Source organism: Corvus moneduloides, chromosome 7, assembly GCF_009650955.1.
Source record: "Corvus moneduloides isolate bCorMon1 chromosome 7, bCorMon1.pri, whole genome shotgun sequence".
NCBI lineage: Eukaryota > Metazoa > Chordata > Aves > Passeriformes > Corvidae > Corvus > Corvus moneduloides.
The window spans coordinates 34,214,652-35,368,084 of NC_045482.1; the positions used below are offsets into that span (position 1 = coordinate 34,214,652).

The following is a 1,153,433-nucleotide window of genomic DNA, read 5'->3' on the forward strand; positions in this document are numbered from 1 at the left end:
AAATATCTTCTGGATCTCATGCACAATCATGATGAAAACCCCCACATTCAATTATTCTACTGAAAATTGAATGATGATGATGCATGTTCCCTGACACAGTGATTTACACAAATAGAAGTTTTATTCTACAAGGAGGCATAATGTTTTAAAGTAGAAGTAATTAAATCCAATGTGGAAACTTCATTCACTGCTGAATGCAGGGTCTGCTTGTTTGCAGAGCAAGCATTTTATTACCTGCACGTTACCCACATTACACCCCTCAGCAAGCGGGGATGTAGCAATGACTGATTACATCAAGTGGCTGTTTTTGAAAAATATGGCTGTGAGGAATAATCAGTTCAGGTCTGGCACAAGGGATGAAGGGAAATTACATCCTCTTAATTGTTTTGGCAAGTTTGTCATTGTGTGAATGATGGAGCCTTGTTACCCAGCCCAGCTACAGCCAGGTTACAGCTACCCACACAGCACAACGGGGGTGCATTTGTCCATCACAGCCCAGTTGTTTAGACCTCCTAAGCCAGGGGCAGCTATTGGTGTGCTCTGAATATTAGTTTACTATGAAAAATAGCATTTACATGATAGATATCACAGTGGGTTGTGGATAATAAGATTTGGTTTCTTATGCAAATTATCAGAAACATCTAAGTGTTGGAAATGGGCAGAAATATGCCAAAGTGTTTCTTATTGCTTCCTTGGGAGGTGAGGAGTGCTGGAATACAGATGGTGGAAGGCCTAGATGACTTTTGCAGGAGAATGAGACTCTTTTGTGGCCCTTGAACAGCTTTTACTGTAATATTTGGTGTGCCCTTGGGGATGATGTGCTGGATGTGGTGATGGCAATGGCTGAAGGCCATGGAGGTGATACTGCAGCACCTCTGCTGTGGAGACATGCTGAGACAGCTGGGGTTGCTCAGCCTGGGAAGACATTAAAACACCTTCCAGTGCCTAAAGGGGCTACCTGAGAGCTGGAGAGGGGCTTTGGACAAGGGTCTGGAGGGACAGGACAAGCAGGAACAGCTTCAAAGTGATGATGGCTGGTTTAGATTGGATATCAAGAGGAAATTCTTTACTTGGAGGGTAGTGAGGCCCTGGCACAGGTTTCCCAGAGAAACTGTGGCTGCCCTGTCCCTGGAAGTGCCCAAGGCCAGATTGGATGGGGCTTGGAGCCACCTGGGATAGTGGAAGGTGTCCCTGCTAGAACAGTGTCCCTAGATGATCTTTAAGCTCACTTCCATTCTGTGATTCCATGATTCTTTGAGTTAGATCATGGGTTACTGAAGAATGCACATCCAGCTCTTTGCGAAGTCCTTGAAGATGGTGATAATTCCAAGGGCAACTGCTCAGTTGTGGATCCCTTCTTTGGAAGTCTAAGGCAGCCTCAAAGGCTTTAGACCACATACTTCTTATTCCATTTCTATAATGGAAAATGCATTTCTAAGGCATGACAATGAGTATGTCCTACAGCTGGATTTGAAAAATAACTCCTGCAAATCACCCTGTTTTCTCTCTCCCTCTGTTTCTTTTTTAAAACCGTTCATATAGAACTATGCAAATTATTTTAAATAAACCCCAGGCTGATGCCACTGTTTTAAATGTGTAGCAACACCGTGAAAGATGTCAGCACGCTGATTAATTTATTTGCAACACAGCATCAGCATTTCTCATGTTTTCTTCTATTTTTTTTTTTAAAAAAAAGGAAAGATTGAATCCATGAGAGAGCAGCAGACCTTGCATTCTGCTCAAGGATCCATGTCCCCCTCCTGCGTGGGGAGCACTGGGAAGATGAGGGATACACTAATAATATTTTTCTACCGTAACCACCTCCATTTTCTTCTTCAGATGCTTTGTTTCCTGCACTAATATTCCAGTTCTCTCAACATAATGAATGAGCTTAGGGACTTGCAGGAGTTTCAGTACCATTTGTTTTTTATCCTAAAGGAAAATACAAACTCCTCTGTCAGATAGAACTCTGAATAAAAATAAGTGCTTTCTGTAATACAGAAGTTGAAGGTGACCTATGGTAATAACTGGCACAAACTTTTTTAAGATGAAAGCATTCCTCCCTCGGTTTTATTTGTTCTAGATAACATTTCCTCTCATGATTTAGGGAGTGCGTAGTATTCAAAGCACGCGCTTTTAAACGGTGATAGATAATTGAGCATCTTAATGGACTGTCTTTTAGCTATCAGATATTGTTTACTGATTTGCTTGGTGGGAAAATGAAATCGAACTTGGATAAAAATAGATTTCTTCATTTGACTTTTAAAATCTGAGAATGAAAGCAAGTGCTTTTCCAAATCAAAAGCTGTTAAAATCTTTTCTCCAGTCAAAAAAGATGTTTGTTTCCACCCTATTAAAGAAAAGCTCAGTAAAAGGTCTATGAAAGGAATAATTTAAAATGAGAACAAAATCAAGAGATTCTATTTAAAAGGTAAGAAGCTTGTGTGTTTCTTCTGTTTCTTGCATTTTTTTCTTCTATTTCTTAATTCCATGTTATCAACAACTATTTTTATTTAAAATTTGGGTTTAAATTTCTTTGTGTAGCTTTACCTCTTTATGAGAAAGAACATGTATTTTAATATGACTTGGTGCTATTGATCAATATTTATGCCATTAACCAAGCAGCTTTATAACAACCTGTCTGTTCCAATACTGAACTAAAATATTTCTTTCTCCTTTGCGTCTCCAGTTTATTGAGAGAATAAGTTACTGTATTTTTTCAGTAATAAAAGCCAACCTCCCACTGGAAATCTTTGGGGACTTGACAGCAGTTGGGGCCTGGAAAAGTGACAGAAATGCCCCAAGCAAAGACAAGAAAGGAAGATATTATTCTCCTTCCTATCCAGAGATGTCACAGTTGGATTAGGAGCTGCCTGGTCCCTTGAATTGGAATTTTCCCTCAGTTTCCATAAAGGCAGGACTGAGGCCAACAGAGGCACAAAGCTCTTAACAAGCTAATTAATATTCACAAAAGTGAGTCAGGAACTGGAAAGATGAACTAATGAGAAATGATTAAGAGTTAAATATGCATGGCATGGCTTAACAACTACTAAAGCAACGGGGACAGTAGTTGCTTGCAAATACAGAATGTAAATAGAAGAGGCAGAGGAGTTAGTGAGGTTGGTTCTGGAACTAATGAAATAATATGCAGTAAAGTTGTTGTCTTTTGCTTATTAAACTTTCCCTTAAGCTCTAATGCGATAGGGCTTACTGGAAAGAGATGTGAAAGAGAAATTTAAGAATAATAAGATAAGATTGAGACAAATATCAGATTTTAATGTCAATTTCTGCATCTGAAATAATTAAAAAATGCAAGAAGGGGGACCTAGGGAGTCAGAGGGGTGTCAGTCCCACTCCAATGCCTGAGGAAAACATGGAGAGAATTTCCTGGAGGGATCTGAACAGACTGGAAAGACTGGCCAGTGGAAAACTCACAGTGCCCAGCAAAGGCCAGCCTGAAGTTCAGCACCTGGGGATGGGGATCCCCCTCCCAGTGGTGGCACTGGGGCAGTGGCATCCACAATGCTGTGTCTGGTTCCAGGAAATGTACACAAAAAAGAGGATTTTCTGTGGAGGGAGCACCTCCTTAGCTGTGAGGAGAGACTGGGATGCTGGCTTTGCCCAGCCTGGGGACGAGAAAGGGAGACTCAGATTGGACATACAGAAGAAAAAACGGCACAAAGCATGGTTAAACACCAGCACAGGAGCCCAGAGGGGTTGTGGAGATTTTCTGAACTTGAGGGGATGCATCTCTGGGCACACTGACCTCCCTGGGAATCTGGCCCTGCTTTGGAAGCAGGAGGAGCTCCAGCCTGCATTTTCCTGTGATTTTTGCAACGGCCCGAGGATCTGATTGTTGCTGAAGGAGGGAGTTCAGAGAGACAGGGTGAGCAGGGAGACAGGGAATATCCAGTGGATTAATTGTGTATAAGGAGCATTTCTGAGTGGAGTTGACAAGTAGGTTGTGGTCAAAGGCTGCACATATTGTAGCCAAACTCCAGTGTAGCCCAACAGAGGTTTGAGGGACTCTGTGGAAAGCTGGCAGCTAACTGGGATATCCTTATGAGGAAGCCAGGGCCCCAGCTGGGCGTGGAAGAACCAGATGATCTGATCCCACAATGCCCTCGGAAGCCATTTATGAGAGATTTTGTGGTGGTAATTGTTTTCTATATTGTTTTAACCAGATTAAAAATGCAGGTCTACTGCATGATTTTTTTTTATATTTATTGTTCTAGTTTAGTTGACAAATTGATGCTACTATAAAGCCAATGTTCTGTTAAATCTGGTTTGCTTGAAACAATACAGGTGAGACAGCAGAATAATTGAAGTGTGCTGCCTATTACGCTGTTTAAAGTGATTCACCTGCCTTTGCACGCATTCAGCAAGATTTACCTTAATACCCAGTGCCATATAATAGAACATTTGAGAACAACCTGCAGCTTTAAAATGCTACAACTCTCTTTGGCAAGCCAACTAAACAAAGTGCAGGCTAACAGAATGACAGGGCATGTGCTTCCCAAGCCTGACTGACGTCTGTCAAACACAGTTCTGCAGCCCCAGTTTGTTGGTGGGCTGATGGCACAGCTGTGGCCTGGTGAGGTTCAGAGGTGCAAGGTGAGCCCTGAGATGTGGTTTCCTGAAAGCATTTAGAAAATGTACCTATTTAGAAGTATAATTAGAACTACACTGAAAATCCTGATTCAGGTTTGCTGACGTTGTAGACACCTATCATCCCTAGAATTTATTTTATTTTAAAATTGAACTATATATCCCAGGTAACTTTACTTGTGAGGATGTGAAGGAAACACAGGTTGAAAAATTGAAGATTTCAGTCCAGCCATAGATTGAATATTGTTGATTTATATTGTCAGTGGTGATTTCTGGGCTTAGAAGTTCAAGAGTTCCTTTAAATCTGTATCTTACAGTAACAATATCAGGTCAGAAAGCATCAACCTCATCTAGGATAAAAAAACACTCTTTGCCTTTCGTACAAGAAATAGTATTATTGCAAACTTGAGGTATGGAAAAAGCCCATTATTGCCTCCAAGGTGGTATGCCATCTTAATAAGACTTCTCTTCAAGACAAGAAAAAATGTACTTTTCAAATCCCATACGCATTATAAACCACCACTTACAAAACCTTTGTTTTAAAGTGCTGGCAATTTTACCTGGGGCAGACATTTTACTGCACATAAAAGGTCTCTGCAGGATACTAGTAAATCTAAGGTGAACCATAAAGACCTATGGATACAATGAAATTTAAAGTTTTTGTTTTTCCAAGTTTGTTGGTTTTATTCTTTTAAAAAAAAGTAACTTCCATCCTGCCAATATTATCTCAGTTTATATTTAGTATCACATTTTAAGAGAGAAGTAGCTAGTGAAACAAATAAATTGATGCCTTTTCTAGAAACATCATTAGAAAACATAGCACTGTGGCAATTAAAGCAAATAGACATTTGAAGTAAACTAACAACATAACCAGCAATCTATCTGGGTCATGAGCCAGAAAAGGCCATCTGGCATTCCCAGGGATAGCATGAACAAGAGCTGCCACTTTTTATTGTGTATTGATAAGGTCTGGTAAGTTCTGGATTGTTCCACCTGAATGCAAAATTGCAGATGTTGTGGGTAACAGTTCTGGGCACACGGCCTTTCCAGTTGAAATCTGCCTACTTTGTTCCAAAGACCTGGAAGTTGAAATTCTGCAACCAAAATGCTTGAGATAAAAAGCCCAAACAATGAAGGGGCTGTTTATGCAGGAATAGATCCAGTTCCTGGGATGTCCTGACTGTCAGACCTGGCCCACACACTGGACCTCTGCAGCAGCATGGCAAGGGTGGGGCATCATCAGCAGCTCCACAGGGTTAATCATGGAATTATGGAATGGTTTGGGTTGAAAGAAACCTTAAAGACCATCTTGTTCCAACTCATCTTCTGTGGACAGGAGTGCATTTCACTAGACCCTATCCAACCTGGCCTTGGAGATGGGGCATTCACGGCTTCCCTGGGCACCCTGTGCCAGGGCCTCACCACCCTCACAGGGAAGAATTTCTTCCTGATATCCCATCTAACTCTTCCCTCTGTCAGTTTGAAGCCATTGCCCCTTGTGCTGTCACTCCAGGCCCTTGTGAAAAGGCAAAGTCAAGTCGTACTGGAAGCAGGCATAAGATGACAGACTGAGTGTGAGGGGGTTTTCATTGCACCCATAAAAAATTCTGCCAGGGAGGAGTTCGCAAGATACATCCTGCACTTCCAGCAACTTGGATTTTAAATAGCACAAAGCTTAAGTGAGAGGATTTTTTGTGGACAGGTAAAGATAATGTTTGGAAAATGAAGTTTTATGATTAGGTTCTTCTTTAACTGAGTCAAAAATCTCGTGTTTGGATGGCACTAATTTTGCTTTTACCAGAATTTTTTTATGTAATTGGCAACTGCCAAATGTTTTCCGTTGAAAACAAGGCCTAACTCCTGAATTACAATCCCTCAATTAATTTTGCACCGGTCACTCTTTAAAACATTAGAAATATTAATATAATTTTGTTATGGTTGAGAGCTTTCTGTATAGTAACTGGAAGACCCATTTTTCACAGCAGTGTTAAAAAAGAAGAAAATGATGGTGTCAGAAAGGTTTCCTATTCTTCCTTACCAGTCATCTTCCTGGCATGTATTTGGATGTCTCTCAACCTTTTATACCTGGGAGCAGAGGTTATTATAATGGCTTTAAATGTGTAATCTTGTGCAATAAAACCCCTGCCATTAATGCAAGGTTAAGTACCTGATTTTTAAACCTGTGAAGGTCAGGAAGCAAAGGGGATAAAATTACCAATGCAATTTAGCTTGGAAGCTTAATGTATTAAACAGAGTTTACAACTGCACAGTGCAGTGGAGGAACACCTGTCCCAATACAATGAAAAACATGTTTATAATGACTTAACTGCCTCTCTGACTGATCAGGAAGCACAGAAATCAATGCTGAGCTGAGGCAGGACCACACCACAGGGAACCTGCAGTTCCTTGGGGCCAGGGAATTGTCAATTGTGTTCCCTCACCACTCGCCTTCCCAGGAGCAGGAGCTTCTGAGGCTCCACTGCACAATGGAATAGATGGCTGGCACTGGCTCAGTTATGTGGACAGAGAAGAAAAAGGCCTCTTCCATCAATTAGTCAAGTTTTAACCTCAGGCTTTAGACCACTGTTTTCTGGTGTGATTCATGCACCATCCCGGGCAGAAGTGTGAAAGAGCAATTGGAGAATGGTTGCAAAATACAGACCAGTTATTTTTGGAAGGTGACAGCCTGTCTTATCCAATTTTTTTACAGAATCTATAAAAACAGCAGGAAGAAAATTGCCTCCTTTTTACTTTCCTCCCTGGTTTTTTGGACCTTTACAAAGCCCAGTTAAATCCTTCTGTCTCAGAATCCTCCCTGATAATTTAGCCATACTGAATTTAATGTCTTTTTGAACTTGATCTTGGTCAGCAGCATGATTCCTGCCTGATAGTCTTTACTTATGTGATGCATTTTGCCTGTTATTGGCTATGAAATGTTATGCCAGAATTCCATACAAGAGTTTCCAAAAAGTTTTATAGTTACTTTGCTTGCAGTGTGTCCTGCTACAGCAGTATTTAAAAACAGAGAACTAGGAGAAAATCTCCCAAAGGATTCAGTGCAATGATTTTAGTTTGCTTTTAATTAAGTTTCCTTCTTTCTCCCTTGAAGCTGAAACTCCTCTGAGGCTTAGTACATGCTTTGGAAATAGTCACCACAATTCTCATCAGCCCAGGGAATACTGCAGCAAGGCTCAAATCGCAGCCGAGCTTTCAGAAACTCAGGACTCATCTCTGATGGGTGCCAATTGTTTGAAATGAGTCAAAATTCAGCATGAATTTAGTCTCAATCAGACCTGGATTTTTATTCCATGGACCTAATATCCCTAAAAAAAAGCGTGGGTAATGATGTGCTAATTTGATGTGTATCAATTGGATGTGAGATTTTGAGGAAGCTCACCCAACGACTCAGCTTATCGGAGGAGAGAAGCTGCAATTAAATAGAAATAATTACATGTCCCTCGGGTGATCTTTGCAACTGCTGCTTTTCCTTTTTTTTCCTCTTCTTTCCTTTCCATCCTGTCATCACCAGAAACAACTTGTCCTTACCCATCTCCTTGCTCAGCCTGTTTAGTTTTGTGTGTCCACCTCCTCCATCCTTACTGCTGCGAATGGTGGGCAGGTGGGCTGAAGCAGTAAGGAAGGATCACTCCTTTTCTGGGTTCTTGCACACGTTATATTCATGCCAAGGCATCTTTTTGCCAATTACCTCGTGGCAGCTCACATATTGGCAAACAATAATTTGGACAATCTCAAAAAAATTATTCCAGGCTACAGATGTTACTTGTTTTGCTGGACAACTATCAAAAATATCAGGGAGGAGAACTGTTGCCAGAGTGGATTATCATGTGCCAAGAATGAATCTCTACTCATGGCATAACTCAATTTTAAAGTCAAGACTATACTACTTATGTGGTCTAAGGGCACAGGGGTTCACAGGAGTTTTGTTGGTGAGGTTGGTGCATCACCGAGATGTGGAGGATTCAAATACTGGGATGGTGAAGAGGGTGGAAGGAAATAGAGGAATACAGGGGAGCAGACGTGTTCCCTGCTGATCCTCAGCTGTGTGTGGAGCTTCTGGAGGGACTGTTGCAGCAGGTGATGGTGAGACATGCCCAGAGGGTTTGTGGGTTGTGAGGGATTTATTCCCCATTAATCCTTTCCATGAGGTTATCCTTTTAAAGGGAAGATTTTCTTTATACATCTTAATAACGGAAGTTACTGAAGTACAGAACATTCTGATGCCTTTGCTGAAGGTCTATGGTGAATTTGTGGCCGATTTGGGATTAAAATTGATGTTTTCTCTCCCCCTAGTCCTACACTTAGTCTCACACAGACTTAACAGAGTCTTTCTGACTCAGTTCTGCCTGGCAGGATCTTCCAAAAACTATGAACTGTTAACTCATTCCTACGACATATTCTGCTCCCTCCTGTGATAAACAAAACCTAACCACATATATTTGGAAATGGAAGGATGGATGATAATCTTAAAATGGCAAAAAAACCCGTGGAGGAGAACAACTTAAATGTCAACAAGCTGATCACTTTCTGACCCTTGGTGCAAGCAAGATGTTGCCAGAAGGTTACTACTGCATGAAAGTCTCTTACAGAAGGCCAAGTAGAAGAATGCATCCACTTAAAGAATATTTCCAACAAGTTCCTTCAGCTGAGCCTTGAGCCTGATCTCTCAAAAGTAAATAAATATTCAGCTACATGGAGTATTACTTAGTTTATTGCATAAGTAGGCTGAAAAGATATTATTGATAAAACTAGTGATGGCAGTAAGAAGGAAATTAGTATAATAGATGGGAAGAGATGATAGTTTATGGAAAATCTGTTTATAACCTCAAGGGGCTTGTTCATAATTGGTACTGCTTTCCCCAGGATGGTTGGAGAATATGTCATAGCCTACATTTTTTTAAAGTGCAGTAGCTAGAGTGCACTTTCATGGTCTATCTTTATAAAAGCCTTAAGATTCATAACAAAATAAACCAACCTTGCTAAAGTTTAGTTACATTTGTTTATTTATTTTTCCGAGGTCAGAACATTTATATTAAAATATAGGTATCAGTGGGAAAGCATCTTATAGCTGTGATGTATGTTAATAATGGAAATGCCAGCAGATTTCAGAATGCTCTTAGCACATTTTTGCCTGAATTGTTTGTCATAAGCCTGTACCTGAGTTTAATGTGTGTCTGTTCTGTGTGTTCAACACATAGTTTGAGAATTGAGTGATAGATACTTAAGTCCATTATGGTAATGGACAGAGAGCTTTGGAAAGGGTGAAATTGAACATTATGCATTTTATTGGAGCTTTGTGAAGTTGCAGACTTCAATTTGCTCCAAACCAGTGGAGCTAAACCAATGTTCACAAAGATGAGTAATGTTAGAGAAATAAACCTATAGCTTTTTTCTGTCTTAGAGGTTAAAATTCTCTAATACTTTGGAATAAGAGTAAGCTTTATTGCATGTATTTTGTGATATTTCAGACTATTGCTGCATTACCGTGTTTTATTTTAGCATCAATGCTAGATGCCAGCTTCCGTGTGAGAAAGTTCTGAAGGATTAGTGAATTTTATACCTCAGTGGAATCTTCTCTTTCTGTTAATAGGTTGTATTAGACATAAAACCACGCTAAGCTACAATGAACTCAAGGTTTATTGATACCTCTTTTCTTCAGCTCAGGTAGAAAGCAAGTGTGCATACCACTTTGAGAAGTCAAAAGATGTGTGAACTCATTATCTATGTAAATGTCACCTGTAAGTAGAATTATAAGTGTTTTTCATCAATTTGAAACACAGTAGAATTGTTAGAAGAAAAAATAAATAGTAATGATACTTTTTGCTAAGCCACCACCTGAAATATCATTTATTTAAACCTCTCTCCTTAAATTCTTGCTTTTAAACTTAAAAGTAGTAGTTTGTTACTGATCAACTTTGCATTTATTAATGATAAAAATTGTGGAATAGATTGTTCATCTTAGAACAAATGATTTAGGAATAAAAGCAGGTATCTTAATGTGAATATAATCAGTAAATTGAGCAAGTATTCATTACTGTGACATGCATATCCTGTGAGATGAACACTGGATCCTATTCTACCATGGTAACAGTGACAACAGTATTTACCTTCAACATAATCTTTTACTTTTAACATAATAAGGTTGTCCAACTTCTAGAAAATAACCAGATTTTAACCAGCATAACTCTAGAGCTTAAATTTGATAAGATTTTTATCTATGTTTGACTGTTTTCTTTCATATAACATAATAGATGAAGTTCAGTTAATGAAAATGATGTACTAAACTAGTAAAAGGCCACCTCACTCTTAAAGCTTTTCTTGCTTGTAAAATTGACTTTTTTTTTAAGGGGAAAACTTCTATCAAATATCCCAGCTAATTGGAAAACTGTACTTGTGATTTAATGGGTTAGAAAGCAGTCAAGACAGCTGAAAGTCTCTAGGGGACATTAAAAGGTAACAAGTCCTGCTTATGTGGAGCAGACAGCTGCACTTAAAATTCAAAAGATTGGTAGATAACACTTTATTATTACAGCCTGATTATCATAACTCTATATTTTATTTATATATTTCCAAGTGGAGCCTGAAGGTACCGAAGTTTGTAATGCTCCTCACCTCTTCCTTATTTACTTTATCTACATCTCACTCATTCCCCAGTTTCTCCAGCAGAGGTTATTTGCACAATCTTTTCTCATCTTGATGATAGAGTTAGTGCCAGTTTCTTTTAGTTTATCAGTATTTAATCAGGGAAGGTGCCTGACTGAAGAAAAGGAAATCTGCTCTGTGCTGAGGGGTAAGAAATGCCAGATTTGTGGCACTGTGCAATCTGAGTCTGACCCCTTCCTATGTCCACATCGTGCACTGGATGAGGCAGGATCCTACAGCAAAGCATGTCCTTGCAATTAAAGCCCATATCACTTCATTTATGAGGGTCTTGTCAAGGTTTACAGGATAAGTGTTGATCTGGCAATATCTGACAACGACAGCCTGACACAGAAACTTTTAAAAGATAAATGGCCTGGTTTTAGGAGAAAAACAGCCTTTGAGTCTGGTTACAGAAGATATTGGTAGAGACTCTTGCACTTGCAATCCTGGTTCCCCTGGGGCCACTGCAGGAGCAGGGACATTATGTGGCAGTCCCATAGCATTGGTTCCCAGGGTGAGGAATAAAGTGCTCATGGGACCTGCTGCCTGCGGTCCCTAGCATCCAAAGTGGCTGTGCAGACACTCGTGAGGTTTTTTCTGCCATGCAGCAGTGCTCCTGCATGATGCTACAGCCATCCCATGTCCCAGCCTTTGCCAGGCATAATTTGCCCTTGTTGCTCCTGCAGTTGTATTGCAGGACCTTGATGGATTTCAGCATTTTGGGATGTTGAAGAGAGACCTAAAGACATTTCTGCTCCCACAAGCCGTGATCCTGGCAGCTGAGGGCTCACAGGGCACAGCGAAGTCCTTCTCCCTCTGCTCCCCCCAAATGCATCAGACTTCTCTGACTGGGCTTCCTGTAGAACTGTGTTAGCATGAACCAGATTTCCCATGGAAAATAATGTCCCACAGCCAAATTAAGTTGTGTTGCAATGACTTAATGAACCCGTGTTACTGAATGCTCCCTGCATCTTTCTCTTTTCTTAGAATGCCTTCTGCTGTATGAAATCACCAGCCAAACAGGCTGCTTTGCTCAAAATAAGGCTTGGCAGTTTTAAGAATGTCAATGTTGTGGGTAATGTGTGTAAGATAGCAAAAAATTCCCAATGCAGCTCATCAACAGCTGGATTTTGTGTGAACATTTCTGTCCCCAGCGCTTGCTACCCATGAAAATGAGACTGCTCAGTTTCTTCATAAATATCCGATGAGCTGTAATGTCATCAGTCTTCCTAAAGATAAAATATTAAACACTGTAAATGGTATTTGACCTCTATTACAGTGTCTGGAGGATTAAAAATGCTCCAGTTTCAGGCTGTGTGTTGTCCCACATGGCTCCAGCCTGTGCTGTGTGTGCAGTGGTAGGGAATGTGTGGAAGGAGAGCAGCCTGAGTGAGCTCTGCCTCTCTCCAGCTCTTTTCTGTGCTTTCACTTGTGTTTTATATATTTTGTTGGAAATATGGGAAATGTGCTGCTGGGACAGCACTCCAGACAAGTTTGCTCACAACACTGAGCTGTGCAGTGGGGTCAGCTTGCAGGAAGGAAGGGATGCCATCCAGAGGGACCTTGACAGGCTTGAGAGTGGACCAGTGTGAGCATCATGAATTTCAACAAGGCCAAGTACAAGGTCCTGCACCTCTGTCAGGGCAAACCCAAGCACAAAGAATGGCTGGGAGGAGGATGGATTGAGAGTATTCCTGAGGAGAAGGGACAAGGGAGAATGGCTTTAAACTGAAACAGGGTAGGTTTGGATCAGATATTGCGAAGAAATTCTCTGCTGTGAGAGTGCTGAGGCCTTGGCACAGGTTTCCCAGAGAAGCTGTGGCTGCCCCATCCCTGGAAGTGTCCAAGACCAGGTTGGACGGGGCTTGGAGCAACCTGGGATAGTGGAAGGCATCCCTGCCCATGGCAGGGAGTGGAACAGGATGAGCTTTAAGGTACCTCCTAACCCAAACCATTCTGTGATGCCGTGATTCTGTGACTCTCTGACTGTCAATATGGGATCAAACAGAATTCCATCAGTTTTGCCTTCAGTTTTTCAGAGATAATGTCTTTGTAAGACTATTTTAAAACCTATGCTTACAGCTCCCTTCTGAGCACTGATAACATATGTTTAAAAACAAGGATGAATTTGCCATCAAGAACTACCATATTTTTCTTTAACAGCCAATAAATAATATTTTGTGTTGCTGAATGAGTGAAGCTGAACTAGTGCCTTAAGTTATTTGAGAACACAGGATTATTATGGCCTAATGTCTATTCCCATTTCTGTCAGAATATCCATCATACTTCCATTTTGAAACCAAAGATAAGGAGCAAGGAATATCATCTGGCTCTAGGGCTTTGAGTTACAATGAGAACTACTTAAAGAAAGGAAGGCAAAAAGGAAGAGCAGGTTAATGGTGAGGTTTTTGTCTCTATACGTACAGAGGGCACACTAACAAGAAGATGATAATAGTCAAAATGAATTTATTAAGAAGAATTGATGTCAAACTAATTGTTTTCTGTGCACAGCTGTGTGTGCCTGGACTTCAATGCCTTTTGCAGGTGTGTCAGAATTCTTTTCTTATGTCAGCTGTGGAAACCTGGTCCAGGTGTATTTGCTGTGGGGTGGGGAGAGGAAGGAGCAAATCTGAGGAGCTACAGGTGGTTCCCAACACCTGTGTGGACACATTTTGCCAGCGAAATTCCACTGGCTGTGCCCTGTGTCTGGTGACAACCAACAAATTTTTCAGATATAATTCATCACTTGGTTATGAAGTACTGGTAGACTCCAATTTTAACCGTTAATCCCTTCTTCAGCTCAAAACTAGACTTTTAGCTGTTTTCTAGTTACTTAAGCAGTTTATAAAAGGGAGGAGATAGCAACTGAGGTGTATTTATTGGTAAAAGAAATACAAAAACAGGAAATGAGTAATTTCACCCATGTCTCAGGTAAGGCTTTCAATTTTGAGATCTCAGACTGGTTGAAAAAAATAACTTATTTTCCCTCATTTTGAAGATGGATTATGCAATTTTTTCACCCCCTTTTCATTATATATTTTGATCCAAGTCCATTCAAAGTTTTGGTGCTCTGAGCAGGCGTATTTTCTTCACTAGAAATTATTTACCTGATTAGAAAGATAAAATGTAAATATTTTCATTGTCTTGGTGGTAACTTTATAAAATAATGATAAGAGATAGGAATGTTAAATTAATTTTTGGAAAATCTAACAGCCAAACTTGATCTGATTCTGTCTCTTTGAGTTATACATTATTTTACCTATGAACTACTAATTAAAAACTAAGTACATTGTGCTCAATAAATGTCCACTTGAATTTGTGTCCCTAGCAGTTACTTATATCAAAGAGAATAAACAATCATTTTATAATTTTTAATGGAAGTGTATTATTTAATAATGTTTTAGCTTTTGTCTTCGATAACTCTTGCTGTAATTTTGTTAACGTAAAGTAATCTCTGATTAGTTTGTATGGCATATTAAACAATGACAATATGCTTTTCAATAAAGATACCCTGGGGAATGGTTTCAAATCCCAGTGCCTACTAGTCATCTTTCTAATTTGCAAATAATTTCAGGCTTTTCTTTTGCTGTTACAGCCTAAACTCAGTTACAAGCTCTTCTTTTCTCCAGGTTTCTGTTATGTGGGTTTTGAATTCTTTATAGATAACCTTTTGAAATCAAAGAAATTCTCTTTTTTTTTTGGTGAGGGTTTACTTGCTTGTTAGTTCACTGCAGCTCTTGGGCTGGGACATGGGGTAGTTCCTGCTACCTGTGTGTTCTCTCCTGAGGGAGCCCAAGGAGAAAACAGATGGTTTTTGGGCAGGTCAATGGATCCATGTTAAATGTTTGCATGATGTCATCCACCTTGGCTGAGGGAGAAAGAGAGAATCCTACAGACTCTTCCTGGGGCAAGAGAACCTGTAGCTGGGAATCCAGCAGAGATTGTGTGGTGTTGGAAAGCTTGTGGAGGAACTATGGGGAGGTTTGCTTGTATAAGGCTGTGAGCTTGACCTCAAAATTAGCCAGAAAACTTTCTAAATCCCTGCCTAATTTGTTTTGCTGCTGTTTTAAGTCCTCCCTCCCTCAGTTGTGCTATTAATTTTGTACAAACTTTGATCAGATGAGATGCCTACTACAAATCTGTGAGTGCCCCTAACTTGCATAAAATCAAGAGTATTGCAGTACTTCTTAACCAGGAAAATTCAAAGCTACTGACTACAAATCCAAGCATGAAATGATCCAAAGTGAAACTCTATCTCATGTGGCCTTTTCTCCTTCATCTAAATTTAGCCCTCAAGGACACAGATGCATTTTGCTGCGCCCTTGCACCCAAGGACAGGACTTAGCCCAGAGCATCCAGGCAAAGCACTCTGCAGCACTCAGGCAGTAACAGATCTCAGCACTGCACTGTCAGTGCAGCATTAAAATTGCAGACTAAGGCTTCTTTCCATGGGCACAAAACACCACACAAACATTGGAAGCACTTTGTGGTGTCAGGCTGCTGGCACAAAACTCTTCTTTTTAAGCACAGGGACAGTTTTTCCCCCGTCTGTGGAATATTTATTAGTTTGCAGATTGCTAATTAACTGGGATGAGTGTACTAGTGCATTTAGGTTCGTGCTGTAACTTAGCTGTTAAAATGTGTTTAGCTTGAAATTTACTTTCTGAAGTTTAATGCAGTTGAAATATGGACTAAACAGTGGCAGCCAGGCCTTGGAAACATTTGCCTTGATTTTGATTTGTCTGAGTTTTGGCTTCTCTTTGTGGTGCTCTGTGCCCTTAAACCAGTCATGGACTTTGAAAGAGTTATGGCTTTTGAGTAGCACTATGTCCAGCTGAATCTTGAGTGTCTGACATTAGGGAATCCACAACTTCCCTGGGGAGATTATTCAAACTCCTGATTGTTTCCATTGTGAACAATTTCCCTTATGTCTCAAATCAGAATCTCCCAGGATTAATTTGTACCCATCACCTTCTGCCTTTTCCGCACAACTCCTCGTAAAAAGGGAGACTCCATCTTCTTTATAAGACACACTTTAAACCCTCTTTACATGTAAATATTTTTCCTGTTTAGACTGTAATCCTAGAATATTTTCATGCTATTTTATGTAAATGTTCTTTACCTTTCTTTTCTAATCCAGATAGTCTCTAATGTAATAGTTTCTAATTCAGATCCTATCTGCCCTTACCCCTAGCTTTTTTTACTTGCTGCTGTAACCCTTCCCAGTTTCTTTTTATTTTTTTTTGTCAGCCCTTGTGACTCAAAAGTTCACCTTCAGCTTTTGTTACCTTGAGATTAAGCCTGGCTTTCTTCTGTTTATTTTGAATTCATTCACCTCCTCCTACTCTGTTTTTTTTTTTTTTAAAGGAAAGGCAAATCAGTGCTCTGGGATTACTTTGTAATATCTGTATATCCTTATGACATTTTTATTCCCTCTGCTCTTGCCTTGTTCAGATACCACCCTACTTATTCCATTGCTTTATTTTATAATGTCCTGAACCTTGCATAAATTAAATAACTGATGATTTTCCTTATTGATCTTTCCAGCTACAATCTAAACCACTTTTGCTTAGCTCATTGCTTATGTCTTCACTTGTATCTTTATTCTCAGGTGTTTCCAAGTAGAAGTTGCAAAAATAGTTTTTGTTCTGTATGAAGAAATAGTGAATAGAGCCAGGTTTGGATTTCTTTTTGTGTGTGAATAGAACTTTGGTCATTTTTATCTCCTGAAGTAAATCTCTGCCTCGTGCCTTCATGAACCTCCAATCTTCTTCAGTAATTTGGTCTGGTAAAGTGATGGCAGGTCGTAGCTGTCGAGGGGAAAATGATTGCTTGGTTTAGAAGGGCATAAGATTTTAAAAGTGTTTTAATAGCAGGAGAAAGATTTTGAAATGGTCTCTGTATTAAAGGGCAAATGAACATATGAGCTTGATAGAGGCTTGTGGTACTAAACAGATAGGCTGCTTCATCTTGTGCACGCTGAAATTCTATTTCAGTCCAGCAGACTTAGTTAAAATGTGAAATAAACAGGCTTGGTAATCACAAAGGTTTGGATCTTCATTCTCTGAGAGGTCTGTGTTAGTGACAAACCCTTTGTTGGCTCTCAGAATCTTGACACAGAGTATAGGAAGGCATGCAGCTTTTGAACAGGCTAATCTGGGTTTGCTGCACCCTTATGACAAATCTGTCGTACACCTGACATGGACACTAACAGCACTGACAATCTAATAAATCAGTCATGGGTAATGCATGCTGAAAGCTGCTTCAGGGGAAAAAAAAAGAGAGGAAAAAGGCAGGGACTTGAGAGCAAATCAGGAGCAGGTTTCTTTCTTCCCATGGCTGTAAGGCAAACTGATTAAAAGTTGCTGTATTCTCTTAGTAAACTCATCACAAGTTATTCCCACCTTCCTGATGCAGTACAAATGCCAGCAAGTTACATGTCTAGATTGAAATTATTTCTAAACAAAGGGAAAAGAAATCTAGCCAGGTGTCAATGAAATCATCTGGGAAATTGGCTGATTCCACCCAAAACACTGTCATGACAGAAGAATAAAATTTCAAGAGCAAAGTTAATACAAAAGAAATTTGACAAAATTAGGATCATCAGGATAAATGTTCTTTCTGTTTCAGACTGAGAGTTTATCAAACTAGGGCTTTTCCTTGGAGTCACTTTCCAGTTTTAATAGAGAGGCTTCTCCAAGCCAGTTTAGCTGCAGAGTTTGGGAGGATGTGGAGTTACCTGTCAAATGGGAAAGTAATAACAACTGGGTCTGACACAGAGAAGAGAGAGAAGGATGTAATTCTTTGAACTCTGAAGAGGTCAACTAAGATGTCAATTTGGAATGGAGTTGCCTGGGACTCAGGCAGAGGCAGAAAAGAAAGGCAATTTGTGTCTTAGTTTAGGAGCAGAGACAGAACACATCCTCTTGGATATGGGAGTGGGCATGGAGAGAAGACAGGCACAGACTGCGCTGCAGGAGCCGGACTTCACCTCTGCTGGAGGAGCTCCTGCACCTCTGCTCACAGTGCAGGGCCTGGAGCTTTTACAAAAGAACTGCACAGTGCATCTGTGTGTTCCTCTTCCTGGGAGAAACTGGCTAAAATCCCCCAAACCTCAGCAGAAATAGATAGGAAGCAATAGAGAGGACAGAGGAATGTCTGTGTCCTGCAAGGCAGAGACCTTCTTCCTGTCCAAACCTGCCCCTGAGATCCTGTTCTCTAGCATAGTGATGACTTGTTCTGAAGAATGATCATTAATTTTGGATGTGGCAGCTCCTACCTAGAGCTCCTGAGCATGAATTAGTTTGCCCAAGTATATATAGTAATCTTAGAGGTACATATTGTTATGCATATTTTGTATATTCTGGTAAGTCCTGCTCCTTCCCCAAATGATATCAATGTTAAAAAATTAATTGAGCATGAAGATGTAGTATAAGGTCCACAGAGCATATAGTTAATTAAAGCTTTTGTAGTTAAATAATTAAAAAGGAAAATAATTCTATGCATAATTCCATGTTCCTTTATTTATGTATGTGGAGTATTGCAAAGTCGTTCTCATTTGGGATGTGATTGTGAGTTGGCAGATCCTCTCAGTGTGTCATCAGCTTGAAATGAGCCCCAAACTTTCCTCATTTCAATCCATCCCTGGCTGTTGTATCAGTGTTCCATGTGGAACAGGGTTTTCTGGTTTAAATACCCACAGAGACCAGCTCATGCTTTTCTCCCTATGGGTGGTCTCCCTCAGTCAGAGTTAGTGGCTTCTGCTGTTGTACTTATTCATGGATAAATCAAGGAATGACATCTGCAGGCCCCCAAAAGTGGGACATTTCTGATGCAAAACTGCTTATTTTCAAAAGAGTTAAGATATTGTATCTATCTATTCTACAGGGAGAACATGCACTTCTTTAAACTTAAAATGCACTTCATAACACAAGAGAAAAAAACCCTTTTAAAATGAAATGGTACTTTCCCTTATGGAACTCTGAATAACATGGCTATTTTTCCATTAATAGTTTTTTTTTTTTTTTGTTTTTTTTTTTTTTTTTTTTTTTGGTTTTTTTTTTTTTTTTTGCTTCAAAGCAATTTTTATGAGGTTTTGAGCTGATTTACTCTGGTGATGCACATATGTGCACAGGTACCTATGTTCAGTGGAACTTGTACCTGTCCCATCTTTTTGGCAAAGGTTAAAAGTGGCAACATAGCCCCCAAAAATAAGTCCTTTATACGTTTTGTAGCCTCCTGCTTTCTAGGCAGAAAAAGTGTAGGGGACACCTTCTGTCTTGAAAACAACACAAACCCTAAGCAAATCCTAAAAGAATAGAGACAGTGACTTAATGTTTAAACATCCACATGAATGAATATTATAAACCATGGATGAGTTAAATCTGCCAATTACTGTGCTCTCAAAAAGTTTTATATTAAGCAAAAACCCCTAAAGGTCCCCCTTCTCCTAATGGTTCTGTTTGCTATTCCCATAAAAAGAGAACATGATTTATTGTACCCTATTTATTCTGGGTTTAATAGGATTTTGAAACAAGTCTTCAGCAAACAAAGAATATTGGAAGTCCTAATGACAATTAGAAGTTAGTTCTAAGTAACTCGTAACGTCAAGTACTGAGCTGGTACAATATTTTTGGTGGAGTGCAGTTACTAAGACTTCTGCCTTTAGCTCCTTTTTGTATTTTTGGACATATAACAGAGGCAGTGGCTTATAAGACAAGGTTTAGAAAAATTAGACCTTTTTTTTTGCAAGAAAATGTCCCTATTGGATAGCTTTCAACAAGGTGTAAAACATGTATGAAATTCTAAAGAATAATTTTTCTCTTATCCGATACCTTGTTTCAAACACATTTAGGGAGTAAAGTAATTGCCCCATCTAGGGAGTTTTTAGCAAAGAGTATTGAACAATCGAGGGAAGCAAATGAGTTAAGTGACTGTGAGAAAAGGAAGAGTGTCAAATTCGTCCTTCAGGAAGAAGAGTTACACTGACAGGGCCTGTGAGCCAAAGTAACTGTAGGTTACCCATAGTATCAGATACCAGAGCTTGAGTGTTGCTATTGTTTAGCAATTGTTTCTGTTTTATAAGCACACATGAACACTCCTCAGTGACACAAAACCTTTTTGAACTGTCTGAAAACAGATGGGGATGAAGGTTGTCTCAAATAGTCCCTTCCAGAAATACAGTGAGACTGCAAGGTGTGAAAAGCTGTTTTAGATTTTCAAATCCAATCTTGGCAAGTAGTTTTGAACATTAGCATTGTCTCTGGTAGGCAGGGAGGCAAAGTAATAGAAATCTTTTTTATTGATTGGGGCTGTACTTGAAGAAAGGTGTAATTGCCACCCTAAATTTAATCTTGTGGATACACACCAGGTGCCAATGTTCTGTTTTAGTATTAATGTCTTCCTGGAACTGCTAAAAAACTTCATATTAACATTGCTGACTGTGGTCTAGATCAGAGTGTATAAGTAAAATATAGGAGGGATTTTTGAACACTGGTCCTTTGTCTAAGTGTTTCTAGGAGGCTTTCAAGGAGTATCCAGCATAATTTGCTTTTTTAATCTTTTGCAATTGGGACACTTTTTACACTGGAGCGGTTGCTAACATAAAACAAAACTTCAGAAATAAAGAATAGAAAATCATTTATTGGAGAACAGAATATATTGTTTTAAAAACAATTTGCTGTATTAGTTAAATATGGGGAAAAATGCTATTCCTAGAAGAAGGGAAGGAGGAGTGTTTTGGTGAATTATAGTAGCTACGGTTTTTCCAGGCTTTTTTTTAATGACTTAATTTGGAGTATTCAAGCAGGTCACAGTACGTTTTTGATTCTTATAAATTGACAGCAAGAGTCAGATCAAATATTACACCTAGTTACTGTTACAGTCCTGAAGGTTCAATCAAAAAGTCCTTGCTTGTGTCATTGTTCCCCTCAGTTTCTCCAGGAAGAATGAGGGAATATCAAAATTTCTGTATTCCTCAATCAAGGCATCCAAGATTTCAGTCTGTATTTGCCCTGAATCTTCCAGTGAGACAAACAAAAGCAGAAGGTGGATACCCAGAGCGTTTAGGATTTACCTTACAGAACCTGAGTTGTCCAAGGTGACAGTTTAGGAATCTTTTTTTCCAATTGAACTTATACTTGTTTTTATTCCCTTCTTCACACTCCTTTCTCCTCTTGCCAATTTTTCCACATCAGTACCTCTGCTTGTGATGAAACACCTGGTAGGTGAGACAATTTTGCAGATTAGGCTGCAAATTTCTGAGCCCACCTAGATTTTCCAGTATTTCACCAATTGTATGATTAGAAGGATGGTTTTCTAAAATGCTTCCAGGGATTTAGGCTGTTTGGCTACCAGGGACTTTGTGAGTCCTTAGCCTATCTATGGTTGACTGACCCAGGAAAAGCCTTTGTTTCCCCAGGTGCTGCATTGATACCTCCCCAAATAAATGCTGACACATTAACAACTCAGAAAACAAAAACATTTGGCTTTAGCAGTTACTCAGCAGAAAGACACGGAGCTCATGTCAGTTAAACATGATTGAAGTATTTTCATTTGTAGTCACTGAAATATCTCAGTCAAATCGGGATCTTATTTATTCATTTATCTTTAGACTGTGGGTAAACATACATGTTTATTAAAAAATTTAAAAAAAAGTAGAGGAAATTCATCTGTGCCATCAATTTTTAATGAAAGCAGGATAACAGGGCACTAAATTTTTATTAGAAAGTGCTCTGTACCATTGTAAAATCTTGTTGTCAGGAGCAGTTGTGATGGTGTCACTACAGCCGCAGATCATAAATTTGAGTCTTGCCATGGACAGATTTAAAAATAAATGCTGGTTTATTGACATATGAGAAAGATTTTGGCTTTTTTCTTTACTCTTCTGTGTGATTATATAAGGGTAAAAGGGAGAGAACTAGCACTTTCTTCACACTGCATCTTCCCAAACGAAAAACGTGCTCAGTGCCAGATTATCAATACCCAAATGATTGCCTTCATTGTCCTGCTGTTCTCTTCATCCTACTGGGAGCTGCAAAAAAGAAATAAGGATTCAGCTGCTTTTGGGACTACAGAAGAAACAGCCTCGTGCATGGGGTGTCATGTAAGAAACATTACATGCAAGTACTCAACTGATTTATTCTAGTTGCTGTATTTTCTTTGGAATTTATGTAATTCTGGCAAAATCACAATCCACCTTTTTTTTTCCTCCCCCACAATTTTGACTTAGGTAACCAAAGGTTTTATTAACTGGGGAATGAAGACCATGTTTTTGAAGGGGCTTAAGCAGTGGAATGATGGATGGAAGTGTTCCCAAAGCACGCACGTAAAGTGCTATCACCGAGCTGAGGCTGGTTTCTGCTCCATCGCCCCAACAGGAAAATAGCAATATTGCTGCAATGATTCCGCTTAGGCTCTATTATTTGTGGTGGCGCTTGACAGTTATGGAGTTGGAATTCAATTTCTTTCATCTAAAACAGGTGTGCCTTTAAAAAAAAAAAAGTCACTCTGCCACTTTTGTATAACGCATGGAGATTGTTGGCTTCTTGCCTGAAAGCGTTTCAGGGCACTTATCCCATTTTCATAGAGCAGAAGTTGTCCATGAATATCATCCCGGTTTAAATACATGAGTGAATTTGCTTTATCTCAAAGCAAGATAATAGATGATATGAAAAGCTTTATTTTATACTAGCATATACATTTAAGAACCGTTCTGAAGGGCATTTTTGTAGAAATCTCTATTACAAAGCACATAAAGAGGTTGATGTTATTTTATTATTCAGGACAAGAAGAAAGGTGTTTCTTAATCTTGATATATTGGTATTTGATATGACAGGTTAACCTTGATATTAGCATCATGTATCCAAATTTTTCTTCTTCATTTTTGACTCTAATATACCCTTCCTTACTTTCAGATAGTGAGGTATCTAGGCATTATTTGTGACTAGTACATGGCACATTTATTTTATATGAAAAGGCTCCTACAAGTGCCCGCTGGGATTTAGACAGGTTTAGTTAGGATAGGGATTTGAGAAAAAAAAATATGTAATATCTGCAAGAGTGAGATATGTTTATTGAGGTCAGATAAAAATATTTGTGCATGTTTGTGTCATATTACATATTTCCATGTATGTATATACATTTAGATGGAAATGTCTATCTGGATTTTAAATGTGCATATTTTTATGCCTAAGTTTACAAATGTATATATAAATATATGGATATATATGCACAAATAGTCTGACCAACAGACATGTGCAGCTCAATACTGCTTGTATTTGACTTTGCCTTTCTAATCTCATATTGCTTCCATTTACTTGTCAAATAATTTACAAAGAGACAAGCTGTATTTTCAGAAAACTCCACAGATGACTTGTACATTGACTCATGCTGAATGCAGCTGGGATAACTTGAACACCCTTGATTTGTGGTTTAATGTCTCTTAATGTATAAATGAACTAAGTAATAGTGATGTGAAGGTCACTAGTTGCAGCAAAGGATTGCCTTAATACGAGAAATAGTTTATTAAAGACACTGTGTATTTTCAGGCTGTACTGAAATCAATAGTGTGTTTAATCTTTGGGAGGTACTCACTGGGTTCATTCCTAGGGAATGGATGGCCAGTTACTGTTCCATTCACTGGTGAATTCCAGAGATAAAAATAACTTCTATAAGATTTGCCTTTTCTTAATTATTGTTTTCTGCAACAGGCTACACTTCCCAGTACCTTTCTGCCTTAGAATAAATATTCAAGAGACAGACAAGTTTAGCACATTAATATTTAAACTCTTATTGGGAAAATACACCATCACGATTGCTTGTAGTGTAATATTATGTACCATTTATATCTAACCAGATTACATTGTTTAGCTTCAATTAATTCTGTTGGCTTAATTAATGCTATTACTTTAATCCATTTAGGAAGGCAAAAACAACAAGGAAAGCGTGATGGTATCAGTTAGGACAACAGATACGGTATCAGTTTCAACTTCCCACAAATTCCCTGTTGTACAAATGATGCAGTGATTGTCTCAGTCTCTGTTGGGACTAAAGCTTCCATTGGAACCCAGGTTTGTTTAGCCTGTTTTGTTCGGGTCACCCCTTGCAGCCCTGAACAAATGTGCTCTAAGGGCAGGTTTGAACGCAAAAGTCAGCACGAGCATTTGTCTTCATGTCTGCCATGGAACTTGCTAAATTATCTGGATCTCTCCGAGTCAATACAAATTAAAAATATGCACAAGGCTTCTAAGAGAGTGATTGCTATTCTAGCAAGTTCATTAGCCTTCTGAGGAATGCTGTTGGCAGGCTTTGTTTAGCACAAGTCCAAAACAAAGTAAAGCAAAAATGTCACAAAATGAATTGCAAATCAATTGACAATATAAATGTGAGAAATAGGATGTAGATGATGAATAATTTAGGGAAATGTATATTGTTCCTCCAGGAGTCTTAACTGCACAAATGGGAACAATACTAAAGATTACAGCGGAGAAAGGGGGAATAACTTGATTAAACAAATATGGGCCATCCAGCTTTTCCAAGTACACTGGCAAAACTAGACTCCAGGCACTGTTTAGTTTGTGGACAAAAAAAGAGTTCTTCAGGGAGGCTTTTTTGTTTCCAGCTCTCTGCATCTATTCACATCAGACAATTTGACTGGATTTGTGACGTTTCCACTATTTCCACAGTAAATAATTCTTGCCCTGCAGATGCTTGGTGCAAAAAAACCCAAACCAAAACAAAACAAAGACACAGGGAGGATGGAACTAGATGATGTTTAAGGTCCCTTCCAACCCAAACCATTCTGCAAGTCCATGATTCTCTTTCCTTAGTGTCTTCAGTCTGTACTCTGAAAAAAAAAAAAAAAGCTAAAAACTAATATTTCACTCTAATTTTATGAGAATAAGTTGAAGACCAAAAATTAAGTTTACAGGAGGAAATCAGTCTCCTAAACTGGATAAGAGGCCAATTACATTGCATTCCTTCCCCATTTAACTTCAGGCTCAGTTACCTAGAGAATCCCTTGTCAGCTGCTGCTGAAGGGAGGGAAGAGGCTGCTCCTCTCCAATTTAATCTGGGTTTTTTGACAAATTTTATGTGTCACTGCTACTGTATTGTTCCCATTATTTGAAGATTCATAACAGAAACAGAGCAAACCATGAGTTTTAACTCCCATAGCAAAACATAGTGGTAAATCCAGCAGGGAGGAGAGAAGATGCAGATGACACAGGCAAGGCTGATGTGCTCAGTGCCTCGTCCTCACTCTTCACAGAAAGGTTAAATGTGACAAAAGGTTTGACATGATCAGAATTAGCAAGGGAACATGAATGTAAGGGAGAACAGGGAAGGAACGGAGTATTTAGATTCAGAAAAGTCAGATTTAAGGTCTGTTTACAAGGTTAAATGGCTGGGCAATAAACTGGGATTTGCATTTATGGCATGCTATCTGCTGTGTATTAACTCCCCATAAGGAACATCTCAGTAAATAAGAGGGTCTTTACATGAAGCAGCTTTTCCAGGTCAAGAGATCCTCAGAGTTACCCCAGCATATTTAAAGAAGCGGTTTCTAAGCCAGCAGTGATTTGCTTTGAGAACTCCCAAAGGATATAAATAGTCCCAATAAACATAGTACATGTCTTTAGATGAGAAAAAAGAAGGAAAAGCAAGGGAATGACAGCCAAAGACTCAGACTAAGTTGGTATCTGGGGAGATGCTAACATAAATTATTAAACAATCAATTTATAAGCTCCTCAAGCTTAGTGAGGGAAGCAGTCACTCTGTCCACAAAGAACAGATGTTTTTCACTTTAGGGAGCTTCTGATATGACTCAGACAGTCATGCCAGTAAGTATGATTCATAATAAATTAGTAAGGAGCAAGGCCTGTTTGAGAAAGCATTATCAAGGAATAATTTTATCAATAGTCTGTAGGTCCTGATTTTTCTGCTATTCACCACTTTCCTTAATGTCTCAGGCAATGAGATGTCACATTTTTGAACAATGTCACACTTGGAGGCAGTGCAAGCGGGCTTAGAATTAAAAATCTGTTTGATAAATGGGTGAAGCAGCTTGAAATCCATAAGACAAAATTAAGTAAAGATGATAAAGATGGTGCTTTCAGAGGAAAAGTCAACTGCACCAATGCCAAATGGGAAACGAGTGATAAGGTGTCAGGGCTGTGGGAAAGACGGAGCTTGTGCAGAGCTGTGGCAGAAAAATGTAAATCTCTTTCTCTAAATGTATTAATCAGAGGCAGGAGCCACTTGGGGAGGGAGCTGCCACTTGGGGGCTGGAGCTCAGCCACAGCATGCCAGGAAGGATGTGGGGAAACTGGAGTTTAGAGAGAGAACAGAGCTTGCACCTTGGTTGGTCTGGCTCAGGAAAATGGGATGGAATCAGGCAGCAGAGGCTCCAGTTTCCTTCAGACATGTAAGTGTTGCCTCTGAGAGATCTGAGCTAACTTTTCCCTGTGACTACCAAGGTTGAACCAAGAAGTATCAATTTTACTCACAGCAGACTGGGTGTATATTCTGTGTCAGGAAAATCAAAACTGTGCTCTAATAATGCAGCTAAATACTTGAACAATTACTCTGATATCCATGACTGACAGGCTTGGAGAAGAAGTTGATTAAAGCCTTTGCAGATTGTTCACTTACACCCAGTCCAGTCTGATAAATGAACTCTTGGGACACCTACCATCCCAAGTTTTTACAGAAACGCGGGTACGTGTACAGTTTACTGTAAGCTATGCTAGTAAGTTAGCTTTTCATTTCAATATCTCTCATAATTTTGATTTTTTGGAGGAGTAGCTCATTTGCTTTCATATAACATGAGCCATGTAATTTATGTTAGATGCCATGAAATCCATAATATTAATTACTAACTGAATTCAGCTTTCAGCAAGGCTCACAGATTGAAGGAAACCTGTTAAGTTGCTTTTATTCAGAACATTTCCTTCTTCACATCAAAGCAATTCATGTCCATATCAGTGTGGCCAATCAGGATTTCTGCAGAATAAGCCCTGAAACTGAAGAGTGCTTCAAACAGTCTTAAAAACTGTGAGATGAATCATTGCTAGGGAGACATGTGTGTTTGTATGTGTCACTGGTGACTTGGCATTTTGGACTTACATAATTTGCAAAGTCTTTTTCTGCTTTCTTTTTCTATCAGGACTGATTTAGAGTGTAATAGTTTATTCACGTGGAAAAGGAAGCTTGATTTTTCTTTTTATTTAGTATTTTCTGCTAAGTGCAATAGACTTCCACTTCATTTGTGAAATGACAAATATCCTATTTTGCACATTCACAACTAGAAAAATGCTTGAAAGCAATCCTGGTCATCTTGGTCTGATGGATCCAAAAGGGCAACTCTTGACCTACCAAGGGAGGTCTCCTGAACGGAAGCCCCTGTAGAGAATAATTCCAGTTTATCTAGTCATATCCCTGCTTTCATTTCGACTTCTTCTCTTAATTATTTGAGAAAATGTGCATCTTACTTTCATAGGCTATGGCCAACCTGTTTAATAGATTTTTTTATATATAGAAAATTACATCACTTACTCATCTTATCTACATCATCGTATTTCAGTATTGATGTAGGAGATGTAGTTTAGTAGGAGAATGTACTTGTTAAAAAATCTATACAGGACTTTGTGATATTAAAATCTAATCATCATTAACAAAATTAAGTGACTATCTGAATAGAGTTTCATGCTCGCTCTTAGTATGTTATGTAATTGAAATGAAAATATATTGATTTTTGCCCCTGGCCTTTCAGTACAGGTAAATGATGGGGCAATGTTGTGTTTTGAGAGCTGGAGACTGGGCCAGCCAGGACATCTGTCTGGAATAGTGTTTGTGATATGGGCAATGGCTGTGGCTTAAAGAAAACCAAACTGTTTTGTCTTAGTGGTGATGCAGGGGATGAACTGGACTTGAAGACCTACACCGGTGTGATGGTCAGGTCAAGGCCATCTGCCAGATGTGCTATAGCCTTGCAAACTATTCTGGTAGTCAGACACGTCTCATTGAGGGTAAAGCAAAAAAAAAAAGGAAAAAAAAAATCTAGAACTTGGATAAAGGCCTAGTTTGCAGCTGAGCAGTCATTAAACCTCCTTTCAAATATTCTATAACCTTATTTACATCTTCCATAAGGTTAACAGGACTTTATTCCATTTACCTGTAAACTATTTCAGTTACATCTGGTTATTTTTGTCGTTACCATGAGGATCAGTGGGTTTGGGCCTTACCTTCTTTTCACATGCTGAACCAGTATAGCCACTTCTGCAAGCACAGACATTTGGTCTGACGCATCTGCTTCCAAACAAACAGTTCTGCTCACAAAGTGCTGCAAATGAAAGAGAAAGGTCTTTAGAAATACACTTATTCTAAGTCTTGTAGTCAGGATGTGAATATTTAGAAATATTCACGTGGTTTGTCATAGGTTTCTTATGCCTCTCTCATGTTTACAATTTTTAGTTTTTCCTTTTTTTCCCAATGATGGGGAAAGGGAAGACTGTGACAAAGTGATCACCTTGGCTCAGCTGGAAATGCACCAGCACAAGACCTAATTTTTAATGCCAGGATACATTCTGGGCATTGATGGTTGGGCATCAATGTGTCAAAATTGATTTTCTTTTGTTCCAATTAAAAGAAATAACAGCTGTTAAAAAAGCTGACCATGAGCTGAGATGAAAGAATATGTTAAATATGTACTCCCAAAGGTGATGCTATCACAATACATAAATAAATGGGAAAATTTAGTGAACTTCACACCTCTGGAAACCAAATAAGAACCTGTGATTTTATGGTCATAGAGAACCAGTAATGAGCTACTTATCCCAAGGAAAAAGAAATCAGAGAAACATTTTATCTTTAATCTAGAGTGCCACTGCATTTATAAAGGCCCATCAATTTGAAGATATTCTGCTAATAAAAGAATCAGTGTTCTATTATTTTTTAAGAGAGAAAAAAGCAATTAGTCAGATTTCAGCCAGTTTTTCATCCTCATTAGCAGTTTCTATTGTTATGACCTTGTTTTGGCATAGAGGAAAAAGAACAGCCAATTCAGAGGGCACCAATTTAAGAAGAACACACGTGTCACAGTATTTTAATTAGATCTCATGAGTTAAACCTTCCATAAATATTGCCAGAGTATTGTATCCTGGTTACAGGCAGTCAAACTAATGCTTTCAAAACTGGTCAGATGGGACTCAACAAGTGGTTTCCTACGTTTTCTTGCGTGGCAGAGGCATATAGGAAGCTGCCAGCCATGCACCATTAAGACAGAGCTGAAAATGAAGCAGACACATGTCTGTGACCAATCTCCTTCAGGATGGAGCAGAATGTTCCATCAGATTTGAATGAATTTGCTGTATTCCTATGAGGATTCTTTTTTTTGTTTTTTCCACAGAAAATCAACTTTAGCAAATTCAAGAGCTGAAGGATCAAATTCCACAAATTCAGTTTGTTGCACTTAGGTTCTGATTTTGACACGGATTTAAGTTCATGCAAAGTCTTTGTGTTGAGATCCGAAGTCTCAGAGACAGACCAGGTCAAACTTTTTTAGGAAACATATTGTGGGATCCTAAGCCTTCCAAAAGGGATTCTCAGAGTTATAATAATTGTTATAATGACCTTGTGAGGCCAGTGTCATCATGTTTTAACACCTGGAATTTGTATTGGGTTTGTTCTATCAGGTTATTATGTCAGTGTGGAGGCTGAGGTTTTGGCACAGTAGGGAATATTAAAATCTAAATATCTATAACAAACTGCACAGCTGTGGGGCAGAGGAGCAAAGAACCAGACTTACTGCCACTCTACACATCTTAAGGAGGAGAGGCTGTAACCAGCTTGGCAAAAGGGTATTTTTATAATCAGGTAGTGAGGGCTCATGCTGTGTCAAAACCACTGACCCAGTCCATGTCCAGAATAAGAACACACACAGACCTGCATGTGCTGGTGACCTTCAGGTGCTCCTTTTGGAAAAGCCAGCTCTGTCAGTGGCTATTTGGGGAAGGAGTCCAGTGACCTGGAGCTAGGAACATGTCTTCCTGGTCTGTGAGCTTGTTGATGCATTCCTGTCACTTTGAAAAGGTAAAGTGCTCTTTTCTTGAAACAAAGTTTAAGGAAGAAATTTGGTTTTGTTCGGTGTCTGTTGCAAAATTCTCTTTAAGGTCCAGAACTGTGAACTTCAAACTTCTGAATTTCTCTTTCTTCTGAGAGGGCAGGGGCAAGTTTGAATTCTGGATGTGGAGGGGGCAGAGGAGGAATGAAATCACACTCAAGCTAGAGTGGAGCTTATCATCTGCTGAGTGCTACTCCAGCTCCTCCATGAACCTTGAAAGGACAGATTTATAATTGGAAAATCCTTAGAGTTTCACTCACTGGAACAAAACCATATCCCAAGAAGGATTGCATCATCAGTGGAAAAGGCTCCTTGTGCCCAAGCAAGTTTTGTTCTGCTGTATGGTAAGCAGGAAGAGAGAGAACTGTGTGTGGTAATATTATTAAAAAAGAACTGTGTATATTTCTATTATTTGTTTGATATGAACATGGGCTGGGGAAAAATGGAAGCTGATTTTCCTTTCAGCTTGGTAGATAAAAGATAGATAAAATAGGAACAGGTAATGCAAAGAGAAGTGGATTTTTCTGCAGATCCTGATAGCATCTGGGGGTGTTCTGGTTCACATGGGCATTAGATGAGGTATTAGGAATTTTTTTCTGTCTGTGGTTTCCCTGATTCTCAGTGGATGCAAATAAATTTTAAAAAGGGAAAATATTTCCTCCTTTTTTTATTCTTTTCTTCCTATCTCTCCCTGTTCACCCCCCAGCTTCTTTCTGTAGTGCTCAGAAAAACAAGAGCTCAGTTAGGAGAAAAGTTAAAAACATTTCAGAGGAAAATTGGAATTGACATCACAGAGGATAATAACAGAGCTGAAGTTCAAATGAGTATTTCATAAATGTATTTACAAGGCATGCTAAGCCACTAAACACTAAAAATGACACCAGCTCTGTATGCATTACCCTGTACAGATTCAGCAAAGTCATTTAACAAGCTAAGCTTATGCTAAAATTATAATCAATAAATGCCAATTACAGAAAGAGTTTTATCCCTGCATGTTTAAAGAACAGAGCTATAATTTGCATGCGAATGACATTCTTTTCAAAATTATTTGCTTTTTTTTAAGGTTTGGAAGGGTTACAGAGGAAAGTTTGAAGAAATCCTGCCTGGGATTGTTCAAGGCAGAGAGAGAGAATAGGGAAGAATATTGAGGAAATTATAAGGCCATAAGCTTGACACTTATAACATGCAAATAAAGAGAAGTTATTCTGAAGGGCAATGAGGAGCCAGTATGGGTTCAATAATATTAGAACAGAAGACAGCAGCATGAATTTTAATGATGAACATCCTTCACAACTATAACCTTCTTATACTTTATAATTAATTGTTAGAATTATACCTTGATCCTGCATTCAGAGCCTTAAACAACAGATTTGTACCCCTGGCCAGAAGGCTTCTGACTTTACCGAGTTGTGTTTTGGGTGTATTTGTCAGGGTAATCAGATTCTGCTGCCATTTCTTTGGCCTAATATTTCTTTCTGAGCTCAAGAAAAAGAGAGGTATCAGTTACCAGCACAGGAAGCAAGGGGAAGCCACAGGCATGGAGCTTTAAACGGGGTGTCTAATATGGAATAGGAAGGAAACCACTGATGGGAAAACATGGTGACCCTGAGATACCATTTCCTTCTTTTCAGAAAGGGAAGGTTTCAGGTATTTTTGCAGCCATGAAAGCTAAAAATGGGGTCAGACAAAAAACCTTTTAATGGAAGAACCCTCATCTATAAAGCTGCTCTTTTCTACAGCTGAGACACATTGAATATCTCAAGTTACGTTTTTTTAATGCATTCTTCCAAAAGGTTATTTCCCTACATTTGCAGTAGAGCCTGAAAATTGACCATTATTCCTTAAACTATGCCCCTCAAAGTCATAGGTATTTATCAAGGATAACGTGTGTATTCCACCATACACCTTATTTGTTGGGACAAACGACCTATTTTATCGATTCTCTTTCAGAAGCCATTCTGTTCAGTTACAGATGAGTGCGGAAGAAAACTACTCTTTTGACTGAGCTCTTTATTTACAGTCTGATAAAGGAGAACTATTGTGTTTTATCCATTATCAATGTCTACTGAAAGTCTCTTGTGCTCTTGCTGAGTGCTCTAGTTGCAGCCAGGAACTGGTGAAACTCTAAATAAACTTCCCTGCACAGATGTCTCTGGAACGTCATTGTGAGCTTGGCTGATTGGAGCATTAAGAAATCATAATTCACTGCATGACATGGACGTGCAATTCCATCGTGCATCATTGCAAAAGAGGCAGAGCTTTTGCTTGCATGATTGCATCTCCAAAATATAGCAGAGCTGTTCCAAATTAGATATAAGCTCCTTAACATACAGTGGATAGCTCTGATATTACAGCCCATTCTAGCTCTCTGAGGCATTTTCAAAATATTTTAGAAATAAAATTATTCTGACTTAGACTTTCTGCAATCTTCATTGCAGTAGAATGGAAAATCTGTACTAGGATACTGTCAATGGCTTTGTCTTCTGGAAGGTTGAAGCATTTTGGGTTATCACTTGTGATGGAGATCTGTGTCTTTGCTCCTGGTGAGAGGTGATAAGAAGATCTGAGACATCAGTATTTGAAATTGTAAATATTTAAATTACTAGCGACCTAAAAGTAGAGAATGTTTTGCCTTTTCTGGTTTAGAAGAAGACTGAAGAAAGAAAATGTTTAGAGAGGAATTATTGTGGCAGTTGCTGCCTCCAGTGATCTTCTTGAATGGCCCATGTAGGCTCAGGCCTTTGTGAATTAGAAACTGAACAGATGGAGGAGATCTGTGACTTCTTATTAAAGATAAATCAAAAAATAGATGTCCAAGATGATTTCTTAATATTGTCCATTGTCCCTTTCGTTGGCTTAAGGACCTACTCTGGCTATCTCAGTACAATCTATTCCATCTGGGAAATGTCCAGAAAATAGTAGTGGAAGTCTCTGTGCATCCTGTGCTTTAGTTGCCCTCCTAAATGTGTTAGGAAGTCAGTGAGGAAAAAATGAGGTTCAGGGTATAGATGAAACCTGTATCTGCATTTCCATCACCACCATTCCGATAAGGGCAGTTGAGTGAATTCACAGGCTAAAAACAAAGAATGAAGCTGGGATTATCTAATCTTCTCCTACCCTTGAAAAAGCCGCTGAGAAACAATCCAGCCCTAATGGATTCTGGATTACAGAGAAATTACAGTGATCATTGAAAAAACCTTTCCTCTGGATTGTTATTTGTAGAGTGAGATGGAATATTTGCATTATGAAATGGGAACTATTGAAATTAACTAAATGGAATCATATAAAAACATAGAATTAATATGTAGTATGAATTAATATATTCAAATATAGTATAACAAACAATATTTATTGATTTAATATAATATCATAGAATAAATAAATAAAAATATGAAAATATTTTGATATAATGAAAAATATGTGGCTACTCCTTTCTTATCTTATAATGTGAATATTTTGCTCTGTTATTGAGTTTAATAGCCAAAGTCTGTAGTTAAAGTGGTGCAAATCTAGGCTGACTTTAGCCTTGCTGATACTACAGTGGAACACAGAATTTGGGAATACACATCCAAGCAAGACTGGGGTGCTGAGCTCAGGGAAACCTCAGGAGCTTAAATGTGACAAAGCAGTTTTGCACAGGGGAGTGGAGTGATGAACCAAAGAGCTCCTTGCCAGAAGCACACGGGTTCTGGCAGAGCCTGTGGGTTTGGCCCGCTGTCCCTGTGCTGCTGGGAGATGGGACAGAGGCCAAAGCAGTACAAGAGCAACAAAAAGAGTAACCAGGGGTTGCTTCCAGGCTGCTGAGCTGCTGCAGCCTGAGCGGCTCCGCCAGAGCCGAGGAGAAGGTGAGCGAGGGAGGCACTCAGGAGGCTTTTCGTGGATAAATACATTTGTTTCATGGAGTTCTGGGTTTGAAGGAACAGCCTCCCATTAAAACATGAAACATGACTTGCTTTTAGGGTTACACTTCTGTGCAAAACTTTATACCTAACATCTGTGAGGATGAAGACTTTGCTGTTCCCCTGCTTCACCCCTGCCTCACTGTGAATACCCTGGAGCAACATTGTGAGACCTCACCATCTGCTCCCTGACAATAGTCTTCTCTCTTTCTCTTTAAAAAATCAGAAATTTGGGGTTGCTGTGGGACCTGGGAGTTTCAGCCAGATCCTTTTGGACAAAAAAAAAAATGATTTAACCTCCCACTATGGGAAAAAATAGTAAAACCAGAATGACTAGCAAATGAAGGGATTTGGAGCAAAGTTTCAAAGGTTAGATAAATCTATAAAAAATTACCTGGGCTTGTGTGCCTGAATAAGACAGCAGAAATTTTTAATGTTCATCTTCCCTTTCACTGGAACAAGCACTTGTTTAATAATTTTAACACTTGTTTATTTATTTTATAAACTAAGTCAAGAATATGCCATCAATAACTTTAAACATTCCCATGTTCGAACCAGAAGGCAGCTGGCACAAAGAAACAATTACACAGCCATTGGGAGTTGGCTGACAGAAGATTTCCGTAAGTAATTATGCTCTGTGAGTGTGAGGGGAGAGGAAGATGAAAGGAGATAATGCCCTTTAGAGGGGATAATGCCTTGATATTTTCCTCATACCCTTTTGCTGTAAAGCTAATAGCAGGCACAAACTGAAGTGACCCTGAATGTAATTGGCAATAACACATCTCTTCCCATTCCAGATCTTCCAATCCCCCCAAATGCAAATACTTCCAGCCACCTTGGTCAGTCCGAACAAGTAGAATTTACAGGGTCAGGCTCGAAGGTTTGCAGACACATAGAATTTCTTTCTGTGCTTAATGCCACCTGGGTATAGAGAATGGGTTCTCCATATCCTTTTCTCCTCGACCTCTCCTTTTTACCTTGTATTTCAAATTATTTAATCTAAAAAGTACTTATTTTGGCTGACAGGTTGATCTCAGCATCCAGAAAAGAGATGAGTCAGGCCTCTTTCTTATGTTGTCTAGAAATGTCTTTGAAAGTACCAGTTTTACTGGCAGCACAGGACAGTTCTGACAAATAAGGCAGAATTTAGTTGCTAATCATGTTTCGGTTGACTTTTACACGTAATAGAATCATAGAATCTTTTAGGGTGGAAAAGACCTTTAAGATGATTGAGTTCAAACATAAACCTAACACAACATACACACAGCAGAAAATGTAATGTGTAGAAATCCCCAGTGGTTACGAAGCCGTGGTAATTAAGGGAACACTTACGGGTCTGGCACAGCATTCCCACCCATCCTCCGGAGCACTCGCAGATGTTGGGACCGACACACTCCCCGCCATTGAGGCATTTCTGCAGGCAGACAGCTGAACAGGTTGACATGAAACAAGTGAGAAGAGGTACGTGATGTATCTGTGTGGTCAAGGGCTGTCTGAGAGGTGACCTGCTAGGCTTTATTCCATATGGCCAGCTTCCAAAGGAATGGATGTGTTCTGTTCATCACATAAGCAGGATGCAGGATTCTTTGACGTTTTCTTCTTAAGAAGTTTATTTTTGATAGCAGACTACCAGGAGACTTCACATTTCTAATGCTTAGATTGTCATCAGCTAAGAATAATCTGTCTGTGATACACTCATGCCTGTTATATGCCTGCTGCATGTTCCATGTAAAAACCAAATATTTTCATAGTAAAGTTTGATATGTTTATTGCATGTATTATTTGTTCAGAGATCCTGAAGCAGTGAGTGCATGATCTGGTATATATGTATGAGAGACACTTCCTTCCTCCAGCATTTCTGAATAAATTATTAATATTATAAATTCAAACCACTGGTTTTGAAATCATATTTACTAGCAGGACCCAAAGGGTAAAAAGCCAATATTTTAATCGGGTTTGCATACAGTATGTCATCTTGATTATAAATTTATTCAGTTTATCTGTCAACTTCATGGTAATGAATAGCCATGCATGGAAAAATATTCCTTGAAAATATTTTAGGGTGAGAGGTTTTTTTTTTTAATTACATTTTTATGTAACGGTAGTCAGAGTTACAGAGTAAGAACACGTCATTCTCCAAATTATGCACCGATGACCTTGAGAGTACATCAGTTTGGAAGGCTTTTATAGCAGGCTTTAGATAGTTCTGTACTTTGAAATATATGACATTTCTCTGCAGAATATAACAAAATATGTGAAGCTGTTAAAACATAAAATCAATGCTTCAAGTTTAATACTATAAAAATGAATTTCCATAACAAGATGTATAACAGAACTGCATGAAGCAGAACCAGGGTTCCCCCATGCAGCTTTTTCTCCTTTGCAAGCATCAAGTGTTTATAGCATTTTGCATTACCTGTACTTAAAAATGTTTCTTCAAACTGCTGAAGTAGCAAAACAGATTCTATGTTGGTTTTTAGTATAGACTGCAAATTAGTTGTTGACTGGACTAATTAATATAATCTGTTTGATGGGAGTAGAGATGCTTACGTTTGTTGCAGTGCTTTCCCCTCCAGCCAGAAGGGCAGTCACAGACATTTGGGTGGACACATTTCCCCCCGTTCATGCACGTGGGGTCACAGACACCTGCAGGAACACAGCAAAGGGAGAACATGAGAAATGGGAAATGGGGGAAATGAGGGAAGACTTTAGTAGAGGCTTCCTTGCAGAAGGTTAGTTTGCTTGTAATTAAAAACCAGAAAAGTAATTTGGATTTGAGTATCTGAAACACAGAGGCTTGATAGCTCCCATAAATCCTTAGGGGAAATGCTGTGCCAGGTGTAGAAACTCTTGGGGGGAAGCTCCAGTAAGAGCTGCCTCACCAGACAGAGCAGAGAGGCACTGATTACAGAGGTTCCCAAAAAAGCAAGTGGACAGGCCAAAGATTGTTAGAGCTTTCACTTCCTCCTGGGAAAATTCCTCCTTCATATTCTCAGATGTTCATTTGGATAAGAAAAGCCTTGACGAAGATGGATTGTTTTCACACTATTTTGGGTATGATTTTGCGTATCAAGCATGAATCCTAAAGATCTATTCCTGCACTGCTCTTTCAAACCATTACTTGTTAAAGCACTTACCTTTTTACTTTATTCTTTTGTACAAATAAGATGTGAGAGCTGAGTTGTTCTTTCAAACACAAGAAGCCAGATGGGTTTTCTGTTGATTTCATTAAAAATCGAATAGCTAGTTTTTGTGTCTCAGATTAAGCTGTATTTATCAGTGTTGTTTTAGAACATCCAGCATTAAAATCTCACATTTCTGAGAACTCAAACATCTGCAATCCCAACCTGCTTTGAGGTAGGGAGATGCCATAGGCAGCTTCCCGAATTCCTCCTGTCCTGTTTCTTCTTGCCTGTTATGGTAAGTGTAGGAAATACCCATCAGGGGCAGGGTAATTCAGAAACATGGCAGTGCCGGTGTGGTGGGAGTGGGAATGATTTGCATTTTACATGGAAAGAGACACTGGGTAATTGGGCGGAGTACAAAGAGCCACGTAACACAGCGAGTGGCTGGACTGCGGTAGGAGAGCCAAGTCAGGAGGAGTTTGGCAGGGAAGGTGTGAGAACACATTTGTGTCCAGAGGCTCCTGCCACGTTCAAAGCTTTATAGGCACAGTGGAGCTGCCCAGTGACTCCTTCCCATCCGTGGTAATCGGTGTCATTCCTCCCTGCCTGCAGGGATGGGTGGCTGTGGGACGGCTCCTCCTCAGCAGGGAGCAGGGGACTCGAGGGGCTGACAGCTAAAACGCAGCAGTGCCTTCATCAGCCTCGAGGCTGTGCTGCCTTTTAGCGCATCAGCAGCAAGAACAGAACGTGAATGCTAATGCTGCAGCAATCCTGGCTGTCGATTGTCTCTGCATACAGCACTCTGAATGACCACAGCCCTCCCTCGGACCTCTACTGTAGGAAGTGGGTTCCTGAAAAGAGCCTCAAAATAGGGATGATTACTGAAACATAGCATGCAAAAATGCAGCAACTTTTATCTGATGGGAGAATAACCTTCTGTTCCTCTCTCAGGGATGATCAGGCATTTTTAAGTAGGCAGATTTACTTTCCCTAATTACTCCTCTGCTGTAGTGAAATATCGCTTTTGTGGCACTTCGTGTGCTGGCCTCTCCCTCCCTTCAGTCCAGATGCTGCTGCACTGGCAGCTTTTAGAGCTGTATTGCTGCTCTTGCTTGGCTGCTGCATTTACATTTCATTCTGTGCCAAGCCTCCTGGGTCCCTCAGCATCATGACCCGCCCTTAGGCAGGGCAGACATGGCCATGATTATAGGGGCTACTTGGAACCCAGCCCTCAAACTGCCATCCTGCATTTCCTTCTTTCTCCACCTCTCCTGATCCATGCTGTAATCTTGGCCTCTGCTTACTAAGGCTAACGGGGATCTACAGTTCTTGCTGAGCTATTAAAAAAATGCTGCGACCACTGGTTAAAACCTAGGCAAGTTCAAAGAGTCATGGCATCCATAACTCTGAAATAATTTAATCTCTTATTTTCCCTCTTCCTTTTACTCTCCCCTTTGATGTCACATCTCCGATAAGAGATTTTTGATCCACAATATTGCATTGTGTTGTATTTGACTTCACATTTCAATTACAAAACAGCTCAGACATTCAGAATTTAGAAAAGATGAGCCCAAACAATAAAGTTTGGTTCAATCACCTTATGCTTTTTGATATTCAGGGACCACAGTGTCCCCAGCACTGACCTGCTCTCCTAAAATCAGTTGAAAATCTATAGATTTAGTTTTGAGATCATATGAAACTCAGACAATATCTTCCCACCACCTCTTAGAAAGTGAAGTCAAGAAGTAATGAGGACAGTAGCACTTGTTCAGATGGATATTTCTCTCTTTTTCTTTCTTGTGTTGCTTACATTTTCTGTATATTTTTAACCTTATACAAACAATCACATTCCTGTTTTTCTGGGGATTTTTTGGTGTTTTTATTTTTTTTTTTTTTTACTGACAGCAGACTATTCAACTTTGGGGAGTCAAATTAGTAATTCAGCAAAGCTTTCAGCAACAGGTGAGGTCCAGTTTTGATCGGAATAAAACACAAAAGTTCAAACTGACTTTCAACTTCCCATTTCTCCCTTTCTTTGTCCAGCTGCCTTAAAAATGACCAAGTAGCTATGAAAATATAGTATGAACTGCCTTCATTACTTATGGCATCTCTGACTTCAGTGATAAATCCAAAGGAGTTCAATTCAAAGCGAACTAAGGGTTCAAGTCAGTACCAAACCTGTTCTGATCTGGAGGAGCACTTCTGCCTGCCTGCCCTCTGGGGAAGAAACTCTCTTTTTTCCAAGGAATTCACAAGCACCTTTAGGTAAATTAATGCAGTGTTATCTCTCCCCTTTTCCTGCCTGACATCTCCACCTTGTCCTCCCTTCCTTTAACTTTCTTCAATACGACTCCATCTCAATACCCGTCAGGCAGACTTCAACATTTGTTAATGATAACTAGTTTGGATCCTTTCTAGTCCCACTCCTTGGCCTCTGTGGAGGAGTTCCAATTTCAAAATAGCAAACAAAAATGTTAGAGTCTCTCACAGGAAAACTAAATAAATTATCAGACACTAGGAGAGCAAATCAAATTATTGCAATCCTCCCAGGTACTGGCATGACTTTGAAAAGACTCACTTTTTTTTTTTGCCCTCCTCTTAAAAAGGGCCTGGCATCTTGGTCCTGAGACAGCAGAGGTTTGATAAGTTTTCCACCTCTCTTGGGGACTAGTCTAATGCCATAGATATAACCACATTTGTGTCTTCCCTTAGCTCAGTTAGGTAGGCTATATCACTGGGAGTAGGGGGAGTCCCCTACTATCCACAGGTCCTGGGTGCAAGCTTGCTGGCAGTCAGTGAGTATCACTAAAGCCTTAATCATTCCCTTGCTGCTAATGTCGACATTTCCATGCTCTTCAGCAAGAACCAAAGCACAGAATTTCATATGCAAGGGTGCTACTCGAGTCTGCAATGCTCCACAATTCTGTAAGGCCACCATTTACAGCTAGGAACCACCTCCATGATCTTGTTTCCCTGAGCTGGTGGGTTAGATAAGGTAAGCCTATGCTGAAGATGATAAAGCAGGTTGAAGAAGCGTGGTTATGTGTTGCATTTCAGATGAGGGGTGATTTTGATAAGGTAACAAGCAGCTGCAGGTGCTAAGATAAAACACAGGTGTTGCACAGAACATCACACAAAACGTGCACAGTTCTCCCAGGCGCTGAAAGGCATTCTCAACTTGCTGAGTTTTCTGTTTCATGCAGCAGCTCTTTCTCTTTGATGGCTTTAATGTGTTTCGACCTTACAATCACTTAAAATTTCCTGTGACCCTTTTCATAGCTTATCCCCTCTAGGCTCACTTGACCCAGTGAAGTGCTTCTTGCAACTCTTCTTATCAACCTCCATGAAGCTCCACACTGAACGCTTCAGCCCTAAAATCTTTAAGGCAGTCAGACCTTCTGCTTTGTCAGCCAAAGAGAGGAATTTGCCTGCAAAATAAATATTTCTGGAGATTACTGAAACCACCCAACACCTGAAATGTTGTGTGTGATGTGAAGCCTGTCCTCCTGCTGTAAGTAGCACCAGCGATAGATGCCCATAATTTCAGTGACTTCTGCTGCCTGCCTTTGTGCCCATTGATCTACAGTAACATTCCTACTACAATGTACACAGTATTAAGAAAAATATCCCTGTTAGGCAAAGCCAGAAGGGGCTGGGGGCAAAGTGAAGCACTGGACATGCTTTGCTGCACTGCAGATACTAGGATTACACTATTAACCAGCTGTATCTGCTGACCAGAGACAGCGCTGAGAAAAAGCCAGACATGTCCTCCAGATCTCCACTGCTTCTGTGGATTATCAGACAAAAACTTTTCCAGTTTAATCTGAGCCACCTTTAGACACAAGGACTTCATTACCCCTTTTCTCACTAGAAGGAGATAATAATAAGTAGTGAAAAGCTTTTAATTTTGTTGAAATAAGACAATCTTCATCACCAGCCTCATAAAGTCAAAAGAGAGGGAATATTAAACCAGGGTCCTAAAATCTTAGCAGAGAGCAGTCCCCTGCAATGCTTCAGGAACTGAAACATTCCTGGCCATGAGACTGCACAGACTATTTCTTTCTGAATCAAAAATTACCTGTCATCTCATATCCTGAGCCATGGCTCTGATGAGGAGACAGTGCATCAAGCTGCAGTGCTGATTAGAAGATGCAATTTTCAAGACAGCTTCTCTTTTTCTTTCTTTTTATTTTTTTATTTTTTTATTTGCCCTGTAGAAGCTGAGTAAATTGACCTGCTTCTCGGTGCATCCTGCCTTTGGATGGAAGAGAGAAAATAGCCTCAAGCAGTAACATCTGTGTGGGCCAGCTAAGGCAATGCATCAGGCTGTATCTTGCTGACAAAGAGCACAGAAATGCAGCCAAAAGAACACCTACTGGTAGATACATACTTCAACTTATCCCTTAAGTCCCCATCCCTGTGCTGACATTTCTGGGTGATTCACAGGCATTGTTTTTATTTCTGGCTGGTGCTGGTTTTGAACTGATGACTTCTCTGTGGGTCCAGCGCATAATTCAACTTGTTCTATTGCTCTTCTGAGGAGCAGGGAGCTTGATCAGTCTCAGCTTTGGTTTTTCTATGGGTGCGTGTTGTTTTAATGTTTGTTTCCTCCTTGCTGCTTAGTGGTTACCTTGATTTGGTGTGACACTCTCAAAAGCAGAGAGCTGTAGCTGGGGAGATACAACACAGTACGGACACGGAACACGGGACAGATTTAAAAATATCACTGACTGGTCTTGTCAGGAAACTACAGCTTACAGAAGCTGAGCTGCGGACAAAAATGAGACCAGTTAATGTTAAAGAAGTGGATTTTGTGGTAAAGCTGGCACTTCTAGCCCTTTGCAGTGTTTGTAGGTAAAATAAATCACCTATTGATAAAAAAAGGAGGATGTGGAGAAGCTCTGTGCCAGGAATGACACAATCACGATACTGCAGCCTTAAAGTGTGGGGATGTTGCTGATCCTTTTCCCAGGACATAAACTGGAAGGTCAGACCAGCAGTTTCACAAAATAGCACAGCTCAATTGATCGACTGGAAGAAGGTTCCCCATCTCTCTGGGTGCGTTGTGCACCCAAGCAGCACTGCTCAGATGAAACATTATCCTGGCTGCAGAAAGGAAACAATTGCTTGGATGCTTCTAGGCTCCAAATAAAGATTTGATCTTGCTGAATGATCTTCAATCCTTTAAAAAATAAAAACTAAAAAAAAATTCCCCAGATGGGTGTGTTCTGGCCAAAAAAAGATTTTTCTAACAAAGGGCACCATTGTTTGGATTCTACTGGCAGAAATTAGTGGAGGTAAAAAAATGTCATTCACCCCTTTAGAGGGTATAACTGATGCTCAACAGATCATTAGCGAGATGGATGTACCAATATATCTGCTGCTCTGAAGGTCCCAAATGCACATAGCTCTGAAAAACACGTTATGGATTCGGGACACTGGCAATTTCTAGTCCCCTTTCTTCTGCTTCCAAGGGCACTGAGGAAATAGTTTTGCCCACGCTGAGTTTTAGGCACATATGCTGTTCCACAGCTTGATTTTATCTGAAATTCCTCATCTGTGTTGATGTGGGTTTGTAAATAAAGAAATAACTTTCTCTGCAAGCTCTGTCTGAGTAACCTCGGATGTGTGATCTGCTGAATGTCAGTAATTATAGCCACAGATTAAATTTTAGGGAGAAAGAATATTTCTCATGTAACAAAATTGCAAATTTTGTGCAATGTTCTAAAATTTGGATCCTTATCCATATCAAACTACCAATCATTTTGAGGTTTGCTCATCCCTATTTCTTGCTTCATGTACGTCTGATGGAGATGCAAAGCACTTCTTCAATAAATTACCTTTCTGAATAGTAAAAAAATAATCTGGTAGAAACCTCTGAGGGATGCAGTCCGGGAGAACAAATTACTACAAGACACAGAGGGAGCTGTAAATGTAATTGTGATGGTTGTGGTGACAGTTTGCATTTCTAATATATTCACTTTACCACAGAGCTCTAGTAATAAGAGTTACTTTGCATGACCTAGCACACATTTCAGAAGAAAAAATGGTCAGAAAAATTGTAAACCATATAGATAGCAGTGCAACGACAGTGCTTTGTGTAATTATGTCTGGATCTTCATTCTGATGTGTACTCTGATATACTTACGGGGCCTTTTAGAGATATTAAAGCAGGAAATAAATCTAATTTAGTTATTAGCTCAGTAAAAATGAGAAAAATAATTACTACTGTATGGAAAAACTACTGAGCTGCTGGACTGCACTCCTAGAGTCAGTGTGTAATGCACTGCATTGCTGTTTGCTGTCACGTCACTCTCAGCAGCTGATAACATTTTTTATTAGCTAAGGAGGATCCTGATCTCTCCACCTGTATCTCCAAAACATTCCCTGGTAGCAAGTGGTGGGCAAAACTCCTAAACCTCAGGAAACTGATGGGGGATCATCCCTGCAATACAGGCAGGGGGCTCCCCACTGTCCTTGGACAGAAATGTCTCTCCCTCTTGATCTCATGATCTTCATTTTTCCTATTGTTTGTTGTCAGGTGAAACTCTGGACATGCAGTGGTATCAATTCCTGTGAAATACTTCAGCATCTTTCAGAATGAAACCACCATAAACAAAATAAGCATGTGTAGGTGCACATTTGGATGTTTGGGGAATATTCTGCTAGGAACCATGGGATTTTGAGATCATTAGTAAATCCTTTTTCTCATTTATGGACTGGTTTTAGTCTGATTGCAACACTGTTAATTTGAAAGAGACAATAGCTCTACTTTATTCTCATCTTTGCAACTGTTAGTGTAAAATTAATGTAGGGAATTGCAAAGTATACTCTCAGCACAGCTCATATTCCCCAACTTGTTAGGGGCTTGAGTTTGGTAGCATTTTCTCTTCACTGAAGAATGCTCTGAGTTTTATTAGGTCAGTGAACTATTCCAGCCTGTGTATAAATAGTTCTGTTGAGCTGCTTTCTTGTCATGCCTGAATGAGAAGTGAAAGAGAACTCATACACACCGTTTCTCCTTTGCTGACTGTTTTTGCAACTCTGTGCCTGAGGATGATCTGCAGTTTAGGCCATTTGGGCACATTCTCCTTGCCCTGTGTGGGATAAGCCACTGCCAGTGCTTGGTGCAATTTGGTTCATTTTCATCTGTGCAAAGGGAAAGGCAGATTCAATTCTCAAGAGAAGGACAGCAGCCACAGGCCACAGTGGTCTGGCTGATAACCCAGCCAAAAAGTAAGGACCCAGTCAGGAAGTTTGGAATAGGACTGCTGCCTTCACTGGCACTGCACTGATCTGTTCATCACCCTGCTATTATCTGCCTCCAAAAGCAAGCTTGAGCTTACATGGAAATCAGTGCTGGAGAGGATTGTCTTGCCAGAGTCTTTTTGAGGATAAACAGACAGCATTAATCTTCATGACCGTCTGTCCTCTGCGCTTTTCAAGTGGTAGATCCATTGCTCCTTTTAAAGAGTGATTTACAAAATATTTGGGTCAAAAATAGATCCCCAAAATGTTTCTTAAATCAATTAGTGGGCAAAAAGCACTTATACTCACACAGAAGCCCACTGCAGAGAGATGCAGTAATTCAGGAACTCCTTTCCTTTTGCTTTAGGCATGCTTTTACATACAGCAGCAGATCTGGCACATTTCTTCGGTGCCTTTCAGATACAAGCAAAGAAATATTCTATCAAAATTTAGATTTTTTACTCTTGTAAAATTCGTCCTGTAGTCTGGGAATGTTCTGCTCATGGAATGAATAAAAAATTTAATAAGGCTTTTGGGCTTATTTAGGAAATATATTCAGTTCTTACCCAGATGTATCCTTGTTGCCTTCCTGGAAAATAAATGTAGACAGATGCATGTGCTCAAATCCCCTATTAAAATAAATGCATCAGCTACATATATATGAAAAAAAATTAGCTTTTAAGAAAGACCAACTAATGGTTTTGTCACAAATCCTTACTAAGAGAGAGCAGAGAGGAGCACTGCTCTGAGAGCAGACCAAAAACCAGGTTGTGCCTTGAGTCGCTGTCTCGTGTTGGGCTTTATTCCTTCCTCTGGGAAGCCACAGCTCTCCCTGTTCCCCCAGGCAAGATGCATGGATCATGTCTTGTCCAGCTGAATGGGAAAGACAGCAGTAGCCTGATTTTTTTTTTTTTTGCTCATCTGCTATTGTATTTCCTGCCTAGGGATGGAAGATAACATCTAATATGAACCAATTCTGTTGCATAGACTGGAAAATCAAGTAAGGACTGAGACCAGTGTTTCCTTTTCCTGTATCTCCAGACCGGATGCCAACCAGGCAACAGGCCAGCCTGCAAATCTTTGTAATTTTATTGCATAGATAATGCTTTGAACAGGAAGTTACAGGTCTCTTTGCTATAAGCAGCTGTTTGTTTACTTCCAAACACCCACTGTTCAAGGATATTTTCCATCCAGGAATCTTAGACAAACACTTGTTGCTTTTAAGTGCATCCTTGCCATATGAAAAGCAAATCTGATTAAATGATTCCTCCATCCATTTGGATGAGATATGTTGTTTGTTCCCTACTTGTTTGTGTGGGAGGGTTTGCTGGGCCTCTGGCTTGCAAACTGGCTGATTTTAGATAGCTTAAGTCAATCTGGCTATTCAGTGAAGACATTCCAGGGAATATATCACACAGTGTCAAGATGACAACTTGGTGGGAGTCTGATTTGTTGAGCAGTAAAACTTCCTGCTTATGCAGCTGGCGAGGCAGCAATGTACAGAAACATTACATGGGAAGGCTGGAATGTGGGAAATCAGTGACTTTCACAATATGACATTGCTTAGCAAAAAGCTGCCTTTGAAGCCCAGTGTTCACATTTCCAATTAGTTTGCCTCTAGCTCTCATGCAAGGAAAGTCCTCATGCTGCCAGGAAGGGAAAAGAAAGGAGGAGGGAAAAGGAGCACGCAGAGCTGGAGGAATGACTGTGAGTTATATTGCACACTGTGAATTGGCTATAAATCCTGGCTGCAGGAATTACTGAAATGGAGAAATAGTTATCTCCTAACTTTGAGATCCAATCTGCAAAGTCCCAGTGTCAGTGTGATGATTTATGTGATACGAAGTCGTCAGGATTGAGCCTGACACAAGGAAACAGATGCACACAGAAACACGTTCTCACTTCTAAATGGTGAGCAAACCCCAGGTCGCTGGCCGTGTTTCTTGGCCACGGGGTAGTGTCCAAAGAGGGGCTGAGGTCAGGCTCCAGGTGTGCCTGGTGTGCTGGGAAAGAGAGGAGGATGGTCAGCACTGTTCTCCCATGACCTCTGCTTGCTGATGAACTCCAGAGGGAGCTGTGGCTCGCCTTTTTTCGCTCAGAGATGCACTCACAAGAAGGAGACAGCAGAGAAAAGGATGAATGTGTGGTCCCATGAATCTCTCTTCTTGTCCCCTTCCCTTCATTCCAACCTTTCATAAGAAAACTCAGCTTTTATGGGCTTTCATTTTTAAAGGCTGTTTGTAGAGCGGCCCTATGAAAATACACATAGTAAATAAAGGAAACCTACTGTGTTGTCTTTGTTTATAATTTTTGTAAGGATGCAGGAGAAATCAGTCAGAACCCTGCTTTAAAGCCTTGTGAAAAGCAGTGACATCCCAGGATTGTTAAAGCTGTGTTTTTCAAAAGGGAATTCAAACCACGGCACAAACAGTTTTTCTTTAGTGCTAGCGCCCAATTGTGTTTGTTACATGCAAAGTTGATCCAGAAATATATTTTATTTTGAGGTGCTGCCAGCATTTGCCTCTTCCCTCTCAACAAGACTGATTATACTGGAAACAATCCTCCTCAACTGAGGCTACGAGGCTGTAGATTGCTGAGGCACAACCACACATTTCCCTGTCAGCACAACCACACATTTCCCTGTCAGCACGCGTGCCCGGGGTGTGGGTGTCTGCCTTGTATAATCACCAGGCACATACTGCAGCTGGCAGCCAATCAGACCTCTCTGATTTACACATTTTGGGGTTTTGGAGTGATGTTTATTTAGATACAAAACACAAACTTTCAGGCTGAATGCCTTTCCACACACTCAGGAAACAAAGGAGAGCGAGCCTGAATAGAAAAGACGTGGTGCCACCACTCTACCCTGCCTGTTTTTGGCTGGCATGCAGACAGTATTAGAAATTCCAGACAGTACAGGGATGAAAGTGAAAATCCTAAGCTATGTTTCTATGTATTGAAAATAAACCAATAGCCTGTTTGGGTTCAGTTAAAAAATAACCTGTCTTTGATGGGTTGCGTGGCTTTTAGTTTTAATTATCGCCTTCAACTGAGAATCTGAAGCTGCCAAAATTAAACAGAAGCTTTTCATTCTCTGTCCATGCAGCTGAGGTATTAAGAAGGAAAGAGTAATGTCTAAAAGCAGTGGAAACAATATCAACGTCTCAAACAATGACAACATTGAATAAACTGCCAATTTTTCTGCCTTAGTATTAAGTTTACTCACTCCATCTTGATAGGTTTTATTAGGCAGGTAATAAATCCACCCCAAATTTCTAAGATTATAGACTCAGTGTAAGTACATAGTAAAGCTGATTTGCTATCAGAGGTGTTTTAAACTATACTGGAAGTATAAAAGTACATAAGGAGACTGCAATTTCCTATTCAGAGTGCAAAGAACAATTAAAATAATGATAAAACCCTTCAAAAGGATTTATTTTTCTCCAGGGGTCACCTGGCAGCAACTGCTGAGCTGTGATTTGGGCCACAGGTTCACCTTAAGCAGTCTCTCTGACATTTTCCTGGTGATTTGGAAATAGGAGATGATGCAGTGTTAAACTTCCAGTAAACTTCTATATCTGATCACAGCTTTGCTATCCCGATGTGTGTATTTCTTTTCCTCACTTTCTGTGTGTATATTACAACTCTGCACAAGCCAAAATGTCCTGTGCAACTCAGGGCTCAGCTACCTTACATGGAGTCCTTAAAGCCCAACAGAAAAGATGCTCAAATCCAGAATAAATGTCTCTGTACAGTAGAAATCTACTGTTTTTTCCTGATTCCTTCTTGCCGTACCCTCCCCTACTGGATTTCTCAGCTCTCAGGCACACAGCCCATGGGGCTGTCTCACCTCTGCACAGTCAGCTACCCCAGGTGGGCCCAGGATTATCAAAATAACTTCATAAGTGTATAAATACAGACATGTTTACTGCTAGTGACACTGCAGAATGAGCTGCCTGATATATCAGCTCTTTTTGGAATTTCAAATGGACGTTATGGTAGTTTTAATATGTCTTATTAAAGAAAAAAGGGGTTGGGTAGTGGAATTTCTCCACTCTGGGGATTTATTCTCCACTTTTTCATTTGTCTGTGTGTAAGTGAGTTAGGAACACGTGCCTATGTTTATCCTTTTAGCCTCTCAATGTATGCCACACATGTCAGCTGATCCCCCGATCTAGTCTATGCCCAGTGGAAAATGATATGAAGTCATGCTTAAAAAAAGGGGTGAGATGTGTTCTGCACTTGAACGCTGAGAGGTCTGTAGGACAGAGAGCAGCCTCCCACTGCTGGGAGCACCGGTTTTCTCCATATTGTATGTAGAGGAAAGTTTGCAGAGGTCAGCTGAGACTGACTTCTGCTGTGCCCTGCAGTCCTCTGCTCCAGAGGAGCTGCAAAATCTGGAACCTCTGCCAGAGGAGAAAGAAGTTATTTTATATAACAATAACAAGAAGATGTACAGCTCTAAGAGAAACTGCTTGTTATAAAAGATTGTGAATAAACTCCTTCTTTCAATGGATCTTGATACTTGTCTCATGTGCTGTTGGTTTTAGGCAAGAAAAAAGAAACAGTACTCCACATTTTTCACCAATTAGCAGTCAATGACTGGTAAGAGTCAGCAAAATGTAGTATTTTCCTTCTCCTTAATCATGTTTCTCTTCTTTCATCACATTCACAGGCCCTTTATTTAAGTTTTTACAACACTAGGCTAAATAAACCAGACTAAATAGCAGGTATTGAAGTAGAATGGAGGCTTGGACCAGACAGAACAAAAATATTTTCATCATCTCAAAAAACATTTCTGCAAAAGATGAACAACAAAACCTCAGAAACTTTTGGAAAGTGGAAAGAAACCTGCTGTGAGTTGGTGGAGTTTGGAGGATTCCAGGGAGTGCTTTGCTAGACTGCAATCATCATCAGCGCGCTTCCCTTTGATCTGCCTGGAGATGTGGCAGGGTGTTTAAAGCTGGAAACAGCACTTTTCTAATGTTCTCTAACCTCAAAAACAAGATGCCAAACATAAGGTTTTTTGCTCCTTTTTTCTCCCTCCAGCACATTCCTGCCAGAACAGACTATTTGATTGTGCACTGTGCATCACGACTCTCCCTGCTGAAGGAGGGGAGAGCTGCAGTGTGGGGAATGAGAGGGCTTTTGTTGCTGCAGGGAATTTTTTACTGGCTTTTTTTTCCTCTGTGTGTGAGAAACATAAAATGCTCTGGAAATGTACAGATTCTTCCTGCCAAGAATGGTTGTTTTCACAGCTCCCCTCTTGCCAATTTCAAACTGATTAAGAAATAGTAAAAAAAGAAGTTTTCACATACATATCCTAAACTCTCTGGCTGACAGATATTGTTGAGCAATTGAGTCTGCAAAAGTGCCAAAATAACCTATTTCCCCAGAAGAATAGAAGAATCAAATATTAATACTGATGGTAACGTGAAAGGGGAGTTTTCAGTGACAAGAACAAATTCAAGGATGAAGTGCTATTAACCAATTACCTTAATTAAGCTGGGACTATGATGTTCTAATATTTTTGAGGGTCTTGTCAACTTCTTGGCCTTTGGCTTTAATTTTTCCCCCCAAAAATCTTTCATGCAAAATAATTAATTCATCTCCAACTAGGAATGTTACTCCCTTTGAACGCATGAAATATTTAGAGAGGATTCCAGAAAAATGTTCTCCTGCCAACTTTGACTTGACTTAATGCTATTCTAATTAACAAGTTGGTTTTGGGTATAACATAATGTTATACGGGCTCTGATAGAAATATAGCATAAGTACAGGCTAAATATTCTGTGGAATGTGCACAAAAAGGAGAAAAGCTGTTTAGGAGTTGGAGAACTGTTGGAAAACAAAGGGTAATGTGTAACTCACTTTTCTGGCACCTTCTCCCAGTGTAGCCCTCGACACAGGAGCAGACGTTGGTCCGGACACAGCGCCCACCATTCTTACAGGGGGGAATGCAAACAGCTGGGGAAAGGAAAGCAAAAGTTCTGTGCACCAAAATCACATGGGGACCAAAACACAGGCTCCCTTTGAGGTGCCTGGGTTGGGAGAGCAGCTCACAGAGGTGTTTTTTTAGCTGGGGTAGGGAAGGTGTCTCCCTAAAGGGTGATTTGGGCAGATACCTGGATGGAAGCTCCGATTCTGTGTTGTTTGTGGAAGGAACGTGGGACATGATTCCTAGCACCCAAGGGTCTCTTAGATACTTGCAGTTAAGTGGTCAGAATATTCCCAAGGGTCTCAGGTTTTTAAGTCTCTGTCAAAGAGCTTCCTCAAGGGCTTCTGCCCTTGAAATATAGGTCAGTGTTTGACCTATATTTGACCTTGGTGCTGTTTCTTCCCCCTTTCTCAAAGAAGCAGAGGAAGGGCTTTGCTGTTCTTCAGCATCCATCCACTGTATCCTCATGTCAGTCCCAGATCCCACAAAAGCCAATACTTATTTTCAAGTTTTAGCTCCGTTTAAACCATAACACTTAAAGGCAAAAATTTCAAATCACATAGATGTTGAAAATCACCCTGTGTTCAACTCAAGAGCAAGATCATCAAGTCACAATTGGTATCATTTTCACTCTCTCCTTCACCCCCAACCCCATAAAAACAAAGAGTTTCCAGCAAGCTCCATTTGCAATTAGATTTTTGTGGGTCAATCATTCACTTGCAAAAGTTTGCATCAGGACCACATTCATCTAGGAGCTCCAGGGAAACAAAAGAGAGAGAGAGTAAAAGCAAAGAACTTTTAACAACAAAGTAGTTTTGGTAATAAGGGTGCATTTATATTCCCAGATTCAGGAGGAGTTACTAGAGCTGTACTCAAAAAAAGAAAAGTGAGCACAGGGGTCTTCCAGCTACTTGGGCCCTAAGCTTTCTTTCTTGTATGTTCTGCCTGAGATTCTGGGTCATTAAAGGATTCATTAATTTGGCTTCTGCAGCACAGAGTGAGGAAGAAGCCCAGGATACTGTTAGCCTCAGTCTAGAGCACTCAGCCTAGGACAGGGATTAAAAGTCAGGTCCTGCTCAATCAGGGCAATATTTGATCAGATTTTTAAGCAGGGATCTGCTGAAGTCCTACAGAAGTCTCCCATCCACAACACTTTAGTGTGGTCACATAGGTGATATTATGAGCTCCATTTGAAGGTAAATTATCACCTGGCTCTGAAACACAGAACAGTACACACCACAGGGTGTACAAAATGAACAAGGTACAGCCATGCTTTAACATTTAATTGAATAGTTGCTAATTAATGATATCAATGACTCAGGTAGTTTTAGAGTAATTATTTAGTTACCATTAATGGCATCGCAAATAAGTGCTTACTCCTTCCCAATACTGTCAGGGACAATAAAATGTGGATTTATGACAGAGTATAACAGCAAAGAAGCACACAGAGTTATGACAAGGAGAGTCTCTGGATATGTTTCATGTGGGGGCAGGTAATATTATAGGTGGTATTTATGTTTTGAGCCTGGGTCCTTTATCAAGATGACAAATAGAACTTTCTTACCTCTCTGGCACTGCAGCCCGTAGAAACCAGAAGGACACGAGCACATATTTGGGCGTACACAGATTCCTCCATTCAGGCACACAGGATTGCACACAGCTGGATGGGAATACGAGATAACTTTATGAATCTGATAACACTGAACTTTTTAGAGTAGGCACTCTTTTACTGCTGCACATGTCATTAGAATTAATATTTCTAGTGATACTGTGAAAAGTTTCATGTAACCCTTGCTGGTCAGTTGTGCTGCAGTATTTACTCATGGTCAACACAGTGGGAGTATTTCAGTGGTGTTTTAGCATAGCTTGGGGGATGAAATAGACTATAATTTCACATAATAATTTAATTTATTTCAGATGTATTCCTTTGATTCACACAGTTCATTTATTTCCATTCCAGTATTCTCACCAAGCACAATCCCAAGGTAGTAAATGTAGTCAAATAAAATACACCCTGGGTAACCTGGAGATGAGATATTAATTGTTTGCTGCTTTGTCCGCATTCAGCAGAGCATTGTGGCATTTCCATGGACCTGAATAGGTGTGCACCAAAAAACCTGTTTGTTCTGCCTCATTTAAATGCCAGTTCCCACAACTCATTGGCTCATTCATCACCAACAAAGCCACTGGCTGAGCTCCCTTTGCCTCTTTATGTATCTGTTATTACTCTGGATGATACAGCAGGCATTAGGAATTTAAAGCTGTCTTGCATATTTCTATGTGGCAAGTACAAGACTGTTAAAAAAACCTATTAGAATTGCAAATTGATTTAGATGGGAAGTCAGTGTGTGAAGAATAAGGAATCTGATGAAGTTTTTGTTGTAAAGCAGAGTGACACTTTAAACTAGCCTTTTTCCTTCCCTTTGTCTTTCAGTATCTTACAGAGTAGCCCATTAAATAAATTAAATGCATTTAAGCTTAAATAAATTAAGGGTCACTAAAATGTTTCAGATGAACTAAAGAAGAAATAAAATGTCAATTTGGAAAGAGAAAAAAATAGTGAAATTGTAGTCTGGATGAGAGGCTTTTCTGACTAAGGAGTAGTCACTTATGAAGTCAAAATGGATTTCATTCATTGCTCAAGGGGAATTTGGTTTAGTCACCTCACTGTCCTGGCTAGTTCATAGATGTCCATATTCTTGTCACTCTGTCAGTGTTTGCATTTCTGGTGGTAAAGTCCCTTTTTTTAAATGTTTATACCTGCATTCTTCCCGAGACTGCTATCATAACACTTGAGGTGGGAAACCCTGGCAGTGTCCACAAAATATTCTGTGCAATGCACACAAAACAGTGCCAGAGAGGTGAGTCTGGCAGCCTTTCACCAAAGCTGTCAGCAGACAAAAAAATCCTGCTGCTGTTATTTTGGTCTGGAAGTTACTGCTCCTGTTGCTTGCTGCCTTCTCTTGGAATGATCCTGTTTAAAGCCATGCCAAAATAAAATTTCAGAACTCCTTGAGAAGAAAAAGCAGAGCTAGTGGGAACCAGAATAGCAGTGACAATCCCAGTAATTTCCTGTGGATCATAGCTGGGGTAATTCATGTGTCCTCAGTAGGTCTGTCAGTTTAACACTTACAGGAAGAGCAATCTCCAGGAGAGAGAGGTTAAAATGACATCTCTCACCTTCCAGGAAAGGTAAGGTAGGCTGAAGGTGTCTCAGACATTTAATATTCACCGTGGCAGAGGCAGACTGCCTCTGGAGCCTTGAGGTCTGCCACTGATTAAGGTAGCCCTCGTCTTTTAATATTTCACTATTTTGCATGGCTTGTCCCAGGTGAGTGCTGTAGTGTCTGTGCCTTTGGAGGAAAATATCTCCCCCAGCTTTTAGGACTTTGATCCTGAGAGGTCTGAGCTGTGTCTGTGTAAAACTTTGAGCCCAGACTAGAAATAGGTACCTAGTTCCAGTCCACACCTTGTCATTTTGTACTGATGGGTGGAGGTGGCTTTTCCCTGAGCTCTCACACTCCTGTGGGTGCTTTTTGTAGGTGCTCTGAAAGTGAGAGATGCAGGCAGGAGGAGCAGTGTGAATTCTGGCAGCAGTGCATGCTAAGAATTAACTCCAGAATCACAGGAGTTTAAAAAGCAGCAAGAAGGTTTTGTTTGTGGGTTCCCTCTATATAACCCTGAGATTTAGGTAAACGTCTAAGCTTAGGAATACTTACATAAACACCTAAACTTATGAATAGTTACATAAACTCAAGGCCTGTGCAGGTTTTGCCCTGTCCTTGGTCTCCTGTTCTTATGCTTTAATTCTTTAAGCAGAATTCCCAGTCTGAGAATTGTGGGGGAACCACAGGGACTTTGGTCAGCACAGGGTGGGATCAGTCATTGCCAACCACTCACCTGTCTCACAAGAGGGGCTGCTCCACCCATGCCTGCACTGGCACTCATCTGGTGACACACAGACCCCCCCGTTGTGACAGTGCCTGTTGCACACCACTGGAAAACACACAAAAGATCAAAATCTCTTATCACTTACACCAGTGCAGATCCTAAAATTGCCCTATTACAGCAAATAACTTAGAGTATTAGTCCAGGAGGTAAACTGAGGGTGGAATCTGTCCCTTTGGTTTGCTTTCTCTATTAGAAGCCATACACTTAAAATTCTTTGGTTTTTAAGTATTCCAGCTACTCGGCTTCATAGATAAAAGTACATTCCTCTCAAGGGCAACCCGGTATTTAAATAAGCAGCAAGGACTGTGATGATGGAAGTGCACGTGTTTTGCTGATATAGAAGGGTTTGAAGGCTGATTTTCAGATATTTTCTGTATTGAACCTCTTTTTTAACTTGTATTGCAGAGTAACATGATTCCTAATAGGTATGGCTGGTATTTTGTGTTCTCAAAATTAGCATTATTACATTCACTTACAATCTTAAATTTCATAAATATTACTATAAATAACATGCACTCTTTTTTCTTCTTTTTTTGTTTGTTTTTCCAGAAGCAATTTTACGTAGAGAATGTTGATTTAGATGTGCATATTTCTACATCATACAACTATGCTGCTGGTAGATATGTGCTCTGAAATAGCTACTGTATTACTTCAATGTGTTATCCTTTGTGTTCAATAAGCATTTTAAGGGGAAATACAAGGAAAAAAGAAAAAGGCTTTTTTTGTCTTTTTTTTTTTTTTTAAATCTTGTAGTTTTCTGCTAATTGACTCAGATAATGAAGAAAGTGTGGGTGAGTTCATACGTACTGGTTTCACATCGAGGCCCTACAAATCCATAAGCACAAGAGCAAGTGTTTTGAGGCAGACAGGTTCCTCCATGCTCACATGGTGGCTCACACTGCGCTGCAAGAGTGAAACACGAGGAAAAAAATACAGTTCAAATATTACATCCTCTGTGGTTATGAGCACAGCACAGGTTACTTCTTTCCCCATCCCATTTTATTAATCCAGCAAGTAATTTGGCTGAGGAAAACACTGCAGGATAGCAGTAGGTATCACATTAGCAATACAGCACTAATGAGCAGCTGTATAAAGTCTGCAAGGGAATGGCTTTAACATAATCATATTCAACTTCTGAGCATGCACATTTTTAAGTACATATTTTTGAAGGCGAGGGATGGATGAAGTACAAATGCAGTTATTACTCCAGACCTCACCCATCCCTCTCTACAAATTTGCCTTGTGGATGGTCAGTAAGCCTTAACAGGTGTCAGATAAGGCAGAGATTAAGTGTTTCTTCCTTATAGAAAAGAGTTGTATGTAGATTTGTCAGCAAAATGACAAACATTTAAGCAAAAAAATTAATATTTAATGAGTAACATGAGCTCTGCAGACAAAGCAGCAAATTAGATAAAGATTTCTTGACTCATTTCAGTATGCAATGTGCTTCTGTGGAAGAAAGAGGATGAATGTGGAAAGGACTACACCTCCTGAAACAGGCTATTTGTTGAAGGCATGTTTTTTTTTTAAATGTTGATCATTATGAATCTAAAAATTTTATTGTTCATGGATCCTGGAAGGTTTGGCCCCTTAAACCTAAGATCTAAGGCAGGTACCTGACACTTCTATTTGTAACCCTCTAATAAGGGGTAATTGTGTATGGCAAACTCAAGAGAGGAGGAGGAAGGTCACTGAAGGGACAAAATGGTCACTGAAGGGACAGGATGACCACTGACACTCAAAGGAGAAGCTCTGTGACAGGAGCAGAGCAAGAAATGTGTGCCAGAGGCTCTTCATGACTCTGGGAAAAAGAAAGGCACCTCACATACCAAAATGAAAAATATCTTCCCTTGTGTGTGGGAAGTGAATACAGAGAAATATGTTGTACTTTGGCTCACTTCACTGGCAGAGTTTTGTCTCTTATGAAGGATATGAAGCTAAGCAAGGTTATTCCAAGGAAAATGAGAAATGAAGCTAACGAGACCTGAAACAAAGTGTCTTTCATTTTAAGTATTGTTACAAGGGAAGAGAACTTTAATGCACCACATTTTGTTCTTAAAGCTGGAAAATGGGCAATGGGAATGGAAAGATAAATGAAGGACAAATTCCTGGGGCACCATAAAATTTTAATGCAGTTATTGTGGTGAAGACTTCCTCACCTCTTGTGATTATCACCAAGCCATGGAATATGAACTTTGACATCCAAAAAATAATGAAAGCCCTCACACATTTTCCAATTGCAGACAAGCTCCAAGAACATGCTTTAAAAGAAACCATTTTGACACAAATAGCATTGAAGAAATATATTTGGTGTTTATCTGTGAAATTTTCAATGCTGCATTATGTAACTTCAGGATTTGACCTGCCTGAGAACAGAAAACTTACAAGGTGTATTTTAGACCCATACTGTATATGCTGAGAATGTCATTAAGCCAAATTTGGTTTTTGAGTAGATGGGCTAGAAGGTTTAGACATTTGCAAATCAACATGTGCTTAGATGAAATTCCAAGTGTACATCTGTGAAAAAAAAAGGATAAAACCAAATCATCATTGTCTGGGCAAGTGAATAGATTCAGATAAGTTTAGATCAGATATTAGGAAGAAATTATTAGCTGTGAAGATGGTGAGGCATTGGCACAGGCCACCCAGAGAAGCTGTGGCTGCTCCATCCTTGGAAGTGTCCAAGGCCAGGTTGGATGTGGCTTGGAGCAACCTGGGACAGTGATTTCTTTGCAATTAGATGTTAAAAGCAGATAGAATTGGTTAATAACATCTGTTCGGAGATAAGGGGAGCACCAAACCTGGGGAAAAATGTACCACTCTTTTTAAAGTGCATTAAATGTGATTGCCTTTCCTGTAGGATCATGGTTACATAAAGCCTCCAGGTGCCTAAGTGCTGTGCCAAGCACGGTGGCATTCAAGCATATTACGCTTTATTTCAGCGTGGTTTGTGTGTAGCACTTAAAGCAAGTGTGTCCGTGTGAATAGAACACTTTCCATCTGGCCTTTGCAGATTCCAAGATGCATCTGAGCTGTCAGAAAAGAACATGGTATTTTGGATATTAAAACATTTCGCTCTTACCGTGACATTTAATAGTAAAATGTTTAAAACTGTTCTATTACTGGTGAATAGCAAAACATAAAAACAGAACACTGGCTGCTCTGTGAGAAGGAGAGTAATATTCACTTAAAAGACATTTCCCACTGTAATAGAAATATACTGCTTGTGTCAAATTCTTTTCCCAAACTTCTATCTTTCATCTTCTGGAATGAATATTTTTTTCTGTGAGCATTTGCTAAGTTGTAGAAAGGTATTGTGGTGGTTTTATACTAAGCAGTTTTGGATAGGAAAAAATAACAGCAAAGAGGCAAACATTGCTGCAAATGGTCAATCTTGCTGTCAAGTGTACGTATGTTTATGTTTACAATTTAAAATCTGGAGGTGAAAATGGAGAAGTGCATTATTGTTTTCTTTGAAAAGGCTTTCTGGGAAATATCCCCAAACTTCTATTTTCCATTAAAATGAGATCATACAGTTCTTATAAATTTCTCTGCAATAACTTCAGGGGCACTCAGGAATACCAGATGCTGTGTTGTTTCTCTCATTTTCCATAGCCTAATCAGCAAATGTCTTCCAGGACAGAGTTATTGCTTAGCATCTCCACAGTGAGTAACTCCCTGTGCCATCCACATGTGAGGCCCTGGGTCTGTGCAAATAAAGCCAGGCTTGGAGCTGAGAGAGCATTGCCTGCTTAAAATTTTGAACAGCAGTCAGATCAGGACAGGCTTCACTGGAGGGAGAGTAGTCTACCTTGTTTCATTGTGCATTATTTATTTCCTTTCAAAGACACATTAACCTAACTTCCTAAATGTGTGGATGAAGCTTTAATATGTTCAGCACAAGGCAGAGGGAAAAAAGGGAAAAGAAAGTTCCTAGGTTGTTGTTTTTTCTTTTGAAAAGTTGTGGACTGAAGCACTTCTTTCACATGTAAGACACACAGGTAAATGAAATGAAGTATAGGATTAAAGCATGTGTTACTGCAATTCAATTAACTCATCACATATTTAAATAGTCCAGCAGTCTGAAGCCCAGTTGTGAGAGAAAAGTCCATCACAGCAACTGGAATATTAACAAGAGAAACTTGACTAAATAAATTGGGAATACCAATGCAGACAACAGTGCTGGTTAAGTTGTACTGATGGATTTTGTTTTGTGAAATGTCAGCTGAGTGCTCACCTGTGGTCAAAAAACCTAAATAAAATGTTAGGAATTGTTAAGAAAGGAGCAGACCACAAAATGCCAGACTTCATTATGGTCTATATCCATGGTGAACTCCATCTTAAATACCATGGGCAGGTCAGATCCCTCAGCTCAGGAAAGCTACAATAAAAGTGGAAAAGATGCAGAAAAAGAAGCAAGGATAAATAAACAAAGTTATAGAAGAACTTTTGTACAAAGAACAAGTGACTATACCAAGTCCTTCGGAAGGGCATGACTTTAGGATAGCAAACTGTGAAGTCAGACGTGGCCTGGAAAGGGTGGACAGGGTAACACTCAAAGGCATCGCCTTGGTGTTTTGGAGCACATGATCCATAACCTCTGAGAAGCTATTCCCCACACCACCCCTATATCTTTCCCACATGTTGCCAGACAAATTGAGCTGGCAGCTCTTGGAGATAGAGGAAGGATTTTGGTCTGATATGGTAGATCTTTTGGGGTGTAAAACATCAAAAGAAATGAATGTGAGCTACTTGAATTTTCTCCTCATTTCATCCAGCTGTACATGTGAGGTCATAATGCTTTCCCAACTCCATCTCTCCTGTTATTTTGAAAATTATTTGGTTTGAAAAGTGGTTTTGCAATGTCAAGGCAATGCTGTGCTTTTAACGCTCGAGCAGAAAGCATGACTCCAGCTGTTCTAGACTTCCCCTTCTCCCAGAAAATACTGTGCAAAACCAATAAAATATTCCAGAGTTTTACTGACTTCACCCTCTTAAGGATATTTTTCTAAAGTATTACATCTTTATCTTCAATAGGAATGCTGAGGTTCTTTTATGACTGCTAAAATACCAGCAAGATACCAGTCCTTAACTGGCAACCTAGTCCAAAATAGTTTTAAATAATTGTCTGTATTCTTTGAAATGGAGACTGTCTTTTTAATGGTACACTTTTAGTGATCAGACACTCCCTATCAAAGGAGCTTGGAGTTAGGGAAACAAAACAAAAGGGATGACCAGAAATTGGGCTTAAATTCTTATGTTTCATCAGTTTTCAAGTCTAGGTCTCTAAGAAAAAAGCACAACGATACCCGAAGCAGAATTTTTCATTTATCAAATGGAAAGGAAGTGTTCCACCTTAGGGCACCCTAAGGAACTGCAGGAGTACAACAGCTGCTCTCAGGCAGTGCACAGACCCTGGTGAATGAACTGAGCCCAGGGAAATGACAGCATTTTTTCCCTTTTCCTTGTCCAGTGGCTGCAGCATCTTGGCAAGTGACGGCCTGTTCCCCTTGGTAGAGTGGGGGACAGAGGCAGGATGACAAGGAACAAGTAGGGTGACTACCAACACTAACAAATATTTCAGAGGATTAGCCCCAAGTGTTACAAATCGCTGCAGAACATGTGTCCCTTGTAACACACCAGAGAAAATGTCAGAAATGCTCTGACAACAATCCTGTTTGGGCTCGTTCTGTGTTATTGCAGTGCTGGGTTTTCATTCAACTGGCATGTGGAGCTGAAATGTGTAAAGCTCTGTTCGTGCTCTGACACTCCTGCAGTGCTCTTTGGCAGGTGATTCGTGCTGTCCCGAAAACTGCTAGAAGGACGCTGTAACAATGCATTGGTTTTTACTGCATATATCCTTGGAAACGGCACTCAGAGTGAAAATAAGGTGTTTAGCAACCTCCCTCATCACCAGAGGAACACTTGGCTAAACTTACTCCATAAATGCCAGAGAGCATCTTCTGCAAGAGAAAATGTGGGAGGATCCAGTGGACTACAGCAGGCCTTACCTCCCCTACTTATTTTTTATTTTATCCCCTACCTATTTTAGGTGATGCTGACTGTCTCCAAAACACTGCTCTGAAATGAAGCTTTTAAAGCTGGCCTGTTTGGCTGTGAAACCTTAACATTAGGCTACTAATAAAAGGTCATATTGCCTTTGTGCAGGAAGGGGAAAGAGCAGTAGAGCCTTCAGGAACTGCTTCATCTCCCCTCAGCTGCAGAGTATGTAGCAGCTGACAGAGGGAAAAGAATTAATAATCTGTAATTCTTATTGTGCCGAAGTAGGAGGAGCAAAAGCAGGGTTCTGCTTCTGACAGACAACACAGATGTCAGTAGTGAAGGGAGTGATCCAAATGGAAGTAACGGAAATCATCTGAAAATATCTCAGTTTAGATGTCTGAATATAAGGCAAACACACTGACATTTAACTGTGCTCTTCCAAAAGAAAGTAGGAGGTTACACATCATGATCCCCAGGGGTCTCTTCCATCCTGTGGCCCTGTGAGTCTGTGACCCCCAGTGCAGGACGACAAAGCAGAGGGAGAGGACTTCCAACTTAACCATGACAGGGAGAGTGAGGAGCTTGTCCAGAGGGATATTAAAGATACAAAATGTGTTAGGATACACTTTAGAAAAGAAATTTATTTTCAGGGTGCTGCTTATGTTTTTTTCCTACTAGTCCTCCGAGCCTGATTTTGAATCTGCACATTTGGGAAAAAAAAAAATTGCATTTTATCATGAAATTTATACCACTGGGTAAAGTACTTCTTATTTTAAATTGTTTTCAGACATTCTCATTAAACAAAGGTCACATCCCCTCAAGATCCAAAGGTATTAAAACTTGCTATCAGTGGGCTGGCTCTTCTATCTCGTTGAATTTTGATATGAAATAAGATGGTGATGACTATCAATAGTGTCTGAGTCTCTTGACATTTTTGCTCACTTGCCAAGGATTGCCTGGAGATTTTGCAAATGTCGGTCCCATCCGAGTTTTGATTTTTTGCCAACATTTGTGCCTTCTGTTCTTAGAGGGCACTGCTGTCTTGAGGGGAGTCGGTGTAGTTGTGTGGGCATTGCAAGGTGCTGATAGCTGAGGTTTTGACAAGCCTTAATCCAAGAAATTACCCTCATTTTTCGACCTCATCTGTCACGATGAATCACCTGCATTTGACATGGGAAGAGACATCCTTGTCTGGAGGCACAATGGGTGCTGTTCACAGCACTGGCTGTGCTCCAGGGTACAGGTGTGCAGGGGGCTCGGGATGGAGCAGAGCAGGGAAGGGACAGGCTAATTATTGAGTCAGGTGTCATGGTCGGTGACAAGAGACGAAAAAAGGATGTTTGTGTATCATGTCATCGAGTCCCAAGACGCAGAATGATGTTGGTAATAAAGTATTTCATCCTAAGGACTCTCCAGGGAGATTTTCAGTAATACCAGAGATTGAAGAAAACATCTTGCAAGTAAAAGGCAGAGAGGCAGATTTACATTTTAAGGCAGATTTATGTTTTAAGGACTATACTGATGGGCCTACTAAACACACAGGAGCCTTATGTCCATAGCTGTAAATATTCATATGTACATGGGCCTGGTCTTTGAGAGGAGGCCTTTCTGTGGCCTTGCTTTGAGTCCCAGTACCAGAACCTGTTTGGTACTTTTCCATCTCCAGGTATAAAACAGAAGTCAAAGACAGACTCCTTTGTGCCAAATAACCTTAAATCCTTTAGGAGGGGCTTTTCAGAAATGTGCAAATAGGCAAAAAAATTGAAGTGCCCAAGATTACAGTAACCTTTCCTTGTACATTTTGTACTATATCCCCAGCAGTGCTCTGAGCTCAGAGGGCTGCAGCAGTGCTGGGGGCTTCACATCCCTACAAAGCCTGGCTTAGAGCAAGGAATCCCTGTAAGGTCCTTCCCAGTACCTCATGGCTGAGACCCCCCTGCTCTGTGCATGAAGGATGAGAGACCAGACAAGAAAGAGAGGGGAATTAATGATACAAATACTTTTGCTTTGTGTGGTGGAAGGCCAGTTAAGATATCAACTTATCAGGGGAATGTCAGCAAAAGGTGTGATTAATGATAGCAAAGTCAGGGAATTCATTGCTTCAACAAAATGCATAATCCTGTTGTTTTATGGAGGGATTCTCAGGTGCCTAATAAATAACTCAATATACTGTGAAAACCCTTCTGGTGTTACACATTTCAGATGACAAGTTCGGTTTTGTATGTAAGATATTAGGTAGATATTTACAAGTAATTTTTAAGGTATTAGAAAAATTCGTTTTTCCTAGAATATGTTGTATAGAGAAGTAGAATCAATTTTACTCTTTCCCACAGAAATTTTATATGGTTTTGAATGTGATGACTTTAGTAGAATGAATCTGGCACTAAGCAAGATCACAATCTGTCCCTGGTTTTAATAGATTAGATGGTATCAAATAAATATGTCATTTCTGTAAACAGAAAGAGCTGCTTCAAAGTTATAGGTTTTATTTACTATTTTGAAATATAATTGGTTTTGAAAACAGAATGGTCCCAACCACAAACATCTCCAATTTTATAATAAAACTTTATTTTACTTTGGAGAATTATTAGGCTTAGAGTTATACGACTGTTTTAAAGAGGATTTTCTCCCTTACCTTCACATGTAATTCCATCACCTCTGTATCCAGGGGGACAAGGACCACATTTAAACCCTCCATCTTCATCTGGCTCGCACTGCACACCAGTGAAACACGGCAGATCAGCACACACCACTTTGTGGTGCACTCCACCGCTGGTTTTTGGCAGTTCCACAGCATCCATTGCTCTGCTGGACAACTTCCTGGCTGCTGTGGTCTGTGCTGGAAGCCTTGCTCCAGGAGCAGACCCTGCTGGGGCACCAACATTCCGGGAAGCAGCATCAAAGGAAGAACCTGACCAGTGGTGAGGGGAGGGCAGGTGTGTTGCCAAAGGAGATGCTCTGGGCTGCTCTGTAGGGAAACCCTGGGTTGGTTTATTCCTCAAGACTGCAACTGGACCTGGCCATTTCCTGGGAGAATGACCATACCTGGAACGAGTCTGCTGAACAGCATGTGACCTTGCAGAGAATGAACCTGCATTTGTGTTGGGATGAAGAGGAGCAGGCCGTGCTGTAGCTGCTTTGTGCTGCTTAAGATGGAGGGGGGTGTGGGAGGTCACACTGACACCTGGGGCTCTGGGCTCTGGCTCCTCATGCAGAACGGGGGGGTGTGTGTCAGCTCTTTTCTCAAGAATAGGTTGTTTCTCAGGTGCTGTGAACTCCATACCAGGTTGTTTTGCTGACGATGTCTGAGCTTGGGAAGTCTTCCTTTCCACTGTAAAGGATGGAGTATGAATGACTGTGGGGTTTCCTTCCAAAAGGAATGTAATATCCTGTCGTGGAATTTGGGTTTGGGAAAGAAGGGAAAATACATTTCTTGATGTCTTAGATACATCTTCTGTGTGAGAACCTCTAACATCTTCAATATTTCTTCCAGGAAAATCCACGTAGCTTTGGGAAGATCTTGAAACTGGGGCAGAAGGAAGATACACATTAGTTAAATTTGCTGGTCTAGAGTTTGAAGGAAACACTTTGGGTTTGGAGCAAACATTGGGGTTTGGAGCAAATGACAGAACATCAATTCTAGAAGTAAAAGAGTTAATTATATATGCTAAAGGCAGGTTTATGCCAGCTGGCTTAGAAATGACATGGGGTTGCTGCTGTGGGTGACACCAGCGCTGATGCACAGGGAACTGCCGTGGTGACACTCCAAGGGTGGCATTCATGAACCAGATGAAATATATTTTTGGTAGCAAGTCTCAGGGAAGGTCAGGCAGTATTTGAGGTGCAACACTGGGCTGACATGCAGGGATTGAACTGCGGCCAAGCAACAACACTTGCCATGCTGGTTTACTAATTTTGGCTTACACTAGTCTGTGAGATACTGTGCACCTTTTTTTGTGGTGAGTCTTCCAGTTCTTGACCTCCTGAGCCAAAATTTGCTTCTTATTACCTGCCTATACTGCAATGCTGTGCTGGGAAATGTTCTGCAGGACATAACTCAGAGAGTTTGGATTGCAGCTCTTTGAGTCAAGGAGACAGTTTGGCACAGACGGATATTGGAGATGGAGAAACACTCAATGTTAACATGACCCTTGGCAAGATCGTGCCCTGGAGAGGCTTCAGTGCCATCACACCAGTGGGTGACTCTGGAATGCTTCTGCAGCCCTTAGGGCAAAAGGGAAGTTTTAGGAAAGCATTTAAAGGAGGCAAATGGAGAAGCTTTGTTGGTGCTGTGTACAGCTCCCTCCAGACGTGAGGGGCAGCGTGTGAGGGAGGCAGCTGGTTTGTTACTGTCATCCTCTTGTCCCAAAGCCAGCCACCTTTTCAGCTGCGTAAGGAGGGATGATAGATGGGCAGAGGGGACTCTGTGAAGGGCCTTGAAAGTGGAGACGAGTAGCTTGAATCAATACTTTCAGGAAGATTAATGGCCATCTGCTGACGCTAATGAATGGAAGAGGCTATTTTTAACCGGTTCTGGCATACTCACTCCGTAGGATATGGGATATATTGGATCCTGAACAAACACCCTCGCTTGGTTCTGGGGTTAACCCCATGCAGGATGCACCTCTTTCTTTTAAATATAAATATTAATCACTTTGTAAAAACTCCCTTTGATGGAGATCTTAACCATAGTTAGCAAGGAAAGAGATTCAGATGCTTGGCAAGGGTCAGATGAAAGTTAGGGCATTGACTGGACCAAAGCAAATCCTGGCAGCCGAAGCAGTGTTTATTTGGCTGATAAATAGTGTCATTCTCCTGGCAGCTGATGAGTTTCTATTGCCCTGAAGCACAATGTTTTGGAGATTTACAGTGGTACTGGATCGAGCTATGGCCATCAGTAGGTAAATACAGGGTATTTAGTAGAGCAGAAGGTAAATACACGGATTTCAGTGTCCAAAGTAAGGCTGGTGAATGATGAGGGGACACAGAGAAAAGAGATGATGAAGCAGGAGGACATCAGCAAAAGGAGCATGTGAGGATAAGAGAAGTCAAGGGATTTTTAAAAATGAATGAATGAGAGAAAGATGAAAGAAATATCTCCATAGAAAATTATCAGTAATATATGATCATTACGGCCCTCAGAAAATTTGATTTAGGGTCCAGAAATCAACAGGAATGACAGTGAAAGGCTAATGACCTCTCTGACAAATTTCCAAAATGAGCCCTGATTATAGCTTTGAGCTCCTTTCACTGTGTCGTAATTAAATGGGTTTTCCTCCTGATTAAATTTGAGAGACTGGTAAGGGGATCAGACTGACTACCTGGGAAAGGGAAATCTTTTATTTCTTTAGCAGATGATATAGGTGAGGTACCCATCCTTCAAGTAAGATTCATCTTTCCCTGTAAGTGGGAACACATTGTTGGAGTATTTCTGTGATAAGGTAATTTTTACATCTCAAATACTATCGATGAAGAGTAGTGACACATTTTTGTTGGTTATTCATTATGATATATACTGATCACACTCCCTCAGCCACTCTCTAGAGGTGACTAAACTTCATGAGATGTTGCTGTTATTCAAATGTGGAGACCAGAGCATCCTCTCAGCTTTCGTTGTTTCAGATTTTTGCTTATATTGATAGTGTGCAATTTAGTTCAGATAAGAACATGATAGATTTTTTCTGGAATACCTGAAAATTTCTTTCTGCAGCCTTCCAAATATCTAAATAAGCTAAAACAAAGAAAGCAAACCAAAAGAATGCGGGCTCAGTTGTCTGTAGTCAGCAGCTTTCTAAAATCCTGCATTATTTAAATTTATTTTCCTTGCTGTTGATCAATATCTTCAAATGTATGACCCATTATCAATGCAAATGGTGAGTGTGTGAATCTGTTTTTCCCTGCTCTGCCAGCATATGATTACATATTGGATTGGATGAAATCACCAAAAAAGCCCTACAAGGCTCAAGGTTATCTGATGGAACAAACCCAGGTTTTCCCTACCTGTCACTATTTCTGCCCATACTAATGGGGAAATGTGCAGCAGTGGAATAATTGAGTTTATTTTTCACAGAGGTAGATAAGAGACGGAGACGCTGCTGCTCTGCTCCAGCTGTGCATGGCAGGACCTCTGTTCTTATTGATGGACTGCCCCACTCTAAGCAGAGCATCATTCCCACATGGATCAGCTCCCAAAAAGACAGATTCCTCTGTCATCCCCTGTCTGGGGAAGATTAGAGCAAGGGTGACAGAGGGCAAATTTCTGAGACGCAGATTTAACATCCCTCATCCAACTTGACACCAGGACACTTTCCATCCATGTGGTGCAGGAGTTTCCCAGCCTGTGACTCTCCAGCCCCTGGTTCTCCCAGGCTTTCACACTAAGCTCACAAATCAGAACCGTCACAACCAGACCCTGGCTCTCCAATGCCATCATGGTGTTGCTAAGGCACGGCAAATTCTGACTTCTTCTCTCACTTCCATCTTATAGTGAACTAATAAATATCTGTATTTGAAGAGGATCAAGTTCATTCAGAAGGAAATAAAATGATAGCTTAATCTGGTGAAAACAGCCGTTCACAAAGAAGGCACTTGACATCTCTTAACCCGAGGTGGGATATCAATGTTCTGAAACAGAAAAGAAATCCAATATATTTTTTTCGCTTCTGAGTTTATGGTTTGGGGGTTTTTTGGTTTGTGTGTGGTTTTTTTTTTTTGTTTGCATTTTTTTTTGTTTTGGTTTTTTGTTTTGGTTTTGTATTTTTTTTTTTTTTTACATTTACAGTCTTTCAGAAAAAGACCAGATCCAGACTTGAATTAAGAGAAATCACATACCCTTCTGACCCCAACTACTTCCGTTCCCAGTGAAGCAGCACACATCCCACACCCTGCTTAGAACAGGGTGCACCAGGCTGGTTGCCATATTCCTTGGTGTTGTTTCCCCACATCTTTGCTGGGCTTAGACTCACACACCTTCCCACTGTTCCTCCCAAGCCACATGCCTCAGAGACAGCCCCATCCTGACCAAAACTGGCAGCTGACACCTCAAACACTTGCTTAAGCTGCCTGCAGATATGAGTGTTTATCACCTTTCCATTGCCATGCTTATCTTTGCAGCTGTTAGAAACTTGCCTTTTAGTTTTTAAAGATGAGTGTAAATTTTTATTTATGTAATGACTTGAGAGAGACACTGTAAGCACCACCATGTAATCTCAAGTGCTTCTCTCTCTTTTAATCTAATAAAATGCCCCAAACCAGTCTAATCTTCAGGTGGAGACTGGCTCCTTCTCCTTAAGAGACTCCTCTGGCTGTGGCCACTTCCGCCTGTCGCTTCAGAGGACTATGGGCACCTTTAATTCTGCCTGAGTTACAACTCTCTCAGAATTCTGTGAACAGTTTAAGAATTCATTATTAACACAATTCAATAAATTTACAATTTGTGTAGTTTTAGAGCTATTAACATTTAGTAGTACCTGCTGTCCAGCCCATTTCTCATTCAGAGGAATGTTGGCAGAGAAATGCTCTTCTGACATATTACACTGTGTGGGTCATCATTTAAAATTTGAAACATCTACCAGCACATAAATCTTATTTAAAATGTCAAGAGAGAACAGAAAAATTACCCTGGTCTAAGAAGTCTTGTTACCAGAGTGCTGAGGATATTCCCATTTCCCTCTGTATGTTTTCATATTAATATTTTTGTCTGTATTTACTTGGTGAGAAAAGGGAAACAAGAGCAGCTGTCAATAGGATGCTCTGGGGAAATTCAGGTTTTTTCATCAATCCTTATCCTTCTCTTCTATATTATTATGTTCTGGCATTACTTTCTTCTCTAGTTAGAGTGTGTTTAATTCCTGAATCTCTTGTTTTGCCATCGAGGCATACCCTAATGTCTTCCCTCTCCTAAATATTCAGTAATATAGTTTTGATTCTCCCTTCCTTCCTCTTAAGCACCCAGAAGTTTCCCACATTAGATGCTGGTTGGAATTCCCAGTCTCCATATCCCTTCTCCTACAATCACAAGCAGTAACTCCCAGAACAAACTCCTCACCACCTTTAAGTGAAATACAGCTTCAACCTCACAAGTTTTACAAAGAGTTACTTCCAGAATTATTTTTGTAGCAACAAAAGCATTTCAAAGGCTCATTGTGATCAGGATATTAGTGTAAATTTAGATAGGAGCTTAATTTTAGACCTAATGATCCGTTACCTGTTTCTTATGTAAAAAAATTGGAAAGTAAAATGTGTTGTAGACCTGGTGTGCCTCACATCCACGCAGCTCAGCACAGGGCAAAGCAGCCACACGACTCTCTCTCCATCCGTACAGGAGAATTCAGTCCTTGTGCTCTCAAACCACCACTTCTGTGATGGGTAAATTTACTCACTCGATGCTTTAATGATGAAATTAAAAAGTGAACATCTAGTTCACTGTCCCTGAGCTCTTTCAGCCTGATAGAAAATGAGATTGTGTCGCTGATGTTGCTGTCTGGTGAGCAATTTTCTTCCCCTTCACCTACCAAAATCATGAGCAACAGGGAATAGTCTGTGGACTCTGCACCACTCAGCCACTTGTGATTATTACAACTCCTCTGCTTCAGACTCTTGTTTGCCAATGTGGCTGCAGCTGCACATACAGAATTCTCTAAACACCATTCATGATTTGCAAGGCAAAATTGTCTTGTGTCAATGAAATACAAAGTTATTCTGCTCTAACACAACAATTTTGTGGAGGAGAAAACCTGGGATCTTCAGTCAGCTCACCCACTAGACCTTGTTTATGAGTCTCTCTGTGTTCAGAGTAAATGATTCCCACAAATGGAATGGGGTCTAGGCTCTGCTGTCAAGGAGGTCTTTTACCAGTTCTGGGATGCTGAAAATCTATGTGCATATACAAGAAAATATTACCTGAGTATGAGGTAGTGAGTTTGCTTATGTCACATTAAAGGTCATTTATCATTTTTGCATCACTGTGCAGTTCATTCAGCTCAAGGTTTTCAGAACAATATAATTGACATCTCAATTCATTAACTGATGTCTTTACAGAAAATGGGGATTCAAGGATGGCTGCTCAGGAAAGAAACAGTTCATGAAAATACAAATTATCAACTACATGACAAAGTTTTCAGTCTTATCTGAGGCATGTCAAGGAACACAAAAAGATTTTCCCTTTCATACTGAACAAATACAAAACAATTATTAGAAAGATTTTGATTAGGTATAGCTCTTTTTTTATAGGGAGTATTTTTTATTCGTTAAACTTTTTCAATAGAAAGAAATATGATTTAGAGTTTAAGAAACAAAAAACCTTTTGGGAAGTTTAAAAGATTGTGAAGATTAATTTTAGAGTGATTATGAAGATTACATGAAAGAAAAAACTAAGAGGAACAAACAGTTGGGACACCAATACTGCCTCATTTTATATTCATTTAAGCCAAATTTCTCACAGATTTAAATGATCAGCTCCTGTTTTTGTAGTACTATCAGTACTATCAGGCCATGAGCTGGAGTCCTAGAATGAGAGTCAATTCTGAAACTGATAAAACAGCTTTAAATATAAAATTTATTATTATTTCCCCCTATGATCTGCTTTCCAAGCAAGATTCTTGGGACAAGACATTGTATACAGGCAAAGTGCAGGAAGGCGATGAACAGAATGACTGAAAAGTGGGTCTTTGAGTAAAAGAATGTATTTTGAGCACTTTGTTTCCAGACTCTGTTTGTTGGGGGACTTTCTTTATTTCTTTTGTGATTTTTTTCTGTACGTTTTCAATACAAATTTTAACATCAGGGTCTCTGGAGACAGTGTTTTTAAAATGGTGTAAGAATTACAGATTGCAGAGATGTGAGCATGCTCCCCACACATGGATATTTTTTCCTTCCCTATCAACAATTTTCTTTACCAGTCTCTTTTTTGAGATTGCACATGGAGGTTTATAAACCTGCTATGTTTTTTACAAACAATGTTTTCTCAAACATCTCTTCTACCTTCCAGTTTATTTCAAGATTTAATTGAAAACTTCCCTCCTGTGGGTTGGAAAAAACACAAAATGTTTGATGTGGTCTCATCCCTTGCACAGGAGCTGTGCTCCTCTCACTGCTTTGTTGCCAGATCTCCATCCGTGCTCCTTACATTCCTTGGGTCTAACCCCTTCTCTGCTGCTGTTTTCAGAAGTGCTCTTCCTGTGCTTTTCTCTGAATACCCAGCTAAGAAAACAGGAAGCAGAAGTGTGGCTGTGTTTCAAAACACCCTGGATCACCCACTTAATCCCCTGGTAGCTGTTTTATCATCCTTCCTTTCATTATCCCTTGTCCGTCTTTCAGGTCTGAACTTTTACCTCTCCTCTTTTGTGTTTTGCCTCCTCCAATTATTGGAGCCTGAAACTGTATTATTTCAGCAGCTACAAAGGTGGTGTTAAGATAGAGTTCATGGAACTAAATTATATTTTCTATTCAAGAACTGACAGTATATCTTACTTCTCAGAACTGAGATAGATGGAAAAATTAATAGAAACTGTGTTCTTATCTGATGATGCCTCATGGGCCTTCAGACTCTCTCATGGCACGAACAGGTTGATAGATATATACAAAACAGGCTAAATTAAGGCAGATCATTTCTGAAGCACCCCTGTCTAATTCTCTGAAATATCTATGTAGAATCCTTTAGAACAGTAATAATAGATTATAAAGAAAGTTCATTTCTTCAAAAGAAAAGCCATAATATTTCTTCAAAGAAAAAAAATAGGCTTAAATTTGAATATTTTACTGCAATTCTTCTTTTACTCAATGCAAGAAATAAATGGTCTAAAAAAAAAATTATGTTGTTTTGGGCTGTAATCATAAAAAAATTGAGTTATTTTACATATGAAAGCCAAGACACAAAATTAACTATGCCTTACTGGGAACCAGCAATAAATCTATTTTATTATCATGTAAGCATGTATAAATACTCTCAATGAAATCCCGCTTTTATGGAATTCTCCACAATTTCAACTGACTAGGTTGACAACTACCTATAGTTTCTTCCTAATTTCGAAAAAAAAGGCAAGGAATTTCAATAATAAGATTTCAGATGTCACAGAAGTCACAGAAGAACTTAGCTAGTTCACTTTGAGAAAACAAAGGTTGGACAAGATATCTTTTGAGGGCCCTTCCAACTTTGTTATTCCTTTTCTCTGAAATTCTGAATCTAATATATTATCAGCATGGGCGATGATTTTCTCCTCCATCCCAGAGGATCAGTTGCCTTGTGTTGGCTGTAGGCTGTTGCTGTACCCCTTCAGGAGTAAACCAACCCTGTTCATGTGATGTGTGATACTTGGGGCAAAATCCACATGATTTGGCAGTGGACATCCCCTGATTCTGCAAGCAAGTCCTGTGAAGTGGGTGCTACTATACCTTTATGTACCTGTTCAAAACCAGCAAGATGTTAAGGAACCGGTCCTAAATTTGTCCTGAGCAGTGATAAGTCTGCATATTTCATACCTATTTTTACCCTCCGTGCTGTGCTGTGCTTTGTGTTGCTTATGAGTCCTTTCTCTTCAAATCCCTCTTTGCTTTATCCCTTAGTGGCTAAACTCTCATGTTGCTTTAATGGGGCCAGGATATAGGTCCAGTCTGAGTTACTTCCAGTCCTAAAGGGGCCTTTAAGTGCCTTTAACAAAACAGCAATCTTGTCAAATTTGTGCAAACAGGGTTGGCTCCCTTTAAAAGCTGTGTGCTATTATAGCTGGATGATTAAATGAGCCTGGAAATTCTAAGAGAAGATAATCTTGCTCTGCTCTGTCAATGTAAAAAACTACTGAGCCTGTATCCTGTGTAGATTATTTGTTGGAGACTGAGTTGTTATTATCACTTAAAAGTCATGATGGCCCAGTGATTGCTTAAGCAAAAGGTGGCACATTCTTGGTAGGAGAGAAATGTAATCTGTACTTGATATTCTGATTGAATGTAAATATTATTCATGGCATACAGCTGAGTCCTCTTCCCTAGTGGTTTTATGGCTTGGGCTTCATTGGTCTTCTATTGCTGAACTACATCATTTCCTAAATATATCATCTGTATTGGAAGCACTTAACAAGTTCTGGATTGACAGAGTGTATGGATCAGTGAAGCTGGAGACCATTTATCTTTTAAATTATCTAAACATATTCTTCCCACTGTGCCTACTTTGGTTGTTATGTTTGGGTCATAGTATATAATGTACAGGTTCCTTGATATTTTTCTGAAAATACTTAATATTTTATGAGGTATCCTTAAGGAAGAGAAAGACATGAGAAAGACTCTCTGATTCCCTTTCAGTCTTGACAAGTACAGGAGTGGATTTCCAGTGGCAATTACAGACTCAGAGGGCAGGAAAGGGTCAGAGCTTCTGTCCAAAATGCCAGGCTGATCCAGGCCTCATGAGAAGATTACTGGTATGTCATTTGCAAAACTGACTCTTTCACAAGACCAAATTTATATGGAATGTCTTTGTGTGGCATTTCTAACCCCACTTCAGTTGCCATGTCATCACATATCCTTTGAAGGAGACATCACATCATAACCGGTCCCTCTGAAAAGCAAGTACATTTTGTCCTGAAGTACACCAGCTAGAAACACTGAACCAGTGTTTATGACAGACCAGCAACTCCCACCATGCATTCCAAAGATGAATTGTGGACAGAGTTTCCGTGGCCTGAGTCAGAGCTAGGAGCTGGAAGCCATTGAGATGCAATGCTTCCCAGTTTTGGAGCCCACAGGCAGAGCTGAGAGCTGTTACCACACAGAAGCAAATCAGAGTATCCTTTACTGTTTGTTTAGTATTTCTGTTATGTCTTTGCAAGGATCTCAGGCAACTTCACAGCTAATGGCTGCAGCAGCTACATCCCTGCCTTCATGCAAGCCTTGTCACTCGCTGCATAAACCATGTCAGGATGGGTTAGTTACTCTTTGCAAAGCACTCTCTGAATGCTGAACAGTGTTTGCCTTTTGTCCACACCTATTGGTACGTACAGAACTCGTATTTAAAAGTCCTGTGTGTGACGTACCTGCCTTAACAGGGGTTTTTTTGTCTTCCAGGAACTGTGCTCAGCTCGGTCCATTAGGGTAATGCTACTCATTCAGTGGAGTCACTTATGATTTACACTGCTGTAAGTGAGACTAGAATCTGGGCCTTGATCTTTTTAATGCAAATTCATCAATTCTGTTAGATAAAAGATGAAAGGAATCTATTACATTCCTCAGTCATCTCTTGAAACAAAATCATTTGATTGGTTCCAGGCAGTAAGAGGTCTCTACTCCTGCAGTTACCTCCAGACATCAAACCTTGGGTTGATGACCAAAGCTCTTACTGGAGTTATTTATTTTTCATGGATAGTGGCCAGTGATGAGTGCTAATAATGGCAGAAGTGATTTCCCAGTTAAAATTTAAGAATGCAAAACTTCAGGTTAATATGTTCCTCTGGTGTTTGAGCAGTATGTGTTTAAAGACACACACGTTCTTTTACTTCAAAACGTTTTATTCTCCTTTTAAATCCACACCTTGATGTCGATCTGACAGTGGTGCAAATGAGAAGGTGACAGAGGTCTCTCTGATGTAAAATCAAAGTGGATTCAGACACACGGTGCAGATACCAGAGGAGTGTGAAGCACAGAGCACGTAAACAAATAGCTGCACATGCAAAAGTATAGCAAGTGCCAAATGTCTACAATACTGCAAATTAACTGTTATGACAGGAGATCTCACAGTGGTGTTCAGAATGGAAAAGCAGAACTCGATTACAGAGATCATAAAATCACCCTCTCCCTTGATCTTCAGCTGCCTAAACCAGGAGAGGCAGAAAGAGCTGGCTCTGAACAAACAATCTTTTATCGGTGACGGATGTGGCACTGCTTTGTTCAGTAAAATTGCTGATTTACTAATAGTTAAAAAATAAATCCTTTGTGATGACACCAATCTCTCTAACCTGCTAAAGAAAGTGCAAACAGATGGGTATCTGTGTGACTGTGAGTGATGAAGCCAGTCTGGAGAAATACCCACAGTGTCTGACGAGAACTAATATTGCAGCGTGCAGGAACATCACCAGCATCCGCATTAGGATATATTCATTTTCTTTGTGCCAAGAATATGACCAATGATACTGGATGGTTTGATTTAATAGAGCTGCCTCTTCTAGCAGAAAAGCAACAGATATTTTATACAAAAGTGAAATGTGCCCGGGGAAGCCTGGACAGATTTAAATTCCTTAGGCTTTCCTCTTTATTGCAATGCCAGCAGACTTAAGGGACTTTTGACCCTACTAGTAAATTTTTAAATAAATGTAAGATACCTGCTTTATGGATCTGAAAGGAAGAGAAATAGCTTTTTGTTTCTGATTGGAGAATCTGTTTTTTAAAAAAATTATTATTTCCCTTTATATGTGAAATTCCATACTGGCTTCTCCTTAAGACTGTTCTGATGTACTTCAAGCAAAATTGCAACCAAGTCTGGTTGGTTTAAAGTGGTGCAAACTGCAGATATAAGCCAGGTAAAATATGTAAGTGAGAACAGAATGAGGACCTGCATTGTTAGAGCAGATAAATGTAGCTCAGAAACTTATTTTTAGAGTTACATAGTTTGCAGCAAGTCAGGCACTTCAAGAGATGAATACCCATCACATATCAATGCTGAGGAAATGGTACTTTGTTGATTATAAATCAAAATTGGAGGACTTTTTGGGTGCAGCTCATCAAACACTGACTTAAGAAACAATTTTCTTCTGGAGTATTTTTCTCCTCGGCAGCTTATAAAGGCAGTTGGGTAATTTTTGTGGTTTCAGTATGAAGAAATACTTATCCTTTAATCCTTAAATCATTGTAATTGAGTATAATTTTGTGTCAAAAGCAGCTAATAAAAGTACAAAATAGGGATTAGCAGGAGTATTTTTAGATTAAAATTACTAGAGTTGGAAAGAAGTGGCGCATAATCTCCGTACCTTCATGAGCACTGTAGCAAGCTGAAGAGGATTTGTTCTGTTTCATTTGAAGACTGATGGCATACATTACAAGGGAGAGAAGCTATTATTCCAATGGGGAGGATTTCACAATCATCATAATCCACAACTGTACATAAATTTAATTGAAAGTTAATTCTTTTTTGTCTGATATCTTTTAACCATCAATGCTATACAATAATTCTGCTTCTACTGGCAAAGCACTTGGGAAGGAAAGTTAAGCCCATCATTTTGGTCATAAATTAGGACACTCATACAGCTGCAACAATTGCTTTCATTTCTAAGTATTAAAACAAATGACTACTCTTGTTTAACCTTGAGGCACAAGATTCTCATCGCTTATATTATGATATAACTCACAGGAGTGAATACAAGGTTCTGTTGGAACAAAAAATGTAATTCCTCTTCATTCCCTTCCCAAAGTGTTTGAGCTGGCATCATTTGCAGCATGAAGTCCTGACTCAGTTTGCATATTTGAGAGAAAAATGTGAAACAATCCCCCTGCCTCTGATATACAGTTCGCTTTTGAAGGAAGCAGGTACTTGTTTCAGATCCTGATACCTGGGATATTTCTTAAATCTTGCCTGGAGTGGTATATGACAGGTATGAATCACAGCAAATGGCAGCTACTCTCTGCATTCCCCTTTCTGGACCACAGACGAATTTATTGGTTAACGTTTATATAAGCACAGGGTAAATGTGCCTGGTTTACTGTACCAATACCTACAGCTGTAGAATGTCTGTTCTACTCGACAGCATTTAAAGGGCCTTTGGGGTGCACAATGTGTATCCCATTATCCCATTAATGACAAGGCACAGCTTTGGGCAATAACAGAAAAGTTATTTATATGCACGGTGATTTTTCTTCTTCCTCAACCACTTTTACAGCTTCCCCAAGTTATAGAAGAGTCAGTAGCTGGCTTAGTGACACTGGAAAACTAAGTAATACTTTGTACATACTCATTGCTAGGGAGAGAGAAGTGTTGGGTTTATTTTTGTGACCTTTCGATTCTGAGAACTAGCTAAAATCAATTTATAGTTCAAAGAGATTGTACGATAACTACACTACACAGTAAAATTGCTTCCACTTTGATAGAGTGTGTTAAAATACAGCAACAAGGTCACAATCATTGACTTGGATACAGAATGGGAAGTGAAGGGGGTTTGGTCAAGTGTAGGTCAGGGAACAATTTGACAGGTTTCAAGCCTCTGTCTTGAATACTTAGGAAAAAGATCTAGAAGAAAACCAAGGAACCTAACCTAGCAACTACTGCTATTAAGGAATAAACATGAGTATTCCTGGCAGTGCAGTCTGTGCAGTAGAGAGGGGACAGTCATCCAGACTGTCCCTATAGAACCATACACTGAATTATGGGAATATCATTGAGACAGAGCAAGATCAGGTGACAGTGGTTGCTGTGCCACTGTCACTTTCTGCCTGAGGTCAGGACCCAGCTTTCCTTTTATGAGGTCTTCTCTTCAGTCCTCAGAGATTGATGAGAGCAGCTGAGTTTCAGAGCTCCCCAAGGAAGACTATTGCCCAGGCTATGAACAATACTATAGAAATTCTTTAATTATCTGTTGCCTTCAGTTGTTGGTATAGTTGCTCTTGCATGACACTTTATTATTGTCTTCACAGGTCACCTTATGGAACAGATGCCTTGCAGCAGAATTAGGAAAGAAGGAGGGCTGAGTGATACTGGCATGTGTCATGTTCTGATCTCACTGAGGAGGAAACATGTTCTGAAGTCCTGTGCCCTTGCTGTGGCAGAAATACAGATGTGGTGATTCATACCATTGAACAATTCCTGTCTTGAAGAATTCTCCCTAGCAGCAAATGAGGTGGTTAATCTATTGGATTTCAACTCATGGAGCCAGGTATTCCTGAAATAATTCCTGCCACCTGCTCCTCAGGTGGGAGTGACAGAACACAGCCGTCAGGGTTTGATTACGGAGTACAGTGTGCTGTAATGCCAGGCTAGCTCACACTTTCTCACAGCCTTCCCATGCAAAACCTTTTAAATTTCTAAATAAATAGAAAGTACCTGGTCTGGGGACTTTGGTACACATTCGACCGTTTCCAGAGAACCCTGCTGGACACCGGCCACAGACGTACCCAACGTAGGGGGGTTTCCTGTCAAAGCACAGCACTCCAGGGAAACATGGCCTGTTGGCACAGCTGGGGACGTGTGACACAGGTGCTGCATGGCCAAAAAAAGGGGAGTTCAAGCATGTTATTAATAATTTCTCAGATGAAACCCATATCTAAAATTTATCAGTGACTGCCTGAGCCCAGCTAAAGCTTTATAACTGCTTTTATTCTTTTAAAGTCTAATTAATGCAAAATGTTCCCAAACCTTGAGCCAAGCATGAGAATGTCCTGTAGGCATAGTGTAACGGAACAGCTGTTTCTCATTACAGCAAGATTTATTAGTCCTCCAATTACATGTTTTCAAGTTTATTACTCCAACTTGTTTGGCATTTATCATGTACAATATAGAAACCGTAATTTTCAGCATAAGTGAAAGATTAACTGAGTGAGAAAAGGTACTATTTGACATCTTTTTGGTCTTTTGTAATTGGAAGGTAATTATCAAACCTTACAGCACCTATACTCTACTTTTGAAATTACACTGTGAAGTACGTATGTTTCTGATCTGGAAATCATCCTTAATGTGTCAAACCTTGTATTGCAGAAAACTGCTTTAATTATTTTAGGACTATGTGCAAATTTAACACTCTGGTAATATATAATGTTTTATCACTTATGATGTCACTGAATAACAAGTGTATATGAACTGCCTATGAAGTATTTAACGGTGTCAAGACAGAGAACAGGTGATGAATACAATCTTAATGATGGTTTTAGATCTTTTTTAATTGCCTCCAGTGAGGTCTCCATCATAATTCTCAAGTATTTTCTGCATTGTTCTTGCACTTTACCTACAGCATCATGATATAGGATACCTGCAAGAAACAAGTTCTGCTTAGGGGTTGGCTGGCCTGGTACACATATTTTTTTAAAAAAAAGAGGTTAAGGAAAAAAAACCCTGTTGTTTTACATATGCCTCTACACAACAGATATGACCAATCTCAATTTTTTGCTGCCATCTTTCGCTAGAAAATCAATTAAACATGCAACACTCATTAGGGCAGGACCAACAAAAGCATCATGCAGGTGCACACCCATGTCAGGGAGTGCTGTAGTGCTGCACCTCTGGGAAAAGCTACAGCCACAGGCAAGTTGATTCCTCGAGCTGATCTTCACTTATGCTTAAAACTCATTATTAATTCAGTGGCTGCCCACTGAATACTGAAATAAAACACCATCATCACTTGGTTATGGCAAGCTGGCATAAGCTGCCACTCTTATCATCTTGCTTTCCATTGATCACTAAAATTTGAAGTGGTTTTGTCCTACCTCAGAAGTGATGTGATTTCGAATTAAGCCTGACTGCTCTGTCATTGTTGTAATGCCTCTCTTCCATCTCAAATTGTTTAGCAGCAACCCACAGTCTGATGTATTAAGAGGGTTTTTATTTCTAACTCAAATTTTCTTCTACTATAAACAACTAGTTTGTATTTACTGTTAAGGTGTTAAAATTAATGATTTCTAAATACATAAACTGCCCCAAATGGAAAAGATTTCATGTCCTTGTATACCTACCATGCCTATCACTTATGTTAAAATTCTTAATTGCAGAAGAATCCTTTGCCTCTAAGGACTGCAGTGGCTGCTTAACCTTAGTCCTGTTCAATTCACCTTTGCCATTGCTTAAAGCTTCTGTAACGTCAGCAGCAAGCACAGCTGTGGAAAATATCACAGAGACAAGAGACAAGGTGTTAGAGCTTAGCTGTGATTGATGATAAAAAGCCACAGCAACAGCAAATCAGGTAACCTGGCAGAAGTTTACTCTGGAACCCAACAAGCAAATAAAGGCAGATCAGGCGGGTCCAGCTGCTGACACGCAGCAAAGCTTCAACCAAGTGTAAGAAAAATTATTATGCCTAAAATCTCTGAAATTTGCTTATGTAAGAGTCGTACTATGCACTGTGATTTTTTCACTGGGCTCAGGGCACTTGGAAAGCCTCAGGTCAACCAGTGTTTGACAGCTCTGCTCCTTGGCTGGGGATGCTACACCTCACCCTGGCAGCTGTGCTCTGAGTCTTGCCTCTCCTTGAAAGCTTCTCTCTGAAACTCTGGTGAGTGTGTTTGTGGGCTTCAGTGAGTTCAGCTGCCAGCTTCGTGTGTATCAAAATACCTGTAAAAACTGTATGTGGATGCAATGAGGAGACTCTGAAAAATGTGATTTTCTGCATAACTTTAAGGTAATGAATTAGGGATAAAGTCTATGTGGATGGTGCTGCAAGTTAAACAATTATTGCCCTGGGTCTCTTGAATATTCTCTACTCTTAATAAAGACTGAAACTTTGACTCTTTATGTGTATTAAACAATGCAATGTGCTGTTGCTCACTTCAGGAGCTATAGAACTACTTCAGTCCTCCTTCCCTCCTTCCCTTTATACTTGCTTAAATAAGGGAAGTATGAGCAGGAATATTAAGTCACTGAATCAGAACTAAAAATAATGATTTCTATCCTATCTCAGGTGAACAAATAAGCCCTCAGGTTTATTCCTTCCAATAAATGTGCACTTCAGAAATGGATTTTTTTGTCTGTAATTAAAAAAATGCAAAGTAAGAAATGTTGTATCTTTCAAAAGCACATTATTTGTATATCCTTCCTTTGTGGGTCAAATTAACCACTAAAATATGCATTTGTGAACCAGATGCAAAATCACTTTGAAATAACCAGTGTGGCCAAATGATACAGCACAGAAGACTTTATATAGAGATATTTGGCAACATGATTGAAGGGATGTTTGGTCAGCCTGGCAAAGACACTGCTGCTGGCACCAGGGTCCTGCAGTTCCCACTCACTCTGTTCACAAGGGATACTTTTTTCCTTTCTATAGTGAATATGAGGAAATGTTAATGACTGCACAGTAAATATCTGTATCTTTCACTTCTTGGATTTCTTTGGAAATACCAATGAACAAACAAACAAAAAAAGTCTTCAAGTGTTGATTTATCTCCTTCTGGTTAAAAAAAATCGGTTTGGAGAAGACCTGTGCCTATGTGACTGAAACAAGCAGAGTGTGTGCCACTCATGTCAAGTGCATTGGAAGGTCTCAAAGTCGCTGTAGGCTCCCCAATAAAGAGTCTGTTGCCCCAAAAGCAAATATGGGGTAGATTTAAACCTGTTCATGGCCATTTTCTTCATGAGCTGGGATCTGAGGAATGACTTCATGCCAAGCATCCATGGGTTGTGTCCTCTGATGAAAACACACCTTGGGAACAGAGCTGAAAGGATGGGAAGGATTGGCACAGGGACCTTCTTCCTCTTACTCTCCCTCCAGCTGCCACCCAAACAAAAATCAGCCCTGGGGGTGTGCCCCAAACTCACTCATGGATGTATACTTAGGAGTGAAATAGTGGAGAATGTGCACAATGTCCTTAGAAATTATCTATCTGGAAAGTACTTTTTTGCATGCTGTGGTGTTCGTTCTCTACCAAAATGAAAAATAGCAGAGCAATTTGCAAATATCTACATTAATAAAACATGGCAATAATCTGTTTTTTACATTTAAGGCTCTGTACTTGAAATGAGTGGCAAAGTATTCAATTAGGGATAACAGTAGTAGAATTGAGCCCATTTTTCCCCCCATCTATTAAAATAAATCATGTAAAACACTTACATTTGCAAGTTTTACCATTTCCCTCCATCCCACTGGGGCAAATTCCACATGCATAAGATCCAAAGGTATTCATACAAGACACTCCAGGAAAACAGAGACTCTCTTCGCATTCATTCTTGTCTTCCTGACACGTAAGCCCTGTGGCAAAGCAAAGGGGAAGTTAATAATCAGGAAAGATTCCCTGTTTATACTTCAGCTCAAATGTTGAAGCAGACAAAGGCTCACTTCTCAGCTGCAAACTCATTACAGGGTATGTCACTCATGTTCCAGCCAAATTCCCCACTGTCTCACTTAAACCTGCTTTTATCACACTGTTTATTACTTCGTTATTGGCACCAGAAGTGCTGAACTTGAGACTACTGCTCCTGGAAAGCTGTGCATGTTAAATAAAAATGCACATAAATGAAATTAATATTTCCCCTGCATTTCATATCTTTGCTGCTGCTTTTGTTGTCTTGTTCATGTGAGATCTTTGTCATATACTGAGGAAGCCAAAGAACTCCACCATTTTGGCTTCAGGATATGAGGAGCCAGGTACTGACCTCTTGTGTTTTCCACATATCTGTGAACCAGCCTGATAGAGTCTGGCTGAAGGTGAACCTTACAAAATGATCAGATTTTTAAAAAAAAACAACTCCAAGTTTTTCTACTTAAAATTAAAATTTGAAGAAACACTGAAAATGTCACACAGTACTGGTGTTCAGAAGATAGGCTGCCACAGGATCTGGATCCAAAACGGTATCTCTTGACTATTGCTGATTTTAGAAAGAAGGTTTTAAAAATCCCTTGAAGCAACTGATATTCAAATTCACAATTTTGAGTGGTTTAGTGAATACCTCTAGGGGACGGTGACCTAAAAGTTAAAATTACTATCTGAACAGCAATGAGGCAGAGTTATCAAATATAATTTTGTTTAAAACTCCCTCGGGCTTCAGGTGCTGCTATCTCTGTGCACTTGGGCAAACTTGCCTGGCTCTTGCTGGTCACAGGATGTACAGCCCTGAGGGCAGGTCACAAACCAGCCCAGGTCACTTCTATTAGAGCATCCCCTTTGTCCCTGTAGGAATATACAAGGAGATTGGGACAGCTTCTGGAGAACCGAGGTACCTGCCCCAAGATGGGTACAGAAAGGTTTGCTCCATGTCAGATACCCAGATTTATCGTGACAAAAGGTCTAAGGATAAAGGAATCTTCTCTTTTTTCCCATCAAAAAAGAAATTTGTCATGGTAGAATGAATTGCAGGATGATAAAAACAGAGCATTATTATTTATCTTACAACATAATCTCTCATTGCCTCAGCATTGCAGACAGCTTCCACTAGTCAAGTTAAAATGGCATCTCAATGTACAAAACTCAAATTGAAGTCTCTTTATAGATTGAGCTGCCTAAAAAGCCAGTGACATCACCTTCCCATGCCTGCTTCTTCTTGAGGAAAAAAACCAGCAGCATGAAAGCCACACCCCTTTTCCTGTGCCATTTGTTCTGGTTTTCATGCTTCTTGCTTCATTTATTGAAACTGGACCTCACACAGTGTTGCAGGGCTAGGCTTACCTTTTTCCTTCCCTTGTTATATTTTGGCTGACTGTTTATATTTCATTATTTAATTATCACATTCCTGGCATCAGGCTGCTTTTCTCTGATGCTGATTTCTGGAGATGCATTGGGAAATTATAAGACATCACATTATGGAAAATATTGAACGAGTTACCCTCTGATTAGATTAGTAATTACTTTCTTTCTCTGAGTATCATACAAAAACTAAACATGATACCATAGACAATGAGAGTAGGAGCAAAGTTCCCAGTTTCAGTCACTTCTCCCTTGGTCCCTCTCATACTCTCCTTCTCACCTTTAAATACTGTAGTTTCAGTGCAAAGGGCTGTCTTTCAAATCTCAAAGATGAGGGAATTACAAGAATCAAAGGAACACTTTTAAGTAACAAGATAAATTTTAAAACTCAGCCACTTGGCTGTTTTTTGTGATGTAAAGGTGAAACTATGCAAGCACTGCTTTTCACACAGAGAGATTTGATTTTAAACAGTGTCTGACCAATCTGGGCATAATGATAATCCCGATGAATCCAAGGATAAATGTTTGCAAAGACTGAAACTTGGCTGGATGATGCTGAAGAAGCGGCAGAAATAGACAGTAAACTGTCTGCACCAAGAAGTGTCAATTATTCTGTTTGCATGACCTCCAGTGCACTGTAGCACAGGGGAGTCTCAACTGTCTTGGCACTGCTACAGTACAAATAAAACTAATAGGAATAGAAGTTCTTCAAGTTCCAAGGCTGTACCATCTGTTTGTGTGCCAGCTATATTTCTCCATCCCTGCATGGGAAGTTGTCTGAGAAAATAAAGTCCTTTCATGCCTCAATAGGAGCTGACCACCTACAGATGCAAAGAAAGATTTTTTGACTGTGTTCACATTAAGTTGACTCTAAAGGAACAGAAAAATATCATTTAGGGGCTCTATGGTTATTAGAAACCATTAACAAATCCTGGGAGTTTCTTCAGTTTCCTGAAATATAAAATGAAATTATCCTTCCATCTTGCTCCCCATCCCACCCCCAACTTTGTACTAATCACTGGTATATGGGGAAAGAAATAATGATTTTGTGATGGGGGTAGCTTTCAAGGATGAGTTCTGTTCTCAGGTGGGTGATGTTCTTGTTTTCTGTGGCCAAAACAATAAACAACAGGGATCCTTGTTATCTTGTCAACAATGTAGATGAAAAATGAATTAACTTTGAGCACTCAGAGACCCAGTAATAATTCTGGAGTCAGCCTCCTCTCAGATTTTCTACCTGGCTTTTCTCCCTGCCTTGTTCCCGTTCTTATATTTTACCCTTACCCTGATGCACCTGAGTTGCTGCCTCCCTTGCAGGGGTGTTTGGGAAGCTCTCACAAGTTCACCTCTTTTTTTCTACTGCCTGTTTGCTGTCATTTGTAGAGATTTGATGGTGAACTGGTGCTGTCACTTGAGCTGCATAGCATTGCCTTCTCATTAGATTATTGATGGTTTTCTGGGGAATTGAGGCATAAACACAGCATCAAGAATGAGTTTTATTGTTGTCACCGAACCTGCCCTGAAGTGAAATCATCTGCTTCCCAGCTGGCTTTCAGCTCCACTTGCTTACAATTTTTCACCTGCTATTAAAACTTTGAGATGTATTCCTTTTTCACTCAATCATATTTTATTTTCTTTTGTTGCTTGTGTTGTGGCATTTTGGGAAGAACAGCAAAACCATTGCACTGTTATTTAACTTGCAAGAATTAAAGGTGCAGGAAAACCTGGTGTTTCTCTGGCCATCAAGGTGCTGTGTGCCCCTGTGTCTCTGGTCAGCAGGTCCACTGAGGTCATTAACTCATAGAATTATATTGATTTTTATTCATTTCATCCAACTCCTTACAGACAACCAATACTTTTTCTCATTGTATATCTTCAGTGTTTAAGCAAATACACAATAAAAAATTCCCAATTTTCCCTGTGCTCATAGGAATGTTCTTTCCAGAGGATTCAGGACACTCAGCATATGTTTGGTTGGCTTAGGGATTTTTATATTTTGATCAAGCTTCCACTTTATAACTTTATTCTCCAAGCTTAGGCTTGTGTGTTCTTGCCTCAGTGGAGTCTCTGTAAAGACTTTGGACAGCAGCAGGCTTTGGCCATTAGGTAGCATTACCTGGAGTCAACACGGATTAGGTGTCACAGAATTTTTAAGCCATTTTTCTGTACTTCTGAATGATTTTATTTTTCATTTCTGCTGGAATTTTATAAAAATGAACTCTGGGCTTGCAGTCCCACATGACCAAAATGAATGAAACAATGAAGGTTTCATGAGCTGCTGACAGGCAGGAAGAGTACCTTGCCCACTGAGTAAAATCTGTTCACTGCTTTTGTTTAAAAATGAGATTTTTTTCTATATATATGCACCAAAAGTGGTGATAATTATGTCCATTTGATGTTGCTTCTAGTTGATTTTTCAAACTTACAACACTGACAGCAGCCAGCCTTATGGGTCTCAAGAATGTGAACAGAGCAGGGGGTTAAGTGATCATCTTTCTTCCCTTTGTTTCTTAAAATCACATTTTGGCCAGCTGTTCTGGTTTTGGCTTAGATAGAGTTCCAAAATCAGGGCACCAGCCTTGAAGAGTTTCAAGGGTTAGATTTTGTTTTATTGTCATGTCTGACAACTCAATGGGCTTGTGATTTTCTAATGCTTAAGTTTAGTGAAGCTTCAAGCAGGACTAAAGGACAATTTATATTTCCATGTTTTCCATCTCTACTTCTCCTTCCTAGACCTAAAAAACCCATTTAATCCCAGTTCTTTCCTCAGTTTAATTAAGTGAAATCCTGTCGAGTGCAAAAGGGCTGTGAATCTTTGCCTTTTCTCTCTTACACTCAGTCTTCTCCTAGCTCATCTCATGGATGGACAAATCCATGGGAAATGAGCAGGAAGCAACAGAGATCAGGGAGGTTCACATCCTCCTTGAGCGATCATTTCAGGACAACAGAGCTTTAGGAGATTTTTCCTTATCATTAAATAGCTGCTTTTGCACATTTCTGTCTATGTCTAAAGCTAAGCCCTGACAGCAGAAGAACAGGATTATGTTTGCAGTCCATTTGGCAGATGTTGTGGTCATGCCACACTCAAAAATCCTGTAGCTCAATATATCTGTAGTTAAACCAGAGATGCCAACAGTGATGTGTTACCTCCCAAACCAGGGGGGCATTTACAGACGTAGCTCTCCATGCTGTCCACGCAGGTTCCGCTGCCGCAGGGGTTTGATTTGCAGTCCCTGGTGTCTTCCTGGCAGAATTCTCCATCAAATCCATTTGGACATAAGCACAGGTATTCACCAAGGCCTGGAGGGTATTTAATATTGGTGACACATGTGCCACCACTGAGGCAGCTGCAGGGCTTCACTACAACCTGGGGAAGGCAAAAGGGAATTGTGGTAAGATTCCTGTGAATGATCACAGCTGGGAGGTGTATTGTTACGCTTTAGGAAGGGGAAGATTTGCACTGCAAACGTTATCCAGTATGATGGAAACTTATTTCTAACCAATTTCCTTTGTCTAGATAGATGGTCCTATACTCAGAGTACTTATTTATTTGACTGAGAGCTCGACTTCAAAGGGATTTCTTTTTTCATCATTTAGGGGCACATTCTGACTTCTTATAAGGAAAAAACCTCAACCTTATTTGCTGTAACAGCAGCTTTCACATGGTATCTGAGGGCAGAATTTGTTCCTTATTCTTCAAAGAAGAAAGGAAAAATCTCTTCTCTTTGCCTGCCTGCCCACCTTCCTCTTTCACATTACAAATGGCTCCCAGGCAGGAACATGACTGTGGCTATTCCTTATCTGGTCTCTCTCTTCAGGGAAGGGAGATCCATGGTTGTATTTTACGTATGTACAAGAACTGCATTTCAACGGATTCAAAGCTCTGCATTATCTCCCCTAGATAACACAGGTCTAGTTTGAAATATTTCCATTAAAACTATATCTAGGCTCCAGTTTCCCCTCTGCTGTGTGGGTTCAGCAGATTGGTATTTTGTGGTTTGAATAAGTAAAAATAGGAATCTCTGGGAATAAAAATCTTTTCTTCACAAAACTGTTCTTATGTCAAGAGTGTGCATGCTGCTTTATTAGCTCATCCGATCGGAGGATTAATGTTAGCCTATACAATAAAGACAAAGCCATGCACAAGCTCTGCCAAGAAACTTAGAGTGTGGTGTAATGACATAAGAGCAAGACATCCTCTAAAAATATCATTGAGAATGAGTTATAATCTCCCTTTTATAGCTAAATCCTGGTCTTTTATGTTATATGCTTTTTTTGTGCAATCCAGATGCAGAATGTGAATTTTAAAGCAGATTAATGAACCATTAAAAGGCTCTGCAAGAATGTTCTTTCAAACAGCAGTCAATAGCACTCTCTCTTGTTCCCTGTATATATAGTTTCTATGTTCTCAGAGATATTTATTCCATTAATTGATCATTATTGCTGTGCTGGATATTATACACTTAGAGGAAATAGCTGAAGCCTTGCTTTTCAAGACAGTAACAAATTATTAGCTATGGTGACGATTGCACAGTAATGTTGACGTGACAAACAGGTTTGTTTTGTTTTTCCTTTAAAGTGTTCTTTCCCTTACCTCAATAGAGTATCTGCTCTGTGCATTGCACTCATCTGACACAGTGAATTCAAAGGTCTGCATTTCTTCTGAATCAACTTTCCAGAGAAGAAGGCCAGCAGGAGAGAGCCTGGCATCCCGTGGCCCAGCCTCCAAGATGAATAGCACAGCTGACCCTTCTGGATCCACTGCTATTAGCTGGTAAACAAAATTCTCACCAATAAATGTCAGCAGCTGGCTGGAGGGGGCCTGGAACACAGGAGGCAGGTTGTCTAAACAGCAAAAATGAAACCATGATTACATAAACTCCAGTTTCTCCCATGTAAAGATTCTCAGAGCGGGTCTTTGAAGCACTGCTTTCAAAGAAAATGTACAGAGCATACCCAGAGGCTGATGGAGGAAGTGATTTGGGTCTTAGAGGGAGCAAATGGCTTTACCAAAAAGAACACCTTTTTTCTCACCTTTTTTTTGTGCCCTATACTGAATTTTTGTCCCATCCTGCACTTTGATTAATTTTGATGTGCTATCCGATCTATGGGAGTAAATAATGCATGATTTTCTAGAATCTCCCCCTAATACCAATTCTTACTAAAACTGCAATTAGTTATATTTCTTATACTTACATACTTGTTTAATCTATCTACCATCCATCCATTTAAATATAAGTAAAATAAATCTCAAAAGGATGAATGAAATATTAATTGGGAGGACAACTCAGAGGGAAAAGTAAATTGTAACTCTTTCATTGAGTAGACTCTCCTGCCTTTACCCATGAGGAATAATTAAGCCCAAGCAGCTTGACTGAATTCAGCTGGACATTCCATCAGGAACAAAGGTCTTTTCAGTGCCACTGCAGATACGTCAGGGATGCTGAGACTCTCTATCCCCAGTGACAGTGGTGTGTATCGTGTCACCTTTGGCACTGTTATTTCTAGGGTTGCTGTTTACATTCTGTATTTCCTCAATGAAGATAAACCCCCCTAATTTTACAAGGCTATTTAACAGCAGAAGACAAATGCTACCTGAAGATACTTCCAATGTACGTAGGCAAGGGGGACAAGGTAGAGAAAATGATAATATTTTATAATTAGAAGCCAAGGAAAAGTAAGATCTGATGAGTACCCTGAGGTGACAGCAACTCTTTTCAGGGCCAGGAATTTCATGTCCATGTCCTAAGCCTCCCCAGTCTCAAGGCATCTTTCCTCTTTAACCAGTAGTGCAAATTGACAGGTATTGATATTTAAAGGAGTCTTCTCACAATGTAATTTGACCATAGTTATGTTTAACTTAAAGCACATTTCTAATAGCGAGGATTAATTTCAAGCCATGCTCTAACATTATATACTTGTTCTCATAAGGACTCCTTGCATTATCCTCATGGGAAATCACCATTAGGGGTTTTTTTTGTGGTGCATATCATTTCTATCCAACTTTGCTTTCCATAGCACGGTTTAGATTATGCAATTATTTAAATATGTATCTCCTTTATTGCTGCTGTGCTATGAGAGCTTCCTAAAATGCTTGTCCAGCAGATTGTCCTGGCATCACTGTTGAAAGCTTCCATCTATTCATTTACCTTTTATTTCCCAAACACTGAAGCCATGGAGCCCATAAAAGTTGTGCCCAAAAGTAATCAATGAAATATTGATGCAGGGTATGCATTTATGGATAAACACAAAGGTGTTAACTGAATGGATGGTAAGTGGAAGTGGTAGGCACAAAATAACATAAAATCAGATGTTCTGAAAGGAGTCTGTGGAGGAGTGTTTCTAATTCTACAGAGATCTGCTTGCCATCCAGTAAATATATATACACTCCCCCTATTACTTCAGAACTTTCAAAGTAGTTTTTGCACTTTTGAAAACAGGTCTGACAAACCCTTTTTTCTAAATACTTTTAAATGTTGACATCATTTAAAAGTGAACCATGATGGGTTTCAGAGTTCCCAAATCACTTCTAGTCTTAACAAATTTCAAAACAAATGCAGTTTTTACTTTTTAAACCATTTCCTGAATTTTAAAATTGAGCTCTCTTGGTATTAGTAATGAATCTGTCTGTGTAACACTCAGCATCAGCTCATCCCTAGGAATGCTGCTGCTCTGGCCAACTCAATATAAGGTCAGGTTGGGTGTGGCTCTGAGCAACCTGGTCTAGTGGGAGGTGTCCCTGCCCACGGCAGGGGTTGGGACAAGATGATCTTTAAGGTCCATTTCAAACCCTTCAGATGTTTCTATCATTCTATGATTCTATGACAGAAAGGAGGCAAGGTTTGTGAGTCACAGACAATATCCCTCTTTGGACTTAAATATTTTTCTGGGGGAAAACACACAACTTTCAAGTGTACAGGTTCTTCTTCAGGTCTGATTTACCCTTAGGCATTTTAGCTACTCATCCAAGTGACATCCAAAGGGATTTTTAGTTGGCCAGCTTTTGGGATGTTATAAAACTGCAACAAACCAAGCAGGTTCTGTGACTCACATACCTTTCTGTAATGTGTTTGTGTTTACAAAGCCTAAAAGCACAGAGAAACTCTGTCTAGAAGCACCACATGGATCTAAATAAAATCAGTAATTTAATTTTTATACTGACCAGATGTAAGCGTGCTCACGTAAGGGAGGAGATGGGCTGTGGGGATAGCGCTGCTGGAAACACGGATTTTCTGCAAAGTGTGGGGCAAGCAATGGTTGCTGTTTACACAGGGCATGTAGCCATGGAAAAGCCATGATTAAGTCTTCAGCCTTCAGGAGATGCTTTAAAAGGCAGACTTGTCCATGACCCCTGCCTCGAGGGGCTGCAGAATGAGCCTTTGGGTTCTGTGGCAGTGAAGGTAAGAGTGGCTGATCCCTATCACCTGGACTCCCTGCCAATCCAAGCTCTGTTATGTGGCATTTCATAAGATTTGGCTCAGAGAAAGGAAGCAATTCTTCCAGATACCAAAAATATATACTAGTGTCCAAGCTCTGTTATGTGGCATTTCATAAGATTTGGCTCAGAGAAAGGAAGCAATTCTTCCAGATACCAAAAATATATACTAGTGTTTTAAAAACAGTGTTTTCCCCAAATTGCCTCCTTAAAGATTTGTACCTGCAAGATGCTGACAGAGATATTTAGGGTTCATCACGTTTAGCTGACAGACTTGGGCACTGCATGGGGCACTGTCATATCAAAATTTTATTTTCAGGTATTTTTTTCATTTATTAATCTGAGATTTATCAGATTTCAGACAGAAAAAGATGCATAGTGTATGCAGTGGAGTCTGCATTTCTGGTGCACCCAATTATTCCCGCTGCAAACAGTCCATGTGCACTGCACAGGACAGATTCAGGTTATCTGAATGAAGGAACACTATATTTAATAAAATGAGTCATAAAGTCACAGATAAGTGCTTCTAAATCCTAGAAAAGAAACCCCTGTCTTACTTTCATTAACAGACCAGGTGAACTTAGAAATGTCAGGTTCACAGAGAAGACAAGGGCTGGTAGGGCTTGACTCTCCTTCACCATAGCAAAGTCCATCTATATTGCATGTATTATCCTGTCAAAAAAAAAAGGGAAATAAAAACGGGTAGGAGGTGAAGGCGATGGAAAAAAAGGAATAAGAAATAAAGATATTAGCAATTAATAGTTTCCTGATATAAGCAGAAATTCACTTGTCTCTTGAAACAATGAAAGAGTAGCAACTTAAATGTTGGTGTTCTCTGCTTACAGCGAGGAAACAAGCCGTGGAAGTTTTCCAGTTCCAGCTTGGGATCCTTGTAGCTTTGAATGTTTTAGCTTAGGCAATGTGGTGTTTCTTTGTCATAGATGGATGATGGATGCAACAGAATGCGACTCTTTTCCCATTTCCACGCTCATGTGGTGTATGTGGTCATTTTTCCCAGCTGTTTCTGTTAATGTGGTGAGTATCAGGTAGCCATACAAGGCTCACAAAACCCAAGACTAGATAAAAGCTCCGTTTGAAATACTGGAATCCTGCTCTTATTTCTGGAGTTCTTCATAAATGTATGCCAAAGCAGTGCTATAAAAGCAGAATAAAGGAGTGCCTTAGAGTTTAGGCTCCCATGAGGGAGCTGTAGATAACAGCTGAGCACATCCGCGGTGCCTCGGTGGAGTGGAACATCCCAAAAGAGCATCGTGTGGTGATGCTCTGTGGGCACAGCAGCCTTTGGGCTGACCTGCTCCTCTCCCAGTTGGGGAGCCCACCAGGGCCAGAGGAGCCACGTGGGTTCCACGTGGGCAGAAGACACTTGCATTCTCTAAGAGGTGAGCACAGGGACATGATTAACAGGTGTAGTTAAAGATCTATCCCATGGGAAGGTCCAATGGCAGAGTTAGGCCTTGTAGCCTGTGTTGAGCTGCACAGGCAGGTGGGACTTTATCTGACCATGCCAATTCCCAGGAAAACATGGAGTACTTTTGGGAACAAGGGGAATGTCCTGGCCACAGTGGGACTGCAGGAGGGAGAAGCTACCAAGACCAAACACATTTTCACTTTTCCTTCCTTGGCTTTTGCCAGACTGATATGTGTCCCATTACTGGCCTTGTGGTTTCTGTCTACTGATTTACTGGTGTCCCAAACTTCTTTTGCAAACTGCATGAGTTAATATTTTAAATAATATTACTTTATGAGTAATAGGTAAGGTAGAGAAACAAAAAACATTCTCATAATGGCCCCAACATGATAGAACATGACAGATCTCCAGCATTAAAACCTGGATGTTAATTAGATTTTATTACATTGTTGTTTTCCAGGGCTTGATGCACTGATGAAAAAAAAAAAAAAAAAAGATACTTTTTTTTCTGTGATAGGATGGTACAGAATGGGCTCCATAAAAGAACACAGAATGTGAAATGGCCTGATATAAAGTGTCCCCTAATTGAAACACCTTTTCTGGAAGCAATTTAGGTGTTGCAGAGTAATGTAGAAGGGGTAATTAGACTGTGGTCTGATGCATTTGGAAGCCTACTTCAAATATTCCCTTGAAGCATCTTAGAATAGAAATTACTGTAATCCCTAGAGAACACCATATTGAGAGAAAATAGATATTTCTGAGTTTCATAAACTTAAGAATAAGGAAAGCCTTTGACAAAAACCCCTCACCTTAGATTTAAGTGAAATTATTCTGACACAATTATTTTTATCTGAAACTAAAGTGGTTTTGCCCTCAGTTGGGCTGCGTTGGGTTTCCCTGCCCTTATCTCTCTGAGAGCAGTGACAGAGGGACTTTGGGACAACCAGTCAAGGTCAAACTACCACATGGGCCTATAAGGTAACTTCTGTTCACTCACTAACTCGAAAAAGAAGTGAACTTTTTTAAAATTTTGGTAACTGGTATGTGCTTGCAATCAGTACAGGTCTTAAAACTGTGTTTTCTCATCAGCATTAATGAGAACAGTGAGGCAAATCAGTTAAGGTGCACCTGATTAATCTTCATTTTATAAAAAAGCTGACTGGTGGCCTCCTATGAATTCATACTTGCCTCAGGGCAGGAGAGCAGGATCAGCACATTCCAATAGCCCACCTAATACCCTCCAAAATTTTTTTGAAGCCCCACTGCAAACCAGATGATTTGCTTAATGCAGGTCTCAGGAAAAAAGAACAGGGAAGATCTTTTCAAGGGATGTTACACCAGTAAGTCCACAGGAAAGCAGAGGGTTATAGTTCTCTGCAGGCAGTTTCTAACATGTTGGCAGTTTAAAATATAGCTCTAGACTTCTGATTATGGTTTTGAAACTGTCAAAATACTATATGTTTGTACTTAGCAGTGTTTAATGCAAGCAAGAACGGTTTATGTTCTCTCAAGGGTGTTCTCACATGACAAAAACTGTATAACATGCATCTTTGTGTGCCTCTTGCTAAGGCAGAAAATGGGAATAGAAATGATATACCCTCACCAAACAGGCTGGGAGAGGGAAAATAGCAGAGACACTTCAGAAGTGAAGTTGAGCCTTTCAGGGCAGGCTCCTCACTCTTATTTACTCCCAATAACAGCTGCAAAGGATAAATATTGCTAACCACAGACTTTCCTGACGTGTTTGTGTGAGGAAGGTCCATCATAAAGCATGCTCTATCAGGTGTTCATACCCCACATAAATATGAAAAAGAAATAAAATATCTCAGACGTGCGGTTGTGAAAGAGAAAAGTGAAGTGTTGGGCTGTGCAGCTGATCTGTGAAATAGGTTCTCCCCTTCCAGAGCAGTTATTACACAGAGTACATCAGAGGGAGGGAGAGGGCTAAGGAAGAGATGAACGATCCGTATTAAACCTTTATGATCTTTAAATTACCTTTAATTTACAAAGTCCGGTCGGATGGAATTGGCAGACCTGGCAGACCGCGTCGTACAGGGTCAGCACTCTGGAATTACTGTACTGGAAGCCATCGTTAGTGATCTAAATGATACAAAATCATCTTTATAAGTAATAATGTTCCATATGGAGACTGTCTGCTCATTGTGGAGCACATACTGCTGCCCCCTTGAACTGGATGTGTGCCAGCAAGATAAATTAAACCACTTGTGAGTGGCTCTGCAAGCTAACAAATTGCTTAATGCTCCAAACTGGAAACTCTTCATTAATAACCAAAAGATCTTTTGGCTCAGCTGGCATTCAGCTTTTCTGATTGCTGTTAGGTTTTATCCTGAGGGGCTAATTTTTTCAATACCCTTATGGAAGCTGTACTCAAGTACTACAAGGGGGATTTCAAGGAGTTGTGGAACACAATTAACATTTTTGGCTGGAACTCAAAACCACTTTTTTACTAATAGCAAGTCAGTAAGCAAAATCCTTGGGCTGAAAGTTAAAAAAAAAAAAAAGAGAATGTGTATTATATAGGGTTATTTGAAATTAACCTTATAAAATGTTTAAGGGTGGACAATATGAGAGAGCAACAGTTTCCTTTCTATAGGAAGGTACATTAGAGCAGTCACCTGTCCCAGCTCACAGTAGGTACATGTGGGTAATTCAGAAAGCCTAGAACATGGCCTTTTTTCTCTAAGAATGCTTACATGATACAAAAGAGTTGAGAAAATTCATATTTTAATTTTTCCACAATAAAAATGAAAATGTACCAGAGAAGTGTGGGAAAGTGGTTAACTTCCGAGAATACTTTGTGAGACATCTTGAGAGGTGTGAACCTTAAAGAGCACCCCAAAACCCTGGGGAAAGCCATGCTGTAGACACTGATGAGAACCAGCAGGAAAGCCAAGCCCTTTTATCAGGTATTTTTCAGTTTTTGTCTTCTCACAATCAAAATAAAGCTGCTGTTTAGCAGGCCTAACAGAGCCTTTGCTGTGGATTCATCAGGTGCCCCTGTGTCTTCTTGCTATGAAATCAACCCCCAGCCCTTGTCCATCTGTCCTGTGACCCCAAAGCTGAAACATCCTGTCCCTTTGCAGGTGATGTTTACAAGATCGAGGGCATAAAGTTTTTGATCAGTCAATAAACTCTTTCAGTTCACAGAAAGAATGTTATGTTAAACTGAACAAAGATAAACAGAAGCACAGAGAGCATAAAATACTTAGTAAATTTCAATTATCATGAATTGGTTGAAAGCTCATGGAACATAATAGAGCAGATTCTCCCACAATGTCACACGGGATAGTTCTCAGCTCAAAATGCACTGTGAGCTCAGAGTGTTTGTGCCTGCAGAAAACTCCACAAGGAGAGGAACAGGCAGTATTCGTGGATATTCACAATTTGAACTTGTGGAAGTGGAATAACTTCTGTGGACTAATATAAATTGGTCCAAAAATCCAGTAAAATTAATTGACCTAACAAAATTCATCAGTTTAAGGAAAATATTAGACTATTGATATATTAGATTATACTGTGTTGTACTACAGGTAAAAATGCTTTTAAAAGAAGTAACTAATTTCTCCTGCATTTTGAGAAAAAAGGAAATAGGCAACCCCCCTCTAGACCGGCTCTTCATTGAAAGACTCTGGCAGCAAGACTTCCATTAAGAATTTATTATTCCTAATGTAATTTAAATTTCGTTTAACTTCATTCTTTTACCAAAGTATCCAATGTTGTCTCAATACCATTGCACTAATAATGGGTGAAGAAATGGCTAGACAGGGAAAAATATAAAAAACTGTAAAATTGAACTAATTGTTCTGTCTGAAGCGAGCATTGTGAGTGAAATGTAACACTTGAAATTTGATTTTTTTAATCTATATTTTTTTCTACATTCTATTATAACCATCCATTTTGATCTCCGTTTAGAATTGTGCTGTTTTATAGCTATTTTAATTGCTTTTCCATTAGTCATCTTAGTGATGTGGAACAAACACTTTGATGAGAACTAAGCTGAGCAAACCTTAAACTTGTTTGGATCTTAAGAGGCAAAAACCCACTTAGAGTTGGGCCTTGTTTGCTTGAGCATAAGTATCTTCTGGAAAGAAGGAGCTGCTTCTGGATAGATGGAAAGGATGATCAGGAATTCTCTTGCTTCTGCCTCAGGTTTTTCATCTGTCATGAAATGATCTTGGCTATTGGCATCACTCTACACAGACTTTGTATGAAAGTTTCTAAATGAAAAATGAAAGCTATAAAACTGTCCTGAGTTCAAATTCAGTTTTTGCCTCGCTGAATTTTTAGCAAATATTTTTTTATTCTAGACAAATGCAGCAACAACAACTTAATGAAAAGGAAGAGAGCTGCTTCCCAAATTAGATTAGTGCCTGCCAAGCTCTTTCACCTCTTCACCCAGGCATCTGCCTGGACAGCTCAAGTCATCTGCTGTCCAAGCATGGGTTTGTATTTTGATATCTCAATTAATTATGCCAAACACTCTGGTGTAGCCACATGTACTTTCTTATCTGCATTCGGCAGCATGTCATGGAAACAATGGGCAAACATGAATACAAGAGGAGATAAAATGAAAGAGCACTGTGAGAGTTCTTGTTTCCTCAGTGCTGGTGGTGAAAAAAGCTTTAGTGAAATTTTTCTGGCTCCTTTGAAATTTGATTTGGAAGGGGGGAGATATTCTGAAAATATTGAACAGTGACATTTCCAGAAAGAATTGTGTTGATTTTTGGTTCTGAAAAATCTTTTAGCTATATTTTGAAAAGTAGGTATGGAGATACATAACCCAGATCATCAATGTTGCAATAAGTCTTATGAGGAACTTTCTGGAGCACGGATTTTTGAACACCTGTGGAATTAATTGAAAGTAATTTTTTATCTTGAAAAGCTCCATGATTTTGTTCTCTGTGCTGCCATGTAAGGCCAGCTGTCTTTGAAACTGAGCACTGGGCTCTGCCTTCCCAATTTGTTCATCAAAAGATCCACAGGAGTACCAGGATTCACGTGCAGACTGAGATGATTTAATTGAGCATTCGCTGTGTAGCCGTCAGCCTGGTTCCTCTGCAGGGTTTGAAGGAGAGGGAAAGGGCAGGAGGCTTACAGGTGCAGAGGTTTTCTTGAGCTTTAGTGCATGGAAAGAGAGTTTTTGTACCTATTTTTGAGGGAAAAGAATGAGAAAAATTGTACAGACTTCCTCAGGGCTGAATGGAAGCACTTGAACACAATCAGAATTGTAATAGACCTGTGCTGTGAGGAAGCTGTCCTGGGAATACTGGAGAAACCTTCCTGTGTGTATACAAGGATTTTAGCTGTCCTCTTGGGCCAGGAACGTCCAGGATGTCTCCCTGTCAGACCCTTCCACCATGAGGCAGCATTTTATCTCACAGCTGGCAGAGTTCAATACCTTTTTTGAGAAATTTTGGAGGCCTGAGCAGAGGACCTTCCCTCCTGGTTCAGCCCTGGTGTGTGACACAAGGAAGGTCCAAGGTCCAGCCCAGCAGCAAACACTCAGGCTCTTCTCCCACAGAGGTTTTACCCTAATGTCCTAAACTTCCAAATCCTTATCTTTTTTTAAATAAAGACTGACTAGAAATCATGCCCTGCCAAACATCTTTCTGTTTCCCCCAGGCCATGTAGCAGCACATGTCCCCAGCTGGGGTGCAGGTGGCTGCAGGGTGCAGGACAGGCAGTAGCACCATGGTGAAGGGAGTGTTTTACGTGTTTCATTTTGCATGCTGCAATTTTCACAGCACATCTGCAGTCTCCCTACAATGGCAATATATTCTTCTCAGCTACAGAGCCTTTAAAAGATCTCAGTCTTGTATATAATCAAGTGCTCTGCAGAAAATAACCATCCAGGCTGAGAGTGAGACCAAGGGCAGCAGGCACGCAGGGTCGGGAAGGCACTGGTTTCCTGGGAATATTTAGAAAGTGGGTACCATTTTGTGAAAGTAAGCAGCTAAAACCACAGCACAGAACCCAGAACAAGCAGATACTGCACATGCTTCTTCCTGCAGCCATTCAGGCCAGGACTGTGACCGTGACATCCCAGCTCAAGACTGCCCAAGAGCCAGCCTGTGCCCTTCTCCTGCACCGTGCACGCAGCGCTCGCGCAGCCAGGGAGTCAGAGCTCTCTGACACTTGCAGCCTAATCAGGAGCTTGAGCTGGGCTTTTCAGAAATGGAATACTAATGATTAACAATTGATTAGCACAACTGCATCAATCTCAGGTGATTACCTCTAGAAGTGGTTGTAATTTGCACTTTTGGATTGGCTACAGAGACGCCTGGGTTTAGCTCATTGTTTTGGTTGGTGGGGTGGGTTTTTTTCTCTACATGACATTAGTGTATTTCTACAGGCATTTTCATTTCTGAAAGGAAGAAAATTGTGCTTTGCATTTTAATTTACCATGACAACTGATTTTCTCTTTCTAAAGCGTTTCTTAGAAACATAATAAAATTCCTACTTTCACTTGCCATCTCGCGAACGGCTCGTCGCCGGCCACGAAGTGCATAGCCTCTGTGATGTTCAGCAGTGGGATCTGGCAGTCAACAGCCTCAGAGCTCAGAAAAGCTGCTTTTGTGCTTTCTTGTTCTCTTGATATCCATTTTCCATCGAGATGCTACAGTAGAACAGAGGGAGAGTGCAGAAACTGAAGGCTCATATAAAGGGAATCCGGTTGTCAATGTATGTTTGTATTTCTAATCGATAATATAAGGCATTCCTAGGTGTTTTATTTAAAAGGAATCATGCTGTTACTTTAGCTACCGTAAAGGGGAAGCTATGCTTAGCCATGCATGCAGGTGGGCTATTGATTTAGGAAGTGCTGTGGTCTGCACTTGGGACGAGCAGCTGGGATGAGACAGGGTGATGTAATCGAGTAACTTTGTGTTTGCTCCTGGAGCTCAGCAGCCAGCTCGTGGCTCCTTTAAGGTGATGTCAACTACTCCCCTAAATCAGCTGCACGAAACATTCCAGGCTGGTAAGAGCTTCTGGAGCCCTAAGCGGGCATGGCAAATCTCAGCTCTGCCTCATGAGTGTGCCAGCACTGAGTGGGAGTCAGGCTGAGTGTCTGTTCTGAGGTGGATTTATGAGTTTAATCAAACATTTCATATCTGAGGATGCTGATCCACCAAATAACTTAGTTGCAGCATTGCCTGTGTATAGTTGTTTATGATAAAATTACAGTGCTAGCATAAGAGATGAATTTAATGCTCATTAAAAGTTCTGATTTGGTGTTGAACTATGACTAAGAAAATTCAAATAAGAGCATCTGTAGCTGTGCTGAGGAAACCCTATGTTCAGCCACAAAACTTAGCATTTAAATGTGTTTAGGAAAACAACCGAGTGCGGTGATTCCAGATGTACAAAATGAGAAATAATATTGTGATGTCAGGCTCCAATGGAGTACAGAACAGCTGAACCAAACAGGAGTCAAACAAAACTCCACAGAGATAATGAGCAAGAACTCATGGCTGTGCATTTCCAGGGAATCAGTCCTGGAAAGGTCTGAGCCTCTTCAGCTCCCCTCGCTCGTAGCACACACAATGGCAGTGGGCTTGGAAGGTGTTTATACTCTGATGAGGCAGTGAGAGAACATAGCACAGATGAGAGTAAAAGATTTCTATATAAACATGTTAAAGTTTGGCTGTATCATCAATATTTTAGGAGCCAACAGGGGGCTGCTTACCATTAACCTGGTGACCTGGCAGTGCAGGCTGGGGGACTCTCTGAATCCCAGGCCAAACACCCGGATCCTGGTGCAGTCCGAGGCGCGGATGTCACAGAGGCCCCCGTTCTCCAAGCCCGTGATTTCCAAGGCTTGCTCTGCAAGGGGGAGATGGAGACAAAGCTTTAGAGAGCAGCACTTACACGCCGTTCTGTTCTGCTTTTTCAGAGATTTTGTTATAGTTGTTCCTGGTTGTTGTGGTTTGATACTTTTCCTTAGGGTCTTCCTTGCCTCCCTGTGGATTTCTCTTGAATAGGAAACAGTGGTTGTCAGAGGGGGAAGCAGCAAACCTCCATTAAAGATTGTCCTGTGCACCCAGTGCTGCAAGATGTGTCAGAGCTTCTGAGACAATTCACTGGAGCTGTGGCTTGGTGTTAAAGGTCTCCAGGGGTAAAACTTCTGTTGACCTAAGTATCCAGTGGTAATACTGCTGCTGACCCAGGCAACAGGGTGGGAGCACAGCTGAGAGGACAAGCCCTCATCCCATCATGGAGAAGCAAGGGAACAAGACAAGTCCATGCCGCCAGGCTCTCTGTAGTGTTAAAAAGCAGGGTAAAAGCCAGTCCTATGTTTTTGTTCTGTTGTTTGGGTTTCTTTCCCTAAAGTTTTGGAGGCAGTAAAAGGATTCTCAAAGGAAAGCCTTCTTGAGAGGGTTAAATCATTGATGGTAGTGCTCAGCTCTGCACTCTGTCAGCACAAAGGGTATGCACCAGCTAAGTTTCCCTTAAAGCCTACATTGAGGCCTTAAGTAAGGCTTAAGTGGTGTACAGACTCTGCTGGCTCCCTTACAAGGCTGACTTGCACCTATTGCTGTTTTTAAAATGTTTTATGATTCTCAGGTAATATTTCCTTTGAGTTCTGTTTTACTTTAGGTACTCACCATTTAAAATTGCTCATTGCTTTCATGTTGGAGTTATTTCTACAGAGGAAAAATGCAAATCCATTGCATGCCAGGATTCACATATTCAATTAAGAAAAATCATAATTTGGTAGATATTTGCATCAGCTCTTGGCTAGCACAACACTCAGAATGGCTTCAATATCATACATCAATAACAGCAGTCAGTCAGGATCATGGTTACATGTTTTTATTTATACTGTTTGTACTTCTAGTGGTAGGGAGAAGCCACTATGGTGGCAAGTAACACAAAGGAGAACATTTTCTTCTTGCCTCCTGAGCAGCACTTAATAACAGGGGTGTGACCAGGAGTCCTGGGAGGGACTTTGCTCACCAGCAGGGTGGAGTCCCAGTTGTTATTCCCACTTACCTTCCTCTTCCCAGCCCCGTCACCACTGCTCTGGCAAAGCAATATTGCCCATCAATTTTCTCTGAGCTGTAGCTTAGCTAAAACAGAAGCTCTCCATCACCTAATATTTTAATGGTACATTAGTTCAGCTCTGATTGGAGGGGCAAAATGCCCTGAGCTGAATTGATAACCTTCCCCAGCACCTCGCTGTTCCTTTAGGGCTCTGCCGTTAAGGCTGTAATTAGGAAAAATGCTGTTTAAACACTGCCATCCCACCAGATTGCAGCCTGTAACAACAGAGCTGCATGACTCACGTTTTTCCAGAGAAAAGAAGGAAGGAAAGCAACATAAATATGAAAAATAGTGAAAAGACTTCTTTTTGCCCTGCACTTCTGAAATGCTTTTAGCTTTTCTTTCATTTCTTTTTTAATTGATTTTATTGCAGCAGTATTACCAACACTGCTGGACGCTTTGCAATATTTACAAGAAGAGAAATCGTTTACAGCTTATCAGCTTTTCATCAGTTACTGGTGGATTCCTGTAATGCACAAAACTATTAGTCAGATGTGGTGACTGGTTTTGATAAATTGCCTTCTTCTGTGGTTAGTGTATAAAAATTTTTAAAAAAATGCTTCATTATGTTTTTCATGAGATTTTAATAGTTAGGCCCATTGGTACTGAGGTAGCTTGGATTGCATTAATGTTTTCATTATCACTGCAGATTTTCAGGCTTCTGTGGGTGAAGTAGAATCTCAGGGGCTGGTAAGGAGTGAGGCACAGGAGTGTGCTCCTGCAGCCCTTCCTGTTCCACAAAAGCACTCTCAGGTCAGCTGCTTGTTGATGAGACCCCTGCACTTCCCCAAGGGTTTCCTCAATCTTTAAGGACACACTCCCGTGTCAGGGTCAGGGCAGGATTACCCAGCCCCAGTGACTTACAGTATCAGCACAGCATTTTGTATTTATTCCTCTCAAGCCATTCTGTACACACTTGTCAGGGTTTCACCCCAGCCAGGAACCGAACATCACACAGGCACTCACTCACTGCCCCTCCTGGCAGGATCAGGAAGATAATCAAAAGGGAGAGAGTGAGAAAATGTGTGAGTTAAGGGCAGTTTAATGGGAGAGAAAAGGAAGAAAATTACAGTAATGATAATAATTATTATAAAATATTTAGAATATACAAGTGATGCACAATGCAATTGCTCACCACTCACCACTGCCCAGCCAGTACCTGAGCAGTGGCCCTGGCCAGCTTTTCCCCCAGTTTATGGACTGAGCAGGATGCCATATGGAAGAGGATATCCCTTTGGTCAGTGGGGGTCAGCTGTCCTGTCAGTGTCCCCTCCCAGCTCTCTGTCCACCCCCAGACTACTTGCTGGCAGGGCGTGAGAACATGGAAAGTCCTTTCCTTAATACAAAAACTACTTGGCAACAACTGAAAACATCAGTGTCTTACCAGCTTTAAGACTGATGGAAAATAAAAGTAATTGTCATGTCTCCTTTTTTAAAGTAGTGGATACTAGAGTTCAGCCTTTAGACCTCAGTATAGGCAATACATAAATATTGACAAGGCCTGGTGTTTTTATCTGTTTTTTAAAATGAGGTGTCACATGTAATGGGTGTAGGAATTTTAGGCATTTGGTTTTAATGAGAGTTTCTGTCTGTCTTCCCCTCTGCCTTCTAGTGTTGTTGCATATTAGCCAGTTTCAACCAAACAGGGGAGAGGAAATCTCCATGACACCAGCTTTGGAAAAGTCTCCTGGCAGTTGGCAGCTGGGCACTCAAACATCCAGATCCTGTTCTTGCTGGGGGTACAGGGATCAAGGTGTGGTCATTCATTGCTCCATGGTAGTGGAGGGGTAGTTGGTAAGTCCAGAGAGGTGATGACATCAGAAGGAAATACAGGAGAGCCTGAAAAACCCCAGCAAAAGAGCTGCAAGTAGTTCAGCTAAAGACTGGAGGGGAGAAAGACAAGAGCAATGAAAAGAGCTGGGAAACATCACAAGGGTGAGAGCGAGGGCAAAAGTGCAGATGTCCAGAGAAAGCAGAGGTTTTGGAGACCTGGGATGGATGTCTGATGTCTGCAGGGGGGCAAGTTAGAGGCAGGAGAGTTATCTGTAGGTAATGAGGAAGTTCCTGGAAGAAGCTTGTAAAAAGTATGATATATTTGAACATTAATAATTTATGTTTAGGAAGTGAGAATATCAAAATTCAACAAAATCCAGGGCAGAACGTCCTCCTTCTCTTCTCTGTATGGTCTATAGACCAAGAATATGCTTTGACTTTTACAGGTAGATCAAAAACTGAAGCTCAGGTTGGTGCCTGGGGCTCAGATATGTGACAGGGTGCAGCATGTGTTCATATCCACTGGCTCAGGCATGGGCATCCTGCTGCATTTCCAGTGCCCAGTCTGTACACACAGCAAGTAAACACCAAAAAAATGCATCTATCACCTGGTAGAACATTGCATTGGGACAGTGATGAACAACAGGGAATGCTGGGGAGAAAAAACTAAAAAAAAAATCTTGTGCTTTAATGAAACTGTTTTGAGATAAAAAGGAGAGAGGAGTCTGGAGTTCAAGGTGGAAATCTCAAAGGCCTCCAGACCTCAGGTGACAGAATAAGGGATCTGTGCTGTTTGGTTTGCAGTGCTTGTGTTGTGCCTCCCTCAAGGCACAATACCTCCCCCACCTTCCCTTCCTTCTCCTCCCATCTCCAGTAGGAATTTCCAGAAAAGAACAGTAAATTCAGAGTTGCTGACAGTGTGGTTTCATTCTGTAATCATTTACATGAATCAAACCTGACAAGGAGCACAGGCTGCATCACAGACTGAAACCCCCACATAAATGCACGGTTGGTTTTACAGGTATTTGTTGCAGTGTATTATGTAAATAATATGCACAGTAGTAGAAGTAAAGTGAAGACAGTTGACACAAAATCAAGAATATTGCAAAACTACACTTATTGAAGCCTTGCTGATGGATAGATATGGTTCATGTTGGATTTACTCATTTGATTAGAAAAGTATCCCAGCACAAATAAACTTCCTTCTGCAATGTTTGTAAACCACCATAAGGCTTTGGGCTGGAGCAGCAGACCTGAACTTGAAATCAGCAAAAATTTTGCTTGAATAAAGAGAAGGAAAGGAACTGCCCTGCTTTTCTCAGAGGGGATGATAAATAAGCTATCTAAGCTATTGCTATTTCAAAAGCAAATCAAGAACCAGATCACAAGTGCTGGGCTGAGTTAAATCTTTGCTGAAATGCACAAGTAAATGGCCCATGATGCCCAGTTGTCCCTTCCTTGGAATCAGGTAGATGATGAAACAATTTGCTATGCCAGAGCTTGCTGGTGTGGATGGGGACCTCCAAACTCCATAGATATGAGGGCTCTGTATCAGAGCAAATTGATGCTTAATTATCTCCCACCTTGGACAGAGCAAGCCTCAGTCTGCCTCCATTCAAATGCTTGCACAAACATTGTACTTCTTTTATATATAGAGTTATTACAGTCATCATAGACACAATCACTGAATCCATTATCCTGGAACTCGTGCTATCCATGACCCAAAGCTCATTTGATAATCCTCCCCAAGAAAAAACTATCAGTATCCATATGCTGTTTGCCAGGAGTTTTGCACATCAGTGACCTCCCTGGCTTCTAAATGAAAACTGCTTTTTCCTGCTTCCAAAACCAGATCTCAGAGAACCAGAGCAGTTGAAGGACCTGGGGATTTTTACTCTCGAGAAAAGGAGGCCTTCTCACTCTCTACAACTCCCAGAAAAGAGCTTGTGGCAAGGTGTGGATTGGTCTCTTCTCCCAACTAACAAGTGACAGGACAAGAGGAAATGGACTCAAATTGCAGCAGGGGAAGTTTAGATGGGATATTACGAGAAATTTCTGCCCCAAAAGGGTGGTCAAGCACTGGAACAGGCTTCCCAGGGAAGTGGTGGAGTCACCATCCCTGGGGGTATTTAAAAGCCATGTAGGTGTGGCACTTGGGGACATGGTTTAGTGCTGGGCTTGGCAGTGCTGGGCTAACAGTTGGACTCGATGACCTTAGGGATTTTTTCCAGCCTAAATGACTCTGTTTCCATAGTACCAAACTCCAGACCTATGACTTTTCACTGGCATGGAGTGAATCTGGCTTTCTGCTTTGAGGGTCTCTGGCATCCAGTACAGATTGAAGACACGAGCCCTGGGAGAGTGTGGGGGAAAAGCATTGTGCCAGAGCTCACTGCATGTGAGAAATGGCCTGGCTCAATTTCGCACTGAAAGCATCCATGTGCTGCAACAATATGGTAGATTATTTTTTGCTTTAGAAATCTCACTATGACATTTTAGGTTTATTTAATCCTTCTATTTTTAAAAGGCTTGCTAGCAATGTACTTCAGCGATAGAAAGGAAGAGGATTGTGGTGTTGACTACAGAATATTTCTTCTTTTCCAGATGGTCTGGAGAGGTGACATCAGGTAAGGTTCTGGTTGTGCTTTCCTGGTGCTCACTGGCACACCAAAGCAGGTCTCAGATTTTGTCCCTCAATGGCATTTCAGGGCAGAATCCTTGGCAACATCTTGAGGCTTCCTATGAGTGCAATGACGCCACTCAAAGGGATTTGGGTCATTGTGATGTCATCTTAGTCCTTATGTCCACTCTAGCGTCCAATTAGTTGGTTTCAGTAATTTTCCCATGTTTAAAGCTACTGAATTAGAGTAAATCTGGTTATTACACTTCGGGTTTTGTTCACAATTGGTTGAATGTTCTGTATCAGGTGGACTGTGGGCTCTTTACATGACATGATTTAAAGGCATTACAAGTTTGCTCTGATTTTTCAGCTTTGGTCAGTTTAAATCAGACTTTTGAATGGTTTGCAGGTTATAATTCTAGTTTACAAACAGTTGTGAACTTATCATTTATCTTGTGAGTGTGTGTGAGTACTTGGAGAAGGAAGTTCTTTGTTCAGGGCTTTTTGTTTTCTTGTGGATTTAAGAAGATTTAAGGCTGAAATTTCCTGTGGTATCTGTAAACAGCCTGATGTAAAGAAGTTATAGACTTGCTTCTGGGTTGTCTGGCTTTGGTCAGTTTGAATCAGACCTATAATTTTTTAAACTTTTCTGGCAATTTGATTCTACGTACTTCAGAAAATGGTTTTGTTTAGCTACATGTTTCACTGGACTGTTTTCACTGCTTTGCATTAAAGCAAATAAACTAATCTCCAGAAAAGACTAATCTCCGTGATCTGGTTTGCAGGGAATAGTATGGATCACTGAGCATGCAACCTTCCATGTCCCTTATCATGAGGATTTGATATCCTTTTAAAATTCGGTTTCTATTGACTTTATAACTATAAAGCTAATAGCCCTCTTCCTGCTCAGTCAGGTCTGTGCCTTGAACAGAAAGAACTGGGACTTAAAACAGTAGATTAAAGCTGGTATTGATGTTTGCCTTTTCAGATGCTTGTTTATTGCATCTGCACCAGCAAAAGCTAAAGTAAAACTGCTGTGAAAAGAAGAAAGGCTTTAAAACTAGCAAGAAGTTTCCAGTCCCTGAAAATTGCCCACAAATATATTTGATGTGACTGAGAAAAATGTGTCTCCAAGCACAGTGTGTGGGTGTCAGTGAGGATGCATCAGTGGTAGTCAGAGTTCATGCTTTTTTTCTCTTTTAATTCTAAACTATTTTTCTTTTGTAAATTTTGTAGTTACTAAAACTTTTGTGGTTGGAGGTGTTCATTCCTTTAAAAGAACAAGACTTCTATTTTCAAAAGCTGGTAAGTCCTATGTTCAAAAATTGATTTTTTGACGGGTAATATCAAAGCTTGATATTTAATCATTATACTTTTTGTAAATATGACTGATAATACTGGCTCTGTTTTTAGCCTGAGAAGAATGTATTTGTGTAAATTTTTATGGCCCAGACCTGAAGATACTAATGAATAATTTTCTTCATACGGGATACTCCAAGTCCCATCCAACCTGGCCCTGAACACTTCCAGGGATGGGACATCCACAGCTTTTCTGGGCAGCCTGTGCCAGGGCCTCAGAGATGATGATGATGAGGACCACTCCTCTGTAGATGGCTGGGAGAAGGAAAGTGTGTTTTGTAAATAAACATTTAGAAGATATTTTCCCCCAGTTTTATTTCAGCATTAAATCATACATTGTTTTAACTAGGAAAAAGCTGAGTAACTGAACCCAATGTAATCTTGAATTGCATAATAGTATATTCATATTTACTCTTTATCTACTTTCCAATATTATTCTGTAAGCTGAGGGGAAAAAATGGATATTAAGTGGAGATAACAGGTCTCAAAAGAAAAGTTTCCATTTTCAAGTTGTACAGAACCTCTTTTATGGAGTATTGATATCTTAGTGAGACTTCTTTAATGTCAGCTTTAAGGAAATAAGAATATATTCTTAATATCTTTAAGCCCAGTGTAAAGAACGCAATCCCAGAGGGGTGGGAGCTGCGTATTAAATTATGGTTTATGCTGTAATGGTACACAGAGATCTGCTTGAAGTGATCCCTGCCTTACAGAATTCATTACTGAAGAAAAAAATGTATTTGCTAGAAACAGATGCCCCAGCTTCCAAACTTTGGTACCAGAGCACTGCCTCCCTGCCCAGCAGTTGTCGAGTGAACTGTCCACACAAGAGGGAGTGGGGAGGCTACAGGCGGTGGAAAGTGTCAAACCTCCCTCAGCTGGATAGATAGGAAAAGCCAACTTTGTGGAATGTAAAAGTCAGCAATTACTATGAGAAAAAAAGAAAAAAATGAAAGAATATTTGTGAAAAAGAGACCTGATTTTTGTCTTGATAGTGTAACTTCATCAAAGTGATAGTAACTGTGACTTTGTTGATATTACGTCCACCAAAGTCAATGGAATTGTTATAACAAGAGTGGAATTAAGCCCAATGCCTTACTATTTGAAAAGAAGAAGGGCTTTATAAGGAATAATGCCATTTAACTTTTTTTTTATAGCAATAGCACTCTGTTTGGTGAGAAAAGTTTGAAAGCAGTAAGCATGGTGTCTGCTGTTCTCACAAGCATGTTTGACTCTTCCTATGAAATCCAATTTTGAAAAATCAATAGAATTGCTAAAGTGTACTGCATCCTCTCTGCCATAGAACATGTTTTGCCATATTAGCAAAAAGCTTGGTTGTTTTTTCTTTGTTTACTAGCCCGAACAATTTGAAAAACTGATCAATTCCTGTGCAGAGGGTCACAGTTTCTGGTAACTCTGTTTCTGGGGCCCTTGTGGTGCTATAAAATGGAATTCTCCCTTGAAAGTCTGGTCACACCAGCACCACAGGCTGGTCCCAGCCTCAGAGGACACCAGCCTTACACACAGTGAGTAATATTTTTCATTGCAGATGTCCTGGGAATTCTGTAAATTGATTATATTTTCTTTGAAAAATCTAATACGCATGTTTTACTTTGTATGGTCTAATTTATGCAAGGAGAGCATCTATTGACCCAATATATCCTGATGGCTCCCTCTGCATCACATCAGCAAAACACACATTGAAAATGCCAAAAAGTATTCATTTACTTGACATGCTAACAGCCCTTACATAATCATTATGATCTGGAATTTAAAGATCACTGAATTCATACAAGTGGGAGAAAAGTATTTATTTCAGTCTGTATGCTCCCATACAAAGTCTCCAAAGCAGATTGGATTTTGACGTAGACAACTGAAATACTCTGTCCCCTTTCCCTGGGGATCCTGAAAAAATGTATTTTCTTTAAATGTCTTTCTTGGGTTTTGTCTTTGAAAATGAGAATTAAGCTTAAAAATAAAGCACAATTACATAAACGGTGAGATTTCCATAATAGGTACCTGACCTCACGTTCCTGATCTGATCAAAGCTCTGAGCTTACCCTTCCAATGGGAAGAGAAATTTTCCATTGGAGGACCCAGCCTGAGGAATTGAAATAGCTGAACTCATACTTTTGCTTATTATATTTATTTAAAAAAAAAATAAAAATATTGCGTGCTTTAATTCGTATTATTTAATTAAAGCACATGAACAAGACCCAAAGCAGGCTGTTGAATTCAGAAAGGTCTATATATCCACTCTAAAAATAAAAGGGTGTAATCGATGTAGCTGCTGTGGCAGATGGGTCTGAGGGACCTGTGTGGTTGTGGTTCACAGCTCTGAAAATGCAGTTGTGTTCACAGCCCCTCTTAATAAAACCAATGAAATGTATTGATATGAAAATGGGATATCTGCAAGTGTGTTAGGTGAGCATTCCCTTCTCACCTTCTCACCTTCCCACCTTCATTTTCTGCTCACTTTGATTTCTTTGCTGGTTAAATTTTTTTCTCCCCAGAACTTTCCATGTAGAAATTTAAACTTCAAGTGTCATTACTTCACTGAAACTAATTTGTCCTTATTATTCCTCATTACCTTTTATCTTGTAATTGCTCTTTAGAGCTTCATACAATCTGCATATTACATTGCTCTATGTGTGCTTTACCAGTCCCAATTTTTTTTTATAAGCAACATGGTCAATATGTACAAATGGTAAGCACCAACTTGATTTGCTACCTGCTGTAATTGGATTCTGCCTTTAATTACAGGTGGTAATGACATTTTAAGCACCTTATACAGGTGTTGGGGGGGTGGGGGTTATGAAATGTTAAGCAACATTAAGAAATTCTAAGCTTCTGGAGTGCTGCCAAATTTCAGAGGTGCCTTTCAACTCCAAATAGCGGTTTTCATGTGAGGATAATTATAGCTCTGGCCACCTGGACTGCTCCTGTTGGAGTCAGGCAGAGCAGAGGAGTAAGCCTTTCTGCAAGCCACACTTCACATATTCTCTCTTTATGCGTGTTTTCATTTAAAATGACTCCAAATATATTATGGCCCGTATTCCGATCCCTAAAAGTACTTCAGGGCCATTTTTTGTGTGTGTTTGCTGGCCAAAACCAGTGGCAGAATATATTGTTATGTATTGGCAGCATAGCTGAGGTTGGGTGACCTTGGAAAAGATATTTGAATTATGCTGATGGCCTCCTTGATCTTGGGGGAGTTTTAATTCCCATCTATAATTCCAGCCTTAGAAAATTAGACGTAGATTTGTTTTGGAACTGATTGGAAAATATATAGCCAGCAAAAGGAGTTGCTTTCTCCTTCATTACTCATGTAGCTTCTCCTGGAAAATAACTTTTCCCTAGCAATGGCACTTAAAACTCAGCTTTTCTGAAATCAATGAATATTCTTCTGTTTCTTCGGTCCTGATTTTTTGAAAAGAAAGTGAAAGAGGCAGCACTTTTATATGCCCAGCAGAAATCTAATTCAATTCTTTATTTCTTCTCCTTTCTTTCCCTTCCTACAGAACCTCTGCTTATTAGTCACAAAGCCCAGGGGCTTATCCCACCTGTGCTTGCACAGTGCTGATTTCCTGTGCTCTGCCAGCCAGGCCAGGATTCCTGAGCTCCTAGTGACGGGGCTCAAGCTGCTCTGGTCAGAGCACACAGCTTTATTTCTGAGATTGATCTTAATTCTTCATCTCTAATAACTTCTTCTGGTGTGAAATCGTGGCTTTAGGGATGTCAGCAGCACTTTGGTTCTGAGCATTTGAGAGGTTCGTTGTTGCTGTGTGGCACTGCTGTGCTTTTCCCTGGAAAGAGGTGTCCCATCACATGTGTACCTTGGGATATGTAGGGGAACAGCCTTGGGGGTGTTTAGCCTGGAGAAAAGGAGGCTCAGGTGGACCTTATTGCTCTCTGCACTACCTTAAAGGAGATTGTATCCAGGTGGGGTATGGTCTCTTCTCCCAAGTAAAAAGCAATAGGACAAGAAGAAACAGCATCTAGTTATGCCAAGAGATGTTTAAATTGGATATTAGGGAAAATTTATTCACTGAAAGGGTGGTCAGGCATTGGAACAGGCAGCCCAGGGAAGTGGTGGAGTCACTATGCCTGTAAGTGTTCAAAAACCCACCTAGATGTGACACCTGGGGACATGGTTTGATGGTAAAGGCGGCAGTGCTGGATTAAGGGTTGGATTCTATGATCTCCCAGGTCTTTTCCAATCTAAGTGATTCTATGCTATGTAGAACATTTCATCTTATGAAATGTGAAAACAAGCAAATATCTTTAAATATGCTGTGAAAGATGTAAAAACACGAACAACTAAAGGTGAAGCTCACATGAAGGCTTGTCTTAATCGACTGTACCAAATTATCTAGATGACCTTTTCTAAGTATTATAATGTCAGGGTGATTGGCATGCCAGAACTAAGATTTTATTTCTCCTAGTAGGGGATCAGACCTCTGACTGTATGTATAGATCTGCTTTACACTGCATTCACAAGATCAGGTAATTATATGTATTTATATATATATATACTGCTTCTCTATTTTTGTATATATAGAAAAATATCCTAAATCACTAATAAATTAATTGATAAATAGTCTGTCATAATGGAGCTCATTGCAGTTCATCCCATTGATTTACTCTAGACTGTGGCAGTACTTTTCCCTCTCCATAGTTAACATTGAAACAAACTTATTGTGAAGTTTTCTCTTAACTTCTCTGCATTTATACCAAAGACAAGGGAGAATACCCTGAAAATTAAGCATGCCAGTTGTTACCTTGGTTTTGTTTTAATTTTTCTGGGTTTTGTTTACTCTCAATTTTGCTCTAAATCAAGTTGAACTTCAGATGCTTCTCCATCCCATTATCTCTGTGCCAGTATTACAAGGGTGGACTATTCCAGTGGCCAGGTCCTGCTCTGCATTGGGCTCTGGTGAGGAGCTGTCTGAGCTGTCACCCTCCCAGCGTGTACTGGTGTTTCACCAATCCAGTGTTTGTGTCAGGAAAACTTCTGAAGCTGTCACTGTTGGTTTTTTTCATGACACTGACACACCCCCAGCAAACAGCACAGTATAAACATTAAGGGAAGTTTCTATTTCCTAATTGCAGCAGTGCAACTCTTCTGCAGGTCCAACAAGACCAAGAGGGTGGTCATGCTAAAAGCTCTGCCCCACTGAGCAGCTCTCACCCAGTGGAGACCCTGTGGAAGCCCAGGAGCAGTGGAGTAGTTTCCAGGTCTGTAGCACTTGAAGGAGTAGGAGACTGCCAGGAGAAGTCAGGATGTTAGTGACCGGAAAACTGGAAGGATTAATTTGATGTACTGTGAGGTCTAATAAACCAGACTGCCAAAAGAGAAGTGATTTGAAGCAAAGACCAGCAACCACATTTGCCTCAACTGGAGAAAAGTGAATTGTGGGTTCATGGAGTTCCGGGTTGGAAGGGACCCCAAAGCTCATCTGGTCCATCCTCTGTTGGAAAAAGCATTGTCTAGACAGGATGGGCCAGCACCCTGTCCTGTTGAACCTTAAAAGTGTACAAAGCAAAAGCAGCAAGAGACAGACAAAGCAGTCAGGGCAGAGGAAGGCAGTGACTTAGGGGGTGTTTGCCACAGCTGATGTGTGTTTGTTTTCCAGTTCTCACCTCCCTGTGCAATCTCAGGCTGTGCTCTGTACTCTGTCCTTGTTTATATTTGATGTCACAGCAAGAAGACAAGGTGCCACTAGCTTTTACTTGAAAGGTCATATTGAAGCTATTTTCCTCTAATCTGAGAGATTTCAGCCAATAGCAAAATAAAATTTTAAAATCTGGCCTAAGCAGGCCCCCTAACCCCTCTGTGTCACAGAGGAATGAAGTTAAACATTGAATTGTGTGCTGGACAATTGCTTCAAAATTGCTCAACTCACTTTTCAGTCCCTAGTGTCAGTTTGTGCAAAGAGAATTAATTCCTCCGTATTTGGGAAGTTATTCTGCAAATTTTAGCCTGCCATTAGCAAAATAACAAATGTCAGGATATACTTTAACTCTTTTAAACCCTTGCACTGAAGTCATGTTTAATGTGAAGAACGTGGGTGATTCCACCCCTGATAATAAGTGTATTGGGGTATCAGATGTGCCTCTGGGCTCCTGGAGCTGGCTGGAGATTTGGATGTCTCAGCTAAGGCGTGGTGACTGAGCCTCGATGTGAGCTTTACCTGCCCTAAATACAGACCAACCTAAGCGTTGCAGAGAAAGGCTTTCCTCCACATTTGGGATGGGTTAGGAGAGCCCACCTTGTCATTTCAGTTCAGTGGAACCACCGTGGCTCCTTAAGCTGCAGGAACTCAGCTGGATGGCTGAGCCTGAAGTCTCTGTCACTTCATGCGTGAGCTTGTGTGGTTTGCTGAGGCAGAGTTCACATACTGAAATCCCTGCTAACATTTCTCTGTGTGCTTAGTTTAAAGCACTCTCAGCACTCATATTGGACATGGAGTCATCCATTGAGAGGCTGAGCTGTAAAGAAGAAACAAACCCAGTGGGACAGTCTTCCGTCTAAATGTAATTCATGAATATTTGTAGAATCAGGTCTTCAGGTTCGAGTATATCCTGTAGCTATTTGATAGCTTTGGCAGGGTTACTTGTTCATTTTGTCACTTTTAATTTTGTTTTGTTACTAGTACAGTGTTTGAAATTAATGTTCAAACTTTATTCTCTGTTGATCAGGAAAAAAAGAAACCAAAGAAGTATCTCTACACTGTTTACATGAATATTGACCACAAGGTGAGCAGGACACTCTTCTTTTTTTGTGAGGAGCCTGCTTGTCAGCATGCCAGTGATAGATCAGATGTAAAGAAAATCACTTCTGCAAAACCAATTTGCTAAGGGGCTTGTAAAATCCATTTTTAAAAAGTTACTGAGGCAAAAAAGTGAAGGACCAGCCAACCAGATATTTTGATCGGCTCTTCAAGGTCAAAACCTGATTACTAATTCATCAAATACCTTACTGGTAGCACTGCTTGAAGAGCAAACAACTCTGTGCAGATGTTCTACGTAATAATTCCAATATGGAAAGAATGCTTTACTTACTTGTGGCAACACTGCAGTCGTAGGAGCTGTGGCCTTCAAAGCACTGGCAGCCCAGTTCCGTGCAGTGTCCGTGGCTGCTGCAGCGCGCAGGACACCGGAGAGCGGTGAGGATTTCCTCCTGGTTTCCAACAGGGAACACTCCGTTTCTGCTTCCTAGCACTCTCCTTTCGCATTCATTTTCCAGAAGGGCTATCAGTGCCCTCACCCAAGCCACATTATCTTTGAGCTGCAGGTCCAAAAGGCAAATATCAATTGCCTCATCCAGATGTTTTCCAAGGAGGCCTTTACACACCAAGCCAATGGTGGAATTTGCAAGAATTTGGTGGCAAATCTCCAGAGCTTTGGTGGCAGTCAGGCCATTGGGAGTGGGCCATGAGAGTGGAAATTTCATCCGAACCCCTTCAAAGTAGTCCTCAGGGAAAAAATATGCAAAGCTCTCTGGGTCTCTCTGGGTTGGGCCACGCAATGGGTGAAAGGATGAATATTCATAGTACTTGTCCTGCCTTTTTGCTTTCCTTTGGTCTCTTGTTGGTTTGGTAGAGCCAGTGGAACTGTTGCTATTCGTGGAAACATTGTGTGTGAGGGGCTTTAGCCAGACCTCGGGGCTTCTTCGTTTTCGGGCTGATTTAGACAAATATCTTTGACCAAAAGGCTTGGTCGGTGGTTTCCCATCTTTTCTCAAAGATGACTCTGTTTCTGTGTGAGTGACAAACTCAGATGTAACATCCAGATATGGGATTGCAGAGCTGTGATCCACATGGTCGTGATGGCAGCCAGAGGGCTGAGGGGAAGGAGTCTGAAAGGAATTTTTTATGTTTACCACAGGCACAGGCTTGGTGCTCCCCTTTTGACACCTGCAGAAACTTTTCCTTTGCTTCCTCTTGGAAGGTGCTGGACTCTTGTCAAATAAACTCTTCCCTGGAGGAATTCTGATTTAAAAATAGGAAGGGGTTAGAGGGAGAAAACTTTCAACAGATTAGTCTATCATACAAGGAAACTTTCTTTCCCTGAGGCTGGGGTAAGGGTGAATTCCCAATCTACAAGATATTTAAGAAAATGCTTAAGTTTAATCTGTTTTCTTTAGTCAGTTTTGTACTGCCCTTCTTGAGTTCTCCTGTCTTCATGGAGACATTTTAGAACCAGATGTTTAAGTGGTTTGCTGGAGCGTTGCCTAACTGCTTGACTTCTATTTGCAGAACTTCTCTGAGGTGCAGGTTACCCTTTGTGTATTACACATTAAATAAAGCCTTGGATTTGTCCCTGGGTGACCCAGAAAACTCTTGGAGAATGACAAAAAAGTCATATTTGTTTCAAATCCTATATTATGAAAATCATCTTTATCTGTGTGCCTGTTCTCTCTGTATCAATAGTTCGTCTAAGATGTGGATTGTTAACTTTTTTCTTTTAAATGTATTTTTTTCCTTTTTTTTGTATACTTCATTCTTGTCTTCTATTGGAGTTTTCTTTGATTTTTTCTTTCAACACAAAGCAGTTTTCTACTGACCATAGGGCTAGGCTATCATATAAGCTGAGATTATTCTCTTCCCCTTTTTAAATTTAGCTTTAATGATGGATGAACTTCTAGAGAGTTCAGTTTGAATAGACAGCCATGATTCAAGTTTCTTCAGAGATCTCGTATCTCTTATTGACCTTATTTGTGCAGCACAAAAGGAATCCTAGAGCTTTATAGAAAAGGATATGGTTCTTGTCCCAGTATTTGGCAGCATGTCATTACCAGACAAATTTGAAATAGAACCAAAATTTTAAATTATTTTGGCATTAATTTTGTCTTGCAGCCAGAATGCTGAGGTTTCAGGAAAGTGAAAGCATTCGCCAACATGTTGGAGCCAAACACTAGATACTGTTGGAAACCATAATTGTCTTTATCCATGTTTTACAAATAGATTTAAAATGGCATATCTGATATTACTATTTTGATCATTGACACAATCATAACTTTTAAGTAGAACATCTCAGTGACGCTGGCAGATTAACCTATTTCTCCTCCTGAAACATGAGCACAAACATTTATGGAACCATTTTGCCCAAAGTGTGGGCTCAGCAGGATACAGTATGAGACAAAAGGATGGTTTTCATGCTGATGGAAATGCACAAGCTGTTCTGCACTTTCCTAGAGTCTAGGAAAATAAACCATTTTTGATGATTGAGAGAGCTGTCCTTTGCACAACACATTTTAGTGTCGGAATGAGTGTCCTTCACGCTCCATTCCTCTGGCTCTAATAGAGGGGTTATCTGCTCCTGAAGCTTCCCTGACTCATCATCAAATTTAAACCTAGGCTAAGGCAGCAGTAGCACCTCCTTTGATATAATACTGCCTAAACTAGAGTGTAGGGTAAATATAATTTATTTAATAAACAAATAAAATGAACCACATAAACTGGTCCAGAATCTGGACAGAAACCTAACACACAAATGAAAATTTAGTAAAATGAAACTCTTCTGCCTTGATATTTTATTGAAACAAAATCCTCTGTTAATCCTACATGAAACTAGTTACCTTCTTTCAGTCACCCCTGTCAGCAGAGCAGGGGTGTGTGGTGTGGAAAGAACGGAAACCTCATCCTTCCTCACAGCCATACCCATACCAACAGCTCCTCAGTGAGCTCGGATGTGCCCTCTGTCCCCTGCATGAGATGACCAGACTATCACTCCTCTGAGTCACCCACTATAATCCAGGAAGAACTAAAACCAAGTTTTTCAAACTGAGTTGGATGCTATTATAGAGGAAGTGTCTAAAATTCACAGCATTTCTGACAGTTTCTTGGTATATTTTTAAATGTTTGAAAATTTTATTTCGCCTGCTTAAATCACATGTTTTAAAATTCATCTCTTCTCTGGTTGCTACTTAATGGCTGGGAAGCTCTGATGTTGTTTTATTGTTGAAAAGTTGTGTTGGAAAGCTGGTGTGTAAAACTGATCTGTGCATGCAGAGCCCTGCAGCTGCTTGAGAGAGGTGGGAGCCAGGGAAAGCTCCGAACTGCCAGATGGTGGGCACTCAGACTAGCTTCAGGTGCTGGAGAAAACCTAGCATGCTTTCAGGGTTATTTAAAATGAGATTAAAAACAGCAGCAGAAAAATCACCCTCTAGCTTTTGTTTTTACTGTGCCATTTCTCCATGAGTGGATCACAGAATGATCCAGTCTCCTCTGGAGGTGACCTTATTTTCTCTGCTTGTTTGTTTTTTTAACCAGGTTCTGAAGGGTCCTTGAGAATCCATCCTTGGGAGTACTGCAAGATGAAACTCACCACCTCTCCTTGCCCTTCTCACTTAGCAGGAGCTCCTCCTGTCTTCTATCTCCATCATGTGGAGCTGAGCCCTACACAACTCCTCAGTGCTTTATAAGTAAATTCCTTTGTATCGGGCTTTGGCTTCAGCTCTTTCAACAAACTTGCTTTGAACAGGTTCTCCTAAGGACATTTTTAGCCCTTTTTGTTGGGTAGTGAGCTATTGGTTGGTTCTTGCACCAAGCTATTTCTCCATCTGCCTTCCCAGAAGCAATCTCTGAGTGGTTGTCGCATTATTAGGATGTTAATGATGGCAGTTGAATTCTAAGTAGTACAATTTGTAATGAAAGGTCAAAATAGACATTAGGTAGCCATTACTTAGACCACTGAATAGAACTAGAATATGGCAGAAGTGTTTGTTTATTTTCTGAAGTGCAAGAGGTATAAAAATTCATTTTTCCTATAGGATTGTGCTGAGTTCCCATGCACAGAAAAAGTGCTATGTTACAGTGTTTTGCCTTCTTTTTCCTTACTTCACAAACCAGATTACACAAGCAAATCCATTTTGGTTTTAGGAACACCTGTTAGGCATGTTTGAAGTTCAGCAACTAAAATGTGGGGTGGGGATAGAGACAGGAGTAAGGATAGGGACAGGGACAGTGACAGGGAGATGTCAGAGAGCCAGACTCCTGGCTCTGTTTCCAGACCATGTGTCCCAGAAAGTACAAGTTTTCAGAGCTCACTGTCATCATTAGTAGAGTTGATATTAAGTTTTAGCATGGTATATATATTACCACACTTTGTCAAAATGTAACATTTAATCTATACTCACATATTGTAATTAGTGTTCAGGAATAAAAGAACAAGGGAAATACGAAACCCTTAATTAATCCCTATTGTCAGCTATCTACATTTTCAAGTGTGGGTGAGAACTGCATTTTTTTTAACAGCTGAGAGGGATCTTAACACAGGTGTTAACATGACATCACTTGTGAATATAAAACTTCTCTCTTGGTAACTGCTGATGTGTTTTGTGCTGACTGAAAATTAAGCTCCTGTGCTGCTGGGATGGAAAGGGGTCTCCAGGCTTCTCCCTTAGGTTAAGCAGATCTCTCTGTCACGTCATTAGGGGAGTCTGTAATGAAATAAACCCATCAAGACCATTTGAAACATTGCTAAGAGCATCTCCTGGGTGGGATCTCTCTGGCTTTGTACCTCCACTCCTCTATGAAGTCTTCCTCGGGCGCATTGCTGAGGTCGTTGTGAGTGATCCCGTCAAAGAGGCCACACAAACCCCGGGTGCTGTTGAAGTCCCTGCCCGGTGTCCTCACTGTCACACCCATTCCCCACTCGCTCATGTCTGCTCGAACAAACGCTCCTGAAGGGAACAGGATCTGAAGAGGCAGGAAAAAAACCCCAGTGAATTGAAGCTCTTACCAAGCTTTTTATGCAATAAAAACCATCTCTTTCCATAAATGAAAATATCAAAGCAGGACGTTAGTGATGGCAGAGGTAATTTAAGATCACTTAGGAACACTGTAAATATTTATTTGTGCTATTATTTAGCTTGCTTTCAGATTCCATGGCATTAATATCTGATAGCGTTACATAAATATATAACTGCACGAGTACTTTCTTTTTAAATTCATAATTGCATCCATTGAAGTTTTCCCAGTGGTAAGTTACCAGATAATTTTTGAAGCGACTTCCATGACAATAAAGCCACCCTTGTGTCTTTGCCTGGGAAATAATTTTTTTTAGATAAACTGCCAAGATTGAAAACCAGCTTTCTTCCTTCTGAAGAATCGTTTCATTTTCCAATGCCTGATTACCCAGAAAGTGATTGTGTTTTAAAGTGGATAAAGCAATTTTCTCATTAAAGGGGTAGTGGTAGGCTTACACTGACCTTTAAAAGAAAAAAAAGCTGGAAGGGTTCAAAACAAGAAGTAAATGTGTGGATAATGGATTTTTCAGATTGGTTTACTAACCAAATAATAAAAAGGAAAAAAAAGCAAAAAGAAAATATCTGTTCAACTGAAATATATAGGTATTTTTGCTTCATTTTTACAGGTAAAAGAAAATTATTTGAAAATTGTATGAGCCAGGAGAGGGAGCAGGAACATACTATCCTGATAAGTAACCTTAATACTTTCTTTTTATCCAAAATTAAACATTTTCAGTTACTCTATAAAGTACATTAAAGAGTTGTAAACATCTCATCAAAATAATTTCAAAATAATTATTTTCCTTTTTTAAGTGGCCCCTGCCAAAATACAATTTATTTATCCAAATAATGTCCTTTGCTTTCCTTTATTTTGGTGGGGATTTTCTGGTTCCTTTGAAGTTCCTCCCTATCAAATCTACTCATATCTGTGAAGGAGTATCAAGATCATATTTTTATTCTTGTGGTTGAATCCAGAGTTTACATATTGGCCTCACTAAATTATAATCCTGACCATTTTAGTTCTCCATTACTTCAGGCATGGGAATACTTTTTGAGCAACCCTCCATGAGCCCAACAGCACAGTGCCACTGATTGCAAGGACAGCTGGGAACACTGGGAACTCAGGCCCTCTGTGTTTTATTTAAAGCATTTTTTTTTCCCAAAGATTTTTGGCCTTGGGGAGTAATAGAAATCATCATATACATCCAGTACTTTGAACACCTCAGAAGTTCTTCGCTGTCCCTTCACTTTGGCTGTACCTAATGTTTCACTTATCAAGGTGGTTTTAAAAAGACCCCAGGGATTCCCCAACATAAAGCTCAACTTGCCTGATGAGTTAGCTTTTCCTGGTGGTTTACTAGGTGGAGCAGGAGAACTGCAGTTGACAGAATCCTGGATAGAATTTGTTTTTCTTCCTCACATAAGCAATGTCTTCTAATCACATGCTTTACTGCAGAGAGGAGCATTTCCTGCAGGGCTGCGTGTCAAACCCTTGCAGTCAGAACTGCATGAGCTGTTCAGTCTTCTGTGCTGTCCAGATTAATATTTCCATGTGTGGATTTAATTTGGGAGTTTGGAGGGCTCTAACCCTATCGTTTCCTGCTGCCCCGGGAAATGCATCCCACCTGGATTTAATGCTGCTAATTGAGGCTTCAAAGAAGCATTTTTGAGATCTCAGTTTGCAGAGATATTTACTGGCTCCTGAAAGCAGCCACTTTTTATGACCTAACCCCATTCCAAACCCCCTTAGATGTCATGGGAGCCAGAGGACCCGGTTCCTGAGCTGCATGAGGATAATGATGGACAAGTACTGGGAGAATTGGGATGCACCATACTCGGTGGTGTGCTCAGGGATCCTGTTCACTGCTCCACAGTTCCTGTAGATTCCCACTCAGATCAGAGCAGGATTCATGTTGTGTCCCCAGTCTGCTCTGATTTGTTTCCCCGAGTCTTACCTCAGGTGTAAATGAGAGTGGTGATTCCTTGCTAAGATTATCCTAGTAATAAAGCAGTAATTATATTGCATTCAGTTGCAAAAAGAAATGACAGCTTGATTCCTTCTTTTTCTCTATTCTATAATTAACAGACTTTCAATTACTACCTTCCTGAGGTCTATTCTGAGCGAGACCACAAGGAGAGCCAAGCACAGGCACTTCCTGCATCATTCTGGCTCTGCTGTGGATCGATCTTCATCCAAAACATTTCATGGCAATGAATCTTGATGATACAACTCTAGGATGAAATTATCTTCTTGGCCATAATTTGCAGCTCTGTTCCTTACCAAAACCCCTGGTGCAACCTGCTCTTATTTTTCAAGTGATTTCAGTGGATTAGTGTGGATAAGCAAAACTTATGCAAAGTAAGTTGTGGCCATATATTTTTTTAGGCAAATGCTTTATGTTACACCAAATGTTGCACATTTACAGCCCATTTTCATAGCTTTTGGGGGCTCTCTGGATCTGACTAATAGTGTCTTACTGCTCCACTCTGAAACTCCATTATCCTGCTACCTGCGATCTCTCCTTGAATATTTATATCTTGAGCTCTGCAAAGAAATTTGCTTTATGTGATGTGGTTGGGTAGTGCCTGGCATAAGCAAACAGGGAGTGGGCTGCCGTGCTGCAGAGAGTAAGTAGCGCTATCAGAGCTCTGCTGTGTTGCCAAGAAATTTCCAGAGGTATTTGTTTTGTTTTGTTTTACATTTTGTTAAACCAACACTTTAACCAGCTACTTCCCTGCCTCTCGTTTTGCGGTACACTTGGCTGCAGGCACTCTGATGGCTTCAGATATTTTTGTAGCAACTTCATTAATCATTCAGAAATATTAAACGTGTGTTTTTAAAGCACAACTGCCACAAGAGCGCTCAACCATCCACGCACGTACTGTTATCTTCCTGCCTCCATAAGACTTCAGGATTTTGACTCGTGGCAATGCCTCGGTGCTTTTGATAGTCAGATGGGGCCTGCTGTCCTGAAAGTGGCCATTGCAGGTGTCCAGCACCACGATGTCACCCCCTTCTTGTGCAGCTACGCCACAATTACAGGTGGTGGCAGAGCGGTGGCCGCCGCAATCCCACTGCCGGACGTGCACCTCGAACACCCGCGACTCGCTGCGGCACAGCAGGAACGTCCCGATTTTATAGTTGTCATAGCGCCTAAACAGCCACAAAGAAAGAAAACCAGAGAGGGTTAGAGGCCCTGAGCATCCACCTGTGCCAGTTGTTTGTTGGTGCTTGTACAGAAACACTTCTTAATTACACCAGTGAGGTGGCTGGCCTTAAAGGAGGGAAAAGTCCACACGGGGGAAGGGTTTCTCTGGCTCTGTATCCAAGGGAACACTGCTGCAGTTGTTAGCTGGAAGTGCCTAAGAATTCCTGTGAAAAGTGGGATTTGTGTCCCAGCTGCTGTCATGGCAATGGGCATGGATAAAAAGGATAAACATTTGATATAAAGCAAAAGCAAAGAAGTTCCTCCCTCTAGGTCTTAATAAATATGTTTTGGTTCTAACTGGATGCTTTTAGAGCATGATGTTCTTCAAAGGGAAATCAGTGCTCAAATAACCTTTTCTGTGACTAATCACCAAATTTTACAAGTCTGGCTGTGGCTAGGTAAAGGTTTCCTGGGAAAATCTGGGATTCTACTGAAAGCCTGCTAAAATGAAGTTTGTCCGTGCCCTCAATGCTTCCCCGTAAGCACAACTTTCCCACTCAATGGATTGGCAATCAGCACAAGCCAGCGCAGGGAACAATTTAGGACTTTCATTCTTTTCTGTAAGGAATGTCCCTGCTCCATCTGAGTGAGGACAAAAGCAGGATAACTTTAATAACTTTGCAAGGGTTTGGCCTCTACATGAGCCATCTGGAGCCTCTGGGGTTTCCACAACAGATGCCTGTGAGAGGACCCTCTTCTGCTTGTTCTTTGTGCTCTCACTCCATAAACTTGTCTTATTCTCACTCTATTTTATTATAATATGTTATATAAAAGAAAACAGTAGCCATATACTTAATATATATTGTTGACGTTTTCTCCCTATAAACCAACAGCTTCCATCTTTAAAAACAATGGATTATTCTGCTTTCTTTTAAGGCACTGTGATTAGTTTTAAACATAATTTTTATGAAATTAAGTAATATGGAAACTAAACTATAGGCTTATAACAATAAACTTTATTCTTTTCTACAATTTAGACAAAAACATAAAAAGGAATGTATAAAATGCTTCTGCTAAATAACAGGATTATTTTTTAAGCAATGCCATACAAACATCAATATTTTTTCAGGCCATTAATGTTTCTCATGCAAAGGAACAAATGGCTTGAGAACTGTGACATTGTCACATGTATGTTTCTACACTTTGTTTCTCCTCGGAATAAAAGCTATAGAAAACTTTGTAGCTAAAAAGACAGTAAAAACTGAAACTCCAGCTGCTTTTCTCTGATAGAAAACACATCTGACTTTATCCTTCATCTTGAAAAACTTAGTCAAGTTGGCCATAAAGTGATAAGAGTTTGAATGGTTCTGTCTCATCCTATTTTGTAATTAGGTACATAAATCCTGTAGTAGACTGCTTGGGTGGTGCTGCTAAGATGGATCAAAACTAAGGACAACATAAAAAAAATAGATAATCTCTTTAAACATCAAGTACTGCTCCATTTGGACATCTTTGCAGGGGAGAAAAAGGAGAGAGGATATTTTATGAGAGCACCTTCCAGAGTTTCCTTCCACAGGATCAACTTGGAAGGAGAGGTGTTTAGGGAGGCTGATGGAAAACAAGGCATCAGACTGGCTGTACCCAGACTAATCATCTCTGTCTGGTGAAGAAGGCTTCGCATTTGCATATGCATATAAATGCCATTGCAGTCAGGAGAGCTATTTATTGCTTAATAATCACTGACAGTGGACCCAATCCAACCCTCCTGGAAGTCACTCCGAGTGCTTCAATTAAGTCATGGCATAGATTGCATAGCACATAACGAACCTGCACCGTGCCTAAATTAGAGCTGTCAGGCACCTTTGAATCAGTTGAATGGATAATTGGACGTAGTCAGGTAAACTTCTGTGATGTTTATACAACTGTAATTGTGATAATGATTCTTTGGACGACATTGGAGAAGGTGCCTGTGGCACTAAATGCCTGAAGTAGACTTAGTGCAGCTCTTGCATGAGGGAGTTCTGTGTGTTCCTTGTGGACCAGGCACCATTGTTTGTGTCTAAATCTCCCTTCGCAGTGCTCTTCCCCATCCTGCTTCCCTAATAGTCTGCAGCTATGGATAGACTGGGTGAAAAGGGGTTCCCTCCTTCCCCCTCTGTGTGCTTGGGTTGTTTTCAAAGGGGTGAAGCAAGTTCTTGTCCCTGCATGAAGTCATGGCTTGAGTTATGCTCTTTATCCAAAACTTATAAAACATTCCTGAGTGTTTGGTTATGGCAGTGAGATTCTATAGGAATAATTTCTGTTGGTTAATCATAAGAGAGGGACAGAAGGGAAGACAGATGCATGTAAACAACTACTACTAGTAGTGTTAGGTTAACTCACACTGCACTTACTCTTCACCAAGCTACACTTCACCTTTGTATTAATTCAGTGTTTATTGTGGCTGTTCCTGAAGATTTTCCAGCACAGCTTTGCCACCAGATGATTTGATTTGTTGACATGACCCTCCAGGCTCCTTCTTTTCTTGCTATTAAGAACTATTTCATGAGCCTACGAAGGTCGGGGTGATGCTGAAAGACATTCTCTGCTGTCAGAGCGTTCATCCCATCATGTTGTTCTCAGAGCAGATGTTGTGTTACATTCAGCAGTCACTGGATGCCTGGGGACAACTAAACTGCTGCAGACTGTCAAAAACCCAGCACCTGGCAGGGCTACTCATGGCCAGGACTTGTTGTGGGCTCCTATGATGAAAGTCATTAAAGCCAACCAGCAAATGGTGCCATTGCCTTGGTGATAATATTGATGGGATAATGTGGATTGATGTAAATGTTTGAGAAATCTGAAAAATCTTTTAACCTTTTTTTGGTAAGGCAAAATGCAAAATAACATAGATGATGTATATAGTTCCCCAATCAAAAAAAAATCCCCCTTTTTACTTTGCCCTAAAAAGATTTTCTGCATATTTAGTTTTAAGCTAATACTTCATATTTAAGAATCTGCAATTTATGGCATGAAAAGCTTTTATATTTATAATGTGCCATAACCAGTAATGAGGGCTATACTTTTGCTTTACCAGGCTTTCACATTTGTTTAATTTAGAAGGTACTTTGCTATAAAAGGAAGTGCTCTCTCTGGGTTTTAGCTGGTATAATTAACGTTATTTCACATCTACGCTCCAATATACACAAATTGATTGTGCTCATGCTGTAAAATATGACACATTCTTCTTTGATTTTCAGTCACTGCCTTTGGTGAAAAGAATGAAAAGATTACAAGATAAATATTCCTACAGACATATATTAGCAGGAGGCACAGCAAAGGGGAGTGTTATTAAGGAGTAGGAGTTGGGTATTTCAGTTATCTAATGAATAGCTAACTACCTCAGATGTAATGTGAGCTCACTATGTCAAATTAAAAACACTGGAAACATCACAAAAGAAGTTACAAAACACATTGCAAGTGGCCGTTTCAGTAAGAAAATTTTACTGCCAATGAGAAAAATGCTTCCAGTCTTTTGATTTTTATAGCACTTTTCAATTTTCCAAATTTATTCAAATAAATATCTTTATTTAAGTTAAATTTTAAATTTTTAATGATTTTCACGTAAACTTGAAACCAGAAAAAAGTTCTCATTTCAAACACATTTTCCCACCACATTCCTTTCCATGAAAAAAGGGGAATGTTTCACTTCCAGACCTCTACATCGGCCTTTGCCTTCAGATTATAGTTTTGCACAAGACAGAAGCAGGAATTGCATTCCCCACTCATTAAATACAGAGCTTTAAAATCATTTGCTAGGGTGGTAACATTTTTTTTGGATAGGCAGTCAGAGAAGTTCCTTAACTGATGTGTAATAAGGTAGCATAGTCATTATAATAATTGAAAGAGAAATTATTTACAATAATAAATGGGAATATAAGTAGGAGTAATGGGACTGTGAAATGATGGGTAAGGAACTTGGCTGAATATCAAGAAGTGATACATCTTAGGGAAATAACCTAGTTACTGAGATGGACGAAGCCCCATCAACGTGGCTCATTTAAAGCTGCACTGGACAGAGCAGTAATGAATGTCTGTCCACAAGGAAAAACGTGGAGTTTTTGAGGGGCCAAACTATTCCTGGGGTCTTTCTCTTTCGAGGCTGTGTGACTCTGAGGCAGGATGACACAGAAGGATGGGCTTTTCCAAACTCCCTGTGTTAAAATAGGGCATAAATTGCTCAGAAGCAATTCTGTGTGCTATCAACAATAGGTTTAAAAAAATGAATTATTCAAACAAAATTGCTTTCTTTAATTTTAGGCCTTTTTTTTCCATGGAAGCAATGTAAAAATGTGCTACATGGCTGGAAGAGTGTTGCCATTCCAAGAGGCACTTCTCAGCTATTTATTACTCCCTAAACACAACAATCTGACAGATCACTCTCCATTCTCGGCCCTAAATCAAAAGGGAATATTTTAGAATATAAATGTATAGAGAAGTTTGAAATAATGCTCTGATCTAGTTTAATATCCCAGAGTTGAAATAATTGCAGCTACACGAGGCATGGGAATATCTTTGGACTTCTTGCAGCTCTAATGAAGTTTCTAAAGCAAGAAAAGCACCCAAACTTGTATGAAACCAGTTCCTGGCCACATTTAAATGCTGTTCAGCAAAGCAGAAGGAGTGGGAAGCCATGGATGAGCAGACATAATCTCCTGTCTCAGACTGCCTAATTTAGGTGAAATCTTTGTTAGAAGCAGACATATAACCTTTAATGGAGTCACTGCCTTTCTTACTCACATTTCATCAACAGATTTTTCCAGCTTTGACATCATTTCAGATGCCACCTCCAGAGAATGTTGGTCTGAAATTGGGATAGCAGGATATCAGAATATCAGAAAATCACACCTGCTGAGCCCCTGTGGCCATTGTGCACCCAAAGTCATTGTCTGCCACCAGGAGGTTAACGGCAGAGTGACAAACTTGGAATGCCATCTGAAATATTTGCAACTCTGGATCAAACATGCCAGGTGAAAATTTTAAAAACTTTCAGTGATGTCAATTAGCTGGGATAAATAGATTCCTGAATGATTAGGGGAGTTGAACAAGGAAAATTTCTGTACAATTCAGGCTGTGAAACACAAAGGCACCACTTTGGCTCAGTAAGTCTTTAAGCAGCTTATTGCTGGGTAATACAGAAGGACATTTGAACACTACAGGAGGATGTACAGCTTTATTTTTGCATTCTTCTCCTGATATTTGATACTTAGAATTTCTGGACTTTTTTATCTGAGACATTAGAGTCATCTTTATGGGTTTTTTTGATTGTGATTATGATTGTCAACTCCAGCTGTGCATAAACCAGCTCTGGAAGTACAAGAAATAAAGAGCATCCTTCTGGTGAGTGACTTTTTACCAGGTGTTGCTAAACTCCTGGGAAGGACCAGGCTGTCCCTGTGTGCTGTGCTGCTCTGGTGACATAATGTGTCACTAACATGTGCTGTAGACACCCTCTCAAGTGATGGTTCTGTTTGAAGAACATTTTGGAATCTGACCTTTGTCTTGTAAAAATTATTCAGGCTCAAACCCAGTGCTTCACAAAGATTAACCCATTTTTAGTCCTTTTGTTAAAAGGAGTACACACAGCTGGAAGTGTGTTGTTGAAGTACATTCCTCATTGTAAGCAAACTTGTTCAATGCTTTTTGGATATTCTAATGTAAACCCAAATGCATGCCACATCCAGAAACTGATAACTGCAGTAATTGAGCCAAATTATTTCAAAGTAAAATACTCACCATCCATCAAATGTGATAATGTGTGGATCAGTGAAAGAGTAGCAGTTCCCTGTTGGGAGGTCTCGAACTGTGACCTAGTTAAAATGAAATGTGTAATGAATACAGTCTACACAGCAGTTTTACTTCATTACTGTTCCTCACAAAACATTAGGGGCAGGATTCATGGGTTAAGTACAAACTGCAATCTGACTTCTGAAACGTGATTGTGGATGGGGACAAAATAGGCTTTGCTTTCAAACAACAGAGTTTAATCATAGGCAGTAAGGGAGTTCATAGTGTTCCTGTTCATCTGCTGTAATGTCTTCCTTTATCTGGTAAAAGATGAAGTTTTTTATTAAAACTTTTTGCTAAGGAGTAGATCGTTCACTGAAATTATCAGGAGAATAGTGCTCATTAAATTGTACTAATTTTAATGCCTGAAGTATGTTAAAAAGGTATGCTGTAATTAAGTAGCATTATCATGTTATAGTAGTAGCTGCCTGTCCCCTAATTTGACCTCAGATTTCCTGTTACTGCATCTGAATGGCTGATTTATTGATTTGATATGCTTATTGATCAGATATTGATGATGAGGCTCCAAATCAGACTGCTTTAGGTATGTGGGTGAAACAGGAAAGGATCTACTACAGAGATTTTATTTGCATCACCCCTTGATTCCTCGGGCACCAGCTGGGTCGCAGAGGAGCTGTGAGAGCTCTGGTACCCTGCAGGGAGCAGATGTGCCTGCAGAAGCCAGAGGCAGGGCTCTGAAGCTGTAACACCTGAATCTCAGGCAGTGCTAGACCCACATTGCCAGGTCTGCTCAAGAGGATGTTTTTTTAATGGTTGAGCACTCTGCTGTCCAGTTGCCAAAAATGCAGGACTGGGTTGTGTAGCGGTTTGCGATACAAAGAACTCCCAGTCATACTGGTGGGAGTGATGGAGTGTTATGGCTTTCCATTTTCTGTCCTGCCAGACTGATTTCTTGGCCAGGGCTGTTAATTCTTTGCTCCCTCTTTGCCCACGAGGAGTCCAGAGGTGCACTTCAGTTAGTTCTACCAGGATCCATGGAGCGGGGAAGAAGGATGGCTGCTATATCCCTGTGCAGTCTTTCAGTGACAAAGCAGAACCTGGCTTTTGGGAACAGGGGTGAAATTAAATAAATGAATTAGAGGGTGAATATAGAACCTCAGTTCCTGACAACGTTCCTCACCTGCAGCAATACATCATCCATATTTCAAAATGCCCCTTAACCATGGCACAGAGACACTTCTTAGATGCCCACCAGGGTCTAGCACACCAAACTTTTGGAGTGATAGTCTTGAGGACTGAAAAAATTAACAATTCTTTGAGCTGGGGTCAGTTGTATCATTTGGATTTACAGTGTGAGATGAAGTGTCTCAGAATTTTCCCATTTTCTACACAGCTTCACACTTTCTAAGCAAAAATTTAGCACAAACAAATCTATGTGGCCCTTCCTCCTCTGCTCTTTCTTGAATGATGTCAGCAGAAGACCCAGTTCCTGGTTGAAGGCAGGAGTAGTTTGCTGAGGAAATCCTCTTTATCAGGTGTCTAGATGTGTCAGGATGTTCTGGCCACCATTTCTGTTCAAATTTCAGATAAATCAAAAATATTTTAACAAGTCAGAAGGACTAAAGGTTATGTGGATTTTAACACTTGGACGTTTTCTTGCTGTGTTGCAAGAACTATGTTACATTAAGGCCTCCAATTAACTGCAAAACAGCAACGGGAAAATGGGGGGGAGGGAAGGTCATGTCTATTATGTTTCCATAGATCAAGTTTTAACTGAGATAAATGGAATTTATTATTAAAATTGATTAAGTCAATTTCACACTTGATACATCTTCATATTTTAATGAAAGCATTTGTAATTTCAAGAAAAAATATGAGTGTGTGAGCTCACTATGCTGAATTAGCTGCAATTTCTGGTTTAAGAATCTTAAAAAGTTTGAAAGACACCAATTCTGGAGATGAAAGGTTATACATCCATGCTAGGCATTTTACTTTTGAAGACAAAAATTCTTTTGGTCCAGTTTAATCTCATTCTCTCATGAGAAAATCAACAAAAATTAGGGCAGGGAAATTGTGGATTTCACTGGGGGGTGTTTTCAGTTACTTAAGATATGCCAACTTGGATGTGCCCCTGCTCTGAGAAATTTAGCTTTGTCAAATCTGTGCTCTGGTTCATTCTCTGGGGTGGTGGGGCTACAGCTCTCAAACCTCCCAGCTGAAGTCCTGAAACAACTTCACACACAAAGGGCTGGTCCCTGCTCACCACATTTCCTTGGCCAGGCTTTCTGCAGGGAAAGTGTGGCTTGCCTCCCTGATTGCTTCTTATTATTTTTATTTTGGACATTTTGTAGCAGTATAAATGAAGAGATGGAGCAGCCTCGTGTGTCGTCAAAGGTGTCCTGGTGATTTCTGGCACAGTCACCAACTGGACACAGCACTACTGAATCCCCTTCTCTTCCCTCACTTCTGAGGCCCTGCCTTTCCTCTGCTTTTTCAGAAAATATTCTCCAAACTCTCTGTTTCCCCCCTCCCTCATTCCCTAACCCATGTTCTCCCTCTCCCCTTTTCCAGACAGAAGCACTCCTGGTTACCTCTGTATTCCAGCTCTTGGCCTTACTGATGTGCTAACTAATAATCAAGCCTAAATCTGCCAAAGCACAAGGAATTCCATGTTAATTTTCTTAGTGTATAAAGTGACTGTTTTGCTTTACTCTGCTGACAGAGGGCAGGTTTAGATTAGATATTAGGAAAAAATTCTTAATTGTGAAGGTGGTAAGGCCCTGGCACAGGATGCCCAGAGAAGCTGTGGCTGCCCCTGGATCCCTGGAAGTGTCCAAGGCCAGGTTGGACAGGGCTTGGTGCAACCTGGGATAGTGGAAGCTGTCCCTGCCTGTGGCAGGGGGGTGGAATTGGATGAGCTTTAAGGTCCCTTCCAACACAAACCATTATGACAACCATCCCTAAAAGTTTATTTATTATATGGAAAAAAAAAAAGAAAAAGAAAAAGAAAAGGAAAAGAAAAGGAAAAAAAAAAAAGAAAAGAAAAGCCTCTCATTTAGATTTGACACATTTTCCAACTGATTTTAGGACCTAACCTTCACATCCCTGGGTGTGTAAGCCCTCCAGAGCAAATCTCTTGCTGCCACTGGCTCGGCGCTGATGCGACTGCCGCGGTTGCCGTCCTGCGTGAAGTCCGTCACGGCTGTCACTGTCACCGTGGCTGCTGCACAGCTGCTCCCCGAGCAAGGCTCTGGCAGCAGATCCACCTGGCAGGCCGAGAGGGCGATGTCTGGGGGCCCTGGTACCTGGCTGCCTGGAGTGAACACGAGCACAGAGTCTGACAGGAGTTATCCGAAGTGCCACCCGTACCCTGTGTGCTGTTCAACACAAACGCCTCTCAGTGCAGGACACACATGCCTTGGAACCAGCTGGGCTTTACATGAAAGCAGTTGTGACTGACTGCATCTGGCATCCCTCTGCACTCTTCACTGTGCTGCGTTTTTTATCCCCTAAGTTTACTAAAAACTCAGTGTTGTCTATTTTTCCACAAGGTGCTAATATTTCTGGGATGACAGTGTTATCTTTATGGGTCCATGCCCAGTGAATGAAGACAAGTAGTTCTCACGACAAAGAAAGAGATGAATCTGTGTTTCTGGAAAACACTTCTCTTTCACTGTCTGGAATATAAGGAAGTATCTGCTGGGAGTTATTTAATTTAAAATAAACAGGTGTTTTGATGTGGAAAGGGAGGGTTCTTGAGTCAGTTTTCAGTGAACTATGGATCCATGACAGCAAAGCAAATGCAGCAGGTCTGTATTTGTATTTTTGGCTTAGGTTATGGTGTTTTGCTTCCCAGTCTGTAAAACAATGATAGTCTTTGTATCCTTCACAGAAGTACTGTGCAGATAAATTCACTAAAAAATGAGGAAAAATAATAAGCTATGGAGATACTGGCTGTGTCAGCATCTGTGGTGGGTAGGGAAATGATGTGTGGTGACTGAATCAGTGTGACAATAGCACTGCACATCGTGTCTTTCCTAAAGAGACCCCTACACGCAGCCAGAATGGCAGTGTCCGCTTCCCTCAGGTCCTGACCTTTCCTGCTGAGGTCTCAGGTAAAGGGCAAACCTGAATTTTTATTTCCATAGGTGTGTTTTCCCTTACACATACTGAATTACAATAGCATTTAGTTCTGAGCCATCTGGTCTGCACTGTATACAGTGTGTATTTGCTTCTCAAGAAGCCACTCAACCTTTCATGAATCCTTTGGCTGATGAAAAATGAAATTGTGGTCCTGCTGAAGCCAGTCAGAATCTCACTGCTGATATCAGGACGTACAGCCTTTTTTGAGGAACGTTTAGTTTTCTGTCCCAGACCACTAATTATCATCTTATAAGAATCAGGTTCTAGAAATGGTGGCCATAAAATTAATCTGAGATGAAAATATTGATTTTCTGATATTAAAATAAGTGATTTTCATATAATTCTTCTCATTTGTAGTCTTGCTTAATAATTTATAGAGATGGCATTAAAGTATTTTAAGACGGCATTTCTAACACAATCAAATAATCAGTGTCTTATCCCTTATGGAAAAATCTCATGAAATATAATTTAAATTAACCCTGTACAGTACTATGGGAACTGAACTAAAATCTACAGATATTAATGACATATTATCTCTCATATCAAATCCTTAAAGGCTGCCTCTCCTCACATCTTATAGAAAAGTCCTGACTCATTTTCAAGGTTCTTGATTCAATTAAATTGGAGGTTTCCATGAGGAATAGTTATTGCCATTACAGCCCCCTGAGCTGTGCTCACAACCCAGAACAAAAGTTTAAAATCAAAGAAAATCATCTTGTCAAAATAGTAACGATAAACTTAACAGAAGCCAAACTCCAGTGGCTCTGCTGTGCCTTGGCATTCATTATGATATTGTCTGAACTTGGAGAGATATTTCTGTGCTTGTAATTAGCTTTCTTATCACTTATTCCCTACATAATTAGCACAACAGTGTAGTTATATGGATTCAGTCAGACAAGCAGCTTGTCAGTTAATTTATTCAGTATAAACGAATCTCAGCTAAAATGGTTTTTGTTTTTAATTTCCAGCACTGTGGCCAGCACACATTTTTCAGAAGCCTGCAGTGTCCCTTCAAATAAACTAATGGACCCTAAAGACAGAAAAGGCTCAAAGCAAACGTGGTTGTGCAGACACCCAGCAGCAGATACTCAGCATTAAGTATATATAGGTAGCTCAATAGATAACAGCCCAAGTGTCAACTGAGGAAATAGCCTCAGGATGGAGCAACCAAGGGCTAGAGCTGGGTTTAGTTTAAGCTGCAGAAATGAGTTGATTGAAACTAACAGAAATTTTCCACTTCAGTGACAACTTCCTTCAAATATGAGGCAATTGGATGAGTTGTGCCTTCCTCTCGGCACGTCTTGGCACCAACACATCAAGTCCATTGACAGCTTGAAAATAGAGCTGCTTCTGCAAGTCCTGTTTCTTCCAGTCAAGTGCACACTGTGGGACTGGAGGAGACCTCGGTGAGGGGTCAGTCTCAGCCCGATGTGCTGAGCTCAGCCTCCCCATGTGAGAGCTCCATGCTCTCGGTGTCAGGGAGATCCTGAAAGCCTTGGTCAATGTGAGTTAAAATGAGGAAATGTGAGTTAAACAAACGGCCTTGACTGGGACTAGTTCCCATCTGGTCCTCAGAGCAGTCAGTGTCTGAGTTGCTTGGGGTCTGTGGGGATTTCCCACCACACACCAGCCCAACATCCTCAATCCCTGAGTGTGAGGCAGCCTCGCTGTCCAAGGAAATCCGTTCCCATGAGCTCAGCAGATGTTTTCCTGATGGAGCAGCACAGACCCTAAGCCAAGAGCAATATGTAGAGCAGAGCAGCACTGAGCCATGGAGAAATGCAAAGTACTCCACGTATGAGAGCCAACACAGCTGCTAGAACCATAAGGTGCTGCTCAATTTAAGATCATTGTGTTATGATACCATTTATTTATTTTCTTTTTTCTTCTGTCTAAGTAAGCACTTGGCTGGTGGTGAGGAGAGCTAGGAAAGGGAATTAAAAAGAGAAAAACATCAGGAACTATCTGGGTTTTGCCAACATTTTTTAGAGATGGCTTTTTGTGGGTAGAGAAACTGCAGCTGTAATCCTATCTCTAAACATTTCTCTCATTGAGTCACTTATGGAAGAGAAAGAAGTGACTTGTTAGAAAAAGGCTTGGGTGGTTTTTTTAGTGCTAACAGAAAGTAAATACATATGTGCCACCCTTAGGCAGGAAGGATATTCCACCTGATTGACCTGAAGACAGCATTTACTGAATAAAAGGGCAAGAGTTTTCTCATTGACATTGTCAATGTTTTCAAGTTAATAAAATAAAAAAAAAGCCTTAAACATTTAGAAAGAGAATAATATAGAAGCAGAAAAATGATTTTTTCCCTCTGTATTAAGTTAGACAAAAATTATAAACCAGCAAAAGAAAGAAAAAAGGCTTCACTACGCATTTACTGAATAATAAATCTGCAGGGGAGCTTTTTATTGATAATTAATGAAATTATTCTACCTAAGAACATTCCTGCTACAAAAAACCTTAAAATGGAATTTTACGCTCCTGGAATTTAAGATAAGTTCTTCTACTCTCAGTTATTTCATCTATAAATCTCAACAGACTTCTGTTCAGGTAATTGCTAGTCAGATTTATGGGTTTGGGGTTTTTTTCCCTCAAAAACCTGTCTGATATTATCAGCTGTTTTATTTTGCAGATAAAAATATGGCCTAGTTTGCTGATTTTATGGCTTCTGCCCTTTGACATTATTTATGTATTATATTTTCTTTTAGAATTCATTGTAACTTAAATACTGGAAAAACTAATCCCATTGATTTGATGTCAATATGTAAAACTCTTACCCAAGTCCTCAGTAGTTAGTTGCAAAGTAATTTTACAGGAATCATCCTGCCCAGGACAGGCAATGGGTACCGTGCTCAGGACAGTCAAAACATGTTCCTTGCCATCCTCTGCAATTTCTAGTGATTCTGGTAAAAACTGGAAATAAGAAAACAGTTTTTAGAAAATTTTGACAGGCAAAGGAGATGACAGATTAATCAGGCAACACTGACATATATGAAGTTTTAAGTGGTTTTAATCAATTATGAAGATATATAATTACTCATAAAATAATAATAATCTTTATCATAAACTTCTTAATAATAATAAATTTTGCAATAATGATCTTCAGCTTTACAAGGAAAAATTGCTGTTAACATACTTTAACATTTTTGGCAATTAAGAAAATGTTTGCAGTTTCCACATACAGTGTGTAATTGCTTCTCATCTCCCAATCTCAAAGCAGGCTTTTATTAAGTCTGAGAATAATACTGTAGAATTTATTTATTTTTAATATCCCTGGTTTAAAGGAGCTCTTATCCCAATGCCGTAGGATAAATACCATGGCATAAAGTCTGGCATAACCTCATGGTCATGGTTTGTAGTCTGTGCCAGGTGCAAAATAAGTGCAATTTTTGACCAATTTCCCTTCCCTGCTGTGTCAGGGAGAAGAATTGCTCTGCACATAAAATACTACGTCTTTGGGGACCCCTGCACCAGGGAGAGAGCTCGGGTTGTGCCTTTTCTGTCTGTCCATTGTCCTGGGAAAAGAGCAGAGACAGCACTCAGGCCTAGTCGGGAATGGGAATTTCCATTCTCTGGAAAATTCTGACACTTCAAAAAAATTCCTCAGAAACTGTTCTACACAGAATGGGCTACCAGGTTTTTCAGACCCCATTCACGGAGGCAGGACACTCAGATACTCAGAACATCCCAAAATCTCCTGGACTGCCAGGCTGACAACCTAATCCTTGAGTGGGATTAGACCTGGTCCTCACATTTGGTGTGAATGTATCTTCAGCAACTGTTTCATAATGCCTGCCCATAGCAAGATGATGGATAAAAGTTTATTTTTTTATCTTCACTTTGTTCTGGCTCAGTTACAATGAAATGGTGCATCTTTGCAGGTTTGTAGGTGTGTCCTCCCATCACACAAAAGCCCCAGAGCTCTTCAGGGCACATTTACTAGGACACCTAGCTTTGCTCCTACTTTGTGGCACATCAGTGTCCACACGTGCACACGGTGCCAGTGGGTGTTTCAGGGTGTTTTACAGACAAACTAAAGCCATTTCCTCAAAGTGAACATCGAAGCAGCACTGCTTATTATGATCAGGATTTATGTGTCTTCATCATGATTTTCAAATATTCCCTAGTCAGTGACTCAGGGCCATGGTGTTACCTTAATCCCGGCATAGAAAGCTTTGCTGTCCTCAGGCAGTGACTGCTGCTCAGGAGTGCCCCTCCTAAAAGCTGTGACAGTGCAAACGACCTGTAATAAATAAATAAACAGCACGTGCTACAGCATTTCCTGAATAACATTCATATAATTATGCATCTTCCTGTTGCTCAAGAGGTTTTAAGCTTTCATTCTACTGCTGAAATATATTTTGGGGATTTAGGCTTTGAGAATATTTATGTGTAAATGTTGCGATTTGGAAGAATTTTTGATGCATTTAATAAGCAAAGAACCATGGCTTTTGTCTCAAAAACTAATAGCACTGAGTGCTTATGATGAGTTTTCTTCTGCAGTTTTTAAACTTCCAGGTTTGTGATTTTAACTCATTTTGCTGAGGAAGAATGACATTGTTCATAGATGTTAGAATTCAGACGTTTGCTCTTGGGATCCCAGAATCCAGTTTGTCCACTGGATCAAGTATCTTCTCTCTGTACCATGATTACCACGATTGTAAGCATTTTATTTTAAAATTTAAATTAGTTTGACAGTCATCCAGCCTCAGAAACTGTGTCAGCAATATGAGAAGCTCCTTTTTTCCCCTTATTGTATTATAAAAGATGATGCAGATGTGCCTACAGGGTTTATATTGCATTAAAAAAGAAAAAAGAAAATTCACCCAAACAAAAAACTCCCCCAAATACAATGTACCAGGACACTTATGTTGTATTCCTAGCACAGCCACACAACCTTTATCTCTGCTGAGCCCGCACACCATCTGCCAACTTAATGTTTCATTGGTTTCAAAAAAACCAAATTGCTAAAATCATTTCTAGGATCATAAGATTAAAATACAGAAATTTTCCTTCAAGCAAATGACAATAGACTCTGAAACTGTAGTTCTGAATATTTTTTTAGTCGTCTTCTTGGAAATGGAGTAACAGATTGTGACATATTAAGTCAAATTCCAAATACTCAGATGACATATTTATAGCTGCTGCCTTTTTTAAGCCTCAAGTAACCCGCAAGGAAGAACTGGGCCAATCCAATTTATTTTCCATTGTGACAAACACCTTTGGATGGATTTTCCAGCATCACTCACTGGCCATGCTGATGCTGGTAGCTCTCACCTGCTGGTTAAGGCATGACCCTCATGACCACTACCTGCAAAACAGGTTCTACACCAGGATATCCCTAGATTCATGTGGTCATATGGGCATGAGTTGCATAAAAGACTGGAATATTTGTTTTAGCACCCTAAAAGTGCCTCTTCGTTACCATGAGGTCATGAGTTTCCTCCAAACTGAAGAATCTTCTTTTGTACCTCTTTTGTGCACAGTGGAAATTCTCCACTGGCAATACAGGGTCGTTTGTAGGGCTGTGGGGGAAAACAAGTGTTTTCTGTGCTCTTCAAGTGGATTATTTCCAGTTCAGCTCAATCCCAGGCTTATGTGCCTTTTGGGATGTTTCTGCTTTCACAATTTTTCTCACTCTTTTGCAGACAGCTCCAGACAGTTTGGCCCAGTGAAAATGCTGTCATTTGTTACATTAACAAGATGGAAGCCTTGAGGTCATACTGGGTGTACTGGGGGAAAAACAGACACAGATCTCACCTCACAGAGATACCTTACAGTTAAAATTCCTCAGATATTTCATAGTCATCCAGTTTGCCCCCAAAGGAGTGCAAGTTCTTGTCTCCTCAAGGTAATAAGCCCCTGTTATCATTAGATATTTATTATCTCCAATTCTTCCCTAAAGGCTCGTGTTCAGCTTACAGACTTTTCAAAACAGTTCCTATGCTGGGAAGGCAGAAAGTGAGTGTTGATCATGCTCCTGCAGCTTCTCCTGCAGCTGCCACAGGGAGAGTCTGCAAAATCAGGACCTGACAAGGCGGTGACAACAGAGAAAGGGTTCAGATAATGCAGATTTCCTCTACCAAAAAATAAATAGCACTGACCCCCTTGCAGAGCTCATTGAGCAGATCGTATGCACCCGCATTGCAGATGATGTATTTGCACTCACTGGGCTGTTTGCACTTCTGGCTTCAGTGCTTTTAACAAAAAATATCCACACTGAGATTCCCTCTGAGCACAGCATGAGGGGCGTTTGTGCCAGGGAGGGAGCTGCAGTGAGAGGCAGCAGGGACATGCACAGGGATGCCCAGCACTGACAGAGGCATTGCCTGGTGATCTTCCCCAAAGTGATATTCTGGGAAATATCAGTACCCAGTCTCGTTGTATTTCCTCTCATATATATTTTAGAGGTATATTTTATTGATAAAGCACCAAACACTCAAATAAAAATTTACTCCCTGATGATACACTGAGATATCCATGGACTATCAGTCTACCCCAGCTCAATGTTAAGTACTTTTGGAGGTTAGCACAAACTTTAAAAATTCAAAATGTAGGGACAGCCATCACAATTTACATTTTATTTCTGTCTTTTATATCATTCCTCTGCTTGTATTGCCTCTTCCTTGTTAGGTGTACACTTCACAATCAGCAGATAAGTTCATCAGCTACTGAGCTACAGGCTGACAGTTTGTCACATAATTATGATAGTCACTCCAAGGAGGGGAGGTTTTTTTGCCTTCAGCTAAATACTAACTCTTTTTTCTCCACTTCAGTGATAAAATTTTTCTTTCTCTTTTTCTCTTCCCCCCCTACACCCATCTCAGGATGCAGCCTTTTTAAAGCAAAGAGATAAAAGCACCACTGACAGCAGTATGCTGATGGCCGTGACAAGTTAGGAAGTATGTTTCCCCAAACTCATTGGATCTGTTAAAAAAAGTTGAATTCTATTTTTTTATCATCTCCTTTAAAGGGACAGGTGCCCTTGGACAGGATGACTGGATTGCTTCCCATCATGGGATGCTTCCTTTTTCCTGTGTGCTGGCAAAACTTCCCATAGGGCAGAAAACTACTTCTAGGCACAAAACTCTTATCAAAAGAGGCTCTTTTAGCCAAGAACTGTCTCCTTTCCTGTGTGTTGGAGAAGATTTCCCCCTTCCATGGACTCAGAGTTGTACCCATTTTGACATGAACCTCGTGAGCAGCTTCTTTGTCTAAAAGCAGAATTCAGTCATTACTTTGGTGAGAGTCAGGGGGCTCTGGGACACAATTTGGGAAAATATTTTAATCCTAGGACCTGTCATCATCTCCAGAAAATTTCTCCCTAATAACTTGCACATTAAAATGTGGGTATTTTTCCTCATAGCTTTCAGAATTCAAGTTTCCTCCTAATCAGTTGTTTCTACTTATTTTGATGATAATAATGTATCGATTTCACCTTTTCCTCTAACTAATTCTGAATGTAGTGTGGGGAGTCCAGGCTAGGGCATGGAGGGAGAAATTTGCCAGCAGACCCAGCTTTGCCCTATCTCCTCTCTCATCAGCCTCTCCCCCTGTGCTCATACAAGGGGTTGAGTTAACAAAGGCTAGCTGTGGGAAGCTCCCTTCCTAACATAAGGAACTATTTAGGGTCACCTGCTGCTGGCCATTCCCTGGGCAGGGAAATCTGGATGCTGCTGGAAGGTGCAGGTGCAGATCTGGGGGTAATTATTAACTCTGGGGTTGGATCCACCCTCCTACAGCTACATCACCCATGTCAGACAGCAGGCTGGGGCTGCAAGGCTCAGAGTCACAGGTAACACTCCTGGCTTGTGGGTGGAGGGCTGGGCAGGGAATCACCGTGCCAGGTGAAAGGTGTCTCCCGACAGCAGTCAGGGCACTGGAGCTGCCATTGCCTGCTCCATTAAACACTAATGGGCTGGGGTCAGAAAAACCTGGAGTCACCACTCTGCTGGGAGCTGGAAGTGTGTGTGGGAGGGAGCTGTGGTTTACAGCCTTGATGAAAAGAGCAAAGGATGAGTAGAACTGAAGGATGACATTTCTGGGGAAGCTGTAAGAAAAGAAAAATAGTTCTTATTAGCTTGAGAAAATGATCTGGCTGTAGGTATTTGTAGAAAGGGGTAGGAACAAAGTCTCTGGGAAGGCTTTCCAGAAGGGTTAGCAGGAAGGGGAAAGTAGGGAGAATCTGTCTGATTTAATTAATGAACTAGACCTTCTAGCTTTAGAACACAAATCACTCACTGTGAGGGGCTGTTGGCTGCAGAAGGGAGGGAGCAGGTGCAGCTGTGTGACCTGGCACTGTGGGAAGTCCAGCTCTGCTCACTTTGCTACTCGCTGTACAGGAAGAAGGAAGCTCTTCCCAGTTGTCAAATGGCCAAGCAGTGTGTGGAATCTGACTCCAGGTCATTATTCTGCTAAGGAAGGAAATTTTCCCAGGGTAGTAGCAAGGTGTTTTATCATCTGCAGAGTTTTGCTCATCAACCCTCTGACCCTTTCTGCTTTAAAATCTCTGTTCAAGTTCAGCCAGAGTTCTGTTTCTGTGGGCATGCTTCTCATTTTCTACCTGAAGGTTGAGAGAGAAATTGTAAGCTCAGGTGTGACCTACAAACAGGCAGGTCCTCCTGTTCCTGTTGTTGATTTTGGCAAGTTCAGTGGCTGGGAGGGGATTAGTACTTGAATAGGGGAAATGCCACTTTGTCACTTTGGAGTCCAGATGCTGATGCAGACCTCTGAACTGGGAAGTGACAGTCTGAGTCAGTGAGAGCTGAGCCAAGGGTGTGAAGTGACCCTAAAGAGGAGATGCTGAGGGTCAATGCTGACTGGGGGTCTGTAAGATTACTATTTCTGGGAGAGGGGAAGGGGAAAATCTTCAAGATGGCCTTCTAAGTGCTTGAGTATTTACACAGATATAGACTTAATATGATTTAACCTTTACGAGCCCATATACCCAGGATTTTCCATCTAAGTGCAATAATTGTACTGGATCTATCATCTGGTATGAGCTGGTTCTCTCCCCTGAGCTGAGCTGGGACATCTCTTAGAAGTGCTGGCAGTAAGACAAAAATCCTATTTCCTTGAGAGATGAAGCATAAGTGCTCTGCAAGATTGGGCTGTGTTCAGCACCAGGAACAACAGGACAGTTCAGAACTTTTGCCTTGTCACTGGAGGTATTTAAGGCCAATTTGGGTGGGGCTTGGAGCAACCTGGTCTAGCAGAAGGTGTCCCTGCCCATGGAGTGGGGGTTAGAACTGGATGGTCTTTGGGGTCTCTTCCAATCCAAACCACCCTATGGAATTTCACACTTTCTCTTGTGAGAGAAAAATAGTTATTTTATATATTCACGTAATAATTTGCTGTCTTTATGCTGGGGCATAATCTCCTTCTGTTGCAGAGTGCTGTGCAAAGCAGCCACTTCTACCCCAGAGCTCAGAAAGGCTGGTTTTGCTTAAACATTCTTATTTTACAGTGAGCACCATGGTTTATGCAGGGTGACAATTGCTCCTCGCCATGTGAACTTTTGGATTGCTGTGCCGAGCAAAATCTGAACAGTTTTCTTCCAAACACCTTTCTTTCTTAGCATAACTCATTACTCACAGTGTGCTGCTATAATTTATAGATGGCTGTGCCTCGAGGAATGAAATGACCTCTGTCACTATCACAAATAAGGCTTAGGAATGCCAGGATTTTCATATCAGATGGAGTAGGCTTCCTTCAGAGCTTATAGAGAAATAGTGGCATGTTATAGATTTATTTAAGACTGCAATGGTTTCATGAACATTATGCTGCCAGCATTACTGTCTGAAATAACAAAATTGGAGCCCAAAGATGGGGGGAAGAAAGGACATATGATGGCTATTAAAAAATAACTGGCTGTTTAGTCAATACAAGTTCAGGAATGCTGGCTGGTAAACCTCAGCTCTTCTCTAGGGTTTGACTGCGTATTAAAATATATCAATAGCTATTCCATTATGTGACTGACCTATTACCTAGAGACTTTTTTACAGACAAAGAGTAGCATCGACATCAACCACCCAAAAAGTGAAGTAAAAAAAAAAAAAAAAAAAAAAAATCATCTTGCTGGGCTGTAGTTTTTTGTTGAGAAATGAACAGAGAAGGTGCTGATTTCAGGCCATGAATGTGTCGAGACCCAAATGCAGCTTATTTGGCAGGTAGAGATAATGAGTCAAAAAGGTTGAAAAAAAGCAAGGAGTTTTCAAAATGCTGCACATCCTGTGTCCTGGGGGACAAATTATGCCTTGAATGCCCCTCGTGCCCCCTGGCAGTGCACAGCCTTGGGGAAGCTACCACTGGGCTCTGAATGGAAAAGGGGGAAAGTATTGGGAAGTGCTTCTAATTTATTGCCTCCTCTCTCATGAAGCTTTTATCAGTGTGGATCTGGCCTCCCTTTAATGCTGTCTGAGAGAATATTCTTCCACCTACGTCTTTCTTGGGCAGGGGAGAGTTACCCATTGCCTCCGTGTGGAGGAGTTTGGTGCCCAGGGTTTGGTTCCCCTTTTAGTGCCATCACCTTTCCTCTGGGGCGGCCCTATAAATGCTAAATTTCTTCAGATTTACAGCACTGGAGGTGAGAGTCTTCTCCTTTTTGACTCCTGTTAGACACCCAGACTGGGATGGCAAACACAGTGAAATGCTTTTTTAAAATCTTTATTCTGTAAAACTGAATTCTCAGTTACAGCTGAAGCTTCATCGCCTGGTTTTCACCCGAGATGATTTATGGATAATTATAATTAGTCAAATAGACCATGAAGACCTTTAAAGAAATCTAACAAGGAAGAGAACATTTTAGTCTCGCTAAACCCACTAAATTAAACACGTCGTTTCAGCAGAGGACAAAGAAGGGCTTACTGGAAACTTAATATAATAAAAATAGTCTTATAAAGATTTGGTGATGCTACTTGTTAACAGAACCTTATTTTCTCTGAATCCCTCAGGATTGTTAAAACTAGATTTGAAGTGATTGCAAGTGAAATTATTTTGATGAGAATATCTCTTCATAATGCAAACTTGTCTTAAACTGGCAGAATTATCTACCCCATGTTATAACATGTGAGGGCATCATCAGTCAGATTTCTGAGCTTGGCTAAAGATCTCGTAATCTCACTCAGCATTTCTCAGACCACGTCTGGAATACTGTGTTCATTTTGGATCACCACTACACAAAAACATGTGGGCAGGCTGGAGAGGGTCCAGAGAAGGGTCACAAAGATGAGCCAAGGCCTGGGAAGCCACAGTGTAATGAAGGGCTGAGAGAACTGAGTTCATTCAGCCTTGATGAAAGAAGGCTCGGGGGAAACCTCATCACCATATTCCAGTTTTTAAAGAGTGGATACAAAGAAGATGGAGAGTCCCTTTTTACAGATAGTAACATGGAAAAGATGAGGGAAAATTCTGATTAGACACAAAAAGAATTTTTTTTCACAATGAGAACAGTTATCCATTGGACTAATCTCAGCAGTGGTGGATTCCCTGATATTGGACTCTTCAGGTTCAGCAGTAAAAGGCTACTGGGTTGCCTTGTCTAGATTGTGCTTTTGTCAAGAAAATTTAGACCTGATGAACATTGAACCCTCTGTTTGGGCCTGGTATTCTATGATTACACGATCTCAAAGAAGAGCTGCACAATGCCAAGGCTATTTCCAACCTACTTCTAACACCAGCCTGTTACCCCTGTTTATTCTTTCAGTTTGCTGTAGCATCACTAATGTCCCTCTGCCTATAAAAGTTATGAACCTAATTTAACTTTTTATGGTATAGAAACAAGACTTGTTTCTATACCATAAAAGGCCATGAATTCATACACAAGAGTTGTGGGGTGATGTTATGAAGCCGCTTTATTCCTTAACCATCCGCTCAATGCCCAAGGAGGCCGTGCCTTTAAGATGGACCCGGGGGCGGGGCCACGGGACTGAGTGCGGGGCAGTCGAACGGCTCAGCCCAAGGGCTCAGGGGCTGGGCAGGGCTCGGGAGGGCGTGTGCTGGAGTGCTGTGCTGCTCTTTGGGTTTCTTTTGTGTTCCACATAGCTGGAAAAAAGGTTCTGTTGGTTTTTTTCTTGTTCTTTTTTTCCTTGCCTCACTGCCTCCCTTCCCTCCTCACTGGTCCGGGGAGCCTATGGGGGTGGCCCCAGCTGGCCCACGGGGTGGCCCTGGCTGGTCCGAGCCCGTGTGTCTGTTCCCTCTCCAGGAATCTGTTGTATTTTGAGGGTTTTTTTTATCCTGTTCTACCCTGTTTTGTTTGTGTGTTAATAAACAGTTTGGTTTCTTTTTCCCCACTTTCACTTCTTGTGACCCACTTGTCTTATTGGTGGACAAAAAGGGGAGGCCCTTTCCTCCTGAAGTTTTGTCTCCAAAACCGAGACAAGTCAATTTTTTTCACATCTGTATTGGTTTCTGTTTTGTTGTTGTTGTTGAGAGTAGATCATTGTTGCTGTGTAAGCCATCAAATATACTTCTTAAAGATTGTTTTGTAATGAACTCTATCTTTCAGTATGCTATTGAACCAGGAATTTGGAATCAGAGAGGCAGAACAATGTGAAAAAAACCATAAAATAAATCTCCCTCTATTTTAAAATGTACTATCTTTTTTTTTTTCTGTGAAAAGATGTTATTGTGTCTCTGGTCCATGGATATAAAAATTACTGAGTGCATGCAGCTGAGCCTGCCTCTGCTGCAAAATCTCACTGCCTCAAGATACGGAAAGTACTCAGCAAAAATTGGCTCTGGCATGTGTACCCACCACTTATACAAACCTCACAGTATTCAAGGTGTAATGTAACTGCAACTATTCAATTTGCCTTTAGAATGTGGCAAAATACCTTCCAAGAACTCACTGCAATTCAACGAAATATTACAGGTCCTGATCCGGGTTAATGTTATTTAATAATCTTGTTGTGGAACAGTTTCAGCTCTTTTTGGGCAGTAGCTCTAAACATAAGGAGTGAGGAGCAGCGCTAATAAAAGCACAACAAAGATTTAGAAAAAGGGTTTGATCTCCTCTGAGTGTGTGACCTGTGCTGCTGAAGGCGGGGTGGCATTACCGTGTCTCCCAAGCGGAGATTTGAGCCGTCCATCTCCACGTAGGAAAATGACTGCGGGGTGGTCTCATGGTGGACCTGCTCCCTCTTCCCAGGGCCAGAGAGGCGAGACCAGAGCACCTGGTACTGCACTGAGGGCTCAGGGGAAGGGGGGCTGTAGCTGCACTTCAGGTGGACTCGGCCTTGCATGAGCTCGGGAGTGATCACTGGTTGCAAAGCCAGGCTTGTGAGCTTGTCTGGAAGAGGAAAACAAAAGAGGGATGTAGCACAAAATGTTGTTTTGACATTACAGTAGTTCACCTGACAAGGAGATGTCAATGCAATTAAACATGGGAGATGCACTACATTTTATGTTCCTGTGATTTAATTAGTAACCATGCAAGCAAGAATGTGTACTTCATATGAAATGCAAAAATTGCTTATTGTGTACTGACTACCTATTGCTGTTATACCATCTGACCTGCCGGTTTTGTATGTGGGGTTATTTTTGTTTTGCAGTGAGAGAATTATTGAAATGAAGCACTCAGATTAATATAAATTAATTACTCTGGCAAAGGCCATCAGCTTTGCATTTCCCTGAAGCACAGCCTTTTGATCCAAGTTTTGCAATAAGCACAGAAGAGATATGAGAAATCATTATGTTGCAGAGGTAAACTGGCTCTCAGAAACCACCCAGCCCCTGCTGTTATACTGTGAAGATCCTTTCCAGGTTGTTTTGGGATGTATCTAGGCTAGGTCTGCTCAATATAGTTTCCCTCTGCCCAGAATAATGCCATTGCTCTAAAAATACAGCTTGCTTTCTGTAGGCTTCAACAAGTAATGAAGTCTGAAACCTTTCCTTCTGTTAAACTCACCTAGGAAGTAGAAGCAAAAAGAGGTATAAAAGTGTAAGGGGATGTTTTTCATCTCTAGAGACCCATACTCAAACAACATGAAGATGGTTCAACACCAACACTGGTTCAGATGCTTTGAAAGGATAAATTAAGTAACTTTTTTGGAGGAGTGTAGAAAACATAATACATGGGAGCCCAAGAGAATAAAATATGAAGCTGTTACAGCAGAACAGAGAACCAATGTGTTAGCATCTGTCCAGGGCAAACAGCAAGAGGTAAGAAAAAGAAGCAAGTTACTTAAAATATGAATAAAGACCAGTTGTTTATACCTTTTTCTATTCTGTTTCTAACAGAAGCTGCCTCAAACTGTGGCTCACATCATGACTGTGTGCAGGAAATTACCCCAGAAGGACAAAGTTAGGTGATCAGCTCACGGGAGGGTGTGAGCGGAATTGCAAACACCAACGCTGCTTTTCCCAGCTCTGTCCTTTCTGCCAAGTTACAGAGTTTTAAATTCATTTTGTTTTGCAGCTCAGAAGTGCTGACCAGTGTCCTGCTCCTGAATCTCCAGCAGAAGGGGCTGGGGAATTCACCCTGACACAAAGCCATGGCCATGCCAGCTGGACCCAGCTGAGCCTCCTGGGGTGCAATATCTACAGCTGAATTTAAGCCAGTGAGGTAGAAACCCCCAGTAAAAAAACTCCAGCTTTGGGTGTTTTCTATCCAATGCATGACACTGCAAAAACATCCTAAAGGCAAGAATTTAAAGACTCTGAAGGACTGGACCTCACTGAGAATGAGATCGGGATAGGTGGGAAGGGATAAGCTTTCTTTTATGAGAAATGGAGGCAGCTTTACATCACTGAACAGGTATGAATGATCAAATAGGACAAAATTATTCACCCAAAATGTATTGGCAAAAAAAATTCTTTGAACAAGAGTAGTGGAAATCTTAGAGTTTATAAAAAAGCCAAGCTTAAACTGAAAAGCTACTCTATTCAGTTAAAAAGTAATTTCGGAGTAAGAATCGGTTTCATTTATTTTAATGGATTTTTTTTTTTAAATTTCAAATAGTGAATTAATCTCATGTTCTTTGAGCCTTTCTTCCTTCCTCTTCTTCAAGTGGGAATGTTAAAATATTGATAAAGATAAGAAAATAGTTATCTTTCTCTTTAAAATGTATTTAAGCTTTGGTTTTGCCTGACTGAAAAGCTGATAACCCTAGTTCCTCAGTGTTGTGTTTCTGTCCAAAAATACTGAAAGGAAAGTATAAAAGTAATTTTTTCGTTTTGAGAAAGAAGCATGTTTTCTGATGAAATCTATATGCACCTGGCCATGCTCCAAAGTTCAGGAGGTTTAACTGAATGAGCAATTGTTTTCTGCTTTCCCTTTGTTTCCTAGCTACCGAACAGGGGTTACATCTCTCGTAGTAGGCTGAAAATTATTTCTGACGAGAACAATTATATAAATGTCATGAAAAAGATGTTATCAGTTTAGTTTGGCTTTTTTTTTCCTTGCAGAGTTTCAGAATTACCTTTTTTGAGAGGGGATACTGGATTATTACAGATAAGAAGAGGCCTTAGAGACAGTATCCAGGATACAGTGCCTCGGTAGAGCCGAGATGCCTCTGCTCACTCTCTTTGCAACTTCAAGCCAAAGTGGAGCCAAAGACAGTGGGAAAGGTTACATGTGAGCTGTAACCAAGCAAAGAATGCTGCAGTAATAGACACCAGATTACATTTTGGACTGGTAATAGGAGCTATTCTTCAGGAACACCTTGGACTGCCACTGATTTATTTTCTACACACTCCGTGCCTTAGCAGGAGTGACGCTTGACTTGCAAGGTCACTGAGATGTACATTGCAACACCGGGGCCTTTGAACACCCAGCCTGAGAGGCACAAGTAATCTTATTGATGAATACTTTACTGGTCCTCACCTTCTGCGCAGTAGCCCATGCATCCTGGAGTGGGCTGCAGGAGATACACAAAGAAAGCGCCGCAGTTCCTGACGGCGATGGGAATCCGGAACAGGCAGCAGTCCCTGGTGCCCCCAAAGACCTGCCAGGTAGCACAGCCCGTGAGCTTTTTGCTCTCCCCAGGAGCTGGCAGGGATTCAGACTTCAGTGACAGCCACACTGGAGCTTGTGTCCCACATTTGTTCATCTGAGGGTGCACACAAAAGAAATCTTTTACAGCAAGTGTGGTAAAAACACACGGAGAATCACTAAACCCAAGAACCTGAGTGTGGTGAACGTGGAGGGTCAGTGGAAAAGCTGTGTAGGTTGGGATGAAAATGTCTTTCTTAGTTTGAGAGGTGGCTTTATACAGATAAAACTCTTAAAGAGCACAATAACAGGATTCCAAAGTGTTTTCCTCAGGTTTTGGTTGGTTTGTATGAAGAAGATGTAAACATGTAAGCAGGCTTGATCACCTGCCTGCAAAACAGCTGCCTTGCTCATGGCAGCTCCTGCCTTTCCAGCACACACTGGAAATGTTTAGCCTGAACCTCTCCCTCATTCTTGAAGACAGACACATATGAAGGATGTACAAAACGTATGTTTTATCATGATGTGTATGACTTAATCACATTTTAATTTTTTTTCTAAATTTTTCCTTTCAGGCTTTTATCTATTATCAAATTCCCTGAATACCCTGAACACAGGAATTCCCAAAGCAGAAGCCATTGGTCCTAAATGTTTTAAGTGACAGCATGATGAGTCATGACCGGGAGAGGCTGATTTCCATTTCCCAGCTTAGGGATGTGTGTTCAGGAATCTCAGATCTGAGCTGCCCTCTCTACCTGTTAGGTTCTCCCCTGACTAAAGGAACATGGTTCTCTAAAGCTGTCTTTAATTTAAGCACCTTGGTGAGGAGATTAGGTATAATCAGGGCCTTATTAAATATACAAAGCCAATTACAATGGTCACTCATTATTCTGCACCATTACCTAGCGCTTGCCAATATGCAAAGCACAGCGATATTTGGGCTAAAGTTTGGAAATTGTTACCAAATGCTGACAATAATTTGCTCTCAGATATCAGTCATATTCAGCAGAGCGTGACTGCTGCCATCACTTTACATTTTTCTAGCCAGTGGCAGTGAACCATCTCTACTAGTCCAGCTTGGGGAACGTGACTCCTCCCTGGGTGAGTGTTTGGCTATAAATCACACTGGGGGAAAACAAAACAAAACAAAAACCCCACAATTTTTTCTCATTGGCCCTGGTTTGCTGCCTCACTTTCAAGATCGAAAGTTATTTGTGACAGCAGGGGAAGCGGTGAAAGTCAAAGGATAAATTTATTAAGTCATGCACCAGTGCCCTCCTGCAGTTTGAGTTGTACCTGGGAGCTATTCAAGCCAGAAAGCAGGGGCAGGGGAGAAGGGGTGCACAGCCAGCAAAGGGAGGATAGTTGAAAAAAATCAAGAATATTACATGAGACAGTCTGATTTCCCTTTGGAGCTACTTATCGTCAGGCTTCTGAAAACAAGCATTCCAGAGAGACACTGCTGAAATTGTCCAAGGTTTGCTTTTTTTCCCCCTGAAAAGTGGCAGCAGCCAAGCAGAGGGGCTGACCCTGCCCTCCTGTTTGGTGTTCTGGTGGCCTTGCAGGTGTCACTGGAGCTCACACCATGCAGCAGGTCCCTGGGGAGGAGCAATGCGCCAACATTGTGCTAGCAAAGTAGAAGAGATCAACCTGAAAATGCTGCTAGGTGGAGTTTTAGACCTTTCCCTTCCTTTCTTTAAAAGCCACCTTGTGTATAGCATTTTCAAGTGGTTTGTTCTGTTTATTTTTTTACAGCTTTAAAGGACATGGGTGCTGTGAAAAATACAGATATGCTGGGAAAAATACAGATGATGGGAATTTGCTGCATCCTGGTGGACTTCTGACCTAGAGTGCAAGATGTGGTGTGAAGCAGCATGTTTGCAAAGCATGTGTGTGAGCATACACTTGTAATGACCCAGGAGAGTGGAAAAAACAACATCCAGAGAAGCAGCACGGGAACAGAGAGAAGGATAGAAACTGGAGCTCAGTGGTCTCTGCTTCCTACTCATCTTCTGGATGAGATACCTGCACCTTGAATTTCCTCTTGCTCAGGGAGTCTGCGAACTTCAGTGCCTCTGCATGTGTGAGTAAAGATTGCTGGACTGGAACATTCTTTTTGAAATTACACTAAAACACAGGTATTAGTGAGTTCACCCTGGTGGTGTTTGGAACCACACAAGCTGGGAAGAATTAGTTATGGGGAGCAGAGCAGCAGGGATGAGTGAGCACTAGAGCCCAACAGATGTGTGCAAACTCACAGAGCCTTGAAGGAAATGGTTTAGTGAGGAGACACAGCACAGCCTACCCAACTGAAAAAATACTCTAACAATTTTCCATAAAAGAATTTATGGAAAAAGAATTTGCTGAAAATGAGCTATTGCATCCATCTGGTGTTGCCTTTACCAATGTAACTGGTAACACGTCAGTGCTGCTCCACTGGGAGTGCAACTGCTGGGCTGCCTCTGGCCAGGCACACTCAGTGCCTCAGTTTCTCTGGCTGCTGCCTGACCTTGGGCAAATAACAAAGCTCTGTGTACCTCACTTTCTTATCTCTCAACAAGAGGTGGAGATGACTGTGATGGTGATAGCACTTTGGTGCCTTTCAGCAGTGCTGGGAAGATAATTCATTAATGAGACACCCATCTCTCTGTTGTGCTGGGGGCCATGTAGATAAACAGACAGATGCCAGTGGATTCTGGCTATGAAAAAAGACAGAAAGTGATCCATACATAAAAGTGGACCTGGATCCCTTGTTAACACAGGGAGGGAAAAAAATGGAATAAAAAGATGGTGATTTTCTCCATTTTTATCCTCACCAGAAGTCTGTGAACCATTTCATTGCTGGAGAAAGTGTGGATTAGCATCACTGACGTCAGCATGCAGCTTTCTGATAAACCCCCACTGGGATCTCCTGTGTTTGCCCTGGCCAATCCTGCACTGAAACCACTTGAGCGAGACAGTTTGTTATGTAATGTGCACAAATTACAGGCGATGACCAACCCTTACGAGGGGTTTTACACCCAGAAAAAGTCAGACTGTGAGACAGGAAGTTATTGTAACAAACTGTAATTCAGGATTACAGGCTGGCCAAGGAAGGATCTTGGTATAAATCAAGTGTTTCTGTTTTCCTGGCAGCTCTATGACACACATGAATTTATTTTCTGCTATGAACTGCGTGTGGTCCTTCTGAGTCAGGCAAGTTGCCACACACTAGCCAAAAGGATTTGCTGTGTGAGGCCTCTGTGAATTAGAAGGCAGACCTGGGAAGGGGCAAGGACAAATGTGTATTCATGTGTTCAATCAGCAGTAGAGATAAGAACAGAAAAAAACCCCAAACAAAACAAAAACTATAGAAACTTAGGAAAACAGAGCCAAAATTTTCAAGTCCCCACTGTGGCACAATTTGCATGAATTTTGTACCTGTCATGTGGGAGAGTAACCAGAAAATTGAATACAGAGGTAGCAGATGATAGGCACGTAAGACAGAGCATTTACCTGCAATATCTACAGTCACTGCTGCTCTATATTGGAGAGACGTGGGAGTCTCACACCACTCAGCAGCATTTCCAAAAGGAAAAAGAGGAGTTACACAGCTACCTCTACAGAAGAGCAAACTCCACAAGTTTAGGTGTCCAGTGACACAGCTTGCACAAAGGAGAACTTCTCCAACACAAAAGGGGCACTTTAGGCTGTTGCAACCCTTTTTAGTATTCTTCCATACTTTATCTAATCGTAATTAAATGGTGTTTTTCATCTTCAAAGCATTTTATAAACCTTACCCAATTAATCTTTGCAACACCTCTATGTAGCAGGCAAGCATTCATTAAGTATTTTTGATTCCTAATTAGGCACCAGATAATCATTTAAATAATCCAATTTAGAAAACCTAAATAATAATAAAAAAAAGTGTTTTCCCCCTTTTCCAAAACAAGGGAACAATGGTGTCTCCTTCCATTTGCTTGGGGTTTGGAGTATCAACCAGTTTGATTGATTGAACACTGTGGTTCTTCATAACTGCACGAAGAAATCAAGCTCGATTGTTCTTGTCACTTGGGCATTGCTGAAATTATGCTGTTAAAAATAAGTAGCACCATATGTGAGGAAGAATGCATTGTTTTAGTTGGATGGAGATGGAAGGCTTTTTGGTGTGCTGCTGGTTGGCAGTTAAAGCATTGTGATTTTGCATCTGTTATCCACTCAGAACTTTACTTTAGCTTTTTTTTTTTTTTTTTTTTTTTTGATTTCTTTGGAGTTAGTTAGAGTAAATAAGTTTGGGGGGTTTTTTTATTTCAGTCTGCGGCCAAAGTCCACATAAATCAGTTTACATCAGGAATATCTGTAGTAGCAATTAAACTGGTGCCTGTCTTGTTTTTCTTTTAAGCACATGCCTCTGAACAATAGAGGCTGTAATTGTAATTTCTACAGAACGGTTTCTGCGTGTCTGAAAAACAAACAAGAAAAACAAAGGCTCCTCATACCTACCATTATGATTTGGAATATTGACGTATGTGTGCGAGAAAGAATTACAGATTAAATGATACCTTGAAAGAGTCACACGCTTTTAAATTCATAGTACAATTGCAAATCAAAGTGGGGCTGGATTCAGAGCAAAATAAAAATTGAAGCAAAATAATAAATTAATGGCATGCAGCTGAGATACTGTGTTTTGATTGTGAGTATGAAATGTTCTACAAGAGGTTAAAGAGGAGGGAATGAAACTGAGTATGGAAAAATACATCTTCTCCTTCTCCAGGGACTGAAATATTAAGCATCATGGGCAGGTTAGATTTGACATGCTTTAACATGACCTTGTTTTATACACCAAAGATTAACATTTAAGCCTATGCTTGATCCCAGTATATATGTAAAAAAGTAAACTTATATTGCTAAAAATGAAACTATTGAGAAAATACCAACTCTTACTGCATAATGCGTCCTTCTGCCTGCACATTTACAGTTGTACATGAATTTCGAGCATACACAGATTTGGAGAGGGTTTTGCTCATTTAGAGGATGAAATTTCTGAAGGAGGGTATTGAGAGTACTCTTGATACACCATCACAGGCAGGTATTACTGGACATTTCCCAAAAAGAGTCTCATATCCATAAGTACCCTGTAGAAAAGCTTGCTACAGAATTGTGTATGCCAAAAAATTGCAGTTACTGGGCTGGCTCATGGGAGAGAAATGAATTTAAATCAAGAGTTTTTGCAGTTGGAAGGGACCCACAAGGCTCATCAAGTCCAAATCCTAGCCCAGCACAGGACAACCCCAAAAGTCACACCAAGTGCCTGGGAGCATTGTTCAAACACTTCTTGAGCTGTCAGGCTTGGATCTGTGGCCACTTTCCTGAAGAGCCTGTTCAGTGCCCAACCACCCTCTAGGGGAAGAACCTTTTTCTAATATACAACCTAAACCTCCCCTGATACAATTTCAGGCCGTTCCCTTGGGTCCTGTCACTGTCACCACAAAGAAAAGATCAGTGTCTGCCCCTCCTCTTGCCCTCACAAGAAAATTGAACAACCCATGTCTGCACCCAGAAGTCCCTGAACCAGGGGTTGCTGGAGATTGTTAATATGCAAAAAATGAAATTTTCCCCTTTTTCCTGCCACTGCCTCCAGAAAATGACATTCTGCTGTGGGTGAGGGCAAGCACTTGGGGCCAGTGGAACTTCTCCACAGGAAGAAGTGAGTTTTCAGTCCACTTCTGGCTTAGCTGTGAGTGTGGTGTGGCATTTGAATTTGCATTACAGGCAGCAGCGTGCAGTGCTCTGCTGAAATCCACAGATTGATCTCTTATCTGACTGTGAAGCAGATCTTCAATAACATTAGCTTGTGATGTTCCCTCACATTTCTTTTTAGTGTTTATGCCTCCCATGGGGCTTGCCCGTATGTACATGTATCCAGATGTATGCATATAGCCTGTATTATTTAAATTCAGAAGCTGGAATTTCTGTAATTGATGTATGTTTTTCCCATATTGGCTGTTAAGTGCTTCTCTGTATTTTTAATAGATTTTCTGTTGAGCTTTAATTTTTCCATCTTTTGTTCTTCCTCTGAAGGTCATTTTACTATGGTCTGGCCATGTCTGTGCATTGTTTCTTGCTTCTTAGTACACTGCCTTAATCTTAGCAAAAGCTTCCCTATCCTTTTTTCATTTAGAGTTTCTGCCTTTCACAGAAAATTTGGCGGTTCTTAAAGAACAAACCATGATCTGTAGCAGCAGCCTCAATACCTGAGGATCCAAAAATGTACAAATTTGTACTGAATTTCTACTAGGATATATTTTTGGATAGGGGAGTGGCTGTGGCCAGGAGTGCATGTCCAGGATCTGGTAATTGCTGTGTCTCCTTCGGGAGCACAGGGGGAAAGGCAAGGAAGAAACAGAGGGAGGAAGGTCAGGATCATTTGTTACCTGCCCTGAGAAATTCAGCAGGCAAAGCCTAAATTGAAAAGCTCTTTCAATCAAAAACATTTTGCCGCTGGAGAAATAGGTTTATGGACAGCAGTTGGATTCAAGGGATGGTGGGTTCAGGAATGCAATTAATATTTTCACTTTCTCTGACTTAAAAGCTTTTGGGTTTTTCTTCTGTCTTTTTTTCTCTTTGTAGCTTATGGGTTTTTCTTCTGTCTTTTCTTCCCCTTTCCCCCCCATTTTTATTAAATTAGTATATGAGAAGAGCTGTTTCTCGTTGCAAAGTTTGCTGTGCCTCTCAGCTGTGACACAGTTGTATTCTGGGGCTCTCACAACCCCTGTGTGTGTGACCTGGTTCTCCTGTGTAGAATATAAGAGTCCCTATGGTTACAAAACCGTATGCAGACAGGGCCATGTTTTTATTGTGGAGGTTTTTCCATGGCCAGATTCAGAACAAAGGCATTGAGAGTATCTCTGGAGGAGTCAGGCTCTGGGAGCTCCCCTCCCTCGTGTCCCCCAGCATGTGCCATTGTCCTCCCACACTTCTCCCCCACACTGGGCAGGACCTCTAAATCTCCATTATGGCTTAAATCCCTCCTGAGCTCAATTGGGTGACAGAAATCCTTACCCACCAGCACTTTGAATTAAGAAGTTAATCTCATCCATCGATAAGCAGCTAATTGTATCTGGCCAGTATCAACAAGATATCACCAGGCATATATTTTACAAGGTACTGGAGTAATGTTCTTTTTAATTCTGCAGCCGTATTGTCAGGCTTTATTTGGTCTCTTTTCTCTTCTATCTGTTCAGGGTTTTGTCTTTGACTTTTTTAATTAAAATCAGCTCGCTCCAGCCAGACTGGAATGTCCTATAATAACTGCTTATTAAGGAGTGGAAGCTGTGCAGTTATTAATTTAAATTATTTTGTTCCAGAGGTTTTGCTGAAATTAAATGGGAAACCAAATCAAACAATGATTTAATTAAGTGGAAGAGATAGAATGTAGAGGCAGATTTAGAAGGTGAAGATCTAAAAGAAGCGTATTCTTCCAGTTGTGACATCTAACAGATGTAATCCTTCATCAGCGTGGTGAAGCAGAGATTTACTGTCATTCAGAGGATAATGAAGAAACCAATGGCACGAATTATGTTACAAGATAAGAAACTAAATTAATGAATATACCTTCACAAACCTGAATGAAAAACTCCAGAGAAGAGATTAAAAGAAACAAAGCATGCATTGTTAGAAAGCAATTTCATAGAGTTGAGCATTGCTACATACTCAAAATTGCTGAAATATAATGAGAAATTAAATAATATTATAGAATATGCATGTACACTTATAGAGCAACCTGTAAAACTTCATAGTGCATTGGGATATTTGAGGATGACCTGCCATGAAATTAATATTTCAATAACAATCCTGCCAATTATTCATGTTAATAAGATTTATAGCTTATGTATGCAAAGTGTTAGAAATTCTACAGAAATAACAACTGTCTCTTAGCATTTCATTAAACGTTAGATTATTAAGATATACTTCAGTTGTGATGACTTCACAGGTCCAGTTTGAATGAATGTAAAATGTTTTTGCTAATTTTGAGAGGGTTCTCCAGCTGGAGTAGAATTACCTGATACCAAAGATCCTGACACTCTAGGATGAATATTTCATCTTTTAAGTAATTTATGGTAATTAGTTTATTATTTTCTGAATAATTTTGTTTAACTTTATGCTTGAAATTATTCTAACCTCCTGCAGTTGGGATATTTGAGGTGGCAATGACTTTAGCGAGGGGCTCATGTTGCTCTGGCAACAATGATTGCAAGTTAAACATTATTGTCATACATATTAAACACACATAAAACCAGATAATTATTTTTTTTGTCTCTTTTATAGAGTAGTCTTATGTGGTGGAAGTTTTTTTGCTCCAGAAAGCCATTAGCATGCTTATGAAAGTAAAGAATGCAAGAAATGATGATAGCAGAAAAAGATTCAACTTTAGCTTTTCCTTCACTTCTCCCAAAGATCGCTTTAAATATTAATTTTTCTGATTTCATCATCAGAAGAAATCCCTAACTCATAATAATTTATGTGGGAAAAGAGTCAGGTTTCAGAATCCATTCTTAAAGCCATACAGTTTCTTGGAAAAGGCACAGCTTGAGGTGACATACACTGATTACTAAAAATCCCTCTGTAGAGCTGGAAAACACCTGGTTTTATATTGGAATATTGCCTAGTCTGGTTGAATATTGGCTATTCCATAGGAATCCTGGTCTCTCATGCCCTTGGGTATGACAGTGGTATTGTTGGTTTTGATGGTGGTGGTGGTTTTGTTGCTGTTGGTTTTGTTGTTGTTGCCATTATTGTTGTAATTACTATTATTACTATTATTATCATCATCATTAAAGTGGATTTCCCATTACCACCCACTTATCCCCACTGGATACAGAGGCTAGGAGAGTACAGAGACGGATGGGGAGGAAAACTCCCCGAGAGGGTTTGTTCCAGCTCCCCAGGGTGGAAGCTCAGGTTCTGCTGACCTCGACACATCTGGTGGGCATTTCGGCGGGCAGGTGGCCGAGCATGAGGCGGTACCATGCCGGTGGCAGGGAGTGGTCACACACCAGGTCCTGGCTGGCCACTCGCTGCAGCTCCAGGGAGTCGAAGCTGGTGCTCCTGCGGGGACTGCGGAGGATGCGGTGTCCCCCCGGCCAGCACTCGGGAGCTGGGGAGGCTGGAAAAGGGCAATCATTAATCAGTTCATCAGTTTAATTCCACTGGACGCTGCTGATAGCTGCTTAAATCCTATATCCTTTCATGTCACGGTTCATTTTAGGATTGGGCTGATTTTCAAGGCAAACCATTCCAGAATTAAATATATAAAAGTGCAAGCTTAGTAACATAAAGATTTTAGTTATCTAGATTTTCATCCTATCTGAATCAGGACCAAAACCCTTCGCCTTTTAACGTGATTCCAGCCTAATTTTAGGGATTAACATCTGAGCCACTCCTCCTCAGAAATCAAGTAGTGTTTTGAGGTTCCAAAGCCTTGTGACCTTTGAAAATACGTGGGGTTTTAATTTAGTTTACTACACGCATGAGCGTTTTAATCATGGTATAAATTCATGCTCAAGTATAAAGTGCACTTCATGCTCAAGTATAAAGAGCACTTCACATGCTTTTAAACATGCGCTGAGAAGAATTAAAACAAAAAATGTTAAAAAGACAAAAAAGAAAAGAAATGGTGTAAAAACAACGATAGAGGGTTTTGAGAAATCGGCTCAAGTTAGGCTTGCAAATATTCAAGCCACAGGTCAGGCTCAGTTGAGGCATAAAGCCGAACACCTCAGAGCTTCTGCGTGTGCATCTCAAAGTCTGAATCAAACCTGCTGCCCCTTGACGTGTGTTTCTTTATTCGCCTGCCCTGTTTATTTTCATACATTTCTTGACTCTTTTACAGAATATTCAGTTCTTTTCTTCTCATCTGATAAAAAGAGGCCATGTGGTGATTCTGTCAGAAGATCTGAGCATGTACAGAAACAGCCTTTTCTTGGTTATCTGAGCCATTTCTTGATGAGGCCAAGTCCCTTTTCACTGTGTCAGCACCGCAGAGTAGTCACAGGAGGGGACCGAGGTGGAGCTGCTCTGCTCTGTGCCTCAGCAACAGAAGGTTCAGCTAATTTCTTGCTGCAGTAATCTTTAATTGCTAATGATGATGTAAGAGGCAGAGGCCACATCACAGGAATTGCACAACCTGGCAGTTAGCAAAATCACCTCTTTTCACTGCAAATAGAGCTTATTTATGTGGCACTGTTGACAGAGAATAAGATCCCTCCCCATAATATAATTTTTCAAATGTCACTTCTCAGATTGTGACTCTGCTTTAATATTACGTCAGTGGCACTCTGAAACACATTTATCATTTTTACTTTATTGACAAGATACTCAGAAGGTCAAAGTCAATCCATTTATGGCAGTATTTTTAAAGATTTTTTTGATTGTGCCAAAGGCAAGGCAATGGTATACAAGACAAATGGGGACAAAATGTAGCGTAACAAAGCCTTTATTGCAATTTTCAGGGAACTAAACTGTCAAAGCCATTGCAATTCCAATGCAAAATTCAACTGAATTAATACAATTGCCTTTTTAAATAAAAAAGAAGTGCCCTAAGCTTTTCTTTTCTATAGGTAAGAGACATTTCAGAGAGGGAACACTTGGAAATATTGCACCTCTAATTAAATCTCGGATCAAATTTCTTCCCTCAGAAGTCCTTCCTGGAGACCACATGGAGACTGTCCTTCGCTAATTCCCAGCCCAAGGGAAGAAGTGACATTTCAGCAGACCAACTATTTTACTCAAATGAAAAGTTTACCCTATATTTAAAACCCCTTAAAAAAATGCAGACCCTTGCTGACCCCTCCAGTACCACTCAGGGCTTCAGGAGTGTTAATGGGAACAGAATCTTGGCTTGTGGTGCCTTTTGCTTGCCTGGATTAGCTCCTGTCTGAACAAAAGCAAAAGGAACCTAAAAGCAAAGGTCTTTGCATAGTATTGCCACAGGAATCCTGCAAGGACGCTGTAATATAATTAATTGCATTCACTTTCTCAATAATAATAATATCAAATTGTGCCTTTAGATGTAACTAATTGCCTTCTGCTCGATATGTGTTAGTTACAATCCAAATTCATACCACATGTTGTGGTCTTACCAGTGATTAACTACTCTGTCTAAACAATGCAAATATATTAGACACTGACACATGGCTAATTATTTTTCATCCCTTTCATGGTTTTGTTTGCAGTAGTTTAGAAAAGGCTTTCTCATATTAACACCAGAGGAGCTGAATGCTGCAGGTGGGCCTGGCAAAGGCCAGGGAGGCATTTGGAGGAGCACGTGGGGGAGACACACAAGGTCCCTAAGGAGAGGGGTGTTCATCCAGTAAATGTAACAGGAGTTGGGACGACAGCCATGTGTTTGCTTCTGGAAGAGCCCTGGCTCAAACAGCCACCTCTGAAGGTGTATTTTACCCTGAATTCACTGTCAGAGTCTGCTTATGGACCTGTGCCTGGGTTTAGTTATGCTGGCAGGCTGTCATTGAGGAGGCAGGATGGCAAATTGATCCTCTGTCAGCTCCCCTGGAGCCAACCTGCCGGATTTTGTTCTGTCCCTGACGCAGATCAGACCGAGGCATGCGGAGCCGATGGCGCAAAAAACCTCACCCAGGTTTTGCAGCGAGCCACGAGCAAAACAAACCCTCAATTACTGAGTTCCCCTTGTAAAATGGTGCTTATTATGGCCCTGTGACAGGATGATTGTAAACTTTAACATGCAAATTGCAGGCTGTGGTGCAAGTTAATTACCATTGGCTTTCCCGAAGAAATAAATGAATAAAGGCATCTCTGTAATCAGACTTTATTATAAAAACGTTATTTAAAAAAAAACCCCAAAACAACAAGATGGCACAGCTGAGCCCTGTCGGTTCCTTGTCTGAGAGATGCTCACTTGTACCATATGGTGGCTGCAGCTACATTCAAATCAGATGACACCTCCCTGTTAATTTTAAATTCAGGTGCAGGTGTCAAGCTTGGGGACAGTTATGAAGTGCTCAATATCCCAGTAGTCCACCTTGATGTCCACATCCACCTCTAGTACAGAGCCACTGCTGCTCTGGGCTATTCAGACTAGGTTGCTTTTAAAGGAAACTATTTTCTTATGTAAGATGAACCTACAAATTTAATTTAAACCAGCTCTATTTCAATTATTGTATTAAAGGGGCCCATGAAAAAAAGAAAAAAAACAACCTGACATTTTAGGGAGCTGGTCATTATGACTGTTCTGGTTTCCTTCAGGAAGAAATTAAACATTACAGTGAGATTTTGTGGCTGTCTGTCCAGAGAATTGCTGGAATTGAATGTTGGATGTGCTTGGTGCAAAGAGCTGCTTCTTGACCCACCACCAAACTCAATATAGGCAAGAAGCTGTTGCTAAGACATAAGGATGTGTTTGCTTTACTAGACTTAAAAGCTTTTTTTTTTTTTTTTAAATGTAACAACTTTTTGCAGCAAATTGTGGCAAAGAGACGCTGAGTAACTCCTTTTTGACACTGAAAGCAAACAAATAATAAAACCTGCTGTATCTGCTAAGAGGAAACGACATTTGAGTAGCTCTGGTGGTATGATGGAGCAGGTTCCTTGGGGAAAAATCTGTCTCCATTGAAGCCATGAGGAATGCTGCTGTTAAAGTCTGGATGTTGAGAGTCATCTGTTAATGTGTGGGAAAAGAGGGGCAGCCTGTGGGCTTGCTGGGGAGAGGAGAAGGCAGAAGCATCCAGAAATACCCCATGGAAAATGAGCAGGAGGTGGATATCTGAACTGAATATACTGCTGTGGACAGGGGGTTTGGCTCTCAGCTAAAGGAAATCTCAACGTGACCTCAGCTGGAGGAAGACACTCATGTCAGCAGGTCCTGGGGACAGCCTGGAATCCCAATGCTGGCCATTACTGTACCAGGTGGCACTGAGGCTCCACAGGGCTGTACCAGGAACCAGCCAAACAAGAGTCTGGAAAGGTGTTTTTAGGGTGTCGCTTTGGGATACTCCCCACTTTGGGATACTCCCCACTTTGGGATACCCGCCGCCCACCCACACATTTAACACCTGAAACACCCACTGGGGTTTCAAGCAGGTTGGTAGCTGGGTGCTCTGCAAAGAGCTGAGTCACCTGTACACTTCTTGGGCAGAGTTATTGGTGGAAAACATGCTGTTTTGGGAACACCAGGCATTTGCTGAGGGTCTGTCCCTCCTGGCTGGTGCTCATGGCCATGGGAAGAAGCAGCAGCCATATCAGGGACAAAGCCAGGAAACTTAAAGACTGGCAGGCTGAAAAATCATAAGGAAATAATTTGCTAAACCTTTCCTTTCATTTCTAAAGACAGGTGAGTACAAGTGTAATAGAGCTTTACCTGTCCCTCTTGCTCCCAGCAAATATCAGTGGCTTATGTGGAGGAAGGTTTAAGAAGTTGTGAGATTTTGTTTGTTTGCTTTGAATAGCGACTGCAAATCAAATAATATCAATAGGTGATGGCAGCCAGGAAACCCTGAAAGAAGTATAGTCCACAAGCCTGAGGTGCATGTTTGCTGTGGGCAAAGCCACACAATATATCTAAAGGGCATTCTAAAGCCTTGGAAAATAGCTGGCAAATTGTAAAATAACTTTTGTGTGGAGAGTGAATGAAAAGCCAGTGACTGATGCAGGCAATGCTAACCAACAGCAGCATTTGGTGATCGGCTGTGATTGCTCTGTGACAGGAAATATGTGTCCCCACACGCAGATTTCCTTCTTGCCATCATCTCCCACTTTGTGGGAGCACAACCTGGAGTTTTCCCCAAAAATACATGTAGCTATATGTATGTATACATACATGGGTATGAAAAAACCCTGTATTTCAGATTATGTATGAGTACTCATATTTTTGACATTTGTATGACATTAGATTTTTGAAGTCCTTCCATCCCTGGAAGATTTTCACATTTCTGCTTTTTGTTTCTTACAATCCACAGTGGAACAAAACATTTTCTGGTGTGTTTGACTTTCTCTTCACGGGAAAATTATGAAAGATTTTCATATGGAAGAATCAGTCTGAAATGCTGAGGCTAATAAGCCATAACTCCAAATTAATTTTTCCCTTTCTTCTCTTTCTGTTTTAGAAACAGAAGGAAGTTTTTTAATCACCAGCCACTTCCGTGCTCAGGGGCTGCACTTCAGTGATGTAGAAAAGCTCAGGTAAGAGTTTCTGAAGCTTTCAGCATATCAGTGCCATCACTTCCCCATATTATGATTTACCAGACATTGAAAGAGAGTTTATGTAGAAAAGGAAAGGCAGATATTGGGAAAGGGGAATTCTTTCCAAGCTCTTAGTGGATGTGTTCAAAATAACAGTGGAATCCAACTGATCTGACAACATTTAAAAATTCCTTTTGGTGCACACAGGTTCCAGGTGAACAAACATCTGTTAACAGATATTTGTAGCTAAGGAACATCCAATAATTTATTAAAGATAGAAGTTTCTGCCTTATTTCACCAATACTTACCAAGATTTTACTTCAATTATTCTGCCTGCTGATGACAAAAAGTTTTAATTCTTGACAATATTCAGAGGCAGAAAACTGTTGTGAATGTGACAGTGATGACTACATTAAAATGCTTGAATCTCCTTTTATCTACCCGAGTGCTCCTCAGGTAGATCAAACATAATAATTGTGTTAAAAAACCTTGATAGCTAATAAATAAAACTATTTTCAGAGATTTCAGAAGCAGAGGAACCTCCTACTGAACTGAAATGATAAGGAAGCCCATTGTACAAACACCACACACTCATAATGGCCAGGTCTTGAACAAGTCACAAAGCATTCATAAGGCAAAATTGATAGAGATAAATGAACCATTGTGCAAAATGAATGTAATTATAGAAATTTTGACCCAGGAAGAGGCAAGAGGCTGAGGACCTGCTGAAAAGAATATGACATTTAATACATGTTATTTGTACTGAATAACAGGCAGATGTGAGAATAAAACCCTCCTACGATCTGAGGATGTTTTCTTTCTGATGCATCTGAATTTCATTTTTCTGGGAACAAGGTCACTTATCATCCTGGTCTTCTACGGAGTAAAGCAATAAACTATTGACAAACCAAGGGCCAATGCTCAGTTCCAGAGCAAACAATTATTTATTCATGCTCGTATCTCTTATCTTGCCTTGCATTTCTATTTTTAACTTGTGGTTTCAAAAGGAGGAATTGATTATGTGAGACTTTTCTTTTAGTCTGTGTAGCCCCTGAATAATCTGCAGAATAACGAGCTGCATACAGCTCAAACAGGTGGGTGCAGAGACAGGCAGAGAAGCATTTTGTGTGGGGCCAGAAGAGGTGTCAAGAGGATCTGACCAAACAGGTGAAAATGAGGGGTCCCTGTGAGGAGTGTGAGCAAAGTCTGAGGAACTTCCTGGCAGGTTACAGTGGAGTTTGGACAACTGTCACAGCAGATGGGATAGAAAGCAGTTTCTTCAGTGCTCCATAAATACAGAAGATGAAGGAACTGTTTATTTTCAGGGACAATGGATATGTGGCCAACTGAAGTGAGCAAGCCAAGAAGTGCCCAGCAGAAGTGTTGTCCTTTGAAGTGTTTCAGTCTCCAAGAATCACTGTCTGGCATCTCTCATCAGTGTGAAAATTGATCATGGATAATGTGGTGGACACAAAAAGCACAGGAAACACCACATGGACAAAAAGCAGTGAGCAGCTGTACGGGCTGGGTGAAGTCAGTAGATACCCTGCTTTGCAAAATGCAGCCTCATCTATTGCATGTGCCAGTTAGAAAAAAGAGAAAAGCCAAATGGTGTCAATAGCTCGATTATATTTTACCAAGTCTCCTCCTCACTCATTCTGGCTCAGCCCTAGAGCCATGCAGGTTGAGAATCTGAATATAGAAATCACTTACTATTGCTGTGTCACAACAGAATTCAAAACCTCATAAATTTCCTCAAGTTATCTCTAAGTTAATGATGATGCCTTTAAGGGCTTCTGAACAATCAATAAAAAGAAAATTATAATTATTGTTATTGATTGGGCTATTTTGCTCTCATCCCTCAGAATGAAAAAGTGAAATCAAATGAAAAGGGTCTTTCTTACCTCCTAATCTCAGTTGAACATACAGTCACAAATGCAGCTTTCCTGAATAGTAGCAGCAAAACCAAACTCACAGGTTTTGATTTTAGAACCCACTGGGCTCTATATAGATGGAAATTTTATTTCCATGGTTTACCCCTCTGAGAGCTGGAGTTGTTTCTATGCCTCAGACACTACACTGGCTAATTACCATTAGCGAGCCACACATTTTTCCAGACTGCTCCCATGGATAATGCTGAATTTTGGCCACATTTTCCTGCACTTCCTCAATGCAGTGCTGTGTGTCGATTATATTATGCTGGGGAAAGTGTCACTGCTCACTTGCTGTCAGTGCTTCCAGGATGCAGCAGAGGCTGGTGAGCAGATAAGGGGACTCCGAGTGCAGTCGGCTCAGCACTGCCAAAGCCAGGTCCGCCTGTGTGTCCTGGGTGTGATTGAGCTCCTAATGGATGCGGGGTGACGAGGCAATTTTTCCTGCTATTGTTTTGCTATTATTCACTGCTGCTATTCATCCCATTCACTGGCACGACAGCGCGTCAGCAGCCACACTCTCTTCACATGTTTGTAATGGGCCTTTCTGTCAGGGCTCTGACATTTGGGATGAATGGCTGGGTTCCGTCTTGCCTTTGGAGTAAGGCTTTATTCCTTACAGTGCTGCAATAATGTACACAGACAAGCTCCACTTCCCAGCTAATGCACAAACCTGGAAGGATCTCACGACCATCCTAACCAAAATTTAGGTTTTCTTTGACCCTGTCCTTCATCCCCTTGTGGGCTCTCTGCTGTGTGAAAGTTGGAGAGAGTTGATATGAAACATGTTCAAGCACGTAGCAGCTCCTGCTGTGGATGTAAAAAGTTCTTCTCATGCATTATAGCACTCTGGATGGATTTAAAAAATATTGAAATAAAAGGTCATGAGCTAGAAATAGCCAGAAGCCTGCCTGGCCACTGTGATAAGATAAAGCTGGCTACTCCCAACCGTGGAATTGTGACGTTAAGCCTAATAGATTTCTAAAATCCAAATTTATCAGCAATCCTCATTGTTTGTTTCTTCAACTTTCAAAAGGCAGAGATTCTGTACATAAAGTCATGATATCTTCAAAACTAAAATAAATCGGTGCCTTCCTCCCAGAGAAACAGGATTGTATCTGTTCCAGCCAGTATTTTCCCTCAGCCATGATGGTATTCCAGGGAATCTCACACACCTGGTTGTGTGTCTAGCACCTGACAGAGGTCTGGAGACACCTACTCATGCCATGAAACATCAAGACTTTCAGTTCCTGTATACAAAAACCTCCAGATAAACATATTTGCTATTTTTATTTAGTTGAATTTAGGTCCCAATTCCCAGTTCTAACAGGTGCTAATTTTCCTTTTTGTTTAGGGTCATCTCTGCTTTGGTTGCTCCACAGATCTTTGCTTATTTACCAGAAGTATTAGGAGCACCAATAAAAATAGCAAGGTTTCAGGAACCTATAAGGCCTTCAGCTAAAAGCTGCTTTTTGGTGTAAAAGAAAATGCAGCTCAGCTGGTATCAGCTGAGTCTTCACCACATTTAAAGCTGCTACCTGTACAACCTTTTAGGATGTAATTACCGTAACAAGAAAAAAACATCTCCATAATTATATGTATGTAAAGCCAAAAGCCTTTCTGTGGCCATCCAGCCAGAGCTGCAGGTACAGATCTGCAAGTTCATGGGGGACACGAGGGATTAGGGAGGCACAGGAATAAACAGGGGACAATTGTTGCCCCAAATGGTGCAGCAATTTGTATTATAGGCAGCTGTGCTTTGAGCAGGATCAGCCACGCAGAAGGCAAACCTACTGATTTCTTCTCGTTCACACTGAATTAACTTTCATCACAGTGCAGGTTTGTGTGTTTTAAAGATTCTGCTCACTTAAAAGTGTGCTGGAGACGTCTGTGTCCTCAGAAGGTCCTCTGAGGCAGAAATAAGCTCTGTCCCTCAGTGGCTGATTGGGCTGCAGGAGGGTTTCCCATTCAGGGATGGGTTGGAATGGGGTGGGGATTTCTTCCACCACTGTTGAAATGGTGCTTCTAACAGGAGGTATAGCACTGGCACTTTCTAGGTCTTTAGAAAGAAAGTAAAAGAAAATCAGATTGCCAGATGGAGTATTCTCAATGGGAACCACTCTCCTCCTCAGACACTGATAAAGCAGTACAGCTTCTTCTCACCAGATGACATGAATCCTAGCAATTTTTTATTTCCATGGAGCCATTTCCATGCTGAGCTTTCAATTCTACTCTTCCACCTCCTTCTTGCCTGATAACAGTGAGAGTATGCTTTTAGATTATAAAATCTAAAGTTATACCTTTTAGTGAAAAACAGTTTAAAAAAATAGCATTTCTGAACTGAAGGAGGAAGCAACCAGATCTCAATTCTTTTGCTAGGGAATAATTGACCTGCAAATGTTATCTGTGTATAAAGATAGGTAAAACAAGGTGATTATAGGCAGACAGGCAGTATTTCAGGTTTTCTTCCATCTTTCTGTTATCAAAACAAGACTCAATTTTGCATTCTTAGTTGGTAATTGGCTAATAACTGTAATTTTCATCCTAAGAAGACAGGCCAGCCAGAAACCAGTGTTCAGAAAAACCCTACAATATGACAATTGATCAATTCTTCATTAGACTTGATGCAGTCAGGCTACCACAGTCATTTCATTTGCAATTTGAGCTAGAAATAAAAACAATTGGCAAAAATCTAGTAGAGCAATTTCAGATTGGAAAGCCATAACACAAATTAGGGCACAAAGAAACAGCAGGCAATCAATTTATCATTTGCTACTTTGTTCTTTAGCAATTTGCAGTCATTGCTGAGTTGCTTTTGAAACTTGTAAAATTTGATTATGTGAAACCTGGTGAGTGTCAGGCTTTGGTCATTTCTGGGTTGTGTTTTATGAGTTGTTTTATGATGAAAGGATGTAACCTCAGGCTGAGCCAGGGGAGGTTCAGGCTGGACAGCAGAAAAATTTATTCACTGAAAAGATTGTTAAGCATTGGAATGGACTTCCTAGGGAAGTGGTGGATTCACCATCTGTGGAAGTGTTCAAGAAATCACTGGATGTGGCACTCAGTGCTCTGGTCTAGTTGAAAAGGTGGTGTTCGGCCAAAGGTTGGACTTGATCATCTTAGAGGGTTTTGCCAATCTTAATGATTTTGTGATTCTGTGGTTCTTTGTTCCAGGAGCTGGTTGGAGAACAGGGAGTTTGTATGGGTAGATCTGTCTGGCATCTGCTGATACCCTGCACAAGCACACATAACTAAAACTTGGCATGGAAGTCCTGGCTGCTCTATTTCTGTAATTTTCTACAGTTAACCCAGTTCAGAGAAGGTTTAGTTACCCATAAAACTTCAAATGCCACTTTAAAAGCCACGGTGTGGACCTACAACTGCAACTAGTGTGGGAGCAAGCTGTGGTTCTGTGTGTAAGAGTGGCTATTGCCCCTCCCACTGTACCCTCAGTGTGGGTGGGGTAGCACAGAACTGTGATGATGTTTTTAACCCCGGGGTTTGGATAATTCCCCTGTCAGCCCATGAACAAAAGCGGGTTTGCCTGTGATAGACTGAGGAGTGGTGGTGCCCACGCTGCTGTGCAGCCCCTACACCGTTCACCTTTATCCACTGGTGACCTCAGCCAAGAACACTTTCCCTTTTTGTAGCCCCCACAATGCTTGTCCTTCTGCTTTCAGAAAGGAGGATCCCATTAACCCTTCTTAGCCCGGGTGATGAATTGTGTTGTATAAGTGCTTGCAAGCAGTGGGAATGCTCCGAGAGGCATTGGGTGTGTTTGGAGCACAGACTGCACAACAGGCCCAGCAGAAGGCAAACAAACAGGTGAGAGGAGCATTTGGGGACATTTTCTGCTGGGTTTGAGCTTCACGGGCAGATTTGGAGCTGGCTGATTTTTCCTGACTTCAAACCATGACTGCCATGTGCTGGGGCAGTGGCCTGAGCATTTGGCTGTTTCATGGCAGATCCCCTCCCACTGAAACCACTCTCTTTTCTATAGTTTTGTTAACTATTCAATATAAATAAGAACACTCTAACTTTGCCAACTTCCAGTGCTGTTTCCCCTCTTTGAATTTTTCTTTGCACTGATGCATATTCAATTCTGTTTACAAAATGCATAATTTCTTGATGAAAACCACAGGTCTAATACCAAAGTGTTCTGCTGCCTCCTTTCTGGGCTCTTATTCTCACCCCATATTATTTAAGCAAACTTACCCTTTTTCCACGAACTGCCACTCTCTGTGATGATCCCTCAACTCTCCCTCAATGATCCTTGTGGGCCACTTCCAATTCAGGACACTCTGGGATTCTATTTTTAACCCACAAAGACTTTAAAAGGTGGTGTGGAAGAAAAGCCAGGGTCCAAATTTACTGTGAAGATCTTTGCTAGATATTCCTTAGCCTCTCATTCCTCCTCTGTCATGCCACAGTAACACTGTAGGCTCAAGTCAAGTTCCATTTCATCCTTTCTATTATTTGCTGAAATAAGCGTCTGGTGCAAAGCAAGGCACTCAGATCTAGGTTATTCCCTCACAGAACATGTAGATGCAGCAGCATGGCTTGATATTAATATCATCTGAATGGCTAAATCCCTGCAAAGTGGGGTAAAAGTTTGCTCCTAGGGATCCAGCAAACACACTTAAAGCACTGAATTACCTCAATTCTAAAATATCCTTCCAGCAGCACCACAGGGCCTGGATACACTTTAGGTTATTTTGCTGCATCTGGAATTTTGAGGCTATTCCAGAGACATGAAAGCACAATGAAAGCAGAATTGGACAAACATGTGAAGGCTTGAGGTATAAAAGGATTAACAGATGCTAATGTTCTACATTTTTCTGCTGCAATATTGTAAGTACAGACAGCACCCAGAGCAAAGCAGAAAGTGAAGGATTGTATGTAGGAGGGACAGAAAGACATGGCTATCATGGTGTGCTGCTGTAAATTTTGAAAAAAGGCAACTGTTGAACAGATGTTACCAGCACACAGAAGATTTAGTGTGTAGATGATTTGCAATTCACTTGTCCGCTGAGGAAAAGTTACTTATTTCAATCTAAAGTAAAATCTTCCCATTTTCCCAGAGAAATAAAGTCTTTAAAATCACAAAGAATGATTGATAATATTGAAATTCAAGCTAAACTCCTCTTCAACCTAAAATTAAACATCTTGGAAGCAAGAGGTATCGAGGCATTTCATTTGCAAAGACATTGAAAGGAAAAAAAATTAAACTTTCAGAAAAATGTAGCTATTTTTCTGTAGGCTAAATAGCTTGTGGGATTCAAAATGAAATTATGGTAGAACTTGCTGATGTGGGGAAAAGTGTCGCTGATGCCATTTTAACCCCCTGTTAACCCAAAACACACTCCCAAGAGTGCTCACAGCACTGGTCTGCTCCAAGGAGCATTATCCCTGTGTTTTATTTTCTTTATCTCCATTTCCTTCATTCACATGAACTGCTCTGTAGGACGAGCTCTTTTGTAAAATATTTTTATTTTTGAAAATTTTTAAATTCTGGCTGTGGGACAGCCAGGTCCAAAATGTAAATCACCTCAAGCAAGGATGTCCAATTCTAATTGATCTCCCATACAGTAGTGATCAACCAGCCAAATGAATACCTCCCCTAGATACTCCTGCAAGATTTTTACGTATTTCTTCAACAGCAAGACTGAGTCTTCATCCACCCTGAGAGACAGCTGCCTGCCCTTACTACAATTTTGGACATTTTTGGGTTGCAATTCTTCATGGTGATGATGAAAATTTGTTCATCTTGCCAGCCAATCTGATCTGGCATCAGGGTCTCAGTCGCTGAGATGGGTAATGCAGGGCAGGTCTGACTGCAGGTGGCCACGTGAACCAGTTAATTTCTGTATTTCTCTCAAGCTCATTTCTTGGTACTTGTTGCTTATTCATTCTGACTCCTGACTGAAGAGAGCACATCAAAGTGGAATTTTTCTCTTTAATCAGGGACCAAAAACATTATCACTCTGATCATAGGATTGCAGTCTTCATATTTTCTTCTCAGACCTGTTCTTGGAATGTGTCCCATCATTTAAAATCCTCTTCTAAGGTAGGAAAAATTACCTTTTCTCTTTCAAGGCAAACCTTTTCTTAGGATATAGACTTCATGCCAAGAATGACACAGATTTTTATACAGATTAAGCCTTATTTGAAATAATAATTTACAGTATTTTTGCATCACCAAAGTCCAAGATTTCTTACAACAGCAGGTTATTTTGGCTGCGATTCCATGAGAAATGACAGTCCAGCTCTTTGCAAAAGCCTCTGAAAATAGTCATTGAGCTAAATCTCCTTTCCCCGAGGGTGGGATGTAAAGAACTAACATGTGATCATAGGCATGTGCACATGAAATATGCAGAAGAGACTGATTTTCACCCTTTTTAAAAGACAGGTGTATATAAATGTATAATAACTAAAGTACGAGTCAATGCTTTTCTGCCAGATTGAGCAGAAGCTGGACCTGTTAACAAAAAATGTCAAGATTAAAGAGAATAAACAGACCAATTAATCACTTCTTCTGGCCCAACTAAAATTAACACTACAGCTGAGTTAGCACCTCTTACACTGACAGGGGGGAAAAATCCCTGTCTTCAAGGGAAAACCTTGCTAGGAGGAGGAAGAGGAGGATGCCCTGGGGAAAACAGGTCCCTGCTGTCCTGAGGTCCAAGCCCAGCCAGGAGCAAGGACCGACAGGACACTTGGGCACTGCAATGGAAGGTCAAAGCAAACAGGGCAGGAAACGATTGGGGGAGGTTGTTTCATCCCCCTGCATCCAACAACACACCCCAGGGATTGCACAGTCTCGTTTGTCACACATGGGATAAGATCTGTGAACTTTAGGAATGCTAAATTGCCCGGTGTGTGCTCTTAGCAGAGAGCCTTGTTTAGACACAGGACTTACCTCTCTGAGCAGCTCCCAGAAATTCCCTAAAGAACTTTGCAAATTCATTTGCTCTGGGCCTCCAGTGCTGCCCTGGGGGAATATCTGCAGGTGCCTCTCAGGAGAGGACTCCAAGAAGTCCCCTGTTGCTCAACAAGGGGGGCTGGTTCACCCCTTTGTCTGTTTAGGGCTTGGCACGGATTTCACATGCTTGTTTTACTCCCTGCTAACAACTTACCCCTGAGTATTTGGATTCAGTCGAAAGTGAATAGTGTGAGATACCATATGTTAATTCCAGTATGCTTTTTGGCTGATAAAAGTGAAAAGTATAAGCTCTTTGGGAGATTATTGCATATAAATAGGCTGAGGCAGTGGCGTGGAGAACCTAGCCAAGCAGTAGCCTCACCATTAAGATCTTATCTAAGTGATCCAGTGTTATGGAGGAAGAAAAAAGCAGTAGAAGGCTAGGTAGCAGAACTACCTAAAAATCTGATTTCTGGTCATGCAGAGGTTTTGAATGTTGAGGGTTTTAGTATGTCTAAGAGATACTCAGGCTGTGGTGGTGCATCAGAACAGTTAATCTCTTGCTGGGGTGAATGTGTACATCTTGCTCGAGCAAACAAATATAAGTGGCAAGGGAAAGGATGTTGTTCCTTGACGCAGTTGTTCTCCTGACACTTCACACTATGAAATACACTCCAGTATCCCAACAGAAAGAAACTGAAATTATGAAGAATAAGATTGACTGAAATGGATGACAGTGTTTAAAAAGTGTTAGCTGGTATTGATGTTTTGGAGGAAAAAAATGACTCCAGGAATGCTGCCCCGAGGAGGTGATGGATAGGGCTGCCACAGGGGCCTGTGTCATGCTGGATAAGTCACTCCAGCCGTGTCAGAGGTGATCATCACTCCTGTGCTCCTTGTTTCCTGGGTGCCTGACTGATGACCCTGATATGCAGAAATATGAGGCACTTATAGCGTAGCTGCCTCCAAAATCTTGATGTTGGAGCTGGCTGTGAGCTTTCTGATGATTTTTTTTTTTTTTCCAGTCGGAAAATGTTGACTCGCCACAGCTGAGATTTTCACAGTGTGTTTCTCCATTGAAGTTTTTGTTGTGTGATTTTTAGTACAGAATTGCTGGAGGGGGAAAAGGGAGAAAAGAAAAGGGAGAAAGCTCTGCACTTTGGCATAATCAAAGCACATGAGAAACCACAAACTGAGAGGCTTGGGCTCTGCTCTGTGTCTGCCTGAGCAAAACTTCTCAAATTAATGTCACTATCTCTGGGGTGATAGCTACTAGGGGGTGGTGGGTGTGGGCAAAGGAGAGAAGATCAGGATCTTTTTCCCTTTCCGTCTCTTTCTATGTGCTTTTACTAAATATTTCAAAGGAACTTTGTTTCATTTCAGTGTGAAAGAATGAAAAAAAAAAAGTCTCTGTGCTTTTCATGAAAGGGAAGAGCAGTTCCGTGCCTGGCTTTGCTTTGGGCAGCTCTGGGTTCAGAGATCAGACAGCCCAGCACATGGGACACACAGGCTCATTTCCCTGTCTCTCTAACCATTGACTTGTTGTCCTGGAGATGTTGGTGAAGGCAGGATACCCCACACCTCACACCTGCCTCTTACTAGACCAGTAATGCTGTAAGAGAAGAGAATTGGCTCACATGGTGCAATTGGCTCCTAATGATCCACACCAGCTTTTCCCAACCACCTTATTTCCCTGTTTGCTGAGGGAGGATTTAAGGTTGCTAAGACATGCAAGTTCCAGGTGAAGGGAATTTTGTGAACATTGATCTCCCAGACAAGGTCTCTCACTGCTTAAATCATGGGTAAGGGTGTTCCAGGGTTGGTCAGATTGGTCTCTCTCTTTTGCTGCCATCTGTGGTTATGAGGAACAGCCAACTGCTACCTCTCTGCTTCATATGTAAGAAGAATCAACACAGCCCCTTTCAGTGCTCCCCTCTCTAAGGTAAGCCTATTTCTTTTTCACTTTCCTTTCAGGTCACATTTCCAGGTCCCTTGTAAGCATTGCAGCTCCCTTTCTGAACTGCCTCTAATTTGTCCAGCTTTATTTCAGTGGGATGATCAAAATTAGCCACAGTAGTCCGGCTGTGGCCTCTCAGATCCATGTGCACAGGTCTAATGAGTTGCTGTGTTTTATGTGCACCACACTCAGTAACAAATTCCATTCTTAATTTTTCCTAGTAACTCTGCAAGTTGCAAGTCATTAGGAACCTGCATGGAAGGCAGTCTGGCTGGTTTGTAGGGTCTCAAACCATCCTTTTCTTTTCACCTTTTCTTGTTAAGCACTGAATTTTTGCCTCTGTTTTTGCCCTTTGGATGTCAGAAGTTCTGCGTTTGTTTTTGAAGGCAACTTCTGATGCAAATAATGATTTGTCTTTTACTCAAGGTGGTATACCCATTTCTAGCCTTTTCTCTCTTTTTTGTGCATTGTGTTCTTATTAATATATTGAAACAAACTGCTAAATATCTGATGGTAGTGAAATGTCTGAGAAAAATGAAGCAAAAACGACTTTGAATTCATTTGTATTCCCTTTGTATTACCTGCTCTTCTTCCCTGTTAATGGATCTGCACTACTTTCCTTTGCCTTTAACATTGATATTATTTGGCCTTCACCCCACAAAGGCTATGAAAGTAAATTAATGACTGTAAATTAAGCACCCAGTTAGTATAATAAAGACAGGAAAAGCCTGTCTGGAAATAAATGGCATTTCCAAGATGGGTTTTGCTACTTTGAGCAATACATGCATTAAAGCCACGTGTTCACAATAAGAGTGACATGAAATACTGGCTCGCTGCTCTGCAGTGGAGTGTCATCTATCCTGAGAGCTGCAGGAAGTACCAGTCCTTGAGGAAATCAGGGCATGGTGGTGCCACAGAGGCTGGATGACACAATTTACAGGCACGAGGAGCAAATTGCAGCAGTGCAAACAGCTGCAGCTTTGGGGTTTCCTGGCTGGTGAGCACTTCCCACCGTGACTTTGTGTGTTGGTAGACGGAAAGGGAAATATCTGCTCTGCCCTGGTGCTGGGTAGTGTCCTGTCAGGTTCTTCAAGGCACTGAGTGCTTCCTTGCCTTGGAAGGAGTTGGGTTTTTACCTCCTGCCTAGGATTGTAACTTGCATCTGTTACTGTTCCCTGCTTCCATAGTTCCTTATCCACTGGAAAAGGACAGAATAATAAATACACTTTTAGTGACTATCTGTACATCTGTAGACATTTCCACTGTGTGTAATGAGTGTCTGATTGTACCAGGCAGTGCTGCTGTCTTCAGTGCTGGCACCCTGCTTGCCCCATGTCTCACATGAGCATCTGCTTTGTGGCTTGTATCTACACTGTTCTACCCAGAGGGAACCAATTAAAGTGGACTATTTTGTCTCTGAAGTGACGAAGATTTCCTGCAGTAAGGCTATTCTTAGCTGGTGACCTGCAGCAAAATTAAGACCCTATTTTCTGTTGAAGAGGTGTGAACAATCACCAGAGCGAGTCCAGACTTGACCTTGCTTTTCTCTCAAATACTTTTTGTTTTTCCTTGTCCTTTTTTTCTTTCTTCTCTTGTCCAATCTGGATGCTGAGGATTTTACTCACATGCTGTCATCTGACATTTCTGCCCACGACTGTAAAATTAATTAAACATGCCTCTCTCCATGTGTGTTCACTAAACACACTGTCCATTCCAGCACTAGTTAGTACAGAGTTCCCATCAATATTAACAGGAGATATCTGAATACAGGGCATGAAAATTTTGCAGTCTGCCTGCTGTACAAATCAGCTCAGTGTACATCCTCTCCACGTCCTATACGTGTAGCCTGTCTCCTGTGTCCTTTTGACTTAATTTTAGTTTGCCCTCTACTTTCCCCTCCATTACTGTGTTATACAAGGGCAGTTGCCTGTGTGACTTAATCACATTGGTCTCCTCCTGCTGTTTTACCTCAATCATCTCCAACCTTTCTCCACTGAACTGACAAAGGTACTTTCTCCTGTGCCATGGAGAACATGAGCTAAACCAATATGACAGTGCTGGAGTTCTGCATGCATAATTTCAATAACATCCCGTGTAACCAGCCACTGGGCTGAGCTCTTTTTAATGAAATCACCCTTGTTATCAGCCTGTTTTCATTCAGTTCTCACAGAAGGATTGCTCACAGCATGAGCTATGCCAGACATTTCTGTGTCTCTCTCAGGAAAACAGTAAAGGTAATAAAAAGGGGTAAAAGCATAAAAACATTTGGAAATACAACACTTAGGAGCAGTGATGCTGCTGATAATTTTCAGCCATTTTGCAGAACATTAAGAAAAAAACCCAATTGAATGCCAAAAGTGACATTTTACTTATCAATATTTTTTTATTTATTTCTGAGCTTACTTGCATCATTGTGCAACTCTAAAGTTCCAGCTCTTTTTCATTTTAAGGTCTTCTGCTCTCAGGACTTTCTTCTCCACAAAATAATAGAAAGCTCAGCAGGGTGGGCAAAGACGCTCATTTAATCAGGTAGGGCTGGGGCCAAGCCCCCTGCCGTGGCTCCAGTGAGGTGGTGCTGAGGGCTGAAGCGAAATGTGCCCTCCTGATGCCATCCTTAGGTGAACACTGTCCCTCTGGCAAGGGAGGTGCTTTCTGACCTCAATCCTCTCCTGTCTAAAAACAAAAGGGATCACACCACACACACAAGTGTACGCTGAGATCATCTGTTGTGGTTTTTTGCATACGCTTTCCCCCTGAAAAGTACTTTTTTTTTTTTTTTTTTTTGCAAAGTCAATTGGTGATATCTACATCATTATGAAGCTTTCCTGGCACTGCGTCTGCTGATTGATGGCTGTGAAAATGCAACATATTTCATTTTCTTTTTCTAGATGTGAAGCCAGCTGCTAATGGTTTTCCCAGGGTGAAGCTGGCAGCTGCAGGATCAGGTCTCGAGGCTCTGAAATGTAAATTTGTGGGAGAGCCACCTGGGCTTTTGGCTGTTTCATTAGTGGTCATTACTGCTTGTATAAAAGGATCTAAGCAAAGTGGGTGCTGAGCCTGGCTGTAAATTCTGGGGTTTGATTTGGGAAACCACAGCCATTAGTGTCAGATGGAAGCGATCTCAATGATCTCAAAATCTTTCTGTCTGCAATTAAAACTTCCATCTCCTGTTTCCAAAACCATATTAAGTCCCATGGTCTAGCAGTTCACATTTATTTAGCTTTATTCATCTGCTTCTTCAAGTCAAATACAGAAACTAATGCATAAGTAGCACCCTTTTTATGTTAATTGTGAGTGCTTGCTGAGGACTGAAGTGTGAATGCCAGAGCATCATTAAGATGAAACTGTTGCTCTCTGCAGACACCAGACAGCAATAAGTAATCTTCTCCTACAGGTCTTGGATAAAATTACTATCTAATTCACTCTAGGAAAAAGTGTTTTTATTTCAACATGTCTATATTTTGTCTGACTTTGCTGGCTTTTGTACACAGCAAGAGACAAGAGACTGTGGTGGCCTCCGAGGCTATCCAGGCTATGAGGTTGTCGTCCTGCTGCTTCAAGCCCCAGGTAGCACCTCCTGCTGTCATAAACCCCCTCTGTGACTATGAAGAAAAGGGGAGGATTGGTCCCTCCTGGATGTGTAGATGGTGTGTACTTCTGGGAGGTGGAGGCAGGCAAACTACACAGGCTTTGGTGGTGCCCTGTGTCGCTCCCTAAGCTGACTTTTAACAAGGCAGGCAGGGTATCTTACCTTTCCCAGAGAAAGACAGACTCACCAGGATGCCTGTGGGGCGGGGGTGAAGACTAAAATAAAGCAGAGCTGTGAAGAGATTCCCCATCAGTTTTGTAAGCTGCTGTCTGGCAGGAAGCGGGAGGAGCTGCATTTCATTTGCATTTACGTTTTGTGGAGTGTTTCACAGCAACTTAAATGGGGAAGAACAAAGCAGGAATGATTGCTCGTGCTGCGGTTTCTGAGAGCAGCAAGAGGATTTCATAATCACACAAAATCACGCAAGCACGAATTTTGCATTGTTGGCCCCTGACAGGAAATTGACCTTGACATACACTTGAACAATCTTAAGCAGGAGAAATAGGTTCTATAAGCAGAAACACTGTAAATCAGAACCTTCCTTCCAGGTAGGAAAGTCCTGTTGGATGGATTTCTAATCTAAATGATCAACAAAAAGCATTCATAATTGTTAAGTGGTTGAAAAGTGGGCCCAGAGTGTACATCCCTTTCTCCTGTGAGGCTCCCTGGTCGGAATTTTCTCTCTTCAGTGAGTGCCACAGAGGCTTTAGATAAGGAACCTGTGAAGAATAGCTGAACAGTGAAAGCTATTATCCTTAAAGGCTGATATTTACTGGATTCCTGCTTTTTGCCTTTCTAGCTGAGTCACAGAATTTCCTTTGTTGCTGCACATTCATTTACCTCCTTCCTCTAGCAAATACCATTGAATTGAGCAGGCACATGTCTCATACACTGTTATCTAGAATCATCTCCAAAAACCCTTTAAAGTCCTGTTCACATACAAATGAGCCTTGAACACTTCCAGGGCAGAGCAGTACATTAGCAAGGCTGAGAATGAACAATGGAATTGGGTCAATAAAAGGAGGATATGCTATCTGATCACAAGGTGACTGTTTCCACCTCGATGTGAAAAGCTGCTTTCAGTGCTGGAAATACAGTAGAGCAACAGTTGAATTAGTGCCACTGTACAGAGCTCATTTGGATCCCTGCCTGCTTGTTCTGATTTGCACAAGCAGTGGGAAAGGCTATTAGGATAATCAGGAGAATGAAGAGCTTGCTTTTAAAGTATAGGTTGAAATTAATTTGCTTAGCCCAGCAAAAGGGAAAATGAGGATGCATTTTGTGTTGCTGATATGTGCATAGCAGGGAGGGGAACTCTGGGCTGAAGGGAGAATGTTGTGAAAACATCTGCTTTAAGTGCAACATCTGTGAACATATTTGAGGTGGAAAATAGGGAATTCGTACCTCTGGAAAGGTAAAGATCCAGGTGATTGGAGCAAAATATCTTTTTTCCAAGATGGATTTGTCCCTTGCCTCTATTGCAAGGGACTTGGACTGAGCAAGAGCCATGGCATGGTTGGTTCAGGAGGTGCTTTTATCATGTCACTGAGGGAGCTCTGTGTGGTGGCATTTGCCAAACCCTCTCTTTTGTCTCTCTTCTCAGAACATGGGTGTGACCAAAACAAGTCCTCTGTGTTGGAGGCCAAAAAAAAAAAAAAAAAAAGAGATGCCCCCAACCACACTGAGTGGGCAGACAGGTCTCTCCTACCACCCTTTTTCTCTTGTGGATATAATGCCTGAAAGACTTTCTGGAGACCAAAAGTGGGCATGATGCATAGAATCTCTTCCCTAGGTTACTTGGGTATATTTGATGAAAGGAAAATGTCTGCATATTACTGCAGACACTGAAGCAGTGAAGCAGAAGATCCTGGATCAGGGGATCAGAGGGCTCTGGAAGTTTTGAAATTATATTCTCGCCTTCACCCACGGCAGATTTGGTTGAACGCCTACCAGCCATGTTACTGTTTACAATATTTCACTCTTCTGATGCAAGAATCTTGAAACCTGTTATCTATTTTTTTATTTTATCATCAATTATTGAATTACTGTTGTTGGGGGAGGTTTATACATTCGCCATTTTATCATAAATATCCTGGAATATAAAAAGATACGATTTTTACACTCTTACTATGAATAAATTAAGTTGGATTTATGAGACTTATGGCCTGTTCTTCCTCTGTTCTTTGGAGGGCTTTGTGAATGCGCAATGAGAACTCTTATTTCTTATTATGGAATTTTATGGCCACCACGTAACTGGGTTAATATAAGAAGTATAAATAAGGATATGCATTTGCCTGTGAGATGTTTTAATATGGAGAAGAGCATCTGAAGCTCAGAAGATATGAACTGAAGCACAGACTGTATATCTTACTCTGTAAACAGGAAGAGAAGCTGTTTCAAGTGCTGAAAAAAGAATGGAGTGTGTGGGAATTGTCCCCTAGGAAAGGTAAAAAAGCCATTGGATTTATTTTTTTTTTCATGCTCTACTCTACAGCTACATTTTAACAAGCATCCTCAGATGCTGCAGTTGCTCCTTCTCACCTGCTGGTCTCCAGCACAGACTTTCACACAGTGAAAGAAAAGGCACTGAAAGCAAGAGAAGCTGGAAAGGCCTAACATCCAGGATGCTCTGCCTTCTAAAAGTTCCTCTTCCCTTTGGTCTACAGGAATGTGGGTGATGTTAGTTCCTCTAGGCTGAGCCCCAGACAATAACCACATCCTACTTTTAAAAGAAAAAAAAAAATAGAGACACACAAAACACTCTTTTTATTAAAGAATACAGGCTAAATCCTGTGATTCTCTCTCCTGTGCCCGAGCAAAAATAATCCTTATTCATTCCTGTGCTGTGTTCTTATCCTTTCCATCGTTCAATGCTGCTTTAACAGCATCAGCTCTAGAAGGATGGAGTGATGGGTGATGTCCAGGTACACAAAGGAAGGGAAGGGAAGGCTGCTACCAGCAGATGGGGATGGAGCCAGCACAGCTGTGCCTAAAGAGATAGCAGCTGGGAAGGACTGAGGTAGCCACCAAAAGGGAGAACAACTGGAAAACAAAAAAAAAAAGGTTTTAAAGGAGGCACAGACAAGCTGGCTTAACTGAGAGGAGCAGGTGCTGGGTGTGGAGAGATCAGAGTGCTGGAGTCCCTGGCTGGGGGGACCCTGAGAAAGGAGCAGCAACGAGAGATGGGAAGGAGAAAGGAGAGTTTGTGCTTCACACAGGTTGGGCAAAGACCATTCCAGCAGCTCTGCAGCCTTTGGGCCGTAGCAGTGAAAGGCCATGGGGAAGGGGCTTGGCACGAGAGACTTTTTTTTGGTTTCCCCTCAAAGCAGAAAGTCAGGCTGGAAAGCAGCACGGGGCCACTGCTCCCAAAGGGCCTCTGCTGCTCCTGGGCAGATTTCCTTCTGCTGCCAGCAGGATTGGCTGTGGTTTTCTGTAGGAATGGGATAGCCACAGGGTCATGGACAGGCTGACTGTAAAGCTCAGTATGTTGCAGTAGGGGTTCATCGCTCTTTGTGCAATACTGTAGATGGGAACCTTTGTTCTCCTTTCACAGTTAAAAGACCCATTTTCCTTTGGCCCCAAATGTGAGAGTGCAGCAGGTATTCTAAGCATAATGGGCATTTTGTTTAAAAGGTTAAAAATCCCACTGCTGTAAAGCAAAATGGGGATTTCCCACTGTGCCTTGCTGCTATACCCATCTTTGCTGCTCTGGGGTATGGGAGGGAGAGCCAGGCTATTGTGCTGTATTCTGCTTTGCTGTGAAATCTAGCCAGATTAATGAATTTGGGGTCCCTCGAGATTTACATAATTTATATTGATGACTTGGTGTTTAAAGTGTTTTATAAAACCAGGAAATAAATTGTGAGTTTTATAAAAATATCATAATTAAAAATTGACTTTTACTAAATGTTGGCTCCAGGAATGTGGATGAAGTTCAAGTATGATGGATTGTTTTGCTCACTGAAAACTATAAAAAACCAGGAGAGACTTATGATGATAAAAAGTACTTTTTTTTAGGTGCTTACATTATATTGAGCCAAATGCTGCTTGCATTTCTTCTGTGCATATTTTATTGACTTCATTGTGACCCATTGGGGAAGGACAGCAATATTTGTATTACAGTGAAGAAATATTGTCACATACAAAATCAAAACGTGTTCTTTAACCAAATATAAAACTTCAGAAGACAGAAATGTCTTTAAAATGACTTAATCACTCCAGATCCTGGCAAGCTGCAATAAATTTTCCGCTATAAAAACAGAAGGGAAATTTTCTTGCCTTCCTTTGCATTAGTAATACAAATATTAAGATGATGAATGTTATTTTTTCAATAGTTTGATTTAGGAGAAAAAATGTAAAACTATGCAAAGGGGAATCTGTGACATGTAAGGCTGGTCTCAATGTTTTTTAATGAAAATGAGTTTGAGGACAGCTGTTACAATGCAAAAATGAGCCAAACTCTGCTCACTGTATGGCTGTTCTGTTCCCAGTGAAAATCAGCGGAGCTGGACAGGACCAACAGCCTTGAATTTAACGTGGTATTGCAGGGGTCGTAACAGGAGTTTGAAATTAGCCACACTCTTCCATTTTCATCTGGTATCAAACCAAGACTCAGTTGTTTGAGCAGGGTGCTGAGACATGCAAAAGAACTGCTAAAAATGTAAAGTTCTATCTTGTTGTCATTAGAGATGAAGCAAGAAGTGCTTTCCTACCCCTTTCCCCTGGAACAAGGGTTCTGGGAGAGACAAAATCTCCAAGGAAAAGACTGAGCAGGAGCTGGAGAATGAACAGAAGCTGAGTAGGTGGGATGAGGCAGGCTCTGGGCAGGGCAGGAAGGAAGCAGAGTCCTTGGACAGGGATAGGAAGCGCAACAGCACCAAAACCTCTTGCTGAAGCTGCCCTTACAATCCTCGGCTGAAGCAGAATGACTCGGGCATAGGAATGTCTCTTATTTGTATGGGCCACAGAGTGAGAGTGCAGGAGCAGGGCAGAGCTGGCTGGAGGCTCCTGCTCTCTCATCCAGCCCTTCCCTGGAATGCAGCAGCGTGTGCACAGCAAGGAGCTCTCTCTCATGCTGGATTTACATGTTCAGCCAGCTCTGCCTCGCAGACATGGAATAGAATGGTCGGGCAAACAGGGAGAGAGGCATCCTTCTGATGCGCCCTCATGAAAGGGGCTTGAAACAAGTTTTGATCTCTGTATCAGATATCTTTGATAATAAAAATGAAATTCTGCTTTTTTCCCCCCGGTTTTGCAGCCCAATTCTTTTTTGCTTCACTATCTTACCTCACTGAGAGCCCTGAGAGCAGCCATAACAGGATGGGAGTTTCTTTAAAGAACAAAACTGAGAAAAAAAGACAAACATGGGGAGAGATGTTTAAAGCTTCTTGATGACATAAGCGTGTCATGTAAATGGTATCTTAAACCCAAGAGACTGGTTTTAGGCAGTGGCTGTCCTACAAATGCTGTCTGTTACTGCCAGCTCACGTTCCTCCACAGCTTCTCTTGGGTTTCAAATCAACACTCACACACTGATAAGTTTTCTGGGCCTTTATTTTCCAGTTCCCTGAATTATGGGCTAGTGGCAAAATCACACGGATAAAATCTCCCAGATGCCTTATCTGTGTTTCAGGAATAAATAACTTGTTGTGTTTACTCTTGAACTCTCTCACAAAATGCATCACTAGGGGTCACCAGAAAGAAGGGAAACTTTGTTATTTAACCTGGAATGCTTATGAATTTATACAGTATTTCTCAATTAATCTTTTAGAGAGGGTAATTTAGTTTTCAAAAAGCAAGACAAATTATTTTTCTACAGTCAACAGGTATTTCCTGCTAATGAAAATGCCATTATAGAAGGCCTGTATTAAAACAGAGGGGGGAAAAAAGAAGCTTGTGTGCAATTCCTCCCTCCCATAATTGCATGCTGATACTGAATAGATACTGTGATTTGAAATTTTACTCCAGGCTAAAAGAAGATGTTTGCCTTTCTGGTTTGGTAACCTGTGTCAGAACACTGGCTAATTTAGTAGTCTGAATTTTAATTTTACAGCTGGGCTTTAACAAAGCAGCAATGATTTGGTTCTGATAAAAACTTACTGCAATATCTTTAAGTTCAAAATTGTAGAAATACAGATTACATCTTTTCAGAATTTTTTCCAGCTCTTTGCTTGCAAATCTTAGAAAACAGATCTCATGAGGTGATGAGGACTTTATCCAAGGACAGTCTGCTCAGGTAGAAAGAAGAATATTTGGTATATTTTGGGGAAAAAAAAAGCAAAGATAACATGGGTAGAGATCAGTGGGGATTTGAGAAAGAATGAAGAAAAGAACAATAAAATAGTGCTAAGCCAAATTCTTAGTGCTGAACAAAGTTTACCTGTGAATATTCAGCCAGTGGTCAGTTTGGCTTTTGTAAAAACTGAGAACAAGTCAAGAGATCCATCACTTTTCAAAATACATCTATTTCTGCATTTTTCCAGTGGCTTGATGCCTGTCACAGGAGAGGCCAGTGTCTGGAGGCGTGTTTGGATGTAGTGAGAGCAGAGATCTGCCTCTGCCCAGCAAAGGTCTGTGCTCCCATCAATGAACATTTATGCAAGTTCTCCCATGCTTTGTCTTGTCCTCCTTCAGTTTGGGTAGAAATGACATTCTTTCCTCCTCCCTCCTTGAATGTGTATATTTTATAGCTAATGAAAAAGCTCAGGAAATATAACTGTCCCTTGTATTGATTTTGCTTTTATGTAGTGCCTTTTCCCCAAATGGATGCCAGGAGGCACTCTTAAAATCAAACTATATAGAACAATAATTTCTACCAGAATGGAAAAACATGGCAGCAGCTTAACAGAGCACTTTAGTGCTAGGCAACACTTTAGGAAATTAAGGTGGCTTTAAAGAGCAGGAATAAGCTCGTGGCCTTGAAGAAGTTATTGGATATGAATACAGAGCAAGATCAAGAACAGCCTCTGTAATCCACAGCTGCCTGCTCTGGATGCAGGGAATAGATTGCCCTTGCTCAGAGCCTCTGATATTAGAGAATGGGTGTTCCCAAGCATATCTGATAGGCTGAAATATTATTTCAGTTATGAGGGCTCTAAAGATGTCAGAATTCAGTTCATGTAACAAATAACCCAGCAGCCCCCAGCCCTTCACACAGAGTTTACTCCAATATATCCCTGTCTGCTGTGTGCCCTGCTGCCTCAGCTCCAGGGCCCTTCCAGATCCTCCCAAATTGAGGAGTCCTGTGCCTTTAGCAAAATGATGCACTTTGTAAAGCAGAAATTAAGTTCACTTTATCCTTTTTTCTTTATGCAAAATATCTAGTTGCTTTATGCCTTCCCTTAAGCATTAAACAACAAGGGATGCAGGGCACTCCATGGCTTTCTTTTGGCAGAAAAGGACCTTTGATTAAAAAAAACACCAGTTGAAAATTGGTGTGTTAAAGCATTGCTTCCCAAGCACAAATGAACATAAATCGCTCTTTTCTGCATTGCTGGGGACTCACAAGTATCATTACTAATATTGAAATTTATTGCAACTTTTATTCAGCTTCTTCATTCTTCTAAAAAAAAAAAAAAGTATGCTTTGGTTGGAGCTGGTCAGGAATTTTGAGTGTTGTTTATTTTATAAGCTGTTAATGAAACTTTTCCTAGAAATTTGAATGCAAATTCCTTTGTTGTACAGGTTTTGTGTTAGGAAGGGAGGAATTTGGAGGCTCATGCACTTGGGCATAAGGTTTTGATCAAAATAATGTGTATTGATCAATTGATGGTTAGTCTACCTACTCATCTAACTGTACTGGAATTGCTTTATTATTGTTTTTTGTAAATAGCATCTCTGCATTATGCCATAGGATGACTGAAGCTGCTGTCCATCACAGGTATTTATACCTCTACTGAGCACATGGGTACACCAAAGCCCTTATTTCAAGATGTATTTAGTTACTAATGGAAAGTGAAGCTGTTCAGATAAGATATTCTCTCTGGCATAATCGATGGAGCAGTTCTGAGGGCACCTGTCTGTGACAGAAGAGATTGATCCAGTTCCTGTATCCTAAACCACAGCATCTTTCCTGTCAGTAGTGATTAACAAAATATCAGACTATCAGTTAACACTTTGGGCTTTTCCTGGTTATATCTCAGTGGAAAAGTAAATTTTTAAATGTTTGCAGTTGTTAAAGCAGTCCCACAGAAGAGAGCCTGTCTGTGTGGACCAACAGCAGTTACTCAAGCTGGAGCAGGATATCTCTGGGAAGTCAGATAACCTGTAAGGTGTTATGCAGATAATCAGAGGGAGGAGTTGGGCTACAACAGAGGTGATGGAATTCAGAGGCAAACCCCCCCCTTAATGGGTGGATTTGTGAGGTGTATTTTTGTGACCCTAATTTTTCTCACAGCATTTCTGCAGCACTGATTGCTGTGATAATCACATGAAGCAGGGATAACTGTGGGGGCCAAAGTGTTGTTTCCTGTGCTTAGGTCCCCACGTGGCCTCCTGTGCCACCTTTTTAGGGATTGCAGTGTTTTAGTTTTATACTCAATTTATCCCCAATGAAAACAACATAAAGTTGTCTGCTAAGGGTCTTAAAAAAAATAAAACCTGATGCTACTACAAACCCCAGATTTTCTGTTTCCAGAACTGCTTGTTTTCCAACTAATCATCATGGACACAGGTATTTAGGGTCTCTGCCACCATTTTTTCTCCATGGTGAAGAAGCTTCTGCCTTCTTTCAGCACAGATTTTTCCCCTTGTGAGTGTTTCTGTGCCAGGGCCCTTGGGAGCAGTGTGGGGCTGGCCAAGAACAGGTCTCTAGGTCCCCTCACATCCTTCCAGCACCTAATGGGGGTGGCTTGGTATTCTCAGGAAGAAAGCTGCAAGCTCAGATCTAAGCCAGAAGATGAAGTTGTTTGGAAACAGCAGATGAATAGCATTGTCAGAGGTGTATTAGAGAGAGGAAGTGTCTCCACACCCATGCAGAGTAGAGGTAATAGCAAACAGAACAAGAAATCTTAGTGGATAACAGACATTAGGAAGCAGCAGGAATAACTGTGGGGGATTTTCATGATGAAGATATCAGTTATTGGGGAGATGTGAAGAAGCAGAGAGGGGCGGGGGTGGGTAGTAGATTTATCATTTATGTCAGAGCTGTTTGTACTGCAAGGCAGCAATCATGTCCAGAGGAGATAAGAGTTGTAAAATTCCTCTGGGAGATGTATGGGTTGTGCTGGGATCGTCTGCAACCCCAATCCAGCTGTCTTGTGGTACATCAGTACCTTTGAGCCTAATGCCCTCACACAAGCACACACCAGGGACAGGGATTCAGTGAAACCTCATCCCTGCACATTCAAGGCTGTCCTCAGTCTTGAACTTCCACATGCTTGTGGTCTTTGGCTGTGACCCCTTAAAGGAGCACCAAAGCTGCCTTCCTCTGAGGTGTGTGAGAGGGCAGGACCGTGCTGGTGCTGTGCAGGGAGGGATGTACTGAGGGGCACAAACGAGTCCTGTCTGCTCTGTCTGGGCAGATGTTGAACCCACAGGTGGTGACAGGGCAGGTCCTGTCCCTGAACAGGACCTGCACCCCAGGAGGGGAGGATGAACCAAATGCATCTTTGCTCCAGACGGGGAATGCTGCGATCTGCTTTCACATTTCTGTTGGATGATCAATTGAAACAACCAAACCTGGCAAAAGACTGAAAATTATCTGAAACTGGAGGATCTTAATATTAAACAATTATGAGTGAGATTTTAAAAGGATATTATAGGAAAAAAGAAGCCCAAATGCTTCAGAAAATTAATGGGGTGTGGGTGTCTGAATCCACTGGCACTCACAAGGCTCTGTTGGAGGAAAAAACTTCTGGGGTGGTTCTGGGCTAGCTAAGGGAAAAGGATAGATTTCTTTGACCTTTATTCTGCTTTATACACATTCAGAAAATCAAATGTCCATGTACTTTAGCATTTGAAGCGTGAGTTGCAGGTACAGCGGGGTAGGGAATAGCCTCTTCCTCATTTTCCTTGGATTTCTTGCAAAAGAAAATTAAGTAATTAATTAGATTTCACCCTGCTTATGTATTTTTTTTTCTGGCTTTAATCTTAACATCTAATAGAAAAACAGATCAAATAGCTCTGTGAATTTTTATATTTTTTTTTTCCTCTAGTCCATTAAGAAAATAACAGAGCTGATGATAAGGCAGCCTGAGTGAATCTAAGTATCTGTGCTGTGTTGTTGAGGGAGGCTGAGTCACACACAACTAGTTTTATAGCAAGCCCATGGTTGATTACAAAGTAAATAGTTGGAGGAAAGGGACAAAGAAGATTAAAGTAATCTCTGAAACAAGTTTGTGAATTGGTCTGTGCCGGTACCTGGACCAGATCAACAAATAACACATCTAATGGATACAGGGAAGTCTAATAATGCTAATTCTAAAGAAATTTTTAATTATTAAGTTATGAGTAACAAAGCATGAGGTTAGATGTTAAATAAGCCACTGACTGAATTTTACCTTCCTTTTCTCTTCATATAGACTGGTAGGAAATCAGTGAGATAAAATTCCATGAAAAGTTTGCATGATGGTCAAACATCAGCAAAATACAATTTCAAATGGAGATGAGAAGGAAGAAAATGTTGACATAAGACAGGCTCCTTTCTGTAAAGGAATTATCTGGTTCAGATCCCGAGTCATTTTTCATATTTACCATTAAACTCATTAGAGAGCTATTCAGGAACTTCTGAGAACCCTCTTGTCTTTGTATCATCTCTAGATTTACTTTTTTTTCCAGAGACTTTTGCTTTCTGAGACAAATTGAACATAAATTGATCAGCCATTTAAAAAATGGAGAGAAAGGGAGGCTGGGGGGGATGTTATGCCTCTTCTTATTAGCATGAGGAGGAGGAAAAGTTGGGGTATCCACCAGTTTGGGGGAAGGGCAGGAGCTACTGAAATGACTAGAAAATACTGCAGGAGGGGGCATTTACTGAAACAGTCAGCACACAAAGCTGCCAAGGGACAGTTGAGTTGTAAAACACTTCGGCTACCACAGGGGATGCATTACATTATTGTGGTATGTAGATAATTTGCTATCCAGCTCCTGGAAGTTGCTTTGTGGAAAAAAAAAAAAATTGGGGGAATAAGCAAACTCATTCTCAATCGATGAATTAATATAAAACCAGCAAAAGGAGCAGAGCAGACTACTACAATCCCTCAGCTATATTAGGCAATCAATTTTTTTTTCTCCCTTTCAGTATGTAGAATATTCCCTCGCGGCTCCCTGTGGATGCCATGCAGTGTGAACACAGCAATCAAAGTAATAGACATTGGAATAATCAAAATAAGATGTGTCAGAAAGAGGCAAATGAGTACATACTCTCATTAAGTAAATCTCCTAAGAGCTTAACGTAAAAAACTCTTCCCAGAAAAGCTGTACAAACAATTGCATGCACTAACACATGGTTTTATTGCTGTTTCAAAGGCAGATAAAAATATTCTTCAGTCTAATCCTTGTATTTTCAGATTTCACTATAAATAATCTCTTCCTGAGGCAAAACACGTAATGTAGCTGCCACGGTGACATTAATAAAGGTCATAACTGAAGGTAAAATATACTACTTTGAAGAAAACTCCAAAATCATTAAACAAGCAACACGCTGCAAACCGTGTTAAAGACAATATCCATTTCTGCAGTGGACTGGCAATGTCCAACACTAAACTTCCCTCTGTTAGGTACCAAGACACTTCATCCAGGAAGAAAGTAGCAAAAAAGTCAGTACAAATCTTCCAGGAAAACAAATTTTTTGACAAAATCAGTAACCTCAAGGCAGCCAGGACTTCTGCCAGGAAACAATTCAAAGAGGTGCAGTACAAACCCAGTGAAAAATCAACAAAATGGTACTTCCACAATACTCCCAGCCTTTTGAGGCAGCAAGCCTGTGGCACAAAGAAAGGAGAGGATATGTATTGGAAGGAAAGAGCCATTTCCAAAGCCAGAATTATCTTCTTAGGCTACAGAAGTGGTCTAGGATGAGGTAGGAACAATTGGAAAAGAAATCCTGTCTCTAATGAAGCTAATTCAGGGTTGACTTTTCCTTCTATTCTTCTACTATATTTGTATGATAAAGTACCTGTAGCATTCTGGGAGGTAAATGGATCATTTCTCATTGAAAACAAAGGGAATTTGGGGGAATTTCAAGTACTGGCCACCTAAAACACGTTAAGCAGTCTAAAACCTACCAGAAATACTTTGTGTACAGAAACACCTTGAGTTTGTGTGTGGCCATTTGACTTCAGGGTTTACAGGGAAGATGGTGAGAGGCTGAGCATTTTTATTGCACCCCAATTTACTATATTGGTTTTTGTGCCAGTTCTGAGCCGTGCCAGAGCTAATGGGGCTGTGTTGTGACTCCTGAGGCCTCAGTACAGATCTGAGCCTCACCAAAGGATTTTCCTCATGACCTTGAGCCACTTCACGTCCCCATCCCATCTGTAAGGCAGAGTGATGATGCTCCCTCTCTGCAGTGATCTGTCTTGTCAGTTTAGGAGCAAACACTGATTTGTCTCGACTCCTCACGGTTCCTATCGATTGCCAGGGAAGTTGGATGTGCACAATACTTCTTCAGATTTGGCATTCGGAGACAAAATAACTTTGAGGAACTGGACCATTAAAGGAAACATTTTGGCTGTGAATGTCCTATACTGTTATGAGCAGTGTCTAATAAATTGATTCTCGATTTTAGCACAGTGCAGAGTAGTAAATAGCTGTTAAGGGGTTTAAACAGCTTACACGTTTGGCAGGTCAGTGGGAAATAGGCAAATCCTTGGGAGATGCAGCTGAAAGGCAGCCCTCTCACACCAAACATATCTTTAAGCCTGTATAAGTTTGAAAACAATCAGTAATTTTCATCAGAAGATTAAAAGGTAAATACATGAGCAAAAAATTATTTCCCTGAAAATTTCGAAGTCCTAAAATCCAATAGTGACATATCAGTACAGGTCAGGGGAGTCAAAAACTAAGGTGAAAGAGGTTCCCTCACCCCTGGACTGCAACAGTGCCTGATTTTGCCTTCCTTATGAATGAGCTTTCCCTGAAGTGGCACAGCCTTTGTCTTTCCAGTAAAAAGGAGTGGAACAAAAAAGTTATCAGCAAGCAGAAATCATTGTACAGAGCCTGCTTCCCTTTGACAGCACAAAATCAGATAAATTCAGATTTCAATCTTAGTTTAAAAAATACAAACTGGCTTAATTTGGGCCAGTGGTCTGGTCTGGTGGGTGGCATCCCTGCCTGTAGCAGGGGAGGTGGAACTAGGAAATCTTTAAAGTCCCTTCCAACCCAAAGTCTTCTGTGATTCTGTGATAATTCCAGACAGTGAGGCTATAGGGGTACTTGATATTGACAAAATTTAATACGAGGGAAATAAAATATTAGCCTGTAAATGACTTTTGATGATTAAAAATAATGCTGGGAGAGAAACACACTGTAAAGGTTGTTCCTCTCCCTTTAGGAGTTGTCACTGTTTCTTTGTCATGGCCAGGAGCCTTGGCTCTACTTCCATAGGAAAGCATTCGGTGGGTTATTGTTTGTTTGTAAATGCCTGTTGTGCTTTCCACAGAGCAAAGCCATGGAGCCAGATTAATCCCAGGGTTATTTCCAAAGGTATGGGAATGGTCTGACCAAACCCACTCATGGCCTGAGAGCTTGATCCCTGTAAGCTGTTTCCAGGCCTGGGATTTCACATCCTGGGGATTCCCTGGGGTGGTCACAGCCCTCTTTGCTTGGGGCTCTGAGGGTGGAAGAAGCCCTGGGGCTCCAGGGGTTGCTGGGGATCTGTGTGGAATGTTTGAGGTCTGACCAAGGGATGGGAGAGTTTGTCATCTGTGGCAGATACTTCAAGCAAATGGGAAAAGTCCTGAACAGTTTGAGTAATTCCTTTTGAAATACTCATGGGGAAATGTTTTCTCAACTCCAGCAGATTTTTGCTTGCAGCATGGACAGTCCAGAGCACTTGGGTTTTACAGCAGAAGCTCACAGTGAGATCATGGGTTGCTTGTGGTTAGAACACAAAGCAAATTAGATACTCTGATTTTCATTTCATTCTTCTGTGGAAAGCAAGGCCAGGGCTCATATAATTGCAAGACATACTGAGTGATTTTTGCCATGGTAGATTATTTCCACTTCTGAAATCAAATTAGACCCCTTGGGTTGTTGGAAAACACACCATCTTTCCACGCTGGCTGTAGGCGCCTCACCTTCCCCTGACACCATCCTCTCTCTTCTCTTTCCTCGCCTCTGGATATGCTCAAATTTTTCCTTATGTGTTTCAGAGTTGAGGGAAACCCACAGGAGTGAATTTGCAAACAACTGTATCTGAGTTTACTACATATGTAACACCTTGCAGTGAAACCCCAGTGGATTTCGTGAGCTTCAAGGGTGCCTTTGCAGCAAACTCATATCCAAATTAAAAACTTTCTCAGTTGTACATTATGAAAGATTCCAGAGGGGATGGGAAAAAATTCCATCTCGCTGGTGATGTTATCTATTTAAAGGTAAATGTTTTTCTTTAAAATACCTCTGTAAAAAATCTATTGTCTTTTTCCTTTTGATTGACTTATTTACAGAATTTCATCTGAGAAAAGTCTGACAGGCTCTGTGTTGTGTCAGCCCTCCCACATCCGTGATTCACTGAGTTGCTTTTGTCCCTGATACTTTACTTAGTCTGGTACCAGAGAGAGGCTATGGGTATTGTTGGTAACCCTTTTGTGTTTCTCAGTCACGGGAAATGATGTAAAAACCCCAAATATTGAGAATTCCCTCAGTCACTGGGAGCTTCATTACCTAAAATAAGACTGCAGAAGATGATAAAGTTCTTCCTTGTTCTTCAAAGGGCTTTTTCATCTTCTCTCTTTTAACAAGGGATCTGCGAAGAGCTCTTTGGTCAGATCTTCCTTATTCACCATTAAATTCTTATGGGATTAGTAGGTTTGTTAGAGTACAAAAGTAAACAGCATATGGTTCTGTTAGGATCCTTGTAATGTCACAACACAATCTGTCAGAATGTTAACTTTTTTGAGCAGTTTCATTTACTTCAAGTTCACTCTACGAAAAAACCCCACAACAACCCTTATGAATCCTTCTGCATCACCTAAGAGACAGCACAATACTTAATTCTTGTTTTGTGTTCCCAGTTTAATAAGTATGTCTATACATATTACCTTCAGTAAGAAAAATACAGTGGCAAATACAGTTACTCAGTTACTAGAAGTTAAAAGGTCGTTTCCCCCTGATGAAAAGCTTGTTCTATCAGATAAGTAGCTGCTACACTCCATAAAACTGGCAACCCTTCAAAAGGTTTCAGAAATTAAAGGCATTGTTTGAAGATAAAGGCGATAAGGTCATTTTCTTTGTGGTTAGTCCTGCAAAACTTTCTGGGTGACCCTTTGATATTCAAGTGAAGAGGGCTCTAAATTGTTTTATCTTCATAGAGCTAATGAGTGGTGGCTGACAGTCACTGTCAAGACCAGTTGGAACTCTACCAGGATTAAATTTTGTAAAATATTACAGCTCATTTCCTTTAAAGGGGAGTGCCTCTGCAGAGTTTGCCGAAACTGAATCCATAATTACTCTCAGCACTACACTCTTGTCAGGCTGCTTTTCTCAGTTTCTTTTATTAACTCATTTTTCACTAGTTGAATAATGTCTCACATGCTTTTCAATGTATTCCTGTGTTCAATTAATAAAGCTGTATAAACAAGCCACATATGTAAAATCTATGCCCCCTTCGAACTCTCTGCTACAGTGAAACAAGACTTACATTTAATGTGTACAGTAGCGGAGAAATTACTCAAGAACTTTTTATTGCCAGAGGCTTTATAGCTGTGTATGATTATTATATGTGTAATTAACTAATCTACAATGTTTCTCTGATATATGGTGTGTATAATTCTTTCCTAGAGGAATAGAATGTTATTTTAAAGCCTTTTTTTCTTTTATGGTCCGTTTCATACATTCCATTTATGGGAAAATGTTATGTATATTCTTTAAATCATTTGACTTTTTTTTTTCTAGTAGGAAGTAAGAATTTTCACAGGTTTTTATTAAAAAATAAGTAACAAAGGAGAGGGAATGTCTTGTAATGATCAATATACGTCATGTGCTGTGTGCTTGGCTTTCACTGTGACCTTCTTCATTACTTTAGTTGTTTATTTTAACCTTACTTCCATCCTACTTTGGAGACTCTCTAATAATAGCCCTCTGTCACTCTAACCCACATTCAAAAGTAAACGTAAACAAGATCATCTCAGTTTCAAATACACATGAACTCTATCCCCCAAACGACCATCATGTAATTAAAAAGCACAAAATCCTTACCTAATGTCGCTGACTCAGTGCTAATGGCCAGCAAGGGAATCCAACAGAGGTAGGCAACAAGTTGGAGATGCTGATGGAAAGGAAAGGGCTGCTGCATAGTGTCCAAGACAGCTTTTATCCATGCATCTGCAGTTGCTTACAAGTTAGCTTTTGAAGTCCTAAACTTTGCAGGAAAAGCCATCAGCCCGCCTGCCTGTTTCAATTATTTTTTTTTTTTTTTTTTTTTTTTTTACCCTTTCTTTCGTTCTTTTCAGTCCACTCTCTTGGAGAGGGCTTAATGTATCATTAATCCCAGAATTTCCAGGAGGGAAGCCCTCCAGCCACACACACAGCACACTCCCCCTCCCACCCACACACACACAGAGCACACGTGTCCCTGCAGCTGCTGCAGCCGCAGCTGCGGGATTTGCACGCCCGGTGCCACGGCCGCGCACACCGAGCGCCAGGACAGCCTGTGCCCTGCTGGTGGGAGGTGATCCCACAGGAATTAGGGGTGCAAACATGCCTGCTCCTCAGGGCTTTGAGGCAGGCTGATGCAATGAAGATTTTTGCCTTTTCTTTTATACCCCTGTTATACCTTTTTTACAACTTCTGTATTCCCAGTGCTTTTTGCCTACATTCTTGGACTTGTTTGTCAAGCTGAGAGACTCAACATCTTAGAGGCTTCGTAGCCAGGGATCAGTGTGCCCCAGACCCCAAGGTCCTCTCCAGAACACATTCTGTAAACTAAGATAGAACCATCCAGGGGAAGGTTCCTTGGGGAGGGGGGCTCACTTGAGCCTCTTATCGGGGAATCTTTGATAGATATGCTAATTAGTAAAACCTATAATGTTATACCCAATGTTGGGGGGAGACACAGAGATAGACTCGGTGGGGTGCATCTCGATGCATATGACCTGGACATGTACACCTAAGGATCCTTAAAAATAAATACCAAGGTAAAATCCCTTTTCCCCTTCTAACCGTGTATGCCTCTTGATTTTAAGACCAGGAAAAGGCATCAGGCAGCACTGACTGCAGATCCTTGCAGTCGTAGCTGTTGTGCGTACGTGTGAGGGGCCTGAAAAAATGAGAGGCGCTTTTCAGAGTGTCATCTCACCAGCCAGAGTAACAGAACAGAGCACAGAGGCAAAGAATTCCATCACTCAGCTTGCACTATCACATTTTTCTGGAGTTTGGGCTCTCAAAACGCCCTGCGTGGCTCCTACTTTCAGTCCGTGTGAACAGTTTATTGTATGACAATGCATGTTGCCATCTCAGTGCGAAACGAGGAATTTGCTACTGAATCACGTCTTATACTCTGATATTTATGCTCACGGTGTTTTATTTGGAAAATATTGCATCCCCACCCACTGTTCAGTGTTTTCCATACCTGCCAGAATGCCTTTTCTTTGACTTGTCAAGTTCGATTATCTTGTGTCTGCTTGTTTAAGTGAGGATATTGTGAATTGTCTGATAAGAGAATATTATGCAAGACTGTAAACATTCCACACAAATCACTGTGAGCAGCATTTCATGGAAAAGCATACACCAAGCCATTAAAAGTATTTTGCAGTATACCCAAGGAGTACCAAAAGTTGTTCATTTGGCTTAACTACGTTGCTCAAGGAGTTTTACCACTGGATTCCTTGAGGAAAAAATAGGTTATTTAAGCAGAAACTTCTAAATCTTTGTTCTTAATTTTGAATTTGGATTTTGATGTTGCAGAATCTCTGCTTTTACTAGTCTCATTGGATTAGCCATCTCATAGGCCTGACTTGTAGCCCTTTGGGAGTCTTAGGAAGTCTTTCCATTAATTTCACTGATGTTTAGATTATATTCCTTCAAGATCATTAAGACTCCAAGTCCAATATTTCTGATATTTTTTATAAGAGATCTCTGTCCATTTCTTGAGTGCAAAGATATTAGAAATGAAAAAATTAATTTTTTTTTAACAGTATGCAATTCTTACTTTTATATGGTTTTCTCAGCTAATGTTTGAATTTATTTGTGGCAGTTTCTATGCACTGGTAGGGGTCCAGTTGGATTTTGACTTTAAGTTTTGGCCTAAAAGGCACAGCTCTGAAATCTGTTGAGGGGTGAGATTTATGCTTGCCAAAATATTGGTGGTCAAACCAATTTTCAACAAAAAAAGAGAGTTTTCCAAAATCAATCCAGCCTTTTTTAGTCGTCTGTTTACAGAAAACAAAAGTAATCAGGCAAAAAAAAAAAAAAAAAAAGTAAGTGGGAGGTATTCAGGGCAACAGGCAAAAAGGGAAGGTTTTGGAGACTTACTTATCCTTTTATCTGTGTTCTCCCTAAACAGGTTTTAATCAAAGGGAGCTTTTGAGGGTGGCAAGGATGAAGCTGAAGCTTTCCATTGTCTCAAGTGAGAAGTTTCCCTGGGCTGAATATGGCTCCCTTCATTTTGGGAAGACGAACAATGCCAGCTCAGACATTGAGGTATATCCCATTCTCCCACCCCAACACAAGACCTTACAGACTTCGGAAGAAAAGAATGACATTGCTTCCTCCTTTCCACCTAACATCATTCTAAAACATAATGTGAAACTAGAACTGTGGAGAACCCGCATAAAAATATTGGAAAATATTCTCAGAGTTTCCACAGTTATTAACCTGAATAAGAGGAGAACCTGAAACTCCACAGAAGGCTGGTGCAGTCAAGTGTGGGTAGTGAATGCTTGAAACAATTCTCTTCACTGTGAACAACACAATATTGAACCCCTGACACCAGACCTTCCAGTATTAAATTAATTTTCAATGGTCGGGATGGATACAGGGAGATAAAACAAGCCAAAAGTCACAGCTGGAAGCTGGCAGCAGCATTTCAGAGTTGGCCAAAAGTTGCCTGCTGGATACACATTTTGAGTATTCAGATGTCTTCACTTTATAAGAAAGAGACAGTGTTTGCCTGAACATCCCTCCTGGCATGTCAGAGCTGGGCTGGCTCTGCAGGGGAGGATGGAGCAGCCTGGGAGATCAGCAGGGGGAGGAGGAAGGCTGTAGGAAGAGTGTTAAGAACAACAATCTTTGCCTTTTTCTTCAGATGCAGAAGTAACTGTCAGGATGGAACTGATAACACAATGATAAAAATGCAAATACATAAAGGCCTCCAAAGGTGGGGCTTTCTGACCCTTTGCTCCAAGGATGAAATGCTCAGGCTCCAGAGTCAGTGCAGGAGGTTTGAAAGTCTCCTGCAGAAGACCTGGGTTACTGAGGAATTTTGAGTGCTGAATCCCATTGCTCACATGTTTTCTGAAGGTCAGGTAGAAGTGTCCTTCTACTTGGGCAGCCCCAGGAAGGAAAAGAGAGGGGTGTTTCATGTTCTGCTTCTCAAAAACTGAGTGTGGCTTGCAGTTTCCTTTTGCTCTCGAGCCAGCAGGGAGTTGTACAATCCTTTATTTCCTTTTGCTTCCTGTGACGAATACCCTTAACATGAGGCTGTCCCCTGGCATGGCTTTCTAGGCAGAGAAGAGATTTGTTATTCACAGGTAACACAGAGAGCATGACCCTGCCCGTGCACACACTTTCCTGGTAGGACAGCATCCTTCAGAGGGAAAAGATGTCTTCACTATAAAGGGTTTTTTTGCAAGTCTGAATTTACACATTTCACATGATAAACCCCTCCTCTGTCCATTTTTGTTTGTTTTTTTTTTTCATCTGACTGAAAATGCCTGCCAAGTCCAGTGACAACGAATAAACTCACTGTGCTCCCAGGGCAGTCCCCTCTCTGTTGGTATGGGCTGGCCGTGTCCTCTGATTCTTCCAGTCCTTTCTGCAGCTTCTAAACAGGAGGAAAGCTTGGTATAATGGATTTTAACTGAGTCCCAGCAGCCTCCAGGGAGGACCCCTCCCACCAAAGGATTTTCCTAACAGGGATGAGAAGAGGATCAATTCTGGGATTCTCTCTCCTTGTTTCTTTTAGTCATATTTCTCTATATATTTTAGAGAGATGCCAAAAATCTTAGTATCACCAAAGTACAGTATTCACACACCTTGTTAGCCCAAACAACTGCTCCTTATCTCTTACCTCAGGACTGCACAAATGACATTGAATGGGAAGAACTTCATCTCAGCTTATGCCCACCTTGGGGAAATAAACAGTGGGCATACAGTGAGTAGAGCTTATGTTTTCCTCTGTTTTGGGTCCTTGTGTACAGAACAGAGCATTGCTGGTTCTTTAGAAAATAATACAAGAAGTGCTACATGTAATTTACAGGACCAAGCTTGTCTTTTAAGTGAGAACTAGTTGTGATTTTTAGGGTAATAATTCATTATATATAAGCATATCCCCCTTTTCAGAGCTCTGGGATTATAGAGAATGATTTCTACATTAGATCATTTGCTGTATTTATCTGTCAGCTCCCAGTTCCCTTGTGAGAGAGAGAACTCTTTTAGAGAATCACTCCTCATTAGCCAGAGAATGAAAATATGGGACTTCAAACTCTAAAGCAGAGATAAAGTGCAGGAACCTGAAGATTATCTCTGGGTTTTTTCAGGGCAGCAAGAGCATGAGTGCCTGGGCTCTGAGACAGCATAAGTGCACCTATTAGAGGCAATAAATCAGTTCCTTGTAAGTGCAGTGCCCCTTGGCATGGACTGAGGTAGGATGTGGTCCCCGACCCGACCTGGAGCACTCTCAACCCTGGCTGTGCAGGGGCAGGAGCCTCCGCTTCTCTCTCTTCACTGTTTTGCCACGTGTGTTGCGCTGACCACCTGAACTTTAGCCAGGCACAGCATGCCCTTATTCAATTTGCAGAGGGCCCTCTCAGTGCCCTCCTTGGATGGCACCTCTGCCAGGTGCCAGGGCACAGTCATGGCTGATGTGTGAAATATTCATACGAGCTCCTTATTTGACGGAAAACCACAAATTGTTGCAGAGATGTCAAAATAAATCACATTGAGATTCGTCTCTGCTCCAGAGTGCCCCAAGACATGTCTGAGAATGGTTGTTGTTGCTCAGCAGCTCAAACCCAAAAATGATTACTCTATGTGAAGAGATTGGCAATTACCAAATATTCATAAAGAGGACACTCATGTATAAAATATGTATAGTGGAACTGGCTGGTGATTTCCCATCAGAATCCATTTTCAGAAAAGCATATGATTTCCACAAAATCAGTATGAAAGAGACACATTTTTTTCTTCTTCTTCTTCCTAGATCAGCTCAGTATTTATTTCACTTTTGTGAGCTGCTCTGGCTGCCTGAATTCCTTCTACAAGGAATTGCTTCAGCCTCTGCAAACATCATTTATTGTGCAACTTAAGTGAAATGGATGCATGATTAAAAAAACAAACAAACTGCAGTTTGATAATTTTTCTGCAAAATTAATAAGTATGGAAGTTGGTTTTTTTTGGCTTTGCTCCCTTACTTTAGCTCAGTAATAAAAAGGAGGAGAAATGTTTACTGATAGCCTTCATGCACTCACTATTGCTCAGGAAATTTTCAGACTGAATTATTCCATTGAGTGAACTTTCCATTTAGGAAAGAATTTCCTTTGAAAAGGCAGCAGAAAGACATTCCACAGGAGGTTTTCATCAGTATTACCAGTGGGAAAGCATGAAGTGGAAAGGTGTTGCCCATCCCTTGAACCATTTCATTCAGCCTTTTCCTGCAACCTTTCTCTTTTGAAGAAATCAAAACTCTAAAGGGCAGCCAGCACAGTGCTAATCCTCTCCTGGGCATTCCAGCCAGGGGCAATAGTGAGAGTCAGAGCAGAACCACCAGGTTTAGTTACAAAAGGTGGGAATTTGGCTTGGATTGAAAACAGAATACAACCAGCACTGGAACTGGCATATATCCATCATCTCTTCTTTCACCCTCCTTTTCCATCCTGGCTGCTACAATTTGATCTTGTAAGAGAGGCTGTGTGAGCAGCTGTGTTCAAAGAGAGCTCGATTCCTGCTTGTGGCCTTGGCAGGGCTCCTCTCGGGCAGGCCTGGTGGTGGCTGCCACTTCTTCCACACAGATGTCGCCTCTTCCAGGCTTTCAGAATGCCAGAACAGGCCAGGGATGCTAGGACTAAATAAAAACCATCAGAGCTGTACTGAAAATATTATATAAATGGTATGAGATGTAAAATATGGCAAAGCTATTGGGTGAATGAAAACAAGTGGCAGAGAAATGTGAGTATTGCAGTGTAGATCACTTCCCTGATTTGATTCAATTGCCTTTCCACATTCATTCAAGACAGAAAAATACTGCAAATATCATTTGTTTTCAGAGATGAGGGTTAATATAAGTACTAATAGGAATATTCATCACTATCAGATTAACTCTAAAGCCTTAAGAGACAGGCATCCCAGCAGATTTAGGAGGACAGTTAGGTTCCTCCATAGGATGCTCACCATAATATATTGTTTCAGAACCCCTGAGAAATCCACTGGAGAATCGTCACTGCACCACTGTAGAGGAAACCAAGGCATCAAAGTGTGTTTTTAAAACTTCCCCCCCTTCTTCCAGCCTGTGTCATACACAAATAGGAAATTAGGTTTAACAATTTTGTTAAAACATTTGCAATTACAAATAAGAATTTTATGACAGGCTCTCAGTGACATATGTTTCACTCTATAACCTTATCACAGAATAGATTGCTTTGGAAAAGACAGAGATTTATTCTGAAACATTTTTCTTTCATCTCTTTATAGTTCTTTTGATGATTTTAAATGTTTGTGCTATTGGTACTTACATACAGTAAATGATATATTATAACAACAACTCCATGAAGTTGAATTGCTTTTTTCACTGAATTTAGTGAATTTACTGCCTTGAAAGGTAACAGATTGATAGAACTAGTGAATTAAATCCTCTCTTTATCCCCAGAACAAGTATAATATGGGCACTGCAAACAGTTTCCAGGCCTATAAATCAGCCACAGCACCTCAGCTATCATCCACACGGACCTGCTGCTCCCTGCTTTTCTCTCGCTTTTTTTCTAAAGCTTCTTTAGGGATTTTACAGAATACATCAATTTTAAGAAGAAAAGGGCGATGGAACACCTCCTAAGCCTCTGTTTTATGTATTAAAAATTATTAAATTATAAATTATTAGAAAAGGTATGTAGGGAATATATGATTTGGTGGTTAGGGTTGTCTTGGAAGGTGGAACAGGAGCTGCTGAAATAAACACCTAATCCAGCTGTGGATGGGAGACTCTCCTCCACCTCTCACAGACACTGTTTTCAAAATCTCTGCTTTTTTACTGCTAATACAGTCATAAACATCTAAGTGGACACCTTGAAAACACCAGAAACCAGAGAAATGTTGGAAATACAGTGCTGTATTCTCTCAGATATATTTACTTCATTGCTCTCAGTGAACTCAATCTGATTTATACACATCACCCCACAGGAAAAGCAAGTTTCCAACAGAGCTCAGAAAGACTTCATGGGAGCTAAGGGTCAATTTCTAGCCAGCCCAATAATTTATTTTCCACAAGGCTTCCTCCATTCAGTATTCTCCACCACACATTTTGTAAAATCCAGATTTTCATCTTTTGAGACGGGTAAAAATTAATTCATTACTGAATTTTTCTGAAGAAAATTGTGTGCGGGGGAAAAAAGCAAGTGTTAAATAAAACCAGAGGCACTCCAAACACATTATTTCAGCTCTTATAAATAACAGTTGTCTCTTAAATTCATCTCTTGTAAAGAGATCTCCTCTAACTCCCCTGCCTTTGAAAACCCAGTAATATAAAACTAATGGAATAATATTTATTGTTATGGACCGGTAGCATTTTAGAGGGAATGAAGGGTCTAGAATAGGTTTTATTTCATGTGGGTTTTTTTCACCAAGGTGAGTATTCATTCCGAATATCACATAAATTGGAATCATAACTCTGTGTTACAAACCTGGGTGGCTTTTTGGGCAGTAGATAATGGGCTGCTCTTAAATAATTGCCTTGCTGTCTCACACTGCACACAGACCTCCCTCAGGCTAGTTTTCGAATGATTCCTTTCTTTCTGCCCTAACTTTTTGTTGTTGTCCATTTTGACGTTTTTATGACCTCATTTTGGATTAGCTGCTTTAGCCATTTTTTTAAGGGACATTTCACCCTCAGTGCAATGGCCCACAGCTTCTAATATTCATAAAATTCAAATCTTGTCTGCAGCCATTTATTCCTGTTGTTTCCTTCTCCAGTTGCTTTTCTACCCTTTCAGTTTGACTGGCAACATGAGATTTGCTGTGAACCACCCAAAAATTCTGCAGTTTCTTCTTCTGGAGGTTCATGAAAACAATACAAATTCAGCAGACCTAATTTTTCTGTTTTCAGTTTTATTTTTTATTATGGCTCAAACCATTGCAATGCAGGTACATGAAATTAGTGGTGTATCACAACCAATCTTATAAAAGCATTCTGGTATTTATTTACATAAACCCAAGGAAAAACATTTTTACTTTATTAGGGACTTTAATAACATTTACCTGTTTGGATTTTACAGCCTCAGTGTCACCTGATGGGTTTTAAACAGCTGACAGCTTGTTAATTGAAAACTCTAATTCAGCCTCTAATTCTGCCTTTTAATGGTTGAAAAGCCATTAAAGCAGCTATTTCTCTAATAGCTGTGTAGAAAAAGTGATTTTTGTTGTTTCATCCCACCCAACTCTCCCCTCACCTTTGGCTGAGTGGTCTGACAGGGCTGACCAGACCCTTTTGATTCAAGTTTGGTGCCAGAGCAGCTCAAAGCACATATTCAGAATTATCTCACCATGCAAATAAGACAGACCTGCTCTGTGTGTGTTATCCCCAAAAAAACACTCAGATCAGTGTTTTCTTTTAGCACATATTAATATTATTTATTAGCCTAAAATAATGGTCGGCAGAATTCCTTTCAAAAATTCCGCCAAACCCAGCTAGAAAACCTGGATGAAGTGAAATAAGTCCTCAGAAAATTGCACAGGAGGAAGGAAAGCTTGTTTTTCTTCCCCAGCATTCCCAGAGCTTTATAAAATTCTGGTCGAAGCAGAAGCACACTGGGCTACAGGACACTTCTCTGCAGCTATAAAAAAAGAAGCAGATGTTTGCACCTGCCAGATTTGCTTCTGACTCCCATGCTGTGAACGTGTAATCACTGCAGGTAATGGCATCTTGCTGAAGAGTTAACTCAGTAAGCTGCATTAAGGGACATGGAGCTTATGATTCATTTTGTTACAGCATTTTGCTACACACTCAGTAGAACTGACTCAATATCAATGGTTAAATTATGACTAAATACCACTGGCTAAGTTAGCAAGGTATCTGATTTTATAACTCCATCTAAATGTGCTTTGCTCCTTTTTGGCCTTGCTAATGCATTGCAAATTGTCAATTCTTTTAAATATTCTAGAAAATGTCAACTCACGTCGTTGCTTGGCCTAAAGTCAAATGTAACAAATGCTTTGTTAAATAATTGGTGTAAGATTAGAGAACAAAGTCATCCATCACCAAGTCACAGGTTTTGTTTTGTTTCCAGTAAGTTCTTTCAGTGCAATTTCCTTTGGTAATAAATCTTAAATCTGTGATATTCAATAGCCTTAGACAACACTGAATTTTCTGTGAGTGTTTAATGTAGGCTAAACACCAATATGAAAACCAAGAGCTTACACAGACCTTTCACAGCATTTTTGAGTATATAATTGACATAAAATATTTAAGATATGAACAAACTACTGTTCAGCTGAAGAGGAAACTTCTGTTATTCCCCCAGTGCTCCTTACCAAGTTTGCTGAACTTTCCTCAGGAGCAGCTGGTGCTGGGCAATGCCTGCAAAATGAACAGTCTGGCTTGTCACATCACAAATGCTTCCTTGAGTTTGGAGTGGGTCACAGAGAAGGAATTGGCTGTTTCATGGAGCAGGAACTGTTGCAGCCACATTTTCAGCCTTTGGATAAACCCCACCTCAGTGCCCCTGAGTAAGGATCCTCCTGGCCCTGGAGAGCCAGGCACTGGGGATGAGCATTTGGGGAAAAAGGGACATCCATGATGCAAAGGAATCTCAACAGCCAGTTTGGGAAGGCATGGTTCCTTCTGTAGTGTGAATCAGTAAATCTGAGAATATAATTCTCATTATATTAACCTTCTCTACTGTTGTGGTTTGTATTTTTTTTTTTATTTATTTATTTAAATTGTTTGGAAGGCAAATCAATTAGTAAAAGACTCAATTGCACAAGCTCAAAGAGACATGAAGGTCTCAGTGGTTAATTAAATCAATGAATAAATAGAAATATATTTGAGTAAGTTCTGTCTTTCTGTTTTAGGATGAATCAAAACGGTACCAAAAGCCAATATCATTTGGTCCATTTCTTTGGCTGAAATTACTGAGAATTTTAATGATTCTGTAAGATTTTCAGGTGAATTATGAAGACCTTTTTATCACAAGTTTCTCTGAGACTGTCTTACCAAAAGTGACCCCAGGTTTAGCTGCAAAAACTTGCAATTTTTTCCTTAAAATAGCAGTATGAACCATTTTCTGTTGGCCTCGATTCCACTACCTGTTCTACCAGGAGGTGCTAAAGCAGAGATTAAACTCCAGAGAAATCCATGACCACCAGATCCATGCAGGAGTCTACAGACAGCTTCAAGTCCCTCATGATGTTTGTTATTATTTTTTAAGGTGAAGACAAGATATAGGTGGTATTTTAACATTCACACAATATCCAGCAGCACATCAAGGGCAGTGGGTGAAAGCATTGGCCTCTCAAAAAGACTCGTGAGGAATTTCTGGAATACCTGCAGCATTTCAGCAGTGCCTACAAATTGCTCGTGTCATTTTGTGACAGACTGCAAGTAATTAAAAATGGCTAAATATGCTGCTTGTAGATGGGCTTGTTGAAAACTTTGATCACAGACAGAAAGGGATTCTTTTAAAAACCTACTGTTAACAGTAGGTAAAAAGTTAATGAGAAACATGTAAATAATTAATTCTCCCTCTAGAGCCAGAAAAGATTTGTTGTTGCTGTTAATGGACTCACAATATGTGTTGTATTGTCTTTTCTGAAGTAAGCACTGAATTACTTGATCTCCATACAAAAGAAAATAATTTATTGCACCAATAGCTTTATTAGTGTTTGCATTCCCAGAAAACATTGCTTTCCTGGGTTAACTAAAGCAGCCTGCCCTGATGATAATACAAAGCATGGCACAGCTAATTGGCACTTCAAAAATAAACTGGATACTTTAAAACAAAAAACTGGGAAAAAAATTCTGGAAGCTGGTATTTGCAAGAAAGCTATCACAAAGCACACAGAACTGTTTCAGATTACCCAGTTGTAACACTGCATTTAAATAGATTTCCTTCCTCCACGTGATGTTCTCTGAAGCAGTTGCACCAGGAGAAGCAGCACCCTGACTTTATTTACAGATATAATAAGCAGAGTCTGGAGGTCACAGCCTGAAGGTCACTCAGGTCAAAAATACTCACAGGATTGTTCAGATGTGACCATTCCACAGCTGAACTGAAAACATCCTCTCCCTACTTTATTTGGCAGATATTTTGGCAATGTTACAATAATCTCTCTGTTAATTTGACATTATGGTACTGAGCAATGTGATTCCTCTCCGTTGTCTCAAGGTAAATAATTCCTTGATAGTTGTGATGAGCTCTTAAGTTTCACTCAACCTTTCTGACCACATTTCTCTGCATTGTAGTAGAAATTGTGCTGAAGCAGGTCCATCTCATGTAGTGATGTCTTGGCATGAAACAGAGGATAGCTGGGAGATATGTACCAGGTTTTAAAAAACACATAAAAAATTGTCAGCCAGCTCCTTTCTGGATAAGACAACTCCTGGTACACCAATGGTATTTAATCATTATAAATGCACAAGACCTACTGATGTTCCTGCTGCTGATGGAAAAGTTGCACCTTGGCTATCTGATGCTATTAATTTTCATTTATAAGTAAATATAAGTGAATAAATATATTGGAAAGATTTTTATTTTTGTTTTTAATGAGAGGCAAAGTAAGTTCCTGAGGCTAGGGATTTATCAACAGCCGCAAAGATATACATTAACACTAAACAGAATCTAATCTAAAAGCCCCACAGAAACAACAAAAAAAGCAACTTGAATATCCCCAGGGAGACTTTTTTTGTACTGATATCCCAGGAGGAAGCCCTGGCAAGGCCCCCAGCAGGGCTGCTGCAGCCACACCCGTGCCCACAGCACTGCAGGACCTGGCCTAAGCTTGTGCATTTCCTCAGCCTTTGCATCATCACATATTCCCCCAATCTCCACATATTCCATAAAAAAATGGTCAAGTCCTTCATCCAGCATCACCATCCTCACCCAGCAGTGTTTCACTGCATGTGGCACTGTCCCACTTCCAGGCAAACCTTTGCGGCTCAGGTAGCAGATTGCGTCTCCTCCTGGCATCTCTTTCCGAAAAGGGAAGCATTTTAAATTTCAGTAGCACCCTGCAGGAGTTTCAGGAGGTTGAATTACTTCACCCTATTTTTCCTTTTCCCCGTGGGGATCTGAAATAGCTGGAGGTGTCACAACTTTTATACCTTTGTAAAAAAATGAATGGGCTGATGGGATGGGGACAGGTCTTGAGTAACTCCAGCAATTCTTCCTCTGCATAAGGAGGAAATCTCACTGACTTTCCACACGAGGGCTGTCACTCATCTTCCTTCGAGGGACCCCAGTGGATTGTCTCCCCACATTAATAGGCACATGCTTTAGCCTTTTTTCTGCTTCCTGTGAAAGCTTTTCTCTACTGATCCAACTGTCAGCAAGTCTTTGGTCATTTGGCGGGGCGGCAGAAAAGCTTCATGCAATCCCAGCCACCCCATCCCTGTTTGTACCTTAGGCTAGAGAAGATGATGAGCCTTTCCCACACTATCTGAGCTGTCAGGCTCGTGGCTTTCCAGCTCATTTCTGCAGAATGCCACCTCTGTGTCACAGACACCTCATGTCCTCCCTGGAAAATACCTGTGTCAGAAATAAGCCTGGGTGGAGGCTACAGTAAGTCTGATGCATCCAACAGCAAGTGATCCTGCTGCATTTATAATTCCTGCAAGAATAATTCCTGGGTCTTTGTGACATGCTGTTCCCCACATCTGGCCGTGGCTAGCATCTCAACTTGTCAGTGGACGCTGCTATTTTTGGGTTTCTGCTTCCCAGGCTTGATGGGAGCAGCTGCATGTGACCTAGCAACAGATCTGGGAGAGCAAATGATATCAGTCCTGATAGGAATTAAATTCATATGTCTTTTACAGGGCACAGCTGCTGTAGGGGTGCTGCTCCGCACACAGAGCTACTGTGAAAAATATTCCCAAATTCCCTCCTTATGCATGCAAGGCAGACATGTTTTATTATGTATCTATTTAGCTGTGTCTTACACAGAGAGCAGCCTGGAAAAGTATCAGTCATCATTAACAATAGAAACAATTAAGAATTACGTGATGAGGGCTTACCAGGCACATTCTAATGTGTACCAGAGAAGCAGTGGCTGGGAGTCACACACACTTTCGTTTCCAAAGGAGCTCTCCACTCCCTGAATTATCCAGCTGCCCAGCAGATGGTGGTATTATTTCAACTACTTTGCTCTGAGCTCCCTGGGAAGCAGCCAGGCTGCACGGAACAACTATGGGAAAAGTTGCTTCAGGATTTCACAGCTCACAGTATTGCATTTACAGGTTATTTCCTGCAGCGTCCTGATATTCCTTCTTGTAGAAATAAATGTTACTGATACATATCAGCCTCCTGGTACCCAAAGGGGACTTACAAGAAGGTTGGAGAGGGACTTTTTTCATGGGCAGGGAGTGACAGGACAGGAGGGAATGGCTTCAGACTGACAGGAGGGCAGGGTTAGATGGAATATTGGGAAGAAATTCTTCCTTTTGAGGGTGGGGAGGCCCCAGCACATGTTGCCCAGAGAAGCTGTGGATGTGCCATCCCTGGGAGTGTTCAAGGCCAGTTTGGATGAGGTTTTAAGCAACCTGATGTAGTGGAAGGTGTCCCTGCCCATGGCAGAGGGATTGGAACAAGATTCTATGATACATTAAATGAGGCATTCTTGCAATAGTCTTGCATAAAATGCTGGCTACAGGAGGAAGATCCCCTTCCCACAATCAGGAAGAAATAATTCTTTGAAAGATCTCTTTTCCAGAAATTTCAATCAGATAGAGGCAGCATCTGAGCCATGGTCTCATGGTGTCAGTACCCCCTGGGATTTCCAGCCTTCTCCACAGCTTGTGTGGGATAACCTGATTGCTCACCCTCTTTACCAGCAATGAGCTGTTTCCTTCTTTTTCAGCTCTTGTAACATTTTATTCTGCTCTGGTTTTGCCCCTCCTGAGCAGATTCTTCATTAGATTTGCTGACTCTCTTCCATCTCTTTTTTTGCAGTCTGTATTGTGTCCTTTTCCCTCTTAAGCTGCTGGCACATCTATAAACATCAGCTCATCTCCTGGCTGCTTGTCTGCCATGGAGCAGGATCCCCTGAGGGAGCAGTAAACCCCATCACAGATTTGATGGTGTTTGTGCCTTTGGATGGGAGCTAGAGAGGAGAAATAGCATTTTTAGGTTGGAGCCTTTCTCTAGAAGCACCGGATCAAGTTGTACTTAATCTTTTGCTTATTTTAAAAACTATTATAAGCCATTGAAGCATGACGTGGTCAGTCACCAGCTGGGAATGATCATCCAAAGGCAGTTGGAAAAATTTGTTTGCTGAATTGATAGTATGCAATCAGTTGTGGCCTGACACAATATCTGGAGGCTTTCCAGATATGTGAGGAATGACATGTTTCAGTGCAGACTTTATGAGCTGCTGCACGTATTTAGTGAGCTGGCGTGTATCTTCATGAATACTTTATGTGAACCCAAAGTCTGAAACATGATGCAGGCAATTTTTCTTATGCCAGCAGGAGCAGAAATTTGTCACACCTGTTTAGGTCTCAGTGATTCCATATTAGAGTGCTAAGAAAGCAATAAGTGATTATGAATATTGAATATTATGTAAAAAATGTTTAGGACCAAACCTTTTTGTTTTTAATATTGCTCTGTGTCGGAGATATTGCTCACCTGCAGCTTTCCCTGAGCTCCATCACTTAACCTGCAGCCAGGTTGCACAGAGCTGACAGAACATTGTAGCCTTTGGCATTCTGGCCCCAGTGGGAATGCTCAGAAATATCAGAATTTTGAGGCACCTACAGTGCAGATACAGATGAAATTTGAGAGTGGGACACAATTCTGTTTCAAGTGTGTTTCCTCAAACAGCAGAGGCCATGCCCGAGCAAGGTTGGTACTGCAGAGCTGTAGCCTGGGTTGCAGTTATCCCACTCAGCCATGCAGAGTAAGGTATCAAAATGTGAGAGACATGACAATGAGACTGCTCGAGAACTACAGAGTATCATTTTTGTAATATAAGGCAATTTAAATGTAAAATATCTGCAATCAAAGAAAAAAAGCGCCTTAAATACAATATTCAAAATTCAGCAATAAAAATCCTGTATCTGACAATGATAAATCAGCACATTAAAAACATGTCACTCAGAAAGAAGGTGTTCTTTGTGGGGGAAACAAGGTTTGTAATGTGGAGTTAAAATAGTGGTGACGTGAGCAGGATCAGTCATGCACAGCTGGTCCCTTGTCCCCAGCAGTGCCAGGATGGGAGCTGGGGAGGTGCAGAAATACTTCACACTTCAGACTGTTGCTGTGGGCACCAGGACTCTTCACTGGGGCTGCCAGGACTATGGGTTTGTAGGGTTGGACCCTACAGTAATAGGAACTAGTTGCTGGTCAAGTGGTAAATTGTTCTAAATTGGCTCAAATAGGAATAGTCCAGCAATTTCTTTGTTCTATGTGTTCCAGGACCCAAACCACTTCATTTTCAAACAGTTAAAAATAATTCATAAACTAATCAAATCTTGCCTAAACATTCTGTTATACACCAGTATGAAAATTACTTTTGAATCTTACATGTCCCTGGTCTTTTGGTGACCTTTCACTGCACTTTGCCTCTACAGAGATGATCAGAAGCAGCTTTCCTTGTAACTCAAGGACAGATAAACTAAGGAGATGTCTCAAAGTAGAAAATATAAGCAGTTCCCTTAGTTATAGAAAAAGCACCCCAAAAAATTCACCAAAGAGAGTGGAATAATGCATACCCTACATCCCTGCAATGAACTTTAGACAGCTGCAGAGGAACTGGGACATTTCAGTTGTACAGTACCAAGAATGGGGTCACAAGCTTTCATAGGAATTAGACCTTTATATATCTTGTCTGTCCTTGATGAGAGCAGTGGGATGAAGTGCAAGACATTTTCTAGTATTTTCTCCTCTCTCTCTCACTGTTTTTCCCCCAGTTAAATCTGTTCCCAAAGCATTGAGATGGAGGTTTAGATGCTGGAAACCAACTATGCCATCAAGCAGTCTCAGTCACAGAAGACATAAAGATGTGCTACAGTGTGCAATTTAACAGGATTATCAGAAAGTAATACTCAAGGTTTTGTTCTACTAAATGTTCACCCATCCTTTGTCAAGTATTTCTAATTACCAGGATTTTAATGGTAATGTTTAACAGCCCCAGAACTCCAGGGTCTTTTAATACCTGCCACAACTGAGTTTTCAATTATCATAATTCTGTCCTTAGCTTCCATCATCATAATTATCCTTCATTACAGCAACATTCTTAAATCTGACTCATCAAAGCAAAATTTTTCCTTGTTTAACTTGACTTGCAACTCAGACTGGGATTTAACCTCTCAAACTGTCATTTCCCTCTATAGTTTCAGTCAATGGAAAAAAACCCAACTCACTTTTCTGGTTTGCCACGTGCACCTGTTGTTGTGTCAGTGTAGGGGACACCAGGCTTTTTGTCAAAACTAAGAGTCAAGGGTTGAGTATTTATACAATTCTTATAATAATGACAGGAACACTGCGAGATAGAACTCTGTGATATTTGCAACAGTCACTCACATCACAGCCTGGCTGACCTTCAGAAAGCCCAGCACATAAAAAAAGAGTATTTGTAATAGATAAGAACCATCTCTCTGATAATTCACCTATCTTAGAAGAGCAATCAATTTGATATGCTATTAATTACATTAAAAAATGCTGGGGTACCAAAAAGCTACAGCTCTTAATTTATTTAAATTTCTCATATGCAATTCATTTCCAAAGTGCCTCAATGTTTGCATTTGAAAAATGTGATCAGCCTACAAAGGAATTTAGATGTTCTCAGTATCAGATCTTCCAGCCTCCACTGGCTCTGTCTGACCTCAGTTTGATGGCAAAGCAGGATGGAGTCTGACTGCCTGGAAAAGTGGCTTTCAAGCCCACTGAAACAGGTCGCTGGAACCACTGGTGCACTGCTGCATCAAGTCATTCCTGACCTCACCCCGAGCTTAGTGAAGCCAATTTTATTGCTGATTTTGTGGGAACAGACCCCAGCTCTCTATCTCTTTGTCATGGTGCTTTCAAAATCCTTTCTGCAGTGCTTCGTCCAAGAACTCAATTTCACAAATTCGGATCAGGAAGACTGCAAAACAAATGTAGCTGTGACAAGCAGGTTATGATAAAGGGTAGGGTACTGTTTATTACTTTGAGTACTTCTGTGGTATTTCCTCTCTTTAAGTCTGTGTAGCAGCCTCAGCTTGAAAGGTTTCTAAATTAAAATTAGAATATAAGAAATACTACATCATAGAGAAAAATAACTGGCAATCTCACTATATTTGATGGAGAAAAACAACTGGCAATCTCATTATCCTCTTCTGTCATTGCCCTGTGGGATGCTGTGTGGTGCAAGGAGATTGTGTGGTCTAAGCAAACCCTGGTACCCAGCTGAGCCTTGGAGCGCCTCTGGAATTTTGGGCCAGTCGCTTGACCTTCTGTTTCACTCAAGCAAACTGGAAAATTAGAGGCAACACAGAGCCAGAGTGAAAACTGGACATTGCTTATAGCAGTATTTTCTGGAAAGGTGAATTGCAAAGCATCATGTTGGAAGAGCAGTTTTGTTCAGCGCTGCAATGTGTGTGCTACATGCAAGCAGCAATTCTATATATACAGAGTGCAATATAAATTCATGAGATTTATAGATGCATGTCTTTGCTTTTTGGCTCTGTGCTGTGCACTAAAGAGATCTTCTTGCAACTGCCTAACATCTACAGATAATAAAAGTGTAGTTGGTACTCAATTGCTAATTAATCTAAGATCTTCTCTTTACATTTTTATTAATTTTAATGCAGCTGATTAGTGGGCGAAAGACATGATTTATATAAAGGCTGCACTTAGCTCATTGCAAGAGGCTTAAACTCTCAGCTGTAACATAACAGGGATGGAGACTCGAAACATTTTCTTTCTCTCTCTTCTGCATCCTTGCTCTTGGCAATCCAATGTTGACTGCACTGTCTGGCCAGGAGGACATGGAATCATTCCTGTTCCTGGCCATACCTGATCTTCGTGATCATCCTGCACATTCCCGTTATTTCTGGTCTTGGTGATCATCCTGCTTCAAGCAGGTTGGAGTAGATGACCTCCAGATGTTCCTCCAACAGACGTTTCTGGATTCCCCTGGTCCTGCTGCTCAGGGGTACAAAATCAGCTTAGGCATGATGGCATCATCTCTGAGCAGGGTTATCTTGGGAACCTCTAAATCCTCAAGAGTTCATTTTGATTCATGTTTGCCTGGGAACTCTTCTGGGGGTACAAATCTGGATCTGGGTCTTGCTCTTACCCCCCTCTAAGTGCCTTTGATCCAAAACCTGCAACTGATGTAAATGTGGTAGAAGACGCTTATACCAAAAAAAAAAAAAAAACCAAACCAACCCAAACCAAACAATAACATGTATTTTCCATCTAAGATGATAGTTGACTTTTTAACAAAATTTTCTGTTTAAGATAGCAGTTCTTGAGCTGCTGACAATTCCACAGTAGCAGCCTGAGAGCAGTTTTGTTCTGCCTTTCTGGTAAAACTCTTCCAGTTGTCACAAATGCAGCAGTGGGATAATATTAGCACTGAAATCTACCTGTGTCAGATCAACATGATTTGATTTGTAGTCTATATGTAGCTACTTAATTCATAGCTATATAAATTAATATCTTTTTTAAAATTGAGTACAGCAAATAAATATGTCAGAGTGGGAATAGCTAAGATAGTTTATGGAAATATCAATACTGCCACGCGTATGTGTGTGACACCAAAGAAATAAGCAATTACAAGGCATGGCTTAAGTACTACCACTGTAGTGGGGCAGCAGTGCCTTTATATTGTACTGAAATCTGAAGCAAGGATGAGGATCTTTATTTCCTGATGGCATTTTGAGAGCCAGCCCCCATACAAGCTGGTGATCCTCAACTTAATTCTGTTAAGAACTGTCAAGATTAAAGCAGATTTATGCACATGAAAGGGTAAGTAAATGCATGTGCTTCATCTTACCTGCTTGTTTTCATGCAGTCCCAGTGTAATTGCTCCTTATATCCATAAAGTTAATCAACGTCATGACTTGACTGTTGCCCATTTAAAATCTTCAGAAATTATTGGCTGGCTTAAATAATGAGAGGAAGAAATGTCATTTGCTTCTAGCTGGTCTTTGGACCAGCTGCAATGCTTACAATGTTCAGGAATGCATAATTAAAAATTATCTGCTATGCTCTAAAGATATTTACTGAAAATACTTTTACTCACACAGTGTTACCTGTTCCTCTTCAACTTGGGTTTCTAGCGAAAACATGTTGAATTTCAGGGGTGATCAAGAGAAGCAGCAGAAAGCACTGTCCCAAGCTCAAGTAAGTTTATAAACAAGTTATATCTGTCCTGGCTGCGTTACCAGCTCTTGCTAAGCATTGCAACACACTACTCTGGGTATGGCCCATCTGCCACGTTAGCACATTCTACCCAGTATCTTCTGTAGGATGAAGGCAAAAGAAATGTCATTTTTTGCTTAACCTCTACCTGAAGGAGAATCTGTGTCTCATAAAATGTTGGGCCCTGTATGGGGAAAGTGTCCGAGCTCACTCAGAGTCAGCTGTGTTGGGAGATGGTTGCACTGCAGGAGTCCTTCACAGCTGGAATTCCTGTTTCATCTGCTAGGACTGAATCGGTGCATTTCATCCAAGCACTAATCCAAGCCCCTGGAAGAGGCAGGCGGGCAAATTCTACCAGAAAATCAAAATTTGGCTGCATGTGGAGAGTTGACTCTGGCTTGAGTTACCTTTACGAGCACAAGTGCATATTTCAAACGCTGCAAGCACATATGGTATTGGTTGGCAATTAGGCATCCCCTGACAAGGTTATTTGTCTTCAAAGTCAACAAATACAGTATGATCAACCTTTGTCTAGGCAAAGAACAAAAATATTAAAGTTCCTTATTTAAAATTATTTACTTTGTTTATGATTGATAAAAGTCTAATCACACCATCATTTAATAAAATAATATTGAAAGAGAGCAAAATCTGAGCAAGGAATTTTATCTGTCCTTTGATTACAATAACTTACAGTACAAGCAGAAAACCACTAAAGAAAATGGAAAACATTCATCCTGTTCACTTTTCTATTAGCACAGGATTGTTTTGCCTGGTGTCTTGTCTAGTCTAGTCTCCAGTGTTCCTGACTATGAGACTTCTGAAATAATTTAGCAATGGAATAGATAGTGCTGTTAAAAGTTTCTCTTTGATATGTATTGGCATTTGTCAGACATTTCACTCTTCTCTAATTAAGAAAAAGTGGATAAAGCTTAACCAGTCTTTTTTTGGTTTTTTTTTGCAGGGCTTTTTTTTATTCAATGCAATGAAAACAAAGATATATTTTTTTAAAGTCATACTAAAATTAGGATTTGGTTATGATCATGATTGATAAAATTTAACAAGTTGCATTTACAACCTTTGAGCTAATGTCCTGTCTAATGAATCATATTTTTTGTGTCCTTTTAATCACATTTTGGTCATTGATAAGAAGTAGCTGCCCTATAGTGTTTGCAATTAAATCTGTTATTCATAGGCATGTTTTCAGATGAAGCTGTAATAAAGAAATATTTTCAATGGAGTTTTCTTTAACAAAATACTAAATGCATTTTTGCAAATTAAATCAAATACAAAGGAAATCATGATAAAGGCGAATATGTCAATAGTCACAGGCTGGGCAGTCCTGCCCTTGACTGACTGAGGGAAAGCTTTTCTGCTTTGGTAAATATTAAGAGTAGAATCTGAAAAACACTAATTAATGTGCACAGCCCCTATTGACTCTCAGGCATGACTTTCAAGGTCACTTATCCATTTTCAATTATTCCATCTTTAGGCTTTAACAGGAGACTCACATCACCATGGTGTTCAAGAAAAAATGGTGTGTCATGAATTAGGAGCTACTCTAAAGAGTGAAAAATCTAAACCCATTTTATTTAACTATTTAAAACTTTCTATTAGAGGAGACCTGCCTGGAGTTTGGATGGGGAATCTGGAAATTCCTTGGATGTTGGGGAGAAAATAGTGTAGCAGTTCTCTCTGATAATGAATGTGGAACAGCTAATCTTCCTCTGACTCCAGAACACTTTTGCCTGAGCCCAAAATGAGCTGTCATTGGTAAAAAATATCATAAATAAAATATGATTTAACTATACACAACAAAGAACATACATAATGCTTTAGTAGCAAGAAGCTGCTTGTAGAGGAGAAGTGCTGCTGTTATGATCAACATCAGACCAAAAATGGGTGCTCCAGACTGGATTCCTTATTGGATGTAAAAAACACTCCCTGTCCTTCCCTGAGGAACTGAAGGTTGGTTGGTTGTTTTTGAGGGAAAAGCTAGGAGACAAGAAAGGCAATAAAGAGGAATCATACCATCTGCCAGCAAGGCAAACAGAGAAATCTGGATATGGGCATCCCATTATGCTTTGTATGCTGACAACTGGTACTGAGAAATACCACCAGACCAGACCTCTGTCCTCCCACTGTTCATCCTGATCTTGCCTAAAAAAAAAAAAAATGGAGTCTAGTTATAAGAATACAGAGGTTCCTGTCCTGAAGCAGTGGGGAGTCAGTGATGAAGGGAAACACTGAGATAAAAGTAGGATTTCATAAAGAAGGAATATTTATATTATAATTAGCATAAGAAGAAAAATGGGTTATGTGAGTAGCAGGAGGCATATTTTGTCCTGTGATACCAAAATTTCAGTTCACCTCTATAATGTAGGCTTACAAAATCCTGAGGTGGAAACGTGTTAAAAGGAACTGGTCCATTTCCATCTCTGCCACCAGCACCACTGTGATGCAGGGTGAGCCACCCACTTCTCCTCTGTCTCAGCTTCCAGCTCTGAAAAACAGGTTAATAACACCTATCTCACAGAGAAGCCGTGAGCTTGCATTTTTCAGCCAAATTGGAGACAGCCAGAAAACACGTTGAGGTAATTGACTGATAGTTGCAAAGCACTTTAAATGTAAATATTCAGTAGACTGACTTTATTCGGGATTTCTTATCTTTAATTTCCCATTTACAAACGTGTGGCAAGCTTTTTAGTTGCAAAAGATGTTTTTTTTAAGGGAGCTTACAAGCGGTAGCATATCAGAAGATCTGAACAGGGTGGATTTGTTGTGCTTCCTTCAGGTTAACTGTTTGCAGCTTTTGCCACACAAGTTTCAAAAGTGCAAGAAAACAAATCTAAATGCCTACTTAGCTTTAAAAGCATTTGGAAGACTAATAGCATGATGGTTGTCTTCCCATAATTTTGGTGACTTTTCTTCTTTCCATTTCTGTCTTAATCTTGTGCTTTTATCCTTTTTGGTTTTTTCACCTTGTGTTTGATTTCTTCCCAGGCACCTCCAGAAAGAGGACGAAAGGTGGGACCCAGAAAATGTGCCAGCACCAACGGCAGCTCCTACCACACGGAAATGCACCCAGGGAACATCTGCTCTTCCTCGTGGATTTGCAGATGTGGGTTCCTCCTCTCTTCCTCTCTTTCCTTTAGTCAAATACTGATCCACGTGCTGTTTCTCATGGATAGGCATCATAAAGTCATGATCATAGTTATACAACAAGACCAAGACGTGTGGATCAAATCCATTTTCTTTCTGGAGGCTGCTGTGTTTTTTGAAGGATGAAACAGTCCCTTTGGATGATCTAGGATAAACTTTTAGGGGTTCAACAAAGAGGCCAGGAAGGCTTTAATGGGATCAAAGACCATTTTAAATACCACATGCTTTTGTGACCCTGACTCACACATGTAAGGAAAGACCAATCAGCTGTAATAATATGCTTTGCCATACTGAATTGTATTGAGTCCTCATCAAAGCTCCCAAAATTTAAATCCTATCGATAGGCGGCACAAGTATTCAGCCTTCGACTTCAAATTGTGATGTTGCTTTTGCTAAATGGGAGTACTTTTGAGACAATTGTGCTCCTGCTCCAATAATCTCTGTAGCTGATTGTTTCCATCAAACCCTTGGTCTGTGCTGGAGTGATTGCAGTTTCTTCCAGTTCAGGAGCACTGGTCCAGGCAGACTGGTCAGAACTAGCTCTGGCATGCATGAAATTTTGACTTCTGCTTCCACATGTCACTAATCATCTTATTTGGGCTTTAAGATGAGGGGTCATTGTTGTTTCCAGAAGGCTTCTAAGTCATTGTGTTGTTTCCAGAAGGCTTCTAAGTCATTGATCAAGAAACATGAATCCATCACAGTGTGTAATTGAGTGTGAACTGTCATCATCCCACAGCCGGCACTTTGGCAACATCTGAAGGGATGCACTTTTACTGAAACAGTCATCATAGCAGGATCCTGTGTCTTGCTCATGCAGCTTTTACTAACTGAGAATGCAGAAGAGAATTTGACATCACTGCTCAAAGCAGCTGGGAACAACCTTTGAGCCTGTTGCACGGGCTCTCATTGTACTGCAAGTCTCCTCTGGCATTAAACTAAATGAATTTGCGGTCCTAGTGTTGAGTAGCCAGGTCCTTCCCAAATCAAAATCACAGCACGGCAGTATCCAGAGCTGTCAACAGGAGAGTTTTCTAAAGGGTCTCAGTGAAGGCACAGCTGTTGTTAGTCCTATCACAGTGGGTGAATAAATATTTGAGCTATCCAACTGCTGGGAGGAAGAGGGGCTGCTGTGGCAGGGACATTAGGTAGGAATTTGAAGTGGCTTCTTGAGCAGGAACTGTTCCTGCTTTTTGAGAAGTCCTGATGCACTCTTTTTTCCTGCTGTACAAATTTTAATCCATTCTTTGACTTTCTTAGACACCCACTTGAAGTTCAGATGTTTGTCTCTCACTTAACTTTCTCTTATGTGCTCTATTCTGCTGTGCTGTCTGCAGAGAATGAGGGTAACCAGTGTGTGAACTCATTCCCACTCTTTATTCCCTTTCTTTATCTCTTCTCTCCTTGTGAGAGCTGCACAGGAGGGATTGCACTTCTGAAGCATTCAGAGAGCATCACACTTTTAGGTAGTGCTACCAAACAAATTAGAGTAAAAATGGAATGAAGATTGTTGTCAAAACACCTCATTGCACTCCATTGGCTCCCATCAGTCAACGAGACGTGCATGAGGAAATCATGCCCACAGATGGATGACATCAGAAACAGGAACATTTTCTTTCTAACCTAAGAGCTCTTATCAATATTTGATGTTACTTTTACCTGGCCCGTGTCTTTTAAAGTGTACCTTGAAATCTTTTGTAATGTGAATCCAGTCAAATAAGTGTAGAGACTGCTCCTTTCTCTGTATTTCTCATTATTTCTTCTCTGGACAAAAAATATTTCCAAAAAAGCTCATGGCAGGCTTCATGTAACAGAGGCTTGCAATGGATTTGCTGACAGGCTCTTAGTTAGTGCAGCACTAGCCACCAGAGCTATGATAAAGAGCTTTATCTGGGATTAAAGCTTCTGGAATTACTCATTAATTGGATTAATGAACTGTAATTCATCATGCATGTCAATCCTACTTTACTCTAGCTTCTTCTTCCACCCTCCTTGTAACATTCATGCAAAGGAAGACCTCTGTTCTGGGAAAGTTCAAGAACAATGTTAAGACTTCCATGATGCATTTTAAATCCCTAATGTGATCAAAAATCCCTTTATTCCTTTCCTGAGCACCTCTGTAACTTTTCGTTATATAATTCTTAGAGCATTTCTTTAAAACCCCTCATTTCAGAGCTTAGGTCTGTCCGAGGGGTTTTTTTTTAAACTTTCAAGCCTGTAGAAGCATCTTCACTGATGTTTTTTAATGTTTTATTTTAGGAAATTAAAATACTTTAAGTGCTTTACTTAGATTTCTGTCTGCCTGTGTATTGTAATGCATTCTATTAAAATACTTACTTAAGTAGAGTCAGAAAGAAACACAGGTTGAAACTTCTAGTTGATTGTGGTTAAAAAATCGTTGGAAAACATGCTCTACCTTTTTGTCCTCACATTTTTTCCCTATGTGCTGATAAAAGATCTAAAATATTAGCTTTTATTTAGCTTTTTGCCTCAGATAGACTGTTTCATTTGCACCTTCAAAGGACACTTCATTGAATATGCAGAAGATACATTGCTGTAGTGATGGCACTCTGAAACAGTAACATTAGCCCTGCTCAGCTGTCAAAAGCTGGAAAACAGATTCTGCAGATATCACTCCTCCAGAGCTGTTAATGAATTGCCTGAGAGCCTGCTTACAGAAGAATATGTGCATGGCAGGAAGTCAGAATTTGAAATGAAAATTTGGAAGTTTGGAAGTTACCTAATCACACATCTTCCCATTTGCTCTGTGTGCGTCGAAGCCCCTTGGCCTGAAACTCGGAAGGGTAAGGAGCTCTCTGCTCTCAGATCTTGGTGGGGAGAAAGGGATGTTTCATCTGCATATCCCAGCCACTCTCAATTTTCAGCAGCCAGCAGCTCCTGAGGGAAAGGAGCTATCTACTCCCATTTATTTGCAGAGTGAAAGTCAAACATGGTCACAGAAATGGTTTCATGTACACGTACTTTCTGTACAGAGCATTTGCAGTAGAACGGCAGGGCTCGCCCTGCCTAAAAGAAGTCAGAATAGACTGAGGAGTGGAGTAAAAAGAGATTCTGCTATTTCATATCAAGGAGCTCTTTCTCTGCCTCTGGCCCCTCTGTGTTGGTGGAAGGATGCTTTGATGGAAGCCTGCACCTCACTGAGGTGCAGAGTAAAGCCCTTCTGCAGGAGGAGAGCAGAGATGAACCAGCGCCAGCGAGATCTCCCCAGCTCAACATCTGAACGTGACTCAGTCCATCAGAGCTGGATTAGGGACCTCCACAGAGAGCCAGACTTGGCAAAAATGGACAGGAAATCAGGTCAGGCTGACTGCACCCAAACTGTGATTCCCTGGCACCAAAGCAGGGTCCTAGCTCAGCCAAGGAAGAAGAGTGGGGGAAGTGATATCCAAATGAAATTTTTCCATGTGTCCTTCTCTTAGTCTGGGAGAATTGAGCTACTGAAATACCGACAATGTTTCTATGAGTGAGTGCATTACTTAACATTATAAGAGAAAAATCTTTTACAAGGAAAGGTAATATCACTTATTAAAGCAACAAATATAATTAGAAAACCCAGAGACTTTCAAGCCAGAGTCCCTTTGTCAGTCTGACAAGAAGAACAAAATTCAACCTGATGTGGGCCAGACACAAAAGCTCATAATTCAACCTAATTGTGTTAATCACTTTGTGGCAGAGAAGGGAGCTGGCACATCGGTGCGGGGGGGGGGAGGGGGCTGATAACAGGGGACCAGGGAGCATGACCTTAATTTGGGAGAAACATGAAGGTGCTCAGCATTGCAGAGTGGATGAGAGGAAGATTGTAGTGTACTGTCAAACCAGAGCTTTTACAGATTTTTATTAACCAGCCACCTTCTAAGATTTAGTTCCTGGCTTGTCTTTTGGAGGTATTATTCTTGTATTTTCCTTTCTTGAGGATCATCTCTGAGAAATTTAAGATGGAGCACCTGCTTGGAGGAAATGCCCTTCCACTGGCAGAAAAGAATTGTGACTCATATGGCATCTCTGCTTCCTAACAGGACCGTTCTCTTTTACCCCTAAAATTTTCCCTTATTTTGTACACAGACTCAGGGTGGGATTTACATCACTGAAATTTAGCTGTCATGCACAGGAGAGTTGTCACCCAATCAGTTAAGGAAAAAAACACTCCTCCAGAGAAAAATTCACATCACCCACCTTCAGGAGAGGCTGCTACTGGATTAACATAATGCATTTGACAGAAAACCCTGGTAATTCAATAGCTGTCATATCATCAACAGCATCCTACAAAGGGGCAACAACTGAGGGATCCCCCCAGGGATGGAAACCATCGAGGTTATCCAGGCTAAGCTACTCCTGATGTTTCAGGTATATTTTTAAGATGGGTGGGATCAGCCTTTAGAGGTGGTAAAACAGAGAGCACCAAGGTAAGAAGCTTTAACCATCTGCCTTAACTGTGTAGCTTCCCGAGTTTAGTGTAATTATTTCACTGTTTGAAAATAGGGCTTACCAAAGTATGGCTAAACCCAGGAATTCACAGAGGCTGTACAAGGCAGGTTTTTTCAAAGACATCAGCTTGTTATTTGAATCTGGCCCTTGCTGCGAAGAGTAGGGTTTGAAAGATTAAATCTTAGGGTAAGTAGGCATGGAAGATGTTTGCAATAAAAATTATGTACTTTTTAAAAAAAATATTTACAATAATAAAAGCAAATTGGGTTGAGTGGCCAGTTGATCCAACATATGGAAAACTTACCACTGCTCTGAAGTTTCTCAGCGTGGGTAGAAGACCGAAATTAACTCAGCGAGCCTTAGGATCTCTTCCATTAGTTTCAAGTAGGGAGATTCTGTCTTCTTGTCTTCACTGCAGATATAAACTTGGATGGTGACAGGTAGACACTCCTGTGTCATGGACAATGAAGGTGAAAGAGCCCAGGGCTCTTGGGAAAATCAGCCTTCTGCCATGAAGGTTCCATGAAGGTGACTTCACCCATGCCAGCAGTGACTTTGTGTGTGTCCGTGCAGCCGCTGACTCGAGGCTTCGGTCGCTCAAGGCAAAACCCTCTCCCTCGACCTCAGAATTGGAGCAATTTGCATGAAGTTTAACAGACAGAGTTCAGGCCCTGGAACACAACAACAAGCAAGCACTTTGTAGAGATGGCAGGGGAGCATGATGCTGAATGGAAATTGCTTTTCTGGCTGTAATTTCCTTAGGTGAGAAACAGGGTTGTAAACGCCATGTCTTGAACCACAATGCTGGCATATCTCCTTCCCACTTGGAAGTGTCCTCTCCATTAAAACCCTGATACAGTCTAAGTGACACCCTGTCTATATTGAAATAAACCTCTATAGATTGTCTTTTTCTTTATTCAAAGCAGACTGTGGGGGTTTTCTTACGCCACAATATACAAACAATATACTCTGTATCTCTTGTGATCAATCCGAGTGATTTTGCTCTCCAAAGCATTGATCTCATCCTGCTCCCGTATCACCTCTGCTCGGTTTTGTTCTGTGCCTCACAGAGCCCTGATTCCCCTTCCCAGGCATTGTTCCAAGCAAATGATGACACTTTACTTGTATTTTAGGATGTAGATTGAGACAAAAAGCTGCTTTTCTGAAAATCCCACATCTTCCACCATTATGGAGCTTTTCTTCAACAAAGCTGACACCACTTCAAATCGAACATTTTTAGATGGCTGTCACAAAAAACATCAGACTTTTCTGTTGAGTGTAGCAGTCGATGCCTGAACCCCAGGAAACATTGTTCAAATTATCATTTCAAATGTCAGCACTGGCTACAATGAAAACTGAATGTCTAACCACTCCAAGAACTGCTCTTACAAAGGGATTTTTCTGGAGTTTTGAAAATTCTGTGGTGTATGAGGGAGAAAACAGTGTTATATGTATATAAATTAATTTCCAGAAGGACAGATTATGTTGCATTATTATTTTATTAACACTTGATGACTGGATCACCCTACCAGGAAGATGACAGTTTCTGCAGAATTGCAAAAAATATGTGAGCCTAACAAATAGAATCTAATGCAGCACAAAATAGATTATGATATGTAGTTTTACCAAAATGTGAATGCCACAATATTAAAGAAAAAGTTTATTACAGATAATTGCTTGCTCTGTTTATGCTGTTTCTGTAGAACTTGGATAAGCAATTTAAGTTACAGAGATTTATAACTCTTTCCCTGAAGATGTATGAAACTAAAAAAAATTGCAAGCCTTTTAAATCCACCTATAAATCATTTTATACATTTAATTTCTTCTGTATACATTTCATAGGTTCATATATAAAATACAACTGAAAATTGCTACATGCTTTCAGATGAACCAGCTTTTGCATCTCTTTTCACTTCTTTATCATTACCTTATGTATTCACTGCAAGTAGAATATATTAAAATTCCCACAGGTAACTTAATATTAAATATTTAATGGCCATATAATTCTGCATTTAAAAATATTTTTGTAGGGATGTCAGTGGTGAGTACTGCATATGTTTCTTCCAATGGGACTCGGAATGTGTTGATTATTTTGGAAACCTGAGTACTGATGAGGGAGCCCCAGACAAGGCAAGGCTGGCTCCAAGGCAGTTGCCAAAGACTGGAGAAAGCTCTGGGGAGACCTAAGAGTCCTTTGCAGTGCCTAAAGGGGCTCCAAGTGAGCTGGAGAGGGACTTTGGACAAGGGCACGGAGTGACAGGATGAGGGGGAATAGAGTTAAGCTGGCAGAGGGCAGGGTTGGATGGGATATTAGGAAGAATTCATCCCTGTGAGGGTCATGAGGCACTGGACAGGTTTCCCAGAGAAGCTGTGGATGCTCCATCTCTGAAAGTGTTCAATGACAATTTGAACAGGACAACCTGGTCTAGAGAAGGTGTCCCTGTCCATGGCAGCGTGGTTGGAACTAGATGATTGGAAGGTCCCTTCCAGCACAAAGCATTCTGTCATTCTATAATTCAAGGAGGAACCCCAGCTGAGACCCAGCACTCTTGGTCAAGCCAAAGTCTTCTATATTGGTCCACCTCTGATCCCTGCCCTCAAGGCAAGCCCTGGGGAGCTGTGGATGTTGGACCCACTACTCAAAGACTCTCCTGTTCCAATCCATTTTCCCTCTTTGCAAGGTGCAGCAAAAGCCTTCATTTGCTATCAAGAATCAATGGATTTAGCCGAAAACAAGTGGCAGCACCAAGGCTCCGACTCCTCCCTACTCCTGGCAGCTCATACTGAGATGTCCCCTCCCCTCTCCTTGTCACACCCACTCAGCAGCTGGCGCAAGGCCAGACCCCTTCCTGCAAAGTTAATGCAGGTTTTGCTCTAATTTCAGAGGCAACAGGACCTTTAGTTCTGAAATCCCTTATAGAGTTTCCTGAAACCTGTTATTCTGCAGAGTGACTATGTCACTTCTAAAGTAACAACATGACATGGTTCTCTCCTAATCTTTTTGACTGCTTATTCATAAGAGTGGATTATTATGCACAATTGTGCTTTTTGAGAACTGATTTCTGAACAAAAAGAAAAAAAAACCACCGAGGAAAATAGATTGAAAATGTCCTTTCAGCATTACATTTGGAGATAGGCCAAACACATATGGAAAAAATTTAAGTCCATTTTATTTGCATTTTATCTAATGATAGCAGAAGAATTCTGACTTCAGAAATGTGGAGATCTGATCATTAAGATTCCTTAAGCATAATTAGAATTTGAAAAAGAATTAGAGACAGAGTAGGCACAGAGAGACAAAGTGTCTATTTTCCTAAATGTTCTGTAGATGAAATCCAAAGAGAAAACAACAGCTAGGGAAAACTTAGCACAGATTCTGCATGAGAAACCAGGTGGGGACACCATTTCCATTACTTGTAAAGAGCTCCTGTTTTCACTCAACAAAGGAAAATTTAATCTTACTGTGAAAAGCCCTGGTATTGTGACCTCAGTCATGGCACTGAGGAAAAGAGCATGGATAGCCCCTTGCCACTTGATTTTCAGTTCAAGTTCCATAAAGTGTCTGAGCACTTCCTTCACATTGTACTTTCTCTCACAGTTGTCTTGCTCCTTTTGTAATTTCCCTTCTTTTTCAGCTGTGTGTGTATGGTTTGGGTGGTGTGTGCGGTCTACAAACCTAATAATGTAAGATGTTCCTAATTTCTGCCCTCCATCTCCCCACAGTTTGCTCCAGGAACCATATTCCAACTGGGACACCAGGATTTCCATTTTCTTCTACCCTTCAGTGAACTCAGAGTCCTTGTAGGCTGTTTAATGATTTTTTAAAAGGCTTAACAAGGTTATTGCCACTAAAGTGCTTATATCTCAGAGGTCTGAAAAAAATAAATGCACAGTTTAAGCCATGGAATTTTAGAAAATGGTTTTGGAGAAGAATCCTCCAAACTTTGCATTTAGATGTCTGGGACATATACTTTGATGATATGCAACTACTATCAATGTGCTGCTACACATATTTTAAGCACAACAGGGCTTCAGTTACAGACTACTTACTGGTTTTTTAAATGGTAGATGAGAAGTTCAAAGCCATTTCATTACTACTGAGAAATTTATCTGCAGGGACATTAGAATAAAAAGTAGTTATTTCTTTGTGACTAAAATTGCACTATTGTGGGGTATCAGTTTGCATTTTAAAGCTGTAAATTCGTGAAATTCCATGATGTTTATAGTTGTCATCAAAATATGAAAAGGAACATTAATCTTTTCAAATTTAATTTTGCCTGGATTTTAATTTCATTGTTTATTACCAGAGGGATTTATAGATTTTTTGTTCTTAATATCTCTGACTTCACAAAGTTTATGTTTGAAAAAAAATATATGCCACAGTGCTAAAGAGATTTTCTAGTTGATTATTTTTCCATTTTTTTATAGGGAAATATTTTATTGAGCAGGTGGGACTCTGATCCTCCAGTACCAGAGAACATATGTAAAATATAATATCCCTGGCTGCCTTGTTCGTGCTGGTATGAGAGAAGTCTATTTTGTCCTGCAGTTTTGAAGCCTTGATTGAGATGCATGATGAGAAACGTGTAACATGGTAGATGCACATTTATTTGTCTCATGGCTAAAGGTGGGAAGAGCAGTTGAAGTACGAAGATGCTACAAGGAAAAGAACTTTTGGCTAGGTCTCAAAATGGTTTTGTTTAGCAGTTTAGTTTTGTTCTGTTTCTTAACAAAATGAAAAGAATAAACTGAGAAATGGTGAAACATTACCTGCACTGCTTGTTTCTTGCTGTGTGTTACTGGGGGAGGCCCCATGAGATTCTCTGTCCATTTAGGGTGAATTTCTCATGGTGGAAATGACCACCAAGATCCAAGGTCAGGAAGAAATCTCTGTTTTACCTCTAAATCAGGCACTTTTCATCACTGCCCACCCCACTCTTTCGTTGCCTGAATTTTTATGGGCTGTATTTTAGTTCTGTCAAGAGAACAGCAACTCCTACTCCTTGAAATATTTTCACACAGGGCAGCTTAGCCCTTCGTGTATTTCCTTACGGATTTTGCTTCTTTCCATTTTGTTGTACAAAAGCAGGCAGCAGACCCAGTTTCCCAAAGGAATGGTTTGCTGTGTTTGCTAACCTTGAGAGAGGGAAACAGTTAATTTGGACATGCTCATTTAGATGATCTTTTTACCAGTCCTTGTGGGAAGACAGAGAATTACTTGCAGATATTAAAATCTCAAAAATGCGACTGAGATGCTACCTTAATAGAAGTCAGACCTTATAAATATTCCATGTGCCTTGGATTGTATATTACATTTCTGCAATTTTCATTCTGCTATTATCTATTTTTATTATGAGCTTTATTCCATCAGCAGCTCTGATAACTTCAGTAAAAAAGTTTATTTAGGAAAACAAATCCAGAAATGTTTTCATTGTAGACTGCTAGGGAATTTTTGGACTGCCAGTCATTCTTATTTTCAGTTGGGATTTATTGCCTGTTTGTCACTTGTAGTCTACAGATTATACTTATCAATAAATAAAGACCTGGATTTTTTTATTACAGTTTATGCATGTCAAGGATGATTTTTCACTCACCTGCATCATCAGACAAGTTAATTTCTGAATATCCAACACCTCTAGTTTGTCAGCACGAGGGATGACATGACACCCCTGCTGCCATCCTTGAGGGGTTTTTATATTGAGTATTATGTTAGTGTCTAACTAATGGATCTGTGACTGAAGGTACAAATGTGAACAAACTGTGATGGGTGGGTTGGTTCTCACAAGTTCCTTAGGATTAAGATGGTTTCGGGTTCAACTTAAAATGAAGAAAAATGTGGTTGATTTCAGAGTTCCAAGAGTTCTTTTTCCATGATCAATCTGCTAGACTCTGTTCCAGGGAAGGAAGCTAAATAGACAAATAATTTACCTCTCTTGTAAAAGCTGATCCAGGACCTTTCTGCTTACCTGCCTACGTGGGTTAGAGCAGTCACACAGCAAGGAGGAGGCATTTGCACGGGGCCACATCCTCCATATGGGGTTCAGACACACTAAATAAATAATACATCCCTTCCTAATGTCTCAGCAGGATGATCTTTCACCCTCTGGCTCTGGTCTCCGGGAAACCATTGTAGTTCCTGATACAGTCATGCGCTTCTAATTTTTGAAAAGGTTAACACAGTTGTATCTTTAATAGCTGCTTGATCATTGCAGAAGCTAACAAGTCATGTTGGAAACATTAGTCAGGGAGACAAGGGAATATATCTGCATGTCTCACACAATTATAAGGAGAGTTATTCTCCTGCTGTTATCACTGCATTACCATGGCTGGTATTGAAATGATATATTTATTAGGGAAGAGTACATGAGGTTCAAGAAGCTTTGGGTACTTGCCAGCAGTGGAGTGTTCGCCTCTCCTCTCCTCCATCTGGTCATCTGCTTGTCCAAACCATCTTGTGAGAATAGTCAGGCTATTGCTGCTCCTCTTATGTTCAAGGATTTCATGCTGGCACTTTCACGGAAGGGCATCACCATGTTTTATGCCACAGTAATTTGATTAAATGGCAGAGTGCTGTGTTCAGTAGAGAGTCAAATAAAACAGTTTCTCTTTTAAAATGTACTTAATTAAGTATATGCAACTTCGTGTCAATCGTCTTTGAAAAATTAATTAAAATACAATTTTATTGTTCATTTAAAAAAGCAGCCTTGACATTTTCCCCATGTCTTCTCTCTGACCCTATTCAGTCGAGCTCTCTGTTTGCCAGGAATAAGTAAAATCCCTGAATCTCTTCTGCTTTGGTGCTCCATCTTGGGACAGGTTAATATCAGGACCTGGGGTCCCATGAAGACTGGAGTCATGGGACAGGTCAAGTAACGTATCAGTAGCCTCTCATGTGGTTTCAGCCACAAATCCACGCTTTTTCCAGCAACTCAGACTAAGAAATGTAATTCTTCCACTGTTTTAGGTAACTGTGTGTTTTGGGAAAAAGGTAGATGAATGAAAATATGTTTAAGTTGCTTTTCAGTGGAAAATAAAAACTGTATTAACTTGGGGATCAGCACAGAGATATAATGTTATTTGGCAGTAGTCCATGACTATGGCTTATCTCTAGTGATGTATCTCTTTGTTTGCTTTAGTTCATAAAATACTTTGCAAAGATAGACTACAAACAAAACTGTATTCCTTTTTATTGCAAAATACATTATACTTTTTTGTATATTACATATAAATACATAAATAATAATATATCTATATATTACTAATATATTTATATCAATATCTACATTTGGAGAGAGAAACAGATATGGACATTGATACCATTATAGATACAAATATCCATATAGATATTCTCAAAAACATTTTGTGTTTAAGAAATGAATAATCCAAGACAAATAACTAGCAACATCTGCAGCTGTTAACAAGGTCGCTCAGGTAATTTTTTAATAAGTAACAACAATTGCAAAATTTAGTGGCTTAGAGAAAGCACACATTGCAAGTAGGGCACAAAGAAATAGTGCAGGAAGATTGACATTTACCCACACCTAAGTACATTTTAGCTGAATATAGGTTAATATTGCAGCACTTTCATAACAATTTTCACTAAAAGTAGTATTTTAGTGGCAATATTTGTTGCTAATTGAACCAGCATGAGGTTGCATTTAAGCTATTTTAAATTTTAAAGTTGTGGTTGTCCCATCCCTGGGAGTGTCCAAGGCCAGGCAGGATGGGGTTTAGAGCAACCTGGTCTGGTGGAAGATGTCCCTGCCCATGGCAGGGAAGTTGGAATGAGATGAGCTTTAAGTTCGCTTCCACCCCAAACCATTCCATGATTCCATGGTTCTAGAGGCTTAGTGTTACTACTGAATGCTAATCATTTGATGTAGTTGCCTAAAGATTCCATATTACCTTTAAATGAGGAAAAGAAAAACTGCTGAACGTATACAATTAGAGTAATCATAGCTAATAATTAAATAAGGCTGTAAATTGCATCTGTGGAGATGTTCTGCATTTTTTGATGTCCTCATTTTAATGACTTTGCTGAGCCTTAAGAGCAGAAGCTTAAGAGAAATTAAATGTTCCCCATCTAGAGCTGATGACCGGAGATTGTGCAACACCCCAAAATAATTAAAATTCTAGCTGAAAGCCCAGCCCACATTCATTGTAGTGCAGTTGCTGCAATAACATTTTGATTTTTACTGTATCATCTGAAAATACTTTGGAATTATAGAAAATTCTACAGAAGAAGCAAAAGAGGCAGAAGTAGAATCTTTTGGCTTGCACAGTTTCAGGAGAGGTTTCTGATCTGCGCTGTGGGTGTGCACTTGGGGCAAACCCTGACATCCTGTCCTGTGGCCACCTCCTGGTGAGCAGGAAGGTTACCTGGGACATCAAGAGCATTGAAGAGGGAAGATTTGTCTTCACTAAAACTCGTTAGTTCAACACCACAAGCTGGGAGGGAAATGCTTTGACTGATAACTCTGGGCTAGTGTGTAATGATTCTGAGCAGTAGAGCACCAGTCTGGCCACACCAGAGGCCAGAGAAAAGAAGATATAAGTGATTTTCTTTTTAGCATTTTGAGCTAAAGCTTATTTTTATGGGTTTGGGTTTTTCCCTAGCTAAAGCTCTCTCTCAATTTTCTTTATTTAGACTGTTTGCACACACATATTTTCTAGTGTTGGATTTCTCTGCTGCTTAATGTAAACACTGGGCAACATCTTGGTTATTTTATCAGGAGTGTTGCACTAAACATGAACGTGTCAACACATGAATAAACCTAGAAAAATTCAAAATAATTGGACAAGTAGCTTCTATTGCAGCCTCCAGTAGACTAAACTAATAGCGGATGAGAATGCCATGATGGAAATATTGAGACATACAGTGCAGAAAACACATAAAATGCTAAATGAATCAAGGAAACCCTGACATCATATCACAACAGCGAAGGAAAGCCTGACCCCAGGAGAAGGAAAATGGAACAATGCTGACTAAAACTTCTAAAATTGTGACAGGCTTTGGCCATAATCCACTATCTAAATCCGTGTGTGTGTCCCCTGAATTTAACCTCAGTGTCACAGAAAAAAAAACATCCCAGCCTGCAGTATACAGAACAACTGGGGTAAGTTAAAGAAGTGTCTGCTTGTGCCTTTCCTCCTAGGGAAAGGTGCTGCTGGTACCAAAGCTCTGGAGTCAACTGGAACTTCTACCAAAGAACAAAACCAGTGTGGAGCAGCTACAGGCTGGGAAGAGCATCTCAAAAACTCTCTGAGCTTCACAAGACTGTCATTAAAAAGGCTCCTTCAACCTGTCAAGTTAAAAAAAAAAACAACAAAACCAACTAAACAGAAGATAGGAACAAACTTCCAACAGATGTAGCTGTCATTTAAGATTAAGGCAAAAAGCTATGGAACAAAACCTTACGATGTGTGCAATCACCCTTGTTTCTAGCAAAGCAAGAGTAGCAACGTCTCCCAAAATATATCAGTTAAAAATAAAGGAACAAAGTGCACCAACAGCAATTAAATCAAGGCACTGAGTAGAAGAGCTCCACAATCTGTCCACCTATGCATCCTATATGCACCTCAAAGCCCTGTCCTTGAGGACCAATAATCCCTCCAAGAAATGATTTACTTTCCTTCCCACAAAATGTGCTGAAACATGAAGCCATAAATTCTCCTCCTGAAGAGAGGGAAACATACCTGTTCTAAAAGTGAGAGGAATAGGGAAGAGGGATGGTTACCAAACCCATGGCATTGTGCCTTGCCAAGCCTGGGCAGGAGAGTGCTGCTGGAGTCCTTCACTTGGGATCAAGCACTCAGGAAAGAAGAAGGGGATATTGTTGTTTTAGGAAAACAGCCCCATTTCAAATTAAGCAGCCATTGTATCTAACAAAATTAGTGGTGCTTCCAAAAAGAAGCCCCCTGCCAACCTGGAAATAAAGCAATCCTCCCATACTCGCCTGTGCCATGTCCGAACACTGCTCGTGTTCCCTCGGCTGAGGGTGTGAATGGGACAGAAAACACCTCATGTCTCCAGAGCCTTTTTCAGCTTCTGTGATCAAAGAGGATTGAGGGAATAGGCAATTGCATTCCCAAAGTGGGAATAATGGCTTTCAGGTGAAAGAAGCCTACTGTCATAACCAAAATCCACTTTTACTCAAGTAGCAGAGAGCTGTCTATATTTATGGAAAAAAAAAAAAAAAAAAGCATCTAAACTCCTGTGCATTTTGCTTAACTAATAAAGCAAAACAACACAAAAAATTGGTTGCATTTTTATTTCTGCAATTATCTCTTTCCTGTTTTACATAGATGTCTTTAAACCATCCTTCTGTGTTGTTTCACCTAATGCCTTAACACTTGCATACCAGGGAACATCATTTTCAGATTACTGCTTCTGCCACGCACATTAGAATTCCTTCCCAAGGGAGTGAAATTCTGATTTTTAAGAGCCAATCCAATATTTGCATTTTAAATATCATTTGATTAATCACTGACAGGCTGCACAGTACAGGATGCCAGTCGATTGAATATATTTTAAAAATACTATATAATCAAGCTATTTAACCAAGCATTTTACATGTCTCAGGACAAAACAAACCTCTGTCAATAAAATTACAAGGCATATCACAATCTACAACAGATGCTTTATTGAATTCTTTAAATATATTACTCCATTAGCATCAGTTCATGTCAGTGTGGCACGTCAGGTGAAGGCTTCTTAAATGAGCACCAGATAAAGGATGGACCTGTTGCAGCAATAGATTTACTGTTATGGATTTAAGAGCTCTCCACTGTATTCACGTTACTTTATTACCATTTAGCACATTCTAATTAAAAATAAAAAGACTTCTTCCCTTCGCCTCCTTCCCCTGTGCATTGAGAAGTGATTTAATTCTACAGAGAAAGAGCAAACGGCAGATCAAAAGAAAATGTTAGACTATAAATTACCTGCTTCTCTGGACATATGGACTATTCATTAAGTATGAGGTTGAATGCTAGTTAAATTGCTTGGCTGTCAGATATGCTAATTCACCCAAGCCATTTTCTACATCGTGTACAACATTCCCGTGCTGTGATTTAGGGAATTGCTTCTTAGCTGGAAGCTCTGGTTCCCAGAGACTGTCCAGCCACTTCTTTGCTGGTGTGACAAGGACTGGCACTGCTCACAAGGCCGGGTAGGTGTCTGCTCCACCACTACCACCAAAACCCTGATATTCACTTAATTAATACTGGATCACATCGTGAGAAGGTAAACAATCTCAGTGGTTAAATAGCCAAAAAAATTTGCTAGGAATAGAAGCGAGAGCAGTACAGATTTGTCCTTCTCTTGGAAAAGCTCAAGTTTTCCTTTATGGAAATGAAATGCTGGGCTGCCCATCTTTCAAAGTGTCCACATCTTTAAAGACAGCCTGTGAACAGGCAGGGCAAGGCAGGCAAATTGCACTCAAAACAGAAATGGAGTTGCAGAAAATTCTGCTTTGTTGGCAGCCTAAAAATATGTTAATGGAAGAGTGGGTAGCTCATGCCTTTTTGTACACTGGGAGGGGGTTGTGTAAAGTACCCACATTAGCACTAATTTTATTATTTAATTAAAACTCCCCATAGACTTTTTTGGATTTATGCAAAATTTTCAGAGTGGAAAAATTCTCATTATTACGAATGAAAATCCAGAATCCTCATTGTTGGATTTTTATTTTACCTGTTGATGGCTCTTAACATTCATAAAAATAAGACAGTTTGCACTGGATAGTTTCTGGCAAAACCCTGCCAGAATCAGCTTAGCCTTCTCAGCAGAGCTGAGTGAATGCAGTTTAGCGTTCTCCAGCAACCCTTCACTCTTCCCAGGCTTCTTTTCATCAGAGACTTGCCAAAGTATTTTGAACTGCTTGGTTATTTCTGACTTAGATAAACACCGTGTAGGAAATTAGATTAATACTAGTTCACAATGGGAAACCCTCATGACCTCGTTTCATTATTACCACTCCTATCATCATTAACATCATGAATAAAGATGTGGGGCATTGCTCCTGGGAATGCATTATGCAGCTAAAAGGCTGCATTTTTTAAAGTTACCTTTGCCTTGCTGGAAGAGAAGAGGTGCTGTCAAGGCAGGTTGTCTGGAAGAGCTTCCCATTTGCCAAAGTGTGATGATACAGTGAACCTCCAAAAAGCAAGGCTAAGAACTAGCAGATGTTGCCTTAGACTAGAGATTTGTTTTCTTTAGGATCACTTATAGCTTACCTAGTCTCAGGTTAAAATTCTTCCCAGCCATTGGAAGGGACAGATTAAGGAAGCTGAAGTCTAATCACAGGCTGGCATTGCACTTCAACATGGTTTTGCTGGATGGGTTTCCAACTTGAAGAGCACATGGATAAAATTTATTTGGGACATTTTCCTACGCAGTAAATTTACCGAAAGGAAATTCAGTTCTGTGAGAGGAGAGAAATCTTCCGTGTATGTCAAACTACTTCAGTCATTAGGGCTATAATGAAGAACAGGTTATCCAGCTTTAACTGGATATTCATGTCAGGGAGAAGATTTCAACTACTTAGCAGGAATTTGGTTATGGAAATCAGGGTTCTCACTGTCATTTCTGTGAAAAAGCACTGCTGATTAATCCTGTTGTGGCAGGAGTCACCAGGCAATTTTGTTAACAACAGCCTTGAGTTTTTTTATTCTGAGAGAAGGCAAAGCAGAATTTTTGTCTGGAAAAGCACAGTATTGTTCTTTGTTCTCCTAAAGAGTGGCCCTTTGAGAGAAGTTGTCAGATAGTTGAGAACTTGTTTTTGCCTTTTATTCTCCATCTTTCAAGGAAGTTTCCAGGACAGAGCAGCTTTCTGGGAACTGAACTGTGGTTCATGGCCAAAAGACTGGGGGTTTGCCATAATATGACCTTTTCCTCTGATGAGACTGGTGTGGATATGTACAAAGTAAGTTAGACTATAGCCAGACTCTGCTTCACTGATTTCCCCTCCCTGAGATATTCTTTCAGGGCACTGCTAAGCACTCAAATATACATAACTCGTTAGAATGACATTGGAAGTCTGGCCAGTTAGAGAGAGCATAAATCTGAATTAGAATGTCCACTTTTGAAGATTTTTGGTTACTGACACTGATTGCAATAACCTTACAATCACACCCTGAAAACAAAATTGTGCATGAGTTTGTGTGGTTTTATTTATACGTAATTAATATTGTGCCTCATTGGCAGTGGGTACAGAAGATTTGTAGTGGTTGGAAAGATGAGGGGAGGAGCTAGCAGTTCCCACTTCAGTACTCAGAGCTGCTAAACTTAAAATTCAAACTACAATTCTGTAAATATGAAATATGAGGATAAAAAGTGTTTTAAATTTATGATTGGGTAATAAAATTCTCCTGCTCTATAACTCTCTTACTGTTTGCTGCAGCTAAGGATGGAATGGTTTGTGAATTTACTTTGTGACTAAACTGCAGATTGAACCAATTCTGAGCTTTCAGAACACCAGAGTTAGGTGACACACAGTACTATGTAATTGTCAATTATCACAATATACCCATAAAGAAAAGATCATTAAACAGCAGTGAAACTGCAGATGATTTGAAAGGTCTCTAAACGTTTCTAAATTTAGGCCAATTAAAATAATAGACCAGTGTGAAAAATAGTGCTTAAGGAGTCTGAGGGGGGGAAAAATGATGCTAGTGATCTAGTAGTCTGTGCTCTGTATAAACAAAGCTCTAAAGATTCAGAGACAGATACTGTAATTGAAGTCCATTAAAATCAATAGAGGAATAAAAAGCAGATGGAAATAGCACTGGAAGGAAAACATGCAAAGGGACTTTCAGGGTACTGATTGTAGCAGGGGAGTTTCAAAATATCGAGTGCTCACCTGCAATTTCCCCTGAATTAATGAAAGCTGTTGATGATCAAGAACTGAGGAAGCCTTGGAAATCTGTCTGCTGCTAAATTTTGTCATGAAGCTGTAAGGACATTATTCTGCTGACCTCGCTCAGCCTGTGATTCCACCCCTGTCCCTCTGTTTTTCCTTTTTGCAAGGTGTGGACTATGAATAAGTCAAAATGCTGAATCACACTCTTTCTGCAGTGCAACATTTTCTGATCTGCTGCATTTGCTTCATCTGAAAGGGCAAAGAAAAGTATTTCTGCCTATCCTTAGGCTTGCAATGAATTACTCTGTGAGCCCCCAGTATCTCAAAGAGTATATCTGTCATTCAGAGAATTCTTGTTCCCACCCTGTCCTCTTCTCCCTCACAGCCATGAGGATCCTGAGTAGCCTCACCATGTTTAGGGCCTATACACCAGCAGGGACAACTCTCATTCTGAGTTCATGAGCCCAGCTTCAGCAGCAAAAGATTTTACTTCCATTTGTGTTTTCCATCTGTTGTTTCGTCTTCAGCTGTCATTTTCATGATTTTCTTCCTGTCTATGAAGAATGTCATTTTCCCATTCAGGGAAATACAATTTAAAAGAATGTGATTGTCGTTTTTCCCCTTCAGGGAGATACAGTTTTAAAAAATGTGATTCTAAGTGTTGTTGCTTTAGAAAAACATAAACTAGCATGAGATTTATAAGATATAACTAAATGAGATTTTATGGGTTTACCTTAGAGGAAATTTCCCTTTGTTTTCCTGACTCTTCTCTCTATTAAAATAACAAAAAAGCAAGGAAAAATCTCCAGCATCCCTACATAGCCACCATTTGAATTTACTGTGCTTGGGTACCCAGTAGACACATTAGTGAGTATCATCACATACAGACAGTGCTTATTTCAGGAAGAGCATCATATTTGATTATAAACTGTGGAACGCATATAATTTTAATATGCCATATTGGCCAGATTAATCGGTCCTTCCACTTACATTGTAAGTGGTCTCATTTATTTCAGTATAGCACAAAATTAAGTTAAGGAACAAATAAAAGCGACAATGGGTCAATTTAATAGTCAGGAGGTTGCACAGCCTGCACCACTTTTTCTGCTTCCACTCAAGACAGGCTGCTGTGATAATTTTAACTCTGCCTGGTTAATGATGATGTGAAATGCTGGCCAAATACTGTACACCTTGCTCATGCCAGCAATCCCACTGAACCCCAGTGTTTATAGCAATTTCTGCACTCCATCACCCAGGTGCCATGAAATGAAGTAGGATAGTCCATTAATTTCTTTTAGTGCAGGACTGGCAAACTGAAGACTGCACCAATTGATGTGCTGGATAGGGGGCTGGGAGGTTGGAAATGTACTTGATGCTCAATCTTTGCACACAGCTCAAGTGAAAATAATCATTGATCAATAAACAGCAAAATGCATTTTTAGTGGAATTTTTTTCCAATAAGAAATCAGCTGCTAAATGTCCACCATAGGCAAGTTTTTCCCATTTCAAGAGAGATATTTGTGTAAACTGGCTGGTAAACAAAAGAAACAAGATTATTTGGCAGCCACCCTTAAAAGAAATTTTAGGCCCATCAAGTAAAGAAATGATGTGTTACTGTGCCTATGAGTGCATTCTCAGAATTTCCTTTGCCTTCATTTGGTGGGCTAATTAATTCCCATTTATGTTTAAGTAAATGATTCCTCACAACATTCACTGACTTAGTCCTTATTGAATAAACATAAACAAAATTTATGGATAACTCTAAGCCCAAGTCCTTGAACTGCTGAGAGGACTGTCTTGAGAATTCAGACTTCAATTCCTAACTTCTTAAAAAGTCCACAGTAAGTAATGATGCTCAGTATATCAGCCTGATACTGCCTCTGCACATTAGCATTGGTTGGATGGTGTCCATAACTCTTGAAATGCTGAATCCCACAGTAAAAACAAGTACCATCATGAGGCTTTTCTCCCTCAATAAATATGTTTCCTTGCATGGAGACCTATAAGCCTTTATCAAAAAAACTTGTCTAACTAAATAGCCATTTGCACAACTAATTTTGGGCAGCAGAAAGGAACTGAAAGGCACAAGTTTCAGTGGGCTAGGCTGCTTTTCAGGCTTTATTTCCTCTGCCATGTTAAAAATCATAAGCTCAAAGGCGGGTGACATTGGATAAATTGACATGGGAACTTGTACTTATTATTATTATTATTGTTATTGTTATTATTATTATTATTATTTTCTCAGCCTGGAGAAGAGAAGGCTCTGTGGGCACCACATTGTGGCCTTTCAAGACTTTCAGAGAGCTTATAGAAGAGGAAAAGGACTTTTTAAAAGGGCATATGGGGACAGGACAAGAGGACAGGACAATTTTAAGCCAGAAGAGGAGAGATTTAGGTTAGGTATTAGGGAGAAATTCTTGGCTGTGAGGGTGGTGAGGCACAGGATGCCCAGAGAAGCTGTGGCTGCCCCATCCCTGGCAGTGCCCAAGGCCAGGTTGGATGGGGCTTGGAGCAACCTGGGATAGTGGAAGGTGTCCCTGCCCATGGCAGGGGGTGGAACTGGATGGGCTTTAAGGTTCCTCCCAACCCAAACCATTCTCCAATTCTCTGACTATTGAATGAAGCAACCTGGCTTTTCAAAACTATCAGCAGGAGTGAAGTTTACTAACATCCCTGTAAGTGCTCCTTTTGAGGTAAAGGCATAAAAAAGAATACTTTTAAAATAAAAATAATGGTTATTTAATTTTGCATTGGTTGTATCTACTAATCACATACTGCTGTCACCTTTGGTTAAATTTGGGCAAGAAAAGTGATTGTGGACCTGACCCATGGGCACAGTGCTGGTGTAAGAAATCTGTTTAAGAAACAAAAGCAGGAAAGTATTTAAAAGAAACAAACAGAAAACAAAACTAAATTTTCACTTAGAAAAGGAATTTTAAGGAGGAAATGGGAAGCAGGTGCTGCAGGAGCATTTGTTCTTAGCAGATAGACAGCATTTTTAGAGAATATCCAGACTACAAGGACATTAAAATAAAAATGGAGCAACTCAATGAAAAGAACAAAAGATTCCAAGAGCACTGGAGTACATGTTCTACATAATGAAGAATTCAAAGGAAAAGGAGGAAAATAATGAATTTTAAATACTGTTTTCATTAGCACCTATCTCCAAGCCTCTAATCAAAACCAGAAGCTTTTGTGCAGAGCACAGCAATTACAGTTATCAAATACAGTGTGCAAGTTTATTTCTTTGGATTTTTTCTTGTTTCTTTTTTTTTCTTTTGTGTTTTCCTTATTACTCGGTCCTTTCTTTTCCTTTCTTCCTTGCTTTCTTCTCCCTTACATGTGCACTCTATCCCTTTTTCATAATTTTTCAGTGCTTTTTCTTATTTTCATTAAGTTAGTTCTAAAAAAACTTAAGATGACATACTGAAAACATGTGAAAGGCACTCTTGTTGGCTTCTGAAATACAACCACTTTCTAAAAGAGTGTCTGAGTTATGACTATGAATAATTACATTTAGGTCCCAAGTAGGGCACATGACCCCAGTGGAACAATGTGACTTACTATCTGTTGAACTATTTAGATACCAAAGTCCTTTGCCATCAGAGTTCTAACAACAAGTAAATAGGAAATCAGGCAGGTGAAAATCAGTTTTTCATAGCTGGGTTCCATTTGCTGAGACTGCAGACTCCAAAACAGAGTTTACATCCATCTCACCCTCAACACCAATGGCATTAGACAGGAAATGTCTGGTAATATAAACTAGCCCAAACTCATCCCCTTACCAGCAATGATCACACCAATCATTTCAACATCAAACACAGAGCATATAACCCTACAGCAAAAGTCTGGGTAGCTTTAAATCATTTTTCTTCAGAGTGTTTTATCTTGTTGCTCTCTCTCTCTCTGTCATTATATACCTCTCTCTTTTTTTTTAAGGCTTACATAATTTAGCTTCACAAACTGGGACTGAAATTGCCTCCATTAGAAAAAAAATTATAAAGCAAGTAAGGCAAGTAAATCAGAAATCATTGGTTTCTTTTATTCCCAGATCTTACCAAAACCATGAAAAGAAAAAGAAGTGTAGAATCTCTATCACTGCCCAGTTTGGTTAAGCAAAACACAAGAAAACTGTGGATAGAAGCAGAAAAGCTGCTGTTGAATAATTTACAGTGTAAAGAAACACATACACATCTCTCCTTTCTCACTTTTCCAACTGATACCAAGCTTTGTGAAATAACACATCTTGCCAGACATATCTGAATGCCATCCCACCCACAAGATTTTCTATAGAATGCTGCAACATTCATACATAAAATATTTTTGTTTTCTGCCATTATCAGGGCAGAGGAATTTTTTGATATACACAGACTTGTTCCTCACAACACTGATCTCGTTGACATAATAAATATCAGTAAGGTAATATGAAGCCTCCAAAATTATTAATGCCCATTGACAAAATTTCCATTTCAAGTGAAGCCTTAAAGATATTTTAAGAGGCTGATACACAGCTTTTAAAAGGCACTGCTGAAGACTGATCATCCTGTATCATGTCTCCAGCTTCTAAGTCTTCCAAGCTGTTTGTTTTTGGGGAGATATACATTAGATAGAAAATTAAAGGGTTTAGATTGATCATAAGATTGTTAGATTGCAAATAATAAACCAAACCTGAGTGCCTGAATAAACCAAATTATTGAGATTTTCAGGTTCGCCTACAAGAGCCTTTCTTTTATTTCTAGTTCTAGCACTTCTGATAATTCAAGGTTTAACTGGAAAGAAAATAAATCCATTCCTTCAAAACAAACTTATTGTATAATTAGCATAAAACAGAGAATAAATATTTGTTTTCCAGCAAGATGCTTGAAATGGTACATTTTAACTAGAATAGCATAACTCTGTATTTCCTCCACTAGGGAAAGACTTAAGAAAAAAGTAAAATTATCTTGCTTTAGTATTTCCTTGGGAGACCTTCTCTTTTCCACTTTCATGATTTCTAAAGTCCCCAAAAGAGAATCACTTATGACAGAAAAGAGGAAAAAAATCGAAGCCATTTTCCTTTAGCTTCTGTGGACTACACTGTAAGTAGGGGTTGCCTCTTTTTCACCCAGGAATCATTTTCACTCCGTTTTCAATACTGACAATTTTACCTGTTTAGGAAAGACATGATTGGTTTTGACAGGGCCTTGTGAAGGATGCACCCAATTGTGTGCAGCTCTCAGGCTCTCTGCTCTGATTCCTCTCCCAGAATAATAAATTTCTATATTCCAGCAGGTCAGGTGCCGTTGTCCTCTCCTGAGGAGATCAATTTCCTCAAGGCTGGTAAACGGACACGTGAAGACGCTGCTGTTTCAAAAATCATTGTTGGGCACTGGTAGTTCACACTAACAAGAGGAAGGAAGCCAGTGAGTGATTCCTTCAGTTAACCTTCACACACACAGAGAAGGGCCTGAGCAAGAGAAAATGCCATGGAGAGCAGAGCTGCAAAGGCCTATCAGAAAGACAAACGTTCCTGATGGAGAGGGATCTTTCACCATCAGGTCCTTGGTTCAAACCCATTCAAAAAGCATGAGATTAAGCAAGGTTAAAGGATCGAAGTTACTGAGAGCCCAAGGCTCCAAGAGTTTCCTTGTCCTCTCTGTGTACTTAAAAGGAAAAGATAAATGCACAGCAATACCTGCTAAAAATTTCAATGAAACATGAATGCCCTTTGAAAACGGCAGAAAAATAGAGCTAATACATTTCTTGTATGCTCCTACTTCTAATGGCAAATATGGCCACATCATCCCAGAAATTAAAGGAATTATAAGTTGAGTGGGAAAATGAACACTGCTCATAACAAGAAAATGTAGAAACTGTCAATAATAAACAAAAAAAGATTTGTGATATTGATGCATATTTCTGAAGCTAATCTGAGAGGTGAATAGATAGCTAAATGTAATCAAATCAGATAAAAATTGGTGATATGAACATAATATATGCTGAAAGGTCACCTGCCAGAACACCAATTGCACCTCACACTTGGCACACATTCACCATAACTTTTAAACCCCATTGGCTCTTAAGCCAGAGTAGAAATGATTAACAGAGATTTTCTATCAAAAATGCTAGCCTAAGAAATATTAGCACCTTCCAGATACACCGCTGTGAATACAGATGAAAAACACCTGCACAAGTACCCTCTTAAAATGTTTTGTTTGCAGGAGATGCTAGAAAATTTAAATATGGGCTCTTTCTCTTCTATTCAGTCAAAGTTTACATCATCTGAAACATTCAAAATACCTTTAGTTGTGGAGCAGGTAATAATATTGTCTTTTCAAGAGACTGGAATTGCTGCATTTTCTGTATTGCTATGATTGACTTTTAGTGAAATTATTACTGGAGCACCTTTATTATCTCAGAGAAATTTTCAGTATGTCCTTGACTCACAGAACCTGGATAATGTCTGTGAACTGCCTCAGCGTGGGCAGTGCAGGACATGGCACACATCTTAAGAAGGAAGTAATGTCCATGGTTGTAGTTAAATACCTGCAGCTACATGACTGGGAAGCAGGGATTGTACTGACCTCTATTTTGGTGCTTTTGGAAATTCTGCCTTTTATGACGTTTGTTACTGTTGCCACTTAACTGTTTGGGAGAGGAATGAGGAAAAAATAAACCTCACATGTCAGATGTCAGTAAATTGATTAATGCACTTCTGAAAGACATGCAGTTGATAGAAAATTAAGCTGATATAGGAACCTGTGCATAACAATACTTCTTCAACTACTTTTCTCTTCCTAAAGTGAAATAATATGCCCTCTCCACATGCAACAATCAATTTCACAACTCACCATGTTGAAAAATATTTAATTTTGAACTTTTTTTTTTCCCCACTAGCATGAGGTTTTAATATTGAATCCTGAGTATTGATGCATGGCTTATTGGATAGATGACAAAACCCAGCATGGCAATTAGCATAGACAAGTATGAGGGAGCAGAATCAAGCTTTCTTGGCAGCACAGTGAGTGCTATGCCCCAATGGATCCATTTTCTCGTTTGCTTGCAGAAACAACTGCACCATTTCCTCATGCTGAGTCTCAGTTAGAATTCAGGAGCAAATGGGGAGAAGTCATTGACAAGTTTTTTCCAGCACAGAAAGTTAACTTAATTTGCTAGAAGATTGTTTTTTGTGCAACAGCACCATGATATCTGACACGAGGCACTTTCTTCTGAGACATAAATTGTTTTCACCAGTTCTTGCACCACCATTTGCTTCACTCTCCGTAATGGTTCAGTTTCCAAATGAGGTAGAGGAAAATACTCTCATATCCCTTTAAAATTCCAGGCATAATTAACCTCTAAAATAAACTTTTGTTCCATTTTTGGAGGAATCATTAAGCAATAATGGGAACAATAGACTTTTTAATTAAACTTCACTGGAGAGGCAATTCTGGTATTTGCTGAGCTTGTCAGATGCTTTGATAGCATTTCCCAGTTTTGCTGGCATTTTGCTACTTTTTCTCCCTGACCCTCCCTGAACTCAAGCTTTATTTTGGGAATCTTGATGTTGACAAAGATGTTCCCAGCAAACTGAGTTTTCATCTTGCTTGCAGACATTTTCTGGCTGCCAGTGTCACCTTGTGCACTCCAAGTGTGGGTTGCAGGCTGCCTTTCTGAGCTCACAGTGGCGGGTCAGGTTGCAGAGAAGGAAACATCCATCCTTTAAACTTGGACATTGGCTCTCTGCTCGTATTTTCTCATGAAGCACCTGAAGTCCAGACTTCTCCAGGAGCAAGCAAGACTTCTGAAGGTGTTTCCACTCTGTTTAAAAAAGGATTGTCTCTTGACATTTGAACCACCATTACTGACCACCCAAATCTCTGTTCAGGACTCGTAGCTACAAAACTCGAGGAAATCAACCTGTGAAGGATCTGCTGGGGAAAGAATAAGGAGAAGAAACACCAGTATGAGATCAACTCTAGATTTTATCTCCTTTTGAATAGTCTGTACAAGAACAAAGAAGGAGCACAGAGTAAGAAGTGGATGAAAGAGGCAGAGCAGTAAATTAAGATGTCAGAAGCAGCGGAGCACAATGAGTTTGGGAAGTGTGCTAGACAGGCATCATGCTTGAAATGTGTGAAAGAAAGTTTCCAGACGAGGACACACACAGGAGAGTGGTCAGAGATGGGCCTATATTTAGATGTTAGTGAGGGTGGTTAGACTTTAATGGGTTTTCAAATCTCAGAGTAAAATGGGTATCAACAAAACCCACAGCAGCTCGTCCATACTCCCCAGAGGAAAATAAAGAGAACTCACCACAGTGCCTTTGGGTGCAACAAAAGAAAATCTGCTGCCAAACCCTGTTATGTTCTGGCCATCTGCAAACACACAGTGATGAAGGCACTAATAAACTGTTAGTGGCACAGCTCTCCCAAAAAAGGTGCTGATGCTTTTTTGAAGTCTTGGGTAGGCAAGCCCAGAGGTGAAGTCAGAAAGAAAGGAGACAGCTCAGACACAGAGCAACAATTAGACATTCTCCCCCAATCCGGTAACAGAGTGTAAGAAAAAGCCTTATAAGCTCCTCCTGGGTTAGACAAGTGTATTGAGATACTGTAAAAAAGGACCTCAGGAAAATACTAAAAATTGTACTAGGAGATTATTGTGAAAAGGGAGTTACAAGTAATCAATAATTATCTGGATGTGAAGAAAGCCTTGGCTCTGAAAAATCATCCAAAGGAAAAAACTATTTACTGTATTATAAAAACTAGTCCTTTAAGATCAATGTCTATTTCAGATCTCATAACTTCTGTGTGCAGGTATAAAAAATTTCAGTTGCAATTTGTCCATTGCAGCTATGGTAAAAGTTATAACTAAACTTGTTTTATCCTCTTCTACCACCTGTTTAAAGAATGGCATTTGCTTCTGATACGATAAATGTAAAATATATAAATAATACGTTGGGGTTTTTTTTTTTAATTTCACTCTATGACAAAATAATTTGTTACTTGAAAATTACAGATTTCAAGTACCAGGAGCTTAATTTCTGACCAGGTGATTTTAATGGGAGTGACATTGGGTTACTGCCAGGCTTTGCATGAAAAATATCCCCTTAAGTGTCTTCATTATAATTATGAAAACAGTGCAGTTCAGTTAAATCTAAAAAATGTATCCCTAAGTAATCTTGCCATGAGTTTTCATTATGGTGCATTAGTTTAAAGCACACATTGAACCCAGGCCAAATCAATGCTTGATTTAAAGAGGAAGAGTGGAAAGTTTTGTAGAAGTCTGGAGGTGTCAGCGCCTGTACATCTCTCTTTTCCAATAAACATGCATTGCAATAACAGACTTTCTGTCTGAGAAGACACTTGGTTGGCAGGTTCTAAAGGCAAAAAACCCAAATCTGACACAGAATGCCTTACATAAGTCTGGAAATCCAGCTGAGACCCACAGCTGTAGGAGGGACACTTGAATAACAGAATAAGTAGGGGACCATTTTCTGACTCACCAGCTCATTTCTCAACTCGTGTAATTTGAGAAGTGCCTAGTTTTCCCTTCCAAATCTTCCATCATCCAGAGCACACCGAGCAGAGTCTGATCTAATCCTTCCAGGAGTTAATTTCCTTTGTGTTCAGCAAAATGTTCAAGACTCCCTATTTAATCTTTAGTCTGCTGTATGAGCTTTTAGAATGGGTTCAGAGGGTATAGCAGGAGTTTTTACTTTATGTGTTTTTACTGTTTATTCTGATCTATGTGAAATCTCTGTCAAATATTTTACTCTATTTTAAAATCCTATTTTTATGCCTTTTCCAGTAATATTAACAAATATTAACATTGTGTTAGTGCATAGCTAAAATACTAGCATTAAATAGATGTTAAATACCTGGATGATTTCTACTCTGAACTACACCTTCAGCTGTTGATGTTTAACAGTCATCAATTCCTGGGAATTGGAGGAGAGTTCAATTTTTATTCCTAATTTCTTCCTTGCACATTTTCAGCTTTCTGCCTCTGTGGCCTTTTGGGGGAATATTCTCCTTTCTGGACATACGTGTTACAGTGCTGTGGCCATGGAAACTGCAGTCCCAAACAAGAAAGAAAAGCAGAACAGGAGTTTTTTCCTCCTCCAAGACCCAGCACTAAGTCCCAAATCATCTTCTGCATCTCCCCTTCTCTTCCAGATAATTGTTTGCTTCCAACTATTTATTTTTCTCTTGAACTGTTTTAGTTTTCGTCTTAGCTTTCAACTATTTTAAAGGTATAAAGATTGATTACATTCTCTCCCTTTCTTTTTAGCTGCCATTTGTCACTGTTGTGAAAAACATCAGCATGAAGGCTACTTCTATTAAATGGGAAACACTATAATTCCCATGCAATTTGTCCTTGTATGAGGAATAAAAAAAAAAGGAAAAAAAAAAAGAATAGCCTTTCCTCCATGGCTAGATTTGATTTCCCCACATAAATCCACACCTTCACACATCCCACCCACACATCATCTCATACATGCTGCCGAGGTAGCGAAATGCCACAGACTGCAAGCAAATATTTGAGAAACAATTGCATTTATCTTGTGAATGGCATCCTCTGATTAGCTTCCTTGTAATCAATCACACCAATATCTGATTCACAAAAGCTCAATTCTGCCTCTGTAAGAGCAATTAGATGGAGACCTTAAAAGAACAGATTAAAAGATTTGAAGACTTGGAGAGAGTAATTTAAAAATATTAAAAGGGAATTACTTTTTAATTTTATGTATTCATCTATTTGTAAGTTAATGAAATTAATGAGGCAAGAAATGAAATGGAAATTCCACAACTTTGCATTTCTATAGTTAGTTTGTTTGCCACGAGCAAGCACAGAAAACCATGTTTACTACCACTTTGCAGCTAAAAATAATAAATGGTCTAATTGCAAGAGTAATTCTATTACATATTTTGCCTCTTTTCTCTTATACAATCTACAACTATCCTAAATATCTCCCTGAAGGAGTCTCTGCTGGCCAGCATGAGGCTGAAGCTCTACTGTAAGTGCGTATAAAGTGACCCTGGAAAAATCAAGCACTTCTATTAAGATTGGTTTTTTTCCCCTCTGCAAACAATATCTGCTGAGCTTTCTGTGTCAACCGAACTTTGAAATGAATCATTTGAGGAACTGAAAGCTGTGGCCTAAGAACTGTGAAAAAAAGCAGTTTTCAGAAGATATGTGTGTACTTGAAGTGTTTTCCTGCTACAGATGGGGAGAGATTTGCTCGTTTCTTTCGTCTTAGCTTGGAAAAATCAACACAATCAAAATAAATATAAGAAATGTGCTGAAACTCAATCTGCAGCTCCTTTGCAATCACTGAACATCCGTAAATTTTGATCAAGCACCCAAGCTAAGGATGAATTCCAATGATTGATTAGCCCAGGTACTCTAACGCGGTGGCTGGGCAGCATCTCCTCCTGCTGACATCTTCTATAGCTGGTTCTTGGTGGGCTGCCATCCTTAATCCTTTTCCTTATAAAAAATAATAATTCAACTCTGGGACACACTAATACGCACAATGAATTAAGTTTTGGGGCCTCAGGTTGGGTTATGCTGTTTATAGGTGGTTTTGCTGTAGGCAGGATCACACCTCTGGGTTAGGACAGGCTATGTGAGGAGATGGGAGGCTCCTAATAGGCAGTGGATGACATTTTTTGTTGTTTAGGCCCAAAAATCCATCATCAGTGAGTGCAGATGCAGAGCAAGGGAAGAAAAACTGACAGTGCTGAAATGAGGCAGGAACAGGAACCAGCACTCCTGAAAACTCTCCTCAGAAATGTTAGGAAGGTCATTAAATAAAGCCTTACTCAAGGAGGTGCTGATATTTGATAAAGTTTTGAACCTCAAGATCTGACATTATTTCTCAGGAAATTGGTGAGAGGCACTTGGTTGAATCCTAAGCTCCTTTTGAGAACATCCTTAGAAGGATCAAAAAGGGGAACAAGCAAAGCATCAAAATCTGAATGATTAAATCTAAAATAAAAGGGAGTCAGGGCAAATATTCGAAGAAAGTGGTATCAGTAGCCTTTAGGTCTTGTGAGGAACAAAATGATAACTTTTGAGAAAAGTAGGAAAAAGTACATCATCAGGGTGGATGTCCCAAGCTAATATAACAGCAACAGAACATATTTTACTTTTGCTGGAGCCATGAAACACTTAATTAAAAAGACCATGTTGGCAAGAAGCCTTTTTATTAGTTATATCTAATTACAAGCAATTGCTGGAGTATTAAACAGGTAATATAACAAAAGTGTCATTTATTGTTATGAGATTCTGTGTAGGTTAAAGCTCTGTTTAATAATACCAACAACAGTGATAATAACATTAATGGACAAAGCATTAGCAGGAAGCTTATGAGGTCATTGTACCTCTTGTCCTGCCCAGAGGGAATCCTCTTGGCAATTTTGGGTCTCTGAGGACTTAGAGGACTCCAAAAAATAGACCGTATCTAAATTGCAGCATTGGGGTCTCACCCCGTCAAATATGAATGTTTTCAAGCTTCTCAATATCTCTTGCTCTTGATCCCTCATCCTTGGAGACCCCAAGAGATGCAGCATGGCACCATCCCTAGGATCCAAGCATGGGAGCACTCTTTACACTGGTATCTTTTTATAGAGGTTTGTTTAAATCAGATTTTTTTTAGGTAAAGTAACCTCTCTAAAATGAGTGGCTTAACACACAGCACTTCAAAAGCAGCAGACATCTGTTTTAGATGCTCATTAGTTGTTCTTTGTCTGGGGTAACAACGGCATCAATCTGGATTTGATAGGGAAATCCTGTAGGTATTTGTTTTCCTAACTTTCCCCATTACATTTACACACAGACCTTGACCCTACAGTTCTTCCTGTACCCTGTTTCTCTCCTGCCAAGCAGGGATCCAAAATCTCACCTGACCTGTGAGTTTCCTTCTTCTTTCACTGGCCTCATGTCCCACTGCAATGTTGACCAGAATGGTGGCTATGCTTCAGGTCTGATGGTGGTCCACGTGCCTGAATGGTCATCAAGCTTTAACAACTTCCCATCATTTCTAGACAAAAGTATGCTAGTGGCAAACTGCACAGACCTCAGATCTATCAAAACATCAAATTAAGGAACAATTTTAGACTTCCATGCAAAATTCATAAATTCTGCAGAAACAGTTTCCTGGAGCCATCCCCGTTAAGTCAACTGTGAGTGTCTGTGGGTAAGTGCAATTGCTTATGTAACTAAAATAAACAAATAAAGTAGCAGATGACGTCATCTTTTTAGCAGCACAAAAATAAATCTTCAAAGTAGAAACAGGATTCAATACATATTTGTGTGAAGACAGAAGTTGGCCCAAGACATTCACAAACATTTAAACACATTGACAGTGCCCAGCAGTGCAGCAGCTCATTTCTCTATTTACAGCAGCCCACTCACCACACTGAAAATCTCAGGCCTTGCTATGCAACTAACTTGACTTTGAGAAGGTTTGGACCAAACTGAGTCAGCTGCAAGTTACAAAAAAATTCTACTGAAAGAAATCTCTTAGTGTGTGTTTGATTTTAGATTTGAAGGAAAGATTAAATCTAGCCAAATTTTTACTTTATTTATGATATTTATGTTATTTTTACAGTGAGATATTTTTATTTCAGGGCCTGTAAACCAACATGAGATCAGGATATTCTCACCTACCCAAATTGTTATACATAAAGTTATGCTATCTTCGATGCTTTCTCATTGCAATTGGCATAATTGATATTAATTATATTGGCATCTACATGATTTTAGGTGCATCAGTGCATCCTTAGGTATTATTTTTGTATTTCTCAGTGCTATATTGTGTTTTTCTTGGCAGCTGCTTTCTCACCTCTGCTCGCATCATTGTCTGATACAATTAATCAGCAGGAAGTGCTGGTCTCTACAGTCACTGACTCATAAATATTATAAACACTCCTTCATTGCTCCCTGAGACTATAAAAATAACAGTATCAAAGTGTATTTCTGAGTCATGCAGTTACTTCGATGGAACCACAAATACATCTTTTTTTTTCATGGAAAAAAATTGATCTTTTTGGCAGAGTTTGATTTCCAGAGAAAGAATTTAATATATCTGTGTAATTCTTCTGGTTCTCCATTTGCTTCATGGATGATTATATTCAGATTATGGATATAGTATGGATATTGTAATGACTGAAGCTTTATTTCAATGACAGTTTGAGAATGAACTATCTGAATTTTCTCAACAGAAAATAAATTCACAGTAAATAACAAACTACCTTTGTCTTACAAAGCAAACTAAATAATGGATTCAAACTTCATTGAGAAGAAGTATGGGATGTTTTCAAAATGTTAATTTAGAAAATTGGATGCTCACATTTGTTTCCTACATCTCAGGCTGATCTGCAAGTGGAATCACTTCTCAACCAAAGCAGTAAAGAGACAGAATAAATTTTGCAGAAATACCATAAACTTAAGCAAAAATATTTCTTTTTCACTTTGAAAATAATTAATAATAGTGAGATAAACCCATATCAACTCCTGCTTTTGTGTTTTCTAATATATTGGCAACTTTTGCAGTGTGATCTTAGCCCCACTGAAGTCCATAGTACAAAATAAAAATCCTTCTGTTGACAAATACAAGCACACTGTGAAAAATGTGCTACTCTGAAAATGAAGACCTTGAAAACACAACACACTTTTTCATTTGTCCTGCATTAGCATTTTTACCTCTGTGAGCCCTCAGAAACCTTCAGCTTATTTTTCACGGAAATTATGAACACATTTTTGTCTCTTCTTTTAACCATCCACCAAAGCAGAAGACAACTCTTCTCTTCTTATTTGCAAAGCAGAGCTTTAGAGCTACTACTTTTCACCCCGAAAACCCATAATATAGGCAGCAGCAGCCAATAACTGATGTCGTGATCTTCACATTTTGCTCCAAAATACTGCAATCTTTGAAATAAATGCTGGAGCTGAAAAAATCCTACATTCACAATCCCCTCAATAAGGCTAAGATTTCTTTAGTGGTCCCTGCCAAAAAGACATGACATTTATTTTGGCCAGGATTCATATGTGTTGACAAGGGAATGAGCAAAGTCCTAACCCACTTTACACAGGCCAGGAAATATTCCCATCAAAGGTCTGCACTGCTAAACTAAGACTGATTTTAAGAGGTGAAGAATGCTGTAGAAGCATGATTCCTTGGAGCAATTATATCCTTCAAAAGGCAACCATATAACAGGATTTAATCTAGAATAAGAAATGAAAGACCTACATTCTTAGGTCACATATGAGATAAAGCTCAAACTCTGCATTTTTAATTTTTCTCCCAAGAAATGATTTGAAGAATATCCACTTTATTCAACTGCCAGACCTAAAGCTTTCCAAGCTAATACACTGTTTTCTTTGATCCTACTTTGGCACAGGCACAATGTGCCTCATTGTAATCTGAATCTTCTCTTTTGTTTTCTGTTTAACATCAGACGCTTTAAGAGAAGAATAAAAGCCCCTGTTCCATACAGGTCTCAAAAACTTCTTCTCTGCATCTTTTGGCTTTACCTCTGAAACTGGCAGATTTCACAAGTATAAGACTCCAGCTACAATTTTCCTGTGATTTCTGGAATTTTCTCTGTCCCACAGCTCTTGTATTCACAAACCTTGCACCTATAAAATACCCTCTTGTCCTTACCTTGTGGAAAACACAAAATGTATGCAAGTATTAAATACTTCCAGTTCTCCACAGGTATTAAATACTTCCAGTTCTCCATCACATCAAGATGGTCAAGTTGAGGTTGCTGCCATGAACTCAGGCCCTCAGATCAGACAATCAAGAAGTCAAGCTTTGAATCTGAGCTCACCATCATTGACTACAGCTAGGATTTGTGACTGGGTTTCTGTATATCAGTGAATCACTACTGCTTTTTGAGACAAGCTGGGCTTTGCAAAATCACCTTCACTGCCACATTTTCAAAAATTTTCATAGATTTCCTCCATGTAGTCATTAAATATTGCCCAGGCACTTGTGACAGAGCAGAGTCCAGTTCTGCACGCAGAGCAACGTCACAGTGCCCAGTAAGGGGTGTTTTTGGAAAACAAATCCCACAACAAAGAAGTCCATCCCTGCAAGTCACCACTTCAGATGGTACAAGAAGTGTTTTGGGATTATGAATCCTTGGGGCCATCTATCTGTTGCTACAGCAGAATCATTGAATCACAGAACAGTTTGGGTTGCAAAACACCTGAAAGATCATCTGGTTCCAACCCCTGGCCATGGGCAGGGACACCTTCCACTAGACCCGGTTTCTCAAAGTGCCATCACATCTTTCATTGCATCCTATCAGAACATCAGTGTGTTGCTCCTCACTAAGGAGCAATACTCCTTTTAATTACTCTTTTAGATGGGCTCCAGTTTTCCTGACTACTTTGAAAGAAAACCCAACAGTTTTTAATTTGTTTCTGTTTACTTTTCACTCCCACAGTTTCAAGGAGGGTGGACACATCTGTATTATGGAGAAATCCTTGCATGGCTGAGAATTTAACGATTTGACTGTACAAACCAAATATTTTCTGAGTGCAAAAGCAATGCACATTCTTGCCTCACTTGTTCAGAGGAATATAAATGAGTGGGTCAGATGGGAGTCTTTATTCTTTCGTTTTTAAATATCTACTAATGAAGCAATTGTCAGAAGGCTGAGTCATAATGTAAATGTGTTTCTGACCAAAGGTCTGACTGCTCCAGCACACTTCAGAGTATCCGGAGGAGTACATCTAATCTGCATCCACTCTAGTTATTCATCAGACTCCTGCAATTATCTCGAGAGTGTTGGAAGGAAACAAGCAGACACGGGGAAATTCTTGGAGTAAATTTTGATCTAACTGAACTGAAGCTGCTACTTCTACTACAGGAAGAAAGATTCTTTACAGAAGCCTAAAATAATTACAGCAAAATGTGTTACAGTTCATCCTGACATCAGAAAGGTGGCTAATGAATATTTATTTTCAGCTTAAAGACTGTCATAGAATCACAAAATCATGGAATAGTTTGGCTTGAAGGAATCTTTAAAGGTCACCTTGTCCTACCCCCTGCAGTGAGCAGGGACATCTTCAATCAGATCAGGTTGCTCAAAGCCCTATCTTCTAAAAGGATACATAAGTCCATCACTTTTGATGCACAGGAGAGGGAAAAGAGCCACCAAAGGAGAGGGGAAAAAATGAAGGAGGGAACAATGGCATTAATACAAAGAAAAACCAGCACATTTATTTCAAATCCTTACATATGAAGTAAACTAATAGAAACAGAGCTGCAAATTATAGTTGAAATTAATACAAAGTGAAATCCTAATATATGGTGAGAAGATTTGGCAATGCTCACATAAGAATAACTATACTGTCCCTTCCCCTTGAATGTATGGATCATTCATAGTTGTTACTTCAATTTAAAGGCTTCTGAACACTTTTCAAACACCTTGTCTAGATGGTGGAAGTAAGAAGGTCAGAAGTTTTGTAAGTGTACAGGAAAAGAAGGGACAGCTAGCAAACAGTAGGAGCAGAGAGTGAGAAAGAGATGTTCAACTGGTAAAGAGAGAGACTGGGATATTTGGTAGCTTCGCCTGCCAATACTGCAATTGTTTGTAAAGAAGATAAAGACCTTCCCTAAAAGACTCTTTCAGAGCAAATATATATTTGCAGTTTGGTCAAATCCTGAAATCAACCAGTGCTTTCCTATAGATCTAAACATCTTCACATCTTCCTTCCACAATTTCAAAAGATGATGAAAATATGTAACCTCAGTATTTATTTTCTTAATGTTAATTGTTGTCAAAGACCATGATCTGTTTTGACAGTCAGGGCACATTTATATGCAGCCTCTCAGCTGGAAAGGAGCTGAAGCAGAAGAAAGGATTTTTCTGGACTAGCCTGCTAGGACACAAGCTTTTGGCTGTGCAAACAGGCTCTGACTCTCAAGTAGGTATGTGCATGTGCTTGCACAGTGTTTCAAATATTTTTGACTTTGGATTGCCACCAACTAGTAAACTTTCTGTGTGTCTGTGCACTATAATTCTTTTCCTCACTCTAAACTTCCTCACCTTCAGGGAAAAAATGGCTTGAGATTATGTTAGGAAAATAAACACACTTGGCCCTAGGTCTAGGTCAAACACTGACTCAAAAAAAAAAAATAATTGTGTCAGTAAATTATTTCTGGCACAATATCTGTCACCTGTTTCAAAAGAGTTGAAGGCAAACATGCCCATTCCTCAGCTTAAACAAATCTGGCCTCCATGCTGCTGAGCTGGCAAGAGATGCTTATATTACTTTTCTCCTTTTTTTAAAATCAAGTTTTAAAAGGTCCTTGTTGCCAGGTTTCTAAACAATCCATTTCTAGCCAACTTCTGGTTTCTTCTTTGTTTTCTGAGGGGGAATTTGAAGGCTTCTCTCTGAGGAAGTCAGACAGTCATTTTCCTGTGCTTGTGTCTCCCCTTATGATGGAGAGTCAATGTCTGGGAAGGACTTAAAATCTGGGGAGCTGGTAGGGATTAGCAGTTAAAGTGCTCAATGCAAGTATTTGTGTAAACATTAGGAAATCAAAATCCTACATAATGTTAACACTATTGTATAGGAGAATACTAATATTGAATAGATGTAGCCACACACCTGATCTGCAGAGCTCATTTCAAATAGATTGTTCAGGACTCATCAAATGCAGCAACTTCTTCTGTTGATACTTGTACTAGTTTGAAGCTTAAGAGCAATGTTATTATTAGTTGCTTCTCAGTTTGTTTCTCACTTTACCCGTTTCTGAAGGATTTTGGACCAATCTTGTTATTTTTCATACTAAATGAGGAAAACCAGATGGACAAGATGGATCACAGACAGCCTTGAAATTATGCTTGTTCTCCAAGGAAGGGATGAAATCCTGCAGTTGTATCATTTATGAGTAGCTGTTTATTTTTACTGCCTCATAACTAGACCTTGGGATTCATTAATGACTGGAAATCACAGACCCTGTAGCAACCATTTATGCAAACTTTAGTGAGCATAAAAAAAGAGTCATCTGTATCTTTCATGGTATGCTATAGGAGAATAAAAATATCTAATAACCCAGAATATGCTGCAATGTAAAAGTATCAGCTGCAGGTCTGCATACAAAGAAGAAGATACATAAAACTTTATAGTCGATGTCTTTTTAATATTCTAAATTAACACATAAGTGTAAAAAACTACTTTGCCTGTGTCCTGTTAGCCAAGGAGGGCAGAGGTCTAATGTTTCATCTTATAAATTTATTTTAAGAAATAAGAAAACCCATCTTTGAGAGGTATGTCAATGCAAAACTAATTATTACATGCAAGCCCCTCAGCATAAAATGAAATTAGATGAGAAATAAGGGAAATGAAACAATACTATTTGAATGATTAAATCAATTTTGGCCAGGGTCGTGTTGCATTAAGGGAGGACATTATACAGGCAGAACTATATTTTCCCTTCCTGTCAAGAGGACAGCAGTTCGTTTGACTCCTACACCTCAGCAACATGTGTGCCACAGAGGAATGTTGTCTTCCACTGCCAGTTCAGTAGGAAACGAAAGCTGTTCCTCTTCAGTGCAATCCTTGTCACTGTGACCCAGGTATTGTTGAGTTTGGGTTGTTTGGAAAGGTTGTAACAGTAGCAACCTCAGCAAATTCAATTATCAAGGGCAATCAGAACTCCCCCTCTCAATGTTTTAGCAGAAAATGTCTGATTTTGTAAACAAGTTCTCCTCATCTGCTGATCCTTTATCCCTTGCCATAGCAAATCCGGTCTGGATTCACCATCTCTGAAGAGGGATAACAGTCAAGGTATGCAGAAACACACTTCAGAGCCTTATTCATCAAGACACTTGAATATTTAATTAACTTCACTGGAAAAAGCCCGCAATTGCAGCCCCACAGAGCAGTTTGTAAGCAATATGCAGCTGAATATTATATCTTAGATTTTCTCAGGTGTCAAACTGATGCCTTCATCACCAGCTTCTCTACCCAAAGTAATAATTTTCCGTCTTGCAACATATTAGATGAACTGATGAAACTCAACCCCCAAAATATTAATTTACTTTTCATTTTCTTTTTTTCTTCAGGAGCATATCATGTCTAAAAAAATCACGATGATTTAGAGACAGTAAATTTGTAGAGTATTTTGCTTTATTTCCTCATATGTATTTTTTCATTCTGAGTGCAGATGGGGGTGAGCCCAGCAGATGTGCAGCAGCAGTTTCACATCTTGCCTCAAAACTTTTTTTCTCTTAGGGCCTCCTTCTAGGAGTTGTAAACGCTACATCAAAATGTCTAGAAAGTGTTTGTGTGAAGACATGTGTCAATAGATTATTTAAGACTCTAAAGAGTCTAAGTTATTATTTGGTTACATGGTTGGCATCAAACAATTAGGCTAATGAAGGGCCTGGGTTTTAGAGCACGCATTTGCAATTTGTTGAACTGATTGCTGTCAGACATTACACAGGGAAGGAGTTTAGAAGGATTCAAATGAATAATCAGCCGTTGATGTGGATGAACATCAAATAAGGACATAATGAGGGGCTGTGAGGCCTTTGCTTCAGGCCATAACAAGAACTGCAGTGCTTAGGAGGAAAACACTGTTATGACCAGGTCTTTCCATCATCACCAGGATGATTGGATTTTCTTATTCTTATCAAACAATGCCTAAAGAGCAAAGGATGCTGCAGTAGATGGACGGTAGGACAGTTGTGATGTTCCAAGGAACAAACTCAGAAAATCAACACTCATCAGTTTAAACCTCTTAATCTGTTCTATCATTTATTCTGCTTATTCTGTTTGTAAACTCCATTAAAGTGCATTAACAAACTATGATACTGAGGCAGACAAGAAATCTAATTATCTTTTGTCGCAGAGCACCATATGCTTCTTTTAACTTCAAATAATAGGCTGAAAAACATTAGTATTTTAAATGAATCTTTGATGAAGTTGAACAAGAGAGAGGAAAAAAAATAAGTTAACTAATCCCTTCCAGTTATATTGGTTTTTGCTATATGGGTTTACCTTTCTCACATGCTTATTTTGGAGCATACCAAAGGGCAAATGAAAACAGGTGACAGGGTTATTCACTTTTATGTCAGACATTATTTTGCTCCCAGCTGTGGCCCTGAGGAAGGTTTTGTTCATGGTTTTTTTTATTATTACTGTATTTTTGGCATGCTCATCTAGTTGCAAAAGCACCAGATGTCTCCATTGACTTTTTGAATAAACAAGCAAACTAGAAAATTATAATAATTTTAAATCCCTTCATATGTTGCACACATAAAGGAGTGTCCTGTTCTTTGGGATTTATTTTTTACTCCAAAATGTTATACTGCAAAAAATGAAAAGCAAGCAACACCCCAGCCCACCAAAACAAAACAACCCCTGAAGCAATACCTCCTCTTGGCTGATGGCAAGTGTGGGCCCACTGAACTGGAGATCACTTTCTCAAAAGAAGTGAAACCAAGGCGTTGCCTCTCCATCCTGCTGAGTGTCTGTGTGCACTGAGGAAAGCGAGGCTGTGTGGGTGCAGAACTACCCCAAGCCATGATCTTCATCCAGGAATGTTGGGTGTGTCAAATGAGGTGTCCATTTCTCCAGGGGTATCTGTAAGGAGGAGAAACCTGTTGTCAAATGGCAGCCCTTCTGGTGATTAATATGGACAAACAGTACAAAATATTTTTCTTGCTTAGCTCTGAATTTTTCTTTTCCCTCTTCCTTGTTCACAGTTTTTACATGAGCGTTTCTGAGGTAAATGGTTTATTTGTACAGCTCTTTCTATCGGTAGCAGCTACCAGGATTTTTTTTAAAATGCATAATTAGTCTTTTATAGAATAATCCACAAATAAACTTAGAAGATAAAAAAATGGCTGTTTGCAATACTGCAGATAAAACAAAAAAAATCTTTTTTAGATACTTGGCGAGACTCCTTTTTGCTTTGTCTCCAGCCAGGAAGAAAACAGGAACAATTTGGTGTGTCTGTGCTGGTAATGAAGACATACACATGGACTACCACTAGCTCTGCTTCATGGAGCCATTCCGTGCTCTTCAGGTGATTAATAAAAGCTTTATGGTCGAGATTTAGCGAAGAGAAGAGAAAGGTTTTCATACATTTGCTCTGGTTTTCTTTTAAAAGATTACTCACATTCTTTCCAAAAGAAGCTGGCAATGCTTTTTCTAGGAAAGGAAATTAATTATAAGAGCAACTTCTGGTTTCATTAAATATGTTAGTACTTTAATATTTCATATTTGGTTAAGATCTGAAAAGAGAAAGAAAAGCTGTTAAATCTTTAGCACATCACTTCAATTTCCTCAGAAAGTCTGGGGAAGCAATTCCTTCTATTCTATTCATCACATAAAGGAAAAGAGGATTATTTCAAATGTATTCAGAGACCTTAACTATGCAATATCCTGGTGGAATTTGCATGTAATGAAGATTTTAGATGAAATTCTTCTTTCGGATAAAGTCACAGTAATATCTTTGATTTCAAGACTGGTTCAAATACGATCAGATCTCGACCACATTGAGCTCTGGAAGTTTTTTGGGCAATGCCTCCTTCCCTGCTCAAAGAACTGTTCATATGGGTCAGTCCTGCTCTGAGTGGAGTCTCAGGGACCATCAGTCATCTGCAATATCCTCTAATTCTGAGTGCAAAGTGAAAGGATATGGAAGCTAGATAAAGAAATGCAATATTGATTAGCCAGAGAACTTTAGTCACAGCAAGAATCCACAAATAAAAATATCTTTAACCAGTCCTAAGGATGCCCTTTTCCAGCTTCACCTGGAAGGTGAGGCACAACTGGCTAATACAAGTTCCAGACTGGAAAGAAATATTTTCCTTTCTGAGCATTTCATTTGGATCCTGACAGTTCTTTCGCAATCCTTTGGGTTTTCATCTCTCCACTCCAAATATATTATTCCAGGTAATAACTGCAGTATTTACCATTTTTATCTCCTCCTCTCAGTGGTGCTATGAAAGTACTTTTTGCAGCTCTAAAATGTTTCTTGCAGAGCACCTGAGTGCACTCCAGCCCCTCTCAGTTGGGTGCTTAAGACACTTGTGACCTTTTTACCCTTTTACCAATGGGACTTTTTTATGCTCACTTTACAATTAGACCATCCATACCAGCCGTAAATATGTTTCTTTATAAAGTTTCTCTGCTGCCTCCTCTTTGCAGTGATTCTTTTGCAGTTGGCCTTGCTTTTTTGAGCTGCACGTCCTATTTTCCTGGAACGAATCATACTACTTCTGAAATGTGGAATACAGTCAAAGGGAGGGATATTGATTGCGTCCTCACCTAAAACTGCTGAGGAAGAGGCAAAAAATTGATCTCACCCCTGGCTGAGGAGGACTATCAGCCCTGTCCCAAGACTACTAGACTCACCTCAGCCTATTAATAAAAAATGTCAAGCTACCTCCCTTTTAGGAGTTCTGCTCCACATTTAGCCAGGGATGCTGTTCTTAAGTGAGCCTTCATCAGCTGTTCAAAAGCAGGCACAAGATACCTCTCTTAATTTAATCCTTTCAAGTGAGATGCATGTGGATGTTGACAGGTCTGTGAAGCCCCAAGTGAGAAACCTGTGGGGACAGCATGCAAAGGACTTTCCTCTTTAATATCTTACACTTTTTTTTTTTAAGTGGATGTGTCCTAAATTGTACAGTTAAAGACCTTAATGACTGAGGGTGTCTCCTCACTGTACAGTTTTGTATCCCAGATACTTAGGAGAAAGGCTAGAATGCAAATAACTGAAATCTGCTTTTTAAAAAAATTCGGGCTTGGGGTTGTTTTTTTCTTTCAGTTGGACTATGTTATCACAGTAGGTCTCTCAGTGAAAATAATCTATTCTGTTCGTTTTAATGAGTTCAGTCTTAAGCAACACTTGCACTAGCAGCCCCTCATCCTATCTTTGGGTTACAGCCTGTCTTCACTGCTGAGTGATACTCTGATCAACAGGAAAGAACAGAGGAATGGGCAGTTTCCCCTAAGCCATCATAAATATTTCCTGCCAGGACCCCCGTGATAAGATGGAGCTGCTGATTTCATATTGCAGCTGCATCCCAGAATGGCAAAAAGGAATTGCACGGTGTTGCTGCTTAGGGAGCTCGTAAAGTCCTAGAGAGATCTCTATTCCCCACATGCCCACACCAAAGAATGGATATGATAAAGCCTGGATGTCATCCAAACCCTGCTTTCTGTCTCCAGCTTTCTGTTTTCAGCAGCTGAGCCTTTCAAATTTATACTAGAATAATGTGACCTCAGGAGATCTTTATTTAAACAAATAGAGTTAGGTTGTATAGCTATGTGGTTAATGACAGTTCCTGAAACACATTCAGCAGCAATTTGATGTTATTATTACAGCTAAGTAGTTTTCATAAGGTCTCAGCTAAATATTTCTCCACTAACTCATCAAGACAAAGAGTTGACCTCAGCTTTCTTTCAGAGTCCATCAATACAGCTCCTTGAGAAGCAGAGGGGCTGTTTAAAACAAAAATAAATCCAAGAACCTCCACCTCCTCTTGTTCCATATTAGCTAAGCACACTGAGTCGGCAGGGCTGCCCATCCCCTGATGGCTCGTGAGAGCTGTTTGCATTCTATTTTTAAGGGTAAAGTTCTCTGTAAAGGTGGGCTGCCTGCTGGGCTCCTGATGGATTTAAGATCTTGGTGTTCAGATTAGAGCAGAAGCAGCTAAAAAGGAAGGAAAATATGTTCTAGTCTGCTGTCGTGTTCAATGAATGTCTAATCACCTCAGGCTTTTTTTTCAAATTAATATTATTTGTGTTTAGCCTTCGTTAGTGCAGTTTAGATTGAGCAGTTGGTTACAGTAAACCCTACAGAAACAGGGATCTGCTTAAGCTTCTCTGCAAAGGGGCCTGGGGGCTGTATATTTATAGAGATCTGGAAAAGATCACCAGTAAAAAACCACAGATGCTTTTGTGTGAATTTAATTAATATTAGTAATATGAAGCTATCAACATAAAGGGAAAAGATTCTGTTAGTAAGGGAGCACCTCTGCACTTGTCAGCATGACAGAAATGTTCCCTAGATGGGTATTTTCTTTAGAATATGCATATTGTAGAGCTCACCACCCCCGATATTGCCCCAGAGCCTAGGTTCAATGTCTCTTCATGTTCAGGGGCACATATGGAATGTTTTGGGTGGAAAGGGACCTTAAAGACCATTTTTCCCACCCCCTGCCATGGTCAGGGACACCTTCCACTAGCCCAGGTTGCTCCAAGCCCCATCCAACCTGGCCTTGGACACTTCCAGGGATCCAGGGGCAGCCACAGCTTCTCTGGGCAACCTGTGCCAGGGCCCCACCACCCTCACAGGGAAGAAGAAAAAGAACAGACATTTATTTCCATTAAAGCACAGATACATGACACCAGCATGATTTTTTTGAGGGTAGAATGCACATTATTTGCTGCTTGGCCTCTCTGGTTGTGGAGAGCTCTCCCAGACCCAGGGAAAGGTGTGGGCTGCCAGGCAGATCTGGCGCCCCAGAGGTGCCCACCACTCTCTTGGAAAGGTTACCTGAGAAAGAGTTACCTGAGCTTTGTCTGCTGCCTGGAAAAGTTCTTGTGTTGGTCTGTGAAGTTGTCCTGTTATCCCAGCTGTCCTTGTCCATGCCTTCTACTTACCCTCTATAATTTTAAGCCTGAACTAATGTAAATCCACATCCTCCAAAACGTCAAGGCCCATTTCTTTCAATCTTCCCTTCATGAGCATTAACTCCTAAACAGTGTGGGATACATATGATTTCCTGACTGGCACAGGGCTCTCTCTTCCAATTCCAGACAAATTAACAGCGTGAACTGCTCTTCCCTCTATTCAAGGTTGTAGTTTTTCACCAAGCCCTTGAAGTATGGGGACTAAAAAGGTCATCAGACACCTCTGGATGCAATGCCTGGCTGCTGGAGGCCCGGGGACAGTGCCAAAGTCTGCCACAGACCTGTGAGGATATGCCCATCCATCAGCAAGCAGAGGTGATGCCACTGCAGGATGAATTAACCCAGCACCAGAGAAGCAGGACACCTCTGTGGCAGTCTCCACTTGTTTTCCGTGACTTAAAAAGGTAACTACAGAAAAATAAACAACATTTTGCTTACAAACAGAAGGAGATATGATTGAAACCCTTCAGTGGAGAGTTTTAAAGCAACCAAGGGAGCACACTCTGAGTTTGTAATCAGGCCACGCTGTACTGTTGGAGACTGAGTCCTTTCAGCAGCCGTGGCAATGACGTGCATGTGTTGAAAAGTGAAGAAACAACTTTATGTTTTTCCCTGTGGGGGAAAACACTGAAAACCTTTTTTCCTTTTTAATCTACCAAGAGGTGTAAAAGATTTCATGCTATCTTCAGATGTCAGCGTTAGATTAGGATGTGATGACAGAGGACATAAGGTATTGCTGGACAGTAAAATGCCTCTGGCCGCAAGCAAGCCTGTCCTCGTTAATTTTATCTCAACCTCATCTCTCTGATTTGTCACTGGCTCTGAATTCTTCAGTCCCTTCTCTCCATAAAAATGTCTAGCTGTCTCTTAAATTCATTTATGTCATTGCCTTTTATGACCTTTCTTGATAACTTACTCTTTGTATTTTCTATCCTGAGTAAAAAGCTCTGCCTGAATGAATTCTCTCATTGGTCTTAATTTCCTAATTTTGAGGTTTTGTGGCTGTTGGTTCTAGTTATTCAATTTCTCACCAATATAATCATTACATTTATGGATATTTAGTTTTATCACCAGCTAAAAAGCTTGGGGGGGTTGTTTCTTTTTTTTTTTTTAAACAGAAGTTCATTTACTAAAACACCCATGGGCAGCCTTTTTCATATTTTCTTCCAGATGTAAGTTTGGAAAGAGTTCTAAAACTATACATATCAATACTATACCTGGAGCAGGGACTCTGTACCAGGGTTGGGTGTGAGCCAGATAAACACAGCCCTGAGTTAAGTTGCTGGCTTTGGCAAGTTTCTTCCCAACCTACTGTTCTTTTCCCCTATTCTATGGATTGTGTGTTTTAAACCATCATCCTCTACTCATAGTGTCAACTATGAATGCAGCTTCTGCAAAAATATTCCTCTTGACTATCCTGATAATTTTTGCAGTACTTGGAATATTAAAAACCTTTGAGAAACAGTAATAAGAATACAATGATCTCATGTATCTCTATTCATATGCAGCTCTATTCTTTACACCTCAGCTTGGGCTACTTATAAAAGTCTCTCATATGTATTTTCTATTTCAAGATTTTGTGCTCCAGATCAGCTCAAAAGGCTTTATTATTAAGACTTTACCCATTTCATTTCTGTGCAGATTTCATTGTCCGTCATGGCCGATATATCTTCCCTTAATTTTCACAAAGTCCAGCCAGGTAGGTCATGACCAGATTCTTCTATAATCTTTTTATATATTTAGACACTGTAATGAGATCATCATCCAGTGTGCTTTTTCTTTCAGGCAAATATGCTACACTTCTTGAGTCCCTTTCTCATCCATGGCATAAATTTAACTCCTTACCTTTACCACACTACTCTGAAAACTGACTGAAGTGTCAAAGCTGTAGGTGGCTTTCCAAGTTTTTGAGTTGGCACATGATTTTAAAATTTGGTGGGTCCAGCTCTGGTGCAGTTCTTGCCCTTTCTTTCTTAAGCAGAAAAACTGCCTCCATGACACTGCTGAGTGTTGCAGAAGCTGCCATTTAGGAGCACTCATAAAAAAACCCCAAAAGGTGACTGCTATTTCCTAAATGCTGGATGTTCCATTGGTTATTCTTACCAGCATCCAGCCCTTGGCTTGGAAAGAAGGATAAAGGCTCAAGACTTTCTTGTTCCTGTCTTACAAACCACACAGGTTACAGAGTTAGGTAGGAAATTGAGTAAATTCTCAGCAAAACAACTCAGGTTCTGCCCTGGAATGTGCATAATGCTCTCTTATGAAGGCAATTTTTTCTTCTGGACTTATTAATGAGAAGAAACTGTGAAACACTGAACGCATGGATTGTTCTGCAGTGTTAAATAATTACAGCAAGTTCTTCCAGTTCTTTCTGTGGGCTAGTAATGAAACGACTCTGTCCTTTGTCTCAGTGTTTGGCAATATTAATTCCGACGTCCCAGAGTTATTTGGCAGAGGTAAGCTGCAAATCCAGAGGAAATGCTGCATTTATTTTTCAGTACTGTCTTCAGTCTCATGGGGCCAGCATGGTTTGTACAAAGGAAAGACAATAATTTGTTCTGCTTATAAGAAAGGAAAAAGTAATTGGGGGGTGCTATTTACCATTGTTGTGGAAATAAGAGCATCTTGACGTTGAATTTGGAGGTAGATGTGATCGGAATTGTCAGACACATAAAAGAGTGCTGGGGCTGATGCTCAGCAGCCAGGACAGGGAGCACCAGGGACAAGGTCACACAAGTGCAAGAGAAATGGTGGGCTGAAGCCTGTATTGCCATCCTTTCCTGCAAGGCTAGCTCATAGACATGCACTCTGCATCACTTTAAAATATTTGTTTCCAGCTGCAATACTGTGCGTGAGCTGCAGCTGCTCTGCTTGGCTGCTGTAGGTCCTACTCGGGAAATTTTCTAAGCAGAAAAGGACCACGTAACAGATAAAGCACCACAGGCACATATTTTTTAATATTATCAGACTAGAACTAGATAAAAATGATAATTATCAGGAAAAAAATGCCATCATCGTCTTCATTTTCTCAAGTCTCGCTGATCGTATAAGCACAGAGCTGCACTTCCTCACATTCTCCTAAGAATGCCTAAGATCTGTTCCTGAAACTGGATCCAAGTGATATTCTTTAACAGCTCTACCATGCATATTTATTTTGCACTGCACATGATAATGTGTGAACAACAAAAGGGATAATGTCATTACGGAGGTGCAAGTAGCAGCTCTGTACTTGTGAGCAGGTTTACGTTCTCGTCCTCTCGTTTTCTGCTCCAAAGATCTGTCTGCATGATGTGTTCGGTTAAAATAGCAGACAAAAAAAAAAAAAAGTTCCAGGAAATTTAAACCCAGATTAAACACATTTCTATGCTGATTATTAAAATGTTAAAGTATCATCTTGTGCTCTGCTTTTCACACAGATCTCCCACACCGATGAAAATTGCCAGGGCAGAGATGGACTTACAGCCTCTGCTTCAGGAGCAAAACCAAGAGATGCAGTTTAGGCAGCCCACCCTGGAGATGGCAGTGCTGGCCAGATTTCCCAAGATTATGTGTGTTTTGTCCTCTCATGCTTTACTTGAGCAAAGCTTTGGCACAAACCCTGGTGCCAGTATTTATATCAGTAAGTGTGGAGAGCCCACAGAGTTCCACTGAGCTGCCTTTTGCAGCACGTGCCATAGCACTGGTCTATCCAAGAGCTCCATGGTTTTAGTAGCACACAACTGCACAAAGAAAGATGTGGCTTTTGAAGGAAATAAAAGTCATACCCAGGAAAAGAAGATCTAAAGTAACCCTGAGAATAATGTGAGAATATGAAGAGACAGGAAAATGTTAATATCTCAGCCCAGGATGGCTCTGAAACCGCTACTGAAGCAAACAAACAGCCAAAGAAAGTTACAGTGCAGTTTTAGAAAGGTATTTCTGTGAAAAAGCAGGCTGCTCCTGTATTTGTTGCACATGAGAAGGATGCAGGAGCCTCGTGCATGCCCAGGCTGCCTTGGTCACAGCAGGAGTTGTGCTGTCCTGCCTCGAGCAGAGCGATCGCCATCACCCAGCCCCGAGCGCCGACTGCGCAAACAAACAAACAAACAAACGGGCTTGTACCCACCACACTCGGGAATTTTTTTGATGAATTGCCATCAGTGGAGAATAATTTATCATAGCTGAACCATTTTTTGGTAGAAAACACTGTCTGAGCAATGAAATATGTCAGGAAATACTTTTTAGCTGGAGGTTCTGTTCAGGATGAAAAATGCCTTCCCTGAAGGAACCAGCAGACTGATACCCAGGACAGAAAACAGGGATGTACAAGGAAAGGTCGTTTTTCCCAGGAGTGCATCAAAAGGCTCATACAATGGAAACCTAAAGCCTCTTGTCTGCACAACCCCATGGTGAGGGATGCTCTTGAAAGATGGAGGAATGGCAGCATGAGGACATGAGTCACCTCCGAACAGAAGACATCACCTCTGCCCAGGAAAATAATTTAAATCTCAATACTTTCTAGGAAGGGAAAATTCTTCTCATGAGGGAAATGCATCTTTTTTTTAGGAAGGAAGTGCTTGTTCTGGAACAACAGCCAGCCAGGACTGCATTTCCACCTTTCACCAGAACTTCTCAGGAGCCATTGACTCTAATCACTTACTTCTTGTGCTGTGTGTGTTTGCAGACTTTCCTCACTCTAAAATTAGTTTGTGGTATTCTAAAAAACCTGGGCACCAGGAAAAAAAATGCCAGCTTTTTTTTGGAGCTTTTTTTTGAGATTTAGGAAATATTACCATCTACCCTAGCAGTATAATAGACAAAGCACCTATTGAAACAAATGGATGGCTTTCATTTTTGTCTCCTCTCTCCACTAAATAATAGCTTATTTGAAAGAAGCAGGAATTAGCTGAAACTAAGTTAAACAACTATCTATGATAAAGGTTTGTGACAACCAGGCAAGAAATAATTTTCTGGTCGCAACCAAATTTTTTCAGTCTGGGACATTTGTGGCTGCCAGGAGTGAGTGAGGGCTGAGATCTCACTCCCCATTACAGAGGAACTGTGAGGCTGATGGAGTTCTCATGGGTCCATCAAAACTTTTATTTTTCTCAAGTTTCATTTCAGTTTTGATTTTCTTGTGTTTACACTGCAGTAAGGGAGAGCAAAGTACCAAAACAAAACTCATTTCCAGCCTTCAGAAAACATATAAGTGGGTTTAGAAACGGTTGGAATGAAATACTTCAATAACATGCAGGCCTTCCTCTCTGAAGAGTTTCACATCAATATCTTTGTGGAAAAAAACATTTTCCAGATTTCTACAGGCCAGTGTTTCTCCATAAAATACATTTCAAGGCTCTCACCTAATTCAGAATATTACACAGACACAACTTCAGAAATTCTATGACTTCCTTTAGGCTTTTTGAACTTTCTTAAAGCAAAGGCACCAGTTTCTATTCCATTTTCTGGGACAGAAAGACCTATGGAAAATTGTAATTGTTTAACATCCACAGGAGTTTCGCAGCAAAGACCAAAACACAAACATTTATTCTCAGGTTCTCCAAACCCCTACACTTTACAGTTGGGGTCCAGAAGAGAGCACGAGACATTTTCTCAGTGTCCTTGCCTGGCACTGGTGATGGGCACAGGCAAAAAGCTCCTTGTAATTGGAATCATGCTTTGAAATCCATGACCCTTATTGGGAAGCTGAACATATGTTGTTCAAGCAGAAGGAGGGCAACTTGTGTGAGCCAGCTGCATCCTCATTTCCCTCCCAGAGCACTCCCAAGAATCCCAGTGGGTAACAGAAATCTTGCTTTATTACAACCCCTCTATGTATGGATTAATGCACTCACTGCAGCACTCTAGCACTCCACTGCTCAAGTAATAGACTGTAATATCCCTGACATTCAGGATGGAAAAAACAGAATACAATTAAAAACAGAATACATAATATTCACTGAAATAAAACAGATTTCCAATCAATTAAAACAGACTCTCTTTCCAATAGCACCAGACAAATAATGCATTTACAAAACTAATCGGTTCTACACAAGCTGAGCTAATGAGTGTCATTTGGGTCACATCCTCAAATTGCAAATAAATGTTATCATTTATCAACCTAACACATTACTCAATAAATCTTCTGCACCACTGTTCATACTTATCAGCTGTGTCATTTAATATTCCTTTCTGGTTTAGAAAACTATTTCCTCTGGTGCCTGACCCTTTGTAATGGAAAACTACTGAAAGCAGACAGTAGCTAATTCAAGAATCATATAATTTGGAGCTAAACAGAGCTGTGGCTGGTGTTGAAATGCTCTAATATTAATTTTTCAATGGGTCTCCTCCCAGGCTGGAAATACTACATGCTGTTGAGCTGAAATATTCATTTAAGGAAGGTCAGACTGTAGTCAATGCCATAAGAGGTTTTACAGTATATAAAAGCATGAAAATGATTACCTTCTGCCCTGGCAAGGAGACCTGTTTTCTCGTTTATGCAAGAGCAGTTTGGACACTCCCAATTCCAGGCACAAACCCTCTCCATCTGAGCCACCTGATGCACAACACACCACCTTGTGTGCAGCTTGGGGATTCTGGTGATTTCAGCACCTCCCAATCCCTGCTGGCATGAAAATAAGAAAGGGACAAGTTTCCAAACACTGTCCACCAACATCCCTCCTGCCCTCACTGACAGCCAGGAGGGAAACAGGTCTTGTTACCCCATGGGTGATACCTGGAGGGCTCTTTTCTTTGTCCCAGGCTGCTTCCCCAGCAGCAGCATTCTGCCAAGGCTCACTGCAGGCTTAGCACAGAGAGGCCCCTTTTCCCAACACATCCATTCCAGAACCAAATCACTCAGATTCTTCTTCTTCACTGCAAGCACATAAAAGCACAGGCACACAGCCACTGGGACACATCTGAGAGGGACATCCTGTGACTGCCCTTCTTCAGGAGTGTGCTTGTGTGTCCCCAGAGCATGTTTAGAGTGACTGCTAAACACTAAAGGAGTCATGAACTGCAGTGTCCTCTTTGTGCACTTGCTTTACAGCCCACAGCACAGCTGGACACAAGATATAGGCACAGGCTCATATTTTACTAGAAGGGCTCTCACTAGCAGTGCCTGGGGTAGTAAATGATCTTTTCAACAAACATGGCTGAGCTGGGCATGCTGGTGGTCAGCTGGCTCAGGTTATTATGTGGATCTAACTCACTCCTCATCTTCAGTTCCCTTTCGCCCAACTCCTTCTGTTTCCTGCTATTTCCCCCATCTCCTGCCCCACTGCTGCTTGGAGAAGTATCCTTGCATTGATTCAAACTCCCCCTTTAGCACCATCATCACTCCTATCCTTTCATCTTTATGGCTCCTAATGTTCTCATCAGCTTCCTTGCTATTGCTTTCAGCTCACATCCCACCCATTTCCTATCATCTAATTTGGTCCCACTCCTTCATTTCCCTCCTTTCCATCCTTCTCAGTCCTTACCTTTCATCATTCGAGCCAGATATGTTTTCTGATCCCCTGCCTGCCTCTGGCACCTGCACAGCTAAAAGCAAGGATGAGACGGCATTTTGTCATCAGCTTGAGCCTTGTTGTGACAGAAACCCCCAAATGCAAAGAGATATGACTGCTCCAGCAGCTGGAGACCTAAATAGAGTCATAGAATAGTTTGAGTTGGAAGGGACCTTAAAGATCATCTTGTTCCAAACTCCTGCCAAGGGCAGGGACACCTTGCACTAGAAATTTGAGCAGGCTGTCATCCCCCAGTAGGAGCAGTGGAAGTATGGACCGTGCATGCCTCATGCAAAGCTCTGCAACAACTCTCTGCAAAGCTGGGGACACACAGAGGTTTTCAAGGATTTCCCCTTTAGGGAAGTTGTGATTGCAAAGTCAGCAAAAAGCACCTCTGGTACAAGAGGATCTGCTGACAAATAACAAGCTCTCATAGCAGGAGATTAAATCAAAGTAATGTGGCTTAAATTATGTAGCCAGAAGCAAACATAAGTGTGGAGAGTTATAAGCGGCTGAAAATTAGAGGTTGCTTATGGGAACAGTTAGATAACCTTAGCTTAAACATAGAATTCTCACTTCAGATATGGCTCTCGTATTGCTTGTAAACAGGCTTAGACCTACTGAAATGCCCCAGCACAAGGAGTTTTGCATCCTTCAAAAAACTGGCCTTAACACTTTTAAGTTCTACGTTATCTGATTTCACTGAGAATGTATCGAAACAAGGAAATCTGCTGTTGTGGATTTCCATATCAACAGGACTCAGATAAACATGCCAACACCTCGACTGCTCCTTTGAGCTGTAGTTTTGATCCTAGTGCTTTCAGGGAGAGCCCTGGAAACTTAAGAGCACTGGGATATCCAAACTGGTTTCTGCTGTGCAGATCTGAGGGGCCACTTTACACTTGACTGTTACTTTTATTCTAATGTTTGTTTATATGATTTAATAAACACAGCAGTACTGGTAGATGGAATTTAGCAGTGTGTAAATACCTCAAAAATAATATACATAACATTTATGGCACAGCATAGTCATAACACATCAACTGCTATTAAAACCTCATTTACTTGAGTTTTAGGGTTGCACTTCACACTGCTAAATGTCTTAGACAAGTTTATCCAGCCATTTCTAATGTGACATGCAACATTAAAGTAAAGGCATTTGCAGTGCCTGTTGACCACTTTAACCAGTTTAATAAACCATGAATAATAAGGTACATGCACAGAAGTGTCGAATAAGTATAGGGTGAATCTTCATTGTTAAAATATTCATCTCCCAACTAAAAGAAAGACCTTTTCTTTGAATGACAATGTGCTGAACTCACATGAGTTGTAGAGTCTCTTCATGCTTTCGGTAAATATTTCCCTTTGTGAGCCCAGTCTGTGTGCACTGTGTGTGTGTGTGCTTCAGATGAGTATTTTCTGGCAGTATTTACATTTCTTTATGCATGTCACCTGCAGGGATGATGAGCAGCTGTTAAGCATCGTGTAGAGCTTTTTCTTGCTCCAGAGAAGAACTACTTCTTTCCTCTTGTGCATAAAGAGACTGCTGATTCCATAACTGTGTAACAACGTTTGCATTTAGAGAAAATTTCAGCTTTTTAATGTGGAAATGTCTTGACTCGGTCATGTCAGGTACTTCAGGCAGCTTTTAGGTAGTCTCACATGGGGAGGACATGCAGCCTATTCCACGAGAGCATCTATTTCAAAGACACAGAGGTAAGACTTGAGAACATTCACAAACCACATCCTGCTCTCTGCTGTTTCACTCTAGTGCATATTGCTGCGCAGAAGTAGCAAGTAGATGTTCAAAGGGATGTGAACTTTATGCAAAGTCTTTGTCTGCTTATTCTGTGAAGATACATTCTATACCTTTATTCCTTCACTAAACATTCAACCACATCTTTGTGGCACACAATCATTACACCCACACACAACCAAATTCCTGTCCCTGTGCTTTCCCTTTGCCCCTCTCCCATCCAGCAGCGTGCAAAGCCCCAGCCCTTCCCTGCATTTATCATTCTTCTCCCTGCTGCAGCTGCCACAGAACCTGGCAGGCATGCTGAGGAACAGCCAGAAGAAAACACCACCCAACCATTTAACAAGACTTTGAGCAGCAGTCATCTGGATTTACTCTGTGGGTCTTGAAGCTGGTATTGATCATAAGGAATAACTCTGAAATAGTAAGTTCTGGGAAAATAAATAGAAACAGCCACCAGGGCTTTTTTTACCCATGCTCCCAAGTATCGAATGCTCCATTACAAAGCCATTCTGGTTATAATTCTTCCCTTATCCCAACTTCTTTATGCTGCTTTCTGTTTTCAGTAAAACCTAATAAACAGTTTCTCTAGGGTTTTGTTTTCAAGGATACAGAATAATGGTTGTAACTTGCCTCAGGTGCCTGTTCACCATGGTTACCACATTGAGTTTCAGAGAGCTGTCCATCTGAGCTCCGGACTGTGGGGATGTGGACTGAGGGAGTGAGCCCCTGGCAGGACAGGGAAGCAGCTTGGAGACTCCTAAGGTGGCAGAATAAATCACAGATTAATTGCCACTGTCTAAGCAGTGACAATCATCATTTATTTTTCGACAAGAGATGAAATCAGAAGTCTTTAAAAACCCCCACATCCTTTTAAAGCCAGGCAAATTAACACAGATATGTAATATGTCTCATCCTACGGTTATTTATTATTGCAAAACTTTCTTGGACTTCCCCTGAGATGTCAAAATTTTTTGTCTGATCTCTGTCCTTTCTTAGTTTTTCCCTTCTTCAACAGCATGTTTAGATTTTCAAAAGATTTGTCCATAGCACTAAGCAGGAATCAAAGGATGATGAATTTTAGGCTTTGACTGCATGTAAAGTAGAGAGACAAGAATGCATCAATATACTGCTGCTCTGAGCAATGACTGAAGCCTATTCTCTCACCAGATTTATGACTGTAGGAGTCTGACTCATAAGAAGGTATTTTATTTTGTTATATCACAGAGCAGGTTGTGCTCTGTATAGTGCGGTGTCTGCTGACTGAGTCTTCAAGATTAGTAATTATTCTCTAAAGATGAGATTCTGAAAAACATCACCTAATCAGTGTAGTCTCTTTATTGCACACGTTAGTTGACATTAGCAGTCTGTTTTACTCCAGGCTCTGCAGCATTTTGGACATCTTTTTGCAACTACTTCAATAAAGTTTTTGGTAGAGAGCTCAGGGTGCTAAGCGCATGTTCACCATTAACAATAATGGCAGTCATGCACATGCTGCTATCAGGACTTCATTTACTAATTACCTCCAATGCTTTCTATTCTAAACCAAATACATTAAGTGTAGCATTTGCCAGAATGCACTTGAGCTTCTTTCATTCATACTTCTGTTCCAGGCTCCAGACAGACCAAATATACTGATCATGTCACTCTTTGATGCTAGATTGGATACAAATGTACTCGGATAATTAATCACACTCAGTGTTTATTGTGCATCTTTCTTATTATTATGCAAGCAGATTTCTCACAGCTTGTAGTTCATTATCAGAGTGCATGAAAACAGCTGATTACCTTTCTTCCCATATAATTATATTAACAGGAAGGCCAACTTCCTTTTTTTCCATCTATCTTTGACCATGTGAAGTATTTGGGAAAGAACCATTGAGAAAAAAGAGCAATATTTCCCATTATCCAGGTTTCAATTACCACTGACAAATACCATGTCCAGAAATACCCAGCATTCCTGTCCCCACAGAAAGCGGAAGTAAAAGAAGGAAATGCCTTCTGCTGTCCCTCAAGTCCAGTGGAGAAAAACCCTGCTCTGAGTTGCACCTTTCTGCCTCTGTCTGGGCAGGGTCGTGTCCAGGGAAAGACTCAGCCATGGCTGTTACACACATGAAACATCTTCTGGTACAGCTACTATCCTTCAGATTTTCTGCTCTTAAAACCAGTCAATAGCCTGTGTTCCCTGGGTGAACTTTTAATAAGCTCATATTATCCTTTTTAAACAGAACTTTGCTGAAAGCTGGTTCTGTGTGGTTTGGGATTCGCATGAGGACCCAGGGAGAAAACACAGGACAGACAGGAACAGAGAAACACACTGGCCAATCTATTTGTCCTTTCTCCTGCTGTTGATGAGTTTGCACAGAGTAAAACTTGCTGAGCATCGTCACCACCTTTACCAGGACGAGTCCCACTCTGGAAAAGATCACTAGACCATCCTCTTTCCTTGGCAGCATCACTCCTGGAGCAAAAGAAGGCTTAATATTAAAAGGGTGCCTTAAAACAGTCACAGAAAAGAAAAAAAACATCCTCCACAAAAATAGGAGTACAGAAAAACAAAAAGACTGAAGAAGAAGTCTAGGTTTACATAGATTTGGCTGAAAAAACATGTTTTTCATGGATCTGTATTTTCATTGTTAAATGATTAAAAAATCTAAAATTACCATGACTCAAATTGTGTCAGTTCACTGACTTTTACTCATCAACCTTCTGGGTCACTGGAGCTGAGATTTTTTTACCTTATTCAGGTTTTGCTTTACTCTGTGTCTATAGTCCCAAAAAGATATTTTGGGACCCTTCTTTGGAAATGGGTGCTCCTTTTCCAGCCATCCCACATCTCCCTCTCTTGTTTTGGCATTTCCGGCTTGGGGACCTGCCTGGACCTCTCTGTATTCCCCTTGGCCAGCTGCCTGTGTGTTCTGAATAAGATGGGGACATTCATATCTGGAGCAGCTAAAAGAGAGGTGGACTCCATTTGGATTTAATTCAGCCTTTTAATGATGGGTAGCATCCTAATAGCTTCACCTAAACTTATGCTGCTGATGGATATTTTTTAAAACAGAGTGTTACTTGGTTAACATTATTTTTATTTCTTCTTGAAAGGATCTGCAATTTTTAGTTTCATTAAATTGCAAGGAAATGCACTATGAGAGTTTAGCTTCCTTTTTGAGTTCCCACAGTAGATATTTTGCTTTTTATTGAATATGAATTGTATTATTATTCATAATTGCCCCTTTTTGTCTGATAAATTACAGGAAAATGAAGAAGAGGGACTTAAATTCTACAAGAAAATTAGGAAATTTGCTGGCAAAAGATTAACACTGTATTGACTCACTTTAGTGTTTTTTTAAACACGATTATTAGAGGATAATTCAACATCTAAACTTCCCATAAATATATCAAGCCTCAGCCCATCTCTGATGTAGGAAAATATTATGAAAATTAAAAGCCTTGTGAAAAGGCATGGTAGACATAAACCAGAGAAACCTTTGTTCAAGGTGCTCTAATTGGCCCCATCCATTGCCAATAAACATAGAGATGCTGTGTCCCAGGACAGGGTATAAATCAGCCTTGTTCTCCCCATGCAGTTCTTGCAGAGTTGCATAAACAGGTGAGCAGACAGATTTTCCTCACTTGTTGCAAAATGGTTAGTGGATCAGGGACATGGATCACTGATAAAGGGAACAAATCAATAAAAGAACTGTACAAGCAATAGGCCTGCAAGCAAAGGTTAGTGTGAGAAACTGTCTCCATGAGAAAATCCCTGTGTGAGAAACAGGCCTGGGAACAAGAAGGGAGTTTGAGGATGTGCAGCTGTGCAGATAAGACCCAGAGAGGGGAGGGTGAACTCTGAATTCTTTTAATCATAACTAGTAGAAGCTTGCGAATGTAGTCTAATTATGTAGAAGCAGAAATGTGCCTTGATAGGTTTGAGTCAATTAGGAGTTAGCAAGCTGGTATACTATATAAGTGCCTCTGGATTGCTAATAAACGGAGCTTGCTTTTATCAACCATATTGGCTGGTCTGCAATTTCTCCTCCCGCCGCAGTCCTCAAACTTTTCCAACATTCACTCAGTACTTCGAAGGGAAGGGCTGCCAATCAAACATCCATTTCCAGGAGATGGATGAATCTGTGCTGGTAAGCGTTGTTGAACAGCCAGGGCTTCTTGTGTTTGCAAGGAGACTCCTCACTTCAATTCTGTCCCACAGAGCAATTACAAATCCTCATTTCTTACCATGTATCTTCTTTTGTTTGAGAAACAGAGTGCTTAAGCAGTTACTGTGCTTATTTGCACAAGGGCATTTCACAGCACATATCATCAACGCTGTTCCCTTATGTAATTCTATCAGCCCAGCTTTTTCCTAGGGCTTTCTCCTTCTCATTATGCCTTCACCAGCACTAAACTTCTCTGTTTCTGCCTCTAAATTATCTTCTAGACCCAATCAATGTTTAGAGCTTTAATCAAACTGAATTCAGACTCTGCACCCTTTCTCATTAGTTTGGTTACTCTTAAAAAACTGTGGATACAGATAGCACTCATTTCTATCATGCTTTGGAATCACTTCTAGAATCAAATTATCTTTCACATCTGGGTGAAAGCTGTTGACTTCACTGGGATATGTGCAGATTTGAAAACAGAGTACAATGAGACCAGTGGATGTTTAATAAATTAATACTTTCAGGAAATTAACTCTCCTCTCTGATGGGATTAAGCAGTGGCACAAAATCAACCCTAAACACATACTTACAACACAGAGTCCTCAATTATTTTCCTAAAGTTATTTTTATTGTCTGTAAGTTTACTAGGTGGGTAATTCCCTCTGGTGAATAAGCCCTTATGAAATTTCATAAACCTGTTTCTTCTTATTAATGACTTCCCTCCAGAATTTAAGAAAAAAAAAGGTGTGTGTGGGGGGAAGGTAGGTTGTGCACTGTACTGCTCTGGTGTGTGACATGCATGTTTAAATATTACTGCTTACACATGCATCCCACTCCAACAGCAAGCAGAGAAGAGAAACTTTCAATCAGCTTCTGAAGTGCCAGGTTTTCTTTTGCCACTGCTTTTAGACTTTTATGCTAGGGGGACAAAAATGATCTTCACTGTTAATTTCACATATTTAGCAGAGCAGCCTTTAATACTTCTGTATGATTCTTGTACATATTTCCTATGAACATGAACATGTACCATATTTTCACTGCTAAAATATTGGAATTTTTTCAGATGGAAAATTGTCCATGAGATTTATTCTTGTAAACAAGAGCATTATTAGTTTCTTCTTTCATTTCTTTTCAAAACTTGGTACGTGAAAATAGAGAGAGAACTCTGCCCTCAGATAATTACTCAAGTAAACTAGTTTCATCTTATATCAAAAGCAAGTCAATAACTATGGTGCAACAAAAGACATAACCTAGCATAAGTAAAAGGGGGTTTAATTACTGCTATGATTATATGAGATGAAGGTTAAATCACAGGTCTCTGATGGGCAAAAGCTGTATCTCATCTTGCCATTTGTGAAAATCCAGGATGCTGGTTGGGGCCACTGTTTTAGATTTCAATCTTTTTCCCTCTTTGCCTCCTCCCATTTTAATTCCTATTTTGCCAAGAGCTGGAATTTAATTTCCTAAGAAGGCCAGCCCAGAGCAGCTCACCCCCCATAAGTGTTGGAGTTCATATACTGTGGGCCACTTTGAAAACATGAGATGAAATACTACTGTTCTCTCCTGCTGTTCTCTGGGACTCAACATACTCTGACAAATGCATTCTCTGACCCAAATTATCCTATTTGGATCAGCAGAGCTTCCCAGAAGGAATGGAGACAGCACAGGCTTGCCCTTCTCTTCTTGCTGTGTAAGAACTAAACCCTGGATCAAACATCCTCAAAATCACCACCCTTGTGAAAGAAGAACAGATGGACAGCCACAGTTTAGAATCTCTCTGGAATTCCACTGGAATACTTAGCAGTTCTTCTTTTGTTGTTGTCGCTGCTGTTGATTTATGGAACAGAGCAAGATTATAAAGTATCATCTCACTGAAGAAACAGAAAATTGTGATGAGTTTTGTGGTCAGCAGTGATCATATTAGCTTTCCCTAAAACAGAATATATCCAAATTCTCATCTAATTACATTTGCAAAATGTAAGTAGGGGAGAGAAAGGTCACAGCATTATAGCCAGCATATTTTGTTTTCCTCTGGAAAGAGTACAAGAATAGTTTCAATGGAAGCAGTTTGTGATTATGCTTGATAATTTGTAATTAACTCTCCAGGGTGCTGTGAGGCCTAATTAATTACTTATTGGAAAGCATTTGGAGATCTTTGGATCAACACTGCTATAATAATGCCAAAAATTGCTGTTATTGTTATCATTAGGTATTTGCCATCCCCAAATGCAGTTAGGTGGAAAATGTACCTTTATTACCTTATGATGTCTTACAGGCAGGACTAATCTGCTGAAAAGCAGTATTTAAAAGCTGAGAATAATTTTCTCTGCAGTGGGAAGCCAGAGATGTTTACTCTAAACCTGCGAATATAATTTATGAGTAAGGCAAACACATAAATTGCATTCAGAAGTTTCACAGTAATAACACACTTTATATTCTCCATCTGCAGATAAGCAGGTGCATCTATTTGTAGAATTTGTCTTAAGTTATGAAACTGTCTTCAGTGCTGTGAAACTAGGGTATCATGAATGCCTCTGTGTGTTTAGCATCCAGCATTCATTCTCAGGCCTGTCAACAGGAACGTGCCACCTGTGCAATTAACCCAAATTAATACAGAATTGGAGGGTCATGAAGAGATGAGGATCTCTGTTCAAACCAGGATGATACCTTACTGCAAAACACTGAGAAACCAATCCATACAATATTTGTTTTTCAAAGCACCTGGGTTTGCAGGCTGGGACAGACTCACATGTGAAAAAAGAGGACAAATGTTAGCTTCTCTCCCAAAAGTCAGAGAAGAAAAGGACAGCTTCAAAAACCTGTCAACTTGCAGGAGGCTTGAGCTGGAGGAAGGAGCTTTTGCAGCCTCTGCTGTTCAGAGGAACTCTGAGATGTGGAAGAGGGAGGTGAGCAATGGAATGAATGCTGTGTGCAAGGACTCAGGAGTCTCCAGACTTCAGTGTCTCCAGACAGAATTCCAAAAATGCTCAGTCTTGGTATAGAAACTCAGAAATCTGTAGAGAATTTTCTCAGAACTGTAGACATTTTTCTTTCCCCCACCCCAGGTCTTTCTGTTTCATGGTGGGTAAATCTAAAGGAAATGGTTAAATTATGCTCTGTAACTCCTAAGCATAGCTGCATGCTTATCTTCAGTATCAAAACCCCTTGAAAAGACCTGCAGTGAAAAACTATCTAATTGTGCTACACTGAAGAGTCCAAGAGATAGGAAATATTCCTGAGGTTTTCTCCCTGTGAAGAGCTAACAACCCAGGATTCTAAAGCATGACACTTTGCTGTACACTGTTCAAACAAAGAAAGGCTGAAGTCTGAAGATAGTGAGTGTCTTTCAAGTACAGATTGACCCCAGAGGAACCCTGCCAGCACTGTGAAATGTGGGTAAAAATAGACACAAATTTGCATATGATCTATGGAACTCACAATAATTACCCAGAGAAATATGGTGTACTAGTAGTAAGTATTCATGCTTCTTTCAGAAGAAAGATCTCAAAATGTATTGCTTTCAATATTTTTTCCGGTGTAGTAATACCTTTATGAATAAATCTCAAGATAACTATATAACACTCTTTTTTTTATTTATTAATTTTTTTATGGTGTTGAATGTGTAGTTCCCTCAAGCATTAGCTGTCTGTAACAAGCAGGTTGTGGTGGCTCTCTGTTTACCTTGTCAACAGTACTCATTTCTGTTATCACTCTTCTGGAAGAACAAAGTTTCTAGATGTGCCTCAAAGGTGAACATAATTACGCTGTTTACATTGTTATTCCTACAGGGATCATAAAGTAGTACTTAGAATGATGTTTACAGTCATCAGCGAGGCAGAAATCACTCTGTACATACGAGAAAGGCAGAAAACAATACCCCGTCACTGACTAATTACAAATGGGACTGTGCTGTGCAAAGATCCCCTGCCTCACACGTGATCTAGGCGCTGGGTACACCAGTAGCCTGGAGCATTCAGCAATTACTCTGTCCATCAAAACAAAATTTCTCTGAGGTGTTTTCATTGGGGCCCTGCGGACAGCATGGCGTACCAGTTTCTAACCTGATAGCAAAGCAACAAAATAAATAAACCAAATATAATGATGTCTGCTTCAATGTACCAAAACCCCCACATCCTTCCTCCAAACTTTCCTGGTTTTCTGCTAGGGTCAGCAGCAAAGTACAGTGAAGCCCATAGAATAATTTCCTTTAACTTCAGAGTGGTTTGGGTCAGAAGTTTGAGGTGGGGCTCATGAAAAACAGCAATGAAGTGGAAATTCTGCTGCAGGGGTGTTCACACCAAGGCAGCACAGCTGCTCCTCCTGCCCTCCACCCTGTGAGCTGCCTGTGAGAACACAGACACAGCAACATTTTTAAAGTTACTTCTCTAAAATGTACAAGAAATACTGATTTAAGACAGTTTAGCAATGATAACTCGTGCTTTGTTTTAGATTAAAACTAGGATTTTTGCACAAAACCAGGTGTTTTCCTTATTTTCCGACTGCTAATCACCAGTAATCCTGTTCCATTCAACCATGATGTGATCTCATACTCACAGTCTTGCTGTTGCAATATGAAGGTTATCCTGGCTGGCACTTTCCTTTCCTCGTTTGGTGGCCTGGTAGCCAAACATTGCTGCTGTTTGTGGAGGAAGAGCACGGGAGAGGCATCAGCTCCATTGCACATCCATGGCAACGCCAGCCACAGAAGTTCAAACTAATCAGCCAACATCATCAAATATGTATCATAAAAACCTGAAAGCTATCATTTTGGAGAGAAGAAAAATAATAAAAGAACTACAGCATATGAAACGCATCAAGGATACAGCAAAACCAATTTTTGTGGGAATCCTTGGACCTTGTCAACGCAGCACTGTTGTTTATGGAGGCAATTATGCCGGTGTAAACACACTGCAGGGAGAAAAGTGCAACTTTTCAAGCTAAACAGATGCAGGATGTAGCTTTGCTCTGGTTAACCCTGGCAGGATAAAGATTTGGGACAGTCATGCTGTGCTGCTGGCTCAAAGTGGTCACCTGTGGGTTGCACTAAAACCTCAGCATTGTCCTGGTGCGCCAGTGCAAGAGGGACAATGGGGCACATCTTCAAAACCTAAACTATAGAATCATGGAATGGTTTGGGTTGGAAGGGACCTTTCCAAGGTCATCCAGTCCAACCCCCTGCCATGTGCAGGGACACCTTCCGGGACACAGGGTTGCTCCCACACAGGCTGTCCTTGAATCCAATAATGCATTGGAAATTACTGTCCAGAGACCAAAAAGAGTTTTGAAAGGTTTTCAGTAATTTGCCTTTTTTTCCCCTTTTTATTCTGTTTAAGAGTGAGAGCTGGTGAAGTTGCTGAGCACATAACCATGGATGACAGCGAGGTCAGGGTTTCCACCAAGCTGTGAAGCTTGTTCTTAGCACAGCACTTCCAGCTGCAAAACACAGGCCAAACTCAGGGTTATTGCTGTCACATATATTTAAGAGGTGACAGTCATGAAAGAAAGGGCACGGAGTCCACCAGAGGTACAGTTCATACATTAGCAATTTCACAACCCATCTGTTAAATTCTTATCTCTTTAGATTTATTGCCAGCTTGACAAAATAAAGCTCTGAGAAGACAGAGGCACCTCCTAATCACTCAGAAGGCTGAAATAAAACATTTCAATATCATGGTTTGCTGTATCTTTTTTGTCATTTTTACAGGACGTTACAGTCTCAGTTACTCATGGAGTGTTTGTTTAAAGTGAAACTTGAGACAGGGTTGTCTGCTTTTCTCTTACAGAGTTTCAAACTAAAGAACTTATCAGGTCTCAAATAATTCAGTGTTGAATCTGGGTTCATAATATAAAAAAGAGGAAGTTTTGGTGTTCTTGTCTTTCCAGAGCACTATTAATGCCCTCCTCTGTAAATGGGGAGAAATTTATGAGCCTGCACCACCTCTAAAGCATTGAAAAAATTTCTGAATTGGTTGACATGTATGTTTTTGTTAATTAATTCTTATTCCATCATAGACCAAACTCTCCAAGTTCAACAGCCATTCAAATATAAAGAGTCTCATTGACTGGGATTAAATTCTTTCTGCATCTCAGTAATGATGGATAAATGCCCCAATGAATTTTATAATTAACTGTTCTCAATATAATTATATAACTACTTTTTTTTAAACTGTCCACATTAACATGATTCAGCAATTAAGATCTACATGATGAAAAAAAATTTAAACATTGTAAAAAATTGAGAGGGTCTGCTCACAAACTGTCAGACACATGAAGACAACACAGCTGGAATCTCAGCTAGAACAAAGAGAAGGCTCTGCAATGGTGCTTTCACAACTTGTCCCCCTCCTCTGGACAGCCATTCTGTTTAGAATAAAACCCTTTGATATGGCCCCAAACATATCTTAAAATTAAATTTGCTATTTCCATTGGTGGTTTAAATTCTCACTATCTTGCTTTTCTGAGTAACAGCCTAAGTTTGTTTATTGCAATAATCTTTTAATTTGTATGTGGATAAATTCATGCAGTTTCTTAGGTGGACCAGGAGGATGAGAATACAGTCAAGAAATTTGTTTCTAGGAAGCTCTAAATTACATTAGCAATATATTTCAGTAATAACAATCAAGCCTGTCTCATTTCCTTGGGACTAATGATTAGCTGGGAGAGCTGATGGCCTCAAGTAGGAGTCATTATTTTATTAGAGGTAATTTCTTTTTTGTTTTGTTTTTAATTAGGCAACAATTAGAAAAAATCCTGACTTCTCTGTGTGTAAGATGAATGAAAGCAACACAGGAGAAAAAAAATATAATCATTCAGAGAAGGGAAAAGGTCTCTTTAAAGCGTTTGATAACCTTTGGTAAGATAAGCAGGTTAATACTGCAACAAACCAGTATTTTCTGTGGGTTTCATCTGTTCTCTCAAGTGTTTGTGTTTCTCTGCTCCCAGCGGGGCTTTTTGTTGATGTTTTGAAAAATGAAGCATGTAGATTTTGAGAAACATTTGTAAATCTATTGTGCACCTTTGGAAAAGGTTTCACAACACAATCTTTTATGACGGGTGGCTCTGTCGGACTTCAAGCCTGTCAGCTAAAATGCCTTGCAGATGGGTGAGTAAAAGGAAGACTGAAAAATGTCAAAGATTTTAAGACATAAAACCCCACAAGTCCCTGGGGAGATAAAAACCTAAACCAAACCAAAGCACAAAAGAAGAGCCAGAGGATTACAAACCAGTCAATTTAACCTCTCTTACTAGAAAAATATTAGAACAAATAGTTAAATGAAGTCATTGCAACTACCCAGAAGACAACAGGGAAATGGGTAATAACCAACAGAAGTTCATCAAGAACTGTGATGTTATTGCGACAAATTTCTTCATTGTGAGTTGTTTCAGCTATTTTCCTATATCACAGTAAAAGACTCGTGCTATTTCCATGCACTTTTCTTACACTAACACAACATAAATGGGCTTGTTAGGATGGAGAGTGAAAAACTGCCAGCAAACACCCACTGAGAAGGAAGGTAGGAGGGGCTGAAGTGTCAGAAGGTGAGGACCTGGCAAGCAGCTCCTGAGAGAGCTGCTGCATCCTCAGATTCGTGCAAGGACAGGTTTTATTAGTGACCAGTGGAGGCCAGAGCACAGACTTATAAAATTTACACTTAACATGAAACAGAAGGGAACTGCAAACACATTGGAATATGAGAACAAGTTTTAAAAAATCAGGATGATCTTGAGTGGTGGAGTTGATCTGAAAAGAAAAATAAAGGAGGAAATATTCATTAAGAACAAATTTCCTGTTTAAACAGCAATAATCAGCATCACAAATACAGGATGGTTAAAAGCACCCAGTTATGGGTGCTGTAAATCAGAAAAAGTTGTGGAGCTCAACCCAAAGTGGCTGAGAAGAGCAGAAAGTACGACCAGAGCTTTACAGAATGTGCAGCTCACAAAGGCACCTACATACAGCTGCCATCCCTGATTTTGTGGAAAGAGGAGGCATGGTCCTGTATGACAAGGTGATACAGTGATATCATAGACAAATAAAAGGGAAAAAATGCTTCAGATCAGATGGGTTCTGAAGACAAGTTTTTCTCACTGTTCCTGACCACGTTGCTTTTGGGTTTCCTGGCAGTTTTTGCACATTGCAAGAAATGTTGTCAAGAAAAGGAAAAGGAAGAAGCCTTCTTGGTGTGTCTGACAAGCAAGATCACACATCTTGAGTAAGAAAGACTTAACTCACTAGAAAAATTGGTATGCAAATTTCAGATCAGTTTGACCTTCATTTTCCAAACTATTCATAAATTACCTTCATCTTGCAGGTTTTCACTCTCCTTAAATGTGTTATTTAGAACTCTAAGTGTTGTAGCTAAAGAGAGCCCATGACAATGCTGTTTTCAGTTCAAGCACACTCTTGATGACTTTGTCTTTGTTAACTTATTTGTCTTTGCTTTCTGAAATTATCTGCCATTTGCTCATCGTGTTCTGCAAATCCTCTGCAGTAATAACTACATGCAACAGCCCTTCTGTCTAGTCAGTTGAGATTTGACAGCCTCTGTTTGTTAAATGAATCACTTCACTGAGACTTTGGAACACACTTTTCATCTCCCTCCATTCTCATTATCCAGCTAAGGTCCTTATAACATATGGTCCTATTTTCCTAATTGCATCCACCGTTCCACGTCAAACCAAGCTAATCTTTCAAACCGTCAGGCTAATCAGTGCAAAATGCATGGCCACTGTTTGCACACATGCTGGTAACAAGAGGGGAACAGGACCTACACAAATCAGAAAATGCCACTGAGTCCCAGCTGCCTTGTTTATTCCTCCCTCATTTTCTAAGATTATCTGAAATGCATCTTCTTTTACATTTACATTTTTGGAGTGATTTTCTCAGCAGAGAACTATTAGCACTGGTGGCTGATGTCCTACCCAGCCAGACCTCCACCATGAAGTACAGCTTTCGCTGGTGATTCCCCATGAGACAGATCTTTAGGTGAAGGAATATTGCTGTATAGAACATTTCTACTATCCACAAGAAAAGACAACGTATTATTTAACCACCTTTAAGGCAGCAAAAATGTAGTTGGTGTGGCAATTACCAATCAGTTGCAGGTTTCTTATTTGGTAAAAATAAAAGGTAACATGCAGCTTGTAATTTACTTATCATAACTTTGACATAATCACAGCAAGCCCCATCATTCCTCTAAAGCAGGTTTGCTGGGAAGCTGATACAGAGAGAGGCTGGGGAGCTGTTGGTTTGTACATTTAAGCACACAGCTGTAGACTAAAAGAAACAAAGAAAAACTCCTTCCTTGCAGTTTAAATATATTTTTGGTATCTGGGCCAGCTGACACATCATAGACAGTTCCATCAAAGCTGCATGAATTCTGTAGATCTGACCTAACTTCTAGTGCATCTTTAGATTGAATTATCTTTACTCATGAATAAAAGCAACAGAAACATGAAGTCTGATCCCATTCTGAATAAGGATTTTCCTCAACTTTAGTTTCATTCCTCAACATCCCACATTACACATTTTGCCATTGTGCCCTGGGCCCCTCCACGTGCCCCTTTAACCACACACACAAACAAAACCCACCCATTTTCTGAGCTTGGTCTGCAAACACTTGTGCCTGTGGGCAGCATTTCTCACAGTGTTGCTCCACAAATGTAGCACAGGAACAACCTGAGAGCATCTTCTCAGTGGGCAGCACAAGAGGTGTAAATCCTCTCTAAATTAAAACATGGGTGCCAAGGGACAGTTGGTTTATATGATCAAAATCTGGATTATCTTTAGGTATAAGCAAATGTTTCAAGTATAGTTAGTACAAATCCTCATAAGCCTACCTTGAAAGTTAGCTCCTGTAAGAGCAATTTAGGTGCCACTCCCCATTCCTGCTCCATGGGCAATCCCATAACTTGCTCCTGGTTACACAGATCCTCGTTTACCTGATCTTGCAACATCAATGTCTGTTCCTAACCCATGGTAGTGAGCAGTGAATGAAGGACAAGACTGTATTTTGTCATATAAAGAGAAAAAATACTTTTTTTTCAAGGGTCCTGCTCTCGTTTCATTCGCACCTTGTGTGTCTCGGATTTATCTGAAACAGGAATTGTGGAACTGTCTGCTGTAAGAGACACCTAAGTAGTGCTCCATGGAAATGCATGTATTCACACTGGGGCCCTATTTAGTGCCTTGGTTTGATCTCCAGTCCAAAGATACCTCTGAAGTAACATCAAAGCATGATTTTAGAACAGTTTTTCTTACATGTATTACACAGAGCTGACTTTATGCAATTCAACTGCTACAACTCAGTCTAGAAACCAAGTAGGGAGGTATTAAATGTGAGACACATAGCAGTGTAGGAGAGGCATACAGGAGAGGAAAAGGCTGCTGGATCTATATAGATGTAGAGACAGCCTCGGAGTAGGGAGAGATTAAATAGGCTGGTGTGCAATCTGTTTGGGAAAGAGATGGCTGAGGTGGGATGTCGCAGAGGAAAGTTATGAACAACACAGAAAAAGTTAATAGGGAGCAATTATCTGCTACTTCTCAGCACAGGAGGGTTTGGGACGGTGCACTAAATTAATTTATGTAATTTAAGAAAAGGCAAAGGGCAGCGTTTTTTTCACACATTCACGATTAACTGTGGAACGGATAATTACAGGGTGTTACAGGTGCTAAAATCATAAAGAGGTTCAAAAGCAATTAAACTAATAGAGGGAAGGAACACACTTCTGGGGCCAGTCTACACTGATGTGGATGCTGTGTGGGTGAGAGCAGAGGAGCCAGGCTGCAGGTGTGCTCTCCTTCCTCAGGCATTTGCTGACAGCCACTGCCAGAGATGAAACCCTGAATAGGATGACTCCACTGCCTAGTCCCTCACAGACAGTTTTCTGGTTTATATTCCGAGTTTTCCCTGTGCACAGAGGCTTCTCAGCAGGTAGTTCTAACCCTAGACACTCCAGAGCCCTGGTAAGAGAGGGCAGTCACGTCCCACAGCAAAAACACCCCAAGCTACAGTGCTGGGCAGGCAGCAATGCCTGGCAGAAATTAATACAGGTCAGATAAATATAAAATCATTTGCTCCTAAACACATGACTAAAGTTCACCTAATGGCCAAAAGAAAACAAAATATAATTAAGTAAATTATGTACTTCTCTGTATTTTTGAGGCTGTCTGAAGAAGAGGGGGGGAAAGGATGCTTAGGAACTTGGATTTTCAGTTCCAGATAATTAAGTTCTGCACTTGAGGCTTATTAAAATATATTGCCCAAGAGACCAGACGGAATGTGAGATGGCTGGGTACAAAAGTTTCAGAGATAAAGAGAACAAAGCTGCCAGGCTTAAATGACCTTTTATTATTCCTGAATACCTTATGATGTTGGGAAATGAAGACTGTGAAACAGATGGAGCTGTTAAAGAGTTTAGGTAACAACAAGACACATGCTCAAAACAGCTTTAGAAAAAAACTTGAATTTTGTATTAAATACTGTGGGTCAGTTAAGATCAGTCAAACCTAGAAAAGAAAAAGACAGCAAAGATTTATAACTTTTTTTTATTATTAAAAGACAGAAGATATAAAGGCTTCTCTCCAAATGAGCTGCAACTTTTGCTCAGCCAGATGATACCCCAGCTGCCTCTGGTGGGCAGAATAGGCTCTCTGTATCTCAGGGGAAGGGACCTGAAGCTGGTTTATACCAGAGCTACCTGCCATGGTTTATGCCTAAATAAGTGAATTCAATCATTCAGCAGAAATCAATTAGCAGAATTCAGTCAAATTCAGTAGAAATCTATGGATATTGCACCTGCAGACAATCGTTGCTTGAGAAAACCGAAAGTACCAAGTTTTGTTTCAAAACTAAGGGCCTGGTAAGAGCTGAGATGAGGTAGTTTAGGGTCCTGGGACAGCCTCGGTCAATGCTTCTTGCAAGTGTCTTAGCTGCTGAACTTGCTCTGTCTTGCCAAACTGCACCTGACAGAAAGGTTAGATAAGCTTTCTGTTACATTTTGTACCCACCACACACGATATAGAAATATTAATAATTTATAACCATTTGTCATTAATATTGCAATTTCAAGCATTCATAAGCTGGGTTGTCTGGGCAACCTTCTCTTTTGCTCTCTCATGCACTGTATTGATGAGATCTGTAATTATAGCAAGACTTGACATTATTTCCGTAGGACCCTCCACTCATTTGGTGCATGGATCAAGCAGGGCTCCTTTAATGAGCACAGCTCGTCAATATTTTATTTCAGCCCCACTGTTAATTGTGTGGCTGTATCACATTTACCAGCACTGTTAAACATGGTGCTGAGGACTGACCTGCCAGATTCCCCCCTGACTTTTAGATCACACTCATTATTCCCCTGGTTTTGTGCGGAGCAACCGTTTGATCCCCACGCTCACACCCCAAGGACAGGGCAGGAACCAGCTAATTTCATTGGGGGAAACTGAAGCACCAGCAGCTGAAGGTCAAAACAGTTTGCTAATTTTGAATGTCCAGCCTGGGGTCTCTGGGAGGTGGATTTTTGAGAGTGTTCAGCATTATGTGACATGAAGTATGTGCAGTGCACCCCTCCTGTTGCCATCAGCTGCATCTACAAGCACTTGAAATTTCTACACATCACACAGTCGAAAACAATGACCAAATGGTAAGAATAGCAGGACTTGAAAATGCTGCAAGACTTACCACATTAGGTTGAATTAAACTGTCTTTCTTGTCCAAGTTATGGTGTGTTTCAATCCTGTAGATATTTTACATTATTCAGACTTTGCTTCTCTTGCTCCCGCACAGCCCCATGCAGTGGTGTTCTGATGCTGCTTTCATGGAATAGCAAACCCTTCAGTGGTTTTAACAGAGCCAGGCCTGGCCTGAAATGAACAATATCTAATGATCTGTTCAATTTGGTCAGTAATGTCTCCTCACAATACTGGAAACGAGGATGAACTGACCCATGCAGTGACCTGTGTCCTTCACTTATTTCCCTGCCTTCCACCATGCAGCTGAACAAATTAATACAACTTCAAGGCAACCAAGTTCAGGACAAACAGTAAATGGTGTGTTCTCTTCCAAACCTCCAAATAATCTGCATTTGTTTTGGAACACTACCATGAGTCATTTTAATCTTTCCTTTCTTGAGATATTTTTTGATTTCTTTCTACGAATTCCATCCTTCCCCAGCTGAACATGTCTATTCTGGGTGCATTTGAAAACTCCTCAGATGAGGTTTTTAGTCATTTGCTTTTTGGTGAGTAATTGTGCTCATTTTCAGCCAGAAGGCAGTTAACCTTTTGAGACAGTCAATTGCCCTCTCTGTGTACCTACCACTGCTCTAACGGGTGGTGGAAGGCTAAGACTTAATAACCTAGAAAAGATGAAGCATTAACTTCTCTCTGACAAAAACTCAGAATGAATTTTAAGGCCAGAAATTTTCAAGGGAACCTGAAAGATTTGGTTCTCAGAGAACAGTAGTGTAGTAGAGTTGGAAACCTTACTAACTTAGTACTTATTAAATCACAGTCTGTATGACCCAGACAGCATCTATGGCACTTTCTTATATTTGATTGTGATAACTGTGTGAGTTTGAAGACTATTGCTGAAAGTTAATGTAAAATATAGGGAATGGATGGATGTATATATCCTTTTTATCAATTAGAAAATTTTGCTTTGCTTCAGAAAAATAACCCTATGCACTTAAATTAAATGATGGTGATCTTTAACAAACAAACCAGGGGACTGTGATTATGTATAAGCATATTAAACTCTGCATATCTTTGTAAAAAGTTCCATTTAAAAAGCATTATATGCATTACATGTGCAAAACAAATATTGCAACATGATACTCTTGGAATACTACATGTGATAGCAGCCAAGTCATAAAAGATTGAGCAAACCCAGCAAAGACATAAATCTTTAACACTTTATAAGTGAAATTCTACCCCACTTTCTGGAGGGGCTCACAATTATGCAGGCAAGCCCCAGGTGGCCTTTAAAGATGAGAACAAGGGAGGAGGCTGTTTATCTGTGCCCTTGAAGGTGGGCTTTAAGCCATTTTAATTTCCTCCTTGTTCCTCCCTCTTTACCCTGGAGGGCCACCAGAACTGGGACAACTGGGAGAGACAGAGACCGGGGGAGGTCAGAGGGTGATTAAACCCATCCAGCATTAGTGATAAAGGGAGGGTAAAGAGAGGACAAGAAAAACAGGAAGAGGCAAAATCCTGGCTTGGGTAGCTGCCCTCTGTCAGTCTGGGAGTTCCAACGCAGCATGGGCATAGTCAGAAATCCTCGGAGGTGGTTTTGAGGGAGAGGAGGTGGGAGAAGATGAAGGTGTTGTTTGTGAGAGCTGGCAGGAGACACACAGGTAGAGCTCTTCATCTGAAAGTCAAAGACACAAAAATAACTAGTTATGGCTTTGGGGAATGTTTTTTTGTTTTGCTTTTTGTTTTCGACTTGCTAGATGAAGAGGAAACAGAGCATTTCCATTGGGTTTGGATTCAAAACAGATCTGTAAAATCATTCTTCACTTGACAGACTTGGTCTCCTGGGTGGGAAACTTTCAGAAGATGGTTCAAAAAAACCCAAAACAACCCAACCCAAAACCTGCTTAATATCCTCATGAGTATAAAATCCAAAGAGTTCTGTGTGAGAGATGATCCTACCCCTGGCTGGGTAGGCTAATGATGATGTTGCTGTCTCAGAGAAGAGCCGATATAAGCTTGCAGAGTGAAGGGTGTTCTGATTCACATATTTCATTATTTCCCTGTGCATCATGAAAAATCAGGCTCTATCTATGCCATACAGAGCAGGTGTTCTTTCACAGCTCCTCATCTACCCTGGTCTTATCTCAGTGCCTTCTCACCCCCCAAGCTTTGCCACCAGGTGCTTTTCCTGCTCCCACAGCAGAACAGCAAACCTCCAAACTGGCACATCCACAGCTCTTTCCTTATCCCCATTTGCAGGAAAATATCTCATTTCTAGAAGCCTTTGTGTGGGTGTGAATAACTTAAATACAAATTAATTCTTTTTTGAAGCATTCTAAAGTCTTAATTCCTTAAATGTTAAGAACATTCGCTACTGAGAAATGTTTTATAGAAAAAGTTTCTTACTGCAAATCCATCTGCCTGCTAAAAGGTGAAAACTTACATACATTTCTCAACAGACCCCAAATGATATGCTCTTTTGAGGTGCCTATTTTCAGGTGTTTCATGTTTTTCTGCAATCAAAATTACAATTTTTTTTTAAAATGATAACTCTGAAAATTATATTTTTGTGTATTTTTGATCTTCCTTCCACTGACTACAAAGTCAAAATTCTTTAGGCAGTCATTTATCTGGCAATTCTTAAGCAACTTCCTTGCCAAAATTAGAAAGAAATATCCTTACAAAGATACTTAAAAAGAGACAATACCTGCTGTGGTTACCACTCCATGCAAAGCCTTTGTGAGAACTGAATTTAAGCAGACATGCTTGGAGCTGGAAGTCTGTCTTTGTTCAAATGAGAATGAACTGACCCGAAACAGCATTTCAACTCCTTTTCAACCCCTCAGAAACTTAAAGGTGCAGCTCAAGGAATGTCCTGCACGAAAGAATAAAATGGAAACTTTTACAGTGCTCAGTAATTTCTGCCCACACAAAGGACACAGAGCCATCGAGCTCAGGAAAAATTATAACCCAACCTACACAGGTATTGGCATATTAACTAGGGATGACCTGATCCTGCTGGCATGGCAATTCCATGGAAACACTGCAAATGAAAAAAAGTTAAAGGAATCAAGGAAAAGTTAAAGGAAAGTTAGAAGTTTCATCAGCCAGTGCCTGGCAGAGGTGGTGTCTCATGCTGTGTGGTATGAGTGAGCACAAACACTTCTCCCAAGAACCCTTGTTTTCATTATTTTCTTTGGTCTGACAAGATTTAATGAAAAATTCAGCTTTGACCAGCTCTAAAACTGTTTGTTTAAAATGGTTTAGTATATCAAGAATAGTTCCTGCATTTTTGTATTAAGTTATTCTGTATCTTAATAAGCAAATTCAGTTTTCCTTGTAACATCGGGATAAGATGCACCACAAGACATTTTGGCCTTGTGTCTCTAAGGACACACTCCTGGTCAAGTGCAGATCCACCAGTGGCCTTCTCTGCTTTCACAGCCTGGGCATGGAATTCTTCTTGATGCCTCCATGTTCTGGGTGTAAAATTTAGTTGCTATTTGACACATCACCTGTCTTTGCAAACCAATAAAAACACATGTATGATTTCTTTATAAACACTTTCTGCTTTCTTAGATACTAAGCCAGGCAGTGGCTTATTAAGAGTGTTGTCATTTTTTATTATTGTCTGTTGAGTTTTTCCAACTATTCCTCCTGACCCAATGCTTGGAAGTACAAAAAAACCCCATGAAATATGCTGGTTTCTCCTAAGGAGCTTCAAGTATTTGTCCAAATTCCCAGCAAATCAGGCAAGGATTACTAAACAGTTTTCACAAATCATAAACTATTCCAGAAAAGCTCCCTTTCTTAATATATCCATGATTTAAGAGAAGCAATTATCACTGCCAAGGCTTATTTTAGGGCTGCAGCTGTAACAGACTGAGAGCACTGTGATTTCATTAATAATCAATAAAAGAGGCAGTAGAAACCTTCTCTTTAAGCATCCTATTCATCGTGAAGGAATCTTCTAGTTTGAAGCAAAAATGCAATGCAGATGGATGATGACAACATCACTGGCAATATCTTAAGGCATTTACATATTTTTCTGATTCCAAAGCCCATTAGAGAAGTCAGGCAGATTTTGCACTCACTTTTGAGCACTGTGAACACCATGAATTTAATAATGAGAAAGGTTCCAAGTCAGTGCTAGCGTAGTGCTAAATGCAACCTGTATTTCTCATAAGTTTTTTCCTAAGTGACAATCTTGACAAGTCTAGACGGGCTTTTTCTCCCACATGTTCACTGAATTCCTCTCATTCTGCCACCAAAAATTTCCAGCAGCCTCCACAGTGCAACAGTGCAGCCAAAACCAAACATAAAATGTTGTTATAAACCCTCGGTGGAGAGTGGTGGGGAAACAACTTTTTTTTGCCACAGAACTGGTATTTATAACTTGAGCATCTTGTTTTTATGTATTCAAACCAAAACAATCATAGTCCCTGATGGTATCAGGGAATGGTTTGCAGATGGATAGATGTTTACCTTTTCTCACTAATGTTATGATAGTAGTGTTGTAATAACTGGAATATAAGAGAGATGAGATTTTCAGGAAGGGAGGAAATACCTTCTATTGAAACATAGCTGGAAGAACAATCACTCTGTGTCTGTGGTAAAAGTTTTGTGTCTGAAAGTATCTACTGGGGTTTGGTATTTTCTCCCCTCTACTGAGAGCAATTTTCTTCCTACAGTCACTTATAATTTATTTACACCACCTATGTCAGGAATCCTCCAACTGTCACCGTCTCTGACTTTGCCAAAGACAGTAAAAATATTTCTCTAAAGAGACACTCAGAGCTTCATCATGGCCTTTGGGGTGAAAATTGTCCAAAAATCATGGGGAGAAAAACAGGACTGCACTTCTCTCTCCTGGCTTACCTCCCTCTAGAAGTAGGTGACGCATAAAGAGGAATAAGCACCGAATCATAGAATATCCTGTGTTGGAAGGACCCACAAGGATCATTGAGTCCAACTTCTGGCCCTGAACAGGATAATCCCACAAGTGCCTGCATGGAGTGATTAGCACAGAGGACCCCAGAAAGACGATGTCCTGTGCAGCCTCTGTGTCCATGTGCAGACCCCGCTGAGCTCAGTGCACTCAGGGCTTTGCACAGGGGAACCACCAGCATCTCCTGGAGCCTTCCACCAGCCTTGTCCCCAGCAGACAGCGAGGAGCAGGGCTGACATGGGGCCAGTCACCCTGGCTCAGCTCCTGCGGAAACAGGCGGGACGAGGAGGAGGTAACACCATGCAAACCAACACAGCCTTCTCTAACAGGAAGGTCAATAGAGAAAAAGACTAAGGGATTGGTTTAGTTGTCAAAAGTGCTGTCTTTTAATGGAAATGTCAAGCACAAAAAGTCACTTATTTTTCATGTATTACATGGCAACACTTGTCTCGCAGTCAAGTATCTCAGGCATGCTTTCAGTGCCGGGCTTTTAATGAGGTGCTTGATCCTTATGTAAAATCAGCACCAGAGCCCTTATCCAGCAGGAACTAACAAGGAGCTATAAATGGCCCAATTACCAGACTGAAATGTCATTCACACATTTGTTATCTCCCACACCAACAAGGAAAAATAACTCAGAGACACAGTAGCTGAAGGCGAATTGAAATTACTGTTGATTGAACTAGAACTTGTGAAGCTCTTCATGCAATTCAAAGCTTTAAAATTTAATGTGAACTATATTTAGTTTCAAACATTAGTGGGGTTCATTGATATTTTGTTTTAGGCTTGCCAAAAGTCACAATATCCTTATTAATAATACTAGCAGCCCTAAGTGTTGCCTACATGATGATGCAGTAAGTTCTTAAGAGAAGTTCTTTAGAGAAGTTACTTTGGGAGCAGCAGCCCTCAGCATAGAAGATTTCTGGGACATGTAGTCTTGGAGGCCAGATGCTCTACAGGTCACCATCACTTCAAAGTAAGGCATGATACCTGAAGAAGGGATGTTTGGTTTTTAACTGAATTTTTCATCTTAAATCTTAATCATTCTGTTGCTAAATCACATGCTGGTTAGCTTTAAAAAACAGATGCTAATCCCATGTTATTTAGACCTTTATATTGGCAGTACTGTAATACTGAAGCATCTAAATCATAAAATTTTGGAATGGTTTGAGCTGGGAGCGTCTTTAGAGCTCCTTCTGAACCCCTGCCATGGGCAGGGACACCTTCCACTAGACCAGGCTGCTCCAAGCTCCATCCAACCTGGATTTGAACTCTTCCAGGAATGGAGCATCCCCAGCTTCTGTGGGTGAAACTTTCCAATGTTTCACCACTCTCACAGGAAATATTAAATAAATAAATAAATAAATAAATAAAACCATCTTCCCTGAAAAAAGAAGAGAGCTGCTGATACCATCATAATCCTTAATACCATAATATTATTATAATACTATGAGCTCTGTCAGGCAGTGGGAGTGCCTTGGCCATGGCACAGCAGCACTCAGCTCCTCCCATCTTCCCCTGTTCCACAGGCATGTTGTCTAATCCAAGCAGAGATCTGAAATAAAGGTTTCCCGCTTAGAGTTAGCACAGGCAGCTCCCAGCAAGCAGACATCATCTAAATCCCTCACTGCTTTCACAAAAATAAAGATGTTTTTCCTCCTTCCTTTCCTGTGAGCTGTGTTATTGCTGTGGGACACCTGGATCCACGCCCATGGGGGATGCTGTGATCACTATAAAGAACTTTGGATGTAAAGATGAAGCAAAGCTTTGCACTGAATGTCTCGTTCCCGAGGCGCTCAGGGAAGATATGGGGTGTGTTTAGATCTCAGCACTGTCAAGTTTAAAAAGCCTGCTAAGAGAAAGGGAAGAGTGTTGCATTCCCCCTCTTCCCTCGAGCTGTCAGTAAATTCGCTAATTGGGGCTGTGAAATTGCTCATTGCTGCCGTTATGTGGAAGGCAAACAAGGGATAGGGGTCAGGAGCTGGAATGGAGGGCACTGGTTTCAGATCCCCTCAGTTCTAGATGCACCTTACACAGGTGCATATCAAACGTTTGCAATGTATCTCTGTTGATTCCCAGCCAAGAATTTTCAAGCAGCTTTTAATAAATGTGGTTGAATTTGCTTGCAGGAGCACGCTTATATTGCACTTTCTATAAAAACCAAGTATGGTAATGCATGTTGCTGAATGCAGAGAGCTATAAGCACTGGAAAGAACAAACATGCCTTATCTTCTTGCCTTTGTTAGTGATAATACTTCAGGATTTTAATACTGAAATAGCATGTTTTTACCTTTGGGATAGCATATTCATTCATGAGTTTCCACTGAACTTTGGTGCAGTGAAGGGCTTAATTTTCAGTAATTTTGGTAAATCCCAATTTACCATGTATTTTACAGAAAATACTGAACACATCATGTTAGGGACTGATTTGACTCCAAAGTGCATTTTTTCTTAATTGATTTTTTTAAAGGAAAGGTATTAGACAAAAAAGAAAAAAGTCTGATTTTTGTCAAGACCATATACAACATGAGACTTTTTCATGCAAATATTGCTGTAAAATACCAACATCTTAACACAATAAAAAAAGGCTCCTATTTCTTTTTTTTGCTACTTCTGCAATTAATATCTAGAACACAAGTTGCTACTTACTGCCACTGAGCAGTTTCCTTCTTCTCTTACTTTTTTACTTCTGTTTTCTTCTTTAGGCTGGTCTTTGGAGGCTTTTCAGGTGATCAGGGGGCAGTGTTGGGATTGCCTTTTTCTTTGCATTCCCACTATTAGGATGGAAGAACAAGATAAATTACTTTTTCTACCCATCATTTTTCTCCTGGAGTATCCTTTGCATCAGCATTTCCCTCCAGCTAAACTCATGCTTCACCAGTTTTTTAAGCACAACAAACAATCTCGAGGTTGCCATCTCGGAGCAGAGCCAGCCCAGCTTGCAGGAGAGGATATTATGCTGTGCTCCCTACCCTGCACACATTGCTCCCTTGGAAATATGTGCTCCTTTCTGCTGTTTAATGAGAGAAGATTCGGCCTTGGGACCAAACATCCCTTGCAACACCTGTTGGAACAGTGGTGAGTGTGGTGGATCTGCTGCAATATCCACTGTATTATGGAAATGTTCCTTAGGAATACAGTGGTCAGTGGTCCCAGAAAAAAAAACAATAAACCACAGATAGACACAGAGGAAGCCATTGGACTGGAGAAGCTACTTCACTTTATTACTTTATAAAGATCACCTGGATGAAGGTGCCTGGCTTTGGTTTGGGTGGGCTGGACACTGTGATCAAGCCAGATCTTCCTCTCAAGCTCTCCTCTTATTCTTTTTTTTTGTTTTGGGTTTTTTTTTTTTTTTTGTTTGGTTGTGGTTGTTTTTAATTTTTTTAACATCATAGAATCACAGAACGGTTTGAGTTGGACAGGACTTTAAAGATCATGTCACTCCAACCCCCTGCTGCTGGCTGGGACACTGTCCACCATCCCAGGTTGCTCCAAGCCCCGTCCAACCTGGCCATGGACACTGCCAGGGATGAGGCATCCATAAGGATTGTCACAAGTTTTGCCTCTGAGCTATGAAAGCTTACACAGAATTTTAGATATAAGCAAACAAGCAGGAGTGTTTAAAGTGCATCACTACTTGAGTCAAACAAGAACTTAATCCCTGTGCAGGAGCAGTCCCTACACTGCAGCCTGACTTGTAGATTGAATTTGCCACGGGACAAGAATTTTCAAAAGGAGTAGATAATCCTGTGGACAGCCAAGGTATGCAGAGACATAATTAGTAGCTCTCAAAGAAGTTGAAAGGAAGTCCAAACATTTATATTTCAGATATTAGTGGGCTGGATTGAATTTTTCATCTTCGCATCCTGAGTTCAGGGAAAGAGCTTTTTTTTTTTCAGCATCTTACCACTGACAGAGACAGATTACTGAAATGTGTGGTCTTTAGGTCTCGTTCAGTTCCTAATCACTCGATCCTCAGATGCAGTCAGGCAGCATGTTCCTCTCCAATCACATTACAATTTGTAGGTGAACTCAGTAACGCTTTCTCAACTTGTTTAATATTTCTAGCACAGTTGTCAGCCAGCTTATGAAATGTTTACCTTTACAGTGGTTTTTGTATTCCTCTCACTGAGTTTATTCTTTGGAAATTTAAACTATCCATGATATTGTGCAATATCAGTGCTGCTGACCAGAAGGAGCACTGAGTTTCCTGAGGCCACTTTATAATTGCATTTTGGAATACAAATGAGTTTACTCTCCGAAGAAGATATTTCATTTGAATTCTTCCCAACTTAATTTCTTTTATAAACTCCATCATCCAGTGTTCCTGCAGTCTATCCACAAATTAAGCAGTATTTTGTGACTGTGAAAAGTAGCTCCTGTGTGGGATTCTGACACATGATTTTGTCCCTGGTTTATAGCCTGCTCTCTGTGAGGATGAAGGATAGATGAAGCAAAGTGGGCACAACCCAAAGCCTGTGTGACGTGCCTCACTCTGCAGTGATACTGAAATTGCAAATCCAGATTCCCTGACTTGCACAGCTGTGAGTCAAATCAAAGTAAAATAAGCAACAAATTGCAAGTGAATGCTTTCTTGGACCACCCAGAGGCTCTGTGATGGAGGAATGCTGAAGTAACACTGTCAGGCAGTTGCAATTGCTATTAAAGCTGCCCCACTGTGGAGATTTGGGTCAAAAGTCTCTGGAAATGTCAGAATGTTCCCTATTTCATATTACTGTTTTCTGATTTTGAAAGCTGTGCATGCTAAACCCCCCAGCAGTTCGGAAGGGAGACTTCTGTAACTCGATAAATGTCTTGCCAGAAAGAATTTTGCCAGAAATAAGTGGTGATTCTGTCCTTCTTGTATTCATTTTCTCTAGCTTTTGTGGCATTTCCCCCCCATTTAACTACTAAAACACATGCTTTTGCAGTAAGGAAGAGCTCCTGAGATCCTTTGGTCTATCTCCCTGCACTGTGGTGTTCTGAACAACCCCAGCTGGCCACCATAAATATCTAAAGAGAGATTTTCTACTTTGTGCTCACATTACCTGTGTCAGCCCTTCAGAAGAGTTTTAATGCACTGAATTCTTTCACTATCCATTTTTATGTCTTTTAAGAATTTCTAATCATGGTTTTCCAGCCAGTCTAGACATTGATAGCTCATTTTATCTTTCCACACGGTGCCTGCTTTGCTGAACTGCCAACCATTTTTAGAGCTTTTCTCTAAACTCCTTCCAAATTAGTCAACATCTCCCTGTTAATGATGCATTCAGAGTTAACACAAAGGTGAAAAAGCATCACTAAATGAGCTCCTTTCGACGTTAGCAGTGACTTAAATGAAAGCAAGTTTAAGTGAAAAAGCTTATTTTAATGGTAGTGGTGTCTGAGTGAAGTCTGCTTAGATGGGGAGCACCAGGCAGAATTTTAACAGGCCAATATGCTAATGTGGGAGTGCCAAAAAACACAACCACTTAGATGAATATTTGATGGATTCAGGAGAACTTCATAAGGATTTCAACTTTACTACAAAGGTCTTGGAAATTAGAGAATGACAGAAACGTGTTCCCTCCCTGCTGCTTAAAGGGAACCACGGTGGGTTTTTGTCCATCTGAAAACATGAAATTTTTTAAGAGATGGAATAGTGAGGAAGGATTCTCTATAGGTGTAGACACATCAGTCTTCAGGGAAGGCCTGAGATATTGATTCAGTCTGCAGCAGAAAGGATATTTGGGGCAGGGGGCTTGAGATAGAGAAGGAAATTTTCCAGGATGCCAGTAGGGAAAGCACTGAGTTGGGATGAACCACAAGCACTTGCTGTTCCTCTGTATTCACAGGCTACATTGCAGTTTCCTTGGTGTTACAAGTAAGCAGTAGAATGGACTTGGGTGGAATTGCCCAGCTCATAAAAACTTGGTTGTCTAGAAAGAAGTTTATGAAAGTTAAAATTGAATGTTGTTCTGTACATACCTTGAATGTAGCACAGCACAGAAATAGAAGAAATTAAGTATTAAAAACATCTGCTCATGGAAAACAGAAAAGAGAATGCTAAAAGTTGGAAAATATTAAATTCCAGCAGCCAGATCCACAAATGTTAAAGCAAATCTTAATCTTTTGCACCTTAATTACATGAGTACTAATTCCATGACAGAGTCTCTGCCTGGGGTAAGAAAAATACAAGTAGGGAAACTTAGATTCAACGTCAAATCATGAGAAACTTCTGATACTTCCCACAGTTAAGCTAGGTTAAGCTCAAAACATTTATGAAAATTCATAAGAAAATATAACTCTTAATGAAAAGGAAAAAGGTCCTTGTAAATTTTTAATATGAACTATGCAGACAATTACATTAATAAGATTTAATTATACCATGAAATATTTAGTGTTTCTCTCTATGCTAAATATTATTTTGAACATAGTTCTAGAAAGATCAGAAAGCTTAAGAGATACCAAGAAAGCAAACAAGAACAAGCATTAAAAAAATTAATTTTGAAAATGTATTAACTGTATAGACCATTGCTTCAGTCTTTATTTAAAACAAGGGAACATTTTGGTCAGCTGTTGTATATTAATATCTTTATAAATACAGATATAAGAAATAATATGTGTGCTATGTTTAATTAATAGAAAGAACAGCTCCTGTGTTATAGGTCTCATTTAACAAGTACCACAAAATCTACAATTAACATCCAAGTTTTTGGCAGAAATGCATAACTATCTATTGGTGTCTGCATTTACTTTTTATTATGCCAAAGCTAACCAGTCACATATTTACTATCAACCACAATGTGACTGGCTAATTAATCGACTTGTGAAATACTCTTTCCTAAATTGTGTACTGTTGCTATTTTTGTTCTATGGCTCTTTGGTCTAACAGTACTTCATAATTAAGGGAAACCAAGTTTCCTGCAGGAAGTGCACTGGATTCTGTCCATCCTCAGCCCTGATTCTGCTTCAATGTAGGCTGAATCCATACTGACCTGCAGGATGGAATCCCATTTCCACCCAAACGCTTCCCTGGTTGCCCACACAGCTCGTGTTGGTGTTGGGAGTTCAAATTGTGATTTGAAATTACTGCCAAAAGCAGCAGAATACCCCTAGGACAGCAGTAATTGGATAATCAAGTTGTTATTCCTTAAGATGCACATTTCTAATGCCATGGAAGTCTCCCCTGTAGTACCACAAGCACTAGTACCACTCATCTGTGCCTCAGACCCACCGATTTCACGATGTTCATTAGGTGCCAGAACAACATCAAGTGAGGTTTTTCACCCTAAACATGAGCAAAATGCTTTATGCATCTAATAAGATCAATATTCAATAACCAGAAAGGGACTCCAAGGGTTTGCCTGACTTCCAGGTGAGCATAGGGAAGGTAGAGCACCCAGGGCAGTGTGCTGGAAACCTGGGCAGCCCATAAAAACATGCAGGATAAGCCCTTCCTGAGGCTGCTGTTTCCTCCTGAATGGCAGTGAGTGCTGTGGAGGTGGCCCTGAAAAGATAAGCACCCTTATTTGTAAATGGGATGTTTGTCTTTACATTTCATAGAGCCATAGAATCACAGAATGGTTTGGGTTAGAAGGGACCTTAACGATCCCTTTAATTAGTTGGGGGATCTTGAGTAAAGGTCAAGGGATCTTAAACTAATCTTAACTACCCTTAAGCTAGTCCCAACCCCCATGCCATGGGCAAGGACACTGTTCAAAGCAGTTAATTCATGTGCTGACCCAAATCTATACATTTTTTAATCAGTATATGTATAACATGTATTTGCATATGGACACAGAGCTGTCTGTATGTACATACACACACAATCTGTACAGAAGCAAAGCCTCCACCCTCTGCTCTCTCCTCCCCTCCCATCCATGTCAGAAATACAGATTAGCCTTATTTCTGCAGGGCATGGCCACAATTTGAGGAAGGAAGAGGTGAGGAGCCTGTGCTGCTGCTGGCTCAAAGCGTGTCCCCACGAGGACCATCCCTGCTTCCTGCAGGCACCGCCACATCCAGGGCACTGCCTGATTTAAGGGATGGGGTTTGGAGCCTGCCCCCTGCACCAATATCACTTGACATATGGAACAGGGAGGTGGCACTCTGTATATCCATCCCCAGCGACTCCTAGTGTTTTATTTAATAATTTGTCACAGGAGGAGGTGCTATGATGAATTTTGAATACAAAATGCACACGCTGCTTCAATATGGTGAGCTCTTCAAAGGATCTGCTCACAGCAGACGTGAATTGTGATTTCCCATCCTACCTGGTCTCATATCAGCTGGGGCACCACAACTTCTCCTAAACTAGTCCTCAGTGGGTGGCATCTCTGCCCATGGGGGGGGCTTGGAACCAGATGACTTTTAAGGTCCCCTCCAACCCAAACCATTCTATGATTCTATGATACCACTCTATTCTGTTTTACATGTTTTCTCTGCCCTTCACCACCACTTTCTCCTTTTTTTTACTTTTAATTCTCTCATTTTTATCTTTTTTCCCTTTTGCCTACAACATTTAGCTGTAACACACTATTTCACTCTGCCTACCCTGGCAGGCAGCAGCTTGGATTTGTTTGTTTTCCATTTTATTTGGAAGCCCACAAAGGAGGGAGAGGAGCAAGTGGCCCCACGTGCACAGAGGCAGCACAAGGGCTGGCACGTGGGAGCCACCTGCCCCTTGTGCCACACGGTGTAGGGACATGAAAGAGCAAAAGTACAGATGGGGAGCACATAGCTCGGGGAGAGAGGATGCAGGGAAGATGAGGAGCCAACAGCCTGGGCTCAGAGGAGATGAGCAAATGAACCTGCCCAGAGATGAGAGAGAGGAAGGCACAGTTTGCTGCAGCTCAGAAAGAGAATTAATCAAAGCAAATCCCACAAGCCAGCACAGGCCTGTGAGTGTGGCAGGGGGGACAGGAGGAGGTGCACAGAAAACCTTTTTTGTTGTTGTTCTGTCACTGCTCAGCTCATTCCTTTGAAGATTTCTGCTTGTTTGTTTTAGATGGCAAATACTAGGCAAATGTGAACTGAATAAATTTTTAGGGGTGATTGTTTGTTTGGGGTTTTGTTTGTTTGTTTTAAATTTAAAACACTCTGTTCCTTTTTGAGATGTCAAAACCAGAAAGAGGCAAATGCAGACCATCTCTGACTGGGCTGCTTTGGGGTCTCATCACATCTGCCCTGGGAGACAGAGATGGGAATGAGCAAGGCTGGCTCCCTGCGTAGCACACCAGGCAGGGGAAGACATTCAATTTTATAAGATCAGAAAATAATTTTAGATTTGTATTTGGTAGGGTTTTGTGGGGGTTTTTCTTCAGCTTATAAGGGTTAGGAATATAAATCCCTCAAACTTTCACATGTCTAGGCACCTGCTGGGACACAGTGTCACACCTTGTGTTTAGTGAAGGATAGGATTTAGCTATAAATCAAACCTATTTCCACTCTTCCAAGCAGGAAACTGGGCACCACAGACCTCACCTTTTCTTTATAATGTGTAGGACAATCATCCATGCTCCTCTCCTCACTGGTGTGCAGGAAGGTTGCCCACTCTGGACCAGCAGCCTGTGGGTAGAAAAAGAGGTACATTCAATTTCAGTGATACCACAGATATCACAAATATCAAAATATTTGGCACCCCCAGATCTTGAATTTTGTCACCTCAGACATGCTGCCATGAACATGGGCAGGAAGAGGAAGGGAGGGAGAAGAAGCCTCTACATTGGGCTAATCATAGAGAGCACTAGGTTAAAATTAACACTTTCAGAATATATTGATTTCAAAATAAGTATCGATTTACCTTGACACCTTACAAGATTTTTCTAGGATGCTAATTCATGATATAAATAAATCAATTAAACATTTGTCTATGTTAACTTGGCTGTTCCCTAAAGGAATTTTCACAGCAGTCAGCATCCCTAACACGTTGGGAAATTGTTCTCAGTTCAAATAGGTCTCATCCTTAAAATGGGAGCTGTTCTCTCTCAGTGCCTGGACAGCCCTTTTAGACCTCTGCATCCAAGTGCTGCCTCTAAATACCAATACAAATGGCTGTGGTTTTCTTTATTTCACATTCTATCCTCACAAGCCATCACTGCTGCCCCTCCACCTCAGCCAGAGAAGGTAATCCCATGGATACACCTCAGGCACCTCTTCTCCGGACACTCTTTGCCTTAATCCAAATATTTTTACATGTAAAAAAACCCCAAACAATTAACCAAAGTAAAGCCACAGCAAACAAAAACAAAGAGAAAACACCCCAGGTAGCCTGCTGGCCGCTTGGAGTGTATCCACCCAGAAGGCCATGATGGTCTGCACTTCTGCTGGCTTTTAACAGCAATTGGATAATTTTTGTCATCAAAAAAAGCACTTGCAGCCACCCCATGGCAGCAAAAGTAATAAAGGTAAAGCAATCCCAGGCTCCAGGCAGTGCAGAGAGCTGAGGTGCCTCCACCACCTGACAAACCTGCACCAAGGAGGAGGTCTGGAAGTGGTGGGAGGCTCTGCTGACAGAGGGAAGGGGCTGCTTTGGTGGGCTCAGGGTCTGAACAACATTTTGTGCTCGGAAAGAACAGAATATAAAAGTCAGTCAAGTGCAAGGAGAAGAGTTAAAACAGGAGCAGCAGAGAAATGAAAATAAGGTTTGGCTAGAGCTCAGCTTTAACCCAGAAGCACACCCAACAGGCTCTGGTGGTAGCATTTAGCTGTGAACACTACAGTGACAGAGAAAAACAGCCAAATAGATAACTTCCTTTGTGTCTGTGACAGGCCTTTGTCCTCACTCCACACTCACAGCCTGGGCTGGGTAACACCACAGCCTTATCCTGATGCCAGAGCTCTCACAAGGAACCATGAGAGAAAAGCAAGGGAAGGTTTATCCCCACAGATCTAGGCCTCAGTCCTAGAAAATGTTCCATTTTTGTTTGGTCATTAAGATGGATTCACTGTGCAAGTGTTGCCTTAGCATCAGGCTAAAGATAAGCTCATGCTTTTCCTTCACCCACAGCATTTCTGGTTGTTTATGCTTTTCAACAGCACAAAATAGTTTGATAGACATGTATATGCAAAGTGACATTTTCACACACAAAAAATTAAAGCTCAGTTCTTTACACACACACGCACACAAAAAAAAAAAATAGTTGAGAAGCCAGACTAAGACATGCTGGTTGAACTTAAAATTATTTCTGCCATAACAAAAAAAAACCCCTTTTCTGGGGACAGATTTTCAGATAAATCTGCACAGCTCCTCTGAAGTGAACTGACCCATGACTTTATGTACTCCAGCTACAGAGTTTGTCCATATCAGACTGATCCTGATGGACACAAAGTCAGCCATCAAATTCTGTGTTTTTTCAGCAGGGAAGGATTGGTTCCATTGTATAAACAGTTGAATTGCTGAAAAGATGAAGGAAGAAAAAGACATAATAAAGTTCCTGGTTTCCTAAACAGATGGGAGAAAGAAGGTCAATTATAGTGTAAAGCATCATTTCACCAAGAGAAGTGTGAGTGCTGGAAGAGCTCTCAACAGAGAGGATTTTGCTTTGCCATGTGTGGTCTCTGGGAAACAAAAGGAAGGGCGTGACTGAAATGAAGACAGACAGAATGCAATATTTTCCTTTGATGTGTAAACAGATTTAATGCAACAAAAATCAATGAGGAAACTCTCCAAAGGAGAGTGTTTTAATGTGTTATCATATTTCACATAGATTTCATAAAAATTCAATTTCAATTATAGCACAGTTTACAAACAGAGGAAAGGACTGTGCCTCCCTGGAAAACATATGGCCATCAAAACTTCAAACAAAATACTGCCAAAGCCGCTCATAAAAAATAAATAGCCATAAGCCAGGCTGCTATTGTCCTTTTAATGTCTGTTGAATGCCTATAACTCTTCCCGTGTCCGCCTCGGCTGTCAGCTCCTTGACACTCCAGTCTCCCATTCACACACCTCCCCTTGATGAGCTCTCGGAGCAGGACCTGTGTTGTGAGCAGGGCTTGATTATTCTGGGTGTTATCTTACATCTCCAGCTGGGCTGCTGCAGAGAAAGGATCAAATAAATAACCACAAACACCCCCAGCGTAGCGGTGGAGCAGCAGCAGGGAGAGGCTGAGCCCAGTCATGGGCCAGTGCTGCTGTGGCGGCTGCAAGATGAGGAACGGGCTCTATCCCAGACAGCAGCAGTGGTTTCCTGAGAGCTCTTGGCTCCAGCCACCAGCTGCTGCTTTGCCAAGTTAAAAACCCACTTGGTTTGCCCAAGCTGGACAACAAGACTCGGTGTGGGGCACCTCATGTCTGGCTTTGCTGCAGGTGTCAGGAGGAGCCAGGCTCTGGGCATGCACTGGATCAAAAAGAGTGCTGTGCACACAAGTGGGAACCTACTTTTGTGCTTTTATCAAGGAATTAGGATAGGAATGAGAGTAAAAGTCCAGGCTGGAAGGCAGAGGTGGCTTTGAAACCCCATGCACTTGGCAGATGTGCAGCTTTGACATCAGCACAGCCTGTACCCCGCTGCCCACACATTTGTGTGACAAATCCCTTTTCCTGCAACTGGGATACAGCTACAATTTCATGGAAAAGCAGTAATGCTTTTTCCCCACCTTTAGCTACAAGAAGGATCACTGTGTCTCTCTCTGCACTTTCCAAGTGATGGAGAGATGAGCTTCTCCCATTAACAACCAAACTGTGCCGTTTTTTTCGATGGAGACATTTCTGTTTCGTCCTTTGAGAGCTTCCTGCTGTTGGATGGAAGCCAGCACATGCAAGTGAAGGGATGCCTGGCTGGGAGAGGAGAAGGTGCCCCAGCCCTCTCTGAGGTTTTGCCCCTTTGCAGTACCCACAGAGGGTGAAAGGAAGGGCAGGGAGGGGGGAACTTCTCCTGAGACAGGGCTAGGGGACTGCAGGGCAAAGGTAGCATTCAGGGAAGAGCCAATCCCCAGGACAACCCTCCCTAGCCCCCTCACATCTCAGTTTAATTTAGAAATATGGCAGGGAGCTGCTGCTTACAGGGGTTTTGATTGGGCTGGAGGGAGGGGAATAAGGAGCAAGTGTTGATAAAATGCCAGGAATGAAGGAGAAGAAATGAAAACCAGAAATATATGGAAGAAGGAGGACATTATTGATGGCATTAGTGAAGTGTAAGTGTGGGGGAAGAAAACATAATATGTGCTGGCAAGGGAGGACTAGCTCACAAACGCGATGTATTTTAGCTGTGAGGGAGAGAGAGGACAGGGCTCAGAGCTGACACTTTTCCCAGTGCACACCTGTCTAGCCCAAACTGGGGGATGTGATGGCAGCAGTGGGGCTGGCTGCACCTCCACAAGCTCTTTCACCTGCAAATTTTGCTCTGCTTTCACTGGAACACAGGACAGAAACCCTACCTAAAAATAAAGAAGAAGAAAAATCCTTTCTCCTTTCTTAATAGTGGCCTGCACCCACAGAAAAGATGTAAAATGTATCACTCCTACCACTGGCGTTAATGTGTTGTCTCAAAATATGCCCAATCTCGACTTTAGGATGTGTGGCCCTTGGAGTAAAGCCAAATATCCACACATCTGCCGTTAGGATTTTACAGGAAACCATTTAGTGGCAAGGTTTTCCCACAAGCAGTTCATCTCCTCACTAAATGAGCCATTTTGACATCTTTCTGTACCATCTTTCTCTGTGAGCTCTTTGGGGCAGTTTGGTATTAAGGTTCCTGAGCATAAACAGCTGACAGCTTGGTGGGTTTGGTCACTTCCAGAATAATAAAGACGAAAAAGAAAGACTGATTTTTCTTTTTATTTGTTTTTCCTATTACAAGTGACAGTATCTAAGTTTGCAGTGGGTATCAGAGGAATATTAAAATAGATCATTCTCTAAAGGCCTGAGAAAATAGCAACAATTAAATGTTAAATATAAATGCATGACCCTTCCAAGATAGTTCAAGCCAGCTTCATCAATAAATAGCATTATAGAGAAAGATGAGTCTCACCGCATCTCCCAAAAGCAACTAAAAATGATGGGAAAACTTCCGGCACAATCACAACAGCAATAGCACCAGGGTGCATAGGAATGCACATTTCTGCACATTAAATATTCTCCTTACAACTTTCCATCTGGGTCTCTCCTCAGGGGGTAAATTTATTCCAACAATGTCCAACTATTTAGAGATCTGTAATGTCAAGGCAGCCCAAAGCACGAATTCACACTGAGACAAAAGCGCTGGAGAACATTCACAGGTGTGTGCCTCGACTCAGCCTCACCACTGAACAGAAAAGCCTGGAATCTGCAGCAGTTTTGGGTCAGACATAAAGTACTTTTTTTGGTGGTTTGGGGTTTTTTGTTTTTTGTTGTTGTTTTTTTTTCTTTGGTTTCCTCCTACCCTGTAAGCTGGGTGCCCTTCCTGAGAGTGGGCAGTGTGGTGGGGTGGGATGCTCAGGTGAGAGGGGTTTGGGTCAGTTTGCTAAAGAAGACAACACATATTTGGAAGTGATCTGTAGAAAAGCCTCAGGCTGATAGCTAAATTCTCTTAAATACTTAACTAAGAGCCATGAAGAGAAAATTGGCTACTTTGTTTTACCTATAAAGAGCTGGGCTGCCTTAGCTGGCAGATAACAGTGTTTAAAATGCCAAGAAGAAGGGGGAAATAAAGAAACACAAACACAGGGAAAATGGAGGCATAAGAGCACCTCTGTCAGTGGATAAGTCAGGAGCCTTAGTCTGTGTGGGAGGTGGGACTGGAGCCTTCCAGGGATCATCCTGTGGGTTTGAAGGGTGGTGGTGTTTAGGGGCTCCTCAGAGACCAAGCACTGCCAGTCCCCAGGACAAGGCTGGAGGGGAGGAGAGCAGCTCAGATATGTCACCTCCAGATTTCTAGCTGCTTCTGGCTAAAGCAACAGAGAAATATATCCCCGTCCCTTCCAAAAACTCTCCAAGGATCCACAACAGTAAAATTAGAAACCTCTAACCTAACATTTATAAAGAGGAATATAAAAGAGGAATAAAAAATATTGCACTGGTGGGTAAGCAGTTGATTAAATCAGGCTGGAAAGTCAGGAAAATGACATCCCATGTGATGAAGTGCAGCCAGGAGGACACACCAGTGGAAGGGAGGAGTGTGGAGCTCCAAAGTGGCTGTGAGGGAACACAGGCTGCTCACCTGAGGTGCTGCAGCAGCCTGCAGGCTCGGGCAATGCATCCATGCCTTGGGCGTGCACAAGGAAACAGAGAAAGGAGTGAAGAACACGGTTATGGATCTTCAGGCAGGGCAAGGAGGAAAAAGTGGCAAGACCAAAACAGTTTTGGAGAAATTTGCAACCTCTCAGGTGCACCCAGGGCTGACACTGGACTACAACTGTGGGAGTCATTGCTCATCCCCAGGATGAGGGGACTGTCAAGAAGATGCAGTAAGCCAGGAGAAGGTTGGGTTGGTGAAGATCAGCCCTTCTCCAGGAGAAGAGCAAACAGATTTGGACCACAGCTTCCCCGGTCTCGCCAAGGAGCTGGGAGAAGTCACAGTGCAGGAAAGTTGTGCTGGACTTTAATGAGGTTGCCTGTGGGTGAATGTGAAATGAATAAAAGACAGCTGATGGAAACTAATCACTGCCTAAAAGAGCTCAGTACAGATGTGTTTAAGACACAGTTATGAAATACAGGATTGAACATCTCTTCCAATAAAAGCTGTGTCGAATGACAGCCAAGGCCTACGCAGTTAATTAAAGCACAGCATCGAGACACTCATGTATAGAAAGCAATAAACAGCTTTTGCAGTTGATTAAACAGTGAAGACTGGGGGTTTTAAATTGGCACAGGAGATATTTGCTGTAAGCACACCTCAGAGTCACAGGTATTATTGCTCCAAAATGGATGGTTCGCTGTGCTTACCTTCCCCAGAGCAGGAGAGCAAGTGCATGGACAGAGCAGATGAATTTTCTTCTCAGCAAAGGTGGCCGTGGTCATCAGGGAGGTTGGGGAGAGGCTGATCTGTGGAGCAGAGATGAGCTGAGCCTCCAAAAGTGGGTAAAATGCTTGATAACAGGCACTCATTTTGTTGCAGTTTATCTTTTCCATTTCCTGAATGCCCCTGTTCGTTTTAAGACATACAAAAGCTGTTCCAGAGCTGAAAATTACTCTCACTGTGAGAGGACCTGGCTTTCATAGCTTGCAGCTTCCATCCATCCCTGCCAGCAGCAGCCAGACGTGCCGTGTGACGCTCAGGACACATACACAGAGCAGCAAAGTGCCTCACCCCAACTTATTTTTATAGACAAAGAAAGAACAATAGCAAAGCCAGAGGTACATTATATGAGTTTCACAATGCCCTGCCATTAAAAACAGTCTCCTGCAGCCTTTATTCCTGAGCAAAAAGTTTTACAGAACAATTTATGAGGCCCATGGAGAGATAAAGCTGGGAGTGGGTGAATATTTTGCTTTCCACCTCACTGGTTCATTAAGCACAATTAACCCTCTACATGAGAGTGCCACCAGCTGTGCCTTCCCACTGCTCTATCCTCTGCTCTGTCACACCCACCAGGAGGCCAGAATTTGTGAGCACACTTCATATTGGTCATGGAGAGTCCCAGAATTGCAGAATATTTGCATGAATAGGGCATACATACACAGCCCAGATGGAAAAGGGTAAGGTGGTGAGGCAAAATATCTGTTGTGCAGTTTGATTCTCTGTTAAGTGGCAACACCGTGTTTCCCAGCTGTGTCTACTTGATGAACAGTGTATGGAATTAAATCAGAGGAATTCTACTCGAAATATCAGCTGAGAACTGTAAATAATATAATTAAGGTAATAATAAAGTACAATGCAATGCAAGGTGCATACAGGTGTCAGAGTGTTGACAGCAAAGAAAGAGAAGATGCTGGGTACAGGAGCTAGTTGGCAATGCTAATTATCCCTCATGAATGGATAACATATATAAAACATTATTATTGGTATAGGATCCTGAATGCTGAAGGAAGATAAAACCACCTGGTTATGGCAGGAGGAACGACGGGACAGGATGGATTCCAAGGAAGGGACACAGATCACTGACCCTGTGCTGCTTTCAGCCCAAGTTCTCCAGGCTCAGGAGCCAAGCAGGGCTCCCTGTCCATTCTGCACTGAACTTTAAAGTGCAGAGAAAAGCAGGAACTCAAAATGAATTTCAGTAGTGAAGCTGCACTTTACTTTTCATAACAATGGATTTTTTAAAAGGTATGTCAAAGAGAATTGAATTTGGGTCCGTGAATACAGCAGTAAGTGATGTAACTCAAGTTAATTACATTCTCTCTGTCTCCCAAGAACTGGATTTTTCCTTCTTCCAGCAGATATACTCCATATATTGTAGTCTTGGTTAAAATCTAAGCATTCACTCTAGATCAGTGTGTTTTCCTAGTGAACTATTCTGAATACATTTTGAATTTATAAAATAGTCTCAGGAGCAAAAACTATTGAGAATGAAGATGGGAAAGCAGAGACCATATGAAACAAATTTTAACTCTTTTCTGTGAAATTTTGGTGTATGTGTTGGAGTGCCCGTGTCCAAGCCCAGCCTGTGCTCCAGGGGGTGGGGCATTGACAGCCCCTGCCCTTTGGGCAATACTTTTTATAGGAAAAAAACCCTCCATCTACGCATGAAAGAGCCCATGGCACCAGGAAATGGCCAAACTGCTACTTGCAGTATTAAATCATGGAATGCCCTGAGGTGTACATCGGGAAAACAAGGTTTTCTCCAGGCTTTGTGGAGAAGATGGTGCTGCTCTGACAGAGTGATGGCTCTTATTTATTTTTGGCCTTTGGCCCGTGACTATCATTTCACATCCAGATGCCCATCAGCAGTGCCCAAACAATGTTCATTGCAGTGACATTATTGTTATTGTTGTTGAAAAATGAAAGTAAACAAGGGGCCTGGATGTTTCCATAGGGCAACAGGGTTTTACAAGCACTTTAAAATACACAATTTTTCAAATTTTTCACTTGAGTACTCTCAATAGCAATACTGTGTGTTCTTACATGGATTTCAGCCTGCAGATTTATGCTCTAGTGTGAACTACATTGCTACCTTCAGCAGTAAACTTGGTTCAGGAAAAAAAAAACCAAACTGATATGCCCTGACTGCACAGTGAACCTAAAAAAAAATATCCTGTCATTAAGAAGCAGGTTTGCCACACAGAATTTTGAACAGACTTTAATTTCCACTGTACATTCCCACATACACTGGATGAACTGCAAGCTCACGCAGGAAGCATTCAGAGAAGGGATTTTAAATCCTACAGCATAAAGAAACTGATTTAATCAGCTTAAAGCATGTTGATAAAATAGTTAAGTAGATTAGATTAAAATTCAACACTTGCAATGTTTCATGAGCAAAGCTGTTTAGTCCCTATGAGCGGCATTTTTCTTTGCCATCATCTAAGGAAAGCAAGGACACTGAATACAGGTCACTTTTATCACAATAAATGCTCTGTTCCTGGCAAATTTGGAATTCAGAGCACTCATAAAGATAAGGTTATGTAAATATCTATTTCCTATTAGAAATTTAATTATGTGAGACTGGGCTATGAAAATCAGAAATTCTCTTCCTGCCCATGTATCTGGACTTTAGAAGACATCCATGTGTTTCTGTAGCATGATAGTCTCAGATATTCTGAAATTCCTAAAAATTCCTTATAAACAGTGTCATCATATCGCACACTGACACAAGAAATACTTACAAAAGTCATTTTGATATTCAAATATGAAGCTAAGCAGCACCATGAGCAGTATCAAGTAAAACAGATCCATCTCTGTGGTGATTGCTGCCAAGTTCCCCCCAGCTTAGCAAGCAGAACAGGTACAGAGAACTCTTAAAAGCAATCAAAACTGAAATTACAGGGGGGAAAAAAAAGTAGGATAATGAAGAACTTTGCTTTGCAAGGCTGCTCTAGGTTAGGTCAGGCAGAGTTTTCAATGGGAACAAAAAATATCTATGAAGTGACAGCAATGAAAACCAAAGTAGGAGATGCTTTTATTATCATAAATATCCATTTCCCTATGTATCCTTTAGAAACATAACTTTTCATGAACCTCCCTACGTTGTAAGGTTATCATGAGCCCTGAGGGAAGGGAGTCAGTCCAGCCAAGCTGGCTGAGATGTCCATCCTCTGGAGCTCGAGTCTGTGCCCAGAGGAGGTCAACACAAAGTGGAGCTGAGAGAGAATTCAAGAGCCATCAGAGGAGAAATGGCAGAATGTCACTTCCTTGGGGCCAGAGAGCCTGGTGGCAAAGGTGAAGAGTGAGAGGGGGGAGCTGGAGTGCAAGCTAAGGGCTGCTAAAACCAGCTGGAGAGAAAATGGGTGTGATCATTGCAATTGCATAGAACAGACCCAGTGCCTTTTACTACTACAGCCTTTACACAGCAGCATTTTTTTTTGCCCATCATGAAGGAAATGTGGGATCAGGGCCTTCCTGGGACTCTTCTCTGGTGTTCACTTCTCTTGCCTTCTGTTCTGTTTTCTGAAATCCTCGTTTTAGCAGCTAATAATGCTGAAGGGGTAGGTAAGAGGAATCCCAAACAACGAAAAAAACCCACCTCACTAGAGCACCTGGGAACATGACAAGACACCACCTATTTGAAATGTCATCCTGGAGAAGGTCTCTTCTGCATTCTACCAGCACAGACCTTCCTTCAACCTGGCAAAGCTCAGAGGTTTCCCCAGCAGAAATGATTCAGAATGTTTTGTAGGCACAAGTCTTGCTCCTATAAACATAATGAAATTAGATACATTGGCTACATAATCACAGGATCATAGAACATCCTGGGTTCAAAGTAACCCACAGGGATCAAGTTGAACTTCTTAGATACATCAAATACTGTCTACATGGTTCTCTGATGTCCAGAATTTTGCAGAGGTATGGAAACAAGCCTTGTTTGTTTGGGGTTTTTCTCTGCTGAAATATGAAGATATCTGCTCACAGTGCCAATTCAATCTGAGGGTTATTTCCTTACAGATTGTGCCTGGCATCAGCAAGGGATCAATGCAGGATTTACAAGTGACAATTCAGAGCTCTGTGTTCACTTGGGCTGCAGTAGAAAGGAGACAGAAAGCAAAGAGTCTCCATGAGTCCCTCCTTCCTCAGATATCCTGCACAGACCATGAGGTGCAGGAGAAGAGGACACCTGTGGCCTTTGTTCTGCCCCACAGTCTGGCTGGAGATGACATTCCAGCAGGACCCTCCGTGCTCGTGAGATGTAGAGCAGGATGAAGATGTGCCCACCACAACAGGGTCATCTCTGCTTCATTTTTACTCTTCACTTTCTTAAGGGCTGTAGAAAGAAGAATGGTTTGTCCATGATAGGTGGGACACGGAGCTTTAAACTTCACCAGTGCAAACTGAGACTCATGCATCATCAAAAAAAAAAAAATAAAAAGGGACAGCAAGTGCTGAAATTGGCTGTTTAAGGACATTACTGTCACTCTTCAAAAATTCTGGAGAAATGCCTATGGAGGCTGGCTGAGCTATAGCTGATGCTGTTAGGGAAATGTGGAGAGGGCAAGAAGAGCCCAAGGTACTGTCAAGCCCTGTGATTCTGTATTTGTTATTCTTAATTAAGCAGCTCCCTCCCTTGGTGCTGTCCACAGGGTTTCTGTCATCTGTAATGAGTATGATTCCGATTTTCTGTCATTCAATTCTTCCAAAACACCACAAATTTTTAAACTGCAATTTGAACTCTAAAATTGCAGGAAATATAAATAAAAGGAACAGCTCTGCACAAAGAACTCTATTTCATATTATCTGTACCCATGAAAATCCAGTTAATTTCCCTCACTTTTTTCAACCTGCCAGAGAGTAGGAAATAAAAAACCCTATGAAAACATCAAAGAAATAGAATTGCATTTGAGTGCTTTGGAATATGAATAAGGAAGGGTTGAAAACAATTTAAGAAATAAGAGGCTTCCAGTAACTGAGTCCTACTGAGTTTGGATATGCATAGTAACTATAGAGATAGATACTCTCTGAAACAGCTGAAAACAAGAATTAAAAGGATCCCATTTGATATATAAGGTGTTTTACTAGTTAGACCCCTTTTCTATAACTTCCTGTGTGGAGTTAGTACCTTGGACTTGACATCCCTCAAAGCTCCCTCAGCCAGCTAAGGGAAATCTAAACAGAATTATTTCTTCATAATATCAATATTTAAAATACACCACATAGTTGCAAATGAAGGAACCCCCCAAAATCATAAGCCTCATTTTTTCTCCTGTTTCTTTTTGAGTTTAGGTAACTTACATGTAGCTTTCCATGTACCTCTTGGAGTCTCTATCCTTTTGCTCCACACCTCTGGAGCAGCTCCTCTGGAGACAGTTCCCTCTCACAGCACTTGTTCATAGAGCCAGGTAGATTTTGGGAGTTCCCCAAAGGCTCGTCCCAGATCTAATCTTGCTCTCTTGCCATTACAAGACTGTGTAGGTTTTTCTTAATTAAGAAGGGCCTCGTTTCCCTTCCTCTGAGACACAACTGTTGCTTCATTAGGTCAAGAAACATCTCCTCTCCTGATGGACTAATTAACTGCTCCTTGTCCCAGTGAAGGCAGAGCTTCCTATCCCCTCCCCTTCAGAGGGTCACTGAGCTCCTCTCAGGGTGAAGTGTCCTTTTCAATGAACTTTTGTATTTTACATCCAGCTGTGCAGATAAACAACTTGACCCAGCATTGCAATGGAGTTTCAATGTTCACAGGTTATTGCCTGTTCCTAGCTGACATGGCAGCAATTAACCACCCCAGGGTGACCTTGGGGTGAGTGACCTCAGCGTTTTTCTCTTTTGTGAACTGTAACAATTGTTCTAATAATAATGATGTCGACAAAAATAGGATGTGATACAGTAATATGTGACAAGATCCAGGATGTCATACTGTATTTATGGGATATGGCCATTTAAATAGACAATATGATTGCTGCTTTTCAATTACATTTTCATTATGGTAAATGATTTGCTGTTTCCTTTACTGCTAATGTGCTTATTAACCTAAATTATATTATTCCTTCATTAAAGTATTCATTTTAAAAAAAGTCTAAAATTCTACTTTTTAAGATATGTGAGAAAAAAAATTAAGTTATTTTCAAATATTGAAATGTTATTTACGTTTTAAAACACTTATAGCAGTAGACATAAATTGTAATGGATGTATGAAGCTTCTAGTATGAAAAAGAGGTTTGCCCTGATCATAGACCCTTAAAAGTAATTTAATAGTTTCTTTCAATTTCGATATTTCTTAAAGAATGACACTGTTGTCTAGTCAGATGTGCTTAATTAGGACTTTTCAGTGACAAGAGATGCTGTTCAACCCTTTAAGACTTATTAGTTTTATAACAAAATGCACAAGAGCTGTCATATAGTTTGCCAGATATTCTTAAAACCGGGTAGATGATTTTTTGGTTAGGATTATGGACAGCTGTAACTGTCCAGTGGGACTCAGTCTGGGAAGTAACCAGCTAAGAATTTTGTTTGTCTAAAGAAGTGTGGCCAAACCCAGTGGCAGTGCTGGTGGTTCTTCACCTTCAGTCCTTCAGTGGGACACAACAACGTGTAATCCCTATTTCCCACACTGTCCTTCCGTGCCTGACATTGCTTTCCAACTGCTGCCACCATACTCGGGGACTGCTCTCAGCCCTTCCACTTGCTGTGTCCCTGTGCCCTTGCATATTTAATCATAATTAGAAGTCAAGTGACTTTTACAAGACATGAATGTTAATTACCTTTCAAATTGCTGGAGAGGATACTTTGTCTGGAGTTCCTCTGATTGTGGTAATTAATTAGTTGTGCGAGGTCAGCCTCCTGTCTTGCACAGTTCATTGAACAGCATCTTTTCAAATATTTATAAAGATGTTTTACTACCTATCACTGAAAGCTACACTAATGTTTTAATTTAAGGAGAAGAAAGCACAACTTAATCCTGTCAGACAAAACTGTGGTAGTGCATATATATATATATGTCTATATAATAGCAATCTCAAAGTAAGCACTATATTTTATTCATGCTCATTAAGAACAGGGGAGAAATATATCTGATTCTGCAATGTAGGAAACAAACTAGAAAAATTGAACTAAAGCTAAAACTGTAGAAAAAATTGCATTAAAATACTTTTCAGGGCAATGAACTACTAGGATTTCAGGAATTCCAAGATGATTAAAACAGCTAAATATATGCAGAAAATCATCACACATCTTCCGCAAAGGCTTAACATCTTCTGAAAAGTGACAGATAAGACACGAGGGTAGAACAAGGTCTGAACCTAATCACAGACATGCAGACAAATCCCAAAGAAGGGCACTCTCTATGACAGACCAATTTTCAAACTGCCTATTGAACTACAAAGCCCTACAGGGTAGACAGGTTTTGTTTGTACCACCACAGCTCACCACAGCCGGTGGAAAGGACACCAAAAGTCCATGGGATGTCCAGCCTGGGGGAGCAGAGGCTGCACACCAGCCTTGGGGAGCTTACACACAGCACGGCTTTTACTACACAGTGACTCTGGTTCTGCTGTACAAAGAGCCCTGGTACAGTCTGACTACATAAAAGAAGTTCAAATGACTGCCAAGGAGTTCTAATTGGAATATGGTGACTCCTGAAGTAAGGAGAGACATGCAGCATTGCATAATTACATGTCTTATGCTGATCCTACAAATCTGACCACTGGGCACCTTAAAACTACCTGGATGCTGTGCTCCTCCTGCTCTGAAAAGCAGCAGGCAAGACCAGACTTCTAAAGTTGAACTTTTACAAATGTACACACAAGGGCAGGATAGGCACATGTGACATCTTTGTGTGAGGCAGGTGGAGAAGAGAGATGTCCAGAATTACAGACCTACCTGGAGAAGGGCAACCTTAACCTCACACGTAAACCAGACCACTCATCCCATCTTGTTTTATTCTTCCTGAAGGACATCTCTCCTGATGTATTATTACAAGACATGGAAGACCCCCTCCCAGTATGTGGGAATATTACTTGAACATTTCTTACTTTTCCTTTTAAAAAGAAAAATTTCCTTTTTTAGAAAGAAAATTGGTTATGGACCTCTATCACCTCAAAATAACAGCCTAACTGTAGCTGCTATACTTATATCTCTGTAATCACTTCCTGGTTTACAAAGGAGTTAATCTCATATATTTCACCAAGTGCACAGAATTTCTGTTGGGCAGCTCTGGGGATACCTGGCCAAACTCTTGAATGCATGGAGGAAAGGCAGTGTGTGATGACGCCCACAGCACGCCATGAGGGCTGAGGCTGAAGGCAGGAAGCTCCACCTGATGCTCCCAGCTACAGTTTTCCTATCAGATGTCTCTGCTCTCACACCCAGCAACCTCGTGCTCTTCAGAGCTTCATTCCTGCTTTCCTAATAGGCCAGGACTATGCCAAAGCTCAGTCCTCAGTGGAATTGTAACTCTGTCCTAACATTTTCTGCTGCTCTTTGGACAGAGCAATTCCAGCGTGGCTCCTGCCCCGATTTAGGTGTTGGTCTGTCACAGAGCTTGGTGAGCAGCTCACACACACACACACAGGGTACCATATTTAAACACTGTCAGGTGTAAACCCATTCCCGAGGCTCAAATGCAATCCCTTGCCAAGCCCTTGAGTTATTCAGGTGCCTGGAAGCTCACCTGTTGAGCAGGTCATCTTTCCAGCAAGTGTTTTCATGCATCTACACAGATTTATTCTGTTTATCGCTATCGAATCATCAAACATCAACTCCTGTGACAGAATGCTGCTTGTGCATTACCACATTACAAACACAGTGAGAAACTGTTGGACTACACAGCTTGTTTCCTGAAATCTTCTGAGGTGCCAACTCTTGTAACGTTCAAAATTGTTTATTTAAGAAATATTTTAAGAAAGTCAGTGACCAGCTTCTCTAATCCTTTTTTCTCTTCAGGGTGAACAGATACTTTAAAAGAGCTTTAGCAGCAATCCTAAATTAATATTTCTTTTGAGTTTCCATGGTAGTTTCAGACTTTCTACTCACCTATAAAAATAATTTTTTACTCAGTGTAACTACAGATGAGTTCTGACACTATACACACTGCGTGTATGTACGTATCTTGGTATTTTAAAGTTTTTTTTTTTACCAAAAAATGGATCATTAGTAGGCTTAGTAGCAGTAGTGGAAGTCAGCAGTGTCATTATCTTCTTTCCAGGGCAAACTCATTGAACATCCTTTGAGGCCAGCAGACAGTTCCCTGTATACAAGTGCAACTTTGAACATCACTCAGAGGTCATGAGAGGCACAACACGTACAAGTGATGTGCAGTTAGCACAGGGAAGCAAAAAAGATTCCTTAGGCTTTTTTCCTCCTTTTTGTCACCTTAAAATACGGGCACTAAATGAGAAACCCTTACTTCCATGAGATCTGTATTTCACATGTGGAGACACGATAAATTAGTGGCCTAGGATGATAAATTATCCTTCCCTCCACCAGTCATCCTTCTGTCCATCTAAGACCAGAAAAATTCCAAATGCTTCAACACTTTTGCAGAGATGCCCAGGGCTGGACAGACAAGATTCATTGTTGGTCTGCTTGTTCCACATGAAAAATGTCTTTACCTTTAAGGCCGACAACCTTGAGAATGTTTTATCATCACTGACATTGCTTCCCTATATCATCTCCTCCAAAAAGGGGATGCATGAGAAGACACTTGGTTCTATTCTGACACGTTAGGCACTTCCACAAATTTTCTGAAACGTTTACAAAAAATTCAATTAATGTATGTGACTGCACTGACTCTGATAAAAATAAAACTATTGCTGCTATATTAGGACTTTCTCAGCAATCTCACTGCTAGGCAATAGACTGGGGTAGAAATTTTAAAGGCATTCCACGACAGAGCTTCCTTCTGCAAGCACCAAACACCATGACTGCCTTTGAAATGAAAAGGAAACAATTAGAAAATGCAGAGCAAAATAAATATGCTCAAAATAAATATTCTCAAATGTGCTTCCTGGTGTGTTTATCGACAGGACTGCATTCATGTTGGCAATCTCAGTCGTGGGGAATGACTAATCAGAGTACTGAGAGCATCACCCATCTCAGGTTATCATTTAGAACCTTTGTTGTCATCATTTAGAGTTTATGCAAACTCTTGTACAGACCAAGAGGCCGATCACAAGGCAGAGACTCCACTGCACTAGTACCTAAATAAACTAGAATAACCTCTGTGGGGAAAAATAAATCCATTAGACAGAACTACAAAATTTTGAACAAATCCCTTTTTTTCCATGTTTTGCATAGAGATTCTCCATTTAGCAAAGAATTTTAGAACCTAATTTGTGATGGATCACATCATGTCCCCCTTCAAACTTACATGCATTTTTGTTGCCTGCTGAATGAAAATGTGGGTATTCCTTAGCCTAAGAGCACAGAGTCAATGAACAGTGTATTTCAGGGTTAGACTGATCAGAAGTTCCATTTCCCTAAAAAAATTTTAACACCCGCTATTTGTGGAACCCACAAACAGCTTCACACTGCAAAGAAAAATCATTAGCACTGTGGAAGAAAAATTTTACCCTGATGAATTCTGTGGAATAGTACAGAACTGGCATTTCACATCAATGTTCACGGAATGCTTTCACAGGAAAGCAACCAGAAAAAGCCTTGCAACTACACTGTGAAGAGACAGATGCTTTATCAGTGATGCAGCCAATTTTTTTTTTTTTTTACTTCTAAGCTTGTGTCAACTTAAAACACACATGAATCTGTGCCATTAATAACAGCAAAAGAGCTTTGGGAATGTAAAAAGTTAAACATTTTTCTCGTCCCTTCTAAAATTTTATAGAATTTTAAGTAATTTTTTTATAGAACGTCCACAAATGTTTCACTAAACGCATGAGGATGCACATGTAAGTAATTGATCAGGTCCTCAATCTTTCACCCTTCAGCTCCTTGTGTGTTCTGCCCACCTACAGAACCTGGGGATTCAGGTGCTGTTAAAGGATTGTGGAAACAGTTCCTGTGGAGAACCTTGCTACAGCAAGAAACAAACAAACAAACAAATCCCTTGTGAATTATTACACCTATGTGCAATTTAAAGTACGGCAGTGGTAAAGCTCAATATCTCCACTGAAATTCTGCCTACATACTTATGACCTCATTCTGATCTAATATCCAATATTTAATTGCTCCACTAACATCAACTGTGTATTTGTAAGGAAATAAATTCATTTTTTATAAAGTAATTTACTCTCAAGCAAGTGTAAAGTAAATAAAATGTCTCACTGAAGGGAAACTGAGACATCACGACAAGTAAAATTCCTCAGGCCTGTGTAAGAATTCATGATTTCAAAATCATGGGACTTCTATACCCACTAGTTAAAATTTAGATCTACCTGAGTTTTTAAGATAAGAGATTCTCTGCTAGAAAATGAATGGTAGAGTTTCTGAAATGTCCAACTACTTACGCCTCATAACAACTGTAATTTTGAAAACAAAATAAAAAAAATAAAATGAGGGCCTAATCCATCTCTGATGATGTCAGCAGAACAAAGGCAGAACCTGTGGAATCGTAGCTGTGTGGTATGAAACTATTTAATACAGTATTTTTATAGAAAAAATAATAGCTTTAAAATTCTATTGACATTAATATACAGCTATACACCTAAGTTACCCAAACACGTGCAGAGCTGCAAAAACATTCAAATAGAATTTGTATAAAAAGCAAAAATTTTCATTAAGAAAAGGGATTTAGCCATTTGTACAAAGTCATGTTCTTTTGCTTCAATTTGCTCTTTCTTTAGCTTTCATTTTATAAGTTAAATTTAGAAATTAGTCAACACACTGAATTAAGTATGTAGATTTTCATTTAAATAAATCAGTCAACAATTTTTTTATAAAGTATTTAACACTTCATTGTAGAAACATAGGCAAAATGACTATTATAACCAAAATGAAAAATACTGTTCAATTTAAAAAAATGTACTTAAACAAGAACCTGAAAAAGTTTATGATATGCATAACATTGTTCAAGCAAAATTGCACTAGTATTACATAAATCAAGAGTTTTATAAAGGCCCCAATATGGCAAAGTTTAGAAATAGGTAGTATGCATGCACAATAGTACAACAAAAATCTCTTATAAAACAGCAGTTATTTTTGTAATGCTTGTACAAAGGGAATAAAGAGCAACCACAAACATATTTAATCCGTTAGGTTAATATATTATGATAGCTAAAAGTCAGTCATGTCTAGCAGAGGAAGGAAGAGTCCTCCACAGTAATGTGTGAATACGTCTTTTGTGCCTTTAAAGTTATGTATAAAATATTTTGATTCAGTTCAAACCTGAAAGTAATTGTATTCTTTATTTCAATCAAAATTAAAAAAGGTGAGTCAGATTTTGCCTCTTAGCAACAACTGAAAACAGACCAGGTCAGAGAAGTGCTGGAAATTGATACTGATGCTTTTCACTTTTGATCCTTGGACTCTGATATTGAACACTACTGAAACTTGGGCTTTGCTAAGGTTTCACTAATATGCAGCTTTGTTTGTTTTACCTCCACAATACCACAGTTTATCTTAATTTAAAGAAACTGCTGTTTTTTGAATCCTTTAATATCACTAAACAGGTGTGAGGGGTTTTTCTGTGATTGTCAAAACCGAATGCTGTGATCATCCGAGTGTGCTTTAGGTTTGGGGTCTGGCTTTTTCCCTACTTTGTGTTGGGGAGTTATTAATCCGTAAGTACTGCGTGTGATTAAGTGAATAAACATGTAAAGCATGTGTAGGCAATGCCCTCTTGTGCTCTAGGGTGGCTACTGTCCTACAGGACTGTTGGAGTTTGTATGCTTTGTCCCACAGCAAGTAAGGTTTCAGCTTCCAAGATATATCGTTACTATGTTCTATAAGGTTTTAATAAATACAAAGCTTGTTTACATGGTATATATGTTTAGTATATAATGTACAGTCACTGAATTTCTGAAACATAATCATTGTGTTCATGCAGATCATTAGATGTTTCACTTCTATAGTCTTGTTTACTTCTTGGCAACCTAAAGCTAATTTAAAAGCAAGTTATGTTTGTTTGTGAAAAGTTATCTAGCTTCATCAGGATCTGAAGAGAAGTTCTAATGGGCACAAAGAAGAGAGTAGACCATTCAATCATTCTTTCACCATTTAAAATAAAACAAAATTACACACTGTACTACAGCTTCCAGACTACATAATGAAAAAGTGCAGATACCATCTTCATCGATTAAGTAGAACCAAAAAAGTTCATAGAAAATAGATTGCTCATTTTCACGCTACAAACGAATATATTGTTTGCCATTTTAACAAATTTAAAGGTGTGTTATTTCAGCAGCATTGTTGTAAATTGTACCGTAGTGCAGTTTCTTTTTCATAAAAATACCTTACAAATGGTCAGTCAAAAGTCATCAGCAAAAGAAAAACCCAGAAAACAATCAACCAAATAAAAAACAGAGGTAATGCTGATGCCAAAACAATTATAATACTGTTGGTACATAGAAAAGTAATCCTTATATTTTATACATTTATACAGAGTATAAAAGGTAACAGCAGATTATGCCACAGTCTCCCTTATCCCAATATCTATTTTCTTTGGAAGAAGTTCTCTTCTCTCATCAACACTTGCTAAGGAGTTTCGACAGTTTTGTCCATCCACGTATAACTTTGCATATACTGGATTGGCGTAATTTGTTGGCTGCAGAGAAATTAAGCAAACGTTAGATCAGTCAGATTGAATCAAAATTAGCATTTATGGAAATGGAAATGACTTTGTTAAAACAAGAACAAGTACACATAAAATATAACAGGACATATTTAATAGATACCTGGACGTCTGCAAACCTGATGATGAGTTAATTATTTAGTTGAAAATTAAATTCATGATGAGACATGCTATTAAAGTAACCAATGACATGACATGCAGCATATTATGATATTAAAACCATAAAAACGACGACGAAAATTAAACAAAAAACCTTGATAAAATGTCTCTGAGGTTGACTTGTCCACCTTATTACATTGGAAGATTTCAGAATAGATATGAAGGAGTTTATAGAGAAGGTGCACTGTGAGACCATGTGACAAGTTTAACAGTAGAAAACTGCAGCCAACAGTTTCCATATATTACCTGTTCTAAGACATCAGCATCCCATCAATAGCTGACCATGTTTTCGAATTCTGTGGCCCAAATACACAACATGATTTGACCAAAAAATTCAATACTTTCGTAACGTAAATTAAAATTTAATAATAAACCAGCATAACTATTAATATATCATAGTAGTTAGAAATTGAGAAGTCTTTTCTCAACGATTTTGGTCGCTTGGACTGTAATGAAAAACATCTGTTGAAATGAGTGGCACTTCAGTACAGGACAAGTCCATTTTTAATGCTGCAAAGCACTTCATTGTGTGAGAAATCCCCCGAGTCTCCACTACCTCCTTCATACTTCGTGCCTTTATTGTCTCTAGAAGAACTTTGCTATCCAATTAGACTTAAGCTTTTACCTACAATAACAGGAAAGGGCACCTTTGTAGTCACAATCCCCCTCCTTCTTACAACTAATTTATCAGCACTGCTCTGCTTAATCAGATACTGAGTGGAACACCAGCAAGCTCTAAAAAAAGGAAAATTAATTTTGTTGGTGTAATAAGAAGTGGCTAAACTTTGAATTGCCCAAACCAAAAGAACTCGAAAGAATTAGGTAGGTTTTCCTGACTTGAAAATATTCTGAGTACACCACAGGAAACAAGGAATGAAGGATGACTATAATCTTAGTTCTTCCTTTCCTTGTTGATAACTCTGTTTCTGAGCCCAGGATTCAGATATTCCTCAGGCTGGATAGCTACAACAGCTATTCAGTGAGTTAAAAGCTGCCCATTCCATCTGTTACAGATGACAAAGTGATTGCCTCATGGTCCAGACTTTCCTGGAATGGAGGCAGAACAAGGTGAGCCACATTCATTTAATTAAAAAAAAAAAAAAGAAAAAAAAGAAAAAAAAAAGCTACTCTCAGTTCTACCTGTCTGTTCCCATAGATCTCTGCATTTGTAAAATTAGAAAAGAGAAATTTAGTTCTATTTCAATTGTCAGGACTTTTTTATTTCATTGACAACCATTATTAAGGATGATAACCACAACAGAACAGAGACTCTTGGCATCTATGCAGTGCCTTACTGCGTTATTAAAATTATATGTAATAGTAGGCTCTGCCTCATGATACTTCTCTGAGTGGTACTGATCGCACAAGGCAGTACAGTGAGGTACAGAAAGAAGCTGGAGTGACCAGAATTTAAGAGAAAAAATTAAAGATGAGTGAATATTCTGGCTTTCATAATCCATGGTTCTGTGCTCCATCAGAAAAATCACATCCATTAAAAATTATTAAGCTTCCAAATACAACATATTACAATCATGCAAGAACGTGAATGGCACAAAAGATGGATATATACTGAGGCACATGAAAATGGAGGTCATATTGATGTCCCTTTTGTATTTTAAATTTTAATGTTTGCAAACCTCATGCTAAGTTGTAGTAAAAAAATCTGATGTTTTGGAAGGAACTGTTTTATGATACAAATCTATTGAAATCTGAACAATGAAAATACACGTTGCAAATATAGAAGGAAATTGTTAATTTTTATGTGCAAATTCCTCTGTAATAAAAACACTTGTTTCCATTACTTGGGACCATCTTTAAGTTCCATAAACTTCACTAAATGCCCGTAATTACATACAAATAAGAAATATATCAGGATACATGGCTGTGAATGCCATGATAAATATGCCATTATATAATATGGAAAAGCATCACGTTGCTTACTGGCTTTTTATTCCTTTGCAAAGACACATTTGCAGTTTTAGATCATGTTACAATGATGGCTATGGATGAAATTTTGTATGCAGAGGGGAACTCTTCCTTTCAAATAGAAAATGTATTATTTACTGTCATTCTTCTTTCCATTAAAAGAAGAAAAACAAAATTAAAAACAAACAGAGAAGGCCTCTACTCAAAAATGACAGACAAACTTTCTTTAGAAAGGGGCTGTGGTGGAATGAAATGGACTTGGATCATCATTTCTCACCCCTGTTGATAGTGGTCCTTTCAAGTCAGAGTTTAGGTAGATTGATGGAGCTGTGTGGGGAAGCTTGAATGCAGTGGACCCTCCCCCTATGTATCTGGCCTGTATAAACAGAAAATTTTAGTTTCTGTGCTAATAGAGCATTTTTCCACGTGTACTTATCAACACTGCTAAGTAAACAGTGCACCAACTAAAACCACTATTTTAGAGTGATCTACATTTATAAAAACCTCCTTCCAGGTATTCCTCAGCACGAAAAATCCTTACCTTCAACACGAGAATAAAATTCAGCATTTTATGACCATTTTCCACTAAGGATTAGGGCCAGACTTCACAATAGGGATTGGCTCAGCCACTCTGCCTCCAGTGAGTAACTCCATTTTCAGCTTACCTCCTGCACTGAGCACACTGCCTGTGTGATTCAGCGATGACATTCCTAGAGCTATCAGTAATCCCGTTATTGCTTTGTCAGAAACGCCACAGAGCGATGGCTGCCCTTTGGTGTGTGTCTGATTACGGAGCTCTAGGAAAGATAGCGCGGCATTACCCCGCTCATCCCGTGTCACATCACTCAGGGAGTTCAATCACTGGAGTGGTGCTGCAGGAGTGACAGCATCTCTTACAAGGAAATGATAATACTTACTAGCTTTGTGTAAACATTTAATCTATCTGCCCCGCCAGGAAGCCCAGTTCCTTATGCCTTGGGAAGCTTTCACACGTGAAATAAGTGAGTCTCATATGTATGCATGCACTCTTTCGTGCTTCAAACAGAGGGTGGACAATAATATATTTCCAATTTTCAGTATTTGCCACTAGGCTAAAAGGACAGGTTGTGGTTTGGCAGTTTATAGACACATCTGCCATGACAAAAAAACCCCCAATCTTTTTGTAGTTAATTTCTAACTCTGTTTTGATAAAATGCAGGCACTGGGAAAAATGAACATCAGCAAGCATCAGACTACAAAACAGCTGTTAATATATACAGGACATTTATTCTAATGAAATCTAACTTGATTTTATATTCATTAATTAAATCTAAATGTCATTGTTCTACATTTCTATTTGCTACATTTAAAGACAAAACCTTTGCAAGACATAAAATAAGTAGTGGCTTTGCCACTAGAAAGAGAAAAGAAATTACCTTTTCTGCATTTAGAGTAAAATCTGAGGCTAAAAGACCACCTTCACTGTGGTCATGGCCCACCTCATACATGTTATATGATGGATTGCCGATTTCTACATTGATTCCTCCATTTATCATGGGTTGTCTTCTGATAGTTTTTGTTCTGTAATGCACAAACATACAAAAAAAAGAAGCTAGCAAACTTTCAAGCAAACTATTGGATATTTTGTTTCTCTTTAAGACCAACAGGATGAAAAAGCATTTCCTGAAGAGACAATCATAAAATCCTGCCATTTTCCAAGCAAAGTAGCAGTCTGAGCCTATGTATAGATCTCACAGAAGCTGGAAGCAGAATTTTATTGGTTTTCTCAGTTTGGCTGCAGAGGTAAGAATCCATACAAAGTGCTAACTCACTGTCTACAACCCCAACTTCCTCCAATCATTCCCAGATTTCCCTCACTTGTAAGGAAAGCCTGGCAAACTCATTGCAGATTCCCTGCAGGAATGAAGATGGAGTGAACATGAGTCATGTCCCCTTGCTCATTCGTTTCACTTCTACTTCAAACCAGTTGCCCAAAGTCAGTTGTAAACTGAGGACAAGTAAATGGTTTCATCATGATGCATTAAAAATGTATGAATTTGTCATCGTTCCAGTTTGTATTCCCTGCCAGTGGTTATTGGAACACTCAAGTTCAACTTGAATTTTCTTTCAAGCTTTAATAAAAGATAGAGTCTTATTTTTATGCCTAACCTTGAATTAGGTATCAGTAAAGATAAGTGATTGAGTTGAATTGTTTCTGTTGCTGAATTCATTTCTTTTAGCTAAGGAGGTGATTTCAGCCCGAGCAATTGAAATAACCTCAAGAGGGTAATTTTTTCCCAATGCAATATGTTCTGTAGAATTACAGGGGAATAATAGGGAGGTCACAGTCAGTATGATAACAGTCGAGTCCTCTTGTTGGCTAAGTAAGATGCAGTCAGTGTCTGAAATCCAATATACTAAATGATCGGTATTTTTCAGAAATGTCATTGAAAAAATTTTTCCTAAAATAGGCACTTAACAGTAGCATGCAAGTGTTGAACAACTACACCTAGTTTAATACTTGACAGTCTTCTCTGAAGAGATAAAATAACTCTAAAATACATTTTCAAATATCATCTTAAGAAGAAAGTCCTTTATTGAGGCTAGTTCTATTTCTCTGCTGAAAATCTATTATTTAACAAGTGATTCTCAGTAACCTAAATAATTCACAGAGCAGCAACTGGTCTCAGGATTTGGCTACCACTAAATTTGGCGTTTCAGGTACAGTGGCTCATTATGACATCCATGGAGCCTGGCAGGGTCAGCATTACTAACAGCATGGTCAGGAAATGTATTTATCTTGTTGGCTTTACAAAAAGGTTTTAAAAATTGATGCTTACTAGTTTACACCAGAGTTTTCAGGGGAGATGCTGTGTGTGGTGCCAGACCTTAGTAACTTAAAAGATTCTTTTAGCCTGAAGCACTGAAATAGTCTTGTAAATGGCCACGTTTGCAGAAACAGCAGATTCATCACTTATTTCTAAAGGATTTAACAAAGAGACATTATCTTGGTTTCAGATGTTGGGTAACAAGCCCCAGGAGAAAGGAAGACAGCTGCTCAAGGCCAGCAAGCAGGACAGCTACAGGCCTGAAGTAAATGGTTTGCTGTCTGATTCCCTCTCCGGGCCTTCCCTAGTGGGCCATGTCCTTATTACCAGGGATCTTCCCTTGTTAAATCTGCATCACCATCAACATTATGTTTTTGTCTCTGAACATGTGGAGGGGAGCAGCTCTCTCAGGTGTCTCATACAGCCGAAACACTCTTGCCTCCCCTGGCCACCAAACACGGTCTTGGAAGAAATGCCCAAAGTCAAAAAGTCAAATACAAGTCCTTGAGTTCATTATCAGCTCTAAGGCAGCTAAATTCAAGAGAACAAAATATTCCATGCTCAGTGCTGGAATGTGGCTTCCTGTGCAAGATACCAAAGGAACACAGTAATGAGGAAAACATCTGGGACTCTACACTAAATATTTTGAGTATTGTTCACATCTTCCATATAACTCGAAGATGTAAACAATACTCAAAATTTGAGTGTGAGTATGCGGTTTCAATGAAATACATGAATTCTGTTAAGTTCTCTAAGCGCCTGGATAAAGTTATTAACACTTATACAGCCTTGTCAGGATTGAGAAAAGTGGGTAAGAACTACAATTTTTTTATCTACTGCATGTGGAACATAAGTATCAGTAACAGAATGTGGTTGTTCCAGCAAGAACCAAAATGTAACTGATTTGCTGCCTGCAGAAACAAGACTTGGGTCATTTGTTGTGTATTTTGTTTCTCATATAAAGTGATTTTTTGTATATCAGAAAGATGAAAATACTTAAAATTATTTTTTTTAACTTCATAAATAAATATAAAATTACTTACCTTCGTTTTCTTTTGCAAAGAAATAGTCCGATGACAAGAGTAGTGATCAAAGTCACCAGTAAAACAAGAGGAACAATGATTGCTATGCTTCCTAAAACAGAAGAAGGGAATACCAGTGAATAATCATGGCTTCACAGCTATAAAACAGTTAAATTAATTAAAAGAGAATAATTTCCCACACCAACAATACAGTTTCATGTGATGAACTTCACCCATCAATTTGACATTTTAATGCTGATCTATAAAAAACCCAACTTCATTACAGATAGTGTAATATCTGTATTATACAGACAAGTACTTTTATAAACAAATCAGGAGTTTCCTCTTTCTGGATACCAACACACTTTAGACTAATTCCCTGCCCTCATTTGCAGCAATAGTCCCTGAAAATGTGTGGAATTTCTGGACAATTTGGACTGGAGTGGCATGGCCACTGACACCCACCATGATCTTCAGCAGTTTAGGTCATGCAATTATTAGTTTAAAATATTCAGTAGGCTTGGCTCTGGTTGAAGAATTAATTAGTATTTATGGGTATCTATTATCTTTATTTGTGGGAAAATAAAAGGCAGTGAGCAATGTTAATTTCTAGATGGTTGGTGCATTCCTACATTTTGCTGCATTTTACTGCATTGTACTTGAGAGCCAACAATTTTGTTATGTTGATATAGGCAATCAAAAAAACTACAATAATGCTTAATGCAGCAGAAAAACAGCACACAGATCAGACAGTGATGTTAAAGGAGAGGAGGGAACAGGCAAGAAGAAAATGGGCTTCACATTATTTTGGCAGATAATTTCACTGAAATGAGACGATCTGCAAAAATAAGGTCAGCAACTGTACCCTTATTTCTCAGCCTTACTTTAAGTACCTGCTCGTAAAGAAATACGTACAACAAATAATTTTATGTTACAAATAAAGGACTTATAAAAACAGGACTCCAGCAGAAAGCCAGTGTGGAGTGGCATGTATTTTCTTTAATATCACAATCCTTAACTGGTGGAAAACAAAAATATTGCTGGTTGTTTCATTGGCTACATTTATTGATTTATTAAAAAGAAAAAGCTTCTGGCAGTGTCTGCTCTACACTAACAGTCTAAATAAAGAATTGAAAAATGCTTTGAATTCTGCCTGAAGGCTTATTGAAAGCCAAGTCAGGTTGTCAGAGACACGAAATGAAGTACTGAATAACTTGAAGCATCCTGAGTTCACTTCAGCTTGTGAAGATTCAGCATGTAAAGGACATAACAACAAGGCTCTTTTAAGAAAACATTTGATAAATAACTGGATTAAGTTCTCCTTAGGAGACCAAAAAAAAAAAAAAAAAAAAAGTTTAATTTTGTCTTGGCATGTAAACTTTCAGGAAAAATCCCTGAAAAACATCCCTCCAGGCACGAGTTGCCATTAAGTAGCCATGCTGCAGCCTGGGGTCTAGGAGAAGCCCAAGACAAACACCCATTTCCCAAACAGTGGCTGTGATTCCATCAAAATGAAGCAACAACCCAGGTTTTGCCTGCTTTTTTGCCTATTTCCAGCTTTGTGAGTGTTCTTTCACTTGTGTGGATTGCTGGGAAGGTTTCATCTAAGCACCAAGCTGACCTGAATAGCGGGCAGCTCATTTTGCTGCTTCACTTGGGCTAAATGTGACCAAGGCAGATACAGCAGGGCACCAGCAGCACACTCAACACTCTGCAGGGACCCTTGTCCAGTTTAAGCTGCCAATAGTGCAGCAATGCCATCCTTTTATGCTTACAGACATGTTTAAAAAAATATGGCAGGAGCTATTCTTACTTCCAGGACAATTTTCACAGTAGGTAAATTTCTGCAGACAGCCAATACAAAAGTTATGCACTACTTACAGCTCTATTTTTGATGCTTTCAGTAGGATTTAAATGGTCAGAGGTCTCACACTAGCTCCCTGCTCAGGGCTGATATGGCCAAATGCTTGTCACTTGACACGCTTTCCTTAAGGAAAGTGCAGCTAGCCCTTGGAGCAGGGAGCGTATGGCCTAAGAACTGCATCCAAACTGCCTCGTGCAGCACCAAATGGCAATCAAAAAGTTGAAAAATATCTACATTTGGGGATTTTTTTAAAGAAAAATATACAGGTAATGAGCATTTTTCACAACACAGACTCACATTTTAAAATATCACAAGGCTTAGATTTCTAAACTGAGCCAAATTTGACAAGTGATAGCAGTTATTGGAAGTACTTACTGGTACTGATGTTGTCAGACTTGCTGCTTTTGGGAGCTGGCCTCTCACACTGTGTGCCTGACCAGTTGGCTGAACATCTGAAAGGATCCAATTAAGATGGGAAAGTTAATAAATGTCAGCTATTAACCCAGTAAGCCATGAAAGAGACCACCAGCATCTTCTCAAGAGCTACACGAATGACAACAGTGCTTCTACAAAACCAACAAGAAGCCTCATGGAAGGAGTCAGCAGGACTCTGCCATGGCACTGACAACATTCAGACAGGGTTTTAGTTTAAAACTACACTTCTGAATATTTGATTCCTGTTATTATCACTGCAACCTTCAGTCCAGAGGCCTTTTCTAATTTCTTGAATAATAAAACAAGTTTAATCAAAGGTATATTAACATTTTATCTTTTTAAATTTTGAACGGTATAACCAGATATGCATTTGCAGAAATATATTCACATGTGTGCGTGTGTGCAAGCAGGCATGAGAGTTAAACTATAAAGAGTTGTCCTAAAGGGTCAGGATCATCTCCTGGCCTCAGAAAGCCCTGAATACTGTTTATATTCAGAATATATGTTCCAGTTGCCAGGTGCCTGGATTATGCACAGCTATTCTGCTATAATTTCCTTGTGTGAATATCAATATGCAAATATTTCTTCAATTGGGATTCAGAACACTCTTCATGCACACAAGCAAACACAAGGAGTCCATGGCAGCAGACTCAGCAAAATCCATCAAAAACAGAAACAAATACCTGAATGAAATTCAATTGCTTATTCAACCTGCTGTAAATATGATTAAGTTTACTACAGACCCCCAAACTCTCCTTGTGGAAACGGCAGGAAGTAGTCACTTTTCATCTGTCTCTGTTGTCTATTGTGCAATGAATCATGTTTTTTCTAAGTATTTTTGAATTATTTATGAATTTCAACATGAGTTATCTTTAGGAAGGTGCAACAAAGCGTTACCCTCACACAGTTCCAAGAACTATTGCTATCTGATGCCTTCCTCAGGATTTAATAAATTGCGAAGTTTAGAGGTAGACATGCTTAACAACTGATATCGTTCTATAATAAAAAGTTTTGGAAAGATACCAAATATTCTAGACAAAAGCAGTGTCATTCCTAGAGAAGGGCCCTAGGCAGCTTTGCTGGTGATGCTTTGGACTCTCTTTTGTCTTTGCAGATCACTGCAGAAGACTGGCTCATTTCTCTCTTTGCTCCTAAGCCTATTCCAGTACAACCCAGCATTCAGATAAATTTTCTTACTGGGTTTCATATTAAGCTTGAACTTTTTTCTAAAATTAATTTCATTTTTAGCATGAAACACAATGAAGGTGCTTAAACTTTACAGAGGGAAAGCACGGATAGTTTTAAAAGCATTATTGATTTATATTTATATATTGATTATTATTGCTAGTTGACTCATAAATTGTCACACACTAGCTAAATTACATTATAATTTAGAAGTTCTTCATGTTTATTGAAGTAGGTTTGTCTACTTAAATAAATATGGTAAATACACACTTAGGTTTCCTCACTGCAAAGAAGCCCCAATTAGTAATTACACACATGCTCCACAATGATATATTTTATAATGGAACCCGACTGACTTTTCCACCTGCTTACCACCACTACAGCACACTGTAAGTCACGGGGAACACTTCAATCTTTCAGAAGACTTTAATCTTTCAGAAGATGCATCTGTTCCTTTTCTTTCCAGATCTCTTTTTAGTAAATATATAAGATAGAAATGCTTGCACCAACAGCTTACCTTACTAAGATACCATTCAAGGAACTTGCTTTTTAAAATATCAATTTTCAGCATGCAGCTGCCAAATAAGTGTCTCCAGTCTTGTAGAGAAACACTATATATCTTTATACTTTGAATATTCTACTCAGCTCCAAGCTGGTGGCATGTGACAAACATGAAACAAAGTCTTTATATTTCTGACTGATATTTTGCCATCATTTCTGCTCTGGATTCAGCTCTTGTGATTAAAACTTGTGATGACAGGAAATTTGCATTTAATACTACACTACTGAAGGGGAAAAATTTATTTTAGAGTTAGACAGATCTAACTTTGCCACGAAATTATATTAAATTTATATTAACTATTTCAAATGCTTCCACTGTATATAAGAATCATTATGATAAATCTGTCCTAAAAACAGTTTAAAGAACATAAGACAGTGAGACTAACAAAAGAATCACCCTGAAGCATTCAAGTACAAGCTCATGAGAAAATTGCAAAATGTACAATTACATTCTTCAAAACCTTATAGCAGATATGATACCACAACAGCTGGTGAAGAAAAAAAAAACCTACAGCTAGGTATGCAGTAATCAGACGAAAAAAATAAGGCAAAAATATCAAAAGTTCTTTACCTATCTTGGCATTCTAATTGCAAAAATCAGCAATATTGAAACATCTGAGGCATCTGATAGAAGTCTCACAAAAACATTGTTGCCACTACATTTAAATTTTTTTCCAAATGCTTGCTTTCTCCAACAACCTTCAAAGAGACTGGAGCTGCAAGGATGGCAGTCATTTCCTTTTACACTTTGAGGTGAAATGAGTGCCCTTTGATGGTCCAGCAAGCTACTAAAGGCTTGTCTTGGGAGAGAGAGCAGAAAAAGAAATAAAGCCCGGGGAAAGGGATATTTTCTGCAGGGGAATTCAACACAGAAAATCAGCCATGAGCAGAAACGTGAATAATGATGGGATTGGGACATGGACAACTGTTCATGCAGGAACATGGGAAATGAGAAGATCTTAATCAGTTTTAATTGTCTTCACACAGAAATTGTTCCTATTAAGAGCATTTTCTGGTATCAGGACATTTAAATTCAGACTGCTCAGGTCCTAGCATGGGAACTGACTCTTGGTTCAGTTTGATGCACATCAGTTTGTCCATTTCCAAACTTTGCTACCAGGAGCTGTTCTGTACCATTTTCAGGGGCTGTACAGTCAGACAGGACATTTGCAGTAAACCAAAAGGTATTAATGGAGCAGAACCCCATAAAGCCACTTTGTTTCATCCAAGAGGTTCACATCATCACAAACGCAGGAGAAAGAACAGTGAAAATGCCTAATTTGAGTCACACACAGACAAATACAGATGGAAACAGATGGGGAAGTTGACAGTGAAGAACAGGCTGGAGTCAGCTGTGTGGTGCAAGGTGCTACAGAGAACATCTTAGGGTGCAAATCTCCAGTTCCCAGCAGAACCAGAAAAAGATCAAAGAGCAGCAGCATCACAGGGGATGCCAATATGAAACCTAAAAGTGAATGTAATAAATAATGTTTGTGCACCTTCTGCTGCCAAGGTCATTAATAAAACTGCTACCACTCTCTGTAACAATTTAGTTCTACGTTTATAAAGAGATGAGTGCTTGGGAAGTGCTTTCTGAGGTACAGAATGCCTGTGCCACTGGAATGATCTATTTTGAGGAAATAGCATTGCATTGCAAAGAGAGACATTTAAAAAAACTTTCAGCTGAGATTATGAAGGTGTTGCCCTTGGAGTGAGTAATGTTTAGAATGAAGATATTTACATTTCTAAGATTGATCATGCTGTTGTTACAGAGTCCATTCACGACAGAAAATGCCTCTCCCCTCTTTCTGTATAATCCTTACAGGTCAGTGTGCTCGAACATTCTAAACTCAGTTATACAGGCACTTGACCATTTGACTATGAAATGTCTGAAGAAATAGAAAGAACAGTTTAAAAAAAAGCTGATTTTGTGGCAGTGTGCAAATCTTTTTAAAATTTTCTCTTTTTTTTCCCCCCTCTTTTTGCCACAGGCATTGTCATAAAAATGTAATACAGCAGGCATAATATGCAGCTAAAAAGAGCTTTTGTAGACAACTGCTTTCCAACTCAATGTACCAGTGCAGATCCAAAAATGACAGCAGCATTGAAAGATTAGCCTAGAAGTGTAACAGAAAATGTTTCTTAGCCATAAATGATATTTCTTCATTATACAAAATAATTTTCTAACTCTGGTTTTCCTTTTAGCCATGACATAGCAATATATACTAAAAGATATTAATGAAGTGATCCAACCTCACTATTTTAAGAACACATTAAAATTTCACTGGAACTTGTCTTATCATTAATATTAAAACTGTTTGCAAGACAAGAGAATATCTGGATTACAGTTATTTACTATCTACATTAAATTGCATTGAAAGAGAGAAATCAAAATCCTCTTTTTGCCCTTAACCCTGTGGCATGCCAGAGGATGACAAAAGCCCTGCACTAAACCGAATCATTAAACTATTCCTTATAATAAATTTAGGAATACTTCTACAGATATGCTTCTTTCATACAGGGAACTGATATAATAGAGTTAAACCCACTGATAAACCCTCTAAAGTAAAGAACTTTCATAACAAAGAAAGACCAAAAATCCCACCCCAGGACTGATCAATAATTGCACATTCTGTATCTTCCCCTCTATTGTAGGGTTTCATTATTTTCAAGTAACAACTTTTCCATAATCATTCTATACATGAACAGACCACATTTTAGTAGTTTTGTCTAATGAGCATCCTTCAACATCATAAATGAAAATAATGTAGAAGCAAAGGGATAGAAAATTTATGCTTGTTACCTGAAAATGAAATACAAATTACCTTGCAATCCAATACATTCAGAACAGGGTAATTACATCATCCAAAAGCAGGCAAAACAATAAAAAATTACTTTTGAGGAACACAAAAAACCCCCCTTAAATTAAGTCACAACATATATGAAAAAAATAAAACGTGACTTTACAAATGAATTTTAATTTGGGCATGACATTACTATACACAAATCATTATTCACACTTGCTGCATGATGCTCACTGTAAAGGAACAACTTCCAAGTGCAGCTCAGCCTCATTCATCCCAAGGGTAAGAAAAAGAAGAAACTGAGGGTCGTTAAACACTGTGCTAATAGCAATATGTGTACAGTACAGAGGCTGTACAAGTATTAAAAATAATATACAGAAAATATCTAAAAAGCATGTCCAGGTGACTACTACTGTAGCTGCTATTACACTGAGCAATAAAAAGGAAAAGAGATTGAAATGGTAAAACTAAAAAGGAATGAGAAAGGACTGGGTAAGCAGATAGATAAAAACTCTATGTTTTTCCCAAGAGTGATGTACAGCAGCAAATACAATGCAAGTTTCATCTGAAAAATTTTAAACTCATGTACAAAGGATATCTGCATTACAGCCTAGTTAGTAAATGCTCCATGAAAAAGATACATATTCCTCTTTTCCCAAGATCTTAAAATTTCCTCCTCTGACAACCACTCTTCAAACACCTGTTTGCATTTAGTTCTTGAACTAATACTAGTTTGTGGTACAAAGTGGATAAAAGATCTTTTATCATACAAAGCTATAACCTGCGGATTATGTTCAATTTCAAGATATTTATAACAAAGATATTTTTAGTTGAAAAAGAAAGCTCTCAAAGGACTACCAGAATCCTGTGAAATTCCTGTTGTAATTGCAATTGGGGAGCTCATTAAATATACCCCAGGAAATCATATGGAAAGCATTTATTGCAAGATACTTGATAAAATTTCCTGGTTTGTACTGCCTCTCAGGGTTACCTGTGCCTTCTCTTAGTCAGGCTTTTCAATCCTGCAATTGTTCTACACCACTGTGGCTTTTTCTACTCAGCCTTCAGAAAATGCCAGTCAGGGGACTGCATGCTATGGTCCCTTTCTTGTCCACAACTGGACTATGGATGGACCTGAACCTTTTTTTGAGCAGAGGTTTGCCATAGTGATGAGTTTATTTAGTTAAAAACCTGAGTGTAAATGCAGCACTTGTACAAGCTGCATGTGCACTTACATAAAAATTTGAAGATTTTTCAACAGGAGGGGAATGTCAGGAGGAAGGTACAACATCACAGGCACTTGAGCTGCTGGGGAGCTCCTCCACAGAGAGAAATGCACTCTTTTCTTTCTGAATTCTGTGACCTAAACACATGCACACATCTGCACACACAGGTGCTCACCCCCACACACTCCCCTCGCAGTGTCTCTCTCTCCAACCTACTGGACATAAAGCTGACAGGAACAACTTGGTAACGCTGCAGCAGGTTTCCCAGAAAAGATGTGGATGCCTCATCCCTGGAAGTGTCAAGGCCAGGCTGGGTGGGGCTCTGAGCAGCCTGGTCTAATGGAAGGTGTCCCTGCCTGTGGCAGGCGGGTTGGAACAAGATGAGCTTTAAGGTCCCTCCCAACCAAAACCATTCTAGGATTCTGGAAGAACAGCTCTCTTATTTACTTCATTCCTGCAGGAGCTATTTTTCGTAATTTATCCATGTCTACACTTCCAGGTCCAAACTTTGTTATCACCTTTAAGCAATTCCACAACTTGTTCTCTCCCCAGTTGTTCACTGTCCTCCACCTGTTACTTGACCAAAACTCTCCATTAAGAAATGAAGTAATTTATTCTTTCTCCACCCTTCACTTTTCAGTTTCCTCTGTTAGCTTGACTTTCTTCCAAGCTCCTGCATCATCTGTGCCTTCTCATTAACTCTCCAGGATGACTTGTTCTTCATTACAGAGGAACTGATGCTTGTTCTAACACTGAAATAACAACACACACTTGAATCCCTCTGAGCGGTCAGCACATCCAGCCACAGGCACCTAATGTAATGCTGTACTCTGTCTTCTATTATGTAGAAAAATAAAAATGATATAAAAATTTCTATAATGCCTAGTGTAAGGGGCTTATGGTTTGATCACATTTATTTGCAGATAATAATAATAGAACACATCCATGTGCAGGTATAAATAACAATAGTAATACAAACAAAAAGATGGAATTGCAGCAATATATAGTTATGATGAAGGTATAAAAGAAACAAAGCTGAGAGAGAGCAATATTCTGTGCTAAAGATTCTGTAATAAAAGCCCTGCCCATTCAACAACCAGAGAGACTCTTGAGTACTTGAAATTTTTAATTCTTTTCAGTTCTCTTCACTGTTATCATACAAGGTGTAATCTCTCTCTAAACCTTGCTTCTCTTGCAGGAATGTATTTTCAGGTAGGTAATTAGTGAGAAGGAAACAGAGAGATAAATAAAGGTATTTATTAAAAGACAGACTGATAGAACAGATGGAAGGGACAGTTTGTGAAATACACAGAAAAAGCACTCCTTAATTATTTCCCACATGAATCTGGATCTCCTGATCATTCTGTTTTGCAATTCATTTGTGAACTTACTGGTGTAATTCAGACATATCTCACATGCTTCTACTGTTATGTTACTATCACACACAGACCTCACCCAAGAGTGAGCAGTACTAAGGAGATCCTTAAAAAATCTAGTATGGGAATACTAAAATGACAGTAACTATATAAGATTATGCTACTTTAAGACACCCTAAGTGGTACATTTTTCAGCAAAGGTCATTACCCCAAATTTTAACATTCTGAAATTCTCTCACAACCTCTGTAATTGAGCAAGAACCATAATGTGGGGGGAATAATAATCATCATATACCTAAAAATAATGCTAAGAATCAATAATCTAGATTGCATAGATGTCCAAAGAGAAATCAACAGCATATTCTGCATATTTTAAACCCTGACAGACCATTCATTGAAACTGGCCTTCATACAACCCTCTCTTTTTTGGTGGCTTATATGAAGCTACAGTAAGGCCTTAATTCATTCCTAAAATGGTTAGGTGAAAACCACAACTCCTTCTTCCAGAGTACAACTGATATTTAGGTCATTTAGTGCATTCAACATTAAAAAGACACCTTGAGACAGGAAGATAAAATAAAAAAGTATGCTAGCAGTACAGGTTGTTGAAAGGAGAATCTGTTCTTACAGGCTGAGAGTTACTCTGTATAATTATGGCTTTAGGATTGCCCTTTGGAACAGATAAATCTGATTCTCTATTGTCTTTACTGAATGATAATAAGGGCTTGATTATGTATAAAGTTTGCATTCTCAGCTGATGCTGGCTGTGAGAGAGAGCAGAGCAGAATTCCTGCTGAATGACAATAAACCCAGGCATCTCCTATTTCTTCTAAAAAATCACCCACTTGTGAATTAGAGACTGGTTAAGGAAAAAGTAGCCCTTGGACAAGTGTCTCCTGGAGCATTTGAGAGAAAAAGCAGGAAAGGTACATCCAATATGTGACTTTATGGGCAGCAAAGTGTTGTTCTTAGGGCTGCATGATTCTGAAAACACAAGTGTGATACACGGCGATATAAAAAGTTCCGAGCACCCATGTCCCATCCACTGCTGATCAACAGACCCACTCCATACTCTTCCAAGTCTAAGAAGCAGTAGTCAGGACATTAAACTTGCTTCCAGTGGATTTATGGTACCTCAAGTCAGAGAGGTTCATTGCATGAGAACACTGACAAAGTAATTGAGATCATGTTAAAAAAAAAAAATCAGATTATTCACCCTAAGCAGTCCCTGTCTTTGCTACCCACCAGACACCCACATAATGTCCCTGCAGCATTCTGTGTTTTCATAACCTATGCATTGAGATACGTCTAAATCTGCATGAGTTTCACATTTTATCCCAAGTCTAGGTCTTTGGTTGATGATTTCACTGACTTTTGCATCACAACCACTGAGCGAAGCTATGTTCATCTGACAGGTGTTTTGTATCTCTCTGTACATCTGCCTTTTTCAAAGGCTAAGGTTGTTTTTTTCCTTGATGAAGACCAAAATTTTCTCTTTAAGAAATAGACCTAAAATCCTTTAGAGAAGTAGAGAACACAAATGCAATTTTCTTTTTTAATCAGAGAAGTCAACGTTATGATGTAGCTCACATACTTTTAACAGTTCCTGTTTTACAGAATTATTTCTATAAAATTAACAAGACTCCTAAATACAAGCTTAACTCCTGAAATTGTACTTAAATAGCTGTTCTGTTCCTTTCCCTGTACAGATAAGAAATAGGAAGTCAGGTTTGGACTACAGAACATGAGCAACATCACTGTTCTCTAAACTTTATGCTGTGTAGGATTAGCTTGGTAAAATATCTCAAAAACATGAGCAATAGAAGCCAAGTGGCATTTTCATTTCTTTTCCAATTTATTCAGTAAAAATAAAGCTTTTTATTTCTTCCTCTAATGATACACACACTCCAAATGTATTTTTAAATACACTCATCAGTGCAACTCTCAAAGGGTAAGTGTGTATTAGAGAAATGGTCCCCCAGATTAAGTATATATTGTGAAATGTATGTGAATGTGCATGACTTGAACCAATGAACTGTGGCCTGGAATGATGTCACAGAATGTGCAGCATTAAGTGGAAGGTTAAACCTACTTGCATCTCGGTTCATTAAACGTGGTTAAAGTGCAAATTCCCTCATTCTGACAGTAGTAATCACAAGGGTTCACTTTCTGGTCACAGCGCTGACTTTTAAACCCCACAGAGCATCTGCAGAATTTCAGTAAAATAGACCTACATAAATATTCTGCCTTGTGCTGAACAGATTTTAAACGCATTATATATAACGACGGCAAGACACGCACACGTACACGGGCACACACTCACAGGAGACAAAAGCAATATTCTTTTTTCATGGAAGGTCCATCTGACAATACTGAAAAGTTTGCTCATGAATGTTGATCAAACAGTTTTTAAAACAATGGGCCTATACTCCCTGAAGTATAGTTATACTCTCAAAGTATTATTGTCAGATGCACTGTCCATTTCTATAGATTGATCCAGATTGCAATGGCCTTAAAAATGTTCATGACCATTTTTTTATCATTGTTAATGGTGTTGGTGTATGCTGCAGCATTTATGTATTGTAACTCCACACACAAATTAAAGCACAAAAGTTGTTTGTTTTTTTTTTTTCCTTGAGATGCTATGGTGTTCCATGTGAATTGATAAAGAATATGACAGTTTTATAAGAAAAAAATTAATGAAAAGTCACAAGGTTCCAAAACACCCATTCTAGGTCTTTAAGCAAATCAATCACCAGGCTTAGTCATATTTGAGCCTTACATATTACAGCTGTGACATTCTCCTTTTGCCAGGATTTATCAGTCTCTAGCCCTCAACTGAAGACATTTAAGGAAGTACAAATAACAGGAAAAATGGTAAAAACAGGTAAAAAATAATAATGAAAAAGAAAAATAAGCACGTAAAGTCGTAAAGTATTTTCAACTGTATAAGGGCTACCATGCAAAACTGAATTACATTGTCTTTAGCCCCAAAACTGCAAACATACATTGACAATTTTTCAATCGACATGTTGATTACAGTTGTGTCCCTTTCCTCATGCAGAAGTGCTTCAGCTCTCACAGGGAGGAACCCTTGGCCCATCTCTTCCCCTGGTCAGACTAATAAAATCTAGGCATTTATGAACCTCCTTTGAGAGCCTGAATAAAGCTCTCTTTCAATATGAACAAAATGAAAGAATGGCTGTATCTGTATTCACAAAGTTGTAGTGCCAGATCCCTTTGGGCAACAATTTGCTTATGTCACCCAAGAAAGGAGACACTCCAGTCCAATTCTATCTTCCAACCTGGAGGATGCTCTGACCTCCAGGTTGTTTGGAGAAGTGGAAGACAATGAATTCTGACATGAATCTTCTAAAGAAAAAAAAATAAATGAATAAAAAAGATATTAAAAAAAGACTATGACTAGGTAGCTCAGTGTAACTGAGAGCAGGAAAGAAATTAATTTCTTGCTAAGGTGACTACTTCAATATTTCATATTGAGCAGCTGAAAAAAGAAGATACACCATAGCTCTCAAGAAAGGAGTAGAATGTAGATTTCTCTACTTCTTACAACAGTACTTCACTTCTAGTCTACAGAATCTGAAATTCTGTGACATTTTATGTCTGAGCTTAAGAAAAGCAACCTGAATTACTCTCAACCACGGCACAGGAGGGAGAGCACAATCTCACCCCAGAACAGCCACAACACTGTGGGGAGTGTGAAGTTTAGGGCAGAAACAAGAGACACATGAGCATAACCCCATAAGGGAAATAACACAGAAATTATTTTTCCTATTCCCTAGCCATCAGGAGGAGGGTTTTGCCTCCACCTCTGACCATCTTTGTAGGAGAAAAGACTTAATCCACCTCTGAAAAGCAGGGCAGGCAACCTCAAGATTCTGTTCCAGAAAAAATTGCCTGAACAAACCTGAAATTACTCTAAGTCTCCAAAGATATATCTTTGTATCTATATGCATTCACAGTAGAGTCCTTAGGCATAAATTTCAACACACATTTTGCAAAAAAGTATGCGAAGTATGAGGTTACAGAAATAGCTAAAAAACAGATACTGTAAGTTGAAACTGCAACCAGCACATTATTCAGCCTAGAGAGACCAAAAATACGGACACATGCATAACAATTTTATTATTTGTTGTCACACAGGCATTTTAATGATCTACAGGATGCAGGATACTCACAGACAGACAGGTATGTTTGTCTCGGGGTCCAGCTGACAGGTACCACCATTGTAGCAGTAGCCATCACACAGCTGACAGGTAGAGGCAATCTTTCCATTAGTGCAACTGCCACGGTTAAAAAGAAAATTCAAAAAAGAATGCAAAGAGCAATCAGTATTTTAGTAAATCTGAGCATTTCATTGTAAAATCAGTATTTTAATGGGTAATTATGATATGTATACATTGCAAGAATTCTAAGTTTCCAGTTTGAAAAGCTAGTACAGCAATGAGATTACATAAAATACTTTTAATCTTTCTTATTATGAAAATAAACCATTATAATACAAAATAATCACTCAGCAGTAGAGCAGCACATGTTACCTGTGCCTCCCAACAGTATTTACTATGTCTCTATCACTGTCACAGATAACGTAGAATGAAGACATTTCAACAGTAGGGTAAAACTCCACTGTTAAATTGATTAATTTCAATGTTTCCAAGTGAAAACTCATTCAGTCTGCTGCTACATTGTGCTTCCTCCAGTGAGGAGTGCTCCACAAGTTGGTTTTAAAAGCCAGGAGTCAGTTGGCTTTGTATGGGCAGGAACCACACAAAGGGACTGATCTGATGTGACCGCTTCAGGGACAAGCTACTGTGTGAGAGATTTAAAGGACAGTGCAGTAAAATTGCCATTAAATGTATGGTTTTGAGCAAAATCTGTCCCCTACACACACTTACTTGCATACTATGTCATTGCTGTCCTTGTTCATTATGCAGCGTCCCCCATGGCACCTGATGCACTTGTCCACCTCACACTTTGGCCCTTCAAACCGTACTGGACAGACACATTCCACACTTCCATCATCGGAAATCGTGCACGACTCGGAATTCACGCAGTAATGGTGGCAAACATCTGAAAGCAACGTGAGGCCGCATTATTAAAAGACATTAAGGAGCGTTACAGAAAAAAAATAACACAGTACTTTCATGTTTTAAAAGATACTGTAATAAAAACAAAATGAAAACTGAAGCTGGTGACTCACTGGCAACCACAGGAATCAAGAACACCCCAATAAACAGACATATAATATATTAACGATGTAGTCTCGGGAAGTGGAATGGAAATATAAACTCATAAGAGGGGTTTTTTTTCCCTTCTAGTTGTCTAACCATTTATGGCATCATCCCACATAATATAAAGACTATTGATGAGAAAAGCAGAGCAACGTTAATGTATTTAATGGGATGTTGGCTGAATAAAAATCTTCTGGTACATTCACATTACCATTAACAGCATTATGCTAAACTGAAATTGAAACGATATTTTGAAATAATTAAGTTTTATTTTCATTTATCCACATATTAAAATTTGATGAAGTTCTAATAATAATATATAAAGACATAATCCATAATTTCTACAAAGTACTACATCCATGCTTATCTTTACAGACTGTGCAAGACCCCATTATAGCATTTAACTATTTAAATGCCAGCAGGACTGAGATTTCAAGTAGTGAATTCTTTAACTCTTCAGAGCCACCAGTAACTGTCTCCGTTTTCATACCTTTTTAAAAATCAAATTGCCTAACTGAAGAAGCTTCCAAGAGATACGAAATACTGGTATCTTAACATTTTGGTTAATTTTTTTTTTTTATGTGGTAGTGAAAACTTTATTTTGTGGTTTGTTTTTTCCTTTAAAGTCATCATGTAAACTCCTTAATGGGCAGGGACACCTTCCACTGTCCCAGACTGCTCCAAGCCCCATCCAACCTGGCCTTGAACACTTCCCGGGACAGGGCAGCCACAGCTTCTCTGGGCACCACTTGTGAGGGTATCTCAAAGTCAGAAACACATTTTGCTTCTGCTACCCTGAGCTGTTTTTCCTCCTCTCCAAGGAGTGAGTACTGCTGGAAGAGTTCTGTGAGGGACAGAGAAAGGCTGTTGGAGGAGTTATTTCTGTTTGAATATTCATTATGTATCTCCACCTGTCTGTGCAGGCTGTAGGCTCAGCTGCTTAAGGAATCACTGCTCAGCAACCAGAGCAGCTTAAAAGACACTAAATGAAGTTGTTTGTTGCTCCTCAGTACCAGTTCCAGGTACAGAATGGCAATTTGCAGCAGGGGGGATGTTTTTGGAACAAAAACTACTGCAGTTTGAAAGCTAATACTGAGAGTGATTTTACGTAAGAGCAGTGCAAGGGGCATATGTTTGCATGTACATTAGGACAAAAAAAAACAAAACCAAAAGACACAAACCCAAAACTTAGGAATAGGAAGGTCATATGCTAAAAAAAAAAAAAAAATTTGGTTTTTAGTATTGATTGTAGCCACAAACACCTTTAGTTATCTGCTGTATCTAAAATGTTTATGCTACATTTGGGCTGAAATGACACAATTTTTTTTTTTTCCCTAAAGAAAGGGAGTTCAGTTTCAGAGAAAGTCACAGCTTGTGGGATCACTGTATCCACTTGGAATGATATTAACTGCATGAAAATGTTTCCTATTTTTTAGGTAGTTTGGGCAGCCTTAAATGATACAAGGAATGAACTTTAGCTACCCTGAGTGTCTTTTTTCTGGAGTTTAAAACAGGGAGCTACATTCAAATACATCAGATTTATGTGTATTTAATAACATGTGCAATGTTAGTAGAATTCTATGTAAATTCACTCACTTAAATTTATTTCAGCTATGCCAGTGCCTTGACACAGAGCACACATTTCAGTTATTAGCCCGTATGTGAACTAATCACAGGAGAAACTCTGCATTGGGTAATTGGAGACAATAAGTGTGGGGAAAATAAGGTCTTTGCAAGCTGGTAATACTGCAAGCAAATGTCTTCTCCCTGCCATAAAACCCCACTAATAATATTTTAAGCTTGGGAGCAGGAGTAAAATACCTACACACATTCATGTGTCATCCTTTGCATATGAACTGCCTTCAATCACAGCAAAGACAGGCTGAAAAAGATATCTAGGAGGCAACCAGTCTTGGCAATAATGCCATATTAATGTATTCCAACTTGCATACAAGGTGAAGGTGATTAATAAAGCAAAAGATCACACAAATGTGCAAAAAAAGCAAAAAAACCCCAGATGTGACTTGATATACTCATTATTAACTGTTCATGGATACAATTTCACAAAACTGATATTGGCCACCAAAAAATACTCTAAAAGATTGTAAGACCTTTTTTCACACCTAAAAGACTTAAGTTTTAAATCAGCAAAAGCTTATTTTGTGTTTTATAATGTGTTCAAGTCTCTGCATTGTGGCAGTTTCCCAGACAATCCAAATCTGATAAAAAGCACTGTTTAAAAAGTACCCCTAAATTTACATTTAAATTAATTATCTTAACAAAAAAAAAAAAAAAAAAAAAGAAAAAAGAAAAAAAGAAAAAGAAAAAAAGAGGTTTGCAGAAGCATTCAACTAGAAACAATTTGTTTGGTTTTGGGTAAGCCTCAAGTAAATATTTTTCCTTAATCTGTGTGTCTGTCTGTGCATGATTTATGTACTATACTATTTTCAAATACCCAATTGTGTTTGCAGATACTTATTTGTGGATTCATGCAGTTTGTTTAATACCAAGGGGGAAAGAATCACAATTACTGCTGGTTTTCCATTCAAAGGTTTCAATTTATTTCATAGTCTCCCAACTGGAAATATATTCAGTTTACTTCAGTACAAATCCTATTTAAGATACACATTATCCCTTTCCTTGTTTGACAGACCTTTCTCTAAAACTAAATACTTTTTGTATCTTGTAGATAATTTTAAACCAGAGCTTTATAACAGCTAATTTCCCTTCCTTTTTTTCTTAAACCAAGCCTTCTTCAGCAGATTCACTGAAGGTACAAAAGAGATGATGCCTTTCACATTTAATGTTCTATGACAAGCACTATGACAGTCTAACAAGACTGTGACAGTCCTTGTCTTTAGAATGTTAGAGTCAAAGCAAAGCAGGAGCAGAAAAAAGAAGATGATTAAAAAACACCATTCTGATCTCAGTAAAATAATTTGTTCTAACTTAAGGTTGCTTGTGAGTCATCATTTTGAAGAGACATGGGGATGACAAACTGTAATTTGTAAATGAGTGACCAACAGAAGAAATTCAAGATTATGTTCCAAATGTCTTGAGTTACTGAAAAGAGATAATGGTGAAAGAAAACAAAAGCATGGTAAGAAAAGAAATATAAATGGAGTAAGAACAGAATGCCTATTGGTTGATAACCTACTTTTCTTACTCGTCTGTAAAAGCAGCAAAAAATTAGAGGAAGTTATAGAAAGTGAGAAGAGCCTTTCTAAAGGCATGGAAACCTTCACAAACCTATCTCAATGAGAAGAGACTGATGGGTCACTGGAATGAAAAACAAGGGAGAAAATCAGATGCAAAAGACAGAACCTAAGTTCTGAGAAGTAAACAAGAGTAATATTCAGAAATCCTTTACAATTTCAATACCAGGATGGGGCAGAAACCATACTCAGGGTAATCTTTGTGCAAGCTAAAGAAATACAGCAATGTGAAACTCAAAGCAGTCCTCAATGTGCTGCTTGCTGGGGTTAGAAATAGAAAACAAAGGTAAAGGAGCAGCTTAAAAGACGTGTTGGTCTGCAAAGATAAGGGACACCAGAAGGTTCTTTAACCAACTATATCAATTCATTATGTTTAGGTATTATACCAGCAAGAGAAAATATATATAAATTGGAATAGAAAATTTTAACACAATTATCTCATGGCTACTGACAAAGCTGTCTGTCTTGTACTGCCCTACTCTACAGCTCATTCATGAAAATAATAATAAATCATTCCTAAAACAGCTCGTTCTTCAGCTAGCCATGTAGAAGGAGAAGAATATGCCCAAAAATCACCGGAATACATCAGATGCCATTGCCTCAGCAGCACGAATAATCTGGGGCTAAATTTAACAACGCCATAATAAAAAAAAAAAAAAAAAAAAAATCACCCACATGGGTTTTAAACTTCCATTGTGTAGAACTTTTACTACAAACCCAGGTGGAATAATTTGTGGAGATTACTCACAGTACTGGCACCTGTCTCCTGTGTACTCGGGCAGGCAGGCACAGAAGGGCTGGTTGCCCGCGGTGACGCTGCAGGTGCCCCCGTTCTGGCAGAAGCGCTCGCACACCGTCTGGTTGCAGCTCGGCCCTGTAAAACCCAGCGCGCAGCTGCAGGTCGGCCGACCTGTCCAAAGCAGAGAAAGCTATTTTATGATAAAAATAAATACAAGTTAAAGCAGTAACCAGCATTTTCTCAACACAGATTTATCGTAAGAGCAGGAAGTTTCAGTGTCCGAGCCCAACTGTGTTTCTCCAGATGTTGACAGAACGTGCCTTGGCAAACATTGCTTGAATGCAGAACTTTTAAAAAACGAAGTTGGCTCTGGGAGTCGTGGGCACTCAAAAACTGCATCTGTGCATTTTTACACTTGTGCATGTACAGTCATTGACTCATATAAGAAAAAAGTCATTATTTAAAATATACAATAGTTTCAAAAGTTGGTCCTAAGCAGGAATTTAAGATACGACTGAACTCTTCAAACATCCTGCCATGCTGGGCTCCTCCTGTTGCAGAGGATAAACATTTGTATGATCACCATTGGTGTCTCTTCAGAGTGCACTCCGTTATTCTCAAATCTACAAACCCTGATGTATAATCACATGAATATACAAGTATTTACTAATGCAGTAATAGCTACACTTTACATAACAATTTTTAATAAATCACATATATCTATGCCTGTTTTGTTATGCCACCCCTCTCCGATAATGAAAACTGTTACATAAAAATTGCTGTCTGGCATCAGACCAAAGACGCCTGTAACATCAATATTCAATGCCTGAAAAGCAGTTAACACTTTGGGCTGAACATTTGCACACAATGAACTCCTAGTCTACAGCTTCTTTTCAAAGGATTTGAAGATAGTCTTTAAAACCCAATGCATTTTCCTCCCATAATTCTTCTCTATTGTAATTTTCCTATTTTTTTCCTTATCTAAATCTCACGTCTAAAGGATTTATAGCTTTGTTACAATTCCACTGTTTTATTAAACCCTTCCATTTTCCCCATCTTATTTTCTTAAGGCTTATCTTCTTTAAAATGAACTTTTAGATTCCATTAATGTTCTTCCATCGCCTGACTTTGCTTTTCTATCTCATTTATAATCTTCAAGTAAGTGACCTGATGTGTCCAACCAGCCATCTCCCTTCTCACTTCCTAATATACTATTCTCATCCTTGATTATCTCTTACAAGACATTATTTTTTTCCCCCCATCATCCTTCTCTTTGCTTTCATTCAGCTTTAAGGATTTTCTTAAATTTAGGGAGAACCAAGTTTAATGCTTTTATTTTTCCTGGCTTCCCAGGAAGAAAAGAGATGAAGATTAAGCAGGTCCTGAGGACTCTTCTGAAATACAAGGGCAGACAGGATGTGTTGGAATAAGATGAGCACTAAGGTTCCTTCCAACCCAAAACATTTCATGGTTTTGTGTTTATCAAGGTAACTATATAATGTACTGTGTGTGTGATGCAGAATCCCTTTGGACTGGAATTACAGGCATAAACAGGAAAAAATAACTTCTGACACTTTATTATTGACAGCCCAATCAAGATAATATGACTGGAGAGCTAGAAGAGATTAGAGAAAATCAGGGAATAAGTTATATATCACAGGCCATAGTTTTCCCTGGATTTACATTTGAAAAACTTCACACCATGCCACAAGGCAGGAGCAAGCTTCTTACATAGAAACAATCCTACCTTATGGAGGGATGGCTTGGTGAGTCCACAAAAAAAGCTATGCTTGACTTGGGCCTGACCTGATTTAAAACACACGGAAGAGCCAAAATCCTAAATGAAATAACATTAAGGATCACTTTTCCAAAGTAATTCTCCCTGATTTTCATGGCAATCTAACAAGAACTCTTTACTGCTGCCTGACTTACAGCCTGACTTACAACTTACAACCTGTTCATGAACTTATGAACAGGTTCCTCCTTTGCTGGCTTTTGTCTCATTGTTTCCTCAGTTTAGCACCACGTCTGGTGCAGGTATCCACACCTGCTTTCCTCCTGATGTTCACCACAGCTGCATCTGAAACTCTGAGATGTGCAACCCTGCTTACCTTGCTGGTCTTTCTTCTCTGCTTAGCTGGCCGTGTTATTGAGTAATTAAGATTAAACTCAATATTCCACAAACCCTACAATTTAAATTTCTTATGGTCTGCCTTTCTTTTAATACTGAGAAATCATTTAACATCAAATTCATTGGAGAATTTTGCAATACAAGTGAAGCACCCTCATTTTGTCTCCTCTCTCTGGCTCATGCAGAATGATTTATTCCCTCTTTTTCCTTCACTTACATCTTACCCTTCCTACACGACACACTTCACGTAATTATTTTCTGTATTTTCTATTTTAAGCTATGCTAATTTAAAGTGTTTTGCAAATCATCCTAAGGGCCATGAGATCAGTTAGGCTCTTTCTCTAATGAGTACAGCAGGAACAAAACCATTGACCTAAAAATAGCTTTGACTACTTTAATATGCATCAGCCTGGTTATTCATATCTGTCCCCTGTGATATAAACATTAAATCAAAGATGTTGAACTCAGATGTTAGCACAGATTCCACTTGTTTTTCCCCATGTACACAGTTGTATTTAAATTTCTGCCCCCAAGACAGGGGGTTTCCATAATCCTTCATCTGAATCAGTGTTTCAGTAAAAAAAAAAGATAAAATAGTGATAGAACATAGAGCTGGAGGTCTGAAATCCGTTTTCATTATTAATACTCCTCTATTTGTTAAAATGATGAGACAATGATATTTTTCTAGTTTGTAGAAAAGATTATTCTATTCTTTACTAATGTAGACTTATAAATATGCCAAACTGCTGACAGTTGTATGAAAATTTAATACAGTATAGCCTAAACCCCATTTTTGTCACTCAATTTTACATGCCTTTCAGTAGTGTTAATAGTCCATTGCCTATTTATACACAGACTGTTGACATCTGAAATAATACAAATAATGACATTTTCATTTGCCTTATTCTCATAAATTATTTCTGATACAAAAAAACGGTTCCAGGAACAGTTTAACAAAACTGCAGCATTAAACAATGCCAAAATTTGCCATAACATTTTGTATCATGGAATCAGAACATAGATTTATGTTTGCAAGGGAAACAGTCGTGTGACCAAGATGTCACATAATTCAGCTAAGAAAAACTGCAGGATGAGCTCACGCACAGAGAGCTCCAGCACCTTTCCTGATCATGAAATCTCAGGTTTAGAGCTCTACAGACACAGAATTAAAACTCCATCTTAATTTTTGACCCTCACCACCACAGAAAGATTCACAACACATTAGTATAAAGAAAATATTCACATGGAAAGTGGTTTACAGAATGTTAAACTGCTTCAAATTTGGAACAGAATTTAGTAGAATAAAGGAGAATAAATTATGGTGACCCTAAGACATAAGTTATTTTTGGTAGGAGGATATGAAAAAAAAAAAGAATTTTTAGACACAGAAATGAAATGTAGTTTCCATGTTTCTTACAAAAAATAAATCATGCAAAAAAACCCCAAATAACCAGGGATCAAAATCTTTCAATGTTCAATTAGGTTTTGATACAGAGCCTGTAGTTACTTCTGGTTTGTCAATTTAATTTGCTACATAATAACAACTGTTTATATAATAACTTTTCAAATAATCTTCAAAAATTGCTCATAAATATCTTCCTTTACTTCCTCTAGAATATGTTGGCGACTTCTTTTGGGAATTCATTAATATAATCTTAAGCTCATGTTTACATTTATTTTACAAGGATCAGAATTCTAAAGAGATCAATTTTCATTCATGATATTGCCTAAGCAGCAGAGAAATACTGTGCAATTTCAATAACCACATAAAGTTTAAAAAATAATTAAAAAATAATGAAAAACTAGGTCAATAGCATTATTTTTGTAAGCTTTCTGCAAGATTTTAAAGATTAGATAATCCAGATGAATGTCTTCATCAAAACCTACATTATTTATTTCCTCCAGTCACTGGTACATTCACTACCAGCAAGGTGTGGTTTTCAGTTGTTATGTGTGAATATGCACATTTAATTTCAATATTTAACTTGCTGCTGCTATTACAGACAACAGTGTGGCTCTACATGAGCTTTCTGTAAGCAGTATCTTGCCCTTTGGTGTCGTTATCAGCAGTCTGTGGGAATCACAATAATTCGTTTCTGTGTGGCTGATGAACAATAATTAGCTTTACTGAAACAATAGGAGTGGAGAAAAGCTGCATTATTGAAGATAATTAGTAGGTGAGCTGATTGGGATCTATCCCAACAGATATGGAGTCTCTCTGTGTTATTGAAAAGGAAAGGAAGAAAGAACAATTTCTAAATATCTCTGAGTACTCTCAGAGGCTGCTCTTTCCAAGGCTGCTGGTGGTGGTTCTGCTGGGACCTGAGATAAGACCCAGTGAAATACCACCCTCATCCTTCCCAGAGTCCCCATCCTGCTGAAAGCACAAAAAACCAGGCTCTTCACTGACAGTGTTTTCAGTATGCACCAAATCACCTTGTTTCGCTCATAAAATAAAATACAAAATAATATCTGCTTTATACATGATGATTCTTTCAGAATATTTCATCAATTTTCATTTAGAGGAAAGACATAATATTTTTTTTCACTCATTTTGATACAAACATCACAATTGTGTATGATTAGACATACCTTTCATATAGTACAAAGGGGTTTATCTGATTTTGTGAACTAGTTAGCTTAGTTAATGTGTTTGAGACAATCAGCAAAATATTGCTGCAATATTTTTACTTTAAACTACATGGAGAAACAAAGTGTGTTTTTATGGTAACATTGACTTTTTTTCCGAATTCCCATTGATTTGGCTTACTGGAAAGTGTTCATTATTACACCCAAACTTTTAATTACATGTCTCCGATGTGTACTTTTAATTAACTGATGACATTTTCTTTGTTCAATTATTGTAGTTCAATACAACTGTCGTAAACTTATGAATTTTAATTAAAGCTGCTCCAATCTCTGCCTATATAATGTTCACATAGGAATTTGCCAAAAGGCTTAGCAGTAAGTAAGCCAACAGTGAATAATCCCTGAATTGCCAGTGGGATTTGTTTAACAAATTAACATTTGTGTGCAGATAATGAGGTTCTACAACTTAACACATCCAGCAAAGATTTAGCACAATCATGTTTTAAAAAATTAGTAATACTCTGCAATTTACTTAATTAGTTATCACATTACTATTCTATATTAGGTGGAGAGAGAGAAGAGGATTTACACATTCACTAGAACACACACATTCACCAGAAGAGTGTCTGCTGCATCATTTTATTTGGATCAGAATATGAGGCAAGGTTCATTCCCAGGAAATTTCCTCCTTGTTTTTTGAGCCAGAAATGAACAATAAGAAAATTCCCTGACTCCTGGGGAAGCTTCCAGCTGTGGGGACCCTTTGGAAGCATCATCTCATGAGGCTAAAATTGCTGGCAGTCCCTAAGTTCTCCAGAGGCCACGTGTGGAAAATGACACTTGTGAGATCGACTGCCTCAAAGCTGTTAGAATAATATGTGAGAATTAACAAGGGCAATCCAAGCCTCCAAGAAAGAGAAGGTCAAGCAAGCTGAAATGATCACAGGTCATTTATATTTTGCAGATAGGTTTAGATTGGCACTCACACACACAGCTTCTGCAACTTCCAGAAGAAAAATCTTCATCATTTTGAACAAAAATACACTTTAAAAAAAGGCAAAATTGGGAAAATACATGGAATTTGATTGCACGAGTTTAGCAGGTCAGTTTGATGAGTCGGTTGTATAATGGATGAGAAGTACGAGTGCTGCTTTTTCAGGTGGTGGTTGTGAGCACTGTAGTACAGGGGGAAGCAAGCACAGCAATAGCACAGCAGATCAAAGTAAAATGATACCGAGCTGACTTAATTTTAAAATAGCAATCTTATACTTTACAGAAATTGAGGGAGTTCTTTACCAAAATGAGTTCACAATATAACTATTGGAACATGGGGATGTGTCACTTGTAGACCTGGTTTAGTGGTGGACCTGGAGGAGCTGGGTTAAGGGCTAGACTCAATCTTAGAGGTTTTTTTCCAGTCTTAATGACTCTATTGCTATCAGACAAATCAACCCGGTAGGACAAAGTATAAATCTAGACAAAATATAATGCTGAAGTTCTAAAACCATTAATGAGAAACTGAGCAATTCCTAGTAATAAAGAACCTTTTCATTCCCACATGTAGAAATGAGCAAGAATAAAGTAACACACAGACTAACACCTCTCACATGAGCCTGACACAGCAGGCCAGCTCTGCCTGGAAGGCTGAGACAAGGAGAAGAAACACTGCTCTGGTCTGGATTTCACACCCTCATCCAGCAAAGGGCTTGTGTATCCCCTGCAGCTGCAAGTGCCCTGCCCAAGTCAAGGGCTGAAGGACACACAGTGGTGTATTCAAGGAGAAAGAGGAAATGGTTATTGCAAGAACACTTGGGGAATTAAGCTTTCTTGATTTAATTACATTTTTCAATGCTTTTGGGGAGTGGATCAATGGATTAATGGATTAATAATCAATGGATTAGATTAAACTGTGATAAGGGGCATCTCACTGGCATGCTAGTTTGTTTCAGTAAGACACGATTTATGGACTGATACAGATAAGAAATACAGCCTGATAAGAAATAAGAGATTTCCTCTTAATAGAATATTTACTGGGTCCAGGGGCTAGGCATGCAAGGAAGATGAGATGCTCATCAACTTGAAAATTTTATCTGAAATACTGGACCGAGTCACAGCGATTTAGAAAGATATAAAGTCCTTTTTCCACATTTCCAGCACATGAAAGTTATGGTGTGGGCTTCAAGGCACGGCTACCCTCATGAATTGGAAATGGCAGACTGGACATCTGGTTAACTTGAAATATGATTCCTAAAAATTTGATGAAACTAAAGGGAGCCAGCACAGTAGAAGAATACTCCTATCAGCAGGTATGGCCATCAGAACCAGCTCTGTGTTGCTCTCAGCTCTTTCAGGCACACTTCAGTCATGTGCGCTACAATAAACTTTAGCTGCTGTTAAAGGTTCAGCTTCCCCCAAATCAGGCAGCTGAACAATGAAATACAGACTGTGGTGACACCCATGCTGGCTCTCCTGATGCACTTGAGTGCAGACCTGTGATTCCATTTGGGACCAAGCATCAGGCTGATTGCTTCGTCCCCAGGCTGATTCCTGCCTCCCCAGATCCACGTTAAAAACTGAACAGAAGTGTATTGTAGACTCTGCTCATATCTCGTCTCTACCCACTGGCGGCAAAACCTACTGCACTAATTGTTTCAGCAAGGCTGAGAGATTTCAGAAGCTGGATTTAGCAGGAAAATGAAAATTAAAAATATCCATGCAATAGCATAGCTGTGTGAGCACAGCAAGAGTGAGCTGCCTGGGAGAGGGAAAACGAACTGCTGGAGGTGAGTGAGCCCTGTGGCTCCTGCCAAAAGAAAAGGATTAAATAAAACCCTGGGGTCTCTGCAGGACTCACAACAGAGCTGAGTTCCAGGAGCCAAGTTATTAATTTTATTAAGCCTTTTAACCCCACAAAAGAATCAATTAGATGCCAGACATGTAAAAATGTAGGAATAAACATCCTCTCATCAAATGATGAGGAAGTTCTGCTCACCATTTAAACCATCACTTCCATTCACTTGCACGTCCTCACTTAGCATGTATTGATCTCACTACATTGATAAAAATCGCCGCTTATCACTTGTGTCAGTAGTTCCGTCAGCTGTTAGGAGCAGTTTAAAGTATAATTCATCAACTTCCAGTAGAAGTGATTCTCATTTTCTGATATTTAGTCATTATTATGAACAACATTACTAACCCTCAACTACTCAGAACTGAAAGAATAAATTACTAGACTTGCATTCACTTGGAATTTTGCCACCACGTCTCAGGCAATGGGAGGAGAAGCCAGCAAGTGGGGTTAAATTACCAAACTACATAGGCTAATGTTAATTAGTAAGGAGTGCTGAGGAAATCTTTACAATCTCTGCCACAGAGACTCAGGCACATAAACTTCTCAAGGTCAGGTGCCTGGACTTTTCTTTCACAGATCAGGGTGTTGGCCACTTCATCACACAGGAGAAAAAAATTCACAGCATCTTAAGCAGGTGGAAGCTTCTGAGAAGGAGACAGCAAACTCTTCTCCAGCTTTTGTATTTTGAATCAAATATTTAACTATTCCTTGAAGCAGAACATAGAATTCTACTTTTCCTTTCTCACAGAATTGCTACATTTTAGAGTACTTCTTTTCACACTTTTCCTCTCTAGCCCAAACATTATACAAGATACAAAAATGTGTTAGGGACAAAGATCAGCTGTCAAATTCCTGCTTTTTAACAGGGTGATCCTCCCTGAACCTAAGAAATGTAATTTCAAATTCCTCCAAGAAAATGAAGGATCTCAGTTCTCAGCAACAAAGTCTTCCTGAGAATTAGATGAGTAAAATTCCTACTTTGCGAACTCCAGTAAGACAAAGGTAAAGGATTGAGGTCAAGGATTTAAGCAAGTATCTCTGTGTATGCACATATAAATTTAGGGGGTGAATTGATATAAATTAAGAGAACAAGATGTATGGACTTGTTGCAGACGTAGCTTGACTGGACATTTTGCTTTAAAATTCTGCTACACTTCAACATGTGAGTCTTTACACTGAGTATCTACTTATATTCTCCCTTTTCTGGTATACAGTTTATTTGTGCTGAAACACCAAGGTAAGTGAATGAAAAGCCCTATTGACTACAAAGAATATGTGTATGGAGTATGCTGCTACTTTTGCACATTGTTTAAGTACAGACAAAACAAATAACAAAGAGAAAAAATATCACAAACAAGGAACAAATTTCAACATTTAATGCAGGTATAACAGCAAGATAGAGCTGTGCAGAAATACTTACCTAGGAGTGAGGCCCCACAGGTTCCTCCATTCTGGCAGTAGTTGTAGCAATGATTGGTTTCACATCTTTCACCAGAGTAGCTTGGCCAGCAGTGGCATCGGGGATCCCCCTTCTCATTTATGATGCACTTCCCTCCATTCTCACAGGTTAATTTACAGCTGTCATCTGCAGCAGGAGCACACACACAGAGCACTTAAACAATCCCAGTCTCATGGAAGTGGCAAAACAGAACCTCGCCTCTTAAACACAGCCACAGATCTCTGTCAGTGGGGGGAAAATACTGCTTTTCAAAATGGAGAAAGTAAACTACCCCTTCTGTTTCCACAGTGACAGAAAAACCCCACAAACTTAGGAGACCATAAGCCCTGGAAAGGCTGCCAGGAGCTGTTGAGTTGGTGGGAGCCCTTGCATGGCACAGGGAAGTTGACCTCCCTAGGATCTAAGTCAGTAATAATAGTCTGAATTTGTCTGAAACCATAATTTCTAGTTTGAGAATTGGAAAATTGAATGTTGGTTTCATCTGCGAGACCTCAGAAAACTTCACAGTCATTTTCTGGTGACCTCAGCCCTTTTTATTAGCTTTTTTGGATCTCTCTTCCACTCTCTCTGCTAACAGCCTTCTTAACTAAGCCCTGTCCAAAATATTTAAAAGCAAATCATTTAGCCTTCAAAATCCTCTTCAAAAATTGATATTTGCATACAAACCCATTGCTCCTAAGTCATATTTTCTGATTATTCCTTTTTTTCTGTTCAGACTGTAAAATCCCTGAGAAAGGAAGCTGCTGCTGCTCTGCACTCTTCTTATGGCAGCAGAGCCACCCTCTTAGTGTTGAGGTATGAGGGGACAAAAACTCTGATCACGCCAGATTCAGTCTTTATGTAAAGCTCTTTAGTACTTAGAGTTGTGTCTCTCTAGGAAACACTTTGAAAAGTAAACCTCTATTTCAATCAGCAAAGTATAAAATCACTCAATGATAACAACAACAAATTAATTATAGATGAGCACACATACAATGCTCAAACATCCAAGTAAGTGTAATCCTAAAGAAGCAGAAAAGCACCTTTCCAGCTCAAATCATGCCTTCAGCAATGAGACTTTTCATTTCTCACACAGCAAAACAATCCTGTGAAGCCAGACTGCTTCCTAACTAATCCAGCATTTGAGCCCTGCATGGCTTTAAACAAGAGGGATGCCACAAGTACTGAGAACTCCTCAGTAATACATCCACCAGCTGCAGGAGTTTTGCTGAATTCATCTGCTTTAGTCAATTCATGAAACAAAGTCATATAAGGGACAAGGTTCCCATTTGTCCCTTACTGGTTGAGGTCTAACATTGACTGGTGTGACTCAGCCACAGCAACTCCTTTGAGATTTAAAGGAGTACATTATGTTGCAAGTGCAGAATTTAGGAATGCTGGATGTCCTCTATCTAAAGAGTTCTCTCAGACTCTGTAAAACCCAGGAACACAACTGTGTTTGTGCAGAGCCCTTTCTTTGGATGCACCTAAGTCTCTCTCTCCTGCCTGTGTGCACCCTGCCTCGGCAGGGTCTGCTGCCTCCTTCCACAGCAGTGCTGAGATGGTGCAGACACATAAGCTGGGATCAAACCCATTTAAACAAAACTTCTGGAAACTGCAATCTTTCAGGTAATTTACCTTTCCAAAATTAAGCTTCCACTAGGCAGTAAATCTTAAAGTTACCATGGTGGACTGACTGGCAAAACTTCTTAGTTCATGAGTTTCACAACAAAAATATGAAATCCTGCTTGCACTTAATTTTTTGGTGTCCACCCTGGATATATACAATTGCTGTAAGAAAGCTACTTTGTATTTGGGAGTTTGAGGATGCTTCAGTGTTTTATTTATTTGGGTGGTTCATTAAATCCTTTGATGTTCCATGAACCGTTCTTCAGTTACTCATTACAGAAGTTGTTTGAATGGATAATGTAGCATGTCTTATTGGAGAGAAGGTCTATTTTTGTTTTGCTTATCTTATCTGTTTTACTTATCATTAGTCATGAGTTTATGGAGCAGAACTTGGCAAAAACAGAACAAATAACACTGAAGTACAGACAACTGCTCATTTTTATGAACCTTTCTGATGGTGCATTAAAAACATGTTCTATTTCTCTTTTAGAACAAGTCCATAGAATTAAGATATAAAATTTGGGAAAAAAAAAATGGAGATTACTACTGATTTTGCTCTCTATGAAACACTTTAAATTCAAGAATTTCAATACAGCTCTAATGTGAAAGAGAGAAATGGTAATACATAAATTTTGGACTTTCAATAAACTAAGAAAGAGGCTCAAAAGATGCAATGGATAAGAGAGTATTAAAATATTCTATTAGACTAAACAGTATAGGGGGTTTAATGCTGCTGCTTGGTTGTCTGGAGGTAAATACAAGAAACAAATTACAAATCACATCATCTTAGTACAAAAGGGGATGACATGCCTGTCCTTGTGTGGGAGACACAAGCACAATGGTCCCATAGGAGAAGACAGGAAGAAAAGGAATACAGGAGAAAAATACCGAAGACTTAGTATGAAAAGCTGAATACAGTTAATTGGAATTACTGAATAAGTACCTTGGAAAGAAGAAGTGGGAACAGGTCTACCAAGTACCCTCCCTTGGAACAAAGTTGTTAATAAAACAAAGGCAGAAAATTTTCTAACTCCAGTGTTCAGTGCTGTTCTGAGCTTGCTGAACTTGGACTTAAAGTCCTCTCAGCTGCTCTTTTCACTTTTGAAATGACAGAGGTAAATCATTACACTTGTTATCCTACCCCTAGTCTAGCTACTGAATCTCTCTAACATGAAAGAAAGGATTACAGATGATGTAATTTTATATATTCTCTCCTAATCTGGATATTTAGTCTTCTTCTGCCTTGATTTGCCCATTTCAATCTTAACACCTTTAATATATAATCAAATAATTTTGGTTTGCCATTTCTCTTACGTTTTTCTTTCCACTAAAACTTTTTGACACAAACATTAATAGACTTGGGCTTATCAGCTTCATCTTCGACTCCTTCCTTTTACTGGAAAGGAAAATCTTACAAAGAAGAAACACTGATAAAACAGCATATCAAAGCTTTGTGAACTCTACTGGTATTTTTTTCTTTCACTTGTTCACTTTTTGATATCCCATTCCTCTCCCCCACTTACACAAGACACACATCTTTTATTGGCATTTCTATAACAACCCTGGTCTTTCTCGAGGAAAATGCATCTTTTGGCTATTTTCTCCCCTTTTGAAGTATCACCCAATTTCTGGACTAGACAAGTTAAATGGGTTGATGATGTCATAGAGCACAAGGTTCAGGACCTACATTCATTGGGACAGGAACAGTTTCCCTCCCCACAGTGGGAAATTCTGATCTCATGGGGCAGAAAGATATTTGCTCTTGGCTCTCGCTCGGACAAAGGTGTAGCTCATCCTTTACTGAGCTGAATGCACCTAATAAAGACAGAGAGCAGAGTTCTAATGTTGAGGTAAGGTTCTATAAATCTTCCCTCAGATGAGAGTCTTGCTACCTGCCAATTTTCCATATGCTGAGAAGTATCAGAACAAGTTGTTCTCCCCAAATTTTGTCTGAAGGCTGTAAGACAGATGCTACTCTTTTTCCTTCACTTTTTTTTTCCCCTCTTAAAAAATCCATTTTCTTTACAATTTTAAAAGGAAGAGAATGGTAAGGAAAGGATCCACAGTGAGAAAATCTAACTGACACCCATTTTCTTCTGTACTGGGAAACACCAATCCCAACACCAAAACCCCTTTGTAAATACAGAAGAAATGAGGTAAACAGATTTTTTGTTTTTTCAAACCAGAAGCAGATTTCTGTGTGACCCTTGTTTTTTCGATCTCTAAGAAAGCTGAAAGCAGGACCACCCCCAAGAAGATAGCATGGACCAAACTGTTGCAGCTCTTCCTCCTTGAGGCAGACTTTGGGGTTGAAAAAGAAGCCACGTAGGGATGAACCTCTCCATCCCCAGCCAAAGCACGTTCTCTGCCTGCAATCTCTGCATGCAGTGGGCAAGTCCCCACAGAAATGTGCTGGGGGAAGCAACATGATAAATTAAACGTTTCATCTCTGTTCAGAAGCAACATCAGTTCCGAGCCTTTGCAATTTTTCCTCAGGCTTTCCACTCAACCAGAAGAGCAGAAATATTCCCCTCTTAAGAGGAAAGTGATAAACGTGATGCTCCAGAAGAGGAACTCTTGGAAGTGTTCATTACTCCTGCTCGTTCAGCTGTGGGACACAATGCCTTCCGCCAGTGCAAGGCTCTCCATTTTCATCCTCTAGGCACATTTTTAGCTTCATTGTGCTACAGACCATTAGATACAAGAAATCTAATGGATGCAAGTCCAGGGGTGTCTTTTAGGAAAATGAGGTGGTACTCTGCCCATTGGAAAACTAAAGGGTAGCTTCTAAACTGAACAAGTCCAGCCTATTTTAGTCAACAAATAAACCCCAAAAGAACTCTGATCTGTCAGTCACAATCATCCAGGGAGAAACGAGATGGAAGCTGATCTAAGGATAAACTGGAACTTGCTTTCATTTTGTTACAAAAAACATTCTGAATGATCCAACACACCCATATGTTGTAATAATTCCATCTTGAAAACTCCAAATCAAACCATGAAGCTGTTTCTCCTCAGCTGCTTGAGGTGCTGGTGAAACAGCTGTCTGAGGCAAACTGGTTTCCGTCCTACTGAAAGCCACTGAGGAGTCAATATTTAAAATTCCTCACGTAGGATTTATGAAGAAAAATCAACACAACGGACCAAGCCATGAGTAACAGTATGCAGAATTTTAAGACTCAGCTAATTTTCTTCTGAATTTAAAAAAAAAAAAAAAAAAAAGGGAAGAAACAGAACAATCCAATGAATAAGAATCTGAGTCAGTTTTTGGGATACAGCACAAGGAACAGAGCAAGACTTAAGATTACCTTGCAGTCACCAACCTTTATGGTAGGCACACCAAGAAGAAATTGAATTAGAGATGGCTGTCCCATTTTGGCTCTGCCAAGTCATGGAAATCTATCACTAGTTTCCTTACTACATTTAAAAAGACTCAAAAACCACTCAAAGGCATTTAAAAATGTTATGAATATTCAATACACTACTGTTTTCTATTTTAACTTGAATTACATATTATTCCAAAAGTACAGTTCAACCCTACTAGTTCTCAGTATCCACAATTGCTACTAATTTCTGAAAGTAAAAGACTTCTTACATGACCCAAAACAGCTGTGTACAAGTTCAATAAAACCAGAACACCTCCAGAAACCAGAAGACCGCCAAAATCAATAGGAATATTTTGACTGACTTTGAATCAGGATTTTATTGCAGACCAACAACAACAACAAAAGGCTGTATGACCTCCCTTGAGATTGTTAGGTCACCCTTCAAAACCCATGCAGTCAAGTAAGGCAGGAGTTTCTGTTTTGGGTTACTGACATCCATAACTGTGCCAAAAATGCTCTGAATAACAGCTTTAGACAAGGTGGATGTGTGGGGTCTGGAATATCTCAGATACATTTTCTAGATCTTCACCAGAAAACTGCAGCTCCTAATTTTTATTCCATACTGTATAACCTCCTAAAGGAAAATAAGCTGATTTATAAATTGACTTTTCTTTTGTTTGCAGGCTATTAATGACCTATTAATGGCAAGTGGACTGTCAGTCAGCCTTTAATCATAAACCTGTTCAAGATGCTGATCTTGGGGTCAACTCTGATCTTTCCAGAAATTTCTGCTGGTCCTTGGAAGCTGGAGTGTCAGCAAGAGACAAACGTTTAACATCCACTTACACTTTTTAAAAGGAAAATCAAAATAGTGCAAAAACATTATTAGAGAGTACTCTGATACAGAAGTTGGTTTCAATTCACAATTTACAATCTGTGATACTACAAAACCTGCAGTCTACTATTACAAAAATAACATACATGAAAAAAAAAAAGTAAGAAATAGCCACACTAGATATTACTTGAAATATAACTGTAAACAAAAACCTAGGAAACACTTATTCAGCAGCCCTTTAAAAAGTCGTAACAGATATTGCAGCCGTGGGAAAGCACTGAAAATTATCAATATATTAAAAATGCTTCTCTAGGCATTTTCTGGCTATCCATAAAAATTTATAACAAGTCATTTAAAAACCTCTTCAGATCTTTCTTTAATAAAAACACACATCCCTGAAAACATGACCACAGCATAATCCCTTGCCTACTAGTAAAAATGGAGCATTACTGAAATTATGGGTTCAAACTGGTACAAGTCAGCAGTGAAAAACAAATTTCTTTTATTTGCCCATTCTTCAACACCTAAGTAGTAACTATGGGTAATTTGAAATAATTTTGAGGTCGTGCTGTAACAGCAGAAATTTTTGACAAGTATCTACCTGAGATGGACACAGAGCTGACACTTGGAGGGTAGGGAGGGTGTTCAGACTGATTTGTGTCCAGAGTTGGACAGTTTTATTAATACCACATCATGAACCACTAAAACACAGTCCTGTTAATTCAATAGTTAAAGCCTAGGCAGTATAGATCGGTGAGATTTTCTCCAGGGAATTATGACATTTCAGGTAAATTAATTTAATTGCTAAATTGAGCACTTTAAGCACTGAGGATCTTGCCAAAATATCCATCACTTACACTTCTGAGCATGGAATTAAACATCAGAAAAACATTCTAATATGTATAATACACACAAGAAATGTTATTCTGTGATTTCTAGAACATTTAAAAATTCAATGATTAAAAATCATTCCAGCAGTCTGACCATGTTAGGTTTGGCCTAAATTAGAGTGAAGACAGGTAAAGTACTTAATAATCTTCAATGGAAAAGATTCCCTCCCCATCCCTAAAATACAGCAAGAACTTAGAGGCTCTTTTCCCATGAAATTTGGTTTCCTGTGTCTCAATATTAGTCATTATAGAGGTTCCCAGAAGATATAATTTTAGATAAAAATGCTGCAGGTTTTTTTTCTTTCTTTTACTGTTGCTTCAAAGTTGTCATTATTTGCTGTGTTGCTCTCACCGCCTTTTCAGCATTGCTGCAATGGTTTTTTTCCTCCTAAATGCCTCATCTTTAATTTGGGATTCAAAACACTTCAGAGATTTTCAAACTTCTTTTGGTCAGTATTTATACCCGCTCACTTTTAAGTATCATCTTGTGTCAGTTAAGCTGAAAGCTCATTTTTCATTTTGATATTAGCAGGGGAGGCATTTTTTTTTGAATCAGGGATTTTGTTTCTTCACATTTCTTTTCCATTCCAGCTCAGTAACGTGTGTATTGAACAACATCACAAAAGTCTGGACTCACAGCCAGCCTGGCCTTTTGCAATGACAAAAACTGACCAGCTGTTTATTTTCTGGTTCTCATGCAGCTTGCAATACCTACCTAGGAGGCTCTGATCAATGCATGTTCCATTCATCAATGATTTTCCTTCTGGACAAGCACATGTTGCACCAGAAGGGTTGAGTAAACAAATGAATTCACACCTCAGGTCCAAGCATGGATTAGGCACTGTTTACAAAGACAAAATATGAGAAACATTGCTTTTTATTTTTCTATTTAAAGATTTTAGAACTATGTTCTAAAGCTGAGAAAAGTCTGATACTTTCTACTTTCCCGGATATCAACAACCTCAACTCTGTGAACACACTCCCTCAAACAGCAGCGCAAGACCCCCAGAAGCACAGAATCTGTATCATTACCAAAAAATGTATGTGTAACATGGAGTAAAAAATTTCATCTGCTTCTGGCTAGAGGGATTTTTATTCATCTCTCTTCTAATTTGTTTTTATCTCTCATTTACAGTGCAGGTGCAAAAGGCATTTGTGTACAAATTTCTCAAGCGTCCTATCAAATGAGTGAAAACACATCAAATAACCTAAATCAAAATTATATAAATAAATATGACTAAATCTATTTTCAGTTTGTACAATCAGGCTCTGGTTTATATTTCTACAACTTGGTTACTTTTTCCCCCCCCCGAGGTGATATTGAGTTTAAAGTAATTATGCTTACTCACAGTCCATTTGTTTGTAGCGGTGAAAAATCAAGGCACTTTTTGCTTTATCAACATCCACACTTAGATATTCTACAAGGCTCCTGCCAAATTTGTGCACTCTAAATGCACCATTTTTAGGGCCTGCTCCATATATGTAATCCTCAAAAATGTCAATTCTATGTGGATGCAGCAAACCTTGAATAAAAATGGATAATACGTATTCATATATAAATAACAACGAACTTTGTTTTAATAAAAACTTCAATTCATTTCTATGATTACCACCTAAGGACATTATTTTTCAGACACCTTGTTTGGTCCCCACAAAAACTACCTTTAAAAAAGCAATCTTCCTCAAAGGAACTCTTCCCATTCTGCAGACAACTGAAATCTCAAGCTTTTTATCAGCTTTGCATACAACTGAACCTCAGAAACTGGCTGATCATATAAAATAGGGAAATCCCATAGTAACAACTCACTAATTAGAACAGACTTGTTCTACTTGTCGTACTCTAGGTACAACACTTTAACTAGATGTATGTGACAAGAAGAAAGAGGTTATTTTGCTTCAGATCAAAGAAACTATTCTGGCAAAACGTTTCTTCAGCTTCTTCCTAACACATTTGAAATGCTAGTTTTTGTACTGCATTTGTTTTAATTCATAATTATAGGAAATTAACGAAAAGAAGTTGTTAACTCTACCAATTCCTCATTTTTAAGAGTTCTGAGGGCCTATTAGGCCACCAACTGGATTTCCTGTGTACAACTGGCTGGAGAATTTCACATTTACCCTCTAAGAAGGCAATGGCTTCTAACTAAAACTTCTTTGCTGGAGATGCATCTCTTCCTGAAGCCATAAAGAAACAGAATTTATCATTCCTTGTGATACTTTGTGCCTGCTATTTTCTCCACTTACTCTAAAAATGGTTTTGAATTTCCCTTGTATTTATTTAATTTCATCTTTCAGCCTTTATTTCTTCCTACTGTTCTTTCATGCTATCAATACTTGGGACTCAGTATTTCATTTTCATGAAAATACCTATGAATTCTAAATAATTATTTTATGCCTGTTTAATTCAATGGGTAGAAGTTTTCAGTCTCATTGCAAAGCAATTTCTGAACTCCCCCAGTTTTCCTTTGGTCCAGTGCTAGAGGAGGTTGTGGCCAGATCCCTACACTCAAGGTGATCTCTCTTCAGATAGTTATCTTCATGTATATTGATACATTGTGGAATTAAATGCTTTTAAACCAAAGTAAGATTCTTTAAATCTTGTCCTGCCCAATTAGGATTCTGGGAGATTTCTCCAAGTATATTCCAGAATACCCTGGTGAATTCTGTGTTAAAACACTCAATAGCAACAGATATAAAATATCACCCTGATGATTTTCCAGAACCAGCTGCCCACTAAGCAATCCTCCCCAAAAACCTGCTTTTAAATATTTTTTTAAATGTATTCCTTCTCTTTTCTACTCAAATTTCATAAATTTCTTACTTAACCAATTGTCAAAAAGCCATCGTGCAACTCTATGAAACCAGAATCTCCCTTTTTATCAAAAGGAACTTTCTTAATTCCCATTCTGTTAGCAGAAGTCTGTGATTACTCACTGACCTGAAGCCAAGGCCATTATTTTTCCCAGAACCAATTCAGACCAACTGTTCTATAACCCCTAAAACTCCCACTCAGTGCAGGCAGCTCTGATGTAAGCCCAAGTGAGACCAAGCCTAAATATTAACCACAGTGTTATTCAATAATACCTAAACTTGGAGATCTGCACATATCAATGAATCTTTGTTCCCCTAAGGTAATTTTCTTAGATTATCCTAAAGCTAAAACTATTTTATCTAGAACACCTGTTTAGATAATCTTTGAAGCACTGCCAAACAAAACCACAAAATATTACTTAATAATCACTGATTTTTGCTTATATAGTTTATCTAAATAGTAAACTTCAGCGAAATCAAATCAAATAAAATAGGGATCATGTTATACCAAGGCTCTCCATACCTTGTTTCGTGCTCACAGACACAACTGAATCGGACCCATCAAAAAGAACACTGCCAATAACAGATAACTCAAAATCAGCCCAGAACAAGCGCTGACTGAACTGATCAACTACGAGACCTACAAAGGAGATAAAGTTCAAATAGGTACATAAAACCTGAAAAAAAATTAACATTTTTATGTAACTCTGCATCTTTATGTCATTCATATTCTTCTGGATACCAAATACTGTGACAATGAGAAGACTTGACTGGAAACCGAGGAGAATAAAATATAACAACTCTCTCTTAAACCTTCCCCTTGGGGCAACCACAGTTTTTTTGCTTTCTTTACCTTACTCTGTCCAAGGTCAGCACCTTTTCTAACCCGTTCTCCTCAGCAGGTAGGGATATAAATACCAGGTGGGAATTAAGTATAGAATCAAATCCTCTAACCTGTTCTCCCAACCAAAATCTAATATGCCAATTGCACCAGTGTGATCCTGTGTGAAAAACAAGGCATTCAGAATTCATGGAGTCTTTGTACCCTGTTTCCACACATATGTAATTGTGTTCTCATTTTTATCACCAATACTTCACATGCGGTCTTACAGAATTAAAAATCAGATTATTTTAATTACATTACAGCTGCAAGACTGAAACAGCAATGCTGGCAGATATATATATACGCATATACATATATATATTCATCTATATATGAAAACAAAAGTGAATAAAAGATAGATGGCATTATGAATACCCAGCCTCTAGGCAATAATTAAACAGTTAAATCGAGTAGTCCATGCTTCACAGAGGAACATTAAATGGTTAATATCCATTTTAGGTCACGTCAAAAACTTCAGTCTGAAGAAAATACTGGAACCATAAAATAATTTCATTCTGAGCTTTTGAAGTTGCAGTGCATCTTTAATAAGAATGGGAAAAGGTATTTTTCTTCCTACTTATGTAAGTAGGTAAGCCAGAAAAAATACATCAAAAGAAATTATACATAACCGCAAAAATACTCCTCTTAAGGTCATAAATTAATCAGCTACAGATAGATGAGAGGAAGTGGAGAAAATCTGACTCACAGACCAGTGAAAATGTTTACATGTAAAACTCCATTAAAAAAAACCCTCTTTGAAAGAAACACTGATATTCAGGGATATGGCTAAAGAGAATAATTTCTGGTAAAAGGCAATCACAATGTGTCAGCTCTGTGTGATGCATGGCACCTGTAAGGGGCATGGTTTAGAAGCAGTCCCCACTCTCCAGCTTTAAGTTATTCTTAGCATTTTAATGAGAATATTTAAATACAAATTAGTGAATAACTAGCATTCTCAATGTATCTTGCACGGTATCAGAGATAAAAAAAAGTATTTATATTTGTTTTATACATATAACACTCCAGTGATAGTTATTTCTATGTAAATCCTACAAAGTCAAGCCCAAATGCTCCAACTCTCACTCTCTCTTATTTAAAATAGGAAAGACATATATGGTAATAAATTTAAGAGCAGTTCAAGTAATATCAGTAAAGTCCTATTTGGGAGGAAATATTAAAGGTTTGAACTCTTTCTTTGCATTCCCTCTACATGGGCCTGTGTGAAGTATCGGACAAAAAAATTAAAATACTCCATAAACATCTATTTCCTACCATGAAGTAAAGCAAGAATAGCACAGAAGGATGTTACTGAAGTATTTTCAGGCAGTACATACAGGAAAATGCAAGTTTCTTAGGTGTTTCGTCAGTTTGTTTGAGTTTTTTTTAACTGAAAAACTGAAATCTGAGTTAGTGAGGACCAAGTATTTGGGAAAAATAAGGTGTTTACCTGTAGGTCTTTGCAGGTTCTTTTGAACCAATATCCTTCTCAGAGTACCATCCATAGATGATTCCTCTATGTGAGACCGGTCCCCAATAACGGTCCAGTACATCATCCTGAAAGTATTAAACACAAAATTAAGCTGAATGCCTACACAGAACCTCAAAACACTTCACTGACACTAAATTATTGTGAGCCTTTCAACCTTCCTGGAAGAGATGGGAGATCTTGGTTTGCGTTTAGGTAAACTGAGCAGGAAAGTTGAATGAATGACTTGGAAAAATGTAGACACTTGTAGACATCATTTTCTTTCCCTTGCTCCATTTTGCAATTTTATCTCAATTACCAAACCAGAGCGATGCTGAGGGATACATACCCCTTTTTGGGATTTACAGCAATTGCATATGGTTCTCCTGCAATGCTGGTGAGGAGCCTGGTGCAGTTTGGTCCCTTCAGCTGTCCCACATTGATGGAGTACCTCAGGCTGGTCCAGTGAGTCGTGTAGTAGCTGAACCAATGCATTCGGGAGTGATCAGTCCAGTAAACATTCCCAGCCACCCAGTCCACAGCAATGCCCCTTGGCCTTTTGAACTCCGGACACTAAAAAGATGAGATGTTGCAGTCAGGTTTGTGGAAATGGTCTTTCACAGCAGCTGCACAGCCACAGGGTAATTTTTTCATGTAATTTTCACGTAATTTTTTACAGTGAAACATCAGAAACACTGCACTGGAAAGGCATAAACTGCACCTGCAGGAGTCCAGTTCTAAGGGATCTGCTGACACTTCTATGCAATGCAGAAGAAGTCAATGCTTCAAATCTGTTTTCTCAGGTTTAAGGCTACCCACATTAGGGAAAAGTCACTTTGGCATCAACTACTTGAACTATTGATACTGAAGCAAATAAGTTTCATGGACTGTAATTCAAAACCAAAGGAAAAGGAAGTTTTAAGATTAGACAGCTGTTTTAGTCCATGCAGAAGCATGGTATGGTGATCCATCCCAAAGGCCTCAGTGAAAACAGCAGGAGAGCCCATCCTGAGGCACAGCTGCCAAGGATAAAGAAAATCACTGCAATTAGAAAACTGCAGAAAATTCCCTCTGTATTCCTGAATATTCAGCTTCACATGTAAAAGAGGCTTGGATGATTATAACATTAAATTTATCAACTGCAGGATCTCCATACTGATGTTTTTCCATAATCATTAAGGCCTAGATCTAAGAGATGGTCCTAAGGATATTGCAGATAGGAGACCTATATGAACGAGTTTCTCTAAAGTTTACTGGCATTCCTGCAGAAACGAGTAGCACCTGTAAAATAGGATTAATCAACTCTAACATGAATGCAGCATATCATAAAAAATTCAAGACCAGCATGAGCTAAACACATATACAATTATTTGCCTATTTACCTATAATGACATCAAGTTAAATTATGAACAAAAAACATGTATTCCTTAAAAAAATGAAGAAATGGAATGCTGCTAAGCTACATAGCTGAAAACTAGGAAAGAAAATCCTAAAATAACTTGTTTTTCCTCAGGTGTCAGAGTTCCCTAATACCACAAGACATTTGTAGACTATTTTCATCATAAAATAAAGGTCATTTCATTCTCTAGGTGAAATAATAGGACCACGAGGGTGAATTTAGAGTGTTCATTGTTCATAAACTTTTAATTCTGCAAAAATGTCACAGAAGGGATGTTTTATAGATATATAGAACCTTGATTTTCGATTTAGAGGAATAGTGAAGCAGCAAAATCAATCACTGCATCCACAAAACAGTATTTCTTTAAAAACAGGGTCACAGTTGATTTTTTAAGAAAATACTGTATCATAATTCTTTGGTATGCAATGACGACAGTGGCAGCACACACTTTCACAAATAACAGAAAATTAGTTTTCAATAAGTGTAGCATTTGTATATAACAAAGAGTTTTTGTTATATTCATTCAGCAACATTCACAGAAAGGACCAGACACCAAAAAAAAAAGGGTATTTTCATATAAAACCGATTGTATTTTTAATCTAAACTCCTTTTAATTCTGGGCAATATTCAGGCACCTGAGTGTAGAAACCTCTCATACCTGGAGATCTCTTTGGATAGTGAAAGGATTAATGGCACTGGCTTACAACGCTGGAACCAAATAGTCTTTTAAAAGGAGAGCAGCTGTCATGGCCAGAAAAGCCTCTCACCTTTTTTATTTTTTTTGACTGTTCAAACCCACAGTTTACAAGAAGACTGTTTTTTGAGAGCCTGGAAAGACCAGGATGGAGTTACCAAGCAGAATGAGAGATGGCTCCCAAACAAGCTGGTTCTAGATACAGATGAGACATCCTAAAAGGGACATCCTTAAGAGTCTGAAACAAGGATGGGGTTGCTGAGGAACACTGACCCCTTCTCCTCAACCAGACAGGAAAGGTGAAATTCCAGTAATTCTGGGGGGAATATAAAAGATCAAATGAAGAAGGAGACAAGGAGAAAAAATGGCAGGGAGCCATCGGGTGTAAGAGATTTATAAAAGAGAAAAAAAACCCACTAGCTGATGCTATGGCTGTGTAATTTCCAGTTGTGTTCATTAAGTTTCAGCTACGTGATAGTTCTCAGGTCTTATGCATCTTCTCACACTGTCTAGTAAAATTACTTGCTGGAAATGAGCTCTTACCTAATACCTTATTTGGATTATGCTAATTTTGAAGAAGAATTCTGCATACAAAATAAGGATGAAAATACAGGAAGAAAATCACATTAATGTTTTCTACAGTGATTTTAGCCCACTTTGATGCTAAATATAATGTACAACAACATATTAGAAAAATTGGGGTTTGAAACCTAATTGCCTTTTACAATTTGGAAGTCTCTGCACAGCTAGAGAACACATCAGCTCAATGACTTTTGATCAGAACTGCTGTCTTTTGTAAATTCTGTTCTCAAGGTAAAGAATTAATAACAAAAAACCGAAAAACAAAAAACCAACAAAAAAATCAACCCCCAAACCAGCCAACCAGCCAAAAAAAGAAACTGCAGTAACAGCTTGGATCTGGCAACCATTTTCATATAATGGTAGATTACAGAAAAATTTTAAGTCCCCAAAGTAGATGACAACTCTAGTTTGTATCATAAGCACATATGAAGCAATATTTTATCTTATTTATTTTGCAGATAATTTGGGTATGGAATTGCTATGGAACAAAGTAAAAGAATGTTTTATTTTACTTAAAATATCTTCATTAAAAAATAATACATTATCTAATGTTATATTAATAGAACAGTAAAAAGAAATGAGAAACAACAAAACTTTTAGACTTTTGCCCACTGAAACACAACATTTTCCTTGACAGATGAGCATCCCAATGGGTGCAGTGGTTCACCAAACCACCATTTGTATTACAGAGTGTAGGATCATTTATAAATCCCAACCAGCTGATTCCAGAAAGTCTCCTAAGTACATAAACTTCATCCAGACAGAGCTGTAGCTCTAAGGAAAACCAGAAACCCATGCTATTTAGAGAAAATGGTCTGGAAACAGCTTGCATTCACAGGACACACTGCATTCCACTGGACCCTGGGGCAAGTGTTAGGACAACACGAGTGGATGTGTCCCAAGAGTGCTTAAGGGTCCCTGTGAAGTTCTCAGAACACTAGGGCTGGAGCAGGCTGCCAATATTCCCACTGGATACACCACAAAACCTATGCTTTTCTTCCTCTTAGATGGTATCATTATTTTCATGTTCATCTTTTTGCCCTCATCCATAAAATAAAGCACTCGCGCTGAAGCGTGGGGTTGCTCTGTGTTGAGATTCACCTCAGATAACTTCCCTGTGTCTCTCCAAGGATTAGGCAGCAAACAGCTGCTCCAGTCATCACCAATTCACTCTGACTGTCTGAACTCGATTGGGATGAAATCCTCTTCTGCATCTGTCAATAAACTCTGAAGAGTTGATATTTACTATTTCCTTTAATGCTTGAATTTGTACCAGTCTTAAACCCCTTTTCTGTGAAAAATAGGAGAGCTACTTAAAACTATTCTCTGAGGAAGGCTCTTGATATGCTAATTCCACGGAGCAATTTCAGTTGAGATGGATTTTTGCATTAATGTAATTACCTGAAAATGCAGGTGACTTTGTTCAAGTTTACTGTTCTGATTTACATATCAAAGTCTAGATACAAAAGTTATAATGTAACCTTTGAAAACTTATCCATTAAAAAAAACTTGGGTTAAAATTAAGAAATTCTCAAGCTTTTTAAAACCAAATTTCGGTGACAATATTAAAGCAACACTATAAAACCAATTAACCTAATGATCACCAGCAAATAAGGCAACAATATTTGAATATTAATGAGATAATACTGGGAAAATAACTGAATAGTTAAGCACAATAAGAAGCAAATGTTTCACAAATATAAATGAGAAGTGTCCAAGATATATTCAAATACAGTCTGTGCATTTTCCACATTCAGATTTGTAAAAAAGCTTTGTCTGGCTTGGATCAAGAGTTGTCACAAGGACCTACCTGCACTGAGGAGACAGGGGAACATGGGGTATAAAGAAAACCATCATTTTTTCAATATCTTTGAATCGAAAAGGAAGTGACTAAAAAGTATTCTCAGATAACAGTGAAAAAGATATGAAAACCAAAAAAAATTTCAGTGCGTTAGGAAAATAGTTCTAAGACTATTTTATCTCTATTAGTATAAACAGGGAGACAATGACACATCAGCTGTGACAATTTCAACCCCTGGACTATGAAGAAGTCTGAAGGAAGCTCATGCTGAGTTTTACAGGCCTGTAAGAAAGACCCGTCAGAGAGGCTGTGGGACAGCAGACTGCTCTTATTGCAGAATGCATCTACACATTACCCCAAAATAGAATGCAAATAAACAAACAACAGCACCACCTGTTATTACAACACTTCAATTTCACAAGGCTTTACAAGTTCATTACGTTCTAATAATGATCTAAGAGAAAATCCTGTGTATCAGGATTTTTTAAGCACAAATACACACCACATTTAAATGAGAAAAACACCACAGTAGAATTATTCCACATCTTCAATATGAGTATCCTTCTGCAAATCTCAGATGACAGAGCCGACCTACTAGAAATTCTAGGAATTATTTTGTACTTCAGATCTACTTTACATTCACTTTCTCTCAACAAAATCCAAACCCTTCTGCTGGGCAGGTGGAAGTATTGGTTTTTAACCACTCATAAAGATGCCATAACAGACTCAAGGTATCTTCAGGGTCCATCCTGAGGCTTTTTGCCCTGCTGGTGTCAAAGGTCAGGAATGTAATTCATTTGGAGAAGAAATATCCTTGGATGGAAGATACTCAGTAGTGGCTTCAGACGTGTATGAATTATAGATGAAAGATTGGGCTACTGCTGCTACTCCTGTTTATTCAGCTGGGTGTAAAAAAGCAGTCACAGGATGGAAGGTCATCACTGTTACCTCTCCTAAATTTAAGGAAACATGAAACAGCCAGACAGGTGTTTTTTCTAACTGGATTTACTACTGGGCAAGAAAAAACTAATAATTCTACTCTGCTATCAAACTCAATAAAGAGTAAAAAACCCAAAATCTAAATTTACAGCCTTGACCACATTGTTATCTTGAGTTCAGTACTATCACATCCCAGAGAATTTTGTAGAAATATTTTAGGTAAAATGAGTAACAACCTGCATTTATTTTATTTTCAAGTAAAGACCATTTGAAATTACCGAAGCTTATAAAAATTCACATTTCTGTTGTGAAGTCCAAACTTACATTTATGTGTATTCAAAATAAGACACTATGCAGTTCAACAAATACAGGCAGAAATAATAATTGTTCTAATGTTTAAATATACATCATAACTTTGCCAATATTATTGTCTATATGATCACTGTAGAAATTAAGCTTGTATTTAGCCTATCATCATTTTCTGTCTTCCAAGGATTTGAAATTCATGGCTTTCTTCTTACATAGATATTACATTCTTCCCTTTCCTCTCTTGAAATAAAAAAATCTTGATGGTATACAGACTTTCCAAGCTTCTAATATAGTGATTATTTCTCTGTAGGAAAGTTTTTTAAATCCTGCAATTGTGTTGTCTTGGAGACTCTACCAAACCTGTCAGTCTTGAACAGAAAGGCTTTAGTAACCATATATATCAGTGAAATAAAATCATTCTCAGACAGACATTTTAGTTTACTAAATCAGCACATGCTATTACAGTCAGAACAGCAAAATAAACTGAATGGAATTTGTGTGATTTCATCTTTGATTTTGATCACTTACTATCAAGCCACTGTTACTCTGCCTTCTCTCTCTGTCGTGAAGTTTTCTGTAGAAAATCCCTCCTGGATTAAACTGAGTGCTCCAAACAATCATATCCCCTTGAAAATATGCATCCATTCCAGTTATCCTTGAATTGTGTTCAATATGTGATATTTGCTGATGAGCATCACTGTAGTTGAACGGATATGCAAAACCCAGGATGTCAGTGTCATTAGCAACATAGAGAACTTGATCTTCAGAGCCTAGGGATTATTATAATGAAACAAAAATAAGGTAAATGTCAACTAATGCAAAATCAGTGAGTTTAACTCAAGTAGCTTCTTGGTGTTTAGCTGATATCATTTCTTATGTTAAATTTTCTGGCTGTTGAAGATTGTAAAAACACCCACACTCTGGGCAATAAATGCAATTTTTGATGCTCTGATATCAACATATCAACCTCAGTGCTCTTCAAGGTCACAGTGTGACACCCAGGACTATATTTTAAGGAGTATGCAATATAAGAATTTGAACATTTTTAAGTGGTATCCAAAAAATACAGGATATTATGCATTAAGCCCATATGAATCCCATATTTTTATATGCATGCTGTCTTTAGAGGGTCCTACATGTATATATTAAAGGAACACAGAGCTGTCAATAAAGGTTTTTAAATTTCTCAACTGGAAATTAGAAGTGGAATTGTTTTATCTTTAGTGAAGGCAGTGAAGTTTGGAAATTGACTGCAACAGGACCCGTGCAGTCATGCCTTACATCTCCTCATTTCAGATAGCCAGATACCATCTTGATCCAGATGTGAAGTATATTATTCATAAGAAAATGCTCTCTGACATCAATTCATTGTGTTTTGAGAAAGTTTAAAATCTGCTGGATACTTCAGAATGTATTCAAATTATTTTTTTCCCCCATTCATATCACATTTACCCATAGAGAATCAACTTAAAATGTCTGTCCAACACATTTACTCCTTGTGAGTATGAAATATCAAACATTTGTTCCCTTCCTCCTGATAAATGCAAGAACAAAGAGGAGTTTGGTTAAAGTAAATATCAATGAAGGAAAGAGGGAAGCATGAACTGTATTACAATGAAAATGAAGCTTGTGAAAAATTCAGATTTAGGATAATGATTCCCAGATTTTTAAATTATAAGCCCTCAGAATTGTGTCTGTGTTCCTATAATAACAAACCATTATCTTCAATTAGTAACCCTGTTTGTTCCCATGTCATAATCTGATTTCTTTAGTAACAGGCAATGATGAAAGACCCTGAGAGAGTCCATGTTATGTGTGAAATACTAATGACTCATTAATATGGACTTCCCATGGCAAATTTCCTTCCAAAAAATGTGGACAATGTAGATAACAAATGACAGTACTGTCTACTTTGATTTTTACAGCCTTACCTTTTGCTATGCAACTGTTATTCCTTTCCTTGTAATTCTTCTCACACGCACATCTGTAAGAGCCCTTTAAATTATGGCAGTGTTGGGAGCAGGCACCAAATACCATGCACTCATTGATATCTATGAAGAAAACAATTGTAATTTGTATACCTGCAGTTTAATACACAATTATTTAACATGTTCATAAAATCATGGAACAAAGGAGATGAACAAAGTCAACTCACAAGCAGTGCTGGATCTTGCAACAACAAAAGGAAACCCTTCACATTAATCACTGATGTTATTTCCACTGCAATCAACATATCTCAGATAATTTTTTATTTTAGTTCTCTATCATTTGTCAACCTCTCATCTCTAGAACTTGAAAGCAGCTTTGAAAATGAAAACATGTGCCACAGTTATGTCTAACATACCTTCCTCTGCTACAGCCAAAACTACATCATTATCCTTATTGGAAAAGCTCCTCTTTACACTTTTTTCTTAAGAGCCAAAAAATGAAGGCTATATTCACTTTGATAGTCCCATGGAAGTGACCTGAACTTCTGTCAATTACTGCTTACCAGTAAGAAAATGAATTCACAACCCATTCTTTGGGAAGGCAGATTTAACTTATCTTTCCCATCAACCTTTTCATTATAACAGCTGTGTTTTCCTGCTCACCAGTATGGCATCATATCTATTAAGACTACATCTTTCAGTTTACTTTGATTTCAGTTTTGTGTTATGCATCTTCATTATTTTAAGCATCTCAAAATACTCTCATATGCCAGCCTCAACAGCAATGTTAAATAATCTACTAGACTTTAAAAAATCCATTTACTCCTTAAATTATTTAACAGCCTGACTTGAACCTTTTGACATTCACAACTAATGTTAAATTTTTGATAACCTCTCCAGGTAAAATGTATGAATCTACATCTTGTAAATCCTGTTGATTTCTTAATCCCACAGCAACGAAACAGCTTTTACTCTGTGGGAAAAAAAAAAAACAAACACCCAAACAAACAAAACCATGATCTGTATCTCCTTCTCTAGCATAGAAAACTAACTACATGGTTGACTTTTAATACTTTACAACAAGGGAAGATGGAAAATATCTGTACCTTCACATTGTCTGTTCCTCCTGTTTCTTTGAAATCCAGGTTTACACTGACACAAAAGGGATGATTTTGTTTGATTACAGAATGCATCATCTCCACAAGGATTCACATTATCTTCACATGTATATTCAGAGACACCTAAACATAAATAAAACGTCTAAAAAATCCCTGATAGATTTGTTTAAAGTGTTAAAAATGAGACCTAAAGTAACAACAACAAATAACAAATTTATCTTTCTGTTTAAAGAGTATCAGGTAAATTTTTAACAAATTAATGACTTCACCGTGTTTATCTACATCTGCATAATTTAATCTATTACATTTCATGAAATGACAGTATTTAACTGAGATACTATGTTTCACACCAATTTAATACTAAAATTTTTCTTGCTGCAAATATGATACAAAATACAATCAACTTGTACTTAAATTTTGTAAAGAACTCGTAACTACTCCAAAAAACCTCCACAACTTGAATTGCTATAAGATTTGCCTTGCTCTAGTGGTACAGAATTCCATCCATTTCTAACTAAAAGAATGAACTACATTAAACTGAGTTCTGGATTGTTCAATAGGTTTTGCTCAGATGAATATCTCAGTTAATTATTTCTGTTCTGCTACAATCAAGAAAACAAATCTTGCCAGCCCAACTCACTTATTTTGCAGTCTTGCTCATCGGAGCCATCTCCACAGTCATCAAACCAATCACACTGCAGCTCCATGGGAATGCATTTCTTGTCATTGCAAGCAAACTCATCTTTCTTACACGGTCTGGCTTTATACGTGATTTTATCTACATAATTACAGATTAATAAGAGAAAAATAAATCAGTATTCAAGATTCTCAGATTATTTTAGACACACACAAATAGGAATGACCACAAAGCATTAAGCCACTGGAAATTATTTCAAGCTTACTTTCTTTTGGTTTCAAATTCTGACCTACTAACCTCCAGTTAAGCTTTACTGAAGGACAAGCAGATCTCTGTAACAAAGTTTGCCTTCAAGGTGTTTGCTCTGATCTGAATGCCTAGAAAGGTAATATCACCTACCGCAGTGATCTTCATCCGAGTTATCCCCACAGTCATCGACCTCATTGCAAATCTGCTCAGGCCGCAGACAAACCCTGTTGTTTCTACATCTGTATGGCCTCGTTGGAGGGCAGGGAAACTTTACTGCGCAGCAAAGGAAAGAATCAGCTGTTACCCAACTATTAATACTTTTTTAATAACACATCATCAAAGCCAGGTATGTGTCGGCACTGTAAGCTCTTCATTTAGAGAATTTGTGTGATAAGGGCAATTTATACCATTTTTTTAGAATCAGTAAATATGGCAGAATTAAAACAGAGGAAGTAGGAAGAGTAATGATGCTCAATATTACATCATACAAGGAACTTTTTCCCCTCTGTGGGTTTCCTACAGAAAATAATAATGTCTCAAAAATATCAAATATCTGAAATTATATGAAAAGCAGTAACGGAAGAAAACTATATCCCGTATTTTAAGCTTGTCGTCTAAAAGCAAAACAAACAAAATTTAAGACACATGCCTTTATATATTTGTGTATCTTACACGTCATTCTTGCTTTATTATATAAAAAACTCTGAAAAATGTAATATCATACCACACATTTCAGCAACTTCATCAGAGTTATCTCCACAGTCATCCTCACCATCACAAACCCAAAAATGTAGTTTGCAGAGGGAATTGTTGCACAAAAATTCATCAGCTCTACATATATTTCCCCCTGGGAAGATGAAAAGATGACAAAAAAAAGTCAGGAAAACAAAAAGAGGAAAGAATGTCAGTTTTTGATAAAACTAGTACAGCCAGTTATCACACACTATTTGCAGAGAATAGCACAGGTAGCATAACTACATTTACAGATCCCAAAGGAATGGGTTGGAGAGGCAGAGGAATACTCATTCAAAAACCTCTTCCTTGCCCAAACACTTCCTTTTACTGATTGCTGGCTGGGAATTACTGAATGCAGGTACCAAAGACACCAACGAGTGAGCAGCTGGGCATGTTGCACTTGCATTTTGCCAGGAGATGTTTAAACTCCCTGTCTGCAACTCTCTTTGGTGATGCAGCCTCTCAGCAAAGGCCTGGCTGGTACTTCAGTAATTTGGGCCATCAGAGAACAATCTAAACAGAAATAGGGCCAAACATGTGAAAAGCCACCTCAGTCCAGCTTTGTTTCACATGAATGTCTGATCCTCCACTTATTCCTACCCCACTCTCTGAGTCACACATCAGAGACAAAGTGATTGCAGCCCATTAGCCATGAGGCAGCACCTTTTTCTTCACCTGAGGAGCACCAGACCCGGCCAGGTTTGTAATCACCATCACCTCTAAATGCTGTAATTAGGAAAGGTCCAGCCATGTTGGCACAGAGCAGATAAGATGAGGTGACCTCTGACAGGATCTTCCTTTCTGTAACTTCTGAAACGTTTCACCAGGATATTTATTGAACACAGAAAGCAGCAAGAATAAAATCTTCCATGCAACTTCAGGATGTACTAAATTTTGAATCATCTAACAAAAGGGAGCACAGGGTGAGGGAAAATGTTCTAGGGCGGAGTGCTCAGGCTTTAAAAATTAGTTCAAGGTGGATACAGTTTTAATGTGTGTCATGGTAAAAAGGAACTTCTTTCACAATTACAACTAAATTTTATCACTACCAATCAACAAAGTTATGGAAAGTTCTTGCAATTAATTTCCTATAAAACACATTTTTATGGTAACTGGATTTTCAGTTTCCTGGGAGGAGTGGAGCATAAAAGAAATAAAGCTGTGTATCTGCAGAGGAGGAAACAATGAAATTTTATATGATAGTGCCAAAGCTCTCACTGTGGCTTACACCTCACTGCATTACCCCCACTCTAAGGGCTAGATCAGGCTTCCATGGCTTTTTACTCGTTCGTTCAGTGCCCTGTTCACACCTCATTAAAATCAACAGAAGGCTTTCTTTTGCTTTAAAGATTCAGAATAGCTGAACGTTTTTCCCCCCAAAATTAATTTCCATAAAATGCCCATTGCATAGAAGGATGTTTGAACTCTCACACTCTGCTACCAGGTATAATTCACTCCCATGGCATATATAACTTATGAACATTAACAGAAATATCCTGTATAATTATCCAAGGAAAATATATAAAATTCAAGTACTCTTCATGATGAAAGGCATGAATCCAAATAATTGTGTGTGCAATCACAATATAACCATCATTCTAGTTGTTTAATAAGATTGAAGAGAGTTATTTTTATAAACATGCACAGTGGGCCACAGATAAATATTATGGATATTATTTTAGAATGCTGTAGAATAAAACTCCATTTGTGTTTGCTGTATTTCCAAAGATGAAAAAATTAGTTATCAGTGAGATAAACTGGCATTTGTTTCATGTGATTGCTCTGCCTGTCATAATTCCTTTATAAAATAGATTTCTGCAACAGAATCATAATTGTGACATAAATACAAAGTATGATAGCAATAACCAACCAGGAATAGGCTTCTTATTGCATTATAAGCAATTTGCAGTTCACAGAAGCTCCATTATGCTACCCAAAGAATAACGTGGGCATCAGATAAAATAAGTGTGTTACTCTCTACTTACACTTCATTGGGTTTTAAAGAGATACAGTCCAGATATTTTAAAAGCAGTTTTAAAATGGACTAGATGTTGGGGTTTTTTTCTTTTTTTTTTTTTTAACTTTGTTATCTGTCGTCTTGCATCTAAACACCTCTGGAATATTCTTCCCATTTTCTGAATTTCCTGGTCTCTCTTTCAAACTTAATCATCCCCATGTGACTTTTTTTTTTTCCCCCCTTAGTCTTAAGTATTGCATAATAGACTTAAAACAAGGAAAGGATATTTTACTATGTTTGTTTTATATCTGACTATTATCACATATTGTACTTCATTATGCTTCGAATTTATGCACACATCATGTGACTGTAGATGGCTAACATACAGAACTACCCACTCTGAAGGAAAAGAAAAGAAAAATCCAGGGAGAAAACCAAGATGACGACAAAATGCCAACTCAAATTATTCTTTAGAAAAAACTTCTTTAATTAGACTAAGAAGAGGGGCTGGTGGGGAACCTGAAGCTCAAGGGCAGCCTGGGCTACAGTGACCACGGAATAGGGGAATTAAAGACCCTTAGGGCTGCAAGGAGGGTGCACAGCAAGCTCCTTACACTGGGTTTCTTCAAGGATCTGCTTGGGAAAGCCCTGGAGGGAAGAGGGACCCAGGAGAGCCTGGCTGATATCCAAGCCATCACCATGCAAGCCCAGAAGTGATGTATCCCAACAAAGGCAAAGTCAAAATGTGCCAGAAGGAGTCTGTGGATGAACAGACACAAACATAAAAAAGTTGCTCCTGGACGAACACGAACATAAAAAAGAAGGTGAGGCCCAGAGTTGCCCAGAGAAGTTGTGGATGTCCCATCTCTGGGAATGTTCAAGGCCAGGTTGTATGGGGCTTGGAGCAACCTGGGATAGCGGAAGGTGTCCCTGCCCATGGCAGAGGGTTGGAATGAGATGATCTTTAAGGTCTCTTCCAATCCAAAGTGTTCTGTGATTCCATGAAATAAACAGAAACCCGGGCTCTTAAGATGACTTATTTAGCAACTGTTCAATATATTGCACAGCTGTGTAATTTATTGTGCATGGCTCTGTAATTTATGGTAGCCTATAAAAGTTTAAATTAGCCAAATTTACTGCTGGTTTCCTTGATGAAAAAGAATATCCTTCCAGTAACAACATGACCTTTTCATCACTGGGGAGGGAAATACAAAGGAGGAACAAGTCATAAACAACCTAAGTTTTGCTTATTCCTGCAGATCACTTGTTAAGCTGCTGTGCTGTCTTTGTCAAAAGAGGTCACAGAACTTTCCTGTCTCCACTCATAATGGCCAGGGCACTACTAATTTGCAATGTGTGTATTCATAAAAAGTCCAATAAACTCTTTTAGGAAAGTGTCTCTTGCCTTGGTCACAGTTTTCTTCATCACTGCCATCCACACAGTCATGGATCCCGTCACAAAGCCATCGCACAGGGATACAGTAGGCCTTATTTCTGCACCGAAACTGATCCTCTTTACATTCTGTTACACAATCCATCTGTGTGAACACAGACACGAGCTTTGTATTAATGAATGAGAGCAACAACAAGCTTGTCTATGCTGCCAGGAGGGAGCAGTCCCTGATGGAAACTGCCCCAGAATCACGCTCAGGGTTTGACTTCGAGAAAACAAATTTGTCCACTCCAAATCCTGTCCTGAGAGCACAGAAACACAAAAGCATGGGCTAAGTTATTTGACAGTACTCAGTGGATGCAAGAAAACCCTATTTGCCCTTTCAGTTATTTTGAGGCCTAAAAAGTTTACAAAAACTTTGGGGGGAAAAAAAAAATCACCAGAAATGTGTCAGGTACCTCATCAGATCCATCAGCACAGTCGAACTCTCCGTTGCATTTCAAAGACGCCGAAACGCAGCCCCCACTTGCACACACGTACTCACTTGAAGAGCAGGTTGGAGATGCTGGTTACAAACACATATTTTAGCATGAAGAAAAAGACAATCTATGAATAAGTTGATTTTTAATTTTAAGCTTTCTTCTGGTTAATATAGTGAGCAAAGTTGTGTCTGAGCACTTTCATGAACTACAATAAAATATTTGACTAAGCCGAATTGTTGCATCCTAAGTAAACTGTAAAATGATAGTGAGAAGGTATGTGTTTTACCACTTAGAAAGATAATGTTGTTTTCTCCTTACACTTGGTAACAAAGGCAACCACACACATGCATATATTCAAAGAATGAATATATTTTAAAAATTGCATCCCTTAAAATGGGCAGAGTCTAGCTAAATTTAGGTAATTTATAATTGAATAAGTTAAATTTATAGAAAAAAATCTTTTTGGAAATTATACATTATTACAATTAAAATACATAAATTAAAGGATTTTTAAATATAAAGGTGGATATTTTTGTTGCACTGTAAATCGGGAGAATTTTAAACTGGCTTTTACCAGTTACATCTATCTACATGAAGCTTACAAAAAAATTAGGAAAACTCCTGCAAAAATAACTGTATTTTCCAAGAAAGCAAAAATAAAATAAAATAAAATAATAATTTAGGAGACAAAATCTTTGCATAAGGACTATGAAACTTTGAATGAAGACCACGAAGTAAAACTCTTCAGTACATGCCAAGATTTATTGATGTTTTCAGAGCAGAATTTTATATGGTGAATATTTATTATCAAATTACAATTCAAAATAATTAAATTAAATACCCATGACCCAACAATCTTCACATTGCAGAGTTGTACGTAACTAGGGTTTCCAAAATACCAGCTGGAAGACACAATGATGCAAACTCAAAAGGTAAAGTATTTCAGATTATTTTTGCACTTTCTTGCTACTTCTAGTGCCCAAGAAATTTTGATTTGATGATTTATTTTCTTCTTTCATTCTGATTTATTCCTGGCTTCATTTTATATTTCAGCATTATTTCAAACAATACCTGGTTCACAATTTTTCTCGTCATCCCCAAGTTTGCAGTCCTCATGACCATCACATGTCCATTTTGCTGAGATGCACTGGCCATTGGAGCACTGGAACTGATCCCTTGAGCAGCCTGTTTCACAATACCTCTGGTACAAAAGAAACAGCCAATACACAAGAGCAAGAGTTTAATATAAACATTGGTAAATATGCAGCTGGTCACAGAAGTCACAGCCTATAATCCTACAGGTTATGAAAGACACAGTTATTAAAGTCTTGTGATACGAAATGTATTTGTAGATATGATTTAAGTAAGGTGGCTTGCACCCTCTAGATAGTAGGGAAACACCTGAGGTTTTGTATTGACAGGAAAGGAGAAGGGGAAAAAAGGGAAAAAATACAGAACAGAAAACCAGCAAAGTACTATCCCATGAGCTTCTGATGCACAACAAACAGGCTACATTGTTCTCTCAAAAAAAAAAAATCTCTCAAACCAAACCATTGCTGCATGTAAAAAGAATGGTTTCCCAATCAGGACACAAAATATTTCCAGGATAGGAAGAGGTTCAAACCATTGCTGGGACATAAACATGCAGAATGCTGTTAAACGTTACTTGATTTATTTGCATGTTCTCTTTTTAGAATAGTTCCTTCAAGAGGTTTAGGTTTAATTTAGTAATGGTATTTGCATACATGGATTCATGTATAGAGTTCCTACTGCTGCCTTTAAAAAAATTTGTATGCAGGAATCCATTCTCCAACAATATAAAACTACTAATTCCCTAAAGAAATACTTTTTCTGGAAGATGCCTACCTCATCTGAGCCATCTGCACAGTCATAGTCTCCATCACACCAGAATCTTGCTGAAACACAGTCTCCATTTGCACAAAGAAAGTCTTTCAAAGTGCACGTTTGAGGCTCTGAAAAAAAACCAAAACAAACAACCCTAGGTTTATTAGCATTTTCATTAAATATTTTATACATAGAAACCCCCAATCAAGCAATGAATAAACATGAAAAACTCAAAACAATTAGCTTGCAAATGATAAGGACCAGTTTTTCTGTAGGATTTTATTCCACAACATCATGTAACTAGATTTCATTTACATATAGTAAGACAGTAATGAAAATACTTTCATTACTTTCCAACATTTCAGTTCTATGAAATTTCTTTGGAAAATCACATGATGTTGACTATATATATTTTATTAATTTCAATGCATGTATGTCAGTAGGGTTTGTGAGATACGTACCAGACACCAGAAACACCTTTTGCATGGCTTAATATCCCATGTAATTAGTACTGACCAGATTTTTGGCTTTCCATCACACAGTAGCACATAATTTATCACATACCTTTTAATGAGTGTGTGTGTGCATCAAGAGTCAGCTTCCCCTGTGCTCAGCATCACGGGGAATGGCGTTGAGATACCAGATGGAACTCAAAAGTTTGGTGTTTCAAGTAAAATAAAAGTTTTCACTACTGCTGACAAAAAACATTGGCAAGGGGGGCCTCTGTGGAAGATTCCCTCAGCAGAACATCATGTACTTTCCTCCTGAAAATGAGGACCACTACAAAAGACATTTTCTGTGTGCTGGACATTAGATTAAACAAAGATAGAGAGGTATTGGGGATTTAGGAGAAATTAAGTAATTCTCTATATGCAATTTAGATCTGCCAGTCAGAGGGTTTTTGGAGAAAAAAGGACTTAAAAGGCAAACAAGGATTATTTGTGGGATTATTTCCATCACAGTATACAATGCAGTATGTAAATGATGTAAAATCAAGAATAAGGATTTATTATCAAGACTTTTTCAGCAGAGACATAGGAAACAGCAAATGACAGTGACTGAACCAAAGGAAGGAGGATGGAAAAAAAAAAAAAAGAGGAGAGACAGAGCAGACAGTAGCAATGGACAGAAGGAATGGACAGGAATAAATTGAGTTATGCATGAGTTATGGAAGGTGCAAGCATGAGTGCTTTTATAAAGCATAACATACTGATCAAGGAAAGAAAACACAAAATTAGAGGCCTCAAACTGAGAAGAATTTGGTAAATACCAGCATGAGAATACACCAGACATGACTAGCATGGATCTAACAAAGTTGAATTCAGTGTGAGTGGGGTTTTTTTCCAGGTTTTATAAAAATCAAAACCTGTTTCAGGAAAGAAATCATTTTAATCAACTTTACCACTGCCTTTTCCCCACTCTTTACTTCATAAAAAAGAATCAAAATGACTCTGTTTGAAATTTTTTATGAGAAATTTCATTTTCCAGGTAGGCACAAATTTTAATTTTGAAGTTGTAGGTAAGTCATTTTAAAAGTAGATCTACAGTGATTACATCAGTTCTCCAGAAATGTTATATTTCAGCAAATCAAAGGCTGGCATTTATGTGGCCTCAGATTATGTGCACACTACCTCAGATTTTTTTTTTCAAAGTGTAAGCTTTAGCAAATCCAGATGTTTGATTCTTTTTGCTGTCAACAGGCCAAGAAGGAGAATTTCATGATATGATAAAATATATAAAGGAAATAATTTGTGGGAAAAGCCATTCACATGCAAAAAACCCCACCAAAACTGTCATGTTTCCATATTGATTAGAAAAATATAAGCAAATACTTTTGCTATACTGCTAATAAATTATTTATAAGCAGAGATTTGATACTGGGAAAATGTACACAAAGAGCTAAGTACTCAATTCTCTGTTTGCAAGAAATATTTCTTCTGCTGCTGGGATCCAGCTCTGTGATTTACATATGAACACAGCAAAGAACTTTTCCATCAGTACTCAGATTGTTAGTGAAAGGAATAAATATTAATACAGAACAGTATGGAAGGAATAAGCATAAATGGACTTCTGTATAACCCATGAAGAACAGCACTCTTTAGCTTCTGCTTTGTAAAATCACTGAAACTCCTTCCCAAGAAAAGCATTTGGGATACAAACTCATCCCAGGACAAAATTCACTAATTTGTTTTCTTGGCAACTTGTAGAAGCAATAAAAGAGCATTGGGAAGGACTTCTAGCAGCATTAATATTTGTACACTGACTGAATTCATGTCTTGCTACAACATTATTATGTTTGCTGTGCTTCAAGTTTACCGTACGTTTTCTTTAATCACATTAATTAAAAAAAAAAATTACTAGTGCCTTCTTTTCAGCAGGAACAAGATAGATTAGATATATAGAATAATATTCATTACTATGGAATTTTCTTTTTTTGGAGTTTCCTGAAAGAAGAAACACTATTTTTTGCTCTAATTTATTTAAAAAAAAAATAAACTCTGAAAGCAAATTCTCCCTCCAGAGAGATATTACCTCAGAAGAATTAACAATGTATCCTACATTTCTCATTGCAGACTGATTATGTACCAATATCCATGCTAATAACTCTTACTTCACAGTGTCCAAATATAGTTAAAGAACAATAGACTGTAAGACAAATACAGTTAAATACCAAAGTCATAACAGGCACAATGATTTGCATGACAGCACCAATAATTTTTCACACCCATACAGGTTTTTTTAACGTGTATTGTTTCACTTCTGATAACTTCAGCAGAAGAGTGAATTTCTTGCATGTGAAGAAACTGCATAGAAAAGTGTAAATGCTTGAGCTTAATTTCTATAATTCTGTGAATTCATTCTGCATTCTTAAGAAACAACTCATTTTCTGATATAGTTCCCTGACAGCCCTTTGTATATTATATTCATGTATGCCATGAACAATTTATCTCGCTGTGCAATGTAACATATTTTGTCAAATGCTTTTGAAGTTCTAATTTCATATGTATTTGTTTCATTACACTTTATTCTGTAAGTGGCTTGATGGTCTATAAAAATTTTATACAACTATTTCAAACAGCTGAACAGTATTATGTACTGTCCCAGTGCTCCCAAGACTTTGAATTTTAAAACTGTGCCAGCCTATTGTGCTTAATTTAAATAGTAGAATCGGTAGTTAGAATTTAAGTGTGCATTTCACAACCAAAAAAAATGCAAAAAAAACCCAAACTAACACCCTTTAGTTTGATTCACCTTCCGTGTCTGGGCACTCTCAACTCACTAATTCGATTAATGACAAATTTCTTTATCTGCAAGTCAAGAGAAGGACCAAGAAATGAATATATAACTTAGCTATTGATAGGAACACAAAGCTGGAAACTTCATAACTTTTTTTTAAAAAAACAAACAGGTTATTATTCTCTCATTATTTGAACTTTTTTATATCACTTTGTAGCATAATGATCTGAACTTTAGGGAAGAAAAATATTACTGCTGGGTCAGTCACACACATGGCTAATTCCAAATGTGATACTCAACACTTATCTTGCAAACAGCAATAATATTTTGCGGAAGTTTTGGATTTGTTGTTTTTTTTCCAAAATTTCAACACACTACCCAGTTCTGTAGATTAACACTGCTATAGCAAAACTATGACTCTCTATTTGTTTTCTACACGAGAATAAAAGAACATAAAATACTTTCTTGCTACTTGTAATACAGAAAACTGACACCAATAACCAATTCTAAAGTAAAATCTCCCACAAAGCTAAGGAAGCTTTAGGGTGCCAACCCCCCGAGGGTAACAACAAAAGGCTCTAAGTGATTACTGAGCCACAGGACATTTTCCCTTTTATATGAAACACTTGCATATGAAAAACAACAGCACTATTGCTTGCTTGAATAAAACTCACAACATTTTCAATGCAGGTAGTAATTACCAGGCAGACAAATCCACTTTAACCTCCCAAGCAGAATGAGACACTCTGTACCTACGGACACCACATCTCGAACTGGAGAAAGGGGCAGCAGCATTTACTCAGCATTAGAATGCCTAATTTATTAAGCTTTCTAAATCATTACCTTGAAGATACCAAATATACACTCATGGCATACATCAGGAATGTGTATTCAAAATTATTTGCAAGAACAAGATATTAACTTATTGGATTTCTGAGTACCAAAGAAAAAAATCACAGAAATTGTCAAGAAGAGGCACTTCAGAATTATTTAGGGAATGTCCCTCTTGAAATATTTTATAAAGACAATAATTATCAGATAAAACCATTACAAATTTTTCCTTTCTTCCTGAGAACCAGATGGAAATTAACTCCCTGAAAGTGGTATTACAGAGATTTATTAGGCCTTCAGATTCCTCATGGGTAGGAGAGAACTGGGTACATGAGCTGCTTTGAATAACCACATCTACTTCTCAAAGCAATTAAGTACTACAGAAATTGACTTCTCAATATGAAACAAGGCAAATCATCTCAAGAATATAATGAATGTAACGAGCAGGTAGTGTTCGATCAAAATTCCTTGTTAACAAATGCTTACCACGTTACCTCTGAACAGTGTTTATGGCTCTTTTTCAGAGATAAGAAATGTGATACGTAACCAACTGGCAAAGGTAAACTAATTGCAATACTTGTTTTTAATTCACCAGATTATTGAGCAGTTGGAAGTCAGGCATTTTTTCACACTGATACAGCTCTTTGTGAGAGTGAATAGAAGTGGAGAAATACAGCAAGGGACATTTTCAGTTGTGGTCAACTGATTTTCAGCAGATCAGAGTGTGTGGAATGAAAACATGCCTGTGAGTTTTATCAAAATTCAAAAGCTTCCTCTTGCACATTGCTAAACTGACTCTGTTATAACATGGACTAAGGTAAAAGCTACTTACTACAGTTTTCTTCATCAGAATTATCTCCACAATCATTTTGGCTGTCACATCTCCAATGATCTGGAATGCAGTTGTTGTTTTTGCACTGGAACTCATGAGGTCCACAAGTTTTTTTATCTGTAATTAAGGTGAATAATATTTACAGCATTGCAAACAAAATGGGAAAGACTTCCACTAAATACAAGATGATGTTGCTGGATACATTTAATAACGAGCAACCGTAATATTTGAAATGTTGCTTTCAGGAATAATTTATTTCTCATAACATTCTTTAAGCTTCTATTTATACATTCACACCTTAATCTTAAATTTGATGAAATTAAAATATGCAGTGTATAAACTGTCATATAAAGTTAAAAAATATAAAATTCAGAAGGTTGTTTGAAGAGAGGGTATTAGTGCACTAAATCTCAAAAACTTCTCTAACTTTTCCTTGAATTTATCTCTAAGATTGCTTTACAAAAGATCAGATCACAGTAAACCACTAGACTATTGATTTGAAAAATGTAAAAAAATACGTATTTCTCAAAAGTTATTTTTACATATAATAATTTAAGACAGAAAACTTTGCACTTTGATTTAAATTTTCACCTACTCATGTATTCAACTGGAAGTTTACTCACATGAGGTAAAACATTATAAAGCCTATAATGCTAACCTGAGGGAAACTTCCTTCATGTTGTATATTTTCAATGAGCTTTTCTAGTTACAGAGAAGCATTGGAGGCAAAGCCTCTTAGAGATACATGAACATCCTGAGCTCCTCCAGCAGGAAGGAGCTGCCTCTGTGTTTTCTGTGAGCAATTCTTGAATAATTCGTTCAGCTTCTAAGGGCTGAGATGAAATGAAGTAAATTAAAAAGTTATCAGTGACATTTTCGTTGGGGGGGGGGGAAGTTTGCTTTGTAAAAGCCTCAATGACATATTTAAAATTACTTGTCACTGTGGTATTTCACTGGAAATTTTTTAAATTTCCGTTAGGCAAAGTCATAACATGTCAGAGCAGCTTCACTCTGCTCTCATGGCAACTCGAGGGCTGCTAATAACTGACAGAAACAGCAGCTTCAATCAACCTGATTACTCTGCTGGTGAAGCACAAATTAGAGGTGTTAGGTTTGATGCCATGGGCCAAACTGCTGCATTTTCTCTGTAGTTTTAGGTGCGGCTCTGGAACCAGACTGATAAAACTACATTTGCATATCAAGACTGGTGTTGCAGTTGAGTTGCGTGCACTCAAAAATCTGGTCATTGCAAGTCTGCCTTTTGCGTTTGTTCCTTATTCTCTGCCAATGTCATGACTGTAAGAAGTTTTCTCCCAAAATACTTTGTTTTCTATGATATTTTTCAATATTACAGTCCATGATATTTTGATCATGATATTTCAAATACTTGCACTGGCAAACAATTAAAAATACTTAACATTACGAAACACGAAAGTATTCCTCCCAAACTTATGACACTCTTGTATTTTCATTCTGTAGCTTTGTGAAAGATTGAGTTTCAACCCTGAAATATATCCTATATTTACTAAAACACTTCTAGTGAAGTCTGCAATCTCTAACTAGAGTATTTGCTCACAAAATGAGTTGTAACACCAATGACAGATAACATCACAGTGACATTTAATTATTTTATTTCTCCTTCCACATCCAATAGAAATACCAAGATCTAGTCAGTAATACACAGAAGCCAGAGATGACAGCCATTCATTTCAGTTACCTGAACATGCAATATGTATCTTCTCACTCTTCATAAAGAATTATTTAGTTCTCAAGCATGCTAAATCCATTTTTTAGCATTGCCTTTCTACATGTGAAGAAAGTCTAGATTTTTTTTTAATTTATCCAATCTTAACCTCTGATTGCTACTTGAATGTTAATCTTTCTCTTCTTACTCTATTTCTACCAAATATAAAGAAACATAATTAATTTTTTTAATGCAAAATATTTTGCATGTTTGTAAGGCTCTCCCTTTCACAAATCTGAAAACTTTATTTTTTTCTGGGTTGAAAGATCTCTTGTAGCAGCTTACAGCTAAAAATATCTTACAAACCAGGTTTGCTTGTCTTGTATTTCTTTCTTTACATGAATGAGAACTGAGGAAAACGCTGGGATACCAGAGATAGGATATAACAAAGAGGAAAATTTGGGGAAGTTATGTAACAATTATCTGATCTTTGAGAATGATGGATTCACTCACCTCAAAGGAAACAGTGCAAGACCTTATTTACTGGGAACTGTGGAACCATGAAAAGCACACAGGGGCCCCCACACGTTTTGTCATCTCTGCCTTCAACACTCAATTGCTTTCTCATTTTTCTTTAAATGAGACCACCTTAAAGTGTGAAAGTTCAGATAGAAATGGTACAAAGGCAAAGAAGCAAATACTGATAACTCCATTTTCATATTGCTCTCTTCAAGTTGTTATTAAGAGATTCACTGACCTACTGTAACAGGCAAAGCCCTTCCCTAGGAATCTGTGTGATTGCCTGAGGTAGCTGCTGGTAGGTTGGGGTTCACTTTTTTGTGCACACTAAACTAGGATTTTATTTTAGAAATACTTCTAAATGAGCATGAGGAAAACAGGATGAAGACTTCAATCAGAAAAACAAAACAAAGCAAGCCCCAAAACCCTTATGCACCCTAAAAGCACTTTAATTCAAAGACCAATCCCTGTGAATGAAAACACTATTTTGTCACTAATTGTATGCACTGCACTTTGGGGATTTTAAATCCATGTATTTTCATGTGTGTCCATTTGTGTCTGAGAGGGATAAAATCCAAAACTAAATTTGCTTTTGATACGGGATCAGCTGGCTGTCCTAGAGCTTGGCAGGCTGTCACCCATGCTGGATACAGGAAATTGTTGTTGGATACAGGAAACTGTTGATGGAAGTTTATATAATGCATCCTTCAAATGCCTCAAAGAAAATATTCTTTATCATCAGGAAAAAAACCTACTTTATGACTCTCACAGCTAAAAATAAAATTAATATTTTAAAAAGTGAAGAAGCAGAAAGCAGTCATGCCAACGTTGACACATTAAGGTAATAAAGACCTGAAATACACAAAAACTTTAAAGCATATTATAAAATCACTTTCCAAGACCACACTCAGCTTTCTGCAGATTCTAACTCAAGCTGGTCCATTTTGCTGTAAAGTATCAAAGTTGTGAGCAAGGACTAGCATAATCTAACAGCTTTCTTTAATTGCCTGGACAGTTAGCACTAATTAACTCTACCTACTGTTCTCTGAGAGACACCAGACACTCCTTCATAAACACACATTCCCTGATTCGACCTCAACTGTCTGAGCTGGAAAGTTACCACAGAAGACTAAATACATTTACACTGCTTCTAGCAAATTTACTCAGTGTAATATGTCCAATAACACACAGCAGCAGATGTTGACTAAGCAAAATACATATGGCCATGCAGCACTCAAGCAAAAAGAGATTACTTTACACAAGTTTTGCATTGCAGGCATTTTAGAAATGAACTCTAAACAATAACAAATTAGTGTTACATCAACATATGTAGATCCTTTTTATGCTCAGCTTGCAGCTTTAGAATTTAATTCTATCAAATTTTGTCCATAAAAATAACAATCTTTAACTTGAAAAAAAAAAAATGCAGAAGACCAAACTGTGCTGAAATTACTGCCATAGTAAGGTCATTTAAACATATTTCAAATACTAAAAATATGGAAAACTTCAAAATGTGATTAAACACACCCTGTTCTTGTGAATGCTTAGCTGTTCCATGTGTACACAACCGTATTTGGCACAGAAATTGTGACTATGGATAAGTTATTCTGTCTTCTCCAACATGAAAACCAAGAGCAGTGTATGAAGCCAGGAGATTTAAAATAAAAATGTGGGTGTTTTGTCAGGGAAGGGTATGATTAAGCTGTGGAACACCTCCCTGCAGCATGTTGTGAAAAGCCTACAAAGGTAAAAAGAGAGTGAAATCTATCATGAATTATTGTATACAGAGACATATTTGACCCACAGTATCTCTGATTCTCAAGTTGTTAGAGGATGGAAGGGTATCCCAGGGAAGTTCAGTACAAGCCTGCTTTGCTCACATATTCCTCCCTAGATACTCATTTTCAGTCACTGCCAGAGACAGGATAAAAGTCAAGATGAGTCTCAGATGTGAACCAACACCTCCAGTTGTATATGTTGTGATTTAAAAAACATGTTGAGCTTGGGATTGCACACATTGCTCCTCGATGCTTTTTAACTGTTTGGGTAATTTTATTCTTTCTATTGTAAAATGATGGTCCAGAGTGAAGCACTTACTATAAACACATTTTTTCCTATTTAATGTCAGTTTTATTTCTTTTTCTCTTTGAGAAAAAAAAAAGTGACTTGAGGATATTACTAGATGAACTATTTTAAGACCATTTGTGCCACATCAGTTGGGTGTGCACAGGTTAGCCGAAATGTGAATCCATAGTTTGGAAGCTTGGAATGCTGTCCCAGTTGGAAAACAACAGCATGTTGGAGATCCAGATGATGTGGAATGGTGCAGGAGAAAGCAGCTGTGAAGTAAATCAGGAAGTGAACAGTGCAGGGATACTACAACAGCAGCCCAGAAGGGGATATGAAGCTTTATCTCCTTTGTATTCATTGTTTCTTCAGGACAAATGATTCCTTGCACTGGAAACTTCTCCCCAGTTGATAGGAACAATTATTTTCTCCATCTCGGCAAATCAAACGATGGTCTTGGATTTTCAGTGTTGAGAAAGACTTCATTCTCCTAGGCATATTTGCCACCTTCAGCATTTTTATATGTGCTCATGTGTCCATTACTTGAAATACATCCATGGAAGAGCAGCCCAGTGCTTTGTCCTTGACTGCAGCCTATAGTTTTACCTCTGTTGTCACAGAGATAAACCTGCCCAGACACAGGTGCTTCATCAAACCATTTACTGATGCATGGATGAATAATGGTGAGAGCTTTAAATGTCCCACACTTGTCTTGTTCTCTTCCACCTCAGAACATTTTTCTGTGTTTTCCTTTATAGACCAGTCTTGAAAGTTTCACAAATGTTTCTGCACATGGTTAGCGTGTCTTGCATTGACACCCATCTTCAAGGGTTTTCCAGGAGTACTGATCCACTTACTCTGCCTCTGATTGTCTGTAATCCATTTCCCAGGTAGAATATTTATATTTGTTATTTTCTGTAAATACAGCAGTAAGACCTGACTCATAACTCCCTGGAGCTCACAGAGAGACACAAAAGTTGGTCATATCAAGTTGAAATCTGCTCTGAACCCTTCTACACAACCAGTCTTAACTACCAGGATTTGCAAATTACTATATTTTCACTATTTATGAACTTAGTAGCAATAAAGTGCAGACTGAATTGACAGAAAGTGGGTAACACTGCAAGACAAATAAAGAATGCCACTGTATCCTGTGACAGTCAGTACATTCTGTGCCACTTCTATGATTCTAAATGTCACATGAGAGACTCATTTGCAGTTCCTGCCAATAAAGCAGTGGTACAATATGAATTTTATGAACTACTCATACAAAGATTGCCATTCAGTAAGAATTGGATGAGCCAGAGGCTCCAGATAGGTATTATCAAACATTGAAAGAGGATATAAAAAGTGGGATGATTATTTTCTTTTGCTAAATAAATGTCAAGCCACAGCAACAGGTTCAGAACCACTGGCATACTCACCACAATTTGCTTCATCTGACCCATCTGCACAATCTGGGTCTTCATCACACACCCACAGCTTGGAAATGCAGTGTTTGGTTGTTTTACACTGGAAGTGGTCTGGAGAACAACTGTTTTCAGCTTTAAATAAAAGAATTCCAGATCAAAATTAGGAATTTCTGGTAATATTTAAAATATGTGTTTTAAAGAAAAAATATGAAGGGTTCAAGAGTCAGAAATTGGATTTCTCTAGCATCGTTTATGTAATATCTGTAAGAAAACAGCAGTCAGGTTTATACTGTTTATAGTTTTGTCATTTTCTTATATATTATTTTACACACAACATTAAGGTAAAACAAATATAAAAAAGTATCTATTGTGATTTTTTTTTAAACAGCAAATAGACTTACCATTGATAGAATCAAATCGCTTTAGCAAAAACCAGACAAGTTTTTTTCCTTAACTTTCTAAAATGCCAGTTATAAATTCTGAGAGTCAGTTTGTAAGACTAAGGCAGCTCTGGATGCTTTGATCAAAAATGGAATCAAAACTATGCACGATTTTTGTGAAATTCTGTGCTCTGTTAAATGGGGTAAATGCTGAGAAAAGTTTGACAAATATGTCATTTTATCAGTTTAAAACAACAATTTTTGAATGAATCCTACAACAAGAAAAAGATGCAAAGTTGCAGCTGAGCTTTCAGCCTATTCTTTAAGGATGCTCTAAGTTAAAGCTTAACTGCATTAACCTTAGAACAGCCATTTAAAAACAAAACAGATCCTCAGTGCACCCATGTGATTCTAGATGTTCTTTAGAGATAAGTATATGTACTCCAAATAATTTTAAACTGAATTGACCATAGGGGGAAAACAGGAAACCTTCAGTAAGTTTTTCCCACATTAATGTCTGTCCCACCTTTACCTAAGGAATTCTGTAGGGCTTCTAAAAAACTTTCCTGTCCCTGTTGAAAAGCAATTTGCTCCCTGATATTATCACTCTTGTTTCTCGGGTTTGGCAAGAGGAAAAAATTTAGGTTTGCTAAAAGTTGGTGTATTATTTCTTTCAGTGTCACATTTCCACAGAGCTGGGTATGTTCCTAACTGTAACAAATAATTCTGATCCTCAGCTAGGACAGGTTACCTGGGGATTTCACAGTGCTTTACAAGAAAGACCAGCACAATGACCTTCACTGTACATATGGAAAGCCTTCAGTATGAAACGTGACTTTGAAAAAGTCACCTGGTAAGTAAAACAAAACAGTGGCAGGGCTAAAAAAAGAAGTATTTTATGGATCCTAGACTGGTGAAATTAGAGTGAGTGAGAATCTCACCTGTTACCTGTCTTGTGCCAGGAGCCCAAGTCAATATGAACTCACAGTCCCTGAGCTGCAGATTCTGCTGCTCTGATTTAATTTCTGCCAGCTACACCTCAAGGCTTTTGGGAACCTTCCATACACCATGTGCAGTTCTTTCCAAGGAAAAAAGTAATCTCCTTTATGTTTCACAGGAGTTTATCCAATCCCTCTTAATCAGTTTTTAAAGAAACCCAACATGCAAACCAACACAAAATGTTTTCTGCAAAACTTGTATTTATATCTCTCCTGAGCAGTTTGGAAGACAGCCATTAAACATGACCATCAACAAAGCCTTTATATCCTTAGCAACCCTTCTCCCCTTGGAGAAGGATTTGTTCTTTGCAGAAATGCAGCACATGCAAACCTTGAGAAAGCTGATTCAGAGCAAGCAGCTGAGATCAGCAGCAGATCTGAGCAGTGAAATGAGCAAAAGACAGTGACACTTCAAGGCAGCCCCATCATCAGCACCATGATCAAAGACACAAACTTATTCAATAAATTTCCACTGTAAATCTGAAAATATTACCTCCACTTATATTAAAGAAATACAGAGTTAAAATGAATTTATGGAAAGTAAGCTGCATTAAAAGCTGAGCAAATGGAAATCCAGTTACATAGGTAAATTAATGAAGTCCCCAGAGAAAAGGGAAGAGAAGTGGTTAAAAAATCAATGAAAGAAAAAGGATGTAGAAGGAGCTTTGGATCTACAGCTTTTCCAACAAAATATTCTGAAAAACATCTTTTCCCGTTGAAATGCATTGCTGCAAGGCATGGCAGATGAAAGCCTCAAGAAGATGAGTCATTTGTGAAGTGGTTAAGAGTCAAATACGTGTTTCAACCTCAGTCAAAAACCCAATTAAATGCCTGAAATTGTTTATACCCCTCTCTTCTTTGAAATGACTTTAAATTTGAAGTTAATAAATGACATTTTAGTTTGCTCCCTTGTATATAAAGCATTACATGCCAATCCCATGAATTAAATGTTTGCATGTTCTCAAATTATTTTAGGTAGAGGACATTTACAGTATTTTACTCCAGTTCCTTGTTTTAAACCAGCTACAGATGAAAATTCTCTAAGCAGAACTTACGGCAGTCTCTTTCATCCTCTTCATCACCACAGTCATTCTGGCCGTTGCATCTCAGGTTTATTGGGATACACTTCTGGTTCTTCGTGCACTTGAACTGCCCAGACAGACACACATGTGTGTCTGTAAATTAAAAGAAAGTGAAAGAAGTTAAAATGATTAAAAGTTAAAAATGAAAAGATTCAAAACTTCAAAGGTAAATGAAGAAAAATACAGTTTGTTCATAGAGTTTGAAACGTGGCATTTAAAGCAGTTTAGGCTGTTTCTGAAGCCTACAATGTATAGAATCACCTACCACAGTTCAGTTCATCAGAATTGTCCCCACAGTCGTTCTCTCCATCACAGATAAAGGCTGGAAGAGCACAAAGCCCAGTTCCACACTGGAAACGTCCTGGCTGACATCTGAATTCAGCTGGGAAAAGACAAAACTGCTTATGAATACTACCTGAGGAATGGTTAAATTCTCACTAGTGCTGTTCTTACCCTGTGGACTACTCAAAAATACCTACAAACTTTTGTATTTCCTTTATAATCTCAATCTGAGTATATATTAGTAACTAAAAGATACACATACGATTGGAAGACTAATTTCAAAGTCTGACACCTTAATTTGTGCAACTATAGTTACAGAGCTAATGGCACAGAATGGAACTCCCTGCAGGTTGAAGCTTGGTAAAGGCTCAACAGAGAACTGTAATTTAGGATCTAAACACTTGAGTTCAAGTCTGCTTTTAAGAAACTCCCTATACCACTGTAATTCTATTTCCCAAGAAAGGCCTAACATTGTTCCTTCTCCAGCCTCTGTCATTAGAAATAATGAGCAATTATGTACCTTTAAAGTAATATGTTATATAAACATAGAGTAGCTTAAAATGGAATTTTATGTAGAATGGTTACAAATATTAAAAAATGCTTCAAAAGCCTCTGGAGCAAAAAAGGAGAACTAATTATAAAATTGTAAAAATAAGGGTGAGGGATTTCAATACCAAAAATCAAACTAACTGTTAATTAACTGGAGATTCTAGAACACAGAGCATTTTTTTTAATATAAGGTTAAGGGAAGAAGACGAGAATCACCGGGAGAACATTGCTGTTGCTCAGAAAACTGCAGTAAATAATAATGTGTATCTAAACTTCTATAATTGCAACAAAACACAAGCAAATGAGATTAGAATCCCACATTTTTATTACTTAGAAAAATAAACCAAACAAACCTGGCAGAATTTTGTATTTATGCAAAGAATTCCACAACCTCAGAACACAGCTTCAAAATTAAAACCTTTAGCGAAAAGGCTTAAAAGATGAAAAACACGTCTGATTTTTCCAAACACCTTAAAAGACTCAGAGACCAAGGAACATAAAACACTGCTGCAAACAAAAGTGACCCCAAAATCCTCTTCCTAAACATTATAAATGCTATAAATTTGTATAATATATGGACCCTGCTGGCACACTGGGCCCCAAAGGCAGCGAGCACTTACGGCACTCGGCGGGCTCGTCGGAGCCGTCGCCACAGTCATCCACAGTGTCACACTTCCACCAGAACGGGATGCACTTGTCGGTTTTGCAGCGGAACTGTGAGAGGAAGGCCAGCAGGAACAGAAGTTTCACGTGAGCATTTATTTATTTGTTTGTTTATAAGCAGTAATAGCGCTGTTTATGAAAATTTACACTCATGGCTTGAGGCATTCTTACATTAATTTCTAAAAAAAACCCAACCACATTGTGTTTTAAATATTGGTTTTTATTTAGAGATGTTTGGCACTGAGATTGTCAAACTGATAAAAATCACTGTAGTTTCAATGGCTGTGCTATGCTGGCTTACAGTGCCCCAACACAAACTGCTCACTGCATTTTGCTGCATTCTGTGATTTCATTCTCGAAGATCTTATTCAAAACTAACACTTCAATTCCTGGTTTCTGTTGAAGCAGACGACATCATTTTTCCAGATATAGCCAAACACCCATAGTTACAGAAAGGAGCCTTAATGTGTGGTGTTGTGTATGGTATTGCTTATATTGTTTGAATTAAATGAACAAATCAAATGTAAAGCCTTCCAGACTTTTAAAAGGATAAAACATCTGTAGAAAAACCAGAAAAATCCTTTGTAAGACCCTGGCTGTGCCTTTACTGTCTTAAGTAGACCTTTCTTCTGACTGAAAGAGGAATGCAAACAAAACAAACAGTACAAATTGATGTAATTTTCTAGGGCTAAACCTAAAACCTGAGTACATTATGTGGCTCATGTCAGGGAGAAAAATCCGGGAGGATTATCGGCCAGCTTTTAAGAAATGTTGGTTTTCCTACCTGGTGTCTCTATGAACACAGGAAGGAAGGAAACCAAATGTTTAGAAGGACAAGACATTTCATTTTCTGTCACTGGGCAGCTTTTTTACACATTTTAAAAATCATTGATTATTAAATAAAACTGAATTTAAAACGTGTATTAAATTTGGTGCCTTATCTCAGTTTATCTTTTCTGCCAAGAAGAATAAGGGTCTCGAGAGCATTTATGTTACAGAACCTATAGCTGGAGCTACATCATTCCTGTACCACCCTGAGGGACTTGCTATGTAACAGGCTGGTTTGAAGGGCAGCTGTTCTAAACTATTAAACTGCCCCACACGCATCTGGAGCTCAGAGGAGCTCAGCAGGATGCTGCCAAGTGCAGGAGACAAACAGAAACTCAGACATTTGTCTTTTGTTCTTTGTCTTTTCTTCTTGCTCTGCTCACCACAAGGGACTTCAGGCTGTTAAAATGGCATTATAAAGCTATTTCCAGGAAATAGGAGCTAACTCTTAGATGTTGTTATGAAAATACTAGCACTCCCTTCTAAACTGAGGAGACAAAACCCTGCAAAATCAGGGATCAGTCATATGGGTCTTAAATGGATGGAGTTTTGGTGTTCTAGAGTCTGATGGGATTTGTACTGAACAATTTCCCATGCCAGATTAGCCATCACAGGATGGTCTGGAGATACAAGATCAGTTTATGGATCATCCAACTCCTTTTCATCAATAGTAGCCAACAGTGGCTGTGCTGTCAAGAGCAGTTACATCACAGGACTAGCTCTGATTTGACAGCATCATCTGAAAATCTTAAGGACAAACAGCATTTTGCCACTGATCTCTGCATCTGATGCCATCAGACATATGAATTATCAAACAGCAAACAGATTTCAAAAGTGGAAAAAAATGATGACTAACCAATGTCAATCTCTGTCTGTCTGAAACAGCTTCTTTTATACAACTCTGCTCTCCACTCTGTGGAATCCACAAGTGATAAAATATTGCTCCTCAAGCATCCAAGATGCGATGCTATTTCTTGAATTCATACTACCACTGAATTAATTAGACTGGAATGGAGCCACTCAGTCAACTGTTAGCACATACATTCACTGTGGAAAAAGCTTCTAGTATCATTTAAAGAAAAATTAAAAAAAAAAAGAAGTGCCTTTTTTTTAAGCTGGATTTGAGGAGAAAATACGGGGAAAAATTGGTAAGAAATTCCTCATTTTAAAGTGATTTACACCTTGAGGAAACAGAGGAAGGTAGTGGGTATTTAATCTTAAATAAGATTATTATTTGAGTGAAACTGTACATCTTTTATTAAGATGGCCACTGCTCCCTAAAAATTAGGAGTAAAACCATTTTTCTTAATGCTGGAAATCATTATCATGCATCAGGATATAGAACATTGTAAGAGATCATTAGCACACCTCTAATAAAAGGCAACTACTAGAAAATCATACTAGAAATATTTTAAATGCCATATGTACCATAACAATCAACCAATTAATTGTCTGGTTAGAATAGTCCAAAGACTTTTATCAAAGTGGTTCTCTTATAAGAAATCAGTATGTTCTATGTATCTACCTTATATTTTAAGAAAAAAAGCAAAAAATGTCTATTTTAAGTCATAGGGACTACAATTTCGTGTTTCAATTGATGCAATTGTTTCCATTTCAGCCATTGGATTTTTTTCAATGCAAGTCTATCATTTTCCAATCTTTCTAATTGGACTGAGCTTGTTTTCTTTTTGAAATGCAAAGTTCATTCATGCATCTCAAATCACTCTTATATACACTTTGTATTTTGATATTCCAGACACATATTTTTTCAAGGCAATTTTTATGGGTTTAGCAGTTGTATTTGTTGTAGCAACTGGCAGGAACATTGACATTTGAAAGCGAACAAGTCCTGGATTCTCTGGAGAAAAAGCCATTTGCAAGTCTGTTTCCCACTAACAGCCTTGGAGACGCTTTAAGAGCATCCCTGAGTGTTCAGCTCTTTTTAAAGCTTCCCCATTCCCTGGGTGCCAGCATTCCCTGTTTAAAAGCAGGAGGAGGAGCAGAGAAACAACCCCCACGACGCTCCCGTACCTGGCTGGCGGTGCAGTTGGACAGGCACGTCTTGTTGTCCGCAGCCAGGTAGAAGTTGGTGGGACAGGCACACGAGTGCAGCTTGTCAGGGGCCAGCAGGCACAGGTGACTGCAGCCACCGTTGTTCAGGGTGCACACGTGCTTGGACACTGTGGGCAGAACAAGGGAGGTAGATCAGAGCCTCTTATCTCAGCACACTTCGGGGTAGCTGCTTTATAGAGGAAGAAAATTGTGTCCCACGTGCTGTCTCTACAATGGAATGTCTGAAATCGAAAACCCATGGAGGCAACCTCTTCCTTTTGCCTTTAAGCTATTCTCTGTTGTAGGCAAAAATGAGTTATTACCATGGCTGTAAGTTCAATGTTGAAAGAATGAGAGGAAGAAAAAAAGCTCTATTTTTTTTAATAACAAGAGAAAAAATTAGCTTATCTAGGTGAATTGCCAAATTGCATTCAGTTGCAATTCAAATACAGGATACCAGCAGATAAGACACAATCACATCACTCACATTCTCTGTCATTCCCTCAGTCCAGCAGTATTCTTCTGCAATATTAACGCTTTTCAAAGACCCAGGTTAAAAGTTTTCATGACACATTGTTCCCCTCTTAAAAAATGGTAACTTGTACTGTAATGCAACTGAACAGTTGTGTACTTTCAGTCAGTATCTGGGTTAATTTTTAAACATACAAATTATCTCTCTACCAAGCAAGTTCTGTTAGATGTATTTAATACCGGATATGCTTAAAATATTAACTGCAGATTTATGTTTAAAAATGCTAATTTGAAAACTTCCACAATTTGAAACAGAACAGAAGCAGAAATAATCATTGCAGATAAACGAGCATGCAGTACCTCAGCACGTGGCTACTACATTAAACACATCAGTGTGCTGCTTGGAAAGCAGAGACAGGGTAATTACCATCAGGCTGCCTGTAAGAGTGATACACCTGGATGTCTGTGATGGTGTGCCACGAGTTAATCAGGGAGAGCCTGCCTGAGCCAGAGGTTTTGTGGGCACGGCTGAGGGATTTGGTTTTCCCGTCGGTCCAGTAGATGTAGTCTTCAAACAGCGTCAGTGCAATCACCCCTGGGATGTCTTGATTAGGGACTGGAAGAAGAGATGCTCAGATTAATGTTCACTCTCAGAAAACTGCCAGTTAAAATATTCCCCACCGCACAGGCTGACAGAACAACTGCTATGGAATGTCCTGAGAATAATTATCGTGACAATACACCAGGACCAGAGGATTCTTTATCACCAGTTACAATGAAGGAGGATGGAGCACGAGCCCTGCTGGTTTAGAATTTGTTGACACGATCAGTGTTAAGAAAAAGAAAGTATTTCAGTTAAAAAAACAAACCTCCAGATTTTAAACTAAAGACATGTCAAACTTTAAAGTAATATGCAACAAACATAACTTTCCTTACTCTTTGCATAAGCAACATAAATTTGCTCTTTTACTAGAATAAATGTTATTAGAAAACGTACAAAACAAACATGTACACCTCCTGATGCTCTGTGTTTAAGACCCTTTCATACAATTAATAGTATTTTATTTCATCAAAATATACTGACAAGAGAGACAGGAAAAATAAAATTTAAAAATTGGCATTAAAATAAACATTGCAGTAAGAGGGCTTATTGATTATTCCTAACATCACCAACCATACAATATGAAAAAACAAACGAAGTGATGATTGTTACAGTATCACAAAATTATGAGCCAACATCATTTGAAAAAGGATAGAAGGACATAAGGGAGAAAAAGCTTTGGAGCATTCTTTATCCTGCTGTACACTCCTTAATCTTGAAGTATTTGTTCTTGGTAAACAGTAACTGAATGCCACTTTTCTTTTTATTTTCCTCCTTTTAACATAAACAGCAGTAATCATAAATGTCACAGGAGACTATATGGCCACAGTAACTAATCTGTAAATGATAATCTTTTGTTGCTGAATCACCTAATTACTGATAGGGGTGAAAAGGCAGAGCAGAGCAGCTGCCTGTCACATTTAACCAGCATATCCTTAACACCTTTACCTCGCTTTGTGCATCTTTTGACCTGGAAAGTGCTGACAGAGCTGGCAAATCTCAAATTCCTGTTGGAACATTTCATAGCTCACCGAGATCTGATGATGATACTGAGTATATGGAACAACAACTTAGAAAATTAAATTTTCTATCCAATAGTCCCCCCAGTACTGAGCTCCAGCGCAGGGCATGTTGCCTTCTGGTCAAGGAGACCTTGCTGCTTAGAAATTATTTTCCCTTCTTATATGTCCCCATGAACCACATCTATCACACTGAAATAACAATATGGTATTTTTGAAAGAGCTTCACGGCATTTCCGAGAAATCAGTCAAAGTCCAAAGAAATCTCAATTTTGGCACTCATTACAGAGGCAACTTTGTCACAGCTCCACACACAGTACAGTACAAGAAAAGCTCTTATAATTTCTGTGATTTGTAGAATCCCACTGTGTAACGTTTCCAGTGAGAAATACAAACCAGGCTGACAGGAGAAGCAGGATGGGACATCAGAAACTGCTGCCCTAAATGAGGCCCTGAAGCTTTCCATAAAACTCATTATTTTATTTTTGCTTCAGTTCTGAAACAATATTTGTTCCTATAAATTATGACCCTTGCTTCTACTCTTGCCATCGAATTAAGATGTCAAAGGTCTCACTCCAATCTCTCTAAAGACAAAAAATGTCCTATTTTATTTGTCTGTTTTTTCTTTTTCTGATCAAAGTTAAGATTAAAATCAGAATAAAAGGGCATATGAAAGCTTTAATGCACATGAAGACGATTTACATAGAAAAAACTTATTTTGATTTCATCTTTATTATTCCCCACCAATGAAAAATAATAGTTATCCTTATTTTGGCTATCCAGGAAGCAAACCCCATAGCCTAAGCATAGATCTATGAATAAATACTTACTTTTTGGTTTTGTGCATGTTTGTGGGTTTCCATACAAATTAACCTGGCTTCAATGGATTAGACATACAAAAAAATCCAGATGAAACTTTATATCCATGAACTAAAGAAGATTCAGGAGATTAATGTATACAGCCTGAATTGTCTCATCACACACTGCATTAATAGGGAGGCCAAGTTAAGAGTGTGGCATAAAATATTAAATATTACAGTTGGAACACTGCACATAAGAAAACTGGCCATTGACTTAAGTACAATTTTCTTTTACTTAAAAAAAAATCTGTAAGCACCAGGTTTAAAAGCTCAACTCTTTCAACCTTCTTAAAAAGAAACCCACCTTATCAGGAACAATGTGACAAATATTACATTCTCTTCATTTTATGTTCTTTAAAAGAAGAATGACAAAATATATTTGTTTCTAAAACTGGGTTTTTCATTATTACCATTTATAGGTATAAAATTGAAACTGTCAATGGCTTAAACACTCTCAGATTCAGCTTGCAGTTTGTCCTGTCACTATTTTTTATTTCTGAGTAATTTTCTAATTTTAATGGGCTTCTGCATTAACTTTTCATTAGGTCATAATCAACACAAACTTGCACTGTTTAAAGCTGTAAAAGCTACATGTTTTCTGTTGTGAAATGTAGAGAAAGTTATTAAAAAATTTAATTAACAAAGCAATGGATAGTACAAATATATGCAAATAAAAATCCACTTGAAGTAAAACACAGAAAATAAGTACAGAATCACTGGACAAATATTTCTTGTAAAAATTCTATGCTGACCATAAAAATATAAAACTCTTATGAAAGAAGAATTAATAATAATTAAATAACAAAAAAACTTATAAAATTTCTTCTAAGCTGACCATAAAACTCAATGTATTTTCTTGTAGAAGATAAACCTGTAAAGCCTGAGAGCAGTTTCTGAAAACAGGCATTAAATGGCAACCAATTCTGTTTAAGGAGTAGTTCTACCATAGCTGAATACAATTTTTCTTTGGCTTTTAGTATGTTATAAGCAAGGAAACATCAGAACTGTCGACATGCAATAGGTTATAGAGTCTACAATTCCCATCAACTGTGAATGACCAAACAAAACTGAACAGAAAACTGAGGTAATTTTTACATCTGATTTTTTGATGGAACAGCAAAATAGTCTCTCATGTTCTTTTATTCTTTGCCTTTAAGGACATCAGTGTTTCACGCTTTCCAAAATTTCAGGCAGTGAATATTGATTTTTATTAATGTATGGAGTAGAAGAAACACTCACTTCCTTCCCTCAGTCTTTCCTTTAACTCCAAAAAAGCTTCAGCTGATTGACCTCGTCATAAATGACATACAGTCATTAAATGTTGCACCACTAATTACTAACCCTACAGCAAACTCTGTGGTGTGAATCACAGTTTGAAAGAGGAAAGGAAGATCCCCTTTCTTTGGCAGCACTGCAAAAACAGACTACTAAATTTAAGGTAAAGGCAGGTTAGTCATAAGTAAGCACCTCTGTTTCCTCTGCATCACCTATTTGAAAACATTTAATCAACCTGACAACCCATTAGTAAGAAAGCAATATATTCTGTTAAAGATAAAAAATTCATTTTTGTGATTCCTTTCCCCACCACAGCCTCCTCCTACCAGAGATGGGCAAAAGTTCCTTGCAATTCCTCCTTTTCTAACACACCTGCTGCCACCTCTAATTCTCTAGTGGTGCTTCATTTTAGCCATGAATTATGGATTTTCTGACACTGAATGCTAATCCCAAACAGTGCTTGACCAAACAAGTAGATGAGAAAAGGGGTAAGAAAGAGGAGGCAGAAAGGAGAAGGAATGCACAGGCCTTTGAGAAAGCTGCAGAAAATAGGAGGGAAAAACACAGGCAGGTAATAAAAGGGAAAAACGAGGAGGTTTGCAACAGATCACAAGTGGTGGGAAATAAAAATTATTAGATACTTGAAGACAAATAAAAATGACAATATATAACATAATAAAGGGAGATGAAGTGCTGCATGAACTTAAGAGAAGAGCCACAGGAGAGAACATGATTATGTAGACACATGAGAAACGTGACAGACTTAAAATATGTCTGTCTCTCTCTCTCCTGCATTTTGAATGAATTTTGATCCAAGACTATAAATTCATAGGCTGTAAGTCATATTTGTGATACAAATGTTTACTTTTCTCTTTTGTGAACTCTGCTTCCCTTATATTTTCTGAGCACATTTACTTAAGCATAAAAAAAATGTTTATCTGGTTTCAGGAATGAAAATCATTCTATCTACGATTTCTTAGCTACAAAAACATGCTTATGGAGAAGCCATACAGAAGTGAAGCCTAGCCTCCCTTGGCTCTTACTGAAACACAAGTATTTCCAAAAGTAAAAGCAAATACTATAACACAAATAATAAAAACAGAAAGGTCTTGTTGTCAGGTGATAAAATCAACGTAACAAGAAAAACTGTCCTTAAAAAGGACAAATGCTGACTCCTTCCAAGAGGAAAGAAACCAAAACCAAACCAAATTATCAGTGCCCTATCACATCCAGAAGATGGCTGATCACTTCCAAGACAGAAAGAGACGTATCCCTTCCCTTTCCAAAAACAAAGGGCTGCAACCTTGCCCTTGTGTAAAAATCTACAAGAACAGTAGGGGTGAAAGATTCCTGTCAGGCTCTTCCCAAAAATGCATTCACCAGCTAGAGTGCCAGTGCTGGGAAACAACTGGTAAAGGTAATTAATTGCTCTTAAGCAACCATTTAAATGACTTTCTAGCCCTCGTGGCATTAGAGCAGTTTCTGTTTAAGAATTTTGGCACCCAAGCACAGAAAATTTACATGGGTGATCAAACCTGAAAAGCCAGGCTACACTGTTTTGAATTCCACGCTCTGAAACTTGATCTTCTGAACTGCAATAAAACAGAAATAAAAAGCTTACTGACATCTTGATCTAAATAGAAGCAATGGTAATCTCCTAGGAAGGATTAAGAACCCTCCAAAGACAAATTGCATCCAGGAAGAACAACACTTAATAAGAAAATAGCAATTAAACCTACAAAACCAAATAAACTTGGAAATTGCTGATCTTCTCTTCTGCAGCAATTACTGGCCCCCACTGTCCTCTTTCTTTGTGAGCTCCCTTGTAGCTGTTTCTGTCTCATTTTACATTCAACTTGGAACCTTTCTGAGACACAGTCAATACTTTTTTATTTCCTATACTACTTCCTCCTGATGCTTACTCCCTTTAATAAAGAATTTGAAGTGCTTAGTCCATAAAATTAATAATGAATAATGACAATAAGATTATCTCTATTAAGCGTGGGACAAAGTATATAGTTTTGACAGATATAATTAAATTTAGGTATATTACATTAAATATTGTATTTTAAAGATGAGATATTTTATAATCATTATTACATTTATGAAATTGACACTTTGTTTAAAAACCTAAACCTGTCAAACTCAGTGAACAGAAAAAAAAATATTCATGGACTATACAGATTAAGTCCAGTAATTGAAGCTATGTTGCACATAAAAAAAAAAAAATTAAAAATACATTTTTAGGATGCTATTACTCATATCTTTAATAACATGTCCATGCATAAGTATTTCTTTCTGCAAAATCACTATCTACATCACACATCCATATTGGGTCAAATATGGGAGATAAAAGTCCTAGCATTCAGTGATGGGATATTTTGCCAGTATAAAAATGTAACTGAAACAGTGAAAACTGAGAATATTTCAGTACAATAAATTCACACAAAACTTGTTAAACCCCCAAACTGCTATCACTAAAGAAGCAGTAAATTTAGACTTAAATCTAAACATCTTAAGGCGCTAATGTATTTGTGATATTAAAGCTGACTATTAGCTATAACAACACCATGAGAAGAGATGAATACATTTTCCAAAATCTGCCTGTAAAACCAGTTGATCAAAGCTAGGAATTAAATATTTTATTGTTCCACTTCAAAATGTTTTATTACATTTTTAAATTCACTGTGAGCAGTTGTTCATATTCCAGTTACTCCACAGCAGTACAGAGTAGTAATTAAATTATTCTCAAATATATACAAGACAGTATTTGGGTAGAACAACTCACAGCGTGCTTGTGAGTTCTAAAGGTTTTTTAATTATTTATCAGATTTACAGAGACCCTTTAGCTGCCTACCAGCCCCTCACCTTAGACTCCTGCCTTGCTTCTGGTTTTGGTATTTATTCCCACTGACCCCCAAGTTATTCCTTCGTTTATCTTTCCCTCTCCTGCCATCATCCAACTACAAGGACATAAACCACTGAGTGCCTTTGGTTTACCTCATTTATCTTCCACTGCAACCATGGGAGCTGTTCAACACTTCAACTTCCTCCACCAAAATCCTCCTATTTTCCATCGTGTTGATATGAACAGGGAGAAAACAGAAAATCTGTGGTTTATGTTCTCTGTTGTGATTGCTCTCTGACAGCAACAACTGCATGGAAAGTAATGCCCATCCCTTAAAATTTGTGATGGCACAAGTCCAGCTCATGCAGAAGTTTAAAGTACAGTGAACTATTTTCAGAGGTTTATAATCTCATCTAATTTGAGCATATTGTCACAAGACCAGTGGAATATACCTGTTGGCATATAACCTGTTGGCAATCTTCATCAACTGGGCTCCATAAACTGGAGACTGGGGAACCTTAGAGTAATGTAACTGTATGAACTGCCTTTAATATAGGTGAATATGAGTAATTTTCCCTGAATATTATCCTTTAAAAGAGAAGGAATATAATAAAATAAAATAATCACATTTGGGAAGACATATGGATGGGAGAATTTTATCGGAACAGTTATGAAAACTGAATCCAGAAGGCAATAATGGTGAGGAAGCAACTATCAGTTTGTGCTATCAGATGTGGCTACAGTGAATAATTCTATAGACTCCTCCAAAGTTGGGAAAAAACTGTTGCCGTATCAGAACTACTTCTCATCTGCTGTGAGAAACAAACCCTCTTTTCAGACTTCTCTAATTTTTGAGCTATGAAAACCTCCAGTATAAATCTGCAAGGAATTGGTTTCTATAATCTTTTAGATCACTTCTTTACTAGGGCAATTCTATAAACAATTGGATACACTCTATTATAAAACTCTGGTGGCAGAGTTCAGAATTAGACACAAATACGTTTTTTTCTACCTACAAACTCCTTACAATGAGCAGCTTTTGAAATTACAGGTGCTAAAAATTAAAAAGGTTATAATCTCCTAACTGCTTGTACTTGTTACTTCAAAACTTGCATTTATATTCACCGATTCTGAGATTTGCAAACATTCAGGCAGTAGCTAAGTCTCAAGGGAAGAGTGTCTTTTCAAATCGAGGCACTCCAGGAAAGTTATTATCTGTTAACTGTATTCATTACTAAAGAAGTAATTTATGAATATTTAATTTATAAAGTACAACAGTTTTTCATTGCTTAATTTCCATGTCAGATGAAGGAATGAAGTGCCCAACTTTTTGTTTTTACAGTACAAAGCATCGACTTGACACAGTTTAAAGCTTAATCTCAGAGAAGGTTCTGTACTTCCTAAACCAGACTATCACATTTCCTGTTATAGTTTCATAATACTGAAATGCTTATCTTCAAAGTGAAATGGGGAAATGTAGGCACCTCTGGGTTTTAGGAGCTCTGAAGGACAGGAAAACCTGCATGAAGCAACCAGATACCCAGGGAGCTGTGAAGCTTCCATCTCCTCTGGGCAGTGGGAACTGAAAGCAGCTAAGTCTGACAAATTCTTAAATTTTTTATTTATTTTTTTAAAGCTCACATAAGTAAACCAGCTTAATGCTTAGCCAGATTAGTGCTTCAATACTTGCTTAATCATTTACAGTGCATAACATTTGTGAATGCTGCAGTGCTGAATTGGCTAAGCTCTAAAGACAGTTTACATAACCAAGCATTAAACTTCAAACAGCTAAGCAAGGTCATCGCTGCCCCCAGTGCCAAGAAGAGCTCCAAAGTACTCTAAGATTTCTGGCCTAGTTAGCATGTTTTCAAAATTCTTACTAGGACTCTCTTGGCAATTATAAAAGCCTATTTCTCTATTGAAATACAGAGGAACTTTACAAGAGAAAAGCAGCAGATGTTCTCCTCAAAAAGCTTTAAGGTTCATAAGAAACAAACAAATAAAACAACCCCTTCATAGTTGTTGAAAAAAGTGTTAACACCAGGACTAAAATACATATAAACTTCCACTGCATGTAATAAGCACTCCTTGGTTTAACAAAGTGTGTCAATAATTAGCCTAACATTGTTCTGTTTATCCTAAAGTACCTGAGGTGGAGCACAGAACACTGCACACTTTCTCATACCATAATATCCCTTAATGGTATGAAATCCACTCATTCTGACAAGTTACTTATTTGCTGGGTCTTGTGAAATCTCTGTGGCATTTTCTGATATATTTTGTAACAGATAATTTAAGATCCAAAAATCATAATCTCAGGAAAAAGCCTTGCAGCAAGTGAGCCTTATCCTCAGAGATCACAGAAACAAGTGAGAAAATGCTTAGTTTGCCACTAAAAGCACTTCGGATTGCATCACTCACAGCATTCCCGTTCACACTTTTTCCTCTGCTCCATGAGAATGTATTTTGTGGTCACCATACCTGTGCTTTTATCCTTCTCCATTTGAAAACACAAAGGATAAGAGCAAACTCAACCATCTCCCCTCTAGTTAACTTTGACAATACAAAATGTGCAAAATGACAAAGGAAAACAGACCATGAAATCCACGTGAAAAACATGCCTTCAAGAAACACAGTTATCACAAGAGATAAAACCTAATCTTTCTCATTTAAGTGCTTATCAATGGGGATTACAGATATCAGAAAGCCAGAGGGGATCACAGCTCCAAACACTGAACTTCCCTAAGTTTCCCTTACTAAAATAATTTATTTACAATGGCTCAATTTCATCTTCCAAAATATTTCTATCCCTGTGCTGAATCATGAAGAAATTAAAATTGTATTTGGTTGGTTGTTCCAGGAGAAAGTGGGGAGGAAGGGAAAAGACCCCAATTAAAGGCAAATTGATCATTATGTGTGAACTTTGCAGAACTCTCAAAGCTCCTCTTGGAGCACCCCCAGGGTTGTTTCATCCATTTCAGACAGCGCGAATTCTACCAATTACTTTTGAAACCCACAGAAACTTTTCTACAACTTGATTTTGATTTGATCATGATGTTTTGAGTGAAACTCCTGACAACAGAAAGTGACAAATGGCATTAGGTGTGGGCAGGCTGGAGAGGATCCAGAGAAGGGCCGCAAAGATGATCCAAGGCTTGGGAAGCTGCCACAAGAGCAAAGGCTGAGAGAACTGGGTTTGTTCACTCTTGAGAAAAGAGGGCTGAGGGGAGACCTCATCACCACATTCCAGCCTTTAAAGAGGACTACAAAGAAGAGGAGATTCCCTTTCTACATGGAAAAGGTGAGGGGTGATGGGAACATGTTACTCCTGGAAAGATTCTGATTGGAGACAAGAGGAAAACTTTTTACAAGGAGAACACTGAGACATTGGAATAATCTTCCTAGGGAAATGGTGGATTGGACACTTCTAAGATGCAGCTGGTTCTGGGTCATCTAGACTATGCTCTTCCCAGAAAAGGTTGGACTAGGTGATCCATGGGGTTTCTTCCAACCTCATGATCTACAGTGATCAGCTAAGGAGAAAATCTCGCTTCCACATCACTTAAATACCTCAGGATCTTTCTCCTGAAGCTCACTTCTTATGGCTCGAATATTTATACACCATCCGGACTTCAAAGAGACATGCCCTCAGAAGCAGCACAATACCAGCTTTACACAAAGTCACTGTTGCTTTTGGAGCTTGCCTCAGATACTTCACTGGTATCAAATTTGGATAAACTTGCTGTGGCATTGTGACAAATTCCCTGCTTCTCCAGGATCACATATCCTCAGGAGAAGACATTTATTCTGTGAATATAAAGCAGTTGAAGCTCACTTTATCCACTTGGGCTGGAGAACCCTACAGGTTGAAGACCAAGGCAATGGACACCGAAGATGGGATGACTGGAATTTTGCAGCCATCTCCTGAGTTTAGTGACAGGACATTTCTGGGGAAAGAAAAATTCTGAAACTCTCAGGCTGAAAGAGAAGACTCTGAAAAGTTTGACCACTGCAGTCAGTTTAGGGCTGAGAGAGACACATGGGCTGTAATTTACTTCTTTCCTTTGAAAAATCCAGAGAGAAGAGTAAAAGAACAAAAATTTTATGAGAACAAAAATAGCAGGACAGCAGCACAGGGAAAGACATTGAGAGGAGTAGGGAGCTTTGCTTCATCTGTCAGAAGAACAGACTAAGCAGGAATCCAGCTCAGGGCTAGGTCTGAATGAGTGCTGCTTAGGTAAACAGGTTACAACTGACTGGTGTTCATCCCCAAAAAACCATGGACATTATGCTGAGATTAATGGGAGATTAATGTAAACATACAACTCTCATAGCTAGTGCTAGAGTGTCTCCAATCTACCATCTCAAACAACTGCCATTGAATTATTCATGATGTATTTATAACTTACAATTCATGAATACAAGGGCTAGAAAACTTGTTTTGCTTTTCCTTTGGTTTTTTTTTTTCCTTTTTTATTTCATGGCGAAGCTTTGATCCAAAAATAAAGTAGTTATTTCATGAACTGTGGTTTGGAGAAAACGTGGAGGCACCCAGTATGACATAAAAGCCAAAAAAAGCCCAAATCCATGAAGTTTTACCAGCATAGCAGCAGTGCTGAGGTTTGGGTAAAGCTTGTGGAAGGAGCTCAGGTAACAATTTCACTTCAAGTAAAACCTCAGCCAAAAATTCAGTAGACTGATACTATTTCATATGTTTGAATGAAAATGAAAGAACTTTAATTATACAATTTGGTATATGAGAACCATTCATCATAGCATACAAATTTTTTTTTAATACTTTATAGAGAAATGGCACAAGCTTTTTAATTATCTGTCAGGTAAGAAGCAAAACACAAGGATAAAGATTAGTTCATTACATAAAGATTTCAAAAGTTATTATTTCACCCATCTACCAGGAAAGCCCCAAATTACAATTGCAATGCTGGTCTCATGCTGAGCAGACTAATGGGCATTTCCAGGCTTTCTGAGGTGGGAGAAAAGGCTGATTTTAGCCCTATTCTGACACATGGCACACAGGATATATCCCTCCTACTTTTAACACCAAGTTTCACTCACTTTGTAACTTAATAAGGAACATGCCTATACATTCCAGAGTATAAAATTAACAGGGCTGCCTCAGATTGCTGAGTCTGTTCCTAGAGTTTCTTTTTCCATTTGACATTTTTCCCACAAACATGTAGTACTGCACATTTAAAACGTATTCATATCCATAACAGAGAAGAAAAACGAAAAGCAGATTTTAAAAGGAAAAATTCATCTTGAAAAAGGTTGCAAAATTTTTTTTTAAAGGACAGTTTTTACATAATTATACACAGAAAGCACCCCTGATATAAAAATTATCAAAAGGAAAAAGAAAACAACTGAAGCATTGACCAACCTTTATGTCTGCGAGATCCATCCATGTCAGAAAACTCAATATGATTTTCATCAGCCCAGTACAGCCTGTGGTTGACATAGTCTATGGTAAGAGCCATAGGTCTGGAGATCTGTGTTTCTATAACCACCGTTTGCCTGGATCCATCCATCCCGACACGGCCAATGTGAGGGTACTCACAGCAATCAATCCAGTACAAGTATCTGTGAAACAAAACACAGCAGCTGAGGAATATCAGTAATTAACCAGAGAGGTTGTGGCTGCCACAGCTCTGGAAGTGTCCAAAGCCAGGCTGGATGGGCTTGGAGCAACCTCAGTCTAGAGAACGGCATCCCTGCCCACCAAGAGGGTTTGGATGATCTCTAAGTCTCTTCTAAACCAAACCCATTCTATGACTCAATGGTTAATTTATTTAGTGGATCTCAAGAACAGGTCAGTAATTACTCTTTAGTATTTCCACTTTCCAGATAAATTTTTGCATTTTTCTAGACCTGTCCATAAATTAAGTCTGCTGAATGTAAAAGGTTTGGAGTCCTCATGCTAGGTGTGATTTTATTAAATTAATTATGGACTAGTAAAAAGTGCATTTAAATGGCTTAGTCTTGATACCTTAGAATTTGAAGCACCACCCAAACTAGGGTTTGTGAATCTCACATCCTGCATAAATGGCATCACTACTAAATTGATCAGAAATATGGTATTACATCTACTTTCTTTTTTTTACACATATTACAAAACCTTTTTTGCTGTTAACAGCCACATAATGCAAACTGAATTGCTTCAAGAAGTACCAGTTCCAAAATATTAAAACAGTTTCTCACACAGAGGGTTTAAAAAGGGCCGAAGCATTGAGAAAGACTGTCGGAAAGCTGAGCAGCAATTTTCCCCTCAATAAGCTATTTAACCACAATGCAGAGCATGTTTGCCATAAAGAAAGAAAAAAGTCCCATTATTCAGTACAAGGATGCATGTGGCTGCTGTTGTATGCCATTACTCAGAACCTCAGGACAGATCTTTCCAGCTGGGAAACTGATTCTGCTCTACAGGCTTTGGACAGGCTCTCCAAAATCCAGATGCAGCTCATATTCCTAATAACCACCTGGAAGTGAATTTGTGTGCAGAAGGAAATGGTAGCCCTAAGAACAGCTACAGGTATCCTAGAAGACACAGGTGCAATATGCTGGCACCAAGCCTGCTCCACATAAGCAGCAGAGAAAGGGAATTTTCTCCACTCTCTCCAACAGAAAATGTTTGCTTTGGAAACAAACTTCATGGAATCAGCAGGATATTTCATTAAGCATTTCTCATTTGTGAGAAAAATACTAAGATACAAGTAACACCATTTCAAATTGTAACTCTGAATTTGAGTTTTTATTTCCAGGAACTTTATATACTAAAATAAATTTAAAAATACATATGTTTATTAAAAAAAAAAGTAAATAAAACCCCCTCAATCTTGGAAAGCTCTCTATACACACTGAGAAGAAACCCAGTAAATTTATTATGCCTATTTATATGTCTAAGCCTTCCTGAAGGACTGAGAGTCTCTCTACTAACTTTGTAGAGTGATTTCTGCATACACAGGCACATGCAGGCAACCACACAGAGATCCCAGGTATTCCTGTGTTGGAAGACATTAAACAAAGGTCTGCACGCTTCCTCCCAAATTTTACAAGGAATAAAGGGTACTGTTACAAGAAAATCAAATTCCAGTTCTAAGAAGTGGTAGAAAACGGCTTTTACCTTAAAAATAGTAAACTAGACAGGTTACATTTCTATATTAGGAAGAAAACTGCTTTTCTTTATTTAGGTAGAGTCCAGACTAACTCAGTGATTTTCTCCTATCACTGAATATTAGATTAAAACAAACAAACAAACCAACCTAAGCAGTATTTCTTATCTATTCTCTAAATAAAATATATCTTAATATCAAATTAGGATTAAATAGGATTTACTGAAAATTGGCTGCTTCGTACCCTGCTTGAGGATCTAAGGACAGATCTCTGGGGAACTTCACTCTCTTGCTCACAAGGACAGTTGGGTACAAGCCATTGAGTTTAGACACCTCAATAATTCTCTTTTCAGTATCAGACCAATAGAGATTCTTCCCAATCCAATCGACAGCCAGGGCATTGGGAACAGCTGTATTGTGGATCACCTAAAAAAGCAAAAATTACATTAATTATTCATCTAAATAACTGGGGAAATGAACAACTGAAGAGTTACCAGGATATTTAGAGACTGGACATTTGATATTATGACATACAACACATGGAAAATGGGTATTATTCACTGCTAAACACTGAGGCCTCTCAGGTAATGACACTTCTGAAGTAGCTATGACAATGTGACACTTTTCTCCTAGTAAGGGAGAACAGAGAATACCATGATATTGTAAATAGGAAATCCCAACTTCTCTGCATTATATACAAACTTTTAAGAACTTCTGATCTTTGATTTCTCATCTTAAGTTTCTAGTTTTGTCTTAATACGAGAAGAAAAAAAAAAAAAATTCAAACCAAACCAACCTTTTTCTCCTTCATATTCTATTTTTCGTTCCACAGACCAGAGTGGAGATGAGGCTTCTCTCCCCACAGCGTGCCCTTGAACACATCTGCTTCTCAGCTCCCCATTTCTCTCACCAGTCTCCATCAGCATATCCTTCATTTTAATGTCACAGTTGTGCCATATGTCATCATGACAGGCCATAAAAGCACTCAGCGAGTTACTGGTTGGAAAGTAAATACTGTGCTCTTATTTGCAACATTCATGTGGCAGAAGAATGAGGAACTTCCCAAGAATTAGTTAAATTTCAAAAGGACTACATTGTTAAGAGACAGAAGCAATTTAGTCGCCTACTGGAAAGCCTACAGACTACTGACAGGGATGTGTTATCCTCAGAGCTTTTGATGACTTGGATAATTCTGGAACTTGAACAAATTCCTCTAGATATATGTGATTACAAATCTCATCATGATTGTATGACTCAGTCTGGCTTGTCTGGGAGTACTTCATGTCAAGTGTTCAGTAATATTTGAATATTCATTTGAGTCCAATTTCTTCTAGGCTTGAAAATTCTGTTCCTGAGAAGGTCTATCCTGACCTATTCTATTCCTGATTAAGTCCTGATTAGATCTGGGCAACTAGAACTTCAGAAAAGCCCCCACAAATCAGGAAGCAATATTTGAAAATTTATGAGATTTCTTAAGCACTAAAAATGGGTTTATTACTGTGGTGTACATTCTAATTTATTGTCATCTTCATCACTAACAGCATGTGCACCAGAGAGCATAAACTTCATTTGTAAACCCATATTATGTATAACTGAATGTGCTAGTCTTAAATTTATTTACCATTTGAAGACACGGAAAAGCCTTCAAGATAAGAAGGGATATGGTGAGATGCTTTAAATCAGTTTTATAGTTATGAATATGTAAAAGCACCTTCTCAGGTTGTTATGTAATTTATCACCTTATAAAATCTTTTTCAAAAGTTAAATTCCAGGACACACTGGTTTTTTCATGGGAATAAGATATTTTATTTTCTAACACCTTCACACCACCAGCTTCACCAGTTTATAAATGTGTAATTGCACCTACTGCTGCACTGTAACATGGGACATTTCATGCAGAAATGGATAACTCCGAAAATTTAGAGTGGTTTAGCTATCTAAACACTACACTAGAGCATGAACCAAAGTAATTAATCTCTCTTTCTGATGACTTTTCCTTTGGAGAGTCACTTCAACATATCCCAGTCACTGAGATCACCAGTGTGGCATTTAACGTGCACAGCCCAGCTTTCTACTGCATTTTCCACTAATATTTGAATCTAAACTCTCCATGAAACACTGTGCTAATGCCTGAACACATCTAGGTGAAAAACCTATCATTGCAATTCTGTAAAAATCTCTGGCATGAAGAGACACAGAAGAAAAATGAAATGCATCCCAGGGCAGGAAAGCCAGAGCTGGTGTGCTGAAGAAATGCCATCTCCTACAAGGGGAATCCGAGGCAATACATCAAATAGCATCCCTTACACTGATAGTAGATCTATTCATAGCAAAGAGTAGCACAACAAGTGCAAAGATATTAAAATGAGAGATCCATACTTCAGGGGAAAAACCATAAAAACCTCTCTCTTATGACAAAAACCCCCCCATTAAAATACGTAAAAAGGTTTGCTAGATAACAAATAATAACATCAGCGTTTAAATAACTAAATAAATAGTTAAAATAATTTCATTTGAAATAATTTAATTTTTAATAATGTCAGCTATTTAATATGTCCTATGGCAGCCTAATAAAAAGAGATATAAAAATTTGGCACTGGATAAAAGGATACTGACAGACTATTAGACAGCTACAATATATAATTCTTGCCAATTTTTTCACGTGTTTTTAGCTTTCAGAGGCCAAATATGGGCCAAGTTTTTCCGAGAAAAAACAGGCTTTTGCATGAAAGTTAAATGAACTTATTTTCATAATTTTTGTTTTGAATATGGCATCCTATTTGAGAAAAATTTTCATCAACATGACACTTGTGCAAATTGCAAATTATTAATAATGGAAAACCAAAATACCCTCCATATCCTCATCCTAATTTTCTCCTACTATTTGTTCAACTTTTGGAAACCTTTTCTTAAAAAAAAAGAAATTATTAATAAGTAGAAAGCAATTTTTTTTATATTCTTCTACATGATTATTAGAATTTTTTTGATTGGGAAAAATTCTTTGTTCGTTTTGAAATAGTTAAGATTAGAAATAAAGAGTCTGAGTAATCCCCAGCCCTTATATAATACTGATTCATCCAGAAGGGACAGAAGCTGAGGAGGATGCTTTGGAAACTGTTTGAAGACAATAAATATGATTCAAGGATTCAATGGATTTCAAACCCCACACTTGCCTGTCTTCTATTTTCTTCCCTTCACAGGGAAAACTTTTGAGTGCATGCTGGGTTTTAGTTTCACCCTGATGCAATCAGAGTGCCATAATTGCTTGTCCACTTGTTTTTTTTTTCTTTTTAAGAACAGTTATTTTGGTGTGAAGGATGCAAACGAGGCGCACTGAAGCCAGTGAGTTTCAAACCCTAACTCATAGAAAACAAAGCTGTTGTGCTCTGAGGATGTGTCAGTCCATGCACGAAGCTGTGAATGAAAACCACAATTCTTTTCTCTCTGCATATTTATCGGTGTGAGGGAACAAAATTCACAGGATATGTTATTGCTCATTTAACTCCATGTTTCAGAAGGTCAGACATAATAGAATAAACAAAGGATTCCTTACTGCTTATCACCAGTTCTGGGAAAATGTTCACGTAAGTCAACAAATGTTCTTAATAGTGGATTTGTGAACTTAATCCACTATGGAGGCATAACAGACAGGCTGTGCAGAAATGAGAGTGCACTTTTACCCTTCACAGCAAAGACACTGAGTTATTTTAACTATCAATGTAGTGGAGGTGAAACAAAAACAAACTGAAGATCACAAGAAATTTTATAAGAAGTAGTAATACACCAGTGTATTTACACAGCTTACACCTAATGATAGCTCTTTTTTTGTTCTTTGGCATCCTGGAAACCACATGGAATTGCCAATTCACTAAACTGTCAGATAAGTCATGAGGAATTTAGCTCCTAAATACAGTTCTCCTAGTCCCTATCTTTACTTCAAATAAGGTATAAATGCAATTAAATTTTACTACGACTTGCTAGCTCATGCTGTATTTGTATTCATACACCAAAGCTTCACAATTTGGGTTAAAAGTATGAAGGAGTATTTCCCAAAACACTCAAAAAATTTAATGCTAGTAGTGTCATTAATCCCCAATTACCTTGATGTCACTTCCATTTAAGGACATTCTGTTTATGCGACTGCCATTTGGTCTGCTGGAATCAATCCAGTAAATGAACTCTTCTCTGTAGTCAAAGTCTATTGCAATCACATTGTTCAGCCCCTAAAAACAGAAAAAAAAAGTCCATTTATTCAAATGTTTGAATACAAACTGCTGGATAGCATTCAGAAAGCAAAACACAGTTAATATTCTTAATGCTTTATTTTACTGTTTGTATGTTTCTGAAGCACTTCCCTCTCTTTTCCATACACTACTTTTAAACAGAATAAGATAAAGACTGTAACAGAAATAAATATGGTGATAAATTGTCTCGCTTCAAAAATGCAGATGATGTATGAAACTAAATGAAGCTCCTGTGTTTTTCCACACTCTTATTTAAATGAAATTAAGCAGTAAATACTTCCAACTTTTGCTCAGTTTCACTGCTGTTGCTACCTTTGGCATTTCTTTGGCAAACTAGACGCGATAACCAGAAATGGTATAATCTTTATGACATTTAAATAATGAAAGAATTTCCTTAGCAATATAAATTAACCAGGAATTCAAAATAGTGGTGTGCAAAAAGACATTAATGCTAATTCCTGAATGAGGACATTTTGACTTTTTAGATGCTATATTATAGGTATGGTATATATAAACTTATATATAAATATATGTGTGTATGAATACACACAGACACAGAGGTGGTGGATACAAAAAGTGTGAAAGCTGGAGATCCAGCAGGCACCTGGGAGTCTCCTATGGCTCCAATTACAAAGCCAATACATTTTAAGAATGAGTGGTGATTATATCTGAGCTACTCCAACAGGTTGGGAGGAGCAATCCTACAAAAGTGGCTTTTCATCCCAAATTGCAGATAAGGAAGAAGGGGATTGCATTCAGCTGATGGCTCTTATTTCCTTATCTGCCCCATAACCTGCTGAACGTTCTGATATGTAGTGAAATCACAATTATTCTTAATATGCCAGGTTGTTGTTATCAGTGAAATATGGAGCAGCAGTGGTAAAAGGAACGGATGCGGTTTGTACCCTCTTTAAAAAGGCAAGGTCAGTTCATCAATTCCCTTATCAGCCCAATGACATCCTGCTCTCAGGCAGAGCAGCAGCCTCCCTCGTTAGTGTAATTCATTGCTGTGAAGGGGTGTGCTGGACCAGCCAGCTGTAAAGTAAACAACTAAGGACAACAATATTTAATTGTACAGAAACTGATACACGGCTTATCCGCCATCTACTACTGTGGAATTACTGTAACTACTGGAAATCTACCTTTTGATCAAAATGTAGAAGAAAAGAGTAGTTAGGCTGCACAAATCATCATTAAAGGAAGCCTGAAACAATTCAGTGTAGGAGGACCACTCTCATTTTTCAAAAATATCATATCCATGCACACATTTTTCACAAAGCCAACTGCAGCTCTGTCAGTCATAGCTGGGCTCCAAGACACTTTTCCTGTCTCTTCTTCTATTCTTAGTATAATTGCATCTACAAAGAACCCCCCACCCCAAATTCTTAACCAAGGAGACAACAGGTCAATGAATACAAAATACTATTTAATACAATTTTATTACATTCTATAAACCAAAGTCAGCAATTTGTAAAAAAAACATTGGCTTTATCTCTATATGTTCCACAACACTGCAAAAGTTTCCTAAGGATCAAGATCAATACAGACAATTGACTGCCTGCACATCTTTGGTTTCAAGTGTTTTATTTTGGGTCAGTTTAATTTCAATTTTTATCAGAACATCGACTGCAGGTAAAATATTTCTGTACATCTGTAACAGAGTTCTCTGTCCAGACATCATTTCCTCTTTATTGTATACACATCTTACTTAAGCCCTTCTAGCATAATTCTTTGTCATTTCACACGTAATCTGCTTTTTAGAAGGAATAGGGAAGATTTCAAATGGCATCAGCTACTTTAGTCTCTCATCTTAAACCTGTGGGTTTGTTTCTGTTACACACAGCACACAATATATCCTTGGCTGTGATTCATGTTCCCTTGGTGCCCCAGTTAAAAACATGGAGATAAAAACCACAAATAATGAGAAGGAAGATTATCTACTCTGCCTATTGAAAGCCTAAGGATTTTGATGACTAGGAGTGAAGGAAATGGAAAGCAAAGAAGATACATGAGACACAATTCAAACAGTTGTACTGTTTATGTGTACTTGGAAAAAAAAAAAAGAAAAAGAAAATAGAGGAAAAAGCTGGCACATAACTCAGAGAAGACTGAACGAGCTCCTACTTTCAGCTCCTTTATTCTGAGTTTATATGAACAACTGTTAGAGAATGGTAATCACAGATCAAATACACAGAGAGAAGGGTGGGTTTGCTCCTCTGCCAGAGCCACTCTGGTGTTTGCCATCATCTCGTAGATGTGCAGGAAAGAGCCAAATCCATCATAACACTGCAAGGACACAAGGATGTCCTTATGAGGGACAAAACCCCCCTGTTCTGCAGGTAAAGCTCCCCCTTTGGCTTTCAAATCAAATGCTGCCTTTGTAGGAGCAAAGACCAGTAGGGTCAATAGCAGAGGTATTTGTCAGCCCAGTGAATTAATGCAATATGGAAAATACAGATTTTGTTCAATGGCTGGAGCTGCTCAGTCTCTAACACACCAAAGAGGAGCCCACTGAATTCAGGACTGAGGAAGCTCTGACCATCTGTCAGCACCAACCATGAAGAAAATTTCCTGTTGCTCCCCTCTTTTCACCGGCTTCTACGAACAGGTACACCAGCAAAAGAGGAGAGAGGCAGGGAGATGCAAATGAGAGGGAGTCAGAAGGATTTCAGGAGAACAGACAGACTTTCAAAATGCTTGCTAAGCTTAAATAAAGTCAATGTTTCATTCAAGATGGTGAATTTTGTAATTACTGAGCACCTCTCTTGTGACATTAAGGTGCGCAGCCTAGCAACACAAGAAGTTACAAAAAGCCTAATGATATTGATGGGCAGTAAATAATTTCCTAGTCTTACTACAATTGATCCATTTAGTATTCAAGGAAATCGATATTTTTATTAAAACTTATTTTGGAAATCTAATCTGAGGTAAGTAACTACACTTAGGTGAAGCATAGGAGAGCAGACTGCTAAAAATGGCAGCTCTGTATTTACTGGGTGACTTTCTATTTTTGCAGTTTTTCACTTTTTTTTCTATGTTATAATAATTTAGAGTAATTACTTTAAAAATTAGATTCACACAAAGCTAAAAGTTCACGTTTGTAATACCGTAAATATTGGGATTGTCTGTCTGAAAATAGGTTTAGATTATGACAGTAAGTAGCCCAAATAATACATGGCCAAATAGGTGGGGTTTTTTGTTTGTTTTTTAACTGAAACAGACAAATTGCACAAAACATATTGTGATGGAAGAGGATCACAAATAACATAATTTTTTAGTACATCAGAATGACTGACGAAACAACTGCCTGAGCTTTAATCACGTCAAATCCAGACAAAATAGTCAATTTAAAGTATTGTAAGAACTCTGAAGGTACTGCAGTTGTTCTGTGGTGCACACAACGCCAATTGTAGGATGATGTTTCTGTCAGTTGCAAACTTTAGAAAAAAATAAAAAGTATTGAGTTAAACTTAGAGCATGGTACTATGGTTATACCTGTTTCAACAAAGTGTAGTTGGATCCATCAGTGCTAATTTTTCTTATTTCATGATGATCAGCCAGAATTAAGAAAGGTTCCTCATCTAAACCCCGGGAGAAAGAATATATTAGACTAGCTTTTACGTTAATTTATGGAAAATCAGGAATACAATGCTGAAATACAGATGGTTTGAAAAATAAATGTTACATGCTCTGATCAATGTTATGGATGAAAGAAATATTTAAAACATTCAAATGCTCCAAGAAAGATCAATGATGCAGTATAAAAATGAACAAAGCAATCAATTAGTATATCTTTCAATGCAATTTAATTCTTTTGTCTTTGTAATATGGGAACCACACTGTATTTTCTCCTAATTTAATGTCAGAGATTAAAGGGGAAATATATTTCATTCCATATGTTTTACTTTCAATATTTCCTTTCAAATAGCACTATTAATTGTTATGACTGCAAACCACGCATGTTTTGACCACTCCTTTTTGAGATTTCAATATTCTGAACATGAGAGTGATAAAGAAACAGCCATTTATAAAAACCTTGGTTGTTTAATTCAGAACTGAAGCCAGATTTGATTTTTTTTAAGCCTGGTCTTCTAGTTTATAAAAAAATATTTACTTTCAGAAACTCATTCATGACATCACTGACACATCTCTGAGAGTGACATACATAATAGTAGTTTTTTATTTTTAAAGCTATCTTTATTTTAGCTCTGTTAGGAGTGACTCAACTAAAACAAAAAAAAGAAACTACCAGTGATAATTAAAAATGTATTAAAGGCTTTGTATCTACTGCTCACACACTCTAGAATGTAATGTGCTGTCCAGCCTACTCTGCTCCTGTACTGAACACATTTGCATTTTTTGTTCAGCTCTTAAGACATTCTCCAGCTCAAAAATTACTTGAGGCCTGTGGGGAATGGCTGCAATGCTCAGCTTTCTTGTAAAAGCCTTTAAAGCAAATTATGCAGAAAAATCAGCATTAGGCCAAACGTCCCCATGTTGGCCCCTCCTGGCAGCAGAACCACTCCTGTCACAGCACCACAGCTTTGCCACGGTCTCTTTTGAAGTTTGATTTATTGCACCTCCAACAAACAGCTCTGATGTGCTCCAGCTCCCCTCCTCCTCTGAGTGAGCCATGGCTTCTAAAAGTGCAGGTGGCTTGGGAAGTGGGGGGCAGGAATGAAGCAAAACCAGCTGCTGGATTCCTGCTCTCACCTGCGTCTCATTGGATTATTTAGGGAAGCACCCGAGGCTGGAATATGAGGCAGACAGAGGTTCCAGCCTTCTTGTCATTTGGAAAGAAAACAGAAAGCTTGCCTGCGCTGTGGAGGAAACTCAGCAGAACACAGCAACAGGGTTTCTGTTCCTTTCACTGATTGAGCCAATCCCATCCACTGAAGCACATGAAAACAACATCAGAGGCGTGAGGAAATAGCCAATGCTCTCACATATCTTGTGTAACACATATAAAACAGGAGGATTTAATATGCCATAGGAATAACAGAGTTTGCATTTTCTCTTATTTTTTCCTGTTCCTCCTTTTCAGATGAGGAAGCTTGATGTACATTCTAATGTTCTAAAGATGATGAAAGCTCATCATAACCATCCTATTATCATGTGACTCAGAAGCAAAACTAAGTGATGTATTCTAACTTTCCAAATAATTTTTCTAATAAACTTACTAATTCAAACATTCAAAACCCACTGTATCTATTTACTACAAATGAGCTGAGGACAATACATACTAAAAATGTAACTTATTATTACGTTCACACACAATCACATTCCTATTTTATATTGAAGAAATAGCAGATTCAAAGTAACTCTGCTTTTATCTTGCATAGAAAGGTAGCACAGACCTTGGGGCTAAGGTTTTTTTCACAAATTATTTGGATACAGCTGTGGATTATAAAAACATTAAACAGTAATACCTGAAAGGGATTTGCAGCCATTTGGGTTATCAGGCTGTGTTTCATACCCTTCTGCACACAAGCATTTGTAGGTTCCGTAGGTATTGATGCATTGCTGGCTACAGGGAAATCCAGATGAACATTCATCAATATCTACACACGTTTTGCCATCATCCTTCAGGAGGAATCCAGGCCAGCATTTGCACTGGGAAAGAAAACCAAATACATTAATTTTTAATTCTGTTTATCATCTGTGTGTACCTTCTTCTGAATATGTTAGCGTCATAAACTTTTTATGTATCTCATTTTTTCGAGTAACATCTTAATTACTGTGCTGCTTGTATGTTTTACAGAAGGCATATCTACTTTTCTTTTCAAGTACTGCTCATGTAATCCTAAGCACCATTTCCTCCAAAAAAACCCAAAGAAAACCCTGTACAATGAGTAATTATTCTTTCTACTTTAGCTGAAGAAAAAGTAAAGCACACCTTTTCAAAAATATAGAAAAGATTTTTCCTTGAAAATAATGATGGATGGACGCTTTGGAGTTCTTAATTTTCAATTATACATGTGTTTTTTGGTAAAGATAGAAAGGTTTTAATTATTTTCCCTGGAACCATTGACATCACCTAGCAATCTGTGCAACACAGCAATGTGAATGAGAACTCTTGAGGCTAATTAGGAGCTGGAGGTGGACAATTCTTGTGGATCCCTTCTAACTCAGAATATTCTCTGTTTCTCTTTTACTTGGCTCTGATGAAGTTTATCACATGCAATGTGAAAGATGAAAAAAAAAAAAACTGGGCAGAGGGGTTTTGAAATAGGGGCATAAACTTTATCTACAGAAGAATTTGTGTCATCCTCCCTCCTATATCCTCTACTTCTCTCTGCAGAGATCCAGGATGTGCTTTCTCCACCACTTCAACAAGGTTTTTGCTGAACCCAACAGCTCTTGAGTCTCTGTCTCAACCCTCACAGTTCTAGAGGGTTGAATACCTGCAGATCTAAGCCATGCTGCACAAAACTTATTTAGTTCTCAGTGGGCCAATGTTCAGCTGAAAAGATGAAACTTTGGGAGTGCAGTTAGGGTTACTTCAGAGTTAAAACCCTGAAAAAAAGGTCTATCTTCTATTTTTAGCTACTATTTACAGGCTACTGCAGTCTGTTCCTCTCTATTTGTCAAGGCCAAAGAGCAGATTCAGGTGATTCAAAAAACATCCTCACATGCTGACCATGAACAGTTTTATTCTGCTGCTAAGGTGATATTAATTTGTTTAAATATTTCTGTAAGAGTCTTGGTAAAAATTGGGAGAAAACTGCTATTTCTGCTGTTCATTCCTATGTACTGTAAATTTTTTACTTTTTGATTTTCAGTGCTCTGCATACACCAGTATGATTTGTTGCATTTAAAGTGTTGCACGATCTCTTCCATAGGTTTAAAGTATGTACTGTACCATTTTTTAAATGCAATTTGGAATTGTTTGCTTACAGGAAATAAAAATTTGAATGTTCTTATTACGGCATGTAAGCTACTTCACTACAAGGAGGTACCACACAGTGGGCCTTTATTATAATCATGCAGTAGTTAAACCCTTAAGAACTAAAAACTTGCATTATATTACACCATATTTTGCAATTATTCACCTTGTAGCCAACAGGAAGGTCCTGACAATCTTGGGAACAGCCACTGACTTTCTTACTGAGGCATTCATTAATGTGGCAGCTTTTCTCATCAGACCCATCACTGCAATCTTCTTTGTTATCACAAACCGCACTTTGAGGAATGCACTTGCCATTTTTGCACATAAAAAAAGAGCTGTTACATGACTGCTCTGGAAAACAAAAAAGAAAACAAAGCTTGGTGTCATCCATTAGTATTTGGAATTAGTTTTCTCATGTATCAGCTGCTGTGTGCACATGAAATGAAACAATTATGTAACAATTGAGTATTCTTTATTGGCAGCATTATAAAAGCTTTTCACTTTTCAGTGTCTTTAAAGGTTATTCCTCTCCTGGAAAAACATGTGAAGACATCAAGTCATAACTCTCTTCTATAGATTTGGTTTTACATAATGGAGAACCCTCTACATCATCTCTGCACAAAACACAGTTCTACAGTTTCCGAAAGTTAAAAAACAGGGGTTGTGCCCCCTGTGGAGGCTGAGGTGTTTAGGAACACAACTGACTGAATTACAATGCATTCCTTGCCTAATGACCTGCACATATGGTTTTCCCTGTTTGGCAAAACTTGAATACATCGTTTCAGCTACATTCAGATCCTTCAAATAGCAATTGAAACATTTAAATAAATTTAATGTAGGTGTGCTGCCTCACCTCACAGCAGATGAGCGTTTTCCATCAAAATTGGTATAAAGAAGCTGGCTACAGAGCAATGAAATCCTAAGGTCTAGACAGAAGAACTGGTCTTTCAAAAAGCCACAAAATAGAACACAATATGCAGACCAGGACTAATTTCCCTCTCAAAATGCAGTCAGACCTCATCAAACTTATTAATGTAAGCAGAAAATACCAATAAAACCAATAGCATTTGGTCAATAATTTAATAAAATTAAAGCAGTGTTTATTATTTATAGTGAGAGCGTCTTTTGTATGATCTCCTTTTGTGTGATGAATATCTTGGACACAGTAAACATTTTTAAGAGCAAGCTAGAAACTTTGGAAATTACTATATTAATATCATCTTATTTTAATATCAATAGGACTTAGGCATTAAGGACGTGTCTGCTATTTTATTCCACAGGAACTGGTGGCTTGAACTTTGTGAACTGAGGTTTTGGATGCTCAGAACACTTTCTCCTTGCAAGACATGAGCAGTATCATGAAAACACTAGAAATTTAAGCCATGAGGTTTTGCATTTGCTGACTTAAAACCCTAAACAATCGCTCTCAAAAAAGAAAGGTCACACGTGTTCTCCAAAAAATTACACACAAACCTGAACTTTTGCACTTGGTGTTGAGAGGTGCTTCATCAGAGTGGTCTGGGCAGTCAAAATCCCCATCACACTGCCACTGGGAATTCAACAGGCACCGTCCATCAGCACAGGTGAACTCTCCAGGACGACAGCGACGATACCCTACAAAAACAACAACCAATCACCTCATGTTTTCTCCCATAATTTCCACATAAAATTCTGCATATTTGAGGCAATGCAAAGTATTTTTCACTCCATAGAGAGATGCAAATTGTTGTGCTTATACAAGTGTCTACCAGCAAAGAGAGAAATCGAAATTCTCTTATGTAGCACCCTATAGTCATGATACAACTCACACAGATGTGAAACATTTATGCAGCTCTCAATCATAAATTCCTTTTCTTTTTGGTGCTATTCCATTTATTCCTGTTATTAGGAAATAGCTTAACAATACCCAGCAAATATTTTTGTGGTGTGCTTAAGGCTGCATGCCTTCCCTTTAAAACATGCAGAACACAAACCATTTTAACCACACTAAACACACATTTTCAAAGATGGCCACAAAATCAATACGTATAGAATGGAGGCATTTTCAAAGTGAAAGTAGATTTCTAACAACAACAACAATAATAAATATATAATGAAGTAAATAAACCACAAACAGGCATTTGCTTCTTAGAACACAGTGGTTTAACTGAGAGTTGTAAACCGACAAAGCAGTAGAAAAACTTAGAAAAGTCATCACAAAGATAGTTTTTTCTGTTCAGTTTTAAGTAATTAGTTATTAGGATTTCATTAAAAAGATAGGCTTATACAATGGACTCAAAAATTGCATCAAAGAAATTTTCAAGGAATAGAATGATTGTGAACTTTAAAAAAAATAAAAAAGTTATTTGCTTCAGTCACCTGTCCCATTTTTATTTCTGAATAGTACTCTACAAAAAAACAATAAGAAAATATACTTTCAATTATACAAATAGAAAAAGTAAAAACAGCTACACTAAAACAAAGCCTAGATTTTTAAATGTATTCCATTAATTCAGCTTTCAGGAACATATTTAAACCCAAATTCCATGTCAGGTAAGTAGACTGGTGGCTGAAGAGTACCTGGATTGTTTTGGCTCCCAGATGGAAGATGAAAAAAGGTTTAGGTCTACAGTCAACAGAGCTGTGATCAGACTCTCTAGTTGGCAGTCAAATCAGAAACCACAAGTTTCAAATCCTGGGGAATGATGTGGTTCAATTTTAAATCCTGTCAGCACCTTGGAAAGTGTGTTTTGGAATTTGACTCCTACTCTTTACAAGCAGTTCCCTTTCCCATAAAAGAATGCAACCCTTTCCTAAAATGGCAGTGTAACAGTTTTGCCATACCAGTCCCACACTGAGGTGTATATTTGATTACCAGTTAACAGAAAATTGCATTGAAGCAGCGCAGCACAAACATTGCTGCAGAGTTCAGTTTCCCTGCAGAAATTAAATAGAGCCAGTGCCTGAAGGCAGGTCCATACTAAATCAGATTAGGACTTTGTAAATCTCCTGCTCCTTTTGCTGTTCCCTCCTTCTGTCTCTTTCTGAAAGTCTGACAAAATAACACTATTGATTTGTCTGTATTTTAAGGGGTGTGTATAGTTTATAGTGTGTGTGTGTACGTAATACTATAGAAAATAAATTAAATACACCAGCAAGAAATTGTAAGTGTAAAGAAAAAAAAGGCAAATTCCAAAGTTTATGACTGTTGAGTTCTAAATAGTTATTCAGGTACTGAATACTGGGCTGGGGCAGGAGGTGCACACAACTGCTCTCTGTGTCTGTGTGCTCCGCACCTTTTGGGACTAATTATACAATGGTGTTTGAAAACCCCTAAGAGCTATAAATTTTGCAGCTGTGATTTGCCCACTCTGTTGCTGCTAATGATACTGAGTGTGTAATTCACTGATTTCCTCGTAATTATCTGTCATTAATAAATCAATAAGCATGCTTTTTCTCACAATCTTTGGGTGTCTGCTCACGTCATTAATGCACATACCCCCTCCAGGTCGTGTGCACAATAAAGACATCTATAATATACAGATATTTTCTAGCTATTTTCTGTTATGGCTTTCATTTCTGAAGCAAATTTAAGAGTAAACAACTAATATAGATCGTGACAGCACCAAACCAGGCATTATAATCACCAATTTCTCCTTTTGGAGGGAATATTTGCTCTATATTTTCCATAAATAGTATTCATATAGATTAGTGTTTCTGAGTATGGCCCTGTGCAGATATCCAGATAGTATAAGAAACCCTAAATTCATGTGAGTGGTGAAAATTAAACATTGACATATGTTTTTTAGTTGATATCATTTAACTTCAATGACAATCATGACAGATGTGTTTCATTATTTGGTAGGAAAAAACCGTACAGAGACAAAAAGACAAAAAACCATATAATAAAGATACACTTGTTAAACAAGAAATTCTAGGACATACTTTTAAAATTCTCTTTAATATTATTAGCAGTCAACTGTAAGACACTATGGGAAATAATTTGTCACTGTAGCCCCAGATCCAAGTTAATCCCAAACTGTATTAATTGATGCATAACTTAAAAGTGAGAATTAAAACAATTTAAAAAAATGAAGAGCTTTCTTTTTCAATAGTGCCTTCAAGTACTGAGCCCTGAAGAATGCCTTACAGTTAGCAGTGAAATTGTTCTATTTGCTCTATTTTTGTTATACTTGCCACATTCCAGAGATTCATCCGATCCATCTCCACAGTCATCATCGTGGTCACAAACAAACTGCTTGGGAATGCAGACTTTGTTATGGCACATGAAAGCATTCTCATCACAAGTGTTATTGGGAGCTAAGGAAAATACAGCCCATTAAAAAAAAAAAAGAAAGAAAGAAAGAAAGAAATTGAGAACAACCAGATATACAGCTGATTTTCTTACACAAAGATGAAATGAGAAGTGCATTTGAGTGAATTCAATGGAAAGAACCATAACTTTTTAGTCAGATAAAAAGCATCACACAATTCAATACCAGAAAAACCTACACATCACAAAGAATGCTACAGAAGTAAAGATAGCTAAAATCTCCTGTAATCCAAGGCAGAAAAGCTTCAGAAGTTGATGCTGTCTATGACTAAACTGAGGTCTGGCTCTGAAGAAAAGAACATTTGGGAAGAAGAGATGTCCTTGTATTAGCCTGCTCCTGAACAAATGCTCTTCCAAGTCCATAAACACTCAAAATGTATAGAATATATTTATATACAACTTTTACACATTAATAAAACAATCCCCTCCAGTGAAACTATTACTGAACTCCTGACACTGTTAACAGAAATGTGTCTCAGGAGACTGGAAGTAATATTTTATAGGGTAAGAGATGCCAGGATCTGAACAATCAGCCAGAAAAGCATCTCCCTTCTTGATGCACAACCTCCCTGACCTGAGCAGCAGCATTTTCTTCAGGAAGAGCAGTAAAACTGCATAGTCACTGATGTGCTAATTTTCATCAGTAAACACACTGAGTCACATTTTCTTCAGCTGGGCTGCCTCGCTGCGTGTGAGCAGAGCCTGGAGGTGTCAGGCTGATTAAAAAGCTGAAGGATCCTGCTCCATGTGCTCACACAAGGGCCAGCAATCTTCACCAGCAAAGTGGACACTACAGAGGCAAAAGCAGCATGGAAATAACGTTTTTTTTGACATGCAAACCTACCACAGCCTGCTGTGGAGAGCTCGTCACTTCCATTGGGACAGTCCCGCTCCCCGTCACAGAGCCAGTGCTGGGGGACGCAGGCGTGGGAGCCCAGGCAGCTGAAGGTGTCTGCAGCACAGGTCACTGAGCCTGCAGAAACACGGCATGGGAGCCCTCAGCACGGAACCATCCCATATTCTCAGCTGCAAAATCCTAACCTATGCTTTTATGGTGACGGGTAATGATTAAAGGGGTTTATTCTAAAATATGACTTTGTCCTGCACATTATGATAAACTTACTGGCCAGGATTGTTTTACAGTCAAATTTTGACCATTTGCTATTTCTTCCATTCTTTTCATTTATTCAGCCTCTTAAATTTCCCCCACTTTATGAAAACCATCCAGCAGAATAATCTTTTGAGCCAGTTTTGGTCAGTAAATTTGACTGCACATTTGGACTGACTGAACAAGGGAACGGATCTTGCAAACCATGTAATCCCTGCATCACCAAACTCTATGGAAGCCAAAGGCACTCAAAATTTTTGTTAATCAGAGAAGAAAACAATGTGTACCAAGTAAAGCAGTAGTGTGAGTTAAAAATACCTGACAGTTCTGATCCAACTAACTCAACATACTGTTTACCTGACTAGTTTTTTCTTGGCTATTCTTTAGATAATGTTATATCCTAGGATTAAATTTACTCCATTTGGAAGCAAATTTTTGTGCAATCATCACTTAATGTATTCTCTTAGATAAGTTAAATATACTTCACGGTGTATTTTCTACAAGTTTTAATTAGAAATTAGAAAAATACTAAAACATTTTTTAAAAATATTTTCTGTCCTACTTATGCAAAAGGGGCAACTTTTGCCTACTTATACTCATTTGCCCTTTTTTGAAATTTCTAGAATTGAACTTCATGTTGAATTTCTACTGCTTTTTAAGACTGAAAAATCTGAAGTCATTTTAATCTCTTTTCTCCTTGCAATTCAGATCCAACACCTGTTCCTAAGGAGAAGACTTAACTCTCCTTTCTTTATAACCAGTGCAGATTTTTCCCCTCTTTGAGAGAGGTTAGTGTCCTAAATAATTCACATTTTACCATATTAGAACAGTATAAGTTCCACCTCCATCCTTTTCATTTGATGGCATTTCTACATCTACGTTTGATTAAGCAACTACTTTAACAAACCACATTTCTTCTCTGCCTACTTAACACTTTCAGTTATCAACAGTATTTTTACTGTGGTAACACACTGGAAATATGGAATAAATACTCTTTGTTGAATGGACTTTAAGAGGATGTTTGAAAAGGAACATATATTTAAGAGTTAAAAGCTGAAATTTTACAAAGAAACTTAAAATACAGAGAATGACGGAACCAACGTATAAAATCACTAAATTGTGACACCATGATTTGGCATAATGTGATTTTCTTTTGAAGAGAATTCACTAACACATTTCCAGTCCATTGAGCCCTAGAATGAAAACAAAATTTTCAGTTTCTCATGCACCTTGAAGCGTTTGGGAATGTGAGAGAAATACCATACAATATATGCTATGGTATAAAAAATTTTAGAGAGAATAGAAGGAAGAGCTAGGGAAAAAAAAACCAAACCCAAAATACAACAACTTTAGGGTCTTTGAGCACTCGTCACTCAAATATAAAATTCAAACAGCAGTTTTACCTAAAGGATAGGAAATGGACAACAGGCTGGCTGTTCTTTCACCCAGGCTGGTTTGCCATTCATAACTCTACTGATAAAATTCACACAAATCATCCAGTTCCCATAAAAAGGAACCTATCTGCTGGTTGGAGGGGGCTGAGGGAGGAGATCCCTCACAGCCTTTGGAGATTCTGTCCTTGTTCCCTTTCCCAGCCTCTCCTTAGACCTCGTGGTGTCTCATTCTGCCTGATCTGCCACAACCCAGAGCTGAAAGGATCCTACTCACCACAAACAGCATCGCTCTCGTCTAAGCCATCTCCACAGTCGTCCTCACCATCACAGGTCCACTGCTTGGAGATGCACTTGTTTGCAGAGCAAGCAAATTGATTCCATGAACAGGACGAATCTGGGGATGACACCAGGCACTGCATTTGTTAGGTTCACAACAGCCCTGCGTTCCCTGCATTTTCAGCCATGGTTTAGGATTTTTTGCACTGCTCCTTTCTTCCCTCCCAGTTTCCATGTACTAAAACCCTCCAACACAGTAAAATCCTAATCTTGTTATTCAACATATTATCAGTTTGTCTCAGAGTTTGCATTCACCAACCCATTTATAAAAATAAATAGTAAAACATTCCAAACACATTCCAATATTTCCAAGTATTTTTTTTAGTGGGAAGAGGAGAAACACTTTAAAAACTGAAGCCTGGTTTGCATATTTAACATAGATGCTACAGCTACAGTCAACTGCTCTATTTGGGTAGTAGTGCTGCGGGCACAGTCCAAATTTTCCAACCCAGCCTTCCTCCTGGTATTCCAGTATTTAACTCCATCTTTAAAAGCTTTCATGTTATTTTCTCTCACAAGAAAAATTGCTGTGTGTTTGCTTTATCCCATTTACACTTTTCTATACATTGAAAATAAGAGTTTCTGCATTTCACAATCAGACTGCACAACTGCTCTAAGTAAGTGCTATTCTTCTCTGAAACATTCAGGTCTTCCATGTTTCCCAGACTCCTTTCTTTAGGAATAAATTTTATTTTGTTGCAGCTGATGACAACAAATTTTAATATTAACATTAAAATAATTTTAGGTAATGAAATCTGAATTTAAAGACGAGCATTATAACAGGTGTCTCAAAATGTGGGAAAAGTAGAATTGACTTAAACCCCCTTCTCTTTTGCCCATAAAAATCAGCTAATTCAGTTTATAATATTGTACAGAAGTGAATAAAACCTGGAAATGTAAACACCTAGTTATGCTTGACAAACGTGGCCAACAGAAAAGATTCTGATTGTCACAGTGCAGAGCAGTTCCTAATCTGAAGTTATAAGATAAAAATATACAATGAAAACTGCAAAGCAAATATGGAAGCACGTTAATGGGAACTGGGTCACAAAGAGAGTGATATAAAATGTTCAGTCATGGTAGGAAGTAAAGCAAAAACACCACAAAAACTGAAAAATACCCGAATTTCAGGTGTTATTTAAATAGGGAATAGGAAAATTTGGCACTGCTTTTTGCTGTTCTGGTACAATTTCACTACAAAAATAATCAATTCAGGTAATCCATACAAACTGAAAGACCAGCTCCCAGCAGGAGTAAAGCCAACCTGCTTTGTGACTCAGGTAAAATTTAAGAATCTGAAAAGATCTGAGAGAGAACAGACCCTTAACCCAGTTCGCAGTTCATGCTGTATTTTATTTACATCACTTCCATCATTACTTTAAATAATTACATCTATATGGCCTCTGATGCAAAGGAATGCCTATTTTGGTGTTTGGGTATTTCCCGTTGGAGTCCAGATAGCGACTCAAATTCATGATACCTATAAAACTCTTCTAATGAGGAGCTGTGGAAATAAGTGAAATTGTTAAATATTAAAATAATAGAAAACTCCGTATATAAATATATCCTTAAGAGAGAAAAAAATAAAGGGCTTTCATTCTGGCATGAAATAGAACTTAAGGTATTGACAGCATGAAGTATTAGAACTGAATCTGAAAATACAGCATCAAAGAACTTTTTATATAATCTCTGAGATATAAATGCACACTTCTTTGCCAACGTGCATTAGTGACTAGAGAAATACAAATAAGACAAAATGCTCACCACAGTGCAATTCATCTACTCCGTCCTCACAGTCTTTCTGCCCATCACAAAGCCAGGTGGTCAGAATACATCTTCCACTAGGACAACCAAAATAATTTTCTTCACATGTGGGTTTGTTTTGAACTGTGATAAAATAAAGAATGTAATGTAAAATGGTCTCTACTAGTATGATTAGGAGCCTAATACATTTTTGCTAAATTTCTGAATACTGATGGACAAAGTGTTTATGTTTAAAAATGGAAAAAAAAAGTAAATAATTTGTGTTCATTAAAAAAAAAAGTGATAGCTAATTAGTTTAGGGAGCTGAAATAGTTATTTTTTATATTTTTAGAGAAGAATCAGAGCACAGCTTAAAACTAAATTAAAAAGCCTATAGAGGAAAGTACTTCAGTTTACAGGTTTTGAGGTCAGGCAGGTCAACATTGCTTGTTGGTTTACACCAGCTGAAGAAATTGCCCTTCTGATCTTTCTGCTGTCATTTACAAGATAATCTAATTGTGGCAGTATTTTTGTCACTGGGAGAAGCTACAAATCTCATGCATGCACTGACTAACAGGAGCTACAGCAGTGATGCTGGAGCCAGAGGATCAGACCTGGTCAGAAATTAAGAACTTCTCCTTTGTCTTTTTTATTTCGTAGAGTCAGAAAGTAATTTAAAATTTGATTTTTATGAATGCTTAGAAACCAGGTTTGAGGAGAGAAAATGTCACATATTGAGTTTCATGATGCAAGCACAAATATTAGTCTAATAACAGCTTATTTTCAAAATCTTAAGCAAGGTCCTGGGAAAACCCAGGAGTTCCAAGCACTGGAAACCACTGAAACTGCCATGGTTTTTTCATTGTTCCCTCAGTGTACTGTATTTTTTTTTCAGCCTCCTCTCTTTGAAAAGGAAAGTTAAAGTGAACATTTATTGCTTCTACAGCTGTATGAATGAAAAAAAAAAAAAAGAAAGAATAAAGAAAGAAGTGGGACATCTGTGATGACTTGGTAGACATTAAGGATTCTCTAAGTACAGCTACCCTACATGAGTATTTTGCTGTAGTTTTCTGTAAGAACAATGACACTGAACCAAACTGCTAATGGGAATTGCAATATTTGTAATAGAAACAACACTCAAAAACTTAATGTGCCAGAGTTGGTCAGTTTTGAATGAAATGGCAAAGGAAATCACATGGTGGGAATGGTATTGCTTCCAAGTAAAGGGAGGAATGATCCAGGCAATTAGTCACACATTGAAATGATGGAACATTTTGGCATACATTTGGAATTCAGAGAGAAGTAATACAAATAAATGGACAATGGAATAAAATGCACATTAGTGTACTTATGCAACATTAGTTTACTGAAGCTGTAGCACACTGCCCTCAAAATATTCCTTGGTACGGAAAAAAACCCCTTCTTTGTATGGAAATACAGCAAATCTAAGCTATTTTGAGCTAAATCAAGGGTTATATACATTTACATAATTAAGAGATAATCTGGAGAATGTAGAGATTAGAATGGTAACTCTAACTTAATATGCATCTATTCATAGGATTGATGGAAGTTCTTAATGTCAGATTGGCTGACAGTACTGCTCAAGTCCCAGCTTTCTCTGCATCCTGGTAATATTTTCATCAATACATTTGGCACACTTTATACAAGAATACTAATAGAAACTTCTGGTGACATAACAGGATTATCACACAGAAAAAGAGAATATTAAATGGAAATAATCAGATTATGTCCACTACCAGGCAAAATTTTGATGGCACCGAATAACATAAAATTTGAAGTCTTTAATTTTACAAAGAATAAAATTTATTGTTTAGGAAATATTTACTTTTATTAAATGCTTATTCTTAGAGGAAAGAGTTAGGGGTAACAGGAGATTAGTTTCACTCTAGAATAAATCAATTATAAAAACAAATAGAAATAAAAAGATGTTTACATTTTGTCGTTAATATTCTCAAACACAAATGAGGGGTTCTGGATAAAAATGGAGCAAACACATAAATGCCCTCCTTCATTAGGAAAGAATTGAATATTGTGAATAATTTGCTGGTTAACATTAAATATCGAGCAATAACCTCAGTCCTGAGTCTGGGGCTCAAGTTGTCATTCCCCTTTCTCCTTGCTGAAGACCAGAACTATCACAAAAAGCAATAACCCTGGATTCTACCCTGGCAGCCTATTCCAAGGACCAAATAAAAGAGAAAGTAAAACAAGTCAGCAAGAAAAGAAATACCACCCACTAAAGTGGTGGCTAATAAAAGTTCCTGAGTGATTATGCTGATGCTTGATGAGCTTGACATTTTAATGACTCCTGTTTTACTTAAATAAAAATGACAAATGACAGACCTAACCTGGAGGAAATAGAAAGCTAGGCATTACAGTTTGCTTTAGGAAAAAAAAAAAAAAATCATTCTTTTGTATTTTAAAAAATTATAATTATATAATTATTATATATTAAAAAATTATTCTTTTGTAGTAATTTGCATAATCCCATGCAACACAAAATAAAGGTGAATAAACTGCATTCAGCATTATATTAATCTCTTTGTTAAATAAAATCAGTTTTGACTGAATAAACATTTTGCAACACAATGAGAAACACTCCCCCCTCAAAAAAAAACCCCTGTTCTTTTTTAAAAAAGTAAATTAATGTTGTTTTGCTGTTGTTTGTTTGTTGGGTTGTTTTTTTTTTTTTACTTTTTCACAGTTACCTGGGCATTTTAGCTCATCTGTATAATCTCCACAGTCATTAGCTCCATCACAAATCCATTCTGGCAGTATACAGAGGGAAGTCGAATTACAGCTGATAAATCCTGAAGATTTTATCCCAAGTTTATAGAAGTAGGCACAGTCTGTATTATCTGGAAAGAGACAGCAAATTACCACACACCTAACACAGCCTGAGAGCCTCACAGTTTAATTTTCACACTGAGCTCGAGGACACCACGCAGGTGTCGGTATCCCAAGCAGCAGTGCCCAGGAATTAACTGCTACATAACAAGGAATAATCAGGGAGCAGATGCTGTGAGGGAGCACAAACACAAACTTACTGCAGCTCTTTTCATCTGAAGCATCTGCACAGTCAATGATCTGGTTGCACTGCGCTGATTTCCCGATGCAAACCCCATCTGCACAGCGGAATTCTGTCGAGGCACAGGCTGAGTCTGGAACATATGGTTATAAAGGATGTAAATTTGTGTGCTAAACAGACTCTTCAGATGCACATTATACATATGATGATGTTTAAGCCTTCTGCCTTTCAGAATGAGGCATTCAGAACACACTGTACCTTCCAGCAGACATATGAGTTTGAGTTTATTACACGTGTAAGTTTCTAATTTTTTAATTTATTTTTTAGCCTGGAAGCGTCTCTAGGTAATTAAACTCATTTTGAGATAATCAATATTTGAGGCAGGAAGAAGCATTTTCAAGATCATCCATGAATCTCTCAGATTTATTTCTTGTAAAACCAGCTTGGGGTTCTTGCCTATATGTTTTTCCCTCTACTTATATTTAGGTAAATGATTAAAAATTATTTGGTGCCTTCAAAAAAATGCTAATTATTACAGATATCTAGCTTTTTAGTTATATATCTTGTGGAATAGTATCCCCTCCAACCTTTCTGAATTGTAACGAAGGATTTGTGGCCTTCGTGCATTGGCTGATGTACAGATATAAAAATTCATGTTGTAAGACAAAAAACCAAAAACCAATTCTGATATAGAAAGGAGAACAATTCTAGCAAGCTTTGCAAAGGACACAGACATTGCCATGCATCTGAGAAGCAGAGAAACAGAGCATTTGCTGCTTCAAAGAAGAAGCAGATGCAGAGAAGAAATCACCCATCTTTCAACCTGTCTGCAGTAAAGTTACTCTCTCATTACTTCACAGAAGGAACAGCACCTGTATTTTATATTTTATACATATAAAATATTATATATAATGCATATATTTGACATTTTATAGTCAAAACCCCTCTCCTCCTAGAAGACCGTAGGTGCAAACCAAAATCAGCCTTTATATCAATCCCATCATATGATTAAATCACACGTTCTTTTCCAGCTACTCCAATCTGCATAATAAATATTTACAAAGCAATATTCCTAAATCACCTTGGAAATTACTGCCATTTACCTTTACAGTCAAATTCATCAGAGTTGTCACCACAGTCATTTGCCCCATCACAGACTTTGTCACTGGGAACACAGCGGCGATTGGAGCATGGCTTGAAACCCTTCCGACAGCCTCTGTTCTCTGGGAAGTTAAATACAAGCACATGATTGGACTGACACTTCATGAGAACAGCCTTACACTCAATCCAAACAAACAATCCAGAAAAAAGTATTTTAGTTGATAATGCATTTGAAGCTACATGGAAAAACCTTCAGAAATTGTTCATCTCTTATGCAGCAGAACTTGGACTGATAAAGGGGTACAGAAAAATCAATAAGGCATGACAAGAAAGAATGGCAAAAAGAAAAAAAAAAAAAGAGGTGAAGCCTAACTCCCAGTTTTCATTATCTTGTGGTGTAAAACACCCATGTACTTTAGATGCATTTGTTTTGAGACACATTTCTGGGGAGCGTGTTTGCATATGGCAACAATATCGTGATCATATAGAATGAAGCATACCAAATCTGACCTAAACCAAAACAGCAACAAATGGAGAATAAAATAACAACAAACATTAGCAGAGAGGTTTCTGGATTTCTGAGCACCAACACCAACACCATTCTGCTCAAGAACACTATTGAAGAGTGAATGAATTTTACGTAAGGATATGTTGGAAAATTCAGGACTGGTTTACTAAAGCCCTAATTATTGCAGAAGTCACAACAATAACATTCACTGCATTAGTTAATCAACAATAATGAGTCCACCATCCTGTTCTTTATCAGGTTCAGAAAGCAACACCCTGCATATGACCTAGTGCATCCCAGAATCCCAGCTCTTCCTGGTTTTTTTTTTCCAATGCGTAGCAAAAAAATTTGGTATGGTTGATTTAAATGAGGCAAAATGTTCACTGGCACATTGCAAGTTAATAGAATGTCCTTCACAGAATTATGTGGCAAACCCATGGAAAGACAAATTGATGGCTCTCAGAAAAATAGAATCATGGAATGGGTTGGGAGGGACCTTAAAGACCATCTCATTCCACCCCTGCCATGGGCAGGGACACCTTCCACTATCCCAGGTTGCTGCAAGCTCCAACCTGGCCTTGAACACTTCTAGGGGCAGCCACAGCTTCTCTAGGCAACAAATCTTGTATTTATAAATCTATTTGTAAATCTATAAACTAGCATTCATATATTTTTTCAGTATTGCAGAATAAGTATCTTCCATCTTTGAAAAAGAAGCTAGCTGTGTTTTTCCTTATTTTTATTTTAGAGACAGAAATATGAGAACGTTTGAGATGCTTTTTAGCAAATATGTCAGTTAATACATGAAGTTTGAAAGAAAAAAATATTTTCATATAATTTTCTCCATGTCATGTAAGGGTTTTCTTAATGTGTGTTGCCATTTTCTTGCTGAGCATCTTGGCTGAGATGGTGAAAATAAGTAGAGAAGTCACAGAGGAAACAATCTAAGCATGTGTGACACCACAATTACAACAGGAAGGTGAAAGATCTGGAAATACCTACCACAGTAGAAAAGTTTCTCATCAGACTTGTCCTTACAGTGAGCAATGCCATCGCAAGTCAGCTGATAATCAATGCATTCACCATTCCCACATTCAAACTCTGAATAGATGTTGCAAGTAGAATTTTTACCTAAAAATACAACACATTAACAGGTAACTTTTAAAAGCTTTTACAACTAGCGGAGATGAGAAAGAATGCTGACTGCATTTCAAGTTTGACCTACGTGAATTTTGAAAACCTAAGTACAAAACAGTAAAACAGACCATGGCATCAGAGCTTAAAAGCTTCTACAAGGAGAACCTGTAAAAGAAAATACATTTACTAATATCCATGAAGGAACATGTAGTGAAACAACTCAGAGGCACTGATTGTGATAAGAACTTTGCCACTATTGTGCTCAGCTTCCTTCTACTCACCCGTGCCTTTCCAACCCCCAGCTTGAATGATACAGCCTAAACCCCAATGCAGAAAACCTGCTGCTTCCATTTTACTTATTTCTTTTATTCACAAAACCCCTCCCCTTCTCATCTAGTGGATGTTTTATCTATCATTTTAGAAGAGAACCTGGTGCACATTTAAAATTTTTACTCTTTTACTTAAGAAACTAAAACATATCACGAATTGGACACAACAATTTGGTCATGAACTTCATGATAGGTCATACATCTGTCTTTGTGAGAGCATGGTTCTCAACAAAATAACAAAGTGGAGAGAAAAGAGGAGTATTTAGGACAACTCAAGAAGAAGAACAATGGGAAAATGATACCAAATTTTTATGCTTCTTTCTTGTTTCCATTCTAATCACTTCAGCACAAATTCAGGAAGAACCAATGTCTCCTTTATGCAATAGCCAAGCCAATAATAATTGAAAGCATTTCTTGATTTAATTCAAACATGAAGTAAAATATAGATTCTGGACAAGGTAAGATCTGGTCTTGAATATGATTTATATAGTCCCTTAAATTTTAGTTTAACTGTTTTTATCTCTTTTCCCTCCATTTTCTGGCATTGTAGGAGCTTAGATCTTAGGGACAGTAATTCTCAATTACATTTCTAGTTCATCTAGTTCAGCATCTTAGACTGGAATCTTTAGAAAAAAAAGAAAAACATAAATACAGGATAATCAGCCCTCAGTTCAAGTCCAAGCAGACACCCTTGTAGAGATTGCTTCAAACTCCATCTTGCAGAAACAAAGCATTTTAATGCCTTTCAGACTGTTTCTTTGATGACAAGTAAGTAGTTGGAGCAGTCATTACCCATATCATCATCTCTCCCTCTTTGAATTTCACTGAAGCTTTGTCTCAAGACTCTTGACTGGCAGGAAGTTACACAGCCTAATTACACTGTGAAAGGACAGTTAATTCCTTTTCTCAGCTGGAATTGCTAACTTTCAATTTTATTGAGTATCCCTTTCAACTGAGTTACGAAGAAAGAAACTTTTGATCTCACAACTAAAGTCTGTCTCGTTTCCATCCTTTCCGTGCTAATCAACCCCAACATTTAGTGCCTTTCTTATTTCTTTTTTCTAATAGCTCAGATCAATATTTCCTGCAAACATTCTACAGAATAATTTAGAAGATTAAATCTTTCATCATGTTCTAGGTGACAATTTAAACATGGTTTTACCTAAGAGCAATTTCAAGAGTTGCAGTGCATTTGGAAAATATAAATGCCATGTAATTATTATAAAATAAATTATTAGGCATATGAATTTATCTGCTGAACCTCTTTTACTTCCACTGCCAATCACTGGTTTGACAACAAAGAGACAGGTGAGAAAGTGCTTTGATTAAAGTTCAACTTCAGTAAATTATCCCACATAACCCTAGACAGACCTGAAGGATAAATTCACATATTTCTATCTATCTCAGCAGTAATTATGATACATATGTTAAAGTCCTAACTATTAATAAGAAACAGTATCCCACGACCATAAGAGGAGTTTTAAGTAGAGTATTAATGCTTTTTAACCCTCCCAAAAGACTTACAAGAAAAAAGAGTTAAAAGCCTGGTTTTGCTGAATTGCCAGATCAATTTTTACAGTGTATAGAAGAAATAAAATTAATGGCTTGGGCCAACTGTCTTATGAAAGCCAAGTGCCTCGCAGCACAGAAAAGCATCGTGTCAGCTACCATTACTTACTCACACATCTGTTATCATCTATCAGGACTCTGTCCCCTCTACACGAGCAGTTCACTCGTCCATCAGGCGTCAGAAGGCATAAATCATGGCAGCCTCCATTCAGTTGTGCACAGGGAGATAACTCACCTGAAAAAACCAACAGCAAGAGATGAACTCTCTTTTATTAAATTTGCTTCAATGGCCAATGTCTTTGAGAGAGCAAAGATCACCATATCTCAGATCCACGGGCAATTGATTTGGGTTCTATCACTCAGATGAAAACGTCAGCATCCCTCAGATGCTGGCATGCTAAAGATAAACAAACAGCTGGAAAATAACAATTTTTAAAGCCTGCAACATTCAAAGCTGCTGAAATTTGACAAGAAAATATTTAACTGCTATCCATTGAGCTCAACACCCATAGCAGAAAATTCTGAATACTACTTATTTACTTGGGAAGAGGTTATACCCCATCTTTTCTGAACTAAAGAATTTATGAAACGCCATATAATCTTTTAACTTGGCTAAAACTAAGTAAAATCCCTGAAATTAACGATATTGGCATTAAGAAAACTGCTTTGTAGCTTACAGCTGTTGGTGTCGTTGGCAACAGCAATAATTCCCATTGGCTGGTGCGGGATATCGGAGCGGAGAACTTTGGTGTCTCCTCCCGTGTATTTACTGGAACGCAGGATGGCTCTCCTCACTCCATCTGACCAGAAGATGTACTCATCATACACAGCCAGGCTGAGGAAGGTGCCTGGGCCAGACTTAACAATGACCTAAAATGCAAAAGTGCAGAGGGGAAACAGGAGAAGCGCTGTCACTGAATGAGAAGTCCTTAAAGTGCAAACTGCGACTCCCATCACTTTTAGACAAAACACTTAATACATTTATACATCCAGCACCTGGGAAAATGAGATAACAGCATTTAAAATGTGTATAAAGGATGCTACAGGCATGTAAATTTCAGAAAACCAGGCATCTGTTCCTTAATTTAAAAAAATCACAGTTTATCTAAACGTGCCTGTAAAAACACCTACTCAACACTCTTCCTGCTTAATAGCTCCAACAGAAAAGAGGTTCTTGCAGAATGGTTCAAAGTCTAAAAATTCAATCTTTATGAACCAAAGTGAAGTGAAGAGTTTTAGAACTGAAGAGCGCTCACCACATCATCACATGAGAAACCTGAATGCAAGACAATAAATGTTTCACGTTTTGGAATTTAGAAGAAAAATCTCACCATAGTAATAATCAGTTTAAAACCTAGAAGAAAAAAATGAATTGCAGTTCACTATATAGTAAGGTTTGAAAGAAAATTCTAGAAATACAATGAATTTTATCCCAATCCAAATCACAGCTCCTGAATAATATTTGCATATGTTCTTTCTTTCCAGGTATCAGAATTAAAAATTTCACATTAACAGTTTCTTTTCTGAAGAATCTGACAATTCTTTAATTGCTTTTTTAGTTGAAAGTTTAATTCTGGCTGAACAGAATTACTGGAGGGGGGTTTAATATTGCTCCATTAGATAACAGAGGTAAGTAATACTCTTTTTGTTTTTATTGAATTGTATTCCAGGTTTCTATAGAAAAAAAATAGTAGCTTATGTATATTTATGAAGTGGGATCAATTCTGACTCAGGTTAAAAAAAAAAAAAAAAAAGGAAGCCAATGTCTATGTGCTGCTTATCATAGAGAAATTGGGATAAAACCAGAAAAATAACATCCTTTAACATATCTCTACTTCAATCACCATGGTTTTCCATCGCTTTGTGTGCTTTATCCCCTTTCCCAGAGGGAGTTTATAACAACGATGAGATTTCATGGAAATCTGCATGAACCAGCACATCTGATGGATCTGAGCCCTTTGTGCTTGCAAGGGGATGCTCTGTGACAACTCCTTTAAAAATGCTGTAATGAGAAAGGAGTAGTAAAAGTCAAGCCCACACTTAATTATTAAATAAGTCATTGTGGGTGTGTGGGAAGTCTTTCTCTCCATGTAACAAATGCACTTAATATACAGAACATCCAAACTTCATTTTGTGAAACTAAAGCCCCCAGCTTTGGTACTACAGCTATGCCTTGGAGACTAAGGAGGTGCCCCAACTCTGGGGGATTCAATATCAAGGGATGCTCCAGGTTTGTTCCCACCTGTGCCAATTCACTGGGCAGGTTATCTCAACAATCTGCTAACATAAATCATTCTAGTCCTGTGCACAGGAGCATTCCTGTCCATGTTTAAATTCACTTATACAGACAGAATGTCAAAATTACTAACATTAATCAGATAACTATAACAAATTCTGCTTCACTATGCACATCATGTATTTCTGCATATTTTAAAGAGGGCTGGACAGCAAATCCTTTTTTCCAGGAAAGATTTTTTCCCAGTGATAAACGTCCCAAGAGGACAACTTTTCTCTAACCAACCTTTTTCCAGAACTAAAAGTATTAAAAGATAAATGGGAATATATTAATGGCAAAAGATTTCCTCTCTAATTGTGCACATTTACAGTAAGACACTTTTCTTAATATACTCTTAAAAGCCTGCACTATTCATATTCAGACATTTCAGGAAAAAAATAAATCATGTATATTTCTGAAAGACCTGTATGAAATCTGGCCATGCAGATTTTGCAGCCCCGTATTCCTCTCTGTGCTAGTGTGAAACCATCCCAGTTGGAAAGATTTTATTGTTACAACCAGTGCTATAGCACAGCCCTGCTCAGCTTTCTGTGTTGGGTAGCACAGTCATAATTTCTCTCAGATTGGAACAATAGAATGTAAATTCATTAGAGAACTGATCATCGCTGTTCAACCTTGGGAGAGCTGAGATCCAAATAAAGTGTCAAAAAACCAAACTTTTTTCACTATTGCTCACTGTATTTCATTTCCTGGAGGCTCTGTATTATGTCACAGCGCTATCCAAGGACATTGGTTTTATTCAAGCATCCAAAATAAAGAGTTCATATTCCTATCAGCTTTTGGCCAGCTTTACAGCCCTTTTAACATTCTAATTTATAGAATAACACTGAAAGTTGTGACAATTTTTTATTTCTATTTTTTTAAGTCTGAATTTATACCAAAAATTGCAACAACCCCAGTACAATTTTGAAACTTTAAGGAATCATGAAAAGACATCCCTACCATCCCTTCCACCTGCAAGAGTGGAAGTCAGATATATCCAAGAGTACATCCCATGTTTTAATACTAAATGATACCAACATTCTGTTGCAGCAGACATTTCAAGCCTTGAGTAACATAAAACATTTTCTACATAAAGTGATGAGAGTGGAGGCTGGGGGATGTCAGAAGTTGAAAACCAATTTAATTTTAACAGTGATCTTTTATTTTTTGAATTCTGCTTTTTAAGTTGTCCAGAAATATTTTGGTTTAGCATGTAACAGCTCTAATTTGAGATCTGTGTAGCAGTTTCTCCAGAAAAACATGACTGAAAAAGGACTGGAGCCAGCCAGGTAGACATGTCAGGCAGAGAAGAATTTCTGACAGAATACTATGATTTTGATGATTCATATAAAACTTATTAGATTGTCAGTAAGAACTAGACTCAATGATTCTTATCATGACAACACTAAACTTTTATAGAAATACTGGATTTTTTTAAAAAGAGGAGTGCATAAAGTTAATGCACTAGCTTAAAATATTATATACTTTTTTTAGTATTTTAACTCTAATTAATTATTTATTATTTATAATAATATAATGTTGTACTGTAATATTAACACTATAATATTTATAGTATTATTTATAATACTTCTCTTTCAAAATGCTTACTAAATGGGTGGGCAGCACTGTATCTAATAAAGCTTTTAAATGCTTTCTAAGGGTTCTTCTTTAAGGGTATCTTTTCTAGAGATACCTAAACCTACTCAGAGGTCTAAAGCAGAATAAAAATTCTAGTACACAAACCTATACTTTAAAAGGTTAAAAATACTGACAATTTAAACTCAATTGCATAATAAAAAATCTGATAGAACTGATTTATACAGAGCACCACATTAGTCAATGTTATTTATTTTATTGTTGGAAATGAAAGATACAAAATAATATCCTATACTTGTTGTTAGGCTATGAATAATGATTTTAAAAGATTATAGAAGAGGAATTTATAGAAAAAAATTACATGAGACAGAAATACAGGGAAACCTGTTGCACAAATGGGGGAAAATGAAATAATTTAAGTGATAACTTTTATTTATTTGATTTATTTACCAACAAAGGTACATTTGGATTAAACTCCTGATTGTGTTTGTTGCGAGGCTCTTTGTTGATTGGTTTGAATGAAGACTATTTTCAACGTAGCTTTAATGCATGAATTTTCCTTTCATTTATCTTTCACTTTTACCTTCTAAATAACTTGAATTATAGAAAAGGATACAATGGACATACTAGAAGACCACGCTTGCCAAGAATAGCAAGATCATGCTTGCATGGAATTTTCTAAGCCCAATGTAACAAAATCAGAAGTGCTTCAACAATTCATTTTTGTTTCTCCACGATAGCAATGAACATCTAAGACACTGAAACCAAACTTCAGTGCTGAATTTGCAGTGTTCCAGCTGCTACTTAGTTTGCAGTTCAGCTGAATGACAGATTAAACAACTGTTTAAAAAAACCCTGTATTTTCAGTGCCACGGAAAGGGAAAGTACACAGCTGTGTTTTAGTTTTATTTACCACTATTATATTAACCAGGTTCTTTGAAACTGCATGCTTATTATGATAATTATCTTCAACTCCATAAATGACAACGACGACTTCATCTAATGTTAGATTTACTTCAATCTCCTAGAATTTTGTTAGATCCTGAGGTATTATAAATAATCTTGTTCTCCACAGCCTTTTGAGATTAGCTTTACCTGTTCACTAATTCCTTCTTTAAATTAATTTCTACCAGGCTACCAACACTGGACATCAAGATATTTCAGCAAACTGTCCCAAACTAAAAATGTTGGATCTGTCTCAACCAGGTATCTGCCTCACAGGGATTAGAGGATTTTACTGCCTTTGGCTAGGGAATAACTTTGATTAGGTTCAAGCTTAGCACTTCCTTACAGAACTACTGGAAGAAAGCAACTCATCAATGTCACTGAAGAAAACTCCTCAGAAAAACAACGAATTAAGCAGGGGGCAGGTATTTCACTCTTTCTATTGGTTTTGGACTTCTTCAGATGAATGTTGAAGGGAAACGTGGACATTTGAAAAGTTGAGAAACAAAAATTTTTTTATATATATATTTGCGAGACAAAAGAATCAAGGATGGAACATTCCTTCTACAACTACTATATCTATTGCTGGACAGAGAAAATTAAGAAGTCCACAACTTCACTTCTAATGCCATTAATTGCCAAGAATATCTATGCTATTCCAGCTGCTTTTCAAACACAGAAAGATGATTTGATTAAAAAGCCCAGAACTTAACTCTTGTTCCCTTAACAATCATAATAGGGGGAAATAGGGGAAGTAAACCATGGTGAACTTAAATGTCCAGGTGGTAAATTGTGCATTTTGTGCTAAAACCAACATTTTTTTAACTGGCCTTTCTTGTTTCTCTATTATTGTTTCCAGCACCATTCAAAATAATTAAAGAGAAACCACAGAAACTGATGAAGTAATTTCTCTATGAAAGTAGGCTCAATTTTATTTTGTTTCCTAGACCAACCATCAAAGCTAATTAAAATATCTGCCTTCTAGTCAACATTATTTTCCTTTGGGTTACTTTTTATGTTTGAATATTTATTTGTACATAGAGAATACAGCAACGAGATTGTTCAACACAGAATTACATTCAGGACTTGCATAATTTTTAACTGCTAATACTCAGATCTTGGTGAGGACCTCTTCTAATACTTTTTAGCACAGTCTTATTTTAATGGAGTTAGACATTCTACATTTCAAACTGCTCATGTTTTGCATAATTTCTCTTTGTTCCAGCTGCCTTGGCTGATCTCACTTTTATCCTGCCTTAGTGAGTTTTTGGTCACCTCTCAAGGTAACATTGATGTCATCACGAATGCCTTCCCAGAACTGGCCAAAATTATTCTGCTGTCCTCAATGATACTTGTATTTGAAATAAATATAACAGCACGCATGGAAAGTAATTTTAGAGGTCAGTCATAAACTCAAGTTTTTCATAAATGTACAACCAAACCTAAAGCTTGCACTTCTGCTGGAGACTGAAGAAGGTATCTGACAAAATGTTACTGAATAAAGCAGAAGTTGAACACCAACTATGGAACTTCTTTAACTGTCTTAATACAGAAACTCAACAGAATAAAAACATACATCCTAGAAACTGAAAGGTACAATTACTGCCAGGTTGCAATTACATGAAGGTTTAATTACCAGAAACACCTCTAAACCCCTATTGACTTTAACAATCACACCCATAGGCCTACAAAACCATAACTGAGACCAAAACATTCCAGCCTGGAAGTTAAAAAATAACTATTTACAGGAAGTTAAAAATATTTCTAGTATTTCACATGTAAAATGTTACTAAATACTTAACACTGAAGAAGGAAAAAATAAATCCAAGTAGGTCATGATTTATTGGAAAAATAACTCTAAACCTTGAAATTAGTGTTATTTGCTGTTGGCTCAGTTTCTGTGTTCATGAAAAAAAATGTTATAATTAAAGCACTAAGCAGTTAAAAACAGCTGTGGCCACAATATTAAATCCAAGTAAGGCCAGGAAAAAAAATGGAGGAAAATGGGAAAGAGTTGTGAAAAACACAATTGCCAGTTCTGTATTTTAAACCAGAAGATCTGACAGAACAGAACAAAAAATGTTAAAAAAACAAGCCCCAACAAACTTAATATCCTCTAAGTAATAAAAAGGAACAAAAGTAACAAAAAAGCTTCCGAACTTGAAAGAGTATTCCAGAAACCAAATACTAGCATTAAAATATCAGCTCAACGCAAAAATCAATAAACCCTTACAATCCACTTTAAAGAGTGAGGTCAATACTGCTAAATGATTTTGTACTAATTCATTGTACTAGATTATTGTGGTGAGCAGAATGAAGAAAGAAGCTGCTATCTGGAAGAAAATTCATTACGTTACCATTAGCCTTTCATGTTCTACTATCCAATTTCTACCCTTGTTAACCTAACTGAAACTAGAGAGCAATGAAGCAGAGATAGTGGGGAAAAGGCTAATGTGTTTAAACTATTTTTGACAGGTGGCTGATGACTGAAACACCCCAAAGAATCTGAGATCACCAGAACAGCAGAGCAACCATTACTTGCATTGATGTCACAGAAATCAGGGATCTCATCCAGCTGGCCAGCATAGGAACAAAGTAAAACAACTGCCCTGGAAGTATTACTTTTCACTAGATCAATAATACAGTTACCAGGTTGGATTCTGGCACTCCTTGTATCAACAGAAATGTGCCTTCAGCATGATCAGCCACTCTGCTGAAGTGCTGCTAGGGAGGCCAAGCAGCCTGCTGGGCTTTTCCTGCTGGTATAACAATCCTCATCTAAGCAATACAGCAACAGTGAGAACCCAGGTCAGTATTTCTGACAACAGAATTAGCTGATTACCCCAGAACAGATATTGGTGTAACACACTAGAGCTCCCAAAAACCATTCAGAAGAGTATGCTGGGCTCAGATTATTGTGTTCAGGAGCTTTTTTGTTTGCTGCAATGGGGAAGAAGAATTAAATCGTCAGAAAACCAAACCAAGATACAAGATAACCAGAAAAATTGGAAGTTTCAATGTTCAACTGCTGAGAAAACTGAATGACCCTTTTTTTCTTGCTGATGCAAAGTGAAAGCCAAAGGCCTGATAAAAAAATGTGGTATTTTAGTAATGGTTTCTGTAACTAAGTAGGATCATGTCCTGTTTCATGTCTGTGATGCCTATTTTGTTATATCTTACGCAAAGATGAAGCTAAACTGTTTAATCACAACCTCCTAATTACCTTGTACTTCAGTTTTGTTTTACTAAGTATATAGTCAGAGACTGAAAACTTCAGAATCCATTTGGTTTTGGTTTGCCCAGTTTCTGATACAGTTACTGCATCTGAAAGCATTAGTGAGCTGTGGTTAATTCATATAAAAGGAAAACAAAAGGAAAAAGGAAAAGCACATGCCTTACCATGCTGACTGTACCTGTGTTCTGCTCTTACAAGCTTGGCTCTCTTATTTTACTCTGATAAAGTTTTGTCTAAAAATAGTGTGGGGAATTTCTGGATAGGATTCCAAAAAAACATGTAATTTTCATTTAAGATGAAAAAATATTTCAAAGCTCATACATTGCATATGAAGCACTTTTTAAAAATTAATAGATATCAAAGTGAGATGATGTGCACTCTCCTGTAAAGCTGGGAACTGAATATAAACCAGAACATGCCCTTCATTCATTTTATCCTGAACTTCGGGAGATATAAAATCCCTGAAAAGAAGGTTTCATGAAATACGAGAAATGTAATGCTAAAGATGTAACAAAACCACAAGCACAGATGAACTGCCTTCAGCACATGCCTTGTAAAAGATCTGCTTGAGCTGAAACTAAGAGTGTTCAAGGACCAAAATATATTATGATGAAAGAGTAATGGAGACAGCTCAGTATCTGAAAATGTATAAAACATGTATGAAAAATTTATAAAGTTAGAAAACATTAGAAATAAGATTTGCTGAGCAACACTCAAGAATTACACAAAAGAAATTCTGAGCAAACTGAGCATTATTTGTATTTCAACAGTCTTCAGTTTTAAATCTAATATACAACTATTATTGGGAGAAATTTAGCCAGTTAATAAACTTCCTGTAACAATTTCACTTTGAAGATGCTAATGAACGCAAACAAACATACAATGAACATGCTCAGCATTTTTGGTTTACTTACATATCTTTGTGATCCATCGTATTCACACCTCTCAATTTTTCCCAAGCTGCCATCTGAAAAGTAAAGTTTCTCTGCCCTGTGATCAATGGTGAGTCCATTTGGTGTCAGAATATCAGTGCTAATGATGACCTGGGCATTTTTGCCTGAGAGAGTGGATCTCATGATGCTTGGGAGCTGCTCATTCCAGTTTGTCCAAAACATTAAGCTGTATTAAAATCAAAATAACAAACAAAACCATAAGATACATTTTATAATTTAATTCTCTACAAAATGAACACCAGAGAAAAAACCCAAACGCCTTCATAAACAATTCTGAATGGCATCTATAATTTTTATAATCAATGGTGAATATGAAAATGTAATAGCCTATAAATAAATTATATATAGAAATTACAGCAGTCTCCTAGTTCATTAATTTGTATAGGAGTACAGATTTTTTTCTTTTACAGATCTGTTCAGTCCTGATCTTGTCTCTACAGTAATTTACCATTACAGAGAGATACAAGCTGTATAATTATATAAACCTAATTCTGCTAATGTGTGTATTAGTAATCTTTAACAGTGAAATTAATCTGCAGCTTCTCCCATACTAAAGCTATGATACAGACCAAAGGTGTGCAGAAAGTTGATAATGGGAAGAAAAGGACCTTAATGTGCTCTACAAGAGGCTCAGTCAGCCCCTTTTTATTGTTAGCAATGACAGACAAATGTTATGGACTGGGCTGCTGAAGTAATTTCAACTCATGGACTGATGAGAACCCGACCCTCCTCTCATTGCAATCTCCATCAGAGCTTGGGTGGTTTATTTATGATACCTTGGTGATTGTATTTTATGATACAGCATAAACTCTTGATTTGCATTAACAGGACATGAAGCCACACATGGAAATAAGCTCCACTACTCATGGAGCTTTGTACATTCAGCTACCACAAATTAAAAATAGAATTTAGTATGGCAGAAATGTTCCCCAACCTCCCCAAAAGAGAGAGACAGCTACAAGAAGCAGAAAAAAGCAGGTTGCCTTTATCATAGAATTAACAGAGAAAATTAAAGTACCTCAAACGTGTAAGACACTGAAGTAAAAATAAAAATCCTCTCACTAACACAGTGTTTTTGAGAGTGGCGGGAAGGAACTAAATTATACTTCTTTGCAGGATTTTGTCCATTGTTACATACTTTTATACAACACCAATTTTTGTGATAAACACATGAGCCTCTATTTTGCATACAAGAAACTCAGACTTCTTTTGGTAAGTGATTAAATTAATTTTATTTTTCACTTAAGCAGTAAGAGTAACATGTCTGAGAAAACGACCACTCAGTAATTTGCATTTAGCTCACTCTTAAGAAAAGCACCTTGAATTCTTTAACGTTACATGAAAATGAAATGATTATTTGATCTGAAAGAAAAACATATAAAATGTTGAATCTTAATTCTGCAACTCCTTTATAAGAGGAAGACAATAAAAGATACTAACAATAAAACATGGTAACATTTGTCTCCTAAACAGAGAAATCTAATCAACCTTTGTAGGGTTCAGCAATACTGGTTGACTAAAACTAAGTGCTGCTTGACACCAGGCAAGAATGAGGATGTCATAGGAGAGATCTAACACATACTTTTGGCATTCATCCAGGGCCAGCACGTGGGGATGGTCATCCTCAGACATGGTGATCACGGCCTCGCGGTTGAACGCCCCGCGGCGCCGCTGGTCCACGGTGTGCCTGGTGATGGAGGACGTGGTGGAGCTGGTCCAGTACAGAGTGTCCCATGCTCTGTGATAAGCCAGGCCCTCCACTGACCCAACATCTGCAAGACACGGTGACAGAGCAGATAAAACTCCTGCTAATGAGATGCTTGGTTTCAACTGTCCCCAGAGCTGATCCTGCAGACTTGCAGGGTTCAGCTACTTCAGCCAACTGACTCTGCCGTGTGTTTATTTTCACTGGAATCAAAATCTCATCTCTTTTTTTTTTTCATAAATTTAAATTAAAAAAAAACATAGAGGGCAAGACCACAGAGTTAATACCCTGTACCATACTGGTCAATTCTAACAATCATCAAACTAATATTACCACTACAGTGTCCCCAGATAATACATCAGAAAGGACAAACATTCATTCAAGACAGCAATTATTTAATCATGTCTTCAAATATCATTTAAACCCAGTCTTGGGCATTTTTTCACTAGTTGCTTGTATTATTTAGCTCACTCTATTTTGTAACACTGACACATGACATTAATAGGGATCAAAGTGTCCTGTTGTTATTAACTCTGTTGGCTTTTGTTAAACACCTGAAAAATACTGAAAAACTACCAACTCTGAAGGTCTCAGCATCAATATATAATTTTAACAAGCCATGACACCACACTCATTCAACATAAAAAACTGTGAGCTAGGAAAAAAAAAAAGAAAATATTAGTAAGCAATTAAAACATATATTTCATGTCCTGAAAAGATAAATTGTACTTAATCCCAATATATAAAAGTGGCAGACTCTGAGAAATAGGAATAATTATTCCCTACCATTATTTTTTAATTACTACAAAAATACATATGTTGGTAACTTCACTTATTATTTTGCTAGAGACAAATATTTTTCGACCAGAAGGTCCATGCAGCTTATTAATGAGCTACAGAAGGCAAAAATTTAGAAATATAATTAGGATTACATTATGTTGGCTATTACAATTTACATTCAGCTTGCTGAAAGATGTAATTTTCACTATGCAATTCATACATACAGAACAGAAAGTCCCAAAAAGAGTTTGGTCATGCTGAAAAAGCCAATACTGAAAGAAAACTTTGAAGCAAATAAATCAGAACTATGAGAAAAATAATTATTTATCAGTTTTTTGTATCTTTCTTGTTAAAGCATTTGGCTATCTTCTGACTACATTTTGTGACGTATCTGTGCAGAAGTATCAGTGATTTGTCTTCAAGAAGAAACAACAGAAAAAAAATAAATGTGATGACACTCCTTAAAGGGAGGTGAATATATGTAAAAATAGTTTGCCTACTTATGAAACAGAATTGATAAAGAAAAAAAACACGTACCTTCAGCTCACCTACAAGTAGCTCAAAATATTGAAATACAGAGAAGGTTTTAGAAATCACCAACTGAAATTCAAAGATAATCAGCTCTTTCAAATATCATGACAGATTTTCATTAAAATTATACATTGAATCCAAATTTGCCACTACATACAGTTCCCTAAACTAAAACAAATGTTCTTAGATATCTGGTTCAACTATGAGGTTTCCCTGTGTGGAATCACAACTTGGTCTCGATGGTCCTCATGGGTCCCTTCCAGCCTGGATATTCTGTGATTCTAGCACAAAATAACACATGTATTGATGTCTTCCAACCAATTCTACCCTGTATCTGTAATGAACACACCACCAGAGCATTTATTGCTCTGCATTTGTAAGACAACAGAAAAAAATAAAAATCATTTTTCTTGTGTAACCTCTTGAATTTCTATCAAGTTTAGCTTTCTTTCCTGTCTGAATCTGTCAAGAAATTTGAGAGAAAACTGATTACACAACATGGCCCAAAACTCTTCTGTAGCAGACAAAAGGTAATGATGTTGTTCCTGTCACAGCAAGATGTGATCAACTAAAACTCAACTACAAGGATGAAAGTGCTCTTCAGTACCAGATTTGTTGTTTTATGGGTAATTTCTGTACTAGAGAGGAGAATTGAATTTTCCCACAGATATCAGAAAGCAAAGTTTCCCCTTCGTACCCAGGACAAACACATCATACTGCAGTTCCATGTTTAGGCCTGTAAATGGTGACAGAAGAAGGTTTAAATTCAAGTTACTATTCATAAAATGGCAATTTCTAAGTTTTTAGAGAACAGCAACATGGAAGGTTATGGCATGTATGGAGACAAGCAAACATTTAGCATACAGATGAAAAATGTTTTAATAAAATACCTAAAATATGCAATTTTGCAAAAAAACCTTTGCCATATATATGTATGTCCCAGCAGAGCAGAGCTAAAAGAAAGCAAACTATAAAACTTAATTCAAAGATAAGGTTCAGGGGAGAAACCTGTAGATGACAATTATTTCATAAATAACTCAAACAGAAAAACAGAGCAAAAAAATATGCTCCTACAAAAAAAAAAAAAAATCAGAAGACTTATATTGTTTTAAGACAGGAAAAAATATTAATTAAATAGAAAACTAACTGCTGCAAACACACACCAAGTGCATTTTCTTAACCCCACCAAAAGTATTAATTCTGAAGGATTTACACCAGGCACACTCTTTTATTTGCTGATAAACTTGTAGTTTTATCATGTTCTGTACTTACGGAATTGAGAACTCCACCAATATAGGAGTGACTCATTTAATAGCTTTAGAAATCTATAAATAAGGTGGTTTAAAAGTCAAGGGCATAGGATTTAGAGAGCAATACAACTTTTAGATAAATTCTTCCAATGTATAACACAAGTAACTTTGTTCTTTTTAGCACGTGGTGTGAACTGGACGTGCCAGCAGTGCACCATTCAGGCAAATCTTCATGATAAGAATTTCTCACTGCTAATACAATTTTTTTGGGTTAGTTTATACATTTCTAGGGGTTTTCTTTTGCCTTTTTTTTTTTTTTTTTTTGTTTAGAGGTTACTGACGAATCTCTAAGTTCCTGTAAATCTTTTATCAGTGATAAAACAGTGACCAAGGACAGGAATTATGCTAGAAATGGTCGTCTAGACCTTTAGGCTGTTCCTTAAAATGAAAGCTTTCCAGCAACTTCATATTGCTAAAGACAGGATACTGGAGAATGTTCCTGAGCAACTGCATTTCAGTGTTATATCATCACTGGTTTGTATAGATATTATTTTATATTTCCTTATTTCGTACTCCTTTAAAGAATACTCTAGAGCACTTTTTTCCTTAAATTTACTTTATCGTTAGATATTCAGTTACTATAAAATACATTGGAAATATGTACTTGTCCTCTCTGGTGCTACAGTTGGGGGATTTAGTCCCAAATGCCACTGACAGGTTGAAAATTAGCAATTTGTTTACTCTAAGCTTCATATTTTTGCAGCATCATGTAATATTCTGAACTGGTAAAGCATAAAGAAACTGGAAATGAAAGGAATCCCATTTGTTTCACTGACATATTGAATTAAAACACTGATGGCATTAGATGCCTACAGCACTGATTAAATTTATTCAAGCCATGAAGCAACAGTTTATGATTTTCACATGAATAGCATACTTAAGTGAAAAGAACATTAATACAATATGATATTAATATACAAATACTCACATTATTCACCTGCCACTGACGTTCCGAATTAAATCAGTAATGGGGTGTATAACTGATTAAATATCTACACAAGAGAATGCAACAGCTTATGATTTACAAAGGCAATGCCAGAGTGATCACATCATTACGTTGCCAAATGCTATCTATCACTTTTACTGAAGTTAACGAAGATAGATTGCATCCCACAGATGAGACGCAGCCTATAAATATTGTCATGCTGATCTTCATCTGACTTTCTCAGGGAACAGACAAGCAAAAAATCAATAACTGAACAACTCAGAATATGCTCCCTTATTATTGCAGCCAGAAAATATAAATAATAAAGGGCAAGGTTTAAAATAATCCAATAATACTTGCCACTGATTTTGGTTATATATATATATATATACACACATACACACATATACACACTAGTTCTCCATTTCATAGATTTTTACTTCTTACCTTCTGTTTTTAAAACCACCTAGAAAGTTTACAGTCAAAACTTTTCCAGTTGCACCACTTCAATTACCTTTTTCCTTCAATTTACCATTTTAACCAACTCCTTTTCCTTAACAATGATGTAAAGGAAGAACAACTGTCAACATCATTATTTTTTTTAACACTGAAAGCCATCAAAGCAATCAAATTGAGCATAAACTGTACTTTGATATCAGAACATTGGAGATGGCTTTAATGATCAGTGGTGAAACACCTGCTTGATCTTTATTCATTCTCTGACTTGGGTTTTGCAATTTCCCTTTCAGGATTCAGCCTGAGGATTGTTACAGCAGACTGGTCGCAGGAGGGGGTCGTGGTTTGTGTCACTCTGTTTGTGACAGATTATGGTGATAGGTAACAGGTGGTCCCTGTTTGATCTGGGGTGAAAGCAGAGCCTCACCAGCAATAAGGCACCTGAAGGAAAGCGTTTCTATTCACATCTCTCACTGACTGCACAACCAGAACTTTACATAATCCTCACCCTCACTTTGCTCTTCCAAGTACCAGGAAACCTTTTGCTAAATAAAAGTTCTCACACAGTAATAAGTTTATCATAAACTGCAATAGCCAATTATGCCATCGTTCTATTTAGCCTGAGAATATAATTTTGTTTCAGAGCAGATGTAAAGTTTGCTAAAATTATACCAAGAATCACCAAACACCTGTACCATTTTTCTATATCTTGAAAAAATAAACCCATGCTATAAGCTATCCCACATTAAAGATTATTAAATGCAGTAAGACAGCATAAGCAAAGGCTTTGGCTCTTCAAGGTAATAATTAGCTTAAGAAACTACAAACATCTCCGTGAATGTGACCTTATTACTTCTTCAAACTTCCTGAGCCAATACTGGAAAGAATAAACATTTGTTGGGAATGATATAAAGAAATATAAGACCATTCTAAAAGCAGGAAAAAACCCTCCATCTTTTCAGGTTTTTTGTGGAAAGTGCAATACTGAAATCTCATATCTAGCAAAACACTTGGTATCTTCCATAATAACCAACAGCTTTTTATGATGAAATCTATTTCTACCTCCAATTATTTTTTTCTAGACAATGGATAGAGCCCTTCCACAAATGTTCCCTGATTATTTACCAAGGAAAATCACAGACCTGCAACACTCTGTCCTTCATTATCTGATATACAACTTACTCAGTTATTAAATTTAGGGATTGTCTTAGGGTCAGCAGGAATAATGTAACAAAGAATGACACATCACAAGCTTAAGGAAATGCACGGAACTCAATAATTTAGAAAACCAGTAGTATTTTGTAAAACTGTAACTGGAACCTTCCCAGTACGGTTCAACAAGTCATTACCAGTTAGCAAGTGTTGTAACATCATAACTTCAATGTAGTTAAACATATCAACATAAAAGAAGGTTTAAAAGCAGAAAGAGATCTAGATTGGAAAGCTAACCTATAGAGATGAAAGTATTTTACTGGATTGTTAAAAATCTCAACAATTGTCATGGAAGAAATGTTTTCCTCATTACAGGAGCCCACATTATCTTCTTATGCATTACATATGGACTCTATAAAAACCCCAAAACTATTCACCCTTACCACCTTCAGAACAATAGCATGACTATCCTAATAAGCCTTCCAATAAATATGTATAATCACACATTTTTATTATTACTCTTGAAAAAGAGCTATTTGAGGCATTAATGCCAGAATAGCCTCGCAATCTAATGATATTTGCTGGATCACATTACTCTTTAGAAAAAAATTAAAAAAAAACAATAAAATTTGAGAGATGTTCCTCTGGGTAGCTTTTTCCTGACAATTCACCAAATGTATTTTTACATTTTATGCAACTAAGTCACAGCTGCTGAAGGAAAAATGTAGCAAATAATGTACATCAATATAAATTTGAGGGCAATGTTTAAAGTTGACTCAGTCACAGACATTATTAATTCTTCAGGAACACTCTCAAGTGCAGCAGGCAGAAAGAAACACCCTTCCTCGGTACTGAGGTTGGGAATGCTCGGGATGTACCAAACTAAAAGATCAGTGTGAGGCAGCTCCCATCATGAATATATTTCAGAGTTTCACACCAGGAACACCTAAACAAAGCATGAAATGTGCAGGAATACACATTTCTAAAATTTAAAAAAAAAGCTTGATATAAAATTAGTAAACTTCATCCACCTATAACAACAACTCACAGGTTTTACCCACTAATCTTAGCGTAGTGGAAGGTGTCCCTGCCCTGGCAGGGTGTGGGAACTTTAAGGTCCCTTCCAACCAAAACATTCTGTGACTGTCTGATTCTCTAATATGCAGCAATATACAGAAACAAATTCCATTGACAAACCAGACACTTTGTTTTCCTGTAACAATGTTGGCATTGTAATAATAAACACTACGTTTTACTATTTAAATATCCTAGACTTAACAACAGCCTCTCTTTCCCTCTCACTTTCCCTCCTTTAAAAGGTCAAAATCACTGGACCTCTATTCCAACACATACAGTTAATAATGAATCCCATTTATTTATGAAATGAAAAGCAGCAATATTCAAGTATTTATTTTTAACAGATTAAAAAGTTCTTTCCTGGAGAAGAAAGCTCCAAAACTAAAGGGATCTCACACAATGTACAAAATGTAATGCTCTGTAAGAGAAATGGGAACATAAATGCCTTTTTGACAGTTAAATTGGACCCATTTAGTTAGGAAGAATAGTAGCACACATTGGAACACCTTTAAAAGATTCAGACTGTAAAAAGCCTCACAATACATCACAGGATCTGACACTTTATGTTAGCAGTGAAAAGATTTTTGTGTTCCATGGGCATGAGTGCTTCAGGTTCAAAACAGGAGCGTTTTCTTCACATAACATTTCCCTTTTGTGCTGTGAAAGACAGTACACTGGCAAAATGTCTCAGTGCTGTTGTTTACACAGGCAGGAGGAAAAAAACATCTCACTGAGTGTATCTCATGTTAATACTCTTCCCTCCTTCTCATTTGTTTTTTTGTTTGTTTTTCCTTGCCTCCACCTTTTTTCTTTAATTTTTAACTTGCTCATTGGTCTTCTGTCTACTGTTGTACCACTGTACTAAACCTATTTGAGCACTGCACTGTTTTTCTAAAGATACACTGAGGAAGGCTTTGGTTAATGAATATATTACTTCAAACTTCTCCCTATGATAAATATATTAAAAAAGCACTAATAGCCTAGAAATTGAAACTTGGAAGTTTTTCTTCTAAAAAGGCTTCTTTGTATAAACATAAGCTTTGAAACAACTTAGATCAGCCAAAAGAATATTTGTGGGAAATCATAGGCCAAGAAAAAGGTAAACTTTTTTAAGAAGTGGAAATAAGAAAGATTAGCCTGTTAAAATTACTTAGAAAAATAAGAAAGAGAAAGCTGCTGCTGATTGACCAAAGGAGAGTTTAGAGATATGAAAGAATCCCCTCAAAAAAAACCCTACATTGCACAAATAATAAAGGTGTTAGGGCAAGGCACGCTGTGCACATCCTGGTTTGTTGTTGTTGTTGTCATTGTTTCTTGCTGCTGAAGACAGGACCCCACCAGGTACAGGATTCTTGGTGAGTTTTGAATCTGTTTTTAGTGAACTGGAACAAGTTAGATAAAGTTGTTTATATGCTGTATATCTACCTTCCCTGAGCCGAAAATGTGTTAGCTAATGGGTTGTTTATGAGTTGCAAATCTGTTCAGTGAGGTGAAAATTTGTCAGATAATGGGATGTTTATGAATTCTAAATCAATATTCAGTGAGTTGGAACTGTGTTAGATAATAGCTTGTGTATGGGTTGTAAATCTGTTTCCAGTGAACTGGAAACATGTTAGATAAAGGGTTGTTTCTGGGTAGTAAATCTGTTCTCAGTGAGATAAAAACATGTTAGATAATGGGCTGCTCGTGAGTTGTAAATCTGTTTTTAGTGAGCTAGAAACCTGTTTAACAAAGAGCTCTATGTGTCTTAAGTGTTTTTAGTGTGCAGAAAAGTTCACGGATCTATTAGATTTGAGTGACACGTCTGATTTCAGGGAGGTATAGATCTATCTGGTAATAGATCCTTTAGGAGCAGGTTTACATTCAGTGAACTAAAAATCTGGGACAACCATGTCTTGTATGTAACGTACCCTATTTTCTCTATTAAAGTCAATTACTGAGCAAAGGTTTACACTATTTGTGGACTACAACTAAATGAGGTAGAAAAAGGTTGTAGAACTGATATAACCACACTAAGTAATTCCAGTGTGGTTTTGAATCTCTTCCTAACAAAGTAAAACTTCCCACAGATGTATTCTAATAATTCTGGAGGAAAAAAATAGCAAAATTAATGTCAAATATGTTATTTTTCAAGTCTGAAATGAAACATTATTACTATAATTTTTCAGGTGGGTTCCACTCAATAATTTCTATGTGATCACAGATTCTTAACTCAGAAATGAAAAAATTTGGGAATTTTACGTCTTCCAGTGAATGGAATTAGTGGTGCAACCATCTTAACACTGCTTTTCTCCTTACAGGTGGAGATTGATCAAGTCTTTTCATTATATCAAACAGCCTCATGAATGTCTCCTGTTTATAGTGAGAGAAAAATCACATGCAGACCGTGGGATGGAAGGCTACAGAAATACCATCTGAAAAAGAATGACTCAACATAAACTGAAGAGGTTTAAAACACATGAAAGGGAGCAATAAACATATTCTGGGATGTTATATCCCTTCTCACTTAGAAAGAAGCATTTCTACAGAATAACAGAGAAGTATTTCTACAAAATGCCATAGTTCACATGTACATCCCAAGCAGCTACAGTGAATGCTTTTCCAAGGATACAAAATTTCATCTGACATTCAATTATTCAGAGCGCTGACTCTGCTAATGAAAAATGAAATCTGGCATATTAAGCTATAAGTAGAAACACTTCCGAACAATTTCTTAGACCTGTAATTCCCAGCTATGCTTTATGGAATGTCTTTAGCTCTTGTAGAGCAACCTCCTATGAAGTAATGAAGAATGCCTTATTATTCTTTTAAAAACCAATTTCTATCTGCATTAGCGCTTCCCCAGTACTTATTTCTCTTCTTTGTCTGTTTTAAATGCTGAAAATTCCAATGGCTTTTCAAATGATACTTTTAATCTCTTTTTAAACCACCAGAGCTAAAGTTGTGCTTCCATGTCACCCCTGCATGTTTCTGTCTCTTGTGCAGCTAAGCTCAACTCTGAACCCTTAGGTTTAATGCTTTTCTGGGAGTAATGGGAACATCCTGATTCATTGCTTAGTTTATCTTTAACATATCTTTATACAGATAGCACAAATTCCTCTAAAATATGCACACATAGGAGATCAACGGGAAGAAACCCAAACACCTTGTATCAAAAATAATCACAGTATGGTTTGGTTTGGAAGAGACCTTAAAAGATCATCCCATTCCACCCCCTGCCATGGGAAGGGAGACCTTCCACTATCCCAGGTTGCTCCAAGCTCCATCCAGCCTGTCCTTGGACACTTCCCAGAATCGGGCAGCCATGGCTTCTCTGGGCAATCTGTGGCAGGGCCTCATCATTATCATAGTGAAGAATTTCTTCCTTAAATCTCATCTAAATCTGCCCTTTTCCAGTTCAAAAATATTTTTAAAATGTTTTTCCATGCATTAATGCCAACTGTTTTCAAAACCACAAATGACTCCACAGAAGCCCAGTGCAGAGGCAGAATGTATAACAACTATCCAATGTCAGTTGTGCAATATTTTGTCAGTTTGCAACTGTTTAACTTTTTTCTTTTCTAAAATATATTCCCATTAACACGCAACAGCAAAAGGTGATACAGCAAACAAAATTCCATTTTTCCTCACCACTCTTTGGTTTTGTTATTAAACTGACCCAAACAAATAGCTAAATTTAGGCAACATAGCATAAAACAGTAGAAATTCATAAGAGATTTATCCACAACTTAAGGAGCAAATACTATATAGCATTTCAGACCTTTTGGGAAACAATTACTGAAATTGCAGCCTTCAAAAAAGCCAGACAGTACTGAAAAGGTAAGAGAACAAACAAATTCAGTATCTGCATGTGATAACTGACTCCAGATGAATGTGGTTTGTTGCATATTTTAGAACAAATTAAGTAGAACAGAAATGAAAGACAGCAGAAGTTTTTACAATTAACACTTCTGGCATACAGATTTATGGATGTTTAGCATTAAGGATGTATTCCTTATGTATTCACATTCAGATTTTACCACGACAAACCTGGTACCTTCCTACACACACATTGTATTACAGTTATGTCAGACTTGGTTGATAAACATTTTATTGCCAGACACTCAGATTTTATTGAGACCTCAGCAGCAAAATGTGGTTTGTCCTATCCCAAAGACTTTGGTGAAGATGTTGGCAGCAATTTCTTGATAGTAGTGCCAAGCTACAAGTTTCAAAGGCTAGAAACTGGTCACATTTCATAAAATTCCTCCTACTCCTGGGGGGAATGAAGGCATAGTAAACATGAGGAGTAAATAAGTACATTACCAAGTGAGCTTCTATTAAAACCAAACCGTTTTGTAGGTTGGAATTTGGCTTTGATTATCACTGAGCACAAGTCCCTTTCTTGGGTTTCACTTCAAGATGGGTGAATCAGCTGAACACCATGACCAAGGTCTTAAAATTTTCTACTGGGAAATGGCCACAACAGAGACTTCATCCTCACTAACTAGAAAATTAATAGCCAAATATTTTCATTTCCAAGCAATGCACAATGAGGTTTTGTTCCAACGGTAAAGCTCCTTTAAGTCACAGTAATATAAATTAAGCATTGCCACCATCACTTCTGTTTTTTAGTAACATGCTTCAAGTATCACAAGCCTGTTTTAAGATAAATTATTTTGAAGTGGTTAATGTTTAAATGTATCTTATAGGGATAAAATATAATAATTAATTATGGTAAAGCGTCATTGATTTTTTTTACTCCATCAAGCAAAGTGATCACCAACTCTTCACTCAATACGGTTCATTGAGATAAAATACGCATTTTGGGGAATATATATGGGGTGGGTTTTTTTTTTTTTTTTACTTACTTTCAATTAGCACTTTTCTGCCAGCCCAGTTGTCTTTAATAACTTGGATGTTTCCATAGTGGGCATCACTGAAGAATATGCGGTTGGTGCCCCTTCCCTTCAGGCTGTAGTCAAAGGCCAGAGCGATCACATTTTTGAAGTACTCTGGGTTTTCATACGGCCTTACTGGAGAATTCAGGTTGGTCTCATCTGAAAGGTGGATGCTTTTTAGTATTGTCCTTCCTGAGTAGAGCAGGTAACCCTCGTGTCTGAGGCAGCTGATGCCATCCTCTGCCAGGTACCCGTGAGCGCAGGCACAAGTTCTCCGAGCGTTCCCGCGGTAAAGGCAGAGCTGGTGACATCCACCGTTGTTCTTGGCACAGACACTGGTACCTGTAAAAAAACCATAATAAAATCTTTTATAAATAAAAATACACTTTGTTAACTTAAAAAGAAATGAAATATCATGTGTTCTGAGAATTCTCCTCTTAAAAGTTATTTGCACTATGTTCACAAGGAAAACGAAGGCTAAACCGGTAAATAATGCAACTTTAACCACAACCGAAAAATAATTTTAAAGAACACAATTAATGAGCAAATACAATGAATGCCCTTTTCACTTCACAACAGTATTTATTTTATTAATAGAAAAAGATAACGTGAGTTATTCTTCTAAAACCAGCTGAAGACTTAGAAAATGTTTCAAGTGCTTTGAGTTTTAATTTTTTTTTAAAACACCTGTTACTGGCAGAAAGTCAAATTTAGCTACCATCAGAATACAGTACTGCTTTTAGACATTTTCTAACAAATTAAAAACATATGTACTGACTAGTAAAGACTGTGTGAATCCAGTTCCCTGTTTTCAATGAAGACATTTCCTAACATTTTGTTCTAATTTAATTTAAAACCCGACTTCAAAAACTTACTCCCTGACAATTGCACACCATTAAGAAATCATTGTCAAATTAGTAACTACACTTGTTGCAAGCAATGTTTAGAATAACAGTAATCAGCAATAATTGGGAGCTATTTGTCTTTTTTTTATTTTGGACTATTTGTGAATTACTATCACAGTTAGTTAAGATAATTCAGTTTCTGTTTCTGACAGCACTTTCCATGTAACAACTCAGCTCTTTCAGTATAGTGATTTCCCCACTTCTGAAAGTTTTCCACATAGTGAAGGTGAATAAAACATTTTAATAGAATGTTTTCAGGTACAAAACCATAATTGTTGGGGAATATGTAGTGTCTGAAAGCCCTGTTGATTGAATTCTTTAACTGCTACATTTCAAGCTGAAAATCCATTTAATAAAAAATCATGGGAAATGAGAGGTAACTTGCTGTTAAAAGCAGAAATGCTGAATTTGTGTTCCTAGGAAAAACTCCATGAGACACAGTCCTCTGAAGCTATGTAAAACATGTGGAGATTCAGCTATATACATTTTTACATTCAGTTTGCTTAAAAGATTCTTTAAAAGTTTTATTAGGCTAGAAAAGTTAATATCTGTTTGGAAGGATGAGAGGTTGAGAAGAAAAAAAAGAAAATATATGAAAAAGATCCTCAAGCTTCTAAAATCTCTTGGAAAACTTCAATGCTTCCATGGTTCACCAGCTGTAAATCTCTTTAAAGTGGCCAGTTCTGAAGCCAGTGTAGTCAGAGCATGTCCTTGGACACCTGTAAAACTGCACTGAAAGATGGGAATGTTTGCAAATCCCACTGCAGGACTGGCTCACCAGAAAGGGTAAAACAGGTGTTTGAAAAAAAAAGCATCTATCACAATCAGCACAGCTCATTGGGGTGTTGGGATTTTTTTTGTTTGTTTGCTTGGGGTTTTTTTTCTTTTTGGTTTGCGGGGTTGTTTTAATAACAAAAGGTCTAGAAACTATTTAATTACATTCGTTTTTTAAACAGCTAACTTCTTCTAGTTCAATAAACTTAAATATATAGCGATATATAAAAGAGTGTGAGATAGAAAAATATTCCAAAAACATTTTTCACCTGTTTTTGCCCTTTTGTCCTTCTGGCTCACTGACATCCCCTCCCAATGACATTAACCATTTGTACCCTAGTAAAATTTGAAAAACGTATTAAAAAATCATTCAGGTATGTTTTTCAAACTAACATCAGTAGATTTTTAGGCTCAGTAACCATTTCTCCTATTCCTAATGTGATCAAATCTACAAAGATATCAATAAAAATTACACATAAAGAAGCATTGTTTTATCCCACTGCTCTATTTTCCTAATTCTATAATATAAGGCCCTTCCAAGCCAGCAGACATTAACAATTTCTAGCCTAGTTAAAAGAGATGGGTTTTGGTGTGCCTTTTATTTTTATCCATGAAATATGATGCTCTCAAATTGCATGCAGAAATCCTTAGTAAAATTAATATGTATATATGTTTGCAAATTATTTTTTCTCAAAAATATTTAAAATTTCAAAAAAGTGTTTTTCTTCTTCATAAACATGCTTTCTTTCAAAATTCAGATTTATTTAACATGTCATATTTAATGCAGTTATTTAGGAAAGATGTATGTAGAAGAAACAGAATCTTTGGATAAATAATGCTGTGATTAAAGCAACTTTTGAGTGCTACCAACACTGGAAATTTTTTCCTCTCTTTTTGAACACGTTTCTAGAAAATTTTGTCTGGATTACCCATTAGCAGTTTTTTTCTGAGGAAATCATCATCATTTTTGGTACTTATCTAACCAATTTTGCTCACTAAAGCAAGTTTTTCAAGGTATTGTCAAAAACAGAATTTTAGAAGTAAAAAGACAGTTAAAAAGCAAGATTATTCTTAGTCAGGTAATGGAGAATGAAGTTTAACCATCAGTACCATAAATCAAAGAGAGTCTATAATAACTTTTGTCTCTTGAGTTTGCTAAACTAACTGAATATAAAGGAAATCTGATTATTTACAAGGTCTCTTCCCACAGAAAAAGAAGAAAAAACAAAAAAGAAAAGATAGATTCAAACCCAAGTAATTTCAGCAAATAAATAATGAGACACAGAGGCTGGGAATGTCCAATAAGAAAAAAAATCTGGTTTGCTTTTGAATACAAATCTGAAACTGCCTGAGATTACTACTCTGTAAAACACAAGTCAAGGTCTCCTAATCCTAAGAGTATTTTTTAAGAAAAACAAAAGAAAAACCATCAAACCTGGAATAATAGGAAGTGTTTTGGTTTTAGGTTTTCTCTTTGAAACACTCTGAAGATTTTAGTAGGATTGGTACTATATGTTTTCTTTAGTACATTAATTTTAGTTAAAAAAATCTACTTCAAGAGTAAAAAGTGGAGATAAAATCATTGATTACTTAATTTTTGGTATGCTTTAATATACAGAAAAAGTAGCAGGTGATATTAAAACAATCAATAGCATCCTTAAGAACAGCCAACCTTTCTCTCGTGCTCTATTAAAGACTTTCACTTCCTTCAGGTTTATCCCAAGGCCAGTCCTCATGGTCACAGCATCCGTGGCCTCACTCTTGTGGCCTCTTCTAATAGAGCCATTTGCATGTGCTCTGCCAAAAAAGTTGAAGATGTCTCATCAACAATCCTCAACTAATTCACACCGAACAAATGACTGAAGAGCAGTGTAGAGTTCACTTAACAGGAGGTGGAGAAACCTGTTCTCATCTACGGCACTGAGGCACTTTTTAGCTTTCAGCATCAGAACGCCCTCTCCTCCTTGGAAACTGCGAGGGATTCTGCGATCCCGCCTGTGACCTTGCTAAGGAACGGCTAATCCTACAAAGGTGAGGCACCTGGCACTGAAATAATGTTTTGAAATTTAAAATACTTATGAAAAATAAATTACCTGTCAGACCAGTAGATGTAAGCTCCGAACACCGCAACTGAAAACATATCCACATTGCTCCCTGACAGCACAATCTCCCGATTCCCTCCACTCTCAAGGTCAATTCTTTCTATCTTGTCGGTACGAGCATCACACCAATACAATTTATTTTCCTAAAGATTAATTTCAAAGGAAACATCAACAGGCTTGTCCAAGTATTTAATTAAGAGTTATTAAGATTACATCAAGGTGGAACACCAGCTGGCTTTAATGAAACATAACAAATACTGCACATTTTAAGGTACACCGGAAGACAGGGGAACCAACCTCATAATCGATGGAAATCCCATTAGGCCATGCAATCCCCAGGCTCACAAGGACAACCTTCTCAGAGCCATCCAAGTGTGCTCTGCCTATGCAAGGAGTCTGTCCCCACTCTGTCCAAAACAAATACCTAGAATGTTGTAGAAATCACCAATTAAAATTGCAAACATAATTATTACCATTGCCAAACAAAACTATTACTATTATAGTATATATAATACACATACTATTAATAATACACATACTATTAATAATATACATACTATTAATAATATATAATATTATTAAATGGACACTTAAAAAACCATAAGGCTCATGTCTCTAAATAATCTTAAGAAATTAAATGTATCATAGTGGTTGGCTAATCGAATACTTCATTAAGATATTGTTTTCAAACTATATATAAGAAGAAATTCTTAAAACTGTATTCTAGGAGTCAATATGAAATTCTATTCCTTAAAGAATTCAGCTTTGTGCTTGGAAAAATAAAAGCAAATTAGAAACAAAAATAATAATTCTGGAACAGAAGCTCTTTAATCACTAACAAAGGTTGTAATAATACAAGGGATGCCTAATTTAAAAATGTTTTAGTTATGAAGCAGTGAGAAGCACTGTGGAAATGGCAGAGCAAAGGGGCTTTATTTGAGAGGAAAATATTTTTCAAATTCTGCCAAATGCCTCATGGGAACAATCTAAATCTTACTTACCTAATCTCATGTTTCTGTATACTTCTCACTAGACATCACTAACTTAGGATAAGATGCTAGGTCAAACTTCTGCCTTGACAAACTTCTCAGTCTGTTACTTCAGGTATAGCAAAATGAGGGCAGTTAATCTACACAGAGCACTTCCTTTATGAACAGTAACCTATGGAACAGCTTTGTGGGAATATCTATGAGTCTACAAACACAAATGTATGTAGGTACATCTGTGTTAAAATACACAATAAACACACACAATAGCATCTATTCTGTGGAAGAAGTATCCAATATAACATGATTGAGGCTTAGAATATTACTAATTGCCCAAGGAGAAGGATTTCCATAGCAAATATTCATAGAACACTAACATTTTTTTTAGTAACACGCTGTACATAAAGTGAACAGAACACACAAAACCATTCTCCAGTGCCCTCCTCTGTGTGGGATGTGTGTGTCAGTTGGTTTTTAAAGCTTCCAAAAGTCTTCTGGGCATTACTAAACAGTTCTCCCCCTGTGTCTGGTGACATCATTACATCAACCTGCTGTTAAGCAGCTGTATTTGACTAAATGACTGCAGATACGTGAAATAATGAAGGATAATAATGTGATATGGGTGAAAAAAAATGAATCCTATAATTTGCTCATCAAATGAAGCTTCTGAACCAACCCACTTTGGCTCTCATTGTAGAGCTTTCTGGCTCTAGGAAAAATGAATCTGTTCTCATAGTTGTTGATATAAAAAACAATAGCATCTATAGTAATGATAGAACTCAGGCAGACTAGAAAACTCAACTGCAACATGAGTTAAATTAAAAATATGTTGAGGAATGTTAAAATAGGCAGTATTATTCAGCTGGATTTTAACAATCCCTGCGTAAGCTTGATGCAATGTTAACCAGATTAACAACAGCACCTCTAAACAGAGCTGAAATTGCTTTCAGGCATCTGGTCAGAGGTCAGAGTTATTTGAGACTTTCTTAATACAGGATGTGAACTAAATGTTGGCCATAGAAAAGCCGACATTGAGTATACTACAATTAAATGTTCCCTAAACCAGTTACTCTGATGAAAAAAAACCCAAAAAAGACCGAAAAACAAACCCCATAATTACCAGGTTAAACGAATCTAAAATCCTCCAAAGAAAATCATGAATAGCTGCCAAAACATGTTGCATGAATAAATACACCTGATGAGGGACAAAGACACCCTTTTGTAGGGCTACACATTCCCTACACATTTCCTCAGTGACAATAAATAATGTCACCAACTAGCTGAATGCTGCCTGCTTCCCATCTTGCCATAACTAGCAGATTCAATGAGCTCTAATAACTGCTATTTTCTTCTCTATTCCTACAGCTGTCTGCTCCAGGTTCCAGAGAAATGCAGAGTGTGAAGTCAGGACAAGGGGAGGGAAGAACACCTTTGAAAGTTTTGCCTTGAAAAGGGGAAAAGATGTAACAATAATGCAAAGGATAAAAAGGCCTAAATCTTTCCACAGAAAGGCAGACCTGTACTTCACTAGCAAAACACTGCTGTGCTTCTCCTGGAGGAACTGAGTGGAGATACCTCCAGTTACCATTTTGTGGCACAATGTTATAAAACAGACGAAGCTTACCTTCCTTTGCAGGAGATACACCATTCTACCAGACGTAAAATAGTGATCTGTGGTCCTCTCATCCTCCTGAAGCATTCTAAACAACCCCCTGACATGGGCAGGGACACCTTCCACTAGGCCAGGTTACTCAGATCCCAGTCCATCCTGGGCCTCGAACAACTCCACAAGGAGTTCTGGAGGTGGATGGGGATGGTACATTCCCTATTTCTGTTAATGCTGTCCCTGCCTTCAACAATCAGCTGGGTGAATCAGATGTCAGTTTTGCCAACCCCTATTCTCCAATCCACAACCTTCATCTCACGTGACTTTCAGCTACCCTGGCCAGTCTCCCTGGTTGTTAGACTGGGATGTTACACGATCCTGGAGTTTATAACTACCAAGAATTACACTGCTCTGGGATTTCATCGTGAGGTCCTTCATGAGCTGACGTGGCTTCCTTGGATTTGCTGGGAACTTCAGATTGAAGCCTGCGTCCAAGCAACCTCTAACCTTCAGGTGAAATGGTTTCCTTAGAGAATTAGAACTATTTTTGCAGAGAAACGACGGCATGCCATGAATACAGACAGCAAGGAAAAGCTGTGTGTATGTTAGGAATCACAGGTTACCCTTTCTCTGGGTGTACCGCGATAGAGCGTGGCTGGTCCAGCCCCTGGGAGATCACCACGTAGCGGAAGGAGCCGTTCAGCCGGGCCACTTCAATCAGGTTGAAGCCATGATCTGTCCAATAGATGTTACCTAGGAAAAACACCTGGAAGTCACTGCATGAAGGAAAGACTACTTGAAAAGCATTTAAGTTAGAACTGGAAACTAACTGCTGTATTTTCATTTGCATGGGTCTTGTATTTGTGATTTATATCATTCCTGTTCAGGCTTTTTAGAGCATAAACTGGTATTGAAACTGTTCATTTAAGAATTGCCATCCAAGAGATATAAATAAATTCCAGACATTTGCAATGCCAGAAATTAGAGCTGAAAGGAAAACAAGTTATTTAACCTTGGGCTGAAGAGGAAAGAATGTACCCTCAGAAATGAAGACAAGTCCTGGAGCAGGCTCAGACCCACCTGCTATCCAGTCCACAGCAATGCCTTCAACTCTCCCCAAACCATTTGTGACAATGTCTTCTTTCCAGGTTTGGTCTCGCTTAGCTCTGCTAATCTTGTTGAAACCCATGTCTGTCCAATAGATTGTATCATTTCCTATAAAACATGTGCCAGTGATTCTCAGATTAATTCATTTACTTCACTCCAAATATCTGCATTAGCAATTGCAAATATTGCCAGTTATAGCTTCATTAGTATGTAACAAGTATCAAAATTATCAGCTTTAATTCCTCATTCCTTTTCCTTTTCTTAAATTTTGTTTCAAATAATGCTGCCAGAATTCTAGGTTGTTTAGTACAGCACAAGTAGCACAACAGGGCCATGACAACAGCTGGAAGCTACTACCTTTGTTAAAAATCACAATAAATATGCTGTTTTACCTTCTTCCTAATGGAATAAATGCTTCAAAACATACAATTTTGTTTATCACCATTCCAAAATATTCAGGAGTCTGAAAAGCTACAGTGTAAAACTGCTTATACAGTGTTTTCCTTCAGTAATCAGACACACTGAATTTTGACAGTATAGGGAAAAAAAAATTAACTAGGGAAATAAAAAGTGCCACTTGAGAGTGATATGCTGACAAAAGAATAAAAAATATATATTACATCCACAATTCAGCTTTTATTTTAAATGTCCTGACAAGCTTCCACTGAGTCTTTTTTTTTTTTGGTGTTTCAGACATCTCAGCTGTCTTCCCAGCCTTTCTGCTGCAGGGATTGTCCATAAAATGGAAAAAAAGGCACAACTTTGACCATTTTAACTCAACAGCCAGGCCAAGAATTTGAAGTGGCCCAAGCACAAACACAACTTCCCTCTGTTGCACATAATAAACTCAAAAGGGAGATGGGGCAAACAAAGTGAGAGCATCTCTTAAGCGGAACTGTCTCTATTTCCAGTGACAGGGTTCTGTAGGGAAGCTGCAACCAACATTCTGCTTGCCAAGTAATCAGCTGATGACCTCCTGAGTGAGATGTTTTGTTTGGGAAAGACACTGCTCAGAGACAATAAATAATATTTGTTCCATCATTATTTTTTTCATACTTTGTATATCTGCTTTTAATTCCATAATACAGTGTGTGTATTTATAGAATATATATATTTCTACATACAGCATAGAAATGTTACCTATAAAAATAGGTATAAATATTATCTCTACATCCACATGTATCCATACATATCTTCAGGTGTATAAATATTTGTGTAAATAGATAAATATATTTATAAAAAAAAGAGAGTTATTCGTGACCAAACAATATTGGTATGCTCAAGAATCTTACCACACCACCAATCAAACAAATGACAATTCTGGCTTCAAGTAATCAAAACAAATATGAGAGTCACGCATTTTGCTACTTATTTGCTAATTAGAATTTAGAAGTATCAAAACACAGGGAGAGAAAAGATGTACCCATCTTCTAGCTTGTTCATGTCTGCAAGACATTGTCATTAGACTTTTAATTATGACACACTGTACTACTAGCATACACAAATATATTTTATCCACTTTGCATACCTAATTTACTGAGAGAACAGAAAAAATTGGGAAACCTTCCAGAATAAGAGTGAAATGCAAGAAACACTCACTAAGTGGAAAATAAAAAAAACAAGATGAAAACTGAAACTACCTCCACTTGCTTTCTGAATCCTATTTGATGTAAGTAGGTTTTAGGAATGAATTTATAAAATTCAATGTAAGGCACAAAAATGAGAAAAACAGCTGTTTTTGAAGCTGAAATGCAGTTGAAAGCTGCACTGTAACTTTTCTATAAGACACAATCCCCTTGTGATTTCACTGTTGCACACCATTTATATTCATCTTTTGCAGTGCATTTGTCACTGCCAATTGTATTCATGTTCTCTGCGCTGGAACTGATCATCAGCCAAGTTGGAGAACCTCACTCCATTTCATCCTGCCTCAAATTTAATTTTTCCAAAAAGCCAAAAATCTCATTCTTCCAAAATATTGATTTGATATTTATTAGCCAAGTCCACATAAAACTCTCTAAAGTAGGAGCTAGCATATCTTATGACTATGGTTAAAAAAAAAAAAAAAAAAAAAATCCCAAACCAAAAAACATGAGATACAAAATAGCATCCTAGTATTGGTCATATATATATATATATATATATGTGTGTATATATATATGTATATATACATACATATCATATACTCATAAAATTGTAGTATTGGTATTTTAAATTTAAAAAGGTCAAATTTTAGTCTTCTGTATTAGAGATCATAATTTAGTAATGTTTGCATAATTTAAATTTTTAAAAAATGTATTATAATAAAAAAAGGTCATCCCTACATGCCTAGAAAACCCAATTGTCTTAGTACTTTCTCTCACAAACATGTGTGGTTACCACTTCTCTCTCCTCCTGTATCTTTCCAGGAATAGATTAAATCTCTGTATCAGAGTCTTTCCCATCTCAGAAGTCTGTACAAAGGCACTGCCTTTAAGTGATTTTTGTCTCTGGAGACCGTAACCGAACTATACCCGTGAAACAAGAAAAGCTCTGAACATCAGCTGCCACTGATTTGAAAGCAAAATATACAAATATGAGGGCACTGTAAAATGTGAGAACGTGAAATTTTGCTAGACAGAGATGCAAGAGCATCAATGAAGAAGCAGGTAAAAAACCAGAAGATTTAATGAACTTAACTTCTAACCTGATAACAAGAGATTAGTGATATTTGTGTGATGAAGTGATCCAACACAGCCAACAGAAATAGGTCTGATTTCAATACCAAGGCAAATATTAACTTAAACTTAAGTAAAAAATTAGGATCTCTCAATGCTGAATTCCCAGGCAGAATATACATCAAAATAAAAAACAATGGAGTATGACAAAATAATTGTATATTTCAGGAAGCCAGTGTCTTTATTTATATAACACAGATAACTTAAGATTTTATTTCTAGACTGCCAGTTTGTAAACTCAAGGGGCAACAAAATGAGTCTCAAAGGAAGGCTGGTCAAAGAGCTGATGGGTTAAAAAGATAAAGACACAGGGTATTTTTCAGGTCACTACTTGGTCACAGATTACTTATTTTCCAAAAACTAATCAAAAATTGCTAGCATGTTTGAAGATATCCAAGCACCACTGGGAAATGTATCCAGTCACTTTTAGAATCTGATCTTCAATTTTTTCCCACCTTCTTTCACATGCATGCAAAACTGAGACCTCCTAATTTCATAGGAGGTTTGTGAGGCTGTGTAAACTAAAAACTATTTCTGTAAAACAGGGGAAAGGTACATAGTATACTCCAGGTGGAAATGCCTGCTCTTCAGGCTGCCAGAGCACCTTCCAGAAGGAAGAAACAGATCCAGACTTGGCTTGTGCCTTGCAGGGAAGTGGCTGAGCTGTGCTGGATAGGGAGAAAACTGTCCCACTCAGCTGTCAAAGCCACCTGTTAGCTGCAACACCACACAGGACTAAGAAAATCCCATGGAAAAAGTGTCACAGCAGGAACAAGCCTTTTTCCTCAATGAACACTTTCTGTAAAACCAATTTCCTACGCAAGTTCTCAGGGATGACTCCACCAAAAAAGAGCAGCTGCTCCTGCCAGAACAATCTGCATATGCACAATACAGGTTCTCCTATTTACTGTAAATGTTAAAGGCAGAGCTTAACTCTCTAACATGATCCATTTCCAACTCCTTTAAATGCAATTGTAATTACTTAGAAGGTTTGAAAACAAGGGGTTATTTCATTTATGAGAAGAATTTACAATTCTTACCATATATACAATAAACTATACATACACAATATTTACCTGCATGGAAGTCTATGCCCACAGCAAATGAAGTTCCAGATATTGGCATTAAAGCATCCATTTTATCATTTGGATCGAGAGGAATTCCTCTAATTCCCTCATGAACAGAGTACATGAGAAATGATTCAATACCTACAGGAAAGATAAAGCAGCCAGTGAGAGCAAAGTGGAAGCTTTCCCAGTTTCCAAGAATTGAGGAGCTAGCATGCATTGGACTTAATTTTCCAAGAGTGCTCCACTGTTTTTCAGAGTGACAACTCCAGCTCTTTGAAAAAGGATCCATGAGTTATTACAGTGCATTTCTAATTAAATTCCAAATGTGGTCCTATAAAGAGAAGGGAATTACTGCCCATTTCAAGCACCACCTTATCATTAACTAATGAGTAGTAACGAAAATTAAGAAAGATGAATTAATGAAATTTAGGAAAAAAACAGTTTTGAATTATGAGAAATTTAAGAATATTTTCAGTGCACATCTGCACTTTGTGAACATATTCAGCAAGAGAATTTTAAAGAACTTGTGGAAAACAGGACAGTAAATTGTCTTTTGAGGTACAGAATTCATCTCACCTCAGTTATGCACATTTCCCTCACAGACAGGAGGGAGAAATACACAGTTTTAGTGACCAGCATGGTTGATGCTTTTTAAATGGCTACTTTTGTGTTAGATTAATCACATTCCAAATGCTCCTATTTCTGTTGAGTAGGAATAAATTCTGCTCTGTAGAGGTCTTCTTATTCAGTAATTCTCAGGAATTACTTAGTCCTAATTAATAGTAATAAACAATACTAAGTTTATAAAACTATAAGGCACCTTGACCATAAGGCTGCTTCACGTTATTCAGGCAAAGAGTAAGACTTTGGCTGTAAGCTACATTCTGATTTTTGCCAACTAAAATAGAAAAAGATTGAAGGAAAAAATTGGTTTTAATTTTATATTAAGGGCAATACAACAGGATGAGATACCCAACCATTCAGATACTTGTAGCCTATAATTTAGTTTAAAGGTAAGGTAGATGGCCTTGAACAAGTATGTACTGCTATTAATGAGGATTCAGACGGTCTGCTTTTCTGCCTACATTAAAAAAAAAAAACAAAACAACAGAAAAACCCCAAACAAACAAAAAAATTCCTCAAGAGTTTCCACGGAAATTTATGTATTTAAATAATTAAATGAAAAGGTAAATTTAATTCTGTCTTAACCACAATAGACATTTCTGTGTAACTGCTTCATTCAAGCATATTAAGTAAAGTTATTTAACTGACTAAAATAAGTTTATTTACTCATTGCAATATTCCCCTAGAACTTAAGCTGGCTAAAATAAATACTGAAAGCCGTTTTACCTTTGCAGGCCATGCGGTTTTTTTGGAGGTTGTAGCCTACTGTGCACACACAAGTTCTGGTGGTTTCTGATGTTGGCAAACAAAGCTGGGAGCATCCCCCATTGTTTAACTGGCAGGAATTGCTGCCTATGACATGATGGGAGAAGAGGGAGAGAAAACAAAACCTGGGTGAAACTGGCTAAAAATGAGTGCTGTTCTCAATATATTATTATTATTATTATTATTTCCAAATTTTGTTCAAGTCACATACTCAAAAAATTGATATATGCATAAAATATTTCACATATTCATATACCTTTCCACGCTTCACTGCTGCAGAATTTCAACCGCACATTTCCCCTCAGAATATAAATAATTTAATTTTCTGAAAAATCTGCCTATTTTAAAGTAAAAGCATACGAAAAACCTGAAAATTCTACGTTAATGGCAAAATCTCACTGACGTTACTGTATCTTATTCCAGACCATGAACAAATCATTCATTGTATCTTATTCATTCATCAAATGTTATATTAACCTTGTTATCATCATGAACCAGCCTTTTTTTACTGTATTTAAGATATAGTTCAAAGTAATCTCACAAATCCATGCTCCTCCTAACTGCTTAATTGATACAATATTTAATTTTAGGTAATAGATTAACATATTTTACTAAGATTTATAATAAACATTACACACAGTAAACTAAACACATCTCAGAAATTTGAAGCTTCGTGAAAAAACATTTAAATCCACTAAGATATTCACGGAATTAGTTGATTACAAGTTACCAAGCCTACAAAAATCAGAGCACTACTTGTTGCATTTATTTCCACATTCCTAATTTTGAAGTAGAAAGCATTTATTCACCTAAAATCACAGAAATTTTCTAATGATGCAGCAGACACCAGACACTGCTAAAGTCTGATCACCCAGGAGGCAACATAGGTGTCTCTATGGTAGGGAGTTAAAGCATTTTAAAATGATAGAAACTTTACTGAATGCCTAAATTTTTGTTACTTTCTGTTCTACCACACTTAAAACTAAGGGCCAGGATGGCAAAGCACCTTTGGTGTTTCCTACATGAGGTAAAATGGCAAGAGTCCCCAGAAAGGTTTAATATGGAACTGAATTATTGCGCTCCACATAAAGATTACTTCTTGCAGAAACCATCTGGAATGGTTCTTCTGGAAGCTTCTCCACAAAAAACCAGAATCCCAGAATGGTTTGGGTTGGAATGGACTTTAAAGATCATCCTGTTCCAACCCCCTGCCATGTACAGGGACATCTTCAACTATCCCAGGTTGCTCCAAGCCCTGTCCAACCCAGCCTTGGACACGACCAAGGATGGAAAGCCCACAATGAAATGGAATAATTTGCTTGACTTAGATCCCATCCTCATCACTTTTCAACTGGAATCCAAATTAAATTCTTTCTAGAGAAAATCACAAATGTTTTCATCACCAGTCACCAAATTCATAACACTGTGTGCATGACCCCAAATTACACCTTTTTATACTATCATAGCTTCCGCTATGCCAACTAATTTTTGGCAGCATTAGCAATATCCCCTATTTTTCTACTGCCTCGATTTTGATTTATACTTCTGTCATTTCTGTCAACATAGATGAATTGAACTGTTTTTAAAATAGATAATGAAGAATATCAATGAATTCTCTCATAATAGTTCACTTAAAATTTCTATAATTTGAATAATGAGGTTCACATGTTAAACGTCTATTTTTACTAAAAATTTTAAACTCTCTAAAAGAACATCAAGCTTCACTTTAGTGTAAACATCTGATAAACTAAAATATGGTAGGCAGATATGCTAACTAAATTGTCCTATTAAACCACTAATTTATTCAAAAATCAGGAATTTTTATCAATACAATATATTTTATCAGTGAATTACAAAAAATACATTTATTATTTTCTTCACATTGGGGGAATAACATGAGAAAAGGTACTCTGCACTTTAAAAGTTGGTTAAACGTACTTAAAATTTACTTTACCTTGCTGTGCTGCTTTGTCATACACTTTCATGTGAACAACGCCTGCAGTTTTGTTTCTTAGGACAGTTGGATTCCTTCCATCTTTTTTATTACAGGTACCAATCTGAGCCAAGTTCTGGTCTGCCCACCAAAGCTTTTTATCTGTAAAATTTCCAAGTTTTAAAAATTAAGAGGATCACTATTGAATTGTAGACGGTTGAGACCTAAGGCGGGAAAAAGCTTTTGAGGTTAATTCTCAGATTGGTTTTAAGAGAAATTGCTTAAAGAGGTTATAGAGGAAACCTGAAGAAATTATGTTTTAAAGATTCTGCAGACAGGAAAACAGTTTTCACCAGTTTCACTTTTGCTGTGACAACTGCTTATTTAAGGCTACCTGCATAGAAAAATGCCTCACTTTTCATATATATATATATATATGGAAGTTCTAGCGTTACCCTAGGGAAGAAATTCATTGTCATAAGTGAACAAAATTGCTTGAAATGTTAAACCACATCTTTTATTAAAAACAGTCACAATCAGTAACTAAAAAATCATGAAAAAAATGAAAAGCAGGCCCTGCCTCCCAATGTTTCAGAATTAAAATTTTAACAGCTTTGATATCAAGCTCGAACATCAGTGAACTAATGGCTGAAGACTGAAGCCAATCTTCTGACTGTCCTTGTCACACGAGTCCTCACTCATTGAGTACAAACAAATGAACAATGAGATGGTCTCAGGGTTCTTAATTTCAGGCAGAAAAGGTTGCTACTATAGAGAAACCAAAAGTAAAGGCTTGAACTGAAAACTTTTAAGCTTCAGGAACACTGCCTTCCCAACAAATATTGTGTGTTAACTTCACTTTTAGTTAACTTTCTTTTTGGGTAAAATATTTTTTGCCTATGCTTCAGTTTTAATATTTAAATAACCAATTCATAGAGCCACACAGTTCAGTGTTTCATGACAGAAACTGCAGAACTGAAAAGTAATTTCCACTGTGGTAACTGTAAAAAGTTACAGCAAAAAATTAAATACATAGGGAAAAAACCAAAACATACTGTCCATAGATATATGCTAAGGCCAGAATCTATGGAATGAAAAATATTCTGAATATGGAGATTTGAGACAGAAATGGAACTCTATTTAAATTCGGGTAAAATTTAAAGAAAGTCTGTAATTTTATGCACTGACTGGTCAATCTAGAATTGATTGATTCAAAACACCATTCTGCAATAACAATTAGTAGTAGCTTGCATCTGATGACACTATCAGAAAATCCTTAGAACAAAAAGCACCTGTGCCCAATTTTGATTGTGGCAATTATAACAAAAAGGCACGTGAAAGCTAAAAGCAGAAAGGTGACTCTGGGCAACAATCCATATATGAAATAATGGGAATTGGACTTTTTTTCCCTGTTAGTTAATGGCCCACAAACCTAAAGGTTAGGGTAACTTTTTCAATGAAATGTTTGTGTGTGAAGAAGAGTTTTTGTTCTTCACATCCTCTATGTGACTACAAATTAGAACAGGCCATTAAATAATTTTAGTAATGACTGGTGTCTTGTGCATAGCAACATGAACTTACTGTTTTACATATCCAAACCATTCTATAAAAAAATTAGTTGCTTTGTAAGACTGGAGTACAGGAAAGAAGCAAAAAACATATGGTTTTGGCATTTTTATCTTTTATTTCAAAGAAGTAATCACTCTTCAAGGCATTTCTTTAATATTTTGTGCAAAACCTCAACTTTGGCTACGGTTTCCACAGCCTCCTAAAACTGCCCTTGTCTGATTTGCTGACCAAGTCACACAAATCCTGACATTTCAAGTATATTAAAAAAAAAAAAGGTAAAAAATAACATTAAAAAACCCCCACCAATCTAAAAAAAAAACAAACCAAAACCCCCCAACAACTAACAAATTCTGAAGTACAGACACCTTGAGGTCAAACCTCTCATGACTGCCTGCCAAAAAACTTGCCAGTTGTGCCCTAAAAACTAAAAAATAAATGTTTTAATTCTTTGGAAAGTACTAGGTGACCAACATACACCACTGCTATGTAAACAAACAAAAACCCCAATTACACAGCTATTTTTGACCACAATTCTAAGCAAATTTTGGATTCTTTCTCTCTGCTTTACTGATATATTCCTTCAGTAGATAACTCATCTACGATCCCTAGCATTCAGGATGAACTAATTATTTCTATATTAATTTTAAAATATAGTAGATGATTTTACAAAAAAAAACCACTTTAGCATAAAGACAACTTGCATTCATACACAAGGGAAGAAAAAAGCTATTTTGGACCTTTAAATGTCAAACTGAAATGATTTATTTGCTTGATTATGCTAACGAGAGTGTTGCTCGATCGCTAATTACAATCTTGTTGCTGAAACTAGGTTATAATATATATTAAAATTGTTGTATTTATCCGTTCTGTCGGGTAATTAGCATTAAGCACAGCAACATATTGGGCAACAGCAACTTCAAATGCCAAGAATTGCTACCCTAGCATTGTGGACAGTCCTTTGGAGATTTCAAGTAGTACTCTGAATGCAAATTTTGATGGGCCATTAGTTTTCATTAATGGTGGTTTGAGTATTTATGGAAGACAACTATGTACTGCACTTAGAACCGGGCAAATTGCCTAGATATATTTCATGTATTAATGCTAATGTAATGAATGGTGCTACGGCAATTAGAAGACTGATGACTTGGAAAATTAAGGTGTATGTGTTTGAAGTTTCCTGATCTAAGTAACCCCCTTTCACTTTGCAAAGAGATCCGGCAGAGTCAGAGCTCCTGCCATCTGAGCCACTAGAAAAGCATTCTGATGTTATTTTTGAAACTTTATTTAGGATGAAACAAAAATCAAATAACCAATATATCATCTAATGCACGATGAAAGTAAACAGGAGCATGAATATATTTTGGTAATATTAACCTACATTTTCTGTCTAAAATGAAATACTATAATTGTTACTTTCTGGTTTGATTGGTTGATAATATAGCTTAATGGCTATATTTATATACAATTTTTTGTTCAAAAGATATTAATCTAATATCTGAAAGCACACTGAAAAGCTATTATGTATATCTGATTTTGTTGTATTGCCGATTGAATTTTTTTAATACGAATTTCAATAGAAATAGCACTTACACATAAAATCATTCACTACATGGAGTACTCTATTTTCCACCAAAAAAAGACCAAATGCACAACAAATTATATCCTCATTATACAATCTACATTATATTCCTATTTTGTGGCGACATGAGATGAATTTTGTGACTTTGTGTGAATTGTATTTCTGTGGGGACCTGATACAAAATCCAATCAAATGCCTCCACTAAAACTGCTGACAGAAGCCTTCAGCATCCTTTTCTTCTCAGCTACAGACTTACGGTAACCAATCGATACTTTTCTAGCAATGCTCAGTTTCTCATTCAGAGCCATTTATCATTCAAGAAACAACACACCAGCTTGGAAACACATCAGATATGGCTGCGAGCTCCTCTGCAATTCAGATCTTGTAAAATAATGACTCTGCTCACCAATCCAGAAATACAGTTCTCACCACAAAGGTAAATTCCCAACCCGTTTCAATAACAGTCAAGGAACCGTTTTCATTAAGTAACTTGGAAGAAAGGAAATGAGACTTTATGCAGAATTCCAAATACATCTTTATCATTTGATCCCACTCAAGACACTAGCCACCAGGAAAACTACTAAAATCAGATATTGAATGATATATTAAACTCAAACCTTAAGACAAGTATAGGAAGTGTTTTCTCATTGTTGAAAAGAGTTTTGCTGTACCGTATAAAATCCAGAGGTTCTCTCACATCCTGAATCTCAGGAGAATGGATATATTTGATATAAATTTGTAAATGGTGCCAGGAGCAGGGGTTGAAAATTATGTAGGACATAGGGTGCTGTGAATCACATAAACTTCTAAAAGACTCAAAAAAACAGCAGAGGTCTTTGAAGAAAACAAAATGTAAAGCTAACATAGTAACAGAAGAACATTACTGTTGACCAAATGCAAGACAATAACCAGTGGGAGGTACTAGACCATTCATGTGGTTTTGACTGATAGATTAACTAAAAAATGGCTGATGTGGCATACACAGACATCTCACATATTGAATATGGATTTGAAGAAAAACTGGGAAGAGTCGAAAAGCAAGTATGACTTCATAGATTTACAGCAACTTGTTTGTAATACAGAATGGCAACAGCAAAAATAATTTTTGTATGCTCGAAGGCATGGGAAAATAGCAATTTTGTATATATTCAAATGCTTTACTTTCAAATGGAATATAATTTTCATCCCATCTATATCACACTCAAAAAGATTTAGCAAATGCAGGCACCAAAAGACTAGGAATTCTGCTCAGCATATTGAAAAAGAAAGATGACTGACACTACTGAGTAGAAAACCAATAAATGAAAGACCCAAAATACAGAAAGATGTGGATTATATATTGTTCCCATTTCCCTCAAGGATAAACCTGACAGTTACTTTGGCACCAACTTGTTTGCTAACATTATTTTTTATGTCTTATCATTACTTTCAATAAGCTCCCACTAAAGAATGCAATAGTAGGAAGATGTTAAACAGAGCCTGGAAAGGACTAAACAACAGCAAACATCTGAAACAGAAATGGTAACTTCCAAATGGTTTCCAACAGCTAAACTGCAATGCTAAAACAGAGGAATTGAAAGCAATAGAAACAATGGGGAGATTAAGGGGTCGTGCTAAAGGAGAATTCTCATTGCTGGTGAAGCTCTGAACCACTCCATAAGTTGTATTACAAAACAAACCAAAACTTTATTGACTTCACTAGCAGCGTCTATTGAGTTCATATCACAGAACACAACCATGGAGTGCCTAACTGCTTCTCTTTTCCACTTTTGAAACGAACAGAATCAAAGATCACAAAACTCGAGATACCAGAACAGCACAGAGATTACCAAGGCCAACTAAAGAAGTCTTCGTTGGGCCAAGCCTCTCCCAGTCACCACTTTTTTTATAGCTCTGAAAAATCTTCTGGAATGTGAAGTGTAAGATACAGCAAAAGCCACTGGAAACTGTCAGCTCTGTCAGTTTTCTGTGCAAAAGGCTGTCCAGACAAGGGATGGAAGGCATTAGCTCTTGACACAGGCTGTGGGGTTCTCCTTGGGAGTCTCCGTGAGCCCATGCTTTCTCACAGAGACTGATGGCAGGGGAAGAAGCTTCACAAGCAGCTAAAGAAACTTTCAGAAGCAACAACTGAGGTGCTCAAAGACACATCACTGGTATAAGTAAATTTATTAGAAATTCAGCAATTTTTCTGAAGATCCTTTCTCCTTCAGTGCACCCAGCCTTGGCAGGGAATGGGTGCATGGCAACCAGGGCCATCTCGGATCACATTACCCATCCCATCAGTCCACTGAGGTTCCCTCCACTGTTTCCTCTTTTCAGCTCCTCAGTCCAATAAAGGTTCTAGGGATCAACAAGTCACCAACTGCATGTCCTGGTGACACAACTGAACACAGGGAGTCTCAAACTACCAAACTCTATCTCCTCTTTCTGCCTCGCTGGAAACATAACCCAGCAATATGACAAGGTCATAAACCAAAATATACCAACAAAGAAGTTGACCAAAGTCCTGCTTTTAGCTGGGGAGACACTAAATGCAAAAGACAGAATAATACAAAAGAAAGCTGAAGATTACAAGACTCTCCAGCACTCAGTGGAACTTAAATCCTACACAACAGTTAAGGGTTTGGGTACAGGTATCATCTCTCTCTTCAGCCACTGATGAATTCAAATGATAGCTCAGTATATTCAGAGAGGAGAAACATTCCATTCATGTTGTTTTATTGTGTTTACTGTGTTTTTAGGTAAAAGGAGTCAAGAAAATTTAGGAATAGGAGCAAAAATGATGCAATAAACATTGCAATTACTGTGATTCACCTGCTAAAACCTCCTATTAAACTTGTAGGCAAACAGATCAGCAGGGGTAGTAAATTGTCACACACTCGTGCTAAATCTTACACTAGAACAAATTAGTCATTCTTCTTTATTTATATATTATTAGTTATGACCATTTATCAATTAGAGATCTCTTATCTGGCTCATACAGCATCGGATTTTCTGTTCTGACCCACTTTACATGCACAAATCCTGCTTATAAGAAGCTGCTGTACAGCCACTCGTTCTTTAGGAAAATAAACGGCATTTATATTACCACAGTATGAAAACCTATGGGAGAAATTAATGCAGAAACTTTTCATGTTTTTCAATCAGCACATACAACATTGTTGATAAAACTGTATGTGCTTGTATTTTTCTCCAGCAGATTGTTATATGCAATCTCACTGCAATATCAAGCCACAGTTTAGCACAACTAAGACTCCAACACCCCAAAGCAAAACAAACAAACCTCCAAAGTCTTTGAAGGTTTTGTTCACCATTTTTGAGTAGGAAGAATTGTCATCATCCATAAAAACAAAGCATCCCAAACTATGAATATTAGAGGTACATGTGTTTAAAACCTATACAGTAGATATTCTTCCATCTCCAGATGTGCAAAAATTCAAATACTTTCATGCACTCCTCTTTACATGGTAGCTATAAACTCTTTACTGCCTGTTCCAGAGGGATCATCACTGTTGTAGCTTCTGTGAATCACAGATGAAGACCTGACACCACCAACTCAGTGACAGTATGAACAAACACTCTTTACACCTCCTGTTAAAGACTTCCAACAGCTCCCCAGAGCAAAGGTCATTTATTCAATCTATTTCTAGTCACAATCCAATCAATAAAAGACAATTTGTCCAAATTAACATTCATGATTCCTTCTGACACCAAACCTGCTTGTTTTTATGAAAGCACACATAAAAGCATCCTGTCTCCAACTGGTACTGACAGCATTTAGAGTTCAGTACTGGCCAAATATGTGCATAATAAATCTAATTAAGTAATTACCACTTTAAATATGATATAATTTACACCACATGCATAAAAATCATTAAATTTTACTTAATTTTCACTAGCACACAATCTATATGTACATAATTATTATATCATTAATCAATCAAATAAAATACCTCATAAAAAGACTGGCAGTTGATGAACCACCTGTCCCAACAAAAGGCTGTTTATCAACTGAACTTTCCTTTTTTTAATATCCAAGATAAATGTAAGTAATGAGGTCAGCAATTTGTAGGAAATATGGAAAGTTCTAAAGTCATCTCTAGGAAAGCAGAAACATGAACATAAATTCTGAGTCAGACTAGAATTTCTTACTACACTCTGTCCCAGCTACAGCAAGGGCCAAGAGCTGAAGGTATATATGAGAATAAGCCAATGTGAAGCAATATTTTTATAATATTCAGCGATCAGCAATTAGCTGATTTTTTAAAGAATTTTTCCTTATGCTACTGTTTTTTGGATTTTTCCAATTGTTGTTTTTGAACATAACAAACAGAATATTTTTCTTTCAACCAATTTAATACATGGAATATGAGCAGACACCTGGAAATCCAAATCCTCAACCATCGATTCATAACCCAAGGAAGTCTTCACAAAATGCCAGCCAATCCAACAAACTAGGAATATTCTGAACTAAGTAGAAGAATTGAGCAGAGCAAACAAATAATGAATAATTCTGTGTAATAAAGAGCATAACACAGCTCCTTCTTCCAACATGCTTTACATGTCACTATAGTAAATAAAAGCCATCAATTTGTTACCTTCATTCCATATATATATATATATATGCAAGACTGTATTTGGAAATATACTTGTAATAGAGATTGCAAACTGTACAATTAAATATAAAGAATTTTTCACAGACAACAGTCTCACTCATGAATGTACCATATGTATTATTTACATAAAAACAACAATAGCTTCCCTAACCCTTTTATATTTCATTATTAATTAGCTTTGAATAATTTGAAAAAAAATATTATCGCTGGACTTACCCATAATGGTTAAAGCAGTGGCTTTTGTTAAGTCTTCTTTCATTGATTCAATTATTTCAAGATTACCACCATCTAAATTGCATCTATTTATGGTTCCATTTCCTGAACTGATCCAGTAAAGCTTGTTCTCCCCATAATCTATCGATAAACCTGTAATTAATGCATACAACTTTAACTGTGGCTTTAACAGATGATACACATTTATTGTTAAGCTGTTTTCATCATGAAGGTGCATTTAAGAAATATATATACACACACAATTATGTTATCTATTCACTCATTTACTTATACTTCCAAAAAAAAAAAAAATTGAGAAAACCAAACTTGGTCATTTACCATGAAAAAATCTATGCTTTTAGAAAGATTTGTGCCTTTTATTTCTTTCAGCAGTTACAGAAATCAGTGACTGATTGATGAAAGCATTATCTGGCAATGAAGAATTACTTGAATAAGCTGAGGTCCTAAGCGAGGTCATTATCAACTTGTAAATGCAAACCAGAAGCCATCATTTATATTCTAAAATTATGAATACACAGAGACTTAGTAAACAAGGTACATTTTGTGATTCAGAACTATAAAAAGTCTGTTCTTTCCCTGCTTAGGATGCTGAAATACCAAAATCTAATCCAAACTTCTAATAAATTTATAGTATTACTTTTCATTTTGCTTCACAGTGAGCTGACCTCATAATCAGTTCTTCGGAGTCAGAAGTGAAAAAACTGTCAAAAAAAGACACTTGCAAAATAAGCTACTAAATGAATCAAGTATATAGTTTTCTGAAAGTAAGAGCAAAGAACTAGGAGATAATGTATTTCAGACTTCTATAATCCTTTAAAAAACGTTCAAGAAGTGGTAGCAGGAGATTTTCCACAGTGAAATATTCTTGGCATGGTAACAATACATGCTATAACAATTTGCTTTGGTGCTCCAGCTTTCCCAGAACTCATGTTAAGTATCCAGCAGCAAGTTGCCAAAAAATACTGTATTTCACCGCATGGGTCAACCTCTAGATATTGTACTGTAGTCTTTTTCATCCTGTACACTGCTTTCCCATGGAAAGCTATTTTGGAAAGCCTGACAGGAGAAAGCAGTGCCATGGGCTGCAGCTTTTACAGCTGCCATCATGTCACTACTTTATGCACGTTGGACACAGCAGAGAAAAGGTGTCTGCTTTCTGAGCTGCTGAAAAACAGCTTCCCAGTCCACTTGCAGGTACTGATATTTCTTTCCTCCCTTCTGCAAGTGTGTCACCAAGGAGGAAACAAGACAGGCTGGAGAGAGGATCTGGAGCTGTGCCTTCAGGAGGGACTCGTCTCGCAGCGTCTCTGCACACACGTTCTCGTGTTTGTACAACCAGCATCCCTCCAAGCACAGAGCAGCACGGATCCTGGAGACAAGCAGCACCTGCAGTGCTTAGCCTAGCACAGGGAACTTCCCTGGGAATATCAGTATGGGTTAACAGGGAATACACTAGCATGAAGGCATCCCTGCTCCAAGATGGGTGGCACTTGGTATTCCCCGCACCTCCCAGCCATGGACCAGCTGCCCACAGATTGCACCGAGATGGGATCTACTTGTGGGGTGGCTGCCAACACAAGCTATGCAGCAATTGCAGTCCTGTCTTGTCTGGTTTTATACTTCAGATATTCGACTGGTGTTTCTACACCCAGGTATTCCAATTACACAGCAGCAACTGACATGAAAAACATTCCTATGTCTTTCTACACAGGTCAACCATGCTGTTCTTCCCCAAATACTTTCCACCTATAACCAACCTTTGCAAAAACACGTCATTTCTAGTGTGGGCAGAGCATGTTTATTTAGATTTTTTTCAGGAATTGTCCTGTTTTACGAATGAAAATGAGTGGTTTATAGCTAATAAGCATCACAGATACTCATGATGTGTTCTAGTGTGGGTAATTGGCTTAAACCTCATAGCCTACCTGCTAAAGTGAATCTGAGCATGAGGATTGTACAGTATTGGTCTCATTGGATTCAAATGAGCCAATGATTTGCCCAAAGTATAAAATTAAGCATTAATCCTGAATTCCTAAGAACACAGTTTAATGGTACTCCACTGATCAGCTCTTTTATCAACCAATACACGTGTTAGCATTTGAGACTTTTAGAACTGCAGAATGGACCAGCAAGCCATAGCTAGTGTGCACTAGCTAAGATAAAAATAAAAGGCACCATCTGTCATCCTAACAGTATCCGTTCCCAAAATTTCCAAACTACAAATACTCTTGGTGATAGAAAATATTGTAATTCAAAAATTGTGTCTTTCTTTCAATAGAACTCAAACAGAAAAAAAAAAAAAAAAAAAAAAAAATCCATCAGCTTACTTCAGGTCGCAGACTGGAAAACTCCCTCGTTTTTTGAATTCTGAAATTATGCATCAAGATAACTAAACACCCCATAAATTACCAGGTTATCCCATTTTAATAAGCCCAAACATTCAAAATTAGTACTACATGAACTAGAGTTTCACTTATGGACAAAGACAGCTTTCTCAGTTAGAAATTAAATATTAAATTAAGGTTTTAAGGCTGCTACTTTCTGGCTCTTTAGAAGGGTTTTCTTGTTCTTAGCACGGGACTGTCGTACTAATGGTAAAAAGTAATTTAAACCATTGAAACTGGCATTTTGCTTGTATTTCAGTTCAGAGTTTGATATTGGAAACCCTAAGCATTGCAGTTTAGGACCTTGTGACCTCTGATCACAACATATTCAGTACAAAATGTTGCACACAACCTCCTTTCTTAATATTGTTCTAATATTATTGAAAGTGCTTGTTGTTCACCTTAAAATTAGTGGGTTTGCCACTCTTTTTTCTCCAGATAAAGGGAATTGTCTCTTCAAGTGGTTAGACAGATAATCATATCAATAATAAAACAGTTATCAAGTAATTTCTTAGAAATTCACTGAATTTAGGGTGTAAAATGCATGTCATGTTGTTCTTATGTCAAATTTATTGAATTCTTTAAATCACTTTCATTTCTGCTTGCTTAATGCATTCAGTTATAAAAAAAAACGCTTTAAAATAGAATCACTTTATTGATGGGCCATGAATAAGGCAGCAACGATTGACATAACCACTTTAACTCTCTAAAAAATGAAATTATTTTTTGAAAGATACTTGAACAAAACAAAAAAATTACACATAGTAAGAGCTTTTTTTTTTTTTAAAGTGCCATAATTTATCATCAACTATATGAATTCCCAAATACTAAAACTGATGCTAAGTCATGATATGAAATGTATGCTTCAACTGTTGCTTTTTCTCTGTGTGAAAAGTTAAGGGCCAATTCATCTTTTGATCATGCAGCTGAGATTCTGAGGAGGAAGGATCCACATTTGCAGTCAAAGGATCCTCTCACATATATCCACGACGCAGTAAAACCCTGACCTCCACATTTTTTTAACTGTGATACAAAGATTGAGAAATACAGATGGGTTCTCCTTCAGCCTACTGTAATCCTAGAGTTAATAGTACTCCACTAATTCTACAGTAGATTTCAGTTAGAATGGGCCAAACGTATCCTAAATTGTGAAACACAACACTAACGCATGAATGTTGTTCATGTCTTTATGCCTGTTCTTATTACTGCAGATGAAAAACATCACTGTACACTTAAAAATCAGTTCAAAATAATGCCCACAACAAATCACTATCAATTAAAAAAAGAAACAGGAAAAAAAGGTGTTTACCAACAGGGTCTTTTTGATTCTGAAAGAGAATTTTGCTGTTGCTGCCATCCATGTTTGCCATGTTGATTGTGTTACCATCCGTCCAGTACAGCTTACTGAAGAAGAGAATTAACATATTTACAATATTGCTTTGTGTGCACAGTGTTTTTAAGGAGTCAGTAGTGAAAGCATTCATCAGTTTAGGAGACAAAATGCACAACTAATAGTTACATGATTTAATCAGCAGCTTTCTAAGGAAAGAAGTATTCAGTCAAGATATTTTCAGTAAAATCTTCAAAAATCATGCTTTTAAGTTTGAAAGAAAACAGAATGGCCAAACTTAAAATATGAATGAAGAACCACCTTCTGATGAGCTTTACTGCAGTTTATTTATTACAACCATGAATACCTTACCCTTTTACTGGGTGAACTGCGAGACACTGGGGTTTATCGATTCCATGGATGATTGAGGTTTTCAAGGAACCATCTAAATGTGCCACATTAATTTGTGTTTCATCAAATTCTGAGCTAATCCAATATAAATTACGTGATATCCAATCCACTGCAAGACCTCTGATACTCTGAGTATCTGCAAAAAAGGGAAAGCAGTTATTTTGGTTTTCTGTCTGGATTATTGTCAGTGTTAGAGAAGAAAAACAATTTATTCTGCAGTTTGTTAACAATACTGTGCAATATTCTATTCAGGTGGATTTATTAACTAGTTGCCAAGAATTAATAATCTTTATTTTTCTTCCTGGGCCTGATTCATTTACAATAAGAACACGAAAATCACACTGAATATTCACAGCATTAAACCTATTGTCCAAAAATAATAACCAGAGATGCTGAACATCTGTATTTTATTTTTCTACTTCAGAAAGCATTTTCTGTTCTGTGGCTTTCTAAAACAATGCTACCCTGAAATTTAAAAGCCTCCTTTCCTTCTTCAGCTCCATGAAGGCTCAGTACAGAAGATCTGAATTAAAACCACTGGTCTATAGCATAGTTCTGTAGCTCATAAGTAGTTGTGTCACTGCAGAAATTTACTGGTTTTATTTTTGAAGGCTTTGAAGACTCTGGGTTACTCCCCTGCATTCTTGGATATGGCAAAACATCTGCCGGCCAATGGGAAGCACGGAATGAATTCTTCATTTTGCATTTCTGGTGCACATAGCTTTTACTTTTCCTATAAAATTGTTTTTAATCAAAACACACAACTTTTCTCACTTTTACCCTTCTCATTCTCTTCCCCAACCCACTGTGGGGAGTTAATGAGCAGCTGTGGGGGGCTGAGGGTTAACCTACAGCACCATTATTACTGGAGGCAGCAAGATAAGAATATGATATGAATGATTTGGTAACTTGATGGTCTTCCTTAGCAAGCTGTTTAAAGAAATGTCAATCTGTGTTAATATCTGCCTGAAATACTGGGTGTAAAGTCACTGCTCCATCTCTAGATACCAACATGCTCCTCTGCCCTGAGACAGAACTGGTTCATACTGGCTGGCATCTTTGTCAAGAAGAAAGCAGGCCAAGGGTGATTTAATGATTTCATTATAGTTCATTGTTTATACACATCCTCTGTCAACTTAACATGGTAATTTCCACTGACAGGATTATTGTCCTTGACGAATTGACATGGATGTGGCTGTGGACTGCTTTGCATGGCCATAAGGTTGAGCAGTGATTGGGCATTAGGAAATTTGCCAACTTCACAGAATGCAACAAAGGACACCAAATACATAGTCCTTGACCCATTTTAAATTGATCCCCTGCCCTTCTGGAATTTTTTGGTTGGAGGAACTAGAAAATAAGCATTTCATACTCTTAAAAAGGTTAAGGTATGAGTTGGCATCTTTGTGACATTGGCAGAAGACTTCACCCAACAAGAATCCCACCAGCACGTGCTTACACATCTTCTTATAAGAAGTACAAAAATATAACTGTAAGCAAATGAGATAGTTTACACATAATAAATAGTCTTTACAGTGTTTTGATGAGGCAAAACATTATTTCCTCCAACCTTTATATAATGTTACATCTAGAACTAAAATAAAACCAAAAAAACCCACCAGAAGAACAAAACCACCAAACACAAAAAAACTCCACCACAGAAAAATAATAAAAGGAATATGAAAGAATTCTGATAAACACTCACACATAGAATATTTCTTTTGGTTTCATTAAATTCAGTGATTTTTCTAGAATAAACAATGTTTTTATTCTACTACTATTTGAAAAAAAGCAAGAAATAAGTCCCTTTGTTGGGCACCTGAATACTTGGAATAAAGATCTCTAGGAGGCATTCAAAGCATTGTTCTCATTATTGGGACCAAAAAATATATCTAATTGTTCATAAAGTTCTCTCTGAGACAGCAAGGGAAAACAAAAAAGCAGCCACAGAAAAGAAATGAATTCACAGTCTACACAGCCAAATGGGGGTATTGCCATATTTGTCCAAACATCTCCTAAAGTGTGCTAACATAGAACTAATTTCTTCTGAAGTGACACAAGGGGCAGAGGTTGAACTAATTATTTTCTAAAGTCCTCAGATAATCAACTATATGGTTTATTTGTTCTCCAAGTCAGAAGAGGTCTGATCTTACACAAATGAGCTATTTCTTTTCTTCCCTACCAAACATTCATTTAACTGTTGGGGAACCAGTGTTAGCAAAATTTGCTTTCACAGTATCAGCTTTTTTACTATTTTCAAGCAGGTAGGTACATTACAAAGTAGAACAACATGTGCTGCCAGGAGAGGAACTGCCAGTGACTGGAAACAAGAAACAAATGCTACCAAGGACAACAAATGACTTTCACTTCAATACCAGAGCTACTGAAATAGGGTTGAAGCCATCAGATACAGATTTTATATTCATTAAGTTTCTGTACTTACGTACATATTCTGCATAGGTAAAAAAACCACATTACAATCACCAAAATTACCAAGTTGTCATATTGTGGTTTCACCAATGGTGCCACAGCTGAAAGATCTACATGGACTGGAAAGAAAAAATAACCCTGACAGAGCCAATTTCATTGCGAGGTCAACATAGGTAGCCAAAGGACACAGGAAATTCTTCAGTGCAAAGCTATGACAGGACACTGTGCTTCTCCTGCTTTTTAGCTTTATTCTTTCTACCTTCCCCTGACGACATTATCTTCCTTTTTTACCACACATTTCAATCTTGTACAAAATCAATGTGGAATTACATCCCAATTTGTTTACATATAACTGAATAATGAATCAATAAAGCAAACTAGAATCCTAAAGAGAATTCTGCTTGCTTATTGTTTATCTCAATTATCCAATACCAGTGCAAGGTACACATATGAAGAACTCCTATTTGAGCATGCCCATATCACACCTTGACCTAGAAGGAATTATTTTTACTTCAATGCTATATTTACCTCTTGAAATAATGGTTTCTAAGCCAGTCCCGTTAATGAAGGCACGTTTGATGGTCTGTGTTTTCACATCAGTCCAGTATAAACGTTCCTCAACAGCATCAAAATCTATGACTGTCACATCATCAATGTCAGGAACAGTGAAGGCTGTGATGAAATTGAAATATGGGTTCTCTATGTCCACCCCTCTTATTTCTGAACGTCTTGCATAAAGAAGAAACTTCTTTCTTTCTGTTAGAAAAAGGGAAAACATCATTCCTCATCCTCTTCACAACATCTCTAACAGAAATCAGAATAATTCACTTGAGATCACTTTACAAAGGTGTAAATGATGTTCATGTGAGTGACTAAACATCTCCACAAAACCTGCAGGCGAGTGACACTTGAGAAATAATGTTACAGAGCTTAAGAATCACAGGAAAAATGTAAGAATTCTGGATGCTGGACATGGTTCCCACACCACTAATCAATACAGACTTATGAGTGTGCAAGAAAAAAGTGTTTAAAATGTTATTTTAAAAATTTTACCATCCTTACCATTCAAATAAATCCTGTTTCACCTGCACATTGTAACAGATATTAACACATGGTATCTCAGGGTAAAAGATTCACTGTAAAAGGGAACTTTTGCCAACAGCAAATGTGTGTGTGTGTAAGCAGTGAAAGGCAAACAGCTGGAAAAAAAAAGGGCAAATTGGTTGTTCTAATTTACACCTCTACTATTAAACACTAAAGGCAAAGCAGAGTTGTGTTTTTAATCTCAGAAGTCTGAATGATTGGAGCAAATGCCTGCAAATGAGCAGTAAAAGTAGCTTTTTTCCCCTGCAGTATCCTTGACATGACAAAATATTTTCTATTTCCTGAATATTATTAATCAACACTGAAAAGAGTAATTAAGTACAAGGTTTTATAGATAATACACACAATTATTTGACATTTCAAGGGCTTTTAGAGCTTAAAAGTGTGTATTGCAGTTTTTTATAAAACTCCCTCTGCAAGGATGCACTTCTAATACTTAATCTTTGTTTTTTAATCCTTGGAAATGCAACTAAGACAACTCTAGAGCAGGTAGAGATTTAAGCTATTAGGCATCTTTTTGTTATTCAGCTTACCTGACTCAGAATGTTGGGATGATGCACGTTTCAGTACAAAGCTTTCTGTTTTGCAGAGATAAATTTTATGAACACATCACACACACCAGCAGCATAAAGAAATGGCTGTGGCAGCAAATATCAAAGTACCACAGACCTTAACTATTAGAATAGGTCATTGATTCTCGAAAAGTAGATGCTCCTTTAAAATACACCATTAAAAAGCACTATAAAGTTGGTTGGTTTTTTTTTTTTTTTTTAGATTAATTTGTCCATTGATTGTAAAAAATCAATGCACTTGCCAGGCTGTGGGAGAAAAACTTACCATAACATGTTTTTTTGTCTGAAGACAGTTTCATCAGGTGTGGACAGGCACAGGCAGCACTTCTGTTGTGATTGATCAGACACATGTGAGAGCAGGGGCCTCTGCCCTCGTTAGCAGCACATGGGTTGGAAGCTAAAACAGAATAATTGAAACACAAGAAGTAAAAACACTTTTTAAAATTAAGTTTTGTCAAACAGTTGTGAGAAGGCAAAAAATCTGTTGGAAAACAAACCCAGTCTCAGTGATTAACTGAGATTGTGCTCTAATTGTTTTTTGTAGGCTAATATTCAACTCTAGTCCAAGAAAATATATATATATTTAACTTTTGTTTTGTTAATACAGACACCATTTATAATTGTAACTTTAGGAAGCCACTGGATATAATTTTCCCAGGGAGATACTAATTTTGCAGCCTATTCATAAGATTTAAATGTATAGAATTTTACAGTCCTAATCAAAACACATGGGATTAAAAAAATGCCAATATGATGAGGATCTGAAAAACAGATTTAGTTGTGTGAAAGCAATAGTCAAAGCTTAGATTATGAGATGAACTATGGTAAATTCAATGTTTCCTCTCAATTTGATATCCCTACTAGAAAATTAGTTGGAAATCTAACACACAAAGATTATTTGAAAGGGGAAAAAAGAAAACAAAAAACAACAAAAAAAACCAACCAAACAAACCCCCCACAAAACCCACAGCTTTCTACTTTTCTCAAAGAAAACCTCTCTTAAGTAAGGTTTTCACAAGTACCTTCCTACAGCTCACTGATTGAATAAGATGTGCTAAAATTGCTTTAAAGAGCAGGAAGAAAGCTGACCAGAGAAGACCTCTTAGTCTTACAAAACCTGGAAATCATTCTTATTATCTTCATTCCTTGTTACAAACCCCAAAGTTCCAGAGCACTGCTGAAGAGACATTTCAAGCATAAACAGAAAGTGACATTGACTCTCCCTTTTGTTAAAAAACCCCCTTTGAAAATTAACATTGATGGAAAGGGAAGTGGGAATGCCTGACTCAAAGACAAACTTATAATTAACAAAACCAATTAGCGTAGAATATATTCCTCTAACATTGTGCTAGGCTGCAGTACGAGTAATTAGATAACCAGAGCAATCTGATGGATGAATTTCCTTACAAAAGAAATTCAGCTCAAACTCCAGCATTAAAATTGGAAGACAAACTCAAAGCTTGCTTCATTGAACCATTCCTTTTTTCACCAGTGCATGCATGGTTCCTTAAATTTTTCCAGCAATTCCTGGACCCTTTAACTAATTACTTGTCTAGCCAGTACTATGGGAAGAAAGAAGCTTTCGAAATCTTAGAAAAACAGGTTAATTACAATTGTAGCCATCATTCTATCAGATAAAATCACAGGCTTTTACTGTTTTCTATAAACTCATCCCATTTGCTCCTTTTAAGCACTGGAGGCCACTCAGCCTTTCCCAGGAACTACAATCAAGGAATGTTTATTTAATATCACTTTTCTTCTATCTATGTTAACACTGTCAGAAAACCTGGGGTGACCTCTTGCAAGAAGTTCACAGCTTCATGTGGAAGACAAAAGAAATTGAAGTAGAAGAAATGACACTGAATTTAACAAGACTCAGGGAGCCTTTCCAGATATTTACTAATAGTGCATTAATAATGGTAAGCCACCTATCCCTATGAACTATACATTGGAAAGGAAACACAACTTAGAGTTTTGGAAATATTTTGGAGGAGATCACAGAATCATTTCTGTTGTAAGAAATGTCAGGAGACCAGGTAGAGAGTCAACCTCCTGCAATTTTTGGGCATTTTTTCCACAGGTGCTGCGAGATGGTAAAATTTGGTCCTTTTGTAGCATTTCCTTCCATTTATTTACCAATACAAAGCAGTAATTTCTGTGGAATTTCAACCTCTCTGTATGCATACAACCATCTGTGACAAGAATTTACTTTGGATTAAGAATAATAATCCCTGTCTTGTCTTTCTATGCAAGAAGTGTGTTCTGTTCTTCTCCACCAAAGTTTCTGTTTGAGCATGGAATTCAAACAGAAGAACAGATAGAAGAAAAAAGTAAAAAGCATGCCAGTTAATGTTCATTTTAAAGAGTGCTGTGGCTCAAGTGTGCTCCAAGCATCCAAGAGGAGTCACTCCAATGCATGTACTGTTCACAACTCCCTCCATATCATACAGAACACAAAACTGGTGGAAAAAAAGGTGTTTTAAAGCAGATGTGTTTCTTTCCACGTGAATGCACAACTCTAGAAACAAAGTACCATAATCTAAATATTACTTTTAGCAATACATATTTATATATTCCTTTCTTGTTCATACTGCATTTACTGAATAACAGCTAAGCCTGCTCTTTATTTCCTAATAAAAAACTAATTCTCCTGAAGGCATGTTGTTATTGCTCTGACTCTCAAAAATTTGGCTTTATTTCCTTGTACTCATTCTAACTCTTCTATTTCTATTCTGAATGACCTCATATGCATTTGTTACTCACCTTTTCCAAGCCATTTAATGATTTCACTCACAGACTGCCACCACACAGAATCCTGTCTATAACTGGTATTTCAAGCAGCATGAGCCAACCTGTCCTCAGACCAAAACCTTTCACATACTCTTGATCAGCCTGTCAAGCTTTCTTGATGTGCTGTATATGATCTGTATACAGTGTTCAAGCTGTGGGAATGATATGGATTTATACAGCATCACACACACAGTTCACTACCTGTGTTGCTTTGCTCCTTTCCTAATCATTTCCACCAATCTGTTTTCCTTTTGATCACAGCAAGCCACAGAACTGGCATTTTCCCCGACTGGACACCCTTTTTCATTATTTAATTGATTTCCACTGCTGATTGTTTGCCAATCTATTTCTCTCACAGTGCTGTGCACAGACATACACATCACTGTCATCACCTTACTTCTTGACTGCTCTCCAAAACTTAATTTAAACAAAATGCTTATTTTTCTTGACCAGTAACCCTTAAAAATAACCCGCTCAGACATTCCATCACCAGCTGACAAATGAACACTTACTCTGACAACCTCTCAGTATGCATTTCCTATGGCCAACTTATCCCCTTGCATTAACTTCATATCGAACTTGTCCCTTCGTGGCACCAGATTTCAGCGAGACAAAGTTTGATCTTCTATTTTAATGGGGCACAACGTGCTCAAATTCTGCCTACACCTCCAAATATCTGCACTACAGTCACATCAAAAGGTCCTTTCAAATTGCTGACAATCAATTCCCACTCATATTTAAAACCAGTTACAGATCTAATCCTCTGCTCACTGTCAATACTTCCAATAGAATTGCTTTCCCTAAGGCCAAAGTAGTCAGCCAATCCAAGTCTTCAAATTGCCTGATTATATCTGATTATTTTAGCACTTATCTTTGAAATTTGCAGGTCAAGACTGATCAGATATATAAGTTCTAAAGTAAATATTTTCTCTAATCATGCCGTTTCAGTTTTTAATCATTCATGTCAAAAATTAGTATAAAAATTTACATATTCACCATGAAACTAAACAATATTCTTAGAAAAAAGTTAACACAATTCTTGATGAAGCTCAGAAAAATATAGTTTAGTGTATATATATAATAAAGACATAATTAAAATTATAATATATATTTTAGTATATATATTTTGCATGATTTATAATACATATACCATACTTTCTGCTAGTTTTGAAGTAAAAAGAATGCATAGAAGGTTGAGATAAAATCTCAAACTAATAAATTTTTTAGATCTCCCCATCTTAAACTACATTTCTGTAAGAATTTATTTGTTTTAAACAGCTGGCAATCTGAACCTCAATAGAATATTGTAACAAAACAGTGCTATGAAGTTAAATGTTCTTCATTTTTTAATTACAATACAGCCCAATGGTACCATTATGCTTTTTATGTAACAGTTATTGTACTGGTTGTCCTGATTTTTAAATAAAAAATTCATCTGCAGAAATAAATATAATGTCATAGCCATGTTTGGTTTTTTTATTTTAATTCAAATTAATACCCCGGAGAAATGCAAAAAAAAAAAAAAAAAAAAAAAGGAGAATGTGTGAGAAATTCACAGCTTTGTAAGGGTTTTCACGCTGTGATCCTCCCAAAGCTCTATATTTACCCCTCTTATCATTATCCTCAGTAGAGCACTGATACAACTTCCCATGACTAAAACAGACCCTGTTCTTTGCAGCAAGGGGATTTTTAAAATACAATGGTAGTTGAAAAAAAAATTTTAAATCTTCCTAGAAACCCTGTGTCTGCCATCATAACAGCACTCCTGACAAACAGCTTTGATTCTGGGAAGATGAGTGGGCCTCAAGCTCGTATTCCTGAGAATATTCTGCATTAGGGGAGAAGCCTTCCACAATCCCTGTGGTTTACTGACAGCTGAACTTATCATCCATACAAATATCTCACTCTAACTGCGCTACCTTAAATTAGCATCTGTCCTAGATTGACTCAAAAACCGTGCCTTTAGGCTACAAGAATTTATTTAGCTCTGCTCTACTTCATTTCAATCAAAATAACTTGCTTGATATATATTAAAAGGTAATAAACTTTAACCCACATAGGTGACCCAGATGTAGATCTGTGGAGATGAAACTACAAAATGTTCATCCTTCAGTGCTCTATTCAAACTGACACCTTGCAGTGTGAATCTACTGTTAATTTTATCTTGGGATTCTAACCTGCACGCTCTCTTGCTCATTTATTGCAAAATAACCACAAATTCAAAGGAAAAAAATTAAGAAGTAATCAGGCAGTATCACCATTTCTTTAGCTCAAATAAAAAGGTACAGGAGATTTGGAGAAAGAAATTGATTCTGCTGGAAGACAGTATTCTGCTGGAAGACAGTAATTTAGAGCAAACGTAGAAGGCCAATAAAAAAATCAGAATCTGGCGTTTTCTACATCATAAAAGCTGCAATTACACAACTTTATACTTGAACTTCTTGATTTTGACAAAAAAAACAACTGAAGACTCTTCTACAGCTTTTCCTTGCCTGGAGGCCAAGATATCTGTGACTGTGGAATACTGACTGATGTCTCCCTAGGCTACAGAATCCCTCCAAAGATGCTGCCTGGCCCCAGTCCAAACAGAAGAGAGTTGTTCTTTTTCTGACAGCAAGAAAAGGCAAATAGCAACTGCACTGCTACTCTAGAAACACCAAATATGGAACACAGTTCCTTGAATCCCAGAGTTCAGGAGCTGACCAATTAAAAGAAAATTGCCAAGAAACTCTAAGCAAAAAAACCACCCAAAACGCTGAAACAAAACAAAAACAAACAATATTAGAAAGGTGTGTGCAGAGATGTGTATTTACTCCACCCCTATTTTATCTGCCTGGGCATAAATATTATCTTAGGTAGAAGTCAGACAGCTTTTTAGACTAATATCCTGCTCCATAAAGCAAATTCTGAAGAGTAAGGGAAATGAGTGGCTTATTTCAAAAAGTGATGAAGTCCAGGAGACTTGACATCCACTGAAAACCAGTAATGTTCAATATACATTCACTATTATTTTAAAATAAAACCATCAGGAAAATGTATGCTGACAATATATGTCACATATTGAGAGATCACAGTTGTCACCACTCTTGGACACACTAACTAACAATGAGCGGTATCCATTGCTTTTCCTTTTTTCCATGTGCTATTAGAGAACATTCTTCAAATCCTTTGCCTTCTAGTATGCAGGGAGAATTTTACTTGCTGGTACTCATTTACATTAGAGCTTTAGCCATAGTTTTCTATGTATAACTAATGCAGGCCTTGGTTCCAATACATTTACAAAGCCATCCAAAATTGTTAGGATTTGATGTTTTCAAATCAAAATTGCTCAGGACCTACAACATAAAAGTCTAAGTGGCTTACTGAGCACTACAAACCCCATATGAGAAGAAAAAAAAAAAAAAGTAATTTCTCAGTATTAAAAAGAAAAACAAACAGCAGCAAGTATAAATGAGATGAATTCAGAAGCAGTTTCTATTAACATCAACTTCTTGCCAGGAAAGTTAAAATTTATCCAGCTAACATGGAACATTCTGTACCTAATTGGTGGTCATCCTCCAGAGGTATTTTTTACTTTCCAGTATTTATGTACAAAAGAATCACTGTCTTTTGTTATATCTCACAAAGAAAAAAAAAAGACTTTTTTTCAGCACTGGTGTTTTACATGGTAAATCCTAAGCTATATATAAATATATATATATATATGTACCCCATAAAAACTTCTGCCACATGGGCTGTGTGCACCTGACTTCATCTAATGCTGAATACAACAGCTCAAGGCAAAATCATACACAGATATTTATGTATAAAAAGAATACAGACTGCCCCCCCTCAGAGGGGGAATAAATAATTATTCTAAAAATAATACAGATATTTATATCTAAAAAGAATACTTACTTCCCCCGTCAGTAATAAGTTATTCTATAAATATTCACCTTGTGGCTGACGACTTGGATGATATATCTGGAGATCAAATGGCTGAGCGCTTGTTTTTTGTATTACACTGACATTTTGGCCAGTCCATTTATTGGCTTTGGCGAGGGTATTGGTCCTCCAATCTGTCCAATATACTTCACTCCCATACAAAGAAACAGCAAAAGGGTGAGAAAGATATTCGTGACCCCGTATAATCTCTATCATGCTGGTTCCATCATACAATGCAGAATAAATGGCATCCGATCTACAAGACAACCCCAAATTTAAGATTACATAAAAATAAAATAAAAAGCACACAACCATTATGACATTGGGCAAAACATGTAAAAAACCTTACTCTGAAAGTGTGGTAAGGCCAAAGAATTTTTGCAGTACAATCATTAACTTTATAGATGATTAATTCATATTATTTATTTAAGTAGACATATGAAATACTGGTTTGTATAATGCTTTAATTTACCTGCACACTGTGCAAAATACAACAGAAAATTCAATTTTCTTTCAGATGAACTTAAGAGAAAAAAAATAATGAACTAACTTGGGCCTTCCATGGATGAGTGTCAGGGAAGACATATGGGAGCTGCTCTCTGAGGCACAAGGAGCCAGGACCATGGGTGATACCACAGCTGGCAGGGTAATTAAATAAATGTACGTATTTCACACGTGCATGCCCAGGGCTCTTTATGTGCATAATGTCCATAACTACATTCCACTTACACTGCAGCTCGCATTCCTGTATGGAGGAACAAGGATTTCTCAGTGACAATAAGGATGCTGTCACCACTTTACCTGGCATCTGTCCACACTATTCTTTTTTCAAAGTGATCCACAGTGAGGCCGTTGGGCCAGGCTCCAGTATCCATATCCTTGTAGATGATCTTCCTCTCTGCTCCGCTCATGGAAGCGGATTCAATGCGAGGGAAATTTGCATCCCAGTCTGTCCAAAACAGAATTCTGGTGAGAGGAAAAGGAAAAGAAAGAGGACAGAAGAAAATATTAAAGCATGAAGGAAAATCTGAAATGGTTTATGAGACGACAGTTGAAAAAAAAAGGTTCAACCATTTACATACTTTAAATGAAAGGACTAAACATGGATCAATTTGGGCAACTTTATAAATTCCTAAAGTAATAGGATGGAGGTGATATTTCATTATTAGTGTTAGAGACATCATGAAAATTAAGAAGTTTTTTAAAGCTAGGGGTTTAATAGCATTCCTTTTTTCATGTCCATTTATACAGTGGCAGCTTGTCTTGTCTTCCCTCTGTAATTAGAAACCCAGCTCATTAAAAGAAATTATAATGAGAGCCTTTGAAAGCAACCCACGGATAAGAAGGATGGGGAGGAGAGAGTGGGAAGCAAGGTGATTTGAGGTGGCAGGGATCAAGGAACAGGCTAAACCAGAGATTTTTATCTACTGCTAAGTGTTCCGAAGACCCCTGGATTTTGGTATGTCACTAATGAATCTTTTACAGATTACACTTGCTAAAAAAACTTCCAAGCCAAGTTGTACTGTCATCTCTCTCAGTTTTATACCATCTCCAGTGTTTTTCTAACAACTTTCATTGTTATAGCCAAAGAAGTGTCTTGTTAAATAACAGAAGCAGCATCACCAAGAAGGCAGAAATAAACTCTTAACTGTTCTTAGCTTACTGAATTTTCAACAACATACAGACTTGTTAAGGGAAAATTATACCTTTGATAGGAAAACTTGTGATTAGTTGTAAAGAGTTAATTGCAAACAGCCAGAGTGCAGCAAGACTTCTGACAAGTTTTTGTATTTCCCACTAAAAAACCTTCAACCTTAACAGCCAAGGAGATTTACAGGATGAGCCCACTGGTGCTGTTCGCTTGTCTCAGTGCTGAGTTTCTGTTTGTGCAGACTGGGCCAGGAATGTGTTTATCCACAGATGTTTATTTTGCATACATCTGCACGTGTGTGGATTGAGAACACCTGCTCAGCCCCACTGCAGGCTGGAATGCAGCTCTGACAGCTTTGCCTCCACTGGGATACAGGATTTGTGCAGTCCTAACAAAACCCTTTCCCTTGAATCACCTGTGTTTATTTGTATTTATTTGTGAAAGGATTGAGGCGATATTCCTGTGTATGTTTAAAGATTTTTCTTTCCTGCATTCTAACATAAAGCAGCATCAATTGCTTCTAGCTCTTCAAAAGGCAGATTAAGCCTTCAGTTTCAAGAAGAGGGGTGATTTCATTTTTTTCTTCCACCCAACCATTTAATTTGAACAACTTCTCTGCTGATTCTTTTGCCAAGAGGATGCCTCTTTTTAAAGATCTTTACAGATAAGCGATGCACTCTGTAAATAAGCTTTCTAGCACCTCAGTGGAGAGGGCAACAGCCTTAATCATTAAAGCATGTACATCTCCTAATTCACAATTTAGGTCCCAGAATCTGTGACCTTTATCAATTCTTTTTTTAATGTTCAAAGCTTTGCTTCTGAGAGAAATATTCAGAGAAGACACATGAAATAGCAAATTCCTAAACAAAATTAAATATCACGACTTTGAAAACTAATAATGCATGTTATTTTTGGCCACATTTAATTTGTGGTTGGTAGTTTGTTGCTTTTGTTGGTTTTATTTGTTTGCTTTGTTTTCCTCTCTGAACAATAACTCTGAGAAGAGGATGTAGTTACTGACTATACCTAATATTCTGGTTTACAGAATACCACTAATGAATAGGTAGAAAAAACACTGACAGAAGCTGGCAAGCACTATCTCCACTTTAGAGATGAAAACCAAACACATTTATCTCACTCAACCATTAGGCTTCCAGTAACATCTAAGGTATATTTTTATAGTCCCACCAAAAAAAACCAAACAAAAAACCAAACCAAACAAAAAAACAAACAAAAAGCCACCCCAAAACCCCTTGAAAAAACAAACAAAAAAAAAAAACCTTAAAAAAACCCCCAAACAGACAAAAAACCCAAAACAAACAAGAAAACAAACACAAAAAAAGTCCCAAAAAATTGGTCTTTAAGTGAGAAGAATCACCTAAATCTCTCAATTTACCACACAGAAGGGTGAGTCCTGTTATTATCATCCACATTTAAAAAAAAAAAAAAATAAATGAAATACCAACATGTCAAGGTAAGTAATTTGCCAACAAACAGATCCCCAGATCTCCTGATCTACCATTTTTTTAATCCTTTTCACTCAGGAAAAACACACTAATAATGGATTGTTTATCACTCAAAATAGACTTTCAAGAACTATCAAAGTCAAGTTAGAAACTGTAATGCGCAGCAAGAAAAGGAAATGAAATAAATATCACATTTAAAGGTCTTTAAAATACTTTGCAACAAGACAAAGTAATGTTTTTATAATTTATAATTACCCATATCTGGGATCCAAAGCAATAGCCCTTGGATGTTCCATAGCTCCAGCTATCAGTGTTGTCCTCAAAGTTCCATCAAGTTTTGCTACTTCGATTTGGTCCAAATTGCTGTCTATCCAGTAAATGTTTCCTGCAATCCAATCTACAGTCAGACCTTCAGGGGTGGCCAGGCCATGTTGCACCACAACCTCAATGGCACTAACACCTTAAAGAGAAAGAAAAAAAAAACAAAGAAGGAAGAAAACAAAAAAAACCAAAACAAAACAAAAAAACAAACAAAAAAAACCAAAAAAAAGAGGAAAAAAGATTCTTAAAGAACTAATGTAGAGACTGGTAGAGTGAACATGGACATGCAAGTTTATCAGATGTTCTTGGAGTGAATTCTGGATTATTTGGGGTCTGCCTTTTAGATGAAAGCACTGCAGCATACCCTTCAACAAAGAACATTTTGTAAACGCTTTGGTATATATTATGAGATTATATTGAGTTATAGGCTGTCATTATGTCACCAGAGCAAAGAAAAAGCTTTTCTGGATGCTATAAAAGCAGAATCTTTCACCTCCTGAGAGGAGATAATTTTTCAGACATCCGATAAATTCTTATATTTTTTTAATAAAGTGAAGATAAATTGCAAAAAAATGAAATAAATCAATATTGCACTCATTGGATCAGGAAGAAATACCAGCCCTTTGCATTTGCCATTTTCTTCCCCCTGTAGAACATTGCAAAAGGAAACTTTGATAACAAAAGTCTTTCTTCTGGCTAGACATGAAGTACAACCTAGATATACAGCTTTTCAAAGGCAGAATGCCATCATAAATTCTGTTTCTGTGAATGGCAGCTCAGTTACGACTGATCAGGTCTAACACCCTGTAACTGCAGGTGTTCTCACTGTTAAGAAAATAAAGATTAAATCCATACCTCCAGTATCAGAGAGCTTGCCTCTGTAAATTTTGTCCTCTACCACATCTGTCCAGTACAGTAAACTCTGGCTGAAATGAAAATCGAGGGCTATTGTATTTCTTAAACCAGGAACTAAGAGGCTGTAGTCACGCTTGTGAAGATCGATTTTTCTGATCTCATGTCGAATAGAAAAAATTATGAAAGCCTCAAATGGATCTGGAAGCAGAAGATTAAACATTTCAAAGGAATAATAAAAAAAAATATTGTTATAAATTGATATAAATGACAAGTGGAATATGAAAAACAGAACACTTTATCAGGAGAAACAGATGATTAAAACAATTCATCTTTAGATAAGGAGTCTTTCAATTACTTTTTCAGTCCAACAGACTTCTTAATTCTCCCTTCTAGCATTATCTTTGATCCTAACTAGAGATATTAGACATTAAATTTGGGAATATCAGACTCAACTATTGAACTGTATTTTGTAACTCTAGCACAATGAGGCCATAATTAGACATTTAAAAAGTCACATTATCGAATTTAAAATCTGCTTTTCAAAAGGTTCTGAAAAAAGGAACCATTAAGATATACATTGTTTCAAAGGCCAATTAGTGAAACAATTTACTAATATGTAATCTACCTTTTGAATATACAGTGTAACTTGTGTTTTCAACTGAAGCGCTTAAGAAAACCCCTCATGCCAAACTAACAAGAAAATGAACATTTTATGTACTTACTGATACATGCCATATAAATCTAGCTACCAATGACCTCCTCCTTCCATTGTTAATCAATTAATGCTACATGATTTGTGCCAGTGAGTTTATATCAAAGTGAATATCTGTAAACACATTCAGCTTTGGCCAACCACACTATGAAACTGATTTTTTTATTATAGCTCTTACATAAAGGAAAGGCTTTTCAAGCAAGTAGCTGTGTTAATAAAACAAACAAGGATGCCAAAAACTGGATTCTTTAAACTGTTGAATCAACTCAGTATCGCCACTTTGATATTTTTTCACTGGAATCTTTTTCTGTGGGGAAGTAGTTGTTGCCCTCCCCCACCCCGAGTTCCTTCTCCTAGAGTGAAACACAGATTGTACTGGGAGGTTTGTTTTCCATACAATTAAACACTCATTTATGTAAAAGATTATTGGCAGTTTATGGCAATAGGCAATATTCCTGCTTCTCAAGGCTCCTGAGAGTCTCTGAAAATACTCAGTTTATCTCTTGCTCATTCACTTGAATACTTCACTGTTCAGTTCCTCCTGCAGCTCCTCTTCTCCTGATACCCATTGCACACACAGACTAAATTATCTGTGATGTTTTAAGCTAATCAGGCCCCTCAGCAGAGCTGTGTTTCTGCTCTTGAAGCACTTGTTCACAATTTGGCTTGAACTTTCCAAATGAGCTTCCTATTTGTTAAAGCAATGAATGGCTTTCTGCAAAGCCAATTTTTCAAAGCTCTGCAGTGGTTAAATAATTTAGTGCAGAACAGGATCACTGACATTAGCAGCTATTTCACAAGCACCAGTTATCTGAACTTGAGACACACTTTAATGGCACTTCCCAACTTCTGATAAATTGGCAGCTATTATGCAGGAGGCTATTGACCTACAGGGATTTTTGGCAATTCCAGTGCATAAGAACAGAAGTCATAATCATCACCAGAAGCTTTTTTTGTATTTTTCAGTAATTAACAACACAACGAGAGAAAAAGAAATCTAATAAATGTGTGCCATGTTGGAGCATTTTTTTCATTCAAAGTACAGGAAGTACAGCTTAAGATAAATAACCTACAGTGAAAATGATCCTTATGAAAAGGATTGAAGTTCAATGGGATCTTGACAGGATTTACAATTGAATTAAACACGACAAAACCCTTCCCCTAAGCTTGGCTGACAACAGCCTGCAATACTGTACCCTCCTCCGAGCACACCTCTTAAAGAAGAGTGTGAATCAATACAGAAATGCAAGAGGAAATGAGCAGGTGTTCCAAGAGGTCTAGAAATCATGGCCTGCAAGGGAAGAATGAAAAATCTGGAACTGCTTAATCTCAAAAAATGGAATAAGATGATGACTGGAAGCACATAAAGTTCTCTTAAGACATAAAAGGCTTATGAATTGAAAATGGGAGAAATCCTGTTTTCTGTATAAATGACAAGTAGGCCAAGGATTAAAGGCTTAAACTGGACCAGGAGGACTCAGAAAGACCAGAAAAACAAAAATCTTCAGGAGAGTGAGGCAACAGAACATCTCACCCCTGGGAAACTTGGAGTTTAGTACTAAGGGTGTCCTGAAGGTCTTGGAAAGCAGATAAACAGCAGCTGTATTAGCTAGGCTTTGATCTTCCTTCCAACCTGATCATTCAATTGCTCCATAAAATCAGCTACATTACAGTAAATTGGAATTTTTAGGCTCAATCAAATTTTTTTTTTTAATTATGCTTCCATCACCTGATAAACTCAAAATTTGATGTTATTTTCCTGATTCCTCTTCTAGAAATTGAGACCAAATACTTTTTATTCTGCAAGTTGACTGAGAGCATTTTTGTAAAATCTCAAATCAACATAACGGTTATCGATTACATTCTTTGAAACTTTCAGGAAAAATAACCGTTAATTTATTAGAGAAAAATCATACATTTCTGCACTTTGTGACTTCATAAATGCCTCAAACTTTTTTACCATAAAGGTTAGCATATAAAATATATGATGCAAACAAACTACATGAAAAGCTGCAAAAAAAGCCTCTGATAGAAGAAAACTGCCTAACCAAAGCCATCAAAAAAGCGTATAAAGTATAAGGCTTCACACTTTCCAGTGGGTTACATTGAAAATTCTTTCTTAGGAAAAATTCTGACTGAAGCTTACTGTAACAACAACAACAACAGCAGCACAGCAAGCAATCTACACAGAGCTTTTATGAAAATTACCTGCAACAAAAACAATAACTTCACAAAGATTCTGAAAAAAACCTTCATTAAAAGAGTTTTACATTGCTCAGAGAAGATTGGACTATTCCCCCCCCCCCTCTCATTTTTAATATTGACAGGTATCTGGAAATTATAACAAAATTGAGTTTCAAACCTGCTAAGACAGATCAAACAGAAAGACACACCATCCTCTTTTCTAAACATATACATAGATATATATGAAGTGATATAACAGAGCTCCTTCCCACTGCTTAAGAAAAGGCTGACAGTCAAATTTTAAACTAAGCAAAGTGTTTCTGAGCTCATCTAACATTTATTTTACCAAAGTCTGAAAGGTTGAATTTAAACATGAAATCAAAATATCTTTCAAGTACAGGTTGTTTTGTTTTTTTTTCTGAATGCTTATTATCATTTAAAAGAGCAAGTGCAATATATCAGCACAACTTATTTTGAAATGTATTCCAAGAGAAACCAGGAACACGAGTATGAAAACATATAATTTGTATTGGCTTTCTATTTGAATAATGGGGCTCTGTAACACACTCTTAGTTCAATCAATACAAATTCAAATGTAAAGGAAACATTTAGTGTTTGGGAAGTCAGTAATTCAACAACACTAGAACAGCAAGCAAATGAGATGAAAACAAGAGGCATGGAAAGTGAAGAAACTCTGGAGGAGAAAAAAGACAACACTTAAAACCCTCAAGAAATGAAGACAAAATAAGCAGGAAAAAGAGAAAACAGGGAAAACTAAGAAAGACTTTGAAAGAGAAACTAGAAAGGAAAGAACTGCTCAATTCAAGCATTTTAGTTCTATATACTCATCATCCTGTGACACATTAGATTTCGCTGGCAATTAATTAGATTTCTCTGACAAACACACTTTTTGATTCTGACTTGCAATCAGGAAAAAAACTTCGAATCCCATAATTATTGCATTTTCAGCACTCGGATTCCCATTCTAATGGGCTCACAAAGAAATGTTTTTACAATATTCTGAGAATGTGCTGCGCACTAACTGCACGCGTCATTGCTGGGTACGTGTGAGATGCTTCCTTTCCATAGGAAAATGCTATTCCAGACAGAAAAAAAAAAAAAAAAAATGGCTGAAGGGCAATGCTCTCATTTTCTTCTGAGTAATTTCTTTTTCCTTCTGGAAAACAGATCAGTCACTGTTCTAATAGAACACACACCTACTCCTGGTTCAAGGCATTTTAAATCACTACAGCTGTTCTAAGAGTTACTTCACAGGTGTTATTGAAATAGTAGTTTGGCATTTGGGGGACAGCTTATCTTCATAAGGTCACTTTGAACTTTATCTGCAATAGTATTACATAAAAGTTTTTTTTTTCTTTATTCTAAGTTCATTCAAGATTTCAAGCCGAGAGACTTAAATGATGGGGACATTTTCAGTCTCACAGATACAGCCAACAACTGAAGTGTCAGAGGATCTGTCCTCCAGAGAACTTCTCGTGCCTTTTGAATTAAATAAACAAAAAAGAGCCAAGATGATTAGTGACTCTAAAAGCACATATTTAATATGGAATAATTTTGTCACAGCTTTGATGCCATTAGGGTAGTATCACTACAGTTTGTAAAGAAAGGTATCATTTTTCTTTATATCAGCTGACATCACAGGTCTCAGATCATATCTTTAGTATTACATTCTTTGAAAAAATCTGGAAAAAAATCAATTTGTAACTTCAGATTCCCATCAACACCAGTAAAAATTAAGCAGAAATACCTCATGGGCTTAAGAAAAACCGAGAAACTGTAGTCTCACTGATCCTATTTTAAAGCACAAGTGAGTATACTTCACTTAGTTTTTTTCCAGTTTAGTTTCCAAATATTGGTCATTTCTACTTGATTTAATTTAAAGTTTGTTTCAAACTTTCCTCATACGAGTTACTAACACTGTCTTAAATTATTTTAATCCTTTCATTTCTCTAACCCGGTAAGAATGCACTTTTTTCAATTACTGGAAATGTCCATAATACAGCAAATCAGATTGATCAAAAATCATTGACAACCAGACCAAAGCACTGACATAAAGCAAGAACTTCAACAGCAATCACTGCAGAGCAAGAATAAATAAAGAATATCTTAATCACATTTACTGAATTATGAAATATCCAAATAAGCAATAGACAATGTGGAAGATACTTCTGTTCAGAATTGCTAAGACACTATCAAAGAATAAAAGGTAATATAGAATACAATTATCAAAGAGTCCTAAACTGAATTATGAAAATCTAGATAGCAAACTCAATACTATTTTTAAGTTTATATTGCACATACATGTTTCTGTTTTACACACAACACTGCACCTGAAAACAACACCCCTAACATAGTTTCCAAATTAGTAGGTTTTTCTTTCCAAATTAGTTTTCCAAATTTCAGTACTTATTAACACAGTGAACAATGAGGGGAATACATTCCCCTCTCCTGTTTAGGCTCATGTTGGTTTTCATCTTTATTAGTGAGCTGAGCAGGCTTTTAGTGCTGTCTAAAACCAGAATGCCTTAGGGCAAAAAAACAGCTTAAACCTTGAATGCTAACAGGCAGCACATAATGCACGTTCAACATTAACCTTCTGGACCCTGAACTAATACTGATCAATATCATGATGTTACAGATTGATCCAGTTCTTAAAAATACATAGTAGAATGTATAATTATGTATATACATATATCCCATGCATATTAAATATACATGAAAAACTATAAAACTTCAAACAATTTCAGAATTATACTGTATTCTGAACCATACCATTTCTAGGAACATCTGGTGTTAGCATTCTTAGATTAGGAACAACCTAATATTTCAATACCCTTTGCACATCAAGAATAGGGACAGTTTTAATGAGTCCTTAGATTGCCATCAAGCCCACATTTAGATAATCCCAGCCTGTATTTCTTGAATAGAAAAAAAAAGTGAAATAAGCTCTCAGTAAATAGCTATTAAATAGCAGCTATGAACATCCTGAATATTGAACATGCAACATCTTACCTGTACTAACACAACTTTCTCCATCCTTACTGAGCTTCCAGCCCTCGTAACATGAGCACTTGACGGTATTTTTATGCTGTTCACAAACTTGGCTACACTTCAGGTGCTTGGTACAGTAATCCATAATCTCACAAGTTTTGTTGTCTAGAGTAAGATTGAATCCTGCAGGGCAGGCACACACAATTCTTCCTCCAGGAACCACAGAACACTGATGGCTACATCCACCATTGTTAAGTGAACATTCATCTGAAATAACACGGAAAAAAAAAATAATTAAGGGTTGCAGGAGCTGTCAGTTATGTTGTATATACTTAAAGTCAACTAAAACACCTAAAAAGGCTTCCTAAAAAGACATGCAAACAAAATTTTGTATTTCTAAAGCAGATTTCTAGACTTGTTTTTAAAATTATCTGATATGCAACTGTTCACCTCGTAGCTTTACTGCAACCTTCCAAGATTTTAGCACAGCTCCACATGCAAGTGGTGATTCTCAGGAGCCAGCGTTGGGATTGACCCCGTTTAACACCTTCATCAGTAACATGGACAGTGGCATTGAGAGCACCCTCAGCAAGTTGTGGCTGTCAAAGGAGGGGAAAGATGCCATCCAGAGGGACCTTGCCAGCCTTAAAAGGTGAGGCCCATGCAAACCTCTTGAAGTTCAAGAGCCAAGTACAAGGACCTGCACTGAGTCAGGGCAATCCCAAGAACAAATAGAGGCTGGAAAAATAATGGATTAAGAGCAGCCCTGAGGAGAAGGAGGATGTGGATGAGAAGCACAACCTGGAAATGTGAGCTTGCAGCCCAGAAAACCAAATGTATCCTGGGATGCATTAAATAAAGCTGGACCTCAAAGAAAGAAAGGTTTTGTTAGACCCCACCTAAAGGACTGCATCCAGCTCTGGGGTCCCCAGCATGAGGAGGATGAGGACCTTTTGGAGCAAGAGCAGGGAAAGCCACAAAAATGCTCCAAGGGCTGAAGCGCCTCTGCTCTGGAAATAGACTGAGAGCTGGGGATGTGCAGCCTGAAGAAAAAAAGGCTCCAGGGAGACCTTAAAACCTTTTACAGTGCCTAAAGGGGTTACAAGAGAGCTGGGGAGGGATTTTGGACAAGGGATGGAGTGACAGGATGAGGAGGAATGGATTCAAACTGACAGAGGACAGGTTAGATTTGATACTAGGATGAAATTTTTCACTCCAAGGGTGCTGAGTCCCTGGCACAGGGACCCCAGAAAAGCTGTGGATGCCCCATCCCTGGAACTGTCCCAAGGCTAGGCTGGATGGGTTTTGGAGCAACCTGGGCTAGTGGAGGTGCTCCTGCCCATGGCAGGATGGTTGGAACAAGATGACCTTTAAGGTGCCTTCCAAGCCAAACCATTCCATGGTATGAACTCAAGCTTTTGTAGTTGGAAAGAACTGCAAATGAGGTGAAGTCCTTTCCTACACACCAATGCCCCTTAAATTGTTTACCTCCAGGAATGTTTTAAGGGGTTCGAAAATGAATCTGTCCCCTTTGCCTTATTTGAAGAAAACTAGTACTTCAAGCATAAACTCATTAAGACTTTAACTAAACAAAAATCCTCTCACAGGCTCCAGTGATAAAATTTCAGTATGATTAACACGAGAACCTTTTCCTCAACAAGACGTATTACAACAGACCGCATCATGAGCAATCAGAAAAACGTGTCTAAAAGAAGTACCACAAAGTTCGCCTTCATCAGATCCATCAGGACAATCTCTTCTCCCATTGCAGAGCTTCTCAGGCTGTAGGCAGATGGAGGTATCATTAGCACAAGGGTATTTTGGTGGTCCACACAAATAGCCCTCGCAATTATCCTCATCAGACTGATCCTCACAATCAATATCGCCATCACATAGCCACGCTTTGCTAATGCATCTCCCTTGGGGAAAAGAGACAATAAACACAGGAAATCAGACTGGAAGCAAACTTTAGGAGAAAAAAAAAAAAAAACCCTTCAAAACAATATACAGATTTTTTTCTCTCTATTTATTATGCTTTTCTATTAATACTTCTTTCCTCTTTGATGAGCAGAAAGAAATCAACTTGCACTTGTACTCTGAAGCATTATCCACAGCACTGTTGACAATCTAATTTTCAAAACAACACCAATCCTACTTATTTCTGTGCTGAACAAAACTGAATACAGGCAGGAATACACAACCTCATCATCTGCTAAATACACCAAATGACACTAAAATTCTCTAATTATTTTTAATTTCTGCCTTTCTTCATCTCTCTTCTACTGCAAGAGCCCTCCATGGGAGCAATGTTTCAATATAAGACTTTTAATTAGCATAGGTTTGCAAAGCAAAAATCTTTCTAGGAAGTAGACACAACCCATTCCCCAGTGAAGTCAGATAAATGATCAGCTTTTAGGCAAAATAACTAAAGCAGATGAAATTTCTGACATGACTTCAGTTTTGTCAAACTAGTGTTCAGATCACTTCTCAAAATGGGAAAAAAATTGTATTGACCATCAATGCTTAGAGATGCAAGAAAACCTCTTGATTAAAAAAGGTGGTTTAATCCTTTAAATCATACAGATATTAAATTAGAATCTGCAAAGACAGGGATTTTAATGAAAAGAGCCAACATTGTGAATGCTGACACTTACAGGTGTGTGTGAGATCCTGTCCCAAACTATTTTTCAACTTGCCATTTGCTACCTACAGCCAGGAGGGTTTAGCGGTAAATTTTGATAACCCCAAGGCTGAACAGAAATGCCATGTACTTTATTTTCCAATTAATAGAGAGAGAACAGCTAGAACCATGAGTCATGAACCTGATCTAGAATATTTTTTTTTTTTGGCCCATGAATTAATTATGCAGAGAAAATCAATGGGAATGGGAAGGAAGATCCTGGGAATGTTTAGTTCCATTGACAGCAATTCTGGTGGATGCCCAGGAACTGACTGGCAAAGCCTGAGAGTCATAAGTTCAAACGTGCTCAGCATGAACTGACATGACTTTCTGCCCACCCTGCCAAGCTTATACAATTTTAGATTTCAACTTTCTTTAAGGGAAATATTTGTTGAAGATTGGTTTAATGCCTTTGGTTTGACATTTTAGACTTCTTTTGATGCAAAAAATGCTGATGTCCTCACAGAAAGTCAAGGGGATAAAAGACAAAAGAACACTGAAGAAAGGCATAATTTTGCAGCACTCATGAGACAAATGTGAGACTGTTTTCACTTTTGGTGAAGAAAAGCAAGAAGTGAAGCTTCAGGATCATACTACATTGAATGTGGGGTTTAAACAACAGAACACCATTTTACCAGTGCAAAATCAGCTTGAAAACAAGCAGGGAGGGGTGTCAATTAGAATGAAAATCTTCCACCTTTTTCTTTAGTGGCCCAAGTCCCAAATATCCCATACTTAAAAGACAGAATTGCACAGGAAAGAGGAAACAAAAGTGGATGCACGATACATATGCAGCTTATCATTACATGCAATCACAAGTGTTTCAAAGAAGTAACCCTATTGTTTATTATCTTGAATGATCATTGATTTTATATATTATTCTAACACAGCAGTACAATGCAAGCTAATGGAAAATACCAACATCAACCAAACCAACCATAACCCAAAGTAAATTGAAGTTGCTTCCAGTAGAGCTCCTAATCTGTTATTTTAATCTTTTACGTGTTCAAATGTTTACAGAGAAAATCAGTTTCCCTGCCTTTCTTGTACCTTAGTGAAGATATGTTTTATGATGAAAGATTCATCTGTCTTTATGATAGATATGACACGTTCTTAAGTAGAATATACTTTCAAGGAATTAATCTTTGCCAAGATTTGCCAACCCAGACTGGATTTTTCTGGAATACAGAATGGAGGAGGACCCGGACTGGATTTTTCCTAGTGTATGGAATGGGGGAAAACCCGGAGTGGATTTCTCCTCGAGTACGGAATGGGGGAAAACCTGGACTGCATTTTTTCCGGAGTATGGCATCGGGGAAAACACGGACTGGCCAAGACACGGACTTAATGAAATATTATGACTGTCTTGAAATCATTATTTAAAATTCACTGAAGTATTTTTTCCTTTAATTGCCCCTTAGTGAAACTCACACTTCTGGCTTCCAGGAACCTTTTTAGTAAAGTTCCATTATAAATTATTTGCCTCAATAGCTGTATCTGCCCTTTTCCATCGCTCTTTTGCGTAACACAGTGAAACAGAAGGTGTGGGCAGCAAGAAAGCCTGATCCAAATGCTTCCCCAACGATTTTTATTTCCTACAGATATTATCAACAGAATTAACTATTTATACACCCATTCAGTCTCTGTCAGGATACTGAACCCAGGAGGTTTTTTTGACTGATTACATCTTTAACCGCAGAAAAACTACTTTGGTGGAGCATTAATTGAACTGTTTCCCCCTACAGCTAATTCTTACTGCCTAAAGCTGCAATGTAACGCCTTCCTAACCTACAGAATGGACTCAATCTCATTCCCATCAACATTACAGAATGTTCCAATCTGACACATTTACCAAAATATTGTGATGGCAAATGATCTCACTTGTCCTTTAGAACACACCTGGGACTTAGATTGAATCACATTGTTTCAAAAATGTGGTCATTTGTCGTATTTAATGCTTTTAGTAGAAAGTTTATAAATGACTCCTGGATGAGACAGGAAAAACAAAATGGGCCTAAAGAAGAGAGCTGTTACCACAGAAAACAATGGCACCATGAACTAAAGACAAAAATACTACCAATTTCCCATCATGCTTCCGGAAAACCTTTCCTTCCCAGCCCTCCTGAGTGCCAGCTTCTTTGGTCACACATCCACAACGGGACTCTTTCAATCCCCACCCAGACAGTACCAGTGCTGCTGTTGTTATAGTCTTCCCTTATCACTGTGATCAGCTCCCATTGACTTGCTTTCCTCTGTGTACATCCCTATTTTTCATTCCAAACAAATTCTACTTCCTTCCTCAATCTTTCCCCCCCCCCAAATATACTAATTACATGTAAGGAAAAAAAAAAAAAAAAAAAGAAAAAAGTCTACAGAGTGGTATGAAAAAATGGTAGGATACCATCAACTGCTGCTTGAAAAAATAAAAAGGACAGTAAGTATGACAAATAAACATTGCAGTTCAGATGCACTGCTTACTAAACTGAAGTATGCATGGCTCTTTTGCATTTGTCTTCACAGAAGTACTTTATTATGACCATCAGAGTAATTAGATGACATTTTAAGTGAGACTGCACAGATTCTGCTCTTGGTGTAGCACTACTAACTGAAAAGTAGGGAGATGGAATAAAAAGGACAGATTTATGTAGTACATGAAACTGAGCTGAAGTACATGCCTGTCATAATTTTCGGAGAACAGAATCAGAATTTAAAATAGAAAGTTGGATCTTTGTACAATTTATTCTAGTCTAATTCAAAAGAAGCCTAATCTAATTTAAAACCAGAAAATAATTGACTAGAAGCAGCCCAAGAGTAGACAATCTCAATCAGGTAATCACTGCTTCTCATACCCCACTGCTGTGCAACCTCTAGTATATTTTTCATCACCCATCACTACAAACAAACATTGGATGTTTATGAAAAAAATCAGAAAAGCAATTCTGAAATCTGGTAGCTCAAGTATCCTGCAGCATTTTGGCTGACTTTGGATACAGCAGCTCAAGGACTGCCCAGGTTAGAAAGTTCCAGCGAGACCAACAAAAATACTAAAGGTGTAAAAACATTAAACAAAATTGGAAGATAGGCAAGGGGATGAACAAAAGTGTTTATTTATTCAACAAATAATGTTGTTAAGGAGACATATGGCAGAAGTCATTCCATAGCCAAAAGAAATGACTTTTTGGGAATAAAATGTTCAATTACTAGAGGCAAATGACAAAAGGCCATCTATGCAAGTTGTAGAATACCCTCTGTCATAGATCCTTAACTGAATATTGGAAAAGGAGCTGAGTACAATGGGTTCTTGAGATCAGCATCCCTCTAAGCAGAAAATTCCCTTTTGGCTGAATGCTGACAAATTCTGGTTTTGTAGCTTGGCACTCACACTTGTGGCATTGTGACACATTAACCAAAGCCACAGCAAGGGAAGGCCCTGCAGCTACTATTTACAGACATAAAATGAAAAGAAATAAGCAAAAAATCAGCAGCAACATCTCCCTATTGCTCTTCTCACCAGCTGCCATTTCCCTCCTGAAGCACTGGCTGTTTCAGCTCCCTCCATTCACACGTTCCTACACAGACCCATCACATTCTGCATCAGATGTCAGATTGCTAGATACCTGGCAATCTCTGAGGGGAGAATTAGCCAGTACCTCCTCATCTGAACAACTGCCATAAATGTACAAGCCAGACAGCATTATTTCTTTAGAATCACACACAGAGAAAGTTACATTTCTTCTGAAATATTCCAGTAACTATTTCTCAAACTCATTATTATTCCTTTGTCCAAACCAGATGGAACAAACTGTAAAGTAACTAAACACAAATTTACCTTTGCTGTTTTCTACTACAGTGCATTACTACATGCTTCCTCCAGAATGGCAGTTTTGCTGCTTCCAGGAGGAAGGAAAATTGCAAAAGAGAAAATTATGCCTGTCAGAACTGGTTGCTCAAGTGGCTTTTCCACACAACAAATAAGTATGATCACATTTTCCTCCAAATCAAAGCTGTATACCCTTGAACTCAGCAAATGTTGGATGAAAAGTATTTTTTTGCTGTATTTCTATGTGGCAGCCAGAGAAGTCTCCTTTCATCCTGTAAACTGAGATAATGCCCTCCTTACACATGACTGCAAAATTGGGAAGTATATAATGAGGGAATGTAGCTTGGACAGTGGTCTTTGAAAGGGGGGGGTCTAGTTCTCTGTTGAAAAGAGAACTCATTCACACAATTATGCTGAATTTAAATACTTGCTCTTTCCTGTTATTATGGCAGCCGTACTTGGAAAATCTTAGCTTACCACCAGAAAGGATTTTCCATTCTCTGTATCTAAAATCATTCAGGATAAGTGAGAAACCAAAGCCCAGCCTAAGAAGCAAGCATTTCTGAAAGGTAATAAACCCTAACAACTAAAATCTACACTTCATCTTGTATTCCACACTACCTCTAACCTATCTCTCTGCTTTCCCTTAGCTAAAGTAGTAAGAGATCTTGTCTCATTAGCTTTCCAAATGCAGCTGATGAAAATAAACCTCATCTATTGAGATTTTACCTTTCTTCCCTCAAATAATTCTGCTTTTGCCACTTGGATTGGTGTTACTTTTTCCCCATTTAGGCACTAGGAAATACACTTCCTCAGGGTTTCTATCAATCAGTTTCAGGAAACAGACCACTCTGTTAGAAGTGAATAATCCATTTGTACTTGTAGAAAGTGTTTCATTTAAATGGTACATATTCTACACATCTTTATGGAAATGGTAAGAACACAAAAGGGAATGTTTTATTTAGACAACTCAGTATTCCATATTTCTTTATCTATACATTATGATTTTTGTAACTTTAAAATCCAATTAACAGCAAGATACTTTTGAACAGAACTTCTGAACATAACTCATCTGCAACATTTATTGTGCTTAGCTGTAACACAGGCATTAGAATGAGTTCTCCCTTCCTTCAATAATTACAGTTGCCCAGTGGCAACAATATTACTACTTCTTACAACCTTAAATATTGCTGTGAAAGTTAATTTAGCCCTAGTATCACACAAAGATTTGACAGAAATTACAAAAAATATTAATATTGTGCTGAAATACATTAATTTTTTCCTTAACGGGACTTTCCCTTAAAAAAAAAAGTTCCATCTAAACATTATTTGGCAAAATACCCTCATGCAATGATTGCCACATTCTTTTCACAACATTTAGTGAAGTATATCTAGGGAAAAAAAAAATCTATTTTAAACATAATCAAAGAATGTGTTTTTCTTCCAATACTCCAGATTTCCAGTGCTGCAGTTGTAATTCTTCAAAGTATTCAAGGTACTCTATACCATTTTATTCAACTTACTTCTAGGGCCAAAAATAAGAAATAGAAGAAAATTGAACCTTTGAGTACTATTAAATGCTATATTTGATTTGATATAATACCATAGAGAAAGGTTTCAGCTTTAAGTAATCTCAAAACTCATCCATTTTAGATTGTAAATTAGAAAACAGGACATGTAAATCAGTATAATTTTCTTGGTAGGAATACAAAAAGTAACCTCACCTTATTAGTATTAAGCCTTAAAATCATTAGCTAAAGAGTAGATAAGCGATCAAACAACACAGACTCACACAGACACACACTAAGTAGGTGAGAGGAAAATGCATTTGCAAGCACATACCTGTACTCTTGCAGGAGAACTTTGTTTTCTCATCACAGACTCGCAGAGTTCCATTACAGCCTTTCTCATCACTCCCATCTTCACAGTCCTTTTCTCCATCACAGCGCCACAACTCAGGAACGCAGTTCCCATCAGGGCTGCACTGAAATTCCCTTCCACTGCACCTTCCAGGAGAGGGAGTTCCTTAGAAAAATAAGAATTACATTGAAGAATTGGCTCGTGTGAGGTTTTGTCCCATTCCAAGTCTACACTGACTTAGTATCCTCTTCCTAACCAAAGCCAAAATCAGAGTCCCCAAGTATAACACTCAAAATGCCCTCTTCTATCCTGTAACTCATCACTCCAACACAAGCTTCCAGCAAACTCTTAATCCTCCTCACTTCCTTCAACCACAGGCTCAATACCAATTTTTATTTCCTTTTTTCATATCTGTCAGATGGGAATGAGATTGGAGGTGTAGGAGGCCCAAGGCTGATGAAGTTTTCTTGATGCTTTATAAGCCCTGTTTAATCCTCAAGCTGCTTTCCCTCACCCTTCCTAGTTCTCCTAACGAGGTCCAGCTCCTAATTCACAAAACTTGAAAGGTCACACCTGTGCTCTAACAAGGCCCCCACATGGGCCTGGTTTGTGCTATTACAGCACTGGCAGAGCAGCTGGAGCTCTTCTAAATTCCACAGCAAGGAGCTTCACTCAGTGCAGCCCTGGAATCAGCACTGCTTCAAAGAATAATTACTGTGAGATTTTAATTATTCATCACATACATAATTCTCTAACTATTTTCTAGCTTATGGCCTTTTCAATTTTATTCCTGCTTTTCTTTTCCCAAACTATTAGCACTGTATTTCTATTATTTAAAAACATACTAATGACAGTAACAACAACTTTAAAGCAATGGCATACTTAACACTATCCTGCTTGTACCAAAAAGCATTATTTGAATAAATTCTTATAGCACGATTTATAAATATACATTTTATTTTGTTTAACACTGCCTTGCTGTTTTTTTTCCTGCATAATCTACATTATTGTATTCTATTGTAAAAAGTTAGAGCGAGGATTTAAGTTTCAAAATGGAAATGAGCAGGGGTAAAAGTGGGTTGTTCACTTCCAGACTAATCATTTTGACAGAGATAAATAAAAATTATTTTTTGTGAATATATAAAAATTAAGGATTTCACTCATGCTGGCGTTCTGGTAATTTGGGTATTTGTATGAGGTATGCAACTAGATTTAGAATATAAACTTACAAAAAGGGGCCAGTAATATTGTGTACAATTACTTTGTTGTATAAAAAACATTAGGAGAAAAATATGACAGATATTCTCTCATTCTGATCTGGTTATTCTTTATCCTTTGCCATAAGCATCCTTTCCTTCTCTCCCCACCCAAATAAATACAACGTATGGCATTTAAATGGGGTTGTAGTTTGTTAAAATGCTTTTATGTAAAAAAAGTCACAAATTCAAAGACTTGCATTACACAAAAATGAGAGTATTAACTGTTCCACTGCATGAAAAAAATCAGAAAATATCAATAATAACTTAATGAATGCTTCTTACTGTCTCTTCACCTAGATAGCATGCATCTTTGTAATAAGACAAACATCACATCTAGCATAATTCACTAAAGTAAAACTATAGAACTTATCTCACTGTAATATCCCTTCTGTTTTCAAATGCACTCCTCTTCCATAATACACTTCTGTGTTATCACATTGCACTTGACATTTTTCCCATTCCAACCTATACCAAGGTTAAAAGCATCTTCTCTTTTTCCATTGGCTGAAGGTCAGGTATTTATAACAAGGTATTCTCTGTGTTTATAAGTATTAAAATGTGGGAACAACAACAACAACAAAAAAATCTAACCTTCCCTGCTGCAGTTTGTTTTGGTTTCATCACTGAAATCTCCACAGTCATTGTCACCATCACATGCCCAGTGACTTGGGATACATCTGCCATTCTGACACCTGAACTGATCAGCAGAACACGAGTGAACACAGCCCAGCTCATCACTTCCATCACCACAGTCGTCATCTGCAAATGTTCATATTTTAAAATATAAAATATATGAAGGAAATATGTAAGGAGGGAAAATAATTTTAAAAAAGGCAAGAGGAAAAAAAAAGTGCAGTAAATAAAGTAGTATGCTTACTGCCCACATGCATCAAATTATTTCTAATGCAATCACTATCTAAATCTTATTTACCTACTCAACTCTGTCATTTTGGGCAGTCTAACCTCTTACTCAGTTATTTAGTCAGAGACACCAGCAAGCTGATGAGAAGGCTGTAGATTTTCCTAATTTCTTTAGCTGTGTGTACCTACACAGGCTTTCAAACACCGTGGGTTTACTTTATTCTCTGTGATAACCTAAGATACTTAACCACAAACACAAACAGCTTCATATAAACCAACACAAAAACCTGATGAATTTCTTTTCAATAGTATTAAACTTTGTTTCCGTGTGTTTACAAGAGTGCAAAGAGAAGAAAGCACATAAATAATCGTGGACTGTAGTTTCTCATTACTCTAATGTTGCAGTCATTACAACAGTCTTAAGGCAATTCCCGTAATTTGATCGTGGTCATCAAGGGAGGAAGGAGATAAATACGTTAGGCACACTCTAAAGGGTCTCCATGCACAGAAGTTCAGTCAGCACACTGTGAAAATTTCGGGAATTTGTCCATTTACAGCTGAAAATTCCTGTCAGACAAATGAAATTATAGAAACACCAAATGCTTTGGGACCAACCCAACGTTATTAGGACTGGAGCAACATCACTCCCACGCCACAAGCTCTGAGAGGAGATTCATTTTAACATTCAAATATGTACTCTTCCGGCATAAAGAACTAAATACATTGTAAAGTCTTGCTGGCCTTTGCTCTTCAGGGATGCTATTTATTTAATTGAACTTGTCCACAAACAAAAAAAAATCAGATATATTGGTCACTGAAACCATTTTTCTAAAAACAGAAAATACTTTCATAAGCAATAGCTTTTCTTTTTTTTTTAAATAATAAATCATCATACTTCATGCTAGATAATATAGTATTTGTACCTATTACCATATCCAATGCCTCATTCCTTATCTGAACCTTTAGTGTTGGTGATTTCTAGGTCAGGTCAGTAATTTAAAAATGCTTTATTTATTCTCTGACCACTTGCAAGCCAAACTGACAATACGAGTCTCAGAAAAAAAGAACATCAAAGCAGTATGTGTGTGATATTCTTCATTTCAGATACAGGGAGCTTGATACTTGCCTGAATCACAGAGCCATTTGCTGCTAATGCATCTTCCATTTCTGCAGATAAATTGAGTTAGTGGCTCACATGTTGGGAATTCTGTGAAAGTGTTCAAAAAGAAATAAAAACTATTTAACATACATCCCCTTCAGTAATGTTCTGCCACCATCCTATATGCATAAATTACACAAGTGTGTTGCAGCAAACATTTGCTTCCTTCCAGGTACTTAATCTGGAGAGGAAAAAAAGGTGAGACAACAAAAAAGAAAAGACAAAAAAGGCTTAAAGTATAAATACTGTCCAAACCCTACCCTTCCTCAACATGGATCATGAAATTCATCACTCTGTGACAAATGGCATAGTCCTACATTCCCATCAGACCAGGGCTGGTTTTCCCACTAACCCTGCTAGTATTTAAGACTAACTACGGCTTCATGACTGATACAAACTCTCTTTTCTCTGAGCTTATTTACATAAGGGTTCTCCAATTGCAACAGCACTGCAGTAAGAGACAGCAAATGGAGCACTATGAAACGAGAAGGTTAAGTACCAAGCTAAAGAACAGCCAAGAAATAAAGTTACTCTACACTGGCATCTAAAATTAAAATGTCAGCCTTCACAAGCAGTTTCTCCAAGCATTCCAGTAAAGTAGTAGAAATCTGAGACAATATAATTCACCAAGAATCTTCTGTACTGAACACAGTTATTTGTTTCTGTAATTATCAAATATGCTTCTGCATAGAGTAACTTAAAGATAGTTTGAATTTTTTCAGACTTCTTTTTCTTCTAAAGCCAATGGCATAGGCAGATATTGTGGTTAAGTGCTGCTGCAGTTGCACACTTCCATTATTTTTCTCAGAACAGATTTGTTTTGTCACTGCAATGTGTTTAACCAAAAAAAAAAAAAAAAACAAACAAGCAAACAAAAAAACCCCATAACACCAAAACCCCCAAATCAACAAGCCCAAAACAAACAAACAAAACCCAAAACCAACCAAACAAAAAGAGCAAGAACTTTCTAGAAGAAAGTGATGAAGTGTTGTCATCAATGGTAGCTTTTCTTCCCACCCTTTTCTACTTTGAAGTAGGATAACCACCTTTGTTCAATGAAGTTCTTGGTGTTCTCTATTTAATTTTTAATTAGAAGTCTACCTTAATAATATTATTATTTTTACTCATGTAATAACTTCATTTTATGCCCCATCCCTGCAAACATTCAATGCCAGTTTGGTTGCAGCTCTGGTCTAGTGGGAGGTGTCCCTGTCCACGGCAGGGACAGGAACAAAACGGTCTTTAAGGTCCCTTCCAACCCAGACCACTCTGTGATTCTACACTTCAATACATCTTACTCTGTGATTCTGCATCTGCAGACAGCTCATTGACCCTTATGCTCTCAGACTCACAGCAGTTACTGGTGCCCTGCAAAACAAATGACTATTAAAATCCTTAATTGTTTGGCAGCAGCTGATTAGAGAGAGCACGCCCGTCTCTGCAGTATCTCAGCAAAGCAGCAGTCAGCACAGCTGCTGATACTCTCTCGTGATAGAACCAAGAATTTTTTTTATTTTTTTTTTCTGAAAAATAAAAGATCAAATATCCTTCTGTTGAGGCTTGAAACAGGCTGATTTTATTGACATCTAGAATATGCTGAGGGGGCCCATGTGGAGAGGTATGCAGCAGAGATAAAGAATAATTTTTGAGGGTGACAGCATTTGATAATGGGCTGTAAATTAAAAAAGTGTTGATTGATCTGCATATTTGGTATTGTAGTTAAAAACTCATTAAATAGAAAATGCTGCATTTGCTTTGGATTTATTTATTAATCAAATAAATTCTATTTGCTGTTTCAGAAATAGTATTATCAGTTCAGTTCACATGAAAAGAGATCCTTATGTGTTTTATATTTTACGGAATAATTTTACTTTTTAATAATAATTTAGTAATAATTTTTACTTTTTCCCCCCAAAAGAAAAATGCACTTACCACAGGATGTCATTTCATCCGTTCCATCTCCACAGTCATCCTCCCTGTCACACAGCCATGATGTTGGAATACACCGTCCATTCCCACAAGAAAACTGATTAACCTGGCAAGTTCTTGCTGTCAAGACAAAACACTCCAAAAATACAAGGGAAATGGACTAGATCTGTTAGGTCTCTTGGTGGGTGCCTGATTTTAGAAGCTGCAGGGCTGGAGGGCACATCCTGGCCTGCTGCACCTTTCCCCTGCTCTGACTAAACATCATTCACCTCCTTTGATTCCAGAGAACACTGGGGTCATCTGCAGGGCTGTGCTCTATCTCTGCTGTGTGGAATTCTTAGTGGTTTCTTCCTCATAAAAGATCATGAAATTCTACATATAATTATGCAAAACTAGGTGGTGAGAAGAGCATTAATATACACTAATGCTTGAAGTAAAGAAAAATCAGGGCATGAAAATGTCCACCAACTGGAATATTAGTAACTTGTATTCCATAACATGAACAATGATCTTGTGAAATTCATATTTACACAGGAAAATGGGAATTAGGTTGTGTGTGATGTGCTTGGCCTCACTGTTCTTAGAATCCTTGCCTTTGCAAACGCTTAACTGTAATCATGCATTAAAGGAATCAATGCATGTCTTTCTCCCGACAAAATAAGGATCACTAAAGGAATTTGTGCTATGTAACCACAGAAATTACTTTGAAAGCTGATGAATAGTGAAATGCCACTAAAAAGCTAACGTAGAAAACTGTCATTACGTATAATTTTATTTAAAATGTGAACCTATAATAGTGGCAGTAAGAGCAACACCGATTTTTACTCCAAATTTTAAGCTTTTAGAATTCACCTGGATGTTATTCTACACTTTAAAAAAATGGCTGATATGTCAAAAACCCCAGTAACTGAAAGAATATTTCTTCATTTGTTATTTTCAACTACCATTTTCCTTTTTCTTCATAGAAGTAGCCCAAAACAAAAAAGACGAATGAAAGTTTAAAATACTTCAAAGAAGTAATTTTTTAAACGTTAACAGTGTTTGCCACTGCAGGAATAAAGGGAAAAACAAGACTACAAAATTCAATCCATAGCCAACTGACACAGGGATTAAAAAAAATGGTCTTCAAATTAGACTCTCACTCTACCAGCAACAGTTGGATATCAAAGAGTATCAAGGCAATAAGACATCGGGGAATGTTTTAATATACAATGAGGGCTGTCTTTCACTGTACTTCAGCTCAAAACAGTCATCAGCTTATTGATGGCTGGCATTTTGCATATTTGAGGTTTAATGCTTGTTTAGTGTACTCAGACAACAAGCAGTAAACATCATTTCCACACAAGCAGAGGGCAGATTGGGAATTCCATGATTTACTACAGTGGAATCAGTAAACAATCTTCATCTTGCTATTTCCTTAAAAACCCACTCTCCAGTTAATAACTCAGAAATGAAAAGAATTTCAAGGCACTGAGTGGAAATTGAATAATTATGCATAAAATAAATCAGCAAAAAATAAAATTTACAGGTGACATGGCACCCATCACAGCATGTTAATACACAAAATTGTAACTGCCAAAAAAGATTTGTACCTCAAAGTTTGTACCTGAGCATTGCTTTGACAGTGGACCCATATGGAGAGATTAAGAGCTGAATTACTTTGGAAAACACAGTCAAGCACATGGATTAAGTAAAAGATAATTTGTATTCCAGCCTTGATGGCATCAAAATCTGAATTCATTTGAAACGTCAATAATCAGATTACAAGTAGCAGACTGGTTCAGCTCAGTTCAAATCAGTCCTGAACTATTTATGGAACTGAAGTTAGAAAACCTGTATGCACAACCAAGTAAAATTTTTACCTGCACAAGTTTTATTTGATTCGTCTTCATTATTACCACAATCATTAGCTCCATCACAAAGCCACCTCTTGGGAATGCAGCGATTATTTTGGCACTTAAACTGATCATCAGGACAACTATGATTGACTGTGGAGAAAAAAAGAGAGGGGTTTTTTCCCTAAGAAAATAATCTGAGAAAAACAGTTGTGAAATCTGTGAAAAGAGCACATGAAATGGTATTCCCTGGTAATGCTGTTAGTGTGGTTATCCTGTATATATAACTGCCATGACATAAAGATTGTTCAGCACACCAGTCAATTAGAAATATTGCAGTGCTTCATTCATAAATTAAGTAACATATAGTAAAGATGCCAGTATGGAGACCCTCTTCTATTAAGTGATAAAAGGTAGCAGCATTTTATAGTGCTGCTATTTCCTTAAAGAAAGATGTCCTTGATCACATTTGAGCAGCGTGATGAGGTTTGCAAACTGAAGTGCAAATAAACAAAGGAAAACACCGAAGGGAGCAGATGCAAACTGCTAAGTGCAGATCCAAAATATGATACCACAGTGAGCAGGGATTTGGGCAAGTCATAAAATGCTTCTAAAATGAGGCACATTACTGTCAATGGCCACATATAGATCTGCTGTTTACTCACCATGAAATTGTAGGTGTCAAAAAATGAAATATGCAACACGGTGTAAAACTAACCAAAAAAAAAAAATCTGGTATTGAGGAGTGAACAAGTTATCTCTCAAACATGTTTTTGCTGGCTACCAATTCTCATGGAAAGGATGAAGCTGAATGCACAGAATTTATGTAAATACTACTGGCCTTCACTTGCAACTGTAGTAGTGTTTATGTTCTGCTTTTTTCATGCTAATAACAACATCTATTATTAGCAGATCCTGCTCATCTCGATCTAGACAAGAACAGTAAACTGCACACGGTTTCAAACGCTGGCTTAAAAATAATCTCCAGCTATTTTTCACCTACTCAGCCATCCACAGTCTCTTTTTTAAAATTTAACATACATCTGGAAACAAAGGGTATTTAAAATGAAAGGATGTCTTGCAGGCTTATCCATGACATTTCAGTAGCTTTTATCTTTGACCTTTCTGCCTATTCTTCCAATTGCAGACAACACAGAGAGAGGGTGATATCAATAGCACATGAACCCTCTGTGAGTGGTTTGTGTGCAGGGTGCAGAAATACAGGAAGTAGAGATTAGTTAACAATCTGAGCAGAAAGCTGTCCCACATCTCATACTTCCGAAGCAACATACTTTGCAATGTGACTGGAGAACAAAACTGGAAGCATTCAAGTAATAAAATCACAAGTTGAAGACTTTTTTTTTAAAATTTGACTGTAATACTTGACACAGATACTGCTTTAAATGGTAGTTAAGCTTTTGCTCATATACATTTAGCAACATGTGTGTACTCTACTCATAATTGCAAATATTTCAAACTCATAAAGAACTATTGGAGTCACCACGGCAACTGCTGAGCTCAATGTTATCACACTGGCCATGTAAACTGTAGATCACATTCAGGTTTATGACCACATTATGATTTCATTTATATCTGTATAAATCCTCAGAGAATTACAAGCTTTGATCAATGAACTGGTCTTCCTTACACTAATTTAAAAGACAATCAAGTCAAATCTGCTGAAAGATTTTCCTTCTCACTGCGTTTATTAGTTGAACTGCATTGAGACCCCAGTATCAAAACAAAATTCAAAACTAGAAAAAATATTTCAAAAAATATTGTTGAAATCAGGAATGACTACTACATGCAGCTATCAAAATACATAAATGCTGGGGAAAAAAAAAAAAAACCAACAAACAAACCCAAAACTGGTCATTTAATAGATATATTGAAAAAGGTCTAGGCATTACAGATGATCACAAGATCAGTTTGCATCAGCAGCATCAGGCCTGCGTGAAGCAGGCAAGACTTACTCAAGGATGAATAAACCATCACCCTTCACAAACACACTCTCTCAGCCTAACCAGCTTCACAAAAGCCTCAGCAGAAATACACACATCCAGTTTTGGACATCCATCCCCGAGAATCACTTAGAAAAGAGAAATGAAATCTAAAGAAAACCTGACATAATCTACAAGGGGGGAAAAAAAGCCAAACAAACAAACCAAAAAACCCAATGAAAAACTAACAAAACTCAAGAACAGTTTAGAGTTGTTTGGTCTCGAAGAGATAAGAAAGAGACACTATGATAAGAGTTTTCAGACACAGAGAACAACAGTGCAGAGTAGAAGAGAGTTCATTTCTACAACTGATTGGGAGAAATAATGTACTTTCATTCTGTAAAGGATATTTGGTTTAGAGAAGTAAGCTAAGGACAGAAATAGAAAGCATTGAGACAAATAGAATAAGGAAAAGAATTCTCAGTGCTGCTACACTAATTTAATAGCAGGTTACTTAAGGACCTTCCAGAAATGACAGGTACATAATTGGTACGTTTTCTATTATTTTTCATTTCAACAGTGGAATTCCCGTGCAGCAAAAAAATACATCTGTTGTAAAACTGTAACTTCAAAGACAAAGTACATCTAATTTAGTACTGGAAGTGGTTTAGGGACTTGGGTTTTGGTTTTGCTGCAGGTTTGATTTTCTTGGTGGGGGGGATTTGGGGGGGAGTTGTTTGCTTTGTTTGTTGGTTTGGTTGTTTGTGGGGTTTTTGGGTTTTGTTTTTGGTTTTTCGGGGTTTTTTTTTTTTCTTTTTTTTTTCTTTTTTTCTTGAGGATTTTTGTTGGTGTTTTGTTTTTTTTTTTTAAGAAATGTATTATACAATTTCAGTAATTTTCATGGTTGGAAGGGACCTGCTGAGATCCCCTGGTGTAATCCCTTGCCTGAGCAGGGCCAGATAGAGCAGGTTTCTCAGGACTGTGTCCACACAAGTTTTGAGCATCTCCACAGACAGAAACTCCACAACCAATTATGGGCAATCTACTGCAGTGTCTCACAGTAAAAAATGTTATATTTCAGATGTTCAGATAAAATTAATGCTTTGCAGTTTGTGCCCATTACCTCTAGTCCTGCTAGTGACACTACCAAGAACAGCACGGCTCCCTTTTTCCATTCCCTCCCATCGGGTGTTATACTGTGACCCATGCAAAAAATAGTGGAAAACAAAGCAAAAACCACCAATATTTAAAGAATCAGCAATGATGATGCCAACCCCAAAAGATAACTGCTCTTGCACTGCACTATGAAATGAGTGCACCAGTGAGATTCGAAAGGGCTACTATTACCGTACGCAGGGAAAAGAGGAAATGAAAGATTTGCATGGATGGCTTAAGGGTGATCACTTTTGTTTGGCTGGCATTGCTTAGTTTGCAATCCCTGAAATCCAGCACGGGCTGTGGGTGAAAAGGCAAATGCATACGTACAGCAGATGTCGGAGTGCTCGTCGCTGCCGTCCAGGCAGTCGTCGTCCCCGTCGCAGCGCCAGCGCTCCTGGATGCAGCGCTTGTTGCTGCACTGGAACTGCTCAGCCTTGCACAGCTGGGGCATCACCTCTCCCTCTTTAACTGGGAAAAATATCCAACAAGCACATCTCTTTATCTGCTTGATAAATCCAGAGTGCAATGCTGCCCCTACATAAATACATATCAATTCTTGTTCTTGCTACTAGGAACATTTTTACGTAAGCTCGGCGTGTCTGAGGTAATTCCACCTGCAGCCCGTAGTAGCACAAGTATCTGAGTGCACTACACTGTATAGTAGTATACACTACACTGTGTAGAATGTACTACAAATAAAGGGAAAAACTCTGAACAGAATGGCACTCAAACTGGTTTTCAAATTGCTGCTTAGAGGACAGTGTAAAAATATCTGTTTAAAATATTGCAATACCTCATCAACAGCAAAAAGGAAATATTCTGACAGTCATTGGCCAAAATCTGGAGCACATTTAGGGATAGAAAATGATTACTAAAAAACCGATTCTTGTATCCAAGCAACAACTCAAACACCTGCATTATGCACTGGTACAGACTTGGCAGAGAAGAAAGGATAAAATTCTGCTGGGGTAGAGTTATGTAGCAAGCTACAAGCTTATTGATAAAGCCAGGCAGATGTATTTCTCAACATCAGGTTCAGAATGCTCCGTGTGTAAATGCCACACATCAGTCTATGTGTGAGGACCCTGTGAGGAATACCAGAGTCCTTGGAAAGAGCCAGTGTGCTGGGGAAAAAGCAGGAACTCTGTCTCATTCCATTCTCCATCTCTACCCTCTCTTCCTAATGCCTACATTCCATCTTTCCAGTGAGGAGTCCACCTTGCAGTAATTTCTGCTAAAAGAGAGAAATAGCCATTTTTTTAACAACACTGATGGCTCTGCCTGCCATGGATTTGGGTCAAATCCAAGGTCATTACAAGTTCCATAATGTTCATCATGTTATGAAATAATCCTTATGCTTTACTCATCTCTACTGAACTTATTGCTAGAGACTCATGCAAAATGTTACACACTTCACTTCAAGAAATAGATCAAAGAGACTTAAAAAAAAAGAGAAAATTTTTAGAAAGTTACAGACACCAAGTCTAAACATTAAAAAAAACCAACCAAACCTGTAGTACCTGGCAAGTTATTATATTAACTGAAAATCCCACCTTTTATTATACCAATTTTTATCATTGTTTCAATGAAGGTATCTAAAGAAAAGAGCAAAGACAGCAATATTTGCACACTCTGTGTCAGAACCTATTATATATAAATACATCTACTTAACATGTTTTATGAACAGTTTCATCATGCAGGTTTCAATGTCACATTTCCGTTTAAGATACTAAGTCAGTAAAATAATCTGAAAACTGTTCATATATATTTAATTTAATAATTATATGGATTAATTTCTGATATTTTAGAAGAGTTCAGTGTACTATTTGGGTGCTTTATCGTATCAGATATGCTGAAATATTTTTCAACGCATTTTATCCTTAAATAGTGTATTTGATATTCTGTTTTCTCTGGAAAATCTTTTGCATTCTGTAAACTGTCTTTAACTAGAATCTTTATTCAAGTAAATTTATTTGTCTTATAGAACCTCTAGGAGGCCACACTTTCTGGTTTTATTTTCAGGTCTGACTCGATCCCTTAACAGCAGCATCAACTCAGATATTCTGTAAGGATCTTACTCATGCAGGTTGTACTGTTTTCCTCCAAAAGCTGATTATCAGCACAGGCACAAACTCTGCCTCCAGGAATGGCCAAACAAAGAGTGCTGCAGCCTCCATTATTAACACGACAGGCATTATCACCTGGGAAAAGAAATAAAAAGCAACTTTAAAACTAACAGCCATGCTAGGACTAAACAATGGGGTTTTGGGGAGGGTTTTTAGTTGTTTTTTCTTTTTTCTTTAGGAACATAAACAGATGAAGAATTTTTTGCAATTATTTTCCTTTTGTTTTAGGAGCACATTATTCTCATAGTTTAGTTATGGTGGGTTATAATATTTAAACATATTTAGTTACAGGTTCCAATATTCTATAATAATAATAAAACCCCACAAAAAAACCTGCACCATCAGCTCACAGCATTCTACCTTCCTGTTTTGTGAGGGGAACAAATACTGAAAATATTTGGCACAGCTACATGCACACAGTGGCTTCAAGGAATCAAACAGAACATAAAGGAATATTCTGAAGCTATCTGGCATCTGTACACGTTAAAACAATGTGGCTACAAATGCAGATTAAGAAAAAAGAGAAAGGAAACAAATTGAAAGTACAAAAAGATCTACGACAGATAGAATACAGACAAATATTTCACTACTCCTTTCTGAACACATCTGCCATTGCTCTGCTTTGTTTTCCACGTTATTGTTCCTTCCCCAAAGCTGTTCCCATGAAGGCACTCACAGCTGTCAGGTGTTTTAACCATGTACCAAGGGCTGCTGCATCCTCTCCACCTCATTCCTGAGGCAACCAGACTTAAAGTCACCGAGAGCCCACAAATGTCACCATTTCTGTTTGTGTCACTTCGGTCATGACCTAATTGCTTAGATCTGCACTGCTGAGGACACCCAGCCTCTTAGGAGCAAAGCTCTGCTGATTCCAGGTGCTGGTGAGAAGCGATAATGACCAAGCAAGCTGTAAAATTTCATGTCTGCTGAACCTTTAAATTAAAACTACTTTTTTTTTTCATCTTCCTGTCCTAGTAAAAAGCAGTTCCTCCTTTTAAAGGTGTACAAAACATTCATCAGCTTCCTGGGCTAAAACAGACCCCACACAATTCCCTCTCCTCAAACATCCTCATTTCACTTTTCATGGAAAATATAATATTAAGTTTTCATCGAGCTATAAACATGGATATTAAACTGTCCTGTCAGAGCCATTCCTGCATGTGAAGGGAAATCTCTTCAAATTATCAAATGAATATCAGATAATGAGCAAATAATTCAAAATTTTGAAAATTTTTAAATTTTAAGATATACCTTGATACATCTTAGAATACAGACCTTGAGCAGTGCTTAATAACCTTTTCCTATACTTTTTCTGATCCACCATACACAACACTTCTCAGAAGAAAATGTGTAAACCATCCATTAAAATGCCACTGAACTTTCAAACTGATTTGTTTTAAATGTTTAAATGCAAAATGTTTAATAGAGAATGATGTGAAAGGCCACTGTGGTACTTGTACTTTCACTGGATAGGGTGTGAGTGAGATGGGGAAAAACACATAAACAGGAAAAACAGGAATTCTCTGTGAAGTCTGAGGGCTTGATCACAATTTTAGACAGAGCTTAGACTGGACACTTAATACACATTATTGTCCTGATGTCAAGTCTGAGACTATAACCTAAACCATTACAAAAATCAACTATTAGGTCTCTGCTCACCAAAACCGAAATAATATGAGCAAAACATCAGAAATGTAAGAAATGTATTTGAGTCTAAATTTTGGAAAACCTTAAGTAAAACACAGCCTCTGAAAAAAGTAGCCTTGAAAGTCTCTCCATCTTTACATTGTAAAAATACAGGATGTCAGTAACATAAAGATTTAAAAAGTTCTCAGAAGCTGATGAAATAAACAAACCAAAATACAATCTTCAAAAGTGACTCCAATATTATATAGCAAAAATCAAAACATTTGCAGTGATTTAATTAGAGAATGTACATGTGTTTGTCAGCTCACTAAAATAGAATAAGCCTACAGAATAAAAGACTATTTCAGGCAAATATAGAAAACACATTGAAAAGCCATGATGATTCTGAAGCCCAATGCAAGCTTAACATAAGTAACATCAAAAGTTAAATCACTAGATCAAAGTCAACTGGTCCATTGTGAAGATGAAAAGTTCCTACTTAACCTCATAATTGGGATGACAAACTCCTGCACAGTGGGTTATGTGCTAAGTAAAGTGATAAAAGAGCAGATAATGACAAGGAAAATAGAAGTACCAAGAGTTAAAGCAAAAAGATGTAAGATAAAAAGGTTTATAAAGTGCAGTCTTCAACCTGAAGGTGCAGGGAGACTTTCAGTCCCATCAGTCTTGCTGAAGGGACTCCTAGGCTGAAATGACTCCCAAAACACAGTTCAAACAGGTTAAGCCTCTTTATTGAATAAGCTGTAGAACCTGTAAAGCTATCAGGTACTTGGGAACTTAAACTTCCTCGACTACAGTTCATAACAGCTATTTTATATGGGTGTTCTTAAAATAGTCCCAAAATTTTAAAATATTTTCAAAGCTTTTATCATATTTTTCATATTTTGACAGCTTTTAAAAGCAGCTGCTGCCCTGTCAGTTGCACGTGATTAAATTAGGCCAATTCCATTTTAATTAGCTAAAAAATTATTCCAGAGCTAAACCAACAATGTAATTGCATCTCAGTCATCATTCTCAGAAAAAAAATGATGGCAACCATGCACATTTGTTCAATCTTCTCAGTTAATAGATACACTGAAGCATTTATCGCATTTGTACCTTCTTAATAACCTAACCTCAAGTACTGTTAAATTGTGTAAGCTCACTCTTAGGATCATCCTCCACACATGAAGAGCAGCAGCCTGGTGCTCAAGCTCTTCTTTGCAGCCTGAGGAGTTAAAACATTAGCTGAATTCAAAAGAGGCTACTTTAACTGCTGTAAATGCACTTACTCAAGAATTATTTACATGTAAGTATCAATCCAGCCTTTCAAGGCAGTGGAAATACCTGCAGGCCTTGGCAGGGTCATACTCTGAGTGTAAATCCAACTCCTGTGATTACTATGCTTCACCTTCCCATTTTTTAGGGATTCCTAATGTGTTAATTTTCTCTTTTATCATTTCTTTTCTTCTTTACTTTTGTTTCCTGAGTTCTTTTACTCAGAGTTTGGATTAAAAGGCAGAAGACCCTAGGTTGTCCTTCAGACTTAGATGTTTATTTATCTATAGCACAGCTGCACAGGATGTGCCTCTTAGTTAACAACGTGGAAAAGGCCATGAGTTCTAACTTCCAAGGCCTTTTAAGGTCCAAAACACCCAATTATGGCATGCTAAGTAATTTGGTTTTACTTTTAATCCAATAACTAACTATTCATGATCCGCACTGCGGGTTTTTTTGACCCAATAGCAGAACAGCCAGATTTGTGAAGAAGAAGGAGAAAAGAAGAAGAACAAATCCACACCCCAAATCCTCCATATTGTTACATATATCCCAGAAACCTAAATTTTCTAAATCCAGGGTTCCAACACTAATGCACAGAGACCCAAAGACTAAGCCTAAGAAAGGAAGGTGAATTCTAATCTCTGAAAGCAAGGGAAAAAAAAAAAAAAAAGATTTCTTCACAAGAGGATCATGCCTCATGAGAGAGAGACAATGAAAAACACCTCTCCTCGAGGAGATCCCAAAAGCTTAATGTCGCTACCCAAAGCACAAAGCAAAGCAGGATTGGCACAGGATCCTGGAAAAGCCCCCATGGTAAAAATGCCCGTCTGAATTGAACTATGCCTACATGAAATGACACAGTTTCTGCCTGTGTAGACAGTGACAATACCAGAAGCATCAAAGCAGTCACCTCGAAATATCACAGCCAAAAGTTTCTGAGGTTTGTGCATGTAATCTTTAATATACAACTCGTCTATAAAATGGTTTGCCATGGTTTTCTCTGTATCACAATTCAGCCTTGAGCCTGCTCTTTTAGAAGAAAAAATGCACACAAACACACAAACAGTTTCTTTAAAATAAATTTTTATGCTCCTTTGGGGAACAATGGCAGGATCAACCTCACTGAGCATGACAAAAAGGGAAGTTCCTAAAGGCTGCAGTTAGCTTGCAAAATTCCAATTTCAAACAAAGAATATATTAACGAGCCAAATTCTTTTAGCTCATTCAGCAAAACTGCCTAAGAGGCACTCCCCCTCTGGTGTCAGCTCACTTGGAAACTAACAGAAACTGCATTAAACGTCCCTTTTTTTCAAAAAAGCAAGGAAGATTCTAAGTACTGAATAAAGCAACAAAAGTACTAAGTATTGAAGCAAACACTGCATCTTCTGTTTGCAGAAAAAACAATCTGAAATTTAGCCACCTTGAGGGTAGAATTGGGACCAGATTTTGCCTTAAAAATACCAACCAAGCAAAATCCACAATAAATCCAAGAAAAATACCCAAATGATACTTTTACATGTCTTTGAAATTAAGAGAGAGTCCCTGAAAAGCATCTTTGACCAGAAGAACGCTGTTGCAGCAACCCTGACATGGCACAGTGCTACATATACTAGCTAGCTTTAGGTAGAGGAAATTTAGATGCTACAGTAGCAGAAAAGAGAAACTTTTAACAGTAAAAAAATAATCTTTAAACAGTATTTTAGCTATACTAATTCCTGACGCTCATTTTCATGTTTGGTGGCAGACATTAACCAGAAATACATTTTCACTGAAGCGAGGAAATACTCAACAACTCATAGGAACGCTGTATGTACTAAATGGAATGCAAAGTTTTCTTCAGTAAAACACATTTTTAACTTTACCTGTACGGTAGCACTTGTATTTTCTAAATTCCATCTATGGAAACGTATGGCTTTTATCTCATTTCTCTACTGATACAAGTAGCAACAGCTATGGATTTTTCCACTACTCTCAAAGAACTAATTTTATTCTGTGCAACATACAGTGTTGATGTAGACCAAGATGAGGGAGAAAATTTAAAAAAAGGAAAACACAGGCAGAATCTATGATCTCATTTAAGAGAAGGTAAATGTAATAATATATTTTATATCTTTGAGCCAATGAACATATGTTACCCACTATAATTGATACTTGCACAGCATTTCTTGGTCACACAAGGAAAAAGGGCAATAAAGGCAGTGTGAATGCACAGAAGGAATTCAGACAGGAATAAAGCTATGATTCACTTTTCAGTACTTACAAGAGGCTCAATTTCTATACCAATGGACCGAAATGTTGGAGAATATCTTTCTCATGCCACAACCCATATTCGTTTTTCTATTTTTGTTCATCCAGTCACCTCAAAATACTTGGAGACTGTAAGGGAAAATGTCCTTTTATAACAGACCTCTGGAGAAACTGCGTAAGTACCTTGCTGTTTGCGTGGATCATAAATCTGGAGCCCAAACAAAGGCGGCCTCTCACTTCTCAACAATGTCACATTCCTTGTCACCAGATCCAACTGGAAAATTGACCCATTCATGTAATCTGTCCAGTATATGTAATTTCCATGATGTGACAGTCCAAAAGGATGATTCAAATCTTTTCCATTGTAGACTACCTGCAATTAATTAGTGATAGGTGAGCATCAGCAAGGTTAAAAGAATTATTAATTTTTCTGAGAAGGTAAAACAGGAAACAGGAAAACTGAGATAATTACTGTTCCAAACATAACAATCTATTGCAATAAAATTAAATAAAGAGTGCAAAGCCCTACTGTGCAGCATTATCAATATCAAACTTCAAAAAACTTCATATAAATTCACTTTAAGCGGCCCCCATCAGATATCACAGGAACAGGGTGCCCAGGGAAGTGGTGGAGTCACTAACCCTGGGAGGATTTGAAAGACATAGGCGTGGGCTTTAGGGTCATGGTTAGTGATGAACTCAGCAGTGCTGGGTTAAGGGTTGGACCTGAAGATCTTAAGGCCTTTCCCAATATAAATAATTCTACGATCCTGTGATTCTGTCCCAGCAGCTGCAGTTTGGAATGACTGGTCTCCTTCTTCTGGCTGGGATCCTTGCTTGAACCAAGAGCCCTTTTCCTACCTCCCCTCTAGAGAGAAGGAAGCAGTTCCTCAGATGCCCTACCTTGTCTGTTTATAGACACAAACCCAAGAGAATACGGAGATAAAGACAACTAAAATACTACTTTGAGGTGATCGACAAACATCATCCTCTTTTGCCCTTCAAATTTTCTTTTTGGACTTGGAATTCTTATAGTCAAAACTCCTCAATGAACTGCTTTTGATCCAAATTAATCAATCAGTCAATAATCTGACAGCTATTGGTGGAATTAAGGACCTCCCCGTCCCCAGAATCTTCACTGTTCTGACACAGAATTAAAGATGTGATTGATCCAGTTAAATTTTGACTAAAGTATCCCATATTTAAATACAAATGATTAAGCATCAAAAGCAACCATCTTCTAGTTATTTTTGGCTACATACATTTATTCAAATAGTTATGTAGTTTTTCAATATCCCAGAATTAAAAAAAAAGAAAAAAAAATAAAAATTCTGTGACACACTTCAAAATAAAACCTGTAAAGACAGGTGCTTCTTGTTATTCACCACCTACTAATTTTATGAAGCAGATGGTAAAACTTGCCCAAATTATCAGACTCCAGTCTAAGCTTTAACCATTTTCAAGTGTCTTATTCTGTGCTTGTTGCGTCTGCAAACCCACACAGAATGTCTGCACAGACTTGTATCCAGCTAGTACAGGCATTAGTAACAACTAAAGCAATCTCTCTCCATCTTTGACAGCATTTGTTGAGTGCTGCCCCTCTGAATATTACCACAAATGCTCAAAAGAGGCACAGAAATTGATCAAAACCAGCTTGTCCAATGAAGTTCAAAGAAAAGCCTCCTTCTTTGCAGCTTAATGGCTCAATCAAAATATAACTCATTGCCACATGAGAAAAAAATAGATTTAAAAAAAATCAGGTTTGGTGTCACTTAGTACAGAGGAACATCTTAAGCTGTGTTTCAGTCTCTCTCTCAAGACTGCCACCATCATTCCGACAGAGGTGACGCCGGACACGTGGCAGGGTTGCGCAGACTTTAAAAACCTTGAGAAGTATTTTTAATGGAACACAATAAAATCTGGAGAAAGAACATGACTGTGGCAAACCAGCAGCATTTCTCTTTTACCTTTCTGTCAGTCCCATTCAAATAGATCCTTTCAATGTGATCGTAATAGGCATCACACCAGTACAGCACATTGGCACGGTGGTCCAGAGTTAAACCATTTGGCCAGAGCATCTTTGATGTAACAAAAACCTGCCGGCTGTAGCCATCCATCCAGGCCTTCTCAATCCTCCCCACGCTGTCATCTATTTCATCTTCCTCCCAGTCTGTCCAGTACATCCATCTAGGGAATTACAAAAATGAGTGTTCAGATCCCATTTTAATCAGGTGAATTACACCGTAGGCTTTTCGCAACACCTCATCTAAGCCAGAGCAATTTTGACTTTTGCATGTTTCTTTCCATTGCTGTTTCTACAACTGTGTTACCTTCCCTGATGCTGCTGAAGTGACACTTCTATTACTTTGCTCATATTGTGATAAATTACATGAATACCAGATGGACCAATAGACAAGAAAAGTGAAAGAATTAAGACCTTATTAAATCCCACCAGAATTATGGGGTTTCTTTGTTTGCTTTTTTTTAAACCATCAATTGTATTGACTTCATCACAAACTTCAAATTTTTACAGTGAGCTGGTTCTGGCCAGGTCTAATTTGCCTTTATGATGTAATTCTCACTTTTATTACACCTAATTCTACCAAAGAAGTTGCAACACAGTAATTATCTGCACTCTGGTTCTAGAGCTAAAGCATAACCTTGACGTTCTGTGAACTTCAGGTGCTACATGAAAGCAGCTAAATTACACAGAAAACTGTTACGAGTACTTTGTCCATCACAAAAATGTTTAGAAATAGTTGCTGTGAAAATCAGTTGAAAAATAGCCAGCAGGCAATTTTAGCATAGTTTTATAGCTTATAGTACAGCAAAACAGATTAAAAAAAAAAAAAACCAAAAAAAACACAACAAAGTGTGAAAGAAAGGCACCAATACTACTTTGGAAAAGTTAAAAAAAAAGGATATTAACTCCTCTAAAAGTATTGGCTCAGAGGAATTCTATGAGCCATTCTCTACTGGACACTACAGAATAAACCTTGATTTTCCTTATTAAATTTTTCTGATTATCATATTCTATTACAGAATTTGCCCATGAAAACTGTGATTTCAACCATTTAAATTACACAACTTCAACTTGTACAAAAGCAGAGGGCAGAAAATATGCTAAGAAACACCACTTTTTTTTTTTACCCTTTTTTAACATAAGGAAAATGAGTTAATGGGAAGAAATACATAGAAACCTGTATGCAATCTGTTAATCATCTCAGGTTGTATCACATTCAGTCACATCATTCATAAATGAAAACGTTTGCCAGACAGCAGATGCTTACTTTTAGTCAAAGATAGCATTTCAATTAACAAGCATTAAAGAGAGGAAAAACATCATGCCAATCTTAAATGGGTCCTATTTATTAAAGTTATCATGATTTAATTGCTATTGATGTACCTCACATTTTATTTCACAAGATTTATCTTTCTGAAATAACTTCTGTGATCCTAAACCATTTAATTGGCCTGTACTTTAAAGAATAAAGTCCTGATATTTAAATACTGAATTTACAAGGGAATAATACACTGAAGTGAAAAATTATTTTATTATCACACCTGTGTAAATTATGTCAAATCTACCGGCCAAAAAAATATATATTCAAATGCACTTTTATATATAAGCATAATTTAAGATTTATGAGAAACTGGAAAAAAAAATGCACATCATTACACAGGTTTGCAGATATGCAAATGCAGCTTTTTTGTTTCTTTTTCATTTCTCTCAAATCGCCCAGTAGAAGGTTGTTTTGGGTTCTTTTAATGTTTTTGTAAACACGTGCAAAGAACATCAGTCAATTTCTGATCCATGAGCCTTACAAACTCCGTTGCATGTTTGACTCAAACAGCACCGGCTTTAATCACAGAATGATAAACCTTGCACATGCCCTGAGGCTCAGGCAGCTGCAGGTCAATATGGCACTTATTTTATTGGGAGACAAAATATGTTTCACAAATATTTACATGACTTCTCAACAGCAATTACTAAACTTTTCTCCATCAACTCTTTGTCTGCACTTATTTTAGTTATCCTGTCAAGAGCTAAAATGTGCTCACAGTGACAGACATTTAAGTCAATGCGCTTTAATTGTATCTCAAAATGCAGTTAATGCTCCAACACCGGTTAAATCAAGACTAAAATTTTGGAAACACAATTAAAAAGCCATAATAAATGAAATCCCTCAGGAAGAGCTTCCATGAGAAGTATAATCATGAAGGACATGCTATTTTATTGGAGAAGTGTTTTATATAATGGCCCTTTCTAGGCAATACATCTTCATACACTGTTTCCTGTGCCATGCACTTACTGAGCCAGAAAATCTAACAAAGTAATTGCAGGTGTGGTTATGGTTCATGGTCTGATTTTATGCCCTCACTATCTGACCTTAATGAATTGTAGCCTTTCCACAGTCACTTCCCCTCCTCAAAGGACAGGCTCAAAAGGGAAAACCTGATAGTGTAAATATTTTCTGTAATAGGAAAATAGCAATCAATCCAGCCACACTAAAACTACCCACCTACATCATTCTTCAGTGACAATTCCCTGAACAAATCTAACACTGATTTTTTAAGTAAACCACCATTATTCCACAGTAATATAAAGTGATGTTTTGTTTGGTTTTTTTTTTTATTTTGCAGCCTATCAACATTAATTAATGCTAATAAGTAATGAAGAGTAATGTCTCAGTTTTGTAAATTAATGTGTACAAGGATAGGGTCATAATTATCTCCAGAAAATGAGACTTAGAGAGAGAGAGAAATAATTTACAGGAGAGCATCTTAAAATTCCCCTAATATTAGAAATTCATACAGGACTTACACCTTCAATTTGTTTGAGAAAAAGGTGACTCACACTCAGATTAACAGGACAGACATTCAACAGTGACAGGCATACAAATTCTTCTGAAGGCCTCAGGGCAAGAATGCTGGACAGGAATCACAGATATTACAGACTCCTGAAGAGTTGCAGACTGCTACATGACTCTCCAAACCTCATCCTGAGCAAAGTCAATCCTGTGTTTATGCTACAAAGACAATCATTACAGAAGAAACAGTTTGCTTCATACCCATTGACAGGATCGACAACAATTCCTCTCGGGTGGGACATGTCTCCCTCTAATAAAGTTTTCCTACTCTGAGCAGCTTTCTCCAGTCTGGCAACAGCAATTGTTTTCCTGTGGCCATCATTGGTCCAATAAAGATTATTTCCAATCCAGTCCACTGCTATGCCTTCCACATTATCAAGATCTGTTGAAAGAGAGAGGAGAGTAGTAAGAAATTAATACTATTTATGTTCTATATTTACTTATGTTCACTATTTATTATGTGATATCCACGCTGTATTTTTGAAATTGCTTTTTTCCCTTATCTACTAAAGGTCCAAAGCAAATTACAGATATTTGGTATCCACCAAAGTATCAATTAAACCTTGTTCACTTAAGAAACTAGACCTAAGTTTTGTAAATCAATCACAGGTGTAGAGATGACAATATGTCCTGTGAGACACAATATGAGAAAGTTATGTGGAGAAAAAAAAAAAGGTGGCACATGCTGAGAGGTCTTGCAAAATGTGTTTTAACAATTTTATCCGTATTTCTGATACACCTGCACTTTTAGGGAATGAATTTACCTTGTGATCTAAGAAGCTTGGGGGAAGCAAAGGTGTCAGAATGAGCTCTCCAGGACATGAAACAACAGAATGATGACATTTCTAACCCAGCAACCACCTGGTCTGACAAGAATCACCCAAAGCACAAAACTGCTGTGGGCCAGGCAGTGTCTGAGAGCAGTGCTAGCAGCTCAGCCAGCTTCCCCAGGCTGATGGACACTGCCAGTTTTATTGTTTATCTCTCAGTGCCTTTGCTACATTCTTTTGAAAAGACAATGTCAGAGGGAGCTGAAAGTTCCTGAAAGTGGAGAGTGGCCTTTGATCTTGGAGTGGTCAAGTAGGCTGAGAAAAGTGCTAAGAATGGAAGGGAAAAGAAAAGAGAATTTCACCAAGGACTTGGAGCCCAAGGCTCAGGGAAAAACTGCTGCACAGAACAGGCAACACAGAAAACCTGAACTGTGAAAGAAACGTGCTTTAGAGCTCTGAAGGGCCTCAGCAGATTTTGCTCAAGTCAAGAAAACAGTGACATGAGTAAAATGAAGCTTGAGGACAAGGAGTGATTTGTTCAAAACTCATTTTATTGTTATCCTGTCTGACCAAGGTAATTTGGGCTAAACATAGTTTCTATACTAATAAGATCAGATTTTGATATTAATAAGATCACCTTTTTAGAGAAAATGTTTTCCTTTTTTTTTTCTTCTTTGGGAGTCAAACCAGTCCAAATATGGGCTGTATTGGTATCAGCAGTAAAACTGTTAGATTAGAATGCTGGATACCTCCTAAAATTTACAAGACTATTGCTCCACATCTATTCAGCTTCACATAATAGCCACTGTCTCTGACCTGCCTTGCCTTCTGCAGGAATTTTGGGGGAAATGTGTTTCTAAACTAAATACAATCTAAGTCAAAAAAACTCACAGTAACTAAATACTATCTATATAAGAAAGTTTTAAAAATACAGGAGAATTCTACAGCACAACCCTATAGAGATAATTTTCATTGTTTTTGTGGAGTTATGATTTCAAGCTCACTTTTATTGCACTATCTAAAAGCTTTAAATATATTAATTACTTTTCAAATGGGTTTCACACCAAGAAGTAAACAGGAACAAGAAAATGGCCATTCTGCCATTCTGGTTAAACAAAATTGATCTGACTACAGTAAGCCAGTCCTTTTGCAGTAAAGCCCTTTCAGCATAAAAGGGAGGAGGTAATAAAATACCCTTGTGATCACTCTTCACTTGCTAAAGGAAAAATTAACATCTGTAATTCTGGAATTTCCACCAGAATTTTACTACCAACAGTAATATGAGGGCTCCAAATACAGTGAGTGTAGATAGGAGATTTTTAAAAACTCAAAGTTCTAGAGGCAGCAGTTTGCCACACTGATTTTCAATGTGGAACAGATTCCAGGCAGAGCATGTAATTTGGTACAGAATGGCCAAGCTCATCAATACTGGTTAGGTCATGTGCAGTAATAATGATGAAAATGCTAGATTAACATAAATATTGGTGGGAAAATAATTCTTCTATATACCAACCTTCTAAACAAAGATCTGTACAGACTTACTTTGGCCTTGTTTAAGCAACAGGTTAGCCTTGAGCATCCTTACTAAAATTGCAAGTAAATAATATAAGACTTTCAGAATTGCAGCAACATCTAAAAAAAGCATTAGGGATAGAAAGACAAGTAAAAAACCCTGAGCTTGTGCTCAAGTTACATTGACTGAACAGTATTTAAATCCATTTCAAAATGTCTGGGTTTTTCCCAGTTTTTAATGTAAAAGACTGATTTTACACCCAAGTTTGAAATGTTAATTATAATTTCTGTTGCTGGTGGAAGTACAGTGCTACTGCAGCTGTGCCACCGGCTCTAAGCTAGGCTGCGCTGGGGGCTGTCAAATTGTTATCAACACTACACAGCAGTTTGCTTCCCAAAGTGAAGAATAAGAAATCACAGCTGAAAGTATACGGGAAATCCAACTCCAGCAGAGTGAGGCGCTCAGTGATCCCAATTCCCAGCCAACAGCGCATAGGACCAGGCTCTCACGTAGGCAAACTGTAATTATCTGAGCTGCAATGCTGTCTGAATGAGCGAATACATTCTTGAAAAACCTGACAGTCACCAAAAAAAGGCAACTTCTAATCTGAGAAGTGGCACCTACCACAGCTAGAGGCCCTTAGCAGCACGCTATTCAGAGCGAATACACCACCTCCTGACACACCTGATTTTCTGTAGTAGCCTTCCACCAAGGAACGATTTCATCTGTCCCTGCTGAGCTCTTGAGAGTTGACAAGAATAAAATCTGAGGTGTTATGGCTGGAGGCCACATTAATTTTTTAAATCATAAAAAATACATTAACAAATGTTCTTTAAATATACTTTAAAGTTATGAAACTATACGAAGTTAAAACTAACAATGTAAGCTCCTGGGGAAGAAGGAGGGGGAGAATGACAGTGATGTATTTTTTGGTCTTTGCAAATAGTGGAATCACCAATAATAAATCATCAGAAAATCCACAAGTCTTTTGGCATTGCATTGATATTTTTGCTATGTTGTAATTATAAAGAGTAGACACTGCATTTAAACAATATTTACAGGAATGTCACCAGTCTTCTGGTTTGGCATGTTTGAATAGACTAATCCCAACCTGTCTGACCCTGACCTGTCTGACACCTTTCAGCCAGGATGCTCCTTGCTGCTCCCTTATAATGTTCAAATTTTCATATTTCCTGCTCCTTCCTCTATTCCACATTTGAATTACTTCGTTGTCAAATGAAATGCACAGTTAGTAAAAGAAAGTCAGCAATGGAAGATGTGAGATGTGCATTATCCATTCCCATGCTGGCAGTGAAATGAAGAATTACCAGACTGACAGCTGAGTATTTGTTATTTTCTGAAACAAATGCCCTTTATTAACCATTCACTAGAGCAGGGTAAAGAGCCTGTCACTATTCCTTGCAACTGCTGCTGAAGGGATCTTTGTGCAGACTCTGAGGGGAGACTTTACACTAAAAGAGCATCATATCACTGCACAGTGGAGATGGCTCCTTAGAAGGGTGGATTAAAACATGCATTATGAATGACAGGGAATGGAAATCCCCCTGCTAAAACAATTGTATTTTAGTTACTTTCACTGTCCTGAGCTTCCATTCACAAGTAATGATATTAAGCTCTCTGAAGGCCAAGATGAATATTTATGCTGCTTCTTACTTTGAGGACTAGAAAATAATTACTGTAGCATGGATTTCAGCCGTGGCAGTTGCTACCTCCTGCTGAAGCAGCATTTCAGAGAAGGGGCCATAAAGGAAAACCAAATCTTGATTGACACATTGGAAGCTTTTTTCACTGCAACAACATTTGGTATGATGAGATATGATTCTAGCCCAGAGAGATTCAGTGTAATGGGAGATGTAGAAATTAGAGAACTGCTGGCATTTTCTCTCATTGCTATAATAAATGTTACAAGCATCTTAATTAAGGTTCTAATAGATGTTTAGGTCTTCCTGTTGCTTCCACATATACAATGGAAAATGCATCAGGAAAGACAATGCTTTTTTCCTAATGAGTTTTCAAGCACAACAGACAATCTCATTCTGCCAAACTTAAACAAACTCCAGAATCCACAGTGTGCTACAGGCTGGAGTGAAGTCTTCTAAAGTCTACAGGGATTTGGGATGGCTCAACAAATACCCAGCTACTGGAAGGATACAAAATGAAGACAGAAATTAATCACTAATGGGGAACTGGACAAAGTAAGAACTCACAACAGAATGACTCAAACAAATTTTACATTTCTGTCCTCAGGAAAAATAAACAGGAAGCTGTAAAAAAGTAGCTCCAACTCTGTTCAAGGTCAAATTTGTGTCTGTTTTCCACAGGAAATTCAAATAAAACTTTAAATTATCTGCAAATGTCAGTTCAACTTCTCCACAGTGAGCATCTCTGAATGTCACCATCACTGAGCATCACCTACCATCTTTGAGGATTGTTTCTCGCTCTGTGCCATCAATCTTCTGCCGTCCAATTAGGAAACTGGTGGTATCAGCAAAGTAAATGTAATTGGTTTCAGCGTGGAAGTCCAGAGCACGAGGATTGACCAGGTTCTCTATAGGGATCATGTATTCGTCAGACACTTTGGTATTCAGGTCCATTCCCCGGATTATTCCTGGGCGTCCCTTCCCATAAAAAAGAAACAATTCATTCTTTGGTCCTGCAAAAGAAAGATTACAACAAACATAAACAACTGATGCTGCCTAATCTTCTTCCCAGTGCATAATGTCACTGTTTAATTAACTGGCATAATTAGTGGGGAGCAGGAGCCTTATTCGATACCAAAAATTAAACTTTCATATATTCTGAAGGTATCTAGATTAAAAAAAAAAAAAAAAAAAAAATCTAGCTAATTACATTCCCTTATTTAAAATACAAATTACTTCAGTGAGCTGCTTACATCTAATTATTTTTTTGTGTAAAAGCTCACACTGAAAAAGCTGTGTGTAGATCACAGAATAACTTTGCATCTGCTGTGAAGTGGACATATATAGCTCTGTAGACATTTAATTTCACAATTCATTAGGATCTATCAAGGTAATACAGACCATGACTGAAGTCAGCTTAAAATTTAACAATACCATAAACCCCAACATGTACAAAACACTTTTGTATCCACCTTAAGTTTCCCGGAATCAAACAACAAAAAAGATTAAAGTAAATTTCTTTCAAATTGAAAGGAATACAACAAATCAACGTACTCTGTTCTTTCCAACAGAGGTACAAAACATGGAGATCAAAAGTTCCTATTTCTCAGACTTTTACAATTTAAATAATAAGTTGATTACAAACAACTGAAGCTTATCAAAGTGATTTTCTTTCCTTAAATATACTTACAGATATCCTTAGAGGCTTAATGCTATCAATATACTTCTTAAAATTCTCTATATACTTTTCCTGCAGCCTCTTAGGTATTTTTGATGGAATTGTCAGAGAAAACTGCATCAGGTGTGACTGAGGTCAAATAAATCCATCTACCAGCATCCATCAGAGTATCTAACTGCATGTCTTTCATCTGAACTAAATCAATGTCATTTGACCGAAAAACCAGCCAAAAAACAGGCATTCCCAAAAACTTTTGGTGCCCTCCTGTTGGCTGTAGGTGACCAACAGATTGTGTTCATGTTATGTTAGGTATAACCACAGCTGCACAAATCACATTTGCTTTCACAAAGTATTCTGAGAAGAACCTTGACTTGTTCACAAGAATGTTCTGTTTTTGTGCTATAAGCTGATTGTATGGGTGGAAATTGGATGTGACAAACTATTAAGCAGCATTCCAGCCCCTATGTGCTGTGAAAATGCGTGGCATTTAAATAAAGAGTGAGGCTGATTAATGTAAAACTTGTGGTAATTCTTAGTACTCTTTGAGCAGCATCCCAGGTTTAAACTGTCACTCCTGTGAACTAAGCCAAATCAAATAATTTTAAGGGAATGAAAGGAGCAGGTGGACAAAGCACCAGGTACATGTTACAAACAAACTTCACCCCAAAGCAGCTCACGTGATTTGCTAAAGAACATCCAGAACTAAAGAACACGCTGGACTATTCATGGCTGGCAGACTGTTGGATTTCAATAACATACTTTTGCATGACCTGCCATCACTTCCCAGGATGAAGCCAGTCCTGCAGCGACACGTCCGTGCTTTGTAGCTGCTGCTGAGCAGGCAGATGTGGGAACATCCCCCTGGCATTCCATATGGGTCCACTTCACACGCGTGGCTTCTGACTATGGCAAGTGGAAAACAGCACGGCTCAGAGCCATTGAAAGCAAGACAACGATATGCATCAGCATGGAGGAAGTTTACAGAGGAAAAAAAAAAAATAAAGGGGATTTATGTCACAATAAATCTTTCCCCAGATTGTAACTACTAAGGAAGGTGTTTTTTAAAGATGATACCCAAGCCCAGGGCCATCTTGTGGCTATCAAGCCATGCCCATCACTGTGTGCAATCACCCCTCTGTGAATAAGCTCCTGCACAGCATTTGCCGGGCGGCGCTGCCCTGGGGGAGCTGACACTTCTCCCCTTTGTCATTTGTTGCTTTGGTTCATTTGGTTGGTTGGGGTTTTCTGAGGACAGAGTGCAACCCATGCCCACACAGTTTGGTATTCCTTCAACTCCATTAGACGGCACCTTTCTGGGCAGATACCTGTGCTGAAACTAAAGAACAGAACAAGCCTTGTAGTGTTTTTCCGTATTTACAGAATCACAAAACGATTTGGGTTGGAAGGGACCTTAAAGCCCATCTCATTCCAACCCCCTGCCATGGGCAGGGACACCTTCCACTAGACCAGGTTGCTCAGAGCCCCATCCAACCTGGCCTTGAACACTTCCAGGGAGGGGGTGGAGGTTTGTACAGTTGGGATATAAATCCAGCTGACGAAGACAAAGGATTCCTTTCCCTTCATTTCATATTTCCAAATTTCTCTGTTAGCAGCCTGCCATTTTTTTTTTAATCTGTTTATGGCAGTGTGCTGAGAAAACAAAATGTACCAGGTTATCTTGTATTTACCTTGCTGGCTTAAAACAGAAAAGAGTATTCTAGCTCAAAAACTGTTTTTCTTTTCTTCCTACTTTACCTCAAGCTTTTCAGTTTTTTTTTTTTTTTAAAAAAAAAAAAGCAAAGCAATCAAGTGGTTTAAGGTCGATATAGTTAAAGGTAATACAGAAACTCCAGCAAGCTGAGACAGCCTTTACAGAGAATCTTGACAAGCAACAAACATGTCCATTCAAAACAAAAGGAGTAGTGGAGTAATGACAGGATGTAACAGAAGATTACACTGTGCTCACGTCTCTCCTCTACTCAACCTCTCTGACTCCCTCAGGAGTACGAGAGGGATGATAATAGCAAAGAAAGAGTCTTTGCAGCCTCCTTCAGACATTGACATCTGCAAATCAATGCCCTCAGCTGCAGGGTGAAAATCAGTTCACCCACTCTACATCAATTTAGAGTTCGTTCCCACTTCACAAACTTCTCCAGAAGCAGCCATTCTGTTTAGAAACATCAACATTGAGAATTGATGTGTTGGCTTTTCACTCTAAGCAGTCATGGCAACGATTTATTGTTATCAGTCACTTCAAAAATTCTCATGAAGAATCATTGTAAATGTTATGGATCTTGCTACCTTTACACAAAGTTCCCACAAGTCCCACTGCTCTTCTCCATGCAGAAAGGATGTAAACAAATTAAAGTCATACAGGATTACGGACCTCAGAAATTGCTGTTTTACCAAAAAATTCTGAGATTATAGAAAAGTTTTTCATTCTAGAGGAAAATGAAGATTTCTTTCACAGATGGCAATGCTGACATTCACACAAAGCAAGGAAACACTGTCAGCCTTTCCCTCTCTCCCCGGTGCTGTGCTGGCAGCTCAGCGGCTTGGCTGCCCACACCCCCGTGCCTTTCTGGCAGCCCCAAAGACAGGAGCTCACATGAGGTGGTGTCTCAAAAGCAGGCCCAGAGATACCAGGAATCTCTGAGATCTGAGATCAAGCATGCAGACAACTCTGGGACATCCAACAGTTCTGAAGGTGTTAAACTCTCAGAGGTCTGAGCCCCACAGCGCAGAGCAGGGCTCTTCGGCAGCTCTCCAAACTGGAGTCTCAGAAAGAGGTTGAGTCGGCAGCTTAGAGACACAGGAAAAGTGGCAACAACCACACAGAAAACTGGGCAGATGAAGTTACAGAAAGTTGTGCCACAAGGACAAATTTTCACTCCATCTTCAGACACTTTTTAACCACACAACCACTTACTGCCCGGTTTTACATTTTCTAGAGAGAGGAAATTTGGTCTTACCTGCTGCTTGAGTTCTTTTCTGATACACACGAATCTCTTTAGCATTGTCCAGACTAGCAAGAGCCTGAACATCAGTACCATTGTATCTGTTTATTCGCAAGATGCTGAGGTTATCTGAATTAATTGTATATAAATAGCTTTCAAATACTGCCAAACCACAAAGATGCCTAATCTGGAAAAGAATAAAAATGGAATCATTATTTTAGCTCAATATTTTAGGCATATCCAGGAGTTGTAAACATCAAACACTAGTGTAAATTGTATGTGATAAACTGTACAAAAGGTTTTCTGAATATGTCAGTAAATATTTGTAAAAATTTAAAAAAATTACACTAGAAGTATAGTTCCCATTCTTGTAGTCTGAAATTTATAATTAGAAAAGCTTTGTACAAGAAAGGCATAAAATTATAATTATTTAGCAGTCTAAATTCATTTAGTCTCCAAATTCCCCACTTCTCTGTTTTTTAAATTAAAAACTTCTGCATACTCTAAGTGCAACAACTTATTTCAGTATTACCTAATGATCATTAACTAATAGTAACTAAGATAAATTAACTATTATTAACTAGCATTAACTAATAAATATAGTAAACTTAGAATTTTAAAACACAGTTCATAAGTGTAATTGATCCACTTTTTAAAATTATTTTATGATCAATCAAGGCAAATGGTGCAAGATATACCTGCTGAATATTTTCTTGAGTACATGAGAAATACAAATTCTGTCAGCTTTGCTGGGTTCCTTTTGTGTTGGTGTCTTTGAATATGGTGGTGGCCACTTGGCAGCACTTGTTTCTCAAAAAGTGAATTCTAAAATCGTATTAATTTCTGATGTGTCTGAGCACACAGATTAAAAATTACCTAATTGCAGTTAGTTAAGACAACCACAGCTGAAACACTAAGTGTTTAAAATTTAGAGGCTGTTCTTGATTTATAGATTTAGAAAATGTAAAATATCTCACAGGCAATTCTGAAAGCTGGACAAATTAAAGAGAATTTTTTGGCAGATGTTCATATATGCACAGGCTGAATATCTTATTACTTTAATCATTAAATTGCTCACCACGAAGTATTTACTTATCTCATTCACTCACAAATTCAGACCTACGTCACCAAAAACCAACCCAAACAAAACAACCCTGTTGTGCATCAAGTATTTCAGTCGTTCAGGAAATTATACCACAGTTGGCCAAGTCTTGCCATTGTATTCTGTCCTCATCCAGAAAAATAAATAATAATTGACATCATTGGAAGTGTTTGATTAAGACCCAAAAGAAATTCAATGCAATTATAGCAAGATGGAAGAGAAAACAGCCTTGAAAATAAAGATGCATCTGTACCAAATTGTGGAATTCTGCCCTGAATTACAATCCTTTCTTCCCTATTTCCATTTGCACTCAGTTTAAGTCTTTATCATTTTTCTTTATTAAAACTACTAAACTATGTGGCTCTTTTTGCAATGCATTTTATAATGACCAAATTATTTGTATTTGTTTTTCATTTTTGGGTTTTTTACATCTCATGAAGCTTTCCAGCAATCTTATGCACGAGTGAAAACATTGCTGGATATCCTTTGAAAGCCACCCAGGCTGACAATCACAAAATCCAGTTTTGTTTCGAAAGCACATCTCTGATATGCTTGTATTTACACAATAAACTTTAGTCCCTAAAAATTATTGTGAACAGTTTGGTGGTTTGCTGTTTCCTCAGGCTAATGAGGAGTAATTTGGAGAAACAATCATTCTAGATTATGGCAAATGCAGCACAAAACCTACTGAAATTACCAATTCTTCATTTGAGTGGAAAGACAATTGGTACTTTTTGTGACAGCAGTGAGAAGCCAAACTTTTTACTACCCTTCACCCATCCTAAAAGACACAGATCTCCTCTTTTCTTAGCTAGTTTTGAGAAGAAAGAATCCCCCTGAACTTGAGAAAGTATCTTCTTTCGCATCTAAATTTCAGCAAGTAGAGAACGAACAATCATCTCTCCTATGACACCAGTACAACTCAGTTACAAGCCTGTAAAGGTATTTGTTAATGGCTTCTGAAAATGATTTTAGCTTTTTAAGTATCTATTCCAAAATGTTACGTTAAAAAAAAAAACAACAAACCAAAACCAAAACAATAAACCCAAAAGTTTACAAGACCTGTTGTTCCAAAATTGGTTGAATACTGGGAATAGATTGGTAAAAAACAGGAAGGTGTTTGCCAAACCACCACTTAGACTGCCTTTTGTCACATTTTCTGCCTACTTTTAGGTAAGTTAGTCTAACCAGTTGTGTCTCGGTAAACAGTGATTATTTGGAAGCAAGGAATGACAGCAAAACACGTAAAATGTTTATTCTGCTTGCACATTTTTACACTCCCTGTTTAACCTCAAGCAGAAGCAGATGCAACTTGGTGCCCACACCAGCTCTGGCAGTTCAAGTAGTGACCAGAACAGTTTGGTCTTTGCTGATTTTCCCTGGATTTACATAAGACTCACAACTGTCAGAGAACTCTTCCACTCTCCAAGCTAATGGATTGAAATGCTCCTGCTCAAAGACTCACACAGTCTCAGTGCTTGTATTTATGACTCTAAACATCAGGATCAGCTGTGAAAAGCATCATTGCCATCAACAAAAATACGATTTAAGGGCATCCAGATTAGTCTGAATGGGTGAATAGCTTTTGCTATTCTGTTTCACATTATTGAGCCTGTTAGTCTCTCCTTCCTGAGTGGGTAAGGACATCTTGTCATTAAGGATTTATCTCCCAGCACCTTTCCACCCCATATTTTCACTCCTGAAGTCTTTTACAATGGGGAGTGTGACTTACCTGGTGCACTGCTAATGAGACACTGTATGGAAACATTCATAGGTAGAAAAATGGGCTAAATCGCAGCTAAACCAAAACATTCAGATGGATCTTTTAAAGTCTAATGCATTTGAACTAAAAAGGGAAAAAAACATGAAATCCCTGTAGCTGCTAGCATTATGTGCCTTCATTTACTGATGCTATTACTTTTTACTAATTTGCAAATAAATACCTACTTGTCTGCCTTTAGTTATTGTTTGCCTCCTTCTCCCCTGATAGTCAGCAACTTCCACACTCTCCAGATATATGTCAAGCCAGTACACATATTTATTGATGAGGTCTAGTGCCAGAGCAGTTGGCTGTTCAATTTTCAAGTCCACTATCCACGTCCTGTTCATTCCATCCATGTCACATCTCTCCACCTTGGCAGCATTCCCGTAGTCTGTGAAGAAAAGCTTTCTGTTGAAAGAAAATAAGATGTTGTAAGTTTTAAAGGGTGTGAGCAGAGTGCAAAGCTCCTGCTGGCTCCAGCAAAAGGAAGTTTTTGTTCTTTGTCATTCCAATTTCCTAGATACCCCATACTGATAATCACATAATTACTTTTAAAAATTCACCGTATCTTCAAACAAATTAACAATTACACAGATCCATCTTTCAAATGTAATGCACAGAAGTTCTAAATGCATTTTCTTACAAAACAGATAAACCATGTAATACTCTAAAATTACAATCTTAAATATATTTTTAACCATTATTTGTAAAAAAATGGCAAGATAGTTGCAGATAACAGTGACAAAAGCATAAAGCACTCACGTTGTCTGGAGAACAGAACATTGCACACAAGCTATAACAAATACAGTGATTCCCACTGCCAGGTGTTTTAAAATTTATTTCTGAGGGAGATGCTTTAATCTGTAGCACATTTGTATCCAGCCTTGGAAAGGTGTTCAGGCTTCAAAATGCTTCCACAAATCCACTGAGTCATTCCATCCAGGAATAATGGGAAACTATCAAAGACTTAGAACTGCTGCTAAAGCTGCCTAACCCGATACTTGATTAGCATTCACTGGCTTTAGCACACGCAAATCAATTTTGATTAACATGACAATATTTTAACAAGATTACCTATTTGTGAGAACAAATTACACTTGCAAGCTGAAGACCACCTTGCCATGACTTTAACATGCTGTAAAGAATAATCTGATTCCAGGCTGAATGTTACTAAAACTACTTTGAGAACCAGGATTTCATTATCCAAATGAAGTGAATTATCTCCTAGTTATTACCACTAATGGGAATAACTTTGGATCATCTGCATATAAACCTTCAGATATCTTTATGTGAACGAGCAGTAATTTATAGCCTTGTAACCTCTTATAAAAATCCAGTTTTAGGCTGTTTGCTGAATAGACAAATGAAACCTATATCCTTTATTTTTAGTCTTCAAATAAATAAGAATACATTTTAGAGATAGTTAAAGTGTTTCAAGTGCAAAAAGTGAAAATAAAATAAAATAAAATAAAAAACAAACCAGAAAACAACAACAACAACAACACCCCCCCCCCCAAAAAAAAAAAAAAAAACCAACAAAAAAAAATCATCTATAGTCTATGTGCAGGAGATGTCAAATGCCAAAATGAATTGATCTCAGAAACATAAAATTGGACTGGAGGAGAATTTGAAAGGTCATGTAGTCCATCACCAGGCCATAAGGCAGAATAAACTTTACCTATAACATTCCTGAGGGATAACTGCATTCCTGACAGGGATTTCTATTTATCAAAATAATCCAGAATTCCTGTCCTGTCCTTCATTGTCATTCTTTACCCCAGCTGTACTCAAAGAATATATTTAAAAACATACACTTAACATTCAAGTTTGTATAAATCAAAATGTCCATAGTACAGAATATATGCAAAGTAAGTGCACTCATATCATCAGAAATAACAAGGCCAACACCTATATATATTTAAAAGAAGCTGCTAAAAAGTTACATGTACTCAAGCCTACAATCTGTACTTCTGGGGATTTGATTTATGCTATTTAATGGGACATGGCACTTCAAGATTCAATAATTCAAATAAAGCTCATTTTGCAATCATAGAACCGACTGGGTTTGCTGTGATCAGGCACGAACACACTCACATACGTGTAAATATATCAATATATAAATATACAAATACACACACACATATGTATAAATACACATCCAGACACACAGCAGTTACCAAGACCTGAAGTTTGACTTCAGACTGACTCTACTGCGTAGTGTTCACTGTTTCTTATTAATGATTTAACATTTCTACAGACTAAAATAAGTAAGAAATAATAACTATTAGCCTTTTACAATGAGAATATCTATTCAGATCAGAAAACAAATAAAGTGCTTGCACATCAATAACAAATCCAGTAAGGAGTATCCAAGAATCAAGAATATTTAAGAATTTAAGTGGCTGCTCCAGCTTTCTGGAGTGGGGGATATTTCTTTTTTTCTTCAATATCTGTTTTATATTAACATCATTTGTGCAAGTTATCATGACTTCATGTGCAAATGACATTCCTTTTACTCAAAAAATCATTATTCTTCTCCTGGAGACTGACAACAATAAAACTTTATAATTAAATGAAGAGGTGAAAGACAGAACAAGAAAGTAGCTGCCTAACTGCTGCTGTACGATCAAAGAGCTCTGAAAATTAAATTAAGAAAATTAAAAGCTTTATTGTGTAATCTTGAAAGGCAATTCTGTATTTAAAGACTAATGCAGATTTTTAGAGTGAGGTTTAAACCAGAATTGCATTTCTAACACAAGAAGCTGACCCACAATTACGCTGTATTTCCATTGCCTTGGGAGCTGTCAAGGATGCACTGTACAGTATTTATTTCAGCTCAAGGCTAATTTTTCTGCTCACAAATGGTGCTGGGTTTGCCTTTCCACTTTCAGCAGAGGGCAATGAAATCTTTTATCCATTCACAGAGCAATTTCAGGAGGAAAACTGGCCATGTGCATGTCCCTGCACAGCCCAAGCTCAGGGCACTGGTGCTGACCTTGAGGGACAGGATCTGACAGGAGAGCTGAGTTCATTACAGCCTTTATTTCCTGAGACTGCCAAAGAGGATGCTAATTGAGGCTGCTGTAACAGTAAAAATGTTGGCACTAAACTGGATTTTATTAAGGCATGCTATCTTTTGAAAGCTAGAGACTTAATGTGTCGAAATTCTGAATTCTGTCTGCAGTTAATCAAGAACAAAAAGGGCCATCTTTTTCATCAAGTCCTGGTGCTTTGCAGGCACTTAAACTCATAAAAGTGTTCAGTTGTTTTGACTCTTCCAGAATGGTTTCACTGTTGTTCCAGCAGCTGGGAATCTACATCTAATAACTAATGGTGATACCTTCCAGGCTAAATTACACCAGCTGATTTCTGCAGCAGCTTATTTGGCTTAAACAGCTACTTTCACCCGTCTTCCCCTCCAGAGATATTTCTAGATGGCAATCAAATTCTTTCCCTCTACCTAGAAGCTAGAGATAAGCAAGGGAAGGCAGATTTCTCATCTCATAAGGCAGAGTCTTTCTGCTGCCCTTCAGTGCAGTTAGTTATTCCAGTTTTAAGTCAGTGTTTGAACAAGCATGGCCAGCACTGGGTGTGCTGCTCCAGAGAGGAGCTCACCAGTGCCTGCACAATGGCCCAGCAACCTCTCTGCAACAGCTGGAGATTCAGCCGCCCCTGGATGGCATTTGCTGTTTTCACAGCTCTATTACACTGCTGATTTACACTTATCCTCTCACCAGCTCTTACACACATCCTCCTCAGCCTAACAGCTTAGTCTCAAAAAGTTATGATTGGAGGTTTTCCAAAGAGTTTGGTTCCAACCAGGAAAAGATACACAGGGACGATTCCCTCCGCATCTGAGCAACAACAACTCTCTAGCATTTTGAAATATCCCCACTGACAAACCCACTGCCTAAAACCAGCAATAAATGTTACCAAATAGAACTAATGCCAGAAGGAAAGAATGCTGTCATGAGACAAAAGTGACAGTGAACTTCCCAGTCCCTGCTCTCACACCAGTGATCACAGATTCATCTTTCCTTCATTATCAAGCCTCAAAACCATGTAGGGAGGGCCTCAAAAGGCCCTTTTTCTTTCCTGACAGAGACAGCTGCCCTCAATAGAAATTCAGATAGTTACTGCCTGAGTTCAGTTGCCAAATCCCTTATCACCACTGATTTTGCCCACCAACTTCTCCCTTGTCACTTCCTTTTGTTTTGCAAGCTTTCAGCCACCTCATTCATAACCCACCTATTTAATTAGCTGAGAAAGAAATACTTTCCCTGTAAAGCTGCATTTGGGCACTTGCATGACTGAAAACTGCTAATTTCTAATGCACCTAAGATGCCAAACACTGTACAGCACAATCAGAGTTTGGGGGGCAAAAAAATCACAATTCTGGGGCTCTTTGACAAAAAACCAATGAAATATTATAGGAGGCAAATTTTTAGTAAAGCACATATAGAAAAAGGGGATGCTTTCTTAGGCCAAATTACTGCTGTGGACAAGATCTAACTAGAATAAAGTAAAATAATTCCTACCACACCTCAACAAGAGCTATGAGTAGAAAGGACAGCATTTAGTTTTCAGCAGCTATACCGAGAGGATCATTTTCAAGACAGAAGGTGACTAAAGATATTCAGTTGATCCTGGCAAAATGAACAAGTGACAAAACGTTAGAGGCTTTTTACCAATTTAGGAGTGGGATTATGGTGTGGGGAAAAAAGTTTGAATTGGAATTAACAGAAATGCTGTTCAATTTAACTGGTTTGAAACATAATGAGAACAGCATTGACATTGAGCGGCACCAGCTAGATTAACTGTAGGACAAATAGGACAACTAAAATTATAGGGACTGTGATGAAGAAGGAACCTTCTTCAGAGGAGGTGATCAAAATATCCAGTCAAAAGGACTGTGTGAAAACACCCTGTGGGGTTCTCTTACAGCCCAGGTATGAGGTGATCGACTGACTGGATTCTCAGAAGGGGACTGCCACACAGTCCTGTATCTGATTTCTACTGCATTTAATCAAAATGAATGTGATTCGATTTAGTTTACATCGCATTTAAATAATAATATGCTTCATAGCGTGGTCCAGGAGCATTTCTTTTTTTGTTGATGTTTAGGATGGTTTCTGGGTTCAGCAGTTTTCCTTTTTCATCCACATCTACACCAAAAGAAACTGGCCACCCTCAGATCTAGCCCATTTTTGGTAATAAATGAGCCATGGCCCTCAGTGTCCCAGACAGATTTTAGGAACTCAAAGAACACTATGTGCTAGAACACACACACATTGAAAGCAATTCTCAGGTTTGGGACAAAGGGAGATTTTTCCCCAGGCGAGGAACTGAAACACCATTGGATCAGGGTATTTGTGTTCCTCCTTCCTGTGCTTCTTTCCAGCACAACACAGCACCCATCATCTGGAGGATAATTTCTCCTTCTAAACCCACACTATTTTAGGGGATGAGAAACTGTTTTGCTCTCCAGCAATGTTCCTTTTTTTTTTTTTTTTTGGTAACTGATATTGGAAGGAAATATCGAGTGGATGTTTTTGTGCTGCATGGGAGTGAAATTCTATTAAAGTTCCTCTGTGATTTCTGCAGTGTAAAGGAGGACATATGTTCCAAATGTTCCTGGCATTTTGGAAATCTAGCAATGAGTGCCTGTGAGTAAAATAATAATGCTTTCTTCTCCTAGAGAGCTGCAGATTTAGTACCATGCAGGAAGCAGCACAGGGTTGAGCTGCAGATAAAAGTAAAACCCAGTCAGACAACTCATTCTCACCACACAGAGCCCAGCTCCACTTACTGCTTGCTGCACAAACAACAGGCAACAATCAGCAAAAGCTCAACCCTTAGTGGGGACATTTGTAATGAAATCCACTTCTCTCTACAGGGAAATCGCCAAGTCAAACTAAAGTTTACTTATTTGCGGCACCAGGGTGGTGGCCTGAGCAGCAAACAGGGAAAGCAGCTGAGAATTTGGGGATGGAGCAGAGCCAGTCTGGTTCACTGCTAAAGGAGATATAAATTGTCATTTTTTTTGTTTGTTTTTCTATTTAAACTGTCCATCATCCATCTATAAAAATATGCCTGTTAGAAAGCTGAATTGTTTTGCCATAAACAGGTACCCCCACCATGTCCTTACAGACACAGAAACATGAATTTTCAGAGGTGTCATAAAGTGAATGTAATTTGATAATTCAGGACTGTTGTCTATAATATTGTTACTACTACACTCCACCATTGTTATAGCTTTTAACAACAAAATCCTGCATGTTTTTCTTCAAGTTTGATCCCTTCCACTACAGAGGGTATAAAAGCCTTCACTTTCTTTTGTCTTAGGGATGTCAATCAAATACACATATTTAAAGTTTAGAATAATCTCTGAAAGCGTTTGTCCCCTCCTTTTTCCACCCAAATATGCTTTTTCTACAGGGTGAGACTACAAGTTGCCTCTCCAAAGCACTCCTCTGCCATCTCTGGGTCCTGCAGGAATGAAGTACTGCTGATTTTCGGTCTAGTGGTGTTTAGTCACAGTTGCTATTTTCTCACACAAGCTCTACTTCTTCCTATGCAGAGTAAATACAGCATAACCCCATATCAATCCCACCATATTCCCTTTCGTGCTCCTTTCATGAATAGTTGTGGCTGTACATGATAAAAAAATGCACATCTGGAATATGATAGCAATAAAACAAACACACAGAGAAATGAAAGTTCAGTTCACAGGTTTTGCTTGTGGATAAAATTGTAAAGAAAGTTTGGTCTTACACTCATTCTCATCACAAAAGTTGTCTGGTTTTTCCCACATCAAGACTACAGCAATGAGATTTCCTCTTGAAAAAATGCATCCCTTGGAATTTAACAAATTTATACTTGATTAACCCGCTTTCTGTCTAAAAAAAAATTCAACATATTTTCATTAAAGTCATGTAATTACCTTTAGCAATTCTGTGCACAAAGTAATCTTCTGAACAATAAGGATGTTGCCTGAATTTTGAAAGTTTATTTCCAATATAAAATTTTAATAAGTAAATCAAATATTACCTTTTCAGCCACTTTTTTTTTCGTAACTACATGCAAAGTCTTAATAAGTGCCAGTTTGAAATGAAATCGCAGATGTATTCCTGGATTCACCAAGGGCCCTGAACATTAGTATTCATTTGTCAGATTACTGCCCTTTATCTGAAAATGTAAGGATTCAGACTTAAATCAGATGCAGAAATTTGGAATTAGAGTCCTTTCAGCCTAAAATGTATTTCCTCATGTGCTACTACAAGCTCATCAATTAGAATATGAATGAAGAAACATTGATTATTTCCATTTTATCACAAACCAGCTGTGCCAAATCAGTGTGCTGATCCACTGAAAAAATTCATTTTATAAACAAAGTGCCATGTAACACAGCTTTATATCAACATTTAAGTAGACTTTTAATGTGACATCCAAATAATGCCATGAATTCACTATAATATTTTTTTAAAAAGTAGATATAAACTCTACCTAAAGGGAAAAAAAAAAAAAATAGCAGATTTTCTGTAGTTATAAAATATGTGTTTACATTCAAACCATGCACACATTGATGTAAGATATACTGAAATCTGGAACATGATGATGAATAATCCTTGGATTATCCTGAATACTTATTTTTGAGGGCAAGATGGTTAATTTCCACTGCTTTACCAGATGCACAAGATGAAGGGAAATAATTTTGCCATAGAAAATAAAAATTCTCTTTCTTCACTGGCAGCTCAGGGTCTGATATATATGTTATCTTTCAAACTCAACTCAAGATATGTATTTTAATGTGCTGTTTTTGATTATTCTGCTTTGAATGACTTCTGGAGCATCAAAATGGTGCCACTTGACCTTTTATACTCTTTACATGAACTCTTTTATGCACACAGCAGAATACACATATTCAGACACTTATTTTCAAAGATTTCCTTAGTATTGTACTGAAGCTCTTGCACAGAAGAAATAAATGCAGCACTTTTCCTGAAGGTATTTAATCTTCCCAAGATATTATTAGTGCAGTCAGACTCTATTGCTTCTTCCACTTAATAAATAACCTTTTCCACAGTTGAAAAGCGACAATATTAAAAATTACTTTTTAAAATAGGATTTTTTGGGGGGCGGGAGGGGGGAGAGTTTTCATTTAATTGTTCAGTGATTGTAGGGGAATAAAGGTAGAAATAAAGAAGATCCCTGAAATTGTGTTTGACTTGCAGCCTGAGGAGCTTCAGGCTAAAGCAGAGTGGAGTTTGGAAGGTTTAACTTTTGTCCTAGAGCTAAGCTCAGCCTCAGAGCAAATCAGGACAGCAGCAGCAGCAGCTCATTGTTTAAAAAGGACTGTCTAGACACAGCAGGCCATCATTTCCCAAACACAGCCTCACTTCTCCAGGGGCTTTTCCTTCCCAGAATTTGAGACATGGCCTTTTCAACCCAGCCTGAGAAATGATGGTTGGATGGAGCGTTTGGCACTATGAAATGTGGAAAACGGGCCCACTCAGCTTGTCAGGGATTTAAAATCATGTTTTCTGCACCACCAGCATCGATCACAATACAGGATGCTTTGTCCTCAAATATGTGATTTCTGTCAACCAACTTTTTCCACTTAGTGACAAGGAATGAAAAAGAAAACATTTTTGCAATATTAATTTCTTTTAAATGCATTATTAATGAGGAAAAATAAATTAAACTAGTTCTTCCACCTTGGTATTTGATGACCTATACCAGATTAAATGTCAGTTATAGCTGGCATTTGAGAACCTGTCTCATCCATCTTATGCAGAAAATGCTACAATAATCATCATTATGTAGGATTACATTAAATAATCAAAAATCCACAGTTTGCATGCTTCAGGAACCTCAGGGCTCCTTCCCAGGAAGACCTGCAGAGAGGCTAGGATTACATTTGGACTCTTTAGACCCCAAAGGCTTCAGACCCTGAAAACAGATGATTTGAAGTCATGATGAGTTAGCAGTCAACAGAAAGGATGAGGGCTTTTTTATTTTCAAGCAAATTCAGGGAAGGATGTATCAGTTGCTATTAAATGCAGTGATGTTTCAAACTCTGGAAATCACAGCACTGCACAGTGCTGGAAGCTGGCAGGTTTGCTGTGGGAACTGCTGCTGGATGCTTGGTTACTCTTTCCTTCTTATCTAAGGTGTGTTTTGGGTTTTTTTGAGGTTTTTTTGTTTGTTTGTTTTTGTTTTGTTTTTGTTTTTAATTTGTTTTGTCTTGGTTTGGTTTCCTTTGTTTTGTTTGGTTTGGTTTTTTTTTTTTTTGTTTGCTTGTTGGTTGGGTTTTTTGTCTGTTTTGGTTTTTATTTTTTGGCTTTTGGTTTTTTGGTTTTTTTGCTGCACTTAGGAAAAGTCACACTGGGAATGCTGTGGCAAGGAACTGTGCTGGTGTATTCCTCAGTGTCCTTACTCTCAAGCTCTTGGATTGAATTTAAGTCATTAAATATGATCAACGACATCAAAGCTGAAGATGATCTTGGATATAGAGATAGGTGAGGCTGTAATAGAACTATTCTGACAAAATTACACTTGAAATTTATATTTCAAATACATATATAAATGCTAATTTGTATAAAAAATTAATTTAAATCAAGTTTATGCATGCTAATGATCTCACCTTATGCCAAAGAGAAGCAAAAACATTTAATATTTGATCTCCACAAGCAAACATTACTAACACAGTAAATCCTTAAGCTGGTTTAAACTGTGCCAATGGTTATTTATCACAGTGCAGAACAGAAAATAGACAGCCTGTGCTTGGCAGCAATGGACAGAAATGATCTGTATCCTGGCTTTCCTTAAGGATGAAGTAGTAAATTTTGCAGGTTAGGGAATTATTCCAATTCAATTGATGATTCCAGTGGTGAACAACAATAAGAGGTACTCAGGTCTCACCAAGAAAAAATTATCTACCCAAACTATAACTGCACAAAATGAAATAAAAACAAAATTCTCATCCAGCACCTTGATGCTCCTGTCTAGGAATCTCTGATTGCTAATGTTTGTGGGGTTTTTTGTAAGGTACTAAGTTCTGAAGTGAATATTAGAACTTGTCCTATATCTTGAGTTTCTGATCAAGTATTTTCTGCTGGAGAGGTTGGTTTGGGTGCTGCTGGTCCACACCGGGCTCAGTGATGGCACATCTCTATGCAGGACTCAGAGCTACAATCTCCCTACTCCAATTTCCTAAACTGTTATTATTTGATGTCAGCAGTGAGTGAATTACTTGATTCCATGTCTCACCTTGGCAGTAAGTAAGTAAAAATAGGCAGTTTTGCTTCCTCATTAACTGCTGACTAAACAAGTCATTTTCTCCCCAAAATTGTGCTTGCAAATTAAATTTATTAAAAAAAAAAAAGCCCCAAAACTAAAACAACAACAACAAAAATACAACCAACCAAAAAAAACAAACAAAAAAAAGCCATACAAGAAAACAACAAAAAAACCCCCAAAACCCAAACCAAAGTCTTGTCTAAAACAAAGATCATAGACACCAAATGGTCAAGTTAGTTGAAAGAAAAGCAAAAGCAGGATTTATACAGAATTGTAATATTTGAAATTAGGTTGAAAATATTGTATTTGCATTATTTCATCTCTTCTGAGATCACAGACTCTTTAAATCTTCATGATATTTTTTTCTTAAGGCACTACAAAACAGAACTCAATTTCAGTTAAGTGACAACAAAATTGGTTTTATTCCACCACAGAGAAGGCTGTAGTGCTTTTGCTGTCGCTCCTCTATTCTTGATCTCTTAACCTTTAATTTACAGCAGCTAGGCCTAGTGGGAAGGCAGAATTATTTATAATACCACTAGTAATTAGTGTCTAATTACTAGAACTAATATGAAGCTGCTAGGAAACTGTGCATATATTCAGAGTTTAAAGCCAAAGAGTGCTGATTTGTAACAGAAATACATAAACAACAGAAGTATTTCCATTTTGACTTCCAAAGGTTCCCCAACTGAGAGCCCATCGATGACCTGCCACATTACTCAATAAATTTCTACAGTGGCAGAGAAGTTATACAAATAATTAACAAAAAAGAGCTCCTGCTTTCGGCTCGAGTTAGGAAGTATTTTCATAGACTTTTCCTGAAAGATTTACTGAGTGCCATGAAGAATACAAAGACAAAAAAGTTTCAGTATGTGGTGGTATGTAATAATATGTGGGTACTGACTAGAATGTAACAGCAAATGGATAGAGGATCTGTATTTTGATGCTCAAAGTGATTAATATGCATATATTTACTTATTTCAGTCATTGCTTTGAAATTTCCAGTTTCAATTGAGTGGATCATTCGAATAACCCTTATTCACTGATTTATCTGCCGTTATTTTCCACATGACGTTTGTGTCACTTCAAGAACAGTGAAAACCTGTTCTGGCATGACAAAGTAGTTTATAGAAAAGCTGTATCTGTAATACAGTCGCTGTACTTGTTACAGAGTTGTGAACATAAGTAATGAATTAGATAAGGGGCTGCGAGCAGCAACGTGGGAATTGTGGGATTAAAGAGGCTTTCAGCTGATGCAGAGGCACAGCATCCACTTCTGCTCCAAACACACCATTTATATAATTTTTTTTAAAGCAGTTGGCAAAATATGGTAGCACAAAATGATGCCTTGTTTACAGAAATGATGAAGGGATTAGATGAAATCAAACAAATGAAGAACAAGATAAAATAAATTCCCTGTCCCCCCACAGAGAACCCACAAAACCATGGGAAAATTTCACCAAAATACGCAGCAACAAAATAAATATTATTTCAGGGGATTACTGGGTTATCTATCTATCTATCTATCTATCTATCTATCTATCCATATCAATCAGACATTTTCTGCTATGAGACTGTGACTCCTCCTTGTTCTCTGGGAATAAAAGCATGGAGCATAGAAAGAATTCCAGAAAGTCACTAATCATAAATGAATAAAAAATAGAAAAATAAAGGAAGCTTTAGCACTTCCCCTCCTGCCCTATTCCACTCAGGGTCTGACCTGGGCTGTCCCTGTTATTGAGGAATGGGACAAACGGTACCACCTCACCCCACATTTTCCTCTGCAATGCTCAGTGAGCCCATTCCTGGATTTCCTTACTCAAGGAAGGAAATCTGAAGCCAGCACACAAATCTATTTCCTAATTATGTTTCTGAAGCACCAGAAATGTAGAGATGTGTTAGCAGCCCCAACTCGAAGCAGAATGAAGAGAAAAGGGGGGGGAAACACCTTGGCTGCAAACACCATCTCTGTAATAATGTTTCAAATGCCAACCTACCCCACGCAGAATTAGATAGGAAGACGATTTCTGAAAATTACTAAAATGGAAAAAAAAATGAAGAAAGAATTGCAGGAAAAATGAAATAAAAATACTTTTCTGGCCAAGAACAGGAATTTATTAATGTGCAAAGCAGTTAGGTTATGCCAGCATGAACTGATAGCTGAGCCATCCACCAATTTTGTTATCAATTCTAAGACAATTTTAGAACTCAAAGAAGTAACTTATGGCTGATGTCATTAATGCCATATGAAAAACGGAATTCTTACATATTTATGAGTCATGCCACTCAGTCTCACAGGCTTTTGGTCACATCAGTGGTAACTAAATCTATGTAGCACTGCTCCCCAAGTCTCCAGGCCACCAGGCACACAGCGATGAACACAGTTGCATTTTAGAGCAGATTAACTCATTAGTTTTATTAATTAACTAATTATCTCATTTTAGGAGAAGAAGAAACAACATAAACCCCAATCTAAATGCTGAGTACATGATTTCTCATGTGATGAATGACAGAAGGAAAGGAGGTGAAGTTACATCTGCACGTGCAAGCCCAAGAGGTATCGATGGAGATGCTTTTATTAAAGCAGCTGATGCAGTCTGAGGAGAAGATTCCCTTTGCAGCAGATAGCCCTTCACGTCTGAAAGCATATCATGGTGTGCCTACCTGTCAGGAAGGCTTAACTTCTTCATTTTAAGACAAAATTGATACACACTGACATGAGCGCAGAGTGGATCAGCAAAGAGCCTTGTGGGATTTGGAGGGGAGCAGGGCACTCCTGTTTGCTTGCTTGCTTTACACAATAAAAAGGCAGTAGTCTACAGGCATCATTAACAAAACACATTTTTTACATTATTTTTTTCTGATGTCATAATTATAATGAATTCCTACTTTGCATATTACCTGCAATAGCAGTTAATTTACTCTGATCAGCCTGAGGTAAAGGGAACACAGATTAAGTTGGGGCTTTCTTCCCCTCACTTTGTTTCAACATAATTGTCCTCCTCTGACACATCCCCAGTGAATAATCTCACAACCTCCAGCACTGTTTATAATCACTCACATTCCTCACTGCTCTCTGTGAAGAGGCAGAGGATGGCTTGGGTTGGGACACACAGACAGCACCTGCTGCAGAGCAGTCGTTTCCTTTCTTACCTTATTAAAAAATCTGCTCCTGGTCTTTTCACGTTTTCTTCTAGAAGAGGGAATTGAGGAGCAGTAAAGATACTACTTTATATTCTTAAAAGCTGTTCCTGTGTTCAGCAAGCAGTAATTGCTTGACTTAACCTGCTCCTTGATGATGCCTGGCAAGGGAGGTGCTTACTTGTCAAAGCATAATGGGGAGACGGCAGCAGTGACAATCAGCACAGCAGATCAGATGTGCCCAAATCCCTGTGAAACCTATGGCAATAGAAAAGATAAACCCCTGGGATTCAGTTCCTTCTGGAAATCCTGATTGCTTGCTTCCCAAGCCTCAGCATCACTGAGGTCCAGCTCTCATCCCTACGAAGTCAGGTAAGATCTCACCACACAAGTGATGAACCCCAAGCACTCTGAACTAGGATCCACAGAAGCACCACTCAATTATAATGCAAAACTCCATCCTTTCTGTTATTATTTGGTTCCTTGTTTGGCTGTTCTTTTTTCTTTTCTTCTCCTTAATTAAACTAGTAATTGAGGCTGTGCTATGAGCTGAACTCAATTAAATAAGTCAGGGTATGTTCAACACATGCTCCCAAAACTCTGCCACTCAAAGCCCAGGCTGGAACATCTAATCTGCAAGCATCAGACAGCTGTGAAAATGAAATAAATTGCCATTTGAGCATTGTGCTATTGAACGTGTCTAGGAAAAGGCAGCACTCACCTCAGTATCTAAATAACAGCTGAAAATCTAAGGACAGTTCCAAAGGTGATGCAAAATTCAATCAAAAACAAGTATTTACTGGGGAAAGCAGGGCATTTCTTTGGTTGACTGGTTAAATTACTCTGCATTAGGAATTTTGGTTGAAATTTTTATCAAACAGTGATTTCAGCATCACATGAAATTTTCTGGTAAGAGAGCAGCAGAGTGTACCAGATGCCCCAAGGGCTGGCATAAATCTGTTGCTGACTAGATGGGTTCTTCAAATCTCCATGTTCCTACTTCCACATCAGAGAACCTGGCCCAACATTTCCTTTTGAAACTCTTCTGCTTTCTGTTACTTTTTAAAACAGAAGAGAGAACATAAAGCAATAAAATCAGGCATGAGCAAGACAAAAAATTTCTCATCTCTTCTTTAATGAAAAATATTTATTTACACATTGATAAAAAGCTTCAAAAAGATACTATTTGGTGGCTAAACATTTGTCTGGTGTGTTGGAGGAGTGGAGATACTTGAACTCGGAAGTATCAGACATTATATGAGGATCCCCTGTGGATTTCCCAAGATGTTTCCTTTTTCATGTTAACTGTGAAAGTACCCAGGTTCACCTCAAAACAGAACAGAAAATCTTCTGCAGGAAAGAAAAAGTTCTTCCTATCAGATCTACTTTTGAAACATGAAGACAGAAAAATGATCAAACTTTCTTTGCAAACAAACAAAAAAAGCCCAACCCATTTTGATGCTAGAAATCCCAGATACCAGGTTATTCCTTATGGAAAATGCTCTCCTCACGCTTAGGAATAGCCTAAACTGAAGGAAGAAGCTCAGAAGAAGCTCAGAAAGGTAGTAGCTCTACTGTTTGTCTTATTTTGTGTTTTCCTAATATCTGAAGGATATCCATCTATTTTTTATATTCAGAAACAGATAAGCTGCTTCAAATCAATGCTCAGTATGTTTTAAACTGCACACTGCCATCACATATTTATGAAAACACCAGCTATTTATAGAAATAAATAATTGGACATAAAGCTCTTCCATGCTAATAACAGATCACTGGACATCAGTGAGATGTTCATTAATCTTTGTTTCAGTTTGAATGGGAACACATTCTGTTTGAAGTGCAGAAATGGAAGCCATAAGAACTGAATACACACGTGCTTTATTAGCAGCTGTTTTTCAAATGCATTCTCTAATGTCACATAACAAAGTCAGTGATCCAAGAAAGCTAAGAAATTCACTGAGTAAAAGGACTGAAAAGGATGATCTTTATTAAGCCTCTTTTCAGGTTTTCCTAATAGAAATCCCGTCACTAATCAGTCATTCGTAACAAATACTCATTAATTGTCATCCTTCTCAAAGCACTCAGCAACAGGACGGTATTTTTAGAGGTGGGGAGGTTGAAATGTAGAGCAGTGAGCTCACAAAACTGACAAGTACAAAAACAGGACGAAAAATCAGTGGTTTTTTAGCTCTTACACCTGTGCCTTACCCATCTGTTTATAGCTGGGTCTTTACTAAACACGGAGCAGGCAGCATGCCCAGAGCTCAAACACATCACCGGGCGACAGAGATGTATTGGCATTACCTTGTTTGCCAGGCACAGCAAATATTTGCTTTCATTTCCCAAGCCCTGCATTGACATAAAATAATTTATGACTCTATTGAGTATAAAACCTCAAAATAACATCATTTGGCTCAGGCAGAATTAAGCTGATGCACTACAGAAGACGAGGAGAACTCTGTGTGGCTGTGACACACCCCAAGAGTTTACAAACACAAAGTAAATGCTCAGTTCTGCCTTCTGCTGAACACAGGCATAGAAAACTTGATAAAATCTGAGTTTTGGTAAGGTTCATGAAAACCTCTACATCTCTGGTCAAGGTTTAAGGCCTCTGCCATGGCAATACCACAGAACCACAGTGGCAGTTAATTAAGGCAAGAGGCTTAATTTGATCAACACATTGATGTAGGTTCTTTGGTTTCTCCTCTTCCCAGACATATTTCCATACAAAGGATTCTCTCCAAGGGACTTAGATTTTGCAACTGAACAGCCATGTACTCATAGGTCCTTGTTTTTATTTTTGGTGAGATCCCATTGGTTTTTGCATGCAGGATGCAAAGTTCAGTTGTCAAGGATGTGCGCTGGCTGTGAGAGAAAGATGCACGTGCTCTCTGCAGGTTCTCCCACCAAACCACTGTCACATCACTGGTTACAGTAAATATTCCATTCAGAATATTAATATGCCAATTTAAATACTACTAATAGGTGTACCACAGTTTCCCAAGAGCGTTGAACACTTGTAGGATAAGTTAAAGACTGAGATTGCTCCACTTACACAAGTTTGGGTATTTTTAAATTTTGAAATTTCTTTATACTCTTTATTTATATCTATGACCAGGGTAAAACAAGACCCATTCTATTTTTTTTTCCCCCCACTAAATTCCCACCTTTTCTCCAAGCCTCTTCATCCATCAATTTTTTCACACTACCACTTAGTTCCTTAACTAGATATTTATCCTCACCTCCCTGTTTCAGAGCACTGCCCCTTGACTGGAAGCCACTAAGGTTGAGCAGTCTCAGCTGTCCCCATTTGGGAAATAAAAGGCTTAACTCATACAGCTTGTTTTTAAGATCTTAGAGTTCGGCATTCAATAAAGAGTAATTGCATATTCTTGAAAAGAGCTCATGTTGCACATGAAATTCACTGTATTTTAAACACACTATGAATTTTAAAATGCATATAAAGATTTGAAATATTTCTTTACTGCTGTCACAAAAGTGTTTAAATTTTTTTTTCTTTAATCTATCATGACTGTAGCTATAAATCCAGTGATGGAAAATAAGCATTTTCATTTGATTAAGCATTTTGAAGCAGCACTGAGTTTGGGGAACACTCGCTTGAAGCACAAAATGAGAAATAAAATGACACAATGAAAGGTAAATGTCACCAGTCTTCTGATTAAAAATACAATTAGGGAAGACTTAAAACTAATTCTGTGCATGATTTTTGTTTTTTTTTCTTTAAACTGTACCACATGTGCAAATATGTAACATAGACAACTTCACCTACAGAGGGCAGGGCATGGTCAGTCAGTGACCTCTGACAAGGGCCCTGCAAAACACTCCTGGTGCCAACAGAGCTGTAGCATGACCTTTGCTTTATTTATTATGAGGGAGCAGGGTGTTAGAAACAGAAAATAAGAGTTAAAAATCACATAAACCAGAACTGGAACAACCTCGTAAGTCATGTCTAAACCCAGCAGCAGCAAAGGAAAATTTTTCAGGTTTTTTTAAGGTTGGTTTATTTGTTTGCTATTAAATAAATGAAGTAATTAACAGTTGGCTAAATTTTCATGAGACCTTCTACTTAAGAAAATAATATACAGCCACAGACAAGATTATATATATATGTATTATTTATATATATATATATATATATATATATATATGCAGGAAATCGGAATGGTTAGTCAGATAAAACTTCAGCATGCTTCCTTTTTACCCCTGTTTTTATAGCAGAATTCCTGTTCAAGTACCTTCCATGGATAGAGATCCTGAAATTTAAAGAACAGCTTACCTGACAATCAGATTAGGGAAATGGGGGAAGCAGAAAATCCAGGCCATGGACATCGCCCCCAGCTTGAGGGCGAGCTCAGCATCCCCAGTGTGAGCTTGTTCAGCACTTCAGTGGCTTGGGCCTGATGGCCCTGGGTTTAAATGATACTATTTACTTTCAGAGAGAGGTAAAGAAATACGGAAACCAGGTCTGAGCTCAGCACTGCACACAAACGCCATTAGGGCTCGACTGAGTGCCATCACTACCCCGGCTAAAGGGGCTGCTGAGCACACTGAGAGCCAATTTACCTTTCCCTCTCTTCCATAATTCACAGGGGCTGGCACTTCCCTGCGTGCAGCTTCCCAGAAAATATCTGTTCCATGATGGTGCTGGTTTCAGGAGTCAGGTGTACTGATGTAAAAAGGGCTGGAGCAGCTCTCATTTTACTCATTTTGGTTGCAAACAAGCAGTGACTGAGAAGTGTTAAGTACAATTTCTTTTCTCCCCAGTCTCTCCCAGCCCAAATCGAAACACCTCTCCCCAGAGGTTTGGCACTGACAGTGACAGTCATTACTCTTAATACTGAAAAACAGTATCATCTCCAAAACCTGTAAGGTCTCTGCTTAGAAAAGAAAGATTCTGCAATCTTCATCTCAGGGTTTTCTTACCATTTGCAGAAATCCATACTACACTGCAGTGGCAAAAGCTTCCCATCAACACCTGTGGATCTCAAACTGCAAATTAGGAGCTCTATTTCTCTGCAGTATCACAACAGCAAAATAAAGCACCAGCAGGACACCACATGTGAAAAGGCAGGATTTGTCTCATCATGAAAAAATTGGGTTCCGTCCAAGAGTAAGGGAAAACCAAAGCTTCTACAATTTGTTTAATTCTGCTTTATGTGAAGTGGCCCATTCATGGCTCCTATTTTCTCTTTACCTAAACAAAAGTAGGATGCTTAAATTGAAATGTAATTCAACCACAGACAGTTAACAAATGGAGATTTGTGTCACAGCACTAGAGCAGTTATTTTCCCACCACAGAAATATATTCCTTTCATTTTCCCTCGGGTGTTCGGATAGGTGCACATTTAGGAACATAATCTGTCTGTGTGACTGTACGTAGGAAGACATTGAGAAAAAATGTCATTTAAGTAGGTTCAGAGCTGCTTTCGAGCTGCTTGGAAGACTGGAAATGTTACCTAGGATTATTTAATAAATGCACATTTTGTAACTGCACATAATTACTTACCTGACAGTAAGACAGAACCTACAACTTCATAAACATAGGAAGGCTACAGTTATAGCTCTTCTATCTCTACTATTTCTCCTTCAGCAGATAGAAAATGGCTAAATTATCTTTCTCATCCGTGGCAAACCTAATATGAGCTCTCAAATTCACCACATGCTGAGGAGAAAATACAGCCCAGGTGCCCCTGGCTATTATTAGCTGTCATATTTTTTATTCTAAGAGGTCTGTAAGACTTCATTATCTGATTTTACAGTGGTACTTTACTGGTAACAAGTAAAATCCAGGTAAAAAACACAAAGAAATGAAATTGTGCACTCGGGGAGGTGCTGACTGGCCATCCTGGAGAGGGTTCTCTGGAGCAGACAGCCGGGGTTCAAACTGTGGCCAACTCACCTTACCACCAGTAAATCAAAACTAAACCTGGGCCCTGGGAACCATCCACAGATTGCAGGAATTTATAGGAACGTGCAGGATCCCAGCTTTTCTTTTTTCTGATACCTCCCCATGTCTGCAACAACCTAATGACGCTCTTCATACTGAAGCTTTCTTATCTTGTTCCTCCTTTCCTTTTTCTCTTCTTATTTTTTCCCCAAATAAGTTTGTCCACTCTTTGTATAGTTTTTTCCCAATTTGCTCCTTTTGCACTTTGAATTGTATCTGCTTTTCTGACCTCAGATTATTCTTACTGCCCTTTCCACAACCTGGCGTTCCATATTGTCCTTTCCACGTCTGTCTATACTCATTTTAAGCACTAAATTGTACTTTCCCTTCTACAGCTTTGCAATGTGATTCAAAATTGAAGAGAGAAGCAATGGCCTCGAGACATTAAAACACATCCATTTAAACTTGATCATAGAGAAGGCTCTGTAACTGTGAAGTTCACATCTTTTTTTATGGTCTCTTTTCCCCTGGAACACCTATGCAGAGACATATCATGGTGGAATAAAATACCCATCATTAAGCCCCACTATGTGTGAATACGGAGGCAAGCCAAAACATAAATAGATACTTGGCTGTTGGCAAGATAGTATTTGGCATTTAATATATCAAGCAGTAATCTGCATTGTATTTATTCAGCTGAGCATTTAAGGTGCATTTGAATGTGAGAGTGATAAATAGAAAGGAGTTACACATACTGCAATCAGACTGTGTGCTATTCTAGGCCTCAGAATTACCAAAATGAAAATACAAAAAAACAGTGTGGGGGGATGTTTCTAGAAAGGATACTTTTAGTGATACCTCTAAGGGTTTATTTGTAGGTGCAATTCTTTTTCTCCCAGTGGAAAACTGCACCTCTGAGGCAGCTCTTAAAAAACCTCATCTACGTGTGGTACAACAGTCTGTGTATGAGATTACTTTTCCCATTCACCTTTTACAAACCCTCAAATGCAATCCTAAAAATTCCACAGCTGGCTTGTAACAAGCCAGTTCAACAAACACAAAACCCACAGATCAGGCACTGACTCAGGCAAAATTCTTGTGATTATAGCTCATCTATATTTTGAAGTAATCCTCTGAGTGTTACACTGTCATTTATCTGAGGTCCAGCCCCAGTAAGTGGATTTCAGCTTTATGTGCCCCTCCCCATGATTCCAGGTGTATTGATTGCCAGATATTTACATGTTGTTTGTCATGTGTTTATCTCATTACCTTCAGGGGACAGATGTTGAACAGCAGCTGAGGTGTACAATCTTTTGTATGTGTAAGCAACTACGTTTCCATTTCTGCCTGGGATTTCAATCCTTATCTTTCTGCAATATAACATTTGCCATTTTATATATTAGAGGATAATCCATGTTGTATTTGTTTAGTTGTGCTACTTGGAACATTAAAATCCAGGAACACTTTTTCTCTACAACATTCTAAATCAATTGCAGGGTTGATTGCAGAATTTTCTGGAGAATTTTTGGCAGCAGCTGTTCCTCTGGTTTGCTTTCTATAGCTTATTATGCATTGGAGTCAGTCCCACAGCCCCTTTTCCATACATTTACTTGAATGAAAATGCCCAAACTTGTTTGTGTGGAACTTTTTAACAAGTGGAGGTTGGAGCCACTGAGGCAAAAGGAAAAGAGGTGTCAATATACACATCAGCATTGCATTTCTCTAACAGGAAAGAAAGGAATCTATCAGCTGACTGAAATCCCAGTTTGTCCTTGCTGGTGCTAAGGGCACCTGGATTTCTGGAATTCAGAGCTCTACTCTGCAGGAGCCTAAAGGTCAGACCTGTTGCTGGAGAAATGGAGCAGGCTGCTGACTGCTCACTAGGTGTGAGACACGGGTAAATTCAGGCAGCCAAGCCACAGCACTCGCCACAAGACACTTTCATGGTCTCCAAGACAATGTTTGCCCCTCAAGACGACTGTCCTGATGTCAGTGACTTCCATACAGCTCTGGTACTTCAGGCTCTGACCTCTTACGTCCTCCTGCAACCCTGTTAACTGGTGAGTTTGTTAGGCCTAAGTTGTATGTCTTAAACCAAACACCACAACAAGCATCCACTCCGTATTTAAAGTGATGTAACAACTGAGCAGAGTTAACAAAGAAATGAAGAAAAGAGTAATTAATTAAGAGCAGCACATTGTGAGACATGGCTGGAGCTTGCCTGTGAGTGCCTGCAGTAAGGACATGATCATTTTGCTGTTGCCATTTTAAATCATGTTTAATTATATAATTTAATTGTATTCTTACTATCCTGGAATGCAAGCCAAACTTTACATTAAAATATTAACATTTCATCTGCAGCATCACCTGCTGCCTTCATCTGTTGAAGCCAATGCCTTCAAGGTGATATAGTTCATTGGTCTTTGGGCAATAAAAAACCCCAAAACATTTAGCAGTAACGATCTCACAGAAGGCAGAAGCACCATCTGACAGAGGCCAGAAAGCACTGTGGGGCACAGGAGGCACCGAGGGCCCCATCTGGTGAAAGCTGCACTGTCAGCAAGCACAGAGCACTCGCTGGTGGATGTGTTACTGCTCACACCTTGTAACTGGTCCATGATGTTCATTACAATTAGATGTTCACTGCAGAACTTTATGGCTCGTAGGACAGATGAACAGGGACTTGATTAACAAGCTACAGGCTAAATGGAAATATTTCTGAGGCTGATGTTTCTGAAAACTACTAATGGAGTTTAGTCAAGTAATATTTCCTGTTAGTAACTGGCAAGAGGGAAGCAGATCATACACAGCCGTATCTCTAAGGAGTACATGAGATGAAAGAGATGAGTATCCCTATCCACTCCTGTGGTCTGTGTGTAGGTATTTACAGTAATAAATCTCTTTATCAGAAAGCCTTTGCATTCAATCTCTCAGCATCTGTAATTCTGCTACAGCAGTCTTATCCTGCGTGTGGGGTTTTTTGGCTTTTCTTTTCCTTTTTACACAAGAGTCAAAAGCCAGCCCACACATTATTGTGCTGAGAGGCAACAGCTGCCAACTTCACCCTGCTCGAAGTCATGTAACACTGAGGTGAGGACAGACAGGAGTTCACACTCCCCACACTCTGCAGCTGTGTCCCTCTGTACTTTCCAGTGCCACTTAAAAAGTGGAACTGGAAACACAGTAGAAAGAATTTTCTGAAGTTCTGCTGGCCCTCAGAAAACTATCTTTCAGAATAATGAACAACATGCCACAGAATACAGGACACATCTTGCTTTGAAAAACAGCACCAAAAAGTAAGAGGTGACAAGGAGTATGGAGAAGGGAATTAGACATCCCACTGTTCCAGCTGAAATAGGATGCAGCTGAGTAGGATGTCTGTACAGTGTGATTTCAACAGAAGCTGAACCAACCAAATGGCTTCCCCTGTGCAAAATCCCACTTTTAATCCCCTCTTTATAATCATTAGTGAATCATCTACACAGATACAAGACAGGGAGCACCTGGAGCCACAAGAGCACTTCAGGAAAGGATCTAAAAGGTGAGGCAGTGACAGCTGGAAGGGAGTGACAGCTGGAAGGGCACAGAAAGAACAGGAGCAAAAAAAAAAAGTAACAGGAAGAGGGAAATAAAAATCATTAAATCACTTTTACCAAGGTAACACCTGACCCAGAATCTAGACCCAAGTAATTTCTATCACAGTGCAAAGGGAAAAACTCCAAAAAATAGTGAGTATTACACTGAAGTGTTTACAACAGGAAACAAACTTTCCTACTTCCCTCAGCTTTCCAGGAAAATGGAGACCAAACAGAGACTATCTAGAGTGCAGCAACTAAATAATCAGAAGTTTGGATGAAGGAGGTGGTGGGGGTGGGAAATACATGAAAAAAGAAGTTGCAAGAAGTGGAGTTTTCTTAGTCTATATTAAAAGAAGTATCTGTTAGTTGTCCTGAAGTAGCTAAAAAGTCACTGCAAGAAGAGGGAAATAAATTGTTCTCCGTGCCTGCTCACAGCATAATTAGAGACAATAACCTTTAGTTGACAGAGGCAAAGAATGTAGAGTTCATGGAATCTCCTCTCTGAATATTATGGATTATGAAATTTAGACAAAACCTGCTGGTGGAATGTTGCAGGCTTGTTTATTCTGCCTTCAAAGAATGTGATAAAATAGGCAAGCCCTCAGCCTCTACCCCTAATCTCTACTCCTTTCCATACAAACTGGAAAAGGTAGAACACATGTGGATCTATGTAACCTGTCTCCAGGCTGTGAGATAAATAAGAACAAAATAAAAATGCACATAAAAATGTTGCAAGTGACTAAAATCCAAGCATTCAAATGCTAGCAAGCACTACGATTCCTGTGTTGTCTTAAATTATCCCATGATATGAGCAATCAGAATTCTTTGATTACATCCCCCCTGATTATTATTTCAAAACACCCTCCTTGTGCTCTGAAGAGTGCTGCTTCCTTACATAATGTGATGCCTCACACCCTTCGACAAAGACGCATTTTGTTCAAATCCTGCTCAGAATGCAAAGCTGCTCATTTCCAACAGGCACTTACCAGTGTTCACACCTCTGTCTCCGACTGCTTCCCAGACATTAATGAATTCTTCTTCACAAAATCCTCCCAAGATTAAATGAAATGATTCTCCCCCAGAATTTAAACCAGAATTTCAAGCCTACCCAGTAATTATGACTGCTCAGCTTAAGCCTGATGTTGCAAAGCCTGATTCTGCCTGTGACACCAAGACATTATATTTTCAAAACCTCATCCCAAATCACAGACAGTTGAACACAGCCAAAACTTCTGTCTGAGAACACAGGTGGCTCATCCATTTTTTTTTTTTCAATATATACACAATTATATTTAAAATACATAGGCAGAAGTGTCTTGCAGAACATTGAGCTACAATAATTCACCAGCAAAAGACAGGAATCCTCTCCTAAAGTCTTGGAAATCATACACAGACACACACATGTATTACATTAAGCAGCCTCACTTCAGCAATTGAACAGTCTCGGCTGTTCCCTGAGTTGGGTAAGACCTGTGGGCATTCAAACCTTTCAAAATAAAGCTGCCAGCATCTTGAATACTTAAACATGCATGCAAATTCCAATATTAGGATTTCATGTTTGAAAATGTTAGAATAGATATCAATTTTTTGAAGTGACAGCTGCATACACCAAAGTATGGTGATCTACTAAAATATTACTACACTCAGAAAACTCTATGTGACAAGAAACAGAACAGTAATTTAACAAGGAGATTCATACATAAAAACAAACAAAAAAATCCTTGAACTTTCAGAAGATGCACTGTTTTCACATCAGTAAACCATGTCAGACACTCAGGAATCCCAACAAGAGCTTGGCTTGGTGCAGTCAACCGTTTTCTGTTCCAATTTAAATATTTTGGTTAGAGTCTGATTTTCTGTTGAAGGCAGTGTAATCCCTGTTGAGAATGCAGTTTGCTTGTTCTCCTTTCCTTATGCTCAGCCAGAGCAGCTGTGCCAGCAGAAGTACAGTGCATTTCCATTCTGCTGGAGGAGAACAGCCAAGGTGGTGCTGTGCAGTTCCTGGGGCCGGAGAAGTCTGTCAGCAAAGCCGTGTGTTCGTAAAACTTCCAAAGCTCTCAGACTGCAACTGCTGGTTTCTCAGCATGTAAAAAGGCAGTGAGTTTCAAATACCCTACTATTAATAGGGTGTTCTCCTTTAATATCTGTTAAATATAGATCCCTGAGTATTTTGGTTTGGGGTTTGTCGATTTGCTGTCACATCCTAACGAATAAAAATGATCTAAACCAAACTGAAGTGGAGTCAATGAGATTATTTTTTAACTTGATGGCCTTTTTCTAGACTGCCCTATGCTGAAAGTTTGCATCCTCAGTGAGCTAATTACCCATTGATTCTAGGTAAACAAGTTTTCAAGTGCCAGTCTGGACCCTGCCCAGACTCCTAAATTCTGTTCCTTAGAAACACCGAGACTGAGGCCAACTGCAAATTTGGAACGAGTTTTTTGTGTGTGTTTTTGTGTGAAAACGAACCAACTAGCTCCAGCTAACTGGTAATGAGCAAGGTTTAAAAGTTTCTAGCATAGAGCATATTCATTTCAAAAACAAAAGAGAGCCACTGCTCCCACACTTTGAGGACTTTTGGTAGAGTTTTTAGGATGGTAAAGCAGAAATTGATTCTCCTTCCACTGTGGGTTGGCACAGTTGTGTGTTCCAATAGATAACTTTGGACAGCTTATTTAACAGCTCCGTGGCTGATCAAACACAACAAAGAAATTGTGTCAGTAAGCTGGAAACACTCATCTCCAAAGAAAAGTTGCTCCTCACTCCCAGTGCCCACAACCTTCTACCCAAGGCAGAAATTTGCCTTCTCAGCCATCACGTGAGAAAGCTGCTGGTGCTACTTTATGAACACAAAACTAAACATGACTTTTAAACTTACAATTCAATCACTCAAATCAAGGCAATTCCTAAAAAGCAAGGATGCAGCCTGTGGTTAGGAACTTTTATATGTGTTCCATGATAAATTTTTGGTATAGAAATCCCTATAAAACCCAGTTTTCAGTTTTACCTACAGAAAATCCTATCACCTCTAAAAGAAAAAACAAAACATCCTAAAATTTATATACTGACCCATTTTCCTTAGAATCTCTCAAATTCCTTCAAGTGGACAGACAAAACAAAGGGTTACTTGGGTAGTGATTCAGCCATACTTTTTAAATGACTGAAATGTTAGTAAACAGATTTATTGACATTTATTCCTCTAGTATACTGTTCTTTGACATTATAAACTTATAGATCTGCACACATCTATATGCTGTCGTATGGAGGATGTGAAATGCAAGGCTAAACATCCCTGCAAGACAGACAGTCCAAAAAGTCCCTAATGACATACTCCAACTTTTATGAGTTGTATGCTAATGTCTCCTCAGACTTGAAACTTTTTCCTCTATTTACCAGGGTCTGCTAATTAAAATTATTTTTCTTGTTCTTTCTTTAATAAGAACTATAATCTCCCTTGCTATTTTACTGGTCTTTTATAGGAAATAGTATGGATTTTCTCTTCTAGGTTACCATGGTTCCTGCAAGTTTTACACAGGCCATGGGGTTTTTACATCTTTTATTTCTTATTAATACCTCCAGATTTCCTCCAGCTTTTCTCTATCTTCCACCAAAAGGGGTCACATTGCAGCTGAGCTCCAGCAGGGCATGTTCACACCACTGAGCATAGCAACAAGGGCACTGACATGAAAGAAACCTCAGGAAAAAAATAAAATTGAAAAATCAATTTTTTTAAAAAATAACCATCCATGTAATCAGCCCTGAGAAAACAGCAGTTCCATCAGGATGATATCATCATACTGCTGATGAATTAACTGAATTGACTGAATTCATCATTTTTGCTACTCTGGGTGGTTCTGGTTAATCCAGAGCGAGAGTAATGGACTCAATGATCCTTTTGGGTCCCTTCCAACTCAGAATATTCTATGATTTAGTGGTTTTATGCTTCAAACATGGCATCTACACAGGTGGTTATTTATCTTGTGGGAAGAAGGAAAAGAATGGCATGACAAGACCTTATTAGAAAATTCATGGTTTACACAATTTTGCACTACTGCAATACTATGACAGTTAAAAACCCACAATAAATATGTGGGCTGCACTAGGAAAGCAGATTTGGAAAACTTTATAACATCATAATACACTGTGTTAAACATGAACTTTTTGTTCCTGTTTTCATTTTGTTCATTTTAGAGAAAAAAAAAAAATCCCTCTCTCTCTCTCTTTCTATATATATATATATATATACACACAGATATTTTTAAATCCAGAATAAACAAGTACATCTTAGAAAAAGATGGGTCCTAAGCAGCTGTATTTTCAGTTCTGCTCTTCCACTCATGCAGTGCTCCAATTCATATCAGTACCTGTCTTTAACTTAAATGACCTTACAGAAGCTGGTTAGATAATAAGACAATCAGGTAATAAAATAAAAAAAAAAAATAAAAGGAGACTTCAAATGGACATGACATAATGTCCATGCATTATGGAGCCTTAAACTCCCATTTATATGCTCATTCAGAAACAAAGTGGCCTCAATTCTCTCAAGCTTAATTGCTTTCAACTTGAAGAAAATCACTGCTAGGGTGATTTAAATCATGTACCTTTTGCCTGGACATCTCAGTTATTTAAAAAAAAAAAAAAAAAAAGGAAAAAAAAAAGTACTTCAAGACTTCCATTCCAGGGAGAGTAACCCGTCCATTTCCTGAGTCTCCTTTACAAAAAGCAAATTATAATGCATAGATACACAGTAATTTCAGTCAAAGATGAGCATTTTGAGCAAAAGCTTAATTGGTGAAGGACTGAAGGCGAGGGATTTGAGGACAGGCAGCAGAGTAACTACTCCAATCACACAGGGAGAGGGAAAAGCTCAGTGGGAGGACAAGTCTTGCATCAGCTGTGGACGGCCCCAGGCGATGCAGCTCACGGAGTTTGATTGGGGCTGTCGCTGCTCATGTGTTCAGCCTGGTTTGCTGAGACAGTTCTGATGTTTAGGGACCAAAAGCACCAGGCAAAGCTGGTTTGGGTAATGAAGATGCTGTCATTTGACAGCTGAGTCCTCCAGGAGAACCTGAGCCCATTGAGAGAGACACAACTGTCTTCATGGTCCTGTGGACCAAACTTTTGATAAGTGAAGAAAAGTTTTACTGACTTACAAGCTTTTTTTTTTTTTTTGTAATTTTTCTTTTTACAAACCACAGCTATCTTGTGATTTCATCAGTGTTTTTGTATTCCCACTGATTTTCTCCTATACTTACTGACACTACTCAAATATTGTTCCTCTCAGTAGCAATATATGAAATCCATTATGGGGCACATGCTGCATAAGAAAAGAGGCTCACTTGAGTTCATGCTTCATCAGTATTACTCTAGTTAGCTTTTCATTCTCCAGGCACTACTGCTCTAATACCAAGTCTCAGAACATCAGTTCTGCACTATTTTAATAACACTGCCAGTGTTCACTTTGCCAGCTCGTTCACAAAAGATTATTACCAAAAGTACATCCTTTATCACTGCTATCAGTACCTGTTTTTTTCTCTGAATGCAACTTGGTTTGGGCCCAAATACAGTGCACCTTCAGGTATCTATAAAAGACTGGATATTAATTATACTCATCCATTTTGAAACGCAGCAATATTTGATTAATGAAAAGGTAGGCACAATAGCAAACACACTCACATCATTACTTGAGAACATGCATGTACCAAACCTGTGCAAGCCTATTCTATTTTTATTGTTTTGATTATAGCTGTCACTTTGATCCAAACCAATAACCTGATGTTGTTAATGAGCTCCTTTTTAATGCACTTATGTCACATGCTTGGTATATCCTTCAGTTTTGTCTGACTCTGAGTCCTTTTCAACTGAATAAGCTGATTTTTTCATACAAGCTCATACCTTCGCATGTTCATAAATTTTTTTTTAAATTTATTTTTTAGTTTGCTGGAGAAAAGAACCATATTTTCTCCTATTTTCTCTTTGCGCATGAATGCAGAATTGTCTCACCTTAGTTTTGGGAAGGAGAAAAGATGTGACAATACCCCTTGTTCCTTTTTCTCACCAAGAGCAGCAGTCACAAGGTTTCCCAGTGAGCAGACCTGTGCTGCTGCACTGGAATTGAAGCATCAAGGGAAAAGAGATCCAGGGGGAAATGTAAAGGTGACAGAGTTTTATGCCTCAGTTTAGTTACAACAATTAAAATTAAAAGATGGAATAGCACAGAACTGAAGGCAGTTTTTTAAAACCTGAGATCAGACAAAAAGTCTTCTTTCATCATTTTCTAGCAAGGGATAATAACGAAGTAGAAATAATTTTTGTCTGATTAAGTATCTTTGCTTCTCTCATCTTATTTTGGCCCCTCTATTACACCATTTCCAACTGTTCACAGCCTGAAGGAGGTGTGGAGGGGGAGGAGGAGATACAAAATATGAATTCTTAATGAAAACTTTCATATTATGATTAGTTACTACAAAGTTTTTGGTGTTTTTTGGTTTGAGTTTTTTTGTGGGTTTTTTTTTGGTTTTTTTTTTTTTTTTTTTTAAATGAAGAAAATTCCTTTTCAGGTCATCTTTAAAACTTTTTTGAAGTGAGTGGGTCTTATATATATCTTACAACTCTTTGAAAATCTTTGTGACAAGGAAAGGAACTGAGCTGTTTTAATAATGGCATGTTATTAAACCACTAATGATTTTGCTGTTTAAAAGTGAGCTTTAATGATTAAAACTCTCCTCTTTGATCAGCAGAAAATGGTGACTAATCTGAGAGTGGAAAAAACCCACAAAGTTTTAAGATTCAGAGTGTCTCCAAAGCCTGGTGGCTGCTATAAAAGCTCAGAGACAAGAGAGTAAAAAGAGAATAAAACAGGCAGCAAACAGTAAGTGCAGATGTTTTATTTTTACCCTGAAATACTCCCCTGTCTAAATAACAATGAAACAAATAAAGAAAAACATATGGCTTGACCTCCCCTGCTTTTGAATTTCTTCTCTTCCTGCCCTGTAAGAATCTTCATCTCCTCATTGATACCTCCAGGCAAATATGAGGTGAATGCAAACTCTATTCACTGTGCCTGATACAAAGTCATTTATGATTTGACTATTTTTTTTTTTTTTTTGAAAGACATAGGTACAGAAGGAGAAGAAAAATAAAATTACTGTCAATAAATTTGATTCAGAAAGGTCTCCACCTCCCACCAGCTGACTTGCTCTTTGCTGGCTGTTGTGGATTTAGCAATGGGGGATTTGAGGGCTGGCCTCAGGTTCTGTCCCATCAAACATTCCATCAGAGACTTCACCCATCTTTTTTCTAAGATGCCACCAAGTAGGACAGCTCTTACTGGTTACATGTCTACCCATGATGCCAAATAGGTTCAGTTGTCAGCCCCAAACTCTTTCTGTTTATATCATCAATCTCTCTGACTCATTAAGGGCTGTTCTCCATCCTCTGGGATGGCTTCTCCGTACTCCAGGCACCATCTCCTGTGCATGGCTCTCTAACAAGGAGAACTTCTCATTCAATGCTGTGTAAAACTTCTCCCATTCCCTTGGATTTTTAGTGCAAAGTGCTCAGTGGGCCTTACATTGCATTTTGACCTGACCAAGAAAAGCCAACATCCCACGGGGATCATCACACACAGCTTGAGAAACAACATCTGCAACAGCATCTGATCACCCTGGATGACAACTGGGCTCACCAACAGCCAATTTCCTCCTCTTACCTCTACCAGATTTCAGAAGAAGAATGAATTCAAAACTAAAAATGAAAATTTAAAACGAAAAAATTAAAAAGGCAGAATTAACTCTTTCTTATGATTTTTTTTCTAGATCCCTCAAACATGGTATTTAAAGTTGCTGTTCAACTCGGACTCTGTTCTTACACAAAAGGCTGAATTTCAAAATGTCTTCTTACCACCTTGCTCCCTCCTATCTTCTGAAATTTTAGACTAAGGCAAGTTTCCCTACTGTGTTTCAGAAAATGATATTATATATTTTAAATTATCATTATTATTTTCATACTGTGGCTTTGATTTGAGCCACAGCAAAATCTGTGCTTAGAATCTCTAGAATTGAACAGGAAGTGCACACAAAAATATTTTTATATTTTTTTCCTCAGAACAAATTTCTGAGGTGATGAAGTGGATGAATTCAGCTGATAATTCTTCACTTGTTTCCCTTGTTCCCCCTTGTGAACCACAGAGGTATCAACTGATTGCTATTACAGACTTAAAATGCAACAGAGGAATTTTATTTTTTTTGCTGTAGTGCATTTGTTTGTTTTTTCCTGACTCAGTAACATTAGCAAGAAACGGTACATAACACCATAACACATTAATAGCTGTTGTTCTTCAAACATCATCATAACACAATCTCTTCTTGTGTGCATTTACAAATGTTGTGTGAAAGAAAGAAGTGGAGCCTGTGGGGTTTTTTTGTATTTCTGCACCATAGCAGAAGGAAAAGCCGATTAAAAGATTTATTCAAATATTTACATGACACACACTGTTGCAGTATTAAAATGTGAGCTTGCTCCTTTTACAAATCTCTTTAGCAGGCTTTTCTACCCTTTGTTCCTAATACAACTTTTAAATGGCAGTCACAAGTTACAATGACTTCAGCCTGTAATTGTGCATCCCCTCCAATTCTTCTCTACCCCCTCCTCCTCCTCTTCTCCCCCTAACTCCACCTTCTTTTTTATATTGACCTGCAATGTGCACGGGCCCCAGAAAGCCACCCAGGTCCTGGCTGCATCACAAAAAGCATGGACAGGTCAAGGGAGAGGATTCTGCCCCTCTGCTCTGCTCTGCTCTGGTGAGAACCCACCTGCAGAGCTGCCTCCAGCCCTGGGATCCTCAACACAAGAAGGACATGGAGCTGCTGGAGCTGGAGCAACTCCTGAGGCCACAAAGATGCTCCAACAGCTGGAGCCCCTCTGCTCTGGAGCTAGGCTGGGAGAGCTGGGGCTGTTCAGTGTGTTAAAGGGAAGGCTCTAGGGAGACTTTTAAGCCCCTTTCAGTGCCTGAAGGGGCTCCAAGAGAGCTGGAGAGGGACTTGGGACAAGGGCCTGGAGGCACAGGAATAGGGGGAACGGCTTCAAACTGAAGGAGGGCAGGTTTAGATGGGACATTGGGAAGAGAATCGTCCCTGTGAGGCTGGTAAGGCTCTGGCACAGGTTGCCCAACAAAGATGTGAATGCCTCATACCTGGAAGTTTTCAAGGCCAGGTTGGACAGGGCTTGGAGCACCCTGGGATAGAGGAAGGTGTCCCTGCCCATGGCAGGGGGTGGAACTGGATGAGTTTTAAGGTCCCTTCCAACCCATACTTTTCTGAAATTCTATGATGATTCTATGGAGGTTCACGTAGGAGGTGTCTAAGCCATTTCCTCACTGCCAGTACTGCTCCACACTCTGCTCCACACATCCTTCCACTCTCCAGCTTTGCTCTGCACATCCTCTTTGCAATGTCACCCTGTGTAACCACTATCCACACATCTCCTTATGTTTGGAACAGTTCTGTCAGTGGATGCTACGTCAATACCCTCCGCATGTCAAACACTCTCCTTAAAGTTCATCTTTTCCCAGTATCCTGGGAAATCTAGTAAAAAGTTATGGCTGGCATCCCAAATAGCATCAGAGCCATTGGTATAAGCTGCACATTTCTGGAGCCAGAAGTAGCCCTGAGGCTGCAGCCTTATCTGCTTTCCCCATTTTCTGCCATTCCCAAAGAAATCAGAAAATGAGTGTGAGGAGAAATAAAGACACCCTGGTATTTATATTACTCCATGTATCTCAGATGTCTGAGCAGTATGATCAGGACTGAAGAGCTCCTGTTGGGAGGGAACTGCAGCACATCCCCCTGTCCAGGCATTTTCCTTTGTGAAATGGTGCTGTGCATTCTCCATGGCCATTGTGGTGTGGTGGAAGGAAACAATTTACCTTGAACACTGGAGGCAATTAAGTAGACATATTTACAGAATAAACATGTAGATGTGCACAGTTAGCATTCCACAATATTAATTCCTAACATTCCTGAAAGCATTCAAATATCACAGAGCTTGAACAACACACATTTTATGCTTCCTATTAAATACAAAGAGATGTAGAGCCATTAAAAAAAAAAAATGCTCTATGTATAGACATTTAGCTGGTTGTGGCAGAGCTGGGAGAGAACCTAAGTCTGATCTATCCTCTTGTGAGTTTTAAATGTGTTACCTTCCCTATCACCAGTGTCCGGTGATCAAAGTCTCATGAATATGCCAATGGAATACTGGCTGGAATACTTTAAAAAACCATTCCCCACGAGCACAGCAGACTTGTACTGAGGATCTTAGCTAAACCCGTTCTAACATAGCTGATATTTGTTTCATGTTGACAGTCAGCAGCACCATCATCAATTTTACACCAATTTCATGGACCAGCAAAAGTAATCACTTCTGTTCCTTGACCACTGAAGAAAAGAAGTCCTGCATGAAAAATATCATAACTACAAATGGCAGACATATGGAGCCAAACATCTTCGTTCAAAGGCATTTGATGGATAATATATTCTTGTAAAACAATTTATTCTGCCTCTCTGTTGCCAATTGCCACTTTATTTCCTACTATCCTTGAACAAGGTTTTCCCTCAGTCCATGTTTCTCTGCCAAGTCTGGGCTCTGAAGTGCTCCCAGTGATCAGTGGAGACACATCCTTTGCCCCTGGAAATGCTCGCCTTAACACAGGTCTGATACTTACACTGTGCTACTCTTAGTTGATAATCAGTTAATTAGAAGATTAGTTGATGTAACAGATGAGTATCAGCACTGCAAAACTCCTGAGTAGCAAAATTCCAGTTCACTGGGGGAGGGAGGTATTTTTCTGGTGGGTGTGCGTTAGACCTAGTCTGGAATAACCCAAACATCGAACACAGTTCAGATCCTGCCAAAGTAACATGCTTAAATTAGAAACATAACAAATTTGGTTCTTCAAGAGCTGTATGAATACCAGAATCTTTGTTCTCTTTTTTTCAAATTCAGTTTTATGAGAATGAACTTTTATGAAAAGTTCTTTCACTCCCTGTGAGAAACTAAAGAAGCTTAGTAGCTCAAGTTCCATTGTAAGCTCATAGGAGAATATATCAAACCATCACCACTAAACATCTAACAGAACTTGCAGGCACAGAGATGTAAAATTAACCACACTCAGAAAAGATATTCTTGAGTGCAGTGAGGGGAACCATTTGGAATGAGCAAATTTTCCACTGTGCCTTGGTTGTTTTATGGATAAAAGCAGAATTTCTGGTTCACAACACAACTAAACTCATCACACACAGACATGAACATTCAAGAATAGCAGGGCTTGACCCTGTGCTACTACAGGAAGTTTATCACAGACATAAAGGCTTGGGATCACACTCTGAATTTCTTAGCATAGGAAATGGTCTCCTCTGTGCAAGCAGCAACTCATTCAGAGCTCAACTGGCAATATGGTTTTAGTGTGGACGCTTTTGTGACTTTTTAAATAAAATAAACCCACAAAGTTACTCAGACAGCAATACCACACTAATTCTTTGACACCAAAATAAGTCTTAACTACTATCAGCATGAAAGAATTAAAAGAAAAGAAGGACAGAAAAAAAAAAAAAAACACCACAAACCAAAAACAAGAACCAAAAGAAAGGATCAGAAGATTTTTAAATAGCCAGAATGCTTTTTGATTATCTGTTTGCATTCTGTACCAAAACCCAGTCAAAAACTAACAGAACTAATATATAAGTTGGGGTTTAGCAGTTAAAATGTATGTTAGATATCCAATTAACAGAACAATATATGTCAGATAATTAATAAAAATGCCAATAAAACCAGTAATGAAATAACTGCTGAACTGTAGTTATTCTAAGAAACATGTATTCTGAGAAAATTCTCCACCCAGTGTTTTCACCACAAAATAAATGGAGATTGCTTAATAAGAATCACACTGTAAAATATCATGATTGCTTGTGGCCTTTCCCACAGGCCAGCACTTCCATCTCCCTAAAACAGCCACTCTTGGCCTTGCACATGGCACTGAGCAGGTGGCTCTCTGAGCAAGAATAGTTCATAGCCAGCAGACAACAATGGAAGGAAAACAGTCTCTCATTTTTCTGTCCCTCCTCACAGCACCAAAGGCCTGGGTACAATTCCTACATCCCTGACAGATAAGATTAGCTAATAACAAGCTTTGGATTCATCCAGTAAGTCCAGCAAAGAATATACAAGTAAATGTACAGAAAAAAGGCTGCTGTCAGCAAATTTGAAAGCTTCAAGTTCTTTCAGATCAGAACTTGCAGAAAATCAATTTCTACATGAATTTTTATTTTTCTTTTAGAACAACTCTGCAGTCAGATCGAGTCAAGCTTACCATCTGCTGCAGGGAGAAATACAGCCATACTCAAGATTACATTATCAAACTTCTTTGTAAACTTTACATGCAAGCTGTTCCTGTCAGAATTGAAGTCATTGTGATAATGCATCTTAATATTCGGTCAGGCTTTAAATAAAGACTGACAAAAGTCTACATATGGATGACAAGCTGTTCTACAGTAAATATTTTTGTATTTATTGAGAAGGGGCTTATGGCAGTTTAGGACATATTCCATCAGGCATTTTGGTCTGAACTACTTACTGATTAATGAAACCAAGATAAAAACAAAATTTTGGTGAGGAGTTTTGAACAGGGATTTTAAGTTAACTTGATCCTTTTCCTACTCCTATTTAGTTATGCTTTTACATCATTATTGCTTGAAAGCTTTTCCCAGCTGGTGGATGTTGTAGAATGGAAGACATTTAGTACCCTGTATTTTAAGCAAGGCTTAATTTCCAACTGGCATTGAATGTAGCTATCTATGGAACAGAAAAAGCAAATACAATGTAATTTTACCATTATAGCTGACCCCCTAAAGCACAGTAAAACTTCTTCCACTTTTTTGTGTAAATAAACTTGTTAAACTCATTTCCAATATTCCCGTAAATGAGGGGATACAGCATAAAAATCCTTCAAAAATTCCTTTTCCACATACCCTAGTTAGAAACACAGCTTACAGAAAAGCAAATGCAAAAGCAAATGTTGTGACAAGTAGGGATTAAATTGCTTTTTCAGTTTTGACTCCATTTTGAGAAGTTACAAGGCACATGCTGCAATTAACATTGCAATTAACCTAGTTAACTATGTGCTCCAAGTTCATTACACATTATTGCTTTATTATAGCAACTATACAAGTAACTCAATACAGCAAAGTAAAAATAGTTTTTCAAACACCTGCATGAAACATTTATTGTGTGCAGTCACAAACAAGCATGCCTCATGTAAAATAAATCCTAATGCAAAGAAATGACCTTACCCTGATGTTGGATCAACAGCTATGGCCTTGGGGTTGTTAAGGTCCAGCTCGATGAGGGTCACACACACTGACCCGTTCTGGCTGCAAACAAAGATCCTGTCGCTGACGTGATCCACAAAGTAAAAATTCCCTGTGATCCAGTCGATTGCTATTTGCTGCACATCTGCCAAAAAAAAAAAAAAAAAAAAAGAAAAGAAAAGAAAGAAAGAGAAGCTCAGGAGTGCAGTTTCAATCCAAGAAAGCGGCTGCTGGCTGCTCTGCCAGCAGATGCTCCACTCACTTAAGGAGCTCCAGCTGCTTTATATCTATTATATGGCTTCTAATAAGGAATCCACTACACAAATAGTGGTGGGGGAGAATTTTTCCTTTTTAAGTACAGACATCTGACTGCAACCTCAGTGGTGTGAAAGACACATATTTGTTTGGAGCTCTCTTCAATATTTTTAAGTCTGTCATTGTGGGTTTTTTTGTGGTCTCCTCAGAAGTAACACCACTGAATGATGGTGCACCTGTGAAACGGCTGAAGCTGATGGTACCAGACTGCTGGCAGAAGGCACTTGGAAGACACTCAAATTCTGAATTTAGTGTTCTAGGATGTCTGCTACACCGTGGGGATGGAACATTGGTAAAGGTTAAAAGAGTTTTTTGGCCATATTTGAGGGGGGCTAAAAACAGACTAGAAATACTTCAAGCAAATAAAAACAACAACAAAAAAAGCATGTCTAAACACACCAGATCTATGCATTCATTTTCATAGAAAACACTTTTTTCTTGTAGTTCTGGGGTATCTGGATGCAGCCAGATTTCTGCTAATTGCCACAAGAAGTAGCATTGAAGTAACTGCCTGCGTGATAATATAGAGACATTTGTTAACAACGAAGCTTTCCTTCTCAGGACACTGTGGCAGCTTCACAGCCCCCTAACACAACTTCTCACCCAGTTCCTGAAACCACTTTCTGTAAAGGCCTTATAAATCCTGCATTCTTCTTATAAGTCACCTGACCTACCCATAAACAGTCTTATTGTTACAGTAAGCAAAAGTATAGAGAAGTGCAAAGAACATAATTTTATCAATTTCATTTAACTAAGATTTCTTTTCTTCCTCTTGTTGACAGTACTGTATTGATAACACTCTGTAAGACTTAAGTTATTCTTAGATTAAGAGTAACTCAATTAATAGAAAAATATACCCTGTTAAATGTTTTCAATGTTCACTTTTAACAATTTTTTATTTTAAGAAAAGTAATATATGTTTATTATATTACAGTGGTTTCAAAACAGTGCTAGCATAAGCGGAGATTCTATCATGGTGAGAGAAGGCAGATGTGATACAGTATAATTTCTTGTAGTAGTTTTCTTTTTCCTTTTAACTTTCAGTTGTCTGTATGTTTATCATCCTTCAAGATGTGGGATTTTTAGGTTTGCTTTCCACAATCCAATACAAAACTGCTGCCGCCATCACATCCACGCTGTACTGGAGAGCAAGAAGTAAACCTGATTGAGCAAAAATTGTCTTCATTTAGTTTTTGATGATAACTCAGGGCTTATGAGCCTTGTACTTGCTTAAAACAGACATGGAGGCTCATTTGTCGTCCTTGAAAGTGCAGGTAGCTTAAGATTTACTCAATGAAACAGCAGCAACACCAACTGTATCCCACCTCAGCCACCCCATTACACAGTTCACTGCTGTCTTCTGTCTCTCCCATTCATGCCCTTCCACTACTCATTTCCCTTTTAATTCAAAGTGAATATTGGGCCTGATAGGTCCTATTACAAAGATCTGCTGAGCCAGAATAAAGGAATGCTCCATTTAGCCCAATATCCCAACTCCAGCGGAGGCCAATGTCAGATGCACTGTGAGATATGTGAGCACTGATGTCTTTTAGACAATAGGAAGAAAACACTTTTTTTTTTCCCTCCCCTTTTCCAAGCAAAATATAGGACAGGCTTTTAAAAATACCAGAAGAAAACTCTGTGCCTCTGAAAATCCTTAATAGTTAAAGCATATTTGATGTGTCTGCTTGCCATATTCTGAAGCTGGATTCATGGAATGAAAAATTTATGGTTTACTGATTCAGGGAGACTTTTGAAAAATGCAGATAAGCTTCTATGTAACAGAAGCATTTCTGGAAATATTGTTTATACAGGACAAAAGGTACAAAAGGAATCCAATTTCAAACATTTGTAGAAATAAAACTAGTAATTAAATTCCTGCAATGGGAGCTCTAGATGACTGCTGTACACTGGGAAGTGGATGAAAAAGAACAAGGTTAAGTAGCAGCGTGTTGGAGGAGGGTATGTTTTTCTTTTTATTGTGTGAAAAATGTACCTGTTTTTAGATAAATGTGATATATACGTGAAAGGCACATCACACACAGGTTATTGGATTTGTTAACATAACAGTACTTACAGTTATAAAACATTTCCTCTGTTCTTTCCGTAGGTTTTTGGTAACATACCACGAGAAATTGCACCAAACGGGATTTTTTATGGAAACCAAGAATAATTAATTCAAGGTCATATTAGGGATAACCATTTGCATTAGGTAGTTTAAAAGTGAGCTCAGCATTCCAGGAGAAGGGACACATCCAGAAGCAATACCACACCATAACCTTTGTGTCAAACAGCACTGGTAACACCTATTTACCCAATTTCCCTTCCCCAGCAGGATGCTTTTGGGAAGGGCATGGAAATCCCAGCAGCTCAGGCTATTGGAGGGGTTTAGGCTCATTCTAACTGCATTCCTTGTAAAGCTGTTCCTTCCATGTTTCAAGACTTTTATCATAGAGTTTCCAGAAAAAAGCAACACATTAATTCACAGTAATTTTCTTCTTCAGAAGAACAGACTTCCTCGGAGAGGTGTCCTGCTATGCAAAGAACACTTCCCTCAAACCAGCCCATCACTGTCATTAGCAATTAACCTGGACACTGAGCACAGAGTGGCATTTGTGTGTTGTAGATCCCACTGATCTGCTTCGGGTATTTGTCTCTGTTCCATGCCCTCTGCATTGGTCACATCCACCTTCTCACAAGAGAAACTGATAAAAATTGTCCAAGTCCATTCCCCCACCAAATCAAATTCCACAGGGGAAATCCCCCTCAGTTAGCAGATAATGGGTGCTGTGAATCCCGGTTTAATCTGCAGGAAGCTGCTGTGAATGGCTCTCCAGTTATCACACAAGTTGTATGCACTGTAAGCCACAAAGGTAAGGCTGTGGTTGGACTGGGGACTTCTAAAAATATATATATAACTTCTTGTACTCAAGACCTTACTGAATTCATTTCATGCCTATTTCTGGATTCATATATAAACCCCACTATGTCCAGATGTCTGGTCCATTCACATCTTTAAAGTAATGAATCTTTTCTTCTTTCATTCACACCATTTCAGAAGTCTCTAAAAAGAAATGTTTCCCCTTGAAAACACACATTTATTCTGAGCAATCTTCTATATAGTTCTGAGGGCTTTTCCTATATTAATAACAGTTTCCTTGGAGAATTTCTGCCAAATGGGATCATCTTTCCTTTATTACTTTCTAAAAACTAGGATTTCCTCTTAAGGACTTCATAAAGAATAGTTAAGACAGCATATAGGTTAAATTCTGCTCTACTTAATGATGTTATGTAGACCGTGGGCACAGCAAAACTGTGTCTGGAAGTGAACTTTTCCTATTTCTTTTAAACACACGGACATTATTAGACCTTTAGAGAAAATAATAATTTCATATGAGGGTGACTAAATCTTCAAAGGGTCTTGGAAATAAATGTCTTATGGCCAAACCACAGTTTATGGAAATCACAGAAAAATAGAATGGCTGTCTTCTTTCACTTTGATTTCCCAACATATCTCTTGTACTGTATGAATTACTACATTTACTTCCTTTTCAAATCAAGACTTGGACAAGACTTCAGATCTTCAGCAGAAGAGAGGGAAAATCAGTGACATATTCTTGTACTTCTGTTACTGCTGTAATCAAGGATTCTGCCCATGTACCGTCTATTAAAATCAGTATTACATTAACAGATTTCATTGTTCCCAGATGTAGAAACAAAAATTAGCAAGCTTTTTCCTGTTAAACACTTTAGTATAAACATTGCTTATTTTTAATGTAAGAACTGAGTGGTTTTGACAAACTTCTGGCTGAACTGGGGCATGATTTTGGATGAAATATAATTAAAATTAAAAATATTTATTGACCTCCCCATATGCTTCTTGTCAATAATGAAAGAGACAGACACTCACTATTTTAAGAGAAAGAACTTAGCCTCTACTGCCTTGTATAGTAAATTTCTCCTTATTCTGGACATCAATGCAATGAGGACCTCATCATATATGCACATATAAATCAGTATTGATCCCACGTTTAGATTTTCCCCACATTAATATATAGTTGAAAATATATATTTGAAAGTGCTTAGAACAACCTCTTTTTTTTGACACAAAAATACTGGGTTGTTTGTTGGTTTTGGTTTATTTTTTTTTTCCTCTTGCAAAAATTGATCTTAAAGGAAGAATTATTTTGATTATTTTAAATTACTTCTTTTTCTTCTGTAACACATATGTCTCCCTTCTGAATGCAATGTCGTAACTGGCATAGCCAGACTTTATTTAATTTATGATTGAGTTAGAAAGAAAAAAGAGATAAAATCATGTATTTATCAAGGAACAAACAAATTTTGTTGCAAAGAAATGCAGAAAGACACTTGGGGATGGACTTTTTGCCTCCATTGAGTAAAAAGCCAAGTTTTGAACAAGACAAGGAGCACCAAGGTTTTTTTATTCTACAACAGCCAGTGATGGTGAGAGCAGTAAGTAGTGTTAAAACACGTAAATGACAAGCTGTGAAACCCTGCATCAGCACTGCCTTTGCTGTGCCTCTCTTCTGACATTAATGATCATAATTAGCAGCCCAGACAGCCTTATACTGACACTGTGACTTGGGAAAGGGAAGCTGGAATGGATTTTTTCTGTGCCCCTTCTACTACCAAGAATTTGCCATAATTCTGTCTGCAATGCCACTTAAAAAATAAGGATTTTTATTAAAGATGTCACCATTCAATAAGTCAGACATGCTGGGGTCTCAGCTTTTAACAGCCATGTCCAGAGTGATTATTACATAAGTTGAAAAATGAAAAATCAAGTGAAAAATATCCATCCATCTTTTTCAAATGACTCATCCTCAAATATCTGATTCTTCTGAGTTAAATCAGCCTTTGCAGATACTCTTTGTTAGAAGCACAATGCAGAACCTAAAATATACTAAATTTAAATAAGCACTTTAAAGCATCCAGACTTCAAGTTCCTAAAAGGAAGAGAAAGCTTTTCCTTTTCTTTGTGGAGTAAAATCATTTAAATTTCAATCATTTTGGTTACTGACAAAAATATTGTTGGCTTTCTTTCAACCCTAGAGCATAATACACTGCATTAAAACCTATAAATGTGAATACTGAGGCAATAGCAGTTTCCCCAAGCTAAAGAATTTTCAAAAATATAAGAATAATCTAAATATTATGAATACTTAATTAAAGCATCCTGATAGCTCAGAAAGACACAAAATCCCTCAGAGATGTGGTCGATTCAGGCATTCTGAGATTCAGGCATTCAGCTTCCAACCAGGTACAGAAGAGAACAAATCTCTGGGCATTTGGTGAGGAAGTGGAACAGGCTGGAGCTGCCCCATCCCTGGAAGTGTCCAAGGCCAGGCTGGATGGGCTTGGAGCAACCTGGGATAGTGGAAGGTGTCCCTGCCCATGGCAGGGGAATGAGATGATCTTAGATCATCTTCCACCCAATCCATTCTGTGATTCCATGATTCTACATTGGCTGAGGCTGAGTATTGTGCAGGTACTGAGAGAGAAATGCGAAAGTGTGGGTTTAACAATAAACCTCCTCCTCCTCCTGTTGGAAATCCAATAAAACAATATTAATAATACAAAAACAAGAATCACATCTTCCTCTTCTAACAAATTCCTTTACAGAACACTCAGAGGAAATGTGAGGATGCCCCAAGAATGTTTGTGTCCTTTCCAGGAATTTTACAGCAGGGCAGCAGAATCTGGTCCTAAATTCTTAAGGATATTTCTTCTTTTACTTTTGTTATAGGATGATTCTATCAGGAAATGCATCAAGTTTCTGGAATGAGTAAGATGAATGAAATTCCTGTTATTGTGTATACAGTGCTAGCCGTGATGCCAATGGGTTAAAAGAGCAAGGAAAAAGTGAGAAACAATTAAATAAGGGCCTTGTGAGTGGCCCTATCTTTTAATCCTGACTGTTGAGATTTTTGTAGAGTGAATTTTCTGACATCAATCTCATGTCAGAAATAAGTAAGAATAGCTGAAAACCATAACATTCCTAATTTCTGCATTACTGAGTTTCACACACATTGCCCAGTGACTGCAAACCTGTAATGGGGTCCCAGTGGCCCGTGTTCATGCTGAACAATAAAGACAGATTTATGGAGGTACATAGCCATAACAGTCTGGTGTTTTTTTTTTTTCCTTTTTAGCTGCACATTCAAAAGCTTCTTATAAATCTAGTGAGGCTGTAAATCAAACCCAGTTATTTACTTCAGAGCAGTTAAGTCACCCACTGTTAAAATTAAAGCATAATTCAGCTGCAACAGGCGTCCCATCAAGCACGTGGCCTCGGAGAGCGGCTGTGGGGACACGGAGTGGCTGCACCAGGCTGGGACATTCCTTTCCTTCAACCACCTTCCAGCAAAGCCAGAAATCCACCACCTACCACCTCCCTAGGACTGCCCCCTGAAAGCAGTTATGAACGCCACAAATCATCATCACACAACAATAAAGCCACTTAAACGTTTTTCCACAGACATGCTAAGCAGTAGATTATTACAATGTAAAGAGATGCCAATAAATATATGGAGCTACTTTCACAATGCAAAATATTTAAGGGAAATGACTTCCAGAGAGAGTTTTAACAGTTTAATACCAGAGGTAAGCAATAGCGCCTTAAGAAATGCTTTTGGGGAGATAATTTAGAAGTGAATTATCTCTGATAACTCTTAAAGAATGGGTAGGGCAACAAAAGAAAACTCACACCTGCACATTTTTCATAGAAGGCCACATTTGTCAGAGAACACTCATTCACAGCACCCAGATATTCTGTAGGTTCTTGCAATTACAATGCAGGTCATAATTTTGTAGGATAATTTCATTTGGAGCCCACTCTATCTGCTGTTAGCAATATATGGTCTACACAATATGAAATGAGGCCATGCCCTGACCCACTGCTATAAATCAATCCCAAAGGACATCACTACACTGCATTTTAATCAGAAGGTAATACTGACCGTAGAGTATTTAATTTTTTTATACAGACATATCCATATTGGGCACGAAAGTCTTTGTCACCATCTCAAACATGTTAGGGGAAAAGGAGAAAACATTACACTTCCAAAAAAAAAAAAAACCAAAAAAAACCCAAAAAAAAAAAAAAAAACCCAAAAAAACCCCAACTTTGCTAAAATAAATAGAACTTGCTTTTAATATAATTAAAATCTGCATACAGAGTCCATTTTAAATCCAGCTTGAGAATTACAACTTAGACAATACTAGAAAATCTAAAAATATTCTCAATAATAAAAAATATGACCTGCACAGTTAGCAAACATACACCTCACTTCTTCACATAATATTTCGGAAACAAAACCCTAAAATGTACTTTACTAGATGAAAGAGCCTCTTTTTTAGGGTTGCTAAGGAAAGAAAAAGAACTTGCTTCTTATATGAAGGACATTGAGCTTTTTTCTTCATCTCCTCTCTTCCCTCTAACAGAGGGATCACCACACCATGCCAGCAGCAGGCTGGCACTTCTGCAAGATTCTGAAACCACTGCACAGCACCTACAAAAGTAGTTTGAGCAAAACAAAGAAATAAAACCCTTTCTGTCCACTAATGCTGCCAACAGACAGTAACAGTGCATGCCATGTAAACACTGCCTCATCCTCCCTTTCTCCCTCTCTGTCCATCGCTTTTTTTCAGCCATTTACTACATATTTTCAGTATCAAAATAATAACCTTTGAGGAGAAGACTGTTATTCATTATATGTGACCTGACCAACAAAGAAGACAACTGCCCAGACTTAAAATATCTACATTGTTACTGCACTTAAAAAATAAATAAAAATTCCTTGCTAACACATTTCCAGTAATGCAAGAAATAAAAATAAAACGTGGCTTTAGATTTATACATAAATTATTTTTCTATCCATTTTCAACCAGACATCAGGACACTGTGTTTTTGTTTATTTATTTCTCTCATCACCACAATAGTGCTGCTATTGGTCTACCTGAGCATTATCTTTAACCAGAATGGCACCATAGATCCCATTAAAAGTCTCATAAATCACTCAAATAGCTGCTGCTTCCAGAAATATGTCACAAACTCAGTGTGCTTATATTTGCAGAACCTGACCTTTGCTTTCAGGCAGCTTCCAGCCCTTCCCAAAACTGGCCACTCCAGGAAGATGCAAGGACATAATCCCACCTCTTCACAACCAGAGAAGTCCCAGGTACCTTGTGCCAACCACTCTTACGTTTGTATCCCCCATCATTTCAGCGTTTCAGGTTTTAAATCTCACAGCGTCTGTGACTCGCTGCTTAGAGGGGAAATGTCATCCTGTACATCTAGGAAGAACACTGGTCTCCTGACTACCAGCAGATTGCCTTTCTTCCCAAATCACCTCTCCTTTCATGTAAATGGTAAAACGAAATTGTCCCTTGCAATGAAGTGCAGAGGAGAGACACAAACATGCACTGCACCCTCCTCCAGGTCCCCTTGTCTTCCTCCAAGGAATAATTTCTGCCTAGAAAATTTTTGCCTACCCTGATGTGAGATCAGTTCTGTGCTGAGTGATCCCAAAGGCAGCACAGGACATGGTGTGACCCTGAGTGGAGCAGGGGCACAGCTCCAAGTGCTCCCCAGACCCAGGTCCCTCCAGCCAGCAGCAGCTCTGCTCTGCAGAACGTGGATCACAGAGCATTCACAGACTGTCATAAAACACGTCTTCTCATTACTTCATCTTACTTGAGTTGCCTTTTCCCAGTGGGTTTGTTTCTGGAGGTAATGCAGTGGTTATAACGGTTTAAAACAAATCTAAATTGTGCAACCAGTTGTACAGACTCAATGACTAAACAATATATTCTCCAAAGAGTCTTAAGAGGAAAATACGTATTTTCAGTATAGGCACAACTAGAAGAGAAAAGGCACTAAAAGAAAAGGCACTAATCTTTTAAAACACATTATACTTACCTCCATATATATCAATATAAAAAACCTCCCCCATATTAAAAAATGGCATCATATATTTAAGTAAAATAGCAAGAAATGACATTCAAGTCAAGTTCAAAAGTGCCCACAAGAGCAAGGGTGCCCTGAACTGCCAGCTGTGGCACAGATCCCCACACCCTCCTTGGCCAGCTCATTATTTTTGCTAACACAGTGTGACAGAAATGTTACAGAATTACACATGCACAGAGAACCCAAACTTCGTCCCCAGCTCAGAAGTGTCACAGTGAATTCCTGGCCCAGCACATCGAGTGGCAGCTGCTGGGTGACATGCTGAGAAACCTCAGGGCATCGATTTTATGGAAGCAAACTGACCCTTTGCATATCCTGTCCTTCTCATTTAACTGCTTACAATGGTCCCAACACTTTTTTTTCCAAAACAAAGAAAATCTTAAGTCTGATTTTAGCAAAAGTGATTTCCTCTGGTTAAAACATTTGTTGTATGCAATTTGTCAGTTTTAGAAAAGTGCTTCACTCACCTATTAAAAATGTTCAAGCAAACACAAGATTTTATTTTATTCAACTCAACTGACAAATAGTGAAAAGGACAAAATTTGTTCTTACATTTTATTTATTTCATGATGCTGACACTATCCATAAGACTTTCAGCATTTCAAGTTCTACTCAAAAGCTGAAGTCACAAGAAAGTTGTAAATCAAATGTGCTTCATTTTAAGCAGAAATCCACAATTTTGTGTATTGAGAACAAAGCCAATATTTCCATGGACCAGAGATAATACCTGTTGAGCCAGTCATTGCTACTGCCAGTCAAAGGAGTTAAAAAGTGAAGAAAGCAATCCTATACTAAATCCCCAAATCAGATAGTGGTTTTAATTTGTCATCTCCATTCCAATCTAAATAATGCTCACAACTTTGCAAAACATGCAATTCATCTTTTTGTAAGGGCTCTTGATAAAGTGATAAGGAAAGAACAAGTCCATTATTTATTCTGACACACACAAACCTTTTGGTGTGTCTCTGTCATAGACTCCAGTCCAGCACAGAACTACCCAGGCTACTCTGAGTACAGAAAGCAGATTAGGCAAGATCTTAAGGTGCTATAGCAGCTGGCTTTAATTTTATTACCCATGTAGCTTCTGATTTCAGATTTACTTCCATTAATGCAATTACTCATTATTATTCATTTCTGAAAAGCATGCTCTCTATTTACCCTTTTCCTTGCAGTAGAACAAAGAAACAGATCAAAACCTGAGTTTCAAAACACAGCAATTACCAGAGGCCACAAGTTTGATCAGGAGTCACAATATTTGTGATTTTAGTCTATGACTCTTTTCATTGCATAAGACATGGAAACAGATCTTTTTTTTCCTTTTCCTGCTGCTTCCCCAAGATATACAGCAGGTGGAATGTGTGGTTCAGTTGTGCCATTCCCTGTGGGTCACTTCCCTGCAGATTCAGATCTCTGGGTAGCACAGACAGCACAGAGAATTCCTGACACTGCTCAGGCTCATTGCTAACAAAATACTGTTCCCTCATGGCTTTAGCTACTGATAAATCTCTGCCTGGGATGGACTTTGGTCTGTAATTGCTTGGTGCTTTGTTTTTTATATCTAAACATGGTTCCAGTTATGATGTTGGATGTAAACAAACCGTATTTTGGAGTTTATAGTTTTTATGTCCCCCTTGCTCCTATAAAGGCAAAAGCACTTTCAAAGAAGACACAGACTTTTTAAAGTTTTCTGCAGTGTTGATCTGTGCCTCAGGAAAAATCTTTAGGAGGTAGAAGAACTCATCTAATGACAAAATCCAAAGTGCATTATTAAAAAAAAAGGAAAACCAAAAAAAAAACCCCCAACAAAACAAAACAACAACAAACAAACAAAAAAACCCGAACAAAACCAAACCAAACCAAAAACAAAAACCAAAAAAAGAATCCTTGACTTCTTCAGTTGACTTTAGTGAAGTGTTTCAGGTTTTGAATGAAGTCTGAATTAAATATTTGCATTAATAAAAAAATATCTGGAAGTGTGGCAAATTTGCTGTCAACTAGTCTAAATGAAGCAAACTTGTTTAGCATCGTATGTGAGAGACATTTACAAAGATATTTTACCACTCAAGAAGACAACCACTGGCTAAACTGTAAGAGATGTGAAATTTATAAGCACAATAATAAAGTACCAGTAGAAAGCAAAAGAAGTTATGCATATGTAATTAGCATATTGAAATATACTGAAATATTAACCAGATATTTTATTACCAGTACAGAAAGTTTCTAAGAGTGCACCTGAAGCCTCAAGTTCACAAACAACTTGACTGAAATGAGCAGGTTACAACTGTTTGTCTCCTCTATATCTCCTCTATCTTTTCCTTGGAAGACAGGCAGAAGACAAGCCCCTGTGAACACTGAGGAAATGTGGAATAGTTCCAAGAATAGTTCCAGTGGCTACCAAGTAAAAACCAAAATGAAACCAACATGGTGCATATGGATGTCAAAGTTTTATGGAAAAATGTGAGTCTAATCCCATAAAACATGTAACACTTAATTCCTCATCTCAGGAAAAAAACAAAATTGCTTGTGAGTTTTGGGGTTATTTTAACCGATGTTTCACTATTGTTGTATCTGAGGATATAAATTCTTTTATAAAATATTCACTACAAAACTGTGTGATTTACATCAGCAGAAACCTAGTTATCTACCCATTACATCTTTATAACCCCCACAATTTCTTTATTCCATCTTCAAAACCTTGTTCACAAAATCAAAATGTTACTGTTTTACAAGCAGCATAATAATTCAATTTGACAGAGACGAAGAGCCCCTCAGCATTCTGACTGATAAATTTATGTGGTAACTGATACTATGACAAAAAAGTCCTTTTTTCTTTAGAAAACCCTTCTGCTGCTGTGGGAGTTTGCTTGCTTGCTCTTGGAATTCCTCCCTGGGGCAAGAGCTTTTCTACCCAGGATGGGTTGGGATGGAAGGAAGACATAAAAAGATCCAGTCATGTCCCTCTTTAGGACTACAATGAAGCCAATTAAGAAGGAAGTCTAGAAATGGTGAGCTAGGAAGCTGATAAAACAGGGAAAAGGGAATATGACAATTCAACACTGATAGCTTTTGTCTCTCTCTTTGCAGAGACAGCATTCAGGAGACTGTTCCAGGCAAAGCCTAGGAGTTTAGAGGAGGGAAAAAAAGAACAATCCAAACCAAAAGCAATCAAAATTTTGCACTGAGAAATGCCATTGAGATAAGAATTTTTATTTCCTGTACTCAGTCTGAGATTTAACTGTCCAGGGCACAACTACTGAAAAGTAAATTAAAAAAAAACAGACAGCACGCCACCTTTGCTAAGAGCAGAAGACAACGACAGGGTTTTGACCAATATCAATGCAAGATCAATTGTGGAAGCTGGATGAGTAACAAAGCTTGAAAAATAATAGCATCACATCTTTGAATGGCTAAAAAAATCCATTTGTGGCAATTAACAAGCAGTTAATAAGCTGCTCTGGTGTCAAAAAGGATTAAGTGCAGAAAACCTAACTTGGGGGGGAAATGCCACCAATTCAGGCTCTCTGCCATGGAAGCTTGTGCCTCAGAGTGACACAACACAATATTATGGTGACAATACTCAAACCAGCAGCACAAATCTCAAGCAAATAGTATCACCTGTATCCAAAAGATGCACCAAAAGCAGACACATCCTTCACAGCTAATATTTAGAACCCCCTAATAGAGCCAAGGCCCTCTTAGGATTTCAACTATACAGATTATATCTTAACTTTTGTGCAAACACCATCAACAATTGAGATACAGACCTGATTATATGAGTATTATTAATTAAAAAAAGATAAGGAATTTGCAGAACACAGCACAATCAAAGGATAAGACCCAACTGATCATGCCTGTTGGAGCAGAAAGGTTGAATGAAGAGATATGAACTACCCTTATCCTTCCAGTAACCCTGATAACCATCAAAAGGGCTGTGCAGCACCAATAATCAACAAAGACTAGCCTGGAGCTGAAGAGAGGAGCACACTGTACAGGCCTAAGTCTCCAAAGGAGTCTTGTCATTACAGGGCACAGAAAAACTCTCTGAAAAAGGACAATTATCAGAGAGCATCGTTTCCTGCACTAAATAAAAGTCCATACTGCACTAGGAAAGCACCTTAATGAGGCTGTATCAAATACTGGATCAAGAGTTCTGTAAATTTGGGGACACCAGAATGAGGAATGAACGTATGGAGAGTTGCAAAGAAAATATCATGGAGTATGAACACCCAACTAAAATTGGGACCTGGGCCTAAAATAGATAAAAGCACATGGAAATCAAAACAAAACATAAACAGGGCAACATGAAAATCCCAACAGACACTGAGGAAGACATGAGGAAGACTCAGGCAAGATGCAGTGTGACATACAGGACAGTGATGGACCATGGGTGACCCACATGGATCAAACCTGGCTCCCTGTGGAGCATCACCGAGTTCCACAGCAAAAGGTTGTGCTGGAACCTGTGTGAGATAACATTCACAAGCCACCCGGAAGATGGCAAGAATAACAAGGTGATGAGGCCAAATAAAAACAAGATTTCCAGAACAGCAAAGAGGATGGTCTGTTTTGAAGAACTGCAGGACCTTAGGAGACTGAGTGACTGGAGAGAAAGGAGATGGAAAATTCAAGCTAAACAAATATTTAGTTAATGAGAAAATTGTCCTAGTTTTTTATATTTACTGATGTTTCTGTCTAGAGCACTTAAGAATGAGATATTGACACTATTAAAAAAAACATAAAACCAAAAGCCAAAAAACGAAGAAAGCCCACCTTTGGACAAAGTAAGAAAGTTCATTATCCCATAACCAACATTTGTCCAGTCTTTCCAGAATGCAAGGACAGCAGTGCAAGATCAGCCAGGACTTGAGAAGTGCTCAGTGGATGCCACACACATGAAAAGTATCCTGTGATACTCCCTTAGGACACTCTTCCCACCTCCCATTCTGGCCCCTATGACTGTGTGAGCTGCTCTGAGCACTACTGAAGTCCCATGTGAGGTATGAATGACCTTTGACATGAAACCTCCTCATTTCTGTGCACCTTCAAGGCACATGGGCTGTCTATCACAGAAGAAAAAAGCAAACCCACATTCTACAACTGTGTGACAGCTCTTAGTGCCTGTCTGGAGGCAAGTTTGGGGCAGACTGTATGTAGGAATAAACACTTTCCCCCAGATCTTCACAGCTTTGCTCCTCCAGAGTAAGCCAAACTCTGCTCTGATTTTCCATGAATATTCACAGCAATTCACAGGAATTGCTGACAGGAGCACCATCTCCAGTGCTTGGTGTTTCCTTCTGTGACTGAAGGGGAATTACTGCAGCTACTCTGAACCCAGCACTTGTGGTTGTGGATAATCGCTCCTAAGAAGTGGTTTAGATCAGGAGGTGGAGGAGCAATTAGGGGACCAAAACCAGGGAAGGAAAGAGTGATGTAACCAAACAGACTCTTGGATTGTGGTCAAATCCTCTGGGCTCGCTGTCTGAAGTTCTTCACAGCAATCACATCCAAAATGTGGGAGATCCAAAAAGCCAGCCTGGCTTCTGCCCAGGAAGGCAAGTAGAAGGTGCTGGGTCCCACAAGCAGAGAGGCAAATCCCTCTCCCTCTGGAGACTCCAGCTCCTCCATGCCCATCTCCTGTTCCAAACCTTGGCAGGTAAAAACCGAATTAATACAGAAGAAACAAGACATTTCTTTCAATCCAGAGTGGTCCCGTCCAAACACAGCTGCCAAGAGAAAAGCCTGTGTCCCTTCCCAGGTGAGGTGTGATTCACTGGCTGTTGGCACAGAGCACAGGTGGCACAGCTAAGCACAGGCACTGCAGCATTGGTTGTGGTGTGCTGAGATAACCGAGTGCCAAGAAAACTTGAATCAAACATCAGCCAAGCAGAAAATATCATGCTCTGAAGTATCATCCCAGAATAGATTTTGTTCTATTCTGCAGAAGAATAGCAGCTAAAACCCAGGCTGTGCTGCCTGGTGCTGGTTTTTAGAGCATGCAAGGTGCTTGGTGCTTGTAGTGATGAAGATACAAAATGCCTCCTAAAATGAGGAAGGAGATTCTTGCATCCAGAAGATGCTGCTCCTGCCATCTCTCAGCTCCCACACACAAAAGCATTAATGGAAGATAGCACATTATGCCTTTAAAAGGGCAGAAAATTGAGAGGTTTTCCACATTTGTGCCATTAGAAAGAATTTTTGTTTGTTTGGGCCTAGAGATATCAGTTTAAAGAAATTGTTCCTGAAATCTCGCTGTACCCACTGAAGTGGCTGTGAGCTTGCTGTGAGCTTGCTGTGAGGTTTCAAGGAGGCATCTCTGTTGCTCTTTTACTAGAGGTTGCACAAGGCTCCCTTACAGGAGAATTATCCCTGAAAGCCTATTTGGGTCCAGTACTGTCTGCATAAATCTTTCCAAGAGGAAAATTTCCAACTTCTCTTCCAAAAACTTCTAGGTCTTAAAAAGACAAAGATGAAACAACGTGACAATACCTGGCCTTGGCTGAGACAAAAATGCCTGTGCTGATACTGCTGTGCCTCCAGAAAGCTATCCCTATGTAAGGGGATACAGCTACCAAACAAACCCTGACATAATAAACCTTGAAAGGGTGAATACTAGCCACAATGGGCAGCTCTGGAGTTGCACCCTGCTCTCCCAGAGCAAAAACACCCGAGTTAAGGATCAGCTTCTCCTCAGCCTTTCCTCTTCTGCAGAGTAACAGCCACAGACCAAGCTACCCTGTGCTTCAAAGGACCTGATTCCATCCATCACAGACACATCGCACCAAACTGAGGTCAGGTTGAACTGTCTGCTGAGGGAGAATGATAGAAACTAAAGGACTGTAATCTCCTTTCTCTTGTGAATGCAAACCTTATGTTCAGTACCTGGAGCTGGTGCTATATGACCCATCATGAAAACAAAGTCATTTTCACAGTCCCTGCTTTCCTAGATGTAGACTTTCATCTTTAAAGATGATCTATATTCTTTGTTCCTAAGTACAAGACTTACTTGCCTTCACTGAAGCAAACACTTTGAATAAATCCACTTCAAGCAGTCCCAGTCACTTTGGATAACTGACTTTTCTAGCACTTTTTGTGTCAAATGCAGATTTATTTTTTTTTCCCACTAACAAAAAGAACGGATTAGAAGATTGAGATAAAAAAGATAAATTCCACAAACACCGCTAAGAAAACTTTTTAGGTTTTTTTCCCCCCTAGTACTTTATTCATTTTCACACAAACACCAAAAAAAAGGTTCCTATGAAGAAGAGAATGTACAATTTTATGTGACTCACCCCATGGCCATGACCATTTATTTGGCTTGAGCTGTCAAAGAATGCCATTACACTTGAAAACAAGTGCTACAATGAATTAATTTGCCTCATCAGGTGTAGTGCTGTATGATGAAGAGAAAAAAGCAGAAGTGACCTGATGGGTAACAGAAGGTGGAGGGAGTTAAAAGGAAGAATTTAAAACTAAAACTCCATTTTGCAGCAGCCACACAATGACCTGGCAAATATACCAGGCACAGCAACATGAGATTCCTGCCATGTCCTGGCAGGAATAACTCCAGGGGTGTCTAGAAGATCCTAATTAGGTGGACAAAAGCAAGTTTCAGCTGCCTCTCCCTCTGAGGAGACATGCCCAGACCGTGGGGATTAATGCTGCTCCACTGAGCAACACAACAGAAGTGTCTGTGGATGTGTGTGCTTGGGAAAAACACTCCCACAGCTAAATCTGCAAGATTTTGTCAGTCAGAGCTCCCAGCAAAGTTTTTTTTAAGTCCCTAAGCACTACTTCCCAAATCGAAATCAAAGAAGAAGTTGGAGCAAGTCTCAGCAGTCAGTTCATGTCCATGGGAATTATTATTCTTCATCTAAATAAGATTGAACGATTTCCATGAAGTTTGAGAAGAACATTAGAGACCACAGGCTGGTGTGTGCTGGCACCGTGAAAAATGAGCAGCTCATTAATCCCAGACACTGTATTCATTTCAAACCCCTCACAGGGCCTCGATTTTGCAAACAGATGCAGTAACACAGATCTGGACAGCACAGGGATCAGAAATTCTCTTCACATGCAGGGAACAGAGGGAGAGGAATGCAGCAGAAGGGGTGGAGGAGCACAAACCACAGTGCTCAGGTCCACTCTGATGGTGAAAACAAGTGACAGAACACACAAACACACAGAGCTCAATGCAAAACACATTTTGCACAGGACTGTGGTTAGTGTGATTGCTGTTCCTAAAAGGAAAACTAAATGTCAGTGGCTGGGTGAATTGAAAACATACAATGAAATTCTACCACCCTACTTAAGGGTACTTTGATATCTGAAGTATGAAAGTCCTCTAAAATGCAACACTAAAAAAACCCTCACCAAATAACTAACCAAGCAACACAAAAAACAAACAAACAAACAAAAAAAAAACCAGAAAGACAAACAAACAAACAAAACCCCCCAAAAAACCGAACCAAAATAAAAAACAAAACAAAAAAACAGAAACAACAACTGAATAAAATAGGAAAAAGCAAAAACAAAACAAAAACTGCCCAAACAAATATATTTATGCCCATGACAAGAGTTTCCTCTAAAAGCAGAATACTCACAATAGGTAGTGAATTAAAAAAAAAACCAAAACCAAAACCAAACCAAAACAAAAAAAAAACCCCAAACCCTAAGTTTTGAAAGTTTCTTTAAAATTCAATTTACTATTCTAGTACATATGAAACTGGGAAAAGAGGTTCGAAACCCCCCTTACTCTGCATCAATGAGCACACCTTACAACAGCTATCTTGATAGTCCAAAGCACAATTGTCATGCAGGATTTCTCACTTTGACTTGCACCTCTAAGATTTATAATCAAATTTGTGATTTGCATATTCCTCAACTGTATGGTCAGAGGGTTTGAGATCTGTTCAGAGATATTCTTTGATGCACATCTCACCTTAAAAGGATTTTTCAAAAGCTTGGGTCCAATATTAGACTCCAGGCTTGAGTTTTTAGAAGGCTTTATTAACACCACCATTGCACTCCTCAGTGCTGTGGTTTGTAAGCTGATCTGGGGACACCTTCTGTGAAAGATGAAGAAAATGGGTTTTTGTTTTTTTTTTTTTTTTTCTCCCTGCATGATATTTTGCAGTCTGTTCACATGCTCATGTGTCTGTGGATGAACACCTTCTTCAGAAGACAACAGCGTGCCACAAATTGAAAAGCTGACTGAGGAATAATGCTGTAATGTAAAGTCTAATTCAGTGTGATGACTTTAGGCATTTTAAAATTTATTTTCTTAATTAAAAAAAAAAACAACTAGAGGCAGCAGTTTGTCTCCAGCAAGTCAGGAAATACTTTGGTATTTTCAAGAACTAACACACCCATGATAGTTATGTGCCAAGGATGATTCCATTTCATTGTTAATGTTGTCCCAGTAGCAAAGAATGGCTCTCGAGCACTATGTAGCACTATTCTGCCAGAGAAAAAGAAGCCTTTTACATTTCTTCTTCCATTGCACTGCTGATTTTGTAACTTCCATACATTGCAGTTAGTCTAGAAAAGTGCACATCTTAAAAACCTTTGCATAGATACAAATACTGCAGCTCAGACTGAATATATGAATGAAAAACCGTAAAACTGCTTCAGCAGGAGTTGCAATATTGAATGTCTCAAGACTGTTTTCAACTGCAAGCCCAGGAGAGACACCACAGTTCTGCTAAAACACTGCCAAATACTTACTGTGAAGGTACTGGGCAATGTTTATTGTCCACTCCTCTGGCAACTTCCCAGCTTTGGATATCTTGGAACATTTCAGCTGACTGGAGAGATCTCGTGACTCAATCCAGCACAGGGTGTCCTCTCTGTAGCTGTAGTCCAGGGTCACTACTGCAGATCCTTTCACAGGGGCCCGGGCAGACATTCTGCTTCCATTAAGGTATAAAACCTCAATTATCTCAGAGCTTGCAATCAGAAGAAGAGGAGGTCTTTCAGCAGGCTCTGAAAACAAAGTGAAGAGAGTTTAAAGGATTAACAGGCTGTATGTTGATATATTTATCTTTTCAGTTTTAATGAAGTTTTTAATGTTCTTACCTGTTTGTTTTAAGATATGCAATAAATTAGTTTTGTTTTTTATTTTCATAACTATCATATATTCCAAATTATTAAGTCTATTTTATCCTGCTGTTCTAATGGTTCACATCATTAAAGAAAATTAATTACCCCAGCCCAACAGCCTCTGTTTAATTCCAAGTATCATTATTGCAACATTTTTCATGCCTAAGTCATAAAATGAAATACAACTTATGCAAATTATCTCTATCCAGATTAGTGATATTTCAAAAAGAATGAAGGCCAGGAAAACCTGCAGAATTCATGAGGACACATGAAATTGTAAGATGCTTTTCAAATAAGAGTCTATAAACAAGACAAAAATTGGGGAGTGGGTGCTGCTGAAAGAAGTTATAACAAACCTAACAAAAAATCCAGTGCAGTGAAACCCTTAAAGCACAGAAAAGCTGCAGTTCCAGGCATATGTGAACAATATTTGTGTTGCCAAGTCAGGAGCTCTCACCCCAATGTAATCTGCTTGTTTTCAAAGGAATGCATCAATGTTTGAACGCGGCATCGACATGTAGCACTCTTAATCAACATTCTACCTAATGGAGTTCTCAAATTTTCACTAAGCAATTCCAAATGTCTAAATGATGAAAAGAAAAAAGGCATAAATAAAAGGATTTGACAAATGGTACTTCATCAGCAGGTGTGATTAAAGAGAAAAGAATACTTCAGTGAGTACAGTGCTCAGGGGTCTCACTCAAAGCCACAGCAGTTGGTATTCTGTTCTTTGGTAATATCTGCTTTTATTTAAACATCTTTCTTGATGATTTTTTTATTTTATTTTGTCATATTAAAAAATGTAATTTTTATAAGGTTTAAGTGTGTATTCTTTCTAACATGGATTTCATTTACTGTTTCCTTATTCTTTCTCATTCCATAATGTATATTCTGTCTTGTCCCTCTCCAGAAAATCCCACGTGGACATTTGTAAATTCACACATTTATAGCGTTACTTTTGGAACTTACGTCCTCATCATCCTCACATTCACTTCCACTCACCCATCAGTCAGAGCCAAGCATTATTTTTCTTTGAATTTCAGAAGATATCCAAGAACTGCAGTGATTTAATTTCTTTGTGAAACAATCCCTTGTGGTGTAAGCCATGAGTGAAGCTCTCTAGTCTTGTTTGTTTTCTCCTTACCAAAAGGTAAGGTAGTGGGGGGTTCTTGCAATTTTTGTTTGAAATCTGCCAGGTCCCTTTGCAGTCACTGTCTGTTCTTAGCAACTTTGGCTACCTCTGAGAAGAAAGCCAGACTTAAGAACTTCTGTCCCTATCACCCACTCACCCCAGACTTTCCAGACTGGTACAAAAGGAGTGTTTCCATCTGCATCCTGCTGAGTCTGGGGATTTATTTTCACATCCAACAGCTCTGTGCTCAGCTCCCCTCTCCCCACAAAATAATAACCACTGCCTACTCCCGGATTCAATCACTTTTCCCAACTACCAGCAGTGTGAAAAGACCTTTATTATTATTTTTGCTCTTATACGTTGAGTTAAGCCAGATGTTTCCACAGCCTGCAATATATAAAGCCTCAAAGAGAAGGCAGCTCCCAGGAGCTGTTCACAGTTCCAAAGCCACCGGGTGGTTTCAGGCTGCCAGAGAGAACTGTATCTTTCCTTGCACTGCTTTGAACTGGCCCACTGAAAACTGTAACGAGGATTTAATACCTCACTAAACTCCAGAGAAAGGCTGTATTTCGGAATTAGGGTCTAAGACAGGAGGGAATTCCTCAAAGGAATTTGCTTCAAACCCTCTTGAGCAACAGATGTAATCAAACCTGGCTGCAAAGGTATTGTAAGGACTCATGGTACTGCCAAGAGGTTCTGCTCAGCAGGCACCATTACACATTAAAAATACAGAAACTAGATTCTTGGGCTTGAAATCATATTTTTAAAGCATAAATACATTAAATAATTCAATGGATTAAAGCAGTTAATCATGTTTTTTTACAGTAGGGTAGATTACCTGCTTCCTTCAGTGTTGCTCAGATAAAGGTCGATTTGATAACTTGAAAAACATAATATATTAATGATAAAACTGTACAAGAATATTGAAATTCCATACAAAAATATATAAACCAACTTACTGTATAGCATAATGCAGATGAAAACCAGGAGATACTAAAGAAATCATGTTTTCACCCTCATGAAAACTGCTTGTCTGCTCCTTGAGAACAGAGTCTACAAAGCTTAAAAGTTTAGTGGATGGATTTAGGATGAGTTACAGTGAGCTGACAGCAGCTTTTCAAACAAGTGGACTTCATGTGAGTTATTTTTTCACAAGTTTTTTGTTTTGTTTTGTTTTTGGTTGTTTTTTGGTTTTTGTTTTTTCATTTTATAGGAAAGATAAGAAGTGAATAGCTCTTTAATCCAGGGAAGTTTTATGATTCATCCTTCTTGACTAAAATGAAAGCATCCTCCTTTGAATTATGTTTAAGATAGAGTAGTGGAAAAGATGAAAGCCTTGCATTTCCCTCCTACCTGATCTTGTCTAAAATACAGATCAATAAGTGATGCCACAACAAATCAGAAATTGAAGGTGTTTTGCACTGCCATCAGACTTACTTCTCATCTGGAAGAAAAACCTCAGAAATGCCAGCATTTTCTGTATTTTCCACCACAATGATACGAAAGGCATAAACCCCAGAATTCAGTGTTTACAAGCAGCTTAAACCCCCTTTCCCTGGGGTATGCATTGTGCATCATAAGGACTTTGCTGTCACCCAATATATGTATTGCATAAACATCTGAAAAAATACTGAGCAGTCCAATTTCATTTTGACATTACTTTTGGTGTTTAACCATAGTGTACCTCACCAATGGGTTGTTTTATTTCTAAAGTCTCCAAACTTAGTTCGGTGAGATTTTACAAGAAAATTGTGTCAAATCAGTTTAACAGGGCTGATTTTTTTCTTTAAATGCTAGAATTTTTTTTTTTCTTTAGTCACTATCAGTTCATCCCACTTTATCTGCATGACAAATGTTTGTTACCACACAACATTTCTCTCTAGATCGGCTTTGGAGATACAAAACACACCAGGAACTTTTGTAAAACAGATGAATTTCTTTTCCTCAGCTAGATAGTCCCAGTTCTGTAATTTTCTTTCCTTAAATACTCTTCTCATCACATGCAGATCTTGCAATTTAGGCATAAAAAATTGGTAAACAAATAAGTTCTAAAACTCTGTTCAACAGAGCTGTGTTTTTTTTTCATTTTCACCTCAGAATAACCCGTTAACTGCTTCTTTATTCATAAAAGAAAATATGGCTAAAAAGTCTGGAAAAAACCCACGGAGAGCCTCCAGCTGTTTTGATACCTATTTTAACATCCTTCCCAAAGGGAATGTGCAGCTAAAAGCTTTCAGCTCCAGAGTTATTTAATTGTGCTGAGGAAGAAAATGCAGAATTTAATAAGGTAGAGACCTCCCCACCTTCCCAGCCGAGCATTTGGCTGCCTGAAGGGCAGCAAAGAGCAGCTTCTGAGAAGTTCTCAGCTAATTGTGCCACCCCACATGTGCAGAGCTGGCTGAGTGGCTCTGAGGCCATGCAGGAGCTGATGGACCTGTGGGGTCACCACACTGTCCCCAGCACAGGGCAGGGCTCCTCCAGACACAAACAAGTGTCACCTGCTCAGCACCTTCTGAGGCCTCCAGCACCTCCTGCACCTCACTGCTCCTCAATATTCAGGAACCTCCGAGTTGATTTCCAGAGCCAACTGGGATGTGGTGGTTTGGTGTTTCGGATTGTGCTGTATCCAGGATCTCAGCATGGATGGTGATTCGTATTTGTAGCAGATCTGCTGTTCTTAACATTGAAAGCTCTACAGAAAGCCCAGCCTACACCTCTAGTGCTGCTTCTGATCTCTCACAGCTCTTACATACAGAGCTGAATACTCCTCGGCTCATTCTCTTCATCTGCTTGACAGCTACTTTTGCCAAATGCAGACAAAGCAGAGAGGTTGCTCTATCCATCCTTATTTGCTCTAGGTTCTTTAATGAAAAAGTTGGTAATTTTTCTAAGTGCTGGTTTGTTTGTTTTTTTCCTTAGACACTTTTTTTTCCCCTTGGATTCTATTCTTCTGATCCAAAGCCACCCTGTGTTTACAAAAATCCCCAATGTAATGAGTAACGCTCATTTCTGTGCAGCACCATGATCCCCGTTTGTATTGTCCTACAGGGGTTTCTCTGATTAATGAGTAGTGATTCCTTTCTGAAAACAACAAAAAACGTGAAAACTACTGTCAAGTAAACATGATAAAGTAGTAAAAAATACAGAGAAGTTCCTTATTAATGTGTTTTTTTTCATCTTGACACCAACAGCTCTCTACAGTGCACAGATGTTACTCAGTTTTCTGTGTGCAAAAAGGGAAACTATAAGGGTCACCTCAAGCCCTGTACTGGCACCATGAGGACTTCCTGATCTAGAATTGCATTATTGATTTTCATGCAGTGGAGAAAGAAGAATAATAAATTATTTTTACTTTGCATGGGCTTTCTTATCTCACAAGACTTCACTGTGGATTAAAAAAAAAAAAAAAAAGTCCCATGTATGGATCAAGAAAAAACAGTAAAAGAAGGAAAATACTCTTTAACTCCCAGTGGTGATCAAGCAAGAATATATTTAGTAATGCTCTTTAGGTGAGGAACCCACAAAACCATTACTAGACCTTCCTATCTTCTGACGGCAAAACAGTTACAAAAAGGAAGACTTAAAAATACATAAAACAAACATGGCTCCATGCTCAGCTACATATTCTTCAGCTTCAGGATGCTGAAGAATTCCTTAAGGAACTTTTTTGGGTTTTTAATATAAAGGTATTGTTAATTCATTATGCTGAATAAGAAAACACTGTGTACTATATTGCCTCATTAAGCACAATTGACTAATTTCCTCAAATACCCAATCCACTATAAGGAATGAAAACATGCACTGAGCAACAAAAAGCCTCATGTGAATATGTATATCAGGAAATTCACCTCTTGGGATAATGCAAGGACAAAGCAATCTCATGTCTTTTTTCATCCTAAGGGTACAATTACCTCACGATCATTTCCCCTGTCTCCATTGTCTTCCCAGAGTAAACAGCCTTTTTTGTTTGTGTGAGGAAAATCTTTGATTTATTTATGAACAGGGAGGCTGGGAACTCTTCTAATCTTGGCTGAATTGAGTATTTTGCTTTAATTAATAATATCCAGATAATAACTTTAAATATTTCCCTTGGAGTATTGTCTTAATAAGGGAAAAGTTTTTTCTAAGGTTGTTGTGTGGCTCTTTGTAGTAGAGTGAAGGAAAGTTCATCTCACGTGTGCTCATCTCTGTCCTTTCACATGAATCCTCTAGGACCAAACCTCAACATATTTTCAGGAAGGCAAAAAGATGTTAAAACTTACTATTTTTGGCCTTGCAGGACTTGTTATCGGGCTGAAGCACATAACCCTCCACACAGCTGCAAGTGTAGGATCCATCTGTATTTACACACATCTGGCTGCAGCTTCCATAGGTGTCACACTCATTCAGATCTAAAGGAACATCAACACGATTTAGTTTAAGGATTAGGAAAAAAAATAAATTCAGTAAAATTGAGAATTCTAAGAGAGATGTTTAAGTCATGAAGTCATTTTGGTGTGAGGCTTGATGTTTTCCCCTTCTCAAACAATGAATTTATTAGGGATGTTGGCTGTTGAAATCACTGGAGTAGCCAAAATGAAGGGTAGGAGTTTTCAAGTTCAATAGCTCTTAATTTTAAAAGATAAAACCTTCATTATTTCAAGTAGTCTCCTATGGCTACATCATATTAGGGAGACATTTGGGTCCTTGTTAGTACTAGAGATCACTAGTTATCAGGGTTGATGAATGGAGCAACATTTCAGGAGAGGAAATAATTGATTATCCTTCTCAACCTATTTATGCTGGCAATGTCTTACAGTTCCTTAAATGAGCTGTCACCACTTCTCCATTAAACCACCATCCAACATCTAAAACTATAGACTCCTCTAATAAATATAAAGAGCAATTTTCTCAACTAGGGTGTATATGGATAATACCATAAAATCAAGATAAGCTATTCAACAGTGGTTGAGGGTTTAAGTAATAAATTGACATTCTAAAAAAGCCGCTGTTTAAATCATTTCCTAAGATACATTTTTAATCAAGAAACATGACAACCATAGAGAGAAAGAACTTATAATAAATTACATTTATGAAGAATCTGGCTCAGTACTTTTAGTTGGAGAGAGGAGTGATTGGTAGTGAGCACATCCATATGGCCTTAGAACTCCAATATGATTATTAATACAGACAAAATACAGCAAGAAATAAACACCTGGACAGAGAACTAAGAAGCCATATATTTCAAATATGGAAGAGAACAGTCTGCAAGTTAAGTCTACAGTTCCAGTCTACAATTAATTACTCCAAAGTAACATTCCCAGCTAAGCTGTATGACCTTGGGAGGGTTCATTTATCAAATTCTAATCTAGGTGTGTCTTCATGGCCGTGAGGTGAAACACTTCAAGTTTTACAGGCACTCCTGCTGGGGAGGTATGGAGAGAGAGAGACTCACACAACTGAGCTGTAGCTCCAGAACTCCTCCAGTCGAGCTGATCCCTTCAGTAACTTCAGGAGAGTTTCTGCTGGGGCACAGGAGCACCAAAGAGCCAGGAGGGAGGTCCTGACTCTCATTTTAGGGGCACTCTTTTCCATTCCCTGCTCCAAAAGCCCACACTTGTCCCTGACCAACGCCTTTGAAGAAGGGTTAGGAAGCGACAGTGCTGTCCTGGTTGTCCACCAGCTCCCTGCCCCTGACACCCAACAGGGAACCATCAGGACACCTGGGTGTTGATGTTGTAGTGAATTTCTTGTTTACCTGTGCAGCTTCTCCCGTCCCTGCTTGTTTCATATCCATCCCTGCAGTAACACCTGGTGCCGTTCCTGGTGATGGCACATTTGTACTGGCAATTCATCTGCTGGCACTTGGGGAGCAATTCTGTGAATGGCAACAGAGCAAGATGCTACTAAATATTTGTATTACTCCGAAATTGCAAACTTCAGAAGCTTTTATATATATTTAAGTGCATGTCTCAGGAAGGAAACACCACCACCATTTTCATTAGCGGGAAATACATCACACGTACCCTGTAAAACGCTTGTTACGAAAATTGCATTTCAGCAAGTTAAACATTAGAAATCAACATTTTATTTCTATCAACAGTTGTTCAAAAGTTTATTATTGAGGTGTACTGTTGCTGTTCCTAAACATCCATTTTTAGCACATTAGTCATAGCAATTATTTGGGAAAAAAACAAACCAAAACAAAACCATACCTGAAGTGGTCATAGTTATAAAAAACAACCAAGGTTATGAGAAATGTTTCAACATCTGTGTCTTCATTATTCCTGATATCAATTGATTTTCTAACTTTGTAAAGCTTGTTTTGATTTACTGATACACACATAACCTTCACACCACACAATGGGAATACATTCTGCCTCAATAATTTAACATTGGACGTGTAATGGTGAATAAACAGTGGACACTATATATGTCATTACTGCTGACATCCTTCATAGAATCTACCTAAATACACACCATCAGCACAAGGCATGATGCTAACAGACTGAAGAAATATTGTAGAAATACAGACTGCAATGTTTTCCAGCGTGAAACAGCACAAAACTAAACAAAAACTGCTCCAACACTTCCCAGCCTCAAGCTGTGTGCTGTGTTTCAATAATTTTTCTGATCAAAAAACCCAGTATTTTAATGAACAACATTTCTTTCCCTCCAGGAAAATGAAAAAAAGGATTGAAAAATGCAGCTTAAGGAGTTGCTCTGAGGGTGTTTTTCAAACCTATGCAGATGGATCAGAAAATAACCTGCAAATGGACAGAGAACTTTCTGCTACAGGGCTGGCTTTAAGTAACTGGGCATGACCTAAAGAAAAAGAGAAATCTGTACTTTAATATGTGAACAGTTTTAATCCACCTGATCATTATTCATCGAGTTCTACTTGGGAGTAGAATGAACATGAATATGAAGAAGATTCTCTATCAGCATCTGAGCCCTGAAGCTTCCGTTCTGGAACGACTGCCACTGTCAAAATAAAGCTGAAATTTTGGGAGAAAAGTGGATATGGCTGGCACACAGAGTTACTGCTTATTCTAATGCAACTCTTCTAAAAAGAAAGTGGTTTCACACAATTGTCTCAGGGCATTCCCTAGAATTCTGCATGCCACACAGTCTACAGGCTGCCTAGAGGTCGATAAACCACACATTGTCTAAATCTGCCCATTTTCCCAGTGGTTTCTGGTATATTTCTCTGCCTTCTGGGCCCTGTGCATAGGAAGATAATATATTTTTTGGCTGTAGCTGGCTTTGTTGGTTTCCTGTCCCTAGTCCAGTCCTTAAATTTGCTATACCTTTCCAAGAACAAGTCCTACACAGAGGGTGAACTGGGGAACTTTCCTAAAGGTACCCTGAAGAGGTTCTGAGCGCTGAGGTGTGGAGCTGGAACCAGACAAGGTGGCACCTGCTCATTAAATTTGTCTATCTGAACAAAATCAACACATACATCTCATTTTCTAAGCAAATATGGATCAGCCATCCTTTACAACCTACAATTTTCTTCCTCCAATATTTGTCTGATGCTACACAGCCAGGAGCTCCTACTGGATGAGAAACATTTGACTCACAAACGGGACTTGGTTTGTTTGCACTCTTTCCTTAATGGATGCCGACAGGCAGCAGCTTGAACCAGAATAGTGGGACCTGCACACAGCCAGGAAAGCTGGAGAACAATGAAAATAAATTGGCAAGTGAGGTCCATTATGGGAAAATTAATAAAAAACAGTCAATCTGCTCATATTTTTGACAAAAACTGTTGCATTGCATTGATTTTAAGTTATTGAAGTATCATACAAGTGGCTTTTAACAGCAAAATAGCTGCATTTTCCTTACAATACGTATTAAAAGATACTTTGATAAGGGTATGTAGTGAGGGAAGAAGGGGGAATGGCTTTAAACTGAAAGGGGATAGATTTGGATTAGATGTCGGAAAGAATTTCTTCCCTGTGAGGGTGGGGAGGCCCTGGCACAGGGTGCCCAGAGAAGCTGTGGCTGCCCCTGGATCCCTGGCAGTGTCCAAAGCCAGGCTGGACAGGGCTTGGAGCACCCTGGGATAGTGGAAGGTGCACCTGCCCATGGCAGGGGTTGGAATTGGATGATCTTTAAGGTCCCTTCAAATCCAAACCATTCCGGGATTCTCTGATAGCTGAAGTGCTGTGGATAGAACAGGGATCCTCTGGGAGTTCTTACTCTTCCTTCTCTTACATAAATCATTACATTCACTTTTTTGAGAACACTGTCTGAGCCTATTGATCAGTGAATGAAATCATTACAAATTTTTTTTCTCAAAAGACACGTTTCACAGCCCACTGTCAGGACCAGGGAAAACCAAAACATCTTCTCTCATTTTAGCCAGCTAGGAAAAGGAGCAAGCAATCACTCGCCTCAAGTTTCACACTAAAACTGCTTTTAACTGGAGGGCAACAACAGCCAGCCAGGAATTGTTCAAATGCACCAGACATCCCCACAAAACCATTAAAGAACCACTGTTGGCTGCCATCTGTTTCTGACTTCAGACAAGTATTTCCCCTCCTTCCTTAAATTATCCATCAAATCATTTCAAATGTATTTTGTTTCTTATTGTGACAGACCCTTTCTGGCCCCAGAAATTTTTGCTCTATTGCTGATCTACTAACCCTGCCAGGGGAACCCATAAGTGAAAAAGCAAAAAAATACAATAACAATGTAGAGGGTAAGAATATATATAATACAACAAAATAGAATAGAATAAAACAGAATAGATTAGGAAAGAATATTTCATTTGGAAGGGACCTACAATGATCATTTAGTCCAACCGCCTGAGCCCTTCAGGACTGACCAAAAGTTAGGGCATGTTATTAAGGCCACTGCCAGATGCCTTTAATAAATAAAACATTAAACAGGAGGATAAAAAAATGTATTTTCTACTTTACTAGCCATTTTGTAATAGCTGGAATACTGATCCTGAAAACCTTTGGAAGAAAACACAGTTTGACTGCCTCTGGCAATGTTTGAAATATTGAAGGACAAGCTATGGAAGACAGTGTATACATTTAAGGCTTGGTTAGATTTGTAACAGGTTTCTTGAGAAGTGAGAAGGCACAGAAAAATCATGAAGCAGAACACTGATATTTTTAATGCTCCAGATAGGACATTTAAAGAGATAAAAGCCAGGGACTGTCATTTCTTGTCTCTTCTAAAATTCTGCACCCACTTTGATCTCCCTTTCTCAGCGAGAACTGGTTTACAAAGTACACAGGCAGTGAAGAATGAGCATCACTGAGCCTTCCACTTTTATCACAGCTACAGAAACCTCTGAATTTGTCAAAGCATGGTATTTCTGCTGCAGGATTTAAAGGAAGGAGCTGCACTGAAGGAAACAACAGGAGAGAGCTTTATAGCTCTCTGGCAGACCCACAGTTCAAGAAAAGGAGCTGCAGAGCAAACCGTGAGATTTGCAGAAATACAGGGTAGCAGAAACAGCTCTGAGTGTCTTTAGGATGATCTATTTTCCCCAATCCCAGGGAGTAGTGACAATTCATCCAACTCTGATTTAGGTCATTTTGTTCAGTGTTTTCTTTCTTCCACAGGAGACATGAAGGGCAGCATTTTTTACTTCCCTACATCTCCATGAACTCTCTGAAGCTCTGATCCAGGTCTGCCACAAAAGCCACCCTGGTTTCTCAAAGACACCCATGTCAATCTTACACTCCCTGACATTCATGTTGCTCTGACTCCCAGGCATCTGGTCCCACAGGAGAGTAGTCAATCAGGCAAAGATGCTGCTGATCTCATCTCCCCTGAAGTGATACACCTTTGACAATGACTCAGAGGAGCTGTAAGCTTCCCGGACAAACTGCTCCCACAGGAATTCACCGTAATAAAATCCTGCCTTCATTTATTCCTTCTGTGTTCAATGAAACACACTGCTTGCCATAGTTCATTCAAGATGAATGATATAAGGAACTAACTTCTCTTGAATGGCTTTTTAATGAAAGGTTTAAGCAATTGATCTGACTATCCTTTTTGTCAGATCGCCCTGAGCCGACATGAGGTTCAAAAAAGGTTCACACCAGGTTGTCACGCTCAGATGTTTTGGCTGTTTCTATGAACAGGAAAAGCAGTTCAGCTTGCAGATTCGTAATACTGAATTTCTTTCTTTGGGGGCTATTGGGGATTGTCAAAAAAAGTAGAATGGATTTACCAATATACCTATTAACTTTGTCTTACCTGAGAGGAAAAACAACCAAGGCCAGGTTGGATGGGACCCTGAGCAACCTCATGTATTGGAAGCTGACCCAGGCCTCGGCAGGGTGGTGTGGGTTGGAATGAGATGATCTTTAAGGCCTCTTCCAAACCAAACCTTTCTGTGGTTCTGTATGACCGTATGAAAGCAGACTTGAGGCATACAAAATGCATTTAGCTGCCATTACTTCTGAGCCACTTGCATGCTAATAAAGCCTTTTGGCTGCAGTGGGTTCCCAATTATGTTTCCTAAGTACATCTGTAATAGACAAATCCTGTCCTGCTCTTTTTGTAGTGACAATATATGCTGGAGAGTACTGACAACCTTTCAGTACTCTGTGAATTAAAATTTACTGCTTACGTACTGTTGATAAACATCAATAATACAGAGCTGGTGCAAATAAAAGAAATTGGCTGAAGTTTACAAGTTGAAAGTGCCAGACAATACACCAGGGGAATAAAAGCAGAGCTTCTGTTGTCAGTTCAGGACTTCCCAATTTGAAACAACAAAGGATCCTTGTCACACAGTTCATCAGAGAGTGACCATGAGCAACCAGTGCAATGTTGCCTGGGAAAAAGGGAAACGCATCACTGAGAGAATTGGGATAAGTGTTTCCCATTGAGAAAGTGTTGATGTCAAGCCCCAGGATGCTCCTGAGTGCTTTTCTTCCAGGAGGCAGCTGCTTGCAGCAGTGCACACTCCGATGGATACGTGGAGAATAAACTCAGCTTTAAGCAGAATCAGAGCCTGAGGGATTAGCAGGGGAATGGAGAACTGCAATCTGAGGGGAGACTGCGAGTTTTCATGTTGATTGGTGCCAGGGGATGAAAATGAAGAGGAATTATGACTGCTGTCTATGAATATATCAGAGGATCAACAGCGGGGAAAGAGACAATTTAAACTAAAGGGCTATTGGCAGAAGTACAAATGAGTATAAATTGCCCATTAATAAATTCTGGCTGAAAATGAGAAGGTTCTTAGCTATTACCATAATCAGGTTTTGGAACTCCTCTTTGAGTGGGAACAGCAGGGACAGAAAATAAGTGCTTGCTTTTGACATGGATCAAGATAGACCAACAAAAAAGAGCATATGGAAAGGGCCCTGAAATACAAGAAACCATTTACATGACTCAGGAGGTTCCTCCACTGTGTTCCTCAAGCAACACATCACCTGATGCTAAAACATAATTCTTCATTATGGATCTGAGATTAATCCCTTTTTTCCTTGTCTCTAAAATATACCCAAAGGAAAACTTAGGGGAGCTTGTTACTGAACTGTTCTTCTAATTGAACTCCATGCATAATCTTTTTTTCTCTTAAATATTCGTATTCTTTTCGGAACCTTTGTGTTTCATAAATTTGCTTGATCTTATCTCTATGTTATTCAGTTTTTGTGATTCAATATTCATACACTGATGTCTAGACTATTCTTATCACACATACTCTGTAAGCCTTATTTTTCTTTTCTGGTTTATGTTTTGAGTTTTTGAAGTACAATCCTTTCACAAATTAGACTTCGTTGTAATCTACCCTTAGTTTTTTTCTTTGTTTGTTATTGTTGATGTTAGAGACACAATATAAAGTTCTATGGTTTGCTTCTCTGGCAGAAAAGGGTGGCTTGATCAATAGAATTCACTTGCTGGATTAAAATAATGCAGCATGTTTTTATCTTATATTTGTTGGTCATTTTATTAGTTTTTAATATCTTACCATAAAAGAAAAATGACACAACTGTAATGAACTTTGTCAGACGCCTCAGCCCAAAACTCTGTTATGGCAGAAGCACCACAGAAAAAGAGACATGGAAACCAGAGATCAGGTTCATGACCTTCCAGCCCTGCTGTGGGTGACCTCTGTCAAACTCAGCAGAGAAGCACAAGGACTAAAATTTAAATATGTTGGTTTTCATTAGCTCCTAGAATGAAACATCCAGTCAGAAAAATAAACTAAACTGGGAGATGTTCAAGACTCAGCCATTTACAGTTGAAGTCTGCAGCCAGCCCCAGGTGCCCAGCCCCATCAGTCAGTGCAGGATTTCTGTACAATTCACAACAGGGTCATCAGACCCCAGAATGACAACTTAAAACTCTGCATCCTGAACTCCAACAGCAAGCTGAAGAAAATTCTTAGTCCTGGGTGTAACTGCAAGCCTTTTCCTTCACAGAGCTTAGATGTCTACATTAGGACTGCTGTTAGGTAACTCCATTCACTTGAACTCCTGAGTGCAGAATCTCTTCCCAAGGGTGGAGTGTTAAAAGAATATTTCTAAGAGAGAGGCAGGGAAATAATGCTTGAGAATGGTGCTTTGTCCTGGGTACCAGGCTACTCCTAAATTTTCCAGAAAATAGCAACTGGCTAAAATGAATTACCAAATGGCTGTATTTCCACCCTTTTTCATTACTATAATCATCAGGCAACTGAGCCTTTTTCCCAGCAGTTTTGGTTCAACATGAGAACACCTGATGCAGCAACTGGTGCATCCTGTGGAGGAAACATTGATGGGCTGTGATGTGTGAACACCCCTGAGGCTCAACAAACACCTAATCAGTCCTAAGTCCCACCCCCTGAACACCTGCTGTGAGGACAACGCCGTCATGTAAAGGGTGAGCGCCAGATTTTTGTCATGTTAGCTATAATTTATAAGAAAAAATTGCCTTAATGCAGTGTCAGAGCTCAGCCCATCAGTAGGAGAACCCTGGCCTGTAGCACCAAGTGGTGCAGGAAGTTTGACTTGGAAAAGAGCAGCTCAAGGCGAGACTTTCTGAGCATGGTGGCACATGAATTGCACTTCACGAATTTACCTGATGTATCTCAAGCCTCTATTGTATCTTTCCACACAACACTGTCTATGTGTTGGCAATCAGTCACTGAACAACTTAATTTGTTATTTTAGGTAGACATTACAACGTGTTTGTCTGTTTTATGATTACAGGAAAATTACATATCTTGTTTAATCTGCTTGTCAGTCTGCACATAACCAGAAGTGTCTCACTGTGATTATTGTTCAGTGAAAATGGGCACGTCTTGCTGAGCAAGTTCAGGCTGCTTCTGAGTAACAAGATATTACTTAGAAAAGACAGATTTCTTTTTTTCCTTTTTTTTTTCCCCGTCATTTTCAACATATTGAAGTCAGAGAGAAGAAGGAATGTTGCAGGAACAAAACAAAGTTTAAATAAGCAAATAAAATCTTCCATAACCCTCAGCACTTCCTTTCAGATGTGAGTGTAACCATCTTCAAAATATTCCTTAACAGTATCTCCCTACCCAGTTCATGGATAAATTTATTTTTCAAGGATGTACTATTGAAATTTCTGCCTGCCTAAATCTTGACCCGCATTATTTGGCTCAGCTTCAAAACAATTTGTTTGATGTGGTGTTCTTCAACCATAGCATCACACAACACTTTAAAAGATGAGATCAGCAGGTAGGAGGCATGTAGAGAAATATTGGCTTCACCCGTGGAAATGGCTCATTATTCTGACCTTTTGCTGTTTTAGTTGTATCTTGGCTGCCATACACAAGCATAAGCTGAAGGAAAGTTCACATGGGAAATAACAAACTGGGTAAATGATTTCATGACTGAAGAGAGTAATTTATCTGGTTTTTAACCCGGATGGAAGATGTAAGTTTAAAAGAATAGCTATGAGAAAAATACACATTTATTTAGGTTTATTTAAAGTAGTTTATATTTTTAAGCATTTCCATGGGATTGAATACATGTTCACTGAGGTACAGATAATAATCTCTACGTGTGTCTAATGAAATATGAAGCCTGACAATGCTGCACATGTCAATAAGCCAAAGATGAAAGTAGGGAGTGCTAAAGTTTGTGAATGGTGATAATGACTGGCAGAATGGGTAAACTACAGAGAGGTCCAGAAGTCAGCAGGAGCAGATCACCTGGGCTTCTTAGTAGTCTGGACCAAATTGTATAAAATTCATTTCCAGAATTAGCTCACAATTTCTCAGCCTTGTAAGTAAATTGCAGTTCAGTGCCTGAGGAATGCTTGGACACCAAAGCAGAAATTTGCTGGCAGGACCAGAGCAGGCTCTGGTGGCAAAAATGCTCAGGAACGTTTTGTGGTGGTAAAGGATGTTAGGAAGCCTCTCAGGGAGAGCTCTGGAAATCTAAGTACTGTCCCTGATGAGGCAGGTCCCTCGTCCTGGGTTGTCCCCTCACTCAGGCACACAATTCCACCCAGCTCATCTGGTCACTGGATAACAAGGAATTCTAAGTTGAAAAAGTGTGACTTACTATGGTTTCATACATGCTTTCCAGCTCTATCTATGGGAAGCCAGCTCACAGCATGGCATCATCAGTGTTCAGTGTCTCTCTTAAAACAGTCTCTTGCAGAGGACTGAACCATCTCACTCCCTCCTGAGGATCATCTCACTCCAAACCAACGGTGTGTTTTCACACACGGATTTATGGGAATGGCCCAGTCCAATGGCCCAGTAAGATCAGCTGAAAATCTCTACTGTGCCTCAAGCAGATACACCCCAGCATGGCAATGCCATGTTCTCTTCAAGTGGCAAGATGTCTCAGTCTTCTTCTGGAACAGCAGTTTGCAGAGATAAGTAACAAGTTTAGACACTCTTTGTTCTGTTGCCTCATCTAGTGCTGTAGATACAATGGTGCAACAGAGCTGGGAAGGGTGTGAAACTCCTAAAACATTGCAGAGAGGCCAAAAGATTATTAATTTATTTTTACTAATACTTTGGGGGGGGGGGGGGTGTGAAGAAAAAGAAAAAAAAAAAGGAAAAAAATAAAATAAAAAAAAGCTGACATCTTTATTTACTTTGCTCGGTTCAGTTATCTGGAAAAAATAATTAAATCATTCTGAAATCAAAAAAGACACCTATAACAGCTTTTCCCAACGCCCAATTTCATGCCTCCTCATGGAAGTAGTACCTCAGAAATTGCTTCTCTTCGCGAATACAACTACACTTGACAGATAAAATCCTCAAAAAATTGCCAAGCAGAAACCACAGGCTCATGAGGCAGAGCCTTCCTGGAAACACAGCCAAGGACTTGGAATCAATTACAAAAATAGCAGCAGGTCCCAGAGAACCAAACATGCGATTCAGTAAGTGAACTTTGTTTATGTGCAAACTAAACCCAGTGAAGGATAACAGAAAGGACTTTTAAGTTAGAAGCAAACTAAAAACTGGTAGCAAGGAAAAATTGTACTGGAGAAATAAAATTCTTATTCAACTGTTGACTGTTTTTTTTCCAGGGAGACAGACATATGTACTTCTGGACTGTGGCAGGGGCTACAATAAGTGATACACTCCCTCACAAGCAGATGTTCAGTCAGCTAAGGAGGCTGAACATTTAAATTTTCCCTGCAGCAAACAGGGTGGGATTCAAGTTGACTTCTGGAGTGTTTTTGCTCCGCTGAAAGTGCACAATTCATGACAAATTCTACCTAAAGCTGTATATTGCTGCTGCTGCCTGGGAAGACTCACAATTGCCAGTTCTCAAGGTACTGCTGGCAGTGTTTTCCTGAGCATTTCTCACTCATGGGGTGTTACCATCTCCCACCTGTGTCAGTGTGCACAAGTGCAGGTGGCCAGAGGAGCCGGGAAATGGGATCCATCAGATCCCAAAGCCTAGGAAATCACTGTGATTCAAACTTGCTGTCCCAGTGTCTGGGAGGATGCACAATTTCGTGTTTGGTGATTTTATGTCATCTCACGTGGCATCCAGCTGGGATTGCTCAGCAACAACTTTTCCGGAAGCACCAAATTTAGAGCACCAGCTGAAAACATGATCAGTAGCAACACTGCAAATTATGGCAACATTTGCTGCCATTTCACCATGACTCATCTTCCCTTGTTGCATTTCTTATATTTTAACCAACTAATGAGCCCTTAGCCCTTGGCAATGTATGATCGATTCAGTGGCACTGAGTTTGAAGGCAACAGAAGGCCAAGAACTGCTTTTCGTTCATCTCTTCATTCAACTGAGAGTCAGAGACCTACCCAGGGCATCCTTATTGCTGATGCCTCTTACTGCCATAGGCACACGTAATACATACAGGAAACCTTAATTTTACTGAATATTTTACATAGGATAACGTCATTTGGTATTTTTTTTTTTCACTGTAAGTTCTCCAGCTGTTTCAGGACTGTTTTTTGGCAAAGCACTTCAAGTCTTTAGAGACCCAAAAAAACCCCTTCCCTCTGCCCATCCTATAAATCAAAGAACTGGTGAGCAGGAAACTCCAGTGATGAATCATTTCAGCCACCTGTTGTTTTTATGGTCGGTACAGTTATATCTTTTATGTAGCTCCATGTACCGTTGCATGCACAGGAAAAGAAAAATGCAGATTTCCACAGCAGGTGTCATTGACACATTTTATTAGTGGCCGTAACATAAATAAATGCCATCCCTGTATCCTGCCCCTCGCTTCATTCTCCAGGGCACAAGCAGAATAGGCTGAGAAATAAATTAATAAAACATGATGGTTTTCAGTGCCAATTTCAGCATTCCAGAGCCTGAGATTATTGGAGGCACAGCTGTAAAGGGTAACACTGAACATGAGAGACTCAGGTGATGTGCTTTGGAGGCTGAAGGGCACCACAAAGATCAGCCCTATTTCTAGCTCCTGAGAATAAACATGGAATCACCATGGTATTTACACAAGGGCTTCATGCATTACTTCAACATTCAGCTACTACATTCTGGCACATTAAAAGTTAACCTGGCTCTTCCCCGGCTTCTCAAGGGACAAAAATGCAAAAGGAGACGGAAAAATGTTATCTGTTTCTATTTTTTGCCAGAATCCTTTTCTAAATCTTCTGATTATTCCGGAGAACAGTCCAACTGTGCCAAGGGCTTGGCTTAAGACAATGAATACAGTTTTGGTGCGGATCACTGCTTCTCCCAAATGCTATTTTGAGATATTCTCTCCACAAAGCACCGCAGACTTCAAGCATAGCGTAGCTTTTCACAATTTCTTCAACTAGAAACTCAGGAGATGGATGTAACTCCAGTTGCTCTTGGCTCATTCCAAGTTTGGCAGAGAACCTCATTATTTGCCCCTTAAAGAATTATTAAGCTCCGCCTATGTTGGGCTCAGTAGGCAAAGCCACCTACATCCAAATTATGAAGTCAATAAACAAATGCACCACCTCAGTTTATATTTGTAGCTATTTTTACATCTCACTGTTAATTTTTGCAAGACTAAGACTACTTGGAAATAAAATCATTCAGTATAACAGTGCACCATTAAGATTACTCCAATAATGTTAACTCTGTATTTTATATAAGTAAAATCTAGGTTTACATTTAACAGTTCTAGATATCTATTTGCAACAAATTTTTCAGGCAAAATTATTGTTAAAATACCTTTAATTAAGTATATATCTTCATTATATTCTATTTATTAAATACAGAATAAATATTGTGCAATATATAGTTAAAGGTATTTTTAAAAGACCTAAGCTACATGGTTCTCCTAACTACTGTTGACATCAGAAGGTAAACATCTTACTGCCTGGAAAAATGAAGAAAAGATTTATTTACTCCTCTGTAAAGGCTTCTTACAGGAGACTGCTTTCAGCACGCTGTACATTTTGTGTTCCATTTGAAGACTTTCATAGGGTTGTGTTTTACCCTCATGAAATACAGTTTTGAAATTGGACAAAATGCCTCATTATGATTTTCTCTTGTGTAGCCTTGACCAGATCCAAGAACAAGAAGCAAACCTCCCTCCTGAATGATGGCTGTTTGTTGGTGAGCTCCTGGTTATGCAGTCAGAGAATTCCACAGCAGCTTTTATCACTGAGTAACACAAATCCTTCCCTGGAAGAGCTCCCTGAATGCAGGAAGCCTTTTACAGCTGTGCAGCATCTTTAGTCAGGATTAGATGTTCACTTTTGCTTGACTTGGTAGCAGAACTTCTCAGAGGATGCTCAGACTTCAAAGAAACTTTTTCCCCACAGAGAGAAGTGCTCTCACCATCTCTAGAAAATTCGATCCCACTGAGGGTTGGAACAGCCATGACAAGAATTGCACAGTTAGAAAATCACCATGTTTTCCTTGAAAAGTGATACTAAAATAAAAACAGGGTGCAAACATCTTGTCTACAATATTTTGTATTATTGCCACTGGACTTGTGCCTGGAAAATGGAACTGTTTACATAGTTTTGATAGCTATGTCCTTATGTGTGAAGAGACAACTCAAATACATTTATGGAACATCACTGAAACAAACTTAGGGCTTAATAATCTTCTTGCTATTCCCTGTTACCAAAAAAAAGCTTAAGCATACCCAAAGTTAAAGATGAAAGTGGAGTAGCCAAGAAGAAAGAAAAAAAAAAAAAAAAAAAAAAGGAAAAAAAGTAATTAATTTATTTATTTACTGACTTTTAATAAAAGCTGTTAAGTACCTGAATATCAGAAGGATCTGTAAAGCAAAAAATCTGAATAGATGATTACTGTGAAAATAAAAAGGCAATTAAAGAGAGAATGAGTTAGAATGGTTGCAGGATAATTAAATTCTTCATGAAGAAAACAGAAATTGAAAATTAAATTGGGGGAGCATTTGCAACAACAGCTAAATTTAAATGTGTACATTTCACCTTCATGTTTTCTAACAGTCAAAAAATAATAACTGTACTCAAATTTAGAAAAAAGCCTTGCTCTATTTTGAGAAGTCTATTAGCACAAACTTTTTGTTTTAAATTTATTTATTTTTTGCCCTATTTGGACACATCTTTTTGATATCTCCCAGGTTTTTAATTTTGCTCCATGCTCCACATCTTCCCTCCCTCCACCACCCTACAAATGTTCTCCATTTTGAACACATTCAATTATTCTCCAGAAAGCACCATTTTCTACTTCTCCAAACCCAGCCCAGCATACAGAACAAAGGACACCAGAAACAAAAGGCTTTTCTTCTTTCAACTGCCTCTATAAAACAGGGCATGTCCAACTAAAAGAAAAATACAGAATACTTGCGTAACTGTGAAAAGCAATTCCAATATCACATTTAAAAGAGGGGAGGTTTCATAAGGCAAAATTGTTATTTTGCAGCATTTTTGTTTTCTTGTTTCTGTTGATGAGGTAGTAGGACAAGTCAGATTCAGGACAAGTCAGATTCATTACTGAGAACTCCTCACTGTTACCTGACTACACCTGTACAATTAATTGCAGCTATTCAATATGTGTGGATGCCAGCAAGGGCCAGCAGAGGAATTTGCAGGCGCAGAAATGGTTTAACATTCTTACAAACTGTTGTCCATCCAGTTCGTGTGAGAACAAAAGATTTCACAGAGAAGCTGTGAGAAGCTGCATTTCTGTAACTGCTTTCTCATGAGAAAGGAAAGTTTCACAGAAAAATTCCTCTGCTAGCCCTTGCTAGCATCCACAAATATGCATTAAATCTATGATGTATTTTTTTATTTCATGCTTTAATGAATACTGTGAGTGAACTCCAGCCACACCTGCTGTTGGCCTCCCTCTGGATGCTGTGGGACCACATCCCCTCAGGGCACCTTACCACCAAATGGTTCCATCCTGCCATCATCTGAAGCTTTGCAAATGCCACAGTTTTCATGAATTTAATCAGATTTTTTCTGTGTGTATGTGCAAGTGGCATTTCAGAGCGATGAGGAGACAGCAGCTCCCATTTCCTGCCACAGCTTTTTCACAGTCCTTCCACACATCTCCGCCGAGACTCAGGAGAAGGACAAATCCAGTAACCTTCAGTGGTGAAACTTCAGTTCACAAGCAGCTTTGGTTATTTCTTTAGTTTAGTGTTACTAGTTGTTGTGCATGCATTTCTTTCAACATGAGAAAGAAAATTGGTTCTGTGGACAGCAAGAAAAAGTTGCTGGTTTGCTACTCCAGTTTGGGTGCTAACTTGCTTTTTCAGCTCTGTCATGTTTCCCTTTCCTAAACTGATCCATTTTCAGAAAAATACAACAGGAATCACCTGATAAGAGACCCACATTTTAAGAGAATACAGTAGATCACAAGAGGAATCTGCATTAGGCACACATCCACAGAGGGTTGCTTTCTTCTTTCCAGAATTACCCTCACTGTGGCACAGCAGGGCTTTTATATTTGTAACAGCACAACTTAAGAGCAATACTTCAAATATCTGGAGAGAATCCTCCATCTCTGTGTCCCACAAAGCCATCCTCTAATGACCTGTTCCAAAGCGATGCCATTACTTAGCCCTTGTCTGTACCACACAGTGTAGCTCCAGTCCTATGGTACAACATATGGTGTGGCTGTACCCTGTGAAAGCAACTTTAATGAGATGAATTTTGAATTTACATAAATTCAGCCATACATATTTAACACACGGTTCCAGAACTCCTTCCCAAGCTTTACTGTCTCATGCAAAGTCAGCCTTATTGCCTGGTGTAGCCTGCGACATCCAAGGAATCCTAAGCCAGAACACAACCCAGAAAAAAATCTCTATCCTCACAGTCACATCCAGTTTCAAGTGATGTCCTTTAAGTGGCTGATGAATGGACATTATTATAAAGATGTCTACAAGACAAGTCTATCGAAGGATCCTGGATAAAATAAAGACTTCAAATACCATTAAAGTTAATGAATTAGGTCAAGGCTGGTAATTTATCACCTGTCTGAATTGGAATCCAATCTGCAGCATCCTTTAAAAAAAGACACATTCAAATGAGGTAGTGCTCTCAGGGAAGTTCATAGTGAAGATAATCATAATTTAAATAAGAAAATGCCTGCATAGTTTTTTGCAAAGTCTGACAAGGGATTCTGTGCAAAAGCAGCATGGTAAGCAAATTTCCTCAAATTAATTTGACCTTGATGAAAGGCACATATTTTTATCAATCAGACTTAACAAATATTGACTTTAGGCATTAACTGAAGACATACATAAACATTCAGGTTGTTGAAACAGTTGTCAAGTTCGTTTTCCTTCTGAAATCACAGTTTGCTGATGAAGATCAAACTGAACTTAACCTCCTAAAAAAACCTGTGGTGCCTCATAAAGCAAGAGTCAGATGGATTGGTCTTCTCTGCCTATCAACTGCTAAAAAAAGTTGTGTCACACAGGCAGACTGAAACCTGGAGCCAGAGTGCTGACTAGGATACACATAAAAATGACGCTTGGTGTAACTATAACTACACTGGGCCCTGTGCCACGGCCCATCCTGGTTCAGCAGCACCAGCTGGAAGCTGTGAGGGCACTTCTTGTGAGTCCCATTCACCACAGAGGTTTCATTTCCATGAAATGAGATGGAGCATGTTATGGGTCACCAAGCAGAGGACTTGCCTAAGAAAAGACTAACGCACAGTCGCTGTTTAGTTTTCAGAAATCTGAAAGATGAAAAAACATTTTAATGGTATTTTGTATTCTCCACTCCCAGTGGAGGAGGGAGGGGAGAAGAGCAGCTCATGTACAACAGTGCTGTCTTGTTTTAAGTCACTCTAACAGAATTGGAATGAAGAATCAACCCTCACCCTGGGAGAAACAAGATTCCCAACACATCTCCGCAGTGCCCGGGCACTCACCGAGCAGGTACAAGGTCTGTTGTGCCCAGCAGGGAACGAGCTCCAGGCTAAGGCTGGGTGTCCCTGCAGGAAACACTCCTTGCTTGAGAACACCAACAGCTCTTCCCTCCTCTGAGCCCAAAACCTTCTCTGAACTGTCAGATTCCCTAAGGAAGGCAAGAGCAGGGACCACAGCAACAGCCAAGCATTTGCAAACATTGTGTAAGTTGAGCGCGAGACTGGACTTGAGTACAAAAAGGCTTTTTCTGTACCACAGTATTCAGGCATCTATTTTGTGTCATATCCAGCCTTCACCAAAGAAACACCTTGAGGCATTTCACAGCTATGTTGACATTTCAATTATGCTGCATTTAAATAGATTTTGTCGTGCTGAGTCTTATGTCTTGCTAAAATACTTCCCCTTCTACATATAGAGTTACAGAGTTATTTACTAAGGTAAATTCTGACAGAGAATGTACCAAGGAAGCAACAAAGCAGAAAGTCACAGTTTTTTGCCTCCCCTTTTTGAAAATTCTTTCTGTCTCTCCATTTTTCATCTGCTTCATGACTGGAGGCCGTGCACAGAGAGTACTGCAAAGACAGAAGCAGAGCTCTGTAAGGAAACTTCAGAACAAATTTCGCATGAGGAATGGCAAAAGAAGGTTTCTTTTCTCCTAGAACTGGCTGTAAAATGAGCTGGAGATCAGCCTACCTGCTGTAGTGGCCAAAAAGGGTCTAGGCCAACATAAGAAATCCGTGAACAGCCTGGGAATGAAAGGCTGTAAGTAACTCAAGAGAGCCACTCAGCCAACCAAGTACGCCAATATTTTTCCCTCAAATATTCTTAAAGCCTATAGGAAGCAACAGAAGCAAAGAACTGGCAGATAAAAATTGCCTCCATAATTTAGCAGCCTGTCTGTAACGACTGACTTCTCCACAAGCCATGGAAACGTCAAAGCCTCTGCTAACAGAGTTTGCAAAGCTCCCTTAAGCAGCTCATGCGCAGCGAGCCCTCAGGAACCTGCAGGTTCCTGAAACAAGGAACAGCTTCACACTCTTTGAAGAAAGAAGAAAAACTAAGAGTCAGTCAAGTTTTATCACTGTCTCCTCTTCCACCTATTCCTGGCTCAGGAAAGTGACAATTGGCTAATTCCAGACTCTCTAGGTATAAAGGTTTTTTTTTTCCTAGCACAGCCTGTGACTCTCTGCTGCTTTAGCTGTTCTGCAAGTGACAAATGGTACAGAGCTTGAATATTTCCCTACATGTATATTTAAGATTTGTTCTAACTGCTGTTTATCCAGAGAAAGTAATGGCTTTGAATCCTGATGAAAATTATAGCAGATACTGGCCAAATTTTCACTGAATCTGGTTTTATGAGAAAGAATAAAACAAGTGTGCAGAGCTCTTCAGCAAGTTATACTGCTCACTTCTTTCATACGCCTAGAAATATTTGAGGCAGTGTGAAGGTGATCTCTGGAGGATATATCCAATACCCACTGTTACCCTTACAATCCCATGCTGAAACATCATTGCCAAAAATAGCCTCCTAAAGGTGACACTTCTATAAAAGATGTCACAAGCTGCAGCAAGAGCCTCAGGAGTATATAAGCCATCTTTACAGGACTACTGCACATGTACTTCATGCATTTTCCTCTTCCTATTTGATATTCCTTTTCTTATTTTACAGGAAGTTTTTTGGTTTGGAGATTAATTTCGATACATGCAGTTATGCATGGGGTTTGCTTGAAAAATATTATTATTGAATGTGAATATATCTAGAGAACAGTGGGGTTGAGCCAAAAGTGGAATCTGGAAGCCTGAGAGCAAGTGGCCGGTCTGTACATTTACAAGGCAAAGAAAGCAGCTATTGCAACCAAAAAAACCACAATTTAATAAAAGAAGCAAAAATACAACCATTTCCCACACAGCTTTATATGACAGGTAATGAACAGATGTTAGCACAGGTACTCATGCAAAGGTTTTCATCTGTGTGCTCATTTTTAGAGTTAAAAACATGTAAAGTGATTTACACACATGGCTTTGGGTCATCGGTGTAGAGATGCTTTTCACCTTTCCCCAAACCATTCACGCCCTGACTGAAACAGAGGAGACAGTGAAAGAAGCCTTGAAGAAATCCTTTGGAAAATTCCCTTTGGAAAATTCCCTGGTGGCTGGCTGTGCCCGCCCGTGCTGAGTATTTCTGCACAGGCAATTCCTATCTCTAACCTGCTCGTACAGAGCGTGGCAGCTCCTGACAGCACCAAAACCTGCCCAAAACCCACAGGAGTGACAAGCCCCAGCTTCCTGAGACCTTCTCCTGGCCCAGCACAGAGACATCAGCATAGAAGTGAGCTAATTTGAATTTTTCAAAGTATCAACACCATCATACAATTTTTATTGCAGCAGCTGCCAAAAACTGGCTTTGCACTACAGTGACCACTGATTTCTGCACTGACTTGTCCTTCTCAGCACAGACACAGCTCCAGACCTGATTCAGATTTTGAGATATAATATCTGTCTACCAGTAAAATCTTATGGCATATTTATATAGCAAATGCTTATTATTATTCAGGTGACATAAAAGCTGTTGTGGGACCTAGAAGTGATGCTAATTTTAGGTCATATTTCCAACTGCAGCGAGCAGCTTCTTTTATTTTATATTTTATTTCACTTTCACTTGCTCTACTTGTCACTGCAGTAGGTGATTCAGATACAAGATGCAGATGAGCTGCAGGATATTAGTTGTGGGTATAAGAAATATCTCCACAGTTTTACTACAATGCTTCAGACTCATTTCTCAAATACAACAATTACAATAAAAAAAGAGGGGAAAAAACAACCTCAAATTGTTAAATTAATAAAAAAAGGAATTGTGTAAATTAGGTAGTATCAGAATATCCTACGTCCTACCCTTTTTGCAGGAAGACAAATGCAATTTTTAAATAGCTTTTAGTACAATTAAGGAAAATTACCTATTTTTTAAAAAGCTTGAAGAAAGAAGTCAAGAAACAGAAATTTTATCTTTCCTTCAAACACAATTTGCTTCATTATTCAAACAAAACTATGATTCTATCAAAGTTGTTGTGGGTTTTTTTTTTTTTTGAGATAATGGAAACATTTATTAAAAACAAACAAACAACAATTCAACCTAGCAGGTTTTTTTGTTCTACACTGATTTAAGTTTAGGGCAGTTAATTATGGCATCCTTTGGGGGAAGAAGACAAGAAAAATCACAGCCTAAGACTGAAGAAGGATTTACACACATCCTCTTAAGGCTGATGTTAAAGATGTTTAAATTTAAAGATGCTCAAGTTCTTTGTTTCTGACATGGTTGAATTCAAGCAAAATGTACAGATTGTTCTGAGGGGACGCAAGCACTGCAGTGATGAAGGGAAAACATCCACTGGTTGCACAAGTGGATGTATCTTTATACTCTGCTATGGTACTAAAATCATATCTGTTCACTCTGAGGTCAGATTGCCACAGTTTGTGTTCTTTACAGACCTGGGGGTGTGATGTGAGTAGTTACCCTCTGCCCCAAAATGAATAAAGCAGAAGTCTGCCACTTCCCCTTCATCAGGTTACTGAAAGGACCCGAAAGGTTTGGCTCCCACAATATTTTACTGAAAAGGCACATAATCCTACAGTTCTTTCCTCTTAGCAGAGCAATTCTTATCTTTAATAAGCAGAGCGAGTCTCATGATAGCTACACAGGCATGGAAATCGGTTGTAAAGAATTACACCTGCTTTACTTCTCCATCTACTACTCCTAATACATCTGCACTGCATTCCTACTACCACCTGTGACTGCACTATTCTGATCCACACAGTTGTCAGGAAGGACACCTTGGCTGACCTCTGGGATTCATCCTAAAATATTTAAACAAATTGGTAACCTTCACAGTAATTTTGGCTCCTAGGAGTAAGGAAAAACTGGAAAAGAAAGTCAATTTCCTTGTAAGAATGAGGTAGAGTATCAAGCAGAGATGTACCAAAATTCAGGCTTCACCTTCTAAAAGCAAACCCAGGTCTTTATTGCAATATAAATGAGAACAAAACTGGGATTATGCTATGATGAAAGGACTGGTAACAAGACTCCCAATTAAAATTATACCAGCAAAATCCACCAATGTGTCAACCAGTAAGAAATCCAATTGTTCTGCAGCCCCCAGCTGCCTACCAGGCTTAGCTATCAGAAAAATACAACTACATCCAAAACTATTTCCAAAAACTCGTATGAAGAACTTCTAAGGGACCCATATTACTTTTCCTAACTTTTTACAAAGTATCATGCTCTCTGAAGTGCCTTTATTAGTGCATTCAGGGTTTTAATAAATTGAGAGACCATCCAAGATCAGAGATTTACTTTCTTTCAAGCAGCGCCTCCAAAAACCCTTCCAACATACAGAAGTTCAAACCGAATGCTGACTATCACAGTGTGCTCTTCCTGACCTGAATATTTCAAATTCGGTTTTCTAATGAAAATCTCCCATCAAACACTTTTTTTTTTTTTTTTTTTTTAATTGACAATGGTGCTCTCCTCGGAACAAAGAGAACGACACCTCGAGAATAAGAATTGTGTATCTGCAACCCCTCCATATTTTACTGGCGACAAAAGTTCTCTGACTTCATGCTTTCTCCATACAAAAAAAACCTACAGGGAAAGCTGTGCCATTAAAATCATAGGAGAATCAAGAGTGCACTAAGAGCCCATTATTGCTGCTAATGAGGCTGATACCGCTGCGTCGAGTTGCTCTTTGGCGGCTGCTGCTCCACAATTGAGGCAGCCTGATGGACTCAGATCCGATTGTCAAACACCCAGAAGGCAGCACAGGGAGGTCACGGGTCTGTGCAGCATCAGACACATGGGGAAAACCAGGAGAAGAAAGATTGTTTGGAAAATAGGGAGTATGCAAATGCCTTGTCTTTATCTTAGCAGAATTAGAGTCTGACAGAGGAAGGCTCTGCTATTAAACCCCAAGATCTCTCCTGTGCTCCACTCAGGTCTCTGCAGCCTATCCCAACCTCCCTCAGCCACTGCAGTGGAGCAGGAGGATGACTTAAAGGAGCTTTCAGAGTGTCACCACTTCCCATGAACAACCTGAGATACGGCACACACACCCCCACATCCGCCCAACCTGTGCAGCTCCAAACTCGGCGTAAAGCGGCAGGTTAAAATACTACAATCATAACTTCCCATTTTCCAATGGCACCATTTGTTACAGGATGGGTGTCTGCTGCGTGTTTTATCTTCTGCAGATGAAAAATTTATAGTGGCTCTTGAAAACGTTTCTGAGAAATTCAAGGAACTCGCTACCAACTTCCAGGGTAAAGCAACTCCCATAAATTCCTGCCCAGTGACACCAAGACACCGGCGCTCGGTGTGGGGAAGCAGGGCTCCCGTGAGCAGCAGGTGACAAACAGCACTCATCAACAGCACACACAAAGTAAATTAACCAATGGAGGTGTAATCATGTGGGGAAGGCTACACTGAACTCAGTATTCCTGTTTTGTTTGGAACAGAAAGACAGGAAGAGTATTGCTGTGTCGGGGAGGTCAATGAACTAATAAAATGGATTATCAGATCATATATACCACAAAAATATTGCTATTCATACCCAAAGCATGGCTCAAAACTAGAAAAAAAGAATCCACAATTTGTTTAAGTCCACATTAAAGATACTGATGTCTCCCAGAATTCCAGAAATCACTTCACCTCTGGTTTTATTTTCCACAATTAATGGCCACATATACATTGATAAGCAAATATTTATTAGCTAAAATTACAATTTAATTCCATATTTAAAGGGATTAACTTCAGATTAAATTATTCCATCTCATTCTTTGAAGATACAGACAGCAAATATAAGAGGTGCGTATGGATAAAAATCTGTGGAAAAGCAACTGAAAAGAAAAAACAACTAGTAGGACACAAAAATCCCAAGTTCAGAGACCTGGTAAGATGTCAATTACAGCTGAAAAATAAAAAAGCTAATGTATTTCCACGATCGCCCATCTCTTGCAAGAATTACTATATCCCTCGATACAATCTCTTTTTTTCTTCCTTTAATGAAATGCCATTCAAAAGCCCTTCAAGAAGAACAACTGGCAGCAGCTGCAATATTCTTTAGATTTTTTTAAAAAGAAATGAGATGATTCGATTGAAAAATGCTGGTCAGTAACAAAAGCTTTGTCCCATCTTTCTTTTCCTTTTTTTTTTTTCCCCAAAAGGAGAAAAGTGCTCCCTGACTGAGAAAAGAGTGGGCACAAAGCGTGTTTTCCTAATCACTCAGAGGTAACAGGTCCCAGCTGAGCTCTACCAGGCAACAAGCTTTCTATTTTCCTTCAAAGAAAGGGAGGTAGACCTCATTTAGAGAATTTAGAAGTTGGATGATTTTTTTTATTCCCCTTTATGAATAGATATGGCTGCAAAATAGCCTGACTAATGCTGCAGCAGCTCTCCAGAGCCATATTGGGTTTATCGTGCAAAAGAAGAAGAACTTGGTGCCTCTTCTGCAGGAAACAAACACGTGTGGGCACCCAGGGGCTCTTCTCAAACTGGTCAGTACTCTTAATTCTACAGTAAATATTAACAAACCTGAATTTTGATCTGTTTAAAGCTGTTTCTAATGAATTGTCAAAGTTTTTAAGAACAGATGAGAGACAAGAGTTCTATCCCTGTTTCAACTACATAATCTGCAAGGAAAAAATAAAGCCAGTGGATAATTTGGGCTAGTTTCTCTTGACCCTGACAAGAAATAACACAGAGCACAGAGCCTGGGGTTAATTTGGATTTCATAAATTAATGACTGGAGCCTGTCAGTCAGAGAGGAAATGTGTTAATAAAATCAACTCAGGTGCAAGGGGGGATTAGGACTCCTTTCTCCGTGTGGGAGTGCAGTGGCCAAAGGTTATCGTTCAGAATATTAAAACTAAAAGATGCTGATAAAACAGCTTAGCATGTTTAGCAGCTGCTGCACAAACACAGCAATCATTTCCACTGAGCACAGGATCAATATGGAGAATTACTTCCAAATGCCTGCTAGGGTGTTCTCAATGTCACCAAGGAAGGTCTGTCTCCAACCCCAGTCATCATCCCAGCACCTCTCCCACTCACTGCCCTCACCAACACTTTTTTCTAACTCTGAAAACTCTCTTTGACATCCTGCTCTTCTTCAACTGCCTGGTTCCATCCTCTCCATCCCATCGTTTCAACACAAGAGGGGCCAGCAGAATTAATTATATCTTAGGCTGCTCTGTCAGAAAAATCCAAAGGAAATAAAAAAAAGCAAGATAAAGTTTGTCCGGAAGACTTTCAACCATATTTTCTCTTTTCTTTTTTTTCCCCCCACCACATTAAATTTTATAACCAAAATCTGTGGCCAGTCTCTATCTCCTCTGTCCAGCTTTGCAATTCAGTGGTTTTTTTCTTGAAATTTTTTTCTTTCCAGTAAATAATTTGAATCTTTTCTTAACTTTGTAAGCTTCAATGCCCTTCAGTTACTAACAGAACTTCTAGGTCCTCTTATTACTTTGAATTTCTCTCTTTCTTTTATTTTTCTGTGGCTACCGTATCTTTTCAGCGGCTACCGTATCTTTTCAGCTTTTGAAGAATTCCATCTAGCCATTTTTATAAAACTTCTTTCAAATGAATATGCTGCACTTAACAAATCTACAACTCAGCGTTCCGTGCATCCCAAAGCAAAGCACCAAGAGCCAACAAGTCATGCAAATAAGAACTGTAATTACAGAATTAATCTACTTTGACTTTTGATTTGAACTAAACTAAAGCAAAATTAATGTGGTAAAGAATTCCACAGATGAGTTGCATGAGCATGAGATGAGTAAGTAAAAGAAATAAGAAAATGAGATATTAAAACAGAATGAGTAATTGAGTGGAAAACCACTGGATATCTACAAAAAGAAAAGGAAATGGAGAGGGTTATAGTACCTGGGCAGGGATAATGTGCAGACACCTGTTACTTACATCTAACACTCCAGTAGCAGAACCACTATAACCCATATTTCATCCTTCAGGAAAAAATAAAACAAAACCCCTCATCCTTTCCATGCTATGCTGCAATATTTAATTGACAACTGTTTTCAACAACTTATCCCTTAAGTACACAGGTAAAAAAATGATTAAATAAAACCCCAAATATAGAATATCTGGTGGCATGATAAAACATTTCTTTTTAAAAAAAAGTTATAAACCTCTGATAAAAAAATCTTTAAGACTACTGAATAAGTAAGTCTCTTCATATAACCATATCTTTTAGCTTTTTATAGATTTTTGCTCGCCTACATCTGAATCATGCTGCAAACAATGCACGTGCCATAAAGAAAATCAGGAAAATAATAAACAGAAATCCAATGCGAAGAACAACAGCAGCTGCAGAAATAATGCAAGTTCTGCTGTTTAAGTTTCAATGTCCTTTTAAAAGACGGAGAACATGTTCACTTGCTTGAACATCATTTATTGAACTCTACATTTGCATTATAAGAGTTAAACAAGACAGTAATTACTGCTGAAGATACAACAGCGGTCCTGGAATACAAATAGAGATAGGCAGAGACTGCTCTCTCTGGGAAGATCAGTTTGAGTTCTAGTGTGAAAACTACTGTTTTGGTGACTCTTCAGCCAATCCCATGCAAATTTATGGTTAAAGCAATGTTTATTGTTGCCATAAATCTGCTTTTCTACACCTGTGTATAGCTGAGTTTGTAAATCAGAGGTATAAAAAGTACAGTTTCTCAGCCAGCAGCTTCCCTCTGTTAGGAAGTGGGCAGACTCCTGAACTTTTACTGTCACAGAGACCTTGAAAGCTCTGCACGGTACAGAATCACGAGTCAAGGCAGACAGCCTGGATTTTTCAAAACAGCTGTAATTTCAATATTACTTTAGGAGATTGAGATCTAGGTTGGAGTGTGATTTGCGATTTTTTTCTCTCACAGAACACCCTGTCCTTCATGGCTGGAATGGAAGAATGACATCAACCATGCAGCAGCAAGTGTCAGCTGGAATACTCTTATGACCCTAACAAATAAGAAGCCTATGGAAAATGCATGGATGTAGGAGATTGAGATAGAAATGGATTAGGAAAGGAGAAAGGAGATTTAGAAGATAAGAAAGGACAACTTGAATAGTCAGAAAAAAATGCAGCTGGCAGAGGAGGCAGTTTATACACATACATGCAATCAGAACCCTATGGTGTGCTGATGCCTGCCCAGTGCCTCCTGATACCATGAGCACATCATCAGGAATCCTCCCAGGAATCTCCATTCCTAGGATTTTAAGGCTTGGGACAGTAGCAATGCTCTGTGTGACAGCTGTGATCCTCTGGGAGGGTCACAAGAGGCAGCCCTTGAGCTGGAGCAGAGCGGCAGGGCCTGGGGCTGGTGCAGAGCTCACCTGCAAAGCTGCAGGAGCTGCACAAAGCAAATCCCACCAAACCCGCCAATCCCACGGAGTGGCTCTTTTCTGTGTCTCTGTGACCACTGTCACTCACCCTGATGAGAACTGTTATGGCCCTCATTCCAAGCTGCTACTGGTTTTCCCCTGTGTATTTCAGGAATACCACATGCCAAGTCTTTTCCTGCCTCTAGGCATCTTAACCCTAACCTTTTTTCTGCACGTTTCTTCGTTTCTTCATTGGGCTCATGGTGCAACTGGCTCTAGCCTAGACTCACGCCCTGCTTTTCTAACAACTTCTTTAGTTTTCATTTCTTTTATTGCAGAATAAGATTTCCTTAAATATGGACATCCATATTTCACATTTGACATGAAATCATGGAACAAAAAAAATACTTGTCCTACCCAAGAAGACGAGATGGGCACTGATACCCAGCTTTGACCAGGAAAAGCTGCTGCCTCGACAAGTTCCTCTTTGTCATTGGATTCCAAACCAAGAAGCCTAAGTCACTAAGTACTATTACAGATGATTTTTTTATTTGATATTTAATTTTGATAGCTTTATTGTAAAGCTTTGCATTTAATTGGTATTTATACTTAAAACCCACACAGAAATATTGTTTAGAACACTACTAAATACTTCCGAAGGTTGGACTCGATAGTCTTAGAGGTCTTTTCCAACCTTAGTGATTCTATGATTCATTATTACATCATGTTAGAACTCTTTTTACTATATAATATTTTGCTTATATTTTTCCTTGTGGTAAAGTATTTTCCCTGATGGGGTCACTACAATAATTATCTTCTATTAAGACAACTGTCCTTGTTTATGAGATGGCATTGTGGTTTGAGTTTCAATAATTATGCTGGTCACATAGTTAAGGTCCTTGCAATAAGATCTCAGGTACTGTGGTGATTTGTGCAGGAGCCTCACCAGCAAAAAATACATTTTTCCATAAAATAATATTATCTACTTTTCTCTAAATTTTAGTTTCTCTTTGGGCGATGAACACTTTGAAAAAAATTAATTCTGTGTAGTAAATATTTTAAAATGTGTAATGTGTGCTACCCTGTGGCTACTCAACACAGATAAAAGCTTATTATACAAATTATTATTTTTTTGCCAGTAACTCAGGGCAGAATTCCCTTTAAATGTAATTTATCCATTTTCTAGTTGATGCATGAATAACTCAATTTCTCTTATGCTGAAAATACACTAGACATGCACCTCTATTAAAAAAAGCAGCAGGTATTTTTTTCTTGACTGTACTGAAAGTAGGTAGGGAGCAGATTTAACATCTAATCAGAGTCCTCTACTACAGACTTTGACTTTATACCAGACTCCCTTTTTAAGTCGGTACTCTCTGCTGAGGCATATTGGATCTACCAAAACTTGAAGTATGAAGTGTTAATTACCAGAGGTGATGCTAATGAAACATAAATATTCTAGCAGCTTAACGATAAAAAAAATGGCTTTCAGATAATTTTTGGATCATGCTTGACAGTACCACATTAAATTGTGCTCTAAGTTAAAATTGCCCTTTTGCTTGCCAGGATGTCTGATAGCAGCTTAATTAGTAGCTTACATCCAGTGAGAAAACAGAACTTCTCATCCTTTTCTTACTTCTATTTTCTGAAATGTTCCTTACACTAAAAGTTCCTTTCTAGTTTGGTTTTTGCAGCCTGGAAATTGAGAAGTTTGGCCCAAGCTCCAAATGGTTGGGACTGAAGATGAATGAGTGAAGAAGGAAGAAGCACAACCAGAAGAAAAACTATCACGAAAGGACACAAAGTGCACGTTTTCCCTCTCCTTTCTTCCCATTCACACAAAAACCTGTTCTGACATTAAAAGAAATCATTTCAACAAAGCAAAGGGTCCTCAATACTTCTGAGGAATGAGCCTGTCTAAATTTGGGACAAATGAGCAAATCTAAGTAAGGCATTTCAGTTTCATTTCCAGAGGACTAAGGACACTCTTTATAAAAAGGTTTTCTTATATACTTGAGAAAATCCCCCAACTTTGCTAAAAAAATACAAAAATTTATACATCATCTTGGTTTTACTTTGGTCCATAAGAAGCAGTGAAAAGTGAAACCATTTCAGCAAGTTCACTTTTGCAACTGCTAAAATTTATGTCCATATTTCACAATCTAAGGGAGTTTTTCTAATATAGCATTAATGGCTATTTCATTTTCAAATAGAAATGGTGGAAGGCTCGTCAAACTTACAGTCCTGGGAGCAATCCTGAACTACAACAGGGATGACCAGAAGATACAACATAAATGTTTCATCTCTAATTTCTTAGATTAATTGATAAATATCTCTATGAGTCGATCACAATAATTGTTAATAGTGCTTTATAAATTAGTTCAGCAGTGCCATGCCCATAATATTCCAGTAAAAAATATCTCTACCCTTAGATCAAAACCCAGAAATTAAGATTTATGCTTAATAGTAATTAGTGGGGAACTACAGGATCTCACCCTGCTTGTTCAAAATTGGTCACTATCACTTTAAGTGAATATTTACTTCTGTACTGGTTCCAGTAGATTACTGAATGAGCAAAATAATTGAGTATTTGATCATTTTCAGTTTTTAATTGAATATTCATTTTGCACTTTGTCCAACTCTTTGGCAGATATACTAAATCAAAATTCCTGCTGGAATTCTACTGAGTGTGCTTAATTGATAACACCGGCTAATTAAATTTACAACTTCTATGCATATTAATTCTCTAGTTTTATTTTGGCACTCTGAAATTCCATCAAGCTCCTATTAATACAGGATACAAACATGGGTATAGAGCATTTTCTGTGGCTTAGCATACATGTGGAGTTTCAAAGCACAGAACCTAGAACTTGTAATAAAACGGACATTTTTGAACTCACTTGGAATATAAAAGTCAACCTCAAAAAGCCAGACTTTTCTGAACCTACAATGATCAAAGCTGTGGTTTACTTAGGAAAGATAATTATTTGAAATTTTTTGGCTCAAGATACATATTATCATATATAAAAAGCCTTGGGGATATGTTTTAATGTACAATATCCACCTTACAGTTTCCCTCCCCTAAAATAAAAATATAATGCACAGTTTTCACTGGCAGTGCGTGATGGATGCTCTCTGGATCGACCCAACTAAAACCAAAACATTTTGTGACTGTCCCCACGTGATTTTTTCATCTAACTTTGTAAATCATGGGATTCAGAAAAACTTCCCAATCTGTGCATTTGTCCTTAGAATGCCTTCACAGGTGGTTGAATTTTTTTTCCTTATTGATCTGAGGCTTCTTGTGCACAGAAGAATTCAATGAAGAGGGCCACATCTGTATCGCTATAATTGTCACAATCACTCTCATTTTGCAGCCCCAGCTCTGATTGCACAAGTTTCTATGGGATAAAAATAAATCTTTTTTTTTTTTTTCTTTCAAAAGCTCATGCCTATTTGATACCAGCATCATCTCACACCATCTTGAAGGGAAGCACAATTACAATGACCAGAAGGGACAACAAACTCTCTCCCTCCCACTGGCACTGTACATTTGGCCACCCAGCAGAATATTCCAAATGTGGGATTATATTACTCACACAAGAAGCTGTGATATTTGACAGCAGTTGAGGAGAAAAATAAAAAAGAATTGTAGGATGAGTGGGAGATTCAATTTTCCTTGGAATATTTTGCTCTTTGATTTATCTTCCTATTTCAAAAAATATTTTCTGTGCATTCAAAAAAATATTCTAGGTACTACAGCCCCACAAAGCAAAGGATGTTTTCAAAACTGATTTAGACCATTTAATTCAATGAACTACCTTATCTGAAGTCAGAGAAAAGTGACTTTGACAACCAATAATAAAACTTGGATCTTTTAGAATGTTGTATTAATAAGACTTGAATTTGATGGATGAATTTTGCTGGCCTCACCATAAACCTTTTATGTTATGGAGATGTCATAAACAGCACTCAGCAAATGTGCTTGTTGAAGAGAGGAATGAATGTGGATACATTGGTTCTTATTGGCACATCATTGCTTTGTTAGATTTCACTTTTATTTTTGAAATCCTGATACAATCCAGGTCACTGTTAAAAACCAGCAGTCATTCCCAAAGGGTTTCTCACAGTGTAACCCCAGTGAATTCATGCTGCTATTATCCACTCCAGATGTGTGCCACAAAATAAGCTGAGATTTACAGCCTTTGGGAGTAGCTAATAAGTGGAAAACAAAAGCAAATAAACTATGTATTTTTCCACATGATAAATTATATCTTATTTCAGGAAGACTTTCATTACTGCTAAGATTCTCAAAGAATATGGCAAAATATACAACTGTTTGTCAAAACAGCTGTTTCCTTTCTTGGAAAGGATGAGACCCACCCTGTGCCAGCCCCTGAATTAGGCAGCGGTACTAAGTTGTAGTAGAAATCCTTCTGAGAGCAGCTAAAATTCACTCCTTCACAATGGACACGGCAAATGGACAAGGAGGAGAAGGAAGAGGAGGAGAAGGAGGAGGATTTTCCCTCTGGCTCAGAGTGAGCTGCTGCCAGCTCCTCTGGGACTTGCCACAAATCCTCCCTGACCTGAGGGATGACACCAGTGCAGAGCACGAGGCTTGACCTCACTCATCCAACTCCACCAGTCAGGCTGAGCAGTCTCAAGTCTGAGCACACAAAGTCTGATGAAGGCTGTGGATCCTTCAGCTGTGAAGAAGTGTAAGAAGACATTTAGTGTGGATCTCTTCTGTGCATGGCCTGGTCATAATTACTGATTGCATTATTAGGAGCTAATAGACAACAAACACCATGGTCATGCTATGGCCATGGAGGGAAAAGTTGTGCTTACAGAGGTTATGGAGGAAAAACCATAACAGTTCTCAAAATGGATGGAAGAAGTTCATAGAATTAGGCAGAAAAAGGAGATCCAGATGCAACTCTGTGGGAGATGGTTATCTTCCCAAAACAAAGGGCACACACTCCTCATCTCCCCACCAGCCCTTTTTCTAATATGTTCCCCAAACAATGACTCCTGGCTCCTGGCAGAGATTGGATCCTTGGCCAGATGGACCTTTGCAGAGAAGTTATTTTGGGGTCAGAATTAAAGGGAAAAGTTTCTCCCGTTGCCTTCTAATCCCCCTTACATTTACCTTTCTCGGTTACAGTACATAAAGCTATTGAATTAGCCAATAAAGGCCAAGTATTAAAGCTATTATTTCTGCACTTCTGAAGTTACACTTGAGAATAGAAGGCTTGGAAGAAGTTCTGCTTGATCCTTAGAGGGAGAAAAGGCTTATTTATAAAAAAGTAACAGATGTAGCTAGATGAAAAGAAGCCAACCATACCACTTAAAAAAAAAAAAAGAAGAAAGAAAAGAGAGAGTAATCCTTCACTCAGCAAAAAAATGGATACTTGCAATATGTGAAGATGCTATTAAAATGCTTCTAAAATTTTCAACTTAAAAAAATGCTTTTGCTCAGTAGTAAATTTAATTTTTTTGGAAAAAAAAATCCTAAAATCACTGAATCACTTGGTCAGGATTTTTTAGAGAATCGTGAATGTGGAAGGCTTCTCTAGTCTTATTGATAAATGTGTCTTTTCTTCTCCTATTATAATTCTTATATTTATTAAATGAGCTTGAAATGTCTCAGTTTACATTAGAAAATCATTATTCTGCACCTAATAATTTGCACTAGTAGGCCATGGTAGCACATGGAATTCCCTGCTGTGCCCTTACAGTGCCCAAGAAGAATTGAGGCTGAATCGAAACGGTGGGGAAGACAATGGAATGACACATGGGTGACAAATGGTTTCCCCTCCTGCTCTCTGGTCAAGTTTACAGCCTGATTTGGAAACACATTTCTTTTTGCATGGGGCTGTGCAACTACCATGGCATGGGCAGCACGTTTCCTAACAAGAGCCTTGTGGCTTATAAACCTTAAAATATGAGGTTATTTTAATTCCTTCATCTAAAAGCAATTCTCCCAGGTGGCTTCTAAAGACCGAGATAACTTATATTTGTGTGACAGAGAAGCAGAGAGGAAGCACAATTTTTTATTGATGATTTGAAAAAGTCATCAGCGAGCTGCAATTTGTATTCTAACAAATGTGAACTGTGTTGCTGCCATCCCTTAAAATAACTTATCAACCAGCCAAAATTATCCTAACTCTGGTCTCTTAAATTCTACCACACATCCACAGTAAGTAGAACTCAATGGGCCTAATCTAACACTATTTTTGCTAACAATTTGGTGAGCAATATAGAATTAATTCACAGCAGTATCACCACAGACAGTGCTGGAGGAAATTCATGGTGCTGAGGATTAAAACCCAATGACAATGATTACCACAGGTATGGGGTTAGTATTTGCAAACTGCTTTTTATATTTATCTCCTTACAGAAATAAAGCTTGTTCTTGAAAAGACCGAATAAAAGCCAAAAAGGACATAAGCATAAATGTATAAATAGCTGTGGGTTGACATAACAGCTATGCCACTTGATTTTTAATTAACAAAGCATGTTGTGTAGCAACAGAAGAAACAGAAGAAACTTGAACAGCAGGACCAAAGGGCTGAAAAAAAAGCCTCTCCCATTGCTTATTCCAGGATGGATACTCAACTGCAGCAAATGCTGCATTCAGTGAAAGTAAAAATCCATTTCCCTACATTTAACACCTATATACCCTATGTTGGGGTTTGATTTTTTGGGTGGTGGGAGTTTTCTGGGGTTTTTTGTTTGTTTGTTTGTTTGTTTTGGTAATAAAACAGAGGAACATTTAGGCCACTTGAAATATGAAAGTAATGTCACTCTAAGTCTGCAGTTTCAGTTTTGGTCCTGTGCGAGCACCAATGATAATCCTCTTCAAAAATAAATAAACAGCCGAAACCTTGGTTGGAGCCATTATCCCTCTGAGGCTTTTTGATCAGAAGGCTCCAAAGGATATTATTAGCACAAGCTTTCCATGTTTTTGTACAACAATTATGCAGAATTTAATGTTTTTCTTCTGCATATTTACAATTTAGAATTGATCTGGGCGCTGGAGGTTATTTTCGTCACATACAAACAACAAGTACAGTATCAACAGCTACACCCAAGGGAATAATACCTTCAGCAGGGAAGTCCAGGACCATCCATTTTCTCTAAGAGCTGAATGGGAATGACTACTCAAAGTAATAGGTTTTAAAATGTTTTCTGAGATAAAGCAGCAGTACTCCAGCTTTTGTTTTTTTTTGTTGTGATTCTGTTAGGAAACAGGTAGGCAGCAATAATGCAGTATGTAATGCCATTTACACACAGATCTGAATGTAGACTTGAGACTCCTTTGTGTAATTCAGGGCTCTGGAATTGTCACATTCAGAGTATCTCGCTAAAGCCTCGTATTATAGATTGCAAATGCAGAACAGTTGTTAAGTTTCCCATCCCTGGGGAAAGTGCAGGCACTGCAGATTTAGAGAGCTCTGTCTGCAGGCGGGAGAGCCAGCCAGAAGCTCTGTGCATCAGCTTTTCTCCTGGCCAAGGGAAAAGTGACCTTGTTCCTGTCCTTCTTAGCAGGTCTGAAAGACATGGAAGAAACTGCATGAGAAGCAGGCAGCAGCAGAGGAGAGGAAGCGGACACCTCACCCCTTGGGGCTGCAACACAAACAAGCTCTGTAAGACTGTAAATATGTGTGTGTCTACCTTTCTCTATGCTTTTTTTCCCATATTTTTTCATATTCACCTTCCCTCTCCTGCCTTTCCTCCCAGGCAGGCTGTTCCTGTCTATCACCTCGCCATGGGACCAGGTGGCACTGACACGTAGGAGAAGGCGGCAGCAGCAGCAGCAGCAGCAGCAGCACTGATGAAGGATGCAGGAGTCACATGGATCATTACACATGGTGCTGGAAGGAGGAGCAGCACAACAAGTGGCACCCAGCTCCTCTGTGCCCATCAGCAGGTGCAGTGAGAATCCACAGAACCAAACAGCACCCTGGGAATACAGGGGCTGGCTTAAAAACAATCTGTCAATGGGCAGAAAGGCTGGGCAGACTTCAATCTGCCTCTCTGCTCTGGCTGTGCTGTTCAGCTGGGCACTGAGCTGATGCATATTCATACACACACATAAGTGGCCAGAGGTGTGTTATAAGGTTATGTACATATCTTGCACCGATCTCTGTTGGATCCCCGTGTTCAGGTCAAGCTCCTGTTCCTGAGTCCTGTAGGATGCTCTTGTCCTCTCTAATAGCACAGCTCCCAGAGCAAATGTTGTGTGTCTCATGAGCTCCAAAATCAGAAGGCATATAGAAAACTATGCAAGAGAAATGCTGGAATTTGACATAATAATCTTTTCATAGCAAAGCCATTGGACATTCATTTTTGTTCATGTATAATTCAGAGGGGGAATTCGACCTGAAAGGAACACATTGTGTGTGCAGTTAGGCACTCACAGTAATGAAGAATTTAGGAATAACGTTAAAAACCAGAAGAGTATTGCTCTTCAGAACCCAGCTACGCTTTTCAAGTGTGTTTTTCCACTTGAACAGATAGTTTACAGCTCTTGAAGCTGTTAGACTATTTCAACCAAGCCAAAGGCTGGGACTTTTAAAGATATTATATTCTGACAAGATTTGGGCAAATCAAGAGCTTGGCATGTGAAAAACTTATTTCCTTCCTCCATTAACAGTGGACCTGTGAAAAACCTCTCTCCCTGGTTTGCCCCAGTGAGTTTGGCAATCACCTCACACACTCTGCTGTGCCAAGGAACCCCGGGGCAGCACTTTTGAGATACCCCACACAGGGTTGCTAGCTGGGGTGAAGGGTGGGGGACAAGGAAGGGTTTGGCGAGCACTACAGAGAGGCCGACGGAGCTGGAGGGCAGGGATGAGGAAAGGCAGACTGGAAGGGAAGGATGGCAGCAGAGTCAGGCCTGGAAGGAATGTCTGAGTTGGCTTAGGAAGGGGAAAGGGACACTCATGGGTTTACAGCAACCTGGCTTTTCTGGGGGATGGATGAAGATGAGAGATACTATTCCATTTTTTATTATAATTTATGATTATGAAAGAACTCTTTTTTTTCCTCTTGGTTCTTGGTGATTAAGGATCTTTTCACTTTATGATTCACTATTTCCTTGGTCTTTGCACTGCTTCCAGCAACTGAATCCTTCTTTTCCCCCTTTCCAGAAGGCTGCTCCATTCTTGCCTCTGAGAACAGCAGCCTTCCTGATTCCTGGCTTTAATCCCTCCAATCCTCCTACAGTGCCTTGATTCACATCTTACATTCCTCTCTCTGGTTTTCAGAGTTCTGGCCCCACATCCTCCTTCAATTCCTGTCCCAGGTGTTTTCCAATCTTGTGCAAAGACCAGGCACATAATTTCCCTGCCTCTTCCACTCTGCCTTACTCTTATTTCTGTCCTCTGCTCTGTAGCATGAAAGGCACAGTGCCCCTGCTCTCTTTGTTTAACAGCACTTTATAGGCACTTCCAGGACCTTCCCTGCCATCAAACTTCTGGAATGGCCTGCAGCCGTTCTTCAGCTGATTTTACAAGCATCGTGAGGTGTTAAAGTGAAGACAATTCCCCTCAGCCTGAATGGCTTAGAATCAGATATTTCTCCTCCATAACAAAAGGCAAATGTGTATTTGATGTCTCTGACGGCTGCCTTTGTTCAGGGATCTATATGTCTGCTGGTAGACTGTTGTGGCATGATAAAAAACCTAAGAAGCAGTAAAATATTAACCGTATTTCAGCTGACAGCACATATATCTCGGTATTAACCAGCAGTATATAGAGAATATCAGCTCGTTTTATGAACAGGCTCTGCTGCAATTGTAGTAATAGAGCTGGTGCTATTAAGGAGTGACAGTTTGTTGTGTTTGCACTACAACTGTCAGGTTCCAGGCTTGTACAGACCTCACTCGACTGCCTCTGGAACGATGAGAATGCATGAGAAGCAGAGCGGAAAGATTAACTGCAAATCAAACCGGAGGAACTGCACAGGTGAGGCAAAGTTTGTGGAAGGGTAATGGCTCTGTGCTTCTCAGGAAGAGACCAGCTGTGAAGGGGAAAGTCTTGTTTCCAAGCCCCAGATGAGATCAGGAATGTCAGAGATTTAACACACAAGCTATTAACTTGCACATACTCCAGCAGGATGTTGTGAAGTTCAATTAATATTTGCAAAACGTTAGAAAAAGAAATGCTAAGAATTAACCTTGCTATCATGAAAACCAGTGACAATTATGGCAAAATCCTGTTTCTCAGCTGTTGATAACTTCTCCCATAGATTCTCTTTCATGAAAGAGTTATAATCATGTCTTGCTTCTGATAGTCCATTAGCCAGCTCCCTTTTAACAAAATCTTCTTAGTAAATTATTCTGGTTTTCCCTATTTAAAATCGTTAATTCTTATCCCTCTCTTATGTTGTATTGCACAAATCCAAACCCCAATTAAAAGAAAAAAAGTAACTGTGTTGACAGATTATTATCAGTATTTTTCAAGGGAAAAAAAAAATCCTTAGTAATGACAACAAAGTGCAAATATTGTTTACAATTAAAATGCAAATTCTAGGCCTTTGAGCTGAAACTCAGAACATTAATCCTCTACAACATAAGCTGGTCAAAACAATAACACATTTCGTTTATCACTTGACATAAACAGACAAGAAGGAATCTGGTTGTCAAGTCTTTCTCTCTCAGATGTATGAAGCTTTCTGCTGATATCTGACACCTATCAAGACACCCCAAGAAAACTCCTGGTACTGCTAGGAATGATTTATAGTGTGCTGTGAACATTGTTGTTCCATGTGGTGAGGTCTTGTTAAAATGCTGATGTATTTAAAAAAAAAAGTATCATCCCCTCCTAAACTCTCTGTGATAACATATAAAACCTGTCTTGGTGGCCATCCAGCCTCAGCACTGCCAGCTGTAAGAACCAGCAGCTTTCCTCCCTGAGGAACTTTTCGAAATGTGGCCATTCCCTCCGAGCTGGCAGTTTCTGATCAAGCCTGAGCATCCAAAACCACATTAAGAAAAGGCTCTTTATACTTCCATCATCAAACAGAAAAATCCCTTTGCCACTTAAACCAGTGTGCTTCTTGTTAGTCCAATTCTTCTTTAAACATTTCTTCTTTTATAGTTGCCAGTATTCTGAGGCCTTAAGCAGTGAAGAACACATAGTTTAGGTTGTGACTCTGAAGTGGTTTCTGACTTGATAATTACTGTTTTAATTAACTCACAGAGCCTTAAATGTAGGGGATATTTCTTATTACAGCAGCTAAAACTACACAATGTAGCATTTTGGCAAACTTGTATTTCCATGATGGTTTAAACACCATATAGTAGTACTAATATGTAACAGAGTAACAAATTATAACAAAATATTCCTGATACACTGATGGCAGCATCCAACCAAATTTCCCTTCTCCAATTACACACACCTCTGACATTTCATAAACAACTACAAACCAACATAAATCTCCCTCTGATGCATACAGGACAATTTCAGATGTCAGCCTCACTCCATAGCAGATATCTGAATGCAGATCATTAAAAACCTGTTGAACGGAAGCAAGAAGGAGTTTTATTCCCAAGAGAGATGCTACGTAGATGCCGACTGTAGGCCTGGATCTGTGTCTAGCTGGTGTGCAGCCTTACACCCAGCCATGGAAACTGAAAAAGCCTACAGCAAAGAGAGAAGCAGGAAAGCAGACAAGGCTCTTCTCGCTTCCATTAGGACGTTAATCAAGGAATGGGATAAGAAGCTTCTTTGTTTTGTTTGAATTTAGCACTGACTGCTCCAGCCTCCATATGAGCACATAGTTAGCCAAATTACAGACAAAGCTGAAATCAGGTAGCTGAGAGAGATCCTCCCATGCATCCAACGAGGCACAGAGGTTTCCACCTGAAGAAGACCAAGACAGGGTCTGTGGGTTTGCCTGCACTGCAGGGAAAAGCTGCTGCAGAGACAGAGACGATGATCACCCTTACCTGCAGTGGCCAGCTGATCAAAGGAATGGCTAATTGATAGGGAAGGCATTTGACTAATTATGATTGGGTTGCTCAGATCTTACACATTTTTAGTTAAATAAGCTTCTGCCTTGACAGATGGAAAGTAGCCTGGTGTCTCTCAAAGCTCGAAGGGTTGAACTTCTAATGGGGGTTAGAGGAGTGAGGAAATAATGTTCCCATGTGCAGCATTAAGCATCCAGTATCTGGTACAGAGCAGGGTCAAAAATATTTTTCATATGGATGAAGTATTATTGGATGAACTATTGAGCAATATTTCCAAAAATCCTATAATTTGATGAAAATGAGCTTGACTCTACTATTAAAGTAGCTGATGAAAATGCCTTAGTGCCAAAGTAAAGGAGTGAATGAAGATCCCAAAATGGGATTGGTTGGAAGACAGAAGAGAGGTTACAGGCAGCGGATCTTGCAGTCACAGGGTAAAATCACTCCTAGCTGAATATTTTTACTATGTCTTTAAAACTGGTATCTTACATACTGACTATTAAAACTGTTCAGTCATAAAAATCAGAGTAAGGTAAAGTTTTACAGAAATAAACAGAAGTTCTGAGTAAGAGGGATCTTCCATCTGATTTTATCCAGATTGTTAGTAGTTAGAGATGGAAAGAATGAAGTGATATTTTGACTGCACTGGTTGGTAGAATGAAGGGATTTCTCTTGAACATTGAGGAAAAAAGTGGATCTTTCAGTGACATTACCAGATGAGAAAGAGCTACGTGGTAACCATTTCCCTTTCTTGTTGAAGATCACCTCACCCAGGCAGCTTCAGCCTATGAGAGCTCCTTTGAAAGGCCTTGGCAGCACACCTACAAAATTCACTGAAGTCCCCTCTGCCCTTCCACTTGCTTTCAGTAGGAGTTACGGCTCCTGTTGTGCAGGATTTGACCACTCTGGCATGCAATATATGGGGAAGTTACCATATATTCCTCTCTAAGAGCATCTGAAACCTCAATTTCCACCACTTTTGATGCTACAGTAAATAACGCAGTAACAGCCAACTTTAGGAAAAGATGCTATGAAACAGGAAGTTGCATTGGGATTTCAATCCATAACTATCCAGGTTTTAATCAAACATGTTAACAAACTCCCAGGTATTACTTATTTTCCTAGCCAAGGGCATAGTCAGCCAAATTACACAAAGCTCAAGGAACTGTTGTCATTTTTACGTTAAACAAACATGTAAGAAAAAGACCCTGTTCTAGGAGAAGCTGCAGAAGGGAACATCATCATTTGCTCTCTATTCTTACCTTCAGTAGACAACTATTTGTATTAAAGAGTAGAACTTAATGACAAGTGTTGCACACATCCATATCCAATTATTTTATTCTCCGATGACTGTTTTTTATGTATTTGTTAGAAGAAATGTGTGAGGTGAACTGTGATCTTTCTCAGATGCAGCAGGTGTGATTGCTGTGTTTCTACAAGTGTAGCCAATACAGCTTTAATTTAAGGCCACAGAAAACTAAATAAATCTTATTATTGTCAGTCAGCTACAATCTTTTATTTACTTGGACTTGACACTAATTACAGTGGAGCTTTCATAGTAAGAAAAGTCTTCTGATACATTTATCAAGGACAAAATAACAAATCCTGCAACGAGAGAGTGACTTTGGGTCAAACTACATTAATTTACATTGATATAAATGAGATTAATTCTTTGGATTTCTACCATATTATGAAAAATTAAAATTTATATTATAAATACTTATTATATATATATATAATAGATATATGCTTTATATTTTGATTTTGTTCTTCCTGAATGAAGCTGTACATGTCAAAGTCTTTTATGTTATATTTTTTAATACAATACTAACCATTCCCACCTCAAAAAAACCTAACCAAAAACATTTCCATGAAACAATAAGGAAATCAAAGTCATCATTGTTTGTTGTCAATGAGTCAAAATGTCTTTTGAGAATGGAATTTTTAGGTACAGCTTTTAGATGTGTAACAAAAATAGCTTCTGCAAGTGTACACAGCACTCGGATGTTTAGCTGAATGTGCTCTCAACAATCTGGTGTGGCTCAACCCCCTGCCAGAGCTCTCCTTGTCAGATGTTCACCAGATGTGCTGAGACCCAGCATCTGGGGCAGATGCCTTCCATAGTGAAGAATCTGACTCTTGACAGTGGCATAACAGGTTTTTTTAATTTCTTACATCTGGCAGCTCCCAACGCAAACAACGTTGAAACCCCTGACGTGACATTCGAAAGCACCCTTGAAATCCAACGCCTGGGTGTTTAGACTAGAGAATTTGAGCTAGCACATGCTGTTTGCACTAAAATCTAAATCATCATGTTACAAATACAGAGATTTTACTATTATTGCTATCAATATTTTCAAAGTTTGCTGAAGACAGCTATGGGAGGGTAAAGGAGATCTGCTGTTCCTGTTGACTCTACTTTTGATGCAGCTCAAAGGGCAGGAGGCCACTACTCCCAGCTCCAAAACAAGGACTTTTTAAAAGGTGGCTGAGTCTGATCCAGCTCTGAGGAGCATTTCCAGCAGTGCAGAGGACAGCTGATGGCAGGCAGGCAGCAGCCACCAGGCAGCAGATGGGCAGGTCAGTGGGGAGGTAACACCAGGCTATCAGCAGACAGCCAGGACATGGAGAGTAGCACTGTGTGATCAGCAAAAGCACCAAACAGCAGCAAGGCTTTGTCACTCTGCTCACCACAAGCCATTTATCACACCTGCTGGGTTTTGAGAGTGTTTCTTTCTAAGATGTTTTGAGGGCATGGCCAACCCTTCCTCCTCACTTCAGTCTGTGGGATTAAACTGACACAGCACAACCCAAGCACTGCACCTTTCAGCATCAGTGCCTTTTTGGACATATTTATGTGATCTTAATCCCTGTTTAAAATGAAGATGTGGTTACTGTACAAACTTGAAATTGGAAAGCATTGCTTAAGACTTTGGAATCATTGTGGCTGTAATGACCACTGAATCTAGAGCTGTAAAAGCTGAAGGTAAGGAAAGCAATGAAAAAAGGTAAAGGAAACACACAGATAACAATCCCCTACTGGCTATCACTTGTGAGGTATATAGTTCAAAATACAAAAGACATGAGGCTTCTAAAGTTTAGGTTTTTAAAATGCATTAAAACAGCAATATTTCAATACAATGAAAATCATACTAATGCAACAGAAAATTTACCTGAGGCACTTCAAATCCTAGTTGCTGGTTGGGTTGGGTGTTTTTCCTATAGCACAGCACGCAGATATCCGGTACTGGCTCAAAGCACAGGGACCTATGGAGAAGGATGCCCCTAAATAAACTGAATTCTTAGGTATGACTTTGGACTTGAGCTCCCATCTCATGTCACATTTGATTTTTCTGTAGAAGTGCACTTTTGTATTCCCTGTTCCACAGAATATTTAATCTAGTTTTGTTTGAGTTTTCTTTCTTGGTGATACTTCGGAAAACTGGAAATCCTCCCATCAGTGGCACTTTGTCTGTTTGGAGAGCAGATATTAATTCAGACAGTAAGTGTCCAATTTGCATTTCTATCAAAACAGAAAAAGGAAAACCTCCATCAGTTTAGTTCCTCCTTCTGCTCCCAATCTTCTTTTCCTCTCCTGCTGCCTTTGCAGACATTTCCCAGCACCACTGGAATTAGGCCATCTGCATACACACCTTTGACACACACACTCAGAGGCTCTCCTAATTTGATTTTTATCAAATCAACAGGAAAAATGTGAATCCTCACCAAATCTCATTAGGGACCAACCAATTACACTCACTTGAACTCCCAAGCAGAGATGGATAAATAATTAACATTTTACTAGATGATTTAAGATCTAATTTTTACTCATAATAAGATTGCTGGGGGGTTTTTTCCAAATATTTTTATTACTGCCTTTTTTAAAATGCATTAAAACAGCAATATTTCGATACAATGAAAATCATACTAATGCAACAGAAAATTTATCTGAGGCACTTCAAATCCTAGTTGCTGGTTGGGTTGGGTGTTTTTCCTATAGCACAGCACCACAGTTCACCCTGTGAACTATTTCTGTAAATAATTCTTGGTGTGTAGTTTCTAGTTGTGTGAGAGTTTCTCTGGGGGATTTGTTACTCAGCACTTACAGGCTGAGATAATTGTCTGAAACCACAGATCCCATATTATGTTTCTCACATGTATTTGGATGGCTGCAGTAACTATAATTATTTCCTGACGTGAGTATCAAATTGGTGCATCTGAAGCAATTCTTCACTGTTATTATAAGCACTGAGTTTCTACAAGCATTCTTGTCACTAAAAACTCAGGATGGTCTTGTGAACACACCCATGTTCATCTGAACTACTGAAATTATGTGTGTGAGAGTGGTTTGCAATCTTTCTGCAATGTCATTGGAGAGCAAGATATGAAACAGATCCATCATTGCATTCACCGAGGGTTCTTTCTATTCTGGTACTCTTCCAGCCTCAGGGGCAAGAGAGTCAAACTCCAGGCTCAGATCTGGAGTCTGAATGAAAGAAAAAAGGGAAAAATCTCAATAGTCAAGTAACCAGAGCTGGGATCGGTAGGGAGGAACAAGGAGCTGTGTTAAGAACAGAAAAAGATATGGAACTGACAAGGAACTAAAGCAAGCATCCTCTGATAACAATGTATGGAATATTTAATGGTTTAGTTCCAGGACCTAAACAGCTCTCTCCATGAATAAAACATGCCCCTCTCTGCTGCAGACATTATTCTTCCTGGTTTTCATATTTCTCACAAGACTTTCGTCTGTCCAGAAACCATGGAAAACAAGAGGGAAATAAAGATATGGTTATTCAGGCGTATATAGGTTAGAAAAAATGAGTATATATAAATTCAGAGAGGTCTCAACTTGTAAAGCACGAACTATCAATGAATGGATTTACCCCATACTTAATTAACTCTATTTTAAATTTTTAGATCAGCACAACTATAGCATTATAAAAAAAAATGCTTCCTGGAGACCATCCTTCCTTCCAAACTGTGTAATTACAAATTCCACAATATTGAACTCATCCCAATACCACTAAAAAAAATACATTCACCTACTAACAGAGCACGGTATGAATATTTCTAGAATACTGAAATTGTGCAAAACTATTCACTTATCAAAAGAATTAGGAAGATATTCACGTACACAGCTCCTGCTTAAGAAATGTGGAGGCACGCATTTTTTCCTAGCAGAAAAATACCAAGAAATAAAAAAGATGTACTAACACATCAAAGAAAAAAACAGTGAAATCCTTCTGGAGAATAAACAGAGTGAAGAAAGGAAACCTCAGCAAAAATGTTGCTTGTTTGTTTGTTTAAGATGAGGATTTTTTTCCCTATAGCTAAAATTAGAAGGGGGGGAAACAAACCTGTTGTAAATATACATCAAGAATGATACTCATTCCAACCCACCAAAATAACAGTCTCTTGTTTTGAATCTTTGTCTAATTTCTTTGAAGAATTCCTTGTCTGCAGCCTATTTATAGTAGAGTTAAATGCCCAACAATCCAGAAGTGGACTGGTTTGGCTATAAGCTTTCTGTGCTCTGCTCCTTGTGTGCACGATAGGTCTCAGAATTAGCTGTGAATTCATTAAAAATGCTGGTAAGAATCTGGAAAGCTCTTTTGTGGAACCAGGTAGCTGAAAAAAAAAATTAAAAAGTGATTTCCTTAAAACTCCAGTAGCTGCCACTATTCAGCCTGATAGGGCATGGACAGGACATTGGGGAGCAGGAGCTTTACTGAGCATTATTTTGGGACTGTTTTTCTGTTGATGAGGAAGAAGAAGAAAGACTGGTGAAGCAAAAAAAAAAAAAAAGAAAAAAAAGAAAAAGAGAAAAAAAAAAAAAAGCTGCAAATAAGCCTGGGGCACAGCCAAGGAGGTTCTGGAAGCTCTGCCCTTAAAAAAAAAAAAAAAAAACAACCACATGTGCCAGTTCAGACAAATTTGGAGGAAAATATCCTCTGATAGAAGGCAGGTTACAACCATCCCTCCCTGACCAGGTTTGGGAAAAAGAGATTTTCCTTGGAGGAAAGTGATAGAGATAAAAACTATTTATTTAACAAACACAAAGGGAAAGGATAATAATGCTAAATAATAAAACCTCTTGCTGTGGAGAGGAACCTGGGAAACTTTCAGAGTCCTTCTGTAGATGTGGTCTCTCTCCTCCTCCTCAGAGCTGGGTCATGGGCCCACCTCCAGGGCCTCCACCTCAGTAGAAAATTCTCCCGATGTGTTCTGATGTTGAAACAGCCCAGAAGAGAAGAAGGGTAAAAAAACCCCGAAGTCCCAGGAAAACAAAGTTCAACTCTCCATCTCCCTCTGGAGAAAAGGAGCTGGAAGCTGGCTGAGAAGAAAGAAGGGTGCTTCCTCCGCTCTTGCTGCTGCAGCAGGACACAGAGGAGTGTGTATGTGTGTCCTTGAACAACTGCTTTGAAAATTTGCTCGGTTTTTTTCGTCTCCCCCCTCTCAGGCTCAGTTTAAAGGCACAAAGTTAATTTCTGGGCATAGAGCAGCGATAGGGGATACACATCATAAAGTCACCCCAAGACAACACAAAACAAAGCTAAGCAGGAAAGCTGCTGGGCTGAATGCCGGAGAGCTGGGGATATCATCTGTGTTGCAATTCCTGACTGAGGGAAAAGAGCTTTGGATGTTCTCTGTGACTAAGTAGGATTGTGTAAAACCAAAATACAAACAAACAAAAAAACCTCAGCAAGCCCAAAACACACACACTCACACCAAAAAAATGCTTACAGCATCATTTTTTAAATTCCTATGGGAAAACAAAACCCTTTAAAGATCCTGAATCCAGTTAACAGCATCAAAGAAAAAGGTACAATGTAAATGTCGCAATGGAATTCAGTTTCAAAGGGAAGTAGCTAGGAACTGGTCCTTCTGATAATCCATGATGGAACAAACAGTGCAGGTACTTTCATAGCTCACAGATGTCTCCGAAAAATGAAAAATATGATCTAAAACAAAGGCTGGACACATAAAAATGAATTAAAGCTGCATCTGAAAGGTTTCTAGAAAACAGCAGAGGGATGTCTTGCTTTTGGAGATCAAACATCTGTTAAAGTAACAACCAGACTGTCTAGACAGATTATGAAGTCAGTTTGTCATGCAGTGGTAAGAGAAATCAGGACAAAGTGACTAGTAATGCAATTATTACTGACAAAAATATTTTTCATTGTAAAAAGGTAGAGAAGTTAAAGGATACTCCTAAAGAGAAAAGAACTGCACCAAGGACTTCAGCACCTGGGAGAGGGCTGAAAACACTGCAGAGCAACTATTTGGTAATACTTGAATATTGACAGAAAGAAATACCGCCCAACTCTAGTTCCAGCAGCCAACCAAAAGTGAGAAGAACTTAAAACTTCTTCAGTGATGTTACTCATTTATCCCAGTTTAGTGTCTGGTCTTTTTACAAGGTTTCATTCCAGTCATTTGCCAGGGACCGGTAAAAAGGCACAGTTGAAAGCTAAAGAGAGATATAAAGAAGAAACTCTCTCCGGGCTGATGGAGGACCTTGGGAGAGCTGCCTTCTTGGCATAACAGATGAATTACTCCTGGTGCAAAACAGAAATGACCCGGTTTATAGCTCCTGTGAAATTTGTCATGGAACTTGCAGTGATAACCAGGAGAGGCAGAATCTACCAGGGCAGGGAAAGAAAGCTGTTTGCAATAGTCCCCAATACATCCTGGTGTCCAAGATGTCCATGGGATAGAGGGTTCTCATCTGCTCCATGACATTCCTGAGAAAGTATCAGTTTGTAAAATAAGGAAAACAAAAGTAGTGAAAAAACAGAGGAAAGTAGCTGGGGGAGATGTATGTCGTCCCATATTGGCACAGCCGCGAAATCTATCAGGGCTGTGTCCTCTTTTTGAAAATTGCCAGGAGCAAATGCTTAGGGAAATACACTACCAACAAGACACATGCAGAGCCATCTTTCCTCTGGTTTGTCTTCCCAGGAACTGACAGCCAGAGGCAGCGAACATCTCGAACTGATGGTTGTGCCAGGCGTACCAGCTACTGATCAATGGTACTACCAGGAATGTGACCAATCCCTTTTTTTAACTATTATTTTCCTTTTTTTTTCCCTTTTTTTTTTTTTAATTGCAGGGATGATTTAGCTATATCCTGAGTAACAAGTAAATATGAAGGGAATAGCTACAAAACCCAATGCACCAGAACTATTAACAAGACCAGTTACACTGCAGATCCAGCACCAAATACAAAACAAACATGAGCTGAAAGTCACTTTCCTGTCGTGAGAAAAAAGAGGCAGCACAACTTGGAGGCAGGCCCCAGTCTGGAAATGCTGTTTACCTCTGCACCACTGTTTTCTTTGCTTACTGCAAAGTAATAATAATGTTGGTAATGCAATTATGGACAGGAATGGTAGGTATTTGCTCAAACATAATAGTTATCAGATCCCACACGCTGAGAGAGCCCAGGGGAGTATTAGCTGCTAAACTTCCTGTGGATCTGGAGGAGAAATGCTGTACCTACCTATCACTGCCTGCTGAACTTTTAAACTGGCAGAAAATGATACAGAAACAAACACTGGAGCAAACATGAAGTAGAAGCCTTTGAGACAGAAGAGACCGCAAGGAGGTGGCATTTCTCTTTGAATGAGCAAGTCTACCTTTCCAGTCTGGGACAGCCTTTGTACTCTACAAAACCCAAAACTTAACTAAGACACCCAAAAACTGAAATTGGTAAAAAAAAAAGAGTAATATTTATATGAGACTCTACTTGAGCATCTAGTAAAGACCGAAGAAATTTCCCAGGCTGTATGCTCATCTAACAAAGGTGTGAGTGAGTCTTGGGCTTTAGATGTTTTCACCCAGTTCCAAAAAAAAAACCCCTAAAAATCCCTAAACTTCATTCAATATACACTCCAAGAGAGCAGGTATTCCATGTTGATCTTAGAAATTTGATGTATCTGATACTTCTTACCTATAATTACTGATAGTACAAAGGTATCTGATTTCCATTTGGTACCCGAGTGATTCATTTCTATATATGTCACTCAGTTTCAGTGCTGCCTTGTATTTCTAACTTGCATAATTTCTTACACTTGCTTTATTCCCAGATCAACAATTTAAATAACATTTGTGGGTTATCCAGTACCTTGTTTATATCAGCATTCCCACACTTTGATCCACTTAGGTCAGGCAGGAAAAAACTTCTAATTAACTTTGTTCCTCAAGCATCTAAATTGCTCTGCTTGAATTTCTGCAAAGTTAAAAATCTCAATAGGGTCAACAGCCTCTTAAAGGATTCTTCAGTCACGAACATCCTGGATGCAATAGCAAGTTCAATCGTTTATTCCTCACCACATGCAAGGTTAGTATTGGCATCTGGAAGTGGATCCAAAGGACGGGGAACGATTGCTTGCAGAGCAAGCCAAGGCCTTGTAATTTCAAGTCATGGCTTTTGACCCTGGCCACACTTAGCAGGCTAATGGTGGTGACAGTGCATGACGTGCCTCATCACTTTGTTTGCTATATTAGCCCATAGATTATCGTTCTGTTGCATGCTAAAAGCTTTGGAATATCTGAAAGATGTGTGAATAATTTGGCAAAACCCTAAGATACACTGTGAGCTGAAGCTGTGAGTGAGAATTCCCTCTCAATAAATGAAAACACAGACACTGTAGAACTGTCTGTGGCCGGACATCAGCTGCAGAGGGGTGACTCTGCTCTTAAAAACAACAATAAGTTGCTAATTTATTGCTCTCTTGGTTCAGATAAAATATTGACTATATGTACTAAAAATAACTGTATTTTAAAGTTTGCAAAGTTCTGGCCTTGTGACAAAATCTGCCTCGAAAATATATAAAGCTGTTTTCAAAATCAGAACTCTGAGTGCAGTAAAGCATAACAGTAGTGCAAAATTTTGCAACTCCACAGTTAAGACAGATTCTCTAGATGTTCATGAGTGAAAGATGAAGTCAACTGAATTATTTTAGCTGAGATCTGATCGTCATCTTCTAAATCTCATAGAATTTGAAGATCTGTTGCAGATTTGGCCTGGGAAGCAATGCTGCTGTGTCACCTGGTCGGTGGCACAGCTCCTGCCCAGGGCAGGAAACTCTGCTGGGACTCTGGGTCACTTCACACCACTTCATGTGGGACCAGCTGAGAAAGCCAGGAGAGAAGCTGCAGGAGTTTTATAGATTCCAAATGCTAGGAAAACGTATCTTCATGTGTTTGGCATGAGCTTAGTAAATTATTTATTTTAACTATTTTAATGACTTATTCAGCAAGGTGGTGAATTCCCAACCTCTTCTTCCAAAAAGGCCATATTTGACAATTTTAAGAAATATGCAGCAATAGCTGAATGCACAGAAATTCCCAGCACTGCTAGAAGCATGAGCAGTAAAAACCTGCCAAATTCAACCATGGTGAAAAGGTCAATTAAGAAAGGCTGGAATCGTAAAATAAAAAAAGCAAAGGTGTTGTGTATTTGAAATGCAAATAAAAGGAGACATGAAAAATGAAAAAAAAAAACAGTGCAGATGAAAATTTCTTACTGGTAAACACAGTATTTATTTTTTTTTTCTCCCTCTTGGAGGACACAGTGGACCCTGCTAGGACTGGAAGCCAGTGAGCACTTGCAATGCGTGTATAATTCAGCAGGTAATGTGCTAACTGTTGAAAGCATTAAAACCCGATGTGTACATTCCACTGGAATAAAGGAAACAAAATTCTTAACCTCATACACATCCACTCTCAGAGTTTAACTGTATTTGCCCTATAATATGTTTTTAATACAGCAAAGCTCTCAAGAGAGTTCTGGTGACTAAATACTACCTTGTAAAGAAGATCACATTTCATTTATATTGTGCACTCCTGAAAAATTATGGGCTTCTCTTACAAAACATAAAGGTTAAATCATTAGCCTGGAAAATTTCTGCATTCAGAGGTAGAGTAGAGAGAAGAGCTGTCTGAGCCTTTCTTATTCTCTGCTCAGAGGTCTGCCAGAGTATTTCACCAGATGCCTCAGAAATCTTCAGGCTGGCAATATGTTCTCTTCAACTTCATCATGCAATGCTGTCTAGAATACAATATACTTGATTCTCATTTTGTCGGTCCTGAGAAGTTTGAGGTTGAGCACAGTCTCCCTGTTCCAGAACTACAAACATGTCTTTCAGTATTGCTTCCATTGACAGATTATCTACATACAGTGATTTTATTGTCAGAGTGAATTATGGGCAGGATCACTGGTGGCTTGCACCATTTTCTCCCCTTAAAAACCATAAAATTTTGACCTACCAACAAACTTTCCACTCTTATTTTCACTGAATCACCTCAGCAACAGAAACGAAAAAAAAAAAAAAGCAATTCTGGATGAACTAGTTCTGTCAATTCTTTAAAATATTTTATCACTATCTGAGGACATTTAAGTGGCACGGCAGATGGATGGGGACATATATCAGCTGGGTGATCTATGACGCATGTGTGCCATGCATGGTGACAAAAAAATGATGGGACAATAAAATATTAATAGGTGTGGTCACTACAAAGCAGGATTTTTTGGTAAATGTTTTAAGGAAAATCACAGAACAAAATAATTAATCTTCATTCTTTATTTGCCAAAATCAGAAGCCAGACAAGGCAGGTATGTTCCAGTCATTCAAATGATTTGTGCCAGCACCGGGTATTCATTTTTTTTAGGTTCATTCCTTTCTAGGAAAATAAATGGCATACATATATTTTAATAAAAAGGAACAAAACTAACTTAGTAGAGCTCTCTTCAACTCTCTGTGTACTATAAACTGTGCATTCTTTGCCATTTTTCCTAATGCTTAAAAAAAATCTGAGTCTGTATTTCCTGCAGTCATCCACAGAATAAATAAACAGCTTATAGGAAAAAAAACCAGTCTGTGACCTCTGTTCCTCCCAGGCTTCTGCTTTGACACAGAGTTTTTATTTTTATTTAGATTCTTTAGCACTGATGACTCAGCTCCTGCACCATCATTTCCAGTCAGTGCCTGAGCTGGGGTTGATCCTCAGCCTGGGTTGATTCTCAAGCTGAAGCTGAAATGCTTCACCAGTAGCTTAAAAGCACAAAGAAGCTAACACTTGGATCAAGGAAACACTTTTAGAGCAAACATCTCAGAGCTGCAGAAACAATGTCAAGATCTCAGTCTTTGGCCTCTCTGTCTCAGTGTTTTAAATATGCGGGATTGTTCTATTCCTAAAGGAGCATGGGGAAGAAGAGAGAAGCCAGCTAATTGCTCAGGCCCACCAACTTGATGCTACAGAATGCAGATATTTACAGGATGACTTTATACCCTTGCTATAGCTCCATTCCCATTTTATTTTCAAAATTAATTTATCCTGTATCTTGATTACATCTCTGTTTATCCCCTTAATCTCGCTGTGTAATTTGGAACATTATAATTTCCTTTAAACTGGCTTCTCCCAACTACTTAAAGTCATTAGCAAACTTTAGCATGTCATTGCATTGTTCTCCTTAGAAACAGAGTGCAGAGAAGAAAACCACATTGTCTGGAGGCACCCTTTTAGTCACTGACTTGCCTCAGAAAACCCATCTGTCATCAATATCTTTATCCACTGAAGTCCCTCCTGGTTCTACCCTTGATGCATTCACCAATTAGTGTTTTGCATTATACTTTATCAAAGCTTCCCAAGGCTGGTTTTTTTTTACATTTACATAAATGCTACTGCCTGGAAAAGACACTTTATGATGACCAGCTCACAGACCTCTTTAATATGTGTTGTTTTTAGCTTGTTAGCAAGAGTCCCACGTAATCCACTCAGTAATTAATACAGCTACACGCTCAGCAGAGATGGGCTCCTGCTTGAATGAGTAAGAAGGAAGAATGTGGAATTGCTAAAATTATGGTCCCAGTGCTCCAAGTTGGGATAACAATATTATAATGAGAAAATATGAAACAACCATGAAGGTAAGCACTAATTTTGTAAATAACACAGTTGTTGAAGGCAATACAGAAAAAAACAAAAAAAGAGAGCAAGACATAAATTGATGTACAAACTACTAGTGAGTATCGTGTTGGATTCATATCTAGGAGCTTCCTAATATCAGAATGTCGGGACAACCAGAGGGAGCTGCAGGGATGGCACTGGACATCCCACAGATACATGAGCCTGCCTCAGCTGGTCCTAAACCGCATCGCCCGAGCACGCTGAGATCACACATCTGTGTGCAAGTAACTCCATCCTCACCCTGGGAGCAGAGTGACCCTTGAAAGGTACACAGGGAGCTCCCTGCCCTTCACACTCTCCTTCACACCCTTGAAGAGCAACTCAGTAGGGAAACCATGTGCACGGGACATGGCTACTCCTCCCTGGCTTAGCTTGAGCTGACTGATTCCCCAGGTTTGCTTTTGTGTTTGAATGCAACTTACTGCACAACATAAAGCAGTGTGTCACCATTTAGAATCACTGATCACATGTCCTAGCACATTTAAAATTTGCCATCATCTCATTTAAAAGAAAGCTTGACCAGCATGAAGCATTTTATTCTAATAGACACTTCTTTTTTTCATTTTTTATATGTTCTAATCAGCTAGCAAACACTGTGTTTCATCTACTGGAATCTTTAACCGCTCAGATTTAAAATGCCAAGCTTGTATGTATAATGGAAATGCTTACACACATTTAATTGTTGCCTTGTTAGCTGAGGCGATATGATAAAAGCAACTTCATATATCCTGTGATTTTGACCTGATTGTTTGTGTCAGCGAGTCTTGTAAGAGCAAGGGGGAGCACAGCGTGCTCTCCTGGTCTCTAAACAGCAACATGAATTGTGGTCATTAGAGCATTCATGACCTGTGTACAAAACAAGGCATCGGTGTTAGTGCAGGTTGAAGGATCCTCCAGGACACAGATAATTGCTCCTCCTGCTACGGATCAAAGTCTGCCCCTGCTGCATCGCCTTGTGGTTTCAAAGCTGAGGAACCTCTTCACTCTGGGGTTTAGGATTGATACGTGGTAGAGCCTATTTTCTTTCCACAAGTGTAATTCATTGCTAATCCAAGGATAAAATCAGCATGATAATAACATATGATACTAAAAAAAAAAAAAAAAAAGAAAAAGAAACCCAAAGCAAGCAGAATTACAGTAGTTCAGATAAGGCCTAGATCTGACCACTCTTGAAAGGAAATATCTCAAATTATGTATCTTTCTTCTGAACAATATGACTTATTTATTCATGAATACAAATCTGCATGTGAAACCCATAAGCCTGTACATACATTTAAATGAAGCAACTATGACTATGTAATGTTAATTTTATTTTCTTCACCAAATCCCCAGAGCAAACTGAAAACAAAGGAATTATAAAAATGTCTGGGTACAGCCAAAAATGTGTATTCTCAGGTATTGATTTATTTATTTTTGGCAGAACCACCTTTTTTCCAGCTGTTTTCTAGTTCAGAATTAATAAGGCGTTTGGCCAGTGGTGGATCTGGCTCGGTTGCTGACAGTGACTCTGTCTGAAGTCCATGGAAGACCAAGAACAGGGCATGTGAGCAACACCTCCCCTTAGCAGCCACTCACACTCTAAATCTATTCATGTCAGTGATTTTTCCATATTTGCTGTATATCCCATAACCCTCAGAGAATTCTCCTCCCATTCTTCACACCCAGTTTGTCCTTGCCCATTAAAACTCCCACATTTACAACATTCTCTGGTGAGGAATTTTATAGGCTCCTTATCCAATGTGTTGAAGACATACTTGTACTGATTGGTCTGAAAACTGTCACCCATCAGCTTTGACGTATGCCCTGTGAATTTTGTCATAGAAAAGACAAACAGCAACATTCCCTATCCCTCTCACTCATGCTTCTACAGCTACATACTTCAACATGGACAATCATTTTTGAGGATGAGGAGTCTTAGCTTGCTCCATTATTCCTAAAACCACATAACTCCATGATCCTTGTTCAATAGAACTTGTTGCCCTACACTCACTTCCCCCTAGTTTTACAAAGTATTTTATTTACATTGTGGACATTTTTAATAAAGTTAGTCAATAACACTTCAGGACAAATTTAGACATTTATTATCAAAACAGATTGGGATGACTAATATTTCATTCCCCAACTACTTTGATTGATATCAATTTCGTGGAAGATGAAAGCAGAGATCCCACTTGCCTGACTTGGAATTACACCTCACCAGGACAAGTCTTGACTAGGATTTTCTACTTTAACAAGTCAAATATATGTCTTACCTAAAAGATAAAAAGGTAAGTTCTCTAGGACCCAGTACTCATCCTCCAGAGATACAAACCTAGGCTCCAGTTTCTCAGTAAAGGCAATCTCATATTTAAGTATTTTCAGGATAAATCAGTGCCAAAGGAGGTTGGATGCTGTTTACTCAAAACTACCTCCCAGAACGGTTGTTTAGTAAACTGTGTGAAGAAATTCAGGGAGAAGTTCATGTTGACCCAAGCAGACAGAGTTTGAAAGAGTGTCTTATGCTTCCTGATGAAATGATTTCAACACTTTAGTTAAAGAAGGGAATCTTGCCCCAAAAGTCTCTGCATCTCAGGATAATATGTTCTGAAAATGTGATTAAAATTCACCATCACTTTCCTATTACTCAGTAAACCCTGAAATTTTAATTAAAAACCACCAAAACCATTCATTGAGTCCTAGTCTGTTACCAATCTTTGTTTACCAGGAAAAAATGTATTTTGTTGGGGTTTTTTTGTTTTTTTGTTTTTGTTTTTGTTTTAATTCAGATCAACACGGCAGATGTATCCCTACAATGCTTTAGAGCTTTACAAACCTCAGGCACACACGGCATTTCTCTGCGTGCACAGGAACACGATGTTTTCACACAAAGCACTTTGCAGGGCAGCAGCCAAGTGCAGATGCAAACAAACGCTGCCACAATCTCTGAATAACACACCTCATCTGATGCTCAGAAAAGGAATGGCTTGCCAAAGTTGAGTTTGGAGTAATGTGTGACGAAGAAAGGAGTGATCAGGATGTGCAATCGTTACTTAGCGATGAGTCAATTGACCTAAGGAAATGAAGGAATATTATCACGGGAAGAGATGTGCTAAAACTGGTTTGCATGGACACAAACATTTCCCATTGCTTGGACCTGGTTTTCTATTTCTCACTGTTCCCCTAATGAGGTTAACAGCACAGGGCAAGTGCATCTTTATGGGGCAGAAGACAGGTGTAGCAGTTTTAAGCTGTTTCTGGCTTTTCTATTTCTGCTCATTTCCCTGTATCTATTTCATGTGGGTACAAATGGATGCTGGGAGTCTCAGAGTTCAGCAGGTGTTCCATGTTTGTCAGAGAAAGGTATTCCCACCACCCCTGTAGTCAATGAACAGCTTCCTTGCATTGTGCTTAGAAGATGCTTTAGGGCAAACATCCAAATTGTATAAACAACTTAATTTTCTTCCTCCCTGCTCTGCAGGGAGTATTCTTGCACCAATTTTGTAGCCATGAAGAAAAAACAACATTTGATAACATTTTAAGTTATTGCTTTTCCTAAAACCTTTTCAAAATTTAAATTTGAATGCAAATTTATTTTTTAAATAAAATTTTTAAAAATAGTTCTAGCAGCTTGTTTTACCGCAAGTAGTCTCCAGAGATCGAAATTGAGATCCCCACAACTCATTGTTAGAGAGTCCCTGCCCTGCAATGTTTCAAATGTCAATGCACAAAACATGGAAGGATTAAGAATATAAATTACGTCTATCTTGTCACTGGGGGGAGATGGCACTGCAAGTTTAAGAGTTTTACAGTCAACAATAATATTAAAAATCAATTTGGATAAGAAAAGAAGGGAAACTGTCACAGTTAAGGTCCCTCACTGTAAATGGAGTCCTCACCAGTGATTTAAGGGATTTGCCTTTAGATGATGCAAGTTCACAGGAATCTTTCAAAAAGGGACTATTAATTGTGCCAGTGTCTGGTTACCCAGATATAATCACACGTCTCTTCGTACGGGTAGATGTACAACCATAAAATATCACATGGATATTATTCCAATGTGTTATTATCAAGACAAAAGTAAGACTGCATGAATCAACTTAGCTCAGTTTTGGAAGCTGCAGAGTAAAGGAAGACAAACAGAAATACGAAATGTCTCAGGTTGCCCCTAAGCAGAGTTTGGGAACACGCAGGTGTTTGTGCAGACCCTCAAAAGCAGGATGCTCCAAGCAACACCGCTGTCGTTATGGCAGAGGTCACCAGATGGCACTGTTAAACATTCCAAGATTCAACTGATAAAGATTTATTTTATTTTTTAGATGAGCAATGTTTTTGTCTTAAAGAAAATGCTATCGTGTCGCTTTTGGGACACTCGAGGCAAATCTCTAAGAATAAATTAAGAAGTTTTCTGTTCATCTTGATTTGTCTAACTAGAATCAATAACAGAGAAAGAGTGATCTCCTGAGACCCCTGGTTTAACTTCTCCGATGAGAGGCAACTGCCCATGGGGGATGCTCCTGTCTTCTTTGTTTCCAAGACCAACATATGCAGTGTAAAATATACTAATTACAAGGAGAGCATAAAGCTCTGGATACGCAGCACTCTCTTCTTTTTTTTTTTAATTTGGAAACAATTCAGAGTTTTGCTACTTCGTACCAAGTGTCAAGAATGGGAAAATGTCATCTACCGTGGGAAGCGGAGATTGGGAGAGTTCTCCTATTCCTTAACAAAGACTTCCTTCTGGTTTTTTCCATACTTACAAATCCAAATAATTTTTCTGGAGTGTTCATGGAATCTTTTGTAATAACAGAAGAACACACTTTGACAGAAACTTTTTGGCAATGCTTTATATTAATTAATACTTTATCCAACAGGGAAAACCATACTGATAATCTCTGAATATTACTCTGTCCTCTTGGGAAACTCACAATCTACCCCACAATGAAGATCAGTGGAATTCCATCAACTTGTTAACCTGAAATTTTTATTTTCCAGCAAAGGAAGATATATTGATCAGTGCTCCTGCACAGGATACATCGATCATACTTGTCTACTTAGATCTAATAGCAGTGCGGAGGAGTGGGAATGTGTACAAACTTGCACATGAAATGATAAACAGCACCATCGTGTCTGACACAAATTTTATCACCTGGCTGGATGCTGAGGAGATTTATGGAGACAAGTTGTCTAACTGGCTGAAATGACACATAAAATCTCACTAGCTGGTCACTTAGGCAGGGAAAGCTCAGAGGAATTTCAGCCCATGCTTTTATATTTCATGAATTCTCTTGTCACTTAACACGTTCATATAAATAATATTGCATTTTTAAAATTTCAACCTCAGGAGTATAGAACTGTCATCCTGTATAAATTGCTGTAATAATACATGACAGCATAGTTTGGGCGAGTCAGCAAAACTGGGGTTAGAATTAACCCAGTGATTAATTTCATTGGCACCAATTGAATAGAAGTCAGCAAATACACTACTTTTGCAGTGCCGTAATAATACAGAGAGGACCTATAGCTACATGCTTTAGGTGCTTTGAAATTTCAGTTTATTTCCTGGTGAAGCAGCAGACTTCATGAAAAATCGCTAAAACTCTTTTGGTTTTCCTCTTCATCCGTAAAATTGAAATAAAAATATTGTCTGACACCCCTTCAGTTTAACTTGAAACTGTGGTCTGGCTGTCATCTCATGCCAACCAGTGATGGCACCAGAGAGAATGATCCATTCAGCATTTGGGTATTTTAGGGTATCTCTACTTTCTGTTGCTTTGTTGAGAAGAAAAACTGAGAGTCTCAAAACCATTCTAACATAAAGCAGAAACCCTTTTTGAGATCTCAAAAAGCACCATCAGAACATTAACATGACCGTGTGCACTGTCGACATCTCTAGACTATACAATTAGTAAATAAATAATATTAGCTTAATACCTTCATAGCATTGTGAACCTGCTGTCCCTTTTCATATTAAATGCAGATGTGCTTTAGGAAAAAAAGTGTATTTCCTTCATCTTAAATTTATATTTGCTTCAACAGTTAGTCCACTACTTTTGGAACTCTGTCAAGAATGTAAAGAAAAGTGGCAAATAAAATCAACTCAATATTACAGTAATAAATAGAGATCATGGAATAAGTCTCCAACTATCATAATCTCACTGAAATACACTGACTTACACTAATTTCCTAGAATTTTAATTTAAATTCTGATAAAATTTAGAAGTAACTGAGATCGATACAGATTTCATTTTTATCCCATGGAGTCTTCTTGTGCATAATTTCTTTTAATCAATGCATGGCTAAGCTATAAAGCCGTGGGAAAGGAAGGAAAACAGAATTATATTTTAATATATTAATTCAAAGGAGATGTCTGTATTATTTGTTTGTTTGAATTCCTAATAAGTTAAATGACATTAAAATAACTAAAATGCACAAATTTTTGACGGGGGAATACTTGTCAGAAGTGTAACATCTGTTAAAGTTGGGGAAATGAACTAAATTTAGTTTATACACCTGTAAATGTCATTTATGGGAAAAAAAATACACAAAAAAGCCTCACATACAAACCAAAAAATAACAACAACAAACCAAAAAAAAAACCCCTAATCAAAAACCCGTGAAGTTAAAATGGAACATTTTTATGTAGGATATTTAATTTTTGCTTACTGTCCTGTGTAGTATTTATTCATTACACACCAACAGGAACGAAGATAGAATTTAAATGAAGATTATGGTACGTGTCTCAGCCTTTGATCCACAACCAAAGTGCATAAACTCAGTCTGATTTTTAATATGAAATCTATGTTAAATACATATTTGCTGCCTCCCTTACATTAATTTACTGCTATTGCTGGCTCTTGTCAGCTTCCACTGTCAGAAATTGATTATCATGGCCAGAAATCTTGCCTAAGTGGTGTTGGGCAGTGCTGTGGAAAAAACCTAAAACCTCCTCTTAAAACCAGTTCCATGTATAAGATTTACTTCTGAACATGCATGAATTCCTGGCTAAAGCATGTCACTTCTGAACAGGACATGAAACACATCAAATGGATGGTCAAGAGACAGACTGGCATTTGCTTGCGATCTAAGTAGGTAAATCTGCTTTGCAACCAACTGGAAAACACAATGTTTTACAAGGTGTTTTGCCTTGTGAAGAAGCATGGTTTGGCAGGATGGCCAAGAAACTCCAGATCAGAATGTCTGGACAGTTGGTACCCAGTAGGCACTGCCTGGAAGTGTGAAAGCAACCCCTGGATCATGTCCAGCTCAAGACTAGAGGTCATGGACTGGAAAAACCTCCTCTTTTTATAAAACAAACCCAGCACAGATACTCTGGTAACAGAATAGTTCTCTGTTCAAGAACACAGGCATGTTCCAAGGAGTCCTCTTGATAATGCACTTCAATCCTGTGCCCTTGCTCCCAGGAGTTTCCCTTAGCATGAGTAGCAGATTGCAAAATTTGACACATAGAAGGAAAACTGCAGCAGGTGTGACTTCCCTTCTAGAGTTCTGGCTTTGCAGTAAAAACTGTCAGAACTTGTAACAGAAAAGACCCTGCAGCTCGGCCTTAAAGGAAGTATATCTGCTATGAGGAGTAAGTGTTGGGGTGGTCACAAAGAAAATGGAACGTCATTAAAACAGATTCTAATTTTGTGCAGCGTGGAATATTAGAGCAGCACATTCTCCATTTGTTCTCTCCTTTGTGCTGGAGGGGTCATCCCCAAGGTCACCCCTCCTGCTCAGGACAGACGGCAGCTTCCTGCTGGTTCCACTGCTCCACAGCCAACAGCACAACTGTGTTGGTCATTCAGGGGCAAAGAGTGCGAAATATGGAATTGTGGAGTTCTTTTTATGGAAGCAAACAGTAAGGAAGATTGACAAAATCAACACGGAGATTCTCAGTTGTTTAACTGCTTTTCTTACGGCGCGCCTAAGTGTCGCTGGGAGACTGAAATGCTTTTATGGGTTGTCATGTCACCTTAAATTTTGGTGACTCAAGCATCCCAAATGACTTCCCTGAAGTACATAAAAAAACCCAGCAGGAAGGGCTGAAGTAGTTACTGAATATCTCTGGATATTCAGCACAACTTAGGCTCCATGAAATATAGATTTTTCAGTACAGCTTATCCACGGCAATAATGTGCTGATGTTTACAACAATACATTTGATAATTTGTGAGCATTGCTGTAAAAAAAAAAGAATAAAAAAGTCAGGAAATACAACAGCAGAGTGGATGGTGGCTGTTTTTGATGCCTTGGCTGCTCTCCACTACCTTTACTACGCACCTCAATGGGGTGCAAGATCAAGACGGTCTGTTTCCACCTCTGGGCTGGGGTAGTTGGACTCTAGAAGGGTGCAGTTTACCTTAAGTAAGCATTTGAATTGCTATCACAAGCTACAAATCCCTCTTTTGCGGAATATTATTATGATTCTTCCCCAAATCAATACCAAAGAGTAGGTGGAAAATGCAGAAGGGACAAAAGCACAGACAGTGCAGTAATGAATAACAATTTTGTTTAAAAACTGTGTAAAAATGGCCTACTTTCATTTATTGTCTCCCTAATATGCACAGTTGGGCTTCTCTCATATTTATGCACTTTTGCTGATATCAACTTCTTTCCATTTAAACTATACATACCTTTGTTGCACTGCTTCTAATGTGTAATTTATTTTGGCTAGAATAATCCTGAGCACTAGACTAAGTCAGAAAACAAATAAAACCAACATAATGAAAGTAATTTCTTTTCTATTTGATTTCCATGCATAAGATTTAAATGTGTTCTGGGAAAAAAGCATGAGGACAGAAGAGACTGTTCAGAAATCATTGAAGGGAAGGTGCAGCAACCTGAGAGTCCTCTGTGCTGAGCCCTCCTCCCTCCTATGTGTGCCAAGGCCTGCCAGGAGCAGAACAGCACCTCCCATGCCACACAAATCCTATGGCTGGGCACAGGAGCGATCTATCAGCCTCCCAAACATCAAAAGGTATGAGCAGGACATTAGGATTTCACAACTGTTTCTTAAAACCACTTCATACTACAGCTCCTTGGTGTGGGAGGTTACACTTTTATTCCTCGATTCTGCTTCAAAGTGCCAAGCAGTTGTATTAACACATAAGAAAAATATTCAGGTCAGTGCTGAACAGTAATAATCTTCCATGCAAAAGGATCATAAAGTAATTCCGAGCTATCCAAGAGCCATCCTCAAACTGAAATGTATCCATGTCCAGGACGGAAGGCAGGGAATTTGTTATAGCAGCCTCGGTGCCTCTAATAGTGGTTAACTCAGTATAAAGTAAAATAGGGCAGCTAAAGAAAGTTCAGTCTGTGTAGGTCTTGCAGAACAAGGCCTTTATTGTCAAGATAATGAAAGCAGCACACCTGGACTTTGGGATAAAACACCAGAGGAACCAAGTGCTACCCTAACCTGAGCCATGGAGCTCTAGTTCTGTTTTGGACACACTCAGAGTCCTTGTGAGGGAGGCAGAGCAGCGCCAGGCCCAGCTCTTGGATACTCCAAGGCCTCTGGCATGACCACTCCTCTCCATTTCCCCTCACCCACCTGGCATCTCACATTTAGCATCTCTCCTTTAGCCCACTGCCATTGAGGAACAGGCACATCTTGGTGCCCTTTCAACAACCAAGGCCATTGATACAAGGTACCAAACTGCCCTCCATGCTGTACAGAACACCCTGTACACCCCTTTTAGGAACCAAACTGTGTAACATGCACTGAATCAGACTCAAGCTGCCACTGTATGAATAAGTGAAGTGTTCCTAGACTCCATACTTTGGGATCTGCATTAGCACATCAGCATTCATACTTCTGCCACAACATGAGTGAGATAAAGCAAAAACAAGGCCTGGAAAGAAGATAAAAGAAGAGCAGCTGAAAGCAAATATTCTTCTTTCATTGTGCAGTTAATTTTCTCTTTAACAGATCCCATTCCCACTGCACCCTGAGCCCGGGAGATGGGCTCAGCGATGGTGTATTTTGCAGAGCACTCAGCAGCAGCACACACAAAACCCTATCTATGTAGGCCACAGCTGCTTGAAATTTCCACGCAGCCACCAGATTTGTTTTTGTTTGGGAGGATCTCCCCGCACTTGATGCACAGATGGAGAAGGCAGTTAAGTAACAACGATAATGATCATCCTCCATGAGAGGCCCAGAGCTGAATCCAAATCTAAGGTGAGGAGCTGTGGGAGGTTTTAAGGCATGGAGTCAGTGCCCTGGCCATTAGTGAGAACACACTGTAAGAGAGGCACAAACTCCCTGTTCCTGTTGGGGATGGAGGTTCTGTTTAAGCCTTTAAGCCCAGACAGAGCTAGCAGGCAGAACCATTTATTAACAGCTTATTATCCTGCTGGAGTACAGGACACACACCAAAGAGAAGCCACTGTTTAAAACCACTATTAACCTTGGTGAACAGGTGAGTTCTGTAATCATAAAGATGTGTTATCTTGGAGGCTATCAGGGCAGGGAAAGACAGTCTCTCTCATCTCCTCATCACTCCTGTGAGTCCAATAAAAATGATACAAAATCCCTCAGAGGTGAATGGTTTTGATATTTCATTCTTTCTTTTTTACTACACAGTTCCATTATGCCAAAGAAAAGTTTATCACACAAGTGTTAGATCCATTATCTTATTAATTGTCATTATCGTAATATTAGTTGTGGGTAGAAAGATTGAGTAGTTTGGTCTGAGTTTAGATACACATGACAATATATGAATGCTCAGGATATTTAATGTCTGGCTGAAGTGGAATCCTCTGATGCAGACTTTGGAGTCTGTCTGGCTTCACAGTAGTGCAAAATATGAATAGTGGGGGAAAATTATATCAATGCACCAGACTAACCATGAACTATTCAGAATATTGGAATTCAAACACTTTGAAGTGCATTAAATTCCTGTTTTCAAAATGTTACATCAGCTTTTCCCCATGTAGGGCATAAAAAGTTCCCCCTCACCCTATTCTATAGTATTCGTTTTGAAGTGCTCTCAAATAAAAGTAATCTTGAATTTTCAATCTATAGCACCAATTAGAAGAGGAAAGGTATTGCAGATATTTTGCAGTTAAACAGAAGCCAATTCATTTTGCTGTGAAAAACTTCTGAGGCAATAATAGAAATTTTTAAAAAATGCATATTTTCAACATATCTGGCTTATCAGGTTTAAAACAATCCAGACTACAATTTCAACAGTCCTCAACCTGCAGTTTATGTGAAGTTTTGATGGAGATGTCCAGCTCACCATGCTCCTTGCCTACCCAGGCACCCTCCAGGTTGGACTGTCTCATTGTGTTTGGTTCTTTGCCAGCAGTCACAGCTGCAACCACAGCAGAAAATCAGCTGAACCTAACTGGGATTTATGCCCCATGCAGCTTCACTGGAAAACAAAAGTTTGGATTGTTTCTTTATTCTATCCAAATGGCATCAACCACCCTTACACTGCAATTGCACGAGCAGAGGACAAAGAAGGTCAGAGAGTAATGAAATTATAACTCAATGACAAAAAAACAAGCAACAAATGAATGTGTTGGCAAACCAAGCCAAATGACAGAACATTAGTCAAACAACAACAAAATGATTAATAGATTTGGGTACTCCTGGCGATGATTAAAATACCTAAATCCTGTACTTATGGACTTGATCATTTCCTGGCTGTGAGGAACAAGAGCCACGCTTTCTTAAAGCCACTGGTGCAGATTTAACGTGCTCAGAGTAAAGTCCTCATTGCTTTAAAGCCATGAGGAATGATTGCAACCTTTTCTGGCACCTATCAATAAAAAATGGGTCTGTAGTGATATTAAAAGATGAAAATCACTTTCTTTTTCTTACTGACATCTCATTTTTGAAGTTAACTTTATGATTAAAATGAGAACAGCCGCTTTTTGTCACCGTTGAAAGATGGATGGATTAAAAGCACATATCACCACTGCAAACAGCCTACAGATCTTCATCGATATAAATCCACAAAGCATTTGACTGTGCCAGGGAAACATACTCTCAAATTTTCATTCCACCAAGAGATTACAGGGACTTAAAAGGCAAATAGCCATTGATTCTTATTACACAAACTGCTATAGCAAGGAGAAAAAGCAAACATTTAAAACATTCTTTTAAAATCTCTTCCTTAACTTGTGCTTCTTCTTACTGAAGTGCTGACCACTGATAAAATTTTTGTGCAGTCTGTGCTATGTTTTCCCCCTTGAACTTACTTTCATTTTGCAGATCAATCAAACGGTTTGGAAACTATTTTGTTTTTCACTGAGGCACAGGAAGCAGCATTTTCCCTACTCTTGGTATTTTGTCACTGAAGGGCCTGTTGAGTGTTCTGACCAGCCAGGTTGTTTGTATTCCATCCTAAGGTACCTTACAGGCTCATTGATCCCAGCTCCACGGAACAACCACGGGTTTTCCCTTATGCACACACTTAAGTGTGTGATAATTGTCTCTGGAGTGATTAGCCATAATTATTACAAGGTAATCATTATTACCTTAGTACCCAGGAGTTCAAACTACACACCAGATCCCCTCTATCAAGTCAGGTATTTCTCTGTCACAGAAAATTTCCAATCCTTGAGCAGCCAGCCCAGGGAAATAGGAATGGAAATAAGAAAATTACAGCCAATACCATGGCCAGCACAGGAGGCAACTGCCTCGTGTGCCAAGGACTCCATTTCACACAGACCAATCAGGCCTTTCCAAATTTTCCAGAACATCTCCCAAGTTTAAAGGAATCAAGCACCCACAATTTTAAACACAAATGTACTTTTTAAAGCATTTTTGACAAGAAATGTGCATTAATACTATGAATTCTAATTAACTTCAGAACAGTTATAAAGGCTTTCTCCTGCAGTGTTTTGGATTGATCATCTTTTTTTCCTTGAAAACATCCATATTTAGATAACTCTTTGAGGAGACTGGAGAAGTTTTAGCACAACATTCTAAAAGTAAATTACACTGCAGCTGGTGACACACATCTGTTTTTTAAAAAAGCATATATGGATTGAGGTAAAAGCAATTTTCAAGCTGCTTTACAATGGCCTGGCTGTTTATTCCAGGCAACATTAGATGTGCTTTCAAAGGTTCTGACCAGCCCTACCATCCATCAGCTCCAGGTTATTTCCTGCCCTCTGGAAAATCTGTCCAGAGCAAACAAGAGGAGAATACCCAGGAAGAATAACGATGCCCCAGGAAGAAAATTCCCTATTTGAACTCAGTGATTTCAGGAAACTCAGTACTCTCCTTCTCCCTTGGGTGTTTTCCTGCCTGGATCCAGAGGTCCCCTGCAGCTCAGCACCACCTTCACCCCCTCCACATCCAGAAGGTTCTTGATCAACTGTTCTGTTTTCCCAATTTCATCAATTATCTGTGCTTTTCTAGTAGCACAGGAGAGTTCCCATGATATTATCACTTACGACACCTCTCATCCAAATGTAGGCACTCTTCATATTTTAAATTATTTGTTTTAAAAATCATGTTGTCTTCGTTCTTAATTTCCAGTGATTACTTTAAATCTTTGTCACAATGGATAAAATAATTTTTTTTCAAAATCCTAAACTCTAATTCTCTAATACATTGTCTGACTTTTCCTAAAGTAAACACCATGAATTTAGCACGGATTTAGCAGAGATTTCTGCAACTCTCTTCGAAAAACACATCAGCATGGGAAAACAACAAAACCTGTATTTTTATTTAGAACAGGCAGAGTCTGTGGTGTTTTGCTAAAGAGCTAATGTCAAGTTGCTTTTAAAATTCGCCTTTGACTTTTTAATTTACAAATATTCTAGCCTTCTATGTACAGCAAAATTCAACACCATCTAGATTAGTTCGCATTAAAAACTCCACAATTTCTTGGCTAATACCTATTAAAAAAGACCAAAATCAATTATCATGTTATGTTTTTCCCCCCCACATTTTTCCCCCTAAAAAATGTCCTCTTTAACATCCAGATGCGAGCACAAGCAATGTTTAGCACCATAATCAACATTTCCAAGCTACCTGCCAGCAGAACTCACAGTGCTGAACATCAGCATTGTCAGCTCCTTGGAAACCTCGGACATATTTTACATAGTCCAAACAGACTACTGTCTCCATTTATAATCCTTCCACGCAGGGAAGGAGCTCCTGAGCAGAAATTCAGGATAGAACATGAATTACAGCTGAAGAAGATCACTGCACAGTAGGTTCTGTGCCCAGAATCAGCACGGGATGGCTGAGTCCACCTCTCCTTGAGGCAAACAACACTACCAGGGGTGAGACAAGAAATGGCAAGAAACCTCCAGCCAAAACCAAAGAAACCCCAATTAATTTCTATTTGAACTAATGTTTTCAGATTTAACAGAGTCTCACTTGCTTAACCAGATCCCAAAATCAAATGAAGCACCGTATAAATTCTGGACAATGCAAAGATTTACTAAACTGCCACAGCTTTTCTGTGCTTCACCACCAGAAATGTCCTCAGCACAAGACAGTAACAAATTTCACCAAGAATTAGTCGCTAACAACAACTCTTTCTGAAGGCAGATAAACTATTTTGGAAGTCTGGAATTCCTAATCACACTCTTTGTCAATCCCTAAATGCACAGCTGTGCCTTCATTAGGGGAAAAAGACTGATGTGAGCAGCACTTTTGCAGCTGAAGTCAGAAGCAAAGGCCTGCAGATGCACCCGTTAACAAGAATTGTATTTCACTCACATTACTTTTACTTGGGGGACGATTCTAACTCGTGCTAACACAAGCCAACAGCAATTCCTACTTTTATTCACAATCCATAGATTGAAAAGAGCATCCTGGGTCCTTTGGTGAACACCAACAGCGGTGCTATAGGACCAACAGACTGATTTCCCATATGCCATTACTGGAGGAATAAATCCTTTCCAAGCACTCTGGTCCCTGCTCTCAGGATGCACAGGGATGTTTTCAGAGCTGGTGTCCACAACCACCCAATTCCTGTCCAGTTCTGTGTGCCTTCACATCCTGCCCAGCTTCCCTCTCCAGCTGTGTGCTGGGATGGTGATATGACTTAGGTACATCCTTAGGGATGTATCATAGGGAGTACTTATATCCTTTATATACAGCAAGGGCTCTCTCTGACTACTCTGTGGTGAGTCTTAGAAAACCGGAGACACTTTCCAAATGGCTCCTCTCAGCACCTTTGGCATCAGAAGGGAAAAAATGCCTGGACTGACAGAACAAATTTTTTATTACAAGTAACAAATGGACTTTTTAAGAAACGTAAATCGTGAGATTGCAAATTTCTGCATTTAACATGAAATTTGTATCCCAAAAATGTAATCGTTTTTGAACTGCAACAATTCATGTCTTTGCTACAGTTTCAAGACAACATCAAGAAATCTGGCACATATTAGTGGACTTCAAAATAGAAGTTTTCAAAGAGCAGAAAAGCTGATTCTTCATGAGGATCATGTAAGGGCATATTTTTTGCCTTTTATCTGGTTCTCCTTTGGAAACCCAAACAGGACATGTGTGTAGGACCCAGTAACCTTTTCAGTCAGAGACGGACCATCCATGATCCCCATTTTCCTGCAGCTGAACTGTAGCCCACACCATGTCAGGAAAAGCCACACTGCTATTTAAAGCTTTTTTCTTTTTTTTTTTCCCATTAAGCTCAAGAGAGAGAAATTGCAGTTTGAAGAGCACAGTGCTTTATCCTTTAATAACAGACACTGTGGCCAACATCAGATTTGGTTTGGGCTTGTTTGGGATTTTTTTCTCTTCACTAAGAATCAAAGCATCCAGCTCCTACGGGAAGGGCAAGATGCATTCCCAGGTTTTCCTGAAAGGCTCACTTGATGCTTTTTTTGCACATAGGACATTCACTTTTACCACAAAACAGAAGTATGGGCCCCAAACTGTGTCCACTTAAATTTATGGGTAATTCACTGATTATTTTTTAACATACATTAGAAGTGTCAGCTCATGGCAGAAAGTAGAACAATTGTGCCTCACAGAAGTGGTTTTGGTTACCATGTACCTTAAATGAGAGTCCTCAGAATGTCTGAACAGTTTTGTTTTAATGTAACTGTGCTCACCTTATGTAACGTTTTGCAGAGCAGAACTTACTCCCATTCTTTTTTGTCCTCCTGATGCCACTGTGTGCCATTAGTCTGAGAATGTAAAATTATACTCACATCTTTCATGTAGAAAACTAAAAGCTACCTGCACATAAATGTTTCATGCAATTCTGCTTCATTGTCTTGCAGTGGATTAAAAAAAGCTCAATTTGCTAAAAGACAACCAAATTCTGCTACTTCAGAATTGTGAACTATTGTTTTCTTTTTTATTTGTAAGCTGGAGTAATCCCTGCTAAAGTTCTAGGAGATGCACATCATTAAGAGAGGGAAAAAGCCAATTAAACAAGTAGCAGGTCCTCCATCTGATGCATGGTTTTGAAAGTGGTTATGAAATATGCAAGACCATTAGAAAATAAAAAGTACCTTAGACAGCAACTAATTGTGCTGAATTGCCTGCTGGTAATTAAACAGGGCATTTGTTTAAAAGACCGTATTTAGCTCTTAATGAGTGAGGATTATGACCTTCTGCATAGTGGGGCTAAGAAATGTGCTTGGGGCTTAAATTACTATGAATGATTTTTTTATTGCAAAACACAGAAATCTTCTCCCTTACTGATCTTGCTGTGGGAATGTGACATCAGCTGTTGTGGAATCTCACAGGAGTGTGAAAACCAAGCTGAAAAGTCAGAAAAGTGTAACTGTGCATGAGATAAACCTTTTTTTGGAATCATAATCTGGACTGATGCTAATTTTTCCTTGTTTTTAATCCTAGTGGCCAACACTTCCTTTGAGAAGATGGACAGTGGTGTTTTATTCCAATAATCCATCCCATGTACAAGACACCTTATCTTCCAGACAGCACTTTTGATATTTTGCTACATGTTAATGGATTTAAAGAAGGTCTAGATAGCCAGAAATTATCTCAGAAAGATGCTAGATGAAGCCTCAGCAAGTTTGATTTCAAAGCCTTTGTTCTACCAGGGTATGCCACCCCTACAAAGAGACACTCAGGCAGCAGCCAATGCAAAAACAACAGCCTTTTTCAACAGCTGAATGCCAGAAAACATCATTCATTTGCAGAGAGTGGGTCATGGTCTCATCCCGAGCTTGAAACATGGCTCATTGTTCTCAAGATGTAGCAGTGCCCTAGAGTTTCTTTAAAAAAAATTTTTTTTTTTTGCACATGTAAATGCTTAGAGAACCTGAATAGAAGATATTTAAAAAAAAAAAAAAAAATTAGGCACTTTTTTCCTTGTTTGGATAGGCCCAGCCCAGAAGCCCAAACCCAAGGAAATGCTGCCATTCATTCCAGTAGGACTCAGGTCTCATCATAACTATTTTGTATTTTTTTTCCTTCTTGAACACAGCTTATATCCTATCACCCATGCACAGCAACAATGCTTTCAACACACCCATTTTCACAATAGATAAAATATTTTTGGGCTATGGAGTCTCCTGGAAAACTCTTATTTTCTGATCTGAGTCAATGCACTGGGAACACATTCCTATTCTTTGATGCACGTAGTTCCAGAGAATCCTGATTTAAAGTAGGTCTGCTTGACAATCCCTCACATGAAGGATTATACTGAACCTTGCTATTGACTGGGCTCTGTGTTTTCCCCCAGTTTCTGTTTTCACTTCCAGGTATTCTTTTTTCCCCTTTTCCCCACAATTTTTAACTTATTCCGCATCATCTCACAGTATTTCAATCTGTACATTTGCCATATAACTCAAATTACAGGCATTACTGCAGTGAGTTAAAGATTAAGTTACACTTTCCTAGATTTTTGTGGAGAAAAGATGACTGGAATCTGAGAGGGTATAATGAATTCTGAAAATCAGTTTTTGTACGCTCTGTGCGTGTTCTTGCTTCCGAGTGGAAGAGTAAGAGTAATTTCTCAATGTGTCAAAGCAAACTTCTTCACACCACTGAGTAGTATCAATCTCACTTAAAATTGCTGGTGACATCTTGACTTGTTTATCATAGTCTCAGAAATGATGGCAAATTTTAATTTTTAAACTATATTACACAGTTTGAGAATGACTTGGGCTTCTTGATTATACAGTTCCATGAGCTTAAAATTGAAAAACGCAAGAAGTGGGGAACGGTAAGGAAGTAAAGCCCTTGTCTGGAAGAAAAAAATGGTGAGTTCTCATTTCAGCTATGCATTGCAGTGTGTGAAAAGGCAGAATCTGTTGTGTTCTGCGTGCAGGTGGTCAGGCAGGTGGATGTTGTGCAGAGGCATATGCATTCCAGGTGGGAATGCTCCTACCCCCGCTCCCAGAATTTACCCCTTTGGTTAACAACACACAGCTAATTGCTGAGGTGGGAACAAGTAAGAGACCAGAACTCAGTCTTTGCCATGAGAATGCAAATGAACACTCCTGGAGCTTCAAGTATTTGCTGCAATAAATGTTTAACTGTTTATGGCTCAGGGAAAAAAAGATCTCAGAAGAGCAAAAGCACCCCCTTCACAGAACAGATGTAGTTTCCTTATTTGTTTATTCACCTTGGGAAGATCAGGAGCTGGGAAGTCAAATCCCCTCAGGCAAGGAGTGGAAGAACTTGAAACCATTCTCATAATGTAGCTTGGCTGAGGGCTCCCAGGGCAAAAAACTGACAACTGCACTTCTGACAAATTATGTGATGCTAGCCCCAGAATCTGCTCTTTTCTTTCTTCTTCTCTGTCTCCAATTTGATACCATTCTGTAAATTTAGGCTGACATTATAAATTGCTCTAGGAGGACCAAAATCACGTTTTTCAGCACACATGCCTGTCACTTAATTTTTTTTCCCACTTCAAACACCAGGTTGCCCAATTATTTTAACACTGTTGAATGAAGCAATGAATAGGCAAATAATGTCACTGCAAAAAGAGGACGTGAAAATTTAATGACATGTTTTATTGATGGGCAGATGCCTCAGATGTATTTTTCTTCAGTGGATATAATTTTACTATTAGTTAATGCAAGAAATAGTAATTAAATTCTCACACCATAGGTCTAAATGTAATAGCTTCTGTATATCCTGGAAGGAAAAAAATAAAGAGATAAAAAATGGCCAAAAGGAAACTGAAAAAAAACCATTATTCCTTCTAAATAAGATTTTAAGATGTCTATGCTATCTCATCTTCCCAAATATTGGTGGTGATAGCTGAAGACAGACCCTGTGCTGTCGTTCTCCCTATGCCTCAAGGTTACCAGTGCTTCACAAGCATTTGGTGTCAGGCCCCAGTCTCTCCTGGGTGAAAACCGTTTCTGATGCCTGTATATTGAAAATGCAGTTAAGATTTACTCTGTGATTGGACTAATGGCAGCCAGGCAGCAGTTACAATTCCTGCTTGCAGGCTGAGTTTAGGAGAGTCAGGGTTTTTGCCATGTGAATATATCAGGAATTCCTGATAGAGAGATTATGCCCAGAGTATTTATCTTCATAAAAATCCTTTGTGATTTATTCATACAAAAAGCTTGTTGCATTTCTTACATAAGATAAACTCCCTAAGGAGTTTTATTAGCTTATTAGTTTATTAACAGGGAAAAATTAACAAGTAACTCTACACATTAATCCACAGAAAGTGCATTGAGTAAAACTGAAAAGGACATGCTCATAATACAAATTTAAATGTTTGTTTTCTCAGCAGGGGGCAGCTTCAAAACAGTAACAGCAGGCAACAACAACAGCAGACAACTAAATAGCATTTAACCTAAATCCCTGGGATGTAAAATCTGAAGATTTCTCAGATCATTCCATCCTATCCCCTCTGTCACTGACTGTACTGCTTTCCTCAGGTTTCTGCAGCCCTGTACATGAACCAGTTAACTACCACTGACTGGCCCTCCCAACTACCATCATCTTATCTCAAATACAACAGATTAACACCTCTGCTACACTTTGTGCATTTTATTGGGCAACAGCATCACAGAAATCCTCAAATATTTGAGTTATAATCTTCACCCCTCTCTCTCATTACGAAGAACTCCATGGGTTAACCATCCAACACTGCATTTGCTATTGCAAGAATGGTTTCTGTGACCTGAAGAAAGAGTGTGTATTTAAACTTGTGTGCTAAAAACCTGACCAAAATTTGTATTCGGGGAGGCCAGACCCAACCAACACTTGATTTTGCCAGTAAGGAACAGCATCCAGCATTTTCTCTCAGGAAGATGGATACTGCAACTGAAATGGAAATACTGACTGGGAGCAGACCCAACATGCATTGCTCCTTTAATGGACAAGATCACAACACTCTCTACAAACCATACACCAGTTAATGATCTGCTATCACATATTATCATCTTATGTGGCCAAACATTTAAATCCTACACTTAATTTGCCACAGAGACAGTGCTGATGCCTTCACAACAGCGTTCATTTGTGAATTCTAGCCTAAAAAACCTCTTCAGCAGCAGCCCATCAACACAGGATGAAATCACATCACTCAAATGTCTTCCACTGCTCATTCCCCAACCAGCCTCCTCTAATTTGCTTTGCTGCAAAAGGATTTTGTGATGGAAAGTTATTAAATCACCAAGCCTATGAGTTCTTTGTCTTCACAGTAGAATAGACTAAATGACCTTGACTAATTTCAAAGAGCCACATCATGCACTATTAAGGCAAAAAGATAGCAAAGAGAGTAATATACAAGAAATTGGATGTTTGGATGGTGACATGAGGAGATATCGTAATACCAAACAATGTAAATTCAGCCTTCACCCAGACAAAAAGAGCTCTTTCCTAGCAGCTCTGTTCCAAAGCAAAAACACCTGATTGTTTTATTGTAATGTCCACACTTTGTTCTCTTCTCTACCGCATAACCCAAGTGAAAACCTTGATGCAGAATGCAGAGTGGTTGCAGTGGGAATCATTCCAAATGTTACAGGATGGTTTCAGCAGCCCCACTGGTACATCAGGAGCTCTGGGAGATTTCCAGGGGGTTCACAGATTCAGCAACCTCATGTGACACTTTGTACATCACAGCCTTAAAGGATGAGTGATTTAAAGCTTGTCAGAATAAATCAAATGAGTTCACAGGGAATTCTCTTGCAGGTGTGCATTACTTCCAGAAAAAGTCTCATGAGAAAATGGAGGAACATTTATAACTCTTTTTAGGGGTTTTTGTTACCTTGTTTCACCTTTCATTAGAAAGCAAAAAAGCAAGATTAGAGTCTAAATGTAGGTCCTTATCTTTCAGTTTTATAACTTTGCCTCATTCTTAAAAGGTCTGAATTTTCCTTAAAATTCTGAAATTTGTATTTTCCCCTCTGGAAAACACTATTTAAAATTTCCCAGTGTTCCAGCTGTAGAAAGTCCAGAAGAAAACATGATTCAGTAATAGCAGCATTTATCTTCAACTTATAATGACAATTCATTCAAAAAGCCTAAACAGAAAAATAATACTCTGATTGTAGGTTGCTAAAACAGAACAACTTTTGGCCAAAATTTCTCAATGTGTGTTCTGCAGTTCTTTAATAGTAAATGATCCAGAGTTTGCCTTTGAATATTTTATTGATTAGAGACTTTGGAGATTATGGTTCAGATCACAGCTAATAAAGATCCAAAAATCTGAAGACATAGAAGGATTCTATTTGCACTGATATTTTTTGCAGTATTCTTCTAGCATTTTCTGGCTGGAATATCTAAAATTTCAGCACAGATATTCCAGGAGCTACTAAATAATAACTAAAGTTAGTTAATTAAAAAAAGAGATCTCCATATTCTGTACAAGTTTCAGTTTCCTGTAGCTCTAACTCAGAGGCAGACTAAACCCCAATTTTGGCACACCACATTCAATTTTTTGCCATATACATATATATAAAGCACTGATTTATAAAACTGTACAGCTCACCTCTACACCCTATAAAAAAACCTTTACTGAGATTCATGGGAATGTGAGTTTAATTTTCTAGAAATTATCTTAATAATTATATCTAATGCTTTACATACTCAAGGCCAGGTAAGTCCAACTAACCCATGATGGATATGTGCCTGGACCATTCCTAAAACTTTCAGGGGGAAAAAAAAAATAAGAAGAGGTATTTTAATCTTCAAAATACCTCAGAATCAGACTGGGAAAAGCTGCAGCCACACAACCCCAGCTTTAACTGACCAAAGCCAGAGCCAGAGCCAACCTCAGCCCCATACTGGGATGAACCCTGTGAAGGAAAGACTTGGAGCTAAATAGTTCAGTTTGCAATAATTTGGCAGCTCCCCTAGGGCAGGAGAGTTCTCACCTGATCGCTCGGCTGAGCTGTAAAAGTGGCTGCAAATGCAGCTGAAATGAAGGCCTGGCTCTCAAAAGAAGCCTCAAGAAGTGTGTCAAAGAAAGAAGCTTAATTGCTAAGAGCAGATCTGGAGCAGTCTTCTACTAGAACTACTCGAGCCTGGCTCTAGTTTTGGCACGGGTAATTTTTATCTCAGCCTTATCAACTCTCCCAGGAGCTGATGGGCATGAACTCCCCCATTCAGCAGGGCTGGATCGTGGTGGAATTATTGGAGTTATCAGAAAGCTGAACAGCCCCAGTAAAAGCTTTATAGGAAGGATTAATACCTATTTTTGATTCCTTGCTTAGTCAGCCTCTCTAAAGCATTAATTCCTCAATTAGTCAAAAAATGAAAAGGAATCCAAAAGGACCAAATACAGATGTCTTATCACCATTATATGCTCTGAGGTTCAAATCCAGTGAATTACGCACCCCTTTCTCCTCTGAAGGACATTGGAACACATAATGTGAAACAACCATACACAATAAAACATTCTTTATTTCATATTACCACAACCTCCCCTGAATTTATGCATTACATTCACCAGCAAAAATGCATATGTGCCTGAAATAAAAGATGATAATACAGGAGTGTCATTGTATTTACTACTATTTCCTTGAAATTCCCCATACATTACCATTTCACACTGGAGATACGACTGCATTTCCCCTTGCCAGGGAAAGGTGCAGGCCTGAATACATCTCTAAAAGATCGTTAATAATGAATTAACGTGAGAATGTTAAATTTAGAGAAAGAAATTAGAATACTTCCACTTACTGGATACTTACACTCCATCAGTTCTTAAGGTTTCACCCCTTTGGAGTTACCTGTGCACTGAAATGGGCTTTGCCCTTGTGACACCCCCATATTTCATACCATAACTTATTTTCCTGGTGCTTGGACTGTGACTTATTTACACAGCCCTATCAGTGTTCCCAGCAATAGATTATTTTACCATAGCTCTGTGACCAACTGGGCTGTTTGCAACTGAATATTGAAAAGTGCTGTTGCCTTCCTCGATCACAACTTTCCCATGAACACTGTTAATTAGAGCAGAATTGATAATGCCATAATGCCACTCTTGTGAGTGATAGAAAGAAAAAGCTAATGATTTGGCTGGATTTCTGAGGTAACTTTGCAACTTTTGGCCACATAAATGAGTTCAACATATGACTTGCATGTTCAAGACTCAGAAAGTAAAGAATGACTCAAAGGTTACCAAAACATTTTTCTGATATATAGATACATATATATAGAGAGAGACAGTAATTACAACTATAAAGCATTAATACCAAATATTTCATGCATAGGAATGTAGCATAATGACACTTTAGTGGCAGTTGTTTGCAACAAACTACAGGATCATCAGATAAAATTATGGTTTTCTATACTCTTTGGCTCTGTTGACAGAAATATGTCCAGTGATAATTTCAAGTACTGCCCTCAATAGCAAGTAAAAATATGCAATTGCCACAAAAATCAATTTACTAGATGAGGAGGTACTGTGAGACTTCATTATGTAGGTGTTCTGTGTGGTCTAGAAAAAATGTCTGTTTAGAATGTTTTACCAAATTTTATGGTGATTTATTAAAGCAGACATTAATTTTTCCACTGGGCAGTTTTCATATTCATGTATGATAATAAAGAAAAGAGTGGGAATCAATATGAATCTCACAAGGTGTATTTGAGCATAAATTAAAAGGACATGAATAAAGATTGGGTATTTCATGTGCTATCACATTCCAAAGTCCAGGACACATGCACACAATGCTACATATGAAAAGCAAAAATATTTCATTTCCACTAACACAGGATTTTACTTTTAATCTATATATATGTATTTTCTGCTTCCATTAATCTTGTCATTTAAAGACTTGATATACAATAAAAATATACGACAGTTATAATATGATAATTATTCAGCACTGGAAGTTTTTAATCCTCTGTCATTTCATCCAGAATAATTTAAAGAAAAACGTGAAAAATTGCAGAATATACATTTAAACAGAACTTAATGAATCAATACTGTTCTCTCAAGAACACTCACCTGCAACTTCAGAAAGTTTCAGTATAGGCCAAATAGTGCTTTGGCCAGTTTGACTTCTGGGGCTTTTTTGGATGCTGGGCCCAGTGCTAAAACCAATATGCTGACACAAATTTGGATTTTGTATAATGCTCATTGAACAAGGACTATAAAACAGTTGAGCCTTCAAGAAAAGAAATGATTCCTATCACTGTGAATAAGAATTTTCATGTCTTTTATAACAGCCAGTATCCTCATTTGGTTATATAAAAATAACTATTTGTAGTTTTGTGAAGTCAGCAGTATTATAATGATTAATTCCAGATGGCATTTTTTTCTTTTTCTTTTTTTTTTCATGTGGCTTATTTTTGGCGTGGTCTCAGATTTTACTCTGACAGCTCTGAAAATACGTCCACATGAAATTTTAAATTCTAATTTAACTTTCTGAACTCTACCATTAATTGTATCCTTCATTGTATATTGTCATATTGGATTGCAGTGGAAGTCCCAGGACCCGTCTCTGAATTTCTGGTTTGGAACATGAGATCTGTTGAGCATCAATCATTCATCTGGAAATCTACTGATTAAAAATAACTGACTCAAGGCACCCAAGATTTGGCCCTATGACTATCCCCAAGGCAGACCTCAATCAGCCATCTGAGTACTAGAGCTGAGATATTAAATAATTGACCTTCACCAACTTCTATTTAAGATTTCTCATTGTCAGAATTTGGTGACTACTCTATTAAACAGTAAATTATTTGTATAAAATCCTCCTGAAACGAAGTCCTCTATGCAAAATAATGCTCATAACAAATTTGACACATTTTTCAGTGGTTTTCTTTCTTTTTTTTTTTTGTTTTGTTTGTTTTGTGGTTTTTGGTTTTTATTTTTTTTAACAGAAGTTATAAGGAAAAAAACACATCCTGGCAAACAGTATGTGCCCAAGTTTTTCTCACTGAAGAGTTTCCTCATCCTTCTTTTCATTTAAGAGTTTCCATCATATAAGCCTAGTAACTAATAAAGGAAAACTCTGAAAGTCTCTGGGGGCTTATTTTTTACTTGATTTTTGTTCACACAAAATACTTTCTAAAATTAACTTGAAACACATATTAAAATATGCTTCTATCAGCTCACTTTCTGTTGTTTTACATATATACACACACATATGTACCTATGTGTATTCCCAAGGAGTAAATTCTGGTTCTCTTTGAACTCAAAACAGAAAATACAGTGGAAGATTTGAGGTTAAAGCAATTTTCACTCACCCCTGCAATGAACTCCTTCGTCGTACCCGTCGGAGCAGTCGTAGACCCCATTGCAGAGCTGGGACAAGTGGATGCATTTGTTGGTGCCAATGCAGCTGATGAAATTCGGGCTGCACTTGAAATCTGCTTCCTCAGGACCTAAAGAACAGATGGAAAACTTCTTACACATATTTTTTCATCCACAACAAGGCAAAGAAAGTTCTGCACTTTGTTTCCTTTTTAAAGCTAAGGGCAACACTCTGTGTATTAGTCCATTTTGCAGATTTTAGGGCATTGTCATCACTGCATTTATGAGAATTAAAGTCATCAAGAAATGATTAGTGCAATTACATGGAAAACAATGGCTCAGAGGACTATTTCCTGAAATACAGGTGTTTTACAGTTGCTGAAATAAGCTTTGCAGACACTAAAAAGCATCATAAGATTTTCAATTGTCCTGTGAATATCCTATCAAGAGTCACATCAAGAGTAATAGGTATCTGTATTTACTTCCACTGTTATGCTGTGCAGATAATTGTAGATATTTATGAAAATACATATAAATGTCACATATTTGTGGCTGCATTAGATCAGAGAAACTGTTTCTCCAGCCCAGGAGACTGCCTCAGAAACTGCACAGTCCAGGATGGAAGGGGGAGGATAAGGATGCTGTGATTGCTCCCTTTGGGATACCACCCCAGCTGTAATCACTTATCTCAGTCCCCTTTTCCTGAAGTGTTTGGTTCAGGGAGTTTTGAGGAAGTTTAGGGACTTTTGAGAGTCTCTTTTGTTTATCCCTTAGAAAGGGTTCTGACTGATAAAATTCCCCCTGTAATTTCACATTAAAAAGGCTTTGAGACTTTTAACACTGCAAAGAACATTTGGAAGTCCGAAGGGTTCAGCTCATTTTAATGTTGAACGGTAATTTATACATTGTATATCATTAGCTACACAGAGACCAAAGGGGTGGAAATTTTTTAGGAAAACAACTTGAACCTCCTTGATTTCTTGTGTTGGAACCTTGGGTCTGTGCTGAACTCTGGCAGCTTATAACAGTCCTTAAGGGAAATCTATCCTTGGATGCACAGTGCTCAAGTGTAAGATGCTTTCACCTCCCTCGAGGCACAAACTCCAAGAGGAAGGACAGAAACCTCTGGCAGCTGAAAGCTCCCTAGTAAGCTGGAAAATCCCAGCTTTGTCAGATCTTGTCTCTTGGAGTCAGCAGGACAAACCATTCCAGGGGAATCTACGACTTCTGTAATGGTGATACCTCTAAGCACAGACCATTAAGTAAAAATCCTAACACAAAATTTGTGCCAATTAGAAAACTCCCACCAGCACAGGGCATCCCCAAGCAAAGCAGGAGCCCCTATCAGTGGGGCAGAAAAGTGGGATGTACTGCCCTGCTCCCTCCTCTGACCTCCCAGCTCCACACCTTGCACCCACAGAGGGGACACCAATGACATCCTTGAGGAATTCCTGATTAACCCCTATAGCATGCTGGCTCTAGGGGTGAAAAGGTAATGCTTATGGGGATGAATGTACCCTGTCTCAAACAATTTGTGTGCTCCCAGGGTGAAACACAAACTATTCTCATCATGCTCTGGGTTAAATACAGGAGAATCAAATGTGAAGGGATTAAAACACTTCACAAAGAAAACAAATTCCTTGTATTTTCCAGTAAAATATAAAAAGAAAGTAACAACGGAACATTGAAAGTTGATCAACATTGATCCTAGATGTTAGAATTTGAAGACTATGGTAACAGGGAACAGAGAATCAGAAAGTTTGGGTTTGGGGCATTTTACTCCTCTTTTTGTGACCTGAAGGTAGGACTTTTCATACCATGAAGCACCCCAAGCACGTGAAGTTCCCTACAGTGCCTACAGCCCCTGGCAGTGCCAGGCACTCCTCCAGGACAAGTTTGACTCTGCAGACCTTTCAAGGAAGAACAGAAATAAAGCAGCCCAATGTTCAGTGTCAGGTAGGTTGTATAAAACCAAAAGGTTTAATTTGATTCCCATTGCAGCTGCATCAGCACTTGAAGGCACCTTACATGTAACAAAACCAAACTAATTTTCTGACTTGCTAGTAATAACTTGCTCAGTATCTGTGTTAAAAGCATCTGTGATAGAATGTCAGGAGTGAAAAAGGTTTTTTCTTCCAAAATAGAGAAAATTCACTTAAAAAAAAAAAAAAAAAATCTGTGAAGCATGGGAACTGTGGTACCTGCATTACTACAAACCCTAGATTGCTAGAGGGTCTTCATACTTTGATATCAAACAGAAAACTTGAGATCTGTGACTTAAACTATATAAACATATTTACATATATCCTAAATTTAATGAGTGACAAGAAGGAATCTCTTAATTAACATTTTAAACCTTAATAGTCTAGTCTGATATGATCCTGTCTATGTGACAACTTGCTTTTAAAATACAAGATTCCTTCAGGACATAAGCATCCTGCAATTCTAAGCATATTCTCTAACTCAAAATCTTAGTAGGGGAGCTTGCTAATTAGATTTCTTTGTTTGGGAACATAGGATGGGACACTGAAAAACACTCCAGAAAGTATTACTCGAATTGTTTTGTTTTTGAGAGAAATTTTGTGCACCACTTGTGAAAGCAGAAGATTGGAAGTCATTCCCTTATCCATGTGATTAAGATAAAGTCATTTGTACTTTGGCTTGTTACAAGCATGATGTTTTGGAAGGCAACTTGACTTAATCATGAAGATGAGCTTCAGTCCCAAAAAGTCCTGTTTTATAGAAGCTTTGTGACTTATTCTGTCTACAAAACAACTCTAAATGATAATAAGCCTCAACTATCAACACCAGTGGAAGAAGACAGCGGGTTCCAAGGCCCACAATTTCTACCACCTCTATTGAAAAAATTAAAAAAAAAAAAAAAAAGCCAAATCAAGCTGCATGTTGTGACGCCTTTGAAGTAGCACTTGCTTCTCCCACTGAATCCTTCCCAGCTGCTGCACTTTCTGAAATGTCTAATGCAAATAAAGAAGAGTAGCTTTTTATCTTGTTTACTCCTCTTCACTCTCCCTTTAACAGACAGCCACTTCTGGCAGTGTTATCAAGTGAACTTCGGAAAAAGGAATTTAAAAGTGTTCTTCTTCAAAATAATCTCAGTGTATTTTACATCTGTGCAAGAATGCTAAGAATATAAAAGATGGATGGTGTCTTTTCTTCCCTTCAAAAGATATCATAATTCCTAGCCTTGCCAGTTGGTGAAAAATAGTCAAAATTACTGGCTGCAATTATGGTAATACAACATCCCGATGTTCCAAACATTCATCCTGGGATGCTGCTTGGAGGGCAAAGAGGATGTGAGCAGCTCGAGAGAGTCGGCTCAGGCAGCAGAATATCCAACTGTCTCTGTGAGTAATTGTCTCAGAACAGATGGCTGAGGAACAGGAAAAGAGCTGAGCTGCAGTAGCCGAGCCAGGGCCACGGGGGAGCCCCCCAGGGCTGCAGGCAGGGCTGTCCCAGCCCTAGGGGAGGGTGGCTGGGCACTAGGCACTTCCCTAGGGATAGTGGGTGGGGATCAGGATTGGTGAGGGTACCAAGGCTGGGCACATTCCATGGCCAGGTGGACAGATGACTGCTGCTTTCCCTGAATCTCCAGAGAACAGCCTGTGCCCAGGGGCAGACAGGCTGGAAACAGGAGAGAGATTCATTTGGGATCCAGATTTCTTTGGCTGTCGGATCACCTGGGAAAGCCATTTCTGATTTGGCCACACTGAGTCACACACACTGGAAGGAAACTGGACAGTGTTTTTGCAATCCCTGTGCAGTTCACAGGGAATCCAGCTCCAGGCCCTGCAGCGAAGGTGCCCTTAGGTCAGAAGGGTTGGGAACAGGTAAGAGACTCCTTGTGATGTCCCCCAGCAGGAGACAAGGGGAGGAATCAATCATGACCTCTGGGTTCACACTAAAGAAGCACTGTGAGAAAGTATTAAAGGCAGAGACATTTCACCATTCACATGGCATCTGTGAATCTGTGCTTAATGAAAACTCTGCCTGCCTCACTTCAGGCTCCTGCTCTACTAAATTTCAAACTGGAGAATGTAACCAAGAATCTACAAACTGGTTATTTCCACTATTGTCATTATCAAAAGCAATATACTAGTGTTAGTTAGCAAAAATTATGAATGAACATTATTTCATGATGCACATTTCCTTCTTCTGAAGGAAACATTCTCTTAGAGAAGCAATCTCTCCAAGCTAAGGTAAATTAAGGTACAACTTGACATACAGAGTTTATGAGGTTTACAAACTATGAATGGAGGGTATTTCCAAATGCAGATATACTTGCACAACACAAATTCAAGGTTCACAGGAAGTTATTATATTAACAGTAAAACATACACACCCATTTACTGGAAACTCAATTACTGATGCTCCTATTTGACAACTGTTACCAAAAAGAGCATCAAAGCTGCTCCTTCTGTGTTTATTTTTTCACCTGTGTCTTTCTCAACTAAGTTTTTACAAAGTGCTTTTTCTTTGAACAACTTAGGCAAGTAGTTAGAATTTTAAGCAAGAGACAAGGCAGCCAAATGTGCTACATCCTTTTACATCACTGCTTCCAATTTACTTCAAGACCAGCATTTTTTGAGCAGCTCTAATCCTGGGCTGTCCTCAGCCCTAAGAACCAATTGTACGAAACTCTGGGACGTCTTCAAAATTCCTGGTAGTGTTGTACATCAGTGACTTGAAGAGCCTTCCTGCTCTCCTAAGTGTCTTTTTGGAGTGAATCTTCTCCACAGTGAGCAGTTATCCTGAACAAAACCTTATTCCATGGCTTTTGAATTCAATTTTATTTTAAAGAAGAGGAATTGACACAAATTTTGGAATCTCACTGGATAAATAGGTGTTTAAATAAAAACATTATGGTACAATAGAGTATGTGGCTTGTCAAAATCACATATAAGATTGTGAAGATTTTTCTGTTAACTTGCCTTTAAAGCACTGCTGGTACCCCATTTCTACCGTGGACTCAGAATATGGAATATGATATTTAAGGCTGCAGAACTGATTTTAAAACTTTATTCTTTAATACCGCTCTTGGCAACAAGAAACAACCTGCCACATGCAGCCAAAGTAACATAAAATATCTGATGTAATTTTAATTGTGAGGAGCCTTCTCACAGTTGGGGTTTTAAATTTATTTTCTGCCCAGTTCATTATCTATAACAAGGGATTTCAAAAGTGATTATCTTTTATAAAACTTATAGTCACAACATCTTGAAGTAATGTCTCTGACCCTACCAAGACAAGACGTATTGTACCTTAATGAAGAAGTTGCTTTCATGGGAAAATTAGATGGTTTTGTATTGGGCTTTGGGTTTGTTTTTTTTTAAATTCAATATTTGAACTCTCACAAGAGGTTGAATTCTATGTATTGGTTTCTGTAGTTACGAGTTAATGTGTAAACTAAACACACAGGGTATCTCATGGTATTATAACTGCTTTATAAAGACAATCTTTACCCAGACTAGAGGCACATTTCTCATTCCAAAACTTTCAAACACTGAGATAAATGCATGGAAATTACTTAAAATCATTACTCTGTGCTATCTTATATATCTGCAAAGAAAGAATTTCATATTTAGTAAGGATTTATGTAGCATAAGTAACCCCTTATCCATAGTTGCTTTTATCCATATGCTTAACTATGTAGACTGATAATTAATATAAATTTGAAGTCACCTTTAGTTAAATCAGGTATTCAGCTGCCCATGTAAGAAGGAGAATAATAAACATTTACAGTAGGGTGTAGATAACTGAAAAGAAGAGGAAAGTAGAAGTTTTGTGCTGTTTGTAACAGCACAGTAAGTGAAAACTCTGTCCTCACAGACACAGCATTTTGTCTCCAAGATAACACTTCACAAGAGAGAATAAAACCAGTGGCATCCAGTGGCTTTGTGAGTTGGCAAATGAGCAAATACAGCTACAGCACACAGAAGTCATGGCTTATGACTCCAAGAGAGGACTTAAGACTGTAGAAACCACCACTGAAACAAACAGAAACGGAACAGAAAATGAAAAGGTTCAAAAATCTAAAGATCCTTTGAGTCATGAGGGTCTGACAAGCAGTCATCTGTGCTGACTCACGGCCCTCACGCGCCTGGTGACAAGTGTCTCATCCCTGCCCTCGCTCTTGACGTGGGGGATGTCAACAGCTCCTTCTGCTCTGCACAGGGAGGAGAAAAACAGCTATCCAAGCCAAAGATTCCCAAATCCAATCAAGAACTTGCATTGATCAGCTGAGGCCTCATCTTGAATCCTGTGCTCAGTTTTGTGCCCCTCAGGACAAGACAGACTTTGAGGGGCTGGAGTGAGTCCAGAGAAGGGAACAGAGCTGGGGATGGGTCTGGAGCACAAGTCCCATGAGGAGCAGCTGACAGAGCTGGGAGGGCTCAGCCTGGGGAAAAGGAGGCTCAGGAGGGACCTTCCAACTCTCTGCAACTCCCTGGCAGGAGAGTACAGCCAGATGGAGTCTGTCCCTTCTCCAAAGTGATAGGGCAATAGGAAATGGCCTCAAGTTGCATCAGGGAAGGTTTAGATTGGATACTGGGAAAAATTTCTGCCTCAAAGGAGTGATCAGGCACTGGAACAGGCTGCCCAGGGAAGTTGTGGGGTCACCATCCCAGGAGATCTTCAAAAGACATGTAGATACAACACCTGGGGACATGGGTTAGTGGTGAACACAGTAGTGCTGGACTCAATAATCTTAGCAGGCTTTTCAAACCTAAATGATTCTGTGATATATAATTTGGTCAGTAAAAAACACATAATTAAAAAAAAAAAAAAAAGAAAAACAAAATATCCACATTAAAATTCAGTTCCAAAGGACGGTTCCCAGTTCTGTGCATTACAGCAGGCAAAACAGTTCAAGAGGTTATCTGGCTGTAAAGCTAACAAGGTTCACAGTGGCTCACAAAACTCCCATTCCTGCACTCCCGTGACACTCTTAGCACCAGTGCTGTGCACAAGTGAACTCACAGGTGCAGCACACAGCGCAGGGGTATTGGCTTTATGATGCTCTACACTCCCCTTTCCCCCTGTGTGGATTTGTACACAGCACACAAAAGCAAACAGCAAGCCAGTCTAAAGCTAATAGTACACAGCAATTCAACGTTTTAAATACTTAGTTTCAAACCATGAACCCTGTTTGCACAGTGCCAGATAAGGACTCTGTCAGGAGCTCCGTTTGAGATGGCTCTCCAGCAGACACTTCCCCTCTGGCTCTGTTTCCTGCTCGCTGCTTTCTGCGTGTCAGACACTTGCTCATCTTCACTGCACAGGTGTAAATAATTAATGGAGCCACAGGACTCATCCTTTCTCCTGTAATGGAGCTGATGGCAGTGGAGACAGGGGAAAAGCTGTGCTGAAGGTTGCACAAAGGCTGATGAAGAGGAAAAAAGAGGTGGAGGAAATATTTCTAAAACAGCTCAGCGCTGAATCATTATCCAAAAATCCCTTTGGGCAGGCGCAGGCTGGGAGGGGGCTGGAGCCAGAACACAGCTCTTGGGGTGGTCAGGCCAAGAGCAGCCACCAGAATCAGGACATGAATTAAGTGTGGTTTTCAACCTAGCTTAATGTTGCCACTAAAGCTATAAAAGCCATGCAGGTATTCAGACTGATAACAGTAAAATCAGCTCATTAACAGCGAAGTCCATCTATATTCCTAAATGAAGTTGGACATTTTGCATCCCTAAATTATCTCAAACTAGAAAATTCACCTAGCAAAGGGGGAAAAGATCCCCTCCTCAGCCAACCTCCATCTAATGTAACGGTTCTACAAAAGTGGAGTAATTTCTCACTGAACAGCTCTAAATGTAACCACTTCTGGATTAAATACAATGGCTAAGTGATTTTTCTTTTTTTTTTTTTTTTTCCTTGAAACAACATTAGGGGTGATCAGTGAAATCCACGACCACAAGGGGAACAGCAAACCACCAAACCTTACCTCACCCCCACTGTCCTGCAGGGTGTCTGTAACCTGTCTGGTGTCAGAAAAAGCAAAGAACAAGTGATGGCAAAGAGAAGTGGAGAAGAACTGAGACTGAGGTAGCCTAGAGAGCTCCAATATTCTTTCTCTCTGTGTCAGAAGATAAATATAATAAATAAATCAATAAATATATAGCGCTCAAAGACTGCCACACTGTACCAGAATGAAAATGAAGTTTAGAAGTGAGGGCAACACAAACACCTAACTTTACTTTATAGAGGAACTGACAAGGACCTAAAGACCAAAAGAGAAATATGTTTGTGCTTGCATATTTTTCTGATGTCAGTGAAAATTAAACATTCATAGATTTGATGAAGTCAGGATGTCTACTGATGTAGTCAGCAGGGTTGCATCTTTATGCAGAAAAGACATTTTCATTCCTACAGAACAGTTTATAAAAGTCCAGCCTTTACTGAAGTCAAGGTAAATATTCTAATTTTTACCATTTTTCTCAAATCAAAATCTCCTCTTCTCTCTGCTGCTTCATATGCACATATGACCTACTATCATCTTAATATGGTACTTCACCTTTCCCATTCCCCATTCAAAATTACCCTGGAATTGTGAATATAAATATTAGAACGTGTCTTGCATAGTTTTTAGACCTCTGATATTGCTTAAACATGCCTAAATTTCATCCTTTCACCTTAAAATTTTCATTCTAAAGTTCCATAAATGGAAATACGTAGCCTTGAAATATGAAGTAGTATGGAATATAAAGCATCATCTCACACAAGCTATCAAAAACACCCTCAAGCTCTTTGCAGTCAGAAAACACCGATTAAGATATTTATCTGTAGAGAAAACAGGTTGGTTCTTGGAAGAGAGAATGAAGAACCTCCAAGAGAAAACGTCTGGCATGAATTTTTCATAAAAATCCAATCTCTGTCTTGTCTTCCAAAGCTCAGTGTGGCAGTAGCTTTTTCGATTAAAAACAACAATAAAACAAATCTCACCATTATAACCTTCCATCACAACTGTCCAACAAAATACATTTATGCATCAAAGACTTTTCCTATTTTTATATGCTTGTTTAATAACAACAGCTTCAGCTTGAGCAGTAAAACTTCCCAAAGAGATGAGAGAATTTGTGCTCTTTGCCATAGTCCCTAAAAATAAAAAAAACCCCTGATCCACACTTTTATCAAGCTCTTGCATTTAGGATGTATCAGAATATAAAGGGAGGTCCTTGTATGTACCAACATAAGCAAAGTCACTGCTTTATATTTATATACTTATATATTTATGTATTTATGTATTTATATATTTATATATTTATACATTTATATATTTGTATATTTATTTATATACTTATATATTTATATATTTGTATATTTATATATTTTATTTATTTATTTATTTTTATAAGTATACTTTATATTCCCTGGTTATTTTTGGAGAATGGCTTCACAAACATTTGTCAATGAAGAGGGAAAAAAAAAAAGTTTGCTCTCAGGAAGTGAAAATAATGAATATTCTTTGTACTTGCAGGGACAAAAAAGCTTTGCAAATGGATTTTTTTTGTGATTTACTACAACACTCTACAGCAGTAATTTACGATCAATGAAGTAAAAAATGAATATTGTCTCATGTAGATGGTCACTCCTCATTAGTTACAAGGAACCTATTTTTAATTTGGAGATTTTGATTTAATTAGTGTCACGCATCTCAGGGCTGCCTTGTGTCAACTGCTGTAATGACTCGATGTCACTCTGTGTGGCACAGACGTGGCTGCTACTGGGGTCTCACTCTGAGAAAATGGCAGGAGGTGAACTAAACAAGTGTTAATTACCTAAACAATTAAAGTACCCAATACCAGCAATATTGTAACACATCAACGCTCCTGTTATAGATGTTTACATAGCCAGAGTGTACGAATGTCACTGGAAAAGCGCTTGTAAATGTTCTTTATAAAGCAGCATAATTGTGCAATAGAACAGCTGGATGCAACAACCACATGGCCCCCAAGCTCTGCAGCACTCCAGGTCTCTTTGACATTGTAAAAGTGTGTGCGACCATATTTACACATCTTCCATCTCTATATAGGCCATTCCATCATGTTCCAGCTCAGCTCTTCATTAGACTCAGAAACTGTATTAAAATAAGGGGATATAAAGAAATTTTTACTGGATCATAGCAGTTAGAAGCTCTGGAAACCCTGATGGAAACCCAAGGCCTTCATCTTACGAACACTTATGCACTTCCACACAACCTCAGAAACGTCTGTGAACTGAGAAAGAATTTACCAAGCTCCTATTTGCATCAGCACATCTGGAATTCAAACACAGAATCAGTTCTCAAGCCCCAAATAACATGAAATTCCACAGGATTGGATGAGATTTATAACCTAAGACAGTTTTAAAAACAAGAAAGGACTAAAACATACATTGATACTTTAACTCCTCACTTTAAACAGCAAAACATGAAGTTGTCATGTCATTTGCAATACAGTGAGACTTTCCAGCAGATGATGTTAGTATCAACATGCATGTTTTATTTATGATTTTGGGGTAAAAATTTACCACTAAAATGCTGTCTTCTTTAATCACATGAAAACATAGCTTTGAAGGCCAACACTGTCTAAATATTTGAGCTTTTTTAAAAAAAAAAAGTAAATCTGTATTACTTATTAAGGTTTATCTTATATGTTTAATTCAATTTTAACACAGAAACTTAAAAATAGTTCTCATGCATTTTTAAACCAAGCAAGGCAGTTTGCAAGCATAAACTTATTCATTTTTATTTTGTACACAGACATATAAATTATGTCTAATTAAAATAAGTGTTTAACGTGTTTTTTCTTAGTCATGCACTGAAAGGATGAGAACCAATTTTAATTGCTCTAAGTACAAAATGTAACACTATAAAAGATTTAATCAGGTTTGTTGGAGTTTACAGCGTGTCAAAAAGATAAAAATTACAGGGCTTTGCGTTGTGTAGACACTGAGGGTCCTATTTGATTAAGCATTGGTCCATAATTATAAACTAACCTGGACTTTCTTTCATTTGGAATGGAAAATAACATATGTTGGTGTGTATATCACAGTAAAGCTTCCCTCTCACAACATCTATGTGTCTTCCCTTCCTAAGTGATGAAAATAGGTGAACAAAACCTCAGATGGGCACAAAATTAGAACAACTGGTAGAAGAATCCTGTATTGCTTACAGGAAGCGTTAAATTAATAGTTCTTAGAGACTTCTAAAAGGCTTTGTAGTGGTATAGTACTACAATTCAGAGAGAAAATTAGTTTCACGTGTTTACCAGCTAGAAAATTAAACAGCCTTCCCTGCTCATTTTTGTACTCTTAGAATAATTCTGAAGAGGTGTTATTTACCATGATTCAGTCCTGGCTCTATCAGTTTCCCTACACAAAACCCAAAGTGCCTCCTGATAACAGCACAGTGGAAGCAGACAAAGAGCCCGTGTCAGACACAACCACAGCGTATTTTAGCCCTTTCAAGGCAGATCTTCCCCCATTATCGGGCAAGTGCTAATGAAAGTCATGGGAAACTTCCAGCTCATTCAGCTGCATTCCCTCTGAAACAAGATTTTGCTGAACTCAAGGCCAGACTGAGCACGAGCACCTCGAGACGTGATCCGTGCCCACCTGCCCACAGCTCCTGGAGCTCTCAGCAGGTGCAAATTGCAGAGAGCTGGAGTGCTCAAATGTCATTTAAAATGCTTTAAAATGTAATTTTTGGTTTAATTCTGTATGATAACGTTTGAAGCAAAAATTGGTATTTCATGACTAATAGAATAGTCCAGACTGCTGGAATTTGCAGGACCCCGTGCCTGGCTTGCAGCAGAATCCTCACCAAGTGAAGGGGACAGAGACATTAAGTCTGGCCTGTCTGAAGAAGTAAGAGTAATTGCCTGTGAAATACACAGGGAATACATTGGGGTTAAAAGTATTATTTGCCTGCTGAGTTCTGCTCACCAGGGAGAGGCACAGAGACGTTTTCTCCCTCATCACCAACAGCGCAGTGTCTCAGAGCTGGGCATTCCATTTTCACTGCTCATAGAGTATTTTAAGCTTTCCACCATGTCCTAGAAGAGCTGAACACTTCAGAGGACTCAAGAGTAAAGGAAGTCCAGAAGTTTGAGGACTTTGGTAGAGACAGAGGGAAATGAATGAAAACACCCAAAATGCTGGAAGACAATAACCAAAACCACACTCAGCTTTTCATCTTTTACCATATCTGGCAGCATTTTTCCTACAACTTAGAATACCAAAAAGCGATTCTATGATCCCAATCTTCTGACTCTCCTCTTCTGTCCTCAATAAAATAGTGCTGTTAAGCCACAAAATTCAGCATTTCTGACTAGGGGAATAATTTCCATCATGGGGACCTTCAGAGAGTGTTTACCAAGAAATTGAGCCTTTAGTGATACTCATCAAGGTCTAGCAGAGAGCTGTGTGTCATGGAACAACCTTTAAAAACTATACTCCAAGATGAGAAAATACCCTTTTGATTTATATAAAACTATATTTAAATATATCCAAGTTCTTTTTGAAATCCTGTGTATAACTTAATAAGCTTGAAAAAAACAAAACAACACCAAAAACCCAAGAAAACTTATTATGAAATGATGAAATAAAATCAGACCTCTTCCATATAAATCTATATAAAATGGTAAAAACTTTAGCAAGTCAAATGGACATAGAACAAACACAAGGTACATGTACACTATTTTTAGAAAGTTTTCATGTATCTGTACTAGAAGTTCATGGTAATACACTAATTATTAGGTAAAATTAGTGTGTTGAAGATAGAAATGAGGATAAGATTCTGGTTTTTAGCAGGCATAGAAACAGTTATTGCAAAGTATTTCCTCTCTTTCCCAATAGGACTAGTGGTGGAAAGATTTCCAGATAATTGCAGCAGAGTGTACTGAGCTGGACTGATGATTGCTGTTAAGACTATTTCCTCCAATATTGGGCTTTAACTGTCAGGAGTTGAGATTTAAAACTGTGTCCAGGTGAATCGTTGTAATGTTTTCAAATATCAAACCCAAGAAAGTGTCAAAATAGTTTATAAAGAAGATATACATTATGCTGGTTTCATATATAATATTCCAAAACCTTAGAACACGCTACTTTGTCAAAATAAAAGTGGAGTTTCTGCCTAAAACTATTTTTTTTTTACTGTCTTGTGCTAACACACTGTGACTCAACAGGTAAAGTTCAATATGGGGGAAAAAAAAAAAAAATTAATCCTGGGCTTATATTTAGCAAATATTCTAAAGTTCTTATATAGATCTGTAAAAAAAAAAAGAAAGTGTTTTCAGATTTAGACAGAAAAAGCATACCATTGTCTTTGTAATTTCAGGATGATTAAAAAATACAATTATTTATATTTTTGTTGAATATGTAAGTGTTGAATAGAGAAATAGAATCCTTCCCACTGATTTTCCTGTAGCAAACAGACCTGGACCATGCTGGTATGGAAATTTCTGGTATGAATGTGGTATTTTCAATTCCAACTTTATAATGAGTCCTCCCCTTCCAGGACAGGGATGACACTGATGATATCAAACTGATTCTTTTTCTATTTTATGTATAAAAAAAAAGCCTACAAAAAATTTAAGACACGGTTCCAAAGTATTACCAGTGACTCAGTATTCAGTAATTCTTCCTGAGAATCAGCAGTGCCTAAAAAAATGGATAGGCTCACTGCAGCTGGGAATAAGTGCTGCAATTTAGGTATCTTTAGAGTAGGGACATTTATTGTTCACTTGAAATAGAAAGCAGAAATTTTCCAAGAAACTGACAGTGCATAACACATACTGTTGGGGTACTGGTGGGATTTGGTTTTTTTTTTTTTGAAGTCTACAATGGTTGATTAAATAATGACAGAAAGTCTGTATTTGATACCTACAGAAGACACATGGGTGAGTCTGAGTGCTGTCAGAATTATTTACACCCTTTACAGACAGGTTCTAGGAGAAGTAGTTCATTTACTTGAATGTAGTTTCAAGAAATTCCTTTTGTGGTTAGTGAACCTATCTGCTGTGCTCTGGCATTTGGTGAAGCACAAAAGTCACTTCATTCTGATGAAAGCAGCTCAGAAAGAAAAGACTGTAATATTCATATTTTACCTGAATACATTCCTAAGGACTTTTAGGACACATATATTTAGAGGATTCAGTTTAGAGCCTGCTATATTGACAATGTTATCCTATTAATCTCCATAGTTTGCCTTTGTGCTGTATATTTCCGGGTTAAAACCTAAAAAGTAACATAACTGTGTTCCTGTTCTTAGCCCTGCTTAGTTTTCATCCATTCTCAACTCTTATTAACCTTAAGCAGCTCCCACAAGAGCAGGAGGTGATTTTAGTTACCACACATTCACATTTTTTTAACATTCAGCTTCTCACAGATAAATGTTGTCTATTTCTTTCCTAAATAAAGCAGCCAGTGGTGTCCACAGATATTCTGCTTTAAAAATATTTTGCAAATATTTAATTTTCTATCTTTTCATTACCTCTTGCGCATTCAAAAAGTTCTGGGTGTAGATCCAGAGCAAGCAAGGCATGTGGAGTGAAACTAGATGAAATTTGGAAAACTAAGCTCCATACTAAGACTGGAAAAGTCTCCTGAACTCGGTGAGTAAAATTCATTTTGAGTTCACAGCACTGCTCTGCAGAAGCACCTGACAGAGTTGGAAAGGGAGGTGTTTGCACAACACACAGGAGCATCATGGAAGAGATGAGAACTCAGCTGCCACAAAATAACTTCAAGATAAATAGTTTCCCTTCATCTTTACCTTCAGCTGGGATCAGCCTGGACTTTGAGGGCTGTATCTACAGCAATGCTGGCTCTTATTGCTCTAAGAGAAAACTGAATATTGTTTCTTATTTCCTGGGAAAAGACCTGAATCGCAGGTTAAGAAGGTTGGAATAGATGAAGAGTTTGTACTGTCTTTTTGTGTTTGACTGAAGATGATGGAGGTAGGTACATCACCACAGCCTCCTTTTTGAGACCTCTCCGTTTGCTACACCAGCACCCTGCAGTGGTTTGCTCTGTGAAAATACAGAATTTTCAAGAGCAAAGCCTGTAGGGATGCAGTGTTGTGCCTAAATATCCATTTTTACCTTGTTAGTCTTCTTTAAAAAAAGGAAAAATGTCAGAACAATGTGAAACTTATATTTGTCCTCTGACTAAAAACAGACACCAAAATCAATTGTGTTGGTTTTACTGTCCATTTAGTGATGGTCAAGTAGCCCATTTTGTCTGAGGTTTCTCTGATGTCCTTCTAAGAAGATCAGTAGTTGGGATAACTTTTTATCCCTGTTTTGCTGGTTCAAAAGTGATGTTTCATTCTTATGCCATTGAAATTCGTTTCAGTTTAAAAATAATGTAAGCAATTTCTTTTTTTTTTTTTTTTGCCTGATCTTTGACCTACCTCAATTATAAAGAGTATGAGTAAACAGTGGAGTAGAGGGAAGTATTTTAAATGTATCTTTTATTCCTGCCCTTTCTCACAGAGGCTTTTTCCTTTTCCCCATGCTAGAAATGATTAAAAAGGAGAAATCTACACCATGAAGAATGGTCTCTGTCTCGGGACCTCTTAACTACAACAAATATTTGAAAGGTGATGTTTCCCTTTCTCTCTGCTATTGTCCCTTGGATACTTTTATGGAAAAAAAAAATTTCATATATATATACACACACACACACACATATATATATATATTCCATATGCTGTCTAGGGGACCTTTCTCCCATTTTTGTTATCTCTGCCTCCTGGTGGTCTTTGTTTCTTGAGTTTTTATTCAAAAAAACTTCCACTTTTAAGCACTTCTTTAGTCCTGACTCACTTTCTGCTATTCACCTGCCTTTGCCTGACAGTCACTGGCTTTACCCTGGTGCATTTATTTTATACATTAAAAGAAAGCTATTGAAGTCGAGATCACAATATAAAAGAATTGGCCCCATTTTTCCTAGCAAATATACTGCCTAGTTTTCAGATCTGTTCCTTGGAATCTTATTCCTCAACTTTGCTTGTCTCAGATTTGCTTCAAGGTAAAACTCTCTTATCAGAGGAACAATAATGAGTAACCGTCCCAGCCTACGAGCCAGTATTCAAATAAATTTCAAGGCCTTTATTTAGCAGTTAAAGAGAAAAGATTTTCCCATTTACTTTCATAAAACAACAGTTGTGAGTCTCCTTGCTCCAGGCAGTGGCTCATGTGAATATTAGTTCACAAAGTTTCTCCCCCTCACACTGCCTGCAGAGCAGCTACAGATCCATCAGTCAGTATGGATACCAAGGAGAAAATAAAATGAAAAATGGTATTAGTAAAACATATCTACATAGACAAAGAAATATTGGAAGCATAACCCAGGATCAGAGACAGAGATAAATCACAGAATGTTTTGGGTTGGAAAAAGATCATCTAGTTCCAACCCTCCTGCTGTGGGTAAGTGCCACCAAGAGACAAGAAATTAGGCAACAGACACATTCAAGAAATGGGAAAAAAAAACTAAAAAAAACAAAGCCAACCCCCTCAAGATCTACATCTGTTATAACATTTTTGTGCCTTTTTTTTTTTTTTTTAAGACCTACAGTGCTTGCTGAAAGGCTTTGATTGATGAGTAGGAAAATAGCTTCTTTCCTAATTTAAATGAGTTGAAAAAATAAGGTCTGACATATCTATATATTCAATGAATGCATTTGTATGTCTACAAATAGATAAAAGGATCGTTTATTCACTTCCATGAAGGCACCTTTATATGTTGGAAGATAAACAAGAGGGAGATTTGTAGAGCCCCATAAAAGCTCCAAAACCCTGTCAGTACTCACATTGTTTCCTGGTGTATTTACTGGTGTTGAGACACAACCAGCTATTACCTGAAAGATTTTCAGTCAGAGGTCTAAGTGAACTTCTTTAGTTCCCAGTTGAGCTTTTAGAAAAACTGCCATTGTTTCTGAGAAAAAAAAAGTCCTAGACTTAAGTGCCTCAAAACAGAAACCTCTTTTTAAGCTACATGAAGTCTGAGACATTCTGAGTTCCCAAAAATCCTTTGTTCTCAACAAATTATTCAAAGTTTAAGTTTTACATCTTCAAATTCAGTTTATCAGATTATTGGAACTCTGTACACCCACTGCCAGGATTTGAACCAGTTTAACAAGTGGGTTTTAAGACAGGCACAGAGTTTTATTCATCACTGGGCTCCTTTTTTGGGGGATTATGTTACTTGATAACTAATTGCTGTACTGAACATCCTCCTTCCTGTTCCACACTTTGACTTTTACACAGGTTTGGGCAGTGTACAGCGAGCTTTGCTTTCCGTGCCATGGGGATAATGGAATTCATGCTTGGCCTATTGTGCAGAACTGCCAATTTCGCTCCTGCCCGGCTGTTTCATAGCATGACTTTTAATTCATAGCAAATCTCTTCCTTTTCTGAACATGAACTGTGAATTATACAATTAATGTCCTTTTATATCTGAAGAAAGAAATCTAAATGTTAACGAAATACAATTTTCCTCTTGATGTGTATTCACAATGGTGGCTCAGTCTTCTTAGTCCACCAACCACGCACTATTAATAGTCCTTTTTTTTTTCCTTCAGACCTATTTCATCTCACTTCTAAAACTCTATTTACTGCTAAGATTTCATTTTTTTTGAACACTTTTGCATCTTTGTTTTCATCAGCTTCTCTTAGTCCCTGTGCCACAGCAAATCCGGGGAGACTACATTTTACCATCTTTCCCTCATCTTCTAGAAAAGCAGATATTTCCCAAAAGAGCTCAGTAAAAGCAAAGGAGATTTTTGTAACTAAATGCAGGCACACTTTGGAATGACCCCTTTTGTCATTTATAGAGTTGTATGACTTTTTTAACTTGTCCTTTTATACTGAGAATTTTCCCAGGTTTTCTGTTGCTAATATTCATTAGCTGTTTTACTATACGTTTTTATTTCCAAGTAGAAATATAACAGGAAGAAGTTTGGTTTTTTGGGGTTTTTTTGTGAACACTGTCCACAGAATGCTGTAATCTAATTGAGCTATCTCAACTGGAGCTGAAGAAACACATGAACTTGAATTATCCACGTCTTTGATGAATAGTCACTGCATCATTCCATGCTTTCTGATTTCATAATTCTCTCAATAACATTTAATCAAAACTGGTATTTCCCATGCACAGGAACTACTAAAAAATTCAGCAGCTTCTGTTCACCAAAGTCCATATATTCCAACAAAATCTCGTAACTCCAAACATACCAACGTAACTCTCTGCCTTGCACCAGTTCATGTTTGTGACACGACACCCAAAGTGCCTTCACTGCTCATTGCTGCAGCTCTAGGACACCTTGGTAAGATCAGTAAATACAGTAATTTTGTTTTGCTTTGTTTTTATTGGGCAAGCTGAGACTCCTTCAGCCTGTAGCTTAAATTGTTCGGCATTCCAGATACCATCTGGTTTGTGCTGGACACATGCCACAGACAGATAAATACTCATAGAAAGAGATGTGGTTGTTATTGCTTAATTCATCCTTTGGCTCTGGTTTATTGACACTGCAAGTCTTTCCTGGTTCATAACCATATTTACTGTCACTTGCAGGAAATCATCCTCTTTTAATAAAGTTTGGAGGTTTTTTTTGTTTGTTCGGGGGTTTTTGTTTGTTTGTTTTTACATACAGCCTCAAATGAACTTAAGAAAACAAATAATCAATTTTCATAAGGGCTTGGAGCCTTCTACCTCCTATCACTTCTGACACAAGAGCAGGTGCTGTTATCAGGTAGGCAAATTTTAGACCAAGAACAAGTGATGCTCCAAGAGTTACTCCAGCCTTGACAGACAACTCCAGCTCCTGGCCCCCCACAAACATGTTACAACTCAGTGAAATGAAAACTAGTTTTCAATGAGGAGAAATTGATGTTATGCCTGTGCTGAATTTGGAAAAACTACCTTGTGAAAAAAAGAGCATTTTTTTTCTTCCAAGTTTTGAAAATTACTTAAAAAGAAATTTTTCTGTTCTCTCTGTCTCTGTTCTTTTTAAGGAAGGGCATTTCTTCCAATCACAGCCTGTTTGAAAGCCAGAGCAAAGTCACGTGTGTGCACTCACAGAGCTGGCAGTCAAATACCTCAATTCTCATTGTGTCTTCTAAGAGTTTCCCAATAGAAAACTGGAGGTGACTAAACCCCTTCTCCCTCCCCTGTGCATTTTACAGGCACTGTGCCTTCTGTTTTTTACAGGAAATTGGTAGGAGCAAAATCCAGCAGTGTGGTGATGCTGGGAAGTCAGGGCAATCTCAGACATCCTTCAAGCATGGCAAAGTTTGATCATGTTCATCCTGGAATGCAAGAGTGCACCACATGTTACAGAAATGGATTATCACTTTTGATTCGCGTAAGTGTCTCCAATTCAGCCAAGTATGCCATCCTTCAAACCCACATCATTTTTTTTTGGTGGCAAAGCTGTAATCTCCAGTTCCATCCCTTAGATGAAAATTTCTAAAGCCAAACTACTTGTTTGAAGGCTGCATTGTCACAACAAGCTGCATTAATTAAAGTAGGAAATATTCATTTCTTTATAGTTACTGATGATGTGAAGGAAATTAATCCTTTACGAGCTACTTTTCCAGCTCCTTTTCACCTAACTCTCCCTGTGCCTTCTCAAAAGGGGTTTTGGTTGTTTTTAATTTTTCTCTTCACCTAAAGTGATTTACAATTTATCTGTGTTCAGCAACTGGGAAGACTGCTTGAGTGACTTGACGTCTGTTTGCATACAGCCAGAGATCTCTTTGTCACCCTTGATCCAGGGACAGCTGTTGACATGCACAGAGATTCAAATGGTTGTCAGATCTGACTGTAACTGGTCTTTGGTAGAGCTTCAGTGAGCTGCTGAGCACACACGGTCTCAGGAGAACAAGTCCCTCAGCTCTGACATTTATTCCTTAGGCCAGCATAACAATCAGGCTTTGACCCTGTTTTGGGGCTTGATACAAAAACAACCTTGAAAAAAAAACAGCAAAGAGGAAAAAAAACCCTTGCCCTTCCCTCATCAAGAACTTGCATCTTCACCAACAAACAAAAGATAAATAAAAGCAAACTTAAAAACAAAAAAGCACAAAACCCCAACAAACTCTATAGATAAGTTGCATCTGATCAAACTTCTTAGTAAGTCAAAATTATTCCAGATTCTGACAGGACTATGAGATTTGATTGTAATTGAGTTCATTAACCCAATTTTATCAAAAGCCATCTACATCTGAGACAAAATGAGTAAGACAAATGTTAATCCCTGCAAACTACAAAGCGCCAGTGCAGAGCAAGATGTCACAGTGGTCTTGAGGCCATGGAATGAATCCTGTCCACAGCACTTAATTGGTGGGCAGACTGGGAGGCAGGCAGGTACAGGTGGGATATTTGGTTACTTGTCCCATTAGCTGGGTTTATGTCACAAGAAGCAGCTTTATGAAAGGATGGGAGAGCACAGAGTGGATAAAGAAGCACACCCAGCATTGATCTTTCTCTTTCTGCATTAGGTAAGGCATGAAGAAAGCATGTGAAAACACCATTTTACACTGACAGAGACTTCAAAAAGAAGAAAGGCAAATGTCAGCAAAAAGACACAATATAATGTACATGGAATCATTTTAAGAAAACAGAAAGAAAAGGAAGGTTGAAGAACAGTAATTACATTTAGAACAGAAAAAAGCTTTGAGAGAACTGGGTTTGATAAGTATATCAGTGGATACATCTCAAACAGCAACAGCTGCTTTTATGCTGCTGACCCTTTAATGAAATGTTACCAAGTTTTAGTGAAAGGAATCTTTTCTGTTACTAAGTCACTCAGCAAAAGCCACTTCTCCTGTATTTGAAACTGATTTTTTTTTCCCCATCCTTTTGTAGAGAGACACCTGATCTGGGTACTTGGCAGAGAGCAAAACCTTTAATCTGACCAAGCAATGTAATCAAATGACAAAAGTCACGAGCTGGGAAAAAAACAACAATAAAAATACCCAAAAAAGCCAGAGTGAAGTAGAAAGTGAAGACACAGCAACAAAATACCTCTGTGATGGCCTGATTAATTATTCTGTTTACTCAGAACTATTTAAAAGAAGTTAAAAATGATGAATTCCCAGTTTGAAGCAACATACACAATTACTGGATAAATCATTCACGTCCATGTGGAACACACAGACTAGAACTGAACACCTGCAAAACCACAGCTCACTTGCCTTTGCTTTAAATGTTGCTACTACAGGTATACTACATAAGGTGCAACCAACTGCACTGTAATCTTTATGGAACAGAACCTGTCTACATTAACCTCACACATGAAATAAGGACAACATGGTTTAATACATTTATGATCTTCAAAGACATCACTTGTGCCAAATAAAAAATTTACTGTGCTATGGCACCCTGTAATTCCCTCCAGAAATGCATATATTTATACAAATGATCCAGAAATATTAATGGAAAAATGTGAAAGTTTGATTTCAAGAAAATCTTCCAACAAGGTGCAAATTGAGATTTGCACATGATTTTTATTCCAGACCCTGAATTCCAGGAGAAGTTTTCAATATTGGTGGGTCCTTCTCATTTTTCTGAATTCTGTATTTAGCTGCATTTAACATAAGCAATGAGGCTTTAATTTGGGAAACATAAGACCAGGGCCCCCAAGGGTGTGTTGATGGAGGGTATGTAAATTATTAAATTCAAGTAATCAAATATAGAGGAAAAGCAAAAAAATGCCTGCTAGATCATGCATAATTGACTGCATACTAAGAGCACACACAATACATCTCTGGGTAATTTGTTTAATAGACTAATAATTGAATTTTTTCTTCTGTTTGGAGCTATTAATATTCTCTAACCTTTCTGTAAAACACCTGATGTTCTTCCTCCCAGACTTTCAAGTGTGATGCTGAGAGGCTAATCCAGCTCACATCTATGTAATTACGTGGAGATTGTGCAGCTGTATCAGTTAATATTTATTCTTTATTTATTTATAGCAACATAAATCACAAGTAAGTTCACAGAAATCTAAGCAATTATAGGGCTATAAAATAGATGCAGGTAAAGATGACCTACACCATTAAAACTGAGGCTCATTCTGGCTGCTTTTCAAGTAGGAAAATTTGATTGATGACAGGGGGACTATTTCCCAGGAGCAAAGTAATCCAGACATTTAGAACCTTTTACCTGGCTGTAATGATCATATTTAGTCATTACTTAAAATCAGATTAATCATTAATGCAATGCACTTGCCTGCACACACCTCTTACTAGCCATTTGACTACTTATGCATCTCATGGTGCTGCACAATTAGCTCCTGAATTCCAGTGACATTCCTTCCCTGACTTGATCTCTCCACAATCAAACCAGCTATGAACATCAGGTAACAGAGGTGTTCATATCGTTCCCTTTGCACGATTTTGTGAATAAAAGCATCATTTTCTTATTGTGCCAAAGAGAAAATAAAAGGCAAAAGGAGAAAATAAACAAAAAAATCATGGATATTCTTGCAACTTGGACCAGCAAAAAACCTTTCTGTAATGTTTACTTTGCTCTAATTGCTGATACAGAATGACATTTTTACTTAAACTAAAGATCAAATCAAGGTTATTTGCAGTAATTAAAGCTGCAGTCTCCAAGTACCAACTGGGTGAAAATAAAAGATTGTACTGCTGGAGGAATTGCCTTCCAAACTTCCCTGGGCTCTTTGCTGTTCATCCTGTAGCTCCACAACTGGATTAAGCAGCCAAACATCAACCCCGTGTTTGAGACTGAAGCAAGATTCTGTACACTATTATTCAGATTAACAAGAGGAGATGTAAAAATAGCAAAAAAAAACCCTCTATCCTCTTTGCACTCCCACTTCCATTCCTTCCTCCCAAATTTTATAAAACCTCTTCTATATGATAATCACAAAATATCAGTAATTTAAGGAACTATGTAACTTTGCACTGTTCCAACTTGAGCTCTCTCTGTTTAAAGGAATGCACAAGGGAAGGATCCAAAATTACCAGAATAGAAAGAACTACTTTTGAAAAACTGCTAATATTTAATTGGTGAACTTCCAGGGGACTGGAAAATCTCTTTTCTTCTTTTATTTACCTAAGAAGTGCACCATAAACTTCATTTAGTAAGGTTTTAACTTCCTTTGTTTAATGAGACACTAAGTAAAAGTAGCAAGGTGATATTTTCTAATGATATTTTTGACTGCAGGTTGATTTTCAATCTATACTCTCTCACACAATATTTTTAACTACTTTTAGTTTAAATATAGTTCATGCCACTGAAATCTAAGAAACTTCTCTGCAGAGTATCCACAAACAAATAGATAACTCAAATTTATTCCATGTACACAGTGACATGAGATTCATCAAAGTCTTACTTCTTGCTTATTTTTCTTAATTCAAGTTAGAGACACTAAGATAGGAAGCTTTTTCTGACACTGGTAGCTGTCAAAAAGCTTTCCTAAAAAAAGAACCTGGGAGACAGTGCTGCATTTTAATTTCCATCTGATTTCAAAACAAGATATTTTTCTGTCCTACAGGCAAATTACTTCAGAACACAATGGTGTGAATGTGCCATTGTTTCAGCCTGATAAATGCTCTGCTTCCAGCTACTTTTTCCACTTCTGAAATAAAAATACTTTAGTGTTTAGTTCCTCTTGCTTTTATTAATACTCCTTCACCTTCAGTACTTTTCAGATACTCCTGGTTTGGTCCTTTACTCTTAGATTTGACATGGGGTTTTTTGGGGGGGTTTTTGGGGTTTTTTTTATTGGGTTGTTTTTGGTTTTTTCTTCCCCCCCAACTGCTCTCTACTTTCCTCTTTAATATATGACCAAGCAGGTTTTCTCTCTATAGTCCTGGGTGCTTCTTAATATTTTCCCCTTAGTTTCCACAACAGAATTTTCAATCCATGTCATGCCAGTAGCTTCACCACTCAGTTTGTATTAAGGAACATATTTCAAGTATGAGACTATTACTGCCCAGTTACGAAGCTCGTATTTAATTTAATGTACTGATGGCTACGCGGAAAATTCTTCACAGGTAGGCCCTTGACTTCTAGACATAATCATTCACTATATGATTCTGTGTGAATAAACTCAAAAAGGATTCAAAAACCTTGTCTTGAAGAAACTCTAAAAATTTCATGTCAGTATTCATTTTACAGCTTTTTTTTTCCTCTCAAACATCAATCTGAATAGCATTTGGTTTCCACAAGTCTTTGCAGAAAGAAAAAAACTTTTGCATCTTTTCAGTGTTTTCTAAAGAAATTATTTGTTCAACATCTTTAAGATGCTCTTTATCTTCCCTCCATTTGTAAAAGTGTGGGATTTCACAGGAATTAAAACTCTATTCACAGTTCATTACTCTGCCAACTAACAGCATTAATTGGTCAAATAATTATTTGCTAAGAACGTTTCAGCCAATTATCTTGAAGTATGCTGCTGGGGGAGAGGGAGGGTTATTTGTCAAGAGGATGCAGCTGCCAAACACATTCCACATTATCATAAAATAATCTGACTGTGTCTGGATAGGCTGAGGAACACTGGTTTTATTATGCTTTTTTGTTAAAAGGGATCTAAAGAATCCCTATGCCAGCTCTTCCTCTTATACGAACTTCCCAAAAGCTTTTAATCTTAGAAAAAATAAATAAACCAAAAACTACAAAAAAAAGACTCTATGGGAGGCAGTTGTCTACTACAGTAGAAAGGGTAAGAGAAAATACCTGTTTGACCTGTGTCCTGCGGCACTAACCAGCTGTAATTGCACCACAACTCCAGTCACTGTCCACAGGAGAACACAGAAATCCTCAGCAGTTGGTTACAACCAGAATTAAATTTCTTTAGAATAGGACCCATCCATACTGAGAACACCACCTTATCTCAGCAGCTTTGTTTACTTCTCCCATTGATTTAGATCCAGGAGATAGGACTTATTTCAGTGATAAACTTCTGAACAATGCAGGTGCAGTGTTTATCCTCTGTCGTGCCATCTTTTAAAAAACTCATAAATCTTTTTTATTACAAACACACCTTCAAAATGTTACTGATTTCCTGAGATGTGCCCTTCAGTGAATGTGTCACATTTCATGAGACAAGCAGATTAGGGAAGTTCAGATTTAAAGAAAAAATACTCAAGTTCTCAACTTTGAAAATATTAAGATCTTGTCAAGGAATAATGGGGGAAAACCAATCAGAAGAGTATATACCAATTTCAAAAGACAATTTGCCAATCATTTGCTCTACTCTGAGCTTCTGTGGGGAAGTTCTCCTAAATAACAATAATTTGACTGGCAAATTGTAGAGCTGCAAAAGCTCATCTTTGGCATCTCCATTAAAAGGCTTTCAGCTACTCCTTAGCTCACTGAATGTAGTTTTATTTTGTTTACTTGTTTGGCTGTAATTGCATGCAATTTGTAATTGTGCCTTCCCTATAATTACACATGCCACTTTTCCTAGTGAAAAAACCATGCAGTAACGTGGCAGTCTAAAGATACATGTGTTGAAAATTGATAGATTTTCACTACTACATGTTTTTGATGTGTATAGATGTCATGGAGAAGAATGAAGACCTAGCAGTGCACACAGATCAAAGCTGCTCAGTGGAAATCTAAACATGCATTAAAATTCTTTTCATCTTAATGATCACAGTGTAATAAATACTTTGCTAAATGAAAACCTTTTCATTGTTTCAAATCTTCTTTCAGATAACTGTGTAGACTCACAACACTATAATTAGCTGAAATTGAGATATTTTGCAAACTTCTATAAGGAGTCCAGTGATCCCTGAGTGTTACATAGTGCAGCATTTCACGACTTATTTCACAAATCTCTAAAAATAGGGCTAAAATACGCAAATCTTTCAGTCACCAAAGGCATGCTTTTGATAATCCTTTCAGATATAAATTGAAGAACACTTTGTTTACACAGAAATGGGGACAAGTTATATAGCAGAATTGTACAGTAATAGAAACAGATATTAATGCAGTTCACTGAAATGAAAACATAATCCAGAGTTTCAGAAGTCCAAACCTAAACAATCCAGAATTCGACCCAGAACTAAGATTACTGCAACTGTGGATGAGAAATGATGAGGAACTAGAGGAAAATCTCACTACCCTTCCCCCACGGGATGAAGAGAAGACAACACCCTGAGTGCCAGCTCATGCTGGCTGTTTCTCTCTCATTAAAGCTATGCTTAGCTTCTGATTGAATCCTTCCTCCTTCGTTTCCTTCTCCTTCTCAGTAAAAGTAAGATCTAACAGCAATGTAGAATCTGCAGCCAAGAACTAAACCCTGCAGTCTGTCCATCATACAAAGTGTGACACTCCCAAAGGATCCTCTGAACACGAGGACCAAAGAGCCCATGGGGAGAGGCAAGGGCATGAATCCTGCAAAAGAAAAGGAGAGTGCTAAGCCATTGCAGCCGAGTGGAGAAGCAGGAACACCACGAGCTCTTGTACCTCAGACACCAAGTTAATACAAACATCCCTGAATTATCACTGTGTCTTACTTGTGGTCTCGATCTGCCAAGCTCAGGTAAGTGTTTACCCCGAATTTCTCAAGCTAAGGCATATTTTGGATGCACAAAAAAGCAAAGCCTGGCACATCTTCCTGTTGAAAAGAACTTTCCAGGAAGTTTGAAGAGCCTTCACCTTCAGTTAGCCACTGTGTGAGGGCAGAGAAGATCCCACAGGTAATCTACTGATGGAATGAGGAACTCTGGTTTGGAGAAAGGAAATTTGCTCCAGTGCTTCAATACATGCTACCCAAACTTCTGGCTCACAGATACGAATTTACTATCCGAAAGTATGGAAAAATACATTGCACCAGTTAACAAAAATATTTCTCTAGGAGTGACAAAATACAAGCAAAGCATTTGGATTCATTTAGGATCACTGTTAACAAAAGAAAAGTGAAGGAATAATACATCTCAAGCAAGTGGCCACACTGACAACATTTCAGTCACTTAGATAAATAGCTGCAATTTTAACAGCAGCATTACTAACACTGCATGAAAAAGCACATGCATAGAACCCATTCTCCTCTGGCACAGGAACATCCATGGCTGCCTGGATATTTGGAAAACGTGGACTCCAAAGCTGGTTTTGCTCACGAGTCACTGGCCACGTCCATGTGATGACAGGGAAATTACAGTTTATCTATCACGTCACAGTCACTCTGGGTGCATGCAAAACACACCTCATTTCCCAAGGATGATGCACATGGGTTAAGCTTTCACATTTTACTCTCAAAAATGACAGAACATTCATGCAGTTTATTCTGCTCCTTTGACAAGCAGTAACTTGCTGAACTACAGCAATTTATGTACGTGACCACGTTCTGATCAACCCAAGCAAGACGCTTCCTACTGTCTTCCTTTTACAGATAGAGCACTGAGATACTACACTACAATAGTGACTGATAAACTTCTGAGTCTTCATCTCAAATCTGCCCCTGCTGTTTCCACACGGTCTTCAATTTACAGCCAGTCTTCAGTAGTCTTCCATACTTTGCCTTTTTTAACCATTTTTATGATCTTTTTAGTACTGCAATAATTGTAATATATGTATGTGCAGATCATCGTGGGAAGTAAAACTATTAAGGAATTTTACTAAAATAAAGCATGTCAGGTATTAGAGAAGCTTCACCGATGTGACTTTTATTGTTTTCCAATTTTATTCATATATTTTATCCCTCCCAACCCCAACTGTTATTCGGAGCAGATTTTTGTAATGCTATGCACAACCTTTTACTGTCTCCATCAGTAGCTGGAAACACTTGGAATGGGTAAATATAAAAATGCAGATGAATTTCTAGATGGTGCAAGTCCATCAGTCTCTATAATTCCCATTGGCCAGTTATTTCTGATGACTGGGGAGGTGGAGGGTAGGAATGAAAAAGCCAAGCCTTATTCAAATGCCTGAGAATATTGCCTCCAAACAAAATCTCTATCTATTTCTCCATCAGCATTCAAACTGACCTTATAGAACAAACCTATTTCTCATTCCTCTTTCACCAAATGAGAATGAGAACAATAGATGTGATGGACAATGAACATTTCTGAGACAGGCAGGAGGGGAGACCAGAAGTTTCCTGATAACGTGCTGGGCTCCATCCCCACTTCCTACCCTGTCCCTTTGCAACACCTGTTCGTGTCCTGGGCACACCTACAACTCCAATACCTCTGCTCTGATTCAGGGAGTAATTCACTGATGAGCTGAAATGAAGTTTGATACCCTTTTCACCTGGCTGTACCTCCCTGGCAGAGGGAACCCCTCCTGGTGCCCTTACTGCCAGCTGGAGAGTGTTTGATCCCGTGCAGCAGTGGAGCTGTGATCAGGGACTACACCCTTGGGCACACATATTACTCCTGGCTGCTATCCCTGCAAAGTTGTGTTTTCCACTAATGAGAAACATTTCCTCTGAGCAACCACTCACCTATGTTCTAAAAACTCGCATTATAACAAGAAAACATGTGTGAAGCTACTGTTTCAATATATCCAAGTTCTTATCCCATCCCAAAAGATAATCTAGTGTATCTCTAAGAAAAAGAAAGATTTCCAACATCAGATCATGGATATTTGGCATTCTAACCTCAGCCACCTGTGGTGCCTTTCTCAGGCCATTCTTGAGTAATTGAGGGGTTGTAGCTATCAGTCTGTAACCAACATCCCAGAATAATTTGGGTTGGAAAGGACCTTAAAGCCCATCCCATTCCACCCCCTGCCATGGGCAGGGACATCTTCCACCATCCCGGGTTGCTCAGAGCCCCATCCAACCTGGCCTTGGACACTTCCAAGGTCAGCCAAAACTTCACTGAGCCACCTGTGCCAGGGCCTCGCCACCCTCACAGTAAAGAATTTCTTCCTGATACCTGATCTGGAATATTTGAAATCTGGATAATTGAGACAAAATTTGTGTTTCGTTTCTCTTCAACACCAACAAACTCACTGTGGGATGAACTAGCTCTTCTCCAGCATGTTCTACTGCTGCAGATGGCCACAATCTACTAAAGATCCCCATTAAAAAAATCAGTTTGCAAAACCAATATCACATACTTTAATCCCTGAGTTTCCTCCAGGTACAGATATATGCAGCTATGGCTGTGGGAGGAACAGTGGGAAACAGGAGTTGCTAGTACTGTATGTATTTTTCATCTAGACTCAGTAATTCTTTAGAAGGCTTATTATGTCAAAATAAAAGTGTTAGTATCATTTATATCCTTCTGAGAAATATATTACCTTATATAACAAGAAAACTAATTAGAGCCAAGAACATTGTTTTCTGGTCCTTTCTAAATTGTACACAACCTTTTTATTGGCACAGTGAATTGTCCCTGGTTGAAAGTGATGATTCCTTCAGAGCCAAACACTTAAATCTTTATTTAATAGTGGAGCAAGCCCTGAAGAAACAATATTCCCATGTGTCAAAGTAGTATATTTTTGAAAATACAGCCTTCTGCAGAAACAGATTTCAATTACACTTCTTTAATGCTTAAAATACAGTTACCTCATTGACTAATTTTCCATCTAGTATATAACTATGAAATGTATAACAATTTAACTATAAATGTAGCTGGCCATAACAAACAAACAAACAAACAAAAAATTGCTTGAGAAATAAAACACTACACTGCAAATCATTGCTTAATTGACTCACAAATGTCACTAGCTCCAACCATGTCACAGCAGTGACAAGTTACTATGGAAACTAATGTATAAATTATGTTTTAGAATAATTAAGTGTGCATTTACTTCAGCATTTCAGCATTTATTAGAGCTATGTAGAAAACAAACCATCTTGCACAGAGGCATCCACCATCTCAGAAGTGACTCCTGAACCCCATGGAAATGAGAAAGGATGCATTTTCCTGTCAATGAAATCCTTGAGAGTTGAGCTAGCTTCACTTGTGCTCTTTGAGAGGAGCCATCATCTGTGTTTTGTATCTCCATCAGGCACCAAAGTAAATGTAGAATTCACAAGCTGTATACTCTATTTCTGCTATTTCCCAGGGAGACAAGGGCAAAACAGACTGGAAGGAAGAAGAGACAATCATGTTGGATGCTCTGAACATTAGTGATAGAAAACAATTCTAAAGTGGATGTAGATGTAAATACATCCTCCTGATCTATGTCTTCACAGACAGCAGCAAAGTAACTCATTGTTATCCCTCATGTGTTAACACAGTGATAAGCAAATGAGGAAAAAGAAAAGAAAAAAAAAAAAAAAAAAGAAAAAAGAAAAAAAAAATAAATAAACAATCTAGAAGATTATTTTCCCCAAAGATCAAATCCTTTGTTCTGCAGAGCATGTCAGTCTATCTGCAGAGGGATCCGTGAGAGGGGAGGGAGTTAATTGCCTTGTGAGTCCAATGCACTGTTAATAGAAATTTCTTCTGAATAAATAATGTGGAAATAAGAATATTAAATAGTTCATGATTTTCTAATTTACCTTAATTTGCACTCATTTGGAATTGCCAGAGCTGAATGTGTTTGGCTTCTCAGCTGACTACGGAGTGCAGAAAACCTTCCCTGGCCGTGGAGCTGAGGGCTGGGACAGGAGAGCTCCCACATTCCCGAGGCAAATCCCCCCTGCTCGGGCTGAGTGTCCGTGGGTGCCACAGCCCTCGGGGCTCCCTGGCTGGGATAAACCCAGATCAAGTGTTCATGAACAGCAAGGGGTTCCCAGAGCTCAGGTGTGAAACCCTCAGAGCCTGATGGATCCCCAGATCCCTGTCACGGGGATTAACGGGGCACGGAGTGACTTCTCACCTCGCACCTTGTTCTGAGGGAAAGCAGTAAAAGATGGCTTTCTGTGGAATTGACTCTCATAAAGGAAAATAAAAAGTTTTAGTAGAACTTGATTCTTTATCATTTTGGGCAGTGTCATGTCTCTTCTTCCAAGTGACAAATGTCTTTCGTGCCTGCCTCTCCTCTCCACAGCTACTAAAAGAAGTGAACCAATTAAAAATATTTCGTAACTCAGATTATTTTTGGTTTTGGGAAGGAACATCCAGGCCCTGATCTGTACATTTATATTTTTTCTATTTTGACTAATTAAAATCCTACTCAGTAATAAAGTTCTGAAGAAATCAGAACATAATTCTACCATTTGAGAGGTAACTTCACCTCCTGTTGGCACTTGAACGTGTGCATCACACACACACCTCAGCACTGTGCCACTGAAGTCACATTTGGGTAAAAATGTCTGCCTCCCCCAAAGTTTTGCTCACATTTACTCACTTTGAAGTGAACAGGAGAGAAATTGGAGTGCAGAGGAAATTATTTTTCTGTTTCTAATGTGGTGTGGCTTGGTTTTAATACATTGCTTGTGCCCAGTGGTTCACACAAGGCCTGAAACTCAGGATTGCTTCGTTCTACTCACAGGCAGAACTTGGGGGAAAAAAAGTACTGATTTTACAAACTTTTGCATTTCCCTGATATTACTTCCACAGTTCTAACAGTTATCTTCTACATCACAATTAATTATGTGTATATAACATTTGAACTCCCCCACTGCAGGGTGCTATATAAGTGTTATTTAACCTTGAGCTCATTATTAAGTCTTACATTCAGTAGAACTAGATAATCTTACTCATACTAAGTCATCACCAAAATATTAATCATTCAGAAGGTTAGAAACATTATTAAAGCCAAATCTCGTTCATTTTTTTTTTCCCAGCTTTATGGCAGAACTTAAAATAGGAAAAAAAAAGATGGGGGAAGAGAAAAATCAGAGCTTTTGTTTGAAAAAAGGTTTAGATTATTAATTCTCACACCTGCCCAGGAACAACTCAACAAAACACACTGGCACAACATAACACCATTCACGCTTTGTGTTGTGAGAGCTGCTGGGTTAGAACATATTTCAGTGACAGAGAATCATTATTTGACACTCATTTGCAATTTCTCACTGCTGAGAATTTATTTGAGAAAGACAGTGTATCAAAACATGTATTTTTTTTTAGCTTAAACAGAGTAAGTTTCCTAAGAAAACATCAAATTTTGCTATTGAAAAGACAGTGCTACTCCACTGGTGAAAATGAGTTTGGAAAATTGGCTTCAAGACAGCAATGGGAAATGTTCCTTAAAGGAAAGCCTACCAGGACTTTCTTCTTCCTAGTGTCTTGGGGTCTGCACAATGTCACATTTTAACTGTTAAATATTGAATTTTCTCAATTTTCTTTCCCCCCATATAAGTTGATTATGGAAAACTTCATTTAGAGATGGATTGAGAGTTTCTAAATGAGTTAAAATTCTGTTTCACTATATTCTAAATTTAATCATGAAGGCTAAATTTATATAGAACAATTCTTCAGAGGCAAGTCATTTTCATAATGTGAGCTCAGTAAAAATCCAGATTAAAAAAAATTGCTAAGGGAGCCTTTTTTTTTTTTTTTTCCCTCTTCAGGTAAACAAATAACCACAATCCAAACATTCCCCAAAGTAAAATTAATGCAATGCACTACAATAAAATTAAAGTATTTCTCTCCATTTCTTTTCTTTTTGAGGACTAATGAACAACCTACATGTGACAGATCATACTCACATCCCTTAGTAGTGGAAATATTACTACAGCAATTAGTAGGTTATTAGTATTTACATAAAACTGATAATGGTATAGAGACAAAATGAGACTTCCAATCTTAGAAAACAGGTGGAAATTGTATCAAAAAAAAATCTAGCAAACACATGATAAGATAATTATTAAGATACACAGAGAAAGCTAAAATAGACATAGAATTAAAATATAAATAAAGTTTCTCTCAAGTTTATACAAGCCTATTAAGAAGGAGAGAAGCTTCTGGAAAAGAACAATTAATATAAGCTATGTCCATATGATAACCCTTTTTACTAGTGTCCCTTACCTAAATATCTTAAAATAACTGTACCATCATGAGGTAAGAGTGAAGGTCATCTTGTGAATTAAAGAGTCTCTAAAAGATTAAAAGGATATGGCAGAATTATTATTTTTCCCCCCTGCAATAGGTGTAGGTTATTCCAAGGATCAGAGCTCAGAACTGTGATATTCAACATTTAAGTAAATCATGTGCCAAGCTGGAAGGTTTGTACATAAGTTTGATGGAAAAGGCAGAGAAAACACAGACTGGTGATAAAACAGCAGATCCATCTCAATGGCAGCACAGAAGTAAAAATAACCCTACCTAGAGCAATAATAAACCCTAGATAAGACATTGCCACTCATATAAGACATCTGGTGTTGTGTCAGACAGCTCCCTAAAAGTGTCAGCTTAATGCTCAGTAGCTCTCAAAAACACAAATAGAAAACTATTAAGAATATCTCAGAACCATCATTACGCCATTGTGTAAATTCATGATTCATGCCTGGAATTTTCCATGCAATCCCAGTCATCTCACCTAAAGAAAGCCTTAAGGCAGAGCTATGGAAAAAGAAAACACGTGAATAAATAAAAAGATACACTTTGCAGAAGTTTCTAAAAAGAAAAAAAAAAAAAATATATATATATAATAAAAATGGGGAAAAAAGCTGTAAGTAGAGCCAAATTTTTCAGACCAATAGAGAAACAGAAATAAAACCAGATTATATAAAACAGTGAATCATATGAGGACATCAAAAAAAATTAATCCATGAGCTTCATAGAAACAAACGAGTATAAATTTAAACGGAATCTTGTAAAACTACCATTTGAAGTCATGGTTTCACAACACTGCTGTAGGATTTGATGGAAGTCAATGTGTTCAAAAACAGGTCAGGGCAAAGTCTGTCATTGCCAACCAGTTCTGAAGGTGCAGATACAAATCCCAGCTCAGAAGTGCTTTCTCTTCATCCTTAACTCATCAGTTAAAACCTGTGAAGTATCCCAAGGTTGGATAAGTCTCCCTGTGCCCTGGATGCCTTATGTTTCCCTACTGGCCACTTTCCAAAAGACTTTATTGAATCAGTTGGGCTCTTGGATTCTCCATCTTAGAAGTTTTTATGCTTCTGAATCCTTAAGCTTATTTATTGTTAATGCATACCTGATCCAATTAAACTTTGATTTAGCTACTATCGTATTTATTATTGGGTAAGAGTTATCTAGTTGAAATAGGTCATTAGAAGAGTTCATGACAAAGTTATTTCCAAATATCATACTTTTTTTCCCCTTCCTTATTTTTCAACTTGTTTGGTTTTGGGGTTTTTTTGGGGGGTTTTTTTTTTGGGTTTTTGTTTTTTTTGTTTTTTTTGTTTTTTTGCAGTTGCATTCTCACAGCTTTCAAAAAAAACAGTTGCTTAAACAGTGAGACAGCATTTAATCCAGTGTGAACCTGTTCTCACAGAACTATTAGCTAACCCAGAGCTGAAAATTGGTTGGAAATTTGCTATACTGCATAAAGTGAAAGACAACTCCATGGCAAAGGTCAAGAACTGAAATAAACAGGCAGAGATTCTGTCTGAGTCACTGCCCAGTATTATCCAGTATTTTTCTCCAAAACAACAACTTACCCAGCAAATTACTAAACTGCTGCCATTCAAGGCACGCAGCACTCAGAAAATACTCTAGGACTGCAGTTTAAAATATCTGCTCCTGCTCTCCCTCTAGCCCAGGCTTGGCTGTCCTCCTCCTCCGTGCCAACGCTGGCACTCGCGGGATCTAAGACTGCCCAGAAAGCTGGAGCATCCCAAAATTATCCCCACTGATGGAAAAGCACAGTCTGCAGATGGATCAGCACCCAGCACCCAGAGTTACCCCACTGATGGAAAAGCACAGTCTGCAGATGGATCAGCTCCCAGAGTTACCCCACTGATGGAAAAGCACAGTCTGCACATGGATCAGCTCCCAGCACCCAGAGTCATCCCCACTGATGGAAAAGCACAGTCTGCAGATGGATCAGCACCCAGAGTTACCCCACTGATGGAAAAGCAGTCTGCAGATGGATCAGCTCCCAGCACCCACAGTTATCCCCACTGATGGAAAAGCACAGTCTGCAGATGGATCAGCACCCAGCACCCAGAGTTACCCCACTGATGGAAAAGCACAGTCTGCAGATGGATCAGCACCCAGAGTTACCCCACTGATGGAAAAGCACAGTCTGCACATGGATCAGCACCCAGCACCCAGAGTTACCCCACTGATGGAAAAGCAGTCTGCAGATGGATCAGCACCCAGCACCCAGTTACCCCACTGATGGAAAAGCACAGTCTGCAGATGGATCAGCACCCAGCACCCAGAGTTATCCCCACTGATGGAAAAGCACAGTCTGCAGATGGATCAGCTCCCAGCACCCAGAGTTACCCCACTGATGGAAAAGCACAGTCTGCAGATGGATCAGCACCCAGCACCCAGAGTTACCCCACTGACTGATGGAAAAGCACAGTCTGCAGATGGATCAGCACCCAGCACCCAGTTACCCCACTGATGGAAAAGCACAGTCTGCAGATGGATCAGCACCCAGCACCCAGTTACCCCACTGATGGAAAAGCACAGTCTGCAGATGGATCAGCACCCAGCACCCAGAGTTATCCCCACTGATGGAAAAGCACAGTCTGCAGATGGATCAGCACCCAGCACCCAGAGTTACCCCACTGATGGAAAAGCACAGTCTGCAGATGGATCAGCACCCAGCACCCAGAGTTACCCCACTGATGGAAAAGCACAGTCTGCAGATGGATCAGCACCCAGCACCCAGAGTTACCCCACTGATGGAAAAGCACAGTCTGCAGATGGATCAGCACCCAGCACCCAGAGTTACCCCACTGATGGAAAAGCACAGTCTGCAGATGGATCACCACCCAGCACCCAGAGTTATCCCCACTGATGGAAAAGCACAGTCTGCAGAAGGATCAGCACCCAGCACCCAGAGTTACCCCACTGATGGAAAAGCACAGTCTGCAGATGGATCAGCACCCAGCACCCAGAGTTACCCCACTGACTGATGGAAAAGCACAGTCTGCAGATGGATCAGCACCCAGCACCCAGAGTCATCCCCACTGATGGAAAAGCACAGTCTGCAGATGGATCAGCACCCAGCACCCAGAGTTACCCCACTGATGGAAAAGCACAGTCTGCAGATGGATCAGCACCCAGCACCCAGAGTTACCCCACTGACTGATGGAAAAGCACAGTCTGCAGATGGATCAGCACCCAGCACCCAGAGTTACCCCAGTGATGGAAAAGCACAGTCTGCAGATGGATCAGCACCCAGCACCCAGTTACCCCACTGACTGATGGAAAAGCACAGTCTGCAGATGGATCAGCACCCAGCACCCAGAGTTACCCCACTGATGGAAAAGCACAGTCTGCAGATGGATCAGCTCCCAGCACCCAGAGTTACCCCACTGACTGATGGAAAAGCACAGTCTGCAGATGGATCAGCACCCAGCACCCAGAGTTACCCCACTGATGGAAAAGCACAGTCTGCAGATGGATCAGCTCCCAGCACCCAGAGTTACCCCACTGACTGATGGAAAAGCACAGTCTGCAGATGGATCAGCTCCCAACACGGCTCACTGTGCACACGGGTAGATTCTAAGTGACAGCAATGAAGGAAACAACAGAAACTGCTGCTGGAGGAACCATATGCAAAAAGCCTGATTCAATCTATTTTTATCATCATCATCATTATTATTCAGCACAAAACAAGAGCCAATACTTCCATAACATCTTATTTCCATTAAAAAGTCCTTATGAAGTAGGAAAAAGTGGGAGTTTTCCTCATCTTTTAAGAGGACTATTCACTTCTCTCTAGAAAGATATTTTTCCAGAGAGATTTAAAGTGGTTTCAGTCCCATGGATAAATAAAGACCTGCCTGCAATACAAGGAGATCCTAATGGATTACCATTAGCAACATGTCCAGCTACAGAAAAATAATTGAATTGGTCAGTAAGCAATTCTGCTTCCTGTATGGTGGCATTAGGAAGGCACAGGAGATCCTGGAGAATGTGCTGTTGTTGAAGAACCATGTCAGGTTTTGTGCTCTCAGCATTATTAGCAGACCAGATCTTGTAAAATCGCAGCTGTTAGGCAGTCAAATGTTATATAACACTGGTGCTCCCCAGGGGCATCTCTGGAATGTTTCTGTGGGATGGGATGCAGACTCAGAGTTTGAGTTTGAGCTCTAGAGCTCCATCCTGAAATGGGAGAAATGACTCTTCAATCATGACAAGCCACAGGATACCAGATCCGTACAAAATCCATTTTTAATAGTTATTTTTAGACAGAAACCACCAACACAGGCAAACAATTAAACCCTCACAAGGCTGTGCTAGTACTTTACCATAGCATTTTAGTATTTCCGAATCTATGGTTGGTCTAAATTGAGAAAAAGTAAATGTCTTGAATGGTTACCCAGAACTGGCAGGTTGAAATATTATTTTCAAAGTTATACTCGCACCCCCTTCTTTCAACATTGGTATTTAGGATGGTATTTGAGAGAAGTGTAAAGCCCATCACAGTCCCTGCCCAAGGTTCTGCTTTCCACGTTCAGAACGATCAAACACACTCATTTTAGATGATTTCAGCAAAGTTCTCACACAGTATTTTGGAAAGTCCTTCTTCCCCTTCCCCTCTTCACCCAAAACATCAAACTGACAGAACCCTGCAAAATATTTTGGCTGTATAAGCCAACAACCTCTACATGTAATATTTGCTGTTCTCCAGCACCCTGTCATGTCAGAGAAACAGATGTTTCCCTGCTTCCCTTCTGACAAGTTTGTACAATGTGCAGCAAACCTACACCTCCCCTCTTTGGCACCAACCACACTGTCAGTCATAGGCACAAAGTATTTAATCGACTCCAAACAAACCTCCCAGACACAAGCAAGGCTGAGAAAAAACAAGAGTGCCTCAAAAGGGGATGCAATTCTTTCAAAAATCATCATCCCTTAACCCATCATATTTCAATAGCTTAGATTTGGGATTTCTCTCCCAGTTCATAAGGCTTCCAGATTTCCTTTCACATCTGCTCAGAGCTGGAAATCCTACATGTAATGACTTTTATTCAGCTTCTCCAAAGGGAATTTATGTAATCATTTAATTAAGGCTTCCTTTTGTCCATCTAGCCAGTCTGGGTCAGGGGCTGCAGGGATCCCAGACCCAGGCAGGATGAGTGTGTGTTCCTGTTTAAGTCATACTGATGGTGAATTACACCAGACTTTTTTATATCACTTCAAGGAAAAATGTCAAAAAAATTGAAAAATACTTTTGCTTCCAATGAAATATTTGTTCATTACCAGTTGGAGATGCAGTTAATTGAGCCTGAGGCTCATTTATGAGGAGGTCCTTCGTGTTTTTGCTATTCAAAAGAATCTCCTATTAAGAGAGAAGATCTGGAAACTCAGAAATCTGCTTCCAATGAAAGACTGAAAGCATTCCTCATACTTCTAACATAGCACAAATGATAACTTGCCTTGGATTATATTCAACAATTTTCCTCTCGCCCCAAAACCAGGTCATGAACCAAAGGATAGAGTTCTGTTAAAAAAAAATATACTGTGACTCTGTAAAGCATACGGGTATTTAGGCACATTGAACCAATATTAGCCTCAGGTTTACCAGAAATTTTAGTCTGGAGTTTACTCATGTTCTTGTTTTATTATCCTGACTACCCTGAAGATCGAGAAATGCACACTAAACAATAAGGCAATTTAAAAAATATATAACAACAGCATAGCTGCCTTGAGGATGAGCTCTGCACACAGGGGCACACACCTGAGCACTGATTTACACCTCTTATTATCTAACCATATGAACAGTGAGGCAACTCTACTCATTTTTATGTGCTCACAAAGGTAGCAGCAGAGAAGAAAAGCAATTTTAGGTGTGCTAGAAATCTAGACTTAGACTATTGTCTAGGATCCTTTCAGAGACATATCTTAGTAAATTTAGCCCTTAAAACAAAAATTAATTTGACGTAGAAATTCTAAGCCGACTCTATATTAAAATTAGCATTTATTTTCCTAATGCCAGTTCCTCCATCCTTCCCTACATGATTTGCTTTTTCCCTTTACCAAAAAGAACCTCTTTAAATTCTGATCCAAAACTTAACTCAAGAAATTAGTAATAATTAAAAACAAAACTGAGAACAAAATTCCACTTCATCTCTTCTAGTACTCTCAATGTAGTTTTACCAGGATACTTAACAAAAAAAAATAAATAGAAAATTCAGAATTCTTTTTTACTGAAGCATTTAATCTCCTTTTTGATTTAACAAACGAATGTATGTAGACCACTTCCTCAAGAAAGATCAACTATAATGGCTTTTTTTCATTTGCATTATGGAATGCTGACACAATTTCATCCTCCTCTGTCCTATTTCATTATCCTTCCTCAGATTTTAACAACATATGCTTTGTCAGCACTCTTCATTTATAGCATATTGCTCTGTTCTCTACGACTGCTTTATCTTACTAAAAATAAAATTGGGGAATTTTCTTGCTTAACTTGGCCATGGGGCTTGTTCTGTCTATCTTCTTTTCCTTCTCACCCTCCAAAAATCCACTTACTGTCATTCCTTCTTCTTCTCAAATAATATCTATACCAGTAAGGTATATAGAGCTTTTTCTTGACAGTTGGTGATTCCTTAGTGTGATAAAGATTTTCCCAACCTTACACACAGCACCAGAAGAGCCAAAATTTACTCCCCTTTCTGTTTATGCATGGAATTTTAAAACATGTCTTTAGCTAGAAATTCCCACTTCTTTGCTATTAAGATGGAAATGTGACACGAGTTGCATATCTACCCATATTACAGAATGTGGAAATTTTTGCTGAAAGTTTTGATGGCCTCACTGAGCAAAGCTCCAGGGTCCACAATTTTGGAATGTTTTGGTGGACAGTGGCTCAACTGACCTCGCAAATACACCACAACCACCAGACTGGTGATAATCCTTCAATGTACAATGGAGAGGTTAACTACAGTGAGACTCTTCAGTCAGCTCTGTAATTAAGGCTAAAAAAAAATCTCTGAATTTTCTACTCAGTGGTGCCAAAATTGTTTACACCAGAACTGTTTAAGATACACCATTTGGTTATTGTTAATCTACAGCACTGTGTTGTTTTGCTGCTGTTCTTGACATATCTCATGCTACAGATATTTTTTCCAAGGCATGTGACTGACATCAACATCTTTGTTTTATCAATTAACTTGTAATCTCATCAAAACCAATACCAAGGTGGCTTGGAAGGATCTATTTCCCCTCAGCCAAAGCTGTTAGGCATTAATTACATGACATTCCTTACATTTTTATTAAGTATTCCTAGCATTAACCACTATTACTTTGCTCTGGATCAATACCAGGCTAACACACCAGCAATCACCAGGACCAGTAGTGACTCTCTTTAAATATCAGCACAACGTTATCCTTCTGTCTGGGATCTGTACCTGCCTGAGATTAATTATTTCAGTTATTACAAAGAATAGTTCTACACAAACAACACAAATGTTATTGCTGAAGTAACTTTAATTTTATATTTTTGGTATAAAACTGTAGAATATTTTTTGAAGAAGCCTTGGGCATCTAAACATAAGAACTTTAAAAGCTTACATCCAACATCCTAGAGCTTATGGGCAAAAAATGAGGCCCAAAAATGTTCAAGTTTATGGTCAAGAATCATCAGAGCAAGTTGACATTCAGCCCTTTCACCTGTCAGGCTCATTGTGTAGATGAGCTCTGATTATTTCAGGAAAAAGACAAAAAAAAGGTACCCCATTGCCTACCTGCTGCCTACCCTGCTGACAGAACATTCCCCATGGGAGATCCTGCTCCATATCCTCCTCCAGCTGAGACTTTAGTCCCTATTTCACACCTCCCTGGAGAGTTCCCCACTGTTCTGCTGTCAGGTATTCTGCAGCTCCATCTGTTTCTGCCATCACATTTTCAATGGACTATGTAGGTAGAAATTATTAATTAAAACCAGTATGTTGAAGGTAAAGATTAAGAACACCCAGAAGGAAACTTCTCATGAAGTTTCTTAAACTAGATTTGCATAGCTACATTTATATATGTATATATATATACACACACGTATTTATACACAATCACACAGATATTTATATATTTAAAATTAAAGACCACACTGGAATAAAAATAGATATCCCTACAGAACATGAAGAGCACTGGAAGCTATGAAACAAATTTTCCTTCTACTTCTAGATATTGGACTGTAGAATAAGGACCTATTTGCTGTCTTGAAAAATAGACATTTTTACAGTATAGACGTAGTATAGTTTATTCATTTTGATTAAAAAAATCAAAAATATTAAGCAAAAATGGAATGTTGCAGATGTCAAGATGAAAAGTTTTGACACTATGAAAGACAAAATGAGGAGCTTATATAAACTGACTGAAGTGAAGACAGCAGTGATACAGCTGGGAGCTAATAAAAGATTTTGGTCCTGTAAAAGTTCATACTCTGGTCAAAAACACTGGATAGAACATTGGTGCAATTGTATTCATATCCCTTTTTTTTTTCTCCCCAAAGATACTAATTGAGAAATAAACTGTCTTCCACAAACTATACAGTACTTTGAATCAGTGCAAATTATTTAATTGGTTTTCCCTAAAATGTTCCTATCAGTAACGTAATTACAATAGTTCTTTTATCAGCCAATTTTTCAAAATATGGAATATTTTGCCCATGACATTCGACTCTATAGTGCCCAGCAGATTTCCCTTTTCTCTTTACAAAGACTGTGAAGCAGCAATACTAGAAAACCAAAGTATACAGTACCCAGAGGAGCAATTTCAGTTTACTTTCTGCTTCCCCAAGGAAAGTAACCATGTTCTTAAGCTAACCTGTGCCTAAATATTTTATTATTTCTTTTATTCATTGAAAAGAGCAGCAGAAGTATATAATAACTGCAAACCACATCAAATAACGTTCCGCCCTGGCACAAAGAACACAGCATCTTTGAAACTTGTTTCCCAACTCTGCCTCAGAAAATCTGAAAAAAACATGAGGTGATCTGGAAGTCTCCCTGACATGTCTCCCAAAGTAAGAGAACTGCTCATTTTGTAAGAAATACCCGTGGTCTGTCAAAAAGGAAAATTTTGTATTGTTTCCAAACTCTTTCATCCACACAATATAACAATGACAACGAGCTGTTTGCTTTAAAGTGAGTAAGTGGCACAGGTGTAATTCCAATGTGTAAATCCCCTTCTACATGACCGTGCTCAGTGCAGTGGTAAAATGCTAAATGTTTTTCCATTTCATTCCCCACATTAACAAATAGACATAAATATTGCACAACTAAAGACCACTACAAAAGATTCTCCATGGAAACACTCTGTTTAATAGTTTGGGGCTTTTTCTATTAATTCTTAATGCATAATGAAATGGCTGGTTTCTCACAGAGCACTTTGGACATCAAAAGAAAGTGGAAGTCACGATGTGTATGGAATCCCAGAAGGGCTAGGTTTGGAAAGGACCTTGGAGATCATCTTTTTCCAACCCCCTGCCATGGGCAGGGACATCTTCCACTATCCCAGGTTGCTCCAAGCCCTGTCCAACCTGGCCTTGGACACTTCCAGGGCTGGGGCAGCCACAGCTTCTCTGGGAACCTGTGCTGGTGTCCCACCACCTCATGGGGAAGAAAGAAGGGTTTTCACAAGCCAAATGAAGGATGACTGGATATTTTTAATTATACAAAACCACAGTCAATAGCTGCCAATTTTTCAAGAAACTTTTCCATCCTTCCTTCAAACCAAAGTACCTGTGAAGCCATGTCTAGACCACACCTCTCTAATACAATTTTTAAATTATACATAATTAGAGGTGTAGAAAGTAGGGCTGAGTTACATAAAAGCAGACCCCAACAACAAAAAATGAAATAAAAAAGTGTTTTAGTCAACTCATCTTTAGTCACAAATCCAGAGCAGGAAAGAGGGAGAAAAAAGAAAGAAAACTACTTATTCCACAAAGTCTTGGGAATCTCTTCTCAAACCCACATAAAGCAAAAAAAGGTATAAACGTTTCTTACAAACATTGGAGTAACTAAACTTAGTAAAGCCTAATTCCATATATAATTTATATACAAAGTCTTGTAGCCTCTAAAAAGAAACTACTCCATTACTACAACAATAGCATAGGAGCTTTCTGCTAATTATCATCAGTTACAACTTTAACGAGCTTGGAAATCTATTTGGCTTTAGACAAAAAGCTCAAACATGGCTTAGATATACTGCAAAAGTCTCAGGCTGGTTGTGTTTTGGTACAGCCATTATGTACCCTGTTCCTATCAGATGCTTAGTTCATGTTGCCAAGCCTTGCTACCCTACTGTGTTCATAAAACCAAAATTTGAATGTTTTCTTGAATCTAGTCAAGAAACTGCCGTATTCCATTATGGTCCAAAGCAAACAGTTACTTGTGCACTCACCACTGCCTGGTTTTAACCAGCATAACGAGCTTTTAGCAGATTTTCAGAGCACAAGTTATTAAAAGCAAATACTGTGTGCCAGCCATGAGGTTTGAAGTTCCTGCTGTGAATATCAGATCTCTTTGTGCCCTCGTCTTCATTTTCAAATGCTGCCTCATCTACACTTCCCTTCTGGAAGTGAGATCCTTCACTATCCCGCATGCAGGTAACATGCAGAACAGTTGATTGTAGTCTTTGCCTGATCAATCCTCTCCCCTTTCTAAAAAAAAAAAAAATTACTTGAAATGTCCCTTCACTGCCACTCAGCAAAAACAAATATCCTTGTATTGCAACAACCCTCACAGCCTGTCCCAGGTACCTCACACACTTTGGCAAGAGCCACACTTGGGTAGTTTTTCCTTTTTTGGTGACTTGTTCTCCATGTAAACAGAGCAGGACAAAACCAAACCTAGGGATGGTGCTCTGAGAGGAAGAAGCTGGAAGATTACTTTTCTTATTTTCTGTGAATTTTGGAAACAAATATTTTAAAAGAGTAGCCTGTAAGAAAAATTTCTCTTTTACCTCACTTGTGAGAAGGAGCTTTGGGAAATACATTCCCACTCCAAACAAGACAAGTCTCCAAGGATTGTCATTTCCTATCTCCAAGGAGACTCTGCCCACTCAAGCACTTGATGCAAGTCATGACCTGTATTGAATCATGGAATGGTTTGGATTGGAAAGGACCTTAAAGACCATCTCATACCAACCCCTTCCACTGGACACTTTCCACTAAACCAATGATGTCAATCAGCTGCCTCATTTTTACACATATATACTCACCATATTCTGAATACATCAAAATTTGGGTTTATGAAACCATCCAGTATTAAGAACATTCTTATTTTGAATACCCTGACCAGCCTACCTGGAACAGGTTGGGAGGAGGCAGAGATTTAAAGAACATCTCTGGAGGCTCTGCTGCTGGAGATCTGCAGAGGCAAACCTTATCTTTGTGCCTGATACAAACACATCAACAGTGACAATATTCTCTCTGGGTTTTCTGTTTTCTCAGTCTTTCTATTAAAGCCTCTATTTCTTAAAAAATATTTCCATTTGCCTACTGTCAAATAAACTGCTACTGAGCTACGGGAATTCCAGGTATTTGTAGCTACCCAAACTGACTCATTAGTTCTCAGAATAGTGTGGTAGACGGCTCTAAAAATCACTTTTTCATCAGATGAAGGATGTCTGAGCTTCAGGGAGTAGTTATATATCTGAAGGAAAATGTATTCTAAGGAACAGTTCCAGAACCTACAATAGAGAATTAGTTGAAAATTGCTGAAAAGTACAAATTAAATGGCTCTTTTAGTAACATGATTCTAGAAATTAGATTGCATTATAGGAAACATGTCACGGCTTGACTTTGGGTGGTTTTGATAACTCAAGAAAAAAGGTTTTTAGAAGATTAAATTTCTTAAATAGTGCCTCTCAAATCAGAAACACTTTTTTTTTTTCTAAATTTAAAGATACATATTAAAAAGCCACATGGACTTTGATATAGGTTCTGTATTTTGCAGAATTCAGAGCTGGAAGGAAGAGGGCAAACAGGAGACAGAGACTACCAAAGAAACCTAAATCATGTTTAACAGTGAGTATGTTTCAGTGGCAGAAAAACACAGAAAATTAATATGCCTTTTATCTGAATAAGCTCTCTATAGAGGAAAAGACTGTAATTTAAATTCCTTGCCTAATAATTATGTATGATTATAACCAGAAACAAGAAACAAGACTCAGATCCAGTTGTTGGGTTTTTTTCTCCCCTGTCTCAGCCACCCTTTCTTTCCAAGAGGCAAAGTTTGGAGAGTCCCATTTGCAGGCTTGGTGGCAGCTCCACGTGCTGCCATGCCACCTACAATGGAGCACTGAACAACCCAAAGGAAAAGTACATGCAAATTTCTGCCAGCAATTAGCAGGCTTTATGAGCTCACTCAGAATGTTATTCTGTGAATTGATGGAAAAAAACTGTTACTTCTTTCACGAGCAGTTGACATTTGTGAACAACAAGGCACCAGACCATCAGGTGGCTAATTTAAGCATTAACAGTCCTTGGCAGGAAAGACAGCCAGACTGCATGCAGGCATTTATGACAGCATTTCTAAATGTAGGTTTTGGTCTGTAATCCTATAAATGAACATTCTTTTGTGCAATATTTTGACAAACCAGGGGAAAAAATGCCAGGAAAAATCCAGCAGATAGCATGAGTCACACCTTTCCTAAGCCATTTCAGGCATCTGTTACTATGGGACCATATGGATAAAACAGAAGATGCAGGTACCTTTTCCAGTCACAAGTATTCTAAAGATAACCATATGAGTAGAAATGCTAAAAAAAAGAGACTGATTTAATTGTTTGTTAATTCTATGTACTATGCTTGCAACAGCTTTTCTCTTATCACTGTTACAGTTAATTGTGATTCACTGTTGGTCTTGACACTCTGACAATCCAAGTGCCAAAACCAAAAGTAAAACAATTTTAACTTTTGAAGTTGTAGTTTTTTGGTTTTCAGGGTTTTTTTGTTGTTTTTTTTTTTAATTAGGAGTGGGTGTGTTTCTGTGTCAACATTAAGCTCATTCTTCACCCATTTTTTGAAATTTAATCATTCTACTACAAGCTTATTGTACTGTTAGAAAATGGACTAGCTGAACAGAATAAGCTGGAATTGTATTTATTTTCCCCATATCAGAAGGTTGCTGAGTGATGAATGTGCAAATAACTTTGACACCAGGGGTTAATGGATAATTACCTGTATTTGCATAAAAAATACTTAATCATTGCTTGTTCTTTTGTTTTACAGTAGAAGATGATTCTAAGAGCTATCAGCAGCAAAAAAAAAAAGTAATAAAAAACCCTCACAGGCATGAAATGCTATAAATAACATTTGCTTACCTCATATGTTTCTATATATGGGTTCCAAAGTGCTGGCAGACCTATAAAGAATCAAAACCCTGGAGGCAGAATAGCCCCTGCTGGCTCTGCAAATGCCCAGCTGCCCTTCAGAGAGAGGTATAACAACCAAAACTCCAACTTTTAACGCCAATATGTGCATAAAGGCAAAAATCTTGTGAGAGTTGTTCATCTTCCTCATACTGATCATAACATTAAGAAGTGACAGTGCATGAATCAATAAATATTTTAAGATTTTTGCACTTCATTCATAGTATGATGAATCAGGTTCAGATTTATAAAAGTCCAGGTTATTTTACTGTATTTTCCCATCTGGGGTACCTGAAACATTTCAGGAGCAGACTGGTAACTAATTTTCAAGCTGTTCTCAAGGCGTGAGTGAACTCGAACAATTTCCAAAACCGTGAAAATTCAAAAATTTGAGGAAAGTGCAATTTTCAGGCACTTAAAGAGCTACAAAAACTAAAAATCAAAGTCTAAAGTAATATGCCTTTTCAAATGAAAGATCACATTCAAATACACATATATATATATATATATCTATATGCATATATACATACCAGAGACTGGTTTAGTTTGGAAAGGACCTTAAAGATCACCTAGTTCCAGCCTCACTGCCATGGACAGGGACACTTTGCACTAGACCAGGTTCCTCAGAGCTCCACAGATGTAGATATACATACAGATAAAATTCTGTATGTCAGAATTTCAATTCAAGTCAGCTGCTCTAAACTGACTGCAGAAGGTGAATTGGACAGCCACATTTAAAGATTTTTATCACGATATTTTTGAGTGATATCCAAGTCTTAGAATAATTTACCATTATGTTGTGGGTTTTACATGCCTTTTTTTGCTAAATAAGTGTTGCTTTGTTCTGGATTCCAGCTCTTTAAACTGTATCCATACTTTTGGCCCTGATGCAGGACTCTCTGCTGGTTTGGATCCAGCAGAAATGTTAACACTGTCAGAGCTTTCACCTTCCTTCCCTCTTCTCTTCCTTCCACCCTGAAGGTCTTTTTACATATAGTATTTCCTCTCCAACTTCCTTATCAGCAAACCATATGCACAGCTAATCATGAAAGCTGTGTTATCACCTCCGCTCTTCCAATGACAGTTCTAACAGAAATCAGCTTTAAATCAATTACAGCATCAATCAACCTCCCTGCATTCCAAATTCAACAGGACCTTGTATTTGAAAATATCCACTCCAAAGGAGGCTCTGGCAATATGCACAGCTGACTCTCGTCTTTCTCTCAGTGGCAATGTCTTTTTATCATAATGATAAGCAATGACACTTGAAATAAAAGTGCTGGAAATCTGAATATCATAGCCTGAACAATGTTAGTGTCTCAAGACATTTAAAATGAAAAAAGCTCAAATCAAAGTCTAATGCGGTCCATTTTATCTTCTGTGCTTCTTCCTGTCAGGTGAAATAAAAGCACAAATCCACAGAATACACAAGGATTATGAAATGCTCCTGCTTTCCCTGAACACCCTTTGCTGGCCTGCACTGAAGGTAATTGCTGTTGAGTCAGAAATTGCCGAAAAATAAGAGAAGAAGCTGCAAAAGGCAAGTGCAATTGTAGGCATAACACAGAGGTGACATGGTCTGCCTCAGAATGTGCTCTCTTGGAAGGCAGCATCCTTTCATTTGTCCTTTCAAATCTGGCTAGAAAAAGGAATTTATTTGCTGTTAGAAGTTGGTTTTTTTTTCCCCAGGTCCAATACACAAATAACACTTCTCTACATTGAAATGTATATTTATTATCTGTCTCTAAAGTTCATATTTCACTGAAATTCTCGCTCCGTATTTTTTTTTCATTAGTAAAACGTATATATCAACAAGAACTTTGACTTGCACACCCCTCAGGGTCCCACCACACCAGTGCTAGCACCTGTCTGGCTTCACTTACAATCCCAAATACTGCTGAGAATATTATTTGGGCTGATCATACTTGAGATGACCGTAGAGATCTTTCAGTCAACCTTCACAAACTGCTGTAATGATATTCTGCTTTGAGATTTCCATGTGTGCAGCCCAGCACTAAGTTTTAAGCAGATATGAAAACAAATACAGCATTAAAACATATCCTAACCTATGTATGGAGGACTATTTTAAGTTGCTTTGCTTCAAAGTGAACCCAGATGTATATGAATATAAATGCAAATGGGTTGGCTTTTTAAATCAAAATAAATCAAGAAAGATGATGTTTCTTCCTCTTTTTGTTTACTCCAGAGGAAGTAATCAAGTTGCATTTTGAAAACTGAAGGATATTATAGCAAAATTATTTTACTAGGTACAATTAGAAAATAATCTTATTTCCAATTGTCAGTGAGAAATATGTGCTCTTACTAAAACATTAATTACAGATAATTATTACTTAGAATTAGTTATTTAATTTTTTTTTTAATTTTTTGTTTCTATTTAAGGCAGTTCACAAACCTCACTCCCTTGGTGGTTAGAAACTTTCTTTTTAGAAAAAAGCAAACAATGGTATGAAAACAGTATTCAGTGAGAGCCTTTGACCAAATCCAATTCCCAACCTGAAGGCTTTGTAAATTTTATCCAACATTTCATGAGAACTATTTGCATATCTTTGATCTTCTTGTTTCTTTCTGGGCTGAGTTTTAAGAGTCAAAATAGAAAGAACAGAATAAAATACAGTCAAGTCCAGAGTTGGAAGGGGTCTATAACGACCATCAAGTTGAACTGCCTGACCACTTCAGGGATGACCAAAAGTTAAAGCCTATTATTAAGGAAATAGTCCAAATGGCTCTTAATCATGGACAGGGATGCAGCAAACTCTCAGCCAATATTTCAGTAATGCTCCCAGAGAAAAGGGACCTTCCTTCTAACAGGAATATCCAATCATATTAACGTTCTTCTGGGAATACAATGAAGAATTGGTCAGTTTTCTGGTTAAACCTTGTAAACAGTTAGTGGGAAATAAGACAACACACTTTGCGATAAGAAATCAAACTTTGTATCATGGAATAACTTTTTTTTTTTTAATTATTATTTCTCTACACAGACCAAAACCACAAGCAGACATTTTTTGTTCATTTAACAATCTACAATATTCCTCAAAAGATTTTCTCCCTAATTTTACTTCTGTGTACGTACACTGCCTCTACAGGCACAAGCTCTGCTCAAGCCAGAGGCAGAGGTGAGCATCCTGTAACAAGCAAAAAGGCGTGGATCTTAACAGAGATGCATTTTCAGCTTTTACAAAGGGCATCATCCCCTTGGGAGAGGCACCATTTACTGTTCATTATCCCAGCAATCTTTCCCTAGTATTATAGTTAGTGATGTATTTAGGGAAAATCAACCCAGACCTGTGTGCTTACACTTAAGGATGTGTCCAAGTCTTTCTGTGCTCAGCACAGGCCACTGACCCCAATCCAGCAAAGCACTCAGACATCTCTGCAAAAACCTGAAAGCACACACGCAGTGAGAAACTGCAACCTGCATCACCACCAGTTTTGCTCAAAAGCAAATAAACTGCCACCAAAATACTTAAATCACTGCCATGCATGCAAAATGCTCTCTTTCCTGTTCAGTGTGATAAACTCCTCTCCCAGGAGTTAATAGTTTTGCTATATTCAGAGCTGTACAGATAGGGAAGTGCACAGAAGAAAGTAAAGTATGAGTTACTCTGAGCTGACAGCAAATGCTGCAATTTTCCTCAATTTCTACAGTCCAGTCCACAACGCAATCCTCACTGGAATATGGTTAAACATTTAGCAGTTAAATGTGTTTGTCACTCAGCCTCTTGGCTCTACAAAACCTGAAGAGAAACAGACAGGCCACTTGTGGGATTCACTCTGTGTGTGTCTGTGTTGGAGTGATAATTAGTCTGAACACAAAAAAAAGATGTGCTGCCCTGCACCAAAGACACTGACACAGATGTGGTGTTATCCCATTAGTCCTAATCCCCCTGATAAGTAACAAGCCTTAAGAGAAAACACACAGAGGAGAGGAAAAGAGGCACAACATGGCCAGGTTGGATGAGGCTCTGAGCAACCTGGTCTAGTGGGAGGTGTCCCTGCCCATGGCAGGGGGTGGAACTACAAGATCTGTAAGGTCCCTTCCAACCCAAAGCATTCCACGATCCTAAGATCCAGCTCACAGTTTTGCATGATACCATACAAATATAAGAATGACAGTTTTGACCTTCTAGAATCTGCTGAAAGACAAAAATGTTTGAAAAATCTGTAGGTTTGGGGGTTTTCACAGAATTTTCTACGAAAATAATCAGAAATAGACTCTATATACATGAAATGGATTATGCTTGCCTCAAAATTACTATAATTCAAAGTACATTTACAAGACATTTTCTTCATTTGCCACACAGTTTTTAATACTTTGGAACATTTGTTTGGATTTTCTTTTTTTCTCTGAACTTGTTTCTTGGGAAATCAATAGATCTTAAAAATAAAAATGGTCTAAAGAATTTGCTTTGAAAAATTACATCAGTAGGTTACAAAACATAAAAAAAATCTGACTTCAAGCACAGAATTTCCCAAAGACACTACTGGGAAGACAAAACTGCATTGAGTATCTGAGGTTATTGTATAGAAAGCCCTGGAGAATTCCGTATTTGCAGATCAGACAACATTTGAATGCCGCTTTAGGAAGGCTGGTTTCTGAGAGGCAGTTGTCGCCCAGAGGCTCTCTGATATTAACAGCAAATCACTCCTGATAGTGTGTTTTTAATCAGAAGCAAGAACATGGTTATGGCATTTTCATCTCACATTAAATATTCATGTAATAGCCATGGGGTGAATAGGAACTGTTCTCCAATGAAATCACTTTTTGGATATAGGTGTCAATATGAAGGAGCCAAAGATAAATCTTTCCTTTTGGTTGCTACAGAAGAGCATGGACAGGAGAGAAGAGTTCTTAAAACCCCAAATGCAGAGTCCCAGGTTGGTTTGTGTTGCCCTGCCATGAACCAGAGCTAAGGTCTCACTGTTTCTGAGTGTTAAAATGCTGCTTTTGTGTTCCACTTTTGTCTGTTTTGGCAACTACAAGTGATCTAACACCATCCACTTTTTGAACCCTCTCAGGTTTTCTTTTTTAATATTGAATTAACATGGTGTTAGGTAGAAGGCAGAGATTTAAGGAGCTATGCCAGTTATTCCATCATAACATAGCTGGGGTTTTTTTCCTCCCCTTCATCTTGTTTTGTGTTATATTTAACCCAAATAGATCCAGCCTTTGCTAATCAACCAATAGAACCAAACTGCCTTCATCCTGCTTATCTAATATGACTTCTTGATGAGATAAAGGCTGCTACTAAGGATATTATTACACTACATTAATTCTAATTTTGGATATAGATATCTTAGATATGAAATTATTGCAAAACATAATGACCCAAATTATAATTAAACCCAATATTGAAGGTGTTGTGCAATAATGAATGACTAATGATGACCCTGCTTCCACTGGAGAAAAAGCAGAGTGCAACCAAAGCTCTTTATCTCCCTGCAATGGGAACATTTCCTTTCCCTTGATGCCCTGGTAGAGGTTTAGCCTTTCTGACACTGTGGTTTGAGTCAAAACCCCGTACAAACGCTAAAGAGAAAAGCTGATCTATTGAGCCCGTTCTGATATTCTCCTTCTACTGTTTATTCTCCCTGATAAGCATTTCGACCTCGGCTGATGTCACTGCAACACATCAAGGTACGTGGAGCTGAGGAGAGAGAAGGTGAATGACCACGGGCTGGTGTGGGGATTAAACTGAATCTCATCCTGAGGCTTCTGGCAGGCCCTGCCACCACAGAGCAGTGACAGAGATCAGGTACCACTGGCCAAACCACAGAGCAGGGCTGGAGATGCTCAGTGTGTGCAGGAGAACAGGGGCATCACCAGGAGAGCTGATCTCTGAGCTGTCACCTACCGACTTCTGAGGAGAACAACAACCACAGTCCTTAGAAACACCTGAGCAAGACTAAAAGGAATCTTTAAATACCTTCTAAGGTGATTTTAAAGAGAATTAAATATGAGGCTCTACTCCTGGAACTGCTCATACCCCAAAGCTAGCTTACTTCTATTTCACGCCAAATAAAAGCTTTATGAATCACATAATAAAACGTTATGGCTGCTGGCACAATTAATTAGAGATGGAGGACAGCACAACTTTCACCTCAAACAGAAGTGTCACATTAAAAGAAAAAAAGCTGTTAAAATACTGTGACCACAACCATTGCGAACTGATTCAGTACAGAAATTAAGGGATGCTAAGAAAATATTAATTTACAGGAGATAAGGACAGTCTGTGTCACTGTAATGTTTGTAAAACACCTGGAGATCATACTGAGAGGACGGTGGATCAGGACTTCAGATGGCAAACCTCTCATTTCTCTACTGCTACTTATAGCAACAAAAAAAGTGTATCAGCACCTGTACATGGGGCAATGAAGTCCATTCCCACATCTGGGGAAAAGAAACTGCTACAATTAACGCAGCAAGCACTGATGTGCAACTTCCTACTCGATACTGAATCTCACTTCTACACTTAGACAACTATACTCCTTCAAACACTTCAGAAACAAAAATGAATTCAAGAATTGTTCAGGATTGCTTAAAACTGATTACCCTACTGAAGGATGACATAAATGCTCACGGAATGGGAACCCCACTGTGTATTTTATTTGTGGCTGGGTTCACGGAGCACCATCTTTATGTAATTTAGACCATGAAGTCCATACACTTCATGCTGTGCTGACCTGCACTGCCCAAAAAGCCAGGAAACACCCTAAAAATACAGCAAAAGAACAGTTTTGAACCAGTGAGAATAAATGTTTCAGAGGATATTTCTATTTCAAGCACAGGTAACACCCTAAGTGTCTGTTAAGTACCCCTTTAATTCCATTAACATTGACAGAGTTTCAGGTGTGACTGCTTAACCTGAACAGAAAACTTACAGTCCTCGCTCTGAGTTCTACTTCTCTGAAGTGGTGTGGATGGTTAGTTTAGGAGAAACAAAAATATAACAATGCTCAGGTACAAAAAAAAAAAGCTAATAGTGGTCAAAACATTCCTTCTGTTCACCAAACATGCTCTGCCACTGCTCTCAGAGGAGACGTGGATTTGGAACCCAAGTTTTGGCAAGAGAGGATTCTCCACATCCCACTCCTTTTACACAAAATGAGCAGTCACCCTTTGCAGTAAATCATTGTGTGACTGCACAGTGACAGCTGAGATGTCACTTGTAACCTCTGATGCCTGATTATGTCATTTAACAGAAACACTCTTCTAGAAGTGCTTATACACACACTCCAGTGCACAGAGATTGGGGATCCGGTTTTGACAGGAGCAGCCAATGATGACACAAGGGTTCATTTATAATCTGCCTGCACATGTCAGTTCTAATTTCAAAAAATGCCCATTTGGAAGGCCTAGAGATTATATGTAAGTATTTTGATCATATGTAATTACTAAACATGTCCTCAAAGTTTGTTTTGGCTTTTTAAGAGAGGTGTTCTTTGCTATAGGATCCAGGAAACTTTCTGCAAAACAAGTTGTTAATAAATTACACTTCTCTCAGTCTTTTTTTGTTGTTTTTTTTTTGTTGTTATGATGGTTTGTATGGTTTGTTAGGCAGGAGTTCTGCTTGACTGGCTCGATGCAAATTGCAACACTCTGCAGATCCTGAGTGCCACGCTTCTGTCTCCACCAAACCTGATTAACAACAAGCACCCACAAGGAGCTCTGCCTCAGAAATGAAACTTAAGTAGGTTGCCTTCCGTGATGTTTACCCACAGGGAATGAGGAAAAATTTGTGTTCCTAGTTAGAAATTTTCCTCCTTGCATGTAAGAGGAAGGAGGTTTCCCCTAGGTATACATCCCTCTGTGTTTATGAACAGATGTAGGAAGGAAGCATAGTTTATAGTATACTAGTTTTAAATTGACTCATTTGTGATTTCATTAAAATGCAGAATAAATTTGATATCCCCAGGCAATATTTCCACAGAATTCTTTAGGTTAAGGTTTCCTATTTCTCTAAAAAGCAAAGCAGATTTTCTAAAGGCTTGCAGATTTTATATATCACTAAAAGTGCTGTTCAAAGAGGAAAGGAGAAAAGAACAAATTTTTTCCTCAATATTCTTCATTACTTCTTAAAACAGCATATATTACACGAACCTCAGAAACCTAATCAGAAAGTTAGAGAGCTTCCACTTGTGGAGCACCTATGAAAAACCCACACAGAGTAAGTCTTTGCATATGTTACAGTCTTGAATTCTGTCTTTTTCTCTCTTTCTGATAATGTATTTATTCTGGATCAGATTAATGTGATTTTAGACACTAAGAAATTAAAGAGAGCTGTTGGTATGAAATTATATAGAGCAAGAAACTACAATATTGCTCCCTTCGTCTCTAGAGTCCGTAAAATATACATGAATATTACCTAAATTCCATGATGGATAAAAAAAAAAAAGGTTCTACAGTTTACCATTCTACATTCTATATAAAATTTAATCTTACAAACTACTTTGATGATGAACAATCAACTTTGGTGAACAATAAAAAGTATTAATGTACTTCTGGTTAAATATTAATTAGGGCCCAGAAAATTTTTATCGTTAATGACATGTCTAAAAATGCCATTAGTGACCCTATATGCCATCCCCAGACAATTTTTGAGCTGAGGCTTAAAAATTTGGCACACACCGTGTGCATCTGAAACACTGAGATGAAAAATCATTTCAAAACTTTGTCATGGGAGATTTAGTCACAACCAATTACAGTGAGATTTTACACAGGCAGTAAAAGATAACCCCAGACCTGTGCTGCAGGTGATCAAGGGATATTATTCGTTCAAAAATATCCATTTCTGCAGTTGCAACCACAGTAATTAACAAAGAAAGTGAAAGGCAGATACTTTTGACAGAGCAAGCAAGTCTCACCACAGAGGGTTTGGACTCCTTCAGCTGCCAGCTTGTGTCAGCCTCCTGGAATTACCTTTTCTGGCTTAATTCCTCCTGACTGGAGTATTCCTTACACTACAAAGCACTGAACTGTGGGATACATGGATTTTAGCTGAAATTGTGCAGTCTTTTACATGTGACTGTCTTGTTAACAGCTGGACTTTTAGTCCAGTACCAGGAATCACTTAACAAATGTATGAATTGCTGCCTAGGCAGGAGATGTTGTATAGAGGTTATCTGAAATATTTCTCTGGTCAGTAAAGCCATAGGGTAAACAATGCAAAACAGTGATTATTCTACTCTGCTTATGGTAAAGATATAATAGAAATGTAGGGGGAAATAATTAAGAGAAAAGCACCTTCATTTTTCCATAATGTTTCCACCTTACAGAGCCATCATTACAGCTGTTATTCCATGAACAAAGAATGAAATCTGCTTTTTAAAGCTCGACTGAAGCTTTTTGGCTTTGTGACAGAACCAGTTCAGATCTGTTTGCTTCAAATAATCTCACTGCTCCTTCAGCAGTTCTCATACCTGAACAACGGCAGCAACATAAGTGATGTAACAGGTTCTACCACTAAAACCCTCTCAGAAATGAGGAGATTTTAACATGAATGCCACATTTCTTGGTCTCACATTCTACTACGAAAAAAGAGTGGAATGATTTTTGTGCAGCATGCTTTGTTAGCATACGGAGCTTATTTATAAACCAGCTATTTGCAAAATCCTGACCCTTAGGCTGTTGCAAACTATTTAGGGGGAACAAGAGAAATAAAGACTAAGGGATGAGGAAGACCATGAAAGTGGGTCAGAGTTCACTCCCCAATTAACGAGATCTGCTGGGAGTCTTGAACTTTTCTAAAAATTGGACTTCAGAGGGAAACATGCAGCATGACCGAAGTATCTGTGACTGGCCTGAATTAGACTGCAAAAGCAATGGGGACAGCCAGACAAATACTTTTCTCTCCTGCATAATACAGGCAAGAAGTGATGTAAAAGAAGGCAGCATTTCCCAAGTGGCTCCCAGAAGGTAAGTGCTGTAACCAAGGCTTTTATTAATTCTGTCTGAACTGCTTATCTTCTGAAGAGCCATTTCTCTCACAAAGAGATGAACACTTCATTACAAAGATGGCTGGAGAGGCAAATGTGGGACCCACTGGGAACTCGAGGTTGGAAGCAGAAGGCATTGCCACTAAGTAATAAGTCCTATTTACCACATATGGGGATTTCCTTTCATTTTGGTTTTGTGCTAAACAACTGTAAGCGAGGGAAAAAGGCAGGCTCCAAAAACCTTAATTTACAAACAGCCTTGTTCTCTAGACAGGATGGGGGGAAATAGATGTATTCCACTTGTTTAGGATAGAACTGCTCTGAGAACAATACAAATTGAGTAGAAAACAACTATGGGCTACAGAGTGATAGAGGGAATATCACTCTTCTGACGTCAGCTTCCAGTTTCAGCTCAAATCCATGTATTTCTTCCCATTAATAAGTGCATATCTTTACTACTTATCTACTTAAATGAATAAATTAAGTTCTTCTGTAAACGGATGTTATACCAGGTATTTCAAGAGTTTAGAAGACTAAATTTGGGCAAACATACTCTGGAGCACATCCACAGATCTCAGTTTCTCTCTGAGCTTGCAAACACTGAAAGTCCTGTGAAAAAAAAAAACAAACCAACAACCTTTTGATGTTTTGTGCATTGCTCAATTCCAGATCACAAATGGCTAATTAAAGATTTGTTACTCTTGCAAGGTTTCAGCTCTGAAGAGTTACACTGAAAGTATGTGAAGATTAAATATCTCTAGGCCAAATCTGCCTGTCTAATAAACAGATTAATGCATACCAATATTGGTGAAGAATCCATGTAGCAGGGGACCTTCCCTTTGACACCTGAGACTGTGCTTATACATAAATAAAGATTTTAGAGGGGGCAGATATGGAAGAATCTGTCCCATGCTGGTGAAAGAATGGGAAACAAATCAGAGGGGAAAATAACACTGCATCATTTTCATGGGTGTATGGAACATGCCCTGTGGAAAAAGCAAAGGACCAGTAAAGAAAGTAAGTGCAAAAATGTAGGAAAATACAGTAAAGATGCATTATTTTTTAGATGTTTATACCTTGGCTAAATACAGGTATGAAGAATAAAGATAAAGGTGTGTATCATGGGCAGGAGCAAGAATAGAATGTGTGTACTCTCAACAACATTTTTTAATGTTTGAATGAAGAAGGTCATGGACTACTTAAGGAAAGGAGGGATAAAGGAATTTGGGAAATGCTTCCTTGCTTCATGGAACCTTTAGAACACATCCCAAGAAAGGCTGTACTGTTTGTATGGAATCATCAGGCAAAGAATGTATCTTCCCTTTAATCTCTCTCTGGAACACTGGACATATTTCATAGACTGAAATATCCTGATATTTAGCTTAGCTCATGTAAATAACACTAAAATTGCTGCAATATTTTGCTCCTCTGTTTCTCAGCAGAAGAGAAACAACTGAGAGCAGGGTTTGGTCTGGGAAGGCAGCAATCTCCACAGTAACTCCTGTTGCGAGTCCTTTCAGGAACAGATACAAAGCAGAGCTTTTTCCCATAACCCTCCAAAAATATTATGTTGGATTCTTGTCAGCTACCAAATTATGAAGCTGTCTGTGACTGAACTTATCTGCCACTTGCCACATCTCACGTGGAAGAGAAGACATCCCTTTCAAGAGCACTCACAGGAGCTGTGACTTCTGATATCTCTAATGCTTGCTTAGAAGAGTAACAGGAAAATTGGTCTGTCTGAACAATATTCAATTCAAAAAGCAATTTACATAGCAGAACAACACACAACAGGAAGAACACTTTTAAAACAGAAAGAGCACTTGCAAACGAAGTATTCAACAGAATTTATCTTTTAATTGTAACTATATACACAAAACACACACTGTAGGCATAGTGGATGGCAATGCTCAGTTGTTCTCATCCTTGACCCAATTTCAAAACATTAGATAAGATGTCAGGAAACCATTTTGAGGGATGGTGAACATTTGCACCTCAGGACTTGTATAATACTATTTTCTTCAATATTTCATCTGCCTGTCTTACGCCTTTTTAGTTGGAATGTTCTTTATTAGCCTCACATAACATGACCGAGTGCCAAAAATACAAGCACTCTAAATGCTCAGGATATTTCTCTCTTGAAAATGGTAAGGATAATTGAATACTACTTGCCTGGGGAGATTAGAGTTACAATATGTCTTATATATCCTAGCTGATTGGGTAATATACTTAATGGAACATACCTGGGAAGATGAACTGCTTATCTGGCCATAGCATATGTCTCCAGGAAAGATAAGACACTTGGCTTTTTTTTTTTTCTCCTGAACCAACAGTTCTTGATAATTCACCTGTTTGTTCATTTGCATATACTGAATGTTTTATGAAGCCTTTTACATCCACTCATCAAGAGGAAAATGTGGAGAGCAGTGGCAAGCAAGCAGCAGCTCTCTGACATCCCTGAGCTCCCCTGACCCCTTCACCATCAGGTCTCCCCGGACAGAACAGCAAATCAGACACCTTCTGCACATCCCATGGTCTGTAAAAGAGCTGTGGCAGGAAAAGCTGCAGACCAGTGAGATTAGTCAGCCTTGCAAAGAGTCTGGCCTGAAATTTTAGCCCTTACCACACCAATTAAGCATCCTGGCACAAAGTTAAATCAGATCCCTCCTTCACCTCACAGCCTCTACTGCTTGTCAGCAATTGCCAGAAAGACACCTATGGCCAGCAGGAAAAGTGCAGGTAAAACCAATTGAGATACCCAGCAACTTCTTTTCCTGCAATTCTCCTTTGCCTGTCTCATCTCAGGAAGAACATTGCCAAAAAGTACCAGGCATGAGCATTTTGTTTTAGGATCCTTCTTTTCAGAAAACCCTTTTATTTACTGATCAGAGATGAGAGCTACTGTTCTGTGAGAGGGTGCAGGCAGCCTCCCCTGACTTGGAGTCATTCCATCCCAGAGCTTTCCTGGAAAGGTAGGAGCAAACAGCAGATAAGTGGAAATGGTCCTTGGTAGGACAATCTTTGTTTAGAGAAGGGATTTTAGTCACAAGTAATCAGAGTGGGGTCCAGCTTGGAATTCAGTCTGGTGGATTTGTGTGAAAGCTCATGGAGCTGCAGAGTAAAGTCCTGTTGGGCTCTGACAGCTCAGCAGGTGGGTGCTCATCAAGAGCACAGCTCTCTCCCAGGAATAAAGGCAGCACTCGTGGTGAACAGAGGCAGGAAACCAACATGATAAACACCATTTCTAAAGTCATTTGGCTGAATCATGGTTAAAGTCAAGGAAAAGGCATATGAACAAAAAGGTCTACAAAACTTAAAAAAACCCTGAAGATTTCTTTGGTGCATTTTGCTGTGCCACATGTAAATCCTAAACTACCTATGCTTCCAAGGGTCAGAATTCCAACCTCTCACTTTCAGTACTCCACAGAAGGATCTATTTCAGGAAGGCAAAAAAGCTCCAGAGAAAGACGTTGACAAAGGATAGAGGAAGAAAATGGCTTTTGGCAAATTCCTTTTTACTTTCATTACTAAAGCAAGGGAATAGACACCTTTTACTGCCAACAAACCTGCTAGCCAGTAGCTCACAACAAAATGACTTAATAGCTTTAATAAGTGAATCATTTCCTATATTAAGTTACCAATAACTATAAATACAGTTATGACAGCTGAAGTTCCATAGTCTTGGGGAAGCAGGTCACCCTAGGGCCATGTTTTCTCACAGTAGCATGTTCCTGATTTAAAGGTCAGTTTGATGAGCTCAACTTCAAAAAGCCACTGAGTCACCACTACCATGGCAGGAACAACTAGTCCATGGTTCAGGGACATTACATCACTTAAAATTGCTGATACTGCTCACAATTGAAAAGTAAACAAACAGAAAATAAATCCAGACAAAAAAGAATTGGTATAAGCTTGTCTGTAGCCCTTTATTTAGTCAGAGTAGGTATTACTGAAGGCTGAACACCTACTGTAGTAAAATACTGGTGTAAATTGCCATAATTCCACAATAAATTCAACCGTGTTCCCTTTGAGTTTAGTGAGAACAGTGAATTGGATTGAATTTATACTGTATTAAAACATTAACAGGATAAGAACATTCATAGAATCACAGAAGGGTTTGGGTTGGAAGGGACTTTAAAGATAATTTCATTCCAAACCCCTGCCCCAGGCAGGGACACCTTCCTCTAGACCTGATTGCTCAAAGTCCCCTATGTGATCAGGGAACGTCTTCCTGACACTTAAAATACTGTCACTTTTAAACATTTCAAAATATTTTCTTTCTATTTGTTGCAAGCTATCAAATGTTGCGAACAAAACAGTTGTGAAAAGCCAAGTAGAAGATCTAAAATATCTTTCTACTTTTAATACAGGGCAGTGTTTCAGAACAGGGTAGAGTTTATGAAAAAACCCCTCTTTTCCTCTGGTCCTTTTCTTACTCCCTGTTGTTGTTTTCCTTTTCTTTGTGACGGTTTTCCACTCAGGTTCTGTCAAAAGAACTGTTAAGTTTTACTGTCTACATCTAAAAATGCCTTTCAATAAAATGAACCCACAGGTGCAGTGCTTTGAAGGGAGTAACTTTTCCAGCTTGGACAAAATGATAGAATTTTATTGACAATAAAGAACAAAACGAAAAAGAATGGTGAAGAGAAATAAAAACACACCTCGAGCCATACCTTAAATCAGATAATTGTGGCACTAAAGATGGGACAGTAAAAGGGAGCAAGAGCAGTATTTGAGGGAAGGAGAAATCCACCTACTTTGATATACCTCATTTGGGCGGATATTTGAGGCATTATTCCAGATATTTTGAAAATGGAGAATTTGACTGGGCTTCTCCCCTGGAAGACTGATCTTAAAAACACATAATGCATTTCAGGGTTTTTTTTTTTTTTTTTTTTTTAGTGTCCAGTAACATTATGAAAAATGGAAGAACTGATTCACTAATTCACATAATCATTCAGAGTCCAACAGAAGGCAATAAGTAGTTCAACATTAATTGCATTTGTGGAAATGAAAATGCCTCAAAACCACTCAAATTGATACACAGCCCTAGTACTCCTAAACACTTAATGCCAGCATAAAATGATCACCACCACACCAATCCATTTTCAAACCTACAATTCAAACTTCAAATTCCACCCTGCCAGTGTGGCCTCTTCTCCACCCAAATATAAAGCCAAACTGAAACGTAAATTTTAAATGAAACATCCATGTGGCACAATAAATAATAAAATAATTATAAAGTGGTTAAGAGTAGTTTTGATCTGTGTTTGCTTAGAATGGTCAACTACAGAAGCAACACAAGTCAATGCCTGCCGATAAAACATTTTGAGTATAAAGTGCAATACACCCTTGAATGCTTTCAGTCTTCATGTATATATTTCCCCAAGACTAAACTGCATAACAGCTTTATACTTTCATTCCTTTGTTTTCCACAATAAATCCTCAAAAATATCTAAAGAACAGAAGTTCAAGGTCTAGCTGCTCTCACAATCAACTTTACCTTTCAAAAGAGTTGAAACAAATTAGATTAAATTGATTATCTTGAATTTTATTGTGATTGGGGAGCATGCTGTTTCCAAGCATTCAGATAAATTGCATCCCTTTGAGCCTTCCTATACCCTGCTGTGGGTACAAGGAACCCATGAGCTCTAAGTTTATTTTTAAAAGGTGGAATATGCCAAGCTGGGGGAAGAAATTACAACTGGAAGGATGAAAGCAAAAGAAAAATATAAATAACCAAGAAGTTTCTGTTCCTTTGACTGTGGAGCATGTTACCTGTCTGGCTTCACATCATTCAGCAACCACAGAGAGAAACTTAGGTTTGTGTTCTGTTCTTTAAGAGAAGGAGTAGCCAGACTTCAGAGTTGCAGTTTTTATTTAAGCCTTGATTCTCTGCTCCTGGTGAAGAACAGCGAGATCACGTGGATTTGAGTGTCTTGACAGAGCTTTTCAAGTAAATGAAACTAATTTGGATGAGCTTACTTGATTAATAAAATCCTCAAGCTTCAGAATGCTTCATTTTGATGGACAGGAAAGAAAACATACAAAGCTGTGTGAGAGAAGAAATGTGAGCACGTTACTGAGCTGGCAAGAAGCCTTGCATTGTAACTCTCTTTTGATAACCATGCTCAGGATGTCACCCTGTGTTTGCTGTATGTGATGTATCTTGCCCCTCCCTAATTAAGCGGCATGTAATAGAAATAAAACACTTTCCAAAGGGTTGCCATCAATTGCTTTTCTAATGGTCTACCTTTTAGTTACACAGAAAAATCTAAGGATTTCTAGATTCTAGAAATCTAGAATCCAACTGAGCCAACAAGAAAATTTATTTAAAATTCCAGATGAAAGAGCAGAAGGCCAGATTTTGAAATCCCACATTAGGATATGGTACATAGCAGCTCCCATATACTGACAGTGAATAAAAACAGAACTTATTTTAATGACAGTATTTTTAAATTGGTTTTGAAGTACTACTGTGACTCCCTAATGTGAAACTCAAAAATTGAAAACTGAGTGAAGTTATATGCTAACATGTTGCATATTTCAAATCTTCCATCAGTTTAGCAAGCACATTCATACATCACTGACATTCATTTATAATTCATGAAACGTTTCTCCACATTATCAGATTCGAAAACATGTTTCTGCTTTTGTTTTGAAAATGCTACAATGAGAAACATGGAAAGATTTGAGAAACTGCAAAGAGGAAATCAGCAAACAAAATTTGCTCCAATAACCAAATCCTACCTGCAAAATCTGCCTGGCTGAGCAGATTAATTGTTCTTTTGATGCTCTCTTGGCAAGATAAACCACACAGAAATAGACCAGGACTCCAGAAGCTCTCATCACTTGTCAGCTTCGTGCAGGGATCAAAGCTTCACAGCCACACACAGGTTTGAGGGAAATGAGAAGGGGCTACCTGAAGTCACAACAGCTTCTACAGCAATGCCCTCAGGAGCACCAGAATGATTCAGGTGCCTCCACCTTCACACATTAATGATGGAAGTGCCTCAGTCTGCAGTGCTGAGGTGCTCTGGGAACACCCTCCCCTTAACAGTGTGCAATCCCAGTCTTGCAGCAGTGCTAGAATCACCATGGGTATTAAATTTGCTTAAATAATTTGCACTTCTTTCTCACTTAAAACCTGACTCAAAACCTGTTTTGGCACATGACAAGCTTGAAGCACACCTGCCTTCACAAAGTCACTTCCAGGGGATTCACTCGTATGGTGAGTATCAACCATCATTTGTAGTAACAGAGATGGAAAGGAGCAGGTAAAGATATCTTCATACCATCCATGGGAAAAGATTTCTGCAGTTTAAAACCAGAAAATCTGAAGTTTTGCCTTTTCAAGCAAACCTAGTATGTTTGCTATAATTTTAGCTGTAGGAGTTACTAAGGTTGCTCTTTGTCTTGTTTGTTAGTAAAGCACAAGAATGAGAATAAACAGAATATTTACAGAAGCGTGCTCATTAGAATAAAGTCACCATTCCTTGCAAGTTTTCATCCTTCTGTGTAATAATTATAGCTCAAACCCCAAGGTTAACGTGAGTAAACACAGTACAATAAACACAGCACTTGAAGGATCAGCACCACATCTCTCCCAGTGAGAAGCTCCACGCAGAGCACAGACCAAGATGAGACAATCCACAGTTACAGAAAGGAGGAAATGTAAAAAAAAAAGCAACTTGTAAACTAAGAGTATAGTGAAAGATGTTTTCTTGCAAAGTATCTACGTGGTTTCTTATTAGTCTCAGAGACACCTGCAGACAAACCTCGTCAATAAAGAGTCACACACTGCTGTTATTTCTGTTTTGAATTTTACACGGCAAATTACTCACAAAGATGTAAACTGTTTTCGCAATAATGAGATTTTAACCTGTCTTTTGAGGGTTTTTTTCCTTGATTAATGGTAAATTACTGTGACTGTTCAATGTCTTTCAGTAGTCTACTTCTACATATTAACAACAAGGTAATTATGGGTAATTCATTTTAACAAAATTAAAAGCTTTCACACGTGCTACTTTCAGCCCAAAGATGATTTGCATTTATTCCGATAAGACTACAGCACATGGACAGGTGCCAGTACTTTTCCAATTGCCAGTTTACTCCTGGAGTTTTGCATAGATTCTACTTTTTGTTTCTGAAGTCCTTTTATTCAACTTCCACACCAGAACAACTTCTCGAGCTTTTGAAATGAAGCCCAACATCATCAAAATCAACACAAGCAATTCCTGTTCCAGCGAGGCAGCCTGCACCTGGCATTCAGCAAAGACCCTGGGAAGGCCTAGGAGGGGGTGGAGTGGCTTTTTAATTGCTCCAACCTGTCCTGCTGCCTTGCACCTGAGCTGCCACTGGCAAAAGTGACTATTCAGGCTCCTCTAAGACCTTCTGTAGTAGGATGTGCTCGGCAAGAAAGCCACACTCCGGGTTTCTGCCTCTTTTAAGCTTTTTTTCACAGCCACCATTCAGTGTGAAGATCAAACCTTGCCATTAATTTCTGCACTGCACTTCCCCATTGATCCCAGGAGGATCGACAGAGCAGGAAGATGGGGCTGCCTGCCGAGCCAGCGCTGTGCCAGCGGAGCCCAGGGAAGCATCTGCCCCCCTGGGAGGCAGCCAGAGATTTCAGGGGACCCACAGTCACCCCTATTTCCCACAGAGCTTTAATTGACTTGCCAAGTCCCCACCACCCTCAATTTCTCTCTGTGGAAGAAATACAGCACAGAAATCAAACACATAAATCATGCGCTGAATAAAAGTTGCTTTGAGGACAGACTTGGCAAAAATAATCTTTTAAGGCCCCCAGCTATTTTTTATTTTTACTGTGTCATTAAGACTCACATATTCCTATCCTGGATTACTTAAGCAGAAATGCACACACACCTGCGTATCCCCTAACCAGTGTCTCCTACTTGTTTGGCTTTCCTGTGGAGCACAAGTGCTGATCTGTTGACCCACTGTCAAGAGCAGGCCTGGATTCTTCCAGTCTAACCAAAGCACTGGCTATGGCACAGCTACAGAATGTCCGTCCTGAAATTTTCCAGTTCGGCCAGAAAAGATATTCATCAGGAAAGTAAACACGTCTGGGAAATACAGAAACACAGTAGATCTATTCTGCCCAGTTCTGCCAAACTAGAACGCAGAAAAAAAGAAAAAAATCTGCCTTCAAACATATTTCTGTGGGGCAATGTCAAATTGTACTACAAAATGTCCAGGGAGAAAACCAAACAATTGAAACAGAAACAAAGATTCAGAACGAGCTGAAGAGTAAGAAATAAAATAGATTCAAACCCAAGCAATGGAAAAAACCTTAATGTATATGAAATAATTCTCTGCCACAAAATGTAATTGAAACAGGCTGCTCAGTAACATTTAGTATACGCTTTGGCGTCATTATGAATCCCTAAAACATTGCAAAGTTGTCATCTATAAGAGTGCTGAGTGCTAAATTTCACAGAAAAAGACAAAAAAACCCTACAATCAGAAATAACTTCCCTCATTTGTACATAATGGAAGAAGCAAAACAGCTGAAACTTCATTGCAATGTTCCCAACTATCAATGAGAAAATTACTTATTTCATCAATAAACAGTTGTCAAGAGATGACACTTTCTTACAAGTCTCCAACTCAGATGAGCTGAATTCTGTGTCAGTTACTGACTTTTCCACACATTTTCTATGTAATGTATTTTTTAGCTGTCTCCAGATTCAGCAATTATTTTTAATTTTCATAGAATAATTGAGGTTGGAAAAAGCCCTTAAGATCATCAAATCCAACCAGTAAACCTGCACTGGCAAGGCCACCACTGAATCTTGTCCCCACGTGCCACATCTACACATCTTTTAAATCCCTCCAGGGACAGGGAGTCTGCCACTTCCCTGGGCAGCTGTGCCAGGGCTTGACAATCAAGTTAGTAAAGAAATTTTCGCTAATATTGAATCTAAACCTCCCCTGGTGCAACCGAAGGCTGTTTATTCTTTTCCTATTGCTTGTGACCCAGGAGAAGAGACTGACCCCACCTGGCTGCAACCTCCTGTCAGGGAGTTGCTGAGAGTGAGAAGGTCCCCTTGAGCCTCCTTTTCTCCAGGCTGAGCCCCCTCAGCTGCTCCTGGCGGTCCAGACCCCTTCCCAGCTCCATTTGATGCCTTTTCCTGGTCTTAACATCAAGAGTCATACACAGTTAGAAGGGGAAAAAGGATTTTACCTTGGTATTTTATTTTAAGGATCCTTAGGTGTACACGTCCAGGTCATATACATTGAAATGCATCCTGCCGAGTATATCCCAAAAGATCTGGTATAACATTACAGGTGTTACTAATTAGCATATCTATCAAAGATTCCCCAATGAGCGGCTCAAGTGAGCCCCCCCAGCCCCCAAGGAACCTTCCCCTGGATGGTTCTATCTTGGTTTACAGAATATGTTCTGGAGAGGACCTTGGGGTCTGGGGCACACTGATCCCTGGCTACGAAGCCTCTAAGGTGTTGAGTCTCTCAGCTTGACAAACAAGTCCAAGAATGTAGGCAAAAAGCACTGGGAATACAGAAGTTGTAAAAAAGGTATAACAGGGGTATAAAAGAAAAGGCAAAAAATCTTCATGGCATCACATTCCCTTTCGTGGCCACACTCCAGCCCTTCAGTAATAGTTTCCTTGTCATGAGGGACCAAAACTGACCCTGGGATTCAAAGTGTGGCCTCACCAGTGCCCAGCACAGGTGGCAGTCAGTGCCCTGTTCCTGCTGGACACACTATTCCTGCCACAATCCACACTCCACTCCAACAGCATGACGAGTCAATCGTGTACATTCATGCCACGACCACCTCTGGTTACGAATCTTTCCAGTGCAAGACAAGGTTTGACCTTCCCAATCAATTCTAATTGATGCTATTGATTCATCTGGAAAGAGAAGACGCAAGGGAAGCCTAAACCTTGCTAAATAGACCACTTGTGAGAGAATATCCTAAGGAAATAAAAGGTGAAAACCCATTGTTTGGGAGCATTAAAACACAATGTGACAAAATCCATTGTAAGTATATCACCTGGAACATTATTGCCCTGGAGGGGAGATTAACTCCTCTGTCTTCTCTCCAGTGAGCCTGAGCTTATTTGCTCTGTATCGAGCTCTGCGTCATCTGCTATTCAAAGCAACTTTGAGGCAAATCACTTATCACTAATTGCTATCTGTTCACCATGCTACAAAAATGTACACATCAGTTTTTAGGGCACTTCTCCTGTATTTCATTTGTAATTTAAATTAACTCTCAAGTCAATATGAAATGTCCCTCTTTATCTCAGTAAAATGCTCTTAATTATTTTTGTAGTTATAGGAGCTATAAAAATCAATGTCATTATAAAGACAAATACATTTTATGCAAGTCACAGAAAATACTGTTGCAGGCAAGTCCCCTTTTCAACATCTATTTTGTTTTCTTTGTATGAAAAAAGCCCTTCTATCAAAAGCACAATTCTGTCTATTCATAAATCACAAGATACCTAGAAAGTTTTCTGAGTGAATTAACCAGACCTTGAAAACTCCAGATTCAGGCAGTGGAAAAAATGATTGTTCAAGTGGAGAAAGGCCATGCTTTTATGCTACAGCAGAGTTTAACTGCACAAGTTTGACTAATACCCAAGTTGTTTACGAGTCAAGAGAAGACTCATCCTCACAAAGTACTTCTCAGTCAAACTCACCGAGTAACTGTCAAAAAAAAGCTCCACTGGTACTTCTGAATATTCATTCCATGTCACACTGATGGGCTGCAGAAAAATCACTACTAGTTGAGTTAATCTACTGTGGTTTTATGGACCAGAGGAAAAGAGAGATATGTTCTACCCAATATTCTCAAAAACCAGTTGTTTCCACTTCTACACTAAAGCACCACCAGTCTCAAGGAGCCAGGCTGCAATTAGATCATTCATAACATCTGGAGGAATAAAACCCAGGGAGAGAGAACAACAGAGAGAGACTGTGTGAAGGCCATAGATGGGGGGGGGGGGGGGGGGAAAAAGGTAAGTAAAGGAAGAGAGAAAAAACTGTATCACTGTGGACTAAAAATTAAAAAAAAAAAAAAAACCAAACAAAAAACCACCACCAACTAAATTTTAAATTTAATTTTATAAAAACTACAAGAAGTGAAGAGTCTGAAGCATGTGGAGAGAAGGAGACAAGTGAAGAGCTTTGGGAGACAGGAGCTGTCGCTGCAGTGAGCCACCAGGATCTGTCCTAACCCCTCACCCTGGTCCATGCTTTCACTGAAGAGGTTTGTCCATGAGGCTAAAAAGCTTCAGAGGAACAATTTTATATTTATTTCTTGCCAAGAAGTTACTCAAAATTCAAAAGTTCCTAACTTCCCAATGAACTGGAGAGTAAAATAAGGAGCTGACATATATTGCGATTTGCTTTCCCATTTTGTTGCCTCATTGTGACATTATCTCCTTCGTTCTGTTACAATTTAAATGTAAATCTATTTGGTGTGTTTTATGGCAGTAACTCTGCAATTTAGTCTTGTAATACAGAGAGTCCATTTAAAGCTCTAAGTGCTCCCAAAAGGTGTCTGTCATACTGCCACGTATTATTATTCTCAAACATCCCTGAGAGCAGAGAGAAGGCCAATTCTCACACATTATGCTGCTTTACACCCAGTTTTTCCCCTGGTTCTGCAGGAAACTGCAGATCCATGCACTTTTGGATATGCTCTTGATTGTATTGATGCTCATTAAAAAAAAAGAAAAAAAAAGAAAGAAAAGCATTTTTACTTTTAGGGTCATTAATACTGAAATGTAAGGAATTTGTTTTAAACTGTTTCCTATGAGAGAAAACCAAGTTATTTAAAAGGATCTCTTTAAGCACCCCTTTTGTCTCACAAAAGTCTCCCCAACAAAATACTCAACTTCATCATTGTACATAAAGCTGGTGCACAGAGGCAGTGCAGCCTGCCTTTGAAAGGGTCAGGTAACTCCCCATCAGCCAAGAGCTCCTATCATCACATCCAACGTTTCATTAGTGATTTTAAAATACCCTCAGCCATCAGGGTCAGCAGATAATGCTCAGAGTATCCATTTCAATGACAGGATGTACAGGGTGATTTTAGCAATTCCTCCGACTAAGGTCCAAGGCTTCTTTGGGTAGGGATGACTTCCCTGCTCCTCACAGCATCACTGTGACAGCTGGCTAATCAAAAATAACAGCAGTAATTACACAATCAGCAACACCATTGTGACAGAATTTGTAAGATGCAGCTTTCTGATTTAACACCAAGTATCACATAAGTATTAATGTTCAAATAGCAGAGCATTTATCCCACTTGGTACAAACACCATCTTGGGAATAAAAGACTTGGGGTGGAAATATACAGCTAACAGATAGAAGAGTTTGAATTTCTCCATACAACTGAAAATTCTACTGGTTTTTTCCTTTGGTCCACACTGACCAATTGTGGAAAAAATGTTTCTGTAATCAATACACAAGCATGTTCTGAAGAAAAGCTTTTGAGAACAGCAATCACAAATTGGTAGATAGTAGGAAATGCTGGGATGTTTATGCATCTCCTCTAAAAATACATAAATTTAGAACAGGAGAGCAATTCAGTGTATGCTCTTACGAGTTCCTTACAAAGTCCTATATACAAGTTATAAACCTGTAAAGCCAAGTTTATTTCCTAATATAAAATGCCTGTGGTCACATGATGCTCTAAATTGTGTGGGATGACCAAAACCTGCAGCACTACTATTGCAAATCAGATCAGTTTTCATGTTCTTTACCGTCTAGGGGATGGCAGATCAACTGATATTTTTCTCTCATATAAATATTGTCAATGAGATTATTACTAACATTAATTCGGTATTCTGAATTTTATCCCTCCAACCCAGAGCTTTGTGATTCCAATAAAGACTCACTAAACCAAAACCAGATTTTGCAGCCCTAAAGTCCATGTTTCATAGGGTGGGTTGAGTTTCCAGCTCACTTTTGTTTAAGCTGGATTTAGGTGTTTCAGTGCTCATGCAACTCTAAGCAAGCAATATCTTCTCATTTGTATGTATCTGACCTAATTGGATTCCATTTTTTTCCAAACCTCAGAGGTAAGATACAAATGTCAATACAAATTAAACTCTGGCCAGTGTAAATCTCTTTAGTCTTTTATTTCTTTTTAAAAGCAAACAATGTGCAAGAAAAGAAAGAAACAAAGAGAGAAGCAGGCTGCAATCTCCCGTGACTTCAGTTTGAAAATAACCATTTAACCAAAAATAAGTATTACCCTGAGTTTTAACAGCCACATTGCATTCCACTAACTGCTAAATGTGAAATGGTTGAGTTAATGGTTATTTATATTATATTATATTATATTATAATTAATGAATTATCATTAATGATTGATTGTGCACAACTGAAATTTCTCTATTTTATGAAAATTCTAACTATGTCTTATAAACAATCAGTCCAGCTTCTCATTTAAAGTCTTTAAATTCAGTGAATCTGTAGAAGAGATTTGTAAAATGGAAATTTTATAGTAACAGTAGATTCAGATTCTTTAATTTTAATAGCAGTTACTTGAAAAAAAGCAAACAGATTTTCTATGCAGCTAAGAGAGAAATCCATGGTATTTTCTGAAGTGCCTGTGTAGCACTTCAGCCTTCCCACTGTTTAATGAAATCAGAACAATTAGGTATAAACAGAAGTAGACTTCCTAATTTCGAGCAACAAAAATCCTATCCTCCTCTTTTTTGCCACAGTACTCCCTGTCTTCAATTCAGAAATATGTGGGATGTATTTAATGCACATGGAGACAGGCAGGTTTTGCTAGCACTTCTTCAAATTTTTGTACTTCCAAAAATCCTTTACAGAACAACCAGACCATGACAGTGGGAAATCTGGGACCAACATTATTCTCTTCTTACATCCTCCCTCTTCCTCTCAGATCTGCTGTGCTGCCTCCCACCACCCTCTTGTGCCTACAACATAAACCAGACACATCAAGGCTCCTGTATTTATTTCCCAAGCTTTTTAACAGCTCCTTGCAGTAACTTTCCCTTTTTTTCCCAAGGATTTAATCACACTTCAGCAGACATTCAGCAAGTGTCAGCTGCTGTACTCCAAGTGAAGGATATATTATAGGGTTTTTATCTTTATAAAGTTTTATAAAAGCTACATGCAAGATTGCTGTCTGCCTCTTCCATCAGCGTGGATAAACAGGGACAAAGCAGCAGCTTTCTGCTGTAGAGTTTACAGCTGGAACTCCCTCATGAAGGAAAATTAAACTTGTGCTGGCAAAGGACGAGACCTTCACTTCTGATTCCCCACAGCTTCAACTTTGAGGCGAAACCTCTTCAAAGTCAGTGCCCAGCAGTGCACTCCCTGCTGCAAGGTACACAAATCCCCACCGCTGAAAGCTCCTAATCCCCCTGCTTCCCCTCTCCTCCCAGCCACTTCTCCACATGGTGTTATTTTCATAAACAGTGGTATTTTAACAATAACAACTGCTGCACATCCAGAATCCCACTCAGTTAAATGCCAGGGCTGTTCTTAGTTCCAGATGAAACCATAATTTCAATTTTTATTTCTTGGCATTGGAGGAAGAAGAAAGAATGGAAATGGATGAAAATATACTCTTAGCAGATTTTTCAAAAAGACATGAATAACATTCATTGCTCAGAAAACATGAAATAAATTACATTCTACAGCAAACTGTTTGTAGGAGCTTGAAACAAATTCTGCTAATTGTACTTCTCAGAAAAAACCCTGTGGTTAAGATAACTAATCAGCTGGGAATATTGTAATCTGGCAAAGAAAGCTGTCAATTGGGGGAGGAATTTTTAGCATTGCTTATGAGCCAGAATTAGGACAGCTACAAATGGTTCATAGTATTTGGAAATATTTGAGGAAAGTTTAAGTAGGTTAAAAAAAAAAAAAAAAGAAAAAAAAAAAAGAAAGCAACTTAAAACTATGACCAGAAAACAAGACAGTTGGGGAAAAATAATATATCTTTTTAGCACTGCATATATATATATACACATATATAAAAGATATATACACATATTATACACATATTTAATGCTAAAATACAGGTTTCCAATGTTCTACTATTCTCATCTTAACTGGAGAAAACCACATTCCTCCTTTGTGCCTCAGTGTAAAATCAAGTAAAAGAGCGAGGAAAATAATTGTTTCTAAAACTTTGAAGTATGCTTAGAGATTCCAGTGTCTAGAAATTCTCAAGAAACTAAAGAGAAAAAGTGATTGACTGACAGTTAAAATCCAGCTCAAGAAATGCATGTGATGTTACACTCAAACCTTTCCTTAAAATCCCTGCTGCTGTTCTCTTGTCTCAGGTCCCAGTTCCTCCATCCTGTCCCATGTTCCATTAGAAGGAGGATGTTCAAATTGGTCATAGGGATTTTTCTGCTCTGTTATAGACCAATGAAAACCTGAAAATAATCCTTAACTCAGAATAATCTTGCCTTACACAAAAGAGATCCAAGTGAGAAACATTCGAGAGCAAAAGTGCTATCAAAGCTTCACAGTCACCTCGGTTTTCAAGAGAAAGCAAGATCACCAAAATAACCCTTGCCTGTTCTAATCTATCATTTTTATATCTTACATAGTTAGGTATTATTATCTGTTATCACAGATTGATAAAGTGTCCTTGGACTACACTTAGTCCTTGTTAAAAAAGCTCTGAACAAAACACAGTACATGTTACAGTCTAAAGAATTCAAACAGGTGGAAGTTGTACAGAAATGTGGTGTCTTTTGCCTGACTAGTAAATAAAAACTTGGGGTAAAACACAACAAACAGATAAAATGCAAAGCTTTTTTCAGATAGCTTGTATGTACAAAGCTTGAATTCTCCATCAGTATCAAACTACAGACATTGCCTATCCCCACAAAATACGAGAGTCTTCAACCTTAGAACAGTAAAATTCATGAAGATGATGTTATATAACGACAGTATCACTTCATTTTACTTCCTGCGAATAGGGGGGAAAAAAAAAAAAAAAAGAACTTTATATATCCATGCATTTTTAAGAAGTTCCTCAGACTTTTAATTCTTCACTGGGGTAGATGAAGTATTTGTACTCAAGGCTAATAAGCTCATCAGGGGAGTAACCACCAATGATTAAAAGTCAGAAAACAAGATTTGCAACCTTGAATGGCACTCAGGCTGAAGTGATCCGGCACATTTAGGAAAGATCACATCCCAATTAACTAGAATATTTAAGGCATTTATGGAAATGTGTAGTTCTATTTCTTAGAAGTTAATAAATAAATCTCATATGATTAATAACTAGAGTTATTTGCCTGTGTACATGTTATATGATATCTTCAATTAAAAAAAAAAAAAATATTACAGGATCTATACTAAAACTGAAAGACTACTGAAGGCAATCCAGAGCTTCTATATTAAAAGTAATAAAATAATGGCTAACAGATGAGAGAGAAAGAAATCTAATGGGTTGCATTAAGTAAAAGATGTGTGTTGGTACAGGCATAAAGCAAAGGAAGACATTCACTTCAATCGACTTTACTCCAATCTAAAAGCAGCAATGCAGATCTATAAGAAAAAAAAAAAAATTACTCAGAGTGGAGCTAGGACAGTGCCAAGCAGCACTGATGGAACAGGGAAAAGCTGATTAGAGAAAGAGTATCAAGGTCATGTTCTAATTGAAGACTAATTGATCCCAGTCCACTGGAATCAATGAAGCCTTTACCAATGACTTCTGTGGCGCCAAATGCCAAAGGAATCCACCGCAGCCTCTGCCAGGGCACACACGGAACCCCAGGGCCGGCAGCGGGGACTCCTCCCAGGGAGTGGTGCCAAGGGTACAACGCCAACCACAAACCACTCATTCACCATGGATCACACCAGGGGGCCTTTATGCTTGGTTGTTTGACTTAGTAAAGATCACAGAACTGCAAACTTCTGGTAAAATCCGGGATATGGCATTCACGTTGGAGATTTAAACAAAGAATCCACAGAGCGTCCAAAGAAAAAAATCTGTCTGTGCTACCATAAACAGAAAGAAAATGAGGTGACCCAGTAAATAAGGTCTGATGCACACAATGATTCACAAGTCACCTCTGATGAAAGATGGGCCATTACAAGCAGTGTAAATGCAATGTTTTTGTTCTGGATCTCCCATACATTGGTATAGTCATCAAAGACTTAGTTTATGACTGCTTATTAAAAAGAATTAGTCACTTCTAGTCCTACTAGCAGAACACCTTTTCCCCCTGTGTAATAACTATTTAATCCATCTCCTGCTTCTCCAGTTACTCATTTCTTTGACTGTGACTCAAATAGTATTTGAGTGACTGGAGTTGACTGTGACTCAAGCTCAGGTATTTTCTGAATACACTGAAATCCCATTGTGGGGATGAGTTTGTTGCTTTTGTTGTCTCTCTCAGTGAGTCCCTTTTAATCTCTCACCCCATTCCTGGTGACAATTTGTGGTGCAGCTGGAGGTACATTGAGCCATCACCACAGGACTGTCAGTCACTGCACTTCCAAAGAACACCTCCAGCTTCCAGACTCTGAAGGGAAATACACCGAGCACAGAATTTAGGAACTGCCCACTGACAATAAAGTTGACACTGCACTGCACAAGAAGTGTACTTCACATTGCATACAGTGACACTGGAAGTGCTTTGGTCATTAAAGGAGGGCTCTATGTCCATTAATGCTCCATCCATCAATGGGGATTATCTTTCCTATATCATTGTGTTTTATCTGTTTCTCATTTTCTGTCACTGCAGAAAGAGGTTGCAATAAAGGCTATTTCAGATCCAAACTCGGAACAGGGAAAAGTGCAACATCAAAAGAAAAACCAAACGAAGCATTAAACCCCAGCACTGCACAACAGTCAGCCCAAGCTGAACCATTCCCACCCACAGAGTCTGCAACCTTGTGTTTCTGTGTTTGCTTCATTTTTCTGTCTCTGTTGAACAATGACAATTATTTCTACTCCCATCTTTCAGTTAGTACCCTTAATGGTGACACTGAGATAATTAAATCACCTCCAGATTGTATTCAGGTTTTACGACTAATTCAACATGAACATGAGAATGTATATTCTGAGTCCTTTGGACAGAAACATCTCTGCTCCATCAGAATGAGCAGGTTTGGAGCTCAGTATACACAAGATGCAAACTCCTGTGTCCGTGTTCCAGGTCAGCTCTATAAAGCAGAGCACTTGACACCTCAGGTTTGCAAGGAAAAGGTCTCAGCACCCCATGTTCTGAGGGAACAGACCTGGCTGAAAAAAACAGTAAGAAACTTATGAGGGAGTTGGAAAACAACAAGAACAAAATAACCAAACTCAGGGACAAATAAATAGAGAGATTTCCAGCAAACTCTTCAAATGAACATGCTCCTAAGTGATTTTAAAATGTCTGTTCTAGGCTGCTAAGAAGCAATCAAAAGAGAAGATCTTACAAACCATGGATGTAGTGTTTATACAGAGGCCACTGTTCACCCTCCAAGAGAGAAATAATTTCTGGAGGGACCAGGGCATACAAATGTATGAGCTCTGAGTCCAAAACCACAGCCAGATGTTGTAGACTTGTCATCAAAATCACATGAAGAGGCACTGTTTGCAAAACAGTTTCAACCCAGAATCTCTTTACTGATAGCTTGAACAGCATCCCAGATTGCCAACTGGCACCAGGATAGGAAGGCTCCTGAGCAAATTGACATTTGCTGGGTCTTATGGATGCAGCACACTCCATTCCCCCTTCCCCACCCTCAGTGCAAAGGCACAAATACAAGCTTTATCTGGAAACAACAAAATCACTTTAGATTTCAACCTCTTCTTCATATTTCCACTGTCTCTCAGGCTGCCCTCCCCAGCAAACCCCAAGTTCTGAATGCTGTTCAACACAAGGAAGGCTGTTCCCCAACGTGCACTGTACCAAACCTCCCTGCTGGAAAGCAGCCTCAGCCTTCCTGCTGCTCTTCCACAGCTTCCCCTGGTTTGCTTGGCCTTTTAGGAGCCAGGCTTTCTAAGCAGCATTAAAGCTGTTCCAGGCCTCTGTGGACAGCAGCTGAGAAAGATCAGGGAGTGGAACCTGCTATGCTTTATCTCCAGCCTGTTCTCCTTCAGAGGGTGAGTTTTTACGATTTTATACACCAGATGGACTCTGGAAACTCATTTCTGCAGTTCATAACTTATTTTACACAACAGTGTCTGTGTTCAGGTCCCAGAGGTGAAAGGAAATTATTGTGTGCCCTTTCTGGTTTAGTGGGAACTTTAAAACTACTTGTGCTTTGTTCTCCACAACCTTCAAGCAACAGTAATACATAAATAGGGCCGGTTTCTTTAGGAAAAAGCCACCACCTTGAATAAAGTCACTAGACTTTACTGATTTGGAACAAACTATAGGATTAGTCCCAGCCAGGATTTTCTTTTTTGGAATCAATGTCCTTTTTTTTAACTAAATGACATCTCTAAGTGCTAACAGCATGGCAAACTATGACTTTAAAAATGAAAGACATTAGTTGCACTGGAATAATAAGTTTTCTCTGAATCTAATGTAATTCCCACTGAAACAGATTTCCTGAACTGAAAAATATGTAGTTGAACACTATTCCACTTGAAAAATCTTTGAAAGCAATTCTGTAAAAGGAATTCCTCCATAAACCACATTCCTGCTTCATTAACCCTCATATAGTTACAAAAAATTATAATGTAATTATTAATCTTAACAAAGATTAAAGGGTCTCTGCAGAGACCCTATGGTATTAAGAAGTGTACTAGGACTCTGAATATTTTTTCGTTTAGTAGGTTCAATTCCTTTTCAAAGATTTAATATCTGTGACACAGACACCACATTACAGGAAACAAATACACTACAGGGATCTATGAAAGGAAAAGCCAGAGGATGAAAATATTACACTTTGCAGTTTACAAGTGAACTTTTCTTGTTTCTACATTACACTGAGAAAAGCTGTTTGTTACTAAATCACTGATCCCTCTTTCCCCCAAACACCCCACAGTCAAATTGGATCACCCACAGCCATCGCAGGAGCACGATTTGGGCTTTCAGTCTCAGAGGCTGCAGGCACAGCACCACAGGGCACTGGTGCTGCCTGTAATTGCCCCAGCAGAGATGCTCTCTGGGTCTGCAGCAGCACAGCATCCTCACCTGCCCAGAGAGAGGCTTGGCTGGCCAGGATACTCTGCAGAAACTGAATTTCAAACCTCCCTTTGGCTCATTCCCATCCCCTTACCCTGGCAGGGCAGGATGAAGGGGAAGGCAGGATCAAGAGGTTCCTTAGTCAAAGTGAAAAGATTCTAAGCCTATCATAACCTAAAAGAGGAGTAGTAGAAAATGAACTGAAATGTTGAAGCAGGTGAAAAGCCATTTATAATTAATGAGATTTTTAATTTTCATCTTTCCATAACTTTAATTAAAACACAAAGATCAGATATGAAATGCAGCTCTTTACCTTGTGGTATTAAGATGAAAGCATGCTGCTGCTTTCATTCCTGTCCCAGTGCCCCAACACCACACCTCTGCAATAAGTTTGTCTTTCAAAAACTGTCCTGGGCCACATCAGAAAGATCTGAGTGTGCATGTCCTGTTCCTTCCACCCCACAGGCTACCCTGTGCAGCATCCCTGGGCAAGGCAATCTCCTCCTGCTTGCTGGCACAGCTCCGTGTCACACAGATAATATTCACTGGGTCGGCACCAAAAGAGCATTTTGAACCAAAACTCGCATTCAAGACGCAGCCAGCCAGGACAGTCAGCTAATGATGACTGCCTCACTTGGAGTCCTGCTCCAGTGAATGCCAAATACTTAATCTCCAGCTGCCACCAGTATTTCCTACATAACCCAATCCGTCACGCACCCTCCACAGAGCTGAGCACGACTGCTGCAAAAGCATAAGCGGCGGGGGGAAGCTGCCAGTTTGAGTGGCAGCTGAGCTGCCTGTTGAAGATCTAAAGCCTGGACTTACACTTCTGAAGTGACAGGCATCTGTCTTAGCTCTGTGGATGTAGCCTTTAATTGTGGTGGAGCCTGGCAGCTCGGGCAGACAGGAAAATGGCCATGTAAATGTCCTGCTCCGGTGGGGCGCGTCCCCAGACACGGAGCCCTGCGCGAGGAGCCGGTGCGAGGGACGGCGCTGGGAAGCACCGCGTGCCAAGCAGGGAACAGTCAGGGAATTCCTCTGCCAGCTGGAGCTGCCAACCTGACACAGCAGAGAAAGTGAGTCCTGGGAAGGTGCCTTGCTCCAGGAGGGAGGATGGTCTCTGCTGGAAGCACAGGGGCAGCTCCACTCACAGTTCCAGAGGGAAAAAAAGCAAACAGGGAGTCTCTGGAGGTGATGGTCTCCCCACTGCTTCCCCCTTCTGTAACTAGAGGGATAAAGAACTTTAACACAGCGCAAGAGATGTGCTAAAAACAAGAAGGTAAAGTTCCAGAAGGCAAATCTGTAAAACACTCAGATCCTGTGACCCATTAAGGCCTGAGGCTGCAAGTTAAACTTCGCTTTTCCCAATCCAATCTATTACTTCTGGAGCTGGGACACTGGATTGGGACAAAAAGCCATTTTTGCAATAACTTGCTTTTCAATTACATTGCCCCTTGCATTTCTTCAATATAAAAAGAAGGAGCACCTTGATGTTACAGGACAATTCCTTCCATGAGCCTGAGATTTTGGCATTGTACTTTGAACAGCAGCACCTGGGAGAGCTGCATAAACAAGTGTAGGAAAAACACAGTCCCTCGAGGGAGTTTAGATTGCAAATTACTGATGTGCTAATAAGATTCTTTATGTACCAACAGGAATAAAGAAATGAAGAATACAGGCAATTTTAGTAGGATACATACAGACAAAATTAAATGATGCTGTGGGAGTAATCCTCTGTAAAAGACATACTTTGGGGCATTTTATTTCTCACTGCTTAGTTAAATAAATGAATTGCCTAATAGAAAGTCAGAATTATGGTCTTTTTTTTTTTTTTTTAATTTAACTAATGCCTCATTTTTTTAATTGCTTAAAGAATCTAATTTTTCCAAAAGAACCTATACAATCAAATATGCTGGAGCTACAAAAATTCATCCTCATTTATTATTTTAGAAAGTTCTCCAGATATGAGCTTTGAATTTTGAAATCTAAATTCATGAAATTAAATTTGAAAGCTAAAAATATGAAAAAATAAGGCAGGAAATGCTGCTTTTAATTCCACTGAAAGATGCTATATGCTAAGAATGATTCAATGTATCTCAAACCTAAAAAAAAAAAAATCCAACAGCCCATTCATGTCCCTTTTTATTGTGTTCTCAGCTCTGTTTTTTCATTTTAGTTAATCAAATGTGCTTATAATTAATTTTGGCCTTACATTAAGAAAATCTCCTCTAAGAGCACATGGACTCAGGATACTGAATGTATAAACCCATTTTTAGTTTTTGTGGTACAGGGCAGAAACCTATTTCTAATCTCAAGCAGCACGAACCTTAAAAATACTTAGTTTTACTTCTGAGGAGTAAATGTCTCATGCAGAAATAATGATGAAAAAAGTTCTATATCGATAAGTAAGAGGAGTTTCAGACCCTAAAAAAAAATATTTGGAAAAAAAAACCAAAGCAAAATCACAGTCTGGGTTTGATACCAGATAGAATCTGATGCACAAGTTCAAGGGGGCAGCTTCACTCAAAACTCTAAAATCCTGAGATGTTGCATCTTGCTGTATCCAAAGTGTTCTCTCTTCCTACTTTCAAGTAACATCAATCACTTTCCTGCATTAAACATTAAAAAAGTGTAAGAAATAAAAGACTGATATATTGTGGATTTTCAATCAACACGTGACTTAGGTCATCCATTAGCATTAGAGAGAAAAATAAAAATAAAATTATTTACAGTGCCCTTCTTGTGATAATTTTTTCTTTTCCTTTCTTTCTGGAATCACAAGAATATTAAACCAGGAGTGATTGGGAAGTTGATGACACATTTCAAAACTACGGAGGAGTTTTAATTTCTGAACTGATGTTTCAGTCACTGGCTGTTACATAAAATCCAATGTGTCAACATAAAGGGCAGCAAGAAGTCTATTTCAAAAAAGGGTTTTCTTCTTTTTCCACATAATTTCATTTTTTTTCCTCTTTGGAACAGTGTAACAATGACTGAGTATCTCTTATTTAATTGGAAGTTTAAAAAGAATGGATACATTTTATAAGTTACATAAATCAGAGCAAGAGATTAGAGTTCCTCTCTACAAGAATTTTTTTTTCCAATTTCCAAGGGCTTGAAAAGATGGAGTTTTCTAATATATAAAGTTCTTAGAAACTATCTGACTTTGGGATATTTTAGAAGACAAATAACTTTTAATATTGTAAGAAATTCAGTAGAAGCCAGCACACTAACCCACGGGCATATGGTCTTTCATAGCATGCTACACTTTGCTGGTCTCTATATACTTAGGACTCTTAGATGTCTGAGCATCTTCCTCCAATTTATTGAAAGAAATATACCTCCCCCCTTTTTAAAATAAAACCACAAAATTAAAAATCCTACTAATTAAAGTTAAGTACCCGCTAATATTTTCCTAATTATTTTCCACCTTCAACCATTTGTAGCCTCACACCATTGCTATTAATAAGCCATGATACCAGCTTAAAAACTATATTAAAAGTGATTTCCTTTAGATAGCAGAGCTTCCATGCATGAGGATGCTTATTTGGTTATCCTGTGTGGAGCATTTCCTGCAAAAATATATTTTTGGTCCCTCGACCAAATACTGCAAATCCTGCTCATGCTTTTTCTGCCTAATAAAGAGCAGTTATCTTGGTGGAAGGAAGGCATCTTTGGCAGGAAACAGACTTAAAAGGCTTGGAAATATCAGTTTTCTGAATTCACAGCCTTGACTTAATGCTGAAGATTTTTTTTCTTTCAACTCCCTCCCACAGCCAGGTTCCTTGTTTTCTCTTTTCTAGTCTCAGGAGCACCCTCCCTTTTCAGCATCCTGTTCCTTTCACACCTCCCTTTTATTTTTTGGAGAAAAAATAAAAGAAAGGGGAAAAAAAGAAAAAAAAACAACCAACAACCAGCTATGCAGTAGTGGGATTTGAACAGCTACTAAGTACATGACAGCAAAGAAACAGCAAGCAAGTAACAAAACTAGCCAAAAGTGGAATGGTTTTAGGATTCGGCTTCCCAGCTGCTCAGGATCATCAGGATGTTGGTGTTGTTGGAAGAACAGGAGTTTCCCAGTGGGGACAGGGAGCCTGGACCTGCCCACTCCCTGTGGGATGTTTGAGGGCTGCAGGGGCCCCCTGACAGCAAATCCTGGCAGGAGCCCTGGAGGCAGCTCAGGAGCCTCACGCAAGAGACACAATTGCTCATTTGCCTCCCTTGTCTGAGCTCAGTTCCCCTCCCAGTGCAGCAGCACTTCTCTCCAGGAATGCTGAGAGCTTTCCCTGTCCCAAGGCAGTGATAGCAGGGTCAGCAGCCTCTCCAACACACCCCTGTTCTTGCAGTGAAACTTCCTCCTTTTCTCTGCCTTTTCTTGGGATGGACAGGGACTTTATCCATTATTTATTAGAATGAAACAGTGACACACCCCCCAAGGCCTCTCCAAAAAGGATGGAGATTAAGAAAACAGGAGAGGAAAGCCGGAGGTGCTAAAAGTGCCTTTCAGGAAAACCAGGAGAGCTGTGTTTGTCTGCACAATTGTTCAGAGGGATGAAATTCCTGATGCATTTTCCATTCTATTACATAGCTTTAGGATGCAATTTTATTTATAGTTAAGAGATCCAAAAGCACCACATCACTGGTTTCAACAGAATTTAGTTCAATACCATTCTTGAACAAAATACCCATCACACCAACTAACAATACTCTGCCTCCTATGCTACAACACAGTGTAAACAACGAGTAGCTACAACTAACAGCAGAACATCTACACATGAATTAAAATTAATGTTTGGTTAATGTGGCATTGCAGCTGTAGATGATGTATTATAAAGACTACTGTGACAAAAATTCTGTAGCGATCAATTTAAAATAACCTTGTAAAGCTTAATTGCTATCTTCCATGAGTAATGAATTGAACAAATGTCAGATCCCAGTAAAAGTGCCTTTTATCATAAATCAGTATTCCACATACAATAATTATCCCATTAATGCTGAATGAAATGCTTATTGAGTTTGTTTAGCATGCACTGTAAGTGGATGAAGTGACCAGGAATATGTAATAATTTCCTGACAGACATATTTTTTAAAAAAATTACTTTGAAGGGGAAATTATATTTTACAAAAAGGTACTATAGAGAAGATAATTTTAAAAAGAAGCAAAAGTACGGTGTCCTAAATTCTCTTACAGTTTCTGAGTTTAATAAATACAAAATACACCAGCAAACTCCAGCATCTTCCTAAAGCAAGAAGGCTGGCTCTATGTTTCATTTTGGTTTAGTTCTGTCTTATGAGATAAAAAATGGAGCAGTTGCCAATTTATCTAACTTAAAAAGTCCCAGACTTGCCAAGTATGCTGTGATAAATAGCTTTAACTACATTCTGCTCATATTTTATTACAGGACATGACAAAGGGATTTGTAGATTAAGTCTTCAACTTTATTTGTGATACTTTGCAGAAGATAGGTAAGAAGGGCACTTAAGAGGTTTAATGTGAAAAATTACAGTTAGAAAAGTAAACAAACACCAAAACTGTATTTTTCATTGAAAATATCTATAGGTTTAGAAGAGCCTTTAAAGAAAGCTCAGTGCTGTTGCAACCACTGAGCAATACCCTGAATAACCATGATCTCCTTGCTTCCTGAAATACATTTGTATAGGTTCTGTCTACCTGAGGAGCCCATGTGTAAGTACACAACTGTCTCAGCCTCAGACACTGAGGGAAGAAATCCTTTGCTATGATATGTGACAGGAAATTTAGACAAACACCCAAATGTGCCAATAATCCAGTTCAGTGAGCTCTGCACAGCTGTGACCCTCCGAACACCCAAACACAGCCTCCCACTGCCACATTAAGGGGACACCATCAAAGCTGCCCTCTCCTCTTCCCTTTCCCTTCCCAAGCTCAAACCCACCACACACTTTTCTCGTGCAGGTTTCAAAGTGAGAACTCCTTTTCACATTTTTCTCTCTTTGCAAATCACTATGGCAGGAGTCTTGTCTCTCTTTGAACCAGGTTTACTGCAGGACACCACAAACACTGCAACAGCCTCGTCTTCAACTTCACGCTGCTGTGACCAGTGAAAGGAATCCATGCATCTGTATTTGCTACCTCGGAAATTAAAGACTTCGGAAAGCTTACAAGTGTGCCTCCTGATTCAGCAGCGATTTATCTGCACCAGTAATAACCATTATCATTAAATCATTAGCATAAATCATTACCATTACATGGTCCTTGCCCTCATCCTCTAGAGCACATTAATTGATCCTGCATCATGACGGAAATTTTTGGAACTCTTTTATTATATTTTGCACAACGTATCACATCGGGCACTTCATGCTGGGAGGCACTTTTTGACTGATATAGAGCAAATTGTCCAAGTTACTTGGTAGCTTAATTTACCCTTTACCTGTTACAAACTGCAACTCTTCTCCCACCACCTCAAGCAGTGGTTCTTACCTGGCAGTTTTAACAACAACAATTATCCCAGAATGAGGAGTCTGGAAGTACATGATCATTGCAAGACAGGAAAAACAATCACTAGTTTAATTATCATATTATTCTGTCATACTCATGACAGAAGCCTGGCAGTTGTTACAAAGCCATCATCTAACAAACTGCTGTTCCTGAATCAACCCAGATTTGAAAAACAGTGAAAAAAACCTCAACATGTTTATGTAAATGTGGAAGGAAATGTAGATGGGAGAGAAACTTGCCAAAGATGAAGTTACCATGGGCTCCACTTCTGCCTACTATTTCTGGCACTCAACACTTTGCTCTTCCCTTCTATATGCTTCCATCATTTTGAAGCCCATTTTATTTTACAAGGTAAGTATCACTTATACATTATGAAATAAAAATACTTACTGGAAAAACACTGGGCAAGTGTGTTACTGATACAGTTTATTAAATTTTCAGAAAAAAAACCAGGAAACTGCCTTAAAGAGTAGTCCTGCAACAGTAGAGGAGAAAGGTCTATTTGTACAGGACCCTGTGCAGGGGATGGAAACAGCTCCTTTGTCTTGCCAGGACATACTTCTATTGCTGCTTTTCTCTGTCTTGGTTCATGGACTTCAGTGCTCTCTTGATAGTTAGACTGCAGACTCAGGCTATGAGTACAGGCAATCAAATTTTTTCTTTCTTAAAACCCCCAAATATTGAATTTGTTCAAACAATTAAGTGATTATGACCAACTTGCAAAATAACTCATCACCAAGAGATAGGGCGATTCTCAAAGCTGTAACTCTGCTGATTCAAGCCCAGAAACTTTTTGAACCTCAGTGCGAGCTCAGCTTCTGTAACTCCCTCGCGCACAACGTCACTGTTTTCACGCTGTGCTTTCTTGTTGGTGTTCTGTTAGAATTATGCCAACACACCAGCCAAAGCACCTGCTTCTCTCCCCACACTCACACACTTCATCTGAGGCACTGTTACAAACCTTCTCCAGAATAAACTACCACAAAAGAGGTAACTTGTACGTAGGTGTGACTCCTGTGTGCCCACGTGTGTGTTCGAGTCAATCTCCACCTGAATTATCTTTAAAAGAAACTAAAATGCTTTGCCTTTTAGTTACATCTCCCATGTGATACCTGTGACATCTACTGACAGAACTCCACAGAGGTTACACAGCTATGCTTTTTATTTCCTATGAGATTCTTTTCATATAGGTAGATCTTCTCCAATAGATATTGATCAAATGTTGACAGGCTGATAAACTGATTATACCACTGCTCACCACTAAAGCTGATGATATTCCTTCTTCCACCTCACTGCTAAACAAAAAATAAAACAAAAAGGAAAAAATACCAACCTTTTTTCCTCCCAGAGACAACCTGGAAATAATAAAATATAAAATATTTCTCTTTTGTAAATTTCTTTCTATTCTTATCGATATTCTTTATGTGCCACTTTGAATTTTAAAACCAAAGAAGTTATTTAGGTTTCTTGTTTTCTACTCATGTTTCCACACACTTCACAGATAAAAGTCCTTAATAAATGTGAGGCTAACACATTTCTTATCCTCCCACAATTTGTGGAACTTCTTAGAGCAGGCTTAATTTGTGAGAATCTGTGTAAGAAGTCTCTGAGAAGAGTGTGAAAGCGCTGGTTGTGTTATACCAAAGCTAATATTGCGATATACTGGCCATATTTATATGGCCACACCTAACCAACTTTCCTTCAGGCCCTTCCTGGCTGACTAATTGAAAAATAACATTTGTAATTCTGTAACTTTTTTCTAATGATGTGACTGAGATCGAGCCTATCACAGGCTATGCTGTTCCTCAAAAGGTAGGGTGAAAATTCTGTTGAAACAGCAGAAATTTTCCAGTTGACTCACGTTAGAAAAGCAAACTGTGAAACACAAGAACCACAGAACTGCACAGAATCAATTAGGTAGGAAAAAGCCTCTGAAATCATTGAGTCCAACCTCTGACCAAACACCACCTTGTCAACCAGACCATGGCACTGAGTGCCACGTCCCGACTTTCCTTAAACGCCTCTAATGACTCCAAAACCTCCCTGGGCAGCTCATTCCAATGTCCAATCACCCCTTCTCTCATGAAACTCTTCCTAATGTCCAACCTAAACCTTCCCACTGCAATCCACTTAAATATAAAAAATAGCGATCACTATCCTGTGCTATAGGTTATACAGAAAGAAAGTGAAAAACACAGAAGAGATTCAAGGTAATGCAAGACTGAAATGAGAAAGTGCACCACTCATGAATGAATCAGCCCTAAAAAATAAAATATAAATACCAAAAAAAGGTGTCAAATTTAAGGACCAGAATTCACGCGGACAGACAATGTTGCTAAAAATGTTGGGGGTAACACAACATTAAATCAAGCTATGCAAATGTAAGGCAAAGGTTGTGCATCCCAGGCATATCCTGATGCTCTGCCCTTCACCTCCAAACAGCCTTCCTCTGAGTGGGGTCCAGGCAGCATCAGCATCAACTCTTCCAGAACTGGAGGTTTTACCATGATTCCACCACTCAAAGCATGGCCCTGGGGTGAGTGGCTGCCCTGACATGCAAAGGCACCCTGGCCAGCAGGCCAAACCCACAAGAAGACAGACAGCAGAGGCTGTGTCTGGAATTTACCAAAAAAGGAACAAAAGAACCAGAATTGCATCACTTTGCAAGAGTTTGCATGGCACAGCAAAGCTCACAAAACCACCTCCTGAGAGGACGAATCCTCCAGAGAAGTAACTGGTGATACAGCAGCACAAAATGAATCGACTATTAGCTTTCAGCAAATGGGGTATTTATTATTTTTAAATTGTGCATTAGTGCTCAAGTAACAATGATATTTATACTGCACATCAAACCACAAGAGTAGGAAAGTGGTGAGCTAAAACTGAGGACTAACATTAGTGATCTTGTACGCCCTGAGGGAGCACGAGACCTAAACAGATGCACACATAAAGTAAATAAGATGCAATGATTCTGGGGAAATGATGCCAACTGAGTCAGCAATATGAAAAACCTACTGCACAGAAATGTCCAGTGGATATCAGACTCCAGCCTGAACAGACAGCTTGGGAACTGGGGAGATGTTATTAAAAGAGGGAGCAAAGCTGAAACAAGAGCTAAGAACAGCTCCAGGAAAAGCAGTAACTGGTTCTTTCACAGAACAACGTCTAGAAAGCAGCACATAAAGCTCCATGCAGAGCACTCAGAGCGAGCTGGCACAGACCAGAATGCTATACCATCATGTTATATTTCTGTCTTTAGAAGTTCTCCTCAGAGAGCAAGCCGAAACATCAACATATCACTATTAAAAATTCCTGTTACCCTCCTACAGCTTTTAAGTTGTAGATATTAACAAAGATGAAATGCTTATCTGTTCAAATAGAAAGGCAATTTTGACCTTAGTGCATTAGTGTAAAAACAAAATGTGTTGTTTTGATATTTACAAGATGCCAGAATTAGCTGCAGTTCATAATCAGCCGCATGGCATCCCTGCTAAAACAGCCTTCCAAAAGTCCCTCTGGAGGAGGAGAAAAGGGAAAAAGCAAGAAAAAAACAGTTACCAGTAGAGGATTTACAAACCAGACTTTAAAAAGACTGAACTGAGCACTTGAGCTCTGTAGACAAAGGATTCGTGAAGCCCAAACTAAGCAGACTTTGAATTTATGTCAAATCTTTCCCAAGAGCAGCTAAAAGCCCGTGATTGCCAGAGCTGCTGGGGAGGATGAATCCTGCTATCCAGGGGGCATGGGAGGTGCCACATGGATTAGGGAGAAACAGCTGGTTGGCACAAGCCACATTCTGTACACCCTCACATTTCTCTGGCAAAATACGAGGCAGAGGACTGTTACCTGGAGCTGCTCTGGCCGTGCAGCAGTGCTGCTGTCAGTAAGCCACCCTGAGCACTCGGAGCTCAGGCACTGAGCAAAGCAGACATGCAGAAAAGACTGGTTTTAACTAATCTCTGAGACCTCAACAACAACGAGCAGCAGCAACACAGTCAGCGCTGTAGTGGCATCAGTGGCTGGCTGTGCCGTGGGTGGCTGGAGGAGGCCCTAACACCCATCAGGGAAACCCTTCACACCAGTGCCAAGCTTTTTATTAAACATCTCCCAGCAATACACCTGGTACAGCTCTCAGAGATTTCTAATTTTTATTTTATTCACTTCTTATTTCAGCAGCAAACACCCTGTGTGCCTTTAGAGGAATATTAATGATGCAGAAGACCCAACCCTGAACCCTGTGAAAGCTATTACTGTTCGCTCAGAGTAACTGGGCTGATGCCAGCTCAGTTTATTATATCGCCTTTGTTTGTTTCCCTGAAAACATGATGCTACAGTGAACCAGGGCCTGTTAATGCATTTCCATGCCATGCTGCATTTGTTTTTATTGCCACGACTCGGTAGCTAATATAGCTGATACCTTCTTCGAGGCTGAGACATCTTAATGAGCTCAGCACAACCATGCACGGAGGCCACACCAAAGATCACTGCCTCGTGAGCAGTTTGCTGGGGAGGGCATGGATCACTTTCCAAATGCTACTGCTGGCTGCAGACTAACTAATGCAGCTTTAACAAGCTAAAAACATCCTGCTAAAATGAATCTGTCATTACAAATAAGTAACAATAAAGTGGGCACATGGGGCAGTGGGTGTACCGAGGCCATCGCACGGCGATGGGAATTAGCTTTGGTACTTGGCATGGAGGGATTTGCATACACTCTTTTATTCTGGCAATTTCAGTCACTAAAAGAGATCTTACTGTCAGCCTGATGCATATATTTGGTATAAGGCAAAATCCCTTCAGCATCCCAGGTTCATTAAATCGTACCACTAATAAGGCTATGCCTGAGAAGGAGTCCTGCCCACCCCTGTGCACTGGAACACCAGCACCTCGGGCAAACCCTCTGATCTCAGCCTTTAAAAGATCAGACAGTGCCATGCTAGAGTGTGGCCAGGTGAGCCCTGCTCTGCTGACCAGCAGGGCTGCAGATGGACCACTTGTCTTTGATCAAGACAGCAAGATGCCCCTGAAAGATGGGGCTCAGTCTCAGCCCAGCCCAGCAGCACAAGATCTGCTGTCAGGCTTACACTGAACCCCTGCATTCTGCAGTTATAGGAGTGGAGCTCCTTACAAAGGTAAAAGTAGGATTGTTACAGAAACATGTACACACACATTAATGACAAGGTTCTTCTGCACTGTTCTGAGAATAGAAAGAAGTCTTTAAATTCAAACATTTAGAAGTACATCCAATGAAGTGCTGCTCTGCAAAGCCACAAAAACATAAACAGAGCTAAAAAACCAAAAGAGAGCTCTCAACAGACACCCATATCAAATCCACATTAATCCAACACCTCCTTCTTCTCTAAATAACTTTTCACATTGATTTTCCAAACATTAGGAGTTTTTTTAGCAAAAAACTCCTTTCAGTGAGGGTCATACATGAAAGGAGTCCAAATCTGCTGATGTTCAAAACCAGCTTGGACAGGGCTTGGAGCAACCTGGTCTAGTGGTAGGTGTCCCTGCCCATGACAGGAGGTTGGAATGACACGACTTTTAAGGTCCTTTCCAACACAAGCCATTATATGCCTCTATGAAACAGAGATTTTTTTTAATTTTTTTAATGAAAGTTTGAGGTAATTATGGGTGCTGCATCACTGCCTTTTCCTCACAGTTGATTCCTAAGGTGCAATTTATATCTCTCAGCTTTCTTCTCCACAATGAAAGAGGAACATTTCCCTTGACTGTGCATGAAGTTTGTCAGCTATTTACTGTCATACCAAAATCAAACTGAAAAAAGTAGTATCTCCCTACAGAATCTCACAGTATTTTTTTTATACACTCAAAATTATAAGCCTGCTGGCAGCTAAAATGTGGCCACAAATGCAGCTGAGTCACAGAAAAACAGAATAAACACACCATGATTTACGGCTTTATGATTTACCCCAGAAGAAGCCACTGAGCTGTCTGGATGACTGCAATTTTCTCTTCCTTTCTTGACTTGGATTGCTCCCAATTAGAGCAAACTATTTTAAGCCTTTTGAAAACTAATTCTTTTTAAAAAACCAAAACTGTAGGATGCATACAGGACAAGATTAAGCTGTTTCACTGTAAGAAATGGAGCTGAAAAGTGCTCAGCATCACTCAGTGATAGGGGTAGTGACTCAGGAGTGCCAGGCTCTGTGAGCTGCCCCTGCCTGGCAGCAGCACTTCATAATCCAGGCTCAGGTGTGAAGGTTGCTCCATCTGCATTGACCTCTGTAGGCTGTGAGAAGACTTGAAAACTGATCAGATCCTGTTGCTCCTCCAGCAACAGGAGCATTCCCCCCCACCAGGCCAGGGCTCTTCCTCAGCCATTTGTCCTTCACAGCCTCCAGAGGGTTTTCCAAGGGGCAGCAGCAGCAGATCCCTGCAGCAGCAGCAGCATCAGCTGTGCTCCCCTCCCTGTGGCTGCATTATGGATGCTGGCAGTGTAACCACAGCATGCTCTCATCCTTCTGGGTGCTGCTTCTGACAGCGGTGTGCCAAAAAACAGAGAGGCCAGGCCTTAAACGTCAAGGAATATTATATGCATCATTTCAACCTATCACCGGCTCAAAATAAGAAAAAAAGAAACACCAAGCACCAAACCCCTTTTTCTTTAAGCTTGGCTTAGTCAAGGGTGACCTTCTTCTAGCTTATTAAGGAACATTTATCTATTTCACATTTCCAGTTCTTGTAAGGAAATACAGAATGTTAAATAAAATGTTTAAACCCATATACATGTTTGAACCAAGTGCACTTCACAGAAACAGTAAATCAACCAAGTCCTTCTTCCAGCACCCTTTTCTGTGGCAGACTAAAAAACAGTGCTGTGAAATGGCTCCTTTAATATTCTTGCTCATCTGCACCATCACTGTGAGCAGTGCTGGTAAACAAGCAAAGGAACACTTGGAAGGCAGTCCTGTGTCCAAGCCCAGCACCAGGACTGTGCTCTCTCCTTCACAAGCAGAATGGACATTAAAAATGGCCCCAGGTTCCACACAGCTCTGCATCCTACCTTGCACACATATGAATTCATTCTCCTTCTGAGCCACCTCCCGTTTTTCCTGCTTTGGTGATTGACCCCAACAACCCAAGCTGAAAACTGGAGGAGAAATTCCCTTTCATCCAAAATAACAAAAAAGTATCAGTGGGATTTCTCCAATTTGAGGCTCAATATTCAGCAGTATGGAAAGTGTACTGCATAATGCTTCCTGTCAACAACACCAGATGTGTTTCTAGTAGAAATAATTGGCTGGATATTTATTTACTGACATTTCAGATGACCAAACACTGTTATCTCTTGATCTTAATCATCATTTGTACAATTTGCCATCTGAGCAAAGATCAAGGGCCCTACCTGACCCCTCTTCAGAGCTGTCAGCAGTGTTTATTGACAGACTGGAATCCTGATGTGGAATATGAAACTTAAGCTGAATTAATATGGCCCAACCGCAACTAAACATAGCAAAAGATTCTGGTTTGGGTCAGTATAAAACACGTGCAGAAAGGGAATAAGCACATAGCTAAATCTGTGCCAAATTATCAATTCAGAACAACCCAAACCCTCAGTGCATCAATTAATCCTGCAGTATACATTCCTAAACTCCCGCTCCAGTCTCTATAAACTGCTTCCAGTGAATGCAGGATTTTTCTCTGTCACAAAGCCTTGGGCCAGTTCTGGACAGGTAATTCACAACAGCCTGTTCCTCTGGCCTGGGCACAGCAAGCACGGCTGAAAGGCCAGAGAAAATAACTTCAAGGACCAACATTTAATGCACATGGACAGAGAAGGAACCGTTCATCACCTCAATTGTTTCAAAGCCCATCCTGTTCCTGAGGCTGGAGACAATGGCTTGCTCATATAGAGCAAATTTAAAGATCAGGGTTCTTGACATGGTAGATTAGGCTCTCCTTCCACGCCTTTTGCTTGCTGTGTAATTTGATCATTAACAATCTTTGTGCCACTTCCAGATAAGAATGTCCTTAATGTCTTTTAAAGGCAGCATTTTTTTCTCTTGAAATAAAAACGTTTTCAGGTTATTTTTTTTAACCACAAAAATTTTCTTGCTGCCAGTATTATTAATATATTAATTATTTAACTGAAATAAACACATCTGTTAATGTGTTTAATTAAGCATACAAAGCTCTTTATTTGATGTTATTTGTATTTAAGATTTCCTGTTTTCCCTGCAGTATTGATTATCCAAGGCATGATTCTTCTAATCTTAGACATACTCTGGGACTGAAGTACTATTTTATATCAGCATTTCTCAGCTGCTTTTATCATGAATAAATATATTACAAACCACTTTAATGAGCTGTTTAGTATTCATATATTAGACTTTTCCTCATTTTATATGGAAATACTACTATAAAAATTCTAAGAATACTAGTTTTATGTGCACGATAATGATGAGATTCAAAGCAAATAAGGAGGAGAAAATCTGTGGTGGCAGTGAACGTGAAATGGATTAGTGCATCGTCAATGTGCTTTACATTGGTATAAAATTATTAGGCATGTAATTAAGTAGGATCAATGGCACTGTTTGTTTTGGGGGTAACATTTTAGCTGCTTTAGGTGTGTCATCTTTAAGAATTTAATTTCACACTTTAATGATCTTCTTGTAATTTCCCCCTCCTGCCATGAAGTCACCCAGTCAGGGTATGCATGACATCCCCAACAGATGAAGGAGTGACTCGGGTGGAAGGCCATGCCAAAGTCACCGTGAGGGAATTTGAGAACAAGGCAAATTAAATGATTTTGTAAATACAAAGGTAGTTCATTTCAACTGACCTTATTCATCAGGCACATTCAAATCCCTTGGATTGTTAGCAGGAAAGAAGTTTTATAGTTACTTGCAGCAACTGCAGCTTTGACCTGGCTGACCTCGGAGACATCTCCAGTGCAGCCAAAAAGAAATGAGATTTGGTGTTAGAGGAGCCTAATGAGTAAAACCACAGCCTTCAGTACACTTCCATCTGCAAGCAGAAATTTAAAAAAAAATCTAAAAACCCAGCTTTGGGTAAAGAGGAAAGAGAGAGAAAAGATTATTCTCTGCCTTGAACAGAGAACTTACTACTGAATAAAAACCCAGCTGTAAAAATCGGACTGCTACTAAACTGAATTGTCTCATTTAGAACTGGGAATTACAAATCAATGGAACAAAGCTTTTGTTATTATGGAAAACCCAGTGTCTGAGCAGGTCCCTTATTAATTTTATATGCTGGACAAAGCACATGCTGACACTGTGGTCCCAGCTCACTGCACGTCCTCCTGCACGGGACTTCCCTGGGGCTGAAAGCAGAGCCATGAATGCCAGCAACACTTGGGACTGAAAAGGGTTAGGAGGGTGCAGACAAATTCACTGAAAGGCAAAACGACAATAGGTGCTATTTTTTTCTATGAAAATATAGTCAGAGCAGACAGATTGTGGTAGAGAATAATGTATTTTTCACTTTGTTATTGAACCAAACAGGTGTTATACTATATAACTGCTCTCTCAGTAGTAGAGCAGACATCCATATTTATACTATTCATTATTTGTCCCTGGTTTTTTGTACCTGAGCTCACTGGCTTTAGGATATGCAGCATGAAGAGAAATACCTTAGACAAATACCTTTTTCTCTTGCAAAAATAAGAGAAATACCTTAGACAACTTTAGTCTAAATAGTTTTTAAAAATTGCCTCAAAGATCAGTAGCCTGGTATAGAAGTAGAGCAGAGAAAATAAGAATGAGTTAGAAAATGCCATCCCAATGTTCTCCACAGCCTGAGCACAAAGGCAGCAAGAGGCACTCCTTGTAACCCCAGCCTATTTATGAATGCTTAACAAGTGAAGGAAGGAGAAGAAACACTTCAGAGGTAATTTTATTATACTATGAAAAAATAAGTTTCTGCCCCCAGCCCTCCCAATTTTGTTAGAACACTTAAATAATGAAAAATAAGTTTGCCACATCTTTATTCTGAAGCAACTCATGTTATTGCAAATCCACCATTAACAGCCATACCTGTGCCCTTAATGAGGTTATAAATGGCAGATGGTAAAAATTAATTTAGTATTCTCTGTGAGGAAGTTTAAACACAAACTTGGGTCCAGTCCTATAAATGGCTGCTCTCATGAGTAAAACTAACTTGAAATTACCTCATATTGGGCATATCCCGAGTTTTACATACAATTTAAGACCCGTTTCTGAGGGCACAGCTCACAGTCCTCCAAAGTGGTTGCACATACACGCTGATGCCTCTTTGAATAATGTCATGTGAAGGGGGTTTAGCAATGCAGGCCTGAAAATGTTTCATTTGGCACAGTTAAGTTTCCCCCAGAAGTACTTGGGCATGAGTAAGAGCTGCTAAAACACGGACTCTCTGGATTAGATCTGTACATCTCTAAGTTAACACAAGGGATTAAATCCTTACCAAACCTCAATTTGTTTGAAATGATTTTTTGTATTTTCCTTTTCTGCTTTATTAAGTTCCACTCCTTTGTCATAGTTACACACTATTCTTTGTGAGCAAAGGTTTTGGTCTTCCACTGTTTCTTCATCCACAGCAAAGCGCCCTCTTTGCTGCCTAAAAGCACCATGCATGTCATCACTAAAAACACATATAAACTCTTACTTTACATCACTGCCCTGCTTTCAAAAGGAGCAGAGTTTTACCTTTCTTTCAGAAATTCATCTGCTGCCTAATGACAGTTGTGTTCATTGGTAATTTTGAAGGAGAAGAAAAATGATTATTGCTCCGGCAATTTTAGGTGACAAAGAATTCCATGCAGCCCGTAGTTAAATACGTGACATTTCTCCCAGTGTAGGGATCTACAGGCCAGATGCATCATTATAATTACAAACATTTGTAATGAGCCTCTGTGCAATTGGGGCCCACGGTGAAGTAGCATCACCTCAGATAAAAATCTTTCAACAAGCCATTTCATACCCAAGATTGCTGTAATTTATAAATCCCTGCATTATCAAAAATTACCTTTTGATGTCAGCAGAGCCAAGAAGGGGTTTGATGATGCTCTAGACTTATGTTCTTTCCTAAATATGTTTCTACATTTTATTAATGTCTAATCAACAGACAATGCTGTGATACAGTAATTTGTCCACCTCCCTTATACCAGAGCTATTCCTGGCCGAAAAACTCTAAATGGCAGCCTGAAAATCAACACCCTCACAACCAGCTTTGGGATTTGGCTGAATTATCCTGCAAAAGGTGCATTCCTCATTTCCCAAAATGTTCTCTTTTCCTGATGCTGACTACTGAACAGCAGCACCATGGCAAGAGAGCAAGGCACAAAGGACTGTTAATGGGAAGATAAAAACTGAGACAGAAAATGAAGGAGCCAGAGCGTGGATATCAGCGAAACAGACGAGACCTATGAGAGGGCAAAAGGAACCTGTTGAGGATGATGAGAGAGGAAAAATAAAGGAATGTGGAAAATGAAAAAGTTTTAATAGCAGTTTTAGTAGTCTGTCAGCAGAACTAAGAAAAAAGCCAGGAAAGTGTGAAAGTAATGAATAAAGTAACAGCGAGGATTAGGGAGAAACAAAATACTGTGTGAAAATGCAGTGCTAGAGTGAAAGGGCTCAGCTGATGTACAGAAGGCCCTGAGAGATTTGCAAGGACATAAATATGAAAGGAAAAAGGAGGAAAGAAAAAAAAATTTAAAAACTGTTGTTAAACAGAACACAAATTAAATGGACTGTAAATAACTGTGCATAGAAATGGGGACTGAAATATCATAGGGCTGCTAAAAGAAGCCCAAATACACCCCCCATGCTGTAACCTCACTGCTCCCTCCTTTGCCTAATGACCAGTTCCTGGTCCATTTGGGGGCATTGTCTTTCCATCTCTTCTCTTCCCATGCAATTCTTTTTTTGCTTTGTTTTGGTGGGTTTTTTTGGTTTTGTTTTTTTTTGGGGGGGGGGGGGGGGAGGGGGAGGGGCAGTTTGTAATTTATAGCTTAGCTATAAAAACAAAATTGCTTTGGGTTAAAAACATTAAAAGCAAAGTCTTCCTCAAAGTATGAATTACTTTTATAGGTTTTTCAAAAGATTGATCTTTTCATTTTCTCGTCTTATGAGTATATATCCCATTAGATCTGCTTCTGTGTAGGAATTGCAATTTTAGCAAGCAATTAATCCATAAATGAGCTATTTCGGAGTTTTAGGTATTGGGCATCACCCTTCAAAGGCTCTGTGCTGGCCTTGGATTACACCTCCATGTTGCCACAGACCTCAAAGAAGCTCATTTTGCTGGCAATCATGTAACTGAAATTCCCGTGAATCACTTTGGAAAATCATGCTCAGGATAATCAGGCACAGGCAGAAAAAGGAGGTAGCATTTCTAATAACCGTGTCACTGCGAGACACAATGACCTTTACATCCTTCAGCACTGAACTTCTTGTTGCTTACTTTATTCCAAAGGAAAATATGCAGCCAAAGAGCCACTGAAATTACACTTATTTGATCCTGGACCTCTTGCCAGGGCTGCCAAGTTTCTGTGCAATAACAGGACCGTGATTCCTCCCCCTGTAATTCTCATCTTTGACACAGACCAGAAACTTTGTGGCTTTGACACTATCAACCCCCCAAATTCATAATTTAAGATTTTGAATATTTTGCACCACATGCAAAGGCAAAATGAAATCTAATTTTATGCATTATGTTGCATTTTATGGACTCAGATGACAAAAACTCTTACACTGTACTGAGTACAAGGGAAAATATTGTATAAGGATATTCTCTTATGAGCTGAAAGCATTTAAAAAACAAAGGAATTCTTCCTTTTTAAACTTCTTGTGCACACAAATCTCAATTTCCTGCTACACATTTGCAAGGCACAAATCATTCCTAGCACACCAGAAATGAGCTCGCTGTACCAAAACCATTTGCCTACAGTAAAAGCTAATGTAACTGTTTATATTGGCAAGGTATAAATAACTGTTTAAATATCTGCATATGTAACATGCTAACTTCAGAATGATTAAAAAAAAAAAATCAAAGTCTTCAATTACTTTTTATGGTAATTTATTTGGCTGGAACAGGTTTGGGTGTTTGGACTATGTAAAGAACAAAGTAAAAGAACATTCAGACTGGAAACCAGAGTGAAATGAACACACAGAATAGAAAATAAAGTAGGAAATAAAAAGGAACAAAGCACAAAATGTAACTGAGTATTTTTAGTCTTTAAAATGCTTTAAAAAAAATTAGCACAAGCAAGTAATTCTATTCCCTGCCAAATTCCAATGTTTACCTGACTGATTCAGGGCACTTTCAAAATAATTATTTAAGAAAAAATACTTTTAATTCAGAAAGCTGAAATTGCAGCCCCTACTTAATGAAGCTGCTGGGGGCCAAGCCCCTGCTGCCAGCACTTTACAGCTCAGGCAGCAGTGCCTGATGCACCAGGAATGAGACTTTCTACATTCCTGATTGAAGCTGGACAAACCTTGCTCTTCCAAGATCCTTACATTCAGCCTGGTGCAAATTTTAGTTCCTGTAGTGTTACCTGGCATTTTCTAATCCCAGCAAGTATTTAAAGTCACTTCCCCTGACAAAAAGTGAACAAACTAGTTTACACAGAGAAGGCAGACGCTTGTATCCCAGTGATGGGACAATGTGCTTAGCCTCAGAAGTAGTGTTACAGTCCATTGGGAAATTATAAAAAGGAATTGCCTCTGAATGTTCTCTGGAGCCTCAGCAGCACTGCCTGTACGCTGGCTGTAGCAGAAAGGAAATGCAGACACATCAAAGTTATCCCCTGGCCCAAGGCAAGTGCTCCCCAGCAGCCAAAGATGGGGAGCTCAGAGGGAAGAGGAGCAGAATCAGTGGAGCGAAAGGCAGGAGCATCCTCCAAGGATGATCCCCCTCAGGATGACAACCGGGCATCAAGAGCAGCCCCAAACACCACAGTGGAACAGGCTGAGCTGCTCCACACTGACAGCAATGCAGGATGTGTCTCAGTGGGGTGCTTCTCTGGAACCTTCCCAAAGGGCTTAGAGGGTACGAGCACCATGGACACCCATCCTTTCCAGACTGTTTGCTCTACCACCCCGTTAACTACTGGAAACATCAGCAATCCCATCACACCAGCAAAATCCCCTCTCCTGGAGGGGCTGAGCTCTCTCTGCTTTCCCAAATGATGGAGTAAGGAGAAAACAGAGGTCAAAAGCTAAAGCCCAGGTCACAGTCACCGAGATGTTTTCCACAGGGAAAGGGGGCAAACAACAGCAAACTACCTGGATGGGATGAAGCACAGCAGCCCCAAGAGGCTACATGCCAATAAAAAGGATGGCAAAGGCTCCAGACAGAATAAATATGTTTTATAACCATGTTTTATACCAGTGTTCACCAACCACAGCAGCTTTGGTAAGGCAAACTGCAAGAAGAGCCTCAGTGAGAAGCGTGTTTTGTTTCAGGTCTGTACAAATAGTATCAGGAAAGTTAATACTCCTTCAAAACATTCACCTTGTTCTGTCAGGAACACTTCTTCTCACCAGCTAACACAAAAGCTGGCAATTCTGTATTGCTGCATCAAGCGTTTAACTTAATTTTAGGTAAACTAGCAGCAGTTTCATAACATTTGTTGACATTTGTCATTTTGTTGTGGTTCATTTCCTACAAGAACTTTAGAAGTTTTACACTACTTATAAGAACAATCCTGATACAGAGAGAAAAAGGGAGTACACATCATCTCAAAGCAGATTAAATTAATACCTGGCCAGTAACAAGTTCAAATATCTTGCTGAAAAATAGGTGTAAGCAGCTATTTTATGTAGCAGATTCCTTGTTCAACAGTAACTACAAACACCAAAATCATAAAGTGAAAACACAAGTTCACATTTTCCCCTCATGTCCAGCATTTTCTTCATCTGCCTTTAGCAGCTTCATGGCAGTGCACCTTCAATGTATGCACATTATTTATTGATATAGGATTTTTCCAAAGCTACTAAAGAGTGGTTTGGGATCGCAGCTTCTATTGAATTTCGATGAATCTACTCATAAAAGAATTAGGAGCTTTAGGAAATTTTATCTTTATTGTTTCATACCACAAGAGCAACATTGCATCCAATTATCTTACCCTTTGCTGGTAAAAGAACTACAACAGAGGTACCCAATTAACAATTTTAAAGCTTCTGAAACTAGTCTCCCATAATTAGCATCCAGAGAATGAAAGACACACTTTTAGCAAACAAAGTGATACTGAAGCTTTTAAACAAGGCACTTCTGGTTGCTGCATTTCTTTTGCTCCTCCAACTTCAGTTTAATCATGATTATAGAAGGTGACATTCCCTCAAAATCCCAGAGGAAGATAATTATCAGAACTAATTTCAACATGTTACAATGAGGCTACATCTACTCAAACTTCCAGAGACAGGCACCATTCAAATTTGATGATTTATTAATGGCAACTAAAGTTGTTTCAACTCAGGACCAGTCAGCCACAAATAAATTGTGTGGGCAGAAGGTATGCAAACAGTATTTGGATAACATTTAGGAAAGCTCAAATACCAGAGCAACAACGTCAGGATCACAAACAAAGGGCAGCTGAGGACAATAGGAGAGACAAGAGTTGCAGTCTGGATGTGCAGAGTGAAATGTTCTCAGGATTTTGTTGCTGCTAAAATAAATGAGTGTCAGGCACTTTCGGACTTGACAGTACCTTTTAGAGGTCCGCCAGTAGATCTCATATTGCAGGGTTTTGTTCCCTCTCATAGGTTATTCATGACATTCAAGCAGTACTTGGGGTCTGATAGATGGTTCTAATGGGCAACTGTGCTGCTGCAAAGCTCTGCTGCCTGCAATCTGCCACAGACAGATATGAAAGGAGCTTGGGGAGCTTCGTGCCAGACCTCAAGTCTCTCTTTGCAGGGCACTATCAGGCAGTGTTACAGCACCTTCCTCCACTCCATGGCTGAGAGACAACGGATCAGCCTGTGCTGGAACTGCTGCACCCGGAGTTACAATATCCAAACATAATCAGGGTGCACAATTTCAAAAAGAAGCTATAGAAAATAAGCAATTTCTCTCCCTGCTCCTTTGTTTCACCTCGCCCTGGCACAACACATTCTGACAGAGAGGTGTTGGTGAGCTGAGATTTGAAAACAACATGCAAGCCAGACGAGTTCTGAAGCTGCAAACGCACAAAAAAAAGCCTTAAGTACTAAATGGAAGGAGTAATTTGCCAATGCACGTTTTAGATCTCAGCTCTGTTAGGAGGAGGCTGAGGAGAAAAGCAAGAAATAGCACATCACATCAAATACTTGTCTGGTTTCAGAAACCGTGGTATTCCTTGGGCATGGATTACTTAGGATGAATATGTTATTCAGAGGTACAATTGTGGAATACAAAACACACAAGTACCCCAAAATAACAATGTTATAAACCGGATCTTTAAAATACAATCAATTAGTGAAGTTCTCTACTTATGCCACTATAGCAGTTGCTGAGTTAGGAAAATACTTGCAGCTTAAGACCAATACTAGTGGCAATAATGGTAAAAGAAGCAAAAAAATCCAATCAAAAACACCAAAAAGAAAACAACCAAAAAAACCTCAAAAAACCTCAAAAAAACACCACTAAAACCACCCCCAGGAAAATGAGTATTACATTGATGTTTCTAAGTAATAATTGCCTGCAGCAGGGAGCAGTGAAGTCAGATGATACAACTGGTTGTCACTATTTCTGTTTTTAAATTCTATGTTTTTTAACAGTGGATTTGAGTTCTGTAATTATCCCACCAAAACCACCTGTCAGGTGAGTCTGCAGGCAGCCATTTTATTTTTCCTTTTTTACAGACAGGCCCTCTGAATGTTTGCATCAACCTCCAGACTCACAGATATCTGTAAAAGCCAAACTGTCTGGCCAGATTCTGGTCTGCCTGATAAAGTTCTATTGATTTCAAGTGAGCTTGCTGATTTAGCCTGCTGAAGAACCCAGCATCATCTGATTAGGTTGAGTAAATTGATTTTTGAATCCTGACTATTTGCAAAAGCCTTATGAACAACCAAGAGACCACCCAAGAAAGGGTAAAAATTACTTGGTCAAGAGTTTTATTAATACATATTATTTTTTAAAAAAATCAATTTTCTCACAACAACTCTGGAACAGAACAGCAACAGAATTTGTTCACTAAATTACTCATTATGAGATACTGAGCCAGGTTCCTTATTACTGTAAAAACCAGCATCTTTAGAGAGCAGAAAGAACTACAGCTGCTAAGAAATGGGAGATAACGCAAGTGTAGGCGCTGTAGGAATTCACTTCTGGTTTTATAAAGCTGTTTGTGAGCCCATTTAGAAGAAGATGGGAAGCACAAGGGGAACAGACTGGTGCTCGAAGCTCTCTGCTGACTGAAAACAACACAGGCAGAGCCAGGACAGCTCTATCACACCCCCTGAAAGATCAAGGAAGCTGTGCCTGCACAGAGCCCTGCCCCAGCCTTTGCCAACACAGACACTGAATTCAACAGTAACTATGAACGCCACCCTTTCCTCCTTTCTGTCCCATCCTAGATCTCCTTACAAACACTAATAAAGGAAAAGGATTGTAGGATTTCAGGTGGGTTCCTGAGGCAATTACTTGATACAGGCATATCATGTGTGTTTGGACAGGAGAATAACTTTCAGGTTCTATTGCAAAACTTGGTTAAAATGCCAACAGGAAAGAGCTCACAAAGATATTAAGTTCCTGGATATTTTCTGCAAATATATGCTTGAGTGATGAGACTAATAAGACTTCTCATATTGTCACCATGGGAAAAGCTGCAGCTTGAGAATTTCTCTCCTTTTCTCCACTTTGAAATCCCCACAGGAGAGAAGTTAAGAACTTCCACTTGCAGGAAAAGCTTTGATCAATGCTTGCACATTATTAGAACCCAGAAAACCCTATTACTAGGCAGAAATCCACAGAAAATCAATCAAAATCCATTTGTTTACGGCTATAGGAACAACTAGCAATATTTGTCAGGCTACACCAAATAATTCATCATATGTAAGTCAAAAAAGAGCTGACAAATAGGGGCTGCATTCATCTATAAACAAACACATGACTCAGTGCACAGAAACTGAATGTGCTGTGTCCCTGGCATTAGCACCAGGGATCAAATATATTATAAGAATATTTTTAATGTAATTTATAAGTTCCTACAGACACCACGGTGCAAAGTGCCAGCAGAAAAATTCAGGACCATCATACCCATCTTTATTGAGAAACAACTTACCTGACAAAGACAGAGTAGGAACACATATTTCAAAAATTTGACAGTAAGTTATGCTGAAAAAAATACAGAACCATCCAGTCCGAAACAAAATCGTGAGCAATTATGTAACAAAGTTTCACCCAATGCCCCAGCACTGTCACTTGGCTCTCACTCAGTCCTGGGCTGAGTTGAACTGAGAGGGTGAGAGAGGGCAGCAGTCCTAAGGTGATTATTATCTCAGCCCACACAGTCAGCTGTTGCCCAGGCACCTCATTAACCAGCAGCTCGTCAGCAAAGGGCCACGGAAGCTGGAAAAGAATAAGGATTCAAACACCTTTCTTCTGTAAAACCAGAAAAGCCACAGTGCGCTGAGCTCCTGCCTCTGGCTTAGGACAGCCTAAGTAAAGCACCTGACAGAAACTGCTCACATTTGCAAAGAGAAAGGTGTTTCTGAGAGGACCACGCTGGTTGATGTCAGGATGTCTCTTTCCCACCCCTTCCCCCCCTTTCCTTCAAGCCATCAATAAACCCCAAACACCATGTTTTTCACATGGCATGACTTTAAATGGCACTGCTGAACACTGCTTACAAAGCAGCACAATAACCATGTAAAGTTCTCAAGAGGAAAATACCTGGGCATCCAGCAAGCTGTTGGACTTGGAACCACGTGGTGAATATCCCGAGGCCAGTTTAAAACTGTCTGTGTGACCATTTCTGCGCTCCTACCTTGATATTCATTAGTTAGAAAAACTTCTACCTGCGCATGTTAAACACTGCTTGAAAACACCTCAGAGAAGGCAGTAATCCATCAGCAATGCAGTAACAAAACCCCAGCTGTACCCAATGCTTCCCACTGCAGGATGTTGTTGCTGAGAGCCCCAAAGTGTGTCAAAGGTGGTTAATCAGAGCACCCTCAACCACAGCCCCAGAGGCAAATTTCTGATCTATTCCAGAGAACAAGCACCGGAGCAGGAAGGCTGCAATCAGCACCGCAGTGTTTGCCCAGACAGAAATGGCTCCCAGACATCTTGAGCTTCTGTCCCTCACTTTAAAGATTAGACTCCTAAATACTGTCTGATATTTTCTTTTCTTTGAGCAGTAAACCCCATTTCCAGCCTTCCTGATTGTAAGTATTGCTTTGATACAAAATACATGGTTCTTCTCTTACATTAAGTGATTATCCTGGGATAAAATCAGGAAATTCCCTCATTTTCCTCAGAACACAGGAAACAAGGGAACATTCAGATTTAATAACACCTCATCAGTAGTCTACAAGGCTGATAAGAAAAGTGTCTGTAAGGTTGCTGCTCTGGTGTTCAGAAGCTCTTAGCCACATTAGAGAAACCCAAAAAAACCAACAAGGTTTTCACTATAATTAAATATGTTTTATTAAAGCTTTTCATCATCTTCCTTTCTTTGCTTCTTTCCCCCTCACAGCTCTCACATGTTCTTTCGTTCCTCCCTTTGATGTTTGTATGCTTTTCATATTTGTATTGAAAATCTTTTGCACTCTTCTCTTCCACCCCACCTTGCCCTAAATGTATTTAGAGGAGCACATTTTCCTGTGCCTGACTTTGCCCTCTCAGCTCATCGACAGCTCGGTGAGAGCAGAGGGCACATGTGCTCCAGTGACAGTGCTCATTACAGAGTGGCACAAGAACAAACCACCTTCCATCTCTTCCCTTTCTTCTGTCTCTCACCTACACAGAGCATATAACCGGCTCTCCTCGACAGGAAGATTCATACAGGATTTATAAACAAAATGGAATCTGCCCTTTCAGTTGGGTAGTTAGTGTGACTGCAAATGTTACAGTTAAAAGGGAGATAAAATAAAAGAGTGGCTCCTCCTTTACTCACATGTGTCTAAGGACTCATCAGAATCATCAGGACAATCGGGCTCCCCATCACACAGCCAGTGCCAGGACACACAAGTGACGTGATCGTGGCACAGGAACTCCCCTACGTCACACAAGGGAGGCTCGTCTGGAAATGAGAATGGGTTAGAATGAAATGGTTAAAGGTGAAGGGAAACAAAATGGCACAATGAAAATGAGAAGTGAAAATGAAATGATCCAGAAAGAAAAAATGAAAGCAAATGATAGGAACAATATGAAGCAATAATTTAATGGTATCTGATACCCTCACTTAGGGAACTCTAACATCCAGCTGAGGGTTCAGTGGGAGCTGCCCATCACCCTTCCAACCAGACAGGAACAACATCACCATGAACTGCTTTTATGGAATAAAATTTTAAGAAAATCTGGATTTTTTTTTTTTTTGTAAATATTTCACCATAAAGTAAATTTGCTCACTAGATAGAAACTAACAAGCTTTTAATGTCATGTTACCAGCAGGGAGGTCCCCTACTCACCTCTCCTGCCACAGAAAATATTTTTAAGTTGTTTCAAGTAATCACATTTTCAAGGATGTATTTTTGTAAGCAAAGTTCTACTTAAATAAACATACCTATTTTCAGCTACTTCCTTAGATGCGTTTTAATGACCAAATCCCACCTCAGTTTTATATTAAAATTATTTTAGAGTTCGCATGACAAATATGCAAACAAAGATTTTAAATCAATACTGGGGCACCTTGAAAACAATGGCTTTTAAAAGAAGGCAAGTCTGGATGTTTGGCACCCCCACACTCTCTGCTGCGTTCAACCACCACAGGCCGATGTCCTTGAGATCTAGAGTTAATTAACTCAAGACTATTCCATCATTATTCAATGTAAAACTATTCTAATATTAATTAAAGCTCACAAAACCTCTGTGCAATATATTATATTCATTTTATCAATATATAAATTACACTAGTGTCTTCCACAAGGTTACATTGCAGATTGCTGGGAAAAGGTTTCCTCATTATTCTTACACTGGCACAAGAGAGAAGTAACTTCACTGGAGTCAATACTGTCACAAAGACATAAAACCAGGAATAAAGAAGGAGACAATTAACACCCAATCCACTTGGAGGTCTCTCCATTGGTTTAGTTCACTCTGAAAGCCATGGGATGTATTATTACTAAAGGAAACAACAACAAGAACACTTTACTAAAGTTATCATTAAATCATTTCCTCTGTGCAGGCCTCATTTCCGAGGTCAGGTTCCCAACTACTGATGACAATCAGTTTCAAGCAAGCCAAATTTGCAACTACTGTGTAGATGTATTTCATATTTCTTAAACTAAGTATATCACAGCTTCTATAAGCCTGCAAGAACGAAAGGATTTTTGCTATACCTTAACTCCTTCCCCTCAACAGCAAAAATGAGCGACTGTATAATTAAGAGTGTAAGTTTACATGGAGTGGTTTTGCTTAAAGCTTTCAGGGAGATGATTAAAGGCCCTGCTTTGATAGCACATCTTGAAAAACCATCCTGGAAGTCGGAAAGAGGGAGAGAGTTTGGCAAGTTTTAGCATTTCAAAGCCGTACAGTAGTACGAGAAACACACAGAAGAACTCTGCAGTATTTGGGGTTAGAGTACTCTTGAAATCCATGATAAATTCCTGCTTGTACTACAGGATGAACTGTAATTTTTTTGTGTATTGAACATCTGCTTATAACAGACCTGAGAATGTTAAAACTGGCACTGCCAAACATGTCCACTTATTTATTCAACTCTGGAATGATTATTCCTCAGAGCAAAAAATAGTTGAAAAGTCTTCCATTAATTAAGATTAACAAAATCTTTTTTTTAATTTATTTATTTTTAGAGGTTTCTGAACTGACAGCTACGTGAAAAAATATTACTGAATAAATATAGAAATGCCAAGTTGTGAAAACACTTCTACAGTCAAGGTCACACACGTGTCTGGTTCTACATGAACCTCCCCAAATAGCTGCATGTACAATACCTATAGAATAGAAATCTGGTCTGACACCAAACCTGGCAGGGTGATTATCCCTTCCCTAGTGCAACAGCTTCTTTCAAATCTGCTGATGGTCACACGTCTACACAAAAAAATCTTGCACTTGTTCCCCTTTTGGGCAAAGATTATGAAAATAGCCTAAGTAACTGGATATAAAGAAGTTCTAAAAAGCAATTTCATACATAGCTCAGAGTTGAGCATGTGTACCTGAAAAAAGGCTCGTTTACTACCTTTTTTTTTTTAATAGAAATAATTTAGCTATTTCCCTACTATTAAATTCTTGGTTTGAGTTTTATGCAACAATACAGAAATTATGGAGATCTAAGCTTTGTATATTCTCTATCTCAAGAAAAACCTAGAAGAGTGAAAAAAAACACTAACTTATAAAATACTTTGAAAAATAGATTTTGTCTAGAATAAAGCAGTTTAATATTACCTCAGGGTTTTATTGGCTTTGAAAGTGCTTCCTCAAATGTTTTTATTTTGCATAACTATAGAATTATTTTTATTTTCAGCTGTTATCTTTACGGAATGAATTGGACCAGTTAATCACAAACATGCACTAATTAGGGAGCTTTAAAAAAATGAAACAAAAACCACAACAACCCTCTTGTTAAAAAATAGTCATCTCTGATGGCCCAGGAGTGAGAACAACAGTTCTTTGCAGTGACATCTTTTTCCTTCTGTACTACGTGAGCTGCGCAGGAAAGCTCCCAGCAGATGGGAAAATTCACATTTTTAACATCCTGGTTCTTTGAGATACAGAGCAGATGGTGAGAAATCATCCCTCTATGGGTAAATGAAAGCTTTGCCTCCCTAAGGATACTACTCCTATACTCCTATCCTGTGCTGCAAACACCTGGCAGTGCCTCTTAGTAGGAAAGTTAAAAAAAAAGAAAAAGAAAAGCTGATGCCTTTGTTTTAAAGTCAACGTTCCTACAGCCAAAAACATGTTTGTTTTTTTTTTAAAGATAAGTGTATTTTAAAGAGGACAAAGCGCAAAACCTCCATTAGGAAAGCAACTACAATTATAATGTAGGAAATTACACTGAACTTGGAAGACCAAAATTCCGTTATGACGATAAAAGGGGGAAAAAAAGGGCAAACAAACCAAGCAACACACAAGGCAGTGACTGATGTCTGCCTGTACCAGGAATGCTCCTGGATTAAAAAGGCATTTGCCTCTATAAACTTGCATTCCGCTCCTAAAGAAGGAGGGATAAAATCACTGCCTGTGATCACAGGGACTGTTAGGGGTCAAAGGGATCTGCATCCTTCCTATTTGAGAGAATGCAATGAAGAAAAGCAAGTCAACAGGGCTCTTGGAAAGAACTATATGGGAGATAACATTTAAATAATTGAGTGCTCTCTGTCACCAGACTGGAAACATTCGCTGTGAATCTAATTAAGAACTGCCTTGGTCAAGGAACCAGGTGCCCAGAGAAGCTGCTGAATCCCAGAACTGTGCTTCCCACTTGCAGCAGTCCCCTGCTCGGGCTCTCTGTGGATCTGCCAGGCTCCTGCTGTGGTCTTGGTAATCCCCCAGCCGCTTGGATGGGAGTTGCTTGGTGCTCTTTCTTCCGAGCACTTCCATCTCCATCTGCCAAGAGCACCTGAGACAGCCCAAAAAAACACAAACCTCCCATATGGCAACACTCTTCAAAGTGAGCAAAACTCAGCCTGATGAAGTCTTGATCTGTTAGAGCAGGGAGTCTGCTCATTAGGCTTTCACTAAATATTCAGAGAAACCACATGTGCACACTAACCCAAAAAGCACATTCCAACAGGAGCTTTTGAAGGATATGATACAGCATGGGATTGAATGTTGAAGGATAAAAGATCATCACAACATACTTTTTAAAAGCTTTTATAGCAATAGCTTAAGATCAGTGTGAAGTAAGAATGTCTCATGAATTGATTTCATTTAATTTTACACTTAAAAAAAAATATTTTCACCGTGTTTCAGGTGTTGAAATTTTAAATTCCCTCTCCATTTTCAAGGAAGAGGGCAAGAAAAGGTGCACATAGACTAGGGGGGTGTGTGTGTGAACATGCTTTCTTTTTCCACTTGAGAATGGCAAGATCTAGGAATGAACCATGAACTCTATGAATAAAAACCATAAAATTATAGAAGTTCTCAGCTGGTTTGTCCCCAGCTGCATACCCAGATAAAACTCATAGGAGAGAAGGGAACTGCCTGCCAAAATAGTTGGGATTTTTTTTGGGATTTTTTTTTTTTTCAGAAGCAAAAGAGCAGGAAGACTAAGAAAGAGCAGAAAGGCCAAAAGGAGTGATTAGAGAACTGCAATCCAGCTGTAGATTTCCATGCAGATCCACTGGTGACTGCATCACCTGTCTGCACAACCAGGAACTTCTGCCAATGATAACAAACCTCTTCTGCCATGTTTCAGGGATATTATGCAACCAAGACCTTGCACTTTTAAGTTCTTAATTAGCTTTGCTTTGATTTTAATTAAGTTATCTTCATTACAAGAGCTTAAGAACTCAGAACTATTTTTCCCCCCTCTCAAAAGCATGTTTTCCATTTGGGATTTTCTTTGATCTCTCACTGAAACATGAGAGGGTTTCTAGATTAATTTCAGCAAAATTTACTCCGAAGCTGAAAAGTGGATTCCGGTAGTAATTTATGACAGAATTCATCATACGCTAAAACCTAAATTACTGTAACTGAAAGGGAGATGTGAAGAAAGAGCATGCACAGCACTTCCTACTTATGACTTTCAGACTTTCAAATAATACTTTTTAAACCTTTTCTACCTTTTGAGTTAAATCTACATTTTTAGAGCCCAACATACAGCAAAACATTTACATTTTGGCCGCACTAAACTACAGACAAAATCCTCGGAATGTGTCTTGCAAAACAGTAAACAGACTTTTATATTCAGGGTATAAAAATATGATTATGAAACCATTTCCTTCTGTCCTGCCTGGTTCAGTATAATGCTGTGTTCAAAGTAATGAAATTTTATTTACAGAACCCAAAAATCTCTCCCAAGACCTACCAAACCCTGATTTGTGCTTCCACAATGCAAAGGGGCTTAGAGAGCTGTGGGTATTTTCACATGTAGCATTCTAAACAGGAATATGAATGTTTTATGTGTATGTTTTATGTGTATTTATTCAACTCTTGGCATATTAGTTCTCACTTATTCAGCATTTTCTAATCAGCTAATTGCTTTATCCATAGGCAAGGCACACGCACAGGTACCCGTCAGTAAAAGCACCACATGCTCAGTTTAAGCCACATATGGTTAAATTTCATGTGTAAACTTTCCTCAGTCTGCACATCTTCCCCTCAGCAAGGCCATAGGCATCTTCTTTGGAGTCTGGTCAGTCTTTGGAGTGACATCAGCCATCCTAGATCTCAGCCCATAATATTCATGCTCAAATTCCTTATTTACATCACACAGTTACAAGAATTCCTCATATTTTTTTGGATTTGCTCTGTGCTACTATAATTTATGAATCAGAAAAAGCAAATATTGATAGAGGTCAGTACTAACAAGAAGATGAGAAACATTCATTGTTTCATGCAAATCCTGGAGTATATTTGGACGTGGGCAAGTGATAAGTTTAGGGGCTGTTTTGTACCTTCCTCTTTTTTGCTCTCCCTTTGTTAAAAACATACTTCCATTACGGGGGGGTGATGCCAAGTCCCCTCCTGAATTTGAACAAGAGAAGGTTATTCAGACTCAACTTGGCACAATCTATGGACAGAGAAATTTAAGAAGTACTCAGATAATGAGAAACACCCAAATATTCCTCAGCCAATTTTTATCTAATCAACAAAGGGTCACAGAATAACACCTATCTCAGCAAACTACAAAATGACACGATAGTTATGTTCCCTAATGGCTCAAAAATACCACAGAACAGCCAGGTGCCTTCTCTAACACAATAGAGAGACCCTAATAGAAACACATTACCTGCAATCCTGCCACCTGCCAATCCTGCTCCAAGCAGCCCTACACAGAAGGGAGGCTAAAGGCCCAGCAAACTCCCTCTGAGCCAACCATTTCTTCACAATTATCCCTCACTTCCTTAAAAACTGAAGCAAACATGCAAACAACATTCCCCAGGGTAAAGTGGTCCTTCTTTCCAAACAGCCTGAAGTGGACTGAATGTAAATGTCAGGGTGGAGGGTCAAAGTGACCATCACTTATCCCTCAGTGTGTGAAGGGTGACAAGCCCTGTACCAGAGTCAACAAGGTGCCCTTTCAGCTGCTGACAGCCAGTGCCAGGGGGAACATGAGCAAAAACATTCTCACTTGTGGAAAGCCTTCAAAGGCTTCCACTGAAACAACCCTTTCCCACGTCAAAGAACAAAATGCCTTTGAAAAAACCATTTGTATGGAATGTGAAAACCTCTCAGCTTCTCCAATACCTTAGCCTGTATTATAATAGTGTGTTCATAATATTAGAATTTCATTTCCTCCTTGACAGGAGGAGATGGTTGCAACAGAAGACTTGAAAAAGTTAACACATTTACAGAAATAAAATAAAAGTTTTTATAAGGAACTGCAAGCATCTTGGCAAGACCCTTCACAGGGGCTCATATATAAGGACATTTCCTAGTCCAAGGAGATACACCTGGATAAGCAACACAAACTTTCACATGCAACAGAAATTCCAGGAGCGATGACTTGAGTAATACGTTTCTTGTACACAGACACATTTGCTGCTTCATCAGGAAGCTCAATGGAGAAAAGACTCAGGCTTTCAGCTGCTCCCAGGATCAAATCTCCAAAAGGTCTGACAGGCAAGCTCCTGAAGAGCAGAAGAAACGAGCAGACGGATGGGGACTGAGAACAAGTCACCCGGCGCCGATTTCAAACCCGGTTCGCCGCAGTGCACCACTCACTGTGCCTCCAAGCAGGACTTCAAATGAATCTTTTTCATCTCCTATCTGTGCTAGCTCTTGGAACTTAAGAGATTTCCAAGTTATGCTTTTTCCTTCGCTATGTTGTAAAGCTTCCAAATTCAATTATAATGTTTTCATGGCAAAATTGCTTCTTTTTCTAAAAGTGGGATGGAAATCCTGACTTGAGACAAATTATTTAAATAAATGCCACACAAAATATTTTCTCTTTTGAAAGCTGAAACATTCATTACATAGCTTATTACAATACCTTTGATAAGCCCTTTGCTGAGCAGATGTTTTATCATCGTGAGTTTTCACATACAAACACTTTTAGTAAATACTGAAAGATAATTAATTTAGATAAATTTCATCTATCAAAGGGTAATCAATGATGTCATTGTTTTAATTTAGTCATTTTCATATCTTGTAAAACATAATAAAGCCATTCCATCTGAATATTTCAAACTCTAATAGAACGACATCTGTACACATAAGGAAGGAAAAGTATATAAACTATTGTGATATTTTAAGATGCTGCAAACATTATGGGACTAAAAAGAAAAAAATATGCTCCTCTTATCATCACTTTGAATAAAAGTAAAGTGTTCCATTTTCTTTTAAAGTGCAGATAACTTTATGAAGGAAGGATATAGATAGGTAAGATCTAGGTAACTCAGGTGAATGCATAATGGGAAAACAAAGTTATACGGAGAAAACAGAAAAAATAAGTTATCATAAAGGATTAAAAAATCCAAAGCATTACGGAAGGAACTATAAAATATCTGGACTGATTTGAACCGTCTTCTTTACTTTCTGTTTTAATTCTCCAGAGGAGAATGTTGAGGCTATGTTATCACTGGTGCTTGATTTGCTTGTTGTTGTTTTAGGACTCAAGCACAAATTTTATTCCTTTTGCCAAAAATCTTATCTTGAATAGGATAACAAAAAGGTTAATCCTGAAATCATAGAGTCTTCTATCAACTAAATGGTTTGTTCTCATGAAGTTACACAGCCCAGCTCCTTCACAGGTTGTCAATGCAGTCCTTGAATTCAGCAGTGGAATTCCTGCCCTGCCTGGCTCACTATTCCAGCAGAGCCCACATGTGCCCTGGCGGGCTCCGAGCTGTCACTACAGGGATCTGCAGGGATCAGATCCCATTTTCCCAGCTCCCACTCCAGCGCAGCAGCGCGGGGCCATCCATTTTCCCTGCCCACTCCTGTGTCACTCCATGGCCAGTCATTTCCCGCTGGCTGCTCTGCTAACCACCAGCAGTGTCACCCAGACAGGGGCCGAGCTTGACGGGTGCCAGCGCTGGATTCATCCCACAGCGATCAACGAACTGGGCTGGGGCAGGCGCGGGGAGGAGCCTGCAACTTGCAGGCATAAAATACAAAATTTTGTGGAAGATGCCAAGGTTGGAGAAGTGAGAACCAAACTCTTGGAGAAAACCTTCTCAGAAGACAATAAACATATTTTTGCAGCTAGGAAGGAAGGAAACCCTGTCCTACCCTGCTCTCACAGCCACGAGAGCCAAGCCTGCTGTCACTAAGCATTTCTCAGAATGCTCCCACTTAAAATGACACAAAATAATGATGAGCAGGTTTCAATAGCAGATGGGAGCCTATTACATAATTCAATTTTAATGACCAGAGAAATCTTAAATATGACGGGTTTGTTTTGTGCAACAAGAGACCTACATTAAATGAAACAGCCAAGTCTGCTTCCGTAAGCAACTGCATATGTTTAATACACATTTGTCTTACATTGGGATAATTAATCTACAGGGAAATGGGGTTAAATACTAAGATAACTTTAAACTATACTCAATTATTGAAAGGATGAGAGAACTAGGGGAAAACCAAGCTAAGACGCCTTTCTAAACAGTGTCTACATAAAGAGATAAAGGGAAAATCTCATTACCAGGGCTAACTATTTTATTCAAGTTGGATATCACCAAACATTAAAAATATAGTAGTAATATTAGAAACTTCCAACTAAAATAATCTATTTTTCATGTAAACCTTTATAAAATTGACTAATCCTACAAATGGCTCCACATTTATGCTAGGCCCTACTGAAATGCTATCCATTATTTTAAATAACTACAATCAACAGTTCTAAGTTAAATTGTAAGAATTAACTAAAAAGCACACCAAAGTGTCACCTAATATAGGTTTAATTGTAATTTAACAGTTGGGAAAGTAGTTACAATTGTGATCTTCTGCAGTTAAGGTCTGACTTTTTTTGATAGCATGATCCAAGACCGATAATTTAAGGTGTAATTTGGAAACGCACACATTGAATAATAATTTTCACGCCACTAGAGAGCAATGAATTGTGATATTAGCTGCTGCTGTCAGTAGGTCTTCAATGAGATTTTCTGAACAGGCAAACATGTTATTCACAGGCAGCAAGGCACACTATTTAGCAAAAGGTTACTGCTGAACAATTTAAAATGGTATTTCCGAGGGCAGCTTGCATTCTGCCCAAAAAGTCCACGTTACAAAGAAGGACCCCATCCCTAAAAGATGGGTTTGATATCAGCCCAGTGTCACCCAGCTACCCACAAACAAGTTTTGAAACCCTCTCTGCTTGGATTTATTTCCCCATCCCCAGGACGGCGGGAATGGCGCTGGGTGAGTTGTGTGAGCTGTGAGTGACCACACGCAGGATTAATGAGTGCACCCGCCCATTGGCTCCTTGGAAACAAGAGGGAAATGGTCATAGCCTTGACACTAAGGAGAAGAGTTGGATTGATAAAAGGATGGGAAGACTATTACAGGCTTCAAGTTTGGACTGATAACAAAACCCTTTATTTTCAAAGGGAGCCAAGAGTCACCCTTCTGTGACAAGATCTTTATTTCAGGAACAAGCTCTTGTCTTAGGTTGTATTCTACAGTCACCCCTGGTTCATCATGGAAGGAAAACCAAGTATTATCACTCAGAATTATTTAATGTTATTAAAAAACTCATAAAAATTTATTTATTGACTGTTTTGAAACATTAACATATTTTTAAAAGCAATTATATATAAATTAAGCACTGAATTATTCAAAGGCAAACGAAATCTAAGGATACATGAGTTTAGATAATTATTCCTTTGATTTATTAAGGTGACATTCTATTATAATTCATAAGCATTGACTACTATTTAAAAAAAATACTGTAAAAAGACAGCTATAAAAAAAAGGGGGTAAATAAAGACAACTTTGGATAAAACGTTATCAAGCAACTTGGTCGGAATAATTTTAAAAGTTTCGTGCCAAGACATTTGGACACTTGACAAAAACCAAAAGAGCCCCACATGTCCCTATGGAGGAAACATTTAATTCGAAGGCAGCATTCCTGTGAGAAGTCGTTCCTCAGCTATTGCTTTTTCAAATCCCTGCCGTCCCTGAGGCTATTTGTGTCACACAGGATGATCAAGAGAAACAGGCAATTATAAAACTAAAGACAGCATCAGGAAAAGAATCTATAGGATGGTATACAAGATTGCATGCACACACACACGAAATGTTTTAGTTGCACAAAAACCAAGAAAGAAATAATTTAATTTTTAACACAACTGCTTTCTTCAATCTGTCCCGGAGCCTGGGGACTGAAGGGTGGCCAAGACAATCCTAACTTTTAAGAAATTCCACTGCAGTCATGGAAATGAGGCTCATAACCCTGATATGCTGAACAAGGAGTTAGTGGACACCTGAACAAATATGAAATAATCAGGTTTCATAGGAGAAGGTCTCACCACAGAACAGGCTGGAGGAAATCCATCACAAATATAGACTCGGGTTCCTCTTTGTCCCCTCTCCATCCAAAAATCTTTAAGTTATTTTTGAGACTTCCTATATGTGAGGAAAAGTTAATTACAACTCGTATGATGGCTGAAGAGGAGGCAGGAGAGGAAATAGAAAACTTCATACTCAGGAAAAATTGGCCATCTTTAAATAGAAACCAAAAGGCATCAGACAGGTGGTAAACTCAGGATCAAACCTGCAGATGTCATCATTTTAGCAGGTCAAAAGGATGATGGGATGTTTAACCTTTGTTAGCAATAGCAGATCTCACTTCTTTAGCAAGGGTGCTGAGGATTTTATTACCAGCTTTTCGAGCTGCTGACATTGTGCAAAGAAAATTATGCCCTGGTTTTACCACACAAAAAGAGAACAAAGGCTCTCTTTGCACTGAGCTGCTTTGCCTCTAAATGCTGATTCCAGCTCACCCTTAAGTGATTTCATGCATATCAAAGGTGAGCCAATGCTTTATACTGTAAAATAGGTAAAGTCTTGTCAACTGCCACTTCCATGACAGCGGTGCCAGTCGTTCCCAGCTACACCCAGGTGATGCAAAAACATATGCTCAGACTATGTCTGCTGTGATTATTAAACAAACAGAGTGCTCTGTAGACTAAACCATAATTAGGTACAATGTCAGTATTGTAAAAAGCACAGTAATTATGGCCCTGCTTGTTCTACTAATTTCCTTTGCACTAAGAATGTAAATTCTCACAGGCTAACATGAAAGTAGTACTTTTCAGTTCAGAAATCTCTCTTCTGATGGGGAAAAAACACTTCTGTAAAGCTAATGAAGCCAGCAGACTCTTCTGTATATATACATATATATTTTTTAACTTAAAACACTTCATGGGACTTTGGATTAGGCAACAAATAGAGATCTATTATACCCCTATGCAATATGGACCACTTAATAGAGTAAGTGACATTCATCTTTCTACCATCTCCTCTCCTAAGAGCAGAGTGACAGCAGCCGCCTACACAGAAAAAACAATATTAGAAAGCATGTATTTTTAGAAACTTTAATTATATTCTAGCAGCAGGACAGAAAGAAACGCAGAACCATACAAGCAGGCAATTCTCCCCCAAAGACAGACACAGCTTCGGAGCTCTGCAGCAGAATGATTTCACTTGTGAGTGGGCTTAAGTCAGAGAATTATTGAGGGGACTGCTCCGTTGGTGCTGCGCTGGTTGCTCCTTGCAGCTGCTGCACAGCATCTCAGTAGCTGAGTTAAATCACTGGAGCAGACACAATCCTTAACAATTCCTGCAGAACGTACGTACACACACTCCAGAAAGAGATGGGTTGGCCTGATCTATGACCACAGTAATAACAATACTTCTTAGGTGGTTTTTTTAGTGGCTTCCCATTTCTAGAGTTTCCCCCAGATGGGAATTTGTTAAGAACAGTTCTCTGTACTTTAGAGCACAGGCAAAAGCAGTTTTACCTCTCAAATCCACTGTTGTTGACAAGCTGTGGACCTGAATGCCAGCCTAGGTTGTTCAATATTTTAAATATTTTTTTTTAAAAGCATCCAAAGTAACTGATATTGCAGCCATGTAATGGTCAAAATAACCAAGGGAGATCCAGAGAACTGGGGTTCTGGACTAACACAGATGATGAACCCAAGTAACTTCTTTGAATGCACTAAAGTAGCAGCTTTTCTGGGCAGTAAGCTGAGGGAAGATACAGGACAAAACATTCAAATCACTGCTACTGCTGATTACACGTAATCAGACTTTCATCATACCTACTGCTTTTCCTGTGTGCAGGGCATGAAGGATCATTTAGATTGCATTTAAGATGCAAGTGAAGATCCCATTCATAAAGAACACATTTTCCTGCTGCAAAGTCCCTGCCTCTCACTGAGCAGCACAAATAACTGCACGATTTGATAGAAGCTGAGCTTAGGCAATATTTACATCACAAAGGTAGATGTTTAGTTTGCTGGTTTAGTGCCATATTAGTTTGGGGAAATAAAGCCTCATTTCTTGACTGTGAAGGGAGGCATTTGTGGAGGTGCTGAAGGGTACCTGCTCTGCTCAGCGCTGTTGCCTCTGTGTCCAGCCCAGCCTGAGGCAGGCTCCATGTTTTTAAGGTATCAGGGATTGAAAACCTATAATAGGAAATGACTGCTGTAGCAAGCAACAGAGCATCCCACGCATGTTAGGCTTTCAGGGTGGATGTTATCAGCGTAGACAAAATTACACCCATGCCGGAGACTTTCTATTGTAGAAATAAATAACTGGTGAAAGAAACCCTCGCTCAAAATGCCATCCCTTTAAAGAGCTGCATTTAAATGCATGAGTTTTACAACCACTATTAAAATAAGTGTTAATAAAAACCACACACTTAGAGCATATGAATATACATTCTTGTGGAGGTGTCTATTACAGCTTCAAGAACCAGGACCAGAAGTAAATACTCCCCAGGTGCTCAGCCCACTTGCAGCTGAGAAAGGGGAAGTATCTGGCAAGATTCCTTCCCACTCTTTTTTAAGGAAAATGGAAAGAATTTAAAAGCCTGGTAATCAATAAATCAGACAGAGGCCTCCTGCACGATGGGTACAAACATTCTGCAGCGCCATGAATACATCCCTGTACACTTCAGAACTGAACCTTGATGTATTCTTTCATAATCCAGGAGGATTATAATGCTGACTGTAAGTTCTTAGCAAATGAAGTTGTGCTCGCTCAAGAATACTTCTTGTCTGAAACTCTGCCAGGAACACATGCTCTGCAATATTCAATATGATCCCCTTTGCACATTACTGCTGGGGCCAGGTACAGTACCAGCTCTCATAAACCAACTAAAAATATATAAAAATATCAAATTATTACACATTTTATGCTAAAAAAAAAATCATACACAACATCAACTCCTTAAGTTATCACTGGAAGACTTGTGTAATAAATATTTTAAATACTTTGCTTCTGAAAAATAATTGTAATAGCTCACATTATGGTGTGACAGTCAAAAAATATTAACTTTAGTTTCACTTCCTTTATTTGCAGAACAAATACAAGCCTGAATTAGGGCTCAGGGAATGGAATATTTAGTTTGTGCAATCTAAATATATCTCCCAGGGAAAAACAATTAATTATCTTTGTTACTGCCACTGCTGCTAAGAACAGCTGCAATTTCTGGCTTGCCAAGTTCATGTCATTGAGGGTTATTCCTATTAATATCAATTAAGATCTGAACTGTTTGAGTCTCTTCAATAATGACGCTCAAGTAGATTTGAAGTGTCATCTCACAGAAAGCACACCTGTGGCAGAACAGGGACATCTATTCTTTTTCTATCTAATAAAAAACCAATTAAAAAATAAAAAAACATATCAAGAATTATAGCTATGACCCACTGAAACGTGTTTGGGCAGTGGTAACGGCGGCACATGAATTCCTAAGATGGCCTTAAAGACCTGTGTATTTACTTCCTCTTAAAAAGTGTGGCAAAAATTTAGTTCCTGAATTGAATCAGAGATACAATTACACTTCAGGATTGTGACTACAGCAGCCCCTAAAGTCATGTCACACTGGTGATATTGAGTGACTTCACTGCTGAGTGCCCCTAGAGACAACCACAGCTGCAGGAAACTCCTCCCTGGCCACCCCAGCTCTGCCCTGAGTCCACCTAAACTCTGGGATCAGCAGAGAAATTAATCCTCTAAACCTAAGAGAAGTCCAGGCTTTCCCTCACAGTGTCGGACTTTTGTAGGATATTTAAATCTGTTTCTCATTAAGCCATTGCAGGCTGATGAGTGTAAAGAACAATTACCACATTGCAACAAGTTGCTTTAAACTCTAAGCAAACAAGTTCACAGAGCAGAAAACTGACATTGATTGAACCAAGTCTAACTAAACTGAGCTCTAGGAATTAATAAACTAATAATTTTTCATCATTTACTTTTAACTGACTGATAAAAATACAGGTTGTTGTGTTTTGTGTTTTTTCCCAACATCCAATCCTTCCGTACACTTCAAGGATACATTTTTAAACAATTTTTTCTTAGATTCATTTTTTGCAGTGGCATTAAAAGAAAGGGGGAAAAAAAACAACAAAAACCCAACAACAACACAGCAAGGGTTTAGAAGATATTCCCAAAGATTGCCTTGCAGACTAAATTTTTGATAAGCTGGGAGAAAACTTTAGGTAAGATCCAGCAACATAACAGAGCTATTTGTATGTTTGAAAGCTGCTTTGTGTAGATGCACAAATAAAGTCTATTTTTCCTGTTATTTGCTTCTTGGTAATGAACACCATCATAAATATTGAGATAGTTTAAGCAAAAATAAGTCTTCCAATCCTGAAAAAAGTCCAAGAGATTTTAAAGGCAATTTGACAAGAAATATAAACCATATGCTTCATTTTTGAAGAAAATCACGTTATCACTGAAGACAAAAACAGCATTCCAGGTAGAAGACATGAATATTGAAGATGACCTAAGGTGATAAATGCAGATGGGTACACAGGGGAAGACTTTTTTTTAAACTCACACCACCTGTTTAAAGATATTTCAATGATCCCTTGAGGTACTCATTAAAATGGCTGGATGTTTGAAAGCATTTTGGAAACGTGCCTTTTGAGGAAACAGAAAGATGACATTGTAGTCTTGTAAACAGGCTTCAAAATTGTGAAAGTTCTGATCAATGAAAATCAGAATAAAAATGGGATAAGATGGCCTAGTCAAACAGTATTTTATTAATTGCTTTGATAAATGGAGCAAAGAATATTTTTATCATTATTATTAGAATTTGACAGAAAATATGGTAAATCAAATATAGGTGATCATGACTTTCCCAAGATCTCCAGCTGGAAACACTGATGTGTTTTAAGCAGCTCCTGGAAGGGCAGTGTGAAGCCTCCTGAGGACACTCCAGGTGAGCTCTGTCTCAGAGCCCCAGCAGGATTCAAGTCTCTGCTGAGATCCCTGCACACCATTCCCATCACACCCGTGGACTGGGGCACCAAGAGCCAAACTACCCACACTGTGCTTCACAAAAAGAATCTGTCTTGGCCACTGGGTCATTTTCTCTCTTTCCATTTTCTGCTGTGCTGACGGAGATCCACAACACAAGAGCCTTTTACCCAAGCCCAGACCTGGGGCAGCACATTCCCTCACTTTTGTTACATCAGAAACATCCCACTGGGAATGATTTTAGCTTAAAAGGGACACGGCACAATGCAGTAGGAAGAGCGAGGAGGTAGAGCTGGCTCCATAATTTCCCTCTTTTGGTGGACATGTGACCAGTTTAACCTCCCACAGAGATTAATCTGCCAGGCCAAATGAACTTTACCTTCTGCAGCAGAAAGATTCATGGATTTGTGAGCACTAAGGGAAACTGTACAAGCTCTCACAATTTACAAAGATAGACGAGTTAGAAATCACATTTCCAGAGCTCTTCCAAATTCCACTGATTTTACCCCTGAAAAGAATGTCTTTAAGGTTTTTGTTGGACACTTGCAGGAAAATAAATTTTCAGGTTTTACTTCCTGACTGTGCCTGGCCTCAGGACATTGTTTGGTCCTCATTGTTTTCTGCAGTGGCCCAAAAATCACTCATTTCTACCAAGTGACACTATTTGTGATTCGTATGTGGTTCAGAGGAGCCACAAAGGTGATCAGCAACTGGAGCACCTCTCCTAGGCAGAAAGGCTCGAGAGAGTTGGGAGTTGTTCAGCCTGGAGAAAAGAGCAAAAGTAGAGGGATTTTTTCCAAGGGCCTGGAGTGGCAGAACAAGGGGGAATGGCTTCACAGTGACAGAGGGCAGGGTTAGATGGGATATTAGGATGAGAATCTTCCCTGTGAGGGTGGTGAGGCCCTGGCAGAGGTTGCCCGGAAAAGATGTGGATGCCTCAACTTTGGAAACTTTCAAGATCAGGTTGGAAAGGGCTCTGAGCAACCTGATGCAGCTGAAGATGTCCCTGCTCTGTCCATGGCAGAGGGGTTGGACTAAATGGCCTTTAAAGGTCTCTTCCCCAACCTATTCTGTGATTTCAGGATTTAAGAATGCCCTAAAAACTGATGGGAAGAAAGCGGTCTCCCTCATCTGAAAAGGGAAAAGGACAGCAGTAAGAGGGCTGTTACTAAGGAAGCAAAAACTAGATGAAATTATCTTACCACAGACAAAAACCAGATGAAAACAGAGACAACTAAAAATATTAAAAATTATCAGGATGAAAGCAAAACAAAAAGCATCCCAAGAAGTTGCTACCTTGTATGAAACATCTTTTATACACTTACAAACTGGACCTCTGCACATCCAAATCCACAGAGGAACAGGTGAGTCAGAAGGAACAGTTCATCAGTGGTACACTGAGTTTGAATCAAGTAGACAGAGAAAATAACCTTTGAAACTGAAGCCCTGGTTATCATTCAAACCCAAATGCAGGACTGCTCCTGTTTAACTCAATGCTGCTTCTAATAAAGTGGGGGAGACTCGCTTTATCGGTTTGCAAATTCATTTTTATTCTGATCGGATTCACTGATAGGCACCATTGTGCTTCCTCATCTTGTCAAAGGAACACAGGACCAAGACAATCTCAGGGCTGACATTTCAGTACATAACAGTACATTTATCATTCAAAAGCAAACATTTTATTTTAAAAGTATCCCAATAGCATCCTGTGGCAGGTAAAATCCCTTCTAAGTTTTTCTAGCCATGGTCTAGTTGAACACCACCAACATAAAAGAGACCACTTCATGAAAAATTCTGATTTTTTCCCCCCAACCCTGAAGGTAACTGCCTTAAGTGCTGCATAAATTAAAATTCAACTACACCAAATTTAATATAGATAGTTACTTTACGTAACTTAAAAGTGACGAATAACAGAAATCTGCAGAACTACACAAACTGTAGGAAAATAATTTTGTGAGTTATCTAAAAGTAATGACTTCCTTGAAAAGTTGCCTTATTTTCTTTTTATTTACCAAACCCAGCCTAACATTTCCCCATTTTCTCCATTTTCTGTTGTTTTCCAAGTAGCTCATGTGAAATCCTGTTATAATTTTTCACATCTCCTGACCAGACTTTTCCTGCTCTATGCATGGAAATATATCATTAATCCAGGCAGGATGCCTTCCCTGAGTTTTCTGGTGTGCTTCCCAGAGAAGGAATTCTATTCCTACTCCACCTCTCTTTCTGCCTGCAGTTATGCTACGCTGGTATCACACAACTGCATTTGTATAAACAAAACTAATCCATACACCAACATGAAGCATAACTTTTTTCTTGAATATTATCACACTGACATAAATAATTTAGAATTCCAGCCTGCTGAAATATCATCTGTGGAATAAATATCACCAAGAGAAGAGATCAAGTGAAAGTTATTTATTTAGCAAAATCAAACAGAGGTTGATGGGAAGATCTTCACCAGCTCTGAAAAAGGTAGAAGAGACTCAAGGAAAAGGAATGTTTATACAGGTGTCCTCATCCTTAATATCAAGACTGGCCATGATTTAAGGTAGAGAAAGTTAGAAAAGCTAAATTTTGAGAAATTTTCCCTAATGACTAATAAAGGCATAAAATAATAGTTAAAAAATACAGTGGAGCTCAAAGAAAGTGATGGTTAGGACATAAAGCTGTTGTGTACAATACATTCCCAACATTCTTCACCCACAGAGCACAGACAACATGAGCAAAACTTCCCTAATGACCATGTTTATACTTTATTTTCATATGTTTTTAATCAGAGCCATGATCAAAAGCATTTTTTCACTGCAGTGCCAAGACCAGGAGCTGGCACCTGCCAACTTGCATTTAAAGCCAGCAGCCAAAAGGGAAGCATAATGGTACCCCTTGAAAAATCTCTGTCCTCTACTTAATTGCAATGACCCCAAGGTAACGAGCATTTCCTGGAACATACAAAGTATTCTTTTCTGACGAGGACAGAATATATTTGTTTCCCAAATTAGGCAGAACCCTACAGATGTTGGCATTAAGTGTACTGATGGGAATCATGATCATCTGTCAGAAAAATGTGTAAATCCTCTGGGCTCTATAACAAGTTGACAGCATTCCTGTGAAATATTAACTAGGCACGATGCAGACATTGACATTTAACTCTATTTCCACTGGATTTTTCTTCCAACTCATCACTGCTCTCTCGTTTCCTCAGGCTCAGTATTTTATAGAAATGGCCAGATGTTTAGATTTGTATTTGATGACATAATTGCAAAACTGCTGCAAGCGAGCAGCTGGAGCCCTGCAAAGGAGCTGCAAAGCTGCAGAAACCTTCTGCAGTGTGGTGAAAGCCACATTAACAACTTCCAAAACTCAGCAATGAAATGGATATTTACACTGTCAGTTATAGCTGAATCAGGAAACCAAGCAGCCCTTAACATAAACTGGGCTACATTTACAAAAGTAACAGAGGAAATGGTGAATTTGAATCTGTCTAGGTTTTTGGGTTCTGTGGAGAAGAGGGGTTGGCCTTTCATTTATATCACCATTTATAAAACAGCAATATGGTAAGACAGAAACTTTATGAACGTTTTATGAAGTTGCAGGTGGTAGAAAACAGCTTCTTGCTCAAAAGAGCAAAACTGGAGTTAGACTCTTTCTCCTCAAGAATTCCTTCCTGAACCTAAGGACTCTCTCCTTCAGGAAAAAGTTTCACTGGAAGGGGTACAACTTTCCAGTTACAGGCAAGATTAACCACTTCATAAAAGGCTTGGGTTTTTTTCTGATTAATCAACTTAATTGAAAAATTTTCCAACCAACTTCTGAAACAGCCAAAAGAGAACACACTCGAGGGACAGCAGCACAGGACAGGCAGAGGATATTTAATCATAACTGCACCTCTCTGTCCTGCTGTCTCACGTCTTACTCTTTACTGTGAGGGTGGGCAGGCCCTGGCACAGGGTGCCCAGAGAAGCTGTGGCTGCCCCTGGATCCCTGGAAGTGTCCAAGGCCAGGTTGGACAGGGCTTGGTGCAACCTGAGACAGTGGAAGGTGTCCCTGCCATGGCAAGGGGCGGAACTAAATAATCTTTAAGGTCCCTTCCAAAACTGCCATCCTGCCAGCCCTTTGGAGCTGGGGACCCCTTGAGCATCTCCAAGCTGTCCTGGACATCAGCTCATGCACACTGGGTTCCCCCATGCAGGAGATCACTCCATGCAGTACTTGGAACACTTGCAAACTTTTGCTTGAATTGCTTCACTTCTTCTGTATTCTTAGTTTCTATAATTAGTAGACTTAGAGATTACAACTGAAACCAAAGCAAGCATTTAGCTTCATGTGGTTTTACAATATCCTTAAACATTATGCTGGGAAATGCCTGATTGTCTTCCAATGCTACAGAAAGCCAAACTCCAAAATCTGACACGGAACAAAAGTTCTGTCTTATTCATTCTTCTAATCAAAATATTAAAGTAAATAAAACTCAGCCAATTGAGCTAATTATAATTTCAACAGAAGCAGAGCTAAGATTCAAAAGGGGAAGTGCTATTAAAAAAAAATACAATCAACACAAAATCTTGTACTCTCTAGAAAAACATAATTGGTCTAACTTGATATAGATGTATATTACTTCTTGGATGCAAAAAGCAAAGCTTGATTACAGCAGTAGAGAAAGCTACCGTGATTATCCTAATCAAAAATTTGCCAAGTTATTTATAGTATAATACAAGGAAATGACATTCATTATCCTATAAACTACTCAACAAACCATTAAGCACTGTAATAAAATCAACTGGCAAAAAGAGGTGCAATTATATACATGCTCATGTAAACTCCTTAGCAAACTAGAACCAAATCATCCCTCAGTCTCAGCATTCCTTCTGCACGCAAAGGTGTTTGAGAGATTTGGAAATACAAAAGTAGCTCTTGATTAGCATGTGAACAGTTGTTTAATTTCTCATTCAGTAACCAACTGCAATTACACAACAGGTTTGCAGAGCACAGAGTTCAGAAGAAGAAAAAGAAATTTCAAAAAGCAGGTACAGCTCAAGAAAACATAAATAAAAGTCTAAAACTATTCTACCACCTTCTAAAATGTGTTGATTTACTCTTAATTAACTGATGAAGCACCATTCTGAAGTCTCTTTCACTACACACACAATTAACTCATAAGCAATCAAGGAAATTAGAGGAAAATTAGGAACAGGATTGTCATAAAGTGTTGATCATCTACACCTGCAATACACACCTGCTTGAATTTAACTTGCATCAAGAAACAACTGGTTTGTAAAAAAACACTTTCTTTAGCTTAAACAGTCCAGGTTGTGGACAATGTTGTGCTTAAAATATATTAAAAAAATTAAAATGAATAAAGTAATTGCCCTATAGGCCAACCTTTCTGATTGGTGGTAACAATAGGAACCAATTGCAACGAACATTTCATAAAGGTAGAAGTGAAAACACCATAATTTGCCAACACCTCTCCAGTGCCAATCCTATTTAAGCCCATTTAGAAAGGCATTACACTACATTTCTATCAGTTCTGCTGCCCTATCAACTTCTCAGGCTAGAAAATACGAGTTCATCACCCTTATCTCTATCAGCATGTCCTACATGGGCTCCAACACCCAGCGCGGGACTGACCTTTGGCAGCACTCACAGGGAGCTGCTACCTGCCAGGCTTTGCTTTCGTGTCAGCTGAGCTGCAGAGCAATCCCTCATCCGTTCATTTGGCACAGAGTGAAATAAAATAAATCACATTTTTCTTCAAGCTCAAAGGTTGGTTAAGCACCTGCAATAGCATAACGAGGCTCTGTGGCTTTGCCTATATATATATATATGTATTTTTTTTTTTTTTTTTTTTGGAGAAGCAATTAATGCCTTTGAGGCAGCGTGTCAGTGGAAGGGGGACTCTGTGCTGTGATCTCATTAGTGAGAATGAATCATGACTGGAATTCACCAGGGTGAATAAAACCAGGCGACTAAGCTCACATCCATCTCTCCTGCTGAGGAAAAACATGAGACTAACTAGAACTTCATCACAATAGTGTAGATTGTTCTGCAGAGTCATTCTTCCATCTCTTAAAAGGACAAATAATAAAATAGGAGCTTAGCTATATTTTTTCTTACTATTTTTAAGTAGCCTATCTTTTCTTCCTTTGATCTAAGAGATGTTTGACAATTCCCGTATATAGGAAATGTTTGTACCACATCTCACACGTGCTTAGTGCTCTGAATAAGAGCACCCCCAACCCTGTTGCACATATTTATACTAAAGACTTTGAATTGAGCATTACCTGCAGTGTAACTTCCATTTAAGGAAGCCATTAGTTACAACATATAAATCCACTACCCTGCATTGAAGGTATAATTTACCCACAAAGGCCAGCTCTCCCCACCCTCTGCACACACCACACACTGTACAAACTACTGCTGTCTGCAGGCAACAAGGAGTCTCAACATAGGGCTAAGCAGAAAGATGACTGGAAATCTGGAGTTGGAGCTCATGGAAACAGCTGTTTTCTCCCTGGTAATGTACAAACTAAGTTTCACATCACTCCCTCTCTCACGAGAAACATGAGTGATGAAAAATCCAGTTTGTCCCTCTGCAGTTGGACTCTGGCTGAGAACAGGAACATCTGTTTGAGCTGAGCAACCCCTACCAGCTGACAGCCTGAACTGAAAAACACTCCAAGGCCCAAACACCAAATAGCAAATTTTGATGTTTTCTTTCTCTGACATTAATATTTCTTCCATTACAATAAGGCTTTTGTTTGGGTTTTTTTTTTAATACTTAACATAAGCTGAAGAGTCAACATGAAGAATACTGGAGGGAAAAAAGTGCCAAAATCTAAGAGCAGCACATCTTCCCACTTACTTGTGATGCCCTTCAGGTTTGTACCATGAGCAGTGATGCATATTCATGCTAGCATGAATAATTAGAGGGGGGAACCATTCAGCATAAGAAATTGAGGAATCAGATTTAGAAGCAAGGCGACAAGTAAATCCAGGAAAGAGCTTCACAGCCCCTGACACCCCCTCAGTAACATACCTGCCAGTCAGCTCAAACAGCAGCTCCCTTGTTCCTCTATGCCCTGGCAAATGACTCAGGCACAGAGATTCACTTATAAATGTTTTCCTTACACAAAAGTTATGCATTTTCCAGTAGGAATTATGGAGCAAGTTCCTATATACGCACTTATGTTGCAGCTGGGGGCAGGTGACACAGAACAGTTCAGCTGGAAGGGACCCACAGCCCCGATCTAGTCCATGTGCAGCACAACACAGCCACAACCAGCTGGCTTTAAATCCCCACAGCTCACAGGACTCAGAAGAGCAAGATTTGGACCTTCAGAGCCATCAGTGAGGTTTGTATTTCTTGTCGTGCATCTTCCTGCGTGTATTTCAGCTCCATGCCCTCTCCTGCACTGACAGCACTATTAATCTCCTGGAGAAATACAAGGCAATTAAAATATTACCTTCTTCCTTAAGCCTTCTGAGACTCCTGAACAGTGTCATTTCAGAAAGGAGAGGAGAAAAGTTCAACCTCACTTGTTTCTCCTCTCACCACCTTCAAACTTGCATTTTAATATCCACAGTGAATATAAGCAAATTTAATGGCACTACTGGACTACACTTTACAGGGCACATACAAAGCAATGTGGGAAAATTGCAAAGACACAAATGAAACTCAAACAAGCAATTAAATGTGTTTATGATCTCTCCTTTCTGAATTTACACAGCCTGGGACCTGCAGATGGCTGGAGGGGAGCCAGGGTTTGCAGCACCCAGGGATGCCATCAGCATAAAGCTGAGAGAACAGGATGGATTTGGGGCATAGAGCTATGAGAAGCCATACTGCCTTAATTTTTATTAGGTTTTTGATAATACAGGAATATTTAAGGAGTCATAAGCAAGGAAACAAGCCCATCTATGGAACCTAAACCCATTTTTGTTTAAATAAAATGCTGGAGTGCCAGCAAGTATTTTCATTCTAAGAAATGTTAATCCTGCTTATTTAGTATCATGAAAAGAAGAGATGAAGGGGAGGATGAAGAGGAGGAACGTGGTATGTGATAAATTCATTATGAGAACACACTGAAGTGAAAACAACCTCACTGTCCTTCAAATTTAACTTTCACAGCCCTGAAGACCCCTCCTATTTTTCCTCCACACAAACTTCATGTCTTGTTTCTGGACAACCAATGACCTGTTTGCAATTGTAGCTAATTGTCATAATCTTTTCTGAAACCAGACTCTGAAAAGGACTGTCATGAACTCTAAAAGTAGGATTAAGTGCACACACAGAGTGCTGCAAGCACACACTCCTCCTGTTTTCAAACCCAAGTCTGCCACCTCTTTTTAATTACTCATGTAGACAAGCACAAAGCCAGGCAAAAATATGTTTTCCTCTCTCATATAACCCTACCAGGGGGGCTACTTCCTTTTCATATATATATATATTCTGTTTGGTGAATATTATTCTCTTTTTACTTTTCATCTTTTTAGTTATTTCAGTTTTTATTTAAATAGAAGATAAAGACCAACAGCTTTTTTTCCTTAAAAGAAGGCAGCTCTGGTCAGCCATCCTTATGAAGTGACCACATTTTTCTGAAAGCTTGGTTTGGTAATGGGAACAGCTAAAGGCTGACGTTCTTCAAAAACGTACACCCCAAATTACCTGCTGCTGTCTCTAGCCTTCTAAAGAGATAAAGAAACTGAAGACAGGGAAAATATTTGATCTTTCATGCTATCTCCTGGTAAAAATTCCTTCCTATCTTTAAAACACATTTAAGGCAAGTCCTGGAAGTAAAAGCATATAAGCAGTTGAAAGTAATTGTATGACACAGTAGAAGATCTGCCTTTGAAGAAAATTGGAGTTCTTCAGTGTATAAATAGTACATGTGCTGCATTTTTCCTGGTTTTAATGTTCTGCAAAACTTGCACGTTTAGTCAAAGTCACAGAAAAAGTTTCTGTGCACCTGCACAGTCTGGTTCATACACAGAAGGTTAAAGGCTGAACCAGTCAACAGCATTTTGCCATCGACTTCAGAAGGCTTGGGATCTTCCCTTAGCAAAATTACATTCAGAAGAGCCACAGAGTTGTTATTTTTATATAACTTTCATAAGATGAGCATAAAATAAGCAAAGAGCTTTGCTCAAAATGACATTAACCTTTACCAGCTTTCAGTGCAAGAGCAGCAGTGTCCTGTTTCCAGGGGGGAAAAAAAAAAAAAAAAAAAAATAGCCAAAAACCAAACAGATATTCGGCCACTCAGACTGTTTGCTACAAGCTTTATGAAACCAAGATGTGAGCAGGGCACACACACTCATATTCAGTCAAGCGTAGCAGCTTCTGAGTCACACCGCCAGCCCTGCTTGTGCTCTCGTAGAGAAACAAAGCCCTGCTGAAGCTGTAACAGCACCGTGCCCAGAGCCAGCAGATGCTGCATCATGCTCAGTCACTCCTGCTGGTATCAGGGATGTCACAGGAAGGCTCCAGAAAAGGACACCGAAATTCCCAGGAAATGGAGCAGGTTTCTGTTCAAGGACACAGGAACAACCCCAGCACTGGTGCCCCAAAGCACATACACTCCAGGAAGACTGGCCTAGGAGTAAAGTTTATAAAATGCTGCATGTATGGGTTTGAAATCCTGCTCCTTCCGGATTTACCTCTGATTGAATCCTTTGGTGTGTACCTCCATCCACACCACAGTTTCAGACCAGAGCCTTCTCCTGGAGGCTGGTATCACCATCCACTAGACAAACAACAAGAATTATCTTACCGCTTCCCTTTCAAACCTCCATTTTGTGAGGACCCTAATGGTTAAGAGCAGGTACATCAAAGCATTTGGGCAACTTGTCAAACTCCTCGGCTAAGGCAGACAGTTCACCCAAAATGTCCATCTCCCAGGGGAACAACCAAACCTGAAACCACATCCCCAATCATTTGTGAACACCCCTTTCTCCAGATGAGAGAGTATTTGCACCAAGGAGCCCATCAGACAGGTCAGGATGGGCTCTGGCCTCTGTTTCGAGCAGGGCTCAGACAGTTTTGCACTGAACAATTACTGAACAACAATGAAGACAACCCAACAGTCACCTTGAAAAATCTAACTTCTTTTCCAATTACGTTCTTCATCATCTCTCCAGGAGGATGCTCAAACCTCCCCGAAAAAAGTTAATGGAAAAGTTTAATAAACCTGTGAAATCTATCTTGAGAAATCAACCAGAATTAATTGCCAACAAAAATCATCTTCTGTTCAAGATGGAAGGGAACAAACCACCTGGGCATGGCATTACTGGACTGCTTGCAATAAAAGATACTTGATTAATCCTTTCAGAAACTGAGTGAAACACCAGCAATAGCTGATGGTAAATAGCTGAAGTAAAACTCAACAAATACAGCACACATACTTGGGGTTTTTGGGTGGGATTTTGATTGTTCTGTTTTCAATCATATCACATCCTTCTAAAGAAAACCTAAGTTTAAGTTAAGCATTCTTCTTAAATTTATAATACCAACTGGCAGTGAGACACCACCAAGCCCATGATTCGATGGAGTTATTCTGTGCCTTACCCCACCCTTTTCATACCTATCTTCTAGAAAAGTAAAGGAAAAAAAAAATGGTTTTAGCAGTTTAGCCATGTGCCAACTGTTGGTAAAAAACGCAGGTAAAGCATTCTAGAATAACTGAACTACACTACAGAATGATGTTATCGTCTTGTCTGGAATTGCCACTGGATACAGGCCAGATATCAAGATTTTAATTAACAGCTAATTAGAGACACAACCTTATCTTGGAGGCTCCTGATAATCTCTAGATCTCTCAGTGGTGGTTATCACATCCTTTACAATAGTTTAGAACAAATTGGAGGGATCCTTTGTCGCATTTAATGTTCCACTTTGGCTTTTGTGAGCACACCACTGGCATTAATGCCAACAGGTAAGTATGGTCAGAAATGGTCTAAGAAAAAAAAAATCAATTTACTTCAAATTAAAATCTATTGGAAAGGCTGTTGTTTTCTTTATATTAAAAATTAAATAATATGTGTGCTTCCATTTGCTGAAAAGGGGATTTTGAAAGTTTGGCAAGCTTCCATTTTTCAAATAAATAAAGGTACGACTACATTTGAGGGCTGTTCCTGCGTCAACTGTGCACAAAACAGGAACTTCTTACAAATCTCAGATATTTCAGTGAAGGAACTCTCCCATCACTATTTATATAACATTTTAAACAGAAGCAATCAGTCAAACCTCTTTAAAAGGAAGGAAGCACTTGATACAAAACTCACCTTCTCCCTTGGGCAGACACATTTCCCATTAGCCCCGGCCTACAAAGCTCAGCGCTGAACAGCACAGGTAGGAAAAGAGAAGAGCAATTTAAATTGTTCTGGGACTTGAGGGAACACTACAACATCCCGAGACGTAACCCTGGCATTTCAAATTGCACAGCAGCTCTGGGGCTGCCACTCAGCCTCCAGCACCAGATAGTGCTTCTCAATTCAGATTAAGAAGGGATCCACTGTGTGAGGCTGATTACACGGATGCATTTTGCTGACATTGCCAGGAACATTCATTTTAATACAATGGAGGAAGTGGCTGAGGCAAGTCTAAGTTTGACCTTGAAAATAAGATATTATGCAACAGAGAGAATGCTGAGTCTGTGATATACAGACGAGTACGGGAAAACTAAAGTAATTCAGTGTTAAATCAAAATATTCAGCTATGGAAGTCAACATGATTGAAATTATCTAATTAAATTCAGGGTCAGGCCCCATCTATGTTCCAGATTGACTAAATTATGCCATTTCAGCAGCCTCTTCTCCTCTTCTCCAAAATACAGGGAAATATGAATGAGATCTTTGCTGAACATTGCATAGAGCCACAGAATATCCAGAGCTGGAAAAGCTGTACAGTTATTATTTAGATGTGTGGATACAGCACACTGTGCCTGAGCAAAGAAATATTCTTTGCTTTCCAGAGTAGCTGCATCAAGCTTCAGGAAACAGAATTGATAAAACCCAGACACACAAATCACTTTCAAATAGCCAGTCAAACCCGTTTCTCCATCCACTTATATCCAAGAACCTCAATGATTCTCCCCTACTTTCACCAGGGACAGAATCTGGCTTGGCAAAAGCTCTTTGACACGGCACAGCAACACATGCAGATATTTTTCAATCCAAGTTGCTCTAAGAATTATGTATGTTGGATATGGTTTATTCCAACTGATAGCAAGACAGCATTGCTTATCAGAAGGAGCCTTATCAATACACAAATAAACCTCCAAGCTGGTTCATGCCATGAAAACCCACTGTGCTTTCACATCCAACTACAAAGAAACTATGAAGAAGCATTTTGGAGGTTACAAAACCTTATCAGCTCTGCCAGGGTCAACACCAGCTCCAGTCCAGGTTTCCCCCAGGGCACCAGGGCAGATTTTTCTTTTTATCCTCCTGTGTCTCTCAGCCATTGCAGCACTGCTGTGATCCCATTTCAGTAAGCAATTAGCAGTCCCAGTTCAACCATGGCTAATAATACAACATTTGGGTGTTTCTCTCTTTTGTATTTCAACTTGCTTGAACGGGTCTTCCACAAAAATAAACCAGCTCCTTTCACCCCCACCTCATCTCACCCCCTACATTTTCCCACAGACCCTGAGCGAGCAAACAGCAAATTTCTCTTACCAATAGACATGAACAACACTTCACTGTTTCTGAACACTGAAAACAATCTTTGCTCTTCCCCCAAGTGCAACCTGAGACCCAGTAGCAAGAATAATTTATAATATGGGCAGAATCAGTGCATTAAATTCTCAGCAGAACAGCTCTCACACCTGAGATCCCTGGAGCCCCCAAGGTTTTTGGTCTTAGGTCAGGAATACTGAAGACCAACCCCAGAGACAGCATCCCCTTCCTCACCTTCCTTATCTTCACACAATTTACTATTCTTTCAGCATAATCACTGCCTCAAGGTTTCTGTAGTGTCCTTTCTCATTTCCTTTCCCTCTCCCTTACCAGCCTCACCCTCACAGAGCATAAAAAGCAACACTTTTTCCAGACTCAAATCCCCCCTTAATTAAGATCACTTTCCCCTTTCACCCCCAAACTGTGTATTTTATCTAAATATTATCACTCACCCTGTTCATTCTGCACTACTCCATACTCCTGATTATTCCTTCTTCCCAGATTAAATCCTAGAAGCTGCTTTCTCTTAGAGCACCATAAAGCTGCTGCTTTTCTTTGTCCACCCTTGCCTCCTGAATCCTTATTGGGTTCAGGTGTTTTCCACCAAGTCCAACGAGGAGGCAAATGATTAATCACAGCTGACCTGAATTCTTCTCTTTAATCACACCTGACCTGAACTTTTATCATCTTAAAAAAAAAAGAAAATCTGAAATCCTGCAGGATGCTCTGCAGCTTAATCTGTGGTCTTGGAAAAAATGTACCATAGAACATAAATAAAATTTTTAAAATGTAACTACCTTGCTCTATTGCAATGGTGTGTGTCTAAATATGGGGGTCTTAGGGGAAATCACTACTTTTTGTAGTATTCTGCTCAGAATATGCAGTGTTCCCTCCCTTAAACAGCACAGCCAGGTCTTGGGGCTTTCTGGCAGGAAACAGGGCAAATAAACCAGTTTCTGGCATGATCCCAGTATGTTTTATAATGGTGGGGGGTCCCAGCACCTGCATGCTTTATAAAGCTGGGGGCTGCTTACATCCACTCAGAGCCTGGCACCTCTTTCAAAAATAACAAGGGGTTTCTTTAGAATTTAGATGTCTGGGTAACCTTTAACCAAAAAATTAGCAGCTGGAGGGTGGTTTTTGGATCTCAGTTCCAGAGCGAGTACTTACACAATTCATAAATCTCCCATTAGTGTCTGGGTCTCTCAGGGAGGATCCAGTGATGGAGTTTATAAAGTTATAATCGCTGCCATCAGATGATGCTTAGAAGGAAATTATAGATATGTGCAGGCTCACCTGCCAGGGGGGCTATTAAAGAACAAAACAAACTGGACTGGAAATTATATTAATATATGGTGTTAAAATAAAACTGATTCTAAGTTCACCCAGCTTTCCAGTAATATTACCTAATGCACTGCCTTTCTTGTTTTGTTTTTCTTACCCAAAAAAACCCCTTTTAAGTAACATGTCCAACTCACACATCATCAGGGTGGGGTTTTGTGGATCTGCACAATTGAAAAGCAGCAGGTTGACAGAACCCTGGTTAATGGCTGGTTTTCCACTCTTGTTTTTGACATCACTTTTTTATGACTGCCTATTGATATTTCCAATAAATTACTTTTACACCACAGCCTGTGGATTCTTAGAGCTCAGGGATGGACAACTCAAATTAGCAGTTGGAAACAATGTTTTTCTTCTTCTCATATTTTTTCAGCGTTTTTTTAACACATTAATTCTGTGCCATTTGCACCCATTCTGTGCATACACCCTGTTCAGTTTCCTTGAAATTTCATTTCACGGATTAAAGATGGATACAAGTTAGCATTTCTCTGAATACTTTAAAAGTTACATATGTATCAAGACGTTCAAATTTACAAATGAATACAAATATTATAACAGACTACATGTTGCTGCCCCAGTAAAACAGGAGTCTTTTTTAAAAAGAAATTTTATTTAAATATATTGCAAAATGGTCCGGAGCAAATCAGACAAAATCACAAATCTGAGGGTCAATATGATCTTCTGATTCAACAGAAAACAAATACATAACAAACCATTGCTTTCCAAGGATCTTATTGATACATTCTGGCTGTCTAAAAAGAACACCTGCCAGTGGCTGACCCAGAGGACTAATTCTTTTTTCCAATATTGGTTTTTCCTTTTTTCCTGTCTTTTCTCATTCTTTTGGTGAACAATGATTAGGCTTTTTTTTTTTTTTTTCATGTATTTTGCATTTTTCTATAATAATAGCAAATATACACAAAGTAGTATATACTGATTAGGTCTACGATTTGACATCATAATTTTGTATTGTATTTGCATATTAATGGTGCTGATGGGAAGAACAAATTGAAAGCAGTTATTAGAACACGTAAGGTGAATTTTCTTGCATAAGCCATTTTCATATCATGTTGCCATTAAAAAAAAAATTGTGATGAATGTTCCCCCTGAAGCTGACAAGTTACAAGGGCTTGTACTAAGGGAATAATAACTCCAAGATTCATAAAAACGGTAATTACTTTATCAACCTTCTAGTCACATTGCAGACACACATACTGAATCACTCTAAAGTAACACTGACAGAAAAATTAGACTTTATGTTGATATTACACTTCTTACCTGAGGTTTCCTTCTGAAAACAAACAGGCCCAATATATTGCTAATTAGCCTGAAACCAAGAAAATCAGGTTTATGTCACATATCTTTAAACACCCAGAGAAGGCTGGATGCGACAGGGGGAAGAAGGAGTAGGTATCAGGAGGAAGGAAGTATTCAAGGATGGCACTGCCAAGGTGTAAATTACTATATATTTCCTCTAGGAATAGTAAGGCTTAGATTGACAGCTCCTTGTAAGACCCCATCATCTTGGACAGTGTCCCAGGAAGGGCAGCAGAGATAAAAGTACACCATAAAGCCAATCAGCTTCCAATGGAGTTTATTAATTAATAAAAGAGATTATGTGGTCATGCCACTACCAAGGAACATCCACATCCCTCTTGGCTTTGTCCATTACCATGCCAGCTGGTGAACAAGATCCAAAAATGGGTCCAAAAAAATCCTAACCCTACATTTTTGTTTCTCCTATGAGACTGCCCAAAATACCTACAGCTGTGCAGGTACAGCACTGATGAGGAATAGCTCTGTGGATTCAAGTAGATACTCTTGTGTCCAGAGGACAACTTTTCCTAGAACAGCTGGAGCCCTCAGGGCAGGGAGCCGAGAGAAGCTCGCTCTCTGCAATACAGAAGACAAAATGCTAATTGTGATCCCAGAGCTCATTCCTGAGTGAGATGGGAATCCCTGTGCTCCATCAGAGCTGGTTTTGTCTGTAGAAGTGGCAGGGTCCCGCTGACCCTTTGCCTCCACAACCCAATTTTAATCCTCAGCCCTGGAGCAGTGGGCCCTGCTGACTCCATTTCCAGGTCTTATCTCTCCCCCTTGGGCAATCAGTAAGGACAGGGAGCACTTCCCTGGGGCTGTGGATACTAAAGGATGGTGGGGTGCTGGGCTGTGCAGCACTCGGGTCCTTTCCAAAGACCCAACAGTTAATCCTTCGCAGTGTTCAATGTCTGTATCAGCATCCCTGTGACATAAATAATATTACCATTGAGGTCTGGGGGTAGAAGCATTAAATTTACTTCTCAGAGTTGGGTGGATAAGCAGCATTTGTTCTGTGTTCCAGTAAAAAGCTGCAACTGGAAAAATAAATGCTCATTATTTCTTACTTAATTCATTAATCCCTACGTGCTCTTGGAGCAACCTGAAGGGATGATAACATCATTAGGCTGGAAATTAAAGGGATGGTGTTCCCTCCAAATTCTTTTTTATTATTTTCCAAATTTTAACACATAGTTTGTCTCATCCAGCAAAGCAGAGTTTAGAGACTGGAAGATTCAAGGTAGTTCTCACTGTAAAAGGTGTCAGTCAGTTCTCCATTAGGGAGGGAATCACTGGGTCATGAAGCACAGATTCTGTTTTAGGAGGAGAGAATGAGATTAAATGTATTTCAGTGCCTAATGTCCATGAAAATGGGATTAGAAATACATGGGAATAGAAATTTATAAAATTAGAAATGTAAATACTATTACGATTTTTTAAAAAATGCTTTCAGGCTGAGGCAGAAAACCATCCTCAAAATAACACTGCAGTTTTTTCTCTTAGGTATATACTGCTTGTTCTCTCTGTGAGCGCCTGAATTACTCATTTTTAAACTCTTAACCACATTATTTTAATTTCTAATGAGTTCTTATGTGCGGCTGGACATCTCAGCCCTTTAAGAAGAGTTCCTTGCAGACGGAAATCTCTCTACAGAGGGACTCTATCCTCCCTGTGAGCTCCCAGGCTCAGTGTAGCCTGAAAGGAGGCAATAGCTCAGTCTTTGTTCCAGCTGGGTCCTTGACCTCCTTGTTTACAGTGCTAATGGGGACAGCAGTTAGTCAGAGTCAAGATGGCATTTCTGAGATGTGAATAATCCCACAAGAACACAGGCTGGAACAGTCGGCACATTCACAGCGCCGGCCTAACCCAGCCACTGGCTCGTTGTGATGTTCAGCCACCACCACTGATCCGAGCAGGAACAGAGACAGTGACCTATAGGAAATATAATCTGTGTCCCATTACCAACTCCCTGAGACATTTTTCTCCTTCTAAAGCCCAAGATTCTCAATGCCATCCTTCTCAAAAGACCCTCTTTCATGTCGCTTTTATCATCCTGACCTTGTTCTAGTGGGAATTTCCATTCTGTCCTCTGAGACATGCAAACGATGCAAAATTTCACTCCTCTCTTGCTGCACAAAGATCCAAAGAGTAAAACCCCAGCTTGGGATGTGGCCTGTCTCCCCCAGCCTGTGTAACCAGCACAGAGTGTGCACTCCTGGTCACGCTGCACAGGCTGCCTGTTCCCACCATGGAATCACCACTGGCCCGTCCCTGGAGCACCAGTTGTGCTGACAAGAACATGTAGTGTAGGAAGATTCGATATATTAAATAGTTACTACATACAAACTCCATTTACAGAACTTGTTTTTGCAGGAGAGTGAATTATCCTATTTGACAATACTGTCTTTACAAGTGGAAAAATGTGACATTCAAGACATCAAATACCCGTCTCGGTGTTTTGCTTGGCAATCAAAGTCCCAAATTACAATCCTTGAGAATTTAATACACCTCTTCAGCAACTCCCTGTAACACTACTTGAGTGAGCATAAAACACTCTGTGTTGAACCACTGTGGCCTGGATTTCCTTAATTATATTGGAATAAGATGAAGATTTCCCCAAAGCACAGTTGTGACTCAAATGCACTCAGCTCTGCCCAGCTAATGGTGTCACACCTTGTGCAGACACCAGGTTCATAGGTAACGTGGCTCAAGAGCTGTGGCCTTAAGCCCCATGAACTCAGCAGAGCTGTAATTATAACACTTAAAGCTATTCCAAAGACTGAGCCCACACATTAAGTAAAAATGGTAAGTATAAAACACTGTATGGAGAGTATTGTTTGCAAGAGCTCATGGTTTTAAACTTCCCCATTCAAAACCCTCAGCTCTTATCACTTTGCTTCTGAGTTTTACTAAAAAGCTGTCGTTTTTTGTATCTTGGGGCCAGAAACACACAGGAAAAAAGAGAAGAGTCCCTGAGATGATCAATGCTGTGTTAATCTGAATTTTTGATTACCCACTCCTCACTATTCTTTAAGGTGGCTTTGAGAAATGAAGACTCCACGGAGAACTTAAGACACCTTTCAGCATCTAAAGGGGCTCCAAGAGAGCTGGAGAAGAGATTCGGACAAGGGCCTGGAGTGACAGGACAAAGGTAATGGCTTCAAACTGACAGAGAGCAGAGTATTAAAGAAGACATTCCTTCCTGTGAGGGTGGTGAGGCCCTGGCACAGGTTGCCCAGAGAAGCTGTGGCTTCCCCATCCCTGGAAGTGTCCAAGGCCAGGTTGGACGGGGCTTGGAACAACCTGGGGTAGTGGAAGGTGTCCCTGCCCTTAGCAGGGGCTGGAATGAGATGAGCTTCAAGATCCCTTCCAACCCAAACTATTCAATGATTCTGGGATCCCTGGTAAGTGGAGGACTTTACCCACCAGTGTTGGGGTCCCACACAATGACAGTAATAATAATTTTAGAATAAAAAAGTCAGAACCATTGAATACAACAAGAGATTATTTTTTCTACTTTGTTTTCGGAACTTTGATCAAGAAGAAACAATCTTATCTAGAAACCTCAGAAACCACTTCTCTGTATGTTGGAGGAATCACAGCCCCTTCTAACTTGATTCACAGCCCTAATAAGTTCTGTCATCTGTTCTTCCGAGTCTCACTCCAATGTGCAGAAGAGCCTTATTTTGATTTATCTGTGTAGGAAATGCCAGAGCGTAACTTGTACAGTTCGTACAGCAATCGATTCACTACAACAGCAGTAAGATTACACAAGTAAGAGCTATCATTTCCTGAATATCACAGATGAAGAGAGGAACATCATTCTGTCTACTGCACCTTTTAACTTATGAGATGTATAGAAAAATCATAAATAATTTCCATAGGAAGAAAGAGCTGTTGCTTCGCCCTCAATTTTCCTCTAACTTCAATGCATTCAATTTTCAGATTAATTTGATATAAAGAAAAGGGACATCAATGAAATGCTATTATCCATCTGACTTTCTAAGTAGAGCTGCAGCCTTGAAAGATTACTGGAAATGATGTGGTTAAAGCACCGCAGTACATGTAGAAAACGTAGCAAGTAAGGTCAAACTTGCAAGCAAATTCACATGATAAGAAAGAATTGCTTTGATGATTTTTAAAACATCATAGTCATACTATATTGGGTCATCCACACTAGCTTGAATCTTTTTTAAAGTTATAATAAATTGAAAAATCCAATTTCTTGGATGAAATATTTTTATTTTTAAGTCAAATTCAAGCTTGATTGAAATGTACTTGCAGGATTTGCAAAGTAAGCCAAGTCTGTAAAGCAATCAAGAAATTTTGATGTAGGTAGCTGGAATAGTGTCATCCGTGATCTCCAGCTCCCCAACACAAAGTTTCTCAGCAACGTATGAGGGAGGGGAGCTCCAGGCTTCAGAGTGTCTGGTAGATACATTCTGTTCTGGTGGAACTAATGCATTTAGTTGCTAAAACTAAATAAGAAACTTTTAAAGGTGTATTTGAAAATGCATTAACAAATCCCCTGGAAGCTGTTCCTGATCAGAGGAAGTTGAAATAAAATAGTATTACAAATTCTCAAGTAATTTTTGGTTTTTCACCTACTTCTCCTACCAATTAATACTACTATGTTTGCTGCTATGGAAACTCAATTTAAGCAGAGAACAATGATTACATCAGTAATTTGGATGGGTTTGATCAAACAAAATTCTTCCATCTGTTTTCCTGAGCCAGATCCAGGAGTGGATCTGCATCCACAATCCCACACCCTGGTCTGTCTATGACACAGAAATAATATACACAAAGTATTTTCTGCAGAATACACCTCGGGAAGCCTGTCAGTACATTGCACTGTGCATATAATTTCACATCACTATTTGTTTTAAATCCAGCTATCTGTAAACTAAATGGGCAATCCCACATTTTGCCCTCTAGTGTCTACTGGCTGCTCCTTGAGGATTTCTGAATGTCAGCATATAACCAGCATATTCAGACTTTTTTCCTGAGAAATGAAAGTATTTTTTCTCTGTTACCTTCTGCCTGAAATGTCATTATCAGGCCAGGGACTCATTGTTATTTTATTGTCAGACAGCTTCAGAATAAAATTGAGATATTACATATCTGTTGCCCTGAAAAAGCCTTTGCAAGATTTTGTGTTTGAGAGCGTCTGAAGTTGCATTTCCCTTGGATCTCTGGCCACAAAGTGCTCTGACCTCTCTCTGCAGCAGCCTCTGTGCCCTGTGCCTTGAAAGGAGGATGTGGCACAGCATCCTGCGGTCCAGCCCGCAGGGTGCTCCAGGCCAGGCCTGCAGGAAAAAAATACCTGGCAGATTTAGGATCTTCCCCACAGAACTGGGGATGGGATGTTAAAACAGAGAGCGGGGAGCTCGGCTAGGAAGGACTTTAGACCTTTAGACAGCAGGCTATTTCTGGGTGATGTGATCTGGAAAGAGCTTTTGTTTCTGTAACAGTTGGTAGAGTCGCAGCTCGCTGGCAGAGAAACCCCAGAGCAGGAGAGGAGATTCTGGACAGAGACAAAGCTCATCCAGAATTCCTGTTTTCCACAATGTTGTAGAGAGAGGGGTAAAGGGAATCATCCTCCAAGGAGACCCCAGCTCACTCACTCTTGCAGGTTTTCCATATGCTGTTACTCTTAAATAATATTGCCCTGCTTTCTGTATAATTTTAGGAAGGTGTAAAAAAATCGAGAACTTTGTCAGCTTCACTCACACACTCTGCAATGGCACTTCAGGAAGCAAAACCCCCCACCTTCAAATGCAATCCACAAATACCAGTGTTGTTTTCCTTGGTTGGGCTACCAAAGGATAAAGCAGCATTAAATAAATCTTTCATGTCATCAAAGAAATCCTCATACCATTAGGCATTTGCTGGAATAAAAATATCTATATCTTGCTGGAGGGGATTTTTTCTGCTCTTTCTGTAGAAAAAAAATTACTGCCAGAAGTTCAGAGAAATGAAAACTTAATGGAGCTCATGGCAGATATGACATACACACCTTTTACAACAGGATCAACACAGGCTCTTCACTGCTTTTTACTCTTAAAACTATTTTAAATTGTCTTGGGTCTAAACTGATTTTCCTCAAACCCTGTCTCCAGTTCTGCTGTGGCTTTGAAAATGAGCCACAGTAGGAAAATACCTGCTGTGTCCAAGGCTTTCTGGAAGGCTGGGAGCCAACTGCACTGCTAGAAACCCACCTCGAAAAGGCTTCCTGAGGGACCGTGTTTGGCTTAGGGCAGAATCCCACCTGCACCGTGGGCACAGGTAAAAAAAGGTCATTACACCTCCCCACACCTCCCTCAGCCTAATTACTCCTAAGAGAGAGAGAGTCCCTCAGGGAAGAGGCGGGGATGTTTCTCACATCCTCATCACTCCCCAAGGCACCCAGGGCAGGGAAGCTCACATGCAAAGGCCATCAATATGTGGGCTTAGCTTTAAATTGCCTGTCAGTCGGCACCGGTAATGGCACAATTACTGGCATCCCTTGACATTAAACTCTGTTCTGTGCTGATGCACATTGCTGCAGAAGGATTTCCTCAAGTTCTCCTTAAAGCAGAACATTACACTTTTCCCTTTAAATATCCTGATCCTAGATGCAACTCATGCAAACTTTATTACTAATTATTTATTTTATTTTTTTTTTTAAATCTACCTGCAGTTTCTCTTTGTTCCAACAACTTCCAACCCCTGTCCTCTTTTGCTCTTGGACACTTGCGCCAAGAACAAATGAGGTCTGCACTGGTCTGAATTTGCTATGAAGCCTCAAAGGCAGACTTTCTTACTAATGAGAAGCTCATTTGATGTAATGGCAGGGGATTGGAATGAGACGATCTTTAAGGTCCCTCCCAACCCAAACCAATAGCTGAAGAGCTTCAGAATCAAGAATTATGAGATCAGTTAATGTGGAAAAGTTGATAACAATACTTTTTTTGTTGCTGTAAAATAACAAAACAGAGTTTAGTATTGAACAGCCTACTAAAAACATCAAAGTGAATAACTAAATGTGAGATTCCAGGGAGCATTTATGCTGCCCTTAGATATTGCACATAAAGAAAGAAAAGGCTACTGAAAGAGGTGACTGATGTCAAAAAGTCAAAAAACTTAGCAACAAGTAGGAAAGATAAAAAATACTTAAAAAAGAAATCAAGATGCTGGATCAGTCTACTAAGTTCTGGCTCAAGGTGCAAAAACCTTACTTTCGTATACATAATTAAATAAAAAAGTCAACCTTTTTTTTTAAATACAAGCTTTTAAAGATGTGACCTCAATGCACTTTTATTATACTGGCAGTAAATAATTTAAATACCCTCTAAACATACTCCCCCATTAATAATAGGGGAAAGGCTTAAGGAGAATTTCTGATTTGAATGTTCTGTTTGTTTTTTACTTCCAAGTAAGACCATGGGAACACATAAAAAATAGACCCTTGGTGGAAGTGCAGAGCACCTGAACAAATCCTCCCAATTTAGGGGTGGTTTCTGACAAAAGTAACTTATTTTTTATATCTTTTGATTACTGGAATCTTCTACCATGATCCCACCTAGCACTGAGATATCTTGTGAAGGACTAGAATGATGCCTTGAGAGGCCTCCTAGAAACAGAGATTAGACAGGAGTAAAGGATTAAAAGAGGTATTTATTTGAAAGGCCTTCAAAGGTACACCCTGGGGAGCCTGAAGCTATTCTCAAAATGGACTCCAAGATGGACCCCAGGTCACGAGTTCTTCACCCTTTTATAGGTTTGGTTCATTTGCATAGCAGGGTTAATTCTCCCATTAAAGCTTCAGTTTTCCCCACAGCTTGCCCCCCCTTAGTGGCTCTTTGGTTTATACTTTTGGCCTAGGACAGTCTTGGAGTCCTTAGAAAGCAGGGCCGCAGAGGCTTTGTTATGTCTATCTGGCATGAGAGAGCAGAAATTAACAGGCTACAAGAAACTTCAGAGTCACACACCAAGCAGTACAGAATTTGAAAAATATAAAGGTTAAAACTTAAGGCATCAGAAAGCTTCTACACTAAACAAGAGGTGACACATTTAGATACTTTTTGTAAAAATTTGGCGAAATGAAAGCTCTATTATCGCCTGTAGTGAAAACCCCTATCCTCATGATCTCTGTCTAGATAAAGAATAAGTGAGCTATGATTCATCAGGGCAGTAAAAGACACTTCAGCTGTGTATTCCTCATGAAAACTCTGTAAAAATGGCGGGGAGACATTTCAAGGAGAGGGACTCCATCTGAGAAAGCTGCCCTGGTGTTTTGTGGAACCAAACTGTGTCTGACTTTGGGATGCAGGGCAGGTACGTTTGTTCTGGCAGCCTTTTAATTGAATCTCTTCTCTGGCAGAGAGGCAGTTCCTGTGTGCGACAGTAATGTAGATTTATGGAAAATAATAAGGCAATCAGCTGCCCTGCAGAGTTATTATTTTGTTTCATTCAAAAAAAAGAAGACACTAAGCCTAAACTGATGGGCTGATGTCTGCAGTGACATGCGGTGCCTGTTTCATAGTTCAGTGGAGTTAATGGAAAAACTCCCATTGCCTTCACTTAGGATTCAACCAGCAAGTGTACAAACAAGGCAAAACAGACACTGAGAGAGAAAAAATCCTAATGTTAGGTAAGTGCTAGAGAGGAACCATTTTATAAATATCCACACAGCTCAAAGAATTTCTTTTGGCTCCATTCTTGTCCCTTTGTGTTCCCTGGGTTTCATATTTTGGCAGATTTATTTAAGGCAAGATTAATCACCAAAGCAGTGAATTTAAAATTAATATCCCGGAATATGAAAAGAATATAATTAGAACATTAATTTTAAATTTATAATCATGTTTATGCATAAATACTTATTAATTTTTTCACTCATCTACCTCCTCATAATTATCTCATCCTAATAATAACTCTGTCAGATCAATGGAAGTTCTTTCTTTGACTTTGCTGAGCACAGGAACAGACTCCTACCCAGAGATAAAACACCCTACAAGATCCAGCACATCCAAGTAAAGCTGCTTAGGTTTCAAATATCAATCTACAAAACCACTCGACACTTGTATTTTGTCCTCTGCAAAAAAATCCCTGGGAAAACACTTTAGTGAATGCTAAAAAGAAATGCCATGGGCAGAAATTACTTACATTTATATACCCCCATCTTTTCTGTTAAATTACAACTAGACACAGCACTTTGTGTCCTTCCTCTTTTTGGTTATCAGGCCATAGACATTTTCAGGAAACCAGACATTTTCAATTTTTCAATTAATATTTCCAAAACTTTTTTCGTGAGCACAAAATTATGCTGAAACTCATGGAAATACCAGAAGAATCCAGCTGGCTTCACGAAAATCAAACAGTGGTTTTCACCGCACAGAATATCAGCTAAAAAATATCCTTCGTTTAACCACAAGGAAAATATTGTGGTCCAGGCAGGTCAAGTCGAGAAGGATGCACTTTTCCACCAAGATACAGAAGACAAGATGCATCCCAGTGTGTAACTATCACCACCCAGCAAACCCCCTCAGCTGAGCCCTTCTCCACCCAGAGGAAGTATTTCCATTGCTCCTTTTCAAATGCAGCAGTTTTTGAAATGGTGATATCACGTCCTTTTAACCCAGAAAGTCTAAATTCTGCACTGTTCTTGGAGCCTTTTCATGGGTAATAAAGTTTCTAACTGAGGAAAGAGCAATCTTAGTGGTTCTCCATCTGCTACTTCAGCTTGCTTACAAAGGTTTTTCTCTTTTTCCCCTCAGAACACACACACAGCACATTTACTGCGAGTTCCAACACTGGATGTGGTTAATCTTTGTATACTTAATTGGGGTAGATAAGACAAAGCAAAGAGACCAAAGTAAATGAGTCAGAAGGGTAGTGGGAAGAAGAATGGTGCTCATGATCCCATGGGTACAGCTGTACCAATTCATCTCTTGACATTTTGTCCCATGTCTCATCCAACAGCTGTGCTTGATGAGCAGGGAGGGGAGCACCAGGCCAGGGCACAACTGCAGCACTGTGAGACAGAGACTAGAATTGAATAGTCATCATTTTCTATTCACCCTTTCCCACAGGTGAATACCTTCTTCATGGAAAAATACATTCAGGAACATCTAAAATTGTTCCCTGCTCCTTTTTAGCAGATGTGAAGCTGAAACTTCTTCTCTGATGGAGAAAGTCAGGGATGAGCAGTTCCCTGGAGTGCTACTGTGACGTGAAATATTTTCCCCTCTGCTTTGCCTGTGTAAATGGCAGTAACTCTTTGAGATTGACATATGCCACCTTAACTTATTCCTGTAACTTCCACACAGTCAAGCACCAGCAAAACTTGGAGGTTGACACTTCAGCACTTTGCTTGGTGCAGCAAGTCCTATGACACAATAAAGTTTCTCATATTCCTCGTGGCAGTGCTACTTGAGAGAGGAGAATAATTTCTCTCCCTTTTCATTTGGCTTTTGAGTCCAACCCTGCCATTGATCAGCTCACCAAACTCCAAGTGACTCCAACGTGAGTTCATATACAGCTCCCTGGAAAAGTGGGATTTATTAACACCCTGCTGGAGCTCCCAGGCTGCTGCTGCTGCTGCCTTATTGATCGGTTCCCGTGAAATGGCATGTCTGCCCACAGAGATTATGGATAGAATCAACTAAAAGGGCCATCAGGCTGACGGGTATTTTTACAAATTTCATATTGCTTGTTATTTTCCTGGTGCTGCGTGTGGGGAAACAAAGGTGCTAACAGCATAGGAGGGAAATAATCTCTAAAAAGATTGAATTTACAAATCAAATGAACTTAAAAAATTAAGTGGCATTTACTCTAGGCAAGAAAAGATTTTATCTGTACCTTATCAACAGTGCTTTTCAAGGTATGAATTCCTACAACAAATATTCCTGAGTTTGGGTTTTTTTTTCCTCCCCGAGTTTTAACTTTCCAGTCCACCTAGCCCTAATTTTTTTTTTTTCTTATAAAAAAATCCCAGCTGGCCCATGCCCAGGGTCTACCTAAGTCTTCTGCGATTTAAAAACCATGTTTGCTTTCCCATTCAATACTCCCAGGCTCAAGACTTCGGGTGGACTTTAATCAAATGCACATTGCCCTTTGCTTGATCTGAACAATCAGCTCAGAAAATTTCTCATTATGACTTTTGTAGGAAAAAGCTTGTCCTCTCACAAGCAAACACAATTTGAATGAGCAAAATTAATGGCTGCTTCTCTTAATTTTTTCCTCCTACTGATGTGATAGGTTATATATGAGGAGTAATTACAATGATGTCAAAGTCGCTGCTGAAAGAGCTAATCTGCAAGGAAAAATTCCCACCAGGAAAAATAAAATAATCTCTGGTATGCAGATGAACTGTTTACTTGGTAGCTCTTGTGTGATCAAAATGAAACTAAGCTGAACTGCTGAAACAATAAAAGTAAATTGTTACTGGGGCTTTGCAAACCTCAAATAAATATTATGCAGTAAAAACATTCTGGATTTTAATTAGGATAAAACAACTGAGAAAGGAGTTACGAACCAGTTTTGTTATCTCACAGTAACCTTCAAACACTTCTTACAGGAGACTTTATAATAAAGATGTTTAGCTTAAAAAAAAACTACAAAACACCCACCCCCATTTTACTTTTATGAGCATCAAAAGTCATCTTATTATATATTTTCCCTCCTTAAAAAGTTTCTATAAAAGTTTAAATTAGATAGATATGGGTATTGATAGTGGTTTTCTGGTCCCAGCTTTTCAATTACTTTAAAGAAAGCAAAGCATTTTGAAAATAATGTGATCAATTTGTTGCACTTACTCTAACAAAACGAAATCACCATCTAATTATCCAGTCAAACAAAAAACGAGTGCTAACTGGGGGGTAACTAATTTTAAATGGCAAGTACCAGAATGGAAATCATGCCTCATTTTGCATTTTTTTCAGGTAGGTGTAATGTAGAGCAATGCAATATTTTTGTTATTCATTTGCTTTTTTTTGGAGTGCTGTGCACTCTGTAAAAGAGCTGAATTCCTTGCTGAGCTACCAGATCCCGGGATGCCTCTGGCAATGGTAAAACAGATTTCTACAGAAACTGCAGCACAATCCACACTTTCACTCCTCACCAGTCTGTCCCAGCCCTGAAACTGGGTTCCTACAGCAAACCATGAGTTTTTCATCCCAGAGCACAGCATGGAGCACGTGTCACTACTGCTTAAAGGGGAACAAAATGTCCTGTTACATCTTCTAAAACAAACCTCACCCCTGTCTCCAGCAGCCCGGAGAACACCACCTCCACAAACAAACATTTATGCATGTAGACACTAGAAGTGTCAATTACTGTCAATTTAGCTGTCTTCAAAATGCTAAAATTTCAGCCTTCTTATAAATATTGTTTTGTGAATCAGTAGTGAAACAGCCCAGTCTCAATGGAGACAAAATTACTGGTCTCAAAATGAAAAGTTGAGCTTGTAAAGAAATAGCAATGACATTTGTAGGGGCTGACATTTCTGCACAACCTGGTGAGCTATTAATTTTGCTAATTACTCATGTACCACTATTTCAGTGCATACTTTAAGAAACAATCTAAATTGAACCTGAAGATTAAAAATCTCGCCCTAAAGGCTTGGATTTCTCCCTTCATTTTACATTACGATCTCTGAAGTAAATTAACAGGCTGCATTTTTGTGTGGCTCTCTCAGAAGAGAAAGTGAGAAGCTCAAGGGTCAGACTCTGCACTGCCCTGGAGGAACGGTCACCTGTAGTCTCCTGTGTACCTGCAGAATTTGTATATTTGATTAACCTTCGTGCTCCTGAGAGTTCCAGCAGTGTCCAGAAACACAGCTGGGCTTTGCCATCTCCTTCTCTCTCGTTTTTGCCCCGCTGTTGGCACAACTGCATTCACACCTGCAGTAAGGCAATCGCTCAGGTGCTCTCCTCTGCAGCAGGAGCTTGGGAAGGGCTCGCAGTGGGGGTGTCAATACCTTCTGCTACTGCTTCTTTAGATGATGATTCCCTTAATCAGCTCTCAATTCCACCTTATTAAAGAGCCAGTGCCTTACAAAATGTCATTATCCCAGACCTTTGCTGCCAGGTAATTTTGACCCACCCAACATCCTGATAGGGAGTGTCCATGTAGAATAAAAACTCCTCTTTTGTTTTTCACTAGCAGTTGGGAAGTGAAGGATCTTTTTTTCCCCCCCAAGAAAATGACAGAATGGCCTGTACACATCAGGCCAAAGAATCAGTCAGATTTCCAATGCCACCTCCAGCTGTTCCTCAGCCAAAACTCGCAGGCCATCTGTGCCAAACTGAGCCAAGCCTCACCTGACAACAATCCACTTGGCTCTCCTTTCACTCCCTACATGTTACTTGCTCCCCCTAACCTCCCAGTCTCCTTGCTAGCTTTTTGTCCCAGATTAGAGAAAGACACTTTCCTTTAACAGGGTTCTCGTCCCTATTTCAGAGATCTCACCAGAGGCCTTGGTCACTCGCAAGACATCATCAGTTTTATTCTGTGTTACTCAAAGGAAAACTGCTGAAGGTCAAAATGAAAATTTTCCACCACCCTCACACACATATGGCCTTCATTTCCATATGACCGACAGCTTCTAGGTTCAGAGAAGGAAGATTGACAGTTCTGTGATGTGGAACATCAAGCGAAATCCAACCTAATTCATTTAAAAGAAAATCCATCTTTTAACGCTTCAGTTGGTTGATTTGTCTACCAGCAGAACACAAAGCTCAGATCTTAGTCAAATTCACAAGTGACATTGGGCCTGTTCCTTTCTCTCTTTGTCCCCAGCTTCTCAATATCCCAACAAGGATGAAGTGTGTAAAAAACAATTTAAAAAAGCATCAAGGGGAAATTGGGCAACTCCAAGTTACCTTGCAGTATGGTACATGGCACTCTCTGGAAATCAGCTCTTCCTAACTTTCTGTTACACCTCTGTCCTAATTTCCCTGATGACAATAAGCATTAGAAGAAGAAAACCCATGCTTGGAGGATTTAGAGCCCTTCAGTTATCCTTTATTTCTGTCTCTTCTTTGAGGAATGCTGTTTCCTGTGTAAATTATTTTCTTCCCCAGCAACCACCTCCTACAGCTCAGAGGCCCCAGCCCAGCGCTCAGGCAGCCACAGGCTGCTCCAAGCTCCTGAGAACAGGCACTCGGTGTCCCTGTGAGGTCACACAGGCTGAAATCAGGCACTCATCTACAAATGGGGGGTTTAAAGAGCCTTATTTGACCAATCTCCTCAGCTGCATTCCTTAAGGGAAAGCTGATCCAAGTGTATATAGATGTATGTATGTGTGAATGTATTCTCTGCTTACAGAACATCCACATGCAGAACTTCCAAAAGTTTTCATGCTCATCCTCAGCCTCATCACCTATGCTTTCTCTCTGCAGACATGTGTGGGTTCCATTAGAGAATGGGATGAGCCTGACCAAAACCTCCTTCATCCAAGCTATATTCAGGTGTAAATTGCTGTAAATCTGCTCTAAGAGAATTGTTTCCTAATGTAGCAGAAAGCTGGGATGTAACCAAGCTGTGACTAGCTGGCTGATTTTTTTTTCCTCCCAGATTCCTTCTTGCAGCCAAGCAAAAGCTCAACCAAAACCTCCCTGTTGAGAGTCCCAGAATGCTGAAGAGTAACAGGCTCTGCATAGCAGGATGCACAAACCTTGTTTATGGAGACAAAGAGGAAAGTAGGTGGGTTTCACATCTGAACAGCCCGGTAGGAAAAGAGAAAGGTGTTTACAAACTCTAACCTATGAAAAATTAATGTTTGAGACAAACACAGTGACCTCACATGTGGAACAGGAAGGTTGGGTGCCTATGGGTATGGAAAACCAGGAAAGACAAGAGTGTGATTTTGGGAGAGAAGCAGTACAAACTTGTAGGAAATCACTGGAAGCTCACAAAGCTGCACTTAAAAGTTGACTTTCCCCCTCAGTCTCTCAGTAGATGTTGCAATGACATCTCATTGCTGCTAAGTGAACAAAGAAGCCCTGAATGTATGGTTAAATCACACACCACAGCAAACATTAATTAAGTGATATTTGAATAGCGTATGGAGAGCTTAAGAGTTGTACAACTGGGACATGGGAAGCATTCACTCAAATTTGACATCCCTGGTACTCCCAGTTCTCTCTGCAGCTCCCTGCTATGGCAAGAGCTGTGCTTTTAGTGAGACACAATGCCTGCTGTCCTCGTTCCTGTGGCTGGGAGGTTACGGTGGAGATGGTGGTGGCTTTGTTTTCCATGTCACTGCTAGAGGTATTCATGCTCTCTGTGCACAATGAGAGGATGCAGGTGATCTTTTACTTTTGAAAGTCTCAAAGCATGTATATTTTTATTCAATTTTTCTGAAAGGTCAATATACTACAGACCACTTATCAGTGATCCTTCCTTGCCTAGGCATCATTTGTACACTGTGGCATCAGTTTTCCTGGTTCAACAGTCAGCTCCTAATAAAAGAGGATGACATGTATTAGAAGTAAAGAAAAATAGCTGTAATAATAGCACTCCAATCCTACTTACTTGTCTCTTAACCTCTTTCTTTCAAAGGCTCCCATGCTGCAGTGCTCAGGAGAAAGTTGCCATTGAATTATCCACCGGAAATCCATTGGCATCTATTGCCGCTCCGGTGCAGCAGCGTACAGGGCAACAATAACCGATAACTCTTCGCACAACCCTGCCCCTCCTCGGGCTCAAAGTATGGCTCTAGAAATAAAACCTGCTGCAGACACCGAATATTTTTTAAATTAAGCTCACAGCTGCCGACAGAAATCAGCTCCATCTGACAGCTCGGCCCCCCAGGACCCCAGCGCTCTCCCACTGCCCCCCTGCTCCTCACAGCATTGTTCTGGGGAAGCACTTCTACAGAATTCTCACCAATCATGAAAGGCAAATAAACCAAATCCCAGAAGCAAAGGCAAAAAGCATCAATACAGTTTTCTCCAACAGCCTACTGCTATTCATACAGGTGACTGTGAACATTCGCACATCAAAAAAAGTGGTATTTTGGCATCTCTTCCAGGAGCAATCATCTCCCTAATGGACAGCACAGTAAATACACTGTCCCTGATGAGGAGAAGATGCTTGAATCATTACAGCAGCAGTCTGTAATGAAAAGGATGCAGATTCAGTTCCCTGTCAGATTTCCTGATACGAGATTTTTTTGAAATCTCACAGGTACCTTTGGATTTCAGTACAAGGATCTAGGTGGCTTTTAATGCCACAATTAAAATTTCTGTGCTTTTTCTAACTTCACAGAGGAATTATCAAGATTGATACATTAAAGAACAAGGGATTCATTAGGGAGCTGGCAGCACACAGCTTTGGTATCTAAAGCGGATGGAAATTCAGACTGGGGGAACAAACCCTCCAGCCTAAAACTGTACTGATTCCAAAAATGATTGGTTCAAGGGAGCAGAGGAACACTGAGCTGCGGTCTGCTCCCTTTTTAGGGCATAGTAGCCACGTAACTGCTGAGTTACTCCTCCGTGCCCCCAAATGCCCTCTCAGAGGGGCCCAGAAAACTTCCCAGCAGAGGGTGATTTGGTCTCCCTGCACAGCACAGTCCCAGAGTGGCTTGGAGTGGAAGGGACCTTAAGCACCATCCAGTTCCATCCCCTGCCATGGGCAGGGACAACTTCCACTGTCCCAGGTTACTCCAAGCTCAATCAAACCTGACCTTGGACACTTCCAGGGATGGGGCATCCCTGCTGCTTTCACTGTAGAAGTGGGACAAAGACATTCATCTCATGTTTTTCATGGACAGGCAAGAGGATTTCTCACATGTGTTTTTTAAAAGCACCTCTTGTGCTGATCTTGCAGCCCAGGCATTCACACTGCAATCTGTGCTATTTCTAAGATTAAGCAGTTAAATAGTCTTGGCCTGGATCTTCTTAATCACACTAATACCACTTTTACAATGATCTGGGCTGAAAGGTTTAGAATGAAGGACAATCACCCTCGTTTATTAACAGCCAATGCTGAGCCAGTGCATTTAATAGGAAAGTCATTGTGGGCTTCAGAAAGAATAAGATCAGAGTTGAGAATCATGTTGACATGGAAATACTCTGAAATGTCTGTTAAGAAGTGTCCCAAGCACTGAAGTTCTCTGTATTCCTTATTCATGCCCTAATGAAGTTGCTGCCACAAGTCTGAATTTGGAGCTTTTCTTCCTGTTGAATGCTAGTGTAAAGAATAAATAAGATCGATTAGAGTCATTCTGGCACTAAAAAGAGCCAGTGTACTCCATGTCCTTGCCAGTGCTCCCCTGTGTATCTGACAGGAATAGCTGCAAGGACTGGAGAAGCAGTAACTTTTGGAAAGGACTATATCTGCTACAGAAGCACCGCATTAAGTAGACCATTTCCAGTGAATCCCAAAAGCTCATGTTCATTAGCTTTTTGTGAAAGCAGAATACCATGTAAAATGTGCATTGCACAGCATGACTTGTACTGGTGCCCTAAACGGAGAAAGAAGTCAAATGACATCCTCAGATTAAACATTTACAGGGAAAAAAATTATCTGAGCAGAAGAAACATTGCGCTGTAGAACTGCAATCAAACAGAACTGGGAAGAATACAATTTCTTTACACCAGAGAATGAAGTACATGTATCTTAAAATCAGCTAATATCTACTTACTAGACCTTTAAACCAGGAAAAAAATGTATTTTGCTATTTAGATAAGCAGTACATTATGAGTTTGGGGACTCTGTTCAGCATGGAATGAGATATTAAACATCAATTGAGTCAGTTATGTTATTAAATCAAAATACCAACATTTATATATTAGCTTTTTTTTCTTTTTCTTCTTTTTTTTTTTTTTAACCTGAGAGGCAGTGCCTTAGATAAACACTTTTCTCCATGAGTAGGGGACTGTGGGAGTTCTAAGGCTTTGCTCAGACATGGGACCTGGTGGCAGTTCCCAGTTCCTGAGATGGATGTGGCAGGACGAGGCCTCCCCCATCCCTCTCCATGCATCCTCTGGGCTGCAGCTAAGGAAACTCCCACCATGTGGCCCTGAAGGACCTGCAGCTTGTACACCTGCTGGGAAACTTTGTTCTGTGGCAAGTGTCAGGTATTTCTGCTTTTTACACAGACAAATCAATGTGTCAGACATCAAGGATTTCACAAACACCACTGTGAACGAGTAAAGAGATTGAGTTCACTAAATGGGATATGACAAATGTCATCGTTGACTGGAACAATTACTGGTTTTCCTCATATCTTTATAAAAGGTGACACCTATCTCATAGCTAGAAGAAATATTGTTTGCCATGTAGGTGAGCCAGATCAAAGTAGAGAGTGGATTTAAACTGGAATATTCCCTTGTTTTTACTACTGCAATCACTGTATAAATTCTGCACGTGATGTACATCAGGATGCTCTTGCCTACCGTGTGCTTATTGTCAGCTCTTTTGGTTCATTTATATAGAAGTAAAAAATGAACAAAAGTATTATCTAACTCACTGGGGAGTTATGAACTGTCACTGTTATTGATAACAACAGGAAATGAAATCTGTGCCTGTTCCTCTGGCTCAGCATCAACACGGTAAAATCATAAAGCAACTGAAAAACCTGTGTTTGGCTGTGTTTGCAATGCAAGGCGAGGGACCAGCTTCAGCACTGTGACACTCTGTGGCTCCAGTCACTCCAGCTGATTCATAATGGAGCAGTCAATCAGACCCCTGAGGCAATTCCTGCTCCTTCCTCATTTTCCAGCTCACCAAAGACTTCGTCTAAGGCAGTCCAGCAATACATTTTTGCATGTCCTGACTCCACTGACACTTCAGTGTCTGCTGAACTGGTGTCCAGATCAGAGTATCACTGCACAGTAAAGATGTAAGTCATCCACCTAATCCAATCAGGGCAGCCGGGCTGCTACACTGGATGGACCATGGCCAAGGACAAATGCTTCGGACAAAGGCAGACTTTGGAAAATCACATTTAGATGTGATTATAGATAAGAAGTCATGCTTTAAGTGTGGCAAATTTACCTACAGAAATATTTTTTATTAGTACTTTTGAAGGGGTTATAAATCTTCCCTAGCAGAAGCCCAGCAGTGGGGTTCTCTGTGGAAGGGAGACAGTGCTGGCTACCAGCACAGCCCATTGGCTTCTCCAAACTGGACACCTCAACGTGGAGGATAGCCCCTGTCCTCCCAATAGCCACCAGCACCACAGATCTGGAGCACGTCCTGCACGTTCCTATGATTCTCCAGGCATCTGTTGGAAACACCCCCTCAGCCCCTGGACAGCACTGCAAACCCATCATGAATTCCAGAAGGCACACACCAGGGACAGAGCAAGGAAAAACACAGGGAAAGAACAGTGGGAAAGAGAGGTGTGATTCTGAGAACAGAAGCAAGCCAGCAGAGATGAAGGGAGATAATCCCTTTTGAGTCATCAGGTGACAACTTCCAGCATGAAGAACAAAAATCAGTGGCTGCCACTAAACACTCCACCCACACAGGGTACTGGCCAAAGAAAAGTTCTCAAAACAGCCTTTAAAAGCAGCCATTGTAGGGCTTTGATGCCCTCTTGTTCTCTAGAAGTTACAGAAAGCAAAGAGCTGAAGTAACTCTGTTAACTTGCCCTGGACTACCGAAAAACACCCGACAACAAGTGATACAAGCTTAGGACAGAAGTTAACGTTTGGGCCCTTTACGTCATCCATGCTCTTGTAGCAAATCCTCTTGCCCCTAAAAAGATCAGAGAAAAGCACCTTCCCTTGGTTCTGAGGGGCTGATCACAAAAACAAGATTTATGTCAGGCCATGGAGTCAGAGTGACAGAATTATCCAGTTCTGGAAGGAAATGCGACAGGACAATCTGTGTCAACCCAGGGCAAAAGTCCAAAGATAAAGAGGTGCACAGACCTTCCCTAAAATGTTAGTCCTTTTCCCCATTATTTCCTTGGCTCACTTTCCTCATGATCTTCCATCGAGCTGAAAGCCCACCATAGGAAGAGGATGCCCTGCTTCCAGGCAGAGCTACAACTGTTCCCATCAAGCTTATATCTTGATCAGAGAAAAAAATCACATTTTATCCCAAATCCTAGCTGAGGACTCCAGCCTCCAGCTTCCATTTGAGAATGTTCCTCATGGATATCTCAAACTGTTCCAGCGCCCACGGCCTGGATATCTCCACAAGGCTGATACAGGAATGGCACAAGTCCAGGTGTGTGCAGATGCTGCCATTCTGCTCCAGAGACATAAGCTCTGCATGGCAGAATGGGAAGCACTTTGCTTGAAGTAACATTAAAAAAGCCCCAAGCTTGGAAAGCTGTGCTGCCAGACAGCTCTAGAAACACAGTTTTTACCCTTGTGTAAGTACAGCTGAAGAAATGAATCAAGAAACATGGATGAAATGGAACAAGCACTAGAGCCTGAAGATGTTCTCAGCTTCTGCCTGGTTCCTCATGCATGGCCACTCCAGTGGGCACACAGGTACTGAGCTGGGCTGGTCCAATTAGCAGGGTCCTCTCAGCAAAACTGCCAGTGTCAGCTTGAACTAACTGCTGGAAACATGTGAGGGGGACTAAATGCAGCAATTTCACCCTTTCGAACACCATCCAGCATGCACAAAGTACTTTGGATTCACGTGAGTCAGGGAAAGCTGGACGTGCAGCATGCGCTGATGCTGCTCCGATGCCGGAGTGGCAGCACATCCATCCCCTGTCACATCCCTGGCAGCCTCAGCCTTACAGAGGGTTTAGGGGCCTCATGGCTGTGTCCTCTGACCGCTCCAGCAGCAAGAGGCTCTTGGAGGATGATGTGCTGCTACTTAGCAGCTTGCTCAGCTGTTTGAGAGGGAAGAGAAGCATTGGTGTTGCTTCTATCTGTACTTCAGCCTTTTGAAATCAAATATTGCCTTTTTTCCTTTCAAGTCCAAGCCCCCTCCAAGAGCCCTCAGTTTTCCATTCCCCATCAAAACCACAAGGCACCCAGAGACTCACGCATAAAAATTGGTAACAAACTCATGCAGTGTTTGTGTAGCTACGCTTCATGAATGAGGCAAAAGATTTCCAATTTGTAAAGTTATTATTCCATAAGCACAGTTTGCCAGGTAGCAACTGTAAAACTCAGAAATATTTATTTAGATAAGATCTGATATTGATCTTCATCACACTTCCATTCTGGCAGGGATTTTTAAGGACCCTACCAGCTATCTTCTCCCAGTGATAGCACCAAGGCTCCACCTATAATGAAGCAAATCCCTACTATCTTTGCAAAAGCACATGTGAATGTGAATTCCACAATAATCCTTGAAAAATGAATACAGTATATGCAGTGTTAATAAGGCAATTATCACACAAGTGGCACATTTTTTTTCTGTAATTTCCTAATTAACATGATTATCAACTGCTTGTTATTAAAGCAGTTTCCTATGCTTTGACTTACAGCATATTGCAAACAAATTTAAGATCATTTCCTGCTCCATCGTTTACATCACACTGTTCATTCACACTTGGATTTGTTTTTCCTATTTGTTAGTGTGTTTCAGAGAAAAACTGTGCGTTGTGACGGGGAAGAAAAGCAATATTAGAAACAAAGCCACAGAAAGCAGATTGGTGGATTATTTCCAAATATATCATGCACCCCGGGAATTTTTTCATAAATTGTTAAACTATGTATCAAAATCTGGAAAAACTACCTCCTTGTGCATCAGTATTTTATCTGCCTTTTCTCCAACAGATGCCACTGACAGTTTACTAAATGGTGCACTGCTTAATAAATTTAGCAGAGGAAAAAGAATACTTATTTTTATACAAATTAAATCCTGCACAAACCTAAGTTAACTGGAGCATTTGAGGAAAAAAGGTTTCGGTCCACTAAATGAGTGGGAAAACAGCATTCCTACACTTTCTGATATTAACACCAAGCAATTTCCAACATGACACATTCTTCTGGTCTGCTGTTTCCTGTAAATGCCATCCTGTGGCTAAATTTTTTCCAGAACCAGCAATTTAAATATCCAGCTCTTTGAAATGACATCTCTGTGGTGGCACAGCTGTCTGCGACCAAGCACAATACGACTTTGTTACACACAGTGTAGTACGAAGCGGTGTCTTTGAAAGGAAAACAACACACCTCTGCACACTCCTTTCTGCCTGTTTAATGGGAGAAAACATTTCTGACTGGACTCGTGCTGAGGGTTGTGCAAGCATTTAAAGGATGGGGAAATAGCTTCCTGTAGTATATAACCTGCCCCACCACAGGCTGACTAATGAGTCAGAGAGTGCTGAAACCCTCAGGTCCCATAAACATCCACTAATGAGATGAAACAAGATCTAAAGTGCTCAAATGTTCATAAGTACAGAATGTAGCTCACGATGTACTCTTCACAAATTAGTGAGGGGTTGCTATGACTCCTTAATGAAATGTTATTATGTTTTAAAACTGAAACCAGACATCTGGGGACGGGGGGAGGAAATGGGAGCGAGTGTTTGAACACCGTTGTCTAGGCTTCCTTTCATCAGCCAGCTGAATTTGCTTACTTGTCCTGAATGAGTGGATCCATTTCTTCAGCTGGTGCAGTGCCTTGCAATAAAGCCGAGCAGTGTGTGCTGTCTTCCGCTCCCTGGGAAGTAGAAATCACTGCTATGGGAGAGGAGGCTTCTGTAGGAAAGGCTATATAAGCTGCTCTTTCCCAGCTGTAAAAGTCTCCTGTCCCCCTGCAGCATCCAAAGCATTTGACAGTTGCAAACATGCCAATGTATGCAGCATGTTCTCAAAATGACCAGTCAGATCTTCAAAAAAATTAAGCACTAAAGTGGTGAGAATTGCTTGGTGCATGCTAAACTCAGATGGAAAAATATTTATTTTGAAGTTCTTTATATGAGACTATTACAATTTCTTTCCTTACTAACCTTGATATACATGCACAGAGAGAGAGAGAGAGACAGAGAGAGAAAGAGGAATACATATATATACTTGAACACAAAAGGTACATATACAAAATTTAAGTGACAGACAAGGATGGATCTGGCTTCAGCTATGGATTTCTGACCTCTTGGTAAACACTGACTTTTTCAACTGTGCCCAGCACCCACAGAGCTATTTCCCTCCTGAGTTACAGAGCAATCACTGTATTACCAGGCACAGTAAGAACTACATGCTCCATCCCTGGCACTGCAGGTGACTCCAAAATCACCTGCCTAGAGAGCCATGGGTTAAACTAGAGCCAGGACATACCCAGGAACACACTTCCTCCAGTGAATCTTGAAAACATTTCTTTAAATGCATCCTTTAAAACTTTCTCTTCAGCAGATGAAGTGAGGGAGGACCATGCTGACAGAGATTAAAAGAGCTGACTGACATTCACTCCCTGGCACTCCAGGACACTCAGCCTCCTGCTGGCACTGCGTATCAACATCGCACGTGGGCGGCCAGCGCAGTCCCCACGGGTGACTCTGGCAACTGATCCCATCTTTCCAAACAAACAAGCATACAAATGAATATCCATTTTAAATCAGATTTGACTTAAATCCGGTCCATTGAACCAATTTATCTCTCCTGCTTGCCTTGTCTATCTTACCCATGGCAACACCTCCAGGCTGAGGCCTCCTCGCCACACTATGGGGCTGTGGCTTGAAATCCTGCATCACTATTGCCTCCCCAGGCTTCCCATTTTTCCAAGCAAGGATAGTTTCAATACTGGCAATTCTGGTAATAGCTCTTGTGGGGAAAATTTTAAAAATGGAGACTAGAGCCATGCAGTTCAGATGCCTGACAGCTACTCCTGGCCTTGGCAGGCCTACAAATGGCACCGGGGCCTGCAACGCAGCCAACAGCATCAGCCCAACCTGCAGAGATGAGTTCAAACACCTCCTTATCCATCACTCTGGCAGCTGGATCAGTTGAACCCATACATCAGAGCAGAGACCTGACTCGCTTCTTAGTACAGTCAGAGAGATACTTCTTACACTGACTACTGAACACAGAATCACAGAATCACTTAGGCTGGAAAAGCCGCCTAGGATCGAGTCCAACCATTCCTCCAGCACTGCCAAGCCTAGCACTAAACCATGCTCCCAAAGTGCAACATCCACACATCTTTTTTACACCTCCAGGGATGGTGACTCTGCTGCTTCCCTGGAAAGCCCATTCCAATGTCTGAAAACCTTTCAGACAAGAAATTTTCCCTACTACCAAAACTGAACTGCCCCCAGCACAACTTGAGGCCATTTACTCCTGTCCAGTGCTTGTTACCTGGGAGAAGACACTGACCACACCTCACTACAATCTCATTTTTGGGAGCTGTAGAGAGTGGTAAGGTACCCCTGAGCCACCTTTTCTCTTGGCTGAGCCTCCTCAGCTCCCTCAGCTGCTCCTGGTGCTCCAGACCCTTCACCAGCTCCAATCCCTTCTCTGGACATGCTCCAGCCCTTCAATGTCTTTCCTGAAGTGAGGGGCCAAAACCGACCCAGGACTTGAGGTGTGGCCTCACCAGTGCCCAGCAAAGGAGCACCATCACTGCCCTGGTCCTGCTGGCCACACTACTGCTGCTACAAGCCAGGTGCCACTGGCCCTTTTGGCCACAGCTGGCTCATGTTCAACCTCTTCCAACAACAACTTCCCCTACAAATACTTGAGCTGGACGTAGAACAAGCAGATGACTTTTGCCGGACCCTAAAAACTTGAGCATCACTTTGTCATTTGAATATAAATGTGAAATTGTAAAACACCCTTTGACCTACTCAAGGACCCAGCACTTGGTGCCTCAGCGGGAGCCCTTCACCCCCAGCATCGCTGACAACACAACGTTTGCAGGAGGAATAACACATCAACATCACAGTGGCAGCTCATCTGATGATGTCTGAACGTAGATTTTCCTGGGGGAAAGGCTCTGTGTAAAGACAACCACTTCAGTATGCAGACTGAGGAACAAAACATTGCCACTGAAAATTTGTGGTAAAAATAATGGATTGGATTAAAATCATCTTTACTCCTTATTAATTATACTATTTCCTTCCTGCAATTGCAGTGTTCACATCATACAGTGCCATGCATGCATTTTGAACATTTCAAAAGAAGGATAAAGAAAACTCAAGGAAAATGTATGTAGACACACACACACACATATATATATATATATATATGTATTTATACATGGCCTAATTACCTTCAAGTCATTCAAATACTGATTTCAACAACCTAGTTCTGGAAATCCCAGACTGGTACTACAGTTCTGTAATCAATAGTCCCAGAGTAAGTACTTTACATTTTCACAAGAAAAAAAAATTTAAAAGACTCAAAGCGATTTAAAGGGAGTGATTCAGATGATACATTACATGATTTCTGTTTATTACTACCTACTCTTTCTGATTTTTAATACCAACATAGAGGTTTCAGGACAAGATTTCCAACCAATTTGGTCTTCTTCCATTTGGCAAACATTGTGTCTAATGGAGCTTGAAATTAAACCAGCTTTTTTTGGTAATTCCCTCTTTGCAAAATCCCAGCAGTGATGAGGGACTCTCCTGCTCACGGCCTGCAGCAGAGGATGCTCAAAAGAAAAGAGCATCTCTCACACAAGCAGCTGAACTACTCTGTGAGGCTCCAGTCCGTGAACGAGGTCAGCGGGAGCTAACACCTTAAAAACGGATAAAATGTAATAATAAATTGTATTTTGATTTTTGCTCCAAGTAGCCATGAGTGTGATTTACGTCTTTGACCGCCTATGCTAGGACAAATGCAAGTGATAAACAGCCACTATAAATGACAAAGCAGTGGATGTTGTTACCACCTCACTCGGAGTCTGACAATATCCCCTTGCAAATCCCTGTCTCACTAGATTAGGCGTGCATGCAACTTAATCGAAGAGACTTCTTCAACTCTTATTGAACATTTCAGTGAGTCAAATAAATGCACTCACAGGTCTGTTTAAGTTTGTCTTTTTCTTCTTAAGGGTACTTGATCTTTTCCTGCATCTCAGAATCCATTTGGACAATCTAATCTGCTCAAAGAGATGAGTAGTTATGAAAGCCATATTTTGAAATGTCTAAGAAACACTCAACAGCCTGGACTTTTCCTTGTCCATTTGGGAAACTAAATATGTGTTTCAGTTGGAAGTTTTTCATGCTGAGCCTTTAAGAGATTAGTCGTCATCCAAACTTTTAGTTTCCACATCCAAGGTAACAGTAATACCTAACAGCAATATCTGTACCAGCTACAGCAACACAGGATATTTCAATTTGATTTACAGTCTGGCAGTAGGAAAAGTATTTTGCTTATTTCTCCATTTGTTTACTCCGTGCCATCTGTTAATTCTTCGTGAATACTTCATTCCACTGCTTCCTACACTGCAAATGTCTCCCCCTTTCCCAGTGTACCCTGTGTATCAGTGTTGAAAAGGGGCTGAGTTTGCCAGAGCCACCCTCATGGAACACAATCAGTGTCCTGAACTGATTAGCTGCACTCTCTCAAACCACACAAATCTGCTGTAGGGCAGTGACAGACTGACATTGTTCAAGATTTATGCTCTATTTTCCAAACAATTCCTGAGAGATCATGACCTTGTTGTGGATTTTCTTTGAGGAAAAACTCAGAATTATTAACTTCACATGATACGTAAATATATGGATCAATGCTCCTCTCAGCATGTGATTGCCAAGAGTATTCAATGACTGCTTTTTTTGGTACAAAAGACACCTTCAACTCTCTCCTTCCCTGAAAATCCCCTCGTAAATGTCTCTGATGGCAGATCGTTAAGTGCTGAGCTGTGGCATTTCCCTGAAGATATAATTATAAAGCTGTGGGAGGAAAAGAGACAACTCTTTAGACCACACTCTTCATTCTTTTATGGCTGTGTAGTTCACTGGCTAATGTGTATATTGAATTTAATTTAATCACTTCTGTTATTTCTAGCAGTTAGATAGCAGCCATTTCATCCAGACATATTATTAAATTATTTATATGGGACTTTCTACTAGCTCAACTTCATTAAGATGGAGTTAAAAGTTTATAAGCTCCAAAATAGCATGGCTGGCTGAGGTCATGGCAAGAAAGCTGCAGGACACGAACATTACATTTCCATGTTGGAATTCATAAGCCTGTCTGTGAGCCAGATGCCTAAAATCCATCGCCACTGGAGATCCAGCACGTGGAGACACAGGAATCTGCAGAGTAACGTGATGGGAAGCCAGAGCCCAGCCACTCCCCAGGGCTCTATGGCTTCATCGATCAAGTCTCCCCTGGTACAGCAGATGAGACACATTGGCTGCACGTAGATGCTGATAGTTAGGTTAGTCTCATATTGAATCCCACCCAGACAGCCTGGAGGTGGAGCAACATTTAAGAAGTTTTGCAAAGTTTGTTAGTTTTGCTGGGTTTTTTTGTTCCTGGGAAAGAGTCACATTTTTCACAGAAGTTTTCTGAACTTGTTTTTTCTCAGTATTTGCTTGAATAGTGTTTGACTCCTGGGAGGATAGTTTGGGTATTATTTTGTTCATTTTCGCTGAGGGCATCACAGCCTGTTTTCAGAAGCCTGAAAAGAAGGCAGGGATGCTAATCCAGGGATGCTAATCCATCCTACTCCCTGGTACCACACAATTAATGCAATGCCAGATTCCCAATCTTACCTGTTCATCCTTCCCACTTTCCTTACATAATCCTCACTATTGCCTACTTTCAATCCCCCATTCCCAGGCACCGTGCAGTACCTGCCTCAAACCCACAAAGCACCTCTCAGGTATCCCCTGCAAGGTGAACCCAGCTGGTGGGATTCAGGAGGCAGAGCCTGTCCTCAGCACTTCCAGCTGAGCTAAATTAAAGTCTCTTTCATCAGCATTTTTTAATCCAAAGATGCCTTTTAAATATGGTATGAGGCCACTCCCAGCCTTCAGCTCCACCTTGTTCTCCAGAGGTGGGACAGCAGCAGGATTAAGAGCCAGGCCAAAGAAGCAGGGTGTGAACAGAATGGGCTGGAAGCTGGTGCAATCAGCTCTCTTCAGCACTGACATCACTATATACAACTACTTGATGTTAAGATTTCTTCCAAAATTACCTCCTTTTGCTATGCTTAACTAGAAATTGTCTACGTTCAGTTGACAGTAATTTCATAGCCCTTTCTTTATTTCCACTATAGGAGCAATCCAATAGTTACCTGTCCCACAACATTCTTCCCATCACACATGCACCAACTAGACAAACTCCACGTGCAAATATCCCGAGAAGTGTGAAATTTGTACATCAAATTTCCACCCACACATCATGGGACTTGTGCAGCAACATTATGAAGCCAAACTATTTTCCTTCCCAAATGTCGTATTGCTGAAGTCAGTCAGGTTTCAGCCAGTTATCCAAACATGGACATAAATTAAATCACTGTGTTGTGGATTTCAAAGACTGAGACATTTCCTAGACATTTAGCTGACTGGGCATGTGGGCAGTTTCCATGAGCTTGAGGTACTATAAGTACTATTTTTACAACAGCAAGCTGTAACTATCTTCTTCCAAAAATCTGGCCATCTCCTGCAGCTTCCAGGGAAAAGCTCAACAGTTCTTGTTGTTAAATTATACCAAAATATGTCATGCAATATACACAGTCAAAAGAGATTATAAGAACAAGGGACATGTGAAAGAGAAAGATAGGGAAAGAATAAGGCCTTATCTACCCCAAGTTGTTATTTGACTTAGCATGATTTTAAATTAATCTAGCTAAACTAGTGGAAAGACTTTGTAAACCTCATAAATCATTTTTACCGTGGTTTAAATCCATTTTTTAAAAACAGATTAAAGTCGTGGACACAGGAACTTGTTACCACGAGTAACAGATTTGTGCACCACAGGCAATCTGCGGTGAAGTGGAATATGTCACATGAACTGAAATAACACTGTCTGTGGAGATGCTTGTTTTAATTTATCTGAATCACCTAAGCCTGTAGGAAATGGAGACCTCCTGTAAAATACACCAAGATGTGAGAGGCAAAGCAACAAATGCCTGAGAAAAGAGCATAGATTGTGTTTCAAATTATAAACTACATGCACAGAGGTCTGGAGATAAACATTCATGTAACACAAATTTATAGCTCTGCTGAGGGCTCTCCATAACATCATAACACCAAAGAACAAAGCTGCAGTGTTTTCTTGCCAAAATGGGATTTTCTAGAACTTTGCTGATTGCTTGTTTTTACAGAACAATTGGCTTATTTGACTTGTTTCAGTCTTCCTGCATTGCAGCTTCTGAGCCTGACCTGCAGGAACAATAGCGTTTGAAAACTTGGCTAAATATTGTCAAGCACATTAAAGATCCCTGAAGTCAGCTGAAAAATGACTACTGACCTCCCAGATCTTTGGTGTATGTGCTTACCATGCTCTACTGTCTGGCATGGAAAGGTGCCACTTTATAAAACAATTTGGAAGCTTGGAAAAAAGAGGCAGGAAAATAGAGCTGATCTCCATCCCAAAGACGGCATCGTCACATTAATCACATTTACCATTAGAAATGTACAAAAGTAATCAAAGTTTCAAAGTAATCACAGTTACTTACTTAAGGATCGAAGGTCTTGTGTAATTCTGTGTCACTAAGACTGTGTTAAAGTCACACTACTAATAGTCTTAAAAACTGAGCAATTCGGTTCAGAAGAAACTCAATACAAGATGCACAAGTATCTTCGACTGCTGGATGCTTGCCATTCATTTCCTCTGCTATTTATACTCTTAATTTATAAATAATATGGATTTACAAATTCTTTTAGCACAGGTGGCTGGTGTTCTTCCTGCTTTCCAATTGCACTACAAGTTGGAAGAATTAGAAACAATTTCCATGACAGTCCAGGGCAGTGCCAACATGTGCTACTGTAAGGTTTTCTAAGCAACCTCTTCCCCCTTTTTGCCACAAAACTGCATTAAAAAAAAAAATTACTAGGAATCCCATCAGATCAGGTAGTGTCATTAAAAAAAGTTTGCAAATATTTTTCCTAGCCTGACCCCCACTCTCCAGGGTGTTCAAGTGGACTTCTTTGAAAAAAGCAGTGAATAGAATTTTTTTTAAAAGCAAGTGAAATGTTATGGTCTGGCTCCCTGCCACAAAAGCAGGGACATTGAAAATTAAAAATGACATTCCTGGCTTTTATTCACACTACCAGTTTCTTTCTTGATCTTACTCAGCAGACTTGTTTTGTCACTGACCTTTGTGGTGCTATAAGAAGAAAGAAATGGTTTGACACAATAAATCATGATGTCACTTTTGCTGTAATTGTGTAATACCTGACTGGAATGTTTTTCTTTAATCAAGGTGAAATATAGGGCTACCCTCTCTTTAGTGGGCTCAAATCAACTCTAAATCCCAGGAACAATTAATTTTCTTGTCCTAATCAAATTCCCAGTTGATCTGGGCTTGTTCATGGCCAAATCTAGTTTAGCATGATAATACTCAGAAAACTGGGTGTTGGGTACATTAGAAAACAAGCTAAAACTTTGCATTGTTCAAGCCAAGCCTGTCATGTTTACCTGCAATTATTTCTAAGGAAGCCCCTTAGAGCAGGGTTTTAGCTCTTTAGGGGTAAACTATGAGCAACAATTTTGAAGCTTATTACTTTATTTCTGACCCACAGCTCTATGGAAACTCCCAGGAAAATTCCACCCTTATGGGGTTAAATGAAATTGGACAGGTTTGGACCAGGACTAAATTTAACATCTTTGTAAGTGTTTTATTCTATGAATATTTCATACTGAAAAAAAGCCTTGTTTGTGCATGCCAGATAAGAAAGGTTTCAAGGATCTGCCATCTAGCCAAGAAAATAAGAAAATCCATCAGAAATCCTTGCCAGGGAGAAAACAGGAAAATGCAGCTCCAGGAACAAGAGTCAGACACTTGAAAATGTTTCACATTCACAAATTTACATCCTTACCCAGCAGAAGAATGTGCTGCTGCTGCTGCTGCTGCTGCACATTACTGAAGCCTGAGATCAATAGTAAGTGGGTAATTAAAAACCTAGTTGTGTTTAAGGGACTTCTGTTACTTGTTTGATAAGCTCAAAATTGTGTCTCTGTGTTTAAATCTCGTGTGTTTATTTAATTATGAAAAAATGAGCCATAGGAGGTAAACTCCTTTCAGTTGCCAGGGAATTCCTACAGATACTGGGATTCAGGCCTTGGAAAAAAGGGCAAGACGACAATCCTAAATAAACTCAAAATAACCAGGAGACTCTAGAGAAGAGGAGCAGGGCTAACAACTGACTTGCACCACAGGCAAAATAAGGTTTTCAAAAAGTCACTCCAAGAGGTCAGATTATAACCCAACCTGCACAGATTATTCTTGCCTTTACTTTCTCAAATTTCTTGAAGTGGGTTGTTTTATTTTCCAACCTGTGAGCAGAGCGACGATCACATGAGATCCAAACTGGCTTGTGTGGGGAAGTATTGAACAGTGAAAAGAGAGAGCTGCCAGACTGCCTTAGTCCTAGGTTAGAAATTGTATTTTAATGCCAAAGTCCTTCAGCTGTGTGCATGGGAAAGGCTGTTCAATACTGACCAGTGATTCCAGGTCTCACGAACTTGATCCTACTGCGATATTTAAATACTACTGCAGTATTCCCACATCCCCTTCCCAATAAACACAAAATAAATATATTTATACTCATTAGAAAGGGGAGGCAAAGATTTATGGCACATTTTGGAAAGCTATTTATATATTTGCAAAACCAACAACCCTCGTCATTTTTTTTAATTAATAATGTGTGTCATGGCCTTGATATTTATAGGTACAGGTTTTTCGCAATAAAATGTTAATTATATTCACCAGCCATGAGCAGAATATATAAGAAGCAATTTATAAATTAAACACAGTAGTTTTGGATTTCAGGAAACCAGAAGTAAATTGAAATTTTATTTAGATTCAAGGATTAGAACTAGGTACTGATTCACTACAGCACAGCAAAACATAATCAACAGATGGCAGAACAGTACTGGACTTGGGGGTTTTTCTGGGTTTTTTTTCTTAGCACACATTTATCTACATTAGGTTTATAAGACAGCAGTCTCAGTGCTTAATAAAGATTTCAGAACAAATCTGTGTTTTTGAAACGTGGCAATTAGAACACCCAAGAAAGAAGAAAGCGGTGAACCCATGCAACTGCTGATTGGAAAAATAAAGTTTTAACTTAGATCTTGGGGTAACAGTCTTAGAAGGCAGAGGGATTCAGAAGAGGGTAACCTGCAATATGAGATTAATTTTTAAATTAAAATCACTGACACGTGTGCAGAGGAAAAAACAGAGGACAAGCCTAATTATTGTTAGCTTGTGCTTGTCCCAGAATTGAAGCAAACCTGAGGTCATGAACCCAAAAAGCTGTTCCACAGCATCATGAACTCAGGGAAAACAAAGAGTGGCACCTGAGAAAGCACCAGCAGAGCTAGATCCCTAAAACAAATACAAAAAAAACCAAAAAATACCAGAAGCAAAACCAACAAGAAATAAATAAACCTACCTGCTTTGAACAAACTCACTGCCAGATAAGGACCTGCAGATAAACTGACCTTCTCAGTAGGAACAAACCAGGCTAATGAAGAAAACCACTTTTTTGTCTACATCTATTGGTCAGAAGTCCATTTAGCTGCTGTTTGAGTATGTATTCTGCAACGCTATTCCAGAAAGGACATCTGTGTAGCAAATACCCCAATATCCCCATCTTTTCTATCTTCTGATGAGCCTTTTTGATGCCCAGGAGCACATTCTCCATCTGCCTGATCAAAGCCTTTTTGTGCAGAATGCAGGTGTCCAACTTCATTGTTTGCTTGTAAGGCTGCAATAATGCAACAGCCTCTGACAAACCACTTTCCTCCCAGAGAAATGAAGTATGTGCCCTCACAAAAGGAGAATATTACAGACAGGACCATAAACCGAAGAGGTAATTTGGGTTTTTAACTAAGCACAGGAGTTAGAATAGCATATTGACAGTGTCATTTTGATTTCTGGTGACCTGGTAACCAGAATGGTTTGGGGATTTTTTTTTTTTTTTTTTTTTTTTAAGTAATAAACATAAATGTAAAGGTCTGCATTGAAAAGAATTACTGTTTTAGGAATTCTTTGGTCAGGGAAGTGCATTAGCACTTCAGGAGAGAAGGTGCAAAAGGAATAAGTAGCTATTTAAATGTGAACAGCATCCCTTGATTTTTTTCCTTATTTTTTAACGTTAGCTTCCACAATAAAACCCGTATATAAGTTAATATTGGCATACTGTCCCTGCTCAGAAAGCATTCCTGCTGCATTACAGAAGGCAGCTGGGCGGCACAGTAAATGTGTCATTTGCTATTTAACATCTCTGTGACCTGGATTTAAATTCAGAGTCAGACAAAATGAGACTTCAGTTCCCTCAGAGGACTATTAAGGCACACACAGAGAGACTTGTGAGGCATCCAAAGCCAGCGGGAACGCGCTCCCAGCGCTCGCCCCTGCGGACACACACCCTCAGAGCCCCTGGGGGAAGAAGGAACTAGATAATTTTTATTAAAAGGATGCCTTCAGTTTGGAAGAAAAGCACCCAACTACCGTGAATAAATCTTCTGTTTATTTAAAAGTTTACCCACAAGGCTTCAACCTCCTCATGAGAAAAGGCATTCAATATGTCACTTTATCCTAGAGCCTCACCACTGAGCTTTGCAGGTGCAATTGTTTTCCTGTCCACAAAGAACAAAAAGGAGAGCTGTGAAAAATTCAAAAATGTTATATTCACTCCCTTGAAGCATCATTACCCACCATCTACTGCATAATACTCCCAGCCTTGCTCCTGCATCTGTGTGTAGAATGAGCTGCCTGCCTTACCTTTACAGGGCAGCACAAGTGCTTAAGATGCTTGTCTTTAAATTAAGCTCAAAACTCACCTTCTTCATTAGTTTTACATCTGCCACCTAAAAAAGATTAAAACTTCACCTTCAGCATGCGTCAAAAATTTAGGCCCAGTTATTATCTTTTTGAGAAGTGGCCCAGCAAGACTTGGAGACCAACAAACAGGTGAGTTAGCATCTCTGTACACACATATGATGTGAACCCAGCACAACTCACCCCACATCCCTGACCCCACACCAATCCGGATCCCTGCAATGACCCTGCTCTGCCCCTGCCTCCAGCTCCAGACTCCTGTCCTCTGCAAGCAGCTACATCCAGCAGCCCCCCCAACTGAAACTTCTCTCTTTTTTTGTAGTATTATTTTTTCTTTTTCTTTTTTATCTTTTTTGGATGGACTTAAACAGATCATTTCCTTGGCTCCCTGACTACCATGATGGTATTGACACAGAGAAGGAGGTACAATGATATCATCCTATGTACAGACTCAGATTAAATCCGATCCCCCAGACATGAATCTCAGAAACTCAGCTGAAAGAAGAGATACTTGTAACATTTCCAGGTAAATAGTTTGCCATAGTTTCTTTGAAAAATGGAAACAAATAATTTTGTTTCTGAAAGCTGAAGTTTAACTGAAGCATCTCAAAATGTCAGTCTAAATCAAATCACTCAGTATTAATGTACACCTGTCTGAACCTTAACAGGGTCTTTTCACTTTCCTTAAAAAACAAAATATTGTGAAGCCTTTCTGAATGTAAGAACAAAGATGAATTGAGTCGTAAGTAATGCTGAAAGGTTCCTGAGAAGGAGCAATCAAAAACCCAGCTATATCTTTCTGCACACTTTTTTTGGTCTTTTTACTTTTCTATGCAGAAGACAGATTCAAAGGAGAAATTTAAGCAGGATTTGGATACCTGACTGATGTGTGACAAGCCAAAATTAACTCTTCTAAATGCCCTTGGCCCCCCTGATGGCTGTGTCATGCAAAGTACCAATGGTCCTACCAGTCATTGCTCCCCCTCACTGCTGCCCTGCTCCACTGCAGGGATGCTACATTGTCCATCTTTAGCATGAACCTCCTTGCCTAAAGCATCTTATTATTATTTTTGTTATTATTAAGTGCCTTCCACAGCTCAGGCAGGTCCAGAGCAATCTGAAGTCTGAGAGCACCAGACCAGGCTGTGCCCCATCTGCCCTTGTTCCCCACTTCCAGGTATGAAGCTGCCACCCTCCATCATCTGTCTCTCTCCTGCTCTCCAAAAGTATTTTCTTATTTTATCTAACCATTTCAGAAGGAGACCCTGTCTTCAACCTGTGGCCATGCCAGGCATTTTCTGCTGGACTTCACGTGGACCCAATGGAGGCTTCTGCATCTCTCCATAGTTTGAGTCATACACACACAGTTAAATCCATGTATTTTTCTCTTTACATCCTCAGTTTTATCTGTATTTTGTCACTGTCACCAAGAGTTACCTGTGCTAAAACACCTATGGGCCCCAGGTTTCATCAAGGATCTATTTTTTGCCAGAGTTTCCTTTATTTATCCTATTTCCCTGCAGAAAACTCTAATTGGGATGTTACCCGCTGCTTTATTCAATTCCAACAGGACTCTTCAGGGCTAGGGATAACTATAAATCGAATGCTTCAGAATAAATCAAAGCATAAAATTACATTGTCTCTGGCAAGAAAAAGATTTGATTATCTGCATTTCCGTACAAAGAAATTACAGAAGAACTTGTATTGGAGTTTAAAGGCCTGACTTGTTCTCAATTGAAATGTAGCGAGCAAACAGGTTTGTCCCTCCAATCTTATCCTCACAGGAATCAGTTTGAGCTGATTTGTCCCCTCCCTGGTGACAGGGAGGGAATGCATAGTGCTTGGCATTGCAGATGGAGCTATTCCTGTCCACGCAAACTGGTGGGGATTTTATGTGTAGCAGGAATTGAATTGCGCATCTCTCCCAAATGATGGGAAAATTACTCCCCATGAAGGGGAGGCTGTGGAAGGAATCAAAGGACAGCACAAGCACACTACAAATAAAGGTCAGCCTCTTGCTGTACTTTCTCCAGTGAAAGACTAAACATGGGGACATGCTGGAAACAGGTAATTGCATTATCTGATGCACATCTGTGGTCTATACAATCTTGTATCTCAAAAATATCATCAAAAGTAAAAATGGGCTATATAAGTCAGTAGTTAATGATTCACCATAATACACGATTTAGCTGTAAGCTAGGAAAAAACCCATAAAAATAGCTCAAGAAACTGATTTCTTATGCTGTTTCAGGCATACAGACGATTTAAACTCAGGCATTTCCATATTCTTCAGATCCCTGAGCAACAGCATTTGATGAGAAACCGATCTGTTTAGACATTCTCTTTTAGGGTAAATAACGACACTTTATGGCATCCCAGAAAAGATTGTGTAGTTCCATAATTGGTAATTTTGTACAGCTTGCATGAGGTCTCTGTCATTTCACAAATTTCCCAAAGCAACTGCTGTGCCTGGGGTGCTATAACTGATTACATGGAATTGCTGGGAGAGAGAAACGAGCACACAATCAATTACATTGATAGAAAATTGGTGGGGCCAAAGAGTGATTTATCGCAACCACAGCTGAACTCCTAATGGCAGAACAGGTGCCATGCTCACATTGTGGGCTCACTGTTAGGTTACAGAGCACGTGAGGAGTGATTCTGAGAGACTGTGCCAGAAAATCAGCCTGGGGTGATTTCCAGCAGGACAGCCCAGCTTTCCAATGAGAGAAAAGCCAGAGCTCAGCATTTAAATAACTGCATTTCACTCCGTGAAGCTGAACCCCGAGTTGTGTCCTTGGCTCTCTACAGGTGATACCAACCAGCTTTGCTACTGTTGTCTTCCCTCTCCTGTTCCCTTTGCCCAGGATTACAGCCCTCGGTCATCAGAAAAACTTCTGGAAACACAAGATCTACTTTCAAATTCTTTAACATTTCTCTTTGTGAGCGAAGTTGAGTTTTGGCCATCAAGTGCCGCTTGTGTCAGATTTATCTTTAAGTGAGCAGAGTGCTTGTGATTTCATGGGCTCAGATGATGAGCCTCAAATGAACTCAAATAGTTTTTAATGTGCTGCAGTGAGAGAGGTTTTATCCTGCCCTTGCTTCACCACAGCAGCTCAGATCCTGTAGGGAGTCATTCTGCTCCCCACCTACAGCAAAGGGAAGACTGGACAGCTGATACAACACCAAATGCTCAGTCCGCCTCATGTATTTTGGTCCTACTTCTACATCCAGTATTTTCCTGGGGTTTGTCCTGGTTTCTGAAATTTCACCACCTACTACCATTAGTGGTACAAGAACAAAAGATTTTCTGTACAAATAATAACATTCAAATTCATATCTGACCCCTCAGGCAGAAACATTACTAAGTGTGCCAGAGCACGGCCCCAGACTCCTTCCCTTGCCATTGCTGGGAGCCTCATTTGTTAATTGAAGCAGCCATAAGACAAGTAATGAGCAGAACTAATGAGGAAAAATCTTAATGAAGAAAATTCTTCACTTTTTCTTTTTTAATATAGGAAGTGGATATATAACTTTATTTTTATATATATCTATATGTGTATCCTTTATGCTTGTGTCTCCAAGACTGATGTCATCTGCAGATGTGCCACTTCTTGAACTCGGACCCCAGTGTTTTTGTAAACATCACAAAAAACAATCTGAAAGTGCTTGTAATATCAAATTCCTACACTGAAACCTTTTATGTCACGTCAGAGCCTCCCATAAAGACATTAAGCACAGTTATGAAAAACAACAGTCTTCCAGGAACTACACTACAATGACTCTTTTCCGACACCAGCCATCAGAAAATCTCTTCAAGATGTTTGATGTGGCAAAATATGTAAATGACATACAGTTGCTAGGAGATAAAAAGCTACATGAACTTGTGAAAACATTGCAATCTGCTGCCTTTGAATCTGCCAGGTCAGCTGTATTTTTCATGATGATAACTTATTTATATTGTCTCCTTGCTTAAAATGAGTTTCTATGCACGTTACCTCTTTACTTAATACCAGCTGACCTACTGTACCTATAAATCGGTATTTATTACAAGGCTGGTTAACTTCCTCATGGAGTTTACAGCCCTTTAATTACACTTTGCCAGACTAATTAATAAATACACTGTACACTAGCCTTGAAACAACCAAAGGGTTTATATTCACCACTTCTGTATCTATTTATTTATTTAAGCATTTCATTAAATGTTAGATATGTCTCTTTCTAATGAAAAACACTGGAAGAGGAGAATGGAAGTGTGGCTCATTGTCCAATTAACAAATCTAGTAGCTTTCTCTGTCACTCAATGAATGATAATGCCTGGCTCATAAATCAGGAAGAGAACTACTTAGGCATAGACCTCGTAATCAATGCTACAAGTATTGGCTGCTCTCCACATAAGCCAGACCTAAAGGTGCAGCATGATTTTATTCCAGTAACACATTAACAGAATGTACAAGCATTCTGACTTTTGAAAATGGGCTAACGGTGTCGTGGCAAAAAGTATTTGTCCATTTTTTAAAACAAATGTGTCCCAGTGATGAATGTGTTCAGCAGTTTTAGTGATGAAGCAGCAACATGAACTAACTCTGGCCTCACAGTGGAGGCTCCTTCATCCCCATGTTTCAGATAGGACCTCCACCAACCAAGGTGTGCTGGCTGGGATTCAATTTTCATACGGACCTTGATTGTTCTGTGTTTCCATGTATATTCCTGGGCTTCCCATATTTCCATATCGGCACAGGACGACATTGCATTTCTGGGCAGCATCACTTGCTCTGTTTGACCATACAAATGCCAAAACACTGTAGGTTGTTGGGGCAGTGGCCAGAGGCTTTGTAATATCATCGTGCCAGAAAGCTCGGAATGAAACCAGCAGCTTTCCCACTTCCATCCCCACTAATGACTTCCAGGCATTGTCCTGGTTCAAGGACTTGCCCACCGCTGTGGAAAGATGGCAACATTTCACTCCTTGTACTTGTTATAAACCTCTCCTGATGTAAAGCTGCTGTCTTTTGAATGCTCAGAGGGTATTAAACTGGACAAGTGCTAAAAGCATCTCACAACAAACATAACAAACCCCACTAAAAGACTTCACAAATGTATCGATAGAAAGCAAAGGGCCAAGATCTGTGGCTTGTGCCACTTTTTGGTTGACAACATCTTTTTGCTGATGCAGACACTGCAGGAAAGCCAAGGAACTGGAGACCCCAGCAAGATGACATGTGGCACTGATGTGTCAAACATAAAAGCCTGGTGAATCCAGCATTTTTTTTTTCCCCCCCTAAAGTAAGCTCACTTATTTGCTAAGCAGCTTTGCCTGAGCTTTCACAGCTAGAGCTGTGGAGCAACAGTAACAGAATCAGGAAAGACCCCCCTGGGGTATTTGAAAGGGTGAGAAGGTTCCAGAGTAGCTGAAGAATAAATCCTAATTCTCATCCAAAAGAGAGAGAATGGGATAATCATGAAAATATTACCAGAATAAGCATGTTGAGTAACAGCCAGAGGATCTTTTACCAAAGTCATCCTAAGCAGGATTGAGGAAACACTTATATTAATAATATGTGGATTAGTACAGTTTCAGGATGAAATGGTGCTTATGTACCAAATCTTTCTAATCACACAAAATGGAGAAATAGAGCGATTGTGTGTGATGTTTTCTTGCAGGAGTTTCTTCACTTAAAGAAATGATCAAGATGTGCAATAATGGAAAATCTCTGAAACAAGAGAAAACAGGTTTGACTTTGCTCCACTGTGCTGTCTACACATGTACTGAAGCAGATAATTTAGATTGTTTTAGAAATATAATGGAGATATATCTTTTTTTCTTATTTTCTTCTCTTCTTGGAAGAAGTAATGCCTTTCCTAAGGGAAATAGTTGATGCACCGCCATGGTGATCTTGGCACTACCAGATCAGAACAATCAATGCACGTTATTGTGAGAATTAATGGGAAATAAGAGGACAGAGGAAAGAGATGGATCTGAAACATATCTGAAAAAAATACTGACAAAGAAAATAGATATTGTTAAGAAAAAAAATTAGATTATTTTTGAGATGATGTGAAATGGAATCAGAGAAAATTCTCAGCAGAAAAAGCCTCTAGCACTGATGAAAGACTGAGCCTTCCTTCTGCAGCAGAGGAGGTGTCATGCAGACAGCAAAACTCACCCACGGCTCAGCGAAGTAGGAGAACTACGATTCATCACCAGTGGCCAAACACATATGAGATGAAATAGAACCTTTCTGAAGTGCTTTAACAGCTCCAATGCTGTTTGAGCACAGAGGAATGCTCTTACACATGTCTGACCTTTCCAATCTCAGGCCCTATTCCAAGCTCTGGTTCAGAGGGCACTGTCATGGACTGCAATGGAACAGCTCAACCAGTGCATTATTTCAGAGAACTAAAGAGTTCTTGGGAATGAGATGAGCCTCCATTTGCCTTCTCCAACTGTCTTTGTCACTCTCCCTTCTCTTAACCCTGCTAAGGTATCATCTTGGCTGCCTTTTAAAGCATCTCTGCTCTCCAGTTGTCACATTTGATGGACATGGCTATAGGGAGAAGGTGTGGCATTACCTCTTTTCTTCAGACTGTTCATTTATTAATCGAGGTTTGTAAATATTATACCCAAGGGTAGGTGGTTTATTCGGGCACTGGTGTTAATCACCTGCAGTTTTCAGTCTTGTGACTGGATGCCTGTGAGGGGAATATGCTGGAGCTGAATGTTTGGAATTAGTCTGCTTGTTTTAATGGGACAGCCAAGATACAACAGAGCTAGGCAGAATGGTAAAACCAGAACAAACAAAACCTGTCCAATCCATTTTAATGCTTCCCATTGAGAATACCATGAGCAATCAAAACCAGTGGTCCTGCACAGGTAATCTCTGTGTCAAAGGCTTTCAGCAAGTTGTAGTCGGAAGCATCTTCTCCAGTGCACCAGGAATCCAATTCACAAATGTTATAGTGTGCAAGACCCATAACTGATCATACTGAGGGCACGGATGCAAATTAAACCCATAAACAAGAAAGGACTCCTTAGACTTTCTGACCTTGTCTACCTCAGTGATGGCTAAACTGGCTGTGAAATTCATGACCTCGGCTGATTTCACAAAATCATCCTTGCCTCGGTCTGCAAAAGTCTTCAAAATATAAAGATACCATTTTTGTTTACCCCCATTTTTTCCACATAATAATTTAACTTCTGAGATCGAAATTGTCAGTATGTTTAGAACTACAAAGTCCTGCAAAATTTTATATAATTACTGCATTTTTCTAATCAGGTCATTCACACCAATGAAGGTTTTTTCCTTACCGCACGTTCCTTCCAGAGCAGGTCTGTTTTTCTTTTCCCTATTTTTAAACAAAAGGCAGATTTAATACTTTACCTAAACAGACTAATTAGTTGGTTAGATGTTTGTAGGCTGACTGCTGAAGGAATAAGTAGATTGCATTTCATTAATCAAAATCAGCTTTAAAACCCTCTTACTCATAAAACATTTACATTTTACAAATCAGCTGACACATTCCCAGACTATCCATCAGAGATTTGTTTGCGCTTATCTAGGATTCTACTCCTTCCCCAAGTTGCTGTGTATCTAATGAGAACAATGTGTTCCAGTGACCTCCACAATGTAAAAAATGCTGCCCTTGTTTAGACACAAATTGTTTTCCTCTACTTTACTTGGTGAACATGAAAGTGGTAAGCACACTATTATGCCATGCATAATTTAATGCTATATTTATTATTCTCCTGTTCTGCTTATATGGACTTGGGGTTGAAAACTTCAGTATTTATGTACTGAACTCACAGATAACGCTAGGAAAAAAAAAAAACAAACCATAAGACAGGCATATGAAGTAAGAGGAGGTTTTCTTTGAATAGTGGTTATGAACTAGTATCTACGGAACTTTGCAAACATGGGGAAAAAGCTGTCAAGGGACTTGAAGAGAAGTTTTTCGTTAATTGAACTGTAACACCAAATATTTCCAAAAAGAGAAAGTTGAAAAGGCATGACTTAAAATGGCAGAATAGTTCAAATGCAGTCAACAAAGTGTCAACTGGATTTCCTCTACGCTTACTAACAGCAGTGCAGTGCTCTGCCTCAGACTACCCAGGAGCCACTTCCCAAATTGTTTGATCTCTCTAAATCTCTGAAATGAGAATAATAAGAAATATTATCTCCTGCTTTAAAATGCCGCAAAGGTCTCTTGTCAGGTGTTTGTGCAAAGACTTCCATGGTGGCTCTGAGCTAAACTGAAGTCTCTGGGCACTGTTGAAATTTAAATAAAATTATTACTAGCGACTATTACCAGTGATCACCATCTCACAAAACTTAACCATCAGCTGCCATACGAATGGTCGGTCTGAACACGGCAATTGTAATTCGCCCTATTCCAGAAGTGATTTCCATCTATAATTTATATAGCTATAAAATTTAAATGGCTCAGCCTCTCCTCCTCGGAGTTTGTGATTCACCCAATCGAACAGACACAGTGTGCCCGACTGAAGGGATGCTGTTTCACCCACATAATGGACTCCCTTCCTTCTTTCCTTCCTTCCAGGGCACAGTTCTATAAGGATTTGAGCCCGCTCCTGAGGAGCTCTGCTGTTGTTTTCAAAGGGTGAAGGAGGAAGCAGCGTGGGCTTCATCCACAACAGCAGAGGCCAGAATAAGCAGTTGAATGTTATATCCTACTGCTACCTGATATATGCACAGTTTCTCCCTCAAAGCCAAGCAAACCCTGAATTCATTACAGTATCATGAGCTTTAAATAAATTAACACCCAGCTTGTGTCAGGACTCTGTGCATGCTGAGCAATTTGCATTCTGTGCTTCCACGGATGTTTTTTCTCCTTTGCAACTCTGCTGTTGGCAGAAATCAAATCAGGACACGAAAGATTGCACCTAATTCTAATTCTTTACATCTTTTCCTTGAACTGTACTTAAAACTAATATGAAAACTGAAAATTGAAGTTTTAATAAAAGTTTATATTAGGGAAGAAATTAAATTAAGGAAGTGTGACAGAACACCCATCAGACTGGACTGAATTGGCCATCCTAATGGCCTGGGTTAATGATGAGTCCCCCTCCCCAGGCAGGCTGGGTCATGCTCTGAGAATCACAAGGAGTTTCTGACTCTCCAGCAGCATGGAAACCACAGAAATTCAGCTCAGGGATGGATGCTGGAGCATCAATGGCACTGCGGACGCTGGGACTGTTTCTGCAGCACACCTTGGGGCAGCCTCGGTGTGAGAAGTACATCTCCCCTTTTTCAACCATCAGTATTTCCTCACAAAGCAGCCCTGGAATACTCCAGATGTGATTTAGAACTGAACACATCTTGCAGCAGAATTTTTGTATTTATTACACTCAGATTTTTCCCCACTTCAAATGTTTTTATACTTGCTGCCCTAACTTGGTGCAGTCCTGCAGAGAGGAAGGGAAAAAATGCATGAAGGGTTTTCACCTGCAGGTACCTTTATGTATCCCACACGTTGCACACAAGCACAAGCATCTTGATCTTCTGTTTCTTACACAAAGAACTTGATAGCTGCTATGAACTTTCGGAACAAAAAAAAAAGTTACTAAAGAAAATTATTTCCTAACTATGAAGAAATAAAAATAACAAGGGAATAAAATAATGTTTAATCTTTCTGTTAATTTAGGACCTAGTCTGCATTTTCATAATAAAATCTCAAAATATATAAGATCACTCTTAATTTTAAAACCAAATACAACTCTCTTTGCAGACAACCAAATGACCAAAGTACAAAATCATGCACGGCAGTCCCGGTGCTCCCCTGACGACTCATTAGGGACACCATGCACAGGACTTTACCGATGAAAGAACCACCAAGAAATGGACCTCCAAAGAAAAAGAGATGCCCCCAGTTATCACTAATTTTAGGGATAAAAACTGTACAAACCTTCTTTGCACATTAAAATAACACAAGTACTTAGTGTGAAGAGCTGTTTCAAGGCCAGCCCTAAGTTTCTCATTGCATCACAATCCCTGTGTGCTCCTCTTGCCCTTCCAGCTTCCACCTGTCAGTGGTAAATTTGGAAAGGAAGGTGTTTTTTTATGTCCTGTTCCCCTCCTTCAGTAGTTACAGAACCACAGAATATCCTAAGTTGTAAGGGTCCCACAAGGATCATGGAGTCCAAATCCTGAATAGCTGCTGAACAACCGCCAATTTTAGGTAAAATGCTTCTACAATTAACAGAGTTCTCCCATGGCACTGCACTGAAATGCCTTCTCGATGTTTAAGTCTTGAGGTTTTGGAGAAACATTTTCTGATTTATCTTAGTTTGAATTTAATTGAATTCAGTTATTTATAAACTCAGTTACCTTCTACCCTACTCTCACTACTGTACCATGGTCTGTTGATTAAAGATCCATCTATTGCATAGCAAGGTCATCTCACCCATGAAAGCTGCTTATGTATGGGATGCAAGCTCAGGGCATATTGATCCATAGGATGAAAAGAGATCATAGGGCAAAATGCCCTGACTATTTTTAGTTGGGTTAATTTTTTTCCCCGCTATCAGATAAAAGGAGATGTCTGCTTTAATGCATTGTGCTGGCTCCCTTGCTTTTCAAAGAAAAAGCCATCTACGCCTGTATGTGCTGCAGTTCCTCTGGCACTTTTATTCTACTTCAGTTTGCGTTAGTGTAACCAAGAGAGGATCTGAGTGCTGGCCATCAGGTCTGAGTGATGGCCCACGCTCAGGAGCTCAGTCCAGCTCTGTGGGGAAACAACAGCAAGCATTTCTAGCCCCTAACACATTCAGTCCTGGACAGTCAGGGATGGCTTGGCTCATGATGTTTAAATTGTATCTAAAATCTATTTGCAGAAGCTATTCAACCATAGGGTGAAGCCATCTAATAGAAAAAAACATATTTAGAAAAAAAAAGCTTCAGTTGTCCCATTTACCTTCTGTTTGCAAATAAAAAAAAACCACTTCAATTTATTTGCTGAAGCATTTCCATAAAATATTAAAGGAACCACTGCCATCAATTTTTCTCCTGTTGCATAAAAAAATTTGCAACTTTATACAACTCCAGTTAGAAAGCTTTTATTGCATTTATTTCCATAAGATAAAATCAGAATCTGCTCTCTTTTACAAATCTGATTGCTTTTGCCTTCTGGTCTGCTTTATCTCTTTAATGTTTATTCTTCCAGTCAGCACTTTGCAGTGCTGATTGCTACAGCTTTTTTCCCCCATTAGACAAAACTTTTTCCCAAGTTGCAAGCTCTGAGCTGGGCTTGGCTCTAGTACCAGCTCTCACATGCATCTACAAGGCTGTGCTGCCTCCTGCTCACAAGGAATCTATTTCTGAAATCTCATCATAAGTGGCACTCATCCAACAGCATCACCACTTTTCTCTCTCATGTTTGGACATCCCTTAGTTTTGGTGGGCACCAGAGAGACCAATTCCAGCCATGTTCGGAGCAGGAGTGGAGGGCTCTGAAGGTCCCATGTGCCAGGACAAAAGATGCTGGGTTTGGGACGGGGATTTAAGATAAGGATTGTCATACATAGTGACTGAATGCTTTGGATGAGGAATACCATCCATGCCATCGTCTCCTGTTTTTCTCACTCTGGTTACCTGCCTGCTTGGGGTTCAGCCTTTGCTCCCTCCAGGCCTGTCCTGCTTCTTATGAAGCTGCCAGCTGACAGGGGCCAAAAAATAGCCTGGAAAAACTATCCTTGGGAGCAGCTCTGCCACGAATCAGTCAGACACAGAGAAACTTCCAGGTGGAGGAACACAGAGAGATTGTCATGTCAGCCCTGGGGCTGACTTGGTTCCAGGCTTTCAGGCAGGTAATGCTGAAGAAGTTTGTTGCAGATATTGTTTTATGCTGTGCAAAAAACCCAGCAGAGGTTTAGATTTCCTATGAGCACCTTGGTTTAGAGAAGCAGTAAATACTATTTGAACCTGCACAAAGAAAGAAGAAAAAGAGAAATGACTTATCAACAATGCTGAATACCTCAGTATTTCAGTCTGGGGATGGGTGATACGGAGCTGAAGATGACACTGCCTTCCTACTAGAGGATGCTTACAAATGCTCTGTACCTTGGAAAAAGGAAAACCCCACAACTTTCCCAAAACCTGAGCCCATCTGGAGGCCTCAGCACATGAAAACACACTGCAATTGTGTTCAGCACAATTTCACACATTGAATATATGTACATTTTCTAGTCTGAAAGATGTGAAGCAGAATTCCTCTTCCTATTTGTCCTGAACTTTTATCTATTGCAGCTATCTAGGGAAAGTCTTTCCAGGATGTAAGGTCTTGTCTGTTATTAGCCCCAATGATATTATAAAAGTTCTCAAGATGTTAAGAATTAAACCATCTGTGCTTTTTAGGTTCATGGCAACCCTGCTCTCTCTGCTTGGGGTGGGGAGGATTTGGGGACTGCTGTCTGATCTTTGTAAAGCTTGTAGGAAAAAGGATGGAGATGGATGAAGTGGCTGGTGCCCACTCAGCAGGACACAGAGGGGACTGGTGGTACTCGATGGAAATCAGAGGTCCCCAAGTTGTGTAAGTGCTCTAGGAAGGAGCTATGACAAAAGTAAGGAATAGGGAACCTTCTGTCATGCTGCAAGTCTCTGAAACGACAAGGCAAGAGGCACTACAGAGGAGCTCGCTTTGTTTTGTGAGTAAAAAAACACCTGACATTAAGCAGCGGAGCATCCACAAAGGGAAAGTCAAGGAGCATTTCAAATGCTCTGCTAAGTTATGTACAGCAGAGCCTTCTACACTCATTACAGGACACCTTCTCCCATGCATCTGCTTCACTTATTAGTATAATGAAGCTCTAATTTATGAAAAACCCCCACAGAACAATCCAAGTACATGGCTCCCCTTGCACTTGCAGTGTTAAAATCACGTAGCCCATGTATATTCAGTATCAAAGCTCTCTCTGTTCTCTGTGAATATATCTCAGAAATCATCCCTTGCATCACACAGCCAGTGATCCTGATGCAGAAGAAACACCGTCTCTGAAGGATGTTTTCATTTGTTTCCATTTTCCCCTCTGTGTGTTAGAGCTGCTGCTTCCAGATGGAACGCACCGAGTCATGTTTGACTTCGTGCAAGCACCACTTTGAAGCTCCCATTCATGCAGCAGCCTTAGAAATGGAAAAAAATCACTTTGACAAGATTATGCATAAGCAAATTGAAACAAATACAGGAATGTGGTGAATTGTACCCTGACAGCTCACGACTCCTTGCCAGAATCAAATTTACGTATATCCTGCTGTTCAGAAAAGCTCCATTGCCATTATTTTCTGTACTTCTGCCTTCCAGCTCAATTTTGAGCCAGAAAGGATGAGAGGATTGCATAAGTCTCACTGCACAGTGTTTTCAGAGTGCAGCTGGATTAGGCTGCAGCACATTTAGGAGGCAGCTGAATTCGATGCCAGGGGCAGAGAGGAGTCCAGGACTTGTGCAGGAATTTGGAGTGAGCCGTGGAAATGCTCCGAGCTACTCTTTGCTGGTCCTTCTTAGTGGGGAAGGTCCTCCTGTCATGGTGAATCTGGGTGAGGCTGCTCCCTGAGCAAAGGGCTGTCACCACTGGATGTGTTTATATGCATGTGATTTAGAAAAACACTCAGGGATCAGCTTTTGAGCAATTTAGCTGAATTCCCCCAGCAAAAATCTGCAAAAATAGAAGCCTCTGATCTTTCTGATAATTGCAAAATGAAAAATAGATATGTTTTCTGCTGCAGATTGTGCCAGAACTTGCAATCTGTTCATAAGCAGCATAAAGTCATAGGATGGAAAGTTCTTCTGTTATTGTCTCTGCATTGCCCTCTTTCTGTCACAACATTTCCGAACCACTATGAATTTACTAAACTCTAAATTCTTGCTCCTCTATTACCAGCCATAAAGAGCTCAGCTTCATTATACAACTGTAATTTCATTTAATTTTTTGAGACTTCAACATGATTTTCTTCATGCAGAATAAGAAAAGTTATTGAAAATGACAACATTTTAGTTAGGGTGAATGAGCTTATCTCAATCATTCTGCTAGGATTATAATTTTTCTTGCCTTATGTGAAAACCTACCTAGTTTCTGTCTAAACGCAAAAAGAAAGGAACATTTCCTCTTGGTTTCAAGTACGGATTTTAGGTAAAACAACAAAACATGCTCAGATCTTTTCAAAGTTAATTTGTGTATGAGCTTATGTATGGAATAGTATAAGCAGAAGTAACTTTACATACATTTTCTAGCAACTTCTAAAAAAACTTGTGTTTTTGGAGAAAAAACAGATCTACATGGTTTTTTAAAAAAGAATTATTGTAATCAGCTTCTGTTATTTATGAGGACACTTAAATGTCACGTAAGCCCGGGGCCAACCCAGCTTGTTTTAGGGCGATGGTCTGCGTATACAGGGCACGGTGACCAGGACAAGAGTGTCTCGATCCATCTTTGGCCAGTTCTGCAGGAGCCACAGTTCAGTCTGCCTTGGTCTGCAGGATGCTTTTAAGGTCTTCTATGAATGTTCCATGCCACACGTAGAGACAGCTCCTCTGTCACAGCACAGGGTGTGGACTGGCCACAAAAATGACTGTGGTCTGTGTTTTGATTGAAACCTTGCCTAGAATCTTGAGCCTGAGGCTATGTCAGGCTTTGTTCATAAAAATAAAGATGAGCTGATTAACACGGACACCTCTCAGTGCCAGTGGAGAGATGTCTGTGGGAGAGAGCCTGCCACGACCAGTGCTGCACGAGCACCCTGTGAGCCTCTACATCTTCCCAAAATCCTGGTGCAGTGTTATTAAACACTCTCCTTCCACAGAGCTATCCAGCAGCAGAGGATATCTGCCAAAGGGAGATTGGCCTCAGCCAAGTAAGTCTCCTCTCAAACTGGAAAACTTTCCCTCAGCTTTGCTGGGGACACCAAAGTCAACCCTCAACTGCTCGTGGTGGTGACCACCTCACCTCCCACTGCTGGAACCGAAAACACAGCGAGTCATTCTGGTAACTATCCCACCCAGTTCCAGGGAGCTGACACCTAAGGGAGAAGCAAGGTTTAATCTAATGTAGTGTAATGATGAATTCCTCTTCTATTATCCCTTGCTAACAACCAGTACAAGAAAATGGAATTTGGTTTCTTAAAGACACACTGTTCCCAGTACTTTGTCCCAAGTCTTTTTATTAGAAGCTACGATTGCTCATTCATTATCATCCCCACAGCACAGGGCTACAAATAAATACCAGCTTTTTGGAACATGCACATGTGCAGTGTCCTAATGATTCCCAGTGAATAAAGGGAAATGCTGAAAACATGTTTCATAAACAGGATATTCCCGAAAGTCTTAGTAGTTGTTACTTTAGTTTTAACTAGTCCATTAGCAGCTCTTAAAAACTCCTGCAGCTTCATATGCAAAACCCGTGTAAACGCGTCTCTGCAGACAAAATGCTAAAACATTTTGAGCTGGGAAAAAGTCAGGAAGACAAAAAGAGTCACATTCTAAAGTGCTAGCCTGTCCCTTTCTACATGTTCACTTTGCTTATAGGAGGACATGAGTTTCAGGGTAAAAGGAAGAAGAAAAGAAAGGCTAAAAGTAGGCCGAAATGTACAAAACAAGATAAACCACTTCAGCCTAATGAAGCCAGTTGAAAACTTGGAAACTGTCTAACAAAAAGAAGTCAAATGAAGCCAAACTGTTGCTCTCGGACTCCCTGTGCTTGGCATGCCTTTCCCTGCCTCATCTCCCAATGCTTTTTAATCTATCAGACTAGATAAGCACTGCTTCCCTGTCTTTAATATATCTTTATTTTTTTCTCCTGAAAAAGACAGACAATATATTGAAAGTAAGTAAAGTCTAGAATTTTAACTCCATTCGTCTGCTCTGTTTTTTTGAACAAATGTATTTTGTGTGAGTATCATCTATGACTACACTGGCAAATTGAGACAAATGGCTCTCAGAGCCAAGAGCAGAAAAGCCGGAATATTGGACCTTCTTTTTCTTATCTTGCATCTCTTCAGAGTTCACCTGAAAATGCAGAAAGAGCTAATTTAAGTGTGTAACACAGGAGGTTATGTACAAGGCTGCTCTCCTGCAGATCTCCCAAACCTCACTGGGGGGGCACAGACACTTCCATGTCCTCTGCAGTTATTTTGACTGCCTTATAAAAAACTGCTACATTGCAGGAATGCAAGTTTGGCTTCCCCAGTCCATTATGCTTTGAGTGTGGAACAGTTGCCGGCAGTCAGCATTTGCAAGCAATTAATATAAAGCACTGCGAGGTTCGAGATCCCATTACTCTTCCTTCATTAGCCTTAAAAACTTGCCTTTGACAAGTCTGTAGTTGGCAAAATCTGACTTTTAAGAGCTTCTATAGCCCACAATTCTACCTTCTAGCATGCTGAAATCTCCAAAGTGCATATTGAAAAGACAATACATCAGTAACAAGGAGCATCCTAGGGTACTGAAAGAGTTACCGAGTGAGCGTGGAGGGGCTCACAGGCTGCATGGCAAAACCTGGCACATGTAATAAGGACAATCCTGGAATACTGTGCTGGTAGGACATACAAATCTGTCATCTCAGAAAGATGGATGGTTCTGAAGGGAGTAGATGAAACCTTTAAAGGGAAAAACTTAAATAAAGATGCCTCTACTATTACTTCCCATGTATATTTTATACATATATATATGTATCTATATATTTCTATATAGAGAGTAGAGTTTCACTTACATGAGTCCATCATTAGTGACATAAAAAATTGTCTTGGGAAAATAATCAGGAAAAGCAGGGAAGCACAGAGAACAAACACTTGTCCATTATTCATCCCTGTCCCAAGTAGTGGCTAGAACAGATAAAAGCAGCAAAAGATGCCAACATTTCATGCCATGTTCACCCCAAGCTTGTAATTCTGGGAGTATTATACTTGCTATGTTCTTGTTAACCTCCTAGAACCAGTGTGTCATGATTAATTATTAATGAAAATTGGGTGAAATATGTGTTTCAGGGAGTACAAATACTCCAAAAACTCAGTTCAAATCAGCACACTCCTACTTTGAAGTACATGGTTATTTATGATAAGAATTTATGGGTACAATTTATAGGTCACCTTGCAAATGGAAATACTAGATTTCATTCATTTGTTTTTATTAAATAATGAAGGCATAGGTTTCAACATATAACACAAGAGGCACTGCAGCAATGGTCAGTCATTATTTCTGTGTCAATATTCATCAGGTCTCATGTCTCACAGAAGGGTGCTGCGGTCACACAAGAAAAACAGATGAATAACAGCAAGTTCAGAAATCTGCATTTATTCCCCAGTTGTTTACTTAAAGGAAGCCCTTTCTCAAAAGGAAAGCATAATACTCAAAAATTTGCAAATCAGAAGGATTCAAAGTCTTACTTATTTTTTTGAACCACCATGTAAAAGGCACCAAGGCTGCAAAGGCTGGCTCTGTGCACAGGGATGCAGAACAGAGTATCAGGCAGGCAGAGTGAGCAAAAGTGAGCAAAATGCTGATTATTTGACTGACAACAGGGGTGACACTGATGTGTGACCTTGAAATCATGTCCAGAAAGCTCAAACTGCTGAAAGAGCAGAGCAGAACCTCTGAGTGCTACAGTGAGTCTCTGTGCTGCTTCAGAACAGAGTTATTGACAGGAAAGAGCATTTTTACATGCAAAATTACTCTCTCCGGTTCTTCCTCAAAGACTGATGAAAGTCTGTGCTACTGCTTGAAACTTACCTGCATCCATCCTGCTACTTTCTGACTCCACAGCTGATTCTGTCCTGTGTTTCTCGCTGCAATAATCTTTTGCCCATAAATACGGCTTTATTTCTTTAAATTAACCCAGTGATGCTCTAGCAGTGTCTATCATTACCAAGTGACAAAGTTCATGCTAATTCTTCACTACCTTTCCAAAAGATGATGCTGAAGTGCTCTGCAAATTTTGCCAACAGGCACCATCGGATTGCTGGGATGCGGCCCCCATCGTGAGTGACTTGGCAGCCCCTGAACTGGAACAGCAACACCGTGCAACGCTGACAGCAACAACAACAACAACAACAACAACAACTGCCTGAGCACATTCCTGATGGCTCTGTGCAGGCAGAACAACAGGAGGAGTTATTTTTGGATTACCTCTGCAAATATGTTTGTATTATTATGCTCTCCTTTGAGGTGCAGATAGATTATGATCAAAGACTGTGTCGGGCGATTTCTGCCTTTATCCAGGTTTCCATTTCATCACTTATAAAAGAGATGTCCATTTGTCCACAGTTGAACAGGGTTTTGTTGAATCACACTAAGGCTGATCAAACCTAGTCTGCAGAGGAGTATTACAGATAATAGATCACTGCCTCCTTCCCCATCCCTGAAGAACTTGATGTTTCAGATAAGAGATTCTCCTCATCTCATCTTAATAATGCTTAGCACTTTACAAGCTCTGCTTCAAAGCGTTACACAGACACAAATTGTCACAAAGCCCCAGTGAGATAGTAAGGTACTATCTTCATGTAAAAGATTTAAGAAAAAAAAAATAACCCAGACCCAGCGAGCTTTAGTGACATCTCATGATGGACAGAAACTCCGGGTCAGAGCTGGAATTAGATTGCAGCAGTTCTTTGCTTTATCTTTAATCTCTAAATATAATTTTACCCCATCTGCCTCCTCTGGATATTAAGTATTTATAGAAGTATTGTCTCCTCCTCCCTCTACCCAGATTCTTCATTTTCAACACTACTAGCACAATAATTACACAAAATTGAACTATTAGCACCAATTTCTATACAAATCTATAAACTGTGAAGCATAGCCTCAATGTCACATTGTCTAGAGAAGGAAAAGGGCATGATTTAATTGAATATGACTTTTCTTCTTCATCTAATTCATTTTGTAACAACCTCACAGCACTGGTAATATTTCTTCTCTCTAATAGGTGGATAAAGGGCTGATTCCTCTGATCCCACCCCTGTTTCGCTCTCCTCTTGCAGCAGTAACTTCCTATAGGATTGAGGCTGCCCAGCCAAAGCAGACAGGCCCTCCTTAGGAACTGAAGTGATAGGAGGAGATCCAGGCTCCCATTCCCACAGCTGGCCCAATCGGCAGCATCCTGCACCTGGTGCCCTGCCTTGGCCACCAAATTTATTGGCAGTAGAGAAGAGAGCAACAGGATGATACAATTCCCCAGCCATCTGACTGTGGTGCTCATTTTCTTAACCTTGTATATGCTAAATAGCATAATCAATTTTGAAATAAGACTTTGAGAAGGCTCAAGGGATCCTTTATGATGACAGGATGGGTCTGCTCTAAACAAACATGACCAGCCATGTCTCATGTATCTCCATGTACCTGCACCCTGTTATTTTAGCTGTAGGTTTACTAGCTAAGTATCTCCTTGTGTAAACTTTTGTTGTAGCTGTTGTGTAACACCGCTCTGTGCACTCAGAGCTGTGGCTGTAAAATAAACACATCGGTCTGGGAGCTGTAACCACATCATATACAGAGAGCAGCCTTCTCAGGGAGTCAGGAAACTTGAAAGTAATTTCTGCTTTCCCCACTGATCTGACCCTATTACTTCAGCAGATGAAAAACCAAGTGAAATGAATTCTCCTGCACGGTGAGACTCTTGTTTTGGGCCATGGGAAGGGGGGAGGCTGTGCCCTGAATTCCTTCAACTTCATCAGTGGCAGAGCCTGCCCACCACAGGCTCTGCAGCATCCTGGGGGTGTCACAGTGCTGTGATGCTCCTGGCCATGCGTTTCCCAGCTGCCAGGTGGGTGCTCTCAGCACCAGCAGCACAGACATTGAGACAGTGGTAGGCGAGAGGCAGAGAGAGATGAGAGAGGGAACGGCACACCAGGACAAAGGAAGAGGGTTCTGGGTTTGGTTTTAACTCTGCCACTGACTTTGGCCTTGAAGAAATCAATCTTCAATCGACTCCATCCCCTACCTCTGGTGAGCAGTCTGGGCTGGAAACTCCTAACATTTGCCCACAACACTTTAGGGCGTTTCTTAGCACTGCTTCAATGTTAATAGACAACTGTCTCCTCAGAGCACTGAACTGGAGAGAGAAGGACATGAAAGAAGTGCTCCCAGTTCCTCCCAGTGACTATTTTGGTCCTGTTTCTGTACCCCACAACACAGATCCTTCTGAGAAACCACCCGAACCAGACAGGGCTATTTCTGAAAAGATTCCACGAGAGGAACTGAAGAAAAAAAAGATCCTTCCATTCTTTTCACTACTGATTCGGTATCTATTTTAATCTAAAGAGAAAAGGCCCAAAATCAGGGGCCAATGTCATTTAAAGTCACCCCCTATTTGTGAAGTACATGGGTATGTTCTTGCTCACTTTGTCCTGTACAGAACTGCTGATCTCTACTTTCCTAATGAAAACATTTTGTTCTTTCCACCACACCACACAGCCCCTAAATTAATTCTCAACTGCAATTATATTTGTAAATTGTCTGAGTTAAGTTTGCAAACTGAACCTACTCAGAGAGGAGAAAAAAACCACATCTGCAAGCCCAGGATAGTTCCATATGGGTTTTTCCTTGTTTTTCTTTTTTTCTCAATTTTTTTTTCATTTTTGTTTTCATTATCAAATTCAAAGCTACTGTTCAATGCTGCAGTACTTCACAATTAATTTTAATTAATTAACCTTTGAGAAAACCTGTAAGTTGCTGCTATATGCTCCTTTTTTCCTGGTCTGTTTTTCTTATAAGGCTGTTTTGGGGAGATGTGAGTCTAAGGAAGGATTAAGAAATCACGGATACTAAGGCTGAATGCTAATTCATTTCATGTTTCATCTGAATTTCTCAGCTCTTTCTGAAAACATTTTAACTCTCAGAAAGCACAGTCATGAAGAAAAATAAAAGGAGTAATTTCTTTTTGTTGCTTTATCTTTCCATAACTAACACACCTTATAGGTTCACAGTGTTTCTGTAACTGCTCTTTTTCTAGTGTAAGAGCCTAATCAACAAATACAGACTTTATGGAAACCTGGCCAGGAGCAGAGATTTGAAGGAACTGGTGCCATTTACAGATAGCAGAGTCCATGGGGAGAAATCCTGCTCAACACAGAGCCCATGAGCCCCTCTGAAAGTGGGACGTGACGACCTTTCCCTGCATCTATTCTGCCGTGCACTGGGCTGGCCTTCAGCAGCACCGCCTGCAGATCCTCAGAACCAGCACTTTCCCAAAAATCTGCTGTCCTGATGAGCTCTGAGGGAGCTCATCTGTGAGCACAGCCCCAGCACAGGGCTCTCACCATGGGCACACCCTGAGTGAAAACACAAGTGTGAGGCAGCAGAGCCTCTCACAGCACAGAGGAGAAGCACGATCAGTCCCATAGTGGGTGTTCTCCTACAAACCCTAATCATGATTGGCATTAGCTGGCATCATTACTTACTGCTGCTGTCTATGATATTCCCCCAGGGAAAAAAAATTTCCTGTTCTTTACTCTAAAGGCTCAAACCTGTGTGCGTGATCCCTATCAGTGTCCACACATGTCAAAAGGTGCCAGGGATTTTCTAGGTACTGGAGGGAAACGTACAGCATTCCAAAACTCCAATATTCCCAAGCTTCCTCTGCACTGGCCCATCAACAGTCTAAGCTCAGGAAAGCAATTTCATTGTAACAGGAGACACTGGAAAACCGTAAGTTTTCTACAAAAGATTGCAAGTGGGGACACTTCTCGTTTGTCTTTCTGAAAGAGATCTTGGCTTGTGGCGGAACAAGAACTTAAGAGCTCCCAGACATGTTTTTATGTAAATCAGACTTTGTGCTTTATGTGAAGACACATTTTGGAATGTAATTTATTAGTGGGTCATTTTTTTCCTTAAAGTTGAGATTCTATTTCATGGAAGACTGGCTTTTGTCAAAGCCTTTCTGTGTATCTCAACTTCCACTACTCTTTTACCTCCCTAATAGGAACAGAAGGAGATGAAGGCTCATTAATGAGCATAAAGAAATTACAAGAGACAATGCTATCAGTTTTAAATTTACCAGCCATTCCATCTAACCTTTTCAATTATGGTAGCCTGCAAAGGATGCTTCAAAACCCAGGGGAAAACAGTTTTTATGCTCACTCACAGGTGCATGAAGGGAAAGGAATCCCTTACCCATAATCACTGGCATGAGGATTATCCATCATCAGGGCTTTGCTTGTCCATGGCATCTCCATGGGGCTTGCCAAAGGTGTGGAACTGATAAGGCAAGGACCCCAAAGTGGAGCCCAAAGAATCTTCTGAGCCACAACTCAGCCATGCTCCCTGGCTTAAGAGACATCATTGCACAACATAGAGCACAGAAATAAACTATAGGAATAACCTAAATGGGAGAGAAGTTACTAAAAGCCCACAGAGCTGAAGCACTGAAAGAATCATAGAATAGTTTGGGTTGGAAGCGACCTTAAAGATCATCTCGTTCCAACCCATGTACCATTGCAGGGACACCTTCCACTGTCCCAGGTTGCTCCAAGCCCCATCCAGCCTGACCTTGGACACTTCCAGGGATCCAGGGGCAGCCACAGCTGCTCTGGGCAACCTGTGCCAGGGCCTCAACACCCTGACAAGGAAGAATTTTTTCCAACTGAGGGCACATAAACAGCATTTCTCTCTGTAAGTGAAGGGCACTGGCATCGAGGGAGACAGACAAAAGGTGGCTTTAATTTTCATAACATCTGGCCTGACCTTGTCAATATATTTGCACTGCAGCAACAATTAAAAGCTCTGCTTTGGGATTAGGACTGGAGCAGGTTAGAAGTGCTGTACAAACAGCTATCTCAGGCAGATGATCCCCACAACAACCATTTCATAACCACAGCATAAGGTGAGGCACAGACAACAGATGGGTATAACAAAAGGTTAAAAGCTGCACACCACGACAGCGAAATGATGATGATCACTGCCATAGTCAGCATCTACAGCATGCAAATGCACATTTGTTATTCAGGATGCTGCAAATACCCCGCCAGAGGCAAGTGAGAGGAAAGAACATGAGTGTGAATCTCTAATTGTGGCCAGAGCTCTATAGAGCAGCCAAGGAAAAAGCTGAGAATTGCTTTAAGAAAAATTGAGTAAGACTTAAGGGCAATGATACATAACTGAGGACGTAGGAGGTGGCAAAAGAGAGACAATGACAGCACATGGGAGTGAGAGAAGCCCTTAACGATGAACAGTTGGTATTTCATGACCCCATTTCCCTCTGCTGTCAGTGTTTCTTCTTCCAGGAACACCAGCCCCTGCTATCTGATGTCTTTTATCCAGGAGTTTTTCAGTGGAAAATGCACCATTCTTTCAATAGTCAGGAGAAAGTTACCCCTAATAATAGAGTAGAAAACCTAACCGCTGTAGTACATAGGTTGTCATTCTTTGAGATTCACATAGCACCTGACCAAAAATCCATCTAATGGTGGCGTATTTTAGTTCAGAGGAGACTACAGTGCCAAATAATCAGTGTAACCATGCTTAGAGCTCAGTCTGTCAATATGGGCTTTCAAAAAAAGTATTTCCAGGGGCTGCTTTCAGCCTGAAGGCTTTGGCACTTAAAGCACAGATACTTTTCTGCAGAATTTTTCCAACTGTAGTTCCATAAAGCAGCCTTCAGATGTATAAAGCACATGATCATCCACTTGCATCTCCGGGGAGGTGACTCCAGGAACTGCAGTCATGATCTGGCGGGGGTGGAATCCACATTTTACTGGTTTTTTTAAATAAATGACATCATCTTCACCTATAATAGCCATTCTCTTGTCCTGCACACATCAAAGTGTCAAATATACAGGAGAAAACAGAACCACCCATCAAGTGAATCATGTTGGTTTCCAGTCCTGACATATCTTAACTTCAGATACGTCTTTACATGGAACTTTGTAACTGCCTTTGCTCAACCAACACCTACTGCCCTGCATGTTCCAAAACACCCTTCTTACCCGCATTTAAAGCAAATGGGATGGCATTAAATGTCTTCAAATATCAAGTTTTCTGCATATTTTGGAAAAGTAGGCATCCCTGTACAGGTGACTCCTCACAAACCCTGGAAAAGAAGTGCAGCATGGGGTTTGACGAGAAGCAGGAAAACCATATTACCATCCACAGGCATCTGCAGCCTTTCCAGCAGCACAACATTAAAAGCACAAGGCACATCCCAAAAGCAGAACTGCTTTGTTGATACTCAGGTGATGGCAGAGGAAATATTATTTCCTGTCTTAAAAATTCACCAGCTCTTTTCACGTGCGATTCCACTGAGGTGTGCATTCCCCAGCTAGTTTGATTTACCTGTATCAAAAAATTCACACTTCTTAAATGTCTGGTTTGGGGACTTTTGAGGCATGTGCTGCATGATTAACTTTATGAAAACAGAAATCCACCGCTACAGAAAGCACCTCCACTTGTATCTTCTATTCAGCTAATGAATTGTGAATAAGGGAGGCATTTTCTAATCAAGAGTGGTTCCAATTTCTTCATAACACCTACTACAAACAAATTACAATCAAGTAGCTGCTTTCATACCATTTAAGACAAGAGCTGATGCCTGCTGAAAATTAGTGAGCATTCTTGCACTGCCTCTGGGCACAGAAGAAAGGACAGGGGAAGGCAGAGAAGTGGCCACTTACCATAATGGTGGTGTCCAAGCCAGGTAGAGGGAAGCCTGGCATGATGTTGAAAATGTCTCTGCTCCCAGCAGCTGACAGTTCAGGACAATCTCCTGTGGCCTCTCACTGGCACAGCACTGTATTGATATTAATTGACATGTATTGGCTCTGTCTGAAATGCTAAGGAATAGTTTATTTCTGGCAAAGCAGCATTCAGCTTTTGAAAACACCAATATAATTTCATGCACCTTTTCTGTCTCTAAGGGCATGAACACAAAGGACAGCTTCACTTAGTGCCCATCTCTAACAGAGAAAAGGAAGAATAATCTTAGTAATTCTGTACCTCTACTCAGTCACCAACTATCACCAGTCTGTGGGTGACCTTGTGCTCATCCACGGCCAGCTTCCCTCCCCTCCCATGCTCCCAGGTGTCCCTTAGCCCAGCACACAGGGGCAGACAGTCCCTGACACCTCCCTGCCACCGAGCCCCACCTGCCCCAGAGGAGGATCCAACACCCTCTCTTCATCCCAGAGGTCACTCCTTCGAACCCTCCTCTCGGCCAGAAGAGAGCCCCGAGAAGATGCACAGTCAGAGGTTAAAGCACAGGGCTGGGAGTCTGAAGACACTTTTTATATAGACCTGCCTCGTGTCTTGGGGCAGTGTCATGAATTTTGCATCTCTGCAATGTGCTGCTGCAGAAACTGATAAAATGCCCCCTATTTGCTCTGAGAGCCGCTCACCACGATAAGCTCGACTTCAGTGCAAAGAGCATTGGGGTCCAGGTGAAGACACCGTGAGTTATCATCTCAGCTCTCCCGCTGACTGCCTGTACTATTCCTCTGCTCTTCCTAATTCTTAATAACCAAGGTCCCTTGCCCCTGCCAGGGCCCAGATAACTGTAATTTACCAAATGTGCAGCTGCGGTGACGGAGGGGTTGGGCAGGTCACGGCAGGCAGACCTGGAGCAGAGTCCTCACTGCTGCCAGACAGACTCGCCTCTCCACCATTTGCTCTTTTGGGAGCTGACACAAAATGATAAGATCACTGAAGGGCCATCTAGCTAGCTGGCAGGTCACCTCAGCACCACCAAATGAGGGCACGGAAGGAGATTCATCAGTGCCTTTTTTGCACTGTACTTGACATCTGAGATTTTAATACTCATTCACAAATATTTATGCAATCTGGTGCAACGTAAATGATGTTTCCTTGCACTGGGTGAAAATCCCAGAGGACAAAAGGAGGACTACAGTGAATGCTGTCTAATCACCCAATTAGTGAAAAATTGTATTTAAATTAATTTGATGAACCAGGTGAGGTGTCAAAAGGAGCATAAGCTGCAAAATGAGCAAGAAGGAGGTGAAACTTTAAGTTTATGGATCTTATCATACGCTGAAAACTTGTCTGGTGCCATGGCTGATGAAATTAAGGAGGACAGCACAGGAGCTGTTTTTCTGTTTATAGCAACGGTAAGCCTGCTTAGGATGGCTTTAGACCAGTCACGTTTCAACCTAAAAATTGCATCCCTACGGTGAAGATGCCTCTTTTGGAACAGAGAGCAATGAAATTAATTAGAGAAATCAGGGTTCTCAGAAGCTTTTGCTTGTTTGAAGGCAAAGGCTTGAGTCCAACCCAAGCAATTAGGCAGTAACAGGCACTGTCATCAAATGGGTAATTCTTGACGATAATAAGTAAGTTTTTTTAAATTAACTTGTAAGTATTTCTCTTATTTGCAGAATTTAGTACCAGATAACTGCTGAAGTTAAGTTTTGAGCAGAGACTAGACTGCCACAGAAAGCATTAGCAGGACACAACATGAACCATTCCACATACCTTGGTTTGCAAAAGTACAGCCAAGTCCAGGTAGGATGATTAAGGAGAAGGAAATTAAAAGGAGCTTGGTCTGTTTAGCCTAGCAAAATGAAGTCTGAGAGGGGATACAATTATTCTTTATAGGTACATTTGGAAGTAAACTGCCAGGAGGGAGAAGAATTATTTAACTTTGAAGGCTGATACTTTTACAAGACCATGGGGCTATAAATTGTTCATGAATAAATTTAGACTGGAATTTAGGAGATTTTTGACAATTTGCAGGCTTCTCAAAGAAGGTGATATAGGCAAATTGATTTGAAAGGAAGCTTGATACATTTCTGGAAAAAAAAAATTAGAGCAGAGAGGATCTTGGAGGCAGAAATTAAAGTTTTCAGTAGAGGATGCAGGAGTTTGTTTGTTGTGATTGCTCAGATTTGTCTAAAACAGACTTGAAAGCCTGGTGTGACCCTTTACATGGAAGTCCCTAAGAGTCTGATTTTCTTGACCACACAAGACAGCTGCACCAAGTATCAAATGCTCAAGATCAAGAAATAGTTTTCAAGGTGAAATGCTGTTTCTGGGATGAAAGTGGCAGGTTAGTTTTGGAAGTCATGTTTCCTGGGATTTAGTAATCCTACTTTCTATCTTTACAAAGACATGTTTTCCTCTACTGTGTAAGAAATTTTCCTGCTTTTAGTGATAAATAAAAGCAGACTGGACAGTTGTGTATTGGCCATTTGTGGAACAAATATAGTTTGGGGTTTTTTTATGGTTACTTGCACATTTTCCACACACACTGTAATTAACACATGGAGCCGAAAAATAGTGGCCAATGCCACATTTGCCAACAACAAATTTTACAATCTAAAAGCTCATTTACTATGATCCTGTGCTTTGCTCCTCTCTAATTTTCGGATACAAATTATATATGAAAACTAATTTTTCTTCTACAAAAATGTTTGCATGTAGAATGCTCACTCTAAGTACTTCTAAGCAACTGCACATTCTAATTTACTGATAAGCCCTTTAACCACCTCCTGCAAAGGCTTTTGTGTGTCTCACACCACTAAGGTTTTTCCAAAGACTGCCCACACAATACAGTACATTTTTTATTATGAAATACAAAAAATAAATTATAAAGGGATGCACTTGCAAAGCTGAATTTTTCTCTGCAAGCTCAGTACAGGTTTTGATCTCATGATTTACACATTTGTTCAAACATATGGTTTTTTCTGATATTCCCTCATCCCTTCAAAACCCAGCATGTTTCACCACAACACCTTTAAATATTCTTGCATACCCCTGCACTAAACCTGTTTTCTCTTCCAGCGCGTTTCAAAATGCACCATTGCCACAGTGAGGATTTTAGTGTAATCCATCAATCTCACTGCATTATGAACATCAGTAATGACAGAAAAACCTTCCTGGAATTTTTCTTGCTTATTTGGAGGGGAATTGATGAATACCATGATATGTTTGAGCACAACATTCAGGAATTAATTAGGGCAGCCAGACAGAGGAGGCTGACTCAGGTACGCGATACCCCCCGCGAACTTCCCGAAGGGCTCGAGGACTCTTCCTCAGCTGGTGGAAATTCTGGCACCACGGCTGAAATTGATGGGTTGGTTACTCTAATTTATATGGCACGAGATCCTTCTGTAATTAACCTTGAATGGAGAAAAAACAACAAAAAGAAGAAACTTAGGAAGAGGGAGAGCGACACTGACTTTGTGCCGTTCTCTCCTCCGGCAGGAATGTGGGTCACATTGGGCTGGAGGAGCCTCCCTACGCCAGCGTGCGCTGCGTGTAACACCCATCTGTCTTCCCAGGTTTGCACAAACATCCTCTGGAAGCCTTGCTCTTGCCTTTCTCCCCTCTTCCGTTGCTCCAGCTTATTTAAGGAGCGCGGAGGCACATAATGATGGAGATAACTCTCCCGTACCCTGCACAGCACGTTCGGCAGACATCAATGTCAGCCTGGGTGTGCTCAAGGACTGCGGCTCAGACACTGAAGAATGTGTCTCATGGCAGGATCTAAATAGAATATTGTCCATCTACCTAAAAAGTGTTAGCACGTCAATAGCAGAATCTGACCTCTGCACCTATTAATATATGGTAAGATTATAATGAGTTTAAAATGTAGGCATGCCTGCAAGTTTTATTTACAGACGACTGGTAAATACACAGACTTCTATTATTTTTAGTGCTGTAGCTGAGAAATTCAGAGTAGAGTAGAAGAAAAAGAGGAAAAAAAAGTTGTGTTCTAACTTTTGTTTCAAATGAGGTATAAATGAATGTCAGTCTCTCATCTGGGATAAGAAAGAAAATAAATCCAACATCTTACTACTCCACTGTGGAAAGAGAAGCAAACCAAATGCAGCAGTAACATTAAAACTGCAACATTTTCCAAGACCTTATCATTATAGAAAGTGCATCCCTTTCAAGTGTCAGCCCTCGAGCACTGCAGGTCCTTAGATCACATTGTTATTACTAACCTCTGATCCTCCTGGATTCAGCAGCATGATAAAGAGACTAATTAAGTAACAACAGATCCATAGATTTTTTCCCGCCATCATGTTAAAGACGTGACATCATACCATCACTGTCTAAATATGCACAGGGAAGAGCCTCATCTCCCTGGCTCTGTGCACTTAGTGGAAAGCAGAGACCCCAAATTCCCTAAGGAAGATGACAGGGAGGTGGAAAATATGAGTGTTATTCTGCCTGCCTGAATAGGAGCAGACACACCACGTTATATTTTTTCACCCAATTCTATTGCATCTTTTTTGTTTCATTAATATTAAATATCTAATAAGCTGAAAGGTAGTAGTTGAGACTCATTTACTTTAAAATAACCACTTAAATAGTTTTTCTCATTCTACATAACTATAAATTACTCTCACAGAGCTGTATTTGAAGCTTTTGTGTGATTATCAAGCTTACAGAGAGCCCTATGCATAGAATCATAGAATCACAGACTGGTGGGAGTTGGGAGGGACCTTAAGGATAATCTTGTTCCTAACCCCTCTTCCATTATCCCAGGTTGCTTCGAGCCCCGTCCAATCTGGCCTTGGACACTCCAGGGATGAGGCAGCCACAGCTTCTCTGGGCATCCTGTGACAGGGCCTTGCCACCCTCACAGGGAACAATTTTTTCCCATTATCTGATCTAAACCTAACTTCTGTCATTTTAAATCCATTCCCTCTTGTCCTCTCACTCCTTGACCTGGTCTGAAGTCCCTCTTCGGCTCTCCCTTTAGGCACTGCAAGGCGCTCTAAGTTCTCCCCAGAGCTTTCTCTTCTCCAGGTGAACAACCACTGCTCTCCCAGCCTGGCTCCAGAGGGGCTCCAGCCCTTGGAGCATCTCCATGGCCTCCTCTGGACTCGCTCCAGCAGCTCCGTGTCCTTTTTATACAGACAGCCCCAGAGCTGGACACAGCAGTGCAGGTGGGGTCTCAGGAGAGCAGAATGGTTATCATCCAAACAGAACTACTCAGCAGCAGGCAATGCATGCTCAGAATTTGATTTTCTCGCAGGAGACAGTCTCCTGAAAAAACTGCCAGCTATCCAAATCCCAGCAGTCCGTCAGTTATTCCAATACTACAAACTCCCTTCCATCACTAAAATGTTGCTGTGACACACCGCTAGAAACTGCATGCTTTTCAGTTACCTATTAATATCATATCACAGACAAAAAAGCATTAATCTAGAAATGGCTTCAAATTGGTAGGACTATAGGATCTGAACTAATGATTCATAAAATCATTTGCAGCTATTAGTCTACAAGGATAAGTGCAGCTACTGCTTTTATTTCAGTGCTTGGTGTGGTACCATCAATTTAAAATCTATCTCATCTGCTGTGATGGATTTATGTACGCAGTGGAACCCAGAGCAGCCTTGTCAGGATTTTTAAATCTAGATTGCTATATACAATTACAGGTGTCACAATATGAAATAACAATTGGAGGTACCTCAGTAAAAAACTCCAAAATTTCCCGCGCATGCCACGCAGAAGGCAGTTGTTTAATATTCCTGTAGCATACTGTGATTATTTCATTTGATGGAAGTGATGTATTTTTACATAACTTGATCTAAGGTTACATCTCTCATGAAAATCATTTGCAGTCTTGAAATCTCTAAGGACAAGGAAAAATAAGTGGGATGTTTTTAATGGGCAGATGTCACTTCTCTGAATGTTTCACCAGCTGCCAATACAAAATGTCTCGGCTGGACTCTATCTTGGAAAAACAGTTGAAAAGACCTTAGCTGGCAGATATTTTCATTCTTAACCTTTTTCTTGAGTAGAAGAAAGGCAGAAATATGCAGTGCTAGGCATAACTAGCAGCAACCGTATTATGGAGGTGAAAACAGTCACCGAGCAAAAAGGAATGAGCAGGTTTGAGGACAAACCTCTCGGAGAACACACCGTGGTCCCTCTGGGTGGAGGTTGGGTCTCTGACACCTCACAGCACTTTGCCCCCTCTCCCCAGGGCAGCAGTGAAAGCAGATCTTCATTTCTATCTGCATAACAAATTAGATTAAATGGTTAGGGTGTTGGGAGACTTGTGAGCCCGAGGGATTGCCAACTTGATGAAGACCTTATTTTTAAGTCTCTAAAAGATATCCAATCATGGGAAGAGTAATGAAGAAATCATAATTATCTGGAGAGCACAAGGGGCTGACAGACAGGTTCAATCCATTTTCTGTAGGACAGATGTGTGAAACACAACACAACAATACAAAATATTCACAGTTATTTGGGGCAAGGGCAACCTGTTCAGGAGAGAACTGAAGGGGCAGAGAGTGACATGAATGATTTCAGCCTTCTCAAAATGATGTCCTTTCAACAGTGCAGGGAATCACTTGTCTTACAAGAAGAGCAGCTGATGCTCTTCTTACACGTACAAGGGGCCCTCACCACGGTTTGGGTTTTTGGGGGCTGTTCATATTCTCTGCCACTTCCTCACGCTGAGTATGCTGGAAAAAATAATCTCCAGTGAAGACAGAGAGAGTATGTCTGGCATTATGAAAACAGCAAATGTGCTTTCTTTAAGCACTTTAATTCAGCAATGTTTAAACTTAATTAAATTATTTGTATTGTGCAATTAATTATGCTAAACTGCCTAAGCCTTGAATGAATGTACTTTGCCTTTTAATCTAAAGAAAACACATGCATTGAAAAGCAGCAACAGCAGAGAAGTCCACAGCTGCTGCCAAGACCAGTAGAATTTGAGACTCACGTGACCTTTCAGGAGCACTGCTGAAAAAACAAATCAACCAAGGGAAAAAACTCAAACTGCTAAGAAAGAAGAAAGAGAATATGACATTTTGTCAGGATATACAACACCTTGTTACTTCAGGAGAAGTTAAATGGGCTTTACCAGATCTTCGAGCTTCCCAGAAAGTTCAGTTAAAGAAGCAGTAAGAAAACAAAAGCTCCTTTTGAGGTTCATCATCTTTGTCCCTTACAACTTGCCCAGTGAAGGAAACCCAAAAGGCCAGAGCCACTGAGCTGCCTGCTTTAACCAGCTGTCTTGCTGGGAAGGAGCCACCAGTGATTCAGAGATCATCTGGATTATAACAAAGGACTCAGTGCGTACTTTGGGGGAAAGGAAAGATTTGGGAAGTCTTCTCTATTTTTGAGTGGGTGGAATGAATCAGTCTATGCAGGTCTGTATCCAATTTGAAATTACAGAAGAGCTTTATACACACAACCTCATTAGCCTTTGACAAGAGTAACTGTCATTTTTATTCTAATATTATGACTGTAATGCTGAGGCTGGTTAATGCTTCTGATATTTAATCACAGAGTACAAACCGTAATTGTTCTGTTTCTAATACGTCTCTGACCTCTGTCCTCCAATGATAAACTATGTGACTGCTTTCCAAAATATAGAAATATATGTAGATTTTTACAGACAGTTCACATTTACTTAAAAGTAGATATTTGAAAATATTTTAAGAACTTGGATTAAGCATTTCTAATAAGACAAAAATATTGCAAGATGTTGAGCTATACATGAAGAAATTCTTTCAATATTTTTAAGACTACTGGTAAAGAAATAGAAGTTCCGTTTTCATATTGAACTGGCCATTTCTATACAGGCAGTCAGGGGATGATATTAAAATGCCCTCTGGTAGCTCTAAAAGAGACACCAATGTTAAGATCCAGTAAGGCCTTTCATTTTCTTGGGCACACTTGGATTTTGAAACCAGTACTGAATCAATGTTTGTGTAAAAAGCCTCTCAACCTCTCATTCACTTGATAGGTCCTTTGGGGCATAATATTGTTCCTTCTGCTATAATGGACCATTGCCTTCAAATACTGTAACATCTGTGGTACATGATTACCAACTTCCTGGGCCAAATTAGTCCCTGGTGTAAATTCCTCAAATCTGATCAAATCATGCCAGGGTGAGTCTGACTCTTTGGCTTTCCACATTTCTTCTCAAAATTTAAGAGTGCAAAAGGTGCAATCCTTCACCTACTTTTTTTTTTTCCCCTAAATAAATAAACAAAAAATTTGAGAGGCCTGGAAAGGATCATTCAAGTAAAATCCACTTTATTATTTTTATTTTGTATTTAATTCACCATTTTCTACATGGGAGCAGTCATCATGAATTTTCTCTATCTCAGAACGCAAAGCAGAAAAAAATCAAGACATTTCAGGCTAATTGGAGGTTGATATTTCTTTAACTCTTTTGGAAAGAAGCCTAATACCCCAACTGTGCTTTCAGGTGTGAATTCTTTGGGAGGCAGAATGAAACTCAGAAATCCAGATGGGAAAGAAGAGGAGAGGCTTTGTGCATCCTTATGGAGTCTTATACGTCTCTTTAAAGAATACTTTGGGAAGAAGGCTATATTTGGAACCAGACAATAATTTAGGTTGTAAGGACTTCAGGAGGTCCAACCCCCTGCCCCTCCAAGGGCTGACTTCATGTTAGATCAGGTTGAAGAGCTTTGCTCCCGTATTCAATCCCACCCTGGGGTTAGAGAGAGACAACCTGCAGGGGGAATCCTAAACAGGGCTGTAATTGTCATTAATTGCAGTGGCTGGCTCATCAGGAGGGGTATTTTTCACAGCTGGAAAAGCGTCAGAAAACAGGGATTTATCACAAAGCTTTGCCATGGCTGCAATGGCAACAGACCACAGGGAAGGGCAGGATAAAAGAAATACTGCCTGGGGCCAAGCACAGCCTTGAGCAGTTCACAACGGGAGAAAATAGCAGAGGCTGAAGAAGGCAGCATTCATCCAGAGGAGGAAGGAAAAATGAGAGAAATAAAGCATGGCAGAGTGGAGAAATTTGTCAGAAATGGCAAAGAAGGATCACAGAGGAAGAAGAAAAACCTGGATGTAATGGCGGAAAACAGATTCTCTGCTACATGGCATCTGCTGACTGCAAGTGTCTCATCCGTCCTGATTTCTAGCGATTTACAACCTCTAAGATGAAAAGAGAAAGGGGAAAACCCAGAGCGTAATTCATATGATTAATCCAAATATATGTATGTGTAGAGCAGAATATGCCAGTGATAGCACAGGCAATCGTAAACCTACCCCAGACAAAGAGATCCAACTGGACCTTTTAAAAGACCTCCTTTGTACAATCCTACAGATATCAAAAGGAAAATCAAAAGCTTTGGATGTGAAGAGTATGAAGGTGAGTACATAGCAGGGAGGGAACTAAACTGAGACGAGCCAGGACTTTACAGAGAAGGTATCGAGCTGCTGCCATTGAAGCACTGCGACTCTGAGAGGAGATTTCTGTCTGGAGATAAATTGTCTTGATTGCCACAGGCACTGAGAAACTGTCCCTTCTCCTGCCACCAAATGAGTATGAATGGAATTACAAATGAGCAGCACTGACAAAAAAAATCAGACTGATAATCGATAAGACTCTTCTGTAGTGGGCACATAAGGAAGGCTTGTAAAATTCACCCATACTGCAGTTTATTGCTCCATAAATTGCCATAATGATTTTTTTCCCCCCAAATAAATACATACTAAACATTGTAAACCATGCAGTATTTGAGAAATTCATTTTTCCAGCAAGTATCTCCCACCTTATTTCCAGCAGATACAGTCTGTAGTCCCCATTACTGCTGTAAGATTCAGGGGTCTCTCTTAAGGCTACTGTGATATTTTAAGTGTTATTAACATAAATGATGACTTCTCACAATCACTGACAAGGCACCAGCTCCTTGTTGTTTCATAAGAGTGCCTATATCGTTCTATAAATTATTTAATGCTGTCAGATACTCTCATAGAGGACTAACAATTATTGCACTCTTGTAATGATGGATAAAAGTCAGCTATGACTGATTAGGAATTACAGAGTTATTGATTAAATCAGGCTACTGAAATCCCATGACTCATTTTCTTTTCATGGTATGCAGAAAATAATTCATCAGTCGCCCAATCTTGTCTTTTTAATACCTGTAGCGTAATTTAACTTTCACTGTTAGCTGGAATCTTCAAGAGCAGTTTATGACCTTGGCTAGCTATAGCTAGAAATAAAACCACTTAATAAATTCTTAGAATTTACTTTTTTTTTTCTAAAAATAGGCTATATGCTATATAATATCCAGATAATATATCCTGAAAAAGATTAACTAACTTAGGGAGAAGAAAAGGGTAAAAAAATGAGAAGAGACTTTCTTTTTTTAAAAAAATAAAATGGGAAAAATTAGCTCCTTAAAGATATGGGACATAGAACAGAGGTTCATAACTTCCTCATGGCATTTTTTAACTGATGCTTCCATTAATAAGTTATATGGAAAGGCATAAGGACACAGAGGAAATGAGACAGAACTGCTCTGCTGAAAATTCAAAACTCTTCCAAAGAGCAACAACACTTCCACTTGCTTGAATGGACACTGTTATTTTTCTTGACTACTCTGAAATGATCATATGACATTCAATAACACTTTTTAAACATTATTTCATTGGAAGAAAGTAAGAGTTAACAAAGTAATTTTTACAAAAACATCATGCATTCGCTTAAAATACAAAACTTCTTCATGACAAGCAGTTCGTCATACTTTTGGCAAGGTTGTCCATGATTGCCTTTTTATTTTTTGGCTATTACAGAGGCTAATGGCATACTAAAAATCTTCTTTCATGTACAAATTAATTGTGTCCTTTTGCAATTCATATTAGCCTGCCTTGCTTTCTGTTCCGAGGCTTTTAAAAGGTTTATACGGAACCAATGGATGTTCTCCTTTGTTGTGCACACCACTTCAATTACCCACTTTCCACGAGCGAAAGCAAAAAGACTGTAAATGCCGGATACAGACCACCGTCAACATGTGGTAATTTGGCAGAAAAATATTAAAAAAAAAAGTTATTTCAAAAGTAAAAGTAAAAAAAATTAAATTTAAACTCTCAGCTTTGTATACTGCTGGCAAATAAGTTTTATATTTAGCAACTACAAAGAAGTGTGGGCTCCTTAATGATGGAACAGGGTGTTAGCAATTTGCAAAGGTCTTTTCACTCTTCCTGTTCCCGAGAGAAATATATTATCCACTCTTCCCTCGCCATTAAATGAAGTTCAGCCTTCTCCCTTCTGCCAGTTCTTTGCAGAACTGAAAAGTTGTTGTTTTTTTTCTTTTTTCTTTCTTTTCCTTGCTGAAAACACTGTTGGGCGCAGAGCCGAGCGCAGTCACTCCCCATGCAGAGTTTGGGGGTCTGAGGGACACCATGAGCCCCCATCACCCCACTTGGGCTTGGGAAACAGAGACAAACATTTGGTATGAACTTAAAATTTCTGCAAGAGCTGATGGCATTTCTGGAAGCAGACAGCAAACAGAGACGGTGCAGAAAACAGGACAAGGAATGATTTTGCCACCACGAAGAATTCTGAAATCCTGAAATTTTGATGATGCACCTCAAGTTGGCCCATCTAAAACACCTGCAGGAACACAGACCTGGTGTCTTTGCAGGTTCACCTCCAGCACTGTAATCAGAGTGAAATCCCCCTTTATCTTATGCTGGTCACTGAGATACTGCATCTTGTAAACACTGCTAGAAAAGCTAACAAGAAAAAAGTGTATGCTTAAAAGGCATTTCTTCTGTTTGGATGCAAACCACAAATTCCTCAGGCATATACTGACTACAGTACAAGCAGTAAAAAGAAAATAGAGTAAAACAGAGTAAAAAGAAAACTCAAGTGATTTTTTTCCATTTCCTTTATTCCTAAACAATACCTTTTATGTTCTATAGGATATTATTACTTTCTCAACAACTGGCTAAAATTTTTTCATGTGTTCCACATTACCAGGAAGAGGTAGAGAAAGTTTCCTTCCATGCAGCCACTACTGCTGCAAATGCATCAGCAGGAGATTGGGTAAACTCGATTCATTTGGGTAGAAGGAGCCATTGCGTAGCAACCCTGGCAATTACGTGTCACAGTATGAGATGCTGAGTAATAGATATGTGTGATTCAAGGACTGTTACATTATTATCAGCTAGCACTGGCTTGTCTCATTCCCTATGCTTTGGAAAATGAAAATTTTTTAGAAAGCAATCAAAATGTATACACACAATATATACATATTACCTCAGCTTCTTGGTTTTTTATCTCCACCAAAAAAAAAAAAGTAGGTTTTTGTACAAGAATGCTGACATTTTAAGGAAGGAAAAAATAGTTTTCTGTTTCCATCCCTCTTAGCATTTCATGCTTTGTGTCATTTGATAATATACATGACTGGGTTTAATACTCAATCGTTTCCCAAATCCAATTTGACTACCTAACAGGGTTTAATTTACATGGTGATACAATTTCTCACACCAGAAAGCATAGTAACCCTTCTTCTTTGGAGGTTAATGGTGATCTAGCTTAAAGCCCAAAAGATAATTACAAGGAATGTGCTTCAGGTGACAAAGTATTTTTGACAACCCCAGACTGTTGATAGCTTTTTAATTATACTTCTTCCCACCATAGGAAACAGTATGCTTCTTCCTAAATAGTCTGCAGGCATTTGGGGTTTATTTATTTATTTTTTTAGCAAATTGCTATGCACTGTAATCAATATTTTAACTGGCTGCTACCCCAGGCTCTGCTCTCTTTCTTTCTTCTATTTGGAGCAGAAATTAAACTTTCTCTTTATTTTTTTTTTATTTCATAGAAAATTAAATACAAAAGAGCATCAAAGGAAGAATACAAACATTTATTGACTTACTTCGTATCTTCTGCACCCATCTGATATTTTGTGACATTTAGAAATTGAAACTTTGCAGGATTTTTAGGTGTGAGCTTTGCTAACAGAGAAGGTCAGGCTCTTAAGCAACAAGGAAGTTTATGATTATTAAATATGACCAACGAGAAAGGAAAAAAAGGAAAATCCTGTGGCTGATTTTGCATTTTCTGTGTATTTTCTGCCCCTGCCTTACTCTGTGTGTGATAAAAAGGGCTGGTTTGGTCAAGAGCAGAAAGTAATTGTTGTAAATAACTGTGATACACAGCAGGAGCAATAATGTGCTGGGGCACCCGTTTTCCATTTAACTTTATATGCAAGTGTTGATTGTTTTTTATGCCACTGAAATTAGTTTCCCACTAGTATTTATGTGTCTTACAACAAATTGTTTGTCACTTTCCCTGATTAAATGCGCTCTTAATAACACCCAACTTTAAAAGTCTTTTCAGTTTGGAGCCCACAGTTCAATCATGATGCCTGCCCCTCCCAGCACCTCTCACTTGTCCTTAAATAAACACCGCTGTAACTTAAAGAGAATGGCAGAAAAGAAAAAAATGAGACCTGGGTGTAAGTGCTCCAAAAAAACAACCCAGGTCTTGGAACAGAACCAAAAAAGCAGAAAAACAATAATTGCTGTAGAAAATAATTAGAAGTGTAACACTACCTGTTCCGCCAAACATTCCTTACATTTTATTAGTCCCCCTGCAGGTTCTTATTAACATGCACAGAGAAAACTAAGTTCTCTGTTGGGGGAGATAGGAAATGAAAGAAATCCAGCACAAAGTAAATCCTTGGACAGCCAAGGATTTTCTTGCTTTTGATTTACACTTTTCTTAGTCCCACCTCTAGTTTAGCTCAGACTCGGATCTATTTCCAAGCCTTTGAGAAGCCTCAGCTGGATGGAGCTCCAAGCAACCTGTCTAGTGGAAGGTGTCCCTGCCCATGGCAGGGGGTTGGAATGAGATGAGCTCTAAGGGCTCTTCCAACCCAAACCATTCCATGATTCTATGAAATACATTATTTGAAGGTAATGCGAGAAATTCTGGAAGCTGGAATAGTACAGCTCAATCTGGTTTTGTCCTATTAATTGTCAGTCTACGTAATTAGTCCCTGGGGTACCTGAGACCAGCAGGGAGGCTCCATAGGCTGGGTTTTGGGGCTTTCCAGGGAAGGCATGCAGCTCCAGTGCCCTCATTCCCATGCTGGAGCAGCTTTGCAGTGCCCAGTCTTGTCAGCAGCAGTTACAGTGGTGCAGCTCTGCTAGCAAAGCCTCTAAACATCACTTTAACTCATCCCAGTTCTTCTGTTCTACTTTTCTTCCCCCCCCCCCCCCACCCCCAAATATAGCTTGTTTTGCCTCACTGAGTGAAATAAGTGCTCCTGAAAAAAAAAGTTTCAATATTTAAAAAGCTCAACCTCCCCCCAAAAAACCCAATATCCATCTAGGCCAGCTCCCCCTATGCTGGGATTGCACAGGATCAGCTTAAAGAAGTCACAGACAGTGTCTGCTTCTGCAGACAAAGAAACAGGGGAGAAAAACTTCAGCATAGTACGAAATTTATGGAGAGTAATATTTGTTGATAAAAAAACCTTTTAAGCTATTCTACCCTTACAAAAGCTAGACTGGAATGAACTCCCCCAACTAACTCCAAGGCATATTTTTGCTATGGATTTATCATATATTTACATTCTTGTCATAAATGACCTTTTATTTTTTTGTGTGATGTTTGCTCTTATTAAAGCCTAGTAACAGTGGAGGGTAGATTTTAAAAGCATGTCGGAGAGAATATTCAGCATTTCTATTTCTAAAAGAAAGAAGCTTTGCATACAGCATTGATCACACTTCAAAAGATGTGTTATTGCCTAGAGTGTGGTTACAAGGGAGTGCATTATCACTGATGGTACATTTTAATCTGAAAATAATAAAAACCCCTTTTGTAAACACACTGCAGCTACACTGAGTGACTGCAGTGAGAGTCCTGCTACTTTCTCCCTGTGAAATCCAACTATGTGTGGTGCTAGTGAATATCAGAGTGGACTTATTCTGTCTGATTTATTTGAAGTTTCAAGGGCACATAAAAATAGCAAATGGCAGATTTGCACTCTTTTCCCCACTATAGACATATGTAGGTTAATAGATAGATAGAGCAGTTGGGACTGAGACACATTATGTAAGTTTAAAAAGTACTGAGTGTGGGGATTTTTCAGGGCCACAACAAAAAACTCTGTGCAGAGGACTGATACTGGAGTTCACATTTCCCTCCTGACTGTAGATCAGAGCAGCACCTCTGAAGTAAGTAACACTTAAATTAGTCTTCACTAAATTGCAGTAAGTAGAGCAAATGAGATCCAGTTTACGCCAGGACACTGAATCACTTTTTTTTTTTTTCACTTGTCATGTAGTCCTTGGCTTCTCCAGCAAGCTTTTCATCACTACTGAAACTCGAACAGTGCATTATGAGAATTGCATGAGTCAAATGTTTGGATTTGGTTTTGGTTTTCCCTCATCAGTCTACTCCAAAAGCAAAACGTCAGAATTACAAATATTTCCTAAAATCATTCCAGTTCTTCCTTCCCTCTACCCCTCCTCTAGGTATCATTTTCTCTTCATATATCACAATGTCAAACACTTTCCTGTGGTCATCACAAGAATAACACTTGATTTACTTCCCTTCAACAGCTGACTTTCTACACAGGTCAACATTTTCCCGTTTATTTTTTCTGTCACATTATCATTATATTTACAAATAATTTAATGACAGTGTACTCAATGTATGATCTTGCAGCAACAAAACTCCCTTCTAAACCAGACTTCAAATATAATGGTTTAAAGTGTCACTTCTCCGACACCAGGCAGCTGTGAAATCTGCCTGGGATGTTTCTGCTCTCTCAAGACATCTGTACAGTTACAGAGCTCTGTAAATCAAAGCAGTACACAGTGAATTTTAAGAGTAATACAGATTTCTAACCACAACAGGTATTTTAATATCAGGTATTTGTGTAGCGGCCTTGTCTTATTTACACGCAAAATAAAATTTGCATTAACTGAGCTGTGCTTTATAGAAAAGATTCTTACAATTCATCCATTTACTCAAAGTCCTGCTGCAAGCCCTACAGTCAGCTCCAGCACAGCCTTCTCCTTTGACACCAACTCTTCCTCTGAGCCTTACTTACTTACAGCTTTGCTTTCCAAAGGTGCAGACAGGCAACAAGCTACTGAGTAAAGTCCTTCTAGATATTCCTCCTTTAATTTGTGTAAGTTAGGCATAGGAGCTGTATCTGTTAATACAAACAATGCAAGACATAGCTGCAGTCTTAGTAAAATAAAGAAGTTTACGTGTGACCAAGTATTGAACGGCGGCAGCAGCACACGTTCCGTGCAGGAAAGCTGCAGGAACAGAAACCCCTCACACCCAACACAACTCAAACAAGGGATCTGGGCAAACTCCAGCAATGTCTGATTCCTATTTTCATCCCCCTTTCAAACATAGGGCTCCCACCTGTTGAGCCACTATGCTTATGCCTGCACAAATCTATGTTTCAATCAAATTGTGTATTTTCTGTATTTTCTGTTCCTTTTTTTTTTTTTCTTCTGTCTGCCATATGCATAATGATGGGGTGACAGCTGAGAAGAGAACAGGCTGACATGTTCATCACTGTGAAGGATGGCCTCCTGTCACCTCAGCTGTGACAGAACGGTCACAGCCTGAAAGGGCCTAATGAATAAGGAAGGCTGGATTTTGTCCTTCCTCTGTGAAAAGTTGCAATAGTGCCTTTTTCCCACTTCATGCAACAACACAATGTCACAACGAGCAATCCTGCTTGGATCTGCTTCAGCAAGACACTCAGTGTCTATTTTTACAAAACTGAAGAGTTTAGTAAAACAAAAGCAGCACATTTCAGGCTGCCCCTCAGCATGAGAGAAACATACAGGATGAATATGTCAAAAGGCAGTTTTCATCCACACCACCCGAAGATGCCAGGAGAAAGGTGGAGTGCTTCCCCATTCAAATGGCAACTGTAAACATCCACTTACTTTCAAGGATACCCTTCCTGAAACTATTAAAGCCTGGGAAAGGTCATTTGTCAGGATACAATCCAGCAGTACATCTTGTCCTTCTAACAAGACGGATTTCTTTCCTCCCGTAGCAGCAAAAGAGAAACGAGTACCGAGCTAAAATTCCTCGAATTAGCAGTAACTAGAATGTTTATGGGTGTTCTAAGAATATGATCTGCACACTGGTAACAGCTAGAAAGATTTTGTAATTCATTTGGTAGAACAGAAGGTCATCCCTGTGCAGATGGAGAGCATTTGGTACGTCCTTACGCACACAGGACTGTAACTGTGCACTTGCTTGCCTATGTATGCATCCGATTTATGTGGTTTATAGGTATTGCGTGTAGAGATCATCCAGAATTGGGTGCACTGCCACTGTTAAAGACTCATCATGTGTAGTTGCACATATAAATCATGATTAATTTGTGACAGAGGGATGGTAGGAATGAGAACTGTTTAGCACTTGATAAAACAGACAACTGATTCTCTCTTCAAATACAGGAAGGTTCTGAAATGTTTTTACATGTACAGTCTCTTATACTTTTGCCATTTGAATTAAGTAGCAATTCAGTCTCAATGCTACAATGAGCCTGGATGCAAGTCAGACATAACCAATGAGTTTTCTTCTTCTTGATTAAAAGAATTCAATTTACGAATATAGCGTATTCAGTAAAATGTTACAAATATATAAGGCTCAGACTGTTTTATTAACTTGTGGGGTTGGGGGGGGCACAGAATACTCTGGAATCAGCACAATATAATTTATTCAAATCAAAAATGAAGCACAAAACTAATAGCCTATATAACATAGCTACTTAAACTCCTTTTTTTCCCAATTATGAACAAGCTCTAAATCTGCAAAATGTGCATATATGAACATTCTAAACAAAAAATTAAATGGTTCCAAATAATTTGTTTTAAATCAAGCCTGTCCTTGTTGTCTTACATATATCTTGTAAATGCAAAATAAACCACTTAGCAAGTATAATTTCCAATTGAGAACCACAACCAGTTTTTTAAAAATTATCAATTGGGAAGTTTCAGCATTGCCTCATAGGAAAACTTTCCAGAATTTCCCTCTGAAATTGTGTCCCAACATGTGATAAATCCACACAGCCCAGCTGAGCAAGTATCCATAAAAACTGCTTCTGGAGTAGCTTTCAGAAGTGAAATGAAAATAAAATTAATACAGCAGTTGCTTGGAGTTCTTATCCTTACTAGTTTTTCTCCTTAAAGCAGTCCACGTCATTCAGTGTGGAGGGTAAGTTCTTCACCATGCAGACTGTACCAGAAATGCACATTGTGCTCTAAACCACAAACCTGACAGCCTAAAGATCTGAAAATCCAGCCCCCCTGTCTTGCAGAAGTTTGCACCAAATGCAGGGAATTTCAGTAGGAACATGAGTAGGGTGGATCACTATGAAATACCAATGTACACCACTGCTTTAAGAGTATGAAAAGGTGGCAACCAACTAAAAGGATAAAATAAAAGAGTCAAATTTTATTTTGCAGCAAATCATGGAAAATATGCCTATAAAGAAATTACTTGCAGATGTTGTTTTTAGGAAGGGAACTAAAAAGCAGAGAGGATGAGCGCAATACACTGTTCAATGTGTGAACTACGTATAATTTATTAACTTGCCATTACATAAAATGTGTAATTAAAGAGTTAAATTGCTTCCAAACTTATACAATAATGTCTAAATAGCCCATATATCTACTGTGCTGAGAATGCCAGGGATTACACAATATAGAAGTGTGTTAACCTTGATTTATATCTGTACACTAACTGTATGTACAAGTGCTGTATGGAGGGGCTGGGTGCTGCTACAGCCTTTGGTTTTAAAACTTGAGAGGGGCTGTTTTGCAAACCTTTAGTGTGGCAATTACACAGGAGTTTTAGGAAAACTCCCAGACAGATCAGCAAGTCATTAACTTTTGCTGGAAGACAAAATTATGGTATTTAATCGCTCTGTTGTCTAAATGTGCAGAATTATTCCCCTCCCTAAGCAGCTCCTGTCAGAGACCCGATGGGTGATGCTGAGGGATTCCCAGGCTCCCAGTAGCCAGCAGCTCTTCTGCTGGTCTGCAAGGAATTCTGGGAGACACTGTCAGAAAGCAGTTGCTTCTGTCTCTGTTTCCTTGCAATCAAATTATTGCTGTTAAATGTTTTCATTCTGACAGTTCAGTCACCTTCTGCTATCATAAAACACATGAAGTGAGTAAATTCCCAGCTGCATTTTGTCAGGACTTGGAAATCTGGATGATTTGCAAGTCACCCTTTGGGATTACTAAACCAACTGCTGTTGGTTTAGTAGGATGATTAGCGTAAAGTAAGGAATGTGTTTGGAAAAGGGTGTTTGGCATCAGGAATAACCACTGCTGGACATCGGGCCTGTGAGAGAAGAGATTTTTGTTTTCTTTAGGAGTTACCCTTCATTAGGGGGAATATTTTGAATTACATGGGGTAGAGCTTTGTGAGGCTGAAACACTCTGAATTTATTGCAATATGGAATCTGTCCATGGATATTAACGTACCAATATATCAGTCAGTTATTTTGGGGGTTCTTGCGGTCAACAAGCTGACTGGAGTACAGGACCCAGTTTAGATCATAAGTTCTTTTTTTAAAGGAGAACATAACTTTTTCTCTGTCATTGTTATACTTTACCTTCCCTAAGTCTTGTTAAAGGATGGAATTTTTTTTCCTCCATTGCTAGAAATATACTGGTAAACAACCTATCTGTATAAAAAAAGAGAGAGGATCTACTTTTTAATGGGATATGTGGACTGTCAAAATAAAAGTTACTCTGAAGAAAAAAATCACACTGTAAAGATGGCATGATTTAGTATAGAAAGTTCATACACAAAGGGAAGTCTGCAAATTAACTGCAAATTAGAATGTTCCTATTATATTTGTGTACAACAGATAATAATCTTATTATATTTCACCCTTATTTTGAACACACTTCCAAAAACTAATGAAGGCAATAGATGACCATAATCTTCAGTGTACTTAAAATTTTAGAAAATATTGAAAAACCTGATTTTCATGAGATTATATCCTAAATTTGATCATAATAAATTGTATAAACATCTAGTATGCACCAGACTGAAGTTTTAAGGTTTGAAAGTCACATGTTTAGCAACACCCAGAATTGGTGATGCTACCCATCCTTCTGTAGGTGTGTGAAGGGGCAAGGCAGGTAAGACAGGGGCTTTTGAAAAACTTGATTAAGAGCAAGAAGTGTTGAATCCAACAGCAGCTGTACTGGAAACAGCAGCACAAAAGCAGCTACGGGCTTGGTAGGAACAACATGGAACTGTCCTCTCTTCCCACACTCCAGACAAAGGCTTGCAAAGAACCTTTGGCACAGTGCTGCAAATTAAGCCTGTTAACAAGTATGTACCTTAGCTTTTGTGGCTAATTAAATGGAAAAAGATTTCCTCAGGAAGCAAAGAGCACAGAAATGCAAATGGAATGAACAGACAAAGCTAATATGCTGTTTTCACAAACATCAAAGAGTTTTCTACGTGACATTTTGTACACTATTGAGATTTTGTGCTGGTTACATCAGAGTTTTACTGCTGGTTTTTGCTCTGTTTTAGGTACAAATCTGACACTACCTATAATGAAGAGCAGAAAGTCAACACACCTATTTGTAGCCAACACAGCTCAGCCATTTATCAGATCCCTGATAAAGCAAGCACAAGTTTTCAAAAAATCTTGGGCTTTTCTACAGAGCAAATTATTCCCTATTCGCAGTAATACTCATCTTACAGGTATTTAATTGTTATTTTTGCACCACTGGCACAACAATTCTGTTCATTTCAGCTTTGAAGTCTTAATTTGGCAACTTCCGGTTTGTATTTAAGTGTGAGTGCCCATCCCTGGAAGTGTCCAAGGCCAGACTGGACAGGGCTTGGAGCAACCTGGTCTAGAGGAAGGCGTCCCTTCCCAAGGCAGAGGGAGTGGAACAGGATGATCTTTAAGGCCCCTTTCAATCCAAACCACTCTGTGATTTTATGAAAAGCTGATGACATCATGTCAGTGCTACCTACTCTTTGAAGAGTACCCTTTTTTTAATGGTTAAACATTAAATAATGGAATTTTAAAACTCCAGCTTTAAAGTTCTGTTTAAAAGACACTGTGAGCTTTGAGAATTTCTTTATCAGTTTGTGCCAGATTTGATCTCCATCCTGTACACAGGGCAATGGACTAAAGCATTTTACACAAGTGTAACTACTACAATGAACTCTGCATACCACCACCCCCACACACTAATAACCAGCTCTGATTGACAGTTCTTTGAATCAATGGCATTTGCACAACAGTGGTGAAGATGATCCAGTTTCAAAACAGCATAAAAATTAACTGGAACAAAGTTTAGGCTGCTGTAAAAGCCCCCAGGTGCCCCAAAATTGCCAATATGGGCATCTTTGCTTCTGCTGGTGTTTGAGCTCACTTGCCTGTTATTTTACAGACTGTTCTGCAGCGCTATTTTGGCCAAGATCTCTCTCTTTAGGGCTTTCCTTCCATAGCATCTCTTATTTACCATTTAATAAAGCCTCTGTAACATTTGACAACCAGAGGCCACAGGGAACTTTGCTGCTGCCACCAAAAACTTCCTCTGGAGCATCACCTTTGACACAAAAGCAGAGAAGAAAGAGCAGAGCGAGACCTTTCTCAGCGCAGCCGCCCATCCCCAGCCGAGATAAGACAACAGCCCCATTACTGCTGACAGGGTAGGGCCTGCAGCACAGGGAGAGCAGGTGTTTAACATCACCTCAGCTCTGCTGGGAGAGCCCAGCGTGCAGGACTTGGCATTCAGCATCCCCGCTTTCATCTACATGGGAATTCTGCAAGGAAAACCCCTCATCCCCAACGAGTCCCAGCACGAGCCCCTCTCCATTGCCCAACAGGATGGATCCCGCTCTGTAACGAGGGTTCCACCTATGGTTTGCAAGGAACGCTTCCATTGGGTAAGTACTGTTTGACATTCCTCTCTTCCCCCAGCACGTGCCGCTCCGTCCCGCTGGCAGCATTGATGGCAGCTGCCGGACACGGTTCGTGACTCCAAGCTGAGCCCCTGCTCGAGCCATTTGCTAAAGCTGCCGGGGTCCGATCATGAACACGATAAGAAGCAAAGTGGAGGAAGCAGCAAACACCAGACAGTTCAGCCAGAAGTCAGGCTTTTCTTACAGCCCTCTGGACAGATGGGGAAGAACAGCTTGTACTGATTTTTTTTTTTACCTTATTTTTTATCTAGTTCATCACTATTCCTAACTAATTCAGCCTTCAAAATTTTATAAGCAACTTAAGGTCTGCAAGGTCACTACTTCCTAAAGGGATTTTAATTTTTAAAATTTACAGATGGTTATTCAGTTCAGACCTGTGAGTTCATAAACAATTTTTGAACTACATGGTTTATGGTTGTACTCTAATTGTAGCAAGATGAAAAAGGTCTGATTTCCTTTTTTTTCCTAGCTTCAGGCAGAATATTTTTCCTTTCAGCTATACATTTCAGCCATTCTAAAAGCATCTGAAACGTAAGAGAGCTAATATAAAAAAGATTTTCCTCCCACAACTAAAGTAGCAGGTCTTTCTACCTGCTGCGAGATGTGTCACATTAGAGTTTACAGATATTTTGAAAATATAACATCACTCTCTCTCTTTCCCTGACACCAGCAGGCACCTGGATTCATGGTTTAATTGCAAGTGCTTTCAGTTAATGTCAGTGTGTAGGTGTGAGTGGGGATCAAGAGCTTTAGCACTAGGAGAAGTTCACAGCCATCTTCACTCCAGTTACACTCCCCATCTCACCCATTTTTGTAGTATTTCAAAGAAATGCTGGCCAGAGGACAAATGATGAAAGAATGTATTAAAACATGCTACTTGTATCTACAGTTATTGCACTTTTTAATGTTTTTATTCTTTTTGCTGAACTGGTAATATCTTAATTAACTGGGAATACTCACAAAATTCTCCTTGGGTTCAGTTTTCCCTAGTGGGAATGCCATTCCTCAGTTACTGCTCGCCAGGGATGACATCCAACCAGCTGAGGCACCCCAAAAAGATCCAACCCCAGTGATTTACAGGCTTTAATGATAAACAATCTTTTACTTCTACTTTTCTTGACTAACTGCACCCATGTTCTTATATATGACACCACTTGGTTTCCACTGGGTGGAAATTTGTGATTCCTCTGCCAACAGGCCTTGCAGGGGTATCTCCTGTTTGGCATAGAGGCTGCTAACACAGAATTGTGAACTTTCATTGTGGAACATGCTCACTTATGAGAATCACCTCTCTCAACTCAAAGGATGTATCTCCCTAAAGAGTACTTAAAATAGGGCTTCCCCCAAAGTTATTTTCCTTTACCCTGATTTCCCTTGATCTTGTATTCAAAATGACCAATCCACTCTCATTCCCAGCACTTATTCCATTCTCTCCCTCAAAAGCGTATCAAAAATTTCTCATTTTTCCACCTTTTTGCAGACATTTCCAAACCAACGATCTCCATGGCTTGAACAAGAAGTAGTGATATAACCTATTTAATTTACTTCTGTTACTTTTAAGAACCTGATTTTTTCCTCAAGAAATCCTCTGCTGCGTAACTATGGCACTTATTTGTTTTTTTCTAATGGGGATCAAATATTCTTTATTTTTAACTGTATTTTATACATGCATTACTGTGTATGTTAAAAATACATGCAGAGCAGGATACTGTCAGCATTTTTTGCAGTGAGTCACCAGCTTCACAGCTGCTGTTCTGAAATAATATATTTAATCTCCAGTTTTTTCAGCTGTGTCCAAACAGACCACTGCTCCTGTGCTGAAATCCCTTCACTTTAATGGGTACTATGCACATATTCCCATCAGGAGCAGACTGCAGAATTAAGTCTCAGTCTGGCTGCCTTTCGCACATGTCGGGCTCTCATGGAGCTGCAGAGGTGAAAATTGAGAGGTGAAGAAATGACAGTTTTGACACCCTCATACAGTTATAGCACCTGAAAGTATGTGCAGAGTATTGTAAAATTATAATTAATTAATTTAATTTAATTTAATTCAGGCCAATGATGTCTTCTAAAATCGAGAATAGAATCACAGAATCATAAAATCACAGAATGGTTTGGGTTGGAAGGGACTCCAAAGACCATCTAGCTCCAGCCCAGCTGCCATGTGCAGGGACACCTTCCACTAGACCGGGCTGCTGAGCTCCATCCATCCTGGCCTTGGACAACTCCAGGGATGGGGCAGGCACAGCTTCTCTGGGCAGCCTGTGCCAGGGCCTCACCACCCTCACAGTAAAGAACTTTTCCAAATAGCTGTCTTCTCGTACTGTCACTTTGAATCCATTCTCCCTTGTTCTGTCACTACACGCTCTTGTAAAAAGTCCATTTCCTCCTCAACCAAGAGCAAGTGGCTGTCCTGATCCCCTCTCCAGCTCTTTCCTTGCATTGCAGAACAAGTTGCATGCACAGACTCTGTTTCCTTCCTGCAGAGGATGAAATACATCCCACAATAAAAGTCAATGAGGCTGTGCAGCACAAGGCCAGTGCCGGTGCTGTCCCCGGGGGGGTTGTGATTGACGGAGACAATCGGAGACACTAATGGCAAAGGCTTATACAGTCCACTAGGAATATTTACTCTGCATTTCATATCTGCCACACAAGCCTTAAAACCTGTTTGCTGAATGTCACTGTTTCACTCCATCAACACCCAACACAACAATCAAACTCTCTCCAGTGGGGATCTGGTGTTTGCTCTGCCTTTCCTCTACTGAGCACCATGGGTTAATAAACTGGGGAACTACTCATGGCATCCTATCTATGAACAACAATCATCTCTCTGCCTTTCTAAATTTTGAGTTCCAAAACTGGGCACAATTACTTGACAAATCACTATTCACTTGGAGGACTGGTATTTCCAACCAGGTTTAAATATTCCTTATTTTTCAGTTTCCTTCTAAGTCCTCAGACTTCTTAGAAGGCACGTAAAGGATGCTGTTTCAATACTTGCAACCATAAAAATAAGCACTCTCTCTTAATTTCTATGATAAAAAAATCAAATATTTAGACTCCAAATAAGCTAAATAGAACTCTCAAAATATCTGCTGCTCTTTAGGAAGTTCTATGATACCCAGATTAAAAATAAAAAGAATTTCGAAGATCAGTTATTGCTGGTTTATTTACAGTTTCCCTTCTTATTTACAGTGAGTGCTTAAGGAAATATGGAATTAAAAATCAAGTACTCTTGAATGTCTATTGAAAACAAGAGTGATGTGGTCAAGAGGGAAGGGTTTTATTCACCGAACCTCAGTGTCACTCCTTCACGTGTGGTATCAAAATGATGTTATTAACATTAACATCACTGCTATTTGTTTTTAATTTGGGGTTTGGTAGCTACAAGCACACGTTGCTGCCAACAGCCCCAAGCTCCAATGGGATCTTGGTACGTGCTGGTGCCAATTCCGTGTCTGAGTGCCAGGAGAAATGTATGGGGTTCACTGCCCATCAACAGCTTTTTGCTTTGTGCTTTCTTGAACTAGAAGACTTCCTGTTACTAAGCATCTGCAGGCAGGTAAATGGGAATATAATTGACTTTCCATGAAAAAAAAACAGATTTATCTCAGTGTGGCAAGCATAGACAGACCACTTTGTGAACCTGGGCCAAGCCAGGCAAAAAATGCTGGAAGCTTCAAGAGAGACTCCCAAGAGAGCAGTACAGCTGCTTCAAAGCAGCAACAGAAAGGCCCAGCACACAGCCTGGAGGCACTGGGCACTCCTGCTCTGAGGAGACCAGACCTGGGGCTACCAGGGCCCAGAACCAACTGAACTGGCAGCAAACGAGAGAAGATCCCAGCACCTCTCGCCTCCACCCCCATACACACAGAGCTATTCCAGCACACTCCTCCCCAGCACATACAACATGCCCTAGAGAACATCCACCTCTTAACAAAGAGGGAAAATAGAAAAAAAAACCAGTTGAAAGTGCTCATACAGCACAGGCTGGAACTAAGCCTTTTGGAGCCAGTAACTATTCAAATAAAGCAATGCTGCCTTCCTTTCCATTAACATTATCTTCCCTATCAATACCCAAGGCCGGTATTTCTTAGTGCTGGCTGTAAAAGCAAGTTTAAAGGCTCTGAAGTCTCACTCCCCAGTTCCTCCCCTGCTCTGGTGCACTGACTTGGAAGGTTCCTGCACCTCAGGAACCCCCTGTGAACCGAGGCACTACATGGATGCCAAAAGCTCACTGTGCCAGTACCGCTCCTGGGGAGAATCCTTGAAAAGAAAAGGTAAGGAAACCCCAGGAGCTGTGCTAATTGATTTTCCATATAAACAAGTAAGTCATTAAGTAAGCAACTCAGTGGCTTTACTCTCATGAAGTTAATAGCTAAATGCTCAAAAGGAATTATACTTAAGTCCTGGTTAACTCTTAAATCTATATATGCTGCTTACGCTGAAAATTTAACACGTGCTAGTAAGGAATACCCCCAGCAAATGAAAGTATGTATTTCCTGTATTCATGGGAAACAAAAACAAATGGAGCTATTTGTCCTACCAAAACTACGTGTTTCAGAATAAACAAAGCCAACTGTTTATATTTTAGGTTTGTTGGGGGAAGTATTTCAATAAAAGACACTCTGCTTTCAAATAGCCTACACATGAAAAAATGTATTTATTACGTTAAAAGTTGTCTACCAAAAAGGAGCTCAGTGGCAGCCTGAGCCAGGAGTCTCTAATGCCCATGAGATCTCTGGAGCACAGGGATATTCTGCATTTACTCCCCCAGGCAAACCCCCAGCACTGGGGAATCTTCACCAAAGCATTGGCTCAATCAACCCACTGCAAACACAGTCACACTAAAACGCTTTTCCTCACAACCCCTCCTTCAAATCTTTTTCATCCCCATAATTTTCCAGAATCAGTATCCATCATTCTAATTTTCTATTCTCTAAGCATCCAAGACTCTCTTGGACAAACCACAGAATTCCAAGCTACTAACCCCTTTGCTGAGCGCAGTGTTTTTCTACTAAATGCTGTTCTTCTCCATTTCTTTGGCTTGCCTCCAGTTGCCAATCTCCATTTGCAGTGCCACCTATCTCCATCTGCAGTGGCCCTCTGTCCCCCAACCAGTTCCTTCCTGCAGCTCCAGGCTCCTGCTCTCATCACTTCAAGCCTCAGCATCCATGACCAGCTTTCCCACATCACTTCCCCAGCAGTATTTTCTTGAACTCCAATGTTTTGTCTCTGCCAAGATCTCAGTAATCACTCCCTGGAACGAGCAACAATTTTGCTCTTTGTTGTAGGATATGGTAGCCAATGTTGTATGCAATTTTGGGAGTCAGTCTCATAACTCTCACCAACAAGACGGGAGACAAACCCCAGAAGCACAGCGGCTCACAAATATATATATATATATATTTAATATATATGGAGTTTTAAGGAATAGCTACAACCTCCTCATATCTGTTACAGTTTCAGGCTCAGTCTGTGCAGCCACTGGGAAACTGTGATGCCAGGAGGCAAGTACTGCTGACCTTAACTAATACTTACCCCAGCCACAGCCCAAGTGAGGGCCAGTTCTGTCCTCAAACACTGGGAAAATCACACCTTTTCTACTTAAGAAGCAATAAAGAAACAAACAGAAGGCAAAATATGTGAATATTAATAATTCACATAAGTAACACTTGGCTGAGATCCCATATTTTTATCACCACTGAACTTCTACCACTATTGTTCCTGCACCGTCACAGTGTACAAGGCCAACATATTTCAAAATTGCAAAAGGCATGCACAAAAAAAGAGAAGAAAAAGCAAAATATTTCTTCATTTTAATATTTATGTTTCTAATAACTGTTTTCATTCTAAGCATCTCGAGAACAGTAACTTTCATACAAAACTCATTACTTTTAAGAATTTTAAATTAATGCAATAACTTCCAAATATCTATCCTTGCTAATTTCTACTGTATTAACAGTTCTTCATTACTTGAACATATTTTTGCATTGACCGCAACAGCAACAGGCTAGGACTGTAAATTTTTTTAATGCTGGGGTATTGGATTTTGAAGAATTAAAACCAAATGGAGAATCTTGGAATGCTGATGAGATTGTTGCTTGGGCACTTCCTACAGATATTCTGTTCCAACAGTAGGCAGTGGGAGGATTCTTTTCAATCCAAGCAAGTCAGTAAAGGTGGCATAAAGTACAAAATGGCTGTCTTCAAAATCCTATGTAAATTCCTGCAACTCCAAAAAAAAGAGGGGAACATGGAAACTCCAACTCTCTGTAGCTCGGGCTTGGTGCTCAAACATGAGTCTTACAGATGACCTAAAAAAAGACAGTATTCAAAAGCCATTAGGTAATAGATGCAGAAGGTATTAAGAAATAAATTGCATCTAAGCCCTAGAGGACTCCCCTCTGCTGTGAAATTTTTCCAGGACTGGCTTGGCAGCAGAACACCAACCATTCCCAGCTCAGAACAGCCCGGGATCCCAACAATCTGTGCTCAGTGCTGCTGACAGAGGAGACCCGCAAGGGCACCTGGATGTCGATCCCAGAAGACATCTGTTTATTGAAGGATTTCTCAGAGGTTCACTGGCCTGCAGCAATTTGCACTGGACTCAATCCATTCATTTAAGAACACTTATTTAGGCAGAATGTGAATTTCTGGTACCTACAGAGGTTCACCCACCATTGCTCTCAGCACTTCTCAAAGATGATGGATGCTCTCAAGCAATCACTCTTTTTACTTTGACAGGTAGGGTTTTTCCTGTATTTTGTAGTGTCCTTTACAGGTCTTCATATTCCTGGCAAAGAAGTGTGGCACAAACCTTGAACAGACCTTTCCCTTTTTCAGTCTTTAGTGCGAAAATGGGGGAAATATGTATTTTCTATGTGAAAACTTGTATTACAGCACCAATACTAAAGCAAAAATGATGATAATACATCAAGTTCAGCATGTCAAAAACAAAATCCAAGTTCTGTTCTCCTTTGAAATTCTGCAGTGCCTAATTGACTGGAATGGCAGAATAGGATCCATGAAGAGAACCATAAAAAATAGAGGTTTAAATCACCGTTTAATTTATTACAAATTCCGTTTTATTTAACAGTCTATAAACTCAGGCAAAAATTCTACAACTTTGGTTCTGTACATTTTTTTTAATTAGTTTCTAGAAAGATTGTGTTACACAGAAATTCTAATGAATTATTTTTTGGTTGAGCTCCTCCTCTGTTACCTATCTCAGATTTTCTGATCATTAGGTATTTCTCATGCATGTCGGACCTTTCATTTCTAATGCTCAGAATGATCAAGGAGCCTGATGTTTTGTCATTTATTTTAAAATTAGGATGACCCTGAAAACTAGCTCAGTCAGTCATTTCTGTACAGCAGTCCCCTATCATTAAAGCAGCAACATTTTCCCAACCTCCATAATTAACCTTTTTGTACAAGTGAAAGCAATAGCAATCTATCCTTTGAAAGCTCTTCTGGGTCTATTTAGCACACTTCTCTCACAACTGAACAGAAATAAGCCAGCAAAGATGAAAGAAAAAAAAAAAAAACAAAAAACAACAAACCCTGAACCACCCTGCTTAGAATAAAATTAGATACTTTGTTCTATATCAGTCATAAAAATATCGCAAATCAGAATTAAAACCTCGTTTAACTTCTTTTTTTTTTCCCCCAGGTCATAAATGTCCTGCTTTATTTTTCATCTCTACGCACTCATCGGTTCCTGGTAAAATGTGTATTGCTTTCAGCATAAGATTATTTCCTCTTTTATGCAATTGTTTGCTTCTACTCCCTATTCAAAAATCAATTTTTATTGATCCAGTCAGTGGCACATTGTTTCCCACAAAAAAGGAGAACTGTGTCATGCTAATTCATACAAACAGGCAAGTTCCACGGCTGTATCTGGCCTTCTTTTTCAGAAAGGATATCTTGTTTTTTTCTGTTTGAAACAGGGAGAGGAGATGATGATAAAGACAGGCTCACTCCATAATACTGGATGCAACACTTAGGGAAAAATTACAGCAGGAGAACTTGGGCTTAGGTTGACAGGCATTAAAGCAGAGGGCTGATTTACCCCAAGAGCTTGGCTCTCATGGAGAGAGGCAGGACAGTAATGCTGGCAGAGTCTGATGCATCACTTCAGAGCTCGTGGTGCCTGGGACTGCAGAGGTGCTCCAATGGAAAAACGGAGACTGACGCCAGGCAGCCCAGAGCATATCCATGAGACACTCCAGCTTCGTTCCACAGCCTGCAATCTTGCTCAAATTACCAGGATAATTTTCAATTTTCCTTTTGGAAAACAAGCCACAAACACAGGAAACTATACCTACTATCTGTATTTTAAAGTTAGCATTTGAAGACCTATATATTTCTTATACTTTGGCTGTGAGCCTCTATTTCTGTTGCTGCAGGGAATGGAAATACCCAATGTATAAATTTGCCACAGTGGCAGAGATGAAACCTGTGTTTGCAGGAAGAAAAGGAATCAAGGTCTTGGCAGAAGGGTTTTTATTTGTTTGTTGTCTGCTGTTTTCATTTTTCTGGCAGCCACATGAATCAGATGAAGAGTTTTGAATGCTGGAATAAATCTCAGCAGAGATACAGTGAGCAAAAGCAGGTGAAGTGAACAAAGCTGGAATTTAATCACATTTCTATTATAATCAAATATGCATTCACAGTTGTGTACAACATATTATAAAAACACACAATGAGCTAAACTGTGATTTCAGCAGTGTAAATAGCAGAGAAAATGCATTGATCTCAGGAGAGTACTTCTGGCTTCTCACTGGTATAACCAAGAAGAATTCTGAACAACAAATGCTAATTATATACAATATAATCTGGCAATCTGTACAACCATCACTGAAACACAGCTCTGATCACCCTGCCAGGAGGCTCACTGGTCTGAAACTTTGCTGCAGAAAGAAATATAACCCTCTGATTTTTGTCAGGCAGCAAGTCAAACTTTGAGTCACATTAAAATAAAAAACATCAATAAACATGTAACAAAATATCTCCATTCTAGTTTGCCTTCCCAACTCAGTTTATGGATAAAGTATGATTTTGTAATAAAACGACTCACCAAAACCACAAAGAAAAATATCCTGCAAATTTATTTTTCCATCTTCAATTTTACATAATTTGCTGTTCGATTAGTAGAAGAATGCAATTAAAAACAAAGCCCATGTAATCAAATTAGGAGCTGATTTATTTCTAAATTGTATTCCTCATTGTTAGAAAGTCAGCAACAAAACTCAGCTGACATATAGAGATAATACCCATAAGAAAAAGCACCCATAAGAACACCCTATAAAAAGAACCCGTAAGAATAAGTGGGCCAGTGAAGGCAGGCAATACACCCAGCTTTCGGGACTTTTCCTTTTCCTTTATCTGAGCTGTAACATGCATTTATTCCCAGTTTATCAAGTGCTTAACAGGCAAAAACAGCCCAAAAGATTAAGACTGAACCAGCCGTCTTTATCTCCTCAGTCCTCAACTGGCTTTTAACACATTTAGTAAAACCAAGTGCCTTGTCTCATTTTCATCAACTCTAACTGGAATTACTGTGGTTTCACTGATACATGAACTACCCTACAACCTAATTTCTTTCACCTTTAGTAAGGAGAAGGAATGCCCTGGCCTGCTCAATCCCATGGAAAGCCACCCTGCCCCACAGGTGCACAGTTGGCACCCAGCTAAGAGCCCAGCAAACTCAGCAACTGCATTTTAAGCATGCTGGACCGCGGTTTTCAGGTTTAACTGAAATCTGAAAATCAATTCTAATATTCATATTGCCAGATGTTGTCCAAGACAAGTGTGGAAAACCATCCTGCAAACATTTTGATTCAACACCTGCCGACTCTGATGAGCAGAGTCTCGGTATCATCCCTGAGGTTGCTATGCAAAAGTACCTCCTTCCCTAAATGCATTTTAACATCTACCCAATGAACTCTTCCTCAAAATCATCTGGTCTGAACCCGAGGTTACAAGTAAACCATAGTACATGTGATCATTTGTTGCTCCTGACACCTTCCCTTTTTTCTTCACTTGAAAAATTGATCATCTTAATACCAAAGAAAGTTTGTATTAACATAAATCTTTTCTACTTAAGCACTGGCTTGGACAACGAATTATTAAATCTTGACAAAAAGAATATTTATGAGATACAGAAGAGCCTTTTGACATAGAGAAATCAATATTTTTTTTTCCTCAGAATTCTCGGAATCATCAAAAAGATAATATTTATAGAGAAAAAAATCCCAAGGCAATGACAAGCGTGGTATTGTGTATTTCTTATGTCAGTGCAATAAAATAAACAAGAGAAGAAATTAATGAAAGAGCCACTAATATGTCACAGGGACGTGCTATTTTATATGCTAGGGGAAAAGGGAAGAGTTCACACGGTTCCAGAGGAGACGCTGGTACAGGCACACGGAGTCACACCCACACACTCAGCTTCAAAAACCACACAAAGCTCCTCTTACGGGATTTGTACCACCACGTTTTGGCTCTAGACATCAGCACAAATCCATACTGTTAGCATATGTACAAAATGGCCTAAAATCTCTCTCATTATTATCAAAACCTCCCCTAAAGCCCCTCGCTTCACACGCAGACCCTGAGGTCCCATCTTGCACCACACCCAGGACAGCCGGTTCTGTGCCCATCCACAGCTTGGGAAGATGGATGTCTCCAGAGGTTACTTGATTTTCTAGGATGTCTTACACACACAACTGCACCCCAATCTGAGCACTCGCCCTTCCTTTATCTCCAAATGAACCCCTGCAATTTCTGAAAAACCCAGCCAAGCTCATCTTCCCATATTCCAGTTACTACAAGGTCTGAAATAGGAACTATTACTTTCCTCGTACTTATTTTTAAAGGTTAATTAATGTTCGTACAACATCCTTCGACGACTAAATTCCATTATTATAGATTTGCTCATAGATCAGTGCACAAGACAGCAGATTGGCATTCTTTGCTTCAAACTGATGCACTACAGGAGTCACAGAGTATTGATGGTCATGGCTGAGATGCTGTAGAAGATGATGTTGAGAACTGCATATATTACGTTTCTAAAGCAAAGCTGACCCTTGCCAGCTCTATTGATCCTCCATTAAATTCACCCCTTAAAAATCAGAGGTGAAAAAACCACCTAGTTTCCTCACTTCTAATTCATTTTGCTCTTATTTCCTTTTGCCTAATATATAGTTTAATGATTTTAAAAGGTACCAGGTACCCAGATTATGGCTATTTTTCAAACTTAGTGATTTATACTTGGGTAAATTCACGTACAACTTCCCTTTGGGAGATTTGGGCTTCTGTGAAATGCAGGTCCACTCCTAAAACGAAAAGGGCAGAAGAGCAGCCCACTGCAAGCACTTGCCTTCCAGGAAGGGAAACAGCCCTTTTGGGAAATGACAAGATAAATCTTAGATCAGACAGCCTGTGACATTTGTAGTGTTTGAACTTGAAGGGAAAGAAAATTAATTCCTCCTGTTTTCACACGCCAGAGTGACTGACGACACCTTGACTTTATTCCTAGATTTACCATTTGCCTCATTTCTAACCTGAGATAAATAAGGGAAAAAAAACCCCAAAACCAAAAAAACACCACATATTTCTAGCACTTACAAAAGGACAAAATCAAATCACCCTTAAAGGGATATTAAAATTAGTTGCAATGCTTAACTATTATTTAAAGAAAAACACTTGGAAATCTTCCAGTGAAAGGCATTAAGTACCAGAGAGCATTATTATTTTTACAGTGTTTGAGTGCATTCATCTGCCATTGCCTTTCCTTTTAGCCAAGAAAAGCTCAGAGGAGCTCAGCTGACCTAAGTGTTCTGAATTTTCCTCCTATGCTCTGTGGTTCTGTTCAGGTCCATTATGTAATTTAAATGCTAGTTTTCATTGTTCAAACAAAACTGTACTTCTGAGATGCTTGTGATAGGAGATTATTTTCATTTCTTTTTGTGGTAGTTTGAATTCTAGTCAATCTTTTGTGTCCTTTCTGTTCGGTGCCAGCTGCTTTGTACCTCAGCTGGCAGTGAGTTTTACATTGCAGGGTTATGGGAAGGGACTTTAGGAAAAAGCTCATTGTCCTTTTGTACTGCAAAAGGAACAGTATGGCAACTGAGACAAAAAGAGCACACTTTAAAGACAAGTATCAGTTGATAGTGTAGCAGAAGATCTAATTTTTTTTAGACATGGACAAACCAAGCCCCTGGGAACATGCAGTACTTTGCATAAGAGGGCAGTAAATAATTTGGCACTGATTTATTCTAGGCCAACTTAATGCCACACTATTAATATAAAAAATATTGTCCCTGCATTCACCAAGATTGACAGAGTAGCAGAAGTATACATGGTCTAAAAGGCATTCTAAAAAGAAGAATTAATGTATAAAATTAAGAGTAAAAGATAAGGAAACACTCAAAATAGATTCCTTTTAACTCGATGTGGAGTTGGATGAAGAACAGCACCATGACATTGCACATGGAAGGAATGTCAGAGGAAAGAAGGGTTACTGCGTTTTTCTAGCTCTCTCGTTGAAAAAGATGGATTTTTCTTTCTATCACACAGGCAAATGTTTACAGTGATCCTACTGCTTGTAATTTAAAAGATGCTCAAATCAGAGTCTCACGAACTTCAAAAGCATTATTCTGGCCATGACATTACAAAACACATTAGGTACCTACCCGGGTACCTCCCCAGAGCAGCAGGTTACCTGAGCAGAGTCCTTCCCACTCGGTTAATGAACCTTCCCAAAGGGTACAGCTGCTCTGTGCCACTCTGGGCCTTTAAAAACCTTCCCTCTGAGATCACTCACTGTTGCTATGTTCTAAACTGTTTTCAAACTCCAGCCATCATTCTTTGAATCAAAAACCCATACACTCAGAAGAGGTCCGTCGAGAGAACAGTCTGTGAAATCTTGACCTTTTGATTACCTCTTCAAAGAAAGACCTGGATGATGGCAACGACTCCAAAATAAGCATTTGATTGATAATATCATGAAAGCCAAGTTTATGTTCTTTAAACATTTTGATGGAGCCACAAAACAATCCCCTTTGCCTCCTTTGACAGAATTTCCTACAGTACTTTAAAGAAATTCTGGTTTATCATAATTGTGTGCAAAGAGGGAAAAAAAACCCCATAAACACAATTGGGTGTGTGATTTGGAGTCTATGATTAAACACTAAGATGTATCATCTTGAGCTTGTGAAATGCTGCCTTTCATACATCACTGCTCTTACTCTTTAGATGTCAATACTTTCAGACATTATTCACACAAAGCTTGACAGTGAAGCAAACATGGTTCAGAGGAAGAAGCGAAAGGGCCTCAGTGGCCCTGGCAAATCCGAAGATGTTTCATGTCATCTGAACCAGCCATGACCCCTTTCCCTGCCCACTGTCCCACAGGTGAGAGGAGAATCAGCTTCCTCAGAAAGACCATTTTGATCAGTTTACCAAACTCCAAATGCAAAAGGGTATAAAAAAATACTGTTTAGAGATCTCCTTTTCCCATCTAATTTGTTTTGCCTTAAGCCACTGTTGGTTTGGTAACGGAGTTTAACCACGCTGGCCTCTAAATTCCATACGTGGGAGAATAGCATTAGGATGTTGGGATGTTTTTACTGCCAAGCATGCTACAGATGAAGCAAATGCCCGAAGAATAAAACCCAACCATTCATCTGCATAGGATAAATCAGAGCTGTCTTATTTAGGCTAAAAGCAAGATGCAGGGATGAAAGGAGAAAGCTGAGCAACTTTTTTTCCTGAGTATGCTTTACTTTCCATTAGAAATTGTGCCTCTCCAGCACAGACTGTGGCTGGCAGGGTGGAGATCTGCACACTGCAGATACAGAAGCTGCCCAGATGTTCAGAGGGTGCAGCCACTCTGGGCATCACCCAGCACCCCCTTCTTGGATCCATCCCACACTGAACAATAGACAAGATTACACAGTGCAGGCACTTGAAAAAAGGCAGCTTTCTTGAAAGGCTGTCTAAAAATTGTGAGAAAAAATGTTTTTCTGTTCTCTCATGAAATGCATCCTTTCCATGGTGATTAACATAACCAATCCTCTACTCATGGGGAGCAGAGCTGGTCTGAGGGCACCAGCCTGTGATCATTTCTATTTCAGGAATCCGAAGAGGAGTGCATACATTAAAAACTTTACTGAAGTTGTGAACTCTGAAGCTATCAGGGAAAGAAGCACTCAGTTTGCATCAGCACAACCCTGCAGCTTCCTTGAGCCACCCTTAATTTACACACAGGGAACTGAAGGAAGAAGCAGAATTCACTCTGTGAAAGTTTAAGAATATTTGAGATTTATTCTACCCCAGCACTGACACTTCACCCCATAAAACAGCACTGGGTAAACTCTGCACCCTCTGCTTACTTGCTCCGGCTTTCCAGACTAAGTCAGAGTTTGCATCTGTATTCAGGGACTGGGAATAACAGTTAAAGGAGAACTTTAATTTAGATTAATGCCCCACAACGCAACTGCCTTAGAGCAAATCTCTTATGCTGGTCACAAAGCACTGACAGATTTTGTACCCAAATGTGACCCTCGCTGTTAAATATAACCATCACATTTCTATATGCAGTTTTGTAATTCATATGCTAATAGGCAGATGTACACATGGTGTATCTGTTTTGATGGTAAAACAACAAACATTCCCGTAATGAGAAAAAAACATCCTATATTCATACAAAGCGGCCAGCAGAAAAGATGTAATTCTTCCTAGCACTGAGCCACTCTTCTTCAAGAAAGGACTGGCATAATGATAATGAAATAAGAAATAAAAATATTTTTCATTCACTCCACAACAAGCCTGCAGATGTGGCAGCTTCTGATCTTCTTTCTAGTTACAACACATCACACAAATCTCCTTTCTTCAGTTGTTTTATTACAATTCTGAGTACAGTTGCCACACCACGGGATCCCATTTTCTCCGATTCCCCTCCGTATGCTGATGGCAAGGCTGTATTTTATAAACACTTCCCAACTATTTCCCTTGGGCTGGATGAGACATACACCAGTGAGCACTTAAAAGTTCAGCATTTTGTCCAAGATCTGCAGCAAGTGCCTACGTGAAAGCTCTCTCTGCAGGGCACAGGGTATTTGAAACATAGACTTCCTCGGCTCCCCACAGGATCTTACAAATACACCTGGCCAAGGAGCTCGGCTCTCCTCAAACAGATAAGGTTTACACATGCCTGGGAGGTCCCCCAAATGCCCCAGCTCTGGTGGCAGGTCACATAAGGAAGAAACCCTCAACCACCTAACTACAACACTGGAGCATTTGTGTGTCTAAAGGCTCTGTAATCCTCGAATATTTTAATAACATCATCATCTGGTGCAATGAATAGTAACATCATGTTATGCTTAAATAGTCATTTCAATCAGCATGACCCTGTGTGTTTGCTTCACACCAGACAAGGAAAGCACATCCCACACAGGTATTTCAGCTGTGCCACCAGCTGAACTTGGCAGGCCTAAAAGGAAATCGGGATCTGCCAAAACACTGCGTATCAGAGGAAAAAAAAAAGAAAAAATAATGCTGACACCAGTCTCGATCTGCACCCCTAATTTACATTCTGGTTTTGCACTGGAAGGTGATGTGAGGAGCCAAAATAAAGTATTTTACTAAGTCTTACTGTGAAAGTTAAACTGGTGAAATCCACTTCTTTATTTCACAACTCGAGTACTCCAAGAGCAGCCGCAGCCACACCTTAGAGCTCAGTGTCCTTGATGCTCCATTCAGACATCTCTAATTAACTGAAGGAAGTGCTGAAACCCATATATCAATACAAGAAAAAGTCCGGGAATGTAAGGAAATGTTTACAAACACCCAGTCCTGTACTCCCACTGTTCTGAAAGGTAACATGCATCTTGCAGAAATAAGTGATCTGCAACAAAAGAAACTTTTAATTTTTATTTAGAAAAAAAATTAAATCTTTGAAAAATACCACCAAATTGTAATGTGTATCCTTATCTCCAGAAAAATCATACGCCAGATGAAAAAGGGTGTCTAAATGTGGAGACCTGTTACAGCACCTGAGCTTGCTACAACAAAGAGATCAATAGTATCACGAAATCCCATTTTGGGACTCATTTTTTGGGCTTGCAAATTATCCTGGAGCATTCAGTAGCCAGAGTTCAGAGCTCGCCTTTGATTCTCACGGAAATGAGCAGCAATTTTACATTCAGAACAAGTACAGCATATGCACAAATTTATCTTCATTATCAGTCTCTTTTCAATGACTCCAACAGTTGAAACATGCCAGATTTTGGGCTTATTTATGATACTCATGAGAGTGCAGATATGCAACTAAATATTCTCGTCCACATCACCGAGACATCACTAACTGCATTTCTTCAATTGTAAAACGGGAATAATAATGCTTAGCAGTCTACATTGTTCATTTAATGAAATAATTAACCAGAGACAATTTATGTTCCAATTCAGATACTCCTTGTAACTACAGCAGGAATAAGAGACATAAGTCATGGCACGGTGTCTTCAAGGTGATTAAGTGCCACTGGCACCTGCTGAGGCACAGTGCCACAACAGAGGGGCCACTGCTCAGGTTGTGACTTTGAATCTGAGAAGAAAAAAGAAAAAAACATCAAGGCCACTTGAGTTAGCACAGAAGCTTTTTCATCTACGTGAGCATTTCAGTGCGTTAAATCAGCAGAGGCTAAAATTATTGACGGGTCGACCTTTATGCAGATTAGATAGTATCATGCAGACTCAACTCATTAGGCTACAAAGCTCAGCCTGAACAAGTTACTGGACACTGGAATGTTTCACATTAATCAAAAAGTTATCTGTAATCAATTATATTTCCAAAAGTCTTCAGGGAGTTACACACCCTCTACAGAGCTGTGGCTGCCCCACCCCTGGAAGTATCCAAGGACAGGTTGGAAGGGGTTTGCAGCAACCTTCGATAGTGGAAGGCGTCCCCATCCACAGCAGGGGATTGGAACAAAACCACCTTTAAGGTCCCTTCCGACCCAAACCACTCTGTGGTTCTATGAAACGTAGCTTTTGACTTGACTTTGGTTGGTTGGTTTTAGTGTTTATTTTGGCAAGGAGAGGAGAGTCAGCAGCAGGAGAGAGGCTGCAGAACCCTCAAGGGTACCACATAAGGAGCATTAGGGCACACTGACCGTCATGGCAACCTAAGGAAACACAGCATTTACTGGATAAAGGTCATTGCCCAATGTCACCTCAGCTTTGCCTTCCAAAATTGCCAGGGCAAACATTCAAGGACATGTCCATGCACATTTTCTTTGTTCTAACTCTCATCAAAGCACTTTGCCAAGGCTAACCTGGAACTCATAACCCAACAATTTCTGCTTCTGATTCTCTGTGAGCCACGTACAGCTATGAACTTTAACACAGGAGTTTAGGGATATTTCCAGAGCCATTAGCATAACATCCTTGCTAGGGTCCTCAAATACTAGAGTTCTCAAATGGCCTTTTTCAATTGGAAGGTCAGAACAAACATGCAATTAAATTGCTAAATCTGTCATGCACAGGAGCTACACATCTGTGTTCCTATGGAAACCACTTTGGTTATGCTTGGGGTTGAGATTTATTCATTTTTCTGTTGTTTTACCAGCTCTCAAAACTCACCTGCTCATCCAAAATTTTCAACTTCGAAGGCTGATCTCAGTACTGGGAACAATTTCTTTGAAGCAGACAATAAAAAAATGGCTTCTCATTCATGAATATTGAATGCACAGTGGTTTGCTTGGGATTAGCGTTTGTCTGAATCTGAGAAGAAAATGAATGCCTAAAGCTGGCAATTTATAAAATCTTGTCTGAGTCAGTCTTGTCCTCACACTTCTCATCTGCACCTTCAAAAAGGACGTGGTGCTACTTCAGCAATTAATTTACATGGCCTTTACTTCTCTTATTTTTACTGCAAGCTGACTGCTCAGCCAGGATTTTTTCCCCCTCATGTACCCATCTCACCTGATTTTCCTTGCTACATTTACAGAAAAGTCTGTAGACATGTTATGCTTCAAAAAGCTTTTTCATACATGCAGGAATTCGCATTAGTGTAGCTTGGGAGGACTGAACAAACTTAGCTAAATCCAGGAATTGACCCAAACGTGCTGTCAAAAACTTAAAACCTGAAGTTCTTTAATCTTCTAGATGAACATACCAATTTAATGCTAAATGCATTCTTCTGAACTTCCGTACTGGTCAAAAGAAAATAAAACCTGTTCATAGGAGAGTACAGGTCCAAAATGAGGAAACAGACATTTCCATATGAGTGGAGTAAGGGCATCGCTCATTAAACAGCATAATTTCATACCATTATTTTTGATTATGGGAGAAGCATTTCTGATATTTGGATTACCAAGAAGTATTCATTAAATATTTTAATATTTTCCCATGACTACTATAGTAATAAATTAGACAGGGATGTCTAAACAAGGGAACAAAACACTTTTAAACAGATAGATTCTGTAATTAGACATTAGTTATAAGTGAATTTCCAAGTTTTTAACTTAAAATAAGAAGAAAGCAAGAAGTCAAAACAAGGTTGCTGCTACTCCAGACTATGAATACCATCTACTACATGCAGACTATTCTAGAAGAACATAAACCTGGGTATTTCTTAACCTCTACAGGCTTTCAGAGAAATTTATTTAAATTTGCCCCTCTCATTAGCACTCTTGCCTTGGAAGGAATGATATAATTTACAGACATTGTCCCATACCAGAGAAGCATTTCCTTTTCCAAAACATTGTGGTCCTTAAGCAGCCCCTGCAACTGAGCAGAATTGTCACCCATCAGCTTATGGGTATCTTACAGCCATTTGTTGACCCTGCCAAGCACAATTTAGGAACAGTTTGCTTTTAGTCTCCAGTTGCTCTTTTTATTCCCCCACCCCATATTAACACTCAAGTTAATTACTACCTCTGGTCCAGTGAGAAAGCTGGAGACACCCTTTAATTTTTGTTGTCCAAGTGCAACAGGATAAACTTTGCTATACAGCCTTTAATGCAGACCCAAGTACACGACGTCCTCTGCTTCACATTCAGAGTATTGACAAGTGAAATTCAAGGCTCCCTGTGCCTGAGGGTCAGCATTGCTTCTGACAAGATGTTGAAGCTACATTACTGAATCTGAACTTTTCCTGCCAGCCTTTTTTTTCTTTTCCAGCTGTTTTTATGTTGGCAAGGCTCAGCAGCTTTTGCAAAATTTCCTGCAAGGATCAATGTCACTGTGCAAAGCACAACCTGTCTTTCTCCACCTTATCAAGCCCTTCATCATACCCACCCTAACCAGCTTTGCAACCCAAAAGTTGGGTTTCAGTGAAAACCCACCTCTGAGGCTGACATTACAACCTACCCTATGTGGGTCCTGTAGCAATTACCGCACTGGCAAGTGTAAGAAACGCCTTCTCAGGCAAAACAGCTTTTCTGAAGAAAAGCCTTTTGTATTCTGAAAATTTCCTTTGCAAATTTACATTGTGGCTCTTTCTTGAACTTTTGATATTTTGTGCTATGCAGCAATAATGTCTTGCTCAGACACCATAGCTTTCACAGATCTTTTTCAAATAGACCATGCTTTAGGCTAACTGTATGTATGTGTATATCTGGCCTCCACTATGGGACTGCCTCTTCAAGAGGCCCATTATTTTGGTGCAATTTTAGGCAAGTTTCAAAGGCTTCTTTCACAGTTCCTGCATTTCTCAGTGGCTGACTAATGTACCTTTTATTTTTTAAGTACATAACAGGGAAAGTGCTTCAAAATCTTCCCAAGAACTATACTACTACTTGGACCCTCCTGTTTTGGAAATTATACACTACTGAAAGTTGGGACAGACCTCCGAAAGTCCTTCCTTGCTCAATGGAGACTTAAAATTCAGAGCTAAATCTGTTTGTGCTGGAGCAGGACAAGTTTACTACTGGATGTTGCTAAGGATGGAGGTATCACAGCTCCTCTGGGCAGTACTACCACTGAAGCTTCTCTCATGGTGATATCTTATTTTTCTAGTAGAATTTCCCTAGCTACAATTCATGACCACTTCCTAATGTCACCAAAACCAGAGAAAGTCTTCTCCCAAACACAGGTGGAAACACTACTCCTCTCTATCCAGCCCCTCACTGCCCAGGGGCAGCATTCAAACCACTGAACTTCATTGCTCATTTAAACATGCACATTACATATTGGGGGAGTAACAGTTTTATTGCCTTTTGTTGGTGTTTTTGGGGTTTTGTTTGTTTGTTTGTATGAGACCAGGCACAGGTTACCAACCATCATGGTGATAATGTTTTGAGACAAACCGTCTCCACTCTGACTCTGCTGCTATCTTTTAAGTAGACTGGGAAAGCCCCTAGTTCATTTTTTTTTTTTTTATGAGCATTTTACTAATTATTACACTTATGATTCAGAACGTTCAGGATAATTTGTGGAGTGTTGATGAGAAGTAGTAGAGTGACTGTCATTACTGCCAACAAAAAGTAAGAACAGACTCTGATGGATTTCTAGGACACAGTGCCAGCAGTTGGTTCCACAAGACAGTGGAATTTTGTCATCAAACACCAAAACATCATCTGATACCACAGGTACCTTTTGAGACAGGACAACAGACAGACAGCCTAAGTCTACTGGCCTGGCAAGAGTAAGAACCCAGACCAAAATTTTTAAAACCAGAACCCACCCACTCCACCCCCACAAACCCAAATAATGCACAGCTCTTGTCTGAGTTTGCAGGAACTGCAGACAACTTTGCAGTATCAATGATTAATCAAATCACCTATTCTGGTACCTATGCATGAATTTATATGCTAAGCCTTAGAGTAGATTTCCAAAAATTCATGTTCCAGATCACGTGATCCAGGTTAATTGCAGGAAAATTCTGCTGGCCAGGGGTGTAAAGACAGAGCACTGTGATGTCTGGGGCAGGGGGGAAAGAAAAGAAGAAAAAGGGTGAAAAGTAAAACTTCATGAGCTGTACTGTAGAACAGCAGAGGGTAACTTTGTAAATAGCATAAAAGAGAACAATGGCTCTGAAATCCATTTGACAGGAAAACAGAAGCACAAACAACATTAAAAATATGTGTTGATATGCTCAAAGCAACATAACTTTCCAGAGTAACATACATATGGATATGTGTTTCCTTAGGATTTAAAATTAACTACTTGATAGATTGAGGGGAATAACAATCTGTCGTAAAGAGATCTTTTAAACAAGGCACATATGCACTGTAATAATTTAATTGTACATCTCTGTATTTTAGAAACACATCTGACCTTCTGCACACTAAGAATTTATTGATTTTCAATAATTCTTAATGCTCAGCAGGATCCTTGATTCTCAGAGCAAGTCAACAGCAAGTGTTTGTAAATCTGTCTCTTAAATTGTAAGTGCCTTAACAAAAGGTGTCTCAGCTCTTTTTTAGTGAATTTATCTTTTGAAAATTTAGCAAAGTTACGTGTGCATCTGTCACTGTCATGCTCCATCCCCGTGATTAGAGTTTTATGAAAATAGCAGCCAGGCAGCCACCCAATTTCTTCCATAAGTATGGAGGCAGGGGGTGGTGTTCTATGTAACAGAGGGGCTGGAAAGTGTGGAGCTTGCACTTGGTAATGGCACAGCTGAGGGTGTCTCTGGGTAAGGATTAACTTCATGGGACAGGTACTGAGGGAAGACACCCTCCTTGATCTGCTGCCTAGCAGAGAGGATCTCATGAGTGAAGTGGCGATTGGTGGCCATCATGGCCACAGCAATCACGAAACAACCGAGTTTAAAACCTAGAGACAGAAGGGAAAGCACCAACAAAACTTAGACATGAGGAGAGAAGGCTTCAGGCTGCTCAGGGAATGAGTAAAGGCCCCTGGAAAAACACTTTCACTGTGGTACATCAGTGCTGGTCACTTTCTAGCAACACCTCCCAACAGCACAGGCAATTCCAAAATGTTGGAAAACAAGCAGATAAGGCAGGATTTAAATCCTCAGGCTGACTTGGCTGACCATGGATGATCTTCTGGAGCTAAGGCAAAAAAAAAAAAACAAAGTGTATAACCAGTGGAAGCAAGGCCAGCTGACATGGGAAGAATATAGAGATGCTGCTCACCACTGTAGGGAGAAAATTCGTGTGGCTGAAGCTCAGCTGAAGTTGACTAAAACTGTGGGGGACAATGAAATTATTTAAATGCACTGATAGCAAAAGGCAGTGCAGAAATAACACTGGCCTTGAGAATGATAAAATCCCAGTCGACCCTGAGCTTGTGCGGGATGTACTGCTCCAGCTGGATCCCTCTAAGTTTATGGGGTCTGATGGGATTCCACTGAGAACACGTGAAAGAGCTGGCTGATCACCACAAGGCCTCTTTCAATGATTTTTGAACAGTCTTGGGAATCTGAAGAGGTCCCAGTTGAGCCGAAAAATGTCCCAATTTTCAAGAAGGATGACCCTGGAAACTACAGACCCATCAGTCTCACCTCAGGGACTGGTAAAGGGGCCCTGCAGAGAGGCTAGGACAAATGAAAGGGCTGGGTAAACAGCAGCTCTAGAAAGATCAACAAAGACACCTCGAATCCTGGGGGCAGTTTTGGGCACCACTAACATAAAAAAGACTTTAAGCCATCAGAAAGAGTCCGAAGGAGGGTTACAAAGATGGTCATGGCTCCAAGGCTGCCAGAGCTCAAGGAGCACTTGGGCAACACTCTCAGGCACATGCTGTGATTCTTGGAGCTGTCCTGTGACAGTCCAAGAGCTGGACTTTGATAATCCTTAGGGTCCCTTCCAACCCAGGATATTCTATGATTCTATTCTATGACTCTAAATTATTTTCTTTATATCATTTTAGGCTCAAGAGGTGTCTTAAATACGCAAGTTATTAATAATAAAGCAGTGATGGAGTCAATAAATTAAACAGAATCAGCCCCATCCATGGGTTTCTTGAATTCTACCGAAATACTCCTCTGTCTTTGAGCTGGGCATCCCATTACCTTGTGCAGGGCAAAGGAAAAATGACATCTCAAAAGGTTCTCCTTTTTGTCCTTGACAGAAAAGATGGGTCTAGATGAGATGTGTGTCAGCAGGATCAGCTCTTGTCTTCAAGTTCAAGGCATTAGGATGACTGGGAAGAGGTTTCCTTAAGATCAAGATGTCAAAATACTCCCCTTGCTTTTCTTATTTTGCTTGTACTGTTCCTTTGATTGCTTTTGTCAATCTATTGTGTGTCTTCCCCTTGGTGTGATTCACCTCCCATCATGAATCCCCTTATATTTCAGTCTTCTAAACAGAGTATTTTGCACCAGAGGGAACATCGTTTCAGGAAAATTTTGCTGGATTTAAAGCCTGCCTATTTTGATTTTTGAATGATGCTCAGATCTTGTTTTACATACTCTCTTTGAACAGTTACATTGTTTTGTTCAATTTTTTCTCATTTTTATTTTAATCTCGGTATTTAAAGGTATCTACAAGTCTTTTTCTGTAATCATGCAGAGTAGTGGAGGAAATACTCCATGGTGAATATCACAGTCAACTTTACCAACCAAAATGAAAAGAAATGTCAGGACTGGGTTAAAAGCCAAGGGCAGGTACATGTTTTAACATATAATTTCCCAGTGGAGCACAGCACACGCTGCTGTCTCACCAGTAAACACATCCTGGCAGACACTTTTCCTTCATTAGTAAAATATCACATTTTCCCAGCAATTAATAATATTGCTATGAACTTCTTTAAACACTATTTACCTACTGGACAAAGCATGAACATTCTGACACTGAAAAAACATTCTCAAAAAAATTGTAACAACACTACTGAAAATCTTTTTTTTTTCCCCCCTTTCTCCCCTTAGCAGCAGCGTAAATTACTCTTCAGCAAATAACATCAATTAGCAACAGAAGTAAGATGTGCTCCTATAAAAGGACATTATCTCCCCTTGGCTAATATGACCTTTTTAAAACCAAGGTAAAACTTTTAATTAAAATCTAATTTGCTTCTAGGACTGTCTTAAAACTAGGAATTTTTCATTAAATTGAGGTAATTATGAAGTACCAAACATGCCAGATTCAAAAATAGTTTATATATATCACATATTGATTCATATAGGCTACATAAATTTGTGTAACAAGCAGATTGATGTAAACGTATTTTATTTAAAAAGTGAGACATTAAATCTATGTCTATTTGCTTTGCTGCATATCGGTTTATGAATAAAATATGTTGTTGCATGGCTGTTTTATTTGCTTGTATATGAAACAGGGGTTCATTTATGACAAATTGATTAATGCATATAATAAGTTGACTTGCAGTTGCAGAGTATTAAATGTGGCAGGATTGCTTTTGGTTTTGTAAGTCATTAATTTTTTGATAGCCATACTAGTAGGATTTAAAACACATAAAAATCTATTTGCCTTTCTTTAACTACAAGTAACAACCATTAGAGTTGATAGGACTTCTGTATGTAGCTAGAGTCTGAAAAAATATTCTTACACTTATATGAATTAAAGGGACAATAAATAGAATTTGAATCTTGCAAGAGATTTGGGGTAGCTTGACAGCCAAATGTGGAAAAAAATATTCAAGTTCATAAGACATATATCTGTAATATAACATTTCCAGAACAGGTATGTGTTGCACTTCTTATCCAGGTATTCCATCGTAATATTGGGCACAAATGTTGTGGTTGGCTTAATTATGCACATTTTAAGCAAACTTTGAATCTCATGTCATTCTCCTCATGCTCAGGGCACAGATTGATCAGGGGGAAGGGTATTTGGCAGGAGGAAGGGAACACGAGGAAGGTTTCTCCTCCCTCCCCACCATGGCCAAACAGCAGAGAGCACAGCAGTTTACAGCCACCTCACAGGTACAGCTGATTACAGAAATATTGGCTTTATAAGCCATTGCACCACAGCCAGCTCACTCCATCTGTGGTAGAGCTGCTCACGTCCAGTGTGGAAAAGAACAACACAAAGAGTACAATAATGCATTTAATTTATGAAGCCAGGACCAGAGTGCCAGGAGTGGGGCTCTGCCCAGCCAGTGAGGCAATTTCAGCGCTGGCAATGGAGCTGAGGTCCATCAGAGCTCCATCTGCTGACATGGACAGCAAGCTCAGCCAAAGCTGAGCTTTATCACAGAATTATCATATCCATGATTTCCACACATCTTTCAATCCTGTCAAAACTCTGAGCTGCTGACTAGTCACAAAGAAGGGAGTAAGACCAAGTTTCTCAATGGGAGGTGACCAGAGCAGAATTGAGGGGGGAAAGATGGGGAAGAGGCACTCCCCAAAAACCAACTACAGATTTCCTCTTTGAAATCCTTTTCCATGGATTTCAACATGGGAAGAGAAAATATTATTTATGTATGCTTTTAATATATATTTTAGTAAGGTGAACACAACATTACACAGATGATTTACAATTACATACATTAAAAATATGATGAGCAGAGAGCGCTCTTTCAACTGTCATAACATTTCACGTTTGAAAGAATGGCAGATTAGAAATACAGCACCTGACCAACTAATGCCCATTTAATCTTTTCAAATGTTACATTTACTTTTAAACAAAAGTGTATTTGCTGAAACACAAGAGCTCTACTGACTCCAGTGCACTCCTAACCAGAACAAATGTATCTACCCCGAAGCCCAAATATTTCAGCCAAAAAATCAATGCTTTTTAACACAGCCAATAAAATTACATCTGAGACAAACTATTCTTATTATAACCAATACATTTCTCCTGGAATGTATGTAACAGTACTGAAACCAACCTGGAGTCATTGAAACTGACTTAAAACTGGTTAAAAGTCTAAAGAAGGAGAAAACACAGGGAAAAAAAAACAACTCACTAGTGCTCAAAACCTTACAATGTTTCAGAAAACTTGGAATATTTGTATTTTCTTTATAATGACTTTTACCTCATTCATCTTGAGCCATTTAATGCACTGTCAACAACTCCACGTCCTTGCCCAAATAATATTTTAGATTGTAGGTAAAAATCTCATTTTAATCAGGCAACATACGTTCTTAGTAATACAGAAAGCCGGATGGTGCAGAGAGTGCCACACTACTGCTTTTCTTTTTTTTTTTTTCCTGATTTCTCTTTTTATTATTTTAATCTTTCTCTGGATTCTAGAAATTTCATGAAAAGCAATCAGTTCCTATCTCTATTGCCTGGTTGCCATGTTGTGGGATTTCCTGTGATGGGGCAAGGAAAACACTGAGCCCAGTGGGAAACAACAGCTCAACAGCAGAGCCGGCAGATGATGTTGGTACCTCTGTCTCCCATCCAGCAGTGCTGACCAAATCCAGTCTGAAGCCTGTCTATACTGCCGGGCCACATTGCACCTGATTTGCATTTTAAACTCTGCTGGAGAACACAAGGTGCCACTTCTGCATCACAGAAAATATAAGATTTTTTTTTTTTTACCAGGGTTTTTTGAAAAACCTGACCTTTATCTTTTTTGTGTTTTCTCCTCATAAATGACCCAAGATATAAAAACTCGACTACTAACGTCAGCTATAACATCAGATATAGCTCTATACTGACTGATTAGACCATCCTAAAACATCCTAAAACTTCCTGAAACAGTGTGTACTCCCTCTAGTGTCCACAAAAATCCACTCCAAATGGTGACTAAAATGCATGAAACCAGTTTTAAAATAAATACATATGAAAATTAATGCATCTTGAGAATTAACAGTCACTGAATTAAATCTCACCCATTCACTTTTCAAACAGGAGATGAAAATTGATGAAGAGTTAAGGCTGAGTACAGATCTGGTCTGGAAAAGACCCACATAGCTGGGAAGAGAGGACTGTTTCAGTGTTTGTCCAAAAAAAGGATCTGCTAAATTTCTCTTTGGTCACAAATCAGTGCGTTTACCCTGATACACCAGTCAAGTAATTTGCCTCTGAGAAAACCACTAACACTAAATTCACAGTTAGATTAAAATCAATTATTTAAATCAAAGTTTTCTGCTTGCTGGTTTAAATCAGAGCTAAATCACTTTGATTGATCTCAATTCACCTTACTGAACCCTTTAAGTCGATGACAAAGCTGCCATTGACTCGGAGTGGATGGTTCAGGAGGATTCCTTCAGGCTGCACAAACCAAACTCCTGCCTGGTTTGCCAGAATCACATGCAAACAATTATCAGCCCCATCTGATAAATTAGTTTTATAGACTGACAGACAATGTCAAGAATTACACCACCTCCTGCTGTAACACTCAAGTACTGGGCAGGCAGAATCTCTGCCTGTATGATCTCCTGAATGTTTATTTTAACAAGCCCTAATTCAAAGCTAACTTGTTTTTTTCTTGGCATGGAAAGCCGGATCCGGCTCCACGTACACATCACTCTTGGTTGAACCAGTGCAAAACTCTCTTTACACCAGATCAGGCCCCATCTGTCCACTCATGGAATACTGGCGGCTTAGGGTCTAAAAGTTTCCTGCATTTGATTTGTTTATTTCTGGGGCATAATTAAAAATGCAGCACTTTTAATAAAAAGCTGGATAATGTTGTGCTGCCATTGCAGTGGAAGAGAAAGATCCAGCATCCATTATTCACAACTCTCTTTGAACTCGTGGCTGGATTTTGCCAACATATTAATTTTCACTATTTTTTTTCTGAGAAAAAAGAAAAGATCTTTGGAAGAGAATCAAAATAGTGAGCATACACAACAAGCATACATGCAAATCCAAATCAGAAAATGTCTTCAGCTAAAAAAGGGCTGCAAATAAAGACAGAAAGGCAATTTAAACAATCAAATTAAATAATCCAATTACAAAAAACTAATTCAAATATTCCCATGGGTGTCTTGATGAGCTCTAAATGGAGGCTCGAGTTAACTGAAATAGTACCATTAACTTAACGAAACAAAATGATTCTTACCCCTTCCCCAAAATGGCTGTTTTGCTAGAAATCCCATTTTTATATACTTGAACTATTCAGGTTTTAATAGCCATTTCTGAGCATCCAAAGGGCTTTTGTGACCGGTTACATTTTTCTGGGAACTGCATGTAGTTCTGATTAACACTGATAAAATAAAACCAGAATCTACCACCCATAATGAGGCAATTATCTTGCAAGCTAAAAATAAAAATGAAAAATCCAATTAAATGACTTCATTCTCACTAATACTGACCAGTTGTTTTTCCCTGCACTTTTGTCTCAGAAAACACGCACAAGTGATCATGCAATTTGCACCCAGAAACATGCTTATGCTGCTGTATATATACATATTTGGAATCTAATTTCACACTTTATGGATAGACATTTAAGAAGAATGGAGCTCTATTTCAATAATTTTTTTTTTTTTTCACGTTTTCTTTACCTCTTCTGGGAAGCACCAGCAACAACAGCATTACCATATGGCCAAGGTGGTCAAGAAATCAGTAGCTTATTACCCATGATCACACCAGACTGCAGATGTATTATACAATTTGTCTTTACAGGTCACATTATGACGACCACATTGGCATTGTCCCCATGGTTACACCTTGATTAATTCCTGAATTATGTGCAGAACTTCAGCATAAGCAGCTGCTGGGCAGGAACCCAATGTAAACACAGGACCCTGCTTAACTGGGATATCCTATTGAATTATCCTTTATTGTACCACCAGAAGGCTATTAATAGTGACACTTTCAATAAGCTGCATTTTTGAAAGTGAACGAGAAATCACCACAGTGGTAAAGCACTCGGAAGTTATTGCTATATCAGTGAAGAAATACAAACACAGTTATCAGATGTATTTTTAAAGGAAGACTTGTTTTTTCACCCCATACGATTTACAGCACCCACAGTTTTCAAGTTTTAAGGTGTTGCCTGAGCCAAACAAAGGTTGTGCTTACTTGGCAAGGAAATTCTAAATTGCTGATGCCAAGCATAGCACACTAAAGACAAAGCTATTAGGGTTTTAAAGAGTATAGTGGGAAATAAAACAGCTAACCACAAAGAACAGCGTGGGATGGAAGAGGTTCATCAACCCAGTCCGAAGGCAGGCTGGTCCAGGAGCAACTGAGAACATCAAATAAGGAATCAGGGTTTGTTAACACAGAGCTTTCCCCCATAAAATCATGGGTGCTGTGTTACAAAGGAAGCCTTTTCAAAGCTGCTTTAAAACACAGGTCAAGATGTGAAGGCTCATACAGACACACCAAGACCATCTCAGAAACTTCTGCTGCCCCAAAAGCACAAAAAGGGCAGAGAAAATAGGGGCATGAAGAAGTATAAGAAAACAAGAAAACAAGGCCAAAGTTCATCTGGTGGATGCCCTCCTTGTCTTCCAGCAGGTTTTGCTCTGCATCTGTGCAGAATCAGATACATGGATTTGGGCCAAGGAATACACAGTTATGATTTTATTGAACAATCTTTATTGGTGGAGAGGGGTTGTTAAACTTCCACTTAGAGCTTTTTTTAAAACATACTTTAGTAAAAAAGGCTGAGACTCCAGGGATGGTTATTCCAGGATAAATGCAGGAGCTCTACAGAGCCAGAGTAAAGCTGCTAATGTAGAACAAGGAAGAAAAAAGAAAATACTCTCAAGAAATTAAGGTCATCTCCCACCTTTCATTCATCCTTTTTACCCTAAAACTACCTATCTCACCCTAATATTTTTTTTGATTCAAGACTTAAGGACTCTTCTTCTGGCCGCTTTATGCACTACAAGTTGAGTCAGACTTCCCACTCTTCCCTGTTATCACGCTAAGAGAAACCTGGTTTGTTTTTTGTTTTTTTTTTTTTTTTAAAAACACCTACTCTAACGATTTTCCAGTCTGTTCACCTTTGGACCCCCCTTCATCACCAGTTAGGAGGTGGCATTTGAAGTCTGGCAGTTCCTCACGTTCACAGAGTGGGTGTCTTGATCTCATCCAAAGACAAATTTTTATTTATCTGCATGCTCTCTTCCTGAAAGCATCGTGTTTCCTACACCAGATAACCCCTGACTCAACATACACCGAATATACATCTCATACTCTTTTGGTAACTGATCCTCCACTTAAGAAGGAATTCAATTTTGCAGGTTCAAGAAAAATCAGCTTGCAAAGACAAATTAAGTAAAAAATGTATTATACTTGCGAATGCAATTGTTAAGCAACCCCCTCATTTATAATATTATTCACTGAATAATGTCTTCGGGAATATCTTCTGAAGATGAGTTTTACACGTCTATTAGCTGCGAATTCTGAACCATTCCCTCACAGGAAAGAGCTATAGCTGCAGATTTGTCTTTAGTTTTTGTTAGTCCTGGCTTATCATGCAACGGGAAGAGGAAGAAACTCTTCACCTGCTGTGACTAGCTAAGAACAAAGGGAAGTAACACAACTGAGGCACAGGAGAGCTCGCTCTAGAGCCCAAGCAACCTGCCTGTGCTCAGCAGACCAGACATAAAGAGATCATGGGGAAGAAAATCCATTTCCAAGCAGGTTGCAGGAATAAGGATGCCAGGTGGAAGCATGGCATGTTTTCACTGTATTTGTTTTCAGGTTTGTAACTAAAGATGGTTTTGAGGACTTGGCATGGGAAAGACGAGAGCTCCCCCAGGAGCCTGGCTTTGGGCTCACCTGGGCACAGGCTGCTCTGGAGAGGGATCTGCCTGGCCAAGGAACGGCTCACAAACACCACCTCACCTTGAGGAGCGGTGGAGCTTGGACTTTTTTTAGCAAGAAACCGAAACAAATGCAATTTCCATGCAGGCAGACTGCCTCCCCTGGTGGCCAGGGCCAGGAGAGGCCTCTCTTGCCTGAAAACAAGCTATAAATAGCAGCATTATTCACGTACCAATAGCAGATATTCCAACACGTCTCAAAGACGGAGTGACTGCAAACCAAGCCAGAGAGATGCACACAAATCCATAGCATTCCTAAAATAACCTCTCTTTTGTAGTTCTTGGACAAGGAGCAGCTGCATCTCCTGGTACAGCAGAAATGTCAAAGGCATCCTCCTCTTTATCCATGTGGATGAACTTGCTAAGAGAAGCCGTGCTGCCGGAGCAAATCAGGTACAGTTTCAAACAGAGATTAAGTGACTTTCACAAGCTGGAAAGAACACTGGAATAAGGAGAATGAAAGGGAGGAAAGATTAAAAGAAAGGTGAAGAGGTGACCTCCTTTGATGAAAAAATGAACAGGTTAAAAAATATGAAGAAAGCACATCCAAAATCCAAAAGCTCAAGCCTTTCCAATAGTATTCAGACAAACCCCAAACAGGAACAGATTGTTAAGGCTTCTGGAATCAAGAGATGTGATTTTTGTGAAATACTATTTAGCAATAGTAAATATTCTAGACTTATATGGCAAAATGTTTTTCCTCTCAGACTTTAAAAAAGAGTATTTTTAAAAGCTTATTAGTATACACTTCGTATAAGCAAGACAGACTTATGAAAATTAGTTTCTAATTAAATAAAAATCAACAGATGGCACTCTATAGGCAAGTCTTTATTTTCCTCATTTAATATATGGCTTTGCCTGAAAATTCTTGTGATTTAAAGAGTTTGCAATTTGGACACGACAACTCTGAAGAAGTCACATGATGTGTTTAAACTGGATTGTCCCTAACAATGTCATTAATGACAGATGAAAAATACATATACAAGGTAAAAAAGCCAAACAACTTGTATTTCCCAATTTTCACATGATTAACAATTTTTTCACTCATTGAGATTGTAATTATCTTCTGTTAACAAGGTATTTTAATTCACTTACACAAACACAAGACTTGCTGGTTGCAGTTGCCATGTGCAACTTTGCACAGGCAATCACAGGACTATTTCTCATTAAGTGTGAAGTGCTGGAACTCTCTGTATGGAGTATTAAAAATAAATCAGTAAACTGAGCTGCACTGAGACTGCATCTCAGTGAGGTAAAGCAGGAGTGAGTCTTGCTCACCCCAGCCGTCCAAAGCAAGTTAACCTTAATGCACTTTTTTTACATGACAAGTACAACTTCCATCTAACTAACTTTACCTTTCGTAACCCTTGGCTGGAAAACAGGATGGACTGGGCCTGACTTCTGGAATACAGAGCTCGGACACAGAGGGAGTTTTGTTCTGGGCTACACAGGACACGATTTCAGCAGTGTTTTCTATCCCAGGAACTGTCAGAGGCAATTTCAGCCGCAGCAGCACTGGCAGAACCATTCTGGGCAAAAAAGTCCCATCAAAGAGTACTTCAGGCCCTACTTTGGGAATTTTTAACTGGCACTAAATTAACTCCACACCCCCCGGGACTCTCCACCCAGCCATATCTGGGGGTAAACAATGAGTACAATAACTCAACAATATGTTTTTAGTTGGTTATCACAGATGAAAGGTGACAACACTGCAACTCAGAGGAGCAGACTGAGATGTAATTGCACAGGTTTTGTCCTTGTGCAAATAAGGCACAGTTTACTGTAGGCTGATTTTTCTCTGTGTGATATCTGGATTAGCAATTAACATTTTAATTAAAGATAGATTAACAAATATTAGGAAAATTATGTCTGGAACTGTTCAATTTAAAATCCACCACATATACACAGATAAACATGTCATTAAGTGCAAGTCATTTTCTGGTCTGTGTAAAAATGATACGATTTATGTCTTTGAGACACAGCATAATAATTTGATATTATTATACACAGAGATAAATACTGAACAAATATAACACATGGGGATTTTTTTTTTTTTTAGAAGCTTTATAATTACCATTAAGTTTTAGATGTTCATTGAGTGGAAGTTCTGACTGCAGTTCAAGCTATAGACTCGTTGAACTCAGCTATGTTTAAACAGAGCATGGTGGTGAAGGAGGACACACTATTCTAAATGTAAATTGTATTAGCAACAACATATTGAGATTTCTGTACTCCTTGTTCCATTTGCAGTTTTTTGCCACGAGAATAAATCACAGCGTGCTTTCTGTTCTTGCCGCAATCTTTGCAGGGAGAAGCCAGAATCTGCACCATGTGCCTTTCACTCTGCATCTGGTCTCCTTTTGTCGAGGCACCCCGGGTGCCGGGTTTGCTTTTTCTGCTGGGTTTTTCTGTGAGGGTAAAACCTCCTACATCTCACCCTCTTACCAGAGAGGACAAAATTATGATCAGAGTATGAGGGGCACTAATGGCCAAGCAAGTCAAATAGAGAATAGGCAAAAGAGCATAATGTGTGGAATATTTGGGCCTATTTACTGGTCATTAAAATTACAGATAAATTGCACTTTCAGCTTGGTCATAGAAAAGAACTGAGACAAGCACGCTTATGGCAAACAGTATTATCAGAACCTGCAAAAAACTTAACTGTTCTCATCAGCATCTTTTGAACTAATCTGGGTACAGCTGAATGATTTTGCATTTGTAAAAATTTACTATACTTGGATGAGTAGTAAATAGCATAATTCCTACAATGAAGCATTGATTTATAAAGCCAGCCATTTTACTCTTTAGTCCCAAGGTTTTAGCTTTCAATAAAACACTCAGAAAAAAAAAAAATCCAGATCTTTTTAATGCAGTTTCTAAAGCAGTAGCAAACAAAACAAAAAAATCTTTTAAACCAAATAACTTCAAAATGGCAATGCTTTCTGATTATGTAGTTGCTGAGCATCTCCCTGGGTTTACCTCCACTGACATGAGTAGTGATAAAGGAGTTTACTTCCAACAGGTGGCAGAGCACCCACAGGTGGGTAGAGACACGTTCGATGAGAAGCAACTGCAGCAATGCACAGCTAAGCAAACAAGAAAACTGAAAACCTTTGGAAAGGGAAAAAGACTTTCATCCAGGCCAATGTTTGAGGCAATGTTTATATAGGTCATGTCAGATTTGACTATGACTCCTTTCTGTATGTTAAAGTCTGAAAACTCACATTCAGAGCTTGGAAGGAAGAGGAGACTCAACAATGAAGTCTCTTGTGTCAACAAAGCAACTAGAAAACACTGAGGCAGCAGAAATGCATTTTAGAGCTGCTCATTTGAGTTTAAACATGACATTTTGTCATTTCATGGGCAAGCAGCAGCAGAGCAACACTCAGAATACAGAGTGCTTACTCTGACACCATCCTTCCTGAAGGCTGTTCCAACATTTTCATGGAATAACTTTGTTAAACTGTGGGTAGGACTTTCACTATTTTTCAAAATAAAATACTAGTGTCAGTCTTTGTCTGGACCATGCTGAGGTTCTAAGCCTTGGGCTTGGAACTGCCTTACCCACATTTAACTGTGCAAAAGTTGGTATTGGACAAGAGCAGAGACAGTGTAGAAAGGTAGGATGGAGTGATTTGGTTCCTGAGAGGAAAGGCTTTTTTCTCTCCTTCCCAGGGAACCTTGTGTCTAGAGCAGACAGCAGTGGCAAAGCAATACAACCTCAGAGTCTGTCTGAAAAATACAACTGTATGATTTAACATCCTTGAGGTACTGAGAGCCATTACACAGCCTGGCCACAGACCACAGCCAGCTCCTCTGCAGAGGCAAATCCTTGCACCCACTTACAAGGCTGTACCCCAGCAGGAATGTTTGTATTCCTACCAGGTGTCCGAGTATGTAATTAACAATTTCCATCCATTGTGAAGTTCTCTGATGTGAATTTCAGAAGCACCAGCCCCACACATTTCCACTGTAAACACTGTAGTGTTTGCACCTGTTCTTTCTGTAAATGTTTTGACTCGTCCTCAGAGCAGCCTTTGAAATTGCCAAAGAACCAACACCTCCTTGTTTCTTTAACTTGTCAAGTCATGCACTACTATTAACATTGCAGGAATAAAAGCAGAAACAAACACAGAAGTTCAGCTGCATTACTGGGAGAATAGAAATACAAAGTGCTGGTCATAAATTACACTGAGAGGGAAGTTCTAAAATGCCCTCGCAGAAGTTGCTGCAATTTTTGAGGGGAGGGAGGGTATTTCAAAGTGGCACATGTGCCTGAAGCTGAGGTGTCATAGCAACAACCTCATTAAAGCACCCCTCTTGGGAGTACTAACCTGTATTCCGACTGTTGGAAAGATGTCATTTATAATGCGACTTAATTCAGTGAAGAGTCAAAGTACAGTAGACAGCAGAAAAGTGAAACTGCTAATTTAAGGAATTCATAAAAGAACACAAATACCATATCAAACAGCTGCGAAAAAATCTGGCTTTTGCTCTTGACATCTTCCATTCCCTGAAACCACCACCGCTATTTCAGCCTTAAAGCCCACAATTTACAAGTTATTGGCAACTCCTCTTTCCTCGCCACCATCCCTTTAACCAGCGCTCTGGATGTGGCTCTTTTCTTATCTTTTACTACCCCTACATAGAAGGCATCACCATCTCAACTGTTCACCCTGATTGTCTCCAGCTCTCACGCTGAGCTTTTACCCCAGCAACTCCCACCCCACAGACAATCCCACTGCAGGATCTGCTCTGCTTCTCTACTGCACCATCCTCAAGGTTCTTCCTTCAGTGTCCATCTTGCCCCCAGAATAACCCAAAAGTGACAATTCAAATGAACATTATGATCCTTAGAAAGAAACATCTGCCAATATCCAGAGCTGCCTGGATATGATACTCATCACGTCCCTAATGGGGTAGCTGTGCAGCAGCCGAATAAATTCATGCATATTTGGATTTTACTTTTAAAGATCTATGATTTAATAACTAATTCACAGCAATAACGCATCCGTACAATATGTTTTGGAAGGGCCTTTCAGTTTTTAGAGGAGTAGAGATAATTGTAGATGAAAAATGAAAGAAAATGGCACTGCTTAGTAAGTGAGTCGTTAACCTTTCAACCCAAGAGCTCCCGCTGCAAGCCTGACCAGAGGGACTGCAAGAGCTCCAGCAGCTGCAAGAGAGAGAATAAAGTTAATTCGATAGCTTTGGATTTCTTTTAGTTCTTTTCAACGCTTCCAAACTTGGTCCCCATCTGCTCAAAACAGTTGCTTGCCACAGCATTTTATGCGTCACAGGGCAGGCTCAGATACTTCCCCCTCTGGTAGATCTCACAGGGAAGGTGAGCTTTACATATCCTGTGCCCATAACATGCTGTCTGCAGCATTTTAAGCTAAAACACGAACCAGTCATTTGGTGTCAGTGCTTTGACCTTGAGTAACAAAAATCACAATTTTCCCTCTATACTTGCAGCTCCCCAAACAGCAGGAACAATCTCCTCAAAGGTCAGGGAGCTGCAGCCTGCAGAGCAGCACTCCTCCCATGGGAAGCTGGGAGAGGAACAGCAACCAGCAAAGCACACAAACTCCCAGTTTTAACTTCTATGGATCCCAGCAAGTGTCTGAACCCATGATCCATAGTGCTCTCTGTCACTCAAGATTGCTTGGACAAATGAACGTCGACATAAATCAGCTCTCCAAAAAAAAAAAAACATTTTTTTTTTTTTACCTCATTAAATCTTGTAAGGCCTTAATCCACAAACTTGATTAAAACATTTGGATAAATTTTAAGACTGGCATCTCTGTATTTCAATCACAGCTTACAGTGTTATTGCTTAGAATAACAACATAATACAGAGGCTAAGCAATAAATGTACCTGTGACTTGCATAAAATAGGTTATTTACATTGGGCTCCTGGTATGACTTCAGTTTAAAAAAAATACTGCTCATATTTGCACTGATCTCAGTTATCCTGCACTTACCAAGAGATACACATATGCAATTATTATCTTCTGGTGTGCTAAAACAAGCCATCTCTGCAGTTCAATGTATGGTTTATCCAGTACACATGGATCTGTACAAGACATTCTATATTTTAATATGTTTATTTGCTAACTGTTGGCAGAATTGTACAAGAGTGCATTTGCAGCCAGTGGCAACTTACAGATTTTACAATAAAAAGGGAGAAATATTGGCCAGATAGTTAATTAAATGGTACTGGAACAGTGTTTTTTCCCCTTTCACAAACTCCAGTTAGTATTCCAAACCTGTCTTAGGTACCCCAGTGACATGAAAACCGATAAATCTTCATTTATTGTCAGTAGATTTCTAACCTGGCTGTTTTAAACAGCATGATGAACACATTTTAGCAGAATATATTAGCTGTGCCAGTTTAATAAGAGGGAGATTGATGAAGCCTTTCCTTTCTTCCTCTGTACAAAGCACAGCACTCAGGGAAGAAAATCCTTCAGATTTTCCTTCTTCAGCAACACCTTTCCTTTCCTGGGACACCATTTCTCCTCCTTGGACTATTACTAGCCAGTCTTCTCTTCCATTGAAATTCAAGAGGGATCTCAAACTTTATCAGCACCCACCTGATGAGAGGGTGGGAGGAAGAACAACCTCAGCCTCAAGGGCTGTATTACCCTGCCCAAGCTCTGCACAGGTTTCCCCTCCCTGTTTCCCTCCTTGTTGGGTTCAAGGCCAAAACAAACTGAATGTGGTCACCTGGCCCTGACAGGGGATGAGATCCGAGGAGAGGGCACCCTCCCCAGGGGAAGAGCCAGGGTACAGCCCAGGTGGGCCAGTGTCAGAGCTCCATCCCTGACCCCTCACTCCAGGACCAGCATCATCAGCACCACCAGCACAAAAGGCGTTTCTCAGATCAGACTGTCTGGCAATCAAAGGGTTACTAAGGACAAAGGAAAGATTTTCTTCCCCCGCTGTAACACTTAAGACTACTGAGAAAAATACAAATGCTTCCTTTTTTTTCCTCCTTAACGAGAATGCTTAGCTCACACTTAAAATTGCTCCAAGAACCAATCCTATTCTTGATGCCCGCATCATTCACATGAAGAACCAGGAGACCACACCATGAGCAACCCTTCTCCACCACCAGCACAGAAGAAGCAGGAGCCCAACCCCAATCCTTCCTGAGGTGCTTTACCTAGTCCCAGCTGCTCAGGTATTTTCCTTTCAAAATAAACATAATTTATCAGTTTTTCCAAAACTTTCCCCAGCCCCTTCTGTAAAATAGGCTGCAAAGGGAGGCAGAAGGTGTGACCTTGGCAAGTGTATGAGCCCCAGAGGTCCAGCAGGAAGGAGATGTTTTGAGAGGTGTTTCTCCCCCAAGTATGGGTATGGATATTGTTACTGGCTAGCGAGATTTATACTCATACCTCCCACTTACTCCTTCTGAAGGATATCCTTTCAGATGCTTTGTGGTCCAGCAGGCTTCAACATCTAAGAACCTGTTAGTCTGCTTTTTATTCCTCTTGTAATTAGAACAAATGTTCAGGTTATTGAGAGAATTAAGAAAAATCAATGTTAATGAGCTTTTGGACTACAGTATTAGATGGTTTCAGCCCATAACTGCAAAGTATTTTGGCTTACTTTGCCAGGGTTTTGGGTTTGTCCGTTGGTTTTAAACACCAACAGATTTCTCAGCGGGAAAAAGAAAATGGTAGGTCTATGGACCCAAGCTAGCCAAACTGTAAAAACTCAGTTTATACCAATAATTCACACTCCTGCCCCTAAAAACAAGAGAGCTCTAAAGAACAGAGCACTCTACCAAATACAGTTTTGACGTATGTACTTACATTAAATATAACCAATTGCTTTAAAGGGCAACCATTCCCACAGCACAAAGTTCACATAAATTTTCCCACAAGTCCCAAATGCAAACACTATCTGCAAAGTCCACACGCTTTGTATTTCACCAAAGCTTTGCAGAATACATTTAGCATAAGCGAAAACAGAGTTAGGTTTTGCTCTTCACTTCATCTTTTCTGACAGAAAGGTGTCAATAGAAAGGTGCTGACAGGAAAGCTGACTGCAGCCCATGCAACTTTATTACTGAAGTATGGGGGATTACTTGGTGTTATTGAAACGTCACTGCACTTCTGCAGTGACTACCGCTGACTTTCTTTTTTTTTCCTCCTTACACTGGTAGTGATTCCTATTGGGATGAGTTACTTTTAACCTTCAGTTATTTATCAGTGGGGGGAAAAAAGAAAAAAGAATTCTTTAGGTCTAGAATAAGGCAGGTGAATGTAAAATACACCCGTGCAGACTTGAAGTCCCACAGTGAGTTACCATTCATTTCTATAAAAATTAGATCCGGATCATCCATGAACTCTTCACTAATACACTCATTCCCAAAAGCAAGTGCTTCAAGAAGCCTCCTGTATTTTCAGGAAAGCAAGAAGAGATGTTGATTTCCCCATGGCTTATCAAAGACAATACTTGCACATACCAAATGTTCCTGCTTAACTCCTCATGCATTCAGCAACACAAGCTCTTTTTGGTTCAGAAGCACTGTGGAGACTGTTAGAATTTTTTGGTACTGGACATGGACTTTTTTGCTTCCCATCAAATAAAATAATGCTGTAATTTAACAAGTGACCCTCTGCCAATCACTTCTAGGTTTTTTGTTTCCCTGTGGCTGCAAACCCCAAATGAAAGCAGCATTCAACAGGCACCTGTACCATCAACAGCTGTGACTCCCTGATGAGCTCTGCAGCACCTGGGCTTCTGAAGCTGTACCGGAATTTCTCAGGCATGAAATTTTGTAAATTTGATAGGGAAAAAAAAAAAAAGTAAAAAGAGAGAGGTGAAACTACTCGAGATGAAGCCATAATTCATGAGGTGAAAGCAGAATTCATGAGGTGAAGCCAGATGCAAACCAGTAGGAGTCACCACTCTGCTCTCCCATAAACGTAAAGCCCATGGCCATCTTATGCTTCTCAGGCGTCCCATGAAATACAATCCAAGATTTCCACTCAGGTGGGGCAACTTTTCCACTCAACATAAAACAGGATAGCAAACTGAATGAAACAAAGAGAATTTTTTTAATACTAGTGAGGGGAAATTACTCGTGTGCATGCACAACCAGGCAGTGGTAACCAGTTCAAGATGACCACCCTGAGCAGACAGGTCTTTCCTCCCCAAAAATCAGCAGAAGACATCAGCTGACTTCAAGAACAAGCATTCTGCTGTGTTAATTTACTCCTAGTACCACACCAAGGACATGCTGTGCTATCTTTAGAAAAAACTGGCTACTGTGGGGCGAAGCAGACTGTTGATATATTATGCTCTGACATTTTTCATTAAGATATATAAACTTGTGGAAGACGCGCTCTTGAATTTGCATATTTGCATCATGCTTTTCATAGACACATAAACAGTCTTTAATGCACTTAAATTACTTTGAGCTGCTGGATTAGCAAAGGGGATGCAGTGGCAGGATCCGAGTTGTGCCACACCTACCAGCTCTCAGCACTCATTTTATGCAAATGATTTTAGTTATGCTCCTAAGGCTCACAGCCACTTATTAAATTCTCCTGAATTCTGAAGTCTTTTGCTGGTAAGTCTTCAGAGCAGCAGTCAACAGCAGAATGGCAATCACGGGCAATCACTGAGAGTTTAGTTATGTTACAACTTTTTGTGAGGCACTTCTGACACAGTGTGATGCCACCGTGGGAAGACGGGCCACCAATTAATGTAAATCAGCATGGTTTCATCAAGGAGCATTTAACAATTCTAACTGACATAGAATCATAACATGGTTCATATACTCATTACTGAACACCACTAATTGGTGTGGGGAGTTACGCTGTTTCCAGAAAAAAGCATGGAACTTACGAATTGTTCCGAGAATATTGCACAGCAAAGGTAGCAGTAGCATTAGGAACACAAGCAGGCTTTATACACTTGAATGTGCTTTAAATACTCAACCTCACAGTTTGTATCAGAGCCGTATTTCAGAATTTTGTCATCATCTGTTGACAACCATCTGCTTCAAACTTCTTACAGCCCTAAGAGTGGCCAAAATTGGATACTGACAGAGAGAATTTCTGCACAGAAAGCAAACTATTCACAGGACAAAATAAGTGTCAAAGGCTGGAGACCTGGACACACAGGCCCAGAAATCCAAGGTAAATAAGAAAATTATAGAAATTTAGATCTGACACTTTCCTGCAATACTACTGGAGGTGCAGTTCACAGGTCTCTGAAAATGCAGAAGTAGCAGATTAACTGACACCAATTCTCCAGAGGAGTATGATCTACAGAGTAAATAGGTAGTATTGTGTACTGTCAACTCTATTCAACTCACAGCCACTAGAAACCCAGAGAAAGAAACGTAGCACAGCAAGTGCAGGCTGAGGAATTCATTCAGATGGGTCTGTACACACACACTGACCTGAATAGCTTGCTCCAATTTGAAGAAATGTGATAATGGGCCACTTGGGTCATGGCATGAGATTCTGTCTGCTGAAAAAAGCCCTGGTACTCCTGGCTTTGCTGCACTTAGCACAGCACCTTTCATGGCTCTCCCTCTATAGCCAAGGGATATACATATGTATACAGGTGCAATATATTCTCACAGAAGTGGTTTACAGCAGCCCTACAGCATCACCTGCTCAGGTGAGCCTCCAAAACCCTGCTTGCAAAACACTTTTTTGCTCCAACACAGCTGTGCTTTGTTTCTACCAAAATTGCATACCAGCAATTCAACCCAACAAGCTGTAGGCTGGGACAGTGCTCAAGTTTTCACATTTCTATAATCTCAACCTGCTTCATCTCCCTTGCACAGGATTTGATGTTGCAGCCTCACAAGTTCTGCCTAAGACTCCTTACTTTAAGATATCACTATGAAGAAACCATTTGCTGCTCACCATTCTTTCTCTAATCTAAATATAAAAATAAAAACAACTGGCTTAGGACGTGGGCCCAAGGAGAACAAATTCCATTTTGCAGCCTTCCTCCACTCCTTGCACTCCTTAACTCCCACTGCCTGCAAACACCCCTCAGAAAAACCAACCTCAATAGTTACACAAAATAAACCTATTTTAAAGCAAGTGTTTCTGATGAATTTGGAAGTCAGGCCAGTTTTCCTCCAGGAGATATATGACTATCAGCACTGGAGAACACACAGGCTTGACCTACCCTCATTATACTTTACTAAATACTGCTGGAAAAACAGCTGCTTTAGGATAGGTTCCAAAAGAAAGTCAAGTGTGCTCATCCTTGGATAAATCTGCAAAGATTCTGATGTGCTAAATGAAAAGGTACTAACTTTATAATCCTTCCACATGTCCAAAACCAATATACATTATTCATGAAGAAAACTGTAGTGCTTCATGTAGAAGACCAGCAGATTCTTCTGTATTACCAAAAAAACCAGGTTTAACCAACCTAATGACTTCCGAGTAGCAGACCATATACATCTTAGCATATTGAGCTGTCTGGAATTTTCTCTGGTTTTCTGACCTCACAGGAAGGCAGTCTCCTTGCAAAAATCAATGTTTTCACATGAAAAATTATCAATTTAACTTTATTAAAAAAAACTTGTGCAATAACTCCTCTTCTAGAGGATTGTTAGAAACTCTGAAATGAGAAGTAATCACGCATTTGATGCATATAATTTAAAATTAGATAAGAGAAATATAAACGTGGGTTTAGTTTAAGAAACCCAGACGTAATTAAACAAAATATTGGAATAGAAATATTTCAAGAAATAGATATTTCTTGCATACAAGTCATAGGACAATACAGACAGTATAATTTAATTAGAGGTCCTCCAATTAAGAATTTCCGGTGAAATTTTAATAAAATGGTCCAAAGTTCCTTTACACTTACATGCAACCTGATTCTTTACATCAAGGACAAAACAAAGAATCCACTGACTTCAGTGGTGTTGATGAAGGTCTGAAATCTATTTGTTTACAAAACATAAAAAATGTTTTGCTCCAGAGAAGAGAAAGTCTCATTGGCAAATGACACTCTTTGATTTCATAAGCACACAGCTTTACACAAATACCAATATACTTTGGGTAAATCAGTGCGTGTTTGCATATGCAAAAGAGCATCCAACCAGCAATGAACTTACTTTGCTCTCTCCTCTTTTATCTTCACAGTATTTGCAAGCAAAAATAAGCAAGTGTTTTGTGGAAATCTACCTATCATGTAGAAAATTGCTGCGATTTTTCGTGATCTTCTTGCATTAGTATGACTTTTTCAAACTTGCATGTTTATGACTACACAACACTGCAGCATTTCTCCAAAAAAAAGATACACTGAAGAGGACTGTATGAGAAATGGTGGTTTTTTGGTACTTTCAGTGCCTCACAAGAACTCAACTTGAGGAAAAACTTCCCTGCATGTTAAGGGAGATGGAGACCCAAGTGTTCTACACCATATCACAGCCTCTGAGAACATCATAAGCAGCAGCCCAAACTATTTGACAATATCGAAACTGTATTTTAAAAAATATCACCAACAAGGTATTTTTGTTAGTTTCCAGTTAGGTAAATTACAATCTTAAAGCTTTATAGGAAAGCCACATGGGAATTTTTGTGGGAGCATGTCCATGTGTTTGCAAAGCAATCTTCTAGACAGAGCACCTCACATAAAAACACTGCATTTGCAGAACATTGCACCAGCATTTGTCTTGCACACGGTCCATCCTCACCCCAAAATACCACTGCAAAAACCAAAACTGCACCTTTTCATTCTCTGCTCATTCCAGGAAAAACAAGAGTGAATCTTATGAACTGCTGTTAAAACAGAGCTCTACAGTAGCAAAAACTTTGAGGAATTATAGATATTATTCTAAAGGCTTAGCTTTTAGCACTTGAAGTGCAAGTCATTCAAGAATGCCATGCCCAAAAGTTACTGAGGGATGTCCTACAGACAATCAGGCAACAGAAAGCCCAAAATACATGGATATTCCCAAGAAAAGGAAATAGGTACACCCTTGTTTCTGAAGCGAAGCTGAGTTTCAGCTGCCTGGCTCCTCTGGAAGGCCTCATCACTCAGCAGGAAGCAGCAGGAGAGGTGTTTAGGAGCATCAGGCGGGTTGGGAAGCGCATTTCAGGATGCAACGTACCACATCTAGAACTCGTAATGCTGTAATCTGTTTTTCCGCCTCAGAGAATTAGGCTGTATTTCAACTGCATGGAAATAAAAATCTCCAGGCGTACCTCACTTCCAGACTGGCATTACATCATCTTTAAAAAGCCCTATTACTTAGCAGCACACTCTGCATATTGCAGTGTTTTGTTATTAATACACCATTGCAATTTATGGCAGAATGGTCAATAAAAATGCGGTTTCTAAAGAGACAAACAGCCTTCTCTCCAGCATCCAGCCCTACCCTCAGATTGGCAGGGGTCATAACCACCACACATGGAGCCCAACCTCAATTCTGTATTTCCATACTGCTTGGGAAGCAATGACACATATAACAACAAAATATATTAGGCTCATATAACACTTTCCAGGTACAGACAAAAATCTTACTCCTGCTATGTGGATCTTGCAAATTAAATCAGATTAATAACATTGTGAACGTATTACTGGCAAAAGCATGTGTTTATCTCTAATGATCCTTCCCAGTTCCCATTAAATCTAATTAAAAGGCACTGACTGAGTTTTATTGGAATTCCATTACTGAGGTCCAATCCTGCTCTTGCACAGCCCAGCACCCACGGGAAAATGCCCTTCCCTTCTGCAAAGGCTCTGGAGCATCCTCACCAAAGGAATCCTGTTAGCAGGACCTCGGCTGGGCTGGGCATCTGATTCCAGAGCAACAAGTCCTGGTTATTTCACTTTACCAACTGCTTAAAAATGAAGATTTGTATCACTTTGCAGCACTGTGTTTTGGTACATCTTGAGAATTTGTCCTGTTATGGTCAACAACTGGCTAGCTAGCTGGGATAAGTTTACAAATATTTTCATCTCTTCGATAGAGATAATTTAAGGGCGAGAAAATTCAACTTGTTCAATTAAAAAACAAACTATAGCAGTTGGACAGAAGGTGCAGAGTCATTATTTGAGTAATTATATTTAAAAAAAAAACCCAATTAGTTTTTAATTGCACTTACAAATTTAAGACCTAGTTCTGCAATGTCTATGCTTAGCCCAAACTGACATTAAATACAGACTCAATAGTCTGTATGACTCGCATAAAAGTAGCCAAGTTCTGCTATTTTCATCTTTACTGTTCATCATTAAGAATGTAGTGAGGAAGTGCAATTAAAATGAGTTCTCTAAGCAAATTTTTTTTTAATTGCATTTGAAGAACAAGACTATTAAGCGACAGATTAATACATGAAAACTAGGAAAAAGCAACAACACGCTGGGATTCTAAATATGCTACTGTAACAAAACCAATGTTCTACTATCTAAATTGCCAGCCTTTCTGGAGAAAGCCGTAATTCTAAATTCACGAGTTACAATTACGTAAGCCCTTAGACAATGCAAAATGGAGAAATCCAATTTCTTCCACTGCAAATAACCAGTAAAGGACCGTCAAGAAGGTGCTGGAGGAACACTTGCTTCCAACATTCCAACTGAAGTCAATGTGAGTTTTGCCACTTTAAATGCAGAAAGATTGGGGTCCATATGAACCTCAAAGATATGGCATATGCTCAGATTTATATAGCAGCCGTCACGTAACTCTTCAAAGGAAGCACGGTGTGAAGTGAGAGAGCTTCTCTCCAAGCCTTTGGAGGACAGCTCCTTCAACCTGCCACAGCTCCAGCAGAACTGCTGTGATAAATTAGTAAAAGGCTTGCTGCAGAACGAGTTTACACATAGTCTTTTCACATCAAACACCTAGTTTTGAACTTTGAAATGCAGCTTACCCTTTAAATAGTTCGTGTATTTCTACCACTTTATTTTCACTAAACTACAGCTCTCAGAAACCACTGACCTTAAAAGAACAACCCAGGTAAGAGAGAACGTGCACGTCAATTCACAGAAACCCACACACAGAGCCTGCTCAGGCTCCAGGAGTGCCAGGGGTTTGTGTGTGCAGTCCCACACTCAGCTGAAGGCAGGCAGACATCACTCCTGGAGTGTGAGCCTCCAAAACCAACCAGCCACTGAAACTGCGCTTGTGGACATCTCCTACAATTTCCATCTTTAATTAACCCTTATGACACATCCTGCCAAGTACTGTCCCAAACTCCGTGATGTATTATCACCCTCCTCTGTAATTTTGCCTCTCTAATGATAGCCATGTTCTCAAGTAATAGTTTTTGGGAATAAATAAATAAACAGCAAAGTCACTGTGACCTTGGAAGCATCTCTTTTGCATGTAAGATACTAATATTTATTATCCAGGTTCAAGCCATAACAAACTTAACTGTGGGAACATATACCTCTGTAGTACAGCACAGAAACAGCTTCTTTAGGTTTTTTCCAAGAATACTTTCCAACAGATGGCCAAGCTGGAGCTCAGACTGGTGAAGTACAGCAGTGCTGGTACACCCAGTTTCCAGCATTAAGCTGCTAATAACGACAGAGTTGTATTGTAAAGTCTCCTGGTGCAGTCAGTGTCACCTGCTGTGGCACCTAACCAGGGAATGAAGGCCATCAGCAGTCGTCCCAAGGAGACAAATTTATTTCACCTGGTCTGTGTTTCTGCTACAGGGGTGAGTAATCTAAACTCCCACCAGCCTAACCTTAAGCCTGAAAATTCCATTTCAAAATAATTTGCTTCCAGCTTTCACTTAAATACAGTCAAAGGATGCTGCAAAAACAATAAATTCCCTGCTAAGTGGGATGAAGACAGAAGTTTTGGAATTGCTTTTGTGACTCCAGAGAGGAGTAAAATTCATGAGGATTTGTTGTTCCTTCTTAAAAACAGTTTTAAAATTAGCAAAAAAAAAAAAAGTGTGATATGCCATCACTCATGAACTTGAGTTTTAAGTTATGTGACAACATTTTCCCATCCCATATAAAGTCTCCCTTTGCAGGAGCATCTCTTGTCTGCAAGACTTTGCTGAGAAGCTGTTTCAGCACTCCAGCACCTGCCTGAGAGCTCCAAAATGCTAAAACCACACATGAAGAGTGGGAAGAAGACAGTGGCTCAGTGCTGCTGACAGCAGTGACGTGCCACCAAAACCCAACACAAACAAGCCTCAGCGCAGACAGCAAGTCGATTAATAATGAGCAATGCAACTCATTAATACTGGTGTGGATACACATCTCACTGACAACACCGAGATTATCCAGTCAAGCTCCCATTATCCGGGGCATCTCTGCAATTTGGATCACCTCTAGGTAATCACACCAATTAGTGCAATGGAACCATGTAATGATGTTCACCGCAGCAGACACAAAAATAAAGGATGAAAAAGGGTGTAGGAGCCTAGGCAGGGAGCAGGGTGAAGCTCCAAGGGTGGGAAGAGCTGTGGGAAGGAAACGCCCACCAGAACGCCAGCGCACCGATGGGACCTGTGAAGTTCCCCTGAGCGTCTGTAGGGTGAGCAGGTAACAAATGTTGTCTTCTCAGCTTCCTGAACTGTTTGTAATGTTTTTCTCAGGCTCCTGAAATTCGTTTGTTGCAGCTATACTGAGAAGGAGTTGCAAGTGCTGCAAGGAATCTGGGTCCATCCATTTCCTCAGGAAGAACTGACTGAAGCAGAAGGAAAAGAAATCGCCTCTTTGTGGCTTCAGTGGCACGACCTCAGCTGCAGCAGGACTTATCCCTTATCCTTCCACACTCTCCTGTCTGGATTCCCTTCTGCTCACTTCCCTATTTCATCTCATTTCCAGCTCCCTCTCTCAATTTTTCTTCACAATTTTTTTTATATACGTGAAATTAGAGGAGCTGTAACCGGGCTGAGGACAGACCTGATAAGACTGGAAGAATTTAACTGTATTTCATACCCTGAGAAAAGGGTTTAGCTAATTCAAACTTTGGTGGGGTTCCCTCCCACCTCCTTTTTCCCTCCTGATGTTACCCTCTGGTCTTACAGAAAGTGTTACCTCTCCCTATAGTACCTCACTAATATTTTATATTACCATGGCTACCACAACATTGCTATTAACACAACCCATGACATTTTCCCAATTCTCTTATTACCAATGGCGAGCCTCAGTGCATTCCAAATTTCAGTGCCTTTCACATACATTAAGCTTAACATGCTCCAGTGACTCTGAATTTTCTCCTGTAAAGGAAAATCAGCTTGGTATGGTCAATAATTTTTGCACTGTATCATAAAGTTTATCTGATGTGCAAATGTAATTCCCTTTCTGGATGCCTCATCCTGAATCCCTTTTAGGTTGAGACCACTTGACATTTTTTTTAAACAAAATGCCTTTTAAGTCCTAATTTGTGCAGTGCTGGGTTTTGATAAGACATGACATTATGATATGATGAGTTAGTTGATTCTAAGTAAATTTGATTTATCCCACTTTTGGGGCTGGTATGATTTACAAGGATGCTGCCTTTTAAGATGGGATTGATTTTAATATAAGCTGACAGCACTTTTCTTTTCTTTTTTGGTGAAACACTAAATCAGAGCAAGGTAACTATGGAAAAAAAGAAAACCCCAAAGGTAAAATCAAACAAAATTTAAACACCAGAAATTAATATTCATGCATAATTGGTACCTGCTTACCACTATGAAGGAATACAGAGCAACAAATCAATTTCCAGAACAATTCCACAAAATGTTTGGAAGTTTGATTTTTATTCATAAGATCAGATGCAAGCTACAGCTGCTGAAATCTAATCTGGCCATTCTGTGAATACCATGGAAAGTTCTTGAAGTATTTTCCATCAAACAAGCACTACCACGACCACGTATCTTTGTGAACCAAAGCAAAAGCATACGTACCCTTCATAAAACTAAAAAGATTCCCTAAAAACCTTTCCTCTCTGGCTGCTCAAGTTCCGTTCTGTGGAATACTATCCTCATTTCCTTGCAATATCCCTGAACCTTGTGATGCAGTGTTTTAAACATGCAAGTTTGTGATGCTGCAGCAATACTTTTCTCGTTGATAGGTAGTTACTTCTTATTTTCGCAGCATGAATCACCTATGTAATTCTGACAGGTACGTGGGAAAGGGACGGGAGAGGTTTGGTAGTTCGACTGAAGCAGAAATCTATACCCCAGACCGACTGTGCAGAGGCATCCGCACTCACCCAAACGAGTTGTAAGCAGTAAACAATTTAATAGGCAGTGTGTACGTGGTGGAGAGGAGCTGGGTGTCTAACAGTGAGAATTCAAGGCTTTACAGAATTACATTTCTACTGAAATCTAACTAAACCCTCGCAGACTGCGTACAACACCACCCAGGGCATCTCATTCATGACACCACGCAGTTTGGAAGCGGAAGGGCTACAACCAGACAATTTTCTGGTGAGGAGGCTTTTCTACAGCGGCAAGAAAACCTGAGTCAGAGCAGCACACCGCCGTTCCCGCACCTGAGCCACACAGAAGGCGGACTTGGGCTATACTTAGAAAATATCCAATTCAAACATCTCACAGGAAAATGAGAGCGGGTCTGGTGACTGCGCAATACGCGAGACGAAACACCGAGCCCCGCTCGGAACCGTCTCCCTCTTGGATGAGGGACTTCTCTGAGGCGGAGAACAGAGTTGGAAGTTCCGTGATCGCCCACCCCGCAGCTGCGGGACCCCGAGCCCAAATCCAAGTTCAGGCACTGAGCGAGCGGCAACTCGGGGACATTGACGAGGGAACTTTTGGAAGGCTGGGGGAAGCGGCGGACGCTCGCCGTTCCTGCGGCACATCGCCGCCGGCCGCGGGGCTGGCTCGGGGAGCCCCGGCCGGGACCGGGGGGTCGCCGGCAGCAGCGGCTGTTCCCCCGCCCGCGGTGGATCGCACCCCGCGAGTCGTGCCCGGTGAGGACATCGGGACCATCACCCCGCTCCTCGTCCCCGTGTGTTCGCCGCCGCCGAACGTTCGCCCCCAACCCAGCGCAGCGCGCCCGCAACCCAGGCGTGCGGGAGCGCGGAGAGGGGAGCGCGGTGATGGAGCGTGGAGAGGGGAGCGCTCCGCGGCCGCGCCCGTCCGCGCAAGGCGCAAGGGAGCAAAACTTCCCGAGCAGAAGCGACGGGAAGTTCCACGGCTCCGCACCCCGCCACGGACGTGCCTTACCTCCGCGGGCTGCCGCTGCCAGCGCCTCGGCGACGGGCGGTAATCCCCAGAGCGTCGCCAGGGCCAGGAGGAGAGCGGACATCGCGGCGGGCGTGCGGGAGAAGAGGCAGAAGCCGAGCCTGTCGGCCGCGGGCGCGGAGCGGCGGAGCCTGTGCGGGAGGAGGCGCGGCGGCACCGCCGGCACTTTCCGGAGCGCGGAGCGCGGCTGGGCTCGCCGCACGCAGCGAGCGGGCAGCGCGGGGCGCCGGCGGCCGGCAGCGCCGCGCTCCGCCCCGCACCGCCCCGCGCCGCTCCGCGCCGCCCCTCACGGCTCCGCACCGCCCCGCAGAGCTCCGCGCGCCGCCTCGCGGAGCGCTCGCGCCGCCCCTCGCAGCCCCGCGCCGCCCCCCGCACGCGCGCGCCGGAGGCGCGAAGCCGCCTCAGGGGATGCTCCCCTCAGGCCCGGTCCCCTCCCGCCTCGACTGGGGACGGGATGTTCTCTAAAATTCGAGGGTTTGTTTTGGCTTTTCTTTTTTTTTTTTTTTTCCTTTTTTCTTTTTCTTTTTTTTTTTTTTTTTAAATTCGCAAAGGCGAGTGAGGCTGAGGGAGGGGGAGTGAGTTAGCAAAAAGAAATATATATATATATGTGTATATATATATGTATATTTTAAAAAAAAGCATTGAACTCCCACGAGCCGTGTTGCCGTGTGAAGCCGCGGGGATGGCGATGCTGAGGGAAGGGGGCGCGCGGCCGCAGGCTGTGAGCGCGAAGTCGACGTCCGAAGCTACCCAGGTAAATTTGGCTTCGGTTAGTGATGTTTCACAGATTCACAGGGTGGTTTGGGTTAAACACCAAAGCCCATCCAGATCCAATCCTCCGCCATGGGCAAGGACACTTTCCAGTAGACCAGTTGGCTCCAAGCCTCGGCCAACCTGTCTTTGAATAGGGCTTTGTTTTTAAGTAATTCACAGACAATGAAAGGAGGGGCTCACGCTACTTTAACAGCACAATGCCATCTCAAAACACCAATGACCACTCAATCTTCTCTAAGTGTACTTCTTTGTCTTGAGATAGGTCTGAGCTCACAGCAGGTATTGCCTGTTTAGTCTTTATGCGACTTTGCATAGGAGTATTACCTTGAAATGGGCCCACACCAAAACTACAGTTTATCACATCTTACACATTTGTTATTAAAAAAAAAAAAAAACCCAACCCAGACCCTTTATTAGGTAAAAAGTGATAAAGCTTCTACATCATCCTCAGAAATTAATTTTCCCCAAAGACAGCCGGGTGCTAATATTGATGGCTGAGACCTTCACATTCCAAGGGTAAAGCCTCAGCTCTTTCACCTTCATGTTTATACCCACAGCACAGAACCTAAATACCTTTTATATTAAGCACTACGACCAAGAGGCTTCCAGGACCAGACAGACCAAGCAATGCTGAAGGACAGAAAAGTCCTTCAGACTTCAGAAAATGTCAAATATTTTATTATTTCTGTTGAACTAGGGGAAGTTCAGTTGCCCAAGAACTGAAGAGCCCAGTCTGGGTCCCAGAGTCACCTCTGAGGTCAGGGACTGTGAGGACTCACAGAGGGGGTGCAGGTTTGCTTGTGACAGCAATTTACAGCCAAAGGGGAAAATCCAGTTGGGTCAAATTCTGCATTCATCTACTGCCTTTAAAGCATGTGTAATTCCCCCACAGGCAATTAGTATTTATACAGCCATAACTGAGCAGAATTATGGATCCCAGAGTAGAAAACCTTTGCTAATACAGAAATAGGTTTGAATAAAGATGAAAAAATCTGGCAGTGTCCATGGTCTTGGAAGTTGGTTGCTTTTATAACCAAAATGAAGCCATGCATAATGTCACACTGGAACATCATTTCACCGGGTTTTTGGAAGAGATTGCTCTGTGTCCTGCCTCAAATCACCCCACCCCCCCGAGCCATCTATATTGCTCTTAAGCGTTAATTGAGGCTTTTTTAAGCAACGTTTTGCGTTTCAAATACGAAAATGTGTAGACGCTGGAGCAAAGTGAGAAAAATGTGTGAAGGAAAACAAAGGAATTCCAAGTTTTATGGAACTCCTCTAAATCAGTGACATTTCCCCCGTGGCAGGTATAAAGACACACATATTCACAGTGCACACGCTGTCCCAGCATTCCCAGGATATGGAACTGTCTTTGCAGAATAGTCTTTCATCTGCTGCGAAACTTTCAAGGTCTGCAGGGTTACGAGTGGTCATGCTTTTCCCCCAAACATTATCTCGTAATTGGTGTGCTGCCCTTTCGTGCCTCCTCACAAAAGCACCTCAGCTAAAACCCTGCTTTTCAACCATCTAATTTGTTCCTTTTCATTCGTATTCCATACTTATTTAACAACAGTCCTCTCTACTCTCCGTGAATAATTTCCTTTAATGATACGGTGCCATTTAGTGCCCATTTTAAACATTAACATTTATGAGAAGCTTTGAAGAACTGATTGATCTTGCTTTCAATACTGCTGATCACATATGCACATAAACTTATTAAAATATTTAAATTATATTTATAATAAAAGTCAATGGCCTCCTTGTTTATGGGACATAAAGTGTTGATATGGACTATGCAGTGAGAATTATGACTAAAAACACAATTACTGATAAGTAATTATTTTTCAAACTGCCTAAAAATGTAACTTGCTGTAAGATAAGGTCATGAGGCGAGAATTCTCATAGAAGACTGGTTTTAAAATACAGGCTGTTGAACAAATAGAAGTTGATCTTTGATAGATCATTCCCCTCAGCCTCATTTCCATTAAACATCAATTGCTATGAAGTGATGGAAGGATGGTACATCTCTATATGATGGAATGGGATGACCTCAACAGTCCAGTAAAAATACATAGAAGTAATTGCCACTCTCATATCTCCTTTCCACATCCAAAAAAAGGCTGCACCAAGGACTGTACGAAAGTTTTAATGTGTATTTTCTATGAATAAACCAAAAAATGTTTGCTGAAATGACCATGATCGAAGGCAGTTTCTATACATATATTATAATTCAGATGCTCCAAGCCATCTGCTGTATGACAGGTTTTTCCTTAGCCTCAGACTTGAGTAAAAAAAGGGAATGGCAATTTTAGCTGGAAGCAGTTTCTGCATTTCCAGCCTCTCTGTTGCTGGTTGAATGCACACAACTGTGTTCAGATTTCTGTGTGGTGTCTGAATGTTGAGACACGCAGGACCAGTGGCAGGTACACAGATCAGGAACCAGACTGGCTTGTCAAATATTTATTGAAGTCTTCTCTCAGTGCCATTTAAAAAAAATAAACCAGAAGCTCTGGGGCGCCACACAAAGAGTGGATACAGAGGAGAGCGACAGAAAGGAATTGAGGAATCTCTTTTCCTTGCTACAGCCAAAAAAAAGGAAGTTAGTAGGAGACTAGAGTGAAGTACTTGTCAGAAGTAAATTCAAAGTTAAAAGTGTTGTTAGAGATCTGTTCACACCTACGGTACTTTATAACTTCTTCCTTGTAATCAGAGTTATTAACACTGACAAGTTAAATAAATTAATTCATCAAGCTATAGAATATTATGAAATCTCTTATTGAGATAAATTAAACAAAGTAGAACCAATCATTCATACTCGCCGGCATAATACAACACAGGAATATTAATTATCACCAAAAGGTAATTCTGGCAGTAGTCACTATGAAACCACCTCAACTGCATCACTGAAACTTGGGTTGTGCTCTGGTTTATTGTGTACCAGCCATGGCCTTCGAGTGGTTGTGTGGGTAGGCAGGGATGGTGGCATCAGTGACTCCCCCAGTGCCCGATTTGACAGGGGCAGTGGGGACAAAGGTTGCTAGCTGGTGTGCAGCCCTTTGCAGAGCATCACAGTGCCTGGACTGGTTGCTAGGGGATGGTGCTGGCAGCCTGTCCAAAGGCAGTCGGGTGCCCTGCCCTGTCCCACCACACAGAGAAAAGTTGCCAGGCAGCAGCTGACACAGGAGCAGAAAAAAGGGAGAAAGTATTTGAGAGGATCGAAAAGAGAAGAAAGACCAAAGATTAAAAAACAGAACAAAAAAACCCACCCTGTCTGAATTCAGGAGGTTGCATTACACACTATCCCTGCTGGAGAAAACATCCCTGAAGGAATTTTTCATTACTGCAGTGAAACGTTGGTTTCATTATTAAAGACTTTCTGAATGTGCATCTCCAACAGCTGTAGGAAAAGTTCTCCATGTGTGAGCTGTAATGTGGATATTTGCATACCAAGTGTCACGGATGGAAATTGCTGCCTGGCATTCCAGATGATTTGGCGTGGCTTTAACACATAAATTGGGAAGTATTAAAACCCACATAAAAACGGATCAGTGTGAAGACCCTCCCTCACAAGAGCGACAATAAATGGGACGAGCAAAATGCAAAGTCCTAAACCTGGAAACCATGACCTTGATCTGCACTAAACTCCATCTTCCACTTATTGTAAAGAAATTCTGATACTTTTTTTTTCTTGTAAAACGCTTGAGAGGTGGTGCTGGCCCACGCCAGGTGAAATGCAATGAACTGATGCAACTCTGCTAAAGGGCAGCTCAACGCCAGCTTGTGGTACCCAGACATCTGCTCAGGACAAGTGACATTTTGCAGTTAACTGGACATGCTTTAGCGAAGGCATAAATGGGAAATCTTAATGCTGATTGCAAGGTTTGCTTCTCGTAAAAATAGGCTCGTAAAAGTTATTAGAACAGAAAAGAACTCATCACCTTTCAGAGTCTGTTTAAAGGACAATTTTGAGACAAAAAAAAAAAAGCGTTTCTTTCAAACGAAACTTCCAAATTATTTTATTACCCAATAAATTAAGGTGTTTCTGTAAAAGAGGCCAACTTCCTTACCTGCCAACCTGCTCTACCCAGAGGTGCTGCACCCACATGCAGGGAGAGATGAAATTTGTTTCCAATGAGTGGAATAGTCCTGGGCCAAAAGAAAAGAATGTTCATGGTCAGTGCTCAGAAAAAGTATGAAAAGTAGGGAAAAAAGAGGAAAAATATCTGGTTGCATCTGTTTCAAACTTCTGTGGTAAAATTTGTGTCCAGACCATGTGGCATATTAGCCAGTTCAAAGCACTTCCTTCACCAGTTTATCCCAAAATAGATATACACCATAGCTCTGAGTAACACAATAAAATTACCTTTGTTTAATATAATGTGATTTTCTGAGATGGTGGACAACTTAAGTTCATCTCCCAAATACCCATTAGTACGTGCTTTATCATGAATTTATTCTACATTTCTAGTCCTGAAGGTCCAGTTCTGAAATTGTTGAGATTTGGACAACTAGGTGCCTCTTCAGTACTTCCAAGGGGTGGCAGAGAGAACCAGTCCTACCATTAGTAACTTTGGATTAATTCCATAGTTTATGGCATTCGCACAACACCTATTCAAAAACCCACATGAAAATTGCCAAAGGAGAGAACTCATTTTCTTTTTTTTTATATTAGATCTCAATGCAACTTATTTATAAAATTTTCAATTTCATCGAGCAAGTGTTGTGAAGTAAAGTGCACAGCTTTATCTCTTTATCTCTTTTACTTTCCTAAACACGGCATCAGGAATAACCTAGTGGGATCTTTGTCAGTGATAGCAAATGATTAAAATAATAATAATGCATAATGTCATTTGACAGAAGTCGTTATCCATTTCCACAATCTCCTATTAGGTTTCCATATCTTACTGCTCTCAAGGAGCATATATTTCCCATTTGCCAGAAGCACAGAAGGAATATCTAAAAAAACAAGGGTTTTTTTTTTAAAAACTTACACCTGGTGGTGTTGAAATTGGAGATATTTAATAAGTGTTGTAAATGGATGCTGTTTGACAAATATCAATTGTGTATTCACAGTCGTACAGCATAAGAAGAAAAGATGATATACCACACAAATGGGGGTGCCTCTCCTGACATGGGGGAGCTCATGGTTGTTTGGCATGCCCTGGAAATACATAAACCATTTCTCCTTATGACAATAAAATCAACTATAGTAAATGTATTTATTATTTAAAAAGTACAGTTGCCACTCTGTTGTACCTCAACTCCTCATGCCTAAAATATCTCACCTTGAAGCAAAACAGTGATGACGCTTCGCATTTGTATTTTAGGAGATGTTCCTAAGGGAAAAGCCCTCCCTTTCCACTCCAAACATACCTCCACGTTGCTTGATTCAGCAGCCTTATAAACGCATAACATTTTCCCTTCTTGATAAATGTTAGACGCTTGCATTACTGAAGGAGCCTGTACGAACGCTTTCCTTCTGGCACAGTATTTTTCTACAGAGAAGTGGAATTTTACTGTTTAGATTAGGTTTAGCCCCATGGCTGGTGGTGCATCATCCCAGGCTCTGTCCCACCCCTATTGCAGTGGCATCAGCACTGCCTGGCCAGGCACGAGAGCTTCTGTGTAAAACTGCTATCCAAACTTCCTTTAACTTTCCCTTTAGGAGAAATTAGTGGTATTTACCAGTCTGAGATGTTTGGAAAATTATCCTGCTGACAGCTATTATATTCACTTTTTACTCCCTTCCTCCAAAATGTATCAGAATGAAAACTTATGAGTCTGCACCACAGCGTTTCAGAGGCCAAACGAGCCTCCCCCCCGACTACAAAGCAAATTATTGTTCAATGGCAGCCAGGTGCTGTAGCAGGGTTTTCATTCTGGTTTTGGGCTAAATCTGATTAATCATAAAACAGATCAAATAAAAGAACATCTGGTACAAGATTTTTGCCATCAGATAAAGGCCTTACAGTGGCGGTCCAAATGACTGCTGTGGCAAACAGCCACCGCTACAACAGTAGGCAAAATTTTCCTTCATAGAAAAAGAAATCAAAACAATTTGCATAAATAATTGTTTCACTTCATAAAGCTAAGAAGAGAGCATGCAAATGTCATCAACGTTTAAAACAATCCCAAAAACTCGGTAGGTGAATAATAATTTTCTCTACCGTTGAAACATCATGTACAAGGTACCTTGTTTAGAATTTGAAAATGCAGACAAACTCCACAGTCTGCTCGATGCTCTTACGCTTTTAGCATAATCAGGCTCTGAATGTCATTTAAATGCGCCTTTTAATATCACTTTGTCTTTCATCGGGGAATAGTAAGGCTGCGACAAAAAATGGTTTCGTTTATTTTCCTCGCTTTTGTTCTTTTTATAAAAGGTAATGTGAAAATGTGCCCCAGGGTCTGCCCCATCCCGGCGCAGACAATCTGAGAAGTTTGGGAGGAGAGGGATCTGTTTGCAGTCCTTGAGTGCCCCCCATAGGCTACTGCTCAAATCATCGCTTTAAACTAGGCACAAACCCAAAAAATCTTACCGTTTTGGAGAAAAGGACGCTAAAATCTTAAAATCCCCCCGTTCTAATCAAATTATAGATCACAAAAGAACATTACAGTGGTTGACGTAACTGTAATGCCAGTCACTATTTACGTTGTATTTTACTTTTTTTAAATGCTGTCTGTGTTTAGTAGGGTTAAGGCTTCAGATAATTCTAAATATAACATTTAAATGTGGCTGTTTAAATTGAAAAGATTAATTGGTATAATATATTTTAAGAAGCAGAATACTTTTCCAACAGAATTAACAATGAATGGAATTTTTTATGGGAATAAAACCTGCAAAGCATACTGTAACTTGAAATGACATAGTTCTCAAAATAAGATAATCAATATAAATTCATACATTCTGTTAGAAAATAAAACCCCAAGCTAATCATGATGAATACTTAAAAAGTAGGACTTTTAAACTTACGTAAATATCCTCTCGTTTTATAATTGACACTAAAATATATTGTCCTTTTATCTGTGGTTGATGTTAGAGTAAACCTCATGCTTTGTAGCTAAAGAAACTTCACACACATAACCTTGGCAGGGTCAGATACCTCCTTGTCACATACCCACCCACCTTTGGCGCATCTCTTGTCTGCACAAATGCACTTACAGAGCATGGAGAAGGAAAGTGGCAGAAGGGGCAAAGGAAACTATTGAGAGAAAAAAAATTAAATGGGATATTAAAAAAAAAAGTTCAGTGGGTGCAGTCATTGAATAATATGTTAGAAGGTGCTTCAGAATGGAAAAGAAACCCTCTAAGGGGTTAAATTCTCCAGGCTTATTTGGCTAATGCTGTTAGGGTATCACAGCATTTGATCTCATGGAATGGAGTAACAAAGAGACGCAGAAATTGCTACATGAAGGAGAGGGAGAGCTAGAAATGAGAAACTGCAGCAAATGATGCAGAGGGAAAATCCAAATTCAACTTCTAAACAAAGATCACATTCATCTTTATTTATCTCTTCCTTATAACAGAAGCAGGTAGATCTGCTACCAGTGCAAGTGCACAAATCAGAGTAACATGGCTCTGTACATTGAGTTTAATCCCTGACTTAAAACTGCAGGGTGACTGCTCCCATGGAATGACTTTGACTCTCCTGGGTATGAAGTCCAGCTCTTTTGCTGTTTCCCTTCTCTCACAGAAGAGACTTTTTCTCTCTTGGAAGTGGCTGATGCAGTGGGACACTCTGCAGCCTGTTTCTCCTCCCAAGCTCTGCAGTGCACACTGAGTAGGTCTGGAAGAAGTTTTCTTAAACAAGTTGCGAGATAGATCTTGACTGATAATAGTTTTAAGTCACTTTTTACATCTAAAAGCTTGGGCTTAGATGGATTCTTCTTGAAAAATATGATCCTGATTCAAAACACTGATTTGTTCCCTTTCCCCTCTCTCTCCCTCCTCTAAAGGATGGGTATCCCCCTCCTATGGGCAGGACAAATTCTGGCACTTCATTACCTGGAATGAGGGTACAGGTAGTGCTAGTGGGGGGAAAGGAGAAGAGTAGAGAGAAAAAAGACCTTCATGTTGAACCAACTCCGTGTTTTGGTGATCCTGGTTAAGGTGGGAACTCACTTCAATAACCTGAGCAGCTCTTTCATGGCTCTGTGCTACGTGCCCATCTAAAGGCGAGCAGCAGCAAGCTGTGCACTCACGCAGAAATGAAAGGGCACTGTATATTAGCTAATATCCAATGGCAGTTACATGTGCAAAAGAACTTCAAGGGCTTCAACATTTTTGTTCAATACAGACACAGCAGCAAAAGAGAGTAGATGATATCAAAACACACGTGGATGTCTGTGGCTGTGAGGGACCTGGCCTGAGGGACTGAGGCGTCACTTTCAGCTCTAATCGTGAGGATATGAACATGGATCTGTTCTTCTCCAGTCCCTTCTCCTTGATGGCAGCATACAGTTCTCTGCACATGTAGAAAAATGGGGCTCAGCTCCTCTTCTCCATGCAAGAGGGACACAGTTCAGCACCTGCCTGTTCCTTTTCAAAGGGCTTTCAAGGATTCTGTCATACAAGTCTGAAAAGAAAATTGCATTAGGATGAGAGAGGAAATTCCTTCATGGATAAATAACTAAACGTTTAGAAACAAAGGGTAGCAGTAAATTATTATTATTTTCTCAGTGGGGAAAGTGGAAGTCACTCCAGGAGTCCCCAAGGATATTTCTGCAGCAGCACATGCAAGCCAAGAAGACATCACTTACATTGTGGTTTACACTTTGTCTGTCCTAATACCTGCAGAAGCCTTGTGTAAACCAGGAACCTGGTGCCCTTCCTCTGAATGAGAATGCAGGGGATTGAGGGGTGAGGAAATGGGAGCAAGGACAGACGGAAAGGAAAACCCAAGAAAGGAAAGGAAGAGAAAGCCACTGGCGGCTGGGCCAGCTGGGAGTACTGGTCCTGAGGGAAACATTCTCCAGCTGATCTTAGAAGCTTATTCAAATCAACCAGGAAAAAAAAAAAAAAAAGAAAGGAGAGAAGGAGAAGCAAGAATGGGAATGAATTATCTGATGGAAAGAGGTGTTAAATAGCCCTTGGTCCACAGGAGGATTATTGAATGAAGGGGTCCTGCAGCTTTCGAAATCAGACCTTATTTACCTCTTTATCAGTCAGGTTTTTCTTTGTAGCAGCATACATCCCGAAGCTGGCACTTGGCCAATACTTTCAGATGACCAAAATAAACTTAAACTAGCAGATTCCCCCCATTAACTTGCTCTGAACACTATTTTTTAAGGGGTACAAGTGTCTGCAAAAAAACCTCAGAACAAACAAACAAAAAGCCCAGACACCAGGGATGGTATTTATGTCTTTTCTCAAAGTAAACAAAAGTATCTCTGCAAACACATAAACTCAGAAGGAGACAGAACTATTTAACAAGGTCTCATATTAAACACACCTTCATAGAAAGCTTAATTCCTTCTTTCTGAAAAAAAATACATCTACAAGGATAATGCTATAGCAGGACAAGTGGCTGGGATTATTTGAAATGAAGTCAGGAAGATCTTGTAGTGCCCTATGGCAATCCATCTGGGGAAGATTTCAAAAATATCCAACACTTACTTTAATATAGTCTGTCCCAAAGGCAAAACTATTTGCTTTTCACAAGGATTTTTATGAGCTACATCTTAAAAGTAATCACTGGCAGAGATAATTTATTGTTAGCCAGGGAGGATATTGAAAGGCACGGGAGCTATTAATCATCTATGCAGATATGGGTGAGATGCTGGCCCTGTGGAAGTCAATAGTAAAATTCCCACTGACATCTGTGAAGCTGGGCTATTACTCTCTGTGCTGGAGGTTTAAGTGTTTGCTCTGTCTATTAGGTCAAGTTTCTCATTCGCGTAATTTTCTGATTTACACAGAGTTACGCCACGGTTTGACCGAGGGAATACCTCCAGTTTGCTGAAATGAATGGTTTTTTGCAGGAGGGCTGCTTTAATATTTATATAGGAATTGTTTCTATGTTACAAGGTGCAAGCATGTTGTAAAAGTCTGGGTGTAGTGGTATAGTCGCTGTTAGTGGAGAATTGTGAGGAGGCTACGGCTGAGATCTTGCTGAGTGAGACAATGTCACGCTTTCTTCCTGGCAAGCCCATCTGTGTTTAATTCTGCTTTCCTTGGGAGAAGTTCACAATGGAGCTGTCAAGTACAACAAACCAACAGCAAGTCTAATAAACACTCCCAGAAATATCCACACTCAAAATGCTTTCCTACAATTACTGATGTCCTTCAGCATAATCCATGCCTTTCATGGAAAGTGGATACATGAGCCCCAAGAGTTAACTCTGCAGAAAAAAGAAAAAAAGCCATAAAAATATACAGCTTTAAGCGAAGCTCCTCTCTTTGCTGTTGGAGAGGGTGATATGTTTCATAGCAGATCACTTGGTGACATTATGCCACTTGGATGTCATGATCAACACACTCTCACTCCTGCTCAATATTTAGATTCTTTGTGAAATGTGTTGCCGATGCTTCATACGGCTCCATCTCCTCTGTAGCCATAAAGGATGTGATCAAATTATTTCTACCTGCTTGTAGACAAAGTGCTCTGGAGGCATCATTTTTAGTCTCAGCCCATGGGAACAGAAGTGATTAAACAATTGCTGTTTAAAAATAGCATCACACATCACCAGCAGTCCATCGCAGAGTCAGCTGTAAACCAGCAACAGCAGAGATGTTTGTTTTTACCCTCTTCTGGGCTGTCATGGCAGACAAAATATTCCCTTTCTCCGAATTGATTTGTTCTGAAAGCCCAAGTATATTTGTTTTCCGGAGGAAATCCTTATGATTAATAATAGTAGGTGAGAGTTATTCTGTGTGCTTTGTTTTAATGAATGAAACTCAAAGCACAGGGAGGTTTGTGTTCAAACAAGGCTGGAACAAAATTCAGTGAGAGATTTTTGCTTTTCATGTGTCCTTTCTTTGGTGTTCAGGATTCAAATCTGTAGCACCACGCTCTAAAGCCCGATATGGGAAAAGCAGGGTCAGGCCCTAGTGATGGATTAAATCTCGCTATCCAGAATATTTGAAATTGCTGTTTTGTTCAGAAGCACGGGGCTGATAAAAGGAACGATAGCCTTATCTATATATTTGTTTTCATGTATATTCAAAACAGGCTGAAAAGCCTGGTCTCTCTTAATTAAATCATGAATAAATATGAGATTTCCTCCCTTTAAAGCCCAGCCTTCTGCCTGAGCTCAGACTTTCCACACCAGGAGGGGTTGGATCACACAGGTTCAGCTCGCTGAACCCTGTTTTCAGCAGCTTGAGTGATATGTTCAGAGTGCACGATCTGGTCTGCCACATAGAGAATGAGATCTATTGAACACGATCTTGGTGCCCCAGAGCCTGAAATTCAGATTCAAAAGATGCACTGGCCTCCTTCCCAGGGTTGTGGGATGTCAGTCCCAGCATTCAGCACCATGATCCCACTTCCTGGGACCCATGTCCCTTATTTCCACCTCAGGGAGGAGTGTATGCTCCTCTCTAAGGAGTCCGGTAGCACAAGGTGAAACCCCCAGGTTGGGGACTCATCTGAACTTCCTAAAAATACAGCCCCACATCGTTATTCCCTGGGGGAGCGAGCACATGGAGCAGCCAGGAAGCTGGGGCAGCAGATCTGGACCAGCAACCAAACCCACCAGGAGCACGCCCAGATCTCAGAGGTTTTGGCAGGCATTGCTCTCCCCACCCTTAGGTCCCATGCATGAGCATAGGTCCCATAAATCTGTCTGTCTGTCATCCTGTGGTTGGCCACCCATCCAACCCCAGTTTGGGAGGGGACATGCTCCTGGTTGTGAAGCATACGCTGCCCTTCCTTGCACAGTGCAGAAGGCAGCCAGCACCAGCAGAGGTGGGTGGTGCATGGCACGGGAAGGAGCGGGAGGTCCAGGACATGTGATCCATGTTCGGCACGCAGAGAGGCATCAGATGCAAAAAGCATCTTAATTATGGCAATTCAAGGCAGAAGTAAAATTGCCTTCCTAATTTTGGAGAGTGCTGATAGGAAACACCCACCCTGCTAAGGCTGGAGCACAGATGGAGCCGGACTGCCAGCGATAAGGTCATTCAAGGGGGAACGTGGAAAGGGCAATGCCTTTGGGGCAAGGTCCTGCTCTTTCACTAGATGCTGGCTTTCTGCTAAAACTGTCAGGCATTGCCTTTCATTGCCCCAATTTACCAATTTCTTCAGGAGATGATCTAGTGAAAAGCATGCTTTTTTGGATCAAATATTTCCCATTTGTCCAAGCTTTTCCAAAAAGCAGCTGATTTCAGTGCCTGTGTGGCTCTGTGAAAAGGCTGTGACAGTTTGTTCTTCTGGCTTTTCCGTGCAATGCACAAAAGACTTTCCCACTTCACCAGATATCCATATCCCCAGAAGTGCATCACAAGCCAATATTCATGTAGACTTACAGAGCACTGCAATATCCTTGGGGGTGAGGGGGTGCTCCCAAGGGAGATGACTAACCCTGATTTTTTAATCAAAGAGCAGAGGGTTGTAATGCAAACGGAGATTCAGATGCCATTCTCATGTCCCGTTCCTCGGTGTGTTAACCCTCAGTAACACCTGATCTGCCCACAGGCTGTGGAAAGAAGGAATGGCTGTGTCGTGCGTGCACTGCCCTCAGCTGTTGAAGACAAGGCTCATCCTGCTGGGTGGTAGGGAGAGGATTCTGAGCCTTCCAGAAGCCTATAAAGGCCAGCACCTGAGCAAGGGAGCAGGACAGGTTAAAGAAGATATGATGGCAACATGAAGAAGAGTATGACTGACTCAGGGTAGGAGCTCCCTTTTGGAAGTGGAGGAACACACAATGTGTGAGGTATAGTTATAATTTTGAAGCCAGACCATAAAAGCCATGCTCTGCCACTTGCTTTACCAATTGTGGGCACTTTTAAATGTGCTGGGGAATCAGTTTGCATATGGTGAAACATGAGCATGCATCTGTACAAGTGCAGTTTTTGGTAGAAATGGAGGCAGGGAGTGGGGAACTAGCTAAATGTAATTTTATGCTACACTGAAATACTCAACACAGGAAAATCAAGGTCATATTTTTTTGTGTGCATTTGTCAAGTCCAGGCCAGATTTAATGGCTGAGTTTTGGGTTATTTTTCTCCCTCCCTGTTCCTGTGTTAGAAATCTCACATACATGTTGTAGCAGATTATGTAATGGCTTTATTTTCTTGTGGCTAGAATCCCTTTGGTGCTTGGAACTCCCCTCCAACCCCCATCTCCTTGTCAGGTGAATCTCCACTCTCACACGGTGCTTCTACATTAAGTTGCATCTCTTGGGCCAATTCAGGACACTCGCTGTCGGCAGCACAGTACACAAATTTCAAACTAGCTTTCAAAGTAATCAGCAATGTATCATTTATTTATGCGTCCTCTTTATATCTAGCTTAATGTTTAAGCATTAAGATAAAAAAAGTGTTTGAGTTTACTATTGCATTTCACTCTGCATAAGTGGATGTATGAATCCTCTTTTGTTCGATATACAAAACTCTTGTTATGGGATGTAATTCAGCTAACACTTCTGCTTTTAGTGCACCTTTCTTCCTGAATTTCACTGAAAGGAGTGGAGAAAAAGTAGATGTGTGTCATACAGGGCTTTTTACATTGTGGAATTCATAACCCTCATAGGACAATAACATAAATGATGCATCATCAAGTTCTGCATTGTCTGAGGCACGTACCTGACACCGACAGAGAAGGAGCTTTTCTGAGTAATTCTTCACACCATCAGCCTTGGAGGGGCTCTGCTGCCCTGGGCAAAACTCCACCCTCACCAATCACCTATACCTGAATGTTTTGCAAGAGTCACTCTCAAGACTTTAGAGTTCAGCCTTTTCTGTCACTCATGTTACGTCTGCTTTTCAGAAGCAAGGCTGCTGCTGTAGCTTTTTTTTCTGGAAATGAAAAAACTTTTTGTTCTGTGCTTTGTCACTATATATATATATATATTTTTTTTTTTTTTAATAAAACTCTTCCTGTTCTCACCCCATTTCCCATTCCTGTTCCCATCCTGGCTCCCTCTGGCCCAGCAGAGGTTGGCAGAGCCCCTGCTACTATGGAAGGAGGAGGCAAAAACTTGCCACTCTGCAGAAATCAGTCCACCTGAAAATGTCAGGCCACCAAAACTGGCCCTTGTCAGCTGCAGCAGGAACCATGAGCTGCTCAGCTTCACAACAGAGCAAAAGTGAAACAAGTAAGAGTGGTTTGTTGTGTGTCTTGGTGGCTGTTGCTTGACAATGGAGGAATTATATTAAATTCAGAGACTTTGAAGTTAGAAGGTATCTGGAGAGAAAATAAAACCTTGACCCTTTTACAGGTTAAAAAAAATAGGAGAAAAAGGAGATCATGGAGAGCAATATCTAAAACAAACAGCTTGGAATACTGGGTATTAGGGACTTATTTGGTGATGGAGAGGCAAACTTACTAGATATGAGTTCCAGTAATAGCTTTCTGTAGCAACCACAGAAATATGAGATCTGGACAAAAGGAGAGAGAGAGAAATTCCTTTTGCCTCTGCTGATGAAGACAACAATTTTTCCTTGAGCATGTCTGGAGAAATATATCAAGAGCCTTTATTCACCACATGCTCAACATGGGAATGTGAGAATACCTTATAATGTGAGGTGCAGGTGTCTTGTTCTTGCCCAATATTCTTACCTATCCTGCTAATGATAGTGAGAAAAAGAATGTTTTAATTTTAAGTTTTACTTCTTTGAATAAATATTTGCTTACTGAGAGGGATTTGCATTTCGTTAGGAAGCCAGGGCACACCTGTATAATCATATACTGAAGGCCTTAGATGAGAAGATTAAAATGTTCAATAATTTCAAGATAGAATTTGCATGTTCTGATCCTTAAATTGCAAAGATATAGGCATAGCTATGGCAATTACATGCTTTTTACTTACCAAACTAAAAAATTAAGGATGCAAAAAAGTCAATCCAGAGGAGCAAAAGCCGATCTCAAACCTCACCCAAGTTAAAAAAGAAAAGTGTTTCTGCTTTAGGTCTAAAGATATTTAAATTATAGCTGTGTTTTGAAATTCCTTTTTAGTCAGAGATAAACTGATTTATTTTTGAGTTACTTACAGACAAAACCTATTTAATTTGGCACTAATGATTATTTGTTAACTTATGATTCCCTTCAACGCTATTTTAAATTTCAGTGAAATTAATATAATTTATGAACAGAAGGATGAGAAAAGGGAATCCTGAGTCCCAACCTTGAGTCTGACACTTGCTAAATGCTTGGCACTGATTGTTTATTGCTCAGACACACAAAATTTCTGTTGATCCTCTGCTGCTGTGGAAGGATCCTGGCTGGTTCAGTCGGCCTCTTCACCTTCCCTGTTGCTGCCCCAGCCTGTCCCTCTTACTCCTTTAGCCCAATCCTTGCTCAAGCCTAGGAGAGAAAGAGTCTGCAGCCCTAAGAGGTTTGCTTCCACCTTACCGAGGTGTCCTTTCTGGCATGACCTCGTGTAAATTCTTGTATTCCATATTTATGCCGTGGTTCCCCTCTTCCTCAGGTCTTGAGATGCCGCTAGGAATAGATGTGAATTCTGACAGTAAAAATGAACAACATGAAAGAACAAGACTTGCTCTCTTTCCCCTCCCTCTGTCTGAGTCTCTGTTCTAGCCAGCAGCACCAAGGGCTTTGTTTTCCCCTTGCAAATGTACCTGTCTCGGCTGAAAGGCAGCGTTATGTAAGATTTATCTGTTGCAATTATGAGGTATTATTTTTAGACGTTTCACTGGCATTACAACATTTCAGCCAAAAATCTGAAGTTGCATAAAAGAGCACTCAAAGTGTAAACCTTGAAATGCAGTTTAAATGGGGTCCTCAGCTTGGCAGCAACCCAGTATTGCTCCAGTCCTGTACCAGTAAGAGCAATAAACTCCCTAAAGGCTCTGGGTAGGGAACACAGGAAACACCTAAATATTAATACTGGTTTCCATTCAGGAATGCCAAGAACATCCCATTCACTGTTTCTACAGCCAAAGCTTCAATCCTGCAAAAAAGTCTATAATCCACACTCCAGTACTGGGGTCCCTCAGGATATATGTCCAAACTGGCTTGGTAGGTTTCTTTGGATCCGATGAGCCAAGAATTACAAGGAGTAAAACTGGGTTGAGGTCAATGTAAACCTGATGATTTAGGGGCATATTGGTAAAAGCAGCTTTATTTGCAGAAAAATTGCAACCTTGGCACCCTGTATCACTTCTCCCCTAAAGGTTCCCTGTTCCTACAAAAAAGTTATTGAGAAAGAGGAGGGGGGAAAAAAAAATCACTGTTAGTCCAAACCTGAATTCCTCAGACTTTTATCCAGTTTATTCTCTGCCGCAGAATGTTCTCAGGTATCAGTGATCCCATTCGTGCAGAAGTAATAGACTTACCTTGCAGTACTCATCTCTATGTGAGCAAAACAAGACTCTTAGAAATCTCAAAATGCTGTCTTTTGGGTTTTTTTTTTTTTTTTTTTTTACTGTAATGGTTGTACCTTCTGTTTTATGTCTGACAGCACTCTTTATCTGAGTTATCTCCATGTATCTGGTAACTATTTCTAGTATAAAGGGAACAACACACGGAGCCAGAGCTCCTTTCTACCAACCAAGAGCCCTAAATGTTAAACTCAGAAAATCCTGTTCCTCCCCTCTTCTGGTCCTCTGGCAAGTAGAAATGGGAGAACTGGAAGGTGTACCTCCAGCCTGGCACCCCAAGGCACAAGAGTAGAGGAGTTCACATCTCCTTAGGGTGGTCCATACTTCTGAGGCATTCAGCTTTTAGCCCAAGGCCCTAATGCCTACAGCTTTGCATCCTGCTATCCCTGATCACGTTTTAAATCTAGACTGAGGTGACTTGTGGCTGTTCGGGGAGGTGTGTTTTCATTTCCACAGACCTGCTGCTGAGCCATCCTCCCTCACCATCTCAGGCAGACAAGCCTTGGCACCACAGCAGCACTCGAGCACTCCCAGGTATCGTGTGTTTGCATATGAAACCAACTTCTCTGAATTTCATCCTGCTCCTACATAATGGCTGCTCTGCCTACTGCAGAATAAAATTAACTTCAAGGTGAAAGATTAAACTGTGTGCACTGTCACAAAAAGAACTCACCCCAAAGTTGCCAGCAGGAATGTACTGCAAGAGATCATGCTGCAGGAAGATTGCTGCTGCTGCTCCTTCCATCCCGTTTCTGATCCAATCTCATGTTGAATCATGCAGCTCAAATTTGTTTAAAGGAATGAGATAATATTGTGCCAGTGATATGCAGTCATGACTCAACTTACACCTCTGTCTTCTGCTCATTACAAGAACCTGAAAATGTTAGCAAATTATTCATTAGCATGGATTCAATTTTATTGACATATTTTAAATTTATGCAAGGTCTTGCTACTATGGACCTTACAGATGTTATCCATTCATAGCAACACTAAATTAATGTAAGTCTGAATTTCAGGGCAGGACCAAAACTATGAGATATTATTGCTAGAACAATGTTAAATTTAGAAATAGGAAAAAGGGACCCATAATCATTGCCCGTATTTTTAGTACTTTCCTGGACAGGATGAGTGTGTGGAAATAAAGAATATAGGTTTGGTACTGGTGATTTTGAGAAGACACATCTTTAGCTTTATAAAATTATAATACTCCACTGAGCATTATCAAATATAGCTCCCTACATAAAATGTTGTTAGTTTGCCTTGTCAGTCTGCTGATGCTCCTGAGCTGCTGAGCTTGGCATGGAGGGGGGCTGTGGGTGCTTTGCTGGAGTAATAGAGCCACAAGTGAATGTGCTCACAGTTTTAAAGTGATCATTTTTATTCCCTTTCTCTCTAAAGCTCTCGCTAGAAAGGCTTTATGTTTCTTTGAACTTTTTCAAAGTTGACTGTTAGGACAATAGGGGGTTTTAATCAGCTCCATCCTTCTTTCACTCCCCCTTCCTCTCGTTCATCCTGTTTGATAAGCAGAGATTTCAGGATGTTTTCTTTTACATCTCCTTCTGTTTGTAATGATTTTAGAATAAACTCCAAATCAGAATAGTCTTACTAGATAAGTTGATAACTATCTGGTAAGTAATATCTAATTTAATCTGCACTGCCATGAACATTTAGATTAACACCAAATTTATTCATGGTAACCAGTGATCTCCTGTAAAACTCACCAGATTTGAAATAACACACTGGCTTATTTTACATACTTTTCTCTTTAAACATGTTAAAAGTAGTAAAAACCCAAACCCAAGACAATCGTTTAATTTAAGAGTCATTATGAATACACAGAGATGGTTTCCTTAGTTTTGAATTTAAAAGCCTTTCTATTTTTACCCCAAAATATAATTCACATAATTTAAGAGTTATTATAAATTCAGTGGTTAATAGATTTTTATTTTCCCTTCATTTAGTGTGAAATAGAGAGCTGTGGGCTAAGCCCATTAATCCATGATAGCTGCTATATGAAAACTACAAATATTCTGAAGTTTCTAAAACAAACAACCCCAAACTTAAAAATTAACTTAAAAACTCAGAAATCAGCCTGAGGGAAGCTCAAGGAAATGAATAAAAATATCCAGAAAGAATTAGAGTCAACAGTGGAGAGAGAGTAATTGGGTTGACTTCAGGTTGACTAATTCACACACTGAAAGTTGATGATTTTGGGAGTTGAGGTTTGGGGGTATTTTAAGACTTGTCTTTGCCCTGATTCTTGGCCTTACTAGAGGTATCCACAAATGTGTGTATTCACTTGTGTATTTCCTTCCTGCTTTTCCTCATTGCCAGAATATACACGCACGCACATATGTGTGTACACGTAATATACATTTCCAAATTTATGTGGAAAAGGCCTTCTTTTAAATGAAATACACCACAAGCAAACTACTGCCAGCCAGGAAAGTAATTACTGCCCGAGGCAGGCAGGCTGCAGTGCTGGTATGTGATACTTCTCTGGAAATTGTGTGACACAGGAGCTAAAACTTCCACTTCAAATGCAGTGCTAATGCCTCCTTCTTCACCATTAAAAAGTAAGTTGTGATATTCTGCCTTTTTAGTAGGGGAAAAATGCACGATGGCACAGTGTGGCTGAATTCTGAGCATTTAGCCCAAGGTAACACAAAAATAATTTCACTTCAATGAAATAATTTCAGATCTAAACTGGAGTAACTGAAAATAGGTATTTTTCAGTTGAACTCCAAATCCTTTCCTAACTGAATTGTTCAAGATCTCATATTTTCACCCAGAACCGCACAGAGAAAGCTTTTTTCCTCACTTTGAAAAAATAAAACCTTCCTTCGCTGTATTAACTACCTAGATATTCATATGGTCAGCACAAATTACAGGGAGGACTCTGCCAAAGGGAGATATATTTGCAGTCAGCAATCTCTCTTCCTCAGATGTCAGTGGACATATCAAGAAAGTAAATAAAATTAGAAATTAGGCTGAGAAGAAAAATAGCAGCAAATACCTCCAGTTTGGTGCTTCCAGTACACTAAGAAGTCACTTTCCTGTGAAAATTTCTGGGCTATTTGGGCAGTTTCTTCATGATCAGAGGACTTGACACTTTATATAGATACAGATATGTATCAATATAGACATATACATACAGCTCATGGTTCTCAGGCATCCAGCACAGCCTTAGGTAAAAAATGAGATCCAAACTTGGACCAACTTGGCCCAAGGAATGTGAGAAGTCGGATACAGGAGTGAGACTTGTATCTCAATTTTGTAAGTGCTGCACTGCTCTTCCAGAAAGAAATGAGGAGGCACTCTGCAGGATATCTGGAAAGCTGTAAGGAGGAAGGGAAACGGCAATGTTAAGAAAACGGAGCTGAAATTTATCCTTTGCTATTAAACAGGACTTCTTTTTTCCCAGACTGGCTCATGGAGTCACAACTTATGGTTTGCACTCCTGGATTTTCTGGATGAAATAGTATCAGTGGAAGCCTCCATGCGAGCTCCCGTCCATTCAAATTACAGCCTTCCTCCAGGTTCCCCCCTGCAGCAATATCCTGCCCATGCAGGCTAACACAACTTGGCCTCTGCACTGCTCCAGGAGCTCTCAGAATGATAATGAGCCAGTATTTCCACTTCTAAGGTCTGGGAGACTCAGGGTGCTTATCAGCTTAGGTGATGCTACAATTGCAAAAGAACTAAAAGAACCACCCAGTCTGCACCTTTTAACCAGAAATACCTCTTAAAGGCATTACAGTTGCTGGTAAAAGTACACATATCTACTTTAATCCATTCTTGCAGATATTTTGAGTTGTGTAGTGGAGTATTTAATACTATCTCTGCCCATAATAGTAGAATGAAAGGCAAATAAAATACTTGACTATTTTTCTGCTGCATTTTTTACTCCTGGAGAGGTTACAGTATCAGCAAATCATCTCAATGTTATGGTCTCACGCGTAATTGTGTCTTTAATTTTGGTTATTTCTTAGAATGTGTAACACTAATAAAGGGATATACTGAGGAAAAATGTAGAGAGTAAAAAAAAAAAAAAGAAGAGAAACCTTGAGACAATTTTGGTTTTATATTACAGGCAGTAAGAATGGTTTAACTTGTGCAGAAATGATAAAAAATGAACCAGTAAATAAAATCCTAAGTGCTGTATATTCCTTACCAGGAGGTAAACTCTGAGAGCACACCAACTTTCTTAATGCAAGAGGGATATAACATTCAGTAAAACTGAAAACTCTCTCCTTTCAAACATGTAAGAAAATGTAAAATTACGCATCTCCTCTCCCACCTTCTTCTCCCACTATTGACCTCTGGAACTTGAGATTAGTGACTGTTTGGGATCTAAAGAGAAGAGTAAAGGTTTTTATGGATAGTAAGAGCATCGCTGTCAAATGTACAGTGAAAACTGCCTAAAATGCTCATGCTTCATGGAATTAGCCAGTCACATAGTGGAATAAGGAACACACTCTCTTGCTGTCCTTCCTGAGGTGTCCTTGTGTCTTTCTTGCAAGTGCTTGAAAGAAGGAAACTCCTGTGCTTTGACCATGCCAAGGTCCAGAAGTAACATTACATCTCTTGAAACATAACAAAGTTGATTTTGACTTTTTCTGCTTCCGAACTAATTAGCAACATTGCAGAGGGTCCCCTAGTCCCTATGAATGTGAATAATTTCATATTTCATAGAATTCAGACCTTCTGTTCAAAAAAATTTTTCTTCCTAGCTTTTTCCTCTAGCCCTGTTTCTCACTGGAGGACACCAGGGTATTCTCTCTGCAGATGGGAGGAAAACCATAAATAAAGAGGAGGTGAGATGCAGTGTTTGAGTGAGTGAGGTCTTGGCAGTGCACTGATACAGGCTCTGGCTCCCACATGGATAGATGGATCATTCACTACTCTTCAAAATACATCATGTTCTATTCTTTGCAAGTAATCCCATGTGAAATCATGCCCGGGTGAAATAATTCTCCATCTACTTGCTGGTTTTGCTGTCAAACTGCATGTGTGCTGTGAGCATCCTAAAAACAATTCCAAAAGGCAGGGCAGGGAGGAGGAGGACTGCGCATGTTGCAATTAAACAGAACTTGGGTCATTTAAAGATTTCCCAGTTTTCCCAAGCTGTTGGTTGCCGTGGGTCAATGTGACGTGATACAGACACCGGGGTACACCAGGTCCTGTCAGCCTCAGAAATGTCATGTCAGTAGTCACCACACCAGAGTGGAGAATAATTTGCTGATGTTGTGTGCTGAGGTGTTGAGTCTCTGGTGCCACAGTGATGTTGGCATGGCATTTTCCTGTAGAGGGAACAGGAGCAATGGCAGCTTTGGGTTGCAGGTTTCCCCTCCATCCTTGTGCACAGCAGGGCAGATGTAGGAATGTCTTTAGGAACACATAAATCTGCTGGAGTGAGCACTCAGGGGCAGTCCTCTTCGCTGGAGAGGGCTGCACGTAATTTATTTTCATTCACGCTCTTTTCCTTTCATGCTAGCAGATAAGTAATCTTCCTCTTCTCAACTACATCCTTAATTATAGCAGACAGAAGATTATTTACCACATTGAAATTTCTTTCAGATCCATTAGTTTGCTCAATGTACAGCTAACCATGGCATTATTTTCTTTTGACAGCGTTCTTGTGAAAGAGTTTGCTAATACACAACAGCAACACATTGGTCTAACAATGCTCAAAATGTAGCATCCACATTGGCCATGTTTTAAAGGATTAGGGACGCACAATAATATTCCCTGGATTTGCACAGTCCACCCCCCAAGACCATCAGAAAGCTTTAATAAGAGTAATTGATACAATAATCTTGGAAAGCACTTTTGAAGTGGGAAGTATATTAACTTTATTAGCATATAACAGAACTATATAATAGATCAAGTCATTAACTGGAATATTGTTATAGACTGAAGAGAGAATATGAATTAAATTTAAAAAAATCCATTATTTTTACTTTTACTATTATTTTAATAGTCAAATTCCTGTTATAAAATGTGCCTTGAAATATTTGAAGATGGATTTGATAATCCATCCAAAGCAGACAGCTTCAGCACCCATCAGCTGGTTACTTCCATGTATTTCCTTGCTCTTATTCATAGTCTTGATGGTTACCAGAAAAAAAATATTCCGTTCACTTTCTTCATTTTAAAAGAAATGCTTTTCACATCATTCTCCAAAGTGGGGCTTTTAAGTCAGAGACTCAGAGAGTTCACATCACTCCATATGAAGCAACAAAAGGTGGATGGAGTGGACAAGGAGTACCCAGGCAGTGCTCAGAGGCAAATGGACTATTTCAAAGGGCTGGAGCAGAGCAGAGGAAGAGGAGGAGGGGTGGGAGAGGAGTGTCAGCACCTGGCCTTTGCTGGGTCGTGTCACAATGTGAATAAAGGACTGGGAAGGGTGGTGGCTCCTTAGGGTCTGTGCCACAGTGACAACAGCCAGTCCCAGTCAAAGCTGGCAATCAGACTGCTGGGCTTTTTAACCTCATTTATATTTTCAAGACAACGTCTTTGCAGGGGACCTCATTCCTCTCTACAACTACCTGGAAGGACGTTGTAATGAGGGAGGGCTTGGTCCCCTCTGCATTGCCTAGAGGGAAAGGATAAGAGGAAATGGCCTTAAAATGTGCCAGGGAAGGTTCAGATTAAATATTACAAATAAAGATTTCGCTGAAAGAGTGTTCAGGGCTTGGAATAAGTTGCCTGGAAAGTTGGAGTCACTGTCTCTGGAAGTGTTCCAGAGATGTCTGGATGTGGAACTTGGAGATATGTTTTAGGGGTGATTATTGTGGTGTTGGGCTGACAGTGGGATGACCTTGAAGGTCTCCTCAAACCTTGATGATTCTGTGATTCTGTACGTGTTAGAAACTGAAAACTGTTAAAAAAATATTAAAGTCCTTTTAAAAACTAAAAAAAAAATCCCTGAACACAGCAGTAAGACCCCCTCAGGTGATACCCTTTAAACTGACAAAAAGAAAGCTGAAACAACTTTTGCCACCCCCAGAGCTTGTTCTCTAAGCAGGGCTCCTTCCTGGTGCCCCCAGACATCTTGCAAAATTATTCCCAGGCCTCAGAAGATTGTTCAGTTCTTTTTGCAAAACCCCTCATGAGTGCTGGGCTGTTCCCTGAGGAGAAGCCATACAAGGGGCTTATCTGTTTCCCCTTCCAGCTGGGCTGTGGGAGCACTCCCCTGCGTTTCTCACGGCAATCCCCTCCATCCCACATCCTTGCTATCAGCAGAGCTTTTGCTGCCTGGGAAAGGAGGATTATTCTCTCCGGGAAGCACACGCCGGCATCCTCAGACAGAGAGCGCATCCCTGACAGCGTGTGATGATGTGCTGTAAAGCAAGGCACATCCTCAGGCTCTTCCCACTATCAGCACTGACTCTCCCTCATTACTTCTTGGTTTGCTTTTTTCCTTCTGTTTCCAATGCTGGATTTGCTTCAACAAATTAGAATAATTTTTCTTTCTTAAACCTGGTAACAAGAACCTATTCTTCAATACCACTTTTGATCTTGTATGTAGAAGTAGTTCAGGGGATAGATTAGTTACTGGGGCAGTGAAATGAATGAAATCTCTGCTGATAACAGGGATATGACCAAAGGGAAAGTGGAGTCTGAATGGAAAAAGAGAACAGCATTCAGTAACAGTAACAATTGTGTTACATATTGATTTGGAATTCACTGTTTCTTTAGGTCCCCACACATCAAATTGTCTGCCAGCTCTTACTCCAGGGTCTGGGCTTTAACAAGCGCTCAGATGAATGCTGCATTCCTGCTTCTCACAAACATTATTTCAAACTTTGAAAACTCAGGAATGTGTTCTTGCAGTGTCTTACCTTCAGCTGCTTTTCAAGCGCCTCTTTGCAGCCGTCATGACTAGCGGCAGAACATTTAAATACCACAACCCAAGACTCCAGAAGATTATCTCAGAGTTAAGAACAGCTTTCCATGCAAAATCTGGTGCAGGGCACGGTCAGGCTTTGCAATAGTCTATTTGATAGTTTTGTTTGCAGCTTCTTGAAGTTATTTGGGAGACTTCAAGTGACTTCTGTAGACTGTGTCTCGGGCCCGTGTATATTAGCTACCTGTATGAGTGGCCAAACTCATGTTAATACCAGATACCCTCAACATTTGCAGTGTTTTATAATTATTGACTCATTTTTTAAGTTAAATCTAAATCTAAACTTACTCCTTCTAACATCTTAATTGAAGAATTAAAAAAAAAAAAAGGAAAATCTATTTGAAGCATCAGCTGCTGTTAAAGCTCAAGGATAATTTTCAGGAAGGGTTTTAAGAAAAAAATACACTTGTGTTATATCTGACTTCTGATTTTTCTTTCTTTTTCAAAGTATAGCTTCCTTTTCAAACTTGTCTTTCTTTGATAAGCCTCAGAGCAGTACTGTTAACAGACGTTCTGAATCAACATATCTGGCGCTGAGGTTTTTTTTTTTTACATGAAGTAAATAAATTAGAGATCAAAACGAATTTTGGAATAATACACCACCTTTCTTTCGCATGAGGGAGTGACCTCACTTGCCATGCTGCTTTGCAGGAGCGATGTGCCAGCAATGCTAATAAAGTGCTATCAATTCATGTGCTTTCTCAGTTAAATAATGGTGACTTCGAGAAGAGACACATCTTAAATCGTGTGGTTCTGTGTGGGGCCCGGCACACAGTGACACAGAACCCTGTGTGATGCAGAGCTTTGCCTGCTCCATGCAGGATTGACCCAGGAGTGGGATGGAAGTGGTTCTGGGGCCATGGCTCTCTGCTGGATGATGCTCCAGCTTTGTCCAGGACTCTGTTCCTGTTGCAGAAAAGAATCGAAACATTGTGTTATGATTAATGGAAAGAAAGCTCCTGCCCATCATCACTCAGGCAAAATAACATGTGGCTGCAAAATGTGCAGGAACATGAGTTCAACACGTGAACCCCTTGCAGGGGAGCAGGGGCAGGTTTCAGTGGGAGCTGGAATATTTGGCCTCCCAGTCACCAATCCCCTCTAGGTTGTCTTTGCTCCTGTTGCTACCAGTGGCTGCTAAAATAGAGTTAAACCTGGATGCGTCTTCTTTACTGAAATTCTAATTTAGCTTTTCTATGTAAACACCCATTTAGTATCTGTATCTTGCTCCCACCTTTGTAAAGTAAAATAATAATATTCTCCTGCCTCATATGGTGTAATGAAGTTTAATACATTAAAGATAGTGAGGCACTAGTTGCTATAGTAATGTACTATTTAAATAACTAAGGGGAAAAAAAACCTCACAAGTGTTTCAACAAATGCAGTTTATTGAGAGCTACTAGTTTTGCACAGAACATCTTTGGGATGGTGAACACACCATAGGGAAAGTCTCCAGGAGCCTATTCAGGAAAGGAGCTGATAAGGGCAGTGTGGTGTGTGGTGGTAACCAATGCTGAGCATGGAGAAGGCTTTCCCATCCTGCCATATCCAGGCTTAGCTACCTGCTGGCCAAGTGATAGCTGAGGTGGGGGAATGGTTCATCTGAGCCCCTCAGCCTGGGAGAGGCACCTCTGACCATCCCTTCACACACTGCCAGGGGTTTGTTTTAGAAAAGGCTAGCAGCAGCCCCAGTGCCTGTGAAGCTGCCAAGTGTTTGATCATTTGTACAGACACAGCAGCCTGGAGTGCAGCTCCCTTCCCTGCTGGAAACAATTAAACTCTCTGCTGCTAGATTAAACTGTCTTTGGAAAATACCTTTGGTCTCGAGATCAGAAACCCACCAGCCGCTTGCAGTGCACTGGTTAAGGAACTGCACTGTGGGGCTGGGAATGCAGGCTTGCACTCTCCCTGGCAGAAGGTGAAATCAAATATATATTCTCCATTTCTTGGGCAAACACTGTAAGAAACAGCGTATGTAACACATGAGCACCATTACCAATCATTCTCTCAAGGGCCAAGTTTTAAAAATAAAGTCCCTTCATCTGTATTCTTCACATATTTGTTGGCTGTGATCTCTGAACAGCTATTAGATCAAATTTCTCAAGAGATTTAAGAAAAAAAGCAACTGATTTCTGAGTTCTGATCAGCTTGATGGGTGCAGGAGAGAAGCTGTGGGTAGCAGAGGAGGACAACCCTGACATGCCCAGGGAGGTACTTCGCAGTCAGAAGGACTTTTTGAGCAAAATCTTTAACTGAGATGCCTCAGTTTCTCCTGAGTCACCCTTTAGGTACCTGCATAATTTTTAGATCTTGTCCACTGAACAATTTCCTAAGTCAGAGAGACAAAATTTATAAGCCTAGCCCATTCTGTTAAGATGCTCCTAAGTTATGAAGGCAAGGATAATTATTTTAATTTTATTTTCTGATCATGATATAGAAAAGATCAATAGGATAAAGAAAATTATGGGTCTTTATGAACTGTTTAAAATTGCTTATTTTCTGATTTAGCTTTAAAATATAAGGGTTTTTTAAAATGTGCGTATATATAATTAGATGCTCCATTCCTTTGTAAAATTTTATTTGGACTAAAATGCATGGACAGAAATAGAGAATGTGGGAAAAATGTATTTTGGTAATAGGTCAAATGCAAAACATAAAACTTGCAAATCAAACCTTAAAGGAGTTGAATCTCTGTTGGAATCAATAGGAGCTGAGATGGTTGACTGAGCAGAAGGTGGGAAAAATAATAGTTTGTTGCCTCTCTGCAGCAAATATAAGTCAAGTCAGGCCACCATGACCCCAGGGTGTAGCAGACTTTATGCTTAAATGGTTTATTTTACATATAGACAATGGGCTTCTAAACTTGACTCCAGCTTGCAACAACTTCCACCAACAACTTTACTGGTGGAAAAAAAAGTTTACAGTATATCAAGATGGGATTTTTTTTATTTTTAAGCAGAATGTTTATACAAACTGGGGGTGAAAATTCTAATTCCAGTAATATACAGAGAAAAATACTTCTGATTTTTTCTGATGCAAACTACCTGAACACAACCTTCCTCAAATATATGAGCACGTATCCCCACTGGGGTAAAGAACCATAGGATAATTAAGGTTGGAAAAGACCTCCAAGCTTCCTTTTCCAAAATAGCTTCTATACAAAGAGGAACCATAGTGATAAAGACTTTCTGTGTGTCATGGTCCCCACCTGGGGATAGGATCATGCCATTGTTTTGAGTCAAGCAGTTAGTCAGCCTCCTCCCTGCTCTACTTGTAAAAAAACTATTTATTTACCTGTGAAAAGCAACCCCATCCAGCAGAAGATCAACAGAGGAATGTGCAATAGGCTGGCAGACACTGGTCTCCAGGAGCGTGCAAACCCTAAAGCAGACAGGGGAAGAGCCAGGCTTGGCTCGGTCACACCTTGTGTGAATGCCTCCAACAGTGAGTTTTTATAATTTTGCTTTATGGTGAAAATTTCTGAAACCTCTTGGTTCTCCCTCACCCCAGAATGGGACTTTTGTAATCTGAAAGTGTTTTATGGCATGAGGAAGTTGCTTCCTGTCTTGGGCTACTTTTCAAATTGGACCTGAACTGCCATTATTGAACAGTTTTCAGGTTGTCCTGGCTGGTAACTGCAGTGACTCCATCATGATGAAGCTTTCAGACCTTTTAAAAAAATTTTGGCAGTAATTGCCTGAATTAGCTGAAGGGAATTTCATGGCTTGTATGCCCCTATATTCGGTGAATTGTAGGACTTTCTTTTTCAGTGTTCTGTGGGTATTAATTAGTTAGGAAAAAGCATTAGCACTGCTCATATCTTCAAATATCTGCTCATGCAAACCGGTATCTGCTCACACAAATCAACATATTGATCTCCTTTCAGCATTTCAAATAAACAGTTAACAAAAACATCTTTAATTATTTTATGGTCGTCCATGTCAAGCAAGTGTTCTCCCTTTTTTAGAGGAAAGTGTTTGAAACATCATGGGGTAAAATTAAATTATTTAACTGAGACCACAGAAAGGCACTTTCAAAGCCAAAATCATAAAGCAGCAGACCTTTCTTAAATCACTTCCACAGAGGTTTAAGCTAAAGTGTTGTGTTTGTCATTGTAAAAGAAAGCCCAACCTGTGTACAAAGTCAGCTGCAGTCACTTGGCTAATAAGTATAATCTGTTCAACTGCTCTAACTCAGCCTGGTTTGATTGTGTGCCCAGCAGTGGTAGCTCTAATGCTTTTTAACTGGGGGGAGGTTCAGCAAAAATCCCTCCAGAGGCTCTGTGTGTGTGCATGGAGGAGAGCTTTGAGAGAACAGGATTATGCAAACAAAGCCACTGTGAATGGCTAATTTTCAAGATATTTTGAGCAAGAGTATATTTAGTTATATTTGGGAAAACAGAAGATGTTTATCTCTAAATATCCTTGCAATCTCCTTCTCTGCAGCACATTTTGGGGTAGATGGAGTTGCCCCATGTCTCTGCAGGTTGGGGCAGCCCATGAAATCCCCTCTGAGAGTGGTTGCAGGAAGGCACCAGGATCCACTAAAGCATTCCCAGATCTTGTTTTCCAGCACAATACACCATAACAAAGAAGATACAAGTGCACAAGTGCACAATGAATGTGCACAAGTGGCCACACAACTAAAAGAGGGGTGTGGAGGGAGTCCTGCTCTCTCCCAGGTAAGAGCTCAGGCTGGTGCACAGCCCCTGAGTTCAACACCCACCTCACTAACTCATGCTCTTAGAAATCCCACCAAGCTTTGTTTTCCATGGAGCAAAGAAGGAGGAGGGCAACAACAGGAGGCAGGGGGACTGCTTGTGCCTGCCCCGCTTTTACCAGGGGTAAAGTGACTCATTGCTGGCACACTTGCAGAAAATAAAAGTGTATAAGGTCAGAAAGGTCTGAGATCTAATTTTAGGTGAAACTGGGAGTTTTGAGCCAGTGCAATCACTATATAAAGAGCAAGATGGAAGCTTTTTAAAAACTGGAATTATCATTGGCCTTTATGGATCCATGTGTCAAAGGCAGGAAATTGCAGCTACTGGTTCTTGGGCTTGGTGGGCAGTGCTGTGAATGGGTGTTTGGTTATGATCTAAGAAAAACCGAAAGATCTTCAAAATTTAATTATATATAATTCTTATTCAAAATACATAATCACTGAGAATATGTGAAATTCATTATTATTATTATTATAATGCATGTCTGCTTTTGAAAGGAAGACATGGGAAATATATATCATCCCTCAAACCTCTCACCTGCAAGGAGAGGGAGATGACACAAAGGAGACTAGTCTGGGTACTTCTTTGATCAAATTGCAATCTTTTCCCTTCTGGAATATTGTGGATCAATTTCATGCTGAATTTAAATATCTGCAGAATCATGGGTTTAATCTAGATAATGTATTTTATAAGTTTTCCTCATTTAATTTCCTGGCATTCTTTCTCTGTTGTGCACTGTAGGCTTTGTTACATAGAGCCCCTAGATGATTGATAAAAATAATTTTATAATGAAATGTGAATTAACACTAATTCAATTTGGTAGGTTTTGGAGATGACAACTATTGATATATGGATTTCCTTGTTCCTCAGGAATATGCAGTCAATAGCACTGAAATTGGGATAGATCAAATGAATTCTTACTTGTGTATGTAGCTCTTTTCACATCTCATAATTTTCCAAAATATTCATAACTTTTAAGGATAACAAGTGTCATAATATCTTATGATCACTCCACAGGTTGCCCAGAGAAGCTGTGGCTGTCTCTGGATCCCTGGAAGTGTCCAAGGCCAGGTTGGATGGGGCTGGGCTAATGGAAGGATCGAAGGTGACCCTGCCCATGGCAGGGGGGGGAATGGGATGGGCTTTAAGGCTTTTCCAACCCCGACCATTCTGTGATTCTGTAATTCCATAATTCTACATCCTTGTGGTTGTAGTTATAGTCAGCAATTTAGCTCAGGACTTATCATGGTCCCCAGTGAGTACCGGGAATTGTCCGAGGAAATGCAAAATAAATGTGGAACACCAAGTTTGCTAGCTGATTTTGTGAATAGCTTTATCAGTTTTGGTATCATTAACACTGGAAAATAAACATAATTCTCAGGGTAGTGTATACACGAAAGCAAAATTTGAAAAAGGGGGAAAAAAATCAGATCTAATTAACCAGTTGTCCCAACATATTGTATGGGAAATTCTTACTTTAAAAGTGTCCAAAGCCATTTAAAGAATGCATTTATCCATGAAGAAAAAACAGAGTTAAATCCATCCATATCAGCTGCAACAGTAAATTATGAATAAAAGATCATCTATGCCATTTATGGTATTTATAAACAGGGAATACCAAAATGTGTTTCTGTCAGGGCGTAACAAGGTGTTTCAAAGTCAGGATCCTATCCAAGGTCCTCTAAATTTAGATTTAAAATAACTGCTCTAGAATCTGACTTCCTCGAGTCACCGTGGTAAAAAGTAATATAAGAAAAATATATTAGCATTTAATGGTCTAGTTAAGAACAACAACATGCAACAAAGCACAAGAAACACGTTATGATCAAGGGAACTGAAGTATTTCCAATAAGGAAACTATGCATCCACCATCTCCTGGGATGGAGCATGAAGGAAGAGGAAGAAGATAAAATCCCACCTGGTTTACTTGATTTGTTTTCAGTGGAACCCAAATAACTTACAGCACAGTACAACAACAAAAATCTTTCCTTTTCGGCACTCCAGGTGAAAGACTCCAGGAAAGTAGAAGCTTTCTACCCCCACCAGTAATCCATGTGCATGAAGTTATTTACCTGAGCCTTCAGGCTCAGATAACTTTGGCAATTACTTGGAAGTCATTAAAAATGTAAGCAAACCTCAAACTGATTGAACGATGGCATTAAAGGCATCTGTGAAGCGATTAATTGGGTCTACTCAATACCCCACCCCTCATTTCCCTCCCCAGGTTTAGTGATGTGGTGCTGGCCTGACTCAGGGCCCTTGGGCTGGGCATCCCTTTTGGCTTGCACTTTTGGACTGATGGGGGTCAGGGCATGGCTACTTAGCCCTATTTCTTCCTTTTTTCCTGAAAGAATGGGGCTGGAGAGCTAAGTGGCTTCTGAAAAGGAGGCAGCTCTGTAAGGCTGGAAAAGAGGAAGAACATGGGGCTTACATGCACTCGTTCTCTTTGAAGATACACTTTTTCATGCCTCTCCTCGTCCTAATAATTTTCCGTTCTTCTGGATGATTTCCCAAAGTTGTCACAACTGAGGAAAAGCCTGAAGGGGATTTAAAAAAAAAAATTAGTAGATTTTTTTATTGCCAGATCAATAAGGGGTTGTCATTCAGTATGTAAGAGGAAAAGTGCAAGTATGAGACACTTGTGAGGGAACTGGGCAGGCAGAAAATAGTTGAGGGGATGGGTAACAGGGTAAGAAGGATTTAATCTTGTAACAGATGTCCCCATGTTTTTATTTGCAAAAACCTAAAATGTAAGAAATCTGACAAAATTATGGCTAAGAAAATGGCTTTAGGTAATTTTGTCTTAAATGACAAGGAGAAAGGTGATACTGGTCAGTCCAACACTTCTCTTATTTTTTTTTCTTTTTTCTTTCCTTAATGTAAATTTATAGCAGCCCAGAATGGATATCCATGTTCCATCCTAGATAGGTGCAATTCACTTGAGGTCTTGCTTCAATCTGGTCATCTCTGTTGCTGAGAGGAGGCTGTTATTACCCCATCTCAGGTGATCCTCCATGCTCACTGCTGATGTTCACAGCCTGTGTGATGATGGAGAGGTGTTTACACTGTATAATCACCGGTGGCCAGCCTTGCAGAAAAGGGAAAAGGCAAGAATTTCATAGCTAAAATTACTTTCTCTCTCCCTTTCAGATGCATCCCATCAAATCAGTGTTGTGAGAGGTAAAAGAGCGTGGGTGGCTTTTCAGTGTCACTGAGCAAATTGTTGCTATTCTTTGTGGTAAAATGACAATGCCATTTACAGAGCTCTCAGTCAAGGCAACATAGTTCCCAGACACTGCATCCTAATTGTTAGATTTCTTTATTTTATTTTGAGCTAAGTTGATGACAATTAATAGACAGGAGACAAAATATGGTAATTTCATTAGTAAAAAATGCATGTTAAAACTGTAACATTTCCACAAGTGGGGAAAAAAATATATCAGGCACTTGTCAGACTACCATGATCTCATGATTTGGCAATAGGGGAGGATTATGTAGTTCATCCTACTCTCACTGAATAAAAGGAATGGGCCACAGACCTGGTGCTGGGCGTAGAACCCAGTTATAAACACAGACCTCCAGATCCCCCACTTAGTGGCTGCATCTTCATCAGCCTGCAGTGATGGCCAGGAGCAGATCCCATAGCAGTAAATTGATCTCAGTTGAGGGAGAGGGTTTGCTGGAGGCTGAGGCTGGAGCAGAGCAGGTTGGTTCCCTGTGGCACTGGAGCCTCCCTGGCCGGGCAGTGAACCCAGAGTCCCAAGGGCGCTCCCTCATTTCGGGTCTCACTTGAACATGCGGCTGGAGACACTCTTGAGATCAATTTTTAGATTAGCTGAATACTTACTCACTGAAGCTGATTATGAGTGGAGGCTGATTATAGTAATTTTGACATCTCTGAACAAGTTTTAGATGCCTCTGATGAGTGCACATCCCTTCCTCCTCAAAATGGAGGCACTAGAAATCAGTGAACACTTAGCAGTGCAAAAGATCTTCCCTTCTGTAGTTTGTTTTTAGACTTAGGCTTTAATGCACTCTTATGTCACACAGATGTTGAAAGGATTAAACACAAACAAGGCCCAGACCAAAGTAACCATTTTAGGCTGCAGAGAAACATCTGATGTGACCCTATATCAGATTATTCTTATGTGGGTCAAAATCAAGTACAGCCTCTGAGTTTTTAGAAGGATATTCATGATTCAGGTCTTTGTCTTCCTAAATAGCTGTATTCCTTGTCTCCCAGAAAAATTTCCTTCCTAAGTATTGACATTCTGTTATTGAAAACAAAAGATTTGACAAAATACTCAAAAAAAACCCCCACAAGCAAACAAAAAACCTCAACAAAACACTTTTTAAAGCTTTGATCTAGATGCACCCCAATCCTGAATCTACCAAAATAATAATGTGCCACTAGAAGACTAATTGACATTGTTTCCCTATAGATTTTTGTCCACTAGACATTGAGCTGGCAGATAAATCATAACATCCTTTTACACTGTACAAAAAATATTCTGTCATAAAATAATAATGTATTCTTATCCCCAAAACATCATTCCAAGTCTCTCTACATCAAAACTAATTGTCAGTCAAACTCACCTTACCTCTTACCTCCTCACAGGCACAGAAGGTTCTCCAAAGCCGTCCTGTCTGCAATCGGTTATGCAAGCTGGGGAAAAATATAAACAGTTTCTCAGCTGAGAATAAGGTGTGAATCCACTGCTTAAATCAAGGGTTTACTAAATAAATTTAGAAAATTGCACAGAAGTTCAAGATTTAGAATCACTTTAAAATTTTGAACTGGTTCATTTTCTTCGTGCTGGATTATTGAAGCAAGTTGCGGTGCAGCATGACAGGTTTTAGAAAGGAGAGACATAACCTGTTTATTCATCCAGGTCTGCCTAAGTCCAAGTATTGACTTCTGGTTTGCTGTGCTCCCTGAAAAGATCTCTAGAGACTGAAAATATAAGGATGGGCTACAAAATTTGTAATCTTCTAGGACTGGGCTTATCCCAGATTAATGAGAAGATGCCATGATGAGTCCTAGGCACAAGAAATCGATGTTTTATATTTCCCATCTGCCCTGCCCCAAAAGGAAAGAAAAGTTATGTAGACGACAATACTCAACTTTAACAGGTTTTGGAGACATATAATATATGCACGATGAAAATGAATGTCCAGAGATCCCAAATATATCCACCTGTAAACCTGGTCAGCTGCACCAAACAGAAGAAGAGTTTTCACTCCCAGTTTGGAATCTCTTTCATGCACAGTTTTCTGTGCATGGTTCCTTTTATCTTGTTTCTGTCTAACTCCTAGAAATGGTCCTTAGCCGTTTCTATTATGTACTTTATTGTCCTTATATTTAGACCAGATATAATACTGGACATATCATATGTGGTGATTAAATTTACTCTTTTAATATTTTGGGTATAAGAAGTGAACATTAATTTCACGACTACAAAACTAACCTTTTTTCCTTTATATTGCTGTGTTTCTTTTGGGTCCTTTCATTACATCTGCAGAATTAATGAAAACAAGCTCTTTACTTTTCTTTTTTCCATGACATCTGTTCATATGTAATTGTGAACCACATTTTGCAGAAATGCTCAGAAGATTTCAAATAGTTGATTTTGCTTCTTCCACCTAAATTAAACTTTTAGGATTTTTATATTTTTTATGCATTTTTTGACTATTCTTGTATTATGTTATGCTCCAGAGATTATTACAGTTAATCTTGCTTATCAATAGCTCACTGACATTTATTGAGCTGGAAATATTGTTTGCTCTTCACTGTCAATCAAAATCTTGACTCCTACATCTAGCTATCCATCCTGCTTTATGATTCTGATTGATACTGGGAAAAAATCATTACTGGATATAACTTAACACAGAAGTAACTTGTGGGTATGGTGGTGTGTGAAGAGACAGCACATGTAGCAACTACTGTCAGAGATTGAAGAAGTCACCCAAAAGCAAACAGGCTGTGTTACTTAAACTCAGCTGCTTTCAATTAAATGAAATGAAAAATTATTGCTGGGAGGGAGTTAAGGCAAAAAATATCTACAAATAATTGGCCCAGTTCATTTACATCTGATTTTTATGGTGTCAGTGAGGCATCCTTTGGCTTCAGTATGAAGAGCATCAGATTTTCTGTTTGTTAACACTTCAGATGTGAGAATAGCAGAATAGATAAGGAACGGTTTGGAAGCGTTGTAAAGAGACAACGGTGGCAAAGCTGGGGGGAAGGCATAGTTCCTCTTCCCCAAGTTAGAGAAATTGGGTGGAATGAGCAGCCTACACAATTAGCATCCTATGGATGCAATAGGATGCATCATATGAATGCTGGGCAATATCTGCTGATCCTCAGAGAAGATAGATTTATCCATATGAAAATGTTTTAATGCTTTAAGGTGGCCAAGGAACACACTGAGTAAAGCAATGTCAGAGAGTGGGGCAAACTTGCTGGAGTGAGAGCTGAGAGTGCCAACACCTCCAGGGGAACAGGAGTGAACATCCCAGCTCCCCATGCCTTGCCTAGGTGCTCTGAACTCTCTCCCATCACTGAAGGATTATCCCATGGATACTCACTAATCACCTGAGCTGAGCTCAGTGTATTTTCTCACTCCCATGCCTAGCATTGCTGAGTGACTTTTACACTGGCAGGTGGTGATGGGACAACAAGGGGGAATGGTTTTGAACTAAAAGAGGAGAGATTAGATTAGATTAGATTAGATTAGATTAGATTAGATTAGATTAGATGTTGGGAAGAAATTCTTGCCTATGAGGGTGGGGAGCCCCTGGCACGGGGAGCCCCTGGCACAGGGAGCCCAGAGAAGCTGTGGATGCCCCATCCTTGGAAATGTCCAAGGCCAGGTTGGACAGGGCTTGGAACACCCTGGAATAGTGGAAGGTGTCCCTGCCCATGGAATGAGATGGTGTTTACGGTCCCTCCCAACCCAAATCATTCCATGATTCTATTATTATTTATTAAAAAAGCAATTAATTTTGCTTTTAGGTGTTGTATGTGCAGTGTGCTTGATTGGAATCCTCCTAACACCTCCTTTAAGGCTCATGGATAGAGGGTATAGGAGCAGCCCTGAGCTGGCTGGCTGGGAGGATAAGCAGGAGTGGTGAAGTTAGAAAACAGATATTAAGTTAACTAAACATGGCAGATCAAGACATATTTCTCTCTTCTATACCCACTCATCAAGAAAACTGTAGTGCTTTTTGTAATAAAGGCATCTATTCTGTTGGAGATGGTCAATTGAAAAACAAATTGTCAGTCTGTGAAGGGCTCCTTACCTATGAAAAACTGGGACCTTAATTTTTTCTTCAAATCAGACAGCTTTTTTATGCAGCTCAATTTCATTACCACCGAGGTGACTTTCAGGGTCACTCTGAGAAAAAAAACCCTAGCAATTATATTAAATAGGAGAAGAAAATAAAAAACCCTGACTGTTCTGTTTACTCGAATCCTGCCATTCTGTCATTCCAACATGAAAACTGTCCTTGAAGTCTAGTACAACCTACAAAGACAAACAGTGGAGGGAGTTTATATAAATCAAATTGGTGTCATATGATCCCCAAGCCCTGATGTGTTTCTATAAAGTTAGAAGCAAAGTCTATTTTAAGCACCAATGGACTCTGTGGCATCCCTCCTTTTTGTTTTTTCTCATTGCCAGGGGCATGTCTCTAAATAAAATATTATCTTTATCAATAAAAGCATTCACCACGTGCTGAGGCACAGCCCAGGCTGAACTCTAATAAATGACCTGTTTGTAAGTTGTGAGTGCGAAGCCTGAGCTGTGCACTTGTCACACTTGGATCCTATACTTGGAGGAAAATCCTCATCCATACAGTTTTGCAAAACACAAATCCTAAAAACTCAGCAGCAAAACTCACATTGTTATGACAGTCATCCTCAACAAACAACCAAAAATGGGTACTTTTTTTATCCACAGTTATAAGGTGGTAGCAGAGGGTTCTTTTGAAAGGGACATTTATTGAGAAGTGAATATTTCTTCTAGTACTTCAGTGACCTAAGTTTCAGGTGGAAGAATTAATAATAATGACAATAAAAGAAAAAAAATAACTTTATGGTCTGCTCCATTTTCTTTCTCATTGTCTTTTGTGCTGCCTTTTGTTTTTCTCCCTCCCCACTCAACCTTTTTTTTAGACAAAAAAGTATTCTTTTTGAAGTTTTCAATTACAAAGAAGAACAGAAGCACTAAGAGGTCTAAGTCACTACTGCTTCTGAATCAATTTATGTCCTTAGATATGGATTGAGAAAAAAGGCTTCCTATGGAAAAACAAAAAAAGCAAAACAAAACAGAACAAACAACAACCACTACAAAAACAGAAACAAAAAAGCCTTTTTCTACCAAAATTTTTTAAATAAAATATCCGGCACTAGACTTGCATTTTTAATGAAAAACAAATATTCTAAGCACAGCAGCCTATTATCTGCTTGGCACTTGTTTCATTGTCTATAAAATTATGTGGCCTTGGCTATAAACCCCCTATGAGCTGGACTGCATATAAAAATCCCCTTCCCTTAAAAAGGATTTGTGTGTTGCTCTTGCAGAAGGTGCATTTGTACTTTCAGCTTCAGCATCACTCCAAGAACTCCTTTGCAATGACTTTCTTGTACACTGAGTGCAGTGGTTAAAATTCACATTTGTTTCAGAAGGACTTAGAATTAAAATTCACAGGTATATTCTTTTTTAAACTTTTAAAAAATTTTTTACCTGCAGGTAGCATCAGATTCTCTCTAAGCTTTAGTATAAATAGTCTTTGCTGGTAACCTTTTGGTTACAAAGAATTCAGCATTCAGACCTATCAATCTTGCATCGCGGAGCTGCCAAGTCTCGTAACAAAGGAGTATTTTGTTTGAAGGGCAAACTAAATTGACTTGTGTTTCCAATAACTGTAATGTCCGGCTTCTTATCAGTATTAATAAGAAAATGCAAATTGCATTCCTGTCAAAAAAAAATGAAAATGAAAAAAAAAGAGTTGAAACGAGCAGTACAAGCAGTAAATTGCTTTCAATATGCTATTATATTCAGAGTCTCATTTTCAGCTATACAGTAGTTTACTTAAGGTGAGCAAAAAGAGCAATCAATGCAAAAAAGGAACAAAATGTTCCTAGCCTGACTTTTAAGTATGAGCAAACAGAAGAACATAATGGATAATGGTAGCAGAAATAATAGCACATAGCAATATGTAAATCATCAGTAGGTTAACTGTTAATCTCTTTATTGAGATTTTTGTTTAAAATAAAACAAAATTCGTATTAAATATGCAGGAGTTTAGAAATTCTGAAGTACCCTTGGACAATGATCAAGACTTAATTAATGAATTTTCTGTCTGTGTTGTGAAAACAACTTCTGCTTTATTGTTTTTGGAAACAAAATTAAAGTGAAGCCACATAAAAACTATTATGAGGGAGAACTTGTGGCTTGCAAAGTGTTCCCCCCTGTGATTAAACCGTGTCATTTCTGTTTCTTGTTCAATTATCTAATGTTAGTAGAAAGCAATGAGTTTATTCATTTTTTTGCTTGTTCAAATACAGTATCTGGTAGATTAAAATTCAGCTTTTTCTCTGAAATGATTGAAATTACATTAAATCTCAGTGCACCAGCATTGGGTGTAAGGGTCACACATGGTGCAAATGGAGCTCTCACCAATGTGTGACAGGAACCCGGGGATGTGGAATTCAAGGATGGGTTAGAGGTTAGATTTAAAAACTTTTAGAATAGATGACGTTAAGTAAAATGTTCATTCTATTAGCTGCCTGCCTTCTTTTCAAGGTAACCTGCAATTTAATTTGCATTAGGCACAACTATCCTGGTTTGCAGAGTAAGTGTGGAATGAACATCACTGGAATATCTCTCTGATATCAGCATTACTTTGGCAAATATAAACCCATCAAGGGGATCTGTGTTATACTTGCTCTCTGTTACCTGTGAGGAATAATATCAGGGTACATTAAATGTTCTTAAACATGAAAATCATTAGAAAGTTCTGGTATGAATGTGAGGACTGAAAATGGCTTTTGAAGGGGTTCTGTCCTGTAGGAGATCCTGCTCAGGAAGAGCTGCAACCTTTCCTACAGGCAGATCAAGTGGCGTTCAGGAATGAATAGATGAAAAAATCCCATCCCAGATCCAAGTCAGAAGCCATTACAAAAACTTGTACAAGACTCGTATCACTCAGGAGCACATGTGCCTTGTGCAATTCCATCTCTTACCCAGGAGACTGAAGGTACATTTGCATGGGGAGACATTGTGGGAATCTAATCTCAAAGTGGCCAAGGCAGAGAAGTTGGAAGCTTGCATTTACTGTGTACTGATGAGATGCAGATGTGAAAAAACCTATAAATTCATACCACAGAGGCACCTTCATAATGTAAAGTCTCTTTAAATCATGGATCAGACAAATTGACTAAATTCTGCTCAAGCTCTTGTGTAAACTATTCAAAATTCATGTGCATCACCTCTGATTTTTGTGTTATCAATGATTTGGCATCACACAAATAGTTGCTGACTAACGGTGTCAGCACTCCAAATGACACTGGCCACATGCTGCCAGCCTTTGCCATGAGTAGGAGAACAGAATAAATGGTGGGTTTGGCCAGACCACAGGTTTTGTTGATCTTCACACAGAAGCCATCCCATTTATTAAATCTCCAGTCGTCTTCTCCAAACTTTTCCATTCCAAGAAAATTTTTTCAGAACATACCATGGGTTTGTGCAGTGACACAACCCTGCATGACTTTGCTTTTTCACTTTCTGTGCCTTCCCGAACCCATGCTGGAATTTTGCTGGCTTTCCTGTCTCTGAGTGAGTACTGACTTCCCACACCACTCCTGCACCCATAGTTTCTTTCACCATTTTATTGCTCTGTTACTGGGCGCTAAGAAATCCTTTCCCTGCTCCTTGCAGAAGGCATTCACATTGCCCAGGTCTGCCTGACCATGCTGTCCCATTTAAATTGACAGAGCTCATACTGTTTTCTATTATTTCCATTATTTGAATTTGGGTTTTTTTAAGGATGTCTTATTCTTTCTAATTATCTCCTGTGTAGTGTTATTTAACTAAGCCCCATGATTATTTTTTTTTGACCTTTTCTAAAGACGTTTTTGCTGAGGGTTTGCCTAAAGTCAGAGCCAAGTTTTGGGTTTTTTTTCTTTTAATTTTAGAAGTTGACAGCCTACTGCAAATACTTCACTCTTTTGTCTTCCCCTTTTTGTTACTTTTTAAAATACTTTTTTTTCACTTTCTATGGTTTTCCCTTTGTCATATATTAATTTGAGAATTGCTGTGTAAAATTTAATTATTAATTCAATAAATTTGCCAGTACAGGTAGACATCCTATTACTCAGTGGACTTTAGGACAGTTGGCAGTTTCTGTTTCTTAACTGTCTAATCTATTTAATTTTATTTTTGTGTTTGTTTTGTAGGAATGTTCATCACTTTTCATTCTTTACTTTCCAGCTGATATATTTAGTGTCCTTTTTTTGTGTGTTTTGTCTCAGGAAGGGCTGATCTCTCCATCTGAAACATCTGACATTTGTTTGAACTCGTGAGGCCAAAAGGACCTTGACTTTGTCTGAATAGATTATAAGTGTTAATAACAAATCTGGATTTTCCTTAATTGAATGAAATGCTACGTGTTGTCAAAATTACTACTCCTAAAATGAATCTCCTAACTTGTTTGAATTGTATTCTGTATAAAACTGGGGCCACTGTTTGTTTGTCTGGGGTTTTTTTTCTGAAATACATTAATGAGGAATAAGTGTCTAAAAATTCACAGTGATCCAAATTAGCAGAAAACTTAGCTCTTGCCTTAATTCCGAGTAAGCACGGGTAAAAACCACAGGCTTTTATAAACATGTGAGCCCCAACACCTGTCCCATCCATTCACTGGCCAATTTTTATACGTGTCTAATTCATCTAAGTTAGACACCTCTAAAATCCATTCTGATAGAGTCCAGTAAAATGAAAATGAATTTCACCTCAGAAAATGAACCCAGATGGAAAACTTGGGAAACTGAAACCAAATGAGTATTGGTGTAGTTGAATAGCTGAACTTGAATTAATTCATTTATCCCTCACTCAATTTTTATTCCTTAAAAATATCAAGTATAATTGATATCTTGATGCTTTTGAAGTCAGTGAATTTAAGTGTGTTGAGGGTTTTATTTTACGTCTCTTTCAAAATAGCCTAATGTTAGCTAAAGTGATTGAAAGAGTATCAGGTAGTTATAAATAGTTTAGCTAGATTGGCTTTTTAATTCCCTATGTCCTGTGCCTTAAAGCTGATTTTAATGAGGAAGATATTGTCACATTTCCTCATCTCTTGTACATTCATGACTCTAGAATGTTCAGATAATTAATTTCTCACTAATCAAAAAGCCCAGGAAAATATCAATAGAATTATTCAAATCTGTAAAATTTCAGAAGTGTTTCCAAGGTAAATTCCAAAATTAATGGCAGCACTTCACAAGCAGAGGTTAATCACAGTTCATTGTTTAGTTGCTCCCTGCAACGACAACGCTCATTACAAATGCATTTGGTACATGTGTAGATAAAATATGGAATTTTCATGGATCCACTGCTCAGGTATTGCAGCAAGATGTTTGCAATTCTTGCTGTTGACTTCTGTTTGCAGAGGAATCAGGTAGTCAGTGCATCAAATATTAGAAACCATGGCTACAGTGGATCTCTGCAACCACTGAAATAATTTTTGAAGGCTAATTCCTGCAAAACCAGGCATGGTGGAGTGTTAAGCGTGACTCAGAAAGGGACAAAATCTCTCAATTCTTTGAAAATTATTCCTTGGAGGTCCAGAGATAGAACTGGGAACTACATGGCCCACTGGGACATCTTGCATTTGTGAACTCGTCAATACACAGAGTGCTTGAACTTAGCTTCATGTCTAACATTAAAAAGGAATTTATCTTATTCTTTAAAGGTAAAATTCTCTGTGCTGTGGCCCACACAAAATATTTGCATTAATTTGCATCACTTACCATGAGTGAGTAATAAGCCCTGTGCTTCTCTCAAAATTGCAAGAAAAAGTTCTCCTTAGAAAACCTAGAAGAATTCATTGCTCTCTGAATCCATTGAATGCACAAACCCCCTCACCCCACGATGATTAACTCTGCCTGCAACACACTGCAGAGCTTAGTCTGTTGGGGCTATTTGCTGTGCTTGTTCACACATCAGAAAGCCTCATTCTCCACAGCCTGAGTAAGTTGAATTTTAATTTCAGTTTTGACGTCTGGTCCCCTACTTGTTGTTTTAGATGAATCGTAGATTATGCGGTCAAAATATTTCCTGCATCCTAGGAAATATCCCAGAGATGGGATCTCGTGATATGCACTGCAGTCACTGCTTCCAGAAAGAAAAGGTGAAAATATTGACTGTCCTACAAGAAGATAATGGACAATCTGTGGCTTCATGTGAAATTTTCTAGTGGGACGTATTTTCTCAGGGCATGTAAACTTCGTCCAAGCCGTTGAATCGGGCTGTCTGAGATTACTGCACATCACAGCTGAAGAGTGATTCTTTTATAAATTTTTCCTTATAAAAATTGTGGATATGCTACAGCTGAGCATTGCTTTGACTATTGGGGATCCTTGTGAAGGAGACCCACGGTCTTACAGGCAAAAGGTGATGATGCTTGTTAAGAAAACCCTAAATAATTCCAAGCAATCTCTCCATTCAGCTTGTGTGCTGTGCAGTGCTAAAGGACATCTCACCTTCTTTAGTGTCCCTCCTGCTTCTGCCAAAATGCCCCTGTCAGCACAAATGGTAGTGGGCAACCTGCCCTGACTATCCTGGTGACCAAGGGGAAGTGATTGATTACCCAGAGAGAGCTCAGCATTCCACACTGGCCACAAATATCCCTGTCCCTACACTTTGACTGGTACAGGGGAGAGAAGGTGCTCTTGTCAGAGGGGAGCTCCTCAGAAAAAGGAAAAAAGTAAAAAGAAAACCAGAAGGAATAATGCTCCTTGGTACTGCTAAATTTTTTATGCAGTTGTCTTCCAGAATAAGTCTCAGATGTCCTCAAATATTAATACTTGTAATGAAATGCCCAGATTAGCAATTGCGTAAATCCTTCCCTCGGACGGAAGTTGCAGCCTGTGGGATCGTGGACGATTAAAAAGATTGTTCCAGCCACAGTCACCTTTGCCTTAAGCTGATGCCAGGTGCTGTCAGCCAAGTTAGAAGTCAACATAGTGTGCAAAATATGATCCTCTGGGGGGCAAAATCTGACTCATCTCGCTCTCAGTGTCCCAGTGTGGTGGATGTGAATGAAGCACCATGGGATGGGAGAATGAGGGCAGATTGCAGCAGGGAGGATAAAACCGCTCCACAAAACCTTTTAATACATTTTAACTAAGAGACTTGGGGCTGTATCTTGTTCTCAATTTTGTATTGACCTTTATGGGGTTTTAAAAGAGAGCAGATTTTCCCTGTTCTTAATTTATGCCACTTACCAAAGATCCCTGGAGTCAAATCTGTGCTAATTTACACAATGTGCAGATCCTCTAAAGGCGATGGGTTGCAGTGTAAATTAGAGCATAAATCAGGTCAGAATTTGGCCCCTGATGAAGAGCCAATGGAAAGATGTTGTCTTAAATGATTCAAAAGAAGCAGCTAAGCCTATCGATTTTTATTTAAATGAATCACACTTGGAATAGATCTCAAAATGTTATTAAAAACTGAAACAGAATGCTCTTTATTCTGCAAGATGGAAATATTTAGCATATCTACTCTCTAGTGACCTGAAGGGAGAAGCTGTACTGACAGCAAGAACCAATTCCTAAACAGTCCTGAAAATTAATATATTCCATGAATAACAGAATCAACATTTGGTGCTAAATACTTAGATAACTTGGAAATAGCTAAGCAAAGGGGGCATAAAGAGCACCTACATTTTCTTGTTTGTTTGGTTGGGTTTTTTTAATGCTAGGATCTTCATGATTTACTACAGTATTTCTTCCAAGACCCTGGGTATCTTTGCTATCTCCACATATTCATAATGTATCATTTTGGATCAAATTCATGGCTAGTTTTCACAGGTGCAGTCACATTAATTTCACACCTCTGAATTTAGCTCTTTGCTGTGTATCTGGAGACCATTCATCAATATTCTCTGGAAACTAGCTTGCTCCCATCTCAACAAATAACCATATCAGCCTCTGATATTTTCAGCCAGAACAAATTCCACTTGGTGGCTTTCATTTTTATGTGTATATTATTCTAAATATAGGAAATATTTTAGCAGATGGAAGGCAGGGTATATAGGAGCTTCTATGGCAAACTTTAAATAAATTGGTTTTGTGAGGAGACCTTCTCTGCTGGTTATTACATCAATAAATCAAGAAGTATCGAATGTGGAAACATTAATCAGATTTTGATAACGTCTTCTGGAGTCATTCAGAACAGCTGACATAAAATAGCTGTAATTACATATTGTGGTATTGTATCATGTGTTTCATATTTCATAACATTTATTCTTAGGGAATGTCTCAACAGTCTCCTATTAGTAGAAGACCATTATCCTTTGACAATGGCCTATTTTTCTGTTCTACTGACATTAACTCTTAATTATCTTTTTTTTTTTTTTTAACAACAATAAATTAAAGTAAATGAGGATTATGGAAATCTCTCTGACTAATACACTGTGACTGTTACCTTAAATGCTCAGGGCTAGAGAATGAAATTTAGTGTGTATGAGCTCAAAGACGCTATTTACTACTTTAACATTTTACAAGTCATACATTAACATTTAGCAAGTCATAAAAAATTTACATCTTTAAGCGATTTGTACTTAATAGGTTAGTGATATGCATTTCATTCAGGATGCCGGGGAAAGAATCTATAAAATAACGGCATTTTGCATTGTCTGCAAGTAGTTTATACTGCCAGAGGATGTGCCATCAAACCCACAGGAGGAGTCAGGTGTGCTGCTCCTCTTTAGTCAGGAGATGTTCTTCATGGGGATAACAACATGCCTGTGGTAGCAGACTGGTACAAACTCTCTTAAAGTTACTCACCTTCTATTAAAGTGGTTGCAATTTAAGGGAAAAGACTTAAAATAAGCCAGCAGCCACTGCAACAAAATTATGGACATGGATTATTGTGATTCCATTGGAATAAATATTGCTGTGTGATGTCTGTGAATATTTGCCCTGTTTCTTTTCAGGAGGTTCCTGCAGTTATTTTAGGTCGCATTCGTTATGCTCTGATAGATCAGTTGTTAAGGACACGAACTTCATGTCCGGATCCTGGTTATCAAACCCCGGCTCTGTGAATCAGTCGCATCCATCCTTAACCAAGTTGGTGCCACTAGGTGGTACCCAAGAATGTGAGCCATAGACAGTCACTTTCCCAGGATTTCCTTACTTTTGCAAGGGAAGGAGCTTCCTCTGGGCTTCAGGAAAAGACTGTCATAGTCTCATCTTCTTTCAGGAGGATGACAGAGGCACAGAGGAATTGAGGCCAAATCCCTGCCAGATGTGATCCCGTTCTCCCTGTTCCCAGGCAGCAGCACTGAGTGCTGCCACAGCCTTTCTCTTGAACACAAACTACTAAAACCTAATGAAGTGGTATTCAAGATGAGACTGCAAGCTGGAAATTCTCCATACAAAACCAGAATGTGAATTAATTCGTGTAAATCCTGAACTTCTTTCAAATATTGAATATTTTAAATTCTGAATAGGAAAGACACTGAGATAGGTTTTCCAGACACATAGTTCCTATTAAATTATTTACTCTGTTCTATTCATGATTATATAAGCTAATTTGGACATGCTGCTGTTTCACTATTTGCATGTCTCTGGCACTGACAGCTGAAAAATGAACATGATGACAGTATAGAATAGGATGTTTAGACAGCAAAGTACAGCAACAATAACTGGTGAAATGTTTCTTTCAAAATACTCCTATTAAATATTGTAATTTTTAAAAAAGAATTGATTTTAGACATGGCCCCTACTTCTCTAAAGTTTCTCTCTTTTATGATACAACGTGCATTACTTATCCTTTAAATAAAACACAACTCCTGGAATTGGGCTCTGCAGGATAGTCTGGCTTTTCCTGTGGGAGATCTCCTGGGGAGCAGGTTGGTGTTACAAAAGCTCTTCACCATTTACCCTGTGGAGCGTCTGTCACGTTGCACTGCTGCGGAGGGATCTGCACAGCATTCAAGGCATGGGAGGGAGCAGGAAAAAGTGTAAAATTACTGTGAAATCAGGGAATATGTGCTCCAATCCTGCTGCTGTCTCAGGAGGGGCATTAAAGACATTCATGGAAGAAATATTAATATCTTCGTGTCACAGGCTTTAAGAAATTTTTTGCTGTTTGCTTGGTAATATTAATGCTTCAGAAAACTAATTTTTTCAGTTAATCTTTGAAACAGAGGTATTGGTTAGATCATCCCAAATCTCCTCCAAAATGAGACACTTTATAAGGCACTTGGATCAAATCTGATCTTGTCCCCCTGTTTTTTATATGAGTTGCTCTCTTCTGTCTAGTTCATTTTCGGAGAGGAGAGGAAAGGATTTTATAAACACTGTAAATTTTTTCCCATATCTCTGCCACCTTCTAGATTAAAAAGTGCTCTGTGCCATGAATAGACAAACACAGAAGTACTTCTAAGGTTTTGAATGCCAACAGTGCTGTTGATGCTTCTGCATCAACTTTGTCAAAAATATTGGGTCCCTCCTATGTCCTCTCCAACCTTCTCCATCTTTGATAGAACAGAATCATAGAATCACGTAGTTTGGAAAGGACCTTCAAGATCATTGAGTCCAACCATTCCCCCAGCACTGCCAAGCCCACCACAAACCATGTCCCCAAGTGCCCCAACTACGCATCTCTTAAATCCCTCCAGGGATGGTGACTCCACCACTGCCCTGGGCAGCTGTGCCAGGGCTTGACAGCCCTTTCAGTGAAGAAGTTTTCCCAATATCCAATGTAAATATCCCTTGGTGCAACTTGAGGCCATTTCTTCTTGTCCTGTTGCTTGTGACTTGGGAGAAGAGATTGACCCCCACCTGGCTACACCCTTCTTCCAGAAAATTCTATGGAGTAAGAAGGTCCTCCCTGAGCCTCCTTTTCTCCAGACCCTTCCCCAGCTCCATTTTCCTTCTTTGGACATGCCTGCAGGGGAACACGAATTTCAGCATTTATAAAACTATTCCTTTTATTAGAAGGATAGTAGTGCTGTTTCAGTGCTCAAAATCATTGAAAAAAATACTGTTCTAAAAAGCTTGTAAGTAATTTTTTCCCCCTACCAGTTAGAGATCAAGTAAACATTTGGATATTTTGATCCTGATCTGCTGACTCTATAAATAAATAAATAAATAAATAATAGCTGCAATTTCCTCTGGGTTTAGAAAAGGTTTTTGTTCAGCTGATCCTTTTGGGCATGGCCTGAAGGACATGCAAACCCAGGACACAAAAATCCTGCCACATCCCATTGAGAGCAGCACACGGTGCCATCTGCAGTGCCACTGTTCTCCAGGTTGCTCTTTTCCCTGGGGTACCATCCCCTGCCTCCTGAGTGGATGGCAGAGTTCAGACCTGTCACTCTTTCATCCCTCACGGGTAATTCAGCACCTGTAACTCCCAGTTTAAAAGACCGTGGGGACTTTGAGCAGCCCGCAGAGGAAGGAGAAGTATCATGGTTAATGTTCCAGCTGATATCAAAGCTGGTGAGGTTAAAGCTTCTCATTTGAAATGTCGGAGTAGTAGCTCTGGCTCTGGGTGCTAGCAACGTTTTTATGTCTTTCTGCAAAATGTTGGGGGGAAAAAGGGCACGGGAATATTATATTTTGCTTATTTTTAGTAAGGGGTTTTAGGATATCCTGATTGTACGGTCTGAAAAGGTCTTAGTTGGTGGGAGGTTCTGTAAAAAATCAGGCCTGAGGAAATAGACGTAGCTGCCCTGCACATCTATCTCGATTTACTGTCCGTGGTGTTAGAGAGAGGAAAGAAACAGAATTATTTTCAATAAATTTTACACATAACTTGACATCCAATCAAGCGCATCAACATTAGCAATCAATTAGGAGCTCAATGCATGGTTCTGAGTAGCTGTAAATTACTGCACACTAATGGCTCTTAAGCAAACCTCCAGAGCAGGTTCAGCTTTTTTTCACCAATGAAGCAGTGAACATCATAAAGCCACAACAGGGGTAAATGTTCAAATTAATTTAATCTGGTTTAATTTTCAAATAAACAAATGTTACTTATAGTGCAAATAACAGCAACAGAAGCAACACGATACTTTCCAAATCCCTCTGGACCATTTAGAATACTTCTCACTCATATTGTAGTGCAGGAAATACTTTTCTCCATCCCTTTCTCTCTCTTTCATCTGAAAAGGCTGTCACTCCAGTTGTGCTTGGAGACTTCTGTGGATTTTTTTTGTTTGTTTCATTCTGTTTTCCCTTTGCACTAAAACTATACCATATTTAAAGGATAACAAGACTTTTACTTTCCCAATCCCATAACCTCATTTCATTCTCACTAAAGTCACTAGGAAAATATCTCATGAAAAAATGGTTTTTTTTTAATTACTATTTATTTAGCATTTTTATTTATTTACTACGTTTCTGAAGCTCTGAGGCACATATGTTTTGGAGTCAAGCATATCTCTGACAGCCTCTCTGAGACCATCAGGATCAGATCTGCCAAGTAAGAGAATACAGTTTTTAAGCCTTTTCTGTAAGCTTTATCATCATTAATGGTAGATACTTCACTGAAACTTTCTTCAGAAGTATTGTGTCAAATGCTGACTTCATTGCACATAGGTCACATGCTGATATCATTATTATTACTCAAGTCTTACTGGAAAGAAGTTGGGGCCAAAGTACTTAATTTACTTAATTAATTGTTAACTGTATGACCAAGTGTGTCTTCCATAGAGAAGATGGGAGTACAATGAAGTGAGAAAAATTTCCCAGGGCTTTAGATCAGGCATTAAGTAAAGCAGTTATATCTTTTGGAAAAATGAGTGTCAGCTAATACAGAACTTCTTCCCTTTATTCAGAAGATTCATTAATATTCTTGCTTATGCTGGAATATGAGCAAAAGTCATTCACACAGACACTCAGCCTTCCTTTTCCCTGAATTTCCAGTATGCATAATTCACCTTTAAAGCCAGGTCTTTTAGAAAAACATTATGGTATTGATAAAAATTCTCCTGTCTTGTGCACCGGGATAGTGAAATCTGGCTGAGTGTCCCTTGCACTGGTCCTGAAGAGAAATATCAGGTGACTGATAACTCTTTTCTGCAGTTATTTACAGAGAAAGTAATTCTGCTCAGAAGAGGATTAAATTTTTGCATTTATTCAGGCAGTTTTACTGACATATAATGAATTGGGATTGTGAATGGAGCCTTAGCACATTTACATATTTATGTCTGTTTATTCCTTTCTCTTGTCTCTCTAAAAAGGCATTAATCCACCTGTCTATCTCAGTCAATATTAGTTTATTTATATATTCTTTAGTTCATTTTAGGAGGCAGAAGAGGACAAGTTTTCATTATTATAATTTTTAATGCTTAAAAATATAAAACTATAGAAAGACAAAATCACAGAATTACAGAAGGGTTTGAGTTGCAAGGGATCTTAAAGATCATCCCATTCCAATCCCCTGCCATGGGCAGGGACACCTTCTACTATCGCAGGTTCCTGCAAGCCCTAGCCTTGAAGACTTCCAGAGTGAGGGAGGCACAGCTTCCCTCCTGTTCCAGTGTCTTATCACCCTCACAGTCAAGAATTTTTTCCCAATATCCCATCTAACCCTGCCCTTGCTCAGATTGAAACCATTCGCCCTTGTCCTGTCACTTCATGCCCTTGTCCAAAGTCCTTCTACAGCTTCAGACATTTGAAGGGGCTCTAAGACCTCCCCAGATCATGGTCTTCTCCATGCTGAGCACCCCCAGCTCTCCCAGCCTGTCTCTGGAGCAGGGATGCTCCAGCCCTCAGAGCATCTTTGTGGCTTCCTCTGGACTGGCTTCAGCAGTTCCATGTCCTTCCAATGTAGGGGGCCCAGAGCTGGATGCAGGTGGGGTCTCACAAGAGCAGAACAGAGGGACAGAATCACCTCCCTTGCTCTGCTGGCATTCAGAACATCCTAGAAAGACAAGAAAGTAACCAAAGGCTCCTTTTTCCTCTCTTTCTGAATACACATCCTACCTTCTTTTACAGCTTAGGAACACAATGATTCCAAAAGTGCAACTGCTGAGACACATTGGTTTGCTTATTTAGAACCTGCAAAGGATCACATGGGGACAACAGGGCGTTATGTAGGTAATTCACACAACATCTAAAATGCATTGGGAGCCAGTTCTGCTCCTCAAGGCAGCAACTTTGTGCTGTCTTGAGAAGCATATGAGCCCTTTAGCACACACCAGTATGCAAAAATATGGAGATGAGCCACTGAGTGAGTTTGTCCCAGGAGTTTCTTTTGGCTTCTCCAGTGGCTGCTTCTCTCTGTGCTGCCTGGGAAGCCTGAGGCACTGGTGGTGTGAGGTGCTCCTCGACTGCCTGCCAGTGTCCCCTCAGCCTTTCTTACTTCTTCTTTTCTGTTATTCCACCTGAGATAAAGCTGTGTGAAAGCTAACTTAGCCAAAATCTCCCGTGGCTTTGCAGTGAACGGAGAGGAAGTTCACTTATATCATGCTGCTCCATTTAAGTCCTCTAATCTGAACTATGAAGAGGAAATCGAATTAAAGGTTGAGTCAGTCAGAATTATGCATTACATTCACAAAAATTAAAACATTCCAAATCTCTATATTACATTAAAAGTACACTAAAAGAAGGTTAAATTAGCAAAATCAAACACTTAGAAGCATGGAAATACCATAAAAACCATTGCTACCTTATGCCACTTCAAACTAAGCCTCCCTCTGCATATAAAATATAATACTGTCTTTAACAGCAGCTTTTCATGCCTTTTCCCACAAAACTTCTCCCTTGCTGCTTCACGGTATTAGTCTCCCTTTGCTTTATCTCCTGTGTACTTAAATCTTCTTACTTCTTCATTTACTCCTACTTTTCTCTCTTTATTTTTTCCATGTCCCTGAAACCACTGAAATCTCCTCTCCTGGAGCTGGTCAGTCCTTGTAAGAATTAATTTTTGGTAAGAATTAATAGATGTGGAGTTGTTGATGAGGACAGGATTCAAATGCTGTAGTGTCCCAGGAGGGGTTAGCTTGACACTGGGGAAAGTTTGCTATATAGTTTATCCTGTATTTGAACTTACAGAAGAGCATCACCTGGACAGGCAGTCACTTAGGTAAGAAAATCTATTCAGAGCTGGAGAAGTTACAATGCCGCCCAAGTTCCCCATGGAGACATCAGTGCCTGTCATTGGCCTGGGCAAATCAGGGAGAAAAACAGTGAAAAAGATGATAGCCAAAATACACCAAGGAGATATTTTCTCTCTAATGCCTTTCAGGTATCCAGCCTTAGGGATCACTCCTAACAACAGAAGGTAAAACATTTTTTAACAGACGTGCAGTTGAAATTGACAGTGTCCCTTTAACAGCTTCAGCAGTGGGAGAGTTTTATGTAGGTGGGTGAATCTGACGCTAAATAGTTAAATCTGTCTTAGCTAAGAACTTGTGACTTCCAAAATAAAACCTTGCTGGTAGAAGAAAGTAACAGCCATTGGGAACAAAGAACAGAGGAATGGGCCAGCTCTAATTTGTGCAGGTTTGAGGAGGCTCACCTATGTGCTTGATTTTTATTTGTTTTTTTAATGTGAATAATTTAGTCGAGCTTCTGATAACTGTCTCTATTGGAACAAAAGGTTTCCACTACTGTTGCACAGCGAGTTCAGCCTCTCACGGGTCAAAGGTGTTGGGAAACATCTACTGAGCACAGTCTGGGGCCTCCAGCACTGGGTATCTGCCACGTTCTGCACTGACCAGTGCATCCTGTGCTGCACCAGCACATCTGTGTGCACCCTGTAAAACCACTGTGGGCTGTTTCTTGGCTTGCGAAAGCTGCTAGATCTGCAAATGCAAATGTATTCACATTAATTAGAATAAATGACCACGTGGTTGCATCTTTAACTAAGTTCCCAAACTCCCAGGGAAGGAAGATTCTGCACAGTCAAACACTGCAGAATTTGCATCTGAGGGAAGCATTTTAGGTTTCTGTATATTTTACCAACAATTAAGGAACTGACATGGCACTTTACTTGCACATTTGCAATTTAAATCTAAAATTTTGGGCCACCACAACATGTTTTAGTTCCCATCTTGTTGGTCGACTCACAGGGATGGAGAGAGTGACCTTGTGTGTGATGATGGTAGAATTTAGAACAAGAATTAGCTACCTTACCTCATAGAAGTTGCTTGGCTGGCAAGGATGATTTTTTGGGCAGCCTCTGCTACTGTACAGCATAAGGTGATATTTGATATATCTCTGTGTGTAGCCAAACAGAGAGGGGAGGGCAGCAAAGGAGCCAGGCCAGCAAAGCTGGGTGAGGAAGCCACGGGGCTTGGATTCAACAGTGCCCAGTCATCTCCTCCAAAGGAGAGTGCAATTAAAACCTGGCCTGCATTTTTACATATCACCCTGCAGCTGATCAGCCAAGGAAGGCTGGTGACACAAACAGCAGCACTGCCAGGGACACACTGCTCCTTCTGGGTCAACAACAAATCACTGCCTAAAATTTCAAAAATATTTTCAATAATCATCATAATCCAAAATTACAACAGGCAATTCCACTCCTTTGTCAAAAAAAGGGCCCCAATTTCTGTTCATCCTTGTTATATGTACTTGGGGAATTACCACTGGCCACTGGGGAAAGCCAAGAGAATAAACAGCCACTGAGTGCAGGCAGTTTCTACAACAGAAAAATGATCATCCCAGAAATGGAATGGGAAAAACCTTAATAAATGGAAATTCTCTAAACCGTGCTTTCCTTAGGGGCCAGTGTGCTGCAGGAGGTTTGGTCTGCTGTGTGCAGGCTGCCATGTGCTCCCATAGCAGGGATGTTCCTGTATACAGCATTAAGCCCTTTAAAACTATCTGTCCTTCATACATTTAATAGAGGAACTACATATTCATATCCAACTTTGTAATCTGCTTCACTTCTGTGAGAGTGTTGCATCCAGAGCTCTCATGTCCATACTGTTACTGCTTATTGCATAATTGTTATACTTACTGCATAATTTAAAACCTTTTGACCAGATTACATAGAAGAATATATATTAGGAAGAGATTGCTCTTGAGAACATTAAAGATAAGCGTGATTGCTGTGTTTCAAGATTATTGGTTGTGTAGACTTGTGCTGTATCTTGGCCAAGTCCATGAGCAGTATGTGGCAGATCTGAAATACTTAATTAAAAGTATGAAAGAAATAAACTATATAAATTTGAATAGTAAGGGCTTTTGCTTGCAATCTATAACATGCCAGTGGTTTTAATGTAACTGAGATGATATGATTTTTAACCTTCCACTCAGACCAAATTTAATTTCTCTTTCTCAAGATTTTTTCCAGTCAGGCTGGCTACCAAATTCTCCCCCTTCCTTGGAAGTCTCCTAAACAACAAAAGTCATTGCTACACTTTTAAACGACCAGAAATGTAAAATTACCAACTTTTGGAAAGGTGTGGCAAAAATTATGCTTCTTGGTAGTAACATGTAGGAATATTGCAAGTAAAGAGACCCTATTGAGTTGTCTGCTATATAACAGTTTGGTGAGAAGTGACAGGAGGTATCTGTCTGAAGAAGGGGAACACTGCTGTTGGTTTAGCTTTGTCCCTATTAGAATAATTTAATACCAATATCAGGATATACCTTGCAAATACCCTTGTGGGTAGGTATGAACGATTGACAATCCTCCCCCAAAGACAGAAGTCTTGCAACCCTAATCCTGCCTGCTGCCTCACAGGGACAGGCCCTGTGCTGCCCCATGTCCATGCACATATCCCACTCCAGGCCAGGACGAATCTGCACAGAGCAGCTTGGCAAGAGCAGACTTAAAGTTCTAAAAAACACGACTGCATGACAGTTAATAGAAAACTCAATTATAAGTCACATCACATTAAAAAATGTGACAAGAGGAGAAAACAACTCATGAGGCAACTATTATCCAAAGATGTTTCCAATTACAAATCTCAGCACAGCTTGAGCACCTGGGCTATTCATCCCAAGAGCTGATTACAACATCATGATATGAGTGATACAATGACTAATACAGTATCAGGACCAGTATCTCCCACTCTGTTTTTTCAGTATCATGTAAGTGGAAAGTGTTTAATTAGAAAGCTTTCAGTATTCATTTTCTAACTTAATAGGCTTTTCTGGTTGATAACAACCTTATTATGTGTTGGGAATAGATGCTTAGCCAACCCAAAAATATCTTTTTCCCCCTTCTTGTCTTTTAAGAAAAACAAGCAGATATCTTTCCCATCCATTGAAACGCTGTTATTAGATTTGACTCATTTTAATAGAGCTGTGTCAGTTCAATTAGTGTAAGGACAAGAAATGACAAATTATATTCTGGTTTTTGTGAGTGTAATATCATGGGAAAAACAGTGTAGTTCCAGGCTAGAGATGCAATTTTACTGGTGCTTTATGGTAAATCTGGGCAAATGTGTGAGGCAGTGAATCTATCTCTAAAATTCCATCTTGTATACAGCAGTGCTTGACCCCAAATGAAGCTCTCTCGTTGCCATTAAATATGTGTACTGATTTCTTTCACTTTCAGCAAAGTCACTGGTTCCCTACCAGGTACCTCCTGAGTAAGTTACAAATGTTGCAGTAAATTACTGGAGGATTATATGTCAAAACTCTTTTTTGTTTGTTTGACATGAGACTTAAATTACACCACATAGAAATTGAAGCTTCTGGTGCTCATCAAACATAAAGCTTTCATTTTTGTTCCAAAAAGACTTGTAGTGAAAGTGATGGGGTTTGCATCCTTTATGTTCCAAAAGCTTTCCTTTGCCTTTCTTAATAGCTACTGGGAAGAAAGAATTTAAGTAAAAGGGACTCCTTGTCTTCCTAAGTGTTAATTAATATTTTCCTCAGAGTTTCCATTCAAGATATGGGCTTATTTTCAAAAGTGAAAACCTGGGGCAGAGAAAAAATATTATCTCCCTTGCTTTAGAGAAAAAATTACATAATACATTTTTTAGTACTTTAGAAGGGCTTTAGTATTTCGGAGGATTTTTGCATAATACCTGAATCAATTTAGTCAGATTTTGTTTTATGGTGCTCTAGCAAGCCCTGGAAATGTGTAACTTCAACTGGAAATCTAATCCCTGCCAAATATAATCACTGAACATTAATGTGTAAAGTACTTTCAGGTGGCCACACATCAGCTGTGATCCCACAGTCGACAACTAGGAGTAAAATCTTAAAACATGAGAACAGGTTTGAGTTTCACCTCTCTTTCATCTGAGGATAATTATCCTCAGATTTTGCACTGAAATGGTAAAAGTAGAAAAAAACCCCAAAGAAACAAATAAGAAAAAACAACTAAAACCCTTTCATTTTGTCAAAGCATCATAGGGTCTTAAAAGTGTCATGAACAGATGGGTGCAGGCACACCTTTGATAGTTGGAAGAAGTGGAGACAGGGAACAAGTGAGGCAGATTGCTTCCTGACACCAGGAATGGGGAAAAAGTGCCTTTTTGAGTATGAGATTGGTTTTTAATTAATGACTGAGATGTACTAAAGACATTGTTTAGTTCTTTATAACTCCACAGTTTCAAACTTCGTGTTTTTCTCCAAGCAGAGTCATGATTCTGACATTTTTTCTAGTTGGGAAGTTAAATCATGCTCAGTTTCACTGGGATCTCAAATTGCCATAGTATCTATATGTGGAATTTTGGCAGTGATTTTCTTAAACATGTATTATTATCTTTTTTCTTTTTTTCCATAGAGCCTTGGAGGAACATGTATATTGGAGGTGGGTTTTTCATCTGCCCTCCTGCATCACCTCCTCCTTCCTCATCCTCATCCTCATCCTTTCCTCCCTCTCCAGTTCTGCTTGGCACTGTGAGTAACACCTGCACCTTTGCAACTCCTCCCAGCACTGTTAGTGCCTAAAACATTGAATTATCCTCATTATCACTTGCCACTTTTTGTTTTCCAGGGAAGTTTTGTGTGTCAGAAAAAGGACTATTTTGGTTGTGGTTAAAATATTAAACCATAACTTTATGTCTGTAGGATAAAAAGCTCCTTGACAAAATCTGAGAGCAGTGAAAGTGAGCACAGTCATTGGGTTTCTGTTGGCAGTTCAACTCACAGGAGTGCTTTGCTTATAAGAAATCAAGGACAATGATGATGAAATATTCAATGCCTAATCTCCAGTAAAAATAGAATGCATGAGGATATTTCTCCTGTTTTTTTTTCCTGGAACTATTTTAATGTTCTGTTTCCATCATCATTATAAGGAAGGTAAAAATATAAATAATATCCAGCACTTTTTATGTTGCTGTTACCTTGGAGTGAGGAAAACTGGTCTTTGAATATTTAGAGAGCTGCTTGATCCTTTATTTTCAGAGCAAACTGCCAGTAGGTCAAAGTCCTAATGCTCTTCCTAATAAACATATATATATATATCTATATGCTGTGAAGCAGGCAGCAGTAGATGTAATTAACTGTGGTTTAGGTTTGTTTTTGTTTTGTTTGTTTATGATGTGCACTGAAGCACTGTGCACATGCAAGGACTGAAACCACCTCAGTTCTTCAGTTCTGCTGGTTTGCTTGTCAAGTGCATGTTCTTTGTGATCAGGACATTATGTAACTAGATAGATAAGGTTTTTGAGCTCCAAGTTCACTTTGCACTAATGTGAAAAGATAAAATATTGTCATTTGTGTGGCACTGAACAGTTTGTGTCTCCTTACGACAGCACTCGATAAATGGAGAGGTCTCATGAAAACTCCATGTTGCTGATTCTTGCCTGTTTATTGTAACTCTTGTCTCAGTTGATATTCCCCTTAAAGCTCCTTTATGAGCTGTGTTTGCAGATGGAAACTGCAAAAGGGAAAAGAATGAGAAAGGAAAAGGAAAAAAAATCATGCTAATTTTAAGTTTTGGTGGAGAAGATCTTGAGAAAATTGATCCGAAAGGTTTAACATCGGACGTCAGTTCTGAGAACTCACATTTTTAAGTCACTATTTTCAGGCTAATGAAATGATCAGGCCTGGCTTAGCATTTTAACAGCTGCATCTTTCCTGACACCCATGGAATTATTCATAAGGCTGACGTCAGACTATGCCAAGGTAAGGAACATCAGTGGGATTAGGCCATTATGAGCCAATCTTATGCCTACTGGAAGCATAATTTTGCTATTAGTATGAAAGGTGTACAGACAGGCCTTCTGATTGCATAGAAAACATTCTGGTTTATATTTATAATTTGGTGTGTGTATGTTCTACTTTGTGTAAATCAGACCATTTTGTAGTGCCTATCCCTGTGCCTGTGACATGTGCCTTTATAAATGAAACATAATATGTTGTTTTGAATGCATAATGGCAGTTTGCATATTGATCTATAAGTTTGAGATTTTTACAAGTCAACATTGACTTTTCCTGTGAATTCTTTTGAATATATTAAACCACATAATTTTGTATAAGAATCCTACTTTTTTCCAGGTGACTTTTTTTTTATTTCTTTTTGTTTTCTTCTCCATTGCTCCCCATTTTTTCTCTGCTTTTTGCCTGCCCTCTGCATGCAGGCTGTCTCTGAAGGCAAACAGCCCTGACACCCGACCCTGGAAGGTTTCAGAGCAGTACCAGGAGACATATATAAGGCATAGGTAGCATTACAATAGAGAAAAAACCCGTGATGCATTATTATTGTCTGCATGACCTCCCTCTGAAGCAAAGCGCAGCCCCAAGTTTGATATGATTATTCCTGAATGTGCCAAAGCAGTACTTTCTGAAATAGCCCCGGTGTCAAAGATGATGAATGGCCAATTCTGTAATGTCAGTCCCAGTGGTAACTCCAGCAGTGACACAGTCCTGGGTTGTCTGGAAACTTCAATGGGGAGAGGGACTGGGAGGGTCTGTGGGAATCGGCTCCACCTGTCTGCATGGCACAGGATGTGGGAGTTCCTCGGCCTCAGTCCTGCTTCAGTCCAAAGCTGGAGCAAGTAATCCACGTAGAATTACTTTTACACCTGCTTTCAGGTGATATATGTGTTTGTCAGACTCACCAGAAGGCAAAATAAGTAATCAAAAAAGTAGCTTATATATCTATATCTATATATCTATATCTCTCTGTCTATATATATAATAAGCACCAAAATATAACCAGGTTTGAACAACTGCCAAAATTCCATTTCTGTTACTTACATCTCTTCATGGTGTTTTTAAAAGATGTCTATGAATATTTTAAATGAGGTTCGTTTTTTTATGAATAAGTTTACATAAAGTTTAAAATCCTACATGTCTGAGAGCAGTGTTCAGTGATTTATCTGGGCTGTAAAGACAAAGTTTCCTTATTCAGTGGCAGCTTGCTCTTCTGCCCCTGAACACGTACTTCTGCAGGGTCCCACCACCAGACTTGCTGCACCCCAGGAGCTAAATCCCACAATATCACCTCTGTGCTGTGGTGGGAATTTCTGACAGAGCGCATTAGTGCAGTGCAGCTCTCTGCCTGTCAAAATGCACCTACCTGCAGTGACTGTGCTCATCAAACACAACTCCCATAGGGTTTAAAAAATAAGGTATTCATCTCATGGTGATGACTCACCTTCATCTTTTAAAGTGTGTGTTGTCACGAAATTTCTTTTTTTAATCTACTCTGAGCTGCTGTTTACAGTTTTCCATTCCAACAATGCCCTGTTTCCTTTTTACTTCACCTAAAAAAACCTTTATTACTTCCAGAAAAACACATAGGATATGTGAAATGTATGATGCCTAGCTGGTTTCTTTTTTCAAAAAACCTACTTTCTCAGTCTTCGCTTGGTATATACTTTGAAAATCGTTCTCTTTTGTTGTGTTTTTTTAAAAAATCAAGCCCAGTCATAAAAATCATTCATCTTTATATGCTGAACTCTTCTAGCTTCAGATTTTGTATGAATTGCAACATAAAGCATACGATCAATTAAACATTAAATGCTTAATACAGATAAGTTTTTGCAAAGTTGTTTTTCTTTCACTAATTAAGTCTTCCAAAGCTTCAACTTAAAATATAAACAGAAAGGCATTACATTAGCTTTGGAGAACAATTACTGTAACAAAGCTTTATCTGGAGTTTAAAAGCTAAAACCTTTCTGTTCCTCAGATCTAAATGAAGTTATTTCTTTCCTTTTGCTTACATGTCCTGTTTGCAAAACTCAGCCTGAAAAATACCTGTTCCCTCGGCTATTCTCCTCCCACTCTTAACCAATGCTTGAGAACCATTTTTAAACTTGTACATTCAGACTTAGAGGTTTTATTTAAAGAGTGAAAGCCTTTCAAGGATTACTTTCTCCATAGCCAGTGGTAAATATCACATTTGAAGCCTGCCAGTCAGATATAAGTTTTAATGTAGTATTTCAATCTTAAGCCATCATTGTTTCAAAGAACAATGTAATTTATTAGAGTAACACACCAGGCTATAATGGACTCAAATCAATATAATACAATTAAAGCACATAAAATATGCAGAGCACAGTGGCATTTTGGCTCTTCTAACTACTTTATTCTCGTGCCCATATGCAATGCTGTCTCAAAGCATGGGCCCATGGGGACCATCTCGTGGTCCCCTAATTTGAAAGGGATCCTGCAAGCAGAACACAATATTTAATGTAAAGGCATCACTGTCCATCTCAGTTCTCCTGGTGTTGAATATGATGTGCAGTCTCTACAAGAACTCAAAATGCTTAGGATAGCCATTCTTGGTCATATAAACAGAAGATATTGCTATATTGCTCTTTAGAATAAATGGATTAAAGGCAGTTTGGTAGATGGGTGGGAGGAGAAAGACTAAAAACAAGACAAAATGCTTTACAAGCAGTACAAAAGCATTTTTAAGGGCTTAAAAATAAGGCTAATTATTTAAAATAATGAATAACACTTCCCACTGTCAAAATCCGTCATAAAGCAAGTGGTTCATGCACAATAGTGAAATATAGAATACCCTTATCTGATTTCAAAAGGCACTTGTAGTACCTCATGCTTTTAGGCTCTGGTCTGGCAAGGTGCACACGTTTGCTAATAACATACCAACACTGAGGATCAGCCTTTTAATGAGTTTTTCCTCAACCTCTTTTCATTAATTCCCTCCTGATCATAAGACTTCTTTCGTTTATGCATATTATTCCTGGAGTCTGATAACTGCATTGTGGGATTTTCCAGCATGAATAGCTTCAATTGTGTCAGTTTAGCTTTGTACATATGAGATGCTAAAGCCAAAGTATTCTCTTATAAATCTACTTAAAAATATCTGACAGATTTCAACTTCTAGCAACTCTTTAAAGTTTCTGGATGCAAAAGAGCCTTCCACTACTTAATTTTGCCACAGATGTTTGTAATCAATGGTAAATATTTCACAAATCTATTTCTTTTTCTTTTGATACAAAGCACATTTTAACGTTTTAAAAGGGGAAGCTTCTGCCTGAATTTCTTCTGGGAATCAAGACTGGCATAAAAATTGCTCATGGCAGCTTCTAGTGGTAATCCAAAGGTTGGAGGGCAGTGTTATATTTAATGACAACCATACAATGGAGGCATTATGGCTGTTAAATATGAAGGACCAGAGAGTACACGCTCCCCAAATAACTTCTGCAGATTTGAAAAGCAAGAGCTGTTTCTTGAGATGAGTGCTGCAATCCAAGCATCGTGTTCTCACAAGTTTCTAAAGGAAAACATAACCCTCTCTTGAGCAGAGCCTTATCTTGAGCTGGCCTAAAGGCTCACTCAGCTGGTACAGCATGGCTGAGTCACCATGCCTAACTTACAGCCACGAAAATGATTTCCCAACGTCCCTAATGCCAAAATGGAGCAGGGGACAAGGGCCCTAAAGCATTATATTTTATTCTTTTTACTAAATTTGAAATGTTTTTTGAAAGTTGCCCTGTTTTGTGAAATAGGTGGTTCTCAGAACTGTTAGGAATGGTTTCACCTTGTCTGGATTCTGTTTGTGTGCTTGGTGTACTTGCAGCAGGGCTTTGTCATTTAGTTTGCTGGAGATAGAACTTTCTCATTTCTACTTTTTCATTAATTTGAGGCAGTGTATGTGGTCTGGCTTTGGTTCAGAGCTGCCTGACAGGTTCAGACAGTGGAAAAATTAGGAAATATGCTGCTGATGAGAAATCTTTAAAACCAAATTAAAAATTGAAAAATCTTGAACTGAAATGAATACCTATCATTTTCCTCACTGCCTAATACATTAGAGCCTCGCTGTGATAACCCAAACCTGATGATTCAGATGCCCAAAATAGGCTCTTACCTGAAACCCTGACCCTTTTCTCTCAGCAGTGGTGGGGATTTGGCGCTCAGCAGTTTGGAGCCTTTATGCCAGCACACCATATTTCAATATTTGCTGCTCTTTTGGGTTTGCTGGAGGGCTTTGAAAAGAACGGGTCTACATTGCATAAAGCCCAGTACCACAATGCTGGGGCTAAAGAAGGGGCTTCAGGAGATCAGATTAAGCTCAGATCTTATTAAGCTCAGACCTAATATGATCCAATGCATCAGTGATCTGACTGACATAAAGCCACACTGATGCATTGTTTGGCAGACTCAAAGCCACACACGTGGCCCAGCAGCAGTAGGACAAGTGACTTGGCCCTGGATCTCCCCTGCTTTCCACATGTTTTTACAAGCACAAATTGCTTCAGAACTCCTGCAGAGCTGAGAGCTTTTGCAGTGTTTGGATGCAATTTGTTTATTCATTGGGTTTCTTGTCACACATATATGTAAAGCCTCTTTTACCACAGGCTCAAATATTTGTTCCCTTCCCATGACTGCTTTTGTGGGGTCTCTCATTACTCTGAGACCTCTGGCTGGAGTGCCTTTGCCTTGAATGGAGCTTGCTAAGCCCTCCCTGGTGCATCCCTTTTGTTGCTGAGCTGAATCATGGAGTCTGTGCTTTGCTCTAACTATATAAGATAAATTTCAATCCCTCACGTTACTATTTTCATCTATTTTATTCAGTTTTGTGGTTTGTTTTATTTTTGTATGTGCATAGGTGTTTTTCAGCTTTCCTGAAGGGAGGGAGAACAAACACATGGGCTGGGGAAACAGAAATTATTTAAGGAATTTCCAAGCTATTTGAAGGACAAGACCTTTCCCTGAAGTTATAAATTTTTGTAAGTCTTACTTTTCTGGCACTAAGTGTAGGGGTCCATATTTTTTAATCTTCTCACAGATTTAATTGCTTATTTGCATCTGTTTATCCTTGTATTACAGGGTGTACATGTACTGCCAAGTACCTTTGCATCTTTCTATCTCTTCTCTGCCTTAATCCAAACTGCATCTGAAACCCCCAGTGTGGGGAAAATCCCAACTGTTGATTAACCAATTAATCATGATCCCATTAACATTACTGGAATTGCTTGATTTCACATTGTACCTTGTTTTGTGAGGAAAAAAAAACCCCAACCAACCAAACAAAGCCCATAAAAATATATTTTACTTTAATAAGTTCACAATTAGAATGCCACTCTGCTTATGCTAGAATGTTACCATCTGATGGCTAAATATGAAGATGAATATTTTCCCTGGCTGGGGTCTGGTTGTCAGATGTCTTTTAAAGTAGCAGAAGATTTTCACACCCTTTATTTTGCTAGGAAAGGTCAATTTTCAGAGCCAAAGTATTGGTGAACCGTGTTGGCTTTTCTTTAAGCACTGATAAGCACAATTTACTTCAGGGTGATGTGACAACAATTGTTCTCACTTCTCTTACTTTGATAAAATAATGAAAAAAAATTATCAAGGAAACTTCATAAAATAATTATTTCTATTTATCTTCTTCTAGTTTGCAATATTGCAGGGTATTTCCTCTCTGAGTATGGAATTTCAAACCTCAGTTCTTTTTCCCAGAGGGAAACAAAATGCTGTCAAGGCAGCAGCATTGAGGGCAATATAGTGGTTTCCTATTGTGTTGCAGCCAGGTAGCACTCAGACTTCATTAAACAGCCTCTCCCAGGTTTCACCTATAACTTTTGGACAGTACAGAAACCTGTCTGATCTATCCCACTACTCATTATTAGATTTGGAGATATGACACGCTTGAAAAGAGATTTTCCTTCTTTCTCTCTCTTTTCCCTATATTAAAATGGCTTGCTGAGAGATGGGTTCTGCTGGACTTGGGCCAAAAGCACTTTGAGGCCATATATTTATAATGGTTTTGTTATGAAGAATGGCATCTGGCTAATGGACCTGTGCAACTGCTAGAAAAATATTGATATACATTCAAATCACAGGTCATATAGAAGGGAATAAAGCCGTGAAGAATCCTGCAGAGGTTAGTTTGTTGTGTTTAGGCATTTTCTTGCCGTTTGTCTGTTTATTCCATTTGCTATTTTAAAGTCTGTTTGGTAACAGAGCAGATATGTACTATATTTTTCTGAGATCTTTTCTGTTCCCTCTTTTAGTATAAGATAAACTTCTTGCAGCTCTGTCATCCAATTCAGGCTTTCGTTGAAATGTTTTAAACCCTTTCACTGAATTCACATCTTCTGCCAAGGATGCTTCTGTGAAGTACATTTTTCACACTTTTTCCACCATGGCTCTTCACAAAGATTGGGTCATTTGTGTCAACTTGTAAACAGTATTTTGGCTTATTACTCTTTTCTGTTATTATTACAGATTAAAGTGGGTTTGGCAGCACAGAACTGTAACGTTGAAAGATAATTAGAATGTCCCAGTTTCAGGAGCATAGAAATTCTTAGGTTAAACCAGAGCGATGTTCAAAGCAGGGTTTTGACAATAACCCATGCCAGATGCTTCAGAGAAAAACCCTATACAGCACAACAATATAATAGCAAAATGGGAAGTTTCTTGTTATACCTATTGGCTGGCAGCTTGAATGCCTTCAAGCATAATACAGGAAATGTTTGAATTCTTATTCTACCGGCACTTGTTATATGTATTTGAAAACATGCATTAATCTTTATCCTGCCTTTGCATTACAGTATGCCAGCTTTTCCTGAGGGGCTCTTAATGCTTTCCCCAAGTTAGAAACAATCCTGAAATACTGAGTAGGCACAAATCTCCTTTGATTATTCAAGAGATTCTTCCTTCTCTGTGATTAGGAACTATTACCTGCTTTGGCTTCTTCACAGAGGGGCTATAGGACATCCTACTAATGCCTTTTTTTTTTTTTTTTGGAAAAATGTCCTACAAGGTAGGTTTGGTGTTGTTAGAGATGAAACTTTAATGCTATATTCTAAATTCCCAATGTGTGCCATGCATCTGTTTGCAAAATCACCTTGTTTATGTACATGAAAGTGCTGTTCATCATTAGTACATAACAGGTGCCACATAACTCATTGCACCTGCCAATAAAAATTGTAACCTGAAGGAGCTAGTTCAATATCTCACTGCTTTATCTGCCTTATTAGGGCATGTACTCTGCCTGGGCACATAACTAAAGCTCCAATAGTCTGATACAAATGTCCCCAAACACAGATCTTTTTTCCTTCAACTGCATTAGTTCCATTTTCCTGATAGATTGCTTTCAGTTCTTTCTAAACTTTTTGTGAGTGGTACTCCAATAGAAAACCAGAAGGAGAATGTTTGGAAAATATTTCAGAAAGTTGTTTTCTGTGCTCATGGCTAGAATATCTGCTGAAGAGCCAGACATCCTGATAGATCTCATGTCAAATATATATATTCCATAAAGTAATACAGAAGGAAAAAAATATATACAAGGGCTGACAAAAACAATGTAGTAAGTGCAATGTACGAAAAAAGTTTGCTAGGCATTTGGAGGCATTGCTTGTAATTATTTTTTCTCAAATTGCACCATTTCAGTTGTACTGGACAGTAAGAAACAATATAACCCTGGAAGTAATGGGAAGAAATACGGCCAAGTAGTAGGGATGTATAGTAAGAACATTCTGAGACCAGTGAGAAAATTGAGGGTCCCCAGGAAAACACAACAGGTGTAACATAAACTGGTTATTTGAATGTGTGTTGGCCTGGAGTAGATGCAGAAGAGAAGAATCTATTCAATGATGTGGCAATGGGACAATCTGAGTTGCGGGGTTTATGAACAACACCTGCAGTTCTCTGGGTGAGAGGACAGTCACCCTGAGCTCACAAAGTGTGCACCTACCTCAGGGACTCCTGGACAGACAGCAAGACCCAGAAACAGCAAACTTCCCTCGCCAGTGCCTCCCAAGAGCCACTTGGAACACAACTGAAATAGAGGCTTCTACCAATTCTATTAAAATCCAGCAGGAGGGAAGCTGGAAATCTACAAGGAGAGGGAAAATATGTCTACTGAAGGTATGCAAAGCAGATAGTTTTGTGGGTAGGCTGGTTGCCAATTCATCCACTCTCACTGGACAAAGAGCAAACAAAAATGGCTATTTGTTATCAGTTTTAGCACACAGACTGTCTGACCTATGCAGAACAAATGTATTTGCTCTCTGACATATAGATTTTCTGGAATTATGGATCCCCTGGACAGGATTTTTCAGGATGCCTCTCTTCCTGCCTGCCTAGGGGCTCCAGGAGCCTCTGAGAAAGTTCTGTGCTTGGAGGACTCCCCTTATAGCTCAAGCTGCAATTAGTGTTGTCCTGACTGTGAGGAGAACAGAATATAACATAGGAATCTAAAACAAACTCATCGATTCCTAAAGAGATCTCCTATGAAGGACATCTGCTGACTTCTGAAGGGCTGTGCTGAGAGTCCAGAAAATACAACAAAAGCATGAAAAGGATCCTGTTCCTTCCACCTCTCCAGATGGACTTGCTACATGCACAATTGTATGCACACAAACTGAAAAAGGTCAGAGATACAAAGAGGAATTTTCAAGGATGAAGGAAATAATAATTTTAGGCACAAGTGTCCCTTCTGTCACTTGGGAGGTCAGTGGCTTTAGGAAATGAATCTTCATTGAGTTACGCAGGTTTTGTCCCCAGCAGACATTTGTGTCAAATGCAATCAAGAAACATTAAAAAGGACTTTGTATCAGTCAACAAGGAGCTCAGAGCATAGTCCTAGCAGAGAAAAGAGGTTCAGGGGAATGAGAACATCTGTGCATTGTACGTGGAGTGCACATCTCCTCTGTAAGTGACTATTGGAATACTAAAAATTGCCTAGTTTTAGAAATGTGGAGTCAGTTCAGGTTGTTATTAAATGTGTAGCATGTGAAAGAGAATCTTCAGAGGGAATTACAGCATAATGTCTGAGTTTGGGTTTGAAATTCCATTCATATGGAGATATTCTTGCCTTCAAAACTCTATGAATCTGTCTAACTCATCTAAAATGTGACATCTTCTTGTTCCTGTTCAGATTATGGAAACATGCTAAAAAAAAGGAATAAAAATGGAAATGTTTTTTTAAATTTCTATACATGTCTTTCACGAGACAACAAACTATAAATAATAAAAAAAATCCCTCTCAGTGGTATAAATCTAGGTTTGCTGTGAGACTTAGGCTAAAAATTCACTGGTGGGCTTGAAAAGATAACTTTTCATAAGAATGATTTCTAAATAGGAAGGACTGTGGTTATACAATTTCCAGCAAGTTTCTGATTCATAATCCTTTCTTTTTGATTCCGTTTCTTTTATTCAAAGCTTTAAGAACACAAGAAAATCTATTGGTAGTTTAATTTTGTAATTGTCATGTCCCCTGACTAATTAGGCATGCAATATAAATGAGTACAACACAAAAGTAAATGTGTGGGAGGCTGATGAGATCACAGTTCTACTGCAGTTAGTTTGTTTAATTCTCAGCGAGTCTGAAGTTTGCAGAGCTGTCAAATAATTCTTTTATCAGGTCAAGGAGAAAAAATAAATACTTGGGATTCATACAGAAGAAACCATATAAATGAAGTTTGTTGCTGAAACTTTATGCTTCTGTTATCCACTATTTGTAATAGCCAAGCTGATATTAAAGCTGGGTGACTGTTTGGGAATTGGATGCTCATCTTCCAGAGAAGAAATGGATCGTGGCCACGGGCTGTGAGAACTTGCTCTGGTCTCCAGCCCATCCCCAGAGAGGAAGGAAAAAAATGACTGTTATGGATGCTCAGCACTGCCACATCCAACCTCTCTGATATCCCTATAGAATAAACACTGGTGGTCTGGGGTAAGGGATGGAGCCCCTCGGCCTGAGCAAGATGGAAATACCCTGAGAAGGAAACTTTGGTGCCATGTTTCAGTGCTCAGGTGAAGTTCTGCTCTGTTGCTTGCTTGTGTGGCACCTGAAGTAAACCTCAACAGTAATCAGCCAAATCAATGGAATGACTGTAGAGAAAGGTGTTACCCAATGGGAATAATGACTGACAGAATTTTGCCCTTAGAATTCAATTGAAGTTATTTACCAGATTGCTGTTTTCAGCATCTTTCTTATGAACTAATTTCAAGAAAAATAGCAATTACGTATCTGTCAAAAAGTGTGATTTTCAGAGCAGTAAAGAGCAACAGTTCATGTGCCCTCCTTTGCACATCTGTAGGAATTGATTTAGTGATTAACATGGGGAGGATGGGATCCAACCAACTGCCCTGCCATGACTTCTGGAGGTGTGTAATGCTCACCTGCATGCTCAGGAGTAATCAGCAAAATCCTGATAATTTGTGACCTACCTTGTAAAACTGCTTTTCCTTGCCTCAGCTGAATAACCCCTGCCTTTGCACCAAAAGTCTCTCCCAGCTAATTAAACTGGTTTCTTAGGAAGAATGTCCTGGCCATTTGGCCACATCTGTTTGATACAACACACAAGTGTAAAACTCATTTCAGTAAACCGTGATCATGGAATCTGGGGGAAATCTTTTGAAATGAATACGTGTTTAAAGAAGTGATTAAACACTGAAATTATTCAATGGAAATTCCATATGCCAAATGGTGAGATATAATAGATATCTGATCTGTTAAAAGGAAAAACCTTTTAAACTGATCGATCTTCTGCGCAACAATTTATGTCAGTGCCTTTTAAGATGATCCCGTCTTAAATGGGTGGCTGACAAAGAAATATGTCTGATACAACTGCTAAATGAATAGATTTGCAATGTGCTAAGGCAATACATTTAAGAGGTCTTTCATGCATTTTGAGACGAGGTTAAAAATCCTGGCAGCTCTTAAAAAATGGATTCTTAATGGTGTATTATTTGTGCCATAATATTATGGCTAAATAGCATAACAGCATTACAGCAAAATATGGGTTTTCTTATTTTGCTTCTCAAGATTTTGTTTCCCAATGAACTAGGCAAAAAATATTAGGTTAAGTTTCCAGTTTGAGAGAGAGAAAAAAAAAGCATGGCATTTTAAAAAGGGACAGACTGTCTACAGCCATTTTACAAAGCTTGAAAGAAGTACCTCATTCCCACTCCTTCGTCCAGCCCATCGTGGTCTTGTCCAAATTATCTAGTCCCTGGCTGGCCTCCAGGACTGACTGATGAAAGTTTTGTTTGCATGATTTTCTTTGGCATTCCATCATCTCTACATGTAAGGAAGAATTAAAAAATACCCGAGCTTACCACTTTTTTGTCCTAAAGATAAAAAGGAGGTGGCATCATCACCAGTTTAACAGGGGAATTTTAGTCAATAACACAGTATAAAGTTTTGTCTCTAAAATGTATTACGGTGATGCATCCTGTGTCTCCTGCCATGCCTATCCTGTATTAGTTATTATGCAGAGCAGTGTAAGATGGGAAAACAACGACAATTTTTCATCGTAATGGTTGCAGACAGTGACTGCTAAAAGGTGGGGAGCCTTGTATTACTTACTCTTCCATATTCAAGTACATATGCTACATTATATGTAGTATTCAACCAGGAAACATTTGTCCTGAAGAAGAGGGAAGAAAAGCATTTTGGGAATTGGCTTCCTTGTCTGCTACCAGAAATAAGCACTAAAGTATGACCCCTTGTTGGGAGAAATGCTGGGCTCACAGAGACAGGAATATTTACCTAGAGATGAATCCTATCGAGGGTCTATGCTTTTCTCCTATAAAACATGAGTCAAGTCATGGCTATAACTCAAAGTATATCTCTATTCTTAATGAAAAACCACATGCTGCTCACCAGTACATCTCCATCCGAGTCTGGGTGCACCATCTTTTTAAAATCAGAGAACAGTTGAGATTTAATGTTCACCGGTAAATTTCCACTCTGCTCCCTTTAGGAGAGTGCTTCCGATTCGCAAACGTCTTTATAAGCCTATAACTCTTTACTTTTAGTGTCATTATATTGCCTATGAGACCTCATCATAGGGATGGGCAGATATCTAAATAAGGTGAACATGCAGGACATAAAGATGATTTTCTAATCTCAAAGTAAGACAGGCAAGAATGTACAAATAAATAAAAAAGAACAGTGAATAGGAGGAAGAAATGAGGTAATATTGATTAACACAGTGTGTAGTACATCTCAGCATGGCCATAGCCAATGAAAAACAGTCACTTCACAAAAAGAGAGGTTTGAGGGACATTCTGGAGGAGGAGTAGTTATTTTTTCTCATGTTTATGGGAAGCTCCTGCAAAGAGGGAGTGATGGTATGGGAGAAAGCATCAAAGTGCCAACTTGAAAAATGAATCCTTTAAAAATGGAGCTCAGCATTATGATCTGGTCAGAGGTGGGGATACAACATGGTTTTGGAGGAGGAAACAAGAAGTTTATGTTTGACACAGCAGAGAAAGCAGAAGGAGTAATATGAGCAAGACAGGGGATTAAGAACTGTGTTCTGTTCAAGACAGGCATGTACTCATAAAGCCAAAGAGAAGAGGGCTGCACAAGCTGAAATTCATGGTGAAAAAAGTCTGCATTAATTTCTAGTGGGTTTGATATTTATAAAACCTAAGCATACTAGACATGCTGTGTGGAAAATATCTGCAAGATTTTATCAGAAAAGCTAGAAACTGATTAAGTGATGGTGTCACCTACAGTGCTCCCAGACAAGAAAGCTTCCAGCTCAAATGAACAGTGAGTCCAGGTTAGGTCATCCAAGGTCAGAAAATGTTATGAGTTAATAGAAAATTAGCAATGGAACATAATGTGTGGCTAATGTGGTTAATGCCAAAGGAAATCGTCAGCAGCCAAAAGGAGAAGAGCCTGTTGTTCCCCAGGTACACCCTAATGAATGGAAGTTGCATTTGTCAGCTGCTGAGTGGGTTAGCATGTATAGTGATATTTAAAAGCCCAGTTTTTGCTGTTTATCACCTTGTTAGTTGTAAGATCCCTGCAGAGCTTACTGCTTTGCCCAAGCTGGTCCCAGCGTCATGGGAAGAGGCACCAGCAGTCAGAGGGGCTGAACCTGGGGGCAGGGGCTCCTCGCTGTCGCCTGAACAGCTGTGGTCCCCAGGAGTCTGGAGGTGACCTTGGCCCAGCATCGCTGCCCTCAGGCCTCATCCTTGGCACTGTCAGTCTTGGCCAAGAATAGCAATGCAGATGGTTTAATTTAAATCCATGGCTAGGACAGATGATGCAGCACTTTGAAGTGCTAGAAACACCTTGCCAAGGTTATGAGGACTTACAGGCTGAGGGACAAGTGCCGAGATATTCCACATAGTATGGATCATGCATGAAATGCAGATAACCTGATGGACACAGCTGGGAGTGTGAAGAGGACACTGCTCAGGAGCAAATTAATAGAGAGGTTAAAGATGGCTTCCCTGATTACTAAACATATTGCCAACATGCTAGAGAGAGGCATTATAGAAATTGACATAGAAGATAGAGAGTACTCAAGTGAAGAGCGAAGTAAAGTTAAAAATAAAGGAAAACCAACAAAATTTCTCACTTTCTATTTCCAAAATTATTTAGGAGGCCACTGATTTCTTTGCTTCAAAGAACTTGCTTCTATTAGCTCACAAATGGCAATGATTTGTAGTGAGGTTCTGGGAGCTAGAGGAAGCAGTGCATATTTCCAGTGGTTTAACCTTGATAGTTGTCTTGAAAGGAAAATTAAATGCATTGCAAATTCAGGAGTATCTGTTTTACATGGAGTAAAACAGCTTGGGTTGGAAGGGACTTTAAAGATCACCCAGTTCCAATCCCCAATGCAGAGTAGAGAGGTAGGGCGTCCTTGCTCTAAACTTTTTGTCTTACACTCGATTTTTCCAATACTGCCTTACATTAGGCAGATGAAACAAAGCAGTGTCCAGATTATGTCTTTTACCTTCTACATTTTTACAAAACCCAACTTCTATTTGGTGTGTGTTTCCACATACAGGTTTTTCCATCAATAGAAGAATGCCTGATCACATGTTTAACATATTATTATACAGGCAGGCTCACTGTGCAAGCCAATAGTTGTATTCATGCCAATAAAACTTGATGAAAAGCCACACTTATTTCTATAGGAGTATTTCCACCTTGCCTTCATATGGAGATGTTATTTTAGTGTGGCACTGGGCAAGGAAAGATCTCTATCCCCAGCCCTGCAGCATTCCACCACTGGAACCCATCTTCTGCCGCTACCTTTGGAAGTAATACAGAGATGTGGTTAAAAAATATGGGAAGGGGATGGTGCCCAGTATTTGGTTTGGAAATTTTAGCAGAGGCCAGGCTCCTGAGTGGCCTGGGGGCACATATGTGTGTGGGTAGGTGTGCTCAGGCGTGAGCAGGCACCAGGATGCCACGGGAGGGAGGACAGGACATCCTTCTGTGTCTGTCCCCCTGTTGTGCCGTGGATCACATCTCTGAACCGGTTCAGCAGGAGCTCTCAGGCTCTGTCTCTCTTCACAGGAGTCAGGCTCAAAAACCCACTTATGAATATTTAAACAAAAGGCATTAGCAAACCTGCCTGGCAAATGTAGTAAGAATGTTTTTTGAAGAAAATATGCCACCAAAATGACAGATAGCCACATTTTTCACGTCTCCCATTCTAAGTGCTCTTAGTGTTAATTTGTGAATTAAGGTTCCTAATGAAAATAGTACTTTATGCAGTAAGGATGGTATTATATTTTCTTAATCTATTTTACAGAAGCCCTTTTGTTGTTCGGGCTGTTCTCATTTAGAAGCTAAGGCTTGTTTTGTATTTCACTGCCTGTCGCCAGCTTGCTGACAAAACTAAAGGCTATGAATTTGTTAGACCCTACTTTATAATATATTCTGTTTATCTTTTTTTTTTTTTTTTCATTATGGTGGTGTTATTTTCACTGCTGTAGTGAAGGTGCTGTCAAAATTTCCATTATAAATACTGTTTCTGAGGGTTTGTGAGTCTAAGAGTTCTGTGTTAGAATTCTTTCTGGCTGAAAATTGGCATGCAAAGAACTGTTTTCTTTACATTCAGTTTAAATTTGCTTAGTCATCTTTTTAAAAGAAATTTTCATGGAAGTATCAGGAGCCACACATATAGTACAGTCTCATATATTTAAATAACAGCAAGATAAACATATATTTACAGAAAATGTTTCTGAATTTCAATTGGTATCAGTCTACAACCACTAAACGATGCAGAAGAAAAAAGCCCTGATAAAATAGACCTATTCCATAAATACATGTTGACAATTTCATGACTCGTAGGTTACTGCAGCAGATTTATAAGGTAATGAGTAAAGATGCTGTGTTCAGTGTTTGACAGAGATGCAAAGCAAAAGTGTAGAAGCTGTAATGGAGGAATAGATATATCATCCCACAGCACAAGGCAGGTGTTTGTGTTTGAAGGGATCCTTGTTGAGACAAGCAAGAACAATCTTTCAGTGACCTCTTGTTTCATGAGACACTCAAGACGCTTAATAAGAGTTTCTCTACATTTTAATTTATAGAACCTAATTTATCCTGTCACTTCTCTGTTTTCACTGACTTCTCAGGGATGGTACAACTGTCTGATGCTTTTCCCTGCTGTAATACCTTTACAGGTTCTTTTTGTGGTTTAGTTCATCCAGTCACCTCAAAAATCTCATGGTTACTGCTTTTCCTCCTCTAAACTTCAATAATCTTACAATGGCAGAAAAAGTAAGCAGCGCTTGAAAATGATAGAAGAAATATCTTTTAATTAAGAAGATGAAAAATATAAAAAAGAATAAGCGTGGGATATGCATCAGACAGCACTCAAAGTATAACAGTTCTACAAAAATGAGAAAACACAGATGTTTCTCATGCTTTGATTTCTGGCAGTGTGCAGATTTCTTGAAACAAAATAAGGATTGAAAAGGGGTGATTTTTTCCCTGGTTTATTTTATGCCTCCCCTGCCCCACACTGAGCCCCAAAATGTGGCATGGAGGGCACTGCCTGCAGGGCAGAGCTCTGACTTCTTTCAGTCTTGGATATTAAACACATCCAGAGAGGATTCGTCTGGAGCTGTGTGTTGGCGTTTTCAGCGAGCAAAAGGGATGGGGAGCCCAGACAGGCGTTCCAGGAAACGTTCTGAGAAAAGACTGCAGAAAAGATCCCTAAACATATGTTTGCAGCCTTTGTTTCAAAGCAGGAGAGCTGTTGAAATTCCATGGAATACAGGTTATGTAGCCTTGGTACCATTCACTGCCACATGAGCGTGGCACTGTGGAGCACTGTGGGTTTCCTCTGAGGAGCATCCTCCCTGTGGAAGCTGTGCTCCCCATTGCCTCCCAGAGACCACCAGAAATCTTCATAAATCTCTTTCTGAAGCTTTGATAGCTTGAGGTTGTTTTCTTTTTTCTTTCTTTTCCTTTAATAATGATCACAACTTCTGTAACTGCCTTTGGAGACTAAGAAGTTTCCATGGCTCGGAGCATATGCAATATCTTGTCTGATTAATATCAGCAGATATCTCTGTGCATGTGTGTGAGTGCAATTTTTTTTTTTTTTTTTAATATGGCTCATTAAAGAAAAAATCCCCAGTGATTAAAGTATGTAAGAGTTATTATGTTTGTTGACAGAGGAAGAGGGGAATATCGTGGTAATATCTGTGAGGGCTGAGACTGCTACCCATCCCTGTGGTCCATCCCCCTCGTATTCCTGTAACCCCCAGAGGTGCCCAGCAGCTACAGGGGTACAGCCCTAAGGAATCCAACAGTACCCAGTGGGGTGGCAGATGCTGTTTTTTGCTTGTGTCTTCACTGAAACAGATCCAGAAATCATGGCAAGGCACCGGACTCCATTTCAATATTCCCAGCCGAAACACCTGTAGGAGCTCCCAAGTCCTTCAGTCAAGTGATAATTCACTGGGTATGAAGAAGAGTAACTAAAATAATCCTTCAAGCAAAAAAAAAAAGCAAAACAGCAACGGAGCAAAATTGCCCATTTGCCAAGTATTTATTTAGTGGAAAACAGTTCTATATAATGACCCAGTATTGTAGAGGTGAATTTTGCTTCGTGTATACACACAAATGACTGTGCTTCAGGGAAATGCACCGGTGAAGCTTAATCTTTCCTCAGAACCATTTTGTGAAATGCCTGATAGTGTAATTCATTTTTCCTTATATGTCCTAAAATAAAAAAAAAAAAAAAAAAAAAAAAAATAGGTAGTCATGTGCACAGTCAGCAAGGTACGCGGCTGTGGTACCCTTTTTATGGACTAGGTGATAATAATAAAGCATTAGAGAGTCTTTCAAGTTCCTTCTCCTTCAAAAGCCTTTCTATATTAACGCATTTTGCAAAAAAAAAAAAAAAGCAAGCAAATTCTTTCACTTTTAGAAACTACTTTGTAGTATTGAGTTTTGGTGAAGAACCTGGGAGTATAAATAGAATTGTAGTGTTGCCTTTTGAATAGCAATTTATTTAATCTTTGAAAGATATTGCATGCAGGAATATAAGTAAAAGGGAAAAAGAAGACAGAGATAAAATGTGCAAATCTGGGAGTAACATTGATGTGGATAAGTGGAGAGCTATAGTTATTTCTCAGCAGAACATGGCAAGCTCGTGGGACTGACACCATGTCAATAGAGCATTTCTATGAGTCATTTTTTCGTTTTAAAGAAAGGAATGAGAGAACTCAGATAAATACAGCGGGGGCATCTCTAGGAATGAAATTCTGCTGATATGTGGGCTTAAATCTAAGTATGTTTCCATAACTTTACTCCTGTAATAGTTAAAAGCCTTCCAATTTTCAGCTCCATTTATTAATGAACATTTATTCTGTTTGTTTTACTCTTGTGCCAATATTGTGATTAAGTTCTGCAGGTCTTCCTCATTGCCAGTGTTAAGCTCCATGCTGTATTCAGGGAGGTGATCGTGTCCCCTCTCAGCTTTCCAGCAGCAGTGAATTGTTCCGTTCCCTCACCCGTGGGCATGCTTTGAACAGGAGTACAATGAGCTCGTCCCTTCTTTCCAAATACTCACTGAAAAGTTGGCTTCCTGCCACTTGTCACTCAAGAAGCAAAGGCAAGAGTGGTTGAAATTGCACAAATGTCTCTATTATTGTTCAGCTCGTTTTGCCTATCCCTCTAGTGACCAGAGCTGAACAGTAACTCCTGATACAGCTGACAAAAAGCTGCAGTACACAGGAAAAAATTGTCCAAAGTTAACATTCAGGTGCACTTGTGCCAACCTTAGCAACCCCGTGGACTATTATAAAAAAGATTTTCACTATTTCCACTATTAATCATAGCAGAACGGTACCCAAAGCCTAATTCATTTTTTATTACCTATAGTTTCTTGTAGGAGGCCAAGATTTCCATTTGGATGTTCCTACAGGGAAATATCTGAGTAATGTCCAGCCATTCTGGAGGACCCAGTGGAGAGTGCAGAGGGTATCATTTTCTCTTACCACAGGACAGACATCAATAACTCTGTCCCTCTCTCCAGATTGCTCTTTGCTTCATGGAGGTTGCACTGCTCATCCCCACAAAGGCACAGGGCAGTGGGTTCAGTGCTAGTGAGTTTAATGTGGTGAAGTAAAGTCAGGGCAAAGCAAATAATCAATTTTGGATGAAAGACACAAACCCCTCCAAGAAAAATAAACCCCAGGCTTCATTCATACAGTTCTCATCTCCACCAATTATATATACAGCATGTTTAATATTAATTGCTGCTGTGAAAATACTACACTTCTCTTTATGAGTCATAGAAGCCTAGAATGGCCTGAGTTGGAAGGAACCTTAAAGATCATGTCATTCCAACACCCCTGCCATGAGCAGGGACATCATCCACTAGACCAGGTTGTTCAGAATCCCATCCTGCCTGACCTTGAAAACAAGGACATAAAAATTAACATAAAACAACTTATGTTTCCCACACAGCAAAGAGGTGCGAACCAAAATTGTTCTCCTGTGTACAGATAGTGTGCATCTTTAGTGAATCAAAAATCAAGGATCCAGATCTTTCAGATGGAAATTTGAAATTCAAGAGCAAAGGGAACATTTCCTATGTTCCACTGCCCTTGCCTGTTAGAGGGAACTGTGATAGCTCCAAACCTGGATTCAAAGCTTGAGTTCACGTCCAGGCTTTTTGGCTTGAGACCATCTTTTAAAAGTAAAACTGAAGCAACCCCAAAATATACAACCTCTGTTTCTGCCACATGAGTTACAGCAGGAGAGAATCCTTCCCTAATGACCCTGACCCAGAATAAGTGTGAGCCTGCTTAAAACACTGCTTTCCCATTTAGGAAAATTTATGGCACCCTAAGTACGGAACATTTGGTCACAGCACTTTCACTACAGGTTGGCCTAATGAGTCTGTAATCAGCATCTTTTTGTTGAGGGTTTTCATCCCATCAGGGTTGGTCTGACATTCACCAAGGTGCTCACATTTGTTAGGGGGAGGAACCACCATAGCAAAGAGGTGCTGGAAGCAGCAGTTTGGGAATGCTGGCTGGAGGGTTGGAGAAGGGACGCAGCTGGGGCTCAGCACAGCACTAGAATCCTCTGGAAGGGACAGGTGGGCTTGGGTGGGAAGTGTCCTTATGCCACTACCACTCATATTGCTCACACTGTCATGTGAAACTGGGTCTAATGTCGAATTTTGAAAAATACTGAAGTTTAGTGAAAAATATATTCCATTTAAAGTGCACGTAGATATGCAACTGAGTAGGAAAAAGGATATTTAAACTGTGATGTTCAAAGATGGTATGGGTGTCTCATTTGCTTTCTCACAGTCCTGACTCCCCGGAACTGCTGCAAATATATTCCAAATATTTGGAAAACAGCACAGAGTTGTTGAAAGTACATTTTGTAGAAAGGTGACCTCAAAAGTAAACCATTGCCACAGGCAAAATCATGTTACCGGAAACTCCTCAGAGATAGGGGTTGAATTCTTCCCTTCCTTGGTCTGGTTTTACACCAAAGCATCTCTGTGTTTCCTACTGGAGTTGTGATTTAGTCCAGGGCAGGATGGCAGAGACAGCATCCCTTGAAAAGAAAGATGTCTGTGAAACAGCAGACCAGTGTCTCTACCCTCATTCACTGGGTGCCTTTTCCAGTTGGGAGCAGAAAGCACAGACAGGGAAGGGAGCACTCCTGTCCTGCCCTGGAAAAGCTGCAACATGCTTGTCAAACAGGGAGAAAAGATGCTACTGACACCCCTTCTCCCACTGATTTTTAAAGACAGTTGTCTTCAATCTGAGCTGCAATTCACTCTGGTCCGCAATGGTGGAGAATATTACAGCATTAAAATGTTCATTGAGAAGAGTGCTGTAAGAGACAGATTTTTGTTCTGTTTGTTTTTTTAATCTAGGTTTAATGTCTTTAAAACATTTTCTTATTAAATATATTTTGCCCACATGCACTTCCATTACACAACAGTAATGCTCACTAAGATGTCAAGATATTATTTTTATGTTGTAAAGTCAACACAAATCTAAGTGCTTTTGGTGAAATTTTTTCAGCACAAGATCCTCAGAGAAAGAAAAGTAAATTTGTTAAATGCTTAATGTCACCAAATTTGATTCCTCTTCCCTCCCAAAAAACCCATTCCTGTCAAGAAAATATCACCCAGCTGTCAACAGATGTCACATTTCATGTTGGAAAGGAATAATGCAACCTGCAAAAAAAAAAAATTATCCAAATTCATATCAGCTTGAAGGAAGTAGAAGCAAAAGAAAGAAAAGTTTGTTTCAAATAATTTCCATAAAGTTGCAGGGAGGGTGGCTAGGTTCTCAATTCAGAGAGCACAGGACACAGGGCATCAGCTCTCTGTGGGTCCTTCAGCCAAAGGAGCATGGTGTGAGCATCCTCCCCCTTGGACAGCCCTGGGATATCACCTAGCAGCACCCAAAGGCTGCACAGTGATTAGAATCACAGAATTATTTAGGCTGGAAAAGACCTCTAAGATCATCAAGTCTAACCATTAACCCTGCCAAGCCCACCACTGAACCATGACCTCAAGTGCCACATTGACATGTCTTTAAAATTTTGAATTTTCTTCTGAGGTCTGTGTCAGAGTAAAACTCAAGATCTACAGGATGATAGATTTGGAGGATAGAGAGGAGCTTCAGGCAACCAGCTTTAAACGAAATCAAGGTGTCTGAGAAGTTGCTGAGGATCAGTTCCTGTGTGAACATGTGGGGAGGGAACTGAGGGCTGAGCAAGCCACACTGAGAGAGAGGAGATGCCTCAGAGAGTGCCAAACCCTTAACTGGGATGTACGACACCCCTGCGACGGAGATGTCATTATTCCCATTTTTACAGACGGAGAAATATTTCAGGTGTGGCTTTTTTCATTTGCTCACAACATTAATTTCAAGGAGAAGAAAAGCGGAATGAACTGCTGTGCCTGCCCTGCTAGAACGGAAAACAAATAGATACCTCCGTGAAAACAACTTGCAAGGAGAACACAACACTTGCCATTTCTGGGTTTCAGCTTCAGAGGTGACTTCCTCAATGGCAGCAATGTATCCTGGGAGCCCCAATGGTGAAGTTAAGGAAGGAAGTCAGCATACTAGGAATTTACAGCTTCTTCTCTCCATTTATGTCCTGTAATATCCTCCCCCAGTCTGGTCTGTGCCCCCAGTTTACCTTTTGGGGTCATTTGTCATATAATGTTGAAGGAAAAGAAAAAAGAAAAGAAAAGAAAAGAAAAGAAAAGAAAAGAAAAGAAAAGAAAAGAAAAGAAAAGAAAAGAAAAGAAAAGAAAAGAAAAGAAAAGAAAAGAAAAAGAAAAGAAAAGAGAAAAGGAAAAAAAATTAAAAATCCAGAGCCTATGTGAAGAATAATCCATCAGGTATACTGGGCCTATGGAAGTTGAAAATTAGGTTAATCCACTTTCTACAAAAATATAGGGCTTGGATTAGTTGTTAATAAACAGCTGAGCTGATAGTTAGTGATGAGTTTTTGAGACCACCCCATATAATAGGCACAGTGGTGTTGGACATTGCCAGAGTAGTGTCCTGGCCTCCTGCCAGGGCCAGAACAGGCTTCAATATTAAAATGTGAACTCACATCATACGATGAGATTTGGGTCCAAAACCATTCCAACTAGACTTTCACTTTTCACAGACTTTCCATCCCATTTCAATGGATCTCCACCCACAAAAGCCTCAAAGGGAGGCAACCTCATCAGCAACAGGCTGCCTCATGGATTCTGCAGAAAAAGAAATCTAGTGCTTTTCTACACCTAATCAATTTTTCTCTATTTTACGTATTTGTTTATTCTTTTCACCAAAAATGCTTCCTGATCCCACCAATCTTCCTGAGGAGAAACCTTTTTCCACAATTCTGCTTTGTTATTTAAGATCATACTAGAAAAATCAGCATTTATCTCTGTTCATTATTCCATTTTTTCTCTTTCCTGATATCCGATAGAAAGATGCTGTGACTGTCAATAAACGTTGGTGTTTTCATTGTTTGCTTTTTTCCCCCCTTCAATACAATTTTCTGTGTCAACTTCTTTCTGTTTCAAAACTTTGACTGCAGGATTGCCACCTTTACCACATTTGTGCCCTCACAGTGAGTGGAGCAATATATTTCTGGATAGCCAGGGAGCTACTGTATGATCAATTGCTCTGTGTCCTTTTCCTCAAAGTCTAATTGCATCCTACCAGCAAAATCCTCCTTCCTCATTGATTACCTCTCCTGCTTTATTTCTCACTGATTCGCTTCTCCCATTCCCACCTTTAATTAACAGGGCTTATTCTTCTTTTCCCAGACATTCAGAATCTCCTCGACCAGCAATGAGACGAGTACAACATGTCCCTGGTCACATGAAGAGATCACAGCTCTGCTGATATAAATTCTTGCAACTGAACTTTTTTAGCTTTCTATTACCCTTCTGTGTGTGTGTGTCTGTATATTTTTAAAGCACTTCTAGAAAAAGCCCTGTATCTTTTCAAACCAACAACAGGTCAATGAAATTCTTTTACATTCTGTGGTTGCAATCTTCCTATCTCTTATGGAGTAGCAATCATTTGCTCTCATGATTGACTGTTTTTCTTCAGTTTGTTGGAAAAAATGTACCAAAAGCTTTTCCCTTTTGTTTTGGCTCTTGGCAGTGGAATGGTGGCAACTGATGTGCTCTGTCTGGGTGCACTTACTGACACAGGAGCTTGTTGGAGTGTAAATATGCTGCTAGGAGAATGACATTACTAGCTCTCATGGATAATATAAGTGTTACCGTAGAAATAGCATGGGAAAAAAATAAATCTAATTAAAGACTTTTATCTGACAAGAGTTTTGATTGTACTCAGCTAAACATGAAATCAAGTACTTGTGTTCGACACTGACTTAAATCTTCCTGAGTACATGCATAAACCTACTGACTTTGAGCCAGTATTTCTTTTCATATTGGTGTGTGAATCTGGAAAAATCAAGGCTGGATAAGTTGACTTCAAGGCTGGATGACTTGACTCTGTTATTTAGGCACCTTGGGGATGTTAAAGAAAAGTTGAAAGGTTTCTTTAAAGCAAAATATCCTTTCTTTTGGGTGTGTGGAAGAAGGTTATGGTGCTCTCTATCACACAAAGCCAAGGGAAGCAGAGTTGGAGACAGATGATAACTGCAGAAGTTGTTTTTGCTGTATATCTGAATAGAGCTCAGCTCTTACTTTGCTGGTTTAGAAGCTCCTTCCTTAAATGCCTAAGAACTACAATGGACTTGATGACATTCACTGCTGTGCAGACAGCAAACATGAGAGATACTTGCCTTGTACTTAAGACCAACTTGAAATTACAGAAATAGAAATAAACCTTCTTACAGTGGTGGTAACAGCACTGCTTATCTAGATTGTCAGCTGGTAAAAAACTCCTGTGTCTTATTCTTTTTGCCCCAGGGATTCTATAATCTCCCAGGTTCAATGTAATTTGCAGGAATTTATGCCAAATGATTCACCTTTCCTGTTCATCCTCTCATTCTCTGCTTACCTGTCGGCTATAAACACCAGGGCAGAGGTCTGGAAACAAGGCTGAGTGTGCTGGAAAATATCTCACCAGCCTGAAGACAATCTGAAAGCAGATTTAGGAACCCTATTCTAATTTGTCATAAAAGCAGTGCTGTCGGCGTGGCTACTAATATTTGGATAATAATTAGGTGCACTTTTTTCCGACTACATTGGCATTGAAATTCTGTATCTTCATTAGCAACCTTATCCCTGCAGGACTGCCAAGTCTGTGAGAGAAAAGCCAAACTAACAGGTAAATAAGGTTCAGGAAATGTCAGATCCATCTTAAAATTTGAGAAGGAACAGGAAGGGCAGTTTAGCAGACTCAGAAGTGAGAAGTCATGACAAAGAGCTTGTGGAGTTTGCAGTGTGTGCATTGTGCACGGGCAGACAGCTGGGCTAGACTGCACTTGTTTCCAAGCTCAAGCATAATTTCCCAGTGCAACCACATTGTGCAGATCATTGAGCAAAAGCTGCAGAGCATCACTTCATCTCTAACTTTGCAAGCTCTTGCTGGACTAATTAACTGCACCAAAGGCAAACTCTTTGGACAGTTCCTGCCCAACAAGTACATCAGTGTGTTCAGGTGCACCATTCCTAGGGTTACTCATATGATGCAGAATTTGACAGTTTTTTTGGTCTTGTGTGAACAACCTTCTGGGAGAATAGCTGCCACAATCATGATCCCACAGTTACCATCCCATTAACTCCCAACAAGATAAACCCCATAGTTTCAAGTACATCCTTGTTGCTTAGGTAATATCATCAAAGCAAAAAACAAATAAAAGATTCCTGGCCTTATTTTACCCAAATGTTTTCCAGAGGTTCCTTTGCTGGCTGGTCATGACGTGTCACATCATCTACCTGCACTTTTTGTCCTCTGGGCAACGTTTTCTGCCTTAATGTTTCAGAAATGTGGGTACAACATACCTTATTGTACCACTCTGAGAATGGTAAGAGCTTTGAGTTTTGTCCCCTCACTGTGCATTCAGATCTGAAACAACACCCAGATGTCCCCTGTGTACAGTCTGAAAGGAAAGGGCCAATTTCATGATGTGCAAATGCTCACTAAGAAGCAAAACAGAAAAGCAAAAACTGAGCTCAGTCTCCCAGTGTAGCAGTTAGAGGAAGCCTGAGAAGCAAAAATGCCCTTGCTGATTTCAGAAAACAGCCTTCAGTTGATAAAGATCTTGCCAATATGGATCCTTCTTTTCAATTTGGAGAAGCCAGGCAGGCAAAATCCTTTCTTGTAGATAAACCTTTATCTGCTTTGCGAGACAATGAGTACATACATTATCTATGATTTGACAGCTTTACAGGTGTAAGATTCTCAGTATTGCTGTGTGCTGCCAATATTTTTATGATCTGGCACTGCGGACTCCCAAACGTCATCCATGACAACAGTCCCTACAGCTGATCTACCAACACCAAATTAACTGTGCAATATCAGCAATCACAAGTGATGCACTTTAATTAAAGGCCTGGTAATGATTGGTGGTTGGTGACTGGCCATGGGCTTCTCCAAGGTCTGGCCAGGTGGGTGGATTGTCCACAAAAACAACTGGGAAACCTTCTGCTGAGCTCTTCCCCTGCTCCATGTGCTGCTGCCATTGGCAAAGCTGCACTTCCCCTCACAAAGCCATCAGCTCTGCTTTGCCACTGCAAGCCCCAACTGCAATCCAAATATTTCCTTTCTGCAGGATAGGGAGCTGCTGTAAACCACAGGTTTCAGGTGCTGAGCGCAGCGTGCATGAGGTGTTTGGCAGGGGAGGCTGATGATCTGAAATTTTCAGTCAGTGAGCATAGCAATACACGGGTACTTCTGACTAAAGACATTTTAATTACAAAAGTTGAGATAATAGGCAGCCTGGAACTATCAGGCCATGGGAAAAAACCCACAGCCAGCTTACAGGGCAACCAAAGTTCCCACAGTGTTGCACATCTGATATCAATTCTGTCTTCTCTTTCTTGTCACTATCTTCCCCCTGCTGAAGAAAAAGGAGGAAAGGGAGTGCAGCGTTTTTACAATTCTGCCTCTTTGTGCCTCTGCCTCCGTGTATGACAGGAAATGGATTCTAAAAAGCTGCCAATAAAACTGTAAAAATGACATTCAGAAGTACTTCTGAAAAATTCTGATTACACTTTACATCTGGTGAAAAGACATGAAGGCTTCACTGATATCAGAACAATTCATCAGCTTTCACTCTGCATAATTATTCCTTGCCAAAGTGGTGCTCAGGGAAGAGGCTGGAAAATGCCCTTAAGTTCTCATGACCTCCAGCTGTGGCAAGTGTTACTATCTGTGCTAAAATTGCCAGCAACTATTTGCATGAAATCCCAGTTACAATTAGATTAATTGAAAGAACTAATGGACTTAATTAAGGAAAAGAACATATATTTGTTTTTAAATGAGATTTTTAGATTACACGTTCTCCTACTCTTCCAATGTGCTGTTTGCTAAAGATGAAGTCAGGCACCACCAGTAAATTTTTAGTTTGCAGCTCTTGTAACATTCACGCCCGTGTTCCACTTCACCGTTATTTGTTAGGATGCACTGTCGAAGAGGGAAAATTAGATCATTCCAGACACTGCATATTCAGAATGAGATAATTGTTCACCTGGTTACCATCAGGTCATATTCTGGACATCTCAATGGCTGCTGAAGAGTGAAACCTGTATCTTCCATATCTGTGCCAGAAGTAGAGAGAAATGCTGTAAAAACAACGTAATGCTCCATGCTCATTGTCAGAGGCTGGTTTGGGTCAGGCACCAGCTCCTCCTGCTTTTGCTCCCCACTGGAAATGTGTAAATCAGCTCATATCCAAGTGCAGGGTTATGTGGTGCATCTCAGCTCAGCACAGAGGCAAGAACCGTTCCCATCTCCAGGGTGGGAGCAGAGCCTCGTGGTATCTCAGTGCCACCTGCGTAGACATGCATGGCCATTGATTATTGAATGCACCTGAATGCAAGGATGCTCATTGGAAATTTCAGGTCAGTCAACTGAACTACAGGAGGGATTTTTGGGTTTTAATAACATTTTTCAGTGTTTTCAGACCAGCATGGTCTTCATTATATGTTCTAGAAATCTTGATTTCATCTCAGTGTGATCAGGAGACATTTAATGCATCATCCCACTGAGGGGCCTATTCCACCATGTAGCTGCTCCTTTCCCCTGCTCTGATTGGGGAACTTCTGCTAAGAAGGAAAACTCCCTGCAGCTGTAATTTTGGAGCTTATTTGCACATTATAAAGAGAGGTGGTGAGGAAGAAGCTTCCTTTCAGGGTAGAGTTTCCATGTTCAAGCTGTATTCGCTCACATATGTTTTATGCACACTCAGACAGAGATAAGTGTTAATATAGACTTAAGTGTAACTACAGCACTTGGCTCTCCTCACTGACCACAGCTACCACTGAGCACAGTTACAGCACTCCATAAATTAAATATAGATGCTTTCACAAACCACAGATAAAGAGAAAACACCAAACCCTTCATGATCCTACACTGTTCCTTATTTAAATACGTAACCTTACAAGTATACTTAAAATCCTATTGAAGGGTTTTATTGATGTAAGGAAATTGTGCTTTGTGTAGAAGCTCTTGCCCGTGAACCATCAGGTCCCAGGCTCTGGCGCTTCCCACAGTGTTCTCTGAACTCCATCAGTGTGTCCATGCCTGGTTGGAAACACAAACCTGCACACTGAGTATCTGTTCGAAGGCCCTTTAGAAGCACAGCACATTGTATGAGAAAGCACACGTTCCACAAGCCACAGATTTTTCTTCATTTTATAATTTCCACTTTATTTATTCCTATCTGGTTGGTTTGGCCATGAACGTGTTGTCATTAAGTACTCAGAAAGAAAAGAGTATTTTCCCCTTACATCAGGATTTTTTCCTTTCCAAGACATCTGAGATGCTTTGTAGGGATTTCCAACATCAGGAGTAGTATCCATTCACATTGTCTTATCATTATTATTCTTTTTTTTTTTACTGTGGGAGTACAGACAGCTATTTACAAATACCACACCTACACATTATGCAATGTATAGAACAGAGAAGGCAGCCATGCGGTTTAGACCAAACTGCAACGTTTTTGATGATTCTAAATCTGCACTGTTGCTGAAACTGTTGCTATGTTACATGAAGACATTTTGTGGCACCAGGAATTATTGAAGAGATTGAAGAGCTATGCCAGATGAAACACAGTGCGTTGCAATTCTAGTACATCCTCTTCTGGCTTTGCAAAATTTGAAAAGGTTACTACAGAAGTTTCCTTCAAAGTAGAGAGAAATCCCTTGCTTGGAGCTTAATTTTGAGAAATGCAAGTGCCAGGATATTCTCTGAGTGTTATTTTTCAGTTGTTTGTTTGTGTTTAGTGGTTTTTTTCAACCTTCAAATACTTTTCTTTCAAATGCTTCTCCTTAAGAGCCATGCTGGCACAATTTATTGTATACGTAAGAGTTCTATAAAGAGTGATTTCCCTACAGATTTATCAGACTGGGCTCCAGTGAGCCTGTCAAAAATCCATTGTATAAGAGCTTTCATGTTTTCAGTGAGACTGAAGCTTTCCTGGTATAACATTATTTATCAAACAATTTTAGTAACAATTTGGATTGAGCTGTTATTTGTAACCCACATTAAGTAAAGAGCAGCACACAACACATGATTCAAAACCAGTTTGGAAATCAGAATGAAAAATGGGAAAACCACAGTTCCTGCTTCATCCTGTTTGGAGGTACCTGTTCATGAGGTCATGTCACCTCACTGTGGTGGATGCCTGGACTTGGATAAAAGTTCTGAACATCTACGTTGAGCCTTCTGCCCTCATCCTGCCTTCTCCTCCTCATCCTCCTCCCTCTGCTCTCTCCTTCTTTCCCCTGCCTCACTCTTCCTGCCTAAGCCCAATCTCCTAAAGTTAAGAGCTTAAATAAGAGCTGTGACAGTGACTAGCAGAAAGTGCTCAGCAATTAAAAGGAGAAGGAGAGACATCACAGGACCTGATTTAAAGCTGCTATCACAGGATTAATAATTTGGTGCTATGCCAGTCACCAAATGCTCCAGGCATGAGACACTTTAAGCTTCTCCCCGTTTGCCTGTAAGATTTCTGCACTCCCCTGCAGCAAATTGGCCTCAGGTAAATACAGCAGAGGGTTAAAATGCTAAACACAAGGAAAATCTGATTTTGCCAAATTCCCAGGAGAAATTTGAAACCATCTTACAGTGCATTTCAATTTTCATATGAATTTCCAGTGATACAATGAAGGGATGAAATTTGAACAATGCAGATTGTCAAATAATTGGGGCAGATCTACACAAAATGTTCTCATCTCCAGAAGATATCCATAAATTATATATCTTGATTTCGAAGGAACGTGTGAGTGTCCCCGCAGTACTGATGAAAGCCTATGAGCCACATACTGATGTCAGTGAGTTTTGGAGGTGCCCAAGAAACCAGAGGATTTACCCATGGGTTTCTGGCCTTAACAGAATGGCATGGGACCAAACAGAGCAACCCTGCTGTGGGTTCTTGTGAGGGGGTATAGGAGAGCTGGAGAGGGACTTTGGACAAGGGCCTGGAGTGACAGGACAAGGGGGAATGGCTTCCCACTGAAATTGAGCAGGGTTAGATTGGATATTATGAAGAAATCCTTCCCTGTGAGGGTGGTGAGGCCCTGGCACAGGGTGCCCAGAGAGGCTGTGGCTGCCCCTGGATCCTGGAATTGTCCAAGGCCAGGTTGGATGGGGCTTGGAGCACCCTGGGATAGTGGAAGGTGTCCCTGTCCCTCAAAGGGGGGTTGGATTGGATGAGTTTTAAAGCCACAGTCAACTCAAACCATTTCACAATTCTATGATTGTATGAATTGTAAGCAAGGAAAGAACCTTTACTCCTCTATTGCCATCACCAGTGATTGACCGTTTCCAAATATAGACTAAGCTTCCTTTTTTTTTTTTTTTTTTGTTGCAGCTGCATGGGAACATAAGGAATTCAATTCATTTTCCTGTGTTAGCAGTAATAAAGGCTTTTTCCCTCACAGAAAGCAAATAACTGCAATTCACAGGAAACAGAGATGGAGTGAGAAGAAGAGTGATACTGGCCTGTATAGATTCCTCTATTACCACTCCATGCAGAAAGTGTAAAGCAAAAGTTGTATATATGTATTAAAAAACCCTTTGTGGGCCAGAAATTTTGGTTTTGATGTACCTTAGATTTACAGTGCTTCTTACAAGTTTTGTTTGTTGTGTTGGATTTCTTAATGATCGACTTGCTGCAGTAAATAATTCAGGAAATCATCCTGTACTCTATTGTTCTTTGGGCATATGGATTTTTTTTTTCCTCTTCAAAGCTCGAGTTTCTACTGTATGTTGAAATTTCAAAGCTCTCTGAGGAACTGAATACAGGTTTTGTAATTATAACAATTTCTAGCCTGGTACCTGTACATCTGCTGTACCCTTTGGGGAATAGAGCACAACAAAATGTATCAATTCCTTCTGGAGAAAATGTGACAGCATTTCTATTTTCTCGCTTTCCAGACCACCTAGGCTTATTATTTTTAGAACATTATGGATTGTTATTAAGCAATAGTGGATTGTTGTGGAGACAAGATGCACAACATCACCCTTCTGAAGGAAACCAACCCCACGAGCACAGCTCCTCCTTCTGCAGCGGTGCAGCTGCATTTCCATGGTCTGTAACAGAAACAGATATAAGGACTTTACAGCCTCAGTCTTTTACAGAAAGATAGCTGGAGGTCTCCAGCAAAAAACTGCTATTAACAGCTTTTGGTCACATAGAAACATCTTTCAAGGGAAACCTTTTAAAGGTGTTTTAGTCTGATAAGTGTAACAAATACTGCAAATTTCCACTTCTTTTTTTTTAATTTTTTTCCCCCTGAAATAAACCTTTCCCTGTGCAGGCACATATGCCTAGGCAATATAAGCCATTATGTGCAATTGAACTTTGGGAAATGTTTTTTATCACACTGTTCTGTATCACTCTGCTGCATACATATTATTTCATGTAAAAGGAAAGGCAGAAATGGTGCTCTGAGCTATCAAGTAAATATTATGCTCTAAAATTAAAATATTATTTTTCTAGGGGACAACTTTATTGCTGTTTCCTGAAAGTATCACACAATGACAATGATCTAATTGATTTTTACCTGTAGAGCTTCTATTAAATACAAAAATTAGGACACCTAGGAAGATGTTAAATTTGTAGGGAAAACCCAGCTTTAGTAAAGTTAATGGCAAAAATCCCACTTCACCTTGGTGCTTTCTCACATCACCTTTGAAGACTGGTTACCTTTCTGCCTCCATTATCATTTTAATTATGCGGTTACTTTTTTAAATTATACCCACACATTGGGTTGTGTCTCTTGTGCGGCTTCTGCAAATTCCCCCATTCAGGATTGGAAAGCTGGAGAGGAACACCTGATTAAAAAAAGGATGTCTGAGTGTTGCGTTCGCCGATCCCACTCTGGTTTCTTGAACATTTCTGTGTGAGGGTGCAATGGGAGCATCAAGTTTTTACTCTGATTTGTGCTGTGCTGCTGCTTAAGTAAGAGCAGGAAGAACATGGGCACCACACCTGCCCTTCTCCCCTGTTATTCCTGGGCCTAACCTTCTCTCTTCAACCCAAGACAGCCCAAGATAAGTCCAGATCAAACTGGATACATTTGTGATACTGTGTGGGGGCAGAATTATGTTGGTTTTTTTGTTTTTTTCGATTACATATTATTATTGCAGACTGAATGAGTAGGTCACTGAGGTGGTGAATTACATACAGGTATGGGGGGTGACCAGCCTGACCCACTGACAGGAGCACACTCCAAATCTAAAAATACAAATCTAAATTTGGGACAGAATATATGCAAAATATTATTGTTTCTATTTCAGATCCACCCACAATGTTGCAGATGTTTCTTTAAGATGATTGTGTGATGTTTAATTTATATAAAAATGAGTGCACAGCCAAAAGTTAGAAGGACAAATGTCAATCTCATTGTCCTTACCAAGAGCTGTTGATAATTTTCACCACAACACCAGATTCTTCATGGCTGCTACCCCTCTCCAGGAGCTCCTCTGTCTCTTTGACCAAATAGTTGGCATTTTTCAGCCCTGTATCAGGCACAGAGCTCACCCACAGGGAGGAGGAAGAAGAGCAGCTGCGGTCACATCCAGCTGTGCCACCACTCTTTCAAGGTCCTGTCCCTCCCTTGCTGCCAAGGCTCCTAGTCCAACCCTCAGACTTTCTCTGTTCTTTAGGCATCATATTTCTTCCCGAAAACCAGGGAATTGGCCTGAGCTGTTTCTGAGCAAGATGCAGCTTGGATGGTGGATTGAATGACAGAGTTATAAAGAAACAAGGAGATAAGCATAGCTAAAAGCTAAGAGGTGTCAAGGACAGATTTTAAAGCTCTCCTTGGCTGTAGCTGGTATGCTGTAAACTTGTATGACCTAATTCACTCCACTTTGGTTTAAATGACTGCTGAAGAGTCGTTTAAACTGCTCTGCTCACCTTTGCACTGAGCTGGACTCATATCTCTTACCCAGTCAATCGCTGCACTGCAGCCAGCAATGTGAGGGGTTCAGGACATATCCCAAACCTAGACACCCCTCAGAGCTGCCATTAATGCCTCCATGCAAGAACATAGAGAGCAGCTGCATTATCCACCTCCTGACAATCCAGTCCAGAGTCCTCATTTTCACAAGTTATGATGTAGAAATTGTTTGCTTGTATTGATGGTTGGACATAATGATCTTGATGATTCTATGATTCTATTCTACTGTGAAGCCCTGGGATTCCCTTGGTTGCCCACCCTGCCTGTGTGCTTTCCTGCTCCTGTGATCTCTTCTGGAGCTTAGGTTATTTCTTGAACTCTGTGGATGTGCTCACGGTGAGCTCAGGTACTGCCTAGAACACAATAAAACCCTGTAGCAATGGTTGTATGGACATGCCTCGGCTAAATGCAACATCTTTGGTTACTTTAATCATTCCCTGCAGGGAAAAAGGGTCAGAGATGCTGAGTCCTCCTATAACATATGACATAACTTCTTTTTGAAGCTCAGAGAAAGACGTTTGTAGCAAAAATTGCCAGGCAGAACCTCTAAAAGAGAATAAAGCAGTATTGTTTGGTTTTCTTAGGTGAATGGGGCTATGCTGGTAGGTTTGCTGCAAAATCTAGTACTGAGACAGGAAAGAACTGGCTGCTGGTTTTATATACATTTAAAATATGCCACATAGCTATGCAAAGTAGCATTTTTAATGCTTTCTCAAAAAAATCCCACCAATTTCTAGAAGTTTTTGACTTATGAAAATATGTACTTGCACTGTTCCGAACAAGGTCTATGTTGTGTGCATCCTGGTTTCTTCCCATGATCCCTGCTTGGCCACAGGAGTCATATGCAACCCACAGGATTGCAAACCAAGCATTCTACCATTTAGACCTTGCCAGTTTGCTCCAAGGAGCAACAACTCTGGACACCATGGGAGTGAGGTCACCCACCTCCATTGGTCTGAAGGTCAAGGGTCTCTCCTTGACATGGTCTGCCAAGACAGACAGAAGGAATTTTCCCTTTCCTCCATTGAGGGGAACTCCAGGAACAGGCACAGTTGGCATGGTATAGACGCAATTGCTGCTTAGCACAAGTAGGATAGAGAGATCCTGGGTTTTAGCAGTGTTGTTGTAGCCAACCGGCTTGAAATGTGGAGAATGAAAGCACTATCATGTTTCTTCTGTCCAAGGCTTCATAAAGAAACTCTCCTCTCTGCCTCAGAGGACATTGCACTTGAGCAATTGCTTTCTAATCTATGTTTTTCATATCATTCCTGTCACTCTGACATTTGGAATAAAACCCCAGGACAGTGTAAACAAACCTTTTAGCTAAAAGAAGATGGCTAAATGGGATTGATACTATCAAAAATGGGTCTTACAGTGATGCTCTTTATCTTTTCACTTCCTCTGCCTCGTAGCTCTTTATCGCTTCCCTACTTAGAGCATAGAACTTCTTAGTTCCTGCTATCTAAATTGCAGGTCTTTCAGCAGTTTGTTAAATGTGAGGAAACATGGATCTTTTGTGTGATGCAGTAAAGCTCTCGTTTTGTTAGTTACTAAGTCAGCACTCACAAGGTGCTGTGATTCAGGGTTTTCTCATGGTGTTGCAATGTTTAAAGGCACAGCAACCACAGCACAGAACTACAGGTGTAAGAATGAAAAACATGACTACAGAGAGCCAGCTGGGCAGATGAAGGCTTGAGAATGTGCAGAAGGTTTGTACACAAACTCAGAGAAGACTTTTTTAACCTTATCACTCATTTTGAAATGTCTGTCATAGATATATTGTCCCTGACAAACAAAGGTGATGCTTTGGCAAAATGCATCAGATCAAGAGTACAGTATTGACAAGTTAGTGATGAAAGCTTGTGTTCTTTTCAGAAATGAGAGATGCCTTAGACATCATTTGCCATATTCTACTAATTGAAAGTATTTCAGAAATTGAATGCCTTCTAAAAATCAAAGTGCGAAATAATACTGTAATCTCCTGTCTTAAGAGTCCAGACAGAAAAATTTGCTTGGAAGGAGGAAGGGTGGAGATAGACCTTTAACTCAAGGTTAGAGAGAGCCAGCAGAAATGGAATTTGATGTGGTATATTAGGGGTTAGATATCAGCACCTCAGGCAGAAATGATCTGCAGATTAATTGTTGACATAATTTTAAGGTTTTGTTAATTTGTATTCCTCTTCCTGTCCTGTCAGTGGGCAAAAAAGAAATAATTATAAGTTACACAGGAGAACTCTCCAGCTCTGAGACCCCTGAAATCAGAAGGACATGGACCTGCTGGAGTGAGTCCAGAGGGAGCCACAGAGATGGTCCAAGGGCTGGAGCACCTCTGCTCTGGAGACAGGATGGCAGAGCTGGGGTTTTCCGGCCTGGAGAAGAAAAGGCTCCTGGGAGACCTTAGAGCCATTTCCAGGGCCTAAAGGGGCTCCAAGAGAGCTGGAGAGGGACTTTGGACAAGGGCCTGGAGTGACAGGACACAGGGAATGGCTTCAAACTGACAGATAGCAGGGGATTAGGTATTAAGAAGAAATTCTTCCCTGTGAGGGTGGTGAGGTCCTGGCACAGGTTATCAGAGAAGTTGTGGATGTCCCAAGCCTGGAAATGTTCAAGACCAGATCGGATTGGGTTCTGGGCAACTTGGTCTAGTGGAAGGTGTCCCTGCCCATGGCAAGGAATTGGAATGAGATTATTTTTATTGTCCCTTCCAACTCAAACCATTTTTCTTTGATGAAAACAGCCTCAGGTACTTCACTAAGAAGCAAATTAAAATTTCCATGCCATTTCTATGTATATAGAGAAGAAAGGCAAAGAATTCCTTGCCTGGATTGTGTTGGCAGCAAGCGGATGGCAATCGCTCTCCCTTTCTGCAGAGGATGATGGAAGTTAATCTGCAGTTCAGAAGTTCTTGGATAGTTTAAAACTGATTATCTCATTCTGAATGCACACAATGCTCCGAGTACAAAGCACATCTCACCCAGACCGGCTTAGTGGCTGAGCACATACACTAATGTTCAATCAGTGCTGTGCTCCATTTTTTATTAATCATTTTCCCTGTGTATTTGCAAAATGGTATCCTTTGCAAAAAAATAGAAAAGTGTACAATTCTCCTACTGGGGTTTTAAAATGAAAACGACTGCACGGTGTTTTTAACCAGTAATAGAGAAAAGAAAAAAAGCCGTGTTTTATGCTGAATTCCTTCTATTTCTTTGGATTTAAGAGTTTAAGAGAAAAAATATCACATCCAGGAAAGAGCAGGAAAAAATCTCTGTTTTAATTCTACCTAAAACAGAAAAAAAAAGCATGTCTCCAGTATAACAATCTCATTTAATTTTAGTTTGATCGCGGTAAATGTGCTTCCAATTAATTTTACTTAGCAAGTGCAGATGGAGCCAAAGTTATATTGATACATCCGAAGATAAAACTCAAATTTTATGTTAGGAGAAATAATAATGAAATTGCCTTGGCATGTTTGATAAAGTCGCAGTGAATTGTCTGGAGTACAAAAATAACTTCAGACTGCTTGGATTTAGATGATCAACAGATACATCTGATGACAGCAAAGAGCATTTAACATTGTTTTTCTTACACACCAGATTATGAAGATGAGCTCTTAATGAATAAATTCTCAGCATTTCCAATTCCTTTTCAAAGCCCAGTGGAATATATTAATTGAAATTTTTAACAGAAGTCAAGTAACTGAATTACTTAAGCAATTATGTATGTCCCATTAGTACTTGTGTATATATTTTAGGCTGTTGAATAACTTCACAAGTCTGACCCTAGGTCATTTCAAAAATTTGAACTGGGGCCAAGGGTATGTGGAAATATCCAGATGCTTTTAAAAATCCACTTTGATCCTTTTGTACATTTAGTCACTTGAATAACTTCATAGATTTGATCACCAGGTACTTTTGAAGAACTTAGCCTTAGGTTTTTGTGGGTTTTTTTTTTCTGTGTATCAAATTATTTGTCTCAATCCCATTAACAGTCTGTCTGAGTTACAAACCCATTCAATAACACTGGGTCTAAGATTATTGGGCCCATTTCATGGGATCACCCTCAAATTTTTTTTGTACTTTCCTTTTTCTCCTGTTATTCATTGGCTCTTTGCTGAACTTTGCTAATGCTTCTTCTCTAGTAATGAATTCTTATTTTTCATTGACTTCTTTGAGCAAATACCCCCATATATCGTTATCTTTGTTTCTGCTCCCTGCTCTTAATATTTTTTTTCCTACATAAACAGCCTGAATTGCTCTGAACCCATTGACTTGGAGATAAAAACCCCCATAAAAGTGATTCTTCTGATTTCCCTTCTGATTTTCAGGGGCACACTTCTCCCCTCAGTCATAGAAGTTGTAAAGGATTTTTTTCCCCTTCTGTGGTTCCTTCCTCTGTGATCCAGAACTTTACAGGCAGTAGCAGGGCTTAACTCTTTTTGTCTGTAAAGGACCTGCCAAGTCTCACTCACTTCAAATGAGAGATGTCCTCAATTTGATTTTTAAATTGCCTTAAAATTAAATCACTCCACTTTTGTGGCAGATGATTGCGTAGTGTGTTTCAATAAGACATCCAGAATAATGTTCCTAATACTCTGAAATTTCATATATTTCAACTGTCACATATTGAGTCACGTGTCAGGCTTCCCAGATTTGGAGCTCTTGCCAGTAATAAACCATCATCCTCTCATTTCTCCATCTTCCTCTGTGTTTGCTGTTGTTTGTGAAGAACTGTGAAAAAAACTATGCTGACACTGTTTCCTTTTTGCTGCAGCATGGAGAATTCTTGGTATTCCATGCCTTATCCTTCATGGTTTAAGGTGCACTCAGAATTACATGGTAAAATCTGAAGTGAAAACCATGGACTTTTTGTTACCTTCCTTAATATGGGAAAAATAATAAAAGGAAAAAGAAAAGAAAAAACCCACCTTGGAGCCTTGGAGTAGAAGTTTGCTACATTTTTTTTTTCCTTTTATGCAACACTAACTGTATGCTATAACTTATTTTGTTATAGTCTACAAAATTAATCATATTCTCAGTGGAATCCTAACAATGTCATTGAATTTATGAGTGGGTGTCTTACTGTTAGTACATACTCTGCTCCTGTCATGCTCTAGTGCATCCCCTGAAAATGGAGCTCCACTGTTTTGCCAAGATCTGAAAAAGATTAAGCCAGATCCAGAAAAATTCACACCTCATGTATTGATCCCCAAAAGTGTTGTCATAACGAGTGTCTTTCAAACTTCAGCTGGCTCCCATCATTCATCAGTACATTAAAAATTCTAGGTGCAGCAATACGCAGCTTTGCACTCAAGAGATGATCTAAATATAAAGGAAATTGATGACACAGAAGGCACAAGATCAGCAAATTGTTTAAAGTTTCTTGACTTTGTTGTGTCACACAATGCTCATACTCAGCCAACTCAACCTTTGATGTTACCGGTCTCTTTTTTTCTATTTTTCAAAGTTTAAACCATGAAAAATGTCCATAAGACTCCAGTTCAGAGGGCAATATTTAGGCAATGCACGCTTTCTTTTCCTTTCCCTTTATCCTAAGGAGAAGCAAAATTTAGGTGGGGAAAAACAGTCCAGTTTTTTTCAGCTTTCTGATAACAAAACCCATGATTGCAAAGAGCTGGGGAGAATAATTTTCTAATGTTGTGACTGTATTAGTGAAAATTTGGCTAATCCAGTGACCTCCAAAACTTTCCAGAATGGAAATGGCTGAATCCATTTCAGGTGGGAGCAGCAGCTGTTCAAGGACTCTCCTTCTCCTGGGTCACAGCAGCCCTTCCTCAATCAAGAGACCCAGAGATTTTCAAGACCCAGAGGACTTTTCCTGTTGTTTTGTACAGAGAAATGTGGGAATGCCAGAGGATTGTCTCAGAAGCACTGGAAAATAACAAGGTGCTCATTTTTGTCATCAAACTCACTGCATGAGGACACAAGACAGCTGTGAGAGTCCTGACTTTATTTTTTTATTTAATAATAAAATACTATTATTATAATTATTTTGAGATAGTTCGAATCAGGAGAGGCTAAGAGTTCTAATTTGGGTAGCAAAGCTGATAACTTTGACTATCTCATGCTACCAGGATAAGCCACTGCAACGCCAATTACAGGATTAAAAAATATACATTATAAACCCGGAGAGATAACTGCTCTCCCTTTTTCATATTTTTTTTTTCCCCAAGGAAACTAATTAGATTAGGTGTTAACTTCTCCAGAATATTGTTGTTGTGGGCAACTAGACAGTGACCTGCAGAGTTCCTGCTGTTTATCCATGGGCTTAAGTTATTCCAGCCCTTGGATTGCATTAAAAGTCCAAATGCCCGGTAGCTTCCTTAGGTAGTTGTTATATGAATGAGATTAGTGTTCATGCTGGTGATAACAGTTCTCACGTAACAAAAAAAAAGTATATTATGACTAGATGACATTGTGAAAAGCTTTTTATTAGTTTTTAAAGTAGCTTTTCAATGAAAGCTTAAAAAAAAAATCAGATACTAGTGCATAACAACATCAAATATAGAGACATATGGATCTTGGATGAGTTTTGTTCATGTCTGAAAGATCATGAAGGATACAAAAGAGAATTGTGACATATGGAGGAAGCAGATTAATTAATTTGAAAACAACCTTTGTACAAGGAACAGTTTCAGCTCAAGTAATTAAATGTAAAATGTTGTATAGTTGTCAAGGTTTGTGTAAGGAGAGAGAGTCAGGACTGTTACCAGGTTCTGAGAGAGCGCTGTAAAACCTTGTGATCTAATAAGGTAAGAAACGCTGATGTGCAATACTTAACAGCCCATTTTGCTGGCAGAACTATTCCATGTAACCAGGAACAAACACATCATCCTGCCTGTAACACATGCACTGATTATTTACTGTTCCCTCTGCCCTGCTCTGGGTTCAGCTTTGGGGAAACTTTCATCACTTTCTCTAGCACCAGAATGATTTTCGCTCTTCATCTCTGACAGCACATTTAAAATCTTGTTTTCCATTGCCGATAGACTCAAACTGTGTTTTCTCTCTTTGCTGCCACGTCTGTCACAGCTGGGGATGCAGTGGCCCAGCTAAGTCCTGTCAGACACTTTGCTGGACACTGACAATGTTATAATCACCTCTTTGCATATTCTGCAGTTTCATGACTTAATCATGGGACTGTAAATAACCCTAGAATGAAAAGCTATTATTTTAGATCTTCTTGACCATTATTTATTTGGAGGAAAATATCCTCAAGCTGTCTAGCGAGGAGATAGTCCAATAAAATATTAAGAACAATTTTGTCAATGTAAACTCTAAAATATTGAAAGGGTTATGGTGTCAGGTTATTTTTTTTCTTTATAAATCTCAGATGCCAATTAACCCTGGACTGGAGCAAAGAAAAATTGTTGTCTGAGCAGAATGGTAGCTGGGGCACAGCTCTCACTGCATTAATAGTGCTTTAACTGTATCTCACTCCTCTCCAGCAAAGTGAGATTGGGATTTTTTCCTAGGATTTCAGGGAAAAAAACAGCACCCCATGAAGCAAATATTGATGGGTCCTCCTCGAACACATCTTGGAAAGAATTTAGTCTGCCTGTGAGGGAAGGTAAAGAGAGAGCAATTTGTAGCACCAACCATGCTCAGCAAAAGTAATGTTTAAGACAGAAGGCTTACAAACCTCTTGGGTTTCGTTTGGCATAGAGCTGGGACTTCTTGAAACTAGTTAACCAATCCAAATCAAAAAAGAAAAATTCTAAAGTCCCAGTATCTGAATACATAAATTTTATTTCCTCTGGATTCCCTGCCAAAGTCATCAAACTCACACACAAATGATATGCATGCATTCTTACAAGCAATTGCTTTTTCCTTTCAAATATTCCTGAAGAAAAAAGTAAACTTTAATTATGAAGAGATAACCAGAGGTGTTACCCTCAGAATTTAATTATTATTTGATTAAATTTCAAAAAACCACAACTAAGCTATGACAGGGGCAGAAAGTATAGTAAAATGGTAATTATGAAATAGGAGATATGAATTAAGATAAGTTAGAAAACATTTTTGCAAGTGTATGCTTGTGGGAAGGGGAATAAAATAAGTGAATGTTCTCTGAGTCTTATAAAATATTAACATTTGGACTTAGAAGGTGGGTTAATTGATGCCATCTGGTGAAAGGACATGGAAACCACACCACCCTTTACCTTCTAAAATAACTTCCTGTGAGAGAAGTGGGGTGCTGCTGTTGTAAGGTGAGCTGTGTTTTGAACTGCACAAAATTTGAGAATAAAAATCAAATAAATAGGGGTGGGATGCACCAATGATAAAAGATGGAGACCCAACTTAGCAGCACAGAAGCAGCAGCTGTATAAATCCACGTGGCTTCTATGATTCCCTCTCAGGGCCCTGCAGTTGCAGCCACCACTGACATATTTTGAGCAGCTGGCATCTCGGGCTGCTGGTTTCCCCAAGAGAACAAATTTAAACATACTTTCAAGTCTTCATATTCATGATGGATTGTCTTATATACTTCTTTAAATGTCAAGCTGTCACTCAGCACAGAGATCTGCCTGCTTGCAGGATGAAGGATGGAGAGCTGGGAAGTGGAAATGGGGGAGCTGAGGGTTTGTATTTTGAGGGCAGCCCCCTGGGGAGGAAGAAAAGCAGAGGATGAGCTAAGCTGGGTGAATTGCCAAGCCCTGGGTGCAGGATGGAGCAGCAGGGATTGCAGTCCTCACTATCTCCTCCCTCTCCCTGGCATGAGAACCCAAAACTTCCTCTTGGCCCATCTGCCCATCCCTCCTGACTTTTGCAAATTCTCACCCTGGGTTCTTCAGAAATCCCAGAAACTCAATATTTAACTTCCAAGACTTGATTTTGATTTAAAAGCTGGGAATGTGTGCTGGGAGCTCACTCTTGCAAATCTTTACCCCAGCGATAACCCACACACAGAGAACACTCTCTCTGAAGCTGGGATTAATTGCACACAAAGTCCTGCTTCCCCAGTTATAACTCATAGGAAAACAAGCCTTTTTTGTTAGATTTTACTTCCTAAAGAGGAGCAGCTCCTCAACTAAGCACTTATCCTGGTTTCTCAGTTTTTTAGCCCTTCAACTTCTTTTTCACTTTGGAATCTGCATTCTGCTACGGTCTTAATTTTATTCCCAGATCATGAAGACACATCTAAGGGAAGCATCTAATCCTGAAGTCAATTCATAAATCCATCTAAACAACAATTTTATTAGAACTGAGGAGAGGACAAATACCTCATGTGTGTGTGTCTGCTGAGATACCTTTGTACTCTCATTTAATTAAGGATTTAACAGTTTACAATTACCCAGCTGAATTTTCCTTGGATTAACTAGTTGCTTTACTACCCTTAGGAAAATACCAGATTTTTCCTCCTAGCACCTCCACTGGGAAGTTTCCTTGAGTGCAAAGACAAACCTGCCATGGAGGCTCCACCTTTATTTTTTCCAGAAGGATGCACAAGTGCTGCAGTCTTCTGGTACAATTTTAATTCCAATCACAGATGAGTTCTTCTGATACTTTGTGTTTCAGTGGAAGCATGAAGCTTTTTTGCTAATGACACTTTTTTTTTGTAGGCACTGTGCCAAATTTTTAAAGGAATAGTCTTTTATGGGCTGAAAGGTAGGAGGGAATAATGGAAAAGGTGCATTTATTCTATTTTGTCGTATTTCAGTTTCACATTAAAAATGAATAAGGGTCACATTCTGATATCAAATTTTCTGGTCACATCAGACAGGAGCTCAAACACATATTTACAGGTAGTTTCTGTAACGGTGGGAATTATAGTAAATACAACTGTTCTGTGTCCAGGTATATAAAAATAAAAGTCTTGCCTTGCTTTTCTCACTCTTTTCCTTGAGATTTGCCTGGAAGGTTACAGAATATATCCTATAAATCACTAAAATTGAACCTGGCATTCTTTGAGAAGTATTTTAACCAAGTAATCACCGTGAGTTTCAAATCCAGTTGCTAGAATTTTAAGAAATTACTTATTTCCCTTACTTCTGTCATGCCACAGAAGCTTCCCTAACCTGTTAATGTCAGGAATGTATCTGCAGAGAAGTGACTTCATGCCAGAGACCTCTGTGCACACTTACAAATGGGAAAGTAAAAATCCTAATACTTGACACCACACAACAACACAAAGAAGTTTCTTCTGTGGCAAAGTGCTCATGGTCTCCCTTCATCTGTTGCTAGGAAACCTTTTTGAGAATTAATCAGGGAAACATCACAAATGCTGCTAAATCATGCACCACACCACAGACTGAGCTGCTCCAAAGAGATGAGAAAACTTGTTTATTTCTGTTAACCCGGCACAGGCTGGTGTGCAGCATCATTTCCTCCAGTGAGTGCACTGCTGTACAAGTGCAAAGTATTTACTCTGTGTCTCCAGCAAAGCTGACAGTCGTGTCTCACCTGGAACTACTCGTACAACAAGGACAAACATAGGCACACTACACACTGAGGTTGGAAGGAGATGCTCAGCCAGCTTCAGGGCATGCTGGAAGTTCAAGGTTGGACTGTGGATTTAGTTTCTTTTAAAGAGACTTGTGGAGATTATAATAGAAGATTGATGTGCTCTGTCCACCCCGGAGTGGGGATGAGAGGTGCTAAAGGTGACCAAAGCAGAGGTTGAGCTGTCATGGCAAGGAGTGAAGCTGCAAACTGGAGAAAAGCACTGCAAGCACCAGAAGGTTGCACCACTCTACCTGTATTGGCACAGATCTGGTTATTCCAGTGAAAATATGCCTTTTAAGAGCATTCTGGTCCCTGTGTGGAAGGGCAAATAAGTGATTCCTGTATCAGACACTTTCAAATCAGTCTGGCATGTTCCTGTAAAGGAATCGTGGAGAAAAAGCGTTCTGGTTAAAACACACACAGACTTCAACCAAACAGTTTAAGCTTGGCAGCTTCAAACACTGCCAAGCCCATATTTAGAACAGAGATGAGATTGGGGCTGGCATGGGAAGGAGGGAAGAGCTGGCTCTTTGTGCACAAACTGAGACTCGAGGGCTCAGGGAAGGATGCCGGGGAGCTGGAGGCTGCGAAATGCTGGAATGGAGGGTCAGAAACTCTGTTCTGCATTTCACAACATATGCTCCATAGCTGCTCAGCCTCAAATTGCAGAGATTAGATCTCAGATCCTGCCATCAAAAGCCAAGGTCTTACAAAAATAGCTTTTCTCGTGTGAATTCAACTCTTCCTTACATGAGGAATACATCCATTGTGGGTTTGGATTTAAAAGTGGGTGTGTGTTCTGATGCAAGAGATTAACACTTTGGCCTTACGTTCCAGCTTCAGGAATAATTATCTGGGATTTTATTTTATTCAGATAAATTTAAATTTTACTCAGGCTGTGACTATTACAGGCACAGAAATTTGTCCCAAAAGCTTTTGGGAGAAGACCTTGGAGAAAAGCCTGTGCATAGGCTCACTGGTAAGAAGAGCAGGCTATTTTGCTTTTAATGCTTTGTGCTGCATTCTGGGGCATTTCTTATGCCAAGTGCGAAATAAAGAGCAGTTTTTAGACACAGACAGGAAATTTCAGACCAGTGGTAACAGAACTGAAAAAATCTCAACTTCTCCTTTAGTCCACGCAGTCACCAGCTTGATATTGGCATATGGGACTGTGATTCTGCTCTGCTGTTGGTCTTGGTCAAGTTGCCATCAGACAGATGTCTCTCCTGCAAAGCCACCACAGTACCTGGCAACCTGGCTGGGGATTGTTTGCTGCTATTCATAAAGCTGGTTTTGTTTTGCTAGTTGGAGATGCTGTTAAATACAAAGGGGAGGAATTAATCTTAGTGAAGGAGCCAAAAAATGAATTAGTGTGGAAAGAGAATTACTTGCACTTCTCAGTAGGTGGCCTGTCCTCGTCAGGGCATGGCCACATTGGCAGAATGAGCAAACAGAGCCTGCTGCAGCAGCTCATACTCTCAATGTGCAAAAAGAATTGTTTTCTGGGGCTTGCAACCTGATCTCTGGAGTCACTAAGTACATTTTCAACCAAACAGAAAAAAAGCTATCCCAGCACAATCTTCCTCCCAGCCGCCAAGTGCAGCACACCATATGTTAGCAGGTGCCTTCTGTCAGATCATTCTTTTGGGGGTGTTTGCTGAATGGAATGGAATGGAATGGCAAAGAATAGAAAGAATATAATATTTCCAGTTGGAAGATACCTCCAGCAATAATCTGGTTCATCTTCCTAACATTTATCCTGGCTTCATGACACCCTGTGGGAGCCTCTCCACACGGATAAAGTCACCAGAGAACAAGAAAAAGAAGCTCCCTTTTCCTTCCATGTCCTCCGGGAAGCTTTCTTGTGTGGGCAGAGCAGGGGGTCCTGGATCCTTTAGTTTGCTTTATCCAGCAGGTCAGTGGGAAGATGAGCAGGCAGGAGAAGCAGGTAGTTCTTTGGAGGATATTTAGAGCTACTGCCAACCCTCTCCTCATCTGTGCCCACTGTGTGGCAGCTTGGAGAGGCTGCAGCAGACACCCAGCCCTCGCTCTCACACCTCACACTCCATGGCTTTGATCTTGACTTCCTTGTACCTCACCCAGAGCTATTAAAATCCACACCTTCAGTGTCTCTTCTTCTTCCCACGTACAACACCAGCAGCAGTGCCCCTGATGTTAATGGGAGCAGGGCCAGATGTCTGTGCTCCAGATTTGCAGAGCAGCGTGTCTGGCTTTATAAGTGTTGTTTTCAATGAATCCTTTCAGGTAAACACATGGAGCTGCAGTGACAGCAGCTCAGCCTTACAGCTCATCACAGGGAAGGTCAGGAAGACTCAAAGATGATGAGAAATTACATTTGAAAATAAAAGAAAAATACCCCAGTAAAGTATCTGCAGTTACACTGAGAGAATGGAAATATATGAGCGTCATAAATCCCTGCACATCAAGAGAGAAGTTATCTGGCTGCCCAGGGTCAGGGTGAGCAGTTGTTACGGACACAACCAAGAAGTGCTTGACAGTATCAGACATTGATATTGGCCACTGCTGATAGACAGATCCTGTGCTGGACTAATCTGATCTGCCGAGGTGAATCCCATATTCCTAACACACCTAAAGAGTATATTGGCTTTTCAATGTAAAAACCCTCAAAACTAAAGCTATCTCTCTTGGGCTTCAGTGTGAAATCTCTTCATTTCCATTGGTCAAACCCTGAATCACCATTAAGACAGAGAGCTAAAAAAACTGGGAAAAAAAATGGAAAAAAAAAAAGGAAAAGTGGCTCCGGCCATATGCAGGAAAAGAAATCTCCTTTCTCCCACCAGGAAATCCAATCACTCTGCTCCACCAGCATCCCATCCATCACCAGCACGGGCTCCATTTTCTGTGGTGGGTTTTGCTGTGTGCCTTTGAGGAGAATTACCTTCTAGTTTTTGGTTGAATTTCTCAGTGTTTCTTTTTCTCTTGCATGCTGGTCCAGGTAAACAGATGTCTTGAACACCTTGGAGTGCCCATTCTCACTCCCCATCCTCCTTCTTTCCAAGCTGTAATTGTTGCAGCATCCAAAGAGATAAAAAGGCATTAAAGGTAATGACCCTTGTTCTGATTTCACATATGGCTGGGCCTTACCCAACAAAATCCTAATCCCTGTTTTACAGATAATTATGTATCAAAAGTGATAAATGTTCTGTGACAATATATTGCCCAAAAACCACTAAAAGACTGCTGTAGCTCGGAGTAGCCAGACGTGTATTCGGAATGTGGTGTTGTGACAAACACACACCTAAGGTAATGTTTGCAGAACTATTTCTCCTTTTGGGAAGTGGATAATAATTTTGTGTAAGACCCTACTGAAATTTTGAGGCAATTCTGTGTGTATTCAGCACTGTTGCATTTCCATAGTTAAATTTTTGTAACGACACATTACCCTTGGATATCTATGAAAAAGAATTTGTAATTGGTTTGATGAGAGATGCCCACAAAGATGGTGCAATACTGCTTCAAAATTATTGATTAAATCAGTAAAAATACATTAAAAGTAAGCATGAACAGAGAGCTAATTAAATGATATTGCCACGTCTCATTCAGCACCATCTCCTGAAGTAACTTTTAAGCAATGTAAAATGCATTAACACAATACTAATTTAAAAAAAGAGAAGAGAGCACACTTTCAATTCCGAATGAAAGCTGATCAAAATTAACAGGCTCTGGGGGTCAGGAACCAAAGGATTCTAAATGTGAAAGAAAGAGAAAAACAAGAAAAATAATGACAGTTATTTCATTATTTTAGTTTTTAAAGCCCTTTAACAAAGCAGAGTTCAATCTGAGAAATTATTATTGTTCCAGAAAAATAATTGACAACTGTAACTTCAGCGTATTTAAAACAGTTTGAAACCAATTAGCTTCTCACCTAGACTTGCAGGAAGGCCAGTGCTACTTCTGTAATATAATGTAATCAAAATCACATTGAAGTATAACAGGAACTATCCTCATACAAGTTGGTTTTTATTCACATTAAGGAATAAAATTAATTGGACAACTGTAGAGAAAGAGTCACCATTCACCAGGCTCATCAGTAGAAAAATCCTTTGTACAGCAGTTCAAACTCAGCCACACAAAGCAACTTTTTAGAAGATTTAACTTTTTATTCAATAATTCACTGATACGGGAAGAGAGTGGCAAGTGTCCAAAGAAACCCTAAGGGCTGCATTAAAACACATTAAAAATCACTAAGATTTTATGTGCAATTCTGTATGTGGGCACGTGGCTGTTTGGCTCTGGGAAAAGTTTTGCTCTCAAATTCTACAGTTGATTGTGCAGACAATCATTTCACCCCCACAACAGACACACACTTGCACCTTTATGGTTTGGTCTTCAGAAGATCTGTACTACTTAAAATAATTTCAGCTCTTATTCTTGGGGCTTGGCCAATTGATCTCCCCCACGCCTGGGTTTGTGAGATCCAGGGTGAGTATTGCCCCAGTGTGTTCCATTCTGAAAGAGCAGGAATGATGTTTTTGCAGTCTAGGAGGAGGCTGAGACCATGGATATGGCAGACCACGCTCTACCCAAGATCCCCACTTAGAAATCATCTGGCAGGGCTTCTGCTACTCTGTTATAGCCCCTGTGGCCACCTAATGCAGAGCCTGGTCTGAACCCATGCACCCAATTCAGGAGTTTTTTGGTGGGTTAAATTTATATGAGGAGATGCTGTGCTCATCATTGTCATTGGATGCTGAGATTTCCAGTCTTTGTCTTCCTTCAATGACTTCCTTCAAAAATCCATGTTGTGTGCCCTGATGACTGAGAGAAGTGGAAACACCAGGTCCAGTCCTGGTGAAGATCTGGCATTAACAGCGATGATCTCTGCCTGCCAGGACTCAGAGTCCGTCACCACCTGAGGGATTCCTCTGGCCCTCTCCACCCAGTGTCAAACCCTTGGGACCAGCTCAGGCAAGAAAATTCTCCTGGGCCCTGCAGTATTTAGCACTGATTTATTTTCTGAAGCATTTACAACTCTTCTCCATGCAGTACAATCTTGGCTCGTTCTGTCTGCGCCTCCGCTGAGCTCCGACCACCTTTCCCTGCACAATGACAGATGTCTTGAGACCGTCAATGGCAGCGGGGCTGGGAGGGAACACCTGCTTCCCACAGGCCGGGCCCCACTCCTACAAGCATTTCATGTCATCCCCACAGCCACAAAAACCAGAAAGTTACTCTTATGAAAAATTAACTTTTTTTGCCAAGTGAGTCCATTGAAGAGCAGCTCTTTGCATAGAGCTCACGTTGCAGCTTCTGACACACTTATGAAGAGCACTATATTTTACTCAAAAATACTGGGTGCATGGTGGATTTGGGAGTGCTGGTGCAGCCAGGCAGGTATCTTCTGTCCACACCACAGCAGCTTTTATCTGTTCCCCCTGATTTTGTGCCAGCGGATATGAGGACATGAGGTGTCCCCAGTGTGCTGTGAAATGTTGCTGCTTGCTGGAGCTGGAGACTTGTACCTTTACAGACATTTGGGCAGGCAGGGAGGTGAGGCAGAGCTAAATCTGGACCAAAAACAATCCAGAAGAAAATAATATGCAGAAAAAGAGCATCTGCAATGCTTCCTAGGTGGTGGGGATGCACACAAGGGCTGCATGGGGCAATTCCAGCCTAGGGCTGGCTTGTCCTCTGCCCTGGGAGGTATAGGGCTGAGAAAGATTTTCCCAGCAGGAATAAGATGGTGGGGATGAACCTCACTATCCAGGGAAGAGCTGCCACTGCTACAGTCCATATTCAATTTAAATGCTGTTAGTAATGTGTATATTACATTTAGCTTGGCACTATGAATAAATATAAAGACATAAACAAGGTTATTTATGGGAAGCCAACAGCAATATTATTGCTGGAGAAAGGTACACACAGAAATGGAAACCAGAACTTTTAAGTGGCTAGAGGATGTTGCTAATGAAGAAATAAAACATCTTTTCTTTCCCAGTATTGTCAGTGATGCTTTAATTTCTGATATCTTAAACATATCTTCCCTTGAATAATATTTTCACTTCCTGAAAACAACTTGTTATCCAGAAAACATTAAACACCAGCAAAAGCAGGCATTACTGACTTCGATGCATTATCTACAGAGTTACAAGAAGCATGGATACTCAAGATGTCAGTAAACAAAAAGATGAACCTTCAAAAGAGTCAAGATATTAAAACAAAACAACAAAAAAGTGACATTGGATAGATAAAAATAAAAACGCAAAGAAAACCAACCCGAATGAGACACGGAGCTTCCTGCTAGGAGTTGTGTGCCAGTTTGACAATTAATTGATTCAGACTGATTGGTGACTTGGCAGGTACCATCAACACAGTTTCCTGCAATCTGCCAGTCCAACCATCCAAAGGATGTTACTGGATTCTGCCCCACTCTGTTCTCTCTCCCATCTGCTGCGTTATGCAAGATGAGATGCAGCAGTCCTAGAGAATTCACAAAGTATTGCAGAGGAGCGAAAAAGCATCTTCCTTACACCTTACACTCAACATCACATTGCAGGATCAGGATACACTGAAAATGAAGACACAGTAAGGGAAATTCCTCTGGGTATTTTGAAAACTTAAGGTGCTTTTAGTACATAGAAATTGCACTTTTTCAATTCAATAATCAGTCAGTAATGCAATCATCAGTTGTATCAGAATCCCTATAAATTAGTTGTGGCTTCTTAGTGGAAACTGTGCTTTAAATTTTTTAAAGCACATTAATATACTGTTTTTCCTAAGGTGAATAAATATCCTCTGCACAGATTTTTAGCACCCTTAAGACAAGGTGCATGTGTAGCTCTCAAGATCTTCATGGTTCTGAGAGGTCCTGTGCAGCAGAAAGGCAGCAGGGTCCCGAGGAGCAGGTACCAATCTGTTCCAGGAAACCCAGAGCATCCCACAGTGTCTCAGGGCAGTGCAGAGGGAGACAGGACACTCCAGAGGTGACCTCAGGCCCTGACATGGGGGTGTCTGATGCTGCAGCCTGTCCTGCTGGGTGATGGAGAGCACTTGGGGGTGCCACTAAGGACCAGAGTCACCTTAGCCGGGAAGATTTTCCATCAGCTTTTACAATTCAATGTTCAGACACTATTAATATACACATTGAAAGATCTCCTAAGAGTCTAGAAAACAAGAGGGCCACCATCAGCAGCAGCCTGATATCCCAGTTGTACAGATAATGGAGTTGAGGAAGGAAGAAATGAATTTGACATTTGGTTTTGTCTAAAGTTTTATTCAGCACAGAACAAAGATCAGTTCAGAGAAGAATTCAACCTACTGATCTTTATTATTTCTTGTCTGTCTTTGCTGGTATTTGTCTGGAAAGTATTTTCCATGGACAACATATCTAACTCTTGTTCTTCAAAGAGTGAAACACTGATGTCTAAAATTACTTGTGAAACAGCTGAAAATGCAAAATGAGAGAAGTTTTATTGGTACAAGGGATGGGTGGGTGGGCAGCACTTGGATCGCTGGTGGAAGACAGCACGGAGATCTCAGATCACTTCCACTGAAGGGAGAAGACATGGCTCCTTTTAAAAGTCCTTCTCTTATCTACTCATTCCTTGTTTTCAGTAGATTTTTTAGCACCTTCAAGAAGTTCACTGAAGCAGAAAGGAATCACTGAGGTGCTACTCTCACAGCTTTGGGCTGAAGCAGCCTCTCAGCCTCATAAGAGGTGCAACTATCAAGGCACAAATTTATCTAGCAGAACATGCTTAAGATCTGGGCAACTCTTACCATAATTACTCAAGCAATTGCCCTGCTAATGAGCAGCTGAGATGGCTGCTGTGTCTGTTGAGCAAGGATCAGGCTGCCCCATCCCTGGAAGTGTCCACAGCCAGGCTGGACGGGGCTTGGAGCAGCCTGGTCTAGTGGAAGGTGTCCCTGCCCATGGCAGGGGGTTGGAACGAGATGTCCTTTAAGGTCCCTTCCAACCCAAACCATTCCATGATTCTATGATCACAGGCAAACTTTAGAGAGCCACTTCTTCCTACAAGGATTTTTACCTTGTAATTCTGTCCTTCTGCCTCCTCCTGTACAGTTTCACACATGCACGATCCTCATTAGCTATTCAGTTCTGGATTGTTTGCTGATTTTGCTAAATACATAATGAGGCGTAATAAGCTGCAGCAATCTTCCTGCTGAAAAAATAGGATACAGAATTAAAACTTGCTGCTCTACATTGCACATCCTAATGGACAAACCCAGCATTTAAATGCCTCCCTGCTTTATGTTATTTGTAATTTTTGTACAGAATTTTCAATGTGCCTACAGAAAAGAGACAAACATTTCAGCCTCTTCAGCCATGTAGGCCCACAGCTTGATTTAATACTTTAGTAGATAAGTGGGCAACTTCTGAGCTCATCCATTTATCCAAAGATCTTCCGTGCCAATAGCAAAGATGAAAGGCAAGTATTTCTTCAGTTTCGAAACTTTTATGCATGTGGGATAAGCTTAAATCTTCAGTCTAATTGAAAATTTTCTAACTATTTCCACCCCAGTCTGGACATGAAGCTGTCTGGTGATGTTAATATGTTCTCAGTCAAATGTTTTATTTCCCAATGAAATTTCACACAAGAGTTAAATGCAATTGAATATTTTTTTTTTTTAACTTATTATCTGTGTGGTGTTCATTCATTCTGTCTGGAATTAGATGGAATCACCAATTTGCTTCATTGAGGAAGATTTTCTCACAGAGATAAAATCCATCATCTTTCTACTTCTTGAGCAGCTGAAAATCTATCAAGGGAGAGAAAACATCATGCCAGAAATTAAACCAAGCAACACATCACACAAAAAAATCCAATGCCAATTCCAAAAAGCCAGGAGAACTGGTCCTGCAGAAGTAATTCACCCTATTCAGACAGGTGCTTTTTAACTTGCCTAACAAGATCAGAGATTGATTCAATAGGACATATGGAAAAATTAACTACATTTCCATTATTTTTCACTTTTTGCAGCATTAGATAATTAATTTTAAAATGTTCTTTCCTAATGAGGGTCTGGTGCTTTACCACCCATGTTCAGTGTACTGAAATCTGTGCCTTTGTCTTGTGCAGCTCCAAGAGCTGTCACAAGAATTGTAGCACACAGTAGAGGTACATTTCTGCTGGAAAAATCTGTCATTGATAACAAAAATTACCTGAATTGTTGTTCCCTCACAATTTTATCTTGCTACCACCAGAAATTTGCCTTAAAATGGGCTGAATTTTAGGTGCTGCCTAAGGAACCCAAGGGAAAAAAATGACCTGCACTCATATCCAATAAAAATTCCAGTTCTTCAAAGATGTTTTTATCCCTAGGCTGTCACTCAATAGGAAACAAAATTGTTATGAATACATGAAATTGAAACTTACTGAAAATTTCAAAGGATAACTGAAAACAAGATCCCAGACAAACCTTCAGTTTTGTGACAAATCTTCAATGCTGCACAGCTGAGTTTTGAAACTCTTCCCTTTCAAGAGACACAGCAAGTGCCATAGTTAAATAAGACATCCTAAAGTTAAAAAAAAAGGGAAAAAAAGTAAAAAATCCCCCAAACTCCATGCTTTTATATCATTTACAGATCAAAATCCCTCACGCTTCTCTCTTCTTTCTCCTTGTAGAATGAAGCAAGCGATGCACAAACTCCTGCCTAAGAGCAGACTTCAGCACAGGTTTCCTACTCCTTGATGGGCAGACTCTCTGCTACAGCTTGTTTTAATCCCACCTTGCTAATTCTGCCTGACTCCTGACCTCCTGCACCCCACAGCTGTGCAAGTGCTGCCTCTCTGTGATGCTTTCTGAGGTGAAAAATGCACGTACTGTCTGCTCACCCAGAGCAGGGAGTTGAGTCATGGTGCTTTTTGCTCAGCTTTCCCAATGAAGTTGGGACTTCTGCAGAGTTAAACTTTTTGAGCTTTTGATTTAAACCCTCGGGAATAAGCTGCAGACTGGGGAGCCTGGAGGGAACGGGAATGCCACTTTTCCAATCTGATTCAGCCTGGCATTTAATCTCCAGAGAGAACTGAGGCTTCCAACACAGTTATGTGTTTAACATTTCCTAATGGCTAGCTGCTAGTAATGGCCCCACAATGTGAAAGTCTTCCAGATTACTCTTACAGCCTTTAGCTGTCTAAACTCTTACTTTCTTAGTTTTGATTCTAAGTTTTAAATTCTGTTCTCAGGCTAAATACTTTTTTTTTTTTTTTTTTTAACTTAGGTGTTACGGTATCTGATTTCGACCTGAATTTTTTTTGGAAACAGAGCCTGGTCTGCTCTAATAAGAAGTCGACTCTCAAACTGAAATAATGCTTTTTCAGAAGGGTTAACCTATTGCCTAGTCCAAGCCAATCTTATTGACTGATTGATTATTCTTCCTAGTTCTAAATGTATACAAAACCAGCATTTTTGATTATTTCTGGGTAAAATCAGCAGTCCAGTTCCGCTAACTTCCACTGATACTTCTTGTGTTCTTGAAAAAAAAAGTATCTAGGTAAAAGCTGTTTGGATTTCAGGCTGTCAGGCTTCTTGTAAACATACTATTCCCAGTTCACACTTCTGGAATTCTGAGTATAATATCTGCATAAAACAAATCAGCTCCTTCTCCACAATTTCCACAGAGATAGTTAAAGAGATGTTATGTGGTGTGAGAAAGATACTCTTCCCATCTCAACGGATCAGATATTACTGACGGTAATATACTCTTAATTCCTTAACGATCACTTCATTTTTAGGAGCTTAAACAGTGATTTATGGCTTCAAATTACTGAGCAGAAAACATATCAAGCAATCAAAGCTGGAGTTGTTAATAAAGCATCTGAATGCAGTAGCTTTAATGCAACAGCTTTCCAGAAATTGCTGCAGCCATTTCAGCAAGATATCTGGCCCTAAATATGTTGTGTGACTTTATAACCTTTTCCCTTTCTCCTTTGGCACCAGGACTGGCTTCAGAAGTCAGATGCGATGATCTTAGAGGTCTTTTCCAACCGGAACAATTTTATGATTCTTTAATCTCAGTTGAGCTGTAACATCCTTCGTGCCTGTCATACCTCATTTTGCCAGCAGTTCTCCCTGGAAAAGTGAGCTTCATCCAGAATGAAAATACAACTCCATTCTCTGCTCACTTTCAGGGAAGGTGGTATCACATCCCTTCTCATAGCTAATGGAGACCACATGCCTGAGGTGAAAGCAGCATTCTGAATTCCCAGCTTTGCCTGGTGAGACCTGGAGCTGCCTCTTTGTGCAGCACAAACCAGCCACCAGCACACAGACTGTCCAGGCTGGAGGCACCTCTCACTTTCTCAAGCTGCCTCACTCAGCATCAAGTATTCAAAATGTATTGTGAGAAGGATAAAAAATGTGAAAGAAGCTTTTGTAGGCTTGTGGTTGGGATGCTAAGGAGAAATGGACCTCGGAGTGCAGTCCTTGCCTTAAAGACCAGCTCTTTATGCTGGGGAGTTTCATGTAAACTGAGTAATCATCCCCCTGCAGCAGAGATTCATGTTCAAGACTAAAACAGGACACAGCACTGTAACAGCCAAGTGGAGGCCAGGCTATCTGCTGCCATACAGGTGATTAAAATGATGGAACAGCACCAGGACTGGGATGTGCTCTCTGCACTTTGGGGAAGAGCCGTGACCACGTCTCTCAGTGGGAAGATGTGTCATTCTAGCCCCAGTCTGTGGTTTTGACAAAAATACTACTAATAATGTGAGCTTCTGCAGCACTCCTCAAGGAATCCAGCTGAGGTACCTGCGGAGGAGTGTGTGACATTAATGACACCAAATGGGAAGCTCTGGCTGAAGGCAGCTCTGAGCAGCTCTGCTCAGGATGTGCTGTGTCTCCCTCTTGGCAGCTTTAGACTAAGCACATCAATTTTAGGCTGCTCTGTTGTGCAGGTTTTTTCCAACCCTAACAAAACACAGCTTTAGAGAGGAGCAGACTGAAAGATATTACAGCACCCATTCGATGCCTGTGGGCAGGAGGTGGTGAGCTGACAGAAGAGCTTATTGCTGCTGGAAAGGGGAGACCCTGATCTTCCCATCCTCTGCTCCTGGTTACATCCTCCATCTGGCTATTTTATACCAGCTTTGCTGCCCAGCAAACACCTCCACGAGGTAACTCTACAGTTCTAATCCAGTTACACATGGTGGTAGAAAAAGCACCCAGCAAAAAGAGTTGTTGCTGCAAGGTGATGCAGAGCAAGCTCACAGAGAAGCCCAGAGGGAGCAAAGCTGGCAGGAGGGATGAGGGATCACAGCACTGGGAAAGGCAGAGACCAGACCACCCACCTGGGAGCAGCAAAGCATCGCAGCCATTAGCTTGTGTACAGCCACAGCCCTTGGTTACTTTTTAAAATAGCTCAGGATCCCATAAGCAGTGATTCAAAGCACTGAGCTAAAAGTCTGCTAAGTAGGAGAGCAAAAAACCTGAGATCCCAGCACCAGACTGGCAGAGATGAGCTCACAGCTGCATAGAGGCAGCCACAGAAAGGGAGGGGAGTGATAAAGCCACTGCCAGGAGTCAAAGATCAACTTCAGCTCCTTTTGTTAGAGATCTGATTGAGTTTCACTGAAATGGTTTGGAAGGGATCAGCTCAGGGCAGACTGGATGTGCCTGTCTGTAAGAAAGCAGCACTTCAGAGCTTACAGGAATGTGAGTATTAGCAAGGATTTTGTTAAGAATTACAAAATCATTATCTTCTTTGGATGTCCAGGAGACTACTTTTAAAAGGCTTTTTTTTCCCCTTTTCCTTACCTTTCAAAGTTTATTGAGCTGCATCAGTTGTTGTCCTGAAGCTGCCTTTATCCCATATACCAATATTATACCTTACCTTGTAAACTAAAGTTCTCTTTCTGGGAAAGCAAAGCTTGAGCAACTGCCACAAAATTAGAAGACCTATTCTTGACAGTTTTTATCTAAGGATGATCTTATCCCATAGGAGGCTCTCAATATATGCCACTGGCTCAGTTTTGGCTTGTTTCTTTTTTTAAGTTAGCAACCCAGTGTATGATTTCTCTCATATCACTTTCTGACTCCTGTTAAACGTTTTCTAAAGTCTGTTGTAGTGAATAGGAAGATGAACACAACCAGTTCCTGGATCAGGCCTTACAATGAAACAGTTGTGACTTTCCAAAATATTCCAAGGAACTAAAGTGGTCCTGCAGTTCATTAACTATCCTACTGCTAAAGAAACATCAGGACAAATCCAAGTCCTTTCAGGACATTGGGTTAACTGATTGAGACTGAAAAATTTGACCTCACAAGTTGTAATTCCTTCCTCCAAATATACTTCTAAGTATAACCCAGAGGCAGGTGACTGCAAGCAACTTCACAATTTAGTGCAAATTGGAAAGGTAAATTCAGGTGGATTACAAACATTTTGTCGTTGCATTATGTTGAACTGTACTCACTTTCATACTTAATAATTGTAAATTTCATCTGCATTTGAGCTCAGTTTCAGGTTCTTCATGTGGTATTTATGGAGTGGCAAAGTAGGAAATATTGACTTCTGTAAAATCAGCCATAGAAGCTGAATCTCCTAAATGTGAGTCACACCAATGTAATGAGGTGCAGGTAGAATTACATTTCTGTTTTACTCCAAAGAGGATTCAAGATGCCAGAGAGCCCTTCTCAGAAACTCTGCTTTCTCACTATATTCATTCCTTCTTTTCTGGAAGTAGTGCTAAAAGGTAGCTCAGAAAGAAAGTGTTTGGAACTGAAATTAGGGATAATGCGGGATCCTGAAGGCACCGACTCACGGTCGGCACTGAGGTGTTGTGTTTTATTTGCTGATTGCAGGAATGTTAGTAATGCTCCAGTGTGCACTGACAATTTCCAGCAGCAGAGATAACAAAACCTTGTTTGTGAACTCCTGTTAATATAAAGCTCATCTGAGTAGGCACCTCAACAGCAACGCTGCTCTTAGAGATATCGTTGGCATATCAGCACACGCTGTAATCACTGAACTTGATAATATTTCTGCAGCATTTTCAGAGGGGAGGAGGGGATAAAAAGACTCTTAATGAACATCTATGAAACCACACTCATACATCACCTACATAATATTTTAAATAGCTCCTTTGGAGTTTGATCCTCTTCCACTAAAGTCAATGGAATTTTTTCCTGTTCATTTAGGTAGGATCAAATTCAAAGCCTTAATGTCCCACTGTGTCACTTTGGGGAAAATCTCTCCTTATTATAAGAGAGTCTTGTAATTTAGTTTCCAGCTGTAGGAGATTACTTCTTTCCTTTTCCTTTTGTATGCACTTTATGACAGAAATAAAACACTGCACAATCACAGTGCAAAACAGAAGCCCCAAGGGCATCTTACAGACACTTGTGGCTCCTTAGGAAACCTTTAAAATCTCCAAAGCCACTGTGATTGCTGTGTACTGCTTACAAAAGACCACTTTGACACAACTGGTAAATAATGTGATATTTTGAAGGGTGTTGAAAATGCTTATGGAAGGTCAGCTGCGTACGCTCACCCGGAGTCAGTTGTTATACTGCAACTGAGATATAGTGGAAATATTACATCTTTAATAGCCAATGCTTCATGGAGGGATGACAAGTGTATGTGCTATCCCACTGTCTGGCTCAAAAAGCCTTTTTTCATATGTGTTTTCCTTGGTTTACTTGTAATCTTTAGTAGAAGCCCATCTGGAGGGAAAAAAGAAAATGGAAAAAAAAAAAATCTGCAAATATTCAGAGCTATACAGAAAAGCGCAGGAAAAAAACCTCAAACAACTAAAACAAAGCAGACCAAAATCCTGGAGACCTTCTCCTCCCTTTTCTGGGCCAGCAGAGGGCTGAGTGGATGCTCTGTGCAGCCCTGGCAGCGCGGGGGCTGCGGGCACCACGGCTTTCCAACCTGGGAGCTGGCAGCGCTGGCGAGGGAGCTGCATCAAGCCAGGTAAATCATGCATAAAACTGGCATCTGCAGGAACAGATTGGCTAAATTCTATGGATATCACAGAGCCTGCATAGAGCTGCTGTGTCCCGACAACAGTTCCTCCCTCCTCTTAGCACTGGCACCAGGGCTGGCACTGCTGCCGTGTATTTTCCCTCCCCACCACACAGGTCATTGTAAAAAAAAGACAAACCCAAAATTGTACAGACAAAGTTGGCAGTCTCCACTGCTCACTTTCGCTCAGAACCTTCTTGCTACCCATGTTCAGTCCTGATAACAGAATGCACTGTGTAGTGCTCCCATTTTGCTTCTTATATATGAAGATTTAACATGCAAAACTCATTTTCGGCTTATTCTAGCCGTTAAAAATGGAATGTTTGTTGAACATTGTTCTAACAAGCAGTGTACATAAAGCATATGTATTTGACAGGAAAAATAATCTCTTCTTTCCAATCAGAGACAGTTTGCATATCTTATGTTACATGACATCTCAGAAAGAAGGATTCTGCTCTTTTACTGCATTCACTTTGGTGAGATGGAAGGCGTGGATTGCATTTGATATTAGTGAGCCAACATGGGCCCAAAATGAGGTATATGCATGTGCTGAGGTTTGAAAGGTATATAAAAAGCAAGGCTGTGGACACAGGAAAAGAAAAACAAGAGGAAAAAAAAGAAAGGAAAAGAAATGATGCAAGGGATTAATTTCTCATTCAGAGAGTTCTGGGGTTAATCTTCATTTTGTAGCATGAAAATGCAGAATTAAGGGGTTCCTGCTTCCAGTAAGGGCACAATTCAAGTTCAGTCTCTAAACTTTGTACAAATTTTAATGGGAGCAGTAAAACATAAGCAAATGGAACTGTGAATATTGTGTCCCTGGGTAACACCTGCGATAACTTGGGAGTTTTACTGAAGGGAGGAGAATAAAAAGGAGGATTAACTGATGAGTCAGTGGGCAAGAAATACATTCTCAGAAGGAAATAGGATATATTGATATTTAGGTCCAACCTCTCTGGTGTTTACACTCAGCTTAAACACACAAAGTCTTTCCCTTTCTGTGTTTTGTCAAACCTAAGCTGTGCAGTTCTGCTCTGCAGAGTCAGGTGTCCAGAACCTGAGTGAGGGGGTACCCAGCCCCTCTGCAGAGGATTGGGCTCCCTGTGACTGCGACCTGCAGGATGCTCTCACTGGTGAGTGACTTTAAAATTGCCCTGGATGAGCAGGGAGGTGATGGCCCTGAGGACTTTCACAGTAGAAGCTCCAATTCCTCGCAGTACTGAGATTTCCCTCACTATGTGGATGCTGGTTTTGAAACTACACGAACTCAGATGTTGCATTGTCAAGCAGCAGGGAACTACGTGGTCTGGATGAATTCTCTCAGTTTGATGGACACCACAATGTGGCTGCTGGGATAAATCCAGTTCAACCAGATAACCCAGTTATTGCTCTCAGGTAACGAAGTCTCCTCCACTTATGAGGTGCTGCAGTCTGCATACCTACCCCGGCAGCAAAAATGTCCAAGGTACAAAACTCATCTCCTTCACCTAGATGGATTCATACAGCTTGTTTTCTTCACCCATGAGCTTTATTCTTAGAGGATATTTAAGATTCTATCCGTTACTTGGTGGTCATGATAGAAAATATTTAGGGTTTTTATCTGGTCTGTCTCATCTTTTCAGCTCATACTCGGTGTGCAGGCAGTGGCAGCCTGGGACAGGCTCCATCCTGCTGTGGCACGACATTTATTAATGTGATGGGCCTTTGGAGATGAAGGTGGGACAGGCTGCCCTGTAGGACAGGTGGCAGGAATTACAGGAATTACATCTCTGATGGCAGCAAAGCATTTAAAATGAAGGAGACGAGCTGGGAGAGAGGACAGCAGCAAGCCTGGCAGTGAGGCAGGTGTAGGTAGGTGAGTGGCTGGTGTGGGCTGGGGGTGGTTGGGGTCCCCTGGAAAAATTACATAATTTTGGTCTTGACTGAGGAAAACTGACAGTACAGCTCTCCTGGTGGGTTTTGCCCCCCTCCAAATTGTGATTGCCTAAGGACGATGCAGCCAAGGTGGTGTTCACCTTCATCCTGTCATCCTGCCCTTGGCTCCTGGGGGTATAACAGGGGCACACAGGCTGCAAGTGCACCCTGGGTTACTTGGCTCTGCTGTGCCTTTATCCTTTGCTTTTTGCCAGAGGTACTTTTAAGAAAGAGACACTTTAAAAAAAACTGCATCAACTAAGTATGTTCAAATCAAAAGCTCCAAAGGACAAAATATTTCCGGTGGAAAGTGCTCAGTTTGCCAAGCATTAACAAATTCACCCAAGCAAACCTCTGAAGATACTGTCTCACTGGTGCTGTGTTGCCTCCCACTGATCCTGATGTTGCCAGTAAAGATGCTTTAAAAAAAAAAAAAATCCTTTCAAAATGTATACACCTACATATTCTGTTTTGTTTTTATTTAGGAGAGAAAATGGTTGTGGCTCCTTGTTTGTTATCAAACTCGATTTAGGTGAATTAGCATAATAAGGGCGGTTTAAATGAATGAATTGTTCCACAAAGAATGCAAGGTTAAGAATTGCTTAATTGATCTGTATATCTCACAGTTAATTCCCTCCAAAAGAGTGCCTATACCTCTCTTAACATTAGCAAAGTCTACAGCCACCTGCAGCCTGGCTGGCTGAGCTTGGCTCACAGGGATGAGGATAAACTTTGTGGAGGTAGGGATATGGAACATACTTCATTATTCTCCAGTGCTCAAAAGTACAGGTTGGCTGAAAAAAGATAATTATTGCTTTCCCTGTGGTGCTGGAAGAATGCTTAAACCCTTTAAGAGTCCTTTGAAATTCCCAATTAATCCTTAGAAAAGGCATTTTTATCCTTTAAGGAGCTCCAAAATTATTTCTTAGTGTACAGATAAGAAGGTTCCAAGTGAAATGCAAATATTCCTAGTTTTCTTTTTTGCTGGTCCACTTGGTTACAGGTACCTCACTTAGAAAGACCTCCTTCATCTCAGAGCATTTGGTACAGGATTTCTTCCAAGCTCTCTGCCTGCTTCCTGTCTGCTGTGACCCTCCAGCTGGAGCAGGGGGAAAGAGAAATGGAAACTCTCCAGGTCCTTCTGCAGGTGTTGGTAGCTTGGCTGTATATATTATTAGCATTATTTTCTTTTTAAATACAACGATGGTTAAATCACGAGACTGTTTCTTCAGAGATGCTAATGCCTTCATCAAGTGAAGCTGTGAGGTATTAACTGCTTTTGAGGATCTGTTCCCTTCATGTAGACACCTGGCTCAGACAAAGGTGGCTGAGCAACACAGAAGATATGCAACAGCACAAGCATAATTACTGAGTGATGTTTTTCAAGGACATACTATATATATAAAAAAAGAAAAAAGCTTTTCATATTTTTCAGAAAGCTGTATTTTACTGTGGCTGTTAGTGGCAGAACCGATGCCTCATTGCTTTAAAAAAAAAAAAAAAAAAAGAGTTTAAAGTACAGAACTTTATGCTGTGAAGTTAAAAATGGTATCCAGGGAGGTTTGGTGTCTTTTTAGGTTAGTTGCCACTATTTTTTGCACTCTCCCTAGGATGTTATTATTGAATTATTTTTTGTTGTTGTTTTAAATACAATGAGCCTTAACTCTCATTGCCAAACACTCTATTGGCAGATTTGGAGTTTGGAGTCTTGTTGTATACTTTATTTATAGCTGCAGAATGGCTGCTGGTTCTGGGATGTGTGTGAGAGGAGTCAGCTCCCTAAAAGCACAAGGGGAAACGGAGGCTGCTCCAGATCATACAGATTTTTGGGACAGAGCCAGAGTTACAAGCCGCTTTTTCCCAGTCCAACATGTTCATATTTTCCTTATCACTTGTCAGAGGAGTCAGAACTGAGGCTTTCTTTTCCTTTTCATAAAGGAGAAAACCTTGAATAAGACAAAGGTGAAATAATCTAATTCAAGAGTGAGGAGAACTTCCTTTATGCAATTCTGCCTCTATTATCACAATTCAGTGCTGGCCATTGACAGCTGAATTGCAACCCTGACACCTGGCATGCTGTTTATGAACAGGCAAAAACTCCTTCCTCCAACATTTGTGGCTTAGTACGGTGAAAAACTCACCTAAACACACACATGAATACAGAATAATCTAAATAAATGGGAAAACAGACTGGTTAGACTTGGGAAGGGTGCACATCATCCCCTCCAGCATGGGGAATAACTTCAGCTCTGATTAAGAGAGGTCATGTGTCTCTCTGGTAGCATCATTGCACTGAGTGCTTTAGTCTTTAATTAAATTAATTAATTCCAGCTCTTCTGACTATTCAATACCTTGCCAGACATGGGGCACCTTGGAGAGGGTAACACCAGCCACTGAAATTCTACCTTTCTTCACCCACCCTAAGTTTCCCTAAGAGCAACTCCTTGAGTTTTTTAGATTCACGTTGAATTTTTTTTTCTCTAATTTCCTTTCTTTGCCTTGACATGCTTAGAGCTGCTCCCCCTCCATCTGCTTGCGTTGCTTTCCCATTTCTAGGGTTTTTGTGCTTTTGACCCCACTTGCTGTGTTTCTGAGGTCATAGCATAGCACAACAGTGCATTACTTCTTTTTATTATATTTATTGGAGGCACTGTGCACACAGCACAGTACTGGAGATGCACAATTGCAACTTGATACTAAAGGTAAGTATTTTTCCCAGGTGTGAACACCTTTTGTTGTGAGAAGTAATCAACTCCAGGCTTAAACAGAACATCCAAGGTTTCCTCCCATAGCAGTGGTGAGCCTGGTGAGTTTTGTGAAGTAGTTTCTCTGTTTCTTAAGGGTTCTTCTTTTAAAGCATCTATTAAAAGGCTGTGCAGACTCTCCTTTAGAGAAAGGAATTCTAAACCCAAGGAATTTTGAGCAGCATGCTAATCTGTTTTATTTTTCAAGAATGCACAAAAGGGCTGATGTTTTAATGAGTGAGGTTCCTGCTAATGTGATGACAGGAACAGTTGCTGATACAAGGTCAATTGTGCTGAGTGTCAGAATAGGAATTATTCAGCGTTGGTTTCAAAATATCATCATGTCAACTTGCAGGTTGCAAGAGGTGATTCTTTGATTCTTCCTGTCTTGGTTTTCAGTGGGTTCACAACAAAAAATGGCTCTTTGCTCATGCCCATCTTGCACAATGGTTTAGACCATTTTTACCAGGATGTGGTTTCTTGGGGAGCTGGCATTAACCTCAGTCAGTGCATCCCCTGAAAGGGTCAGGAATTCACTGCCCTACTGCTCCATCCCTTTTCCATTTTCTTTTCTTGTGCCTGCTCTAGGCTAGCTTGGGTCACTGATACAAAGAAATATTACCTGGCTTTTGTGGGATTGGTTTTTGACTTATTTATCTTGTCTGTCTAGCTGACTGTGTAACAACTCAGGATCAGGAAAGCACAGAATGTATCTGGTGGGAAGAACTGGACAAGCATGCACAGCCATGAAATGGAATGGTCAGAAATGAATTCTTTTCCATGCGTCTGAGTTTCTTCATAGACTTAATTACTCTAATTATCCACCTTGGTCTAAACTTCAAAGATTCATAAGCTACTCTTGCTGAAAGCAAATCCAACTCTGAGATAGAATTGAACTTCTTGATCTGTTTTGGTTTTTTTTATTAGTGTGTTTGGGGTATTTCTCAGGCTTCCTGCTTTTCTTAGATTGGCCCCTTTCTTAAAAAAAAAAAAAAATCCATAAATTATGAGTCTTCCTTGGGAAAGTTTAATAGGGACAATTCCTAATGTCATCAGAGAAGAGAATTGATTGCAGCTGTCACTTTTAGAAGTGTACAAAAAAGGCAAAAATATTATTTGTGGTTTAGAGTTACTCCTATTTTAAAAGCTGCAGTACAAAAGTGTGGTGAGATACTTTGAAAGCAGTGTTTAGCAGGGACACACTTTTGTCCCACAGTAAATGTGAGCGAAGAGGTCACTGAACCCTAATGTTAGCTCTTATTTCTTCATGGGTTTTTGAATTTAAAGGAGTTATTTTGAACCAGAAATTATTCATTATCTGTCAAAGTATTGAATATTCCTTGTGTGTAAATGGAGGAAGGGGTGGCAGAACTTACAAGAGTTCCTACTCAGTGTCACTAAAATCTCCTGAAAGACTTGTTTCCTAAAAATATCCAGAAGATGAGTGATACCTCTGAAGGGTTAAACAGTACCTCAGGAATGGCATTGTCTAGTTTGACTCTAAGAAAATAAAACAAGGGTGAATTGGCAGGAGAGATATAGGGACAACCTGAGGGAGTACCTGTGAAACCACACAGGGAAAACCATTCCTTGACTTTATAATCAGCCTCTGAATAATCAAAGCATCAGCAAAGCTTGTGCTGGTAACATGAACAGCTGGTAAGGGTTTCTTTGCCTCTTGTTAGCACAACTTCAGGGGCAGTAAGTCCTTGTACAAAAGTGTACAGCGCTGCAATTGGAAAAGCAGGCGTGGGCCTGACCTGGCGACACAGAGTTTATTTCCAATACTCATTCTGTGTGGAGAATGGTTTATTGATTATGTCAAGACAGGCTTGAAATGCCCCTGCAAGGCTACAGTAGCACGCCACTGGTGTGCTCAGTGAACCAAGCCTGGATGTTTGACCAGTAACTTGGGTATGAGCATTAAGTGTTTGACTTGGGGAAGTTTTGATGGTCAGACCAACTTTTTATGGTCTAGGAAATGCTGACTTGGAATGAGTCTGTTTGTATGCATCTAATTTACGTATTGTGACAACTACAGAGCAGGAAGAGTAAATTAATTAGACCAGACAGTTGATAAACTAACTTTCCTAGCAGAAACTTGTGTGTCTGGAAAAGCAGTGTGGGTCAGCTCACAATAACCGGCTATTAGCCAGTGGAAATGCACCCACTTCCCTTGACTTGATGATGCAAATATTTCATGTTAGAGCTGTTTGTTTGTGGCAATCTGTTAATCCATTGCTTTTCCTATCTCACATGTTCCCCCTGTTCCCTGCCCTGGCCTTGGCCACTCCCTTGGTTTTTCCCTATTGGTTCCTGTACCCCAACCCTGCCCAGGGACCGCCCCTGGGCCCCAACAAAACCACCCTGCACCCAGACCATGAGGTCTCTCTACTTCCAGAGACCACTGGGATGAGATGTGAGATTAAAATCCTCTTAACCCACGTGGGGAGACCCTTCTCTACCTCTTTTGTCATCACTGCATTGTAACACTGATAGCTGGCCAGAGCAAGATCGTGGGGCCGTCCAAAATGGACTACAGGGTGACGACTGAGTCGCATTGCCCAAGCAGCCCCTCTGAGCTACAGCCTGCTAAGCTAAATCTAGCATCACAACATTTGGTGAAATGGGTTGTTTGAAAACTGAACCACCTCTTGTTCTGGTTTTGATCACTTGAGTCTTTGGAAAGGGGCTCAATTTCCTGTATAAATCCATTCTGCATCACAAAGGATAACTTGTGTGCCTGCTTGAAGGCTGCACTACTGCATGGTGCCTCTATGGCATGAATATACAAATGCACAAAGGGTTTTTTGGTTTGTAGAAAATACCCAAATAACACTCCTGAGTTTGCTCAAGGATTTCTTGTTGTTCTCCTCTGTAATTTTATGCAGGATGTGTTTACTACAGTTACTGGATTATGGCCCATATACATATGTTTATTTGGAATTCCATTTCAGTCTACTCCAGATTCCATTAGCATAAAAAGATCCCCAGAGCTTGCTAGTGTAGTTCATGGTATGTAGCAAACTCTGCAATTCTGTCAAAACTCCTAATATTTTACACCATGAAATTTATTATACTTGCCAGGTTTCTTTCAGCATTTAAATTCTTTGATTTGCTTATGTCCAAGACAAGGATTATGCACCAGCCATTTTCCCCAAAGTCATTAATCAAGGATCATTAACTATATAAATGTGTTTAAAGTTTATAGACTTCTAAACTATGGTTTTCTGTTTGCATGTAAAAGTGTTCTATGTCCATGGCTGACTGGAACCATTCAGCATTTAGGTTTGTGCACGGCTTTTACAGGTGAGGGAGCCTTTTCTGGCTCAATGGATTTCTGGTGTTGCAGCCATTTAAATATAAAAAAATGAAGTCCCAAAGTGAAATCTATATTTTCAAATAGATTAAGCTTTGAAGGAAAAATAACTTTCTGAACAAGTCCAACAGTAGGAAAGATGAGATGTGAATGAATCCCCAGGCAAATGGCAAATCTGGCTGAGAGTGATACCCCCTCAACCCAAAATTTGTGCCTTTGAAAGCAATCCTGAAGATATGGATATTGATTAAACCTAGGCTTCTGCCCACTTTAGGTTAAATAGGAGTCTAAAGTTTGGCTGCTCAATTCAGAACAGAAATGGGGTTTTATTCTTACATTGGACTAAGAATATTAAATAAGACTGGTTGTGTTTCCCATTTGAATCCTTCTAAACTTTTGATTTTATTTGGACTTTGAAGTGTGCCTTCATTTAACCCAGCATCAGTGAGGTAGAAATAAATACATTTTGGAGGGTTCAGGTATTTTGATATTAAGAAAGGAAATACTTGGGGCTATGGCATTTGTAAGGGATCCTCCTCGGTGTGAGGATGCTTCAGGATCTGGTATCGCAGCTGGAAGTGGAAGAAGGGCTTTCCAGCCTGCTGTGTAACCATCTACACCCAACAGCATCAGTGAGTAGGGAAGGTGGTTGAGCTTTAAGGGGCTTCAGAAAACCTTCAATCCCTGAACTAATTCCTGGCAAACTTGCCACACAGCTACTCCTCTACGGCCATAAATAATTCAGGTAATCTGCTCAAAAAAAGCATTTTGAGGAATTTGTCAGGGTTGACTGTAGAGCTTTGTTTTCAGCTATGTCTTTCTCAGCTGCTGCAGGCATTTTTGCTTGCTGCAAAGTGTTTAGATGAAATGATTTTTATGTCTGTTCTGGCTCAGGTGACACAGCCAAGGTGCAACTCTAAGGCTGGACTCATCATCTTCTGGGCTGCCTGAGAGATGGTTATGCTGGAGTCTATCAATATATTTAATTATTGTAAGATACAGTGTGTGTTGGCTGGTGTTAGCTTGTATTTCAGCATCTCATGGATAAGAGTAAGAATGAAGAGTGCTTAGGAGGAAGAATTCTTGTTATATTAATAAAATATATTGGGGGATTGTAAAATTTGGGATTGAATCCTGAAATGGCAGCTTTCACTGTATAACTTGTGGATGAAGCATGTGACTCTCTCCCTATTCTGTCTGAAATTTGCTTTATTTCTCAGTGTTTTGCTGGTCAACACTCAAAATTGAGTTGATGTAACAGCAAACAGTATCTGTGTATTTTATATATTGCATTTCAGGCAAGAGGAGAGGAAAACAACACTGGGCAGAGTATGAAGCAGGCAAATAGAACTGAAGAAATATGAAATAGCTTTGATAGCTGCTCACCCAACAGATGTAAGCCATCATGCACTGAGGGCTGCTATCTGAACAATTGTATGATTTATGCATTGTGGAATGGTTTATGATTCAAAGTTTTCACAAGCCTGTCTTAAAATCTTTTCAATCTTTCTGTCCCTTGGTGTAACTTCAAAAAAAACTTCCTGACAGCACATGGTACCTTTTGACATATGGCCAGCTAAACCATCCAGCCCTCAAAGAAAGAGATGTTAAATGAACAATGTGAAAAATGGTTCTGGAGACTTGCAATGTGCTGATATAAACTGGGTCATCCCATTATGACTTGTAAATCCAAAGCAGTCCACAAGCTTTGACTTCTTAGGAAACAAGAACTTGAACTGAAATAAATTATTCAGGATGCATCCCATGCTTATCTTTATGTACATAATTTTCCCTGTCCAAATAACTTAACAATTTAAAGGCCACAGTTGTATTGCTGTTTTTAGGACATCATCAGATTTTTTTTCCCCTTGGTGTTCCAGTTAACCTGCTGTGCTTTTGATGAGTTTATCCCAATAATTTATATACATGCCTATAAAAATGGATTTAGCCATGTTTACTGCTGTGTGCTTCCCACTCAGGTAGCTGTCATAAAATTGGAAACAGTTCAGTATTTTTGTGAACCAACCAAATATTACCATTATTATCAACTTGTCTACATCTTCTATGACCTTATAGCAAGAATTATTTAAACACAGGGCAACCCTCTCCAAAATCTAGTTACTATTCCAAGGTGCTTCACGGCAGGTGAATTGTGATGAGTTTGGAAGGGGAATAGTGAAGTACTGTTACAGATATTTCTAAAGTGTTACTGCCAAGAGTAAAATGTGGTATGGAGGTGCTTGTTTGGAAAAACCCAGGTGGGAGAAGCCAGTGTTGTGGAGTGAACATGGTGGGTTAGTAAAATGTCTTTACACCAGCACTGTGGCTGTAGATCAGTGGAGCAGGAGTGCTTTGGGGGCTGCAGGGGGGCTATGCTCTACCTGGGGCCCTAGAGCTGGGAGCATGGCCTTAGGGCAAAGGAAAAGTCACATCCCCAAAATATCTTGTGGGTTAGTTCTGCAGAACTTTAAGTTATTTCTAGCTGCTTGTCTATAGCAGGTGCCTAAGCACCACATGAGATTGAATTGCAGTGTATGTTTGTCCCAAATTATTTTCAGGAAACACTAGACTTTCTTCCTTTGTCATCCCAAACATCTTCTGAGAATACAAATTTTTTCAAAGTCCTTCTAACAGAGTGGCCTCTTTGCTTGGTGTAAGTCACCTACCATGCTGTTACTCAGCAGTTCCCATTTCTGCCAGGCATCCCTGCCATCTGAAACAGGCAGGAAAATAACGGGTCATATTTTACAAATCACATTTTTTATTCTTTAAAACTGTTTTTAACAATTTGTCTGATTTTTTTAGTGAGCAAATACTACTGTCAACAAAGTAAATCAAAGGGGTATCTTGATACTCTCCCTACTTTCTATTGAGAATGCTATGAAGTCACTTTTTTGTACATGATAGATGAGAAATCTGAATATCCAGATTTCCATCTATCTTCAGTGTTTACAAAAATTGTACCATTCTTATTAGGTATCAGCTTATATTGTGTGCACTCAGGATTTCTTAAAAATTGGAAAACCAATGCAAGTAAAAGATGTGCTAAAAATGAGGAGTTGGAAACAGCTCTCGTAGCTGTGATGGGAGAAGGAACTGTGGCTATAGGCCAATTCTGAACGGCAAACTGTTTTTAAAAGGACTGTCTAAATCAAAATGTGAGTATCTCATAACAAGGGACAGAATTGTTGGGGAAATTCAATACTGGTGTAATTTAATAGCTGAGAGAAACTTCAGAAAATATTCAGTGCTAGCTCTGAAAAGGAAGAAAGGATATTTGTCCCATCACTAAACCAACATTTTTTTCCCCCTTGTATTTTCTAAATACAATATCACTACAGGAATAATATGGGTGTAGCAATCAAAGGATGACTCTTGTGGATGATATCGTGGCTAATTCAAGATGTTTTCAGCCAGTATTTAACATCTAGTTATCTAAGCCTACTGTGGCAGATCAAAGAAAACACTTAACATCCAAATGAAACGCTTACCAAACAACAGCAAAAATAAATCCAGCAGTAAATGGAACTAAGACTTGATCTTTCTACTTTAGAAAGGAATCAGGAAAATATCAGTTTAATGAAATACCACAACTAGAGTGCTGAAAAGCACCCTCACTTAGAATCAATGTTGTCTGTTTGCAGCCCCCACTGACACTTCTTCAGCTGCAAACATTTTCCAGAATGAGTAAGGAGCTGATTAACAGTGCAGATTTATAGAGACAAGCTCGTGTCAATTAAGCCCCAGGAGGGACCATCAATTAGTGTCAGTCAGGCAAACTTTTACCACTTAAATTAACGTAATGAAACATGGTGCTCAGTCATTCAAGGTTCAAGAAACTTTTGCCATCCAAAAAGACATTCTTTTTCAATAAAAGCCTTGCAGCCACAAAAAATACTTTTCCTTGCAAAATAGTCAGGGGAACAGTTGGCTTTCTTTAGTTTTTTGTTGAACTATTGTTTTTCTAAATTATTTTTCATTTTTATGACTTAAGAGAGTGTTCAAGAAACTTCGGCCAAGTTCTTTTAGTTTTTAACTTGGTTCTACAAGGTATAACGAGGTGGTGGAAGTCACTGTGGTGACAGAATTAAAGCAAATAACCTGGCAAAATGAAAAAAAAAAAAAAAAGAGCAATTAGACCAAGCCCTCAACACTTGCATTTAGCGAAACTAAAATTCAATGTTTCATAAACAAAACTTAAACAACCAAAAACTCCAGTGCTTCTTAATTCACCATTCCCAGTTTCTGGCTTTTGCCAGTTGGCTGGAATAATGAAGATCAGTTTTAAGCAGGAAGATACTTGATAAGGAGTTACTGGGCTTTTGCTTCAGAGCAGACTAAGTGTTTCAAGATTTTATTTGTGAAGTCCATGATGTATTTTTAATTTATGTGCAATATTGAGAGATGTGGCTGTCAAACTCACATCCTCCCCTACAAATCACATGCACCGGGGGATTGCTTTAAAAATCAGATGATCGTCAAACAGACAGTGAGGATGGATTTGTGTTTCCTTTCCATGCAGCAATCGGGTAAAACCTTGGCAATGTTGTGTGAAATTAGTCCCAAGGTGACAGTGAAGAGAGGTGAGAAGTGCAGGAGGAACAAGGCCCTTTGAAAGTTCTTGGAAATGGAAATTGTGCTTTTTCAAGTGTTAATTTCGGCTTTACGCTGCCATTGTTTACTCTTGGAAGATCCTGTGCTGTCGGAAGGCATTATTCCACTTCCTTGCCCCAGCTCGGGAGCCCCTAAGGCTCTGCTCGGATCTCCCGTCGCCTCCCCATGGTTCGTGGCCGTGGGAGGCTCTGGAGCTGCCCGGCTCCCGCAGCCCTGGATGCAGGAGCGCATCTCCATGTCAGCACTGCTGAGCGCTTCTAGTGAGCACCCCTGGGCTGCCTGGCCTTTCTGCAATAGAGGAAACTTTACTTTTTTTCTCCCAGAAGGCTTTTTTATTCCAAAGCTAGCCTTGAAGGCATATATTATTGTATACTCACTGCTGTGACTACATGGATTTTCTTCTTTTTTTGGGCAGATATTATGTTTTCTGTTTCTTTGGGGACACTTTATTTTTAGAATATCTATCATTTTATTGAACTGTGTTGCATTGAAGATGTTTACCTTATGTATATTGCATCCCATGCTGCAGCCTGTGGCTAAGGCACATATTAGTAAGCATATTGCTATTGATTTTTCTTTGTCCCCATTTTTCTGTGTGCGTAAGAAGTTGAAATATTTGTTTGGAATCTGTCCCTTACAGTGATCTGTTTGTGACTTCTGTGGTTTGTGAAAACTGATTGTGCTGTTAAGGCATGGAGAAAGTGATTTTTTTTTTCGTGAGTTCAGTGAGATGCAGAGTCCCAGGAACTGGTGGAGAGTGAGAATTTACTACAAGAGAAAATGCCTGAATCTGGGGAATGGGAGCTAGTTCAAAAATGGTCCCTGTCTGTAGTGCTGTGACCTCTGCCTCTTAGCTCATAGAATCACAGAGTGGCCTGGGTTGGAAGAGACTTTAAAGAAAATCTTGTTCCAATCCCTCTGCGTGGGCAGGGACACCTTCCACTAGACCAGGTTTTTCAGAGCTGACACCAGAGTGGAATCCAAATATTCCTAACATTGCATTGAGGTCCCATACAGAGCAAAGGGGAGAGAGAGTGTGTATGTGTCTGTGTATATAAATATATATATCTTTGCAGCCAAAACCACTTCTGTCATGAAAGGCAAGTTCCTCCCCAGGAGCTGGTTATCAGATTTTTCCCTGGTTATGCTTCTGTGCAACTTCTGGACTCAGAATGCCCAAGCCTAAGTTTACCATAAGGTTCTACACTTAAAATAGCCCCTGTGCTTACAGAAGGCAGTGATGCAGAGCAGGGTTCCCTTGGGGGCAGATAAGCTGATTTACTGTCCTTCGGAACAGCCCAAGAGCCACCCAAGCTAATGCCTGTCTCCCCTGCTCCTTAGTGCCTGCAGTCATGTCAGCACAGTATTGATGTAACACTCCTAAAAACATTCACAAATTTAGAATTTTCTGCACAGCTGTTACTACGAAGGTTATTAAGTATTACACAGCCATCATCAAAACATTTTTTTAATTAGCTTCTTCAGCGCTGTGTTTAATTACAAGCACTTAGCCACAGGGAATGTTTGTGCCTCCTAACCTCTGACTGAGGGAATACACGAGCTCTAACAGGACACAGCAACCTACACGTGTGAAATGCCAGTGAGAGCTGTGAGTTTGGTCCCTTTGAGAGCTCTGTTGATATTGAACATGACAGGGCAAGACCTGAAGAAACATCCCCAAAGAACTTCCAATGTGAGGTGCCCAAGCTCCTCATGGGATTGAGTCGCAGTGGATATCTGTCTCAGGAAATCCTAGGTGGTAGCAGACTAAATTAAATATTCCTATTTATTGCTTGGTAAAAATTATATTGATGTTGAAGTTAAACATTAATGTGTCTCATTTCTTTAGGCACTTTTTTGTCCCAGGATTGTGGGGTGGATGATGAGCCTTTAACTTCAGTAATATGAAAAACAAACAGTTCTTTGACAGCCTCTTGAGGCTTCAATGGAAAATCAGTATCAAAATCTGTGATGTGAGTGACTCTCCCTGCTCCAGTGTGGCTCTGACATCTGTTAGTAACACAAAGAACTAAGTGTATGGATTCCAATGCAGTAGGTCTATAACACTTCCCCCACCCCCACGTGAGGGAAAGTGTAAAAATGACTTCTTACCTTTTCTCTTTTCGCCAAGTGTTTCTCTCCTTGACTTTTGCAAGATTCCTGAAAACTTAAGAGCAGTGTTGGCTGTAATTTGAGTCTATTTTAAAAAAGATATTATCTGTTTAATGATAGGAGGTAAATATGCTTTAAAAAACCCCCATAAAAACCACACTGACTATTTCTCAGTTTGAAACCTCCCTTTTTAACTGGTAGTTGTGGAGGAGATTTGGGAAATGTATGGCTTTTCTGAGAGGGCTCCTGGGCAACAGCCAGGTAGAGCACTGATTATGCACGAGTCTGAGATATATTGGCTGGGCGAGAAAAGTGAGGGTTTTCTCATTTTGTTCAGGGCTTAAGAGCTGCAGCGTTGCGTTGGAGTCATTAGTCACAGTTTAGTGAGCTCAGGTAAAACGTGAATGTGGAAAGCGTTCACTCCAGGTTGTGTTTCCCAGAGCCAGCATTCCAGGGGCTGCATGGGTGTGGCAGGAAAAGCACTTCAGCAGAAGAGATTTCTCATTCCCAGAGGGCCTTTCCACCTGCAATGACAGCTGTGAGGAGGGGTCTCTGAAGCTGCAGAAACAGGTCTGGAAGTTTTGTTGTGGTGGACAAGTTATTCTCATTCCTCTAGACCCTGTTTCAGGGGGTTTATTTTTTGCAGGTTTTTTTTTTTTCAATATAATAGTAGAGTTCATGACACCTTAACTTTGAGACTCCCATTTCAAGAAAAAATCCAAAAACAACCAACTCCCGAAAAACCTCTTAATTGATTTTTTGGAGGCCCTTGGTAAAGATGTTGTAGCGGCACTCCTTGAGTGCCTTGTTGACACTTGCTCCTAAATTCCACCAGATAAAGGAGTTTGATTTGAGCTTCTTCCACCCAAGCTTAACAACAATGAACATCATCTCAAGCACTTACCAAACCATTAGTGGAGTTAATTACGTTCATTTGAGCTGCATTTCAGTACCACTCAAACTTGTTGGCCTTCAGACACGTTGATACTTCTTTAAGAGTACATTTATTCAGATGGAAATCGTCCTTAAATGCAAAACTTTTCCATTGCTGGCCATACCAAATCTTCTCAAAGCAAAATGGGAGCTCTGTTTTTTCTCCTTTAAGGGTGATGTTGCTCATTCTTCAACACCTGTGCACGAATCAACCTATTTTGCTCATTTTCCTGCCGTGATCAGTGTGTGTCCCCAGTCTTGTCTCCTTTTTTCCTCTTTCCCTCTTAGTGAAGGGAATTTTGGAGACTTTTTTATTTTTTAGTAGCTGGTAGTTTGCAGAATTCATTTTTTCCCCTTTCCTTGTGTTCCCTAGTGAAACATACATTTATATCTCTGCAGCATCTGCTAATTCTCAGAAGTTACTGGTGGTTACAGTTGCTTCTCTGTCTTCCACTGAGATAATTAATTTAATGACAATATTCAGTACATTTAGTGTGCCAAACCACTATCAGACTGAGGTTGCATTTTGGATGACATCGTTGGTCTCTGCTACCTGTATAAATAAAACCACAACATGCTGAACTTCTGGCTCTTGGGTGAGGAAGTTTCCTCACTCTGTTGCTCATTTCCTCCTCTCTTCAAGAGTGTGATGTGTTTGCATATATTTCTTTATAATTTCATGGCCTCTTTAAACAAAAGCATTGAAATCTGTCAGTCATGGACCTGACTGTCCCCTCTGCACTGGGCAATACAAATCTCTATTAAATAACATTAAGATGTGAAATATTTGTTACTGCCCTATGTATTGTTTGCACATTGGGATAGTTGTTGTATTTAGGTTTATTAAATTAGGGCTTGTCAGATATTCAGTCTTGTCTGTTTTACAGATTATATCCAGACACATTTGTTATTTTTATTTCTCCTGTTTTTTGCTTTCTCTGTGCCTTCTCAATTAGTCTACTTTGTCTTTTAGCATGTCTTTAAACATAATGTTGAGTGGACAACACTGGCTCTGCTGGATGATTACAGGTAGGCAAAGCAAATTCCCCATAGGTGTAGACTTCTTCTCTTCTTAGATGACAGATTTTTTGTATTTCGCTGGTGGAAGTGGCCAGGTGAGGCATAAGATGGATGAAAACTGAGCTCTTTTTTTCAGCCATTAATTGCAGTGGGTTTTGCACCTGACACCAGGTGCAGTTTCCTGTGTATCCCTGACTCCCCCCCACCCCAAACCCTCTAACAAATCTGTCAAAACAGTATTTCAATGAAGCTGGAATTTATTATTTTTTATTAAACATTGACCTTTTATGTGAAATCAGAACAGAGAATTTGCAATGACTAATCATTTTTCCTCGCTAAAGAGCCATTTAATACCCGTACTATTTCAGTTCTGCACCAAACTTTGCTGTGTAATCAATTTTCTATTAGAGGAATCACCTGCTTAGTCCATTACCATGGATTGAGAGTTTAGAACAAAGTGCAGCCTTAAACCATCAGGAATATCCGAAAGTTGAACTGAGAGTTGACAGGAAAGCTGTGTCCTGTTCTCTCCTGATGTTATGCACAGACTTTGGAGGTTTGTCAACCCAAGCAGAGCAACAAACAGGCTGATTTTCAGTCTGCTGCTGTTACTAGGAGTTGTTTCAGTAAGCTTTGCTCCTCCTTTGATTCCCTGAGGCTCCAGCAAGCTTCACCCTTCCCCACTGTCCCCTAAAAAAGCCATTTGTGATGCTGCGTGGCTGCAAACACAGCATGAGCCTCGTGGGCTCTGACACACACAGCTGTGGGCAGATGTGGAGGAGCCACAGGTCAGGGACTCTTCAGGGTGAGGGGGGCCGAGGGGAAAGGCAAGGATGTCTGAGGGAAAAGGGAAGGTGAATCAAGTACAGGGTTTGAAACACCTTGCTTTGCTTCTTTTTTCACTAAGGCTCTCATTCCTGTGTGGTGTTTGTTCACCCTGGAGGTGTTGGCGTTGTGTTGAATTCTGATGAGAAAGTCTGAAACCCCAGCACAGATTTTCTGGGCTTGAAGATTTTTTTCCAGTGGAAAAGAACATGTGTCTACATTCAGCTTACTGTGTCTAGTCACCTGTGATAGCACTTCTTCCTTCAGCAAGTGAGTACAGTGGGCTAATTTAGGTTGAAATATAAAAGCATCACCAAACCAGCACAGCTGCAGCCATTGGTGGCAAAAGCAAGGCAGACTCACCAGAAGCATGTGCTCAGATGTGTGGTGCATCATGGGCAGCTTGTCCAATGCATCTGTGGTGCAACTGTGCCATAAATTCTGTACTGATGGGGCTTTTAAATTTTCCAAGATGTAAAGATCAATTTTAAAGCAGGCAAGCAGGAGGTTGGACACTCCTCAGTGGCAGCGAGCAGGGACTGAGGGGTTGATTTGTGTACAGTGGAGAATAAGTGAAGGATTTCTGGGCACTCCTGTGCAGGCATCTCTGATGAATCTGAAGAATCTATTTTTCAAAAGGACAGACACTGTCATGAGCCATCCTCATGGCAGCTGAGCAACAAAGAGCTCCCTGGGGTCACTTGACTGACAGAAATGTCTCTGATTCCTGCAAGAGGTCCATCAGCACTAGTGCATATTATATCATCTTCTACCTGTAGGAAAACATGCTTTGTGCAATGGAATAATTGCACAAGTTATCTGTAAATGACAGTGAAGTGTTGAAAATTAAAGGAGTTGCTGTGTGCTGGGAATTTTAGAGGTTAGTTGTTACTCCAGATTGTAGTGGTACAGTGAGAAGCCTCACTGATGGGGAATGGGAGATTGTCTTTAGCATTTGGAAAATTCTTATGAAGTTATGTGTGTACAGCTGTCTTTAAGGCAATACTCAAATCAGAAATTATTACCCTCTTCTTACCAGTACAGAAATAAGGTACTGAGGCAGAACACCAGGGGCAGATCAGTCAGTGGGTAAGTAACACAAGTGGAAAAGAGCTGGGGTTTCTCTAGAACTAGTTCAGGAAGCAATGTTTTCCTTAAGTAAGGCAAATTACAATTAATTATTATTTTGCTCCAATTTATACTTGTTCTAGTCTATACAAGGAAATTATACAGGAGACCATTGGTAGAATTTAGTTCATTAAATCCTTACAGACAAATGAGGAGCTGGGTTTTTTTATAAGTTAATTTCTCACACAAACTCAATGTAATTCTGGACATCCTTTTCAAATAATGGGTGTGTGTTCCCATCTCACCTGTGAGGGCCAAGATTGCCAATCCCACTGAGTGCCCACACTTGTGCTTCAGCAGGAGTTTGGCATCACTCCACTGTAAGGTTTTGTTTGAGGAAGCAAACCTGGCCTTGGTGAAAGATCTGGAGTTTTGGAGGTGAGAAAGGCCACCAAAAAAGTGCTTTCAAGAACAACTTTTTATCTATGAAAAGTCTGCCTCCAGGGCAGGTGGATGAGGGGCATAATCAGCTGATTTTTATGTTCCTATTTTCCAAAGTATGTTTCGTTATGACTTGTTTATAAAGGAAAGCAGGAAAACACTTTGGAAATGAATATCAAAATAGCCTGGAAATGTGCTGAAGAGCTCTGGTCCTTGAATATATGTCTACACAACTTTTCTATAGAAAAATAAGTGGGTGTTGCAGACATGTATTTTTTTTTCAGCCCGGTAAGCAGATGCAGACAGAGAGAGATTCAGAAAGGGTTGATCTGGAAATGGATTTTTAAATCATTAACTCTGACCATAAAAAGTATGTCTGCATCATGATGGCAGCAGAGGTGAGCAGAGCACACTGTACTGTAGCACTGCTGGAGTGAGAGGAGAAGATGCATCTCTGCTAGAAATATAGATTTTCAAGGTTTACTTTTAGGTGTCAGGCCTCTGTAGCTGCTCTTGGTTTGTAATTCAAGGCTGTGCTCAGGAGGGAAGTATATTCATCTCTTTCTTAATGGGTTTGCACAGCTCCCCTAAGTGTTGGTGGGAATTATAAATGGACTTTGAAGGAAAAATATACCTTTTAATGCTGTATTGCAGTTTGGAGTCTCGATGCACAGCGGAATCTGTGCATGTCTGTCTGTGTATACAATGCCTGGGGGACATGGCTTTGAAACACTTTATTACTTGGACAAAAAGGAATGGTGACCTGTCTTGATGCTTTGTGTTAGGGTTGCAATATTTGTGCAGGACTTGGGGAGAACTCTGCTCCTGTCTTACATCAGAAGTCTTGTCTGAATTAAAGCTGAACTACCCTGTAGTGACTGAATAGTTAGTGCAGGGAGTAACACTGATGACAAAAATAGAGCATTTTAGGTAATAACTTAATGATTTTTCAGCATAGTCAGAGGTTCAATAAGTTTGTAGAAAATGCATCTTGCTGAAGTGTAACCTCTCAACACGCCAATCTTTTTAAGACAAGAGCATTCCTGCTAAACATCCTTGTTATTCAGGCAGACTTAGAAAGACTAATCTTAATTCCACACAAAAAGAATTTTCAGAATATACTTTCAGAGAAGGAAACAAGTACAAGCCCGTTTTCCCCCTTGCTGTTTTCTTTCCAAATATCATGTACATGTACCTATACTGGCTTGCTGAGATATCTGCAGGGAGAAAAGCAACAGCCTTAATCTTATCCATTCTTCTTTTTATTTTGGTTGGTCGTGCTGCTGCTTCACTCCTGGTCCTCAGGCTTAGAGCTGAAGCATGTGGAAGAGCTCTGGGGAGGAAGAACTCCTTTCATACTGTTCATGTCCCTCTGTGTGAATCCAATTTAGCTCAATATGGAAACCTCAGCAACTCTTTGGTTTGATGACTATGCAACTATCATGTCAAAAACTTAAATTTGCTGTATTGTCCTTAGTTTTATCTTCAGTTCTGATATCAAGGTATTCCTTGAATTAACATTCATCTGGGTCAAGCCATATTATGGATAAAAGTATCTGTGATCCACTTGAAAGGGGGAAGAGGTGTACAGGTAGTTTTTAACACTAGATATGCAAGGAAAAATGCATCAGGAACTGTAGTGACAGGACAAGGAATAATAGATGCAAATTGAAAGAGGGGAAATTTAGGTTAAATATCAGAAAGAAATCCTTCCTGTGAGGGTGGTGAGGCCCTGGCACAGGTTGCCCAGAGAAGCTGTGGCTGCCCCATCCCTGGAAGTGTCCAAGGCCAGGTTGGACAGGGCTTGGAGTAACCTGGGATAGTGGAAAGGGTCCCTGCCCCTGGCAGGGGGTGGGATTGGATGAGCTTTAAGGTCCCTTCCAACCCTTTATCTTTCTAGGATTCTACAATACCTAATACTGGCCCCTTTAAGGTTCATCAGGGGGTTTTATTTCCTTTTACAAAAGGGCCAATCTCAGAGCTATTTTTCCCCCAGGAAAAGACAGTTGTAGAGTTTGTCTCCTGTACTGTATTCTGTTACTGTGACTGGTTGGTCTCCTGTTGCTTATTGTGACTTTCAAACTTGTTGAAGGTTTTGGGGATACCTTCAAGAGGTATTTTGATTTCATGAGGGAAAGTGTGTCCTTTACCTGTTTCTGCAGGAGACTGGGAAGGAAACCTACCAAAAAGGATGAAATATTTTCTGATCCCATAGTCTTGAGTAAGATGTGCTTTGAGTACCGAGAGCAATATTGCTGTATTATCTGAGCACCTCCAGCCTGGGCTGCCTTGTCCTTATGCTTGGCTGATTCTCAGGAAAAATATTCCTGCATGGACAGTGTTGTTCTGTGATGGTGGGGACTCTCAGTTTCTTGTATTCCCAAAGTCAGAAATAGGGTTTGATCAAACTGAATCAAAATGGCTGTTTCTTTGCTATGGCTACCAATATTTTTATTTCCCCCCCTGCCCGAATGACTTATAAATACAACTGCATTGCTAGTGCTTAGCTTGGGAGTGAATTGGAGCTGATGATAAATACAGCATTCCCAGCAATTTGTAGCTTGCTTTGTCCCCCCTGGTGTGGAGGAGGAGGAGGAGGAGGCAATGCAGTTGCTCAACCACAGTGACTAATGAGGAAGCCAAAGCCCCTTATCTCAGCTGATAAATCCTCATCTCCTTATATCTGTCTTCAGCACTGTCACTCGAGTGCCTGGCTCTGCTGCAGGATTCCTTCCAGAAGCAGGAGGTAACCTTAGCCTTGCTGAGCACAGTAACTACATACAGCATTTCATGGAAGACAACCTTTCCAGAAATGTCTCCAACTTAAAATAACTGTTCCCAGTCCTCTAGCAAAATGCTAGTCTATTATCTGTTTGCTACTTTGGGACCACACAAACAGCTGTATTTGTCAAAATATGCATCTCTTGCTAAAGAACTGTTGTGACTTAGCCCCAGCTGGCAGCTAAGCCCTGCACAGCCACTCACTTTCCCCACGGTGGGATGGGCAAAGATTGGAGAAGTGAGAACCTTGTGGGTTGAGATAAAAGTTTAATAGGTAAAGCAAGAGCTGTTCATGCAAGCAAAGCAAATCAAATCAAGGAATTTCACCACCACTTCTCTTGGGCAGGCAGCGGTGCAGGCATCCCCAGGAAAGCAGGGCTCCATCACAAGTGATGGCACCCTGGGAAGGCACATGCCAGCACTCAGAATGGCCCCAGCTCCCTCTCTGTCCCCCTAGGTTACATGCTGAGCATGATGCCATACGTTTCAGGATGTCCCTTGGGTCCACTGGAGTTTGCTGTCCCTGCTGTGTCCCTTCCTGGCTTCTGGTGCACTTCCAGCCTACTTGCTGGTTGGGTGAGGAGCAGAGGAGTCCTTGGCTCTGTGCAATAACTGCTCAGCAATAGCAGCAATGTCCCTGGGTCCTGCACACTGTTTCCAGCAGCTTCATACCAGAGAATTAATCCTACCCCAGCCAAAGCCAGCACAGGAATGCGTCATCCCTTGGACTCATGAAGAAGTGTAGTCAATTCCACACCACCCCCTTCCCCAGATGAAAATGCAAAGCAGAACGAAGTCCAGGACAGGCCTTCCTTGGAAGGTCCCTGGCAGCATCTTTCCATTTTAGTGGCTGGTGAAAGGTAAAAGCTTTGAGTGCTGTTTTTAAACCAATTGTCTACATGCTTCACAATAACTTCATTTAGGCCTTCTTTTCTGAGTTTACTTATGAAACTTTTGAGGGTTAATCTTGCTACCAATAGCCTTACCAGACTGCATTTGCAGCTTCCCACGTGCTCATCCGAGTCAGGAATGCCTCATTTTGGTGACAGGGTCAATCTGCTCTTGAGACATTCACACACTAAATGTTCACAATTTTGTCTCCTCATTTTAAGCACAATTCTAATACACTCCTAAGTACAAAAGCAAGGTTGACTGATCTTTAAATCCTTGGACCTTCCTTCTGTCTTCTCTTCACGGAACTGGTGCTCTCTCTGCCCTTCCCCAGTCCCCCAGGACTTCCCTGCCCTCTGAATTCTCAAAGATAATTGCTAATGGTTCTTAGATGGCTCAAGTTAATTCCTTGAGTACTTTAAAGTGCATTTCATTTGTCTTTAAAACTCGAATGTGTCTAACTTAAATATTCTTCAACCTTTCCTTTTCATATTCCTGTCCTATGCTTTTAGCTCCCAGTTAAAATTAATTGTTTTAGTATCTGGCTGTAATTACTCATAGTGAAAACTGAAGAAAGGCAGATTTTGGCTACTTGAGTTTTCCTGACTTTGCCATTATTTATGACTAAAGGGAACTTGCTGGTTCTTTATCTTCTGTTATGGATGCTGCATTTCTAGAACTGTTTTCCTGCTTTCATTTACATTAACAGCTGGTCATAACTTGCTTTGTGCCTCTGTCTTTTCAATTCTATGCCTACATACTTGTACTTTTCATTTACACTTGTCCTTAATTATATTTCCACTTTCAGCACAACTCCACTTTAAATACAATTCCTTTCTGATTATCTGTGTTGTTAAAGAGGTCCTGGGTCTCTATTTCTTCCATTTTCCCTGCATCAGGATTATTTGATATTGTGCCCATAATAAGCTGTCCTTTAACAACAGCTGTCCCAAATTTTAGAGATTCTTTGTTTTGTTCTAATTCCAGGTACCGTCTTGACAATTTCTCCATATTTGCTGACATTTCCTTTTAACGTTGATTTTGCTTTTTCCATTCCAACATAATTGTTCTGTGAATCTTTACATCTTCTGCCTTCAGTTTTTTAGCCAACAATTTTTATTCCTCTGTTTTCCCAATTGTGAGAAAAAATAAAGCCAGAAGTGCCAATTCAAACTGGGGAAACTGAGACTTGTAATGGTGACCTTCAAAATCTGTTTTGAAGGGCAAGTTCATCTACGTCTTGGTCATACTTGCCCACTGATATATGCAAAGAATCATCATTTTAGATACTTAAATTGTATGAGGAACATGAGTGACAGGTGGGTCAGCATGCACAGAGTATGAAAGGCTGTCCCATGGGTTCAGCAAGGGTGACACCTCTTCAGTGTGCTGCTCACCTTTATGATTGCTGTGTGCAGTGAGGAGATGTCTTGGTTTTGCTTTGTTTTATAAGATACTCAAGCTGTTGGTTATGTGTAATAATACAATATATTTAAGGAGGAGCATGAACAGGTCAAAGAGCAGGATGGAACAGGGGGATGAATTCTCAGCCTTGGCCCTGATTTGAACAAGATTTCTTAATTCATTAAAATATGAAATAGGAACACAATGAAATAAAGTCTGTGCTGATGTTCATCACCTCAACTTCTATTGGGTTCTTCTCCTGATGTGAGGCCTCCTTGTCCTTCCCTGCCCTTTCTGTGTCTGTCCCCAACCAGCTCCTCTGTGCTGCAGCTGTTCCTCTCCCCTTTCTTCTCCACCTCACGGCCCTCAGCTAGCAGAGCCAGAGCTATTTCAGTAAGTGCAACTGTGCCACTAAATTGCAATTTTCCTATTTTTATTGGAAAACTAAATTGAGATATTCGTAATGATCCCAGGAGAAGGCTGGCCCAGCACAGCATAACCCAACACAGAAACTCAGAGTGGCAATCTAATGGGGACAGCAAATGAAGCAGTGCTGGAATCTGTGGCTACAACAGCAGCTCAAGTTTAAAACATTTCTGGCTCCCTGCATCTGCATTTCACATAGCTATCAGTACTGGCTTGTTCTGTAAGCTTAGCTGGCTCTTCTTTGTCTTTAAAATCCCTCCTGGAAGCTCCTTCTGCAGCCTGTTTCCCAACTGGCCTCCTGTTCCTGTGTGTGGTAACATCATTTTAGTTAAACTCAGGACTTGCCCAGGCAGGGTCTGTACCTGCCAGGACCTCAGTTCTGCTGCCTCTCACCCACATCTGCCCTGTGGGCAGCTTGACAGAGTCATTTCATCGGGGGCCAGTCAGTCCTTCCTGATATCCCACCAAAACAGGGCTGCTCTGCCCCCGAGGGTCTGGGACAGACATGTGGACACAGCTGCATCCAGATGTGGATGATCAGACCCTTGTGGATGCAGGGCTTCATGGTCTCACCAGTAGGAATGAGTTGGACCAGATGGATGGGGAAGAGGGAACCTTGTGAAAAAGGATGTTCTCATTTCTATAGGCTTGGCATAGAAATAAGAAATGAGGGGGTTTTTTTAATCCCCTAGCATGTGATAAAGCTTGTCCATTCCCTAATTATATTAAACCATAGAGCTAACCATATATTCTCCTGTATTCTACATTTTTCTTACTTCTCGTTCAAAGTCTTCATTCCCAGTGTCCATTCCATCAGCTTCCCAACTGGGTTACTGATAGGTAAATTTGTAGTTGTAATCACTTGATGTCAAAATTATCTTTTCTCCCTGCACCTGCGTGGCATCCAGCCACATCCTTCAGTAGGCTGCTACCACTAGGCCTGCATCAACAATTTGCATATTGAAAGATGAAATAGGAATATGTTTAATGTTCCCTGCTAGTTTTTTTAATTAAGAAACGAATATGACAAGCTAAGATCTGAAATATGGTGTCTGTGCTAAACACAGACAGGAACTGTGTTTGATTTTTTTGTTAACTGTGAGCCCTGTCTCTTTCCCATTGCTGTCAAACAGCCAGTCCTGGAAACAGTAATGCACCTGCAGGATTTTACTTAGGTGGGTGGGTTGGATTGATTGGAATTGACACTGCATTAATTTAGTGTGTCTGGAGCACCGAGTCAGAAATTCTTAGAAGCAGAACAAATTTTACCTTACATTTGGGTTGCACTTTGGTAAACTGATGTAGAGGAGATAACTTTTTTTACCACCTTTCTGAAACTCAGTGTTAATTTCTATGGTTTGGCTTCTTGTGTTCTGGATTGGTTGGTTGGTTTGGATTTGGTTTGGTGGGTTTTTTGTGGGGGGGGTTAGGGTGGGGTGTTTTTTTTTCCAAGCATGGTCAATATTTTTGTATAGTAGGGCAATATGGTTTAGTAATCTTTGCATCTTTTATAGGTTTTATCATACATTTGCACTGCAAAACTCCTTCTTAAATTCTAAATTTATTACATTCTTTTCTGTGGTTTCTGTGTAGATGTAAACACGTGGGAAAAGGGAAACTTGTGAAGTTGTACTTGGATTCATCTGGGGGCCAACTTGCCTGGGCCATACCAAATCAAACTAATTGTATTCAACCTTCTTCCAATTATCTAGTTATTGGTTTATGATAGCAATCAAGCTGGGAGTATTCACTATATCTGTGAAACAAAGCTATTGGTTTTGGTGTCTGCAGATGGAACTACAACACAGATTTTGGAGCATGATCCCATAGATGGGAGAACACTGCACATGCTGTGACTAAGTGTTCCAAGGAGATTTTCTAGCATAGGTGGCAATTGTCATTATAGGTGACAAATAGAACCACTTAAGCCCAGAAGTTGTTATTTTTAGCATATTTAAATTATTCAAATCTAGTTACTTCTAACTTTAACCTGCTACCATGGCAATAGTGCTATGTATTAATAGACTTAAGTGTGTGGCTGACTAATCAGAGCTAAAGTCTGCCTCCAGAGTGGAAGGGTTTTGTTCAGCCACCTCCTTCCACACTGAGAGAAAGAATTGGTGTGGAGACACCAGGGTCAGGTTAGCAAACCATATGGTCACTTCAGCCATCACACAAGTCTGTGTTTCCCAAAATTTGTAGGGAACAATTTCCAAGTAGAGGTATCTTAACTAATTTGCATATTAAAAAAAAAAAAAAGGTAGCAGTTCTTCCACTATGTACTTAAAGCACTTATTAATGCTTTTCACCTAAATGGAAGTTGGTTTTACATTTTCATGAATAAAGGGCACCTGATAGAAAATCAGACCTCTTTCTGAAAATAAGCTGAGAAGGTCTGAAAATTTTCAATAGGTAACCCTGTCCCTGCCCGGCTCCGTGGGGCCCCGCGTGCCCCCACAGATGCACGGGTGGGTTCAGTGTCACAGTCAATACCAAAGAGTCCAGAAGGGCGTTTGGGTGCATCCTGGCAGGAGCATTTATTGCTGCTACACTGTCCAGGGGTGCAGAGGCAAATACCAACATGAGCCCAGAACTCACAGTTTTATCTGGGGGAAAAGGTGGGACCAGGGAATGGGGGCCAATGGGGAAGCTCTGGGGGAGTGAGGAGGGGTGGAGGCTGACAGGCAACCGGGGAATCCAAACTGGGATAGATTAACAGAACAGAACAATTCATCCTGGGAGAAGCCTTTCTGGTCACCCTAACGTAAAGTGGTTCCTGTGGTTCTAGGGACTTGTCTTACTGAGAACTCTCTGTCCTTTGTAGTGTGTGTTCAGCAGCCACCACACATAGGCTTTATCTTTGAAAGTGTAATATTTTGATTAGTATACAGAAATATTGTCTTTGTGTTTAGATGTTGTACATTTAGCACCTGCTGTAAGGTTCTGCAGTTCATGTTTGTACTGTTGATAAAGAACTGTCTGGAAATTAAAAACAACATGGCAGGGGTGTTTGAACTAGATGATCTTCAAGGTCCCTTCCAAGCCAACCCATCCTAGGATTCTATGGAGAAAATTCCAGTGGGTCTTGATTGTTTTGGTTTTTTTTCCCCAGAGTGAGATGATAAAAAATACTCTCCAGTTTTCTTCTCATGCCTCTTCTCTTCCTATTTGTTTTATGGTCATTATGGTCATATAAAACTTAAACAGTCAGTGAGATCATAACCTGTACTGAAGAAATTAATACTATCCTGAGCTTGCTTAGTTTTGGAGCAGAGACCTGGAAGTCCAAGTTGCAATTCTGCCTCTTTACTGCTGATTTACTTTCATGGGTTTCTGAAATTTTAATTATTGCAAGCACTGTTATGTTTAGTGTTTGTCTTCACTAAATAACTATTTGTCCTCCTGGCTGCCTCTATTTCCATCATAATAATACCCGTAAGAAGAATTCCCAGCGTAGACCCAATTAGTGTTAAATCCTGTCACCAAATTAAATAGCTCTCAAGCCCTTCTCTTCATCAGAAACATGCCATGCATTCAGGAAAACCATAATCCAGACCCTAATCTGTGAAAATCTGAGAAAATAGCTGAAACTAACAATGTTTTTCTAAAATGGAAAAGAACTCCTTATTTTCTTTTTAAAAAATTCCCACAAATGAAACCACAAGTCAGTTGAAGTCAAGAGATTAATAACAGAACCCTGAAAGACTTGACCCTGAAGTCTTAGGTCATTAGTTGGAAATTATTTATGCTGTACACTACTCTAACCTTTCTTCCCTCTTGTCAAAAATAACAGATCTAAAGGAGTGAACTGCAGTCCTTAAAAATCTTCCAGTGACTTACCCAGTCCTATAAAAGCTTCTTATTTACAATACTCAAAATCATTTGTCAAGTAGGTGCAATCGGGAGCTTTTAATTTCAAAATATGTGAATAAAAATTAATTGCCCCCCCAAAAAAGGCATACATTTAAGAGGGTTTTGGAACGTTTCCAGGAGGGAACAGTATTTATATGATCTTTACCAAAACCCAGGAACTAAGCAATCTGTTTAGTTCAGGCTGTCCAGGGTAGGTAAAATCGGGGCAATGTATATGAAGGAAAAAAATGTAGGGCTGTTTTCCAAGTGAGATCCTTGGTCTTTTCCCCAGGGAGCTTTCAAAGAGCCTGCTTGACTTCTTACCTGCTCTGGGCCCTCAACCTGAGTCTGAGGCTCTCGCCCTATTTACTTTAATAGGACTTTCATACCAGCACGGATAAAAGTTTATGAACCAAGGCATTAGCTGATATTTGTGGCTTCTCTGTGAATTGATTTCTTGCAGACCACAGCCAGATCTGGTTATGCTGGGAAATGTCAAGCCAGCTCTGGTATTAAGACATTTCTCCTCTCTTGTTTGTTCCAGTGAATAGCTGCATGATTTTTTGACAGCTCCTCACTGCATAGTCATATGTTCAAACGGCAAACTCTGCATCTCAGATGGAAATCTGGAGGTGGTTATGTGGATGTTCCCCTCTGCCCAGCTAAGGGACGAGGTGATCTAGGTCCTCACGAGCACCAGGATAAGCAAATCTGGAGGTGTTTAGGAATGAAAGTACATATTCTGCCTCTGGATGTGAAGGAGCCCTTTGAGTAAGTGGTGGCAGCAGCCTGTGTGTCAGGAGACAGTCCTGATGCTGAGTCACAGCCGTAAGTGGCTGTGTTGTTTTTCCACAGTCTGTGTTCACAGCCAGCATTTCCCAAGCCTGCTCCAGGGCCACGCTGGTGGCACACGTTCCAAGGCTTATGCAAAACAAATCCAGTCTTTCTAACATTTATCTTCATTTTCAGAGGAATATGTTGATGGTTCTCTCCCATCTGCCCCTGAACTTTCTATAGCATGTAGGTTTATTGATGACTATATTTTCCAGAATAAAACCTCTGTAATAATTCAGGAATATATGCGTGAGCTTCTCTGTGGAATTTCCATTCACACAGGAGACCTAACTCTGAACATCACCCCAACAAAGCAAGGGAACAACTTCTTTCATGCTTTCTGCCTAAAGAAAAGGGCAAAACTCTGTCAAGTGAGTCAAGAATTCTGAAATTTATTGTATGAAAAATAATGTAAGGAATTCTTTAAGGCCCTTTGCTGTATTATATCAGTAATGTATTGTCTAAGTGGGTGAGAGCAGTAGCCTTTGATTAAAAACTGCATAGCCTTTGGACATGAACAGCCCAAAGAAATTGGCTGTTCTCTTTGCTGGCAAACACAGACCCATGGCTCATGTTCCTCAGAGAGCATTTGCTCTGCCATTCTGCAGGGCTGTGGACCAATACACTGGCCTTTATTTTTGTCTCTTCTGCTTTCCTGTTTCTGTACAGTTTTTTCTTTAACCTTCATCTTATGGCACTGATGCTGAATGCAGATGAGCCATTGCTTCGTTCCTGTCAATGATTTTTTTCAGATATTTAGCTGAAATCCCAAATAAGCATTCTGGAATTTTGTGAATTTTTTTGGCAATGGATCTATCCCTGATTCAGCTCCTGACCACAAGAAAGTATTAAAAAGTTGCCATGCAGTTGATTCAGAATCAGTATCTTAGCTGCTTTTGACTTAAAAAAAAAAGATAAAATCCACAACTAAGGCTTTAGATTCATATTATTCAAGCATCTGAAGTTTGGTGCAGTACAAGGGTTTGGTGTAATTATTACTTGTGAAGTGTTGGTAGCAAGTACAGGAGCAGCAGCAAATTCTGCTGAGGGATGTTTGACTACCTATACAAACCACAGGTGAAAAAATGTTGCTAATTAATGCCTGTGAAGTATTTACTTATAATTATATCTGTCTCCAAAGACTGCATTTTCATTGTGCTTTGCAGCGCTGGCTCCGACTCTAGAAAGGAAGGGAAAATGTGCTCTTTATGGCTAAAAGTGCTTTTCTAAAGTGGATATTTAGTGCTGCTCTTGACAGGAACTTATTCATCCAGAGAAAGTCAATAGGACAACCGCAACAGACCCAGCAGGTTCCTTACACTCAATACTAATGGCAGGGAGGCTTAGTTGGGGAAAGCAAAAACACAGAGAAAGCTCTATAATATTAGAGGTTGTTTTCTCTTTAGCGCTGAGTTTTGCCTTTTGCCTCTTCTACATCCCCCTGTACAAAGCTGAGTGTGATAAAAAGCAAAAGCAAAGTGGGGAGAAGAGTAATGAGTGTAGGAAAAAGGCAAATGTGTCAAAATTCCCATCACTGACAGCTACAATAGATAGTTAAAGGGGCCCTTCCATTAGGGAACTGTGTTGAATGTTGAATGCACTTCCTTTTCCCTAAAAAATCCTATCAAATAAAACTTGAAATATTATTCAAATGCTGTTTTATCCATTCCTGTAGAGGAAAGTACTCTAATTGTTGTTGACTTTCTTTCCTTACTCTGCTTTCCCTGTGCCTCTAAGGTAACAGCCTGGCTTAGTTCTGCCTTCTGGTTCTGGGCATACAGGAGGGACATGGCAAAAGCCAAATTTTCCATTTTCTTATTTTTCCCTTGTTCTTGTGGTGATGGAGCCATGCTCTGCATGTGCTGGTCATAGCTTTGAGAACATACAACACTAAACATGAGCTGCTTCTGTGCTCTGCTTGTCAGCCACGTGATTTAAACATCAGGAGCCTGGAAGGAAGCAAAGGGTCAGAAATCAATTCTGCAGTCAAATGGCTCAGGGGACTTGATTTCTCTGAAAGAGGTAAACAACTCTTCCTGTAGAGGGGTTCTCACAGTGGGAGGGCTCTTCAGAGGAGAGTGAAGGGGTCTGAAACTTCATTCCTTAGGAATAATACCCAAACACTCGCTTACCCAGCCCATATATTCTATTCCATGTATTTCTTCTTTCATCTCCTGCAAGAAGAGTCCAGAGCTGAATTTTTGCCTTTTTTCACAGTGGGTTAGAGCTTCTCCTCAGTGTTGCAGCCATTGGGATTGGCTTGTTCCCCACTGTGCAGGGACTAATTAAACATAATGGGCCTGTGCAGGGATGGTCATACTTTAAATACCACCAATTCTGGTTGCAGGGATTTCTTATGTGCCTCAAGTGAGTTTGCACTCCAAGGTATGAGGGGGTAAATGGCTCAGTGGTGCCAGAGTTGCCCCTTGGAGCCAAGGAAAACATGGGGAGAGGGAAAAGGAGAGAAGGAGGCAGTGGAGGCGAGTGTGAGGATAACGGGAAGTGGTTTCCTTAGCAACAACAGCACTTTGGATGGTTTCAGACAAGAGTACAACAGGGTACAAAGTATCTGATTAAAATTTATTGCAAGGGATAGAAGCAGTGCAAGCCATAGCAGATCCAACGTGTGTGCTGGAGATGTGATTTGAATGATTGCTGCATTGTCTGGGCCATCTTCTGTGCTCAAGGAGAAGAAAAGAGGTTTGGGAAGTGGCAGGTGGGTGAAGGTGGCATGACCAAGCTTCGAAGGCACAAAAAACCCCAAAATGAAATGCATGCCCTGGGTTCACAGTTAGGGAAAACATAAAGCTGCCTCATATAAAAAAAAAAAGTTATTTAAGAATAAATATAATTTAAGAATAAATAAATTTTAAAACTTCCTTTAGTAGCTATGAGACCTATATTTTTCATCATGAGGTGGACCGCCTGTTGGCAATAGCAGTTGCTAACTGTCCTACTGTGCTTCTATTTGTGAATTGTAGTTTTTTTTTTTTTTTCATTAACCAAGGTGATAAATAAGCATCCCAACCACACACTTTTAAGCCAGAAATAATTGCTTCTCTTTACAGTAATAGTAGGTCCAGTGGCAAAAATCCTGCTATTAATATTCAGACCTCTGCTTTCTCCCTGGGGTTGCTGTTTGGAAAGTTAACAGGTAGAAGTTATAAGTCTTTTAATCAACCTAAGATGTTAACTAGGTTATTTTTAGGGGTTTGTGTATTTTTATACCTGACAGCTCCTTTTTTTTTTAATTGGAGCAAAATTCTCATTTCTGAATGTGAATACTTAAGCTATCATTTAGATGCCTGAGAGTCCATTTTGGACATTGAAAGTAAATGTCAATTTGTTAGTCATGCACTTTTCTCTGTGCTTAAGTTTCCTCATCTGTAAAATGACTGTATTTAAGTTTCTATCTCACACAGATGTTGCGAGATTTATTTCTATAAGAACTGTAAAATGTTATGAGTTGCTTGTCTTGCTGTGTAAATACAAATTACTAGCCGCAAGAAAGACTTCAAAATTTTGGGTTTTTATCTGAAGTCTTGAATCTTCAATACTGGTCTCCAAATGTGATGACAACACCCTTTCATGTAGTATTCCCATCAGATTTGCCTTTTGTGAGCGTGCAGTGGTGCATAGAAAATGTCTGAAGTGAAATGCAACTCAGATATTTCTTGGTTCATTTTCAGGTTTAGATCTCTCAAATGTTGCAGCTCAGAGCGTACACAATGGGTAGATAAAGAGCTCAGCTGACCTGTGAAGGAAAGGCTATAAAATAAAGGTCTTTGAGTATTAGCTGGACCAAACTCTCCAGGAATTGTAGAAAAACACATCTGGTCTTTTTAAGCTCATACCATTCAGTGTGAAAGGAAGGTGGGTTTGTAACGATGTCATTGTCCTGATGCCAAACTGTGTGTGCTTAGATAAGTATAAATTATTGGGAAGCTCCCACGAGAGTGAAAGTCAACAGGTATAAGGAGAGACCACCATCGTGGTCAGCACATGTTGGAATTTCCAAACAAAGGCAGCAAGGGGGAGGTTGCACAGCCTGGGATATTTGGACAGGGCCATAGGTGTAGCCCCTCATGTTGTCCTACTTCAGGCACTTCCTTGGAGGCACTATCCCTCTTTCCTTTGTGTTAGTGGAGAAGCAGTCTCGGATAATGAGGATCCAGTCCAATGGATCAAAACCAACACCACATTTCACCAGCTGATGGTGAGGTAAGCGCCTGAATTTAGGAGTACCACTGGGAAATACATCAGGCAGAAATGTAAAATAGTAATGGAATGGCCAGGTTTGGATCTGGGTGCAAACCACATCTGAGTGTTTTTATCCTATATTTCTTTGATTAGAATAGTTAGTTTTAAAAATAAATAAATAAATAACTATTCATTAGAGTTACCACTTCCTCTTTTTGTGAATTCCAAGACCTTTGAAAGACACTATTTTTTCGATTTTTCATTATTTAAGAAATAGCTGTGAGCATGCTCCACAAAGAGTTGACTCTTGCCATTCCCTGAATTAGTATGTTAAACGTAAGTGAGCAGAGTTCAGAATTACCAGCAGGCCAGCAGCAGACTAAAGGGTCTCTGTACTTCTCAATCTTGTTAATAACAATAGGATAAGGACAACTAACAACTGTAAATACTCCCCAAACTGAGGAAGTATCCTGTTCCTTATGCTCCTCAAAGTAACTGGAATGGATTAGTCCTGTCTATTGCACTGTCAGCCTCTGTGCCATAATGTGAACCTTCGTGAGTGTCACTTTTCACAGCGAGATGCCATCATCAGCTCCTTTGCTGTCCTTCCCCCTTGCACAGGAGTTGTGACCCATCCCTCCTCCATCCTCTGCTGTAAGTCATCTCCCACCCCCAGCTACTGCTGAGCCCTGAGGGATGAGGAGATGACTTTCACAAAGCTTTTAGTGCTGCTGCTCGTTGCGTTGTGCTACCACCTCTGATAGATTGATACATCAGGATTAAGAAATAATTTATTATAATCTTCATCAATTTAAAGTTGCCATTTGATTTAATGGATTGAGGGTTTATCGGAAAAGCTTTTATCCATGGTCATTGACTCGAGTTCCCTTGGCCTGGCTGCTGAAGGAGATGCACTCTGATAACTGGTTTGAGATCTGAAGTGGCACAGGTCAATTCTTGTTTGCATTTCTAACTAGGGAAAACAGCAGGCAGGGCTGCTGTCTGACATGTCTGCTATTTATCTTCTGGGATTTTTTTAAACTGATATGATGTAGGATAAGATCTCTTGGGAAGGTATTGGTGTTTGAAGAGCTGGAAGATGCATATTCAAGCTGGATCTTTACCTCTGAGTTCCTAGATAATCTTGGGCAATTGAATTTTCTGTTGCCCTGTTTCCCTTGTAAACGATGATAAAGAAAAATAAAAGAGCCTTTTGAAATAATTTCCTTGTCAAGGGCAAGCTAATTTTTGGGGGCATGTCAGTAAAATCTACCTGGTATAGGACATATCAGAAGATGCTTTGTCTATACATTTTATAGGTCATCTTAAATTACATCTACTATACTGAAGGTCTATTTTAAATAAGACAAGTGCTAAAATTCAATGTAAGTGAAGCCTTTAAATTAGAATTTAATAGCTTTAAATTTTATGAAGTGGCCTAAAGTATCTGAGATAAAATTAATGTTAAAATGCAAAATTCATGTTTTATTTCCCTTTATATGCAAATACCTTAATTTTGGATTGTCACCTGAATCAAATATAAAAAAAATATTAACAACAGACGTTGAGAAACATTAGGATATACCAAAAAAGTTGATCTGTTTTTTGTGTCTATATATGTATAAAAAAAGGTAGAAGAAAGTAAATTCTCCAGTGTGAATGTTGCTTACATGCTACATTACTCAAGTGTCATTTTGAATATAGGTGTAAAGACACTGAATAAAAGGACAGTGGATGTTATTTAAAATATACTTAAGGTTTTCCAATAGCTATTTAGTAAGTTTGATTGCTAAGTGAGTTTTGAGGTGCATTATACAGTTAAAATGTAAACTTAACTCCTCGAGTTGAACACCTTAAAATTGTGGAAGTATTTCTGCTACACAGGAAATTTTAAGCAACTATTAGAACCATTTTTTAATAGCTTTTTTTATTAGTGGACTTAGTTATTTGGTCCAGTACCGCTCTTCTTTCGAAAGGCACATAATGCCCTTTTCCTGCCTTTGCAGTCCAAGGAGAACAGATGAGAGAAATGTATTTTCCCTCCATCAAAGCAGGAGTAAACACACATCCTCCAGGCTGCACCAGGGGTCTGTGTTGCATATTTTATACATCCCTCTACCCAAACTGAGCAGAGAAAAGCAGAAGTGTAGAAGAGGCAGCGCAGTTCTAAACCGCGCCTGAATGCGGATGAGAAGGGAGATTTATCCTTGTCTGTGGCCGTGTTAGTGATGCCAAAATCAATCATTTTAATGATTTCAGGGTGGGTGAGGCTGATGCCTCCCTCTCTCCAAGTACAAGTGGCGTTGGGTAATAGCATTCTTTGCCACTTCTGATTATTGCTGTTTAACACATGAAGAAAATTTGGGTAGTTTTGTGGTTTTTTAATGTATAGCAGGGAGAGTCCTGTTTAAATTTGAACAAGGTCCGTCATTCTTTAACAGGTTGAGTGAAAACATTCAACACAAATTGTTTTGTAAGATGGAAAAACTCAATTTAAAGATAAAACATAAGAACCCTGAGTGTGTAGCAGAGGTTCTCCCTGGCGTTTGGGGACCAGGGGTATTCAGATGATTCACACAGGAATTGCTTTATATGAAAGGTATGTAAATGAAATGGAGAAAAAGTGGTTCAGGAAAGGTGTGTTTTGGCAGGAGAGGAGGGGAATGAGGGTGAGAAGGCATAGGTAGGAGGGAATGAAGCCTGCCAAAGTAGCAAAAGACAAAGTTTTTCAGCGGAGCAGAGGAAATGCCTCGTTAGCCGAGGATGAGCAGAGCACCTGGCTGTGCAAACAGCCACTGGGGCTGGCAGCCGAAGGAGAAATCCCTGAGCCAGGGAGCAGGAGGATGACCTGGCAGGAAAAGCCAAAGGGCAGCTTGGGAGGCTTAACTCCTGCACACTCACGGTGTCTTGAAGGAACTGGTTATGCTGAAGCTCCTATTTGAATTGTTATCTTTGCTTTTATTAATGCAATACAATCTCTCCCTTCAAATCACATTTTTATATGTCTGTGTGCCTATGTATTAGATATATGAATATAAATTGCCTCCTGACTAATTTCCAAAGGGAAAAAAATGTATTTTCTCAATTTACAGGGAGGATTTCTAATATTTAAATGAAAACTTGCAAAGTAAGTTTGAAATCAATGGATCTTCAGGCCCTCTCCCTTCTGAATAAAATAAAGGAGATCGTCCCTGTAGAGCTCCTGGTTTGTGCAATACTGTGAAGTTACTGTTCAGTGTTGAAATTCAACTTTCAGGGTGTCACCACCATCAATAGCCCTAAATATTGAGCGGTTTATTTATAATTCCAGCATTAATCCTGTTATGAAGGCAGCACTGTACTGTACATCAAAATCCTAAGGGATGGAAATCACAGAAATTTTTCATGGGACCAGGAAGCATTTGATATGACAAATACTTCATAAAATTAGAGAAGCCTTATCATTTAAAAGATGAATCGCACTGAGTTGTAACTGCCCTGCTGTGCTTTGCATTCTGTCTGCTGATATCTGGTATTTCAAGTGTATATATCATCGACCTCCTTATCTGCACTTTACAATCTTTTTTTTTTTTTTTTCTTTTGGTGTTGCTACAGAATTTTTGCTGATTCCTCATCTTTAAATTTAGTTTTGGAAGTGTTGGGTGGTTAATTTAAAGTAGGTTTAAGGTAACATTTAAGCTCAAATTACTGTTCTGGGATTTCTGGGGAGGGAGGAGGAAAACTTTATTTTATATACTGCCTCTTCCTCCAAGAACACAAGGGAAAACAGATCTCTGGTACAAGCCACACACATGACAAGAAAAGATACTGTGTTTTTCTCAGTAATTTATCACCTCCTGTATGATGGAAAGCCTAGTTTTCCAAAAGAAATATCAGGGAGGGAAAAGAATACCCTGAAACAAACTCATATTCAGTACAGGTGAGGAACTCGGTGACTCAAACCCAAGCTTATTTCCTGTACTTCTGATGGACTTCGGTCTGCTAGTTACAGATTCTAATGGGGATGCTCAGGAATGACCTTGCTGTGTAATTATTGCCTAGTTTGGGGTGGGTTTGGGGGGGAAAGTTGTTATTCCATGACAAATCTGTTTAGACATTTCATAACACATCTCAAATGAACACCATTTTCTAGCTGTTTTCAACCAAGCAAAATGTGATATGTCATTGTGACTGTAACAGAGAACCATATTTTTAAACAGATGTCATTTTTCTTATGATTTCTGTATTCCATTATGAATCACTGCCTTTGGAAGGGGAAAAAGAATCTCATCTCTAAATGTACAAAACCTTATACCTGGAATACAGTGTTCTGGAAATAGCAATAATAGGACACAGCAGTCCTCCTCTTCTGTCAGCCTCGAATGCCAGGAGCTCTTCAGAGAAGAAAAGCTGAGGTCTTAGAAGATATTACTCAGTATTAAAGATATGAATTTTTATATCAAATCTAGCATATAACAATACCAACAAAGCCTTTCAGTATGAACAAACATAATTGATAGCATTGAGTATCAAATGATCTATAAAGTACTTTATTTCATGTAAGATGGTTGCGGAGGTTTAATATCCAGGAGAAAGTTGCTATAAAATGCCATAATGTTGCACATAAGAGAGCTGCTAATTAGAATTGTCAATCAGAGATTGATCACTGCCTCATAAACTGCATTAAGGTGCTGTGCATCCAAGCAGTTGTGTTATCTAAGGGGACAAGGAACTGCAGCATTCAGCTCGGAGCTGTCAGCAGGATTTCACGGAGCGAAGGTCTGTTCTATTCCTGCAGTCTGTTGAGCAGCCTTGCAGAGAACACCTAGAGCATCCTCAGCTTCACAGCCTGCTGCTGATAAAGGAATGCTCTGCTGTAATATAATATACATTTGTAATCTCATTCTTGTTTAATATAGAAAAATATATTGTAGTCTCAGGCTCACTTGCCCGTTTTCTTCTTTTGTATTTCAACACGTACAAGGAAGATGTTAATGGACAGGTTCTTCCCTAAAGTCAGACCCCCCCTCAGAGCACTGCATCCAGCTGTGGGGCCCCCAGTACAAAAAGGACTTGGAGCTGCTGGAGAGGGTCCAGAGGAGGTCACAAAGCTACTCAAAGGGCTGGAGCGCCTCTGGTCTGAAGTCAGCCTGGGAGAGGAGAGTTGGGGGTGTTCAGCCTGGAGAAGACTCTGGGGAGACCTTAGAGCCCCTTCCAGAGCCTAAAGGGGCTCCAGGAGAGCTGGAGAGGGACTGGGGACAAGGGATGGAGGGACAGGACAAAGGGGAATGGCTTTAAACTGTCAGAGGGCAGGGTTAGATGGGATATTGGGAAGAAATTGTTCCCTGTGAGGGTGGTGAAGGCCTGGCACAGGCTGCCCAGAGAAGCTGTGGCTGCCCCTGGATCCCTGGCAGTGTCCAAGGCCAGGTTGGATGGGGCTTGGAGACCTGGGATAGGGGAAGCTGCCCATGGCAGGGGCGGAACAAGATGACCTTTATGGTCCTTTCCAACCCAAACCACTCTATGATTTGATGAAAGCAGCCTCAGGTGCTTCACCAAGAAAAAGATTAAAATTTCATGCCATTTCAAAGAATATAGAGAAGGAGAAGAATTCATTTCTAGGATAGGAAATACATTGAAAAAAATTTGTAGCTGCTACTGTCATAATAAACTGAGGACAAATCTCATTGTATATTAACAGAAGCCTGATATTAAGTTGTTCCTTCTGCTTGAATTCCTGGTATTATCTGGTTTTATCTATGTAAATTGTGTCCTCGGAATAGAAAAGTGTCTCCTCAACCTTCAGGTATCCAGAAAGAGGCTGGTTACAGTTTGCTGTGAGAGGTTTGGGATGGCAATGCCATGTAGCTACTGAGGGACCTGAAATTTCAAAATAACCGTGATCAAAATATTGGTATTTCTCTGCATGATAATCTACTATCAATCAAAAATATCTTTAGAGTGTCTGAAAGGAAGAAGTTCTAGGAAAGTAAAATTTTGTCTCCCCAGAAAACCCTGGTGTAGTAATTCAGTGTCAGTTCTGCTAAAGAGGGGGCAAAATAGAGATCAGAGTTGGATTTTGGTGGGAAATAAATCACCAAAATGACTGCCTTTAACTTGTGAAGGATCAGGGAGCATTGGTGTATCCAAGACAAGGCTGGATCAGCCTGATGTCTGTGAATTGTCAGTCAGAGATACTAGTGCAAGTTGACTATTTTGGGATCTGAGGGTTGCAGGGTAATTGAGGTGGGAAAGGGGCCCTGGGAGGTGTTGGGTCAAACTTCCTGTTCCAGAAGGGTCTACCCTGGGGTCTGACTCACTTGTCTGGGGCTTGATCCCCTTGGATCCTGCAAGCCTATGAGGTTGGAGGTGGGCAGTCTTCTTCTCTCACTGACTGGTATTGTGGGGGAAAAGGCTTTCTTCATAACTGCTCTGAGTCACTCTTCCTTAGTTTTGAAGGATTAGAGTGATAAATGAAAAGATGGAGGTGATGGTGAGTCATTCATGGCCAAAAATAAAATTACCTTCGGATATTGTCTTGAAGAAAGGCAGCAAAGCTCATCCAGACTCCAGATTTATTTTTTGGCTGTTGTGACTAGCCATGGGAAACAATGCCTTGCACTTAAAGCTCATTTGTAGTGTTTTGCAAAGCAATTCTCAAACTGTAAGTGCTAGGAAGGTTAATTTGATACAGAGTTAATGAAGAGACTCTATAACTCATCCTCCCTAATGTTAATCATTCAAAACATCTTACATCTTTACTTCTTAACTGACTACTGTCAATTACCATCTCTTAGAGATGCTGAATAGGTAATTTCTTGTATACTGATTCTTGTCAGTATTTTATAAAACAGTCAGCATCTCATTCAGAAAGCTTGAATTTGGAAAGAACAAAAAACCCTGCTAGAACAGATGGTTTCTGTGATTGACGCCCTAATGCACAGTTTCAACTCTGTCTAGTCACTTTAACAGGAAAGTGTTTAAAGGATTCACCAGTTGGCTTGTCAAATTAGCATCAGAGACCAGTTTGTAAATCATTTGGTGACCTGAGGGTGGATGAAGTATTGGCTAAAAGGAAACTCTTAACTTGAAGAGAAGCCTTTCCTGTGCTCTGGTATCACCTTTAGGCAGGGAGGTTGACCACCTGGATCTGGCCTCTCCTCTGCGGGGCCTCCATCCTTTTACCATGAATTTATGGAGGTGCCTACTGAGCTTCCATGAAAGAGCAGCAATTTGTGAGTTCTTAATGCCAGGGTCTGATGCCCCCACTATCCAGCTACTGCCAAGATTTTGACTCCAGACCATCCCTAATGGAGGGCTGTTCAGAAAACCAAGTTGAACTGAACGGACAGTGGTGGGGTAACATCTTACAGACAAGTATGTTCATTAAATCAATCATCAGATCCTTTTTGCTGCCTCCACCACTTTGTTCTCAGGAAATTGGCCTTCTATATAAGTGCTTGGCTTAGGTCAAATTCTATTTAGGTCTTTCCGTTGTGTGAAAAGTCTTTAGCAGCTAAAGAGAAGGGCAAGATGTGGCAAAGGAAAGGTGTGTCAAGCCATCTACTTCAGTGTTTAGGTATTTACTCAATACAATTCTGAACTGTGCATAGTGCCAGAAGATTTGTCTGAATAAAATAAAACCTGTAAGAAATCCTGCCTCTTAGGGGATGTGGCTTTCCAGTTCCTCCTTAATTTTGAAGACAATATTTTTATGCCAATAATACATGCCTGAAGCAAGAGAACTGTAGAAACTGGAGAGAAAAATAAATGCAGAGGAGAAGAACAGGGAAATAGTTAGGGGTAGAGTGAAAAAGAGAAAATGTAAGCAAATAAAAAGGGAAGGGAAAAAGGGCAAAATAAAAAAAGTATTTCAAGTGATGGGAGATAGAGGGATGAGTAGGAGGTGGCAGGTTCAAAACAAACAAGCTCTGAAGTGTGGGATAAGCTTTGAAACCCCTGCTACAGGATGTTGGGAAAATTCGTAGTCTCTCCATCGCTTTTTCACAGTCAATATTATTTCCACATGCTGTACGTGTTCATCTTAGATGTCGTTAGCACAGAGGAGAATATAAAAAGGCACAGTAAAGAGACTTTAAGTTCAAGTAGAAGCTGGACACATTCATTAAAGATTAGTCCCCTGTGGGTATCTTACTACTTAGGAAGCATGTCTGGTGGATTCTGGGTTGTTGGCATGGGATGGGCAGGGGCTTTGGCTTTTCCCTGCTCTTGGAGCTGGGATGTGGGATCTGGCACTGCTGCTCTGGGCCTCTGTGGCTGTTCCTATGTCAGGGAAGAAAACCAGGCTGGCAGAAAAGCACGGTCTGTGCATGTTGCAAGAGAAACTTAGACCTCAAAAAGCAGGATGCCAGCAGAGAGAGAAGATTTCCAAAGGGTTAATATCCATTTGCCTTTGCCTTCCTCATGGCCCTGGACTCGCCTGGTTTTCGTGCCTCTCCCACCCTCCCGATGCGGTGGTTTCCACCTCTCACCATCTTTCTGACATTGCTGAAAGCCATCATTCTCCATAAGCACACTTTGTCCTGATGGCTCCCCAGGCAGGTATTATCCCTCACCACTCACTATTTAGACTTATGCTCTGCTCAAGTATAGTTTTTACTAATCTGCTTCACTCTGAGGAATTCCTAATATTTCTCTAGAGCATATGCAAGCATTTCTTTGGAAAGATGAGTGCAAGGTGCATCTCTGTTCAGATGAGTTTGAACTGCACAATTGAGCTGTGTGAAATGGTCATTTGGAATGAGAGGGGCTTGTTAAAATTGCTGTTTGCTTGATGCCATAAGGCTGTGCTGCTGGGATTTCCAGCAGAACCTCAGCACAGGGCCTGTGCTGTACATCCTCAGCAGATCCAGGAAACTGGATCCTACATCATTCCCTTACAAATCGTGCTTGGTTGACCCCCTGCAGAGGTGTGAGGTGGTACGGGAGAGTGGGTGCACAGCCCTGGGTCAGGGTGAAAAGGACTCAGTCTGTGACTTTCTGAATCATGATTTTGTTTATTCCCTGTTAGTAGACCTGCTCCCTTTTTACGTATCTTTTCCTAAGGAAAACACATCGGTCCAAATCCTTTTCTCCCTCTTGTAGCTTTCACAAGTGTGCAAGGCGTTGCCTTGCAAGCAATGGCCAAGCTTTCCTTTAGTCTGGTCAACTTTTTGGTTGGTGAATTAATGAAAATTAATGAACACATTATATATAAATTTTATAAGTACTTCTATGGTGCTTTGCAAATGTCACCTCTGGTTAGGCTGAGAAGAATTTTACAATGCTCCAAATACACTGAAATGTATTCCAAAGTTCCATGTCTAAAATGCGATCAAAATTGAGAGATTGTATGTGCCCATAAACAGAAATACTTTTATCTGCTTCCCAAAGATAATTTTATATAATTTAATAAATATGGGATATAATGATAAACTGGGTGCTTAATTTCAAATCTGAAATGATAAAACCCCACACAGTTTTAAAGTGAATAATCTGTGTAAATTGGCAGTTTGTAATCCTTTCTAGCCACTTCTTTGAGCCAGCATTGCACCACAGACACAGCTTATCACCCATTGCATAAAGGAATTAAGTCAGTTTTACTGACAGTATAGGGGACTATTTACCTCTGACAAAATTACAAGGTAATAAATACAAGTAATGTCAAAGTTTAACTACCCAAACCATCGTTAATTACCCATTTCCAGATGATTATTAGAAGAAAAAAAAGAAATAAAAAAATTACTTTTTCTCTGCATGAAGTGCTTCTAAGAAACTTGAAGTGAGAATAGTATAAGAGTGCCTCCAAGTGGCATCTATTTAAATTCCACTTCAGAAAAACAGTTGAAGCAAGCTTTAGGAATTAGTTCGCTAAATAAATCCTGCCTTTTTTTTTTTTTTTTTTTTTTGGGTCCCTCTTAGTCCATTTCATTCTTTACACCACTATAGGTGTTTATGTGTACTGGGCAGTGGGGATTGCTGTGTGTCATTAGGAAATCACAAGAGAAGGGTATTTAATCTAAATCACTGTTCTTAGAGGCTTGGCTTTATATCCTACCTTTGCAGATGTAATCTGCAGATTAATTTTAATGGTTAAATTAAATTTATTGACACATCATCTCACAGCATTGGTGTTTCCTGGGAACTACTGCTTTGAAAAAATTCTTTTTCCTTTGGTTTTGTGGTGCTTCCTGCTAAAGGGTCTCCAGCAGAGCCAGCCTCTGATCCACACGCCCCACGGGTTCTCTGCTACATCACTGCTTGCAGGAAGGAAGGGGAGGCTGTGCAATGGGGAAACTTTTTACTGTAGGACTGAAGGTAAATGGAGAGACTCACAGAAAGGGAAGGTGTATGGACCCAGTGAGCTGTGATCTGGTAGTGCTGAAAGAACTGGAAGAGTCTGTGCCCTCACTCACACAGGCCAGTGGCTTTCACGGGCACAGTCATGTGCTGGAAAACCCCAGGAAAAGAGAGAAGTGCATCACCCTGTGCTCTTGGAGTTCTGGGCTTTGGAGAGACCAAAGGAGCATTTTAATACAAGCCTCTCTTGGTTCTGAAACTCATTAGAACGAGAAGAAAATCTTCAAAACCTACAAAAGGAAGGTGAGGTCTGGAACTGGCTGTCTCTGGAGGTCACAGAGACAGAGAGCATCAGCCTGTTCAAAAAGGGCTAGAAAAATCCATGGACAGCAAGTCCATAAAAATATACTGACGGAAAGGAACAGGCAGAGATGTCTGCAAAAATGTCCCTAATCCAGGAAATGCGGATGTTGGAGAAGGCTGTGGACCACAGGAAGTCATGCAGGCTCTTCCAGCTGGATTAGATGGATCAAAGGTCTCACCTAATAGGGAATTTTTTGCCATTAAAAGAGATTGTTGAAGACAGTTGATTACAGAATGGTTCCTTTTCTTTTTTTATTCTCCTCTGTACTAAAAAATTTGTAACTGTAGTCCTGAAGTTTTAATCACCAAAGATGAAAATAACTCCTATAAAGGAGACTTTATGTGGAAATTTAAGAATAACACCAAATTATACATGGGAACAAACCTACAAGCTTCATGAGCTTCATGTGTTTTTTTCTCACAGGTGTCTCAAGTTATTGTATCCTTTTTAAGAAGGAGATAACTTGATATCTGGGAGAAAATCACTGTCTGAGAAACCTATGAATTTAAATTATCTTGCATGATTGACAGGTTTTAACACCCACAACTAATATGGAGCTACTTGATGGCAGACTTCACAGTTTACAGATAGATTAAAAGGAAGCAGGAAGCTTGTTCTTACTTTAAAGCGAGCCTATGTAGCATATATCCAGTGTTCCTTTGAACAAGCAATCTGCTTTTGAGAGAGAAAATCCGCTGATATACATTTCAGAAAAACAGAAAATAAAAGTCACTGTTGCACATGTTGGTTTGTGGTTTTGTAGAGGTCTTTATAAAGACAGTAGCATTTAGCAACATCTATTTTTACAAGTCTGTTTACACATTAAAGAGTGGAGACTTAGGTTTAGACATGCAATTAATAACAACAATAATCCAGCCTGGGAAAACACAAGCACAAATATCCGGTGTTTGTAACCTGTGTTGAGATTTCCCTTTGCTCCAAATGAATGCCTGCTCTTCTTTTTTTTCCTGACTGTTGTCTGTGTCAATCCAAAGATTGTTGTTCTTTTTGTTATTTTTTTGCTTTTTTGCTTTTTTTTTTGCTTTTTAAAGATAAATCATGTTTAGCTCACTTCGAGGTTTGAGCATGAAATACTTTCAATAGTGATTTGCAGTTTAGTAATCCTTGGAATGGCTTTGTTGGAGAAAAGAGCTTTGTCAGAGATCAGTGTGCAGGAAACAGAGATTTAAGAGACTAGCTGAGAGAGTGGGGAAGTTTGGGAAAGCATATCTGAGCCACCTATCTGAGAGGAAAATGGTAAATGAGAAAAAGCACTGGCAGAATTTTCTCAGATCATAATATGCAGTTTATGCAGCTGGCACATAATTATAGAATGGTTTTTAGGCTGGAAGGGACCTTAAAGATCCTCTAGTTCCAATCCCCTTGCTGTGGGCAGAGACACATTCCAGTTATTCTAGAATAACTCCAGACCTTGATCCATAGGAAGAACAAAGCATGTTAAACATGGGCAGGCAGAACTGAGGTGACAGGAGCTGAAGTGTGTTGGAAAGAATGTGTGCTATTTACCACTGTCATGGAGAGTATTGCCCCAAATTCCCAGCATTTTAAAATTATTTTCACAGAAAAATAGACCCCTATTTTTGCCAGTTGACTCTCTTAGTTCTTTGCAGTGAGGTAGTGATGAGACAGCTGCATCTCAGGCTTGATGCAGTAGATATTTTGCAAGGAAAATACTAATTCTCTTGCAAATTTTGAAGTAATTTTTCACTTCTTCCTTTTCAAGTCCCCTTCAAGAAGCATCTGCTGGTATCACCCCGTGCTCATGATGCAGTGACAAGCCAGGGAATACACCAGAGCCAAGATGGTGACATAGCTGATGGCAGTGGCCATGGCAATGGTTTGACATTTTATTTAAAACCTTTAAGCACAATGAATCATAAGAGCTTTGGGCCAGATCCAGTACAGCTGATTTAAGACGATGGGATTTATGCCCTGTCAGCACTTGTCTCGGTATGCCTTGGAGGACAAGAGTTTTCTGCTGGATTATTGTCTAATTAAAATTACTGCAGAAAGAGAGAGAATTGGTTTCCCAGTGGTTAGAAAACAGGGAAGACAGCCCACCCATTTGAAGTTATCAGATTTTGCCCTCCAAACTATCATGGAAGAGGGAAGCATTTTTACCATCTCTCAAAGAACAAAAAGCAAAGAGATTTTTGTGATGGTTGCTCTCCATCTCCAACCACTGAGAAAATCACTCCTCTAGCTTTTAAATCTTTTTATTTCAAATGATTGTCTTCTAACCACCTGTATCTCTATAATCTTACCAAAAAGCAATTGCTCAGAAATGCTTCAGAAGGTAATAATTCAGAATTAGGTAACTTTAGAGAACATCTCAAACTCGGAAGTATAGAATGAGTTTAATTTTTGTTTTGTAGACAAATTAATGTTAGGTCATAATTTGGAGAAAGTGTTGCTTGTAGCTCTTCTGCTAGAAAATTATGAAATAGCATTGCCAGCATGATTCAACATTAGTCAGGAGTGACTCCATTGCCAGTAAAAAGTGACTCAGGCTCTACCATGTGTTACAGAGGAAATGGACCTCTAATTCTGAAATACCACTTAGAAGTACAATAACTGACAGATCACTGGAGTCAGGGATGCATTTTCCCCCAGGCAAATAGAAATGTAAAGATAAGTTAAAAGCATGAAGAAATAGTTAAAAGTATCCTTATGAAAAATAGTGGTCCCTTAATACTTGATGCTTTAAGGCAAACCTCTAAGTGTAGGAAATAGCAACAGATTGCCTTTCTTCCAGATTTTCTTTAATGATCCATTCTCTCAGACAAAGGGAGAATCCTCATTTCTTCTCCCAAAGAAATCAGTGACTCAGGTCAGTCTCTCCCTGGATTATCCCTGAAGGTTCCTGGTTCCTCCATGAAGGTGAGTGGAAGTTTCAGGCCTGTGATTTCTCTGCAGCAGTGCCCTTGACTTCAAGTGAAGCTTGAATTCATCTTCCATTTTCTGTTCAGGCCTTCTGTTTGTTTTACTCTCAGGAACCTCTAAGGGCTGAAGGGTGGATATTTCCCCTGCCATGGCACAAGGGCTCTGGCAAGGTCAGATGTGGCTTGTGCAGAGTTCTGGAGGCAGCACTGAGAGCCAGACTGGTCAGTCACCCCCTCTCTCTTGAAGAGGAATTACTGATACTCAAACCACTCTCCCAGGTTTTCTCTTGTTTTGTCAGGTCTGATTACTCAAACCACTCTCCCAGGTTTTCTCTTGTTTTGTCAGGTCTGTAGAGGATGAAAGATTCATAGGTTAGAATAAGAATCATTGAGATTGGAAAAGACCTCTAAAATCACTGAGTCCAGTCATTAACCCAGCACCAAGTTCACACTAAACCTTGTCTCCAAGTGCCACTTCTGTCTTTTGAACACTTCCAGGAATGGAGAGATCATTGCTCCCCTGGGCAGCCTGTTCCCATTCCACCTATTCAGAAGACATCCCTTCCTAAAGAGAAATCCGCTCTAGCAGTTCGCTTAGACAGTCCCACACATTCCATGCCTTCCCATATCATCTCTGGTCTACCAGTTTGTGACCATCTGCTCATGCTGTTTGCATCTATATTTATTTGTGTGTGTTTATGTTGGTGGGTACATCTAACATAGGCACCTTTTCCTGAAGTGACACCCCCCGAAATGCGGCAGCAGGAGCCTCAGTTGTTGAGATAATTCTCACCCACCAGTGTGGAGGAAGAACTGGTCCTAGTCCGTTGCTATAGCAATTTTCAGATGTGTGAATGTGGCTTAATAGTGTCATCCTGGAGCACTATAAATCTAAAGTAATGCCTGCCAAACTATTACATTCTGAAAATTCCATACTAAGGGAGTTAATAAAATTGATATGTGTGCAAATGGCATTTATAAGTTGCACATTACCAATACTGTGCTCGGTCCCATTCCAATAAAAATCAGTTGCAAAACTCTCGTTGACTTTATGGTGTTCAAGGCCCAACATCCAACTGTGATTAAGTACGCAGTCTTGACAACTCAATGAAGAAAAGATAAAAAGCAACATTCCTATGGAAAACAAATCTTCTTGTCTGTTTATCAACATATGTGTTCAAAATCTTCCATCGTTAAATAATACATCAATAATATTATAACTGGAAATGAAAAAAGCAAGCATCAAACTGAAATCTTTGATGCATAAACCTGTACGAGATGATGAAAACCAGAGCCCAATATAGCTGTCTAATAAAATCTGCTAGGTGTATAAAATATGTGTACTTCTCTACTATATGACTTTTTAATTAATACTAAATCATTTATTGTTATAATTAGCATGGTTAAATAATAATCTCCAGCAAATTTGTAAAATATCCACTGACAATGCTTCTGCAGTTTTTATATAAAAATGTAGTGAGACCAAAAGGGATTTAAAAACATGTTCAGTCCATGTCAGTTTTAAGGTAAATGCAAATCACCTCAATTGTTCAGAAAACAATAATATTATGGGCTATTGGTGTGGAAGAGGGAGAAAACTAAGGGCACAGTACATTAGACTGCCGCATCTCTGGGGTCTGTTTATAAACAGAGAGCCCAGCCAAGCAGAAATAATAGAATGAGTTGGTTTTCTTCTTTTCTTGTGCATAGTTTTTAAGTAGAAGAGAACTCTGTTGTATCTTTTTCGTAGCTAAGGGGTGTTACTCCTTGTTAGTTTCTGTAGAGTAACTACTTTACCTATATGGGACTCAGAAGTTTGCACTCTGTAACTGAGATGTGGCAGGGATGGTGTTCCCTCCTTATGAAATTGCTGGTACTCACAGCACTGTGCTCCCAGTACAGCACTGTGAGAGCATCCCAGGCTGTGCTAAGGCACTGGCAGTAGGCAGGGATTAGCTGGAATTAATGACTATTTTCTGTAGCTTTATGGGTAAAAAAGGTTATTTGTGTTCTTGCACAATGTGTTCGGTCACGTTTCCTTACAGTGAATATTGCTGCGTCACCTACCAAATTTTTCAGATCATAGAACCATAGAATGGTTGGGGTTGGGAGGAATCTTAAAAATCTTCCAGTTCCAATTCCCTGCCATGGGCAGGGATAACTTCCACTAGGAGATGCAAGACTTGTGATTTTAATTCAAGAATCTAAGAAAAAAACATTTTATCCCATTCTGTACATCAGCCTACCCCACACTGCAACTTTATGTTAAACTACCAGACAACCAATATATTTATTATGTATCAGGGTCATTCTTTGTTGCAGCAATCAAAGACTTTAAATAAAAAAAAAATAATAATAAAAAAAAGAAGACACTGAAAGACTGAAATATTCTGAAGAGATACTTTTAATTATATGAACTTGATCCTGTCTTTTAAAATTATCTGTCAATGCATCATGGTTGCTTTGCAGTGTTTGCTTTTCAGGGGATGGAAATTGAGGACATGGCTCTTGTTGCAGTGGAAAATGAATTCAGAACAGAACAGCACAAGGCAAGGGGCAGAAATGCTGTGACCACCAATCCTTCACCAGGGAGGCCCAGGGTCACCAGAGTGGGGGTGTCTGCAGCAGGAACTGAGGAACTTCATCTCAGGAAACCTTGAAAGATTTTGCAGCAATTTCAGCAGGAATTGTCTGCCAAGTTGTGTGGTTTAGTTCAAGCTCTGCAGTTCACATACATAACACAGATTTGCTTTCACTTTGTTTTCCCTTCTCATCATCTTCTCTCCCAGCTAAACATAAACCTCAGTCTCCCTTTGTTTCTCCAGAATTGGTTGGAGCTCCTTTCCAGCAATTATTCAGATGTGAAGCAGTTCAGCATAGCAAAGTTAAGCTATAAAAATAACAGCACAGACAGGAAAAATATTGCATGATGGATTCTGATCTCCTGTGTTTTAACATTAATCACAGTATTGATTTTAACAGGGATGACTTCTCAGCATAGTGACTGTAGCTGCTTTTTTTCCTCCTTATTTTACTGTGCCTGATTAGCTTCTGTCTGATGTCCAGTGTAGACCCATCCTCTGGAGAGAGCACTTTCAGAAATACTTCTATTTTTTTCTTAGTAAAATAATTACTTGAAGAGATTAGACCTAATAAGTGCAGTTGAGTCAGCTTGTGTTCTTATTGGATTATAATGCAAAATTAAAAGATAGCAAATTCAGGATATATTTATCTAAGAGGCCCGTTGCAATGTGTGCCCATAAACTGTAGATGATTTCAGTTCAAATAATTTGGGAAAAAATGTCACAGGAAAATATTAGGCTGCGACATAGGTCACTTTTCTGTTCATCCATGATCCTTGTTAAGCCTTCTTTTTTTTAAATTTTTTTTTTGTTTAAGATCTTTCTAGGAAATGTCACAGTTTCAATTACTATTGACTTCAGTGGCTCAAAATCTTTATATTTGAGCTGGAGTTGGATAATCAGATACTGCTATCTGCAGGTTTAGTTGCAGCTTTACCTCTAGCCCCTGATATTTCTGCATTCCCTGTACTCCATTGCTTTGGGACAATTTTGCAGTTCAGCAGATCCTTTGGGGATGGGTGTCACAAATCAGATGCCCAAGGCTGGGGGATGGATGCAGGACATGGTCCTGTCAGTGGCAGTGCCAGCTTAAACTGAGTGCTAGCAATGATTTCTGTGTACGTGAGATTTGCTGATATGCATTAGGGTAAGTTTGTGCCAAAAACCTGTTAACCCCAAAAAATAAGAATGGGGAACTGACTGGGAACTGGGAGAGCTGAGAGGGTACACAGAGCCATGCTGGATCTAGCAGTGAGTTCTGGGACAGCTCCCTCATCTTTAAATATCTACATTTCTATGTTTGGTGTAGAAGATGACTCTGAAGGTGATAATTCTTCATAAACTACTAACATTTCACATCCTTTAGTATAAGAACAACTGCAACCAACTTTGGCAAGGTGTATTTTATCACTATTAAGGATGCCCATCTCTGTTAGTTCTTCTGCTGCCTAATCACCAGCCTAAATATTCCTGCAAATGTGTTTTGGCTTCCCTGAACTGGTACTTCAACCTCCAGAAAACAATTTTTCTTGATCTAATGTGCAATTCTCATTCAATCGGGGTGGCTGGGCTTGACTTTGTGACCTCTTGAATGCAGTAAAATCACAAGAGTAATGCTTAATGACACATAGGGCTGAAAAGATATTTTTAAGGTTTGCAGGGCTGTTACTTTCTCAATTTCAAATTTATCAGACAATTAAAATAATGAAATATTCAGTATCTGTTTAACTTAACAGAGAGGTTGGGCCTACTTAACAGACTTTATTAAGCTCACGGGTCAAAATTAATTTGTTAAAACTACTCAAGGCAAGAGATATTGTCCTGTAATACATCTATTTAATGCTGGTCTACAATGAAGCCACACACCAGATTTCTAATTCAATGCTTACCAGTCTTTAGAGCATTGTTTCAATCCATTTTACTGAGTAAATTTGACTGGGGCAAAATCAAATAACAAAGACAAATTAGTTGCATCTTCTGTTAATCATCGATTATAAATTAGACATGCTAGCTCAACTGAAATGTGTCCGAGGATGTGAATATTAGAGTTAATTGTTTAATTTGGAAAGGAGCTAGAAAGTTTGTTTCCATTTGTACTGGTTGTAATCCTTTGAGATTAAGGTATTTGGACTGTCTCTTTACTCAGTAAGTGGCACTGTCTTTCAAACACTCCCGGATCTCATGGATTAGAGAGGAATGGGTACCTGGACAGCCAATGTGTTTTTTCACTCTCATGTTGACTCTGATTTCTTGGTGTGCTCTCCATGATCACACTTCTTGCATAGAAATATTACACAGAAAAATGCTTAGTTACTATTTAAAGATACTCCAGTCATTTATTTCAACTACCTTGAAAGTTCTACATAGGAAAATAATGCTTTAATTCTGTGTTAATATATGCCTAACACCATGGAAATCAGGTTCTTGGCTGATAGCCATGGGTGGTACTCTGTTATAAATTAAAACACATACTTTATATATAGATAATTTCTATATATAATATACAAATTCTTTATAATTTACATAATTTTATAATTTATAAATGTTATAGTAATTATAATGGTTATAATAGTTTATATTTTCCTAGAATCATAGAATGTTTTGGGTTGGAAGGGACCATAAAAATCATCTTGGTCCATTTCCCTGCCATGGGCAGGGACACCTTCCACTATCCCAGATTGCTCAGAGCCCCATCCAGCCTGGCCTTGGACAGTTTCAGGGATGGGGCAGCCACAGCTTCTCTGGACAACCTCTGCCTCATCACCCTAAAGCAAAGAATTTCTTCAGTTCTTTTGTATTTGTATAGTTTGTATGCAATATATAAAATATATCTATATTTTGTAATTGTTACAACAATTTTAAACCCGTTTAATTGGGGTTTCTTATAGTTCCTGCTTCAAAGACTTAGTCTTCCTCCAATCTTTTAATTAATAATAGAAGGCAATAGGGCTCTTGGAAACACTACTGGATGCATGTTGAGCATTCATCCATAAAATTTTAATGACAGGAGTGATAGCCAACTATGGAAAAAAAAAAAACTTTGAGGAGTCTTTAATGCAAAGATATGGTGGTGACTTTGTTGACTCAAGAGTTCAGTCTGGGAAAGCAGAGAAAGGGGTGCATCAAAATGAGGCCCATCACCAATTCAGTGGCAAACTTATGGGACAGACCTTTTCCTTAGCAGTTGACACAAGAAAATTCTCTGAGGAATTTTATGAAGAGCATTTATCTCTACGAATCCCAGAGCAATGGTGTCATAATAATAATAATAATAATGATAATGGAGCTCAGAAAGGAGAAGAAGCAGCAGCAAGAATCAGGAATATTATTTAGATGAACTTTACCCTTTGGTAAATAGCAAACTTTTCCCCTTTTCCTCTGCTATTCGTGGCAGTGTTTAGATGAGCGTGTGCTGTAGGTTGACATGTCACCTGTGTGTGCCAGCCTGCCAGGACACACCACTTCTAACTTTTTAAGGCATGTCTCTATAAATGCCATATATTCTCTAAACAGCTGTATAATTAGGACAAAAATAATTTGGAGCACCATTTATCCTGCTGTATAGAGGGAGGCACATGCCACCCATTAAACCCAGGGAAGGGGCTTTGTTCTTTTTGTGAAACGCAACAAACCAGCAGATTTCATGAAAGCAACAAATTGTTTGTTTGATTGACATCATGTTTAAGACTTTTTTCCAAATATTTTTCTGTTCTGCAAAATACAGCTTCAGTTTTACAAGTGAAGCTTAGACTCAGCCTGTAATTGAAAGATGTTGAAGGTAATGAAATGCATTTTTGATGAGCTGTGAATGTTTTTACAGTGCAAAGGGGAACATGACCCCATTGAGGGTGGATGTGGCTGGAGCATGTGAGTTGGGGTCAGGAGCTGCAGGTGACAGCAGGACCAGCTGCAATCAATGGCCCTCTCTAAAAATTGCTGATATTGAGGCAAAAGGCATTTAAGTGCATCATTTAAAGGCTTTCAGTAAATGCTTAACTCAGAGTAAAGTGACTACATATTTAACACCATTCACAGATGCCTTCCTGGGCTGGTGCCTAAACCTGAGGGGAAAAGAGATTAAACAATGCTTCTAATAGCAAGAAATACTGTCTTAGTGAAATCAATAAAAATATTGGAATAATCCCCACAGGGAAGTGGTGGATTCACCAATGCTGGACACTTTTAAGAGTCATCTGGACAGGATGCTGGGCCATGTCTAGGACATGTCTTTGCCAAGACAGGTTGGACCGGATGATCCTTGAGGTCCCTTCCATCCTGGTATTCTTTGATTTATTTTGGCATTTCAAATTATTATAATGATCAGAATGAACAAGCAAGTTTAGAAAGCATAACCTATCAGTGCTATGATAAATTGGATGGGCTTCAGAATATCTGGTCAGCCTTTCTGGTGATTTATGAATGTCAGAGGCCTAATAACTGAAAGAAATTGGTTGAGTCTTTCTATCTGATCATGTTTGCTGTGCTTTGTGGTTTAAAATAAACTGTGTATTTGTATCAGGATTACAAAACATTGAACTTAGCACAGAGATAAATCTTTTTTGATGTAATTTGCCTCCATTTTTGGCTACTTTCCACACAAGCTTCTCCAACTCAAAATCCCATAAAGGCTTTCTACCACAGTACCTATATGTTTACTTCTGTATCACATTAATTTTTGCTTTATCGTGTGCTTCTTGAAATGTACATCTCTGTTTCCCACACACCCTGATACTCTAATCACCTCTAATAGCAACAGAAATATAACTATAAAACAAGCACATATGATATAAAAAATAATAATGAAAGGGGCGACATAACACTGAAGGTACCTGCATCTCCTCCAGTGTATGTGCTCAAACACAAAGCTAGATAAAATGGGTTTTACCCAAGCTGTGGACGATACAAAGTAAACTGAGTGGAAGATTTCTCTGCATTTCTGATAGTGAATATCATGATTACTGACAATTACTCAAGAGTCAGTCAAAGGACTAAAGGGTTTGATAATGCTGTTTCCTTGCAAAAGGTCTTTCTCATAACTTTTGCAGGAATATTTCACTGGCAGCCATGAATTCCATCCTAATATTTTTTGCATATAAATTTTAATATGATATTAAGCAATATGTGAATGATATTCAACCTACCACAGTGTAGACTCTAGTAGAGTGCAAAATATGTGATCTACTATGTACTAGTTTGAAAACAAACCAGTGGGAGATCACAAGTCAGAATTATAATTTATTAGGAAAATTAAAATAAATGCAATAGTACAAGAACACTGACAGAGTCAGGATACAACCTGACACCCTGTTAGTCAGGGTGGTGGTAGCAGTCCAGATGAAGTGGTCCTATTGAAGCAGCGATCCTGTAGAAGGGTCTGGTCTTCACCTGAAGGCCCAGTGGTAGCTCTTGTCCTTTGGGAATCCAATAAGTAAGGGCTCCTTGTGCTGTTCCAAACCCCAGATTATATCCCGGTGGGAATGCTTGGCTCCTCCCCCTGGGCGGAGCATCTCACAATGGGATGATGTAATGCTATGGGTCATGGTGTGGGTCCTGGATGGGCCATTAGCAGAGCTGGACCCTCCGAGGGAGTTATCAGGGATGAGCCATGGTAGGAGATAACGAGCACTGCCCCACCTGCTTGAACAGCTGGTGAAGATGATAATAGAACACATGCTATTGGTTACATCTTACATTGTAACCTAGGTCACAGCACTTAAACAAAATTTCTTCTTTATAAACCTTGAGAAGGTGGATTTAAAAAAAAAAAAAAATTAAATTTAGCACCCGAGAAGAGTTAGTTGGGGTCATTTTCACCCTGTTGCAAAATTGGATTAGATAACAGTCCTCTGTCTAGACTGGAAAATGTCACTACAATAGTGCTGAACTCTGGAATGAAAATTACATAATTGCAGCCAGGAGATATTTTGGTCTTTGCAATATAGGTGTTGCAAAATCAACATCAAAATGGGAGTTAAATCTGATGGCATTGTGTCTTCTTCCCTACCTCTTAAATTTTGAGGATTTTGCATAAAGTTTGTATTATTTTTTATGTATTCCTCGTAACCTGATATGCTCTGCCACACTGGCACTTTTCAGGAACTGAGATTATTTCTACAGCTTCATGAAGATCGGCCCCATATAATCATGTCACACCATAACAGGTCTCCATAAGATGTGTTATTTTCACTTTTCTGCACAAAGTTGAAGCTGATCCCCACCCTCCTCCATAAATTAGACACAAAGCCTTCAGGAAATCAAACTGAATAATCAAGCACTTAATAAAAAATGCATCATGGTACATCAGCCTGTTATCAACTTGAAAGAAAAGGCAGTATAAAGTGCCCAGACAATAATAATTTTTATTAATATAAACATTAATGCTAACTTCAGCCTCATTGTACTTTTGAGTTGTTTAAACCCTTTTACCAGATTAAGCTTTCTTCAAACCTTTCTGACAAACTACTTTGTAAAAAAAAGCCACACGAGTTGACAAATGATTATGAACAAACCGATTATGAATGTGAAGTGAAATTAGGTCATGTCAAAGATATCTGTTCCATGCACACTTGTAAATATTTATCACAACCTCGCTGGTAGGTCCTGATCACTGGTAGGTCCCAATGAGCAAGTTGATTCCAGATATTTCTGCCCCCCACTTGCAATTCTTTGTTTTAAAACAGAGAAAAGAGAAAGACATAATCTCTCAAAAGATTTTTGTACCTTTTCAGTAGAAGAATCTTTCTGTATTTCTTCCAGCAAGGAAGATAAGGACAAAGCATTTAGAATTTTATGTGGTGATTTATGATAAAAAACCCCAAACAAATAAACAAACAAAAAACAAACATATGCCCTCCCAACAAAAAAAACAAACCCCAGAATTATTCAGCTTACTTTGACAGTGAAAAATGGAATTTAAGTCATTGAAAAGTCATTGCTGTTTTAAATCACATAGATTTCACAAATGTGAAATGTGATTATCACATTGTTGCCTCTCTCTCTCTCTCTCTCTCATCTCCTTAAAGTATTTCTCTTTAGTATCAGCTTATATTCAGATTTTGACTTTAATTCCCATTATTTTGGATTGTTTATGAAAGGACTTCAACCTTATCCAATATATAGCATGTGTTTATATGTATAATTTAGATATACGTTTATAGCAATAAATTTCTAAAACAGAGTCATATGAGCAACAACAAATTTATCTTTATATTTGCAAAGTAAATATTGTGGGTTTATAATATTTGCCTTCTATGTAATAGTTTATTGAGGCACACACAGTTTGCTGCTCTTGTCAGGAAATGGCTAAATCTGTTTTTAACAAAAGACACCATGATAATGCTTTAAGACAGTGTGAGAAATCATTATGAAATTAATAAAGTTTTGTATTCTGTACATGACTTTTACATCCAGCCCATCCTTTGCTGATCTGTGGATAACAGCTTAACAAGGAACAAAGGCATTTTAATTTGCCTTTTCCTTTCCAATACTCAATGATGATGGCCAGCCTTAAAGAAAAAAAAAAAAAGACAAAAAACTTATGTATGACCCATGTGCTGGAAGGTCATTTTCCTCCTTAATACAAGGTTTAATTTTCCTGTGTTTAGTCAAGCCAATTTCTCAAGGGTATCCATGGAAGCTTAGTCCTAGCGAGGATCTAAATTGCAGTGAATATGCCCATGTATAATATTCCATCTTGCATTAACTTTAATGCAGTGTTTTATGGTACAGTTTTTTTACAGGATATAGTTTAGTTAATGTGATAAAACATTAAGTTAATGCTCTGCTCCTCAGAATTTATTTTACAACTGTTTTTTTTGTTTAAAAATAAAAAGCGGCTTTACAGGGACAAAGTTATGTGAAACTTGAAGCACTTGGCTTGGCAACTATATTTAGGATGGCCAAATATCAGTGGCCATCAAATGACTGGTGGTAAATGTTGCTTGGAAAATACTTGTTTTACAAGGAAAAAAGAACAGTACAAGCATAAAAGTTGCTTTCTAATACACTGTTTGTTGTACCTGGCAGCACTTTGATGCCTGTCAAGCAGCCCGTTCTAACAATAACACCCAAGACAATGTGAAGTGAACAGGTACACCATTAAAGCACTAATAAAGTTCCCCTATATTCATTAATGTACCTTGTAATAGACCAGTTAGAAGACAATTTGTTCTTTCTTTCATGCAGATAGTTCTATTAATGGAGCAGAGAGGATGATGACAATTTAAAAGGTACACTAAAACACTCTGATGAATATATGGGCTGAGTGGTGCTCCTGTGGCTGGAATGTGAGGGAAAATAGAACACTCATGTTCTTGGTGTTGCAATTTCTATGAGTCAGTTCAGCCCTGGACTGGTTTAGATATTTAGCAAAATAAACTTACATTGCCAAAAAAAAAAAAAAAAAAAAGTTTCCACTATCACTGTACAGGTACAAAAATTATTTGAGGATTAATGCAGATTCAAATACACAGAGCACGTTGGTCTTAATTCCATCCAGTTCAATAAATTTTCAGTGATGTGGAAGTGTGGGGTTTGACACATCATTTCTTCACCACACAGTTCACCATGTATTCCCTCAGGTTTATTCACCATGAATACATGGTTCACCCTGTATTTCATATTCTCTGGGCATTTAACTTAGATATTTTAGCTATCCAAAGCTAGAGCCCAAGCAGGCTGTACAGGACAGACAGGTATTTAGACAGTGATTCAAAACACCTCCATGGGCTACCACAAGTTAAACCATGTGAGGAAGAGCCTATGGTTACAGGTTTCAGAAGAGCAGTAATTGACAGGGAATATTCCAGTCTCCAGCCCAGCAGATCATTGAAGCTTTCGCTTGTCTTTGAATATAATTTTGAAGTAGTCATTCCGAGTCTCCCCATTGTGAGTTTGTTAATTGTGCAATGGAAGCTTTTTGGAGAAGTTCTATCTGTGTTTTACAGATTAACATTTACCCTAATCTTGAAAGGGATTTGTATGCATAATATAGAACTATTTGTACACTTAAAATTCAGCACTGGCTTTATTATCTAACTAAATCAGGATTAAATGAGTCAAAGTCTAAGTTCTTACTGACTGTAGGTAAGTTTGGATCAGGACCTACACTATGATCACCTCTCAAACTTCTTGAAAGGTTTTAAGAATATCATTGAATAGAAATTAGATGAGAATAACTTTGTGGTGCTCTTGGTGTTACTCTTAGATCTTTTGTGAGTCATTAGCTCATCAGAATAGGCCATACCAGGAAGGAACCCTGCAGAGATAAAGCTCTCAAACTGTGATAGAGTGTGCAGGCTGATACCAAAGACCTGCAAAGAGTTGTGCAAAATCCTAAAGCTCTTTCCTCTGTGATTTCCTTCTAAAGGATACATAGAGAAGCACTGATGGCTGGATGAAGGAGCTGTTTCAGCTGCTTATTCTCTGAACAGCCCTGATGCAACTCAATATCTCAGGAATTGCTTTGGAAATTTAACACTTAGTGATCTCAAACTACCTGGAGAAATAAACTCCTCAACATTCCAGTATTTCCCATTTTATATTATTTTCCCTTTTGAAGCGTGATGGACACTCTGGAAGAGTCTTCTTCTGAGTCCTTTGGGAAGCAAGTCCACTTCTGAGGGCTGAACTTTTCCTCTGCATTTGTGTTCAGAGTTAGAGTGCCACCTTCCCTCCCTCAGCCCCTGTTAGAATATGAGACAACCTACTAAGTAAAAGCAAACAAGCTTTTTACCTTTTTTATAATTATTAGCCTTTTTGCCCTAGAAAGAAAAGCCCTATGGAGATATCATCACTTTCTATTATCTCTGATGGTTCTTAGAGTGATTTTTGTAGACTCCTATTACAGTTTCATAGTGTCCTATTGATTTTGTTTCTCTTAAGGGCTTTCCCACCAAGAGATTGTATATAATATAAAGGACAATAGAAGAAATTGCTAAGCAGTAAGGATTATTATTCTCCGTGTTTACTGCTGTACCAACTATATGAAAAAACCCCAGAAAAATAGGCTGAGGTAACGAACTTATGACCACTGGGATTTGTAGTATTTCCTGTGTAAATGTATGATGACCTCCAACTGCCAGGGATGGTAAAATCAATAGCAAGAAATCCACCCACTGTTTATTACACTGAAATTGTTATGCAGGTTATATATTAAGAGAAGGCTTCATCTGCAGTGTAGTGCCTCATGTTACATAGTTGGACTTTTCTGAAAGCACCTATCATATCTGTGTGGATATTATATTACTCTGGCATAATAGCATTGCACTGGCAATCCAAATTCAGTATTTTTTCTTCTTAGAGGCTATATTTATGGCCAAAGTAGCCACAATTTTCTTCACATAAAATATGAAGTGTAATCTAATCTTTCTCTTCCTAACAGAAAAGTATTGTAATTCTAATCTTTCTTTTCCTGACAGAAGGGGATCGTAATTCTATTCAGTCCTCAGCCATTCTTTACAAAGATTAATGATGGAATTTTGGAAAAAAATATAATAATATCTTTTGAAAATAAAACTGAACAATGTTTTTCTCAATTATGAAGGTAATTGCACCATGGTAACAAATATTACTGCCACCTCTTTCAGCTTTTTTAGTGGCATGAGTAATTCTTACTCAAGTAAAGAATCTCACTGGATGTGGATTAGCATCAGTCTTGGATGTAACAAAGATGATCTTGTGTTTCTTTTGCAGCAGATTCTTGTTGGATAAGAAATCCTTGAAAACTCTTTGTTATTCATCAGTTCATGATTGATGATATTGATGAGATTTAGACTTTCCAATGTCACATGAATTTATAGACCTGAGTGTGGTACCACTGACTCAACAACAGAACTCAGGCTGACATCTGTGATGCCAAGAAAAGAGCTTGGATTCTGAAAACAGATGAACACCTCCAATTTTAAATAAGACCAATGAATGTCCTCCACAGATCTATCCAGCATGTTTAGCAAACATGCAGTGATCAAATAAACCAAAAATACATAGCTATTTTTGAAAATATTGTTCTTAGTATGAAAATATTCCTTTGGGTATCATATGAAAAAAAAATTTTTTTTGACATTATTTATAGGGCTTTGCAACTTTCACCCAGCTAAGAAATGGAATGAACAATGCAATTAAATAACACATTGTAGTGCTAGAGAAAGAAGAATAAATTCTTTTAACTAGAAGAAAATGCTACATTTACCTACAGGCTACAAAATATAAAACTCTGTGATTATTGAAAATTGTGATGTACACAAAATTTGCCTTTTCAGTTCCTCAGAAAAGGAAGTAGGGATAATTTAATTGCAGACTTCAGTATCCAGGGAAAGAAAGAAAAAAGCAGAGTGGAGAAATAGCAAAATGACCTCATTTACTGAGATAGAAATGTGCTGTTTACTCTTTGATGTAAGGAAATCTCCTCCTCCTTTCAAACCAGGATGTATTTCTTATTTCCAGGTTTATATAGACAAGAAAGTAAGAAGTGGGCAGGAAAATTCAGGTATTATATAAGAGGAAAAATTCAACAGTTTCATAAAAAGAGCTGTTGATCAAAAAAGTTTCATTCCATTCAGAATATTTTCTCAGAAATATTGTGGCACTTGGATTTTTTGCTTTTGAGGGCCTCATTGTAGCCCACAAGTAAGGTATAACTCAGTTCAAGAATCAGAGGCATCAAGATGATATTGCCATGGATTTATACCCATTTTTTTCATCTCTCTCTCTCTCATTTTTTCTTTTAATTGGGTAATTGAATACATACTATAACCAAACTGGTATAAAAGGTCAGAGCATGAATTAGTCTTCTCTGGGGACACTTTATTATGTGTCCTTGCAGCTTTTAAGGCTATTTCCACTATGTTTAAAGAAATACATCACTAACCTGGGCATCAACCATTTATTTTTGTGGACTCTGCCTCCTTGGTTTGTCCTCCACAACACATCAGGAAACCCAGGCCGTTGTTCACCTACAAAGGAACTCTGATAAATAATGTTTCCTGAATTTGCTTGTTGTAAGCAGGAAGTGCATTATGAATAAAGTGTACAGAAAGGGAAACCTTGAGAAATGAAGATTAAAATATGGCCTAAGGTTAATGATCTATTATCCAGTATTTCTTTTCTTTCACTAAGGCATATCTCGGCTTGCATATGCTGTAGTTATTGAAATAATAATAGAAGAAAATATTTCGGTGGAGAAATTATTGCCAATATTTAGATTTAAAGAGAATGCGAAGTATAACATCAATTTAAAACTCATTAAAATTATCTTACTAGTTCCTTCTTTTACAAAAGGATTTGGGCTGGATTAATTATATCATGACCAAATGTAGAGAGACCAATGCAGTGTTTTGCTGGTATTGTCCTTTTTAATTACATTCTAAGTCTTGACTTCTGATGCTCTGTATCCATCCTCTTCTGAAGTTTTTACTTTGAATCATTGCTTTAGTTTGTGAGTTCTGTAAGTAAGAATATACTCATTATTACTACTCTTCTTTCTAGGAAACAGTTCTAAGAAAGGCAGCACGTTTTTATTTATTGATGTGATGTTCATTACAGCACTCTTTCTTCCCATATAATGACCTGTAAGGCTTGATGAAATTTGGCCTACAATCTGCATCCAAGACCTTCTTTGTAGATTGGGGAATTCTGTGAGTGTCAGAAGGGCTTTATAAACTCCTTAATGGGTTTTATTGCATCACCTCTGTTAATAAAGAGAGATGAAGAAGAAGGAAAACACGTGCAGTCTGTGGTGTTGCTGCAAATGCTGATCCTTTGGGGTAAGGAATACAAGCAGGAGTTGAGCTGATGGCCAGAACGGATTTCTGGAGAAGCTGAGATGAAGATGAATTCAGGAAGTTGGTCAGGTTTGTCTGCCTGCTCTTCCCACAAAAACTTAGAGCTGAAGAGCCTAAAAAATTTTAATGTCAAAATCTCTTCATTTTGTTACCCATCTTGTTATGCAAAAAAGCATCCAAATCTTCAACCTAAGAATAAATCAGGTTAAAAATGTGGGAAAAACTTGTGCTATACAGCTGCTTTCATGTAAAACCCAACCAGCATAGATGAGTCACTGTGGAAGTCTTGTAATTTTCTGCCAAGCGATGAATTATTACCTTAGCCTGCACTGGAAATGGGGGAAAAGTTAGCTAAAAGTGTTTGAAATAAGCAAAACCTCCTACCTTTTTGCTACATAATAATAGACATAGTTATCTCTGATGACTCATGTTATGGGAGGTCATGGTGGGAACTGCAGAAGTAGCAGCATTTTGTCATTGAATTTAAAATGAAACAGCTCAAATTGTTCTAAATAAATATGCTTTCCCCCCCCCCTCCCATCTGGAATATTCTCAGACATTCTTTTAAAAGCAAGTGTTTCACAAGAGATTCAAACTGTGTGAATAAGTTATATGTCATAATAAAATGTCATTAACTTTGAAATCTGAATGGACAAGAAAATGACGCTGTTAGTATTCAGACTTAAGTTTAGAAAAATAGACTTTAGGAAATATTCTACCACTGGAAGTGGCAATGTGTGGTTGGTTCAGAAGCCCATGAAAAAGTCTGTAGCAACTTTAAATATCAACTAAATATTTATTTGCTATAAAAATAAATGTTTTTATATTATGGCAGTATGATTTGTCAGGGAAGGTTCTATGTGCTGTCATTTAGCGTTTAAAAAAAAATTAAATTTTTTGGCAAAATTTTACCATGATGGAAAAAATCTTTTGATCAGTGATTTAATTCTTCTATTCCAGTTTTTCCTCTCCTCAGTTTAGTTTCTCTCCCTCCTGCTTTTATACATATACTTAAAAAAAAGGAAAAAAATACAAAAGAAAATGGAAGAACCAATATCTCAAACTTCTCACTTTCTAGAAGTAGTACATCCGAGTTTTCTGATCAGTTTAAAAGTCATGTAACTTTTTTTGGAATACTAGTTTCCCTGGAAAGTGAATATCGTTCCTCCAGCTCAAAGCATGATATACTTAGTAAATGCACACCTGTATCACCAATGTCAAGCTCTCAAACAGGGCAGATACCTTTCGCAGGAGCAGCTATTCTGCAATTATTACTTCTGATTTTCCAAGTGGATGGATCTTTAGAGCTGATTTCATCCAGTTCAACAGAGGTGCTGAGGGTAATGAGCATTTCCACTGGTTTTATGAAATAGGCAGGTGGATAAGTGAGAAACAAACCATAAAAGACCTTCTTAGACACCATCCCCACCACTCAGTTCCCACTTCTTCCCACCTGCATTGCCTGCCCCTGGCATTGATGTGCGTCTGTGACTAAGGCAGTGATGTCTCTGCTCGTGCAGGCTGAGGCACAGGAAGAGGTGAATCACTGTTGTAACTCAGTTAAAAACCCCAATGCATTGCACGACATAAATCCAATTCTTCAGGTGTTCATGAACTTGCTGCTTTGCCAGTGATCCACCTGAGGTAGAGGAAGTTTTGGGAGCTTTGTGTTGTAGACAGGCTCTGTGATATCCACTGAAGGACAGAGAGAAGGGGTTGATTAGTTCTGAAAGGATCCTCATCCAGTTTCCAACAAAATCAGAAAAAAAAAGAATATTTTCTTAAAATAGTTGAAGTCATCAACATTAAAGGTGATATAAAAAAAAAGAAGGGAAAGCAAAAAAAGACAATTACTTAAAAGAAGGAAAAATTAAGCCCTTGGTCTTCACTTTTACATTCCTGAATGACTGAAGGAAATCCAATGTCAGATGCAGGCAGTGCCCCATCCCAACACTGAAACCCTCTTGAGGCTCTGCCCTTCCAAGCATAAATAGAGGAAAGAACGTTGGACTGTGACACTGAAAAAGTCTAAAGGTGTTTAAAGAACATATCAAAGTCTGTACTTCAGGCTTTAAATAATTTTTAATGTCGGGAACATTCAATTGAACAACAAAAAGTGTTGAAGCTCAAAAATATCTTGGTTTGTACTTTCATGCAAGTTTATTGGAAAAGCAATATGTGTACTGTCCTCTATTATTAGGAAAATTGATGATTACAAGGTACCTTCTATGGGATACAAAAATTTGTGTAGAGACTGAGTTCAATTATTATTCAGCACATTGACCAAGCATTAAAAAAAAAAAAAAGAAAATGCCAAGCAAACCATATTGAACATCTGTCTCAAAAATGTTTAAATCAATAGGAAAGGCAAACTTTATTTGACTTGTAGTCACAGTCTAATTCCATTCCCAAATTTTCCACAGGCTAAGTAATTACAATTAACCAATGATTAATGCTTTCACTAATAAGAATTTTGTTGGGGAGCTGAATATACTATATTTTCAAAAAACCATGGGAAAAGGGAAGTTAAAAGGGTATTTCACAGACAGAGATACAGAGAAATCTATAGCAGAAAATGGGTTATTATTTGATCATTTCTGAAATTCGTTTTGTATTTGATTTACGACTTTATAGTTTACACTTCCAGTTTATCAGTTTTGCAATGTTCATAGACAAAATTATTTCCTCATTTTCTGGGAGTAAGACCAGGCAATTCTATTTTGAGCTGATGGGAGAAGAAAATTGATTTTTCTTCAGCAGTATTTCTTGTATTTACTAATATCTCCTAAATTTTGGTTATGCAATTTTATTTCACTTTGTACTTTGTTATTTACTGCTAGAGTTTCTTGAGGGTTTTTTTTTTCCTAAAAATGATCTGATGAAAAATTTGCAGCAGCTTAATAGCACAATATTTCATTTAAAATGAGGCCAGAAGTTTCCCATTTAATTCAGATAAAAGAATAGAAATTTCAGAATTTTTTCTTCTTGGTTGTCCAATTTGTAGTGTTCTCATAAAATCAGAAAAAATAGTTCAAAATAATGAACAGAGACATGACAGTGCATTTGATTTCATGAAAATCACTGGGGTTTAATTATTTTCCTCCTTTTTATATGTACAATTTAATCAGAGTCAAGGCATTCTGAAAAAAGGCATCAATTTCCAGAATTGAATGTTTTTTCAATAGAAAAGCATTTCCATTACAAATCTCAGTTGATTTGACTTTCTGTAGGGTATTTCCTGTAGTAACTGGCTTTACTCTCTTCCAGGTACAAAAAATACTCAAATAAATGCCCATGTTGGTAATTTACCTTGTCTGTCAGCCACTTTTGATTTTCCAGCAACTTGCCAAAAGTTTTTATTCATAGAAATATTCACACTGACAGGAAAACACATTATCTAGAAAAATCAACAGCCCTGCCATCCAAAGCAGACAAATGAGGGGAAGTTTCTTAGCCATTATCTCTGCCTTAGGCTTTGGAATTTAATGTTTAATTATTTGAGAAATCAACATGACAAAAATCCAGAAGGTGAGGGACTTGTTCACCAGGTGAATTAGGACTTGAGATCTGTGGCCATGCCTTGTTTGGATGTGATTAACTCCAGAATATTTTCCAGTTATGTCCCAGCTCCATGTTGAAGGACTCTGGTCCTCCTGTCCTTTTCCCTGTCTGTTTTCCCATGCAGCCTGGATTTTCCCTGCCAGATGTGGGGCTTGCAAATGATCAAGAGGATCCATCCCATATGCACAGTCTCAGGGACACATGGGCACAAAGCAGTGGAGGTGAGATATTCCAATACTTGTGGCTGAGGTCTACCTACTGTAAATCCTTGGGGAATTTCCCTGTTAAACTCATGGATTTAATACAACTTGGTTCAGCCCATCGTCTCTGGGACTCCTCAAGATAATGCAGCATTCTGAAACTGGGAGTTCATTAAGCACAGACAATTGAGCTAAAAAGAAAAACATGTGGGTTGTTCTGTTGCCTTTGTTACATGGGAGATCAGGCAAAATTAGCCCCTGCACATGGTACATTGTACATTTATACAGATATTTTATGTGTAATAAAATAACAGCAGTTTCCAGTGGTGTGGGAAGTTTTCCCTATAGATAAATCAAACCTGTTGGGATTCTTATTACTTTGGACCCTACTGCTACTTCTGAAACATTAAAAATATTTTACCCTCTGCATTCAGTAATTGCTTAATGTTTACAGTAATTTTTATTATTATTATTTTTTAATTCTGTGCATACTTTGAAAGTGCAATCAGCATTCTAACGAGTTTCCAGGTTGCTGATTCCTCTGTTGCAGAATAACTTACACTGGGGGACTTAAAAGGCATCTCTCATTTCTGTCGCTGCCAAAAACTGGGTAGGTTCAACATTTTACTTTGAAATTATGTTCTTCTTATGAACTGCTTATTAGGCAATTAAATGTGCTGTTTAAGCTAGAACTAGCTAGATATTGAAATAAAATTATTTTAAAAGACTCAGTGGTAGCTCTTGTTGAAAGACGGTTGTGGCTGCGCGGCTGTCAGATAGGGTTTAGAGTGATGAGACACACAGGTAATCAGCATGACCTGGCAGGAAGAGTTTTTCCATGATTTCATTCCAAGGGGACCTGATTAGAAAAAATATTGCACTTATTACTTCTGAGCGAGCATTTTAAGTAGGCTTGGCTAGAAAGAGAATTACATATGGCATTACTATTTCAGGCATCTAAAAAACTGTAAAGTTTGCATAAAAAGAGGGAAATTATTATTTCAGGGATTAGTGCTTTAGCAGGACCTGCTAGCCAAATGTTTTTAGTACTTACAACTTCAGTGTGCTACTCTCCAGTTGTGGAAAAGATTCCAGATGTGACAGGCTCCAGTATTTGTGAAACAAGTGATACAAATTAAATGTGGGAATTAAGGATAAGGTTGTGATTTCCATCTTGCCTGTACAGGTTGGTGCTTTCTTGTGTATTCTAAAATCATCAGGCTAGTTTTTGGTTATTACTCCTCATTTACAAGGCTCCCTTCATTGAAGTGGAGCTCAGAACACCCCACAACCTTCTTTGTGCATTGAACTCTACTCCTCTGATGTATTAGGGAGTTCTTGTTAACTTTGAGAACACATAAACCAGATTAACATAAAATTAAATAATTAGAACATCAAAACAGACATCTGACTTTGTAATACTATGAATAGTCTGCATGCAGTATAGCAGAATAGGGAAGATGGAGTATCTGCAATCTCTTCTTCCTCTCACCACTTGGGTTGCAGCAGAGCTCAGAAGTCCTAAAAGCAATCTGCAGTATAAACAGAAGGTAAGGCAGGAACTACCACAAAAACATACAACGATTTCAGCAAGAGAAAACAGCAGATCATTAGCAGAGCTGGAGGAAAAACTGGGATCTCTTCATTCAGCATCCATGGCCCTGTGTCAGGTCCCGCTGCTCATGGGTATTGTGATGGTTCAACTTGTGCTGCTGCAGGAATGTGGAACTATTGCTCTTTTGATACTGAATGGTTCAGAAATGGCTTTCACCCTATTTTCAAGTGTGTGAAAACTCTTAAATCAATGGCTAAATTGTCTTAGAAGATGAAATTTTTGCATCTTGATAAACCCCAGTTTGGACACTTCACCCATTTTACATTTTTGAAACCTGATGAAGTTTTTACAAGTAGCTACCAGATACTGCCGTATCACCACAGTAGGTCCAGTTCATAGGCAGAGATAATTCTCACTGATGTAGGTAAGAATAAAGTCTGATCATTCCCTTTTGGATTTTCAAAGGAAAAAAAAAGCATTGTGTAAGGAATCACAAGAGCTCCCACAGATTCTCTTGAAGGAGTCTGTGACATGCTTGGAAACATAAAGCTGAGCTACAAAGTCCTACACTTTTAAAAATCTGTCAATGGAACTCAACAATGCTTTTAAAACTGAAATTATAAACTAAATAATCAGCTCACAAAGGGGAAAAAATTGGCTGTTCAACATTAGCTAGCTACCTGGAGTTATGGTAAGTAGTGCCATCATTCATTTTCAGGCATAATGAGATGCGAAGTTTGAAGGCATAATGAGATGCTGAACTTGAAGAATATTTATTTGATAGTCATCTGCTATATGCTCCCCGATTAGTTTAAGCTGAATAAACCCAACAGCCCAGCATTAGTGACAAGCCAGCAGAGCAGCAGTTGCCTGGAGCATCATACGGGTAATGGATTATAAACTTCATCTCAATAGGTAAATCTGTTGCCATTCCACATTTTGTCTGAAAAACTTGGTAGTGTCACTGGTAAAACAGAGCTGATCTTAACACAAAAAGAACCCAAAAACCCACAAAACCACGTCCAAACTAAAACATTGGTTAGGCTTTGGAGCAGACTGCCCAGGGCAGTGCTTGAGTCACCATCCCTGGCAGAATTTAAAAGAGGTGTATTATGAGGCACTTGGGGACATGGATTAGAGGTGGGCTTGGCACTGCTGGGTTAATGGGGACCTGATGATGATCTTAGAGGACTTTTAGAGGACTTTTCCAGTCTTAATGATTCTATAATTCTAAAATTTCTGGAGCAGGGCACTGGGGAAGAAGGGTCTCCACAGGGTCAATGACGTGCTTTGGTCTGTGCGTGGTACAAAAGAGCATTTTCAGACCCCAACTCCCTGACAAACTAACAGAACACATTGCCCTCTTGTGTGAATGAACGAGGATGAAATCAAGCACAAGAAAACGCTTTGTGGCAGCTGGATGCAGTCAGGACTTTGTGGAGATAAAAATCCCATAATTTGGGAGCTGTGCATCTGGAGATGAGCAGATGGATAAGCTAAAAACTGTTCTTGAGCGGGCAGCACCCTTTGGAGAGCAAGGAGGGCTGCTGACATCTAGTGTTTCCCACTCAAACAAATCTCCTGCTCGTGCTCTTCAGGAGCAGAAGTGCCTGTGTGTGGTTACAGCCCCTGGGCTGCTCGGGCAGCACAAGGTTCAGGGCTCCATGGCATCTGTTAAATGAGGGGCTTGTGGAGGATGCTGGTATGAAATTCCCTGTCCCTGCCACCTGTGATAGCTGTGCCTCCAATATCCTGAACCATGTGGACACCAGAGCAGAGAGGACTGCAGGGGGAGTTGCTTTTGAACATTTACTTTCTTTCTCCCCCAGTCTTATTTTCTTGAACAAAGAAGCAATTTCTAAAATCAAGACCAAAAATTATTTCAAGGAAAACTCAGGAAAAGACAGTAGGAAAATGGGGATTTTTCTGTCTCACTTCCTAAACCCAACAACAATAAAATTTTATGGTGTTTGCTTTACATACAAAGCAAAAACAAATAAAAAAGCTGGGAAAGAAGGCTTTCACTGATATGGTAGATGCAGTCAGAGCACATAAATATTGCATGTCCTCACTGTGATTGTCACTATGCTTCCTTTTAGCCAAACATAATTCTTCTATAATAGTTTCATTGGAGAATATGTTTTGCGTCCCTACACAAGTTCATTCTCTTTACTCTGTCTATTTACAGTTTGTGCACACTGTCTGATTACGTTAGGACTGTCATTCTGTGCTGTCATCATTATCTGGATTGTTTTGTTAGCTCTGTTGCTGTTAGACTCATTATTTTCAGCCTGCTAAATGTCCTGACCTAGATTTGATTGCCTACCAGGTGACTCATTATTTAAATTAACTGGTAGATCTACATCAGGCATTACAATCTAATTCCTTGAATTAGATTGCCTGCTGATTCTTCCTCTCCAGATGATTGATAGTTTGAATGATTGCCATTTATGGAAAAAAAAAAGAAAAAAAAAAAACCTAAGCTTTTATGTATGAATCAGTATTTAACTATTACTTTTATTTTATATTTTAGCCTCAAATTTGTCCTTGAGGCCTCAAATAAAATCATAGAACAGTTTAGGTTGGAAAATACCTCTAAGATCATTGAGATGGAGGGAGGTGGATTACAATGATTTTATAATGGAAAATATTTTAATATTTTGCCTGTAACAGCCTTTACTTAAATATTCTAGAAAGATATTTTCTGGCTACTGTTGAGGCTGTCTGTACCTATATTGCAGATCCTTTGACATGCCAGCTGCGGGGAGACCTTTGTGCTAAATGCAGGAGGAGATAGTGACTTCCCTGAGCATCTCTTTCAACCTAAAGGTTACATTGAGAATGTCTTTTTTGCGGTGATGGATGAGCGCCTGCATGAGCTGTATCATTATTTTGTATGGGGCAACTGGTGCAAGTGCTACTCATCAATGAGAATAACTGGTTCACAATCTGTCTCTCAAAGATAAGACACAAAAAGGACACAGACCTCGGGAATGACTCCCAATCTGTTACCTTAACCACAAGACCATTCTGATGAGGATATCAGTTTTTCTTAATGTGCTTGTCTAGAGAAGACACTTTGCATAAGGAAATTAACTATTTAAAAAACTTTGTAAGCATTACCCTCCACAAAATGAATTTTAAGTGTGTCATTTTGTACCACTATAATTTATTTCGTTTCCAGCTGACGGTGGGGTTTGACTCTGCAAGGTCACTGTTAAATTGCTGCAGTCACACTGAGCTCTAAGCCTGTTAGTGTTTAACAGGACGGGAGTTTCTTCCCTTGAGTTTTTGCTTTTCACAGTGGAAGGGGTGAGATCTTGCTGCTCTGCTAAAGGTTGCTCTACCTCTTCCTTTTCCCCAGAACATTTGTTCTGTGGTTTTCAGTTTGACAGTTTTGACTTAGGTTAGAAGAGTTCATCTTGTTTACAGCTTCTCAGGATGGAAGTAATGCATGTGTATATTCATGTACCAGAGATGTAAAAGGTTTGTGTTTTGGGGGATGGTTTGCTCACCCTCTGATTGAGACAGCTCTATCTGCTCACTGCCACAAGACACTGTGAAAAGGAGTAATGGTATTTTTATATTTTAGTCCATCATTACCACAGGACTAAGAGAAACCTCTCAGCACTGCCAATGGAGCAACTTCTGCTACTCCAAAGGAGGGCAGGTGGGGGAGTAGGCAAGCGCTCAGGCTCGTTGCTGAATGGTCTCAGCTCAGTGAACATGCAATCACAGGCCTAATTGTAATCAAATAAGTAATCCAGGCCCCAATCCATAAACCACATAAGGGTATAATTAACATTAAATAAGTGCCGAGTCCTATTAGGCTTAATAGAGGATAAGCGTGGACTAATGTTAAGCATACACTTACCTACCCAATCTCCATGTACTTCAGAGGAGCAGCCTTGAACCTCTCGTGTGAACAGTGGGTTGCTTGAGTGTGGATTTCAGCAGATAGCAAGCCCCGGGGTGTATAAGAAGTGTAGGTGCTTAACATGTACAGTTGTAGGCAGAAATACGAAAAATGAAGAAAAGTAGTGCACTTAAGCCAGTCTAAATTCCCTTGGGGACTATGTGTCAGTGCATAAGGCACCCCATGGTTTATTCTGTCCTACATGAAGTGTGAGAGAGGCTTAATGCAATGTTTCTGCTGAAATAATCCTTGTGTGAAAGTCTGCTCTGTGGGATAGGAGCTATTCACAACACTAAGGACTGATGTGGGTAAAACCCTTGGTGACAAAAGGACAGCCCAAAGGCCAGGTTGGATGGGGTTTGGAGCAGCCTGGTCTAGGTCAAGGTGTCCCTGTTCCTGGCAGGGGGTTGGAACTGGTCTTTAAATCCCTTCTAACCCAGACCATTCCATGACCCACAGAAGCAAGCAAGCAGAGCATGTCCACAGGTGCTCAGACAATCTGATTCAAAAACATCTTGAGAACTCCAGCATTCAAAGAGGGGGCAGAGAGCCTGTGTCCTTCAGCATTTTAATTGCTGGCTTTCAAAATTACCTGTTAGTGAAAAATCAAGTGTCTTAAACCAGGCAGAAATTAAGGGGGAAAAAAACCAGGGAAAATAGAGTGTGAAAGAGCAGCAACTTACTAGTACAGTCGAGAATACAGGAATGTATGTTAACTACTGATTGCAAAAGACATAAACTATCAACAATTTTCTGCACAGCCAGGGTAAGGACTGCAGAATTAAACATTAATGCTAAGCTGCTTAAGATGAATGCTGTGACTCCGGAATGTGTACATTAGAGAGGTTGACAGAAGACTAATTTCTAAAGGAGAAAATATTTTAAAAATTAAGCACAGCCATCAATAAATCAGCCAAGCTTAAAATAAAAATAGGGGTTTGGATGCATTCTGACATTTGAATATAATATAGCTGTAAGAAAAAATGTTTTAGAGAACCATGTTCTAAAGTAGGCAACTATTTCTATCACTTAATATCTTTATGTTGGAGATAGTGTTTCAAGAATTGTAACCAATGGTATCATTCATGGATTTATATCAAACTTCATATGGTACTAATGCTGCAGTAATAATTTCTCCTGGAATATATATATACACCAGTGCAGATCTTCAGAGTCCTTTACCAGCATTATTTAATGACAGGCACAATGGCCCTTTGAGGTATGTATTGTAGGGATGGAAAAGCTGAGGTATGGCAAGATATTCCTTAAAGCTATTTTGTGGATAAGCAGAAGGGTAAGAATTAGAATTTAAGAGGACTTAGTTCCCCAAAATGACTGTGGAGCGTCTCTGCACAATGCTTTTCGAAAGTGATTAAATTATTAAAATGCTTTCATTCCAAATGCAAATAACACATGTGGGCTCTAACCCACTCTGATGTCTCTGGCCTAAACTGCTTCTTTTCACTGCTGAGGGCTAGATCCTCAAAGCAGCTTTGTAATCTGGCCCCTTTAACGAAGTGCTTACATCAATAAGACTACACACGTACAGACTTTAAGTAGCTGCACTAATGCCTCTGGGGATTAAAGGCATGCAGTTCAGCACCTTAAAAGAGTGCCTCGCAAATTTAAGTTTTAGTGTCATATACTGCCTGAGACAATTAATTTTTAATAGAAATGGCATTGGTTTTGACACGCTTCCTCCAGCATAAAAAATTAAGATCTCACTGGTCCAATCCTTTTTTTTTATGGGCTCACTCAGTACCACCAAGCCTCTCCTGTGCTGGGTTTGGGTAATGCACAGCTATTTAGGACATCGCCCAAACAAAAGATGTGTGAGGATCTTTCTGCAGCCTTGCTGAGCCAAATCCCTGGGGCTGGGGAAATTCCTGAAGGCTCCTGTTGTTGGGCAGTTAGACTCAGGTTGGTGCAATTGTTCACTCAAAGCCTTGAGGTGAATGTTTGGGCTCTTAGAGAGAGCAACAAAAGAAGAGGAAGGGTGGGTGATGAGTTTTCAGGTACAGCACAGCTTCCCTTTTACCTTATTTATGGGCCTCAGCTCCAGGCCACTCTTCACTGTAATAATGAAAATTGTGTGTATATATATATTAACAACAAATGTCATTAACATACCTGTTTTCACAAGTAAAATGGTTTTGTTGCTGTTTTACATTAGTCCACCAGTGTACCAGCTGAATATGTGTGTCACCTTTTCTTAAGCTGTTCTCAAGCCAGTACCTAAGCAAACATATGGGTTCTAGCAGGCAATGAGAGCTGCCTCGAGGGCACTCACTCCTGTGCCTTAAGTTTTAATTAAAGCAAGCAGACATTATTTCTGGTGTTTTGATTTAATTGTGGTTTTAATGATGAAATGTTGCATTTGGTTGTGATTTTTCTTCTGTTTTCCTTCTCTCTGAAAATTAAACAGCAGAGAAGTGTGCCTTTTCCTCTGACTTGTAACTTAAGGAATTAATTTCTTATTTCCTCTTTTGGTAAGATTTTTTTTTTTTTTCACAGCTCGTATCTTGCATTCGAGAAGACTTTACTTAAAAATTGAATACTCTTAGGCTCCCAGTGCAAGATGTCCCAAGAGTGACAGACCTGGCATACAAGATGACAGTAGCTGTCTTTAGCTCTCCATGGAGATAAAACTAAGATAACACAGAGTCATTCTGCTCTTCAATCAGAGATGAAAAATGCGATTCAACAGTACATGATTTTGAGCACTTCAGGGATGATTTTATTCACTGGTTCGTCTAGAGGATGATCAGTTGTGTTGGAATTTACAAGTTTCTTGTTTAATATTCAGCAATCTTAATATTCAGTAAACTCTAGTCTAATTTAGGGTTATTAACATGGCTGCTTAGATCCTGGTTCAATGGGCTTCTCCAGTGCTCATGGAGCTGGTGTTTGCAGTGATCCTTACAGTAATCACTAATATTTGATTAAAAAAAAGGAAGAAACTTCTCTTTTGATCAGGGATTCATGCTGTTGTGAGGAGCCATGTTTCCATGTTAAATGCAAAGTGTTTGTCTTTGATGGATGAGTAACTTTTTTTCCCCTGTTTTGTGGTAAATTCTTTGTACTTGAAATAAGTTCCAAATCAAAGTGAGAAAACAAAATGCAGACATTGAAGTGAAACAAAACAAGAATATTCAATTGGAGACCATCAAACAGTATTACTGCTGCATTTCAAGATCCATTGATAATATTATTCCAATGTATTCTATTTTATTCATATTTCAATATTGCACTGAATTTCCTATGTACAGAACATGTTAGCTCTTTTATAAACCTCCGTGTGAGTCTGATGGGGTTCTCTGTGTCTTGCCTGTCACAATCTGGAGGACAGTGATTAGCAGTAGTATTCTGAAGGTGGAAACTCCCCTCCCGGGAGCTTCGCCTGGCACTCATGACCTGCCCATATGGTCATTTGTCCAGATGATCACGGTGCTGCTCGTGGATTTCAGGATATCAGTTCTTCAGTACAAAGAGCTCTCCCATGTCTTTTCCAGTGCAGGAATGTCAGCAGACAAAGCGACCAGCAAGACTCCCACTTTTCCTGTCCATTACACTCGTTTGCAGTGAGCTGTGGATCACATCAGCCTGTGGAGCATGGGCTCTGTTGAATGATTCTCTGGGATGTTCCCGATGCAGTCCCTAATTACGTGAGGTATAGCCATAGCTGAGCATACCCCTAGTTAGCCTATAAATCAGCGGAAATATTTCCAGGCTCCCATGCCCAACTTGTGCCCTGTAAATGACAGGACAAGGTTTAGACACTCAGCTTCTCTCCTCTCCTTGACCTTATTTCCATGAAGGGAAACCTGCGCACACGCTTTGGAATGGAATAAAAGAGAATCCCATTCTGTAGTCTGAATGATAAGGAAAGCCAGGTCCTGGCCACAGCAGCACTATCACCTTCTTAGTGATGTTTTGTTAGTTCTGGGTTTCCACAAGGCAATCCCAAAGCTCTCTGTGCTCTGTAAAGGGGTGATCTGCTGGGACCATCCTCTGAAAGCAGCACAGTGAGCTTTGTCCTAGGGCAGCTCCCAGATAAAGGCTTATGCTATGCTGGAGTGCAAAGGACACCAGGAAACCTAGTGGCTGTCCCTTATTTTCTTGGCTGTATCTGGCCAAACCCTGCTATCTCAATCTGCTCAGGAGTGATGGTGCAGTGCCAGACATGAATCCAGCAAGTGAGATGTTGTCCCAGTGTGTCGCATTCTCTGTACAGGCCTCAGCCATCACCAAGCAGAAGCAGTTTCACAACATATGCAGAACACAGAAGGACTTAGGAGGAGGGCAAATAGGAATATTTCAAAGAAATTTTCATAATTTTCTCATGTTTTTCTTTTCAGGTCTAAATCTTTCTGTAGGATCCGCACCTGGCAGTGTAATTAGCCAAAGTCTGCAGTAGTAGCCACTTAAGCTACGGGGTTTCTGTGGGCTGAATGTTTCTCAGCCTCCTCAATCCATTTTTGCAAATGTGCAAAAATGGGATTACTGGGAGGCTTTGTATGGGTTGCTTTAGCTGTAATTCCCGAAGAGTTTTTAGAGCTGCTAATCTAAGTGCTTGTCTCCGAAGGCTGATGACTCTTAAATCTATCTTGCAAATTTAAATACCTCACCCTTAATATCCAGCATTGGGGTTAGAAATGCCACTTACCCTTTCCATCCCCTCTCTGCTCTGTGAGAAGGATGATAAAATTACCAGGAGAGACAGATAAAGATGAGCAGAAGGGTTAGGAGGAAGGAGAGAGACATTTTTCTTTGCTCAGCTCAGCTTGCACTCTAACAGGTATTTACAGTCTCTGGCTCGTGGTGCTTGTACTCAACTGTGTCAATCTGCTTCTATCCACAGGCTGACTGTAGCTAGGAGCAAGATCATTTATCTTTCTTGCTCTTACCCTTGTCTGTGTCCCCACACATTAAGGATGTTTCTCAGGCAGCACAAATATGTGTGAAATCTCTTGATTGCCTTTGCCCCTTGCGAAAAGACACTGCGTGCTCTGTCCTTGACCAGCTATTGTTATGCCTTCAGAGCTGGCTGATGGATTCGCAGAGCGCAAGCACAAATTCTGATGGACTGAAAAAAAAGTATATAAATATATAAAAACATATATGCTCTGTAGTGGAAGGAGACAGCTCCTGGTGACATTGCCTGCCAGAGAGCTGCCAGTGCTCCGTGAGCTGGGTTTTCATATTCATGGGCTACTTTCTAAACAACTCCAGGTGCTTATGGACTCTGTGCATCCCTCCTCTGTCTTTCCAGATTAGTGTTTTTGGGTGCTGCTGCTCTTTGCAAAGGTCACTGTTCCCAAAAGGATCAGCAGCATCACTGGCACTATTACCCTTGCACAGGATATTCCCAATTCTGCAAAACATAATGGCTCACAGTAATGTCTTCCTTGTCGGCTGCAAGAATAAAAATCTGCATTTTTTTTTTTTTTCCTTTACCTTTCAGTGTGCAGAACTTCTGTCAGGATTTTTCCCAATAGCTAAATATTTCTTAGGAAAAGACTAAGTAGAAGCTGGGGGAGAGACACAAATTATTTTCAAGTGGTCATGTTCCTCATTCTCTATTTAATTCCTGACACAAATAGAGCGTTCCACAGATATTTATCAGGCTAAAGAGAATTTTTGGTGCTGGTAGACCTCACACAAAGCTGAATAATGAAGGTCGAAGTTTTACATTCAACATCCCTTAAGTGATAAAATATAACATCTTCCATTTTCAGTACCAGAAAAATATTTAGCAGTTACAAAGGTATCATCTGTAAACAAAACTGTGACTGTAAACCACGTTTAGGAGACCAATATATCATTCTGGAATTGCCTTAAAATATGTGGGTTAAAGATTCCTTGGATAGTTTGTGCAATAGAGACTCCCCTTCTTCTGGCTGACATGCACAACCTGTGGGACTGGCAAAAAAATGTCAGGTTTCTGATGCATCAGAAAAATTCACTGAAAATCAGAGTGAATCTATGATTATTTTAGCTCTTGAAAGTAGTTATTTAAACCAAAATGGGTCAAGTACAATGAAAGATAAGAGATAGAAAGCCTTTTGTTTTTTCCTACAGTGGAATAATGTCATTTTATATCAGGGGAACATCCATCTATCAGTGACTAGAGATTCAGAATCCAAGGTTTGATTAAATTAATCATTTTTGTTTTGGGAAAAATGTCTGTGAAGTATCACATAACACAGACATTTGCATGCTTTATGTCTCTGAAATCCTCACTTCCATCTTTTTCAAATGTATTGGGAAGAGTGTTATAGATTAAATCCTAAGACTATCTTCAAGAAATTTGAGAGCTAATCTGTATTTTACAACTATAATCAACAGATTTATGGAAATACAGGAGAAATATTGGGAAGCAGCAAAGAAATACCTTTGCAGACCAACAAAATGTACAGAAATATAATATTGAGGCTGAATAAATTCACCTCCTATTTCAAATGCTTAATAAAAATATTAAACTTTTAATTAGGAGAAAGTGTTGTAAGTTCTGTGCAACTTTGAACTTTGCAGACTTTTAGTCTGGCACAGGAGCTTTTCTAGGAGGCAGTTTTGGAGAGAAGCTGCTGAAAAATGATGCTGTGTGCATTCCCAGCAAATCATCTTTGCAAATATACAGCCAGAATACAAATTAAAGATGAAAACAGGGCATAATTAATGCCAAAGTGAAAGCAGCAGGAATATTTAGAATGCTTTTTTCACTTAAGTAGGAAGATAATAAAATATGTGGCAGCTGAAGCCAAAGAGAAAGAACTAGGATGAGAAGAGGTTGTGTATTTAGCAATGTAAAAGAGGTAACAGATATGGTGTAAGATCTAAGAGAAAGATCTAAAGAGCTCTGGTCAGCTCTGGGACCTCTGTATTAAGGAAGTCAAGGCTCACAGCATGAAGGAAGTCTGTGAAATCTTGGTTTTGGCTTTATCCATTGCTATGATCCTACAAGCACAAACACGTCCCCACCAGACTGACTGCTTTCCTATAAGTCAGTGAGAAGTCCATATAAGTTCTGTGGTGCCTGTGGTGCATCACTGTGCTGGTTCATTACAGCTGGATGGATAATTACTGCCTTCAGATGTCATGGAGACATGAGCTGGAGTTTGCTCACAGGCCATAAGATGATGTCAAGGCAGCAAAAGAGGACCTGTAGCACTTGCTGGGTTTGCAAACAGCTGGAATGTGATCTTCCTGTGTCTGCCAGTGTGTGCCAGAGGTGTGTGTTCCAAAAACCCTGTATTTAGGTTGTCATGAGAATTCCGTCATTTCCCTATGGGAGATTATTAAATTGTATAAAACCCTTGACAGACCTCATTTATTGGTCTGGAGGATGTCAGAGCTCTTGAACAAGCAGGAATATCCTGGTGGAGCAGTTTTCTTGTTCTTTGTATGGGAGTGATGTTCAGTGACCCAAGGAACACCAAATTTGAATCCAAACTCTCTATGAGTGAGTATATATAAATATATATATAACTTTTCCTCATCATAAATGGTAGAAGGAGGAGGACTACAGCTGGTGAGACATTCCAGTACTTTGTTTTTCCTCAGACCAGACCTGAGGGAAGGAAAATTCTATTTACAAAGCAGCACCAGAGAGAATGAATCACAAATTTCCACCCAAGTTTTTCATTGTTTTGGAACAAGTTTGGCCAAGCTAAAAATATTTTAGCTTCAATTTGTAACTTGTTTGTTTGTTTGCTCTTTTTTTCAGTTTTTATTGTAAACGAAAGCTTTTTCCCACCTGTTGTTCAGAAATGTTCTGCTTCCTCATCACCTTATCCGGTGTCTGTCAAAAGCCTGTGTTGGCTTCAGATGTATGTGCAGCTCCTATTGAACTCAATGACACTTCTTAAGCACAGGTGTTCAATTATCTGCTGCTAATGGCCCATTCATTTTGAAAACACCTATTGCTTTCTCTAAGTATTCTCTTAACTCATCCTAATATTGACCAGAGTCCTCTGGAAAAGGTATCTGCTGAGCTGCTGTCAGGACATCACTTACCGCTGTAGCCTTTTCTTCACGAGATGCTCTCTAAGTCTTATTTCAACAAAATTTTTCTCTTTTCTACACTGGTGATTCTGCCTGTGTTTGAGTCGTAGAAAAATGTGCAAAACTCAAACTTCAAAGAAAAAAAAATAGTGTAAAAATAGTGTGAAAATAGTGTTAAAATTTAATGTTTATCTCTGGGAGAATCCAGGAAGGTTGTGATGAACTCCAGCTTGTAACCAAACTGCCACCGGCTCTTAAATGGAACAGACAGGATTCCCCATTTTAGCGTTTCACCCCAAAGGATGCCAACACCTATAGGACAGAGCCTTAAAAGATTTTCTGCTACAGAAAAATTAAAACCAGAGCAAATGCTCCTGGGTTTGCAAACATTTCTGTTCAGAGAGTCTAATCGGTTTATCACAGTGGTAATGTGGATACCCAAGTCCCAGCTAAAGAAAACCTGCAGGGTATGGGACAATCCTGGTTTTTTTCTCCACCTTACAAAGCAAGCCATGTTTTTTGTCTGTGTCTTGCCTTACCAGCAGCCCCTCTATGTGGGTACCCGCTGGCAGCATCCTCACAGGGCACAAAAAGTTGAGTAAGTTGTGTATTCAGACCCCGGCGAGTGTTGCTGAAAGCTTCCTGACTCCCTGGTGGCAGCAGCTTAGCACGGACAGCACAGACTTTTCCTCCTCCACCCAGCCTATGGAAAACTGAAGTCTCTCACATGTTCACCTTGACAGATCTGGGTTAGCAGCATCCCCGACAGCCCAGCTGTCTTGTGTCCCGGTGTCTCTATTTGGACGCAGACAGCATATTTTAGGAGGGGCAGAAAGAAGAACAAGAGCAGCTAATTTGCCCTTCTGAAGGAGCTGTGGTTTGATGAAACGCTGCCAGCCGAGCAATGCCACGCTTTCTGCTGTGCCTTGTCACTGTCAAACAGGTTCTCACTCCTGATCCGTGGCTGACAGTCTGACGCAGAACAGGAGATATCCCTTTTTCTCTGTTTACGAGCTTCATGTAATTGCTAATTACTTCAGAGGATAGTTAAGTTTTATTTTGCAAACCGTGTTATGCCAGGTATATTTTTTGCCTTTGTTCCTGGTAAATGTAGAGTGTTGTTTTCTTTGGCACATCATGTTGACAGTAGTCTTGGTTCTGGATGTTATTTATTTATCAGTTCAGTGACTTCACTGTGCTAAGGCAAATACAAGGTATTGTCTTTGGCCATAGGGGACAACATTGCATTTGGATGCTTTTATTTACTGATAGATCCTTATTAATATAAATTTCTAGGTTTTAGTCAGGACATTTTCACATTCATTAAAAATCCATAGTTAAAAAAACCACCCAATTGCATGTGGTACTTCAAATCAGAGTTTTTCCAGATATAAGGCAGGCAAAAGTTTTCATGGAATATTTGCTCATTTTGTGGATACCAAGCAGGCTTAGACCTTAGGTCATAGTACCCCTGTGTGACACAGGTAAACAGGTACTTTGACCAAGTAAAACTTCCACTGTGAGCAGTGACCAGTGTTAATGTCAATTAAATCTAATTATGGCCTGCACAAGGTTTCTGTAGTCAGATTAACCAGGGCTGTGAAAATCCCCATCTTTGGCACTGCTGGCACGATCCCAGGGCGTTACACTCACACAGATATAAAACACTTGAGCACACAGTAGCACTTCCCACGCAGGAATAAGCTCTTCCAGAACACGTATGTGGCAGCTTCTGTTTGTTTGTGCTTTCTCCACACTTGTTTTACTTTCCTTTGAGA

At 39.3% G+C, this 1,153,433-nt stretch overlaps 2 protein-coding genes and 1 long non-coding RNA gene across 4 annotated transcripts; all 3 read right to left on the bottom strand.

Annotated features, from left to right (window-relative positions):
• Positions 1 to 21,912: 21,912 nt before the first annotated feature.
• On the bottom strand, positions 21,913 to 192,437 carry LOC116446613 (von Willebrand factor D and EGF domain-containing protein-like). The gene is made up of 29 exons (XM_032114757.1): positions 192,244 to 192,437; positions 156,247 to 156,431; positions 147,188 to 147,413; positions 144,420 to 144,652; positions 135,518 to 135,607; positions 134,142 to 134,277; positions 130,311 to 130,528; positions 127,204 to 127,277; positions 121,163 to 121,433; positions 118,051 to 118,229; positions 113,590 to 114,518; positions 99,415 to 99,551; positions 98,191 to 98,346; positions 93,705 to 93,809; positions 90,838 to 90,952; positions 87,440 to 87,690; positions 85,993 to 86,212; positions 81,276 to 81,413; positions 79,186 to 79,326; positions 77,564 to 77,719; positions 63,188 to 64,078; positions 55,357 to 55,452; positions 54,499 to 54,594; positions 52,163 to 52,258; positions 50,532 to 50,627; positions 36,838 to 36,933; positions 35,620 to 35,715; positions 28,512 to 28,609; positions 21,913 to 22,300 (listed from the first exon to the last, which is right to left on the bottom strand). The coding sequence occupies exons 1-29, from the start codon at positions 192,338 to 192,340 to the stop codon at positions 22,286 to 22,288; spliced, it is 5,637 nt and encodes a 1,878-aa protein (XP_031970648.1). The 5' UTR covers positions 192,341 to 192,437; the 3' UTR covers positions 21,913 to 22,285.
• Positions 192,438 to 317,644: 125,207 nt separating this feature from the next.
• LRP1B (LDL receptor related protein 1B) lies at positions 317,645 to 956,105 on the bottom strand. 2 transcript variants are annotated; one of them, XM_032114471.1, is made up of 92 exons: positions 955,883 to 956,105; positions 794,708 to 794,833; positions 690,757 to 690,894; positions 614,859 to 614,978; positions 613,384 to 613,512; positions 607,615 to 607,872; positions 588,567 to 588,729; positions 552,477 to 552,699; positions 549,443 to 549,614; positions 547,230 to 547,373; positions 545,569 to 545,805; positions 541,050 to 541,230; positions 537,945 to 538,164; positions 536,161 to 536,350; positions 530,776 to 530,898; positions 529,025 to 529,165; positions 525,627 to 525,752; positions 523,768 to 523,884; positions 521,803 to 521,883; positions 520,407 to 520,574; positions 518,539 to 518,721; positions 511,915 to 512,115; positions 510,218 to 510,463; positions 504,289 to 504,486; positions 503,368 to 503,572; positions 500,797 to 500,961; positions 500,007 to 500,251; positions 493,547 to 493,678; positions 492,134 to 492,361; positions 489,137 to 489,311; positions 488,744 to 488,838; positions 485,033 to 485,182; positions 477,074 to 477,214; positions 475,081 to 475,206; positions 473,737 to 473,868; positions 469,917 to 470,051; positions 469,460 to 469,589; positions 466,542 to 466,668; positions 466,236 to 466,387; positions 465,815 to 465,939; positions 462,434 to 462,805; positions 451,230 to 451,419; positions 449,609 to 449,813; positions 441,318 to 441,510; positions 440,750 to 440,875; positions 438,608 to 438,736; positions 437,100 to 437,219; positions 436,016 to 436,129; positions 435,677 to 435,826; positions 432,969 to 433,091; positions 431,143 to 431,262; positions 429,211 to 429,339; positions 428,231 to 428,353; positions 425,528 to 425,668; positions 424,218 to 424,405; positions 422,595 to 422,778; positions 420,661 to 420,746; positions 417,022 to 417,144; positions 413,166 to 413,347; positions 411,193 to 411,392; positions 399,619 to 399,807; positions 398,700 to 398,848; positions 395,798 to 395,891; positions 394,612 to 394,728; positions 394,320 to 394,439; positions 391,899 to 392,018; positions 386,205 to 386,321; positions 381,326 to 381,432; positions 380,531 to 380,660; positions 379,436 to 379,542; positions 378,990 to 379,122; positions 375,617 to 375,739; positions 375,043 to 375,165; positions 374,647 to 374,784; positions 373,995 to 374,129; positions 372,892 to 373,011; positions 371,489 to 371,730; positions 365,586 to 365,809; positions 365,219 to 365,325; positions 363,412 to 363,528; positions 361,427 to 361,600; positions 360,793 to 360,918; positions 353,380 to 353,544; positions 344,398 to 344,559; positions 340,099 to 340,273; positions 339,382 to 339,486; positions 337,275 to 337,388; positions 327,971 to 328,047; positions 325,753 to 325,843; positions 323,318 to 323,462; positions 322,180 to 322,278; positions 317,645 to 319,790 (listed from the first exon to the last, which is right to left on the bottom strand). In XM_032114471.1, the coding sequence occupies exons 1-92, from the start codon at positions 955,962 to 955,964 to the stop codon at positions 319,650 to 319,652; spliced, it is 13,914 nt and encodes a 4,637-aa protein (XP_031970362.1). In that variant the 5' UTR covers positions 955,965 to 956,105; the 3' UTR covers positions 317,645 to 319,649. The 2 variants fall into 2 exon arrangements, with proteins under 2 accessions (XP_031970362.1, XP_031970363.1); XM_032114472.1 differs by lacking the exon at positions 794,708 to 794,833.
• LOC116446508 lies at positions 849,842 to 873,887 on the bottom strand. The gene is made up of 3 exons (XR_004241253.1): positions 873,876 to 873,887; positions 864,238 to 864,242; positions 849,842 to 850,202 (listed from the first exon to the last, which is right to left on the bottom strand). It is a non-coding gene; the product is annotated as an uncharacterized LOC116446508 (long non-coding RNA).
• Positions 956,106 to 1,153,433: the final 197,328 nt, after the last annotated feature.

Bases quoted from the DNA above. Each gene is read 5' to 3' on its own strand.
- LOC116446613 (XM_032114757.1), bottom strand. From the start codon at position 192,340: ATGCAGCAGCCCTTTCCTTTCCATCAGCATCTCCAACTTGTTGCCTAC. The intron at 98,347-99,414 runs GTAAGCAGCCCC...GTTCTACTGTAG, and splicing joins GCCAGGTCACCAGGTTAATG to CATCTCGATGGAAAATGGAT. The intron at 79,327-81,275 runs GTAAGTGTTTTA...TATTTTCCACAG, and splicing joins AAATGGTAAAACTTGCAAAT to CTGTGCTTGCTGCTGACGTT.
- LRP1B (XM_032114471.1), bottom strand. From the start codon at position 955,964: ATGTCCGCTCTCCTCCTGGCCCTGGCGACGCTCTGGGGATTACCGCCC. The intron at 488,839-489,136 runs GTAAGGTATTCA...TCTCTTCTTCAG, and splicing joins GCAGTTCACCCAGTAAAAGG to TAAGCTGTACTGGACGGATG. The intron at 433,092-435,676 runs GTAACTGTGAAA...ATTTTATCACAG, and splicing joins AGATGAGCTAAAATGCCCAG to TTCAAAACAAACCCACATGT.